Here is a 1,055,555-nt window from a genome sequence, read left to right as displayed (position 1 = left end):
ACAAGTCTCTTCTGTTGTTGCCTGTCCTTAGCAGTGGTTTCCTAGCAGCTATTTTACCATGAAGGCCTGCTGCACAAAGTCTCCTCTTAACAGTTGTTGCAAAGATGTGTCTGCTGCTAGAACTCTGTGTGGCATTGACCTTTTCTCTAATCTCAGTTGCTGTTAACCTGCGATTTCTGAGGCTGGTGACTCAGATAAACTTATCCTCAGAAGCAGAGGTGACTCTTGGTCTTCCTTTCCTGGGGTGGTCCTCCTGTGAGCCAGTTTCTTTGTAGCGCTTGATGGTTTTTGCCACTACACTTGGTAACACTTTCAAAGTTTTCCAAATTTTTCGGACTGACTGACCTTCATTTCTTAAAGTAATGATGGCCACTAGTTTTTCTTTTCTTAGCTGCTTTTTTCTTGCCATAATACAAATTCTAACAGTCTATTCAGTAGGACTATCAGCTGTGTATCCACCAGACTTCTGCACAACACAACTGATGGTCCCAGCACCATTTATAAGGCAAGAAATCCCACTTATTAAACCTGACAGGGCACACCTGTGAAGTGAAAACCATTCCCGGAGACTACCTCTTGAAGCTTATAAACAGAATGCCAAGAGTGTGCAAAGCAGTCATCAAAGCAAAAGGTGACTACTCTGAAGAACCTAGAATATAAGACACAATTTCAGTTGTTTCATACTTTTTTTGTTAAGTATATCATTCCACATGTGTTAATTCATAGTTTTGATGCCTTCAATGTGAATGTACAATTTTCATAGTCATGAAAATACAGAAAAATCTTTAAATGAGAAGGTGTGTCCAAACTTTTGGTCTGTACTGTATATATACAGATCTGTATATATATATATATATATATATATATATATATATATATGTATATATATAATATATAAAGCTGAATGTGTGTATGTGTGTATGTGTGTGTGTATGTCCGGGATTGGCATCTGAACCGTTGCAGCTACAGCCACAAAATTCTCCACAGTCACACGTCTGGACCCCGAGAGCGTCAAAGCTATGTTGTGAGGTGAAATTTTAACCCCGCGCTTTCCAATTCACCAAACAATTTTGCCCCTATCTACATAATGGGGAAAAAGTGAAAGAAAAAGTGTTGGAGGCGTCGCAGCTACAGGCACAAAATTTTGCACAGTCACACGTCTGGACCCCGAGAGCATCAAAGCTATGTTGTGAGGTGAAATTTTAACCCCGCGCTTTCCAATTCACCAAACAATTTTGCCCCTATCTACATAATGGGGAAAAAGTGAAAGGAAAAGTGTTGGAGGCGTCGCAGCTACAGGCACAAAATTTTGCACAGTCACACGTCTGGACCCCGAGAGCGTCAAAGCTATGTTGTGAGGTGAAATTTTAACCCCGCGCTTTCCAATTCACCAAACAATTTTGCCCCTATCTACATAATGGGGAAAAAATGAAAGGAAAAGTGTTGGAGGCAAATTAACAGCTGCCAGATGTGAACAAGGGGGACTTAAAGAATGAGAGCGATGGCGCCAAAGAGTATATACTGTACAGTTTCTAAGGTGGGGCCCCGACATGGGATAATCACCACACCACCACGGGGATATGAACACACACACAAAATGCGCCACACACTACCACGTGCTCGAACACATATACTACCCTCAGCGCACATTTCACCACACATACACCAACCTCGCCACATAAAAGTCAAAACACAAAAGTCGCCGCTCAAAACTCGCCACACGCAAAACTCTCCACATGCAAAACTCGCCACACGTGCAAAACTCACCTCATGGAAAACTCGCCACACGCAAAACTTGCACACGCAGAAAAATTGCCACATGCACAAAAGTTGCAACACATGCAAAAGTTGCCTCACACAAAACTTGCACATACTCAAAAGGCACCACACATAAAACTCGCCACGCGCAAAACTCGCCATGCGCAAAACTTGCTGCACACAACTTGCTACACTAACCTGTCACATGTAACTCGACACACAAAAAGTTGCTACACGCATGTCGCCACACAAAACTCATCTCACAAAAGTCGCTACATGCATGTCGCCACACGCAACTCAACACACACAACTTGACACACGAAACTCGCCCTAAAACACACACAAGTCTGGTGTTATCCTTCAAAAATAAAAATCTGATTAATAAGCAGACAAACTACAAGAGCAACAAATGTACCATATAGGAATCCGGCAGCTGTCAGTCACATGACCTGTCTATTATGTGTATGTGTGAGCTAATATATACTGCCAGGGGGTGGGCTTACTGTTGGCTGGGGATTTATCAGGCTGCCAATTTAGCTTACAAATACTGAGGTAAAAATACTGACCAAATAACGTGTGAACGAGGTCTAATACAGGAGGAGATGACATACAGATATATACTATTTACAGGGGAGATGACACACAGGTATATACTATATACAGGAGGAGATGACACACAGATATATACTATATACAGGAGAGATGACACACAGGTATATCTAATATATAAAGCTGAATGTGTGTATGTGTGTATGTTCGGGATTGGCATCTGAACCGTCGCAGCTACAGCCACAAAATTTTGCACAGTCACACGGCTGGACCCCGAGAGCGTCATAGGCTATGTTGTGAGGTGAAATTTTAACCCCGCGCTTTCCAATTCACCAAACAATTTTGCCCCTATCTACATAATGGGGAAAAAGTGAAAGGAAAAGTGTTGGAGGCGTCGCAGCTACAGGCACAAAATTTTGCACAGTCACACGTCTGGACCCCGAGAGCGTCAAAGCTATGTTGTGAGGTGAAATTTTAACCCCGCGCTTTCCAATTAACCAAACAATTTTGCCCCTATCTACATAATGGGGAAAAAGTGAAAGGAAAAGTGTTGGAGGCGTCGCAGCTACAGGCACAAAATTTTGCACAGTCACACGTCTGGACCCCGAGAGCGTCAAAGCTATGTTGTGAGGTGAAATTTTAACCCCGCGCTTTCCAATTCACCAAACAATTTTGCCCCTATCTACATAATGGGGAAAAAATGAAAGGAAAAGTGTTGGAGGCAAATTAACAGCTGCCAGATGTGAACAAGGGGGACTTAAAGAATGAGAGCAATGGCGCCAAAGAGTATATACTGTACAGTTGCTAAGGTGGGGCCCCGACATGGGATAATCACCACACATCCATGGGGATATGAACACACACACAAAATGCGCCACACACTACCACGTGCTCGATCACATATACCACCCTCAGCGCACATTTCACCACACATACACCAACCTCGCCACATAAAAGTCGAAACACAAAAGTCGCTGCTCAAAATTCGCCACGCGCAAAACTCTCCACATGCAAAACTCGTCACACGTGCAAAACTCACCTCATGGAAAAGTCGCCACACGCAAAACTTGCACACGCAGAAAAATTGCCACATGCACAAAAGTTGCAACACATGCAAAAGTTGCCTCACACAAAACTTGCACATACTCAAAAGGCACCACACATAAAACTCGCCACGCGCAAAACTCGCCATGCGCAAAACTTGCTGCACACAACTTGCTACACTAACCTGTCACATGTAACTCGACACACAAAAAGTTGCTACACGCATGTCGCCACTAGTGTTGAGCGATACCGTCCGATACTTGAAAGTATCGGTATCGGAAAGTATCGGCCGATACCGGCAAAGTATCGGATCCAATCCGATACCGATACCCGATACCAATACAAGTCAATGGGACTCAGGTATCGGACGGTATTCCTGATGGTTCCCAGGGTCTGAAGGAGAGGAAACTCTCCTTCAGGCCCTGGGAACCATATTAATGTGTAAAATAAAGAATTAAAATAAAAAATATCGCTATACTCACCTGTCCGACGCAGCCAGGACCTCAGCGAGGGAACCGGCAGCGTTGTTTGTTTAAAATTCGCGCTTTTACTTGGTTACGTGAGGTCCCGGCTTGTGATTGGTCAGGGCGGCCATGTTGCCGGGACGCGGACCAATCACAGCAAGCCGTGACGAAATTACGTCACGGCTTGCTGTGATTGGTCCGCGTCCCGGCAACATGGCCGCCATTAACCAATCACAAGCCGTGACGTCACGGGAGGCTGGACACGCGCGCTTTTCAAAATACGCGCATGTCCAGCCTCCCGTGACGTCCCGGCTTGTGATTGGTTAATGGCGGCCATGTTGCCGGGACGTCACTGGAGGCTGGACACGCGCGCTTTTCAAAATACGCGCATGTCCAGCCTCCCGTGACGTCACGGCTTGTGATTGGTTAATGGCGGCCATGTTGCCGGGACGCGGACCAATCACAGCAAGCCGTGACGTAATTTCGTCACGGCTTGCTGTGATTGGTCCGCGTCCCGGCAACATGGCCGCCATTAACCAATCACAAGCCGTGACGTCACGGGAGGCTGGACACGCGCGCTTTTCAAAATACGCGCATGTCCAGCCTCCCGTGACGTCCCGGCTTGTGATTGGTTAATGGCGGCCATGTTGCCGGGACGTCACTGGAGGCTGGACACGCGCGCTTTTCAAAATACGCGCATGTCCAGCCTCCCGTGACGTCACGGCTTGTGATTGGTTAATGGCGGCCATGTTGCCGGGACGCGGACCAATCACAGCAAGCCGTGACGTAATTTCGTCACGGCTTGCTGTGATTGGTCCGTGTCCCGGCAACATGGCCGCCATTAACCAATCACAAGCCGTGACGTCACGGGAGGCTGGACACGCGCGCTTTTCAAAATACGCGCATGTCCAGCCTCCCGTGACGTCACGGCTTGTGATTGGTTAATGGCGGCCATGTTGCCGGGACGCGGACCAATCACAGCAAGCCGTGACGTAATTTCGTCACGGCTTGCTGTGATTGGTCCGCGTCCCGGCAACATGGCCGCCCTGACCAATCACAAGCCGGGACTTCACGTAACCAAGTAAAAGCGCGAAATTTAAACAAACAACGCTGTCGGTTCCCTCGCTGAGATCCCGGCTGCGTCGGACAGGTGAGTATAGCGATATTTTTTATTTTAATTCTCTTTTTTACACATTATTACATTAATGTTGTTGCGATACCCGATACCCGATACCACAAAAGTATCGGATCTCGGTATCGGAAATTCCGATACAGCAAGTATCGGCCGATACCCGATACTTGCAGTATCGGAATGCTCAACACTAGTCGCCACACAAAACTCATCTCACAAAAGTCGCTACATGCATGTCGCCACACGCAACTCAACACACACAACTTGACACACGAAACTCGCCCTAAAACACACACAAGTCTGGTATTATCCTTCAAAAATAAAAATCTGATTAATAAGAAGACAAACTACAAGAGCAACAAATGTACCATATAGGAATCTGGCAGCTGTCAGTCACATGACCAGTCTATTATGTGTATGTGTGAGCTAATATATACTGCCAGGGGGTGGGCTTACTGTTGGCTGGGGATTTATCAGGCTGCCAATTTAGCTTACAAATACTGAGGTAAAAATACTGACCAAATAATGTGTGAATGAGGTCTAATACAGGAGGAGATGACACACAGGTATATACTATTTACAGGGGAGATGACACACAGGTATATACTATATACAGGAGGAGATGACACACAGATACATACTATATACAGGAGAGATGACACACAGGTATATACTATGTAGAGGAGGAGATGACATACAGGTACATACTACATACAGGAGGAGATGACACACAGGTATATACTATATACAGGAGCAGATTACCTACAGGTATATAGTATATACAGGAGGAGATGACATACAGGTATATGCTATGTATAGGAGGAGATGACATACATGTATATACTATATACAGGAGGAGATGACACACAGATATATACTATATATAGGTGAGATGACACACAGGTATATATTATATACAGGAGGAGATTACATACAGGTATATACTATATATAGGAGGAGATGACATACAGGTATATACTATATACAGGGGAGATGACACACAGCAGGTATATACTATATACAGGGGAGATGACATACAGGTATATACTATATACAGGAGATGACATACAGGTGTATACTATATATAAGGGAGATGACAAACATTTATATACTGAGTAGTGTTGAGCGATACCGTCCGATACTTGAAAGTATCGGTATCGGAAAGTATCGGCCGATACCGGCAAAGTATCGGATCCAATCTGATACCGATACCCGATACCAATACAAGTCAATGGGACTCAAGTATCGGACGGTATTCCTGATGGTTCCCAGGGTCTGAAGGAGAGGAAACTCTCCTTCAGGCCCTGGGATCCATATAAATGTGTAAAAGAAAGAATTAAAATAAAAAATATCGCTATACTCACCTCTCCGACGCAGCCTGGACCTCAGCGAGGGAACCGGCAGCGTTGTTTGTTTAAAATTCGCGCTTTTACTTGGTTACGTGAAGTCCCGGCTTGTGATTGGTCAGGGCGGCCATGTTGCCGGGACGCGGACCAATCACAGCAAGCCGTGACGAAATTACGTCACGGCTTGCTGTGATTGGTCCGCGTCCCGGCAACATGGCCGCCATTAACCAATCACAAGCCGTGACGTCACGGGAGGCTGGACACGCGCGCTTTTTAAAATGGGCGCGTGTCCAGCCTCCCGTGACGTCCCGGCTTGTGATTGGTTGCGCCGCGGTCAACCAATCACAAGCCGGGAGGCTGGACACGCGCGCATTTTAAAATTTTAAAATGCGCGCGTGTCCAGCCTCCCGGCTTGTGATTGGTTGATCGCGGCGCAACCAATCACAAGCCGGGACGTCACGGGAGGCTGGACACGCGCCCATTTTAAAAAGCGCGCGTGTCCAGCCTCCCGTGACGTCACGGCTTGCGATTGGTTAATGGCGGCCATGTTGCCGGGACGCGGACCAATCACAGCAAGCCGTGACGTAATTTCGTCACGGCTTGCTGTGATTGGTCCGCGTCCCGGCAACATGGCGCCGTGACCAATCATAAGCTGGGACGTCACTGGAGGCTGGACACGCGCGCTTTTTAAAATGGGCGCGTGTCCAGCCTCCCGTGACGTCCCGGCTTGTGATTGGTTAATGGCGGCCATGTTGCCGGGACGCGGACCAATCACAGCAAGCCGTGACGTAATTTCGTCACGGCTTGCTGTGATTGGTCCGCGTCCCGGCAACATGGCCGCCCTGACCAATCACAAGCCGGGACTTCACGTAACCAAGTAAAAGCGCAAATTTTAAACAAACAACGCTGCCGGTTCCCTCGCTGAGGTCCAGGCTGCGTCGGAGGGTGAGTATAGCGATATTTTTTATTTTAATTCTCTCTTTTACACATTTTTACATTAATGTTGTTTCGATACCGATACCCGATATCACAAAAATATCGGATCTCGGTATCGGAATTCCGATACAGCAAGTATCGGCCGATACCCGATACTTGCAGTATCGGAATGCTCAACACTAATACTGAGGTGAAAATGAGAGATGTGAGGTGAAAATGAAAAGGTGTGAGTGCAAAATGAGAGGAGTCAGGGAAAATAGTGGAGTGATCAGAAAATGACAGATGTGAGGTCGAAATGACAAGTGTTAGGGGGGAATGAGAGGAGTGAGGGGAAAATAAGAGGAGTGAGGGGGAAAATGAGAGATGTGAGGGTGAAAATGAAAGATGTGATGGGGAAAATGAGAGGCGTGATGGGAAAATAAGAGAAGTGAGGTGCTATAACTAACCACAGATATTTACTATGCCCAGGCAACGCCGGGCTCTTCAGCTAGTATATATATATATATATATATATATATATATATATATATATATACTTATATATAATGTGTGCGTGTGTAAAAATTCTGCTCTCATGCTTTCAAAAATATAAATAAAAATACTTTAGTGTTGTGAAATATTAAAATGCAAGCTACAAAGACAAAAGATCTAAATCAAATCAATATTTGGTGTTACCACCTTTTGTTTTCAATCCAGAATCAGCTTGTCTGTGTACAGTTGTAGAAAGTCAGGAATCTTGTGGGATTATAGTCAGGCATATAAGTAACCTAACCAATAATACCAAATGTGATAATAATATTTATTTTCATATGTAGATTAAGACACCGTCATTAACTGAAAGAGAAACAACTGTGCAGTAGGCTTAAAACAGGGTGTAGAACAGCAAAACTCTGCTACAAAGGTGAGGTTACATACTAGTAATAATGTATCAGCAAGGTCTCTCCCAGGCAAAAATTTCAAAACAGACTGTGGTTTCAAGATGTGCTATTCGAATACATGAAGAGACTGAAGGATTTGCGCAAGCCTACATCCTCAGAATGTGAATATGTCACATGACTGCAGTTTGATATCCCTTGGCAAGGGGTTCCTTCCATCGCCCTAAAGCTAGGGATGCAATAGCTAAACCTTCTCCCTGGATTACTTCTAATGGTGGAGATGCCAGTGTCATGTAACTTGCAGACCTCCTAAATCTGCCTTTTTCTGTCCCCTCCCCCACCAAGGGAACAGGAGAGTTGTTGTATATTAGAATGCACAAATCAGACTAGCAAGGGAAGACATACAGGAATAAATGAAAATACCAATCATACAAATATGAACTTAGAAATAATACAGTGGAGCACCAGAAAGAAAAAGGAAGGAACAACTAAATAGGACAGGATGAGGATATGCACACAGATAAATCACCAGGCAACAGTCTTTAGAATAACTCTCCAAACGCCTTTTCAACAAACAGCTCCAACTCCAACCCAGGCAGTTTAAAAGTAACACTAGCAACTTTGGTTGTTAGAGGTAAGTATAAATAGTGGAGGGGAGTGGCCAACATTGAACAGCTGGGATCATCAAAGCAGGAAAGCTTCAGAGACTCTCAACTTAACAAATTTAACCCCTGCACTGCTTCTGAAATCTGCACCATTTAGTTTGAGGGTGAAGTGCTTCTAATCAATGCAGGAGTTTGTGGAATCAGACACCGCTGTCTTCTGGCCCCTCTCTGAAGTGGTAAACCCATGAGAGAATTTTTCTCCAAGATGTTTGAAAAAAATTCCTTGCTGAGTTCCTTAAAAACTTTGTGCCAGTGTACCATTTAGAATTAATACTGTTTTGATTGAGATTCTTTGAATTTTATTCATTGCTAATAATAAAATTAACTTTTTATTTCAGAAAGCATTGTTACTTGACAGCATTTTTCCATACCTTACCTAAGAAAAAACAAATTAAGCAAATACCCTATAGTAAGTAAATAAGTAAATGAGTTAACGAACTTGGAAGTTTTTTCCTGTTTTCCAGTACACTATGTGGTAGAATGAATGGCATAATTCAAAAGTGCAACTCGTCCTGCAAAAAACAAGCCCTCATATGGCTATATTGATGTAAAAATTAAAAAGTTATGTCTTTTCTAATAAGGGGAGGAAAAAACTAAGGAAAAAATGGAAAATTGCCAAGTCAACAAGTGGTTAATAATATAGATTGCTACTTGTTACAATCCCTTGCTTTGAGTCAAAATGCATTAATATAGTAAAAATTATAAACATCAATAGAATCTGCACAACAGTCTGTCTGCATGCTCTAAAAATAACTCACCGTCTAATCATAACATTTAATATGGATTGTAGATTTTGCCGTTTTTGTCATTTTCACCAGAATACATTTTCTAGCATTACTGTAAAAAATGTACCATGTCATGAGTAAAATCAAGTAATTTAATGTATTTTCCCCTATGATCAGTTAAGCCCCATGTGACTTTTTCTCATCCCGTTTTTCTTTGCTGATGAAAGTAAAAAAATAGCTTAACATGCATGCTGTGCTTTCTGCTTAATATGGCTTGTAGTTCATCATTTTCAGAAGTTTAAAAAAGGAATAGTTCTAATTTCATTAATATAAATTGTATTTTACAGATTTTTTTTTTATGACCGCGAATAGATATTGTAGTTGGCCAAAAATGGGCTCTTTCTCCTCTAAATACTGTACAGTGCTCTTGCTCTCTTGGTAGAGGAAAAATGCACTGCTAATGATATTGCTCTACTCTTTAAGCTGTACAAGTGTCCTAATAACATCCAGAAGTGACAGAAATAGACATCAAGGGGAATAGCTGTGTATCTTCTTTTTTGCTAAGACAATGATATTCATTGTGTGGCACCAGCCTACATAGTTTCTAGAATAGTTGTGGCCAAACAGTAAGTTGTAAGTTAAGGCCCCTTTCACGCATCATTTTTTTTGCCGTCAGGCACAATCCGGCGAGTTTTGAAAAAACGGATCCGGCAAAAGTTGCCGCCGGATCCGTTTTTTCCCATAGACTTGTATTAGCGATGGATGGCCTTACATTTCATCCATTTTTACATGGAACCGTCAAATTCATTTTCCGGCGGCCAGAGAAAGCGGACATAGAAATGTTTTTGTGTTCGTCAAAAAAAACGGACAGCAATGGATCCGTCCCTGTCCGTCGTTTGCTATAATGGAACCCTATGGTGCCGGATCCGTCAAATGATGGAATTTGGTGATGGATTCCGTTTTTTTAAACTAAGCATGCATTTTCCATTCTGGGGTCTTTCTCTCTCTCTCTCTCTCTCTCCTCCCCAGAATCCAATTAGCCAGATCAGCTAGTCAGATCCAGCTAAAAACCGGATCCATCGCATCATTTTTTCACAATTTGTGACGGATCCGTTTTTTTCAAAATTCGCCAGGTTGAGCCTGATGGCAAAAACCTGATGTGTAAAAGTAGCCTAAGAAGGTAAACCTTAGATTGTTTATCCTGATTTTAGACTATAAGCTTACATTTTTGTTTGTTTAAATCCCAAAGTGGAAAAATTGTCTTCTCGAAGGTGGGTGCACCCTTCTCTGCTGAAAAGTCCAGTATTAGATGATGAAATTTCCACACACTTGTTGATGACTAATATAAAGTTTAACAATGAGTCATCCAGATACTCATGTATTAAAACATGTGGATCAAAAACAATTAACTTTGACACCTATACCTAACTTGGGAGTCATCTGGAGTTTGTATGTTCTCTCCGTGTTTGTGTGGGTTTCCTCCAGGTTCTCTAGTTTCCTACCACATTCTCTAAAACATACTGATAGGTAATCAAGATTGTGTGTCCCAGTGATGATAATGCCTGTAGAATGCTGTGAAATTAATGGCGCTACATAAGTGAGTAAAATGAAATAAATAAATCTGAAAAAAATAGGTCCGTAAGATCATCCAACTTTAGCCTTTCAAAAAGTAGATCAACTGCTAAAAAATTGTCCACTTTGATAGTCACCTAAATTATTTTCCCCTAAATGAATTATAATATATATTTTATAAGAAAAAATACTAAACACAGAACTAAGAAGACATTAAATAAATTATTCACAAAGGCAGTTATCTTATTTACAAGAAATCAAAGTATTTTCTAGACATTGGTTACCAGTTATAATACCACATAATATCTACATTGTTTTTATTCTATTTTAAAACAGCAAATAAATGTACACATTTTTTCAGAAAAAATAATCTTCTATACCCAAATGCATTTTAAGCAGAATTTCACTTTGAAATGATACATACGATATTGATTACAAGAGTTATTTAGATAAAAACATGCACTTTATTTTTTATATTCTCTAGTTTGAAGATTTGAAGAATTCATTTTGCTGGTTTATATCGTTGTTACCAAAGTGCAAACTATTCACAGCACAACAGCAATATTCATGAAAGATCACTTTTCTTAATGTCTATGACAAAGCTACACTTGCGACGATGTAAACAAGAGGACTTGTAGTTAATAAGCTGTCACCAGTAATGCTGTTTTATTCAAGAAATGTGAGACAAATTCTAAGAAGTTTGAATAAAATATCAGTTTCATAATATGTAACTAAATAAAATAAGGAGGCTTAGATGAAGGTAAGAAAATCAACACAGCTGTGACATTATGTGGAATTTTACAGAACAATGGCAAAGCTGGAGTCTTCTATCACTTTTATTGACTTGGCACATCAATTCAACCTTCTTGTAATCATTGTCCTACTTGGCCTGAATCCTTAAACTAATTCAACTTAGTAAAGTGTACGGCTTTTTAATGGCAGGAGTCCATTTGTGCGTGTTCATTTGTCTTGTAGCGGAAGAAGTGACTGATTGGCATTTGCGGTTCTAAGAAGAAGAGCGTTGTTCCCCAATAGTTGGCAGCCTTACTTTCCTCTGTCTTAACCTTTCTATTACAAAATGAACCATAAAGAATGTCAACGTAGAAGACAAGTGAGCCATGCTCTTCCTGATGTTGGATGACAGCTGTAATGGCAGAGGGAAATGCTTCTGGAATTGGCTGTTTTTTAACATTGACTCTTGTGACATTTGCTTTATTTGTATGTTTTATCATATTGAAGTGAAGATAAAAAGGAAGAAAAGGAAAAAGCTTCACACTTAGGCTACCCAATTATAGACAACTTTGAACCCAACTGAAAAAAAAACGCTTTTCTATTTCTGCAAGAAAAGAAAATTTTATATGCTTAAGTAAGGGAGGTTTATAAAATAATCAGGTTCCACTTCAGTTTATCCAAACATAATGAGGCCTTCTCTGTAGAGTGAATTATATTCAGCTCAGAGTTTCCTCCCAGAAATCATTTCAAGCCCACTCCGCACAAAGCAGATAAATCTTGCAACTTGACTAACCACAAGGCATAGAAAAGTCATTGCTCACTAAGAATGTCAATGTCAAGTCGATTTCCTGAAACATGTCTATTTCTTTCAGGTTCCCTGTTGTTGTTTCAGAATAAATGGGATCTAAAATCTCATTACTTTTATTGTTTAAAACCAGCAACACTGGGTCAGAAGGTAATGGCACAAGGTGATAGCTCCTCTCTTAGAATATTTAATCCAAAGGGTCTTTGACATTGAGGTCACCATATTTCTTTCCCTATTGCTTAACTTCTTCAGGAGGTCAATCAGGCTGAATATATAATTTCAAAGTATTGGATGATTGAGAGTGTGTGAGAACAAAGGTGGAGATATACTAAGACTCATTTCATATAGATGCTTCTAAATACATTTATGGAATGAGCAGGGATAAATTGACAACACTTTTTCACCAAATTAATGTTTAAATTTAGTGTTTTAAGTCAGACTGACTAGAAAATGTGTAGGTTTCAGGACAAAAATCATCAGTGCACCAGCACATAATTCAGTTAGTATACATCATTCATTTGCAATGTCATGATCGATATAATCATTTAACCCCATAAAGTCCGTTTTATTTTTTGTGTACATTTTATTGATGGTTATCAAATTTATTGTATGAATGCATTTTGACTCCATGGAAGGGATTGTAACAAGTAGCAATCTATATTATTAACCACTTTATGGTGATTTTCCATTTTTTTTGTTTGTTTTTTCCTCCCCTTCCTTCCTTTCCTTCAATATAGTCATGTGACAGCTAGCTTTTTTGTGGGACCTGTTGAACTTTTGAATGACACCATCCATTTTATGATTGAATGTAATGGAAAGTTGAAGCAAAATAGCTAAAAAGTTCAATAATGTAATGGTGTTTTGGGTTTTTTATTTAGTGTCCATTTTGCCATAAAAATTACCAAGAAATATGATTCTCCATGTCAGTAAAAGTACGTCAATATTAAACATGCACAGTATTTGCTTCAATAAAGTGGCGGAAAAAAAAGCTGAGAGCCGTAATGTTTTCAATTTTTGGAATATGGAGCTGTGTTTGGACTTACTTTTTGCACCCTGAGCCAAAATTTTCATTGATATAATTTTGAGGTACATACAATGTTTTAATCGCCTGTTATTACATGTTTTTTCTGTTGCCGAAAAGACGCAATTCTGGTATTTTGATTTTTTTTTCATTGCACCATTTCCGGTCAGGTTAATTTATTTTATATTTTAGTACATCGGACTTGTCCAAATACAGTAATACCAAACATGTTTATTTTTAAAATATTTTTTATTTCACAATTTTTAATGTGGTAAACTTGATCTTTTTTTTAATTTTTTTATTTTTATTTTTTACTTTTAACTGTATTTGTTAGTCCCCTTAGAGGACTTGAATCGGCAATTGTCCAATCACTTGTGATATATCCATCAATGCCACAGCATTGCTGTATGTAACGGATATCTGTCTCCTATGAACGCCAGTCATTAGCTGGTTTCCACAGGAGTAACGTAATGACAGACATAGGGGTATTCAGTAGACCCATGGCTGTCATGTCAACCCATCGTTGGCCCATGTTAGCATGGCAGGAGCACTGACGAGGGGTTAGACCAGCGCATCCTGCTGCCGGCATTTGTTAAATGCTGCTGTCAGAGGTTAACAGGCATTTAACAGGTTAACAGGTTAACAGTCACTCGGCGTCTGAGCTTGTATCAATGGTAGGGAGACCACTTATCTGGTATATAGTACATCATAATTCATTAAAGGGTTAACCCCTACATCTCTCCTGTCAATCCTTTCAAAGAAATAATAGAATATTAGCCTAGCTACATTCATTTCACCAGAATTCCTATTTTTATTACATATAATATACAGTATGCCTCCTCAATAGGGTTGAGCGAAACGGATCGGTCATTTTCATAAGTCGCCGACTTTTGGCAAAGTCGGGTTTCATGAAACCCGACCCGATCCCAGCGTGGGATCGGCCATGCGGTACACGATCGCCAAAGTCGCGTTTCATATGACGCGTTCAGCGAATGAAGGTGCACGCAGAGTGTGGGCACCGTGATGACATAGGTCCTGGTCCCCACCATCTTAGAGAAGGGCATGGCAGTGATTGGCTTGCTTTCTGCGGCGTCACAGGGGCTATAAAGGGGCGTTCCTGCCGACCGCCATCTTATTGCTGCTGATCTGAGCGTAGGGAGAGGATGCTGTCGCTTCGTCAGAAGCAGGGATAGCGTTAGGCAGGGTAAATTGACCCCAAAACCGCTTGTGCTGTAGCGATTTCCACTGTCCAACACCACCTTTTCTTTGCAGGGACAGTGGAGGCTCGATTTCTCTTCATCAGCTCTGTAGGTTATAAGGCTCCCTGATAGATGCGTTGCTGTTTGTACGCCGCTGTCAAACCAATTGCTTTTTTCAAAGCACAAATCCTGTTGCTCTTTCCTTTCTGCACAGCTATCTTGTTTGTTTGTCCACACTTTTGACTTTTGTGTGCAGCACTCCTTTTTATTGCTGCCTGCCACACTTTTCTGAGATTACTGTAGGGAGATAGTAATTGTAGTACTTTTTTTTTTTTTTTTGTTATATCTCTTCAAGCCACTTTCTGCCACAGAAAACCTACTGTATAAGGCCATGTGCACACGTTCAGGATTTTTTGCGTTTTTTTCGCGTTTTTTCGCTATAAAAACGTGATAAAAACGCGAAAAAAACGCTAACCTATGCCTCCTATTATTTACAGTGTATTCCGCATTTTTTGTGCAAATGTTGCGATTTTTTCCGCAAAAAAATCGCATCGCGGAAAAAAAAGCAACATGTTCATTAAAAATGTGGAATTGCGGGGATTCCGCACACCTAGGAGTCCATTGATCTGCTTACTTCCCGCACGGGGCTGTGCACACCATGCGGGAAGTAAGCAGACTATGTGCGGTTGGTACCCAGGGTGGAGGAGAGGAGACTCTCCTCCACGGACTGGGCACCATATAAGTGGTAAAAAAAAAAGAATGAAAATAAAAAATAGTGATATACTCACCCTCGATGTCTTCCCGCCTCTCAGGTGCATGCTGCCACTTCGGTTCCTGTAGCTGGTGTGCGGTGAAGGACCTGCGATGACGTCACGGTCCTGTGATTGGTCGAGACCGGTCATGTGACCGCTCACGTGACCGCGACGTCATGGAAGGTCCTGTGCGCACATACCATCTATACGGAACGGACGCCGCTGAGGTCTGCAGGTGAGTATAAGCATTTTTTTTATTTTTTTTATTATTTTTAAACATTCTATCTTTTACTATTGATGCTGCATAGGCTGCATCTATAGTAAAAAGATGGTCACACTTGTCAAACACTATGTTTGACAAGTGTGACCAACCTGTCAGTCAGTTTTCCAAGCGATGCTACAGATCGCTTGGAAAACTTTAGCATTCTGCAAGCTAATTACGCTTGCAGAATGCTAAAAAAAAACGCGAAAAAAACTGCAAAAAAAAAAATGCGGATTTCTTGCAGAAAATTTCCGGTTTTCTTCAGGAAATTTCTGCAAGAAATCCGGACGTGTGCACATACCCTTACAGTGTGCCTGATTTCTTCCTAATTCTCCCATAAAACAAAAAAAAGTGGGAGATTAAGACTGGCAAATCTGCATTCGTGCCAGTCCTGTGTGTGGCTTCTGTCTTTTTTTTCTGCCACAGAAAACCTACTGTATAACAGTGTGCCTGATTTCTTCCTAATTCTCCCATAAAAAAAAAAAATAGGAGATTAAGACTGGCAAATCTGCATTAGTGCCAGTCCTGTGTTTCATCTTTTTTTTTTTTTTTCTGCCACAGAAAACCTACTGTATAACAGTGTGCCTGATTTCTTCCTAATTCTCCCATAAAACCAAAAAAAAAGTGGGAGATTAAGACTAGGGTTGAGCGAAACGGATCGGTCATTTTCATAAGTCGCCGACTTTTGGCAAAGTTGGGTTTCATGAAACCCGACCCGATCCCAGCGTGGGCTCGACCATGCGGTACACGATCTTTGCGCCAAAGTCGCATTTCATATGATGCTTAAAGCGCCATTTCTCAGCTAATGAAGGTGCACGCAGAGTGTGGGCAGCGTGATGACATAGGTCCTGGTCCCCACCATCTTAGGGCAGTCTCACACGTCCAGATAATTCCGGTACCAGAAACAATCGGTACCGGAATTATCCGTGTCCGTGTGCCCCTACGTTTCTGGTGTACATCAGTGTGGCACACGTGCGGCACACTTGTGCCACCCGTGTGCCCACTGGGTTCCACACGCACCGTGCTGGGTACCACACGTACCTGCATCTGGTGCTGAATCCGCGATTCATATCTTCCCTGCAGCAGCGTTTGCTGCATAGAAGATATGAATAATAGTGTTTAAAAGAAAGATCTATCTGTCCCCCGTCCCCCCACCCCCTGTGCGCCCCCCGCTGTTCTGAAAATACTCACCCGCCTCCCTCGTTGGCTGTCGCTGCTTCCTGTCCTGGCCGCACCTTCTACTGTATGCGGTCATGTGGGGCCGCTCATTTACAGTCATGAATAGGCGGCTCCACCCCTATGGGAGGTGGAGCCACATATTCATGACTCTAATCGGCGGCCCCACGTGACCGCATACAGTAGAAGCTGCGGCCAGGACAGGAAACTGCGAGGGAGGCGGGTGAGTATTTTCAGAACAGCGGGGGGGGGGCGCACAGGGGGTGGGGGGACAGGGGACAGATAGATCTTTCTATTAAACACTATTATTCATATCTTCTATGCAGCAAACGCTGCTGCAGAGAAGATATGAATGGCGGCTTCAGCACCATGTGGGGGGGACAGCGCTTACTGTAGCGCTGTCTCCTGCACGGCACAGGGACTGCACACGGAGAAAGTCCGTGTGCGGTACGTGTTTTACACGGACCCATTGACTTTAATGGGTCCGTGTAATACGTGCGCTCCCACGAACACTGACATGTCTCCGTATTTGGCACACGGAGACACGGTCCGCAAAAAATCAATGACATCTGCACAGATGCATTGATTTTAATGTGTCTACGTGTGTCAGTGGCTCCGGTACGTGAGGAAACTGTCACCTCACGTACCGGAGCCACTGACATGTGAAACCGGCCTTAGAGAAGAGCATGGCAGTGATTGGCTTGCTTTCTGCAGCGTCACAGGGCTATAAAGGGGCGTTCCCGCCGACCGCCATCTTACTGCTGCTGATCTGAGCGTAGGAAGAGGTTGCTGCCGCTTCGTCAGAAGCAGGGATAGCGTTAGGCAGGGTACATAAAGCCCCAAACCGCTTGTGCTGTAGCGATTTCCACTGTCCAACACCACCTTTTCTTTTTGGGACAGTGGAGGCTCGATTTCTGTGTAACAGCTCTGTAGGTTATAAGGCTCCCTGATAGCTGCGTTGCTGTGTGTACGCCGCTGTGCAAACCAACTGCTTTTTTCAAAGCACAAATCCTGTTGCTCCTTCATCTCTGCACAGCTATCTATCTTGTTTGTTTGTCCACACTTTTGACTTTTGTGTGCAGCAGTCCTTTTTATTGCTGCCTGACATACTTTTCTGAGATAACTGTAGGGAGATAGTAATTGTAGTACAGTCCCTTTTTTCTTTTTTCTTTTTTTTTGGTTATATCTCTTCAAGCCACTTTTTGCTACAGAAAATATACTCTAATACAGTGGCCCCGATTTATTCACAATTCTCCCAGAAAAAAAAAATAACAGTGGGAGATTAAGATTGGCAAATCTGCATCAGTGCCAGTCCTGTGTGTGGCATCTGTCTTTGTTTTTCTGCCACAGAAAACCTACTTTTTTAACAGTGGGCCTGATTTCTTCACAATTCTCCCAGAAAAAAAAATAAAAGTGGGAGATTAAGATTGGCAAATCTGCATTAGTGCCAGTCCTGTGTGTGGCATCTTTTTTTTTTTTATTTCTGCCTGTGTAGCAGTGGGCCTGATTAAATCACTTGTCTCACATATACCCCCCAAAAAATAAAATAAAGGGATAATAATCTTGCCAAATCTGTGCGAGTGCTGTCTGTGGTATCTGTCAGTCATTTTGTGCCACAGGAACTATACTATGATAAAGTGGGCCTGATTCAATCCCTTGTCTCCCATATCCAAAAAAAGAGGGACATTTCTATTGCCAGTGGGTGCATCTGCGTCATTCCGACTAGTGCCATATCTGCCACCCTCTTTCTGCAAATCAAACTGTGTTGTTGTGTAATACAGTGGGCCTGATTTTTCCCTGGATTCTCCCACACATAAAAAAGGGAGATTTAAATTCACAACCTGTTCACGTACACCTTCTTCCTGGTTTTCCTGGACCACATAACGGTTGTTAGTTTGATTACATTTTTCCAATAATGAGGAAGTCTGGTGGAAGAGGTCGTGGCCGTGGGCATTCATTGCCAGCTGGTAATGATGTTAGTGGTGGTGGTCGTGGAGCATCAGGTGGTCGCGGGAAAAGCAATATAGCCCCTAAGTCTCGAGTTGTTGAGCCAGCATCCTCGTCTGGCTACACAAGGCCTCGAAGGCACCCTTTTCTGGGAGTAGGAAAACCGCTTTTGAAGCCGGAGCAGCAGGAACAAGTATTGGCTTTCATTGCTGACTCTGCCTCTACCTCTTTCTCCTCCTCCTCGGAAAGTGCCAAATGTCAGAGCAGTGTGTCGACAGTGGATGCTCCCGCTCAGGAACAAGTCGCTTCCTTGCGTCCTTCACCCAGAACAACAGTGAAGGATGCGTCAGGCGACACAACTGGTTACTCCATGGAGCTCTTTACACATACCGTGCCTGGGTTAGAAAGGGAAATTGTTAACAGGCCATGCCCATTACAAGATGAATCGGACATGGAGTGCACAGATGCACAGCCACATCCAGATTATAATGCTGTTCCTTTGACTCAGATCAGAACATTGCCCTCCCAGTGTACTGATCCAGAATCTGACCCTGAGGAGACTATGGATCTCCGTCACGAACGCTATAGCACCGGCTTACACGGTGACCCAGAGGAAGGTGCACAGAACATAGAAGAGGAGGTCATAGATGACCCAGTTGTTGACCCCGATTGGCAGTCATTGGGGGAACAGGGTGCAGGCTGCAGTAGCTCTGAAGCGGAGGAGGAGGAGCCGCAGCAGACATCAACATCGCAACAGGTTCCATCTGGCAGGCCCGTATCTGGCCAAAAACGTGTGGCAAAACCAAAACCAGTTGTAGGACAGCGTGGCCATCAGGTTCAAGTAGCTCAGTGTGCAATGCCTGAAAAGGTATCCGATAGGAAGAGTGCAGTGGAATTTTTTTAACCAAGATCCCAATGATCAGCGCAAAGTCATCTGTAAGAAATGCTCCAGGACCTTCAGCAGAGGTCAGAATGTTAAAAATTTAAATACAAGTTGCATGCATTGACATTTAACCACCATGCACTTGCAAAACTGGACACACTACCAAACGTCCCTTAATGTTGTAGCACCCTCTCGCAATGAAGCTAATAAGCAAGGCGACATCCCTTCCCTCCCTGTAAGCCCACCATTTACCACACCACCTGCAGGTAATGTGGCGGTTTCGTCGCAAGGCCAAAGCAGTCAGGGAATCACCAGGTTCGTGGTCGGAAAAACTGTATGTAGGGCACCATCAAGAATACCGTGACCAACCCTCTCTCAGTCACCTGTTATGATCCTTAGTGGCTGAGGATCACGAATAGACCAGCAAGTGAATAAACTAAGGACAAGCTCTAGGGAGATGGTAACTGGACTGATCGCAAATCTGAACCTATTCAACACAACTAGAGGTAGCCGGTGAACGTGCCTAAAAAATTCCTAGACGTCTCGAGCCAGCCTGAGGAACTAGCTACCCCTAAAGAGAAAGAAAGACCTCGCTTGCCTCCAGAGAAATAATCCCCAAAGATATAGAAGCCCCCCAACAAATATTAACGGTGAAGTAAGAAGAAGGCACATACGTAGGGATGAAATCAGATTCAGCAAAAGAGGCCCACTAGTACTAGAAAGCAGAAAATAGCGCAGGGGTCTATGCGATCAATAAAAAACCCTTACAAAATATCCATCCTGAGATTTCAAGAACCCACGCACCAACTAATGGTGTGTGGGGAGAAACTCAGTCCACTAGAGCATCCAGCAAGCGAGAGAATCACATTTTAGCAAGCTGGACAAGAAAACATGATAAATACTGCTGATCAAAAAATGAGCAAACAAAACTTAGCTTGTCCTGGATGGACTGGGAGCAAGGTAGTCAGAAGGAATCTGAGTAGCACTGATTACATCGACAGCCGGCAACAAGTGAAAGCAAAACAGAGCTATATAGGAACCTCCCAGAGGATAACGATCCAGCTGATAGCCAGAGACCAGCAGGATAACAAACAAAGCCACCAGGGGGAGCCCAAAGCAAAAGTCACACAATACCACCAGTGACCACAAGAGGGAGCCTGAAAACAGAGTTCACAACAGTACCCCCCCTTAAGGAGGGGTCACCGAACTTTCATGAAAACCCACAGGGCGATCAGGATGAGCCACATGGAAGGCACGAACCAAATCGGCCGCATGAACATCAGAGGCAACAACCCAAGAATTATCCTCCTGACCATAGCCCTTCCACTTGACCAAATACTGGAGCCTCCGTCTAGAAACACAAGAATCCAAGATCTTCTCCACCACGTATTCCAATTCTCCCTCAACCAGCACCGGGGCAGGAGGCTCAACCGGAGGAACCACAGGTACCACATACCTCCGCTACAACGAGCGATGGAACACATTATGAATAGCAAATGATGCCGGGAGGTCCAGACGGAATGACACAGGGCCAAGGACTTCCAGAATCTTATAAGGACCGATAAACCGAGGCTTGAACTTAGGAGAGGAGACCTTCATAGGAACGAAGCAAGAAGACAACCACACCAAGTCCCCAACGTGAAGTCGGGGACCCACACAGCGACAGCGGTTGGCAAAGAGCTGAGCCTTCTCTTGAGACAGCTTCAAATTGTCCACCACATGATTCCAAATCTGATGCAACCTATCCACCACAACATCCACTCCAGGAGAGTCAGAAGGCTCCACCTGACCCGAGGAAAAACGAGGATGAAACCCCGAATTGCAAAAAAAAGGAGAAACCAAAGTAGCAGAACTAGCCCAATTATTAAGGGCAAACTCGGCCAACGGCAAAAAAGTAACCCAGTCGTCCTGGTCAGCAGAAACAAAACATCTTAAATAAGTCTCCAAGGTCTGATTAGTTCGCTCGGTTTGGCCATTCGTCTGAGGATGGAAGGCCGACGAAAAAGACAATTCAATGCCCAACTTAGCACAAAAGGTCCGCCAAAATCTAGACACAAACTGGGATCCTCTGTCAGAAACAATGTTCTCAGGAATCCCGTGCAAACGAACCACATTTTGAAAAAACAGAGGAACCAACTCGGAGGAGGAAGGCAACTTAGGCAAGGGCACCAAATGGACCATCTTAGAAAAACGATCACACACCACCCAGATGACAGACATTCTCTGAGAGACAGGGAGATCTGAAATAAAATCCATGGAAATGTGCGTCCAAGGCCTCTTCGGGACAGGCAAAGGTAACAGCAAACCACTGGCACGAGAACAGCAAGGCTTCGCCCGAGCACAAATTCCACAAGACTGCACAAAGGAACGCACATCCCGCGACAAGGAAGGCCACCAAAAAGACCTGGCCACCAAGTCTCTGGTACCAAATATTCCAGGATGGCCCGCCAACACCGAAGAATGAACTTCGGAGATGACTCTGTTGGTCCATCTATCCGGGACAAACAGTCTCTCCGGTAGACAGCGGTCAGGTCTATTCGCCTGAAACTCTTGCAGCACACGTCGCAAATCTGGGGAGATGGCAGACAAAATCACCCCTTCTCTAAGGATACCAGCCGGCTCTGAATCTCCAGGAGAGTCAGGCACAAAACTCCTAGAAAGAGCATCAGCCTTCACATTCTTCGAACCCGGCAGGTACTAGACCATGAAATCAAAACGAGAGAAAAACAACGACCAACGAGCCTGTCTGGGATTCAGCCGCTTGGCCGACTCGAGATAAATCAAATTCTTGTGATCAGTCAAGACCACCACACGATGTTTAGCTCCCTCGAGCCAATGTCGCCACTCCTCAAATGCCCACTTCATAGCCAACAGCTCCCGATTACCGACATCATAATTCCGCTCGGCAGGCGAAAACTTTCTTGAAAAGAAAGCACATGGCTTCATCACAGAGCCATCGGGGCTTCTCTGCGACAAAACAGCCCCCGCTCTAATCTCGGAAGCATCAACCTCCACCTGGAAGGGAAGTGAGACATCTGGCTGACACAAGACCGGAGCCGAAGAAAACCGACGCTTCAGCTCCCGAAAGGCCTCCACAGCCGCAGAAGACCAATTAGTCACATCAGAACCCTTCTTGCTCAAATCCGTCAAAGGCTTAACAACGCCAGAAAAATTAGCTATGAAGCGACGGTAAAAATTAGCAAAACCCAAGAACTTCTGAAGACTCTTAACAGATGTAGGCTGCGTCCATTCATGAATAGCCTGAACCTTGACTGGGTCCATCTCAATAGTAGAAGGAGAAAAAATGAAACCCAAAAAAGAAATCTTCTGGACTCCAAAAAGACATTTTGAGCCCTTCACAAATAAAGCATTGTCACGCAGGACCTGAAAGACCATCCTGACCTGCTTAACATGAGACTCCCAATCATCCAAAAAAACCAGAATATCATCCAGATACACAATCATAAACTTATCCAGATATTCACGGAAGATGTCATGCATAAAGGACTGAAAGACTGAAGGAGCATTAGAAAGTCCAAAAGGCATCACCAAGTACTCAAAATGGCCTTCAGGCGTATTAAATGCAGTTTTCCATTCATCACCCTGTTTTATACGCACAAGGTTATACGCACCACGAAGATCTATCTTGGTGAACCAACTAGACCCCCTAATGCGAGCAAACAAATCAGTTAACAATGGCAAAGGATACTGAAATTTGACCGTGATTTTATTCAAAAGGCGATAATCAATACAGGGTCTCAGGGAACCATCCTTTTTAGCCACAAAAAAGAATCCTGCACCAAGAGGGGATGAGGACGGGCGAATATGTCCCTTCTCTAAAGACTCCTTTATATAACTCCGCATGGCAGCATGCTCCGGCACAGATAAATTGAAAAGTCGTCCCTTAGGAAACTTACTACCAGGAATCAAATTTATAGCACAATCACAGTCCCTATGAGGAGGTAGAGAATTGAGTTTGGGCTCCTCAAATACATCCTGGTAGTCTGACAAAAACGTAGGGACTTCAGAAGGAGTGGACGAAGCAATTGACACCACAGGAGCGTCACCATGAATTCCCTGACAACCCCAACTTGACACCGACATACCTTTCCAATCCAGGACTGGATTATGAGTCTGCAACCATGGTAGACCCAACACGACGACATCATGCAAATTATGCAGTACAAGAAAGCGAATCACCTCCTGATGAACAGGAGTCATGCACATGGTCACTTGTGTCCAGTACTGAGGTCTATTCGTAGCCAATGGTGTAGAATCAATTCCCCTTAGTGGAATAGGGAATTTTAAAGGCTCCAAATCAAAACCACAGTGCCTGGCAAATGACCAATCTATCAGACTCAGGGCGGCACCTAAATCTACAAAAGCATTAACCGGGTAAGATGACAGGGAACAAATCAGGGTAACAGACAAAATGAACTTAGGCTGTAAAGTACCAATGGTGACAGATTTATCAACCTTTTTTTTGCGCTTAGAGCATGCTGAGATAACATGAGCTGAGTCACCACAGTAAAAGCACAACCCATTTTGCCGTCTATAATTTTGCCGTTCACTTCTGGTCAGAATTCTGTCACATTGCATAGATTCAGGTGTCTGTTCAGAAGACACCGCCAAATGGTGCACAGGTTTGCGCTCCCGCAAACACCGATCAATCTGAATGGCCAGAGTCATTGACTCATTCAGACCTGCAGGCGTAGGGAACCCCACCATGACATTCTTAATGGCTTCAGAAAGACCTTCTCTGAAACTTGCAGCCAGGGCACGCTCATTCCACTGAGTAAGCACCGACCATTTCCGAAATTTCTGGCAGTACACCTCTGCTTCATCTTGCCCCTGCGAGAGGGCCAATAACGTTTTTTCAGCCTGGTTCTCAAGATTAGGTTCCTCATAGAGCAATCCAAGGGCTAGAAAAAACGCATCTACACTAAGCAATGCAGGATCCCCTGGCGCCAATGCGAAGGCCCAATCTTGAGGGTCACCGCGCAAAAAGGAAATGATAATCTTAACTTGCTGAACGGCATCACCAGAGGAACGAGGTTTCAAAGAAAGAAACAACTTACAATTGTTCCTAAAATTCAGGAACCTAGATCTATCTCCAGAAAACAACTCCGGAATAGGTATTCTAGGCTCAGACATAGGACTGTGAACAACAAAATCCTGAATACTTTGAACCCTAACAGCAAGATGATCCAGACTGGAAGCCAAGCTCTGGACATCCATGTCAGCAGCTGAACTCAGAGCCACACCAAGATTAAGAGGAGGAGAGAAGCTAGCCACAGCAGCTAGACACACGGCAACAACAAAAAAAAAAAAAAATTCTCAAGGCTTCTTTTCTCCTGCTTCTCCCATGCAATTAACACTTTATGGGCCGGCTGTACTGTTATGATCCTTAGTGGCTGAGGATCACGAATAGACCAGCAAGTGAATAAACTAAGGACAAGCTCTAGGGAGATGGAAACTGGACTGATCGCAAATCTGAAACTATCCAACACAAATAGAGGTAGCCGGTGAACGTGCCTAAAAAATTCCTAGATGTCTCGAGCCAGCCTGAGGAACTAGCTACCCCTAAAGAGAAAGAAAGACCTCGCTTGCCTCCAGAGAAATAATCCCCAAAGATATAGAAGCCCCCCAACAAATATTAACGGTGAAGTAAGAAGAAGGCACATACGTAGGGATGAAATCAGATTCAGCAAAAGAGGCCCACTAGTACTAGAAAGCAGAAAATAGCGCAGGGGTCTATGCGATCAATAAAAAACCCTTACAAAATATCCATCCTGAGATTTCAAGAACCCACGCACCAACTAATGGTGTGTGGGGAGAAACTCAGTCCACTAGAGCATCCAGCAAGCGAGAGAATCACATTTTAGCAAGCTGGACAAGAAAACATGATAAATACTGCTGATCAAAAAATGAGCAAACAAAACTTAGCTTGTCCTGGATGGACTGGGAGCAAGGTAGTCAGAAGGAATCTGAGTAGCACTGATTACATCGACAGCCGGCAACAAGTGAAAGCAAAACAGAGCTATATAGGAACCTCCCAGAGGATAACGATCCAGCTGATAGCCAGAGACCAGCAGGATAACAAACAAAGCCACCAGGGGGAGCCCAAAGCAAAAGTCACACAATACCACCAGTGACCACAAGAGGGAGCCTGAAAACAGAGTTCACAACAGTACCCCCCCTTAAGGAGGGGTCACCGAACTTTCATGAAAACCCCCAGGGCGATCAGGATGAGCCACATGGAAGGCACGAACCAAATCGGCCGCATGAACATCAGAGGCAACAACCCAAGAATTATCCTCCTGACCATAGCCCTTCCACTTGACCAAATACTGGAGCCTCCGTCTAGTCAGAAGGAATCTGAGTAGCACTGATTACATCGACAGCCGGCAACAAGTGAAAGCAAAACAGAGCTATATAGGAACCTCCCAGAGGATAACGAACCAGCTGATAGCCAGAGACCAGCAGGATAACAAACAAAGCCACCAGGGGGAGCCCAAAGCAAAAGTCACACAATACCACCAGTGACCACAAGAGGGAGCCTGAAAACAGAGTTCACAACAGTCACCCATGTGTACCGGCACCCCCGCTAGTTCCACCGTATGCAGCTCTCCAGTCCAGCTCACCCTACATGAGACTCTCGTTAGGAAAAGGAAGTACTCATCCTCGCATCCGCGTACACAGGGTTTGAACGCCCACATTGCTAGACTAATCTCGTTAGAGATGATGCCCTACCAGTTAGTTGAAACCGAAGCTTTCAAAGCCCTGATGGACTACGCTGTACCATGCTACGAGCTACCCAGTCGACACTTCTTTTCGAGAAAAGCCATCCCAGCCCTCCACCAGCATGTAAAAGACCACATTGTCCATGCGCTCAGGCAATCTGTGAGTAGAAAGGTGTACCTGACAACAGATGCATGGACCAGTAGGCATGGCCAGGGGCGTTACGTCTCCATCACGGCACACTGGGTTAATGTGGTGGATGCAGGGTCCAGAGGGGACTGTAATATTGGGACAGTTCTGCCTAGCCCACGGTGTAGGAAACAGTTGGCAGTAGGCGTTCGTCCCCCCTCCTCCGCCTCGTCCTCCAGCAGAAGCGAGAGCTCGTCCACAGACCGCAGTCGCACCACCACTCCATCCGCAGCTGCCACTGTTGCACATGAGGTGTACAATTATGGAACAGCTTGTGGCAAGCGTCAGCAGGCTGTATTGGCAATGAAGTGTTTGGGCGACAACAGACACACCGCGGAAGTTCTGTCCGAGTTCTTGCAGCAAGAAACTCAGTCATGGCTGGGCAGTGTACATCTTGAGGCAGGCAATATAGTCAGTGACAAAGGAAGGAATTTTATGGCTGCCATAGCCCTTTCACAACTGAAACACATTCCTTGCCTGGCTCACACCTTAAACCTGGTGGTGCAGTGCTTCCTGAAAAGTTATCCGGGGTTACCCGACCTGCTGCTGAAAGTGCGCAGACTTTGCTCTCACATCCACCGTTCGCCTGTACACTCCAGCCGTATGCATAACCATCAGCGGGCTTTGAACCTTCCACAGCATCGCCTAATCATCGACGTTGCAACAAGGTGGAACTCCACACTGCACATGCTTCAAAGACTGTGCAAACAGAGGCGTGCTGTTATGTATTTGTGGGAGGATACACATACACGGGCAGGCAGTTGGATGGCAGACATGGAGTTGTCAGCTGTGCAGTGGTCGAAGCTCCAAGACCTGTGTCAAATCCTTCAGTGTTTTGAGGAATGCACACGGCTGGTTAGTGCAGACAACGCCATAATAAGCATGAGCATCCCCCTAATGCGTCTGCTGATGCAAAGTTTGACGCACATAAAGGAACAGGCGTCTACAGCCGAGGAGGAGGGAAGCCTTGATGACAGTTAGCCATTGTCTGCTCAGGCAAGTCTACAGGACGAGGTGGCGGGCAAAGAGGAGGAGGAGGATGATGGGGATGACTATTTGTTGGATGAGGAAGCTTCTCAGGGGGCAATAGAAACTGCTGGCAGTGCAAGGCCGGGTTCTGGGTTTTTGAGGGAGACAAGTGAAGTGGATTTGCCAGAAAGTGCTCCTCAACCAAGCATAAGCACTGACTTTACAACTGGAACATTGGCCCACATGGCGGATTATGCCTTGCGTATCCTCAAAAGGGACCCACGCATTTTAAAAATGATGACAGATGACGATTACTGGTTGGCCTGCCTCCTTGATCCTCGCTATAAAGGCAAATTGCAAAATATCATGCCACATGAGAACCTCGAACAGATATTGGCAACCAAACAAGCTACTCTTGTAGACCGTTTGATGCAGGCATTCCCAGCACACAGCGCCGGTGATGGTTCTCACACGAGCCGCAGGGGGCACCAGGGCAGAGGTGTTAGAGGTGCACAGATCAGAAGTGTCGTAGGACAGAGGGGTTTTCTGACAAGGTTGTGGAGTGATTTCGCAATGACCGCAGACACGACAGGTACAGCAGCATCCATTCAAAGTGACAGGAGACAACATTTGTCCAGTATGGTTACTATTTTTCCTCCATTACCGATGTGCTCCCTCAACCGTCATTCCCCTTTGATTACTGGGCATCCAAAATAGACACCTGGCCTGAATTGGCTGAATATGCATTGCAGGAGCTTGCTTGCCCAGCAGCTAGTGTGCTATCAGAAAGAGTATTCAGTGCTGCTGGTTCAATACTGACCGAAAAAAGGACTCGTCTGGCTACCCAAAATATTGATGAGCTAACCTTCATAAAAATGAACCACTCATGGATTTCAAGTTATTTTGCCCCACCTTTCCCGGCTGACACCTAGCTTTCCTGTAAAAAGGTCTTGCTTTGGGACTGGTGTTACTGACTGTTCCAATCTCTTAATTTGCAGCTGCTGTTTGTCCAGCATACGACATGTTTTCACCTCCCTAAATGCACTAACTCCCCCCACGGGGCCGTGGTCTCGCCACTTGTCGCAAGCACCCGTCAGAGTGCCGTTTGTCTGAAGAGGTGCGTGTGCCCACTTTTGGTCGACGGGACTGGCACTGGGTCCCTCATAGTACAATGAAGTGTCTCTGGCAGAGGTGGCGCGCACCCAACGTCAGACACACCGTTGTAACATGATGGGCCCTGGGCTTGTACCGCCGGCCAGGAGAGAGTGTCCTGCACCAAGGTCAAACAGTGCTCTACCACTTGCTAAATTATCTGTCGCTGTTCCACCACTGTTTAGTATAGGCGCTGAAATCCTTCCAAGCCTGGCACAGACAATAACAGTTTGTTGACATGTATGATGCTAGTTAAAATAGTCAGGGGCCCTGTCCTACATTTGCACCAGTAAATACTTTGCGCCAAATTACAATGTCTGAAAGTCAGCATAGGAGCACACCCCTGTACCTAAGTATGCCACCCTTTTTTTTTTTTGGGGGGGGGGTTATTTTTGTTTTGGATACATTAACATCACTTTAGGTTTTGGGACTCGGAGTACTTACTGTGTCAGACACTCCTTCCAATTATCCTCCGCTGACCACACCAATGCTGCCTGTGTATTCCTGTTGCCAAATTTAAGCTGCATAGAGCCTAATTTATTATTTTAGGCCTAGGAAGTCTGTCTGCAGTCCCTCCTTCCAATTGTCCTCCGCTGACCACACCAATGCTGCCTTTGTATTCCTGTTGCCAAATTTAAGCCCCATAGAGCCTAATTTATTATTTTAGGCCTAGGAAGTCTGTCTGCGGTCCCTCCTTCCAATTGTCCTCTGCTGACCACACCAATGCTGCCTGTGTATTCCTGTTGCCAAATTTAAGCTGCATAGAGCCTAATTTATTATTTTAGGCCTAGGAAGTCTGTCTGCGGTCCCTCCTTCCAATTGTCCTCCACTGACCACACCAATGCTGCCTATGTATTCCTGTTGCCAAATTTAAGCTGCATAGAGCCTAATTTATTATTTTAGGCCTAGGAAGTCTGTCTGCGGTCCCTCCTTCCAATTGTCCTCCGCTGACCACACCAATGCTGCCTGTGTATTCCTGTTGCCAAATTTAAGCTGCATAGAGCCTAATTTATTATTTTAGGCCTAGGAAGTCTGTCTGCGGTCCCTCCTTCCAATTATCCTCCGCTGACCACAACAATGCTGCCTGTGTATTCCTGTTGCCAAATTTAAGCTGCATAGAGCCTAATTTATTATTTTAGGCCTAGCAAGTCTGTCTGCGGTCCCTCCTTCCAATTGTCCTCCACTGACCACACCAATGCTGCCTGTGTATTCCTGTTGCCAAATTTAAAACTGCATAGAGCCAAATTTTTTAGTTAACACATACGATACTACCTTTGTCTGTCTGCGCCACTAAATCACGCTGTCCTCCACTGAAAAAGCTGAGCTTCAATCTTCCGTCTCTCATTAAGTATTTTTTAAATTTAACACTACAGTTGCCATACTACTTGGGTTGGGGCCTAGTAACGGGGTCTGCCGCTCCTTGGTGTTCTCCTCCGGGTTTCCTTGTCTGGGCTTCAATCTTCCGGCTCTCATTAAGTATTTTTAAATGTAACACTACAGTTGCCATACTACTTAGGTTGGGGCCTAGTAAAGGTGTCTGCCGCTCCTTGGTGTTCTCCTCCTCCTTGGTGTTCTCCTCCGGGTTTCCTTGTCTGAGCTTCAATCTTCCGGCTCTCATTAATTATTTTTAAATGTAACACTACAGTTGCCATACTACTTGGGTTGGGGCCTAGTAACGGGGTCTGCCGCTCCTTGGTGTTCTCCTCCTCCTTGGTGTTCTCCTCCGGGTTTCCTTGTCTGAGCTTCAATCTTCTGGCTCTCATTAAGTATTTTTAAATGTAACACTACAGTTGCCATACTACTTGGGTTGGGGCCTAGTAACAGGGTCTGCCGCTCCTTGGTGTTCTCCTCCTCCTTGGTGTTCTCCTCTGGGTTTCCTTGTCTGAGCTTCAATCTTCCGGCTCTCATTAAGTATTTTTAAATGTAACACTACAGTTGCCATACTACTTGGGTTGGGGCCTAGTAACGGGGTCTGCCGCTCCTTGGTGTTGTCCTCCTCCTTGGTGTTCTCCTCTGGGTTTCCTTGTCTGAGCTTCAATCTTCCGGCTCTCATTAAGTATTTTTAAATGTAACACTACAGTTGCCATACTACTTGGGTTGGGGCCTAGTAACGGGGTCTGCCGCTCCTTGGTGTTCTCCTCCTCCTTGGTGTTCTCCTCCGGGTTTCCTTGTCTGAGCTTCAATCTTCCGGCTCTCATTAAGTATTTTTAAATGTAACACTACAGTTGCCATACTACTTGGGTTGGGGCCTAGTAACGGTGTCTGCCGCTCCTTGGTGTTCTCCTCCTCCTTGGTGTTCTCCTCCGGGTTTCCTTGCCTGAGCTTCAATCTTCCGGCTCTCATTAAGTATTATTAAATGTAACACTACAGTTGCCATACTACTTGGGTTGGGGCCTAGTAACGGTGTCTGCCGCTCCTTGGTGTTCTCCTCCTCCTTGGTGTTCTCCTCCGGGTTTCCTTGTCTGAGCTTCAATCTTCCGGCTCTCATTAAGTATTTTTAAATGTAACACTACAGTTACCATACTACTTGGGTTTGGGCCTAGTAACGGGGTCTGCCGCTCCTTGGTGTTCTCCTCCTCCTTGGTGTTCTCCTCCGGGTTTCCTTGTCTGAGCTTCAATCTTCCGGCTCTCATTAAGTATTTTTAAATGTAACACTACAGTTGCCATACTACTTGGGTTGGGGCCTAGTAACGGGGTCTGCTGCTCCTTGGTGTTCTCCTCCTCCTTGGTGTTCTCCTCCGGGTTTCCTTGTCTGAGCTTCAATCTTCCGGCTCTCATTAAGTATTTTTAAATGTAACACTACAGTTGCCCTACTACTTGGGTTGGGGCCTAGTAACGGTGTCGGCCGCTCCTTGGTGTTCTCCTCCTCCTTGGTGTTCTCCTCCAGGTTTCCTTGTCTGAGCTTCAACCTTCTGGCTCTCATTAAGTATTTTTAACTGTAACACTTTTGTTGCCCTACTACTTGGGTTGGGGCATAGTAACGGTGTCTGCCGCTGCTTGGTGTTCTCCTCCACTGAACAAACCAGTGCCACCTGTTTCCTACTGTTAGCAATTTAGAACTGCATTTAGCCTAGTTACTTATTTGGCCCTACTCACTGTGTCAGCCTCTCATTACAGTTGTCCTCCACTGAACAAAGCAATGCCGTCTGGTTAGTCCTGTTATCAATTTTGAACTGCATTTAGGCCACTTTATTATTTGGGCCTAGATCTGTGTTTCCTCCTCATCCTGCCCATTGCCCAGCCACTGCTAGATTAGCCCGCTGGTACATTGGTACTACATTCCCCTTGCACTCTACACAGCCTGAATCTGACCCTGCTGAAAGTAAGGTTCCTGTTCCCGCATACTATACCACCTTACACGGGGACAAAGAGGAAGGTGCAGGTGAAAGTGCAGGTTCCTTCATCAGGTGGGGGGGCCCACTTGTTGGCGACGTCACTGGCACAGGGCCCCTCATAGTACACAAAAGTGTCGCTGCCGGTTGGAGGTGCCCCCGCCGTGCAAACACACCGCCGTACTGTGAGGGGCCCTGTGCCAGTGCCAATGCGAACGAGTGGGACCCCCTGCTTGCTCAGGATCACAGCACTTGCAACGTTGCAATACTTACCTCTAACTGCTCCACCGCCGTGACGTAGTCCACATTTCCTGGGCCCACTAAAAACTTGAACCAGCCCTACCCCCCACAACTTTAGCCAAATGCCCCCCCAATTTTCAATGGCTACCTATTATTGTAAGGTAAATTAAGATTGACAAGCTTAAGTAACAAGAATTGATGTTTTTGGCATTAAATTGGGCACTGTAGGTGTTTTCCTGGCCTCCACTCACTGCCGACTATGCTTCCCCATTGACTTGCATTGGGTTTCGTGTTTCGGCCGAACAACGACCCCGACTTTTCAAGAAGATCGGCCGATTTCACTCGACTCGACTTTTGACAAAGTCGGGTTTCGCAAAACCCGACTCGACCCCCAAAAAGTAAAAGTCGCTCAACCCTACTCCTCAATCTATATACCTATAATAGTAACTATCCAAAAAGTTCTTTAAAATAAAGTGAAGTTGTCAGGATTAGAGTTAAAGTATGAAAAATGTATGAAAAATGTATTCTATTTTCTAATTTGACAGCTTAGAAAAGTTATTACTCACTCAGCCACTATGCCTTGCTATGGTGTGTTAGGGCTGGCGGAACGCACCGAGTAGATATAAGGATAGTAAAGTTTGCAGCCCGGGGTCCACCGTGCAGGAGCGGAATCTGCTGCTAGTTAATGGTGGCACTATATGGCGGTACTACGCCAGATTAGACACGGGTTCCGTCACCCGGTCTGTATAGGAGCGAACTCTGTTGCTTCACAGAGTCGCAGGGAATAAAGGTAACGCTGTGCCCTGTTAGCAGTCACAGGGTGCAGCACATGGATACTAGTGGGAACCCTGCGATTCACCCCCACTATACTGGTGATTGATCCCGCTCTGACCCTCGGTGGCTTTTGAGCCCACGCCTGAGGATGCCCTGAGTCAGATGCTGGGATCAAGCGGGAGTTCCCACCCTACACTGACGGATTGTCAGAGACACTGGAGATAGCAGCACAGAGTGCGTACAGCACCGCAGTGGTGGTCACTGCTTGTTAGACGCAGTATATATTGTGCCTGGTGCTGGATGGCACTATCTGGTGCTAGACAGCTCCAACATTCATCAACTCTAGCGATGGGAATGATTTGGAGCTTTCACCAGAATAGACATACATCCACACACACACAATTACTGATTTATACTAGTGCATGGCCGTGCGGCCATGTGAACATTTTATAGGTGAAGCTCTCCAGGACCTTCCTAGTGGTCCAATAGGAGCTGCTACAGGACCTGAGCATGTGACCCCCGACCTCCAATGAGAGGTCGTCCCTTGGGCATGCTCAGTAGAGAAAAAGCAGGAGTCCCAGGAGTGTCTGTTCACTGCTGAACAGTGCTGGTTACAATGGCTGAGCCTGGAAGATCACCAGTAACCAAGCGCACAGTATCTGCCTGAGCCAGATGCTGGAACCGACATCTCTGCTGAGCAGGCTCCACTGTGACTGAAGAAGAATGGGAGACCACAGCGGAGGTGGCTTGAGACTCACCCTTTGCAGCGGCGGGAACTCGACACCTACTATTACCCCCCCTCCTAGGGCCCCCCTCCTTGGACCTCGCTACACTCGAAGGCAGCAATGAGCTGCGGAGCCTGAATGTGCTCAGCAGGCTCCCAGGATCTGTCCTCTGGGCCACAACCCTTCCAATCCATCAAATAAAATGTTTTGCCACGTACCACCTTACACCCCAAGATAGCGTTCACCTCATAATCATCCGTAGATGAACTTGATGTCCCGGCAGATGACTCAGAAAACCGGGTCAAGTGAACGGGCTTTAGAAGGGACACATGAAAGGTGTCGGTGATACCTAGGCGTGGAGGAAGGGCCAGATGGTAGACCACAGGGTTAACCTGTTCCAGGACCTTGAAGGGACCCAAGTAGCAAGGTGCAAACTTAGTGGACTCAACTCGCAGCCTGATATTACGGGCGGAGAGCCACAGTAAGTTGCCATGAGCAGAGGTCGGAGTGGGGCGCCGATGTGCATCGGCAGAGACCCTCATTCTTTCCCTGGAGGCCCGTATGGCATCCTGTGTGTGGTCCCAAATGTCACATGCCTCCACAGCCCAGTCTGCCACCCTGGAGTCAGTGGAAGACACTGGCATGGGCACAGGAACCTGCGGATGCTGGCAGTAATTAAGGAGGAATGGGGTCTGCCCAGTGGAGTCGGCTACAGCGTTGTTCAGTGCAAACTCCACCCACGGTAGCAAGGATGCCCAGTCATCATGCCTGGATGAGACAAAATGTCGCAGGTATGTGATCAGGATCTGGTTGGCCCTCTCTACCAACCCATTCGTCTCGGGATGGTATGCTGAGGAGAGATTCAGCTCGATGCTGATAAGATGACAAAGCTCTCTCCAGAACTGAGATGCAAATTGGGGACCCCAGACACTGACAATTTTGTCAGGCATACCGTGTAGAGTAGGTATTGGTGTGCACTCAAGGTCACTGTAGAAGCGAGGTGCTGGTAGAACGGACCATGGTGGTCCCTGAAATAAATAGCAAAAATTCACCGCACGCTCTAATGGAATGATTTGCAACCATCTGTGGAATTTTATTTTAGACAAAGAAAAAAAAAAATAAATAAAAGTGCCAAGTTACAAAAATTGGTCCAAAACCCAGTAAAGTAGAGACACTCGAAGTTTCGACCCTCCCGGGTCTTAATCATAGGGTTTACTAAAAGACAAAGGGTAAGCGAATAAAAAACATGTACATATATACAAGAAAAACAATAAGAACATACAGAAAAAAACAATATAGCAATAAAAAAAAATTCTCAAGGTGCAAATGGCACAAAAAGAGTTGCAACCGTGGACCGTGGAAGCGGCACCAAGTGCACCATTTTGGAAAAATGGTCGGTGACTACCCAAATAATTATTCAGCTACGGGACTTGGGTAAGCCCACCACAAATTCCATCCCGGCCATTTCCCAGAACCTGTCCACCACCGACAGGGGGTAAAGTAGCCCAGCTGGCCATTGTTGAGGAGACTTATTCTTGGCGCAGGAGACATACGCCCGAATATAGTCTCCGATGTCGCGGGCCATATGCAGCCACCAGTTCGTCCTCGCCAGAAGCTCAGATGTCCTTTTGGTCCCAAAGTGTCCACCCACCCTGAACGAGTGAGCCCAAGAGAGAACCTCCGGTCACAAATTAGATGGCGCAAAAGTCTTGCCCAGGGGCACAGACTCCAGCGAAACCAGGGTCATGGTCCTCAGGCTCTCAGAAGGGACAGTAAGCCAAGGCTCCTCCTCCTCCTCCTCTGCTGATGACACTAAGGAGCGGGAGAGAGCATCGGCACAAATGTTCTTCTCCCGGAGAGAAAATGGAGGGTGAAATGGAACCGGGAGAAGAACAGGGACCATCTAGCCTGGCGAGAATTTAGCCGCTGGGCAGTCTGTATATACACCAAATTTTTGTTGTCGGTGTAAACTTGGAAGGGAAAGTGAGCCCCCTCCAGGAGGTGTCTCCACTCCGAGAAAGCCAACTTCATGGCTAGCAACTTCCTGTCCCCGATGGAATAATTCCTCTCTGCTGGTGTGAAGGTCTTGGAGAAGAAGAAGCAAGGATGCTTCCGACCTTGAGCCTCCTTCTGGAAGAGGACTGCTCCAGCACCGACGGAAGAGGCATCCACCTCCATGATAAATGGTTTATCAACATCGGGGCAATGTAAAATAGGAGCGCTAGCAAAGTGTGACTTAATAGAGAGAAAGGCCTTGGAAACCTCCTCAATTTGGGATTTGCTCCCTTCTTGGTGAGGGCAACCGAGGGAGCTACCAAAGTTGAGAAGTGGGGAATGAACTGGCGATAACAATTAATGAACCCCATAAAGTGCTGCACCGGTTTAAGAGAATGGGGTTCCTGCCAGTCCATCACAGCCTGAAGCTTGGCAGGATCCATGGCCAATCCCCAGGTGGAGATGATATAGCCCAGGAAAGGCAAGGACTCCTGCTCAAACACACACTTCTCCAACTTGGTATAGAGGGAGTTTGCCCAAACTTCTCTCCGGTGGGAGTCTATATCTGGAGAGTAGATGAGAATATCATCCGGATAGGCTACGACTGAGGTGGTGAGCATATCCCAGAAGATATCATTCACAAAGTCTTGGAAAATGGCTGGAGAATTACAGAGCCCGAAGGGCATCACCAGGTATTCATAGTGCCTGTCCCTGGTGTTAAAATCCGTCTTCCATTCGTCCTCCTCACGGATGCGAATCAGGTTGTAAGCACCCCGCAGATTAAGTTTAGTAAATACCCTCGCTCCCCGCAACCTATCGAATAGGTCTGATATCAGAGGCAGAGTTATTTGTTCTTAACCGTGATGGCGTTAAGACCCCTGTAATCAATGCATGGACGTAGTTCTCCGTTCTTCTTCTGCACGAAGAAGAACCCAGCCCCAGCAGGTGACACTGACTTCCTAATTAATCCTCTTGCCAAATTCTCCTAGAAGTATTGGGACATCGCCTCCATCTCCGGGAGAGACAGGGGATATACTCGACCCCGGGGAGGCTCTGCACTAGGCAAGAGGTCAATAGGACAGTCATAGGGGTGGTGGGGTGGAAGGGTATCCGCAGCCCTCTTGGAGAATACGTCCGCATAGGGCCAATAGTGCTTGGGGAGAGAGGAAAGATCTGCGGGTACTTCAGTAGTATCAACCTGAATGCACTCCCTCATACATCTGTGAGGACAAGATTCACTCCATCCCAAAATTCTCCCTGAGGACCACTCTATATGAGGGGAGTGGTAATGTAGCCAGGGTATCCCTAGCAAGATTTCTTCTGTTTCCTCAGGAATGACAAAAGGGAGTAATCTCCTGATGGGATGGAGACATAGATAACGTAAATGGGATAGTCTGGTGTGTTATTTGTGAGGGCAGTGTCGACCCATTCACCACTCGTACAGTCACCGGCTTGGCGAGCATCACCAGGGGTGTTGCGTGGTGCTGAGCGAAGGCAGAAGACATAAAATTCCCCTCTGCCCCAGAATCCACACAAAGCTCGACTGTAAGAGTGGATGGGCCAAAGGTGATTGTCCCTTTAATGGACAGTTTAGAGGAAAACGCTGCTGTGTCTAGTGAATCTCCTCCTAAGGTTACTAGACGCGGTCATTTCCCGACCGCACGGGACATTTCTTGGCATAATGTCCTAACTGCTGGCAGACATTACAGACCACGGGTATTCGAGCGGCCCGGGACTTAGGTCCCACTTGAGAAACCTCCATGGCCTCATGGGACTTGGACGCCTGAACAAGAGATTTCAAAGGCCTGGTGAAGGTAGGAGCCAAACGGAACCTCTGCCTACACTGGGTTCGCTCCAACCTTCGTTCGTTAACATGAAGGTCGATGCGGGTGGATATAGTTATAAGCTCTTCCAGTGTGGCAGGAATCTCCCTGGTGACCAAGACGTCCTTCACATGGTCAGCCAGTCCCTTCCAGAACACTGGGATAAGGCCTTTATCCGGCCATTCCAGCCCAGATGCCAAAGTCCAAAGTCTGCACCACATGATCATCCCGCTCCCACAGCTGCGTTGCCCAGTCCAACGCCCTGCCCGACAAAAGGGATATAATAAATCCCACTTTAGCCCATTCCGGGGGAAAACATGCAGCCAGGAGCCCTAGATGAATGGCACACTGGTTTACGAATCCCCGACAAAGCTTACTGTCTCCAGCTACCTTGTCTGGTAATGGGATAATGTTAGAGCAAGGCTGGCAGTGGACAAACTGGCTGCAGCTACGCTAGCAGCCTGAACAGAGACTGCGGTGACATCCACAGCTGAGGTTGTGCATTCAAGATCCGCCAACCTACCCTCCAGCTGCTGGATGTTCCATTGTAGATGCTGTTTGTCCGCCATTACTAGACAGACCCTGGCGCTAGTATACTGTTAGGGCTGGCAGAATGCACCAAGTAGATATAAATATAGTAAAGGTGCGTTTGCAGCTCGGGGTCCACCGTGCAGGAGTGGAACCTGCTGCTAGGTAATGGCGGCACTATTTGGCGGTACTACGCCAGAATAGACACGGGTTCCGTTACCCGGTCTGTATAGGAGCGAACTCTGTTGCTTCACAAAGTCACAGGGAATAAAGGTAACGCTGTGCCCTGTTAGCAGTCACAGAGTGCAGCATATGGATACTAGTGGGATCCCTGCAATTCACCCCAACTATACTGGTGATTGATCCTGCTCTGACCCTCGGTGGATTTTCAGCCCATGCCTGAGGACGCCCTGAGTCAGTTGCTGGGATCAAGCGGGAGTTCCCACCCTACACTGAAGGATTGTCAGAGACACTGGAGATAGCCGCACAGAGTGCGTACAGCACCGCACTGGTGGTCACTGCTGGTTAGACGCAGTATAGATTGTGCCTGGTGCTGGATAGCACCATCTGGCGCTAGACAGCTCCAACATTCATGAACATTCATCAACTATAGGGATGAGAATGATTCAGAGCTTTCACCAGAACAGGCATACATCCACACACACACAATTACTGATTTATACTGTGGCATGGCCGTGCGGCCATGCAAACCTTTTATAGGGGAAGCTCTCCAGGACCTTCCTAGTGGTCCAATAGGAGCTGCTACCGAACCTGAGCATGTGACCCCCGACCTCCAATGAGAGGTCGTCCCTTGGGCATGCTCAGTAGAGGAAAAGCAGGACTTGGTCTAAGGTGCATCTGCTTGCCGCTGAACAGTGCTGGTTACAATGGCTGAGCCTGGAAGATCAGCAGCAACCAAGTGCACAGTATGTGCCTGAGGCAGACGCTGGGACCAATGTTATGATCTGGTGGCCTAAGAGCAGCATGAGACGTACTCTGGAGAAGATGGTTCCTGTACTGACCGCAGACCCTGAACTTAACACCGCAACTAGAAGTAGCCGTGGAATGTACCTATCACTCCCTAGACATCTCAACACAGCCGGAGGACTAATTACCCCTAGAGATAGAAAAGGGAAAACTATCTTGCCTCAGAGAAAATTCCCAAAGGATAGACAGCCCCCCACAAATATTGACTGTGAGAGGAGAGGGAAAAAAAATACACAGACTGAAATCAGAATTTAGCAAAGGAGGCCACTTCTAGCTAAATAGAAAGGATAGGACAGAGTACTATGCGGTCAGTATTAAAACACTAGAAAATATCCACCACAGAAAATACAAAATCTCCACAGCTAACTAAAGATATGGAGGGTATATCTGCATCTCCAGAGATACCAGCTTGGCTAAACAAATCCTTATACAGACCAAGCTGGACAAGACAAAAGCATGGAAAAGAACTGAACAATAAGGCCACAGCATGTGGACAGCAAAAATCAAGGCCAGAACTTATCTTTGTTGAAATGAACAGCAAAGCAGGAGAGAGCAGGCAGGGATGTGAATCCTCCAGGAACAATGGACAACTGGCACTGACTAAAGGGTCAGGCAAGGCTAAATAGCCCAGTCAGGATTGCAAAAACTTGACACACCTGATGAATGCTGCGATCCAGAGACAGCAGCACTACCACTTATAACCACCTGAGGGAGCCCAAGAGCAAAATTCACAACAGACCGACGTCTCTGCTGAACAGGTTTCCACTGCGGCTGGAGAAGAATGGGAGACCGCAGAAGAGGTGGTTCGAGATTCCCCCTGTGCAGCGGCGGGAACTTGACACCTATCATGGTGTGTATAAATACACATGAGCCATTTATGACAGATGTGTGGAAGACAGAACTCTAAAGATATTTTGATTGGAGATTTCTAGGTACAAACTTGCTATGGCATTCCTTTTTAAGTACATCATCATAGAACTACAGAACTCAACACACATTTGTATGGAGCAAGTCTGTCCATTTACAGCACAGGCTGTACATGTTTCTGCCTTTATCTGTGTCCAAGTATGAGTATGTGTCACTGCAAGGAAAAGTGGCAATGAAAGACAATTAGGGATGAGCGAGTATATTCGCAAGTAGTGTTGAGCATTCCGATACTGCAAGTATCGGGTATCGGCCGATACTTGCTGTATCGGAATTTCCGATACCGAGATCCGATACTTTTGTGGTATCGGGTATCGGGTATCGCAACAACATTAATGTAATAATGTGTAAAAAAGAGAATTAAAATAAAAAATATCGCTATACTCACCTGTCTGACGCAGCCGGGATCTCAGCGAGGGAACCGGCAGCGTTGTTTGTTTAAATTTCGCGCTTTTACTTGGTTACGTGAAGTCCCGGCTTGTGATTGGTCAGGGCGGCCATGTTGCCGGGACGCGGACCAATCACAGCAAGCCGTGACGAAATTACGTCACGGCTTGCTGTGATTGGTCCGCGTCCCGGCAACATGGCCGCCATTAACCAATCACAAGCCGTGACGTCACGGGAGGCTGGACATGCGCGTATTTTGAAAAGCGCGCGTGTCCAGCCTCCAGTGACGTCCCGGCAACATGGCCGCCATTAACCAATCACAAGCCGGGACGTCACGGGAGGCTGGACATGCGCGTATTTTGAAAAGCGCGCGTGTCCAGCCTCCAGTGACGTCCCGGCAACATGGCCGCCATTAACCAATCACAAGACGGGACGTCACGGGAGGCTGGACATGCGCGTATTTTGAAAAGCGCGCGTGTCCAGCCTCTCGTGACGTCACGGCTTGTGATTGGTTAATGGCGGCCATGTTGCCGGGACGCGGACCAATCACAGCAAGCCGTGACGAAATTACGTCACGGCTTGCTGTGATTGGTCCGCGTCCCGGCAACATGGCCGCCATTAACCAATCACAAGCCATGACGTCACGGGAGGCTGGACATGCGCGTATTTTGAAAAGCGCGCGTGTCCAGCCTCCAGTGACGTCCCGGCAACATGGCCGCCATTAACCAATCACAAGCCGGGACGTCACGGGAGGCTGGACATGCGCGTATTTTGAAAAGCGCGCGTGTCCAGCCTCCCGTGACGTCACGGCTTGTGATTGGTTAATGGCGGCCATGTTGCCGGGACGCGGACCAATCACAGCAAGCCGTGACGTAATTTCGTCACGGCTTGCTGTGATTGGTCCGCGTCCCGGCAACATGGCCGCCCTGACCAATCACAAGCCGGGACCTCACGTAACCAAGTAAAAGCGCGAATTTTAAACAAACAACGCTGCCGGTTCCCTCGCTGAGGTCCCGGCTGCGTCGGACAAGGTGAGTATAGCAATATTTTTTATTTTAATTCTTTCTTTTACACATTAATATGGTTCCCAGGGCCTGAAGGAGAGTTTCCTCTCCTTCAGACCCTGGGAACCATCAGGAATACCGTCCGATACCTGAGTCCCATTGACTTGTATTGGTATCGGGTATCGGCATCGGATTGGATCCGATACTTTGCCGGTATCGGCCGATACTTTCCGATACCGATACTTTCAAGTATCGGACGGTATCGCTCAACACTATTCGCAAGTATTCGGTACTCGGCGAGAAATGCAGTACTCGCGGTACCTGGAACATAGCGAGTATTTCACTACTCACCTCGCAATATTTGGATCTCCTGCCCAGTCAATGGGTGTGAGAAAAAAATTGCACAGCTCTCACACCATGCGAGTGCTGTCTGATTTTTACACACCGGTGTCCTTTGAAAAGCTGGCAATTCTTAAGCGGCTACAGTAAAATCACACTGACAGGTTAGAATAGATAGAATACATATATACACACAGAATAGGTATATATATATATATATATATATATATATATATATATGTCAGGATATATATATATATATATATATATATCTATATATACTGTATATATAAATTGCACAGGGATATAGATAGAAGATTAGCTGGTAATTCATTTGTCAGCTTCTGTAAGATCAATACAGGAGCCAACATGATAGAAGAGATGGTTTACATACAGTAAATCCATGCAGAATAGTTTGATATATAGATGTGTGTGACCAATACAATTAGTATAGTGTGTGTGCAAATTATGAGACTTGTATGTATTTAATAAAAGAATCTTTTCTGGGAAAAAAAATGGCATGGGCTCCCGCGCAATTCTCTGTGCCAGAGAGGGAAAGCCAGCAACTGGGGGCCAATGTTTATAGCTTAGGAAGGGGTTAATACCCATGGATCTTCACAGGCACTGAATCTCAGCCCGTAGCTGTATATTTAGCCTTTACTGGCTATTAAAATAAGGGGACCCCAAAAAAATGATGTGGGGTCCCCCTATAATTAATAGCCAGAAAAGACTATGCAGACAGCTGTGGGCTGATATTCATAGCCTAGGAAGGGACAATGGTTATTGCCCCCCTGGCTACAAACACCAGGTCACAGCCTCCCCAGAAATGGCGCATCTGTAAGATTTGCAATTCCAGCATTTAGCCTCTCTCTTCCCACTGCCCTGTAGCGGTGGCATATATGGGTAATAGAGGGTTAATGTCACCTTTGTATTGTAAGGTGAATAAGACACCTATCCATTACTAATCCTAAAGTTGCTAATGGGTTAAAGACACACCCAGAAAAAGTCTTTTAATGAAATAAAATACTAAACACAGTTTGACCATTTTATTGTTACTGCTAATCCATGAGATGCCCTCGATTTCCTGTAATAAAGAAAAAAATAATAAACCAACAATATACCATACCTGTCTGGAGTTCAGTCCCACGCTGAAATCCATATCTAGGAGATATACAGTTTACAACTGGGAGTGGTGCTAATGTGACCGTCCTGGCTGTAAACCACTGGTGAATGAATGAGAAGGTGTCGGCACAGCATCAGTGACCACCGCAGATCAGGCTGTGAGGGTGCGCAGCATCAGTGACATCAGTGTTAAACTCGGAACCGTAGGAAAATATACTGGCATTTTCCCATGCTCATCTCTCAATGAAGCTTGGGTTGTTGAGATAATCAGGAAGAGAAACTATTTGGCATGTGACTACAAATATGAATATTGCATAAGAGGGGTGATATGACAACTACTGAAAGCACTTATGCTGTGTATAAGAGGGGGAGCCAAATTTAATTTTTGCCCAAGGTGCTGAGAAAACTAAATTTGTCTCTGTGTAAAGCCAAACTGATGCAAATAAGTATGTGAAATTATACCCTTTTCATTGACAACCTTTGTTCTGGATACCTAGATTATAGCAGAATTTTTTAATAAACATTTTTTGCTATGAAATGGATTGCACAGAAAGAAAAGAGAAAGCAAAAGATATGTTTTGAAGGTCTGAGTACCAAAGAGTAGAACTGAATGTAACAGAATTATTGTTACATGTGGTAACATTATCCTTTGCATTGATGCAGAATCATTAAATATGGATGACTATGCACATTGATTTCTGTTTTCTATTACATATACAATCAGGATAAAGATGGAAAGCTATTAGTACAGGTTTCTGTGTAGAAAAGATACATTTCGATAGTATTTCTATTCTCAAGGTCACAATAGAGGGACCCTGGCTAGTAAAAGATCCCAGCATCAATTGAAAAGGCACTTTATTCCATTTTTTATGGATGTATTAGCTACCTGCAACCTGCTTTTAGCACACCATAGGATGTCCTTTAGTGAAAAATACTAGATCCTGACATAAATCAGTAGCTTTAGTTTCAATAGTGTTAGTAAAATTATCCCATGGAGATAGTCTGGATACATTAACATTTCTTTGAATACGCTGATTCAAATATCTGTCTATTTTTAAAAGTAGACAAACAAAATGAACTTTTAGAAATAAAATGTTTAGATTAAGTTATTCTGTAGTAGAAATGGTATTATACTCACAAGGAGACTTTTATTGTAGGTAAGAAATTAGCTGTAACTTTTTGATAAAACAATGTTGTTCACACATTGTGATGTTCAATATTCTATTAACCCCTTTCTGTCATCGGACGTACTATTCCGTCCATGTGGGGTGGGCCCTACTTCCCAAGGACGGAATAGTACGTCCAGCACGATCGGCCGCGCTCACGGGGGGAGCGCGGCAGATCGCGGCCGGGTGTCAGCTGACTATCGCAGCTGACATGCGGCACTATGTGCCAGGAGCGGTCACGGACCGCAACCAGCACATTAACCCGTGGCACACTGCGATCAAACATGATCGCAGTGTGCCGGCGGTATAGGGAAGCATCGCGCAGGGAGGGGGCTCCCTGCGGGCTTCCCTGAGACGATCGGTACAAGGCGATGTGCTCACCTTGTACCGAGCGTCTCCTCCCTGCAGTCCCCAGATCCAAAATGGCCACGGGGCTGCATCCGGGTCCTGCAGGGAGGTGGCTTCACAGCGCCTGCTCAGAGCAAGCGCCGGGAAGCCTCCCTGCTGTGCTGTGTGATCGCCGATCTGACACAGTGCACAGCAAAGTGTCAGATCGGCAATCTGTCACTTTACTGTGATGCCCCCCCTTCTTTCCCGGGGCAAAGTAAAAAAGTAAAAAAAATCCTAAATAAATAATAATAATAAAAAAATATTGTTCCAATAAATACATTCCTTTAGCTAAATAAAAATAAAAAAACAATAAAAGTACACATATTTAGTATCGCCATGTCCGTAACGACCTGACCTATAAAACTGTCCCACTAGTTAACCCCTTCAGTGAATACAGTAAAAATAAAAATAAAAACCGAGGCAAAAAACAACGCTTTATTATCATACCGCCGAACAAAAAGTGGAATAACATGCGATCAGAAAGACAGAAATAAATAACCATGGTACCGCTGAAAACGTCATCTTGTCCCACAAAAAAACAACCACCATACAGCATCACCAGCAAAAAAATAAAAAAGTTATAGTCCTCAGAATAAAGCGATGCAAAAATAATTATTTTTTCTATAAAATAGTTTTTATCGTATAAAAGCACCAAAACATAAAAAAATTATATAAATGAGGTATCGCTGTAATCATACTGACCCAAAGAATAAAACTGCTTTATCCATTTTACCAAACGCAGAATGGTATAAGCCCCCCCCCAAAATAAATTCATGAATAGCTTATTTTTGGTCATTCTGCCTCACAAAAATCGAAATAAAAAGCGATCAAAAAATGTCACATGCCTGAAAATGTTACCAATAAAAATGTCAACTCGTCCCACAAAAAACAAGACCTCACATGACTCTGTTGACCAAAATATGGAAAAATTATAGCACTCAAAATGTGGTAACGCAAAAAACATTTTTTGCAATATAAAGCGTCTTTTAGTGTGTGGCGGCTGCCAATCATAAAAATCCGCTTGAAAACCCGCTATAAATAGTAAATCAAACATGCCCTTCATCACCCCCTTAGTTCCGAGAAATAAAAAAATTAAAAAAATGTATTTATTTCCATTTTCCCGTTAGGGTTAGGGCTAGGGTTAGGGTTATGGTTAGGGTTAGGGTTAGGGCTAGGGTTAGAGTTAGGGCTAGGGTTAGGGTTGGGGCTAGGGTTAGGGCTACAGTTAGGGATAGGGCTAAAGTTAGGGTTGGGGCTAAAGTTAGGGTTAGGGTTTGGATTACATTTACAGTTGGGAATAGGGTTGGGATTAGGGTTAGGGGTGTGTCAGGGTTAGGGGTGTGCTTAGGGTTACACTTGAGATTAGGGTTAGGGGTGTGTTTGGATTAGGGTTTCAGTTATAATTGGGGGGTTTCCACTGTTTAGGCACATCAGGGGCTCTCCAAATGCGACATTGCGTCTGATCTCAATTCCAGCCAATTCTGTGTTGAAAAAGTAAAACAGTGCTCCTTCCCTTCCGAGCTCTCCCGTGCGCACAAACAGGGGTTTACCCCAACATATGGGGTATCAGCGTACTCAGAACACATTGGACAACAACTTTTGGCGTCCAATTTCTCCTGTTACTCTTGGGAAAATACAAAACTGGGGGCTAAAAAATAATTTTTGTGTAAAAAAAATATATATATATATTTTTTATTTTCACGGCTCTGCGTTATAAACTGTAGTGAAACACTTGGGGGTTCAAAGTTCTCACAACACATCTAGATAAGTTCCTTGGGGGGTCTAGTTTCCAATATGGGGTCACTTATAGGGGGTTTCTACTGTTTAGTTTCATCAGGGGCTCTGCAAATGCAACGTGACACCTGCAGACCAATCCATCTAAGTCTGCATTCCAAATGGCGCTCCTTCCCTTGCGAGCTCTGCCATGAGCCCAAACAGTGGTTCCCCCCACATATTGGGTATCAGCGTACTCAGGACAAATTAGACAACAACGTTTGGGGTTCAATTTACACTGTTTCCCTTGGAAAAATACAAAACTGGGGGCTAAAAAATAATTTTTGTGGGGAAAAAAAGAATTTTTATTTTCACGGCTCTGCGTTATAAACTGTAGTGAAACACTTGGGGGTTTAAAGCTCTCACAACCCATCTAGATGAGTTCCTTAGGGGTTCTACTTTCCAAAATGGTGTCACTTGTGGGGGGTTTCAATGTTTAGGCACATCAGTGGCTCTCCAAACGCAACATGGCGTCCCATCTCAATTCCAGTCAATTTTGCATTGAAAAGTCAAATGGCGCTCCTTCCCTTCCGGGCTCTGCCATGCGCCCAAATAGTGGTTTACCCCCACATCTGAGGTATCAGCGTACTCAGGACAAATTGGACAACAACTTTTGTGGTCCAATTTCTTCTCTTACCCTTGGGAAAATAAAAAATTGGGGGCGAAAAGATAATTTTTGTGAAAAAATATGATTTTTTTATTTTTACGGCTCTGCATTATAAACTTCTGTGAAGCATTTGGTGGGTCAAAGTGCTGACCACACATCTAGATAAGTTCCTTAGGGGTCTACTTTCCAAAATGATGTCACTTGTGGGGGGTTTCAATGTTTAGTCACATCAGGGGCTCTCCAAACGCAACATGGCATCCCATCTGAATTTCAGTCAATTTTGCATTGAAAAGTCAAATGGCGCTCCTTCACTTCCAAGCTCTGCCATGCACCCAAATAGTGGTTTACTTCCACATATGGGGTATCGGCGTACTCAGGACAAATTGTTCAACAACTATTGGGGTCCATTTTCTCCTGTTACCCTTTGTAAAATAGAACAAATTGGAGCTGAATTAAATTTTTTGTGTAAAAAAGTTAAATGTTAATTTTTATTTAAACATTCCAAAAATTCCTGTGAAACACCTGAAGGGTTAATAAATTTCTTGGATGTGGTTTTGAGCACATTGATGGGTGCAGTTTTTAGAATGGTGTCACACTTGGGTATTTTCCATCATATAGACCCCTCAAAATGACTTCAAATGACATGTGGTCCCTTAAAAAAAATGGTGTTGTAAAAATGAGAAATTGCTGGTCAACTTTTAACCCTTATAACTCCCTAACAAAAAAAAATTTTGGTTCCAAAATTGTGCTGAAGTAAAGTAGATATGTGGAAAATGTTACTTTTTAAGTATTTTGTGTGACATATCTCTGTGATTTAATTGTATAAAAATTCAAATTTGGAAAATTGCTAAATTTTCAATATTTTCGCCAAATTTCTGTTTTTTTTCACAAATAAACGCAGGTAATATCAAAGAAATGTTACCACTATAATGAAGTACAATATGTTACGAGAAAATAATGTCAGAATTACCGGGATCCGTTGAAGCGTTCCAGAGTTATAAACTCATAGAGGGACAGTGGTCAGAATTGGCCCGGTCATTAACGTGCAAACAACCCTTGGGGGAAAAGGGGTTAAAACACAAAAAAATCACGAATACTTCTATATGATATATTTTTGCTGTGTGAATAACATTATGCATATCATCATTGTTAATAAACATATAGTGTAAAAACCATAAACTGCACCAAAAGTCAATAACTGAAGATTATATTTCACCAGTTTTAGCAAGTTAAACTGGCCACATTAAGGAATAGTGGCTGCACAGAAGAATAAAATTTTGCCTTTATTTTTTAATCTCTGGGCTTTACCAGTGGGTGAATACTTTGTCCCTTTCAAGACATTTACTAATCATAAGCTGGAAGTGTCAGGAGGTACAAAGAACACTTCGTGCTCTCAGCCCTGATCTTTGCAGTTACTAAAAGAAAAGAAAATTAACAATATCACTGAGAGAGTAGTGATGAGCGAATGTGCTCGCCACTACTCGGTACTCGCCCGAGTATCACTATGCTCAGTGTACTCCGCGAGCACCTAGTATTTGCGGGATTATTCGGTGGGAGCTCGGGTCTCCGCCCTGCAATTCTGGTGCTCTTTGGGGCGCCAATGACAGTACAGGGATTGTCTGCCATGCACTTTAATGCTGCAGCCATCTTTGTTGTGGTATTAGGCCGGCGTCACACTCGGCGTAAGACAATACGGTCCGTATTTTACGGCCGTAATACGGCCGAAATACGGTGAAATGTTCCCAAAATAGTGATCCGTAGTCAGGGTGTGTCAGCGTATTTTGCGCATGGCATCCTCCGTATGTAATCCCTATGGCATCCGTACTGCGAGATTTTCGCGCAGGCTTGCAAAACCGACATCTAATGGATTTATGTGCTCAAATGTTAGGGAAAACATATATACAGTATATATATATATATATATGTCATTGAGACACATATATATATATTCTGTATTTATATTTCATTCAGCGCGATATCTGTGAACAGCCGGTAATTCAATTGCCGGCTTTTCATTTCTCCTTCACAAACCCGACAGGATATGAGACATGATTACATACAGTAAACCATCTCATATCCCCTTTTTTTTTGCATATTCCACACTACTAATGTTAGTAGTGTGTATGTGCAAAATTTCAGCGCTGTAGCTGCTAAAATAAAGGGTTAAATCGCGGAAAAAATTGGCGTGGGCTCCCGCGCAATTTTCTCCGCCAGAATGGTAAAGCCAGTGACTGAGGGCAGATATTAATAGCCAGGAGAGGGACCATGGTTATTGGCCCCCCCGTGGCTAAAAACATCTGCCCCCAGCCACCCCAGAAAAGGCACATCTGGAAGATGCGCCTATTCTGGCACTTGGCCACTCTCTTCCCACTCCCTGTAGCGGTGGGATATGGGGTAATGAAGGGTTAATGCCACCTTGCTATTGGAAGGTGACATTAAGCCAGATTAATAATGGAGAGGCGTCAATTATGTCACCTATCCATTATTAATCCAATTGTAGGAAAGGGTTAAAAAACACACACACACACATGATTAAAAAGGATTTTAATGAAATAAACACAGCGGTTGTTGTAATAATTTATTGTTCTCGCAATCCATTTGCAGGCCCTCACTTGGCAAAATAATTAACGCACAATATACATACCTTCTGATGTCAGATCACGTCCCACGAAGTAATCCATCTGAAGGGGTTAACTAATATTACAGGCACAGCTGCGATAAACCACTCGCTCGTGCCTGTAATCCCCGGGTGCTGAAAGGAAAGCAGGATCTGTACTTACATTGAGTCGCGGTGATGCGCCCCTGCTGGATGTTCTCATGAACTGCAGCCTGGGAACTTTTTCCCACGCTCCAGGTCATATGAGGACATCCACCAGGGGGCGCCTCACCGCGACTGAAGGAAATGTAGGTCAATGACCTACATTTCATTCATTCGCCGGGGATTACAGGCACGGAGCACCGCTGCATTTGCAGGGCTCCTGCCTGTAATATTAGTTAACCCCTTCAGATGGATTACCTCGTGGGACGAGACGGTTCACCAGAAGGTATGTATCTTGTGCGTTTATTATTTTTCCAAGCGAGGGTCTGCAAATGGATTGCGAGAACAATAAATTATTACAACAACCGCTGTGTTTATTTCATTAAAATCCTTTTTAATCATGTGTGTGTGTTTTTTAACCCTTTCCTACAATTGGATTAATAATGGATAGGTGACATAATTGACGCCTCTCCATTATTAATCTGGCTTAATGTCACCTTACAATAGCAAGGTGGCATTAACCCTTCATTACCCCATATCCCACCGCTACAGGGAGTGGGAAGAGAGTGGCCAAGTGCCAGAATAGGCGCATCTTCCAGATGTGCCTTTTCTGGGGTGGCTGGGGGCAGATGTTTTTAGCCAGGGGGGGCCAATAACCATGGACCCTCTCCTGGCTATTAATATCTGCCCTCAGTCACTGGCTTTACCACTCTGGCGGAGAAAATTGCGCGGGAGCCCACGCCAATTTTTTCCACGATTTAACCCTTTATTTTAGCAGCTACAGTGCCCAAATTTTGCATACACACACTACTAACATTAGTAGTGTGGAATATGCAAAAAAAAAGGGGATATGAGATGGTTTACTGTATGTAAACCATGTCTCATATCCTGTCGGGTTTGTGCAGGAGAAATGAAAAGCCGGCAATTGAATTACCGACTTTTCACTAACACCGCTGCGTATTTCTCGCAAGTCACACTGCTGGTCAGTGTGGAATCCGTATTTTTCTCGCCCCCATAGACTTTCATTGGCGATTTTTTTGCGCAATACGGTGACAAACGCAGCATGCTGCGATTTTGTACGGCCGTAGAAAGCCGTATAATACTGAACCGTAATATACGGCTAATAGGAGCAGCCCCATTGAGAATAATTGTGCCGTTTATTTTGCGAGTTTTACGGACGTAGTTTATGCGCTCATACGTCCGTAAAACTCGCTAGTGTGAGGCCGGCCTTACTGTGATTGGCTGGCCACACAGTGTCATCAGGTCTATTCTGCTCCAGACTTAGCGAGTGTAAAGAGAGCTGCTGCTGAGATAGGGTCAGAATCGTCCTTTTAAGGGCTCATACTCACATGCGAGAAACTCGGATGAGTCTCGCACGTCAATACCCGGCACTGCACCGGGTACTCAGGAGCGGAGCATGCGGCTGCATAGCAATAAATGCACTGAACGCTCCGCTCCTGAGTGCCGGGTGCAGTGCTGGGTATTGATGTGTGAGACTCATCCGAGTTTCTCCCATGTGAGTATGAGCCCTAATAGTGTAGGTCTGCAACTGTTCAGTCCACAACTCCTAAGAAACAAACAGTCCTTTTTAGGGCTAATTCGGGGGTCCAGAGATTGCAGCACTAAGTAGGCAGGGGAGTCTATGTGCACATATCCACATTAGTGCAAGGCCTGCAGGCACTGTACGTGAGTAAATAGCTTTCGCTGCATACCTCCAAAAGCTCCATTACTGTCTGCTGCTGCTTATGTAATATATACTTAGCTGCAGTTTTCTGTGGCTTTTTTTTTCTTCACTTTATACCTGCTCCTATTATTCTAAAGCAATCCCTTTATTTCAACATTTATTTGCTTGGTCACGCTGCCTACTACAGCCAGGTTATTGTAATTTACAATAGTAAAGTTCTGACCAAAAAATCAAGGCCACATTTAGATCAGTCTGTAATCTGAGGCTGACGGCTGGTGTGTCTGTGGTGGAAAAATTGTAGCTTCGCAGGCATAAGTTTCATAGTTCTGTCTGCTAGCGTTGTTGTACAGTCTGTTATCTGTGGCTGTGGCCTGGTGTATCTGTGGTGGAAAAATCTTAGTTTTGCAGGCATACGTATCATAGTTCTGTGTGCTAGCCTTATCTCCTTTTTTTTTATTTATTTTTTTTTTTATTTACCAAAAAACAAAAAAATATTTTATACAGTCTGTTATGTCAGGCTGAGGCCTGGTGTATCTGTGGTGGAAAAATCGTAGCTTCGAAGGCATAAGTTGCATAATTCTGTCTGCTAGCCTTGTTCCACTCTTTTTTTTCAAAAATTCACCAAAACCCCCCCAAAAAAGTCCTCGACTTCAAACAACACTGCCCGGTTCATCTTGATGCGCATTTGCTGTGTGATCTTGAACAGGTTCTGCAGAAGAGCGTTCGCTGTTTCCTAATTTCTCCGGGTGTAAAAGAGCAGACAATTATTCATATCTTGGGGGCTGATCAGGACGGGATACATCTGCTCTCGCAACCAATCTGCAAACTGTGGATTACATTCAGCAGATTTGTCTTTTTGCATGATTTATTTCTGGAGGTGCGATTCTTTCTAAGAACTGTAGCAGTTCTTTATCAAAATTTAGCCCTCAGTCATGTACCTCTTTCTGAACGCTCTTATCCTTGTGTATGTAGTTCATGAACTTCCCAACTTGCCGCTCCCTCTGTTCTGGTGTTAAGCGGGTGTGAACAGCCAGGTTTTTCATGACGTTGAAGTCATTTCTCATTCTGTTGGTCAGACCTGTTAGGTTACAGAACTCTGGCACCAATACGATGGCTCTGTCTGTGGCTCAAGGCTTGGTTCTCTGTGGGATGTTTATAATTAGTGGCAGGATCATGTCTTTTACTTGTTCTTTGTAGTGGTTCTTATTAGGGTTGAGCGACTTTCACTTTTTTAGGATCGAGTCGGGTTTCACGAAACCCGACTTTGTCAAAAGTCGATTCGAGTGAAATAGTCCGATTATCGCCAAAAGTTGGGGATCGACCGAAACACAAAACCCAATGCAAGTCAATGAGGAAGCATAGTCGGCAGTGAGTGGAGGCCAGGAAAACACCTACAGTGCCCATTTTAATGGTAAAAACATCCATTCTTGTTACTGAAGCTTGTCAACCTTAATTTACTTTATAATAATAGTTAGGCATTGGAAATTGGGGGTCATTTGGCTAAAGTTGTGGGGGGTAGGGCTGGTTCAAGTTTTTAGTGGGCCCAGGAAATGTGGACTACGTCACGGCGGTGGAGCAGTGAGAAGTAAGTATTTCAACTTTGCAAGTGCTGTGATCCTGAGCAAGCAGGGGGGCCCACTCGTTCGCATTGGCACTGGCACAGGGCCCCTCAAAGTACGGCGGTGTGTTTGCATGGCGGGGGCGCCTCCCACCGGCAGCAACACATTTGCATACTATGAGGGGCCCTGTGCCAGTGACATTGCCAATGAGTATGCCCCCCCACCTGATGAAGGAACCTGCACTTTCATCTGCACCTTCCTCTTTGTCCCTGTGTAAGGTGTTATAGTATGCGGGAAGGGGAACCTGACTTTCAGCAGGGTCAGATTGTGGCTGTGTAGCGTGCAAGGGGAATGTAGTGGTCAACACCTTGGAGCGGCAGACACCGTTAGTAGGCCCCAACCAAAATAGTAGGCCTAATGCCATGTTATATTTACAACAACTTAATGAGAGCCTGAAGATTGAAGCTCAGGCAAGTAAACCTTGAGAACACCTTGGAGCGACAGACACTGTTAGTAGGCTCCAACCAAACTAGTAGGCCTAATGCCATGTTATATTTACAACAACTTAATGAGAGCCTGAAGATTGAAGCTCAGGCAAGTAAACCTGGAGAACACCTTGGAGCGGCAGACACCGTTAGTAAGCTCCAACCAAACTAGTAGGCCAACTGCAGTGTTATATTAACAACTACTTAATGAGAGCCTGAAGATTGAAGCTCAGCTTTGTTCAGTGGAGGACAACACCAGGGAGTGGCAGACACCGTTAGTAGGCCCAACCCAACTAGTATCCCAAATGCAGTTTCATATTTCAAATATAGGCCGAAAGCCTGAAGATTGAAGCTCAGGAAAAAAAAAACAGGAGAACACCAAGGAGCGGCAGACACCGTTAGTAGGCCCCAACCAATCTAGTAGGCCCAATGCAGTTTTCAAATTCCTGTAGGCTGAAAACCTGACAATTGAAGCTCAGCTTTTTTCAGAGGAGGACAGCTGTATTGAGTGGCGCAGAGAGACACAGGTAGTAGGCCTTAGACAAAAAAGTTGTCTCAATGCAGTTTAAAAAAGGTTACAGGCGTACACAGGCAGCATTGGTGTGGTCAGCGGAGGACAATTGGAAGGAGTGGCACAGACTTACTAGGCCTAAAATAAAGTAGGCTCTATGCAGGTTTAAATAGGTTACAGGGTTACACAGGCAGCATTGGTGTGGTCAGCGGAGGACGATTGCAAGGAGGGACCGCAGACAGACTTACTAGGCCTAAAATAAAAAAGTAGGCTCTATGCAGGTTTAAATAGGTTACAGGGGTACACAGGCAGCATTGGTGTGGTCAGCGGAGGAGGATTGCAAGGGGGGACAGCAGACAGACTTACTAGGCCTAAAATAAAAAAAGTAGGCTCTATGCAGGTTTAAATAGGTTACAGGGGTACACAGGCAGCATTGGTGTGGTCAGCGGAGGACAATTGCACGAGGGGCAGACACAGTTAGTAGGGCCAAAAAAGTAATAGGCAAAATGCAGTTAAAAATAGGTTACAGGAGTACGCAGGCGGCCTAGCTTTGTTCAGTGGAGGACAACTGTAAGGAGTGTCTGACACAGTTAGTGGGCCAAAATAATAAAGTGAGGTTAATGTCTGGCCCCCCAAAAAATTCACAAATAAACAGGTGGCATACCTAGGTACAGGGGTGGGCTCCTCTGCTGACTTGCAGACAGTGGTAGTTGGCGCAAAGTATTAACTGGTGTAAATGTAGGGCAGGGCCCCTGAATATTTTTACTATCAACAATCATGTCAACAAATTGGTATTGGCAGTGCCATTGAAGGATTTAACAGCACAGACTAAACAGTGGTGGAGCAGTGAGAGGTAATTTTGCAAGTGGTAGAGCACTGTTTGAGCTGGAGGGGAGGACACTCTCTCGTGGGCGGCGGTACTGGCCCAGGGCCCCTCATGTTACGATGGTGTGTCTGATGTTGGGTGTGCACCACCACCGCCAGAGACACTTCATTGTACTATGAGGGACCCTGTGCCAGTGCCGTCACCCAAAAGTGGGCACACCCACCTGTTTAGCCAAACAGCACTCGCACGGGTGCTTGCGCCAAGTGGTGACCACGGCCCCGTGGGGGGAGTCAGCCCATTTAGGGAGGTGTAAAGGCCTATGGTGGACCTACAGCAGCTGCAAATGGAGAAATTGGAGCAGTCAGTAAGACGAGTCCAAAAGCAAGACCTTTTTACAGGAAAGCTAGGTGTCAGCAAGGAAAGGTGGGGCAAAATAATTAGAAATCCATGAATGGTTCATTTTAATGAAGGTTAGATCATCAACATTTTGGGTAGCCAGACGAGTCCTTTTTTCGGTCAGTATTGAACCAGCAGCACTGAATACTCTTTCTGATAGCACACTAGCAGCTGGGCAAGCGAGCTCCTGTAATGCATATTCTGCCAATTCAGGCCAGGTGTCTATTTTAGATGCCCAGTAATCAAAGGGGCATGACGTGTGAGGGAGAACATCGATAAGGGAGGAAAAATAGTTAGTAACCATACTGGACAAATATTGTCTCTTGTCACTTTGAATCGATGCTGCAGTACCTGTCGTGTCTGCGGTCATTGCGAAATCACTCCACAACCTGGTCATAAAACCCCTCTGTCCAACGCCACTTCTGATTTGTGCCCCTCTAACACCTCTTGCATGTTGCCCCCTGCAGCTCATGTGAGAACCATCACCGCCGCTGTGTGCTGGGAATGCCTGAACCAAACGGTCTACAAGAGTTGCTTGTTTGGTAGCCAATATTTGCTCAAGGTTCTCATGTGGCATGGTATTTTGCTATTTCCCTTTATAGCGTGGATCCAGGAGGCAGGCCAACCAGTAATCGTCATCAGTCATCATTTTGAGAATGTGGGGGTCCCTTTTTAGGATACGCAAGGCATAGTCAGCCATGTGGGCCAATGTTCCAGGTGTCAAATCAATGCTTCTGCTGGGTTGAGGAGCACGTTCTGGCAAATCCACATCACTTGTCTCCCGCAAAAAACCTGTACTTGACCTTGCACCACCAACATTTTCTATTCCCCCCTGAGATGCTTCCTCCTCCCATAAATAATCATCCCCATCTTCCTCCTCCTCCTCTTCATCCGCAACCTCGTCCCCGAGACTTCCCTGAGCGCACAATGGCTGACTGTCATCAAGGCTTCCCTCCTCCTTGGCTGCAGACGCCTGCTCCTTAATGTGTGTCAAACTTTGCATCAGCAGACGCATTAGTGGAATGCTCATGCTTATGATGGCGTCGTCCGCACTGACCAGCCGTGTGCATTCCTCAAAACACTGAAGGACTTGACAGAGGTCTTGGAGCTTCGACCACTGCACAGCAGACAACTCCATGTGTGCCATCCAACTGCCTGCCCGTGTATGTGTATCCTCCCACAAATACATGACAGCACGCCTCTGTTGGCACTGCCTCTGAAGCATGTGCAGTGTAGAGTTCCACCTTGTTGCAACATCGATTATTAGGCAGTGCTGGGGAAGCTTCAACGATCGCTGATGGTTCTGCATATGACTGGAGTGTACGGACGAACGGCGGATGTGAGAGCAAAGTTGTCGCACCTTGAGGAGTAGAGCTGGTAACCCTGGATAACTTTTCGGGAAACACTGCACCACCAGGTTCAAGGTGTGAGCCAGGCAAGGTATGTGTTTCAGTTCTGAAAGGGCTATGGCAGCCATAAAATTCCTCCCGTTATCACTGACTACCTTGCCTGCCTCAAGATGTACACTGCCCAGCCATGACTGAGTTTCTTGCTGCAAGAACTCGGCCAGAACTTCCGCGGTGTGTCTGTTGTCGCCCAAGCACAGCCAACACAGCCTGCTGACGCTTACCACTAGCTGTTCCATAATGGGACACCTCGTGTGCAACACTGGCAGCTGCGGATGGAGTGGTCGTGCGACTGCGCTCTGTGGATGAGCTTTCGCTTCGGCTGGAAGAGGAGGAGTAGCGAACGCCTACAGCCAACTGTTTCCTAGATCGTGGGCTAGGCAGAACTGTCCCACTGTGGCTGTCCCCTGTGGACCCTGCATCCACCACATTAACCCAGTGTGCCGTGATGAACACGTAACGTCCCTGACCATGCCTACTGGTCCATGCATCAGTTGTGAGGTGCACCTTTCTACTGACTGATTGCCTCAGTGCATGGAGAATGCGGTCTTTGACATGCTGGTGGAGGGCTGGGATGGCTTTTCTCGAAAAGTGTCGACTGGGTAGCTCATAGCGTGGTACTGCGTAGGCCATCAAGGCTTTGAAAGCTTCGCTTTCAACCAAGCGGTAGGGCATCATCTCTAACGATATAAGTCTAGCAATGTGGGCGTTCAAACCCTGTGTACGCGGATGAGAGGGTGAGTACTTTCTTTTCCTAATGAGTGTCTCTTGGAGTGTGAGCTGGACTGGCGAGGTGCATATCGTGGGACTTGCGGTGGTGGTGGTGGTGGACATGGCGGATTGAGAGAGGGTTGGTGATGGTATTCTCGATGTAGGCCTACATGCTGTGTTTCCTACCAATAAACTTGTGATTCCCTGACTGCTTTGCCCTAGCGACGACACCTCCAAATTTGCTGCTGTTGTTGTTCTAACCGGTGGGCTTACAGTGAGGAAAGGAATGTAGCGTTGCTGACTAGCTTCATTGTGAACAGGTGCAACAACGTTACGGGACATTTGGTAGCTTGTCCAGGCTTGCAAGTGCATGGTGGTTAAATGTCGATGCATGCAAGTTGTATTTAAACTTTTGACATTCTGACCTCTGCTAAATGTCCTAGAGCATTTCTTACAGATCACTTTGCACTGATCATTCGGATCTTGGTTAAAAAATTGCCAGACTGCACTCTTCCTACTATTGAGTACCTTTTCAGGCATTGCACACTGTGCTACTTTAATCGGATGGCCACGCTGTCCGAAAAATGGTTTTGGTTTTGCCAAACTTTTTTGGCCAGAGACGGGCCTGCCAGATGAATGCAAATGTGATGTAGATGGCTGCTGCCGATCCTCCTCCTCCGCTTCTGAGCTACTGCCAGCGGCACCCTCTTCCCCCAGTGGCTGCCAATCTGGGTCAACAACTAGGTCATCTATCACCTCCTCTTCAATCTCATGTTCAGCTATCTCTGTGTCACCGTGTAAGGTGCTATAACGTTCGGGAATGGGCACCATCGTCTCATCAGGGTCAGTTTCTGGCTCAGTACACTGCGAGGTCAATGTAGTGATGTGAGTTGATGGAATAGCATGACAATCTAGCTGTGGCTGTGCATCAGTGCACTCCATGTCCGAATCATCTTCTTGTGGGCTGTTAACAATTTCCCTTTCTAACACAGGCACAGTATGTGTAAAGAGCTCCATGGAGTAAACTGTTGTGTCGCCTGACGCATCCTTCACTGTTGTTTTGGGGGAAGGACACAAGGAAACAACTTGTTCCTGACCGGGAGCATCCACCGACGACTGGCTACTTTTCAATTTTGAACTATCCGAAGAGGAGGCGAAAGAGCTAGAGGCAGAGTCAGCAAGGAAAGCCAAAACTTTTTCCTGCTGCTCCGGCTTTAACAGCGGTTTTCCTACTCCCAGAAAAAGTAGCGTTCGAGGCCTTGTGTAGCCGGATGATGACGCTGGCTCAACAACTCGAGACTTAGGTGCTATTTTGATTTTCCCTCTACCACCCGATGCTCCACCAACACCACCACCACACCATCAGCATTACCAGATGGCAATGACCGCCCACAGCCACGACCTCTTCCACCAGCCTTCCTCATTCTTGGGAAAATGTAACCAAACTAACAACCATTATATGGTACTGAAAAACAAGGTAGAAGGTGTATGTTAACTTGTTGTGAATATAAATCTCCCTTTTTATGTGTGGGTGAGTGCTGAATAAATCAGGCCCACTGTATGACAATATAGTTTCTGTGGCAGAAAATGACTGACAGAGATACCACAGACACGACTGGCACAGATGCACAGATTTGGCAATATTATTCTCCCTTTATTTTTATTTTTTTTATATGGGAGACTAGTGAATAAATCAGGCCCACTATATTACAGTATAGTTTCTGTGGCACAAAATGACTGACAGAGATACCACAGACATGACTGGCACAGATACACAGATTTGGCAATATTATTCTCCCTTTATCTTTATTTTTTGGGGGGAGACTAGTGAAAAAATCAGGCCCACTATATTACAGTATAGTTTCTGTGGCACAAAATGACTGACAGAGATACCACAGACAGGACTGGTGCAGATGCACTGATTGGCAATATTAATCTCCCTTTTCAGGTGTGGGACAGTGCAGAAAAATACAGGCCCACTGTTTTACACTACACAGTTTCAGGGGCAGAAAGTGGCTGGAAGATATATAAAAAAATAAAAGGGACTGTACTACAATTACTATCTCCCTACGATAATCTCTGAAAAGTATGGCAGGCAGCAATAAAAAGGACTGCTGCACACAAAAAGTGTGGACAAACAAACAAGATAGCTGTGCAGAAAGGAAGGAGCAACAGGATTTGTGCTTTTAAAAAAGCAGTTGGTTTGCACAGCGGCATACAAACAGCAATGCAGCTATCAGGGAGCCTTCTAGGGCAGCCCAATAAGCTACAGAGCTGATGAAGAGAAATCTAGCCTCCACTGTCCTTGCAAAGAAAAGGTGGTGTTGGACAGTGGAAATCGCTACAGCACAAGCGGTTTGGGGGTTAATGTACCCTGCCTAACGCTATCCCTGCTTCTGACGAAGCCGCAGCAACCTCTCCCTATGCTCAGCTCGGCAGCAGTAAGATGGCGGTCTGCGTGCATGCCCCTTTATAGCCCTGTGACACCGCAGAGAGCAAGCCAATCACTGCCATGCCCTTCTCTAAGATGGTGGGGACCGAGAGCTATGTCATCACGCTGCCCACACTCTGCATCCACCTTCATTGGCTGAGAAAAGGTGCTGAAAGCGTCATATGAAACACAACTTTGGCGCGAAGATCGCTGACCGCATGGCCGATCCCACACTGGGATCGGGTCGGGTTTCACGAAACCCGACTTTGCCAAAAGTCGGCGACTTTTGAAAATGTTCGATCCATTTGGCTCAACCCTAGTTCTTATATTAGGCTAGGTTCAGATTGCGTTAGGGCAATCCGTTTAGCGCTAAGCGCTAGCGGATTGCGCTAACGCAATGTATTTTAAGGGGTCACGTTAAACGTCCCCACTAGCGCAGATCCCCGATCTGCGAGAGCGGGGAACGGACCTCGGGCGCGCCGCGGATGCTGCAAGCAGCGTCCGAGGCACGCTACAAAAGACCGGCACATCGCTAGCGCGTGCCGAAAATGACACGCGCTAGCAATGCGCTTAAACATTGCTGGCAATGGGAGCGCTAACGGACGCGGTGCACGGCGTTAATTTCGACGTGCAACGCTGTCCGTTAGCGCTCACCCATTAACGCAATGGGAACCTAGCCTTAGTCCACAAAGCTGATCTCACTTCCGTCAGCCTTCTTGAAGGTGGATGCTGTAGTCATGTTCCAGGCGATCTCGTCTATACGGTAGGTTTTAGTGTTGGACTTGGTGAGGACGATTTGTCCAAACAGCTCCTTGCAGCAGTTGTCCTGGAACCTCTGAGGGCTACAACGAGGAGTAGAGGCTGCTCATGATGTCGTGCACAGTCTCGTTCCTGAGGACTTTATGGCTGACATCAATGCTCAACATGATGCTGGACTTGTACTGGAGGATGGAGGTGGAAAACCCTGGGCAGTTGGCGAGTCAGTGGGTTCTGACTTCGGTGGCGCCGCTTGGGTTGCAATAGTTGCGTCATGTCTGCTTCATATCCATTATCTTCAGGAGTCTTCGGAAAATGATGTTATAGAAATGAAAGCAGGTGGGCGAGGTCGGTGGAAGCTCGTTGGTCAGGGTGATTGTTATCCGCACGTTCTCTCCATTTCGAGTTTGGCTGAACACCTCATTGACCTTATTCAGTCTTTTTGGTAAAAACAACACGTTCCATCAAACGCCCGTGCCTTCCCGATGGTTTCTTCATGCTGGTACTGGAGGCCATACCGCAAATGCTTGGACTCCATGGCGGTGATACTGGAACAGGGCCCACTGTGGTCAAGACACCAGCTTGATGTGGTTGGTCACAATAGCAATCTTGGTTCCAGAGATGCCAGCTTTCAATTTTTGGACGTGTTCGATAGTCTGCCAGGTGTTCACCCAGACATCATGGAAGTCATGCCTACGGCCGCCCCAGTCCCTGATAGACACTTCTGCAAGTCCAGCTGACACCTGCAGAACCTAAGGCGATAGTCTCTCTGCTGCCGCTGCCGGCAGACCTCTCTGGCGCCCTCTTCCGATGAGCAAAGGCTCAGGCACTGGCTGCTGAGATCTGACTGTTGGCCGGGGTCCTTGGGGCTGCTGTTCCTCTCCAGGTGGTCTTTGTGGGGCCTGCTCCTGCACACGAGCTCAGTTGCGGGCCCGGGATCTTGCTCATCAGTTCATCTTTTACTTCGTGCACAATCCACGCACTAGTGTGTATTGCCTCTAGTTTTTAATGAGGCCTTCATCAATGTTTCCTCATTCTCCACCACTAGATCACCATGGTGAACATGTTGTATGCTGATACAGCCATTCAATTTTTGGGAAAGGTGTCTGTGATCCCAATTAATTATTTTTTTTAAATGATTCCCCATGGGGAAATGTTTGTCAGCCCATACACTTAGTGTATGGGCATTGCGAGTCTAGGATACCCTTTCCTTTGTAATGGGATAGTTTTTTTTATGAGACCCTCCTCCATGTTTCTTCCAAGGGGATTGGGGTGCATGCAAATTTGGGTCAAGGCGGCCCTTGCATTCAATGCATAAGGAAACAGTTTCCTCATTCTCCACCACTAGATCACCATAGTGAACATGTTGTATGCTGCTACAGCCATTCAATTTTTGGGCAAGGGTGTCTATGATACCCATAAATAATTTTTTTAAACTATAACCCCCATGGGGAAATGTTTGTCAGCCCATGCACTTCTCTTATGGGCATTACAAGTCTAGGAGACACGCTCTTTTACATTGGGCCTAGTTTTTAATAAGGCCTTCATCAATGTTTTTCATTTTCCACCACTAGATCACCATAGTGAACATGTTGTATGCTGCTACAGCCATTCAATATTTGGGCAAGGGTGTCTATAATACCCATAAATAATTTTTTAAAACTGTAACCCCCATGGGGAAATGTTTGTCAGCCCATACACTCCTTTAAATTGGGCCTAGTTTTTAATGAGGCCTTCCTCCACCTCTCATGATTTTCCACCACTAGATCACCAGTGTTCCTTGCTGCTACAGACAGTCAATTTTTTTGCAAGGGTGTCTATGATCCCCATTAAATATTTTTTAAAAAAATTACCCCCCATGGGGAAATGTTTGTGTATGGGCATTACAAGTCTAGGAGACCCGCTCCTTTAAATTGGGCCTAGTTTTTAAGGATACCTTCCTCCACCTCTCATCATTTTCCACCACTAGATCTCCAGGAACCACGTGTTCCGTGCTGCTACAGACAGTTAATTTTTTGGGAAAGGTCATCCCAATTAAATATTTTTTAAAAATGATTCCCCCATGGGGAAATGTTTGTCAGCCCATACACTTAGTGTATGGGCATTGCGAGTCTAGGAGATCCGCTCCTTTGTAATGGGACAGTTTTTTTTTTATGAGACCCTCCTCCCTGTTTCTTCCAAGGGGGATTGGGGTGTGTGGAAATTTGGGTCAAGGCGGCCCTTGCATTCAATGCGTAACAGTATGGCAGGACTAACTGAAGAATGTGAAGTGGGTTTTCCTGTGGCCATCCAGTACCTGGGTTCAAAGGCTTATTGGGGTGCATATGACTTGGTAGCAGGGCAGGCCTTCTAGTTAATACATAAGAAAACAGTATGGCAGGACCAACTGAAGAATGTGAAGTGAATTTTCCTGTGGCCATCCAGTACCTGGGTTCAAAGGCTTATTGGGGTGCAAATGACTTGGTAGCAGGGCAGGCCTTGCAGTTATTACATAAGAAAACAGTATGGCAGAACCAACTGATGAATGTGAAGTGAGTTTTCCTGTGGCCATCCAGTACCTGGGTTCAAAGGCTTATTGGGGTGTATATGACATGATAGCAGGGCAGGCCTTACATTCAATGCAACGTTTTTTGGGGTGCGTTGTTATTGTTGGCAGACTAGCTACTCACTGCATATGCAATAACAGCATAGGAGACCTACTGTTTAATAATGGCCCTTTAACCCCTTCACCCCAAAGCCTGTTTTCACCTAAGTGACACGGCCAATTTTTAGAATTCTGACCACTGTCACTTAATGAGGTCATAACTCTAAAACGCTTCAACGGATCCTGGTGATTCTGACAATGTTTTCTCATGACATATTGTACTTCATGATAGTGGTAAAACTTCTTCGATATGACTTGCATTTATTTGTGAAAAAAAAAAAAATTGTCGAAAATTATGAAAATTTAGCAATTTTCAAACTTTTAGTTTTTATGCCCTTAAATTAGAGAGTTATATCTCATAATATAGTTAATAAACAACATTTCCCACATGTCTGCTTTACATCAGCACAATTTTGGAAACATAATTTTTTTTTGTTAGGGAGTTATAAGGGTTAAAAGTTGACCAGCGATTTCTCATTTTTGCAAGAAAATTTGAAAAACCATTTTTTTTACGGACCACCTCACACTTGAAGTGACTTTGAGGGGTCTATATGACAGAAAATGCCCAAAAGTGACACCATTCTAAAAACTGCACCCCTCAAGGTACTCAAAACCATATTTAAAAAGTTTATTTACCCTTCAGGTGCTTCACAGGAATTTTTGGAATGTTTAAAAAAAATTGAACATTCAACTTTTTTTTCACAAAATTTTTACTTCAGATCCAATTTGTTTTATTTTTTACCAAGGGTAACAGGAGAAATTGGACCAAAAAAGTCGTTGTACAATTTGTCCTGAGTACGCCGATACCCCACATGTTGGGGTAAACCATTGATTGGGCACATGGCAGAGCTTGGAAGGGAAGGAGCGCCATTTGACTTTTCAACTTTTCAAGGCAAGATTTGCTGGAATTGAGATCGGAACCCATGTCGCAATTGGAACTAATCTAGATGTGTGGTGAGCACTTTGAACCTCCAAGTGCTTCACAGAAGTTTATAATGTAGAGCCGTAAAAAAAAATCATATTAATTTTCACAAAAAATGATCTTTTTGCCCCAAATTTATTATTTTCCCAAGGGTAACAGGATAAATTGGACCCCAAAAGTTGTTGTGCAATTTGTCCTGAGTACGCTGATATTTCATATATGGGGATAAACCACTGTTTGGGCGCATGGCAGAGCTCGGAAGGGAAGGAGCGACATTTGACTTTTCAATGCAAAATTGGCTGGAATTGAGATCGGAACCCATGTCGTGTTTGGAGAGCCCCTGACGTGCCTAAACAGTGGAAACCCCCACAAGTGACACCATTTTGGAAAGAAGACCCCCTAAGGAACTTATCTAGATGTGTGGTGAGCACTTTTAACCCCCAATTGTTTCACTAAAGTTTAGAATGTAGCGCTGTGAAAATTAAAAAATCATTTTTTCTTTCCACAAAATGATGTTTTAGCCCGCAATTTTTTTCCCAAGGGTAACAGGAGAAATTGGACCACAAAAGTTATTGTCCAATTTGTCCTGAGTATGCTGATACCCCATACATTGGGGGGAACCACTGTTTGGGTGCACGGCAGAGCTCGGAAGGGAAGGAGCGCCGTTTGAAATGCAGACTTAGATGGATTGGTCTGCAAGTGTCATGTTGCATTTGCAGAGCCCCTGATGTACCTAAACAGTAGAAACCCCCAACAAGTGACCCCATATTGGAAACTAGACCCCCCCGAGGAACTTATCTAGATGTGTTGTGAGAACTTTGAACCAACTAGTGTTTCACTACAGTTTATCACGCAGAGCCGCGAAAATAAAAAATATTTTTTTTCCACGAAAATGATATTTTAGCCCCCACGTTTTTATTTTCCCAAGGGTAACAGGAGAAATTGGACAACAAAAGTTGTTGTCCAATTTGTCCTGAGTACGATGATACCCCATATATGGGGGGGAACCACTGTTTGGGCGCACGGCAGAGCTCGGAAGGGAAGGAGCGCCGTTTGAATTGCAGACTTAGATGGATTGGTCTGCAGGTGTCATGTTGCATTTGCAAAGCTCCTGATGTACCCAAACAGTAGAAACCCCCCACAAGTGACCCCATATTGGAAACTAGACCCCCAGGGAACTTATCTAGATGTGTTGTGAGAACTTTGAACCAACAAGTGTTTCACAACAGTTTATCACGCAGAGCCGCGAAAATAAAAAATATTTTTTTTTCCACAAAAATATTTTAGCCCCCACGTTTTTATTTTCCCAAGGGTAACAGGACAAATTGGACCCCAAAAGTTGTTGTCCAACTTGTCCTGAGAACGCTGATACCCCATATGTTGGGGGGAACCACTGTTTGGGCGCACAGGAGAACTCGGAAGGGAAGGAGCACTGTTTTAGTTTTTCAAAGCAGAATTGGCTGGCATTGAGATCGGACGCCATGTCGCGTTTGGAGAGCCCCTGATGTGCCTAAACAGTGAAAACTCCCCAATTCTAACTGAAACCCTAACCCCAACCCTAACCCCAGCCCTAACCCTAGCCCTAACTCCAACCCTAGCCCTAACCCTAGTCCTAACCGTAGCGCTACTTTCACACTAGCGTTTTTTTGCATACGTCACAATGCGTCGTTTTGGCGAAAAAACGCATCCTGCAAAGTCATCTGCAGGATGCGTTTTTTTCCCCATAGACTAACATTAGCGACGCATTGCGACGTATTGACACATGTCACAACCGTCGTGCGACGGTTGCGTTGTGTTGTGGCGGACCGCCGGCAGCAAAAAACGTTACATGTAACTTTTTTTGTGCCGACGGTCCACCATTTCCGACCGCGCATGCTCGGCTGGAACTCCGCCCCCACATCCCCGCACCTCACAATGGGGCAGTGGATGCGTGGAAAAACAGCATCCGCTGCCCCCGTTGTGCGGCGCTTGCACAGCATGCGTCGGTACGTCGGGCCGACGCAGCGCGACGGCCCCGTACCGACGCTAGTGTGAAAGTAGCCTAACGGGAAAATGGAAATAAATATATTTTTTAAAATTTTATTATTTTTCCCTAACTAAGGGGGTGATGAAGGGGGATTTAATTTACTTTTATATCGTTTTTTGGGCGGATTTTTATGGTTGGCAGCCATCACACACTAAAAGACGCTTTTTATTGCAAAAAATAGTTTTTGCATCACCACATTTTGAGAGGTATAATTTTTCCATATTTTGGTCCACAGAGTCATGTGAGATCTTGTTTTTTGCAAGACGAGTTGACATTTTTATTGGTACCATTTTCGGGTACATGACATTTTTTGATCACTTTTTATTCCGATTTTTGGGAGGCGGAATGAACAAAAATCAGCAATTCCTGAAATTCTGTTAGGGGGGGCGTTTATACCGTTCCGCGTTTGGTAAAAAGGATAAAGCAGTTTTATTCTTCGGGTCAGTACGATTACAGCGATACCTCATTTATGTAATTTTTTTATGTTTCGGCGCTTTTATACAATAAAAACTATTTTATATAAAAAAATAATTGTTTTTGCATCGCTTTATTCTGAGAGCTATAACTTTTTTATTTTTCTGCTGATGATGCTGTATGGCATCTTTTTTTTTGTGGGACAAGATGACGTTTTCAGAGGTACCATGGTTATTTATATCCGTCTTTTTGATCGCGTGTTATTCCACTTTTTGTTTGGCGGTATGAGAATAAAGCGTTGTTTTTTGCCTCGTTTTTTGTTGTTTTTTTTTTACGGTGTTCACTGAAGGGGTTAACTAGGGATACAGTTTTATAGGTGGGGTCGTTATGGACGCGGCGATACTAAATATGTGTACTTTTATTGTGTGATTTTTTTTTATTTAGATAAAGAAATGTATTTATGGGAATATATATTTTTTTTCTTTATTTAGGAATTATTTTTTTATTTTTTTTTACTCATGTGGACATTTTTTTTTTTTAACTTTTTTACTTTGTCCCAGGGGGGGACATCACAGATCGATGATCTGACAGTGTGCACAGCACTCTGTCAGATCACCGAGCTTAGAGGCACATTGCAGAGGCTTGCCGGCACCTGCTATGAGGAATTCTCAGCAGACGCCGGCAAGCAGGGTCATCTCATGACCCGGAAGGAGTCCCGTGGCCATCTTGGATCCGTGGACTCCTTCCAGGTCACCGGAGCAGCGTGATCTCATCGCGTTACTCCGGTGGGAGAGCGCAGGGAGCCCCCGTCCCTGCGCGATCCCCCTCTATGCCGCTGTCACTATTGACAGCGGCATCAGAGGGGTTAAATGCCCGCGATCGGCGATAGCGCCGATCGTGGGCATTGCTGCGGGGTGTCAGCTGTCATATACAGCTGACACCCACACCCGATCACCGCGGCGCTCAGCGTGAGACCGCGGTGATCGGGGCGCCGTACTAGTACTGCGGCTGGCACTAATGCAGTGCTGGCAGCGCAGTACAAGTACGGCGCATGTCGGGAAGGGGTTAAGAATATTAATGCCGCCTGATGCCCCTCTAAAAATAGGCTTTGTGACTTTAAGAGTCCATCCTTCATAAATGAAGCAAGATGTGTCTCCTTACGTGTCACACACCTCATGGCCAGCTAGGGTTGTTAAATGTTACAATGACATCTTCCAGTGAATGCATTTGTATTGGTTGAAAGCAATGTTAAAGTTGAAAAATGCATCAAAAACGTTACGTGTGAACATAGCACAAGTGGTGGAGGAACATTTTGGTCTGGGGTTAATTATTTTGCATTATATACAAGTCATTACCGTGGAAAGGATGTACCTTAACATATTTCCCAGCAAAATCCATTTTGGTTTCGTTTTTGTATGTTTTTGGCGTGAAACTCTGACAACATTGCTTACAGCTGTGACCTTGGAGTCAGAAATGCTTTGAGGGGGAATCCCCATGATGTTTCCGTGTCATTTGAGCAGTGTTTCCATCATTTTCAGATGTTTTTAGATCTTAAAAGGACCCCCGGGGGGATCACGGTAAAAAATACTTTGGTTTCCCATAGACTTATATTGGGCTCGTTGCTCGGGTCGAGTACCCGAGTATTCCAATTTGCTCATCCCGAGCAATGAGCACCCGAGCATTTTAGTGCTCGCTCATCACATGTCATTACAAACAGAGTGATCTATTTCAAGTGTTTATTTCTGTTAATGTTGATGATTATGGCTTACAGCCAATGAAAATCCCAAAGTCAGTAAATTAGAATACTTTATAACACCAGCTTGAAAAATGATTTTAAAATCCAAAATGTTGATCTACTGAAATGTATGTTCAGCAAATGCATTCAATACTTGGTCGGGGCTCCTTTTGCATCAATTACTGCATCAATACGGCATGGTATGGAGGCATTCAGCCTGTGGCACTGCTCAGTTGTTTGTTATGGAAGCCTAGGGTGCTTTTATAGCAGCCTTCAGCTCATCTGCATTGTTGGGTCTGGTGTCTCTCATCTTCCTCTTGACACTACCCCATAGATTTTCTGTGGGGGTTAAGGTCAGGTGAGTTTGCTGGCCAATCAAGCACAGTGATACTGTTGTTTTTAAACCAGGTATTGGTAATTTTGGCAGTATGGACAGGTGCAAAGTCCTACTGGAGAATGAAATTTAAATCTCCAAAAAGCTTGTTGGCAGAGGGAAGCATGGAGTGCTCTAAAATTTCCTGGTAGACAGCTGTGCGGACGTTGGTCTTGAAAAAACACAGTGGACGTACACCAGCAGATGACATGGCTCCCCAAACCATCACTGATTGTGGAAACTTCATACTAGACCTCAAGAAGCTTGGTTTGTGTGCCTCTCCACTCTTCCTCCAGACTCTGGGACCTTGATTTCAAAATGAAATACAAAATTTACTTTAATCTGGAAACAACACCTTGGACTACTGAGCAACAGTCCAGTTCTTTTTCTCCTTGGCCCATGTAAGACGCTTCTGGCGTTGTCTATTGGTCATGAGTGGCTTGACACAAGGAATGCACACTTGCAACTAGTGTTGAGCATTCCGATACTGCAAGTATCGGGTATCGGCCGATATTTGCTGTATCGGAATTCCGATACCGAGATCCGATACTTTTGTGGTATCGGGTATCGGGTATCGCAACAACATTAATGTAATAATGTGTAAAAGAGAGAATTAAAATAAAAAATATTGCTATACTCACCTCTCCGACGCAGCCTGGACCTCAGCGAGGGAACCGGCAGCGTTGTTTGTTTAAAATTTGCGCGTTTACTTGGTTACGTGAAGTCCCGGCTTGTGATTGGTCACGGCGGCCATGTTGCCGGGATGCGGACCAATCACAGCAAGCCGTGACGAAATTACGTCATGGCTTGCTGTGATTGGTCCGCGTCCCGGCAACATGGCCGCCGTGACCAATCACAAGCCGGGACGTCACTGGAGGCTGGACACGCGCGCATTTTAAAATGTGCGCGTGTCCAGCCTCCCGTGACATCACGGCTTGTGATTGGTTGACCGCGGCGCAACCAATCACAAGCCGGGAGGAAGGAAAAGCGCGCATTTTAAAATGCGCACGTGTCCAGCCTCCCGTGATGTCACGGCTTGTGATTGGTCACGGCGGCCATGTTGCCGGGACGCGGACCAATCACAGCAAGCCGTGACGAAATTACGTCATGGCTTGCTGTGATTGGTCCGCGTCCCGGCAACATGGCCGCCGTGACCAATCACAAGTCGGGACGTCACTGGAGGCTGGACACGCGCGCATTTTAAAATGTGCGCGTGTCCAGCCTCCCGTGACATCACGGCTTGTGATTGGTTGACCGCGGCGCAACCAATCACAAGCCGGGAGGAAGGAAAAGCGCGCATTTTAAAATGCGCGCGTGTCCAGCCTCCCGTGACGTCACGGCTTGTGATTGGTCACGGCGGCCATGTTGCCGGGACGCGGACCAATCACAGCAAGCCGTGACGAAATTTCGTCACGGCTTGCTGTGATTGGTCCGCGTCCCGGCAACATGGCCGCCGTGACCAATCACAAGCCGGGACTTCACGTAACCAAGTAAACGCGCGAATTTTAAACAAACAACGCTGCCGGTTCCCTCGCTGAGGTCCAGGCTGCGTCGGAGAGGTGAGTATAGCAATATTTTTTATTTTAATTCTTTATTTTACACATTTATATGGATCCCAGGGCCTGAAGGAGAGTTTCCTCTCCTTCAGACCCTGGGAACCATCAGGAATACCGTCCAATACTTGAGTCCCATTGACTTGTATTGGTATCGGGTATCGGTATCGGATTGGATCCGATACTTTGCCGGTATCGGCCGATACTTTCCGATACCGATACTTTCAAGTATCGGACGGTATCGCTCAACACTACTTGCAACCCATGTCCTGGATACATCTGAGTGTGGTGGCTCTTGAAGCAATGACTCCAGTAGCAGTCCACTCCTTGTGAATCTCTCCCAAATTTTTGAATGGCCTTTTCTTAGCAATCCTTTCATGGTTGCGGTTTTTCCGGTTGCTTGTGCACCTTTCTCTACCACAATTTTCCTTCCACTAATATGCTTGGAAACAGTACTCTGTGAAAGGGACCTTTTTAACTGCTTAGGAAGCCTTTGCATGTGTTGTTGTTAATTATTCTAATTTACTGAGATAATGACTTTTGGGTTTTCATTGGCTGTAAGCCATAATCATCAATATAAACAGAAATTACAGTGCCTACAAGTAGTATTCAACCCCCTGCAGATTTAGCAGGTTTACACATTTGGAATTAACTTGGCATTGTGACATTTGGACTGTAGATCAGCCTGAAAGTGTGAAATGCACTGCAGCAAAAAAGAATGTTATTTCTTTGTTTATTTTTTTTTTACATTGGGAAAAGTTTTTTCAGAGGGTCATTTATTATTCAACCCCTCAACCCACCAGAATTCTGTTTGGTTCCCTTAAAGTATTAAGAAGTAGTTCAGGCACAAAGAACAATGAGCTTCACATGTTTGGATTAATTATCTCTTTTTCCAGCCTTTTCTGACTATTTAAGACCCTCCCCAAACTTGTGAACAGCACTCAAACATGGTCAACATGGGAAAGACAAAGGAGCATTCCAAGGCCATCAGAGACAAGATCGTGGAGGGTCACAAGGCTGGCAAGGGGTACAAAACCCTTTCCAAGGAGTTGGGCCTACCTGTCTCCGCTGTTGGGAGCATCATCCGGAAGTGGAAGGCTTATGGAACTACTGTTAGCCTTCCACGGCCTGGACAGCCTTTGAAAGTTTCCTCCCGTGCCGAGGCCAGGCTTGTCCGAAGAGTCAAGGCTAACCCAAGGACAACAAGGAAGGAGCTCCGGGAAGATCTCATGGCAGTGGGGACATTGGTTTCAGTCAATACCATAAGTAACGTACTCTGTTGTGGATTCTGTTCTCGAGCTCCCTCCTGTGGTTATGAATGGTACTTCGGCGAGTTCTGTTCATGGACTCCCTCTGGTCGTTGTGAGTGGAGCTGCTGGTTCTGAGATTCCTTCTCCAGCTGATCTCGTTCAGGTCTTGGCTGGCTGCTCTATTTAACTCCACTCAGATCGTTACTTGATGCCAGCTGTCAATGTCCTAGTACTGGTTCAGTTCTCTTGGATCTTTCAGATGACCTGTCTACTTCAGCAAAAGCTAAGTCCCTGCTAGCTTATTTGTTACTATTGTGTTTTTGTCCAGCTTGCTATTATATTTTATCTTGTTAGCTGGAAGCTCTGGGATGCAGAGTGGCACCACCGCGCCGTGAGTCGGTGCGGTGGTTTCTTTTGCACACTCTGCGTGGTTTTTTGTTAGTTTTTTATGCTGACTGCAAAGATACCTTTTCTATCCTCAGTCTGTTTAGTTCAGTCTGGCCTCCTATGCTGAAACCTATTTCATTCCTGTGTTTGTGACTTCCATTTTAACTCACAGTCAATATATGTGGGGGCTGCCTATTTCTTTGGGGAATTTCTCTGAGGCAAGGTAGGCTGTATTTTCTATCTTTAGGGGTAGTTAGCTCTTAGGCTGTGAAGAGGCGTCTAGGCAGAGTCAGGAACGCTCCACGGCTATTTCTAGTTGTTGTTGATAGGATTAGGGGTTGCGGTCAGCAGAGCTCCCACTTCCCAGAGCTCGTCCTGTATTGCTAGTTTGCTCATCTGGTCATTTCTAGTGCTCCTAACCACCAGCCCAACATAACAGTACTCCACCGCAATGGTCTCCGTTCCAGATGAGCCCGTAAGGTACCTTAACTTTCAAAGCGTCATGTCAAGGCTCGTCTACAGTTTGCTCATGATCACTTGGAGGACTCTGAGACTGACTGTTTCAAGGTTCTCTGGTCTGATGAGACCAAGATCGAGATCTTTGGTGCCAACCACACACGTGACATTTGGAGACTGGATGGCACTGCATACGACCCCAAGAATACCATCCCTACAGTTAAGCATGGTGGTGGCAGCATCATGCTGTGGGGCTGTTTCTCAGCCAAGGGGCCTGGCCATCTGGTCCGCATCCATGGGAAGATGGATAGCACGGCCTACCTGGAGATTTTGGCCAAGAACCTCCATCAAGGATCTTAAGATGGGTCGTCATTTCATCTTCCAACAAGACAACGACCCAAAGCACACAGCCAAGAAAACCAAGGCCTGGTTCAAGAGGCAAAAAATCAAGGTGTTGCAGTGGCCTAGTCAGTCTCCTGACCTTAACCCAATTGAAAACTTGTGGAAGGAGCTCAAGATTAAAGTCCACATGAGACACCCAAAGAACCTAGATAACTTGGAGAAGATCTGCATGGAGGAGTGGGCCAAGATAACTCCAGAGACCTGTGCCGGCCTGATCAGGTCTTATAAAAGACGATTATTAGCTGTAATTGCAAACAAAGGTTATTCCACAAAATATTAAACCTAGGGGTTGAATAATAATTGACCCACACTTTTATGTTTAAAATTTATAAAAATTTAACTGAGCAACAAAACTTTTTGGTTTGTAAGATTTATGCATCTGTTAATAAATCCTGCTCTTGTTTGAAGTTTGAAGGCTCTAACTTATTTGCATCTTATTAAACCTGCTAAATCTGCAGGGGGTTGAATACTACTTGTAGGCACTGTAACTCTTGAAATAGATCACTCTGTTTGTAATGACTCAATATAATATATGAGTTTCACTTTTTGTATTGAAGAACTGAAATAAATTAACTTTTTGATAATACTCTAGCATGGGTCCAGGATAAGGGACATATATATCAGGAAGGAGCCCAAAATGGGGGATATTACTACATAATAGGGGCAACTTGTATGTCTTTATGGGATTGCGGAAGCAAGCGGGTGTGAAGGGCGTAGGTCCAAATTTTGCATCGGGACACATTGGACTCTAGTTACTACACTGCTGAAAACCCATAGTCAATGAAATCCAATGCTGGCAATACCTGGTTCTTGAAAGATAAAACCATTTTAAGCAGTACTATATCTGAGGAGAAAAAGGGAACGTGAGAGTCTTGGTGACCACCTCGACTATCACCTAGACTTAGACATTTTCCCCACGGCTTGCTTGCTTGTTTAACAGTGTTCAAAAACATCCTGTGAGATCACAATAGAAAAAGAGTCCAAGATCCTGTCTATTTTTCCTCTCCACGGCATGAACTGTTAGCTCGAAAATCCATTGGCTCTACCTCGGGTAAATGGGAATGCTTCACGTGAGTATACAAGGCATCCTGCTGCTCACCATGCCTCTTACTAAAAGTGATGAGCGAATTTGTTTCGGAAAATGATCGCCAAACATAAATTCGGATTCGTGATCGGAAACACAAGCAAAATGTTATAAAATTGGTAACATTCAGAAAAAAGAGCGGGGAAATATTTGCTTTGCCACAAAAGTATTTTCAGCACTTTTGCAAAGCTAATGGTGGTGTATCATGAGCTTTTTGCATGTGTTTGATAAGGGGAGGGGGTTGCAGAGCTCAGAGGCATGAAGTTCTTGTAAACGTTTTATTTTTTTCCCTAACTTTATATGTGCACATTGCAGCTATCCAATCAGGGGGCAGGGAACATCCACAATGTCCTGACACCATGGCTTGTGTCATTGGCTGCTCAAATCACATGTCCCTCTCCATATAAAGAGCGGACATTTTGTTTTAGTGCCATTTTGACATTGTAACAGTGCAGAGAGGCTGTGCCTGACATTGGCACTGTTAGCAGCAAGATTTTAGCTAGTTAGCTAGGTGGTTGTATATCAGTCAGAGAGTGTAGCTAGCTAGTGCCTAGTGTGGCTGTTAAATTAATCTTACAGGTAAGATTTACCTGCCAAAGGGATCCCACTTGTCTCCAGGCATGACACTACCCTCCCCGAGAGGAAGGCAGCATCACTGTGGTACCCGAACTCCTGGGGTGCCACAGTGTCACTGTAGCAGGCATAGCCGGATGGGATTAGAAGTCCCATCGGGCGATGCCTGCCTACACACAGCCCAGCACACAGACACAGATTGACGCAGACACCGGCACACACAAATACAAGCAGATCCCCGCACACACATACACACACATACACACACAGCTCCTCCCACACACTTCCCTCCTCCTGATCTGCAGTGTTTCTGGCACCCACATCCGCAGCAAATCAGCAGATCTTTTTTACATCTGCGGTTTTGCCGCGGATATGCCTGACTCAGTGCAAGTCAATGGGTGTAGAAACGCTGCAGATCCGCAAAAAGAAACCAACAAAGCCCTAGGCGCACTACAAAGGTGTACACAAAATAGTATGGGGTGCAAATGAATGATAAATCAAATGAATAATGAGAGAAAAAGCATCACTCCAAATATGCACACCACATACACAAAAATAAGAGACATGATAATAAATCATATATGAAAAAACATGATTTTTATTGACACACAACACACAATATAAAACATAATTAACCCCTTCCCGACCCATGACGCCACGTAGGCGTCATGAAAACCCGTGCCAATCCGACCCATGACGCCTATGTGGCGTCATGGAATGATCGCGTCCCTGCAGATCGGGTGAAGGGGTTAACTCCTATTTTACCAGATCTGCAGGGAGAGGGGGAGTGGTACTTCAGCCCAGGGGGGGTGGCTTCACCCCCCCGTGGCTACGATCGCTCTGATTGGCTGTTGAAAGTGAAACTGCCAATCAGAGCGATTTGTAATATTTCACCTAAAAAAATGGTGAAATATTACAATCCAGCCATGGCCGATGCTGCAATATCATCGGCCATGGCTGGAAATACTGAAGTACCCCCCCCACGCCCACCGATCGCCCCCCCCGTCCTCTGTTATGGGGTCCGGTCCCCTCCGTCCGCCTGCCGGCTCCCCCGTCCTCCTGTCCGCTCCCTCCTTGCCCAGACCCACCCCCCCTGTGCTCCGTTCCCCCCCCCCCCGTGCTCCGATCCACCCCCCCACCACCCCTTCATACTTACCGATCCTCCCGGTGTCCGTCCGTCTCCTCGCTGGGCGCCGCCATGTTGGAAAATGGCGGGCGCATGCTCAGTGCGCCCGCCGAATCTGCCAGTCGGCAGATTCCTTACAGGTACATTTTGATCGCTGTGGTAGGTTCTATCACAGCGATCAAAATAAAAAAATAATAAATAACCCCCCCCCCCCTTTATCACCCCCATAGGGACAATAATAAAATAAAGAATTTATTTATTTATTTTTTTTTTTTTCCTCTAGGGTTAGGATTAGAACTAGGGTTAGAACTAGGGGTAGGGTTAGGGGTAGGGTTAGGGTTACGGGTAGGGTAATTAGGGGTAGGGTTATGGCATGTGCACACAGAGCGGATCGGCCGTGGATCCGCAGCGGATCGGCCGCGGATCCGCAGCGGATCGGCAGCGGATCGGACGCGGATCGGACGCGGATCCGCAGCGGATCGGCCGCGGATCCGCAGCGGATTGGCAGCGGATCCGCAGCGGATTGGCAGCGGATCCGCAGCGGATGGGCCGCGGATCGGCAGCGGATCCGCAGCGGATTGGCAGCGGATCCGCAGCGGATCGGCCGCGGATCCGCAGCGGATCGGCAGCGGATCGGCAGCGGATCCGCAGCAGATCGGCCGCGGATCCGCAGCGGATCGGCAGCGGATTGGCAGCGGATCCGCAGCGGATCGGCAGCGGATCGGCAGCGGATCCGCAGCGGATTGGCAGCGGATCCGCAGCGGATGGGCCGCGGATCGGCAGCGGATCCGCAGCAGATTGGCAGCGGATCCGCAGCGGATTGGCAGCGGATCCGCAGCGGATTGGCAGCGGATCCGCAGCGGATTGGCCGCGGATCCGCAGCGGATTGGCCGCGGATCCGCAGCGGATTGGCCGCGGATCCGCAGCGGATTGGCCGCTGCGAATTCGAAGCAGTTTTCCATCAGGTTTACAGTACCATGTACACCTAAGGAAAACCAAATCCGCTGTGCCCATGGTGCGGAAAATTCCGTGCAGAAACGCTGCGTTGTATTTTCCGCAGCATGTCAATTCTTTGTGCGGATTCCGCAACGTTTTACACCTGTTCCTCAATAGGAATCCGCAGGTGAAATCCGCACAAAAAAACACTGGAAATCTGCTGTAAATCCGCAGGTAAAACGCAGTGCCTTTTACCTGCAGATTTTTCAAAAATCGTGCGGAAAAATCTCACACGAATTCGCAACGTGGGCACATAGCCTTAGGGTTAGGGTTGGAATTAGAGTTAGGGTTGGAATTAGGGCTAGGGTTTGAAATAGGGTTAAGATTAGGCTTGTGGTTAGGGTTACGGATAGGGTTAGGGGTGTGTTGGGGTTACAGTTGTGGTTAGGGTTGGGATTAGGGCTACGGTTGGGATTAGGGTTAGGATTAGGGTTGGAATTAGGGTTACGGGTGTGTTGCGGTTAGGGTTGTGGTTAGGGGTGTGTTGGGGTTAGGTTTGTGATTAGGGTTATGGCTACAGTTGGGATTAGGATTAGGGGTGTGTTGGGGTTAGTGTTGAAGTTAGAATTGAGGGGTTTCCACTGTTTAGGCACATCAGGGGTCTCCAAACGCAACATGGCGCCACCATTGATTCCAGCCAATCTTGCATTCAAAAAGTCAAATGGTGCTCCCTCCCTTCCAAGCCCCGACGTGCGCCCAAACAGTGGTTTACCCCCACATTTGGGGTACCAGCGTACTCAGGACAAACTGGGCAACAACTGTTGGGGTCCAATTTCTCCTGTTACCCTTGCAAAAATAAAAAATTACTTGCTAAAACATAATTTTTGAGGAAAGAACAATTATTTTTTATTTTCACGGCTCTGCGTTATAAACTTCTGTGAAGCACTTGGGGGTTGAAAGTGCTCACCACACATCTAGATAAGTTCCTTCGGGGGTCTAGTTTCCAAAATGGGGTCACTTGTGGGGTGTTTCTACTGTTTAGGCACATCAGGGGCTCTGCAAATGCAATGTGACGCCCGCAGACCATTCCATCAAAGTCTGCATTTCAAATGTCACTACTTCCCTTCCGAGCCCTGACGTGCGCCCAAACAGTGGTTTACCCCCACATATGGGGTATCAGCATACTCACAACAAACTGGGCAACAAATATTGGGGTCCAAATTCTCCTGTTACCCTTGTGAAAATAAAAAATTGCTTGCTAAAACATCTTTTTTGAGGAAAGAAAAATGATTTTTTATTTTCACGGCTCTGCGTTGTAAACTTCTGTGAAGCACTTGGGGGTTGAACGTGCTCACCACACATCTAGATAAGTTCCTTCGGGGGTCTAGTTTCCAAAATGGGGTCACTTGTGGGGTGTTTCTACTGTTTAGGCACATCAGGGGCTCTGCAAATGCAATGTGACGCCCGCAGACCATTCCATCAAAGTCTGCATTTCAAATGTCACTACTTCCCTTCCGAGCCCTGACGTGCGCCCAAACAGTGGTTTACCCCCACATATGGGGTATCAGCATACTCACAACAAACTGGGCAACAAATATTGGGGTCCAAATTCTCCTGTTACCCTTGTGAAAATAAAAAATTGCTTGCTAAAACATCTTTTTTGAGGAAAGAAAAATGATTTTTTATTTTCACGGCTCTGCGTTGTAAACTTCTGTGAAGCACTTGGGGGTTGAACGTGCTCACCACACATCTAGATAAGTTCCTTGGGGCGTCTAGTTTCCAAAATGGGGTCACTTGTGGGGGGTTTCTACTGTTTAGGCATATCAGGGGCTCTGCAAACGTAACATGATGCCCGCAGACCATTCCATCAAAGTCTGCATTCCAAAACGTCACTACTTCCCTTCCGAGCCCCGGCATGTGCCCAAACAGTGGTTTACCCCCACATATGGGGTATCAGCGTACTCAGGAGAAACTGGACAACAACTTTTGGGGTCCAATTTCTCCTGTTAGTCTTGCAAAAATAAAAAATTCTGGGCTAAAAAAATATTTTTGAGGAAAGGAAACACATTTATTATTTTCACGGCTCTGCGTTATAAACTTCTGTGAAGCATTTGGGGGTTCAAAGTGCTCACCACACATCTAGATAAGTTCCCTTGGGGGTCTAGTTTCCAAAATGGAGTCACTTGTGGGGAGTTCCTACTGTTTAGGCACATCAGGGGCTCTGCAAACGCAACCTGATGCCCGCAGAGCATTCCATCAAAGTCTGCATTTCAAAACGTCACTACTTCCCTTCCGAACCCCGACGTGTGCCAAAACAGTGGTTTACCCCCACATATGGGGTATCAGCGTACTCAGGAGAAACTGGTCAACAACTTTTGGGGTCCAATTTCTCCTGTTACTCTTGCAAAAATAAAAAAATTCTGGGCTAAAAAATATTTTTGAGGAAAGGAAACACATTTTTTATTTTCACGGCTCTGCGTTATAAACTTCTGTGAAGCACTTGGGGGTTCAAAGTGCTCACCACACATCTAGATTAGTTCCTTGGGAGGTCTAGTTTCCAAAATGGGGTCACTTGTGCGGGAGCTCCAATGTTTAGGCACACAGGGGCTCTCCAAACGCGACATGGTGTCCGCTAATGATTGGAGCTAATTTTCCATTCAAAAAGCCAAATGGCGTGCCTTCCCTTCCGAGCCCTGCCGTGCGCCCAAACAGTGGTTTACCCCCACATATGGGGTATCACCGTACTCAGGACAAACTGGACAACAAAATTTGGGGTCCAATTTCTCCTATTACCCTTGGGAAAATAAAAAATTCTGGGCTAAAAATCATTTTTGAGGAAAGAAAAATTATTTTTTTATTTTCACGGCTCTGCGTTATAAACTTCTGTGAAGCACCTGGGGGTTCTAAGTGCTCACTATGCATCTAGATAAGTTCCTTGGGGGGTCTAGTTTCCAAAATGGGGTCACTTGTAGGGGAGCTCCAATGTTTAGGCACACAGGGGCTCTCCAAACGCGACATGGTGTCCGCTAACGATTGGAGCTAATTTTCCATTCAAAAAGTCAAATGGCACGCCTCCCCTTCCGAGCCTTGCCATGCACCCAAACAGTGGTTTACCCTCACATATGAGGTATCGGCATACTCAGGAGAAATTGCCCAACAAATTTTAGGATCCATTTTATCCTGTTGCCCATGTGAAAATGAAAGAATTGAGGCTAAAAGAAATTTTGTGTGAAAAAAAAGTACTTTTTCATTTTTGCGGATCAATTTGTGAAGCACCTGGGGGTTTAAAGTGCTCACTATGCCTCTAGATGAGTTCCTTGGGGGGTCTAGTTTCCAAAATGGGGTCACTTGTGGAGGAGCTCCAATGTTTAGGCACACAGGGGCTTTCCAAACGCGACATGGTGTCCGCTAACGATGGAGATAATTTTTCATTCAAAAAGTCAAATGGCGCTCCTTCCCTTCCGAGCCTTACCATGTGCCCAAACAGTGGTTTACCCCCACATGTGAGGTATTTGTGTACTCAGGAGAAATTGCCCAACAAAATTTAGGATCCATTTTATCCTGTTGCCCATGTGAAAATGAAAAAATTGAGGCTAAAATAATTTTTTTGTGAAAAAAAAGTACTTTTTCATTTTTACGGATCAATTTGTGAAGCACCTGGGGGTTTAAAGTGCTCACTATGCTTCTAGATAAGTTCCTTGGGGGGTCTAGTTTCCAAAATGGGGTCACTTGTGGGGGAGCTCCAATGTTTAGGCACACGGGGGCTCTCCAAACGTGACATGGTGTCCGCTAAAGATTGGAGCCAATTTTTCATTCAAAAAGTCAAATGGCGCTCCTTCCCTTCCAAGCCCTGCCGTGCGCCCAAACAGTGGTTTACCCCCACATATGAGGTATCAGCGTACTCAGGACAAATTGGACAACAACGTTCGTGGTCCAGTTTCTCCTTTTACCGCTGGGAAAATAAAAAAATTGTTGCTAAAAGATCATTTTTGTGACTAAAAAGTTAAATGTTCATTTTTTACTTCCATGTTGCTTCTGCTGCTGTGAAACACCTGAAGGGTTAATAAACTTCTTGAATGTGGTTTTGAGCACCTTGAGGGGTGCAGTTTTTAGAATGGTGTCACTTTTGGGTATTTTCAGCCATATAGAACCCTCAAAATGACTTCAAATGTGAGGTGGTCCCTAAAAAAAATGGTTTTGTAAATTTTGTTGTAAAAATGAGAAATCACTGGTCAAATTTTAACCCTTATAACTTCCTAGCAAAAAAAAAAATTGTTTCCAAAATTGTGCTGATGTAAAGTAGACATGTGGGAAACGTTATTTATTAACTATTTTGTGTCACATAACTCTCTGGTTTAACAGAATAAAAATTCAAAATGTGAAAATTGCGAAATTTTCAAATTTTTTGCCAAATTTCCGTTTTTTTCACAAATAAACTCAGAAATTATCAACCTAAATTTACCACTAACATGAAGCCCAATATGTCACGAAAAAACAATCTCAGAATCGCTAGGATCCGTTGAAGCGTTCCTGAGTTATTACCTCATAAAGGGACACTGGTCAGAATTTCAAAAAACGGCAAGGTCATTAAGGCCAAAATAGGCTGGGTCATGAAGGGGTTAAAAACAGCAAAGAGCCTTGTCCATACACATGACATGGGTGTAGTGAAAGATATGTCGGTCCCTATTAAACTGTTTCTACTCTCGTGAAATGTATGCCACTACTGTGGTGTAAGGCCCTCATTTGTTTAAATGTGAACAATTTGTACTGTGGGTGAATTGAGGCAACTTTCATGTTGTCTGTCCCTCATTTGATGTGTTTTGGCAACATTTGGGGCCATTATAAGGTGTTGTGCATGTGTTTGTTTTTGCCTCCCATTGACATGAATGGTGCTCGGTTATGTTTGGCAAATATTTGGCAAATTAATCAACGAATATTGCAAATTCGGCATTCGTAATCCGAACCGAACATTGAAATATTTGCTCATCTCTACTCACGAATTCTGCAATCCATCCATATGGCCAGGATTGTAGCCTCCACCAAAGAACAAAGGGGATCATGCAGACCCAGAGCATCCTTCAGGGATTCAGTCAGACCTCTATGAAATTGATACCTAAGGGCCGCATTATTCCTGCAACTAGGACTGAGAAGGTTCAAGGTTCTATCACCAAGCATGTGAATGGGATCCATGCTGGCAAAAAATAGTACAAGGTCAGCTGTAATGTGATGCTGAGTCAGTACTCATAGATATGCTATGATACAAGGTAGTCAGGTCGGATACCAGGAGTGCTTGTAGTACAGAGAGGCAATACAAAGACGTGGTCAAGTAACAGCCCAGGATCCAATGCCAGGAGGGAATGTCAAGATAAACGGATTGGAGAAACAGATTGTCAGATGCCAAGTCTGGGGTGGTTACCTGAGGTCAGAAAGAGTCAAGAACAAAAGGGATAACACATATGAAAAATTATGGCATTTGCTATGTAATTTGAGAACATCATGAGGTAGGAGTTAAAACACAGAAATCAACAATGTGTCAGGCCTGCTTCACTTAGGGTACCGTCACACAGTGAAATTTTCATCGTTACGACGGCACGATCTGTGACGTTCTAGCGATATCGTTACGATATCGTTGTGTCTGACACGCTACTGCGATCCGGATCCCCGCTGAGAATCGTACGTCGTAGCACATCGTTTGAAACTTTCTTTCGTCGTCTAGTGTCCCGCTGTGGCGGCATGATCGCATGGTGTGACAAAGGTGTGTACGATATTGTATACGATGTAAAGGGCGGAGTAGCGGCTACGTAGGAGCGCTAAATTCTCCACCTCCTGTGTGCTGATTGGGCAGTACAATACTGTGAGCTCATTCGACAGACAAAGGACTATTGTTCCCTGCGGATAAAATCGGAGCTGTCGAGCGCTCTATTCATTTCTCTCTGGAGCACGTAAATTTGCTGAATTCCCTGGACTTTGATAACTACTATAACTACAGACTTTTACTGCAAAAGGTATGTATAACGCTACAGCGTAGCATATGTTGGGCTTCAACGGGGATAAACGCTGGAGCGTGGTCGATTGTTCCTTTATGGAGAGTAGGGTAGGCCAGAGCACCTCAGGTACACAGCTGTAGCGTGGCCCAATTAATTAATCCTTTTACAGATCAAGATGGTTGACTGCCCCATTTAATGCCAGTAGTAACATATATAGATATTAGATCAACGGTCAAAACATTGTTTTGTAAGCACGTGTATTTATTGTACGTTTGTTTTCTTTTTTAGGAAGTATGCTCACTTCCGATGAGAGTTCAGTCGTTGCTGCTGCCCTGTTATTTGAGGCAGCACGTCTCCTAGAGGAGAGACGTCCTAAACGAAAACGTCGCATGTGGACCCGGAGCTGGCTGCAGAAAAGATCCACATTGTCACACATGGGTCTCATAAGAGAGTTACGTGATAATAACCCTCATGATTTCCGAAACTACCTTAGGATGTCAGAGGAATCATTCAAGATAATACTGTCTGCTGTTACGCCCCTCATACAAAGGCGTGATACGCCGATGCGTGCAGCCGTGCCCGTGGATGAAAGGTTGGCGGTGACACTGCGGTTCCTGGCTACAGGAAGGTCTCTTCAGGATTTGCAGTTTTCCGCAGCTGTTTCCAGACCTTTCCTCAGCGTTGTGATTCCGGAGACATGCGAGGCCATTGCGCTGAGCTTAAGGCATTATATGGAGGTACTACTATTTAATTTGGGATGCTGTGTTATGTTGATATATTATACTAGCTATGTAACCCGTTCTACGCCCTGGCGGCGCACATTTCTATTGGTATCTGTTCGCCATCCTATCATGAGCTGCTCCAATCCTGCGGCCCCATTCTGACATGTGCTGCTGCGATCCTGCGCCTGCATTCTGACATGTGCTGCTCCCATTTTGCAGCTCCATTCTGACATGTGCTGCTACAATCCTGCGACACCCTTCTTTAATTTGCTGCTCCCAACGTAATTTTATAGGTTATATTATTTCGATATATTGTTTAGCACCCCCTCTCAGTCAGTGAAGCCGTCTGATAAAAAGGCTGCCTGCATATTCAGGATTGTTGACTTTTTTATACTAATCCATACTGCGCGTCAATCACTCTAGGATGTCCACATGAGAGTGTATGTGCACAACAAGATATTTGACCTAATTTGTACATGTTTCCTTCTCATCTTGCAGTTTCCCAAGACGGCGGAGGACTGGAAGAGGATTGCTTCCGATTTTGATGAGCTGTGGCAGTTTCCAAACTGCGGTGGTGCATTAGATGGAAAGCATGTGCGCATCACGCAACCAGCCAACTCTGGATCCTTTTTTTTCAACTACAAAGGATATTTCAGTGTGATCCTCATGGCCCTTGTCAATGCAAACTATGAGTTCGTAGATGTGGATGTTGGCATGAATGGTCGAGTCTCCGACGGTGGTGTTTTTGAACACACTTCATTTGGGGAACGCTTGAGGAACAATCAACTGCAGTTGCCAATAAATGAAGACACAAAAGCAAACCTCAATTTTGTTTTCATCGCTGATGAAGCTTTCCCTCTTCATCCACATTTGCTGAAGCCATTTGCGCAGAGAACACTCACACGGGAGCGCCGAATCTATAATTACCGGTTGTCGAGGGCCCGTCGTGTGGTTGAAAATGCCTTTGGGATTATGGCAAATCGGTTTAGAGTGTTCCACACAGCTATCAACTTGAAGCTGCCGTCTATAGACTTTGTGGTTTTGGCATGCTGTGTGCTCCATAATTTCCTGAGACGTCATGATACCAGCTCCTATTCTCCTCCTTCATTCATTGATGCAGTGGACCCAAGAACCGGAGATATTGTGCCTGGGGAATGGCGTACACAACCTGATAATTTCACAGCTCTTCAAGCACTTGGATCTGGCAGACAGGCAGACGATGCAAGGGACTGTCGAGAAAAATACTGTCAGTACTTTAATGGTTCTGGAGCTGTAACCTGGCAGGATTGCGCTGTCTAAAAAAAAAAATTTCTTTTTGCTTTGCTGTTTACTCAACAATATGTAGGATATGCTTTCGTGTCCACAATTTAATATGGCGAGTAGGTCACTAACTTTTGTGTAATAAAATTAAATTGTATTTATTACTCCCGTAATTCTTGGTTTTTCAGTTTAGATAAAGTGGTCCTCATATGACGTCCTATGCCGTCAAGGTGTCCTGTGACTCTATAATCCCCATTGACGGGATACTACGTTATAGCGATCGGTATACATTGCATTCCAAAGTCAAATGGCGACTTCCTTCCATTTCAAGCTCTGCCATGCATGCACCCAAACAATGGTTTACCCACACACAATCGTATTTTAAATCATATAAACCTCTCTAAATTACTTTAAATGAGATGAGATGCCTATAAAATGGTGCTGTTAACCCTTGTATCTTGGTAAACATTAAAGAAAGAATGCGAAGATTTTTTGTTTCTTTGTAACAATTTCTTGGTATTTAACAACAAAATATTACATAACCAAAAAAACCAAAAAAAAATTATCTCCTTCCACGGCCCAACAGGTGTCGCAGCGTCACGCCCTGCTGCTCTACTTGAGCCTGGAGGATCACTGCTGTCTGCTGCAGGAGCGCTGCTGTCCGCTCCAGGCGCAATTGTCTCGCCATGAGCTCTCTCAACGTTGGGCGGTTCTGTGGATAGAAGAGGTTGGAGAACTGACGGTGATTCCGCTGAAAATACATCTCGACCTCTGGGGCATGACCATAGTGTGTTGTAAATTTAAATTTGGTCTGGCCCCACAGGGCCATGTTTATTTTATTAAATTTTACATTTTTAGTTGTCTATTGTGACATCTCGCAGATAACCACTCGTATTATCTTGATACTTACAGAGAAGGGACGCCGGTTCTTCATTGCCAGAACCAGAGCTGCTTACTTCCCATCCCAGCGATCTGGCCACTGCTGCAGCACCTAAAAGGAAATAATAACAGATCTGGTTAACTATGGAACACGCCGTTGGGAAGCGCTCGCTGTTTTGGTCACTTACGTATGGTAGCTTCTGGGGAGAATGCCGCCGACCCGGGGGAGGAAGAGGAGTGGCGGAAGTGAGGTGTTGAGGGTGGTGTAGGGGTGCGAGGCCGTCTGCTCTCTAAAGATGGTGGAGGCGTGGTAGGCCGCTGGGTCATTACTGCGTCTGTAATGTATTCAAATATTTCAGCTACCCTCTTATGTCCCGTATGCTGTTAAACAAAAAACCAATCAATGATTGTTAAACTTACGTGATGTCACGGACTGTGGGCTCCCACTGGTGTCAGAAGATGGGGTACTGGTGGCAATGGCTTGTATCACTTGCCGCCGCTGTCTCTCTACACCTAAAGTAAAGAATCGCAATGTTTACACACAACAGTGGAGTGCTGCAGATCAAAGCTAACAATATACTGAAACATAAAATAGAGATCACACTTTACAGGGGTGCGATACTCTGACATGTCTATAGCGTCTCCGTTTCAGCACTGTGTCGCGATTGTGCAGAGGACACCACACGACGCTGTTTTTTGGTGCCCCTAAAAACATTTAAAAAGTTAATGCATGTGTCACAAAACGCTGCAGAGGTAATGCGTTTACATTTGCATTCTGCGTTGCGTGTCCAAAGCTGCATTCGCTCACCAAAAAAGTAAACATTATAATTTAAGGTTCTATACATGTTCATGTCAAATAAAACAGTGTTGACACAATAGCCATACCCCATGGATGCCCAAGCCACATAAACACTGAAACAAAGACGATGAGCGCTGCGGATTGATAACGAGAACGCCAAAAAGGTATTTCTGGAGTCGGCGTCACAATCGCGACGCAGTGCTGAAACGGAGACGCTATAGCGATGTTGATCGCGCGGCATGAGTCAAGGACCTCCTCTGGGCGTGGTTAGGTGGTTGAGCGTTTTTGAGGGCAAAATGGCGGCGCGTCAGCGTTCAGCTCCTCTGGGGCGGCCAGAGATGGCATTTTTTGTGCACCAAATGTATGCCCTTGACTATGAGGGCCGGGATAGTCGACCTGCGCACCCGAACCTGCACAAGCAGGAGGTGCTGCGCCGCATTGGGCACATGATGGAGAGGAGGTTTGGCGTCCGACGCAGTGCGCAGCAGCTGCGTAAAAAGTGGGCAGACCTCCGCTACAAGACCCCGCAGCTTCTGGCAGAGTTGCGTGCGGAGCCACAGCGTGGTAAGTACCAGTATGGGGGAATCGGGAGACGCACGCTGCCGGGAGGTTAAGAATGTGAAACATGCTCAGGTCAGGGGTTCCAGAATCTCCACCGAGACATACAATTTAGTGATTGCCGGGAGGGGGAGAATCAGGAGACGCGCGTTGCCGTGAGGCGCTTCCTTGTTATGCAAAAATACGTGTCTCAGGCCAGGTTGACCATTAAAGGGAACCTGTCACCACGTTTTTGGAAGATGGGATAAAAATAGCGTTAAATAGGGGCAGAGGTGGGCGTTACATTAGTGTGTGTGTTATGCGTTTATTACCCACCTAAGTTGCCGAAATACCTTTGCAAAGTCTCCGTTTTCGCCTGTCAATCAGGCTGGTCTGGTCAAAAGGGCGTGTTGTCTTCCCCCAGATTTTGCGTAGTTTTCCGTTGGTGGCGTAGTGGTGTGCGCATGCCCAAGGTCCCGAATCCTCTGCCAGGGGATTTAAAAGAGCGCGCTGTTCGTTTTCATTGGTGATCGGTGGGCGCGGCCATCTTCCTTGTAAAAAACGTGGTGACAGGTTCCCTTTAAACACCAGAGCCCCCACCCAATGCATAGTCTAGCATCACAGGGAAGAGTGATCTCTATTTTCTATATACCATATTTTCCGGCGTATAAGACGACTGGGCGTATAAGACGACCCCCCAACTTTTCCAGTTAAAATGTAAAATCTTCTTAAAAGTCGGGGGTCTTCTTATAAACCGTATGTCGTGTTATAGGGCCGGTGACTTTTGTGCCTTTTGGGGGGGGAGTGGGCCTGATGACGACGAGGGGGCGTCTCACAGGAAAGTGAGTATCCCCCATTACCTCATTGTATCGCTGCAGCGTGGGGTCTCTGCTGGGAGCGGCGGCTGCTGCTCCTCATTGTGCCGCGTGGGTGCTGTGGGGCGGCGGCTCCTCTTCTTCAGTGTGGGGCCTCTGTGCTGCTGGGCGGCGGCGGCGGCGGCTTATCTTCAGGCAGTCGGGGCTCCTCCGGTATCTCCTTAAAGCCCGGAGGCCCTGCCGGCAACTCCATCGGTGCAATGCAGTGGCCTCCGGGAACATGGCCGCTGCTCAGATTCAGATCTCGTCCCGAGATCTCGGGAGACGAGATCTGAATCTGAGCAGCGGCCATTTTCCCGGAGACAGCTCCATTGCTGCTATGCGGTGGCCTCCGGGAAAATGGCCGCTGGGGGCGGCGCATGCTCAGATTCAGATCTCTGAATCTGAGCAGCGGCCATGTTCCCGGAGGCCACTGCATTGCACCGATGGAGTTGCTGGCAGGGCCTCCGGGCTTTAAGGAGATACCGGAGGAGCCCCGACTGCCTGAAGATAAGCCGCCGCCGCCGCCCAGCAGCACAGAGGCCCCACACTGAAGAAGAGGAGCCGCCGCCCCACAGCACAGCCGCCGCCACTCCCAGCAGAGACCCCACGCTGCAGTGATACAATGAGGTAATGGGGGATACTCACTTTCCTGTGAGACGCCCCCTCGTCGTCATCAGGCCCACTCCCCCCCACCCACCATATACACCCGGCAAGGCGATACCCGGCGTATAAGACGACCCCCGACTTTTAAGAAGATTTTCAGGGGTTAAAAAGTCGTCTTATACGCCGGAAAATACGGTATGTACGTAGATTTGGCGACTAAAAATTTCATTTGGCTCCTAACTTTTCCCGCCAATGATGCCTAGGTATTTGTTGGTAATTCTGGAGCCCTGTACTTTTGTTGTCAACATATTAAGGTTCTTTAATGTTTGTGTAGGGAGACGGCGCCGGCAACAGCCACCAGCACCAGCATCCTCCACCAGCGGCAGCCCACAGCCCGGGACATCACGTATGTTAACCATCATTGATTGCAATTTGCAATTTTATTACTGCATACGGGACATTAGAGGGGAACATTTATTTTGGCACCTATTTTTTCCCGCCACTGTTGCATAGGTATTTTTATTAATTCTGGAGCCCTGTACTTTTGATGTCTGAATATTACCGTTCTTTAATGTTTGTGTAGGGGGAAGGCGCCGGCAACAGCCATCAGCAAGAGCCGGCACGCCTTCATCCGCCACCAGCGGCAGCTCACAGCCCGGGATATCACGTATGTTAAACATCATTCATTGCAATTTTATTACTGCATACGGGAAATTAGAGGGGAGCTGAAATACTGTATACATTACAGACGCTGTAAGGACCAGGCGCGCTACCACCCCACCGCAGGCCACAACACCACCCTTCCGCCACTCCTCTTCCTCCCCCGGGTCGGCGGCATTCTCACCAGAGGCCACCCTTCGTAAGTGACCAAAACTGCGAGCGCTTCCCCACAGCGTGTCCAACTGTTAACCATATATGTATTTGCTTCCTTTTAGCTGCGGCAGCTGGTGCACAAGCGAGGGGATGGGAGGTGAGCAGCTCTTCCACCTCTTCCGGGGATGACCAACCGGCGTCCCTTCTCCGTAAGTATACAGACAGTGTGAGGGGTTATCGGTGGGATGTCACATTTGACAACGACGAGAATGAAAAAAAAAAAAAAGGGCTCGACCTCTGGGACAGGACCAAATTGAGTGTATAGTAAATCTCAGGGTATGTTCACACATGCCGTACTTGCAGAGTAATCAGCGTCCGTTCTCCGACCTCTTCTATCCACAGAAGCGACCACCGTGAGAGACCTGCTGGCCAAGCAGAGGCGGCTGGAGGGGACAGCAGCGCGCCTTCAGGGGTCAGCAGCGCACCTGCAGGAGACAGCAGCGCGCCTGCAGGAGCAGGTTAAAGATCAGGGACGCATGCTGCGCCAACTGCTAGCCCACCGCCGTGGGACTATGTAATTTATTTTTTGGTTAAAAAAAAAAAATAAGTATATAAAACGTTTGAAGTTTAAAACACAGTTATTTTTACCCTTATTTTGTCTTATGTTTTAATGTACTAGGGGAGCAGGCCTGGGCCAGCCGAGCCAAGGCACAGACAAAAGGGAAAAAAAATGAAGACAGCGCTAAAGAGTTTTCAAAACGCATCCTAAAGTGCCTCCATCTTGTACGTCCGCTTGCCAGATGCACAAGATGGCTGCCAGAGATGTTTTATATACGGGGGGGGGGGGGGGGGGGTTTGGGGCATACCTGCAACCAAATCCCAATCACAACATGGTTAATGCACGTATCATCGAAATCAGTGAGATATATTGGCGTTCAGGCCTGTGTTCTTTTGTGTGATGTCCTTTGTTTCAGTGATAAGGCAGAGGTGCATCTACATACTAAATGAATATTGGCCATAGAGATAATGGAGGATATAGGTGTACACTGTCAAAATCTTGAGTGAATAGCCTCTGTCCTGTTTGTGACCCATCATTATCTACATATGTACACACCTCCTGTGGGTTTCCATTGTAAAGCCAGTGGTCCTGAGATAGACATCATGTCTCCGACCTATGCATATGTACACAACTCCTGTGGGTTTCCAATAATGGAGGATATAGGTGTACACTGTCAAAATCTTGAATGAATAGCCTCTGTCCTGTTTGTGACCCATCATTATCTACATATGTACACAACTCCTGTGGGTTTCCATTGTAAAAAGCCAGTGGTCCGGAGATAGACATCATGTCTCCTATGCATATGTATATTGATAAACAATGCCTCGTGTAGGACTTTAGGGCTGGCTCCAACAATGTTCATTGAAAGAACAATGGTTTATTACCCAAACACCACAGGCCACCACCACCATTAGTCATTAGACTTTTAAATGCAAAATTGATCGTATGTATAAAATTGATCATGTTATAGCTGCACACAGTCTCCTGGCGCAGATTCAGGAACGGCAGAATGTGTCAATGGTGGAGTTGCAGAAAGTTAGAGCCTTGTGCCAACTGCTGGAGGCAGGACAAAAAAAAAAAAAAAAAATCTCGCTTTGTAAAGTTTATGTTGTTAATGTTAAAAAAAAAAAAAATATTTTTCTTCCATTTTCAAAGTTGTGTTTATTGAAATGTACATTTTGTTAGTTAAGTTAATATCTGCCCTAATACTGTGCTGTGGACCCATTTTGTCGATGTGATCGTGATTGATGTGATCCACAGCACAGTATTAGGGCAGATATAAACTTATATATATATCAAAATGATCCGCGCTGGGTTCTCCAGTTTTGTAGCCACTTGATACCTCCAAAAAACAATAAGTATTTGCACCTTTTATATGACTTTAAAAACTATTAAAAAATATATTTGTGTTGTGTTTTAAAATAACTCCACCGTGGAGCACGACATTACCATAAGAAAATTCTGAGCAAGATAATAAATTGAATTTTTACCTGGTGCGGTACAGTCGATAATGTCCACAGTTCCCTTTAATCGGTCTTTGTAAAAGTCCAAATGTGGAAAAATGCGGCTTCGGTGGAGTTTTTTTTCCTTTTTTCTCTTTTGCTTTCACTTGAGCGGGCTCCAGGCAGTGCCCCGGCCGGCGGCAAAACAGCCCTATGCTCGCTCACTGCTAGTAGCGACTATGCGCTGTTGTGCAGCTCTCGGTTCTCTGCCTCTGCAGGACCTTGCGTGACGTCACGGTCATGTGATTGCTCACGTGACTTGCTACAGATAGCACAGTGGACCAATTTCCTACTAGTTTCGGAATAGGACGTATTCCTTCATCAGGAATTCCTGATGAAGGAATACGTCCTATTCCGAAACTAGTAGGAAATTGGTCCACTGTGCTATCTGTAGCAAGTCACGTGAGCAATCACATGACCGTGACGTCACGCAAGGTCCTGCAGAGGCAGAGAACCGAGAGCTGCACAACAGCGCATAGTCGCTACTAGCAGTGAGCGAGCATAGGGCTGTTTTGCCGCCGGCCGGGGCACTGCCTGGAGCCCGCTCAAGTGAAAGCAAAAGAGAAAAAAGGAAAAAAAACTCCACCGAAGCCGCATTTTTCCACATTTGGACTTTTACAAAGACCGATTAAAGGGAACTGTGGACATTATCGACTGTACCGCACCAGGTAAAAATTCAATTTATTATCTTGCTCAGAATTTTCTTATGGTAATGTCGTGCTCCACGGTGGAGTTATTTTAAAACACAACACAAATATATTTTTTAATAGTTTTTAAAGTCATATAAAAGGTGCAAATACTTATTGTTTTTTGGAGGTATCTAGTGGCTACAAAACTGGAGAACCCAGCGCGGATCATTTTGATATATATACCTGTTTATAGCTACTAATACAGAAGGGTGGCACTGTATTTGTATCTGCTGCAGGATTCACAGTTTCTGAAGCGCTACTGGAGTCTTTAATTTTATCTCTCAGATATAAACTTAACTAACAAAATGTACATTTCAATAAACACAACTTTGAAAATGGAAGAAAAATATTTATATGACCCATTTTGTCGATGTGATCGAGACCCACCAATCAAGCTGTCGAGATTGAACTTCAAGAAAAAGGTTTTATTAAACAAACTATATTAAAAAGTAACAAAAAATACATAACTTTATAAAAGCAAACTATCACAATTCGTGATACGCCGAATCTTCAATCCTAAAATGTTGATGCCTCATGGGCGAAGCAATGTGTGAAGGAATTGGCGTGTAGGAGTTGGGGGGTGGCGGGCCAAAGTGGGAAACGGGTACATTGTTTCGTATAGGTGTCTGTGCCCAACTATTAAAATTTGAACACTCTGGCCGCTCCATTGGCGGGGAACAAACAACACGTGCGTGCTCAGATAAACTGCCATCAGACCCCTTGCTGACAGCATCAAAAATTACACGCTCCGCTAGAGTTCTTTGTCTCTCAGTCATTTTGGCCAGTTTGTCCACAACGTAGTGGCCAAAGCCCTGCAACGCAGGGCTCCTATTGTTCGTTAATGCCTGTTTGGCAAGGGTTACAAGTTCATGTGAGACATCCGAGGTGGCTTTACGCTTCCTTGATCTTGTTCTTTGCCTCAGTTCAGTCTGCGCAGGTGCAGCCTCCACAATTGTACTTGTAGAGCTGTCCAATGCACTGTCCTGTGCTCTGTCCTCCTGGGGAGAATAAAAAACGAAGTTATTAACCAGAAAAGAAAAAGGTAAACCACCCTAACCGCATTCCAACTATATATTCGTATACATGTGAAAATGTTGTAATATATTATTATATTAGTAATATAATTCTTAACATTCCCATTTATGTATTATTTTGCACTCCACTGTTCTGACTACTAGGGGAACCTGATTATCATTTTAGGGTCAAAATAGTGTCACCAAGAATACTTATCTGCAGCTGGAAGCAAAACTATTTTCAATTTGTTTTGATGTAATGGGTTATGAAGGTCGCCATTTAATACTTATTACGTTCGCCATATTAAACTTGACTGTGACAGGGTTACTTATTTGTACAGGAAAATGTTATAACTTCAAATTGATGGTATAATCTGAAGGATAAAAGAGAAAATGCTGATAAATTATATCTAATTATAGGACACATTGGTGAAGCTATGGTGCAAACAGGTACTTACTTGTTGCCCTGGAGAGTCCAGGCAGACGAGGTTCTCAGATGTATTTTGTTCCACCGGTGCCAAGGAGCTAAAACACATCGAGTTCCGTGGCTCCTCTTGGTCCCTCAGAAAATGAAGATGCTCATAGTACCATATTTTTGGTACGTACACATCTTCGGTTGAGGCACCGGACTTGGAACTGTGCAGGACCTTGTTTAACTCCTTCCTCCACACAGTGCGCAGCGCCTGAATTTTCTTTTTGATGACTGCTTCATTGGCTTGCTCCTCTGGTGCATGGAGGTTATAAAATTCGATGAGCTTTGAATAGCCCTGCTTCCTCTTTTCCCTGTTGCAATACTCTGGAGATTTAATCTTCCAGAGGCAGGGAAAAGACTGGTACAGCTCAATGAAATTCCTGATGAACTCCACGTGATTAGACATCTGAAAAATAACAATAAAATAACAAGTTAAGCATTTCACAAAGCGTACTGTAAAACAGCAATAGCGATAGGGGGACAAAAACTAAAAAATGTAAAAAAAAAATATAAAACAAAAATATTCGCAGACATACAAACGCTATTCCAAAAACAGCATGCACTGTCCACCCGCCATCCCCCATACATCATTCCATCTGCCACGCAGTAGCCCACCATAACTGCTCATGCTGACCATACATTGTTCCATCCTCCACGCTGCTGCCCACCCCCCCACAACAGCGTACCATCCGCATCGCTTCAGCGTCGAGCACGAGGCGCTCATGCAGAACATATTGTTCCATCCGCCACGCTCTAGCCCACCCCCCACAACAGCGTACCATCCGCATCGCTTCAGCGTCGAGCACGAGGCGCTCATGCCGACCTTACATCGCTCCATCCACTACGCCCAAGCGGTCTTTTCATACCTCGAAGCTGTGATAGCAAGTGTGGAATGTTCTGGTAACTGCGGTGCCAAGCGTGGAACGCGCTGGAAAATTGCGGTGCCAAGTGTGGTATGGCCTGGGAAACACAAAATGCGACGTCCAGGTCCACCAACTGTGCAAGTACAAACTGAAGAATAAATTTTTTAAACTGTGAGGAGGTGTTGGGAACAATAGTGCTCAGGTGACAAATTTTCCAACCAATTGTGTGCACATAACCTATGGCCTATCAGCACACACTCTGTAGCAGCACAACACGCCCCTAGTGAACGTCACGCACAGATAATTCAATTAAGTGCTCTGAATCGTCTCTGAATTGTCTTGTGTGACATGACCAGTACGACGGTCCCATACGACTTCTACATCGCAAATACGTCACGAAATTATCGCTCCAGCGCCGTGCATTGCAAAGTGTGACCGCAGTATACGATGCTGGAGCGATTCTCATGCGACGCTGCAACGTCACAGATCGTGCCGTCGTAACGATGAAAATTTCACTGTGTGACGGTACCTTTACAGTGAAAGTTTTATCACTAGGAGATTACCATTACCAGGTATGATGTAAAAGCGACTGATAGTCAGACTCCGCCCACTCCTGTGATTAACAGCTCACTGTCACTAGACTATGTGCATACAGAGCCTGGGGGGGGCAGGGTTAGCTTTCTCATCTCTACTTCATGAATCTGTTTGCCAGGACCACTGCCTCCAGTAAACGTTGTGATGCATAGTTAGATTCATGGTTGTATTCAGAGTCTCTTTGCCTGCATTATGCTATGCTGCATTCGGATGAGGTCAAACACCTGTTAACAGATTTCCTTTAACATTTCAGTTTTTAACAGCATTCTTACTTTGCAGCATTTCTCCACACTTGCTTAAAACTTTTGCACACTTCTGTAGTTGTATGAAATGTTTGCATATGTATACATGTAAAGTGTATGAATGTACTGTATATCAGATGTGTATGTCAGCAGGTTAGCTACCAGGAGGCAGAGCTACTCAGAACGACTGCATCCCTGAAAGAGATGGTGCAAAATTCAAACTAATTTTCATCTTAAATGCCTATCTATTTAATGCCATAATCAGAATTATTTTCTAATATACTTTTTAACTAAAAATTCCCTATCCCTCCCTAACTACACTAACTAACTGCTTTACTTTTTTATGACTTCCTTTTTGATTATGCTTCTTTAGAGTATCACAGTGCATGCTGGGATACTCCAATGAAGCATCATCAGTGAATTGAAGCATCACTGTTGCAGCTCCTCTCCCCTCCCTGAAACAAAGCATCAGTGACCTTTATTTCAGGGCTGGGCTTGTGTAAGGTTCAGCCAGGACTGTAGTCATGGCTGAGGACACTGGGGCCTTTGTGTCCTGGCCTCCCCTCACAGAAAAATAACATTCTTCCATCAGTATACCTGTGTCTTCTCTCACCACACCGTCAGGGACTCCTCTGCGGTGCTGGGGACTTTCTGTAATCAACTTTAAAAGAATTGAGTCAAAGTCCGGTTCAAATGCAAAACAAAGAACTTTACTCAATACATTTGCAGAACATTCTTGTCAGAATCAACATAAACATCAGGCTCCATACAGTACACATCCTGCATCTTCCCTGTACTCAGTTCCACATCCTTCATTCAGATTAATTAATCATTCAGATTACGGGGTAATAACGCCCCGGATCTGAGAGCTTCTGCCCATGCAATGATCTGCCACATCTTGAACCATCTGTGCCCTGTACTTTCCTGGACCACTTCCTTTCCTCCACTCCAAGCAGTTGTAACTCTGCTGCTGTACACTGTCCTTCTATCCCTATAGGACTCTGAATGGCTGTGTTCTCCACTTAAAATGTTACGTGACTGCTGCAGTGTCCAGGGTCTAGAGCCCATGTGGACGTTTCGGGTGCCTAGGCCCTCTGACTCTCTAAGGGAAATGTTCCAAGCTTACCACACAGCAGCCACTCTTACAGTTAACCATTTACTTACACTATGTTACTAATTATAAATCAGTAAATCAATGACACCATATATACAGTTTACAAAGTGGTAATACACTGATTTGTATAGCAGTACCAATGGGGAATAGTGATAATACACGTTTGCGTAGCAGTACCATTCTCCAGCAATATTAAGTGACATATCAAAGAACAACATTAACTATTGCTTATACAATATCTTGTACACAAGTGGACATGACCATAACATAATGGTACAGGGATGGCAGGTACTTCATGCATAGCTGATCCCCTAAATTCCTCCTTCCTTAAATTTGGTCACCCTCGACCAAGCATTTTATAAAACTTTAATTCTGTACAGATAATACTCCATGCAGGGAGTGACATGAAAATAAGACAATAAAACCAGCTCCGTATGGGCCGAGTCCACAAAATGCAGTAAAACATATGTACGATATACAGCTCATTATTCAAAAGCCCAGCGTCCTTTGAGGTAGAGCTACCCCTTCCTTTGAAAAGAGCACAGTTCACAAAAGAGAAGACCTAAGCATTAGGTCAACAGTCTTTAAGGGGAAAGCGTCCCCCTCCCTTTAAACTGAGCAGTGCCCTTGAATGCCAAGTGCACTGCCTATCCTGGAAACAGTCTGTCGCTGCAGTCGCACAATAGTTAGGGCTCAGTCCTTGGGCAAATTCCTGCTTTTTAGCAGAAAGGGCACAACAGGTGCAACAAAAACACACAAAAGAAAAACAAAAAATGTATTGATTATTCACTTAGGCCGTCCGGCCGTATTATACCCTCCTCTTGGGGTACTTCAAGGCTTCAATGCCCACAGGGACGTGGAAGGGTCGAATTTACTTTAAGTCATATGTCATTTTTTTTTTCAGCAGCAAAGTTTCAAAGAATCAGCGGCGCACATCCCGAACCGTTGCATTAGTGGCTGAATCCCACGCCCGGTTTTGAGCTGAGGAAGACTATGCAGCCGCAGAAGTCATGGTCTGCCATGGAAGGATGGTAGCCCAAGGGGTAGGTGCTGCTGACGCTTGCTCCGGGCCCAGAAAAAGTCCCAGGTCATCCTCGCTGCAGAGGGTAACCGAGACCATGTAGTACCCTCGAGGTCAGTCCTCTTAGAAGGACATCCGGTCTCCTTCCTGCAGTGGTTTGCCAAACTTGCCTGACGCCGCATTTACATATATCTTGGAATCAGTCCCTTCTTCCTGAATAAAGCTGTACCCCTTTTCTATGTTGGTATATACAATCCAGCCACGGGTACGTCAGCCAGCCAAAGTGCCTCCTCCAGGTTGTCACAGCTCGGCCCAGACCTCCTTCTCCCACTGCTTCTTCTGCTTAATGACATCTTCCACCCAGGCAGCCTGCCTGGGAGTGCAAAAAGGGCCCTCCACTGATGGAGGAAAATAGGAGGCACCCAGGGACATGACAGCAATGGAAACGGGTTGGGCCTCTGCTGGACAGGGAGGTGGCACTGATCTCCCTTCTGTGATGTGTGGTCGGACGACTGCCTCTGCAACAGGGACCCGTGAGTGAGACTATCCCTCAGGAGTCAGGGGCTGAGGAGCACTCAAGGATTCAGGAGCTGGATTGATGGCTGTACCCGTCCCGGGACCACTGGATCCTTCTGCGGATGCGCCTGCGCAGGCAGCAGGTAAATAAAGCTCAGACCTGTCCTCGGCTTCCGACAGCTGTTCTTCCAGGGTGGATGCCAGTTCCGATTCCCGCTGAGTCAACAACATGGGTTCCATATGGCAGGATTCCTCCCTCTGACGTCAGGATGCTGGTTCCGCATAGTGTTCCAGTCTCTCGGAGAAGATGTCTCCGCCGGCTGCTGACTCTGCGCCTTAGGCAAATCTAGGAGTGGGTAAGTGGAGTCCTCCGCAATTTCTTCCCATGGTCTGCCTGGCCAAGTTCTGGCATCTTCCTGCCGCCACCTCCACTCCATGCGTCCTGTGCCTCAGCAGCTACTGGGGGCAGGAGTGCTCCATCACTGCCGGTCTAGGATCACACAATGGTGCCTCACAGCTGCTCCCAGGTTTTCCTTCTAGGCCCCACCCATTTCCAGCTGAGGACTTCTCTGACAGCTCCTCACATTTGCTGGAATTCTGTAGAGGAGGGAAAGGTCTTCTTTTCTTCATTCACACCCACCAGGGGCGGACTGGGGAATATCAACAGGTGGATTTTAGCACCAATACTGTACTGTTACGCCCACAAAGGAGGAGGTTCTGTTGTTGTCTTCTTCAACGCCATTTCCTGACATCTTCATGGCCACCATCTTGGCCACCACAACATTGTCAGTTTCTTTCACGGTATAAGTCAAGTCCAATTTGTTAGTCACTTCAGGCATTTCAAAAGCATCCTCAAAATCTTCATCACTGTTCTCTTTGGTCACAACAGTGGCACTCAAATCATCATCATCATTCTTTCTTTGTGGTTCCTCCGCATTGTGAGGTAGTCGCATCCTGCCGACTACGCTAAATATCAGGTTTGGCCAGGACTGTAGTCATGGCTGAGGACACCAGGGCCTTTGTGTCCTGGCCTCCCCTCACAGAAAAATAACATTCTTCCGTCAGCATACCTGTGTCTTCTCTCACCACACCATCAGAGACTCTTCTGCGGTGCTGGGGATTTTCTGTAATCGACTTTACAAGAATTGAGTTACAGTCCGGTTCAAATGCAAAACAAAGAAATTTACTCAATACACTTTGCAGCACATTCTTGTCAGAATCAACATAAACATCAGGCTCCATACAGTACATATCCTGTATCTTCCCTGTTCTCAGTCCCACGTCCTTCAGTACATTACGGAGGTACTGCAGCGTTCTGCTTTTCCAGACTCACTATTTCTGGAGTTCCACTCATCTGTTTTGCTCCAGATCTAAGAGATTCTGCCCATGCAATGATCTGCCACATCTTGAACCACCTGCACCCTGTAATTTCCCGGACCGCTTCCTTTCCTCCACTCCAAGCTGCTATAATTCTGCTGCTGTACACTGTTCTTCTGTCCCTATAGGACTCTGAATGGCAGTGATCTCCACCTAAAATGTTATGTGACTGCTGTGGTGTCCTGGGCCTAGAGCCTGTGTGATGCTTTGGGCGCCTAGACCCTTCAGACTCTCTAAGTGAAACATTCTTAGCTTACCACACAGCAGCCCCTCCTACAGTTAACCATTTACTTACACTATGTTATTAATTATACCATACATAATATAGTGCCCCTCATCTAGTGGCCAAAATAGCATCTACACTTTCCATATTATAGTGAATACAACAGTAAATCAATTACACCATATATACAGTTTACGAAAAGTGGTAATACACTGATTTGTGTAGCAGTACCAATGAGGAATAGTGGTAATACACATGTTTGTGTAGCAGTACTAATCATCAGCAATATTAAGTGACATATCAAAGAACAACATTAACTATTGCTTATACAATATCTTGTACACAAGTGGATATGATCATAACATAATGGTACCGGGATGGCAGGTACATCATGCATAGCCCACCCCCCTACACTAGCACCTGCTCTGTTACTGTGCAATGTGCACAAAGACAGTGCACTATCTAGCTGGAAAAAACACCATTGGAGGAAACCCTCCACTACACTAAACAAAAAAAACACCAGAACACAGGCAGGGATGCTTACCTGTTCAAGGCCTCCAACAATTGCACTACCCAGGGTGCACCAGGCCAAAATGAAGATAGCAAAAAACACAGCTGCAAATAATACCGATGCAGCCAACCTACAATCAGGAATTGGCTGCTTGGAGCACCCGTGCAAAAAAATAGTCTGTATGTGGCATGTTCACACAGGAATGCAAAGTATATGGTGAAAAGCCTATTAATGACGCCATATATATAGCGGGCTAACCATGATGCATCCTGTGTGAACAGAGGCCACAGTGTACAGAGCCATCTAGGGCCCAGGCGCACCCTGGAAAAATGTACAGTGCACCAAAAACATAACAATGTATGCAAGGTATTGGTTGATATTATGGCCACAATATTGAAGCTGCCAACCCACGTCAAGGGTCCTTGTATCTTGGCAGTCCTAATCTAAAAAAACACCATTGGAGGAAAGCCTCCACTACACTAAACAAAAAAACACCAGAACACAGGCAGGGATGCTTACCTGTTCAAGGCCTCCAACAATTGCACTACCCAGGGTGCACCAGGCCCAAATGAAGATAGCAAAAAACACAGGTGCAAATAATACCGATGCAGCCAACCTACAATCAGGAATTGGCTGCTTGGAGCACCCGTGCAAAAAAATAGTCTGTATGTGGCATGTTCACACAGGAATGCAAAGTATATGGTGAAAAGCCTATTAATGACGCCATATATATAGCGGGCTAACCATGATGCATCCTGTGTGAACAGAGGCCACAGTGTACAGAGCCATCTAGGGCCCAGGCGCACCCTGGAAAAATGTACAGTGCACCAAAAACATAACAATGTATGCAAGGTATTGGTTGATATTATGGCCACAATATTGAAGCTGCCAACCCACGTCAAGGGTCCTTGTATCGGTATTATTTGCACCTGTGTTTTTTGCTATCTTCATTTGGGCCTGGTGCACCCTGGATAGTGCAATTGTTGGAGGCCTTGAACAGGTAAGCATCCCTGCCTGTGTTCTGGCACTATCTAGCTGGCTCAGATCAGTAGTAAGGAGCTGGTAACAGAGCGTACTGTCAGTGCACATTGTTGGACAAATACTCTGCTTGCAGAGACCAGCACCCCTGCCACCACAAGTGACAAAGCAGGTACTAGAAAATAGTGTAGAATATGGTATTAAATGGATTCAATTTAGGATGAAAATTAAGGTCCCAGTAGACAGACTTGATGACTTCATCGTGCCAGGACCTGATGTCCTGTGCTTGCCCTGGCCTGTGGCCTGATATCTCTGTGTTAGTCCAACCACACCTTACCACTGTCTGTCAGTGGACTCACTGGGGTTGAGTATCTTATATGATTATTTTTTATTTTACTATAATGTTGTGTAAGGGTCATCACACAGTGTGTGGTCATATTAAAGTGGCCTTCATACATAGCGGGAGCCATGAAACAGTCTGAGGTCTACTAAGAGGCCATCATACAGTGTGTAATTTACCAAGGGGGCCATCATACAGCATGGGGCTGCTAAGGGGGACAACTGACTGTGTATAAGGAAGCAATAGGGACATCATGATATATATAGGCGATCTGTTGGGCATCATACCATGTGTAGGGATCTGTGGGGACATCATGCTGTATAGAGGGGAGCTGTGGGCTCCATTAGGGGCTTCTAAGCATGACCTCATACAGCGTGGAGGCATCTAATGGGGACCTCATGCAGAGTGGTGGATATTAAGGCAGTCATGATACAGTGTGGGGTCTACTAAGGGGCCTATCATACATTGTAGAGCTTATTAAGTTATTAAGGGGCCATTTTAAAGTGTGGGGCTACTAAAGGTACAGCATAATGTCTATAAGGGAACTGTGGGGACATCATTCTATGTATAGGTGAGCTGTGGGGACATCATGCTGTGAATAGGATTCTGTGATGACATCATAATGTATAGAGGGGAGCTGTGTAGCCATCATAGCAGGTTAATACCATTTTTTCTGATGACAGGTTCCCTTTAAGAATCATTATTGTTGTAGGAGCACTAAGGGTATTATGACTGCTAAAGGGGCACACATAGGTGACATTATTACTTTCTAAGTGGCAAAATGTGGTAGTTTTGTCTAGGGCACTCGCACAGGTCATTATTATTTTCTAATATTTGTTGCACACTCTTGAAAAGTAAAATATGGCATTAAGATTCCTATTTGACAACCAAATCCATTCTGCCATTTGTTTGGATCTTTTTATTGGCTGTGCAGATGGATATTGTAAATTCTAACTGGGACTGACCATGTATGTGTCACATACACCAAACTGGTGGCACCTTGCAGAGAGGATAAATGGAGAATAGTTTGGTATGTTTACGACACACCTATGAGTCTTAAACCAGAAAAATATAATGGGAATTTTAAATGCTGATATATTTAATTTATTTAGTGTTTAGTGTCACTTATATTGTTTGTGTATAATTTTCAGCTGAATGCGCTTCCTGTTTTTACAGAGACAGAAAAATAAATAACTTATAATTAGTGATAGGCGAATCCCTGGATGTTCGGGTCCTTCAGGTTAGGCCAAGCATCTAAAAAAAAGTTGAGTTCAGGTACCAGAATGGTACTCAAATCCGAATCCAGACCCCATTCAGATGAATGGGGGTCTGAACATCTGCTTGACAGTGCAGCAAACACAGGTAGTAAGATTGTTATTAAGATTATTATTATCTGTTTCGGTGGTAAGATTATTATTATTAATAATTACTCAGATTGCCATCTGAGTAATTATTATTAGTCAGATGAAAGCGTGAGCAAGCAGCTGTGACCGGCGGTAAAAAGTTTACCTCCGGTAACACGCATCAGCTTATAAGAGAGTACTACTCCCACAGCTTACACCTGTTGTTACTGAAAACAGTGAGAGCAGGCATTCATGATGGGAGTATTCATCAGCTGGCACTTGCTTTATAAATAAATAAATACATTTTTTTAAAAAGATATGATGTGGGGTGTCTTCTATTTATGATAACCAGTGCAAGCAAAACTGACAGCTGCGGGCTGCAAGCCTCAGCTCGCACCAGCACTTCAGTATGAGCCGGGACGATGAACTTCAATTGCAGGGGTGGCCAATGGGTACCCAAATGAACAGTGAGGCCAGATTGCGGTGCTTAACTGCGACGGTCAGTGATTGACAATTGTTTTTAATAGGTTAGCAGTGATGTCTGGTAGCTCCAATCACTGCTATTACACTCCCTGACATTCCGCATGACATATCTATATCTATATATATAATTGTCTAAGGGTTTTTCCGTCTGTCTGTCTGTCTGTCCCATTTATTCATTCACTGATTGGTCGAGGCCGCCTGGGCCTCGACCAATCAGCGACGGGCACAGTATCGACGTAGAAATCCCGCATCTCTGATTGGTCGAGGCCGCCAGGCCTCGACCAATCAGCGACGGGCACAGCATGGCAACGATGATGTCATAATGGAAATCCCGCATCTCTGATTCGACGGGCGACGGGCACAGTATCGACGTAGATGTCATATTGGTTGCCATGGCGACGATGATGTCATAAAGGTTGCCTCGACCAATCAGCGACGGGCACAGTCTGCTGCAAATTCTGAAATCATCATTGTCCACACACTACGGGGACATGCATATTCTAGAATACCCGATGCGTTAGAATCGGGCCACAGTCTAGTATATATATAATTGTCTAAGGGTTTTTCTGTCTGTCTGTCTGTCCTGGAAATCCCGCATCTCTGATTGGTCGAGGCCACCAGGCCTCGACCAATCAGCGACGGGCACAGCATGGCGACGATGATGTCATAAAGGTTGCCTCGACCAATCAGCGACGGGCACAGTCTGCCGCGAATTCTGGAATCATCATTGTCCATATACTACGGGGACATGCATATTCTAGAATACCCGATGCGTTAGAATCGGGCCACAATCTAGTATATATATATATATATATATATATATATATATATATATATATATCCATCAAGGTGTGTTAAGAGGTTAAATAAGCAAGGAGGTCTTTCTCATTTGTACTTTTCTGTATGTCAATCATATTCAACCAGGAAAATGGAATAGAAGAAAAATAATAATTAAAGCTCACATTTTTAACTTTCATCATATCTAGAGGTATTTTAAGTAGATTAATGTTGGTTAAGTATTATCTATATGAACATAAACATTTATATTATCATATCTTAGGGATAAGAAACACATTTATAATTAGAAAAATAGTATATGGATTAAAGGCACTCCTATCACATTAAATATGACAGAAATGTTGCAAAATGTGTATTAAAACAAATAAGCATCTGGTATGTATTATATTTCAGAAATGCAGAATTATAAAATTGTTGTTTCCAAGTTTGCATGGAAGATATATCAAAAGAGGCATCAACAAGTTAATTCAAAATGCAAATTATATATTTTTTAATAATAATTAGTGCATATGAATATTGTCTCCTTAATACTATTGATGATGGGGAGACATCAATGGCTAAAAAGTCTTGACTTTATTAAATAGCAGAGATGAGTGAATGATGTTGTTGGTTAATTTGTTGATTTGCCAGTCAATAAAATACAATAGAATAATAGAAGAATAAATTTACTAATTACTTTCTGCCAGTTGCCAAAAAAATATTAGACCTAGTTAATTGATCTTCAATGCATCTTAACAGTCATTAAAAATGCAATACATTTGCACACCATAGTCCAATACACCTGCTCCTTTATACAAATATCTTATCAGCCCATCAATGCACAAAAGCAAGCAGGCTTTGCCATAAAGGGCAGTTGTTTTTAATCCCAAATGACATAAATGGGGTATGAAATATGAACGGGATGACTTTGCATGTAAATGTTTGTTTGCATAAGACAAAATTAGATTATTCTACACAACAACCTGAAATCCATATTTTGTTGCATATTCTGTGACAAAAACCCACGTGAGAACCTGTCTCAAATTATTTTCTTATTGTTTTCAATAAGAAATCTACATTAAGATATTTGCTAAGGGTGTTTGCACGTTTGTGTGCATGTGCGTCGGTGTGCATACGTGTGTGTGTAATGTACACTGCTGTGATCTACTTTTACTCACACAAAAAATGCAATGATGAGAAAAGCACAGGCATGAGAAGAAGGGTTAATGTTAGCAGTATTCTCTGAATGCTGATGAGTATTACTACGTCACGTTGCACAGGCGCTCTGTGTTGGAACAAAGACACACAGCCACACACACAAATACAATAACATACAAAAATACACAGATTCTCCTGCATACAACTGCAGGATTACACACGTAGGCATAAGATTTGTTTACTGTATTTTCTACAAAACCCTTTACCAATTATATGCTGTCTATCGTCACCAATAAATGTAAATCCTGGCATTAAGAAATGTTCTTCCTTGCACATAGCATTTAGAGGCTGCAGTCTGCTTACGAGCTGCTTCCATATCAGGGAGAAAACCAGTGATGGGAGGTGGTGCTGAAATAGACAGCTCCCTGTTCCAGAACAGCACTGAGCATCGGAGAGCTAAAGGAGGGACGTGGTGCTGAAAGAACAGCTCCATAGATGAGAACACACAGAGCAGTGGAGACATAGAGGAGGGACATAGTGCTGAGACAACAGCTCCATACCCAAACACTGGCCAGATAGAAACCAGAGGGATGTGGTGCTGAAAGAACAGCTCCTGAACCTTTCAGAGAGTATATTGAACTAGTCAGGGCGCAACTAGAGTCTGATGTTAGTCAATGGAACTCTCTAGTCACATATATTCATTTGTAGCTAATTCCCAATGAATTTCTTCTGCTTTAGATGCCCTGTCCACAACAGGCTGTTGGGTTGCAGCTGTACATTGCTGTGGAGCTAAAGGATCATCTTCAAATGTATCAGATGCTTTGTCTTGTACTACATGATGTGCCACTTGGTTTCTTCCATTCTGGACGGCTCTGTTGGGGCTCAGTGTAAATGAGAGACTTCACTTGGGATGCCCTGATGCTGGATCTCCACAGATTTCATGGCGGTGGCACGAAAAATCAAAACTTTGCTGACTGTGAATATTTTAGTTTTTGTGGGGATCATCCTGTTTTCAGTTTACTGCAGGATCCAGGACAGATCCCAGGAGCTTGTGCAGATTGTGAGAAGTTCTGACCGCAGAGTAAGGAGCAGAAACACCAAAGTGGGAGCTTTGGTTGACAGAGAGTCTATACTGCAAAGACTGGATCACCTAGAAGAAGTAGTTTATAACCAACTAAATGGTAAGATGATCTCTGTATTTCATTGAATTGTCAATCTTAAAGCCGGATTTCTTAGTGTTTATTTGTTGTACTTTCTGGGCCTCTCTATGTCATTTAGTTGGATGTCTTTATTTCAGAGCTTCATATTTGATATCCCTGGATATAAAAGTAAATGTATTATTAACATCAAATAGATGTATACACTAAAATACATTTGAAAAACACATTATTAATGCTGTGTGGGATTCATAAAAGATACAGATTTCACTTTGGATATAAAAATGCAGTTTATTCATTGAAAGTGTGATCTAAATACATTAATCTGCAAAATACAATGTGTCAATATTGTACTGCTAAGATTTGGGTGTTCGTGTGTGTGTTTGATACATTTTATACAAAGGTTAAACCAGCCATACTTCCATGCTTCCATCGCAGAAAATTGATTGCATTTGTTTCCCTGTGTAGGCATGTCCATTGACCTTGGACAAATGCCTGCACTCTTACATGGAATGGTTTTTGGATGTTTGATTGCATGTAATTAATAGAAAGGCTATTGCTATTTGAAATAAGAATTTAAAGTAGTAGATCATTTAAGCAGAAACACTCCCTTTGATGATGGATAGACAATTACTTAATAGCGCTGCTAAATGTTGGTGAGTGCAGTGAGCAATAACATTCATTTAGTGTAAAAGGATTTAAAATCAAAAGGTCATAGTGGAAAAAGGTCCTGAGGAATCCTGGTACTTAGTGGTTCATAGATATAGACTTTCAATCAACTGTTAAACAGTGTTGTATCTTTCTATTTTTTTAAATGTCTACATAATAAACCTACCGGTCTTGATTCTGTAAATCAAATACAATTGAAACAAAGATATCTATTGCAAGGTATCTTTCCTAGCTCACCAAAGACACAAAAGAAGACAAACTCTGCTTTTAAATAATCTTTTTCTTAAGGTTTGGAATGGAAAAATGTCCTTCAGATACCAAAGAGGTTAATGATGACAAGACCATCTACCTGAGTTATACTGCTCTTAGGAGTGAGAGGAATGTTTGATTCACAAACCATTGATTTATTGACTTGCTGTATTATGTAGTATTGCCATGTATGCACAAGTATTGAGGGACACATTGTTTAGCAATGGGTAGAAGATTTAGATATTGAATATAGAATATAGAATTTCATTAACTGCCAGTTTATTCAAGCCTATAAATACATATATTTATATATATATATATATATATATATATATATATATATATATATATATATATATGTGTATATATACTGTATATATAAACATGTATATGTATGTATGTTACTTTAGTTAGTTTCTGATATACTTCTTCATAATATACAGTTAAAACATTAGAAGCTAAAACGTTTACTGCATAAAAAACGCATCTTAAAGAGTACTTTTTCTTTAATATTTTCCCTTTCTTATGTGTCCTGCAAATCAATTGGATCCAGGTCCCGAGACCACCAATGATCACTCAAAAAATTGCTTGGATGCACACTGCTCAGCAGGCAGAAGTGCTGAGCTCCGGAATGACAGTACACACAAAGTGGGCACATGCTCAATAAAAAGTCTATCAACCTGCACACTGCTCTGTGCACACGGTCATTCAAAAGCTCAGATCTTCAGCCTCCTGAGCAGTTCACTTTTGAGCCTTTTTTAGTAATTTGGTGGGGCTCAAGATCTTGGGACCTGTACCCTACCTCTATCAAGGCAAAAAAAATATTCAAAAGAATAAAAGAAGGAAACTGTTTTAAGCATAATATAATCATTTAGCAACTATTAGTGATGAGCGAATATACTCGTTACTCGAGATTTCTCAAGCATGCTTGGGTGATTTCCGAGTATTTTTTAGTGCTCGAAGTTTTAGTTTTTCTCGCCGCAGCTGACTGATTTACATCTGTTAGCCAGCATAAGTACATGTGGGGGTTGCCTGGTTGCTAGGGAATCCCCACATGTACTTATGCTGGCTAACAGCTGTAAATCATTCAGCAGCGGCAAGAAAAACTAAATCTCCGAGCACTAAAAAATACTTGGAGGACACCCGAGCGTACTCAGGAAATCTTGAGTAACGAGTATATTCGCTCATCACTAGCAACTATCTATCAAAACACATCACTGTAAAAGTATTATGTTTTAACATTCCATAAATCATTTCGAGTTTTGTAGTTTGTTTCACATATTATTATGTAGTTTGTAAATCTGTAAAGAATAAGTTAGTGAGGGAGGAAACGTCTCCTTGCATGCAAATCAAAGTCTACAAATCTAGGGTTATTTTAGTAGTACTCCACAAAGCAAGAATTTGTTACGGATCTTATGATGGCTTTATTAAGGTTTCTCAATAGAAGTTGCCAGTGGGATTGCATAGCATGCATACTGTGCTTTACAGATAGATTTTAGTACGTTCTAAAAGTGGCTGTAGAGTAGGACTTGTTCACTTGGCACAGTTACTGTATACTGTTTTCCTTCAACTTTAATAAGCTGTGATCAGTCGAAACTCTTGTCTCTGAAATAGATATCTTCTGCTTTAGTTGAATTTTCCAAAGGCATAAAGTACCATATGGCTTAAAAAGCTTGTAAAGTTTAGACAGTGTCACGTGATGAACTTCAGCAACTAAGACCTACAGTAAGTAAAAGAAGTGTAATCCAGTAAAACATGTGAACCAAGAGGTGCAACATGGGCTGTTTTACCCCTCAATTCTTAGATAAAATAAAATATACTATGCAAACTGTGGAATGAACTGACTATATTTTAAGATTAGACCTTTTTTTTATAGCTATAAAATTGCATTCTGCTCTACAACCATACCAAATTGTTACGATGGTTTATAATAATATTGCTAAAATAAAATTATGGAAACAAAACTGCCTTTAAAAGTTAAAAAAATATGTCTTTCATATTTTTAAAAAGGTTATTTTATGCAAATGTTGTATCACTATGAGCAGAATAGTTTCTGCAGGTTTGACCTATCTGTCAAATCCATAAAGAAATATTCTTACAAGTTTTTAATTGCTTCCAAGTTAGATGCATAACAAATAAAACAAAAAAAAAACAACCTATATTTAAAGCAATTGTTTTAAGTCCATAAATATTTTACTGATTTAACATAAAGTCTACCATAATTTTGGATATTTGGCTTCTGTGTTCTATTGGAAGCTTTTTAGATTTCCCTATTGTACTGATTTACAGTAAATAATTGCTTTGTCATCAGTAGCTAGATGTAATGGAAATTTATGTGATGACACCTCTAAAAAAAGAGCAGTTTTGTTCAAGATTCAATTTTTAGCAATACACGTGTAATCAGTATAATGTACTATACAAATATGAAACAGAATCCATTGCACAGAATACCAATGTTGAATTTCTGAGAAAATAAATTCCTATTTTTATGAGGCCTGTAACATGCTGTGTGATAATTGTGTACATGCATGATAGGATCTCCAAATATATAAAACATTTGGCTTGCCAACAGGACAATAATTTAATAGGATAGGATTACTTTTATGGCCAGATGTACATAAATTTTGTCAGATACAGTATTTAGTGGAGACATCTATGTATTAGCATTGTAGCTTTATAATTTCAGCAAGATAAATATGGAAATTATCTAGAGGGGTTTTTTCTTCTTGTAAGAAAACATAAACTTTCTGGCCTATGGCTCATCAGCCTCTCCACGAGCATATGCTGCATAATAAATATAGCCAGCATGGCTGTAGGGTCATATAACCAGATAAAGCCGAATATAATCTCTAGGTATTGGTCAGCTAGAAAGGCAGATTTAGACTTTTCAAAACTGTTTTTTGGTTACTTAAGTGACAAATATGGTAGATGGTGCTCAAATGGAGATATGTGTCAAAAAGTTGATGTGCTATATTGGATTTTGGTTGCTCATGCTAAATAACAGAGCTACATCCCATCAATAGAAGACAAAATTTAGCAAAAGATCATGGCAGAGTTAAATTTGTTTTTTGTTTTTTAACTTATATCATGGCGTTATCAATTAAGTCATAAGTTCACAGAACAAAACATTAACAACTAGCCATCTGAAATCCCAAACACAGAGATCAACATGATATGACATTACAGCTGTTGTAAAACTACGTTTCAGCATGCCCTGACAGCTTAACACTTTTAGAACTGTTGGCCTGCTGCAGATTGCTGACCCATTCCCTGATGTACACTGATGAGCAAAAGGGTAACAATGTTTTGACTTTCAGGCTCCATATCTCACCGTCCACTACTACTTCAAATATGAGACTAAGATCATTTTGCAGACAATCTTCTTGGCTATCTCATTCACAAATTTGACTTGCAACTATTTAGCTTAGATTAGTTATGCAGATTCTTGTCATGTCACTGCATTGTTACTGTTTTGCTCCTGGTGGTGAAAAAATCATTTTCTTCCTGTTTACTACAAAATACAACCTGTTCTCACATTCCCTAACAGCTAAATGTGTTATTAGGTTGATTCCCAAGCAAAATGGCACTTGTTTGAATCAAGGAACAGCCATCAAGAGGATTTCCCAAGAAAAAGGAAGCAGCATCATTCGGCTCATGAATAGCGGTCTCTCGCCCAAGAAAATTGCCAAACTGCATCACGTAAGTGCCATGACAGAGGGAAGACTATGAAATGAAGTCTGTCCATCCACTCAAAAGCCAAGAGGTGTACATCCAAGCAAAACATCGGATTCAACAAGTCGAATCATCCTAAGGTCTATGTTGTGAATTCTGTTCTTGGGCTCCCTCCGGTGGTTGTTGGTGGTAGTGCAGTTGTCTCTGGGTTGTAATCCAGGGAAGGTGTTTCTGCTGATTGCAGCTCTACTAGGTATTTAGGTGTGCAGTATCCATTAGTCCTTGCCAGTTGTCCATTGTTCTTGGAGGGATTGCATCTCTCTCTGGCTCCTCACGTCCTGCTGTCAATTCAGCTAAGATAAGTGTCTGATTTTTTGTCTCTGCAGCACACATGCAGTGTGCTTTACAATTCAGTGCAATTCATTGTGTTTTTGTCCAGCTTAGACTTTGTTTGGATTTTTCTGTCATGCTGGATTCTCTGGAGATGCAGATATACATTCTATGTCTTTAGTTAGATGTAGAATATTTGTATTATCTGCTGTGGATATTTTTAGGGTTTTAATACTGACCGCTTAGAATTCTGTCCTATCCTTTTCTATTTAGCTAGAAGTGCCTCTTTTGCTAAATCCTGTTTTCTGCCTGCGTGTGTCTTTCCTCTTATACTCACAGTCAATATTTGTGGGGGGCTGCCTATTCTGTGGGGTTCCGCTCTGAGGCAAGATAGAATTCCCATTTCCATCTATAGGGGTATTTAGTCCTCCGGCTGTGTCGAGGTGTCTAGGACGTGTTAGGTACATCCCACGGCTACTTCTAGTTGCGGTGTCAGTTTAGGGTTTGCGGTCAGTACAGGTACCACCTACTCCAGAGAACGTCTCATGCGGCTCCAAGGTCAACGGATCATAACAGTCTATCAGTTCTAGCCCGACAAACACACAGTGGAGGTGTTTCATATGCTCCGTAATAGTGAGATCACAGACATCCATGCAAGCACCATGCAACACATGTTACACAGGCCTGGAATGGTGTCCCAAAAAAAGGTGAAGAAGCATTGACCTCAATAAAGTCATAAGATGAAGAGACTCAAGTTTGCAAAAAACTATGAAAAATGGACAATATAAGATTGGATATGGGTGATTTGGATCGATGAAACAAAAGTCAATAGACTAGGCATATGGATCTGGAAGAAACAAGGGGAAAAAGGGCTAACAGATCAACAAACTGAAGGAACTGTCAAGTTCGGGTGGATGAAGCCTGATAATATGGGGTTGTTTCACAGCCAAAGGAGTTGGCTGCTTTACCAGGATTGTCTCAATGCTGAGCTAAACATGAGTATCCTACAAGTCAATTTACTTTGCACACTCGAGTACTATGGGAATGAAAAGAATGACATAGTGGTCCAGCAGGACAATGACCTGAAACATTGGTCGAGATTGTGTACTTGTGGGTAGATTTGAGGAAAAACCTGTATGCATACCCAAGTGAGTTGACCAGTATGCAGCAACTTTGGAAACGTGTAGAAGAGACCTGGGATCAGATTTCCATTGAGATATGTTTGAATGTGTGCGAGAGCATAGCCAGAAGTATTCTGTCAGTGTTGAAAGCCAAAGATGGATTTACAAAACAAGTAACAAAATAATAAAAATAAAAATTTTGATTTTTAGGAGAAAAAACAGTAACAATACAGTGACCTGACAAGAATGTGCATAACTAAGCATATGCTGAGTAAGTGCAAGTCAAATTTGGGTCTTAGATAGCCAAGATGATTGTCTATAAAATGATGGTAGTCTCACATTCAAAACAGTAGTGGATGGTGAGAGGTGAATCATGAAAGGCAAAAGTTTAAAACATTTTTACCCTTTTCATGTCAGTCCAGCCTCTCATCTTATTTATGATGTGTGCTTGCACCTTTCATCCCAACTTCTTCCATATTGATAAATGTGGAGTGTGGGTTTGTAATACCCTGACATAACATGCCCCTTTTCCTGATAGATTTTCTGTGCCAAACCTACACATACATACCATCTTTGCTTTTATTTAACCTTTTATCCGACTTTACATATCTATAGATGTCTAAGATGTTTATGTAGATGCTACTGTACATGTGGCATAGTTTTTTAAGCCATAAGTATAACTATAAATATGAATCACATTACCTAGGTATCTGGATCACAATGTTCTTAATCTGAATCACAAATGATAAGAAAATCACTGTACCCCAACAGTAAGGTACAGTACTTCCACTGCTATAACAGCAACAGTGCTGGGCTGCATTGATACTTTCAATTACCGTATTTTTCTGACCATAAGACACTTTTTCCTCCAAATTTGGGAGGAAAGTGTGGGTGCGTCTTATGGTAGGGATGTAGCATGTGGGGAGGGGGGCAGCAGCGAGTGGGATCGCACTGTTATCCCACTTTAGGAGGCAGAAAAATGTCCCCTCTGCCGGGAATCAGCACTGGGGAAACCATGTGGTCCAGATGATTAAGTGCAGTGAATATTCATTAGCTACTCCCCGCCTGCCTATCAGCTGAGCCTTGAGCCAGGAGCAGAAAATGAATACTGCACTTAAGCAGGGACACATATGGTTTCCTCAGCGCTGATTCCTGCAGCAGCTGGGGAGATCTGTGTGTCCGGGGGAGGAGGAGGCAGCAGCAGCAGGGTCCAGGGGAGAGGAGATCGCTGCGTACCTTCCTGGGCTGGAGCTGAATGCTGTGAAGTGTGCACAAGGAGGACCTGTGATGATGTCAGAAGTGGGCGGGCTGGACCATCACATGGCAGAACAGAGCCCTCCCTCTTCTTGACATCATCACTGGTCTTTCAGACTCCAACACTAGAATCTGCTGGCTTCCATTACCTGTGCTGTGGAAAGGCAACAAGAGGGAGGGCTCTGTGTGTGCAGTCATGGGATGCTTTTACCTCACTACAGGCTGGCTGCCACAATTAAGAGGTTAGTCTTTCCAAAACACAATAACGCACTCTGCCACTCCTTTAGTGAACTATAACTCCCAGCATGTCATAGGATCTGCAGGACATGCTGGGAGTTATAGTTCTCCCATGGGATTTTAAACAGCACTACAGTGTTATTTTGCAGTGCAGGAGTGGTGCTTTCAATATAAGCCCTGTGCCCCCATTCTTATACTCACCCTCCAGCATCTTCATATAGTACTTCACAGACACCACACTGGTCCCGCAGCTTCCAACATAATAACATACTATTATATATAATAACACCACATATAATAGTATGTTATTAAATATTTTACCACATTTTTTTGCTTCAAATATTTTTTTCCCTATTTTCCACCTGTAAAACCTGGGTGCGCCTTATAGTCTGGTGCGTCTTATAGTCCGAAAAATACCGGTACTTTCCGAGTATGACATAATAGCCCCTTAACCATAAAAGCCATAGAGCACAATGAATTCAAGACCTTCTAACTGCTCTCCCTTTACTTTTCTTGTCTTCAAATGTTGCTGTAATTACTTCCTTCACAACCACTATTTATATGCCTGTTAACTGAAGTAATTTTAATATACACTGCTCAAAAAAATGAAGGGAACACTAAAATCCCACATCATAGATATCAGTGAATAAAATCTTTATTTATTGCATAGTGGAATGCATTGAAAACAATAAAACCTAAAAATGATGAATGTAAATCACAACTAAGATCCCATGGAGGTCTGGAGTTGGAATAATGCTTAAAATCAAAATGAAAAATAAAATTGCAGGCTGATCCAACTTTAGTGGAAATGCCTCAAGACAAGGAAATGATGCTCAGTAGTGTGTGTGGCCTTCAAAAGGCCTCTATGACCTCCCTACAATGCCTGGCATTGTCCTGATGAGGTGGTGGATGTCATCCTAAGGGATCTCCTCCCAGACCTGGATGAAGGCATCAGATGACTCCTGGACAGTCTGTGGTGCAATGTGGCATTGGTGAATGGAATGAGACATGATGTCCCAGATGTGCTAGATTGGATTCAGTGCTGGGGAACGGGCAGGCCAGTTCATAACATCAATGCCTTCATCATGCAGGAACTACGGACACACTTCAGCCACATGTGGCCTAGCATTGTAATGCATCAGAAGGAACCCAGGGCCCACTGCACCTGCATATAGTCTCACAATGGGTCTGAGGATCTCATCCTGGTACCTACTGGCAGTCAGGGTACCTCAGGCTTGCACATGGAGGGCTGTGCGACTCTCCAAAGAAATGCCACCCCACACCGTTACTGACCCACTGCCAAACCGGTCATGCTGAAGGATGTTGCAGGCAGCAGATCGCTCTGCCAAGCATCCAGCACTGTGTTGGGCTGTGAGCACAACACCCATCTGTGGATGTTGGGCACTCAGACCATCCTCATGGAGTCAGTTTCTAACCGTTTTTACAGACACGTGCACATTTGTGGCCTGCTGGAGGTCATTTTGCAGGGCTCTAGCAGTGCTCATCCTGTTCCTCCTTGCACAAAGGCTGAGGTAGTGGCCTTGCTGCTGGGTTGTTGCCTTTCTACGGTCCCCTCCGCATCTCCTGATGTACTGGCCTGTCTCCTGGTAGCTCCTCCAGCCTCTGAACACTACACTGACAGATACAGCAAACCTTCTTGCCACAGCTCACAATGATGTGCCATCCTGGATGAGCTTCACTACCTGAGCCACTTGTGTGGATTGTAGAGTCCGTCTCATGCTACCACAGGGGTGAAAGCACAACCAACATTCAAAAGTGACCAAAACATCAGCCAGAAAGCATTGGTACTGAGATGTGGTCTGTTGTCCCCACCTGCAGAACCACTCCTTTATTGAGTGTGTCTTGATAATTGCCAATAATTTCCATCTGTTGTCTATTCCATTTGCACAACAGCATATGAAATTGATTGTCAAACAGTGTTGCTTCCTAAGTGGACAGTTTGATTTCACAGTTTTATTTACTTGGAGTTAGGGTTGAGCGACTTTCATTTTTTTAAGATCGAGTCGGGTTTTGCGAAACCCGACTTTGTCCAAAGTCGAGTCGAGTGAAGTCGGCCGATTATCGCGAAAAGTCGGGGATCGACCGAAACATGAAACCCAATGCAAGTCAATGGGGAAGCATAGTCGGCAGTGAGTGGAGGCCAGGAAAACACCTACAGTGCCCATTTTAATGCCAAAAACATCCATTCTTGTTTCTGAAGCTTGTCAATCTTAATTAACTTTATAATAATAGTTGGGCATTGGAAATTGGGGGTCATTTGGCAAAAGTTGTTGGGAGTAGGGTGTTGTGAAATTGGATTTTGGGCTCCCCCGGTGGCCACTGGTGGAATTGAACTGGTGTGCATCATCCCCTCTGTTCACCTGTTTCCATCAGGATGTGGGAGTCGCTATTTAACCTTGCTCCTCTGTCACTTCCATGCCGGTCAACATTGTAATCAGAAGCCTTTCTGTGCATGTTCCTGCTGCTAGACAACTCCCAGCTAAGTTGGACTTTGTCCTCGTTTGTTTTTGCATTTTGTTCCAGTTCACAGCTGTAGTTTCGTTTCTGTGTCTGGAAAGCTCTTGTGATCTGAAATTGCCACTCTGATGTTATGAGTTAATACTAGAGTCTTAAAGTAATTTCAGGATGGTATTTTGATAGGGTTTTCAGCTGACCATGAAAGTGCCCTTTCTGTCTTCCTGCTATCTAGTAAGCGGACCTCAATTTTGCTAAACCTATTTTCATACTACGTTTGTCATTTCATCTAAAATCACCGCCAATATATGTGGGGGCCTCTGTCTGCCTATCAGGGAAATTTCTCTAGAGGTGAGCCAGGACTATGTTTTCCTCTGCCAGGATTAGTTAGTCCTCCGGCCGGCGCTGGGCGTCTAGGGATAAAAAACGTAGGCAACGCTACCCGGCTACTGTTAGTTGTGCGGCAGGTTTAGTTCATGGTCAGTTTAGTTTCCATCCTTCCAAGAGCTAGTACTTATGTTTGCTGGGCTATGTTCTCTTGCCATTGAGAACCATAACAGTTTGACCGGCCCAAAAAGGGTTAAATTAATTGACAGAGAAAGGAGAGAAAAGAGAAGTCTGCTGAAGATTTTTTTTTTTTTTTTCCCCTTCCCTTCAGTTCTGAGTGTGCTTGTAATTGAATCTCTTGCAAGTCTGCCTATATTGCAGCCTTTCTCTCTCTCTCTCTCCTTCTAATCCTGGAATGGCTCTGTGTTCACCTGTTTAAAATGGATATTCAGAGTTTAGCTGCAGGTTTGAATAATCTCACCACGAAAGTTCAAAATTTACAAGATTTTGTTGTTCATGTTCCTATATCTGAACCTAGAATTCCTTTGCCTGAATTTTTCTCGGGGAATAGATCTTGCTTTCAAAATTTTAAAAATAATTGCAAGTTGTTTTTGTCCCTGAAATCTCGCTCTGCTGGAGATCCTGCTCAGCAGGTCAGGATTGTGATTTCCTTGCTCCGGGGCGACCCTCAGGATTGGGCTTTTGCATTGGCTCCAGGGGATCCTGCGTTGCTCAATGTGGATGCGTTTTTTCTGGCCTTGGGGTTGCTTTATAAGGAACCTCAGTTAGAGCTTCAGGCGGAAAAGGCCTTGATGTCCCTATCTCAGGGGCAAGACGAAGCGGAAATATACTGCCAGAAATTCCGTAAATGGGCTGTGCTTACTCAGTGGAATGAGTGCGCCCTGGCGGCGAATTTCAGAGAGGGTCTCTCTGATGCCATTAAGGATGTTATGGTGGGGTTCCCTGTGCCTGCGGGTCTGAATGAGTCCATGACAATGGCTATCCAGATCGATAGGCGTCTGCGGGAGCGCAAACCTGTGCACCATTTGGCAGTGTCTACTGAGAAGACGCCAGAGAATATGCAATGTGATAGAATTCTGTCCAGAAGTGAACGGCAGAATTTAAGACGAAAAAATGGGTTGTGCTTCTATTGCGGTGATTCAACTCATGTTATATCAGCATGCTCTAAGCGTACTAAGAAGCTTGATAAGTCTGTTTCAATTGGCACTTTACAGTCTAAGTTTATTCTATCTGTGACCCTGATTTGTTCTTTATCATCTATTACCGCGGATGCCTATGTCGACTCTGGCGCCGCTTTGAGTCTTATGGATTGGTCCTTTGCCAAACGCTGTGGGTATGATTTGGAGCCTCTTGAAACTCCTATACCCCTGAAGGGGATTGACTCCACCCCATTGGCTAGTAATAAACCACAATACTGGACACAAGTAACTATGCGGATTAATCCGGATCATCAGGAGATTATTCGCTTTCTTGTGCTGTATAACCTACATGATGTGTTGGTGCTTGGATTGCCATGGCTGCAATCTCATAACCCAGTCCTTGACTGGAAAGCTATGTCTGTGTTAAGCTGGGGATGTAAGGGGACGCATGGGGACGTACCTGTGGTTTCCATTTCATCATCTATTCCCTCTGAGATTCCTGAATTCTTGACTGAATTTCGTGACGTTTTTGAAGAACCTAAGCTTGGTTCATTACCTCCGCACCGGGAGTGCGATTGTGCCATAGATTTGATTCCGGGTAGTAAATACCCTAAGGGTCGTTTATTTAATCTGTCTGTGCCTGAACATGCTGCTATGCGAGAATATATAAAGGAGTCCTTGGAAAAGGGACATATTCGTCCTTCGTCATCTCCCTTAGGAGCCGGTTTTTTCTTTGTGGCTAAGAAAGATGGCTCTTTGAGACCGTGTATTGATTATCGGCTTTTGAATAAAATCACGGTTAAATATCAATATCCGTTGCCACTGCTGACTGATTTGTTTGCTCGCATAAAGGGGGCCAAGTGGTTCTCTAAGATAGATCTCCGTGGGGCGTATAATTTGGTGCGAATTAAGCAGGGGGATGAGTGGAAGACCGCATTTAATACGCCCGAGGGCCACTTTGAGTATTTGGTGATGCCTTTTGGTCTTTCAAATGCCCCTTCAGTCTTTCAGTCCTTTATGCATGACATTTTCCGTGATTATTTGGATAAATTTATGATTGTGTATCTGGATGATATTTTGATTTTTTCGGATGACTGGGACTCTCATGTCCAGCAGGTCAGGAGGGTTTTTCAGGTTTTGCGGTCTAATTCCTTGTGTGTGAAGGGTTCTAAGTGCGTTTTTGGGGTTCAAAAGATTTCCTTTTTGGGATATATTTTTTCCCCCTCTTCCATCGAGATGGATCCTGTCAAGGTTCAGGCTATTTGTGATTGGACGCAACCCTCTTCTCTTAAGAGTCTTCAGAAATTTTTGGGCTTTGCTAACTTTTATCGTCGATTTATTGCTGGTTTTTCTGATGTTGTTAAACCATTGACTGATTTGACTAAGAAGGGTGCTGATGTTGCTGATTGGTCCCCTGCTGCTGTGGAGGCCTTTCGGGAGCTTAAGCGCCGCTTTTCTTCCGCCCCTGTGTTGCGTCAGCCTGATGTTGCTCTTCCTTTTCAGGTTGAGGTCGACGCTTCTGAAATCGGAGCTGGGGCAGTTTTGTCGCAGAGAAGTTCCGATTGTTCCGTGATGAGACCTTGTGCCTTTTTCTCGCGTAAATTTTCGCCCGCCGAGCGGAATTATGATGTTGGGAATCGGGAGCTTTTGGCCATGAAGTGGGCTTTTGAGGAGTGGCGTCATTGGCTTGAGGGGGCTAGACATCAGGTGGTGGTATTGACTGACCACAAAAATCTAATTTATCTTGAGTCCGCCAGACGCCTGAATCCTAGACAGGCGCGCTGGTCGTTGTTTTTCTCTCGGTTTAATTTTGTGGTGTCCTACCTGCCGGGTTCTAAGAATGTTAAAGCGGATGCCCTTCCTAGGAGTTTTGAGCCTGACTCCCCTGGTAACTCTGAACCTACAGGTATCCTTAAGGATGGAGTGATATTGTCTGCCGTTTCTCCAGACCTGCGGCGGGCCTTGCAGGAGTTTCAGGCGGATAGACCTGATCGTTGCCCACCTGGTAGACTGTTTGTTCCTGATGATTGGACCAGTAAAGTCATTTCTGAGGTTCATTCTTCTGCGTTGACAGGTCATCCTGGAATCTTTGGTACCAGGGATTTGGTGGCAAGGTCCTTCTGGTGGCCTTCCCTGTCTCGAGATGTGCGAGGCTTTGTGCAGTCTTGTGACGTTTGTGCTCGGGCCAAGCCTTGTTGTTCTCGGGCTAGTGGATTGTTGTTGCCCTTGCCTATCCCGAAGAGGCCCTGGACGCACATCTCGATGGATTTTATTTCGGATCTTCCTGTTTCTCAGAAGATGTCTGTCATCTGGGTGGTGTGTGACCGTTTCTCTAAGATGGTCCATTTGGTTCCCCTGCCTAAGTTGCCTTCTTCTTCCGAGTTGGTTCCTCTGTTTTTTCAAAATGTGGTCCGTTTGCATGGTATTCCGGAGAATATCGTTTCTGACAGAGGAACCCAGTTCGTGTCTAGATTTTGGCGAGCATTCTGTGCTAGGATGGGCATAGATTTGTCTTTCTCGTCTGCTTTCCATCCTCAGACTAATGGCCAGACCGAGCGGACGAATCAGACCTTGGAGACATATTTGAGGTGTTTTGTGTCTGCAGATCAGGATGATTGGGTTGCTTTTTTGCCTTTAGCGGAGTTTGCCCTCAATAATCGGGCCAGCTCTGCCACCTTGGTGTCTCCTTTTTTCTGTAATTCGGGGTTTCATCCTCGATTTTCTTCTGGTCAGGTGGAATCTTCGGATTGTCCTGGAGTGGATGCTGTGGTGGAGAGGTTGCATCAGATTTGGGGGCAGGTAGTGGACAATTTGAAGTTGTCCCAGGAGAAGACTCAGCTTTTTGCCAACCGCCGGCGTCGGGTTGGTCCTCGGCTTTGTGTTGGGGACTTGGTGTGGTTGTCTTCTCGTTTTGTCCCTATGAGGGTTTCTTCTCCTAAGTTTAAGCCTCGGTTCATCGGCCCGTACAAGATATTGGAGATTCTTAACCCTGTGTCCTTCCGTTTGGACCTCCCTGCATCTTTTTCTATTCATAATGTTTTTCATCGGTCATTGTTGCGCAGGTATGAGGTACCGGTTGTGCCTTCCGTTGAGCCTCCTGCTCCGGTGTTGGTTGAGGGCGAGTTGGAGTACGTTGTGGAAAAAATCTTGGACTCCCGTGTTTCCAGACGGAAACTCCAGTATCTGGTCAAATGGAAGGGATACGGTCAGGAGGATAATTCTTGGGTGACTGCCTCTGATGTTCATGCCTCCGATCTGGTCCGTGCCTTTCATAGGGCTCATCCTGATCGCCCTGGTGGTTCTGGTGAGGGTTCGGTGCCCCCTCCTTGAGGGGGGGGTACTGTTGTGAAATTGGATTTTGGGCTCCCCCGGTGGCCACTGGTGGAATTGAACTGGTGTGCATCATACCCTCTGTTCACCTGTTTCCATCAGGATGTGGGAGTCGCTATTTAACCTTGCTCCTCTGTCACTTCCATGCCGGTCAACATTGTAATCAGAAGCCTTTCTGTGCATGTTCCTGATGCTAGACAACTCCCAGCTAAGTTGGACTTTGTCCTCGTTTGTTTTTGCATTTTGTTCCAGTTCACAGCTGTAGTTTCGTTTCTGTGTCTGGAAAGCTCTTGTGATCTGAAATTGCCACTCTGATGTTATGAGTTAATACTAGAGTCTTAAAGTAATTTCAGGATGGTATTTTGATAGGGTTTTCAGCTGACCATGAAAGTGCCCTTTCTGTCTTCCTGCTATCTAGTAAGCGGACCTCAATTCTGCTAAACCTATTTTCATACTACGTTTGTCATTTCATCTAAAATCACCGCCAATATATGTGGGGGCCTCTGTCTGCCTATCGGGGAAATTTCTCTAGAGGTGAGCCAGGACTATGTTTTCCTCTGCCAGGATTAGTTAGTCCTCCGGCCGGCGCTGGGCGTCTAGGGATAAAAAACGTAGGCAACGCTACCCGGCTACTGTTAGTTGTGCGGCAGGTTTAGTTCATGGTCAGTTTAGTTTCCATCCTTCCAAGAGCTAGTACTTATGTTTGCTGGGCTATGTTCTCTTGCCATTGAGAACCATAACAGTAGGGCTGGTTCAAGGTTTTAGTGGGCCCAGGAAACGTGGAGTACGTCACGGCGGTGGAGCAGTGAGAGGTAAGTATTTCAACTTTGCAAGTGCTGTTATCCTGAGCAAGCAGGGAGGCCCACTCGTTCGCATTGGCACTGGCACAGGGCCCCTCAAAGTACGGTGGTGTGTTGTGTACAGTTGCCATACTACTTGGGTTGGGGCCTAGTAACGGTGTTCTCCTCCTCCTTGGTGTTCTCCTCCAGGTTTCCTTGTCTGAGCTTCAACCTTCAGGCTCTCATTAAGTATTTTTATATGTAACACTACAGTTGCCATACTACTTGGGTTGGGGCCTAGTAACGGTGTTCTCCTCCTCCTTGGTGTTCTCCTCCTCCTTGGTGTTCTCCTCCAGGTTTCCTTGTCTGAGCTTCAACCTTCAGGCTCTCATTAAGTATTTTTAAATGTAACACTACAGTTGCCATACTACTTGGGTTGGGGCCTAGTAACGGTGTTCTCCTCCTCCTTGGTGTTCTCCTCCTCCTTGGTGTTCTCCTCCAGGTTTCCTTGTCTGAGCTTCAACCTTCAGGCTCTCATTAAGTATTTGTTGGTAAAAATTGGTGGTTGGGCCCTACTAACGGTGTCTGCCGCTCCCTGGTGTTGTCCTCCACTGTATAAATCTGAGCTTCAACCTTCAGGCTCTCATTAAGTAGTTGTTTTTAAAAATTGGTGGTTGGGGCCCTACTAACGGTGTCTGCCGCTCCCTGGTGTTGTCCTCCACTGTATAAAGCTGAGCTTCACCCTTTTGGCTTTCCGCCTATAGTAGCAGATATTAAACTGCATTTGGCCTTCAACTTTGGTTGGGCCCTACTAACGGTGTGTGCCGCTCCCTGGTGTTGTCCTCCACTGTATGAAGCTGATCTTCAACCTTCTGGCTCTCATTAAGTATTTGTTGGTAAAAATTGGTGGTTGGGCCCTACTAACGGTGTCTGCCGCTCCCTGGTGTTGTCCTCCACTGTATAAATCTGAGCTTCAACCTTCAGGCTCTCATTAAGTAGTTGTTTTTAAAAATTGGTGGTTGGGGCCCTACTAACGGTGTCTGCCGCTCCCTGGTGTTGTCCTCCACTGTATAAAGCTGAGCTTCAACCTTTTGGCTTTCGGCCTATAGTAGCAGATATTAAACTGCATTTGGCCTTCAACTTTGGTTGGGCCCTACTAACGGTGTCTGCCGCTCCCTGGTGTTGTCCTCCACTGTATAAAGCTGAGCTTCACCCTTTTGGCTTTCGGCCTGTAGTAGCAGATATTAAACTGCATTTGGCCTTCAACTTTGGTTGGGCCCTACTAACGGTGTGTGCCGCTCCCTGGTGTTGTCCTCCACTGTATGAAGCTGAGCTTCAACCTTCTGGCTCTCATTAAGTATTTGTTGGTAAAAATTGGTGGTTGGGGCCTACTAACGGTGTGTGCCGCTCCATGGTGTTGTCCTCCACTGTATAAAGCTGAGCTTCAATCTTAAAGCTCTCGTTAAGTAGTTGTTTTTAAAATGTGTGGTTGGGCCCTTAAAACGGTGTCTGACGCTACTGGGTTTTCTCCTGTTTTTTGTCCCGACCTGTTTTTTGTTGTGATGTTGATGCCTGCTGCGGCTCCTCCTCCTCCTCCACTTCAGAACTACTGCCGCCTGCACCCTGTTCCCCCAATGGATGCCAGTTGGGGTCAACAAATGGGTCATCTATGACCTCCTCTTCTATCTCGTGTGCAACTTCGTCTGTGTCACCGTGTAAGCCGGTGGTATAGCGTTCGTGACGGGGCACCATTGTCTCAGCTGGGTTTGATTCTGGCTCAGTACACTGCGAGGGCAATGTTCTGGTCTGAGTCAAAGGAACAGCATAGTAATCTGGCTGTGGCTGTGCATCAGTGCACTCCATGTCCGATTCAACTTCTAATAGGCATAGCCTGTTAACTGTTTCACTGTCTAACCCAGGAACGGTATGTTTAAAGAGCTCCATGGAGTAACCCATTGTGTCTCCTGATGCATCCTTCTCTCTTGTTCTGGGTGAAGAAGACAAGGAAGCGACTTGTCCCTGACCGTGAACATCCACTAACGACGCGCTGCTTTTACATTTAGCACTTTCAGAAGAGGAGGCAAAAGAGCTAGAGGCTGAGTCAGCAAGGAAAGCCAAAACTTGTTCATGCTGCTCTGGCTTTAAAAGCGGTTTTCCTACTCCCAGAAAAGGGAGCGTTCGAGGCCTTGTGTAGCCAGACGACGAACCTGGCTCAACAACTCGAGACTTAGGTGCTGTACTGCTTTTACCACGACCACCTGATGCTCCACTACCACTACCATCATTACCAGCTGACAATGACCGCCCACGGCCACGACCTCTTCCACCAGACTTCCTCATTGTTTGCAAAACGTAACCAAAGTAACGGTATTTGTTACTGTAAAACAACTTATAAGGTGAACTCAAACTTCTGTAGGATTTATATATACCTTTATAGGTGGCTGACACTGAAAGGAAAATCAGGCCCAATGTTACACACTAGGTTTTCTGTGCCCCAATAATTTGAGACAGATGGCACACACAGGACCGGCACTCAAGCAGAAATGCCAATCTTAATCTCCCACTATTTATTTATTTTTTTCAGGGAGAATTAAAAAAAAAAAATGGCCCAGTATTACACACTAGGTTTTCTGTGGCACACAATGAGAGACAGATGCCACACACAGCACTGGCACAGAGGTAGACTTGCCAATCTTTATCTCCCACTATTTATTTATTTTTTTTTGAGGGAGAATTAAAAAAAATGGCCCAGTATTACACACTAGGTTTTCTGTGGCACACAATGAGAGACAGATGCCACACACAGCACTGGCACAGAGGTAGACTTGCCAATCTTTATCTCCCACTATTTATTTTTTTTTTTTTCAGGGAGAATTAAAAAAAAAAAAATGGCCCAGTATTACACACTAGGTTTTCTGTGGCAGACAATGAGAGACAGATGCCACACACAGCACTGGCACAGAGGCAGACTTGCCAATCTTTATCTCCCACTATTTATTTTTTTTTTTGAGGGAGAATTAAAAAAAAAATGGCCCAGTATTACACACTAGGTTTTCTGTGGCACACAATGAGAGACAGATGCCACACACAGCACTGGCACAGAGGTAGACTTGCCAATCTTTATCTCCCACTATTTTTTTTTTTTTTTTTCAGGGAGAATTAAAAAAAAAAAAATGGCCCAGTATTACACACTAGGTTTTCTGTGGCACACAATGAGACAGATGCCACACACAGCACTGGCACAGAGGCAGACCTGCCAATCTTTATCTCCTACTATTTATTTTTTTTTTTTTTCAGGGAGAATAAAAAAAAAAAATGGCCCAGTATTACACACTAGGTTTTCTGTGGCACACAATGAGAGACAGATGCCACACACAGCACTGGCACAGAGGCAGACTTGCCAATCTTTATCTCCCACTATTTATTTTTTTTTTTTCAGGGAGAATTAAAAAAAAAAAAAATGGCCCAGTATTACACACTAGGTTTTCTGTGGCACACAATGAGAGACAGATGCCACACACAGCACTGGCACAGAGGCAGACTTGCCAATCTTTATCTCCCACTATTTTTTTTTTTTTTTCAGGGAGAATTAAAAAAAAAAAAAAAAAAAAATGGCCCAGTATTACACACTAGGCTTTCTGTGGCACACAATGAGAGACAGATGCCACACACAGCACTGGCACAGAGGCAGACTTGCCAATCTTTATCTCCCACTATTTTTTTTTTCAGGAAGAATTAAAAAAAATAAAATGGCCCAGTATTACACACTAGGTTTTCTGTGGCACACAATGAGAGACAGATGCCACACACAGCACTGGCACAGAGGCAGACTTGCCAATCTTTATCTCCCACTATTTATTTTATTTTTTTCAGGGAGAATTAAAAAAAAAATGGCCCAGTATTACACACTAGGTTTTCTGTGGCACACAATGAGAGACAGATGCCACACACAGCACTGGCACAGAGGCAGACTTGCCAATCTTTATCTCCCACTATTTATTTTTTTTTTTTCAGGGAGAATTAAAAAAAAAAATGGCCCAGTATTACACACTAGGTTTTCTGTGGCACACAATGAGAGACAGATGCCACACACAGCACTGGCACAGAGGCAGACTTGCCAATCTTTATCTCCCACTATTTATTTATTTTTTTCAGGGAGAATTAAAAAAAAAAAATGGCCCAGTATTACACACTAGGTTTTCTGTGGCACACAATGAGAGACAGATGCCACACACAGCACTGGCACAGAGGCAGACTTGCCAATCTTTATCTCCCTGCAGTAATCTCAGAAAAGTATGGCAGGCAGCTATAAAAAGGACTGCTGCACACAAAAGTGTGGACAAACAAACAAGATAGCTGTGCAGAAAGGAAGGAACAACAGGATTTGTGCTTTGAAAAAAGCAGTTGGTTTACACAGCAGCGTACACACACAGCAACGCAGCTATCAGGGAGCCTTCTAGGGCAGCCCAATGAGCTACAGCGCTGAGGAAAAAAAAATGTAGCTCCACTGTCCCTGCAAACAAAAGGTGGTGTTGGACAGTGGGAATCGCTACAGCACAAGCGGTTTGGGGTTTATTTACCCTGCCTAACACTCTCCCTACTTCTGAAGAAGCTGCAGCAACCTCTCCCTATGCTCAGATCAGCAGCAGTAAGATGGAGGTTGGCGGGAACGCCCCTTTATAGCCCCTGTGACGCCGCAGAAAGCAAGCCAATCACTGCAATGCCCTTCTCTAAGATGGTGGGGACTGAGATCTATGTCATAACGCTGCCCACACTCTGCGTCCACCTTCATTGGCTGAGAAATGGCGCTTTTAGCATCATTGAAACGCGACTTTGGCGCGAAAGTCGCGTACCGCATGGCCGACCCCACACAGGGATCGGGTCGGGTTTCATGAGACGCCAACTTTGCCAAAAGTCGGCGACTTATGAAAATGACCGATCCGTTTCACTCAACCCTACTTGGAGTTATATTCTGTTGTTTATATGTTCCCTTTTTTTGAACAGTGTATACAGTATATATAAATATAAATATAAATATATATATTGTGACAAAGTCACTGGCAAAGTGCTGGAGGGGCGATATGTAACACTGTGGTTGTTAGTTTCTGTGATATGAACCTAGGAAAATGCTCCAGCACACTAAGTGCTGAGAGGGGTTGATTGGCAATGTGTAGGGCTAGGTTCAGTGTACATGAGTGGGTGGAGTTCAGAGGATAAATACACAACCTTCTGACTTATTCAGTGTTGGGTTTGTCTAGAGGTGCAAGCTCCAAAGTTGTGTTTTCATGGAAGGGAAAACGGAACTTTTTGTTGCTTATGCCTGAACAGGCGGATCCCCATAGCAACACGGACTGTGCAATACATTATGTTTTTATTTTCCAGTTAGGCCAGAAAAGCTGTGTTTCTTTTGCTTACTTTGCACTGGTTTATGCAGTACCTTTAATAAACCAGTGGAAGATTTAAAGAAACAGTGTATGTGTAGCTTTGTGAGCCGATCTACCACAATAGATACAGTATATATATCTATATATCTATATATATATATACAGTATATTTGTAATAAATAAATATATATAATATATATATACACAGTATAAATACTGAATACATAGACAAAATTGTTGGTACCCCTCTAATTAATGAAAATCAGACATTACTTTTCTAATTTTGCTTAAAAATAGAAATTGAAGAAAAAATGAAATTTGCCTGGACAAAAGAGACGGTATCCTAGAAAAGATTTACAATAATGGGATCATAAGAACTTGTTAAACTAACGTGTGTCATGTCCTGTAATTGGCATCACAGGTGTCTATGAACTTGAAATCAGTCTGCCTATTTTAAGGAAAAAAAGTAGTCACTGTGTGGTTTGGTATCATTGTGTGTAGCACACTGAATATGGACCAAAGAAATCTAATGAAAAAGTTGTCTCAGGCGAATAGAAAGGCAATTATAGGCAAAGATGTTAGAGATAAAGGCTATAAGGACGTCTCCAAACAGGTTAAAGTTTCTATTAATATAGTTGCACATATTATTCAAAAGTTTAATGTCTATGGGACTGTAGCAAACTTTCCTGGATGGTGCCACAAGAGGAAATTTGATGATAAATTGAAGGGACAAATAACAGGAATAGCAACCAATGAGCCCAGAACAACTCCCAAAAAAGATTACAGGTGAACTTCAAAATCATTGTACATCAGGGTCAGATCACACCAGCCATCACTGTCTTAGCCAAAGTGGACTTCATTGAAGACAACTGCGGAGGAAACCAATACTGAAAGCAAATCATAAAAAAATTAGACAGGAAGTTGCCAAAATGTATACTGACACACCACAAAGCTCCTGGGAGAATATCTTTTCGATAGATGATACAAAACTGGAGCTTTTTGGCAAGTCATATCAGCTTTATGTTCACAGATGTAAAAATGAAATATACAAAGAAAAGAACATTGTACCTACTGTGAAACATGGAAAAGGCTCTCTTATTTTTTTAGGGGGTTGCTTTGCTGCATCTTGCACTGAGTGTGTTCAATCTACAGTATGCAGGGTACAATGCAATCTCATGACTATCAAGGAACTCTGGAGCGAAATGTGCTGCCCAGTGTCAGAAAGCTTGGTCTGAGTCACAAGTCATGGCTTTTCCAACAGGATAATGACCCAAAACACACAGCTAAAAGTTCAAAGCATTGACTGGAAGTAGCCTTCTATGAGCCCTGATCTAAATACTATTGAATATCTGTGGAAGAAGCTGAGACATGTAATCTGGAGAAGACACTCTTCAAAAGTGCGACAACTGGAGCAGTTTGCTCACAGTTTGTGTCCTAGAGATTGTGTGACAGACAGAACATACGGGGTGGGGACTGGAACAGGCTTCTCCTACAAAAGGAGTGCCAATGGGATATTCAGACTGCGTACTCTTGTACCTGATGGTCTTCGTGAGCAGCAGAATTTCTGCTGCTTTATCTGACTCCTTTGACCATCATCAGAAGCCTTAGTCAATGCTGGCTGTATGCTAAGCCAGTTATATTATCATGTATATTTTGTTTATATCTATTCTTTATCCTAAAATATCTCCTTTACCCTTCCCTTTTACCCCTCTCCCCACACACATATTTTAAATGTCGACCATTAGTGGACCATGTATGCACATTTGTCTTTGAAAGCCTATCTAATTGTAAGTGCCATGTACTGAAAGTGTCATTTTTGTGTTTAATTACTACACATGTTCACTTCTTTTGTGGTATTTGGGGATAGGTTGTAATAAGGCCGGGGTCACACTTGTGAGTGTGATGCGAGAAACTCGCACGAGTCTCTCGCATCAATACCCGCTGCCGCCGGCACTCGGGACTGGAGTGTGCAGCTGCATAGAAATACATGCAGCCGCACACTCCAGTCCAGAGTGCCAACGGCAGTGCCGGGTATTGATGTGAGAGACTCGCATCACACTCACAAGTGTGACCCCGGGCTAAGAAATGTCAGTTTTTTTCACCATTTATCATCAAAACATCTGCACTGTTATTTGAGTGAGTTGTTTTTAAAAATTACTGATTATTGTAAATATTGTCTGATGCATCTGTGGTTCATGACTCTTTATTCATAAAATTGGCTCTGCTCAGCTAACAGTATTCATTATCACCGCCAATCTATTTGCCTTCTGAGGCAATTCTTGCCTTTCATACAGTGACATTGTACATTTATTTTTGGCGGTTATCATATCAACAAGGCCTTAGAAAACTACGTGCACCACTGTTGTTTTCATGTCCATCCAGCGGTGCCGGACATGTGCAGTTTATTCATGAGACCACCTCACGTCAGCGGCTCTACCTGGAGCAGCAGGGATGCTGGACATGCCCAGAGGATGATCTCTGCCCTCCAGCATTTACTTATACGGGAAGCTCACACCTGCACATTTGAGATTGGAGGCGGGATTCTTTGAATGGTCTCCGTAGCTTGCGCAATCGCGTTACTTGACCTGTATGGCTGCATACTCTTTCCGGTCTCTAGTGTCCAGGTTTTTCCGGACAAGTGCAGTTCTGTAGCCGGGGACATGATTCCCCTAGGAACACTACAATCTGAACCAAGAAATGTTTTGTTATGACAGGTGTATGCACAGGTATTTATATTGGGGGAGACCAGGGTGAAGGCTGTAGCAGACTCATACAAAGGATATTGATCCTCTGCCATGCGCCAATATCTGTACATCTGCTGATGAACCCAGCCATGGGAGAAACGCGTCGAGATTCAGTTTGGCAACACTTATCAAGCCTGGAGCTACATATCTGAACAGATAAGCTATCGCTTTTCATTTTATATTGTTGATATCTGGTTCCTGCCTTGTGCAGTCTATGTGACTTATCTGCATGTTCTCCGGGCTATTTTAAGAGCTCATGCTTAATCATTTATGAGCAGCTAAGTGTTATGTCCTATGTGTACAATGCCAGAGTTAACCATTCATTTTTCTGCTGTATATTAGGTTTCATGCATAATGTGCTCTGACAGTCTTTTCAGTGTGCAATTAGAATTGGCATGAGTTAATACAGGCCAACTGGCCCTCTCTTTCCTATTTTACATCTGCTCTAGTGTCTGGTGCAAGAGTATAAGAGTATAAGGTGAGTTGATGCACGAGCAGGGGTATCAATTCTCGCCATCTTAGGGTGCCATCCTTCACAAACAGGTAGGGGCTTGAAAGGTAGTTACCATAGGGTTAGTGCACTCCTTCTTCCTTGACTTGGTGTGAATGGTGAAGTTATAAGACACATCATACATGTGTGAAACACACTGTTAGCACTAGGAAGTTTTAATAGATCATTTATCCCTAGTTGTAGCAGATTGGAATTTTTTCCATACTCCCTAGGCAATTATCTACATCATTTTTATACTTGAGGCTTTGCATATAGGGCCTAAGTCGCCTTCTGTCAGAGATTTTACTGATTATGATTTAGCTATATTTAGGTGACAACTGAATATTGGACAGTAGGTTTCATAAAGTACACTACTGTAGTGAACAGGAATTTGGGGGGCTAATTTCCTATATATCATATTAACTTACTTCCTGTTCACATTAGCCTTTGTTATACATCTAGCATTCTTTTGGGTATATTTGTTGCACGTTGCACTTTCACCTCTGTGTTGGGTATATATATATATTTTTATGAATTACTTATTAAAAATTATATTTTACAAGGGTTATTTTTAGTGATGAGCGAATATACTCATTACTCGAGATTTCTCAAGCATGCTCGGGGGTCCTCCGAGTATTTTTTAGTGCTCAGAGATTTGTTTTTTCTTCTGATTTACATCTGTTAGTCAGCATAAGTACATGTGGGGGTTGCCTGGTTGCTAGGGAATCCCGACATGTAATCGAGCTGGCTAACAGATGTAAATCATTCAGCTGCAGCAAGAAAAACTAAATCTCCGAGAACTAAAAAATACTCCGAGGACCCCAGAGCATGCTCGGGAAATCTCAAGTAACGAGTATATTCGCTCATCACTAGTTATTTTGTTAAGTTAGGTTCATTTCTGCCTTATTCGTATAGTTTATTAGTGTGTTTTACCCAACTGTGGCCAGTGTGCCTATCCACCTCACTATTTTCACCTGTGAAGGGCTCTACAAAAGACCCTCTCTCTTTAGTGGGAGCGGGTGAAGAGTACCCCAAACCTCAAGGGTGTGCATATGCATGACGTCTGGTATACTGCTGTTGCTGCCTTTGAGTCCAGTCATCTCATCACTATTTGTGTCACAGTACTAATGTGCAATGTCCTCCGCTGCTGACACCTCTGAACATGTGCTACACAGAGAAGTGAGAACCGAATTCCCTCATGTCTCTGAGTTCACTGTATTGGGAACATTATATCAGCTAGTTCTCACCCCTTGGCTTGAAGACAAAACACATTAGAGATGGAACATGCAGAGGGGAAAATTGATTAAAAATAAAGGATTCAAGTCATATAATGGCCATAAACAGTGTTATTCATAATATCTGCCAACAAAAGCTTATTCTTAAAGGAAGTCTGTCAAGTCATAATGTCAGTATGAACTAAGCACATAGCCTTAGGCTGGGTTCACATTGCGTTAATGTGTGCACGCTAACGGACAGCGTTGCACGGCGAAAATGTTGCAATTAACGCCGTGCAACGGGTCCGTTAGCGTGCCCATTGACAGCAATGTAAATTTCTCCTGCAGCGCATCACTAGCGCGTGCCTTTTTCGGCTCGCGTTAGTGATGTGCCGTTCTTCTGTGACGCGCCTCGGACGCTGCTTGCAGCGTCCGCGGCGCGCCCGAGGTCCATTCCCCGCTCTCGCAGATCGGGGATCTGCGAGAGTGGGGACGTTAACGCGACCCCAAACACGGCCCCTAAATAAACATTGCGTTAGCGCAATCCGCTAGTGCTAAACGGATTGCCCTAACGCAATGTGAACCTAGCCTTATAGGGGATATGAACCCTATAAAAATCACATCATTAGTTTTCTTTTTTTTAATCATGTATTTTTTAATTAAAGCATATGACATGAAAGCTTTACAAAAACACACCTGTACATGTTGGTGTCCCCCAGAATCAACTAAACAACACCCATTCTACTTTGCAGTAACTCAGCAGACGCCACACCTGGGTAATCCATCCATCCACCCCACATGTTTTCAAATTTTGTATTCTGACCTCTCTTACTGTATTTCCATAAGGATAATAAAATTTATCTTGTTGATAAATTCCTTTTTCCCTTGCGGTTTTTCTTCCAACCAATGCATTGTGATAAGCTTTCTCGCAGCATACAACAATCTTGCGCATTTCACATTCATCCACATTCATCCGTAGCAATATCATCCATACAGCCCAAACAGCAAGTCAGCGGGTTACGCACCACATCTATTCCTGTCACCTCCTGGATCAAGTTAAGCACCTTCACCCAAAATGGTTGGAGGCTAGCACACGACCACATCATATGTAGCAGATCAGCGCTTATCTCACCACACCTGGGACACTTTGAGTCACCTCTCAGTCCTGCCTTCCCCATCTATGCCGGGGTCCTGCACAACCTATACAACATCATTAGTTTTCTAATCCCTGTCTTTATTCTGCAGACACTGATGATGAATCAAATAAGCTAATTAGAGTGCTCGGTTGTTGGAATAAGTTTAAATGCAACAACTCCATTCCTGTTGTAGTCTGCATTGAATGTCTATGAGTGTTCATTTGTCAGCTATGCTGTGATTGTTAAAGTTTGCCTTAAAAAAAAAAAAAAAGGGTCAGAGGACACTCACTGATTGCATCAGTCTGCTGCTGTTTCCTTCACAGAGAGACATGTGTTACATGGACTAGATTATATTGGTAGTTACTGTCAAAGCTTTCTTATTTTGTTCCAGTTCAAGCTGCATATATTAAACACAGTTTGCCTTACATTGGATTCTGCTGCTTATATGAAGTAACACGCGCTGCTGTGGTAATACTCCGGCTAACAGGTTATGGGCCCAGCCACCGGAAAGTAAATGGTAAAAAGCCCAGTCACCGGAATAAGCAGCGAGCCAAGCGCAGACAGCACAGAGGAACCCCCGGAATACAAGGACACCGGAACGCAAAGGTACCGCAGTGTACAGAGCACCGGACAGCGCAGCTTAAAGGGCCAGTAACAAACAAAAAAAAAAAGAGGTACAAGAGACAAGAATGTCTACAGAAAGGAATGCAGTGAAGTACACAGTGCCAAGTCTCACAAATCACAATTACAGCTCCTGGAAATTCAAGGTAAAGATGTTACTTATAAGAGAGGGTACATGGAAATGTATTGAACAGCCTGTGCCTGACCCAGTACCGGGTGATTGGCTAGAGACTGATCAGAAAGCACAAAGCACTATTTCCCTCAGCATAGATGATAACCAGATTGTACATGTATGCAAATGTGATACTGCAAAGAAAATGTGGGAAGAATTACAGAAAGTGCATGAAAGGTCAAATCTCAGCAATAAGCTATATCTTATGAGAAAGCTGTATCAGTCTAAATTAAGTGATGGCCAGCATATGCAGGACTATATCAGAAACACCCTAGAGATTGTGGAGCGCCTAAGGGGTATTGGTGAAGAAATTAAAGATTTTCATGTTGCTGCATTACTATTAAGTGGTCTTCCAGAAAGTTATGACACGCTTGTGACTGCATTAGATGCCAGACCAGATGATGAACTCACACTAGAATATGTGAAAGGGAAACTTGCAGATGAATACAAGAGAAAGTCAGAGACTATTAGCAATAATATATGCAAAGCAGAAACAGCATTAAAGACACAGTACTTTTCTAAAGCTCAGAGTCATTTAAAGGAAACTCGTGAATGTTTTGTCTGTAAAAAACCTGGTCACCTTAAAGCAGACTGCAGAGTGTGGAAAGCAAGAATGAATCAGTTTAAAAAGCAGGACAGTCATCAAAAGGTTAAAACAGCTGTAAAGAAGGAAGATGCATGTATTGCGACTGCATTTGGGGTCAGCACAAGCCCATATGCAAACCATGTTTGGTGTATTGACTCTGGAGCGACTGCTCACATGACACGTGATAAGGATTTCTTCATTAATCTAGATGAAAGCAAGTCTGAAAAGGTAATTTTAGCTAATGGTCACTATATGACATCAGAAGGAATAGGAGATGGTTATTTCCATTGTCAAGTTCAATCCTCAGCACAAGTCAGAAAAATCCCAGTTAAAGACGTGCTGTATGTTCCCAAACTTGAAAGTAACCTTTTATCTGTAAAGAAGCTTGCACAACAAGGAAATATAGTTACATTTAAGGATGACAGATGCATCATTTCAAAGAAGGGTCATACCCTTGCCGAAGGAAAAATCAAAGATGAACTTTATCAGCTGAAATGCAATGAAACTGTTTACAGTGCTAGACAAGATTTTCATAAGGACTGTATTCATGTGTGGCACAGACGCCTAGGCCACAGAGATCCAGAAGCAGTAAAGAAACTAGCTCAACTTGCAAATGGTATTGCAATCAACCAGTGTAATCAAACAATGAAGTGCACAAGTTGCCTAAAAGGGAAAATGTCCAGAAAATCGTTTCCTAAAGTAAGCACTACTAAATCTGCACAGATACTGGATTTGATACATACAGATGTGTGTGGTCCAATGAGTGTTCTTACTCCCAGCAAGAAGAGATATTTTCTCACATTCATTGATGATTATTCCAGATATACTGTTACTTACCTACTTCAAAGTAAAGATGAAGTTCCACAGAAACTTGAAGAATATCTTGCTGCAGTTCTTAACAAATTTGGAAGAATACCAAAGGTACTGCGAGCAGATAATGGAACTGAATATACAAGTGGTAAAGTGCAAACCATCCTGAAAAAGAATGGAATCGTGTTCCAGACAACCGTTCCATACAACCCAGAGCAGAATGGCACAGCAGAGAGAAAGAACCGAACTCTTTGTGAAAGTGGAAGAAGTATGCTATTTGATGGAAACCTACCTACAACATATTGGGGAGAAGCCATCATGACTGCTACCTATCTTCAAAATCGACTGCCAAGTAAAGCTACAAGTAAAACTCCATATGAGCTATGGAACTGTGAGAAGCCCAACCTGAAGCATCTCAGGATATTCGGAAGCAAAACTTTTGTGCATGTTCCCAAAGAAAAACGTTCTAAGTGGGAATCTCATGCAAAGGAAGGAGTTCTTGTGGGGTACAGTGAAACTCAGAAAGGATACAGAATCCTGCATCCACAGACCAACACAGTAACAATCAGCAGAGATGTAGTGATTGATGAAAACTCAGTATCGCTCAAATTTCATGAGGTTACGCAAATAATTCAACCTAAGGAACAAGAATTTCAGTCAGTGATTCCAGACATTGAAGAGAATCTCAAAGAAAATACTGAAGTCTGGATATGCTCTGAAAGTACTGAAAAAGAAACAGAAGAACCAAGCCAACCTCAGGAGATCAGAAGATCAGAAAGATCAAATAAAGGAATTCCAGCTAAACGCCTTTCTTATATGGTCAGATCAATTCCAGAAGAAGAGCCACAGTCATGGCAGGAAATGCAAAAACTGCCTATTCATAAGAAGCAAAAATGGATAAAAGCTGCTGATGAAGAAATGGAATCCCTTCATAAGCTCAAAACATGGGAGCTCACAGAGCTACCTCAAGGCAAGAAAGCAATTGGATGTAAGTGGGTCTTTAAGAACAAATATGACTCCGAAGGTAATATTCACCGTTTTAAAGCAAGATTGGTCGCAAAAGGATATTCACAAAAATATGGTGAAGATTATGATGCTACTTTTGCTCCAGTTGCCAAGCAAACTACATTCAGAACTTTATTATCCATAGCTGCTGTTCAGCAGATGAAAGTAAGACATTTTGACATCAAAACAGCCTTTCTACATGGAGACATTGAAGAAGAGCTGTACATGACTCAACCAGAAGGCTATGTTAAAAGGGGTAAAGAGAACCTTGTTTGCAGAATGCAAAAATCTCTCTATGGCCTTAAGCAATCAGCAAGAGCATGGAACACTAAGATGAACAAAGTGTTAATCGACGAAGGATTTAAAAGGTCTCAAGCGGATCCATGTTTGTATACAAAAAGTGTATCACAAGATTGGATGTATGTTATTCTATATGTGGATGATGTAATAATAGCGCATCAAGAAGAGAGAGAAATTTCAAAACTAGGTCAAATTCTGAACAAGCATTTCGAGACCAAGGACCTTGGAGATGTGACATACTATTTGGGAATCCAAATCCAGAGAGAGGAAGATGGAAGTTTTCTTCTTAATCAAAATTCTAAAATCTCCACAGTTCTAAACCAGTTTGGAATGTCAGAAGCCAAAGGCATATCAACTCCAATGGATCCATCTTACCTAAAATTGGAAGGAGAAGAAGATCTGCTACCCACAAATGACAGTTACAGACAAGCAGTGGGGGCACTTCTATACATAGCAACCACAACCCGTCCAGATATCTCAGCCACAGTGGGAATTCTCTGCCGACGTGTAAGCAAGCCACGCCAAAGAGATTGGAATGCAATTAAGAGACTTCTTCAGTATCTTAAGGCAACCCAAGAGTTAAGTCTAAAGATTTCTGCATCAGGAGATCTAATTCTCAGAGGATATGTAGATGCAGATTGGGCTGGAGACTCAAGTGATCGAAGATCAACAAGTGGTTACTTGTTCAAGTTAGGACACACTTCAATCTCATGGTCGAGTAGAAAACAAGTGTCAGTTGCATTGTCTTCTACAGAAGCAGAATATACATCAGCTGCTCATGCAAGTCAAGAGTTAATTTGGTTGAAGCAACTTTTGGAAGAATTCGGCAAACCACTAGCTGAACCAACTGTTATCTATGAGGACAACCAAGGATGTATCAAGCTCGCCAGCAGTGAAAGGATAAGTGCAAGAACAAAGCACATTGATGTTAAACATCATCACTTGCGTGACTTAGTAGAGCGTGAAGTTCTAAAGTTTGTTTACTGTGAATCTGACAAGATGTTAGCAGATGTTTTGACAAAGCCATTGTCAAGAGCCAAGTTTGAAGAATTCAGAACTGCAATGGGACTAACAGGATAAGCAGTTGTTGAGTGGGGGTGTTGGAATAAGTTTAAATGCAACAACTCCATTCCTGTTGTAGTCTGCATTGAATGTCTATGAGTGTTCATTTGTCAGCTATGCTGTGATTGTTAAAGTTTGCCTTAAAAAAAAAAAAAAAGGGTCAGAGGACACTCACTGATTGCATCAGTCTGCTGCTGTTTCCTTCACAGAGAGACATGTGTTACATGGACTAGATTATATTGGTAGTTACTGTCAAAGCTTTCTTATTTTGTTCCAGTTCAAGCTGCATATATTAAACACAGTTTGCCTTACATTGGATTCTGCTGCTTATATGAAGTAACACGCGCTGCTGTGGTAATACTCCGGCTAACATCGGTGCACTCTTGTTGTGCCCTAAAGGCTGAGTGCAGAATTCCACCCACTGATTTTGCATGTTCCCACATTCCTCACTAGTGATGGACAAAGATGGCTTGTCTGCAGTGAACACTGTCTGATGAAAAACTTTAGGCAAGCCAGTGCTGTCAAAAACTAGTGACAGAGGATGGGGCAAGCAAAACCAGTGGGCGGAACATTTCTCTGAGTTTCTTGGCCATAACAATGATGTGCCAAGCACCCTAATTGGCATATTTGATTAAACTTCAGTTTCTGCAGAATAGAATAGTGATTATAACTCTACAGGTGCAATTTTTATAGGTGCTATATACCCTACAAGTCTATTTGACTGTAAGTTTGGGTTGTCAGCTCCCATTAAAAATTAGCAAAAACAACAGGTACATTTTAAATAAATTACATATTGATTTTGAGGTCCTGCCTTTGTCATCTATATATATAATTGTCTAAGGGATTTTCCGTCTGTCTGTCTGTCTGTCTGTCTGTCAGCGACGGGCACAGCATGGCGATGATGATGTCATAATGGAAATCCCGCGTCTCTGATTGGTCGAGGCTGCCAGGCCTCGACCAATCAGCGACGGGCACAGTATCGACGTAGATGTCATAATGGTTGCCATGGCGACGATGATGTCATAAAAGTTGCCTCGACCAATCAGCGACGGGCACAGTATCGACGTAGATGTCATAATGGTTGCCATGGCGACGATGATGTCATAAAGGTTGCCTCGACCAATCAGCGACGGGCACTGTCTGCCGCGAATTCTGGAATCATCATTGTCCATATACTATGGGGACATGCATATTCTAGAATACCCGATGCGTTAGAATCGGGCTACAATCTAGTTTACTATATAATTGTCTAAGGGTAACTTCAGTCTTTCTGTCTGTCCTTCTGTCTGTCTTTCTGTCTGTCACGGAAATCCCAAGTCTCTGTTTGGTCGCGACAAAACAGCCACGACCAATCAGCGACAGGCACAGTCCGGCGGCAAAATGGTCACTCCTCACTCCCCGCAGTCAGTGCCCGCTCCATACTCCCCTCCAATCAGCGCTCACACAGGGTTAATGGCAGCGTTAACGGACCGCGTTATGCCGCGGTGTAACGCACTCCGTTAACGCTGCTATTAACCCTGTGTGACCAACTTTTTACTATTGATGCTGCTTATGCAGCATCAATAGTAAAAAGATCTAATGTTAAAAATAATAAAAAAATTAAAAATAGTTATATACTCACCCTCCGTCGGCCCCTCGGATCCAGAACAGGCCTTTCCCGCTCCTCGCGATGCTCCGGTGACCGCTCCATGCATTGCGATCTCGCGAGATGATGACGTAGCGGTTTCGCGAGACCGCTACATCATCATCTCGCGAAACCGCAATGCACTCTTGGGACCGGAGCGCACGAGGAGCATCGGTAAATGCTTTGCCTGGATCCGTGGGCCAATGGAAGGTGAATATATAACTATTTTTTATTTTAATTCTTTTTTTAACAGGGATATGATGCCCACATTGCTATATACTAAGTGGGCTGTGCAATATCCTACGTAGGCTGTGCAATATACTACGTGGGCTGTGCAATATACTACGTGGGCTGTGCAATATACTATGTGGGCTGTGCAATATACTATGTGGCTGTGCAATATACTACGTAGCCTGTGCAATATACTATGTGGCTGTGCTATATACTATGTGGGCTGTGATATGTACTGTGTGGCTGTGTTATACACTACATGGGCTGTTATATACTACGTGGGCTGTGCTATATACTACGTGGGCTGTGTTATACACTACGTCGGCTGTTATATACTACGTGGGCTCTGGTATACACTACGTGGGCTATGTTATACACTACGTGGGCTGTGTTATACACTACGTGGGCTGTGTTATACAGTACATGGGCTGTGTTATATACTGCGTGCATGGGCTGTTACATACTACATGAGCTGTGTTATATACCAGAGTGTACTGGGTTTCCTAGAAGTGACACGTTTGAAAAGGTTCCCAGGCTATTTATCAGTGTGCCTGTCTATTATCTCTGCCAGTTAGAGCTCTGTTCAGTTTGGTGTGTGCTTGCTCTGTGCATTGAGTTCTAGCATTTAGATCTTTGTTTACTGACCTTGGATTTACCCTTGACCATCCATTTGCCTAGCCCCTTTTCTTGATCTGCTACCTTCTTCGAATTCTGACTCCAGACTATGACCTGACTATGCCTTTGCCTCACACTTTGTTTATGATGAACCCTCCTGGCTTTTGACCTCAGACCCATTGACTTCCCCACCTCACGGTGTGTCCATAAGTAATGACTACCATCACAGAAATCACCTAAAAGTTTAATAAAAATTTGGATTCCCCTGAAAACAATTTTTTTGTGATTTGCTTTGGGCAAATAAAGCAAAAAGATTTTACTGAATTGTAATAGGTTGGATAGAGGGTTTAAAATGTTATACTTACCTCACCTTGATGCTCACCTGTCCCACAAACACTATAGATCACCACAGTGTACTGTGCTTCTGACCCCTAAGAGGACAGAGAAGCAGGACCGGCCAGAAACTGGATTAGCCAGAGGAATATGGTTGGTAGACAGATTCTGGCACAGGCAGCATAGGTGCAGGAACACAGGATGACTGCAGGCATAGGATGACACAGGTACACAGGCAAGTACATAGGTGCTGATTCAGTCAAATTGGGAACAGAACTAGGCACGATCAGGATGGGTTTGGGTGTAGATACAGTAGGGCGGGCTGAATAAGATTCAGACAGGGCGGACAGGGTCAGGTAAACAGGATGGATAGGGTAGAATTCAGAGAGCACTGATATGGAACCTTACAACTAGGGGAAGAAGGGGACACGTGCAGGGGAACCAGCACTGTTCTAATATTTGTCCTCTGTTTGGACTGTTCTTCACTTTCCTCCGATGTGCAATGTCATCTTCCAGTATCCATGAACTGCCAGATTCAAATTTCAGCAGATTTTCTCATTACCCACATTACAATTTGAACCTATAATATATATTCACTATTTAGTGAAAAGTTATACATTATTACAATATACTTTGTGTATTAATTCTTAATAATTTTAAAGATCTTTGATTCCTGTCAATTAATAGATTTTTTCTATTATATGCATGTTGAGGACAGTGTTAACAAACATTCACACAACTGAGTCCAATTTTGTGCATTTGGGAAGTACCGCAGGAAGATGGGCAGAATCTGGTTGATTTCTCTCTACCTGTCCATTGGATTGAGGGTGGTATGCAGACGAGAAATCTACGACAATGTTCAGAAGCTTACACATAACTCGCCAGAATCTGGATTTGAACTGGACTTGCGACAAGATGCAGAGAGGGAAAACGGAAAATGTGCTGGATTAATTTCTCCACAAGTTATGGAACAGATGGAAGACCTGGCAATGGGGTCAAATTTGTCATCTTTGAGAAGCAATCCACCACTAGCCAGATTACAGAAGAGACCAAGGACACAGGAAGATATGTAATAAAGTCCACAGCAATATGCTGCCAAGGCACCAGAAGCACATGGAGTGGTAGAAGTCACCTGGACAGGAGTTGTCTAAGAGCTTTGTTGCAGGCACAGGAAGGGCAGGTGGAAATGATCTCCTTATTTTCTTACGCATAATTGGCCACCAGTAATGACATGATATGAGCTGCAATATCTTTTTCTGCCCTGTATGACAAGCCATCTAGGAGTAGTGTCTCCATTGCAGAACTCACCTCTTGTCTGATTCTGACAATGAGGTCTTACCTGGTGGAATTTGGGACAGGTTTACTGGAGTCACAGTATTCGGCATGGATGGCTTGATGATGGGTTGAGATTCCTCCACTTGGTCTGTGGACAGGAAGGAGCAGAAAAGTGTATCAGCTTTGATGTTCTTGTCTGCAGGCCAAAAATGCAGAACAAAATGAAAGCAGGCAAAAAATAGCGACCACCTAGCTTGATGCGGGTTCAGCCTTTTCGCGGACTGCAGATAGGCCAGAATTGTGGTTGGTATAAATGATGACTGGATGGACTGCTCCTTCAACAAGGTACCACTAATCCTCTAGAGCCATCTTGGTTGATAACTTTCAGTTACCAATCGAGTAGTTGCTCTCCGTAGCAGAGAAGACCTTGAAGAAGAAACTGCAGGTCACAATACGACCGGATGGAGACTTTTGGGTAAGAAAGGCTCCAGACCCAGAAGATGAAGTAATCCCATAGTCCTAATTAAACCAGGATAATTGCATTTCAAATTGCTAAGTAATACATATACTGTTATTGTAAGGTGCCATAACAGTAGGAAGTGACGAGAGAAAAGAAAAAGTGGAATAAAATAATATCTTTATTGAATACAAAGTTAAAACAATTGTGTATTAAAAAGACAGGGGAAAGGGGAAAAACCTCCAAAGTAGGAGAGAACAGCAAGTCCCAAAAAAGGAAAAAAAACACCTGCATTATAAACCAATGATAACAATAAGTACAGCCTTCAGAGTGGAGAGTGAAAGTTATTGGGATAAAAATGCCCATGCCACTACAAAATCTGGCAATATAAAGATCCCAAGGGTATATAATTATGACTTTAATGACTCAAAAGAAGTGTGTTATGCAAGTGCATAGAAAAGACCTATGGGGAAAATACATAATGGTGTAAAATGCCTAAATATCAAAAATATACCATTGCAATGCTTCCTTAGGATCAGTGTGCAGCAAACAACAAAGAAGGAAAAAGAAGAAAAATAAAACTCCCATATGGGGCTTTCAAGAGAAATTTATCTGAAGCAGGCATTGTTGTTGCTGAGTATCCAAAGACTATAGACCAAAAAAATCATATGGTGTACTTCCAAAATTACATAAACCAAAGAAGAAGGGAAGCATAAACCCAAGAAATATAATGTAAAATATTTTATTCATAATAGATTAAAAAATAGAAATCATCATAGTTATACAAAAAGGGAATTTAAACAAGACAGAATGAACTCAAGGCAAACCATAGCATAAGTAAGAATATTAATCCAAAAAATTAAATAATACAATAGGTATAAAGCAACAGTGCACCAGCAGGCCCTGGAATGTAATGGAAAAGTTTCACAGAATATACACAGAGCTGCCTATAAAGTATGGATGTGTCAACCACTGAAGTGCGCATATATGGCCCCTTTATTTGATGGAGCTCCTGCCAATGCTCAGTCAGCTCCACGTCGACTTGCATAGGTTTTAGAGATGTTGTGGGCACAGTGTGGGGTCTCCGGGAGGTCAATTTGGATGGCCAGGAAACTAAAACATCCAGTGTAGTAGAAATGTTTTGGCCTGCTAACTCATCCTTGATCCTTCCATACAATCCCTCCCAGATGGCAGCTACCAGTGCCTCATTGTTTCAGACGCTAGTGTGAAGAAATGGACTGCATACTGACCTACAGACAGATTGGCTTGACATACTGTAGTTTGAGGAAGGATGATGCAGCAAAATTAACTCAGCCTCAAATACCTTGCGGAATGCCTCCAGAAATGTCTGCAGGTCTGAAATAATCACATCTCACAAGGTGTTAAGCCAAGCCAGAGCCTCTCCTCTAAGATGGGACATTCGAAAGGCTGGTGGGCCAGCAGTTCAAAATGCAATTAGCACTGGTTGTTAAAAACTCAGCATTGCATTAGATCCTCATCAAAACATGGTGGTGCAGACAGCAGGCGTCTAAAACTTTAAGCATAACTTTCAGACTAAATGGTCACTGCCGATGTTGCCAAAGTCTGAACCAGAGTGGATGCGGCTGCTAATCTCAAAGTGTCCAGACAGGTGTCAACATTCCATAAATAAGATAGGATCTTGTTTTGCTGATCTTTCTGCTGGGTCGTCTCGTAGTATAGTATAGTAGTATAGTTCCGAGACTGGAGGGGGTATGAGAGTCAATTGGTTCCATGGCCTTAGCAAACTGTTATGCACCTGGTTTGTGGAACCACTGTGCAAGGTTTGGGGAGAGCCTGGAAGAGTGTAATAAAGTGAACACCTGGTTATTCTCTAGAGCTCCGGATGGTGTAGGTAGACTTGAACACAGGTGGATGCAAGGTGCTACTCCAGGGCGGAACCACGGAGCAGTGGCAGATGACCCCCAAGGGGACAGGGAATCAGGATCGGCCAGGAAATGGATTAGCAGGAGGAATGCAGCTGGTAGACAGATGTGGAATTCTGGTACAGGCAGGACAGGTGCAGGAACATGGTCAGCCACAGGTATGGGATCATAGGGGCAGGTACACAGGTGCTGATTCAGATGAATCAGGAAAAGGACTAGGCAAAGGCAAGACAGGTGCAGGAACATGGGATGGCCAAAGGTATGGGATCACAGGAACAGGTACACAGGTGCTGTTTCAGACGAATTAGGAGCAGGACTAGGCACAGGCAGGACAGGTTCAGGTGTAGGTACAGCAGGACAGGATGGATAAGATGCAGACAAGGCAGAAATACTGAGGTAAACAAGATTGACAGTGTCAGATTCAGAGACCGCAGGTACGGGGACCTTTTAACTAGGAAGCAGGATGAATACTGATTACTTGAAGTTGCCAAAGCACCTTTCAAAAGGGGAGGGTAGCTTATATACGAGACTTCTCACGGCTATTGGCTGGGGACATTTAAGCAGTATGCACTTGCCCTTTGAGACGCAGGGAGCGTGCGCTCTTAGCGCACTCCCAGAAGACCTGCATGCCATGCGTAGGTCCTGGGAGGAGACAGATGCATAGGTAGCAGTAAGTGAATACACAGGGGGGAGGAAAGAGACACGTGCAGGGATGGGGATGCCGCTGCTGTTCTAACATTAGTGAACATAAATTCCTATAAAACTGAATTTTATTCATAGATAATTAAAAATCACCTACCCAGTGTAAACATAACAGGCTAGATACCACAAATAAATGACCAATGTTCGCCTAAAAAGCCCCTGCAATTGGCCTAGCTGATAACCTACCTATCTGTGGGGGTTGGCACCCTAAAGAGCGATTTGGCGCCCCCACTCAACGTAGTCTGACCCTATCTACCCTATCACAACCCTAAGCCACAAGGTTGGAAAACAATATGCAGATAGAATAGGGATGAAGAGAGTCTTTTAAGATATATACATTTAATAGATAGATTTCTATTAAATGTATATATCTTAAATTGCAGGGGCTTTGTAGGTGAACTTTGGTCATTTATTTGTGGTATCTAGCTTGTTATGTTTACACTGGGTAGGTGATTTTTAATTATCTATGAATAAAATTCAGTTTTATAGGAATTTATGTTCACTAAGTTTAATTTGATTCCTTAATATATTTATTTCTTGTTTATTATCTGTTCTAACATTAGTCCTCTGTTTGGACCGTTCTTTACTTTCCTCCAGTGCACAATATCATCTTCAGGTTGCCTTGAACTGTCAGATTCAAATTTCAGCAAGCTTTCTCATTACCCACATTACAGTTTGAATCAATAATGTTTATTCCCCATATAGTGAAAAGTTATGCAATTCTATAAGTTGCTTTGTGTATTAATTCTTCAGAGTTTGGAAGATCTCTGATTCCTCTCAATTAATAGATTCACTAATTATATACATGTTGAGGACTGGGCAGTGTCAGAGTTCATTCACAAAACTGTGCCCGATATTTTTACCCATGAGAAATGGATATGTGAAAAAAAGATAGGACCCACATGGCTTCTCTGTGCATTCTTTTTTGTTTTAGTCACTCATACGGACCTGAAAGGCTGGACCATAATAATATGATATATAGTGAGTTTTTCTCAGATATGCTACACAGGTTGGTTAGAAAGCAAAAGTTTGAATAGCCCCACTGACTCATATGTATCTGTGGGCTATAATTTTGTAAAGCAGTCAGCACATGGAGTAGAAAGACGAATGACTGAATAAGACACTAATGAACAGTTAACCGAGTTTTGTATCTAATGATGCACCTGTATGCCCATCCCATGACAAAGGCAGATTTTCAAACCTTAACTTACTAACTAATGCAACCTATTGCATTGCAGTCTTGTACAGGAGCAGAGCATCCGCAGATAATCCTGTTTACAAACATGAGGTAGAACCAGGTGAAGCATTCCAAGTGAAACACGTGTCTAGAACATGCTGCTCTACCTCATGTCACTTTGATTGCATTACTATGGTAACCCTTGTTCATATGCTTTTTCAACAGTTGCTTACTTCTTTTATTACTGCTGTTATCAGCCTTTCTGATAGGCTTGTTTTGGAACCCCACATATGTTTATGGAATGGATTAATGACTTATGCTTTAGTTTATTACCCCACTTGCTATATTGTTTCTGTTTACCAGCACATAAACATATATGATCTTTTTTTCACTTATGGTTATACACTTCTTCATCTTGTGATAGACAGGGGTACTATATAACTAATATTTTATCACGGTTCCACCCCTCAGTGTTATCTGGGATGGAGTTACTGACAGTTCGGCTGTCCAATCTGGTTAAGGGGTGTGCTGAGCTGTCAGTGTTTTGATTGACAGCTCAACTATCCAATCTGAGACTGGGTGGGAGGCGTCAACTGTCTCCAAGTGTTCATTATACCAGATGATTACCATGCTACTTAACTGAACTGTTTCTCCCAGACCTCTGTCAGACATACATACAGGTAGTGAGGTTTTGCTTCCTGTGCCTTGAGTTCTGTATGCTTGATCTTTTGTTGCCAGACCTTGGACTTCATTCTGACCATCCATCCATCTGCTTAACCCCTTTTGCTCTGATCTGTTATGCTCCTTGGTATTCTGACCTCAGAACATTACCTGACAACACTTTTGTCTCTTCCTTCTGTTTATGTAACCTCCTGACTTCTGACCTTGGATTCCTTGACTATTCTGACTCACAGCTTGGCCGTGAGAAGTGACTAGCTTCACAATATTATTCAGAATATATTGTATTGTAAAATGGGCCGGATGGTGGCTCAGTAGTTACCTCTGTTGCTTGGCAGTGCTGGGGTCCTGGGTTCTAATTCCATCAACATCTGCAAGGAGTTTGTATGTTTCCCCTTGTTTGCAAGGGTTTTCTTGAGTTCTCCCAGACTCCAAAGATATACTAATAGGTAAACTATAATGTGAATGCCAATAGGGACAGTGATCACGATGTCTGTAAAACGCTACGGAATTAATGACGCTATATAAGTGAATAAAATTAAAAAAAATCTAGTGAATGTTATTATTTTTCAACTTGAATCTGAAACATGACAGAGGAAAACATTGATGGCAAAAATAAAGCTGATCTGAGTTTGCTAGCTGCATAAAATTACTCTATCTTATGACATCTATGATCAGAACTTTAATTATGTTGATATCATCAGCACAAACAAGAATAATTCTATCTTGCTGTACAGGCTATTAAGAAAACATTAAAAATAGCATACTGGTCCAAATTACAATCTCTGGGGAACCTCACATAGCATAAAACAACTGGAGTTTGTGCGTCTTGCTAATACACGAACACAAGCATTATATAGCATTTATATTAGAATTAACCGCTTGGCTGGAGGTTGTCACTTGGATGCGAGAACATAATGAAAGTTGGGTTGGGAGGAGCATGACAAAAACACCTGTGACATGAAGCCTAAAGAAAGAAATAAAGAGCGCTTCAGCACTTCTACAGTACAGGGTGGGACATTTATATGGATACACCTAAATAAAATGGGAATGGTTGGTGATATCAACTTCCTGTTTGTGGCACATTAGTATATGGGAGGGGGAAACTTTTCAAGATGGGTGATGATCATGGCAGCCATTTTTAAGTCGGCCATTTTAGATCCAGCAAGAGGGTCATGTGAGACATCAAACTTATTGACAATTTCACAAGAAAAACAATGGTGTGCTTGGTTTTAACGTAACTTTATTCTTTCATGGGTTAGTTACAAGTTTCTCTTTGTTTACAGCCATTGACATGTCGCAGGGGTTAACACGTGAGGAGCGGATAGAAATTGTGTTGATGTCTGGTGAACGCAGTACCCCGGTCATTGCAGCAGATTTCAATGCAAGACACCCTACGCAAGAAAACTGTCACCATTACCATTTTATTTAGGTGTATCCATATAAATGGTCCATCCAAAAAAGTTTGCCTCATCACTGAACATAATGTTCCATTTTTTCTTTTGCCCGTTCTGCAAATTCAGTGCGCCGATCCATTCCCATTTCATTTAGGTGTATCTATATAAATGGCCCACCCTATGCAATTATATACGTTATGCAGCTATGTATGTATATCACATAAAGCATATAATAAATTGTTTCATTATTATGAAAATAACTATCTGGCCACATGTTAAGCATATTGACTTAACATTAGTATTGCAGACATCTGCCATTATATAGGTCAGCATGACACATTGTCAGACTATTCAAAAACAAGAAAATAAGGGATAATACCAAATCTTAAATAAAAGGAATATGAATATGTGCATATTCCCAAAATAAGATAAGCAATTAGGTTCAAGACTTACATTAGAAAATTATTTTAAAGATAGCATTTGAGAGGTATCCAAAAAGCAATAAAAGTTTTAAAGATTAACTCGGTTTTGACTGACAATAAAATTTTGGATAAATTTGACAGGAAGGTATAAAAACAGACACACATTTATATTTTATATCCAGAAAGTTATTATCAAAGATAAGAAGATTAATCCACGGAGGATTGATTTTGTGTTGAATATCCTGAAATTCACAGTTCCACGGTAATTCGATCACTTGGAGATTCGATTTGCGATTTGCAAATAAAAAATAATAACTTGGCACTATTTCCCACAATGATGAAGAATCAGAGAGTAGGCTAATGTTGCTTAGTATGGCCATGTTGGTTGTCCCTGGCTTGCCCTGCAGCAGTGAAATCTAGCGGATTATCATACCTTGTACTTTGATAATCAGTCAGCATTCCTAGTACAGCACAATAAGGTACCAGACTGGTAGTTTGTACAGCAGAGTTGGTTTCCATCTGCTGTTTTCACTGGGTAAGTGGAATATACAGTGCTGTAAAAATTAACTGGGACAAAGCAAAAAAATAAAATGTTATAATACACTGTTACATACTGTTAGGGCTAGTGGAATGCACCAAATAATTAGGAAGATGGTATAAGGGGCGTTCGCAGCCCGGGGTCCACCGTGCAGAGATGGCACGTGCTGCTGAGTAATAACGGACTATATGGCGGTATAATGTGGATACAAATGCAGCGCCCCAGAGTCCTGGTCGTTGCAGTACTGATGCTCCGCCACTAAGGGGAGTGATGGTACGTCTGATGGCACTGAAGGAGTTCACCTGACCAGGTATCACAGACACCAATGCACTTCACAGTCTGGCCTTCAGGGGGAGCTAAGGGCGCTATGTATTAGGCCACTCCTCACAGTCTGGTAAAACTGGGGGTTAGATAGGAAGTTAGACAGAAGCTGACTGGGAATCGAACAGGCAACATCCTGTGGCAGAGGGTGTTGCGGGGAGAGACTCAGGGGGGTCCTTGTCAGGAGTGGGATCCTGGCAGAGACCTAGCGAACTAGAGAGAACGTAAAGGGACCGCGCCTGCACTTCCTTGCGGCGGTGCCGGAGAAAGGATAAGAAGCGAGGTGTATTGAGGAGGGTGAGAAACGAGATCGACGCAACAAGGAGAAACGCCAGTAGGAGTCGTGCTGTAAGACCAAGGCAACATCCTACTGAGGCGCGCAGCCGATGGCCGGAAACGCCGAGGAAGTATAGAGCTCCAGGCCTAACTTCAAACCTACGGCAGGACAGTCAGTTATAGGCGGGCTGTCTCACCCTAATCATCTAAGAAGACATAGGGGGCAACATTTGGAGAGGGGCGACTCTAGGGTCCCGGAAGAACTCCGAGCCTACCCGTCATACGGGTGCGTCCTAGCCATATAATCTGGGGGACGAAGCAGAACATCTTGATCGAGTTGTGAGGGAACTTCAGAAACAGACACAACAGTTGTGGGGACTATCCCGTAAGCATCGCAGGGGAGGACCACAACACACAAGCGCTAGAAGGTAGGCACAGATTTCCACCTGCAAAGGGAGCTCTGGAGGTGCCATCGGACCAGCCGGACTCTCACCGCCCGGTTAACCGTATTCCAGACTGAGGATCCTGAGCCTTCAGTAAAAGAGGTAAAGAGACTGCAACCTGGTGTCCTCGTTAATTACTGCGACTGGCACCGCACTATATCATCACCACCACCCACACATCGAACTGTTATTCCTTTATTGGATCCCCCTTAACAGGGTCACAGGCCGGGGTCTAGCCACCGTGACATCGCCAGAGCAGAAGAGAGACCCGGTACTTAGGACTCGGTGGCCCTGTGGTAGGGGGGCGCTCCACAAACACGGGTTAGCTTCACCCGGTATGAAGGAAGCGAACCCTATTGCGTCACAGGGCCGCGGTAATGCACAAAGAGCGCAATCAAGGAGTCACAGAACTCTATCCCAAGACTCAGGGAAAGAGTTCCTCTAGACCTCTTTCACTCGACATCGCTACTGGGTGTCAGAGTGAAACAGAAACAATAATCAAATGCACAGAGTGCAAAGAGTGCATGAAGTGCCGCTCTGGCGGACGCCACTAACCACCCAGACTTGGGTCAGGAAAGCGCACTGGCGGTCACTGCAATCAGATGCTGTATCGTGTGTTAGGTGCAGGTAGCACTGTCGGGCGCTAGATAGCAAGCATCCACCATTCGTGAGCAGTCAACAACACTAGGAAGGGGGATTGATTAAAGAGCGACAGTCCCACACCTACACACACACGTTTTCAAGTATACACTAGCGCATGGCCGCTCGGCCATGCAAACCTTTTATAGCAGCAGTGCTACGGGACATCCAGATGGTCCAATAGGAGGTGCAACAGGACCTGAGCATGTGACCCCCGACCTCCAATTGGAGGTCGTCCCGTGGGCATGCTCAGTAAGGGAAAAACAGGACTTAGTCCCAGAAAGACCTGCTCGCTGCTGATCAGTGCTGGCTACAAAGGCAGAGCCTTGAAGGGCAGCAGTAACCAGTCGCACAATATCAGCTTGAGCCAGACGCTGGGACCGACGTCTCTGCAGAGCAGACTCCAGTGCGGCTGGAGAAGAATGGGAGACCACAGCGGAGATGGTTAGAGATTCCCCCTGTTCAGAGGCGGGAACTCGACACCTAACTTGACCCCCCTCCTAAGGCCTCCTCCTCCTTGAGTGTTGCTATGCTTAAAGGCTGTAATGAGCAGCGGAGCCCGAATGTGCTCCACAGGTTCCAAGGTTCTGTCCTCTGTGCTGTGACCCTTCCAGTCCACCAGATAGTACTTCTTGCCATGTACCACCTTGTACCCCAAGATACAGTTCACCTTGTACTCATCCATGGATGAACCCAATGTCCCGGCAGATTACTTGGAAAAGTGGGACATATAGACGGGCTTTAAGAGGGAAACATGAAAGGTGTCGGTGATACCAAGGAGCGGAGGAATAGCCAAACAGTAGACCACAAGGTTAACCTGTTCCAGAACCTTGAAAGGACCAATGTAGCAACGCGAAAACTTAGTGCACTCAACTCGCAGCCTGATGTTATGGGCGGAGAGCCACACTAAGTCGCCAGGAGCGAAGGTCGAAGGTGTGCATCGGCAGAAACCCTCATTCTCTCCTTGGAGGCCCAAATGGCATCCTGTGTGTGGTCCCAAATGTCACTTTCCTCTACTGCCTAGTCTGCCACCCTGGAATCAGTGGATGACACGGGCATGGGCACAGGGACACGCAGATGCTGGCCGTAGTTAAGGAGAAATGGAGTCGGCTACTGCGTTGTTTAAAGCAAATTCTGCCCAAGGTAGCAAAGATGCCCAGTCATCCTGCCTAGCAGAGACAAAATGTCGCAGGTATGTGACCAGAGTCTGGTTGGCACTCTCTACCAACACATTCATCTCGGGATGGTATGCAGAAGAGAGATTAAGCTCAATGCTGAGTAAACAACAGAGCTTGAAATGTAAATGGAAAATATGTTTAATGAACAACGCTGCCAAGGCCCATGCAGTAGGTAACCGTGGAAGCGGTACAAGGCACCATTTTAGAAAAATGATCAGTGACTACCCAGATAATGGTGCAGCTGCGAGACTTAGGGAAGCCCATCACGAAGTCCACCACGAAATTCCATCCCGACCATCTCCCAGGGCCTGTCTGCCACCGGCAGGGGGTAAAGTAGCCCAGCAGGCTGTTGCCAAGGAGACCGATTCATGGCCCAGGAGACACACACCCGAATATAATCCCCGACGTCACGAACGATATGCGGCCACCAGTATGTCCTCGCCAGAAGCTCAAATGTCCTCTTGGCCCCAAAATGTCCACCCACCCTGGACGAATGAGCCCAAGAGAGAACCTCTGGTCGCAAACTTGATGGTACAAAAGTCTTACCCGGGGGCACAGACTCTAGCAAAACCGGAGCCACAGTTCTCAAGCTCTCAGAAGGGACAATAAGCCGAGGCTCCTCCTCTGATGACACTATGGTGCGGGAGAGAGCATCTGCACGAATTTTCTTCTCCCTGGAGAGAAAATGGAGGGTGAAATGGAACCGGAAGAAGAACAGGAACCATCTGGCATGGCAAGAATTTAGCCGCTGGGCTGTCTGTAAGTACACCAAATTTTTGTGGTCTGTAAAAACCTGGAAGGGAAAGCAAGCCCCCTCCAGGAGGTGTCTCCACTTTGAGAATGTCAACTTCATAGCTAGCAACTCCCTGTCCCAGATGGAATAATTCCTCTCCACTGGTGAGAAGATCTTGGAAAAGAAGAAGCAAGGATGCTTCTGACCTTGAGCATCCTTTTAGAAGAGGACTGCTCCAGCACCAACGGATGAGGCATCCACCTCCATTATAAATGGCTTATCAACATAGGGGCGATGTAGGATGGGTGCACTAGCAAAGTGTGACTTTATAGCGAGAAAGGCCTTGGAGACCTCCTCCGACCACAATTTGGGATTTGCTTCCTTCTTGGTGAGGGCAACCAAGAGAGCTACCAAAGTTGAGAAGTGGGGAATGAACTGGCGATAGTAATTAATGAACCCCATAAAGAGCTGCACCGCTTTAAGAGAATGAGGTTCCTGTCAGTCCATCACAGCCTGTAGCGTGGCAGGATCCATAGCCAATCCCTGGGCAGAGATGATATAACCAAGGAAAGGCAAGGGTTCCTGCTCAAACACACACTTCTCCAACTTGGCATAGAGGGAGTTTGCCTGTAGGAGTTCGAAGACTTTGCAAACATCTCTCCGGTGGGAGTCAATATCTGGAGAGTAGATGAGAATATCATCCAGATAGACTATGACCGAGGTGGTGAGCATATCCCGGAAGATGTCGTTCACAAAGTCTTGGAAAATGGCTGCGGCATTACAGAGCCCGAAGGGCATCACCTGATATTCATAGTGCCCATCCCTGATGTTAAAAGTCATCTTCCATTTGTCCCCCTCACAGATGCGAATCAGGTTGTAAGCACCCCACAGATCTATTTCAGTGAATACCCTTGCTTCCCGTAGAACAAAAAGAAGAAAAAGCAATATGCACACAGTGGGATCAACCTAACAAATTTTATTATTGATCATAACAATCCACCATACATAAAGGCAAAAAACAGGGAGAAACGGACATTTTTAAAAACAGAAAGGACCCATCCACATCCCCCCAAGAATGGTGACAAGGATCCACATAACAGTATATAACAATTGTGCAGGTAATCCAAAGAACCCTTTAGAAAATACAGCAGATTAATATAAGGTGCATTTGTTAAATATAATACACTGCCAATTGACAGAGCCCTCATAAGCCGTTACCAAGCAATGTTTGTTGACAAAAAGTGGATTCCAAAAATAATAATAGGTACCCCCCAGTAACAGAACAAGCCTACACTAAATCAGATTGCTGTCAAGCATTTTTTGGATGTGAAACTGAATGAATAGTCAGATAGTAAATATCACTGACAAGCAACCTTCCCTAATGCTATCACCCACTATAATACTTTACCAAAAGAATGCGGTGCAAGCCTTCCAATCGCCAAGGAGCCAATACCCCTTTTGTATCTGTAGACAAGCTCTGCCCTTCAAGCAGAGATGTAAGCAATAAGCACACAAAAGGCACATGCACCTAAATAAGGTTGGGGATAAGCAAGAAAATATATAAAGCCAAGACCTGGGGGGTCCAAATGAGAAGAGGAAGGGGGATGGAAGCCCCACGCGTATCGATGCTACTTAGAGCGTCTTCGTCAGGGGAAGATAGTGAGAATGACCTCCCAGACATGCCTTATATACGTACAGTTTAATTAGTAACAATACTTATCACCTGTGAGGCTGCCGTGTATGGTGGATTGTTATGATTAGGGTTGAGCGACTTTTATTTTTATAGGATCGGGTCGGGTTTCATGAAACCCGACTTTCTCAAAAGTCGGGTCGAGTGAAATCGGCCGATCCTATAAAAAAGTCGGGGTCGGGGTCGGCCGAAACGCGAAACCCAATGCAGTGCAATGGGATACTATGGTTCCCAGGGTCTGAAGGAGAGGAAACTCTCCTTCAGGCCCTGGGATCCATATTTACATGTAAAATAAAGAATTAAAATAAAAAAAATTGATATACTCACCCTCTGGCGTGCCCTGGTAGTAACCGGCATCTTCCGTTCCTAAAAATGGCGTTTGAAAGACCTTTCGAATGCTTCACGGCTTGTGATTGGTCGCGGTGGCCCACGTGACCGCTGAGCGACCAATCACAAGCCGGTGACGTAATTCTCAGGTCCTGTTCTGGTTCTCAGGTACATGAGAATTACGTCACGGCTTGTGATTGGTCGCTGAGCGGTCACGTGGGCCGCCGCGACCAATCACAAAGCCGTGACGTCATCGGAAAGTCCTTCACGCGTTCATTCTTAAGAAGGAAGGCTGCCGGAAAGAAGCAGAGCACGTACGAGGGTGAGTATATACCTAATAGGAATATACTCACCCTCGGCTTCTTTCCGGCAGCCTTCCTTCTTAAGAATGAACGCGTGAAGGACCTTCCGATGACGTCACGGCTTTGTGATTGGTCGCGGCGGCCCACGTGACCGCTCAGCGACCAATCACAAGCCGTGACGTAATTCTCATGTACCTGAGAACCAGAACAGGACCTGAGAATTACGTCACCGGCTTGTGATTGGTCGCTCAGCGGTCACATGGGCCGCCGCGACCAATCACAAGCCGTGAAGCATTCGAAAGGTCTTTCAAGCGCCATTTTTAGGAACGGAAGATGCCGGTTACCAGCGGCGATGTCCAGGCTGCGTCGGAGAGGTGAGCATATCAATATTTTTTATTTTAATTCTTTATTTTACACTTAAATGTGGATTCTGATACCGATTTCCGATATCGCAAACATATCGGAACTCGGTATCGGAATCCCGATACCAGATTCAGAAGATCGCCGACCTCATGGCCGACCCCACACAGGGGTCGGGTCGGGTTTCATGAAACCCGACTTTGCCAAAAGTCGGCGACTTCTGAAAATGGTCGACCCGTTTCGCTCAACCCTAGTTATGATCAATAATAAAATTTGTTAAGTTGATCCCACTGTGTGCATATTACTTTTTCTTCTTTTTGTTCTTCTGGTATCTTATATATGCATGTGGTTGATCCCTTCAACATTTATTGTGTGCGGTGCCCGCCTTTTTGTGTTTTTTCACTTGCTTCCCGTAGCCTATCAAAGAGCTCAGATATCAGGGGTAGTGGGTACTTATTCTTAAGGGTGATGGCGTTAAGACCCCTGTAGTCTATGCATGGACGTAGTTCTCCACTCTTCTTCTGCACGAAGAAGAACCCAGCCCCAGCAGGTGACACTGACTTCCTAATGAATCCTCTTGCTAGATCCTCTTGGATGTACTGGGACATTGCCTCCATCTCTGGAAGAGATAACGGATAGACTCGACCCCGGGGAGGCTCTTCACCAGGCAAGAGATCAATAGGACAGTCATAGGGGCGGTGAGGTGGAAGGGTATCCCCAGCTCTTTTGGAGAACACGTCCGCATAGGGCCAATAGTGCTTGGGGAGAGAGGAAAGATCTGTGGATACCTCAGTTGTAGTAACTTGAATGCACTCCCTCTGACATCTACCCTCACAGGATTTACTCCATCCCAGAATTTTCCCTGAGGACCACTCTATATGAGGAGAGTGGTAGCGTAGCCATGGTATCCCCAACAAGACCTCACTAGTGTTGAGCGATACCGTCCGATACTTGAAAGTATCGGTATCGGATAGTATCGGCCGATACCCGAAAAGTATCGGATATCGCCGATACCGATACCCGATACCAATACAAGTCAATGGGACACCAAGTATCGGAAGGTATCCTGTATGGTTCCCAGGGTCTGAAGGAGAGGAAACTCTTCTTCAGGCCCTGGGATCCATATTAATGTGTAAAATAAAGAATAAAAATAAAAAATATTGATATACTCACCTCTCCGACGCAGCCTGGACCTTACCGATGTAACCGGCAGCTTCCGTTCCTAAGAATGAGCGCTTGAAAGACCTTAGATGACGTCGCGGCTTGTGATTGGTCGCGTGAGCGGTCACGTGACCGCCACACGACCAATCACAAGCCGTGACGTCATTTAAGGTCTTTCAAGCGCTCATTCTTAGGAACAGAAGCTGCCGGTTACATCGGTAAGGTCCAGGCTGCGTCGGAGAGGTGAGTATATAAATATTTTTTATTTTTATTCTTTATTTTACACATTAATATCGATCCCGATACCGATTCCCGATATCACAAAAGTATCGGATCTCGGTATCGGAATTCCGATACCGCAAATATCGTCCGATACCCGATACTTGCGGTATCGGAATGCTCAACACTAGACCTCACCAATTCCCTCAGGAATGACTAGTAGGTAAATAATCTCCTGATGAGATGGAGACATGGAAAGAGTGAAAGGAATGGTTTGATGTGTAATCTGTGAGGGTAGTGTCGACCCATTTACCACTTGAACGGTCACTGGTTTGGCGAGCATCACCAGGGGTATTGCGTGTGTCGGTGGGCGAAAGCAGATGACATAAAATTGCCCTCCGCCCTGGAGTCCACGCAAAGCTCTACCATAAGAGTGGATGGGCCTATGGTAATTGTCCCCTTGAAGGACAATTTGGAGGAAAACATCGCCGTGTCTAGTGTACCTCCTCCGACTACCACTAGACGCTGATGTTTTACCGACTGCTGAGAACACCTGGAGGCAAGGTGTCCTGACTGCCGGCAAACATGACAGACCTTAAGTGCACGAGCGGTCCGGGACTTAGATCCCGCTCATGACACCTCCATGGCCTCATGTGACTCGGAAGCCTGGAACGGAGATTCCAGAGGTTTGGCGAAGGTGGGAGCCAGCCGAAACCTCTGCCTACACTGGGCTCGCTCCAACCCTCGCACATTAAAACAAAGGTCAATGCGAGTTGATACGGCTATGAGCTCCTCCAGTGTGGCGGGAATCTCCCCAGTGGCCAAAGCATCCTTCAAATGGTCAGCCAGCCCCCTCCAAAATACGGGGATGAGGGCTTTATCCGGCCACTCCAGCTCAGATGCTAAAGTCTGAAAGTGGACGGCAAAATGGCTGACCATGGACGAACCCTGAGTCAATGCCAGCAGTTGGAGCGCCATATCATGGGTGACTCGAGGTCCTAAAAAGACCTGTTTTAGAGTGCTCAAAAACTGGGGAGCACTCTGCACCACATGATCGTTGTGCTCCCACAGCGGCGTAGCTAACGCCAACGCCCTGTCCGACAGAAGAGAAATAATGAATCCCACCTTTGCCCGCTCTGTGGGAAAACATGCAGCCAGGAGCTCAAGGTGCATACCACACTGGCTCACGAAACCCCTACATGATTTACTGTCACCAGAGTATTTCTCTGGCAGCTGAAAGTGGGATAAGGTCGGAACAGGAGTGGCAGTGGTTAAAGTTGCTGCAGCCACGCTAGCAGCCTGAACATCTATTGCGGTAACATCCACAGCTGAGGTTGCATGCTCGAGAGCAGCCAACCTGCCCTCCAGCTGCTGGATGTACCCCTGCAATCGCTGTTTGTCCGTCATTACTTAGCCAGACCCTGGCGCTAGTATACTGTTAGGGCTAGCGGAACGCACCGAGTATAGATAGGTAGCTACAAGGTGCGCTCGCAGCCCAGGGTCCACCATGCAGAGATATCTGCTGCAAAGTAACAGCAGATAACCTCTGAGCTCACAAGTGGGTTAAACTTCACCCCGTGTGAACTGGAAGCGATCTCTGTTGACTCACAGAGTCACAAAACTATTACCCTAACTACAGGTTGTGCTTGCTCTGGAACTCTTCTGTGCTAACCGCACACATGAAGGAACCAGATGCTAAGCCAAGGCTAATTGCCCCTGCTGACGCTAGCTGCATGCCAGAGTTTACAGTCCCAAAGCTACAGCCTCAAACCACATATGAATAGAGTGGTATAGTATCCACTGGCATAAGCCAAACACATTTGATACTAACGCATGGCCGTGCAGCCATGCAAACCTTTTATAGTTGCAGCTCTACAGGACCTTCCTGGTGGACCAATAGGAGCTGCAACAGGGCATGAGCATGTGACCCCCGACCTCCAATGAGAGGACCTCCTGTGGGCATGCTCAGTGCATGAAAAGCAGGACTTAGTCCCAGAAAAGCTTACTCGCCACTGACCAGTGCTGGCTACAAGGGCAGAGCCTGGAAAGGCAACAGTAACCATTCGCACAGTATCAGGCTGAGTCAGACGCTGGGACCGACGTCTCCACTGAGCAGGTTCCACTGCGGCTGCAGGAGAATGGGAAACCGCAGCAGACATGGTTTGAGATTCCCCCTGTGCAGCGTCAGGAGCTCAACACCTAACAGAGCCTTTCACATTCTTCTCCTCAGTCTGCTTCCTTTACATGAGCAGATCATTCCATTTCAGGTGCTGATGAAGAGATATATATCCTTATTGACCAGGATGTACATGGCTTATTATTAAATAGAAGAGCCAGCATCCTGCAATAGACTGGTTCTCTGGCAAAATGGAAAAGAATTCCCATATCCAAAATGCCTGCCCACGTGAGATGCCAATACTACAATCAACACTAGAGCTTTCTGTCAGAGTTGAGCCTCCTACACCAACATCAATTACAATATCACCTACTTCAGAGCTTATGAGAAAAAAAGCAGATCTTCTCAAGAAAGCCCTGCTGGCCAGATTATGTTTTTTATGCCGATTCCACCACCCTTTCCCTCTGATGACATCATGCTCTCAGCACTTAAATCTGGTTCCGAATTTTCAATAGCATTATGCATGAGTTGGCTCATAACTGCCTAAGTGAGAAAATGCCCTGGTCTATGCCCAAAGTATAACGCTTAACATCTCCTGAAGATTGGCTGAAGATCCTCGGCTGGGGAAGTAAAAGCCCATAATTGATTTAAGATGAAAAGAATGCAAACAAAGGTATCCAGCAGTTTTGATATAAAAACTTTGTCAATTTGTTAGAATAGTTTACAAGTTGTATCAAGGCAAAAAACAACATGTTTCAGACATAGAACTGTTCTTAGGTATGCAGACTAATATGATTCTTTAGATATGTATTTATTTGATATTTTCCTTAAATATAGTCATTTAGTCATTATTTGGGTATAATTATGCCCTAGAATTTTATGTGCTTAATGACAGTGAAATTGACTTTTTGGATGTCCTACAAAAACAGTAGCCATAGATAATGCAAATAAGCAGCTCAAGAGAGAGCTTCAGTATAATATTACTATAATCTGTTCAGACACAAAGCACACAGATTTCCACCACAGACCATGTTAATTTGGTTTCATGTGGATGTTAATGACTTTATGATCACATTATACTGCTTAATTGTCACATGTTACCCAAAATATAATTTCTCCCTCAGGAGATGATACAAAAAGCAATATTTCCATACCTAGTACATTTAACCCTGCTGTTTTGTTCCCATGTACTATACACTTGTATTGCTCCTGGGTCACTATGACCCGGTTTATTAAATCTTGATTTTAGATACTCTAACTCAATTATTTTTATACATTTTGCTTACTAGACTTCATGGGAACATGTTTGGAAATAAAAAAAAAAGAAAAATGAAACTGAAATCTTTTTTTTTTTAATTAAAAAAAACTTAGTAATAAGCAAAACGAAATATAGCAAACTACACATATGTCGTAAAAAAAAACAAAACAAAACAAGAAAATCAAACTTTTTGTGAGAAAAAAATAAAGATAATAAACACTTCAATTTGAACATATTTACATGGTAATATAAATGTATGTATTCTTGCATTAAGAACAATAAACATGGGCTTTGCATAAGAATTTTTTGCATCCAGAACATGTAATACTTGTTTTATTATTCCAAGAATAAGGGCAAAAGCTGCACCTTTTTGTTTTTATTCTTGAAGCACCGCTGGTAGAGGCTATGGGGGTAGAAGTGATTGTGTAGGCCATGGTTTCCCTTTCCTGAGCATGTTGCTGGATGCTCTGTACAACAGGCATGTCAAACACGCGTCCTGCAGGCTGCATGCGGCCCTTTACAGGCATATCTGCGGCCTGCACAAAAGTCTCAAACTTTGTCCGCCCCCACAGACAGACAGACCAGTGAGATAATCCCCCCCCCCGTGCTGCTGCGCTACTAGTACCCGCCCGCCGGGCGCCGGCCCAGTTCGCTTGCTTGTTGTGACTAGTGAGAGTGACAACAAGAGGAGTCCTGTCCCTGCGTGCGCCCTGGGCCCTGACAACCACTGAGAGGCGCTGACCGCCGCTGGCACTTCCGCATCAGGGAAGCGCCAGCAGCGGCTGATGTCACTGAGCGTGTGACAGGCTGCTTCAGTTCATTCGTCGTCACTCAGGGTCGTTGCGGTGTCTCACTCGCACTCACTGTGTGTTCAGTTTGTGGTTGGAGAGTCCAGGTGACGTCGTCGGTGCCGGTGGTAAGTGGCGTGCTCCAGACCGCGGCCACGGGGACCGGGTGGAGCTGAAGTCTGACTCTAAAACCTGCCTGCTGCATAGGGGGAGGATGTGTAGGACTGGAGGAGCAGATCCTTGTACCATGGGGGTGTCTGTGTCAGACTGGAGGAGCAGATCCTCTTGTATTATGGGGGTCCCTATATTTCTGGAGGTGGAAGTACCAGGATCTGATCCTCCACCTCCAGAAATATAGGGACCCCCATAATACAAGAGGATCTGCTCCTCCAGTCTGACACAGACACCCCCATACAAAATCTTCTTAGAGAACAAGGCTGACTGATCACCACTTATCATCTTTGATCAAAGTAGGCACTGCGTTGTCATTTCAGCCTGATATACCAACAATTGTTAGCACAAAGAGGTGTCAAGCCTCAGGACAAAACACTAATGATTGAAAAAAATGATAGCAAATAAATGTTTAGTTTTTAATTGCTGTATTTTTGTTAAATATATTAGTTGCTGTTGCGCACTGCAAATATATGTTGCTGTTACATATTACTACTTCATATCTTGTTTTCATGACTGCTGTTAAAATACGTGTGTGACATTAGCTGCTGTGTGCGGCCCTCGCAACAACCTCTTGTTACTCATGTGGCCCTCGGGGTACCCTGAGTTTGACATGCCTGCTGTACAAGGCCTTCAGTTCTGAAAACAAGGAGATAAGCCAGGAAGACAGACTTACTTAGCCAAAAAAAATAATTTGCAGGCCTTTAGTGCTCAGCTTTACAAAATAAGGCACTCTTAGGGTAAGTTCACACAGGACTTTTTTGCTGCGTATTTTTGCTGCGTTTTTTTATGCTAATTTAGGTGCGTTTTTTTTGGTGCGTATTTGGTGCATTTTTTGGGTAAGTTCACACAGGACTTTTTTGCTGCGTATTTTTGCTGCGTTTTTTATGCCAATTTTCAGCTGCTTATAGATGCGTTTTTTGTGCGGTTTTGGTGCGTTTTTTTGTCTATTTGTGCATGATAATAAAGTTGAGTGACCCCAGTGGAGCTTAGCATCGCCTTCATCCCAGCGGGGGAACAATTTACGGCAAATTACATGCCATGCATCGGCCTTTTTTTGATGATCACTGTAGTTTGGGCAAGCTACATCCCAAATTACAGGCATTGCTTCCACCTTGGAAAAATAAATGAAAAAGTAATTACCAAATACAAGATGAAATGAAGCCAACATTCATGACAAGGAAGATACAAACATACACATGCAGAACACATGAACATGTACATAACAGCACATGAGCATCGCAAAGTGTACCATTGCAAACAATCGGATAGATAGATATATCACAAATTAAAAAAATATTACCTCCATGATTAGTTGGGAAACATTAATGCTCATCCTCCTATACCAAGACATGGCTAACACCTCACTACCAGAAACTCCCTCACAATAGATCACAATCAGGACACCTCACAATGGCTCTTCACACCTCACAATGGCTCACAATGGCTCTTCACACCTCACTACCAGGTACTCCCTCACAATAGATCACAATCAGGACACCTCACAATGGCTCTTCACACCTCACAATGGCTCACAATGGCTCTTCACACCTCACTACCAGGTACTCCCTCACAATAGATCACAATCAGGACACCTCACAATGGCTCTTCACACCTCACTAACCACACCCCTAAGGTCTTAGCTGTGAGATCACTTCCTGCTGGCCATGATTTTTCTGCACAAAAAATGCAGCAAATAATGCTACATTCATTTTTGCTGCGTTTTTGCAGCGTTTTTTCCATCACCCATTCAAGTCAATGGGTGAAAAAACGCTGCAAAAACGCAGCAAAAATGCTGAAAGAAGTGACATGCCCTATGTCCAAAAAACGCAGCAAAGCAGAAAATACTGATCAAACAAAAACCCAATGTGTGTGCATGAGATTTCTGAAATCTCATAGGCTTTGCTGGTACTGTAAAAAGCAGCTGAAAATTTGCATAAAAAAATGCAGCAAAAATACGCAGCAAAAAAGTCCTGTGTGAACGTACCCTTACACGGCGTGTTCTGGCAAGTCCATTCTGCGCAGAATATACACGTGTAGTGCACACCTAGTGATCTCTCTGGATGCGATCTACATTTTAGTATAGACTGTGCACCAAAAATAAGCGCAGATCTCAATGCATACACCCGGCAGAGCGCGTGTACGACCCCATTGAAATCATTTAGGAAATAAATAAATTGATATACAATAGTAGATGCAATAAATAGACCCAAATGAGGTTTTAACTCCTTTATTTCACTGAAAATATGGCCTCACAGCTGTAAAAAATGATGCCGGGTCACTATGACCTGAACACGACAAGTGTACAAATCGGCGTGTGGCAAAAAGTAACCACAAAAAAAAAAAAAAATTACTCATAGATAGGTCCCCCAAATGAGGAAAAGTGAAGTAACCTCAAGTTTGAGAAACTTATAGAAAAATATCTACAGGGCCTCTTTGGGTCACTATGACCCGAACCGAACAGCAGGGTTAAGAAGAAATCTTTGTAATCTTACTTTTTGTGGATTGGAGTATAAAAAAGATAGGGAATGACAATATAGAATGCACATTTTATATTTTAGTGATAGTATGATTTCATTGGATTTGAGTTATTTAGAAATATCAATAGTGGTGCTACGTGTAACAATTCCACCCCTCAGTGCTGAGCTGTCTGTGCAGTGATTGACAGCTAATTTGTATAGTGTGGTGCAGGGGCATGCTGAGCTGTCTGTGTTCGGGGTTTGTTTGACGGCTCGGCAGTCCAATTTGAGACTAGGAGGTGCTGAGCTTTAATCAGGTGCTTTCAGTTCCTATAATGACTCGGATATTTAACCCTTATCCGGCTGAATAGGTACAATTGTAACTATTCCGTTTTAAAATTGCAATAACTTTTTTTTGAAAAGACGTAGAGGGCTGAAATTTCGTGACATCTCTACATTTTTGGTCCAGAATATATTGGCCAAATTTCAATAAAATATCTCCACCCGCTTCCGAGATAAGGGGTCGAGATCTTTTTGCATCCATAACAAGCTGCATAGGTACAAATGTACCTCATATATTTTGAATGAAGATAATGCAAGGGAAAAAGCATACATTTTTTTTTAATGATAATGCTATTTAACTATTATAAACAAGTAAAAAACTGTTCATTTACATTATAAAAGAAAATGTAAGAAACTTTTTTTTATTGATTTTCTTTGCAAGTAATGCATGTTGGCTTTGCTACAGAGTGTTCATCGTAAATGGGTTTCACACAAACCACACAAGACTTTCTAGTCTTGCGTTGTTTTCGCCTCAGGTCTCTGCAGACATAGCAACTACCAACAACAGGGGAGGGTCCACGACTACCATGAGGTATGTTGGGGCCAGCTGCTGGCTGCGATGCTACCACAATGCATCGTCCAAGCACCATTTCTACTGCACCTCGAAGAAAATGGTTTCTCATTATCATTTTGTTTGTACTACGATCTTCAATTGCAATCATACACAGCTGATTTGCGAGATCTTTCAGGAACTTTCTTCGTTGATCCTTTGCCCTGAAGCTTGGATTGTGTTATCTGTAGATGATGTAGGATGCTAACCCACTGACATCAATCATATTGTAGAAAAATGCCAAAGTCCAACGTGATGTTCGTCGTTTCACAGTGTACTCTCCCAACATTTTATCCATAACATCAACGCCACCTTTTGTTATGTTGTAGTATTTTATTATCTCTGGCTTGGCTGCTAGTGTCTCTTCAACTTCTCCCGTCATGTGCATAGATGATAGAAGCACGACTGATTTGTTCTTCTTTGGTACATATGAACAGACTGTTGCATCATGATTGTAGGCAAAATTTGTCGAGTTTACAGGCCTTTCTTTGGCAGGCTGCATGTTGTTAGGTAGGAACCTTTTGTTTTTTCTCACTGTACCAACTAGTGTCATGTTCCAGGAGTTCAATACCTTAGCTAGTTCCATGGTTGTAAAGAAGTTATCGGTGGTGACATTTCTTCCAGAGCCTTTATACGAGCTCACTAGGTCCAATACTGTTCGTTCTCCAATGTTTACTTGTCGAGGACCATCAGTTGGTTTCCCAGTGTAGAGCTGACCTTGTAAAGGGTAGGCATTTGATGAGTCACAAGCCCAGAAAATCTTTATGCCATATTTAGCTGGTTTTGAAGGTATATACTGGGTAAATTTAGTATGACCTCTAAATGGAAATAATTGCTCGTCGACGGTGATACAATGATATGGCTTGTAGGCTCTCTCCAGATTACTGTTCAGCATTGTCCAGATGTCCCGTATTGGTGCAGCTTTATCTGTTTGCACACGTTCTGCACGTGTATTTTCGTTGTCAAACCTGATAAATCTGAGTATCATCTTGAAGCGGTCACGAGACATGGCTGCACGTATAAGAGGCAGAGCAGCAACATTCCACATTTCCTCCAGATTCTCTTTGTTGGCTCTGTGCACACCAGCAGCAATCAGTATGCCCAAAAATGCATGAAGTTCAGTTTCAGTAAATTGCTTGAATGTTTTTTGTGGTGGCCGTTTGGAAGAATCAGGAAAACGTTGTACCAGTTCGTTGTTGTAAGCATCACAAACTCTCTTGGCCTTTCGATTCGTTTCCCGTAATATGATGTCACACATCTCGGGAGTCATGATGGACTTGAATAGCTCTTTTGCTGTATATAGGTTGCTGATTGCTGCAGGGCCACCTCTTTGTCGTAGGACATTACGAGATTTTGTTTGTGCATTTGGCAGTGGATTACTGCACCATTGAGTTTCATCCTTAGCAGTCCAAATGTCGCCTGCACTTTGAGGCACAGAATCATCCTCAACACTTTCGTCTGATTCGTATTCATTTTCATGCTCTATGACCATTTCTTGTTCAATGTCTGAATCTTCTTCAGTAACATCCACTTGTGGTACATAGTTTTCATCATCAGATGCAACATATGGTTCATCCTCATGCTCAGAATCAGATTCTTCTAGCATTCGCATTATTTCGTCAGACGTAAATCTGTAAATATGAAAAAATGTAAAATAAATAATTTTCCGAAATACTACATTATTGGCTTTTCACAAAATTATACTAACCTGCAAACACGTTTTCTTGGATTATGGCGGAAACTAGATCCAGCATTACTATCACTCATGATGACTTGCTAGATGAATTTTGGCTTCGTATTTTGTGCTGAATATAAATAAAACACCGTAAAACAATATGTAGATACTAATTATTATCCATTTTTCGTATAAAAATTATACCTATAGTGATAAGTTTCATACAAAATATATGTAAGCCAAGTCCAGGCTGAAAGACAATTTGACTGTTCTGTCCCCACATAATGAGAATAAAGGTATAACTGGCTGTTAGATGCTGTGAGACTTTCCTACCTTCGTTTCCAAGAAATTGAAGACTTCACAAGCCTAGAAATGTGTGCTCACAGCAATGAGATGAACAGCAAAATGGCTAATGAGAGGAGGGAGGCAGGAAGACAAGTAGAAGCCACTCCCAGTTTGAATTAACTTAATTGACAGCAACATAAGTGACCAGTAACAACACTGAACAATAGATATCAGCATAACATTTGTAGCTGAATGAACTTTAGTTTCTGAAACCAAGTAAAGTCTTCCCACAGTGGAGGTATATGTGAAGGTACAATTGTACCTATGCAGCCTGTTAAGGTTGTAAAATTATGCAGCCTGACAAGGGTTAACTGAGCTGGCAGTCACAGATAGTTGTCAGCCATAGCTTCAGCTAAGTGGAGTTAAGTTTACTCTGTGTCTTGTATTTTGCTCATTGATCAATCACTCCTTGACCTTGGACCTCATTCTGACTATCCATCTGTTTAATCCCTGTGCTATGAACTGCTATCCTCCTATTATTTTGACCTCAGACCATTCCCTGACTACAACTTTGTCTCTTCCCTCTGTTTTTGATGTACCTTCCTGGATATTGACTTTGGACTCCTAGGCTCTCTCAACTCACGGCTTGTCCAGAAGAAGTGACTCAGCATCACACAAAGGATAAGAAAAGTATTTGTGCATTGCTATAACATTGGCGTCTCTGCCTGCTGCTCCTCTTCACCAGCAGAGATGCCGACTCACTCACCGCCACAGCCCTCGTCCCTCACTTCCCACTCTGGCTGCCGATGCACTGCACGCAGATCCCCAGGCACTGTGCTTAGTGCATGTGCATGGTCCCGTTCTCTTAAAGGGACAGCAAGTGCCATCCTAAAGTGTCCCCAGCCAATGGCTGAGAGATGCTCATTATTTAAGGTACCTCCACCTGAAGGCAGTTGCCTGTGAAACATATTGTTTGTTCCTAAAATCCTAAACCCACTTGTTAGTTATCATGTCTCAGTTCTCGTATTCCTGTATACTTGCATGTCTTTCAGCCATGCTCACCTGCATGTCTATCAGCCATTCCCAAATGCCTGTCTGTCTGCCGGTCCAGCCACACCTGCCAGTGCTTATCTCTACATCAGCTGGTCCAGCCTGCACCTGCGAGTGCCCATCTGTACATCAGCTGCTCCAGTCTGAATTCGTGGTTCCCGTTTTCCTTCAGCACCAGCCTGCAGTTACTGTACCTTCCTTTGAGCCATCTCAGCTACCCATCCATAGGGGTCAGTTGCCATCTCACTGAGGTCAGTTCTGGTGTGGCACCTGATCCACCTCCTTTGTCTCTCCTCAGATGATGGTTTCATCAGCTGCTGTGTGAGGTCAGATTAGGTGAGGCTCCTATTTACGCCCCTTCAGACTTTCCTTGGGCCCTGGCACTGTGCTTATGCAGTGCTCGTGGTCTTGTTCTGTTAAAAGGACAGTGCACACCATCCTAAAGTGTCCCCAGCCAATGGCTGGGAGACACTCATTATTTTAAGGTACCTCCACCTCAAAGGAGCTGCCTGTGCAACATTGTAAGTTTGTTCCTAAACACTCTTGTCAGTTCTCAGGTCCCACTGAGCGCATGCCTGTATACCTGCCTGTCTATCAGCCATGCTGGTGTGCCAGTTTATCAGCAGTGCCTGCCTGCATGTCTGTCTGCCGATCCAGCCTGCACCTGCTAATGCTCATCTGTACATCAGCTGGTCCAACTACACCTGCCTGTGCTCATCTCTACATCAGCTGGTCCAGCAGCACCTGCCAGCCTGAATCCATGGTTCCCATGTTCCTACAGCGTCTGCATCTACTGTACCTTCCTTTGAGCCATCCCTTTGTCTCTCCTCTGATCATGGTATCATCAGCTGCTGTGTGAGGTCAGATTGGTGAGGCTCCTAGCTACGCCCCTACAGGCTTTCATTGGGCCCCAGAACAGTGTTTCCACCACTCAACCTATTAAAATCCACTGGCTTCCAGGCCTCCCCTCTCTGACATGTACTTAGAGGTCAACCACCAGAAGGGGCAGCAGTATAAAATGCTTTCCTATCTATGGACAGTAACCACCTGTCTCGACTCACTGACAACTTGGTTGGTGGTCCACACCTACTCAAGCTGCGACCACCAAGGATGTGACCCAACAACATTCCAGCTATGTGCCTGGTTCTTAACTCCATCTGTTGGCGCCTCCATGATATGCTGGGGATCCTGCTCTATGTCAGGGCTTTACTAATAAGTGCACGCTGCACTTTGAACTTTTGGCACATCAATTTGTTTCCAACTGGGCCACAGTGGCTTTCATCATGTCCCATTTCTCTGGAGATGCTCTGTTCTGGCTCAATAACCTAAGGGAGAGAGGGGACCTTTCTGTGTCAAACCTCCAGTCCTTCCTAGAGACCTTCCAGAAGGTTTTTGATGAGCCCGGCCATCCATCTTGTGCGGCCTCTGCTCTTTTCCGTCTGCGTCAGAAAAACTTGACAGTGTGGGCCAGTAAGCTGTATATTTCCACACTCTCTCATTTGAACTCGCCTGGAATAACGAGGCTCTAGTGGCTACCTTATGAGAGGGCTTTTCTGGGTGAAGCAAAGACAATCTGGCTGGTCATGACATATCTGCCTCACTGAATGACCTTTCAGGTTGCAAAGATTGACATCAGGTTTCAGGAGCGCTCCAAGGAGGCGACCTGTGAGAGTAGACCCTTACGCCTGGCACCTACCTTCCAAAGGTCGGTATTACAGCAAGCTTCAGCCTCAGTGTCCTCAACAGAGTCTATGCAAATTGACCAGGTGACAATGGCCAAGTATCATCAGGAGGCCCATCCAGAGAGACCCAGAAACTAGGGTCTGTTGGAGAGGCCACCCTGGGCAAATATTACTCCTCTCTAGCACTGTCTCTGACAGTAGCTGTCTCTAGTGGTTACAGCTGTTTTGTTGAATCAGCCTAACTGGACTTTGGTTCTGCAGGTAATTTAATCCAAACGGTCCTCATGGAGTGATATAAAATCCCGATCCAACGTCTACAGGATCCGTTGATGCTTTTTTCAGTGGATGGAATTCCTTGTACAAGACCATCCTTTCCGTCAGTGAACCAGTGGAACTTTGGGTAGGAATGCTGCACTCAGAAAGATCCTTCTGCATATGTTTTCTGATCAGTCTAATCCTCTGCTTCTGGGTTTGCCATGGCTGCAAAAACATGAGCCAGTCTTTATCTGGAAGTCCAGAGAAGTTCTTCACTTGGGTCAAGATTGTCATGAGAGTTGTTTTGCTCCCATTCGTCTGTCCCGACCTCCAACTTCTCCAGCTAATTTGACTTGCTTATTTGCGGCATATTGGAATTACATGAACGTCTTTGATAAAAAGGAGACTGAGACTTTACCTCCTCATAGGCTGTGTGACGGTCCAATTGACCTTTTGTCTAGCGCATCACCTCCATGAGGCTGAATCTATTCCCTGTCACAGTTTGAGATCCGGGCCATGTTCGAATATATTGTAGAGAACCTTGCCATGGGTTTTATCTGGAAATCTTCCTCCACGGCTGGAGTGGGTTTATTCTTTGTGATGAAAAAGGATTGTTCTCTACTACCCTGCATTGGCTATAGGGGTCTCAACCAAATCATAATTAAGAATAAATATTCGAGTCCTCTCATCTCCAAGCTATTTGATCACCTGAAAGGTTCCAGAGTTTTCATGAAACTCGACCTATGAGGGGCATATAACCTTCACCAGGGAGATGAATGGAAGATGGCCTTTAACTCCAGCGACGGCCATTACGAGTATCGCGTTATCTGGTTTGGTCTCTGTAATGCCCCTGCATTCTTCTAAGAACTGATCAACGTCATCTTCCTGGACCTCCTCTACACCTCTTGGTGTTTTTTCCTAAATTGCCAGCACACAGGAGCGACGTTCGCCAGGTTCTGCAGAGGTTAAGAACAAACCATCTACATGCCAAATATGAAAAGTGCATCTTCGAGCAGACCTCTTTTCCATTTCTTGGGTACATTGTCTCCGATATTGGCCTGAAAATAGATCCTGAGAAGGCATCCACCATCCAGAAGTGGTCCCTTCCAAATGGTCTAATGGCCACCCAGCATTTTCTTGGGTTCGCAAATTATTATCGCCAATTCATACCACACTTCTCCTCTCGCACCGCTCATATTGCTGCCCTAACCTGCAAGGGGGCCAATCATAAGTAGTGAACTCCAGAAGTAGAAAATGTCTTTGTATCTCTCAAGCAGACCTTCTCCTCAGCTATTGTGCTGCATCATCTGAACAACAACAAACAATTATTTCTTGAGGTGGACGCTTCTTCCTCAGGGGCCTGTGTCATTCTTGCTCAGAAGTCTTTGTCCAGTCACATGGTGATCTGCTGCTTCTTTTCAAAGATCTTCTCTGCTCCTAAATGCAATTGCTCTATAGGAGATCGAGAACTGCTTGAGATTAAGCTGAGTTTGGAAGAGTGGCGATACTTGCTTGAAGGGGCGATGCACCAAGTGGTTATATACACTGACCGAACCTTGCCTATCTGCAATACGTACAGCAACTTAACCCTTGACAAGCAAGGACTTCGTTCTTTGCCTGCTTCATCTTCACTCTCCATTTTCGTCTGGCTGATTAAAAACTTCAAGGTACACACTCACGCTAGGTCCCTTCAGGCTTCCGAGCACAAGGAGGAGCTTAAACACATGATCGAGCCCTCCAAAATTATACCTGTTTTGTTTCATTTGTCTCGGCTCCCTTCCGGAAAGACTTACTTTGCAGAACTGGATAGGAAGTGAGTTCTTCTGAGGGGTCACTCATCCAAGTTGGTGGATGACCCTGAGTAAGGATATTACTGATTTTGTCTCTGCCTGCCCTTATTGTGCCCAGAACAAGAATCCGAAATCGTTTCCGACCAGTCGGCTACGTCCCTTGCCCATACTATCTGCTCCCTGGAAGAAAATTGCAATGAACTTCATCATTTGTTATGCCCCTCCATGCTCTCCTTTGGCCTCAGTACAGTGGTTCCACCACCCAGCCCATTACAATTGAAGTCAACTATTTTCAAAGGATTTTTTTTTGCTTTCGCATGTCTTCATGGCTACTGTCACAGGGTTAATGCAATGGAGCCAAGCCAGTAGGCCACAGCGTCTGGTTGCTACTACTCTGTGTCACGCTCGCGCCCAGACTGGTTGGCGCGGGCGTGCGGGGGTGTGGCCCCACTGGACCACAGACCAAACTTCCCTGGAAGAGGCGTAACTAAGTAGCTTCCTAGGTGTTCGCTGGAGCCTCTGATGGTGAGGTCAGACTTGTGCAATAGGAAGCTACCAGATACCACTCCAGGGTTGTGTCTGGCTGTGGCTGCTGATCCCACCAGGGAACAGAACATAAACAGGCAAGCGGGCACGGTTGGCACTCTGGCAGACAGGCAGGCACGGCTGGGACACAGGCAGGCAGATGGGTACAACAGAGACACTGGCAGGCAGGCGGTCTCGGCTGGCTCTCTGGTAGGCAGGCAGGTACACTGGAAGTAGCGGTGGGGACCGGTCTGCAGGCAGGTATGTAGAACAGGTAAGAACCTGTTCAGACACAAGGACTTAAGAATAGGTAGATAAAGACCGCAAGAGCGGATGCAGAGCGAAAGCACAGGAGCTAGAGCCAAGAACAGAAACGCAGGAGGCGGAGCCAAGAGCAGAAATGCAGGAGGCGGAGCCAAGAGCTGGAGGCGGAGCCAAATGCAGAAACACAGGAGGCGGAGCCAAGAGCGGGAGTAGAACCGCAAGGAGCGGAGCCAGGTAGAACCACAAGGAGCGGAGCAAAGTAGAACCACAAGAAGCGGAGCTGCAGAGCGAGAGCTGAGCAGAGTCACAGAGCAGGGCCACAGAGTGCAGAGCAAAGTCAGAGTACAGAGCAAAGTGCAGAGCAAAGCTACAGAGAGCAGCGCTGAGAGCAAAGCCACAGAGTGCAGAGCTGAGAGCAGAGCAAAGTCAGAGTGCAGAGCAAGACACAGAGTGCAGAGCCGAGAGCAAAAACACAGAGTGCAGAGCAAGGTCACAGAATGCAGAGCAAGGAACTAAGCAAGGTTGCAGAGAGCAGATCCGAAAGCAGAGCAAAGCAAGACACAGAGGGCAGAGCAGAGCAAAGCAAGACACAGAGTACGCACAGCAGAGAAAGGAAACCAAGGCAGGGATATAAACGGACATAGGAACGGGACTAGACTAAGACAGAGTCAGGAACGAGACAAGGCACAGAGACATGGACACAAGCCAGGGTACGACGCCCCTCTGGGTGGCAGACATAGGCCAGGGTATGAAGCCCTGCTGGGTGGCTACACAGAAAACAGACCAGGGTACAACGCCCCTCTGGGTAAGCAAAACAGGGCCTGGCACCTCAGCAGCTAAGAACTGACTGAGGGAGTAAGTTGCACAGGCCCCCACCAATGGGTGGGGATTAGGGTTGAGCGAAACGGGTCGGCCATTTTCAGAAGTCGCCGACTTTTGGCAAAGTCGGGTTTCATGAAACCCGACCCGACCCCTGTGTGGGGTCAGCCATGAGGTCGGCGATCTTCTGAATCTGGTATCGGAATTCCGATACCGAGTTCAGATATGTTTGCGATATCGGAAATCGGTATCGGAATCCACATTTAAGTGTAAAATAAAGAATTAAAATAAAAAATATTGATATACTCACCTCTCCGGAGGCCCCTGGACATCGCCGCTGGTAACCGGCAGCCTTCTTTGCTTAAAATGAGCGCGTTTACGGCCTTCCATGACATCACGGCTTCTGATTGGTCGCGTGCCGCTCATGTGACCACTGTTATGACCCCAATGGCAGAGGGTCTCTGCAATAAATACCAAGTCTGCAAACACAAAAAACCGGCTCATAGGGCAGTGGTAACTGGGCTGACCGTATATCTAATCCTAGCACCACAAATAGCAGCAGCCGGGGAACGTGCCTACGTTGGTTCTAGACGTCTCGCGCCAGCCGGAGAACTAACTAACCCTAGAAGGGAAAAGATAGACCTTTCTTGCCTCCAGAGAAAAGACCCCAAAAGTTGGATACAAGCCCCCAACAAATAATAACGGTGAGGTAAAAAGAAAAGACAAACGTAAGAATGAACTAGGTATTTAGCAAAGAGAGGCCCACTGACTAATAGCAGAATATAGTAGGATGACTTATAAGGTCAGCAAAAACCCTATCAAAAATATCCACGCTGGATATTCAAGAACCCCCGAACCGTCTAACGGCCCGGGGGGAGAATACCAGCCCCCTAGAGCTTCCAGCAAAATCAGGAATCACATTTAGTACAAGCTGGACAAAAAATAAGAGCAATACAAATAACCAAAAAACAAGGAAGCAGGACTTAGCTTAATTTTGCATGAACCAGGACCAGCAGACAGGAGCAAACAGAAAGGACTGATTACAACGATGCCAGGCACCAGACTAAGAATTCAGGAAGTTCATATAGCAACACCCCTGGACTAACGACCCAGGTGGGTGCCAAACTAGGGAAAGACAAACTCAAAGTCATACCACTAGTGACCACAAGAGGGAGCCAAAAAAGTCTAATTCACAACAGACCGCCACGCGACCAATCACAAGCCATGACGTAATTCTCAGGTCCTAAATTCCTCATTCTAGGAATTTAGGACCTGAGAATTACGTCACGGCTTGTGATTGGTCGCGTGAGCGGTCACATGGGCGGCCGCGACCAATCACAAGCCGTGACGTCATCTAAGGCCCTGAATGCGCTCATTCTTAAGAAGGAAGGCTGCCAGAAAGAAGCAGGGCGCGTCCGAGGGTGAGTATATACCTAATAGGAATATACTCACCCTCGGCTTCTTTCCGGCAGCCTTCCTTCCTAAGAATGAGCGCTTTCAGGGCCTTAGATGACGTCACGGCTTGTGATTGGTCGCGGCCATCCATGTGACCGCCACACGACCAATCACAAGCCGTGACGTAATTCTCAGGTCCTAAATTCCTAGAATTAGGAATTTAGGACCTGAGAATTACATCACGGCTTCTGATTGGTCGCGTGGCGGTCACATGAGTGGCACGCGACCAATCAGAAGCCGTGACGTCATGGAAGGCCCTGAACGCGCTCATTTTAAGCAAAGAAGGCTGCCGGTTACCAGCGGTGATGTCCAGGGGCCTCCGGACGGGTGAGTATATCAATATTTTTTATTTTAATTCTTTATTTTACACATTAATATGGATCCCAGGGCCTGAAGGAGAGTTTCCTCTCCTTCAGACCCTGGGAACCATAGTATCCCATTGCACTGCATTGGGTTTCGTGTTTCGGCCGACCCCGACCACGACTTTTTTATAGGATCGGCCGATTTCACTCGACCCAACTTTTGAGAAAGTCGGGTTTCGTGAAACCCGACCCGATCCTATAAAAATAAAAGTCGCTCAACCCTAGTGGGGATGTCTTAAATACAGGAAGCCTCATGGCGATTGGCCAGGGACACCTTGGCAAGGTGCACACAGTCTCTATAAGAAACAGGAGTTGCCGGAACCGCCCCCCTATGCACACAGACAGAGCATGCACGGAGCAAACAGCAGACACGAGGCACACAGCATGGAGCTGGCAGCAGAGAGAAGTCACAACAAGGCCCAGAGAAGTAAGTGAGTTTGAGTGTAATGCAGGTGGGGGATGGGAGGCCATGCAGTGATGCCAGCAGAGTTGTTACACTCTGCCGCTGAGAAGAAGAACTTCTCTGGTTTATTAATTGTGTTTATTTCTTCCAGCAGAACAGGGGTTAATTAGCCATGTTGGAAATTTCTGTGTTCTGCTGTGCTCAGTTAGCCACTCCTTTTACCTATAAAATCTGAGTTCTATTACCTAGTCCTTGTCAGAGGTAGCACTTGCTTCATGAGAATAGGAGGGAGACAAGTTGGTTTGACAAGAATTGCTGTAGTTAGAAGCAACTGTTGTTTAATTTGTATGCTTGGTATTTCCTTATCCCTTCCGGTTTTGCTTTTTTCCCCTTCCTACATATCCCGGAGGATTCGTCTGTTATATGCAAGTGAGTATTTTGTGTGTGTGAAGTTTTCAGTTTACCCTTGCCTTTTTTGCCTTGTCTGTCAGGTTGGTGTACTGTGGTGAACAGTAGCGCTCCCGCTTCCCTGGGTGGTGGAAGGGGACAGACGAAAGTCTAACTTAGGAGATATGGCAAGGGAGGAGACCTCAGCGTCATTGCCATCTGAAGTTTCCCGGGAAACAAGGCGGGCTAGAGTTAGGGCCAGGAGCCCCTGGTCCCAGGTCACTCGATCCTAAAATTTACTTTTGATGTTTTGTTTTCCTGCATCCATTTCATTTCTCATTCATTCTAAAAATATAACACTATAAGGGTGCGTGTCCACGGTCCGGATTGCCGGCACTTTGGACGGAGCGGAAAACCTGCTCCACCCAAAGTATATATCCATATACTCACCTCTCCGGCGGCCCCTGGACCTTACCGCCGTAACCGAGAGCCTCCGTTCCTAAGAATGAGCGCGTGAAGGACCTGCGATGACGTCGCGGCTTGTGATTGGTTCCGTGAGCGGTCACATGAGCGCTCACGCGACCAATCAGAAGCCGCGACGTCATCAAAGGCCCTTCACGCGCTCATTCTTAGGTACGGAGGCTCCCGGTTACATCGGTAAAGCCCAGGGGCCGCCGGAGAGGTGAGTATATCCATATTTTTTATTTTAATTCTTTATTTTACACATGAATATGGTTCCGATACCAATTCCCGATATCACAAAAGCATCGGAACTCGGTATCGGAATTCCGATACCCGATACTTGCGGTATCGGAATGCTCAACACTAGTCATAAGTATTGAGACCCTTTGCTCATACACTCATATTTATGTCACATGCTGTCCATTTCCTTGCGATCCTCCTTTAGATGGTTCTACTCCTTCATTGGAGGCCAGCTGTGTTTAATTAAACTGATAGAACTTGATTTGGAAAGGCACACACCTGTCTATATAAGATCTCACAGTGCATGTCAGACCAAATGAGAATCATGAGGTAAGAGGAACTGGCCAAGGAGCTCAGAGACAGAATTTTGGCAAGGCACAGACCTGTCCAAGGTTGCAAGATAATTTCTGCAGTACTCAAGGTTCCTAAGAGCATAGTGGCCTCCATAATCCTTAAGTGGAAGAAGTTTTGAACTACCAGAAGTCATCCTAGACCTGGCCATCCAGCCAAACTGAGCAATCATGGGAGAAGAGCCTTGATGAGAGGTAAAGAAGAATTCCAAGATCACTGTGGCTAAGCTCCAGAGATGCAGTAGGGAGATGGGAGAAAGTTCCACAAAGTCAACTATCACTGCAGCCCTCCACCAGTTGGGCCTTTATGGCAGAGTCCAACGGAAGCCTCTCCTCAGTGCAAGACATATGAAAACCCGCATAGAGTTTGCTAAAAAACGCATGAAGGACTCCCAGACTATGAGAAATAAGATTCTCTGGTCTAATGAGACAAAAATAGACCTTTTTGGTGATAATTTTAAGCAGTATGTGTGGAGAAAACCAGGCACGGCTCATCTCCTGCCTAATACAATCCCAACAGTGAAACATGGTGGTGGCAGCATCATGTTATGGGGGGTGTTTCAGCTGCAGGGACAGGATGACTGGTTGTCATTGAAGGAAACATGAATGCGGCCAAGTACAGAGATATCCTGGATGAAAACCTCTTTCAGAGTGCTCTGGACCTCAGACTTGGCTGAAGGTTCACCTTCCAACAAGACAATGACCCCAAGCACACAGCTAAAATAACAAAGGAGTGGCTTAAGAACAACTCTGTGACCATTCTTGACTGGTCCAGCCAGAGTCCTGACCTAAACCCAATTGAGCATCTATGGAGACACCTGAAAATGGCTGTCCACCAACATTCACCATCCAACCTGACAGAACTGGAGAGGATCTTCAAGGAAGAATGGCAAAGGATCCCTTAATCCAGGTGTGAAAAACTTCCCAAGAAGACTCAAGGCTGTACTAGTCAAAAAGGTGCTTCTACGCAATACTGAGCAAAGGGTCTGAAAACTTATGACCATGTAATATTTCAGTTTTTCTTTTTTAATATATTTGCAAAAATTACTACATTTCTGATTTTTTTAAGTCAAGATGCAGAGCGTACATTAATGAGAAAAAAATTAACTTTTTTGAATTTACCAAATGGCTGCAATGAAACAAAGAGTGAAAAAATTAAAGGGGTCTGAATACTTTCCGTACCCACTGTACCTGGTTCAGGTTTGGAAATTATATTCAACGTATAAAATATGTGAAAAGAGTAAAGCTATCTTACTAAGATTGAGAGTTCAAAATTTTACAACATTATTTACAAATACAGTACATGTGAAAAAAATGCTAGTTTTCTTTAAAAAAAACTTGTCAAAATACATTAGAAACTAGAAAACTAAGTGTAAAAGGGCATTCTATAAAAATTAGTTGCTTAGAAATAGATGTCTAAATGTTTTTAAAGATAATTAGATTTATTAAATAAAGATTTAAAAAAATTGTGATTATGAAGGCAGACACCTTTGAGGATATCCTATCAGTAAGCTAAATCTCTATAGCTTTATTTATATTATAAAATTAACAAACATCCTCAATTTTTATGACTATTTGCATATTCTGCATCTCGCTTTTCCAGATCTAGACTCCATACTGACTTGCATCTTTAACCCCTTCATGACCCAGCCTATTTTGGCCTTAATGACCTTGCCGTTTTTTGCAATTCTGACCAGTGTCCCTTTATGAGGTAATAACTCAGGAACGCTTCAACGGATCCTAGCGATTCTGAGATTGTTTTTTCGTGACATATTGGGCTTCATGATAGTGGTAAATTTAGGTCGATAATTTCTGAGTTTATTTGTGAAAAAAACGGAAATTTGGCGAAAATTTTGAAAATTTCGCAATTTTCACATTTTCAATTTTTATTCTGTTAAACCAGAGAGGTATGTGACACAAAACAGTTAATAAATAACATTTCTCACATGTCTACTTTACATCAGCACAATTTTGGAAACAATTTTTTTTTTTGCTAGGAAGTTATAAGGGTTAAAATTTGACCAGTGATTTCTCATTTTTACAACAAAATTTACAAAACCATTTTTTTTAGGGACCACCTCACATTTGAAGTCAGTTTGAGGGTTCTATATGGCTGAAAATATCCCAAAGTGACACCATTCTAAAAACTGCACCCCTCAAGGTGCTCAAAACCACATTCAAGAAGTTTATTAACCCTTCAGGTGTTTCACAGCAGCAGAAGCAACATGGAAGGAAAAAATGAACATTTAACTTTTTAGTCACAAAAATGATATTTTAGCAACAATTTTTTTATTTTCCCAAGGGTAAAAGGAAAAACTGGACCACGAACGATGTTGTCCAATTTGTCCTGAGTACGCTGATACCTCATATGTGGGGGTAAACCACTGTTTGGGCGCACGGCAGAATTCGGAAGGGAAGGAGAGCCATTTGACTTTTTGAATGAAAAATTGGCTCCAATCTTTAGCGGACACCATGTCGCGTTTGGAGAGCCCCCGTGTGCCTAAACATTGGAGCTCCCCCACAAGTGACCCCATTTTGGAAACTAGACCCCCCAAGGAACTTATCTAGAAGCATAGTGAGCACTTTAAACCCCCAGGTGCTTCACAAATTGATCCGTAAAAATGAAATAGTACTTTTTTTTCACAAAAAAATTATTTTAGCCTCAATTTTTTCATTTTCACATGGGCAACAGGATAAAATGGATCCTAAAATTTGTTGGACAATTTCTCCTGAGTACACTGATACCTCACATGTGGGGGTAAACCACTGTTTGGGCACATGGTAAGGCTCGGAAGGGAAGGAGCGCCATTTGACTTTTTGAATGAAAAATGATCTCCATCGCTAGCAGAGACCATGTCACGTTTGGAGAGCCCCCGTGTGCCTAAACATTGGAGCGCTCCCACAAGTGACCCCATTTTGGAAAGTAGACCCCCCAAGGAACTTATCTAGAAGCATAGTGAGCACTTTAAACTCTCAGGTGCTTTACAAATTGATCCGTAAAAATGAAAAAGTACTTTTTTTTCACACAAAATTTCTTTTAGCCTCAATTTTTTCATTTTCACATGGGCAACAGGATAAAATGGATCCTAAAATTTGTTGGGCAATTTCTGCTGAGTATGTTGATACCTCATATGTTGGGGTAAACCACTGTTTGGGTGCACGGCAAGGCTCGGAAGGGGAGGCGTGCCATTTGACTTTTTGAATGGAAAATTAGCTCCAATCGTTAGCGAACACCATGTCGCGTTTGGAGAGCCCCTGTGTGCATAAACATTGGAGCTCCCCTACACGTGACCCCATTTTGGAAACTAGACCCCCCAAGGAACTTATCTAGATGCATAGTGAGCACTTATAACCCCCAGATGCTTCACAGAAGTTTATAACGCAGAGCCGTGAAAATAAAAAATAATTTTTCTTTCCTCAAAAATGATTTTTAGCCCAGGATTTTTTAATTTTCCAAGGGTAATAGGAGAAATTGGACCCCAAATGTTGTTGTCCAGTTTGTCCTGAGTACGATGATACCCCATATGTGGGGGTAAACCACTGTTTGGGCACACGGCAGGGCTCGGAAGGGAAGGCACGCCATTTGGCTTTTTGAATGGAAAATTAGCTCCAATCATTAGCGGACACCATGTCACGTTTGGAGAGCCCCTGTGTGCCTAAACATTGGAGCTCCCTAACAAGTGACCCCATTTTGGAAACTAGACCTCCCAAGGAACTAATCTAGATGTGTGGTGAGCACTTTGAACCCCCAAGTGCTTCGCAGAAGTTTATAACGCAGAGCCGTGAAAATAATAAATGTGTTTCCTTTCCTCAAAAATATTTTTTTAGCCCAGAATTTTTTATTTTTGCAAGGGTAACAGGAGAAATTGGACCCCAGAAGTTGTTGTCCAGTTTCTCCTGAGTACGCTGATACCCCATATGTGGGGGTAAACCACTGTTTGGGCACATGCCGGGGCTCGGAAGGGAAGTAGTGATGTTTTGGAATGCAGACTTTGATGGAATGCTCTGCGGGCGTCACGTTGCATTTGCAGAGCCCCTGATGTGCCTAAACAGTAGGAACTCCCCACAAGTGACTCCATTTTGGAAACTAGACCCCCCAAGGAACTTATCTAGATGTGTGGTGAGCACTTTGAACCCCCAAGTGCTTCACAGAAGTTTACAACGCAGAGCCGTGAAAATAAAAAATCATTTTTCTTTCCTCAAAAAAGATGTTTTAGCAAGCAATTTTTTATTTTCACAAGGGTAACAGGAGAAATTGGGCCCCAATGTTTGTTGCCCAGTTTGTTGTGAGTACAGTGATACCCCATATGTGGGGGTAAACCACTGTTTGGGCGCACGTCAGGGCTCGGAAGGGAAGTAGTGACATTTGAAATGCAGACTTTGATGGAATGGTCTGCGGGCGTCACGTTGCATTTGCAGAGCCCCTGATGTGCCTAAACAGTAGAAACACCCCACAAGTGACCCCATTTTGGAAACTAGACCCCCCAAGGAACTTATCTAGATGTGTGATGAGCACGTTCAACCCCCAAGTGCTTCACAGAAGTTTACAACGCAGAGCCGTGAAAATAAAAAATCATTCTTCTTTCCTCAAAAATTATGTCTTAGCAAGTAATTTTTTATTTTTGCAAGGGTAACAGGAGAAATTGGACCCCAACAGTTGTTGCCCAGTTTGTCCTGAGTACGCTGGTACCCCAAATGTGGGGGTAAACCACTGTTTGGGCACACGTCGGGGCTTGGAAGGGAGGGAGCACCATTTGACTTTTTGAATGCAAGATTGGCTGGAATCAATGGTGGCGCCATGTTGCGTTTGGAGACCCCTGATGTGCCTAAACAGTGGAAACCCCTCAATTCTAACTTCAACACTAACCCCAACACACCCCTAACCCTAATCCCAACTGTAGCCATAACCCTAATCCCAACCCTAACCCCAACACACCCCTAACCACAACCCTAACCCCAACACACCCGTAACCCTAATTCCAACCCTAGCCCTAATTCCAACCCTAACCCTAAGGCTATGTGCCCACGTAGCGGATTCGTGTGAGATTTTTCCGCACGACTTTTGAAAAATCTGCAAGTAAAAGGCACTGCGTTTTACCTGCGGATTTACAGCAGATTTCCAGTGTTTTTTTGTGCGGATTTCACCTGCGGATTCCTATTGAGGAACAGGTGTAAAACGCTGCGGAATCCGCACAAAGAATTGACATGCTGTGGAAAATACAACGCAGCGTTTCTGCACGGAATTTTCCGCATTATGGGCACAGCGGATTTGGTTTTCCATAGGTGTACACGGTACTGTAAACCTGATGGAAAACTGCTACGAATTCGCAGCGGCCAATCCGCTGCGGATCCGCGGCCGATCCGCTGCGGATCCGCGGCCGATCCGCTGCCAAATCCGCACATGCCATAACCCTAACCCTACCCGTAACCCTAACCCTAATTCTAACCCTAACCCTAGTGGAAAAAAAAAATATATATATATTTTCTTTATTTTATTATTGTCCCTATCTATGGGGGTGATAAAGGGGGGGGGTTTATTTATTATTTTTTTTTATTTTGATCGCTGTGGTAGAACCTACCACAGCGATCAAAATGTACCTGTAAGGAATCTGCCGGCCGGCGGGCGTACTGAGCATGCGCCCGCCATTTTGGAAGATGGCGGCGCCCAGCGAGGAGACGGCCGGACACCGGGAGGATCGGTAAGTATGAAAGGGTGGTGGGGGGGTGGATCTGAGCACAGGGGGAGTGATCGGAGGACGGGGGGAGCGGACAGCAGGACGGGGGAGCGGGCAGGAGCACGGGGCAGCGGAGCACAGGACGGAGGGGACCGGACCACGCTCCGGAGCACTGGGGGGGCGATCGGTGGGGTGGGGGGTGGTCACTTCAGGTTTTCCAGCCATGGCCGATGATATTGCAGCATCGGCCATGGCTGGATTGTAATATTTCACCTGTTTTTTAGGTGAAATATTACAAATCGCTCTGATTGGCAGTTTCACTTTCAACAGCCAATCAGAGCGATCGTAGCCACGGGGGGGTGAAGCCACCCCCCCTGGGCTGAAGCACCACTCCCCCTGTCTCTGCAGATCGGGTAAAATGGGAGTTAACCCCTTCACCCGATCTGCAGGGACGCGATCCCTCCATGACGCATACGCTGCGTCATAGGTCGGGAAGGCACAGACTTTCATGACGCAGCGTATGCGTCAAAGGTCGGGAAGGGGTTAAAGAAGTTTTCCACTACTAATTTCACCCTCTTTAATATGTCCTAACTCTTTCTAACTATCAGTTTTCTAATATACTCCTATTATCTGCACTTCTCCTGTAAGCTCATCTTTATGTGGGTCATCTAGTCTTCTGTTGTGATTCTGGCACTACTACTTCCGGTATTGAAACAGGAAACAGATGCACTGAGAAGCGCACATCATTGGTAGAGGAGGGGCTACCACACTCTTCTCCTCTGCCTGCATCCTGCAAAACCTTTGGAGTGTCCTCCATTCAGCTGACAAGCTGTGCGATGTACTGCTTGATATTAGAAAGCAAATCACAGGGTTTGTTAGCTGAGCGGACAGCAATTCAAAGCTTCAGTAGGATCCAAGCAGTGGGAAAAGTGAAGTCTAAGGCTACTTTCACACTTGCGTCGGTACGGGGCCAGCGCTATGCGGCAGCGCGACGTACTGATGCACGTTGTGAAAATTCTGCACAACGTGGGCAGCAGATGCAGTTTTTCAATGCATCCGCTGCCCATTCTAAGTTCCGGGGAGGAGGGGGCGGAGTTCCGGCCGCGCATGCGCCTTTGGAAATGGCGGATGCGACGTACGAAAAAGGGTTACATTGAACGTTTTTTCATGACCACAGTCCCTCAAAACACGACACATCCAGAGCAAGACGGACACGACGTATGGCCATATGTCGCTATCCGTCAGCAACACAAGTCTATAGGCAAAAAATGCATCCTTCGGGCACATTTGCAGGATGCGTTTTTTTCCCAAAACTACGCATTGTGACGGATCTAAAATGACCCAAGTGTGAAAGTAGCCTAATCTGAGCTCGGTCATGTCTTGCGCAGACAGACTCTGTCGAAGCTTTGAAGTGCCGTCTTTTCAAATTAGAAGTCCTCTATATTTGCTTTCTAATATCAAGCAGCATAGTGCAGCGCTTGACAGCTGAAGTCACGGCATTCCAAAGGATTGGCAGGATGCAGACAGAGGAGGAGAGTGAAGTCTGATCTGAGCAGGCGTGGTCAGACTGATGTCACTCATAGAGGTAGCCCCAACCCACCAATGACGTGCACTGCTCAGTACGCCAGATACCGCCTTCCAGATCGGTAGTAGCAGAGGCAGAATCACAACAGAAGATTAGATGACTCTCATAGAACTGAGCTTCCAAGAGCAGGGCAAGTAATAGGAGCATAATAGAAAACTGAAAGCTAGGAAGAGTTAGGAAATATGAAAGAGGATGAAATTAGTTGTGGAAAACTTCTTTATCTATCTGTCTAGACCTAGCTTGTCATATTTTCCATATCAGAATTTGCTACCATACCCAAAATATTGTTATCTTTTCCATATAAGAATTTGCTCCAATACCCAAAATATTGTTATCTGCTAATGAAATCCCACTATCTCTTCCACCAGATTGTTAAATTCATACATACTTCATTCATTCATTCATTCATTCATTCATTCATTCATTCATTTTATTGTTCTGCCATTGCTAAACCATTTACTGTATATGCCCTTTTTTACACAGATACACTTCCAAAATGATCACCTATACCGGAGAGACTACTTTGTCTGTAACATACTCATTAGTGTCTGGCAACAAAGTAAAGGTGCCCATAAAAAATAGAAATAAGTAAGCTCTTGGTTAAACAAACGATGAACTAATTAATTCCTGATGAACGATTGTTTCAATAAGACCAATTCATCTAGTCTTGATCATTTGTAGCATCACAGATCATTATGTTTGCCCATTTACCCTCCTAACAGAGTATCAACTTCAAGCACTGGCCATTCACTTTGCTGGCTAATATATCTCACCTTCTGAAAGCTGTCACTGTCATGCGATAATAAATGATTTAGCTTTACCTGTCAGTAACACTGAAAATGCGAATGAAAAAGTTAAGTATGTTTGTCTTCACTCAACCATCATTAATATAATTGAAAAGTCTTTTGATCTATAAATGGCCTTAAAATATTTGCCGAAATCAAAAGAGTAAATCTGCAGATAAAAAGATAAAGTATAAAGATAAATATGTTTATTCCATGCATAGAAAATCTTAAAAAAAAGATTAAATAAAAGAGAGTGAAGTATTGGAAATTAAAGATGATGTTATGGAAAGAACACAGAAAATGATTTGACATATGAAAGGAAATAAGAAAAGATTGTCTAGTCAGAGCTCATTCTCAGGATGAGTTGTGACTGTGAGGCAAGATGAATAATAAGGGACATAATGAAGCAATAAGACTGAGTATGCTTTGCATTTTCTGAGGATTATGGCACATCTGGGCTGGGGTTATGAAAGAAGACTGTATGCCAGCGCATAATAAACAAGCAGGCTGGAGATGCTACAGTGTATTTCCTTATATACTTGAAGAACTGTGGCAATAGATAAACCTGAAATTGAACATACAATGGTCATAACTTTAAGCTCCTTACCAACATATGACTTAATATTGCATCATATGTCCTTATCTTTGATTCAAACTCAAACTGAATTTGTACCATTGGGAGATAATGGCTCTAACAACAGTACGTGGAGCTCCTCCTGTCAGCAGGATTCGCTCCAAAACTATTTTTATGTGAGTGTAGCTCCTTCAAAGACAAGTCCAATAATACCTTTACATGGCCAGGCCATTCCTTCATTAATGAGAAATCAGTGATTGAATTTATACGCAAAATAGGTTGTAGATTCTGAAGCATCTGTAATTTTAACGCTATCCCCTGCTCATCGCCACCTCCTCCTGTTTGACTGATAGGCTATGTGCTATATGACTCCAAGCAAAGGAGCCATCATTGAAAAACAAGGAGGTGGTGCTGGGCAAGGAATGCAGCTGAAGTGACAGAGGCTTCAGATCTACAGCCTTATTTGCATATCAATTCAAATGCTGATTTATCAATAATGGAGGAATAGACTGTTTAGGTTAAGGTATTGCTGCGCTTGTGTTCAAAAGAGCTACATTCACATATAAATAATTTGGAGTATGAAATCCTGCTGACAAATACCCTTTAAATGCTGCCGCCACATACCATTGCCCATTGCTCCCTCCCCCCCTCCATGAGGCGATTGTGGGTGCTGATGAGTTGCTATGCAGCTGTGGTATGCTGAAGGCCCCTGATCTTGTCATGATGGTGCTCAGTTGAAACCCTGCCTGTGGCTGGACTTCATAGGAGACTGTGATTTCTACTATGTACCGCAATACTCTGTTATTGCAGTATATGGTACAAGCAATCAGATGATTGCAGGTTCAAGTTCCCTAAGGGGGACTAACAATAAAGTACAAAAAAATGTTTAATATATAGACCAAAGGTTATATGTCAGCAGTGCCTTTAATAAAATGACCACCCAAGAGCCAAGACATCCCATGTCCATGCACCTATGGGTCTCACGGCATCATCTTTTTTCCCTGGTCTGACTGCTATGTCTACTTGTAGAAAAATACCTAGGAAGCTACATTGTTCCAATTGGAAGGTAGAACAAGGAAAGTTTAAATGACAATGAGGATAAAAAGGATTTATCATGGGCTCACCAGTCCAGAGATATAATAGAAAGTGACTATATTAGCAGCCTGCTTGCTCTCCAGAAGATGCGGGATGATAGGACCTCATTTTTTTCTTTCTTGACTAGCTCTATTGTCAACACAAAGAGGAGCCCAAACAAGAGTCATGTAAATGTAGTGCAGATTGTATTGCTTTCTACTCCTGTAGGTACTTTGGGGCTCTTTGGAACAAAGTGGGGGAACACAAATCTATGCCTCTACATTTTTCAATTGATCAGCTCCCCACTTATTTCACCCCCCTGAAAAGTGGTGGAAATGACTTATGTCATGGTAAGCCTGTGATCACCATGCACAAGGCTAAGTGGTACTGGAGTGGTATAAAGCACAACTCTACTGGACACTGGAGTGGTGTTACACATTCAATTAATATCTCTGTGCCTTTGGTAAAACTATGTGGTGGAATGCTAATGGAATTTGGTTATTTTTCATTTCAGATTAAGGGTTATTGCAACAGCACACTAAGACTAACTAAGCAGTTTGAAATTAGTATCACCCATTTTCGGGAAGAAGGCATAGATTTGTAATTTTAACAATATCGGTCACTTTTAGAATGTTTGGAATGTAAATGTTAGCCAGACCTTCTTATATAACATCTGCCTTTTCTCCAAATACTCATGTCTACTTCCCACTGCATTTTGAGGAAAGCTTTCTCAGATGAGTGGCTATACCTATTTTAGATGCTAAAGGTCCATCTCCATATTAATTAACTAACACTAATTAACTTTTATGGGGCTATGCTGTAATATGGAGCCTAACCACTCATAAGTAAATAGAGTGCAGACTGAAAAAGCAATGTATACAATGAATAAGGTGTAGCAATCACAGAATTACTGTGCCCCTTCAGGCAGCTGGTCACCAGTGGTGCCAATCTTAATGATAGACCATCAGTATTGCAATTCTGGAAAATCCCTTTGGTTTAAAAAAATCTACAATAAACAAATGTCCTCTAGGTTGGGCAAGAAACACAACATATTCTCTCAAAACAAGGTGCAAAATGTATTTCAGTAAAAGAAGAGAGAGAAAGAGAGATCATAAAAACTAGTATAAAATGTTGCCATTGAATTTCATCCCAGTAGGTAAGTATTTGTATATTGGCTATTTCTATATGTAAGCCAATAATTAAATATAATTTTTCCTTTATAGTAATATGTGCTGATCCCAAGAGGAGATCGGAAAGTGTATTTTGGGTATAATGTACCATATTAAATGAGCATGATTAGACCACTAAAGCCTCTATTACATACGCATATCCCACACTTTCCCATTCCCACTAGAGCATTAAACAGTGTGGATTTTAGGTACTATCATCCCAAATCAGCCCTTCTAAAATGCTTGATAAACAGAGCAAGTTTTCCAAAACAATCCATTTTTCACTATTCTGGCTCACTATGAAAAACTGTTTAGTTTTTATGACAAATATTAAAGAAATGTTAGCAAAGTGAAAAACATGGCTCACACAGCTTCAATGACACTCGTTATGCAGTGAGTAATTTTCCTGATATCTATTTTGTATATTTCAAAAATACTTTCTACAGTTTTAAAGTTGAAGATCATTTCTTTGAGACGTATAATTGGGTCACATTGCTTTTAACTTTGGATGAACACTTTCATTATCATAAACTAATTCATGTTTCACATGTTTTATACTTTTCTAAACAACTGTTGTGCTATTCTTAGGGTAATGGGATTATGTATTCTTCTAGGCCTAGCAAAACCCATGGGGCTCGTTGAAGGACCTGGTGGGCTTGGACAAGGTGGAATGGCTGCAACCTTAAGAGATGATAGCCATGAAACAGAAACCAAATATGAAGAATATGGCTACAATGCCCAATTAAGTGACAGAATCTCACTGGACAGATCGATTCCAGATTACAGACCAAAAAAGTAAGTAAATGAAAGGTATTTGCCAGGTTTCATTATTTTAAACACTTAGAATTAATTTAATACAGTTTTATTACTTTCTTCAAAATGTAAAAACATGTATTAAATCAGAGGTGTCAAACTGCATTCCTCGAGGGCCGCCAACAGGTCATGTTTTCAGGATTTCCTTAGCATTCCACAAGGTGCTGGAATCATTCTGTGCAGGTGATTAAATTATCACCTGTGCAATACAAGGAAATCCTGAAAACATGACCTGTTGGCGGCCCTCGAGGAATGCAGTTTGACACCTCTGTATTAAATCTATCTGCTAAATAGTTCATCAAAACACAGGGGAATATTACTTAATTGCAACTTTTTGTGTGTGTGCATTAGTGGTCTCCATTCCATTTATGTAGAACAAATGTCATTACTAAATTACTAACACAAGACAATAAATATTTTTGCCCAAGGATTAAAGTTTGAGTAATCTGTCATTTTATCAGCGATTGATGCATAACCAAAAGGACATTGTGAAGCCCAAGTGAGGGACTGAAAAGACATATAGATAGAACATACTGTACATAACTGTTTTTAACCTGCACTGTACAAATATAGCCTTTTTCTTCAAGGGGTTATTCAATACTGGACAACCATCAGCTTAATCAATTTGGTGTCCAAATAAAAAAAGTGTATACTCACCTCCTTCAGCCACGCCATTCCAGAGATGTTAGCTTTGATGTTCCCTGTGTAATAGGCCATAGTGTACCCTGAGTCCAGACTATACCCTGGGTTCACACTAGTGTTTGTGTATGCAGCATAGGGCTGCGTACTTCTTACCTTCAGATCTGTGTACATCCGCATCCGTCCTGCATACCTATCTTTAACATTGTGCACGCAGGGACATGCGTGGTCAGGCTTTGCATGCAGATGCATCCCCGTGTGGCATTTTGACATGCCCGCCGAACGCAACATGACGAGTCTGGGAGTACAAACTCATGATGACCTTTGACACAGTGCAGGAATGAATGTGTCATAAGGATGTATGTCTTTTTACATCATTTAAGGAATTTGCAATTCAGACCTTGTGGGGGCATAACAACACAGAACCAGACCCCAATCAGAGGACAATAAAACATTCACACTCCTTATCTATGAACTGTTCCAATATTTAGACACAACTGTTTATCACTCTCCCATATTGGTAGTTCTGCTTCACGTCACCTGTCTTATCTATGGCATTATTTCTGTGCTGTGTTGTGCATAAATATGTGATTCTTCAGAATTTGCATTAGTCTATGCCTGATGAAGAGACCTGAGTAGTCTAGAAAGCTTGCATTTTGTTACCACCTTTTCAGTTAGCCATTAAAAGGTATCAACCACTGAGGACTCTCAATTCTAAATATTTTTCCTAAGGCTGGGTTCACATTGCATTACTGCAGTCCATTCAATGTATGCATTAAATGGACTGCGTTAACGCAAGTGCCGAAAAAGATCGCGCTAGTGCAGATGCTCTATCTGCACTAGCGGTGATGGGCCCGGAAACTCTGCAGCCCGCGTCCGAGGGTCCATCACAGAATGATGGCACATCACTAGCGCATGCCCATTATGGCATGCGTTGGAAATGTGCCCAATTTAGGGGTTAATGGCAGCATTAATGGGCTGCGTTACACCGCGTAATGCCGCGGTGTAACGCAGTCTGTCTAACGGACTGCCATAACACAATGTGAACCCAGCCTAAGGTAAAAGCGCTTCTCTTAATGGATAACAGAGTTATCTCTTATGTAATGACTGTTGTCTGTTATCAGTCACATTGTATTGTAAGATCAATCTTCATCATGTGATTAACAACACAAATACCTTCCCACTACATGTAAGTCAGTTTTAAGTTATTAAAAGATGGCATCTAAAATCTATCTAATTTACAAGGGCTCATAAAGTAGAGGGGTATATTGTAGCCTGGAGGTGTATAGTTTGGCCTAGGCTATTTTACACCACCGGGTATAGTTTGGCCTAGGACAGTTTATCCCCCCATCTATACTCTGGCCTGGGCCAAACTATACCCGGGTTTAATCTGGACAGGGTTTAATTTGGCCTGTTATACCAGTGTTAAAGTGGCATTGCTGTGTTACGTGTCTGCTGGAAGCAAAGAGCATCCACTTGTCAGTGTCCTCTCTGATGAAATTGTGATGAGATGCAGTCAAAGAGCAACCACACATTTGCTGCAGCCGGCACGTGATACAGCATCATAGTATATTTTGGCATATAACTCTTAGACATTTGAGTTTGTTTCACCTTTGCAAATTGGTATGATAGATTAGCTTTTCTGTTATTGCAATTCTTTTAGTAATCAGGCACAAGCAGCGATTTAAATGTGATTATCAAAATAATGCAGTCCTTGGCTTTAACCCTATGCCATTTTATATGGCTTTTGTCTTCTCTTTTGCCAGCTATATAGAGCTCAATGAGCTTTACCCAGTAAACAGAAGAATTGGCATGCATCTGTAGGACCTGGCAATCACATGATCACTAAGTCTCTGCTGTCAGTGGGAAAAACAAAACTATAATCTTGTAGTTAGCTCACAAAAATAAAATAAATGATGTTACAAAGCATGGATTCGAGACTTCTTAGGTCTCTTCATCAGGCATGGTATAACAAAGTATCTGAAGAAACATATATAAACAAATATATACACAAAAAGTGGTGTGAAAATTGCATAGTTCCAATATCCATGTAAGATCAGAGTCCTGGTGCCCTTACTGTCTCTGGAGCAGATTTCTTATAATTTGTAGTAAGTCATAAATCCTCCTGACAGAGTTAGTCCTGTGTGGAGAGAATCAAAGACTGTAATAAGATTATACTCCTTAGGAGTTTTTGTGATTTGAAGTTGCCTTTTAATATGAAAATTTTCATATTCTTTATGTTGTGTCCTGGACCACAAAGATGTTTCGCCACAGGTAATTTTTTTGTCTGTAATCTCAGTTTTTGTCCTGTTTCTCTAAAATAGAAACCCCAAATAGGACATAGTTTATGTTGGGATGAAATGTATTGAATTTGCCATTAAATTTTAGAAGTTCTGATTCAGGCTCAGTCCAGATTAATAAAATATCATTGATGTAAGAGAAATAGGCCAAAGGTTTGATTGAGCAAGATGCTAAAAAGTCATCTTACAGTTTAGCCATGAAAAAGTTGGCATACTGGAGTGCCAATGTGCTGCCCATAGCTGTTCCAGTGGTTGTAGCTATAGCTCAGTGCCAAAAGAGAAAAAGTTGTGTGAGAATAAATATGTTGAGTCTTAATACAGACTCAGAAGGGATCCCATTAGCTTTAAGAAACATTTCACAGCCAGATAGTCCATCTTCATGTGGGATGCTAAAATATAGGGATTCCATATTCTTGGTCCCTAAGATATCACTCTTGGGGAGAGAACTTATTGTAGATATTTTTTTAAATGGCCCATGGTGTCCTGTAATTAGCGGACTATCTTGCTTGCCAGCGATTTACCAATGTTTTCTACCCAACCTGAACATTTTTAGTGAGTGTTCCCACCCCTGAGATGATTAACCTCCCTGGGTTACCTGGATTACGAGTCTTGGGAAGCAAATAGAAAATTGTTTTCCAGAGATATTATATGATATATTGATGGACAACTTATGTAAAAAATTTAAATATGTACAAAACATTTAAAAAATCAAAAGAGGTAAGAAAAAATAGTTTCTACTGCAAAATGTAAAAAAAACCATAACAGTTTTTATATATATTCATATGACAAAAAAACAGCAGAAAAAAACAACTACACATATCAGGTATCCAGGTGACCCTAGTAACGTGGAGAATTTGTTCAAGTTTTTTATGGAAATCATAAACTGTAAAACAAATCTGTTCCATATTTCCATGACAAAAACATATAAATTGCATGGTACATGGTAATTTATATATACATCAAAAGGTGCTAAAAATTATACAATTTGTTACACATAAAACAAAATGTCATACCTGCAGTCCCCTTGCTATGAACTAAATAGGTTCTGTGGGTTTCTTTGGAAGTCAAATTTGTATGAAAATTGCAACAAGGCCAGAAAAAAAACTCTACTAATATTCTCCTCAACATTGACCTCCCTGGCTGCCTCTTATCTGTAGGCCAGAACTTCTGGCAATATCCAGACCTCGGAGGCCGTGATGTCAAAATGTGCTCAACAACCATACAAGACGCAATGACCTACAAGTCCTGGACGCGGCTTGTAGTTCAGGCCTATAGCGGAGAGGTAAGAGATGCAGCGTATGATGGTGAAAAGTATAAGACCAGAGCAGTTGGGTATCTAGAAAGATGAACAATTAGGTGAGTATTAGTTTGGTGTATTTTTTACATCTTACATTCGTGACAATGAGTTATATATAAGTTGAATGTTGAGGACTGAATGTGTAGCAATGTCAATGAAAAAATGAAAAAGTGTTGGCTATTGCAAAGAGTAGAAGAAAAAAAATTGGCTGGTCATTAGGACCCACTTAGGCCTGGTCACTAAAAGGTTAAACAGAAACTTCATAGGTGTGATAGTGAAGTAGATAGAGGTTTACAGATGTAATACTTAACTAGTGATTGCTAATATGTTTGTAAATGTTTAAAGATTATAAATGAATAATAAATTATTCCTTTTGTGGCAAAAACTAACCTACATGAATGAAAGGAATTCCGTGGGTTATGGCACTGTCACGGTTCCACCCCTCAGGGTGTCTGGGATACAGTTACTGACAGCTCAGCCATCCAATCTGGTATAGGGGTGTGATGATGCTGTCAGTACTGTGATTGACAGTTTGGCCATCCAATCTGGTACAGGGGCGTGCTGAGCTGTCAGTGTGTTAGTTGACAGCTCGACTATTCAATCTGAGACTATGAGGCGTTGGCTGTCTCATGTGTTCATTATTCCACTTATTGGCCATGCTTCTTCACTGTGCTGAGTTTCCCAGAACAATGCCAGACGTACATTCATCTTGTGAGGTTTGTGCTGTGCTCTTTGTGCCTTGAGTTCTATTTGTTTGATCTGTTGCCTGACTTTGGACTTGGTTCTGACTATCCGCCTGTTTCACCCCTTCAGCTCTCATCTGTTATCCTCCCGTTACTCTGACATCAGAACGTTACCTGACTACACTTTTATCACTTCCTTCTGTTTATGACGAACCCTCCTAGCTTCTGACCTTGGACTCGCGTCATAAGCACAATACTGTACATGTGCATCATGGTAATTGCATGAACATAGAAACAATCATTATGGGTGCATAGTAATGATTGACAGCCATAATATCATTGTGCTGAGCAGTATAAGAGAAACCTCTGATCTTGGTTGCTTAAACCTTTTAATACCATGGTCAATAGCATCAACAGCACGATAGGGGTTTTACTTTTCCATTGTGTCAGTTAAAATGATAGTTTGGGCCTAACAGAGACCTCCATGGCTACAATAAGAATGTACCCAAAGAATAACCTCACAATGAACATCCAAAAACTGGAACAAAATTGTAAAAATTAATCATAACTTGATTTATTTTCTAAAGTAGAACTAATAAAAATGTCTACAAACCATCCAAAAAGAGGTAAAACATTGTGATTTCTCTATATCTCAGTATTATCCTGATTTTTTTACATTACTGAAAACCCTTAAGAATAAAAATATCGATCTTAAATTTTTATGAAAGTGCATATATGATTCATGCTGCGTGCGATAAAATGATTTTGCTTTGCAACTCCTTTAAAATAAAATATTTTACAGCTCATAATTTCTGTTCTTTAGAGCAATTCTCTAATAGAGTCTCTTAATCCATGGTAAAACTGCTGTACACCTTATGCTCTTCACCCTGGTTATTGACAAACAACCCGAAAGTGGATGATTCATTCTGTCCATCCATCACTGCAACCGTCACAGAAAGCTTCTAGATCATAGCAATAGGTAGCTCTTATACCAGTATTCAATGACAAATGGAGTATGTTAGATGGTTCAACTTCCCCCAACCGTGTCTATTGGTATGCAGGTCATAGAAAGTTGAGAAAATAATGAAACCTTGATATCCGCAATCCAATTTCTTGTTACAGAGAAATTCACATTTTTCTTAATATGTAAATGATTTGATAAATCTATGGGCCAGACATTGATCTCCTTGAGAATCTTCCTCCAAAGCATATTTAAAATGAAAGGGGGCATCACCAGTGTGAGAAATGTATTTCAGGAGAGCAACTGTCAGTCATTACAAGTCTCAAACTGGAAACGTACCTTGCTTTCATTTTCATTTTTTTGAAGGGGATTTGCTTTAATTATACTGTAAGTTGCTATGGATTTGTTGTACTGCTAATTCGCAACAAAACTACAACGTGTGAATTTGGCCTTTATGTTTCACTCAAGATAGGAAAAAATAGAAATGATGCAACATGTGACCCAAATTAATTTCTATATTTCAATGTTATATAGCGGATGATACAGACTAGTTGTGTCAGTGTCAGTTCCCTCAGACTAAGGTTAATTTAATAGCGTGGAGAGAGCCTTTTAACACATAACTTTTAATCTGTCCTTAAAAATATTTATTTTTATTATCCATGTGATTAGTAATTAGACACCCATTTATAGTATTTCATGTTTTGGGTGTTTCGGCTTGGTAATCCCTGCTTATTAAGGACAGATTAAAAGTCATTTTTTAAATGACTAGTATTATACAACAAATTCCTCAACAATCTCTCATACCTAAAACAGGTATCCACAGCATATACAGTAAATGCCATGAAAATATTTCTGGGCATTGAAATCAGCTTCACTATTCAAGGCAAGTAGTAAAATTAGATCTGATAAATTACAAAACATTTACATCCACACCTTTAATGTTATGTTTAGGTATATAAACATGAGTTTAAGCAAAAAACACTCATACCACTAATTTACTTATGTAACAGAAGGCATCCTTTGAGAAGTCTTCCACATTTAGCAAACTGCTGTTCTCAACTATTAAAAAGTGCAGTTGCAGCACAAGCCTTCTGTTGCCTTCCACAATGTCAGAGATTCCCCAGCTTCCTCCATAAGCCCTTGCCCTGCATGTTCTTTCTTTTAGATGACCTGGACAGATATGCATAGTTACAAAGAGCCAAGTGCTGATGTGGGCTTAAAGAAATCCCTGTAGTTGTCATCTGCTGCACTTGAATTATGAGGGACAATTCTATAATTATATTGCGTCTGTTACCAAGTTATGCTCTCAGTAGAGGATCACGGGAATTATCAGGTTTCATCAATGGTACACTACATATGCTCTTCATATGAGCTGACTGCAATATTGCTTCAAGCTATTAACTATATGAAAACACAAGTTATCACTTGTCTCTTTCCCCTTCATTGGATTTGTTATTGATTTTGTTCTTTGTTTGGCACCAGCCAGATTTTCTAATTAAAGAGTGGCCTTAATTAGTGCACAAAGCACGGAGCATGGATCTTGATTATTAAGTCCGGCCTGTGGGAGAATGAGCTGGGGATTGGCAAATCCAAATTAAACAGAATCATAAAACTAAATGACCTTACCCCAAGTCCCTGTTGTTACACGTGGGCAATATATCTTGGCTTATTAATTGCTACATAAATACAGATAGCTGAACAAGATATGAAGAAAAGTCATACTACTCAGCAGCAGTGCCATCTTTTAAATCGTACATGCAGAGTAATAAAACTGATAATAAAAATAGTATAGTAAGAAGAATTATTATACTATTAAATAATATTAATATCAGGTTATACAGAAAAACTAGCCTTTGTTAAAGTTAATCCTGAAATTATCATCTAAATATTCTCTACCATAAGACTCAGAAAATTATGGAACAGATTTTATAGTTTCATAGTTTTTAAGGTTAAAGGTAGACATAAGTCCATTGAATGCATCCAGAGGAAGGAAAGCACTCCATGAGGCAAATGCTAACTGCCCATATTAGTAGAAAAATTCCTTCCCAACTTCACATAACAGGAATCAGACAACTTCCCTGGATCCGCACAAGAAATCTGCAACAAACAAACCATGTGTGCACATGGCTTTAGGCACAGGATTATAAAACTAGAACTGAATTCAGCACACACATACAGTTGTATGAAAAAGTATTTGCCCCTTCATGATTTCCTATTCTTTTGCATATTTGTCACATTTAAATGTTTCAGATCACCAAACAAATGTAAATATTAGACAAAGATAACACAAGTAAAGACAAAATGCAGTTTTTAAATGAAGCTCTTTATTATTAAGGGAAAAATAAATCCAAACATACAGGGCCCTGTGTAAAAAAGTGACTGCAAAAAAGAAGTTTTTTGGAATTCATTCTATTAGACCACTGTCATTTTAGAGGACAGTAACTCTTATTCCTTCACTTTTTCTAACAGTATATGACATAGTTGGTGATAATGTGCCATATCCGTGGCCATCACGTTAAAACCCTTATAAAAAGGTTTTATGACAATGTGATGGTCCTACACCAGGTCACGGAGAGCCTGCATCTCAGCCTTACTGCAAATTCTGTCTCATTCTTTCAAATATTTAACCCCTTTCTGACATTGGCCGTACTATCCCGTCGAGGTGGGGTGGGCCCGTATGACCACCGACGGGATAGTACGTCCAGCGCGATCGGCCGCGCTCACGGGGGGAGCGCGGCCGATCGCGGCTGGGTGTCAGCTGACTATCGCAGCTGACATCTGGCACTATGTGCCAGGAGCGGTCACAGTCCGCCCCCGGCACATTAACCCCCGGCACACCGCGATCAAACATGATCGCGGTGTGCCGGCGGTACAGGGAAGCATCGCGCAGGGAGGGGGCTCCCTGCGTGCTTCCCTGAAACCCTCGAAGCAACGCGATGTGATTGCGTTGCTCCAAGGGTCTCTTACCTCCTCTCCCTGCAGTCCCCAGATCCAAAATGGCCACGGGGCTGCATTCGGGTCCAGCAGGGAGTGGCTTACCAAGTGCCTGCTCAGAGCAGGCGCTGGTAAGCCTGCAGCACTGTAAATCAGATCGCCGATCTGACAGAGTGCTGTGCAAACTGTCAGATCAGCGATCTGTGATGTCCCCCCCTGGGAAAAAGTAATAATGTAAATAACAAAAATTTCCACATGTGTAAAAAAAAATAAATAAATTCCTAAATAAAGAAAAAAAAAATATTATTCCCATAGATACATTTCTTTATCTAAATAAAAAAAAACAATAAAAGTACACATATTTAGTATCGCCGCATCCGTAACGACCCAACCTATAAAACTATCCCACTAGTTAACCCCTTCAGTGAACACAGTAGGAAAAAAAAAAAAACGAGGCAAAAAACAATGCTTTATTATCATACCGCCGAACAAAAAGTGGTATAACACGCGATCAAAAAGACGGATATAAATAACCATGGTACCACTGAAAACGTCATCTTGTCCTGCAAAAAACGAGCTGCAATACAGCATCATCAAACAAAAAGTAAAAAAGTTATAGTCCTCAGAATAAAGCGGTGCCAAAATAATTATTTATTCTATAAAATAGTTTTTATCGTATAAAAGCGCCAAAACATAAAAAAATGATATAAATGAGATATCGCTGTAATAGTACTGACCCGAAGAATAAAAATGCTTTATCAATTTTACCAAACTTGGAACGGTATAAACGCCCCCCCAAAAAAGAAATTCATGAATAGCTGGTTTTTGGTCATTCTGTCTCACAAAAATCGGAATAAAAAGTGATCAAAAACTGTCACATGTCCGAAAATGTTACCAATAAAAACGTCAACTCGTCCCGCCAAAAACAGGACCTCACATGACTCTGTGGACCAAAATATGGAAAAATTATAGGTCTCAAAATGTGGAGACGCAAAAACTTTTTTGCTATAAAAAGCGTCTTTTAGTGTGTGACAGCTGCCAATCATAAAAATCCGCTATAAAAAATGCTATAAAAGTAAATCAAACCCCCCTTCATTAACCCCTTAGGTAGGGAAAAAAATAAAATTAAAAAAATGTATTTATTTCCATTTTCCCATTAGGGTTAGGGTTAGGGCTAGGGTTAGGGCTAGGGTTATGGCTAGGTCTAGGGTTAGGGCTACGGTTAGGGTTAGGGTTAGGGCTAGGGTTAGGGTTAGGGATAGGGCTAGGGTTAGGGTTAGGCTTAGGATTGGGGCTAGGGTTGGAGCTAAAGTTAGGGTTAGGGTTGGGGCTAAAGTTAGGGTTAGGGTTGGGGCTAAAGTTAGGGTTAGGGTTTGGATTACATTTACGGTTGGGATTAGGGTTGGGATTAGAGTTAGGGGTGTGTCAGGTTTAGGGGTGTGGTTAGGGTTACCATTGGGATTAGGGTTAGGGGTGTGTTTGGATTAGGGTTTCAGTTAGAATTAGGGAGTTTCCACTGTTTAGGCACATCAGGGGCTCTCCAAACGCGACATAGCGTCCGATCTCAATTCCAGCCAATTCTGCATTGAAAAAGTAAAACCGTGCTCCTTACCTTCCGAGCTTTCCCGTGCGCCCAAACAGGGGTTTACCCCAACATATGGGGCATCAGCGTACTCGGGACAAATTGGACAACAACTTTTGGGGTCCAAGTTCTCTTGTTACCCTTGGGAAAATATAAAATTGGGGGGCTAAAATTCATTTTTGTGGGAAAAAAAAGGATTTTTTATTTTCACGGCTCTGCGTTGTAAACTGTAGTGAAACACTTGGGGGTTCAAAGTTCTCACAACACATCTAGATAAGTTCCTTGGGAGGTCTAGTTTCCAATATGGGGTCACTTTTGGGGGTTTCTACTGTTTGGGTACATCAGGGGCTCTGCAAATGCAACGTGACACCTGCAGACCAATCCATCTAAGTCTGCATTGCAAATGGCGCTCCTTCCCTTCTGAGCTCTGCCATGCGCCCAAACAGTGGTTCCCCCCCACATATGGGGTATCAGCGTACTCAGGACAAATTGGTCAACAACTTTTGGGGTCCAATTTCTCCTGTTATCCTTGGGAAAAAACAAAACTGGGGGCTAAAAAATAATTTTTTTGGAAAAAAAAAATTATTTCTCGGCTCTGTGTTATAAACTGTAGTGAAACACTTGAGGGTTCAAAGCTCTCAAAACACATCTACATAAGTTCCTTAGGGGGTCTACTTTCCAAAATGGTGTCAATTGTTGGGGGGTTTATTGTTTAGGCACATCAGGGGCTCTCCAAACGCGACATGGTGTCCCATCTCAATTCCAGTCAATTTTGCATTGAAAAGTCAAACAGCGCTCCTTCCCTTCCAAGCTCTGCCATGCACCCAAACAGTCGTTTACCCCCACATATCAGGTATCACCGTACTCAGCACAATTTGTACAACAACTTTTGGGGTCCATTTTCTCCTGTTACCCTTTATAAAATAAAACAAATTGGAGCTGAAATGAATTTTGTGTAAAAAAAAGTTAAATGTTAATTTTTATTTAAACATTCCAAAAATTCCTGTGAAACACCTGAAGGGTTAATAAACTTTTTGGATGTGGTTTTGAGCACCTTGAGGGGTGCAGTTTTCAGAATGGTGTCACACTTGAGTATTTTCTATCATATAGACCCCTCAAAATGACTTCAAATGAGATGTGGTCCCTAAAAAAAATGGTGTTGTAAAAATGAGAAATTGCTGGTCAACTTTTAACCCTTGTAACTCCCTAACAAAAAAAATTTTGGTTCCTAAATTGTGCTGATGTAAAGTAGACATGTGGGAAATGTTATCTATTAAGTATTTTGTGTGACATATCTCTGTGATTTAAGGGCATAAATATTCAAAGTTGGAAAATTGCGAAATTTTCAAAACTTTTGCCAAATTTCCATTTTTTTTCACAAATAAACACAAGTTATATCGAAGAAATTTTACCTCTATCATGAAGTACAATATGTCTCGAGAAAACAATGTCAGAATCGCCAAGATCCGTTGAAGCGTTCCAGAGTTATAACCTCATAAAGGGACAGTGGTCAGAATTGTAAAAATTGGCCCGGTCATTAACGTGCAAACCACCCTTGGGGGTAAAGGGGTTAAGGTCCTTAGATACCATGCTTGCTAAAGCATCAACAGATGGCAAGTTCTTTTATGGGGGGCATTTTTGTGCTTTAATTCTTCAAAGACATAAAAAACCTCTTTCTATTATTGTCTAGATTTTCATCAGTAAGACTGTTTAACAGTCTTTCATATTAATTTTTAGTTTTCTTTTTTTTCTGCTCTTTGCTTACCATGAGTCCAATACATAGAAAGTAATTTACTGTTGATAGCTTATTTCATAATGCTTACCTGGTTGCCTAGACAACCTCTCCTGCTGCTTTACTTTACATAGTTAACCTCTTTAGAGATTTTAGGCTGTTGCAAAGGAAGTTTGCTGAAGAGGGAGAGCAGGTGCAGAAAGGATGAGTTGCATCTGATTGTATTTTACTAGGAAAGGAAGGACATACATTGCAACCTCATGAGTCCCTTAGAGACCAAAAGTAGTGATTTCACACTGTTCTTGAGATGCTGAGGTCTGTATTACCTGTGGAAAGGTGGGATTTTTTTGGGGGCAAACTATGTAAGATTCTGTTTATCGGAGCCCTTTTTAGGTCAGGTATAAGTTTCGTATATTAATAATAATCTTTATTTTTATATAGCGCCAACATATTCCGCAGCGCTTTACAGTTTTGTACACATTATCATCACTGTCCCCGATGGGGCTCACAATCTATATTCCCTATCAGTATGTCTTTGGAATGTGGGAGGAAACCGGAGGAAACCCACGCAAACACGGAGAGAACATACAAACTCTTTGCAGATGTTGTCCTGGGCAGGATTAGAACGCAGGGCTCCAGCGCTAACCACTGCGCCACCGTGCTGCCCACCGTATGTGTCTTAGCTGGTAATTCAGCATTTTAGCCAGCACTCTGGCTTCATTAACCATATAAAAAATTAGTAAGTACCCATGAATTAGTTCCCTTGATAAATCTTAAAATCCTAGCAGAGCAAACGTGCTGGGCGAGGGAAAGGGACATATTGGGTGTATAGTTTCATTTTCAGCTTAAGGACCTTTCTTATAACCTTGGGGTAAATAACTAGATAGGGAAAAAATAGAATGTTTGATTGATGCCCCCTGACATTGACTAAAAGGCTACCAGAGCATTCCTAATGTCTTCTATCTCCTAGTGACAGATGGGTGAAATTCTCTCTTCTCTTCTATTTATATACAACATTGTACAGAACTCTTTAAATTGAGAGTCACTATTCTACCGTGAAAGTATTGTATCTAGTGTGATATTGTCACCTTAAGCAGCTTGCAATGACACATTATATGTCAAGTATCTCAATTTTTAACTGCAGCTAAATTATTTTAATTGACAGTAATAAACAATGGTAACCAACAGCTTGCTTAATTCTGCTTTTTGAGGGGCAGATGACTGTGGTACTGGTATTGATAGACAGGATGTGTACAAACAAGAAGCCATGGCTTTTCTGCATGCTGTGGTCCAAAATTATCCCCGTTTGAAGAGAAATAACAAATTTGTTGTCCTTGAAATGAGGAATGTTAAATAAATTTATAGCGCTTTAACCCCTTAGCGACCACCGTTATGCCTTTTAACGGAAGCAATTAAGGGTACTTATGCCTAAGCACCACTTTTTAACGGCACTGAGAAATAAATGTATAGCGCCCCCCAGAGTCAGAATTTCTCCAGGGTCTCGGCTACATGGTAGCCGAGACACCAGAGAGCATTACTCAGGACAGTTTTTACCGACCCCAGTGTTGCGATCGCCATTATTAATGGAATAACGACGACAGCAAAAAAAATAAAAGTCCGATTTCCCATTTAATTTCTCTCTCCTCTGACATGATCACATTTTATATTAAGGTTAAACCATTGCATGGTTTTCCATTAAGGTTTTCCACATTTGCAAGGGAAAATCTTGTCTGCTTAAGTGTGACAAGCCCATCTGCCATGCTAAATATCCTCCCTGACAGTACACTGAAGGATGGACATGAGAGTATGCCCATAGCAAACTGCACCAGTTCTTGTCACCTGCCCATTCTACTGATCTAGAAGTCCATGGGATCAGGGTTGTGATGATCTGCTGGAGAATTGACATAGACTAGATACAATTGAACTCGGTAGGTCAGCCAGTGCATCTCTGATGAAGTACCACAAGTTTAAAATATTACTGGTACCTTGTTTAAGCCCAGGTACATGCTGGAGATTATTGCATCTGCAGATAAGAGAAGAGAAGTCTCCTAGCCCGACATGGGATCAGCAGACATCTGCTCAATAAAAGCGTTACAAAGCAAAAAAGACAGTTTATCCTGGTTATACATCAATTTGAACTCTCTTTAAGAAACCTGAAAAAAATGTCCCAGTTTGCTTTTACAGTTATCCTATAGTCATAAGTATATAGTCTGATGCTAACAGTACGTTTGGCAACCCACAAGTAATTGAATATACCAGACACAGTTTGCCAAGCTTTAAAGAGCAACAAAAAGCCCCATTTGTTCAGTTTCTGAACCCCACTGCACTGGTTGGTGGTCATGGCCAGAGTAATTATTTTTGTAATCTATTTCACACTGTCAACCTAATTCCCTTCCTGTGCCTGTGATAACTGAATGTCCCTCTCCACGTTCACCTGAGGGCATACTTCACCATGTAAGTGTAAGGAGATGGCGGGGACCCTCAGTGCTCCCTTTCTCATGTATGCCGGGCATGTTTGCCCCACGTGGTGCCCTGAAATTTGCCTATGTTTTACTGTTGCCATGTATAATGTGTGATGCTCTTCTATTCTATGTCTTGTATTGTATCTACAGTGTTGTAATGAATAGGGTTGAGCGAAACGGGTCGATCATTTTCAAAAGTCGCCGACTTTTGGCTAAGTCGGCGTCTCATGAAACCCGATCCGACCCCTGTGCTTGTCGGCCATGCGGTACGCGACTTTCGCGCCAAAGTCGCGTTTCAATGACGCGAAAAGCGCCATTTCTCAGCCAATGAAGGTGAACGCAGAGTGTGGGCAGCGTGATGACATAGATCCTGGTCCCCACCATCTTAGAGAAGGGCATTGCAGTGATTGGCTTGCTGTCTGCGGCGTCACAGGGGCTATAAAGGGGCGTTCCCGCCGACCGCCATCTTACTGCTGCTGATCTGAGCTTAGGGACAGGTTGCTGCCGCTTCGTCAGAAGCAGGGAGAGCGTTAGGCAGGGTCCACTAACCACCAAACCGCTTGTGCTGCAGCGATTTCCACTGTCCAACACCACCTTCGGTGTGCAGGGACTGTGGAAGCTATTTTTTTTTTTTTCCCCTCAGCGCTGTAGCTCATTGGGCTGCCCTAGAAGGCTCCGTGATAGCTGTATTGCTGTGTGTACGCCACTGTGGAAACCAACTGCTTTTTTCAAAGCACATATCCTCTTGTTCCTTCCTTTCTGCACAGCTATCTTTTTTGTTTGTCCACACTTTTTATTTAATTTGTGCATCAGTCCACTCCTATTGCTGCCTGCCATACCTGGCTTACATTACTGCAGGGAGATAGTAATTGTAGGACAGTTTTTTTTTTTTTTTTTTTTTGTGGGAGATTAAGATTGGCATTTCTGCTACAGTGCCATCCCTGTGTGTGCCATCTCTCACTGAGTGGGCCATAGAAAGCCTATTTATTTTTTCCGTGATTTGTGTTCTAAAATCTACCTCAACACAAAAACACTACATCAATCAGTGGGAGAAAAATATTGGCCTCAGTCAGGGCTTGTGTGCCACTGCTGTGTGTGCTATCTCTCATTCAGTGGGCTATAGCAAGCCTATTTTTTTTTTTTTTTTTTTTTAATATTATTTGGTTTCTAAAGTCTCCCTGAAAAAAAAAAAAAACCTAAAAAAACAGTGGGAGAGTAATATTGCCCTTTCAGCTTGTGTGCCAGTCTTGACTCCTGGGTGTGCCACCTCTCTCCCTCTCATTCAGTGGGCCATAGAAAGCCTATTTATTTTTTTTTTTAAATATTATTGGGTTTCTAAAGTCTCCCTTAAAAAACAAAAAATACATAAAAAAACAGTGGGAGAGTAATATTGCCCTTTCAGCTTGTGTGCCAGTCTTGACTCCTGGGTGTGCCACCTCTCTCCCTTTCATTCAGTGGGCCATAGAAAGCCTATTTATTTTTTCCGTGATTTGTGTTCTAAATTCTACCTCAACACAAAAACACTACATCAATCAGTGGGAGAAAAATATTGGCCTCAGTCAGGGCTTGTGTGCCACTGCTGTGTGTGCTATCTCTCATTCAGTGGGCTATAGCAAGCCTATTTTTTTTTTTTTTTTTTAATATTATTTGGTTTCTAAAGTCTCCCTGAAAAAAAAAAAAAAACCTAAAAAAACAGTGGGAGAGTAATATTGCCCTTTCAGCTTGTGTGCCAGTCTTGACTCCTGGGTGTGCCACCTCTCTCCCTCTCATTCAGTGGGCCATAGAAAGCCTATTTATTTTTTTTTAAAATATTATTGGGTTTCTAAAGTCTCCCTTAAAAAACAAAAAATACATAAAAAAACAGTGGGAGAGTAATATTGCCCTTTCAGCTAGTGTGCCAGTCTTGACTCCTGGGTGTGCCACCTCTCTCCCTCTCATTCAGTGGGCCATAGAAAGCCTATTTATTTTTTTTTTTAAATATTATTGGGTTTCTAAAGTCTCCCTTAAAAAACAAAAAATACATAAAAAAACAGTGGGAGAGTAATATTGCCCTTTCAGCTTGTGTGCCAGTCTTGACTCCTGGGTGTGCCACCTCTCTCCCTTTCATTCAGTGGGCCATAGAAAGCCTACTTATTTTTTCCGTGATTTGTGTTCTAAATTCTACCTCAACACAAAAACACTACATCAATCAGTGGGAGAAAAATATTGGCCTCAGTCAGGGCTTGTGTGCCACTGCTGTGTGTGCTATCTCTCATTCAGTGGGCTATAGCAAGCCTATTTTTTTTTTTTTTTTTTTTTAATATTATTTGGTTTCTAAAGTCTCCCTGAAAAAAAAAAAAAAACCTAAAAAAACAGTGGGAGAGTAATATTGCCCTTTCAGCTTGTGTGCCAGTCTTGACTCCTGGGTGTGCCACCTCTCTCCCTTTCATTCAGTGGGCCATAGAAAGCCTATTTATTTATTTTTTTTAATATTATTGGGTTTCTAAAGTCTCCCTTAAAAAACAAAAAATACATAAAAAAAACAGTGGGAGAGTAATATTGCCCTTTCAGCTTGTGTGCCAGTCTTGACTCCTGGGTGTGCCACCTCTCTCCCTCTCATTCAGTGGGCCATAGAAAGCCTATTTTTTTTTTTTTTTTAATATTATTGGGTTTCTAAAGTCTCCCTTAAAAAACAAAAAATACATAAAAAAACAGTGGGAGAGTAATATTGCCCTTTCAGCTTGTGTGCCAGTCTTGACTCCTGGGTGTGCCACCTCTCTCTCTCATTCAGTGGGCCATAGAAAGGCTATTTTTTTTTTGGTTTTTTTAATATTATTTGGTTTCTAAAGTCTCCCTGAAAAAAAAAAAAAAACATACAAAAAACAGTGGGAGAGTAATATTGCCCTTTCAGCTTGTGTGCCAGTCTTGACTCCTGGGTGTGCCACCTCTCTCCCTTTCATTCAGTGGGCCATAGAAAGCCTATTTATTTTTTTTTTTAAATATTATTGGGTTTCTAAAGTCTCCCTGAAAAAAAAAAAAAAACATACAAAAAACAGTGGGAGAGTAATATTGCCCTTTCAGCTTGTGTGCCAGTCTTGACTCCTGGGTGTGCCACCTCTCTCTCTCTAATTGTGGGCCATAGAAAGCCTTTTTTTTTTTTTTTTTTTTTTTTAATATTATTTGGTTTCTAAAGTCTCCCTGAAAAAAAAAAAAACATAAATTAGGTGGGAGATTAATATTGACATTAGTGCTTGAGTGACAGTCCTGCGTGTGTGTCATCTCTGTGATTTTGTGCCACAGAAAACAGAGTGTGTAACATTGTGCCTGATTTTCCTTGTGGTCTCACCAACCTGTTAAGGGATATTGAAATCATACTGAAGTTATAGCTCACCGTGTAAGTTGTTTGACAGCAACAAATAAAGTTACTTTGGTTAAGATTTTAAAACAATGAGGAAGTCTGGTGCAAGAGGTCGTCGTGGGCGTTCATTGTCAGCTGGTAATGATGGTAGTGGTAGTGGAGCATCAGGTGGTCGTGGGGATAAAAATATTCCACCTAAGTCTGGAGCTGTGGAGCCAGTTTCGTCGTCAGGCTACACAAGGCCTCGAACGCTCTCTTTTCTGGGAGTAGGAAAACCGCTTTTAAAGGCGGAGCAGCAACAGCAAGTTTTGGCTTACATTGCAGACTCAGCCTCTAGCTCTTTTGCCTCCTCTTCCGAAACTGGTAAATGTAAAAGCAGCGCGTCGCTTGTGGATGTTCACGGTCAGGGACAAGTCGCTTCCTTGTCCTCCTCAGCAAAAACTACAACAAGAGAGAAGGATGCAGCAGGCGACACAACGGGTCACTCCATGGAGCTCTTTACACATACCGTCCCTGGCTTAGAAAGTGAAACATTTAACAGGCCATGCCCATTACAAGTATATTCTGACATGGAGTGCACTGATGCACAGCCACAGCCAGAGTACTATGCTGCTCCTTTGACTCAGACCACCACATTGCCCTCTCAGGGTACAGATCCACAATCAGACCCTGATGAGACTATGTTGCCCCGCCACGAACGCTATACCACCGACCGACACAGTGACACAGACGAAGTTGCACACGAGCTCGAAGAGGAGGTAATAGATGACCCAGTTATTGACCCCGATTGGCAGCCATTGGGGGAACAGGGTGCAGGCGGCAGTAGTTCAGAAGCGGAGGTGGAGGAGGGGCCGCAGCAGGCATCAACATCGCAACAGGTTCCATCTGCCGGGCCCGTATCTGGCCCAAAACGCGTGTCAAAGCCAAAACCTGTTGGAGCACAGCGTTGCCATCCGGTTAAAGCTCAGTCTGCAATCCCTGAAAAGGGATCCGAGTCTAGGAAGAGTGCAGTCTGGCATTTTTTTAAACAACATCCAACTGATCAGCGCAAAGTCATCTGTCAAAAATGTTCAACTAGCTTAAGCAGAGGTCAGAATCTGAAAAGTCTAAATACTAGTTGCATGCATAGACACTTAACCACCATGCATTTTCAAGCCTGGACTAACTACCAAACGTCCCTCAAGGTTGTAGCACCCTCGGCCAATGAAGCTAGTCAGCAACGCAACATCCCTTCCGTCACTGTAAGGCCACCATTTTCCGCACCACCGGCAGTATCTGTGCAGGTTTCTTTGCCAGCCAAAAGCAGTCAGGGTCAGGGAATCACCAGTTTTGTAGGAGGAAATATTGCATCTAGGGCACCGGCGGAAACAATACCGTCTCCAACCGTCTCTCAGTCTGCCATGTACACCGGCACACCCGAAAGTTCCACGATCTCCAGCTCTCCAGTCCAGCTCACCCTACATGAGACTCTGGTTAGAAAAAGGAAGTACTTATCCTCGCATCCGCGTACACAGGGTTTTAACGCCCACATAGCTAGACTAATCTCGTTAGAGATGATGCCCTACCGGTTAGTTGAAAGCGAAGCTTTCAAAGCCCTGATGGAGTACGCTGAACCACGATACGAGCTACCCAGTCGACACTTTTTTTCCAGAAAAGCCATCCCAGCCCTGCACCAGCATGTTAAACAGCGCATCGTCCATGCACTCAGGCAATCTGTGAGTACAAAGGTGCATCTGACTACAGATGCATGGACCAGTAGGCATGGCCAGGGACGTTATGTGTCCATCACGGCACACTGGGTGAATGTGGTGGATGCAGGGTCCACAGGCGACATCAATTTAGGGACAGTTGTGCCTAGCCCACGGTCTAGGAAACAGTTGGCTGTAGGCGTTCGCACCCCCTCCTCCTCCTCGTCCTCCTGCAGAAGCTACAGCTCTTCCACAGAACGCAGTCTGCCAACCACTCCATCGGCAGATGACACTGTTGCACACCAGTTGTCCCATTATGGGCCAGCTACTGCCAAGCGTCAGCAGGCTGTATTGGCTATGAAGTGCTTGGGCGACAACAGACACACCGCGGAAGTTCTGTCCGAGTTCTTGCAACAAGAAACGCAGTCGTGGCTGGGCACAGTAGATCTTGAGGCAGGCAAGGTAGTGAGTGATAACGGAAGGAATTTCATGGCTGCCATCTCCCTTTCCCAACTGAAACACATTCCTTGCCTGGCTCACACCTTAAACCTGGTGGTGCAGTGCTTATTGAAAACTTATCCTGGGTTCTCCGACCTGCTCCTCAAAGTGCGTGCACTTTGCTCACATATCCGACGTTCGCCTGTACACGCCAGCCGTATGCAGACCTATCAGCGGTCTTTGAACCTTCCCCAGCATCGCCTAATCATAGACGTTGCAACAAGGTGGAACTCAACACTGCACATGCTTCAGAGACTGTGCGAACAGAGGCGTGCTGTTATTTATTTGTGGGAGGATACACGGGCAGGCAGTAGGATGGCAGACATGGAGTTGTCAGGTGTGCAGTGGTCTAAGATACAAGACATGTGTCAAGTCCTTCAGTGTTTTGAGGAATGCACACGGCTGGTTAGTGCAGACAACGCCGTAATAAGCATGAGCATCCCCCTAATGCGTCTGCTGATGCAAAGTTTGACGCACATAAAGGAGCAGGCGTCTGCACCAGAGGAAGAGGAAAGCCTTGATGACAGTCAGCCATTGTCTGGTCAGGGCAGTGTACAGGACGAGGTAGCGGGCGAAGAGGAGGTGGAGGACGAGGAGGATGATGGGGATGAGTATATTTTTAATGCCGAACCTTTCCCGGGGGCACAGGAAATTGGTTGCGTGTCACGGCCGGGTTCTGGTTTTTTGAGGGACACAAGTGACGTAGATTTGCCTGCAACTGCCCCTCAACCAATCACAACCGGAGATTTGACAACTGGAACTTTGGCCCACATGGCGGATTATGCCTTACGTATCCTAAAAAGGGACACACGCATTACGAAAATGATGAACGATGACGATTACTGGTTGGCCTGCCTCCTTGATCCACGCTATAAAGGCAAATTGCAAAATATTATGCCACATGAGAACTTGGAACTAATATTAGCAACCAAACAATCAACTCTTGTTGACCGTTTGCTTCAGGCATTCCCAGCACACAGCGCACGTGATCGTTCTCACACGAGCTCCAGGGGGCAGCAGACTAGGAGTGTTAGGGGTGCACACATCAGAAGTGGCGTTGGACAGAGGGGTTTTCTGACCAGGTTGTGGAGTGATTTTGCTATGACCGCAGACAGGACAGGTACTGCTGCATCAATTGAAAGTGACAGGAGACAACATTTGTCCAGTATGGTTACTAACTATTTTTCATCCCTTATCGATGTTCTCCCTCAACCGTCATTCCCATTTGATTACTGGGCCTCCAAATTAGACACCTGGCCAGAATTGGCAGAATATGCATTGCAGGAGCTTGCTTGCCCGGCAGCAAGTGTCCTATCAGAAAGAGTATTCAGTGCTGCAGGTTCAATATTAACCGAAAAAAGGACTCGTCTGGCTACCCAAAATGTTGACGATCTAACATTCATTAAAATGAACCACAACTGGATTTCGAAATCTTTTGCCCCACCTTGCCCGGCCGACACCTAGCTTTCCTATGAAAAGCTCTTGCCTGTGAATTACTTTTCTAATGTCTAATTTGCTGCAGCTGATTGTACAGCATACGACATGTTTACACCTCCCTAAATGGCAAAACTCCCCACACGGGGCCGTGGTATCGCGACTTGGCGCAAGCACCCGTGAGACTGCTGTTTGTCTGAAGAGGTGGGTGTGCTCGCTTTTGGTTGACGGCATTGCTACTGGGTCCCTCATAGTACAATGTAGTGTCTCTGGCGGTGGTGGTGCGCACCCAACGTCAGACACACCGTTGTAACATGAGGGGCCCTGGGGCGGTCCCGCCGGCCTCAAGAGAGTTCCCCCCTACCCCAGCTCAAAATGTGCTCTACCACGTCCAAAATTATGTCGCACAGCTCCACCAATCTTTAGTCTATTCGCTGACATCATTCAATGTCTGGCACTGACAATACAAATTTGTAGACATCTATGATGCAACTTAAAGTAGTCTGTGTCTGTGTCCTATATTGGCACCATTAAATAGTTACTGCCAAATTACTATGTCAGAAACTCAGTAGATGAGCCCACCCCTGTACCTAAGTATGCCACCTTTTTTTTTGTTTTGGTTGTTTTGCGAGACATTAACATCTATTTATATTTTGGGAGTACTGGGACAGACACTCCTTGCACTACTCCTCCACTCACCACCAAGCTGCCTGTGTATCCATGTAACCGCTGTAAAGCTGCCATGAGCCTATTGTTTGTTATTTTAGGCCTTTGATAGCCTGTCTGCGGTCCCTACTTTAAATACTCCTCCACTGACCACCAAGCTGCCTGCCCGTGTATCCATGTAACCGCTGTAAAACTGCCATAAGCCTATTGTTTGTTATTTTAGGCCTTTGATAGCCTGTCTGCGGTCCCTACTTTAAATACTCCTCCACTCACCACCACCAAGCTGCCTGCCCGTGTATCCATGTAACCGCTGTAAAACTGCCATGAGCCTATTGTTTGTTATGTTAGGCCTTTGATAGCCTGTCTGCGGTCCCTACTTTAAATACTCCTCCACTCACCACCAAGCTGCCTGCCCGTGTATCCATGTAACCGCTGTAAAACTGCCATAAGCCTATTGTTTGTTATTTTAGGCCTTTGATAGCCTGTCTGCGGTCCCTACTTTAAATACTCCTCCACTGACCAGACCACTGCTGCCCGTGTACCCCTGGAACCAATTATAAAGTGCCTACAGCCAGCCCATTTTCTTATGTTAGGCCTTTGAAGCCTGTCTGCGGTCCCTACTTTAAATACTCCTCCACTGACCACCAAGCTGCCTGCCCGTGTATCCATGTAACCGCTGTAAAACTGCCATGAGCCTATTGTTTGTTATTTTAGGCCTTTGATAGCCTGTCTGCGGCCCCTACTTGCAATACTCCTCCACTGACCACAATGCTGCCTGGAGTGCCTGCCTGTGTATCCATGTAACCGATGTAAAACTGCCATGACTACCTACTGTTTGTTATTTTAGGCCTTTGATAGCCTGTCTGCAGCCCCTACTTGCAATACTCCTCCACTGACCAGACCACTGCTGCCCGTGTACCCCTGGAACCAATTATAAAGTGCCTACAGCCAGCCCATTTTCTTATGTTAGGCCTTTGAAGCCTGTCTGCGGTCCCTACTTTAAATACTCCTCCACTGACCACCAAGCTGCCTGCCCGTGTATCCATGTAACCGCTGTAAAACTGCCATGAGCCTATTGTTTGTTATTTTAGGCCTTTGAAGCCTGTCTGCGGTCCCTCCTTCCACTAGTCCTCCACTGACCAGACCACTGCTGCCCGTGTACCCCTGGAACCAATTATAAAGTGCCTACAGCCAGCCCATTTTCTTATGTTAGGCCTTTGAAGCCTGTCTGCGGTCCCTACTTTAAATACTCCTCCACTGACCACCAAGCTGCCTGCCCGTGTATCCATGTAACCGCTGTAAAACTGCCATGAGCCTATTGTTTGTTATTTTAGGCCTTTGATAGCCTGTCTGCGGCCCCTACTTGCAATACTCCTCCACTGACCACAATGCTGCCTGGAGTGCCTGCCTGTGTATCCATGTAACCGATGTAAAACTGCCATGACTGCCTACTGTTTGTTATTTTAGGCCTTTGATAGCCTGTCTGCAGCCCCTACTTGCAATACTCCTCCACTGACCAGACCACTGCTGCCCGTGTACCCCTGGAACCTATTTAAAAGTTCATAGAGCCTAGTTATATATTTTATTTACTATTAATAAGGCCATGATGGACTACGCTGTACCACGCTACAAGCTAACCAGTCGACACTTCTTTTGCGAGAAAAGCCATCCCAACCCTCCACCAGCATGTAGAAGACCGCATTGTCCATGCACTCTGGCAATCTGTGAGTACAAAGGTGCACCTGACAACAGACGCATGGACCTGTAGGCATGGCCACGGAAGATTACGTGTCCATTACGGCGCAATGGGTTAATGTGGTGGATGCATGGTCCACAGGGGACAGCCTACTAAGTCTGTCTGCAGTCCCTAATTCAAATTGTCCTCCACTGTCTAAATCGGAGCTTCCACCTTCTGGCTTTCGGCCTATAGTATCAGAAATTAAACTGCATTTGGCCTTCAACTTTGGTTAGGGCCTACTAACGGCTTCTGCCCCTCCCTGGTGTTGCCCTCAACTAAATAAAGCTGAGCTTCAACCTTCTGCTCCAAATTACCATTTTGAAAAATGCAATAGGCTTTTCCGGCCTACTAAAGGTGTCTGTCTGTGTGCCCCTGCCTGGTGTTGCCCTCAACTAAATAAAGCTGAGCTTCAACCTTCCGGCTCTCATTAAGTGGTTTTAAAAAAAAAAATGGTGGTTAGGGCCTACTAACGGCTTCTGCCCCTCCCTGGTGTTGTCCTCAACTAAATAAAGCTGAGCTTCAAACTTCCGGCTCTCATTAAGTGGTTTTAAAAAAAAAAATGGTGGTTAGGGCCTACTAACGGCTTCTGCCCCTCCCTGGTGTTGTCCTCAACTAAATAAAGCTGAGCTTCAACCTTCCGGCTCTCATTAAGTGGTTTTAAAAAAAAAAATGGTGGTTAGGGCCTACTAACGGCTTCTGCCCCTCCCTGGTGTTGTCCTCAACTAAATAAAGCTGAGCTTCAACCTTCCGGCTCTCATTAAGTGGTTTTAAAAAAAAAAAATGGTGGTTAGGGCCTACTAACGGCTTCTGCCCCTCCCTGGTGTTGTCCTCAACTAAATAAAGCTGAGCTTCAAACTTCCGGCTCTCATTAAGTGGTTTTAAAAAAAAAAATGGTGGTTAGGGCCTACTAACGGCTTCTGCCCCTCCCTGGTGTTGTCCTCAACTAAATAAAGCTGAGCTTCAAACTTCCGGCTCTCATTAAGTGGTTTTAAAAAAAAAAATGGTGGTTAGGGCCTACTAACGGCTTCTGCCCCTCCCTGGTGTTGTCCTCAACTAAATAAAGCTGAGCTTCAACCTTCTGCTCCAAATTACCATTTTGAAAAATGCAATAGGCTTTTCCGGCCTACTAAAGGTGTCTGTCTGTGTGCCCCTGCCTGGTGTTGCCCTCAACTAAATAAAGCTGAGCTTCAACCTTCTGCTCCAAATTACCATTTTGAAAAATGCAATAGGCTTTTCCGGCCTACTAAAGGTGTCTGTCTGTGTGCCCCTGCCTGGTGTTGCCCTCAACTAAATAAAGCTGAGCTTCAACCTTCTGCTCCAAATTACCATTTTGAAAAATGCAATAGGCTTTTCCGGCCTACTAAAGGTGTCTGTCTGTGTGCCCCTGCCTGGTGTTGTCCTCAACTAAATAAAGCTGAGCTTCAACCTTCTGCTCCAAATTACCATTTTGAAAAATGCAATAGGCTTTTCCGGCCTACTAAAGGTGTCTGTCTGTGTGCCCCTGCCTGGTGTTGTCCTCAACTAAATAAAGCTGAGCTTCAACCTTCCGGCTCTCATTAAGTGGTTTTAAAAAAAAAAATGGTGGTTAGGGCCTACTAACGGCTTCTGCCCCTCCCTGGTGTTGTCCTCAACTAAATAAAGCTGAGCTTCAACCTTCCGGCTCTCATTAAGTGGTTTTAAAAAAAAAAAATGGTGGTTAGGGCCTACTAACGGCTTCTGCCCCTCCCTGGTGTTGTCCTCAACTAAATAAAGCTGAGCTTCAAACTTCCGGCTCTCATTAAGTGGTTTTAAAAAAAAAAATGGTGGTTAGGGCCTACTAACGGCTTCTGCCCCTCCCTGGTGTTGTCCTCAACTAAATAAAGCTGAGCTTCAACCTTCCGGCTCTCATTAAGTGGTTTTAAAAAAAAAAATGGTGGTTAGGGCCTACTAACGGCTTCTGCCCCTCCCTGGTGTTGTCCTCAACTAAATAAAGCTGAGCTTCAACCTTCCGGCTCTCATTAAGTGGTTTTAAAAAAAAAAATGGTGGTTAGGGCCTACTAACGGCTTCTGCCCCTCCCTGGTGTTGTCCTCAACTAAATAAAGCTGAGCTTCAACCTTCCGGCTCTCATTAAGTGGTTTTAAAAAAAAAAATGGTGGTTAGGGCCTACTAACGGCTTCTGCCCCTCCCTGGTGTTGCCCTCAACTAAATAAAGCTGAGCTTCAACCTTCTGCTCCAAATTACCATTTTGAAAAATGCAATAGGCTTTTCCGGCCTACTAAAGGTGTCTGTCTGTGTGCCCCTGCCTGGTGTTGCCCTCAACTAAATAAAGCTGAGCTTCAACCTTCTGCTCCAAATTACCATTTTAAAAAATGCAATAGGCTTTTCCGGCCTACTAAAGGTGTCTGTCTGTGTGCCCCTGCCTGGTGTTGCCCTCAACTAAATAAAGCTGAGCTTCAACCTTCTGCTCCAAATTACCATTTTGAAAAATGCAATAGGCTTTTCCGGCCTACTAAAGGTGTCTGTCTGTGTGCCCCTGCCTGGTGTTGCCCTCAACTAAATAAAGCTGAGCTTCAACCTTCTGCTCCAAATTACCATTTTGAAAAATGCAATAGGCTTTTCCGGCCTACTAAAGGTGTCTGTCTGTGTGCCCCTGCCTGGTGTTGCCCTCAACTAAATAAAGCTGAGCTTCAACCTTCTGCTCCAAATTACCATTTTGAAAAATGCAATAGGCTTTTCCGGCCTACTAAAGGTGTCTGTCTGTGTGCCCCTGCCTGGTGTTGTCCTCAACTAAATAAAGCTGAGCTTCAACCTTCCGGCTCTCATTAAGTGGTTTTAAAAAAAAAAAATGGTGGTTAGGGCCTACTAACGGCTTCTGCCCCTCCCTGGTGTTGTCCTCAACTAAATAAAGCTGAGCTTCAACCTTCCGGCTCTCATTAAGTGGTTTTAAAAAAAAAAAATGGTGGTTAGGGCCTACTAACGGCTTCTGCCCCTCCCTGGTGTTGTCCTCAACTAAATAAAGCTGAGCTTCAAACTTCCGGCTCTCATTAAGTGGTTTTAAAAAAAAAAATGGTGGTTAGGGCCTACTAACGGCTTCTGCCCCTCCCTGGTGTTGTCCTCAACTAAATAAAGCTGAGCTTCAAACTTCCGGCTCTCATTAAGTGGTTTCAAAAAAAAAAATGGTGGTTAGGGCCTACTAACGGCTTCTGCCCCTCCCTGGTGTTGTCCTCAACTAAATAAAGCTGAGCTTCAACCTTCTGCTCCAAATTACCATTTTGAAAAATGCAATAGGCTTTTCCGGCCTACTAAAGGTGTCTGTCTGTGTGCCCCTGCCTGGTGTTGCCCTCAACTAAATAAAGCTGAGCTTCAACCTTCTGCTCCAAATTACCATTTTGAAAAATGCAATAGGCTTTTCCGGCCTACTAAAGGTGTCTGTCTGTGTGCCCCTGCCTGGTGTTGTCCTCAACTAAATAAAGCTGAGCTTCAACCTTCTGCTCCAAATTACCATTTTGAAAAATGCAATAGGCTTTTCCGGCCTACTAAAGGTGTCTGTCTGTGTGCCCCTGCCTGGTGTTGTCCTCAACTAAATAAAGCTGAGCTTCAACCTTCCGGCTCTCATTAAGTGGTTTTAAAAAAAAAAATGGTGGTTAGGGCCTACTAACGGCTTCTGCCCCTCCCTGGTGTTGCCCTCAACTAAATAAAGCTGAGCTTCAACCTTCTGCTCCAAATTACCATTTTAAAAAATGCAATAGGCTTTTCCGGCCTACTAAAGGTGTCTGCCCCTCCCTGGTGTTGTCCTCAACTGAACAAAGCTGAGCTTCCACATTCTGGCTTTCGCCCTATACTATCAGATATTAAACTGCATTTGGCCTACTAGTGTGGTTAGGCCCTTGAAACAGTGTCTGCTGCTCTTGGGTTTGCTACTCCACTGAACAAAGCAATGCCGCCTGTTTAGTCCTGTTACCAATTTTGAACTGCATGTAGCCTACTTTATTCTTTGGCCCTATATCTGTTTCCTCCTCATCCTGCCCATTGCCCAGCCACTGCTAAATGAGTCTGCTGGTACATTGACCTAGACCACTACATTCCCCTTGTACTCTACACAGCCAGAATCTGTCCCTGCTGAAAGTAAGGTTCCCCTTCCCGCATGTTATACCACCTTACACAGGGACAAAGAGGAAGGTGCAGATGAAAGTGCAGGTTCCTTCATCAGGTGGGGGGGCATACTCGTTGGCGACGTCACTGGCACAGGGCCCCTCAGAGTACGCAAAAGTGTCGCTGCTGGTGGAAGGCGCCCCCGCCATGCAAACACACCGCCGTACTTTGAGGGGCCCTGTGCCAGTGGCAATGCGAACGAGTGGGCCCCCCCCCTGCTTGCTCAGGATCACAGCACTTGCAACTTTTAAATACTTACCTTTCCCTGCAACACCGCCGTGACGTAGTCCGCATTTCCTGGGCCCACGAAAAACTTGAGCCAGCCCTACTCCCCCCACAACTTTCCCCCAATTCCCTATGCCCAACTATTATTATACAGTTAATTAAGATTGGCAAGCTTCAGAAACAAGAATGGATGTTTTTGGCATTAAAATGGGCACTGTAGGTGTTTTCCTGGCCTCCACTCACTGCCGACTATGCTTCCCCATTGACTTGCATTGGGTTTCGTGTTTCGGTCGATCCCCGACTTTTAGCGATAATCGGCCGACTGCACTCGACTCGACTCTGGACAAAATCGGGTTTCCCAAAACCCTACTCGATCTTAAAAAAATGAAAGTCGCTCAACCCTAGTAATGAACATGTTAGCATTAGGGATAGTAAGAGTTAATTCGGTGGGCTGGACTTGCAGCCTCAAAGGATCAGAGCCTGTGCAGGATTGACCAAGTCAGGACGTGTGTCCCATCTGGGGAATACGTGTGTCCCCGTTTGGGACAGAAAGGACCCCCGACTGGGGAAAGGATTGCCACAGGACTTTTGGACGATAAAAACGGGCACTAGGACTAGGTAGGTGCTCACCAAGAGACTGTAAGCTCCCAGGAGCAGATTGGGAGTTCCTGCTTCTGCTGCTATTGACGAGGGAGCTAGCATCTTTGAATAGGGACAGCTCAGGATTTGCTATCGCATTTTTTATTTGTGGAATTTTTAAGAGTAAAATATTAAAAATAGGTCTGTTTTCACTCTCTCTTTGTTCATAACTACGCTCCCCTTTTCACATAAAAATAGAGATTTGACATGCCTCAAAATAAACTAAAATTAAGCATAGATTATTAAAAAAATGTTGCATATGGGCACAATGGTATTTTGCCGCATTTTGTGTTACATTTTTGTAGTGATTTCAGTAATAAAAATCCTCCAATGAATCATAATAGTCTTTCTTGCAACCTATTTAAAGGGCATCTGTCAGTAGGATCAATCCTTCTAAGTTTTTGAAATAGCCATGTAGGCCATAGGAAGCTGAATAAAATGATACCTAGATATCTGCGATCCGATGTTTTGTTCCAGAGAAATTCATATTTTTTGTATATGTAAATGAGCTATTCAGGACTACGGGCCAGGCACAGATCTGCATGAGAATCTGACTCCAAGGCTTATTTCAAGCAGTAGAAGGTGTTACGAGTAGGGTTGAGCGACTTTCATTTTTTTAAGATCGAGTCGGGTTTTGCGAAACCCGACTTTGTCCAAAGTCGAGTCGAGTGAAGTCGGCCGATTATCGCGAAAAGTCGGGGATCGATCGAAACATGAAACCCAATGCAAGTCAATGGGGAAGCATAGTCGGCAGTGAGTGGAGGCCAGGAAAACACCTACAGTGCCCATTTTAATGCCAAAAACATCCATTCTTGTTTCTGAAGCTTGTCAATCTTAATTAACTTTATAATAATAGTTGGGCATTGGAAATTGGGGGTCATTTGGCAAAAGTTGTGGGGGGTAGGGCTGGTTCAAGGTTTTAGTGGGCCCAGGAAACGTGGACTACGTCACGGCGGTGGAGCAGTGAGAGGTAAGTATTTCAACTTTGCAAGTGCTGTGATCCTGAGCAAGCAGGGAGGCCCACTCGTTCGCATTGGCACTGGCACAGGGCCCCTCAAAGTATGGTGGTGTGTTTGCACGGCGGGGGCGCCTCCCATTGGCAGCCACACTTTTGCATACTCTGAGGGGCCCTGTGCCTGTGACGTCGCCAACGAGTATGCCCCCCTACCTGTTGAAGAAACCTGCACTTTCATCTGCACCTTCCTCTTTGTCCCTGTGTAAGGTGGTATAGTATGCGGGAAGGGGAACCTGACTTTCAGCAGGGTCAGATTGTGGCTGTGTAGCGTGCAAGGGGAATGTAGTGGTCTGGGTCAAAGTACCACAAGACTCATCTAGCACCGGCTGGGCAATGGGCAGGATGAGGTGGAAACACTGATATAGGCCCAAATAATAAAGTGGGTAAAATGCAGGTCAAAATTGGTAACAGGACTAACCAGGTGGCATTGCTTAGTTCAGTGGAGTAGAAAACCCAGGAGCGGCAGACAGACACCATTAGTAGGGCCGAACCACACTAGTAGGCCCTATGCAGTTTAATATTACAAATGAAGGCCAAAAGCCTGAAGATTAAAGGTCATGAAAATAACACAGGACAACACCAAGGTGCGGCACACACCGTTACTAGGCCCAACCAAAGTAGTAGACCAACTGCAGTTTAATTATTTAAAATGTAAGCCGAAAGCCTGAACATTGAAGGTCGGGAATAGTGTTGAGCATTCCGATACCGCAAGTATCGGGTATCGGCCGATACTTGCGGTATCGGAATTCCGATACTGAGATCCGATACTTTTGTGGGATTGGGAATCGGTATCGGATCCATATTACTGTGTAAAATAAAGAATTAAAATAAAAAATATTGATATACTCACCTCTCCGGAGGCCCCTGGACATCACCGCTGGTAACCGGCAGCCTTCTTTGCTTAAAATGAGCGCATTTAGGGCCTTCCATGACGTCACGACTTCTGATTGGTCGCGTGCCGCTCATGTGACCGCCACGCGACCAATCACAAGCCGTGACGTCATTCTCAGGCCCTAAACTCCTCATTCTAGGAATTTAGGACCTGAGAATGACGTCCGGCTTGTGATTGGTTGCGTGGCGGTCACATGAGCGGCACTCGACCAATCAGAAGCCGTGACGTCATGGAAGGCCCTAAACGCGCTCATTTTAAGCAAAGAAGGCTGCCGGTTACCAGCGGTGATGTCCAGGGGCCTCCGGAGAGGTGAGTATATCAATATTTTTTATTTTAATTATTTATTTTACACAGTAATATGGATCCCAGGGCCTGAAGGAGAGTTTCCTCTCCTTCAGACCCTAGGAACCATCAGGATACCTTCCGATACTTGGTGTCCCATTGACTTGTATTGGTATCGGGTATCAGTATCGGCGATATCCGATACTTTTCGGGTATCGGCTGATACTATCCGATACCGATACTTTCAAGTATCGGACGGTATCGCTCAACACTAGTCGGGACAACAAAACAGGAGAAAACCCAGTAGCGTCAGACACCGTTTTAAGGGCCCAACCACACATTTTGAAAACAACTACTTAACGAGAGCTTTAAGATTGAAGATCAGCTTTATACAGTGGAGGACAACACCATGGAGCGGCACACACCGTTAGTAGGCACCAACCACCAATTTTTAAAAACAACTACTTAATGAGAGCCTGAAGGTTGAAGCTCAGCTTTATACAGTGGAGGACAACACCAAGGAGCAGCACACACCGTTAGTAGGGCCCAACCAAAGTTGAAGGCCAAATGCAGTTTAATATCTGCTACTATAGGCCGAAAGCCAAAAGGTTGAAGCTCAGCTTTATACAGTGGAGGACAACACCAGGGAGCGGCAGACACCGTTAGTAGGCCCCAACCACCAATTTTTACCAACAAATACTTAATGAGAGCCAGAAGGTTGAAGCTCAGCTTTATACAGTGGAGGACAACACCAGGGAGCGGCACACACCGTTAGTAGGGCCCCAACCACCAATTTTTAAAAACAACTACTTAATGAGAGCCTGAAGGTTGAAGCTCAGCTTTATACAGTGGAGGAAAACACCAGGGAGCGGCAGACACCGTTAGTAGGGCCCAACCAAAGTTGAAGGCCAAATGCAGTTTAATATCTGCTACTATAGGCCGAAAGCCAAAAGGTTGAAGCTCAGCTTTATACAGTGGAGGACAACACCAGGGAGCGGCAGACACCGTTAGTAGGCCCCAACCACCAATTTTTACCAACAAATACTTCTTGAGAGCCAGAAGGTTGAAGCTCAGACAAGGCAACCTGGAGGAGAACACCAAGGAGGAGGAGAACACCGTTACTAGGCCCCAACCCAAGTAGTATGGCAACTGTAGTGTTACATTTAAAAATACTTAATGAGAGCCTGAAGGTTGAAGCTCAGACAAGGAAACCTGGAGGAGAAGAGCAAGGAGGAGGAGAACACCGTTACTAGGCCCCAACCCAAGTAGTATGGCAACTGTAGTGTTACATTTAAAAATACTTAATGAGAGCCTGAAGGTTGAAGCTCAGCTTTATACAGTGGAGGACAACACCAGGGAGTGGCACACACCGTTAGTAGGGCCCAACCAAAGTTGAAGGCCAAATGCAGTTTAATATCTGCTACTATAGGCCGAAAGCCAAAAGGTTGAAGCTCAGCTTTATACAGTGGAGGACAACACCAGGGAGCGGCAGACACCGTTAGTAGGGCCCCAACCACCAATTTTTAAAAACAACTACTTAATGAGAGCCAGAAGGTTGAAGCTCAGCTTTATACAGTGGAGGACAACACCAGGGAGCGGCAGACACCGTTAGTAGGCCCCAACCACCAATTTTTACCAACAAATTCTTAATGAGAGCCAGAAGGTTGAAGCTCAGCTTTATACAGTGGAGGACAACACCAAGGAGCGGCACACACCGTTAGTAGGGCCCAACCAAAGTTGAAGGCCAAATGTAGTTTAATATCTGCTACTATAGGCCGAAAGCCAAAAGGTTGAAGCTCAGCTTTATACAGTGGAGGACAACACCAGGGAGCGGCAGACACCGTTAGTAGGGCCCCAACCACCAATTTTTAAAAACAACTACTTAATGAGAGCCAGAAGGTTGAAGCTCAGACAAGGAAACCTGGAGGAGAACACCAAGGAGGAGGAGAACACCAAGGAGGAGGAGAACACCGTTACTAGGCCCCAACCCAAGTAGTATGGCAACTGTAGTGTTACATTTAAAAATACTTAATGAGAGCCTGAAGGTTGAAGCTCAGACAAGGAAACCTGGAGGAGAACACCAAGGAGGAGGAGAACACCAAGGAGGAGGAGAACACCGTTACTATGCCCCAACCCAAGTAGTATGGCAACTGTAGTGTTACATTTAAAAATACTTAATGAGAGCCTGAAGGTTGAAGCTCAGACAAGGAAACCTGGAGGAGAACACCAAGGAGGAGGAGAACACCGTTACTAGGCCCCAACCCAAGTAGTATGGCAACTGTAGTGTTACATTTAAAAATACTTAATGAGAGCCTGAAGGTTGAAGCTCAGACAAGGAAACCTGGAGGAGAACACCAAGGAGGAGGAGAACACCCAGAAGGAGGAGAACACCCAGGAGCGGCAGACATCACTAGTAGGCCCCAACCAAACTAGTAGCCCAAATGCAGTTTCCTATTTTTTAAAAAAGCCCGAAAACCTGAATTGAGGACAATTTTAATTAGGGACTGCAGACAGACTTAGTAGGCTGTCCCCTGTGGACCATGCATCCACCAAATTAACCCATTGCGCCGTAATTAGTGTTGAGCATTCCGATACCGCAAGTATCGGGTATCGGCCGATATTTGCGGTATCGGAATTCCGACACCGAGATCCGATACTTTTGTTGTATCGGGAATCGGTATCGGGATCGATATAATGTGTAAAATAAAGAATTAAAATAAAAAATATTGATATACTCACCTCTCCGACGCAGCCTGCACTTTACTGAGGGAACCGGCAGCCTTCTTTGCTTAAAATGCGCGCATTTACTGCCTTCCGTGACGTCACGGCTTCTGATTGGTCGTGTGCCGCCCATGTGACCGCGACGCGACCAATCACACAAGCCGTGACGTAATTTTCAGGTCCTGAATGCCTAATTCTAGGCATTCAGGACCTGAAAATTACGTCACGGCTTGTGTGATTGGTCGCGTCGCGGTCACATGGGTGGCACGCGACCAATCAGAAGCCGTGACGTCACGGAAGGCAGTAAACGCGCGCATTTTAAGCAAAGAAGGCTGCCGGTTCCCTCGGTAAGGTGCAGGCTGTGTCGGAGAAGTGAGTATATCAATATTTTTTATTTTAATTCTTTATTTTACACATTAATATGGATCCCAGGGCCTGAAGGAGAGTTTCCTCTCCTTCAGACCCTGGGAACCATCAGGGATACCGTCCGATACTTGAGTCCCATTGACTTGTATTGGTATCGGGTATCGGTATCGGATTAGATCCGATACTTTGCCGGTATCGGCCGATACTTTCCGATACCGATACTTTCAAGTATCGGACGGTATCGCTCAACACTAGCCATAATGGACACGTAACCTTCCGTGGCCATGCCTACAGGTCCATGCGTCTGTTGTCAGGTGCACCTTTGTACTCACAGATTGCCAGAGTGCATGGACAATGCGGTCTTTTACATGCTGGTGGAGGGTTGGGATGGCTTTTCTCGCAAAAGAAGTGTTGACTGGTTAGCTTGTAGCATGGTACAGCGTAGTCCATCATGGCTTTATTAATATTAAATAAAATATATAAATAGGCTCTATGAACTTTTAAATAGGTTCCAGGGGTACACGGGCAGCATTGGTGTGGTCAGCGGAGGACTATTGGAAGGAGGGACCGCAGACAGACTTACTAGGCCTAAAATAATAAAATAGGCTCAATCCAGTTTTAAATAGGTTACATGGGTACACAGGCAGCATTGGTGTGGTCAGTGGAGGACGATTGCAAGGAGGGACCGCAGACAGACTTACTAGGCCTAAAATAATAAAATAGGCTCAATCCAGTTTTAAATAGGTTACATGGGTACACAGGCAGCATTGGTGTGGTCAGCGGAGGACGACTGCAAGGAGTGTCTGACACAGTTAGTACTGCCAAAAAATAAATAGATGTTAATGTCTCGCTAAACAACAAGACAAAAAAAATAAAGTGTGGCATACTTAGGTACCGGGGTGGGCTCCTCTGCTGAGTTTCAGACATAGTAATTTGGCACTAAGTATTTACTGGTGTCAATGTAGGACGCTGACCCTGACTATTTTAACTAGCATCATACATGTCAACAAATTGGTATTGTCAGTGGCAGGCAGTGAAGGATGTCAGCGCATAGACTAAACATTGTTGGAGCTGTGAGAGATAATTTTGCACGTGGTAGAGCACAGTTTGAGCTGGGGGGGGAAACTCTCTTGTGGCCGGCGGTACAGGCCCAGGGCCCCTCATGTTACAACGGTGTGTCTGACGTTGGTTGCGCGCCACCACCGCCAGAGACACTTTATTGTACTATGAGGGACCCAGTGGCAGTGCCGTCGACCAAAAGCGGGCACACCCACCTCTTCAGACAAACGGCACTCTTAACGGGTGCTTGCGCCAAGTGGCGAGACCACGGCCCCGTGGGGGGAGTTTTCCCATTTTGGGAGGTGTAAACATTTGGCATGCTGGACAAACAGCTGCTGCAAATTAAGAGATTGGAACACTCAGTAAGACCAGTCCACAAGCAAGACCTTTTTATAGGAAAGCTAGGTGTCAGCCGGGAAAGGTGGGGCAAAATAATTTGAAATCCAGGACTGGTTCATTTTAATGGAGGTTAGATCATCAACATTTTGGGTAGCCAGACGAGTCCTTTTTTCCGTTATTATTGATCCAGCAGCACTGAATACTCTTTCTGATAGAACACTAGCTGCTGGGCAAGCAAGCTCCTGCAATGCATATTCTGCCAATTCAGGCCAGGTGTCTAATTTGGATGCCCAGTAATCAAATGGGAATGACGGTTGAGGGAGAACATCAATAAGGGATGAAAAATAGTTAGTAACCATACTGGACAAATGTTGTCTCCTGTCACTTTGAATACATGCTGCATGACCTGTCCTGTCTGCGGTCATTGCGAAATCACGCCACAACCTGGTCAGAAAACCCCTCTGTCTAACGCGACTTCTGATTTGTGCACCTCTAACACCTCTGCCCTGTAGCCCCCTGCAGCTCATGTGAGAACCATCGACGGCGCTGTGTGCTGGGAATGCCTGAATCAAACGGTCTACAAGAGTTGCTTGTTTGGTTGCTAATATTTGTTTGAGGTTCTCATGTGGCATAATATTTTGCAATTTGCCTTTATAGCGAGGATCAAGGAGGCAGGCCAACCAGTAATCATCATCGGTCATCATTTTAATAATGCGTGGGTCCCTTTTGAGGATACGTAAGGCATAATCCGCCATGTGGGCCAAAGTTCCAGTTGTCAAATCTGTGGTTGTGCTGGTTTGAGGGGCAGTTACAGGCAAATCTACGTCACTTGTCTCCCTCAAAAAACCTGTACCCGGCCTTGCCACGCCACCAATTTCCATTGGCCCCGGAGAAGCTTCCTCATTTAAAAAATACTCATCCCCATCATCCTCCTCGTCCTCCTCCTCTTCGCCCGCTACCTCGTCCTGTAGACTGCCCTGACCAGACAATGGCTGACTCTCATCAAGGCTTTCCTCTTCCTCGGCTGCAGACGCCTGCTCCTTTATGTGCGTCAAACTTTGCATCAGCAGACGCATTAGGGGGATGCTCATGCTTATTATGGCGTTGTCTGCACTAACCAGCCGTGTGCATTCCTTAAAACACTGAAGGACTTGACAGAGGTCTTGGAGCTTCGACCTCTGCACAGCAGACAACTCCATGTCTGCCATCCAACTGCCTGCCCGTGTACGTGTATCCTCCCACAAATACATAACAGCACGCCTCTGTTCGCACAGTCTCTGAAGCATGTGCAGTGTTGAGTTCCATCTTGTTGCAACAACGATGATTAAGCGATGCTGGGGAAAGTTCAAAGACCGCTGATAGTTCTGCATACGGCTGGAGTGTACGGGCGAACGGCGGATATGCGAGAAAAGTCTGCGCACTTTGAGGAGCAGGTCGGGTAACCCCGGATAACTTTTCAGGAAGCACTGCACCACCAGGTTTAATGTGTGAGCCAGGCAAGGAATGTGTTTCAGTTGGGAAAGGGCTATGGCAGCCATGAAATTCCTTCCGTTATCACTCACTACCTTGCCTGCCTCAAGATGTACAGTGCCCAGCCATGACTGAGTTTCTGTCTGCAAGAACTCGCAAAGAACTTCCGCGGTGTGTCTGTTGTCGCCCAAACACTTCATTGCCAATACAGCCTGTTGACGCTTGCCACTAGCTGTCCCATAATGGGACACCTGGTGTGCAACAGTGGCAGCTGTGGATGGACTGGTTGTGCGACTGCAGTCTGTGGATGAGCTCTCGCTTCTGCAGGAAGACGAGAAGGAGGAGGAGGGGGGGCGAACGCCTACAGCCAACTGTTTCCTAGACCGTGGGCTAGGCAGAACTGTCCCAATATTGCTGTCCCCTGTGGACCCTGCATCCACCACATTCACCCAGTGTGCTGTGATGGACACGTAACGTCCCTGGCCATGCCTACAGGTCCATGCATCTGTTGTCAGGTGCACCTTTGTAGTCACAGATTGCCTGAGTGCATGGACGATGCGCTCTTTAACATGGTGGTGGAGGGCTGGGATGGCTTTTCTGGAAAAGAAGTGTCAACTGGGTAGCTCGTAGCGTGGTACAGCATAGTCCATCAGGGCTTTGAAAGCTTTCACTTTCAACTAACCGGTAGGGCATCATCTCTAACGAGATTAGTCTAGCAATGTGGGCGTTCAAACCCTGTGTACGCGGATGCGAGGATGAATACTTCCTTTTTCTAACGAGAGTCTCATGTAGGGTGAGCTGGACTGGAGAGCTGGAGATCGTGGAACTAGCGGGGGTGCCGGTGGACATGGCAGACTGAGAGAGGGTTGGAGACGGTATTCTTGCCGGTGCCCTACATGCAGTGTTTCCTACTACGAACCTGGTGATTCCCTGACTGCTTTGGCCTAGCGACGAAACCTGCACAGATACTGCAGGTGGTGCGGGAAATGGTGGGCTTACAGTGCCGGAAGGGATGTAGCATTGCTGACTAGCTTCATTCGCCGAGGGTGCTACAACCTTAAGGGACATTTGGTAGTTAGTCCAGGCTTGCAAATGCATGGTGGTTAAATGTCTATGCATGCAACTTGTATTTAGACTTTTTAGATTATGACCTCTGCTTAAGCTAGTTGAACATTTTATACAGATTACTTTGCGCTGATCATTTGGATGTTGTTTAAAAAAAATGCCAGACTGCACTCTTTCTACTATGGGATACCTTTTCAGGCATTGCAGACTGAGCTTCTTTAACCGGATGGCCACGCTGTCCTACAACTGGTTTTGCCTTTGCCACGCGTTTTTGGCCAGATACGGGCACGGCAGATGGAACCTGTTGCTTTGTTGATGCCTGCTGCGTCTCCTCCTCCTCCGCTTCAGAACTACTGCCGCCTGCACCCTGTTCCCCCAATGGCTGCCAATCGGGGTCAACAACTGGGTCATCAATGACCTCCTCTTCTATCACGTTTGCAACTTCGTCTGTGTCACCGTGTAAGCAGGTGGGATAGCGTTCGTGACGGGGCACCATAGTCTCAGCTGGGTTTGATTCTGGCTCAGTACACTGCGAGGGCAATGTTCTGGTCTGAGTCAAAGGAACAGCATAGTAATCTGGCTGTGGCTGTGCATCTGTGCACTTCATGTCCGATGCAACTTCTACTGGGCATGGCCTGTTAACTGTTTCACTTTGTAACCCAGGAACGGTATGTGTAAAGAGCTCCATGGAGTAACACGTTGTGTCGCCAGACGCATCCTTCTCTGTTGTTCTTGCTGAAGAAGACAAGGAAGCGGCTTCTCTCTGACCATGAACATCCACTAAGGACGCGCTGCTTTTACATTTACCAGTTCCAGAAGAGGAGGCAAAAGAGCTAGAGGCTGAGTCAGCAAGGAAAGCCAAAACTTTTTCTTGCTGCTCCGGCTTTAAAAGCAGTTTTCCTACTCCCAGAAAAGGGAGCGTTCGAGGCCTTGTGTAGCCAGATGACGAACCTGGCTCAACAACTCGAGACTTAGGTGCTGTATTGCTTTTACCACAACCACCTGATGCTCCACCACCACTACCATCATTACCAGCTGACAATGACCGCCCACGGCCACGACCTCTTCCACCAGACTTCCTTATTGTTTGCAAAACGTAACCAAAGTAACGGTATTTGTTACTGTAAAACAACTTATAAGGTGAACTCAAACTTCTGTAGGATTTATATATACCTTTAGGTGGCTGAAACTGAAAGGAAAATCAGGCCCAATGTTACACACTCGGTTTTCTGGGCCCCAATAATTTGAGACAGATGGCACACACAGGACCGGCACTCAAGCAGAAATGCCAATCTTAATCTCCCGCTATTTTTTTTTTTCCAGGGAGAATTTAAAAAAAAAAAAAAAAAATTCCCAGTATGACACACTAGGTTTTCTGTGCCTCAATAATTTGAGACAGATGACACACACAGTACCGGCACACAAGCTGAAATGCCAATCTTAATCTCCCACTATTTTTTTTTTCCAGGGAGAATTTGAAAAAAAAATAAAGAAATCCCAGTATGACACTAGGTTTTCTGTGCCCCAATAATTTGAGACAGATGGCACACACAGTACCGGCACTCAAGCTGAAATGCCAATCTTAATCTCCCACTATTTTTTTTTTTCCAGGGAGAATTTGAAAAAAAAAAAAAAAAAAATTCCCAGTATGACACACTAGGTTTTCTGTGCCTCAATAATTTGAGACAGATGACACACACAGTACCGGCACACAAGCTGAAATGCCAATCTTAATCTCCCACTATTTTTTTTTTCCAGGGAGAATTTGAAAAAAAAATAAAGAAATCCCAGTATGACACTAGGTTTTCTGTGCCCCAATAATTTGAGACAGATGGCACACACAGTACCGGCACTCAAGCTGAAATGCCAATCTTAATCTCCCACTATTTTTTTTTTCCAGGGAGAATTTGAAAAAAAAAAAAAAAAAAATTCCCAGTATGACACACTAGGTTTTCTGTGCCTCAATAATTTGAGACAGATGACACACACAGTACCGGCACACAAGCTGAAATGCCAATCTTAATCTCCCACTATTTTTTTTTTCCAGGGAGAATTTGAAAAAAAAAAAAAAAATCCCAGTATGACACTAGGTTTTCTGTGCCCCAATAATTTGAGACAGATGGCACACACAGTACCGGCACTCAAGCTGAAATGCCAATCAAAATCTCCCACTATATGTTTTTTTTTTTTTTCAGGGAGAATTTAAAAAAAAAAAAAAGGGACTGTCCTACAATTACTATCTCCCTGCAGTAATCGCAGCAAGGTATGGCAGGCAGCAATAACAAGGAGTGGACAGCTGCACCAAAAAAAACAAAAGTGTGGACAAACAAACAAGATAGCTGTGCAGAAAGGAAGGAACAACAGGATTTGTGCTTTGAAAAAAGCAGTTGGTTTACACAGCGGCGTACACACAGCAATACAGCTATCAGGGAGCCTTCTAGGGCAGCCCAATGAGCTACAGCGCTGAGGAAAAAAAAAATGTAGCTTCCACTGTCCCTGCAAACAAAAGGTGGTGTTGGACAGTGGGAATCGCTACAGCACAAGCGGTTTGGGGTTTATTTACCCTGCCTAACGCTCTCCCTGCTTCTGAAGAAGCGGCGGCAACCTCAGATCAGCAGCAGTAAGATGGCGGTCGGCGGGAACGCCCCTTTATAGCCCCTGTGACGCCGCAGAAAGCAAGCCAATCACTGCAATGCCCTTCTCTAAGATGGTGGGGACTGAGATCTATGTCATCACGCTGCCCACACTCTGCGTCCACCTTCATTGGCTGAGAAATGGCGCTTTTAGCGTAATTGAAATGCGACTTTGGCGCAAAAGTCGCGTACCGCATGGCCGACCCCACACAGGGATCGGGTCGGGTTTCATGAGATGCCGACTTTGCCAAAAGTCGGCGACTTATGAAAATGACCGATCCGTTTCGCTCAACCCTAGTTATGAGTGTGAGACAGGTAACTAACACAGAACAGGAGAACTGAACTTTGTCTTCTTGCAAACACATTTTTTGCAGCTTTTCAGCTTTACTGAATTGTAACAATATTCCAGCATTGTCTGTCTGTGAGATGGAAGCTGAGGGAAACATGCAGATGTGTTAGTGTGTAAGTTATAATCACACACAGCTCCGCAGTGAGCACAGGAGAGCAGAAAGCAGCCATTACACATCACACTGGTAACCCTGATAGCCATTACATAGCACATTGGTAACTCATTTCATTTAAAATAAGCTCTGGAGGATGTACATTTCTGTATGTGATGAACAGGAGATATGACTGCATATACAGCTCTGGCAAAAATTAAGAGACCAGCACATCAAAGCGGGCAACCTAATCTCCAGACCTGAACCCCATTGAAAACCTCTGGAATGTAATCAAGAGGATGATGGATATTCACAAGCCAGCAAACAAAGAAGAACTGCTTAAATTTTTGCACCAGAAGCAGTGTGAAAGACTGGTGGAAAGCATGCCAAGACGCATGAAAGCTGTGATTAAAAATCATGGTTATTCCACAAAATATTGATTTCTGAACTCTTCCTGAGTTAAAACATTAGTATTGTTGTTTCAAAATTATTATGAACTTGTTTTCTTTACATTATTTGAGGTCTGAAAGCACTTTTTTTTTAATTTTGACCATTTCTCCTTTTCAGAAAAAAAAATACAAAATGCATTGCTTGGAAATTTGGAGACATGTTGTCACAAGTTTATAGACTAAAAGAGAAATTTACATTTCACTCAAAAATATACCTATACAGAGAAAGATCAGAGAAACTGAAAATTTTGCAGTGGTCTCTTAATTTTTGCCAGAGCTGTATAAGAGTGCAGCCTCTTTTATTTTCTGTCTCCAAAACAGTGTTGTGAGTTACTTTTAGCTATAAGCAAAAAAGTAAGAAAGTACCGTATATACTCGAGTATAAGCCAACCCGAGTATAAGCCGACCCCCCTAATTTAGCCACAAAAAACTATGAAAAATTAATGACATGAGTATAAGCCTAGGGTGGAAAATGCAGCAGCTACTGGTAAATGTCAAAAGTAAAAATAGATACCAATAAAAGTAAAATTAATTGAGACATCAGTAGGTTAAGTGTTTTTGAATATCCATATTGAATCAGGAGCCCTATATAATGCTCCATAAAGTTTATGATGGCCCCATAAGATGCTCAATATTAAAATATGCCCCATATATTCCTGCATAAAAGGTTAATAATGGCCCCATAAGATGCTCCATAGAGACATTTGCCCAATATAATGCTGCACAAATGATTATGGCCCCATAAGATGCTCCAAAAAGATATTTGCCCCATATAATGCTGCACAAACCTTGATTATGGCCCCATAAGATGCTCCATACAGATTCTTGCCCCATGTAATGCTCCACAAACGTTAATTATGGCCCCATAAGATGCTCCATAAAGATATTTGCGCCATATAGTGCTGCACAAACACTGATTATGGCCCCATAAGATGCTCCATAAAGATATTTGCGCCATATAGTGCTGCACAAATGTTGATTATGGCCCCAAAAGATGCTCCATACAGACACTTGCCCCATATAGTGCTGCACAAACGTTATGGCCCCATAAGATGCTCCATACAGACACTTGCCCCATTTGCTGTTGCAAATCACATACTCACCTGTCGTTGCTCAGGCCCCCGGCACTTTCATATTCACCTGACTTCGTTCCGGCGCCACTCCATCTTCAGCGTCTTCTGCACTGATGTTCAGGCAGAGGGCGCGCACTAACCACGTCACCACGCCCTCTGACCTGAGTGTCACTGCAGAAGACACTGAAGATGGGCAACGCCGGAACGAGGAGGAGGTGAATATCACGCAGCGCAACACTTCCCTCCCCGTTATACTCACCTGCTCCTGGCGCGGTGCAGTCCCTGCTTCCCCGGCGCCGCAGCTTCTTCCTGTATTGAGCGGTCACCGTTACCGCTCATTGCAGTAATGAATATGCGGCTCCACCCTTATGGGAGGTGGAGCCGCATATTCTTTACTGTAATGAGCGGTACCATGTGACCGCTCAGTACAGGAAGAAGCTGCCATGCCAGGAAGCCAGGGACCTGCAGGGACCGCGACAGGTGTAGGTGAGTATAATTAGACAGCCCCCGCTCCCCCTCCCCTTCCAACCCCTGGGTATGACTCGAGTATAAGCGGAGAAAGGGACTTTCAACCCCTAAAAATGGGCTGAAAATCTCGGCTTATACTCGAGCATATATGGTAGTTTTTACACAGAAATTGCTTTTGGAACTGGCTTGCATTATAAAAACACAATATCACAACTAAAAATCTTTTGCAGTTTATCATAGAAACCACCTCACTTTTGTTTTAAGGTAGAATTTTTCTTGATACCTTGGATATCTTAATAGTATTGTCTATGACTATAATGCCCACAAGTTGATAAAACATTTTAAAGTATTATCTAGGGACACAGTAGTTTAATCTACACTTGTCACAAATAGTAATGTCTATGAGGCCTTTGGGGCAATTTAGATTCCATCATGACATTATACCCGACTGTGGCCCTTATTTTGCATTTTAAATTTAGTTCTTCATAAATATTCAGTTTCAATCTTTAGAGAACAAGTTAAGACCATGAGACTCACATTTAATGTAATTAGCACAGGCAAGGTACAGTTATCAAATATTCTAAACTAGACATTTAAAGTCTGTCCTTGGATTTAAATATGGTTGAATTCATTATTTGAGTGCAACTGTATTTTCAGAAATGCATTGTAGATGGATGTGAAGTATTCCGTGTAGGTTTACATTTGTTCTTATAATATACAGTAAATCAATCCACAGATTAATTCCTTTTCATACTGTATTAGTTGATCTAGCTTTATCTGTCTTATTATTGTAATATAAAGATTTATTAAGGATTTTCCAACGATTTAAGGAATTTCTAGGCATTTAAAGAATATTCACAGAGTATGCAAACCGAATGGCAAAGTAGATGCTCATGTGTATTATCCTCTCAAGGTTACCTGAGTTTTAGAAAGGGCAGGCAAGCTTGTCGCTGTGTGAGAACTGTCACATTATGAGGGCTGTTTCCTGTGGTTGCTCAGTCATCAGATAATATGAAGTGTTAAAAGATTATTCTAACCTTTTGGGAACACTTAAAGAGAAACATTAGTTTCATAACCTTTTTTTTAAATGAAATTGCCCCATGTAAATTAAAATCAGCATATACTCACCTTCTGTGAGATAGCAGGTACGGAGGATGCAGTAACTGACTGTACACAGACCAAGGGTGGTGGGGATTTAATAAACAACAGAAACTCCATGCAGAGAGAAAAACGGAGGGACAATATTCCCTAATACAGTAAATGGCTAATGGGGTTAAATTAAAGAAACAAAGAAAAATAAAACAGACAATTCAGTTAATCATAACTTATCACTCAGACGCCAGTCACGGTTGAACTCCTGTCTGTGACTGGGGCTGCTTAGATTGCGTCGCAGAGGGAGTTTGTTATAGTCCTGGGGAAGATGGGGTAATATTTCCTGACTTTGTTGGTGTCCTATCATGGTCCTGACGATGGCGGCGACTCCTCGGGATCCTGACGCGGTTCTTGGGTCCAGTAGATGAGGTGATGAAGAGGGAAACGTCCTTATCCTCAGTGGGTAATGTCCCAAAACTACGGAGACATGCAGCACTGCCCAAACACAGTTTACAATGGGCAGCCCGATTTGCTATGTCGTATCGTTGCATTCTTAAGTCCCATTCACAGACCTTGTCTCTCATGGTCAGTGCTGTCAGTGGGGGTGGCTGTTGCAGTGGTCTCAGCGAGGACAGCGGTGTCAGTGGGGACAACGATGTCTGAGTAGTACTCCATCGGTAGTCTCCTGTCCAAGCCCTTTTCCGTCCCAGGCTCTGCTCTACGCTGCTCATTCGCCTCACAGCTGATTTTACCTCACAGGCGTCTTGCGCTCTCGATGTTCCTGCCCAAACTGTTTGAATCCTCACACGCGAATGTTCTCTCAGCTTGACCATGCCCCCTTTTCTCGAGTACAGGGAGCGGTCCACACTTTAATCTTTCCCCCTTGTAATTTAGGTGACAGCCCCAACGGTTCTGGATCTGTTACTGAGGAGACATGCCTTACTGGTTTCTTCCCCTTACATTTACAGTCCGGTGAAGTTCCAGTGATGTAGGTGCTGTGTCTGCTGAAGTAGCGCTCAAGTGACATTGTTTTGTCACATAAGCACAGCAACCTATCTGTGGCCACTGATGGCCTGCAGTGGTCACATTTCCCTTATCTAAAACAGTTATGGGCAAGGGAAGTGTTAGTGCTGCAGTCCATCAGATAAAAGACACACATAAGCTAGAAAAAAAATGTTCAATTTGTTTATTTTCATATTATCCACTTTATTTTTTTCCTTTTTAAAAGGGTTGTCCACTGCTTAGTTCCTAAATAAAACTGATATGCCTAATGTAAAATTAATGAAAAAAAAAGAGCAAAGCGCAATAGGTCTTATCTAGGTATATTAGGTGGATGAACAATGGTAGGGTGCACTTCTCACCTGATAGGGTTGTGACACAATAACGAATATTGCATAGTTGTCAACAGCTACATTATCCGCAGATGAGTAGTGTTGAGCATTCCGATACTGCAAATATCGGGTATCGGCCGATATTCGCTGTATCGGGATTCCGATACCGAGTTCCGATATTTTTGTGATATCGGAAATCGGAATCGGAAGTTCCCAGTGTATGGTTCCCAGGGTCTGGAGGAGAGGAGACTCTCCTTCAGGCCCTGGGATCCATATTCATGTAAAAGATAAAGAATAAAAATAAAAAATATGGATATACTCACCCCTCTGGCGGACCCTGGACCTTAGCGGTGTAACCGGCAGCCTCCGTTCCTAAGAATACAGTGAGTGTACAGGACCTGCGATGATGTCGCGGTCTTGTGATTGGTCGCGTGACCGCTCATGTGACCGTGACGTCATCGAAGGTCCTTCACTCACTGCATTCTTAGGAACGGAGGCTGCCGGTTACACCGCTAAGGTCCAGGGGCCGCCGAAGGGGTGAGTATATCCATATTTTTTATTTTTATTCTTTATTTTTTACATGAATATGGATCCCAGGGCCTGAAGGAGACTTTCCTCTCCTTCAGACCCTGGGAACCATCCAGGATACCTTCCGATATTTGTGTCCCATTGACTTGTATTGGTATCGGGTATCGGTATCGGCGATATCCGATATTTTTTGGATATCGGCCGATCCAATCCGATACCGATACTTTCAAATATCGGACGGTATCGCTCAACACTACAGATGAGTGTAAATTGTACCATAAAGCCAGGAATTGTGGTCTTCAAATTCCAAAAACAATCCGAACACCAGATAAATGAATAACGGTTTATTACCAATGCATTTCAAGTCAAAACTGACTCCTTCCTCAATACAACCACATGTGAAAAGTTAAGACTTCTATGTAAGTTGAATAGATTAAATATAGGGGGCTGTCTAGCCAGGAAAAAATATTAAAACATCTTAGAATGTTCTAAGAATACAAGAGCGGTCATACTCACCTTAGAGATTCTCTTCTGTTTTGTCTCTCTTCCTGGTTACCCAAATATCTCTATTTCTGCTATAGTGATTATGTCCCAACCAGTGGTGTAACGTGAAGCTCATGGGCCCCAAAACAAAACTTCCAATGATACCCCAAATTATCACAGGTCTTTGGTAATACTGGTCTATTCATATGGGACAAAAGTACATTTTGGGACCCTTAGGCTCCAGGGCTCGGATGCTATTTTAACCCCTGTTGGTATTATAGTTACTCCCCTGGTCCCAACATAGGAACGTGACTGCTGCAGACTTTGTCTGGCCTTAGAAGTCATGGCTGCAACTAGTAATGAGCGATTGTGCTTGCCACTACTTGTTACTCACCCGAGTATCATGGTACTCGGTGTGCTCGGCGAGCACTGAGCATTTCTGGGAAAATTCGGCAGGAGCTCGAGTCTATGCCCTGCAATTTTTGTGCTCTTTAGAGCGCCAATGAACATGCAGGGACTGTTTGCCATGCACTGTAATGCCCCAGCCATACTTGTTGTGGTATTACAGTGATTGGCTGGCCTCACAGCATCATCAGGTCTATAAGAGACCAGACGCCGCCCTGCTCGGTGTATTCAGCTCCAGACTCAGCTAGTGTAGGGAGAGCTACTGCTGAGAAAGGGTCAGATTTGTTCTTTTATTAGTTAGTGTGGGTCTACCATCACAGAATCCACAAATCCAGATAAACCAACAGTCCTTTTTAGGGCTAATTAGGGGGTATATTGATTGCAGTGCTAGGTAGGCAGGGGAGTCTATGTGCACATATCCACATCAGAGCAAGGCATGCAGGCACTGTATGTGAGTATATAGATCTGCATACATCAAGAGGGTCCATTACTGTCTGCTGTTGTCTATTTTATATATAACTAGCTGCAGGTATCTGTGGCTAGGATTAATTTTTTTGAATCCTGCTAATTTTATTACAAAGCAATCCAGAATCCCCTTTTCTCTACATTTATTTGCTTGGTCACACTGCAGACTACAGCCAGGTCATTTTCATATAACAGTGTGAAAATGTAACAATTTAAAATGGCTTTTTTTTGTCCCAGGCATCAGATGCGAGCGCGCAGAAAATTCTGGCCTTTTTTTTTTTTGTACTGTAGTATTTTTTGGAATGTCTTACAACATTTTTGGACACCATTTTGCTGACCAAAAATCTTTAGCTGGCCAAAAAATATTTAGCTACAGTTCTTATATTTATCACTGTTTTTGTAAACCACAAGCATCGCATATCAATGCGGTAATATTTTACAATTTTAGTACTCCAACATTTTTTTTTTAGTGTCATAGCCTACTTATTGACACAATTTTGGTGGGCCCCAAAAAATCCAGGCCACATATTTAATAGTGTTCTATCTCCGTCAGACGCCAGATCTATCTGTGGTCAACAAATTGTGGCATTTCTGGCCTATATTCCACTGTTTTTGCTGCCTGTTATCCTAGGTGTATACAGTATTTTGAGGGGAAAAAATAAAAAAACTCCAGGCCACATATTGAACAGTCTGCTATCTCTGTCAGATGCCTGGTCTATCTGTGCTCTACAAATAGTTGCTTTTTAGGCCTATTTTCCACTTTTTTGGCTGTCCGCTACCCTAGGTCTATACAGTATATTTGATTAAAAAAAAATAAAAAAACCTACAGGCCACATATTGAACAGTCTTTTAACTCCGTCAGATGCCTGCTCTATCTGTGCTCTACAAATAATTGCTTTTCAGGCCTACATTCCACTTTTTTAGCTGTCGGCTACCATAGGTTTATACAGTATTTTGGGATAATACAAATTAAAAAAACGCAAGGCCACGTATTGAATAGTGTGATATCTCCGTCAGACACCTGGTCTATAGGTGCTCTACAAATAGTTGCTTTTCAGGACTACATTCCACTTTTTTGCTGTTTGCTACCCTAGGTCTAAACATTCTTTTGGGGTAAAACATTTAAAAAACTCCAGGCCACGTATTGAACAGTCTGCTATCTCAGTCAGACACCTGGTCTATCTGTGCTCTACAAATGATTGCTTTTCAGGCCTACATTCCACTTTATTGGCTGTCTACTCCCCTAGGTTAATACAGTATTTTGAGGTAAAAAAAAATAAAAAATACTCCAGGCCACATATTGATGAGTGTGATATCTCTGCCAGATGCCTGGTCTATCTGTGCTCTACAAATAGTTGCTTTTCAGACCTACATTCCACTTTTTTTGCTGTCCGCTACCCTATGTCTATGTAGTATTTTGAGGTAAAGAAAAACAAAAAAACTCCACGCCTCATATTGAAGAGTGTGATATCTCCGTCAGACTCCTGGTTTATCTGTGCTCTACAAATAGTTGCTTTTCAGGCCGACATCGCTGTCAGACGCCTGATTTTTGTGGCCTACAAATTGTGGCAATTCAGGCCAACATTCCACTATATTTGCTGTATGTTACCCTAGTTCTGTACACTATTTTGGGGTTTAAGATAAAAAACTCCAGGCCACATAGTGAATAGTGTGGTATCATCGTCAGAAACCTGGTCTATATGTGCTCTACAAATAGTTGCTTTTCAGGACTACATTCCACTTTTTTGCTGTCTGCTACCCTAGGACTATACACTCTTTTGGGGTAAATTTTTTAAAAAAATTCCAGGCCACATATTGAACAGTCTGTTATCTCTGTCAAATGCCTGGTCTATCTGTGCTCTACAAATAGTTGCTTTTCATGCCTACATTCCACTTTTTTGCTGTCTGCTACCCTAGGCCTATACACTATTTTGGGGTAAAAAAAAAAACACAGGCCACGTATTGAACAGTCGGAAATCGCTTTCAGATGCCTGATCTATTTGTGGCCTGCAAATTGTGGCAATTCAAGCCTACATTCAATTGTATTTGCTGTTTGTTACCCTGGGTTTATACACTATTTTGGGGTAAAAAATAAAAAAATACCGGCCACATATTGAACAGCCTGGTATCTCTGTGACACTCCTCATCTCTCTGAGGCCTACAAACTGTGTCATTAGATCAGAGTCGAGGCTTGCATTCACCATTTTACTAAAATGGGCAAGGCACGTGGCGAGGGACAGGGAAGTGGACTTTATGGTGATGGTGCATGCAGAGGTCGAGGCTGTGGGCAAGCTGAAAGTGGGCCACAGCAAACACCCACATCTTCTAGCAACAGATTGCTGTCAGAATTCATAGGGCACAGCAGAACAGCACTCTAGTAACTGACCCAACCTGGCAGGAGGACACGCAGAACAAGGACAGCAGCACACAGGGGGATGAAGGTGTAGCACCCCAAGAGGCAGGAAGACACAATGTGGTGTCCGCAGACAGAAGGCAGGCAACCATTTCACACAACACCAACATGATGGAAGTTGCCCGATCAACTGTAAGGTCTTCCCGAGTCTGGTTGTTTTTGAAAGACTCTGCCGATAACTGTTATGATCCCAGTGGCTGGGGATCACAGGAAATACTAGCTAAGTGACTAAACATAGACACGAGCTCTAGGGAGGTGGTAACTGGACTGACCGCAAAACCTGATCCTATCCAAACACACTAAAGGTAGCCGGTGAACGTGCCTAAAATCCTGGACGTCTCGACGCAGCCTGAGAAACTGACTACCCCTAAAGAGAAAGCAAGACCTCACTTGCCTCAAGAGAAATACCCCCAAAGATATAGGAAGCCCCCAACAAATAATAACGGTGAGGTAAGGAGAAAAGACACACGTAGGAATGAAAACAGATTCAGCAAATGAGGCCCGCTAATACTAGATAGCAGAAGACAGATAGCGAATTGTGTGGTCAGTAAAAAACCCTACCAAAATATCCACGCTTTGAATTCAAGAACCCCCACACCAACTAACGGTGTGGGGGGAGAAACTCAGCCCCCCAGAGCTACCAGCAAGCTGGGAAATCACATATTAGCAAGCTGGACAAGAAAAATATAGAACACAGATGATCAAAAAATGAACAAAACGGAAACTTAGCTTCTCTTGAAGAGACTGGGAGCAAGGTAGTCAGAAGGAATCAGAATAGCACTGAATACATTGACAGCAGGCATAGACTGAGAGTCCAAGTGAGCTTAAATAGAAAACCAGCCCACAGATAACGAGACAGCTGATGCCAGTCACAAACCTGCAGAAAGACAGCACTCACACAGTACCACTTGTGACCACAAGAGGGAGCCCAGAAATAGAGTTCACAACAGATAACCTCAAACAGGCTATTTGCAACACCTGCCATGCCCGCATCAGAAGGGGTAGCAAAACTACCAGCCTGACCACTACCAGCATGATCTGGCACATGACAGCAAAGCACTCGACTTTGTGGGCCGAACCACAGGCAACAGGAACAGTGTCTGCGGGTAACACCATTGCTTCTTCCACGTTTGTGTGTGAAAGCCAATTCTCTGTACACAGTGCATGTGAAGATGCCTCCTGTCCTGCGCCTGCCATTACCCAGACTCAACTAGCACCATCATTGAGCAAGTCCACATCCATGTCCCAGCGCCGCCTTCAGTTGTCCATACCACAGTCATTGGAACGCAAGCGGAGGTATGCCTCCAACGCACCACAGGCCACAGTACTAAATTCAAAAATTTCTCATCTGCTTGCATTCAAAATGTTGCCTTTTAGGCTCGTGGAGATGAAATCTTTCCACAACCTGATGGCGGCAGCCGTCCCAAGGTATTCGATCCTCAACTGCCACTATTTCTCCCAGTGTGCTGTCCCGGCATTACACAAGCACGTGTCCCCCAGCATTAGCCATGTCCTCAACAAAGCTGTTACTGGGAATGGCCACCTAACCAAGGACACGTGGACAAGTGCTTGTGGGCAGGGATGGTACATCTTGCTGACGGCACACTGGGTTGACATAGTGGAAGCCAGGACCCAGTCAGACCTTGGGATGTTGCACGTCCTCCCAACCCCAAGGATTGCGGGCCCTATGTCAATCTGGGTTGCCCTCACAGTCTATAGCTCCTGCACCTCCTCTTCTGCCTCATCTTCAGCCTCCATCTCCAAAAGTAGCACATCAGTCACAAGCTGGAAGCATGGCAGCACTGCCTCAGGCAAGCAAAAACAGGCTGTGCTGAAGCTAATCTGCTTAGGTGACAAACCACACAATTCTGAAGAGTTGTGGACAGCTCTGAAAGAGCAGTGAGATCTGTGGCTGATACCGCTGAACCTACAGCCAGCCATGGTCATGTGTGACAATGGCCAGAACCTGGTGGCAGCTCTGAGGCGAGGCGAGCTCACACATGGGCCATGCCTGGCCCATGTGCTTAATCTCGTGGTTCAGCACTTTCTCAAAAGCTACACGGAGCTGCCAGATCTGCTTATGAAAGTAGACTGAATGTGTGCCCATTTTAGAAAGTCAGCTACAGCTTCAGCCACCCTTGCTGTGATTCAGCAGCTTTTGCAGCTTCCGGATCACCGACTGGTGTGTGATGTCCCCATGCATTGGAACTCTACACTGCATATGTTGGAAAGAATTTGTGAGCAGAAGAGGGCAGTTGTTGACTACCAGCATCAACAAGGCCATGGTTATTCAGTTCAGATTCCACACATAAGACCTCAGGAGTGGACATGAAAATCAGGCATATGTACCATCCTGCAAAACTTTGAGGAGTCCACCAAGATGGTGAGCGGCGATGACACCATAATTAACGTCACCATCCGACTTCTCTGCATTCTGAAAAGCTCTCTGCTCACAATGAAAGAGGAGGTATTGCACGTGAAGCACGAGGACATGGAGCAAGGAACCATGCAGGGTGATTACACACAGTCCAGCCTCATGTCATCCCAACATTGATTGGCTGACAACGAGGAAGAGGAGAAGGAAGAATAGGAGCTACTGTCATGTGGTAAAGAGGGTACTACAAGCACAACTGTCATACCATCTGTTCAGTGTGGATGGCCTGAGGACAAGAAGGAGGAGGAGGAGGAGGACACCTTGGTCACTCGTCCTGTTGCTGAGGACACGGAAGGCTTTCGTGTTACCAGTCTGGCATGCATGGCTGACTTTATGTTGCGCTGCCTTTCCCATGACCCTAGTGTTGTAAAAATTTTGGGTGACAGTCATTACTGGGTAGTGACGCTTTTAGACTCACGCTACAAGGAGAACCTTTCAATCTCATGTTCCAGAGACAGACAGGTCTACTAAAGGTGCAGTACCAGAGGGCCATTGCTGCAGAATTATTTTTAAAAATTCCCATCGGAAGACGCTGTCAGCAGACGTCACAGTGCGCTGGACAACCAAGGAGTACAGGCGAGAGAGACACAACTACAATCCAGCAGTGGCAGGGCAACACTGGCAAAGTTCTGGGACAGTTTTCTCAGACCCTCCCATCGCCCTGGCCCAGAGGCGTTGGGGTAATGTTACAAGGAATGGAATGTTTGGAAAGATGGTGAGGGAGTACCTTGCTGACCGTACCAATGTCCTCCATGATTCCTCTGTGCCTTTTAATTATTGGATATCCAAGCTGGATATGTGGCATGAACTAGCTCTCTATGCTTTGGAGGTCCTGGCCTGCCCTGGTACTAGTGTTTTGACAGAGCAGGTTTTTAGTGCCGCTGCAGGAATTATAACAGATAAGCGCATTCGCCTGTAAAATGAAAATGCAGACAGGCTGACTCTTATAAAAATGAACCAGGGCTGGATTGGGCAAGACTTTTCTACACCACCAAATCACATAACCTCCAATGCAGTGTCTTTTTGGGAGGCGTATTCCCATTTACCTCTTCACACCCACACATGGGTATATACTTCCTGATTTTGGCTATTTGGTGTCCTCCTCCTCCGTCTCCTCATCCTCATCATCCACCACCATTAGAACGCAAGGGTGAACGTGTTCTGTGATGCTACAGCCAGTCTATTTTTTTTGCAAGGGTGTCTATGAGGCCCGTGTAATTTTTTTAAAAATGTAACCCCCATGGGGAAATGTTTGTCAGCTCATCCACTTAGTGTATGGGCATTCCAAGTAGGGTTGAGCGAAACGGATCGGACAAATTCAAAAATTGCCGACTTTCTGCAAAGTCGGGTTTCATGAAACCCGACCCGATCCTAGTGTGGGATCGGCCATGAGGTCGCCGATCTGCGTGCAAAAGTTGCTTTTCATATGACGCTTTCAGAGCCATTTTTCAGCCAATGAAGGAGGACGCAGAGTGTGGGCAGCATGATGACATAGGTCTCGGTCCCCATCATCTTAGAGAAGGGCATGACAGTGATTGGCTTGCTTTCTGCGGCATCACAGGGGCTATAAATAGGCGTGCATGCCGACCGCCATCTTACTTCTGCCGATCTAAGCATAGGGAGAGGTTGCTGCAGCTTCATCAGAAGAAGGGATATAGTTAGGAAGGGAAGAATAACCCCCAAACTGCTTGTGCTGTAGCGATTTCCACTGTCCAACACCACCTTTTTTTTGCAGGGACAGTGGAGGCTATATTTTTGTGCATCAGCTCTGTAGCTTATTAGGCTGCCTTATCAGGCTCCCTGATAGCTGCATTGCTGTTTGCACGCTGCTGTGCAACCAACTGTTTTTTAAAAGCAAATATCCTGTTGCTCCTTTCTGCACAGATATCTTGTTTATTTGTCCACACTTTTGTGTGCAGCAGTCCTTTTTATTGCTGCCATACTTGTCCTGAGATCATTGTAGGGAGATTGAAATTGTACTACAGTCCTTGTATTTTTTCATATATCTTCCAGCCACTTTCTGCCACTTAAATTGTGTAGTTTTATACACTTGGCCTGAGTTTTGGTTCAACCTCCAAAAAAAAAGTGAGATTCAAATTCTCACAAAGTGGATATACTTCAATCCTGTTAGTTTGTCGTATATCAGCCAGCCACTTTCTGCCACTTAAATTGTGTTGTTTTATGCACAAGGCCTGAGTTTTGGTTCAGTCTCCCCCCCAAAAAAGGAAGATTTAAATTCTCAACAAGTTTATATACACCTTCTACCTTGTTTTACAGTACCATATAACGCTTGTTATTTTGGTTAGATTTTCCAAAAAATGAGTAAGTCTGGCGCAAGCACCCGTGCGAGTGCCGTTTGCCTGGACAGGTGGGTGGGCCCACTCTTGGGTGACAGCACTGGCACAGGGTCCCTCATAGTACAATGAAGTGTCTCTGATGGTGGTGGTGCACAACCAACGTCAGACACACCGTCGTAATATGAGGGGCCCTGTGCCAGTGCCGCCGCCCACGAGAGAGTGTTCCTCCCAGCTCGAACAGTGCTCTACCACTTGCAATACTTACCTCTCCCTGCTCCACCACTGTGTAGTCTGTGCTGTTAAATCCTTTAATGGCACTGCCAATACAAATTTGTTGAAATGATAGATGATAGTTAAAATATACAGGGGCCCTGGCCTCCATTTAGACCAGTTAATACTTTGCGCCTACTACCACCACTGTCTGCTACTCAGCAGAGGAGCCCACCCCTGTACCTAGCTATGCCACCTGTTTATTTATGAACAATTTTTTGGCAGACATTTAGCCCACTTTATTAGTTGGGCTTACTAACTTTGTCTGCTACTCATTACAATTTTCCAACACTGAGCAAAGCAATGTCGCCTGTTTATTTATGAACAATTTTTTGGCAGGCATTTAGCCCACTCATTACAGTTTTCCTCCACTGAACAAAGCAATGCCGCCTGTTTAGTCATGTTACCACATTTGAACTGCATTTAGCCTACTTTATTATTTGGGCCTATATCTGTGTTTCCTCCTCATCCTGCCCATTGTCCAGCCACTGCTAGATGAGTCTGCTGGTACATTGACCCAGACAACTACATTCCCCTTGCACTCTACACAGCCAGAATCTGACCCTGCTGAAAGTCAGGTTCCCCTTCCCGCATACTGTACCACCTTACACGGGGACAAAGAGGAAGGTGCAGATGAAAGTGCAGGTTCCTTCATTAGGTGAGGGGGCATACTCGTTGGCGACGTCACTGGCACAGGGCCCCTCATAGTACGCAAAAGTGTCTCTGCCAGTGGGAGGCGCCACCCACCGTCAAACACACTGCCAGTGCCAACGAGTGGGCCCCCCTGCTTGCTCAGGATCACAGCACTTGCAAAGTTGAAATACTTACCTCTCCCTGCTCCACCGCCGTGACGTATTCCACGTTTCCTGGGCCCACGAAAATCTTGAGCCAGCCCTACCCCCCCCCACAACTTTAGCCAAATGACCCCCAGTTTTCAATGCCTAACTATTATTATAAAGTAAATTAAGATTGACTAGCTTAAGTAATAAGAATTGATGTTTTTGGCATTAAAATGGGCACTGTAGGTGTTTTCCTGTCCTCCACTCACTGCCGACTTTGATTCCCCATTGACTTGCATTGGGTTTTGTGTTTCAGTCGGCCCCCGACTTTTCGCAATAATCGGCCGATTTCACCCAACCCGACTTTTGACAAAGTCGGGTTTCGCGAAACTCGACTCGATCCGAAAAGAGTAAAAGTTGCTAAACTCTATTTGCAAGTATTTGAGACCTGCTCCTTCAATTGGGGAAAACATTCATAGGAGGACATCCTCCACGTCTCTTCAGACATGACCACTAGAACACATGGGTGAATGTATTCCATGATGCAACAGTCACTCTAATTTTTGGCAATTGTGTTTATGATACCCGTAAAAAAATTTTTTTTTTTTAAAAGTAGACCCCCCCAGGGGGAAATGTTTGTCAGCACTTACACTTAGTGTATGAGCATTCCAAGTATAGGAGACCTGCTCCCTTAAGTTGGGAAATCATTCATAGGAGGACATCCTCCACGTCTCTTCAGACACCACCACTAGAACACAAGGGTGAACTTATTCTGTGATGCTACAGCCACTCTAGTTTTTTGCAAGGGTGTATGATGGCCGTAAACAAATTTTTAAAAAAATTTTTACTCCCCATAGGGAAATGTTTGTCAGCCCATGCACTTAGTGTATGGGCATTCCAAGTATATTGCATTCACTTCTTGGACAAAATGTATTATTAAAATAATAATAATAATAATAGGAACGTTTGTTTCATGTGGCCATCCAGTACATGGTTTCAAAGGGTTATTGGAGTGCATGTAACATTGGTGCAAGGCAGGCCTTGCATTCACTGCATAAGCAAACAGTATGGGAGAAACACTTTGTTCTAATGAGAGCAATTTTGTCTTGAGGACCTCAAGTACATCTGCTGAAACAGTTATTGTAGTGCATGTAACATAGGTCCCTGACAGGCCTTGCATTCAGTGCATAAGAAAACAGTATGGGAGACACACTTTCTTCTAATGGGAACAATTTTGTCCTGAGGCCTTCAAGTATGTGCAGCGCCCCAGAGTCCTGGTCGTTGCAGTACTGACGCTCCGCCGCTAAGGGGAGTGATGGTACATCTGATGGCACTTAAGGAATTCACCTGACCAGGTATCACAGTCACACTTTACACTTCACATTCTGGCCACCAGGGGGAGCAAAGGGTTCTATGTATTAGGCCACTCCTCACAATCTGGTAAAACTGGGGGCTGGATAGGAAGTTAGTCAGAAGCTGACTGGGTTGGATCCAGGCAACATCCTGTGGCAGAGGGTGTTGCAGGGGAAGATTCAGGGGGGTCTCTGTCAGGGGTGTGATCCTGACAGTGGCCTAGCGAACAGAACAGAACGTTACGGAGCCGCGCCTGCACTTGAATGCGGTGGCATCCTAAGAAAGGAAAAGAAGCGAGGTTTATTGTGGAGAAGTGAGAAATGAGATCGCAGCAAAAAGGAGATACGAGTTGTGAGAGAAGAACACCAGAAACAGACACAACAGTTGTGAGGACTATCCCGTGGTGCTCAGCAGGGAGGTACTACAACACACAGGCGCTAGAAGGTAGACACAGATTTCCACCTGCAAAGGAAACTCTGGATGTGCCTTCGGACCGGCTGGTCTCAGCCAGCCCTGTTAGCAGTACTCTGGATTGCGGATCCTGAAGCCTTCAGTAAAGAGGTAAAGAGACTGCAACCCTGTGTCCTCGTTATTCGTCGTGCCTTGCACCATGCACCACCATCACACCTTTCATTGGACGCCCCTTAGCAGGGTCACGGACCGGGTCTACCCACTGTGACAACCCCAGGACTGAGACAGAGAGGCCCGGTACCGAGTACCCCGCGGCCCTGCATCTGGGGGTGCTCCAACTTGGCGTCACGAACAGGATCTACTCAAGCCTGAAGAATCAGGTCATGTGTGCCTTGGAACTGTGTCTGAATTGTGCTTGAACTGTGACTTGCTGCAAAGACTGTGTGTTGCTGTTTGCCGCCAAAATGCCCGCCAAAACCGCCGCCATTACAGCACTACGAGGAGCGCAGGAGAAGAAGAGGGGTGAGAAGGGGGTGTACACGAGCTGGAGAGCGCGGAAGACAATGGCCGCCCAGTCTGAATATTTCTGTATCCTGAGGATGTGTCCGTCAGCAGCTGAGACCCACCTCCTGATCTTCTATGGCGGGCGGAGACCGAAGAAACGAAACTATGACTCAGATGAGGTGGGACTGGAGACCAGAGAAGGCCTGCAGAAAATAATGGCTCCGCACCGACCCCCGTCACTGGAAGACTACTCCGACATGCCCTCGTTGGAGGACTTCGACCCGAGGGAGCTGTTGATGGGGCACCCCATGCCTGAACGGTCCCCAGTCCGCATGCCTCCCTCAGGGGAGTGGAGTGGCGCCGGAGGAGTTACCTCAAGCATAGGTACTCAATGCCACGACTCCCAGGGAGGGCGCCTCACCTCCGCACCTGACCCAGTTACCACTGCGACCACTGGCGCCCCGGTGGCCCCGCTGCCTGACCCCAGATTACCGGGGGGGGCACGACATCAGGCCCTTCCCTTGGGGAGAATATAGGAACCATCTGATTGCGGAGTTCCAGCGGGAAGTGGAGCGGGAAGCACGAGACGAGCTGCTGGAGGGCTCCTTGCCGAAATTGGGCGTTGCGATCGTTTGCCAGCCCCAGGAGGGGAAAGGCTTCGTCCAAGAAATTGGAGCGGCCCTGAGAGTTTGCATCACCCGGGACGAGGTGGAACCCTGCTTGTGTGGAGACGGTGCCAAGTCCCTCCTGGAGCCGGGAGATGTGGTGACGTACCGCCGGCATCTCAAGGGCAGAAGTTGGTGGGCCTGGGACATGCAGCACTGTACAGCCATCCTGGCGGTATCCAGAACCGAGGGGGAGGAGCTTGCCGCCGAAGCGGCTGCAGCAGCCTCTGCCGCCGCCAGCATCATCCACCGGCCCACGCAGACACTCATCGCGGTGCACGACCTGGTCGTGCAGAAGGCCCAAACCCATGGAGTGTACCTGGTACCGGGAGTAGACTTGGAGTCAAGCCTGCCTGGGCCGCAGAGGGCCACCTGTCAGGTAAAGCCTCGGTGGAGGCCGCCAGAACCAGAGTAAGATCCTAATGCTCTGAAACTGTAAATAGTTAATTGTTTGTCTTCCTGATGTTTTGCTGCTTTAAACCCGACTAGGGTTATTCTTAAAGGGATCCCTTTGTTTACCCGGGATCCCTATTGCTTTTATTTTTGCTTTTGTTTTAATTTTTGCTTTTGTTCATCAATGTTACAAAGACTGCCGAATCATGGACGGTGAATGGTTCCCAAACTGTACTGTAAATAGTTTGCACCTTCTTAAAGGTGCCCCTTACTGGTTTTACAAGAAGGAGAGCTTTGTGAAGAGACTGTTCCTGAGTACAGCATGGAAGCTTTTGCCTTAACTGGACTTGCAGATAGAGAGAGTCTGCATTACCTCAAAGAGACTTGGTTCCCTCTTAAAGGGAACGTTCACTAGTTGCACTTGAAGTATAATGTTGTCTTAAAAGAAAGTAGATGGTAATAATGTTTTACATAGGAGTAATATGTAGTTAGCTAGATAGTTATAGAGAATGTTTAATAATGTTACTAGAGAATGAGGACAGGAAAGAGTTGAAAGCCGAGTTTCAATAGAGTAAACCCATAGGGGTTAGTTAGTGAAGTCCTCCTGAGAGCCATAGAGAGATGGCTCAGTGATCCTGTACTAAGAAAAGAGGCAGTAGGCCTGGGCAGATAGACAGGCGGTCCTGCATATGAACAATCAGAGAGTAAAAAGAAAATGTTGCACTTAGAAGAGAAAAATAAAGAAAAAGTTAATTTATATTTTAGAGTTTTGTAGTAAGCCTTTAGTGGGTTCAGCTTATACGCCCTTAAAGGAAAAGTTAAATTATTGTTCAGAATTTGCACTTAGTAGAATACCCGGCTGGGTAATAGAAGTTATTTATAGTATGTTATTTAAAATATTTAACCATGTTTTGTTTGTAACGTTCAAGAGTCCTCACCTCCCATAAAGGGAAGCACTGTTATTATTACTTGTTCATTGCATTTCAAAATTTGTATGTCTTTTGCTGACATGTATTGTTGTTTTCTTCCCAGTCCGGGAGTACTGGATTTAACTGGGGGGTAGTGCAGAGCCCCAGAGTCCTGGTCGTTGCAGTACTGCCGCTCTGCCGCTAAGGGGAGTGATGGTACGTATGATGGCACTTAAGGAGTTCACCTGACCAGGTATCACAATCACACTTTACACTTCACATTCTGGCCACCAGGGGGAGCAAAGGGTTCTATGTATTAGGCCACTCCTCACAATCTGGTAAAACTGGGGGCTGGATAGGAAGTTAGTCAGAAGCTGACTGGGTTGGATCCAGGCAACATCCTGTGGCAGAGGGTGTTGCAGGGGAAGATTCAGAGGGGTCTCCGTCAGGGGTGGGATCCTGACAGTGGCCTAGCGAACAGAACAGAACGTTACGGAGCCGCGCCTGCACTTGAATGCGGTGGCATCCTAAGAAAGGAAAAGAAGCGAGGTTTATTGTGGAGAAGTGAGAAACGAGATTGCAGCAAAAAGGAGATAAAGCCAGTAGGAGTCGTGCCGTAAGATCGAGGCAACATCCTACTGAGGCGCGTAGCCGGTGGCTGGAACGCCGAGGAAGTATTAGGCTCCAAGCAATACTTCAAACAGCGGCAGGACAGTTAATTTTAGGTTGGCTGTCTCACCTAAATCACCTAAGCAGACATAGGGGGCAATTGTGGGAGAGGGGCGACGCTAGGGTCCCAGAAGAACTCCAGGCCTACCCGTCATACGGGTGCGTCCTATCCATATCATCTGGGGGACGGAGAAAGAACATCAGAACAGATACGAGTTGTGAGAGAAGAACACCAGAAACAGACACAACAGTTGTGAGGACTATCCCGTGGTGCTCAGCAGGGAGGTACTACAACACACAGGCGCTAGAAGGTAGGCACTGATTTCCACCTGCAAAGGAAACTCTGGATGTGCCTTCGGACTGGCCGGTCTCAGCCAGCCCTGTTAGCAGTACTCTGGATTGCAGATCCTGAAGCCTTCAGTAAAGAGGTAAAGAGACTGCAACCCTGTGTCCTCGTTATTCGTCGCGCCTTGCACCATGCACCACCATCACACCTTTCATTGGATGCCCCTTAGAAGGGTTACGGACCGGGTCTTGCCACCGTGACAACCCCAGGACTGAGACAGAGAGGCCCGGTACCGAGTACCCCGCGGCCCTGCGTCTGGGGGCGCTCCATACGTCTGCTGAAACAGTTATTGTAGTGCATGTTACATTGGTGCAGGGAAGGTCTTGCATTCAGTGTATAAGCAAACAGTATGGGATACACACTTTCTTCTAATGGGAACAATTTTGTCCTGAGGCCCTCAAGTACGTCTGCTGAAACAGTTATTGGGGTGCAAGTCACATTGGTGCAGGACAGGCCTTCCATTCAATGCATAAGCAAGCTGTATGGGAGACACACTTTTTTCTAATGGGAATAATTTTGTCATGAGGCCCTCAAGTACGTCTGCTGAAACGGTTATTGGGGTGCATATAACATTGGTGCAGTGCAGGCCTTGCTTTCAGTGCATAAGCAAACAAGTATGGGAGACACACTTTCTTCTAATGGGAACAATTTTGTCATGAAGCCCTCAAGTACGTCTGCTGAAACAGCTATTGGGGTGCTTGTTATATTGGTGCAGGACAGGCCTTGCATTCAATGCATAAGCAAACAGTATGGGAGACACACTTTCTTCTAATGGGAACAATTTTGTCATGAGGCCCTCAAGTACATTTGCTGTTATTGGGGTGCATGTAACTTTGGGGCAGGCCAGGCCTTGCTTTCAATGCATAATTTTTTCAGAAGGCCCTCCTCCGCGTCTCCTGAAAGGGTGTTGGGGTGCGTCCTAATTTTTGGCAGCCCAGCCACTCACTGCATAGGCAATAACAGTATAGGAGACCCACTGTTTAATAATTGGCCTTTAAGAAGATTAATGCCACCTGATTCCCCTCTAAAACTAGGCTCTGTGACTTTAAGAGTCCCTCCTTCATAAATGAAACAAGATGGGTCTGCTTATGTGTCACACAACACATGGCCAGCTAGGGTTAAATGTTACAATGACATTAACCAGTGAATGCATTTGTATTGGTTGAAAGCAATGTTAAAGTTGAAAAACGCATCAAAAACGCTGTGTGTAAACATAGCCCAAGTGTGGAGGAACATTTTTGTTTGGGGTTAGTTATTTTGCCTTGTATACAAGTCATTACCCTGGAAAGGATGTTCCTTAACATACATCCCAGCAAAATCCATTTTGGTTTCGTTTTTGTATGTTTTTTTGGTGTGCCTGTTAAAATGGCATGAAATCTGACATCATTGTTTACAGCTGTGATCTAAGAGTCAGAAATGTTCCAGGGACATTCGCCATGGTGTTCCTGTGTCATTTTAGCAGTGTTTCCATAATTTTCAGGCGTTTTTAGACCTTAAAAGGACCCCGGGGGGAGGAGGGGTCGCGGTAAAAATGCTCGGGTCTCCCATAGACTTACATTGGGCTCGTTATTCTGTCCGAGTACCCGAGAATTACAAATTGTTCGACCCGAGCAACGAGCACCCGAGCATTTTAGTGCTCGCTCATCACTAGCTGCAACCAATCACTGCATATCCCTGAGTCGGAACAATATTATTGCAATTGGGAATTGGGATTGATTCAGAGAGTATGGCTTGAACTGTAAGTAATTTTAAAATTATTTTTGCTGACTGTATATCCTCTTCAATATCATAAATTTCTAAAGTGTAGATTCGTGTAATTCTACCAAATGATAAAATGGGTCTTTCTGACCAATAGAAATGATCTAATATATACATTATAGGCTGAATCGTGGTGTTGCATTTGTAGGTAAATATAACTGGGTATACTTGTATATTTTGACTATCCTTCCCCCACTATAGCCATTACATCTAACTGTTGAAGAAGTCCCTGCAGGTTAGGCATCAATGTAATGCCTATTTACTCAGTAATGGGCAATGTGCATTAAGTTTGATCCAAGATATGTGAACAACTGAATAATGTTGACTACATAAGACCTTACTTTATTCAGTGATGTAGATTTAATAGAATTCAGTGACAAGGAGTTTCCAGTCCTGTTCCACATTTGCAATGAAGAAATGGAAAGTGATTTGCCCTGTGTCAAGCTTTTTATGAACAGCAGCTTTGTATATTTCTAGTTCTCACCTCCTGATGAGAATGCATAATGTGAAACACAATTTGACATCTATTATTCTTTATCAGAATGGAAATGCTTTTTTATTAAACCTCACTGTGGGCCATGCATTATATCCAATAGCCACTTTAGTAAATATCATATTATTATTGCCCATATTCTCATATGTCTTTTATTTTTTTTCTATCTTTTTTTTTCTTTTTGTTTTCTTATAGTCTTACCGCATTGTGTTAGTGTTATAGACGGCAAAGCGCACACATTTTTCATGTTCAAGGCTTTCAAAATGGTGGTGACACTGGTGAGTTTGAAGCTCTGGCAGATGTCAGTCCATCTGTCTACTTATAATCAGCCATTTCTTTCACATTGGAAAGTCCCAAATGAATTTCTTTAAAGTTACTGCTTACAGATTTTATCTGGGTGTAAACAACATATGGAGGAAAGACATCAACATGGCCCCATGGCAGGGAGGAAGCATTACTGCACACTGTGTCCTAATGGAGAGTGTGAGGATTGCAGAAAAGCATAATCATCAAATAAATACCTGTAGTGGCCAGATGAGATGTAGGCAATATGCTATTGGTATGATACATTTAGATTTTATAGTTGTTATGAAACCAAACTGAGGCAGTCTTGGAAGTGTATTGTCCCTTTTGATCACAATTTTACAGTTTTCACATACTAACAATTCAAAAAGTTGAGTAACCTTGTAAAAACATTGTATTTTCTTGCACAGATCCTAAGTTACAGCCTGTAGAACAGCTTAGGACTGAACATTTGTAAAGGCTTCAGAGCTCTCCTGATATTACCATGCGTCACACACAGCAACATCGTTAATATTGGGCTCATTGTTCTCTCTTACTCCATTAAAGGCATTAATCCTGTTAGTTGCAATTACTACTCTTATCACATACAAGGTAATTTCACTGGAGATGTAATTTGCCGCATATACAGCATATATAACATGTGAACTGGGTTTGGAGCGTTAAGACAAATGTTGTACTTTGCGGGATACTCCGAAAGGAAAGAAAATCTGTTAAATAGTCTCATTGCCTATCAGTCCCTCCCTGTTGTTTATATCAATATTCATAGACCTTGCTTTAACTGAGGATAGTATGGGAATTTTCTAGGCTGGAATTATTGTAATGATACGTGCCTGTGGTTGAAAGAGGGTTGAAAATGGGATTGTTACCTTTTTACAAATGTCACAGACTCAGGCTATTAGAAAACAAGTTACCTATTGAACTGTATAGGACTGTGCTATGTTAGTGTTATGATTTGTTTTACATAATCCAATATTTTATACTATGCCATGTGTTTAAGTGTATGCTGAAAAAACTGTGTGATGGATCCTGTGGTGTTATTAAGCCATCCTGTGTATAGCAGAAATAATTTCCAACATTTCAGCCCAATCGGTCTTTATCAAGGATCTATCTATATAATTGTCTAAGGTCCACTTCCGTCTGTTTGTCTGTCTGTAATGGAAATCCCGCATCGCTGATTGGTTGCGGCCGGCTGGGTGTGACCAATCAGCGACAGGCAGAGTCCGGCCGCGAATTGGCCCCTCCCTACTCCCCTCCAGTCAGTACCCCCTCCATACTCCCGTCCAGTTAGTGCCCCGTCCATACTCCCCTCCAGTCAGCACCCACATAGCATTACAGAAGTCCGGCATAACGCGGTGTAACGCAGTCCATTAACGGTGCCATTAACCCTGTGTGACCAACGTTTTACTATTGATGCTGCCTATGCAGCATCAATAGTAAAAACATATATTGTTAAAAATAATAATAAAAAAATCATATTCTCACCTTCCGTCATCCGCGCCAGCCTTTCCAGCTCCTCACGACGCTCCCGTCCCAAGAAAGCATTGCGGCAATGACCCGTGATGACATAGCGGTCTCGAGAGACCGCTACATCATCACGTGTTATTGCCACAAGGCATTACTGGGAATGGAGTGTTGCGACGAGCATCGCTAAAGGCCTGGGCTGGATCGGGTGGCCGCCGGAAGGTGAGTATATAACTAATTTTTATTTTAATTCTTTTTTTAACAGGGATATGGTGGCCACATTGCTATATACTATGTGGGCTGTGTTATATACTACATGGGCTGTGTTATATACTGCATGGGCCGTGTTATATACTGTGTGGGCTGTGTTATATACTATGTGGGCTGTGTTATATACTGCGTGGGCTGTGTTATATACTGCGTGGGCTGTGTTATATACTACGTGGGCTGTGTTATATACTACGTGGGCTGTTATATACTATGTGGGCTGTGTTATATACTGCGTGGCATGTGTTATTGTTATGGTTCTCAATGGCAAGAGAACATAGCCCAGCATACATAGGAACTAGCTCTTGGAAGGATGGAAACTTAAACTGACCATGAACTAAACCTGCCGCACAACTAACAGTAGCCGGGTAGCGTAGCCTGCGTTTTATCCCTAGACGCCCAGCGCCGGCCGGAGGACTAACTAATCCTGGCAGAGGAAAATATAGTCCTGGCTCACCTCTAGAGAAATTTCCCCGAAAGGCAGACAGAGGCCCCCACATATATTGGCGGTGATTTAAGATGAAAATGACAAACGTAGTATGAAAATAGGTTTAGCAAAATCGAGGTCCGCTTACTAGATAGCCGGAAGACAGAAAGGGTACTTTCATGGTCAGCTGAAAACCCTATCAATACACCATCCTGAAATTACTTTAAGACTCTAGTATTAACTCATAACATCAGAGTGGCAATTTCAGATCACAAGAGCTTTCCAGACACAGAAACGAAACTGCAGCTGTGAACTGGAACAAAATGCAAAAAACAAACAAGGACAAAAGTCCGACTTAGCTGGAAGTTGTCTGGTAGCAGGAACATGCACAGAAAGGCTTCTGATTACAATGTTGACCGGCATGGAAGTGACAGAGGAGCAAGGTTAAATAGCGACTCCCACATCCTGATGGGAACAGGTGAACAGAGGGGATGATGCACACAAGTTCAATTCCACCAGTGGCCACCGGGGGAGCCCAAAATCCAATTTCACAACATGTTATATACTGCATGGGCTGTGTTATATACTGCATGGGCTGTGCTATGCTATATACTACGTTGGCTGTGTTATATACTGAGTGGCTGTGCTATATCCTACGTGGCTGTGTTATATACTACGTGGCTGTGTTATATACTATGTGGCCTGTGTTATATACTGTGTGGGCTGTGCTATATACTATGTGGGCTGTGCTATATACTATGTGGCTGTGTTATATACTACGTGGCTGTGGTATATACTATGTGGGCTGTGTTATATACTGTGTGGGCTGTGCTATATACTACGTGGGCTGTGCTATATACTACGTGGGCTGTGTTATATACTGTATGGCCTGTGCTATATACTGCGTGGCTCTGCAATATACTACGCAGCTGTGAAATATACTACGTGGTCTGTGCTATACACTACGTGGGCTGTGCTCTATACTGCATGGGCTGTGTAATATACTAAGTGGGCGGTGTAATATACTGTGTGGGCCGTGCTATATACTACGTTAGCTGTGCAATATACTATGTGGCTGTGCTATATACTACGTAGCTGTGCTATATACTACATGGCCGGCCATGAACAATCAGAAACAGGTGTGGGATTTGAACCACACTTCGCTAATTGGTCGCGGCCGGCCAGCCGAATCCTGTGTATTCATTGCATTATTCTGAAATCTTCATAAATAAACTACATACATATTCTAGAATACCCAATGCGCTAGAATCGGGCCACCATCTAGTATCTATATAAACATATAACAAGGTTTGGCATATGTCATCAATACAATTTTGGCAATAATTTACATAATCAATGCAAAATTAAAAATTTTAAAAATATGAAAAAAGATTATCACCAAGTTGGTAAAAAAGGAAAGAATAATACATGTCTGATAAAAACATTTATCGAATGTGTGCAACATCTATCCAGGATTTTCAAATCATTTCCTGGAAGTGATTCAAAAATCTTAGATAGCTATTACACACATTCCATTAGCATTTTAGTCTATTGAGGGCATATGTCATACCTTGTTATATACCTTGTAGATATCCTTGATAATGTCCGATTGAGCTGAAACGTTGTAAATTATTTCTGGTATACACGAGTCGACTTGATAAACTCAAGATTAAAAATAATTTTCTCTTTGATTCTGTGCCCATTTTTTTCTATTGGATTCTATCTATTTTTACTTCAGAGCAAAACAATAAGGAGTTCAAATTCCTTTGTAATCTTCAGATCCTGTGATGTGACAAGTGTGATGTGTGGGCTTTGTGTTGTGTGTGTGTCAATACATTTTGTAGGAGATAAGTCATGGTTTAAGATATTTAGACAAGATCCCATAGAGCAGGGATCCCCAACCTTAAGCTTGGGAGCTATATGTAGCCCACGACACCATGATATGTGGCTTGCGGCTGTCTGCCAACTTGGCGCATTAGCAGCAAATCTAACAAGCAACTATGACATTCATGAGCAGCCCCAACATAGAAGAGCGGTTCTGGATGCAGTGCCTATTTAATAGGGAGATTAATTAAATAAATGCTAAACTGGACATAGGATTATAATGATAGAGTGGGTGCTTAAAGCTGGATGCCATAGTGTGGTGGGAGACCTGATGCGAAAATAAAGAATGAGGGTAATATGGGAACCCCTGGATGTAAGTATACTGAATTGGCACTGGCAGACACAGACAGAAGAGGGCTATTGTGCAAGAACAGAATATGGGATTTTTTCAGTCCAAAAGCTCATCAGAATATACAATTCCACATGCTTTGGAGGTGAAAAATGGGCTCCTTTACCTCATGGTCCCCTGTACAGCTGTTTCACCAATAATGTGTTAGCCCCTTTGCCACTGTGCAATTTCTGTGGGAAAACTATTGCTGCTGTTAAACAGGTAATGGAGGTTCTGGGTGTCACTACTGTAGGGAAGGCAAGAGCTGGATGTCACTATGCAAGGGGAGGAGGGTAACTTTGCATGTGGCTCAGTCTTGACCCTCTCTTAGAGCTGAATGTGGCTCTCGAAATTAGAAAGGTTGGGGATCACTGCCATAGAGGAACAGGAGTGATGTCTGAAGTGACAGAAGAAGAATATAAGAGTTAACACACTGACTGTAAAAAGTAGAACCATGTGAGTGTGAAACACAACAGTTAACACGCTGAGCATAACAGTTAAAGAGGTTGTCTACTACTCAGACAATCCTTTCTCAATCAGCATGTTTGCACTGCTGGTAAAATAGCAACCGATATACTCACTTGCGGTGATGTTGTTGTTCCAATAGTATGAGTACTTGCTCTCCTGGGAATCTTGTAATATTGTTATGTCATGTGACCTCTGTGCTCAATCAGTGCTGGCTTCACTCACCCAACCTTCGGACTTATCAGACATCAAGAAGAAGTGAGTAGCCATACACAGCTCTGACTTCCTCATGATATCTGATTCATTCAAAGGCAGGGAGTATAAAGCCAGTGCTGATTGGGCACATTAATCACGTGATATAACAATGTGACATAATTCCTAGGAGAGCAAGTACCGACACCGCAAGAACGGTGTCAGAGGTGAGTATTTGTAACAACCCTGCCGGCATCACTGCATCGTCTCCCATTCCCCACCTGCCTTACAATTACTCACTGCTCCAGGCCATGCTGTGAGTTCTGTCTGCTTCTGGCAACATGTTGTGTACCTCATGTCTCCTGTCTGCTCTTTGCATACTTCCTGGCTGTGTGCATAGGACATTGACGCTGGCACTTCCTGAGTCTTATGGAGATGGTGTGCACCTTCCTAAGGTGTCCCCAGCCAATTGCCATGAAGCCTCAGGTACTTAAGACATCCCCACCCCTAGGGTGGGGCCTAAGCAATATACTCTGTCAGTCTGTACTTTGTTGCTGAGTTTCCAGGTCCTGTCCTGTCTCTGCCTTCTCTGTGGGCTGCATACCCAGACCTGTTTCAGTACTTTGCATGTTCTGACTCTGCCTTCTCTGGTAGCTGCATACCCAGACCTGTTACTGTGCTTTGTATGTTTGTCTATGTTCCTGTCTTACCTGTAATGGTTCCAGTCCCGTTAGCTGTGCCCGCTTGCCAGAGTCTCAGTCGGGCCTGCCTGTCTGCCAGTGTCTCAGCTGTGCCCACCTGCCTGCCAGTGTCTCAACCATGCCTGCCTGCCTGCCAGTGTCTAAGCCATGCCCACCTGCCTGTCGGTGTTTTGTTTCCCAGTGGGATCAGCAGCCACAGCCAGACTCCATCCTGGAGTGGAACCTAGCAGCTTCCTGCCGCACAAGCCTGACCTCACCATCAGAGGCTCCAGTGAGCACCAAGGAAGTTGCTTAGTCACGCCCCTTCCAGGGAAGTCTGTTTTGTGGCACAGTGGGGCAACACCCCTGCACGCTAGCGCCAACCAGTCTGGGAGCGAGCGTTGCAGTATTACTGTTGTTGTTTTACTGAAGGCAATCATGCTGATTGAAAATGGGTTGTCTGAGTAGTGGAATTCAGAAATCGTGGGGTAAAATGCAGAATCATGAGTCTGAAATACATAATCATAAGGGAGCGTGAAGTTAGTTATAGCATGTCTGAATGTACACATAAATGTGTACAGAAAGTGAGTTGTGTTGTGTTCTTGTATTTTTTATAAAACTGTGTAGCTTTTGCAGACAAGTTACAGACAGAAGCAAGTAAGAGGCTGAGGTTGAAGCCTAAGAAATAAGGGATGAGTAACACTTGACAATTGATGCGACACTCCAAAGAACTAGTTATTGGCAAATAGGAGAATGTTAGAGACTCAGTTCTACTATGCATATGTTGTATTCTGCATTGAGAGAAGGAGCCTCATAGATGAAACAGCCATCATTACAAGTGATGATCGCAACCACCATCAGAAAGGAGAAAATACATTTATTCCTGTGAGTAAAGAGTGCATCCACCAACAAAGCGAAGTGTAGCGGCCATAACAGTGAAGATTGGATGCAGCAGATGGGAACATAGAGGTTTATTCCTCAGTATGGGAATTGTCAAACCAGAAGCATATGAGTGCTGAAACCTGAGTATAAAGAAAAATACTACCGGTATATCATAGACTGCCAGAGACAAGTTTCACTTTCTGAGGAAATGTAACACAGTAACTGAGCAGAATACAATTTCCTAGACAGGACCTGCTTGAGGTTTCCGCTACCAAGAGATATGACCATGAGAAGGGGCTGGGACCAGCACTGTAGATATGCGCTGCTCTGCACTGTGATGGAGACAAAGAGATTGTGTCTTTTTGAAGATATTTGAATGTTAACTGATGCAAGTGTGAACAATGTATCGCTACTTTTCACTCACCGCTGCATTCCAACTGTCTACCTCAAGCCTCTTTCCTTGTAAAAAAAAAAAAAGCTTTAGAAACATCCGGTGGCTTCTCCCTACCCTACTCTTGTAGATTGACAGGTCTCGCTTTATATGCACACGTAGCAAGAGGCCTGTCAATCTAGAGAAGCAAGGGCAGGGAGAAGCAGTGGAGTATTAGCTTTGGGATAGTCATCAAAGACCCATTGTCCCTGCCTAGCTTTTCAAAGAATGTTAAAAAATTTCTGAGTTTTTCAGTTTAAAATATACATGATTGTGAAAATGTAGCCAGTGCCTAATTCATGGTGCCCGTGGTTCAGGCAACATTAATCTGTTGTCAGGTTCCCTTTAAATGGCACCCTATATAATGATGCTATTCATTTTCTCTAGTTACACTGTTTCCATGATTTGATATAGTCGAAATGTGGGATGAAGAGGTCCCCTTGGGTTGAATATTTGAAACACTAGAAAAGAAATAAAAACATGAAGAACCTAATGTGTATGTAATTCCCTCATGACAAATCTTTCTTATCAAGAACAGTTGAAAACATAAAAATAATATGTACCGTATATACTCGAGTATAAGCCGACCAGATTATAAGCCGACCCCATAATTTAGCAACAAAAAACTGGGAGAACTTATTGACTCGAGTATAAGCCTAGGGTGGAAAATACAGCAGCTACCGGTAAATGTCAAAAATAAAAATAGATACCAATAAAAATAAAATTAATTGAGACATCAAGTGTTTTTGAATATCCATATTGAATCAGGAGCCCCATATAATGCTCCATACTGTTCATTATGGCCCCATAAGATGCTCCATACAAAATAGGCCCCATATAATGCTCCATACAGCTCATTATGGCCCCATAAGATGCTTCATATACAAATATGCCCCATATAATGCTCCATGCAGTTCTTTATGGCCCCACAAGATGCCCCATATAATGCTCCATTCAGTTCTTTATGGCCCCATAGATGCCCCATATAATGCTCCATGCAATTCTTTATGGCCCCATAAATGCCCCATATAATGTTCCATGCAGTTCTTTATGGCCCCATAGATGCTCCACATAATGCTCCATACAGTTGTTTATGGCCCCATAGATGCCCCATATAATGCTCCATGCAGTTCTTTATGGCCCCATAGATGCCCCATGTAATGCCTCATATAATGCTCCATGCAGTTATGGCCCCATAGATGCCCAATATAATGCTCCATGCAGTTCTTTATGGCCCCATAGATGCTCCATATAACATTGTGCCACATGTAATACTGCTGCTGCTGCACTAAAAAGAAAAAAAGACATACTCACCTCTCGTCACTGCCCGCTGCTCCTCAGCGTCCCGTCTCTCCGTACTGACTGTTCAGGCAGAGGGCGGCGCACACACTAATACGTCATTGCGCCCTCTGACCTGAACAGTCACTGCAGAGGACGCGGAAGACGAGGCGGCTGTGGAACGCGGAATGGTGAATATGACATACTCACCTGCTCCCGGTGCTCCTGACGCGGTCCCTGTATGTCCCACGCCTCCGGGAGCGGCAGCTTCTTCCTGTAGTGAGAGGTCACGTGGCACCACTCATTACAGTAATGAATATGCGGCTCCACCCCTATGGGAGTGGAGTCCATATTCATAACTTTAATGAGCAGTACCAGTGACCGCTGAACAGGGGAAGAAGCTGCCGCACCCAAACACCATGGGACATGTGGGGACCACGCCAGGAGCGCTGGGAGCAGGTGAGTATTTGACAGGCGTCGCTCCCCCTCACCCGTCGACCCTCCCGCCTTCCATGACTCGAGTATAAGCCGAGAAGGGCACTTTCAGCCCATTTTTTGGGGCTGAAAATCTCGGCTTATACTCAAGTATATACGGTAAGTACAGTAAAAATTGATTTGAAAAATAAGATATACATTTAACCAATTCTTACATTTAACAATTAGAAATGGGAGATATGTCAGGCTTTAAAAGCTGGTAATAAATGTAATCACAGTTGGCCAGTTTCAGAGTTGTTTGAGGTTTACAGCTGAATAAAATATTTTGCTTTCATATATTGCAAGATCACGAGATGCAAAGTTTGTCTTGGTAAGGACATTCTCTTCAATAAACCTAATAAACGAATCTCTAGGAAGCACCAAAGCATCATAGAATTCACCTTTCTTCACAATGTTAAATTTGTAACAGGGTGTAAAACTACTGCCTGCATTCTTGCATGGCTTCCCATCTCCTACCATGCAGGGACACTGATGTACTCACCACCCCAGGCCATGCAGTAAGGTCCTTGTCCTCTGCTTGCTGCATGCTTAAGGTGCAAGAGCGAGAACTTACTGATTCTTAAACCCTTTCTGACACTGGACATAATATTCCGTCCATGTGCATTGGGCCTATTTGACCATGGACTCAATATTATGTCATATCGATCGCCTGCGCACATGGGGGTGTGCGGGCGATCGCCACCGGTTGTCAGCTGATTCTGACAGCTGACACCCAGCACTAAGAGCATTCACAGACAGCTCCTGGCACTTTAACCCCCAAAATGCTGCAATCATAGTGACATAGTAACATAGTTATTAAGGTTGAAGGAAGACTTTAATTCCATCTAGTTCAACTCATAGCCTAACCAAACATGCCCTAACATGTTGATCCAGAGGAAGGCAAAAAACCCATGTGGCAAACAGTAAGCTTCACATTGGGGAAAAAAATTCCTTCCCGACTCCACATACGGCAATCAGACTAGTTCCCTGGATCAACACCCTATCAAGGAATCTAGTGTATATAACCTGTAACATTATACTTTTTAAGAAAGGCAACCAGTCCCCTCTTAAATTTTAGTAATGAATCACTCATTACAACATCATACGGCAGAGGGTTCCATAGTCTCACTGCTCTTACAGTAAAGAATCCGCGTCTGTTCTTATGCTTAAACCTTTTTTCCTCCAGACGTAGAGGATGCCCTCTTGTCCCTGTTTCAGGTCTATGACTAAAAAGGTCATTAGAAAGGTCTTCGCACTGCTCCCTCATATATTTATACATTAAAATAAGATCACCCCTTAGTCTTCTTTTTCCAAACTAAATAACCCCAAGTGTAATAACCTATCTTGGTATTGCAGACCCCCCAGTTCTCTAATAACCTTGGTTGCCCTTCTCTGCACCCGCTCCAGTTCAGCTATGTCTTTCTTATACACCGGAGACCAGAACTGTACACAGTATTCTAAGTGTGGTCGAACTAGTGACTTGTATAGAGGTAAAATTATGTTCTCCTCATGAGCATCTATGCCTCTTTTAATGCATCCCATTATTTTATTTGCCTTTGTAGCAGCTGCCTGACACTGGCCACTAAATGTGAGTTTGTCATCCACCCATACACCCAGGTCTATTTCATTGACGGTTTTGCCCAGTGTATTACAATTATACATCTTATTTGCTCTACCCAAGTGACCTTAGATTTATCTCCATTAAAGCTCATTTGCCATTTATCAGCCCAAGCTTCTAGTTTACAGAAATCCTCCTGTAATATAAAATTGTTCTCCTCTGTATTGATTACCCTGCAGAGTTTAGTGCCATCTGGAAATATTGAAATTCTACTTTGTATGCCCCCTACAAGGTCATTAATAAATATGTTGAAAATAAAAAAATTTGAAAGCGATCTCAGCATTCCAGAAGCCAGAAAAGGGCTGACAGTCCCTCTGCCTTTGACACGAGGTCTCGAACGTTGCCATGGTGACCCGATGTTGTAAGGATGACATCCGGGTCACCAGACCTAGCAAACTTGCTGATCATACCCAGTGCATGGTGAGCAAGTTTGTCAGTGCAGAGCTGACAGTTTCTGCAGCATGGAGATGCTGCTTCATCTCCATGTGTAGAAGTGACCAGCCTGCAAAAAATAATTGTCACATAGTGGGCCAAAGGAAAAAAGTTAGAACAAAGTAAAAAAATGTTTTTTAAATAATTTAAAAAAATATAAAAAAAATCAAAAATGATGATAAAAAAATCGGAAGATATTGTATCTCTAAATAAATAATCATACACATATTTGGTATCGCCGCGTCTGCAACGACCCGACCTATAAAACTGTCCCACTAGTTAACCCCTTTAGTGAACACCATATAATAATAAAAAAACAAGGCAAAAAACAATGCTTTATCATCATACTGCCAAACAAAAAGTGGAACAAAACGCAATAAAAAAGATGGATATAAATAAACATGGCACCTCTGAAAACATCATTTTGTCCTGCAAAAAATAAGCTGCCGTACAGCTCTATCAGAGGAAAAATAAAAAGTTATAGCTCTCACAATAAAGCAATGCAAAAATATATTTTTTCTATAAAATAATTTTCATTATATATAAACGCCAAAACATAAAAAAATATAAATGAGTTATCGCTGTAATCGTATTGACCCAAACAGAACAGCATAATCCCCCAAAAGAAAGTCCTGAATTGCTTGTTTTTGTTTGTTCTGCCTTACAAAAATCAGAATAGAAAGCGATCAAAAAATGTCATGTGCCGGAAAATACCAATAAAAAAATGTACCAATGAAAATGTCAACTCGTCCCGCAAAAAACAAACTATCACATGACTCTGTGGGCCAAAATATGGAAAAATTATAGTTCTTAAAATATGATGATGCAAAAACTATTTTTTGCAATAAAAATGTCTTTTAGTGTGAGACAGCAGCTAAACAAAAAAACCCGATAGAAATCTGGCATTGCTGTAATCGCAGCGACCCGAAGAATAAAATTACCTAATCACTTATACCGCATGATGAACGGCGTAAAAAATAAATAAAACCAATTCTTTACCTACTGTTCATTTATTTAATCTGCCTCCCAAAGATTGGAGTAAAGCTTGATGCACGTTTATCCTGTCCTTTGTGTTGAGCGCTTACACCGGAGTTTCTGTATAAACCTCTGAAATACGTGATTCAGATTAAACCTATGGCAGAAGATTCCCTATAATGAGGCAGATGGAGGCACTGTGGACGCATCTGGCTTGTAATCTGGTGGTGTCCATCTTTTTAAGAGTGTATAAAAGTGCCATCTGCCACAGTTTTGTGCCCTTCTGAAAAGGACACCGCTGAACAGAAGCCAGACAGAGTCCAGAGTATCTCTGCTGCCTCATTATAGTGAAAGGATCCCTTGGGGATTTCATCTGAATTACATCATTCAGAGATTTACATGGAAACCCCAAAAGTAAGAGTTCAGCGTAGAACGCCAGATAAATGTGATCCCAAATGTTATGTAAAATGTTCCCAATAAAAGCTTCAAATCAATCCACAAAAAAAGTAAGTCCTCACTCAGATCTGTTATCTGGTAACGGAAATATCGGTGGCTTCCACATTACTGGTAGTACAAAGGCTCTGGAAAAGCGAAATGGCTCCTCATCAGCCAAAAGAAATTCAGCAAATTCCGTGCTCCCAAATCCAAATGCCCACTCCCATCTGAGCCCCAGAGTGGACGTAAACCACATATAGCATCCACATTTGGCATTTCTGAAGCGATGAGAGCCCACCTAATTTGCAGGTGCATGCCTCCAGAAGCATGGGCTGAGCATAACGTACCGGTGACTGCAACATATTGGTCACTACAGTGTACTGGTCACTACAGCGGCAGTTTGCAATTTTGACTTGGCAACATTTATTGCTGCTTGTTTCTGGAAAATACCCATGGAGTCAAAATCAGCACTACACCTGTAGATAAATTCCCAAAGGGGTATAATTTCCAAAATGGGGTTACTTGAAGGGGGGATTCTACTCTTCTAAGCAATTAGGGGCTGTGTATAAAGAGTCCTCAAACTCTTCTAGGAAAATCTGCGCTCCAGGAGGCAAATAGCGCTCTGCTCCTCCTGTTAGGGCACACGAAATGCGCTTGTGTTTTTCCGTTAGTTGCATGCAGCCAAATTATATCTTGGTGGTTTACAGCCTGAGAAATCACTAGACAAGGACACTGTCGTGTCGTATTCATAGAGAGAAATTAGGTGTTTTCCCACATATTACCTCATTGCCTTATCTCATAATTATTGCTAGTCATTGCTGATTTCTATTGCCCACATGTCATTATCTTTATTACTATACTGGTTAATCAATTAGGTCAAGCTTACATCTGTCTTGCATGCAGCATATTGATCTTTGATTGATATGAGGGGAGTGGGGCTGGTACACCCTGGTACCGCCATATTTAGCATCATTCATTCTTGATAAGCTCATATCAGATTCCACCCGAGGTTTATGTAACCTGCGGACAGGCATGAATTAGAGCACACACACGCACATCATTTAATATCTGTAATTATTATACATATTCAGCAAAGCATCCATTTTGAATATAAGCCTCCATATTTTGTGTATCTTTATAATTAAATAATACCAAATACATATCCTTAACACTCCCGAGTCTCTCCGTTTGGCTAAGTTGTACTGAACAGCCATTTATGGGATATTGCCACATTCAGTAGAAATTGTGGGACAAATTTCAGTGCCATTTTTACCCACTTCTTGTGTGAAAATGTAAAGTCTGGGGCTAAAACTAAATTTTGAAGGTAAATATGTAGCTATTTTTTCTTCACTGCTCAATGGTATAAAATTCTGTGACACACCCGTGGCATCAATATGATCACTGCACCCCTAGATGAATTCATTCAGAGGTATAGTTTGTAAAATGGGGTCACTTATGGGAGTTCTGTTGTTATGGCACCTCATGGGGCTCTCCCAGTGGGTCATGGTACCTACAAAACATAACAGTAAAATCTGGCGCTCCTTGCATTCTGAGCTTTGCACTGTGCCTGAAAAGTATTTCCCGATTACGTGTAGAGCATTGGCTCTGTTATTAGGCCTTAGAAAAATTAAAAACTTGGGGCTAAAACAACATTTTTGTGAGGGAAATGTGATTTTGTTATTTTAACGGCTCAACGTTATAAACTTCTATGAAGCACCTGGGGGTTCAAGGTCCTTACCATTCATCTAAATACATTTCTTGAGGGGTCTATTTTCCAAAATGGGGTCAATTGTGGGGGTTTCCACTGTTTAGGCACATCAGGGGCTCTCCAAATGAGACATGACGTGCGCTAATGATTCCATGAAATTTTACATTCAAAAAGTCAAATGACGCTCCTTCCCTTCCAAGTCCTGCCATGTGCCCAAACAATGGTTTTCTCCATCATATGGGGGCATCGGCGTACTCAGGAGAAATTGCACAACAAATTGTATGGTGCAAGTTCTCCTGTTACTCTTATGTAAATGCAATATTTTGTGCTGAAAACATATTTGTGGGGAAATGTTGATTTTTTTTATTTTTACAGCTCAACCTTATAATCTTCTGTGAAGCACCTGAGGGTTCAATGTGCTCACCACACATCTAGATCAGTTCCCTGAGGGTTCTAGTTTACAAAATGGTGTCACTTTTGGTGGATTTTCACTGTTTAGGCACATTAGAGGCTCTCCAAACATGACATAACGTCCGCCAGTTGTTGCAGCAAATTTTGCATTCAAAAAGTCAGATGGTGCTCCTTCCCTTCCGAGCTCTGCTGTGCACCCAAACAGTAATTTTCTCCCTCATGTGGGGTATCGGCATACTCAGGAGAAATTGCACAACAAATTGTATAGTGCAATTTCTCCTGTTACCCTTATGAAAATGCAATATTTTGTGCTGAAAACATATTTGTGGGGAAAATTAGATTTTCTTTATTTTTACGGCTCAATGATATAAACTTCTGTGAAGCAACTGAGGGTTCAATGTGCTCACTACACATCTAGATCAGTTTCCTAATGGGGGCCTATGGTCCCCTATATAATAACACGGAGGACCGTGAGAGCTGAAAAAACAAGAAAGAGAACAAAGATCCTCCAAAACCAAAAAATATAAAAATTTGTTCTGAGGAAGAACAGCTGAAATGAGCGTAAAGTGGTCCACTGTTGCAAATCCTACTAAGGGTAAATATACTTTTGGATAACCCTTGCTAAAAAATATCACTTGTATAGGCACTCCCTGGCTTGTTTGCAGACATAGGGTTCGGACTAATGCCATTATAGCTTTATTCTTGACATCTGTTCCTTCTGATCCACAATACAGGTTTGTGACACCCTCCAGCATCACTCTGCATTATTTCTGCATCTCAAGCACTTGACACTTTTATAATACTGCTCTGCCCTTTATATACTATGCTGCTTTCTGAGATGTTCAGCAGGATATTTGTCATTTGTCAATAGTTACTGCTGCTATAACTAAGTATTTTTACACTAGATGTTTTACCCATTTCTCTAACATGATATCTTTTACAAATGATTTGTTTATTTGCACAATGTCTTTCACATTCTACATAGCATATGTTGTCATCTCTTTTGTTTTATGTTATTTAATGTATTTTTTTTACTTACATTGGTAACTAAATAAAGATTAATGAATTTTTATATGTTTTGGTTTTGGAGGATCTTTGTTCTCTCTTGGTTGTCCGCCTTGTTCTACCCTAAAGATGTTTTAATGGACTGGACTGTACGTGGTCCTGAGGAGAGTTGGGCTTCACGTCTTCTAAAGATGATCCTTGTGGGATTGAAGAAGTGGGGGCATAAGGGGGGTACTGTAACACCACTTCTTGTATCCCTGCATGGCTTCCCATCCACAATACAAAGACACCGATGTACTCACCACCCCATGTCATGCAGTGAGCTCCTTGTCCTCTGCTTGCTGAATGTTTAAGGTGCACATGCAGGAACATCCCAATTCTTAAGGAGACATGCATGAATTCCTAATGTGTCCCCAGTCTATTACTGTGAGGCACTTGGTACTTAAGGCACCTCCTCCTGTTGAAAGGTGCCTGAGCAACATTCTCTTTCAGTGTGTGTGCAGCTACTGAGTTGCCAGGTCCTGGCCTGTTTCTGATCTTGCGTGAACCTGTTCCCCTAGGTCTGTATATGCAGAACTGAAGCCTGAATCTGTGCCTGTATCTGACTTTTTCCTGTTTCTGTCACCCTGGAGGCTAAATACCCGGGTGTGAAACCTGAACCTGCACCAGTGTCTGTCCTTGTCTGAATTAGGACCAATCCCTGAACTGTTTGTATCTAAAACTGGATTTTTCCCTAAACCTGCTGTGTCTGTACCTGTGCTTATCCCTAAATCTGCAGTGTCTGAACCACTAAAGCAGAAACCATTATAACATAGATCATCAAAATAGAGCCATAACCCACTGGGGTTATTAAGCAAAATGTATCAAGGACACCCCATAGATAATATGCAAACAACAAAAAAAAGAGGAGTAATGGTTCTAGTAAAAATAGTAACAAATTTTATTGAAAATAACACATATAAAAACAAGAATATAGATAATAGTTGCTATATATGAGGACTGTGTCAGCCCTCCGAGGGAGCCCACATGAAACAAGCAATGGGGCTGGCTGAATGACCCTTCTTAGTTGGATATTATGGGTAAGAACCTGGACTGATGTGTTAGAATATTTTTTTGACATGGGCATGATTTTGCTGCTGTGTTTGTGAGTTTTATTACCATTATAAGGTGTGTCCTTGTTTATTCAATTTTATTCTCCCTACCAATACCATGTCACATGAGATGCAATAGCATTAGCACTTTATGATCTGCATATCTTTATACTAGTAGATGTACAATATGTCTAGTATTTACTTCCTATAACCACAACACCATTTGTATGGAGGTGTTGTTTTTTTTCTGTTCTCACTGAACCTTTCTTTTCATCTTGTACTCAGATGTAAGAATTATTATCTATATTCTTGTTTTTGTATGAGTTATTTTCAATAAAATTTGTTACTATTTATACTAGGACCATGACTCACCTATTGCTAAACCTGTAGTATCTGAACCTTTAAATATCTCTAATACCTGCAGTATCTGAACCTGCACCTATCTCTAATACCTATAAATAATAAGGAGAAATCGAGAGTTTTTACGTATAAAAATAAATATATATTTTATTACATATAATGTTAACAATTTTTCATCATTACAATAGTACTCAAGACAATATGTCAATATGGAAAAAATGATCCAACTCGGTGATAGCGCTGTGCGATCACTAACAAAGGGCTGGCCAAGTGCCAAGATTCCGGATAATTACTAGCTGCCAAATAGGCGTATACTAACCAACACAAAACAGTCTTGTGTTAATTTAAGTGTGACACAGGTTTGGATATAATAGTCCAAGCCGCGCTAGCTACGTAACAGCACTGATCTTATAATAGTAAGTGTCACATCTAACATCCACTAAGGAACCGCACACAAAAAAATAAAGCAATGTAAAGGTTATTTACCCATGTTGTGAGAATGTCAGCTCTGAGAGTGATCGCTCTCCCCGACGCGCGTTTCGCGAGAAAGATTCTCGCTTCCTCAAGGGGCCCCCAAACCTGTGTCACACTTAAATTAACACAAGACTGTTTTGTGTTGGTTAGTATACGCCTATTTGGCAGCTAGTAATTATCCGGAATCTTGGCACTTGGTCAGCCCTTTGTTAGTGATCGCACAGCGCTATCACCGAGTTGGATCATTTTTTCCATATTGACATATTGTCTTGAGTACTATTGTAATGATGAAAAATTGTTAACATTATATGTAATACTAGATGGCAGCCCGATTCTAAAGAATCGGGAGTCTAGAATCCATATATACTTTATTTATTCAAATGTAAGAATAATACAATTAATAAATAATAGTAAGAAAGAACAAAAAATGGCTGCACTCACCAGCTCTTGACAATTCTTGACAGTACGGCACATTTCTGATTGGTCGCTCGCGGCAGGCGGCAACCAATCAGAAAAGTGCCGCGCACCACGAAGGCATATATCTTTGTCCACCCTGAGCGGGTGTAGGACGCTGGTGACGTCACTTATCTCCGGACATTATCTCCGGACAAAGCCACGGAAGTTGGCACAAATTGCCGGAAGTAGTATTCTAGGCAATTATATAATAGATTTTAATGTTATCAGTGTTTACCTTTGAACGTTTATATTGTATTGTCCTGTCACCAGCCATGTGTACGATTATCGGCCGAAAGCCTCTCTGGAACCAATAATCACCCCATGTAAAGGTATCTTTATAAGTTAAAGATTCAGAATACTATGACTTTTATCATATCCTGAACAGTCAAGTTTTTTATGAACCGTTAAGGTTTTCTGGTTGAAGTAAAAAAAACTCTGAGTGTTTACAGTTTGAAACCATAAAATGTTGAAAAATTATGTCATTCTTGAGTATATCACTCAATGGTGCTCATAAACGTGTCAAATTTGATCTATAATATACTTTAATATACGTTACTTTAATCTTTAATATACTTAAGAACAGGGCCCCAGACATCACACAGGGGGTCTGAAACACCGCACAGTGGTCCAAAATATCGCTGTGCTCTGCCTGGGACCCCATATGCTGCCTGGGGCCCCTGTGCTCTGCCTGGGGCCCCATATGCTGCCTGGGGCCCCTGTGCTCTGCCTGGGGCCCCATGTTCTGCCTGGGGCCCCTGTGCTCTGCCTGGGGCCACTGTGCTCTGCCTGGGGCCCCATATGCTGCCTGGGGCCCCTGTGCTCTGCCTGGGGCCCCATATGCTGCCTGGGGCCCCTGTGCTCTGCCTGGGGCCCCATAGGCTGCCTGGGGCCCCTGTGCTCTACCTGGGACCACTGTGCTCTGCCTGGGGCCCCATATGCTGCCTGGGGCCCCTGTGCTCTGCCTGAGGCCCCTGTGCTCTGCCTGGGGCCCCAGTGCTCTGCCTGGGGCCCCTGTGCTCTGCCTGGGGCCCCATGTTCTGCCTGGGGCCCCTGTGCCCTGCCTGGGGCCACTGTGCTCTGCCTGGGGCCCCATGTTCTGCCTGTGGCCACTGTGCTCTGCCTGGGGCCCCATAAGCTGCCTGGGGCCCCTGTGCTCTGCCTGGGACCACTGTGCTCTGCCTGGGGCCCCATATGCTGCCTGGGGCCCCTGTGCTCTGCCTGGGGCCCCTGTGCTCTGCCTGGGGCCCCATGTTCTGCCTGGGGCCCCTGTGCTCTGCCTGGGGCCCCTGTGCTCTGCCTGGGGCCACTGTGCTCTGCCTGGGGCCCCATATGCTGCCTGGGGCCCCTGTGCTCTGCCTGGGGCCCCATATGCTGCCTGGGGCCCCTGTGCTCTGCCTGGGGCCCCTGTGCTCTGCCTGGGGCCCCATATGCTGCCTGGGGCCCCTGTGCTCTTCCTGGGGCCCCTGTGCTCTGCCTGGGGCCCCATGTTCTGCCTGGGGCCCCTGTGCTCTGCCTGGGGCCACTGTGCTCTGCCTGGGGCCCCATATGCTGCCTGGGGCCCCTGTGCTCTGCCTGGGGCCCCATATGCTGCCTGGGGCCCCTGTGCTCTGCCTGGGGCCACTGTACCCTGCCTGGGGCCCCTGTGCTCTGCCTGGGACCACTGTGCTCTGCCTGGGGCCCCATATGCTGCCTGGGGCCCCTGTGCTCTGCCTGGGGCCACTGTGCTCTGCCTGGGGCCCCATATGCTGCCTGGGGCCCCTGTGCTCTGCCTGGGTGTAGGACACTGGTGACGTCACTTATCTCCGGACATTAGCTCCGGACATTAGCTTCGGACATTAGCTCCGGACAAAGCCACGGAAGTTGGCACAAATTGCAGGAAGTAGTATTCTAGGCAATTATATATTAGAAAATATATATTTATTTTTATACGTAAAAACTCTCGATTTCTCCTTATTATTTATGGTTATTTTTGAGTTTAGTATATTTATGTAAATTTAGATTGCTGGTTCCTTTATATATCTCTAATACCTGCTGTGTCTGAACCAATACCTATCTCAAAAACCTGTAGTGTCTGAACTAGTGTTGAGCGATACCGTCCGATACTTGAAAGTATCGGTATCGGAAAGTATCGGCCGATACCGGCAAAGTATCGGATCCAATCCGATACCGATACCCGATACCAATACAAGTCAATGGGACTCAAGTATCGGACGGTATTCCTGATGGTTCCCAGGGTCTGAAGGAGAGGAAACTCTCCTTCAGGCCCTGGGATCCATATTAATGTGTAAAAGAAAGAATTAAAATAAAAAATATTGCTATACTCACCTCTCCGACGCAGCCTACACCTTACCGAGGGAACCGGCAGCGTTGTTTGCTTAAAATTCGCGCTTTTCCTTCCTTACGTGAAGTTCCGGCTTGTGATTGGTCGCGTGCCGCCCATGTGGCCGCGACGCGACCAATCACAGCAAGCCGTGACGTAATTTTAGGTCCTTCAGGATTTTAAAATTACGTTCTGGCTTGTGATTGGTCGCGTCGCGGTCACATGGGCGACGCGACCAATCACAAGCCGTGACGTCACGGGAGGCTGGACACGCGCGCATTTTAAAATGCGCGCGTGTCCTGCCTCCCGTGACGTCCCGGCTTGTGATTGGTCGCGTCGCCCATGTGGCCGCGACGCGACCAATCACAGCAAGCCGTGACGTAATTTTAGGTCCTTCAGGATTTTAAAATTATGTTCTGGCTTGTGATTGGTCGCGTCGTGGTCACATGGGCGACGCGACCAATCACAAGCCGTGACATCACGGGAGGCTGGACACGTACGCATTTTAAAATGTGCGCGTGTCCAGCCTCCCGTGACGTCACGGCTTGTGATTGGTCGCGTTGCCCATGTGACCGCGACGCGACCAATCACAAGCCAGAACGTAATTTTAAAATCCTGAAGGACCTAAAATTACGTCACGGCTTGCTGTGATTGGTCGCGTCGCGGCCACATGGGCGGCACGCGACCAATCACAAGCCGGGACTTCACGTAAGGAAGGAAAAGCGCGAATTTTAAGCAAACAACGCTGCCGGTTCCCTCGCTGAGGTCCAGGCTGCGTCGGAGAGGTGAGTATAGCAATATTTTTTTATTTTAATTCTCTCTTTTACACATTTTCACATTAATGTTGTTTCGATACCGATACCCGATACCACAAAAGTATCGGATCTCGGTATCGGAATTCCGATACCCGCAAGTATCGGAATGCTCAACACTAGTCTGAACCAATACCTATCCCTATTCTGTTGTTGCTTTGCAACATTACTGATCTGTGTGTTCACTTGCTACTTCATTGTAACTACACTGGGTGAATCAAGTCCTGTCTGTCCTGCGTTTACCTGTCCTTGTATTGGTCTTGCGTGAGCTTGATCCTGACTGCCCTGTATGTACTTGTACTTGTAATTGTCCCATGCTTACCTGATCCCATCCATTCCATATGAAACATGTTCTGTCTTGCCTGACCTCTCCTGAAACTGTTCCTTTCTGTCCAGTCTGAATTAGGCCTTACCCATTCCTGTATTACAGTCGTACCTGCTAGTGACCCAGTTTTTCCAGAAACTGTTCCAACCCCTACAGTCTGAACTCTCTCCTACCTGTGCATGCCAGTCTACCAGCTGTGTCTACCCATCTGCCAGTATGTCAGTATGCCTGCCTACCTCTACCGACCTTCCTGCACACTAACCATGGTTAGTGCCTGCCTATGTATGAATCATCTGAGCCAGACAGTATAGCTACAGTATCTGCCTACACCTGTCATTACAATGTACTGCCCCTCGGGGTCAGCTGCTAATGCCGGACGTTGCCCTGGTGTGGTACCTGGCAGCTACCTGCCGCACAAGCCTGACCTCTCAACTAGAGGCTCCAGCTAACACCAAGGCAGGTGCTTTGTCATGCCCCTCCGGGGTAAGTCTGGTCTGTGGCACAGTGGGCCATGTTCCATGCTTGCGCTATACAGTCTTGGGTTGAGAATAATACAGGGTCACCCACGATGTACATATTACCGGCTTGGGTGTGACTGTAACTTCTGAACCCTATAAAATTATTCTTCTTGACAGCTAACACTCCTAAAGGGGAAGTTTACTAGTAATGTGTCAACTTGTTTCTAGATGGTGCAGATTCATGTTTCTTTTTTCTGCTATACCTGTATCTCAGAAATGAAGCCTATGGCATGGAAGCAGATTGGGATCAGATAAATCCTGTATAATGTACATTGAAAAAAAGATTCTAACACCTTATTTACTACTCAGACATAAAGTTATGTGAATATAACAGTGCCGAAAATATTGATAAACAGATGCTTAAGACAAGGAAAACTCTCCAATTAATGATCTGTGCCTAACGTTCCGCACTTCACTTGAATACTGGGTTGTAGCTCCCAATAGTCTCTTTAATAGAAAGATTATTAAGGAATTAGGGTTAGTTGGTAGAACAAGATCATTTTGTTCATTTGCTGCAGATGTAATGAACTTGAAAATGTTACCATTTTATTAGTATAAAAAATGTTGTTTCTGAAAACATCAGAAATAATAGTTGTGAGTTAAGGAAAACAAACAATTAAGCATTTTCTTTGCGTATTGGACTTGCTTAAAAACGTTTTTTCCTTTAAAAATTTACATTCTCAGGCTTAAAATTATTTTCCTAAGGATTAAGTTATAGCAGTGTTTTTGGCACATCCCAAATCTCCTAAATGCTTGTTATATACTTCAAAGGCAAACTGTTACAGGGAAGATTGTTAGAGTTGTGCAACTGCGCTGATTTGTGCTGTTATCAAAGCGCCAGCAGGTTCCAAAGAAAGAAATATGATGGATCCCTGGGGCTTTCTGGGAGACTGCAAAGTAGCAGATAGCTCAGCTTCTCTCTGCATGCAAACATACTGCTTCAGAGAAAAGATAGTTAAGGGCCATTTATACCCAGTCAATATTTTTGCACAATTCCAAGAGCCCACAGCATAAATACAGGTTACTGTTTTTTAATTTGACAAAGTAAAATGGAATTTTATAGTTTAGCAAACCTTTTTCAAATTCCTTTATAAACTATTATAAATTACCAGATTTTCCCTCTCAGAGCCCTCATTTTTTATTCAGAATGAATGTTATGCACTTATCTCCGCTCCAGAGCAGGGTACTACTCCCTTACCTTATGACCTCCTCCCCTGGCCCTTCTATATGTTAGGATTCACTAGTTGCCCAAAGAACTCTAATGACTTAATTACTCAAGGCCTTTTAAGGCTGACTCTGATACTTTTGTCTGTGTTTAAAGAAAAGTTGTGTTCACTTACCTTGATCCAAGAAGTATCGTTTCTCCTTGCGGAGAGTGACATGTTAAGCATGTCGAGATGAGGAGACTTAAAGCCGCAATGCTCCTCTGGGAAATATGCAAATTGTCTCTTCCTCTTCCTCACTGAAGAGACAATTTGCATGTTCACTTACCTTGTAATTGGAGATTATCTACCTAGCTCTCTATCAGCTGGCAATCTTTTCCTGAAAACTTCAGATTTTTTCGACAATCATTAACGTACTAAAAGAGTTTATCGCCTCTACAAACAAGTTTGCCTGTCCAACATTGCTTCCAGTTAATTTCATTTTGTTTGCTGATTGACTGTTTGTCTGCTGTAAGCACAATTAACTTTTCACTGGAGTTATTCACACTACTAACACTATTACAAGTCCTCAATTGACAGTACATCTTACACTCCTGTGCGTATCACTCTTGGTTCTGTGTCTTCTGGTGTTCTCTGCTCTGCTTATCAGCCTGTTGTACTGTTCCTCATTGTTCCACATACTATTCAGAAAGTCCTGCCCACTGTTCCATTGCTTTAAGTCCATGTTGTGCACCATGACCTGTGGCTTAGAGAAGCCACCTCATCAAGTGAGTCCGTAACAGTAAAGAGCAACTACAGCTGCTAAATACACCTCAGTAGGATTTTGTTTGTTTTTCTATGAACAGTGATGATTTATTTTCCTGTAGTATTGCTGCCTCTTCCACCATAGATCATAATCAACTGCCTGGGTCCAACTGTAAGAAGACACTTCTAACAGAAAAGGAAGTTCTCTTCATTTCTATGGAGTATTAATGCACATGACTTGCGACCTATTCAATTCTAACCCAAATGCTAGAGATTAAAAATTGATGACATTTTAATTGAGATGTCTTGAAACTTTCTTGATGAACTGACTCTCTATTTATTAACTTATGTGACAATTATGTGATAAAGCATTTCTCATGAACAAAAAAAGACATTGTTGTAAACTTCAGCTTGGCTACATTTACAGCTAATTCCAAAACTAATAGAACTTTCATGTAGCATACCAGGGCAGTAGGATGCAATCTTGAAATGTGAAAAATATCATGCTAAACCTTTTTCATCCATTAATAATTGCAACAATAATTACACTTCTTGCCTGGCAGGCAGATGCAAAATTAGCAAGTGCTTTTCATTTCTGAACAGATGTGATTTTATTTAGTGTCATGAAACAAGTTGATGGAATATGAACCTGTTGAGCTAGAATTGAATCTAGATCATCAACACCTTTGGGATCTATTGCAGCAGTTTTTGCTGCTTCTTTTACAGTATCATTGACAGAGCCTGCTGGAAAAATAAACCCTGCTCATCATTGATGACCACACAAAATAACAGGATCCCTCTATGTTCATTTCCCAATTGAACCAAATTTCATCTTGACAGCCATTACATGGTATTCAAAAATGTGATGGATTTATGAGACAATGGAGAAATATACAGTGACATGTAAAAGTTTGTTCACCCCTGGTGAAAATGACTGTTAGGCTGGGGTCACACTTAACGTATGAAACATCGGTCCAAGCCTCTCGACCGAGAGTTGCAGGAGTGTTCTCCGTATGGTCATCTGTGTGTAATCCGTTTGCAATGCGATGATGCAATTTCCTTGCATCTGTGTATCTGTATTTCATCCATATGGCATCCGAAAGTCATGCGTATGGCTTGAACTTTCTCGCTGACTTGCAAAATGGACATAAAATGAATAAATGGCCTGAAATGTAGGCTGCAAGCTGAAAGCAAGGACCTCCAACGTGGTATTTTCTGAAATACTTCCTGTACCACGTGCCACGCCAGAGAGGCAACAGGAGATTAGATAGTTTAATAAGTGGCTCAAGAATTGGTGTAGGAAGGAGGGGTTTGGGTTCCTGCAGAACTGGGCCAACTTCTCAGTTGGCTACAGGCTCTACGCTAGGGACGGGCTGCACCTCAATGGGGAAGGTACAACTGTGCTGGGGGAGAAAATGGCTAGAAGGTTGGAGGAGTGTTTAAACTAGGGATTGGGGGGGAGGGTATTCAATTTATAGGAGGGGAAGATAGTGCAGATAGAGACCTGGGCACAAATAAGGAAGTTGGGGGTGGTGGTGGCATGGGGGGTGGGGTTAGAACAGTTAATAATTTAAGAAAGAATAGAGGTATAGAGAGGAACATCAAGTGCATGTATACTAATGCCAGAAGCCTCGCCAACTAATGTTGTTGGAGCATAATTATGACATGGTGGGGATATCTGAAACATGGCTGGATGAGAGCCATGACTGGGCTTTTAACTTGCAGGGCTATAGCCTGTTCAGAAATTATCATACAGATAAGCGAGGGGGTGGGGTGTGTCTATATGTAAAATCGTCCTTAAAACCCATCCTGCGTGATAATATAGGTGAATTTAATGAAAATGTAGAGTCCCTGTGGGTGGAGATAAGGGGAGGAGAAAAAAATAATAAATTACTGATAGGGGTTTGGTATAAATCTCCAAAAATAATGTAAGCAATGGAGAATATCCTCGTAAAGCAAATAGATGAAGCTGTGACTCAAGGAGAAGTCCTTATTATGGGGGATTTCGACTACCCTGAAGTAGATTGGGGAACAGAAACCTGCAGTTCCAGCAAAGGTAATCGGTTTGTGACAACTATGAGAGACAATTACCTTTTACAACTGGTTCAGGACCCAACAAGAAGGGGGGCACTGCTAGACCTAATATTAACCAACAGGCCAGACCGCATATCAAATATAAGGGTTGGGGGTCACTTGAGGAATAGTGATCACTAGTGTTGAGCGATACCGTCCGATACTTGAAAGTATCGGTATTGGATAGTATCGGCCTATACCTGAAAAGTATCGGATATCGCCGATACCGATACCCGATACCAATACAAGTCAATGGGAAACCAAGTATCGGAAGGTATCCTGATGGTTCCCAGGGTCTGAAGGAGAGGAAACTCTCATTCAGGCCCTGGGATCCATATTACTGTGTAAAATAAAGAATTAAAATAAAAAATATTGATATACTCACCTCTCCGGAGGCCCCTGGACATCACCGCTGGTAACCGGCAGCCTTCTTTGCTTAAAATGAGCGCGTTTAGGGCCTTCCATGACATCACGGCTTCTGATTGGTCGCGTGCCGCTCATGTGACCGCCACGCGACCAATCACAAGCCGCGACGTCATTCTCAGGTCCTAAATTCCTAGAATGAGGAGTTTAGGGCCTGAGAATGATGTCACTGCTTGTGATTGGTCGCGTGGCGGTCACATGAGCGGCACGCGACCAATCAGAAGCCGTGACATCATGGAAGGCCCTAAACTCGCTCATTTTAAGCAAAGAAGGCTGCCGGTTACCAGCGGTGATGTCCAGGGGCCTCCGGAGAGGTGAGTATATCAATATTTTTTATTTTAATTCTTTATTTTACACAGTAATATGGATCCAATACCGATTCCCGATACCACAAAAGTATCGGATCTCGGTATCGGAATTCCGATACCGCAAGTATTGGCCGATACCCGATACTTGCGGTATCGGAATGCTCAACACTAGTGATCACAAAATAATACGTTTTCATGTATCCTTTAATAAGATGTGTAATAGAGGGGTTACAAGGACACTAAACTTCAGGAGGGCAAATTTCCAAGGGATGAGAGATGATCTTGGTGCAATTAACTGGGACGATATTCTGAGACACAAAAATACACAAAGAAAATGGGAGACATTTATTAGCATCCTAGATAGGACCTGTGCACAGTATATACTGTATGGGAATAAACATACTAGAAATAGGAGGAAACCAATATGGCTAAATAGAGCTGTTAGGGGCGCAATAAGTGACAAAAAGAAAGCATTTAGAGAATTAAAGGAAGTGGGTAGTGAGGAGGCATTAAATAAATACAAAAAATTAAATACATTCTGTAAAAAGCAAATCAAGGCAGCAAAGATTGAGACAGAGAAACTCATTGCCAGAGAGAGTAAAAATAATCGCAAAATATTCTTTAACTATATAAATAGTAAGAAACTAAAAAATGATAGTGTTGGCCCCCTTAAAAATAGTCTGGGTGAAATGGTGGATGAGGATGAGGAAAAAGCCAATATGCTAAATGACTTTTTTCATCAGTATTTACAAAAGAAAATCCCATGGCAGACAATATGATCAGTGATAACAAAAATTCTCCATTAAGTGTCACCTGCTTAACCCAGCAGGAAGTACGGCGGCGTCTAAAAATCACTAAAATTGACAAATCTCCGGGCCCGGATGAGATACACCCTCGAGTACTGCAGGAATTAAGTACAGTCATTGATAGACCATTATTTTTAATCTTTAAAGAGTCCATAATAACAGGGTCTGTACCACAGGACTGGCATATAGCAAATGTGGTGCCAATATTCAAAAAGGGGTCAAAAACTGAACTCGGTAATTATAGGCCAGTAAGCTTAACCTCTACTGTGGGTAAAATCCTGGAGGGCATTCTAAGGGATGCTATACTGGAGTATCTGAAGAGGAAACATGACCCAGTATCAGCACGGGTTTACTAGGAACCGTTCATGTCAGACTAATTTGATCAGCTTCTATGAAGAGGTAAGTTCCGGACTGGACCAAGGGAGCCCAGTGGATGTAGTGTATACGGACTTTTCAAAAGCTTTTGATACGGTGCCACACAAAAGGTTGTTACATAAAATGAGAATAATGGGGATAGGGAAAATATGTGTAAGTGGATTGAGAGCTGGCTCAGGGATAGGAAACAAAGGGTGGTTATTAATTGAGCATACTTGGACTGGGTCGCGGTTAGCAGTGGGGAACCACAGGGGTCAGTATTGGGCCCTCTTCTTTTTAACATATTTATTAATGATCTTGTAGGGGGCATTCAGAGTAAAATTTTAATATTTGCCAATGACACTAAACTCTGCAGGGTAATCAATACAGGGGAGGACAATTTTATATTACAGGATGATTTATGTAAACTAGAAGCTTGGGCTGATAAATGGCAAATGAGCTTTAATGGGGATAAATGTAAGGTCATGCACTTGGGTAGAAGTAATAAGATGTATAACTATGTGCTTAATTCTAAAACTCTGGGCAAAACCGTCGATGAAAAAGACCTGGGTGTATGGGTGGATGACAAACTCACATTTAGTCGCCAGTGTCAGGCAGCTGCTACAAAGGCAAATAAAATAATGGGATGCATTAAAAGAGGCATAGATGCTCATGAGGAGAACATAATTTTACCTCTATTCAAGTCACTAGTTCGACCACACTTAGAATACTGTGCACAGTTCTGGTCTCCGGTGTATAAGAAAGACATAGCTGAACTAGAGCGGGTGCAGAGAAGAGCGACCAAGGTTATTAGAGGACTGGGGGGTCTGCAATACCAAGATTGGTTATTACACTTGGGGCTATTTAGTTTGGAAAAACGAAGGCTAAGGGATGATCTTATGTTAATGTATAAATATATGAGGGGACAGTACAAAGACCTTTCTGATGATCTTTTTAATCATAGACCGGTGACAGGGACAAGGGGGTATCCCCTATATCTGGAGGAAAGAAGGTTTAAGCATAATAACAGGCGCAGATTCTTTACTGTAAGAGCAGTGAGACTATGGAACTCTCTGCCGTATGATGTTGAAATGAGTGATTCATTACTTAAATTTTAAGAGGGGACTGGATACATTTCTGGAAAAGTATAATGTTACAGGGTATATACACTAGATTCCTTGATAGGACGTTGATCCAGGGAACTAGTCTGATTGCCGTATGTGGAGTCGGGAAGGAATTTTTTTCCCCATGGTGGAGTTACTCTTTTCCACATGGGTTTTTTTTGCCTTCCTCTGAATCAACATGTTAGGGCATGTTAGGTTAGGCTATGGGTTGAACTAGATGGACTTAAAGTCTTCTTTCAACCTTAATAACTATGAAATGAATAAAAACCTAATCAAGGACCCAATTTATTGGCACCTCAACAAGTTACAGTCTCCCATATTTGCATTAGAGTCTGTGCTGGTGTTTTAGTATTATTACCAAAAAATGAGTAACTAGTACTCACAGACCACTACAACACTACAATATAAAATCAATAAAGTTTATTGAAAATTGGTTTAAAAATATATCATATCATATGAGGATCTCAAAAGGACACAAACAAAATTCCATATTAAGCAGCGGTAATATGTCAACAAATAACATTTAGCATTGTAAGTTTCTATGTATGAATATACATCCCAAATGAAGCTCCCGAAAACACCCTTTAAGGTCACCGTTCAGTATAAAATTGCCCGGATGATGAGAACTCTACATGAAGGATAACTGTAAATAGTAAATTATAAAGTAATTCAATGCTTACCCATTCTGAAGGAAATACCGCTGCAGGGAACGCCCCTACGCGTTTCGCCCACGTGCTTTCTCAAGGGGAGTGTGTTCATTGCCCCCACCTTACCTCATTATATATCCCTCGAAAATACAGGCTGGCCAGTAAAGTGCTTCGCATGCGGAGATGTTCCACCCCACTCACAGATGCATCGAGTCCGGTACTCAATACCGGTGCGCGTTTGGAGGAAATACCTCTCAGACATCATTTAACGCGCACCGGAAGTTCGCAGAGACCTTTGTCGGTGCAGGAGAAAAGGGTGAACAAGTGCGCATGCGTATACCAGCGCCATTTTTAAGAAGTCCTACGGAAGATACCATGTTACGTTCGCCCGTAAGTGCGCATGCGTGTATTCGCGCCATTTTAAAGAAGTCCAGTGGAAGGTACCATATTTCTTTAGCCCATAAGGAGATGCCAAAGTGCGCGTGCGCACATAAGCGCCATCTTTAAAAAGCACGATAGGAAATTACCTGATTCATAATACGAGTGCAAGTTTGCTCATCATCCGCGCAAAGAAATACCAAAAGCATAAATGTGCTGGTTTTTAAAAATTATCAATTAAAATAAATATTGCAAAAATATAAATATAAATTGTGCCTAAAATATTATGAAATAATTAATGAAGTGATAAATATACATATATTCCAGCACTATCTTTGAGGAGACCCAAAGGAGGATACCACATGGATACCACTCCCAGAAATCCCACAGAGAGAAGCCGAGGTGTTAACTCTACTCATTGTATTGCAAAATATGTGAATACATCATAAAATGTATAATCTGTGATATACAATAATCTTATTTAAAATATTATTACCAAATAAATTACAAAATAAATTACAAGTGACAAACACCAAAATCATTGTTTTTTTTGTTTTTTGTTATTTTCTTCTTCTATTTTTCTTATTTTCTTTTTTTCTCTTTTTATTCTTTTTCTTTTCTTTTTCTTTATTTGATGTGCAAACATGCGTGCAGAATCATCTCATAATCCATACAATTTCCCACAGATGGTGATTGCTCACGTTTTTGATCAGTCCACCAGCATGCAAGAATAGAGGGAAAAAAAAGGTTGGGGATAGTTCTTCTTTGGATAAGGACTAAAAACAGGAATCACCCGTATCTCAAATGTAGAACGAAAAGATGGTCTTACTACTAATATAAAGGATAAATGAACAAAGAAGAGAAATTAAAAACACACAAAAAACATGTATTAAAAAACAAGGATTACAAAAATGGCACAAAACTAATTTTTTCATTTAATCCGTCAGGTGACATGGTCCCCAATTCAATAATCCATTTGGATTCCATTTGGGCTAGAATCTGTTTAATATTTCCGCCCCTAACACCACAATGGATTCTGTCAATTCCTCTAACTTTGAAACCTCTTGGGTCAGATTTATGGTGGACCTTGAAATGTTTAGGTATTGTTTTCAACAGTGAAAGATCGTCCACCTCTCTTGCCGCAATGATATCTCGTACATGTTCTCTAGTCCTGATACGTAATTCCCTCGATGTTAGTCCAATATACACTTTTCGACATGGACAGACTGCATGATATATAACATATGATGTGCTACATGATATGTAGCTGGTGACCGCAAAGGACCGAGTCCCATCAACCGAAGAAAAAGAATTACCTCTCACTATATTGCCCTTGTTACATGCGAGGCAATCTCCGCACGGAAAGCATCCCCACCTTTGTTTCCCGGCACCAAAGGGATTTTTAGTTTTTGCAGTGTAATGACTCCTGACTAGATGATCTTTTAAATTTTTGCTACGTCTAGCCGTCATCAATGGGGTTGGTGAAATCTCTCTTTGCAATACAGGGTCAGTCATCAAAACTGGCCAGTGTTTTGTCAGGATTTGCCGGATGGAATGCCAACGGCAATTAAAGGTTGAGATAAATCTAGTTTTAAAATTATCTTCTTTTACTTTTCGAGTTGTAACAAGAAGTTTCTCTCTGGGGGTACTTTTTGCTCTACAATATCCTTGTTTTATCATTCTATGACTGTAGCCCCTCTCTAAGAATCTTTCTTTCAAATCTAGGGCCTGTGATTCAAACCTAGTCTCAGTAGAACAAGTATGTTTCGCCCTTAAATACTGGCCAATGGGGATAGCTCTCTTTGTTGCATGTGTGTGTGAAGATGACGCATGCAATACCGAATTAACTGACGTATCTTTACGAAAGATGTCCGTTTGGATAGTTCCGTCCTGATCTACTGAAATTGAGATGTCCAAAAAATCTATCACACTTTTTTCAATTCTATATGTTAGTTTGATATTGTATGGATTTTGATTCAGTCCAATAATAAATTATTTAAGGTCAGTTTTAGACCCATTCCAAAAAATCAGAAGGTCATCAATATAGCGGAGCCAGCACTGCACATGGTCGGCGGCACACGCGCCGTCACAATGCACAACCTCCCTCTCCCAATACCCAAGAAAGAGGTTGGCATACGACGGCGCGCATGCCGCACCCATGGCAGTGCCGCGCTCCTGCAAATAAAAACGATCCCTGAAAGTAAAAAAATTATGTTTTAAAACAAAATCCAACAATTCCAAAATCAATTCAATTAGCAGATGACCTAAGTTGCTCATCTCAAGAAAAAAACCGGCAGCTCTCATTCCATCATCATGACCAATGGAGGTATATAGGGACTCGACGTCTGCGGTCACCAGCCACACATCAGGTTCCAAAACAATGCCATAAACTCTCACCAGGACATCCGAAGAGTCTCTGACATAGGAGGGCAAGGTTTCTACAAGTGGTTTTAAATAAAAGTCAATACACTTGCAAACCGGATCACATAGCCCACCCATGCCAGAGACTATCGGACGCCCCGGCGGGTCCACAGGATCTTTATGAATTTTTGGGAGCAAGTATAGTGTTGGGATTTTGGGAAATTTAACCACTAAACCATCCAACACTTTTTTGGGGATTATACCCATTTCAAAGGCTTGCTGTAATATACCATGTAGCTCATCAGCAAATTCCTGTAATGGATTACTAGAAAGTATTGAATAACTTTCTTTATTTCTTAATTGTCTGTGTGCTTCACGCTCATATTGGTGAACCGGCCAGATCACAACAGTATTGCTGCTTTTTGTCTAACATGTCAGACAGGCTTACTTTCAACACAACTGAGTGGGTTATTTTCCACTGGGTTTTGTCACAACATTTTGGGGAGCCTTACCCAGTGATTGTTGATCCAAGGAAGCGGAGACGAATGTGGGTACATCTGCTTCTGAGGAGACGGCTGACTAAAGGGCATTTCCACCGTCTGTATGCTTCACTACGCAGCCATCATGACAAGTTCTACCAGTATTGCTGGATGAGCATGCCCACATTTGACATTCTTCTGGAGACTATGCGCTCTGGGATCACCATCAAGGACAGCAAAATGCACAAATGTATTTCCGCAGAGGAGCGCCTTTTACTTACATTACGGTACATATTCATCCTCTATGTTCCTCATCTTGAGATTGGGAAGTCCACCATCTCAGGCATTGTCCGTCCTATGTGCTCAGAAATATGGTCCCGACTGCATCAATCGGTAATGCCTGAGCCCAAGAAACAAGATTGGCTGCGGATAGCCCTTGACTCTGAGGAAACTTGCCAGATTCCAAACTGCATTGGATCCCTGGATGGGAAGCACATCCATGTTCATAAGCCGCCAAACTCAGGGTCCCAATATTTCAATGAGGCCGGGGTCACACTAGACCGTAATACGGACGAGTGCTATGCGATAAAAAATCGCATAGCACTCGGCCCAATGTTAATCTATGGTCCAGCTCCCATCATCCGATATTTTCTCCACCGTATTTCGGATCCGAGGGAACTCGCAGCAGGCTGCGACTGTCAGCGTATCTCGGCCGAGACTCGCCAATGCAAGTCTATCGGTGCGCAAAAAAATCGGATTACACACGGAGCATCTGTGTGCATTGCGAGAAATACGCAGCGGTGTTCTATAGAAAAGCCGGTAATTCAATTGCCGGCTTCTCATTTCTCCTTCACAAACCCGACAGGATATGAGACATGGTTTACATACAGTAAACCATCTCATATCCCCCTTTTTTTTGCATATTCCACACTACTAATGTTAGTAGTGTGTATGTGCAAAATTTGGCCACTGTAGCTGCTCAAATAAAGGGTTAAATGGCGGAAAAAATTGGCGTGGGCTCCAGCGCAATTTTCTCCGCCAGAGTAGTAAAGCCAGTGACTGAGGGCAGATATTAATAGCCAGTCCATGGTTATTGGCCCCCCCGTGGCTACAAACATCTGCCCCCAGCCACCCCAGAAAAGGCACATCTGGAAGATGCGCCTATTCTGGCACTTGGTCACTCTCTTCCCACTCCCGTGTAGCGGTGGGATATGGGGTAATGAAGGGTTAATGCCACCTTGCTATTGTAAGGTGACATTAAGCCAGATTAATAATGGAGAGGCATCAATTATGACACCTATCCATTATTAATCCAATTGTCTGAAACGGTTAAAAAAGACACACACACATTATTAAAAATGATTTTAATGAAATAAACACACAGGTTGTTTTAGTATTTTATTGTTCTCTCAATCCATCAGAACACCCTCACTTGGCAAAATAATTATTGCACAAGATACATACCTTCCGATGATCTTTCACGTCCAACGAGGTAATCCATCTGAAGGGATTAATTATTTTACAGCCATGAGCTGCGCTAAAGCACTCGCTCGTGGTTGTAATCCCCGGGTAATAAAAGGAAATCTGAGTGATTTGTACTTACATTGAGTTGCGGTGATGCGCCCTCTGGTGGATGTCCTCATGAACTGCAGCCTGGGAACTTTTTCCCACGCTCGAGCTCATATGAGGACAACCTGCAGGGGGCGCATCACCGCGACTGAAGGTAACTATAGGTCATTGACCTACATTTCCTTCATTCGCCGGGGCTTACAAGCACGAGCACAGCTGTATTAGCAGGGCTCCTGCTTGTAAAGTATTTTAACCCCTTCAGATGGATTACCTCCTGGGACGTGACGGTTCATCTGAGGGTATGTATTTTGTGGGTTTATTATTTTGCCAAGCGAGGGTCTTAAAATGGATTGAGAGAGCAATAAAATATTAAAACAACCTGTGTGTTTATTTAATTAAAATACTTTTTAATCATGTGTATGTGTTTTTTAACCCTTTCAAACAATTGGATTAATAATGGATAGGTGTCATAATTGACACCTCTCCATTATTAATCTGGCTTAATGTCACCTTACAATAGCAAGGTGGCATTAACCCTTCATTACCCCATATCCCACCGCTACAGGGAGTGGGAAGAGAGTGGCCAAGTGCCAGAATTGGCGCATCTTCCAGATGTGCCTTTTCTGGGGTGGCTGGGGGCAGATGTTTTTAGCCATGGGGGGGCCAATAACCATGGACCCTCTCCTGGCTATTAATATCTGCCGTCAGGCACTGGCTTTACCACTCTGGCGGAGAAAATTGCGCGGGAGCCCACGCCAATTTTTTCCGCCATTTAACCCTTTATTTGAGCAGCTACAGCGGCCAAATTTTGCACATACACACTACTAACATTAGTAGTGTGGAATATGCAAAAAAAAGGGGGATATGACATGGTTTACTGTATATAAACCATGTCTCATATCATGTCGGGTTTAGGCAGGAGAAATGAAAAGCCGGCAATTGAATTACCAGATTTTCACAGATATCGCGCTGAATGAAATATAAAGACAGAATATATATATATGTGTCTCAATGACATATATATATATATATATATATACTGTATATATGTTTTAACGAACATTTGAGCACATAAATCCATTAGATGTCGGTTTTGCAAGCCTGCGAGAAAATCTCGGCATACGGATGCCATACGGATGTCAAACGGATGTCACACAGATCATTTGATGCGAGGAAATCGCATCCTCGCACTGCACACGGATCACTGTTTTGGAAACATTTGTGCGTTTCTCGTCCGTGAAAAACTGACCGTTTTATTATACGTTAAGTGTGTCCCCGGCCTTATGAACAATATGTTTCTGTATTGCTGTTGGCCCTGGTCGACAGTGCATACAGGTTTATAATTGTATCACGAAGGGAGTTATAATTGACACTCACCGATGCTATGTCCTGGGAAGACAGGACTCGGAGAGAGCCACAGACTCCCAGGAATGCGGGGCAAGCGAGACTGGAGAGAGATTGCTTTAGGCCTGACAGGACCTGAAGCACCTGACTGCTGAGGGGCGTGGCCTAAGCTCCAGGGAGCTAGAAGCTGAAGGAAAACTCCTAGAAAGGTTACTAAAGAGAAGAGCTACCAAGGGGCACAGACAGAGACATAAACAGAACAGGCCGGGGTCAGAGCATGGGATAGAGTAATGGTACCAAGGGACTAGATAGAAAGAAAGGATAGTAGGGGCCAAGCAGAGGTCAATATCAAATGGACAGAGAAAGTACAGAGACGGAATCCAACAAACAGTATCCAGGGATCAAGGAAACCAGCATGCAGCACAAAACTCACTCAGGGGTCAATACACTTAGCCAAGGGCGGAAGTATCACTGACAAAGGAAACTCAAAGATGGAGGCTATAAAAAGTCCACCCAGGATCAGTGTGAGGCTACAGGAATTAACCCTAGAAGACAGACCCAGACAAACCATGACAAATTTTAGATATTGGAGCCTATGGAAGAACTGGAGATCCCAGAGTCTTCAATTCTGCCTTAATGGGTCAGCAGCTGCACAGTAATGAATTGGACCTCCCACCCCCACATTATCTATCAGGGTCTACTATGGAAGCGGTGCATTATGTGATGGTTGCTGATGAGGCCCTTTAATTGAACCACAAAATCAAGAGGCCCTATCCACGTAGAGCCCTGGACCACCGGCGCAGAATATTTAATTTTCGCCTATCACGCGCACTACAATTGGTGAAGTGTGTAATTGGCATTCTCTGTGCAAAATGGCAGTCTGCCATTCAAATTAGTGAAGGAAATGAGAATGTGGCTATGAAAGCCTGTGTGATACGTCACAGCTTCACCAGAATCCATGACTATACAGCAAATGATGGTGATAATGGTGCGGATGGAAATAATGGCATGGCTACTACACATGTACATCATCCACGTCGTCAGCCCTCTGGACTTAAAGTGCGGGATGTGTTTACAAATTATTTTGTTTCACCAGAGGGATATACTCAATGGCAAGACAATGCAGTGTCTATGTTATGATTTTTTTATTTTTTTTAAATGAACTTATGTTACTTTTTGAAGTGTGTGATATTTTGGCCTAATAATGTTCTAATTGTGAAATTAAACACATCATCTATATATTTGGTAATGCAGAAACCACACACTTTGAATTAACTTTTTTTTTTAATTTCAAAACAGGTTTGTTTCACAAAAAAACATATTAAAAGCACATGGCATATTTGGCCACTATAACAGGGAAAATAACAACTTAAAAAAAAAATCTTTTAGTCATGATGAGGCTTTGTTTTACAAATTATGGTATGTAGGTGGAGGTGATGGTGGGAGGACAGCATGAGTGGTTTGGCTAGTTTGCGGACCAACTAGATTGTGACCCTGAGAGGTGGATAAGGTTGGATTATGGACCAAGGAAGGGCCCTGTTGTGGAACATGGAACTGGGCACTTGGGAAAGGATTTACATAATCATGTGGGTTGGCTTGAGCCATTTGTGTACACCCCCTAGAATGGCCAAGTCGAGCATACCCATGTAGTGACCACTCTAATACAGTGGGTATGTTCAAGTGGCCATATTGTGCAGGTGGAGGTTGATTTTGAAAATTCACATTTTGTGGGTGGCGTTGGTATGGGGCTTGATGTGGCTGTGGTGCTGGCATCCGTGAGGGAGTTGGTTCTGTGACTGCTATTGTCTGCTCATCCTGGATTCCAAGCATTTGTAGGTGGTTGGCACTGGACATCTGCCATCTTTCTAGGTACAAAGACTCAGAGTAGGATTATTAGGTTTGGCATATGCATCTATCAAAATTTGCATGGCACCTCTGGCCCGCAGCCTGACCTCACGGGGAATTGTGCGTAGATAGCGTGCATATGCCTCCCTACCTTCATCGTTCACAGTGCGTAATAGATAATCCAAAACCCCAGTGTCTACTTGGCACCAGTTACCGGTGGTGGCAATCTCTCTCCTGCTCCGGCCATGGCGTGGGATGGCTGCAGCCACTGGTGAAGTATCCAGGAATAGTGTAGGACTACTACTATGTCCACGTTCCTTATCTACTTGCTTGGTCTCCTGTTCTGCAGAAGGCCGTGCTGGTGATGGTGATTAGTTTGTTGATGATGCTGCAGAAGAAGGTCCAGCCATTCTACTTGCCAAGTGTAAAGTGTAAAACAGGCAGGATATTGAAAAGAACTTCATATATGATGATGTTATTTTCATTTGTTGTTTCATTATTGCTTAATTTTTTTATTGCACTTACTAATTTCCTGCTGCACCTCAGGTGGACTTTCCAAATAATTAGGGAACATCTGGCTGCACATTCGCCTCCAAGTTGCATCCTTTCTATTTCGGTCAGCATAATGTGCGTCACTTTGGTCCCATATTTCCGGCCTCTCCTGCACCAGAACTATCAACATTTCCATGTCAATGTGTCTGAACATGTTGCTGGTCTCTGTGGAGGCATGTTCCGGACTTTTTGAAGAGGTTGCCATGGAAATTTGCATGCTAAAACTTCCTGATAATGAATGAGGCAATTTCATGTCACCTGGAAAATGCTTGGTATTTCTCGCAAGCGCCACTGATGGTCCGTGTGGTGTCCGATTTTTTTCTCACACACATAGACTTGCATTGGCGAGACTAGGCCAATATACGCATACAATCACAGCATGCTGCGATTTCTCTTGCACGCAGAATACGCCCGAGAAAAAAAACAGCTGCCCCATAGATTAACAATGGTCCAAGTGCTAATGTAAACAAGCAAGTGGAAGATGAATTCATCTCTTCCTTTGTGTTTTAGGCAACTATATATATATTGTGAGGCAGTGACCCCTGTTACAGCTAGGGGGCGCTGTATGTTCCCCTCAGAATATGCACGGAGGTGTATTGAGGCCATGGGAGTGCATGGCAGGCGAAGGAGTACCTGTGATAGTGAGACAGTGACCGAAGTCATTGTGAATGGCCGGTATGTGTCGCAGAGGAGATCCTCTGCGCTGAAAGCCAGTAATGTTGTTGTTCTGGGACCTGTAGTCCCACATGTGTTTGTGTAGTTGTAAAGGGAGGCTTACAGGGTTAGTTGGAGAGCTGGGCGGGTCTGACTAACCACACACACCTCCCACCTATGGGAGTGGCTACTGTGATATAATGTGACTGAGGTCTGGTCACATGGTCAGTGTGTCAGGTCCTGGATAGCCTGCGTGTTGGAATGTCCCTGGAGTAGGACTGTATTCCTGAAGAGCACATGGAGAGGTCATGAACCTAGAGGCATGTGTGTTGGGAGGTCATGTTTGTGGACCGGATCCCTGAATAGCACATGGAGAGGCCATGTACCTGAAGGCCTGTGGGTTGGGCGGTCCTGGGAGTAGGATGGACATCCTGAATAGCACACGGAGAGGCCGTGGACCTGGATGGCCTCTGTGTTGGAAGGTCCTGGGAGTGGGACTGGATTCCTGAAGAGCACAGGGTGAGGCCATGATCCTGCGGAGCCTGTGACGGCTACTGTGCTGGAGAAGCTACCGTCCTTCTGTGGGTCTGGAACTGTTGAGTGGCCTGCTGAGCAAGGCATGGTCCGGGACAGTGATCCCAGTTAGGCAGTTTCCCCAGGAGAGAGGACTGAAGAGTAGTCAGCATGTGGAGCAGGAGCTTCTGTAAGTTAACTCCAGATAAAGGGGGTTATCGAGGATTATTATAAATTTGTAGAAGCCATCCTTTTTTCAACTTCAGCTTTTTCTTTTACAAATGGTGTTATGTTTGCATCAAGAACTTTTTAAAATTTCATTGAATCCACTCTTCCTTCCACCCGTGAAATGTTTCACGTATAGTGTTGAGCGATACCGTCCGATACTTGAAAGTATCGGTATCGGAAAGTATCGGCCGATACCGGCAAAGTATCGGATCCAATCCGATACCGATACCCGATACCAATACAAGTCAATGGGACTCAAGTATCGGACGGTATTCCTGATGGTTCCCAGGGTCTGAAGGAGAGGAAACTCTCCTTCAGGCCCTGGGAACCATATAAATGTGTAAAAGAAAGAATTAAAATAAAAAATATTGCTATACTCACCTGTCCGACGCAGCCGGGACTTCAGCGAGGGAACCGGCAGCGTTGTTTGTTTAAAAATCGCGCTATTACTTGGTTACGTGAATTCCCGGCTTGTGATTGGTCAGGTCGGCCATGTTGCCGGGACGCGGACCAATCACAGCAAGCCGTGACGAAATTACGTCACGGCTTGCTGTGATTGGTCCGCGTCCCGGCAATATGGCCGCCCTGACCAATCACAAGCCGGGACGTCACGGGAGGCTGGACACGCGCTCATTTTAAAATGGGCGTGTGTCCAGCCTCCCGTGACGTCACGGCTTGTGATTGGTTGCGCCGTGATCAACCAATCACAAGCCGGGAGGCTGGACGCGCTCATTTTGAAATGGGCGCGTGTCCAGCCTCCCGTGACGTCACGGCTTGTGATTGGTTGCGCCGCGATCAACCAATCACAAGCCGGGAGGCTGGACGCGCTCATTTTGAAATGGGCGCGTGTCCAGCCTCCCGGCTTGTGATTGGTTGACCGCGACGCAACCAATCACAAGCCGTGACGTCACGGGAGGCTGGACACGCGCCCTTTTTAAAATGAGCGCGTTTCCAGCCTCCCGTGACGTCACGGCTTGTGATTGGTTAATGGCGGCCATGTTGCCGGAACGCGGACCAATCACAGCAAGCCGTGACGTATTTTCGTCACGGCTTGCTGTGATTGGTCCGCGGCCCGGCAACATGGCCGCCCTGACCAATCACAAGCCGGGACTTCGCGTAACCATGTAAAAGCGGGAATTTTAAACAAACAACGCTGCCGGTTCCTGCGCTGAGGTCCCGGCTGCGTCGGACAGGTGAGTATAGCGATATTTTTTATTTTAATTCTCTATTTTACACATTTTAACATTAATGTTGTTCCGATACCCGATACCCGATACCACAAGAGTATCGGAATCCCGGTATCGGAATTCCGATACAGCAAGTATCGGCCGATACCCGATACTTGCAGCATCGGAATGCTCAACACTATTCACGTACCATTGGCTGCAACACAACCTTAAAGCATGATTGAGCCATCCCATGCTTAATGGTTGAGTAGATGTTCTTTTCCTGAAATTCTGTGCCATTTTTTCTCCACCCATACCTTTGATCATTGTGGCCGAAAAGTTCTACTTTATCTTCATTGGTCCACAGGATTTGTTTCTAAATTGCATCAGGCTTCTTTAGATGTTATTTGGCATATTTCTGATGCTAAATTTTATGGCAAGGACGCAGAAGAAGTTTTCTTCTGATAATTCTCCCATGAAGCGTAGCTCCCAATTTTGAACTGGGGTGGCCAAACTTTTACGTGCCATTGTATATTTTAGCACCTTAAAATTAACAAGAGATGCTTTGGCAAAATCTTTCTCTTATTCAGCTTACATATTTCACTTTTTATGAAGCAGAAAAATTATAGCAAGTCTGTCACTATTTTTCATAATACAAACTGTTTACATTATTAAGTAGATTCCTTAGACCCAAAGAGATTGGTGAACTGAGGCTATGTAATCAATTTTTAAAGTTTTCTCGCCAGATGTTAAAATAAGCATTTTATAATAAAAAAAATGTTTTCAAAAACAATTGTACAGCCATTCTGATATGGATTTTCTTTGAATATACCACCAATTCAAGAAAAAAAAAACAAAGACTGCATCAATGTAATGCATCTTGTAAAAACATTTACAATTGTTTCAACAAAAGTTGAATATAAAGTTGTTTTGCTGACAAGATGTATACAGGGTGGGCCATGTGTATGGATACACCTAAATAAAATGGGAATGGTTTGTGATATCAACTTCCTGTTTGGTGCACATTAGTATATTGGAGGGGGAAAACTTTTCAAGATGGGTGGTGACTAGTGTTGAGCATTCCGATACCGCAAGTATCGGGTATCGGCCGATATTTGCTGTATCGGAATTCCGATACCGAGATCCGATACTTTTGTGGTATCGGGTATCGGTATCGAAACAACATTAATGTGTAAAATACAACATTAATGTGTAAAATAAAGAATTAAAATAAAAAATATTGCTATACTCACCTCTCCGACGCAGCCTGGACCTCACCGAGGGAACCGGCAGCGTTCTTTGCTTAAAATGCGCGCTTTTCCTTCCTTCCGTGACGTCACGGCTTCTGAATGGTCGCGTGCCGCCCATGTGGCCGCGACGCGACCAATCACAGCAAGCCGTGACATAATTTTCAGGTCCTTCTAGGCATTCAGTATTTTAAAATTACGTTCCGGCTTTGTGATTGGTTGCGTCGCGGTCACATGGGCGACGCGACCAATCACAAGCCGTGACGTCACGGGAGGCAGGAAACGCGCGCATTTTTAAAATTACGTTGCGGCTTGTGATTGGTTGCGTGCCGCCCATGTGACCGCGACGCGACCAATCACAGCAAGCCGTGACGTAATTTCAGGTCCTGAATGCAGAAATAGGCATCAGGACCTGAAATTACGTCACGGCTTGCTGTGATTGGTCGCGTCGCGGTCACATGGGCAGCACGCAACCAATCACAAGCCGTGACGTAATTTTAAAAATGTGCGCGTCTCCTGCCTCCCGTGACGTCACGGCTTGTGATTGGTCGCGTCGCCCATGTGACCGCGACGCGACCAATCACAAAGCCGGAACGTAATTTTAAAATACTGAATGCCTAGAAGGACCTGAAAATTACGTCACGGCTTGCTGTGATTGGTCGCGTCGCGGCCACATGGGCGGCACGCGACCAATCAGAAGCCGTGACGTCACGGAAGGAAGGAAAAGCGCGCATTTTAAGCAAAGAACGCTGCCGGTTCCCTCGGTAAGGTCCAGGCTGCGTCGGAGAGGTGAGTATAGCAATATTTTTTATTTTAATTCTTTATTTTACACATTAATATGGTTCCCAGGGCCTGAAGGAGAGTTTCCTCTCCTTCAGACCCTGGGAACCATCAGGAATACCGTCCGATACATGAGTCCCATTGACTTGTATTGGTATCGGGTATCGGTATCGGATTAGATCCGATACTTTGCCGGTATCGGCCGATACTTTCCGATACCGATACTTTCAAGTATCGGACGGTATCGCTCAACACTAGTGGTGACCATGGTGGCCATTTTGAAGTCGGCCGTTTTGGATCCAACTTTATTTTTTCCAATGGGAAGAGGGTCCTGTGACACATCAAACTTATTGAGAATTTCTCAAGAAAAACAAACAGCGGTCGGGGAAACGTCAGCGTCTAGTGGTAGTGGGTGGAGGTTCACTACACTGTGTTCCAAATTATTATGCACAAAGAGTTTAGGAGTGATAAGGTTTGAATTTTTTTGTTTGTCATTTAAACTCATTGAAGGTGATGTGTGTCAGGGCTTTTTATATCACTGAAAGCAATTGCAGATACCTGTGCAGATTAGTTTGGCAGGTGTGTTCAAATAAAGGCAAGACTACTTAAGAAGGCTATTCCACATTATTAAGCAGCCTACATTTTTTGCCAAAATGGGAAAGAAAAAGGATGTGTCGGCTGCTGAGAAGCAACAAATTGTGGAGTATTTAGGTGAAGGTATGACTACAATCAACATTGCGAAGACATTTCATCGTGATCATCGCACAATCAAGAAGTATGTAGCTGATTCCCAGCACACACGTGTGCGTGCTGATAAGGAAAAATTGAGGACTCTTTCCAACAGGCAATTGCATAAGGTTAAAAGAGCAGCTGCAAGAATGCCTTGTCATAGCAGCAGACAAGTTTTTGAAGCTGCTGGTGCCTCCAACGTCCCCAGAACAACAAGATGCAGGGTCCTTCAGAGGTTTGCAGCTGTGCGTAAGCCATCCTGTCGACCACCTCTATCCACTGCACACAAGCAGAAATGGCTCCAGTGGGCCAAACGATACATGAAGACTGACTTCCAAACTGTTTTGTTCACCGATGAGTGCCGTGCAATGCTCAATGATCCAGATGGATGGAGTGGAGGATGGCTGGTTGATGGACACCCTATGAAAACACGGCTAAGGCGCCAACAAGGAGGAGGTGGAGTAATGTTTTGGGCTGGAATCATGGGGAGAGAGATTGTCGGCCCCTTTATGATCCCTGAAGGGGTAAAGATGAACTCCATAATCTATGTGGAGTTTCTAAAACAACACTTCCTGCCATGGTTCAAGAGGAAGAACCGTGCTTTCTGCAGCAAGATCATTTTCATGCATGATAATGCACCATCTCATGCTGCAAAAAACACATCTGCATCTCTGACTGCTATGGGCATAAAAGAGGACAAACTTATGGTGTGGCCACCATCTTCCCCTGACCTCAACCCCATTGAGAACCTCTGGAGCATCATCAAAAGGAGTGTCTATGATGGCGGGAGGCAGTTCACATCTAAGCAACAGCTCTGGGAGGGTATTCTGTCCACATGCAAAACAATTGAAGCAGAAACCATCCAAAAACTGACAAATTCAATGGACGTGAGAGTTCAGAAGCTTCTTTCGAAGAAGGGGTCCTATGTGCAAATGTAACATCACCTAGAATAAAGTTTTCACTTGAAAACTGTTTGATTACATTTTGTAATAAGCTGATAATGCTTATAACTTCACAATTGGCCATTTTTTTGTTCAAAATAAAAAAAAAAGGTTGACAACTCTGCTGTGCATAATAATTTGGAACGCGCATTTTGAGTGTTTATTTTTTTTAAAAAAAGATACTGTTTTCATAGGCAGTTTGTTCCAAAACATTGCAATTATACTAGAATAGTAGATGACTGGAAAATAACAATGACTGCAATTCAGATAGGTAATTTAGCGAAAATATGAGGAAATATTATTTGCATAATAATCTCTCCTCTCTCCCCAAGCAATATTGGCCCTATGCGGACGTGTTCTCCAAAAGGGCTGCGGAGACTCTTCCACCTCACCGCCCCTATGACTGTCCTATTGACCTCTTGCCTGGTGCTGAGCCTCCCCGGGGTCGAGTCTACCCATTGTCTCTCCCTGAGATGGAGGCTATGTCTCAGTACATCTAGGAGAATTTGGCAAGGGGATTCATTAGGAAGTCTGTGTCACCTGCAGGGGCTGGGTTCTTCTTTGTGCAGAAGAAGAACGGAGAATTACGTCCATGCATTGATTACAGGGGTCTTAACGCCATCACCGTTAAGAACAAGTACCCTCTGCCCCTGATATCTGAGCTTTTTGACAGGCTTCGGGGAGCAAGAGTGTTTACTAAACTAGATCTGCGGGGTGCTTACAACCTGATTCGCATCCGTGAGGGGGACGAATGGAAGATGGCTTTTAACACCAGGGATGGGCACTATGAGTATCTCGTGATGCCCTTCGGGCTCTGTAATGCCCCAGCCGTTTTCCAAGACTTTGTAAACAATATCTTCTGGGATATGCTCTCCACCTTGGTGGTAGTCTACCTGGATGATATTCTCATCTACTCTCCAGATATAGACTCCCACCGGAGAGATGTGTGCAAATCTGGGCTCACTAAAATAATGCAGACATGAGGACATTGTTTGGACCAGAAGGGGGCATCACTCAGAAAGAATGACAGTACTCATATTACATGCTATGTAGTGTATCTTAAGGTAATGTGGTCTGGAAATAGGTCAGTACTTTAGATATATAGAAATCTCTCTTTCAACTAGGTGTTAGAGTCACATATATAAAAGTATCTGTAAATGTAAATGTAAATGTATTAAAAAATACATACTCACCATCATCTTGTATTGTTCCCAATATGTGCAAAAATGTATTCTCGGTATATTGAACAACCTATACTGGTTTATGAGACCATACTTTAGGTTAGTACATAAATATTTCTTGGAAATATGCTGTACTTCTTCAGGCAAGTCCATCAAATTGCTCTATAATTCCCTTAGCGTTTGCTTATCATCTAACAAAATCACCATTCTACTGTGCCCCATCAACTCCCATCTGTTCATCTTTGCACAATGACATAGCTACACATTTATGACTCTTATTGGGGCACACTGTGTGACTTGATTTTAAATCATTTTAAATTACTTTCATGGATTTGTCCATTCATCTTCTCCCCAAGGTATGTGTGCTCCATTTCTACATTCATGTATTTTCACTGTACTGATTGTAAATTGTATCTCACATGCTACTAGCCACATTTGTTTCCCTTGAGTCTTACTGTGGTTCTCTGTATTCTCTACCTCAGTAGTTCCTTTAGAACCAATTGTAAAAGCTCATTTAGTACACTGCAATCAAAGAAATTATTCCAAATATTATATGTGTTTTCACAGTACAGATGTCAATCCAAAGGATGTCACGCTGAGGCAATGCAGACAATCAAACACAAAGATTAACATGTACATTTTACATATTCAAAGCATTAGAGCTAAAGCTGAACTTTAAAGGATGGAAAAATATGTACATAGACTGCATGTACAAATATACTGTACCTTGAAAAATATTTAATGTAGGTGAGGAAAAATGCTGCAAAATAAGAATGCTTTAAAAAATAGCAGTGGTGAGACTTATTTTGATCAATAAACAAAATGCAAACTTAATGAAATAAAATAAAACTAAACAAATCAATATATGGAGTGACCATGCTTTGCCTTCAAAATAGGATCAAAGAATCAATTCATCTAGTTAAACTTGCATGCAATTTTTGATTGAACTTAGCATGTAAATTGTTTTAAACATTTTGGAGAATGAACCACAGATATTCTGTGAATATCGGCTCTGTCTCTTCATGCAATTCCACACAGACTTGATAATGTTATCAGGCCTCTGTAGGGGTCATGTAATCACTTCCAGGACTCCTTCTTTACAAGATGATAGTTTTTAGTGACATTGGTTATATGTTTGCCATAGTTGTCCTGCTGCAGAATAAATTTGGACTCAATCAGATGCCTCGCCAATGGTATTGCATGGTGGCTAAGATTCTGTCTGTACTTCTCAGCATTGAGGACACCAAGAAAATGAAAATGTTGTGGCTCTTAGATACAGTGGTCAAGGAAACTTAGTGTAGAAGATGAACTATACATCTTGGTTACTTCCCTTCAAAATTGGAAGTTTTCCAGCAGAACTAAAAGCTTTGAAAAGGCAGAAACTACTGGGACCCAGTTATATGCATCTATTGTTTGGATGTTTGGAGAAGAATCGCCAGAAGAGGTCTTCATGGAAGAATTGTGTTAATAAATTGTACTTTCAACATATAAAAAAGGCCAAGTGACTACATTATGCATGAAAACATAGGTACTGGGGTGCACAAAATTGGCAGAAGGTGCTCTTGACTGATGAGTTAAAATGTTAAATATTTTCCAGTAACAGAAAGCAGTTTATTAGCGGAATTCTTGAGAGCGGTACAATAATGAGTACCTGCAGGAAAAGGTAAATGAGGTGGAGGTGGTGGAAGTTCCTTGCAAGTTTGAGGTTGCATTGTCCACAAATAGAGTTGTGGGTTTGATCAAGATTAATGGTTTCCTGAATGCTGAGAAATACAGGATGATCTCAAACATGCAATGAATGTTATTAAGAGCTATATTCAGCTTAAATAAGAACAATTAGTACTGGCAGTGATGATATGGCCCCCATAGAGCCCTAATCTCAACATCATCAAGTTTGGATGGGATGACATGAAAAGACAGAAGGATCTGTGATACGATTTTCAAGATGTTTGGATCAACCTCCCTGCCCAGTTTATTTAAAAAATGTTTGCAGATCTAGCTAGAATTAATACGTTCATGCTCTTTTGAAGGCAAAGGGTTGTCACACAAAATATTGATTTGATTTAGTTTTTTCTCTTGTTTCATTCTCTTTACATTTTGTTAATTAATACAAAAAATAAGCATTAACACTTTTTTTTTAAAAGCTTTCTTCCTTTGTGCAATTTTTTTCAACACCTGCCTAAAACATTTGCACAGTAGTCTATGTGCCCTTTGAAGTGCCTATGGGTTTTGTTGCAATTTGGGTCTAATAAAGGCAATTGATAGAAAAACGTGTGCACTACAACCTTATGGTGCCCGGGTAGGTTCCCAAACCGTAGTGATAAGTAAAATATAACCCGGCACTCAACTTAGCGGTGAAATATTGGAGTAGATTTATTGATCCCAGTATATAATAGACGATTCGGTCCCAGGCCGGGACCTTCATCAATAACGTATAGGGGGATATATAATGGTGAGAGACGGCTGTGTAAGCCAGTAGTGATAGCGAAAAATATAAGGGAGAGATTTCCAATAGAAGATGGGACATAGCCTGTGTCCCAAGTGCTGCCGCGGCATCCACCGCTGAGATGTCCGCATCTCATTTCCATGAACTCACTGACTTGCATGGTCGAGTGCAAACCCATAATCAAATCGAACTCTGACATACTGCAATTTTTTCCTCGGACCGGCTCTGTCCAAGGTAAAAATCTAACATGTGCACAGCCCCATATAATACCATTAGTCTGAGTGATGCAAAATAAAGTGGTATGCACCTGGCCTTAGATGCAGCAACAGAGCTTGGTCACAAAATGTAAGTGTTAAACTATAGTGATCAGACCTAACTCTGATCACTAGAGTTAAAGGTAGGTGCTGGCTGTGTAACTCCTCACTCTACTCCACATTTTTGGTTCCAATAAGTGACACTAAGGTAGATTACACTTTGGAACAGGGGTGGACACTGACAGCTTGTGGCCCCTGCACAAGAAGTATGTCTTGACCCCTCTTATGGTGACAAAGCTACATATTATTTTGTGTGTGTATATATATTACATAGCTTCCTCTCTTACATGTGGCACCTTCTCTTATTACATAGCATTCTCCCTAGTTATGTATAGCCCCATCCCTTATTACACAGTGTTCTCTCTTGTTATGTATAGTGCCATTCCATCATTACATATCATCAATTGTTATATAAATCATCATCCCTTACAAAGCATATTCTCTTGTTATTTTTGGTATTCATAATGCTCTCTTTATTTCATTGCATCCTCTCTTGTTAAAATAAAATGACTGCTTTTGGAATATGGGAAAACTTCATTTCTAATGTAGAATGCTGATGACCCAGTCTTCTGGTCAGATGCTGCTCCATCAGCAGTGCAGTCATTTTATTTTATATCTAGCATAAGAGAACTTTATTTAATAAAGAGAGTGCTATGAATAACAAAAAAAACAAGAGAGTACGCTATATATGGGAAGGTACCATGACATACAAGAGATGATATTATGCAATAATGGGACGGCGCTAAACATAATTAAAGAGAACACTATATAATAAGGGACTGCCTCATACATAACTAGAGAAGAGGCTTGATCATAAGGTATAGAGCTATATATAGGAAAGGAAACCATATTAAGGGAAGGTGCTATACATAATAAGAAGGTATATTATGCAAAAAGTCATGGTGCTTTACTTAGCAAGAGAGTACATTATATATACTAAGGGATGAAAGTGGCACATAATAAAGCTACATTCACATATCCATGTGAAGTGTCAGTGTGCTGCCCAATTGTTTCTCGAACAGCCCACAGACACATTGAATGTGTCCTATTCTGGTCCTCAAAATCGAATAAGAATAAGCCATGCTCTGGGTTTCACAGATTTCATTCTTGGATTTGTGATTTTCACAGATGTGTGAATGAATCTCTGAAACTGCATGGGTCTGTGTGCTATATGATAAAAAAAATCTCACATCACATGGACTTTTCACACAGATGTGTGAATGTAGCCTAAGCGAGGTTGTTATACAAACGAGTATTACTGCAAGTTATACAGTGTATATAATGAATAAATATGTACAACCATATATGCAAATTGCCTCTTCTGAGAAAAAGAGGACTTAACTCTATAGCGCCACCTGTTGGAAGTAGCGATCCTACAAGTCACAATCAACCCTCTAACGAGTCGTGCAATATGACTTAGGATAAAAGCCAAATCAATATCTCAATTCGCAGACACGGTGTTTCGGGCTGTTGGCCCTCGTCAGTGCGAAGCATGAGAACAGATTTGGCTAGGTGAGAGGCTCTGGACTGGGGTCTAAGGGGTATCGTTTCTCCTTATGGAGAGTGACATACCATCTCTGGCTTGTCAAGTTAAGGAGGCTTATTTGCCGTACAATGCTTCTCTGGGAAATTAAATATGCAAATTGCCTCTTCTGAAAAAAAGAGGACTTAACTCTATAGCGCCACCTGTTGGAAGTAGCGATCCTACAAGTCACAATCAACCCTCTAACGAGTCGTGCAATATGACTTAGGATAAAAGCCAAATCAATATCTCAATTCGCAGACACGGTGTTTCGGGCTGTTGGCCCTCATCAGTGCGAAGCATGAGAACTGATTTGGCTAGGTGAGAGGCTCTGGACTGGGGTCTAAGGTGTATCGTTTCTCCTTATGGAGAGTGACATACCATCTCTGGCTTGTCAAGGTAAGGAGGCTTATTTGCCGTACAATGCTCCTCTGGGAAATTAAATATGCAAATTGCCTCTTCTGAGAAAAAGAGGACTTAACTCTATAGCACCACCTGTTGGAAGTAGCGATCCTACAAGTCACAATCAACCCTCTAACCACCTCATATGATTAGACTCATTCTCTTATGTTTCTTATTGATCTGGTCAGACCTTCATGACAACATCTTTCAGCCATGACTGTCTTGCCACATTGATCACTGCATCCCTGAAAATAATAAGGTCACATACATATACATTTGCCTCCTGAATAAAAATTGCCAACAGCACATACCTGAATACAAATATTTACCACATCATTACCGTACAGATAGCCACATGTCATTCAAGATATAAACTGATAAAATGTGACACCCCTACCCAAAATTTCTTTCACTCAAAAAATTTAAATTGATCAGTAACTGTGACTCTCCCAATAATGGTTCTAAGTCCGTCCTGTTCTGTGTCCTCTCTCTGCCAAATTAATTTAAAGTCTTTGTTTTGTGTCCTCTCCTTCTCAAATCCATTATAAGTCCCTGTCCTATGTACAGCACCCTCTCACACTCTCAAATTCACTAAAAGTCATGGTAAAGCTTCTGTTCCCACCCCCAATTAATTATAAATTCCTGTATAGCTTTCACTCCATCTCACCAATTCATTATAAATCCCTGGCAGCATCCTTCAACACCCAAATTCATTATAAGTTGTTCATCGTGTCCTCCCCAACCCCAATTCATTATAATTCCTTCTCTAGCATTCTCCCCACCGCTTAATTCATTGCTAAGCATCTTATCACCCTTTTCTCTCATCATGCTCTTTGTGCTGAATAAAAATGCATGCGATTTGCTAACATCATCACCCAGTAGGTGCTTGCATCAAAGAGAAAGAATCGGACAGGAAGCTGAGGATGGTTCCCTGAGCACCTCTGCTATTTTCTACTTTAGACAACAGAGCTGCACAGGAAGGCTCAATGCCCAACGCACAGCTAATGATGAGGGCAATCTCAGCTTGGTCCCACCAGAACTTCTAGCTTCTGGGAACAGGTTTAGTTGCTCTCTTTATAAGCCATCCATTAATGGGTCCCCCTTCACATCTATTCCCTGATGCAGCTGCAGATATAACTTGAAATGAGCTTTTCTTGTACAAAATCTGCAGCATAGAAAAGATACCATATTTTCCGGCTTTTAAGATGACTGAGTCTATAAGACGACCCCCAACTTTTCCATTTAAAATACAGAGTTTGGGATATACTCGCTTTATAAGTCGGGGGTCATCTTCTATGCCGGATGTCATCTTATACGACGTGTGCTGAGCTCTGTGGTCACCGCATATGGTGCGGGGGGCTGTCCCGATGATGAGGTGCCTCACCGGGAAGGTGTAAGTGAATCAAGCCCGCCCTTGCATTCTATTGCCTCCTTTTCTTTCACCCATCTGGTCTGCCCTTCTCGGCCTCTCAAGTCTCCGGAGGATGGAAGTGAAGCCGCTCCTTCTCTTTCACCCATCTGGCCTGCCCTTCTCTGCCTCTCAAATCTCGCGAGATTGGAAGTGTAGCAGCACATGGGCGCCTGCACCGCTTCACTTCCATCCCCGCGAGATTTGAAAGGCAGAGAAAGGTGGGCCAGACGGGTGGAAGAAAAGGAGCCGCTTCACTTCCATCCTCACGAGATTTGAACAGCAGAGAAGGGCAGGCCAGACCGGTGAAAGAAGGAGGTAATAGAATACAAGGGCGGGCTTGTTTCACTTTCACCTTCCCTATGTTGCAATTGGTGCTGCTGCCTTGTATATTTGTAAAATTGTTAATTTTGTGAAAAAAAATTGCACTTATGGATTTCAGATAAATTGTTATTGCAAATTTTAAACAACTTGGTGATTTTTGATAATTCTTTCCTTTCTGACTTGCCTTGTGCAGGGTCTGAATACTCAGGAAAGTGTTGACCCTGCGGGAAGCGGTCACCTTGTCATACATGTGGTCAGCAACTTTCAATGTTAATACTCCAATTCCCTCATTACATTTTCTTAACATTTTTAAAAAAACATGATCTTTTTGGCAAAAAATTTCATGTGAAGAATTCAAAGAATTTTGAAATAATAATTTAAAAACAATTTTTCCCTTTCTGAACTGCACTGCACCGGGGGCACACACAGGGAGAAGTGTTGACTTTGCAGAAAGTGGAAAGCGTTCTCATGGTCAGACACATGGTTGGCAAATGTTCCCTTTGAAAAGCAACACTGATTAGGAAATGCAGAATTTCCTGCTGATATGCCAATATCAACTCCCAAAAATTTTCTAAACAGTTTTGGAGAAAAAATTATAATTACAAATAAAAAATTTCCTTGTGAAGTCTAAAGAAGTTTGGTTGGATAATTTTCAACACTTTTGCTCATTCTCACAATTGAGATCAGAGTGCCACCAGGAAAATTCAACCCAGGCACAGTAAAAATATTATTTAATTTTACCCAAAATTAGAAACAAGATGAGTATGTTGTTTCAAAAATTTAATGCAGAAAATAAGATGAATTTTGGCCTAATTTCTTTGTCTCCTAAACCAGTGATGGCTTTTTGGTACAATAAATATTGAAGACTAGGTATGTTCCATTGAGTCTAAGCACACACAATTATTTTAAAAAAGGCAGTACAAATCAAGTGGCCTAGCATCAATTGTGGTAAACTTGGACATGGGAGAACAATTTCCATGGAAGTAGACAACTAAATATGTTTGATGGGCACACAAAAAGATAAATGACAATGCAATAGAGCAGGAAGTGTATGGAAAGCAATAGGTTAGGAGGATGATGGCGGGGCTGGTGATGACAAGGCACTACTTGTGGGTGCAGTCTAGTTACCAGAAAGATGATCATGAGGAGAGGAAGAAGGACAGCTTGATCCTTATTCATCTTGGTCAGTTTGCTTTCTCCAAATGAACAGGTGATGCTGTTTTATGAGCGCACGGAGTGTTGTAGTTCATATTCGATGTATGCCAGGATATACCAGGCTTTCTTTTTCCAAAGCAAAGCCTGCACAATGTAACAGTATGGTCCTTTGGCAATGAGGAAAAGAATTTTCACACATGAGTAGCCCGGAAGTACAACTCGACATAACCGTCATCAGACCTTTCATCTGCTGTAAAGACTCACTCACCAAGAGCACATGCAGCATCACATGCTCTAGAGCTGATTGCAAGAAAATCTGATTTGGCCACAGAGGATGTTTATAATGTACTGTCCCTGTACTGTGTATTGCTGATGCAGGCAATCTTCTCCTCTAATGACCTCAACACCTCTGTCTGGTTCCCAGAATTTGTCCAACAGAGAATCAGTATCTTCAATGCCGTCCATGCTTCGGCTGACTGGTGCCTCTGCATGCGAAATGGCAAGTGCTCCTTGTCCCCTTCTGATTCCCACCCCATGGTTTGTCTTGGTTCAGAGTCCTATTACCATGGGCAGTGTTCTTACCACCTTGGCTCGCCCAGCCTGCAGTACAAATTATCATTAGGATCATGTTGTCCATCTCCTTCGTCACCATGTCTTCTGATAACAAAGGCTGACAGTTGATGTTTTCCAAAATATCAACTGGAAGAAGAAGTTTTTCTGGTGTAGTATGCTTCTTAGCTTCCAGGGTGTTGTTGGTTAGGAGATTTTGCAGTAGTAAAAAACAGGTGTCATTGACAGACTGGAAATTTCATTCTGCACAACATTAACCTTGTCAGTGTCAGTGACATGTGTCAATGTCAGTGGTGAAGTTGGACAGGGCAGAACACTTACTCCAGCTGATGATGCTGTCAGAGTCTACATCGTCCTGCTGTGAATGAGATGAGCAATGAGACATGTACTCTATTAAGCCCTCCACTTCCTCCTCGCTAAAGGGCTTGCAGAGTTTGAAAAGGAGGCCAAATGTTACTTTCGTTTGGTTCTACTACTGCCAGCCCTAGCAGTGGAGCTGCTGATAGCCGCAACCACATTCTTATCCGAAATATTGTAATTTTTCTTTTCCTATCGCCATGCCACATTCATCTTCCATGCCATGTTTGGCTTTAGCATACATTTTGGCCCAAAGTATAATATGTAATGTTGCTAAACATTGTAATTTAACTTAACCAATTTTTGATTTAATTTTCTCGCACTCTTGACAAAATAACATAATCCTAAACAACCGGCTGCTACACAGATACAGCATGGAAAGTAATGTGTGGTAACAGCCAGTAGTATTGTTATGGCGCCTACGATTGTTAAATATGATCAGTAAAACAGTTGCAAAATCTTAACCTAGTGTCATTTTTTATTTATTTATTTTTAAATAATGACATTTATCCCAAATGAAAAGTAAGTTAATGAAACCTGAAATGATATTACAAAAATGTAGAGATCTTTTATCTTAAAGGGGTATCAGCCACTTTATTTATTTATTTTTTAAAAAGCATGTGGTTGCTAATGGAGGCAACTACTTGTCTGTTGTACCCAACACAGATCATTGACTGCTCCTGCCAGAGAATTAGCAGCTCCTATCAACGGAGCAGCAGTTTCTCTTCCTGTTGACAGGGTGGAACTATTGATTGATAGCTGGCTTCCCCAATTAGGCAGTTGCAAGCCGTCTGTTAATCAACATGATACCAGTAGTCCCGTTCTGTCAACAGGAAGACAAACTGCCGCTCTGTTGATGTGACATCAGCGGAAGTCTGTGACCGCACTGTGCCAGCGGAGAACAGCGCTGGGCCAACAGGCAGGTAGGTAGCAACTACCTGCCTGTTAGTGCTTAAGCACATTTTGGTACAAACACCAAAGAGAGAAAAAGGATGGCATTCTGACTCATGTAAGTATAAACTTTTTTATTCTTGAAATGCCATATGCAACATAGAGACTTGGTCAGTATTTAGTGTTGAGCGATACCGTCCGATACTTGAAAGTATCGGTATCGGAAAGTATCGGCCGATACCGGCAAAGTATCGGATCTAATCCGATACCGATACCCGATACCAATACAAGTCAATGGGACTCAAGTATCGGACGGTATCCTGTATGGTTCCCAGGGTCTGAAGGAGAGGAAACTCTCCTTCAGGCCCTGGGAACCATATTAATGTGTAAAATAAAGAATTAAAATAAAAAATATTGCTATACTCACCTCTCCGACGCAGCCTGGACCTCACCGAGGGAACCGGCAGCGTTCTTTGCTTAAAATGCGCGCGTTTACTTCCTTCCGTGATGTCACGGCTTGTGATTGGTCGCGTGCCGCCCATGTGGCCGCGACGCGACCAATCACAGCAGGCCGTGACGTAATTTTCAGGTCCTCAATGTCTAATTCTAGGCATTCAGGAATTTAAAATTACGTTCCGGCTTGTGATTGGTCGCGTCGCGGTCACATGGGCGACGCGACCAATCACAAGCCGTGATGTCACGGGAGGCAGGAGACGCGCGCATTTTTAAAATTACGTCACAGCTTGTGATTGGTTGCGTGCCGCCCATGTGACCGCGACGCGACCAATCACAGCAAGCCGTGACGTAATTTCAGGTCCTGATGCCTATTTCTGCATTGAGGACCTGAAATTACGTCACGGCTTGCTGTGATTGGTCGCGTCGTGGTCACATGGGCGGCACGCAACCAATCACAAGCCGTGACGTAATTTAAAAAATGCGCGCGTCTCTTGCCTCCCGTGACGTCACGGCTTGTGATTGGTCGCGTCGCCCATGTGACCGCGACGCGACCAATCACAAGCCGGAACGTAATTTTAAATTCCTGAATGCGTAGAATTAGGCATTGAGGACCTGAAAATTACGTCACGGCCTGCTGTGATTGGTCGCGTCGCGGCCACATGGGCGGCACGCGACCAATCACAAGCCGTGACGTCACGGAAGGAAGTAAAAGCGCGCATTTTAAGCAAAGAACGCTGCCGGTTCCCTCGGTGAGGTCCAGGCTGCGTCGGAGAGGTGAGTATAGCAATATTTTTTATTTTAATTCTTAATTTTACACATTAATGTTGTTTCGATACCGATACCCGATACCACAAAAGTATCGGATCTCGGTATCGGAATTCCGATACCGCTAAGTATCGGCCGATACCCGATACTTGCGGTATCGGAATGCTCAACACTATCAGTATTCCTTCAGGACCTGAAGGAATACCGTCGCCAGCTCCATCTTGTATAAAGCTTACACAAGATACTTATGTGAGTCAAAGTGCCACCCTTTTTCTCTCTTTGCTATTTGCACCAAGGACTTGTTTCCTTTGGGTGAAGCACCTGTATGTCACAATACTGGCAAGCTGCTAGCAAGTCGCAGCTGATTACTATACAAGGTATGTGGTCCGAATAGTTCCCTTTCTTCTTTTCTCATTGTGTGCACCTTAGGCACATTTTGTTTGCTTTTTAAAGTCCAGGATATTCCCTTTAAAGTTTAAGAAAACAAAGTCCAAGTACCTTTACAATAGGATGGGATCAGAAAACGCAGGTAAAATTACTTGCAACAAGCAAGCACGTGCCACTGGCCACTGGTTTGGGAGATTTTTCTTAAAAAAAAAACTGTCAGAGCCCAAAACACAGGGATCACACTTTTAGTTACAAACAGAAGTAACCCATGAATTCAGATTTAGTTGCATATTCTGCCATGAGTGATTTAATGCTAACCTTGCTTGAAAGCAAAAAACAGCTATTAAAGTACTGTTGCTGCTTTATATCACAGATATATTAATTCACAGTAACAGACTGTGTGAGTGGGGATGCTGAGACTGCTAAAATAATTTACTGTATATCACTTGAATCTTGCATTTCTATTTACAGACTGAGATTATCACTCCCATCTTTAATATGATACATCAGTACTGAAGAAGTACACCACAATCACACTAGGGCTTTATCTCTCTTAAACTTTGTAGTCTGAGCGCTCCTATGCTGCAAAGCACAGGCATAAAATGGCATCCTTTGGCTGGCCCCTATGTTTTACAATGCCTTTGTTAGCCCTCTTGATTGGCTATGCTGCAACATGTGATTTAATTGCTACAGGGTATTATGGAAAAGCCGGAATTGCCACGCCAGATGCCATTACCAGTTCATTGAGTGGGCAGCATGAGGGAAATGGTAATGGACATTTTTTTTAATTAGAACTAGTGTTGAGCGATACCTTCCGATACTTGAAAGTATCGGTATCGGATAGTATCGTCCGATATCAAAAAAATATCGGATATCGCCGATACCGATACCCGATACCAATACAAGTCAATGGGACACAAGTATCGGAAGGTATCCTGGATGGTTCCCAGGGTCTGAAGGAGAGGAAACTCTCCTTCAGGCCCTGGGATCCATATTCATGTATAAAATAAAGAATAAAAATAAAAAATATTGATATACTCACCCCTCCGGCGGCCCCGGCTCTCACCGGTCCAAGCGTCTGCCTCCGTTCATAAGAATGCAGGGAGTGAAGGACCTGCGATGACGTCGCGGCTTGTGATTGGTCATGTGAGCGGTCACGTGACCGCTCATGCAACCAATCACAAGCCGCGACGTCATCGAAGGTCCTTCACTCGCTCATTCTTAGGAACGGAGGCTGCCGGTTGCAGCGGTTACAACCAGGGCGCGTCAGAGGGTGAGTATATCCCTATTTTTTATTTTTATTATTTATTTTTTACATGAATATGGATCCCAGGGCCTGAAGGAGAGTCTCCTCTCCTCCAGACCCTGGGAACCATACACTGGGAACTTCCAATTCCGATTTCCGATATCACAAAAATATCGGAACTCAGTATCGGAATTCCGATACAGCAAATATCGGCCGATACCCGATACTTGCGGTATCGGAATGCTCAACACTAATTAGAACTGAAAATCTTATCGCAGATTGTTTGATTTTGCATGAAACTGTGAATTTTCAGAAATTGAACATGACCCTCTACAGAATGATCCACTCATCTCTAATGAGATATTTTTGCTGTATTGTAAGCTGATTATGGACATTGTTTTTTGCTGTAAAATGCAGCAAAAAATATCAGGAAAATCCTACTAGAAAAGCTAAACTTTATATGGTTGCATTCACAATCATTTTAAATGATGGTTAGTGATGAGCGAACATGCTCGCCACTACTCGTTACTCGCCCGAGTATCAGGGTACTCTGGGTACTCGCCAAACAGCGAGCATTTCTGGGATTATTCGGCGGTAACTGCAGTCTCCACCCCACGTTTTTAACAGACTTTAGAGACCCAATCACGGTGCAGGGATTGTCTGCCAGGCCATGTAACAACGCAGCCATCTTTGTTGTGGTCATGCAGTGATTGGCTGGGCCGTACAGCATCATCCCAAGTATAAGAGACCAGGCGCCGCCCTGCTCACCGCATTCTGTTCCTGTTTCATTGAGAGTAGGGAGAGCTGCTGTCGAGATAGGGTCAGAATCGTGGTTTTAGAGTTAGTGTAGGTTTGCAACTCTTACATCCACAACTCCTGAGAAACCAAAAGTCCTTTTCAGGGCTAATTCGTGGGTCCCCATATTGCAGCACTAGGCAGGCAGGGCACAGCATATCCACATCAGTGCAAGGCCTGCAGGTACTGTATGTGCGTACTTAGCTCCCACTGCATGCCTCCCAAAGCTACATAACTGCCTGCTGCTGCTGCAGCTTATTTACTGTCTATATACCTTTTTTTTCCCAAAAAAATTCCCCACCCCCCCAAAAAAAACATACAATCTGCTCTGTCAGACTGAGACCTGTTGAAAAATTATAGTTTGTCAGGCATACGTACCATAGTTGTGTGCTACCCTTGTGCCCCTTTTTTTTTTTTGTATTTTAAATTCACCGAAAAAGGCCTCATATATCTCTGTGCTCTAAGTTTGGGCATTGGAGGCTGGTGTACTTACTTTGTGGCTGTGTGATACTCAAATTCTATACAGCGCTATTTAGCTCCCCAAATAATTTGAAAGGCCACAGATTTGCCAGTGTGGTATTGCTGTTACAGCCGTCATATATCTCTGCTCCAAGTTGTGTCATTAGAGGCCGGTGTACTTACTTTGTGGCTCTTTGATACTCAAATTCTATACAGTGCTATTTAGCCCCCAAAAAAATTTGAAAGGCCACAGATTTGCCAGTGTGGTATTTCTGTTTCAGCCTTCATATATCTCTGCTCCAAGTTTTGGCATTGGAGACCGTTGTACTTATTTTTTGACTGTGAGATAATCAAATCCTATACAGCGCTATTTCACATAAATTAACTTAAAAAAAAATGAATACAGTCTGTGAGGTCAGGCTGAGGCCTGCCTGTGTTTGGGTTTGAAAAATCCTAGATTTTCAGGCATACTATTCGCATATTATTTAGCTACTAATAAAGACATTTGTGTTGAGCATTTGAAATAGTGCAGTAGTCCATTTAAAATGGGCAAGGCAAGGGACAGGGAAGTGGATGTGATGCTGATGGTGCATCCAGAGGATGAGGCCATGGGCAAGGTGAAAGTGGGCAACAACAAAGACCCACATCTTCTTGATCGAACTTCCTGTCCCAGTTTCTAGGGGACCACAGCACACCACTATTGAAGCCAGAGCAGTGTGAAACGGTTGTTGGTTGGATAATGGATAATGCTTCCAGTCACTTAGCTACCACGACCACCTTGTCTTCCACACGGTCAAGTCTGAGTAGCTTTGAGTGTGGCCAGGATATTCCTCACCCTGATCCTCCTTCCTCCCACCATGCCGAGTGCCCTGAGACAACTGATCCCACACTTGGACACTCTGAAGAGCTGTTCAGTTTTCTATTTCAAGATTCAGAAATCTCTGCCAGTCAACTTGAGGTGGGGAAAGATGAGATCGCATGTAGAGCTGCCCAAAGCTTTGACCAGCCCCAGTCAGACGAAGGTGATGGTGGGAAAGTTTCACAAGAGGTGGACAAAGATGAGACACAATTGCCAGAAAGTCAGGAGGAGGAGCAGGGTGCGGATGTGGAAGACGAGGTGGTGGATGACATAGTGACTGACCCAATCTGGCAGGAGGACATGCATAGCGAGGACAGCAGCACAAATGGGGAAGGAGGCATATCCCCCCAACAGGCTGGAAGAAACAGTGTGGTGGCCACAGTAACACCAACATGAGTGAAGTTGCCATTCCACCTGTGAGATCTTCCCGAGTCTGGCTATTTTTTAAAGACTCTGCCAATAACCCCAAACAGGCCATTTGCAGCACTTGCCATGCCTGCATCAGCAGGGGTAGCAAAACAAGCAGCCTGACCACCACCAGCATGATCAGGCACATGCAAGCAAAGCACCCGACTTTGTGGGCCGAACTCCAGGCTCCAGGACCACTGCCTGCTGGTCACACCACTGCTTTTTCCACTGTTTTGTGCAGAAGCCAATCCCCAGTACACCATGCATGTGAAGATGCCTCTAGCCCTGCACCTGTTGTGGCCCACAGTCAAACAGCACCATCAGCAGGCACGTCCACGTCCTTGTCCCAGCACAGCTTTCAGGTGTCTATAACCCAGTCTTTGGAACGCAAGCGGAAATACCCAGCCAGTGCCCCACAGGCCACAGTCCTCAATTCTAATATTTCTCTTCTGCTTGCTGTAGAAATGTTGCCTTTCAGGCTCGTTGAGATGGAAGCTTTTCACAACCTGAAGGCGGCGGCCGTCCCAAGGTACTCAGTCCCCAGTCACTACTATTTCTCTTGGTGTGCCGTACCGGCATTACACCAGCATGTGTCCCACAACATTAGCCGTGCCCTCAACAATGCTGTTACCAGGAAAGTCCACCTAACCATGGACACGTGGACAAGTGCTTGTGGGCAGGGATGGTACATCTCAATGACGGAACACTGGGTTAACATAGTGGAAGCCGGGACCCAGTCCGACATTAGGATGGAACACATCCTCCCCACACCGAGGATTGCTGGCCCTACGTCAATCAGGGTTGCCCCCACAGTCTACAGCTCCTGCACCTCCTCCTCCTTCTCCTCCTCTTCATTCTCCATGTCTGAAATCAACATATCAGTCAGAAGCTGGAAGCACTGCAGCACTGCCTCAGCCAAGGGGCAACAGGCGGTGCTGAAGCTAATCTGCATAGGTGACAAACCACACAATGCAGAAGAGTTGTGGACAGCGCTGAAAGAGCAGTCATATGTTTGGATGACATCGCTGAACCTACAGCCAGGCATGGTCGTGTGTGACAATGGCCGTAACCTAGTGGCGGCTCTGAGGCAAGGTGAGCTCACACACGTACCTTGCTTGGCCCATGTGCTCAACCTTGTGGTTCAAAGTTTTCTGAAAAGCTACCCGGAGCTGCAGGATCTGCTAGTATGCCATCTGTCTGCCCATTTTGGAAAGTCATGCACAGCTTCAGCCGCCCTTGCTGTGCTACAGCAGCGGTTTCAGCTTCCATCTCATTGACTGTTGTGTAATGTCCCCACACGCTGGAACTCTACGCTGCATATGTTGGAAAGGATTTGTGAGCAGAAGAGGGACGTTGTTGACTACCAACATCAACAAGGCCATTGAATTTCAGATCAGACTCCACACATAAGACCTCAGGAGTGGACATGGATAACAGACCAGACATATGTAGCATCCTCCAAAACTTTGAGGACTGCACCAAGATGGTGAGCGGCAATTACGCCATAATTAGCATCATCATCCCGCTTCTCAGCATTCTGAAAAACTCTCTGCTCACATTCAAAGAGGATGCATTGCAGGCGGAGCACGAGGACATGGAGCAAGGAAACATACAGGGGGATGACGCTCAGCCCAGCCTCATGTCTTCTCAATGTGGATTGGTAGGCAATGAGGAGGAGGAGGAGAAAGAACAGAATCTACTTTCATGCGCTATAGACGGTACTACAAACACATCTGTATTAGCATCTGTTCAGTGGGGATGGCCTGAGGACAGGGAGGAGGAGGATGAGGAGGAGGACAGCATGGTCAGTCGTCCTGTTGGTGACAACACGGATGTCTTGCCTGTTAGCAGTCTGGCACGCATGGCTGACTTTATGGGTGACACTCATTACTGGTTGGTGACACTTCTAGACACACGCTACAAGGAGAACTTTCAATCTCTTCTGCCTGAGGCAGAGAGGTGTACAAAAATGTTGCAGTACCACAGGGCCCTTGTAGTGGAATTACTTTGAAAATTCCCATGTGTGAATGCTGGCAGCAGACGTCAGAGTTTGTTGTACAACCAAGGACTCCAAGCGAGAGAGACAGAAGCACAATCCAGCTCAGGCAGGGGAACAATGGCCAAGTTCTGGGACAGTTTTCTCAGACCCTCCTATCGTGGCGGCACAAAGGCAAGGGGTGCTGTCACAAAAAGTGCAATGTTTGGGAAGATGGTGAGGAAGTACCTTGCAGATCGTACAAACGTCCTCCGTGATTCCTCTGTGCCGTTTAATTATTGGGTATCCAAGCTGGACACGTGGCATGAACTGGCTCTCTTCGCCTTGGAGGTCCTGGCCTGCCCTGCTGCTATCGCTCTGTCAGAGAGGGTTTTTAGTGCTGCTGGTGGAATTATAACAGATAAGCGCATCCACTTGTCAACTGAAAATGCTGACAGGCTGACTCATAAAAATGAACAAGGCCTGGATTGGGAAAGACTTCTGTACACCACCAAGTGAAAACAGCGAAACATAACCTCAAATACATTCTCTCTTTTGGGGAGGTGTATTCTCATGCACCTCTTCATAACCACACATGGGTATACATTTCCAGATTTGGTCTGTTTGTTCTTATCCTCCTCATCCAGAACCACTATATCACCAGGGTGAATGTGGTCAGTACGGTGCATTTTGGCCAAGGGTGCTGGGATGGCACACTTTTATTTTTTTTAAAAAGGACAACACATTGGGGAATTGGGCATTACATTACATTGGGCCTACTTCTTAACTCGGTCTCCTGCAATCTGTCCTGTACCTGCAAGTAGATCACTTGGGTGAACGTGCTCTGTATGGTGCATGTTGGCCAAGGGGGCTGTGATGGCACTTTTTTATTTTTTAAAAAAAGGACAACACATTGGGGAATTGGGCATGACATTATATTGGGCTTCATGTATGAGCATCACAGGTCTAGGAGATCCGCTCCTTTACCTTGGGTCTAGTTTTTAATAAGGCCTTCATCAATGTTTCCTCATTCTCCACCACTAGATCACCAGGTTTACCGTGTTCTGTGCTGATACACCAGTGCAATTTTGGGCAAAAGTGTCTATATGATTCCCATTACCAATTTGAAACCAAAAGAAATATTACTCCCCCAGGGGGAAATTTTGTAAAAAGGAGATGTACGTATCTTCTTCCCATTTATTCTTATATTTTTCAATTTTTAATAGCTCTGGACAGTCCTCTAATGAGGTAGTGTATACCTCTACAATAGAAAATTATTCATAGACTTTTATATTATATTTTTATTTATAGCCCTGTCTCTGAGCTGTTGCTAGGGACAAACAAATCTCGTTGGACACAGTGTGGCTTCATATTAATGAACCTGTGTTCACCCCTCCCTTTTGCTATTTTCTTTCACAGCTGGAGTCACATTTTTTTATTTATTTCTTTGATTTTCAGTATGATTTATCTTATGTCTCCTCATTCTCCACCACTAGATCACCAGGGTTAACGGGGTTTGTGCTGCTACAGCCAGCCAGTCGCCTATGATGCCCATAAAAGATTTTTTAAAATTGTACCCCCCATGGGGAAATGTTTGGACAATTTTAGTACTCCAAATGTTTTATTTTAGTGGCATAGCCTACTTACGGACACAATTTTGGCGGGTCCCAAAAAAACAAGAACACATTTTGATCACTCAGTTATCTCCGTCAAAAGCGCGGTGTATCTGTGGTGTCCAAATCCTTCCTTTGCAGGCATACATTGCATTTTGGGGTCTGCTAGACTGCTACTCTTGGTGTATACAGTATTTTGTGTTTTTTAAAATTTAAAAAAATAAATCCCACATATTGAAACAGTCTGTTATCTCAGTCACACGTCTGGTCTATATGTGGTCTTCAAATCTTGTCTTTTCAGCCATACATTCCAGTTTTTGGTCTGATACCCTTGGTGTATAACGTATTTTGTGTTTTTTACAATTTTAAAAAATACATCCCACATATTGAAAGTCTGTTATTTCAGTCACACGTTTGGTCTATCAATGGTCTTCAAATCTTGACTTTTCAGACATACATTCCATTTTTTGGTCTGATACCCTTGATGTATACAGTGTTTTGTGGTTAGAAATTTTTTAAAAATACAGGCCACATATTTAAACAGTCTGTTATCTTTGTCCGACGGCCATTTTATGTGTGGTCTAAAAATAGGTTTTTTTCATGCATACATTCCAATTTTTGGCCTGTCTAATACCCTAGGTCTATACACTATCTTAGTTAAAACAAAAAAATGGTTACAGTGTGGTAGTTCCGTGACACGCCTTATCTATCTGTGGGCTACAAAATGTGCTTTTGAGGCTTCCATTATCCTTTTTTGCTGTGTGTTACCCTAACTGAAAATAGTAAACACTATTTTGTCATGAATTTAAAAAAAAAAATTACCCCTCATGGGGAAATGTTGGTCAGCCCATACACTTAGTGTATGGGAAGTATGAGACTAGGAGACACGCTCTAGGTAATGGGAAAGTTTTGTTTAGGAGGCCCTCCTCCATGTTTCTTCCAAGGGGGGATTGGGGTGCATGCAAATTTGGGTAATGGCAGCCCTTGCATTGAATGCATAAGGAATCTGTATGGCAGGACCAATTGAAGACTGTGAAGTGGGTTTTCCTGTTGCCATCCAGTATCTGGGTTCAAAGGCTTATTGGGGTGCATATGACTTGATAGCAGGGCAGGCCTTGCATTCAATGCAACATTTTTTTCAGGAGGCCCTCCTGTACCTCTCATGAAAGGAGTATTGGGGTGCGTTGTAATTCTTGGCAGCCCAGCCACTCACTGCATAGGCAATAACTGCATAGGAGACCCACTGTTTAATAATGGCCCTTTAAGAATATTAATGCCACCTGATGCCCCTCTAAAAAATAGGCTTTGTGACTTTAAGAGTCCCTCCTTCAGAAATTAAGCAAGATGTGTCTCCTTATGTGTCACACACCACAAGCCCAGCTAGGGTTGTTAAATGTTATAATGACATTACCAAGTGAATGCATTTGTATTGGTTGAAAGCAATGTTAAAGTTGAAAAACGTATCAAAACGTTGCGTGTGAACATAGCCCAAGCGGTCGAGGAACATTTTGGTCTGTAGTTAATTATTTTGCCTTATATACAAGTCATTACCCTGGTAAGGATGTACCTTAACATATTTCCCAGCAAAATCCATTTTGGTTTTGTTTTTGGATGTTTTTTGGTGCACCTGTAAAAATGGCGTGAAACTCGAACAACATTGCTTACAGCTGTGACTTAGGAGTCAGAAGTGATTCCAAGGGCGATCCCCATGATGTTCCTGTGTCATTTGAGCAGTGTTTCCATCATTTTCAGATGTTTTTAGACCTTAAAAGGACCCCCGGGGGATCGCGGTAAAAATACTCGGGTTTCCCATAGACTTACATTGGGCTCGTTGCTCGGGTCTAGTACCCGAGTATTCCAATTTGCTCGACCCGAGCAACGAGCACCCGAGCATTTTAGTGCTCACTCATCACTAGTAGAAACCCCACCTTTGAGGTTGTGTGTATATTTGTGTGAGTGTCGAACAGTTGGCATTTAGAGTTACTATACCTTTAGAATTTTCATATTGTGTGTATGTGGGTTGTGTTTTTTAGCAGCAATAAAGGTGTATAAAGGAGAGAGAGAGACTGACTCCAGGACACATGCATAAGGCTTGCCATGATCTCGTCTTAAATGCAGTGGCGGTGAAAATGATCAAACTTCACTCCATTCATATCTATAGGTCTGCTGCAAATAGCCAAGCTGTCACGAGGAAGGGGTTAACCAAAGTAAGAGAAGAAAGGGAATTATCACCACTCAAAACCTAGCAACAGTCACAGATAAACCCACAAACTGCCTACTCCAATAGCCACCAACAACAAACTCCACCCATGCAGCAGAAGCTATTTATGACAATAAGTGCTTGCCAGGATCCAGATTATATAGGGGATGGTAGTAGCTAATACTGCAGAGCTGAGAGCCTCAATGCAGGAAAGCCTCCAGAAGTTTTCAACTGAGCAGATTAACCCCTGCACTGCTAAAAGAAATTTGCACCATTTAATATGAAGGTGAAATGCTTCCAATCAGTGCCGGAGTAGGAGAAATCAGATGCTGCCATCTTCTGGCTACTCTCTATCATGGTAAACCTGTGACAGTATACCTTCTACGAGTGACCTCCGGAACCTCAGATTTGGGTTTATCAGGGTGTGCCATGTGAAAAGATCTGATCAGCCTGCCTGCATGGACATCAGATGATGGTACCCACATACTCTCTTCAGGACCGTATCTGTTGTGGATTCTGTTTGTGGGCTCCCTCTGGTGGTTACTGCTGGTACTGGGTGACTTTGGTGGGTTGCGGCCTTTGGTTTCCACCTGTCCATCAGTGGCTGGGTGTTTCCTATTTTACCTGGCCTTTCTGTCATTTCCCTTGCCGGCTATCAATGTATTCAGATGTGCTCTGTTTGGTTCCTGCCTACCTGCTCCCAGATCTTTCAGGATAAGCTAAGTGCTGATTTTCAGTTGTTTGGTTTTTTGTCCAGCTTGCTTATTATGTCTCTATGCTAGCTGGTAGCTCTAGTGGACTGAGGTTCTCCCCATGTGCCATGAGTTGGCACATGGGTTCTTGTAATCTCAGGATGGTTTTTTTGATTAGGGTTTTTTGCTGACCGCTCAGTCCCCTTTTGTATCGTTCTGCTTTCTAGTTTACAGCGGGCCTCAATTTGCTAAAACTATATATATCATCTCTATGTGTGTGCCTTCCTCTCATTTCACCGTCAATACATGTGGGGGGCAACTATATCTTTTGGGGTTCATTCCGCTGGAGGCAAGTGAGGTCTTAATTTTCTCTGCAGTGCTAGTTAGCTCTTAGGCTGGTGCATGGCGTCTAGAACCAACGTAGGCACGCTCCCTGGCTATCTCTAGTTGCGTTTGTCAGGCGTAGGGCAGCGGTCAGCCCAGGTTCCATCACCCTAGAGCTCGTCCGTGATATATTTGTACTTTGCTTGTTCTGTGCTATCCCTAGCCATTGGGATTCATGACAGTATAGCCGGCCCACAAAGTGTTAATTGTTTGGGCTGAAGCAGGAGAAAGAGAAGTGTTTAAGGGAAATTTTTTTTTTTTTTTTTCCCTTCAGAGTTTTGCTGCCTAGCCCTTAATTGCTGTCTAGCTGCTTCTTACCTCCTCTTAACCCTTGAATGGCTCTGATCTTAGCTGTTTAACATGGATGTCCAGAGTTTGGCTTCCAGCCTGAGTAATCTCGCGGCAAAAGTTCAAAACATACAGGATTTTGTTGTTCGCACTCCCATGTCTGAACCTAGAATTCCTATTCCAGAGTTCTTTTCTGGAGATAGATCTACCTTCCTGAATTTCAGGAACAATTGTAAATTGTTTCTTTCTTTAAAATCTCGCTCCTCTGGAGACCCTGCTCAACAGGTCAAGATTGTAATATCTTTCCTGCGGGGCGACCCTCAGAATTGGGCATTTGCATTGGCACCAGGGGATCCTGCATTGCTCAGTGTGGATGCGTTTTTTCTGGCATTGGGATTGCTCTATGAGGAACCTAACCTGGAGATTCAGGCTGAAAAGGCTTTATTAGCCCTCTCTCAGGGGCATGATGAAGCGGAGATATATTGTCAGAAGTTTCGGAAATGGTCGGTGCTTACTCAGTGGAATGAGTGCGCCCTGGCTGCAAACTTCAGAAATGGTCTTTCTGAGGCCATTAAGGATATTATGGTGGGGTTCCCTACGCCTACAGGTCTGAATGAGTCTATGGCTATGGCCATTCAGATTGATCGGCGTTTACGGGAGCGCAAACCCGTGCACCAGTTGGCGGTGTCTTCTGAACAGGCACCTGAGACTATGCAATGTGATAGAATTCAGTCCAGAAGTGAACGGCAAAATTATAGGCGGAAAAATGGATTGTGTTTCTATTGTGGTGATTCAGCTCATGTTATATCAGCATGCTCTAAACGCACAAAAAGGGTTGATAAATCTTTTGCCATTGGTACTCTGCAGCCTAAGTTCATTTTGTCTGTGACTCTGATTTTTTCACTGTCTTCCATTTCCGTCGATGCCTATGTGGATTCGGGCGCTGCCCTGAGTCTTATGGATTGGTCATTTGCTAAACGCTGCGGTTTTAGTCTGGAACCTCTGGAAGTTCCTATTCCTCTGAAGGGAATTGACTCTACACCATTGGCTATGAATAAACCGCAGTATTGGACACAAGTGACCATGCGCATGACTTCCGTTCATCAGGAGGTGATTCGCTTCCTTGTACTTTATAATTTACATGATGTACTAGTGCTTGGTCTGCCATGGTTACAAACTCATAATCCTGTCCTGGACTGGAAAACAATGTCTGTGTTAAGCTGGGGATGTCAGGGGGTTCATGATGATGCACCTCCGATTTCAATCGCTTCATCTACTCCTTCTGAGATCCCTGCGTTTTTGTCTGACTATAGGGATGTTTTTGAGGAGCCTAAGCTCAATTCGCTCCCTCCGCATAGAGATTGTGACTGTGCTATAGAATTGATTCCTGGCAGTAAGTTCCCTAAGGGTCGTTTATTTAATCTGTCACTGCCAGAGCATACTGCTATGCGGAATTATATTAAGGAGTCCTTGGAAAAGGGACATATTCGTCCATCTTCGTCCCCTCTGGGAGCAGGTTTTTTTTTTGTGGCAAAAAAAGATGGTTCCCTGAGGCCTTGTATAGATTATCGCCTTCTGAATAAGATTACAGTCAAGTATCAGTATCCATTGCCATTATTGACTGATTTGTTTACTCGCATTAAGGGGGCTAGGTGGTTCACTAAGATAGATCTTCGCGATGCGTATAATCTGGTGCGGATAAAACAGGGTGATGAGTGGAAAACCGCATTTAATACGCCTGAGGGCCATTTTGAGTATTTGGTAATGCCTTTTGGACTCTCCAATGCTCCGTCAGTCTTTCAGTCCTTTATGCACAATATTTTCCGTGAATATCTGGATAAGTTTATGATTGTGTATTTGGATGATATTTTGGTGTTTTCTGATGACTGGGAGTCTCATGTTCTACAGGTCAGGAAGGTGTTTCAGGTTCTGCGGGCCAATTCTCTGTTTGTGAAGGGCTCAAAGTGTCTCTTCGGAGTCCAGAAGATTTCTTTTTTGGGGTACATTTTTTCTCCTTCTACTATTGAGATGGATCCCGTCAAGGTTCAGGCGATTTGTGACTGGACACAACCTACATCTGTTAAGAGCCTTCAGAAGTTCTTGGGGTTTGCTAATTTTTATCGTCGGTTCATTGCTAATTTTTCCAGTATTGCTAAACCTTTGACTGATTTGACTAAAAAGGGTGCTGATGTTGCTGATTGGTCTCCTGCGGCCGTGAAGGCCTTTCAGGAACTTAAGCGCCGGTTTTCTTCTGCTCCTGTGTTGTGTCAACCAGATGTTTCACTTCCTTTTCAGGTTGAGGTTGATGCTTCCGAGATTGGAGCGGGGGCGGTTTTGTCACAGAGAAGTTCTAATGGCTCGGTGATGAAGCCATGTGCATTCTTCTCTAGAAAATTCTCGCCCGCCGAGCGCAATTATGATGTGGGTAATCGGGAGCTTTTGGCCATGAAGTGGGCATTTGAGGAGTGGCGTCATTGGCTTGAGGGTGCTAAACATCGTGTGGTGGTCTTGACTGATCACAAGAATCTCATTTACCTTGAGTCTGCCAGGCGTTTGAATCCTAGACAGGCTCGTTGGTCGTTGTTTTTTTCTCGTTTCAATTTCGTGGTTTCATACCTGCCAGGTTCAAAGAATGTGAAGGCAGATGCTCTTTCCAGGAGTTTTGTGCCTGACTCTCCTGGAGACTCTGGGCCTACTGGTATCCTTAGGGATGGGGTAATATTGTCCGCCGTATCCCCAGACTTGCGACGTGCATTGCAGGAGTTTCAGGTGGATAAACCGGATCGTTGTCCACCAGAAAGACTGTTTGTTCCGGATGATTGGACCAGTAGAGTCATCTCCGAGGTCCATTCTTCTGTGTTGGCTGGTCATCCTGGAATATTTGGTACTAGAGACTTGGTGGCCAGGTCTTTTTGGTGGCCTTCCTTGTCTAGGGATGTGCGTACCTTTGTGCAGTCTTGTGAAGTGTGTGCTCGAGCTAAGCCTTGCTGTTCTCGGGCCAGTGGGTTGTTGTTATCCTTGCCCATCCCGAAGAGGCCTTGGACGCACATTTCCATGGATTTTATTTCTGATCTCCCGGTTTCACAGAAAATGTCCGTTATCTGGGTTGTGTGTGACCGCTTTTCTAAGATGGTTCATTTGGTGCCCTTGCCTAAGTTGCCTTCCTCCTCTGAGTTGGTCCCTTTATTTTTTCAGAACGTGGTTCGTTTGCACGGGATTCCGGAGAATATCGTTTCTGACAGGGGATCCCAGTTTGTGTCTAGATTTTGGCGGACGTTTTGTGCCAAGATGGGCATTGATTTGTCTTTCTCGTCTGCATTCCTCAGACGAATGGCCAGACGGAGCGAACTAATCAGACCTTGGAAACTTATTTGAGGTGTTTTGTTTCTGCTGATCAAGATGACTGGGTTGCTTTTTTGCCACTGGCCGAATTTGCTCTTAATAATCGGGCTAGTTCGGCCACGTTGGTCTCTCCTTTTTTTTGTAATTCGGGGTTTCATCCTCGTTTTTCCTCTGGTCAGGTGGAGCCTTCGGATTGTCCTGGAGTGGACGTGGTGGTGGACAGGCTACATCAGATTTGGAATCAGGTGGTGGACAATTTGAAGTTATCTCAGGAGAAGACTCAGCAGTTTGCTAATCGCCGTCGCCGCGTGGGTCCCCGACTTCTTGTTGGGGATTTGGTGTGGTTGTCTTCTCGTTTTGTCCCTATGAAGGTCTCTTCTCCTAAGTTCAAGCCTCGGTTCATCGGTCCTTATAGGATCTCGGAGATTCTTAACCCTGTATCTTTTCGTTTGGATCTCCCAGCATCGTTTGCTATTCATAATGTGTTCCATCGGTCATTGTTGCGGAGGTATGAGGTGCCCGTTGTTCCTTCGGTTGAGCCTCCTGCTCCGGTGCTGGTGGAGGGAGAATTGGAGTATGTGGTTGAGAAGATCTTGGATTCTCGTGTTTCCAGACGCAAACTCCAGTATTTGGTTAAGTGGAAGGGTTATGGTCAGGAGGATAATTCCTGGGTGGTCGCCTCCGATGTTCATGCGACTGATTTGGTCCGCGCCTTCCATAGAGCTCACCCTGATCGCCCTGGGGGTTCTCGTGAGGGTTCGGTGACCCCTCCTCAAGGGGGGGGTACTGTTGTGGATTCTGTTTGTGGGCTCCCTCTGGTGGTTACTGCTGGTACTGGGTGACTTTGGTGGGTTGCGGCCTTTGGTTTCCACCTGTCCATCAGTGGCTGGGTGTTTCCTATTTTACCTGGCCTTTCTGTCATTTCCCTTGCCGGCTATCAATGTATTCAGATGTGCTCTGTTTGGTTCCTGCCTACCTGCTCCCAGATCTTTCAAGATAAGCTAAGTGCTGATTTTCAGTTGTTTGGTTTTTTGTCCAGCTTGCTTATTATGTCTCTATGCTAGCTGGTAGCTCTAGTGGACTGAGGTTCTCCCCATGTGCCATGAGTTGGCACATGGGTTCTTGTAATCTCAGGATGGTTTTTTTGATTAGGGTTTTTTGCTGACCGCTCAGTCCCCTTTTGTATCGTTCTGCTTTCTAGTTTACAGCGGGCCTCAATTTGCTAAAACTATATATATCATCTCTATGTGTGTGCCTTCCTCTCATTTCACCGTCAATACATGTGGGGGGCAACTATATCTTTTGGGGTTCATTCCGCTGGAGGCAAGTGAGGTCTTAATTTTCTCTGCAGTGCTAGTTAGCTCTTAGGCTGGTGCGTGGCGTCTAGAACCAACGTAGGCACGCTCCCTGGCTATCTCTAGTTGCGTTTGTCAGGCGTAGGGCAGCAGTCAGCCCAGGTTCCATCACCCTAGAGCTCGTCCGTAATATATTTGTACTTTGCTTGTCCTGTGCTATCCCTAGCCATTGGGATTCATGACACGTATCCCTTTCAGTGTACCAGATAATGAAGAGACCGACGAACTAAGCGATAATCAACGATCTTAGCTATCTGAAATTACAGATTTCCATCCATAATGACACGAGATGGTGGTAGCAGTGATGGTACAGAGGATGCAAAAATTTCTTCCATAGAGATTGATGAAACCCATTATGGATCCTAAAGGTGGGCAGCAGAGCAAGGTGGAATGCTACGGGATTGACAACAGCCACAATCTTATAAGGACAGATGAACCTGGGACCCAGTTTCCAAGAGGGAACTTTTAATTTAATGTTCCTTGAGAACAACCACACCAAGTCACCACCATACAGGTCCAGACCCACCAAACGTCTCCCATCAGCCACACTCTTACACTCTTATATTTGGACCTCATCTTCCTCAAATTATCAATAACCCTTTGCCACACAGACGTAATTGATGATGAAAACCATTCCTCTTCGTCTTCAGGTATACCAGAAGAGCTATTTCTATTAAATGAGCTGAACTGGGGATGAAACCCATATGCCCCCAAAAATTGGGACTTACCAGTAGACTCATGACAATTATTATTTACCGCAAATTCAGCTAAATGTAAGTAGATAACAAAATCCTCCTCATTCTCAGACACAAACACCTATGATAAGTCTCAAGATTCTGGTTAACCCGTTCAGCTTATCCATTAGACTGTGGGTGAAATGCTGAAGAGAATGACAGGTGGATTCCCAAATGAGTGCAGAAAGTCATCCATAATTTGGAAATAAACTGCACCCCCCCAGTCAGAAACAATATATTGGTTGCGATCCCATGTAATTTTACAATCTCTATGATGAAAATTTGTGCCAATTTCTTGGCGTTAGGTAAAGCAGATAGCACAATAAAATGTGACATTTTACAGAATCTGTCCACCACCACCAAAATTACAGCATTACCTGCCGACATGAGTAGATCAGTGATTAAATGGTTGGAGAGACCCAGACATATGAGTATGAGAGGCTTTTTGGAACACGCACACACACACTGCAGGTGGCTACATACTCCTGGACATCCTGATGTTTCCCTGACCACCAAAACTGCAAGAAAATCTGTGGTGGCTTTATTACTGGGATGTCCGGCCAAAACTGAATCATGATGTTCTCTAAGAACTGTTAGAGGGAGATTCACAGGCACAAACAGCTTACCTAATGGACAGGCACCATGGGCATCCCCGTGAGCATCAACAACCTCTTTTTCTAGATGGGAGCATTTAGACATAATAACCATCTTTTTGTAGTATAAGAACCAGTGTTCAATTATCTCCACCCCAGGAAAACACAGAGATAAGGAATCTGCCTTAAGGTTCTTATTCTCCGGCCTATACAGTATGTAACAAAAAAGTTAAATCTTGTGAAGAACAATGCCCTTCTCGCCTTTCAAATCATTAGATGTTTCACAGACTCTAGATATACGAGATTCTTATGATCTGTGATTACCATAACCGGATATTGCTTCCTCCAGAAAATGACACCAATGAGATTATACTCCCCCTGAGATCCAGTTTAGAAAATCATTTTGCTTCTACAATCTGATTAAAGAAGTCCGGGATAATAGGGAGCGGACACGGATCTCCCCACCGTGATCTGAGAGAGTTCGTGGAAATCTAGGCAGGGGTGTTACCCCCATCTTTCTTCTTTTGAAATAAAAACCGACAGCAGTGGGGGATGAGGATGATCTGATATGACCCTTTGCCAAACTTTCCCATGATGTATTCTTTCATGGCCTGCCTCTCTGGACCAGAGACATTATATAGTCTGCACTTTGACAGCTTGGACCCATGAATAAGTTTTATGGGGCAGTCATAACTACGATGGGGGGGAGTTTTTGGCACCCCTGCTCTGAGAACACATCTCCAAAGTCAGACAGGTATTTAGGCAGACTGGGTATCCACCCTTGCAAGCTGGTTGCCCAAACAGTGTCCTTGACAAAACTCACTCCACTTTACCACTTCCCAAGTTTGCCAATCTATCACCGGGTTGTGCAGAGTGAGACAACTAAGTCCAAGACGCACAGCAGAGGGCAGATTCTCTAACACATAACAGTCCATACCTTTTGAGTGCATGGCCCCCTACTTGTAGATGTAACCCTTGGACGGCTTGAGTAAAATACCCATGTATCAAGGGCGCAGAGTCGATTGCTATTATTGGTATAGGTATGGACAGTGTATGTGGTTTGAAGCCCTGGACCTAGATGAACCTAGCGTCAATTAATTTAAACCCTACCCCACTGTCGAGAAATGCAGAAATAACCACCTTATTTTTGACCAGATGGATCTCAACTGATTGAAAAAATTGTGTCCTACCCACTGAGGAGATATGTACACCCGGGTTGTTAACCTCCCTGCAACCCAAGCTCCTTAGTTTTCTGGCAGCTGTTTACCATGAGATAGGGAAGGACATGTGCCCATGAAATGGCCCTTTCTGCCACAGTAAAACATACTCCCCCTTTGCGCCCAACAACAGATTGCTTTCCAGAACGAGTTACCCCACCAAACTGCATGGGTTTCTCAGATGCCTCAGACCAGGTTTCCCTTGGCCCCAGATCTCCCACACATTGGAGTGTCTCCTTATGTCTCTGGTGAAGATGGCAATCCACCCAGATAACCAGAGACAGGGCTTCTTCAAGTGAAACTGGAGTCTCATACAGGTCGAAGGCATCCTTCTCACTTACTGATAGCCCTTAACAGAACTGGCTACGGAGTGCAGTCATTCCACTAGGTGTCAGTGGACCACCTCCAAAACTCAGAGCATTACTCCTCTGCTAACCGATCTCTCTGCTGTAGAGGACGTAGTGTGATCTCAGCCAGAGAGATGCAGTCAGGGACATTGTATATATTGCCTAGCACCAGAAAAAAATCCTCCACCATCTGGAGCGACTGGAAGTCAGATGGGAGAGAGAATGCCCATGCTTGGGGGTCACCTTGAAGGAGTTAGATTATTATCCCCACCCATTGCTCCTCGGTTCCTGAGGAAGAAGAACGTAACCTGAAGTATAGTTTACAGGTCTCCCTGAAAACAAAAAAACTTGTCACGCCCTCCAGAGAATCTGTCAGGCAAAGCGATCTTGGGCTCCACTAAGGGTTGCCTGGGAGTCATGGTCCCCAAACCTGATGTGATAGATTTGCCACCTCCAGGCTGAGCTGCTACAGTTTCTCTGTCAGAGCAGTTGTATGATCCATAATGGATCTAAAAATGGTTTCTGTCAGAGCTAATGTCACAACTCTGTTGTTGGGTGTCCCATGACCAGGGGCCCCTTCCCTGTCCCTAACGCTAGGGAGACACTAGCTCTCCCCGTTACCCGGATTACTTCTGATGGTGAAGACGCTGGAGCCACTTACCTTGCCTTAGCTCCTGAATCTGCCCTAAGTCTGTCCCCTTTCCCCACCCAGGGAAGAGGGAAGAAGTAGTATACAGTAATACACCAACCAGACTAACAAGGTAATGCGAACAGGGGTAATGAAGAGTACCAAACATACAAATATATGCACACATAGAGTATATGCAGGGATGCACCGAGGAGTGAAGGATGGGATTAAACCAAAGTAGGAGAACAAAGGGAATTATTACACACTGAAAACCTAGCAACAGTCACAGATAAATCCACCAACCGCCTACTCTAATAACCATCAACAACAATCTCCAGCCAAGCACTATAAGCTACCACTGACTATGAGTGCTAGTCAGAACCCAGATTACCTAGGAGATGGGTGTAGCTAACATTGCCCATCTAAGAGTATAAACACAGGAAAGCCTCCAGGAGGTTTCAAATGAGCAGATTAACCCCTGCACTGCTAAAAGAAATTTACACTGTTTAATATTTATTTATTATGCTTTGCTTGTATAGTGCTATCTTATTCCGCAGCCCTTTACATACATTTATCACCACTGTCCTCAATTGGTCTCACAATTAGTGTTGAGCGATACCGTCCGATACTTGAAAGTATCGGTATCGGAAAGTATCGGCCGATACCGGCAAAATATCGGATCCAATCCGATACCGATACCCGATACCAATACAAGTCAATGGGACTCAAGTATCGGACGGTATCCCTGATGGTTCCCAGGGTCTGAAGGAGAGGAAACTCTCCTTCAGGCCCTGGGAACCATATTAATGTGTAAAAGAAAGAATTAAAATAAAAAATATTGCTATACTCACCTCTCCGACGCAGCCTGGACCTCACCGAGGGAACCGGCAGCGTTGTTTGCTTAAAATTTGCGCGTTTACTTCCTTACGTGAAGTCCCGGCTTGTGATTGGTCGCGTGCCGCCCATGTGGCCGCGACGCGACCAATCACAGCAAGCCGTGACGTAATTTCAGGTCCTTCAGGATTTTAAAATTACGTTCCGGCTTTGTGATTGGTCGCGTCGCGGTCACATGGGCGACGCGACCAATCACAAGCCGTGACGTCACGGGAGGCTGGACACGCGCGCATTTTAAAATGCGCGCTTGTCCTGCCTCCCGTGACGTCACGGCTTGTGATTGGTCGCGTCGCCCATGTGACCGCGACGCGACCAATCACAAGCCAGAACGTAATTTTAAAATCCTGAAGGACCTAAAATTACGTCACGGCTTGCTGTGATTGGTCGCGTCGCGGCCACATGGGCGACGCGACCAATCACAAGTTGGGACGTCACGGGAGGCAGGACACGCGCGCATTTTAAAATGCGCGCGTGTCCAGCCTCCCGTGACGTCACGGCTTGTGATTGGTCGCGTCGCCCATGTGACCGCGACGCGACCAATCACAAAGCTGGAACGTAATTTTAAAATCCTGAAGGACCGGAAATTACGTCACGGCTTGCTGTGATTGGTCGCGTCGCGGCCACATGGGCGGCACGTGACCAATCACAAGCCGGGACTTCACGTAAGGAAGTAAACGCACGAATTTTAAGCAAACAACGCTGCCGGTTCCCTCGGTGAGGTCCAGGCTGCGTCGGAGAGGTGAGTATAGCAATATTTTTTATTTTAATTCTTTATTTTACACATTAATGTTGTTTCGATACCGATACCCTATACCACATAAATATCGGATCTCGGTATCGGAATTCCGATACAGCAAATATCGGCCGATACCCGATACTTGCGGTATCGGAATGCTCAACACTACTCACAATCTAAATTGCCTATGAGTATGTCTTTGGAGTATGAAGGTGAATAGAGCTTCTAATCAATGCAAGAGTAGTAGAACTTAGAGGTTGCGGTCTTCTGGCTCCTCTATGGCTCGTGGTAAACTCGTGGCACAAGCACTTTGCTTTCTATGTTGATCCCATAAGCAATGAGTGGAGTGGAGATCAAGCATACAAAACTACATTTCATTCAAGGAAGGCTCTACAGAGCATAATTCACCTATTTTATGGATAGTGGCTAAATTATTTTTGAGGGAATAACCCTTTTATAGCTACGTAGATAAGAACACAAGTGTGCAAGCTAGGAAAGATGATTATAAAGGGGAAATTCTTCTCTATAACTGAACCCCCAAATAGCTAATCAGACGAAAAAGTGGTAGTTTTCACAGCAAACAGGTTTTCTTGAGTGAATCTAGTTTATAATATATTCTCTATACAAACTCATTTTTGCAATAATAGACATACTTGCTGTTTGTTGGATAAGTGAATATTTTAAAGTAAGGTTTTCTTTTCTAGAATACTGCATTAATATTCTACTACATGAAACTGGTCTGTTTGATCTTTTTCCATTCATCATAAACACATGTTAAATGCATGCTTTTATTTCTGCAGCCTCCAACAGGTTGAGAACTTTTAGAAAAAAAGGAAAAAAAAAAGATGTAGTGAGAACAACATTGCAGCAATGTACAAAGGATAAATGAAAACAATGAAACGCCTACAGCTTCCAGAGATATAAGGCTATTCACAAAACCTTCACTAGATAGATAAGAGTGTTTGACAAAGTACCATCAGTACACAGAAAACAATGAGTTATACTCTATCATGCCATAATACAAAAACTGTACAATTTTGTTTCAGGTCATATAGCCTCTAAAACAATATGATGAAATAAAAATGCATGTAAAACGCAGGAAGTATTTCTAAAGTAAAGGGAAAATGATACTTATTTAACATGAATTATTCATAAAAATACTGAAGGCAGCGTAATGTGGTCTTATTCTTACAGGAATCTGAAGAAGGGCAAATGTTCTCAACAAGCAGCATAATATGTTATCTGAAGAAATGCCCAAAGGAGCAAGAAGGAAAGTTAAAATATGTTAGTCTAGATTTTTTTCTAAGAATTTCGTTGAAAACTTCTAACAGTGACTGGCCTATATAAAACAATCCTTGAGTGCACCAATTACTCAGGAAGCCAAAAAGCAGCAATCATACATTTAAGGAACTTCAGGTATCACTTACCTCATTTAAGTTCATCATTAGAATTGAGTGGATCGATACACGAAGGATCGAATTTGAGTCAAATTTCTTGAAATTTGCAGTTTCAAGGGATTTGAACTTTATGAAATTTGATTCATTGTTTGAAAAAAAAAACTGGCCAGCGCCATTTCCACACTGCTGAAGTATCATTGAGTAGGCTAACATCATTCTTCATTGTCGATTGGGCATCGAGCAGATTACCATGCCTTGTACAGTGGTGGTCAGTACCTGGGCCATCACAAATCAGTGGTTCTCAAAAGAGCACAATTTATACGCCATAGTCATTTTCCATCACCAGAGTTACTGGATCAGTCTCTCTCTTTCTGTAGAGTGTAAGCTCTTATGGCCAGCAGGGTCCACTCTATCTCCTGCAAAGTGCAAGATCTTATGTCAGCAGAGGCCGCTCTTTCTCTCTCCAGTAGATTGTAAGCTCTTATTGTTAGTGTGGATCCTCTTTCTCCTGTTGAGTGTAAACTCTTCTGGTCAACAGAGTCCTCTCTTTCTCCCTTCTGTAGAATGTAAGCTCTTATGGTCAGCAGGATCCGTACTCCTATAAAATGTAAGCTCTTATGGTCAACAGGATCCTCAGTCTCTTTCTCTCACTTGTAAAGTGTAAAATCTTATGGTCACTGGGGCATGGTTCTCTTTCTTTCTGTATCCTCTCACCCTGTACATTCCCTCAGCAATTTCAAGGTTTCCAATGTTCATGTTCACAAAAATGTATTGCTGCAAATCGCAATTTTAGGGAAAATGTTTGAAGTTGGCAAACTTGAGTTTCAAAATAATCACTCATCTCCATTCAACATCCATACTTTCACCAATGGACAAACAGGGAAAAGGTTATCCATTGGAGAGGTGTAAGGGTAAACCACCTTGATGACCTATTTTGAGATATTGCTCTGCTAACTGATGAGTCAAATGTGGTGCTTATAGTTCCAAAGTAAAAACAACAAACTAAAAGTTAAACATGTAGGTAAAGTAGTAATTTGAGAATGCTATTCTCCTTAGTTTCTGCAACGACCTGTCCTAATCAAAAGAACCGTAAATTTGGCTTTCTGCCAAAAAATCTTTAAGAAGAGTCCCACTTCCATTGTGATCTGTAATGAGTGTTCTTTTAAGGTGACCGATGTGCTTTTAGTGTCATCAAAATGTGTTCCTGAGTTTGTTGCTACCCAACCTCACAATAAATAGAACAAACATATTAGTGGGTAAAGGAATAGAAGCATCCTAGAGGGCCAAGTAATAGTTAATGTCTTAGTATGAGAGAAGCCAGTTTTACAGCAGGGGCACAATAATTTCTTTGATGGCAAATATGGCTTGAATGGCTCCTTCTAGACTTAAAAAAAAGTTCCAGCTGCAAATTTCTTATTAAAAGAAGAGTCTTGTAACAGAATTGTCAAGGGAAGATTTGTGGTTAGTTTTAATTGGATTTCTTGCTCATTCCCATCTGGTGTACTATTTCCTTACGCACTCACTTTCTGTACCACCTTAGCAGCTGGGCAACTTCATTAAAATGAACAAATGTATGTGATTCTAAAATAAACACATGTACCTCTTTCATCTACATTTACTTTCAGAAGGGTGTTATGTTCTGCATTCCACCAATCCGGGCACTTTTTACAAGTCCATACTGTAGAAAGTACAGACATTCATTAAATCTGATATTATTTATATATTATTTATAGTGAGTGAGTTTGGTCTCTTAAGCATTAATTAAAATTCAAATGGACATCAAGCTATTTGACAGATTCTAATTAAAGCAAATGCATTTCAAAGGGCCGGCAAAACCAAGTCCCTTACAATTAGTTAAAATGCAACTAATGTTATGAAAACCATATCCCCTGATGACTTTAATCACTTTGCATATAATGGACCTACTCCCAGCTCGTGCGGATTTTAATATGAACTGACTAATTAATACTATCAATATCAGCATCTTCACATTGCTAGACATGTACAAGCCTGTTTCACAGATGGCAATTAATCGTTGTCCCCGAAGCCGCAGTATAACCTGTTTAACTGCTAAAAGACAGCGTGACCTATCCATCAATTTTTCTATAGCTTTGCTTTGAAAGTATATTATTCAGAATTTTATGTTTTGCATATAATTGTTGTGAGAGTCAAAATGTACAAGTGTAAATGTGTAAAGATCAAATCCAGCTCAAAAACTATATTTTTTTCTATTTTTTTAACATCTTGTGTACCATGGAAGTAAACAGAAGCACCAGTTACACATGTATAGAAGAATCCCTGATTATTTGTGATATTTACAGTATACATAGCACTTAGCAGGAAATATACTTCTCTAGACACTTTTTATCGTCTCTTAATCGATGGCATAGTGATATAAAAAGGAAGTGTGGAACTGTCTTATTGTTGTGACCACTTTACAGTTTTTTTCTCTCATACATAACAATTTTGTAATTTTCATGCTGAGACGGCCTTCAAACAAACTTTTTTAGGCAATGTTTTTTTGCCTAAAAATGTATGGAAGAAAGCCAGAGCATGCTATAACTTACAATAACAAATCTGCGACCAGAAAAAGTGCATGTAAAATATAAAGAAAAAGAAACAAACATGAAAGAATGTAGTTTATGCATTGGCTTAATATTTTCCTATTGACTCACATCAAACATCTAATCACAGTGTTGATTTCTGCAAATTCTAAAATAAAATGTTTTAGATAAAAATGCAGTGTATGTGAAGGCAGTCTTAAATTTTATAACTGATTATACATTTTGTGTGGATTAAAGTGAACCTGTCTCCAGGAAAAACACTATTAAGCTGCAGGTACGAGCTTAATCTGCAGGTTAATAGTGTTACTAACCTGCCCGTTGCCTGCACTTAGCCAAACACTGCAGGGAGTAAATGAACTTTACTCTCCCTGGCAGCATTTCGTTTCAGTTACGGGGGCAGCACCGGTGCGGGTTCAGTCATTGCACTGAGTATATAGGTATATAGAGCTGCTGCTGTAACTGCAACCCCGGCCCTGACTGACAGCCAGCTCCAATGCATAGCCAGTTTTAGTCAATGCTGGGGGCGCAGTTACAGATGCCATTCTGTATTCTCAGCCGCCACCCCGTGACTGACAATGATTGCTACCTGGGAGAGTAAACTTCATTTTCTCCCCTCAGCATTCGGCTAAGTGCATGCGCTGGGTAGGTTAGTAACGCTATTAACCTGCAGATTAAGCCCATATCTGCAGGTTAATAGTGTGTTTGCTTGTGACACATTCCCTTTAAAGTTGTATTAAATACAAGCATGTGGGATTAGAAAACACTGCATTAGAAGGGTCCTTTACATCGTATAAATGATTATGAATTGGGTGTTGATTATATCTATATTATATAAGCTGATATGGGATTTTAAAAAGTCTATTTATGAAAGCAGCATTAAATTGTAGAAATGATTATAAATTTGGTGTTGACTAATGAATGTTGATTACTGATTTATTAGATAGCATAATGTGGAATTTGAGTCCATCAAAGAGTTGAGGTTGCAGCCGACCTACAAATCACTGCTGAAATTTTGTCATACATTAAGTTGATGTTTGGTAAATTGCTGATTGTGATTGCTAACTAATATGTAAAACTGCAATCCCGAAAATCGATTGTCACAAAAGATTTTTTAAATGCTCTTAGACTGTACAACCTAGTTTGATGCCAGTCTCGTGCTGAATCAGTTTGTCCTTTAGCCTCAAAATGCATCTGAGATACTTGAAGTTTCTAAATGAATTGATTAGTTAATAGATTTAAACATTCTATTTACCAATATGTCTAGAGGATGTGGATACATCAGACACCAGATCAATATATTTTCTCATAAGTATGACTGCACTATATCTATGAAAAAATGTGCAGCATGCAATAGGATCTTATCCAAGTATGTGAGGTTGATTAACAATGTTATTATGCTCACCTGATATGGTTGAGTATGACACAGAAAGTGTCCTGAGAAAGGAGTCAGTTTTGACAAATATACTAGTCTATTATCTTTTTTGGAATCACAGCGTACTTAAAATCCACAATTTCCCGGCTTCATATGACACTATATCTATAGAAAACTAATCATAGAAAAACTGCCTTTATTATATTTAACACTTACATCATAAAGTCAGAGATTCAACCTACCCAGGCTTAAGATTTCACACTATGGCAACATCAATAGACAAATTACATAAAAGCATGCAGGGATGGCCTTACTCGTGCGTGGTCACATTGGGTGTTACACACACTGTATAGCCTTTAGAATTCCGTCACCTCCGGAGAGGAGTTCATATGTGTGCATACGCTGTGACTGTGTCCACTACCTGCTTACTTGCTCCTGAGAGGGTTGCGTTCACCTGTGAAGTAACAAGGGATTTCATGCAGCGCCATTTTCACTAGCGTGGCATCTAGCTGCAGCATACTGTCTAGGGACCCTTCTGTAAAGCTAACAGAGTTGGGTAATTAGATTGTATTCACACAGGGTGACATTTAAGATCGCTTGCCGCACGCTTCTGCCATTGCTTACTAGCTGCGGTTTTTCATCTCCACACGGTGGACCCCGGGTTGCGATCGCACTTCATCTTTATTTATATTTAGTGCGATTCGCCAACCCTAAAAACATGTCCTGGAACTTATTGATGCAGGACATATTATTACTTCCGGCGATCGCCGCCGAGTGTCAGCTGATTCTGACAGCTGAAACTCCGCACTAAGTGCCAGGAGCAGTCTTGCACAGCTCCCGGAACTTTTACACCCTAAATGCTGCAATCAAATGTGATTGCAGCATTCTGAGAGCAGGCAGAGGGATGACAGTCACTCTGCCCTTGGATCGGAAACCACGCGGCATGTCCCGATTGTTACCATGGTGACCTGATGTCGTCATGATGACATCCGGGTCACCAGAGTTAGGAAGCAGAGCTGACAGTTTGCATAGCGTAGGGATGATGCTGAGTCCCCATACTATACAATCGATCAGTCTGCAAAAAAATGATATTCCCAGTGGGACAAAGAAAAAAAGGTAAACTTTTTTTATTAATAATTGTAAAAATATTTTAAAAAATAATAGTACAAAAATAAAAAATATATTGTACCCATAAATAAATATTTGAATGAAATAAAAAGAAAAAAGTACACATATTTGGTATCACCGCCTCTGGAACGACCTGACCAATAAAATTGTCCCACTAGTTAGCCCCTTTAGTGAACACCATAAAAAAAGTGACAAAAAAACAATGCTTTATCATCATACCACTACACAAAAAGTGGAATAAAATGTGATAAAAAAATAAAAAAAAGTTATAGCTCTCAGAATATAGCAATGCAAAAATAATAATTTTTTCTATAAAATTATTTTTATTGTGTAAAAGTGCCAAAACATAAAAAAAAGATATAAATGAGTAAATGAAGTATTGTGGTAATAGTACTGACCCGAAGAATAAAACTGCCTTATCAATTTTACCACACGTGGAATGACACAAAACCCCTTTAAAAAAAAGTTCCTGAATTGCTGTTTTTTGTTCATTCTGCCTCCAAAAAATCAGAATAGGAAAAAAGTCATGTGTCTGAAAATGGTACCAATAAAAATGTCAACTCATCCAGCAAAATCAAGCCCTCACTTGACTATGTGGGACAAAATATGGAAAAATTATAGCTCTCAAAATATGGGGGTGCAAAAACTCTTGTTTGCAATAAAAAGCGTCTTTTAGTGTGTAACAGCAGCCAAACATAAAAAGCCGATATAAATCTGGTATCGCTGTAATCCCAGCGATCTGAAGAATAAAGTTTGCCTAATCACTTATAATGCACTAGGAACAGTGTAAAAAATAAATAAAACCAGTTCTTCACATGCTGTTGATTTTTCCATTCTGCCTCCCAAAGATTGCAGTAAGGCTCAGAGCAAATTTATCCTGCACTTTGCGCTGAGAGCTTACACCAGGGTTTCCCTGTAAATCTCTGAAATATGAGATTCAGACAGAACCCTTGACAGAAGATTCCCTATAATGAGGCAGATGGAGGCACTGTGGATGCTGTCTGACCTGTGATCCGGAGGTGTCAGCCTTTTTAGGATTGCATAAAAGTGCTGTCGGCCACAGTTTTGTGCATTTCTGAAAAGAAAAACACCACTAAACAGAGGCCAGGTGGAGTCCAAAGTAACTCTGCTGCCTGTTTATAGTGAATCAATCCTTAGAAGGCTTCATCTGAATCACATCAATCAGAGATTTACATGAAAACCCCAAAGTAAGTGCTCAGCGTAGAGCGCCATTATAATTATGATCCCAAACGTTATGTAAAATGTATGTAAAATGTTCCCAATATAAGCTTCAACTCTACCCACAAAAAAGCAAGTCCCCTCTCAGGTTTGCCATCTGTTAACGGAACTATAGGGGGCTTCCACGTTACTGGTAGCACAAAGGCTCTGGAAAAGCGAAATGGCTCCTCAACCTCCAAAAGAAATCCAGCAAATTCTCCCAAATCCAAATACCCCCACCCTTCTGAGCCCCATAGTGTACCTAAACCACATATAGCATCCACGTTCGGCATTTCTGAAGGCATGAGAGCCCATGTAACTTACAGGTGCATGTCTCAAGAAGCACGGGCTGGGCATAATGTATTGGTGACTGCAACATACTGGTCACTACAACAGCGGTTTGCAATTTTCACTCGGCAACATTCAACTGGCTGTTCACAGAGTGCTGTATCCAAGCATATTAATGGAAAGTTAAGTGGAAGGAAAAAGTATAGTAGAAAAAGGTGCACAAGTAACCGGAATAACCGCAGCCTTGAAAGGATTGTTCAGAAAAGGCCTTTCAAAACTTTGGGGGAGATTCACATGGAGTGGACGGCTGCTGGAGTCATTGCTCCAAGAGTCACCACACACAGACGTATCCAGGACGTATGCTGAAAGTGTTGCATTCCTTGGGTCAATGCACTCATGACCAATAGACAACATCAGAAGCGTCTTACCTGGGCCAGTGGAGTGGCACACAATCCAAGCTGCTTGAGGTCTAGTGTGACGTTTTCACAATCAGTGATGGTTTGGGGAGCCATGTCATCTGCTGGTGTAGGTCCAGTGTGTTTTATCAAAACCAAAGTCAGCGCAGCGGTCTACCAGGAAATTTTAGAGCATTTCATGCTTCCCTCTGCCGACAAGTTTTTTGGAGATAGAAATTTCATTCTCCAACAGGACTTGGCACCTGTCCACACTGTCAAAAGGTGCAATACCTGGTATAAAAACTACAGTATCACTGTGGTTGATTGGCCAGCAAACTTGCCTGACCTTAACCCCATAGGGTATTGTCAAGAGGAAGATGAGAAATACCAGACCCAACAATGCAGATGAGCTGAAAACTGCTATCAAAGCAACCTGGACTTCCATAACACCTCAGCAGTGCCACAGGCTTATTGCCTCTATGCCAAACCATTTCTGATCCAATTTTTTTCATTTTGTAAGGGTAATAGGAAACAATTGAACCCAATATTTGTTGTGTAATTTCTCCTGAGCATGCTGATACCCCAAATTAGGGAGAAAACCACTGGGCGCATGGCAGAAATTGGAAGGAAAGGAGTGCCATTTGACTTTTTGAATGCAAAATTTGGTGGAACAATTGGCAGACGACATATCGTGTTTGGAGAGGCTCTGATGTGCCTAAACAGTTGTGAGCACCTTGAAGCCCCAGATGCTTCACAGAAGTTTATAGCATTGAGCTTTGAAAATAAAAAAAAATAAAAATCACATTTTGGCCCCAAATTTTGAATTTTATAAGGGTAACATGAGAAGTTGTACCAATTTGTTGTGCAATTTCTCCTGAGTACTCTGATACCCCATATGCGGGGTAATACTACTTTTTTTTTATTCACAGTGCACAGCTCAGAAGGGAAGAGGTGCCAAATTAGAGTTCAGATTTTTGCTGGAACGGTTTGAGAGTGCCATGTCACATTGTCAGAGGCCCTGATGTGCAGCAACAACAACAGAAACCCCCTATAGGTGAAATCATTTTACAAACTACACTACCTAATGAATTCATCTAGGGCTGCAGTGATCATATTGACAACACATGTGTTTCACAGAATTTTATACCATTGAGCAGTAAAGAAAGAATAAATTTTTACCACTAAAATGTTGTTTTAACCCCAAGTTTTTTATTTCTCTAAGGGCTATTAGGACATTTCTTTTACAACAAACTGAGGTTCATTTTTTCCTGAGTGCGTCAATACCCTACATGTAATCGGGAAATATTTTTAAGGCACATTGCAAAGGTCAGAGGCCATGGAGCAACAGTTACTGTTATGGTTTGCAGATGCCATGACCCATGAGGTGCCACAACAGCAGAACCCCTCATAAGCGACATTTTACAAACTACACCACTCAATGAATTCATCTAGGGGCGCAGTTATGATTTTGACACCATGAGTGTGTCACAGGGTGTGTCACAGGGGCTGTCAAGTCAGCAGTCTTCCCCATGATTGTGGACCCTACTGAAACAGACTATGTGACCTTGTTAAACATTTAGGAAAGCTTTGCAGGTGTTTTTTGTTAATTATTCTAATTTACCGAGATAATGACTTTTAGGTTTTCATTGGCTGTGTAATAGCGTGCAGGATTGAGTATGTCACCACGGAACAGACAGACTAACTGTTGAGGGGAATTTATTAACAGGAGTAAGATTCTCCTCCCAGGGAGTAAACAGGGGTTAACACTAGGACTACTGGACTCGTGACCCCGCCTAGAACTACTGAAAGGAGTCATTTTGACTCCTTGCTTGTTTTCGTTTATTTTTAGAGTTTCATTTGTGGTTATTTATTAATAATTATATTTTTTGTAATGTATTATTATTGTGAGATCCAACAGTAATGCTTTTGATTGCTTTTTTTCTGCTTTTCTTATTTTTCTACAGAAAATAACAATAATTATAATAGACGTTTTTCAAACTTTTTTTTTATTCAAGTGCACACATATAAACAACAACTGAAGAACAAAAAGCAGAGAAAATGTAGGTGGAGGAGCATAAAAATGAAAATATGGCACAGAATTCACCTTCTAAACATTTGGTGTTTCGCATTTTAGGCATTGCCTTTGATTTATGGCAGTACATTGCCCACACAAAGACTTACCACAAGTCTTACAATTGCCGACAGATCTATTTTTCTTGCACTTTTCTTTGATCTGGCAAAATTTTGTTTGAACCATCACTTCTGAACATGTAGAAACTTGGGACGTGGAACCCTTTTCCCTATCTATGACATAAGGACCACTCAACTCTCTCACAAGCGTTTGCAAAAATGCCTTGCGTGACATTTTTTGGTGGGTAATCTCCTTGAATATTATACATGCATTTATACCCGCAAAGTCTAAGGCATTTTCAAATGCATGAACAGGCCATCTCCTTGTGGATGTTCGTGTGGTATATTTTCGTGCCATCTGATCCACTACATCTACTCCATATTTTGTTTCATTGTAAAACTTTACCGTTTCTGGAGTTTTTTTAGCGGAATCAGACGCAACAACAACACCTGGATGGACGGAACTCAAAATGACAACATTTTTGTTGGGCTTTCTTTGATATACTGTAAGTGTAAAATTGTCTTCATTTCTAAACACTTTAGTGTTGTACAATTCCTCTTTCATGGATTTTATTTCTTTAGGCACTTCTCGCCTTATCTTATTCAGTGTTCCCACGATGGTTGTTCCTTTGCTTTTTAGCTGTTTAGCTAATTTTACTGAAGTAAAATAATTATCGGTTGTAACATTGCGACCTTTTTTCAAAAACGGGTCCAATAACTTCATTACCACATGGTCAGCTAAACGGTCCTCAGCACGGCGTGTGTCATCTTTGCCTAGATAAGGGAAGCCATTTGCCAGATATTTGCTCTCCTTATCAACAGCTAGCCAATATTTGTGGCCATATTTATCTGGTTTGGAAGGCATGTACTGCGTGAATGGACACCTAGTTTTGCTTGGGAAAAGTTGCTCATCCACCGTTATGTATGGGCCAGGTTTGTAACACAATTTGCAATAAACCTGTCCCACACAGTAGAAAATAGAGCAAACTTGTCCGTTTGCAGTCTCTCCGATCGAGTAGATTTCTCATCAAATCTGAGAAACCTCATAATTTCAACAAAGCGGTCCCTAGACATTGTCGCTTTGCAAAACGGTATTCCCCAGTCATTACACCAAATACTGCTAATCGAGTGACGGTTCGTGCCAGATATTCCACGAGCATAGAATATCGCAATGAATGCATCTAGCTCCTCATCAGATAGAGTAAACTGTAAATTATTGTTCCTGCATGCTTCTGCAAGCGTACAGTTCTTTATATGTGTCAATATATATGAATCAAAAAATAAACGCCATGCGCTCAAAGGACTATCGATAATGATATTTCTTCTGGCGTATCCTGTAGGGCCAGGTGCTTCTCGAAGAATATTTTGGCTGTCACGCCTACCAGGCAAGTGTTGTCCAATTTCAACAGGTTTCCATTGAATACCATCTGCTGAAACTAGTATTCCTTCAGATTCGCCTTCTCTGGTGTTTGTTGTTGCATTACCTTCGCCGCCATCGTTATCTGTTGTTCTTTCATTTCTGGGACGTTTTGCTGATTTTTTCTGTCCATGACCAGGAGGATGGTCACGAGACAACATAACTGCATGAGCCCGATCCCCAGTTGATGTGCTTGGAATATCTGGAAAAAAGTTGATGAATATTTAGAATTTTTGTTTTGTAAGGGTCCGTGCACACTGGCTGGATTAGCGGCGGAATATCCGACCGGATATTCTCACCACAATCCGGCCCGTACCTGCCCGCTCAGGTACAGAGTGGAGTTTCATACCTGAAGCTCCGCTCCGAACCCCGGGCTGGAGCCGCTGTCTGGGACGGAGCCGTGCTCGCGCGTAAGCAAGCGCTGCTCTGTCCCTGACAGCGGCTCCAGCCCAGGGTTCGGAGCGGAGCTTCAGGCATGAGCGGGCAGGTACGGCCTGTATTGCGGCAAGAATATCCAGATGGCTATTCAGCCAGAATTCTGCTACTGTGCACAGGCCCTAACTCAGTGTGTGGAAGAACAAATAAATACACATAACTACTTACCTTCTGGATTTGTTCCTTCTGAGTCTTCATATTCACTTGATATGTTCTGAGGAATGAAATCTTCATCACTGTCAGAATCAAATACAGTGGGGCAAAAAAGTATTTAGTCAGTCAGCAATAGTGCAAGTTCCACCACTTAAAAAGATGAGAGGCGTCTGTAATTTACATCATAGGTAGACCTCAACTATGGGAGACAAACTGAGAAAAAAAAATCCAGAAAATCACATTGTCTGTTTTTTTATCATTTTATTTGCATATTATGGTGGAAAATAAGTATTTGGTCAGAAACAAAATTTAATCTCAATACTTTGTAATATATCCTTTGTTGGCAATGACAGAGGTCAAACGTTTTCTGTAAGTCTTCACAAGGTTGCCACACACTGTTGTTGGTATGTTGGCCCATTCCTCCATGCAGATCTCCTCTAGAGCAGTGATGTTTTTGGCTTTTCGCTTGGCAACACGGACTTTCAACTCCCTCCAAAGGTTTTCTATAGGGTTGAGATCTGGAGACTGGCTAGGCCACTCCAGGACCTTGAAATGCTTCTTACGAAGCCACTCCTTCGTTGCCCTGGTGGTGTGCTTTGGATCATTGTCATGTTGAAAGACCCAGCCACGTTTCATCTTCAATGCCCTTGCTGATGGAAGGAGGTTTGCACTCAAAATCTCACGATACATGGCCCCATTCATTCTTTCATGTACCCGGATCAGTCGTCCTGGCCCCTTTGCAGAGAAACAGCCCCAAAGCATGATGTTTCCACCACCATGCTTTACAGTAGGTATGGTGTTTGATGGATGCAACTCAGTATTCTTTTTCCTCCAAACACGACAAGTTGTGTTTCTACCAAACAGTTCCAGTTTGGTTTCATCAGACCATAGGACATTCTCCCAAAACTCCTCTGGATCATCCAAATGCTCTCTAGCAAACTTCAGACGGGCCCGGACATGTACTGGCTTAAGCAGTGGGACACGTCTGGCACTGCAGGATCTGAGTCCATGGTGGTGTAGTGTGTTACTTATGGTAGGCCTTGTTACATTGGTCCCAGCTCTCTGCAGTTCATTCACTAGGTCCCCCCGCGTGGTTCTGGGATTTTTGCTCACCATTCTTGTGATCATTCTGACCCCACGGGGTGGGATTTTGCGTGGAGCCCCAGATCGAGGGAGATTATCAGTGGTCTTGAATGTCTTCCATTTTCTAATTATTGCTCCCACTGTTGATTTCTTCACTCCAAGCTGGTTGGCTATTGCAGATTCAGTCTTCCCAGCCTGGTGCAGGGCTACAATTTTGTTTCTGGCGTCCTTTGACAGCTCTTTGGTCTTCACCATAGTGGAGTTTGGAGTCAGACTGTTTGAGGGTGTGCACAGGTGTCTTTTTATACTGATAACAAGTTTAAACAGGTGCCATTACTACAGGTAATGAGCGGAGGAAAGGGGAGACTCTTAAAGAAGAAGTTACAGGTCTGTGAGAGCCAGAAATCTTGATTGTTTGTTTCTGACCAAATACTTATTTTCCACCATAATATGCAAATAAAATGATTAAAAAAACAGACAATGTGATTTTCTGGATTTTTTTTTCTCAGTTTGTCTCCCATAGTTGAGGTCTACCTATGATGTAAATTACAGACGCCTCTCATCTTTTTAAGTGGTGGAACTTGCACTATTGCTGACTGACTAAATACTTTTTTGCCCCACTGTACATGTTCCTGCAATTCGGATTCCGATTCATCCTCCGGTATGGATTGCAAAGTAGCCAGAATATCCTGAGGCTTTATCAAACGTCTTCTCTCCATATTCCTCACAAATTCCATAATTCTATTTAGTTCCCTGCTGAAAAATAGAAATGAAATGAAAACTAAAAGAAATAATAACTGTTCTGCCACCTTCAAAAGTAGGTGGGCTGAATCAGTTGACAGACAGCTAAACTATTTCATAACAATTCATACCTGTATGAGTCTTCAGAGCTCGTATGTCTGCGTCTGTTCTCTTTGTCTCTTCAGCTGAACTGAAAGTAAAGTTACTATCCAGAATACTGTCTCCTGCTAGGACCTTAGAAAAACACCACCCTTCATTAGCATAAGATAAGAGCCTAGAGTAAACAAGCTATTTTGTTCAGCATTACACAGTAATACAAGCAGGTAAAACACAAGGAAAATGTGAAAAGTTGACATGTAAATTGAACTACATCTATATGAACATCAGGGTAAATAAGACAGAGTGAAAAAATTATGCACAAAACTTTATAGCAACATTTAGTGACAAAAGGACCTCAAAATATAGTAGGGAGTCAAAATGACTCCCTTCAGTAGTTCTTGGTAAATTTTGAAAAAAACGCGCAAATTTTTTACCAAAATTATTTATTCTCACAAAATCTTTTTTTACATCATATTTGAGGAAAAGTCACCGAGTTTCAAGCCGGAATTCTGAACAATGTAGTCACAGAAGAGAAATAAAAAACGAAAGGAGTCAAAATGACTCCATCAGTAGTTCTAGTGTTAATAGAGATAAAGCAAACAGTAAACAGTTAAGCGGAATTGAAATGGTTAAGGAATGTTCTTGTAACTTATCAGTACAGGGTGGCCCTGACTGGAGGGTCCTTATTCCAACGTGGGTACAGTCACCAGCAGCGCTTGAAGATCCTGAAGTCTTTCCTCTGTCTCCTGGGAACTGGAGACTCCGAGGTTAAGTCTTTGCAGTTTTTTCTCCCAGTGAAGCTGGAAGCAGGAAGTAACACTCTGCTGCGGGTCTCTGTATATTAGGCTGGCAGTCTCTCTCTGCAGCAGCAGTGCTACACACACACTGAGCAGTTTACTTGTCACACTCAGGGGTCCTGGCTTGTCAGTGCGGTCACCGGGGCTGCGCGCTCAGGTCACTGTAAGGGGATACGTTTGATTACGGAGGCTTCCATCTCCACACTCTCACATCTAACCTTCACTATGGCTGGTGCCCTCAAGGGGAGCACTCTCTTTCGGGGAGCGCAGCACTGCAGCCTGCTCTCTTTCTGGCGCGTTGTCCCCTCTGTCCCGTGCGCTCTGCTCTCCCGCTCTTTTCTGACCACACCCCTCTCTCTTCCTCTCTGCACCAGCAGTCACATGATCCCTTCTGTGCAGGGCAGAAAGTCTTCCCCCAACAACTCAGCTGTCTGACTAAGTGGTTCCAGTTAAGGAGCATGGAAAGCAACCTCCTTACAGCTGTAAGCCATAATCATCAATATAAATAGAAATAAACACTTGGAATAGATCACTCTGTTTGTAATGACTCTATTTAATATATGTATATACACTTTTGTATTGAAGAACTGAAATAAATTAACTTTATGATGGTATTCTAATTTTCTGAGAAGCATCTGTATCTCTGTAATTTAAGAGCATGAAAATTAAAAATTTAAAAATTGCAAAATGTTCAACATTTTCACAAATTTTCCATTTATTTCACAAATAAACGTAAGTTATATCGAAGAAATTTTACCACTATCATGAAGTACAATATGTCACAAAGGAACCGTCTCACAATCACTGGGATCCATTGAAGCGTTCCTGAGCTATAACCACAAAAAATGACTGTGTTCAGAATTGTAAAAATTGGATTGATCATTGATGTGCAAACCACCTTTGGGGGTAAAGGGGTTAAGCAGAGCTATGCAAGGAATATTGAATGTTATATGATCACATAAAAGGAAGCAGCCCAGTACCACATTGTCACTGGATTGTATAAAAATGACATACCCCTGCAGTCTTTTGTCTACCTAGGCATTATTACGGTACATTATTCCCCTCTGTTTGTATTGGAGAATCTGTTGTTGATATTCATAGGGAAGATGAATCGCTTTGACAGATGAGATAAATGTGGCTCTATACCCACAGGTTCATTTGAAAAACATATTTGGTATTAGACACTTAAAAGATTCATGAGGCTGCTTTAATTCAGCTTGCATTTCTGTCTGGAGGGGAAAGCTAGCATAAAAGCACTAAAGGTGTTACTTAATCCGTTGCTGAGACCGGCACATTAATTTCCTAATGCAACAAATAATTTTTTTTCAAGGAATAAAAAGTATTGATTTAAATCTTTAAAATATAGGATTATATTTGACAAAACTGTTTCTTACAGCCTTTCTATTGATACACATGGAAATTATAATAGCACTGGACATTTTTCATATAACGTATTGTAATAAATAAAGCTCAGACTTAGCACAAGAGGTAGGCATGGTAGGCGGCTGCCTAGGGTGCTACATTGTCATGGTTTGTTTGGAAGTTTTGGCTGGGATCTCAGGGGTTGACTTTTCAGCCTCTCTCTGGCTGTGTTAGGGCTTTATATGGAAACAGCTGGGCTCTGGTCTTTGTTGGTTATACTTCTGCCCTCGACTGAGTAGTTTGACCCTTGTGTGCTTGTGCCTTGTGCCTGCTCTTGTGTGTTATCCTGTTACTGACCCGGTTCTGTCCCCCATTTTTGCTGTTGTCTATTGATTCTGTACTGCTCATTCGTTCTGCCTGGTTTCTGACTTCTGCTCAGTTCTGACTACTTGTTCTGCCTGTCCCACTGGTAGTTTTGCTGCCCTCTCCGGTTTCTGACACTTGGCCTGTATTTGATTCCTCTTTTGTACCTCGCTTCTGTACCTCTCAGTTTTGACCTTGCTCTCCTGACCTTCTCCTGTTCTCTCGGTGCCCACCATCCTCCGCTGTCTTCTCTGGGAGCGCTGCGGCTTGCTCCACCCCCGGTTCCACTCCCTGCAGTAACGTGCTGCAGGTCCTGCATGTCAGCGGTTGCACCCTGTCCCGGTAAGCTTTCCATGTGCTGCATTGTCTCACTCATCCAGGACATAGTGGAACATGTGTAATGAGTTAGCCTTACCAGTCACGGTGTTCCTTACATACATATGGTGAAGCAGGAAGGGGTGCAAAATCAAAGGAAATTGCTTTTTTTTAATTAAAATGAATCTGCCCCAGTCGCTGCTGCCATGCTACTTGCTGGTTTCTTGTTAACCTAATGCTGTCATCAGCACTGCTGCCTTTGTCACCAGAGAAGAGTGCCATTGGTCTTGGCAACTCTGAGCTTTGCTTGATGCTGATTATGTCATGACCACGCCAGACACGCCGCACAGTGACTTCTGAACACTGCTTCAGAAGAGAAGGAGTGTTCAGTAGTCAATCTGTGCCCAATGCGGCTGTCTGCTGAGGTGGAGGAAGCTCCTTACTGCATGTTCTTCCTGCTGAAGAGGAGCCTGTTGTAGTGATGGACAGTCCAGCTCTTTTTGGTGATTCAGCTCTCTCAGCTCTGCTCACCAAGACAAGCCGGCTCTTCTGGATCCTAAATGGATCCCTATTAAATATGTGTTCACAATATGTGAACACATATTTAAAATGACGTGAATGTGGTTGAAACTCTGCCCACCCATGGCCGCCGAAAACCCTCCTTGCAGTCAGCCAATTAAATTGATGAATAGGCGGAGTTTGGGTCAGGTAGACGGAGTTACATCTGTCGAATCTTGGAATTTTATGCCCTATGAGAGCCATTCAGAGAGTTCAGTGGCTCTCACTGGGGTGCCGGCTCTCATCGTTCACAGCAGGGAGCTGGCTCTTTGTACCAGATTGTTCAGGAATGACCCATCACTAGCTTGTGGGCAGATCAAACATGAGGCATCAGTGAGTACAAGCTTCAGCTATCCAAACAGTGAGGAGATGGCCGGACACTGCTCACCTCCTGATAAGTCCAGGACCTGGTACTGTATTGTGTCAGCGGCCGTTACGCTGAATTTCAGTGAGTTTTATTGCAGGAGTCTGGACTTTCAAAGTTGCTCTGTCAGTGTCAAGTCATCTCTTCTCCAGGGTCTTCAGATCTGCAGGAAAGTTAAGTCTGCTGCAATAAATCTCCCTATACAGTGCCTCTCGAAAGTATTCGGCTCCCTGGAACTTTTCAACCTTTTCCCACATATCATGCTTCAAACATTAAGATACCAAATTAAAATTTTGGTGAAGAATCAACAACAAGTGGAACACAGTTTTGAAGTTGAACGAAATTTATTGGTTCTTTTAAATTTTTGTGGAAATTCAAAAACTGAAAAGTGGGGCATGCAATATTATTCGACCCCTTTAACTTAATACTTTGCTGCGCCACCTTTTGCTGTGATTACAGCTGCAAGTCGCTTGGGGTATGTCTCTATCAGTTTTGTACATTGAGAGACTGAAATTCTTGCCCATTCTTCCTTGGCAAACAGCTCGAGCTCAGTGAGGTTTGATGGAGATCGTTTGTGAACAGCAGTTTTCAGCTCTTTCCACAGATTCTCGATTGGATTGAGGTCTGGACTTTGACTTGGCCATTGTAAAACCTGGATATGTTTATTTGTGAACCATTCCATTGTAGATTTTGCTTTATGTTTGGGATCATTGTCTTATTGGAAGACAAATCTCTGTCCCAGTCTCAGGTCTTTTGCACACTCCAACAGGTTTTCTTCAAGAATGGTCCTGTATGGCTCCATCCATCTTCCCATCAATTTTATCCATCTTCCCTGTCCCTGCTGAAGAAAAGCAGGCCCAAACCATGATGCTGCCACCACCATGTTTGACAGTGGGGATGGTGTATTCAGGGTGATGAGCTGTGTTGCCTTTACGCCAAGCATATCATTTTAGCATTGTTGCCAAAAAGTTCGATTTTGGTTTCATTTGACCAGAGCACCTTCTTTGACTTGTTGCAAACCTTAAATGACATATTTTATGGATATCTTTGAGAAATGGCTTTCTTCTTGCCACTCTTCCATAAAGGCCAGATTTATGCAGTGTACGACTGATTGTTGTCCTATGGACAGACTCTCCCACTTCAGCTGTAGATCTCTGCAGTTCATCCAGAGTGATCATGGGCCTCTTGGCTGCATCTCTGATCAGTCTTCTTCTTGTTTGAGATGAAAGTTTAGAGGGACGGCCGGGTCTTGGTAGATTTGCAGTGGTATGATATTCCTTCCATTACAATATGATTGCTTACACAGTGCTCCTTGGGATGTTTAAAAGTTTTGGAAATCATTTTGTATCCAAATCCGGCTTTAAACTTCTCCACAACAGTATCACGGACCTGCCTGTTGTGTTCCTTGGTCTTCATGATGCTCTCTGTGCTTCAAACAGAACCTTGAGGCTATCACAGAGCAGGTGCATTTATACAGAAACTTGATTACACACAGGTGGATTATATTTATCATCATTAGGCATTTAGGACAACTTTGGATCATTCAGAGATCCACAATGAACTTCTGGAGTGAGTTTGCTGCACTGAAAGTAAAAGGGCCGAATAATGTTGCACGCCCCACTTTTCAACTTTTGAATTTCCATAAAAAATTTAAAATAACCAATAAATTTCGTTCAACTTCACAATTGTGTTCCACTTGTTGTTGACTCTTGATCAAAAATGTACATTTGCTATGTTTATGTTTGAAGCATGATATGTGGGAAAAGGTTGAAAAGTTCCAGGGAGCCGAATACTTTCGCAAGGCACTGTATCTCAGAGTGACCACAGACACAAGACAGAATCCTGTACTGGACTCATCAACCCTGAGCCTGGCTACAAGACATTGCATGTTATCTATATAGCCCTGTATATCTAGCACTGTGTATAATATGTATGTCCTGTGCCAGGTGCAGGATTGATCAATCCAGTGTACATAACATTGTATTTCAGTGCACATAGTATACTACTATAGTACAAAAAATAATACAGACATCAGCTGTTATACAGTATACACACTATCAAACATATGAATATACATACAACAATGTGCATACTGTATAAGAGTGTATATCGTATGCCAGACATGTTATCCTGTATGTGTTAAGGTTTGCACACAAGTTGCAGATTGTCGTACATTTTTCTGTGCAGATTTGTTAGAAAACCTGAAGGGAATCTATGCCAGCAAAGTAAATAAGATCTTTGAAATCTCATGCACACGCTGCCTATTTATTAAGATTTTAAGCAGTTTTAAATTTGCAGCATGTCAATTCTTACAGCATTTCGCATATTCCATTGAGTGGGGAAAAATGCATAAAAATCTGCATCAGAAATGTGAGTTTCCTGCCAATTAACATGTTTTTGGTGCAACAAATTCTTAACCATTGCATATACCCTTAAGTTATGTGCACACATTGAGGATTTGCAGCAGAAAATTCTGTTGGAAATCCTGATGTGTTGGCAGGGAAAAGGCTACTTGTTTTTTCCTTGTTTGCGATATGCATTTTTGTTGCATATATTTCTCCTATCATGGGTGAAAAAGTCTGCTAGAATTGACATGCTGCAGATTGGAATCTGCTGCAAATCTGCAAGGAAAAAATTAACGTGTAAATTCACTTTGCTGAGACAGCAAAACACTGCATATTTTCTTTACCAAATTTGTGCTGAAAAAAAATCATCAAATATGCAACATGTGCACATGGCCTTAAACAAAATTTACACCACATTTTTAAATGTATCCAGGTATACTACAAAGAAAGGATATCGCAGAGATCAGAGGATTGATGTGTGGGACTCCGGTCCAGTGTCCAGTTCAGTGGTACCTGGCAGCTAGACGGGAGGCCTACGAATCTCTTATCTGACATCACTTGTGGGGATGGCACTGTTCTCTTCTCACTCTTTACTTACAATGTGCAATGGCAGTGCACTCTGTTTCTGGCTCATAACTTTTGATCAGAGCCGATGAGAGAGCGCATTGTTACTGTGCACTGAGAAGAACAGTGCACAGAAACTAGAATCAACTGATCATCCATCAGAATTGACAACCGACACAAGCTCAGTAGAGTAGGGATTAGCCAGCCCCTAAAATGGTCACTGATGATGCTTCATTTCAGGGAGGAGGCACTGATTACACTTCATTTGAGTATCCCAACATGCGCTGGGGTTCTCAAATGACAAGTCATCAAAGAGGAAGTAGTAGAAAAAAAGAAAGCAGATAGCATAGTGAGGGACGGATAGGGAATAGCATTAGCCAAGCATGCTAGGGTGTTATCCGAATATCGCGGGGGCTCGAGTAACATGTTTGAGACTCTGCAGGTGCATGATTCACAGGTCACAGACAGCTGCAACACATGTGGGGATTGCCTGTTTGTTAGGTAATCCCCGCATGTGTTACGGCAATCTATCAGCTCGCTCAACACTAATAGGGAATTTTAAATTAATGCACATTAGAAAAAAATCAGATTATGACATTAAATAGTTAACGTTTTAGGTTTAAAATAAAATTTAGTTTTGCCCCACCCCTTTAATGAATCAGAGCCAATAAGTATAGGTTGCTAATCATGGGCCACTGGTTTGTGCTTTCCCCTCAGGCCAATATTTGCTAGCCAGTCCCTGGCACCACTTATCCCTAGCATTAGGTAGCAGCGCTGACAGATTATCTATTCTGTATACTAATTCTGTCTCAGGGTCATCAAAAAACTTTCTTTCCATTGCTGTGCTGAAGTGCTGTCGATGCCAATCTAAAAACTCGTAGTAGACCATAAGAATGCAGCCTGCTGCAGTAGAAGGCATCTGTAATTGAAGAAGCAGAGAGGGAGGGCATTGCAGTGTGTGTGGGTGGAGGGGCACCGCGCACGGAGGAGGCGGTGGGTAAAGGTACCTTCACACGAAACGACTTTGTAACGATATCGCTAGCAATCCGTGACGTTGCAGCGTCCTCGCTAGCGATATCGTTTAGTTTGACACGCAGCAGCGATCAGGATCCTGCTGTGATGTCGCTGAATAAAGTCCAGAACTTTATTTGGTCGTCCGATCGCCGTGTATCGTTGTGTTTGAAAGCAAAAGCAACGATACCAGCGATGTTTTACACTGGTAACCAGGGTAAACATCGGGTTACCAAGCGCAGGGCCGCGCTTAGTAACCCGATGTTTACCCTGGTTACCAGCGTAAAAGTAAAAAAAACAAACAGTACATACTCACCTGCGCGTCCCCCAGCGTCTGCTTCCTGACACTGACTGAGCGCCGGCCCTAAAGTGAAAGTGAAAGCACAGCAGTGACGTCACCGCTGTGCTGTTAGGGCCGGAGCTCAGTCAGTGTCAGGAAGCAGACGCTGGGGGACGCGCAGGTGAGCATGTACTGTTTGTTTTTTTTACTTTTACGCTGGTAACCAGGGTAAACATCGGGTTACTAAGCGCGGCCCTGCGCTTAGCAACCCGATGTTTACCCTGGTTACCCGGGGACCTCGGCATCGTTGGTCGCTGGAGAGCGGTCTGTGTGACAGCTCCCCAGCGATCAAACAGCGACGCTGCAGCGATCGGCATCGTTGTCGCTATCGCTGCAGCGTCGCTTCGTGTGAAGGTACCTTAACACAATCTTCATCTGCCTAGGGCAGACCTTGTCTCGACCCTGAGCCCAGGCATCTCTCTATTCTCAGTGCATCTGCAGTAACAGACAAGTCAGCCCAGGTCAGTAAATGAAAGATGACGTCTGATAAGAAAAGTTTTTCCAACAGTGGTCAAAATGGTAGCAGTACAAAACACAGAGAAGATGTAATCAATCAAGTATCAGACTAGCAACTATAACTTTGCAAGAGGATGGTTGAAGGTTAAGAGATGCCAATAAAATGTATACACAATGTATCCATTTTTTCACAGAAGAGGCAGAGATCTCCTTGCCATCATCTGAATCTGAGCATGAGCCGCCCCGGCGGCCATTTTCCCGGAGGCCACCATATCGCAGGAACGGATCTGCGCAGGCCTCTGGGCATTCACAAAATGCCATCAGATCCCTGCCACCCCACAGACCACCAACTCCCCCATCCCACAGAGCACCACCACCACCGCCCCAACAGGACACTGCAGCCCCACAGGCCACTGATGCCCCACAGGCCACCGACACCCCACAGAGCACTGACGCCACACAGAGCACCTGTCGCAAAATGCCAGCAGAGCCCTGCCACACCACAGAGCAGCACTACAGAGCACCACCAGCCTGGGATGGGATTTCCCGGAGGCCATTGCACCAGCCTGGGCCACCAAACAACCCCTATGCCCACTCGTCTACCAGTGCCGAAACCCCTCCCCTGTATGCTGAATTCGGACTGTAAGAAGGACCCCCATTTGACACATTTTTTTTTCCCTATTTTCTTTCTGTAAATTTGGGGTGTGTCTTATGGTCCGGTGCATTTTATAGTCCAAAAAATACGGTGTATGTATATATATATATATATATATATATATATAAATATATATATATATATATATATATATATATATACTGTATATAGATATGCTTTGATAGAGAACCTGATTGGAGAGGGGAAAACTATAGAGGGGAAGTGCCCCAAAATGTACATAAATATATGTATATATGTACACACACATTTTGGGGGCACTTCCCTTTTTTAATTTTCCCCTCTCCAATCAGCTTCTCTATCAAAATTCTTTATTCTTTGGTACAATGTCTGGAACAAACCATTTTGCTCACTGAGCAAAGGCTAAAACCAGAAGGTACACCATTTGCTGCCCTCCTTCTTTAAGTAAGGGCAATAACTGAAACCTGTTTCTTCACAGAATGAATTATCGCAATAACTGAACTCTGCACTGTTATTATTTAGAACAACCCCTTTTATTAAAGAATCAATTACACCCAATTAGTGGCATGCATGTCATGACGGTTCATTCTGTTGGTTACCCATTTCTTGCCTACATCTAGTCATGTATTTTTTTCCATGTCACATTACCTTTTCTGCCAAAAACAGTAGTAACACATTAGTGATGTTAGGCTGCTGCTATTTTTTATGTAACTGAAAATAACACAGCTAATTTAACAAGAGGTTCATCTAAATGCAACTGAAAAGTCCCCTTTTAATGACTATTTCATTCTCAGAATTATCGCGAAAAACACCTCTCTGATCAGTTTATTAGCGCTGGTCAGAGCACTGCGATTTCCACGCTGTTAGATGAGAAGATAATTTTTTATCTGTCCCGCAAAGAAGTCCAGCTCTGCTTCATATAGGTGGTTTATTGAGAGGTGGCATGATGCTCCTGCAGTGTGTAGCGCTGATGTGAGAAAGGTCACCGGAGTTCATAGCTGATGAACCCAGTCACCTCACTGGTGTCACTGCTCACTGTAAGAATTTTCCCACTATGCAAGCAGTGCCATAAGTGGGGTCACCAGAGTTCATTAGCTACAAACTCCGGTGACCTTTCTCACATCATTGCTACATACTGTAGGAGCATAATCACTCTCCTGTCTCAGTGTGTTCCAGCTGGCATGGATAGCAGTCGCATCACTGATGTGACTGCTTTCCAAATCATCCAGATTGTCATGGGACAGATATGGATTATTTTCTCGTAGGACAGGTGAGGAATATGGTATTTAATTTTTTTTTATCTTTTACAGGGTACATGGGTACCAGTGGATTATTTTCTCATCGGACTGGTGAGCATAGCTTTGCTTTTTTTTTTTTTTTTTTAATAAATGGGTAAAAGCGGTTGGGGAGTTTTGTTTCAATTAAAGGACTTTATTCTTGCTGTGTGTTTATTACAATCTTACTATAGGATTAGTAATGGGGGAAGCCTCTCCATTACTAACCTGCGGGCTTGCTGTCAGCAGCCATATAACAGCTGGCATCAACCCCATAACTATTACCCCACTTACCACCACACCAGGACAAGTAGGAAGAGCTGGGCAAAGTGACAGAATTGGCACATCTAATACATGGGCCTTTTCAGGAGTGGCTGTGGGCTGCTATTTTTAGGCTAGGGAGGGTAAAAATCCATGGCCCCATCCCAGGCTGAGAATACTAGCCCCCAGCTGTCTGCTTTAGCTTGGCTGGTTGTCAACAATGGGGGGAATCCCACGCCTTTTTTATTATTTATTTAAATAATTAAAAAATACAGTGTAGGAACTCCTCTATTTTGATAACCAGCTAATATAAAGCTGTCAGCTTTGAGTTACAGAGTGCCGGTGTTAGCTTTAACTGAGCTGGTTATCAAAAAGAGAGGAACCAAGCCATTTTTTAAATGTATTTGTTTATTTTTTGATTGCACAGGCGCTGCTGATGAATGCTCTCATCAGCCTTTCCTGCTCTCACTGCTATCAGTGAGAGCAGGCATAGGATGATGAGAGTAGTACTTTCATTATCCGACATCTGTGACTGGCAGTAACCTTTTTACCACTGGCCACAGCTGCTGGCTCACGCGCTGTCTGAAGAGCTGTCATCTGACAGCGGTAATGATCTTACCTCTGATCAGAGTCAGTGTTTTGCGTGCTGTCAAGTAGATGACAGCGTAAGAAACAACGGATCTTTGGGCCCTCCTATTCAGGGTCCGGGTTTGAGTTCGGGTACCGTTCTTGTACCCGAACCAATTTTGTTAAATGTTCAGCTGAACCCGCTGGACCCGAACATCCACCGGTTTGCCCATCTCTACTCAGGAGCAGTGGCCTCCAGTTTATTGGTGTATGATTAGCAACTATCTTCTTCAGATCCTACCAAGGATTTTCTGTGGGGTTCAAGTCAGGCACCCATGACAGTGAATCCAGATTCTTACAATACTTTTTGAACCAAGCGTTGGTGGTTTTCGATAAATTGTTGTATTGGAAGATCCAATGACACCCAAGCTTCCTCAAATAATTTATGACGTTTCCTCCTAGAATTACCTGATAGTTACTTTATTAAATTAATCATGCCCTCTAAACAATTCTGGTTTCCAGTTCCAGAGGAAGCAAAGGAGCCACAGGGCAACACCGAGCCACCAGCATGCTTCACTGTACGCAGTGTGTTCTTTTCAGTGTATGCTTCATTTTGGTTTGAAAAACATACTGCTAACCAGCAGTGATGTTCTCACAGGTGGTCTACTGGAATGGTTTCACTGTATCTCTTAAAATGGTCCTAAGAGACAAAACTGATACTGTGTATAATTCATTTAGGTATATTTTGACCCTTTGCTTCTGTGCAATGCTAGTGTCATTCTTCCAAATATAATTTCTATGCAATAAATTGTGCATGTTGGTAAACACAACAACCTACAGACCAGTACACAGATTGTGTACTGGTCAGTTGTACTTTGTGTCCATCAGCTCAAAGTACAAGTGGTAAATGGATTAATTAGATATCAGATAAACCATACAGGCTACCTCAGCAGGATTGTGCTTCACCAAATAGTAGTTCTTGAGGTTAGACTTCTTCTGTAACACGAAAAGCTTCACAAAATTTCAAGTTTCAACATTAATTCTTTAGTTCACATTTTGCTCCAGATGTGCTTTTAGTTCTACAATTGTCTCATGTGAGCCTGCAAATTTAGTACAAAATAAAAAGTGATTGCGAAAACACAATAAAAGGAAAATTTAACTAAATTTATTTAGGAAAAAATTATAAAATAGCAAATGACCCTGATACCTGTTTGTGTTTCCTTCACCAGCACCAACATTGGAGATCAGGCATTCACATTAGGTCAAGGGATTTTAGGCTTTGTTTCTCTGCTAGTAAATTCCTATTCAACACTTCAAACTTGTTCAGTTTATGATTTTCAAAAACAATTGCCATGTCATACAGGTTGATTGTATTCCTTCAATGTATAATTAGTGATTTGATTTTCTGACAGTTTTCTGATATACATAGCTATTCATGCATTCCTCTTGTAGAAATTAGAACATCAGCTAGATGTGAAAAATACCCATCAAACTTTTCTAATCTGATGACACATTAAAATTTACATAATTTAACTCAGTTTCTGATGTTGTCTCAAGCAACAATTAAACAACATACTGGTTTATGGATCCAATGATACATTATATGACTGTAAAAAGGACAGTTGTATATTTTAAATGCCTGAGACCAGTCATTAAAGATTAATTCCATCAGCCAGCATTTACCAATCTCATAATTTTCCATTATATTTTCATATTCTAGAAGTACACCATTGTTCTAGAAAATGCCAGCAAATTGTCCTAAAAAAATTTGATGCTCAGAACTTCTAGATTAGCATTTATGTTGAAATATCAACCATTATTTTCAGTAAAAAACATTATGCTGTAATCTAAACATCATTTTCATCTTTGCTCACAGATTTAAAATCCTAAAAACCATCAATTACATGGAAACACAGGACCTGGTCTCTGTAGGGGTTAAAGCATTAAATCCAAAACCATTATTAGATATAGACTAGTGAATACTTAAGACATGTGTTTCACTTTTGTTTGACATTAATAGGAGTATGTAGGAGAAAATGGTTTCAATGAAGTTTTCTTCCTACATGACTGACTTACTGACATCCATTATATCTGGTGGAGAGCTTTTTATTATTAAAGAATCACTCCCATCTATTTTTTGTTATTAAATGTGTGTGCATGTAATGTAATGTGAGATTAGTAATATACTCACCTACGCTCTCCGATATCCAGAGGCGTAGCTAGGGTTTTGGTTCAGGGGGGCGAAGCTTCTGAGTGGGCCCCTAACCAGGTAACCTTGATTATAACTGGGTGACGCACCCTAATAGTGGAGGAGAAACTCAGCATATGACTGCACTGTTACTGAAGATAATCTCTATATAACGACCAACATGGATATCACCGCCATATGGTTAGTGGTAAATACCAGTCTTACAGAACATATAAGAGATCACAGCACAGTTACAGATAGTGACTTACCACTGACGTTCTTTCTAATGACGAATGTTCATTTTTCCCGTCTTTTCCATCTGGCCCAGACCGACATGACAACAAAGACACATTTCACTTCTCATGTTCCAGCCATCACCATCTATTAACAACCTGCACAAACTTCCTGCTGATATCCCAATGCTGAGCCGCTGCTGCCGTATGTGTCCCTATTACTGCCCCTCATACCCCAATATTGAGCCACTGCTGCTGTATGTGTCACTATTACTGCACCTGCTGTGCGGTTCTCTGTGCCCTCTAAATTCTAAAGCAACCCTCTATAATATAGTAATGCCGGGTGCAAGTGCCTTAGAAAACAGTGCCCATATTTTGCCCCTAGAAAGTAATAATGCCCTGTGTGCCCCTTTGATAGTCACAGTAACCTGAGTTCCCCTATAACAATAAGTGACCACTTTACATTTAATAATGTCCTGAGTTTCCCCCCTGGACAGCTCCCCTATACACAGTATGATGCTCTCTTATACACAGTATAATGCCCCCGCAATGTATAGTACCACCCACACAGTATACTGACCCCTTAGTAGCTCCCAAACTGTTTGATGGCTCTGGAGCACCCCCAAGGGCAGTGGGGTACTCGGTACCGGGTCTTTCGGTTCTCAAGGGGGATGTCACGGTGGCTAACCCAGTCGGTGGCCCTAGGGACGTCCGTTGTAAAAGGGGGGAAAGGTCGTTAAAGGGAAAGTGTTCGTGATGCCACCTGTGGTATTCGGTCAGGGTAACTGACGCTGCTTTGAGGGGTCCGCTGGGGTGATGTTATGGCAGCTAGATGGTATACCTTCCCACAGGTGAAGTGTATCCCCAGGGCTTCCCAGAGTGTAGATGGTGGATGGTGAGAGGTGCAGTGAAGAACAAGGACACAAGGTTGCAGTCTCTTTACCTTTTTTACTGATGGCTTCAGCATCCACAGTCCAGAACACCAGATCAAAGGGCAGGCAGAGTCCGGCCAGTTTGGAGGCAAATCTAGAGTCCCCTTATCCAGTTGGAAATCAGTAGCCTTCCTCTAGCGCCTGGGTGTTGTAGTACCTTACTGCTGAGCCTCTCATAAGATCCTCACAACTGTTGTAGATGTTCTAGATGTTATGTCTCTTTCTCTGTCCCCCTGATGGATAGGATAGGACAAACCCATATGACCGGTGGCCTGAGGCTTTTTACAGGGACTCTAGCACGCTCCGACCTCTCGTGGGTGCCACCGCGACTCCTGGGTATGGGGCGTATCAGTAACATGAAATTAGCTGTCCTGCCAGTCTCTGGAGCAAGGCATAAAGGACTGTTGCTCCCTCGGTGTTCTGGCTACCGGGATCCTGCGCCTCAGAAGAAGGCAGCCTGTGTAAGGCAGAACTCCTTCTGGTTTCCTCTCCTTTTGCTATGACTTCTCCTCACACTTTACAATACAGTTCTCTGTTAGTGTCTCTTTCTTAGGGGCTGCCGCACGTGGGGCAGGCGCAGCTCCATGGCCTTCTGTCTAGGCCTCTGACAGGATCCCACCCCTGACAGGGACCCACTAACTGAGCGGAGCTCAGCCAACAGTTGCCTGAGTGAAGCTCAGCCAGCTTCTGCCTTCTGTCTAACTTTCTATCCAGACCACCAGTTTTACCTAATTGTGAAGAGTGCCCTAATAAATAGGAGCATAGCTCCCCCTGGTGGACTGGAGTATGAAATGTGTTGTGTGTTGGTGTTACCTGGTAAAGAGATCTCCTTTATTGCCTTCAAACGTAACATCACTCCCCCTAGAGGAGAATTATATTACTGGAACAACCATAGTCAGACCCTGTAATAAGGCAGCCCCCATAGTCAGATCCTGTGATAAGGCAGCCCCCATAGTCAGACTCTGTAATAAGGCAGCCCCCATAGTCAGACCCTGTGATAAGGCAGCCCCCATAGTCAGACCCTGTAATAAGGCAGCCCCCATAGTCAGACCCTGTGATAAGGCAGCACCCCTATAGGCAGACCCTGCAAAAAGACAGCCCCCATAGTCAGACCCTGTAATAAGACAGCCCCCATAGTCAGACCCTGTAATAAGGCAGCCCCCATAGTCAGACCTTGTAATAAGGCAGCCCCCTTAGTCAGACCCTGTAATAAGGCAGCCCCCATAGTCAGACCCTGTAATAAGGCAGCACCCCCAGAGTCAGACCCTGTAATAAGGCGTCAGACCCTGTAATAAGGCAGCACCCCCATAATCAGACCCTGTAATAAGGCGGCAGACCCTGTAATAAGGCAGTACCCATAAAAAAAATAAAAAAAATACTCACCTCTCTTCTTCCTGGTTCCTGCGCTGCTCCCGCTCCGGACCGCGGGTGCCGGGCAGTGATGTCATGGCGCCCGCTGTCAGTGTCTGTGACATCAGTTGCCGACACTGACAGGGGGATGATGGGAGAAGAATGCTCCTTCACCCATCAATGCGGTCAGCTGTAGTAGTATGTAGCCGATACAGCTGAACCAGCGATGATGGGCCTGCTCAGGGGCCCATAGCGGCAGGGCGGCAGAGCAGGGAGATCGATTCTCCCTGCTCTGCCACAGAATGTGACTGTATCGGTGTGCTGCGCGCGCTGATACAGTTACAGTAGTGTAGCTCTGGGTGGGCCCCCTCAGAGCACCGGGCCCGGGGCGCCAGCACCCTCTGCCCCCCAGTAGCTACGCTACTGCCAATATCCACTACCGTTCTTCTCCTCTCCTGAGTGATGCCACCTCTCTGCAGATTCCTCCAGGTCACGCAGCGCTCTGAGGCACCCAGAAATGGATTTTACAATGTAAGTCTTTGAAGCATTAGAACGATGCTCCATAGGCTTTCATTGAAGGCCACATTCACACGTTCAGTATTTGGACAATATTTTACATCAAATTTGTAAGCCAAAACCAGGAATGGAAAAGTATTAGAGAAACTTGTCAACACATCTACATTTATCACCCACTCCTGGTTTTAGCTTAGAGATACTGATGTAACATACTGATCAAATACTGAATGTGTGAATGTGGCCGAAAAGAGACTTTGGGCTCACGCTTAGAGCATAGACTGTACTGGCTAGTCGCAATTGCGGTTACATTATTCAGAAGCTAAGCATAACGTCGCCTGACACTGCAGTGGTAGATAAGAATACTAATACTCACACTTCATTTCATGCATATATATGCACATTTATTTTAAAAAATTATAGATGGGAGAGCTTCCTTAAAGACATATTCAAATACCAGATTTTAGGAGAATTTCTACAGGTATTTTCATTATCTAAATGGTTGATCATCAGATACAGTATGTGATTTAAATGTGTGACTACATGGATGCATACTTCAGGCCACTGGGGAGGGCCTGCTTATTATTTTATTCTATTCGGTTTTTATCGCCTATGGTACCACCACTCCGGCCCTGTGGTTTTATCCAATTTTATTCTGCACATTCTGTGTCCCTTTTTCGGGTCATGCATAGATCCTTCATGTGGGCCCTGTCATTGTGCTACACTTACATGCATGTGTGCATTTATATTTTTATCCCAATGTTACGGGTTTTACCATTAGTGTTTCTATTTTACTTGGTTTTATTTTTATGTAGTACACATTTTTGGTTTTATATTTGTGATTGGTAATTTTAACTTGTTATTTATTAAAGGTTACTTTTTAATGTTCAGCTCGCTTGTTTTACATTCATAATCTTAATGAGCAGAGTACGCACATATATATTGCCATATGTTATTCCGATGCAATTTCTGCGTCAGTCTGCCATGTCCTTGCATCTAGTGCATTTCTTTCCATATGATAGTTGATGTGGCATGATTGATACTCCCACTTTGACATTCCCACTTTGTTATTCACGTTTTATGGTCTGGGTGCACCTGTGTTTGAGCCCATGACCACCATACTAGCCATTGCAGTAATGAGGCAAGCGGGCAGGCTGTTCCAGTTTATCTTGATTGACAGGCCATCTGCTTAAGTAGTTGGGCACACTCAGAGACAAGTAACCCTGATGAAGAAGGACGCAACTCTTTCGAAACGCATCGGTATTCTTTCTCGTCTATGTGCCGCCCCGTAGCTCCTGTGACGTCACACGCTGGGCTTCTTGCCAGCCATTCCCTCCCCCTTTTTTCCCGCTCGTATCCAGGGACGCCACCGGCCAGGGCTTTCCCTGGCTCTGCGCAGCCATTCCTCAGTGCCGCTGTGCTGCGGTTGTTTGCTCCTGCCTGCCCGCTTCTCCGCTCAACATCTACACGCCGGGCGCTCCACCACAGAACCGGACAAATATTACTGCACTATAGACCATCCGGACTTCGGTGAGTTCCTGCCTGGTACTATACTATTTGTGTCCTGAGTGTCTAGGACGGTTTTGTTCCCATGTGCGGTATTAGCTTAGGTGTATTTCACAAATTGATTTGTATACGGCTTGCAGGATATATTCAATACGTCCATCATTAACCCATTGCGGTTTTATTATATCATTACACCACTATTTATTTCCCTGAATCGGGGCGCAGCACAGGGATTTATCTGGTGTGTTTGTGTGTTCACAGCAGGTTTTTCCTTATATGTTTCCTGTATATGCACGATTGTTTGAGCAGTTATCCCTTGAGTGCAGTTTCAGCTGTACTATCATTGTCATTGGTTATTTATATGACAGTGGTGGCACCTTCCTGTCTTGATTCCTGCAGCTGAGGGCTATTTTTGGGAGTTAGCGCTTGTGTGTTTTTTCATACTACTTTCATGGGGTATTTGTATATCATGCTGGAGTTGTCTGTGATCTGGTATGTTTCAGTGATTTATTTTATGTATGTTTAAATAAAGATTGCCTTTGAATGTTTTGCATGGTGTGTTTCTAGATTATTTAGACTGGATTATAGGTGACTTATATAGTATTGGTTTGAAGTGTTGGCCATGCATGTGCATTGTTATCTTCAATTCAGGGCTTGAAGGTTAACAGAACAAAGTTGTTTCCCTTATTCCTCTTGAAGTAAAAGAAGATAATGCCGCTTTAGTTATTCACTGTCTGGTTGAAGAAGCAATCAACCAGCTTACCAGTTGAAATTGGATAAGGGAACATTCGTACTGGAACAGAACCCTCTGGAACCTGCATCTATCATATATATACTGTATATGACATATCTTGCCAACATGACAACAGTAACAAGCCACTGATTCAAATTTAATGAGAGCAGTAGCATCCTACAAATAGCGTAGAGTGCGTTATGCTATTAATACAGCACTACAAGCATCATTTATTATCTGCACAGATATACCTTCATGCAGCAGCTATGCAGATAACTAACTCAACTTATAACTGGACATGTTCAATGATGTAATAGGTTAAAAGTACAGTTGAACAGACCCATGGAAGTTCGGGTTTTGGTATCCGACCAGAACTTTAGTCCAAAGTTCAGTTTGGGTACCAGAACGTTACACGAACTTGAACCAGAATCCGAACTTCGTTGAAAACACTGGAAACCCAAGCTTTGGATCTGGAAAAGAAATCATTTTCTCTCCCTCTCGAACATTCCCTGACACTCCAAATATTAGAAAGGACTTCCAGGAGAAGTCCGTGTTCGGCATTTAGCACCTGACACTAATATCCTGTACGACCCTCGGTTTGCTCATCTCCAGTTTAAAAGATTGTACAGACTTATGATACTGTTGATCTATTATTCAGATACATCATCAAAATAAGCTCTGGCAATAGTTGACTGTAAACCATGAATGTAAATGGAATAGCACAGAACTGCAGGTCAGTTTCTATGCAAATCAAAAATATAGTTGAAACAAGAATTTTACATGCACTATATAAAAAGACACAGTTGCATGTCTTTCTAAATGTCTGACATGAAATCAGAATAAACCTTTCCCATTTCAGGTCAATTAGGAATGCCATAATTATTAAATGAGTGTATGTGTGTGTGTATGTGTGTGTGTGTGTGTGTGTGTGCTTGTGTATCGGGAACCAATCACTAAGCATCTTTCAAGAAGCTGATCTGTGATTGGTTGCAGTTTTCCTTGTTATTAATATTTGCCAAATGCAAGAATAATGAGAGAGAATATTTTAAGACATTTTTATTACTTACTGCAAAGTCAAAACTTTACATACATTTAATTGGTATTTGGCACCATTGCCCTTAAGCTGAATGACTTGAGTCAAACATTTGGGATATCCTTCCTCAAGCTTATAGCAATAGTTGGTTGGAATTTGGACCCATTTCTCCTGACAAAACTGGTGCAATTGATCTAGGTTTGTAGGTTGCCTTGCTTGCACCTTTCTTTTCAGCTTTGCCTATAAATTTACAACAGCATTGAGATCAGGGCTTTGTGATGGCCACTAGAAAACATTGATTTTGTTATCCTTAAGCCATTTTGTTACCATATTCGCAGTATGCTTCAGTTCACTGTCCATTTGGAAGACCTATTTCCACCCAAGCTTTAATTTTCTGGCTGAGATGTTGCTTCAGTATTGCTACATAATCTTCTTTCTTCATGCCATTTTGTGAAGTGCACCAGTCCCTCCTGCAGCAAAAAAAACTCCACAACATGATGCGGACACCCTCGTGTTTCATAGTTGGGATGGTGTTCTTAGCCATCCAAGCAGCTCTCTTTTTCTCCAAACATAACGATGGTGATTATGCCCAAAAAGTTAAATTTTGGTTTCAACAGACCACAGGACATGTCTCCAAAAAGTAATGTCTTCATTCCTGTGCATTTGCAAACATTAATCTGGCTTTTTTTTATGTTTTTTATGGAGTAATGGCTTCTTCTGGCAGAGTGGCCTTTCAGCTCATGTTGACACAGTACTCATTTCACTGTGAATATTGACACAATCCTACTAGCTTCCACCATCATCTTCCCAACGTCTTTTGCCTTTGGCCTTGGGTTGATATGCACATATTGGAGAAAGCATGTTCCTCTCTGGTTCACAGAACCCATCTCCTTCCTGAACGTTATGATGGCTGGAAATTCCCAACTTGTTTGTTCTTGCTTATCATTGTTTCTACAGATGAACGAGGCACCTTCAGGTATCTTGAAATTGTACCTAAGGATGAGCCAGACTGTGCAAGTCCACAATTCTCTTCCTGATATCATGGTTAATTTCTTAGGACTATCCCATGATGCTACACAAAGAAGCAGTTTAAAGGCATAGTAATAGTGATGAGTGAATATACTCATTACTCGAGATTTCTCAAGATTGCTCGGTGGTCCTCCGAGTATTTTTTAGTGCTCGGAGATTTAGTTTTTCTTGCCGCAGCTGAATGATTTACATCTGTTAGCCAGCTTGATTACATGTGGGGATTCCCTAGCAACCAGGCAACCCCCACATGTACTTATGCTGGCTAACAGATGTAAATCATTCAGCTGCGGCAAGAAAAACTAAATCTCCGAGCACTAAAAAATACTCGGAGGACCCCCGAGCATGCTCGAGAAATCTCGAGTAACGAGTATATTCGCTCATCACTACATAGTAATCTTAGTGTAATTAAACTTTGACATAATAAAATGCCTTAAAACATTCTTTCTCTCCTATTATTCTGGCATTTGGCAAATATTAATAATTATGGCAATCCTGATTGACCTAAAATGGTAAAAGTTATTCTGATTTCATGTCAGATATTGAGAAAAACATGCATATGTGTCTTTTTATATAGTGTATGTAAACTTCTGGTTTCAGCTGTATATAAATATATACGTATATAATAAATACTTCTTAACATTGAAATTGCACCAGCTAAAAGGAAATGTTATTACATTATAAAATCACAGTCAAAATTATTATATAAATATTTAATATAAATCTTGCTTGAGGATTATAGTTATAAGTAGCATTATAGAGAGGAAATTACTGTATTGATACAGAAATGTATGGGTTTTTTTTCTGTAGAACACAATATTGCAGCTGTCTTCCATGAGTAGTTTTTCCACACTTACAGATGTTTTTTGATTTATCTGATAATATTGCAGCTTTCCATGAACTATTCCACTTTTTACTCATGTCACTAGAGCTCACACAGGCTGACAATACCTCTTCTTAGTTGCTCACTTTCACTTTTCTGATTTGTTTTGTAAACTAGGACAGGGTGAGAAGACTTGGAGACTTACTGAAATTGCAATTCCATTATTTTAGTATACTCATAAAATATTGTTCTTCATCTCTTTCTGGAGATTGCTTTAGTCTACTGATACTTTTTTGACCATCTATACAAATAAGACAGGTAGGTGCAGTCTGTCCCTAATATGAGCTCCCAGCAAGAAGTTTAAAAAAATTTAAATAACAGTTATAAAAATGCATATTAATTATCTTTTGTGGACTTAGAGGAATTAACCTACTAATAAATAGCATGCTGCAGGTAAAGGGGTTATCTAGGACATTATTATTTTTTTATTAGGAGTCAAAAAACTAACAGGTAGCTAGGGAACAAGATATCGTGATAAAACCCTTTTGCACTAATAATATTGGTCATAAAAGCAATTATGCTCACCTGGTGTGGTTGTGTGAAACACAACACTAAACTGGCATGGATGTTGGGAATTCCAGCTGCTGCGGCAACTCTGGTTGGAGGATCCAACGTAATAGTAGATTAGTAGTCGAAAATGGGTATCCTGTGCTGCTGGTATAGATCTGATCAAAATTTCAATTAGTTTGTTCTATCTGGTGCCAGCTCAGAATAGTGTCTGCTCCTGCCAGCTATTCAGCTACTCCATGTCAACATAGCAGCTCTTCCTTTTCCAGGCTTCTCTGTTGACAGGGCTTGACTGCCAGTGTCATGCTAATTGACAGCTGGCTTTCTGCAGTTAGGCAGCAGGGAGTTGGCTGTCAATCAGCATGAAATCGTCAGTCAAGCCCCAAAAACAGAGCAGAGCAAAAGATAAGACACTAAATGTTGAAGTGACATCAACGGAAGCTGTAGAATCATCGGCAAGAGTGGGGATTCCCTAGCATCCAGGCAACCCCCACATGTACTTAGGCTGGCTACTAGCTGTAAATCATTCAGCTGCCACAATGAAAACTAAATTTCCGAGCACTTACAAATACTCAGAGGTCAACCGAGCGTGCTCTGGAAAACCCGAGCAACGAGTACACTCGCTCATCACTAGATGGCACTATATAAGCAAAGCATAATAATAATAATAGTAAAAAGTTAAAATAATCCTGTGTAACCTTTTTAAGTATTCACATGCACAATTTTCAGTGGTCATATTAGTCTTTATTAGCTTCGATAAAAGTACAAAATCCAGCTAAACTCATGATCACCCAGAATGTCTACATTTCTAAAATGAGCTTTGGGGGAGTTTGTAAATGCTGGTTGAAACTTTCACGGAATCAATCAGTGGCAACATATTGTCTGCTCACTTGAATTAGTCATGTGCATCCAGGCGTCACCTAATTCATATTTCACATGTATCCAACAAGTGTCAGCTGTTAACAGGGTTGTAACTGCATGGTTTATGCACCTGAAATTTTACATCAAACACATTACTGAAATGGAGGCCAAGGGTAGCCACGGTAACGGCGAGTAATCTATTACGAATGCTGCTGCTCTCTGGAAGAGAAGGTCAGCATGGGTGAGAAGTGCCTGGGTTTTCTCATTTCAATGAGCCATTATATGTAGAATAATAATAGCTTTCAGCACCCATGATGAAATAGCTGAAGAGGGACACAACTGCAAGATTGATTATATGAAGTCTCAGAGTTTGGGTCAGACAGAACAACAGGAAATGGACATGGTGTTTCTTGTTAACTGCTTTGTAGATTATACTGAATGAACTGCAGCAGAGCGATAAGTCAGCTGCAATGAAGACCAATATCTAGGCTGATACATTGTGTAAATGATGTGATAGAAGAAAAAGCGAACATTTGTTATACATTCAACTACAACAATTTTCCCTTGTCACACCAATTTTCTTTGCACTGGTCAGCTTCCATCTTCCGTCTACTTTTCATCTTCTGTTCATTTTTATCCAGCAGACAGAGCAATCTGCTACTAAGGTATTTTAAAGGGAAAAGCCAGTCAATAAAATCTTCTTATGTGACAAATCAGATGAGACATTGGTGAGGAAGACTTTAATCTTCAAAACACCTCTGAAAGGGCGGTATAAAGGACTCAAACCCTTATGGTGCTGCTTCGATGTTTGCTATAGAAAATCTGACATGTATCCCAAAGCACACTGACACTTATTAAATGGTCGTTTGTCTTCACTTTTCTCAATAATAGAAATCTTTAAACAATGACAAATGCTTTTATCATGGTGTAATGCAATGTACCTATGGAAATAACAGTGGTCTTAAATCACAGACGTCACCATGTAATTATCACGACGCAGGGACACCAGACAACTATCACAGATGTCAAATAAACCAACTTTTATGGGCGCACTTTAAAGGGGTTGTCCAAAACTAAATGTGAATTTTATATTAAATGTTGTAACTATATAATTTCAATATCTAACAACTTTTCTAATTTACTTTAAATAAAAATTCCCTGACCTTCCTTCTCTCTCTACTCTAATTTCTTGTCTGTGTTTTTTTTTAAACTTCCAATAATGTTTCGAACTAGCTCAGCTCAAAACAGACATAACTGATTACATCCCATTTCAGGGCACTGATGTCCATTTCAGCAGCTGAGCTGGTCCCTGCTTGGCATATTCTCTCCTTTTCAATACACACTGACAGTGTGCTCTCTTGTCAGCTCATCACCTCTCTTTAGACCAGGCAAGGGAACACAATGTTAGTGTGCATTGAAAGGAATATAGTGCAGTGAGCAGGAAGTGCATACTGAGCATGTGTTGGAATTGACAATCGTCGCATGCTTACCAGATCAGAGACTTACCCAGATTTCTGTTATTCAGAATCTGACACAAAAGTGAAGACAAATGACCATTTAATTAGTGTCAGTGTGCTTGGGATACATGTCAGAGTTTCTGTGGCAAACATCTAAGCAGTGCCATAAGGGTTTGAGTCCTTTATACCTCCCTTTCAGAGGTGTTTTGGAGATTAAAGTCTTTACCAATGTCTCATCTGATTTGTCACATAAGAAGATTTTATTGACTAGCTTTTCTGTTTAAAATACCTTAGTAGCAGATTGTTCTGTCTGTTGGATAAAAATGAACAGAAGATGAAAAGTAGATGTAAAATGGAAGCTGAAACGAACGTCATTGCCCAGCCAATGAAATGAATGTCACTGATGTCATCCCATTTCAAGGTGCTGATGTCCATTTCACAGGCCAAGCCAGTCTCTACTGTCCCTGCTTAGCATATTCTGTTCTTTTCAATGTTCACAGAGAGTGTGCTCTCTTGCTGATTCATCACCTCTTTTTAGACCAGGCGAGGGAGCACAATATTAGTGAGCATTGAAAAGAATATAGTGCAGTGAGCAGGCAGTGTGTACTGAGCATGTGTTGGAATTGACAATCTGGTCATGCTCAGTAGAGCAGAAACTAGCCCAATCAATGAAACTGACATCAGTGATGTCATCTCAGATCAGGGTGGTTAGAGCAGCTGGAACAGTGACCGTTGAGCCAGCCACCTGATGACTCATTAGAGTCTAAAGTGCATCCAACTGTGCCACGGGTAAAACGCATGCGGAATTGGCATGCATTTTCCACTAAACACTAGCATTTTACAAGCATAATTAGCTTGCAGAATGCTAACGTTTTCCAAGCGATCTGTAGCATCGCTTGGAAAACTGATTGACAGGTTGGTCACACTTGTCAAACATAGTGTTTGACAAGTGTGACCAACTTTTTACTATTGATGCTGCCTATGCAACATCAAGAGTAAAAAGATCTTATGTTAAAAATAATAAAAAAAATTATAAATCGTGATATTCTCACCTTCCGGCATCCCCCGCAGCCTTCCCGCTCCTCACGATGCTTCCGTTCCCAATAATGCTTAGTGGCAATGACCTCAGATGACGTAGCGGTCTTGCAAGACCCATGTCATCGCAGGTCATTGCCGCAAAGCATCACTGGGAACGGAAGCATCGCGACGAGCAGGAACACTGCGAGGGATGCCGGCAGGTGAGGATATCACGATTTATTATTTTAATTCTTTTTTTTAACAATTATATGGTTCCCAGGGCCTGGAGGAGAGTCTCCTCTCCTCCACCCTGGGTATCAACCGCACATGATCCTCTTACTTCCCGCATGGTGGGCATAGCCACATGCAGAAATTAAGTGGATCAATGCATTCCTATGTGTGCGGAATCCCTGCAATTCTGCACAAGGAATGAACATGCTGCGTTTTTTTCCGGAATGCGATTCCGCCGCGGAAAAAAACTCAACATGTGCACAAAAATTGCGAATTTCATTCTAATAATATATCAAAAAAACACGAAAAATCCTGAACGTGTGCACATAGCCTAAGACACTTATTCACACATCAGAAAACTGTAATTTAAAAATGAGGTGAGTTTGTCCAGCTGCAGTTTATTCCTTTTACAGTACCCTATCCTAAAGATCAACAGACACTGCTGCTCACCCAATCTTCCAGTCATTCTACTCATATTAAGTACAAGCCAATAGACACTAGGGATTAGGCAACTGCCATGTTAAGAACATAATTAACTAAACCAGGTAGCTTATTTCTAGAGTTATTTTACACATTTTAAACACTTGGGAGACATTTGCCACTCGGACTACTAGTCATCCATAATATCAGAGTATAAAGGCTAAGGGTAAAGTATGATGATTGTGAAGTGTAGCTTTAATAGCTGTAGGACACCTGAAAGAAGCATTTAATTGCAAAACGCTAGTGATGGGTCCCTGGTCTTTTACACAACAGGTAACATTACCTTTATTTATGTTTCCACATGTTGTATGTTTGATTTCTGTACATTGCTCACATTTTTGTGTGATACAGGTTGCTGGTGTGGTATATTTTCACACCATCTAGTACCACAGTATATTGATATAATTGTTATTTGTTCCTTTTATCATGTAATGTGATACCTGATCATCTGATATTTATCTGACCCTATGTCTTTATTCTACTATATGATGTCGTATTGTACTTAGTTGACCTCAAATAGATTATACAGTGTACTACATGTGATTTTTTACCCAGGTGTACCCACTTTTCTTTTTTGCAGATGTTTTTAGCACTTTGCAAAGAAGTCTTATTTATATGTTCCTATCATGTTTCTTTTTAGCTGTATTGGTTCTGGATTGAGAAAGTTGGTGTACCAATAGCTGTAGAGCCAAAAACAATGTAAGGGAAGAAGATTTGACAAATTTTTTTGTACAGCACCATGCAGATATTTCTTTATTTCCTTGATGGTATGGACATATAGTGTACAGAGCGCCTGAGAAACTTGGCTTGAGGTACCAAAATTATAACATTATCTACCCCTATATAATAAATAAATTCTACTCAGACCATTTAACTATGTAGAGAAATGTGACCAGAATTTTATTTAATAGTCAGAAGAAAAAACACATAATTTGATCCCTTTTTAGTAGAAAGATATTAATTGAGAACATGAGCAACTTCTTTTGTCTTCTATGAAACTTTGTAAGGTTGATCAAACTTATAAATAGCTTATACAATCTCGTATACAGTGCTGAATTAAACTGGCTCTTTTAGAAACCTGTAAATTATATTAGTCAAAATATTTCTGTATTTAGCTAGATTTGATCAAACACAATAAATTTTCTAATCATAGGACTCAAGTTGCTAATTCTTCAATAAATTCAAATGTTTTGATACACTTCAATAATTGTCATTATAGAACAATAACATCAAATGCTAAGGTCCAAAAACACCAGTTATAAGTGCAAAAGGAAAAATTGCAATGTAGCAAGAAAACTCGAAAATCCCTGAGCAGTTCGTGACTGATCACAACAAAAGCGATTTTCACCAGTTAAGAATTACAAGTAAAAATGGAGGGACATGAAAGGCCACATGTGAGTTACCGAGATCCTTAACCAAGGCTGACAGTTTTAAAGTGCCATCTATTCTTTATCCATCATGAGATCTGAAAGTCAGGCGCAGAAAAATAAAAAAAATGAGACTTTCTTATTGTTCTCACCTGAAACTTGTAATATTTTAGATTATCTGTGCAGACCCAGAATCAAAATCATCTTTTCATTTATTTAATTCAGATCAAATTTCACATTTTATTCCATTTTTTCTATCATAAAGCAACTAAAATCATACGGCTGAATTTTCAGATCAAATTATCAGTTTCTTGCTGTGTGCTGCCTGAACTAACCTTAAAAATGACTGCATATCCTTCATAGGAAAGGAAAAATATCAGGGATCTCTTCTTCGTTCATTGAGAAAATTTTTAAAGAGAAGCACGTTTGGCAACGTGTCTGTACAAATGGTTGATGCAGTGATCCATAACATGCTCATTCATGTCTGTCTTTGTGCTAATGGAGCTGGTAAACAATGACATTTTTACAAGTGAAAAAAAGACAAAATGTATGTTATGAGGTGTAACTGTCATCCATTATATTTACCTTCTCAGATTTTTCAAATCAACACATGAGTGCTATATGTATCTAGTCTTAGAGAAAAAATTATTTAACTATTTAAGTTTACACAGTTAAAGCAAAATATTCTGCAAATACCAAGCAAAAAAAATAAATGGATTGGTGTAAATGTTCATGGACTTTTTATCTCTCCAATGATGAAACATCCGATTGTTTATTGAAGGGCAATACATATGATAATTAACAAAGCAAAATTATGTTTTCAGGTTACATCAGGTTGTATAATGTGCATTTTTATTATTCCATTATTATTATTTCTACCTTCATGCCAATGTAGAAAGCACATTGGGAGGCTTAATATTTAAAGTTTTGTTACAGGTTCACAGTATTGCTGGTTTATCACTAGGATGGGCCATTGTGTCTGATTAGTGGGGTACCACCTCTTGGCACCTCTGTTGATTAAATGGTTAAAGTGGCTTAAAGGAGTAGTCCAAAATACAAATAGTTTCCATCCTAAATTCCTATTTAATTACATAATCTTAACTGTTTTCTAATATATTTTAATCAAAATTCCCTATCCTCCCCTAACTACACTAACTGGTTTTCTTTTTTCCCACTTCCTTTTTGATGATGCTTTGTCCAGTGCATGCTGGGATGCTGAAACAAAGCGTCATCAAGGGGCAGAGGTGCGGTCACTATCACAGCCCCTGCCACCTCTCTGAAATGAAGAGTCATCAGTGACCTTAGTTTCAGTGCCTGAGCTAGTCTCCACACTGTCACTGTGTAATGTGCACAAAGACAGTGCGCTCTATCACCGTCTCAGATCAAAAGTTGTGAGCCGGCCATATTCTGCACTGTTAGTGTGCTTTGTCAAAATACAGGGCAGAGACAGGAAGGTCACTTGCGGGTGTGACGCTGGTCTCTGCAAGCCAGCTATTTGTCTTCCAGCATGCTGTAACAGTGCGCTCTACTGCCAGCTCGTTACTACTGATCTAAGCCGGCAAGAAAGCATCCTGTAATTGTGCACATCGCACAGTGACAGAGGAAGCACTAGCCCAGCCCAGCTACTGAAACAAAAATTACTGATGGTGCTTCATTTGACAAATGGGTCAAGGCTGTGGCAGTAACAGCAGCCTTTGACCTATGATAACGCTTCATTTAAATATCAAAAGCGGCATCAAAAGGAAGCGCAGAGGTTTTTTTTATTTTTACATGCACAAAACGATGCAACATGCTTCAATAAATGATAAATTGATTACCTATTTGTACTTAAAGAATTTTCTAGAGGATAATAGTTCTGTAATACTGTACTGCATGAACCACATAATATATAACATCACAAGGCGTGCATATAGCATAATATAATGGAGCCTCAGGGACTCTGTATAAGGCCACTTTCACACGTTCAGTATTTGGTCAGTATTTTACCTCAGTATTTGTAAGCCAAAATGAGGAGTGAGTGAAAAATACAGAAGTGGTGACTTGTTTCTATTATACTTTTCCTCTATTTGTCCCACTCCTGGTTTTGACCTTCAAAGACTGATGTAAAATACTGACTAAACACTGAATGTGTGAACCTTGCCTTACTCTGTAGAGACCCCTGTAAATTGCTCTGTTGCGTGCATGAGGCCTAACATGGACAGATTCATGAGTTAAGCAGTTTTTGCTAAAGATGCTTAAAATGTACAACTACATGGCGGATACAAAAGGTGCTTTTTATGAATAATTCTATTTTTATAAAGTTGTGAAGAAGTAAGGGTTATTAATGGCTCAATGCTTGTTGGACAGATAAAGATGCAGTGAGCTCCACAGGAGTAAAGATGCACAGTGGTGAGAAGTATTGCAGCGTGAAAAACAGATAAAGAGGAGAGAAGAAAGTCATGTCCTTAGTGAAGGGTTGTTGATGATTTCAGAGCTGGGGTATAAGGTGCAAGTAAATTGGAAAGTAATCATTATTAACCCCTTAGTGACAGAGCCTATTTGGTACTTAATGACCGAGCCAATTTTTACAATTCTGACCACTGTCACTTTATGAGGTTATAACTCTGGAACGCTTTAACAGATCCTGCTGATTCTGAGATTGTTTTTTCATGACATATTGTACTTCATGTTAGTGGTAACATTTCTTCAATATTACTTGCGATTGTTTATGAAAAAAATGTAAATATGGCAAAAAATTTTACAATTTTGCAATTTTCAAAATTTGTATTTTTATGCCCTTAAATCAGAGAGATATGTCACACAAAATGGTTAATAAATAACATTTCCCACATGTCTACTTTACATCAGCACAATTTTGGAAACAACATTTTTTTTTGTTAGGGACTTATAAGGGTTAAAAGTTGACCAGCAATTTCTCATTTTTACAACACTATTTTTTTAGGGACCACATCACATTTGAAGTCATTTTGAGGGGTCTATATGATAGAAAATAACCAAGTCTGACACCATTCTAAAAACTGCACCCCTCAAGGTGCTCAAAACCACATTCAAGAAGTTTATTAACCCTTTATGTGCTTTACAGGAACTGAAAAAATGTGGAAGAAAAAATGAACATTTAACTTTTTTTTGCAAACATTTTACTTCAGAACCATTTTTTTATTTTCACAAGTGTAAAAACAGAAATTTAACAATAAATTTTGTTGTGCAATTTCTCCTGAATACGACGATACCCCATATATGGGGGTAAACCACTGTTTGGGCACACCGCAGAGCTTGAAAGAGAAGGAGCGCCGTTTGACTTTTTCAATGCAGAATTGGCTGGAAATGAGATCGGACGCCATGTCGCGTTTGGAGAGCCCCTGATGTGCCTAAACAGTGGAAACCCCCCACAAGTGACACCATTTTGGAAACTAGACCCCTTAAGGAACTTAAGAAAGTCAAAACCGCACTCTTTTATACATAGATTGAAGGTCTCAGCGGACACAAGGGCGCACGTCCAAAACCAGGGAGCCCATCCCGGACACTATCAAGACCACAAAAAACAAAGAGACAGCGCCACAATGGATGGTGAAAAAATAGGAACTTACATTTATTCTGCTTCCTTGTCTGTTTCGGTCAACAGACCTTTATCAAGCCCCCTGAGGAAGCGGCAAACGTTCAAACGCGAAACGCGCGTTGGGGTACGTGACTGGGTGCCGGACGAGACCTTCACATTATCCCACATGGGTAAATAATGCTCCTTATTCATTCATTTTGTGTACATTGCAGCTTTCGGCTTACTCTGTAGCACGTTTTGCACTTTATACAATTTTTTGCTGGACTGCCGATCTGCGGCAGCTGGTTGCTAGTACACTTAACTGCAATAAAATCTGCACATATAGGTATTTACATGTCTCGTGCCGTCATCGCCAGTTCACCACTGCACGTATGGATGTAATCACTATGTCACCTTTATATAAGTGGTAATATTTTACTATGATCTCTGATTGTATTTCTAATAAATATTAGTATTTTTTGATATGAAAATGACTGGCAACAATTTTTGACTCACGGTTCTCCTAGGTTTGATATATTTATGATTGAGTCGCCGATTTTTTGGTTTAGTAATATATAGCTGATGCCTTTGTGTAGACCTTTATCAAGCGCTTGATAAAGGTCTGTTGACCGAAATGTCGCTACAGGAGGCAGAATAAATGTAAGCTCTTATTTTTTCACCATCCATTGTGGTGCTGTCTCTTAGTTTTTTGTGCCCTTAAGGAACTTACAGGTCCTTCTCAAAAAATTAGCATATAGTGTTAAATTTCATTATTTACCATAATGTAATGATTACAATTAAACTTTCATATATTATAGATTCATTATCCACCAACTGAAATTTGTCAGGTCTTTTATTGTTTTAATACTGATGATTTTGGCCTACAACTCCTGATAACCCAAAAAACCTGTCTCAATAAATTAGCATATCAAGAAAAGGTTCTCTAAATGACCTATTACCCTAATCTTCTGAATCAACTAATTAACTCTAAACACATGCAAAAGATACCTGAGGCTTTTAAAAACTCCCTGCCTGGTTCATTACTCAAAACCCCCATCATGGGTAAGACTAGCGACCTGACAGATGTCAAGAAGGCCATCATTGACACCCTCAAGCAAGAGGGTAAGACCCAGAAAGAAATTTCTCAACAAATAGGCTGTTCCCAGAGTGCTGTATCAAGGCACCTCAATGGTAAGTCTGTTGGAAGGAAACAATGTGGCAGAAAACGCTGTACAACGAGAAGAGGTGACCGGACCCTGAGGAAGATTGTGGAGAAGGACCGATTCCAGACCTTGGGGAACCTGAGGAAGCAGTGGACTGAGTCTGGTGTGGAAAGGAGTGTGCAGGAAATGGGCTACAGGTGCCGCATTCCCCAGGTAAAGCCACTTTTGAACCATAAACAGCGGCAGAAGCACCTGACCTGGGCTACAGAGAAGCAGCACTGGACTGTTGCTAAGTGGTCCCAAGTACTTTTTTCTGATGAAAGCAAATTTTGCATGTCATTCGGAAATCAAGGTGCCAGAGTCTGGAGGAAGACTGGGGAGAAGGAAATGCCAAAATGCCTGAAGTCCAGTGTCAAGTACCCACAGTCAGTGATGGTGTGGGGTGCCATGTCAGCTGCTGGTGTTGGTCCACTGTGTTTCATCAAGGGCAGGGTCAATGCAGCTAGCTATCAGGAGATTTTGGAGCACTTCATGCTTCCATCGGCTGAAATGCTTTATGGAGATGAAGATTTCATTTTTCAGCACGACCTGGCACCTGCTCACAGTGCCAAAACCACTGGTAAATGGTTTACTGACCATGGTATTACTGTGCTCAATTGGCCAGCCAACTCTCCTGACCTGAACCCCATAGAGAATCTGTGGGATATTGTGAAGAGAAAGTTGAGAGACGCAAGACCCAACACTCTGGATGAGCTTAAGGCCGCTATTGAAGCATCCTGGGCCTCCATAACATCTCAGCAGTGTCACAGGCTGATTGCCTCCATGCCACGCCGCATTGAAGCAATCATTTCTGCCAAAGGATTCCCGACAAAGTATTGAGTGCATAACTGAACATTATTATTTGATGTTTTTTTTGTTTGTTATTAAAAAACACTTATTTGATTGGACGGGAGAAATATGCTAATTTATTGAGACAGGTTTTTTGGGTTATCAGGAGTTGTAGGCCAAAATCATCAGTATTAAAACAATAAAAGACCTGACAAATTTCAGTTGGTGGATAATGAATCTATAATATATGAAAGTTTAATTGTAATCATTACATTATGGTAAATAATGAAATTTAACACTATATGCTAATTTTTTGAGAAGGACCTGTATCTAGATGTGTGGTGAGCACTTTGAGCCCCCAAGTGCTTCACAGAAGTTTATAAAGTAGAGCCGTGAAAATAAAAAATCGCATTTGTTTACACAAAAATGATCTTTTCGCCCACAAATTCTTATTTTCACAAGGGTAACAGGAGAAATTAGACCACAAAAGTTGTTGTGCAATTTCTCCTGAGTACGTCGATATCCCATATGTGGGGGTAAACCACTGTTTTGGCACACTGTAGAGCTTGGAAGAGAAGGAGTGCCGTTTTACTTTTTCAATGTAGAATTGGCTGGAATTGAGATCGGATGCCATGTCACGTTTGGAGAGCCCCTGATGTGCCTAACCTGTAGAAACCCCCCACAAGTGACCCCATTTTGGAAACTAGACCCCTTAAGGAACTTATCTAGATGTGTGGTGAGCACTTTAAACCCCCAAGTGCTTCACAGAAATGTATAATGTAGAGCCGTGAAAATAAAAAATCCTTTTTTTTTCCACAAAAATGATTTTTTAGCCAGCAATTTTTTATTTTCTCAAGGGTATCAGGAGACATTGGACCCCAAAATCTGTTGACCAGTTTGTCCTGAGTACGCTGATACCCCATATGTGGGGGGGCACTGTTTGGGCACCCATTGAGGCTCGGAAGTGAAGGAGCGCCGCTTGGATTACAGACTTTGATGGGATGGCCTGCGGGCGTCATGTTGCATTTGCAGAGCTCCTGATGTATCTAAACAGTAGAAACCCCCCACAAGTGACCCCATTTTGGATACTAGACCCCCCAAAGAGCTTATCTAGATGTGTGGTGAGCACTATGAACTCCCAACTGCTTCACAGAAGTTTATAATGTAGAGCCATGAAAATAAAAAAAATAATTTTTTCCACAAAAATTATTTTTTCACCCCCAAATTTTTACTTTCACAAGGGAACAGGAGAAATTGGACCCCAAAATTTATTGTGCAATTTATGCTGAGTAGGCTGATACCCCATATGTGGGGGTAAAACACTGTTTGGGCGCATGGCAGAGCTCGGAACGGAAGGAGCGCCGTTTTGGAGTGCAGACTTTGATAGAATGGTCTGCGGGCGTAATGTTGCGTTTGCAGAGCCCCTGATGTACCTAAACAGTAGAACCCCCCACAAGTGACCCCATTTTGGAAACTAGAACCCAAAGGAACTTATCTAGATGTGTGGTGAGAACTTTGAATGCCCAGGTGCTTCACAGAAGTTTATAATGCAGAGTCGTGAAAATAAAAAATATTTTTTTTCCTAATCCCAACCCTAATCTTAACCCCAATCCCAAACCTAACCCTAATCCCAAACATAACCCTAATGCCAACTCTAATCCAAACCCTATCCCTAACTTTAGCCTCAACCCTAACCCTAAATTTAGCCCCAACCCTAACCCTAACCCTAGCCCTAACTTTAGCCCCAACCCCAACCCTAGCCCTAACTTTAGCCCCAACCCTAACCCTAAATTTAGCCCCAACCCTAACCCTAAACCTAACCCTAAATTTTCCCCAACCCTAAATTTAGCCCCAACCCTAAGCCTAACCCTAATTTTAGCCCCAACCCTAACCCTAAATTTAGCCCCAACCCTAACCCTAACTTTAGCCCCAACCCTAATTTTAGCCCCAACTCCTCTAGCTGCCGGATGGCTGATCATGGCGGGTGCACTGCGCATGCGCCCACCATTTTCTTACCGGAGGAAGAAGCTGGCAGCCAGGAGAGGACACAGGAGGACCCAGGGACACCGTTAAGTATAACAGGGTCCCTGAATCCCCCTATTTCTCTGTCCTCTGATGTGCAATCACATCAGAGAACAGAGAATTACACATCGCTTTTTTTTTGCGGTCGCTGGTAAACAGTTAATTACCGGCGATCGCAAAACAGGGGTCGGTAAAAACCAACCCCGATCATGTTCCCCCAAAGATCTTCCGGGTGCCGGCCGGCGGGTGCACTGCGCATGCACCCACCGTTTTTTGGCCGGAACAAGATGGTGGTGCCCATCGAGAGCCACGAGGAGCACCGGGGGAGACAGGTGAGTATCGAGGGGCGATTGGGGACCCCATTTCTCTGTCCTCTGATGTGCGATCACATCGGAGGACAGAGAAATTAAATGGGAAATCGCGTTTGTTTGGTTTTTTTGCGACTGCCGGTAAACAGTTAATTACCGGCGATCACAACCTGGGGGTCGGTAAAAAAAAAACAAATCATGTTCTCTGGGGTCTCGGCTACCCCCGGTAACTGAGACCCCAGAGAAAATCCAACTCTGGGGGGCGCTATTCACTTTTTCCACAGCGCCATTAATTAACGGCGCTGTGGTTTAAGTACCCTTAACTGCCGCCGTTAAAAGGTGTATCGGCGGTCGTTAAGGGGTTAAGAGATTTTTTTAATTATAGCTGCTAGTGGAAACCTTGAAGAAAGGGGGGAAGTGAAGGAACAAGAGAAAGATATATTAGTTGGTCAAAACTAAAAGAAAAGTCAGTCTTTTTCAAGGTTAAGTTGGTAGAGAAGACTACATTCTTTAAAAATGATGTGAAGGCAAGACATAAAGGTATTTTGGTAAAAACACGAGTGAGAAATGGTTAAGAAATTAGATGAGCGATAATGCATAAATATGAGATAAGCATTTATTGAATTTTCCTGCTCTCGGAAAAGTCATGTAATTAAAGCTTTTATTTGTACACCTCAAGTCTTGACACACGTATTTGTCTAAAGGCATTTGCATTGGGTGTAAATAGTACAGATCTCAGAGTGACCTTCTCTTTTTTTTTATTTACAGGTGTAAACAGATGAATTATCCAGATGACCTGCCTCAGATTGCCGTGGTCTTTATTTTTGTAAATGAAGCTTTGTCTGTCATCCTACGCTCGGTACACAGTGTGGTCAACCACACACCTTCACATCTACTTAAAGAGGTCATCCTTGTAGATGACAACAGTGACAATGGTAGGTGAAACCATACAAGACAAACTATCTTTCTTATGAATATATGGAGTATGCAATATTATGCCTGGATCTAAGAAATGTATATCTATCTATTTATCTATCTATCTATCTATCTATCTATCTATCTATCTATCTATCTATCTATCTATCTATCTATCTTTATATCTGTCTGTCTGTCTGCCTGTCTGTCTAGAAAGTTGGTTTATCTATCACGGAAGGAAAAAATCTATCTGTTGTTCTATGTGTGTGTGTCTGTCTGTCTTTCTATATGTCTATCTGTTTGTAGCTGTCTGTCTGGAAAGTTTGTCTATCATGGAAAGAAAAAAAGTCACTTTGCCATGTAAAGTTCCATCTATCTATTTATCTATCTGCAATGGTAAAATATATTTTCTTTGCTTTAGAGAAAACTGCCATCTCTGTCCCACTTTGTGAAATAGATAGCAAATCAAACCTTGAAGCAATAGATTGCTCTCAGTGACATGACACTTCAGCATAATTTAGAATGTCTCAAGTTGTCCCATGGTCATTGCAAAAAAAGCACTGCTCAGCTTGAGATTTATGGACTAGATATGCCGATTTTATCTAGACCACTAGACTTAATTAATGTTTTTGCACGTTAGATGATAAACCTGATGCAAATAGTAAATAATAATTTCTGAAATTGGCAGCTTCACAAGTTTTGCATATATTGTAATAGCAGGAATTGTTAACAAATGTAATTGAGGGAGTTTTATCCCGTGCTGTTATTATTACAGATATAAAAATATTGTTCTCTTACAGCAATTCTGCCCGGTAGACTATTGATTTTCTTCTTCCTTTTTCCGGTAACATAGATTTTACGACTAATGACAACTGTTATTGTGTGTTAGTTGTTATCATGTTAATATATCAAAATCTTGAGCTTCAGATTGCATTGATATAAAGATAATATTTAAAGGGATTGTCTGCATATGTAGACAGCATAGAGCAGGGACCCCCTCTTTGGACCCCTTTTTGATCCAGAATGGAAAGTAACTGTAAGAGCACATTCTGACCTGGCAGACTTGAGTATTGCATGTATTATTTGGACAGTCATTTCTCAGAATGGCCACCATTAATGCCCCATTTTAGTTACAGCAAACCATGGACACTACTTTACTTGTAAAATGAATTATCTACTGAGGCATCTGGGAGCAAGATCTACAAATAGTCCATTTATAAAAGGGGTTGCCCTTGATGGGATGAAACAATATATACTAAAATATTCTAATCCGCCCAACATACAATTGATCTATGGAAAGTTCAAACAATCAAACTTTGCATTTGAATTAACTTGAAATGTAAAGTGTCCACCCTTGGTTCTGGGTAAAACAGTACATTTTGTGACAGAAATACAATTATACATCTAGATTTCAATTAAGGAAATGTGTCAAATTGCAGATTTAAGTAAAAAACAAAGCATAATCTGTATGTATAGTAAAGATCCATTTAGAGAAGCTGATAATCACTTCAATTCAAATGCTTACATCTCATCATGCATAATGGTTATGCTATGTAAGTAGTGTGATCAAACGAATTACATCTCCTAAAAACTCATTTATCAGTCATGGAGAAGTTTATGTGAGCAAAAAATGTATTGCTGCTTGCTGCCTGATGGTGTAATGTAAATAGAATGTGTTGGTTTGTTCAACGGTTCCCAAAATGCTTTAGGAGGCAAGTTAATTATAGTCACTTGACCTCTTCTGATTGGTTGATCAGGCATAGATCCAATTTTGTGTTCCGAAAATTGATCAGCTACAGTTGCAGTCATAAACATATTTTTCATTGCATTTTCTTTTCAACAATTCCACTACCAAATATCTGTGTGACTAAAGTAAATGACGTTCAATCGAGTGCTGACATGATTGAATAAGATCGATTTCCTTCATGATTACCGCTATATGTAAATGCTTATATTAATTATAATATATTAATTTTAGATCATTATTACTTGTATCATTAATTGCTTACACAATTATCTACTCATCGAAATGGACCTTTAGTTTTCTTCCAGTTGGAATTTACACCCCAAACTTAGCAGAGGTGCAATGGCATATCTCTCACCAGTCTATATGAGTCATTATCTAACTAGCATTTTTGTGTTTGAAGCCAGTTTTCAATGCACCTCACTTTGGACAACAAGCCTACAAGATAGGGTGTTGCTACTTGCATTACAGGTGGCAGCATTTGGCCGATTATTTGGGGCTAATAACACAATTCCTGATAAATTAGCTAGATAATCACATTAAAAAATTGAGCCACTGCATATGTTGTTAGAAGTGTTATTTAAAGATGTGCATTCACATTCTGGGACCATTTAAGAAGCAGAACTTAAAATAAAAACAAAAATAACAAATACCATCCCACCGTGACCCAATCAGGGTACACATCAATTAAACTTTCATTTAAATTAACTGTGTGATTACAGTAACATTTATCCAAATAAATCATTCCTTTGTTACAGTTGAACTGAAATTTAATTTGGATCAATATGTGAATAAGAGATACCCTGGACTTGTGAAAATAGTTCGAAATACCAGACGGGAAGGACTAATTCGAGCGCGGATACAAGGATGGAAGGCAGCAAGTGCACCAATAGTTGGATTTTTTGATGCTCATGTGGAATTCAACACTGGGTGGTAAGGACACACTGTTCTATCAATATGCATGTTGTTAGCCCATCAATCTTTATGTTATATGTACAATATTTATTGCTTGAAATCTGAGATATACAGCTCTGGCAAAAATTAAGAGACCACCACATCAAAACCCTGTCATGGGCAGCCCAATCTCCAGACCTGAACCCCATTGAAAACCTCTGGAATGTAATTATTATTATTATTTATTGTTATAGCGCCATTTATTCCATGGCGCTTTACATGCGAGGACGGGTATACATAATAAAAACAAGTAAACATGTAATCAAGAGGATGATGGATAGTCACAAGCCCTCAAACAAAGAACTGCTAAAATTTTTGCGCCTGAAGCAGTGTGAAAGACTGGTGGAAAGCATGCCAAGAAACATTAAAGCTTTGATTAAAAATCATGGTTAATCCACAAAATATTGATTTCTGAACTGTTCCTGAGTTAAAACATTAGTTTTGTTGTTTCTTAATGATTATGAACTTGTTTTCTTTGCTTTATTTAAGGTCTGAAAGCACTGTTTTTTTATTTTGACCATTTTTCTTTGTCCGAAAAAAATGCTAAATGTATTACCTATTAATTCGGAGACATGTTGTCTGAAGTTTATAGACTAAAAGACCAATTTACATTTTACTCAAAAATATACCTATAAAGAGAAAAATCTGAAAAACTGAACATTTTGCAGTGGTCTCTTAATTTTTGCCAGATCTGTATCAGTGTAGTTATATAAGTTTTTCATGAGGTTGGAGATTTCATATATATGTGCAATATTGCAAGCTGCACAATATCCAACTCTCATGAGCACGAGTTTAAATAGATCAACATGAACAATAGTTGGCCGAATACATTTGATTCACCGTGCACAGACAAAGGCAGCATCTCATCATTTATTCAACAATCTCCCTGACTTGTTATTACATAGAAGTATATGTAAATTAGTGAAAAGGTAATATAATATTTGCATGTAGCTAAACAGTGGGCCTTCAGAGGCAATTTTAATGGTGGGCCTTTGCCAACTCAGTCCAACACTGAGTATAAAGTTCATTTAACACATGGAATTTTCATTCTGTAGATAAAATTTAATAAATGAATGTCACATTACAGAATATTGATCGTTCTTTTCCTAACTTAATAATAGGGATTGATTATTGAATGTTTTTGTTTTTGATGATGATTTGTCTGAAAATAGTTGATTTGGAGTCAAGTTTCCTGAAATTTGTATATCTCCACGAATTAAAACAGTTTGCGATTCAATTCATGGGGATTGCCCAAAACATAAAAAATTATTGCATTTCACACATTGCTGAAGAGTCACAGAGTGGGTTCATAACATCAGACTCGGACATATGGACTTTACCATAATGCCCAGCGACTACCATATCATATGGTCAAGTGCAGTGTTCCCCAACTCCAGTCCTCAAGAGCCACCAACAGGTCATGTTTTCAGGATTTCCTTAGTATTGCACAGGTGATTGAATGCTTGCCTGTCCTCGTGATGCAATCATCACCTGTGCAATACTAAGGAAATCCTGAAAACAAGACCTGTTGGAGGCTCTTGAGGACCGGAGTTGGGGAACACTGGTCTAGTGCAACCACTGAAAGGGGACTATCACACCCGGTATAAAAGATGTGGTCCCAGCCATGAAGCACAATGTTATAGGAGGTCAGAGAGCACAGCTCATTCACATAGAGACTGAAAATGGCCCAAATTGGATTGTATTGTACAACTAGTGATGAAGCACATTTAAAATGGGAGTGTAGCTAATAATAATTCAAAGATTTAGGTGAGATAAAGACATATTAAAAAACAAGAACAGTGGATTTCAGATGCAGCGCTGATTCCAAGATCCGAAGACTAATGGATAAATGAAAGTGGTTTATTATCAACGTTTTTCAAAGTCAGTAATGACTCCTTCCTCAGGACACCACATAAAAAGAGACACAGTTACAATCATGCGGTTAAATATATTAAAAAAAAATAAAATAAAGGCGGCAATCTCAGGGGGTGGCAGAAACAGGTCACAACTCTGTCATTTAACCATTTGTCTTTGGATCTTGGAATCAGCAGCGCATCTGAAATCCATTGTTCCTGTTTTTTTTATACAAATTGATTCTTTTTGGATATTGCAGAAGCTGGAAGTTATGCTATATAGTGGTTGTGTCACACACAACCTCACAAGGTGAGAATATTCCCCTTATCTTTCCATTCTTTATGCTTGGATAAAACCCTTTTGCCCTTTGCACATTTTACAGTTAGATAAAGAAATGCTTACAGGCAGAGAAGCCATATGTATGTATATTTTTTTATATAAATCACAAATGCCATGAATCCAGAAATTTAAAAAACAAGCATCTACCTCAGAAAGTATGCATGTTGTAAAAAATATAATTTTTTTGCACATTTACTTGTTGTAAGAGTCCACAATTAGACCCGTACACTCCACCGAATTCCACTTTGAATACTGCCTATTACCATTCGTTTTTCCATTGCCAGATAGGTTGAGGTCACTTGGACATTATTAAGGCTGTGTTTGTATTGAAAAGCTCAAAAGGGGTTGAATACAGTTGAATAATAAAAACTTAAAGAGAAGATGTCATCAGAAACAGATATAGTGAAAAAGATATAATGTTTAAACCAGTTTCTGTGTGCTAAATGTCCATTTTTTTGTATCATAAATTGATATTAAAAGTAATAATAAGGAATCTTGCCATTTTCACGCTGGCCACTGGATATTTTTTAGACACTAACTGTATTTATGGTCAGACCTCGACTCTATCTTTTACATTGAAACATTTAGAGGTCACTGTGATAGAGGGGTAGAATCAGCTGTGACCAAATGTTATTGGTGGATCCTGTGTTATCATTAATGTATAGAGGTGAAGTTATAATCCTGCCTGTGATAATAAGGAGCTTTGCTTAAAACTCTTCCTGAAATGACAGAAAGAAGTCTAAAATAGCTCAGTGGAAACTGTAAAAATTGCAAGATTACAATTTTTTTTTTATTAAAAATATAGCTTGCCGAATAAGCAGGGACCCGAGCAAATTCGCTCAACTCTACTCATAATCTGAAAAAAAAATTGACAAAATGTTTTTAAAAATATATTTTAAAAAAACCTGATTTAAACATTAGGTAGTTTTTTGATGATAGCTTTCTTTAAAGTTAAAAAAAAAAACCTAAAATGAGTACAAATTTGTAGAATTAAAATGAACCAACTTATTTTTAAAAAGATTTTCCAAAATTATAAAAATATTACTCATTATTTTTTTTTTAGAAAGAAAACAGCACCTCTCCAGTACACGGGTTGTTTGTGGAATTTCAGCATCGCTCCATTCACTTCAATGAAGCTACGCTGGAATGCCAATCACAGCTAGTGGGCAGGTAGGCAGGTATAGTACTGTTTCCAGCAGAAAGTAGTCATGTTTGTAAAATCCCGGGCAACCAAATGAAATAGATATTTTGCGCTTGAAAAAAAGCTGTTATTGCAGATAAAAAGTGTATTTGCAAAGTTACAAAGCAAGGTGTGAAAACTAATTGAGAGGAACATTGGATAGCTGTTAGGGTCCCTGGTGGTCTCCACATATGCCCTTCCATCTGCTTGCCTTGAGGTGAGGCATAACTGCTTTGTCTTTATTAAGAACAACATTATCATAGAATATTTGACCTTCCTAGTGAAGGAGAACATGCAAAGTGCGGGTCGCCTTCTCATTACTCTTTAGTCTTTAGCTATAAATGTGTATTTGAATATTAATAAGGGATTGGAGTATGGATGTGGTGGGGATATAAAAATTTGTGTAAATTTTACAAGTCAATACCATGTTGAGTCTAGCCAACGATGAACTGACCATTAGTTTGGAGGTTTCTATGTGATATGTAAATAAGGAGAACATCCTAAGTGACATTTTCCAAGTTAGTTTCTAAATAACTATTACAATAAAACAGACAGAAGCACTATCTACCCCTTATTCTCTCTATGGAACATGACGTTGCCTGTTGCCTGAAGGAGCAGGCTGAGAATGAGATAATTACTTACTTTGGATGTCCTAGAAGCGACAGCTTATTACACCCATTAGAGTATGGCTTAATGTTCCGTAAGTCACATTCTGCAGTGCCAGAAATATTTCCTTGAAATATTAATATGTACTACAAAGAGGATATATAGAGGTAATACAAATAATAACATGGAGGGCTGAAGGATCACAAAGCAACGCTGAGCGTTGTTAACCTCTAGGACTTAGTATTGCTATGAAAACAAGAAAAAACAATTAGAAATATATTATTTTTATTCTAATATAAAGCAAATAACAAAGGTAAAATAGATTCATCTCATTCCATTTACTGAACTGCTCTATCTGAATGCATCTGACTAAAAGTGGTTCATCAAATGTTCTTATTGCTGCCGACTAATGGAGATTTTTATTGCAAATCCATACCCATTGAAGAGGCACAATGAATCCCTGCATTATAGAGATTTGTCAGTAATGTACACATGCCTTGCTTGCAAAATTTCCAAGGAGAAGCAAGGAGACATACCTCTTCAGCTAGAGATGGATAAATATATATGTCCCTTGGGGGCAAATGCTCTTAAAAATTCTACGCAAATTGCAAATTGCAACTATTAACTAAATAACGAACAATTGTGAATAGAGAAAATTGTAATAAGCAAGCACCATTGAATATTGCATGCATTAAACAATACATAGAGAAGTGTTATATGCTACATTAGAAGAAATTGTTTGCTACATTGCTGTTAGAAGTGAAATCAAATGTACAATAAACTGCTACAGATACGGTAATCCTCATAAATTCTTAGCCCTTTTGTCTACTGTCAACAACATAACACAAATAATTATAAACACTACCTTGGGCATAGGTAATAATTTGAAACTTGAAGATTTAATATTTTTTTACACTATTAGTTTGCCTAATGTAGCATAAACTAATAAAGTGATACTGCTGTGAAGCAATGGCATGCAAAATACAAATACACTGCTCAAAAAAATAAAGCGAACACTTAAACAACAGAATGTAACTCCAAGTAAATCAAACTTCTGGGAAATCAAACTGTCCACTAAGGAAGCAACACTGTTTGACAATCAATTTCACATGCTGTTGTGAAAATGGAATAGACATCAGATGGAATTTATTGGCAATTATCACACTCAATAAAGGAGTGGTTCTGCAGGTGGGGACCACAGACCACATCTCAGTACCAATGCTTTCTGGCTGATGTTTTGGTCACTTTTGAATGTTGGTTGTGCTTTCACACTGGTGGTAGCGTGAGACGAACGCTACAACCCACACAAGTGGCTCAGGTAGTGCAGCTCATCCAGGATGGCACATCAATGCAAGATGTGGCAAGAAGGTTTGCAGTGTCTGTCAGTGTAGTGTCAAGAGGCTGGAGGCACTCCCAGGAGACAGGTCAGTACACCAGGAGACATGGAGGGGGCCATAGAAGGGCAACAACCCAGCAGCAGGACCGCTACCTCAGCCTTTATGCAAGGAGGAACACTGCCAGAGCCCTGCAAAATGACCTCAAGCAGGCCACAAATGAGCATGTCTGCACAAACGGTTAGAAACCGACTCCATGAGGATGATCTGAGTGCCCGAAGTCCACAGATGGGGGTTGTACTCACAGCCCAACACCGTGCAGGACGCTTGGCATTTGCCACAGAACACCAGGATTGGCAAATTCGCCACTGGCACCCTGTGCTCTTCACAGATGAAAGCAGATTCACACTGAGCACATGTGACCAACATGATAGAATCTGGAGATGCCATGGAGAGCGATCTGCTACTTGCAACATCCTTCAGCATGACCGGTTTGGCAATGGGTCAGTAATGGTGTGGGATGGAATTTCTTTGGAGGGACACAGAGCCCTCCATGTGCTCACCAGTGGTAGCCTGACTGCCATTAGGTACTGAGATGAGATCCTCAGACCCCTTGTGAGACCATATGCTGGTGCGGTTGGCCCTGGGTTCCTCCTAATGCAGGACAATGCCAGACCTCATGTGGCTGGAGTGTGTCAGCAGTTCCTGCAAGATGAAGGCATTGAAGCTATGGACTGGCCCGCCCCTTCCCCAGACCTGAACCCAATTGAACACATTTGGGACATCAATGTCACATTGCACCACAGACTGTCCAGGAGTTGGCGGATGCTTTAGTCCAGCACTAAGAGTCACTTTCCAGAACTGTTTCAGACATAAAAGTGAATATGAGATACATGCCCTTTTACGATTGGTGCTCCCCTATATGGAAATTATGCACGTGTGGCATAAAATTAAGTGACCCTGTTTTCAGTCAGTCAGTTGCAGTCAGAAGAATCACACAATCAGAGCTACTTCTAACGATGCCCGATCGTCTGCTATCGACTTGCCATGGCCAGTATTTAAAACCCTTCAAACCTTAAATGGTTTTATCATATTTGGAATATACCAAGTATGGTGAAATTAGAGAAAAATATTCTGTGATAGACAATCCCATAAACATAAACTACCTGTCAGAAGGGCAATCATTCTGATGAACAGACAAGCAAAAATGTACAAACGCTCAACATACTTTTCCTTAAGAAAGATGGACTACTTAGGATACATGGACATTATCTGGTCAGATTAATTCAGATTTCTGTTGCAAAATTATTATGTGAGTGTCAGAATTTGGTTTAAACAATGTGAATCAATGAACCTTTAATGCAGTGTGCCAACAATTAGGCCTTGGGGAAGTAGAGTATGGCTGTGGGAATTATTTTCTTGAAATACAGTGTGTCCTCAGAAACCTTTGGATGAATAGTTGGATAGTAGGGCTTAACTATGCATTATGGTCAACCAAATTAATTCCTGTCATGGCAGTGTATCCTTTTTGAAGTGGACAGTTTCAGCAAGACAAAGCACTATGGCACAATAGTATTGGATTGACTCCAGGAACATGACAGTACCATTGTAATTTTTGCGAGAAGCTATCCTATCCTCATAAGTCAATGTTGCAAAAAATGCAATTTCAATAAATCTATGCCACGAGGAATTGCTGTGATTTTGAAATCCAATGCTCTACTAGATGGATGTCTCTTATAAAGTGGCCATTTCAGTGTATGGTGGGTCTGTGGTCACATAGACCAGGTTCTATGGTCACACATCTGAAGTGATGTAATTTGTCCTACAGTTCCAAGCAGGATGGCATCTTATAGAAAGGTACAAAGCGTCAGACCGAAAAATTACAGCAAATTCCTACCGGCTGGAACTCGAGCACAATAATTACCACAGCAAATCCAAAAGCTCTTATGCCACTCTAACAGCTTAATTTAAATTTTTTGAGTGTAAAATTGTTTATTTTGGCATCAGAATTTTAATTCTTTAGATGGTAATAGCTTACTTTTAATACAAATATTACTATTTCGGGCAGCAAAGACATGGATTATAAACTGCTAAGTACACAGACTTTGCATCTTATCTTGTTTACTATATATATTCTCTTTGGATTTTATCTAAGATTTTTAATGTACCCTAACTGTATGTTGGTAAAATATGACTGAGCTCTTTCGCTGAAGAAAAAGCAACATATTGAACACAAAGTAACAAGTAAAAGTCATTTTACTAGCTATTGTGAGAAGGAAGAAGGTTGCGGGCACCACAGATAAAGAAAATTATATTAAATAGGAATCACCCGCATGCATACAAAATATACATGAAAAACCAAAAAGCAGAAAGAATGTGCATAAAAACAGGGATCACCTGAACAACAATTTTTATTATGAAATGGGATACCAAAGAGAACAAACATAGGCCACACAATAAAAACATTTAAAAAATTCCAATAGGCACAAACTCTCAAAACTAAAAATGGTCCCTCCTGAAGGGACTCACATAGCACAATAAAGAGATGATCTACTATATATCGTCTAATTCTGTCTGTTATGGAAATCCCGCGTCGCTGATTGGTCGCGCTAGCTGCCTACGACCGGACAGGCGCAGTACGGCTGCAAATTGGCACGGGATTTAAACACCGCTTCCCTGATTGGTCGTGCCCGGCCTGCCGCGACCAATCAGCAACAGGCGCAGTCCGGCCATGAATTGGTGTGAGATTTGAACCACGCTTCGCTGATTGGTCATGGCCAGCTGTGACCAATCAGTGACAGGCGCAGTCCGGCCACGAATTGGCACAGGATTTGAACCACGTTTCGCTGATTGGTCGCGCCCGGCCAGCCACGATCAATCAGCGATATTGGTGCGCATTTTAAACCCCGCTTCTAGAATACCCAATGCGTTAGAATCGGGCCACCATCTAGTAAAGACAATAAATGCATTTGTCATAACCAAAACATAATGCATTAAAGTGAACAACTCAGATGCAGGCAAAAAACATATAAATCTATGCTATACCAAAATAGGTGTGCCCTATAAATAATAGGTATGTTGCCAGCCCTAGTGAAGCAGTAGAAAATTGGAATTTTATTGCATTTATTGTCTTTATCATCTCTTTATTGTGCTATGTGAGTCCCTTCAGGAGGGACCATTTTTGTTTTTGAGCATTTGTGCCTTTTGGAATTTTTTAAATGTTATTATTGTATGGCCTATGTTTGTTCTTTTTTGTATCCCATTTCTTAATAAAAATTGTTGTTCAGGTGATCCCTGTTTTTGCGCATATTCTTTCTGCTTTTTGGTTTTACTAGCTATTGCATTACTACTTCAGTCTGAAGACAAAATTGGAGAGGACACCACAGATAGTATGCATTCAAAATCACAACATGTATAACAATTGCATCCAATGACTTACAGGTCTGCTTTAAGAATTATTTCACTTTGTTATCCATCTGGCCCAGACTGCAATGACAATTTCTCCAAATATCTTGGGTCATTCACTTCTGCAGCCCTTCACCATGCTTTATAGCAAAACAAATTCAGAAACTAGACCAGACCCCTAATTTATGTTTTATTCCTGAATAATTAAGTTACCGGTATTTATTATTTAAAATCCAGTATATGTTTCCACAGAAATAAGCCTTTGTGCAAAATTTCAAGATTTTTTCCAATAGGATTTTCCAGGGGCATGTCTTTAGACTGCTCTGCATTAATACTCAGTGAGGAATGTCCCCTTATTACAGACCATAAAACTAGCCCTTAAACAAAAAGGCCCATAACGCTGGAACCACGTGGAAAAAAAAAGGATTATTCGGGGAAACATCAGGAATAAATCCGTAGCAAAAAGTGGACACTTTTGGCTTGGTGATATGTCCTCTTTAAAACACCAGTTTAAAACCCTAAATGAACAAGAGCACAAACCAGATCTCTGAAGAAATTCAAACTACCCTGACAAATCTGCTGCAAGTCCAAATTAAACAAATTCACAATTTGTGATTTGATTTAAGTGGATTGCCAAAAAAAATCCAGGCGCCATTACATGCACTGTAAAAGATTGCTTCAGCCAAAGAGCAGGCTTTCATGACATCAGGCATGGCTGTGTGGGCTTTCCCATAATGCCTTGCAGTTATCACATCACCTAGTCTATCGTAGCCAATCGGGGAAACTATTACAGGCACAATAAAAGATGAGAGCAAGGAAGATAGTGTCCATTTTAGGGTATCACATCCTAGAAGAAGGAGGTCACAGAGCAGAGCACATCATTACAGATGTGGATAAAAAGGTCTTTATTTTTATATAGCATCAACATTCCGCAGCGCTTTACAGTTTGCACACATTATCTTCACTGTCCCCGATGGGGCTCACAATCTAAATTCTCTATCAGTATGTCTTTGGAATGTGGGAGGAAACCAGAGTATCCGGAGGAAACCCACGCAGACAACATACAAACTCCTTGCAGATGTTGTCCTTGGTGGGATTTGAACCCTGGACTCCAGCGCTGCAAAGCTGCAGTGCTATCCACTGAGCTACCGTGCTGCCCTACATTTTTGGAGGGGCCACCAACTAATCCGTTTGCCTTGTTGAATCCTATGAAGCATTAGGCCTGTGTGCCAGGCAGAGCACAAATGTAAAAATTATGGTAACTCAGCAAACAAAAATGCTTGGTGTTTTGTTAATCTAATTTCCTTGAACAAAATTCTTAATTTTTGTATAAATAATAATTTTTGGGAGGCTGATTAAAGTTGCCCAGTAGCACCAGCATAGGACTGAGCAGCTACCCAGGACTTGTAACATAAAAGCCTCTGGTAGTGTTTCTTTACATATACTCCATGTATTCACTATGAAGCAAATATCTAATAGCTTTGGAGACAGATTGATTCTGCATAACGCTGTCGGATACATCTTCATAAGATAGCAATATTAAGCAGTTATCTTGAGAAGGCATCACTTCTGCAAGAATTTCAGTTTCAACAGAATTTAATTTACATTAGTAATCAGTAATTCTTCTGATGATGGAGTGTCTATTGACGGTTATGCAGTAACAACTTCAAAATTCTACAATACGGGTTCATTCAGCAATGTCATTTGTTGGCACTTAATCTCGGTTATTTTGTGGACACTTCATCTTCCGATTGTCTTTTAATCTCCACAGCATCTGTAACAATGTTCTGTAGAAATGTTCATACACCTCATATAGGGTTGGTCTGGATGCCGTAGATTCGGTGCAGTTTTTTCATGACTCTTCCCTGGAAACATGCCCCTTGATCGGAGTGAATCTTTTTTGGTAACCCATATATTTGGATGAAGTCCCAACCCGGCCATCTGATCCCGGTTTGGGGTCATGACTTTGAACTTCGTTTAGTGCTCCATGATCAAAAGGCCATACTCACGATCATTATAGGACAATCATGAGTTAATCCACCATCAATATTTACAGCAGCTCAGAAGTCCTTATCACCTCAGTGGGTGGCCTGTGTTCTGGAGGCTTTGCCAATTCACACTGCCACATAACAAATAGATAATGGCTGCACTCAATTTTACTGTGCTAAAGCAAGGAAATGTGCGATACATGAAATGTGAATAGCATAATGGCTTGTGAAATCTATGAAAAAACACATGAGATGCTTAGCACAACATTTGGCCAAAAATTGTGAGCCCATCCACGAAACGTCAAGGTGATCTCAGATCAGATAGGTAACTGACCTGTCTGCCTAGTGTGAACACTTACCTATGGCTAATAACATGGTAAAGCCTGCATTTATAGGAAGGTCAGAACCATCTGTGTTTGGATGTAATTAAAATTACAGCATGGTGAAGGGCGGGGCGTTCAAGTCACAAAAAAGTACATAGTAAATATAGGAAAACTGACTGAACAGCAATTAGTCTGAACTGGTGCACAACCAAAAAAAGTCTTACATAGCAAATAGATAATGGCTGCACTCAATTTTACTGTGCTAAAGCAAGGAAATGTGCGATACATGAAATGTGAATAGCATAATGGCTTGTGAAATCTATGAAAAAACACATGAGATGCTTAGCACAAGATTTGGCCAAAAATTGTGAGCCCATCCACCAAACGTCAAGGTGATCTCAGATCGGATGGGTAACTGACCTGTCTGCCTAGTGTGAACACTTACCTATGGCTAATAACATGGTAAAGCCTGCATTTATAGGAAGGTCAGAACCAACTGTGTTTGGATGTAATTAAAATCACAGCATGGTGAAGGGCGGGGCGTTCAAGTCACAAAAAAGTACATAGTAAATATAGGAAAACTGACTGAACAGCAATTAGTCTGAACTGGTGCATAACCAAAAAAAGTCTTACATCACAAATAGATAATGGCTGCACTCAATTTTACTGTGCTAAAGCAAGGAAATGTGCGATACATGAAATGTGAATAGCATAATGGCTTGTGAAATCTATGAAAAAACACATGAGATGCTTAGCACAAGATTTGGCCAAAAATTGTGAGCCCATCCACCAAACGTCAAGGTGATCTCAGATCGGATGGGTAACTGACCTGTCTGCCTAGTGTGAACACTTACCTATAGCTAATAACATGATAAATATGACACAAAAACATGGTAACCATAACAACCTAAGTTTAACCAAAAAATAAAGAGTATGACACTATACCATGTTACAATAATAGGACAAAAAAAGCCTATCACCAACTATAACATACAAGTTCAGAAAAACGATGATCTGAAGGCCATATTACGTTTAAAAGTTTATAAATTTTATTCATAGATAAAAGATAACAAGCATATAACCATGGTGCAACAAGAGTGACTAAAACATATCCACTACATACTATCCGGGGTAATGGTACTATTATAGTGATATATATGTACTCTTTTTACTGGCTATATCTACCCCTGGATATTTTCTGGTGACCAATTTGGATACATATTTTCTAGTGCATTGCCATATAAATCCTGTGCTGTGCACTTGTATGGGCGAAAGTATGTAGTGGGTATGTTTAGTCACTCTTGTTGCACCATGGTTATATGCTTGTTATCTTTTATCTATGAATAAAATTTATAAACTTTTAAACGTAATATGGCCTTCAGATCATCGTTTTTCTGAACTTGTAAGCTAATAACATGGTAAAGCCTGCATTTATAGGAAGGTCAGAACCAACTGTGTTTTGATGTAATTAAAATCACAGCATGGTGAAGGGCGGGGCATTCAAGGCAGAAAAAAGTACATAGTAAATATTTTGGTTATGCACCAGTTCAGACTAGATTGCAGTTCAGTCAGTTTTCCTATATTCACACTGCCACATAGTCGCTAACTCTCTGAGTAAATGTTTCAACTTGTATAATACTGTAGGCCCTTCTATATACAGAGCCGTTCCCATTAACCTAGTGCCTGTAAGGCACCAATGGACAACGCTGCCCTTTTTTCTTTGCTGTGTTTCTGGCCTAAGCTAACTTTGTAACTTATGTAACTTTGATAGGTATGGGTCTGACTGTTGCAGTTGTACCCATTCATCTCTTGAGCATCCCAGCATTTGATTTGGTAGGTGTTCTCCCGATTCTTGAGAGGCCATGAGAGTATTCACAAAGCATCTGAAATCCGGGGTGTTATTCCCCTCCAACTTTTCATCCACATCCTAGACTGGTTATTCATGGGTCACTCTGGATACTGCATTCAGGTGGGTATTTTCAGCATTCTCCCTATAGGCTATTTTATACTGCTACTTTGACATCCTTGTGACCCATCGTTGTTCAAACACTCCCAGTTTTGCAACTTCTTGATGAGCAAGTGGGTTATTATCAGTACGCATGTGTACTTACGACCCCGACAAATGCTCTGTAAACTTCTCTGTCATGGCCCATGGCTAACAATTTCAATGTGAATGAGCTGTAGTTTTCAGACCTCTTCCCTGTGTCCTGTAGGGATTGACTGGCATAGGAGATCACCCACTCTCGTCCCATTCAGGACAGCTCCCAGACCGTAGAGGCTCCTGTCCGTGTATGACACAAATGGTTGATAGAAGTCTACATAGCCCAAGATAGGAAAATTTGTCAATGCAAGCTTTAGGTCCCTGCCTGCCTTGACCCCCATCTCCTTACAAGGACACACACATATTGTCACAAGTATGGATTCTTGTCATCAAATCTAGGACCCTACATGCATCATTTATAGAATACATAGTCAATCAGGTTTGGGCATGTAAATTTGGAGTTAGCCACTGTGCAGGAGATTTCAGTCATTCTCATGGACTTACAGGCAATGACAGAATGGTGTGCCTAATCACAAAAGTCAAAAGAGAGATAGTTGATGGGCCATTGGTTATTATTTCAAAAGCATGAAATGTATGTCTGTGCTGTTTATTATTAACCTGTTACCTTACATGTATGGTGCAAGTCTGTAGCGGGTGTATGGCTCGGGCTTGGGTTGATCCCACCCCACACCTGGCAGATAATGACTGTGACACACAGCTATTACCTGCCCCCAAGTCCATATTCACATGCTCAGTATTTGGTCAGTATTTTACATCAGTATTTGTAAGAAAAAATCAGAAATGGAACAATTAGAGGAAAAGTATAATTGAAACACGTGCACCACTTTTACAATTTTTATTCACTTCTGGTTTTGGCTTGCAAATACGGTTGTAAAACACTAAACATATGACCATGGCCTCAAAGAAACACATGCACCACATCTGCATTTTTCACCCACTCCTTATTTTGACTTACAAATACTGATGTAAAATACTGACCAAAAACTGAATGTGTGGACGAGGTCTAACAGCCATCGGTAGAGCAGAACTCCACCTGCAACTCCACCTGTTAACTTGCTTATTGCTGCAGTCAAGCTCAGACATTGGCTTTAACAATGCGCCGGAATGCTGGCACATCATTCTAGGTGCCCATGGTTGTTGAAGTATTGCATGAGGCCTGTGTCTTGGCTGAAAATGAGACCAAGATTTTTACTGTATGAAGCAAAACTGTGGTATTGCTGTACTGTATATAGCACAGCTGATCAGACAATCACAGTCTTTAACCCCTTAAGCCCCAAGGGTGGTTTGCACGTTAATGACCGGGCCAATTTTTACAATTCTGACCACTGTCCCTTTATGAGGTTAAAACTCTGGAACGCTTCAACGGATCCTGATGATTCTGACATTGTTTTCTCATGACATATTGGGCTTCATGATAGTTGTAAAATGTATTTGATATTACTTGCGTTTATTTGTGAAAAAAATGGAATTTTGGCGAAAATTTTGAAAAGTTTGCAATTTTCCAAATTTTAATTTTTGTGCCCTTAAATCACAGAGATATGTCACACAAAATACTTAATAAGTAACATTTCCCACATGTCTACTTTACATCAGCACAATTTTGTAACCAAAATTTTTTTTTGTTAGTGAGTTATAAGGGTTAAAAGTTGACCAGCAATTTCTCATTTTTACAACTCCATTTTTTTAGGCACCACATCACATTTGAAGTCATTTTGAGGGGTCTATATGATAGAAAATAACCAAGTGTGACACCATTCTAAAAACTTCACCCCTCAAGGTGCTCAAAACCACATTCAAGAAGTTTATTAACCCTTCAGGTGTTTCACAGGAATTTTTGTAATGTTTAAAAAAAATGAACATTTAGCTTTTTTCACAAAAAATTTACTTCAGCTACAAATTGTTTTATTTTACCAAGGGTAAGAGGAGAAAATGGACCCCAAAAGTTGTTGTGCAATTTGTCCTGAGTATGCCGATGCCCCATATGTGGGGGTAAACCACTGTTTGGGCGCATGGCAGAGCTCGGAAGGGAAGGAGCACTGTTTGACTTTTCAATGCAAAATTGACTGGAATTGAGATGGGACACCATGTTGTGTTTGGAGAGCCCCTGATGTGCCAAAACATTGAAACCCCCTACAAGTGACACCATTTTGGAAAGTAGACCCCCTAAGGAACTTATCTAGATGTGTTTTGTATTTTCCCAAGGGTAACAGGAGAAATTGGACCCCAAAAATTGTTGTGCAATTTGTCCTGAGTACGCTGATACCCTAAATGTGGGGGGAACCACCGTTTGGGTGCATAGCAGAGCTCGGAAGGGAAAGAGCGCCATTTGGAATGCATGGATTGGTCTGCAGGTGTCACGTTGCATTTGCAGCCCCTGATGTACCTAAACAGTAGAATCCACCCACAAGTGACCCCATATTGGAAACTAGACTCCCCAAGGAACTTATCTAGATGTGTTGTGAGAACTTTGAACCCCCAAGTATTTCACTACAGTTTATAACGCAGAGCCGTGAAAATAAAAAATCATTTTTTTTCCACAAAAATTATTTTTTAGCCCCTAGTTTTGTATTTTTCCAAGGGTATCAGGAGAAATTGGGCCCAAAAGTTGTTGTCCAATTTGTCCTGAGTATGCTGATACCCCATATGTGGGGGGAACCACCGTTTGGGTGCATGGCAGAGCTCGAAAGGGAAGGAGCGCCATTTGGAATGCAGACTTAGATAGATTGGTCTGCAGGAGTCATGTTGCATTTGCAGAGTCCCTGATGTGCCTAAACAGAAGAAACCCCCCACAAGTGACCCCATATTGGAAACTAGACTCCCCAATGAACTTATCTAGATGTGTTGTGAGAATTTTGAACCCCCAAGTATTTCACTACAGTTTATAACGCAGAGCCTTGAAAATAAAAACTAATTTTTTCCCCACAAAAATGGTTTTTAGCCCCCCAAATTTTTATTTTCCCAAGGGTAACAAGAGAAATTGGGCTCCAAAATTTATTGTCCAATTTGTCCTGAGTAAGCTGATACCCCATATGTTGGGGTAAACCCCTGTTTTGCGCACGGGAGAGCTAGGAAGGGAAGGAGCACTGTTTTACTTTTTCAAGGCAGAATTGGCTGGAATTGAGATTGGACACCAGGTCATATTTGGAGAGCCCTAATGTGCTTAAACAGTGGAAGCTGTTGTGAATTCTGTTTTTGGGCTCCCTCTGGTGGTTACTGGTGGTACTGGCTGACTTTTGTCTTGCACCTGTTCCCATCAGGAAGCTGGGAGTTTCCTATTTAGTCTGGATTCTCAGTCATTCTAGTGCCGGCAATCAATGTTATCAGAGCACCTCTGTTGCTTGCTACCTGCTCCAAGTCTGCAATTCAGCTAAGTTGGATCTTTGGCATTTTTTGTGTTTGTCCAGCATGCATTTATATTTCTCTTGCTGCTGGAAGCTCTAGTGATCTGAAATTACTACTCCGGTGTCATGAGTTGATAACGGAGTTAAAGTAATTTCAGGATGGCTGTTTAGGGTTTTGAGGTGACCACGAAGTCCTCTTTTGTATTTTCTGCTATCTAGTCAGAGGGCCTCTCTTTGCTGAATCTATATTCATACTGCGTACGTGTTTTCCTCTTACCTAACCGTTATTATATGTGGGAGGCTACTATCACTTTTGGGGTTTCCCTGGAGGCAAGCCAGGTCTGTGTATTCCTCTACTAGGGGGTAACTAGATCTCCGGCTGGTGCGAGGTGTCTAGGGATAATCGTAGGCACACCCCCTGGCTACTATTAGTTGCGTGTTAGGTTCAGCGTCGCGGTCATCTGAGATTCCATCATTCCTAGAGCTAGTCCGTTTTTGCCTGAGTCCCTGCCATTGGGAACCATGACAGTATTGCCGGCCTCAAATGTATTAACCCCTCTGTGACCTTAGACGTACTATCCCGTCGAGGTGACCTGGGCCTATCTGACCCTCGACGGGATAGTACGTCATAGCCGATCGGCCGCGCTCACGGGGGGAGCGCGGCCGATCGCGGCCGGGTGTCAGCTGCCTATCGCAGCTGACATCCGGCACTATGTGCCAGGAGCAGTCACGGACCGCTCCCGGCACATTAACCCCCGGCACACCGCGATCAAACATGATCGCGATGTGCCGGCGGTGCAGGGAAGCATCGCGCAGGGAGAGGGCTCCCTGCGGGCTTCCCTGAGCCCCCCGCAGCAACGCGATGTGATCGCGTTGCTGCGAGGGTCTTACCTCCCTCCCTGCCTGCTCCAGACCCGGATCCAAGATGGCCGCGGATCCGGGTCCTGCAGGGAGGGAGGTGGCTTCACAGAAGCCTGCTCAGAGCAGGCACTGTGAAGCAGCCTGCACTTCTCGCAGATCGGTGATCTGTCAGAGTGCTATGCAAACTGACAGATCACCGATCTGTATTGTCCCCCCCTGGGGCAAAGTAAAAAAGTAAAAAAAAAATTTTCCAAATGTGTAAAAAAAAAAAAAAAAAAATATTCCAAAATAATGAAAAAAAAAAAAATATTATTCCCATAAATACATTTCTTTATCTAAATAAAATAAAAAAAAACAATAAAAGTACACATATTTAGTATCGCCGCGTCCGTAACGACCCGACCTATAAAACTGGCCCACTAGTTAACCCCTTCAGTAAACACCGTAAGAAAAAAAAAAAAAAACGAGGCAAAAAACAACGCTTTATTATCATACCGCCGAACAAAAAGTGGAATAACACGCGATCAAAAAGACTGATATAAATAACCATGGTACCGCTGAAAACGTCATCTTGTCCCGCAAAAAACGAGCCGCCATACAGCATCATCAGCAAAAAAATAAAAAAGTTATAGTCCTGAGAATAAAGCAATACCAAAATAATTATTTTTTCTATAAAATAGTTTTTATCGTATAAAAGCGCCAAAACATAAAAAAAATGATATAAATGAGATATCGCTGTAATCGTACTGACCCGACGAATAAAACTGCTTTATCAATTTTACCAAACGCGGAACGGTATAAACGCCTCCCCAAAAAGAAATTCATGAATAGCTGGTTTTTGATCACTCTGCCTCACAAAAATCGGAATAAAAAGCGATCAAAAAATGTCACGTGTCCGAAAATGTTACCAATAAAAATGTCAACGCATCCCGCAAAAAACAAGATCTCACATGACTCTGTGGACTCAAATATGGAAAAATTACAGCTCTCAAAATGTGGTAACGCAAAAAATATTTTTTGCAATGAAAAGCGTCTTTCAGTGTGTGACGGCTGCCAATCATAAAAATCCGCTAAAAAACCCGCTATAAAAGTAAATCAAACCCCCCTTCATCACCCCCTTAGTTAGGGAAAAATAAAAAAATTAAAAAATGTATTTATTTCCATTTTCCCATTAGGGTTAGGGTTAGGGCTAGAGTTAGGAATAGAGTTAGGGCTAGGGTTAGGGTTAGGGCAAGGGTTAGGGCTAGGGTTAGGGTTAGGGCTAGGGTTAGGGCTAGGGTTGGGGCTACAGTTAGGGTTGGGGCTAAAGATAGGGTTAGGGTTTGGATTACATTTACGGTTGGGAATAGGGTTGGGTGTGTCTGGGTTAGAGGAGTGGTTAGGGTTACTGTTGGGATTAGGGTAAGGGGTGTTTTTGGATTAGGGTTTCAGTTATAATTGGGGGGTTTCCACTGTTCGGGCACATCAGGGGCTTTCCAAACGGGATATGGCATCCGATCTGAATTCCAGCCAATTCTGCTTTGAAAAAGGAAAACAGTGCTCCTTCCCTTCCGAGCTCTCCCGTGTGCCCAAACAGGGGTTTACCCCAACATATGGGGTATCAGCGTACTCAGGACAAATTGGACATCATCTTTTGGGGTCCAATTTCTCCTGCTACCCTTGTGAAAATACAAAACTGGGGGCCAAAAAATAAGTTTTGTGGGAAAAAAAAGATTTTTTATTTTCACGGCCCTGCGTTGTAAACTGTAGTGAAACACTTGGGGGTTCAAAGTTCTCACAACACATCTAGATAAGTTCCTTGGGGGGTCTAGTTTCCGATATGGGGTCACTTGTGGGGGGTTTGTACTGTTTGCGTACATCAGGGGCTCTGCAAATGCAACGTGACGCCTGCAGACCAATCCATTTAAGTCTGCATTCCAAATGGCGCTCCTTCCCTTCCGAGCTCTGTCATGCGCCCAAACAGTGGTTCCCCCCCACATATGGGGTATCAGCATACTCAGGACAAATTGGACAACAACTTTTTGGGTCCAATTTATCCTGATACCCTTGTTAAAATACAAAACTGGGGGCTAAAAAAATCATTTTTGTGAAAAAAAAAAGAATTTTTATTTTCACGGCTCTGCGTTATAAACTGTAGTGAAACACTTGGGGGTTCAAAGTTCTCACAACACATCTAGATAAGTTCCTTGGGGGGTCTAGTTTCCAATATGGGGTCACTTGTGGGGGGTTTGTACTGTTTGGGTACATCAGGGGCTCTGCAAATGCAACGTGACGCCTGCAGACCAATCCATCTAAGTCTGCATTCCAAATGGCGCTCCTTCCCTTCCGAGCTCTGTCATGCGCCCAAACAGTGGTTCCCCCCCACATATGGGGTATCAGCATACTCAGGACAAATTGGACAACAACTTTTGAGGTCCAATTCATCCTGATACCCTTGTGAAAATACAAAACTGGGGGCTAAAATATCATTTTTGTGAAAAAAAAAAGAATTTTTATTTTCACGGCTCTGCGTTATAAACTGTAGTGAAACACTTGGGGGTTCAAAGCTCTCAAAACACATCTAGATAAGTTCCTTAGGGGGTCTACTTTCCAAAATGGTGTCACTTGTGGGGGTTTTTAATGTTTAGGCACATCAGGGGCTCTGCAAACGCAACATGGCGTCCAATCTTAATTCCAGTCAATTTTGCATTGAAAAGTAAAATAGCGCTCCTTCCCTTCCGAGCTCTGCTATGCGCCCAAACAGTGGTTTACCCCCACATATGGGGTATCGTCGTACTCAGGACAAATTGCACAACAACTTTTGTGCTCTAATTTCTTCTCTTACCCTTGGGGAAATAAAAAAATGGGGGCGAAAAGATCATTTTTGTGAAAAAATATGATTTTTTATTTTTACGGCTCTGCATTATAAACTTCTGTGAAGCACTTGTTGGGTCAAAGTGCTCACCACACATCTAGATAAGTTCCTTAGGGGGTCTACTTTCCAAAATGGTGTCACTTGTGGGGGGTTTCAATGTTTAGGCACATCAGGAGCTCTCCAAACGCAACATGACGTCCCATCTCAATTCCAGTCAATTTTGCATTGAAAAGTCAAATGGCGCTCCTTCCCTTCCGAGCTCTGCCCTGCGCCCAAACAATGGTTTACACCCACATATGGGGTATCAGCGTACTCAGGACAAATTGCACAACAATTTTTGGGGTCCAATTTCTTCTCTTACCCTTGGGAAAATAAAAAATTGGGGGCGAAAAGATCATTTTTGTGAAAAAATATGATTTTTTATTTTTACCGCTCTGCATTATAAACTTCTGTGAAGCACTTGTTGGGTCAAAGTGCTCACCACACATCTAGATAAGTTCCTTAGGGGGTCTACTTTCCAAAATGGTGTCACTTGTGGGGGGTTTCAATGTTTAGGCACATCAGGGGCTCTCCAAATGCAACATGGCGTCCCATCTCAATTCCAGTCAATTTTGCATTGAAAAGTCAAATGGCGCTCCTTTCCTTCCGAGCTCTGCCATGCGCCCAAACAGTGGATTACCCCCACATATGGGGTATCAGCGTACTCAGGACAAATTGTACAACAAATTTTGGGGTCTATTTTCTCCTGTTACCCTTGGTAAAATAAAACAAATTGGATCTGAAATAAATTTTGTGTGAAAAAAAGTTAAATGTTCATTTTTATTTAAACATTCCAAAAATTCCTGTGAAACACCTGAAGGGTTAATAAACTTCTTGAAAGTGGTTTTGAGTACCTTGAGGGGTGCAGTTTTTAGAATGGTGTCACACTTGGGTATTTTCTATCATATAGACCCCTCAAAATGACTTCAAATGAGATGTGGTCCCTAAAAAAAAATGGTGTTGTAAAAATGAGAAATTGCTGGTCAACTTTTAACCCTTATAACTCCGTCACAAAAAAACATTTTGGTTCCAAAATTGTGCTGATGTAAAGTAGACATGTGGGAAATGTTACTTATTAAGTATTTTGCGTGACATATGTCTGTGATTTAAGGGCATAAAAATTAAAAGTTGGAAAATTGCGAAATTTTCAAAATTTTCGCCAAATATTCGTTTTTTTCACAAATAAACGCAACTTATATCGAAGAAATTTTACCACTATCATGAAGTACAATATGTCTCGAGAAAACAATGTCAGAATCGCCAAGATCCGTTGAAGCGTTCCAGAGTTATAACCTCATAAAGGGACAGTGGTCAGAATTGTAAAAATTGGCCCGGTCATTAACGTGCAAACCACCCTCGGGGGTGAAGGGGTTAAAGGTATTGGCTGAAGAAAGAGAGAAAAGAAGAAGTTTCTGACACTTTTTTTTTTTTTTTTTACTCAGAAGTTCTGTCTAGCCATATTGCAATCTGCTGCTTTTTTCTCTCCTCTTAACCCCTGAATGGCTCAGATCTCAGCTGTTGAGAAATGGATATCCAGAGTTTAGCTACAGGCCTGAGTGCTCTTGCTTCTAAGGTTCAAAATATCCAAGACTATGTTATACATGCTCCTATGTCAGAACCCAAGATTCCTATACCTGAGTACTTTTCTGGAGATAGATCTCGTTTTTTGAATTTTAAGCACAATTGTAAATTGTATCTTTCTCTGAGATCTCGCTCCGCTGGAGACTCTGCTCAGCAGGTTAAAATTGTGATTTCCTTGTTGCGGGGTGACCCCCAGAATTGGGCATTTGCATTGGCACCAGGGGATCCTGCGCTGCTCAATGTGGATGCGTTTTTTCTGGCACTGGGGTTGCTCTATGAGGAACCTAATTTGGAGATTCAGGCTGAAAAGGCCTTGATAGCCCTCTCTCAAGGGCATGATGAAGCTGAAATATATTGTCAAAAATTTCGAAAATGGTCTGTGCTTACTCAGTGGAATGAGTGCGCCCTGGCGGCGAATTTCAGAGAAGGTCTCTCTGACGCCGTTAAAGATGTCATGGTGGGGTTTCCTACGCCCACAGGTCTGAATGAATCCATGACTATGGCTATTCAGATTGATCGGCGTTTACGGGAGCTCAAACCTGTGCACCATTTGGCGGTGTCTTCTGAGCAGACATCGGAGATTATGCAATGTGATAGAATTCTGTCCAGAAGTGAACGGCAGAATTATAGGCGTAAAAATGGGTTGTGCTTCTACTGTGGTGATTCTGCTCATGTTATATCAGCATGCTCTAAACGCACAAAAAAGGTTGATAAGTCTTTTGCAATTGGCACTTTACAGTCTAAGTTTATTTTGTCTGTAACTTTGATCTGTTCATTATCATCTATTACTGTGGATGCCTATGTGGATTCTGGTGCTTCCTTGAGTCTTATGGATTTGTCCTTTGCCAGACGCTGTGGGTTTAGCCTAGAGCCTTTGGAAGTTCCTATCCCTCTGAAGGGTATCGACTCCACACCATTGGCTAGGAATAAACCACAATACTGGACACAAGTGACTATGTGTATGACTCCTGACCATCGGGAGGTGATTCGCTTCCTTGTGTTGCATAACTTGCATGATGTCTTAGTGCTTGGATTGCCATGGTTGCAAACTCATAATCCAGTCCTTGACTGGAAAACAATGTCTGTGTTAAGCTGGGGATGTCAGGGGGCTCATGGGGAAGTACCTTTGGTTTCCATTGCTTCATCTACTCCCTCTGAAATTCCGGCATTTTTGTCTGACTATTGTGATGTTTTTGAGGAGCCCAAACTTAGTTCTCTCCCCCCTCACAGGGATTGTGATTGTGCTATAGACTTGATTCCGGGCAGCAAGTTTCCCAAGGGTCGTTTGTTTAATCTGTCTGTGCCTGAGCATGCTGCTATGCGGGAGTATATTAAGGAGTCCTTGGAAAAGGGACATATCCATCCATCCTCATCCCCTTTAGGAGCAGGTTTTTTTTTCGTGGGTAAAAAAGATGGCTCCCTGAGGCCCTGTATTGATTATCGCCTGTTGAATAAGATTACAGTCAAATACCAGTATCCTTTGCCACTATTGACTGATTTATTTGCTCATATTAAAGGGACAAAATGGTTCTCTAAGATTGATCTTCGGGGTGCGTATAATTTGGTGCGGATTAAGCAGGGAGATGAGTGGAAAACTGCATTTAATACGCCCGAGGGCCATTTTGAGTATTTGGTAATGCCTTTTGGTCTTTCTAATGCTCCTTCAGTCTTTCAGTCCTTTATGCACGATATTTTCCGTAAATACCTGGATAAATTTATGATTGTGTATTTGGATGATATTTTGATTTTTTCGGATGACTGGGAGTCGCATGTTCAACAGGTTAGGAAGGTTTTTCAGGTTTAGCGGGCCAATTCTTTGTTTGTAAAGGGTTCAAAGTGTATTTTTGGGGTTCATTAGATCTCCTTTTTGGGGTATATTTTTTCCCCTTCTTCTGTTGAGATGGATCTTGTCAAGGTTCGGGCTATTTGTGATTGGACGCAGCCTACTTCCCTGAAGAGTCTTCAGAAGTTCTTGGGCTTTGCTAATTTCTATCGTCGATTTATAACTGGGATTTCAAGTGTTGCTAAACCTCTGACTGATTTGACTAAGAAGGGTGCTGATGTTGCCAATTGGTCCTCTGCGGCTGTGGAGGCCTTTCGGGAGCTTAAGCGCCGCTTTTCTTCCGCCCCTGTGTTGCGCCAGCCTGATGTTTCGCTCCCTTTTCAGGTTGAGGTTGATGCTTCCGAGATTGGAGCGGGGGCGGTTTTGTCGCAGAGAAGTCCCGATTGCTCAGTGATGAGACCATGTGCATTCTTCTCTCGAAAGTTTTCGCCCGCCGAGCGAAATTATGATGTCGGTAATCGGGAGCTCTTGGCTATGAAGTGGGCATTTGAGGAGTGGCGTCATTGGCTTGAGGGTGCTAGACATCAGGTGGTGGTCTTGACTGATCACAAGAATCTGATTTACCTTGAGTCTGCCAGGCGTCTGAATCCTAGACAGGCGCGCTGGTCGTTGTTTTTCTCCGGTTTAATTTTGTGGTTTCATATTTGCCGGGTTCAAAAAATGTGAAGGCAGATGCCCTTTCTAGGAGTTTTGAGCCTGACTCCTCTGGTGATTCTGAGCCTACGGGTATCCTTAAGGATGGGGTGATTTTGTCTGCTGTCTCCCCAGACTTGCGACGTGCTTTGCAGGAGTTTCAGACTGATAGGCCTGATCGTTGTCCGCCTGGGAGACTGTTTGTTCCAGATGAATGGACCAGTAGAGTCATCTCGGAGGTTCATTCTTCTGTGTTGGCAGGTCACCCTGGAATTTTTGGTACCAGAGATTTGGTGGCCAGGTCCTTCTGGTGGCCTTCCCTGTCTCGGGATGTGCGTGCCTTTGTACAGTCTTGTGATGTTTGTGCTCGGGCCAAGCCTTGCTGTTCTCAGGCTAGTGGATTGTTGTTGTCCTTGCCTATTCCGAAGAGGCCGTGGACGCACATCTCTATGGACTTTATCTCGGACCTCCCGGTTTCTCAGAAAATGTCCGTCATTTGGGTGGTGTGTGACCGTTTTTCTAAGATGGTTCATTTGGTACCCTTGCCCAAACTGCCTTCTTCATCTGAGTTGGTTCCTTTATTTTTTCAGAATGTGGTTCGTTTACATGGTATCCCGGAAAACATCATTTCTGACAGGGGGTCTCAATTTGTGTCTAAGTTCTGGCGAGCGTTCTGTGCCAGGATGGGCATTGATTTGTCTTTTTCGTCTGCATTCCATCCTCAGACTAATGGCCAGACGGAGCGAACTAATCAGACCTTGGAGACTTATTTGAGGTGTTTTGTGTCTGCTGATCAGGATGATTGGGTCGCCTTTTTGCCATTGGCAGAGTTTGCCCTCAATAATCGGGCCAGTTCTGCCACTCTGGTTTCTCCTTTCTTTTGCAATTCAGGGTTTCACCCTCGTTTTTCATCTGGCCAGGTGGAATCTTCGGATTGCCCTGGAGTGGACACGGTGGTGGATAAACTGCATCCGGATTTGGAGTCATGTGGTGGACAATTTGAAGTTGTCTCAGGAGAAGACTCAGCAGTTTGCTAATCGTCATCGTCGTGTGGGTGGTCATCTCCGCGTTGGGGACTTGGTGTGGTTATCTTCTCGTTTTGTCCCTATGAAGGTCTCTTCTCCTAAGTTTAAACCTCGGTTCATAGGTCCTTATAAGATTTTGGAGATTCTTAATCCTGTATCTTTTCGTTTGGACCTACCAGCATCTTTCACCATTCATAATGTCTTCCATCGGTCATTGTTGCGGAGGTACGAGGTACCGGTTGTTCCTTCTGTTGAGCCTCCTGCTCCTGTGCTGGTGGAGGGTGAATTGGAGTATGTTGTGGAGAAGATTTTGGACTCTCGCGTTTCCAGACGGAGACTTCAATATTTGGTTAAATGGAAGGGATACGGTCAGGAGGATAATTCTTGGGTGACTGCCTCCGATGTTCATGCCTCTGATTTGGTTTGCGCCTTTCATAGGGCGCATCCAGATCGCCCTGGTGGTTCTCATGAGGGTTCGGTGCCCCTCCTTAAGGGGGGGTACTGTTGTGAATTCTGTTTTTGGGCTCCCTCTGGTGGTTACTGGTGGTACTGGCTGACTTTTGTCTTGCACCTGTTCCCATCAGGAAACTGGGAGTTTCCTATTTAGTCTGGATTCTCAGTAATTCTAGTGCCGGCAATCAATGTTATCAGAGCACCTCTGTTGCTTGCTACCTGCTCCAAGTCTGCAATTCAGCTAAGTTGGATCTTTGGCATTTTTTGTGTTTGTTTGTCCAGCATGCATTTATATTTCTCTTGCTGCTGGAAGCTCTAGTGATCTGAAATTACTACTCCGGTGTCATGAGTTGATAACGGAGTTAAAGTAATTTCAGGATGGCTGTTTAGGGTTTTGAGGTGACCGCGAAGTCCTCTTTTGTATTTTCTGCTATCTAGTCAGAGGGCCTCTCTTTGCTGAATCTATATTCATACTGCGTACGTGTTTTCCTCTTACCTAACCGTTATTATATGTGGGGGGCTACTATCACTTTTGGGGTTTCCCTGGAGGCAAGCCAGGTCTGTGTATTCCTCTACTAGGGGGTAACTAGATCTCCGTCTGGTGCGAGGTGTCTAGGGATAATCGTAGGCACACCCCCTGGCTACTATTAGTTGCGTGTTAGGTTCAGCGTCGCGGTCATCTGAGATTCCATCATTCCTAGAGCTAGTCCGTTTTTGCCTGAGTCCCTGCCATTGGGAACCATGACAGGAAGCCCCCAATTGTAACTGAAACCATAACCCAAACACACCCCTAACCCTAATCCCAACCACACCCCTAATCCCAATCACACCCCTAACCCCAACACACCCCTAACCCTAATCTCAACCCTAAGCACACCCTTAACTCCAATACACCCCTAACCCTAATCCCAACCATAACCCTAACCACACCCCTAACCCTGACACACCCTAACCTTAATCCCAATCATAAATGTAATCCTAACCCTAACTGCAGCCCCAACCCTAACTGCAGCCCTAACTTTAGCCCCAACCCTAACTTTAGCCCCAACCCTAACCCTAACTTTAGCCCCAACCCTAACTACAGCCCTAATCCTAACTTTAGCCCCAACCCTAACCCTAACTTTAGCCCCAACCCTAACCCTAACTTTAGCCCCAGCCCTAACCCTAACTTTAGCCCCATCCCTAACTGAAGCCCCAATCCTAGCCTCAAACCTAACCCTATCCCTAACTCTAGCCCTAACCCTAGCCCCAAACCTAACCCCAACCCTAACCCCAGCCCTAACTCTAGCCCTAACCCTAGCCCTAACCCTAGCCTAATCCTTGCCTTAACCCTAACCCTAACCATAACCCTAGCCATAACCCTAGCCCTAACTCTAGCCCTAACCCTAACCCTAGCCCTAACCCTATCCCTAACCCTAACCCTAGCCCTAACCCTAATGGGAAAATGGAAATAAATATTTTTTTTTATTTTTATTATTTTTCCTCAACTAAGGGGGTCATGAAGGGGGGTTTGATTTACTTTTATAGCAGGTTTTTTAGCGGATTTTTATGATTGGCCACTGTCACACACTAAAAGACGCTTTTTATTGCAAAAAATAGTTTTGAGAGCTATAGCTTTTCCATATTTTGGTCCAGAGTCATGTGAGGTCTTGTTTTTTGCGGGACGAGTTGACGTTTTTATTGGTAACATTTTCGGGCATGTGACATGTTTTGTTCGCTTTTTTATTCTGATTTTTATGAGGCAGAATGATCAAAAACCAGCTATTCATGAATTTCTTTCGTGGGGGGCGTTTATACCATTCCTTGTTTGGTAAAATTGATAAGCAGTTTTATTCTTTGGGTCAGTACGATTACAGCGATACTTCATTTATATCTTTTTCTATGTTTTGGCGCTTTTGTATGATAAAAACTATTTTACATAAAAAATAATTATTTTTGCATATCTATATTCTGAGAACTATAACTTTTTTATTTTTTTTGCTGATGATGCTGTATGGCAGCTCATTTTTTGCAGGACAAGATGACGTTTTCAGCGGTACCATGGTTATTTATATCCGTCTTTTTAATCGCGTGTTATTTCACTGTTTGTTCGGCGGTATGATAATAAAGCATTGTTTTTTGCCTTGCTTTTTTTTTACGGTGTTCACTGAAGGGGTTAACTAGGGGAACAGTTTTATAGGTCGGGTCATTACGGACGTGGCAATACTAAATATGTGTACTTTTATTGTTTTTTTTTATTTAGATAAAGAAATATATTTATGGGAACAATAATTTTTTTTTCTTTATTTAGGAATTATTTTTTATTTATTTATTTTTACACATCCAAATATTTTTTTTTTTACATTATCACATTGTCCCGGGGAGGGACATCACTATATAGTGACAGATCGCTGATCTCACACTGCAGAGCACTGTGTTAGATCAGCGATCTGACGTGCACTGCTCCAGGCTTACAGCCACCTGCTCTGAGCAGGCGCTTGTAAGCCACCTCCCTGCAGGACCCGGAAGTAGCCCCGCGGCCATTTTGTATCAGGGTCTGCAGGGAGGAGATGCTCGGTACAAGGTGAGCACATAGCCTTGTACCGAGGGTCTCAGAGAAACCTACAGGGAGACCCCTCCCTGTGTGATGCTTCTCTATGCCCCCGAAATGCTGCAATCATGTTTGGTCACAGTGTTCCGGAGGTTAATGTGCGAGGAGCTTTCCGTGACCTCTCCTGGCACATAGTGCTGGATGTCAGCTGCGATAGTCAGCTGACACCCGGCCACGATTGCACATGACGTACTATCCAGTCACTGGGAATTAAGCAAGCCCCAGGTCACCTCGACGGGATAGTACGTCATATGAGATTAAGGGGTTAAAGTACGCTAAGTGCACAAAGAATTACAGTGAAAAGTAAGAAAAAAGTAAAAAAAAAAACATAAAAAGGTCAAACAATCTCCCTTTTCCCCCATTAAAAATAAAGATAACAAATATAATAAAAAAAAATTTTAAAATGTACATATGTGGTATCTCCATATAAACCATATAAATAAAAGTTTGATCTATCAAAATATAAAAGTAATTAACCCGGTTGGTAAGTCCTAAAAGCAACAAGAATATACTGTAAGAAGTGATCAAAATGTGGTATCTATCCCAAAACAGTAGCTGTGCCCTGTATAAAATAAGCTCTCACATAGCTTTATTTACTGAAAAAATGAAAACGTTAGTAGTGTTGAGCGATACCGTCCGATATTTGAAAGTATTGTATCGGATTGGATCGGCCGATATCCAAAAAAATATCGGATATTGCCGATACCGATACCCGATACCAATACAAGTCAATGGGACACAAATATCGGAAGGTATCCTGGATGGTTCCCAGGGTCTGAAGGAGAGGAAACTCTCCTTCAGGCCCTGGGATCCATATTCATGTAAAAAATAAAGAATAAAAATAAAAAATATGGATATACTCACCCATCCGGCGGACCCAGGACATTAGCGGTGGTACCGGCAGCCTCCGTTCCTAAGAATGCAGTGAGTGAAGGACATTCGATGATGTCGCGGTCACGTGAGCGGTCACATTAGCGGTCACGCGACCAATCACAAGACCGCGACGTCATCGCAGGTCCTGTACACTCACTGCATTCTTAGAAACGGAGGCTGCCGGTCACAACGCTAAGGTCCAGGGTCCGCCGGAGGCGTGAGTATATCCATATTTTTTATTTTTATTCTTTATTTTTTACATGAATATGGATCCCAGGGCCTGAAGGAGAGTCTCCTCTCCTCCAGACCCTGGGAACCATACACTGGGAACTTCCGATTCCGATTTCCAATATCACAAAATATCGGAACTCGGTATCGGAATTCCGATACAGCGAATATCGGCCGATCCCCAATATTTGCAGTATCGGAATGCTCAACACTAGTTATGAGTCTTGCAAAATGGCAACACAATTGGAATTTTTTTTTCCACTAATTTCTGTTTGTTTTTTTCACTACTAAAGTAAAAAAACAACTGGACAAGTTGGGTATTGGCATAATTATACTGATGAGGAGAATTCTATTGCTGGGTCATTTTTACCACACAACGTACACCAAAAAAACTATTCTCAAAAAGCTACCGTATGTCAGAATTACAGTTCATTTTTTTTGCAATTTCACAGCACTTGGATTTTTCTTTCCAATTTTCCACTACACTATTTTGTAAAATCACTAATGTCGTTTAGTAAAATGAATGGTGTCATTCAAAAGTAAAATTTGTTCTGCAAAGAAACAAGCCCTCACACATCTACAGTATGTGGGTGTAAAAATAAAAAAAAGGTTATGCACATACACACACTCCTGGCTAATATTGTAGTGCTGCTGCCATTCTGGGAGCCGTCCTACATCAGGTCATTGAGTTTGCCATTCTATGTCTTGACACTGTTAAGGTACCTTCACACTGAGCAACTTTACAACGAGAACGACAACGATCCATGAAGTTGCAGTGACGTTGCAGCGTCCTGGATAGTGATATCGTTGTGTTTGACACGCAGCAGCGATCTGGATCCCGCTGTGATATCGCTGGTCGGAGCTAGAAGTCCAGAACTTTATTTCATCGCTAGATCACCCGCTGTCATCGCTAGATCGGTGTGTGTGACACCGATCCAGCGATGTGTTCACTTGTAACCAGGGTAAATATCGGGTTACTAAGCGCAGGGCCGCGCTTAGTAACCCGATATTTACCCTGGTTACCATTGTAAAAGTAAAAACAAAACACTACATACTCACCTTCTGATGTCTGTCACGTCCCCTGGCATCCACGCGCTGCTGCAGAGAGCTTTCCCTGCACTGTGTCAGCGCCAGCTGTAAAGCAGAGCACAGCGGTGACGTCACCGCTGTTACTGCCGGCGCCACTGACACATTCAGTGCAGGGAATCTCTCTGCAGCAGCGCATGTACGCTGGGGGACGTGACAGACATCAGAAGGTGAGTATGTAGTGTTTTTTTTTTACTTTTACAATGGTAACCAGGGTAAATATTGGGTTACTAAGCGCGGCCCTGCACTTAGTAACCCGATGTTTACCCTGGTTACCCGGGTGCTGCAGGGGGACTTCGGCATCGTTGAAGACAGTTTCAACAATGCCGAAGTCTTTCCCCTGATCGTTGGTCGCTGGAGAGAGCTGTCTGTGTGACAGCTCCCCAGCGACCACACAACGACTTACCAACGATCACGATCGCTGGTCGTGATCGTTGGTAAGTAGTTTAGTGTGACGGTACCTTAACTCTGGACATGTTATCTTACAAATGGCTTTATTATTGTCTTTATTTATTAAGTTGCAACATGCAGATTTGCTGATTAACACTATAGTGGTTGTCATGATTCTCAATGGCGAGAGAACATAGCCCAGCATATATAAGAACTAGCTCTTGGAAGATGGAATCTAAACTGACCATGAACTAAACCTGCCGCACAATTAACAGTGGCCGGGTAGCGTGCCTACTGTTGTGAATTTGGATTCTGGGCTCCCCCGGTGGCTACTGGTGGAATTGAACTTGTGACATCATCTTCCCTGTTCACCTGTTCTGATTAGATCTGGGTGTCGCTATATAACCTGGCTTCTCTGTTAGATGCTTGCCGGTCAACAATGTTATCAGAAGCCTCTCTGTGCTTGTTCCTGCTCCCAGACATCTACTAGATAAGTTGGACATTCGTCCATGTTTTGTTTTTGTATTTTGGTTCCAGTTCACAGCTGCAGTTTCGTTACTGTGTCTGGAAAGCTCTTGTTGATCAGGAATTGCCACTCTGGTATTATGAGTTAATGCCAGAGTCCTAAAGTAATTCCTGGATGTGTTTTGTTAGGGTTTTCTACTGACCATGAAAGTATGCTTTCTGTCTTCTGCTATCTAGAAAGCGGACCTCAAATTTGCTAAAACTATTTTCCTGCTGCGTTTGTTGTTTCATCTCATATCACCGCCAATATATGTGGGGGGCCTCTGTCTCCTTTTTTTGGGCATTTCTCTAGAGGTGAGTCAGGTCTTATATTTCCCTCTGCTAGCATTATTTAGTTCTCCGGCCGGCGCTGGGCATATAGGGATAAAAAGTAGGACATGCTACCTGGCTACTTCTAGATGATGCGGTAGGTTTAGTTCATGGTCAGTACAGTTACATCTTCCAAGAGCTTGTTCCTATTGAGGCTTATGCTAGTTCTCTGGCCATGGAGATCATGACAGTTTGACCGGCCAACTAAAGGGTTAAAATCCTTGGCTGAGAAAGGAGAGAAATAAGAAGTCTGCTGAAAATTTTTTTTTTTTTTTTTCTAGTAGTTAGTGTGCTCTTAATTGGATCACTTGCCAGTCTGTCTATGCTGCAGTCTTTCTTTTTTTTTCTCTCTCCTTCTAATCTTTGAATGGCTCTATGTTCACCTGTCTATAATGGATCTACAGAGTGTAACTGCAGGTTTGAATAATCTCGCCACGAAAGTACAAAGTTTGCAAGATTTTGTTGTTCATGCTCCGGTATCAGAGCCGAGAATTCCTTTGCCGGAATTCTTCTCAGGGAATAGATCTAGCTTTCAGAATTTTAGAAATAATTGTAAGTTATTTTTGTCCCTGAAATCTCGTTCTGCTGGAGACCCTGCACAGCAGGTTGGGATTGTGATTTCCTTGCTCCGCGGCGACCCTCAAGACTGGGCTTTTGCATTGGCACCAGGGGATCCTGCGTTGCGCAATGTGGATGCGTTTTTTCTGGCCTTGGGCTTGCTTTATGAGGAACCTCATTTGGAACTTCAGGCAGAAAAAACTTTGATGTCCCTATCGCAGGGGCAAGATGAAGCTGAAATTTACTGCCAAAAATTCCGTAAATGGTCTGTGCTTACTCAGTGGAATGAGTGTGCCTTGGCGGCTACTTTCAGAGAGGGTCTTTCTGATGCCATTAAGGATGTTATGGTGGGGTTCCCTGTGCCTGCAAGTCTGAATGAGTCCATGACAATGGCCATTCAGATCGATAGGCGTCTGCGGGAGCGCAAACCAGTGCACCATCTGGCGGTGTCCACTGAGAAGACGCCAGAAAACATGCAGTGTGATAGAATTCTGTCCAGAAGCGAGCGGCAGAATTTTAGACGGAAAAATGGGTTGTGTTTCTATTGTGGGGATTCTACTCATGTTATATCAGCATGCTCTAAGCGTACTAAAAAGCTTGATAAATCCGTTCCCATTGGCACTTTACAGTCTAAATTTATTTTGTCTGTGACCCTGATTTGCTCTTTGTCATCTATTACTACGGACGCCTATATCGACTCTGGCGCCGCTTTGAGTCTTATGGATTGGTCCTTTGCCAATCGTTGTGGGTATGATTTAGAGCCTTTGGAGACTCTTATTCCTCTGAAAGGGATTGACTCCACCCCATTGGCTAATAATAAACCACAATACTGGACACAAGTGACTATGTGTATTAATCCGGATCACCAGGAGACTATTCGTTTTCTGGTGCTGTATAATCTACATGATGATTTGGTGCTGGGATTGCCATGGCTGCAGTCTCACAACCCAGTCCTTGACTGGAGAGCTATGTCTGTGTTGAGCTGGGGATGTAAGGGGACTCATGGGGACGTACCTTTGGTGTCCATTTCATCATCTATTCCCTCTGAAATCCCTGAGTTCCTGTCTGATTATCGTGACGTCTTTGAAGAACCCAAGCTGGGTTCATTACCTCCGCACCGGGAGTGCGATTGTGCTATAGATTTAATTCCGGGTAGTAAATACCCAAAGGGTCGTTTATTTAATCTGTCTGTGCCTGAACATACTGCTATGCGAGAATATATAAAGGAGTCCTTGGAAAAGGGACATATTCGTCCATCGTCATCTCCCTTAGGAGCCGGTTTTTTCTTTGTGTCAAAAAAAGACGGCTCTTTGAGACCGTGTATTGATTATCGGCTTTTGAATAAAATCACGGTTAAATATCAATACCCATTGCCGTTGCTGACTGATTTGTTTGCTCGCATAAAGGGGGCCAAGTGGTTCTCTAAGATTGATCTCCGTGGGGCGTATAATTTGGTGCGGATCAGGCAGGGGGATGAGTGGAAAACCGCATTTAATACGCCCGAGGGCCACTTTGAGTATTTGGTGATGCCTTTTGGTCTTTCTAATGCCCCTTCAGTCTTCCAGTCCTTTATGCATGATATTTTCCGCGATTTTTTGGATAAATTTATGATAGTGTATCTGGATGATATTCTGATTTTTTCGGATGATTGGGACTCTCATGTCCGGCAAGTTAAGAGGGTTTTTCAGGTTTTGCGGTCTAATTCTCTGTGTGTCAAGGGTTCTAAGTGCGTTTTTGGGGTTCAGAGAATTTCCTTTTTGGGATATATTTTTTCTCCCTCTTCCATTGAGATGGATCCTGTCAAGGTTCAAGCTATTTGTGATTGGACGCAGCCCTCTTCTCTTAAAAGTCTTCAGAAATTTTTGGGCTTTGCCAACTTTTATCGTCGATTTATTTCTGGTTTTTCGGATGTCGTTAAGCCATTGACCGATTTGACTAGACAGGGTGCTGATGTTGCTAATTGGTCCCCTGATGCTGTGGAGGCCTTTCAGGAGCTTAAGCGCCGTTTTTCTTCTGCCCCTGTGTTGCGTCAGCCTGATGTGACTCTTCCTTTTCAGGTTGAGGTTGACGCTTCTGAGATCGGGGCTGGGGCAGTGTTGTCGCAGAAAAGTTCTGACTGCGCCGTGATGAGGCCTTGTGCCTTCTTTTCCCGTAAATTTTCGCCCGCTGAGCGGAATTATGATGTTGGGAATCGGGAGCTTTTGGCCATGAAATGGGCGTTTGAGGAGTGGCGCCATTGGCTCGAGGGGGCCAGACATCAGGTGGTGGTATTGACTGACCACAAAAATTTGATCTATCTTGAGACCGCCAGGCGCCTGAATCCTAGACAGGCGCGCTGGTCATTATTTTTCTCTCGGTTTAATTTTGTGGTATCGTACCTACCGGGTTCTAAGAATGTTAAGGCGGATGCCCTTTCTAGGAGTTTTGAGCCTTATTCACCCGGCAACTCTGACCCCACAGGTATTCTTAAGGAGGGAGTTATCTTGTCAGCCGTTTCTCCAGACCTGCGGCGGGCCTTGCAGGAGTTTCAGGCGGATAGACCGGATCGTTGTCCGCCTGATAGGTTGTTTGTTCCTGATGATTGGACCAGTAGAGTCATCTCTGAGGTACATTCTTCTGCATTGGCAGGTCATCCTGGAATTTTTGGTACCAGGGATTTGGTGGCAAGATCCTTCTGGTGGCCTTCCCTGTCACGAGATGTGCGAGGCTTTGTGCAGTCTTGTGACGTTTGTGCTCGGGCCAAGCCTTGTTGTTCTCGGGCTAGTGGATTATTGTTGCCCTTGCCTATTCCTAAGAGGCCTTGGACACACATCTCGATGGATTTTATTTCAGATCTGCCTGTTTCTCAGAAGATGTCTGTCATCTGGGTGGTGTGTGACCGTTTTTCTAAGATGGTCCATTTGGTTCCCCTGCCCAAATTGCCTTCTTCTTCCGAGTTGGTGCCCCTGTTTTTTCAAAATGTTGTTCGTTTGCATGGTATTCCTGAGAATATCGTTTCTGACAGAGGAACCCAATTTGTGTCTAGATTTTGGCGGGCATTCTGTGCTAGGATGGGCATAGATTTGTCTTTTTCGTCTGCTTTTCACCCTCAGACCAATGGCCAGACCGAGCGGACTAATCAGACCCTGGAGACATATCTGAGGTGTTTTGTGTCTGCTGACCAGGATGATTGGGTTGCTTTTTTGCCATTGGCGGAGTTCGCCCTCAATAATCGGGCCAGCTCTGCCACTTTGGTGTCCCCGTTTTTCTGTAATTCGGGGTTCCACCCTCGATTTTCCTCCGGTCAGATGGAATCCTCGGATTGTCCTGGAGTGGATGCGGTGGTGGAGAGATTGCATCATATCTGGGGGCAGGTGATGGACAATTTAAAGTTGTCCCAGGAGAAGACTCAGCTTTTTGCCAACCGTCACCGTCGTGTTGGTCCTCGGCTTTGTGTTGGAGATTTGGTGTGGTTGTCTTCTCGTTTTGTCCCTATGAGGGTCTCATCTCCTAAGTTTAAGCCTCGGTTCATCGGTCCGTATAAAATATTGGAGATTCTTAACCCTGTTTCCTTCCGTTTGGACCTCCCTGCATCCTTTTCTATTCATAACGTTTTTCATCGGTCGTTATTGCGCAGGTATGAGGCACCGGTTGTGCCTTCCGTTGAGCCTCCTGCTCCGGTGTTGGTTGAGGGTGAGTTGGAGTACGTTGTGGAAAAAATCCTAGACTCCCGTGTTTCCAGACGGAGACTCCAGTATCTGGTCAAGTGGAAGGGATACGGCCAGGAGGATAATTCTTGGGTCACTGCATCTGATGTTCATGCCTCTGATCTGGTTCGTGCCTTTCATAGGGCCCACCCTGATCGCCCGGGTGGTTCTGGTGAGGGTTCGGTGCCCCCTCCTTGAGGGGGGGGTACTGTTGTGAATTTGGATTCTGGGCTCCCCCGGTGGCTACTGGTGGAATTGAACTTGTGACATCATCTTCCCTGTTCACCTGTTCTGATTAGATCTGGGTGTCGCTATATAACCTGGCTTCTCTGTTAGATGCTTGCCGGTCAACAATGTTATCAGAAGCCTCTCTGTGCTTGTTCCTGCTCCCAGACATCTACTAGATAAGTTGGACATTCGTCCATGTTTTGTTTTTGTATTTTGGTTCCAGTTCACAGCTGCAGTTTCGTTACTGTGTCTGGAAAGCTCTTGTTGATCAGGAATTGCCACTCTGGTATTATGAGTTAATGCCAGAGTCCTAAAGTAATTCCTGGATGTGTTTTGTTAGGGTTTTCTACTGACCATGAAAGTATGCTTTCTGTCTTCTGCTATCTAGAAAGCGGACCTCAAATTTGCTAAAACTATTTTCCTGCTGCGTTTGTTGTTTCATCTCATATCACCGCCAATATATGTGGGGGGCCTCTGTCTCCTTTTTTTGGGCATTTCTCTAGAGGTGAGTCAGGTCTTATATTTCCCTCTGCTAGCATTATTTAGTTCTCCGGCCGGCGCTGGGCATATAGGGATAAAAAGTAGGACATGCTACCTGGCTACTTCTAGATGATGCGGTAGGTTTAGTTCATGGTCAGTACAGTTACATCTTCCAAGAGCTTGTTCCTATTGAGGCTTATGCTAGTTCTCTGGCCATGGAGATCATGACAGCCTACGTTTTATCCCTAGACGCCCAGCGCCAGCCGGAGGACTAACTAATCCTAGCAGAGGAAAATACAGTCCTGGCTCACCTCTAGAGAAATTTCCCCAAAAGGCAGACAGAGGCCCCCACATATATTGGCGGTGATTTTAGATGAAATGACAAACGTAGTAAGAAAATAGGTTTAGCAAAATCGAGGTCCGCTTACTAGATAGCAGGAAGACAGAAAGGGCACTTTCATGGTCAGCTGAAAACCCTATCAAAACACCATCCAGAAATTACTTTAAGACTCTAGTATTAACTCATAACACCAGAGTGGCAATTTCAGATCACAAGAGCTTTCCAGACACAGTAACGAAACAGCAGCTGTGAACTGGAACAAAATGCAAAAACAAACAAGGACGAAAGTCCAACTTAGCTGGGAGTTGTCTAGTAGCAGGAACATGCAAAGAAAGGCTTCTGATTACATTGTTGACCGGCATGAAACTGACAGAGGAGCAAGGTTATATAGAGACTCCCACATCCTGATGGGAACAGGTGAACAGAGAGGATGATGCACACAAGTTCAATTCCACCAGTGGCCACCGGGGGAGCCCAGAATCCAATTTCACAACAGTACCCCCCCCTCAAGGAGGGGGCACCGAACCCTCACCAGAACCACCAGGGCGATCAGGATGAGCCCTATGAAAGGCACGGACAAGATCGGAGGCATGAACATCAGAGGCAGTCACCCAAGAATTATCCTCCTGACCGTATCCCTTCCATTTGACCAGATACTGGAGTTTCCGTCTGGAAACACGGGAGTCTAAGATCTTTTCCACAACGTACTCCAACTCACCCTCAACCAACACCGGAGCAGGAGGCTCAACGGAAGGCACAACCGGTACCTCATACCTGCGCAATAATGACCGATGAAAAACATTATGAATAGAAAAAGATGCAGGGAGGTCCAAACGGAAGGACACAGGGTTAAGAATCTCCAATATCTTGTACGGGCCGATGAACCGAGGCTTAAACTTAGGAGAAGAAACCCTCATAGGGACAAAACGAGAAGACAACCACACCAAGTCCCCAACACAAAGCCGAGGACCAACACGACGACGGCGGTTGGCAAAAAGCTGAGTCTTCTCCTGGGACAACTTCAAATTGTCCACTACCTGCCCCCAAATCTGATGCAACCTCTCCACCACAGCATCCACTCCAGGACAATCCGAAAATTCCACCTGACCGGAGGAAAATCGAGGATGAAACCCCGAATTACAGAAAAACGGGGACACCAAGGTGGCAGAGCTGGCCCGATTATTGAGGGCGAACTCCGCCAATGGCAAAAAAGCAACCCAATCATCCTGATCCGCAGACACAAAACACCTCAAATATGTCTCCAAGGTCTGATTAGTCCGCTCGGTCTGGCCATTAGTCTGAGGATGGAAAGCAGACGAAAAAGACAAATCTATGCCCATCCTAGCACAGAATGCCCGCCAAAATCTAGACACGAATTGGGTCCCTCTGTCAGAAACGATATTCTCCGGAATACCATGCAAACGAACAACATTTTGAAAAAACAGAGGAACCAACTCGGAAGAAGAAGGCAACTTAGGCAAGGGAACCAAATGGACCATCTTAGAGAAACGGTCACACACCACCCAGATGACAGACATCTTCTGAGAAACAGGCAGATCCGAAATAAAATCCATCGAGATGTGCGTCCAAGGCCTCTTCGGAATAGGCAAGGGCAACAACAATCCACTAGCCCGAGAACAACAAGGCTTGGCCCGAGCACAAACGTCACAAGACTGCACAAAGCCTCGCACATCTCGTGACAGGGAAGGCCACCAGAAGGACCTTGCCACCAAATCCCTGGTACCAAAGATTCCAGGATGACCTGCCAACGCAGAAGAATGAACCTCAGAGATGACTCTACTGGTCCAATCATCAGGAACAAACAGTCTACCAGGTGGGCAACGATCCGGTCTATCCGCCTGAAACTCCTGCAAGGCCCGCCGCAGGTCTGGAGAAACGGCAGACAATATCACTCCATCCTTAAGGATACCTGTGGGCTCAGAATTACCAGGGGAGTCAGGCTCAAAACTCCTAGAAAGGGCATCCGCCTTAACATTCTTAGAACCCGGTAGGTATGACACCACAAAATTAAACCGAGAGAAAAACAATGACCAGCGCGCCTGTCTAGGATTCAGGCGCCTGGCAGACTCAAGGTAAATTAAATTTTTGTGGTCAGTCAATACCACCACCTGATGTCTGGCCCCCTCAAGCCAGTGACGCCACTCCTCAAAAGCCCACTTCATGGCCAAAAGCTCCCGATTCCCAATATCATAATTCCGCTCGGCGGGCGAAAATTTACGGGAAAAAAAAGCACAAGGTCTCATCACGGGGCAGTCGGAACTTCTCTGCGACAACACCGCCCCAGCTCCGATTTCAGAAGCGTCGACCTCAACCTGAAAAGGAAGAGCAACATCAGGCTGACGCAACACAGGGGCGGAAGAAAAGCGGCGCTTAAGCTCCCGAAAGGCCTCCACAGCATCAGGGGACCAATCAGCAACATCAGCACCCTTCTTAGTCAAATCACTCAATGGTTTAACAACATCAGAAAAACCAGCAATAAATCGACGATAAAAGTTAGCAAAGCCCAAAAATTTCTGAAGACTCTTAAGAGAAGAGGGTTGCGTCCAATCACAAATAGCCTGAACCTTGACAGGATCCATCTCGATGGAAGAGGGGGAAAAAATGTATCCCAAGAAGGAAATCTTTTGAACCCCAAAAACGCACTTAGAACCCTTCACACACAAGGAATTAGACCGCAAAACCTGAAAAACCCTCCTGACCTGCTGGACATGAGAGTCCCAGTCATCCGAAAAAATCAGAATATCATCCAGATACACAATCATAAATTTATCCAAATAATCGCGGAAAATGTCATGCATAAAGGACTGGAAGACTGAAGGGGCATTTGAAAGACCAAAAGGCATCACCAAATACTCAAAGTGGCCCTCGGGCGTATTAAATGCGGTTTTCCACTCATCCCCCTGCTTGATTCGCACCAAATTATACGCCCCACGGAGATCAATCTTAGAGAACCACTTGGCCCCCTTTATACGAGCAAACAAATCAGTCAGCAGTGGTAACGGATATTGATATTTAACCGTGATTTTATTCAAAAGCCGATAATCAATACACGGCCTCAAAGAGCCATCTTTCTTAGACACAAAGAAAAAACCGGCTCCTAAGGGAGATGACGAAGGACGAATATGTCCCTTTTCCAAGGACTCCTTTATATATTCTCGCATAGCAGCGTGTTCAGGCACAGACAGATTAAATAAACGACCCTTAGGGTATTTACTACCCGGGATCAAATCTATGGCACAATCGCACTCCCGGTGCGGAGGTAGTGAACCAAGCTTGGGTTCTTCAAAAACGTCACGATAGTCAGACAAGAATTCAGGAATCTCAGAGGGAATAGATGATGAAATGGAAACCAAAGGTACGTCCCCATGAGTCCCTTTACATCCCCAGCTTAACACAGACATAGCTTTCCAGTCGAGGACTGGGTTATGAGATTGCAGCCATGGCAATCCTAGCACCAAAACATCATGTAGATTATACAGCACCAGAAAGCGAATAATCTCCTGGTGATCCGGATTAATACGCATAGTTACTTGTGTCCAGTATTGTGGTTTATTACTAGCCAATGGGGTGGAGTCAATCCCCTTCAGAGGTATAGGAGCTTCCAAAGGCTCCAAATCATACCCACAGCGTTTGGCAAAGGACCAATCCATAAGACTCAAAGCGGCGCCAGAGTCGACATAGGCGTCCGCGGTAATAGATGATAAAGAACAAATCAGGGTCACAGATAGAATAAACTTAGACTGTAAAGTGCTAATTGAAACAGACTTGTCAAGCTTCTTAGTACGCTTAGAGCATGCTGATATAACATGAGTTGAATCACCACAATAGAAGCACAACCCATTTTTTCGTCTAAAATTCTGCCGCTCGCTTCTGGACAGAATTCTATCACATTGCATATTTTCTGGCGTCTTCTCAGTAGACACCGCCAAATGGTGCACAGGTTTGCGCTCCCGCAGATGCCTATCGATCTGAATAGCCATTGTCATGGACTCATTCAGACCCGCAGGCACAGGGAACCCCACCATAACATCCTTAATGGCATCAGAGAGACCTTCTCTGAAAATCGCCGCCAGGGCGCACTCATTCCACTGAGTAAGCACAGACCATTTACGGAATTTTTGGCAGTATATTTCAGCTTCATCTTGCCCCTGAGATAGGGACATCAAAGCTTTTTCCGCCTGAAGCTCTAAATGAGGTTCCTCATAAAGCAACCCCAAGGCCAGAAAAAACGCATCCACATTGAGCAACGCAGGATCCCCTGGTGTCAATGCAAAAGCCCAATCTTGAGGGTCGCCCCGGAGCAAGGAAATTACAATCCTGACCTGCTGTGCAGGATCTCCGGCAGAGCGAGACTTCAGGGACAAAAACAATTTGCAATTATTTTTAAAATTTTGAAAGCAAGATCTATTCCCTGAAAAAAATTCAGGCAAAGGAATTCTAGGTTCAGACATAGGTGCATGAACAACAAAATCTTGCAAATTTTGTACCTTCGTGGCGAGATTATTCAAACCTGTAGCTACACTCTGAAGATCCATTTCAAACAGGTGAACACAGAGCCATTCAAGGATTAGAAGGAGAGAAAGAGAGGAAGGCTGCAGTATAGGCAGACTAGCAAGTGATTCAATTATGAGCACACTCAGAACTAGAGAAAAAAAAAAAAATTTTCAGCAGACTTCTTTTTTCTCTCCTTTCTCAGCCAATAATTTAACCCTTTTTGGCCGGTCAAACTGTCATGATTCTCAATGGCGAGAGAACATAGCCCAGCATATATAAGAACTAGCTCTTGGAAGATGGAATCTAAACTGACCATGAACTAAACCTGCCGCACAATTAACAGTGGCCGGGTAGCGTGCCTACGTTTTATCCCTAGACGCCCAGCGCCAGCCGGAGGACTAACTAATCCTAGCAGAGGAAAATACAGTCCTGGCTCACCTCTAGAGAAATTTCCCCAAAAGGCAGACAGAGGCCCCCACATATATTGGCGGTGATTTTAGATGAAATGACAAACGTAGTAAGAAAATAGGTTTAGCAAAATCGAGGTCCGCTTACTAGATAGCAGGAAGACAGAAAGGGCACTTTCATGGTCAGCTGAAAACCCTATCAAAACACCATCCAGAAATTACTTTAAGACTCTAGTATTAACTCATAACACCAGAGTGGCAATTTCAGATCACAAGAGCTTTCCAGACACAGTAACGAAACAGCAGCTGTGAACTGGAACAAAATGCAAAAACAAACAAGGACGAAAGTCCAACTTAGCTGGGAGTTGTCTAGTAGCAGGAACATGCAAAGAAAGGCTTCTGATTACATTGTTGACCGGCATGAAACTGACAGAGGAGCAAGGTTATATAGAGACTCCCACATCCTGATGGGAACAGGTGAACAGAGAGGATGATGCACACAAGTTCAATTCCACCAGTGGCCACCGGGGGAGCCCAGAATCCAATTTCACAACAAGTGGTGTTCCGAAAATAAATTAGTTGCTTTTTTAATAAATTTTTTAATATAATGCAGAGGATACCATTAAGTAAACAGCTTTGATGCAAATTATGTAATAAAACCAGTTTCTAACAGAATATTTCTCATTTTCTAAATGTAGGGCAGAACCTGTTATCACACGGATCAAAGAAGACAGAAGACGAATCATTTTACCAGCAATCGACAATATCAAATACAACACGTTTGAGGTGCAGCAATATGCTAATGCTGCACACGGATATAACTGGGGTTTATGGTGCATGTACATTACTCCTCCTCAGGACTGGTTAGAGAAAGGGGATGAGTCTGCTCCAATCAGGTAAGCTGAAGTTACTTTCTCTTGCAATATTAAGATTTACTGGTAAAGAACAATAAAAACAAGTCATTTTTGCCATGCACCGTATTTCATGTTTATTTACTACTAGATTGTGGCCCGATTCAAACGCATCGCGTATTCTAGAATATGCATGTCCCCGTAGTATATGGACAATGATGATTCCAGAATTCGCGGCAGACTGTGCCCGTCGCTGATTGGTCGAGGCAACCTTTATGACATCATCATCGCCATGGCAACCATTATGACATCTACGTCGATACTGTGCCTGTCGCTGATTGGTCGAGGCGAATTCGCGGCAGACTGTGCCCGTCGCTGATTGGTCGAGGCAACCTTTATGACATCATCGTCGCCATGCTGTGCCCATCTCTGATTGGTCGAGGCCTAGCGGCCTCGACCAATCAGAGACACGGGATTTCCAGGACAGACAGACAGAAAGACAGACAGACAGAAAGACAGACAGACAGACAGACAGACGGAAAAACCCTTAGACAATTATATATATAGATGTTTTGCCAAATATAAGCAATACCCATATATGAGTAATACTGTAGCAAACAGTAGAAATCATTCCTTCCTTGTAGAAAGACCTACAAAGAGGAGAGCTGAAGTATCATGAATAGTGTTGAGCGATACCTTCCAATATTCAAAAGTATCGGTATCGGATTGGATCGGCCGATATCCAAAAAATATCGGATATCGCCGATACCGATACCCGATACCAATACAAGTCAATGGGACACAAATATCGGAAGCGATCCCGGATGGTTCCCAGGGTCTGAAGGAGAGGAAACTCTCCTTCAGGCCCTGGGATCCATATTAATATAAAAAATAAAGAATAAACAAAAAAATATATGGATATACTCACCCCTCCGACGGACCCTGGACCTCAGCGGTGCAAGCGTCTGCCTCCATTCCTAAGAATGCAGTGAGTGAAGGACCTGCGATGACGTCGCGGTCACGCGCCGGTCACGCGACCAGTCACAAGACCGCGACGTCATCGCAGGTCCTACACTCACTGCATTCTTAGGAACGGAGGCTGCCGGTTGCACCGCTGAGAGCCAGGGGCCGTCAGAGGGGTGAGTATATCCATATTTTTAATTTTTATTCTTTATTTTTTACATGAATATGGATCCCAGGGCCTGAAGGAGAGTCTCCTCTCCTCCAGACCCTGGGAACCATACGCACCGCACATGCCGAAGATGACTGGGAACTTATATGAACTTCCGATTCCGATATCACAAAAATATCGGAACTCAGTATCGGAATTCCGATACAGCGAATATCGGCTGATACCCGATATTTGCAGTATCGGAATGCTCAACACTAATCATAAACCTGGAATCATTTCTATTTTCAATCCACATACCTAAAACATATGTGGTCAATAGTTCTCATATCTTAAATTCATACTGAACAAGAAGTTTTGTGAACGCATACACAAATCTAGGAGATAGTCATTATTATAAGTGATGTAACTCCAGATTTGTATTTTAAGTTCCACGGCATATTGCAATATCACACGCATTCAAGGCTACTACTGTGTGAGAGGATACCTTATGCACTACCTTCTCATGAAGTCATGATCCATATAGTGTACTGCTATATATTGTATAAATTATCACACCATATACTGCCTAATTATGATCACCAAACAATATGGTGCCAAACTGCAGTGTTTGGTAGATTGGAGCACTCGGCTGCTCACAGAGGTAGACACAGGAACATTTCTCGTTGCTGACAAGTATGAAAAATGTACATTAAAAACCAGTGCAAAGTTCAGTAAAGTAAACATGGCCTTCCTGGCATAATGAGAAAACAAAAAAATATCATATAGCATAGTCTATGTGGCTGCAGGGATCCGCATGCTCATGGGAAACAACAGGGTTTAGCTCTCTTTATCAAAACACAGCTCTGGAGCTCTAATCTTCAGGCACACTGAAAACAGAATGATTCAGAAGGCTGACTTTTTATCTTCTAGACCACCTTGGGGTGGAGATATGGTGGACAGCCTGCGACCCACTCTTCAGCTGCTCACAAAAACCCCCAGCCTGTAACATGTCCGATTAACCACTCTCAGCACTTTGTGTGCTGGAGCATTTTCCCCAGGTTCATATCACTGAAGCTATCATGTTCAGTGATACATATCTTCATTCCAGCACTTTACCAATGACCTTGTCACAATTGTTATATATCGGGCAAATAATGTTTCCATAAAATTGTTTAAATAACATTGTTGCATAGTGCCACCATTGTCAGACCCTGTAAAGATTATATTATGCATGATGCTGAAGTAACCATTGCACACCAGTAAATATCATACGATGCTCAAATAGTACTTGCCATATTTTTTGGACTATAAGACCAATTTTTTATCAAGAAAGACTCTAGCTAAAAAGTGTGTGCATCTTAAAATCCGGAGTCAGCTTCATCCAATGAAGGAGAACACAGGCACCATGTCCTTCCCGATCACAGAAAGAATTGCTCTCTCTCCTCCTGCCCCACAATGATCTACAGAATCTGATCAGTGCAGTGCAGGACAGGAGGCTTCCTGGGACCTTAACAGAGGCTGCACAAGCCGAGCAGCTAAAGGACCTTTCACTTGATTAGCTCAAGGAACTTTCAGGTCTTGTGACTGACCACATGACCAGAAAGTTTCTTAAGTTAATCAGGTCAAAGTTCCTTTAGCTGCTCAGCTCGGGCAGCCTCCATTCAGGTTCTGATCAGAAACTTCAAGAAGTGGTAATATATAGTGTGTGTACGTAAATGTGCATGTAGCAGAGCTGTGTGTCTGTAAGTGTACATGTAGCAGTGCTGTGTGTGTGTCTATATATGCATGTAGTGTGCATGAAGGATACCTGTGTATGTGTAAATGTGCATGTATCAGAGATGTGTGTGTGTCTATATGTGCATATGTAGCAGAGCTATGTGTCCATACAGCGGGTGAAAGAAGCATTGAACATGTCACCAATATTCTAAGCTAATATATTTCTAAAGGTGCTATTGACATGAAATTCTCACCGCATGTTGGTAACAATCCATCCAATCCACACAAGACAAAAAAAACAATAGATGTGCATAACTTAAGTTATGTGTAATAATGAGAAACGATACAGGGAAAAAGCATTGAACACATGAAGAAAGTGAGTTGCAAAAAGACATGGAAAGTCATGACATCAGCTGAAATCTATCAGTAATTAGAAAGCAATCCTGCCACTTAGTGAAAAATAATATCAGCTGGTTCAACTGATAACCTATAAAATGATGTCTCATTACTAAGGTGCTACACAAGAAACTTCTCATGAAGGGCTCAAGACCTTCGTAACATTACTGTTGCGAAACATACTAATTGCATTATTTACAGAAGAATTTTTAAACTACTTAACATTCCAGGGAGCACTGTTCGGGCCATAATCCGGAAGTGGAAAGAACATCTTTTCACCATAAACCATCCATGACCAGGTGCTCCTGCAAGATTTCAGAGGAGTGAAAAGAATTCTCAAAAGAGTTGTCCAAGAGCCAAAGACCACCTGTGGAGAGCTACAGAAAGACCTGGAATCAGCAGGCACAATTGTTTCCAAGAAAAGTATAAGTAATGCACTCAACTTCCATGGCATGTATGCACGCCCGAATGCTATACTCCATTGCTGAACAAAAAGCATGTTTAAGCGCACTTAAAGGTTGCTCAGCATCATTCAGACAAGCCTGTGAAATACTGGGAGAATATAGTCTGGCCAGATGAGACCAAAATGGAACTCTTTGGATGCCATGATACACACCATGTTTGGAGACCATAAGGCACTGCATATAACCCCTAAAACACCATACTAACAGTGAAGTTTGGAGGTCAAAACGTGGTGTGGAGTTGTTTTCAGAACATGGCACTTGCAAATGTCATATAATTGAAGGAAGCATGAATGGACAAATGTACAGAGACATTCTTGATAAAAATATACTGCCATCTACCAGAATGATGAAGATGAAACAAGGGTGGACATTTCAGCAAGACAATGATCCCAAGCACACAGTCAAAGAAACTCTTTATTGTTTTCAGATAAAGAAAATCTAGCTGATAGAATGTCCCAGCCAATCACCTGACCTGAATCTAATAGAAACTTTATGGAAGGAACTAAACCTCTGAGTTCATAGAAGGAGCCCAAGAAATGTTCAGGATTTGAAGAGTGTTCATGTGGGAGAATAGGCCAAAATCATAGCAGAGCATTGTATGGGACTAGTTTCTCCACACATGAGGTGTCTTGAAGCTATCATCACAAGCAAAGGCTTTTGCATGACGTATTAAATACATTTCAGTAAGAGTCTTCAATTCTTTTTCCCTGTGTCTTTTCTCATTATTACACATAACTTAATTTATGGACACCTATGGTTTCATTTATTTGCCTTTGTGGATTAGACCGATTGTTACCAACATCTGGTGAGAATATCATGTCAATAACATCTTTAGAAATATGTTTACTAAAAAATCAGCGATGTGTTCAGTACTTATTTCAGCTGCTGTATATGCATATGTATCAATACTTATTTCAGCTGCTGTATATGCATATGTAGCAGAGTTGTGAGTGTTTACATTTGCATGTAGCAGAACTGTGTGTGTCTATGTGTGCATATATAGTAGAGCTGTGTGTGTCTATATATGTGTGCATATGTAGCAGATCTGTGTGTGTCTATATGTGCATATGTAGCACAGCTGTGTACTGTATATAACACTGCAGAGAGACACTAATAATAGAATTGTTACTTCCCTATTCTACCCTAGTGCATAAAAATTAGTGATAACACCTCCATCAGGGAAGTTTTAACCAATAGTATTTAAATAATCATAAATCATATAATGCCCCGTAAAAACTATTTTATTGAAAAAATATTAAAAATACCACCAACCTGTGGTACTCCCAAAAAAAGACACAAAAAATACACCGTGAACAAACTGGTATGGGGACCTCTTAATCCTACACTGGTACCTGAGCTGGTACCTGCCTACCTGCGGGGGTTGGCGCCTTAGGGGAAACGTTGTGGCACCCCCACTCCACGGCGGCTGGCCCTGCAGACCCTGTTGAACCCTGCTGTCCGCCCAGGGTCCCACTGCCCGATAGCACCACTAAAGGAACCCCTCACTGCTAGACATAGATAATTCCTGCACTTAAGGATTACTAAGCCCCACACCGTGCCATAAAAACAATAAGGAACATGTAGGAACCTCTCAAAATATGCTGGTGAGTATGCCTCCAGATAACATATGGCTAATTAATACTCATCCAGCCTCAGCATGCCGTCCACCTCTCCCCAGTACCGCCTCAACGCGTTTCGCCTCTTCGGCTCATCAGGAGGCCCTGATCAAACAACATGTGTCCCGATGGTATCCGATGCATATGAACCACCAATTCCATTACCTCTGATTTTTTGTATATCATTGTCAGCATGTATGCAGCGGATTGTTGATAGCATTTAATTATTTATTTAAGCCTGGGGCTCCAAGGCTGCTTATTGCTAACCGTCACTATATATATACCTCTCCTACATGTTCCTTATTGTTTTTATGGCACGGTGTGGGGCTTAGTAATCCTTAAGTGCAGGAATTATCTATGTCTAGCAGTGAGGGGTTCCTTTAGTGGTGCTATCGGGCAGTGGGACCCTGGGCGGACAGCAGGGTTCAACAGGGACCGCAGGGCCAGCCGCCGTGGAGTGGGGGCGCCACAACGTTTCCCCTAGGGCGCCAACCCCCGCAGGTAGGCAGGTACCAGCTCAGGTACCAGTGTAGGATTCAGAGGTCCCCATACCAGTTTGTTCACGGTGTGTTTTTTGTGTCTTTTTTTGGGAGTACCACAGGTTGGTGGTATTTTAAATATTTTTTCAATAAAATAGTTTTTACGGGGCATTATATGATTTATGAAGTTTTAACCAATAGGAAACATTTTCCTATTTTCTGCTGTCTAAACATGGGGTGTGTCTTATGGTAAGGTGCATCTTACAGTCTGAAAAATAAGGTACATACCTTGGCAAATTGGATCATAAAAATTAAAAACCAGACAAATACTCTAAGATTCATGGTGCCAGCTCATTGGTGTTAGCTCATTCTCATTCTTTCATTTGCTGTATCATATTATGCATCCTATGCGATTGCATATGTCAAACACCTTTATGGTTAGATCAAGTTGTTATACTAATGACCAATGAAAATAAAAAAAAACTAGTGTGCCACAACAATAAATTGGATATGTTTCCATATATTAGATTAGAAGTACTGTATATACTGTGTATACTTATCTAGGAATGGTCTCCACAAGACCTTAGCAGACATTAGCAGTAGATCTTTTCAATTTTGTAAGTGGAGAAATAAGCATCAATGATCATTTGGTGTCCATGACCATGTTGCTATTTTACAAATGATTCTCCTTTTATTACTTTGAAAAAGCAAGAAACTATGCGCACTATGGACTTCCCATTTCTCAAGGTCTTTCATTTGTCTTTTTTTACGTTTCCACATCAACTATTGTGCTGCCTGATATATCCTGCCACGTACTTAGTACACATTATAATACAATATATATACAATATACAATATATATATATATAAATATATATATATATATATATATATATACATACAATATATATATATATATATATACAGTACACATATAGTACACATATAGTACACATTTTAATGAGATAATCAGTGGTTAAAACATTACCTGTATGGTCATTATCTATATATACCTATGGATAATTATTATCTGAGATATTCTACTGTGTTTGCTCTTCGGTTGCTTCTTAACTCAACTCTATTAAGCCAGGGCTATGATCCATGATCATGGTTTGCCTACAGTACTTTGGGTAATTTGAGACCCACCTCCTCCTTTAACATTGGTCAAAGTTGCTTCTCCCCTGCAGTACTGTCTCCTCTGATTGGCTGCTATTGATAAACTATTGTTTGTCACATGCTTAGAAAGATATTTGTGAAAAGGAAGCTTGTGTGCAGTACAGAATGGGTAGGTCTGTCATGAAGTATAGCTTAATAAACCAATAGTGATAAAAAGAAGATTATCAGGTAACTGCAACACATATACTAAGGTAAAGAGTAGGGTTGAGCGAAACGGATCGGACATTTTCAAAAATCGCCGACTTTCAGCAAAGTCGGGTTTCATGAAACCCGACCCGATCCCACTGTGGGATCGGCCATGCGGTCGGCGATCTTCGCGCCAAAGTCGCGTTTAATGTGATGCTTTCCCCGCCATTTTTCAGCCAATGAAGGAGTGTGGGCAGCGTGATGACATAGGTTCCGGCTTGCTTTCTGCGGCGTCACAGGGGGTAAAATCGCCATATTACCGTTCCGGAAGTAGCGATTTCCACCGTCCAACACAACCTTTGCTGTGCACGGAGGAGAGAGAGAGAGAGAGAGAGAGACACTTTTTTCCCCCAATTGACTTACATCGGGTTTCATGTTTCGGTCGATCCCCGACTTTGTGCGATAATCGGACGATTTGACTCGACTTGACTTTTGACAAAGTCGGGTTTCGCAAAACCCAACTCGATCCTAAAGAAGTTAAAGTCGCTCAACCCTAGTAAAGAGCCTTAGCGGGGTAGGTGGCTTGTGGGTTCTAAATTCTTATGGATGATCCTTTGCTATATAGCGACTAGTGTTGAGCATTCCGATACCGCAAGTATCGGGTATCGGCCGATATTTGCTGTATCGGAATTCCGATACCGAGATCCGATACTTTTGTGGCATCGGGTATCGGTATCGAAACAACATTTTAAAATGCGCGCGTGTCCTGCCTCCCGTGACGTCACGGCTTGTGATTGGTCGCGTCGCCCATGTGACCGCGATGCAACCAATCACAACGCCGGAACGTAATTTTAAAATCCTGAAGGACCTGAAATTACGTCACGGCTTGCTGTGATTGGTCGCGTCGCGGTCACATGGGCGGCGCGCGACCAATCACAAGCCGGGACTTCAAGTAAGGAAGTTAAAGCGCGAATTTTAAGCAAACAACGCTGCCGGTTCCCTCGCTGAAGTCCAGGCTGCGTCGGAGAGGTGAGTATAGCAATATTTTTTATTTTAATTCTTTATTTTACACATTAATATGGTTCCCAGGGCCTGAAGGAGAGTTTCCTCTCCTTCAGACCCTGGGAACCATCAGGAATACCGTCCGATACATGAGTCCCATTGACTTGTATTGGTATCGGGTATCGGTATCGGATTAGATCCGATACTTTGCCGGTATCGGACGATACTTTCCGATACCGATACTTTCAAGTATCGGACGGTATCGCTCAACACTAATAGCGACACATGAATTTTCAGAGCTAGAGAACTAGCCTTTAGCCAGTATTCATTTTACTTCACAAACCTAGAGAAGAAAAATATTGAAATTATCCATAGTGAAAGCACTTTAACTTGTTTATGCTATGTACTAGAAAAGGATGTATCACAGACCGACTCTTAATATAAGCACTGAGAAATAAATGTCACAGTTACAGTCCAGTTTTGCCCTCAAAGGAAACATTATATTGATTTACTACAGAGTTGGTGCCTAAACAATACACATTATAATGATTCATCACAAAAGGGCAAGACATTTTATTCTCATTTTCTATACATAACCAAAAGCCAAGTATCGGTCAGCTACACCACAGGATGCATGGATATTCTGGGAATTCATCGTTAACAAAGACTGGAGATCTAGAAATGCAAGAATTTTTTTTATCTAAATAGAAAAGGCAGAACAGGTAGATGTGGTATGTTTACATTGCTTTTCTAAAGTAATGTGCTTACATTCCATTTATATTTCCATCAGAGCTCTTTTGTATTCATTGTAGGTTAAAAAAAAAGTAGATTCAACTAAACTACTTGTGTAAAAGGAGATTTTGACAATGGGATTTAGTGTGTGAGAACAATGACCCTTGGCATGTTAGTTGGGCTTTCTGAAAGGGAATTGAAAAAACGCTAGGGTAGGCATTACAAAAAAATTACCCCAATTGATCAAATTAAACTGGTTTACAGCTCTTACTGATAAATGTAATATTTAATCATGGAACAAATCCTTTAAGCGGGGGCGTATCTACTGCGGTCACAGAGGTCGCAGCCGCAACCAGGCCAGTGTGGGTGGGGGCCCGTGAGGGTGAGGTCCGCCGACGCCAGCAGAAAAGGATGCTGCACGGCGAGGGAGAGGAAGAAAGGTGAGTATCATTTTTTTATATGCTTTAAAGGGAACCTGTCACCTGAATTTGGCGGGACCAGTTTGGGGTCATATGGGCGGGGTTTTCGGGTGTTTGATTCACCCTTTCCTTACCCGCTGGCTGCATGCTGGCTGCAATATTGGATTGAAGTTTATTCTCTGTCCTCCGGAGTACACGCCTGCGCAAGGCAATCTTGCCTTGCGCTGGCGTGTACTCCAGAGGACAGAGAATTAACTTCAATCCAATATTGCGGCCAGCATGCAGCCAGCGGGTAAGGAAAGGGTGAATCAAACACCCGAAAACCCCGCCCATATGACCCAAAACTGGTCCCGCCAAATTCAGGTGACAGGTTCCCTTTAAAGAACAGCAGCAGAATGGCGGCCATATATACTAGGATGGGGGCTATATATACCAGGATAAGGAACATATACCAGGATAAGGGGCATATAGCCAGGATGGAGCCCAAGATAAGGGACATATAGCAGGATAAGGGACATATGATTCTGTCATATTACCAGTATGAGGGATATATAAATATCAGGATAAGGGACCTATACCAGAATGGGAGAAATATATGCCAGGATGCAGGATATATATACCAGGATGGGGCCCATGATAAGGGACATACAGTATATATATATGGATGGGGGATATATATACCTGGATAAGGCCTAGATAAGGGACATACTGTATATCGGATAAGGCACATATATACCATGATGGGGATATATTTACCAAGATGGGGCCCAAGCAGGACAAGGGACCTATATATCAGGATAGGGGATATATATACTAGGATGATGGACATACAGTGGCTTGTGACAGTATTCACCCACTTGGCATTTTTGGGGTTTTGCTACCTTGCAACCTGGAATTTTCTCTTTTTTTTTTAGAGTTTGCATCAGTTCATCTAAAGAACATGCCTACAACTGTGAACTTTTTTTTATTGTGAAGCAAACAACAAATAGGACAAAGTAATTGAAAATTTCAGTTTGCATAGCTATTTACCTCCTAAAGTAGGTAGTTTGTGGAGCCTCCTTTTGCAGTTATAGCAGCTGCAAGTCACTTTGGATAAGTCTCTATGAGCTTTCCACATCTTGCCACTGGAATTTTTGCCCATTCCTCAAGGCAAAACTGCTCCTGATGAACAGGAATCTTCAAGTCTAACCACAGATTCGCAAATGGATTAAGGTCTGTTCTTTCGCTAGGCCACTCCAAAACAGTAAGGCTATGTGCACACGTCAGGATTATTTGCAGACATATCCTGAACAAAACCGGACTTTTTCCATAGGAAATCCGCATGCATTTTTTGCGCATTTTTATCGTGTTTCCTTGCCTTTTTTTGCGCGTTTATTGTGCGTTTTTTGGGAGGATTTTTTGCGTTTTTTTCTGGAGCTTCCCAATGCATTAAATAGTGGGAAATCCGCGAATAATCCTCAAAATTAATGAACATGCTGCGTTTTTTCCACGATGTGTTTTTATCGCGGAAAAAACGCAACATATGCACAAAAATTGCAGATTGCATTCTATTAATACGATGCTTAATGGATGCAGTTTTTTCGTAGTTTTATCGCGTTTTATAGCGAAAAAACACGAAAAATCCGGAATGTGTGCACACAGCCTTACACTTCTTCCCTTAAACCAGTCGAGTGTTGCTTTACCACCATGCTTCGGGTCATTGTCTTGTTGGAAGGTGTACTTCTGTTCCAGTCTCCAATCACTGACAAACTGAAACAGGTCTTGCTCAAGAATATGCACATGTGGAAAAAGGGGAATCCGGGTGTAACAGGCCAAAGTAACCCCGTCCCAGATTAACCCCGGGTATAATTTGGCCTAGGCCAGAGTATACCCCGGGGTATAAACTGGCCTAGGCCAAACTATACCCAGGCATAAAATGGCCTAGGCCAAACTATACCCCGGGGTGTAAAATAGCCTAGGCCAAACTATACCCCTCCAGGCCACATTATACCCCCCAGGGTTAAAGTGGCCTAGGCTACATTTAACCCTGGGTATATTTTGGCCTAGGCCAAACTATACCTAAGGATGTAAAACAGCCTAGGCCAAACTATAACAGGCCACACTATACCCTCAGGCCAGACTATAGCCTTTTACTGGTTGCTATGGGATTTTACATGGCCACTTTATCCTAGCAACGCCCTGGATACGGTTGGAAAAGGGGTTTATCTACCTTGGGGGGCACCCTCACAGCACTGCGGGGAAGCCGGGGAACCCTTTTACTGGTTGCTATGGGATTTTACATGACCAATTTATCCTAGCAACGCCTTGTATACGCTTGGAAAAGGGGTTAATCTACCTTGGGGGCACCCTCACAGCACTGCGGGGTGGGTGGGGATCCCTTTTACTGGTTGCTATGGGATTTTACATGGCCACTTTATCCTAGCAACGCCCTGGATACGGTTGGAAAAGGGGTTTATCTACCTTGGGGGCACCCTCACAGCACTGCGGGGAAGCCGGGGAACCCTTTTACTGGTTGCTATGGGATTTTACATGACCAATTTATCCTAGCAACGCCTTGTATACGCTTGGAAAAGGGGTTAATCTACCTTGGAGGACACCCTCACAGCACTGCGGGGTGGGTGGGGATCCCTTTTACTGGTTGCTATGGGATTTTACATGGCCACTTTATCCTAGCAACGCCCTGGATACGGTTGGAAAAGGGGTTTATCTACCTTGGGGGCACCCTCACAGCACTGCGGGGAAGCCGGGGAACCCTTTTACTGGTTGCTATGGGATTTTACATGACCAATTTATCCTAGCAACGCCTTGTATACGCTTGGAAAAGGGGTTAATCTACCTTGGAGGACACCCTCACAGCACTGCGGGGTGGGTGGGGATCCCTTTTACTGGTTGCTATGGGATTTTACATGGCCACTTTATCCTAGCAACGCCCTGGATACGGTTGGAAAAGGGGTTTATCTACCTTGGGGGCACCCTCACAGCACTGCGGGGAAGCCGGGGAACCCTTTTACTGGTTGCTATGGGATTTTACATGACCAATTTATCCTAGCAACGCCTTGTATACGCTTGGAAAAGGGGTTAATCTACCTTGGAGGACACCCTCACAGCACTGCGGGGTGGGTGGGGATCCCTTTTACTGGTTGCTATGGGATTTTACATGGCCACTTTATCCTAGCAACGCCCTGGATACGGTTGGAAAAGGGGTTTATCTACCTTGGGGGCACCCTCACAGCACTGCGGGGAAGCCGGGGAACCCTTTTACTGGTTGCTATGGGATTTTACATGGCCACTTTATCCTAGCAACGCCTTGGATACGCTTGGAAAAGGGGCTTATCTACCTTGGGGGCACTGTCGCAGCATTGCATGGAGGCTGGGGAACTCTTTTCCTGGTTGCTAAGCGATTTCAAATGATCAATCTAAGGTACTTACACCATGTAAAACCCTATAGCAAGCAGGGTGCCCCCAAGGTAGATAAACCCCTTTTCCAAGCATATACAAGGCATTGCTAGGATAAAGTGGTCATGTAAAATCCCATAGCAACCAGTAAAAGGGTTCCTCGGTGTAACAGGCCAAAGTAACCCTGTCCCAGATTAACCCCGGGTATAATTTGGTCTATGCCAGAGTATACCCGGGCATAAACTGGCCTAGGCCAAACTATACCCCAGGGTGTAAAATAGCCTAGGCCAAACTATACCCCTCCAGGCCAGATTATGTAACTAATCTGGGGTTAAAGTTGCCTAGCCCAATTTATACCTCTCAGCTCATATTATACCCCAATGAAATCATTTGCATTGAGTGATATACACAAGAATTACTTAATGCTTCAACATTTTATTGAGAAACCAAACTGACAATTCTTAAAGAGTACCTCCCACTATACAAAACTTTTGCCCATGGCAAAAGTAGTTGTAAAGGGGGGTATTTGTAATGCATATGCATTACAAATACCCCCCCATTTTATAGTTACCTTAGGGGGGCTGCCCGATTACCCCCCCTCGCTAACCGCCGCTGCCCGTCTCCTGGTAGACGGGGTCCCCCTCCTGCCGCTAGGTGGCGCTGCCTCTCCATGCGCCGACGTCACAGCCAGGCGCCATAGAGGAGAGCGGCACCTGGCTAGTGCCGTTGGAGCTTGTAGAAGCAGAGCCAGCACCACCTAGCGGTGGGAGGGGGGGCAATAATTTCTCATTAGCTATAAGTCACTTATCATGCAATGCAATTATCTGGGGCAACAAATCGCCCAACAGTCATTCTGTGTATTATGACATTTAGTCTAGCATGTCCTTGCTACCAAATTAACGTTTAAAGCTAAACACTGATAACAACATTGAAATGATCGTGCTTATTTTCAAGATACAGTGCATGTTCAGTTGTTGACTGCAGATTGAAGCTTGCAGGATATGTCAACCAATCCATGGAGTCACCGACGTTTGTGTAGATTATTATGTCGCAACTCAACAGATTCGCCGTGGTCATGATCTCTGCATCAGTTGCCCAGACTCCATCACGAGAGATTCCAGAGATGTTCACATATTCATTCACATTTTGGTTCAAGTAGTCCTGTAGTTTTTTTGTCAAGTCAGTTTTCATATGGTGGATGACTTTATCTCTGAGAAGGGAATGGTTGTCCTCTGTTCCTGTCAAGATGTAGCTGATGGCCCGGAAGAAGCAGTTTCCATCACCTTTGGTTTTATATGTACGCCGTGGTTGTTCAAGGTCTCGTCTGCATCCACAGTATACAACCTTACTAAACGTAAGCAGTCCCATAGCAACCAGTAAAAGGGATCCCCACCCACCCCGCAGTGCTGTGAGGGTGTCCTCCAAGGTAGATTAACCCCTTTTCCAAGCGTATACAAGGCGTTGCTAGGATAAATTGGTCATGTAAAATCCCATAGCAACCAGTAAAAGGGTTCCCCGGCTTCCCCGCAGTGCTGCAAGGGTGCCCCCAAGGTAGATAAACCCCTTTTCCAAGCGTATACAAGCCGTTGCTAGGATAAAGTGGTCATGTAAAATCCCATAGCAACCACCTAAGGGGTTAACCACCTATCCTTAAGTGCTGCGAGGGTGCCCCAAGGTAGATAAACCCCTTTTCCAACCGTATCCAGGGCGTTGCTAGGATAAAGTGGCCATGTAAAATCCCATAGCAACCAGTAAAAGGGTTCCCCACCCACCCCGCAGTGCTGTGAGGGTGCCCCCAAGGTAGATTAACCCCTTTTCCAAGCGTATCCAAGGTGTTGCTAGGATAGAGTGATCATGCTATATCCCATAGCAACCAGTAAAGGGGTTCCCCACCCACCCCTCAGTGCTCGTCAATGCCCCCTAGGTATACAAAGCCCTTTTCCAAGCATATCCAAGGCGCCAAGACAACGAGCTGGCACGAGCAGGGCTGAAGATTTCATGTCACATGTGACTATAGGGAGGGGGTGGGGCTTAGAAAGGGAGATCCCTGGCGTCACCAGAGGTGGAGGAGCTTGAAAAGGAGCAGTGCCCGATGGGAGGGGGAGCTGTGACCTAGAAGAATGAGCAGCTTTCCCTCAGCTTACCCTGGGGGGTATAATCTGGCCTGGAGGGGTATACTTTGGCCTAGGCTATTTTATACCCCGGGGTATAGTTTGGCCTAGGCCAAAGTATACCCGGGGTATAATCTAGCCTAGGCCACTTTAACCCCGGGTATAGTCTGGCCTGGGGGTATAATCTGGCCTGTTACACCGGCTCCAAGGGATAAAATCACTTAACTTTAATAGTATTCATGTAAAATAGAAATAGGCTATAAGACATACAAAAACCAGATATACCGGAAGGAGAGTGCCTGTATAAACTGTACGTGTTTCGAACACACAAGTGCTCTTAGTCTCAGTTTGCTCTGGCCAGGCATAGCATCAATTTATACAAAGTGGATAGCACTGCAGCCTTGCAGCACTGGAGTCCTGGGTTCTAATCCCACCATGGACAACATCTGCAAGGAGTTTGTATGTTCTCTCCGTGTTTGCGTGGGTTTCCTCCGGGTTCTCCGGTTTCCTACCACATTCCAAAGACATACTGATAGGGAATTTAGATTGTGAGCCCCATCGGGGACAGTGATGATAATGTGTGCAAACTGTAAAGCGCTGCGGAATATGTTAGTGCTATATAAAAATAAAGATTATTGTTATTATTATACAAAGACATAACAGGTGTGGAAAGAAAAAAAAAAAAGCACACCACCATCTTCTACAAATATATAAAACAATGAATTAAATGTTGAAAGCTGGAATTGTCAAGCTAATGTTGATGAAACAAACAAAGAACAGTCAATAATGCAACATGATTTCTTTTTTAAGATTTAAACCTGATGGAACACGTGTATTTAACAAATATATCCAAAATGCTTCTTTATAACGTAATTTCTTCTCTCTGTCCCCACTCCGTAGATCTATATTATTTTTGTTCTATTGCAAAAACTTGAAGGAACGTGGTTTGTCTATTGTGAACGGTGACAAAATGATTTGATAAATTAGAAATATTACGTGTAGTTGGTTGTGAAATGTCATACAAATGTTCTCTTATTCTATTTTTTAATTTTCGAATAGTGGAACCAACATATTGAAGTTTACATGCTGCGCACTCAATAATATAGACCACATGGTCAGAATTGCAATTCAAAAATTTTTCAATTTTGTAGATTTTTTCATTTTTATTATCTGAAAAAGTCAAAGTTTTTTTCAGAATGTGAATATGTTTTACATGGAAATTGTCCACACTTGTAAAAACCTGTCATGGTCAACCAATGAGATGGTTTGGAATTCCTGTTTGGATTGTAATAGCTTGGAGACAAATAATTCCCTAACGTCGGTGCACATCTAGCCACTATTTTAATGCCATTTTTTAAAATACTTTCCATAGCATCATCATTTCTGAGAATATTTAAGTTGCGATGTATAATATTTGAAATGGCTTTAAAATGAGAACTATATGTCAGTGCCAAAACAGGTTGTTCTGATGAAGGGATTGCAATGGTATTACAGCCACTATTCACACTAGGATCAGGATTGATTAGATCCTGTCTAGATCTAGAATCCACAATTTGAAAAGCTCCACTAATAGTCCAGCTAGGATATTTCCTTTCAATAAGATGGCTTTTTATATTGTTCTTTTCAGTTTGAAAAAAAGAACTATCACTACAATTGCGCTTTGCACCAAGTTTGCGCTTGTTTCACCAAGTGGAATTGATTTAATGGTATGGAAAGGGTGGAAACTGCGTGCATGCATTATGGTGCTCCCTGCAGTTGATTTGCGATGTGTGCAGCTGGTGATGGCTTGGTGTGGACTTCCTGATAAACAAACATCAAGAAAATGTATTGACTTTTTATAAAAAAAATGTAAATTTTAAATTGAATGGATTATTGTTGTTGTAATTGAAAAATATAGAAATTTTAGAAACATCATCATTCCAAACTAGCAATAAGGCTATGTGCCCACGCTGCAGAATGTAAGCAGAATTTTCCTCATCAAAACTGGACTCCCTTGCCAGGAAATATGCTCGTGTTTTTCTAGCGTTTTTTTTCACGTTTTTTTCTCATTTTTATCCCGTATTTGTCGTGTTTCTCTCACTTTTTTTCCATGCGTCCCAATACAATTATATAGCGGCAAAATCGCCGCAAATCCGCAAAATTAATGAACATGATGTGTTTCCGCTGCAGAAAAAAATGCAGCATGGGCACAATAATGCGGAATTCCATTAAAAATAATGTGATGCTTTTTGTAAGCGTTTTTAAGCGTTTCCGCAGCAGAAAAACGTGGAAAAAACGCTTAAAAAATGCAACATGGGCACAGAGCCTCAGTCATCAATATATCTAGAATACCATTGTATGGACTCAAAAGATGGATTATCAGTATTAAAAATGTATGAATCTTCCCACCAAGCCATCACCAAATTAGCCACCGATGGAGAGAATTTAGCACCCATGGAATCTCCACTGTTTTGAAGAAAAAACCTTTTGTCAAATAAAAAAAAATCTGAGTTAATAAAAGGGACAAAACCATAATGGTATAATTTTTTAACTCATCAGTATTGTTAATGATGGTGTGTTACAAGGTTTTTTTTACAAAATCACAGTCAGAATATCCATGTGTTGAGATCCAACTACTCCAGTTTTACGTGCCTTGCCTAAAACACACAAGCATATTTTTCCCCCACCTATGTGTCCAATAGTCTCTGGCATTGGTTTGCTTAACGAACATCTGTGTGAATGGCTTGACACAGTTTTACAACCCTTGGTACAGAGGGTACCAGGTTATCTGAAAGACTCAAGAGACGTTCTTGCTACGTTTCAAAATGTTGATGGGAATCCTTGTTGGACTTGGTTAACATGTGATATCATTTCGTCATAAACGTGTATCCCACATAAAATAGCTATCACTGCAGTACAATTCCACCTCAATAGATGCAGTACTTATACTGATGAGTTAAAAAATTATATCATTATGGTTTTGTCCTTTTTATTAACTTATATTTTTTTTATTTGACAAAAGGTTTTTTCTTCAAAACAGTGGAGTTTCCGTGGGTGCTAAATTCTCCCCATCGGTGGCTAATTTGGTGATGGCTTGGTGGGAAGATTTATACATTTTTGATACTGATAATCAATTTTTTTAGCCCATACAATGGTATTCTAGATATATTGATGACTTATTGCTAGTTTGGAATGATAATGTTTCCAAAATTTCTATAGTTTTCGATTACATTAACCCCTTAGTGACAGAGCCAATTTGGTACTTAATGACCGAGCCAATTTTTACAATTCTGACCAGTGTCACTTTATGAGGTTATAACTCTGGAACGCTTTATCGGATCCCGCTGATTCTGAGATTGTTTTTTCGTGACATGTTGTACTTCAAGTTAGTGGTAACATTTCTTCGATATTACTTGCGATTATTTATGAAAAAAATGGAAATATGGCGAAAATTTTTAAAATTTTGCAATTTTCAAACTTTGTATTTTTATGCCCTTAAATCAGAGAGATATGTCACAAAAAATAGTTAATAAATAACATTTCTCACATGTCTACTTTACATCAGCACAATTTTGGAAACAATTTTTTTTTTTGTTAGGGAGTTATAAGGGTTAAAAGTTGACCAGCAATTTCTCATTTTTACAACACCATGTTTTTTTTAGGGACCACATCACCTTTGAAGTGATTTTGAGGGGTCTATATGATAGAAAATAACCAAGTGTGACACCATTCTAAAAACTGCACCCCTCAAGCTGCTCAAAACCACATTCAAGAAGTTTATTAACCCTTTACGTACTTCACAGGAACTAAAACAATGTGGAAGAAAAAAATTAACATTTTACTTTTTTTTGCAAACATTTTACTTCAGAACCATTTTTTTTAATTTTCACAAGTGTAAAAACAGAAATTTAACCACAAATTTTGTTGTGCAATTTTTCCTGAGTACGCCGATACCCCATATGTGGAGGTAAACCACTGTTTGGGCGCACCGCAGAGCTTGGAAGTGAAGGAGCACCGTTTGACTGTTTCAATGCAGAATTGGCTGGAATTGAGATCGGACGCCATGTCGCGTTTGGAGAGCCCCTAATGTGCCTAAACAGTGGAAACCCCCCACAAGTGACACCATTTTGGAAACTAGACCCCCCAAGGAACTTATCTAGATGTGTGGTGAGCACTTTGAACCCCCAAGTGCTTCACAGAAGTTTATAACGTAGAGCCGTGAAAATAAAAAATCGCATTTGTTTTCACAAAAATGATTTTTTCGCCCACAAATTCTTATTTTCACAAGGGTAACAGGAGAAATTAGACCACAAAAGTTGTTGTGCAATTTCTCCTGAGTACGTCGATACCCCATATGTGGAGGTAAACCACTGTTTGGGCGCACCGCAGAGCTTGGAAGTGAAGGAGCACCGTTTGACTTTTTCAATGCAGAATTGGCTGGAATTGAGATCGGATGCCATGTCGCGTTTGGAGAGTCCCTGATGTGCCTAAACAGTGGAAACCCCCCACAAGTGATACCATTTTGGAAACTAGACCCCCCAAGGAACTTATCTAGATGTGTAGTGAGCACTTTGAACCCCCAAGTGCTTCACAGAAGTTTATAACGTAGAGCCGTGAAAATAAAAAATCTCATTTTTTCTACAAAAATGATCTTTTTGCCCCAAAATTTTTATTTTCACAAGGGTAACAGGAGAAATTAGACCACAAAAGTTGTTGTGCAATTTCTCCTGAGTACGTCGATACCCCATATGTGGAGGTAAACCACTGTTTGGGCGCACCGCAGAGCTTGGAAGTGAAGGAGCACCGTTTGACTTTTTCAATGCAGAATTGGCTGGAATTGAGATCGGATGCCATGTCGCGTTTGGAGAGTCCCTGATGTGCCTAAACAGTGGAAACCCCCCACAAGTGATACCATTTTGGAAACTAGACCCCCCAAGGAACTTATCTAGATGTGTGGTGAGCACTTTGAACCCCCAAGTGCTTCACAGAAGTTTATAACGTAGAGCCGTGAAAATAAAAAATCTCATTTTTTCTACAAAAATGATCTTTTTGCCCCAAAATTTTTATTTTCACAAGGGTAACAGGAGAAATTAGACCACAAAAGTTGTTGTGCAATTTCTCCTGAGTACGTCGATACCCCATATGTGGAGGTAAACCACTGTTTGGGCGCACCGCAGAGCTTGGAAGTGAAGGAGCACCGTTTGACTTTTTCAATGCAGAATTGGCTGGAATTGAGATCGGATGCCATGTCGCGTTTGGAGAGTCCCTGATGTGCCTAAACAGTGGAAACCCCCCACAAGTGATACCATTTTGGAAACTAGACCCCCCAAGGAACTTATCTAGATGTGTGGTGAGCACTTTGAACCCCCAAGTGCTTCACAGAAGTTTATAACGTAGAGCCGTGAAAATAAAAAATCTCATTTTTTTCTACAAAAATGATCTTTTTGCCCCCAAATTTTTATTTTCACAAGGGTAACAGGAGAAATTAGACCACAAAAGTTGTTGTGCAATTTCTCCTGAGTACGTCGATACCCCATATATGGGGGTAAACCACTGTTTGGGCGCACCGCAGAGCTTGGAAGAGAAGGAGTGTCGTTTTACTTTTTCAATGTAGAATTGGCTGGAATTGAGATCGGACGCCATGTCACGTTTGGAGAGCCGCTGATGTGCCTAAACAGTAGAGACCCCCCACATATGACACCATTTTGGAAACTAGACCCCTTAAGGAACTTATCTAGATGTGTGGTGAGCACTTTAAACCCCCAGGTGCTTCACAGAAGTTTATAACGTAGAGCCGTGAAAATAAAAAAATCGCATTTTTTCTACAAAAATGATCTTTTTGCCTCCAAATTTTTATTTTACCAAGGGTAACAGGAGAAAATGGACCCCAGAAGCTGTTGTACAATTTGTCTTGAGTACGCCGACACCCCATATGTGGGGGTAAACCACTGTTTGGGCGCATGGCTGAGCTCGGAAGCAAAGGAGCGCCATTTGACTTTTCAATGCAAAATTGACTGGAATTGAGATCGGACGCCATGTCGCGTTTGGAGAGCCCCTGATGTGCCTAAACAGCAGAAACCCCCCAAAAGTGACCCCATTTTGGAAACTAGACCCCCCATGGAACTTATCTAGATGTGTAGTGAGAACTTTGAATGCCCAAGTGCATCACAGAAGTTTATAATGCAGAGTCGTGAAAATAAAAAATATATATTTTTTAACAATAAAGATTTTTTAGCCCCCAAGTTTTTATTTTCACAAGGGTAACAAGAGAAATTGGACCCCAAAAGTTGTTGTCCAATTTGTCCTGAGTATGCTGGTACCCCATATGTGGGGGTAAACCACTGTTTGGGCGCATGGCAGAGCTCGGAAGGGAAGGAGTGCCATTTTGGAATGCAGACTTTGATAGAATTGTCTGCGGGCGTTATGTTGCCTTTGCAGACCCCTAATGTACCTAAACAGTAGAAACCCCCAACAAGTGACCCCATTTTGGAAAATAGACCCCCCAAGGAACTTATCTAGATATGTGGTGAGAACTTTGAATGCCCAAGTGCTTCACAGAAGTTTATAATGCAGAGTAGTGAAAATAAAAAATATTTTTTTTCCCACAAAAAAGATTTTTTTAGCCCCCAAATTTTTATTTTCACAAGGGTAACAAGAGAAATTGGACCCCAAAAGTTGTTGTCCAATTTGTCCTGAGTATGCTGGTACCCCATATGTGGGGGTAAACCACTGTTTGGGCGCACGGCAGAGCTCGGAAGGGAAGGAGCGCCATTTTGCAATGCAGACTTTGATAGAATTGTCTGCGGGCGTTATGTTGCGTTTGCAGACCCCTAATGTACCTAAACAGTAGAAACCCCCACAAGTGACCAAATTTTGGAAACTAGACCCCCTAAGGAACTTATCTAGATATGTGGTGAGAACTTTGAAAGCTCAAGTGCTTCACAGAAATTTATAATGCAGAGTAGTGAAAATAAAAAAATATATTTTTTTCCAACAAAAAAGATTTTTAGCCCCCAAGTTTTTATTTTCACAAGGGTAACAGGAGAAATTGGACCCCAAAAGTTGTTGTCCAATTTATCCCGAGTACGCTGATGCCCCATATGTGGGGGTAAACCACTGTTTGGGCGCACGGCAGAGCTCAGAAGGGAGGGAGTACCATTTGACTTTTTTAGCGCAAAATTGGCTGTCGTGTTTGGAGACCCCCTGATGTACCTAAACAGTGGAAACCCCCCAATTCTAACTCCAACCCTAACCCCAACACAGCCCTAACCCTAATCTCAACCCGATCCATAATCCTAATCACAACCCTAACGATAATCACAACCCTAACCCCAAAACAGCCCTAATCTCAACCCTAACCATAACCCTAATCAAAACCCTAAATCCAACACACCCCTAACCCTAATCCCAACCCTAACCCTAATCCCAACCCTAATCCCAAACGTAACACTAATCCCAACCCTAATCCAAACCCTAACCCTAATCCCAACTCTAACCCTAACTTTAGCCCCAACCCTAACTTTAGCCCCAACCCTAACCATAACTTTAGCCCCCGTCGTCACAAAAAAAGTTCAATATAACCTTTTTTTTGTACGTCGCGTCCGCCATTTCCGCGGATGCGTGGCCGTAACTCTGCCCCCTCCTCCCCAGGACATAGACTGGGCAGCGGATGCGTTGAAAAACTGCATCCGCTGCCCATGTTGTGCACAATTTTCACAACGTGCGTCGGTACATCGGGCCGACGCATTGCGACCGCCCCGTACCGACGCAAGTGTGAAAGAAGCCTTAGGCTACTTTCAGACATAGCGCATTTTTGAGCGCTATTTTGCGGGCGCTTTTCAAAAATGCGCAATGTCATTTTCGTCTGCCGGCAAAGTGAATGAGAAATTCACTTTGCCGTTCAGACACACCGCAAAAAAACGCGGCGCTTTTGTCTGCAAACACGCCGGCGTAAAAAGAATTGACATGTCAATTCTTTACGCAGCGGCGTGTCTGCGTATCCCCCTAGGGCCCCATATTACCTTCCACACACAGCGCCTTTGTCCTGGGTGTCGGCGTCTTTGTACGGAGGGGTTGACACCCAGGACCGGACGTGACGTCGGACAGGAAGAGGGAAGCCCCCGCCCCCCAGTGAAGCAGCATGGAGTCCTTCTGTGTGTGTGTGTGTGCGTGTGTGTGCGTGTGTGTGTCCCCATGCGACGCTAGTGCCACCATTGTGCTAAGTCGCCGTATGGGACTACTACTCCCATCCGGTATTAGGATGGGAGAGTTGTCCCTGTGTCCGGCGACTTAGCACAATTGTAAAGTTACACAAAACACCTACACACAATACACATACATGACACACAGTACATACAACATATAACACAGAGTATATACTCACCAACAGCACACTTGTAGGCGAAGCCCTCGATCCTCAAGGAAAAAATCCAAAAATAATAAACCAAATTCATACTCCCTGTCCGCAGAATCCATAAAACGAGTGTCCCACGCCGATTGGCTGCTCTCCGGCGATACACTGCCAGGAGCGAAGCTCCTAGCAGTGTATCGCGTACTGTTCCGGAGTTCAATGACTCCGGCGTCTCGGTTAACAGCAGTACAGCTGCGTTGAACTTTCCCACGCAGCACTGCCGTTAAGCGAGAGTGCCGGGGTCAATGACCGCCGGTAAACTCGCTCGCGCATGCGCAGTGACACACCGACAGGAACTATGGCTCCTGTCAGTGTGTTGCTGCAGCCGTGGAGAGCAGACATATCTCTGGATGTGTCTGTTCTCCATGGAAAATCTTGATACGTGGCACTTAAATATGTGGCAATTAAATACGTGACACGTGGCACTTATACGTGATACGTGTCACTTAAATACGTGGCACTGAAATACGTGATACGTGGCACTTTGATACGTGGCACGTGTCACTTAAATACGTGGCACGTGGCACTGAAAGATGTGGCACGTGGCACTTTGATACGTGGCACGTGGCACTTTGATACGTGGCACGTGGCACTGAAATATGTGGCACGTGGCACTTTGATACGTGGCACGTGGCACTTTGATACGTGGCACGTGGCACTTTGATACGTGGCACGTGGCACTTTGATACGTGGCACTGAAATATGTGGCACGTGGCACTTTGATACGTGGCACGTGTCACTTAAATACGTGGCACTGAAATATGTGGCACGTGGCACTTTGATACGTGGCACGTGTCTCTTAAATACGTGGCACGTGGCACTGAAAGATGTGGCACGTGGCACTTTGATACGTGGCACGTGGCACTTTGATACGTGGCACGTGGCACTGAAATATGTGGCACGTGGCACTTTGATACGTGGCACGTGGCACTTTGATACGTGGCACGTGGCACTTTGATACTTGGCACTGAAATATGTGGCACGTGGCACTTTGATACGTGGCACGTGTCACTTAAATACGTGGCACGTGGCACTGAAATATGTGGGACACGTCGCACAAAAAAGTTACATGTAGTTTTTTTTGTGTCGACGGTCCGCCGAAGCACGACGCATCCGTCGCACGACGGATGCGACATGTGGCAATCCGTCGCAATGCGTCGCTAATGCAAGCCAATGGAGAAAAAACGCATCCTGCAAGCACTTTTGCAGGATGCGTTTTTTCTCCAACGACGCATTGCGACGGAAGCCAAAAAACGCTAGTGTGAAAGTAGCCTAACCCTAACCCTAGCCCTAACCCTAACCCTAAATTTAGCCCCAACCCTAACCCTAACTCTAACCCTAACCCTAACCCTAACTCTAACCCTAACCCTAACCCTAACCCTAATTTTAGCCCCAACTTGTCTTCTCCTGCCGGCCGGCAGATGGCAGCAGATGGCGGGCGCACTGCGCATGCGCCCGCCATGATGAAAAAGCCGGCTGGCAGGAGAAGACAGAAGAGGACCCAGGGACCCCGGGTGAGTATGATAGGGTCCCCGAATCCCCCTATTTCTCTGTCCTCTGATGTGCGATCACATCAGAGGACAGAGAAATAACTGATCGCTTTTTTTTTTTTTTTTTTTGCGGTCGCCGGTAAACTGTTAATTACCGGCGATCGCAAAGCAGGGGTCGGTGCAAATCGACCCCGATCATGTTCTTTGGGGTCTCGGCTACCCCCGGCAGCCGAGACCCCAAAGAACATCCGGGTGCCGGGCGGCGGGCGCACTGCGCGTGCGCCCGCCATTTTTTCCCGGAAAAAAGATGGCGGCGCCCATGGGGAGACACGAGGAGCACCGGGGGAGGTAGGTAAGTATTGGGGGGCTATTGGGGGCCATCGGGGACCACATTTCTCTGTCCTCCGATGTGCGATCACATCGGAGGACAGAGAAATTAAACGGCAAATCGCGTTTTTTTTTTTTTGTTGCGACCGCCGGTAAACGGTTAATTACCGGCGATCGCAACTCGGGGGTCGGTAAAAACCCCCCGAATCATGTTCTCTGGGGTCTCGGCTACCCTCGGCAACCGAGACCCCAGAGAAAATCCGACTCTGGGGGGCGCTATTCACTTTTTCCACAGCGCCGTTAATTAACGGCGCTGTGGTTTAAGTACCCTTAGCGGCCGCCGTTAAAAGGCGTATCGGCGGTCGTTAAGGGGTTAATAATAATCCATTCAATTTAAAATTTACATATTTTTTCAATAAAAAGTCAATACATTTTCTTCATCTTTGTTTATTGGGAATTCCACACCAAGCCATCACCAGCTGCACCCATCGTAAATCAACTGCAGGGAGCACCATACTGCATGCACGCAGTTTCCACCCTTTCCACACCATTAAATCAATTCCACTAGGTGAAACATTAAGAGCAAAGCGCAATTGTAGTAATAGTTCTTTTTTTCATACTGAAAAGAACAATATAAAAAGCCATGTTATTGAAAGGAAATATCCTAGCTGGACTATTAGTGGAGCTTTTCAAATTGTGGATTCTAGATCTAGACAGGATCTAATCAATCCTGATCCTAGTGTGAATAGTGGCTGTAATACCATTGCAATCCCTTCATCAGAACAATCTGTTTTGGCACTGACATACAGCTCTAACTTTAAAGCCAATTCAAATATTATACATCGCAATTTGAATATTCTCAGAAATGGTGATGCTATGGACAGTATTTAAAAAAAAAATGGCATTCAAATAGTGGCTAGACGTGCACCGACGTTAGGGAGTTATTTGTCTCCAAGCTTTTACAATCCAAACAGGAATTCCAAACCATCTCATTGGTTGACCATGACAGGTTTTTACAAGTGTGGACAATTTCCATGTAAAACATGTTTGCTGTTAGGGCTGGCGGAACGCACCGAGTTTATTTAGATATAATTATTGGTGCGTTCACAGCCCAGGGTCCACCGTGCAGGAGACGAACCTGCTGCTAGCAAATGGTGGCACAATATGGTGGTAGAAGCAAACTCTGTTACTTCTCAGAGTCGCACAGAAGGGAAAATGCTGTGCCCTGTTAGAGTCACAGGGGAACACAGCTGCCTAACAGAGCAAAAGCAATCAGTGGTCAGGGAGTAGCAAGCACACAAACACCTCCTCTCCGGTGGAGCCAGAATTCTAATGGCTTTACGCCAGCCCTGAATTCACCATACAAACTCTTCACAGGAGGCTTATTTCAGCTGGACCCTGACCACAAGCAGATAAGACCACTGAATAGCAAAAGCCCATGACATAAGCTGATCCTAGCGCATGGCCATGCGGCCATGCAAACCTTTTATAGCTGCAGCAACTTCAGGACCTTCCTAGAGGACCAATGGGAGCTGCCACAGTACCTGAGCAACTTCAGGACCTTCCTAGAGGACCAATGGGAGCTGCTGCAGTACTTGAGCATGTGACCCCTGACCTCCAATGAGAGGTCTTACCTTGGGCATGCTCAGAAGGGGAAAAGCAGGACTTAGTCCCAGATACATCTGCTCGCCGCTGACCAGTACTGGCTACAATGGCCGAGCCTGGAAAGGCAGCAGTAATCATCTGCACAGTATCAGGCTGAGCCAGACGCTGAGACTGACGTCTCCGCTGAGCAGGCTCCACTGCGGCTGGAGAAGAATGGGAGACCGCAGTGGAGATGGTTCGAGACTCCCCCAGTGCAGAGGCGGGAACTCGATCCCTAGCATTCGCATTCTAAAAAAGATTGACTTTTTTAGATAATAAAAAAATCTGCAAAATTAAAAATTTTTGAATTGCAATTCTGACCATGTGGTCTATATTTTTGAATGCTCAGCATGTAAACGCCAATATGTTGGTTCCACTATTTGCAAATTAAAAAATATAATAAGAAAACATTTATATGACATTTCACAACCAACTACACGTAATATTTCTAATTTATCAAATCATTTTGTTACCATTCACAATAGACAAACCATGTTCCTTCAAGTTTTTGAAATAGAACAAATCAATATAGATCCATGAAGTGGGGACAGAGAGATGAAATTATGTGATAAAGAAGCATTTTGGATATATTTGTTAAATACATGTGTTCCATCAGGTTTAAATCTTAAAAAAGAAATCATGTTGCATTATTGACTGTTCTTTGTTTCATCAACATTAGCTTGACAGTTCCAGCTTTTAACATTTAATTCATTGTTTTATACATTTGTTGAAGGTGGTGGTGTGCTTTTTTGGTTGTTTTTTTTCTTTCCACACCTGTTATGTCTTTGTATAAATTGATGCTATGCCTGGCCAGAGCTAACTGAGACTAAGGGCTCATACTCACCTGCAAGAAACTCGGATGAGTCTCGCACGTCAATGCCCGGCACTGCACCCGGTACTCAGGAGCGGAGTGTGTGGCCGCATAGCAATACATGCAGCCGCATGCTCCGCTCCTGAGTGCCGGGTGCAGTGCCGGGCATTGACTTACGAGACTCATCCGAGTTTCTCGCAGGTGAGTATGAGCCCTTAGAGCACTTGTGTGTTCGAAACGCGTACAGTTTATACCGGCACTCTCCTTCCGGTACATGCGGTTTTTGTATGTCTTATAGCCTATTTCTATTTTAAATGAATACTATTAAAGTTAAGTGATTTTATCTCTTGGAGCTGAATTCTCTTTTTTCCACATGTGCATCTCTAGGTGTCCGTGTCCGTGCTCAAGATTTCCTGGACTCATAAGGAAATTCATTTAAAGGGTGAGCTGAATATATCTTTTCTTCTGCATTTGCTCAAGAATATCCCTAAATTTAGCACCATCCATCTTCCCCTTGACTCTGACCATTTTTCCTGCCACTGCTACCAAAAAATATCCCTACAGCATGATGCTGCCATCACCATGTTTCACTATGGGAATAGTGCTCTTGGGGTGATGAGTTGTGTTGTTTTGGCGCCAAACATAGCATTTAGCTTGGTGGTCAAAAAGTTAAATTTTGGTCTCATCTGACCACAGCACCTTCCTCCAAACATTTGCAGAGTCTCCCACGTGTCTTTTGGCAAACTCAAACGAGCCTTACAATTTCTTTGTGTAAGTAAAGGGCTTTTTCTGTCCATTCTTCCATAAAGGATATCTCTATGGAGTGTACAGCTTATTGTGTTTATATGGACAGATAATGCAGTCTCTGCTTGGAAATTCTGCAGCCAGCTCCTTCAGGGTTTCCTTTGCTTTTTGTTCTGCCTCTCTGATTAATGCCCTCCTAGCGTGGGCTGATAGTTTTGGTGGGATGCCTTCACTTTGCAAGTTTGTTGTGGTACCATATTCTTTCCGTTTGATGATAATGGATTTGATGGTGCTTCGGTGGACCACCCTGCTAACCACATTCTGCTCCGGACTCAGCTAGTGTAGGGAGAGCTGCTGCTGAGATAGGGTCAGATTCTTACTTTTATTAGTTAGTGTTGGTCTACTAGTGTTCAATCCACAAATTCTGATAAACCAACAGTCCTTTTTAGGGCTAATTCAGGGATACATAGATTTCAGCGCTGGGTAGGCAGGGGAGTCTATGTGCACATATCCACATTGGTGCAATGCATGCAGGCACTGTATGTGAGTATATACTGTAGATCTCACTGCATACATCAAAAGGTTCCATTACTGTCTGCTGCTGCATATTTTATATATATACCTAGCTGCTGTTATCTGTGGCTAGTATTTTTACCTTATACCTGCTAATTTTATTACAAAGCAATCCATAGCCCCCTTTTTTCTATATTAATTTGCTTGGTCACTCTGCAGACTACAGCCAGGACATTTCAATACAGGAGCGCTAAAATCTAACAATTTAAAAAAAAAAATTTGTCCCAGGCATCAGATGTGAGTACACAGAAAATCCTTGCTTTTCAGGCATACATCGTTTTTTGTCTGCTACCCTTGGTTTATACAGTATTTTGTGGTTCAAAAAATGTAAAAAAATACAGGCCACATATTGAAACAGTCTGTTATCTCAGTCAGATGCCTAGTCTATCAGTGGTGTTCAAATCTTTGCTTTTCAGGCATACATTCCAGTTTTTTTTGTCTGCTACCCTTTTTCTATACAGTATTTTGTGCTTAAATTTTTTTAAAAAAAATATAGGCCACATATTGAATCAGTCTGTTATCTCCGTCGAACGCCTGGTCTATCTGTGGTCTCCAAATCCTTGCTTTTCAGGCATACATTCCACATTTTCATCTGCTATCCTTGGTCTATACAGAATTTTGTGGTTAAAAAAATACAGGCCACATACTGACACAGTCTGTTATCTCAGTCAGATGTCTGGTCTATCTGTGGTCTCCAAATCCTTGCTTTTCAGGCATACATTCCAGTTTTTTGTCTGCTACCCTTGGTCTATACAGTACTTTATGGTTAAAAATTAAAAAAAAATACAGGCCACATATTGAAACAATCTGTTATCTCATTCAGACACCTGGTTTATCTGTGGTGTCCAAATCCCTGCTTTTCAGGCCTACATTCCAGTTTTTAGTCTGCTACCCTTGGTCTAAACAGTATTTTGTGGTTAAAAAATACAGGCCACATACTGAAACAGTCTTTTATCTCAGTCAGATGCCTGGTCTCTTTGTGGTCTCCAAATCCTTGCTTTTCAGGCATACATTCCACTTTTTGGTCTGCTATCCTTGGTCTATACAGTGTTTGGTGGTTAAATTTTTTTTTAAAAATACAGGCCACATATTGAAACAGTCTGTTATCTCCTTCAGACATTTGGTCTATTTGTGGTCTCCAAATTCTTGCTTTTCAGGCATACCTTCCACTTTTTTGTCTGCTACCCTTGGTCTATACAGTATTTGGTGGTTAAAAAATACAGGCCACATATGGAAACAGTCTGTTATCTCCATCAGATGCCTGGTCTGTCTGTGGTCTCCAAATACTTGTTTTTCTGGAATACTGATCGCATATAAGTTTTCTCAAATGTAATCCATTTGTATTGAACTTTTAAAATAATTCAGTAGTCCATTTAAAATGGGCAAGGCAAGGGACGGGGAAGTGGACATGATGCTGATGGTGCATGCAGAGGACGAGGCCGTGGCCAAGCTGAAAGTGGGCTACAACAAAGACCCACATCTTCTCGCTCGACCTTCCTGTCCCAGTTTCTAGGGGACCACAGCACATCACTTATGAAGCCAGAGCAGTGTGAAATGGTTATTGGTTGGATAGCGGATAATCTTCCATGCAGACAAGTCTGAGAAGCCGTGAGTCTTGACCACATATTACTCACCCTGATCCTCCTTCCTCTCAACATTCCGAGTGCTCTGAGACAACTGATCCCACACTTGGACACTCTGAAGAGCTGATCAGTTTTCCCTTTAAAGATTCTGGACTCTTGGCCGGTCAACTTGAAGTGGGGCAAGATCAGATCGCATGTAGCGATGCCCAAATTTTTGAGCAGCCACGGTCACATGAAGGCGATGGAGGGAAAGTGTCACAAGAGGTGGACGATGATGAGACACAATTGCCAGAAATTCAGGAGGAGGAGCAGGGTGCAGATGTGGAAGACGAGGTAGCAGATGACATAGTAACTGACCCAACCTAGCAGGAGGACATAAAAAGAGAGAAGAGCAGCACACATGGGGAAGGAGGCATAGCACCACAACAGGCAGGAAGAAGCAGTGTGGTGGCCACAGACAGAAGGCATGCATCCATTCCCTGTAACACCAACATGACGGAAGTTGCCATTCCAACTGTTAGATCTTCCTGAGTCTGGTTATTTTTTAAAGACTCTGCCGATAACCCCAAACAGGCCATTTGCAGCACCTGTCATGCCTGCATCAGCAGGGGTAGCAAAACTACCAGCCTGACCACCACCAGCATGATCAGGCACATGGCGGCAAAGCACCCGACTTTGTGGACCAAACCCCAGGCTCCAGGAACACTGTCTGCAGGTGACACCACACTTCTTCCACTGTTTTCTGTAGAAGCTGATCCCCAGTCCACGGTGCATGTGAAGATGCCTCATGCCCTGCACCTGTTGTTGCCCACAGTCAACCAGCACCATTATCAAGCCCATCCACATCCTTGTCCCAGCGCAGCCTTCAGTTGTCTATACCCCAGACATTGGAATGCAAGCAGAAATATGCAGCCAACGCTACACAGGCCACAGTACTAAATTCTAACATTTCTTATCTGCTTGCACTTGAAATGTTGCCTTTTAGGCTTGTTGAGACAGAAGCTTTTCACAACCTGATGGCAGCAGCTGTCTTAAGGTACTTGGTCCCCAGTCGCCACTATTTCTCCCAGAGTGCCGTACCGGCCTTACACCAGCACGTGTCCCACAACATTAACCATGCCCTCAACAATGCTGTTACTGGTTAAGTCCACCTAACCGCGGACACGTGGACAAGTGCTTGTGGGTAGGGACGTTACAACTCACTGACGGCACACTGGGTTAACAGAGTGAAAGCCGGGACCCAGTCGGACCTTGGGATGGAACGCATCCTCCCAACGCTAAGGATTGCAGGACCTACAATTGATATCAGGGTTGCCCCCATAGTCTACAGCTCCTGGACCTCCTCCTCCACCTCTTCATCTCTGAAATGAGCACATCAGTCAGAAGCTGGAAACACTGTGTCAGCCAAGCGGCAACAGGCTGTGCTGAAGCTAATCTGCACAATGCTGAGCTGTGGACAGCCCTGAAAGAGCAGTCAGATTTTTGGATGACACCACTGAACCTACAGCCAGGCATGGTTGTGTGTGACAATGGCCGAAACCTGGTGGCGGCTCTGAGGCAAGGTAGGCTCACACACGTACCTTGCCTAACCCATGTGCTTAACCTTGTTGTTCAATGCTTTCTCAAATCTACCCAGAGTTGCCAGATCTGCTAGTGAAAGTACGCCACCAGTCTGCCCATTTTAGAAAGTCAGCTACAGCTTCAGGTGCCCTGGCTGTGCTTCAGCATTGTTTGCATCTTCCGGCACACTGACTGGTGTGTGATAATCCCACATGTTGGAACTCTACACTGCATATGTTGGAAAGGATTTGTAAGCAGAAGAGAGCAGTTGCTGACTACCAGCATCAACAAGGCTATCGTTATTCAGTTCAGAATTCACACATAAGACCTCATGAGTGGACATGGATATCAGACATATGTACCATCCTCCAAAACTTTGAGGACTGCACCAAGATGGTGAACGGCAATGATGCCATAATTAGCATCACCATCCCGCTTCCCTGCATTCTGAAAACCTCTGCTCACAATTAAAGAGGATGCATTTCAGGCGGAGCATGAGGACATGGAGCAAGGAACCATACAGGGTGATTACACTCAGCCCAGTCTCATGTCGTCCCAACGTGGATTGGTAGACGATGAGGAAGAGGAGGTGGAGGAAGAACAGGAGCTACTTTCATACGCTATAGATGGTACTACAAGCACAGCTGTCATACTGCCTGTTCAGCGTGGACGGCCTGAGGACAGAGAGGAGGAGGAGGATGAGGAGGAGGACAGCATGGTCAGTTGTCCTCTTGGTGAGGACACGGAAGTCTTGCCTGTTAGTCTGGCACGCATGGCTGACTTTATGTTGCGCTGCCTTTCCCGTGACCCTCACATTATTAAAATTTTCAGTGACACTTATTACTGTTTGGGGACACTTCTAGACCCATGCTACAAGGAGAACTTTCAATCTCTTCTTCCAGAGGCAGACAGATGTACTAAAATGTTGCAGTACCAGAGTGCCCTTGTAGCGGAATAACTAAAAAAATTCCCATATGAGAATTCTGGCAGCAGTCTTCAGAGTTTGTTGTACAACCAAAGCGTCCAAGCGAGAGAGACAGAAGTATAATCCAGCTCAGGCAGGGGAACAATGGCAAAGTTCTGGGACAGTTTTCTCAGACCCTCCCATCATGCCAGCACAGATGCAAGGGGTGTTGTCACAAGAAGTGCAATGTTTGAGAAGATGCTGAGGGAGTACCTTGCTGATTGTACAAATGTCCTCCGTGATTCCTCTGTGCCTTTTAATTATTGGGTATCCAAGCTGGATAATTGGCATGAACTGTCTCTCTACGCCTTGGAGGTCCTGGCCTGCCCTGCTGCTAGCCTTCTGTCAGAGCGGGTTTTTAATGCCTCAGGTGGAATTATAACAGATAAGAGCATCCATCCGCCTGTCAACTGAAAATGCTGACAGGCTGACTCTTAAAAAAATGAAAAAGGTCTGGATTGGGCAAGACTTCTATGCACCACCAAATGAAAACAGCGAAACATAACCTCAAAAAAATTGTCATTTTTGTAGAGGTGTATTCTCATGCACCTCTTCACAACCACACATGGGCATACGCTTCCTGATTTGGTCTCTTTGGTGTTATCCTCCTCCTTATCCGCATCCTCATCATCCACAACCACTGGAACACCAGGGTGAACATATTCTGTGATGCATAAGTCACTAAATTTTTGTGCAAGGGTGTTTTTATGATGCCAGTCACTAATTTGAAACAAAAAAAATTTTACTCCCCCCAGGGGGAAATGTTTGTCAGCCCATAAACTAAATGTATACACTAAGTGTATCGGCATTACAAGTCAAGGAGACCCGCTCCTTTAAATTGTCCTTGTTCTTAATGAGGCCTTCCTCAACATCTCATCATTCTCCGCCACTAGATCACCAGTGTTAACGTGTTCCTTTCTGCTACAGCCAGTCAATTTTTGGGCAAGAGTGTTTATGATCCCCATATAATATTGTTAAAAAATGTAACCCCCATGGGGAAATGTTTATCAGCCCATGCACTTAGTTTATGGGCAATACAGGTCTAGGAGACCCACTCCTTTAAATTGGCCTAGTTTTTAATGAAGCCTTCCTCAATGTCTCATCATTCTCCACCACTAGATTGCTAGGGTTAACGTGTTCCTTTCTGCTACAACCAGTCAATTTTTGGGAAAGGGTGTCTATGATCCCCATAAAATATTGTTATATTGTTAAACAATGTACCCCTCATGGGGAAATGTTTGTCAGCCCATGCACTTAGTTTATGGGAAATACAAGTCTAGGAGACCCGCTCTTTAAAATTGGGCCTAATTTTAAATGAGGCCTTTCTCCACCTGTCATCATTCTCCACCACTAGATCACCAGGGTTAACGTGTTCCGTGCTGCTACAGCCAGTCAATTTTTGGGCAAGGGTGTTTATGATCCCCATAAAATGTTTTTAAAAATGTATCCCACATGGGGAAATGTTTATCAGCCCATGCACTTAGGAGACTGTAATTGGACAGGCCCTCCTCCATGTTTCTTCCAAGGGGGTTTTGGGTGCATGCAAATTAGGGTCAAGAGGGCCCTTGCATTCAGTGCATAAGGAAACAGTATGGCAGGACCAACTGAAGAATGTGAAGTGGGTTTTCCTATGGCCATCCAGTACCTGGGTTCAAAGGCTTATTGGAGTGCATATGACTTGGTAGCAGGGCAGGCCTTGCAATTAATACATAAGAAAACAGTATGGCAGGACCGACTGAATAATGTGAAGTGGGTTTTCCTGTGGCCATCAAGTACCTGGGTTCAAAGGCTTATTGGGGTGCATATGACTTGGTAGCAGGGCAGGCCTTGCAGTCAATACATAAAAAAACAGTATGGGATTACAAAATGAATAATGTGAAGTGCATTTTCCTGTGGCCATCCAGTACCTGGGTTGTACTAGGGTTGTTAAATGTTACAATAACATTTCCCAGTGAATGCATTAGTATTGGTTGAAAGCAATGTTAAATTTGAAAAACGCATCAAAAACGCTGTGTGTGAACATAGCCAAAGTGGTGGAGGAACATTTTGGTCTGGGGTTAATTATTTTGCCTTATATGCAAGTCATTACCCTGGAAAGGATGTACGTTAACATATTTCCCAGCAAAATCCAATTTGGTTTCGTTTGTGTATGTTTTTTGGTGCACCTATAAAAATGGCGTGAAACTCTGACAACGTTAATTACAGCTGTGACCTACATGTCAGAAATGCTTCCAGGGGTGATCCCCATGATGTTCCTGTGTCATTCGAGCAGTGTTTCCATCATTTTCAGACGTTATTAGACCTTAAAATGACCGCTGGGGGGATTGCGGTAAAAATACTCGGGTTTCCCATAGACTTACATTGGGCTCGTTGCTCGGGTCAAGTACCCGAGTACCCGAGTATTCCAATTTTCTCGACCCGAGCAATGAGCACCCGAGCATTTTAGTGCTCGCCCATCACTACTGAATACATATAAACATGACAATTTTTTGTTACTTGATCCCATAAATTTAATTTATGCCAATATTTTTCTCACCTCACTTCACCAACTTAAACACAGGTTGTAAACTTGTAAGTGTAATGTTACAAAATAGGTAAAAAACCAAAAGCAGATGGTGGGGAGGAATACATTCCCAAACCATTGTATATATATATACCCAGTCTAAATCTTGCACCGAGGCCCTTCGGACTCTTGTTATGCCATCGCATTTAAGCCTTGCCAACATCATACTTATGACAAATAATGAGGTAATGCAATTTTCCATATACAGAGCATTCAGACATTGAATTTCATCAGGGCATTTTGTAACAAGATATTTAACGTCACAAATACTCTCTAAAGTACACTTCAAAAACAAAGTTCTAATGAAATCAAATTGATTCATATCTTCAGACATGATTCCTAAGTTACAAGAAATTTTATCTATATCCATGTTTTCCTCAGAATACTTCCAGAATAGCAAAAAAATGCTAATGCATGGCATTCTGTGTCTGTAGTAAAAATAGAAACTTTATGGAAACATATCTTCACTGAATACATTGAAGGAGATTTCTTTAATTTGGGTAAGTACTTTCTAAACCCAAGTGCTGCAAAAAAATAGTGCAGCGACCAGAATGTACACTAGGATGCAGTCAATATATTGCAAGTCCTCTCTGATCAAAAATTCTCCAAATCTCTTCCAATTAGCTCCAGCTAGCTCAAATTTTGGACTTTCATAATTTCCCCCAAAGTATTTTTGTTGTTACAATGTGTTGCTGCGTGAAGGTAAAATATATGCAAGTGGCAATGCTGGTGACTTTGTTAACTATGTTAAAATCATTTAAGGGTTTTTTGGGACTATTTTGTTATTTTCCTTCTAAGCTGTTGTGCCTGGCGCTGGCTCAGAGAGCTCAAAGACCGGTCCTGCCAGCGACTCTGCTGCTTCATGTCAACAGAGCAGCTCTTCCTCTTCCGGTATGCTATGTCCTCAGGGCGTAACTGCTGATACCATCCTGATTGACAGCTGTCAATCAGCATGACATCAGCAGTCACACCACATCAACAGAGCAGAGCAGAGCAGAAGAGAAGCAGCTGCTCTATTGACATGACATCTCCATAAGCCACATAAGCACAGTCAGGAGCATTCCATGACCACTCTGAGCCAGCAGAAATTAGCGCTGGGAACAACAGGCAGGAAGTTACCAACTACATGCCTGTAAGTTCTTAGACCTATAAGAAAGAAATTACATGGTTCCGGATAACCACTTTAATTGGATGTATGCGCAGCAAAATGTGTTTGAGAAATATGCACATTTGAAACAGTCAGAAAAACAATAAAATGTATAAAACAGGTTAAGCTAAAACGTTAAAGAGTAGTTGCAAAATTAACAAATAAAAGTGAAAACCTACAAATATAAAAGTTATAATTTTGCAACAAACATACAGTACAGACAAAAAGTTTGGGCACACCTTCTCATTTAAAGATTTTTCTGCATTTTCATGACTACAAAAATTGTACATTCACACTGAAGGCATCAAAACTATGAATTAACACATGTGGAATTATATACTTAACAAAAAAGTGTAAAACAACTGAAATTGTGTCTTATATTCTAGGTTCTTCAAAGTAGCCACCTTTTGCTTTGATGACTGCTTTGCACACTCTTGGCATTCTCTTGATGAGCTTCAAGAGGTAGTCACCGGGAATGGTCTTCCAACAACCTTGAAGGAGTTCCCAGAGATGCTTAGCACTGGTTGGCCTTTTGCCTTCACTCTGCAGTCCAGCTCACCCCAAACCATCTCGATTGGGATCAGGTCTGGTGACTGTGGAGGCCAGGTCATCTGGCGTAGCACCCCATGACTCTCCCTTTTGGTCAAATAGCCCTTACACAGCCTGGAGGTGTGTTTGGGGTCATTGTCCTGTTGAAAAATAAATGATGGTCCAACTAAATGCAAACCGGATGGAATAGCATGCCGCTGCAAGATGCTGTGGTAGCCATGCTGGTTCAGTATGCCTTCAATTTTGAATAAATCCCCAACAGTGTCACCAGCAAAGCACCATCACACCTCCTCCTCCATGCTTTATGGTGGGAACCAGGCATGTAGAGTCCATCCGTTCACCTCTTCTGCGTCACACAAAGACATGGTGGTTGGAACCAAACATCTCAAATTTGGACTCATCAGACCAAAGCACAAATTTCCACTGGTCTAATGTCCATTCCTTGTGTTCTTTAGCCCAAACAAGTCTCTTCTGCTTGTTGCCTGTCCTTAGCAGTGTTTTCCTAGCAGCTATTTTACCATGAAGGCCTGCTACACAAAGTCTCCTCTTAACAGTTGTTGTAGAGATGTGTCTGCTGCCAGAACTCTGTGTGGCATTGACCTGGTCTCTTATCTGAGCTGCTGATAACCTGCGATTTCTGAGGCTGGTGACTCGGATAAACTTATCCTCAGAAGCAGAGGTGACTCTTGGTCTTCCTTTCCTGGGGTGGTCCTCATGTGAGCCAGTTTCTTTGTAGCGCTTGATGGTTTTTGCCACTGCACATGGGGACACTTTCAAAGTTTTCCCAATTTTTCAGAGTGACGGATCTTCATTTCTTAAAGTAATGATGGCCACTCGTTTTTCTTTACTTAGCTGTTTTTATCTTGACATAATGCAAATTCTAACAGTAAATTCAGTAGGACTATCAGCTGTGTATCCACCAGACTTCTGCACAACACAACTGATGGTCCCAATTCCATTTATAAGGCAAGAAATCCCACTTATTAAACCTGACAGGGCACACCTGTGAAGTGAAAACCATTCCTGGTGACTACCTCTTGAAGCTCATCAAGAGAATGCCAAGAGTGTGCAAAGCAGTCATCAAAGCAAAAGGTGGCTACTTTGAAGAACCTAGAATGTAAGACATAATTTCAGTTGTTTCACACTTTTTTGTTAAGTATATAATTCCACATGTGTTAATTCATAGTTTTGATGCCTTCAGTGTGAATGTACAATTTTCATAGTCATGAAAATACAGAAAAATCTTTAAATGAGAAGGTGTGTCCAAACTTTTGGTCTGTACTGTAAATGAATGAAACTTTTTTGATACAGGAAAGATATATCTTGGTACCGTGTTAGCCAGTAGATAGAAAAATATTTAGAATTGAGAGTCCTCAGTGGTTGATACCTTTTAATGGCTAACTGAAAAGATGGTAACAAATTGCAAGCTTTCAAGACTACGCATGTCCCTTCATCAGGCGTAGACTAAGCAGAACTACTGCTTCACATCACCTGTCTTATCTATTACTTTTTTTTGGGGGGAGTATTGTGCAAAAATATGTGTTTTTTCAGAATTTGTATTAGTCTATGCCTGATGAAGGGACCTGCGTAGTCTTGAAAGCTTGCAATTTGTTACCATATTTTCAGTTAGCCATTAAAAGGTATCAACCACTGAGGACTCTCAATTCTAAATTTTTTTGAAACTTTTCTGTATGTTTTGCACTGTTGCATTGGCAAAAAATAGTTAATCAATCTTTTGTTATAACCATGAACCTATCCATATTGTTTTCTTTTTTAGTGCGTGTCTGACAAGAGCACAAATTTATAGCTTAGCAACAGTGGTTTATGTCTTTTTCAGCAATTATTACAAACACACTGTGGGGGAACTCAGTAGCTTATGCTGTCAAGGGAAGCTATCTCCATACTTGAGATGGACATGTGCTGGAATGTTCAGGGGAACCTTGTGTGACACACAGAACTTTAATCCATGATGGCACAGTGTTTGAAACTGTGGTTCCAGCTCTCTTCAGGTCATTGATCAGGTCCTCCCATGTAGTTCTTGACTGATTCTTGACCTTTCTCAGAATCATCCTTGCCCCTTGAGGCGACATCTTGCATGGAGCCCCAGACCAAGGAAGACTGACAGTCATCTTGTGATTCCTCCATTTTTTAATAATTGTGCCAACTGTTGTTGCCTTCTCACCAAGCCTATTGTCCTATAGCCCATCCCAGCCTTGTGAAGGTCTACAATTTTGTCCCTGGTATCCTTAGACAGCTCTTTGGTTTTGGCCATGGTGAAGAGACTGGAGTGTGATTGATTGTGTGGAAAGTTGTCTTTTATACAGCCAATCAGTTCAAACAGGTGCAATTAATACAGGTATTGAGTAGGAGGGCTTCTTAAAGAAAAACTAATGGGTCTGTGAGAGCCAAAATTCTTGCTGGATGGTAGGTGATCAAATACTTATTTCATGCAATAAAATGCAATTTAATTATTTAAAAATCATACAATGGGATTTTGTGGTTTTAGTTGTAGATTCTGTATCTCACATTTGAAGTTTACCTACAATAAAAATGACAGACCTCTTAATTCTTTGTAGGTGGGAAAACTTGCAGTGAATCATAAACCTTTATTCCTCACTGTGTGTACCTCAAGATTTACTGGTACAGCACATAATTTATGTTTTCTAAGTAAATGTAAGTTGTCCATCTCTGGCTTTAAAAAATATCTCCCTTTACACACACTATTGTCATGTTTGGCCTTATGTTCTTACATTGGGATGCTGTGTTTGCTTTAGAAAAGACATAACTAATTTGTGAATTCATGTACACTGGTGGCCATTGGGATATATTGTGATTTTTGGATGAGAGGATGAGTCTTCTATGGTTAGAGATGATGGATTTCACTCTGCTTTGATGGAGCTACATTGCCTTAATTATTGCTTTATAATCTGCTAACCACCTTTTTCATATCTACTAAAATATCCTATTATTGTTCATTAGAAGACCAGTAAAAATAATTATCACATTTCAGTAGGTATTCATCAAGGGTAACACCATTTGTTAAGAATACAGTGATGCTGCAGACACAGGCACTGTTATAATTGGAATTATTATTTTGAAAAATCAGGGGATCGCCACATTTGTTTCCATAGAGATGTTCGGTGCCCAATATACACAAAACAATCTCATCATTACACACAAAAAAAAGGAAAATAAAATGTGATCTAAAAAAAACTTTGAAAAGAAAGACTCTTTAACAGCAAAACTAAATGTGTCATCATTATGCCTCTAATACCAGATGTCCTTATACGAAGTAAGCAAAGTGTTATATACCAACTGTTCATAATAAAAAAAAGCCTTATTAATAAAGTAGAGAAACCGACACTAAAATGTGAGATAAAAATAAAAGAAATGGAAAAGAGAGCATCTAAACTTTGCATTAAATCTAATGAGTCTAAAGCCACCAATACATTTTTTATATCTGTCGGCAGAATAACGGTTTGGCTAATCATTCAGCCAGCAGCCATCATGCCCAACTCTCCAAGTACACAGGATTTTTTTGCTTTGACGAGTGTCCTAGTGTTTTCTGCTAGCGAGCCACTGCCAGATAAATAGACCGGTAGTCTGAAATTGAAAAGGCTGGATCCTTATCTCCCATAACCCCTTCACCCCTGAGCCTGTTTTCACCTTCATGATCAAGCCAAATTTTATAATTCTGAACAGTGTCGCTTTATGTGGTAATAACTTTGGAATGCTTCAACAGATCCCACTGATTCTGAGATTGTTTTTGTGACATTTTGAAATTCATGATAGTGCTAACATTGCTTTCGATATGACCTGCATTTATTTGTGAAAAAATTGGAAATTTAGTGAAGTTTGATGCCCTTAAAAGTAATGTCACATGAATTAGTTAATAAATAACATTTCCCACATGTCTACTTTACATCAGCACAATTTTTAAAACATAATTTTCTTTTGTTAAGAAGTTAGAAGGGTTAAAAGTTGACCAGCTATTTCTCATTTTTACATCAAAATTTACAAAACCGAGTTTTTTAGAGACCACACCAAATTTGAAGTGACTTTGAGGGGTCTATATACAGAAAATACTCAAAAGTGACACCGTTCTAAAAACTGCATCCCTCAAGGGGCTCAAGACCATATTCAAGAAGTGTATTAACTCTTGAGGTGCTTCACAGGAACTGAAGCAATGTGGAAGGAAAAAAATAAACATTTAACTTTTTACAGTGAGACTCGGGAGGGACAGAGCGCTATTTGCCTCTTAGAGCACAGATTTTCACAGAATAGTTTGCGGACTCCATATAAAAAGCCCCTAAGTGCTAAAGGAGCAGAATACCTCTCAATTGACCCATTTTGGAAATTACACCCCTTTGGGAATTTATCTACAGGTGTAGTGATGACTTTGACTTCATGGGTGTTTTTCAAAAACAAGCTGTAGTGGATGTTGCTGAGTAAAACTTGCAAACTGCCATTGCAATGCACAGTGCATTGTAGTCACCAATACATTGTAGCTCCCAGCACATTATGCCCAGGAATCTTCTGGAGACATGCAACCGTTAACTAGGTGGGTTCTCATTGCTACAGAAATGCAAAATATGTGGACGCTAAATGTGGTTTAGGTTCACTGGGGCACAGAAGGGAGGGAGGAATTTTGATTTGGGAGCTCATAATTTGCTGAATTTCTTTTGGGGGGGGTGGTGAGGGACCATTTCACATTTCCATAGCCTTTGTACTACCAGTAATGTGACAGCCTCCTATATTTACGCTAACAAATGACAGACTTGCATTTCTTCTGCATTGAGTTGAAGCTTTTATTGGGAACATTTTACATAATGTTTGTGACCACATTTATCCTGTGCTCTATGCTGAGCACTTACACCTGGGTTTCTATCTAAATCTCCGAGTGACATGGTTCAGATGAAACCTCGAGAAATCAACTCACTATGATGAAGCAGTAGAGTTACTCTAGACTCTGTCCAGGCTATACTTCTTTTCAGAAGTGCACAAAATTATGGCAGACCGCACTTTTATGCACACTTAAATAGGCAGACACCGTAGGATCACAAGTCAAACGACATCTGCAGTGTCTCCATCTGCCTCATTATAGTGAACTTTCCAATGGGGATTCCATGTGAATCATGTACTTCATAGATTTACACGTAAACCCTGGTGTAAGTGCTGAAGATAAATGTGACCCGAGACTTACTGCGATCTTTGAGAGGCAGAATGAAAATATCAACAGTAGGTGAAGAATAGGTTTTATTTATTTTTTTACGCCATTCCTCTTGCAGTATAAGTGATTGGTTGACTTTATTCTGCACCTCTAGATGAATTCATTGAGAGGTTTTGTTTGTAAAATGGGGTCACTTATGGGGGTTCTGCTGTTCTGGCACCTCAGAGGCTCTGCCAATGTGACATGACACCCTAAAACCAGTGCAGCAAAATCTGCACTGTAATATGGCGCTTCTTTTCTTCTGAGCTTTGCTCTGTGCCTCAAAAGTAGTTTTCGTCACACAGGGCTTGTCAATGAATGAGAAATTGCAAAAAAAAAATTTGGGGTTCATTTTCTCCTGCTACTGTTGTGAAAATGTAAAATTTGGAACTAAAAAAGATCATTGAGGAAAAATGTGATTTTTTGTATTTTCATGGCTTAATGTTATAACCTTCTGTGAAGCCCTGTGGGTTCAAGGTGGTCAATACACATCTAAATAAGTTCCCAAAATAGTGTCACTTGTTGGGTGTTCCACTGTTTAGGCACATCAGGGGATATCCAAATGAGACATGGCATCCGCTAATTATTCCATTAAAATTTACTTTCAAAAACTTAAATGGCGCTCCTTCCCTTCCAAGCCCTGTCTTTCACTCAAACAGTTGTTTTCTGACACAGATTGGGTATCTGCACACTCACGAGAAATTGCACAACAAATTGTATGGAGCAATTTCTCCTTTTACCCTTATGAAAATGCAAAATTTGGAGCTAAAAAAGATTTATCTGGGAAAAATGTGATTTTTTTTTTATTTCCACGGCTCTACGTTATAAACTTCTGTGAAGCACTTGTGTGTTCAAGGTGCTCAATACACATCTAGATAAGTTCCATAAGGGGTCGTTGCCCGCCTGTTTTATAATTGTTGTGCAATATGTGGAAAAAATTTTCGCTAATATGTCTTGCTTGTGTGATTATAAACAAAGGATTTTTGTACTTTGCTATAAACAAGGTAAACGTTATCCACATTTTTCTTACCAGGGATTTATGCTCCCAAATGTTCTTTATTGCTATCTATGGCCATATCAGTGAGGAATACCAAGAAAAAATGGACTTGATCTGCACTGCTGGTTTGTTAAAACAAGGATCCGAGGACCAAGGATAGATAAATGTGGTTTATTGTCAACAAGTGTCAAAGTCAAACCGTCTCCTTCTTCAGGACAAACATATGAAAAGGAACAGTAAGCTTATGTGCAGTTAAATACAGGAAGATTTCAAATAAAGGTGACAGAGAAAAATGGAGTGATACAGTCACATGTGATATACATCAGTTTTTTACATTCATTTGAAAATTGAAACATTTTTATTAATTGAAATAACAAAACAAATTGCTATCATTGTCTTTCTGTCAGGTCTTTTCAGCATTGATTATTAGTTAATTAAAAGGAAAAAATAAAATAAAAAAGGGAAGTAAAAATGTGTTAATTTGTTTTTTATAAAAGTCAATGGTGGATTCAAACTTATGAGAATTTAAAAACTGACGTACATCACATGTAAGTGCCTTTTTTTAAATTCTTCGTGTATTTAACCCCTTCATGACAGGAAGTATTTTCGTTTTTGAGTTTTTGCTTTTTGCTCCCCTTCTTCTCAGAGTCATAACCTTTTTATTTTTCAATCAAAATGACCATGGGAGGGCTTGTTTTTTGCAGGACAAGTTGCAATTTTGAATGCACCATTGGTTTTAACATATCAATACGTAAGCCGGCAACCCCTTGACGTGGGTTGCCGGCTTATGTATTGAGGCCCCAATATAAACTAATACCTTACATACATTGATATGTGGTTTTTTTTTGCACTTTATCTTGCAGGGCGCAGTCGGACCAAGATGGCTCTGTAAACTGTAGGCCTCTGTTCACACAGCATGCATTTTGTAGCACTGGGCAGCCCGCCTGTATGTGCGTTAGTAACAGGCTGTAGACCAGATGCTCTGCATTGCCTGTGTGAACAATGCCAAATACAGACTATTATCGCTTATCTCTCTGTGCACTAATGCCAAACAACCAATACTGGATTGAAAGTGGTTGTTTCATCGGTATTTTTTGCACCTGTGTTGCCATCATTAATTGGGTCCGATGCGCTCTGCTGGTGCATTTGTTTGGAGGCTTCAGCAGGTAACCATCTCTGCTTTTTTCTCTTTGATTTTTTTTTTGTCAATTTTCTGGAGGATTTTTAAGTCCTCTTTGTGCGTCTGTGAGCAGATATTAATAGCCTAGAGAGGGACCATGGTTATAGGACCCACCCTGGATAAAAACATCTGCCCCCAGCCACCCCAGAAAAGGCATATCTGGAGGATGCACCTATTCTGGCACTTAGCCTCTCTCTTCCCACTCACGTGTAGCGGTGGGATATGGGGTGCAGGGGAATGTACTGTAGTTACCTCGAGTCGCGGTGATGAGCCCTCTGCTGGATGAACTCATATGAACTCGAGTGTGAGAAAATATTCTGAAAAGTTCCCAGGCTCGAGTTCATATGAGTTCATCCAGCAGGGGGCGCATCACTGTGACTCGAGGTAACTACAGTACATTCCCCTGCATTCCATTCATTCACCAAGTTTTACAGACAGGAGCACAGCTGCATTAGCAGAGCTCCTGGGTGTAAAATGATTTAACCCCTTCAGATGGATTTACAGCGTGGGACAAGACTGAACGACTGAAGGTATGGGATATTGTTGTTTGTTTTTTTAACTTTGTTTCAGGTGACAAGAGTCTTCAGGTGGATTAGGAGTATAATAAAATATTAAAACACCATGTGTCTTTATTTCATTAAAATACTTTTTAATAATGTGTGTGTGTTTTATTAACCGTTTCGTACAATTGGATTAATAATGGATAGGTGTCATAATTGACGCCTCTCCATTATTAACCTGGCTTAATGTTACCTTACAATAGCAAGGTGACATTAACCCTTCATTACCCCATATCCCACCGCTACAGGGAATGGGAAGAGAGAGGCTACGTTCCAGAATAGTGCCTTTTCTGGGGTGGCTGGGGGCAGATGTTTTTAGCAGGGGGGTCCTATAACCATGGTCCCTCTCTAGGCTATTAATATCTGCCCTCAGTCATTGGCTTTCCCACTCTGGCTGAGAAAATTGCGCGGGAGCCCACGCCAATTTTTTCTGGGATTTAACCCTTTAATTTAATAGCTAGAGCCCCCAAATTTTACACAGAGACACTTCTTACATTAGTAAAGAGGAATATGTAAAAAAAGAAGGGATATGAGATGGTTTACTGTATGTAAACCATGTCTCATATCCTGTCGGCTTGGACAAGAAATGACATCACAATTCTTTTTTTGTATATCTTTATTTAGCTTACAAAAACACATACAAATCCGCATGAAAAAAGCATCAAAAACGCATGTAAAAATGCATCAAAAACGCAGGTGACCTGCCAGTGACCTCAGGTGCAGATTTGATGCAGATTTTACCTGAATCAAATCCTGAGCAAATCCTGATGCAATCCAAACTGTGGAAACAGACCTTAAGGGTATGTTTCCACGTTCAGGAAACGCTGCGTGTTTGACGCTGCGTAGAGCCGCAGGTAAAATCCTGACCAAATCTGTATCTGAGGTCACTGGGAGGTCACCTGCGTTGTTCTTGCATTGTTTAAGCAATGTAAGGACATTAAAAGACGCACCGCATGTCCGTTTCCGCAGGTCTGCCGCATGCGTCTTTTAATGCATAGTGGAGACGGGATTTCATGAAATCCCCTCCACTATGCTGTAACATCTGGACGCTGCGTGTTTGACGCTGGGGCTCTACGTAGCGTCAAACACGCAGCGTTTCCTGAACGTGGAAACATACCCTTAGAGAGGTATCACTGAAATCTGTGTTTTAACCCCTACATCATGTTGTCTTAAGATTACATAGCAAAACATGCTGAAAGATTCCCTTTAAATGGCTACTAGCTGCCATTTTTCTGAACTGTAAAGGTCCATCACAAGATTAAAAAATAAACATGCACAAAACCGTCCTTGGCCTCATCAGATTTCCTGGACAAGTGAAGATGAGGAGAGGTGGTTCAAGAGGGGTGATCTGTGAAGTGAGTATAAGGATTTTTTTTCTTACATCTCACATTTACAGTATTATGTGTCATGAATCCCCAATGGCTAGGGATAGCACAGGATAAGCAAAGTATAATAAATATCGGACGAGCTCTAGGGTGATGGAACCTGGGCTGACCGCTGCCCTACGCCTGACAAACGCAACTAGAGATAGCCAGGGAGCGTGCCTACGTTGGTTCTAGACGCCACGCACCAGCCTAAGAGCTAACTAGTACTGCAGAGAAAACAAAGACCTCACTTGCCTCCAGAGGAATTAACCCCAAAGATATAGTTGCCCCCCACATGTATTGACGGTGAAATGAGAGGAAGGCACATACATAGAGATGATGTATATAGCTTTAGCAAATTGAGGCCCGCTGAAAACTAGAAAGCAGAATGACACAAAAGGGGACTGAGCGGTCAGCAAAAAACCCTAATCAAAAAAACCATCCTGAGATTACAAGAACCCATGTGCCAACTCATGGCACATGGGGAGAACCTCAGTCCACTAGAGCAACCAGCTAACAAAGAGACATTCTAAGCAAGCTGGACAAAAAACCAAACAACTGAAAATCAGCACTTAGCTTATCCTGAAAGATCTGGGAGCAGGTAGGCAGGAACCAAACAGAGCACATCTGAACACATTGATAGCCGGCAAGGGAAATGACAGAGAGGCCAGGTAAAATAGGAAACACCCAGCCTCTGATGGACAGATGGAAACCAAAGGCCGCAACCCACCAAAGTCACCCAGTACCAGCAGTAACCACCAGAGGGAGCCCGCAAACAGAATCCACAACAATTATGCTCTGATGTGTCTCTCTCAATACCCCAGAACATAATAAACGTAAGATGTAAGAGGGACATTACATTTCAATTACCTAGAAAAATACATGTGAAGAGGTGAATTTGAATTTTGCTTGATCTGCTCATCTCTACTGTATAATAATAAATAAGTCACTCAGGCATAGAGAAGTGTGCCTTTATTTACTCAGGAAAAGGGAGATATCAGATGAAGGGTAGGAATTAGGTATATACTTTGCATAGCAGACTTCATTTTCCTACACACAAAGGTCCAATTTAATGAAAACAGTTTCATCAGAATTCTGTAAATTTTGAAATTGTCACGCCTTTTTACCCAGTTCTGCAAAAATGGGCAGAGTTGAGGCATGACAGTGGCACAGCATGGGCATGACACCACAGCTTGTCTAATTCATGAGGGAGGTTGGAATTCCTTACACCAGAAATCTCACTCCAATTGGAGGCGTGCTTCTTTGGCTATATGCTTCTGATTCATTAACCCCCTCATGACAGGAGGTATTTTTGTTTTTGCGTTTTTGTTTTTTGCTCCCCTTCTTTCCAGAGCCATAACTTTTTTATTTTTTGGTCAATATGGCCATGTGAGGGCTTGTTTTTGCAGGACGAGTTGTACTTTTGAAAAACACCATTGGTTTTAACATATCATGTACTGGAAAACGGAAAAAAAATTTCAAAGTGCAGTGAAATTGCAAAAAAAAGTGCAATTCCACAATTGTTTTGCCTTTTTACTATGTTCACTAAATGCTAAAACTGACCTGCCATTATGATTCTCCCGGTCATTATGAGTTCAAAGACACCAAACATGCATAGGTTCTTTTTTATCTAAATGGTTAAAAAAATTCCAAAGTTTGTTAAAAAAAAATTGTGCCATTTTCCGATACCTGTAGCGTCTCCATTTTTCATGATCTCTGGTTGGGTGAGGGCTTATTTTTTGCACGCCAAGCTGACATTTTTAAAGACACCATTTTAGGCCGGTTTCACACGTCAGTGGCTCCGGTACGTGAGGTGACAGTTTCCTCATGTACCGGAGCCACTGACACATGTAGACACATTAAAATCAATGCATCTGTGCAGATGTTATTGATTTTTTGCGGACCGTGTCTCCGTGTGCCAAACACGGAGACATGTCAGTGTTCGTGGGAGCGCACGTATTACACGGACCCATTAAAGTCAATGGGTCCGTGTAAAACATGTACCTCACACGGACGTTCTCCGTGTGGCGTGCATGAGACAGCGCTACAGTAAGCGCTGTCCCCCCCACATGGTGCTGAAGCCGCGATTCATATCTTCTGTGCAGCAGCGTTTGCTGCATAGAAGATATGAATAATAGTGTTTAAAAGAAAGATCTATCTGTCTGCTGCCCTCCCACCCCCTGTGCGCCCCCCCGCTGTTCTGAAAATACTCACCCGCTTCCCTCGTTGGCTGTCGCTGCTTCCTGTCCTGGCCGCGCCTTCTACTGTATGCGGTCACGTGGGGCCGCTCATTTACAGTAATGAATATGCGGCTCCACCCCTATGTGAGGTGGAGCCGCATATTCATGACTGCAATCGCATACAGTAGAAGGCGCGGCCAGGACAGGAAGCAGCGACAGCCAACGAGGGAAGCGGGTGAGTATTTTCAGAACAGCGGGGGGGGGGGCGCACAGGGGGTGGGAGGGCGGCGGACAAACGCTGCAGCACAGAAGATATGAATCGCGGCTTCAGCACGATGCAGGGGACAGCGCTAAACTTTAGCGCTGTCTCCTGCACGCTCCATGTGGTACCCACTCGGCACACGGGCGGCACACGTGTGCCGCACGTATGGCCTACGTGAGCTCACGGGCACACAGACACGGATAATTCAGGTACCGATTTTTTCCGGTACCGGAATTATCTGGACGTGTGGGACAGCCCTTAGCAATCGGGTTTATTTTTTTTATATTGATAGATAGGGCGATTAAGAAAACTGCAACATCAAATATGTGTATGTTTGATTTTTTTTTTTAATTGGTTTACTTTAAATGGGGCAAAAGGGTGATGATTTGAACTTTTATATTTTTTTATATTTTTAAAAACATTTTTTTTTACTTTGGCATGCTTCAACAGTCTCCATGGGAGACTAGAAGCTGCCATAACCCGATCGGCTCTGTTACACACAGGCGATGATCAGATCGCCTGTATGTAGCAGAATTGCTGACTTGCTATGAATGCCGACCACCAGGCAGCGATCATAGCAATCTGGCAGTGACAACCATAGAGGTTTGCTGGAGACTTCCGGTTGTCATGCCAACCCATCAGCGACCCGCGGTCATGTGACATGTGCGCAGATAGGCAGGATTTCCATCGCCCTTGTTGAAAACACCTGACATGTGCTGGAAAAGATTTGGGCTCACCACCAGAGCCCACATCAAAGGGAGGGTGTCCAACATCGACGTATTATTATGCATGATGTCAGAATGGGGTTAAGGGCATGTGCCTCTTATTGAATCAGGAGTGTCTGTCCCTTGCATACTCCCTCATCAAGATAAGTGATTTTCTTGCTGGTCTTGATGAATCAAGGCCAATGTCTCTGAAAAATCTGTTTTTCTATAAATGAGTCCTCTGCCCAAAAAAAAGTCACATCATGCAGCGTACTTTTTTTGCAATGGATCTCTATGCTGAACATATATTTTGTCTTCTATCCAGACTTTGGCTCCTGTTGGGTGTATAACTTCTGAGCCCATGCACCTTATGGTGGCCACAAATGCAGTCTGCACTGAGGCTCAGACTGGTTCATAAATGTTTTGCTTTACCCTCCTATTGATTTTGCGGTAAAATATAGAAGGCTATGCTAGACATTTACCTTGTGTGAGTGCAATAATATTGTAGGTGCCAAGTCTGACAATATGTGTATTATTCATATACTTGGAAACAGTAAGATACTTTCTGGATTCAGCAATTCAGTTTTTTTAAGCAATTAGGGTGTAGAATGGCATAACATTAATTTCATGGTATTTTGCTCTTCCTCCATAATTAGATCTCACAAAAAGCAAAATTATTTAGAAATGACAGATGCTCGATAAGATCATGTATATCACTCTAGAGTATATTGATTCTTATGTCTACTATCCTGCTTATCAGGCCTAAACTGATGTGAACCAGCAGAACAATATTAAGAAAGTATCAGTAATTCATTGCAGAAGACTGCCAAAGCAGGCAAATAAAGCCATGATAAACATTAACCCTCAGAAGAATTATCCACAGTATTATAAAACATGTTCTTGGAATGCAATAAAACTCCTATACATCAGTAACCTAGATTATAAATTCATCTGCAATATATTACTACCCTTAGTTTTTATATTGGCAGAGACTCTCATGTATCACCATTTTCATGAACAGTCAATAAACAATCATTATCTCCTGTAAACACCAAAGATCATGAGAAAATCTGAAATTAGTGTTGATTTAGTCCTCAATTTAATTTGGTTACAAGGGTTTGAATCTCTCGAAAAGCTGGTACATTGTACCACATCAGCACTTTTCTACATGAATGAGACATATATCATGTTTCCAGTGAAAAGGTTTGTTAAATGATTCCACTGGGTGACATTCTGCAGAGTTCATTGAAATATCTAAATGATGTATCCAGATAAAGAATTTGCCAGAAACTCTGCAATATACAGTATATTATCTACAGTGGGTACGGAAAGTATTCAGACCCCTTTAATTTTTTTTACTCTTTGTTTCATTGCAGCCATTTGGTAAATTCAAAAAAGTTAAATTTTTCACATTAATGTACACTCTGCACTCCATCTTGACTGAATAAAACAGGAATGTAGAAATGTTTGCAAATGTAATAAAAAAAACCCTGAAATATCACATGGTCATAAGTATTCAGACTCATTCCCTTGTGATCCTCCTTGAGATGGTTCTACTCCTTCATTGGAGTACAGCTGTGTTTAAGTAAACGGATAGGACTTGATTTGGAAAGGCACACACATCTGTCTATATAAGACCCCACAGCTTACAGTGCATGTCAGACCAAATGAGAATCATGAGGTCAAAGGAACTGGCCAAGGAGCTCAGATACAGAATTGTAGCAAGGCACAAATCTGGCCAAGGTTACAACAGAATTTCTGCAGTACTCAAGGTTCCTAAGAGCACAGTGGCCTCCATAATCCTTAAATGGAAGAAGCTTGGGACCACCAGAAGTCTTTCTAGACCTGGCCATTCAGCCAAACTGAACAATTGTGGGTGAAGAGCCTTGGTGAGAGAGGTAAAGAAGAACCCAAAGATCACTGTGGCTGAGCTCCAGAGATGCAGTAGGGAGATGGGACAAAGTTCCACAAAGTCAACTATCACTGCAGCCCTCCGCCAGTCAGGTCTTTAGGTCAGAGAGGCCCGACAGAAGCCTCTCCTCAGTGCAAGACATATGAAAGCCCACATAGAGTTTGCTAAAAAACACATGAAGGACTCCCACACTATGAGAAATAAGATTCTCTGGTCTGATGAGACAAAGATAGACCTTTTTGGTGATAATTCTAAGTGGTATGTGTGGAGAAAACCAGGCACTACTCATCACCTGCCCAATTCAATCACAACAGTGAAACATGGTGGTGGCAGTATCATGCTATGGGGGTGTTTTTCAGCTGTGGGGACAGGACAACTCGTTATCATTGAAGAAAACATGAATACAGCCAAGTACAGAGATAGATGAAAACCTGGACCTCAGATTTGCCGAAGGTTCACCTTCCAACAAGACAATGACAATAAGCACACAGCTAAGATAACAAAGGAGTGGCTTCAGAACAACTCTATGACCATTCTTGACTGGCCCAGCCAGAGCCCTGACCTAAACCCAATTGAGCATCTCTAGAGAGACCTGAAAATGGCTGTCTACCAACGTTCCATCCAACCAACCTGACGGAACCAGAGAGGATCTGCAAGGAAGAATGGCAAAGGATCCCCCAAATCCAGGTGTGAAAAATTTGTTGCATCATTCCCAAGAAGATTCACGTCTGTACTAGCTAAAAAATGTGCTTCTACTCAATACTGAGCAAAGGATCTGAATACTTCTGACCATGTGATATTTCAGTTTTTCTTTTTTAATAAATTCACAAAAATCACTGCTTTTCTGTTTTTTTCAGTCAAGATGGGGTGCAGAGTGTACATTAATGAGAAAAAAATTAACTTTTTTGAATTTAACAAATGGCTGCAATGAAACAGAGTGAAAATTTACAGGGGTATAAATACTTTCCGTACCCACTGTAGCTTAAAAAATATTAACAATGGTTAATATTACTGTAAGATGAAAAGATGAGCAAGAAATTAAATCTAGCAATAATTTGCATCACCACAAAGTAAACAATGCTAATAGTGAACAATGATAATAGTAAAAAAATTCAAATAGTGATTAGTGATGAGTAGTGTTGAGCGATACCATCCGATACTTGAAAGTATCGGTATCGGCAAGTATCGGCCGATACCGGCAAAGTATCGGATCTAATCCGATACCGATACCCGATACCAATACAAGTCAATGGGACACCAAGTATCGGACGGTATCCTGTATGGTTCCCAGGGTCTGAAGGAGAGGAAACTCTCCTTCAGGCCCTGGGATCCATATCAATGTGTAAAAGAAAGAATTAAAATAAAAAATAGGGATATACTCACCCTCTGACGCACCCTGGACTTTACCGCTGTAACCGGGAGCCATTGTACCTAAGAATGCGCGCTTGAAGGGCCTTAGATGACGTCACGGCGCTCTGATTGGTCCGTAGCAGTCGCGTGACCGCTACGCGACCAATCACAAAGCCGTGACGTCACCTAAGGTCTTTCAAGCGCTTGAAAGACCTTAGGTGATGTCACGGCTTTGTGATTGGTCGCGTAGCGGTCACGCGACCGCTACGGACCAATCAGAGCGCCGTGACGTCATCTAAGGCCCTTCAAGCGCGCATTCTTAGGTACAACGGCTCCCGGTTACGGCGGTAAAGTCCAGGGGCCACCGGAGAGGTGAGTATATCCCTATTTTTTATTTTAATTCTTTCTTTTACACATTGATATTAATCCCGATACCGATTCCCGATACCACAAAAGTATCGGATCTCGGTATCAGAATTCCGATACCGCAAGTATCGGCCGATACCCGATACTTGCGGTATCGGAATGCTCAACACTAGTGATGAGAGAACGTGCTCGGTGATACCCGGATATCACTCTAGTGTCTGGGTGCTTGGATGTGCTCGGCACTTGGTGAGCATTGGCCTGTGCTCGATTTTAAAATTCAAATCCCTGGCCTGCATATTTCGCACCTGTTACACAGACAATTAGTATGAGAGGATTGCCTGCGAGTCACTGTAATGTTGTAGCCATATGGGTAGGGGCATCACTGTGATTGGCTGGCCGTATGACATCATCAGGGGCTGTAAAAGGACATGCGCTGACACACTCAGCACACTGTCACCATTACACAGCTCAGAGACAGTTTTTATTGGAGGGAGAGAGTACTTGTCCAGGGCTGTGTCTGCACAGTTAAACAAATCAGAGACCTCTTGCATTGATAATAGTGCTGGTTTTGAGCCATCATACTGACAGCTGATATTGTCATCCATAGAGTATTACATGATTTGTGGTACATTTCAATGGTATATAAGACTTCAAAAAAGCGTTGAAATTTTTTTCTGTGTTATATTACTCATCCATAAAGTATTACCTGATTTGTGGTACATTTTGGTGGTATATAATGCTCCAAAAAGCATTGAAACATTTGTCTGGATTGAATTACTCATCCATAAAGTATTATGTGCTGTGTGGAACATTTCAAAAAAGTATTGAAACATTTTTCTGGATTCAATTGCTCGTATTGCATGATTTGAAAAAAATGCTTTGACATGCCAATTTTTTTTTGTGGGATGTGGGGCAGATGCGACTATGCCTGCTGTTGGAGCACAAGAAACATGACTATCCTCGACACATTGGTTCCTGTCCCACTTTGCAGGGAGGCATGGTACACCACTTCTCAAGCCAGAGCAGTTCAAACAGGTGGTCGGTTGGATAGCAGATAATGCTTCCAGCATGCTTAGCAGCAACACCCATTCTTTCATACAGTCCAGTTTCACCAGACAACAGTCTGGATCACTTAATCCTCACCCTGATCATCCTTCCTCCCACCATGTTAAGTCCTAGGAGAATAGTGATCATGAAACACAGTTGCCAATAAGTTAGGATGTTGTTAAGTCACTAAGTGAAAAGGACCAGGGTGCGGCTGTGGAAGACGAGGTGGTGGGTGACAAAGTCATCAACCCAACCTGGGAATCTGGCATCAGCAGCACCGAAAAAAGCAGTAAGAGACAGTGGAGTGACCAGAGGGAGAAGGTGGGCAAATATTCCACAGATTACCGACACTCCTGAATTTCTCAATCAAAGATTTACAGTTGTATGAAACTTTGTTTGCCCCTTCCTAATTTCCTTTCTTTTGCATGTCTGTCACAACTAAATGTTTGAGATCACCAAACAAATTTAAATATTAGACAAACATGACACAAGTAAACACAAAATGCAGTTTTTAAATCAAGGTCTTTATTACTATTATTAAGGAAAAAAATCCAAAGTGATTGCCCCCTAAACCTAAAAACTAATAACTAGTGATGAGCGAATATACTCATTACTCGAGATTTCACGAGCACGCTCGGGTGTCCTCCGAGTATTTTTTAGTGCTCGGAGATTTAGTTTTCTTCGTCGCAGCTGGATGATTTACAGCCTGCTTGATTACAAGTGGGGATTCCCTAAAAACCAGGCAACCCCCACATGTACTTAGGTTGGCTAATAGCTGTAAATCATTCAGTTGAGTCGATGAAAACTAAATCGCTGAGCACTAAAAAATACTCGGAGGACGCTCGAGCGTGCTCGGGAAATCTCGAGTAACTAGTATATTCGCTTATCACTACTAATAACTGGTTGGGCCACCCTTTGCAGCAACAGTTGCAAAACAAGCATGTGCGATAACTGGCAATTAATCTTTTAGAATGCCTGGAAAAAGTTGACTTCTGTTACATGTTTTCGCCATTTGTGGATATTGGCTCTCACTGTGGTTTGCTGGAGTCCCAATGTCTAGCTTTTGAGGATCTTTTGGTCTACTTCACTTTATCAGGCAGGTCTTATTTAACTGATTTTTTGATTGAGAACAGTTGTGGCAATAATCAGGCCTGCATGTGGCTAGAGAATTTGAACTTCGCTTCCCAAAGATGTGATAAATCACAGTTCATAAATCTCTATATTTTCACTCACAAAGCTATGTGAGGACTTGTTTTTTGCAGGATGTTGCAAATAGAGATGTCCAAATATGTTCGGAAAACGATCCCCAAACATAAATTTGGTACAAATATGGTACATTCTGATTCGTTATATGGTAAAATAAGCATTTTTCTTAAAATCGGAAAAAGTCGGTAACATTCGATAAAAGATAGAATATATGCCGATAATTCATGTGCCGCTGTCACTAAAATCACAGCGTGACAGATTAGAATAGAATAAATAGAATAGATATATACACATAGATATATAGATGTCAGTGACACAGATATATATACAGTATGTATATATACTGTATATTACATACATACATAGAAGAAAAGCAGGCATTTCAGCAGCCGCGTAGTGTAAAATCGTAGCAGAATCCGACAGGATGGAAGAGATGGATTACACACAGTAAATACAAATAGAATAGGTAGATATATAGAAGTCAGTGACAAATACAATTAGTACAGTTGTGTGAAGCTTACTGAACATGTATTTAATTAATAAAAGTTTATTTTTCTGAAAAAAATGTTGTGGGCTTCCGCGTAATTTTCGTAACCAGCAGAGGGAAAGCCGATGTTTATAGCCCGGGAAGGGGGTAATACCCATGGAGCTTCCAAGGCTATTAATATTAGCTCACAGCTGTATATTTAGCCTTTACTGGCTATTAAAATGGGGGACCTTAAAAAAATGACGCAGGGACCACCTATAAATAACAAACAGCAAAAGCTATGCAGACAGCTGCAGGCTGATATTAATAGCCTAGGAAGGGGCCATATATACTGCCCCCAGGCTAAAAACATCAGATCTTAGCCACCTCAGAAAAAGAGCATCTCTAAGATGCGCCACTTCTGGCACTTTACCTAGCTCTTCCCACTTGCACTGTAGCTGTGGCAAGTGGGGTGATAGTTGGGGGGTTGATTCACCTTTGTATTGTCAGGTAACATCAAGTCCCGAGGTTAGTAATAGAGAGTAGTGTTGAGCATTCCGATACCGCAAATATCGGGTATCGGCCGATACTTGCCGGTATCGGAATTCCGATACCGAGATCCGATACTTTTGTTGTATCGGGAATCGGTATCGGGATTAATATCAATGTGTAAAAGAAAGAATTAAAATTAAAAATAGGGATATACTCACCTCTCCGGCGCAGCCTGGACTTTACCGCCGTAACCGGGAGCCGTTGTACCTAAGAATGTGCGCTTGAAGGGCCATAGATGAGGTCACTGCGCTCTGATTGGTCCGTAGCGGTTGCGTGACCGCTACGCGACCAATCACAAAGCAGTGACGTCACCTAAGGTCTTTCAAGCGCTTGAAATACCTTAGAAGACGTCACGGCTTTGTGATTGGTCGCGTAGCGGTCACGCGACCGCTACGCGACCAATCAGAAGCTGCGGACGTCTTCTAAGGTATTTCAAGCGCTTGAAAGACCTTAGGTGACGTCACTGCTTTGTGATTGGTCGCGTAGCAGTCACGCGACCGCTACGGACCAATCAGAGCACAGTGACCTCATCTAAGGCCCTTCAAGCGCGCATTCTTAGGTACAACGGCGTCGGAGGGTGAGTATATCCCTATTTTTTATTTTAATTCTTTCTTTTACACATTGATATGGATCCCAGGGCCTGAAGGAGAGTTTCCTCTCCTTCAGACCCTGGGAACCATACAGGATACCGTCCGATACTTGGTGTCCCATTGACTTGTATTGGTATCGGGTATCGGTATCGGATTAGATCCGATACTTTGCCGGTATCGGCCGATACTTTCCGATACCGATACTTTCAAGTATCGGACGGTATCGCTCAACACTAATAGAGAGGCATCAATAAGGTGCCCCCATTACTAATCCCATAGTCACATTGTATAAAAACACACTCCAAGAATAAAGTCCTTTTATTGAAAAAATGATACAGACTCCTTTAATAATCTTAATAAAACCATACTTCTGACCACGCGTAATTCCACCAAAGCCCTCATTCTCCTGTAAAAAAAACAACAATAATAAACAACAATATCCCTCACCTCTCCATCATTCTGTCCCACACCGTAATCCATGTCTGGGGGAGAAGTAGTTTTCAACCTGGACAGTGCCAAGATGCGAGCGTCTAGGCTGAGAACCACTGGTGAATGAAATGCTGCGAGTGCAGCCTCAGTGACTAGTGATGATGTCACTGAGGTTCTGTTCCCACACAGTGCAGAGGCGAGTTCACCAGGAGAATTTCACTGTGGTGAATTTCAACTGCAGAAAATGCGCCTCTGCACCATGCAACATTCTCATGGTGCTAGCAGGGATCTCACCAAGGTCACCGCAGTTCAGGCTGGCTGGGAACAGAGCTTCAGTGACGTCACCGCTAGTAACTGAGGCTGCACTCACAGCAGCTCATTCACCAGTGGTTATCAGCCTGGACGGTCGCATCTTGGCACCGTCCAGGTTGAAAACTATTTCTCCCCCAGACATGGATTATGGCGTGGGACAGAACAATGGACAGGTATGGTATATTGTTGTTTTTTATTTTAGTTTTATTACAGGAGAATGAGGGCTTCGGTTGAATTAGGTGAGGTTGTAAGTATGGTTTAATTAAGATTATTAAAGGAGTCTGTGTCATTTTTTCAATTAAAGGACTTTATTCTGGCTGTGTCTTGACCTACTGTTGTGAATTCCGTTCTTGGGCTCCCTCCGGTGGTTGTAAATGGCACTTTTGTGAGTTCTGCCCTTGGGCTCCCTCCAGTGGTTTTGAGTGGTACTGCTGCTCCTTGGGTTTAGCATTGCAGCTGCTTCCACTGATCGTCTCTCCTGGCTCTGCTATTTAGCCTGGCTCTAGTCTTCAGCCAGTGCCAGCTGTCAATGTTCTTGGTTGGATTCAGATCTCTCCTTGGATTTCTCTGATAGCCTGTCCATTTCAGCAAAGATAAGTCATTGCTTTTCTTTTGGTTGTCCACTTGCTGTGGACTTAATCGTTCAGCTCATGTTGTGTTTTTTCTTGTCCAGCTTGTCTGTATGATATATTCAGCTTAGCTGGAAGCTCTGGGGAAGCAGATTTGCCCCTCCACACCGTGAGTCGGTGTGGAGATTTTTTGTAAACTCTGCGTGGATTTTTAGCTTTTAATACTGACCGCACAGTATCCTTTTCTATCCTGTCTATTTAGTTAGAATTGGCCTCCTTTGCTAAATCTTGTTTTCATTCTGTGTATGTCATTTCCCTCTCCACTCACAGTCAATATTTGTGGGGGGCTAGCTTTCTGTTTCCATCTTTGGGGTAGTTAGTTCTCAGGCTGTGACGAGGTGTCTAGGGAGTGACAGGAACATCCCACGGCTACTTCTAGTGTTGGTGTTAGGATTAGGAACTGCGGTCAGTACCGATACCACCTCCTCAGAGCTCGTCCCATGTTGCTCCTTAACTACCAGGTCATAACAGTACAGCTGGTCCGCAATGTGTTGAATGCATCTCAAAAGAGGGAAAAAAAAAATTCTGAGCCATTTTTTTTTCTTTGCAGCCTGTTTTGTCTTTTTTTTCCCCTTACCTCTGGGTGGCTCAGTGGTTAGGTGCTTGCATGGATATTCAGGGATTGACGTCTCGTGTGGATAATCTTGCTGCTAGAGTACAGGGTATTTCGGATTATATCATTCAGACTCCTGTTTTAGAGCCTAGAATTCCTACTCCTGATTTGTTTTTTGGGGATAGATCCAAATTTTTGAACTTTAAAAATAACTGCAGATTGTTTTTTGCTTTGAGACCCCGTTCCTCTGGTGACCCCATTCAGCAGGTGAAGATTGTCATTTCTCTGCTGCGTGGAGACCCTCAGGACTGGGCATTCTCCCTTGAGTCAGGGGATCCTGCATTACTCAATGTAGACGCATTTTTTCAAGCGCTCGGATTGCTGTATGACGAACCTAATTATGTGGATCAGGCAGAAAAAACCTTGCTGGCTCTGTGTCAGGGTCAGGAAGCGGCAGAAGTATACTGCCAGAAATTTAGAAAGTGGTCTGTGCTCACAAAATGGAATGAGTATGCCCTGGCAGCAATTTTCAGAAAGGGTCTTTCTGAAGCCCTTAAAGATGTTATGGTGGGGTTCCCCACGCCTGCTGGTTTGACTGAATCAATGTCTCTGGCCATTCAGATTGATCGGCGCCTGCACGAGCGCAAGGTGGTGCACCATATGGCAGTGTCCTCTGAGCAGAGTCCTGAGCCTATGCAATGTGATAGGATTTTGACTAGAGCAGAACGGCAGGAATTCAGACGTCAGAATAGGCTTTGTTTTTACTGTGGTGATTCTGCTCATGCTATTTCTGAGTGCCCTAAGCGTACTAAGAGGGTCGCTAGGTCTGTTGCCATTAGTACTGTACAGCCTAAAGTTCTCTTGTCTGTTACCCTGATTTGCTCATTATCATCCTTTTCTGTTATGGCATTTGTAGATTCAGGCGCTGCCCTGAACTTAATGGACTTAGAGTTCGCCAGATGCTGTGGTTTTTCCTTGCAGCCTTTGCAGAGCCCTATTCCCTTAAGGGGGATTGATGCTACACCATTGGCCAAGAATAAACCTCAGTACTGGACACAGTTGACCATGTACATGGCTCCAGCACATCAGGAAGATTGTCGTTTTCTGGTGTTGCATAATTTGCATGATGTTGTTGTGCTGGGTTTTCCATGGTTACAGGTGCATAATCCGGTGCTGGATTGGAAATCTATGTCTGTGACTAGTTGGGGTTGTCAAGGGATACATAGTGATGTTCCTTTAATGTCAATTTCCTCTTCCCCCTCTTCAGAAGTTCCTGAGTTTTTGTCGGATTTCCAGGATGTATTTGATGAGCCCAAGTCCAGTTCCCTTCCTCCTCATAGGGACTGCGATTGTGCTATTAACTTGATTCCTGGCTGTAAGTTCCCTAAGGGCCGACTTTTCAATCTGTCTGTGCCAGAGCATGCAGCCATGCGGAGTTATGTAAAGGAGTCTTTGGAGAAGGGGCATATTCGCCCGTCTTCGTCACCGTTGGGAGCTGGATTCTTCTTTGTTGCCAAGAAGGATGGCTCCTTGAGACCCTGTATAGATTATCGCCTTCTCAATAAGATCACGGTCAAATTCCAATACCCTTTACCTTTGCTTTCTGATTTGTTTGCTTGGATTAAGGGGGCTAGTTGGTTTACTAAGATTGACCTTCGAGGGGCGTATAATCTTGTTCGTATTAAACAGGGTGACGAATGGAAAACAGCATTTAATACGCCCGAAGGCCATTTTGAATACCTTGTGATGCCATTCGGGCTCTCTAATGCTCCATCTGTGTTTCAGTCCTTTATGCATGATATCTTCCGGAATTATCTTGTTAAATTCATGATTGTATATTTGGATGATATTTTGTTTTTTTCCGATGATTGGGAGTCTCATGTGAAACAGGTCAGGATGGTATTTCAGATCCTTCGTGCTAATGCTTTGTTTGTGAAGGGGTCTAAGTGCTTTTTTGGAGTTCAGAAGGTTTCTTTTTTGGGTTTCATTTTTTCTCCCTCGGCTATAGAAATGGATCCTGTTAAGGTCCAGGCCATTCATGATTGGATTCAACCCACATCTGTGAAGAGCCTTCAGAAATTTTTGGGCTTTGCTAATTTTTATCGCCATTTCATTGCTAACTTTTCCAGTGTGGTTAAGCCCCTGACCGATTTGACGAAGAAAGGCGCTGATGTGATGAATTGGTCCTCTGCGGCTGTTGAGGCCTTTCAGGAACCTAAACGTCGTTTTACTTCTGCCCCTGTATTGCGTCAGCCGGATGTTTCTCTTCCTTTTCAGGTTGAGGTTGACGCTTCTGAGATTGGGGCAGGGGCCATTTTGTCTCAGAGAAGTTCTGATGGATGAACCCGTGTGCCTTCTTCTCCAGAAAGTTTTCGCCTGCTGAGCGTAATTATGATGTCGGCAATCGGGAGTTGTTGGCTATGAAGTGGGCATTTGAGGAGTGGCGACATTGGCTTGAGGGAGCCAAGCATCGCGTTGTGGTCTTGACCGATCATAAGAATCTGATTTACCTCGAGTCTGCCAAGCGGTTGAACCCTAGACAAGCTCGATGGTCCCTGTTTTTCTCCCGTTTTGATTTTGTGGTCTCGTATCTTCCGGGATCTAAGAATGTGAAGGCTGATGCCCTCTCTAGGAGTTTTTTGCCTGATTCTCCGGGAGTCCTTGAGCCGGTTGGTATTCTCAAGGAGGGGGTGATTCTTTCTGCCATCTCCCCTGATTTACGGCGGGTGTCATGATCTCCATGGCCAGAGAACTAGCATAAGCCTCTATAGGAACAAGCTCTTGGAAGATGTAACTGTACTGACCATGAACTAAACCTACCGCATCATCTAGAAGTAGCCAGGTAGCATGTCCTACTTTTTATCCCTATATGCCCAGCGCCGGCCGGAGAACTAAATAATGCTAGCAGAGGGAAATATAAGACCTGACTCACCTCTAGAGAAATGCCCAAAAGGAGACAGGAGCCCCCCACATATATTGGCGGTGATATGAGATGAAACAACAAACGCAGCAGGAAAATAGTTTTAGCAAATTTGAGGTCCGCTTTCTAGATAGCAGAAGACAGAAAGCATACTTTCATGGTCAGTAGAAAACCCTAACAAAACACATCCAGAAATTACTTTAGGACTCTGGCATTAACTCATAATACCAGAGTGGCAATTCCTGATCAACAAGAGCTTTCCAGACACAGTAACGAAACTGCAGCTGTGAACTGGAACCAAAATACAAAAACAAAACATGGACGAATGTCCAACTTATCTAGTAGATGTCTGGGAGCAGGAACAAGCACAGAGAGGCTTCTGATAACATTGTTGACCGGCAAGCATCTAACAGAGAAGCCAGGTTATATAGCGACACCCAGATCTAATCAGAACAGGTGAACAGGGAAGATGATGTCACAAGTTCAATTCCACCAGTAGCCACCGGGGGAGCCCAGAATCCAAATTCACAACAGTACCCCCCCCTCAAGGAGGGGGCACCGAACCCTCACCAGAACCACCAGGGCGATCAGGATGGGCCCTATGAAAGGCACGAACCAGATCAGAGGCATGAACATCAGATGCAGTGACCCAAGAATTATCCTCCTGGCCGTATCCCTTCCACTTGACCAGATACTGGAGTCTCCGTCTGGAAACACGGGAGTCTAGGATTTTTTCCACAACGTACTCCAACTCACCCTCAACCAACACCGGAGCAGGAGGCTCAACGGAAGGCACAACCGGTGCCTCATACCTGCGCAATAACGACCGATGAAAAACGTTATGAATAGAAAAGGATGCAGGGAGGTCCAAACGGAAGGAAACAGGGTTAAGAATCTCCAATATTTTATACGGACCGATGAACCGAGGCTTAAACTTAGGAGATGAGACCCTCATAGGGACAAAACGAGAAGACAACCACACCAAATCTCCAACACAAAGCCGAGGACCAACACGACGGTGACGGTTGGCAAAAAGCTGAGTCTTCTCCTGGGACAACTTTAAATTGTCCATCACCTGCCCCCAGATATGATGCAATCTCTCCACCACCGCATCCACTCCAGGACAATCCGAGGATTCCATCTGACCGGAGGAAAATCGAGGATGGAACCCCGAATTACAGAAAAACGGGGAAACCAAGGTGGCAGAGCTGGCCCGATTATTGAGGGCGAACTCCGCCAATGGCAAAAAAGCAACCCAATCATCCTGGTCAGCAGACACAAAACACCTCAGATATGTCTCCAGGGTCTGATTAGTCCGCTCGGTCTGGCCATTAGTCTGAGGGTGAAAAGCAGACGAAAAAGACAAATCTATGCCCATCCTAGCACAAAATGCCCGCCAAAATTTAGACACAAATTGGGTTCCTCTGTCAGAAACGATATTCTCAGGAATACCATGCAAACGAACAACATTTTGAAAAAACAGGGGCACCAACTCGGAAGAAGAAGGCAATTTGGGCAGGGGAACCAAATGAACCATCTTAGAAAAACGGTCACACACCACCCAGATGACAGACATCTTCTGAGAAACAGGCAGATCTGAAATAAAATCCATCGAGATGTGTGTCCAAGGCCTCTTAGGAATAGGCAAGGGCAACAATAATCCACTAGCCCGAGAACAACAAGGCTTGGCCCGAGCACAAACGTCACAAGACTGCACAAAGCCTCGCACATCTCGTGACAGGGAAGGCCACCAGAAGGATCTTGCCACCAAATCCCTGGTACCAAAAATTCCAGGATGACCTGCCAACGCAGAAGAATGCACCTCAGAGATGACTTTACTGGTCCAATCATCAGGAACAAACAGCCTATCAGGCGGACAACGATCCGGTCTATCCGCCTGAAACTCCTGCAAGGCCCGCCGCAGGTCTGGAGAAACAGCTGACAAGATAACTCCCTCCTTAAGAATACCTGTGGGGTCAGAGTTGCCAGGTGAATCAGGCTCAAAACTCCTAGAAAGGGCATCCGCCTTAACATTCTTAGAACCTGGTAGGTACGATACCACAAAATTAAACCGAGAAAAAAATAATGACCAGCGCGCCTGTCTAGGATTCAGGCGCCTGGCGGTCTCAAGATAAATCAAATTTTTGTGGTCAGTCAATACCACCACCTGATGTCTGGCCCCCTCGAGCCAATGGCGCCACTCCTCAAACGCCCACTTCATGGCCAAAAGCTCCCGATTCCCAACATCATAATTCCGCTCAGCGGGCGAAAATTTACGGGAAAAGAAGGCACAAGGCCTCATCACGGCGCAGTCAGAACTTTTCTGCGACAACACTGCCCCAGCTCCGATCTCAGAAGCGTCGACCTCAACCTGAAAAGGAAGAGTCACATCAGGCTGACGCAACACAGGGGCAGAAGAAAAACGGCGCTTAAGCTCCTGAAAGGCCTCCACAGCATCAGGGGACCAATTAGCAACATCAGCACCCTGTCTAGTCAAATCGGTCAATGGCTTAACGACATCCGAAAAACCAGAAATAAATCGACGATAAAAGTTGGCAAAGCCCAAAAATTTCTGAAGACTTTTAAGAGAAGAGGGCTGCGTCCAATCACAAATAGCTTGAACCTTGACAGGATCCATCTCAATGGAAGAGGGAGAAAAAATATATCCCAAAAAGGAAATTCTCTGAACCCCAAAAACGCACTTAGAACCCTTGACACACAGAGAATTAGACCGCAAAACCTGAAAAACCCTCTTAACTTGCCGGACATGAGAGTCCCAGTCATCCGAAAAAATCAGAATATCATCCAGATACACTATCATAAATTTATCCAAAAAATCGCGGAAAATATCATGCATAAAGGACTGGAAGACTGAAGGGGCATTAGAAAGACCAAAAGGCATCACCAAATACTCAAAGTGGCCCTCGGGCGTATTAAATGCGGTTTTCCACTCATCCCCCTGCCTGATCCGCACCAAATTATACGCCCCACGGAGATCAATCTTAGAGAACCACTTGGCCCCCTTTATGCGAGCAAACAAATCAGTCAGCAACGGCAATGGGTATTGATATTTAACCGTGATTTTATTCAAAAGCCGATAATCAATACATGGTCTCAAAGAGCCGTCTTTTTTTGACACAAAGAAAAAACCGGCTCCTAAGGGAGATGACGATGGACGAATATGTCCCTTTTCCAAGGACTCCTTTATATATTCTCGCATAGCAGTATGTTCAGGCACAGACAGATTAAATAAACGACCCTTTGGGTATTTACTACCCGGAATTAAATCTATAGCACAATCGCACTCACGGTGCGGAGGTAGTGAACCCAGCTTGGGTTCTTCAAAGACGTCACGATAATCAGACAGGAACTCAGGGATTTCAGAGGGAATAGATGATGAAATGGACACCAAAGGTACGTCCCCATGAGTCCCCTTACATCCCCAGCTCAACACAGACATAGCTCTCCAGTCAAGGATTTTAACCCTTTAGTGGGCCGGTCAAACTGTCATGATCTCCATGGCCAGAGAACTAGCATAAGCCTCTATAGGAACAAGCTCTTGGAAGATGTAACTGTACTGACCATGAACTAAACCTACCGCATCATCTAGAAGTAGCCAGGTAGCATGTCCTACTTTTTATCCCTATATGCCCAGCGCCGGCCGGAGAACTAAATAATGCTAGCAGAGGGAAATATAAGACCTGACTCACCTCTAGAGAAATGCCCAAAAGGAGACAGGAGCCCCCCACATATATTGGCGGTGATATGAGATGAAACAACAAACGCAGCAGGAAAATAGTTTTAGCAAATTTGAGGTCCGCTTTCTAGATAGCAGAAGACAGAAAGCATACTTTCATGGTCAGTAGAAAACCCTAACAAAACACATCCAGAAATTACTTTAGGACTCTGGCATTAACTCATAATACCAGAGTGGCAATTCCTGATCAACAAGAGCTTTCCAGACACAGTAACGAAACTGCAGCTGTGAACTGGAACCAAAATACAAAAACAAAACATGGACGAATGTCCAACTTATCTAGTAGATGTCTGGGAGCAGGAACAAGCACAGAGAGGCTTCTGATAACATTGTTGACCGGCAAGCATCTAACAGAGAAGCCAGGTTATATAGCGACACCCAGATCTAATCAGAACAGGTGAACAGGGAAGATGATGTCACAAGTTCAATTCCACCAGTAGCCACCGGGGGAGCCCAGAATCCAAATTCACAACAGGCGGGTGCTTCGGGAGTTTCAGGCTGATAAACCTGACCGCTGTCCAGTGGGGAAACTGTTTGTTCCTGATAGATGGACTAGTAAGGTAATTTCTGAGGTTCATTGTTCGGTGTTGGCTGGTCATCCTGGGATTTTTGGTACCAGAGATTTGGTTGCTAGGTCCTTTTGGTGGCCTTCCTTGTCGCGGGATGTGTGTTCTTTTGTGCAGTCCTGTGGGACTTGTGCCCGGGCCAAGCCTTGCTGTTCCCGTGCTAGTGGGTTGCTTTTGCCTTTGCCGGTCCCTGAGAGGCCCTGGACGCATATTTCCATGGATTTTATTTCGGATCTTCCTGTTTCCCAGAAGATGTCTGTTATCTGGGTGGTTTGTGACCGGTTTTCTAAGATGGTCCATTTGGTACCTTTGCCTAAGTTGCCTTCCTCCTCTGATTTGGTTCCATTGTTTTTTCAGCATGTGGTTCGTTTGCATGGCATTCCGGAGAATATTGTGTCTGACAGAGGTTCCCAGTTTGTTTCTAGGTTTTGGCGGTCCTTTTGTGCTAGAATGGGCATTGATTTGTCTTTTTCTTCAGCATTTCATCCTCAGACAAATGGCCAAACTGAGCGAACCAATCAGACCTTGGAAACCTATTTGATATGCTTTGTGTCTGCTGATCAGGATGATTGGGTGACCTTCTTGCCGTTGGCCGAGTTTGCCCTTAATAATCGGGCTAGTTCGGCTACCTTGGTTTCGCCTTTTTTTGTAATTTTGGTTTTCATCCTCGTTTTTCTTCAGGGCAGGTTGAGCCTTCTGACTTTCCTGGTGTGGATTCTGTGGTGGACAGGTTACAGCAGATTTGGACTCATGTGGTGGACAATTTGACGTTGTCTCAGGAAAAGGCTCAACGTTTTGCTAACCGTCGTCAGTGTGTTGGTCCCCGGCTTCGTGTTGGGGATTTAGTCTGGTTATCGTCTCGTCATGTTCCTATGAAGGTTTCTTCCCCTAAGTTCAAGCCTTGCTTTATTGGTCCATATAAGATTTCTGAAATTATCAATCCGGTATCTTTTCGTTTGGCCCTTCCAGCTTCTTTTTCCATCCATAATGTTTTCCATAGATCTTTGTTGCGGAGATATGTGGTGCCCGTGGTTCCCTCTGTTGATCCTCCTGCTCCGGTGTTGGTTGAGGGGGAGTTGGAATATGTGGTTGAGAAGATATTGGATTCTCGTTTTTCGAGGCGGAAGCTTCAGTATCTGGTCAAGTGGAAGGGTTACGGCCAGGAGGATAATTCTTGGGTTGTTGCCTCCGATGTCCATGCTGCCGATTTGGTTCGTGCTTTTCACTTGGCTCGTCCTGATCGGCCTGGGGGCTCTGGTGAAGGTTTGGTGACCCCTCCTCAAGGGGGGGGGTACTGTTGGGAATTCCGTTCTTGGGCTCCCTCCGGTGGTTGTAAATGGCACTTTTGTGAGTTCTGCCCTTGGGCTCCCTCCGGTGGTTTTGAGTGGTACTGCTGCTCCTTGGGTTTAGCATTGCAGCTGCTTCCACTGATCGTCTCTCCTGGCTCTGCTATTTAGCCTGGCTCTAGTCTTCAGCCAGTGCCAGCTGTCAATGTTTCTTGGTTGGATTCAGATCTCTCCTTGGATTTCTCTGATAGCCTGTCCATTTCAGCAAAGATAAGTCATTGCTTTTCTTTTGGTTGTCCACTTGCTGTGGACTTAATCATTCAGCTCATGTTGTGTTTTTTCTTGTCCAGCTTGTCTGTATGATATATTCAGCTTAGCTGGAAGCTCTGGGGAAGCAGATTTGCCCCTCCACACCGTGAGTCGGTGTGGAGATTTTTTGTAAACTCTGCGTGGATTTTTAGCTTTTAATACTGACCGCACAGTATCCTTTTCTATCCTGTCTATTTAGTTAGAATTGGCCTCCTTTGCTAAATCTTGTTTTCATTCTGTGTATGTCATTTCCCTCTCCACTCACAGTCAATATTTGTGGGGGGCTATCTTTCCTTTGGGGTTTTCTCTGAGGCAAGATAGCTTTCTGTTTCCATCTTTAGGGGTAGTTAGTTCTCAGGCTGTGACGAGGTGTCTAGGGAGTGACAGGAACATCCCACGGCTACTTCTAGTGTTGGTGTTAGGATTAGGAACTGCGGTCAGTACAGATACCACCTCCTCAGAGCTCGTCCCATGTTGCTCCTTAACCACCAGGTCATAACAACTTACCATGTAACTATATGACTAGTAATGGATGTAGATGTCTTATTGATGTCTCTCCATTACTAACCATGGGGCTTGATGTCACCTGACAAAGCAAAGGTAACATCAACCCCACAAATATGAACCCCACTTGTCACCACTTCAGGGCAAGTGGGAAGAGCCAGGCAAAGCACCAGAATTGGCGCATCTAATAGATGTGCCTTTTCTGGGCAGCTGCAGGCTGCTATTTTTAGGCTGGCTGGTCTATATCTATGGCCCCTTAACAGCCTGAGAATACTAGCCCCATTTGGCTGCTTTAGCAAGGCTGGTTGTCAAAAATGCCACTCCGTTTTTTAAATTATTTATTTAAATAATTAAAAAAACAACATGGGGATCCCTATATTCTTGATAACCAACCTTGCTAACGCTGACAGCTGAGGGTTGCAGCCCCCAGCTGTGAGTTTTGCCTGGCTGGTTATCAAAAATAGAGGGAACCCACACAGGTTTTTTTTAAATTATTTATTTACAGCGCAGGAACGGCTGATGAATACCCCATCATCCGCTCCTGCTCTTACTGTTATTAGCGGCAGCAGGTGTCGGATGATGGGAGCGGTTGTCCCATCAGCTGACACCAGTGACAGGAGGTAAACTGTATATCTCCAATCACAGCTGAGCGCTCACACTGTTTTTTGAGAGCGTGAGAGCTGCGGCTCTCTGACCGGCAGGGATGGTTTCCCCGCTGATCAGAAGCGGTGTTTGCCGCGCTGTCATGCATATGGTAGCATGTCAAACACTGTATTGGCAGGCCCCTCATTCAAGTGAATGGGGTATGGGTCCGGTCTGTTGGATGACAAGCTGTATGGCCGCATCATGCATCCTGCCATCTGCATGTAGATGTAGCGGAGCTGATTGTAAGGTCACATCCTGCTGTCCTTGACTTTTCTGCAGCACATACAATGCAAGAAAAGTCAACCTGCATATTTGCATTCTTTTTCACCATTCAAGTGAATGGGTGAAAAATGCTGCAAAAATGCTGAAAAAGCTGAAAGAAGTGACATGCTCTATTTAAAAAACGCTGCAAAGCACAAAATCCTGATGACAAAAACCAATGTGTGTGCATGAGATTTCTGGAATCTCATAGCCTTTGCTGGTACTGTAAAATGCAGCTGAAAATTAGCATAAAAAACGCAGCCAAAAACACCAACAAAAACGCCCAGTGTGGCTTACTGGGCCAAGTGTTATGCGATGTTTTCTCACATAGCACTCGCCTGTATTCTATGGTAGTGTGACGCTGGGGCCATCATCAGCGGCTCCTGTGCTGTAAATAATTATTTTAGAAAAAAAAAACCTGTGTGGGTTCCCCTGTATTTTTGATAACCAGCCAGGCAAAACTCATGGCTGGGAGCTGCAACCCACAGATGTCAGCTTCAGTAAGGCGGGTTAACAAGAATAGAGGGGTCCTCATGCTAAGTTCACAGAAAATACATTCTCTAGGAATTGAATCTCCTGTGAGAAACCACGTGAACAGACATCTTTACTTGATCCGCTCATGTTTACCATAAATGGCTGTCAGCTGTGAGTCTCAACTTTGTGATTTGATTTATAATGAGGATGAATGTTCATTGGCCCCCTTTATGGGACACTTTGCTGGAGGCAGGGGAAAAATAATTCTACGTCTTTTACCCTATTTCAATGATGCCCTAAACAGCACAGTTGAATATATTGAACATGAAGGAAGAGCATGTTAATTGAAGAAAGTAGTGTTGTACAAAGTGTATCCACATGGGAATATAGTGTGCTGCACTGGTGACTGCTGCTCTGCAAAGCTTGGCAAAGTCAAATATGGCAAATATCACACTAGCACATTAAACATGTCTGTCTTTTTAATCAATAGGCCTTATAAGAGTGGTGAAGGAAAATAAGTGTTATGAGGCAACTTACTGTTGATGGATTTCAAACATAATTTGCCTCCAAATCAGCACTTCTCTGTGTGGATGAGCCATGCATCATGTTTCAAGCGCATTGTTGTTTAATGATTCTACCGGGTGACATTATACAGCTTTTATAGAAGTATTTATGTCAATATCCAGTTAAAGGATTGTCCATATTATGTGGGAAATATACTACACAATTCTAAACCCAGCTAATCTGTCATTTAAATAATTCAGCTTGCTTACAGATTTTAAGCCGGTTAGACAGATTTTCATTTTTATATTTTCGTATAAAAATTTTTCTTACATTTTTTGTGAAACGTGTCAGCAGACACATTTCTGTGAGTCCAAGGAAATCGGACTTCATTCAGATGTCATCTGAGTGCAATCCAAATGTTTTCCATGAACCCATTGTTAGGGCTGGCGGAACACACCGAGTAATTTGAGAGAGGTTATTTGGTGCGTTCGCAGCCCAGGGTCCACCGTGCAGGAGAGGACCTGCTGCTGGCAAATGGCAGCCATTTATGGCAATAGAACTCTGTTACTTCACAGAGACACTGTGCCAGATCTCACTCTGACCCTCGATGGCCTTTGAGTCCACGCCTGAGGACGCCCCGAGTCAGCAGCTGAGACTTTGGCAACTACAAAACGCGGAACCCTGTTGACTTCACAGGAGTATCCAGCAACTGCCGAGCTGATGGCAGTGTGTGACAACACAAACATACAATCTCCTCACCGGAGGAGCCGGTATTCTAGGGGCTTATTTCAGCCGGGGCCCTAAATCCACGCACACAATCTCCTCGCCAGAGGTGCCGGCATTCTAGGGGCTTATTTCAGCCAAGTCCCTGAACACACATAAATGTGACCACACTGGCGCATGCACATAACTGATTCAATACTAGCGCATGGCCGTGCGGTTATGAGAGCCTTAAATAGCGGCAGCAATTACAGGACCTTCCTAGAAGGACCAATGAGAGGCTGCTACAAAGCCTGAGCACCTTCAGGACCTTCCTGGAGGACCAATGGATTTAGCTGCAGTATCTGAACATGTGACCCTCGATCTCCACTGAGAGATCTTACTCTGGGCATGCTCAGAACGAGAAAAGCAGGACTTAGTCCCAGAAGCGCCTGCTCGCCGCTGCCCAGCACTGGCTTCAATGGCAGAAGCTGGAAAAGCAGCAGTAACCCTTTGTACAGAGTCAGACTGTGCAAGACGCTGGGACTGACGTCTCTGCCGAGCAGGCTCCACTGCGGCAGGAGAAGAATAGGAGACCGCAGTGGAGATGGCCTGAGATTCCCCCTGTGCAGAGGCCGGAACTCGACCCCTAACACCCATAGACTTGAATGGGTTAGTGTCTTTCGATTTCAAAGAGAAATCACAATATGATGAGATTATTTTTTCACAGACATATTCTGCACCACTGAATACCATTGGTCCGAATGCTATCCGATAAAAATCATATATCACTCGTTTGATGTATACTCTGGTGTGAGCGAGCCCTCACACAATGAGTATTGTGTTACTTATGTTATTTTCATTGCATGTAATTTTTTACATGCTTTTCTATTGAACTTTTTCCTTTTTGTTTTTTGTCTCTTTTTGTTATGTCATATTTTAAATAAAGCTGCTTTGCTTTTGATACTTACTGATATTTTGGCCTTTTGACAGTCATGTGTGCATTGCATGCAATTTTTGTGCGTTGCCACAATGGGAAAGCACTAGAAACGAATATACATTTTTTATCTGCTGATTTTCCGCATCTAATGTAATTCTATGGGGCAAATCTGCATGTAAAATTCAGTGTACCAGGAAGAGAAATTGACATGTTGCAGATTTGAAACATGCACAGTATTTTATGCTACATAAAAAAGCACAGTGCTATAAAGTGGGGAAAATAAGTATTTTATACCCTGCCGATTTTGCAAGTTTTCCCACCTACAAAGAAGGTAGAGGTCTGTAATTTTTATCGTAGGTACAATTCAACTGTGAGAGAAAGAATCCTAAAATAAAATCAATCAAGACAATCACATTGTAGGATTTTATGTAATGAATTAGCATTTTATTGCATGAAATAAGTAATTGATACAGTAGAAAAACAGAATTTAATATTTGCTACAGAAACCTTTGTTTGCAATTACAGAGGTCTGATGTTTCCTGTAGTTCTTGACCATGTTTGCACACACTGCAGCAGGGATTTTGGCCCACTCCTCCATACAGATCTTCTCCAGGTCTTTCAGGTCTCGGGGCTGTCACTGGGCCATAATACGTTTCTGCTCCCTCCAAAGATTTTCTATTGGATTCAGGTCTGGAGACTGGCTAGGCCACTGCAGGACCTTTAAATGCTTCTTACAGAGCCACTCCTTAGTGGTTGTGTGATTTGGGACATTTTCATGCTGGAAGACACAACCACGACCCATCTTTAAGTGTTCTTACTGATGGAAGGAAGTTGTTGGCTAAAATCTCGCTATACATGACCCCATCCATCCTCCCTTCAATGCAGTGCAGTTGTCCTGTCCCCTTTGCAGAAAAGCACCCCCAAAGTATGATGTTTCACCCACCATGCTTCACGGTTGGAATGGTGTTCTTAGGGTTGTACACATCCTTCTTTTTCCTCCAAACACAGTGAAAGAGTCGATACCAAAAAGTTCATGGGCAAAAAGGAACAAAGGGCCGGGACATGTGCTAGCATGAGCAGGGGGACCGTGTGTGCCCTGCAGGATTTTAATCCATGATGGCAAGTGTGTGACTAATAGTATTGTTTGAGACTGTGGTCCCAGCTCTCTTCAAGTCATTTACCAGGTCCTCACATGTAGTTCTGGGCTGATTCCTGACCTTTCCCACCATCATTTTTACCCCGCTAGGCGAGATCTTGCAAGGAGCCCCAGACCGAGGAATATTGTCAGTCATCTTGTGTTTCTTGCGCTTTCAATTGTGCCAACAGTTGTTGCCTTCTCACCAACCTGTTTACCTATTATCCTGTAGCCCATCCCAGCCTTGTGCAGGTCTACAATTTTGAAATGTAATTATTTAAAAATCATACAATGTGATTTTCTGGTTTTATTTTTATATAATGCTTCTCATAGTTGAAGTGTACCTACAATAAAAATTACAGACCTCTCCATTCTTTGTAGGTTGAAAAACTTGCAAAATCGGCAGTGTATCAGGTACTTATTTTCCCCACTATAAATCCCATCCACTTTGATGGAACTGTATTATGGCAAAGCAAAAATATACAGCATAAAAAAAATCACCAAAAGCTCATTTCGGGAAATTAACGCAAATCAATTGCAATAACAATCATAAATGTTAAGGCGATGCTGGGTCTTTTTAAACCTAGCAATAGCCTCCTCCTAGTGGCATCTCGACTTTTACTAGAAAGTCCTTTAAATAGTTAAATGTTGACCTTGAATCTTTGATCTTAATATTACCATGCTCCTAGATGGAATAACATGATTTATTACTAAAATCTAACATAGTACTAGAACGAATTAGTTCAGAATTGACAAGGGACCATATGGATGCCAGATAAACATTACATCAGTAGACGTTTCTCATCAGAAATTCACATGCCATACTGGATATGTGTTAGAAGAAACTTGCTTAGAGGGAGTCAGATTTAAAACACATCTGCCTTTGGTAGCCCTATAATGAATCGTACATTCCAGAAAATGACAGTATGATTTAGTAGTACATATTATTTTGACCTTGACAAGGGCCATGAGATGATCTCCTGCAGTTTTATCAATATTATACTGGAATATGAAAACAAACTATTCTGTTCAGTCCATATTTCAAGAACTTTTAGGTAATAAAATCTGTTAGGATAAACATATGTTCTTAAAGGATTTCTCTGTTTTTCATCTAAGGCTCTGTGCACATTATTTCCATGGTATATGTTAATATTGGAGTTATGACTACTAAGCCAGATCCATTTTCTCATGTACAGCACCATGGAATTAATGGTGCTTTATAAATAAATAATAATAATAATAATAATACTCTGGTGAACAAAGCCTTAGGATGTGTTCTCACATGCCATTTTTTTGTGAATTCAATGCTGTCAATCATTTTGATAATCATTATGTAAATGAGCAAAAAATATATGTAAACCCACAAGAGATTCTCCAGGCATTGCCTCCATGAGTACACGCAGATAAACAATATTGAACATAATACTGCAAAATATTATTTTTCCCTTAGGTTAACTTTTGTTTTTCCAGGAGAAACCATCTGACAAATTTTAATTTTAATAGTAGATATAGTAAACAATTCATGTTGTATTAACCATGTGCACAGCTAGCTACTGACTCTGAGCCATTATCCTTCCTCAGACATTATGTGTTATCATTATGATTTATTGTAACAGCCTAATTCATTTTTCAGCAAGCAATAAAATTCAGACTGAGTGGCCAAAAAGCTGACACTCATTTTTGGATGCTATTAATTCTCTGTTTTGTCACCAGGACCCCTGCAATGATTGGTTGTTCCTTTGTGGTGGATCGCGCTTACTTTGGAGACATTGGGCTGTTAGATCCTGGCATGGAGGTGTACGGAGGAGAAAATATTGAGCTTGGCATGAGAGTAAGTTTTCAGTTTTAATGCAGTGTAATTTGTGAGATCACATTTTTTAAGTGCATGCATTGTACTCTGTAAAATATGGCCGTAATGACTGAGTGCAATGGACGGATTCCAGGTGTGATATAAAACTCACTGCAGACAGTTTGACTAAATACAAAATTTATAGCTGTGTAGAGTTTGTCTATGTATAGTGTTGAGCGATACCGTCCGATACTTGAAAGTATCGGTATCGGAAAGTATTGGCCGATACCGGCAAAGTATCGGATCTAATCCGATACCGATACCCGATACCAATACAAGTCAATGGGACACCAAGTATCGGACGGTATCCTGTATGGTTCCCAGGGTCTGAAGGAGAGGAAACTCTCCTTCAGGCCCTGGGATCCATATCAATGTGTAAAAGAAAGAATTAAAATAAAAAATAGGGATATACTCACCCTCCGACGCAGCTACGCGACCAATCACAAAGCAGTGACGTCACCTAAGGTCTTTCAAGCGCTTGAAAGACCTTAGGTGACGTCACTGCTTTGTGATTGGTCGCGTAGCGGTCACGCGACCGCTACGGACCAATCAGAGCGCCGTGACGTCATCTAAGGCCCTTCAAGTGCGCATTTTTAGGTACAACGGCTCCCGGTTACGGCGGTAAAGTCCAGGCTGCGTCGGAGAGGAGAGTATATCCCTATTTTTTATTTTAATTCTTTCTTTTACACATTGATACTAATCCCGATACCGATTCCCAATACCACAAAAGTATCGGATCTCGGTATCGGAATTCCGATACCCGCAAGTATCGGCCGATACCCGATACTTGCGGTATCGGAATGCTCAACACTATCTATGTACTAAATGCTAGATTGGATTTAAACTATATCCCATAGACTAATAATGAAAGGGAAAAGATCAGCATATATCTCAAAATCCACTCCGTACTTATTCATGAAATACTCTGAAGTTAGGAAATTTTAGTTACCTTATTAGTGCTATTTTTTATACTGCTTTATCAGTATGGACTGAATATGCGAAATGAGCGTTGGGACTAATACAATTTATTTTTGTGACTACCCTATCCCTCTCTTATAAATTTGGGTAACATGCCTTTTTGTTCTGATGCATTGACCTTGTATATTTATTGAGATAGGGGCCTTACCTTTTGGGCTTTGAGCAAGGACCAAATGGCGCCTTCTACATATAGATATTTATGTCTTTCATTTACCTTAACTTACTGGAAGACTTATACTACATATAGGCGATTCTTGGGACTTACTCTCATGGTATCACTTCCTCTTCTATTTCTATTGATAATTGTTAAGACATATGTCTAACATTGTCTCTGTATGATGGATGTGTGTCAATTTTGCCTGTCTCTTTGCTCCGCACCTCTTTTTAAATGTGTTGTTAAACTGTTTGGTAACTAATAAAGACTTTCTTACTTGTTTGAAAAAATACACACTCTGTTTCCTCCTTCTCTTAAGTTATTAATTGCCTGCCTGATGTGCCCTGTGCCAATCTCTTCCACCTCAGAGCAGTCACGAGCCGCTCCTGCCGCAGCCGGCGGTTCTGCATCTTCCACTGAGAGCAGCTGCTTCTCTTCCCCTTTGCTATGTTAACGGGGCGTGACTGCCAATGTCATACTGATTTACATCCGGTTCCCCTAATCTGTGATTACTCTAAGCAGGCGCCGGGCAGAACAGGCAGGTGTTGTGAATTCTGCTCTTGGGTTCCCTCCAGTGGTTGTTGGTAGTAATTCAGTTGTCCCTGGGTTGCAATCCTGGGCAGGTGTCCCTGCTGATTGCAGCTCTGACTGGGATATTTAGGTGTGCAGGATTCATTAGCCCTTGCCAGTTGTCCATTGTTCTTGGAGGTTTTGCATCTCTGTCTGGTTCCTCCTGCCCTGCTGCCAAATCAGCAAAGATAAGTGTCTGGTTTTGTTTCTACAGCACACATGCTGTGTGCTTTACAATTCAGTACTATTCAATGTTTTTTCTTGTCCAGCTTAGACTGTGTTTGGATATTTCAGTCAAGTTGGATTCTCAGGAGATGCAGATATACATTCCATGTCTTTAGTTAGATGGTGGAATTTTTGTATTATCTGCTGTGGATATTTTTAGGGTTTTAATACTGACCTCTTAGTATTCTGTCCTATCCTTTCCTATTTAGCTAGCGTGGCCTCTTTTGCTATATCCTGATTTCTGCCTGCGTGTGTCTTTCCTCTAATACTGACAGTCAATATTTGTGGGGGGCTGCCTATCCTTTGGGGTTGTGCTCTGAGGCAAGATAGAATTCCCATTTCCATCTATAGGGGTATTTAGTCCTCCGGCTGTGTCGAGGTGTCTAGGATGTGTTAGGTACACCCCACTGCTACTTCTAGGTGCGGTGACAGTTTAGGGTTTGCGGTCAGTACAGGTTCCACCTACTCCTGAGAAAGTCTCATGTGGCTCCAAGGTCACCGGATCATAACAGTACAACTGGCCAACAATGAGTTAAATGCATCTCAGAAGAAGGGAAGAAAGAGCCATTTTTTTTCTGTAGCTTGCTTTGTCTTTTCTTCCCTCTTTTTCTCTGGGTGGCTGAGGAGTCTTGTGCTAGCATGGATGTTCAGGGATTAGCTTCTCATGTAGATCAGCTTGCTGCTAGGGTACAGGGTATTTCTGATTATATTGTTCAGACTCCAGTTTTAGAGCCTAAGATTCCTACTCCTGATTTGTTTTTTGGGGACAGGTCCAAATTTCTGAGTTTTAAAAACAACTGTAAACTGTTTTTTGCTCTGAGACCTCGATCCTCTGATTCCATTCAGCAGGTTAAAATTGTCATCTCCCTGCTGCGTGTTGATCCTCAGGATTGGGCATTTTCCCTGGAATCTGGGAATCCGGCCTTGCTAAATGTAGATGCCTTTTTTCAGGCTTTAGGATTATTATATGATGAACCAAATTCTGTGGATCAAGTGGAGAAGACCTTGTTGGTCCTGTCTCAGGGTCAAGAAGTGGCAGAATTGTATTGTCAGAAATTTAGAAAATGGTCTGTGTTGACTAAATGGAATGATGATGCTTTGGCGGCAATTTTCAGGAAGGGTCTTTCTGAATCCATTAAAGATGTTATGGTGGAGTTTCCCACGCCTTTCGGTCTGAGTGATTCTATGTCTCTGGCCATTCAGATTGATCGGCGTTTGCGGGAGCGCAGAACTGTGCGCGCTGTGGCGTTGTCCTCAGAGCAGATGCCTGAGTCAATGCAGTGTGATAGGATTCTGTCTAGAACGGAACAACAGGGATTCAGACGTCAGAATAGGTTGTGTATTTATTGTGGTGATGCTTCTCATGTTATTTCAGTCTGCCCTAGGCGTACAAAGAGGATCGCTAGTTCATTTACCATCAGTACTGTACAACCTAAATTTTTATTATCTGTGTCCTTGATTTGCTCATTATCATCATTTTCTGTTATGGCGTTTGTAGATTCAGGCGCCGCCTTGAACTTAATGGACTTTGAGTTTGCCAGGCGTTGTGGTTTTCCCTTGCAGTCTTTGCAGAACCCTATTCCTTTAAGGGGCATTGATGCTACACCTTTGGCTAAAAATAAGCCCCAGTTCTGGACACAGGTGACCATGTGCATGGCGCCAGCCCATCAGGAAGATTGTCGATTTCTGGTGTTGCATAATTTACATGATGCTATCATGCTGGGTTTTCCAAGGTTGCAAGCACATAATCCTGTGTTGGATTGGAAGTCTATGTGACTAGTTGGGGATGTCAGGGGGTTCATAATGATGTTCCTTTGATGTCAATCTCCTTTTCTTCCACTTCTGAAATTCCAGAGTTTTTGTCTGATTTTCAGGATGTATTCGATGAGCCCAAGTCCAGTTCCCTTCCACCGCATAGGGACTGTGATTGTGCGATTGACTTGATTCCAGGCTGAAAGTTTCCTAAGGGCCGACTTTTTAACCTGTCTGTGCCTGAACATACCGCCATGCGGAGTTATGTTAAGGAGTCTTTGGAGAAAGGACATATTCGGCCATCTTCTTCACCGTTGGGAGCAGGTTTTTTTTTCGTTGCTAAGAAGGATAGCACCTTGAGACCCTGTATTGATTATCGCCTCTTGAATAAGATCACGGTCAAGTTTCAATACCCTTTACCTCTGCTTTCCGATTTGTTTGCTAGGATTAAGGGGGCTAGTTGGTTTACTAAGATTGACCTTCGGGGGCATATAATCTTGTTAGTATTAAGCAGGGTGATGAATGGAAAACTGCGTTTAATACGCCCGAAGGCCATTTTGAATACCTTGTGATGCCATTAGGGCTCTCTAATGCTCCATCTGTTTTTCAGTCCTTCATGCACGATATCTTCCGGACTTATCTTGATAAATTCATGATTGTATATTTGGATGACATTTTAATTTTTTCCGATGATTGGGAGTCTCATGTGAAACAGGTCAGGATGGTATTTCAGATCCTTCGTGATATTGCTTTGTTTGTGAAGGGGTCTAAGTGTCTCTTTGGACTGCAGAAGGTTTCTTTTTTGGGCTTTATTTTTTCTCCCTCATCTATAGAGATGGATCCGGTTAAGGTTCAGGCCATTCATGATTGGATTCAACCCACATCTGTGAAGAGCCTTCAGAAATTTTTGGGCTTTGCTAATTTTTATCGCCGTTTCATTGCTAACTTCTCCAGTGTGGTTAAACCCTTGACCGATTTGACGAAGAAAGGCGCTGATGTGACGAATTGGTCCTCTGCGGCTGTCTCTGCTTTTCAGGAGCTTAAACGCCGATTTACTTCTGCCCCGGTGTTGCGTCAACCAGATGTTTCTCTTCCGTTTCAGGTTGAGGTTGACGCTTCTGAGATTGGGGCAGGGGCCATTTTGTCTCAGAGGGATCCTGTTGGTTCCTTGATGAAACCGTGTGCCTTCTTTTCCCGTAAGTTTTCCCCCGCTGAATGCAATTATGATGTCGGCAATCAGGAGTTGTTGGCTATGAAGTGGGCGTTTGAGGAGTGGCGACATTGGCTCGAGGGAGCTAAGCACCGTATTGTGGTCTTGACCGATCATAAAAATCTGATTTACCTCGAGTCTGCCAGGCGGCAGAATCCTAGACAGGCTCGATGGTCCTTGTTTTTTTCCCATTTTGATTTTGTGGTCTTGTATCTTCCGAGTTCTTAGAATATTAAGGCTGATGCCCTCTCTAGGAGTTTTTTGCCTGATTCTCCTGAGGTCCTTGAACCGGTCGGCATTCTGAAAGAAGGGGTGGTCCTTTCTGCCATTTCCCCTGATTTACGATGGGTTCTTCAGGAATTTCAGGCTGACAAACCTGACCGCTGTCCAGTGGGGAAACTGTTTGTTCCTGATAGATGGACTAGTAGAGTGATTTCTGAGGTTCATTGTTCTGTGTTGGCTGGCCATCCTGGTATTTTTGGTACCATAGATTTGGTTGGTAGGTCCTTTTGGTGGCCTTCTTTGTCACGTGATGTGCGTTCTTTTGTGCAGTCCTGTGGGACTTGTGCGCGGGCCAAGCCTTGTTGTTCCCGTGCTAGTGGGTTGCTTTTGCCTTTGCCGGTCCCTGAGAGGCCCTGGACGCATATTTCTATGGATTTTATTTCTGATCTTCCGGTTTCCCAGAAGATGTCTGTCATCTGGATTGTTTGTGACCGGTTCTCTAAGATGGTCCATTTGGTGCCTTTGCCTAAATTGCCTTCCTCTTCTGATTTGGTTCCGTTGTTTTTTCAGCATGTGGTTCGTTTGCATGGTATTCCGGAGAATATTGTGTCCGACAGAGGGTCCCAGTTTGTTTCTCGGTTTTGGCGGGCCTTTTGTGCTAAGCTGGGCATTGATTTGTCTTTTTCTTCCGCATTTCATCCTCAGACAAATGGCCAGACCGAGCGAACTAATCAGACTTTAGAAACTTATCTGAGATGCTTTGTGTCTGCTGATCAGGATGATTGGGTGGCTTTCTTGCCATTGGCTGAGTTTGCCCTTAATAATCGGGCTAGTTCGGCTACCTTGGTTTCGCCCTTCTTTTGTAATTTTGGTTTTCATCCTCGTTTTTCTTCGGGGCAGGTTGAGCCTTCTGACTGTCCTGGTGTGGATTCTGTGGTTGACAGGTTGCAGCAGATTTGGGCTCATGTGGTGGACAATTTGGTATTGTCTCAGGAGGAGGCTCAACGTTTTGCTAACCATCGTCGGTGTGTTGGTTCCCGGCTTCGGGTTGGGGATCTGGTCTGTTTGTCTTCCCGTCATGTTCCTATGACGGTTTCTTCCCCTAAGTTTAAGCCTCGCTTTATTGGTCCTTATAGGATTTCTGAGATTATTAATCCGGTATCTTTTCGATTGGCCCTTCCAGCTTCTTTTGCTATCCATAATGTCTTCCATAGATCTTTATTGCGGAAATATGTGGTGCCCATTGTTCCCTCTGTTGATCCTCCGGCCCCTGTGTTGGTTGATGGGGAGTTGGAGTATGTGGTTGAGAAGATTTTGGATTCTCGCTTTTCGAGGCGGAGGCTTCAGTACCTTGTTAAATGGAAGGGTTATGGCCAGGAGGATAATTCTTGGGGTTTTGCCTCTGATGTCCATGCTGCTGATTTGGTCCATGCCTTTCATCTGGCTCATCCTGATCGGCCTGGGTGCTCTGGTGAGGGTTTGGTGACCCCTCTTCAAGGGGGGGTACTGTTGTGAATTCTGCTCTTGAGTTCCCTCCGGTGGTTGTTGGTAGTAATGCAGTTGTCCCTGGGTTGCAATCCTGGGCAGGTGTCCCTGCTGATTGCAGCTCTGACTGGGATATTTAGGTGTGCAGGATTCATTAGCCCTTGCCAGTTGTCCATTGTTCTTGGAGGTTTTGCATCTCTGTCTGGTTCCTCCTGCCCTGCTGCCAAATCAGTGAAGATAAGTGTCTGCTTTTGTTTCTACAGCACACATGCTGTGTGCTTTACAATTCAGTACTATTCAATGTTTTTTCTTGTCCAGCTTAGACTGTGTTTGGATATTTCAGTCAAGTTGGATTCTCAGGAGATGCAGATATACATTCCATGTCTTTAGTTAGATGGTGGAATTTTTGTATTATCCGCTGTGGATATTTTTAGGGTTTTAATACTGACCGCTTAGTATTCTGTCCTATCCTTTCCTATTTAGCTAGCGTGGCCTCTTTTGCTAAATCCTGATTTCTGCCTGTGTGTGTCTTTCCTCTAATACTCACAGTCAATATTTGTGGGGGGCTGCCTATCCTTTGGGGTTCTGCTCTGAGGCAAGATAGAATTCCCATTTCCATCTATAGGGGTATTTAGTCCTCCGGCTGTGTCAAGGTGTCTAGGATGTGTTAGGTACACCCCATGGCTACTTCTAGTTGCGGTGACAGTTTAGGGTTTGCAGTCAGTACAGGTTCCACCTACTCCTGAGAAAGTCTCATGCGGCTCCAAGGTCACCGGATCATAACAGGCAGGTAGTTAGCAGCTGCTGTCAGTTGTTTGCCACATTAGAAGAAAATAGTCCTAGATAACTCCTTTAAAGGTGAGAAAAATCAGCAGATATATTAAACTGACAACTTGCCTTAAGAGAAGAATAACTGATGACACATTTCACTCCAATATTGCCAATTAAGGCCTCCAAATGTCCACCTTTATAAGGTATAAACAATGGCTGTAGCAATATCTGTGTCAGCCCAATTAAGATGTCAATGGTAAGTGCAATAAGGACAAACTGCGACTGCACAAAAGTGGGGAAAGAGGTGCTGTTATGGTATAGTCACGGGACCACCTTCTTCACCTTTTCCCACTTCTGTGCAATAGTTGAATGTGTTTGTTCATACTCAGACATGGGTATTTTTGTGTGGTTTTTATAGTGTACTTGTACACTTTGTGCAGTTTGGGGAGCAGTTGGAGACAGTTGCGTAGCATAATTGTAACCTCCACCATGTTAGATGTGGAAATCTTCCCCTCTATGTTTACACAGTTGAAAGATGGACAGCTGGGGGCCTTTATCAGCCCACCTTTCCTTACAATATGCAGGTAATTATGCTTTCTTCTGCACAAGGTACATTTTACCACCCAAAGTTGGATCTAAAACTCTTTTAGATTATGAATATCATATTAATAGATTATAACCCCCATATACTAATCTTCATGTGCCTACTACTTACTATATCATTTCATAGAGGAAGATTTACCAGTGTAATAGCAATAGGGACGAGCGGACCCATAGATAGTTTAGGTTTGTCGGATTCAACCAAACTTTAGACCAAATTTCGGATCAGGTCCCAGAACTGTACCTGAACTTGAACCTGAACCAGAACAGCATTGAAATCAATGGAGACCTTAACTATGGATCTGGAAAATCTCTCTCTCTCCCCTTACTGCTGAACTGTAAATTGAACTTCCAGGAGAAGTCCATGTTCAGAGTTCAGCACCATGTCCAGTATGAATCCCGAACTTTACAGTTCTGGTTCACTCATGTTTAATAAAGAAATATGTGCAACTAATGTAGAAACCTAAACTGTGAAAATGTTAATATGTAATAAAATGCTGAATATTGTTCAACCATTAACAAGCACATAATAGAATTAAACTAATTATTTGCACACAGTACATCTTGTCTTACTGCTTATCCAAACCTGTATGATGTTTCCAAAAATCTAGACGTGCTTCAAACTCAAGGAAAACGTTCTACCCTGTGAATCTAGATGTTTTTATTTCACAGAATTCTTTGGCTTTCTGCCACATTTCCATACTCTTCTGCAACCACTAGAACTAAATAGCTATTTGTTCTTTCGTCCCATTTTCTTAATGTGATCAAAAAGATGTAGTTAAAGGTTGGTAATAATTAAGCTCCAGCCTTAATAAGATGTTTTAAGGGTAATAATATAAATTGTACAGCTCAGGGCAAAGCATCACTTTGAGTTTAAAGAAAATGGTCCATATAGATCAGTCTTTTTGGACTACACACACAAAATAGATTTCTTAATCCCCAAAAGCAACTTGATAAATAAAATAGAATTGGCAGGCAAAGAGCAATCAGATATTGGCACTATATTATGGAAGCTGGTAGGAAAATATATTAAAACAACAGTGTAGGTCAATTAAGAATTGACAATCAGCACAATCTAATTGCCAGTTATTTTTTTTGCTGTAGAAATTTTGAATAAAAGGCTCAGAAAAGGTCACAGAACCACCTTATTAATAGCTTTGAATATCAAACTTTTTTTTTCTAGTGATTAAGGGAAATGTGGCATCAGAGAGTTACCTATTGTTACAATGAAAAGCCAATTTTTGTTTTAACAAATTTTGCATGAATACCCAGGTATATATGAGAAAGTTTGCAATGTATATTATGGTTATTTCTCAACTTATAAGCATTTTCTTCCCCATTTCCACACCTCCTCCCCATCTCCTGAACTGATCTTTCACGCTGAAAAACAACTAAACTTCATCTTGGTCAAAACAAAATGAACTGCCAGCTCATTAAGTTCTCATATTAGAGCTGCAGAATGAAAGCCACGTTCACACTATCAGTATTTGGTCAGTATTTTCCATCAGTATTTCTATGCTAAAACCAGAAATGGGCAAAAAAAATGCAGACATGGTGCATGTGTTTCTATTATACTGTCCTTTGATTGTTTTATTCCTGACTTGGCTAATAAATATTGATGTAAAATACTGATCAAATACGTATGAATGTGGCCGAAGATTGATAAATTTCACAGGCGCACATGGTCCAGTTCTACATATTTTTATCAAGTGTTTTATCTAACGCCCAAAGCTGAATTTACAGATACACTGCTCAGTATTTCTGTATAATATCCTCCAACTCTGCTGTTTGTGAACATGTGCTAGAGACAGAAGAGCAATAATCCCAATATGTTTTCGAGTGCTGTTTAAGGAAAACATTATAGCAGCTAGTCTCCATCTAATAGGTCAATGATCTAAAGTTATTGGGTTATGTTGATAAAAGCTATGACAGTGAATGGTAGGCTATCACTTAAGAGAGCACCAGTTGTACTTGGGGATACTGGTAATCTTTGGCTATAAGTGGTACATCATAGCATGAATTTTAGTTTGCAGCTAAAAGCAAGTGACTTTGATGACTCTGGGAATCTCACTTTATGCACAAACCTTGCCAATGATCTCAGCAATCCTATTGATCAGCTGTAATCAGTGTAAATCTACTTCTAGTAAGACATTTTCCCTGCTGCAGAATTTGCAATGGAAATATAGCATTATGTTGCATTCGGAACAAGGGTCTGTTCTGGCTCAGGGAGAGTAAACTATCATTTTTGTACTTGTTTTTTATTATGTATACCCCTCCTCACATGTAAAGCGCCAAGGAATGAATGACGTTATAATAATAAATAATAATAATTATTATGTCTATATGCTTCAGTCTAACATTTGGACAGTATTTGCCTTTATGAAACATTGACCTTATGCTTAGGTTAATTTGGTCTTTAATGATATTATCATTATGACATATCAGAATAAATGCTAGTACTTGATATCCAAGTCCTATTAGTCATGGTCAAGGGTCAAAAAAGTTGATGTAAAACTGTTTTAATGTATTCATAACTACACTTAGAAATTTCATATGTATGAAGAAAGGTCTTATTAAAGCTTTTCCTCATGTACATTTCACACAGATTTTTTTCCAGTTCATGCCACTTTAATAATCACACATAATCAGTGTCTGTTTTACTTAATCCAATAAGAAATTCTGCAAACTACAGATGTACTAAATTTAATGTCACTAAGCTGAGCAGTATCCCTGAGCCCACACCATGAGCTGTGGGTCTTGAGAGTGACTCTGGGAGTAATGTAATAGTCTAAGCGTTGAAAACTACAAAGTATTAAAAGTCTTTACGACAATGAGATCAAATGACATTTTAAACAGGATGAAGAAAAGTTACATAAATTGTAAAATGTTTAACACATTAAAAATATTAATGAGATTGAAGAAAGTTGCCATCCATTAGGAAAAGACAGTATCAGCTGACACTTAAAGATGAATGTGGATCAGTGTTAATAGGAATGAAGGATCCTCTAAATTGTCCCCTCATTTGTACTTGTAGCGGTTATGTTGTAGACATTTAATGTCCAAACCTTTTTTCTGATAAAACTCAAATATACCTGTCACCAAAATATGCAAAACAGACATACTTGAAAAACATTTCTTGACTCTTTGAAATAAAAAAGTAAAAATACCAATGCATGAACACCCCCTGACAAAGCCGAGCAGGTGAAACACGCTTAGAGGCTATTACATTATCCACTTTGTTCTCCTGTACTTCCTGACACTTTGTCTCAAGGTAATCCCATATTCTAGATCTGATCTATAGGACTTAATTGTTTTATTAAAGTAAGCGGTGTGAGATAGCGCTTACTGTATGTGTTGGGGGACACTCGCTTAGCAACGGGACTCAGTCACACAGGCACGTTTTTCTCACAAAAACAGTCCATGCGGTTTATTATGGCATCATAAACCAGGTCATGCTCAGTCCATTACACTTCATGGAACACAATAGGAACCAACAGGTGACATTAACTTGTGGCTTTAACTTACAGTGCCTTGAGAAAGTATTTGGCCCCCTGGAACTTTTCAACCTTTTCCCACATATCATGCTTCAAACATAAAGATACCAAATGTACATTTTTGGTGAAGAATCAACACCAAGTGGAACACAATTGTGAAGTTTAATGAAATTTATTGGTTATTTTTAATTTTTGTGAAAATTCAAAAACTGAAAAGTGGGGCGTGCAATATTATTCGGCCCCTTTAACTTAATACTTTCTTGCGCCACCTTTTGCTGCAATTACAGCTGCAAGTCACTTGGGGTATGCCTTTATCAGTTTTTTACATCGAGAGACTGAAATTCTTGCCCATTCTTTCTTGGCAAGCAGCTCGAGCTCAGTGAGGTTTGATGGACTTCGTTTGTGAACAGCAGTTTTTAGCTCTTTCCACAGATTCTCGATTGGATTGAGGTCTGGACTTTGACTTCGCCATTCTAATTCCTGGATACGTTTATTTGTGAACCATTCCATTGTAGATTTTGCTTTATGTTTGGGATCATTCTCTTGTTGGAAGACAAATCTCCGTCCCAGTCTCAGGTCTTTTGCATACTCAAACAGGTTTTCTTCAAGAATGGTCCTGAATTTGGCTCCATCCATCTTCCCATCATTTTAACCAACTTCCCTGTCCCTGGTGAAGAAAAGCAGGCCCAAACCATGATGCTTCCACCACCATATTTGACAGTGGGGATGGTGTGTTCAGGGTGATGAGCTGTGTTGCCTTTATGCCAAACATATCATTTGGCATTGTTGCCAAATGTTCGATATTGGTTTCATCTGACCAGAGCACCTTCTTCCACATGTTTGGTGTGTCTCCCAGGTGGCTTGTTGCAAATGTTAAATTACACTTTTTATGGATATCTTTGAGAAATGGCTTTCTTCTTGCCAGATTTATGCTTTGTCCGACTGATTGTCGTCCTATGGACAGACTGTCCCACCTCAGCTGTAGATCTCTGCAGTTCATCCAGCGTGATCATGGGCCTCTTGGCTGCATCTCTGATCAGTCTTCTCCTTGTTTGAGATGAAAGTTTAGAGGGACGGCTGGGTCTTTGTAGATTAGCAGTGGTATGATACTCCTTCCATTTCAATATGATCGCTTGCACAGTGCTCCTTGGGATGTTTAAAGTTTTGGAAATCATTTTGTATCCAAATAAGGCTTTCAACTTCTCCACAACAGTATCACGGACCTGCCTGTTGTGTTCCTTGGTCTTCATGATGCTCTCTGTGCTTCAAACAAAACCCTGAGACTATCACGGAGTAGTTGCATTTATATGGAGACTTGATTACACACAGGTGGATTATATTTATCATCATTAGGCATTTAGGACAACATTGGATCATTCAGAGATCCACAATGAACTTCTGGAGTGAGTTTGCTGCATTGAAAGTAAAGAGGCCGAATAATATTGCACGCCCCACTTTTCAGTTTTTGAATTTCCACAAAAATTTAAAATAACCAATACATTTCTTTCAACTTCACAATTGTGTTCCACTTGTTGTTGGTTCTTCACCAAAAATTGACATTTGGTATCTTTATGTTTGAAGCATGATATGTGGGAAAAGGTTGAAAAGTTACAGGGGGCTGAATACTTTCGCAAGGCACTGTAGATATTTCATATACTGCATTTAACTCACAGTTCAAACACTACACCCACCAGCCTTCCTTGACTAGTTCCCGGGGGTGTCCGTACGCCGTATCAATGTCCATGTCATATAGCGCACACGACATTGATTCATAGTCTCTAAAGAATCTAGACCTTACTTCGTCCAGTTACCGTGGGAGACCACACGGTTCATTACTGGCCCCCTGTCAGTGCACACAGTTCCCCATACTCTGGGTTACCTTCCAGGAGCTCCTGCTCCACATTCTGACTCCTGTCAGTCCTCTCTCCTCAAGGGAAACTGCTGAACTGGGATCACCAACTTGCCTGGTAGGCACATATCAGTTAGTCCATGTCCTCAGACGGGCTGTAGCTCCCCCAATGCAGTGCCATCACAGACTCTGCATACACTCCTTACATGTGCTATTCAGGAAGTTCTACTCCCAGGATCTTCCAACACAGGTTGTGCTATTCAGGAATCCTACTCCCAGGACTTCCAACACAGGCCACTCAGTGTGCTATTCAGGATTCCCATCCCTACCTGGGACCACCCAACACACAAGTCTCTCAGTGCGCTTAACAGGGATCCAATCCTACTCCCAGGATCTCCCAACACACAGGTCTAAGTGCGCTGTTCAGGGATCCGATCCTACTCCCAGCATCTCCCAACACACCAGTCTTCAGATCCATGGCCTCACAGTGCGCTATTCAGGGATCCAGTCCACACACAGGACCTCCCAACACACAAGCCATCCAGGATCTCACACAGTCTCCATTACAGAGACCACTACAGACCATGTGAACCACACCCTGGTCACATTATGTAGTTATAACCACTCCCATATATGGGTGGTGTGTTTGTGTGGCTAGTTCAACCCACCCAGCTCTCGGACTAGCCCAGTAAGCCTCCCTTGACTATTATACAAACACTTGTGGGACTACAGGTCCCCCAGAACAACAACATTACAAGGCTTACAGCACAGACTCCCTCTGTGACACACATCAGCCATTTACGATTCTGCCATTCACTGTTTCACCATCATTACAACCACAGATATGCCTCCATGCATATCCTGAGGAGCAGACACAGCGCCCCTAGCTGCAACAGGAGTCACTGCATCACAGCGGCTAATGATGTTTATAGCTACTTTTGGGTTATTCAAGTGCAATTTCTAATCTGGAATTCACCATATTGGTCCCCTTTTTGGCTCATTTGTGTTGTTGTATTCAACATATTATATGATACTTTGTGGAACCACTTATAATTTATTGTATATGATTTGTAGGAATTTTTTTGTATAATCACCTTATATCAGTACATTATATCTTTTATACTCTGACAGGGATACTAGGCACATTATCTTTCAGGGCACATGTTATGAGGGATGTATTTGTTTCTCTGTGATATGATGAATTTTTCACCTTTTCCCATATCAGTCTTTTCAGTTGGGCTTCTCTTTCTACCCCATGCTATTTCAGCTCTTTTGTCAATAAAATGTATTACTTATCTAGCTAATCCCCTTGATTCTTTTGTATCTCTATCACCCCCAGCTGGGGATATTATTTATATTTCTGTGATACCATTACGTTTCTTACTGTTCAGGTTTAGGGGTATGTTCCACTTAGCCCATTGGAAATTTTTATAGGTTAACATAAATCTAAGCACAGCATGCAGTAAAGAAGCACCAACATATAAAGAGATATGCCAGTGGTGTAGCGTGGTTTGCAAAAGTCTAGGAAAGCAAGTATTGCGCCCCCTAACCACCAAATAATAATCCCCTTGAGTGCCCTCTAAAAACAAATAATGCCCCCTTAGTGCTCCCCTGAAAAGTAAAGATGTCAGCTGAGTTCCCATTTTCAAAATTGTTAATTTATCATTTTTGGTCCACCCCACACAAATAAATACATTTTATACTTGTAGATACATAAAAAAGATCTAGGTCTATCAAGTCCAACCTTTCTCCACCAATTGTACATTTTGTCACTCATTTAACCATAACCCGCAATGTTATGTATTTCAAGGAAATAATCCAGCCCTTTTATAAAAGCTGTTATAGTGTCTGCCATTACTGCCTTTTGTGGTAGGGAATTCCACAGTCTGACTGCTCTAAGGAATAAGTCATGTATCAGTGTTTTGTACTGGCCAAACATATATTTATACACATAAATGAGATCTCCTCTGAGGCGTCTTTGTTCTAAGTTAAATAAGCTGAACTTTTCCAACCTTTCATCATATGAGAAGCCTTCCATCCCTTGTAATAATCTCGTTGCCCGCCTTTGAACTGATTCTAGCTTCTGAATATCCTTTTTAAAATGTCGAGCCCAAAACTGGATCCCATATTCCAGGGGTGGCCTCACCAGTGATTTATAAAGGTGTAATAATACATTAGGATTGCAGGCTTTTACCTCTCTTTTATCAGTTCTCTGCAGTACCCCACTGCCGACTATGTCCCATTTAGAGAATGTACCATTTATGACAACTCTTTGTTTCCTGTCATTTAGCCAATTCCTTACCCAGCTGCATATAGTTCCCCCCAGTCCTTGCTTCTGTAGCTTCAGTAAAAGTCTGTTATGTGGAACAGTATCAAATGCCTTTGCAAAGTCCAGATAAATCACATCAGCCGCATTACGAATATCCAGATTTGCACTTACCTCCTCATAGAAACCCAACATGTTATTAGACACGACTTATCCTTCTTTAATCCATGCTGGTTGTCAGTTATTATATTATTATCTACAATATATTTCTGTAGGTTATCTCTTATAATGCCCTCAAAAATTTTGCACACTACTGATGTCAGGCATACCGGACAGTAGCTGCCTGGATCCACCTTCTTACCTTTCTTAAATATTGGCACCACGTAATGGGAAACATTATAATTGAGTATTAAAGAAATAGATGAATTAGTATTGATTGTGATTTGTGAATGAGCAGATTTTTCTTAAAATGCCAGAAGAGCTACACCTTTACTAAAAGAAAATAGAACTGTTCTTTTTAGGAGCTTAGCTGGAATGCTCGGTATACAGTATAAATATACAGTAAAATAATACTAAGTTCGTCAACCATTCTCAAAAACTATATTATTAAAAATATGTTTAATATGCATAGAATATGTGAATTTTCATTGTGCTTCAGTACCTGAGTAGCAGCACAACCAAGTGCTCATTACTAGAGTTTGCCTAGGATGCTCTGGTATGCACTGAGTATCACTCGAGACATGTTGAAGTTCTTGCGACCGCATATTTGGCAGCTGTTAGACAGCCACAAAACATGTGAGGATTGCTCATGTACCAGGGGCTTTCATTAAAGATTTCTCATGACCCACTTCCTGTGAACTGAGAGCAATGAAACTTGGCACAATAATTAGTCCTTCTCTACATAGGTGCCACCTAGGGATGCACACTTCTCCCATCTCTTTAACCAACTGTAAACACCTCGCTTATAGAAGTCAACTGGTTGCTCCAAAAGCCACCTTGTGACTTCAGAAATCAGAGTCTCATCATCAGGAAAATGCTTGCCCTTAAAAAATAACTTAATTGTTGGAAAGAGCTGGAAGTCCGATGGTGCGAGGTCGGGTGAATAAGGTGGATGCAGTAGAATTTCAAAGCCATGGGAGCATGCTTCTATTTGGCCAACATGTGAGTTGTGAACCTGTGCATTGTCTTACAGAAGGTGGACACATTTGGTGAGCATGCCACATCTCTTGCTTTTGATGGCCTCCCGCAATTTCTGCAGCAGTGAAGCATAGTATGCCCCAGTGATTATGGTACACTTTGCCAGGAAATCCATCAATGCTACTCCGTGCTCGTCCCAAAATACTGTGAGCATGACCTTGCCTTCTGTGGGTTAGGCTTGTGCCTTCTTTGGAGGTGGTGAGTCATGATGCTTTCATTGCATCGACTGGACTTTAGTCTCAGGGTCATAGTGATGGACCCAGCTTTCATCCTGTGTGATCAGTCTGTTGAAAAAGTCCTCCTGGTTACCATGGCACATCATCAATAGAGCTTGAGAGCATTCGACTCGTTCCAGGTGTGAGCAGCTGGAGATCCCAGCAAGCGGATACCTTCTGCATGTGAAGATGGCCTTGGATGTTTTTTTCTATGATCCCCACACTAATTTTGATATTTTGGACTAGGTGGCGAATGGTTACGGGGTGATTTTCCAAAATGGCCACCTCCACTTGCTGGATGGTGTATTAATCAATAGCAGAATGGGGTCGCCCTGGAATTGGAGCTGTTTGCACCAAAGTCCGACCACATTTGAATTGATGATGCCAGTTCTTGATTACATTATATGATGGGGAATCACCACCATAAACCTCTTTCATCTCATCGAACGTCTCCTTTGGTGTGCGGCTTTTCAAGTTAAGGAACTTGGTGACTGCTCTGTATTCCACTGGGTCCATTATCAAACCTCACACCACTTCAGCACCTATAAAATGAAGACCGTTTTCAGTTCTGAGTTGCAAATTGGCACGTAACATACAGAGACTTATATCATTACACATGTGCAGTTTCAGTGTCCTGTGATAGAAGTGGGTCAGGGGAAATCTTTAATAAACGTCCCTCATCAGTCAGGCAATCCCTGTATATTTTGTGGCTAACAGCCGCAAAACATGAGGGGATGGAAACTTGAATATGTCACTCAACCACCCACGATACTCAGAGCATACTCGAGCACCCTAGGCAAAATCAAGTAACGAGCACCTATACTCAGCACTATAGCCAAACTCTAGTAGGGCCTTCTATGCTAGAGAGCTCTTTGATAGGCATTAAATAATCTGGATATGACATAATCATATAACTGTACTTCTACCATTTTGCAGAACCATTAGTATTCATGGTTGGTCTTAACTAAAACATCATAGCTCCATTTGTTAAAAAAAGTGAAATATATACCATTTTTAGCACTGTAGGCAGATACTGTACTTGTGTTTTGTATGGGGAACAAGTGTTCTCTATGTGCTTTTTCAGGTTCAGTGAAATAGAAAAATGAATCTAAGCGCACTGCAGGCAGGGTGAATCAGCTAAGTGGTTACTTCAGGTGCCTGCTTCCATGTTAAAGCATCTTTAATTTCAATTCACGCCCTGCTCTGCCAGCTAAGATTCGAGGGATCTCAGAAGTTCAATTAAGATGCACGTTTTCTATCTGAGTTTCTCCTGCCTGAATTCACCGCCATGTCCCACACATGAGGATTCATTTACAGCTGGGAGTATAAAATTCATAAGACTAGATGTGTTAAACAAGGCATAGTGCGTAAAAAGCCTGACAGATAAATACAATGTGTCTGGAAGGCTTATTTTTTTTTAGTTAAATCAGAAGGGCACAGCAAACAATATTCATGTATTGAAATGTGTTTCTTCCCTTCAAATATATTCAAGACCTTGCAGTTTATTGTATGTGCTCACTGTAAATTTTTACAATATCATAACAATATTTTTTGTTGTCACTATTTAATTTTTATTACATCTTTTGTCCTCGCAGTTCTGTTGCCTGACTGTTAATGCTAAATTCAATGGAGAATGTTTGCTCTTAAGACTTTGGATATTCAATTCGCTTTCCAGTGCCTTATTTTCACAAAAACATTCATTTTTCAGTCCAAGGTGATCAGTGTTAAAAATAAAGTAGTGTGCTGTACCTGGTGGTAAGTAGTACATCCTCTCCTAGAGTCTAGGAGATCCAATGGAATTTAGATAATTCCTGCTGGTCCATTGGGAATGGCTTTGTAACCTGTAAAGGTTCAGAGGAGACAATATTTTGTGCTGATCTTGCTCTTACTTTCTCTCATTTAGGTCACATTCACACGTTCAGTATTTAGTGAGCATTATCCATCAGTATTTGTAAGCCGAAACCAGGAGTGGAACAATCAGAGGAAAAGTATAATAGAAACACGTCACCTCTTCTGTATTTATCACCCACTCCTGGTTTTGACTTACAAATGTTGATGTAATATACTGACCAAATATTGAATGTGTGAACGTGGCCTTGGGAGGTGTATACACTGTTGAGTTTTATAAAATGTAGTTGTCTAGTGTAAAAAGATAGATCTGTAATGTTTGTTGATGAAGGATATATTCCTTTAGTCTGTTTATGTATAGCCATGCCAAAATAACAATATTCTAAAATAATATGAAATGTGCCAAAATAATACCATAATTAATTAATTATACAAATTAATTAATTACCGTATATACTCGAGTATAAGCCGACCCGAGTATAAGCCGAGACCCCTAATTTTGCCACAAAGACCTGGAAAAACGTATCGACTCAAGTATAAGCCTAGATTGGGAAATGCAGCAGCTACTGGTAAATTTAAAAAATAAAAATAGATGCCAATAAAAGTAAAATGAATTGAGTTATCAGTAGGTTAAGTGTTTTTGAATATCCATATTGAATCAGGAGCCCCATATAATGCTCCATACAGTTCATGATGGGTCCCATAAGATGCTCCATACAAAATACGCCCCATATAATGCTCCATAAAGTTTTTGATGGGTCACATAAGATGCTCCATACAAAATACACCCCAAATAAATGCTCCATAATGTTCATGATGGGCCCCATAAGATGTTCCATATTAAAATATGCCCCATATAATGCTGCACAAAAGTTAATAACCCCATAAGATGCTCCATAGTAAAATATGCCCCATATAATGCTGCATAAAAGGTTAATGATGGCCCCATAAGATGCACCATAGAATAATATGCCCCATATGCTGCTGCAATTAAAATAAAATGACATACTCACCTCTCGTCACTGGGGGTCTGGTGCCGGTGTCTTGAGCAGGCGGGGATACCGACGCGCTATGAGGGCCAGGTGCGGGAGTCACCACTGGCTCAGACCCTCGTCACTTGCGATATTCACCTGTCCCCGTTCCACTGCTGCACGCCGCTGTGTCTTATGGGTCTCTGCAGTGACTCTTTAGGCAGAGGGTGCGCACTAAATACAGAGACCGGCGGTGGAACAGGGACAGGTGAATATCGCATGGCTCATCCTCTCCCATCATCACACTCACCCCATCCTGGCATGGTCCCTGCTTCTCCAATGCTCTCTGGTGCCTGCAGCTCTTCCTGTGTTCAGCGGTCACATGGTACCGCTCATTAAAATAATGAATATGCGCTCCACGCCTATGGGACTGGAGTTGTGTTCATATTCATTACTTTAATGAGCGGTACCACATGACCGCTGAACACAGGAAGAGCTGCGGGCGCCGGAGACCATCGGAGAAGCAGCGAAGCGCAGAGACCACGCCAGGAGGAGGTGAGTATGATGTGACAGCCGCTCCCCCTCCCCCACCAACCCCCTGGGATAATGACTCAAGTATAAGCCGAGAGGGGCACTTTTAGCCTAAAAAATGGGCTGAAAATTTTGGCTTATACTCCAGTATATATGGTAATTATACCAATAATACCATAATTCCATTGGATCTCCTAGACTCTAGGACTGGATGTACTACTTACCACCAGGAACAGCACACATCTCTCAATTAAAACAGAAGGATATAGCACTGATATAAAGCAGGCCCCTCATGAAAAATTTAGCTGTCATATATATTCAGAATTGTAGAATTGTGAACAGCGATGGTCATTGTGGCAAAATATCCAGGTGTGTGATACGGTAACACCATATATATCAAAAAGCACACATATTATATTATCAGTGCATACATCAGCTGTAATGGAGAAGGGAAATGGCTTAGCAATTGAAGTGAGCAGTCAGAGAGCTCTCTTTGCACACATCACTACTCACATGCCAACACAAGAAAATACCTGAGGACCAGAAAAGGTGCTGCCAAACCTAGATAATCGGGATACTTGGCATAATTGAAGTACTGTAAAATGTACAACTTACATTTTTTAAAGTACATTTTATCTGGATGATGAAAATAGTATCTAATCTATAGGTAGGAAGTTGATCAGTTTGGTGTACTGTACATTATAGTGGGAAATGTTTCAGCAAACTTTGCATTTTATTCACTGAAATCCTTGGGGCTTGTATGCATCTGAGTCCAGTGTGTAGTTTTGATCAGTAATTGAGGGGCAGAGAATGTCTTCCCTGTATAATAATTATAATAATCTTTATTTATATCGCCAACATACAGTATTCCACAGCGCTTTAAAATTAAGAGGTTCATATACAAGAGTCATTCGTAACAAAGTTAAAGATAATACAATAATTAAAGCAAAAATAATGACGACCCTGCTCGTAAGAGCTTACAATCTACAGTGAGGTGGGGGTAACACAAAGTACAGGTGCTTATTTAGAATGATGGTCCAGCCATCTTGAAGCAATAGGGGGATAGATAAAGACTGCATGAGCTAGTCACCAGCCAGTATTTGTAGTGCTTTTAGGTTCGGTGAAGTTTGATGTAGAATTAAGGTCATGAGAAATAGTGAATTGGCCATATATAAAATGACTTCGATTAGGGAGCGTGATAGGCCGCCCTAAACAGATGTGTTTTTAGGGAGCGCCTAAAACTGTGTAGGTTGTGGTTAGTCCTAATTTCTTGGGGTAGAGAATTCCAAAGAATTGGTGTAACTCCGCAGAAGTCTTGGACCCGGGAATGGGAGGTGCGGATTAGTCGAAAGTCGCTAGAGCGGGTAGGCAGATAAACAGAAATTAGGGAGGAGACGCAGGGGGATGCCACACTGTGGAGAGATTTTTTGGTGAGCGCAAGTGATTTAAATTAGATCCTATAATTTATGGGCAGCCAGTGCCATGACTGACACAAAGTGGAAGCGTCCTAGTAACAGTTAGCCAGATACAAGTGTTTCTCACTAAATTAGAATATCTTCCAAAAATTAATTTATTTTAGTTCTTCAATGCAAAAGGTGAAACTCATATATTATACAGAGTTATTACAAACAAAATGATCTATTTCAAGTGTTTATTTCTGTTTATGTTGATGATTCTGGCTTACAGTCAATGCAAACCCAAAAGTTATCTCAGTAAATTAGAATAATTAACAAAAAACACATGCAAAGGCTTCCTAATCACTTGGAAAGGTCCCTTAGTCCATTTCAGTAGGCTCCACAATCATGGGGAAGACTGTTGACTTGACACATGTCTAGAAGGCACTCATTGACACATTCCACAAAGAGGGTAACCCAAAAAAGGTCATTGCTAAAGAAGCTAGTTGTTCAGAGAATGCTGTATCCAAGCATATTAATGGAAAGTTGAGTAGAAGGAAAAAGTGTGGTGGAAAAAGGTGCACAAGCAACCGGGATAACCGCAGCCTTGAAAGGATTGTTAGGAAAAGGCCAGTCAAAAATTTGGGGGAGATTCACAAGGAGTGGACTGCTGCTGGAGTCATTGCTTGAAGAGCCACCACACATAGACGCATCCAGGACATGGGATATAAGAGTTGCATTCCTTGTATTAAGCCACTCATGACCAAAAGACAATGCCAGAAGCGTCTTACCTGAGCAAAGGAGAAAAAGAGCTGGACTGTTGCTCAGTGGTCCAAGGTGTTGTAGTCACTTGAAAGTATATTTTGTATTTCATTTGGAAATCAAGGTCCCAGAGTCTGGAGGAAGAGTGTCGAGGCACACAAGATGATTGTCACCAGTCACATATCTCTTAACTGACTTGCTGTACCTTATAGTGTTATAATATACTGCTGCTTCTACCTTATTTTTGTGAAGTTACACAAACAAAAAACAGCTTCTAAAATAGAGTACATTTTTTAAAGACTTGTTGACAAGTAGAAATGTGCAATGGGCTGGGTGGTGGAAACCCAAGGAAGACCTGGAGGGGCGTGACTAGGAGCCTCATCCAATCCGACCACGGACACACAGCAGCTAACAACACCACCGTCCATGGAGAGACAAGGGAGGTGATCTAGGTGCTACTCCAGGACGGACCTTGGGTAGATGACGGCTGACCCCTAGGAGCGGATAACTGGAATTACCCGGGGAATATCCAACAGATACAAGTAGGCAGAGAAGATGACAGGAACTGCGAGTGCAGACAGGACAGTCTGACAGAAAAATGAGCACTGGCGGGTGCAGCTGACTCGGCTTCCGTTGAGGTGAGAACTGGCGGGTGTAGCTGGCTCTGCTGCCACTGAGGTGAGCACTGGCAGGTGCAGCTGGCTCTACTGCCATTGAGATGAGCAGAGGCGGTTGCAGCTGGCTCAGCTGCCATTGAGGTGAACACTGGTGTGTGCAGCTGGGTCAGCTACCATTGAAGGAAGCACTGACAGGTGCAGCAGACTCAGTTACCATTGAAGGAAGCACTGGCGGATGCAGCATACTCAGCTACCATTGAAGGAAGCACTGGCGGGTGCAGCAGACTCGGATGCAAGTACAGGGACCTGAGAACTGACAAGCGTGTTAGGAACAAATTATAACATTGCACAGGCACCTCCATATTGGAGAAGGCGGTTTAAATAGTAAGAGACCTCCAGCTATTGGCTGGGGTCACTTTAGGGGAACGCACGCGGCACCTTTAAGAAAGAGGAAGTGTGCGTGCGCACGCTCTAAGCACAGTGCCTGGAGACCTGCTAGAAGTGCGTGCAACCCATGCAGCAATAAACCCAGAAGGAGCAGGACGGGACCCTTGGCGGTGAGTACCCTGATGTCTCTGCAGGGAGAGAGGGAGTGCAGGCAGAGATGCGGGCGCTACAAAAGGATTGAACATTTTGAAATTCAAATTCACTAGGTCATGAGAATTTTTCAAAAATATTTAATTTGCAGCATATAAATTTGCCATGAATAGGAGGTGATTTAATTGTGCTGAAATTATAACATTGTTAGGTTTTCTTGTAGTGTATACTTCTTTATAATATACATTGATGAGCCATTGCTCTTTCACTTTGAAAACCGCTAGCCTGTTACTGCTCCATAAAAAAAGGCATCATTTTTGGACATCTTGATAAAAAGCCTTTGGAATTGTTTAATCATTTAACCCTTTCATGACCTTGGGATTTTCCGTTTTTCCGTGTTCGTTTTTCACTCCCACCCTTCCCATAGCCATAACTTTTTTATTTTTCCATCAATTTGGCCATGTGAGGGCTTATTTTTTGCGGGACGAGTTGTACTTTTGAACGACATCATTGGTTTTAGCATGTCGTGTACTAGAAAACAGGAAAAAAATTCCAAGTACAGTGAAATTGCAAAAAAAGTGCAATCTCACACTTGTTTTTTGTTTGGCTTTTTTGCTAGATTCAATAAATGCTAAAACTGACCTGCCATTATGATTCTCCAGGTCATTACGAGTTCATAGACACCTAACATGACTAGGTTACTTTTTCCCTTAGTGGTGAAAAAAAATTCCAAACTTTGCTAAAAAAAAAAAAAAATTGCGCCATTTTTCGATACTCGGAGTGTCTCAATTTTTCATGATCTGGGGTCGGTTGAGGGCTTATTTTTTGCGTGCCGAGCTGACGTTTTTAATGATAGCATTTTGGTGCAGATACGTTCTTCTGATCGCCCGTTATTGCAAAAAACGTAATTCTGGCGTTTCAAATTTTTTTCTCACTACGCCGTTTAGCGATCAGGTTAATGCTATTTTTTATTGATAGATCGGGCGATTCTGAACGTGGTGATACCAAATATGTGTAGGTGTGATTTTTTTTTTTTAATTGATTTATTTTGATTGGGGCGAAAGGGGGGTGATTTAAACTTTTATATTTTTTTTATTTTTTTCACATTTTTTTAAACTTTTTTTTTTACTTTTGCCATGCTTCAATAGCCTCCATGGGAGACTAGAAGCAGGCACAGCACGATCGCCTCTGCTACATAGCAGCGATCTGCTGTTCGCTGCTATGTAGTGGTCGGCGCTCACAGCTGCCAGAGATCAGTAACCATAGAGGTCTCAAGGACCTCTATGGTTACTATTCTGAAGCATCGCCGACCTCCGATCATGTGATGGGGGTCGGCGATGCCATCATTTCCGGCCGCCCGGCCGGATGCGGTAGTTAAATGCTGCTGTCTGCGTTTGACAGCGGCATTTAACTAGTTAATAGGCTCAAGCAGATCACGATTCTCCCCGCGCCTATTACGGGTACATGTCAGCTGTTCAAAACAGCTGACATGTCCCGGCTTTGATGCGGGCTCACCGCCAGAGCCCGCATCAAAGCGGGACTTCTGACCTCGGACGTACCATCCCGTCCGAGGTCAGAAAGGGGTTAAACAATAGCAAATCTGTTGGAGATCCCAAAACAGGGATCATTTTTTCACTCCTAGTTGAGAATCCATTACTTCAATTTCAAAACAGCACACCTGTTTTTGCATCCTAAATAAAGGGATAATTTTTGAACAACATGTGAAAATCTATTGTATCTTAATATAGCAAACAAAAAATCTTAATACTCCCCAAACAGGAATCAGTTTTGTATCTCCATGTGTGAAAAAGCCCCATGTTAATTTGAATTTGAAACAATCCTCTCATGTCTACATGTCACTATTATACATTTGAACTATTTGCCATTGACCTAAAAAAGACATTGTGAAACTTCTTGCTTTTATAAAAGCCTACATTTTTTTTAATGTACTGGATGGTACATCCTTGCTTTCTTTTTTAAGTCACTTGGAAGAATACATAAAATGTTTTCCATTAACTTTGTATTGTGTTAATTATGCAACTGAACATCTGGTTCCTCATGATACAAACAAGTGTTCCTAATTGATTTGTACTGGATGAAATATTTTGCAATTGCATTGTCTTACAGATACTCATCATGATTAAAAATACTAAAAACTAAATGCCACAAATGATGCACATTTCCGTATGTCAGAGCTGATTGCTTTACATATATATATATACTGTGTGTATATATATATATATATATATATATATATATATATATATATATATATATATATATATATATATATATATATATATATATATATATATATACAGTATTGTGCAAAACCACCAGGTTTTCATTCTGGCCCTATCGTGGAATATTTATATGCCCTCCATTCTGGTATATATGTCAATCATCCTGGCCCTATTCTGGTGTATATACCCTTAGTGACCTGGACAAATTTTTGAAATCTGACCAGTGTCATTTTATGTGGTATTAACTCTGGAATTCTTCAACAAATCCCAGTGATTTTGAGGTTGCTTTCTCATGGCACATTATAATTTTTGATAATGGTACATTTAGGTTGATATGTTTTGTGTTTGTAAAAAATATCAAACATTTGACAAAAACGTAAAAAAACTGCAATTTTCAAACTTTGAATGATTATCCATTTAATCCAGAGAGTCATACCACAGCAAAACATTAATAAATACCATTTCCCTCATGTCTGTTTTACATCACCATTTGTAAAATGTTATTTTATTTTGTTAGCATTTCAGGAGGTTTAAAAATGTAGTAGTAATTTTTCATTTTTCAGGGAAATTTACAAAATGTATTTTTTTAGGGACCTATCTAGGTTTGAAGTGACTTTGGGGGTCCTATATATTGGAAAAAACAAAAGTAATACCATTTTAAAAACAGCACCCCTCGACATATTGAAAACTGCTGTCAGGTAGTTTATTAACCCTTCAGGTGATTTTCAGGAATTAATGCAAGTGACATAACAGAATGAAAAAGCGTATTTTTTCCACCTAAATGTCGCTAACTTCTGAACAGGTTACAACAGTCGGCAAACCCTAAGGCCACTATTTGGCTGTGAATTTCCATGGCAAACATCAGGACCACACAGTCATGATGCCGATGGGGTTAAATAGGAAGCCCCCACACTCTGATAACCATTTATATGATGTAGTCACTGTAGACAGTAACATCTAAGGGGTTAGGCTGCCGTCACACTAGCCGTATTTGGTCAGTATTTTACATCAGTATGTGTAAGCCAAAACCAGGAGTGGAACAAATAGAGGAAAAGTATAATAGAAACATATGCACCACTTCTGCATTTATCACCCACTTCTGGATTTGGCTTACAAATACTGATGTAAAATACTGACCAAATACTGCTAGTGTGACGGCAGCCTTATACAGATTTGGACGGTGCCGACACTGATCGTGGCTAATACAGCAAGTTGTCAGCTATAGTGTACAGCCGACAGCTGCTGGATTGTCACCTCTATGGGGATGCTAGTCTCTTATAGCTCAGGTCAGTAAAAAGATGTATTGGTGGTCATTAACCCCTTAATCCCACATGACGTACTATCCCGTTGAGACCTGGGACTTAATTCCCAGGGAAGGGATAGTAAGTCATAGGCGATCGACCATGCTCACGGGGGGAGCACGGCCAATCGCCACCGGGTGTCAGCTGATTATTACAGCTGACATCCGGCACTATGTGCCAGGTGCGGTCAAACATGATCGCAGTGTTCCAGCGGCATAGGGAAGCATCGCGCAAGGAGGGGGCTTCCTGCGTGCTTCCCTGAGACCTTCAGAACAACACGATGTGATCGCCCTCGAGTGTCTCCTCCCTGCAGGCCCCGGATCCAAAATGGCCACTGGGCTCCTTCCGCGTCCTGTAGGGAGGTGGCTTGCAAGCGCCTGCTCCTGCACTGCCTGTCAGATCGCTGATCTGACACAGTGCTTTGCAAAGTGTCAGATCAGCGAACTGACACTATAGCATGATGTCCCACCCTGGGACAAAGTAAAAAAGTTTAAAAAAAATATTTACATATGTAAAAAAAATAAAAAATTCCTAAGTAAAGAAAAAAAAATTATTGTTCAAATAAATACATTTCTTTAATCTAAATAAAAAAACAATAAAAGTACACATATTGAGCATCGCTGTGTCCGTAACAACCCGACCTATAAAACTGTCCCACTAGTTAACCCCTTCAGTGAACACCATAAAAAAGGGGCAAAAAACAACGCTTTATTATCATACCGCCGAACAAAAAGTGGAATAACACGCGATCAAAAAGACAGATATAAATAAACATGGTACAGCTGAAAATGCCATCTTGTCCTGCAAAAAACGAGCCACCATACAGCACCATCAGCAAAAAATAAAAAAGTTATAGTCCTCAGAATAAAGCGATGCAAAAATAATTTATTTTTTATATAAAATATTTTTTATCGTATAAAAGCACCAAAACATAAAAAAATATAAATGAGGTATCGCTGTAATTGTACTGACCCAAGGAATAAAGCTGCTTTATCAATTTTACCAAACACGGAATGGTATAAACGCCCCCCCCCCAACAGAAATTTATGAATTGCTGGTTTTTGGTCATTCTGCCTCACAAAAATCAGAATAAAAAGCGATCAAAAAATGTCACGTGCCCAAAAATGGTACCATTACAAACGTCAACTCGTACCATAAAAAAGAGACCTCACATGAATCTGTGGACCAAAATATGGAAAAATTATAGGTCTCAAAATGTGGTGACACAAAAACTATTTGTTTGCAATAAAAAGCGTCTTTTAGTGTGTGTGACAGCTGCCAATCATAAAAATCCACTGAAAAACCACTATAAATAGTAAATCAAACCCTCCTTCATCACCCCCTCAGTTAGGGAAAAATAATAAAATTAAAAAAATTTATTTATTTCTATTTTCCCATTAGGGTTAGGGTTAGGGTTGGGGCTAAAGTTATGGATAGGGCTACAGTTAGGGTTGGGGCTAAAGTTATGGATAGGGCTACAGTTAGGGTTGGGGCTAAAGTTAGGGTTAAGGTTGAGGCTAAAGTTAGAGTTAGAGCTAAAGTTAGGGTTAGGGCTACAGTTAGGGTTGGGGCTACAGTTAGGGTTGGGGCTACAGTTAGGGTTGGGGCTAAAGTTAGGGTTAGGGTTGGGGCTAAAGTTAGGGTTAGGGTTAGGGCTAAAGATAGGGTTAGGGTTGGGGCTAAAGTTAGGGTTAGGGCTACAGTTAGGGTTGGGCCTAAAGTTAGGGTTAGGGTTGGGGCTAAAGTTAGGACTATGGTTGGGGCTAAAGTTACGGTTAGGGTTGGAGCTAAAGTTAGGGTTATGCTTGGGGCTAAAGTTAGGGTTAGGGTTTGGATTACATTTACGGTTGGGATTAGGGTTAGGGGTGTGTCAGGGTTAGGGGTATGGTTAGGGTTATTGTTGGGATTAGGGTTAGGGGTGTGTTGGAGTTAGGGGTGTGGTTAGGGTTGGGATTAGGAATATGGGTGTATTGGGGTTAGGGGTGTGTTGGGGTTAGGGGTGTGATGGGGTTAGGGGTGTTGTTGGGATTAGAGATATGGGCGTGTTCAGGTTAGGGGTGTGGTTAGGGTTGAGATTAGGGTTAGGGGTGTGTTCGGGTTAGGGTTGGAGTTAGAATTGGGGGGTTTCCACTGTTTAGGCACATCAGGGGCTCTCCAAACACGACATGGCATCCGATCTCAATTCCAGCCAATTCTGCATTTTAAAAAGTAAAACAGTGCTCCTTCCCTTCCGAGCTCTCCGGTGCGCCCAAAAAGGGGTTTACTCCAACAAATGGGGCATCAGCGTACTCAGGACAAATTGGACAACGACCTTTGGCGTCCAATTTCTCTTGCTACCCTTGGGAAAATAAAAAATTGGGGGCTAAAAATTCATTTTTGTGGGAAAATAAAGATTTTTTATTTTCACGGCTCTGCATTATAAACTGTAGTGAAACACTTGAGGGTTCAAAGTTCTCACAACACATCTAGATAAGTTACTTGGGGGGCCTAGTTTCCAATATGGGGTCACTTGTGGGGAGTTTCTACTGTTTAGGTACATCAGGGGCTGTGGAAATGCAACGTGACACCTGCCGACCAATCCATCTAAGTCTGCATTCCAAACGGTGCATGCACTGCATGCTAAGTGGATTCGCCGATGTCAGTGCCGGGAATGGCAGATATGTGACAACGGGTTTTTTGTTTTTCATATTTCCAGGCAGAATCCAACTAGACTGTTTCCAGGGCTCTCGATAACAGTGTATTGTGTGAGGCCAAGTCAGATTCTTTCCAGGAGTATGCATATCCCATACTTCTGGTCACGACCGTTAACCCAGCACTGACATCGGCAAATCCGCTCAGCATGCAGTGCATGCGCTAGGTGAATTCACAAGTCTATAGGGAATAACTGCCAAACTTGAGAATATCCCTTTCATTGACTGTCCTGGTTGTACTGGAGCCCACAAAACGCCTCATTGGCATTTTTGAATAAGAAAATATTTATGGCAAATGCAGCAAAGGATTTAAACAGTAAGGCCATGTTCAGTATTTGGTCAGTATTTTATCTCAATATTTGTAGGGCAAAACTAGGAGTGGGTGATAAATGCAGAAGTGGTGACGTTTTTCTATTATACTTTTCATCTGACTGTCCCACTCCTGATTTTGGCTTACAAATACCAAGGTAAAATACTGATAAAATACTCAATGTGTGAACGTGGCCTAAAGGCATTACTTTTGCTAGGGCCGTGTCCCCTACAAGGTGCTGTGCTTGGTTTGAACAGTCACTTTATGGTCCCTTTAATTTATTTTGCTGAAGAGTAAATATCTAAAGGCTTGTCCTATAACCAGCATTAATCACCTAATCACAAGGTCCGGCTACCTAGAGATCCACTGAAATAAGTGGTGAGGTGGGGAGGATGGCATAGATTTATTGCTGAGTTGTCAGGATTATCATTATTACTTGAGGAAGAATAGAAGGCTAAGGCAGGCAAGATGACTGGACTTGTCTGAGAGAAGTGCATCCTGGTGTAAGCTTGGGGTAGTTAAATAATGTATTATTTAAAAAAATAACTAAATATTAAATAAATAGAGAATATACAATCATAGTGTAAGCCCACTTTACAGGTGGTTTGCATGCTTTTGTTGTCGGAAATGGAAGGAGGTGCCATTTACCTTATTTGCCTAGGGCACCTAAATACCTTGTCCTGGCCCTGGTCATAGGTCACTGTTTTATGAATAAACTGTCATACAGCAGAGGCAGCTTGAATCAGCGCAAGATACTATTTTTCCACCAACATAGAACAGGATTCTTTACTGTTAGGGCAGTGAGAATCTGGAATTCCTTTCCTGAGGAGGTGGTGATGACAAACTCAGTCAAGGATTTCAAGAGAGGCCTGGATGTCTTCCTGGAGCAGAACAATATTGTATCTTACAGCTATTAGGTTCTTTAGAAGGATGTAGATCTGGGGATTTATTCTGATATAATATAGGCTGAACTGGATGGACAAATGTCTTTTTTCGGCCTTGCTATGTTACTATGTACCGTTGGTCACAGAATTTCATTAGCTTACAATTTCTTACTAAAGGCACATAAAAAAGTTGTAGTTCCTTTTCTGGGTAAGTCTGAAATAATTAAAGTTTCCACCTACATTGCACCCATTAAAAAAATGGAACTCCAAGTGAATATTGCCAATTATCTGAGTCTTCTGCTCACCCGGAATATTCAAGGAAAATTATTTTACTCAAAGTAATAAAGCAATACAAAAATATGAGTTTGGAGTCCAGAGCTTCAATAAGTCCACTTAATGGAATGAGATCATCTCTTTAATAAAATAACAACTTCTGTTACATTTTCATACAACGATGATCATTTTCGTAGCAACTGTAGAGAAATATATGGGCTAAGCGACTTCACCTTGAAAAAGATTTCTGCTCGGTTATTACAGTTATTAGATTAGAAATGTAGCAATATCATATTTTATCAGTTTAATTTGTAGGAAAGCAGCATGATGACAGTAATAAATTAAAGGTTTTAAGAACTTTTAGAAGCAGCAGTTTAATTATTATTTTCTAACTGTTAAAGGCACAGAAGCACAAGGTTCCTAGATCAAGGTTAGAGATGTCTCTACAGGTGCATAAGTATTTTCAAGGAGGCTCTTTGCATTGATCTGTCACGTTCTTGAATACAGGACGGTCATAGGGATAAATTGGACTTGACAGGTTCCGCAGATAAAGTGGGCTATTGAATCCAAAAAACAAATGTTAAAGAAGGACACTTAGGGGAGAAAACAAAACTGTCTGCCAAGAGATATTTGAATGGAATGCGATTTGAATTTTGATACAAAGATTCCCCAGTGATGGATGGCAGAATAGACTCCTTTTGTTCTATAGAGAGAGTATGCCAGCCATGGCCTGATTCCTCTTGCAAAGCTATTGATTGATTGGGAGCTGTAGTTGTTTGGCTGGTAATGAATCATGAAATGATTAAGATACCGTTGGCTTTCTCACTACACAGAGCTGTGAGCATATGATTATTCGTTCTAACTTTGAAGACGGTTTGTTTTCTAAAGCTAAGCAGTTGAAGTTGTGTTGCATTCTCAAGGAGAAATGCAAAATATGTGTGTTAACCCCTTAATACCTGCCAATATTCATTAAACCTGCAGCCGTTAAGGACCTCATTCCTCATTGCTGTTTTAAAATGGCGATTGGGAATAAGCCTGCAACGCCCCTCAGCGTCTGAAATTTTACGAGCTTTCTGGTATCGGGGGTAGCAGAGAGCACGATCAGGTACAGTTTTTCCGGTTCCTGATCACATGATCACCGTTATTCAATGAATAACAGTAATCACATTATAAAAAGAAAAAAAAAGTGCTCACTATTAAAAACATTTCTCTCTTTTCTGACATGATATACATGTCAGAGGAGAGAGAAATGAGGGCCCCAAGTCCTCCTGGTACCTCCTCAATCCCCCAGTCCCTCCAGCTCTGTCGAACAGCCCTCCACCAACTCTTACTGGGAAAAAAATGGTGGGTGCTGATCAAAAGCCAATAATTAGTATGTTATTCCCTTGTGTGATCCCTTTTGTCAGATTACTTTTTTATTTTATAATTTTTACTTTCATTTTTTGCCATTAGGGTTGGGATTAAGGTTGGGGTTAGGTTATTGTTGGGGTTAGGCTAGGGTTAGAGTTGGGGTTAGGCTAGATTTAAGGTTGGGGATAGACTATAATTGTTAGAATCTGTTTTGTTTTTGACCATCCGCCATCTTGTTGTGGTTTTCTGGCTGCTGGTCTTTTTCCCCAGGTGCTGGGTTGTCTTAGGTCAAGTGATTGTATCACCCTTTATTACCCAGCACCTGCCTCTCAGTCCTTGCTGGACAACAGTGTTAATCTGCCAGAGTTCTGGCTAGGTGCTTTGATAGCTTTCTGTGTTTGATATTGTGCAGTTCTGGGACTCCCAGTTCTGCTATCCTTAGTTTCTGTTTTCTGTTGGTTTCTGCAGCCTTCTCTGTATTTTGTATTAGGAGGTGACCTGTTTTTATACCCAGTTCTTAGATCTTTTAGGGACCTCCTTCCCATATCTATAGGTCTTCGCTTGAGATTAACCCCTTCATGACCTTGCCGTTTTTTGCAATTCTGACCAGTGTCCCTTTATGAGGTAATAACTCAGGAACGCTTCAACGGATCCTAGCGATTCTGAGATTGTTTTTTCGTGACATATTGGGCTTCATGTTAGTGGTAAATTTAGGTCGATAATTTCTGAGTTTATTTGTGAAAAAAACGGAAATTTGGCAAAAATTTTGAAAATTTCGCAATTTTCACATTTTGAATTTTTATTCTGTTAAACCAGAGAGTTATGTGACACAAAATAGTTAATAAATAACATTTCCCACATGTCTACTTTACATCAGCACAATTTTGGAAACAAATTTTTTTTTTGCTAGGAAGTTATAAGGGTTAAAATTTGACCAGTGATTTCTCATTTTTACAACAAAATTTACAAAACTATTTTTTTTAGGGATCACCTCACATTTGAAGTCAGTTTGAGGGTTCTATATGGCTGAAAATACCCAAAAGTGACACCATTCTAAAAACTGCACCCCTCAAGGTGCTCAAAACCACATTCAAGAAGTTTATTAACCCTTCAGGTGTTTCACAGCAGCAGAAGCAACATGGAAGTAAAAAATGAACATTTAACTTTTTAGTCACAAAAACGATATTTTAGCAAAAAATTTTTTATTTTCCCAAGGGTAAAAGGAGAAACTGGACCACGGACGTTGTTGTCCAATTTGTCCTGAGTACGCTGATACCTCACATGTGGGGGTAAACCACTGTTTGGGCGCACGGCAGGGCTCGGAAGGGAAGGAGCGCCATTTGACTTTTTCAATGAAAAATTGGCTCCAATCTTTAGCGGACACCATGTCGCGTTTGGAGAGCCCCCGTGTGCCTAAACATTGGAGCTCCCCCACAAGTGACCCCATTTTGGAAACTAGACCCCCCAAGGAACTTATCTAGAAGCATAGTGAGCACTTTAAACCCCCAGGTGCTTCACAAATTGATCCGTAAAAATGAAAAAGTACTTTTTTTTCACGAAAAAATTATTTTAGCCTCAATTTTTTCATTTTCACATGGGCAACAGGATAAAATGGATCCTAAATTTTGTTGGGCAATTTCTCCTGAGTACACCAATACCTCACATGTGGGGGTAAACCACTGTTTGGGCACATGGTAAGGCTCGGAAGGGAAGGAGCGCCATTTGACTTTTTGAATGAAAAATTATCTCCATCGTTAGCGGACACCATGTCGCGTTTGGAAAGCCCCTGTGTGCCTAAACATTGGAGCTCCTCCACAAGTGACCCCATTTTGGAAAGTAGACCCCCCAAGGAACTCATCTAGAGGCATAGTGAGCACTTTAAACCCCCAGGTGCTTCACAAATTGATCCGCAAAAATGAAAAAGTACTTTTTTTTCACACAAAATTTCTTTTAGCCTCAATTCTTTCATTTTCACATGGGCAACAGGATAAAATGGATCCTAAAATTTGTTGGGCAATTTCTCCTGAGTATGCCGATACCTCATATGTGGGGGTAAACCACTGTTTGGGTGCACGGCAAGGCTCGGAAGGGGAGGCGTGTCATTTGACTTTTTGAATGGAAAATTAGCTCCAATCGTTAGCGGACACCATGTCGCGTTTGGAGAGCCCCTGTGTGCCTAAACATTGGAGCTCCCCTACAAGTGACCCCATTTTGGAAACTAGACCCCCCAAGGAACTTATCTAGATGCATAGTAAACACTTATAACCCCCAGGTGCTTCACAGAAGTTTATAACGCAGAGCCGTGAAAATAAAAAAATAATTTTTCTTTCCTCAAAAATGATTTTTAGCCCAGAATTTTTTATTTTCCCAAGGGTAATAGGAGAAATTGGACCCCAAATGTTGTTGTCCAGTTTGTCCTGAGTACGATGATACCCCATATGTGGGGGTAAACCACTGTTTGGGCGCACGGCAGGGCTCGGAAGGGAAGGCACGCCATTTGGCTTTTTGAATGGAAAATTAGCTCCAATCATTAGCGGACACCATGTCGCGTTTGGAGAGCCTCTGTGTGCCTAAACATTGGAGCTCCCGCACAAGTGGCCCCATTTTGGAAACTAGACCTCCCAAGGAACTAATCTAGATGTGTGGTGAGCACTTTGAACCCCCAAGTGCTTCACAGAAGTTTATAACGCAGAGCCATGAAAATAAAAAATAATTTTTCTTTTCTCAAAAATGATTTTTTAGCCCACAATTTTTTATTTTCCCAAGGGTAATAGGAGAAATTGGACCCCAAAAGTTGTTTTCCAGTTTCTCCTGAGTACGATGATACCCCATATGTGGGGGTAAACCACTGTTTTGGCACACGTCGGGGTTCGGAAGGGAAGTAGTGACGTTTTGAAATGCAGACTTTGATGGAATGCTCTGCGGGCATCAGGTTGCATTTGCAGAGCCCCTGACGTGCCTAAACAGTAGGAACTCCCCACAAGTGACTCCATTTTGGAAACTAGACCCCCAAGGGAACTTATCTAGATGTGTGGTGAGCACTTTGAACCCCCAAGTGCTTCACAGAAGTTTATAACGCAGAGCCGTGAAAATAATAAATGTGTTTCCTTTCCTCAAAAATATTTTTTTAGCCCAGAATTTTTTATTTTTGCAAGAGTAACAGGAGAAATTGGACCCCAAAAGTTGTTGTCCAGTTTCTCCTGAGTACGCTGATACCCCATATGTGGGGGTAAACCACTGTTTGGGCACACGCCGGGGCTCGGAAGGGAAGTAGTGACGTTTTGGAATGCAGACTTTGATGGAATGGTCTGCGGGCATCATGTTACGTTTGCAGAGCCCCTGATATGCCTAAACAGTAGAAACCCCCCACAAGTGACCCCATTTTGGAAACTAGACCCCCCAAGGAACTTATCTAGATGTGTGGTGAGCACGTTCAACCCCCAAGTGCTTCACAGAAGTTTACAACGCAGAGCCGTGAAAATAAAAAATCATTTTTCTTTCCTCAAAAAAGATGTTTTAGCAAGCAATTTTTTATGTTCACAAGGGTAACAGGAGAATTTGGACCCCAATATTTGTTGCCCAGTTTGTTGTGAGTACGCTGATACCCCATATGTGGGGGTAAACCACTGTTTGGGCACACGTCAGGGCTCGGAAGGGAAGTAGTGACATTTGAAATGCAGACTTTGATGGAATGGTCTGCGGGCGTCACATTGCATTTGCAGAGCCCCTGATGTGCCTAAACAGTAGAAACACCCCACAAGTGACCCCATTTTGGAAACTAGACCCCCGAAGGAACTTATCTAGATGTGTGGTGAGCACTTTCAACCCCCAAGTGCTTCACAGAAGTTTATAACGCAGAGCCGTGAAAATAAAAAATAATTGTTCTTTCCTCAAAAATTATGTTTTAGCAAGTAATTTTTTATTTTTGCAAGGGTAACAGGAGAAATTGGACCCCAACAGTTGTTGCCCAGTTTGTCCTGAGTACGCTGGTACCCCAAATGTTTGGGCGCACGTCGGGGCTTGGAAGGGTGGGAGCACCATTTGACTTTTTGAACGCAAGATTGGCTGGAATCAATGGTGGCGCCATGTTGCGTTTGGAGACCCCTGATGTGCCTAAAACAGTGGAAACCCCTCAATTCTAACTTCAACACTTACCCCAACACACCCCTAATCCTAATCCCAACTGTAGCCATAACCCTAATCACAACCCTAACCCCAACACACCCCTAACCACAACCCTAACCGCAACACAACCGTAACCCTAATTCCAACCCTAATCCTAACCCTAATCCCAACCGTAACCCTAATCCCAACCCTAACCACAACTGTAACCCCAACACACCCCTAACCCTATCCGTAACCCTAACCACAAGCCTATTCTTAACCCTATTTCCAACCCTAGCCCTAATTCCAACCCTAACCCTAAGGGTATGTGCCCACGTTGCGGATTCGTGTGAGATTTTTCCGCACGATTTTTGAAAAATCTGCAGGTAAAAGGCACTGCGTTTTGCCTGCGGATTTACAGCAGATTTCCAGTGTTTTTTTGTGCGGATTTCACCTGCGGATTCCTATTGAGGAACAGGTGTAAACCGCTGCGGAATCCGCACAAAGAATTGACATGCTGCGGAAAATACAATGCAGCGTTTCTGCACGGAATTTTCCGCACCATGGGCACAGCAGATTTGGTTTTCCTTAGGTGTACATGGTACTGTAAACCTGATGGAAAACTGCTTCGAATTCGCAGCGGCCAATCCGCTGCGGATCCGCGGCCAATCCGCTGCCAATCCGCTGCGGATCCGCGGCCAATCCGCTGCCAATCCGCTGCAGATCCGCGGCCAATCCGCTGCGGATCCGCTGCAGATCCGCGGCCAATCCGCTGCGGATCCGCTGCGGATCCGCGGCCAATCCGCTGCAGATCCGCGGCCAATCTGCTGCGGATCCGCTGCCGATCCGCTGCGGATCCCCTGCGGATCCGCGGCCAATCCGCTGCGGATCCGCGGCCAATCCGCTGCCAATCCGCTGCGGATCCGCGGCCAATCCGCTGCCAATCCGCTGCAGATCCGCGGCCAATCCGCTGCGGATCCGCTGCAGATCCGCGGCCAATCCGCTGTGGATCCGCTGCGGATCCGCGGCCAATCCGCTGCAGATCCGCGGCCAATCTGCTGCGGATCCGCTGCCGATCCGCTGCGGATCCCCTGCGGATCCGCGGCCGATCCGCTGCGGATCCGCGGCCGATCCGCTGCGGATCCGCGGCCGATCCGCTGCGGATCCGCGGCCGATCCGCTGCGGATCCGCTGCGATCCGCGGCCGATCCGCTGCGGATCCGCTGCGATCCGCGGCCGATCCGCTGCGGATCCGCGGCCGATCCGCTGCGGATCCGCGGCCGATCCGCTCTGTGTGCACATGCCATAACCCTACCCCTAACCCTAACCCTACCCGTAACCCTAACCCTACCCCTAACCCTACCCCTAGTTCTAACCCTAACCCTAGTGGTAAAAGAAAAAAAAATATTTTCTTTATTTTATTATTGTCCCTACCTATGGGGGTGATAAAGGGGGGGGTTTATTTATTATTTTTTTATTTTGATCGCTGTGGTAGAACCTACCACAGCGATCAAAATGTACCTGTAACGAATCTGCCAGCCTGCAGATTCGGCGGGCGTACTGAGCATGCGCCCGCCATTTTCCAAGATGGCGGCGCCCAGCGAGGAGACGGCCGGACACCGGGAGGATCGGTAAGTATGAGGGGGTGGTGGGGGGGTGGATCGGAGCACAGGGGGGTGGATCGGAGCACAGGGGGGGGATCGGAGGATGGGGGGAGCGGACAGGAGCACGGGGGAGCGGACAGGAGCACGGGGGAGCGAACAGGGGGACGGAGAGGACCGGGCCACATAACGGACGACTGGGGAGGAGATCGGGGGCGGTGGGGGGGGCCAGTACATGATTTCAAGCCATGGCAGATGCTATTGCAGCATCGGCCATGGCTGGATTGCAATATTTCACCATTTTCATAGGTGAAATATTGCAAATTGCTCTGATTGGCTGTTGCACTTTCAACAGCCAATCAGAGCGATCGTAGCCACGTGGGGGCAAAGCCACCCCCCCTAGGCTGAAGTACAACTCCCCCTCTCCCTGCAGATCGGGTAAAATAGGAATTAACCCTTTCACCCGATCTGCAGGGATGCGATCATTCCATGACGCCGCATAGGCGTCATGGGTCGGGAAGGGGTTAACCTAGAATCGTCAGTGGGTCTATTCGCAAGTAATGGGTCACCCACTCCATTGTAGGGTATCTGCCTAGTCTAAGTGCAGGGTTAGTTTTCCCCCTTCTATCCTAGTTCTGTGTTGCAGTTCTGTAACAATAATTAGGGTTAATCTAGGATTAGGGTTGTACTAGGGTTAGGGTTGGCCTAGGATTAGGGTTAGCATTGGGGTTTGGATTTTATCATAAGTTAAAAAAAATGACGATATGACAACAAATGCTGAGTGCAAGCGCTTGATACTCGAGTTTGCATAGGCGTCACTTGAGCACCTGCATACCGAAGCACCCCAATGCAAACTTGAGAAGCGAGCACTTGTGCTCAACACTAATGATAACATTCAATATGATGACCGAAACTTATCACATTCTGTGTAGTATTTTTGGTATAAAATCCATAGGGGGTGTAGCTTCCAAAATGGGGTCATTTGTAGAGAGTTTCCACTCTTTAGGCACATCTGAGGCTCTCTAAATTCGACATGGTGTCCTGTATTGATTCCAGCTATTTTTGCGTTCAAAAAGTATAATGGTGATGCTTCCCTTCCGAACCCTAACATGAGCCAAAAGAGTAATTTTTCCCCATATGTGGAGTATCGCATACTCAAGAGAAATTGTACAACAAATATTGGGGTCCTCTTTCTCCTGCTACCTTTGTGAAAGTAAAAAATTGGGGCTAAAGCAAAATTTTGGTGAAAAAAAAGTTAAAATGTTAATTTTTTTTCCTTCCACATTCCATTAATTCCTGTTAAAAACCGGAAAGGTTAATAAGCTTTTTGAATGCGGTTTTGAGGATTTTGAAGGGTGCAGTTTTTACAATAGTGTCATTTTGGGGTATTTTCTTTCATACAGACCCCTCAAATTGACTTCAAATGTGATGTAGTTCCTAAAAAATGGTTTTGCAAATATGTTGTTGGCAAATTGAGAAATTGCTGATCAAGTTTGATCTAAATTCCTAACAAAAAAAATATGTTCAAAAATTGTACTGATGTAAAGTAGACATGAGGGAACTGTTATTTATTAATTATTCGGTGTGGTAATACTAGCTAATATAAGGTAGGTAATATCAGGATACAGTTGTGCTCAAAAGTCTACATACCCCGGCAGAATTTTTGCTTTCTTGGTCTTTTTTCAGAGAATATGAATGATAACAACAAAACTTTTTCTCCACTCATGGATAGTGTTTGGGTGAAGCCATTTATTCTTAAACTACTGTGTTTTCTCTTTTCAAATCATAATGACAACCCAACACATCCAAATGACCCTGATGAGAAGTTCACATACACCATTTCTTAATACCGTGTATTGCCCCCTCTAACATCAATGACAACTTGAAGTCTTTTGTGGTAGTTGTGGATGGGGTTCTTTATTTTCTTCTTGACAAAAATACTCCAGTTCCTGTAAATTCCTGGGCTGTCTAGCACTAACTGCGCTCTTGAGATCTCCCCAGAGCGGCTCAATGATATTGAGGTCAGGAGACTGAGATGTTCACTCCAGAACCTTCACTTTGTTCTGCTGTAGCCAATGACAGCTCGACTTGGCCTTGTGTTTTTTATCGATGTCATGTTGGAACATCCAAGTACGTCCCATGCGCAGCTTCCAGGCTGATGAGTGCAAATTTTCCTCCAGGATTTGCTAATAATGTGCTGCATTCATCTTTCCTTCAACTTTGACCAAATTTCCTGTGCCTTTGTAGCTCACACTTCCCTTAAACATCAGTGATCCACCTCCGTGCTTTACAGTAGGAATGGTGTTTCTTACATCATAGGCCTTGCTGATCTCTCTCCAAATTTGATGTTTATGGTTGTGGCTAAAAAGTTCAAGTTTAGTCTCATCACTCCAAATTACCTTGTTCCAGAAGTTTTGAGGCTTGTCTCTGTGCTGTTTTGCATACTGTAGGCGAGATACTTTGTGGCATTTGCACAGTAATGGCTTTCTCCTGGTGACTCGACCATGCAGCCCATTTTTCTTCAAGTGCCTCCTTATTGTGCATCTTGAAACAGCCACACCGCTAGTTTTCAGAGAGTCCAGTATTTCAGCTAATGTTATTTGTGGGTTTTTCTTTGCACCACCAACAATTTTACTGGCAGTTGTGACCAGACCAATGGTTTTGTTTTTACAGTGCCCCTGATTTTTCATTTGTTAATCACAGTTTGAATGCTGCTGACTAACATTATAGATTCCTTGGATATCTTTTTGTATCCCTTTCCTCTTTTACACAGTTCAACTACCTTTTCCCATAGATCCGTTGACAATTCTTTTGCTTTCCCCATGACTCACAATCCAGAAGCGTCTGTAGCTGGATAAAAGATGCAAGAGTCTGTCTTGATCCCAGAAACTAAGGCCATGTGCACACGCCACGTTCAGTATTTTTCGCTATAAAAACGTGATAAAAACGCGAAAAAAAACGCTAACATATGCCTCCCATTATTTTCAGTGTATTCCGCATTTTTTGTGCAAATGTAGCCTTTTTTTCCACGAAAAAATCGCATCGCGGAAAAAAAAGCAACATGTTCATTAAAATGCGGAATTGCAGGGGATTCCGCACACCTAGGAGTGCATTGATCTGCTTACTTCCCGCATGGGGCTGTGCACACCATGCGGGAAGTAAGCAGATTATGTGCAGTTGGTACCCAGGGTGGAGGAGAGGAGACTCTCCTCCACGGACTGGGCACCATTGGTCAAAAAAAAAGAATTAAAATAAAAAATAGTCATATACTCACCTTCGATGTCTTCCCGCCTCTCAGCTGCATGCTGCCGCTTCGGTTTCTATAGCTGGTGTGCGGTGAAGGACCTGCGATGACGTCACGGTCTTGTGATTGGTCGAGACCGGTCATGTGACCGCTCACGTGACCGCGACGTCATGGAAGGTCCTGAACCACACCGGCATTTATAGGAACGGACGCCTGCAGGTGAGTATAACCATTTTTTTTATTTTTTTTATTATTTTTAAACATTCTATCTTTTACTATAGATGCTGCATAGGCTGGTTTGACAAGTGTGACCAACCTGTCAGTCAGTTTTCCAAGCGATGCTACAGATCGCTTGGAAAACTTTAGCATTCTGCAAGCTAATTACGCTTGCAGAATGCTAAAAAAACGCGAAAAAAACGAAAAAAAAACGCAAAAAAAAAAATGCGGATTTCTTGCAGAAAATTTCCGGTTTTCTTCAGTAAATTTCTGCAAGAAATCCGGACGTGTGCACATACCCTAACTCAGCTTTTATGCACACACACTGATTACAAGCAAAGAGGTCACAGGTGAGGATGTTATCTTAGTAGCCATACAAACCCATTTGTGTCAACTTCTGTGCCTGTTATCAGGCCAAAATCACCAGGGTATGTGAACTTTTGATCAGGGTCATTTGGATGTTTTGTGATGTCATTATAACTTTAAGGGTATGTGCACACGTTGCGGATTTCTTGCAGAAAATTCCTGAAGAAAACCGGAAATTTTCTGCAAGAAATCCGCATTTTTTTTTTTGCGTTTTTTTTCCGTTTTTTTCGCGTTTTTTTAGCATTCTGCAAGCGTAATTAGCTTGCAGAATGCTAAAGTTTTCCCTGCGATCTGTAGCATCGCTTGGAAAACTGACTGACAGGTTGGTCACACTTGTCAAACATAGCGTTTGACAAGTGTGACCAACTTTTTACTATAGATGCTGCCTATGCAGCATCTATAGTAAAAGATAGAATGTTTAAAAATAATAAAAAAAATAAAAAAATGCTTATACTCACCCAGACATCTCACCGGCGTCCGTTCCGTATAGCTGGTCTGTGCGCACAGGACCTCCCGTGACGTCACGGTCACGTGAGCGGTCACATGACCGCTCACGACCAATCACAGGACAGTGACGTCATTCGGCGAGGTCCTTCAGCGCACACCAGGTACAGAAACCGAACGGCAGCGTGCGAGGAGGCGGCAAGACATCGAGGGTGAGTATAGGACTGTTTATTATTTTATTTCTTATTTTTTGACCACTTATATGGTGCCCAGTGCGTGGAGGAGAGTCTCCTCTCCTCCACCCTGGGTACCAACCGCATATAATCTGCTTACTTCCCGCATGGTGTGCACAGCCCCGTGCGGGAAGTAAGCAGATCAATGGACCCCTAGGTGTGCGGAATCCCTGCAATTCCGCATTTTTAATGAACATGTTGCTTTTTTTTCTGCTATGCGATTTTTTCGCGGAAAAAATCGCAACATTTGCACCAAAAATGCGGAATACCCTGTAAATAATAGGAGGCTTATGTAAGCGGTTTTTTTCGCGTTTTTATCACGTTTTTATAGCGAAAAAACGCGAAAAAAACGCTAACAATCCTGAACGTGTGCACATGGCCTAAGGGTATGTTTCCACGGTCAGGAAACGCTGCTTGTTTGACGCTGCGCAGAGCTGCAGCGTCAAACAAGCAGCGTCCAGATGTTCCAGCATAGTGGAGGGGATTTTATGAAATCCCTTCTCCACTATGCGTGGAAATCCGCACGCAGCGGCCCTGCGACTACGGACATGCTGCGCGTCTTTTCAGATCGCAGCATGCCCGTACACCTTGCGGGGACGCAGCGTCCCCGCAAGGCATATCACAGGGCCCTATGGGAGAGAGCGATCATCCCGGATGTGAAGAGTTAACACATCCGGCATGATCGCGTCCCATTAAGGGGGCGGGGCTTAGCGCCGAGCGGCTTTGCCGCTGCGGCGATACCGCCGCCCATCCATACCGTGGAGACATACCCTGAAAGAGAAAACACAGTAATTTGACAATAAATGGTTTCACCCAACCACTAACCATGAATGTAGAAAAATTATTGGTGTTATCATTCATATTCTCTGAAAAAAAAAGGCCAGGAAAGCAAAAATTATGCTGGGTATATAAAATTTTGAGCACAACTGTAGGTGATAACTTGATGATAACTGTGATCCATACCAATTGACTGAACAGTTAATTTTAATCCCCATTAGAATTAAGTGGCAATGCGAATTCTCAACCGCTGCTCCATTCATTCCCTATGGGTTTACCAAATGCTCCACTTGTTTTTTTCCTGCAGCCTAATATATAATGAATGGAGTGGCGCTCAGGATTCCAACCTGCCAATCTATTTTGTAATGGAGATAAAAATTCCCAAGTGCTGCTGATCTTCGGGTCCCAATGGTTGGACAACCACCGATCAGCAAGTTACCAATAACTTAGCTTCACTGGATAATTCCTTTAAAATTCATAATTTACTTAAAGGGAACCTGTCATGTCCCAAACATTATTAACCTGCAGGTATGGAGTTAATTTGCAGATTCATAGCATTCTAAAGCTATGTGGCCACCACACTGAAAGCCCTGCGGCTGTGAAAAAATGGTCTTTATTTCTGCCAATAGCCTCTGACTTTCAGTCTTAGAGACTAGGATTCAGTCACCACTCAGTACATAGTGAGTACAGGCTGTAACCACACCCCACCATTGATACACTGCAGAGCTGACATTCAGTCAGTGATGGGGCATGATTACAGCTGCCGCTCAGCAGTGACTGAAGCTGCAGCAGCTGCCTCCATTACCGAAAGCTGGAGACAGCTAAAAGGCATAAAGATCTTTTCCTCCCTGCAGGCCTAACACAATAAAAGAGAATATCCATGACATAAAGAGATTAAAAAAAAAAATTAATCTTAAATTATAAAAAATTATTTAGAAGGGAGATGATTTAGATTTTCTCAGGTAAATAGTTGAGTGCAAAAAAGTCTGAATGAGGTACTAGAAAATGTCACTTAAGCCGGAGTCACACTAGACCGTAATACGGACGAGTGCTATGAGTTAAAAAATCTCATAGCACTCAGACCAATGTTAATCTATGGGGCAGCTCCTACCATCCATTGTTTTCACGGCCGTTTTATACGTGCAAGAGAAATCGAAGCATACAGCGATTTGCACCGTATATCGGCTGAGAATCACCAATGAAAGTCTATGGGTGTGAGAAAAACTCGCACACCACATGGACCATCAGTGTGACTTGCAAGAAATACGCACCAGTGTCTTATAGAAAAGCAGGTAATTCAGTGCGGTGAACAGTAAAATCACACTGACAGCTTACAATAGAATAGATAAAATAAATGTCTACACATAGTATAGGTAGATATATATATTTCATAGAGAGTTAGATAGTAGAATAGCCGATAAATTAATTGTCGGCTTTTGCTAAATCATTACTGAACCCGACAGGATATGAGACATGGTTTACATACAGTAAACCATTGCATATCCATTAGATTGTTATATGTCCCTCACTAATAATGTTAGTAGTGTGTGTGTGTAAAATTTGGGAGCTGTAGGTGTTAAATTAACCCATTCATGACCCAGCCTATTTTGGCCTTAATGACCTTGCCGTTTTTTGCAATTCTGACCAGTGTCTCTTTATGAGGTAATAACTCAGGAACGCTTCAACGGATCCTAGCGATTCTGAGACTGTCTTTTCATGACATATTGGGCTTCATGTTAGTGGTAAATTTAGGTCGATAATTTCTGAGTTTATTTGTGAAAAAAAACGGAAATTTGGCGAAAATTTTGTAAATTTCGCAATTTTCACATTTTGAATTTTTATTCTGTTAAACCAGAGAGTTATGTGACACAAAATAGTTAATAAATAACGTTTCCCACATGTCTACTTTACATCAGCACAATTTTGGAAACAATTTTTTTTTTTGCTAGGAAGTTATAAGGGTTAAAATTTGACCAGTGATTTCTCATTTTTGCAACAAAATTTACAAAACCATTTTTTTTAGGGACCACCTCACATTTGAAGTCATTTTGAGGGTTCTATATGGCTGAAAATACCAAAAAGTGACACCATTCTAAAAACTGCACCCCTCAAGGTGCTCAAAACCACATTCAAGAAGTTTATTAACCCTTCAGGTGTTTCACAGCAGCAGAAGCAACATGGAAGTAAAAAATGAACATTTAACTTTTTAGTCACAAAAATGATCTTTTAGCAACAATTTTTTTATTTTCCCAAGGGTAAAAGGAGAAACTGGACCACGGACGTTGTTGTCCAATTTGTCCTGAGTACGCTGATACCTCATATGTGGGGGTAAACCACTGTTTGGGCGCACGGCAGGGCTCGGAAGGGAAGGAGCGCCATTTGACTTTTTGAATGAAAAATTGGCTCCAATCTTTAGCGGACACCATGTCGCGTTTGGAGAGCCCCCGTGTGCCTAAACATTGGAGCTCCCCCACAAGTGACCCTATTTTGGAAACTAGACCCCCAAAGGAACTTATCTAGAAGCATAGTGAGCACTTTAAACCCCCAGGTGCTTCACAAATTGATCCGTAAAAATGAAAAAGTACTTTTTTTCACAAAAAAATTATTTTAGCCTCAATTTTTTCATTTTCACATGGGCAACAGGATAAAATGGATCCTAAGTTTTGTTGGGCAATTTCTCCTGAGTACACCAATACCTCACATGTGGGGGTAAACCACTGTTTGGGCACATGGTAAGGCTCGGAAGGGAAGGAGCGCCATTTGACTTTTTCAATGAAAAATTGGCTCCAATCTTTAGCGGACACCATGTCGCGTTTGGAGAGCCCCCGTGTGCCTAAACATTGGAGCTCCCCCACAAGTGACCCCATTTTGGAAACTAGACCCCCCAAGGAACTTATCTAGAAGCATAGTGAGCACTTTAAACCCCCAGGTGCTTCACAAATTGATCCGTAAAAATGAAAAAGTACTTTTTTTTCACGAAAAAATTATTTTAGCCTCAATTTTTTCATTTTCACATGGGCAACAGGATAAAATGGATCCTAAATTTTGTTGGGCAATTTCTCCTGAGTACACCAATACCTCACATGTGGGGGTAAACCACTGTTTGGGCACATGGTAAGGCTCGGAAGGGAAGGAGCGCCATTTGACTTTTTGAATGAAAAATTATCTCCATCGTTAGCGGACACCATGTCGCGTTTGGAAAGCCCCTGTGTGCCTAAACATTGGAGCTCCTCCACAAGTGACCCCATTTTGGAAAGTAGACCCCCCAAGGAACTCATCTAGAGGCATAGTGAGCACTTTAAACCCCCAGGTGCTTCACAAATTGATCCGCAAAAATGAAAAAGTACTTTTTTTTCACACAAAATTTCTTTTAGCCTCAATTCTTTCATTTTCACATGGGCAACAGGATAAAATGGATCCTAAAATTTGTTGGGCAATTTCTCCTGAGTATGCCGATACCTCATATGTGGGGGTAAACCACTGTTTGGGTGCACGGCAAGGCTCGGAAGGGGAGGCGTGCCATTTGACTTTTTGAATGGAAAATTAGCTCCAATCGTTAGCGGACACCATGTCGCGTTTGGAGAGCCCCTGTGTGCCTAAACATTGGAGCTCCCCTACAAGTGACCCCATTTTGGAAACTAGACCCCCCAAGGAACTTATCTAGATGCATAGTGAGCACTTATAACCCCCAGGTGCTTCACAGAAGTTTATAACGCAGAGCCGTGAAAATAAAAAAATAATTTTTCTTTCCTCAAAAATGATTTTTAGCCCAGAATTTTTTATTTTCCCAAGGGTAATAGGAGAAATTGGACCCCAAATGTTGTTGTCCAGTTTGTCCTGAGTACGATGATACCCCATATGTGGGGGTAAACCACTGTTTGGGCGCACGGCAGGGCTCGGAAGGAAAGGCATGCCATTTGGCTTTTTGAATGGAAAATTAGCTCCAATCATTAGCGGACACCATGTCGCGTTTGGAGAGCCCCTGTGTGCCTAAACATTGGAGCTCCTGCACAAGTGACCCCATTTTGGAAACTAGACCTCCCAATGAACTAATCTAGATGTGTGGTGAGCACTTTGAACCCCCAAGTGCTTCACAGAAGTTTATAATGCAGAGCCATGAAAATAAAAAATAATTTTTCTTTTCTCAAAAATGATTTTTAGCCCATAATTTTTTATTTTCCCAAGGGTAACAGGAGAAATTGGACCCCAAAGGTTGTTGTCCAGTTTCTCCTGAGTACGCTGATACCCCATATGTGGGGGTAAACCACTGTTTTGGCACACGTCGGGGTTCGGAAGGGAAGTAGTGACGTTTTGAAATGCAGACTTTGATGGAATGCTCTGCGAGCGTCAGGTTGCGTTTGCAGAGCCCCTGATGTGCCTAAACAGTAGGAACTCCCCACAAGTGACTCCATTTTGGAAACTAGACCCCCAAGGGAACTTATCTAGATGTGTGGTGAGCACTTTGAACCCCCAAGTGCTTCACAGAAGTTTATAACGCAGAGCCGTGAAAATAATAAATGTGTTTCCTTTCCTCAAAAATATTTTTTTAGCCCAGAATTTTTTATTTTTGCAAAAGTAACAGGAGAAATTGGACCCCAAAAGTTGTTGTCCAGTTTCTCCTGAGTACGCTGATACCCCATATGTGGGGGTAAACCACTGTTTGGGCACATGCCGGGACTCGGAAGGGAAGTAGTGACGTTTTGGAATGCAGACTTTGATGGAATGGTCTGCGGGCATCATGTTACGTTTGCAGAGCCCCTGATATGCCTAAACAGTAGAAACCCCCCACAAGTGATCCCATTTTGGAAACTAGACCCCCCAAGGAACTTATCTAGATGTGTGGTGAGCACGTTCAACCCCCAAGTGCTTCACAGAAGTTTACAACGCAGAGCCGTGAAAATAAAAAATAATTTTTCTTTCCTCAAAAAAGATGTTTTAGCAAGCAATTTTTTATTTTCACAAGGGTAACAGGAGAATTTGGACCCCAATATTTGTTGCCCAGTTTGTTGTGAGTACGCTGATACCCCATATGTGGGGGTAAACCACTGTTTGGGCACACGTCAGGGCTCGGAAGGGAAGTAGTGACATTTGAAATGCAGACTTTGATGGAATGGTCTGCGGGCGTCACATTGCATTTGCAGAGCCCCTGATGTGCCTAAACAGTAGAAACACCCCACAAGTGACCCCATTTTGGAAACTAGACCCCCGAAGGAACTTATCTAGATGTGTGGTGAGCACTTTCAACCCCCAAGTGCTTCACAGAAGTTTATAACGCAGAGCTGTGAAAATAAAAAATAATTGTTCTTTCCTCAAAAATTATGTTTTAGCAAGTAATTTTTTATTTTTGCAAGGGTAACAGGAGAAATTGGACCACAACAGTTGTTGCTCAGTTTGTCCTGAGTACGCTGGTACCCCAAATGTGGGGGTAAACCACTGTTTGGGCGCACGTCGGGGCTTGGAAGGGAGGGAGCACCATTTGACTTTTTGAACGCAAGATTGGCTGGAATCAATGGTGGCGCCATGTTGCGTTTGGAGACCCCTGATGTGCCTAAACAGTGGAAACCCCTCAATTCTAACTTCAACACTAACCCCAACACACCCCTAATCCTAATCCCAACTGTAGCCATAACCCTAATCACAACCCTAACCCCAACACACCCCTAACCACAACCCTAACCGCAACACACCCGTAACCCTAATTCCAACCCTAACCCTAATCCTAACCCTAATCCCAACCGTAACCCTAATCCCAACCCTAACCACAACTGTAACCCCAACACACCCCTAACCCTATCCGTAACCCTAACCACAAGCCTAATCTTAACCCTATTTCAAACCCTAGCCCTAATTCCAACCCTAACTCTAATTCCAACCCTAACCCTAAGGCTATGTGCCCACGTTGCGGATTCGTGTGAGATTTTTCCGCACGATTTTTGAAAAATCTGCAGGTAAAAGGCACTGCGTTTTACCTGCGGATTTACAGCAGATTTCCAGTGTTTTTTTGTGCGGATTTCACCTGCGGATTCCTATTGAGGAACAGGTGTAAAACGCTGCGGAATCCGCACAAAGAATTGACATGCTGCGGAAAATACAACGCAGCGTTTCTGCACGGAATTTTCCGCACCATGGGCACAGCGGATTTGGTTTTCCATAGGTGTACATGGTACTGTAAACCTGATGGAAAACTGCTTCGAATTCGCAGCGGCCAATCCGCTGCGGATCCGCGGCCAATCCGCTGCGGATCCGCGGCCAATCCGCTGCCAATCCGCTGCGGATCCGCGGCCAATCCGCTGCGGATCCGCGGCCAATCCGCTGCGGATCCGCGACCAATCCACTGCGGATCCGCGGCCAATCCACAGCCAATCCGCTGCCAATCTGCTGCGGATCCGCGACCAATCCACTGCGGATCCGCGGCCAATCCGCTGCGGATCCGCTGCCAATCCGCTGCGGATCCGCGGCCAATCCGCTGCCGATCCGCTGCGGATCCGCGGCCAATCCGCTGCGGATCCGCGGCCAATCCGCTGCGGATCCACGGCCAATCCGCTGCGGATCCGTGGCCAATCTGCTGTGGATCCGCTGCCAATCCGCTGCAGATCCGAGGCCAATCCGCTGCGGATCCGCGGCCAATCCGCTGCGGATCCGCTGCCAATCCGCTGCGGATCCGCAGCCAAATCCGCCCTGTGTGCACATGCCATAACCCTACCCCTAACCCTACCCGTAACCCTAACCCTACCCCTAGTTCTAACCCTAGTTCTAACCCTAACCCTAGTGGAAAAAAATATATATATATTTTCTTTATTTTATTATTGTCCCTACCTATGGGGGTGATAAAGGGGGGGGGGGTTATTTATTATTTTTTTATTTTGATCGCTGCGATAGAACCTACCACAGCGATCAAAATGTACTTGTAATGAATCTGCCAGCTGGCAGATTCGGCGGGCGCACTGCGCATGCGCCCGCCATTTTCCAAAATGGCGGCGCCCATGGAGAAGACGGCCGGACACCGGGAGGGACATCGAAGCTAGGTAAGTATGGGGGGGTGGGATCGGAACACGGGGGGGCAACGGAAGACCGGGGGAGCGGACAAGAGGACCGGGGGAGCGGACAGGAGGGAGGAGGGGAGCGGACAGGAGATCGGGGCAGAAAGGATGACTGGGGGGGCGATCGGTGGCGGTGGGGGGGGGCAGATCGGGGTCTCCAGCCATGGCAGATGCTATTGCAGCATCGGCCATGGCTGGATTGTAATATTTCACCATTTTCATAGGTGAAACATTACAAATCGCTCTGATTGGCTGTTTCACTTTCAACAGCCAATCAGAGTGATCGTAGCCATGGGGGGGTGAAGCCACCCCCCCTGGGCTGAAGTACCACTCCCCCTGTCTCTGCAGATCGGGTGAAAATGGAGTTAACCCTTTCACCCGATCTGCAGGGACGCGATCTTTCCATGACGCCACATAGGCGTCACAGGTCGGATTGGCACCGACTTTCATGATGCCTACGTGGCGTCAAAGGTCGGGAAGGGGTTAAAGGATTCAGGGTACAGGGTATATTTCTGCGATTCTCGTCCGTGTAAAACGGACCGATTTTTTTATACATTTTATACATTGTGTGTGACTCCAGCCTTATATTGTTATTTTTAAGATTTATTCATGCTTATAGCACAATAGGAAATATTAGAAACATTCCTTAAAGGCAGGTTCAGTTAATTTCCATTTTATAGTCATAATGACTCTTTTATTTTGCATAATGTATTTAAAAGATGGTATTGTAATTAATAAATATTATAATTAATGTACAAAAGAAAATGTCCTCAAATCCAGGTAGTAACTCACTTCCTACCTCACAAAGTGTGCATGCGTCGATCAATTTATTTTTGTACGTTTTACATCTGTGCACGTCACACCAATACCATTTGTAGGTGCTGGCTTTTTGTACATGTTCCTTACTAGCATTTCTTATCACATCAATTTTATAAGGAGATTGAATTTTGTTAAAAAATAATGTTAAAAATAAAAATGTTTAAAAAAAGTTAATATTTAACTGTGCTTATCTGTTTTTGCTAATTAAAATATGTGGGTTTTACTAATTAAAAATTATGGACACGTGTACAGGAAAATGTGGAAATGTAAATCAAGGAAACAACAGTTAATAAAGCTTGTGACATTTCTATTTCTATCTGTTTTGAACAGCTAACATGTGCCTCAAACAGCCTCAGGTGGAATCGCGATCAACCCGTGGCTGTTAATAGTTTAATGCCACTGTCAAACTCTGACAGCGGCATTTAATATGGGCTTCCGGCAAGTGTGCCGGAAATCCAGCCCATCAGCGCCCGCATCACATAACCGTGGGTCTCTGATGGGTTGGCATGACAACGAGAGGTCTCCAGCAGATCTCTATTGTTGTCACTGCCAGTTTGCTCTGAGCACCACCCGGAGGTCGGCGCTCATAGCAAGTCACCAATTCTACTACATACAGGCAATCTGATCATCGCCTGTATTTAGCAGAGCCGATTGTGTTATGGCAGCTTCTAGTCTCCCATGGAGACTATTAAAGTATGCCATGGGTAAAAAAAAAGTTTTTAAAAATATATAAAAAGAATTAAAAATAAAAGTTTAAATCACCCCCATTCAAAATAAAACAATAGCAAAATCAAACATACACATATTTGGTATTGCCGCATTCAGAATCGCACAATCTATCAATATAAAAAAGAATTAGCCTGGCCACTAAATGGAGTAGTGAGAAAAAAAGGCATAATGCCAGAATTAAGTTTTTTTGGTTACTGCAACATTGCATTAAAATGCAATAGTGGATGATCAAAAGATCGTATCTTTATCAAAAAGGTATCATTGAAAACATCAGCTCAGCATGAAAAAAATAATCCCTAACCGAACCCGAGATCACGAAAAATGGAGACGCAATGGGTATCAGAAAATTGAATATTTTTTTTTAAACAAATTATGGAATTTTTTTTTCACCACTTCGATAAAAAAGAACCTAGACATGTTTGGTGTCTATGAACTCATAATAACCTGGAGAATCATAATGGCAGGACAGTTTTAGCATTTAGTGAACATTCTAAAAAAAAGCAAAACAAAAAACAATTGTGGAATTGCACTTTTTTTGCAATTTCACTTCACTTTGAAACTTTTTCCCGTTTTCCAGTACATGATATGTTAAAACCAATGATGTCATTCAAAACTACAACCCATTCCACTAAAACCAAGCCCTCACATGGCCATATTGATGAAAAAATAAAAAAAATATTGCCCTGGGAAGAAAGGGAGAAAAAAACAAAAACGCAAAAACGAAAATACCTCCGGTCATGAAGGGGTTAAAAGAGATTGGATACTGTCATAATATACCTTTAACAATTATATACATGTTTTCAAGGCCATTGGAGGCTGTGACTTTGCAGTATTACAATTCATAGTGAATTAATTTGCCGTGAATCAGATTTTGGGGAAAAATTTGTCACCTCAGACAAATTCGAAGTTCAAAGAGCCAATCACCTCCAATAATTATTTTAAAAATCCATGTAATAATGGCTGTATAATCCTTTTAGAAGTATTAATATTTTAATAATAATAATAATAATACATTAAATTATTGTGTTTTTGTTATTGAGAAATTGCCTTACTAGTTGTTATGAAGCATTTGAGTTGTTTGCCAAATGCATAGTTTGGCATGCAACTGAAAATGGGTTCTTTTAGGGGAAAAAATTAATCCTTTTAAATTTATTTACCAAATTAATCATTTTAACAGTAACTTCATGTTTATTATGCACGATTATAATAAAGGAAAGCTGCAATCTCTAGCTGTTCACTTCAGTAGATCAAATCGATTCACATTTTTTTTTTATCAGAAATTAACAGAAAAATAATAAAACAGCATATAAGGCAGACATTTTACTACTTATTATTACAAAAACAATATGGAGCTGCCTATTTTTACTTTAAATGTTCTTTAACATTTCAGTCACATCTCTAAGCCAGATATATTTATATTATATTGGGCTTGTGATGTTATCTACTCTGACATTTCAAACCTTTGGCTATTCTTTGATGTTAGGTTAGATAACAGTGTGAACATATCTTATTATTCTAAAATACTATATATAGGTGACTGAGAAAAGGAGCCTTCTTTATCAAGGGAAAAATGTGTCTCATAAAAGAAAAATATACACAGTCTAAGTAAAACACATATATCAAGGTTTGTTTGATCAAATTATATTTCAAGGAGTATGTTTGCTAGGCCCTTTGTAATGTGTATGCTTGAGATGAGCCTTGTGGCAGCCAGAGCAGGGTCATGAGAACTTCCTTCACTGGCACTCGTATGCAGCATCAAGGGCGTCTGTGGTGATTACAAGCCCTCACTCAACATTATCATGTCGCTTAAGGCCTAGTCTTGTAGAGCCCTGTGCTAAAATTTCATGACATTGCTGGATCCTTGTAAATGTTAGTTGTCTCCAGGATTTTGGCATTTTAGTGATTTTTGAGGAACTTTCTAAGACCTTGGGTTCGGCTGACATGAAGTAGTGAAATAGATGCCGTATCGGACTCCTGCAAATCTTTTTGATCAGCTTAAGTTTTCATTGTAATCCTGCAAGCTGAGATATCTTAAAGTGTAACTGTCTATGTACAGTTGCACAGGACCAAATGTGTATCTGGGTGACATTTCCTGCAGCCAGCAATCTTTAATTTGGGATTTGTGCACCACATTTCTAATGTAAGTCCAATTTTACCTACTCTCTAATTTAGTCAGTGAGATAAAAATTTACTTTGTATTCATTGGGAAAACATTTTTACTAACATGGCAACAAAAATGGCTATTAATATTATTTGCAAACAAGAATCAATTATCGATTTGCCTTTTTAGTTAATTTGGTGCACAATGCGAACTAGATGTTAGGGAAATCTGACTGCGAAATGACACAAGATGATTTTATAAATCTACTTGACAAAAAATTATTTCCAGACTGTGCTTCTAAGCTGCTGTAAAAAAAAATGTATATTGGTAATGTTACATTATACCAGATAAATCTGTCATCTCTTCGACAGGAATAGGCAACCATAAGCCCAGTAAAGTAATAAACATAAGTTGTGCATAAATCATGTGTCACTGCACTGGAGCAAAATATTGACAATACAAAATAGGATATTTGTTTCTGAAAGTTCAGTTGGATTACATTAAAAATTGTATATTGGCAAATTCTATTACATGCAACGTTCATTGAGGCAGATTTATGTATTGTTTATCTGGCATCAAGACAGTAAAAGGAATCTCAGGTTTGATTGTTTTTACTTGAATGTGTCCAAAAAATTGGACGTGAATTTGATGAGAGTTTTTACGTACCATTGTTTCTAGAGTATGTCTTATCCATCAGCAGGTGCACAGTACTCTGGGAAGGAGCTTGCACATGGCTCAGTATGGTAATATTAAATCTTCCCCATTTATTTTTCCCTTGTGTGCCGCCGTATTACTATAGTTATAATTCCTTTGCTATGTATAGTGGAAGGCATTTTAAATGACTGCCTTGGGATTGACAATTGTACATTAGACCAACATATTTTTATATTGTTGCTATACTCTTTCACTGATTGAATGATTGTGGAGATATGGACTTATCAGTTATCATCCCAGATGTAATCAGAAACAATGCATGATTGTCCCAAAGACTGATTGTAATAATAAGCTCTGAATAAATGTACAGGGTACAAAATTACAATGTATGTATGATATCTGTAAAGTACATTGAGATATAATATGATATAATACTAATAATATCCCAATCATAACCATTAACCCCTTCATGACCCAGCCTATTTTGGCCTTAATGACCTTGCCGTTTTTTGCAATTCTGACCAGTGTCCCTTTATGAGGTAATAACTCCGGAACGCTTCAACGGATCCTAGCGATTCTGAGACTGATTTTTCGTGACATATTGGGCTTCATGTTAGTGGTAAATTTAGGTCGATAATTTCTGAGTTTATTTGTGAAAAAAACAGAAATTTGGCGAAAATTTTGAAAATTTCGCAATTTTCACATTTTTAATTATTATTCTGTTAAACCAGAGAGTTATGTGACACAAAATAGTTAATAAATAACATTTCCCACATGTCTACTTTACATCAGCACAATTTTGGAAACAATTTTTTTTTTCGCTAGGAAGTTATAAGGGTTAAAATTTGACCAGTGATTTCTCATTTTTACAACAAAATTTACAAAACCATTTTTTTTAGGGACCACCTCACATTTGAAGTCAGTTTGAGGGTTCTATATGGCTGAAAATACCCAAAAGTGACACCATTCTAAAAACTGCACCCCTCAAGGTGCTCAAAACCACATTCAAGAAGTTTATTAACCCTTCAGGTGTTTCACAGCAGCAGAAGCAACATGGAAGTAAAAAATGAACATTTAACTTTTTAGTCACAAAAATGATCTTTTAGCAACAATTTTTTTTATTTTCCCAAGGGTAAAAGGAGAAACTGGACCATGGACATTGTTGTCCAATTTGTCCTGAGTACGCTGATACCTCATATGTTGGGGTAAACCACTGTTTGGGCGCACGGCAGGGCTCGGAAGGGAAGGAGCGCCATTTGACTTTTTGAATGAAAAATTGGCTCCAATCTTTAGCGGACACCATGTCGCGTTTGGAGAGCCCCCGTGTGCCTAAACATTGGAGCTCCCCCACAAGTGACCCCATTTTGGAAACTAGACCCCCCAAGGAACTTATCTAGAAGCATAGTGAGCACTTTAAACCCCCAGGTGCTTCACAAATTGATCCGTAAAAATGAAAAAGTACTTTTTTTTCCCCAAAAAATTATTTTAGCCTCAATTTTTTCATTTTCACATGGGCAACAGGATAAAATAGATCCTAAATTTTGTTGGGCAATTTCTCCTGAGTATGCCGATACCTCACATGTGGGGGTAAACCACTGTTTGGGCACATGGTAAGGCTCGGAAGGGAAGGAGTGAGATTTGACTTTTTGAATGAAAAATTATCTCCATCGTTAGCGGACACCATGTCGCTTTTGGAATGCCCCTGTGTGCCTAAACATTGGAGCTCCTCCACAAGTGACCCCATTTTGGAAACTAGACCCCCCAAGGAACTTATCTAGAGGCATAGTGAGCACTTTAAACCCCCAGGTGCTTCACAAATTGATCCGCAAAAATGAAAAAGTACTTTTTTTTCACACAAAATTTCTTTTAGCCTCAATTCTTTCATTTTCACATGGGCAACAGGATAAAATGGATCCTAAAATTTGTTGGGCAATTTCTCCTGAGTACGCCGATGTGGGGGTAAACCACTGTTTGGGTGCACGGCAAGGCTCGGAAGGGGAGGCGTGCTGTCATGGTTCCCAATGGCAAGGGAACGTCAGAGAACTTAAACAACAGACTAGCTCTTGGGTGATGGAATCTCGAGCTGACCGTGAGCTAAACCTACCACACAACTAACAGTGGCCGGGTGGCGTACCTACGTTTTATCCCTAGACGCCTAGCGCCAGCCGGAGGACTAACTAACCCTAATAGAGGAAAAGACAGACCTGGCTTACCTCTAGGGAAATTCCCCCAAAAAGGAGACAGAAGCCCCCCACATATATTGACGGTGAGTTCAGAGGAAAAGACATACGCAGTATGAAGGTAGGTTCAGCAAAGCGAGGTCCGCTTACTAGATAGCAAGAAGATACAATAGGGAACTTCACGGTCAACTGAAAACCCTATTAAAATACCATCCCGAAATTACTTTAAGACTCATGTGTCAACTCATGACACCGGAGTGGCAATTTCGGCCCACAAGAGCTTCCAGCTACAGAAAAATAACATAACTGTGAACTGGAACAAAAATGCAAAACAAACTTAGGACTAAGAGTCCAACTTAGCTGATAGTAGTCTAGAAGCAGGAACATGCAACAGAAAGGCTCTGGTTACATTGATGGCCGGCACTAGAATAACTGAGCAGCAAGGCTAAATAGGATACACCCATATCCTGATGGAAACAGGTGAACAGAGAAAGTGAAGCACACAAGTCCAGTACCACCAGTGACCACCGGGGGAGCCCCAAAACCAAATTCACAACAGTACCCCCCCCTCAAGGAGGGGGCACCGAACCCTCACAAGAACCACCAGGGCGATCAGGATGAGCCCTATGAAAGGCACGGACCAAATCAGAGGCATGAACATCAGAGGCTGTCACCCAAGAATTATCCTCTTGACCGTAGCCCTTCCACTTGACCAGATACTGAAGTTTCCGTCTGGAAACACGGGAGTCCAAGATCTTCTCCACAACGTACTCCAATTCACCCTCAACCAACACCGGAGCGGGAGGCTCAACGGAAGGCACAACCGGTACCTCATACCTGCGCAATAATGACCGATGGAAGACATTATGGATAGAAAAAGATGCTGGGAGGTCCAATCGAAAGGACACGGGGTTAAGAATCTCCAAAATCTTATACGGGCCGATGAACCGAGGCTTAAACTTAGGAGAAGAAACCCTCATAGGGACAAAACGAGAAGACAACCACACCAAGTCCCCAACACGAAGACGAGGACCAACACGACGACGGCAGTTAGCAAAATGCCGAGTCTTCTCCTGGGACAACTCCAAATTGTCCACCACCTGTCCCCAAATCCGATGCAACCTATCCACCACAGTATCCACTCCAGGACAATCCGAAGACTCCACCTGACCGGAAGAAAAACGAGGATGAAACCCCGAATTGCAAAAGAAAGGAGAAACCAAAGTGGCAGAACAAGCCCGATTATTGAGGGCAAACTCCGCCAACGGCAAAAAGGCAACCCAGTCATCCTGATCCGCAGACACAAAACACCTCAAATAAGTCTCCAAGGTCTGATTAGTTCGCTCAGTCTGGCCATTAGTCTGAGGATGGAACGCAGACGAAAAAGACAAATCAATGCCCATCCTAGCACAGAACGCCCGCCAAAATCTAGACACGAACTGGGTCCCCCTGTCAGAAACGATATTCTCCGGAATACCATGCAAGCGAACCACATTTTGAAAAAACAGAGGAACCAACTCGGATGAGGAAGGCAACTTAGGCAAGGGCACCAAATGGACCATCTTTGAAAAACGGTCACACACCACCCAGATGACAGACATTTTCTGAGAAACCGGGAGATCAGAAATAAAATCCATAGAGATGTGAGTCCAAGGCCTCTTCGGAATAGGCAAAGATAACAACAATCCGCTGGCCCGAGAACAACAAGGTTTGGCCCGAGCACAAACATCACAAGACTGCACAAAAACTCGTACATCTCGAGACAGGGAAGGCCACCAGAAGGACCTAGCCACCAAATCCCTGGTACCAAAGATCCCGGGATGACCTGCCAACACAGAAGAATGAACCTCCGAGATGACTCTACTGGTCCAATCATCAGGAACAAACAGTCTACCAGGCGGGCAACGATCAGGTCTATCCGCCTGAAACTCCTGCAAAGCCCGTCGCAGGTCTGGGGAAACAGCAGACAATATCACCCCATCCTTAAGGATACCTGTAGGTTCAGAATCACCAGGGGAATCAGGCTCAAAACTCCTAGAAAGGGCATCCGCCTTCACATTTTTAGAACCTGGTAAGTATGAGACCACAAAATTAAACCGAGAGAAAAACAACGACCAGCGCGCCTGTCTAGGATTCAGGCGCCTGGCAGACTCAAGATAAATCAAATTCTTGTGATCGGTCAATACCACCACCTGATGTCTAGCCCCCTCAAGCCAATGACGCCACTCCTCAAAAGCCCACTTCATAGCCAAAAGCTCCCGATTACCAATATCATAATTTCGCTCGGCGGGCGAAAATTTTCGAGAAAAGAACGCACAAGGTCTCATCACGGAGCAGTCGGAACTTTTCTGCGACAAGACCGCCCCAGCTCCGATCTCGGAAGCATCGACCTCAACCTGAAAAGGAAGAGTAACATCAGGCTGACGCAACACAGGGGCGGAAGTAAAGTGGCGCTTAAGCTCCCGAAAGGCCTCCACAGCAGCAGGGGACCAATCAGCAACATCAGCACCCTTTTTGGTCAAATCAGTCAAAGGTTTAGCAACATCAGAAAAACCAGTTATAAATCGACGATAAAAATTAGCAAAGCCCAAAAATTTCTGAAGGCTCTTAAGAGAAGAAGGTTGCGTCCAATCACAAATAGCCCGAACCTTGACAGGATCCATCTCAATGGAAGAGGGGGAAAAAATGTACCCCAAAAAAGAAATCTTTTGAACCCCAAAAATACACTTAGAACCCTTCACACACAAGGAATTAGCCCGCAAAACCTGAAAAACCCTCCTGACCTGTTGGACATGAGAATCCCAGTCATCCGAAAAAATCAAAATGTCATCCAGATACACGATCATAAATTTATCCAAATATTCACGGAAAATGTCATGCATAAAGGACTGAAAGACTGAAGGGGCATTTGAAAGACCAAAAGGCATTACTAAATACTCAAAATGGCCCTCGGGCGTATTAAATGCGGTTTTCCACTCATCCCCCTGCTTAATTCGCACCAAATTATACGCCCCACGGAGATCAATCTTAGAGAACCACTTAGCCCCCTTTATTCGAGCAAACAAATCAGTCAGCAGTGGCAGAGGATACTGATATTTGACTGTAATTTTATTCAAGAGTCGATAATCAATACACGGCCTCAAAGAGCCATCTTTTTTAGATACAAAGAAAAAACCGGCTCCTAAGGGAGATGAAGAAGGACGAATATGTCCCTTTTCCAGGGACTCCTTAATATATTCTCGCATAGCAGCATGTTCAGGTACAGATAGATTAAATAAACGACCCTTTGGAAATTTACTGCCCGGAATCAGATCTATGGTACAATCGCAATCTCTGTGAGGAGGTAGTGAACCAAGCTTAGGCTCCTCAAAAACATCACGATAATCAGACAAAAATTCCGGAATCTCAGAGGGAATAGATGACGAAATGGAAACCAAAGGTACGTCCCCATGAACCCCCTGACATTCCCAGCTTAACACAGACATAGCTTTCCAGTCAAGGACTGGGCTATGAGATTGTAACCATGGTAATCCGAGCACCAAAACGTCATGTAGATTGTACAACACAAGGAAGCGAATCATCTCCTGATGGTCTGGATTCATACGCATAGTCACTTGTGTCCAGCATTGTGGTTTATTACTAGCCAATGGTGTAGAGTCAATACCCTTCAGAGGTATAGGAACTATATAGGAATCCTGTAAATTTTGAACCTTCGTAGCAAGATTATTCAAACCTGTAGCCAAACTCTGAGGATCCATTTTAATCAGGTGAGATCAGAGCCATTCAAGGATTAGAAGGAGAGAGAGAGACAAAGGCTGCAATTAGAGCAGAAATGCAACTGAGTCAACTAAAAAGCAAGCTCAGAAGAAAAAAAAAAAAAAAAAATCTGCAGACTTCTTTTTCTCTCCTTTCTCTCTGCCAACGGTTTTAACCCTTGGCCGGCCATACTGTCATGGTTCCCAATGGCAAGGGAATGTCAGAGAACTTAAACAACAGACTAGCTCTTGGGTGATGGAATCTCGAGCTGACCGTGAGCTAAACCTACCACACAACTAACAGTGGCCGGGTGGCGTACCTACGTTTTATCCCTAGACGCCTAGCGCCAGCCGGAGGACTAACTAACCCTAATAGAGGAAAAGACAGACCTGGCTTACCTCTAGGGAAATTCCCCCAAAAAGGAGACAGAAGCCCCCCACATATATTGACGGTGAGTTCAGAGGAAAAGACATACGCAGTATGAAGGTAGGTTCAGCAAAGCGAGGTCCGCTTACTAGATAGCAAGAAGATACAATAGGGAACTTCACGGTCAACTGAAAACCCTATTAAAATACCATCCCGAAATTACTTTAAGACTCATGTGTCAACTCATGACACCGGAGTGGCAATTTCGGCCCACAAGAGCTTCCAGCTACAGAAAAATAACATAACTGTGAACTGGAACAAAAATGCAAAACAAACTTAGGACTAAGAGTCCAACTTAGCTGATAGTAGTCTAGAAGCAGGAACATGCAACAGAAAGGCTCTGGTTACATTGATGGCCGGCACTAGAATAACTGAGCAGCAAGGCTAAATAGGATACACCCATATCCTGATGGAAACAGGTGAACAGAGAAAGTGAAGCACACAAGTCCAGTACCACCAGTGACCACCGGGGGAGCCCAAAAACCAAATTCACAACAGCGTGCCATTTGACTTTTTGAATGGAAAATTAGCTCCAATCGTTAGCGGACACCATGTCGCGTTTGGAGAGCCCCTGTGTGCCTAAACATTGGAGATCCCCTACAAGTGACCCCATTTTGGAAACTAGACCCCCCAAGGAACTTATCTAGATGCATAGTGAGCACTTATAACCCCCAGGTGCTTCACAGAAGTTTATAACGCAGAGCCGTGAAAATAAAAAATAATTTTTCTTTCCTCAAAAATGATTTTTAGCCCAGAATTTTTTATTTTCCCAAGGGTAATAGGAGAAATTGGACCCCAAATGTTGTTGTCCAGTTTGTCCTGAGTACGATGATACCCCATATGTGGGGGTAAACCACTGTTTGGGCGCACGGCAGGGCTCGGAAGGGAAGGCACGCCATTTGGCTTTTTGAATGGAAAATTAGCTCCAATCATTAGCGGACACCATGTCGCGTTTGGAGAGCCCCTGTGTGCCTAAACATTGGAGCTCCCGCACAAGTGACCCCATTTTGGAAACTAGACCTCCCAAGGAACTAACCTAGATGTGTGGTGAGCACTTTGAACCCCCAAGTGCTTCACAGAAGTTTATAACGCAGAGCCATGAAAATAAAAAATAATTTTTCTTTTCTCAAAAATGATTTTTTAGCCCACAATTTTTTATTTTCCCAAGGGTAACAGGAAAAATTGGACCCCAAAAGTTGTTGTACAGTTTCTCCTGAGTATGCTGATACCCCATATGTGGGGGTAAACCACTGTTTTGGCACACGTCGGGGTTCGGAAGGGAAGTAGTGACGTTTTGAAATGCAGACTTTGATGGAAGGCTCTGCGGGCGTCAGGTTGCGTTTGCAGAGCCCCTGATGTGCCTAAACAGTAGGAACTCCCCACAAGTGACTCCACTTTGGAAACTAGACCCCCAAGGGAACTTATCTAGATGTGTGGTGAGCACTTTCAACCCCCAAGTGCTTCACAGAAGTTTATAACGCAGAGCCGTGAAAATAATAAATGTGTTTCCTTTCCTCAAAAATATTTTTTAGCCCAGAATTTTTTATTTTCACAAAGGTAACAGGAGAAATTGGACACCAGTATTTGTTGCCCAGTTTGTTGTGAGTACGCTGATACCCCATATGTGGGGGTAGACCACTGTTTGGGCATATGCCGGGGCTCAGAAGGGAAGTAGTGGCATTTGAAATGCAGACTTTGATGGAATGGTCTGCGGGCGTCACGTTGCATTTGTAGAGCCCCTGATATGCCTAAACAGTAGAAACACCCCACAAGTGACCCCATTTTGGAAACTAGACCCCCCAAGGAACTTATCTAGATGTGTGGTGAGCACTTTCAACCCCCAAGTGCTTCACAGAAGTTTATAACGCAGAGCCGTGAAAATAAAAAATAATTGTTCTTTCTTCAAAAATTATGTTTTAGCAAATTTTTTATTTTTGCAAGGGTAACAGGAGAAATTGGACCCCAACAGTTGTTGCCCAGTTTGTCCTGAGTACGCTGGTACCCCAAATGTGGGGGTAAACCACTGTTTGGGGGCACGTTGGGGCTTGGAAGGGAGGGAGCACCATTTGACTTTTTGAACGCAAGATTGGCTGGAATCAATGGTGGCGCCATGTTGCGTTTGGAGACCCCTGATGTGCCTAAACAGTGGAAACCCCTCAATTCTAACTTCAACACTAACCCCAACACACCCCTAATCCTAATCCCAACTGTAGCCATAACCCTAATCACAACCCTAACCCCAACACACCCCTAACCACAACCCTAACCGCAACACACCCGTAACCCTAATTCCAACCCTAACCCTAATCCTAACCCTAATCCCAACCCTAACCCTAATCCCAACCCTAACCACAACTGTAACCCCAACACACCCCTAACCCTATCCGTAACCCTAACCACAAGCCTAATCTTAACCCTATTTCCAACCCTAGCCCTATTTCCAACCCTAACTCTAATTCCAACCCTAACCCTAAGGCTATGTGCCCACGTTGCGGATTCGTGTGAGATTTTTCCGCACGATTTTTGAAAAATCTGCAGGTAAAAGGCACTGCGTTTTACCTGCAGATTTACAGCAGATTTCCAGTGTTTTTTTGTGCGGATTTCACCTGCGGATTCCTATTAAGGAACAGGTGTAAAATGCTGCGGAATCCGCACAAAGAATTGACATGCTGCGGAAAATACAACGCAGCGTTTCTGCACGGAATTTTCCGCACCATGGGCACAGTGGATTTTGTTTTCCATAGGTGTACATGGTACTGTAAACCTGATGGAAAACTGCTACGAATTCGCAGCGGCCAATCCCCTGCGGATCCGCGGCCAATCCGCTGCGGATCCGCGGCCAATCCGCTGCGGATCCGCGGCAATCTGCTGCGGATCCGCAGCCAAATCCGCACTGTGTGCACATGCCATAACCCTAACCCTACCCCTAACCCTAACCCTACCCGTAACCCTAACCCTACCCCTAACCCTAACCCTACCCCTAGTTCTAACCCTAGTGGAAAACGAAAAAAAAATATATATATATTTTCTTTATTTTATTATTGTCCCTACCTATGGGGGTGATAAAGGGGGGGGGTTTATTTATTATTTTTTTTATTTTGATCGCTGTGATAGAACCTACCACAGCGATCAAAATGTACTTGTAAGGAATCTGCCGGCTGGCAGATTCGGCGGGCGCACTGAGCATGCGCCCGCCATTTTGGAAGATGGCGGCGCCCAGCGAGGAGACGTACGGACACCGGGAGGATCGGTAAGTATGAAGGGGTGGTGGGGGGGTGGATCGGAGCACAGGGGGGGGAATCGGACCACAGGGGGGGTGAATCCAAACAAGGAGGGAGCGGACAGGAGGACGGGGGAGCCGGCAGGCGGACGGAGGGGACCGGACCCCATAACGGAGGACTGGGGGGGCGATCGGTGGGTGTGGGGGGGGTCACTTCAGTATTTCCAGCCATGGCCGATGATATTGCAGCATCGGCCATGGCTGGATTGTAATATTTCACCAGTTTTTTAGGTGAAATATTACAAATCGCTCTGATTGGCAGTTTCACTTTCAACAGCCAATCAGAACGATCGTAGCCACGGGGGGGTGAAGCCACCCCCCCTGGGCTGAAGCACCACTCCCCCTGTCTCTGCAGATCGGGTGAGATTGGAGTTAACCCTTTCACCCGATCTGCAGGGACGCAATCATTCCATGATGCATACGCTGCGTCATAGGTCGGATTGGCACAGACTTTCATGACGCAGCGTATGCGTCAAAGGTCGGGAAGGGTTTATGCGTGTTCCACAATCATGTATTTCTCTACTATTATCATTATGTTTTAACTTAGAATTAATTTGAGAGATTATTTATCTTCCAATTGTGTTGTGCCCTTAATTTACAATATGTCATGGGTGTTTCAGAGGCTGCAGATCATCGCACTGCATCTGGCTGCAGAAGATCTCAGCAGTTTGCTTTGCAGACTTCTTCCTGGTCTTTCTGACTCTATTACCCAGTGGCAACCTTCCCCCGGCTCTAATAGACACACCTAGACCTGGGTGTTTATAGCTCCCAGCTTGCTGCTGGGAGTTGCCGGTGACATTTCCTTTTCCATTTCCCTGTTGAGGCTTGGAGCTATAGCAGTCAGCTATCTTCCTCTTTGGTGTTTGGAGGACATCTGTGTTTCTCACTGAGTCTACTCAAGCTAAGTTTTCCCCTTGTTTGTGCATCCCATCTATTTTTAGTGGTAGCGGAATTGACTATTGCTCATCCTGTCCTCCCCTATGCAGGGCTTACTGCTAGAGTCAGGCAGGGTTTAGGTATCCTGCTCGGCGATTGGTGCGAAACATATATAGGGACGCTAAGGACAGACACGGTGACATTAGATCTGACTTGGGGTCTCCACTCACCCCTTTCCTAGTGTTGGGTTCCCTTCCACTTATCCTTTCATGTTGCACTTAGTCTTTCCTACACTGTGCGTGACATTATCATCTGCTTTTCACGTTTGTAAAAGAAAAAAAAACTGACACGTGTTTTGGTTTTTTTGGTGTGATTTTTCAGTGTGGCTTTTTTTTCTTTTTGCGGGTTGATGGATCCCTTTTCTATGCTGGCAGAGCGGCTGTAGAGTTTGGCACTGGAGGTGAGTAACTTTCATTCTGAGGTACAGTAGCAACGGTATTGACAGCAGGCTCCTATTGTGGGGGACTCGTCAGGTAGGCCTGTCCAGCTTGAACCCAAAATTGCCCTCACAGAGAGGTTTTCTGGGGTATGGACAGGTTTTTTGTGCTTAAGGACACATGCAAATTGCACTTTAAACGTCATCCTTCTCCTCTGGAGATGAGGAGAAAAAAGTAGGAATTATTATTTCACTGTTGCAGGGGAAACCTCAGTCCTAGGCTTTTTCTCTGCCACAGGATTCTATGTGTCTCCAGTCTGTAGAAGAATTTTTCAGGGTCCTAGTGCTTATCTATGATGATACTGACCATATTTCCTTACTTAATCCAGGCTGCGTCACATGCAACAAGTGGAAGTGAGTCGCCGGCCAGGGCCATGGGGTACTCAGTACCGGGTACGGTATTAAAGGGGAATTCACGGTGGCTGTGACCAGGTCCGTGGCCCTGGGTGCCCAATAAAAGAGGAAAGGTCTTTTAACCTTCCTCTAGTGTTAGCTTTCTGTTACTCTTTCTTATGTTAACGGGTCGGTTTTGACCCGTGTCTTAAATCACCCCTAGGATACCCTAAAAACAGTTATTTATGATCAATATATATATTTATATTATTAACTCTAGTAACATCTATGGTGTTACGGGTCAATTTTGACCCATATCTAACTACTTTATGAAAAAGGCAAAAAACAGATTTTTTTTTTATATAGAACTTTAATACAAATAAAAGATGAAAATTATATTAACATTAATAGCAATAATAATAAAAAGTAGCTTTTCTAGGTCAAACAAACAAACAACAATCAATCAAGCAAATCAAATCAACAGAAATCAAGTACTATTTTTTAGATGCATTAGTATTTAGATGCATGTGTGGCAAAAAGTGACACTTTTTGTGTGTTCTTCGCAGAGGTATTTTTTGCAGGCAAATCACGATGTGTTTGTCTTTCTGTCCTTATTGCTAGGGCAGACTGTTTTGAATCAGGTGGTCTCACCGGGGTTGTGGCTGTTGTGGTTGATGTTGAGGCAGGGCTGGTTGAGGAGGATGCTGGTGATGATGCTCTTTGTGTTGCTGTGCGTGTGGACGAAGCACTTGTTGAGCTCTGGAGTTGTTGGACCAAGGCTGCAGCGGCTGGGTCTCGGGGCACTCGTTCCCTTTGGTCAATGTGCGCCTTGACAAGGGATCTTCCTAGTTCCTCAAGAAACATCCTCCACTTGTTTTTTTTCTTTGAATTCCATCCTTGGTGAATGTGGGTCCACAACACAAATGAATTACATGCTGACACATCAAGGATGTTGTAAAATACAACCATTTGCCATCTCCTAGTCATTCGCTGGCAAGTGTAGGTGGCAGTCAGCTTGTCCAGGTTGTCCACTCCTCCTTTGTTTTTGTTATAGTCCAGGATGATTCTGGGCTTTTTGTCACTTCCTGATGACACAGCTGCATCTTTGTGAAGTGTGGACATCAGTACCACATTCTGTCGTTTTTTGGGGCAGTATGAAACAGCAGTGGTAGTGTCTGTAAAAACAAACTTTGAGGAAAGTGGAGCCCTGTCCTTCATCTGCAACAATTCAGCGGGCAGCTCAGGTTTGTTTTTTTTTCACTGTGCCCACCATGGTGATTTTCCTCCTGAGAAGTTCTTGTCCAAGGTGGTCCATAGCTGGTAAAAAAATTGTCAAAAGTAATGTTGTGACCCTGCAGTCCAGTAGTCATATTGAGGACTACACATTTTCCTTGGGTTTTTCCAGGGATGCCGCTTGCAGACTTGCCTGTGTAAATCTGTAGATTCCATGCATAGCTAGTTTTTGCATCATAGGCTGCCCAGATTTTTATGCCGTATTTGCCTGGCTTACTTGGTATGTATTGCCGGAAGGGGCATTTTCTGCGGAAAGGGAGAAAACGTTCGTCTACTGTCACCTCTGGCCCTGGGTTGAACATCAGTGGAAGGAGCTGCACCCATTTCTCCCAAACATCCTTGATGGGAGCAAGTTTGTCAGATTTTGTTCTGGTGTCTCTGTTGTCAAATCCGAGGACTCTTGATATCATTTGAAACTTTTGAAGTGACATTGTTGCACAGAAAATATTCCTGCCTGTCAATGCATCCCAGAGACTATCAGTGGCTTCATTGCAGGATTTGTACACTCCAGCAAGGAGAAGAACACCAATGTAGGCATCCAGGACATCATCATGAAGGTCATTCCACATGTTGCCGTTTACTTTTTATCCTTCAAGGTTTGTCATAGCAATAATGACTTTTTTTTTTATTGACAATGGCATAAACAGATCAAAACATGTCTTGATGTCACTTACTCTTGTCACAGCAAACCTTGTGATCCCAGGGGTCATTTTTATGACATTTGCAGCATCTGACCTGCCATGTACATCTGGAGGTACTGAGCTCCAACTGATGTTGCCACTTTTGGATTTGAATCTTTCAGCAGGAGCAGCTTCAGCACCAGTGACCTCATCAGACTGATCAGAACTGTCTGTGTCTTCCGGTTGATACTCCACATCATATTCCTCCTCAGAAACCTGTTCATCTGTATCAGTTTGCTGCTGTGTGTCCTCTGATTCATTATCATCAAAGATATAATCCAGAATTTGGCTTACATCAAATCTTCTCCTCATTGTTGCATGTGTAAACTGGAGATGCATACTCTGCAAAGTACCAACTCTAAGCTGATTTGGCCATACATGCCTGGACATGTCCCTAACTCAAGTTGTTGGAGGTAGAGCTGACTGTGGGCTGTTGGTTTATATTGTGTTTATGAGTTCAGTTTTGGGACTTATTATTGTTTTTTTACTCTTATATTAGACCTGGGTCGAAATTGACCCCAACAACACAAATGTTATAATTTTAATAAGAGCATTTTACAATTTAGTAAAATAGTTTTATTTTATTGAATTTTGTTTTAAAATAAGTTCCTGAAAAAGTCAAAAAGTCTTGATGCAATAAACAAATGTATGTAGAATTTGTATGCATTTAAAACCTAAAACGGGTCGGTCATGACCCTAACACTAGAGGAAGGTTTTAAGGGAAAAGTGTTTATAAGTCTGTCGTGATGCCACCTATAGTGTTTGGTCAATAGTGGGACCGACACTGCGTTAAAAGGGTCCTCTGGGGGATGCTATTGCAGCACTGATGGTACACTTCCCACAGGTGAAGCGGGGTTCCCAGGGGGTCCTAAGGTGTATGGTGGTGATGACTGTTGCCTGTAAATGAGTAAAGGACACAAGTTGTAAGTCTTTACATGGTTTACTGTAGTTGGCAGGCCACAGTCCAGGATACCAGGCATGGATGATGGTGTGGCCCGGCTGGCCCAGAGGCAATGAAGGGTTCCCTTGTTCCAGTAGAGGTCCGTGAGCCTTTCCAACTAGTGCTTGCTGTATGTGAGGTCCCTGCTGCCTGAAGCTTCCTGCAGAGTCCTCTATTCCCCCTGTCCTGAGACAGGTACCTGCATGATGGGCAGCTTGAGCATTTTTACAGGGACTCTATCATGCCCCGGGCTCCTCAGATGCTGCTTCATCTCAGGTGTGGTGTGGGCAATGTCTGTATAATCTTATGCCCTCTGGTTCTGCCAAGTGTCGTACATTTCCACTAAGGCCTCGGGCTACTGGTACCCAGCTTCTGCGCTATGGCTCTGAGGGTGACAGGTCACAGTTCCCCTCTGAGCCCTGTTCCTCTCCTTTGCTCCTTCCCTTCTGGCTCCTCCACAATCAACCCCTCAGGTCTTCCTCCTTCCAGAGGCTGCAGCTCCCTCATGGCTGCCAGGCCTCTCTGTCTGCACTCAGTTCCAGTCTTCCTTCTACTTCAGTGTAACTTCCAGACTAACCTCGCTCCTCCTCCAGGTCAGGATCCATATAGCTTAGGGAGGCTCCCCTGAATCCGTGTCCTGAGCTCCCCCTCCTGGCCTGGATTTGGAATATGTTGTGTGTGGTGCCTTAACTGGTGAAGAGAACTCCATTGCCTCTGAGCATAACATTACTCTCCCCAAAAGGTAACATCACTGCAGCAGCCAGTTACCTGGGGTGCTGCAGAGGCTTATAGCTCTGAATTCCACAGGTGGTCAACTGATACTAAATGAAATGACCCAGCTCTCAGAAGCCAATTCTTTCAGGGTCTCACTGAAAGGTTAAAGGATGCATTAGCAGTGTATGATACGCCTGTGTCTTTGGAGGCTGCCATGTCCTTGGCATTTGGGTGGATAGACGCTTGAGGGACAGATGGGTAATAACACCTCCTTCTGAGCCCTTTTTCCAGGACAATACCCCGGTGTCGGAGGGAAGGTCCAGGGGTGAACCAATACTTGTGGAGTTAGAGGAACTCATGCAGTTGGGGGATGCGTTGAAGTCGTATGTTTCCCCTGACACTTGCAAGAAAAAAGGTGTATGTTTTTTGTGGGAGGAAGGGATATTTTATTGGGCATGCCCTGTAATTACAAAGCAAAAAGAGACACGATTAACCATTGTGATCCTTTAGCTTGATAATCAAGTGGTGTGTTCATCTTCAACCTGCAATTCTTGTTCATCCTGACAGCAGAAGTGGTGCTAGAGAGCAGGTCTGAAAAATGTCTGTATTTGTAGACAGTGGTGCTGGAGTTAGTGTGGTGGATGCTGAGTTTGTTAGAACTCATGGTTTTGTCTTCTTTAACTTGGCTAAGCCTATTCCTATTTGTGACACCTTAGCACCTCTTTCACAGAGAACACTGACACAAATTGTTCATAACATAAGACTGAAGGTGGTGTCTTTTCACTATGGAGTAATCCGTTATGTCCTGAAGGATCTGCACACTCCATTGGTTCTGGGTTTGCCCTGGTTGGTGAAGCACAATTCAACTGTGGATTGGCAATCCAGAGAAATTGAAAAGTGGGGAGATTACTGTCATGCTAATTGCCTAAACGTTCACCCTTCTGCTGTATCTACAGGTACCTTACAGGCATTTTTGTCTCGATTTGAGGACCCTACCTGGAATTTGCAGAAGGGGGTAGGCATCTCGTCCTGATACCCTGACCTGAAGGGTGAGGTGTTGGAGGCTCAGGGGCCCCTGCCTCCTGCCCTTTAAGAGGTTATTTGTGCTATGTAATTTGCATCACAAAGTAACTAGAGAATTTCTGTACTTGCTGGTGAAGGCAACTGCAGCCTTCCTTTCTTGTCATTCTCGGTGGCCGGGGTTGCATCAGGATATGGTTGAACAGGTGTCTGCTTGTAGTGTTTGCAAGTTCTAAAGTACCGCATATCCATCCATCTGGTCCCATTTTACCACTACTTGTTCCTTACAGGGTCAGGGGAGACATGTATATATGTATGATTGTCAGGAAATGCGTGCTAGGTCCGGACCTGAATGTGAATGACTTTGTGTGGTTGTCTACCAGGAATATCAGGTTGAGGGTTCCTTCCTGGAAGCTGGGACCTAGATTCATTGGTCCCTATAAGGTAACTGCTGTAACTGGTCCAGCAGCGTTTCATCTTGAGCTACCTCAGGCTCTTAAAGGAAACCTGTCACCCCCCGGGCCTATTAAAGTAAAAGAGCCACATTCAGCATCACTAAGGCTGCATTCTGCAAAGGTGGCTCTTATATCCCTATGAATGCTGAAATAATGAGCTTTACAAATTTCCCACCATACCTCTATTGAATCAGGGAGGTATGTTTTCTCCCCCTGACTCAACTGCCTCATAGTCGTCCATCATCCCCCTCTGGCCTCCGGGCACTGCCTCCTCTCTTTCTCGTGACATCACCGGTGCCTGCGCTCTGCAATCAGTTCTCGGGCATGTGCCGTGCACGCTGCCTGGGAACTTACATCAAGTGATGTAAGGATATCGCGACTGTGTGTAGCGGATGCCCGAAATCCTGCCCCGCAGTGTGTTTTGTTGTATTCACACTGCGGGGCTGGGAATCTGGTGCCTGTGCAGTGAGGATCTCTGCAGGAATGAGGCAGAGGGAGATGGGGACAGGCGCAGAGATCCTCACTGCGCAGGTACCAGATTCCCAGTCCTGCAGTGTGAATACATCATAACACACTGCAGGCAGGATCTGGGGCCTTCACTACACATAGGCACGATATCCTTATGTCACCTGATATAAGTTCCCAGGCAGCGTGCACGGCGAATGCCCGAGAACTGCAGAGCGCAGGCGATGATGACATCACAAAAAAGAGAGGAGGCAGCGCCCAGAGGCCAGAGGGGGATAATGGAGGGCTTCGAGGCGGTAGAGTCATGGGGAGAAAACATACCTCCCTGACTCAATAGAGGTATGGTGGTAAATTTATAAAGCTCATTATTTCAGCATTCCTAGGGATAATAAACATAAGAGCTACCTTCACAGAATGAAGCCTTAGTGCTGCTGAAGGTTGCTCTTTTACTTTAATAGGCCCTGGGGGGGGTGACAGGTTCCCTTTAAGATCTCCAATGTTTTTCACAGGTTGTTTCTCAAGAGATATGTGGAACTTCTTGAACCCTCACCCCTTCCACCACCCCCAGTAATGGTTAATAGTAATCTAGTGGTTCAGATTTAGAGGATTGCACATTCTCACCTCCAACATCGTTCCCTTCAATACTTGGTGCATTGGAGGGGTTATGCTTCAGAGGTGAAAGTCCCCATGCTTGTTCATTTGTTCCATACCTCTTATCTTGATAAACTGGTCCTGAGTGTCCAGAGGCCACTTGTAGGAATGGGGTACTGTCACGGATGTGTCAGAGGCTGCAGACCATCCCACTGAAACTGGCTGCAGAAGGTCTCAGCAGTTTGCTTTACAGACTTCTTTCTGGTCCTTCTGACTCTATGACCCAGTGGCAACCTTCCCCTGGCTCTAATGAGCACACCTGGACCTGTGTGTCTATAACTCCCAGCCTGCTGCTGGGAGTTGCCAGTGACATTTCCCTTTCCATTTGCCTGTTGAGACTGGAGCTATAGCAGTTGGCTATCTTCCTCTTTAGTATTTGGAGGATGTCTGTGTTTCTCACTAAGTCTACTCAAGCTAAGTGTTCCCCTTATTTGTATCCCATCTGTCTTTAGTGGTAGTGGGGATTGACTATTGCTCATCCTGTCCTTCCCTATGCAGGGCTTAATGCTAGGGTCAGGCAGAGTTTAGGTATCCTGCTCGGTGATAGGTGCAGAACCTATATAGGGATGCTCAGGGCAGACAGGGTGACGTAAGATCTGGCTAGGAGTCTCCATTTCCCACTTCCCTAGTGTTGGGTTCCCTTCTCCTTATCCTTTCGTGTTGCATTTAGTCTTTCCTACACTGTGCGTGACACAGTATTTTAATAATTATAATAATACCAATAACCTTAGTAAATGCCTTTGAATTACAGACAAACAAACCTGTTATAGGCAAGTTGATTTTGACTCAAATTTTCCATAAAATTTGGATTCCACCAAATACAAAATTTTTGAGTTTAGCTTTTGTACTTTACTTAATTATTGATACCTATTTTTAAAAATACTTTGAGGACATTTGACATCACATTTGCCCAATTTTTTTTTCAACAAATGAAGAATTTCATTATCATAAATGCCTAAGCAAAATATTTTTGCTAATTTTGCCATTTTTTATCAAATGTGGAACTATATTTTTTAAAGATGAGGCACTTTGCATTCCGCTATTCTCTTCCATATTATGAATTGAAAAATACAGAATTCATGCCAGGAACAGATGCATCATATGTTTGACTCCATCAACACCAGGTAGACTCGACTGATACATAGCAGTTTTTTCCATGATGCTATCCATTATTTTATAAAAAAGAAAAATAGGCCTATTTGTACCAGTAAAAATGAAGAAATCAGTGACAGACCCCCTACAGAAGCTTCAACACAGATCTGAGCTTATCCCATTTACAAGCATACTTGTCATGTTCACACTTTTGTGCGAGCCTCCATCAGTGGATCCATCAAACAAAAATGATATTTCGAACAGAAGCCCAAAGTAATCTATCTAATTCAATGGAGTCTGTTTGAACTTGGAATCCTGTTTAAACTTCTGAGTTTCTAGGCAGAATAAATGTTGGATGAAAATTTATGGGAATCCACTGATATGAGTCTTTTTTGCTGCGATTTTCTCCTAAACGCTAATAGAAAGTTTAAAATACCTGTCTGACATGACAGTAGCTTTTGCCGTGATATCAGGGCCAAAAATAGCTGTTCTTAGTGTTGGAGATGGCAAGAAATGTAGAAACTGAACTTAGTAGGCAGGTACAGATGAAGAAGCTGTAAGAAAAGCTACAGAAAAATGTAGGAAAGGTATTGGTGTTTGTTTTTTTCTCACCAAGCTATTACTGGGACTGGACAGTCAATGTTATTACTCATTATTTATCTGACAAAACAATATACTGAAGTAGAATCAAGATGCTATAGAAGATATTCACTTTAGTTAGGGTACTGTCTCACAGTGGCACTTTTGTCGCTACGACGGTACGATCCGTGACGTTCCAGCGATATCCATACGATATCGCTGTGTCTGACACGCAGCAGCGATCAGGGACCCTGCTGAGAATCGTACGTCGTAGCAGATCGTTTGGAACTTTCTTTCGTCGCTGGATCTCCCGCTGTCATCGTTGGATCGGTGTGTGTGACACCGATCCAACGATGCGTTCGCTTGTAACCAGTGTAAACACGACTGCCGGACGTAAAGTAAGAGCAGAGCACAGCGGTGACGTCACCGCTGTGCTGTGCTTTCACTTTACGGCGGCACTCAGTCAGAGCGGGAAGCAGACGGCAAGGGACCTGACGGACACCGGAATGTGAGTATGTACGGTTTTTTTTTTTTTACTTTTACGATGGTAACCAGGGTAAACATCGGGTTACTAAGCGCGGCCCTGCGCTTAGTAACCCGATGTTTACCCTGGTTACCCGGGGCCTTCGGCATCGTTGGTCGCTGGAGAGCGGTCTGTGTGACAGCTCCCCAGCGACCACACAACGACTTTCCAACGATCACGGCCAGGTCGTATCGCTGGTCGTGATCGTTGGAAAGTTGCAGAGTGTGACAGTACCCTAAGTCTTTATGAAATAACCCATGAAGATCACACTCCTCATCCTACTGTATGAATAACAGCACAGATAACAATTAGAGCTAGTGCTGATGCTGACACAATAATAAATTAAGTTTGTGAAATGGTAAAAAAAATATATATATGATGACGGGAGGGACATTCTGCTTTCAAAAAAATCTCAGCGGAAAAGAAGGGATGTTAAAGACCAAATTCATCAAATTGATTAGAAAGTGAACACAGACAAGAAAGCAAACAAGGAAACGCAACAATAGAAAGACAAAGGAGCAGACGCTTTAAGACAAGCTGTCTCAGCAGAAATAAAAAGTCCGAGCTTTCAAGTCTCAGCCCTTGATTTGTCAACAAGATTCTGAGAGAACTTAGCTTTATTTTGTCACTTAGCTCTGTGGTTTGTGTTTTTCTCCCTGGGTGAAGCACACAATCAAAATTAATGACCTGAAGCTCATGAAAGTAAAAAAAAGCACAGCTGTCAAGAAGCCATTTATTTTCAAGAATTATGAAATCTTCGCAGGCTTTTCAATCTGATCTCTTCATGCAGTGGATTCATTCACAAATAAATTTCTCAGTGGGATCAAAATGCAACAAATCTAATACAATCCAGAACTCCATTCTGAATGTGATTGTAGTGATCTAGCTGTCTAGACAACTGTGGAGAAAAACGTGATTTAACAGTTATACTTAGTAGCTGAAATAAAGCAAACATTCTGTGGAACAAGCTGCTCCTGTGTTATCTATTGTCAAATATAGATAGAAAAAAAAAACATCTATGGTAATAGCGATAAGAATGAAGCTGATACATGAGAGTTAGTAAATGCAGCAGCACAAAGGAAATTCAGACCTTACATGGCAGGAAAAGGCTCAGAAGGTAAAAATTTGGAACAAGTTGCAAACTGTACATGTAAAATGAATAAAAGGATGACGATTTGAAGCATAAAACGTGTAACTTTTTTTAACTTGAAATACGTAAATTTATCTAAAAATATTTTTTCCATTCCAGAGGTGTTCATATACTTTGATGGAATTGTAACCGCAGACTCATGCTGCCTTAACCACCGGCAACATGAAATAGCTACTTATCTCCATTGCTGCTCTTTGTACTCAGAAGCATTTCAATAAAGCATAGTCCTTTGCAATGACAGAGCCTAATGGTATTTGATAAAACCCATAGTGACAGGTTCCCTTTAAAGTGTCCAATGAAGGTTTAGCTACAAAGGTTGATTTACTACTAGGACACAAGATATAAAAAGTTAATGAAAAATAAAACTAGACCACAGAATACAGATCCCTGAATAAATACCTACCACAGAATATACCTCAGAACCCTTACCAGACCCCAAAATTAGCAAAATGCCTCAGACACCCTGAACAAATACAGACTCCAGAATCAATATAAATCTCAGATCAGAGCATAAAATAAATAGAAATTTAAAAAGATGCATAAGCCAAATAGGGGGTTGTGCATTATTATTCAATTAATTCAAAATTTCAATAAAGGGCAAAAGAATGGTAAAATATCACAATATTTCTAAAAAAATGTTTTAATTATTTACATACTATATTTTTATTATTAATATTATTATGCATTTTTATAGCACCATTTATTCCATGGCACTTTACATGTGAAAAAGGGGGCAAATATAGACAAATACATTAAACATGAGCAAAATACAAGGCACTAACAGGTACAGAAGGAGAGAGGACTTTATAGATTCTTTACAGATGGTATCTGATAAAATTATTTTGCCAGTGCTAATTTTAAGAATATTGCTAATTAAAAAGATATACACTCAATACCTATATTGGGGAAGATTTGATAAGTATTATATATGACTACTGTTCAAAGCATAGTATTTACACGAGAGGAGTTAAATCATTTTAAATTAATTCATACTTGCTCCCCAAAATGTTTCGCCGGTGTCTTCTGGAGCTATAAGGGCAATATCATCTCATATCCTCTGTCAGAGCCTTTTAAAAGCTCTAGTCTGACATTAGAGATTATTTGCTCGCATTCCAACAAACACATCATTGCCTATCAAGCACACTATCGCTATCTTAATTGGCAAGTGTTGTAACCAGTCATGTCAGTGATTCTTTTCCAATCAAGAGAGAAGCCATGCATATGCGTATGCACATCATTTTGGGAAGGTGTATGAAAATATGCATAAATGGCATTCCCCATCTCAAAATCATATTTATTCCTTTTTGTTTTGAAATTCCTGCAGTAAATGAGGATGGTCAATGAGCAGTGGCTCATAAGAAGTTGGATTTTTGCTTCGACTGCTGACGCAGATGGTTACTTGTAAACACTGTAGTTTATTGCAAGGACATTGCATGCACAGGTATAAATATTATCGACTTGCATTGTCAGCTGAGATGTCCATCGAACAGGATGCATAATCATAGCATGACTTGTACAAACAGTGGGAACTATGGATTTCAAGTCAAAGCCTCATCCATGTTTTTGTCAAGTCTGAGGAAGTGGCTGTGGGCAAGAGCAGAATGACTTGGCCTGTCTTATCTTTTCCAGCATGTGGTTATACAAATATAATACATCACAAGAGGCATGGGCTGCCGCAGGCGGAGGAAATGTGTAACTTTGCTTTATTTTAATTAGTCTGTTTATTGCCTTTGCGTTGCAGGTGTGAAGACTCTAGGGGAAACAAGCATAAACAGACATTAATGTTATTAAACAAGCTTTATTCATAGCATAGAGTTTTCCTTCAGCTTTCTATTGGATGTGCAATGTCCTTGCTCTCTCTAATTCAAGTTGTTATTATATATTAACTCTGGAAAGCCATGTCTAATCAATACCTACAGCAATTAGATGATAGATTTCCATTACTGAGCTTGGATACAGTAGTTCTGGACTTAGGTTCTTGGTTTGGGTCATTAATGATGTAGATGATTTATAAGAAATAAAAAAAATCTAAATATAGTACAATTTGCTTGAGATATGCAATAGTAAAATCTAGCTCTTGAGCTATAAAATGTTGATATTTCCCCCAAGGTCCAAAATATGTGGAAAATTAGATTTGCTTTCTCCCAAGAAGCAACATCACTCTTTAAATACTGTTTGGATTTGCATATGACCCCCATTTCCTGCAATAGGTAATAAAATGGTGCCAAGACTTGGATGGTGAGTAGGCCTATTAAGAAACCACCCAGAGCGCCATTAAAGGGAACAACAAAACAGAATATATTTCTCTCTTTGTCTTTTTATCATGTACATACATACAGTGAGTACACCCCCTTTGAAAAGTTAAATTATTCAATATTTCACTGAATACAAGAGTTTCATAGAACATTTTTTAACCTGGGCCGTAACATGAAAGTAAGGGTAATAGTATAACTTTCATATCAAAATCTTCAGTTTTACTTCACTTTTTTTACTATTACATCTAGTATTTTGTATGACCTCACGATTTGCAAGGACAGCACCAAGTCTTCTAGACATGGAATGAACAAGTTGGTGACATATATGCAACTTCCATGTTTTTCAAATCTCCAATAAAAACCTCTTTTAGAATATGGATGCTGGATGGAGAGAGATGCTCAACTTGTCTCCCTGCATATGGTATTTAATTCAGAACAACTATGGGAAATTCTGAAGAGACAAGTTGAGCATCACTCTCCATCCAGCATCCAGGCTCTAAAAGAGGTCCTTCTTGAAGAATGGAAAAAGATAGATGTTAGAAATATGTCACCAAATTGTTCATTCTATGCCTACAAGACTTGTTGCTGTGCTTAAAAATCTTGGCCGTCATTCAAAATACTAATGCAGTTTTGATGTGGGATGTATTCATTTTTTGCATAGACTAATTTGAGTAAAACTGAAGATTTTTTATGAAAATTACACCATTAGGGCTCATACTCATGTGAAATACGGAAAAGTGCAATCCGATAAAAAATCGGATTGCAATCGGACCAATGCTATTCAATGAGTTACATCTCATTTGCGATTTTTTTCTCAGCTGAAATCGGACTGAGAAAAAAATTGCAGCATGCTGCAATTTGCTGCGTATCTCGGATGAGACTCGCCAAGGCAAGTCAATGCCAATTTTTACACATCAGTGTCCTTTGAAAAGCCGGCCATTCATGTCCAGCGTACAGTAAAAACACACTGACATGTTAAAGGGAACCTGTCACCCCCTCAGGCGTTTGTAACTAAAAGAGCCACCTTGTGCAACACTAATGCTGCATTCTGACAAGGTGGCTCTTTTAGTATTTGTTGCTGTAACCGCTGAAATAATCGTTTATGAAATTTGTCCTTCATACCTTGAAATCGTCCTGGGGGCAGGTCTTTCTTCCCTAATCCACACGCACCACAGCCGTAACTCATGGCCTCTGCGCGCCGGGCGTCACCTCCTCAGTGTTATTCAATTGTCCCGGCGCCTGCGCAGTCATCTTATGCTTTGGGCATGTGCAGTTAGCGCTGCCCATCCACTGACATCACTTGATATACAGTATATATATATGTTTTGAAGATTATTTTGTATTAAAACAATGTGTACAGTTGTATTTTACAATGCAATTTTAACATGAGCTTATATATAGAACTGCTGTATGTAAAACCTCATGTTAAAATCGCATTGCATACAGATTGCATACACATCATACAGATATTCCGTGGAAAAATGGCATTGAAATCGCATTACACTCGCATGATACACGCAGGACACTTGCCTAGCATTCGTCCGTTTTTTCGGTCCAGAAATCAGACCTTTTTTTCTCGTAAATGGGTATAAGCCCTTAATCTTACTTTCATGTTGCGGGTTAAAAAAATGTTCTAAGAAACTCTGTCTTGTCAAAAAAGTTTGAATTATTCTTGTATTCAGTAAGATATTGATTAAAATGTAACTTTTCAAAAGGTTTACTCATTTATGCTAAGCCCTATATATGTATAATAAATGCACAGATGTAAAATGCATGCTCATCAAAAATAAGGTCTGCTAAGTGAATCAGCTATCTGCTGAAATATTGTCCATTAGTTATTAGTACAAATAAGCAGACTTTTTTTACTAATCTCGTATAACCCCTTTGTTAGGGAAGAAAGGAGAGATGAGATAGAAGAGAAAGAGAATGAGAATGAGAAAAATTTGCAAAACCAAATTTTGGGTCCTCATAGACCTTTATGGGGTTCAGTTTCTGGTTAAAGTTCAGATACAGTTCAGATATCTGCTCACCCCTAGTTATCAGTGGCTGGTTATATGGATGGGATTTTCAAATGCTTGCCTTTCTACACTATAATAGGAATGTAGCTAGCATAAAGATTGGGGCTTGCATCTCTTCACTGTATGAACAACTTGTTTTCTCCAAACTAATTCTTAAAGGGACTTTGTCAGCAGAGCTTATATATCACCCACCCACACCACTGATTGGCAGCTTACTATGTATTACTGTATATTGACAGAAAACAGCTAATCAGTGTTGTGGGTAGGGTTGGATTGGTAGACACGATACACCTAGTCTTATAGTGATAATCTCCTGCTAATAAACCACTAATTTTATTGAAAATGCGAAACACAGCCCAGTAAGTGATACATTGCTGTAGTCAGGGCCCTCTGTCCCTACATTGTGCTGGTCTCAGATTACATAATAAAACCCTGCTGATAGATTCCTTTTAGCTGCCTTTATTAATGCAAACTCCCCATCTCACCAACCCTGAAGATCACTATATGCAGTGGGACAAATTTGCCAAATGAATGGTGCAAATGACGAGCACCATATTTATGAAAATGGGCCATTTTTAATTTACTTTGGGGGCATGTGGAACTGATTAGAAAAAAGTGGATCAAAGTAACGTCTTAAAACATGTTGAATAGATTGTGATAATTATATTCTATAAATTCTAGTATATGTGCAGTGTAGAACTGGGGTGCCAAGAGCCCATTAGTGATTCTGAGGGCCTACTGCTCAGCTATATCCAATTATTACATTATCCTCATTCACAAACGGATCTATGTTTCTTTATGGAAATAAACTGGGTAGCTTGATAAATGAATGAGGAGATGCTGCTTTTGTTTGTCCATAGAGAATCGAGTGTATTGTGACAACTATTGCCCTTATAGGTGGTGGAGGGTCCAATCCTGCACAGGGGCCCATTGAGAAATAGCCATGTTCCCCTGTGCATCAGTCTAAACCTGCATACCTATACATTAGCCATGGGGTGGGAATTTCGGTCACTGCAATTTAGTCAATCTGTCGTCTTTTTTGTTTTTTATTGGTATAGGTATCTCGGACATGTTAGATTTAAACATGGCAGATGTTTTGTTTTCACAGAAAATTACAATTGGTCGTGTCCTCTCTGTCCATTCATGTATATGTGGAGTGTTCAGCAGACAGTTATCCAAAGTGTATCTTTAGTTGTGCAGATGCGTTACTTAAATGTGTCATCATACTGTAAGAAAATAATCTAAATGAAGATTCATTGATACACCTGTTATTTTATAAAAGGAGTAAGTTCGTTGAAGTGAGGTTTTCATATTTACCGACCTTGTGCAATTTATTCATAGTGCAAATTCTACCAAGAGTCTGATGGGCCATAAAATGTATTGTGCACCTGTTTATGTGCCACGCAGTAAATCGGTCCAATCACAAAAAGTAAAAATTTGCTGTCTGTGATGCCATTTATGCCTCGTAAAAAAGGTCCTTATTGTGCTACAGCAGTCATGTATATTCCTCTGCTCACCAACTTTTGCAGCCAGTATACAAATCAGTAAAAAGCAATGATCCATTAGAGCCACATCCACAACTTTTGTAGAGATTCACTTTGAGGCAAAATTATTGCGAATCATTCAGTGTGAAAAATAAGAGAGGATTTAAATTCTGCATAAAAAATCTACCTTTTCGCTGTTAATTCATAAAAGTCCTAAATTCCCCCAATAAATGCAGATGTAGTAAATGTTGACATATATTATGTTACATGCCAAAATACAGCAAGCCTTAATTTACATTGAACCCAGCACAAGTCACTGAAAATGATGCTGCATTATTTCATATCACGTAAAATGTCCCAAAGCGTACTGCTGGTTGACTATATAACAAAGGCAGCTTTATTCACTTTTTTGCTGCTCCTTACTGCTCCCCTGATCTATGTTGGCGTGGTAAAGCACTGACGTCACATCTATAGCATGTGACCACTGCAGTCATTCACTGGGTTTAGCAATCACTCTCGGGTAGGTGGCACACACCATTGAGTCCAATGAATGGCTCCAAAGGTCCCATAAAAGCGTCTTCACTACTCAAGCCATGTCAACAGCAGGGGTGCAGATGCAAGGTAGGAGCAAATTTTAGCTTGGGAGGCAAAAACAAAGCACAGACCCATGAGTGTAGCAGCCCACCCTTAATGGCTAATAAGAACCCATTTCATAAATATCAAAGTCTCTTTCTACTGTGACATTAAAAACTAATAGAAAAAGATGGGGGAAGAAACCTCCAGTGATGAAATCAAGAAGGAAAGTTATCTTTAAAAAAAAAAAAAAATGAAAAATGTTTTATTCGGTACAGTAGTATATTAAAAAAGACATGGATCCTGGTCACCACAACCTGGGATGAACAACCAACATGTTTCAGCTAAGAGCCTAATCACAAATAGTTTACTTATTGTCAGTAGAAAAAGAACTGGTCATTCAAAAATTCGGTCACAATTGATCTGCGTCAGAGCTCTCTCTCCTGAGTGGGATTATTTCCAAGAGCTTGTATGGGCAAGGCTATTAACTTCACAATCAGCAATCTGATAAGATAGGCTCTTTTGTATAGCTTTTCTTTTATAGCTTATATATTTAATATTCTTATTACACCTTTAACTTTTTTGTTTTAATTCTTCACAGCTAGTCCTTTAAATATGAATTTACAAAAGGATATTGACATTTGTTATTTGAGAGATTAGAAATCATCGTGGCTACGACATTGACATTTTCTTTTATTTTACTTATGTTGTAGCATGGCAAAGGGTCGTATAGTCGACAGGAGGTATGTGTCACAGAGATTGCTTGTCTCTGTGATGTAACCCGGAGTGTTTTCTTTAATGCACATAAGCACTAAGGGATCATTTAGTACACTTGGGTGCGGGTTACGGGTAGCTGTAAGAGATGGGAGGGTCTGGCTATCCATATACCTCACCCCTGGGTAGGGGCATCACCGTACCTCTGTATGTGTTTGAGGACCTGCGGTGATGTCATGACCATGTGACAAATCATGTGATAGGTTCCTGGGTGTGGTTATAGCTATATAATGTAGCCTACTGCTTAACACAGGACCTGTATGTGGGGAGGTGAAAGCCTCCAATGTGTGTTGAGGCTCCAGGACTGAGCCTGAAGTACTGGTCACTTGTACTTTCTCTTGCCTGAGCTAAAGGCTATTTGTTTCTTCTGTTTTGTTTTGTGGGTTTGTGAAGCAATAAACCCTGTGAATTTTTAAAGGAACGTGCCTCCTGATTGTCACCCTCTGCACCTGAGCAAGTACAAAGCCTACAATGTGTTCGCATTCTATCTAACGGAGGTCAATTGTGACGGAAACGTTACATGAAATGCAGGGTGGACTCAAGCAGCAAAGTACTTCTGTGTATGAAATGTGTTTGAGCATATACCCTTAATCATATGCATGTACACATGCAGTTGTGTGAAAAAGTGTTTGCCCCCTTCCTGATTTCCTGTTCTTTTGCATGTTTGTCACACTTAAATGTTTCAGATCACCAGGATAACTGAAATATTAGACAAAGATTACACAAGTAAACACAAAATGCAATTTTTAAATGAAGGTCTTTGTTATTAAGGGAAAAAGAAATCCAAACCTATAGGGCCCTGTACACAACTGTATGTGTATATACAGTAGAATGGACACATGTACATGCTTGCACATTATGCACACATTACATATTCATACATAAAATATGCGCATACACATTTATATGCATCAACAAATTACTCACATATTTACACGTTATGCGTCCGTATATATGCTTCAATATTCACATTACACACAAGTACAAATGCATATAGTAATTATCCACACATACTGTATACACATTAGATAGCTATACACAAGCATACATATATATCAAATAAAATATGCACGTACACATTACACATGCATGTACACAATGTAAACACACATGTACTCACATCATACAGTACATACATGTCATACATGTACACATATATACTGTACATGGAGATATATACATAAAATATACCCATTATGTTGTGTATGGAGGGGGCTTAAGTTTTTTATTCTTCAGTCAATGGACGTGTATGACAGTTGTTTTTTTGCATCAATCTGTTGTTTTTACTGATACCGTTTTGGGGTACATATGACGTTTTGATCACTTTTTCTTGCATTTTCAATATCCAATTCGGTGTCCAATAAAGCCAATACTGGTGATTATATATTTTTTCCATTTCAGTATTCACCATATTAGATAAATATTTTAATATTTTATTACTTTGGATAATTATTAACACAGCAATACCAATTCCTTTTATATATATGTTTGAAAAACATTTTTTTTCCTTTTTACATTTGAAATAGTCCCTTGTTGTCCCATGTTAAATGCCTCGATCACACTTGACAGTAGCATTTAAAGGGTTAAACTGAGAGAATCAGAGCTAGCTCTGATCGCATCAGGTACTGACTATGTAAGACAGCTGCCATGTAAGCTGCATGGAGTAGGTTCAGCTCCTGAGCCTACTCCATATAGTGATAGTGCACAGCTGTTGTTCCTGGTACAGTGCCTCTATAGCACTTGGTAGACGACCTGCCATAGCCAGTTAATAGCAAAGTGTTATTTAGGGCAGCTTGGTCACCGGGTGCTTTAGTGGTGCTGCACCACAATGTATAAAACGTGCCGCATGTCACACATTGTGATGATATACAGGTAAAGCTCTCCTAAAGCTTCCAGTGGCCAGACCACTTACTAGGAGACCGGTCCTTGGTGCCTATTGTCCTCTGAATGCTGGCTCAATCTAAAAAATACCGCTTCACAAATAATATTCATAGAGGTCAAAGGCCTTAAGTGTCAGACCAACAACCAATACTTCTGTTTCTTCTGGAGATGAACTTCAGCCAGAAGTGTCTGACAGCTGCTAACGCCACACTTTCTACTCAAAAATTATGCACGCCCACCCTAGTCGTGGTGGGGTGAGTTGGAAGAGATGAAGAGATTCAACAACTAATTGAAACAAATATTTATATTTGTCAGTTTACATCCAGAATCTACTATGAAAGCTTCAATGAGAGGCACTCTTTTATTTTATTTTATCTTTTTTTACAATGAATGTCATATAAATAAATGTAACGCTAGTGTTGTTGGATTAGGTAGTCATGTTTCCTATTGCTTTACACAAGACTGAATGCAACTTTCCACTGTATTTCCATTCAGTCCTGCTCCTTTTATTTTTGTGTATTACACTGCAGCAGAAAAATGTCAGATAGCATAATTTGGGTACAAAGAAATGCTCCATCCTATAGACTCCTTTGCATTAAATAGCTGTATCTGTCACATTCTATTACTAAGTATAGGTGATATGTGTGCTAAACTAGTATTGTGCCATCAGAAACTCATTGCAAAGAGACAGTGATTTCCCTGGAGACGAGGAACCTCTCTTTACTGTTTCATTCTCCCAACCTTGAGATTGTGAGATGATTCCAGTGATGCCAGGTAATAAGAGAAAGTTGCATCTCTGGGACTATTGGTTGGCTGAATAATGAAATACCATAAACATAGCAGCCGGTGGTGGAAGGGGATGACAGTATGTTGGCTATGAGTTTCAGTTTGTTTGGCTGATATCGGAAATCCATATAACATTTTCCCCTTGTGGCTCATAATACCTTGTGTTGACTTTGCTTGCCACAATAATACATTTCTAAAAGGTACAGATAGGGAATGACTTTAGCTTTTAATGGACAGGTAAATCGTCTTCCATCACCTTAAGTAATATCAAAATCTTTTACTTTGAAGTTTGCTCTCTCTATATATTTAGTTTCTTAACGGTAGTATTAAAAATCAAGAAGAAAGTTTATATGTATTGCAAAGTGATGAAAATCCGGCTCCCACTAGATTAGAAATGTTCCAGATTATCAAATTATTTGAGTGATAAATACATATAAACAAGAAAAAAAAGCAATAAGACATTTATAGGGAATATTCAATAAGAACTTTTTAACAGTAGTGCAGTACATAATACTAGGGAGTTACTGTACATACAAGAAATTGCATAACATTTTATAACTAAAATCGCTGCCAATAAATAAAGGTGTATTAAAAGTGAAAACAAAGTAGTCATTCCTACTCAGTTCTCTAATTCTGCTACCTCATTTAGGCTCTGAGCATGCGGCGTTTAGGCACAAAATTTATTTTACATACATTAAAATGCCAATGACAGATGTATTCAGTGTAAAGAAGAACAAGGTGTTCTAGAAGTGATAATATGGTGCCCGCAAAGCCTTGATCTTAGGATCATCAAGTTTTTCTAGAATTACATGAAGACACAGAAGAATTTGCGCAAGTTTACATCCACAAAAGATCTGCAGTTAGTTGTTTCCCAAGATGTTTGAAACCACCTTCAAAAACTGTGTGCAAGTGTACCTAGAGGAATTGTCACTTTGATACCGTTTTAAAGGCATAGTGTGAGTCAAATAGAATATCGATTTAATTTAGACTTTGTTTGTTCACTTTGTATTTTCTTAATTGATAAACACATACTATTACTTTTCTATTTTTGACAGCATTCCTTACCCCCAAGAGATGTTATTTTGTTGTTGAAATCATTAGGGACCAGGGATGACCCATTAAAGCCTTCACGACAAGATCAATTTTTGTTTTTGCATTTTCGTTTGTTCTCCTCTTCTTCCCTGAGACATAACTCTTTGCTTTTTTGCCCACATAAACATATGAGGGCTTGTTTTTATGAGGGACGAGTTGTACTTTTGAATTATATGATTCATTTTACCACATATTTTACTGTAAAATGGGAAAAAATTCCAAGTGGGGAGATATTATGAAAAAGTGAAATTCTGACATTGTTTTTGGGGAACTGTTTTTACAGTGCACATTTAGTGGTAAAAATTATTTCACAATATGATTTTTGTTCATCAGTACGATTATGATGATACTAAACATGTCCAGTTCTTTTGTTATTTTAATAGTCAAAAAAAAATATCAGTAGTTTGAAAAAAAAATTGAGTGTTATGTCGCCATTTTTCCAGCCCTGTAACCAATTCTGACAAATGACAGATGGGCAGATATCATCAGTGGGCTGCTCAGACCGAGTGCTCCTGTGTCCTCTATGAGAAGCTGCCCACTGACATGTCGGACGGTAACTTCTCTCTGGGAGGACAATGCGATCAGCAGTCCAAAATTGGACAAATGTGAGTGACCTCTCCCCTGACCATCAGTCAGCTGACCATCTTTTTGTATCCCTTTCCTGTTTTATACAGTTCAACTATCTTTTCCCGCAGATCCATTGACAATTCTTTTGCTTTCCCCATGACTCACAATCCAGAAACTTCAGTGGCTGGATGAAAGATGCAAGAGTCTGTCCGAATCCCAGAAACTCACTTAGCTTTTATGCACACACTGATTACAAGCAAACAGGTCCCAGGTGAGGATGTTACCTTTAGTAGCCATTCAAACTCATTTATGTCAACTTCTGTGCATGTTATCATGCCAAAATCAGCAGGGTATGTGAACTTTTGATCATGGTCCCTGGCTCTGGGTAGTCACATGATTACAGGATGGAGTGAGAGGGGCCTGATGCCGCATGACACTGGGCCCATAGCGGCTGCATACTCTGCTGCTATTGGCAGTACACCCCTGCCTGCAAGGGCCCCCCTCAACTTTCGGGCCCTGGTGCAGTTTCACCAGCTGTACCGGTGGTATGTCCGCCCCTTGCATCCATTTTGTACGTAGTGATCTTGCTCTTTAAACCCAATGAAAGTGGTAAATATCCACTGCAGACTTTAAGGTTGGAAAGACCTTCAATTGGTACTAAGAGCCAGGAGTAGGTATATAGCATAAAATTACTGTCTTATCATGACAGGTTTACCTGCAGAGGCACACCGGCCCAGTATGTAATGTGTTCTTGTCAAGGAAGCCAGAAACCAGAGAGGTGGTGGATATGTACTGCCATAGGAGCTTTGTGACGTAACATTTCCAGCTCCCAGTTAGGTCTTGCTGTGGAGGGCTGAATGAATCTGTCCTCAAATTGACATGTTTTGGAAACACCAATTACTTTTCTCAAGATCGATCATTTGATTATTTGAATTGTTAGAGATTTTTTCTTTTTTTCCATATTTTTTAAAAACATTTATTTTTACTTTTCACTGTTCATATTAGCCTCCTTAGGGCACTTGGAGTTGCTATTGTCTGATCGCTTGTGCAATGGCATTGCTGTAGATAGCAGAAATCAAAGTTTCCTTTGAAACCTAGCCACAGGCAAAATTTCAAAGGAGTTCTGTAATGACTAGCACAGAGGTCTTCTACTGATCGATAACTCTCATAGCAACCCATCGGCAACCCTTGATCACATGATGGGCGTGCCGATGGGCACATGGAATGACGTGCTCCCATACCAGCGCTTGTTAAATGCTTCTGTCAGAGATTAACAGAAGTCATTTCACAACTTGTATTCTTTTCAGTTTTTCCCTTGACCCATTTAAACATTACAGTTATAGCTCAGTAAATACATGGCCTCCTGTTTCCTACCCATATGTTGAACTGTACTTAACAGCATGGTGCCAGATCTAGTATTCAGAATAGATAAAAAATTTAACCCCTTCATGACCGTGGGATTTTCCGTTTTTCCGTTTTCGTTTTTCACTCCCCTCCTTCCCAGAGCCATAACTTTTTTATTTTTCTGTCAATTTGGCCATGTGATGGCTTATTTTTTGGGTGGCGCTCACAGCTGCCGATGATCAGTAACCATAGAGGTCTCAAGGACCTCTATGGTTACCATTCAGAAGCATCGCCAACCTCCAATCATGTGACGGGGGTCGGCGATGACGTCATATCCGGCCGCCCGGCCGGATGTGGTAGTTAAATGCCGCTGTCTGCGTTTGACAGCGGAATTTAACTAGTTAATAGGCGCAGGCAGATCGCGATTCTGCCCGCGCCTATTGCGTGCTCACCGCGGAGCCCTGCATCAAAGCAGGGGACCTGACGTCAGACGTACTATCCCGTCAGACGTCAGGAAGGGGTTAAACACTATTATAAAAATAGTAGAACATCCAACTCATCTGCCAGATCTATTGCTAAGGCATGGAGCTCGCAGTAATATTGGGAGATGATTTAGTAACATGCCATTTATGATAAAACACTAGTAAATTTTGTACAACCCCTTTAAGTAGATTCTGGTTAAGTCAACTCACTAAGAAATTTCAGGTTTTGTGAAAAATATTAGTCTTGTTACCTTTTGGAAGTAAAAAGACAAAACAACTTTGTGAAAGTTGTAATAAATAAACTGGTGACATTTTATTGCGCATAGAAAATTGTTGAAGTGAAATTCAATTATGTTTGAAATTGCAAACTTCATGTTGGTTTTATATTCTAGCTTTGTGTTCATTAACAAGTTTCTTGTAGTAGAAGCAGAAAGGCAAGTTTAGATAATGAGCCGGCTACAGCACTGGCGGTTTCTAACAGTGACAAACATTTGTAATCTGTTGGAATCAACTTAGTAAAATGTGTAAACTCCAGGAATTGAAATAAAAGAAGTCTCGGTGTTTATCGCAATTTTTTCGCCTCTATCTTCTTTACTTCCTCTGTGTACTGTACCTACACAAAACCCACAAATTGTAATTGAAAGTTAATTGTTGTTACCAGCTGAGCTGCAGCACATTCTGTTTAATTTCCAATTAGCCGCTTTGTGAAAAGATTTCCTGCCGAATGCCGATTGGTCCTGTACCCCCTCCATTTCAGATGCTGATTTTTAGCCAGCAACAATTTAATTAGCATATTTTAATTAAGTCTCTTAGATGCGGGGCAAATTAAGTAATCCGACTGGAGGAAAAAAAATCTCTCATTTATTTGGATTTGCTGGTGAAGTGAGTTGATAATGCGTGCCTACAAAAATGAACAGCTACACATAGTTAGATTATACTGTATTGTCATTTAAATTTTTCCTTAGTGTGTTTATTGCTCAATAAAAGGACGTTGAGAGCACTGTGAAATCCAAACTATGATTTATTTTATTCACATATTGCTCAGGTAATTTCTGAGCAAGATTCCCTAAAGCAATGGGACCTGGTTTGACTTTAATTTGTTTCGCTTATCCTTTCACGAAAAGACAAACTTGCACATTCAACTGATGAGCATCCAATGTTTTCTTTACAGGTTGCTTAGTAATTTAAATGGACTATGTTTGTTGTGGGACTACTCATATGACATTGGTTATGATAAACCATGCATTGCTATATATAAAATGGTGTGATGCATCATGTAAATGTTGACTTTTTTTGCAGTCGGTCAATGGGCTGCAATGCCCTGTCATATGTGTGGTGCTTTGATTAAACAAGGAATAAAATTATTTTTTGTGACAGTTATAGGGAAGGTACAAAGAACTGACCCAAGCCCAAGAAGAGTTTGAGTGAATTTATTCGATTGGAATTTAATTTTCCTTGAATTTTACAAAAGTCTGTATTCTCCATGATACATTTTTTTTTGCAATTTGCACAGCATGAATTCAGCAAAATGGTGCCCAGCTGCAGGTGACATTTTGCCGAACCCTAGATAATCACCTGTGAATGTGAACCATAGAGGACCTGTCTCGTCACCCCCACAGCCCAATGTCTCGTCCTCTGTGCATCCTCTTTGCCTCTTCACTCTAGACCAGGACTTCCAGCATGACTAGGCCTATGATGTCCCTGCGCATCAGCCTTTGTGGTGCATGTCACGTGGTATGCAGTGATGTCTGAGGCCTAGTTCAAGAATTGCACATTTTCAACATTTTTGACAAATGTTTGATATTTTCATTCAAAAAAATGCAAATCATATCAATCTAAGTTTACTACTACCATGAAGTACAATGTGACACGAAAAAACATTATCAAAATCACTGGGTTATGTTGAAGAATTCCAGAGTTTATTGCCACATAAAGAATTGAACAATTTGGCCTGAATATGAAAACAAGCTTCAGTATGAAGGGGTTAAAGTGATAGATGATTTTTGCTAATGGTTAAATGTTGATTTTTTTTTAAATACAACAGGGCATATTTATCAAAACTGTCTAATTCTTATACAGTGCAAACTTAGACTACACCGTTTCAAATTGTGCTAGGTTTACTAACTGTTTGGTAAATTGATTACATTTTAACCCCTTTCTGACATCTGACGTACTATCCCGTCGAGGTGGGGTGGGCCCGTATGACCACCGATGGGATAGTACGTCATACGCGATCGGCCGCGCTCACGGGGGGAGCGCGGCCGATCGCGGCCGGGTGTCAGCTGCATATCGCAGCTGACATCCGGCACTATGTGCCAGGAGCGGTCACGGACCGCCCCCGGCACATTAACCCCCGGCACACCGCAATCAAACATGATCGCGGTGTACCGGCGGTATAGGGAAGCATCGCGCAGGGAGGGGGCTCCCTGCGGGCTTCCCTGAGACCCCCGGAGCAACGCAATGTGATCGCGTTGCTCCGAGGGTCTCCTACCTCCCTCTTTGCCGCAGGTCCCGGATCCAAGATGGCCGCGGCATCCGGGTCCTGCAGGGAGGGAGGTGGCTTACCGAGTGCCTGCTCAGAGCAGGCGCTTGGTAAGCCTGCAGCCCTGCATAGCAGATCGCCGATCTGACACAGTGCTGTGCACACTGTCAGATCACCGATCTGTAATGTCCCCCCCTGGGACAAAGTAAAAAAGTTTAAAAAAAATTTTTCCACATGTGTAAAAAAATAAATAAAAAATAAATTCCTAAATAAAGAAAAAAAATATATATATTATTCCCATAAATAAATTTCTTTATCTAAATAAAAAAAACAAACAATAAAAGTACACATATTTAGTATCGCCGTGTCTGTAACGACCCATCCTATAAAACTGCCCCACTAGTTAACCCCTTCAGTAAACACCGTGAGAAAAAAAAAAAAAAAAACGAGGCAAAAAAACTACGCTTTATTATCATACCGCCAAACAAAAAGTGGTATAACACGCGATCAAAAAGACAGATATAAATAACCATGGTACCGCTGAAAACGTCATCTTGTCCCGCAAAAAACGAGCCACGATACAGCATCATCAGCAAAAAAATAAAAAAGTTATAGTCCTGAGAATAAAGCGATACCAAAATAATTATTTTTTCTCTAAAATAGCTTTTATCGTATAAAAGCGCCAAAACATAAAAAAATGATATAAATGAGGTATCGCTATAATCGTAGTGACCCGAAGAATAAAACTGCTTTATCAATTTTACCAAACGCGGAACGGTATAAACGCCTCCCCCAAAAGAAATTCATGAATAGCTGGTTTTTGATCATTCTGCCTCACAAAAATCGGAATAAAAAGCGATCAAAAAATGTCATGTGCCCGAAAATCTTACCACTAAAAACGACAACTCGTCCCGCAAAAAACAAAACCTCACATGACTCTGTAGACTCAAATATGGAAAAATTATAACTCTCAAAATGTGGTAACGCAAAAAATATTTTTTGCAATTAAAAAGCGTCTTTCAGTGTGTGACGGCTGCCAATCATAAAAATCCGCTAAATAACCCGCTATAAAAGTAAATCAAACCCCCCTTCATCACCCCCTTAGTTAGGGAAAAATAAAAAAATAAAAAAAATGTATTTATTTCAATTTTCCCATTAGGGTTAGGGTTAGGGCTAGGGTTAGGGTTAGGGTTAGGGATAGGGTTAGGGTTAGGGCTAGGGTTATTGCTAGGGTTAGGGTCAGGGCTAGGGTTAGGGCTAGGCTTATTGCTAGGGTTATTGCTAGGGTTATTGCTAGGGTTAGGGTTAGGACTAGGGTTAGGGCTAGGGTTAGGGCTAGGGTTAGGGTTAGGGCTAGGGTTAAGGCTACAGTTAGGGTTGGGGCTAAAGTTAGGGTTAGGGTTTGGATTACATTTACGGTTGGGAATAGGGTTGGGATTAGGGTAAGCGGTGTGTCAGGGTTAGGGGTGTGGTTAGGGTTACCGTTGGGATTAGGGTAAGGGGTGTGTTTGGATTAGGGTTTCAGTTATAATTGGGGGGTTTCCACTGTTTAGGCACATCACGGGCTCTCCAAAAGGGACATGGCATCCGATCTCAATTCCAGACAATTCTGCGTTGAAAAAGTAAAACAGTGCTCCTTCCCTTCAGAGCTCTCCCGTGTTCCCAAACAGGGGTTTACCCCAACATATGGGGTATCGGTGTACTCAGGACAAATTGGACAACATCTTTTGGGGTCCAATTTATCCTGTTACCCTTGTGAAAATACAAAACTGGGGGCTAAAAAATCATTTTTGTGAAAAAAAAAAATAATTTTTATTTTCACGGCTCTGCATTATAAACTGTAGTGAAACACTTGGGGGTTCAAAGTTCTCACAACACATCTAGAAAAGTTCCTTGGGAGGTCTAGTTTCCAATTTGTGGTCACTTGTGGGGGGTTTCTACTGTTTGGGTACATCAGGGGCTCTGCAAATGCAACGTGACGCCTGCAAACCAATCCATTTAAGTCTGCATTCCAAATGGCGCTCCTTCCCTTCCGAGCTCTGTCATGCACCCAAACAGTGGTACCCCCCCACATATGGGGTATCAGCGTACTCAGGACAAATTGGACAACAACTTTTGGGGTCCAATTTATTATGTTACCCTTGTAAAAATACAAAGCTGGGGGATAAAATATCATTTCTGTGAAAAAAAAGAGGAATTTTTATTTTCACGGCTCTGCGTTATAAACTGTAGTGAAACACTTGGGGGTTCAAAGCTCTCAAAACACATCTAGATAAGTTCCTTAGGGGGTCTACTTTCCAAAATGTGTCACTTGTGGGGGTTTTAATGTTTAGGCACATCAGGGGCTCTCCAAACGCAACATGGCGTCCCATCTTAATTCCAGTCAATTTTACATTGAAAAGTAAATAGCGCTCCTTCCCTTCCGAGCTCTGCTATCCGCCCAAACAGTGGTTTACCCCCACATATGGGGTATCGTCGTACTCAGAACAAATTGCACAACAAATTTTGTGGTCTAATTTCTTTTCTTACCCTTGGGAAAATAAAAAAATGGGGGTGAAAGTTCATTTTTGTGAAAAAATATGATTTTTTATTTTTATGGCTCTGCATTATAAACTTCTGTGAAGCACTTGTTGTGTCAAAGTGCTCAACACACATCTAGATAAGTTCCTTAAGGGGTCTACTTTCCAAAATGGTGTCACTTGTGGGGGGTTTCAATGTTTAGGCACATCAGGGGCTCTCCAAACGCAACATGGCGTCCCATCTCAATTCCAGTCAATTTTGCATTGAAAAGTCAAATGGCGCTCCTTCCCTTCCGAGCTCTGCCCTGCGCCCAAACAATGGTTTACACCCACATATGGGGTATCGTCGTACTCAGGACAAATTGCACAACAACTTTTGTGGTCTAATTTCTTCTCTTACCCTTGGGAAAATAAAAAAATGGGGGCGAAAAATCATTTTTGTGAAAAAATATGATTTTTTATTTTTACGGCTCTGCATTATAAACTTCTGTGAAGCACTTGTTGGGTCAAAGTGCTCACCACACATCTAGATAAGTTCCTTAGGGGGTCTACTTTCCAAAATGTGTCACTTGTGGGGGTTTTAATGTTTAGGCACATCAGGGGCTCTCCAAACGCAACATGGCGTCCCATCTTAATTCCAGTCAATTTTGCATTGAAAAGTAAATAGCGCTCCTTCCCTTCCGAGCTCTGCTATGCGCCCAAACAGTGGTTTACCCCCACATATGGGGTATCGTCGTACTCAGGACAAATTGCACAGCAAATTTTGTGGTCTAATTTCTTTTCTTACCCTTGGGAAAATAAAAAAATGGGGGTGAAAGTTCATTTTTGTGAAAAAATATGATTTTTTATTTTTATGGCTCTGCATTATAAACTTCTGTGAAGCACTTGTTGGGTCAAAGTGCTCAACACACATCTAGATAAGTTCCTTAAGGGGTCTACTTTCCAAAATGGTGTCACTTGTGGGGGGTTTCAATGTTTAGGCACATCAGGGGCTCTCCAAACGCAACATGGCGTCCCATCTCAATTCCAGTCAATTTTGCATTGAAAAGTCAAATGGCGCTCCTTCCCTTCCGAGCTCTGCCCTGCGCCCAAACAATGGTTTACACCCACATATGGGGTATCGTCGTACTCAGGACAAATTGCACAACAACTTTTGTGGTCTAATTTCTTCTCTTACCCTTGGGAAAATAAAAAAATGGGGGCGAAAAATCATTTTTGTGAAAAAATATGATTTTTTATTTTTACAGCTCTGCATTATAGACTTCTGTGAAGCACTTGTTGGGTCAAAGTGCTCACCACACATCTAGATAAGTTCCTTAGGGGGTCTACTTTCCAAAATGGTGTCACTTGTGGGGGGTTTCAATGTTTAGGCACATCAGGGGCTCTCCAAAGGCAACATGGCGTCCCATGTCAATTCCAGTCAATTTTGCATTGAAAAGTCAAATGGTGCTCCTTTCCTTCCAAGCTCTGCCATGCGCCCAAACAGTGGTTTACTCCCACATATGGGGTATCAGCGTACTCAGGACAAATTGTACAACAACTTTTGGGGTCCATTTTATCCTGTTACCCTTGGTAAAATAAAACAAATTGGAGCTGAAATAAATTTTGTGTGAAAAAAAGTTAAATGTTCATTTTTATTTAAACATTCAGAAAATTCCTGTGAAACACTTGAAGGGTTAATAAATTTCTTGAATGTGGTTTTGAGCACCTTGAGGGGTGCAGTGTTTAGAATGGTGTCACACTTGGGTATTTTCTGTCATATAGACCCCTCAAAATGACTTCAAATGAGATGTGGTCCCTAAAAAAAAATGGTGTTGTAAAAATGAGAAATTTCTGGTCAACTTTTAACCCTTATAACTCCTTAACAAAAAAAAATTTGGTTCCAAAATTGTGCTGATGTAAAGTAGACATGTGGGAAATGTTACTTATTAAGTATTTTGCGTGACAAATGTCTGTGATTTAAGGGCATAAAAATTAAAAGTTGGAAAATTGCAAAATTTTCAAAATTTTCGCCAAATATCCGTTTTTTTCACAAATAAACGCAAGTTATATCAAAGAAATTTTACCACTATCATGAAGTACAATATGTCTCGAGAAAACAATGTCAGAATCGCCAAGATCTGTTGAAGCGTTCCAGCGTTATAACCTCATAAAGGGACAGTGGTCAGAATTGTAAAAATTGGCCTGGTCATTAACGTGCAAACCACCCTTGGGGGTGAAGGGGTTAAGAGTGTCTAGTCTAAGTTTACAACACTTATTACTGGATTTACTTTGTGCCAGAACTGTGCACCACAATTGTAGCACACTTTTTGAAGCCAAACTTTTTGCCGCACAAATAAAAAAAAATGTGTCTAAAACACCTAACAAATATATCAGAAAACATAATGACAGTTGTCTTTATCACAAATTACACAAGGATTCTGGTGCATTTAGCTTCATAAATAAGCCCCAATATTTTTCAGGTCATATGCAAGCTATCAAAAAAGGGATATTTTGTGCTTTGTTGGATTCACATTTGCAAGTTGTGCCCCATTGATGCATAATTTGCAAGTTATCTACAGATGCATATTTGGTTTGGTAATCCTTAATATTTAACATGAAATATGGCAAAGCTAATAACAAATTGCCAGCTCATGAGTCAACTTGGACTATTCATCAAGTATGATGGTCCTATGGTCCTTAATTGAAGTCATAAAATGCTTCACTGTATGGTTGTCTCTGATAAGAAAACCTCTTTCAAGACACATTTCTTATGTGTACTGACTGGCCAAATGTGGATTCTGAAATGTGTATCCTGTTTATTTCAAATATTTCTGCTAAAACCTAATGAAGCTTTTTATTTCCTCCTAAACCCATTAAGTCGCTCCAGTGACCGCATTTAACATGAATATAAAGATCTTTTTAATAGAATAGGTTAGCTGTCTGATATTCCGATGCTTTGGGTTAATCCCTAAGCCTTTTTAGATATTTATACTGATTGTCAATTTTGACAAAATACCACCTATTTTAAAATTATTCAAATAAAATTGTACTTCCACTATAATTTGTATGCTCTGTAATATAATAATTATATCAGCCTAGCCTAGATTTTGTGCCTACTTGCTTCTTTGTGTTAAATAGTATTACACTCCATTGTAAAGCCAAATAAGCAATGCAATGGACACATTTTAGGGTCATTGGGCTGCTTGTATGAGTATAATAGCACATTGTTCATATGTAATTTGAAAGGATCCATAAAAATGTATTATATGCAACATTACCCAAACATGCAATGGAAAATACAAGTAAATATTGTGCGAAAATATTCAGTGGAAAAAACAGGAGCAGTTGTTTGAATAAAATCTGCTTTATTATTATTATTATTATTATTTATTTATATAGCACCATTGATTCCATGGTGCTGTACATGAGAAGGGGTTACATACAAATTACAGATATTGCTTACAGTAAGCAAACTAACAATGACAGGCTGATACAGAGGGGCGAGGACCCTGCCCTTGCGGGCTTACATTCTACGGGAGTCTTTCCACTTTTTCGGTGGTTTTAGCTCTTTATGTAGTTTCAGCTCTTTATTTTTTGTTAATTGTGATGAAAGTGTTGCAGTCTACATATTAAACTAATTCATTACTGGTTGGACATAGTTGAATGTACATTGCAAGATTTTACATGAGATCAGTTAATTATTGGATGATAGGAAAATTAAAATTTTCCGAAAAATGAGGGGAGGGGAGGGTGTTAGTTCATCTTTTTTCTTTTGTATTGTCTTTAACTATTTTTGTGAGTTTTTAACACAAAAAAGTCACCTGTTTCGCTAAGTGCAGCAAAAATTGAGCACAAATTTCATACGTATATAAAATCAGTCTGAGGAGGGACCAGAGTACATTTGCGCAAAAACTTGTTGAAGTTTTAAAAAATTACTATTGATGAATCATCCCAAAATATATGGAAACCCCAAACCCTTCCGATAATGGTAAATATAAACAAAATTAACAGGTGAACACTAGTGATGAGTTATCTGAGCATGCTCGTGTACTAACCGAATGTCTTTCGCGTGCTCAAAAAATATGTTAGAGTCCCCACAGCTGCATGTCTTGAGGCTATTAGACAGCAGCAACACATGCAGGGATTGCCTAACAAACAGCCTTATCCGAGCACGTTCGCTCATCACTGGTGAAAAAATATAAAATAAGAATAAGGTGCAAATGAAAAACAGGCAAAAAGCAGCAAAAACTAGAGAAAACAGCACAGATGCGAATAAAGAATTGGACCATATTTCTCTAGAAGCATATTTGCAGAATGTAATCCATGTGTTTCAACCAAAGAGACAGTTTTAAAAAGACATGGCAAAACTGGTGTAAATATTAGAACTATAAAAAAAATTTTATTCTTCACACCCCTGTGAGTGTAGGGAGCTTTAGGGATGAGGCAGGTGTGGAGGACAAATAGTTGATTTATAAATGTGCTAATCCTATCTCAAGATTGCCATTTATTTTGCGTCAAAATTTTATTTGGGTGAACGTTATCATATATTAAGTTACATTCCTTCCTACAAAGTATATTATTTACAGGGAACAAGGCATATACACTAACATTTGGTTCAAAATTAGGCAGAATTTTTGCATTTTTACCCCATTAAGTCCATAAATTGAATATTTATGTATTTCTTATGATGTTCTTTGTTTCTTCAAATCTTCTTGAATGATTACCATACGACTAGCACAAACACTAGTAGCATGTTAGACAGTGGTTAGAAGTACATAAAAACACAGCATAGATCTCATAAACATATTCCAATAGATACTTGAGTGCATCATTTAAATCCAACTTGGCATCAGCGGCTACATTAACATCAGCTATAAACAGTGAATGAGAATGTATTTAAATGCAGTGCTGCAAAGCACCACATATTCACTAAAAAAATTATTAAGAAAGTACACAGGATCTTGAAAAGCAATAATGAAATTCTGATGTTTACCTACAAAAAGAGAAGGTCCAAAAAGTAGTCCTAAGTTCTTATGGAACTTGATTTTGTATAGTAAAGTACAATACAGACTCTAACTGTAAATCAACTTACTGTATATACTCGAGTATAAGCCGACCCGAGTATAAGCCGAGGCCCCTAATTTTGCCACAAAAAACTGGGAAAATTTAATGACTCGAGTATAAGCCTAGGGTGGAAAATGCAGCAGCTACCGGTAAATGTCAAAAATACAAATAGGTACCAATAAAAGTAAAATTAATTGAGACATCAGTAGGTTAAGTGTTTTTGAATATCCATATTGAATCAGGAGCCCCATATAATGCTCCATAAAGTTTATGATGAGCTCCATAAGATGCTCCATATTAAAATATGCCCCATATAATGCTGCACAAATGCGGATTATGGCCCCATAAGATGCTTCATACAGACATTTGTCCCATATAAAGCTGCCCAAACATTGATTATGCCCCATAAGATGCTCCATGTAGACATTTGTCCCACATAAAGCTGCACAAACATTGATTATGGCCCCATAAGATGCTCCATGTAGTTATTTGCCCCATATGCTGTTGCTGCGATTAAAAAAAAAAAAAAAATCACATACTCACCTCTCGTCGCTCAGGCCTGGATTCCAGAAACACTCCGCTTTTACGCGCACACACTGATTACAAGCAAACAGGTCACAGGTGAGGATGTTACCTTTTGTAGCCATTCAAACCTATTTGTGTTAACTTCTATGCATGTTATCAGGCCAAAATCACCAAGGGTATGTGAACTTTTGATCAGGGTCATTTGGATATTTTGGGTTGTCATTATGCTTTAAAAAGAGAAAACACAGTAGTTTGACAATAAATGGCTTCACCCAACCACTAACCAGCCTTGAGATCTCATCTCTCGAGATCTTGGTGCCGAGATCTCCATCTGCACAAGTGCCACCCCCTGCCGCCATTTTCCCAGAGTCCACCGCACAGAAAACCATGGAGCTGCAGCACCGGAGACACCCGCAGCAACACTGGAGCACCGCCAGACACCCCTCATCCCTGCCTGCGGCCTGTAGCAACGGTATCGGTAATCGGTATATCTGCATTATAAGAGGCACCCCCATTTTTCCCCCAAATTTTGGGGGAAAAAGTGTGTCTTATAATCCAAAAATTATGGTGTATATATATATATATATTCCAATAAATAAGTAAAAAGATGAGGGCACTCACCAATCTTCTCAGGATACAAACTTTATTGAAAAAAATTGTTCACATTAATTCCATGGCCAGAGCTACTAGAGCCTTAGCTCTTGTGAGCAGGGGAGAACCAAGACGACGGCCGTTTCGTGCTGTGCCTGCACTTCTACGGGTCAATCAGTGGACAGGTGAGGTAGCGGAAATATAGTGCCGTCCAAGACACCTCCCCACACCAGCTACTCAACCCTCCCACTGTTTAAAATACAAACATAATAAAGCACAATTAAAAACAATATGTACAAGAAAAATTTCAACTAGAATAATTACATTACATTAGGCTGAAAGCGAATCGAATAAAGCAATTATACTTTATATACATCCAAATTGAAATGTTAATAAATAAGTCACTGATTTACAAGAGGATCACTACATGGACCTAATAATAATATGACCATACCTTTATTTGACACAAATCTTAGTTCTACTATAAGAAAATGGACATGTCCACTCTGTCATTAAAACCTAACGGTCCCATCGCATTACTCCGTAAAATCCACCTGGTTTCACATCTGAGAAGCAAATTGTCAAGGTCTCCCCCTCTCGCTGGTAAGTTAACCTTCTCAATACCTACAAAGGACATATTTTCCACTTTACCTCCATGCTGTTCATTCATTCAGCGAGAGGGGGAGACCTTGACAATTTGCTTCTCAGATGTGAAACCAGGTGGATTTTACGGAGTAATGCGATGGGACCGTTAGGTTTTAATGACAGAGTGGACATGTCCATTTTCTTATAGTAGAACTAAGATTTGTGTCAAATAAAGGTATGGTCATATTATTATTAGGTCCATGTAGTGATCCTCTTGTAAATCAGTGATTTTAAAATTGATTTGTTCAAGTCTATTCGTAAAATTCATTTGTTTAAATCATTTATCAATAAAGCTGAAGCCAGTAATGTTCCAGAGGGAGAGATTCCGTGTACTGGGGTTTATGGCTGGAACGGGGGCTTTAGCTGACCTGAGAGAAGAAACCAGATTACTATTGGGCATGAATGACGATACTGTTGGGGAGGATCAGTTGGAAGGAGAGCACAGTACCCCATTTCAGGGAGGAGTTCCGTCTAGATTCATGCCAGTAGTCTCTCCTGGCAATTTGGTAGATTTATTCGAAGCACAGGTAATCAAAGACGTTGAGGCACTTATATATCAGAAGCCTCAGGGGAATTTGACGTTAGATGAAATTAAAGCGATGAGAGAAATACGTTCCTGGGATGATACTATTGTGAGAGCTGCAGATAAGGGAGGTAAAATAGTGCTGCTTCCCAGATCCTATTATATTGCTGAAGCTGAAAGACAGTTGCTAAATAGAGAGGTGTACAGACCATTGTCCTCTAGTCCTGTAACTAAATTTAAAGTAGAATTGAGATCTTTTTTTACGGAAATATGTAGAATTAGGAATCATCTCCCAGAAAAAGGCAGAGAAGTTGCTACCGGAGTACCCAACCAGACCCCACTGGTACCACATCCCAAAAGTGCACAAGTCCGTTCTTAGCCCCCCTGGCCGACCTATCGTAGCGGGGATAGGTTCGCTCACTGAGCCCCTATCCCAATATATCGATTGGTTGTTACGGCCCTTATTGAAAGATGTCCCGGCATACCTCAAAGATACCAATTCATTTTTACAAAGTATTCATAACTTTGAGTGGCAGGACAATTATTCGTTAGCCTCTATTGATGTAGAGAGTTTATATACTAAAATTCCCCAGAAAATGGGGGTAGAGGCTATAGAGCAGATTTTGCGCACTACAGATAAAAGTCATGGATTTATTAAATTTATATGTGAAGGATTGGAATTTATTCTATCCCACAACTCATTTATGTTTTTGGATGACTGGTATGTTCAAGAGGTGGGGACTGCGATGGGTACTCCGGTAGCATGCACTTTCGCCAACTTGTTTTTGGCTTTTTTTGAAGAAAAATATATCTATGCTGATAGTAATGGTTTTTTACAACATATTAAATTTTATCAGAGATATATTGATGACATAGTAGTGATCTGGGATAATACTGAAGATACCTTTAACGAATTTGTAGCCCACTTAAATAAGATTAATAAAATGAATATGACTTTTACTTCAGTCTTTGGTGGACAGTGGACACCGATTAGAATTTTTAGATGTGCTGTTGGAAGTTAAAAGTGAAAATATCTGCACATCGCTTTACCGTAAACCTGTGGCAGCCAACACTATGATGCACTTTAATAGTTTTCACCCAGGACATATTAAACGAGCATTACCCCGGAGTCAATTTCTGAGAGTGAGTAGAGTAAATAATACCAATGAAGGTTTTACGCAGCAGTCGGACGAGATGCTGCAAAGATTTGAGCAAAGAGGTTACCCCTGGACACTATTGGAATCAGTTAAAGATAGGGTAACCAAGGAGAGGAATACAGATAATAGAACCTTGATTTCTGATAGAAATAGTGACAAAGAGAAAAGGTTCACTTTTTGTTTTGCATTTAGCAATATGGACCAACAGATCAGATTGGCCATTAAAAAGAATTGGCACATTTTAGGACGAGATAAAGACCTAGCGGAGGTAGCAGCTAGAGGCCCTTTGATAGCAAACAAGCGAAGCATTACTGTGAGGGACAAGTTAGTAAAAAACCGCATTAGTAAACCTAATCAGAATTGGCTTAATTCAATAGTCCCTAAAGGGAATTTTAAGTGCGGTCACTGCACGTTTTGCAAACAACATATTACAGATCGGGTTCTACATATGGGGCATTGGAGCATGTGGTCAATGATTTTATTACATGCAAAACTGACCACGTGGTGTATATTATTTTTTGTCCCTGCAGACACTATTACATAGGGAAAACGATTAGACCACTCTATGTACGATTTCGGGAACATTGTAGGTCGTTGTCCACAGGCAAGGGAGTACCCAGGTTAATTGCCTACATGAATGAACAGCATGGAGGTAAAGTGGAAAATATGTCCTTTGCAGGTATTGAGAAGGTTAACTTACCAGCGAGAGGGGGAGACCTTGACAATTTGCTTCTCAGATGTGAAACCAGGTGGATTTTACGGAGTAATGCGATGGGACCGTTAGGTTTTAATGACAGAGTGGACATGTCCATTTTCTTATAGTAGAACTAAGATTTGTGTCAAATAAAGGTATGGTCATATTATTATTAGGTCCATGTAGTGATCCTCTTGTAAATCAGTGACTTATTTATTAACATTTCAATTTGGATGTATATAAAGTATAATTGCTTTATTCGATTCGCTTTCAGCCTAATGTAATGTAATTATTCTAGTTGAAATTTTTCTTGTACATATTGTTTTTAATTGTGCTTTATTATGTTTGTATTTTAAACAGTGGGAGGGTTGAGTAGCTGGTGTGGGGAGGTGTCTTGGACGGCACTATATTTCCGCTACCTCACCTGTCCACTGATTGACCCGTAGAAGTGCAGGCACAGCACGAAACGGCCGTCGTCTTGGTTCTCCCCTGCTCACAAGAGCTAAGGCTCTAGTAGCTCTGGCCATGGAATTAATGTGAACAATTTTTTTCAATAAAGTTTGTATCCTGAGAAGATTGGTGAGTGCCCTCATCTTTTTACTTATTTATTGGACTGTCGATGACTTTTGTAGAGGCGCACCCCAAACCAGGATTTATAGGCTGCTATGTTCAATGCTGAATTATTATACATCCTGTAGCGGTAAATTAATCGTTGTAGGCAGTGCCACCCAATATCTTTTTTTTCCTTTTTTGGATATATATATATATCGTATATACTCGGGTTCAAGCCGAGATATTCAGCCCACCTTTTTGGGCTGAAAGTAACCCTCTTGGCTTATAATCGAGTCATACTCAGGGGTTGTCAGGGGAGGGGGAGCGGAGCTGTGTAATAATACTTACCTGCTCCTGGCGCGGTCCCTGCACGTATTTTACCCGGCGCCGGCAGCTTCTTCCTGCAGTGAGCGGTCACATGGTACCGCTCATTATAGTAATGAATATGGACCCCACTCCCATAGGGGTGGAGCCGCATATTCATAACTGTAATGAGCGGTACCATGTGACCGCTCAATACAGGAAGAAGCTGCCAGAGAACAGAAGTGCAGTGACAGCACCAGGAGCAGGTGAGTATAATGCAGTGTGCGATATTCACCTGCTCCCCGTTCCACCATCGGCGCCTCTGCGTCTTCCGCGTCCTCTGCAATGACGCTCAGGTCAGAGGGTGTGATGACGCGATTAGTGGGCGATGCCCTCTGCCTGAACGTCAGTACAGAGGATGGGAAGACAGCGACGATCGGCGGTGGAATGCAGAGCAGGTGAATATACTGTAGCAAGTGTTGGGGGCCTGAGAGGTGACTATATGATTGTTTTTATTTTTTTAATTGCAGCAACAGCATATGGGGCAAATATCTGTATGGAGCATCTTATGGGGCCATGTGCAGCATTATATGGGGCAAATATCTGTATGGGGCCATGTGCAGCATTATATGGGGCAATTATCTGTATGGAGCATCTTATGAGGCCATGTGTGACATTATGATGTTCGTCCTTCATTTTCAAAGATGACCATGACTTCAGGGTTAGAAGAGAATTAGTAGTTATGGGTCCGGAGGTGGCTGATGAGTCCAATCCGGGCCCTGAAGGTTCGCCCACATACTTGACATAAGGAAGCAGATGTGGTCAGTACACCAGATTCTACCTGTGCCTTGTGTACAGGGCGCTTTCTTTTTGCATCAAAGATTTTCCTATCTTCAGCTGCACGTGCTCCTGAGGTGATCCTGCTGCCAACCTGGACGATCCAGGGCAAGCTCTTCCCATTCATTGGTGTTGACTTCCAGGCTTTTGAGAGACACCTTAAAGCAGTCTTTATACCGCTTCTTCTGCCCCCCAGCTGCTTGCTTTCCTTGGCACAGTTCTCCGTACAGCAGTTGTTTCGGTAGTCGGCTATCAGGCATTCTGATCACGTGTCCAGGCCACCTGGCTTGGACTTTCAGCAGGAGAGTGTAAACGCTGCAGAGCCCAGTTTGTTCCAGAATTGCCGTGTCCGGGACATTGTCTTGCCACCTGATGTGGAGGAGTCTGCGGAGGCAACTTATGTGGAAATGATTAAGCTGTTTAGCATGCCGGCTGTACACTGTCCAGGTCTCGCTAGCATAGAGAAGTGTGGTGAGGACCACTGCGCAGTAGACCTTCAGCTTGGTGGTAAGGCTGAGTCCCCGTCATTCCCAGACATTCTTACGCAGTCTCTCGAAGGCGGCATTGGCTTTGGCGATTCTGTTATTAACCTCAGCGTCTATGGTTATTTCACGGGAAAGTGTGCTGCCTAAGTAGGTGAAGTTGTCGACTGCTTTGAGGTTTTGCTCCTTCACCGTGATACGTGGCTCCTTGTACAGTTTTCCTGGAACCGGTTGATACATGACTTCGGTTTTTCTAATGTTGATCTCGAGACCAAAACTGTCGCAAGTTGCAAAAGTCCATTTCATGCTGCATCTGCTGTTCCGTGCTAGCGTTAAGTGCACAGTCATCAGCAAATAACAATTCACAGATAACAGTCTCATGCGCTTTCGTTACCGCCTTCAGGCGTTTTGGGTTGAATAGCTTGCAGTCCTGTACCTAACCTGGATTCCATCTTCACAGTTGTTAAAGGCATCACTTAACATTGCAGAGAACAGCATACTGAACAGGGTTGGAGCAAGCACACAGCCTTGTTTTACGCCGTTTGTTACTGGGAAAGCCTCAGATACGTCTCCATCGTTCAGAACCTTCACTATCATGCCATCATGGAACTGCCGGATGACTGAGATGAACTTGCTCGGGCAGCCGACTTTTGCCATGATCTTCCACAGGCCGTCTCTACTGATTGTGTTGAAAGCCTTGGTCAAATCAACAAAAGTTACATAATGGTCATGGTGTTGCTCCTGGCACTTTTCCTGAAGTTGACGTGCTGAAAAGACCATATCTACTGTTCCACGTTTAGCACGGAAACCTCACTGGCTTTCGGGTAATAGTCCTTGCTCAAGGTGATGTAAAAGGCGGTTGAGCAAGAGACGAGCCAATATCTTGCCTGCAGTGGACAGAAGGGAGATGCCTCGATGGTTGTAACAAGATTGGCGATTACCTTTCCTCTTGTACATGTGAATTATAGATCTTTCATCTGTTGTTGAACCTGTTCCTTTGCCCACATATATTGGAATAGTTTGGTCACCATTTGCATCAGAACAGGGCCGCCAGGTTTATATACCTCAGCAGGTATAGCATCATTTCCGGGTGCTTTTCCACAAGAAAGTTGTTTTACTGCTTTCCTGACTTCATCTCCACTTGGAAGAACATCAAGCTCCTTGTTGATTTCTACCTGGGGCAGGCGAGCAATAGCCTCATCATTGATATTGGCAGGGCAATTTAGAATATTATTAAAGTGCTCAGCCCACCGTTCCAGAATTTATTTCTTTTCTGTCAGCAGCTTAGTTCCATCTGGGTTAACCCTCCGTCACATACAACTGATCTGACAGGCGCTTCTCTTTTACTTTCATTTCTCCTTCCTCACCAGATTGTGAGGAAAGCCCCTCCCTCCAGGTAGTCTCCTGTCTCTTGAAGGTCTGTGAAACCTGATATCACAGTTGGATTTCAGAGCTTCAGGGGAGAGGATATCTCCCAGGTATCCCAGATATCCCAGATATCGCACAGATCTCTCAGGCTCATTGTATGTGAATACGTCACATTCAGTACGGTTGGTATTTTATGTTTTTATTCATCACAATAGTTTATTTAGCTTGTTTTATGAATGTATAGCACAAAATGTGAGGATATTTCATAGAAATAAGGGAGATTTTATAAAAGAAAGTGTGCTGCTCAGGCATATACAGTAGTTCCCTAACATATTCCTTCTCTTGCTTCAGATTATCTGCTGAAATGGAGAGGAAAATGTACAATTTATCCAAACAACTTGATGTTGAGGAAGCAACAAACATGCTGTGAGATGATAGAGACCTCACACTGAATGAGGATTTAGGAGAGGAAAGTGAGATTGATTCTCATGATGAGGTGGAAGAATGTGTCCTGGATTCTGAAACAGAGCAAGATGGTGACAGTGGTGAGGATGAAGAAGTTGGATCATATTATATTGGAAAAGATAAAAATACTAAATGGAACAAGAAGCCATTCCAGAAAAAACGTAGGGAACCTTTAAACATTATTACTCACCTTCCTGCAGTAATAGGAACTGCACGTAATGCAAAAACTGCAGTTGAATGCTGGAATAGTATATTTACAGATGACATTCTGGACTCTATTGTCACATATACCAACCAATATATAGACATTATAAAGGACAAGTACATCTGCAACAGAACCATCAAGCCCGCAGATGAAATAGAACTGCGTGCTTTTTTTGGATTACTGTACCTTGCAGGAGCTTATAGGGCAAATAGACAAAGTTTGGAGGAACTTTGGGGTAAAGATGGGGATGGAGTTGAAAAATTTAGCCTTGTTATGTCCATAAACAGATTCAAGATTCTAATTCGTTGCCTTCGGTTTGATGACAGAACTACCCGAACCGAACGCAAAACACATGACCGACTTGCTCCAATTCGTGATATATTTCAAAGATTTGTTGTAAACTGTAAACAAAGTTATTACCCTGGAGAGAATCTCACTATTGACGAAATGCTCCCTGGTTTTCGTGGTAGATGTGCCTTTCGTCAATATATTCCATCAAAGCCAAACAAATATGGAATAAAAATTTATGCCCTTGTTGATGCCAGTAAGACCTACACTTACAACCTGGAAGTTTATGCAGGAAAACAACCAGAAGGTCCTTACTGTGTGAGCAACAAACCCATTGATGTTGTAAAAAGACTGGCTGAACCCTTATTTGGATCGGGTCGCAATATTACAACTGACAATTGGTTTACAAGTTGTGATCTGATTGATTATCTGAAAATTCAGAAGCTGTCATATGTGGGAACTGTAAGAAAAAACAAAAGGGAATTGCCGCCACAGTTTGTAAGTGTGAAAGAGAGACAACAGTACAGCAGTATGTTTGCATTCCATAATGGAAAGGCTTTAGTTTCCTATGTACCACATGCCAAAAAAATTGTACTTCTTCTATCAACACTTCATGATGATGCTGCCATCGATCCTGGGACTGGGGCAGAAAAATACCCGGAGATAATTACATTTTACAATGCCACCAAAGGGGGTGTGGATACAGCAGATCAGATGTGCTCCACTTTCAACATCAGCAGAAACATCAAACGCTGGCCAATGGTCATATTTTTTGCTATGTTGAATTTGGGTCGTATAAATTCACAAGTGATTTATCTTGAAAACAAGCTTGAACCACTCCGTAGACGATTGTATCTGAAAAAATTGGCCCATGAACTAGTACTTGGAGAGCTACGCAGGAGAAGCGTGAAAACAATCGGTATCCCCTCTCGCCTTCAAGTTCAGCTCAAAAGGTTCCGCCCAGAAGATGATGGTGAAAAGTCACCATCTGCACCACCTCACAAAAGGAGATGCACCACCTGCCAAACGGAAAGCGGAACCAGAAGGCTTTCAAATTATGAATGTCTCAAATGTCATAAAGCAATTTGCCTGACACATGCAAAAATGGTGTGTAATTCTTGCTATTTGCTCTGCAAGTGTGACTTTTCTGGGGAAACCTCAGCATCTACTTCTGATTGAATATGTTTTTAATAGTACTTAAGGTACCTTAAAATTAAGTTTGTGTTCAAAAATTTTCTTTGTACATTTTTTTGAGAGAGTCGAACTGGGGACTATTTGGCGGGAGTTTTGAAAAGTTTGTATTTCATAGTTATTAGTTTTATGTTAAGTAAATGTTTTTTTTTGCAACTGATTATGTGTAGTCTCTTTTATTACATCCCTATGAAGGTCACTGATCACTTTTAGAGCACTGAAATTGCAAACATTAGATATTATAGGTATTTTTCCAGCAGGCGCCTGACAGGCACATTGTATGTGAACTCGTTAGTCCGAATATTGTATGTGACGGAGGGTTAAGCAGAGATGAAGAGCTTGATGACTGGGGTCCATATACAGCTTTGAGCGCATCGTAGAAGCGTTTCTGGTCATGGGTATCTGCATATCCCTGAATTTCATTGGCCTTCTTGCTAAACCATATATCTTGCATCTCGCACAGCTTGATTTGTACCTTTCTTTTTATGTTGGTAAAGGCACCTTTCTTAGCTAACGACGTGGGGTCATTTTGATACACCTTGTACCGCTGATGTTTCTCTTCTAGGAGTGTTTTTATTTCCTCGTCGTTTTCATTGAACCAGTCTTTATTATTTCTGGCTGCTGATGCGAGATGCTCCAGAGCAGTATTATAAACAGCATCTCTCAGAATTGTCCACTGTTCCTCAATGCCAATCTCCTCTGCCTGCAGTATATTTAACAGTCTGCCATCAAGGTCATTGGCAAATTCCCCTGCAATTCTTTTATTTTGCAGCTTATAGATATTCAGCCTCTTTGTTGTTTTCTGCCCTTGGGGTCTCCTCGCAGGCAGGATGCGGAGCCTGCACTTAGACACAATGAGGCGATGGTCAGTCCAGCAGTCTGCATCACACATGGCCCTCGTCACTCTAAAGTCCATCTCATCCCTTTTCCTGGCAATGATGTAATCAATGAGATGCCAATGCCTCGAGCGTGGGTGCATCCATGATGTCTTCTTGTGTGTGGGACAAATATCTGTATGGGGCCATGTGCAGCATTATATGGGGCAATTATCTGTATGGGGCCATGTGCAGCATTATATGGGGCAATTATCTGTATGGAGCATCTTATGGGGCCATGTGCAGCATTATATGGGGCAAATATCTGTGTGGAGCATCTTATGGGGCCATGTACAGTATTATATGGGACAAATATCTGTATGGGGCCATGTGCAGCATTATATGGGGCAATTATCTGTCTGGAGCATCTTATTGGGCCATGTGCAACATTATATGGAACAAATATCTGTACGGGGCCATGTGCAGCATTATATGGGGAAAATATCTGTATGGAGCATCTTATGGGGCCATGTGCAGCATTATATGGGACAAATATCTGTATGGGGCCATGTGCAGCATTATGTGGGGCAAATATCTCTATGGAGCATCTTATGGGGACATAATCCACATTTGTGGAGCATTATACGGGGCAAATGTGTCTATGGAGCATTTTATGGGGCCATAATCCGCATTTGTACAGCATTGTATGGGGCAAATGTCTGTATGGAGCATCTTATGGGGTCATAATCAACATTGGTGCAGCATATTTTAATATGGAGCATCTTATGGAGCCCATCATAAACTGTATGGAGCATTATATGGGGTGGTTTTTGTATGGAGCATCTTATGGGGCCATCATGAACTGTATGGAGCATTATATGGTGCTCCTGATTCAATATGGATATTCAAAAACACTTAAACTACTGATGTTTCAATTAATCTTAATTTTCTTGGTATCTATTTTTATTTTTTAAATTTACCAGTAGCTGCTGCATTTTCCACCCTAGGCTTATACTCGAGTCATTAAATTTTCCCTGTTTTTTGTGGCAAAATTAGGGGGGTCGGCTTATACTCGGGTCAGCTTATACTCGAGTATATACAGTATACATATGTATATATATATATATATTTTATACTGTATATATTATCTCAATATTTTTAGCTAGCTATTCCCTATATATTTATTTTACCATAAATCACAAAATAGAGCTAGTGGCCTAGGTGTGTGACACTTCCATTAATTTAGCATATTTCAAAAAGAGGAAAGGGACGGAAGCAAATGTCATCTGATATTCATCTCTCAAACTTTATTAAATATAAAAAACCAAACCAGAAACAATTCTGAAAATTTAAAAGTACATAAAACATGGAGACCACATGCAAAAAAACCGCACACACCCGGTAATGCAGCTGATAAAGTGTTCACAATTTTGTCTATATATGGACGGGGGTACCTATTTCACTAATTAGCTTCTCTATAACTGTTTAGGATGTACAATATCAATGTTATAAAGCTATCCCAGCATTTTAACAGCACTGCACCACTACTTTGGAGGCAAAAAGGTTGAGTATAGATAAATAAAGTGCATAGTGCAATATATCAAGCTTATTCGTCACCATATAATTATCAAGTTGTTAAAGGTGCATCTGCAGTTGATAAAACATCCACCTAGGTTTTTTGCATGTGGTCTCCATGTTTTATGTACTTTTAAATTTTCAGAATTGTTTCTGGTTTGGTTTTTTATATTTAATAAAGTTTGAGAGATGAATATCAGATGACATTTGCTTCCGTCCCTTTCCTCTTTTTGAAATATATTTATTTTACCATGTAGCTAGACATGGAAGTCTGTAAGCATTTGTATCAGGAACAATCTGTGTGTCAACATAATTGTCAAAAATATCAAAAGCAGAAATGAGCGGATCAGGTACAATTTGTCTAATTGTATGGATTTACATGGGAAACATGATTTGCAGCTAAATTTTCAGCAAATTTAATGTACCTTATTATGCTCTGTGGTTTTATTAGACCCCAGAGAATAATGAAAGTAAGATGTAAAAAATAAACAAAATCCTTATGCTTACCTTACTGCTCAACTCTCTAGCTCTTCGCCACCACCCGTCTGATTCTCATTGCTTCTTATAATGGCTGATGTGAGTGCTGAAATCCCATGACAGTTCTGTGAATGCGCGTAAAGCCACAATGTCATGCATGCAGAAAAGTTACAACATCATGTTGTGCTGTGATCTCATGCGTGCATGCGCAGAGCCATGAGTGAGGGCACTTCAGCGCAAGTGGTGGTGATCATAAGATGCAACAAAGACCTCTATGGGTGATGGTGAGGCGTGGAGGGGTTGAAAATGTGAGCAATGAGGTAAATAGAAAGATTTCTTTTTAACCTATAATAGACCTTTTTGGAATCAGACAAACTGCGGCAGATGGTCGTCATTTTGCTGAGACCGCATTGAAGCTAATTTTTGGCGACTGCAAATTTTTTTAACGTTCGAGTAGATTTAATTTCCACATGAATATTTCCGCTCCTCTGTGACAAATACATCATATGTAATATTAGCCTAGATGAACAAAAGGCATGGTGATGCATTTACAATAACATTTTGGTGCTTTAAGCGTGTTGGGATTTTTTATTTTTTTTAACAAAAAAAATTAAACAGATTTCCTCTGATGAACTTTAACCTCTTCACCCCCAGGCCATTTTCCATGTTTTTAGTTTTCATTTTGCTCTGCCCTTTTTCCCAGAGCCATAACTTTTTTATTGTTCCATCAGTATGGCCTTGTGAGAGCTTGTTTTTGTGGGACGAGTTGTACTTTTGAACTATATTTTACCATATAATGTGATGGAAAACACTAAAAAAAAAACCAAGTGTGGTGAATTTGCAAAAAATTTCTATTCCACAGTTGTTTTTTTTTTTTTTACCACATTCACTAAATGCTAAAACTGACCTCCCATTAAGATTTTCCGAGTAATTACTAGTTTGCAGATACTAAACATTTATATTTAAGTGGTGAAAAAAAATTCCAAAGTTAGATATGAAAAAAATGGTGCCATTTTCCTAGACTCATAGCGTCTCTATTTTTCGAGATCTGGGGCTGAGTGAGGGCTTATGTTTTGCATGCCGAGATGACATTTTTATCGATACCATTTTGAGGTAGAAAGGAATTTTATGGAGATGTTGCGGCAACCAAAAATACGTAATTCTGGAGTTTGGATTTTTTTAACGCCGTTTACCGATCAGAATAATTATTTTTATATTTTGATAGATTGGGCATTTCTGGATGCAGCGATACCATACGTCATATGTCATGAAGGGGTTAATAATAATGCGGGTGAAATAAGTATTGGACAAGTCACCAATTTACTAAGTAAATAGAATTCTAAAGCTGCTATTGACATGAAATTCTCATCATAACAACCCAAACAAGCTATGTGTAATGTCGGGGTCACACTTGCAAGAAACTCGCATGAGTCTCGCGTCTTAATACCCGGCACTGCCACCGGCACTCAGACCGGTGCGCTCAGCTGCATAGAAATACATGCAGCCGCACACTCCTGTCCTGAGTGCCGGAAGCAGTGCCGGGTATTGAGACGCGAGACTCGTGCGAGTTTCTCGCAATTGTGACCCAGGCCTAATAATGAGAAATGAAACAGAGAAAAAGCATTGAACACATCAAGGAAGAGGTGCAAAAAGCCATGGAAAGCCATGGCAACAGCTGAAATGTATCAGTAATTGGAAAGCAATCCTGCCATTTAGTGAAAAGTAATATCAGCTGATTTAACTAAAGGCCTATAAATTGATGTCATGTTCGATACTTATTTCACCCGTTATGTGTCATAGAAATCACTTACTATAAATCTGGTTTCACATATTTTTATTTTCTCAAACAAGTAAACAGTCCATAGGTCTTTGTTTTTTTCCAGCATGTTTGTCCTGTGTCTTAGTTTTGACATTCCTTGCTGCATCCATTTTTCATATGAAAAAAATTAACTTCACATACTGATCAAAGAGTAAAATATGGACAACACACAGATGACATCCATGTACTTACAGGTTTTTTTACTGGATCATTGACTTAAATTTGCGAGTTTGATCTGCAGCATGGATGAAAGAAGGATGTGACATGTCACCATGATACAATCAATCTTCCAAAAAAGGACGTTAGAAGGCACACTCATTGTAATGGGTCCATGATCTATGCAGATAGAACTCGTACCAAAAAAACAATGTGTGAAACCGTTGTAAGTTCTATTACTGATAGGCTTCCATTTCCCATTGATTTTAGTATTGATTGGCATACCTAGCTCTCTCCACATTAAATTAATCTCTGAGACCAGTCGACACCTCGGATAATAGAACAATATTGTGAATATAGAGTCATCACTACCAATGTGTTATCTGTACATACAACTATGATGAATCAGAAAGATAAACATAACAGGGGAAATGCAGCTTCTAATATTATAGGGCATTTTGTCTTTCATTTCTAAGCATTAAAATGAGCCAATAATTTAAATTTGTCTGCTTAAATCACTATAATGTTCTCAGGTGATTATAAGACGTGAACCGTTGATGCATGAGACACAGACTACATTCAACATCTCAATGAAATAACCTTCATGAGTTATTCTAAATTGCATTTGTGTATTTCCGCTAAATTCCACAGGGAGAATAGAAAGCAGCCCAGGTTCTGACAGCCATAAGCTGACACATTGCGCCAGGGATTACACCTCTAAATGCTCTAAATGTGGAAGGACTGTCTGACCATGTATTAACGAGATAATGGAAGGCTCATACACTTATTTAAAAAAAATCCTGCAAATCTGACCTCTGAGTGACCCTATTAAGAGTTCTGCATCATAAAATCCATCATCAGAGACGTTCCTAGTCATCCACGAATAGCATAGGAATCGACTGGACCTTACACGTTTCAGGCAAATCAGGTATTGCTCACTGACAATTATAATTAGCACAATTACTGCTCTATACAGAACAACAAGGGGCAAAAAGGGCACGGAGAGCTTCTGGTGACGACCTTTGGAAATCGTAGAGAAGCTTTCATCAGAATTAGTATGAATAAACATACAGTTTTTAGATACAGCGATTCATAAAGCCAAAACGTAGATAGCGACCTAAATAAAAAGCAAATGATAGACCAGCAAAAAAAATTGAATAATGTATTTAGGAGGTTGATAGCACTGATAGTTGGCAGATGCTTAAAATATCACAGTTTTAATAAAAATTGGGAGACATTGGAGAAAAATACAAATAAAGAGTTATTGATATACTGTACTATAGGAAATAAAGAGTTATTTATATACTCTATGGATAAAAGTATTGGAATAACTGCGCATTTCACCTGCAGGAACTTTTATGACATCCCATGATAAATCTATAGACATTAATAATGTTACTCTGGATCCTAAACACTTCAACATTTCTCATCAGTGACAGACCCTTTAATTTGGCTTTTCCTGCAGCAATCAGCTGATCACCGTGGGTCTGGCTTCCAAGACTGGACCAAACAGCTGCAGTATTACATGGTGGCCTCTAAAAGGAATGGCAAACAATTTATTACATGGATGGGTGGCTCAAGTCTAAATGGCCAAGAATTTCTCGGAGGTTCATAAACTGGGACAGCCCTCTTTGATGTCTATATGTTGTTAAATGTTATATTAATAGGGATTATTCTGATGATCCATCACATTTTTTCTTACATAGAATCTTTACCATTTTGTTTAATTTAACAATTTTAAATGGATATGAATATTATATAGTACCATATTTAATATGTTACCAAGAATCGTGTGCATGGAATAGCCTCTTCCAGAATATCTGCCATACCATTCAGGGGGTTAATGTTGCATACTTGTCTAGCCCAAGTGTCTTAAGTGAAGCAAGCTCTTGCCAGGAATTGTCATTGTAATAAGCTTGCTGCTAAACTGCCTCCTAATATCATGCACGAAGGGTGAGTGGTTCTTGTCATGAATATTTTTAGACAAATTAAATCAGAATTCCTTGCCAGCTCTTATTACAACCTGCCTTCACTGTCATAGCCCGGAGGGATTGTGTAGGTGTGTGTGTGTGAAAGGATGCTAAAAAACTTCCCTTTGGCGCAGTGAAATTCACAAAGATGCTTGTTACCAAACAGCAGTTTCATGCATAAGTGACATATTTTGTGCAAGGTGTCAACACAAAGTCTCTAGTGTCGCTGTGTACAGAACTTGATCCCTTTAGTAACTGGTCTGCTCTACAATGTACTCGGCTGGGTGACAGCGACAAAGACACATTGAATTTTAATAACAATTGATGAATATTCACATAGTATTTATTACAAAGTGATTTCATTTTTTTTCCCAAATGAGAGTTCCACATTCTTATCGGTGGCAGAATTTCAATATGAGCCATAAATAATCTCTGGCAATGAATATTTTAGATATATGGCAGACATAAACTATAGCTGGAAGCAGGCAGGCTAACTGCCGCAATGATGGCTCTGCAGATTAGAATATCAGCAACTGGAAAGTTAAAAATTTTCTGCATCTAAAAAAAAGGCGAGAACAGCATTAACATTGACTTCCCTATACAATAGGACTGTATAGTAATTACTATTGAAGTCTCAGTAGCTGGAAGGTATTCCTGTCTCTGTCAAATCTTCTTCCGAAACTTGGCCACAATGGCATCCCCATCATTGTGAGTTCCATGACCCTTTGAATATTCAACTCTAAAATATCTGATTATGATATAGCTATGATTTGCCATATTATTATTATTATTTTATTGTTACTATTATGTATTTATATAGTGCCAGAAATGTATAAGTCTAATATATAAGGGTGGTCAATTGGAGAAAATAAAGACTGCACCATGAATGAGGCAAAAATGTGATAAGCAGACATGTCTAGAGGAGAGAAGGCTGTATAAAGAGTAAAGTGGGGGTGGTGTTCGGAATTGAGGGATGAGATATATGGTGGGACCAGGAAATAAGGCTTTACATATGTCATTGTGAATGAGTTGAAAGAGTGACTACATGTTTAAAGGGACTCTGTCACCTGAATTTGGAGGGAACAATTTTCAGTCATATGGGCGGGGTTTTCGGGTGTTTGATTCACCCTTTCCTTACCCGCTGGCTGCATGCTGGCTGCAATATTGGATTGAAGTTCATTCTCTGTCCTCCGAAGTACATGCCTGCACAAGGCAATCTTGCCTTACGCAGGCGTGTACTATGGAGGACAGAGAATGAACTTCAATCCAATATTGCAGCCAGCATGCAGCCAGCGGGTAAGGAAAGGGTGAATCAAACACCCGAAAACCCTGCCCATATGACTGAAAATTGTTACCTCCAAATTCAGGTGACAGAGTCCCTTTAAATCAAAAGTACAAGGAAAGATAAGAAACCACCCATGTCTCCTGCGCTGGTCAACAAAAAAGCTCAAATCTGTCTTCACTGAGTGATCAAATTGAACCTGCTGCCTATAAAAGTGTATGGAGAAGGAAAAGGGGAGAAGTTGTAGGGAGAACGAGGCTGAGTATCCTTCAAGAAACTGTTGTTGCTTCTAGTGACTAGAGCCTGTAGAAGGGAAACCACTATATAACACAGGATAAAAGTCATATGATGGCCAGAAAATAGTGTTAACCTTCATGTATACAAACAATACAGCTTATTCAGAAAAGTCATCTGAAAGTGAAGTTACACTTTAAAATGTATGCACTTAGCCATAAAAGAAGATGCAAAGAGGTTTTTGCAGTAGTCTAGTCGAGACATGATCGTGCGTGTACGAACATACCATTTAAGTTGGAACTAACAACTCCTCATCTTGAGAAATATCTACCATCTACAAATTCCTGAAGTCATTTTGCAAAATGCCCACTTTTTGTTATTCCTAAAAACCTATATCAAATCTATTAAATATACAATTAATTTTAATTTCTTTAAACTGTTGATGAAATTCAAATAACGCTTTAGAAAGATGACTGGCCTCCTTACCGAAAGCGCGGCTACTGGGAGAAAATGAACTTTATTCCTTCTTTAGAGTCACCGTCTTTCAGTCATAAAGGCATTCTGGCGTGGTCACAGCAGTGAGAGCAATGGCAGTTAGCACACCCTGGCACTACGACTGACACTATTTTATACAGTGCATCAGTGCTGTAAGTGCATGATTGAAAGCCCATGGCTCCCAAGAAGTATAAGGTTCATTTTCTCCCGGTAACCGCGATTTCAGTAATGAAGCTAGACCCCTTTCTACTAACACTGTTTACCTGTAGATTATTACTCTATTTGCAGGTAAATAGTATTATCCAATGTGACATGTTCCCTTTAAAGTTGCATCACATTGATAGTGAAGTTCATGGCTTCTCCATCTACTTCCATTTATATTCTGATGTGTGGTCTTTGAAGAACTTCAAAAATGTAAATTCTAAATCAAGTAATTATCATTCTGATAGCTGGGGGAGCACACCACCATTAGAGATGGGTATTTTAACTATTGTTCTCAATGATAATGTAACAAACTCTTCTCTCATTTCATGAACAGTGGTAGAAAATATGCCTGGGGTGTGCTGTGAGCCAGCTTTAGGTAGACACGCATAAGAATGGAGGGGACCAGATTTCACACATCAATGGTATTCTGGAGGCAGTGTTGTTTGTAAATTTCAGATGATAACTGTCTAATAAAATTAGGTCTGTATACTTCAAATCCATAAACAGCAGGCTTTTACCAAGTGATTAACACTAGTATACAAGTTAGAAAAATAATTACTGAATATATTTTGATTATCTGCTTTGTAGGGAAACATCTCATCTTCTCAAATTCATGTCAACAATAACATTTTGATTTGCTTGATTCCGAAAAGCTCTAATAAAAGTAGTCCATGAGGGATAGATTGTATAGATACATAGATACCTGCATAAAGAGGTCACCGATTGCTTCAATTCTCTTCCTATGCTGGTCAAAAAGCATTATTCTTTGTTTGCTGGCAATTTACGAGCAGATAAACTGTATGTTGTTTTTAATGTTGTTGTTTTGATTTTACAAGTTTGTGTTAATCTCTGAGCTGCGGGAGAAGCCTGGAGTTTGCTGTCCCACAATGCAGGACTCCAGCAGTGAGGAAGGAGGGGCGGCTGTAGGTGAAAATGCTGAATGCTCTTTTGATGAAAACTTCAGTTATGCTTGGGGCATCACTACAAGAACTTAATGCAAATTCAGCCCCTGATGCACATTCTTTTCAAGTGTCTCCTGTATTTGCTCTGCTAACTGAATGATACATTGGAAAAATATCTGATTGCTCTGTTTCTCCTCTTTCTGTGCTGCAGTCTGCAAATATACTACCATAAACTGTATGATTGCCCACATTTAAAAGATATGGACACCTTTGGAGACTTTTTTACTTAAATACATACATTTTGAGCTAAAAAAAAAACTATTTTGCAATTGTGTTTCATTGAAAACTGTACTGTTTTGTCCTTTACAAACTCTTTGATTCCCTGCAGATTCGTGAATGCGTAATGAGTTAAAGAAGCCCTCCTATGAACATTTTCATTCTCTTAATGTAATGAAATCACCATATTGTTCATCACTGTGTGCTTACAATTGCTAATTTCTCCCTTCTCCCTTCTCTTTTCCATGAGGTCTATGATGTCACATGATTAAACTTTAAGCAAGAACATTCGGCACTCAAATAAGAACAATTTTTTGTTCAGTGTTCAAAATTAAACAGAGAAGCAAAACATCCACCAGATACAAAGGAGTAAGCAAAATCATTGGTATGCACAGATATACTTCAGCCGCGACGTTTCGGCAACAAGATGCCTTTCTCAAGCCAAATCTGTATAGGGAGATTTTGCGGTGTAGAAATCACCATGGCACCCGCAGAGGGTTTCCAGCTGTCCACCACAGCATCAGGGCACAGATTTGTTACAGGCTTTACCATACCAACGTTTTTGCTTTCTCCTTTGTATCTGGTGGATGTTTTGCCTCTCTGTTTCGTTTTGAACACTGAACAATAAATTGTTCTTATTTGAGTGCCGAAGGTTCTTGCTGAAAGTCTACATTATTTTTTTCCTTCAGAGCACCACTTGGCATATATACAGTGAGCACACCTTATACTCTATATATCACATGATTAAAAACAGACTAGCTGAATCCTTCTAAGCTCTATGTAGAACAAGGAGGTCAATTTTCCCTTTATAAGTAACTGCAAATTCTCTGTCAGGGGCAATAGGGAGTGGCTGGGTCAGGAGGTGAAGAGAGGAATGATCAATAGAGGGATAAGAGACTTCCAGTTTCTACATAAAGCATAGAAAAGAGAAGAATTAGCTTGGTAGAAAGGCAAAATGAGCAATTATAAATACATTTTGCCATATAATATGATGGTTACAATATATTAAGAGGTTAAATACTTTGATTGGAGTGCTTCTTAATTGAGAGTCATCAGTCTGCTTGTTCTGAGGAGAGAGTTTGTAACTTTTGTATCAGTCTGTGGAGACACTATGGGGGTCAGCATGGCAATGCTTTATTGAACCACAAAACAGGCAGATGACACGTAGAACAGTCACAGCTAGGGTTGAGCGACTTTCATTTTTTTAAGATCGAGTAGGGTTTTGGGAAACCCGATTTTGTCCAGAGTCGAGTCGAGTGCAGTCGGCCGATTATCGCTAAAAGTCGGGGATCGACCGAAACACGAAACCCAATGCAAGTCAATGGGGAAGCATAGTCGGCAGTGAGTGGAGGCCAGGAAAACACCTACAGTGCCCATTTTAATGCCAAAAACATCCATTCTTGTTTCTGAAGCTTGCCAATCTTAATTAACTGTATAATAATAGTTGGGCATAGGGAATTGGGGGAAAGTTGTGGGGGGAGTAGGGCTGGCTCAAGTTTTTCGTGGGCCCAGGAAATGCGGACTACGTCACGGCGGTGTTGCAGGGAAAGGTAAGTATTTAAACGTTGCAAGTGCTGTGATCCTGAGCAAGCAGGGGGGGGGCCACTCGTTCGCATTGGCACTGGCACAGGGCCCCTCAAAGTACGGCGGTGTGTTTGCATGGCGGGGGCGCCTCCCACCAGCAGCGACACTTTTGCGTACTCTGAGGGGCCCTGTGCCAGTGACGTCGCCAACGAGTATGCCCCCCCACCTGATGAAGGAACCTGCACTTTCATCTGCACCTTCCTCTTTGTCCCTGTGTAAGGTGGTATAACATGCGGGAAGGGGAACCTTACTTTCAGCAGGGTCAGATTCTGGCTGTGTAGAGTACAAGGGGAATGTAGTGGTCTAGGTCAATGTACCAGCAGACTCATTTAGCAGTGGCTGGGCAATGGGCAGGATGAGGAGGAAACAGATATAGGGCCAAAGAATAAAGTAGGCTAAATGCAGTTCAAAATTGGTAACAGGACTAAACAGGCGGCATTGCTTTGTTCAGTGGAGTAGCAAACCCAAGAGCAGCAGACACTGTTTCAAGGGCCTAACCACACTAGTAGGCCAAATGCAGTTTAATATCTGATAGTATAGGGCGAAAGCCAGAATGTGGAAGCTCAGCTTTGTTCAGTTGAGGACAACACCAGGGAGGGGCAGACACCTTTAGTAGGCCGGAAAAGCCTATTGCATTTTTTAAAATGGTAATTTGGAGCAGAAGGTTGAAGCTCAGCTTTATTTAGTTGAGGACAACACCAGGCAGGGGCACACAGACAGACACCTTTAGTAGGCCGGAAAAGCCTATTGCATTTTTTAAAATGGTAATTTGGAGCAGAAGGTTGCAGCTCAGCTTTATTTAGTTGAGGGCAACACCAGGGAGGGGCAGAAGCCGTTAGTAGGCCCTAACCACCATTTTGTTTTTTAAAAACCACTTAATGAGAGCCGGAAGGTTGAAGCTCAGCTTTATTCAGTTGAGGACAATACCAGGCAGGGGCACACAGACAGACACCTTTAGTAGGCCGGAAAAGCCTATTGCATTTTTTAAAATGGTAATTTGGAGCAGAAGGTTGAAGCTCAGCTTTATTTAGTTGAGGGCAACACCAGGGAGGGGCAGAAGCCGTTAGTAGGCCCTAACCACCATTTTGTTTTTTAAAAACCACTTAATGAGAGCCGGAAGGTTGAAGCTCAGCTTTATTCAGTTGAGGACAACACCAGGCAGGGGCACACAGACAGACACCTTTAGTAGGCCGGAAAAGCCTATTGCATTTTTTAAAATGGTAATTTGGAGCAGAAGGTTGAAGCTCAGCTTTATTTAGTTGAGGACAACACCAGGCAGGGGCACACAGACAGACACCTTTAGTAGGCCGGAAAAGCCTATTGCATTTTTTAAAATGGTAATTTGGAGCAGAAGGTTGAAGCTCAGCTTTATTTAGTTGAGGGCAACACCAGGGAGGGGCAGAAGCCGTTAGTAGGCCCTAACCACCATTTTGTTTTTTAAAAACCACTTAATGAGAGCCGGAAGGTTGAAGCTCAGCTTTATTCAGTTGAGGACAACACCAGGCAGGGGCACACAGACAGACACCTTTAGTAGGCCGGAAAAGCCTATTGCATTTTTTAAAATGGTAATTTGGAGCAGAAGGTTGAAGCTCAGCTTTATTTAGTTGAGGACAACACCAGGCAGGGGCACACAGACAGACACCTTTAGTAGGCCGGAAAAGCCTATTGCATTTTTTAAAATGGTAATTTGGAGCAGAAGGTTGAAGCTCAGCTTTATTTAGTTGAGGGCAACACCAGGGAGGGGCAGAAGCCGTTAGTAGGCCCTAACCACCATTTTGTTTTTTAAAAACCACTTAATGAGAGCCGGAAGGTTGAAGCTCAGCTTTATTCAGTTGAGGACAACACCAGGCAGGGGCACACAGACAGACACCTTTAGTAGGCCGGAAAAGCCTATTGCATTTTTTAAAATGGTAATTTGGAGCAGAAGGTTGAAGCTCAGCTTTATTTAGTTGAGGACAACACCAGGGAGGGGCAGAAGCCGTTAGTAGGCCCTAACCACCATTTTGTTTTTTAAAAACCACTTAATGAGAGCCGGAAGGTTGAAGCTCAGCTTTATTCAGTTGAGGACAACACCAGGCAGGGGCACACAGACAGACACCTTTAGTAGGCCGGAAAAGCCTATTGCATTTTTTAAAATGGTAATTTGGAGCAGAAGGTTGAAGCTCAGCTTTATTTAGTTGAGGACAACACCAGGCAGGGGCACACAGACAGACACCTTTAGTAGGCCGGAAAAGCCTATTGCATTTTTTAAAATGGTAATTTGGAGCAGAAGGTTGAAGCTCAGCTTTATTTAGTTGAGGACAACACCAGGCAGGGGCACACAGACAGACACCTTTAGTAGGCCGGAAAAGCCTATTGCATTTGTTAAAATGGTAATTTGGAGCAGAAGGTTGAAGCTCAGCTTTATTTAGTTGAGGGCAACACCAGGGAGGGGCAGAAGCCGTTAGTAGGCCCTAACCAAAGTTGAAGGCCAAATGCAGTTTAATTTCTGATACTATAGGCCGAAAGCCAGAAGGTGGAAGCTCCGATTTAGACAGTGGAGGACAATTTGAATTAGGGACTGCAGACAGACTTAGTAGGCTGTCCCCTGTGGACCATGCATCCAACACATTAACCCATTGCGCCGTAATGGACACGTAATCTTCCGTGGCCATGCCTACAGGTCCATGCGTCTGTTGTCAGGTGCACCTTTGTACTCACAGATTGCCAGAGTGCATGGACAATGCGGTCTTCTACATGCTGGTGGAGGGTTGGGATGGCTTTTCTCGCAAAAGAAGTGTCGACTGGTTAGCTTGTAGCGTGGTACAGCGTAGTCCATCATGGCCTTATTAATAGTAAATAAAATATATAACTAGGCTCTATGAACTTTTAAATAGGTTCCAGGGGTACACGGGCAGCATTGGTGTGGTCAGTGGAGGAGTATTGCAAGTAGGGGCTGCAGACAGGCTATCAAAGGCCTAAAATACCAAACAGTAGGCACTCATGGCAGTTTTACATCGGTTACATGGATACACAGGCAGGCACTCCAGGCAGCATTGTGGTCAGTGGAGGAGTATTGCAAGTAGGGGCCGCAGACAGGCTATCAAAGGCCTAAAATAACAAACAGTAGGCAGTCATGGCAGTTTTACATCGGTTACATGGATACACAGGCAGGCAATCCAGGCAGCATTGTGGTCAGTGGAGGAGTATTGCAAGTAGGGGCCGCAGACAGGCTATCAAAGGCCTAAAATAACAAACAGTAGGCAGTCATGGCAGTTTTACATCGGTTACATGGATACACAGGCAGGCACTCCAGGCAGCATTGTGGTCAGTGGAGGAGTATTGCAAGTAGGGGCCGCAGACAGGCTATCAAAGGCCTAAAATAACAAACAATAGGCTCATTGCAGTTTTACAGCGGTTACATGGATAGACGGGCAGGCAGCTTGGTGGTGAGTGGAGGAGTATTTAAAGTAGGGACCGCAGACAGGCTTCAAAGGCCTAACATAAGAAAATGGGCTGGCTGTAGGCACTTTATAATTGGTTCCAGGGGTACACGGGCAGCAGTGGTCTGGCCAGTGGAGGACTAGTGGAAGGAGGGACCGCAGACAGGCTTCAAAGGCCTAACATAAAAAAATGGGCTGGCTGTAGGCACTTTATAATTGGTTCCAGGGGTACACGGGCAGCAGTGGTCTGGTCAGTGGAGGACTAGTGGAAGGAGGGACCGCAGACAGGCTTCAAAGGCCTAACATAAGAAAATGGGCTGGCTGTAGGCACTTTATAATTGGTTCCAGGGGTACACGGGCAGCAGTGGTCTGGCCAGTGGAGGACTAGTGGAAGGAGGGACCGCAGACAGGCTTCAAAGGCCTAACATAAAAAAATGGGCTGGCTGTAGGCACTTTATAATTGGTTCCAGGGGTACACGGGCAGCAGTGGTCTGGTCAGTGGAGGACTAGTGGAAGGAGGGACCGCAGACAGGCTTCAAAGGCCTAACATAAAAAAATGGGCTGGCTGTAGGCACTTTATAATTGGTTCCAGGGGTACACGGGCAGCAGTGGTCTGGTCAGTGGAGGACTAGTGGAAGGAGGGACCGCAGACAGGCTTCAAAGGCCTAACATAAAAAAATGGGCTGGCTGTAGGCACTTTATAATTGGTTCCAGGGGTACACGGGCAGCAGTGGTCTGGTCAGTGGAGGACTAGTGGAAGGAGGGACCGCAGACAGGCTTCAAAGGCCTAACATAAAAAAATGGGCTGGCTGTAGGCACTTTATAATTGGTTCCAGGGGTACACGGGCAGCAGTGGTCTGGTCAGTGGAGGACTAGTGGAAGGAGGGACCGCAGACAGGCTTCAAAGGCCTAACATAAAAAAATGGGCTGGCTGTAGGCACTTTATAATTGGTTCCAGGGGTACACGGGCAGCAGTGGTCTGGTCAGTGGAGGACTAGTGGAAGGAGGGACCGCAGACAGGCTTCAAAGGCCTAACATAAAAAAATGGGCTGGCTGTAGGCACTTTATAATTGGTTCCAGGGGTACACGGGCAGCAGTGGTCTGGTCAGTGGAGGACTAGTGGAAGGAGGGACCGCAGACAGGCTTCAAAGGCCTAACATAAAAAAATGGGCTGGCTGTAGGCACTTTATAATTGGTTCCAGGGGTACACAGGCAGCAGTGGTCTGGTCAGTGGAGGACTAGTGGAAGGAGGGACCGCAGACAGGCTTCAAAGGCCTAACATAAAAAAATGGGCTGGCTGTAGGCACTTTATAATTGGTTCCAGGGGTACACGGGCAGCAGTGGTCTGGCCAGTGGAGGACTAGTGGAAGGAGGGACCGCAGACAGGCTTCAAAGGCCTAACATAAAAAAATGGGCTGGCTGTAGGCACTTTATAATTGGTTCCAGGGGTACACGGGCAGCAGTGGTCTGGCCAGTGGAGGACTAGTGGAAGGAGGGACCGCAGACAGGCTTCAAAGGCCTAACATAAAAAAATGGGCTGGCTGTAGGCACTTTATAATTGGTTCCAGGGGTACACGGGCAGCAGTGGTCTGGTCAGTGGAGGACTAGTGGAAGGAGGGACCGCAGACAGGCTTCAAAGGCCTAAAATAACAAACAATAGGCTCATGGCAGTTTTACAGCGGTTACATGGATACACGGGCAGCTTGGTGGTGAGTGGAGGAGAAGTGCAAGGAGTGTCTGTCCCAGTACTCCCAAAATATAAATAGATGTTAATGTCTCGCAAAACAACCAAAACAAAAAAAAAGGTGGCATACTTAGGTACAGGGGTGGGTGTTGTGAATTTGCTTTTTGCTCCCTCTAGTGGTTACTAGTTTTTTGACTCTGGTTTTTCTGTCATTCCTTTTATCCGCACCTGGGTCGTTAGTTAGGGGTGTTGCTATATAAGCTCCCTGGACCTTCAGTTCAATGCCTGGCAACGTAGTTATCAGAGCTAGTCTGCTGTGCTCTTGTCTACTGATCCTGGTTCCAGTTATATCAGCTAAGTCTGCCTTTTGCTTTTTGCTATTTGTTTTGGTTTTGTATTTTTGTCCAGCTTGTTCCAAATCTATATCCTGACCTTTGCTGGAAGCTCTAGGGGACTGGTGTTCTCCCCCCGGACCGTTAGACGGTTCGGGGGTTCTTGAATTTCCAGTGTGGATTTTGATAGGGTTTTTGTTGACCATATAAGTTACCTTTCTTTATTCTGCTATCAGTAAGCGGGCCTCTCTGTGCTAAACCTGGTTCATTTCTGTGTTTGTCATTTCCTCTTACCTCACCGTCATTATTTGTGGGGGGCTTCTATTCAGCTTTGGGGTCCCCTTCTCTGGAGGCAAGAAAGGTCTTTGTTTTCCTCTACTAGGGGTAGCTAGATTCTCCGGCTGGCGCGTGTCATCTAGAATCAACGTAGGAATGATCCCCGGCTACTTCTAGTGTTGGCGTTAGGAGTAGATATATGGTCAACCCAGTTACCACTGCCCTATGAGCTGGATTTTTGTATTCTGCAGACTTCCACGTTCCTCTGAGACCCTCGCCATTGGGGTCATAACAGTTTGCCAGGCCAGTATTAAATGTTTAATGCATTGCAGAAGAGGGATTATAAGAAAGAAGATTCTGAGTTTTTTTTTTTTTTTTTTCTTTCTCCTTCCCCTTTACCTCAGAGTGGCTATGCTTGCTGCAGACATGAATGTCCAGACCTTGATTACAAGTGTGGACCAGCTGGCTACTCGTGTGCAGGGCATACAAGACTATGTTATCAGAAATCCTAGGTCAGAACCTAAAATACCGATTCCTGAACTGTTTTCCGGAGACAGGTTTAAGTTTAGGAATTTCGTGAATAATTGTAAATTGTTTTTGTCCCTGAGACCCTGTTCATCAGGAGATTCTGCTCAGCAAGTAAAAATTGTTATTTCGTTCTTACGGGGCGACCCTCAGGATTGGGCTTTTTCGCTGGCGCCAGGAGATCCGGCATTGGCTGATCTTGATGCGTTTTTTCTGGCGCTCGGTTTACTTTATGAGGAACCCAATCTTGAGATTCAGGCAGAAAAGGCCTTGCTGTCTATGTCTCAGGGGCAGGACGAGGCTGAAGTGTATTGCCAAAAATTTCGGAAATGGTCCGTGCTGACACATTGGAACGAGTGTGCACTGGCCGCTAATTTTAGAAATGGCCTTTCTGAAGCCATTAAGAATGTTATGGTGGGTTTTCCCATTCCCGCAGGTCTGAATGATACTATGGCACTGGCTATTCAAATTGACCGGCGGTTGCGGGAGCGCAAAACCGCAAATTCCCTCATGGTGTTGTCTGAACAGACACCTAATTCGGTGCAATGTGATAGAAAAACCGCAAATTCCCTCATGGTGTTGTCTGAACAGACACCTGATTTAATGCAATGTGATAGAATCCTGACTAGAAATGAGCGGAAAATTCATAGACGCCGGAATGGCTTGTGCTACTACTGTGGTGATTCTACACATGTTATCTCAGCATGCTCTAAACGTATAGCTAAGGTTGTTAGTCCTGTCACCGTTGGTAATTTGCAACCTAAATTTATTCTGTCTGTAACTTTGATTTGCTCACTGTCATCTTATCCTGTCATGGCGTTTGTAGATTCAGGTGCTGCCCTGAGTCTCATGGATCTCTCATTTGCTAAGCGCTGTGGATTTACTCTTGAACCATTAGAAAATCCTATTCCTCTTAGGGGTATTGATGCTACACCATTGGCAGCAAATAAACCGCAGTATTGGACTCAGGTTACCATGTGCATGACTCCTGAACACCGCGAGGTGATACGTTTCCTGGTTTTACATAAAATGCATGATTTGGTCGTTTTGGGGCTGCCATGGTTACAGACCCATAATCCAGTCCTGGACTGGAAGGCTATGTCAGTCTCAAGTTGGGGCTGTCGTGGTATTCATGAGGATTCCCTGCCTGTGTCTATTGCTTCTTCTACGCCTTCGGAAGTTCCGGAGTATTTGTCTGATTATCAGGATGTCTTCAGTGAGTCTGAGTCCAGTGCACTGCCTCCTCATAGGGACTGTGACTGTGCTATAGATTTGATCCCAGGCAGTAAATTTCCTAAGGGAAGACTGTTTAATCTGTCGGTACCTGAACATACCGCTATGCGTTCATATATCAAGGAGTCTCTGGAAAAAGGACATATTCGTCCGTCTTCTTCCCCTCTTGGTGCGGGATTCTTTTTTGTGGCAAAAAAGGACGGATCTTTGAGACCTTGTATTGATTATCGGCTTTTAAATAAGATCACTGTCAAATTTCAGTATCCTTTACCGCTGTTGTCTGACTTGTTTGCCCGGATTAAGGGTGCCAAGTGGTTCACCAAGATAGACCTTCGTGGTGCGTACAACCTTGTGCGCATTAAGCAAGGTGATGAATGGAAAACCGCATTCAATACGCCCGAAGGTCATTTTGAGTACTTGGTGATGCCTTTTGGGCTTTCCAATGCGCCTTCAGTTTTTCAGTCCTTTATGCATGACATTTTCCGGAAGTATCTGGATAAATTTTTGATTGTTTATCTGGATGATATTTTGTTTTTTTCTGATAATTGGGATTCGCATGTGGAGCAGGTCAGGTTGGTCTTTAAAATTTTGCGTGAAAATTCTTTGTTTGTCAAGGGCTCAAAGTGTCTCTTTGGTGTACAGAAGGTTCCCTTTTTGGGGTTCATTTTTTCCCCTTCTGCTGTGGAGATGGACCCAGTCAAGGTCCGAGCTATTCTTGATTGGACTCAGCCCTCGTCAGTTAAGAGTCTTCAGAAGTTCTTGGGCTTCGCTAACTTCTACCGTCGTTTTATCGCTAATTTTTCTAGCATTGTGAAACCTTTGACGGATATGACCAAGAAGGGCTCCGATGTAGCTAACTGGGCTCCTGCTGCCGTGGAGGCTTTCCAGGAGTTGAAACGCCGGTTTACTTCGGCGCCTGTTTTGTGCCAGCCTGACGTCTCACTTCCCTTTCAGGTTGAGGTGGATGCTTCGGAGATTGGGGCAGGGGCCGTTTTGTCGCAGAGAGGCCCTGGTTGCTCTGTTATGAAACCTTGTGCCTTTTTCTCTAGGAAGTTTTCGCCTGCCGAGCGAAATTATGATGTGGGCAATCGGGAGTTGTTGGCCATGAAATGGGCATTTGAGGAGTGGCGTCATTGGCTCGAGGGTGCTAAGCATCGTGTGGTGGTCTTGACTGATCACAAAAATCTGATGTATCTCGAGTCTGCTAAACGCCTTAATCCGAGACAGGCCCGCTGGTCATTGTTTTTCTCCCGCTTTGATTTTGTTGTCTCGTATTTACCAGGTTCAAAGAATGTGAAGGCCGATGCTCTTTCTAGGAGCTTTGTGCCTGATGCTCCTGGAGTCGCTGATCCTGTTGGTATTCTTAAAGATGGAGTTATCTTGTCAGCTATTTCTCCGGATCTGCGACGTGTGTTGCAGAGATTTCAGGCTGATAGGCCTGAGTCTTGTCCACCTGACAGACTGTTTGTCCCGGATAAGTGGACCAGCAGAGTCATTTCCGAGGTTCATTTCTCGGTGTTGGCAGGTCACCCGGGAATTTTTGGCACCAGAGATCTGGTGGCCAGGTCCTTTTGGTGGCCTTCCTTGTCAAGGGATGTGCGGTCATTTGTGCAGTCCTGTGGGACTTGTGCTCGAGCTAAGCCTTGCTGTTCTCGTGCCAGCGGTTTGCTCTTGCCCTTGCCTGTCCCGAAGAGACCTTGGACACATATCTCCATGGATTTCATTTCTGATCTTCCGCTATCTCAGGGCATGTCCGTTATCTGGGTGATATGTGATCGCTTCTCCAAGATGGTCCATTTGGTTCCTTTGCCTAAGCTGCCTTCCTCTTCCGATCTGGTTCCTGTGTTTTTCCAGAACGTAGTTCGTTTGCACGGCATCCCTGAGAATATTGTGTCAGACAGAGGATCCCAGTTCGTTTCCAGGTTCTGGCGATCCTTTTGTAGTAGGATGGGCATTGATTTGTCGTTTTCGTCTGCTTTCCATCCTCAGACTAATGGACAGACGGAGCGAACCAATCAGACTTTGGAGGCTTATTTGAGGTGTTTTGTCTCTGCTGATCAGGACGATTGGGTGACATTCTTGCCGTTGGCTGAGTTTGCCCTTAATAATCGGGCTAGTTCCGCCACCTTGGTTTCGCCTTTTTTCTGCAACTCTGGTTTCCATCCTCGCTTTTCTTCGGGTCATGTGGAGCCTTCTGACTGTCCTGGGGTGGATTCTGTGGTGGATAGGTTGCAGCAGATCTGGAATCATGTGGTGGACAACTTGAAGTTGTCACAGGAGAAGGCTCAGCGCTTTGCCAACCGCCGCCGCGGTGTGGGTCCCCGACTACGCGTTGGGGATTTGGTGTGGCTTTCTTCCCGCTTTGTTCCTATGAAGGTCTCCTCTCCCAAATTTAAACCTCGTTTTATTGGGCCTTACAAGATATTGGAAATCCTTAATCCTGTATCTTTTCGTCTGGATCTTCCTGTGTCGTTTGCTATTCACAATGTATTTCATAGGTCCTTGTTGCGGCGGTACATTGTGCCTGTAGTTCCTTCTGCTGAGCCTCCTGCTCCGGTGTTGGTTGAGGGCGAGTTGGAGTACGTGGTGGAGAAGATCTTGGATTCTCGCCTCTCCAGGCGGAGGCTTCAGTACCTGGTCAAGTGGAAGGGCTATGGTCAGGAGGATAATTCCTGGGTGGTCGCCTCTGATGTTCATGCGGCCGATTTAGTTCGTGCCTTTCATGCCGCTCATCCTGATCGCCCTGGTGGTCGTGGTGAGGGTTCGGTGACCCCTCACTAAGGGGGGGGTACTGTTGTGAATTTGCTTTTTGCTCCCTCTAGTGGTTACTAGTTTTTTGACTCTGGTTTTTCTGTCATTCCTTTTATCCGCACCTGGGTCGTTAGTTAGGGGTGTTGCTATATAAGCTCCCTGGACCTTCAGTTCAATGCCTGGCAACGTAGTTATCAGAGCTAGTCTGCTGTGCTCTTGTCTACTGATCCTGGTTCCAGTTATATCAGCTAAGTCTGCCTTTTGCTTTTTGCTATTTGTTTTGGTTTTGTATTTTTGTCCAGCTTGTTCCAAATCTATATCCTGACCTTTGCTGGAAGCTCTAGGGGACTGGTGTTCTCCCCCCGGACCGTTAGACGGTTCGGGGGTTCTTGAATTTCCAGTGTGGATTTTGATAGGGTTTTTGTTGACCATATAAGTTACCTTTCTTTATTCTGCTATCAGTAAGCGGGCCTCTCTGTGCTAAACCTGGTTCATTTCTGTGTTTGTCATTTCCTCTTACCTCACCGTCATTATTTGTGGGGGGCTTCTATTCAGCTTTGGGGTCCCCTTCTCTGGAGGCAAGAAAGGTCTTTGTTTTCCTCTACTAGGGGTAGCTAGATTCTCCGGCTGGCGCGTGTCATCTAGAATCAACGTAGGAATGATCCCCGGCTACTTCTAGTGTTGGCGTTAGGAGTAGATATATGGTCAACCCAGTTACCACTGCCCTATGAGCTGGATTTTTGTATTCTGCAGACTTCCACGTTCCTCTGAGACCCTCGCCATTGGGGTCATAACAGGTGGGCTCATCTGCTGAGTTTCTGACATAGTAATTTGGCAGTAACTATTTAATGGTGCCAATATAGGACACAGACACAGACTACTTTAAGTTGCATCATAGATGTCTACAAATTTGTATTGTCAGTGCCAGACATTGAATGATGTCAGCGAATAGACTAAAGATTGGTGGAGCTGTGCGACATAATTTTGCATGTGGTAGAGCACATTTTGAGCTGGGGTAGGGGGGAACTCTCTAGAGGCCGGCGGGACCGCCCCAGGGCCCCTCATGTTACAACGGTGTGTCTGACGTTGGGTGCGCACCACCACCGCCAGAGACACTACATTGTACTATGAGGGACCCAGTAGCAATGCCGTCAACCAAAAGCGAGCACACCCACCTCTTCAGACAAACAGCAGTCTCACGGGTGCTTGCGCCAAGTCGCGATACCACGGCCCCGTGTGGGGAGTTTGGCCATTTAGGGAGGTGTAAACATGTCGTATGCTGTACAATCAGCTGCAGCAAATTAGACATTAGAAAAGTAATTCACAGGCAAGAGCCTTTCATAGGAAAGCTAGGTGTCGGCCGGGCAAGGTGGGGCAAAAGATTTCGAAATCCAGTTGTGGTTCATTTTAATGAATGTTAGATCGTCAACATTTTGGGTAGCCAGACGAGTCCTTTTTTCGGTTAATATTGAACCTGCAGCACTGAATACTCTTTCTGATAGGACACTTGCTGCCGGGCAAGCAAGCTCCTGCAATGCATATTCTGCCAATTCTGGCCAGGTGTCTAATTTGGAGGCCCAGTAATCAAATGGGAATGACGGTTGAGGGAGAACATCGATAAGGGATGAAAAATAGTTAGTAACCATACTGGACAAATGTTGTCTCCTGTCACTTTCAATTGATGCAGCAGTACCTGTCCTGTCTGCGGTCATAGCAAAATCACTCCACAACCTGGTCAGAAAACCCCTCTGTCCAACGCCACTTCTGATGTGTGCACCCCTAACACTCCTAGTCTGCTGCCCCCTGGAGCTCGTGTGAGAACGATCACGTGCGCTGTGTGCTGGGAATGCCTGAAGCAAACGGTCAACAAGAGTTGATTGTTTGGTTGCTAATATTAGTTCCAAGTTCTCATGTGGCATAATATTTTGCAATTTGCCTTTATAGCGTGGATCAAGGAGGCAGGCCAACCAGTAATCGTTCATCATTTTCGTAATGCGTGTGTCCCTTTTTAGGATACGTAAGGCATAATCCGCCATGTGGGCCAAAGTTCCAGTTGTCAAATCTCCGGTTGTGATTGGTTGAGGGGCAGTTGCAGGCAAATCTACGTCACTTGTGTCCCTCAAAAAACCAGAACCCGGCCGTGACACGCAACCAATTTCCTGTGTCCCCGGGAAAGGTTCGGCATTAAAAATATACTCATCCCCATCATCCTCCTCGTCCTCCACCTCCTCTTCGCCCGCTACCTCGTCCTGTACACTGCCCTGACCAGACAATGGCTGACTGTCATCAAGGCTTTCCTCTTCCTCTGGTGCAGACGCCTGCTCCTTTATGTGCGTCAAACTTTGCATCAGCAGACGCATTAGGGGGATGCTCATGCTTATTACGGCGTTGTCTGCACTAACCAGCCATGTGCATTCCTCAAAACACTGAAGGACTTGACACATGTCTTGTATCTTAGACCACTGCACACCTGACAACTCCATGTCTGCCATCCTACTGCCTGCCCGTGTATCCTCCCACAAATAAATAACAGCACGCCTCTGTTCGCACAGTCTCTGAAGCATGTGCAGTGTTGAGTTCCACCTTGTTGCAACGTCTATGATTAGGCGATGCTGGGGAAGGTTCAAAGACCACTGATAGGTCTGCATACGGCTGGCGTGTACAGGCGAACGTCGGATATGTGAGCAAAGTGCACGCACTTTGAGGAGCAGGTCGGAGAACCCAGGATAAGTTTTCAATAAGCACTGCACCACCAGGTTTAAGGTGTGAGCCAGGCAAGGAATGTGTTTCAGTTGGGAAAGGGAGATGGCAGCCATGAAATTCCTTCCGTTATCACTAGTGTTGAGCGATACCGTCCGATACTTGAAAGTATCGGTATCGGAAAGTATCGGCCGATACCGGCAAAGTATCGGATCCAATCCGATACCGATACCCGATACCAATACAAGTCAATGGGACTCAGGTATCGGACGGTATCCCTGATGGTTCCCAGGGTCTGAAGGAGAGGAAACTCTCCTTCAGGCCCTGGGAACCATATTAATGTGTAAAAGAAAGAATTAAAATAAAAAATATTGCTATACTCACCTGTCCGACGCAGCCGGGACCTCAGCGAGGGAACCGGCAGCGTTGTTTGTTTAAAATTCGCGCTTTTACTTGGTTACGTGAGGTCCCGGCTTGTGATTGGTCAGGGCGGCCATGTTGCCGGGACGCGGACCAATCACAGCAAGCCGTGACGAAATTACGTCACGGCTTGCTGTGATTGGTCCGCGTCCCGGCAACATGGCCGCCATTAACCAATCACAAGCCGTGACGTCACGGGAGGCTGGACATGCGCGTATTTTGAAAAGCGCGCGTGTCCAGCCTCCAGTGACGTCCCGGCTTATGATTGGTCACGGCGCCATGTTGCCGGGACGCGGACCAATCACAGCAAGCCGTGACGAAATTACGTCACGGCTTGCTGTGATTGGTCCGCGTCCCGGCAACATGGCCGCCATTAACCAATCACAAGCCGTGACGTCACGGGAGGCTGGACACGCGCGCTTTTCAAAATACGCGCATGTCCAGCCTCCCGTGACGTCCCGGCTTGTGATTGGTTAATGGCGGCCATGTTGCCGGGACGTCACTGGAGGCTGGACACGCGCGCTTTTCAAAATACGCGCATGTCCAGCCTCCCGTGACGTCCCGGCTTGTGATTGGTTAATGGCGGCCATGTTGCCGGGACGTCACTGGAGGCTGGACACGCGCGCTTTTCAAAATACGCGCATGTCCAGCCTCCCGTGACGTCACGGCTTGTGATTGGTTAATGGCGGCCATGTTGCCGGGACGCGGACCAATCACAGCAAGCCGTGACGTAATTTCGTCACGGCTTGCTGTGATTGGTCCGCGTCCCGGCAACATGGCCGCCCTGACCAATCACAAGCCGGGACTTCACGTAACCAAGTAAAAGCGCGAAATTTAAACAAACAACGCTGCCGGTTCCCTCGCTGAGGTCCCGGCTGCGTCGGACAGGTGAGTATAGCGATATTTTTTATTTTAATTCTCTTTTTTACACATTATTACATTAATGTTGTTGCGATACCCGATACCCAATACCACAAAAGTATCGGATCTCGGTATCGGAAATTCCGATACAGCAAGTATCAGCCGATACCCGATACTTGCAGTATCGGAATGCTCAACACTAGTTATCACTCACTACCTTGCCTGCCTCAAGATCTACTGTGCCCAGCCACGACTGCGTTTCTTGTTGCAAGAACTCGGACAGAACTTCCGCGGTGTGTCTGTTGTCGCCCAAGCACTTCATAGCCAATACAGCCTGCTGACGCTTGGCAGTAGCTGGCCCATAATGGGACAACTGGTGTGCAACAGTGTCATCTGCCGATGGAGTGGTTGGCAGACTGCGTTCTGTGGAAGAGCTGTAGCTTCTGCAGGAGGACGAGGAGGAGGAGGAGGAGGGGGTGCGAACGCCTACAGCCAACTGTTTCCTAGACCGTGGGCTAGGCACAACTGTCCCTAAATTGATGTCGCCTGTGGACCCTGCATCCACCACATTCACCCAGTGTGCCGTGATGGACACATAACGTCCCTGGCCATGCCTACTGGTCCATGCATCTGTAGTCAGGTGCACCTTTGTACTCACAGATTGCCTGAGTGCATGGACGATGCGCTGTTTAACATGCTGGTGCAGGGCTGGGATGGCTTTTCTGGAAAAAAAGTGTCGACTGGGTAGCTCGTATCGTGGTTCAGCGTACTCCATCAGGGCTTTGAAAGCTTCGCTTTCAACTAACCGGTAGGGCATCATCTCTAATGAGATTAGTCTAGCTATGTGGGCGTTAAAACCCTGTGTACGCGGATGCGAGGATAAGTACTTCCTTTTTCTAACCAGAGTCTCATGTAGGGTGAGCTGGACTGGAGAGCTGGAGATCGTGGAACTTTCGGGTGTGCCGGTGTACATGGCAGACTGAGAGACGGTTGGAGACGGTATTGTTTCCGCCGGTGCCCTAGATGCAATATTTCCTCCTACAAAACTGGTGGTTCCCTGACCCTGACTGCTTTTGGCTGGCAAAGAAACCTGCACAGATACTGCCGGTGGTGCAGAAAATGGTGGCCTTACAGTGACGGAAGGGATGTTGCGTTGCTGACTAGCTTCATTGGCCGAGGGTGCTACAACCTTGAGGGACGTTTGGTAGTTAGTCCAGGCTTGAAAATGCATGGTGGTTAAGTGTCTATGCATGCAACTAGTATTTAGACTTTTCAGATTCTGACCTCTGCTTAAGCTAGTTGAACATTTTTGACAGATGACTTTGCGCTGATCAGTTGGATGTTGTTTAAAAAAATGCCAGACTGCACTCTTCCTGGACTCGGATCCCTTTTCAGGGATTGCAGACTGAGCTTTAACCGGATGGCAACGCTGTGCTCCAACAGGTTTTGGCTTTGACACGCGTTTTGGGCCAGATACGGGCCCGGCAGATGGAACCTGTTGCGATGTTGATGCCTGCTGCGGCCCCTCCTCCACCTCCGCTTCTGAACTACTGCCGCCTGCACCCTGTTCCCCCAATGGCTGCCAATCGGGGTCAATAACTGGGTCATCTATTACCTCCTCTTCGAGCTCGTGTGCAACTTCGTCTGTGTCACTGTGTCGGTCGGTGGTATAGCGTTCGTGGCGGGGCAACATAGTCTCATCAGGGTCTGATTGTGGATCTGTACCCTGAGAGGGCAATGTGGTGGTCTGAGTCAAAGGAGCAGCATAGTACTCTGGCTGTGGCTGTGCATCAGTGCACTCCATGTCAGAATATACTTGTAATGGGCATGGCCTGTTAAATGTTTCACTTTCTAAGCCAGGGACGGTATGTGTAAAGAGCTCCATGGAGTGACCCGTTGTGTCGCCTGCTGCATCCTTCTCTCTTGTTGTAGTTTTTGCTGAGGAGGACAAGGAAGCGACTTGTCCCTGACCGTGAACATCCACAAGCGACGCGCTGCTTTTACATTTACCAGTTTCGGAAGAGGAGGCAAAAGAGCTAGAGGCTGAGTCTGTAATGTAAGCCAAAACTTGCTGTTGCTGCTCCGCCTTTAAAAGCGGTTTTCCTACTCCCAGAAAAGAGAGCGTTCGAGGCCTTGTGTAGCCTGACGACGAAACTGGCTCCACAGCTCCAGACTTAGGTGGAATATTTTTATCCCCACGACCACCTGATGCTCCACTACCACTACCATCATTACCAGCTGACAATGAACGCCCACGACGACCTCTTGCACCAGACTTCCTCATTGTTTTAAAATCTTAACCAAAGTAACTTTATTTGTTGCTGTCAAACAACTTACACGGTGAGCTATAACTTCAGTATGATTTCAATATCCCTTAACAGGTTGGTGAGACCACAAGGAAAATCAGGCACAATGTTACACACTCTGTTTTCTGTGGCACAAAATCACAGAGATGACACACACGCAGGACTGTCACTCAAGCACTAATGTCAATATTAATCTCCCACCTAATTTATTTATTTTTTTTTCTCAGGGAGACTTTAGAAACCAAATAATATTAAAAAAAAAAAAAAAAAGGCTTTCTATGGCCCACAATTAGAGAGAGAGAGGTGGCACACCCAGGAGTCAAGACTGGCGCACAAGCTGAAAGGGCAATATTACTCTCCCACTGTTTTTTTATGTTTTTTTTTTTTTTTTCAGGGAGACTTTAGAAACCAAATAATATTAAAAAAAACAAAAAAAAAAATAGCCTTTCTATGGCCCACTGAATGAGAGAGAGAGGTGGCACACCCAGGAGTCAAGACTGGCACACAAGCTGAAAGGGCAATATTACTCTCCCACTGTTTTTTTATGTTTTTTTGTTTTTTTTTCAGGGAGACTTTAGAAACCAAATAATATTAAAAAAACAAAAAAAAAAAAATAGCCTTTCTATGGCCCACTGAATGAGAGAGAGAGGTGGCACACCCAGGAGTCAAGACTGGCACACAAGCTGAAAGGGCAATATTACTCTCCCACTGTTTTTTTATGTTTTTTTTTTTTTTTTCAGGGAGACTTTAGAAACCAAATAATATTAAAAAAACCAAAAAAAAAAATAGCCTTTCTATGGCCCACTGAATGAGAGAGAGAGGTGGCACACCCAGGAGTCAAGACTGGCACACAAGCTGAAAGGGCAATATTACTCTCCCACTGTTTTTTTATGTTTTTTTTTTTTTTTTCAGGGAGACTTTAGAAACCAAATAATATTAAAAAAACCAAAAAAAAAAATAGCCTTTCTATGGCCCACTGAATGAGAGAGAGAGGTGGCACACCCAGGAGTCAAGACTGGCACACAAGCTGAAAGGGCAATATTACTCTCCCACAGTTTTTTTATGTTTTTTTTTTTTTTTTCAGGGAGACTTTAGAAACCAAATAATAAGAAAAAAAATAAATAAATAAATAGGCTTTCTATAGCCCACTGAATGAGAGATAGCACACACAGCAGTGGCACACAAGCCCTGACTGAGGCCAATATTTTTCTCCCACTGATTGATGTAGTGTTTTTGTGTTGAGGTAGATTTTAGAACACAAATCAAGGAAAAAAAAAAAAATGCTTTCTATGGCCCACTGAATGAGAGAGAGGTGGCACACCCAGGAGTCAAGACTGGCACACAAGCTGAAAGGGCAATATTACTCTCCCACTGTTTTTTTATGTATTTTTTGTTTTTTAAGGGAGACTTTAGAAACCCAATAATATTTAAAAAAAAAAATAAATAGGCTTTCTATGGCCCACTGAATGAGAGGGAGAGAGGTGGCACACCCAGGAGTCAAGACTGGCACACAAGCTGAAAGGGCAATATTACTCTCCCACTGTTTTTTTATGTATTTTTTGTTTTTTAAGGGAGACTTTAGAAACCCAATAATATTTAAAAAAAATAAATAAATAGGCTTTCTATGGCCCACTGAATGAGAGGGAGAGAGGTGGCACACCCAGGAGTCAAGACTGGCACACAAGCTGAAAGGGCAATATTACTCTCCCACTGTTTTTTTATGTATTTTTTGTTTTTTAAGGGAGACTTTAGAAACCCAATAATATTTTAAAAAAAAAATAAATAGGCTTTCTATGGCCCACTGAATGAGAGGGAGAGAGGTGGCACACCCAGGAGTCAAGACTGGCACACAAGCTGAAAGGGCAATATTACTCTCCCACTGTTTTTTTATGTATTTTTTGTTTTTTAAGGGAGACTTTAGAAACCCAATAATATTTAAAAAAAAAAAAAAAAAAGGCTTTCTATGGCCCACTGAATGAGAGGGAGAGAGGTGGCACACCCAGGAGTCAAGACTGGCACACAAGCTGAAAGGGCAATATTACTCTCCCACTGTTTTTTTATGTATTTTTTTTTTTTTTCAGGGAGACTTTAGAAACCAAATAATAAGAAAAAAAATAAATAAATAAATAGGCTTTCTATAGCCCACTGAATGAGAGATAGCACACACAGCAGTGGCACACAAGCCCTGACTGAGGCCAATATTTTTCTCCCACTGATTGATGTAGTGTTTTTGTGTTGAGGTAGATTTTAGAACACAAATCAAGGAAAAAAAAAAATGCTTTCTATGGCCCACTGAATGAGAGAGAGGTGGCACACCCAGGAGTCAAGACTGGCACACAAGCTGAAAGGGCAATATTACTCTCCCACTGTTTTTTTATGTATTTTTTGTTTTTTAAGGGAGACTTTAGAAACCCAATAATATTTTAAAAAAAAAATAAATAGGCTTTCTATGGCCCACTGAATGAGAGGGAGAGAGGTGGCACACCCAGGAGTCAAGACTGGCACACAAGCTGAAAGGGCAATATTACTCTCCCACTGTTTTTTTATGTATTTTTTGTTTTTTAAGGGAGACTTTAGAAACCCAATAATATTTAAAAAAATAAATAAATAGGCTTTCTATGGCCCACTGAATGAGAGGGAGAGAGGTGGCACACCCAGGAGTCAAGACTGGCACACAAGCTGAAAGGGCAATATTACTCTCCCACTGTTTTTTTATGTATTTTTTGTTTTTTAAGGGAGACTTTAGAAACCCAATAATATTTTTTTAAAAAAATAAATAGGCTTTCTATGGCCCACTGAATGAGAGGGAGAGAGGTGGCACACCCAGGAGTCAAGACTGGCACACAAGCTGAAAGGGCAATATTACTCTCCCACTGTTTTTTTATGTTTTTTTTTTTTTTCAGGGAGACTTTAGAAACCAAATAATATTAAAAAAACCAAAAAAAAAAAAAAGGCTTTCTATGGCCCACTGAATGAGAGAGAGAGGTGGCACACCCAGGAGTCAAGACTGGCACACAAGCTGAAAGGGCAATATGACTCTCCCACTGTTTTTTTATGTATTTTTTGTTTTTTAAGGGAGACTTTAGAAACCCAATAATATTTAAAAAAAAAAAAAATAGGCTTTCTATGGCCCACTGAATGAGAGGGAGAGAGGTGGCACACCCAGGAGTCAAGACTGGCACACAAGCTGAAAGGGCAATATTACTCTCCCACTGTTTTTTTATGTATTTTTTGTTTTTTAAGGGAGACTTTAGAAACCCAATAATATTAAAAAAAAAAAAAAAATAGGCTTTCTATGGCCCACTGAATGAGAGGGAGAGAGGTGGCACACCCAGGAGTCAAGACTGGCACACAAGCTGAAAGGGCAATATTACTCTCCCACTGTTTTTTTATGTTTTTTTTTTTTTTTTTCAGGGAGACTTTAGAAACCAAATAATATTAAAAAAACCAAAAAAAAAATAGCCTTTCTATGGCCCACTGAATGAGAGAGAGACGTGGCACACCCAGGAGTCAAGACTGGCACACAAGCTGAAAGGGCAATATTACTCTCCCACTGTTTTTTTAGGTTGTTTTTTTTTTTTCAGGGAGACTTTAGAAACCAAATAATATTAAAAAAAAATAAAAATAAATAGGCTTGCTATAGCCCACTGAATGAGAGATAGCACACACAGCAGTGACACACAAGCCCTGACTGAGGCCAATATTTTTCTCCCACTGATTGATGTAGTGTTTTTGTGTTGAGGTAGAATTTAGAACACAAATCACGGAAAAAATAAATAGGCTTTCTATGGCCCACTCAGTGAGAGATGGCACACACAGGGATGGCACTGTAGCAGAAATGCCAATCTTAATCTCCCACAAAAAAAACAAAAAAAAAACAGGGACTGTCCTACAATTACTATCTCCCTGCAGTAATCTAAGCCAGGTATGGCAGGCAGCAATAGGAGTGGACTGATGCACAAATTAAATAAAAAGTGTGGACAAACAAAAAAGATAGCTGTGCAGAAAGGAAGGAACAAGAGGATATGTGCTTTGAAAAAAGCAGTTGGTTTGCACAGTGGCGTACACACAGCAATACAGCTATCACGGAGCCTTCTAGGGCAGCCCAATGAGCTACAGCGCTGAGGGGAAATAAAAAAAAAAATAGCTTCCACAGTCCCTGCACACCGAAGGTGGTGTTGGACAGTGCAAATCGCTGCAGCACAAGCGGTTTGGTGGTTAGTGGACCCTGCCTAACGCTCTCCCTGCTTCTGACGAAGCGGTAGCAACCTGTCCCTAAGCTCAGATCAGCAGCAGTAAGATGGCGGTCAGCGGGAACGCCCCTTTATAGCCCCTGTGACGCCGCAGACAGCAAGCCAATCACTGCAATGCCCTTCTCTAAGATGGTGGGGACCAGGATCTATGTCATCACGCTGCCCACACTCTGCGTTCACCTTCATTGGCTGAGAAATGGCGCTTTTCGCGTCATTGAAACGCGACTTTGGCGCGAAAGTCGCGTACCGCATGGCCGACAAGCACAGGGGTCGGATCGGGTTTCATGAGACGCCGACTTAGCCAAAAGTCGGCGACTTTTGAAAATGATCGACCCGTTTCGCTCAACCCTAGTCACAGCAAAATACCCAAGATGGTGCACATTACAGAGTCTCGCCCTTCCTCTAACTCACCGGGATAAGAGCAGCTGTGTAGTGATGAGCAAGTGTGCTCATTACTCGGATTTTCCTAGAATGCTCGGGTGATCTCCGAGTATCTTGGGCATGCTCATAGATTATGTTTTTTCTCCGCATCTACCTGATTTGCAGCTGCTAGACAACCTGAATACACTCCCTGACATAAGTTATGTTGCTTATCCATGTTATGTAAATAAAAGATTATAACCTGACGTTAAATTCATCCATTGGTTGTATAAATTATTCTTTTGAAAGCTGAAACCCTCCGAAATGTGGTTTAGGTTAAGAAAATAAATTGACATCAATGCAGAAATATTGATCAGTTAATGGACACAGAATGGTCAGATTTTGGCAAGACAAAATTTTTGTCGCCTGGTCATATAATGAAAATCCACCCTGCGACCAAAGCCTGGATTATCAAGAGGCTGAAGACCAGATCCACTGCAGAGGAGGCCAGTACCTTTAATGTGTCTCAGCATCAAATACAAGACAAGAGATGTGTTTGACAAGCCTAGGTCCAGCAGAATCCGCAAGACAACTGCTCAGGAGGAACATTTGTTGGTTAGAAAATCGAAAGCAAGCCCCTCTTCCACTGCAGCAGAGCTCCAACAGGCCTGGTCACCTCAAGTCCCTGTGTCAACTATAACAGTTTGTAAGATTCTGTCTCAAAATGGCCTCCATGGTTGAATCAGTGCCCAGGAGCCAGCACTAAACAAAAGGCAAATAAAAAAACATGTGGCATTTGCAAAGTCCCACAGCCTGCTTAACAGATGGACGCTGGAAAAGAATTACACCACAGCCATCGCAAATACTGCAGGAGACCTACTGGCCCCGCATGGATCCAACATACACCCAGAAAACAGTTAAATTTGGTGGTGGAAAGATCATGGTCTGGGGTTACATTTAGTATGTGGGTGTGCGAAACATTTGCAAGTTGGAAGGCAATATCAATAGCCTAAAATATCAAGAAGTATTAGCTACCTCTTATATTCCAAATCATAAAAGGGGTCAAATTCTGCAGCAGGATGGTGCTCCATCTCATACATTCATCTCTACAACAAAGTTCCTTCAGGCAAAAAAGATCAAGGTGCTCAAGGACAGGCCAGTCCAGTCACCAGACATGAACATCATTGAGCATGTTTGGGGTAGGATGAAAAAGGAAGCTTGGAAGGCAAAACCAAAGAATCTAGATGAACTCTGGGAGGAATGTAACACTGCGTTCTTTGCTATTCCTGAAGACTTCACTAATAAATTGTATGAATCATTGTTGAACCGCAGGGATGCAGTCCTTCAAGCTCATGGAAGTCACACAAAATATTAAATATGACTCTAATAGCACCACAACTTCATTCACCAATGTTATGCAACATATATTTGCATTTTAAGTTAATTATTTGTTTGAATATCACATTACTTTCCAAAATCTGACCATTCTGTGTCCATTAACTGATCAATATTTCTGCATTGATGCCAATTTATTTTCTTAAACATGGATAAGCGACAAAACTTCTGTCAAGGAGTGTACATGTGGGGATTCCCTAACAAACAGGCAATCCCTGCATGTGTTCAGGCTGTCTAGCAGCCGCAAATCATGAAGCTGTAGGGACACAAACATAATCTTTGAGCATGCCCAAGATACTTGAAGAACACCCAAGCATGCTCGGAAAACCCAAGTAACGAGCACACTCGCTCATCACTACAGCTGTGACTTCAGAGCTTCCAGGGCCAACTACCCCACTTGTGGCACGCACATAGAGAGGAGGTAACAACAAGCTTAGGAAGATGACAGTCCATTAAGGTGAAAAGCCAGTTGACCAGAGGGTCTCAACCTGGCTTCAGCTTCCAGGGACGACTACCCTACCTGTGGCATGAACTGAGAAAAGGTAACAAGCTTAGGAAGATGACAGTCCATTCAGGTACAAGGCTAGTTGACCATAGTGTCACAACCTGGCTTCTGAAAACATCTCTGTGGAGCCAGGTGACCGGTGGGTCCCAACCCTGGCTTTCACAAACATATCAATGGTTCACCAATAGTCAATGGAGCAAATCTGCATTCTTCCATCCAGGGCTGTGGTCCCCTATGCTTGAATCCTGTAGAATAACAAATCTGTGTCCCTTGTGATGGAGCCATGATGTCTTGGCTGCTGTCCTGTAGAGAGTCTACGGATGTTTTGATGTCTGGATGTCTTGGCTGGGTTTCTGACTCCTCATACAGAGGCATATAACCTCTTTTTATAGTTAACAACTGTCCTTCATGCAGTATTCACAGATAGAGGGGAAGAATGGTGATAAGACCAACTCACATTGTTTGATTATGTAATCTATTTGTATAGTTTTTCCTCCTTTATTTTGCAAGTCAACAAAATTACTGTTCTGGACAATGTGTAATCAACATATCAGCAAACATCATTGTTCGATGACCCTCTATCACTAGTCAGCCCAAATAAGAGCACAATATGTTACACAAAGTGACAACTTACAAGTCAATATTACAGGCTAATAGAACAAGTCTGTTTTCTTGACCAATCAGAAAGAAACACATAAATTCAAAAGTTAACATATAGATAACAGTCAATTCCTCCTGGCTTGCTGAAAATAGACATCTGGTTAATTAATATACAATGCTGTGTCCTCACACAGCCTTTTTTATCAGCTCCTCTTATCTTACTTATGACCAAAAAGTTTAGCTCAACTTTAATGTGGTCTGTAGTCTAATATCAGCCCAGAAGAGCTCTGAAAAAGGCAGAAGGTGCAGGGCTGTTCTAGTTTATAGTGGGCCCATATCACTGCTCTTGGCCATGAGGGAACACATAAGTCACTTATGAAAAGTGAGTACACAGTCAAAACAGCAGGGGCTCGCAGCTGCAGCATTCAGAGGTAACACTTTTCCCTGCCTGTTTTATCACAGTAGTGAGTGGAATTCTATTGAGTTTAGTACATACATTGTATGCAGTAGGCTCCTAACCAATGCATGGCTGAGGCTGCAGGTAGTCAGAATTTTATCATGTCTTTTTTTTTAACTCAAATAAATTTTTATTAAGAATCACATTGTAGTTTACATATTACATTCTTATTGTCAATACAAATTTTACCCCAAAGCAAACCCCCCGATTCCCAACTTATCCCACCTCCACCCAGTAAGACATCCCACTTTTAATAGCTTGGCCCTCAAAAATATAGGCTAGCTATCATCTCATTAAGGACTGTAGGCCTCACACCACGTTCTCACCAATTCAAGTCCCTGACTCACCCGTCATTTATAACAATCCTATCCCATAGCAAGCCACGAAGACCTCAATTTATCAAAGGTTTCTATTTTCCCTCTCTTCTTATAAAACCCCTTTTCCAATATCAGGCCCTGTTTCACATATTGGAGATATTCTCTTCTTGAAGGCGGTTCATCTTTAATCCAATTTCGTGCAATTACCTTTCAGGCCATATACAGCAATCTGGCAATAGCTATCTTCAGGCTGTTGTCCACTCCAATCTCATCCACGTATCCCAGCAAGCACACCACCAGGTCCCTTGGTACCATGCACCTGTACGCTCCTTCCACCCAACTCAAAACCACCAACCAAAAAGCAGCCAGTCTCGGACACGTCCACATCATATGAAATATATCAGCACCCGTAGACTTACACCTCGGGCAATCAAAATCAGCACGCAGACCTGCCTTATACAACACCTCTGGAGATTTGTAAACTCTGTGTATCACACAGAGTTGTGACAGCCTATGCGGATCGCTCAGTGACAGCTTTGGGACCCACTCCAACACCGATTCCCAAGTTTCATTATCCAAATCCTTCTCCCACCTAGTTCTCGCCGTTATCGGAAACTCCAGAAGGTAAGTATGCAGCAAATCTTTATAAAGAGTAGAAATAACCCCCCTAGTAATCCCCTCTCCACACACATACTCCAACACTATATCTCTTTGAACTCTGATGCCTCCGTCCCTATTCCGAGCTCCAAATGCATGTCTCATCCGCAGATACTGATAGATCCCTGCAGGCCCAAGATCAAACTCTGCCTGCAATTGAGAAAAAGATTCCAACTCCTCTTGATCAATTATCTGATACACATAGTGAATTCCCTTAGCCTGCCATTCTGATAATACCCCAAGTGCCCCAAACTCCAGCAAATTATTATTATGCCATAACGGGGAAAATCTGGTCAGACCCGTGATCCCACATATATGCTTCAGTCTACCCCACAACTTACATAGCAATAATATAGTTGGATACAATTTCCCCAAGGCCCCCAAGGATCCATCCTCCAGACACTGTACTATGGGTCTTCTTTTTGTCAATTTTTCCATTAATTGCTGTACCGCACTAGTCGACCCCTCATGTGTCCAGCCCTTTAAGTGCTGACTCTGGGCTGCAAGAAAATATACTTCAGGGTTGGACAGTGCCAAACTCCCCTCTTCCTTGGGTCGCTGAAACGTCTCCAGTCTTAAACAAGGGTGGCATCTCTCCCATACCAAATTCCTGAAGAGGGAGTTAATCTGCCCAAATTTCCTACGCCGTATCCAAATCGGCACATTGTGAAGAACATACAGAATTTTCGGCATCAAAATCATTTTGATGAGATTCACCCTGCCCACCACAGATAAATGCAACTTAATCCAAACACATGGGATTTTGGTTGCTATTAATCCAAACATCCACTTTTGCCTTAAGAACACCTAAGATCCGATTCAGATTCTTATGTATGTAATCCGAAACAGGCATAGAGATCCATATCCCCAGGTATTTAAATTGACTAACAACCTTCAGTCGCCTATTCTACAGAGGTTCGCTCCCTTCCTCCCCTACATCATCCACTCAGAACAAAATAGACTTACTCCAATTGATCGTCAGCCCCGACAATGAGCCAAATCTTTCAATAAGCCCAATGGCCCCCCCAAGGAAGCAACCGGGTCAGCTGGAAACAGTAAAATATCATTTGCGTACATCGCCGCTTTCTCTTCAATCCTCCCATATTTAAACCCAGATACCTCGTTAGACTGCCGAAGTTTAGCAGCCAGTGGCTCCACGGCCAGAGCAAACAAAAGAGGAGAGAGCGGACACCCCTGCCTCGTCCCTCTAGCTAATTGTATAGTCCGCGATAGCACTCCATTCACTCTGACTCTAGCCACCAGCTGAGAGTACACCAGCCGAATCCAGGACACAAACTGCGAGCCAAATCCCATACACTGCAAAACCTGCCAGAGATATCCCCATTCTACACTGTCGAATGCCTTATGGGCATCTAAGGAAGCAATAACTCTCTCTCACCACAGTTGTCAGACTTAAGCTGCAGATTCATAAACAGTCTCCGTAGGGTGGCCACCGTGGATCTGTCAGGCATAAAGCCAGATTGGTCTGGGTGTACCAGGCCGGAGATGACACTCATCAATCGAGTCGCCAACACCTTGGCCAGAAGTTTGACATCTATAGTGAGCAGAGAGCTTGGCCGGTATGACTCAGGGTGCCTCAAGTCTTTCCCTTCCTTAGGAATCACCGCTATTATGGCTTCTCTCATGGATGCTGTATCATGTCTTTACTGGGGATTTCGATCTTTGTATCAGAAAAATGGAAAGCCGTGTATTATAAAGATAAGTTAAAAATGTATTCAAGACAAAACATGAAGATTCAATTTTAAAGTGAACCTGTCAAAATGATTTAACATCTGAACCTTGTACACCTTGAATACCAGTACAACTATAAAAATGATGACTGTTTTGTATCAATTCGATATTCCAGCACTTAGAATTCAAGCTTTAAATATACCTAAAAGTTAGCCTGGAATTGCATTCATAGTGTGGCAATGCACATCTAGGCTAATTTTCATGTGGCTTCAAAGCTTGATTTCCCCTAATTTTTTGTTGTACTAGAACCTGACCTTTACAGCCATCCAATCACTAGCTTCATTAGTAAAATCATACTGTCGGATGCTTTTTAAGTTCAATAATGCATTTCCTAAAGTTATTGTTTTTTGAACATCTGTTTTCTAGGTCTGGCAATGTGGAGGAAGTATGGAAGTGTTGCCTTGCTCTAGAGTTGCCCATATTGAACGCACAAAGAAGCCTTATAATAATGACATTGATTACTATGCAAAGCGTAATGCCCTGCGGGCGGCAGAAGTTTGGATGGATGATTTCAAGTCCCATGTTTACATGGCATGGAACATACCAATGACAGTAAGTTTTATGCCTCCAGTAAATAAATAACCTTTCAATTAATTTTAGGTTGTTTTAATGTCTTTTTCAGTTCCTTTTTACCGAGTGTGCACTAAACAAAATCTGAAGTTAATGGAAATTAGTATACTTTAACACATGAAGGCTAGATATTTTTTGTGAGACATAACATCCTTGCCCACTTGGTTAGCAGTTATATAGAACATTAATTCCAAGAATTGTAAAAAAGCTCTGCTCACATATTGAAGAGTGGTAATACCTTACAGAAGACCTTTGTGAATACAGCTATAGATGTATCACTGCCTACATCCATTGTCTCAAAAGCTAAATTATGTCTACATTCAAGATTTTCCAGTATGATGCTGCTACCAAGACAATTTGAAACACTGTTAAATCCATCCCAATTTAATAATTTTAGAACCCCAAATGTTATATTTTTGTATGTAAACATTAATTTTTCATAAAATTCAAATCCATTCATGCAAAAAGCTTACAACAGAAATTAAACCTGTCAGGGCATCTGCAGATGAAGGAGTGAGACATGTATCACAGGACAGATGCATTGCATTTACACTCTGCACAGATGACATGAATAAATAACATCCTTGCCGAAATGTAACAAAGCAAAGTGATCAATATTTTATTTACCTAAATGTGTTATGCCGCTGTATCTTGTATGGTTCCTCAGATTTCAGTATCACAAGGTTGATCATTCTGTCAGTCTGTTAAATGTACAGCAATTTTCTGCAAAAGTGTTGTTAAGACAATTCACTGAGCTATGAAACAGAAACCTGATATGTGGTCTTACTTCCATTTGAAAGAACCCTGGGGTGGACTTTGGCGATGTCTCTGAAAGACTGGCTCTTCGACATAAACTACAGTGTCGTAATTTTAAATGGTACCTGGAGAATGTATACCCAGAAATGAGGATTTACAATAATACTATTACTTATGGCGAGGTAAGACACCCTTCTAATAAGAAAAAAATGTTAAAGCATACCAGTATAATATTTTTAAATCATTCTGATAACTCACAACACTAAACTAGGCAGCGTCAATCTGCTGCTAAACTACCATCTTCAGTTGGAAGTCTGTTGGACAGTAGCTAAGACTAAGGGTACCGTCTCACTATACGATTTACCAACGATCACGACCTGCGATACGACCTGGCCGTGATCGTTGGTAAGTCGTTGTGTGGTCGCTGGGGAGCTGTCACACAGACCGCTCTCCAGCGACCAACGATGCCGAGGTTCGCTGGTAACCAGGGTAAACATCGGGTTACTAAGCGCAGGGCCGCGCTTAGTAACCCGATGTTTACTGTGGTTACCAGCGTAAAAGTAAAACAAAACAAACAGTACATACTCACATTCCGGTGTCCGTCAGGTCCCTTGCCGTCTGCTTCCTGCTCTGACTGAGTGCCACCGTACAGTGAGAGCAGAGTGCAGCGGTGACGTCACCGCTGTGATCTGCTCTCACTTTCCGGCCGGCAGTCAGTCAGAGCGGGAAGCAGACGGCAAGGGACCTGACGGACATCAGATGGTGAGTATGTAAGTTTTTTTTTTTTTTACTTTTACGCTGGTAACCACGGTAAACATCGGGTTACTAAGCGCGGCCCTGCGCTTAGTAACCCGATGTTTACCCTGGTTACCAGCGAACGCATCGCTGGATCGCTGTCACACACAACGATCCAGCGATGACAGCGGGAGATCCAGCGATGAAAGAAAGTTTCAAACGATCTGCTACAACGTACGATTCTCAGTAGGGTCCCTGATCGCTGCTGCGTGTCAGACACTGCGAGATCGTAAATATATCGCTAGAACATCACAAATCGTGCCGTCGTAGCGATGAAAATGCCACTGTGTGACGGTACCCTAAGGAGCAGGATGCTGCCTAGTTTAGTGTAATCTGCAGCACAGACTTCGGGTGGTCCGAGCTGTGGATTATCAACACAGCCCTGTCGTAGAGTGATAAAGTAAGATTGCATTAGAGTCCTGAACTGTAATCGTTTTCTTGGGAAAGTGGAGGTATGGAGAATAGCTGCATGCATGGCTAAGTGATACAAACAAAACAGTAAGAAACGAAGAGATCAGAATAAGTAATTTATAATCGATCTATTAAGAATTTAACATATGTTCATCTCTAAAGTAACATATGTGATAAATTAATATAAAATTAAATAGTGCTAGTAGTAATTAATGACTTTTGAGCTTACCAAAAAGGTATCATAATGTTCCTGAATTCTAACCAGATGAAGCCACCATAGCCCAATAGTTTTTCAGTTTGTTCATCTTACTCAGTTCTGTGCAGCAGAGTTGTTTTCAGGCTGCCAAGGTTTACAGATTGTGAGATTACCATTTTAAGGACTACAGTTGCCATAATTAATTCCTGTCTCATAGACATTGTTACTATGACTGTTATTTACAGTTGTCTGCAGGCCCCTCTATTACAAGACTGCAATGTACTTATTCTCTGTTTTCATATACACTATGCTTAGCTATTGCCTGAAACTGATCAATCGTCTGCCTAACATGTAAAACACCTGCCTCCAGAGACAACAAGGGAATAGTAAGAGCCAGAGAGTACTATAAAATGTAGGAAGAGGTAGTGGCTGACGATAGTTTAAAAAGTCCAGATGGGGAAGGTAGCCCGGCCAGGAAGTTGATTTGTGCTGATTGCTGCTGGGCAGTGTGTTGAAAATCCCAATCTCATGTGTATACAGTACAGTATGTGTGTGCAATGTGGAAATGCTTGAATAAAGTATACATGTGTTTAATGTGTGTGCAAATGTAATTATTATTATTTATTTTTAGAGCACCATTGATTCCATTGTGATGTACATGAGGAGGGGTTACATACAAAAAACAAATAGAAATTGCAATGAGCAAATTAAGTGACAGACAAGTATAGAGAGGAGCGGGCTCTCCCCTTGCGGTCTTACATTCTACAGGATAATGGAGAAGAAGACATGGGAGTAATGGGTATTGTAGAGATGGTACTCACTCAGGTGTGGCAGGAGGAAGACAAGAGGTGCATTTCTTTAATAAGTCTGTGCGGGTTTATTTGCTCCATAAACCATTAAGCAACAACAAAAGGTAAACAGCCTTTAGAGCAGGCAAAACAACACAAAATGTCCTTAACTGGGTTCTGCTCGCTCAGGCTTGTGGGCAGGTACGGACTGGGGATGAAATTCAGCCCTGGCATTTGCAATCACACAAGCCCATGTTGTCCCCGTCTTCAAGCACCAGATGGGATATATTACTATCTAGCTGTACTACCTGGCTTCGCCCGGGTTAATAGCTGCTGTTAGCAAAATAGAATGTGTTAACAAAAATTTTGTCTGAACACAAAAACCACAAAACAAATAGATAGAAATGTAATTATTAAAAAGCAAAAACAAAGCTAATAGAAGCATTTCACAACATATATTTCAACACCAGAGAAATTCCACACAGATTTAACTAAATTGGCCAAGTAATGTGAAGTAATCTTCTACTACTCTTGAGGAAGCAGCTGCTGTTCTCATGTGTGTCAGCCTTGTTTCTCGGTCTTCACATTTTTCATTCACCGTAATGCAGCTTTTCTTTTCGCATCAGCTGACATTCGTGCCATGGAATTCCTTTTCTTATGAAGCATTATTGTCATAAAAATAGTCTGTAACTGGCAGTTTCTATATCCTCTCACATAGAGGTAATGTGACTGACGTCATCCTTTCCACGAACACACCCTAACTGACATGCTATTACCTCATACAAGCTTTGTTATACTGAGAATGTCATTTGTTGCCTATATTAACCAATCAGAGCTCAGATTAATTAACTGTAGCAAAATAGAAGCTGAGCTGTGATTGGTTGCTTTTGGCAGCCTGATAAATCCCCAGCCAAAAGGAAGCCCTCCCCCCTGGCAGTATATATTAGCCCACACATACACATAATAGACAGGTCATGTGACTGACAGCTGCCGTATTTCCTATATGGTACATTTGTTGCTCTTGTAGTTTGTCTGCTTATTAATCAGATTTTTATTTTTGAAGGATAATACCAGGCTTGTGTGAGTTTTAGGGTGAGTTTCATGTGTCAAGTTGTGTGTGTTAAGTTGTGTGTGGCGACATGCTTGTAGCGACTTTTGTGAGATGAGTTTTGAGTGGCGACGTGCGTGTAGCAACTTTTTGTGTGTCGAGTTGCATGTGACAGGTTAGTGTAGTAAGTTGTGTGCAGCAAGTTTTGCACATGGCGAGTTTTGCGCGTGCGAGTTTTATGTGTGGTGTGTTTTGAGTATGTGCAAGTTTTATGTGATGCAACTTTTGCTTGTGTTGCAACTGTTGTGCATGTGGCAATTTTTCCGCGTGTGCAAGTTTTGCATGTTGCGAGTTTTCCATGAGGTGAGTTTTGCACGTGTGGTGAGTTTTGCGTGAGCCTAGTTTTGCATGTGGCGAGTTTTGCATGTGGCGAATTTTGCGTGTGGCGTGGTTTGAGTGGCGACTTTTGTGTTTCAACTTTTATGTGGGGAGGTTGGTGTATGTGTGGTGAAATATGTGCTGAGGGTAGTATATGTGTTCAAGCACGTGGTAGTGTGTGGCGCATTTTGTGTGTGTGTTCATATCCCCATGTGTGGTGAGTATCCCATGTCGGGGCCCCACCTTAACAACTGTATGGTATATACTCTTTGGCGCCATAGCTCTCATTCTTTAAGTCCCCCTTGTTCACATCTGGCAGCTGTCAATTTGCCTTCAACAATTTTCCTTTCACTTTTTCCCCATTATGTAGCTAGGGGCAAAATTGTTTGGAGAATTGGAACATGCGGGGTTAAAATTGTGCCTCACAACATAGCCTATGACACTCTGGGGGTCCAGACATGTGACTGTGCAAAATTTTGTGGCTGTAGCTGTGACGGTGCAGATGCCAATCCCGGACATACACACATACATACATTCATACATACACACACACACACACACACACACATTCAGCTTTATATATTAGACTAGCTGTGCTACCCGGCTTCGCCCGGGGTAATAACTGCTGTTAGCAAAATAGAATGTGTTAACAAAAAGTTATTCTGCACAAAAAAAACACAAAACAAATAGATAGAAATGTAATTATTAAAAGGCAAAAACTAAGCTAATAGAAGCATTTTACAACATATATTTCAACACCAGAGATATTCCACACAGATTTAACTAAATTGGCCAAGTAATGTGAAGTAATCTTCTACTACTTATTCGAGAGCCTTTTGATAAACGACATTCTTAGTTTTTCCTTCAGGTGCAAAGACAAACAGATTTTTGGCTGTTCCAACTCTTGAACAGGCCACATAAAGTTGACCATGAGAAAAGCATGGAGATTGTAAATCTAAGCTAGCTGAAGAGCCCGGCGTTGCCTGGGCATAGTAAATATCTGTGGTTAGTTATAGCACCTCATTTCTCTTATTTTCCATCACGCCTCTCATTTTCCCCATCACATCTTTCATTTTCCCCCTCACATCTCTCATTTTCTCCCTCACACCTCTCATTTTCCCCCTCACTCCTCTTATTTTCCCCCTCACTCCTCTCATTCCCCCCTAACACTTGTCATTTCGACCTCACATCTGTCATTTTCCGATCACTCCACTATTTTCCCTCACTCCTCTCATTTTGCACTCACACCTTTTCATTTTCACCACACACCTCTCATTTTCACCTCAGTATATATATGTTTGTCATCTCCCTTATATATAGTATACACCTGTATGTCATCTCCTGTATATAGTATATACCTGTATGTCATCTCCCCTGTATATAGTATATACCTGCTGTGTGTCATCTCCCCTGTATATAGTATATACCTGTATGTCATCTCCTCCTATATATAGTATATACCTGTATGTAATCTCCTCCTGTATATAGTATATACCTGTGTGTCATCTCACCTATATATAGTATATATCTGTGTGTCATCTCCTCCTGTATATAGTATATACCTGTATGTCATCTCCTCCTATACATAGCATATACCTGTATGTCATCTCCTCCTGTATATACTATATACCTGTAGGTAATCTGCTCCTGTATATAGTATATACCTGTGTATCATCTCCTTCTGTATATAGTATATACCTGTATGTCATCTCCTCCTGTATGTAGTATGTACCTGTATGTCATCTCCTCCTCTATATAGTATATACAGTGGGGCAAAAAAGTATTTAGTCAGTCAGCAATAGTGCAAGTTCCACCACTTAAAAAGATGAGAGGCGTCTGTAATTTACATCATAGGTAGACCTCAACTATGGGAGACAAACTGAGACAAAAAAATCCAGAAAATCACATTGTCTGTTTTTTTATCATTTTATTTGCATATTATGGTGGAAAATAAGTATTTGGTCAGAAACAAAATTTCATCTCAATATTTTGTAAAATATCCTTTGTTGGCAATGACAGAGGTCAAACGTTTTCTGTAAGTCTTCACAAGGTTGCCACACACTGTTGTTGGTATGTTGGCCCATTCCTCCATGCAGATCTCCTCTAGAGCAGTGATGTTTTTGGCTTTTCGCTTGGCAACACGGACTTTCAACTCCCTCCAAAGGTTTTCTATAGGGTTGAGATCTGGAGACTGGCTAGGCCACTCCAGGACCTTGAAATGCTTCTTACGAAGCCACTCCTTCGTTGCCCTGGCGGTGTGCTTTGGATCATTGTCATGTTGAAAGACCCAGCCACATTTCATCTTCAATGCCCTTGCTGGTGGAAAGAGGTTTGCACTCAAAATCTCATGATACATGGCCCCATTCATTCTTTCATGTACCCGGATCAGTCGTCCTGGCCCCTTTGCAGAGAAACAGCCCCAAAGCATGATGTTTCCACCACCATGCTTTACAGTAGGTATGGTGTTTGATGGATGCAACTCAGTATTCTTTTTCCTCCAAACACGACAAGTTGTGTTTCTACCAAACAGTTCCAGTTTGGTTTCATCAGACCATAGGACATTCTCCCAAAACTCCTCTGGATCATCCAAATGCTCTCTAGCAAACTTCAGACGGGCCCGGACATGTACTGGCTTAAGCAGTGGGACACGTCTGGCACTGCAGGATCTGAGTCCATGGTGGCGTAGTGTGTTACTTATGGTAGGCCTTGTTACATTGGTCCCAGCTCTCTGCAGTTCATTCACTAGGTCCCCCCGCGTGGTTCTGGGATTTTTGCTCACCGTTCTTGTGATCATTCTGACCCCACGGGGTAGGATTTTGCGTGGAGCCCCAGATAGAGGGAGATTATCAGTGGTCTTGAATGTCTTCCATTTTCTAATTATTGCTCCCACTGTTGATTTCTTCACTCCAAGCTGGTTGGCTATTGCAGATTCAGTCTTCCCAGCCTGGTGCAGGGCTACAATTTTGTTTCTGGTGTCCTTTGACAGCTCTTTGGTCTTCACCATAGTGGAGTTTGGAGTCAGACTGTTTGAGGGTGTGCACAGGTGTCTTTTTATACTGATAACAAGTTTAAACAGGTGCCATTACTACAGGTAATGAGTGGAGGAAAGAGGAGACTCTTAAAGAAGAAGTTACAGGTCTGTGAGAGCCAGAAATCTTGATTGTTTGTTTCTGACCAAATACTTATTTTCCACCATAATATGCAAATAAAATGATAAAAAAACAGACAATGTGATTTTCTGGATTTTTTTATCTCAGTTTGTCTCCCATAGTTGAGGTCTACCTATGATGTAAATTACAGACGCCTCTCATCTTTTTAAGTGGTGGAACTTGCACTATTGCTGACTGACTAAATACTTTTTTGCCCCACTGTACCTGTGTGTCATCTCTCCTGTATATAGTATATATCTGTGTGTCATCTCCTCCTGCATATAATATATACCTGTGTGTCATCTCCCCTGTAAATAGTATATACCTGTGTGTCATCTCCTCATGTATATAGTATATATCTGTATATCATCTCCTCCTGTATTAGACCTCATTCACACGTTATTTGGTCAGTATTTTTACCTCAGTATTTGTAAGCTAAATTGGCAGCCTGATAAATCTCCAGCCAACAGTAAGCCCACCCCCTGGCAGTATATATTAGCTCACACATACACATAATAGACTGGTCATGTGACTGACAGCTGCCGGATTCCTATATGGTACATTTGTTGCTCTTGTAGTTTTTCAGCTTATTAATCAGATTTTTATTTTTGAAGGATAATACCAGACTTGTGTGTGTTTTAGGGCGAGTTTCGTGTGTCAAGTTGTGTGTGTTGAGTTGCGTGTGGCGACATGCATGTAGCGACTTTTGTGAGATGAGTTTTGTGTGGCAACATGCGTGTAGCAACTTTTTGTGTGTCGAGTTGCATGTGACAGGTTAGTGTAGCAAGTTGTGTGCAGCAAGTTTTGCGCATGGCGAGTTTTGCGCGTGGCCAGTTTTATGTGTGGTGCCTTTTGAGTATGTGCAAGTTTTGTGTGAGGCAACTTTTGCATGTGTTGCAACTTTTGTGCATGTGGCAATTTTTCCGCGTGTGCAAGTTTTGCATGTGGAGAGTTTTCCATGAGGTGAGTTTTGCACGTGTGGCGAGTTTTGCATGTGGAGAGTTTTGCGTGTGGCGAGTTTTGAGCTGCGACTTTTGTGTTTCAACTTTTATGTGGCGAGGTTGGTGTATGTGTGGTGAAATGTGCGCTGAGGGTGGTATATGTGTTTGAGCACGTGGCAGTGTGTGGCGCATTTTGTGTGTGTGTTCATATCCCCGTGGTGGTGTGGTGATTATCCCATGTCAGGGCCCCACCTTAGCAACTGTACAGTATATACTCTTTGGCGCCATCGCTCTCATTCTTTAAGTCCCCCTTGTTCACATCTGGCAGCTGTTAATTTGCCTCCAACACTTTTCCTTTCATTTTTTCCCCATTATGTAGATAGGGGCAAAATTGTTTGGTGAATTGGAAAGCGCGGGGTTAAAATTTCACCTCACAACATAGCCTATGACACTCTCGGGGTCCAGACGTGTGACTGTGCAAAATTTTGTGCCTGTAGCTGCGACGCCTCCAACACTTTTCCTTTCACTTTTTCCCCATTATGTAGATGGGGCAAAATTGTTTGGTGAATTGGAAAGCGCGGGGTTAAAATTTCACCTCACAACATAGCCTAAGACGCTCTCGGGGTCCAGACGTGTGACTGTGCAAAATTTTGTGGCTGTAGCTGCGACGGTTCAGATGCCAATCCCGGACATACATACACACATACATACATACACACATTCAGCTTTATATATTAGATTATACCCTGGATGGAGGAAAGCAAGATTTACTACAAGACCAATATTTCTAATGATACCTGTGGCCTTCTTGGGTAAGTGACAGAGTCAGCCACTTGATAACAGTATGTGTGTCTTGAGAACACCGATTATGTTAACAACATAGCAGACAAGGCAGCATACGACCAGACAGGCCCTTCTGGCATTTGCCAGAATTGCCAGATGGCCAGTCTGGCCCTGCTTTTGGGCACACAGGCTGAGCATTGTCCAGTACGCAGGCTCGGTCTGGAGCCACACACACAAGAGAGCTTCTCCATCCCAAGACACAGACCAATTGCCAAACAACAGTTTCCTTTATGTAGGCTGTAATCACACCCACATGTGAGGTATGTGGGTAGCCAGACCTGCCCATCTCTCATAGCTACCCGCAACCCGGACCCATATGCACTAAATGACATCTCAGTGCTTACGTGCACTAAAGAAAAATACTCCAGGTTACATCACATGGAGCAGCCATCCCTGTGACACATGCCTCCCATTGATTAAAAGGCCATTTGCCTCCTTACCTACCTCCCCCCTCTGCCTAAAGCCGTGGGGCTTGGCACCTTCTCTTACCCAACCAGAGACCCTTCTCAGTCGCCTTTGGAAATAAACCCATCTTTCAAAATTGGGCCCTGTCACTGAGCCCTTTTGAAACAGTATGTTATCAAACTCCATCACCTCCTCTGATAGGGTTGCCCCTTTGTCAGACCACCCCCATCCCTGACAGTCAGTATGGTGTTGTGATTTCCTAGGCCCCATACCTTCTGTCTGGTCTGACTCTCTGTCACTCACAACGTCTGCTACAGGTTCTCCGCCTAGGCCACTCAGCACTGAGCTAGCAGAGGAGTCACTACTTCTAACTCTTTCATCCTTTAGGGGAACCCTTCATCTCTCCAGACCTCAGGTTGCAAGTGGCCACCCTCTTCTTCGCATTTCCTGCAGCTGTTTATTGATCTGAACCCTCTCAAGTCTTAGCTGCTCTACCTCCCTTAAGTATGCCACGTGATATTCAAGGAGTATTTGAATACTTTTAAGGCTCTCCCTTGATCTGACCACAAAGAATCTAACCATCCCACCTTCACCAGCTACCTGGGCTTTGGCATCAGCTGGGATCCTCACACTCGCAACACCAGACTTATTCACAATTTCCTGCATCAATTTTTCCAGTCTCGCAACGATTTTCATTACTAGATTCCTGGGCACTTCCACCAACTGATGTCTTCCACCAACCCTGGCCAACTTTGAGCCTTCTTTGCATGCTGCAGACGTCGAGTGGCTTCCTTATTCCTTAAGGAATCTGTTTTGTGCGAAGACAGCGTAGGTGCATGTCACTCAGGATAGCCACCCTAACTAACTGCTTAGAGTCTGGGGACCAGTTTACACTATACACTCCCACCACCTTTCTAAATGGTTCATGCACACCCTCACTGGCACAAGCTACTCGCACGCCCTCGGGTACCTCTACCACACACTGGAAAAGCGAAGTCTCACCTTCTTGCAAATCATGTTTGACCTCCTCATCCTGAGAGTCAGAGTGGTTTTTCAAGACTTTGACCTCTCTTGTGAGGCTGTCTGCTTGGCACTTCCCCTGCTGGATTTCTTCCTTCCTGGAGGCCACTTCTTTGGTCAGTCTCTCCAGCTCATTCTTCTTCTTTGCGATCAGATCAAGAGAGTGCGATAGTTTGTTCTGTAGAGCAGAGAGCTCGTTTTTTTGGTCATCCATGTATTTCTGGAGCTGGGCCTTAGCCTCCTGCTCGATCTTGAGCTCTCAAAGAACTTTATCCCACTTCCCTGCCAGACAGCGATGCTTGTCCTCCCTCTGGAGAAGCTCCTGCCAATGCTTCTCATGGGCCTCTCTGATGCATGCTTTCTTCTCCTCCAAGTCTATGGGCAGTTCCCAGAGGGCTTGTTCACTTTGTTCTTTCAGACGCTTTAATTCGGCTTTAATTACTGTCCAGGCCTATTTCATGAGTTTTATTTATTTTTTTTATTCTGTGGAAGCATGGTTGAAAAGCAATGTCTGACTTTCATTTGTTCATTTTCATAGATATTTTATTTATTATTACTTTTGTCAGATTCAAGTTATTTCTGTGACCATTGTGGGTTTTTCGGTCATTGAACGAGGGGTACCAACAATTTTGACCACGTGTGTAATTTCACACAAAACCCCAAAAATGGTGTGGACAAAATTGTTGGCACCCTCAACTTTATATTTGGTTGCGTTTTCTTTGGAATAAATAACTGCAATCACTTCTTATAACCATCAACAAGCTTCTTACACCTCTCAACTGGAATTTTTGACCACTCTTCTTTTGCAAACTGTTGCAGGTCTTTCATATTTGATTGGTTCCCTCTCACAACAGCAATTTTAAAATCTTTCCAGAGAACACTTTTGCCCATGACTGTGTATGTGTGTATACTTATGAATTTTACACATTACGCATTATAAAGGCATCGAAGCTAGAGTACATTAGTAGGTGATAAATTATACTGCATTAAAAACATTTGGGCACATTTTTTAGATATAATAGAACCAGTCTAAACCACATTTTATCTTTTGTAGCTCTGGCAATAAAAACTGATTTTGCGCATAATATTTTAAAATACTATAAATATCTCTGGGAATGATGTGTGATCTTTGCTGATACCTTTTTTGCAAGACTAGTCTGTTTTTCATACTAGTGAGTAGTGAGTGATCACAAAATGTTGCAAGGTGTTAGATTTACCAAAAATAATAACTCTTCTGCCACTCCCTTGGGGTGTATTACCTAACACCCACGGTTACCAAAGCAACTGAAGCAAATGTCCACATACTTTTGATTAACAGTCTCAAACCATTTTCGACCTGCAGCTTCTACCCTCATTATGTGACACATGGTTACAGGCTATGAACAAACCGTGTGTAGTTTATTCTGTCATAACCCTTTACGCTGACCTCTCCTTTTTGCTATCATCATTTTTTTAAAGAGAGTACGATGCATGATCAGACTATGCAGAGTGTCTTAACTGTTCACTCATGTCCCTATATTCTTTTGAGTCTATATATTCTGAGTCTGTTTGGGCATTATGGATTCTTTGTTTCATAGATGCAGGATTCATTCTGAATAACATTATATTTACCTGGATAAGATCACCCATATCATTGAAATTTATGAGACACCATGGAATCTTGGATTAAAATATAGGTTTGCATATTAATTTTTTCATTCATTAACTTTGCTGCTAGCACCAGTGCACTTTTATTTTGTCATACTAATGTTTATGTACCTTATGGTTGATACATGCTGTTCTTTTTATTTATTCATCATATTATGTGACATGTGTATTTTTTGTGAGAGCCTTCTGTGCCACCACATGTCCTATATTTTGCAATAAAGGCAACTGTTATTCAATCAATTGTCCTGTTATCCAAATATTTTTGGACCTTATCTCGGAATATTTTCTTTTGTTCGTCTAGTTTAATCCAAGTTGTTTCCACTATTGTCCATAGACAAACACAGATATTGAACATACAATTATTTAATTTATCACAATGATTTTTATTCAATTATTTATATCTGTATGTGTTATTCTTGGCCTTTTACAATTTAGCTCTAATGATCAGACTATGCAGAGTGTCTCATTATGTAGCTCCTACCTAAAAGCATCCTGGGCTTTATGGACACATACAATTTTTCTGTTTTTTTGGCATTTTCAAGTCAAACTGCTATTCCAGTTTTGCTTTTTTGTTTTTCATTTTTCTCCCTCCTTATATCTGTTTATCGTTAGTCCGCCTCCACGTGGTGCACCCTGGGTAACGCTAAAGGACTAACAACCTTGACGACCAAACAATCAAACTACATCTAGATCTCCTGGTCAATATATTTTACATCATATTTGATAATTACTACAAAACATGCTATAGTTAAAGCCACCAAGAGCAGGGCTTTCTTTATGATTGGTGGCTATTTATTGTTTCTTTTTTAATTATTGTTTAAAATGGTTTGTTGTGTTTTACTTTTTCTTTATTTTATATTGTGTCCCATCAAGACTCAGTCACGTGACCTTTCACCCATCACTCATTTGATCAGTGCCAATCTTATTTGCGTGCTCTGTGTAAATCATTGCCACTCTTATCAATTCTGAGTGTAGGTTAATCAGCATATTACCAATGTTTTCTTGTCTTGTGGTTGCCTTGCTGTCTTTGACAGCCAGATACCTGATGTACGGCTGCATGAAAAACGCAATCACTTTAATGACTGCTGTAAAAAACAGGGTAATGGTGGTTATTTTGGGGCTAATACTCATTAAACCATTGCAGTTAATAAGACATGCTGAATAGGTGCAGGGATTTTCATATTTGTAGCTCCTGCCTAGCAGAACTGTCATCAGGCTTAGCTCTGTCGTACTGTCATCAGGCTTAGCTCAGTTGTACTGTCATCAGACTTAGCTCGGTTGTACTGTCATGAGGCTTAGCTCGATCGTACTGTCATCAGACTTAGCTCGGTTGTACTGTCATGAGGCTTAGCTCGGTCGTACTGTCATCAGGCTTAGCTCAGTTGTACTGTCATCAGGCTTAGCTCGGTCGTACTGTCATCAGGCTTAGCTCAGTTGTACTGTCATCAGGCTTAGCTCGGTCGTACTGTCATCAGGCTTAGCTCAGTCGTACTGTCATCAGGCTTACCTCGGTTGTACATAGTAATAGGACTCAAGGCGTTCTAAAAACATTCCAGATAATACTACAGGTGAAAGTTTACTTCTAGATACCTCAACGCTACCCCACTTCAACCCAAAACTGTCATAAAATTGATTCAAGGACACTGATTCTCAATCTTTTTCATGTTTTTACTTACTTGCTTTCCTGTACAGTGCACCTCTAAATGGCGTTCTCAGAGAACGAAGTTCTTTGTCTATATACAGGTACACAGAAGGGGAATGCAACTTAGTAGAAATTCAAAAATGAAAGATTCAGAATGTGAGGTGAGGTGAGGAAGTCTCATCCCATGAAGATGTTGCATATCACTAGCATATGCAATCACTTTATGATCAAAAGGGTCTGACCTCTGGCACCCTGACAGCTCCTAACATCAAATGCAATGCAGTGCTGGTGTTGCACTGTGTTCCCACCCGTTTGAGAGGGTCATACTGCAGTTCCCTGCACAGCTGTGTAACTTGGGGCAATTGTGTGCAGCAAAAAAAAAAGAAGCTCCATCAATTTTCACGAATCACGATCAGTGGGGGTCTAATCGATAAGTTATATAAGATGTTAAAAAACACCCTTTAAGCACCACTTGTAAATTGGAATTAGCATCCCAAAATCTCTGATCATTTCCTTAGTAATTTTATTTTACTTGCTCTTTTGCTTCATAGATTTTTATTGCATCTACAATACAGAAGATTGGCAATCTAGCAGGCAGTACATTACAACTAATGAACCCATATTTAATGTTAGGAATGCCAGCATATTACTGTTATGTGGTTCTTCATCTACAGAATAATAAAGGTCCTCAGATACATCTTATCCACATGAGCGGTCTAAGTGGAAACAATTCTTGCATAGTAATGTTTGTAGATTATACAGTAGAAAACCGCACCAAGCAAAACAGTGAATCCTTGTTTCATGTATTATCTTCATATAAGTAGAACTAAAGTCATAAAAATACAGATAACTGCTGTTCATCAAGCCATGTCGTCAGTTTTAGGATTTTTCAGGGTGCTTTAGAAATGCTTTTTATTACATAAAGTGGGATTGCACATGCTTACTGTCTTACATCAGGTATAGCACTGCTGTATCTATTTGTATAATTTGAGTACAGTGTAATCTTTTTCATCATGCAGCAGCCTTTAGTCTGCTTTCCTACTTGCAGGCTTTCTGTAAATGTCTGTCCCCACCAAAAACTATTTTACAGAATAATTCAGTAAATTATAGGTAAGGAAAGATTACATGCTCCTCCAGTATGATCTCTCTGTGTCTCAGTGTATGTGGCTGTTGTGAGATGGGAAGAGGAGGTTGTGCTACATTCTCTCCTGCTCAGCTTCAGCATGATACTCAATCTGTGAGAGTGGAGTAAAAAGGCATTGCAGTTCTGACATTACACCAAGAAGTTTCCACCCACTTAGTACATAGTGAAGAAAATATGCATGTACAAAACTTACAATTGAGTTTCTCTTTGTAATGATAGGTACTCTTTTAGGCAGGGCAGGTTTTAGAGAAATTGGACCAGATGGGTGTGGATGCCGTGTCTCCCTGTGTTAGGTCTTCCCTTTTTCTGTTACTCATGAGCGAGTGTATATTACGTTCATAATTAGTGTTGAGCATTCCGATACCGCAAGTATCGGGTATCGGCCGATACTTGCGGGTATCGGAATTCCGATACCGAGATCCGATACTTTTGTGGTATCGGGTATTGGTATCGAAACAACATTAATGTAATAATGTGTAAAAGAGAGAATTAAAATAAAAAATATTGCTATACTCACCTCTCCGACGCAGCCTGCACCTTACCGAGGGAACCGGGAGCGTTCTTTGCTTAAAATTCGCGTGTTTACTTCCTTACGTGAAGTCCCGGCTTGTGATTGGTCACGTGCCGCCCATGTGGCCGCGACGCGACCAATCACAGCAAGCCGTGACGTAATTTCAGGTCCTTCAGGATTTTAAAATTACGTTCTAGCTTATGATTGGTCGCGTCGCGGTCACATGGGCGACGCGACCAATCACAAGCCGTGACGTCACGGGAGGCTGGACACGCGCGCATTTTAAAATGCCGTGACGTCACGGCTTGTGATTGGTCGCGTCGCCCATGTGACCGCGACGCGACCAATCATAAGCCAGAACGTAATTTTAAAATCCTGAAGGACCTGAAATTACGTCACGGCTTGCTGTGATTGGCCGCGTCGCGGCCACATGGGCGGCACGCGACCAATCACAAGCCGGGACTTCACGTAAGGAAGTAAACGCGCAAATTTTAAAGAACGCTCCCGGTTCCCTCGGTAAGGTGCAGGCTGCGTCGGAGAGGTGAGTATAGCAATATTTTTTATTTTAATTCTTTCTTTTACACATTAATATGGATCCCAGGGCCTGAAGGAGAGTTTCCTCTCCTTCAGACCCTGGGAACCATCAGGGATACCGTCCGATACTTGAGTCCCATTGACTTCTATTGGTATCGGGTATCGGATTGGATCCGATACTTTGCCGGTATCGGCCGATACTTTCCGATACCGATACTTTCAAGTATCGGACGGTATCGCTCAACACTATTCATAATACATGCATACACAGAGCACATACATATAGAGACATGCTGCATTCACAGAGTACTATAGAATGCTTATTAGTCTGCCTCCTCTCATTCAGTTCTTCTAGACACCCATAGGGTAGAGATCCTGTGGTGACATCACAGTCACATGACAATGATGTCACCACAAGTCCTGAAGCAGGATGCAGTGAATGCAGTAAACCCTATAGACCCCTAGCACAGTGGGGGCCCTGGCAATTGCCCAGTTTGCACCCTCACCTAATTCTGGCCCTGCTTTTAGGATGCATTGTTTGGCAATAAAAAATGCTTTTGTCAGTGACAAACTGCTCCTGGATCGTTGGGATGCTCCTGGATCATTGGGAAGTTGCTCCTAGAGGATTTTTAGATACCATTCTTTATTCATGGCAGTATTCTTAGGCAAAATTATGAGTGAACCTACTCCCTTGGATGAAGAACAACCGCACACAAGAATGGTCACAGGATTACTCACTTTTGGCATGAGACAAGACTCATTTTGGCCACTCACCTTTTCTGCTCAGGATAACCATTCTTCTAGATGACCCAATTAGTCCTAAGAGGATTTATCAGAGAAAATGTATATATGGAGCGATGTAATAGCTGCAGTTTGGGTTCTCCTCTTATGAGGTTTTGAACTTTATTTTTGTGTGTATTCTTGTGTTCTCAGCACCAGCATTTATTTGCATTTTCTTGATTATGCCATACAGTTATGTTTTTTAAGTCCCTTTAGGGCTAGGATCACCTAAGGGATGTCTGCTTAGATTTCTCAAGTGTTTACTTGTTATATAATTTGTTATATAATTTGCTTCTTTGTTACATGATGAAATCACCCATCTCTGTCTGGCTGTCCTCAGGCTCTAGAGAGAATAATGTTCAGCATGTTCTGACAGTCAATTCCACATATATTGCAGAGAAAAAGATACTTCTGTCGCAGTGTTATTGCCTAAGTAACAGTGCAGCGCCCCAGAGTCCTGGTCGTTGCAGTACTGATGCTCCACCGCTAAGGGGGGCTATGGTGCGTCTGATGGCACTGAAGGAGTTCACCTGACCAGGTATCACAGACACCAATATACTTCACAGTCTGGCCTCCAGGGGGAGCTAAGGGCACTATGTATTAGGCCACTCCTCACAATCTGGTAAAACTGGGGGTTAGGTAGGAAGTTAGTTAGAAGCTGACTGGGTTGGAACCAGGCAACATCCTGTGGCAGAGGGTGTTGCAGGGGAAGATTCAGGGGGGTCCCTGTCAGGGGTGGGATCCTGACAGAGGCCTAGCGAACAGAAAGAACGTTACGGGACCGCGCCTGCACTTCGTTGCGGCAGTACCCCAAGAAAGGACAAGAAGCGAGGTTTATTGTGCTGAGTGAGAAACGAGATCAACGCAACAAGGAGAAACACCAGTAGGAGTCATGCTGTAAGTCGAGGCAACATCCTACTGAGGCGCGCAGCCGGTGGCCGGAACGCCGAGGAAGTATAGAGCTCCAGGCCTTACTTCAAACCTACGGCAGGACAGTCAGTTATAGGCGGGCTGTCTCACTCAAATCACCTAAGAAGACATAGGGGGCAACATTTGGAGAGGGGCGACTCTAGGGTCCCGGAAGACCTCCCAGCCTACCCGTCATACGGGTGCGTCCTAGCCATATCATCTGGGGGAGGAAGCAGAACATCATAATCGAGTTGTGAGGGAACTTCAGAAACAGACACAACAGTTGTGGGGACTATCCCATAAGCACAGCAGGGGAGGACCACAACACACAAGCGCTAGAAGGTAGGCACAGATTTCCACCTGTAAAGGTAACTCTGGTGGTGCCATCGGACCGGCCAGACTTGCCCAGCCCGGTTAACCGTATTCCGGACAGAGGATCCTGAAGCCTTCAGTAAAGAGGTAAAGAGACTGCAACCTGGTGTCCTCGTTATTTACTGCGACCTGCACCTCACCACCACAACATCATCACCATCCACACCTTCCATTGGACACCCCTCAGCAGGGTCACGGACCGGGTCTAGCCACCGTGACAACCCCAGAGCAGAGAATCAGAGGCCCGGTACCAGTACCCCTCGGCCCTGCGGCAGTGGGAGCGCTCCAACTTGGCGTCACAAACAGGATCTTCTTAAGCCTGAAGAATCAGGTCATGTGTGCCTTGGAACTGTGATTTATTGTGTTTGGACTGTGACTTATTGCAAAGACTGCGCATTGCCACTTGTGTTGTGAACTCTGTTTCCGGGCTGCCTCCTGTGGTCATGAGTGGTACTGTGTGAGTTCTCTCTTTGGGCTCCTCCTGGTGGCTCTTTTTGTTATTTTGCAGGTTTCTGGCAGGATCAGCTGTCTCGTCATCTGCTAGTTAGGTTTCCTATTTAATCCACCTGGTCCTTCATTCCTTGCCTGTTGCCGTTGTATTCAGTGCTATTCTGATTGCTCCTGTCTACATCTGTTATCAGTCTCTCCAAGAGAAGCTAAGTTCTGTTTGCTTATTTTTGCTCCTCTGTGTTCAAGATGTTTCCTAGTATATGATGAGTTTTTGTCCAGCTTGCTAATATGTGATTTCCCTGCTTGCTGGTGCTCTGGGGTGCTGAGTTGCTCCCCCCACATCGTTAGTTGGTGTGGGGGTTCTCGCATTCTCTGCGTAGATATTTTTGCATAGGGTTTTTTACTGACCGCACAGATCCCTTGCTATTTTCTGCTATCTAGCGTTAGCGGGCCTCATTTGCTTAACCTGTTTCATCTCTGCGTTTGTCTTTTCCTCTTAACTCACCATTATTATTTGTGGGGGGCATCTATATCTCTGGGGGATTTCTCTGAGGCAAGTGAGGTCTTTACTTTCTCTTTAGGGGTAGTCAGTTTCTCAGGCCGTGAAGAGACGTCTAGGATTTCAGGAAACGTTCCACGGCTGCCTATAGTGTGTGCGGTTAGGATCAGGTTTGCGGTTAGTCCAGTTACCACATCCCCAGAGCTCGTCCTATTATTTTCTACTTAGCTGGTTAGATTTGTGATCCTAAGCCACTAGGATCATAACAGTGCAACAGGCCAGAAGTGTTAAATGCATCGCAAAAGTGGAATAAGAGAAATCCTGAGTTCAATTTTTTTTTCTGCTCTGCAGTCTGTCCTGCTTCTCTCCTCCCCTTAATCTCTGGGTGGCTTTGAGTTCTGCTGCAGACATGGATATTCAGAGTCTGACTTCTAGTGTGGATCATCTTGCTGCAAGGGTGCAAAGCATTCAGGATTTTGTTGTTCACAGTCCTATGTCTGAGCCAAAAGTACCTATTCCTGAGTTTTTTTCTGGAGATAGATCTAGGTTTCTGAATTTTAAGAATAATTGTAAATTATTTATTTCTTTGAGACCTCGTTCCTCTGGTGATTCCGCTCAGCAAGTTAGAATTGTTATCTCTCTGTTACGCGGCGACCCTCAAGATTGGGCCTTCTCCCTGGCGCCAGGAGATCCTGCATTGCTGAATGTGGATGCGTTTTTTCTGGCGCTTGGATTGCTTTATGAGGGACCTAATCTGGAGAACCAGGCAGAAAAGGTCTTGCTGGCTCTCTCTCAGGGTCAGGATGTAGCTGAGGTGTATTGTCAAAAATTTCGGAAATGGTCGGTGCTTACTCAATGGAATGAGTGTGCCCTGGCTGCAAATTTCAGAGAAGGTCTTTCTGAAGCCATTAAGAATGTTATGGTGGGGTTCCCCACGCCTGCGAGTCTGAATGAGTCAATGGCTTTGGCCATTCAGATTGATCGGCGTTTGCGGGAGCGCAAACCTGCGCACCATCTGGCGGTGTTTTCTGAACAGAAACCTGAGTCTATGCAATGTGATAGGATTCTGACCAGAATTGAACGGCAAAATCATAGACGTCAGAATGGGTTGTGCTTTTACTGTGGTGATTCAGCTCATGTTATCTCAGCATGCTCTAAGCGCACAAAAAACTTTGCTAGATCTGTCACCATTGGTACTGTACAGCCTAAATTCATTTTGTCTGTTACTTTGATTTGCTCTCTGTCATCCTACCCAGTTATGGCTTTTGTAGATTCAGGTGCCGCCCTGAATCTGATGGATTTGTCATTTGCCAAGCGCTGTGGTTTTATCCTTGAGCCATTACAGTTCCCTATTCCATTGACGGGAATTGATGCTACACCATTGGCCAAGAATAAACCTCAATACTGGACTCAAGTGACCATGTGTATGACTCCTGCACATCAGGAGGTGATTCGCTTTCTTGTGTTATATAATTTGCATGACGTTGTCGTGTTGGGTCTGCCATGGTTGCAGGCTCATAATCCAGTCCTGGATTGGAAAGCTATGTCTGTGTTGAGTTGGGGTTGCCAGGGAATTCATGGCGATGCTCCCTTGGTATCAATTGCTTCCTCTACTCCTTCTGAAGTCCCTGAGTTTTTGTCGGACTACCAGGATGTATTTGATGAGCACAAATCCAGTGCCCTACCTCCTCATAGGGATTGTGATTGTGCTATAAATTTGATTCCTGGTAGTAAGTTCCCTAAGGGACGACTGTTTAATTTGTCTGTACCAGAGCATGCCGCTATGCGGAGCTATGTAAAGGAGTCTTTGGAGAAGGGACATATTCGCCCCTCCTCGTCCCCTCTTGGTGCGGGATTCTTTTTTGTGGCCAAGAAGGATGGTTCGTTGAGACCCTGTATAGATTATCACCTTCTAAATAAAATCACAATCAAATTCCAGTATCCCTCGCCATTGTTGTCTGATCTGTTTGCTCGGATTACGGGGTCTAGTTGGTTCACCAAGATAGATCTTCGCGGTGCGTATAATCTTGTGCGTATAAAACAGGACGATGAATGGAAAACAGCATTTAATATGCCCGAAGGCCATTTTGAGTACTTGGTGATGCCTTTTGGACTTTCTAATGCCCCTTCTGTGTTTCAGTCCTTCATGCACGATATCTTCCGAGAATATCTGGTGTTGTGAAATTGGATTTTGGGCTCCCCTGGTGGCCACTGGTGGAATTGAACTGGTGTGCATCATCCCCTCTGTTCACCTGTTTCCATCAGGATGTGGGAGTCGCTATTTAACCTTGCTCCTCTGTCACTTCCATGCCGGTCAACATTGTAATCAGAAGCCTTTCTGTGCATGTTCCTGCTGCTAGACAACTCCCAGCTAAGTTGGACTTTAGTCCTTGTTTGTTTTTGCATTTTGTTCCAGTTCACTGCTGTAGTTTCGTTTCTGTGTCTGGAAAGCTCTTGTGATCTGAAATTGCCACTCTGATGTTATGAGTTAATACTAGAGTCTTAAAGTAATTTCAGGATGGTATTTTGATAGGGTTTTCAGCTGACCATGAAAGTGCCCTTTCTGTCTTCCTGCTATCTAGTAAGCGGACCTCAATTTTGCTAAACCTATTTTCATACTACGTTTGTCATTTCATCTAAAATCACCGCCAATATATGTGGGGGCCTCTGTCTGCCTATCGGGGAAACTTCTCTAGAGGTGAGCCAGGACTATATTTTCCTCTGCCAGGATTAGTTAGTCCTCCGGCCGGCGCTGGGCGTCTAGGGATAAAAAACGTAGGCAACGCTACCCGGCTACTGTTAGTTGTGCGGCAGGTTTAGTTCATGGTCAGTTTAGTTTCCATCCTTCCAAGAGCTAGTACTTATGTTTGCTGGGCTATGTTCTCTTGCCATTGAGAACCATAACAGTTTGACCGGCCCCAAAAAAGGGTTAAATTAATTGACAGAGAAAGGAGAGAAAAGAGAAGTCTGCTGAAGATTTTTTATTTTTTTTTCCCCTTCCCTTCAGTTCTGAGTGTGCTTGTAATTGAATCTCTTGCAAGTCTGCCTATATTGCAGCCTTTCTCTCTCTCTCTCTCCTTCTAATCCTGGAATGGCTCTGTGTTCACCTGTTTAAAATGGATATTCAGAGTTTAGCTGCAGGTTTGAATAATCTCACCACGAAAGTTCAAAATTTACAAGATTTTGTTGTTCATGTTCCTATATCTGAACCTAGAATTCCTTTGCCTGAATTTTTCTCGGGGAATAGATCTTGCTTTCAAAATTTCAAAAATAATTGCAAGTTGTTTTTGTCCCTGAAATCTCGCTCTGCTGGAGATCCTGCTCAGCAGGTCAGGATTGTGATTTCCTTGCTCCGGGGCGACCCTCAGGATTGGGCTTTTGCATTGGCTCCAGGGGATCCTGCGTTGCTCAATGTGGATGCGTTTTTTCTGGCCTTGGGGTTGCTTTATGAGGAACCTCAGTTAGAGCTTCAGGCGGAAAAGGCCTTGATGTCCCTATCTCAGGGGCAAGACGAAGCTGAAATATACTGCCAGAAATTCCGTAAATGGGCTGTGCTTACTCAGTGGAATGAGTGCGCCCTGGCGGCGAATTTCAGAGAGGGTCTCTCTGATGCCATTAAGGATGTTATGGTGGGGTTCCCTGTGCCTGCGGGTCTGAATGAGTCCATGACAATGGCTATCCAGATCGATAGGCGTCTGCGGGAGCGCAAACCTGTGCACCATTTGGCGGTGTCTACTGAGAAGACGCCAGAGAATATGCAATGTGATAGAATTCTGTCCAGAAGTGAACGGCAGAATTTAAGACGAAAAAATGGGTTGTGCTTCTATTGCGGTGATTCAACTCATGTTATATCAGCATGCTCTAAGCGTACTAAGAAGCTTGATAAGTCTGTTTCAATTGGCACTTTACAGTCTAAGTTTATTCTATCTGTGACCCTGATTTGTTCTTTATCATCTATTACCGCGGATGCCTATGTCGACTCTGGCGCCGCTTTGAGTCTTATGGATTGGTCCTTTGCCAAACGCTGTGGGTATGATTTGGAGCCTCTTGAAACTCCTATACCCCTGAAGGGGATTGACTCCACCCCATTGGCTAGTAATAAACCACAATACTGGACACAAGTAACTATGCGGATTAATCCGGATCATCAGGAGATTATTCGCTTTCTTGTGCTGTATAACCTACATGATGTGTTGGTGCTTGGATTGCCATGGCTGCAATCTCATAACCCAGTCCTTGACTGGAAAGCTATGTCTGTGTTAAGCTGGGGATGTAAGGGGAAGCATGGGGACGTACCTGTGGTTTCCATTTCATCATCTATTCCCTCTGAGATTCCTGAATTCTTGACTGAATATCGTGACGTTTTTGAAGAACCTAAGCTTGGTTCATTACCTCCGCACCGGGAGTGCGATTGTGCCATAGATTTGATTCCGGGTAGTAAATACCCTAAGGGTCGTTTATTTAATCTGTCTGTGCCTGAACATGCTGCTATGCGAGAATATATAAAGGAGTCCTTGGAAAAGGGACATATTCGTCCTTCGTCATCTCCCTTAGGAGCCGGTTTTTTCTTTGTGGCTAAGAAAGATGGCTCTTTGAGACCGTGTATTGATTATCGGCTTTTGAATAAAATCACGGTTAAATATCAATATCCGTTGCCACTGCTGACTGATTTGTTTGCTCGCATAAAGGGGGCCAAGTGGTTCTCTAAGATAGATCTCCGTGGGGCGTATAATTTGGTGCGAATTAAGCAGGGGGATGAGTGGAAGACCGCATTTAATACGCCCGAGGGCCACTTTGAGTATTTGGTGATGCCTTTTGGTCTTTCAAATGCCCCTTCAGTCTTTCAGTCCTTTATGCATGACATTTTCCGTGATTATTTGGATAAATTTATGATTGTGTATCTGGATGATATTTTGATTTTTTCGGATGACTGGGACTCTCATGTCCAGCAGGTCAGGGGTTTTTTTCAGGTTTTGCGGTCTAATTCCTTGTGTGTGAAGGGTTCTAAGTGCGTTTTTGGGGTTCAAAAGATTTCCTTTTTGGGATATATTTTTTCCCCCTCTTCCATCGAGATGGATCCTGTCAAGGTTCAGGCTATTTGTGATTGGACGCAACCCTCTTCTCTTAAGAGTCTTCAGAAATTTTTGGGCTTTGCTAACTTTTATCGTCGATTTATTGCTGGTTTTTCTGATGTTGTTAAACCATTGACTGATTTGACTAAGAAGGGTGCTGATGTTGCTGATTGGTCCCCTGCTGCTGTGGAGGCCTTTCGGGAGCTTAAGCGCCGCTTTTCTTCCGCCCCTGTGTTGCGTCAGCCTGATGTTGCTCTTCCTTTTCAGGTTGAGGTCGACGCTTCTGAAATCGGAGCTGGGGCAGTTTTGTCGCAGAGAAGTTCCGATTGTTCCGTGATGAGACCTTGTGCCTTTTTCTCGCGTAAATTTTCGCCCGCCGAGCGGAATTATGATGTTGGGAATCGGGAGCTTTTGGCCATGAAGTGGGCTTTTGAGGAGTGGCGTCATTGGCTTGAGGGGGCTAGACATCAGGTGGTGGTATTGACTGACCACAAAAATCTAATTTATCTTGAGTCCGCCAGACGCCTGAATCCTAGACAGGCGCGCTGGTCGTTGTTTTTCTCTCGGTTTAATTTTGTGGTGTCCTACCTGCCGGGTTCTAAGAATGTTAAGGCGGATGCCCTTTCTAGGAGTTTTGAGCCTGACTCCCCTGGTAACTCTGAACCTACAGGTATCCTTAAGGATGGAGTGATATTGTCTGCCGTTTCTCCAGACCTGCGGCGGGCCTTGCAGGAGTTTCAGGCGGATAGACCTGATCGTTGCCCACCTGGTAGACTGTTTGTTCCTGATGATTGGACCAGTAAAGTCATTTCTGAGGTTCATTCTTCTGCGTTGACAGGTCATCCTGGAATCTTTGGTACCAGGGATTTGGTGGCAAGGTCCTTCTGGTGGCCTTCCCTGTCTCGAGATGTGCGAGGCTTTGTGCAGTCTTGTGACGTTTGTGCTCGGGCCAAGCCTTGTTGTTCTCGGGCTAGTGGATTGTTGTTGCCCTTGCCTATCCCGAAGAGGCCCTGGACGCACATCTCGATGGATTTTATTTCGGATCTTCCTATTTCTCAGAAGATGTCTGTCATCTGGGTGGTGTGTGACCGTTTCTCTAAGATGGTCCATTTGGTTCCCCTGCCTAAGTTGCCTTCTTCTTCCGAGTTGGTTCCTCTGTTTTTTCAAAATGTGGTCCGTTTGCATGGTATTCCGGAGAATATCGTTTCTGACAGAGGAACCCAATTCGTGTCTAGATTTTGGCGAGCATTCTGTGCTAGGATGGGCATAGATTTGTCTTTCTCGTCTGCTTTCCATCCTCAGACTAATGGCCAGACCGAGCGGACGAATCAGACCTTGGAGACATATTTGAGGTGTTTTGTGTCTGCAGATCAGGATGATTGGGTTGCTTTTTTGCCTTTAGCGGAGTTTGCCCTCAATAATCGGGCCAGCTCTGCCACCTTGGTGTCTCCTTTTTTCTGTAATTCGGGGTTTCATCCTCGATTTTCTTCTGGTCAGGTGGAATCTTCGGATTGTCCTGGAGTGGATGCTGTGGTGGAGAGGTTGCATCAGATTTGGGGGCAGGTAGTGGACAATTTGAAGTTGTCCCAGGAGAAGACTCAGCTTTTTGCCAACCGCCGGCGTCGGGTTGGTCCTCGGCTTTGTGTTGGGGACTTGGTGTGGTTGTCTTCTCGTTTTGTCCCTATGAGGGTTTCTTCTCCTAAGTTTAAGCCTCGGTTCATCGGCCCGTACAAGATATTGGAGATTCTTAACCCTGTGTCCTTCCGTTTGGACCTCCCTGCATCTTTTTCTATTCATAATGTTTTTCATCGGTCATTGTTGCGCAGGTATGAGGTACCGGTTGTGCCTTCCATTGAGCCTCCTGCTCCGGTGTTGGTTGAGGGCGAGTTGGAGTACGTTGTGGAAAAAATCTTGGACTCCCGTGTTTCCAGACGGAAACTCCAGTATCTGGTCAAATGGAAGGGATACGGTCAGGAGGATAATTCTTGGGTGACTGCCTCTGATGTTCATGCCTCCGATCTGGTCCGTGCCTTTCATAGGGCTCATCCTGATCGCCCTGGTGGTTCTGGTGAGGGTTCGGTGCCCCCTCCTTGAGGGGGGGGTACTGTTGTGAAATTGGATTTTGGGCTCCCCCGGTGGCCACTGGTGGAATTGAACTGGTGTGCATCATCCCCTCTGTTCACCTGTTTCCATCAGGATGTGGGAGTCGCTATTTAACCTTGCTCCTCTGTCACTTCCATGCCGGTCAACATTGTAATCAGAAGCCTTTCTGTACATGTTCCTGCTGCTAGACAACTCCCAGCTAAGTTGGACTTTAGTCCTTGTTTGTTTTTGCATTTTGTTCCAGTTCACTGCTGTAGTTTCGTTTCTGTGTCTGGAAAGCTCTTGTGATCTGAAATTGCCACTCTGATGTTATGAGTTAATACTAGAGTCTTAAAGTAATTTCAGGATGGTATTTTGATAGGGTTTTCAGCTGACCATGAAAGTGCCCTTTCTGTCTTCCTGCTATCTAGTAAGCGGACCTCAATTTTGCTAAACCTATTTTCATACTACGTTTGTCATTTCATCTAAAATCACCGCCAATATATGTGGGGGCCTCTGTCTGCCTATCGGGGAAACTTCTCTAGAGGTGAGCCAAGACTATATTTTCCTCTGCCAGGATTAGTTAGTCCTCCGGCCGGCGCTGGGCGTCTAGGGATAAAAAACGTAGGCAACGCTACCCGGCTACTGTTAGTTGTGCGGCAGGTTTAGTTCATGGTCAGTTTAGTTTCCATCCTTCCAAGAGCTAGTACTTATGTTTGCTGGGCTATGTTCTCTTGCCATTGAGAACCATAACAATCTGGATAAATTTATGATTGTGTATCTGGATGATATTTTGGTCTTTTCAGATGATTGGGAATCCCATGTGAAGCAGGTCAGGATGGTATTTCAGGTCTTGCGTGCCAATGCCTTGTTTGTGAAGGGTTCCAAATGTCTCTTCGGAGTCCAGAAAGTTTCCTTTTTGGGCTTTATCTTTTCTCCTTCTTCTATTGAGATGGACCCAGTCAAGGTCCAGGCTATTCATGATTGGACTCAACCTACATTGGTTAAGAGTCTTCAGAAGTTCTTGGGTTTTGCTAATTTTTACAGTCGCTTCTTTGCTAACCGTCGTCGCTGTGTGGGTCCCCGACTTCGTGTGGGGGATTTGGTGTGGTTGTCTTCTCGTTATGTTCCTATGAAGGTTTCTTCTCCTAAGTTTAAACCTCGTTTTATCGGTCCTTATAAAATTTTGGAAATCCTCAACCCTGTGTCATTTCGCTTGGACCTCCCGGCATCGTTTACCATCCATAATGTGTTCCATAGGTCTTTGTTGCGGAGGTATGTGGTGCCTGTGGTTCCTTCTGTTGAGCCTCCTGCTCCGGTGCTTGTTGAGGGAGAATTGGAATACGTGGTGGAGAAGATCTTGGATTCTCGTATTTCAAGACGGAGGCTTCAGTATTTGGTTAAGTGGAAGGGCTATGGTCAGGAGGATAATTCCTGGGTTGTCGCCTCTGATGTTCATGCGGCCGATTTGGTTCATGCCTTCCATGTGGCTCACCCTGATCGCCCTGGGGGTTCTGGTGAGGGTTCAGTGACCCCTCCTCAAGGGGGGGTACTGTTGAGAACTCTGTTTCCGGGCTCCCTCCTGTGGTCATGAGTGGTACTGTGTGAGTTCTCTCTTTGGGCTCCTCCTGGTGGTTCTTTTTGTTATTTTGCAGGTTTCTGGCAGGATCAGCTGTCTCGTCATCTGCTAGTTAGGCTTCCTATTTAATCCACCTGGTCCTTCATTCCTTGCCTGTTGCCGTTGTATTCAGTGCTATTCTGATTGCTCCTGTCTACATCCGTTATCAGTCTCTCCAAGAGAAGCTAAGTTCTGTTTGCTTATTTTTGCTCATCTGTGTTCAAGATGTTTCCTAGTATATGATGAGTTTTTGTCCAGCTTGCTAATATGTGATTTCCCTGCTTGCTGGTGCTCTGGGGTGCTGAGTTGCTCCCCCCACATCGTTAGTTGGTGTGGGGGTTCTCGCATTCTCTGCGTGGATATTTTTGCATAGGGTTTTTTACTGACCGCACAGATCCCTTGCTATTTTCTGCTATCTAGCGTTAGCGGGCCTCATTTTCTTAACCTGTTTCATCTCTGCGTTTGTCTTTTCCTCTTAACTCACCGTTATTATTTGTGGGGGGCATCTATATCTCTGGGGGATCTCTCTGAGGCAAGTGAGGTCTTTACTTTCTCTTTGAGGATAGTCAGTTTCTCAGGCCGTGAAGAGACGTCTAGGATTTCAGGAAACGTTCCACGGCTGCCTATAGTGTGTGCGGTTAGGATCAGGTTTGCGGTTAGTCCAGTTACCACATCCCCAGAGCTTGTCCTATTATTTTCTACTTAGCTGGTTAGATTTGTGATCCTAAGCCACTAGGATCATAACACACTTGCCACCAAAAACCGCCGCCATTACAGCGCTGAGGAGAGCGCAGGAGAAGAGGGGCGTGGAGTAGGCGTGGACCAGCTGAAGAGCGCGAAAGACAATGGCCGCCCAGTCTAAACATTTTTGCATCCTGAGGACGTGTCCGTCAGCAGCCGAGGTCCGCCTTCTCATCCTCTTTGGAGGGTGGAGACCATGGAGACTGGGCCGCCCACGAAAGAGACCGCGGGAAGAAGACACTGGAGAGGAAGCAAAGATGGCAACGCCGGGAGCTCCGCGTGGGGACGACCCGACCCAGCATGAGGCTGCACCACCCGACACAGCCCCAGACGCGCCATCGTTGCAGGGACTGGCCCTTACGGAGCTACCGACAGGCAGACCCAACTGGCCGCCGTCTGAGGAGTTTGTGGCCGCAGCCGAGGCCCGGCAGATAGCATGCCTCCGGGAGGCCGATGCTCGTGTGATCGCTCGGCTGGGCCAGCCTATGGAGATCCGCCTAACTCCGGTGTCCCCTGTTTCCTCCCTCCAGGCCGCGGCAGAGTGCGGGCTGCAGGCGCAGGGCCTGAGGATCCTGCCTGAGGCAGAACATCTGCGGCGCCTGATGATGGCATGGAGGAATAGACCCCAGCCTGCGGCCCAGATCGGCCTGACGGAAGTCGAGGAAGTTCCCCCATCACATTGGGGTGTGGTGGTGTTCTTCAACTCCCGGGAAGGATGGGGAGTTATACAAGAAATTGGAGAGCCACTGCGGGTCCGTGTGGATCGGGGAGAGGTGGAACCCTGTGGGGGAAGGTACAGTCACGACCTGGAGCCCGGAGACGCGGTGACTTACACCCGGTGGAGGAGGGAGGTTGGCTGGATAGCTTGGGTGCGTCGCACTCCAGGCCGCTGCTGGGATGTCGGAGGACGAGCCTCCTGCAGGGAAGGTGCTGGAACCTGCCCCCGTGGAACCCCAGGGAATCCAGGCCCACCGTGTAGCTACGGGTCATGTTCACCCACGAGCGAAGAGGGTGTCCCGACGAGGAATCCTGTTGTTGCTGAATCCAGGACCGGTCCTTGTCATGTCACCACGACCCGTCTGCCAGGTGAGGCCCGGAAGGAGGCCGCCTCCTGCTCAGCCAGAAACTGAGTAAGCAAGAATGCTTCATCATTTGTAAATAGTTAACTGTTTGTCTTTTTGCTGTTTTGCTGCTACAACCCGACCAGGGTTACTCTTAAAGGGATCCCTTTGTTTACCCGGGATCCCTTCTTCTGCTTTTGTTTTTGTTTCTTGTTCATCATTGTTGAAAAAGAACCGCTGGATCATGAACACTGCATGATTACAAACTTATTGTAAATAGTTTGCACCTTCTTAAAGGTGCCCTCTACTGGTTTTACAAAGAAATGGACTCTTTGCGAAGAAACTGTTCCTGGAAGCAGTACCGGAGTCCTTGCTGCATACGGACTTGCAGCTTGAGAAGTTGCACTACCTCATAGAGACTTGGTCCCTTCTTAAAGGGAACGTTCATCAATAGCACTTAAAGAATGATGATGCTTTAAAAGGAAGTACTAATAATGCTTACATATAAAAGTTATATGTAGTGAGCTAGTTAATTGTGAGAAATGTTTAATGCTGTTGCTAGAAGAATGAGGACAGGAAGTGAACCCATATGGGGTTAGTCGGTGAGTCCTCCTAGGAGCCATACAGAGATGGCTCAGTGATCTTGAACTGAGAGAAGGTTGATAAGTTCTATACTGTGTACAGTAGCAGAAAGGCAGTAGGCTCGGGCGGAAAGGGGCGGTCCTGCAACAGAACGAGAGGCAGTAGGCCTGGGGCAGATAGACAGACGGTCCTGCAGATGTAAAGGTGGAAAATGAAGAAAAGTTGATTAGCCTTATAGTGTTTTATAAGAAGGTCTTTAGTGGATTCAGTGTGTACGTCCTTAAAGGCAACGTTAAATTATTGTTCAAAAATTTGCACTTAGTAGAATACCCGGTTGGGTAAGAAAAAGTTATTTATAGTATGTTATTTAAAGTATTTAACCATGTTTGTAATGTTCAAGTGTCCTCACCTCCCATAAAGGGAAGCTCTGTTAAAATTCACTTTTTGTTATTGCATTTCAAAATTGTATGTCTTTTTGCTGACATGTATTGTTGTTTTCTTCCCAGTCCAGGAGTACTGGATTTAACCGGGGGGGGAGTGCAGCGCCCCAGTGTCCTGGTCATTGCAGCACTGATGCTCCGCCGCTAAGGGGGGCTATTGTACATCTGATGGCACTGAAGGAGTTCACCTGACCAGGTATCACAGACACCAATACACTTCACAGTCTGGCCTCCAGGGGGAGCTAAGGGCACTATGTATTAGGCCACTCCTCACAATCTGGTAAAACTGGGGGTTAGGTAGGAAGTTAGATAGAACATCCTGTGGCAGAGGGTGTTGCAGGGGAAGATTCAGGGGGGTCCCTGTCAGGGGTGGGATCCTGACAGAGTCCTAGCGAACAGAAAGAACGTTACGGGACTGCGCCTGCACTTCATTGCGGCAGTACCCCAAGAAAGGACAAGAAGCGAGGTTTATTGTGCTGAGAGAAACAAGATCAATGCAACAAGGAGAAACACCAGTCGTGCTGTAAGTCGAAGCAACATCCTACTGAGGCGTGCAGCCGGTGGCCGGAACGCCGAGGAAGTATAGAGCTCCAGGCCTTACTTCAAACCTACGGCAGGACAGTCAGTTATAGGTGGGCTGTCTCACTCAAATCACCGAAGAAGACATAGGGGGCAACATTTGGAGAGGGGCGACTCTAGGGTCCCGGAAGACCTCCGAGCCTACCCGTCATACGGGTGCGTCCTAGCCATATCATCTGGGGGACGAAGCAGAACATCATAATCGAGTTGTGAGGGAACTTCAGAAACAGACACAACAGTTGTGGGGACTATCCCGTAAGCACAGCAGGGGAGGACTACAACACACAAGCGCTAGAAGGTAGGCACAGATTTCCACCTGCACAGGGAACTCTGGTGGTGCCATCGGACCGGCCGGACTTGCGCAGCCCAGTTAACCGTATTCCGGACTGAGGATCCTGAAGCCTTCAGTAAAGAGGTAAAGAGACTGCAACCTGGTGTCCTCGTTATTTACTGCGACCTGCACTGCACCACCACAACATCATCACCATCCACACCTTCCATTGGATGCCCCTCAGCAGGGTCACGGACAGGGTCTTGCCACCATGACAACCCCAGAACAGAGACTCAGAGGCCCGGTACCGGGTACCCCTCGGCCCTGCGGCAGCGGGGGCGCTCCAACCATACTTGTACAAGACTCTAAGCCTGACTCTGGTCAAAGTCTTATGTCTGTTAATCTAGCTAAAACATGTCCAGCGAATCTTAAGATCAGATGGATTCCTGAAATAATCTAAATTACATACAGCTACTTGTGCTATTTATATACTGTGAAGAAACCGCATCTCGTCACCTCGTCTCACGTCAATATTACGAGATAATGTGGTAAGGTCTTTCCACTTGTACTAATGTGATGTTCCGCTCCTCCTGGGGACACGGAAGGTCAGCTTGGCACAGTTTTACACAGATACGGGGGCATAGGGGGTCCACATGGGCCCAGGAAGGCACATGGAGTAAGAGGAGGTGGCCCACAGAGTCATTGACTTGGCACCACATGCGCACACAACTTTTATAGGCTGCAAGGCCCCATTCACTAGCCCCAGTGAAATAAAACCTTATCAGATCAGTAGAACAGCCACCAGTTCTTCGTTTGATATAAGCCCAGTCCATTAATGGAATTATACAGGGCCAGAAACCAGCTCCAGTAGCATGCAAAATTAAACCGCGAAATGGACACATGGATTTGTGGATTGAGATAAAAGAGCAGCCCAAGGTTAAATTATATATTTAATCGCCTTAAGGGCACACTAGACAATGCACTCTATACACAATGGTCAGATATGCAAATACAATAGTGGTAGCACAAAGGATATAAGCAGAATATATGGGTCAGTTACCAGTGGATGAATAGCCTGGCTTGCGGGGAAGGGGCTTCCACATGGGAGGGTTGTGGTCCCCTCTGTCCGTGGACTTCTCCCCCACACAATTTGTTGTCGCAACCTCCTCAGAGAAAAAGTACTATGGCATGCTTTACACAAGCATTTAATCTCCTTTGGGTCACTCCCTTCCTACTCTCTGGGCTGAACCTAAATCCCCTCCCCTTGCCTCTGCAACTGCAAAACTCCTGGACCATCCTAAGGTGGCGGTTCTGGCACCATCAGATCCAGATGGGCTCCTGCTACACATAATGATCAAACACACCTTTACTACCTGGCTTCTAGTAGCTGATCTACAGTATGTATCTTAATACCCCTAGGTTCTAGAAAGGATCGAGACCCTGGAAGGAATTCGGTCCGGTCCAGAGATCTCGGAAACATGCACGATGAATCGCTAGGACGTATAGTATCTCCTGAACTCCTTATATGGAATTATAGCTGACTTAATAAAGCAGTTTTGACAGCATGGTCTCCATGTGGCAGCAAGCCTTTTGTTCTGCTCTGAGCTGGTCGGGGGAGTGAGTTCTGTCACTCACATCTCTTTGACTCTCGACCCCCCCCTCCCCGCAGCTGCTTGATGTTCTGTTACAACTGCACATTGAAGGGGTTTTTATAATCCCATGCCAAATAGGATGCAAATGATTGACATGTAATTATCTCTCCAATATTCTTCATACATACTCTATGAAATATAGAAAGATATTAGAAAAAAAATGAAAATTTCTTCATATAAGGCATTCAAAAATATGCATCATTCCTGATATTATAGGACTTAGCAATATTCAGAAGAATTCTTTATATGGTACTGTGGGATCCAACCAAATTACTTCTTTTGGGTCTAACATTTGTTGAGTTTTGATTCAAATTGTTTGCAAAGGTATAGGACTTAGCATTAGCCGAACCGAACGAGTGTTAAGTCATTCAAAGTCCTTATAGGGAGGCGTTGGCTAGCACTATTTACTGACTAAATTGGACTACACAACAGCAGGAAGAATATCCTCTCTGCCAGTGTAGCAACTATTGTGGCTGCTTTGGTGCTTCCTACTTGAGAGAACACATAGGTCCATCTGAACTAAAAGAACAAATTTGCATAATTTCCTACTTATCTGCTTTCAAAAAAAGTATTTAAACAATTATTTAAACTTTGTTTTAAGTGTAGCTATTATTTAAAATAATAGTATTTGTCACGATCCCTTAGCCGCTGCCACCAATTGGTCACGAAATCCACAGGGATTCCTGACCACTGTCACCAATATGTCATGGATTGGGGTGACTTTAGACCAACAGACGGCTATCACATGTGCAGGGGGGCTTATCTTAGTTATCCCTCCACTGCCACAATGTGATGAAAAAACACACACAAGGCTAGGGACCTCTTAGTTTACAGCAGGGGCTTTTTTTAGGTATCTCACTGCTCTTCAATATACCATGAACTGCAGGGATTTTTGTGTATCCCGCTTACAGTTCCACTTAAACCTTGCAGCTCTCTGGCGTTCCCTTTTCTGTCAGGTCAGATTAGGTACTGCACCTAGGGTAATTAGTCGCCAGAAAGGCTGCCTGCTATGTACTGGCTATTGGGCACGCTGCAGCGACCCGATAAACTACTCCCACTCAGGCAGGAACAATAATTATCAATGCCGCAGTCGCTACAACACCCAAAGGCCTGCACAGTACACGGTATTACTGCCACCAGCTTCGATTAAACGGGTCCGAAGCTAACCCAAAACAGTAGCGTAAATTCCCTTCAGAAGACTTAGGGTACGTTTTTAGAGCATGGAGAAAGAACTGGCATGAAATAATATACCCCACAAATTGTAGGCAGTGCTTTATCAAAATATTTTACAAAGATGTTACAAATAAGACAATTGCAAATATGTACAAGGTAATTATAACATAAAGGGGATTAAAGGAGAAAAGATAACACTCACATATTCTCAGTTCATTGCATTGCAGGCAACCATACGTCCCAGCTCATTGGACGTGCTCAGGGCTCTCCAGGAAAAGACAAGAAGTCCTGTTGGGGAGCCTGCCACAAACTTAAAACCTGCAGCTAGTGACATAACAGAAAGGCTGGCTTATCCAGACCCTCCTCTCTCTACATTCTGAGTACTTCAACCTTAAATTTATCTACTTTCTATAACTTCGCTACAAAACATGTCATAGTCGTAACCAACCCAGCATTCATCTCAGATTAATGTGGGCATTCTAATGAGATCAAATATGTCCTATCTGGGATACATATTTACAGAGAAATCCCTACTTCTTTACTAGATGGAGTTAGACGCTCGTGTTTAGTGTGGCGGATAGATCCATCGAGGGGGATTAAGAATATATATTCTCGTGTTCTTAACGTAAACGGTTTGCGTAATATCTTACAAAAACAAAACAAAGAACTTCCATGTGTTCTAGAGACTTAGAATCCAGTTCTTGCTGGAGGAAGATTCTAACCTGGTCATAAAAATTCCTTTAGGCAATAAAACGCTCTTCCCCCATGTACATTGGCAAGGCAGCTCTTGGCTGAGTGAAAGGGAAGGGGGGCTTTTTTAGCCCACAGCTTGCTAGCAAGAGAAACTACTTATATGATATTTCATACCATATCGTGACACCTCCCCCTTTTGGAGTGCGCTAGGGAGGTAGAACCCCACGGTATGCCTCCATGCGCACCTCAGTGGGTTCACCCTGGCGGGACAGTCCATCTGCATTCCCATGCTCTTTGCCCGCTTTGTGTTTAATGGTGAAGTCAAATTGCTGAAGGGCAAGGCTCCAGCGTAGCAACCTGCCGTTGGTTCCACACATGGCGTTTAGCCAGCACAGAGGGTCGTGGTCGGTCACCACAGTGAAGGTGCGACCGTACAAGTAGGGCTGCAAGCGCTGCAGGGCCCAGACTATGGCCAGGCACTCCTTCTCGATGGTGGAGTAGGCCACTTCCCTCGGCAAAAGTTTCCGGCTCAGGTACAACACGGGGTGCTCTTGGTCCTCCGAGTCAACCTGGCTGAGTACAGCACCGAGGCCAAACTCGCTGGCATCAGTCTGTACCAGGAACGGTCGACTGCTGTTGACTGCGTTCAACAAAGGGGCGTTGCACAGTGTGGTTTTCAACGCCTGGAAGGCCCCCTCACAGCCATCTGTCCAGTTGATGATGTGGGGTAGCTTCTTCCTGGTGAGGTCCGTCAAAGGTTTTGCCAGGCTACTATAGTGCTGCACAAAGCGCCTATAGTACCCTGCAGTGCCCAGGAAGGACATCACCTGTTTCTTGGTCCCAGGAGTGCGCCAGTTCACGATCACGCCCACTTTCTCAGGCTCTGGCTTCAGGGTGCCTCCGCCTACCCGGTGCCCCAGGTAGTGGACCTCACTCATGCCCATCTGGCACTTTCCCGGCTTGATAGTCAGTCCTGCTCGGTGAATTTGCCTTAGCACCTCCTCGAGATGCTGCAGGTGTTCATCCCAGGAGGGACTGAAGATGGCAATGTCATCCAAGTACGCCACTGCGTACTTCTCCAGTCCCTGAAGCAGGAGGTTGACCATCCGCTGGAAAGTGGCAGGGGCATTCTTCATGCCGAAGGGCATGACCGTGGACTCGTACAGTCCAAAGGGTGTGATAAAGGCGGACTTCTCCTGTGCCTCGGGGCTCAGGGGAATCTGCCAGTATCCGCGACTCAGATGCATTATTGTCAGGTATTTTGCGCCAGCTAACTTCTCAAGCAGCTCCTCGATGCGCGGCATTGGGTGCACGTCAGAGGCTGTAATGGCGTTGAGCCCCTTGTAGTCCACGCAGAACCGGGTGGTCCGGTCCTTTTTTGGCACGAGAACTACAGGTAAGGCCCACACGCTCTTTGACCGTCGAATCACCCCCAGCTGTAACATCTCATCGATCTCCTGGCGCATAATCTGCTGCACCTGGTCAGAGATTCGATAGGGTGTTCGCTGTAGTGGGGCGTGATTCCCGGTGTCCACCTCGTGGATGGCTAACTCAGTCCTTCCAGGCCGGTTGGAGAACACGACCCGGAAGGGTTCCAGTGTGGTTTTCAACTGCAACCGCTGTGGTTCATCCAGCGAGGCGCTTACCTCCACGTCCTCAATGGACCCACCGACCTTGGCTTGGGCCAGCATGTCCAGGAGGGTGTCTTCCTCCCCGTCTTCGGGTGCGCTTCAGACCGGTAGGACGAAAGGTTCACGTTCATGATGAGCCTTCATCATGTTGACGTGAAAGGCCTTTCGCCTACCCCGAGTGTGGTCAAGCGTGACCACGTAGGTGACCGGGTTGAGCTGTTGGTGGACGACGTACGGGCCCTCCCAGCCCTGAAGCTTATCCGTTGGTACGGGGACCAGCACCCACACCTTTTGACCCACGTGGTAGGTCCGCTCCCGGGCGTTCTGGTTGTACCAGTGCTTCTGATCAGCCTGACCCTGCGTCATGTTGTCATGCACCAACTGCGTCAAGGTCTGCATCTTGTCACGGAAGCGCATGACATACTCCACTAGGGACACTCCAGAAGGGTTCAGGTCCTCTTCCCAGGATTCTCTTACCAACCCAGCCTGCCGTACAGGAGCTCGAAGGGGGAGAACCCCGTCGAGGCCTGCGGAACCTCTCGGTAAGCGAACAGCAGGTGTGGGAGGTACCGCTCCCAGTCGTGCCCTTGAGTCTCAACCAGCATGCGTAGCATCTGTTTGAGGGTACCATTGAAGCGTTCACACAAGCCATTGGTCTGTGGGTGATACGCACTCGATACCCGGTGCTTCACCTGCATTCTCTTACAGAGAGCCTCCATTAGACGAGACATAAATTGGGTCCCTTGATCAGTAAGCATTTCCCTGGGAAATCCTACATGTGAAAAGATGGCCAGCAGGGCATCCGCCACCTTATCTGCCCTAGTTGAAGACAGAGCTACTGCCTCTGGGTACCAGGTAGCGTAGTCTACCACAGTAAGAATATATCACTTTCCAGAGCTGCTGGAGACGGCCAGCGGGCCCACAATGTCCACCGCGATCCTCTGGAAAGGCTCCTCTATCACTGGCAAAGGGATCAGGGGAGCCTTAAGAGCAGGCCCCGCCTTCCCCACTCTTTGACAGGTGACACAGGAGCGTCAGTAGTTTGACACATCTGTCCCCATCTTAGGCCAATAGAAGTGTTGAGACAGCCGGGCCTTTGTTTTGCTGATCCCCAAGTGTCCAGCTAGCGAGATCTCATGGGCAATCCGTAACAACTCATTCCGGAATTGCTGCGGGATGACCAGCTGTCTTTCCCTCAACCACTCCTTTTGTGATTTTCCGGGTATTGTCTCCCGGTACAACCTTCCTCCTTCCCAGGACACCTTCTCCTTATCATTCTCCGAGAATTGCGTCCCGGCGAGTTGTCTCAAACTCTCTAGGCTCGCATCTGTGTGCAGAGCGGCCTGAAACTCCTGGCTAGGGGAAGCCAGATGCGACATCAGGGTCCCTTCCCCACGGGAGCCCTCTGGGACCTGCTCTGGGTCCACCTCTGGTTCAGTCATACTAATGACTGAGGAGGGTCCGGGAGGCAGACAGTTATCTGCGTTCCGGGCACTCTGACTGCGGGTGACAGCAGCTACATAGGCTGTCTCCCCGGGGGTTTCTACAGACCCATCGGCCGACGCTGCTATGGGCTCTACCTCCCCATCCACCCCCATTACCTCAGGAGCATTGCTACTTATGGGCCAGTTACCTTCCTCGGTGGCACTGGTCAATTGCATGGCATCACCTTCCTCACGGTTCCCATGAATCTCCCCCTTTCCTGTAGCACTGACACTTGCCCCTGCTAGGGGTTCCTCAGCCGTCTCACTCCGCAGAGCGACGTGGCTGAGTACTCCTGTACCTATGGACACATCAACTTTCACAGAAACATCATTATCAGGTTCAGTTGGCACAGGTACTACATTTTCATCATCAATCCTAGGGAAAAAATTGTTATCAGATGCATCATTACAAGATAAAGCATGGTCAGGTAACACATGCGATTTCCCATCATCATCATCATCATCAGGGTTAACGTTACCCTCATTAGTAGATTGGGGAGGGGTGTCAACGACGTAGTATGCCACCAACCTCCCCAAATCAGTCCCCAACAAAACATCAGTGGGCAAATTATCAGACAGCCCCACTTCCTTCACCCCGCTCCCAGCACCCCAATCAATATAAACCCGGGCCATCGGTAAGGGACAGCTGATGCCCCCAATCCCAGTGACAGTTAGGGTTTTCCCCGGAATGATTTCTTCAGGGGCTGCCAGATCGGGTAGGATGAGGGTTCGTTCAGCCCCGGTGACCTTGAGGCCTGTAGCAACATGGCCTCCCACAGTGACGTGCTGTACGTTGTCACACACCCTCCCAACCACACCACCCACCAAAAGAACGGCTGCATTAGGCCCTGGGGCCTTGGCTGGGGGTTTCTTCTGCTTGCATGGACAGTTGGGACTGATATGACCAGGCTGCCTGCAGTGGTAACACTGGCGAAGTTCAGTGGTAGGTCTGGCCACGGGGACAGGACCTCTGGAGTGTTGGCTGGCAGGGGTACTGGCTTTGGATGCAGGCTTACCCCCTCTCCAGCTGGTGGTGACTGGCTTCCGCACTTCCGATCTACGGTTGGCCTCATAGGCATCGGCAATCTGCGCTGCTTTCGTCTCGTCTTTGGGTTCTCTGTCCATCACGAACTGTCAAACCTCAGCTGGGCAAAGATGAAAGAACTGGTCTTTGATCATCAGGTCTCGCAGCTGTGCAAAGGTGGTCACTGACAGTCCTTGGGTCCACTGATCAAAGTGGGTCCCCAGTCCATGCACCACATCACTGTAACTGTCGAATGGGACACGTTGGAGGGTCCGGAACTTTTTACGGTACACCTCGGGTGTAAGCTGGTACTTGGCTATGAGGGCCTGCTTGATAGCCTCATAGTCACCATCTTGTTCTTGAGGGAGTGCAGCAAACGCCTCCAGAGCTTTGCCTCTCAGCCCTGGTGTCAGGTATCATGCCCATTCTTGTGTAGGCAGCTGGTACTGTCTGCAGGCTTTCTCAAATGCCCGCAGAAAAGTGTCCAAGTCCCCATCCTTTTCCATAACAGGGAAGTGATCGGGCCAGGGCTTCGGTATCAGAGTGCTGCTGGGCTCACGGCTGGACTGGGACGACCCCTGCATTTGCAGTCGGGCCATCTGCAGCTGGTACTCCCACTGCGCTTGGGCCTCTCGCTCGGCTCGCTGGGCCTCTCGCTCGGCTCGGGCCTCGGCCTCCTGCCGGTATTGCTGAATCAGCTGCCGACGTCCCTCATGGTCGTCAGTGGGGAATTCTTTCAAGGCCGACTGCAGGTGGGGGTCCAATTCGCCCAGATTGCTAACAGGGCCAGCATTCAGTGGTTGGACCTCTGCTGCAGCACCATGTTCGCTGGTGCTGGCTTCTGCGGTCTCTGGGCTCTGCGAGTGGTCTAGAGCGGCTTCCCATTGCACCAGTTCAGCAACCATTTGAGTCTTGGTCTTGCCCTGGGGGTTCAGGCCATGGTACATGCATATCCCAGCAAGAGTGTCCCTCTTCTGCTGGGTGTACCAGACTTCTCCTATCGCAGCCATGGTTGCCAAATAAAAGATAGGATAGAAAAACGAAGAGAAAGGGAGGGGATAATTACCAGTACACAATTGTCTCACAACTAATAAACATTGAGTTCGTTCTCCAAACTTATTTGCGCAGAGTCCTCGCAAGAACTTTCTGAAAGTTTTTAGTGAGAGGAATGATTGCTCAAACCAAATCACTAATGCTCTAATATCCCACCGCCTTGCCACCAATTGTCACGATCCCTTAGCCGCGGTCAGCAGTTTGTCACAAAATCCCCAGGGATTCCTGACCACTGCCACCAATGTGTCATGGATTGGGGTGACTTTAGACCAACAGATGGCTATCACATGTGCAGGGGAGCTTATCTTAGTTATCCCTCCACTGCCACAATGTGATAAAAAACACACACAAGGCTAGGGACCGCTTAGTTTACAGCAGGGGCTTATTTTAGGTATCCCACTGCTCTTCATATACCACGAACTGCAGGGATTTAGGTGTATCCCGCTTACAGTTCCACTTAAACCTTGCAGCTCTCTGGCGCCCCCCTTACTGTCAGGTCAGATTAGGTACTGCACCTAGGGCAATTAGTCGCCAGAAAGGCTGCCTGCTATGTACTGGCTATTGGGCATGCTGCAGCGACGCGATGAACTACTCCCACTCAGGCAGGAGCAATAATTATCAATGCCGCAGTCGCTACAACACCCAAAGGCCTGCACACGGTAGTGCCGCCACCAGCTTCAATTAAACGGGTCCGAAGCTAACCCAAAACAGTAGCGTAATTCCCGTCAGAAGACTTAGGGTATGTTTTTAGAGCATGGAGAAAGAACTGGCATGAAATAATATACCCCACAAATTGTAGGCAGTGCTTTATCAAAATATTTTACAAAGATGTTACAAATGAGACAATTGCAAATATGTCGGATTAACGTGGGCATTCTAATGAGATCAAATATGTCCTATCTGGGATACATATTTACAGAGAAATCCCTACTTCTTTACTAGATGGAGTTAGACGCTCATGTTTAGTGTGGCGGATAGATCCATCGAGGGGGATTAAGAATATATATTCTCGTGTTCTTAACGTAAATGGTTTGCGTAATATCTTACAAAAACAAAACAAAGAACTTCCATGTGTTCTAGAGACTTAGAATCCAGTTCTTGCTGGAGGAAGATTCTAACCTGGTCGTAAAAATTCCTTTAGGCAATAAAACGCTCTTCCCCCATGTACATTGGCAAGGCAGCTCTTGGCTGAGTGAAAGGGAAGGGGGGCTTTTTTAGCCCACAGCTTGCTAGCAAGAGAAACTACTTATATGATATTTCATACCATATCGTGACAGTATTTGAAATACAAAAAGAGCAGCATTGTTATTTCATGCAGTCTTCCCTGCCAGTTCATTTTCCCACGCTAAAGTGCAGGGCAGGCTGTGAGGGTGCGCAACATCAGTGACGGCACCGCTAGTCAGCATCTCATTCATTCACCAGTGGTTTACAGCTGGGGTGGTCGCATCTTAACACCGTCCTGGTTGTAAACTGTATATCCCCCAGACATGGATTACTGCGTGGGCACAGCGACGGACAGATATGGGTATATTGTTGTTTTTTAATTTTATTTTTATTACAGGAGATCGAGGGTGTCGCATGGATTAGCTGTATAATAAAGATGGGAAACTGTGTAGTGTTTAATTTCATTAAAATATTTTTTCTGGCTGTGTTTTTATTTATCCTGTAACAACTATAGGATTAGTAATTGATAGGTGTATTATTGACACACCTCTCCATTACTAAGCCGGGCTTGATGTCACCTTATAATACAAAGGTGTCATTAACCCACAAACTATTACCCCACTTTCCACCACTATAGGGCAAGTGGGAAGAGAGAGTCTAAGTGCCAGAATTGGCACATCTTACAAATGTGCCTTTTCTGGGGTGACTGAGTGCTGATGTTTTTAGCCTAGGCTATTAATATCAGCCAGCAGCTGTCTGCATAGTCTTTGCTGGTTATTAATTATGGAGGACCCCACGTCATTTATATTAATAGTCTGGGAAGCTCCATGGGTATTGCCCCCTTACCAGGCTATAAACCTATGCCCCCAGTCGCTGGCTTTCCCTCTGCTGGATTTGAAAATTGCGCAGGAGCCCATGCCATTTTTTTCTGAAAAATAATCTTTTATTAATTAAATACATTGTTAGGGTTTGCGGAACGCACCGAATATATTTATTGATGTGATTGGTGCGTTCGCAACCCGGGATCCACCGTGCAGGAAATATCCTGCCGCTAAGTAAATGGCGGCACTATATGGCGGTATTAACCAGCTCTGTTAGCTTCACAGAGCGGCCGAGAAAGCAAAGCTCTGTGCCCTGTTAACTCTCACAGAGACAAAGGCTAACTACCCAGAAGAGAGCAGTCAGTGGTCATGCATGCACACAACACTCCTCGCCGGAGGTGCCAGCATTCTAGGGGCTTATTTCAGCCGGGTCCCTGAATACTCTCATACACAATCTCCTCGCCGGAGGTGCCAGCATTCTAGGGGCTTATTTCAGCCGGGTCCCTGAACACATTCACGCATATGACCACAGTGGCGCAAAGCATGTAACTTTAGAAGATACTAGCGCATGGCCGTACGGCCATGCGAGCCTTAAATAGCTGCAGCACGTACAGGACCTTAAAGAAGAGGACCAATGAGAGATTGCTACTGAGTCTGCGTACCTACAGGACCTTACTAGAAAGACCAATAGACTTGGCTGCAGTACCTGAACATGTAACCCTTGATCTCCACTGAGAGATCTTACCCTGGGCATGCTCAGTGTGTGCAAAGCAGGACTTTGTCCCAGAAAAGCCTGTTCGCCGTAGATCAGTGCAGGGTACAATAGCAGAGCCTGGAGAGGCAGCAAAAACCCTTTGCACTGAATCAGACTCAGTGAGACGCTGGGACCAACGTCTCCGCTGAGCAGGCTCCACTGCGGCCGAAAGAGAATGGGAGACCGCAGCAGAGACGGATCGAGATTCCCTCTGTGCAGTAGAGGAAACTCGACTCCTAACATTACCCCCCCTCCTAGGGCCCCCCCTCCTTGAGCCTCGCTACGCTCAAAAACTGCAATGAGCAGCGGAGCCCGAATGTGCTCCACAGGCTCCCAGGTTCTATCCCCTGGACCGTGACCCTTCCAATCCACCAAATAAAATTTCTTGCCATGTACCACCTTGCACCCCATGATAGCATTCACCTCAAACTCATCCATGGATGAACCCGATGTCCCGGCAGATGACTCAGAAAACTGGGACAAATGAACGGGCTTTAAGAGGGAAACGTGAAAGGTATCGGTGATACCAAGGCATGGAGGAATAGCCAAACGGTAGACCACAGGGTTCACCTGTTCCAGAACCTTGAACGGGCCAAAGTAGCGAGGCGCAAACTTAGTGGACTCAACTCGCAGCCTGATGTTACGGGCGGAGAGCCACACTAAGTCGCCAGGAGCAAAGGTCGGAGCGGGGCGCCGGTGTGTATCAGCCTAGACCCTCATTCTCTCCTTGGAGGCCCGGATGGCATCCTGTGTGTGGTCCCAGATGTCACGTGCCTCCACCGCCCAGTCTGCCACCCTAGAATCGGTGGATGACATGGGCATGGGCACAGGGACACCCGGATGCTGGCCGTAATTAAGGAGAAAAGGAGTCTGACCAGTGGAATCGGCTACGGCGTTGTTCAAGGCAAATTCCGCCCAAGGTAGCAAAGATGCCCAGTCATCATGCCTAGCAGAGACAAAATGTCGTAAGTATGTCACCAGAGTCTGATTGGTTCTCTCTACCAACCCATTCGTCTCGGGATGATATGCAGAGGAGAGATTCAGCTCTATGCTGAGTAAACGGCAGAGCTCTCTCCAAAACCGAGACGCAAACTGGGGACCCCGGTTGCTGACAACTTTATCAGGCATTCCATGTAAGCGGAAAATATGTTTAATGAACAACACCGCCAAGGCCCGTGCAGAAGGTAACCGTGGTAGCGACACCAAATGCACCATTTTCGAGAAATGATCAGTGATGACCCAAATGATGGTACAGCCGCGAGACTTGGGCAAACCCACCACAAAGTCCATCCCAACCATCTCCCAGGGCCTGTCTGCCACCGGCATGGGGTAAAGTATCCCAGCAGGCCGTTGCCATGAAGACCGATTCTGGGCGCAGGAGACACACGCCCGAATATAGTCCCCGACGTCACGGGCCATATGCGGCCACCAGTACATCCTCGCCAAAAGCTCAGATGTCCTCTTGGTTCCAAAATGTCCACCCACTCTGCACGAGTGAGCCCAAGAGAGAACCTCCGGTTGCAAATTCGCTGGTACGAAAGTCTTGCCCGGGGGCACGGACTCTAGCGAAACCGGGGCCACAGTTCTCAGGCTCTCAGAGGGGACAATAAGCCGAGGCTCCTCATCCTCCTCCTCAGATGACACTACGAAGAGGGAGAGAGCATCGGCACGAATGTTCTTCTCCCCAGTGAGAAAATGGAGAGTAAAATGGAACCGGGAGAAGAACAGGGACCATCTGGCCTGGCGAGAATTCAGCCGCTGGGCCGTCTGTATGTACACCAAGTTTTTGTGGTTGGTGAATACTTGGAAGGGAAAGCGAGCTCCCCCAAGAGGTGTCTCCACTCAGAAAAAGCTAACTTCATTGCTAGCAACTCCCTGTCCCCGATAGAATAATTCCTCTCTGCTGGCGTGAAGGTCTTGGAGAAGAAGAAGCAAGGATGCTTCCGACCTTGAGCATCCTTTTGGAAAAGGACTGCTCCAGCACCAACGGATGAGGCATCCACCTCCATTATAAATGGCTTATCTACATCGGGGCGATGTAGAATAGGAGCACTAGCGAAGTGTGACTTAATCGAAAGGAATGCCTTGGAGACATCCTCCGACCACAACTTGGGATTTGCTCCCTTCTTGGTGAGGGCAACCAAGGGAGCTACCAAAGTTGAAAAGTGTGGAATGAACTGGAGATAGTAATTGATGAACCCCATAAAGCGCTGCACCGCTTTAAGAGAATAAGGTTCCTGCCAGTCCATCACAGCCTGTAGTTTGGCAGGATCCATAGCCAAACCCTGGGCAGAGATGATATAACCAAGGAATGGCAAGGACTCCTGCTCAAACACACACTTCTCCAACTTGGCGTAGAGGGAGTTTGCCCGTAAGAGGTCGAAGACTTTGCGAACATCTCTCCGGTGGGAGTCAATATCTGGAGAGTAGATGAGAATATCATCCAGATAGACTACGACCGAGGTGGTGAGCATCTCTCGGAAGATGTCGTTCACAAAGTCTTGGAAAACGGCTGGGGCATTACAGAGCCCTAAGGGCATCACCAGATATTCATAGTGCTGCCCATCCCGGGTGTTAAAAGCCGTCTTCCACTCGTCCCCCTCACGGATGCGAATCAGGTTATAAGCACCCCGCAAATCTAATTTAGTAACTACCCTTGCTCCCCGTAGCCTATCAAAGAGCTCAGATTTCAGTGGTAGTGGGTACTTGTTTTTAACGTTGATGGCGTTAAGACCCCTGTAGTCAATGCATGGACGTAATTCTCCACTCTTCTTCTGCACGAAAAAGAACCCAGACCCTGCAGGTGACACTGACTTCCTAATAAAACCTCTTGCCAGATTCTCTTGGATATACTGAGACATTGCCTCCATCTCCGGGAGAGATAACGGATAGACTCGACCCCGGGGAGGCTCAGCACCAGGCAAGAGATCGATAGGACAGTCATAGGGGCGGTGAGGCGGAAGGGTCTCCGCAGCCCTTTTGGAGAACACATTCGCATAAGGCCAATAGTGCTTGGGGACAGAGGAAAGATCTGCGGGTACCTCAGTTGTAGCAACCTGAATGCTCTCCCTCTGACATCTACCCTCACAGGATTTACTCCATCCCAAAATTTTCCCTGAGGACCACTCTATATGAGGAGAATGAAAACGAAGCCAGGGTATCCCCAACAGGACCTCATCAACTCCCTCAGGAAGGACCAAAAGAGAAATAATCTCCTGATGAGATGGAGATACAGAAAGAGTGAAAGGGATGGTTTGGTATGTAATCTGTGAAGGTAGTGTCGACCCATTTACCACTCGAATGGTTATTGGCTTGGCGAGCATGACCAGGGGTATTTATAATAAACAATACTAATGTTTTAACTCAGGAAGAGTTCAGAAATCAATATTTTGTGGAAAATCCATGATTTTTAATCACAGCTTTCATGCGTCTTGGCATGCTTTCCATGAGTCTTTCACACTGCTTTTGGGTGAACTTATGTCACTCCTGGTACAAAAATGTAAGCAGTTCTTCTTTGTTTGATGGCTTGTGACTATCCAGCTTCCTCTTGATTACATTCCAGAGGTTTACAATGGGGTTCAGGTCTGGAGATTGGGCTGGCCATGACAGGGATTTGATGCAGTGGTCCTTCATCCACACCTTGATTGACCTAGCTGTGTGGCATAGCTCATTGTACTGCTGGAAAAACTGGTCCTCAGAGTTGGGGAACATTACCTGAGCAGAAGGATTCAACTGATTTTCAGGATAGCCTTGTATGCGGCTTGATTCATACGTCCTTCGCAAAGAATAACCTGCCCAATTCCGGCCTTGCTGAAGCATACCCAGATCAACACCTGATCATCAAATGGTTAGACGGAGACCTGGAGAGGTGTACAAGCCACAGTGTCTTGCACCCACTGTGAAATTTGGTGGAGGATCAGTGATTATCTGGGGATGCTTCAGCAAGGCTGGAATTGGGCAGGTTGTTCTTTGCAAAGGACGTATAAATAAAGCCGCATACAAGGTTATCCTGGAAAAACAGTTGATTCCTTCCAGTTGATTCCTTCTTCTCAGGCAATGTTCCCCATCTCTGAGGACTGTTTTTTACAGCAGGACAATGCGCCTTGCCACACAGCTAGGTCAATCAATGTGGGGATGAAGTACCACCACATCAAATCCCTGTCATGGCCAGCCCAATCTCCAGACCTGAACCCCATTGAAAACCTCTGGAATGTTATCAAGAGGAAGATGGATAGTCACAAGCCATCAAAGAAAGAAGAACTGCTAAATTTTTGTACCAGGAGTGGCAAAAGGTCACCCAAAAGCAGTGTTTAAGACTGGTGGAAAGCATGCCAAAACGCATGAAAACTGTGATTAAAAATCATGCTTATTCCATAAAATATTGATCTCTGAACTCTTCATGAGTTTAAACATTAGTATTGTTGTTTCTAAATTATTATGAACTTGTTTTTTATTTTTTGCATTATTTGAGGCCTGCAAGCGATGCATTTCTTTGTTACTTTGACCATTTCTAATTTTCAGAAAATAAATACAACATTTATTGCTTGTAACTTCGGAGACATGTTGTCGGTAGTTTATAGAATAAAAGAACAATTTACATTTTACTCAAAAATATACCTATAAAGAGAAAAATCAGCCAAACTGAAAATTTTGCAGTGGTCTCTTAATTTTTTCCACAGCTGTATATGTATATATACACTATATATATACACTATATATATATATATATATATATATATATATATATATATATACATGTGTGTATATATATATATATATATATATATATATATATGTTTTGAAGAATATTTCGTTTTAAAACAATGTGTCAATGACAGAGAACTGCTGTATGTAAAAGCTCATGTTAAAATCACATTGCATATGGATTGCATACGGATGTCATATGGATATTAGCTGCGAGGAAATCGCATCGTCGCATTGCAAACGGATTACACACGAATCACCATACGGAAAACATTGGTGCGATTATCGGCCGTCAAAATAGGACCGATTTTTTATACGTTGAGTGTGACTCCAGCTTAACTAGGCTTAATAGCTTCTCTTTATGTTCTTTATAATTTCCCATAATGTCCAAGGGATTAAAACTAGTGATAAGCGAGCACTAAAATGCTCGGGTGCTCGTTGCTTGAGTCGAGCAGATTGGAATACTCGGGTACTCGGCCAGAACAACGAGCCCAATGTAAGTCTATGGGAGACCCGATTATTTTTACTGCGATCCCCCCCCGGGGGTCCTTTTAAGGTCTGAAAATGATGGAAACACTGCTCAAATTACATAGGGACATCATGGGGATTGCCCCTGGAAGCATTCTGACTGCTAGTTCACAGCTGTAAACTTTTTATTCCGAGATTCATGCCATTTTTCCCAGTGCCATAAAAAACACACTAAAACAAAACCAAAACGGATTTTGATGGGAAATATGTCAAGGTACAGCCTTTGCAGGTTAATTACTGGCCTGTAAGGCCAAATATTTAACCCCAGACTGAAAATTTCCTCCCCCACTTAGGCTTAGTTCAGACGCAGCGTTTTTGAAGCGTTTTTCAACTTTAACATTGCTTTCAACCACTACAAATGCATTCACTGGGAAATGTCATTGTAACATTTAACAACCTTAGCTGGCCATGTGGTGTGTGACACATAAGCAGACCCATCTTGTTTCATTTATGAAGGAGGGACTCTTAAAGTCACAGAGCCTACTTTTACTGGTGCATCAGGCAGCATTTATCTTCTTAAAGGGCTATTATTAAACAGTGGGTCTCCTAAGCTGTTGTAGCCTATGCTGTGAGTGGATGGGCTGCCAAGAATTACGACGCACCACAATACCCCTTTCATAAGATGTCCAAGGGGGACTCCTGAAAAAGTGTTGCATTGAATTCTAGGCCTGCCCGGCTACTAATTCATATGCACCCCAATAAGCCTTTGAACCCACATACTGGATGGGCCCATGAAAATCCACTTCACAATATGCATTTTGTACTCCTGTACTCCTTTGTTTTACACATTGGCAACAAAGGCCAGCCCTGCTGCATAGTCAGTCATATGCACCTCATTAGGCCTTGGAACCCACATACTTGATGAGCCCATGAAAATCCACTTCACAATATGCATTTTGTACTCCGTACTCCTTTGTTTTACACATTGGCAGCAAGGCCAGCCCTGCTGCATAGTCAGTCATATGCACCCCATTACGCCTTGCAACCCACATACTGGATGGGACCATGAAAATCCACTTCACAATATGCATTTTGTACTACGTACTCCTTTGTTTTACACATTGGCAGCAAGGCCAGCCCTGCTGCATAGCTCTGATGCACCCCATTATGCGTTGGAACCCACATACTAGAAGGGCCCATGAAAATCCACTCGTATTTTTTAATGGTATGATGGTTTCCTCTTTGCCAAATTATTTACAGGAGAATTTGGCAATTTTATTTGCCATGTTTTTAACACTAAGTTTCAGATACGGCTTTATATAAGGCTAATACTTGCAATACAATGCAATTTTATTGCAAACTACAAAATTCAAGGAATAGTATGATTGAATAGTGTGAGCACGTACACTTTTGTATATGTTAACATACAAAGGTTAATAACTACATATAAGGATTAAATACATATAGTGATTACTTATATATGAATATTAACTACATACAGTATACTTACATCATCCATAAGAGGCTTTTAAACATCATCCGTCTGGAATATCAGAGAAGCAACACCAAGACAGAGAACCCCTGGGAGATTACCTACACTGCATGGGTGTCCCCAATTATGCAGGTATGAGCACACTGTACATGTACAGGTACCCTAGTTTTGGCATCTGTCTTAGTCATGTTTCTCTGGTCTTATATAGTTATTTACACTATGTAGTAACTCTAGTTTCACCCAGACCTTCAAGTGGCCAGCTTTCAAGGTTGTATGAAACTCAGATATCATGGAGTCATCAGACAAGGGGCCATAAACCCCTAGAATATAAAAGCCACAAAGATTTAGATAAACCACAACAGGCAGAGTTTCAGTAAACCTTAATGTTTTACAATGACAAACAGCAAGCATATAGAGGCTTAGAAGTGTTTGTGAAGTGAATAAACAAACATTTCTCAAGATTGTGTCACTATGAGCATTGTTTGTCACATCTGTAAATGTTTTACAAGAAATGCAGCTATGTGATTGTCTGAATGCATTCGGTATACACTATTTTAAGCTGGATTCCAATTCGCCATTTATATATTCACCATTTGTACATTTGAGGCAGCCAAAGTTTTGGCTCCCAAGGAGCGAAACTAATATAGTCGGCAAAGAAATATCTGTAATGAATTACTGAGCCAAACTAACAGCATTGCTTTATCAAATTTATGTGAAGTGTATTGTGTCCAATGTGAGCAACCAGGCAACACAAAAAGGAGCTTTACAAGTGAGCTCTTTAAGGTACACAAATGTTATGAAGTCTTTGCCAACAAGGATGTGGTTTCACCAATGGGGGGTACCTTTTTAAAAAATATACTATTGCCATCACAGCCCCCCTTGCTCAAAATTCGGTTTAAAAGTACAGAACACGTTCACCCAGGTCATGTCATCGGAGATAAGGAAGAGACATTGCAGGAAACAGAGTTAAGAAATAGGCCCAATGTAGGGGTGTGGGTCTCTGAGACTTGTTATGAAGGGCATGAGCTGACAAACAATTCCCCAATGTGGGGTCCTTTCTTTACTAAATAAAATAGTGCCATCACAGCCCCCTTGCCCAAAATGCACCCTATAGAGCACGTTCACCCTGGTGATCTAGTGGCAGTTAAAGGATACATTGCAGGAGACAGAGTTAAGAAGTAGGCCAAATGTAATGTCATGCCCAATTCCCCAATGTGGGGTCCTTTTTTTACTAAATAAAATAGTACCATCACAGCCCCCTTGCCCAAAATTTACAGTAAAGAGCACGTTCCCCCTGGTGATCTAGTGGCAGTTAAAGGACACATTGCAGGAGATAGAGTTAAGAAGTAGGCCCAATGTAATGTATTGCCCAGTTCACCAATGTGGGGTCCTTTTTTTACTAAATAAAATAGTGCCATCACAGCCCCCTTCCCCAAAATGCACCAGCCTATAACAGAACAGAGCACGTTCACCCTGGTCATCTAGTGGTTCTGGATGATGAGGATGAGGAGGATAGCAACGAACAAACCAAATCTGGAAGCGTATACCCATGTGTCGTTGTGAAGAGGTGCAAAATGTATTTGAGGTTATGTTTCACTGTTTTCACTTGGTGGTGTACAGAAGTGTTTCCCAATCCAGCCCTTGTTCATTTTTATAAGAGTCAGCCTGTCAGCATTTTCAGTTGACAGGCGGATGCGCTCATCTGTTATAATTCCACCAGCGGCACTAAAAACCCACTCTGACAGAACGCTAGCAGCAGGGCAGGCCAGGACCTCCAAGGCGTAGAGAGCCAGTTCATGCCACTTGTCCAGCTTGGATACCCAATAATTAAAAGGCACAGAGGAATCACGGAGGACGTTTGTATGATCTGCAAGATACTCCCTTACCATCTTCTCAAACATTGCACTTCTTGTGACAGGAACTCTTGCCTATGTGCCATCACGATGGGAGGGTCTGAGAAAACTGTCCCAGAACTTTGCCATTGTTCCCCTGCCTGAGCTGGATTGCACTTCTGTCTCTCTCGCTTGGACTCCTTGGTTGTACAACAAACTCTGACGTCTGCTGCCAGCGTTCTCACATGGGAATTTTCTAAGTAATTCCGCTACAAGGGCCCTCTGGTACTGCAACATTTTAGTACACCTGGTAGAAGAGATTGAAAGTTCTCCTTGTAGCATGGGTCTAGAAGTGTCACCAATAGTGTTGAGTGATACCTTCCGATATCGGAAAGTATCGGTATCGGATTGGATCGGCCGATATTGAAAAAATATCGGATATTGCCGATACCGATACCCGATACCAATGCAAGTCAATGGGACCAAAATATCGGAATTAAAATAAACCCTTTCTTTCCTTGTAGGTTCATTCTACATGAAGGAAAACAATTAAGAATAATGTAGGATGTATTGGGGGAGGTGGCGGAGACATTAAAGGCATAGAGGTTTAGCCCAATCAAATAGAGTAGCAGGAATTTTAATTTATTTTTTAAGATGTTCGGAGTTACAAAGATATTGACTATGTTAAGATTTTTTTATTTTGTCAGATATTGATGTTTCACTACTTCCATGCCCTTCACCTTCTTTCTTACTTCTCCGACACTTTCTTCTTCATCATCCTCAGCAGCAGCATCTTTGACATCAACTTCTTCTTCACCTTATTCATCTTCTTCTTCATCTTCTACCTATTATTTTTTTTTGTTACATTCTTCATATTCTTTTTATTAAACTATTATTCTTCTTCATATTCTACTTCTTCATCATATTCTTATTTGTGACAGGAATCCTGTAGTTGTTATCTATAACAGTTTGAAGATTACACCTTCCGTTCTGCCTGTCACAAAAGAGTTAGGCTTCGGCCTACACTCTGCTCCTCCTGCTGACCCTAGGCTCCAACACTGCTAGTTGCTGCTCGGAAGTGCTGGCTGCACAGAGAAAAACACTCGCCTTGCCAGTCACCACTGTGTCAATGGGGTTCAGCAACGCCAGGTGTCCCCCTGCTGTGTAGCCGGCAACGTGTCCTGCAAACGCCACGCACACACAACAGCTATTAAACTGCCTCCAGTGCAGGCTTTGGCCTACACTCTGCTCCTCCTGCTGTCCCTGGGCTCTAACACTGCCAGTTGGTGCTCGGAAGTGCTGGCTGCACAGAGAAAAACACTCGCCATTGTGTCAGTGGGGTTCAGTAACGCCAGCTGTTCCCCTGCTGCAAGGGGAACTTGTTAATGATCCCTGTTTAACACTAGAAGTCCCGGGAATTTCAAGATCCCCCCTGAAGTCCTGAGAGAGGGTCAAATGACCCTCAGTCCATATTGACACCTTAATTAGCATCCTTTCATTTGCTCTTGCCTGAGGAATCTGCAGGGGGGATTATCTAATATAAGAGTGTGTAAACAGAAGAATGCAAGCTATTCCTGAGTGTGGGGGTTGCTGCTCACAAGAAAGAGATGCTGGCTTCACAGTGCCTTTTTTAGCCTGATCGTTTGCATCCTGTTTTGCAGGGGTTGGTGCAGAGAAGGTACAGTCATCCAGAGAATGGCCCGGGGATCGCCTCTGAACTACAGGCTGGTTCCGAGGCGATCCTTCACAGACGTTCGCCGGTGACATGTCCACATGTGTCATGTCACCAGTGATGCCCCGGCGATGTGCACGCGCACGTGATCGCCCGCACATTGCCGGGAATCATCTCCCTGTGTGACGGCCCCATTAGGGCCCAGGAGTGACTCCAAAACCCAGAACAGGTGTCAATCTTGAAAGAAAACTGATCAGGAACTGAAGTGTGTCCCTAGCCAAAGAATGTGAGCTGCTCCTGAGTGTCTGCCCACCCCCCCCCCCCAGCTGCATTGCATTAGCAAATTTGCATGCAGCTTTATGTGCTGTGGGGGAGAAACCTATTTTGTTCACAGGAAAGAAAATGGAGAGAAGGCACACCATTGAAGAGGCATTGGAACTGATTCTGAGCAACACAAACCCTTCTGACTCAGATGGAGAAGACATAGTCCTTCAACCGGATTCGGACTCTGAGCTGTCTTCAGGTTAGGCTGGCTTCACACTCCCTTTTTTGCCTGTTCATTTGGATCCTATGTTTTGCAGGGGTTGGTGCAGATAAGGGTCGGTGCGGGGCAGGTGTGGTGCGTGGGCAGTACGCTGTGGTGCAGGGTGGGTGTGGTGCCTTACTATCTTTTTTATTTTGAACCAAAACAAAATGCTTATTTGAAATTATTTATCTTGCAGATGAGGAGACTCCGCCTCTACCAAAAAAGAGAGCTCGGTTGGCGAGTGAGCCGACAGAGACCGCAAAAGATGGCACAGTGTGGCATGAAGTACAAGTGGGGAAACATCTCCATTTGACCCCAATAGAACCGTACCCTACAGATGGAGAGCCAAGTGCTAAGGCCTGATGAAGTGTCTAGAGTCACCTTCAGAGCTTCCTCTGTTTTATCAGTCTTGACATGCTTCGTAGCATTGAAGAATGGACTACTCAACATGCACGTCACACGGAGCAGGTGGATTGGTTCATGGGTCTCCCGGAACTAATGGCATTTATTTCAGTCATTATCTTGCGGGGGGTGACCAAGGTTCCATCACTATGTGACAGCTGGTCAGCAAACCTGGGAAACCCAAGGATCATTGCCAGTATGACCCGAAACCGCTTTCAAGACATCATGCAACACCTACGCTTTGATGACATGCTCATGCGCAGTGAGTGAGTGGAGACCGATAAGTTTGCTGCAATCTCCGATGTGTGGAGATCGTTTATCACCAACTGCATCGCATCCTACAACCCTGGTCGACACATCACTATTGATGAACAGCTTTTCCCGTCAAAGACTCGCTGCTGTTTTCTGCAATACATTGCAACAAAACCAGACAAGTTTGGCATCAAGTTTTGGGTGGCTTGCGACTTGAAATCAAAGTACATCTGTAATGTCCTCCCATATCTTGGCAAGGACCCCAGTCGTCCCAGCGGGGAGAGACTGTCCGAAACTGTAGTGATGAGGCTGATGGAACCATTCATGGACAAGGGCAGAACTGTAACCACGGACAATTTCTTTACATCATTGTCACTTGCACAACGACTGCTTAGCCGGGAAACCACTATCCTCGGCACAGTCAACAAGAGTCGCCGGGAAATTCCTCAATCCGCTAGACAGATGGACCACACTGAATTCACCACTCAGGTGTTTTCAACCACTGGTGCCACGCTGACAGTGTATGCACCCAAATGAAAGAAGGCCGTCTCATTCTCAGCAGCATGCACAGCGTGGTTGAGACTGAGGATACCAACAAAAGGAAGCCAAACACGGTCACACAATACAAACACACAAAGTGCGGTGTGGATGTAATGGACCAAATGGTGCGGGAGTACAGCGTGCGTGCAGGAACACGGAGATGGCCAGTCGCCGTGTTCTACAACATGATTGACATGGCAGCACTCAATGCTCATGTTCTTTATCAGGCATGCACTGGGATGAAGGAGAGACGGGTGGACTTCCTGGTTGAGCTTGCAAAAGAGTTAGGTGGCCGTCATGTGACTGAAAAGAAGGCACGCAAGGAGAAACTCCTTTGGCAACTTCCTTCCACACCCAGCCCTGGCAAAAGGGTGAAGTGTCAGGTCAACCATCGATGCACGAACAATTGTGCAACTGAGAGATGTGTTGACTGCTACAAATACACGTGTGGCAAATGTACCAGGGACATACCCAGGCAGTGCCAGGTATGTTCCGACATGTTCAGACAGACTGCTGAGTGAGTGCTGAAATGCTAGTCACACAAGGACATGCCACTCACACACACACAGCCCCCCACTGAAGCCTATTGAAAATATGTGTGGAATTGTTTTATTCCTTGTATTTTTTTAACATTTTTATAACAAAAATAAAAAGCATCCTTTGATGCGTGCTCCTTTACTCCCCTACCCCCATGTATTTGTCTTTACCCTTTCCCCCCTCCCCTCTTCCCACTCCTCCACCAACATCCCTCCCTGTTGTATAATTTGATTATATTGTTTTCTTGTTCACTGTTTTATCACATTTGTTTGGCCATGCCGCTTATACACTGCTCATCTTGAAAATGTGACTATTTGTTTGATGTTGGTGTGAAATAACCCTTTAGTGAAAAAAAAATCTTATTGGTTTTTAAAAAAAAATAAAAAGCATCGAAACAAATAACAGTTGTTCTTTTGTATATTTTTCACACTAAAATTTCAGTCCTCTTGTGCGAATTTTTTTCACGCCAAATTTGCACAAGAATGAACATGCTGCGATTTTTTTTCGCTAGTGTGATTGAGGCTTAAAGGTACAGTTACATGTTACGATCTCGTTGACGATATCGTTTGAAAACGTCACGTGATCACGTCGTTCATGCGATGTCATTTTCACATCGTTGCGTGTAACGTGAAGATATCGGACGAACACATCGTTGGATCGCTGATCGCAGATTTGAGGTCAGGATCTCAAATCTGACGATCCTCGTCCAATTATGTGTCAGAAGATGTGCAGCATCGTTCAGTGTAACGCTGAGATGCACGATGTCGGTATAAATTCTCCTATTCCTGCCATTGTGAAAAATCGTTCTGCAAACGTTTGCAATGAGGCTAACGCGGAGCCAAAATTTACATCGTTAACAAGATAGTTGCATGTGACGCCTCTTGGACGATGTGAAACTGATTGCACGAACGATGTGATCACGTGACATTTCTAACTATATCGTCGATGAGATCGTGACATGTAATGGTACCTTTGACCGCTGCGGATCCGCAGCAGTTTCCCCTGAGTTTACAGTACAATGTAAACTTATGGGAAACAAAAAACGCTGTGCACATGCTGCGGAAAAATCCGCGCGGAAACGCTGCGGATTACATTCCGCAGCATGTCACTTCTTTTCTGTGGATTTTCACCTGCTCCAATAGGAAACTGCAGATGAAAATCCGCAGAAGAAACCGCAGTAAAAAACACGATAAATCCGCAGTAAAAACCGCAACGGGTTTTCACTGCGGATTTTGGAATTCCGCTGCGGAAAAATCCGCAGTGGAATCCGCAAAGTGTGCACATAGCCTTAGACACAAATGCTTCTGGTCATTACTCACAGCTGTACCTTGCTCTAAAATTTCTAATTCTCTATTTAAAATATATAAAAAATTATTCATTGTTTCAGCGCTTTTTTGCTCAAATAAAACTAAGCAAAATACAATATGTATAGTCTTTATATTATCAAATACAATAAACTGAACAGAACTAACTTGAAACTTGAAACTACATGGGTAAACTCGATGGAAAGCAGCAAACAACCTCCTGTGGTGCAACAGTAATGGCCTTAATTACAGAACAAAAGACAGTGAATAGAGATAAGATAAGCTATAGATAAAATCCTTTAGGTCAGTTGACCCTTCTCTGGGTTTCAAAGGTAGAAATGTCAAATGACCCGTCTCTGGGACTTCTAGTGTTAAAATCCTGAAGTGCCCGCAAGGTCCCCCTGCTCAAGAAGGCACCTGTGCAGACCCATCTGAAGTTTGCAATGAACACCTGGATGATTCTGTGTGCCATTGGGAGAAGGTGCTGTGGTCAGATGAGACAAAAATTGAGCTCTTTGTCATTAACTCAATTCGCCATGTTTGGAAGAAGAGAAATGCTGCCTATGACCCAAAGAACAAAATCCCCACTGTCAAGCATGGAGGTGGAAACATTATGTTTTGGGGTGTTTCTCTGTTAAGGGCACAGGACTACTTCGCTGCATTAATGAGAGAATGGATGGAGCTATGTACTGTAAAATGCAGAGTGACAACCTCCTTCCCTCTGCCAGGACATTAAAAATGGCTCATGGCTGGGTCTTCCAGTAAGACAATGACCCAAAACATACAGCCAAGGCAACAAAGGAGTGGCTCAAAAAGAAACATATTAAGGTGGCCTAGCCAGCCTCAAAATCTTAGGTATTTAGAGATGATCCGCATAGAGGAGTGGACCAAAATTCCTCCTGACACATGCAAGTCAGACTGTTGTGCTTGCCAACAAGGGTTTTGCCACCAAATATTAAGTCTTATTTGCCAGAGGGATCAAATACTTATTTCTCACTGCAAAATGCAAATAAGCTTATATAATTTATACAATGTGATTTTCTCGATTTTATTTTTGATATTTTATCTCTCAATGTTAAAATTAACTACCCTTAAAATTATAGACTGTTCATGTCTTTGTCAGTGGGCAAACTTACAAAATCAGCAAGGGATCAAATACTTATTTCCCCCACTGTACCTTTGATCATTGTGGCCATACAGTTCTACTTTAACCTCATTGATAGTGTTGAGCATTCCGATACTGCAAATATCGGTTATCCGGGTATCGGACGATATTTGCTGTATCGGAATTCCGATACCGAGTTCCGATATTTTTGCGATATCGGAAATCTGAATCGGAAGTGTTCCCAGTCATCTTCGGCGTGTGCGGTGCATATGGTTCCCAGGGTCTGAAGGAGAGGAAACTCTCCTTCAGGCCCTGGGATCCATATTCATGTAAAAAATAAAGAATAAAAATAAAAAATATGGATATACTCACCCCTCTGAGAACCCTGGATGTCACCGCTGCAAGCGTCTGCCTCCGTTCCAAAGAATGCAGAGTGTGAAGGACCTTCGATGACGTCGCGGTCTTGTGATTGGTCCGTGACTGCTCATGTGACCGCTCGCGACCAATCACAAGCCACGACGTCATCGAAGGTCCTTCACGCTCTGCATTCTTAAGAACGGAGGCAGATGCTTGCAGCGGTGACAGCCAGGGTTTTTGGAGGGGTGAGTATATCCATATTTTTTATTTTTATTCTTTATTTTTTACATGAATATGGATCCCAGGGCCTGAAGGAGAGTTTCTTCTCCTTCAGACCCTGGGAACCATCCAGGATAGCTTCCGATACTTGTGTCCCATTGACTTGCATTGGTATCGGGTATCGGTATCCGATATTTTTTGGATATCGGCCGATCCCATCCGATACCGATACCTTTGAGTATCGGAAGGTATCGCTCAACACTACTCATTGATCCACAAGAGTGGTTTCCAAAATGCATCAGGTTTGTTTAGATGTCTTCTTGCATACTTCTGATGCTGAATTTTATAGGGAGGACGCAGGAGAGGTTTTCTTCTGATGACTATTCCATAAACGCCATATTTGTGCAGGTGTCTCTGAACAGTAGAACAATGTACAACAACTCCAGAGTCTGCTAAATCTTTCTGAAGGTCTTTTGCAGTCAAGCAGGGGTTCTGATTTGCCTCTCTAGCATTCCCACTAGCAGCTATCACTGAAATTTTACTTGGTCTTCCAGACCTTATCTTGACCTCTACTGTTCCTATTAACTGCCATTTCTTAGTTCCATTTCAAACTGAGGAAAAGGAAACTTGAAAACCCTTTACTTTCTTCTAATAGCCTTCTCCAGATTTGTGAGCCTCCACCATTTTCATTTTCAGAGTGCTAGGCAGCTGCTTAGAAGAACCCATGGCTGCTGTTTTTTTCACAAGGATAATAGAGGTTTGGTTTTTATAAAGCTGGGAAATTTGCAACACCTGGCCTTTCTTAACGATGATAGTGAACAAATCATAACCCTAACAAGCTAATTAAGGTCTGAAACTTTATTATCTGAAATTATCTGAGCACACAAATCTCCAAGGATGCCCAAAAGTTTGCATCGCCCCATTTTCCTTTTTGTGATTTTGAAAATTTAAAAAATTACAATATTATATATATTTTTTTGCCTAAAACACAAAGGAAATGTGTCATCTTCAAATTTAGACCTTTTAGAGATCATTTGATATTCAACTTGCTTAACTGTTCACAATAACAGTAGTTTTGACCAGGAGTGCCAAAACTTTTACATGCCACTGTATGTGCAGTGATGACTTAGCATCAATCTGGCCTCTTCTTGGGTGTGAATTATTCTTAATTATGCCAGACGTGCTATTCCTTTGTTCAGTAAGTCAAGAGACATGAACCATTGTTTCATGTGAGACTTTCCGATGACCCTTTTTTATGCTATTTTTTGGAGTGCCTGATGATTTCAGATCACATCAGCCCCCTGTAGTGTACTAGTCTGCACATCTTGGAAGACAATTGTGCAGACTCATTGATCAATCAAACAATGAGGGAACTGTTGTGAATTCTGCTTTTGGGCTCCCTCCGGTGGTTGTAGGTGGTAATGCAGTTGCCCCTGAGTTGCAGTCTTGGTCAGGTGTATCTGCTGATTGCAGATCTGACTGGGGTATTTAGGCTTGCAGGATTCATTAGTCCTTGCCAGTTGTCAATTGTTGTTGGGAGGTGTAGGACCTCTGCCTGGTTCCTCCTGCCTTTCTGCCAAATCAGAAAGATAAGTGTCTGGTTCTTTTTCCCTGTGGCACACATGTTGTGTGTTTCACAATTCAGTGCTATTCTTTGTGTTTTCTTGTCCAGCTTAGATTGTGTCAGTATTTTCTCAGTCTTGCTGGATTCTCTGGAGTGGCAGATATACATTCCATGTCTTTAGTTAGATTGTGGAACTTTTTGTATTATCTGCTGTGGATATTTTTGGAAGGGTTTTAATACTGACCGCCTAGTTATCTGTCCTATCCTTTCCTATTTAGCTAGAGTGGTCTCTTTTGCTAAATCCTGTTTTCTACCTGCGTGTGTCTATTCTTCTCCTACTCACAGTCATTATTCGTGGCGGGCTGCCTATCCTTTGGGTGTCTGCTCTGAGGCAAGATAGCATTCCCATTTCCATCTATAGGGGTATTTAAGTCCTCCGGCTGTGTCGAGGTGTTAGTGTTAGGCACACCCCACGGCTACTTCTAGTTGCGGTGTTAGTTCAGGATTGCGGTCAGTACAGGTTCCACCGACTCCAGAGAAAGTTTCATGCGGCTCCAAGGTCACCAGATCATAACAGGGAACAGCCATGACTACCGCTCCCCAATCCTGTGGGACAATACCCTAAAATGACAGCTGAGGGTTAAAAAAGGGCCCTGCTTCTGTCATTGGTGTGATTCTACAGGACATCAGCCTAGGGACCATGGTTCCAGGTGGAATACCGATCTCCTGCACTGTCAAACACTAAGCCCACATGTTATGACCCCAATGGCGAGGGTCTCAGAGGCACTAGTAAGTCTGCAAAATACAAAAATCCAGCTCATAGGGCAGTGGTAACTGGATTGACCATATATCTAATCCTAACGCCAACACTAGAAGTAGCCGGGGATACTGCCTACGTTGATCGCTAGATGACTCGCGCCAGCCGGAGAATCTAACTACCCCTAGAAGAGGAAAACAAAGACCTCTCTTGCCTCCAGAGAAAGGGACCCCAAAGTTGGATACAAGCCCCCCACAAATAATAACGGTGAGGTAAGAGGAAATGACAAACACAGAAATGAACTAGGATTAGCAAAGAGAGGCCCGCTTCACTAATAGCAGAATATAGAAAGATAACTTATATGGTCAACAAAAACCCTAACAAAATCCACGCTGGAAATTCAAGAACCCCCGAACCGACTAACGGTCCGGGGGGAGAACGCCAGCCCCCTAGAGCTACCAGCAAAGTCAGGAACAGTTTAGGACAAGCTGGACAAAAATGCAATCAAAACAAATAGCAAAAAAGCAAAGAAGCAGACTTAGCTTGATCTAGCAGGAACCAGGATCAGTAGACAAGAGCACAGCAGATTAGCTCTGATTACTACGTTGCCAGGCATTGAACTGAAGGTCCAGGGAGCTAATATAGCAACACCCCTGAACTAACGACCCAGGTGAGAATACAAGGGATGACAGAAAAACCCAGAGTCAAATAACTAGTAACCACTAGAGGGAGCCAAAAAGCAAATTCACAACACCACAATGTCGCTTGAATACTCCAGGTTGGGACAATCATGTCACCTGGCCTCATGCCTCACTTTGCTAGGTCAACTTCCTAAGCTTGCCACTACCTCTTCTCTGTGGGTGCTGGTTGGAGTAATTGGTCCTTGACACCACACAGTCATGGAGTTTCTATTCCCTGGAGAACCAGCGGAAGGGTGGTACTCTGTCATTTGCACCATCTCGTGTCCTTGTCGGGAATGTAATATTTGCTTTTAATGGTTAGTGACCCAATACATTCTTACCAGAGTAAGGGCATTCAGTGGGATCATCCTCAGCCTGTGCAGTCGCTTTAAAGATAGATGGACCAGCAGACAAGAGCATCCACTGACACACGTGCTATGGCTTTTTTTACCATTGATCACCCAACTAATTGTTGCTTTGTGCCTATCATCTCCACCTGCTATACTCCTTTTTTGACATGTCCCACATTCACTTTAACTAACCTCCTTTGATTGGCCTTTATCTAAATCTTAGACTCTTTATATGCCTTTATTGCCCTTAGCAGTCAACATACTTTGATCCTCATTTTCCTTTACCAGTTTTTTTGGCTATAGCCCACCCAAAATAATTTACATACTATGTTAAACACTTTTTGATGAAAATTGAGAGTATGACATTTCAGCAAGATATCAATCCCAAATAGACAGCCAAGTGTGATCCTAAACACATACCCAATTGGTTTCAGAGAAAGAAAGCTAGAATGGCCCAGCCAATCACCTGACCTGAGTTCAATCTAAAATTTATGGAAGGAGCTATAGCTCAGAGCTCATAGTAGGAGCGAACAGAACCAACAGGATTTGAAAAGTGTTTGTGTGTAAGAATTTACCTCTATAATCGGAACACCTGTTATGGTATATCTTACTATTTTATAGGAACTGGACCTCATGTGTAAGCCCTTTTTCATTATTAATTATTAAAAATTAAGTTTTATACCTCACTCCTTTTCTGTTCACATGTGTAAGAATGGGTCAAAATCATACCTGAGCAATGCATATGACTAGTTTCTCCATGCAGGAGGCGTCTTGAAGTTGTCATCACCAACAAAGGCTTATGTTTGAAGTACTAGTTGCACTTCAGTAAGCATGTTCATTATTTGGACATCGAGAAGGCTTTTTTTTTCTTATCCTGGCCCTATCTCTTCGTGGTCCTATCCAAACTCGGCATCTGTCCTAAACTCATCTCTTGTCTTCAGCTATTATATGACAGTCCTGCAGCTTATCTAAAGCTGCAATCAACACATCCAATCCCCATAAATATACAGCAAGGCACTAGACAGGGATGTCCCTTATCACCGGCCCTTTTTGCCCTAGCCATGGAAACCCTGGCGGAAGCCATAAGGAGAAACCCTAAAATAACGGGCCCCGATAACCTAGGATATCTTTACAAAGTCAGTCTTTTTGTGGATGACCTCCTCTTCTCTTGACCTTAACCAATCCTCATACCACCCTCCCCAATCTGTTCTCCCTCCTTTATGATTTTGAATTTATCTCAGGTCTCAAGATAAATATAGAAAAATCTGAAGCACTAATCGTAAACACTCCAAAAGATGTGCAAACCAATATAATCTCCCAATTTAAGTTTACAAGGAAGGAGCATTACTTGACTAACCTTGGTACTAACCTTACAACCAATAATAGTCCATGAGCCGGGCCAGATATCGGTACCACCCGGAGTGACTAATTTTCTTTGGTATTTTTAGGTAGATGCATGTCTGTAGTTTATTTTTTGATATGATAGCCCTTACATATACGTAGCTTATTAACCCCTTCAGCCCTAGGCCTATTTGTACCCAAGTGCCTAAGCCAATCTGACCTGTGCCACTTCATGGGCTAATAACTTTGGAACGCTTTCACCTATCCAAGCCATTCTGAGATTGTTTTCTCGTGACATATTGTACTTCACGTCAGTGCTAAATGGGAGTCAATATATTTTACCTTTCTATATAAAAAAATGCTAAATATTCGGAAATTTTGGAAAAATCGGCAATTTTTTAACTTTGAAATTCTCTGCTTTTTACAAAAATACTGATACCCCCCATAATAGTTATTAATTTACACTCCCCACATGTTTACTTCATATTGGCATCATTTTGAAAATGAAACCTTATTGTTTTACGACGTAATAGGGCTTATAGTTTTATGCGCAATTTTTCACATTTACAGCAAAACCCACTTTTCAAAGGACCAAGTCACTTCTGAAGTCACTTTAAGGGGCTTACATAACAGAAACCACCCATAAATTACCCCATTTTGCAAACTACACCCCTCAAGCTGTTCAAAACTCATTTTTAAAAACTGTTAACCCTTTAGGTGTTCCACAGGAATTTTAGCATGAGCCAAGAACCAAATATGACGATATCGGTACCACCCGGAGTGACTAGATGTAGTATTTGTAACAAAATTTAATCCAAGTTATGTAAATACACACTGAACATGTCATGTGCATATATATATATATATATATATATATATATATATATATATATATATATATATATATATATATATATATATATATATATATGTTACTCCATAATATCTTCAACATCGGACTCTGAATCTGACTGTTGTTCTACTGGCTCGTCTTCAGTACCCTTGTTCTGGCATGTCTGTAATCTGCACATGTCTGTGCACTTCAGGCCATTGCTGAGGCAAGTACACTGAGGAAGTTCACATGACCGCACACACTTGCAGGACAGTAGCTGTATAATAGCTTCTGGTGCTGGTGCCCCTTGCATCCACTTGACAACAAGCTTTCCGTCGTTATCTATCATCCAACCGCAGTCTGTTGGGTTTGCAACCCATGGCTGGCTCTGCAGACTTCTCCTCCAGATCGCAGCCTGGTAGTTTGCACGCAGTGCATGCATGAAAAGGCAGTCCTGGCAAGGAGGGAGTTGACTTGACTCTACCACTCCACGTCTGGCACAGAACAGCTGATAACGGAGCCTGTTTACCTCAGTTGTTTGGGTAGTTGGCAGGTACATGTGGCAGGTGATTTCCTGTAACTTCTCAAAAAGTTCGGTAGACACTTCCCATGAACGACCAACTTCCTGAAAGGCATCCTGGTATGTCTTGTTCATCTTCAACTGCTTGAGTGTCGTCATCTTCCCACGGCCAGCGAATGCACTGACGGTGTCACAGCCTGTAAATGCATGCATACCAATCAATGAATCACATACGCTGCCTCCCAATGTTCGGCTCAGAGTGGTGATATCCAGGAATCTTGTCCGGTTCTGTGTACCGCATTTCTGGAACAGGTGGGATGGGATTTTGTGGCACATGCCCAGACACAGGACCATGACATCAGTATCCTCCGAAGTGATGATGACCGACTTGTAACCAGATTCTGCTGCATGAAGAGCATGGAGAAGGAGGCGTGTGTCTGCTTCTTCTTGATTTGACTTAAGGTCAGCAGCCTCTTCCCACTGTTCTTTGGTGATCTTAAGGCAGAGCTGCTCACATGTGACATACAGCTCCTTCTCCTCAAGCTTCTCCCTGTGGTGTTTCGCCTTCCATTCTTCTACCAGAAACTTTATGAGACTTGCCTTGTTGGAGGAACTACTTAGAAGCTTTTTCCACTGCTGGATGTTGTGCCCATGTTGAATGTTCTTGAAATGGATCCCTGTGCCTTCATATCTGTTGACTCTTTCTGTATCTTTGATGGATGTCTCCTTGTAGACGTCAAAGACAATATCAATGCGCTTGCTCTTAGCACCCTCATGGATAGCGCGACTCATTGCTGTGCCTGCTAGCTGGCCAAATGTTGCATTGTTTCCCTTCAGTTTCTGAACCAGGCTCATCCCATCAATGATGGTTGCAGAGGGCTCGGGGATCACTTCTGCAGGACGAGCATTCCTCTCCAACTCCCTTGCGAGGGCAGCCTTGTTGGTCTTGCGGATAGACCCATCACCATTGGCAAGTGCCCATGGCAATGGACCCAGGGGATGAGTCAAGACATCACTCATTTGTAGCTTTCTGTTCTCAGCTACAAGTATCATCTGGCCAAATAGGTTTCTGTCAGCCTTCAAAATTACCTCCTTGCCAAGACCTTGTCTGCGTGTCTTCATTTGGATGTTAGAGAACGTTTTAAGTTTGTTCTTCGTCATCTTGTCATGAAACAATGTAGTTGGCTTATCGGTACCCAAACGCTCATCCTTGAATGTTTGATATGCATCCTCTCCTATACTGTATGCCCCTTGAAGGTCTTTGGCTACATCTGGTGGTGCTACAGTCGCTGTTGACAAACTGATAAGTTCACCATTATGCTCTTTGTTGAAGGGGTTCACCCAACCTGTCTCCAGCAGTTGAACGAAAGATTGGACATCGGCTTCATCTCTTCTAATCCTAGACACCTGTAGGTCTGAATGGCTGAAGTCAGTATATTGTTGGCCTACCAGGGCCCTCAGCTGCCTCAAGTACATACTGCGGTACTCTGATGTCAGGTAGAACCTGGAAACAGCTCCAACTTTGAGGCTGAAGCCTTTTGTGCCCCCTGGTGTCTGGGTGTCTTTGTTGATTGTCTCTTCAATGGTCTGGTCCACAGGAATTCGTCCAAAAGGATTCTTGCTACCGATCTGGACCGAAAAGCCACCTTGCATGAAGTATTCATGGACCTCTGGGTGTTCTATGGGCAGCCGAGACATTGTGGCATAGTAATAGGTTAGGTATCGGGCATAGTTGACCTTGTCATAGGCAAAACACCATGGTATCATCTGTCGGATTGCTCCTAGGTGAAGCATCCAGTTGCCTTCTCTTGAAGCTCGAACCAGGGCCAGCATGGTCTCGACCATGTCCAAGTATGACATCCAGAATGCTGAGAGTTGTTCATTTCTGAGGGTCTCAAGATAAACTTGAAAGAGCTTCAGGGTAAGTGTGCAAGATTCATTATCCAAGAGCTTTTCGAAGGATCCCTGCGACACACTGATGCGAAAGTTTGTGATGTTCTTCAGTGTTTCATCCAGATGGTGAAGGTCCCTTGCATGGTTTTCTTCTAGCCATGGAAGGAAGTTTTTCCATGCAAGCCTCATAAGTGCTTCATAGACCAGCTTGTGTAGTCTCACTGCTCTGTTGTACCTCCGGCCGTCCATCACTCCAGACACTGATCCTTCAGCGATTACACCGGATTCAACACACAGATCTCTAAGGCCTGCATCCTGAAATCTGTTCCCTATGATAGAGAGGAGATTACAGATTGTGTGGAAGACACCCATTCTAATTATAATGTTCTTGAACTTCTCCTGTTTCCAGATAACCTCGGCAGCTTTGGCATAGAGTGCTTGATCAAACACACACACAATTCTGTTAAGCTTCAGGGTCTGCATGATGGCATGTGTTTGCTCCAAGACTTCATTCACAGTGGACATGGCTGTTGCAGGAGCATTGATAGTGGGCAGGTAGCTTACAGTGTCCTGGGCCACTACAATGTCGCTGCGGATTTTTATGTTGAACCCAGTCCAACTGCTGGTGGTCTGATCCTCATGGTCTGACATTCTAGCCAGAAGCCAGATATGGTTTTTGGTTTTTGAATCCTGGACCTCCTTGGTAGTGTTAACATTCGAAGTCTCAATCCTGGGTGGCTCTCCCCGCTGCCCAACATTGTATATCGGTAGCATTAATTCTGTCAGAGTTATGCTTCTTTTCTTCGACTTGGTTACATCTGGCAGGACTTTCTTTGTCACAGAGCATGCAACATTGGACTGAACAGCAATGCCATTGACTCTATGAGATGTACCTGCTCCACTTAGTGTCTCCTCAAGTCTGTCAATGTTATCCCAGGCCAGGGTTGTGAACACACCTGGGTAGATACTTGCTGGCATTGGGATGTCATCCTTTGAACATTCCAACTTCTGGATACAAAGGGCTGTATCGATCTCCTCAGCCATTGAATATGACACACAGTGGCCAAGACGATTCAGAGTTCGAATCAGTTCTGTATTGCCGGTCAAAGACTTAACTGCAAAGGATAGCAGTACGTGCTTTGGTGGCTTTGTCTTTCCATTGGTAACAGCAAAAACCAAGTCACTGCCGAAGGATGTGGCAAGACGTTGAGCTCTTTCACAGGTAGTTTGGCACTCACAATCTCCTGTAAGCAGGGTTTGCAGGAATTGAGTGACTAATGCAGGAACGACATTCTGATCTGTATTGGGAGGCCATGGCTGACTCACATCTTGCTTCTTGATCTCATTCCTTAGCTGCATTGCTGCTTTGGTTACGATATCTCCAGAGTTAGCAGCTCTTGCTTCTTGCAGATCTTTTGTCATGCTGTGTACTTGCCGGACAAGGTCGTCCATTGATAGGCTACATGGATAGACTAGAAGCTTACCTTTCTCATCTGAGAGAAAGCGGAGTGATTCCCCAATCTCTGTTTCAAGTTTTCGTCGAACATGTTTCTTTGTCGATGGTTTCAGTTGGATGATACCACGGGATATCATTAATCTCTCAAGCCTAGATGTGAGGTTTATCATAGGCAGTACTTCTGGGTTTGGGAACAATTTAGTCCTTATATACAAGAAGAGTTCTTCAAGGGCCTCTTTCTCTGCCTCTTCGTAGCGTACTTCCTCGCTTTCGACCTGATTTTCAGCTGCACTAGACCTACAGGCCACTTGGGAATCATCTTTTGTGAATAGTTTGTAGCACGACTTGTGGTAGTGCCCCTCTGCAGCAACAAGGTCTCTGCTAAGTAAACCAAGTATTCTCTGTGTGCCTTTCCTTATCGCTGCTCTGCGGATCGTCTCATCTGCTCGTAGCTCAACACACTGGACAATTGGCTCCCTTGTTTGTTTTCCTTTTAGGTACTTGCTTGACTTCTCACAGAAGATACATACTTTGGCATACACCCTGCTATCACTGGGGGCACCCCTCGGTAGCTTCCTCATGGAGATTTTGCTTGCTGTTTCGACATTGACACCCTTGCCAAGGATAGAATCCAGTGACTTCTTCATTGTAAAGATACTACGACATTTACGGTGATATTGTATGTGTGGTATTTCTCCTTCTTCAAGGCCCTTAGCTGCTACCAGGACTGATTCATGCTGCCTGATCTCTGCAGCCCTAAGCAATGTTTTCCAGGAGTCCAAATCCTTAAGGGACGCCAGATCATCGCTGTCATCATTAGAGCAGTGTATGATACAGTCGATCCGTGATTTCTTCCTTGCTGGTACTTCCATCATGCCGTTAGATAGTCAGTAAACACCTGCAAACACAAAGAAAAACATTAAAATTTTATTTACCGTATTTCCTGGCGTATAAGACGACTTTTTAGCCATGAAAAACATGGCTCCAAGAGGGCGGTTGTCTTATACGCCGAATACAGCCGCCGGGGGGAAAGGCCGCCGCGCAGGGAAGGAGGAGGCAGGGGCCCACCTTCATGAGGCGCTCGTTCTTAGAGCTGGGAGCGCTGGTGCTAGGTGACTGTTCCCCCTCTCTCCACAAGTTCCTTACCAGCAGCAGCACACAGTACAGGACTACAGGACCTGTGGTGATGTCACGGCCATGTGATCAGTCACAAGCCTGGGAGGTGTCAGCCTCTACAGAGGGAGATAGGAGCTCTGCAGAGAAGACCGGAGAGTCCTGTTCAGCACAGAACGTGTATGTGTCAGTGTGTGTGCGTGTGTTGGGGCACCTCAGGGTGTCTTCAAATGTGACATAGCCCCCTAGATTTCTTCCAGTAAAATTTGCACTCCAAAAGTCATTTGGCGCTCCTTCCCTTCCGAGGCCTGCCGTTCCCCAATACTGCAGTGTACGACAACATATCGGGTGTTGTTGTGTTCGGGAGAGATTGGTGAACAAATAGTGGGGTGCATTTTTTGCTGGTACACCTCTTAAAAATAAAAAAATGAGCCTAAAATGACACCTTCATGTAAAAAATGCACTTTTTCCATTTTCTCAACCAAGTGTTTCCAACTACTGTGAAACACTGGTTGGGTCAAAGTGGTCACTATACCCCCTAAAAGATTCCTTGGGGGTGTAGTTTCCAAAATAGGGTCACTTTTTGGGGTTTCCACTGTGGGGGTACCTCAGGCAGCCTTCAAATGTGACATGGCCCCCTAGATTTCTTCCAGTGAATCCGCCACCCAAAAACCACATAGCGCTCCTTCCGTGTTGAGCTGTGCTGTGTGCCCATACTTTAGTTTACGAGTACATGTGGGGTGTTTCTATAAACTGCAGAATTAGGGTAACCAAGTTTGGGTTTGCCGTTAACCCTTGCTAGGTTGCAGGTAAAATTGGATTACAATGTAATATCTGGAAAAAAAATGAAATTTTGAAATTTCGCCTTCATTCTGCTAAAATTCCTGTGGAACACCTAAAGGGTTAACAGTTTTTAAAAATGAGTTTTGAACAGCTTGAGGGGTGTAGTTTGCAAAATGGGGTAATTTATGGGTGGTTTCTGTTATGTAAGCCCCTTAAAGTGACTTCAGAAGTGACTTGGTCCTTTGAAAAGTGGGTTTTGCTGTAAATGTGAAAAATTGCGCATAAAACTATAAGCCCTATTACGTCGTAAAACAATAAGGTTTCATTTTCAAAATGATGCCAATATGAAGTAAACATGTGGGGAGTGTAAATTAATAACTATTATGGGGGGTATCAGTATTTTTGTAAAAAGCAGAGAATTTCAAAGTTAAAAAATTGCCGATTTTTCCAAAATTTCCGAATATTTAGCATTTTTTTATATAGAAAGGTAAAATATATTAACTCCCATTTAGCACTGACGTGAAGTACAATATGTCACGAGAAAACAATCTCAGAATGGCTTGGATAGGTGAAAGCGTTCCAAAGTTATTAGCCCATGAAGTGGCACAGGTCAGATTGGCTTAGGCACTTGGGTACAAATAGGCCTAGGGCTGAAGGGGTTAATAAGCTACGTATATGTAAGGGCTATCATATCAAAAAATAAACTACAGACATGCATCTACCTAAAAATACCAAAGAGAATTAGTCACTCCGCTTGGTACCGATATCGTCAAATTTGGTTCTTGGCTCATGGACTATAAGTCGACACTGTTCAAATGGAGCTACACCCCACTCATACAGAACCTTCAGGCTGACTTGGCTAGGTGGTCCCCCTCGACACTGTCCTGGCTGGGTAGACTACACACGGTAAATATGGTATCAGTACCTCACTTTTTATATCTATTCCAATCCCTCCGGATTGCAATACCAACTACAATGCTCCTCAATATACATACTACGATTTCCAAGTTTGTGTGGCAAGGAAAGAGACCTAGAATCTCGCAAAAAATTATGTTTCATCACCGGAGATTGGGAGGACTATCCTTGCCCAAGTTCGCACTATATTTCAAGTCATCCAAAAGGAGGATTTGGGCTTCACTATGTCTGTGGAGAGCTGGCAGCAATGTTGTAATACACTATCAAAAGGTAGCCACCAGACTTCTCTTGTAGAGACTTCCTTGAAAGTTCTTCACAGAACATACCATGTCCTGGCAAAACTTCATAGCATTTACCCAAATTTTTCAGACAAATATTTCAGGGGATGCAATTTACTAGAAGATATGAAACATATTTGGTGGACTTGACCAGTGGTATCAGACCTGTGGCATGAAGCGAAGCTTCTCATTGAACAAATATTTGGTGGGACAGGCCAATTAGACCCCTCTACCTTTCTCCTGGGGGCAAAACACCCTGGATTCACTAATAACTTACACAGACTGGTACATTTTCTAATTCTGGCCACAAAAATCCACATAGCGGCAAAGTGGAAGTCCCTTTCACTCTCAATCTCTCTGGTAAGAGAGAGGATGCTATCATGCTACATGAGCGTATTGAAGCCACATGAACTGACATATGGGACCCCTTACTTAAGATATGAGACCCGTGGATAGATCTAGATCCAAACTCGCAACTAAATCAGGTCCTACGTCTGTCACCCTGATGATGCATGATCTGAAAGACTTAAGGAAGATGTCCAAACATAATATTAGGGGTCTAATCACGTCTCCGCTTGAGTAGACCTTATCATTAGGGTTGAGCGAAACGGATCGGTCATTTTCATAAGTCGCCGACTTTTTGGCAAAGTCGGGTTTCATGAAACCCGACCCGATCCCAGCGTGGGATCGGCCATGCGGTACACGATCTTCGCGCCAAAGTCGCGTTTCCTATGATGCTTAAAGCGCCATTTCTCAGCCAGTGAAGGTGCACGCAGAGTGTGGGCAGCGTGATGACATAGATCCTTGTCCCCACCATCTTAGAGAAGGGCATGGCAGTGATTGGCTTGCTTTCTGCGGCGTCACAGGGGCTATAAAGGGGCGTTCCCGCCGACCGCCATGTTACTGCTGCTGATCTGAGCATAGGGAGAGGTTGCTGCCGCTTCATCAGAAGCAGGGATAGCGTTAGGCAGGGTAAATTAAGCCCCAAACCGCTTGTGCTGTAGCGATTTCCACTGTCCAACACCACCTTTTCTTTTTGGGACAGTGGAGGCTCGATTTCTGTGCAACAGCTCTGTAGCTTATAAGGCTCCCTGATAGCTGCGTTGCTGTGTGTACGCCGCTGTGCAAACCAACTGCTTTTTTCAAAGCACAAATCCTGTTGCTCCTTCCTTTCTGCACAGCTATCTTGTTTATTTGTCCACACTTTTGACTTTTGTGTGCAGCAGTCCTTTTTATTGCTGCCTGACATACTTTTCTGATATAACTGTAGGGAGATAGTAATTGTGGTACAGTCCCTTTTTTTAATATATCTCTTCAAGCCACTTTTTGCCACAGAAAATATACTGTAATACAGTGGCCCATTTATTTATTCACAATTCTCCCAGAAAAAAAAATAAAAGTGGGAGATTAAGATTGGAAAATCTGCATTAGTGCCAGTCCTGTGTGTGGCATTTTTTTTTTCTGCCACAGAAAACCTACTGTGTAACAGTGGGCCTGATTTCTTCACAATTCTCCCAGAAAAAAAAATAAAAGTGGGAGATTAAGATTGGCAAATCTGCATTAGTGCCAGTCCTGTGTGTGGCATTTTTTTTTTCTGCCACAGAAAACCTACTGTGTAACAGTGGGCCTGATTTCTTCACAATTCTCCCAGAAAAAAAAATAAAAGTGGGAGATTAAGATTGGCAAATCTGCATTAGTGCCATAGTGCCAGTCCCGTGTGTGGCATTTTTTTTTTCTGCCACAGAAAACCTACTGTGTAACAGTGGGCCTGATTTCTTCACAATTCTCCCAGAAAAAAAATAAAAGTGGGAGATTAAGATTGGCAAATCTGCATTAGTGCCAGTCCTGTGTGTGGCATTATTTTTTTTTCTGCCACAGAAAACCTACTGTGTAACAGTGGGCCTGATTTCTTCACAATTCTCCCAGAAAAAAAAATAAAAGTGGGAGATTAAGATTGGCAAATCTGCATTAGTGCCAGTCCTGTGTGTGGCATTTTTTTTTCTGCCACAGAAAACCTACTGTGTAACAGTGGGCCTGATTTCTTCACAATTCTCCCAGAAAAAAAAATAAAAGTGGGAGATTAAGATTGGCAAATCTGCATTAGTGCCAGTCATGGGTGTGGCATTTTTTTTTCTGCCACAGAAAACCTACTGTATAACAGTGGGCCAGATTAAATCACTTGAATCACATATCCTTCACAAAAATTAAAAGAAAGGGAGAATAATCTTGACAAACCTGTGCATCTGTGCGAGTGCTGTCTGTGGTATCTGTCAGTCATTTTGTGCCACAGGAACTATACCGTAATATAGTGGGCCTGATTCAATCCCCTGTCTCCCATATAAAAAAAAAGAGGGACATTTCTATTGCCAGTGTTTTTATCTGCGTCACTCCTTTTAGTGCCATATCTGCCAGCCTCTTTCTGCTAATCAAACTGTGTTGTTGTGTAATACAGTGGGCCTGATTTTTCCCTGGATGCTCCCACACATAAAGAGGGACATTTCTATTGCCAGTGTGTGCATCTGCGTCACTCCTGTTAGTGCCATATCTGCCAGCCTCTTTCTGCAAATCAAACTGTCTACTGTAATATAGTGGGCCTGATTTTTCACTGCACTCTCCCACACACAAAGAGGGACATTTCTATTGCCAGTGTTTTTATCTGCGTCACTCCTGTTAGTGCCATATCTGCCAGCCTCTTTCTGCAAATCAAACTGTCTACTGTAATATAGTGGGCCTGATTTTTCACTTCACTCTCCCACACACAAAGAGGGACATTTCTATTGCCAGTGTTTTTATCTGCGTCACTCCTGTTAGTGCTACATCTGCCAGCCTCTTTCTGCCAATCAAACAGTGTAGTGTAATACAGTGGGCCTGATTTTTCACTGCATTCTCCCACACATAAAGAGGGTCATTTCTATTGCCAGTGTTTTTATCTTCGTCACTCCTGTTAGTGCCATATCTGCCAGCCGCTTTCTGCCAATCAGACAGTGTAGTGTAATACAGTGGGCCTGATTTTTCCCTGGATTCTCCCACACATAAAGAGGGACATTTCTATTGCCAGTGTGTGCATCTGCGTCACTCCTGTTAGTGCCATATCTGCCAGCCTCTTTCTGCTAATCAAACTGTCCAGCGTAATACAGTGGGCCTCATTTTTCACTGCATTCTCCCACACATAAAAAAGGGAGATTTACATTCCAAACAAGTTTACGCACACCTTGTACCTGGTTTTACAGGACCACATAACGGTTGTTAGTTTGGTAAAATTTTTCCAAGAATAAGGAAGTCTGTGGAAGAGGTCGTGGCCGTGGGCGATCATTGGCAGCTGGTAATGATGTTAGTGGTGGTGGTCGTGGAGCATCAGGTGGTCGTGGGAAAAGCAGTATAGCCCCTAAGTCTCGAGTTGTTGAGCCAGCGTCCTCGTCTGGCTGCACAAGGCCTCGAAGGCTCCCTTTTCTGGGAGTAGGAAAACCGCTTTTGAAGCTGGAGCAGCAGGAACAAGTATTGGCTTTCATTGCTGACTCTGCCTCTAGCTCTTTCGCCTCCTCCTTGGAAAGTGCCAAATGTCAGAGGAGTGCGTCGTCAGTGGATGCTCCCGGTCAGGAACAAGTCGCTTCCTTGTGTCCTTCACCCAGAACAACAGTGAAGGATGCGTCAGGCGACACAACTGGTTACTCCATGGAGCTCTTTACACATACCGTGCCTGGGTTAGAAAGGGAAATTGTTAACAGGCCATGCCCATTACAAGATGAATCGGACATGGAGTGCACAGATGCACAGCCACAGCCAGATTATTATGCTGTTCCTTTGACTCAGATCAGAACATTGCCCTTGCAGTGTATTGATCCAGAATCTGACCCTGATGAGACTATTAAGCCCCGTCACGAACGCTATAGCACCGGCTTACACGGTGACCCAGAGGAAGGTGCACAGAACATAGAAGAGGAGGTCATAGATGACCCAGTTGTTGACCCCGATTGGCAGCCATTGGGGGAACAGGGTGCAGGCGGCAGGAGCTCTGAAGCGGAGGAGGAGGAGCCGCAGCAGGCATCAACATTGCAACAGGTTCCATCTGGCAGGCCCGTATCTGGCCAAAAACGTCTGGCAAAACCAAAATCAGTTGTAGGACAGCGAGGCCATCAGGTTAAAGTAGCTCAGTGTGCAATGCCTGAAAAGGTATCCGATAGGAAGAGTGCAGTCTGGAATTTTTTTAACCAAGATCCCAATGATCAGCGCAAAGTCATCGGTAAGAAATGCTCAAGGACCTTCAGCAGAGGTCAGAATGTTAAAAATTTAAATACAAGCTGCATGCATAGACATTTAACCACCATGCACTTGCAAGCCTGAACAAACTACCAAACGTCCCTTAACATTGTAGCACCCTCTCACAATGAAGCTAGTCAGCAACGCGACATCCCTTCCCTCACTGTAAGCCCACCATTTACCACACCACCTGCAGGTAATGTGGGGGTTTCGTCGCAAGGCCAAAGCAGTCAGGGAATCACCAGGTTCGTGGTCGGAAAAACTGTATGTAGGGCACCATCAAGAATACCATCACCAACCCTCTATCAGTCACCCATGTCCACCGGCACCCCCGCTAGTTCCACCGTATGCACTCTCCAGTCCAGCTCACCCTACATGAGACTCTCGTTAGGAAAAGGAAGTACTCATCCTCGCATCCGCGTACACAAGGTTTGAACGCCCACATTGCTAGACTAATCTCGTTAGAGATGATGCCCTACCGGTTAGTTGAAACCGAAGCTTTCAAAGCCCTGATGGACTACGCTGTACCACGCTACGAGCTACCCAGTCGAAACTTATTTTCGAGAAAAGCCATCCCAGCCCTCCACCAGCATGTAAAAGACCGCATTGTCCATGCACTCAGGCAATCTGTGAGTAGAAAGGTGCACCTGACAACAGATGCATGGACCAGTAGGCATGGCCAGGGGCGTTACATCTCCATCATGGCACACTGGGTTAATGTGGTGCATGCAGGGTCCAAAGGGAACAGTAATATTGGGACAGTTCTGCCTAGCCCACGGTCTAGGAAACAGTTGGCTGTAGGCGTTCGTCCCCCCTCCTCCTCCTCGTCTTCCAGCAGAAGCGAGAGTTCGTCCACAGACCGCAGTCGCACAACCGCTACATCCGCAGCTGCCACTGTTGCACACGAGGTGTCCAAATATGGAACAGCTAGTGGCAAGCGTCAGCAGGCTGTATTGGCAATGAAGTGTTTGGGCGACAACAGACACACCGCGGAAGTTCTGTCCGAGTTCTTGCATCAAGAAACTCGGTCATGGCTGGGCACTGTACATCTTGAGGCAGGCAAGGTAGTGAGTGATAACGGAAGGAATTTTATGGCTGCCATAGCCCTTTCACAACTGAAACACATTCCTAGGGGCTCACACCTTAAACCTGGTGGTGCAGTGCTTCCTGAAAAGTTATCCGGGGTTACCCGACCTGCTGCTGAAAGTGCGCAGACTTTGCTCTCACATCCGCCGTTCGCCCGTACACTCCAGCCATATGCAGAACCATCAGCGGTCTTTGAACCTTCCCCAGCATCGCCTAATCATCGACGTTGCAACAAGGTGGAACTCCACACTGCACATGCTTCATAGACTGTGCGAACAGAGGCGTGCTGTTATGTATTTGTGGGAGGATACACATACACGGGCAGGCAGTTGGATGGCAGACATGGAGTTGTCAGCTGTGCAGTGGTCGAAGCTCCAAGACCTGTGTCAAGTCCTTCAGTGTTTTGAGGAATGCACATGGCTGGTTAGTGCAGACAACGCCGTAATAAGCATGAGCATCCCCCTAATGCGTCTGCTGATGCAAAGTTTGACGCACATAAAGGAGCAGCCGAGGATGAGGGAAGCCTTGATGACAGTCAGCCATTGTCTGCTCAGGGAAGTCTACAGGACGAGGTGGCGGGCGAAGAGGAGGAGGACGAGGAGGATGATGGGGATGACTATTTTTTGGATGAGGAAGCTTCTCAGGGGGCAATAGAAACTGCTGGCGGTGCAAGGCCGGGTTCAGGGTTTTTGAGGGAGACAAGTGACGTTGATTTGCCAGAAAGTGCTCCTCAACCCAGCATATGCACTGACTTGACAACTGGAACATTGGCCCACATGGTGGATTATGCCTTGCGTATCCTCAAAAGGGACCCACGCATTATAAAAATGATGACAGATTACAATTACTGGTTGGCCTGCCTCCTTGATCCTCGCTATAAAGGCAAATTGCAAAATATCATGCCACATGAGAACCTCGAACAGATATTGGCAACCAAACAAGCTACTCTTGTAGACCATTTGATTCAGGCATTCCCAGCACACAGCGCCGGTGATGGTTCTCACACGAGCTGCAGGGGGCAACAGGGCAGAGGTGTTAGAGGTGCACAGATCAGAAGTGGCGTAGGACAGAGGGGTTTTCTGACCAGGTTGTGGAGTGATTTCGCAATGACCGCAGACACGACAGGTCCAGCAGCATCCATTCAAAATGACAGGAGACAACATTTGTCCAGTATGGTTACTAACTATTTTTCCTCCATTACCGATGTTCTCCCTCAACCGTCATTCCCCTTTGATTACTGGGCATCCAAAATAGACACCTGGCCTGAATTGGCTGAATATGCATTGCAGGAGCTTGCTTGCCCAGCAGCTAGTGTGCTATCAGAAAGAGTATTCAGTGCTGCTGGTTTAATACTGACCAAAAAAAGGACTCGTCTGGCTACCCAAAATGTTGATGATCTAACCTTCATTAAAATGAACCACTCATGGATTTCAAATTATTTTGCCCCACCTTTCCCGGCTGACACATAGCTTTCCTGTAAAAAGGTCTTGCTTTGGGACCGGTGTTACTGACTGTTCCAATCTCTTAAGTAGCAGCTGCTGTTTGTCCAGCATACGACATGTTTACACCTCCCTAAATGGCCTAACTCCCCCCACGGGTCTCGCCACTTGTAACAAGCACCCGTCAGAGTGCCATTTGTCTGAAGAGGTGGGTGTGCCCACTTTTGGTCGACGGCACTGGCACTGGGTCCCTCATAGTACAATGAAGTGTCTCTGGCGGTGGTGTTGCGCACCCAACATCAGACACACCGTTGTAACATGAGGAGCCCTGGGCTTGTACCGCCGGCCAGGAGAGAGTGTCCCCCACCAAGGTCAAACAGTGCTCTACCACTTGCAAAATTATCTGTCGCTGCGCCACCACTGTTTAGTCTATGCGCTGAAATCCTTCCATGCCTGGCACAGACAATAACAATTTGTTGACATGTATGATGCTAGTTAAAATAGTTAGGGGCCCTGTCCTACATTTACACCAGTAAATACTTTGAGCCCAATTACAATGTCTGAAAGTCAGCATAGGAGCACACCCCTGTACCTAAGTATGCCACCCTTTTTTTTGTTTTGGTTTTTTTTGGGATACATTAACATCAATTTAGGTTTTGGGACTCGGAGTACTTACTGTGTCAGACACTCCTTCCAATTGTCCTCCACTGACCACACCAATGCTGCCTGTGTACCCCTGCCACCAAATGGAAGCTGCATAGAGCCTATTTTATTATTTTAGGCCTAGGAAGTCTGTCTGCGGTCCCTCCTTCCAATTGTCCTCCGCTGACCACACCAATGCTTACTGTGTACCCCTGCCACCTAATGGAAGCTGCATAGAGACTATTTTATTATTTTAGGCCTAGGAAGTCTGTCTGCGGTACCTCCTTCCAATTGTCCTCCGCTGACCACACCAATGCTGCCTGTGTACCCCTGCCACCTAATGGAAGCTGCATTGAGCCTATTTTATTATTTTAGGGCTAGGAAGTCTGTCTGCGGTCCCTCCTTCTAATTGTCCTCCGCTGACCACACCAATGCTGCCTTTGTACCCCTGCCACCTAATGGAAGCTGCATAGAGCCTATTTTATTATTTTAGGCCTAGGAAGTCTGTCTGCGGTCCCTCCTTCAAATTGTCCTCCACTGACCACACCAATGCTGCCTGTGTACCCCTGCCACCTAATGGAAGCTGCATGGAGCCTATTTTATTATTTTAGGCCTAGGAAGTCTGTCTGCGGTCCCTCCTTCCAATTGACCTCCACTGACCACACCAATGCTGCCTGTGTACCCCTGCCACCTAATGGAAGCTGCATTGAGCCTATTTTATTATTTTAGGCCTAGGAAGTCTGTCTGCGGTCCCTCCTTCCAATTGTCCTCCGCTGACCACACCAATGCTGCCTGTGTACCCCTGCCACCTAACGGAAGCTGCATAGAGCCTATTTTATTATTTTAGGCCTAGGAAGTCTGTCTGCGGTCCCTCCTTCCAATTGTCCTCCGCTGACCACACCAATGCTGCCTGTGTACCCCTGCCACCTAATGGAAGCTGCATAGAGCCTTAGAGCCTATTTTATTATTTTAGGCCTAGGAAGTCTGTCTGCGGTCCCTCCTTCCAATTGTCCTCCGCTGACCACACCAATGCTGCCTGTGTACCCCTGCCACCTAATGGAATCTGCATTGAGCCTATTTTATTATTTTAGGCCTAGGAAGTCTGTCTGCGGTCCTTCCTTCCAATTGTCCTCCACTAACCACACCAATGCTGCCTGTGTACCCCTGTAACTAATTTAAAAATGCATAGAGACAACTTTTTTAGTTAACACATACTACCTTTGTCTGTCTGCGGCGCCATTCAATCACGCTGTCCTCCACTGAAAAAGCTGAACTTCAACCTTCAGGCTCTCATTAAGTAGCTGTTTATATAAGACAGCAGCTGCCCTACTACTTTGGTTGGGGCCTAGTAACGGTGTCTGCTGCTCCTTGGTGTTCTCCTCCTCCTTGGTGTTCTCCTCCAGGTTTCCTTGTCTGAGCTTCAACCTTCAGGCCCTCATTAAGTATTTTTTAATATCACACTGCAGTTGGCCTACTACTTTGGTTGGGGCCTAGTAACGGTGTCTGCCGCTCCTTGGTGTTCTCCTCCAGGTTTCCTTGTCTGAGCTTCAACATTCAGGCTCTCATTAAGTATTTTTTAATGTCACATTGCAGTTGCCCTACTACTTTGGTTGGGACCTAGTAACGGTGTCTGCTGCTCCTTGGTGTTCTCCTACTCTTTGGTGTTCTCCTCCAGGTTTCCACGTCTGAGCTTCAACCTTCAGGCTCTCATTGAGTATTTTTTAATGTCACACTGCAGTTGCCCTACTACTTTGGTTGGGGCCTAGTAACGGTGTCTGCCGCTCCTTGGTGTTCTCCTCCTCCTTGGTGTTCTCCTCCAGGTTTCCTTGTCTGAGCTTCAACCTTCAGGCTCTCATTGAGTATGTTTTAATGTCACACTGCAGTTGCCCTACTACTTTGGTTGGGGCCTAGTAACGGTGTCTGGCGCTCCTTGGTGTTCTCCTCCAGGTTTCCTTGTCTGAGCTTCAACCTTCAGGCTCTCATTGAGTATTTTTTAATGTCACACTGCAGTTGCCCTACTACTTTGGTTGGGGCCTAGTAACGGTGTCTGCCGCTCCTTGGTGTTCTCCTCCAGGTTTCCTTGTCTGAGCTTCAACATTCAGGCTCTCATTAAGTATTTTTTAATGTCACATTGCAGTTGCCCTACTACTTTGATTGGGGCCTAGTAATGGTGTCTGCCGCTCCTTGGTGTTCTCCTCCTCCTTGGTGTGCTCCTCCAGGTTTCCTTGTCTGAGCTTCAACCTTCAGGCTCTCATTGAGTATTTTTTAATGTCACACTGCAGTTGCCCTACTACTTTGGTTGGGGCCTAGTAACGGTGTCTGCCGCTCCTTGGTGATCTCCTCCTCCTTGGTGTTCTCCTCCAGGTTTCCTTGTCTGAGCTTCAACCTTCAGGCTCTCATTAAGTATTTTTGAATGTCACACTGCAGTTGGCCTACTACTTTGGTTGGGACCTAGTAACGGTGTCTGCCACTCCTTGGTGTTCTCCTCCTCCTTGGTGTTCTCCAGGTTTCCTTGTCTGAGCTTCAACCTTCAGGCTCTTATTAAGTATTTTTTAATGTCACACTGCAGTTGCCCTACTACTTTGGTTGGGGCCTAGTAACGGTGTCTGCCGCTCCTTGGTGTTCTCCTCCTCCTTGGTGTTCACCTCCAGGTTTCCTTGTCTGAGCTTCAACCTTCAGGCTCTCTTTAAGTATTTTTTAATGTCACACTGCAGTTGGCCTACTACTTTGGTTGGGGCCTAGTAACAGTGTCTGCCGCTCCTTGGTGTTCTCCTCCTCCTCCTTGGTGTTCTCCTCCAGGTTTCCTTGTCCGAGCTTCAACCTTCAGGCTCTCATTAAGTATTTTTTAATGCCACACTGCAGTTGGCCTACTACTTTGGTTGGGCCCTACTAACAGTGTGTGCCGCTCCCTGGTGTTGTCCTCCACTGTATAAAGCTGAGCTTCAGTCTTTAGGCTTTTGGCCTATAGTATCAGATATTAAACTGCATTTGGCCTTCAACTTTGGTTGGGGCCTACCAACGGTGTGTGCTGCTCCCTGGTGTTGTCCTCCACTGTATAAAGCTGAGCTTCAGTCTTTAGGTTTTCGGCCTATAGTATCAGAAATTAAACTGCATTTGGCCTTCAACTTTGGTTGGGGCCTACTAACGGTGTGTGCCGCTCCCTGGTGTTGTCCTCCACTATATAAAGCTGAGCTTCAGTCTTTAGGCTTTCGGCCTATAGTAGCAGATATTAAACTGCATTTGGCATTCAACTTTGGTTGGGCCCTACTAACGGTGTGTGCCGCTCCCTGGTGTTGTCCTCCACTGTATAAAGCTGAGATTCAGTCTTTAGGCTTTTGGCCTATAGTAGCAGATATTAAACTGCATTTGCATTACTAGTGTGGTTGGGCCCTTAAAACGGTGTCTGCTGCTCCTGAACAAAGCAATGCCGCCTGTTTAGTCCTGTTACCAATTTTGAACTGCATTTAGCCTACTTTATTCTTTGGCCCTATATCTGTGTTTCCTCCTCATCCTGCACATTGCCCAGCCACTGCTAGATGAGTCTGCTGGTACATTGACCCAGACCACTACATTCCCCTTGCACTCTACACAGCCAGAATCTGACCCTGCTGAAAGTAAGGTTCCCCTTCCCGCATGCTATACCACCTTACACAGGGACAAAGAGGAAGGTGCAGATGAAAGTGCAGGTTCCTTCATCAGGTGGGGGGGCATACTCGTTGGTGACGTCACTGGCACAGGGCCCCTCAGAGTACGCAAAAGTGTCGCTGCCGGTGGGAGGCGCCCCCGCCGTGCAAACACACCGCTGTACTTTGAGGGGCCCTGTGCCAGTGCCAATGCCAACGAGTGGGCACCCCCTGCTTGCTCAGGATCACAGCACTTGCAAACTTGACATACTTACCTCTCACTGCTCCACCGCCGTGACGTAGGCCACGTTTCCTGGGCCCACTAAAAACTTGAACCAGCCCTACCCCCCACAACTTTAGCCAAATGACCCCCAATTTCCAATGCCTATCTATTATTATAAAGTAAATTAAGATTGACAAGCTTCAGCAACAAGAATGGATGTTTTTGCCATTAAAATGGGCACTGTAGGTGTTTTCCTGGCCTCCACTCACTGCCGACTATGCTTCCCCATTGACTTGCATTAGGTTTCATGTTTCAGTCGATCCCCGACTTTTCGCGATAATCGGCCGACTTCACTCGACTCGACTTTTGACAAAGTCGGGTTTCGCAAAACCCGACTCGACCCCAAAAAAGTAAAAGTCGCTCAACCCTACTTATCATAAATTATATTTTTTCTCTACCTTAACACTCCTTGTATGACCCAATCTCAATCTGAAATTCTGACTATTTTATGTTGATGGCATTGCGTGCAATAGTTGATAGTAAACTGGTGTAAAACTCACTGTGATTTACCTGTTTGTCTTCCCTTTGTACTGTCCCTCCCTGTCTTTTTTCTTGTCTCCCCCTATGTTAAAATTTGTATTTGTTCATTATTATTGAAATTTACACCTCCCCTGCATGTGAAAACCTATCCAAATTGTTGTATACTTGCAATATCTTATTTCTATATAAAACCTATTGAAACTAAACCCCTTAAGGGACTACAGAAAAAAGTGAAAAAAATGTTTTTGAAATTATGAAAAGATATACAAAAGTTTAAATCACCCCCTTTTGCCCCATTAAAAATAAAGCAATAAAAATATGACAAATACACATATTTGGCATTGCTGCATTCGTAAAAGTCTGATCTATCAAATGTAAAATAAATTATTCCAATTGGTAACTGGCGTAATCAGAAAAAAAAATGCCAGAATTACTTTGTTTGGCCACAGCAACAGTGCAATAAAATACAAGAGGAGATCAAAACATTGTATATGCAGAGAGGGAATTGGAAAGGAGAGTCAGCTGACCAAGTTCAGATGCACCTTGCTCAGATGAAAATTGCTGCACACAGCCGCCCTAGTCCAGTACGTGTCAGCAATGCAGAGAGAAAAGAAATAAGAATTTTTCCAGCGGTGACAGGTAAGTTGTTAAATATAACTTGACATTTATTAGTTCATCATTAAAAACAGGATACTTGCAAACCACAGAGTATTCATAAGCAAACCAACGCGTTTCAGCTAAGAAGCCTAAATCATGGTCTCAAAATATTGAATCTACCCCAAAATGGCATCAATATAAATGTCAGCTCAGTGCGAAAAAAATCCCTCACATAGCCCCATATCCTGAAAATTTAAAACATTTCGGGTCTCTGAAAATGGTGAGATAAGCCAAAATTTTGCAAATTTTTACAGTTTCAATGCACTTGGAATTTTTTTCACACTTTCCAGTGCATTATGTGATAAAATGAATGGTGGCTTTCAAAAGTATAACTTGTCCTGAAAAAAAACAAGCCGAATGTACAAAAAAAACAAAAAAATTATGGCTCTTGGAAAAATGGGAGGAAAATACAGGAAATAGCCCAGTCATCAAGGGGCCTACGGTCAGTTCCCAAACTACTTTGAATTACCAATTGACTGTTTATATATTGATATGTTGACAGAATTGAATTGCAACTAAAATACAATAAACTGTTGATTGAAAAAAAGAGAATATGCACCAAGCAGTCAACTCAAGTCAAGTCAATTTAGGTGCACACGTTGCAGATTTGTCTGCAGAATTTTCCGCACAGAATCTGCATCTCTTGGCACAAAACGCAGTTAAAAATCCGAGCGTTTTGATGCATTGTATCCTAAATAAAGATCTATTATTTAACTAAAAAAAAAGAATTGTGATCTCATTTTTTGTCCAACCTCTTATTTTACATACTCCATTGAAGAATAATGTTTACACACACACACAGACAGAGATGATAGATAAATAGATAGATAGTGATGAGCGAGTGTACTAGTTGCTTGGGTTTTCCGGAGCACGCTTGGGTGGTCTCCGAGTATTTATGACTGCTCGGAGATTAAGTTTTCATCGCCTCAGCAGCATGATTTACAGCTATTAGCCAGCTTGATTACATGTGGGGATTACCTAGCAACCAGGCAACCCCCACATGTACTCAGCCTGGCTAATAGCTGTAAATCATTCAGCTGCCGTGGTGAAAACTAAATCTCCGAACACTAACAAATGCTCGAAGGTCACCCGAGCGTGCTCGGGAAAACCTGAGCAACGAGTACACGCGCTCATCACTAGTAATGACCCTAATAAAATGGTACATAAATAGTTAAATAAAGACACACACAAAATCTGCACGCAATATCTTTAACGTAAAAAGAAGGAAAAAAAATGACGTGGGCTCACGTGCAATTTTCTGCACCAGAGAGGGAAAGCCGACGGCTGGGGGCCAATGTTTCTAGCCTAGGAAGGCGTTAATACCCATGAGCTTCCAAGGCTATGAATCTCACCCCGCAGCTGTATATTTAGCCTTTATTGGATATTAAAAAAGGGGACCCCAAAAAATATGACGTGGGGGTCCCCTTATAATTAATAGCCAGAAAGGCTATGCAGACAGCTGCAGGCTGATATTCATAGCCTAGAGAGGGGCCATGGATATTGACCCCCCGGCTACAAATACCAGCCCCCAGCCACCCCAGAAATGGTGCATCTGTAAGATGCGCCAATTCTGGCACTTAGCCTCTCTCTTTCCACTGCCCTGTGGTGCTGGCATATCGGGTAATAAGGGGTTAATGTCACCTATTATTGTAAGGTGACATTAAACCCAGTTTGTAATGAAGAGGCGTTAATAAGATACCTATCCATTACTAATCCTATAGTAATGAAAGAGTTAAATAAAGACAGCCAGAAAAAAGTATTTTAATATTCTTAATTTCACCATACTTACAACCACGCCTAATTCCCCAAAGCCATCGATCACCTGCAAAAAAATAAAAAATAATAAACCAACAGTATACTCCCTGTTCCGACGCAGTCTAATAACGAGTGTCCCATGAAAATCTCCCCTATAAACCAGTGACATTGGGTGATGTCACTGCTCTACAGGGCCTCCCACGATGCACTGACAGGAGATAATGGCTCCTGCAGTACATCACTGAAGAGGTTACCCAAGTTCATGCTTACTTTACAGCAATGCTGCCGGTGAGAGAATGAACTCGGGTGACCTCTCTCCCAGCAGCAGCAGAGGGATACATTGCGGAGGCCCTGTTCTACATGGGAGATCATCATGGGACACTCATTATTAACTGGACTACGGTGGAAAGGTAAGTATAGGTTGGTTTATTATGTTATGTTATTATGTTATTTTTTATTACAGGTGATCAAGGGCTTCAGAGACTAGTTGATTGGTGAGTATGTACTGTATGTTATATGTTGTATGTACAGTTTGTAATGTATGTCCTGCATGTCTGCTGTATGTTCTGTGTGTTTTTTTTTTTTTTACCACTGAACACATTCATTGTCTGATGGGACTACTTTCCCATTATCAGCAATGCTGTCACTGGGAGCATTCATAGCTAGATGGTAGCAGTATTTCCATTAGACAATGGCTACTGACACAGACCCCCACACACACAGGGACACACACACACACATGCACACACACAGACACACACAGACCCACACACAGACATACACAGAGACCCCCACACACAGACACGCACATAGTCTCCACCAACACTCCGCCCACACACTTCCCTCCTTCCGATCTGCAGCATTTTTAGCACCCATATCTGCAGCAAATCCGCAGATCTTTGTTACACCTGCAGTCAATGGGTGCTGAAACGCTGCAGATCCGCAAAAAGAATTGACATGCTGCGGAAAATAAAATGCAGCAAACCTGCAAAGATTTCTCCGCAGCATGTGCACAACAAGTCTTCATTTCACATAGAATAATATTGGTTGTGCACTACACTGCAAATTTGATGCCATTCCACGCGTCCAAAAACGCTGCTGATCCGCATCAAATCCGCATCAAAATTCGCAACGTGTGCACATAGCCTTAGACCATTAAAACAGTACCTTATTTTTAGGACTAAATTCTAGTTCTTAAAATTAAAAAAAAGTCTTGTAAATTAATTCATACCTACATGGATGGAGTGTGAAGGCAAATCTATTTTTAAATATGAATAGTGTCATGAGAAATATAATCTTGGCAATTAATTTCTTAAGACAAAAAGGTAACCTTAAAAAAAGATGAATTACCCAAAACACAAGTAAAAGGATATGGCAAATTTATAGAGCCACAACATAGCTGAATTAGCATTTTATTTAGGGCAACTAATAGTCTCATTAGAGAAAAGAATTTAAATGGTGTAAGCAATAAATAATCAGAAATTACCAAAAAAGTATCATTTCTGTTTTCATGGTTCATATTTTAGCTTAGAACATAATTTTCTTTTGGGAAGCATAAATGTTAAATCATAGAAATCAAAGCACAAAACATTAGCAAAAAATATGACAAAAAAATTATATTGGTAATACCCTAGAATGAAATGTAAGGCAGAAAAACTGCAAAACACTGATGCTCACTAAAATACCTATCTTTGAAAATATACGACTGCCAATGCTGACAAAAGCAATAGAATCACTACTATCATGTATAAAAACAAGGTCATGAGACAAATACAAAACGTCCTAGAACAGCCGGGAGTGTAGACAGACATTAGAATTATATGAACCAATCGTTAGTCTGACGGCATAGATGGCCATCAACTACAATGCCAGAGATGAAATATCTCCTTTGATGACAGGGTAGGAACTAAGGAGGAGCCCAAAATCACACCAGCGATTTAACTATCAGTCCATATTATTGTAGCAGAACAGTGTAACCAACATGCTAAAATCATTTGAAACAGGGAGGATTTTGACTTGCAGATGAAGCAGAAGTTTGTGATTATGGGCAGATGTAAAGGGCATTGATCAAATAAACTTAAACTTTGTATGCATTTGAAATGTATACAGATATACATCTTTTATGTTTTTTTCCACACAATATTATAAAACCAATTCACATGTTTCTACTGAATGACATGAAAAATTAAAATTATACTGCAAAGTAAACTGATAAGTAGTTGTGCTCATTTTAACTGTCAAAAAAGATGAATTCAGTACAGTACAAAACTGAAACATAGATTTTCCTTGTTTTCACCTTTCTATTAAATTTCAATTGCAGCTTGATGTCAATGAATGTGAACTTGTGATTATTTGATCCTGACTCGGCAGCACAATTAATTACATTTACAGTACAGTTGTCAGAACTTTGTCATGTGAAGAGTTGTGTACCTGTATGATCATCACATGAGCTGAACAAAATCTGAAAGTAATCAAGGATAGAAGAAATTAGAAACTTTGAAGGCCATATGGAACAATCCTGTTAATGTGGTTGTTTACTGGAATTATACAAATTTGAGATTATACAGTTAAGTAATGTTACAAAGCAAATAAATAATTACTTAACCCTTATAGGATATGGACATCTTTGACATGGTGTAATGATTTTTATATACTCTAATCCAGTCTGGAACTTACCTTAACTCATCAGATTAGTTTGATAGAACAGATTTATGTAGAAGACGATAATCCTCTTCCATATGCATCAATAGAGCCGCATTTGAAATATTATTGTCACGCTGAGACACCTCTCACTGAGAAGGGACAGTCAAGGAGTCCGTGGTCAGAAGCCAGGAGGCTATGTCATCAACAGAAGGAAGAGACAAATGCGTAGTCAGGTAACATTCCAAGGTCAGAATGCCCGGAGATAGCTGATCAGAGCAGAAGGAGTAAACATATGTATGGTCAGAATGAGGTCCAAATTAAGGCAACGAAAGATCAACAGTCAGAATGCAAGGCACAGAGAGAACAAACCACAAGGTATCTAAATGTACGACAGAGGTCTGTGAATAACAGCCTAGTTAAGTAGCCTGGCAATCACCTGGGACAATGAACACCTGGAGACAGCTAGTGCCTCCCAGTCTCAGGTTGGATGGCCAAGCTGTCAATCAACACACTGACTGCACGAGACTGGATGACTGAACTGTCAGTCAAAGTACTGACAGCTTCAGCACGCCCCTGTACCAGATGAGATGGCTAAAATGTCAGTAACTGCATCCCAGATACACTCAGGGGGGTGGAACTGTGACAATTAGATTATTGATCTGTCAGTAGCAGGTTTCAAACATCATAATAGAGGTACTTAAAAGCAAGCTATGCTGATCTCAGCTTTCCAGTGCTTCTATAATGGTTATTTTCATCTACGTTGTGGTGGCATTGAAAGCTGTTAGCACAACTCTGGAACTGATTGACATCCGGCCATACAGTGCATCAGTACAGAGCCAACTGTAAGTCAATGTCAGGCATTGCTTGCAGCTGCAGCTGTCAGTGCCCCCCCACCTCAAGAGAAATCAAGTTTATTTAATCTTGAGTGTGACATTTTCAGTACAGCGGCTGGGCTCCACAATCAGAGCTTTATTAACCTGAAGATTAGCCCTATATCTGCAGATTAATGGCATTTGTAGACAGGTGCCTAGGGACACAACTATCTTGAAAATTGAAAACCTCTTTAAGCAAACAAATTTTATCATGATGATGTGTCAAATATCAATGGTGGCAGCACAGTGGAGCTTTGTTGGAAGCCTGGGATATTTTCTAGAATGAAAGAAAAGAAGAGGACCACCTATTCAATTATGAGATGCTAAATACACAGAGGGACCAATAGAGAAGAAGAAACATGACATTTCAACAAAAAAAAATTATGTTGGGATTGGTCTGTATATTAGTTTGCTTTTTACTGTGTTTTGCTAAAAATAATTAATGCCACTGTGGGAATAACCCCTTAATGAAAACTATTTAGAAAGTTTCTTAATTATTTAGTTAGCAAACAAATAACCAGCAAACAAAAACAGTGTGAAGATGTACATAGCCTTTAAATCCCCTGTTATTCCAGTGCTGGTAGTATTGGAAGACATAACGCCACACCCATCAGTGATTTGGGCACTATAGCCAATCACTAGCCTCATCGGTGACATTTGCAAGTACAAGGAGTAAATAATTGCTATTTCTTTACTTTACTATGTTGCTACCTATGTTTCATTTTACAAATCCACTTTAAGGTAAGCAAACTAGTATATAATGTATGAGCCATTAAGTAGTGTTTATTCTCATGGTGCATAGCAGTTCCGTAATAGCACTACTGCAGGTGGTGAGAAGCTGGGATGATATTCTGTAGCAAATACTATGCAGAAAAATATCAATATGAAAGTATAAAATGTATTGTACTGTATATTATGTATATTTAGCAATAGATGAGTCCCGTGCACCGCTCTGTTGTTCATGCACACTTGTTGCAATCCTCTACAAGGTCATAGCAATGCACAGAAATACAGGAACCGGAGCACCAGATGTGCTCCTTTTGGTAACTTTGCTAGTACAGAAAAACGTTTTGATGGCGTAGGACCTTTATTAAGCCACACAAAATATCTTTCTTTTTCTATGGCGCAGCCAAAACATTGTTTTCTTTCAGTACTAATAAAGTTACCAAAACAAGGATGTCTGGTGCCCTGGTTCCTGGATTTCTCTGTATTGCTACTGTTAGGGCACACGGGAATGTGAGATTTTTCGGCCGGAGAAATACACAGGACAATGGCAAGTCGTGTCTCAAATGATTTCTGATTTATTGCCTGGCAAATATACCGTATATACTCGAGTATAAGCCGACCCAAGTATAAGCCGACCCCCCTAATTTTGCCACAAAAAACTGGGAAAACTTATTGACTCGAGTATAAGCCTAGGGTGGGAAATGCAGCAGCTACCGGTTAATGTCAAAAATAAAAATAGATACCAATAAAAGTAAAATTAATTGAGACATCAGTAGGTTAAGTGTTTCTGAATATCCATATTGAATCAGGAGCCCCATATAATGCTCCATACAGTTCATGATGGGCCCCATAAGATGCTCCATATTAAAATATGCCCCATATAATGCTGCACAAAGGTTAATAATGGCCCCATATAATGCTGCACAAAGGTTAATAATGGCCCTATAAGATGCTCCATAGAAACATTTGCCCCATACAATGCTGCATAAAGGTTGATGGCCCCATAAGATGCTCCACACATTATGGCCCCATAAGATGCTCCACACATTAGGGGCCCCATGAGATGCTCCACACATTATGGCTTCATGAGATGCTCCATACATTATGGCCCCATGAGATGCTCCACACATTATGGCCCCATAAGATGCTCCACACATTATGGCCCCATGAGGTGCTCCATACATTATGGCCCCATGAGATGCTCCACACATTATGGCCCCATACATTGTGGCCCCATGAGATGCTCCACACATTAGGGGCCCCATGAGATGCTCCACACATTATGCCCCATGAGATGCTCCATACATTGTGGCCCCATGAGATGCTCTACACATTAGGGGCCCCATGAGATGCTCTACACATTATGCCCCATAAGATGCTCCTCATATATGCCCCATAAGATGCTCCTCATATATGCCCCATAAGATGCTCCTCATATATGCCCCATAAGATGCTCCATACATTTGCCCCATTTGCTGTTGCTGCGATTAAAATAAAAAAAATCACATACTTACCTCTCTTCGCTCAGGCCCCCGGCACTTGCGATAGTCACCTTCCACATTCCATCGCTGCACGCTGCTCTGTCTTCCATCCTCAGCACTGACTGTTCAGGCAGAGGGCGGCGTGCACACTAATCGCGTCATCGCGCCCTCTGACCTGAACAGTCACAGCCAGAGGACGGAAGACAGAGCAGCGCGCAGAGATGGAACATGGAAGGTGACTATCGCGCAATGCTCCCCCTCCCCTGATATACTCACCTGCTCCCGGCGTGGTCCCCTGGCAGCGTCTCACTGTCAGATGGTCTCCGGGAGCCGGTGGCATCTTCCTGTGTTCAGCGGTCACGTACCGCTCATTAGAGTAATGAATATGCGTGCATATTCATTACTTTAATGAACGGTACCACGTGACCGCTGAACACAGGAAGCGCTGCCCAGAGACCATGGGACATGCAGGGACAGCACCAGGAGCAGGTAAGTTTATCACAGCCGCCGCTCCCCCTCACCCGCTGACCCCACACCGACACTGACTCGAGTATAAGCCGAGAGGGTCACTTTCAGCCCAAAAAAGTGGGCTGAAAATCTCGGCTTATACTCGAGTATATACGGTAGCTCTTTTATAAGAAAAATCTTGCGGTCTCAGTACATTACATCATGGGTTTTTCCAACTTACTAATTATTGCAAGTCACTATTGATCTCACATATTCTATGTTATTATCTTTATTGCTATAGGATCATTACTCTAATGATTATTGCTTTTAGGCTATCTCTGTACAGTTATCACCCTAATGACCTGCTTTAGGTCAGGCTGACATCTGTCTATGCACGTATTCTACTGATCTTTGGTTTATGGGGGGATCAATTTCCCCATGTGCATGTACATTCACTCTTGATAAAACTGTGTGGATTCTACAGCCTCTTAAAGTCCATCTGGACATTGGCATATCTTGGTGCATCCTGCTACAGAATAATAAACAGAACTAAGTCTTATGACAGTGAATCAGAAAACCTTAAAGTTACATGATTCTTATATTCAGCAAAGCCTTCCATATAAGTTTGAGTTCAGTATATCTTCATATGCCATACATTCTTTCCTTAACACTACAACCTTGTGAAGGGTTGCACTAAGTGTTCACGGACAAAAAAATTATCAAAAGAAGGAGGTTTGGTTCCCTGGTTCCTGGATTTTTCTGCATAATATGTGTAGAGTTATTATTTTTCTTTTATTACCCTACTGCAGTCTTTGACTCTTTGACTACTTCTTATCATTTCAGCTTCGGAATAGTAAAGCAACAGGTTATTGTTTGGATCAAGGTTCTGAAGATGACAACAAAGCCATTTTATACCCTTGCCATGGCATGTCCTCACAGGTGAGTATTGCATAGAGATTTTTGGTAATATACAATTGATTGACAACCTGTTCTGTACACACACAGTGCAGAATGGGCCATCAGAGAATGTCCCAGGGAATGATGACCGGGCCCTAACAAGTATAATGAGTCATGACTGTAACAGCTCCCTGTTGGTCCCCTATGACTGGGAGTGGGTGGCTGCATGGAGAAAGAAGCTTCAATTTTATTTAACCCCTTTCCGACGTTGGGCATAATAGTACGCCCACATCAGAATCTCTCCCTTTGATGTGAGCTCTGGCGCTGAGCCCACATCTTTCCTGGTACATGTCAGCTGTTTTGAACAGCTTACATGTGCCTCTACAAGCTGCAGGTGGAATCGCGATCCAACAGCGGCTGTTAACCCATTAAATGCCGCTATTAATCTCTGACAGCGGCATTTAACTTAAGCTTCCGGCAAGCGCACAGGAAATCCCAGCCATTGGTGACCCGTCATGCTATCGCGGGTCACGGATGGGTTGGCATGACAACCAGAGGTCTCCAGCAGACCTCTATGGTTGTTATAGCTGGATTGCTATGATCTGATCATTGCCTGTATGCAGCAGAGCCGATCAGACAACTGCAGCTTCTAGTCTCCCATTGAAGCATGCAAAAAGTAAAAAAAAGTTTTTAAAAATATTAAAAAAATAAAAAAATATAAATGTTGAAATCAACCGCCTTTTGCCCCATTCAAAAAAAATCAAAAAAAAATCAAACATACCCATATTTGGTATTGCCAAGTTCATAATCATCCGATCTATCAATATAAAAAAAATTAACCCAATCAGTAAACTGCGTAATGAGTAAAAAATTCAAACTACCAGAATTACGTTTTTTTGGTCGCCTTTACATTGCAATAAAATGCAATGACGATTAATCAAAAGATTGTATATTCACCAAAAATAGTATAAATAAAAACATCAGCTCGGCGTGCAAAAAATAAGCCCACAACCAGCCCCAAATCACAAAAAAATGTAGATGCTACGGGTCTCGGAAAATGGAGCCATTTTGTTTTGTTTGTTTTTTTACCAAAGCTTTGATTTTTTTCACCACTTAAATAAAAAAGAACCTAGACATGTTTGGTGACTATGAACTCATAATGACATGGACAATCATAATGGCAGGTCAGTTTTAGCATTTAATGAACATGGTAAAAAAGAAGCAAAGCAAAAAACATGCTGTGGTGATGGAGATATCTTCCAGGCAACATCCTCCCATAGTCTGGAAGAGATAATTTACTTATAAGAAAAACATAGTTTCTCTGGAATAATCATCAGATCGCAGATATCAAGGTATCATTTCATTCAGCTTCCTATTACCAGCATGCCCATATAGACAGCTTAGGATGATTGATCCTATTGACATATTCCCTTTAGGTGAAACATTTTTTTGCATATTCTGATTTTTCACCACTTTCGAACATAAGGCACAATAAAATTTCAGGAATGGCTAAGAAATGACCAGAATCTCAAACAACCAGACACTTTTCAGTGATTTTGGGACCATAATGGTTTAATTGTCTTAAATTTTTTAGGCCCCAGTTAAAGACCAAAGTAACCTCCATGCTGTGACATTAGTCTCCAGCAGAGCTGATCTAGGGCTACTAATGTCTTCACTGCTGGAGGCTATCAGCAATCGCATTAATTTTGATTTCAAACTATTTGTACCATATGGTACACCAAAGCTGTCAACAAATATTATTGTAAGTTGCACGATAAGAAAATGTATTTTTCTAATGACATATAGAGCATACATTTTTATACTTAATTTTGCCTTGTCATCTAGCAAGCTGATGAACAATATGTATGATAGTTCTAGAACATCTTGTGTTGGTTATATAAAACCGATTACACCAGGTACTGTCTATTACTGTAATGATATGTAGAAAATTGTAAAGAAAAACCCACTTTTGCAGTAATCCAAGGGATAGGTCTATACAATCCCTTATTTCCATTCCATTGTTCCATAGGGTTTACATTTTCCACAATGTTATACAGTGACTCACATCAGTCTCTGTTTAAAATGGGGCTCAAAATCTAATCTCCCTATGTGAAACATACAACTTACAATTTCATACAAAGCTTATTATCAATTTCTCATCACTATTTAAAGGGGTTGTCCACTATTAGGACCACCACTTTTTAAATCAAATGTACGGCCCCGATAAAGTAATAAAGCATATACTCACCTCCCGTGTCGGCGCCGTTCTCGTGGTGTCAGCACTTGCTTTCCCAGGAGCTTTGATGCGGTGTTGTGACATGAGACGCTGGCACCCTGTCAGCGCTGGCGTAATTGTCTCTGCCTTCAGAGAAACTGATCATGAAGAGGAAGCTGGGAATCAGCTGTAGTCTAGACTTCATGTTCAGTTTGTCCGATGACAAAGACAGTGACATTAGTGCTGATTTGGTGCTTTCATCATGTGTAACAACAACTGCATCACAGCCATGGGAGAGCAAGAGCTGACACCGAGGGAAGGACACCTACACTGTAGATGAATATAGGTTTTATTATTTTATCAGGGCATGAAATTTGGTTTAAGAATGGGTTTTCCTAGTAGTGGACAATTCTTTAATATCAGTGTCTTTAATTGTGGGAGCATGGGCGTACCCAGGATCAAAACTGGGGGGGGGGGAAGCCATGGTAGTTCAGATTGTAAAATTTTAGAACGAAAAAGGTGAATTAAACGAAAATTTTTAGAAAATTGTATATAATTATAGCAGTGCTTTATTAGTTATTACAAAATCTGATTTTTATTCTAATTACATGTCTTATACTAATATCATTTTTCTTGGTTCTGAAGAAAACTTGTTCAAACTTTCGTATCAATTCAGTCCTGATTTTCCTTGAAGAATTTCCAATGGACCCTCATCAAACAACCCAGTCAGTCTGTCCTCTCCCATTGTACATCGGAGCCAGGTCTTTACCCTTCGAAGGGTACTGAAAGATCATTCAACAGTAGCTGTGGTGGACGGGAAAGAACATAAAATGAAGAGTGCTTGCCTTGTTGCATGGAAAAAAATTTAGCCTCCTCCAAAAGTGCAGCAACTTCAATGTACTTTAATTTGTCTTCTGCTAAATCCTTGTTTTTCCACAGATTATACCACAAATCTAATTCTACAGAGATATCACCCAACCCTTAAAACTCCATGAAAAACTTTGCGTTTTTTTCCAAATCTTTTGAAGCCATTTTTCGCATGTATGAAGGATGAAGATAGGATAAGGCAAAAGCATGTGCATTTTGGTGGGAGAATCTAACATTCAAAGATAAAGTTAGGAAGTCAAGATAAGGGATGATCAACGATCGTCTCCAGTATTCAATTGCAGTCTTATATGGTGGATTATTTCTGTGTATTTGCTTTTGAGCAATTCGTGGTACTGATAACTCAACCCCGACTTTCACTGGGATATCAAGTGATTTTTTAAGTAATTCATCAGAAACATGCTCAATTTCTTGTAGATCCTTCTTGATGACATCAAGGATTTGGGCAATATGTTTCCTCACCATAATCAAATGCATATTTTTACCTTGTAGAATGTTCACAACGGGTCCCAAAATCGCAGAGTATTTTGCAATCATAACTAAACCTACGATGAAAATTGGTTTAGTAACTGCACAATGCAATTGATAAGTAGATTTTCTTGTAGCATAGTTTCCTTTCACCGAGAGATGTTCTAGTGCTTTGACGAGTTCATGAAGGCTTTCTGAAAATTTTCCTATGCTCTTGTATTTCTCAGACCATCTTGTCTCAGTGTCTTGATAGATTCGGAACCAAATTCCTGCAGGCTGGCGATTCAGGAAAGAAGGTTATTGTATCCTTAACTGTTGCAATTGTGTTTCTTATTTCTGGTAGTTTGCTAGCATCATTGACCACAAGATTTAGTTTGTGGCTTGAGCAATGGAAAAATAAAGATTTACTGTACTTTTTCTTTAGAATGGCTTGCACACCACCTTTTTTTCCAGCCATCATAGAACAACCATCAAATCCGAATCCAATACAATTCTATGCTGAAAGATTCTGATCAACTAAAAAACTCTCAATTGCGCTAAAGATTGTACGGCCATCTTGAGATTTCAGCTCAATATAGCTTACAAATTCCTCTCTGATTTTTTCTTGAGTCTCATCATAAAACCGCAATCTGATAGAAAGCTGTTCTTTTCCAGCGATATCTGCTGTTTCATCAGCCATTACAGCTTAATATTTTGCTTGTTCACAATGTTCGATAGTTCTTTCTTTGACAACTTCAGCACATAATCTTATAATCTCATTTTTAATTTTTGGTGAAGTTTAGACTGCATTGTTTCGACATCTCTCTAAGTGACTATTTAGCTTCTCATCACCACAGTCAATTCTCAAATTTAAAAGGTCAAAGAAAACCCCCTCATCTCCTTTCTTTCCTCTAAGCGGCAAATCATGAGTTCCACAAAATATGATACAAGAAATAATTGATTACAATATTTGTTTTTTTTTTTTAATCATCTTCAGGTGACCACTTTGCAAGTTGATGTCAACTGGAACATTTTCAAGGAAAGCTTTTGCATCAGCTGTTGAAGTTTTGTGGTAGTGACTGCCAACATGCTTTCTACAAACTTCATGTATATCTTTAAACCTCATGTATGGCCTTACCATGAATGATCCTAAAACTCCTTTAACTGTACCAATAACAGGAGGAAACAGAACACAGTACATACAAAGAGCACCTTTCAAATGACTTGAGTACTCCAACCAAGGAGTATATTGATCTAACCAGCAGCAGTTAAATTTCCTTTTCAAATGTCTGGCATCAGAACCAAAATTGAAATTTGATGGTGGAACCCAGGGATTTATAAGCAATTCCTTCCTTTTTTCTGGTGGTAACTTAAGGGTGTGACCAATGTCATTTTCATGGTAGCCATCGTATTTTTAAATTGTTGTAGAGGTCCCAGTCCCAGGGACAGCTACGTGTACAGGTGAAGAATTACTAGACCCTTGTTCCATAATCGACTCTGAATCCGATGGCTCGGTCAGTATAGTTCCAACTTCATCACCATCATTGCTTTCACTTCCTCTACTGTCATTTTGATCATTTTTCTGTTTGAGAGGTTTTCTGACTGAAAATCATAGAAATTAACATAGTACAGTTTGTTGTTGATTTATCTTTCATACGTGCTAAAAAAAATTGCACGGATAGTGGATTTACACCTTTATCAACTACCATGGATCTTAACCCCCCTATTTACAAAGAAAGATACACTCAGCATTCGCGAATTCAACATTTGCGAGGTTTTCCTGGAACATAACTCTTGTGAATGTTGAGGGATTACTGTACAGATAAAATATACGTATTCTAGCCCTTAACTCAAAACCTTCAAATTTTAAGATGTTATGTTATTTTACAATGGGTACGATTTTAGTATAAAATTAAGTAAAGTTGGTCAATGTATGTTTATATTATAGACCAGTGATGAGTGAGTGGCGTAATATTCACACTCGCTATACTCATAACACGTACTTTTTAATACTCGCATATTCATCCGAATAGCAAGTACAGTGTAAGTCAGTAAGTGATTGGCTCCACCAACACACATCCGGCCATAAACTGAGTCTGTCCGGGAGAGGGCGGGAGGGGGCTTTTCACATTTCTACTATATAAAACACCTTGCAGTGCCTCCCAGACAGAGCCTAACATTCAATCTGCCCTCACTGAGGTGTCAGCTCACTTTATGTAGTGAAGTCAATTTACGTCAGATCGATAACGATAGTCACATCACTCACGAGCCCCAGCGTTACTCACCGAGTAAAGAGTATCGTGAATACCATACTATTCATGCAAATAGCTAATAGTAACGATTACATTTGCTCATCACTATTATAGACCTATTGGAAAACATGGGATTTATGGTTAAATGTCTTTAGGCTGGGTTGCTTCCTCTCAATTTCCTTTACTACAGAAATTACTTGTTACCTTTTTGGAACCAGTTTCTTATATCCATTTAGGCAGTCTTGATGTCTTCTAAATGTAAATAAGAAGGTAAACTAATAAATTATAACTGGAATAAATTTGAATGATTGGTTGTTTCAAAGAAACAGGTGCGCTCACATGCTGTGTATTTCTGCTTTTACGCAGTGCTATTTAGCGCTGCGTAAATGCAGTGAAACGCAGCTCTTTAATGCATCCCAGCAAAATCAATGGCTTTTGCTGAAATGTGTTAACATGGTCCATCTTTTTACGCTTTCTTTCTGTGCTTTTTACTCACTTCGCCGGGTTCCCATGGTGATCGCTCCTCATCCCGACACCGTAGGACCTGGCACAGGACCTTAAACAGCACCATGTGACTTAGCGACGTCACTGGTCACAAGGTGCTTCTGGGTCCTAGAGCCTGCACTCGCTGCGGCCCGGTGGGGGATCAGAAAACACTGGTAATCACCGGGAGAGCACTGTGAGGTAAGTATAAAGCGCAGGAAGAATAATAATATTTTTTTTTGCTTATAGGCAGGGGTGAACGTAGCCACACTGCTGCCTGAGGAGAACTTCAAAATGGCACCCCCCTACAAACACATATACAGCCGTCCATAGGGCTCTCATCTCATATACAGCTCCCCAATGGCCCATAGGGCTCCCATATCATATACAGCCCCCCAATAGGGCTCCCATATCATATACAGCCTCCATAGGGCTCCCATATCATATACAGCCCACCATTGGGCTCCCATAATGTATATGATATGGGAGCCCTATGGGGGCTGTATATGATATGGGAGTCCATCACATATACAGCCCCCCATAGGGCTCCCATACAGCCCCCATATGGCTTCCAGTCCCACATCATATGCAACAGCTCCCCACATTATCTACCATCAAGTCACTGTCTGATTTAACAAGTATTTACATTTTTTTTACTCTCTCTTTTCCTAGCAGCTCCAGCAGTCTCCCCAGCTTGTGTGCCGGTGCCGCACTACAGGATTCGGGGCACTCAGTGATGATGTCATCACTGACTCCAGTCCCCGCCGTGCTGATCTGCAGTGCAGAGTGGCCGGCAGACACTGAGGAAGGGATTAAAGCTCCTCATAGCAGCTGTGGGTGCCGTACACTCCGCCGATGCATCATGCCACCCTGGTGCCCTGCCCTCTGCTTACTGGTGGGGACTGAGGCAACCGTTACCATTACCTACTCAGACAGGTGGCGGTTGGTAGCCTCAGTGGGTACACCCATGTGTGGGAGTAAATCCATGTAAAATGCATTTAAATGTTTCCCTTGATGAAATTGAAAACCAGTATCCAAGAGTCCAATGCCACCATGCTGGAATCCAAGCCAGCATATGTCTAATGTATGGCAATAGAACCAGACAAAATATTCAGATTCCAATTCTTAATGCACTGTTACCTGCAACATGCACACAATTTATCCCTGTAAAGCAATGTTTGCTTTCTTTTTTATGTCTATAAAATGCATTTACAGTAAGTTCACAAAGAGTTTTCTGACAAAAATGTTGAAGTGGAAATTGTCATAAAAATGCTAAATACTTTTTGAATGCTATTCCAATTGATTTCAACTGGAAATTCACTTTGCTGCTTGTTAGAGATCAGCGGATCAATTGAAATTTGAATTTGAATTGAAATTAGCCAAAAATTCAATTTGGCGTGAATCAAAATACTAAAAAGCTTCCAATATGTATATACCACTCCTAGTTTTTATTTGGGAAGAGCCAAATGCATTTCATTTTAGTATGATCTGTATAATCCATTTACCCAGAGAATCTGCAGATGGAATCCAATTCTGCTGTAAAAATTGCTAGACCTGCGCCTGGCTGTGCTCCACTGGAACATGCTGATCTGTGATTATTCAGGTACTGGCCACCACTGTACAAGGTATGAGAAGCCATCCTGTAGACTGAGATAGACCACGTGATGCCCTAGCTGCAGGAGAAGTCCACACAGCCATATAACACATCGTTAGTTCACTCTCAAATGCTTCAGCAGGGTGAGAAAGGATGCCAGGCCGAATTTTTTATTCTTATGATTCTAACTAATCAAGTGTTGGAAATATTTGGCATCAAAAACCAAAATTTCATGAAAATGGACTTGAAGTCGATGCTCTGCAGATTGATCAGCATATCTCTATAGTTCGGACAAGAAGATTTTAGTGAATTTTTTTCAGTCCAGGTTTTCAATACCTCACCATGCAAACAAAGTAGTCACAAGTGATCCTATTGCATGTAAAAAAAAAAAAAACACATGAATTCCTAAAATGAATTTAATTTTAAAATCACATCAGATTTGTTGTCTCAAAAATACTCTGTGTGAAGGGAACCTCAGAGATAAATGCATTTCTTCACTTTCCTGCAGGCTGTAGCTCTACTTTCCTTGTTGTCAAACTATGTCTAAGGGTACCGTCACACAGTGCCATTTTCATCGCTACGACGGCACGATTCGTGACGTTGCAGCGTCGTATGATTATCGCTCCAGCGTCGTAGACTGCGGTCACACGTTGCAATACACGGCGCTGGAGCGATAATTTCATGACGTATTTGCGATGTAGAAGCCGTTGGTTACTGTGCGCACATCGTATACAACCTGTGTCACACGATGCAATCATGCCGCCACAGCGGGACACTAGACGACGAAAGAAAGTTTCAAATGATCTGCTACGATGTACGATTCTCAGCGGGGATCCGGATCGCAGTAGCGTGTCAGACACAACGATATCGTAACGACATCGCTAGAACGTCACGAATCGTGCCGTCGTAGCGATGAAAATGGCACTGTGTGACGGTACCCTAAATGTTCAGAAAACTCCTCAACCACCCAAAATCTGATTAGTGTCCTGAAGGACATTTATTACCTATCCACAGGGTAAAGTAATAAATAAGGTAATGAGTGTCTGGGGTTTCCACTGATGGGATCAACACATTATAAGATTAGGGTTGTAAGCATAGCTCAGGCATGCAGCCAGCTGCTTTATTCAGAATCTGTGGGTCAGACAAAAAAAACCTGAGCTCCAATCTGAGAATATGTGATACCGTAATTGTCCTTTTTGGCTCACAAAGCCTTTACCACGGAGGAGAGTATGCAGTTGCAGTGTCTTTCCCCCAAAATGTGAGTGATGCTGTCTACTGCTGAGAGGGAGAGGTAGCAGGGTGAAGACAGTAAAGGAGAAGCAAACATATAGCTTTTTATTGGCATAGCTTCATTTTATTTGTTGTAGCATATACTATTTTTTAGATACTATGTTTTTTTGTCCACTGGTATAAATAGAGAAAAGCCATAAAATTTCAGACTGCATGTAGAAAGTGTTTTTCACCACATTTTTTATGCAATGAGTTTGGTGAACAGCACCAAACTATGAACCACACCAAAATGCAAAGCTTACATTTTTATTTTAATCCCATCAGTCACTTAACAGCTGGTCTTCTGTAACACAGTAACTAAGCATGCAGAAATAGTGGATCATATAACCGTGTCCATACCTCATACCGTGAGTGGCCAGGGAGGTAGCTGATTGGTCATAGCACAGTCCTCCAGCTCCATAACAAGAAAAAAAATCCACACCACCGCTAGCACAAATATAGAGTTACCGCAATATTAAATACTAATATTAAAGGGAGCTTGTTATAGGCAAGTTATGGGTTAGATAAATAAATCCAATATCACTGGACAACTGGCAACATCTCCAGTGAATAAATAATTAAATTAGCAAAGGGGCAAAAGTGGCTGGAAGAACAAACATTATGCATTTTTTTCACAAGCAAAGGAACACTAAAATATGGGGGAGACGATAATGGCCCCTAAGGTAGACAGTACATGTCTAGATTAACTGGGACACCATATGATAATGGAAATACAATATTTCCATGCCATAACTATAATAATCTGATATCAACACTATCCACAGATGTATCTGTTATTGGGGGACATAACTGTTTCTGTGGGTTCAAGTGCCAAGGTTTTCGGCCTTGGGAACCACAGATGTGTACGGTATATATAAATCGGAATTGTGGATATATCATAGTCATGTTTGGTGTGTCTATTATAATGAAAGTTTGCTTGAAAATATGGAGATCATATTGTTCCACTGGGTGGTTCCATTAGGAAAGTATAACAAATTAGATTTATGTCCTTGTAGTCTTCTTGTCTTGCATACAGTTAGCCATCCTCCTCACACCAAATTAGTAGGTAGGGTGAAGGGTGTGGATGAATGCCCGAAAAATATTTAATTAAAAAAACTCATGGTCATATCCAGGAGAGAAGTGAATTGTACATTTTGACCTAATTTATGTGGTGATCTCCTCTTCTTTATTTATCCCTGATTGTTTTACATTATTTGAGCCGTTTATATATGTCTTATTGTTATTTCAGCATTTTTAAACCCTGTAAGAACTGTACTTTTTTTTTTTTTATAAAAAAATCAAAAATGAAAAGTTAGTTATTTGCTACTCTAAACATAACCACAACATTGAAGAGGGAAAATATAGCCTGGTTGTATTACCCTGAGAAAAATTAAAATCCATAAGACATCTCCGGAGTGGGGACATATCACTCTCACATTTAACATATTAACATATGGGATTAATTATAAGCTAACAAAGAGAGAAAACTAATTATTATTAGGAAAGTGTGAGTTAGAGCTGATATTTCCGTCTCAGTTGAAGTATTGCCCTGACGTTTGGAGGCAGCGGAGTTGCATCCTCTTGACAAACTCGTGGCAGTAGTTGGATAAGCGTTATCTCTCTGGTATTATCTGTGACAAAGTGGTAACAGTGGTGGGATCTGCATGACCACCCGGTTGTTATTCCTGACAACTGGAGGAAGCGAAGGGATCTCCGTGACACCCGAGGTTGCTATCCTTGACACCCTATATATGCCAGAGTGCAAGAAATGTAATAATCAGGAGCTTAGAAAAGTTGGTTGTGCATGTGTACTAGTAAGTTACTGATGGCAGACATCTCACTGGTGCGCTTAGCTTGTGTTAGCTTAGGCCGGGTCACACTAGCGAGAACTACAGACGAGTGCTATGCAATAAAAAATTCGCATAGCACTCGGACCAATGTTAATCTATGGGGCAGCTCCTATCATCTGTTGTTTTCTCGGCCGTATTATACGTATGAGAGAAATAGGAGCATGCTGCGATTTGCACCGTATATCGGCCGAGAATCGCCAATGAAAGGCTATGGGTTCGAGAAAAACTTGCACACCACACGGACCATCAGTGTGACTTGCGTGAAATACGCACTGGTGTCCTTTAGAAAAGCCGGTAATTCAGTGCAATGTACAGTAAAATCACACTGATAGGTTACAATAGAATAGATAAAATAAATGTCTACACATAGTATAGGTAGATATATATATATGTGTGTGTGTATGTCAGTGACACATATATACTGTATATATATATATATATATACAGTGTGTATATATATATATATATATATATATATATATATGACTGTATATATGTTTTCACGAATATTTGAGCCTATTGATCCATTATATGTCCATTTTGCAAGACGGCGAGAAAATCTCGCCATAAGGATGTCACACGGATGCATACGTGCGAGAAAATTGCATCCTCGCACTGCACACGGATGACATACAGATCACTGTTCAGGGAACATTTCTGCAATTCTCATCTGTGTAAAACGGACTGATTTTTTTATACATTGTGTGTGACTCCAGCCTTAAGGTACCTTCACACTGAGCGACTTAACAACGATATCGCTAGCGATCCGTGACGTTGCAGCGTCCTGGATAGCGATATCGTTGTGTTTGACACGCAGCAGCGATCTGGATCCTGCTGTCACATCGTTGGTCAGAGCAGAAAGGCCAGAACTTTATTTCGTCGCTGGATCTCCCACAGACATCGCTGAATCGGCGTGTGTGACGCCGATCCAGCGATGTCTTCACTGGTAACCAGGGTAAACATCGGGTTACTAAGCACAGGGCCGCGCTTAGTAACCCGATGTTTACCCTGGTTACCAGTGTAAATGTAAAAAAAAAAAAGCACTACATACTTACATTCCGGTGTCTGTCGCGTCCCCGGCGTCCGCTTCCCTGCACTGTGTCAGCGCGGCCGTAAAGTAAAAGCAGAGCACAGCGGTGACGTCACCGCTCTGCTTTACGGCCGGCCGGCGCTCAGTCAGTGCAGGGAAGCAGAGCGCCGGGGGACAGACACCGGAATGTAAGTATGTAGTGTTTTTTTTTTTCTACATTTACACTGGTAACCAGGGTAAACATCGGGTTGCTAAGCGCGGCCCTGCGCTTAGTAACCCGATGTTTACCCTGGTTACCAGGGGACTTTGCATAGTTGGTCGCTGGAGAGCTGTCTGTGTGACAGCTCCCCAGCGACCACACAGCGACGCTGCAGCGATCGGCATCGTTGTCTAGATTGCTGCAGCGTCGCTAAATGTGACGGTACCTTTAGTGTGATAGGTAATTGGATGAGTGTGAGAAGCGGAGTCCCCATTTACAATCATATCTGTGCTGCAAGTGTGCAGTGCTCATGACATAACTTGAATCAGATCCTGGTTACACAATTGCAGCCAGTTATATTATTCTGAGAAGATATACTTTAAAAATCCAGCTGGTCACCATAACTGGAGATGAGACTAGCCTACCTTTCCGCCTGGTTGACTTCTCATAATGTTGCTACAGGTGATTCACGGGTCTTTGGCCATGTGTACATGTGAAATAGACCTGTTAGTTTCATCTCTAGCTATGGTTCTGGCCAGATGATCAGCGATGATTTAAAATTATGGCTGTAATTGTGCAGTCAGGTTGTGATTCATGATGTCAACAGTTTGGTAAGCCTAAATCAGGTGACAAGTTCCCTTTAACATTTTTAGCATAGTAGTATTGAGTAAGTTCGCCACACACATTAGATTGCTTCCATCCAAATTATAGTTTGTCAGATCATTCAGCTTGCAGCTTTCTCAGCTGGCTCTTCCATACACAGGAGAACTTGTGTGCTCCATGAGAGAGCCATCGGCAGAAGTGGACACAATATAAAATTGGCAGTCCGATATTGGACATGCTTGATCAATATTCCCACCTCAACAATAAATTGTCCAGGGCTCCCATACACATTTAACTAACTAGGTGATATCACAGGGTTCGGGCGACATTAGTCTAATGTGTCTGGGGGGCTTAAACACTGACTGTACAGAATCCAAGACACATCTAGAGCTGCCTGTATGAAGGTAATCTATAAGTTTATATTAATACATGCTGGTCTCAGTTAATATTTGTTTAACACAGGTTTGTCTTTAAATATTTTACATTTTGGGAGATGTAAAACTTAATAAATAGGGTTATGCTTTATTCAGGTAACTGAAGTAACTGAAATATATGGGTATTTATGTAATTAAGACATGAAGAACACCAAGTCTGGCTTATCATCGTCTATAAATGAATATTGCTTCTCTAGTTTATTGTGCAAACACATCTTAATAGCGTTTCCTGTCTGTTTCACTATATTTACCCAAGCATAAATTCTCCTATTACCATCAGTAGCACTGCCCTATAAATTTAAGATAACGCTCAGCTGAACACTTTGTTTTCATAATGGCTAATTGTGAATGTCGTCTTCTCCGCAAAGATATTCCTTCCGCTGTTTATTCTTCCTTTTGTAAAAAGAATACCGATTACAAATACTGGACAGATTTTATTTGCATAAAGAGTAAAAGTCGAACTGTTTATCTTCAAATAAAGAAAAAACCATTACTAGAAATTAAAGTAATAATAATATGGCCCTGAGGACCGACCATTGCAAGTGCAACAATGGTTTGCAGAAACTAAGCCAATTACAGAAGAAAAAATGTCTGTCAACCTTGAGTGGCCAAACACACTCATCAGTCTCCCACCATAATCCCTTCTAGAGAACATGGCTCAGTCAGCCAGTGACTCATTTATCTTGATTGATCCACTTCACTTGCTCTTGAGCTCAGATTTCCTTAAATTCTCAGCCTGCATGCATTGCTCAAGGATTAGACTGAGCAGTTCAACTTTGTATTGTCTATTTTCCTCAACCTACAATGCATAAATCAGAGTTAAAGCGTACGTTAAAACTAGGTTCTTAAAACCATAGTTTGTCATTTTCAAAGCATTTGAGATATGAAATATTGCTGGCTGCACAACTTATTTGGGGTTTTTGGACTTTAAAGAGATCAGAACACTTATTTTGACAGTTTCTGGATAGATTGATGGGCAATAGAGGCGATGACTTAAAGTTTAGAGATCTGGGGTCAGTCTGCTGCAGCACAAGTGTCAAATTTGTCCATGTATTGAGTCATAAATCAGGTGTTTGATTGAGGTATTGTGCTACTGAAAAGAAAATTCTTACATGTTTACATTCTCAAACTTTCCTCTTGTTCTTAAAATTGCCTTTTAGTGATGAGAGTTTTTAAATCTCTCATACTGTGTCCTGGTTCAGAGATGGCTTTATCCATGATGAAATCCAGCTTCTTCCTTTTGTCTGTGTGGTCTTTTCTATAATTTTACTTTTTGTTTAGTTTCCCAATATAGGTTCCTTCTGAGCAAATAGTACATAGGGAACCCACATGAGCCCACTGCATGGACACACTTCAAACCCAAGTACCACATCAGAACATCTACAGATCTCTGAACACCTAAGTCATCACCTCCATTGCACATCATGTATAAGAATTTTTTTTTTATTGCTTACTTTCATGTTATTCCACCCCAAACACAATGTGTTTGTATTACATCTCTCTTCTTGCTTAATCATTAATTTATTTGTCTGATGCAGTGTCATTTTTTTCTGGTTAGGCAATAAAGGTATAACTCTTTTAATACATTTTTCTTTTTTAAATAAAATTTCATACATTTTTCAGTCAAAAACTGAGCCTCTGACTGGGTTTAAACATATTGATTGCAGCTGTTAACCAGCCACCGATGCAGTGGTTTAAACATCCAGAGAGGATTCCCAACCATAATTCTGAGTACACAGAATATCAATGTTCTCGGCAGCGCATGTTCTCTTTACACAGGCTATTATGATGCCGTGAGTGATGATTTTTTTTAGCTGGCTAAAAATCAGCATACCCAAAAAACACCTGTTTTGCTAATTTGTAGATGTGATTGATGGCTTGTTAAGATGGTCTAATAGTCAGGAATGAGCATTGTAAGGGAGACAGGGCAAAAACTGAGAACAAGGATGAACTCTCATTGCCACACAATAAGAGAAAAAAGAATAGATCTATCTGAGACAACACATTTTGGTCTCCCTGATCACAGCATAATGGACATGAAATTACTTGTATTAAAGGGTCATTTCAAATCTCAGAGAGACAGTAGAGTCTGGGAATATAAACTGATGATGACCTTTGACACACTTAGTGCAGGAATTAATGTGTCACATGGATTTTTGTCTTTTTACATCAATTAAGGAATTTGCTCCTTAGACCATGTAGTTGTGTGTGGGAGGGGGCATCATAACACAGGAGACCCCAATCAGAGGACAATAAAACATTCACACTCCTTATCTATGAACTGTTTCAATATTTATGGATACAACTGTTTATCACTCTCACATAATCGTAGTTCTGCTTCACTTCAACTGTCTTATCTATGATATTATTTCTGGGCTGTATTGTGCATAAATATGTGATTCTTCAGAATTTGTATTAGTCTATGCCTGATGAAGGGACCTGAGTAGTCTCGAAAGCTTGCAATTTGTTACCATCTTTTCAGTTAGCCATTAAAAGGTATCCACCACTGAGGACTCTCAATTCTAAATATTTTTCATTGCTAAAAATACACTTTGCCCAATTATCAGCCAGTCTAAAATAAGCATTATATTTACTGTATAATTGTGTACTGTATTGATGATATTGGCAGGGAGAGAAGCAGCACGGTGGCTCAGTGGATAGCACTGCAGCCTTGCAGCACTGGAGTCGTGGGTTCAAATCCCACCAAGGACAACATCTGCAAAGAGTTTGTATGTTGTTTGCGTGGGTTTCCTCCAGGCACTCCGGTTTCCTCCCACATTCCAAAGACATACTGATTAGTGTTGAGCGATACCTTCCGATATTTGAAAGTATCGGTATCGGATTGGATCAGCCAATATCCAAAAAATATCGGATATCGCCGATACCGATATCCGATACCAATACAAGTCAATGGGACACAAATATCGGAACGTTATAGGGAGCGATCCTGGATGGTTCCCAGGGTCTGAAGGAGAGGAAACTCTCCTTCAGGCCCTGGGATCCATATTCATGTAAAAAATAAAGAATAAAAATAAAAAATATGGATATACTCACCCACTGACGGCCCCTGGCTCTCATCGGTGCAACCGGCAGCCTCCGTTCCTAAGAATGCAGTGAGTGAAGGACCTTCGATGACGTCGCGGTCACATGAGGGTTCACGCGACCAATCACAAGACCGCGACATCATCGCAGGTCCTACACTCACTGCATTCTTAGGAACGGAGGCTGCCGGTTGCACCGCTGAGAGCCAGGGGCCGTCGGTGGGTGAGTATATCCATATTTGTTATTTTTATTCTTTATTTTTTACATGAATATGGATCCCGATTCTGATTTCCGATATCCCAAAAATATCGGAACTCGGTATCGGAATTCCGATACAGCGAATATCAGCCGATACCCGATATTTGCAGTATCGGAATGCTCAACACTAATACTGATAGGGAACTTAGAGTGTAGCCCCATTGGGGACAGCGATGATAATGTCTGTAAAGCGCTGTGGAATATGATAGTGCTATATAAAAATAAAGAATAATATATTAAGCAGATGGGAATTATCAAGGATAGACTAAAACTCCATTTTTAGTATATGCATCAACTCTACTTAGTGTCTGCATAAAATATGTCTGCCAATCTTGTACACTGGAAGTGCACATTGCCTAATAATCAAGGAATATATTTAAAATTGACCATTAATTTTCTAAACTATAGCAATGCTGCAATTGCCAGAACACCTATAGTTATACATGACAGATTTATTCATCAGTGACATGTCCAAACAAAGGTGAAAAATATCAATTTCAGAAAGAGTTATATGTAGTTTCTGAAATAAAGAAAAATCTTATGTTCCCTTCTTAAAATAGTTAAAATCCAGAGTGGTTTCCATTCTGATCATCAACAGTCTCAGCTCTGCATGAATGCACTAAATGAAAGTGTCAGGTGTCACCACGTTACACCATCTGCGTCATGTGCTTTCTGCAGAGTTATTCCCTACTGTCAGAGATATCACAAACTAAGGTTTTCAGGAACGGACAGTTATTATACAGTGGTTGAGCCAACACAGTCAGGAAAAGATGTTAACAGTCTATGTCAGTGGAGCATATGGTGAGTAAAAGCAAAGTGATTGTTTAAAACAGCACAGTGTGTTCACGTGGGGAAATCAATGTCTGCTGGAAGCAATGTTGTATGCAGCCAATGGTGAGCAGCAAGTATATGTGAAAGTATAAAAACCTAGTGAATAAGTAAGATAACCAAATTCCTAGCCTGTCCAATGTCCATACTGATGATCTTCATATCCTTCCTAGGCCAGAATCTAGTGTAATATTCTATGCCTTCAATATTAGCAGAAGAAAATTCACTGACTGATTTCTCCTTTTATTTTCATACAGTTGGTACGATATAGCACTGAGGGGCTGCTACAATTAGGTCCCCTTGGCTCCACTGCCTTCTTACCAGATACAAAGTGTCTCATTGACGATGGCAAAGGAAGAACCCCTACTCTGAAGAAATGTGATGATGTCCCTAGACCAACTCAGAAACTATGGGATTTCACACAGGTGGGAAGTTGTTAAATGTAAATGCTTTATCTTAAAAGGTAACTAATAAGATTGCAAGGAAGTGGGAGGAGCTGAATACATATCTCCTCCTCCCTTCTCCCCCTTCCATCTACATAAAGTCCCTGCAGTGTCAAAATCTGTCTTCACTGAATACAGATTTTACCAGTGAATTGAGAATGTAAATAAGTTTTGTAAATAAATGATCAGTCCTTTCAGAGAAAGAAGAAGAGTTCTCTGATAAATTATATTATAAGGTTGCTTAATTTCATGTGTACTATAGATTTCCAGAAAAAATAATTAATACAACAGTTACACTTTAATTGTTGCCAGGTATTAAAGGAAGATTCCTAAAATTGTGAAGAATTGAAGTATGCACATCTTGTACAGCCGCAGCACTGACAAGCAGAATGTACACCTACACGAACCACATTCAAGTTATATTCCCTAAGCTCTTAGTGATTAATACTAAGCAAGGTTTATATTACTGTATGGCAGCACTTCATAAGTTTCGCTACTTCAGAACTACTTACTCAATACTGTTTAAACTCCTTCAGGGACAAAATGTATGTTTGTACATTCAGTAGTAAAAATAAAAAAAATATATTAAAAATATGTAATCCAATCAAATCTTAATATTATAATTTCCTGATTGCCTATATCCATTGCTTGTTTTTCCTTACATAACACCATAACATGACACACTTGGCAAATCGAAAAGAAAAAAGGTGGGATGAAATTCAGTGAAAAAAAAATAAAATGTTAAAAAAGGAGAAATTTATTTAGTACATTAGTACATTAAAAAGACGCGAACAATGGCCACCACAAATCCTGGAGATGCCAACCAAATCAGCTCAGCTAGGAGCCTTAATCATTGTCGCCTTTGTTTGCTCACTATTTCCTTTTAATTACTGCGTTTTGAAAGTACCTCATTAATAAAGTATTGATGTTTTAAAGACAAAAGGTAATCACACCAAATATTGATTTGATTTTGATTACTCTTGTGTTCTTTCACTATGCATCTTTTTAATTAATAAAAATAAACTATCACTTCTATTTTTGAATGTTTTTTTAGTTTGCAGAATTGTTTTCAACAACTGCCTAAAACTTGTACACAGTACTTACTGTATATTATATTTTATTTTCTTTATTGGTCAGCAAAACTATGCCAAGCCAATAGTATGTAAAATACATGACTATGAGTATACACAACAAGACAAGTATGCAGATGATCTTACAGGTGTATATTGAAACTATACAGCAGACCCCCCTAACATCAGTAGAGCCACAAAATGAGCCATCAATAATCTGATCAGACAGATGGCTGGTCCTTTGGAGTATATGAAATTGTTGGCCTTGGTAAACAGTTTGACCTCGATTTGTCAAAGCTTTTACAGCAAAACTCAGCCTAAAAAACCTTTGAAAGGTGACCACATTTTTGCTTCAAAAATTTTATTAATTTGAGCATTTTTTCTTTAAAATTGCCCAATTCTAACATGATGGGGGCATCTGCGGTGGGAGAGATCAATCCCTGCTGGTCAAATTTATAGCAAGGGGTGGTTTTCCTTACATCTCAAATCTGACTCCAGAGTAAGTTTGATTGAAATATGATTTGCGTCGAGGTGCAGAGACATACACCACTTCACGCTTCACCTGATTCATTATGAGACAAGCACATTTTAATGAATCAGGCACCTCACACTTTATCCTGCCTACTCATTCAGACTGGGTGATAGAATCAAGGCCTTTTTGTATGCAGAAACATGTAGGCTGGGGTTGACTTGTATGCATTGTTACACAATAATGTTCATTGACACTCCCATGTTATTAGATTATTGATTGTCACATTTTACTTTGTGATTATACTCTGTTTTTGTATACTCAATATATACACCGGTAGGACCATCTGGTAATTTCTGTTGGTGTACGGATAGTCCTGCTTTTATATACTATGGGTTTGATATAGTTTTCTGACTAATACAGATCATATTTATATGAGATACTTTCTGTTTAACATTCATTAATTTTTGGTAGTTCTATTATTAATCATTTAACATTTTTCTACCTGTGTGCACCTATGTTTTATGTTGTTACATTTTACTAATAGAGAAATACATGGAATACGGCATTTCAAACCATTATATCTTTTGCATGTGTTGCATTACTAGAATCTGATGTCAGAGATTCTAAATTCTGCTTTCTATCCTGCATACAGAATAGCCCCATTGTCAGCAGGGACACGGGTCGCTGTCTAGAAGTGGAGATGTCTAAGGATGCTAATTTTGGACTGAGACTAGTGGTTCAGAGATGCTCAGGACAGAAATGGATTATCAGAAACTGGATAAAACATGGTCGGAATTGATGGCTATAGCAGCAAGGGTGTTCTTTTTAGATTTGAGGAACATACAGAGATGCCTTCTTGGTTAATTACAAGAAAAGAGGACATATTCTACCATCTGCTGAAGGACCACTGTACATTACATGATAAGAGCCACCCTACTATGTGGATAGGCTGTCATGGATCATGTGTGGAAATACCAAAAGGAAGAGATGAACAGAGCACGTAAAAGCTGGAGGATTAAAAGAATGGAAAGAGTTTGTACTTCAAAAGGGTATAAGTGACAGGCTTCTCTGCTGGTAAATTTTATGTTACAGACTGGTGCACAATTCCTACAATGAATGATCATGTGCCTTTTTATTGTACTTCCTATACAAAAGAACAGAGCATCCCCCACATCAGCATGTGTCATTAATTGTGCTAAATATTATGTAAATAACATGCAAATGTAAGTAAGCAATAATCACCAATGGGCAAGAAATCTCTTTGCAGTCATTACCCTAACAAGATGATAAAGGCATTGACGTGGCCATTGTGAAGGTATCGCTTGGTCAAGAACTTACTCTGCACCATAGTGAACATGTAGCAAATCACAGTATTTCTTCAGATACAATTTAATTCATAGGCCAACAGTAAAATTAACTTATTGTTCAATCTGGACTGTTGACAAACACTAAAACCTTGATCAATGTGATGCCTGGATTTACACTTAATATGTCCTACATCTTAAGGAATACATCTGACGCCATCAATGTTGTGATGTAGTTTAGTCAATAATTTTATAAAAAAATGTTAAATTAAAATTGCACAGATTCATGAGTAATTAACAATGTACCCAAAATTAGATTTTTTGGTGAAATTTTCAAATGATAATAGTTTGAGGAGATTATCCCAATCATTTAAATGTATATTACATTTGGAATGGGGAGCATCCAAGAAAAGTTAATATATGACTGTTTATAGTGGACTAGATTTTCATCCAGAGGAGCTCCTTGTATTAATTACAACACTCAAATTTTATCTAATGAAAGTAGGCTTAACCTTCTGCATCTGAACTCAACTGTTCTTTGTCAAACAAAAACTTACGTACCCCAGATGTGACTATAAAACACTATGTGCTCTTGGTCCTTTGTCTAAACAGTAATCTAAAGTATCAAACTGAAAGCCTTGAGCTAAGCACTTTTGCTACATATATCTGAATGGTTAAAATCAACAAATTAACTCTTACTATACATGACTCTATATTGTATGATAAATATTTAATGTGTTTAAGTACTAAGCAGATAGTGAATGTTCATCAGCTAAAAAGGATAATTTGTCCTTCACTTTTAAAAACCGGCAGCACTCTTGTTTTATAGGCTAAGACAGATATTGCAACTCAACACCATTTTCTTGAATGAGCATTAACTGCAATAACAGACAGAGCCTATGGATAGGCATGGTGCTCTTTGTAAAAAAAAGACCCTTCTTAAGCTCCTTGGTGCCACAACAAATATTTACTGCATTTTAGACAATATCCCATCAGTTTCTATAGCGCTTTGCCTGACTCGAATCAGTTGTCCAATGGAGATTATTGTGTATTAACAAATACGATTTTGCATTTTTCACCTTTTTAGAATCAATCTTGTGATTCACACCACCTGGACTGATATACATAGTTAAGAGTTTCTTTAAAAAAAAAAAAATAATAACTATTATGTCAGTCATCATTTGAAGTCCTGAAATTCTTCACACAATAAAAAATGTCTACTGGAAATGGTGTCATTTGGAATTTTATGTGTACAATGTATATACAACAACAACATGATATCAACTTTAGAAGATGTGTTTTATAGCTTGGAATTAAAAAGGAAAAAGCCAAACATTCTTCTCTTTTGGCTTTTTTAATGCTGATACGAAAGATAGAAAATACTGACTTAATGCTGATTAGAAAGATTTCTTTACAGAGGACCTGTCAGCAGGATATTCGACCCTTAACTATAGGTATGAAAGTAAAGCCTCTTTTATTGCTTATTACATTCATACCTTTCTAGTACAATTTCGTTGAGGCATTTTTGATAAATTATTTTTGAAGTTTTATTCTCAAGTGTATCAGTCCATGCACTTCACTTCTCAGATCTGCTGTACTTTGTAGCCAACTGAAGGCCTCCTGTTGTTGATTGATTGATTGATCACTCATGCCTCAGTGGCCCATCTCAGCTGTGCAGGTGTTGTCGTTGCTCGGGTTCTATCAGCAGGCATAGCACCTGTACAGTGAGCTCCTGATGACATTGTAAGATCAATGTACCAACTCCCACAAAGTCATTAAGTGGTCACTGAGTAGGCTGCGTCATTGCAACAAACCCAGGCAATGATGCCACCTGTGCGGTGAGTTCCTAATTAGGTTGTGCAAGCTGATACATTGGTTATACAATGTTATCATGAGCTCTTTGTGTAGGCACTGCCCCATCTGATGAAAAGAACCTGAGCAAAGACAGGGTCTGATCAGGGAAGACAAGTCATTGAGGGAAGGGCAACCTGTTAACCATTGACTGGAGACCTGTGGTGGGTGGTGAAGTCCAGTAGAGCGGAGGAGTGAAGTGCCCACCCCGAAGCACTTGAGCTTAAACTTTGAAAGATAGATTATTCAAAAACCCTCAAAAATTCTACTATTGAGGTATGAATGTAATAAGAATTAAAGGAGTTTTATACTAATACCTTTAGTTGAGGTTCAAATATTATGACAGGTCCTCTTTAAAGGGTTTATATAAGAATCAATAAACTTGGCTGTTTTCTTTCCAAAAACAGTGTCACATGTCACTAAGCTAAATATAATAATATATCTAACCCCCACCCATATATCTTAGTGCAGCTAAGCTGGTTCTAGAAGAAAGCAGACATATATTAAAATCATGTATAACTCCTTTAAGGTGATCTAAACATAAATAGTATTACATTCCTCAGCCTAGACTACTTTCAGCAATGATTCTTCAGCTCCAGGTTTGAGCTGATTTTTGGTCACAGACTAGTACCAACAGGCATAGGACTCAGAGCGCTGATTTTTTTTGTAATCCCTTATTTCATGGAAATAAATTATCAATTTCTGTCTACTTACTGCTATCTGTAAGGCCTCTTTCAGACATCAGTGTGTCTGGTATGTGTGGTGACAGTTTTCGTGATTAGAGGGAGCAGGGGAGAATGTTGAGTGTTATATTGATCTGATAACAGCGTCAGCGGTCTTCGGCTGATTGGACTACTACTCCCATCAGCCTACACTTGCTGCCGCTAATAACAGTGAGAGCAGGCACAGCTAATGGGAGTATTTATAAGCCGCTGCCTGCACTATAAATAAATAAGTAAAAGAAACAGCATGGGTTCTGTTGCATTTTTGATAACCAGTCAGGCAAAAGTGACAGCTGCGGAATGTAACCCTCAGCTTCAGCAAGGCTTGTTATCAAAAATAGAGGGGTCCTCAAGCTGTTTTTTTTAATAATTAAAAATAGGCATGGGATCCCCCTTTTTTTGACAACCATCCTTGCTAAAGCAGACAGCTGGGGGGCTGGTAAGGGGCCATGGATATTGACCCCACCAGCCTAAAATTAGCAACCATTGGGACCTCTCTATTCTTTATAACCAGCCTTACTGAAGCTGAATGCTGAGGGTTGCAGCCACTAATTTATAGGGGAAGCATTTTCTACAGTAGTTTGGTCAGTTAAGGCAGGAGTGGGGGAGAGTGAGTAAGGAGTTTAGGACTGACAAGAAGTGCAAGATAATGACAGTGCCAACGGGTTCTAAGAAAACTGGTGTAGCAGAAGCGGAAGGGGTCCTTCAGTTCAAGTCTCTTAACAGTAGTAATACACATCTCAAGCTTCGTGTGGACGCCAGGACAGTCTTGGGCCAAGGGCATGGAAGAGGTATTGAGCACCATATTTCTGTCTCCCCTGTAAGGAAGATATCAGCTGGGTCACCGCGAAAGGGAAGGTTGATAGGCTTCAAGGAAACTGTTAAGGTACCTTCACACAAAACGACTTTGTAACGATATCACTAGCGATCCGTGACGTTGCAGCGTCCTGGCTAGCGATATCGTTTAGTTTGACACGCAGCAGCGATCAGGATCCTGCTGTGATGTCGCTGGTCGCTGAATAAAGTTCAGAACTTTATTTGGTCGTCCGATCGCCGTGTATCGTTGTGTTTGACAGCAAAAGCAACGATACCAGCGATATTTTACACTGGTAACCAGGGTAAACATCGGGTTACTAAGCGCAGGGTCGCGCTTAGTAACCCGATGTTTACCCTGGTTACCAGTGTAAAATGTAAAAAAACCAAACAGTACATACTTACATTCACATCCCCCGCCGTCTGCTTCCCACACTGACTGAGCGCCGCAAAGTGAAAGTGAAAGCACAGCACAGCGGTGACGTCACCGCTGTGCCCTGCTACTGCCGGCGCTCAGTCAGTCAGTCAGTGCAGGAAGCGGACGCCGGCGGACGCGAATGTGAGTATGTACTGTTTGTTTTTTTTACATTTTACGCTGGTAACCAGGGTAAACATCGGGTTACTAAGCGCGGCCCTGCGCTTAGCAACCCGATGTTTACCCTGGTTACCCGGGGACCTCGGCATCGTTGGTCGCTGGAGAGTGGTCTGTGTGACAGCTCTCCAGCGATCAAACAGCGACGCTGCAGCGATTGGCATCGTTGTCGCTATCGCTGCAGCGTCGTTTCGTGTGAAGGTACCTTTATGCTGGCTAGGAATCTCCTGGGACCAACAGAAGATTTTTTGGTGGGGGCAGGTCAGGCAGAATGGAGTCAAGGACTGATAAGATAACACACAGGATCAAGGGAACATCATCAAAAAGGGACTCTATCTCAATTTGTATCCGCAATTGCTTGTATCTGTATTACACAGTAAAGTCGAACCTGTTGAACCAGACCTATGGTCTCCTGTCATTTCCGTAGCTGCAGCAGCATTCTGTCCCATGGATAGGGAGGTATCAAGGACTCTCAAACTACAAGTGAGTAAAGAAAGTACCTCAAAGCACAAAAAATCACACCTGCCTGACTAGGCTTTTAAACTAGATAAATAAAGAGAATTTTTTTAAAGTATTTTTTTGTTATGGTTTAAGGTACCATCACACTCAGCGACGCTGCAGCGATATAGACAACGAGCCGATCGCTGCAGCGTCGCTGTTTAGGTCGCTGGGGAGCTGTCACACAGACAGCTCTCTCCAGCGACCAACGATCAGGGGAACGACTTCGGCATCGTTGAAACTGTCTTCAACGATGCCGAAGTCCCCCTGCAGCACCCGGGTAACCAGGGTAAACATCGGGTTACTAAGTGCAGGGCCGCGCTTAGTAACCCGATATTTACCCTGGTTACCATTGTAAAAGTAAAAAAAAACCACTACATACTCACCTTCTGATGTCTGTCACGTCCCCCGGCGTCCACAGGGTTAAACTGCTTTCGGCAGGAGCGCTTGCTAATGCTGCGCTGCTGCCGAGAGCTTCCCTGCACTGAATGTGTCAGCACCGGCACCCGGCAGTAACAGCGGTGACGTCACCGCTGTGCTCTGCTTTACGGCCGGCACTGACAGTCAGTGCAGGGAAGCTCTCGGCAGCAGCGCGTGCATTTAGCAGCGCTCCTGCCGAAAGCAGTTTAACCCTGTGGACACCGGGGGATGTGACAGACATCAGAAGGTGAGTATGTAGTGTTTTTTTTTTTTACTTTTACAATGGTAACCAGGGTAAATATCGGGTTACTAAGCGCGGCCCTGCACTTAGTAACCCGATATTTACCCTGGTTACCATTGTAAAACATTGCAGGCATCGTTGCTTTTGCTGTCAAACACAACGATACACACCGATCTGATGACCAAATAAAGTTCTGGACTTCTAGCTCCGACCAGCGATATCACAGCAGGATCCAGATCGCTGCTGCGTGTCAAACACAACGAGATCGCTATCCAGGACGCTGCAACGTCACGGATCGCTGTCGTTCTCGTTGTAAAGTCGCTGAGTGTGGAGGTACCTTTACATGTATAAGGGCCCCATAGTATGATTGCTTTGGTTATTCATTGGGGGCTATGTAGAGGACTATGTGGGGGCTCATACTGTCTATAGGGGATGTCGGCACACTTAGTTCTGCTCAATATTAAGTCATACAATTAATATAAAAAATAATTATAATTAATATGTTAATATTAATATTTAGCAGAATTAATGTCAGCCTATTGTTCCAGAGTACACAAAAGTCACGGTCTCTCATTTGGCCTCTTGGGAAAATTAATCTCCCACCCCTGCTCTATTATGTATAGCGCTATGTTATCTATAGTGCTCTACATAAGGAAAAAATTTGCATGGCAGATGTGCACCAGAGCACCTGTGTGCTACTCACATGACCTATCAAAGGGGATCATGTGACATGGGAGGGCCCATACCTTCTAAACTGCCCGGAGCCCTGGCTATCTTAATCTGTCCTGTCTATAAGCACTGGTTCACATATGTGTTAGGGAATTACATTTGTCTTTCTATGTTTAGAAAAAGACAAGTGAAATGATGACCCTTTCTTGCAACTTGACGTAGCTATGTCACCATAAGGCCTCCTTCACATGTTTATGTTTCCGGTATGTTTTGTATCCATTTTTTTTCATTGATACAACATGCACCCATTATTTCCTATGGGGCTGCTCACATGTCCGTCTGTTTACAGGGATTGTGTGTTTGTGTGAACCACACAAAGATGTCCATATCATATCCTTAGACAGAAATAAAATTTCCAAATGGTATTTTTTTTAAAGTTGGTGTTCAAAAGAGCCTCACTAGGAAACTTTTGTATATGTAGTGAGATGGGTTATGGTACTGTATCTATGTAGTAAACCTGGTTTTGCACCAGTATCTATTCAGTAAGCTTGGTTATGTTCCCATATCTATATAGTAAGATCAGTTACGGTACTATATCTAAGTAGTGAGCTTGGTTTTGGTACCATATCTATGCAGTAAGCTTGCCTTTGTAACCGTATCTATGTAGTAATCTGGATTCTGGTGCCATATGTATGCAGTCAGCTTGGTTTTTTTCCCATATCTACTGTATACAGGAGGCTTGGGTCTGTTGTTGTATCCTTGTAGTACACTTAGTAAGCATGTTTCTGCTCCCATATCTCTGTAGTAAGCTTGGTTCTGCTCCCATATCTCTGTAGTAAACTCAGTTCTGTTCCCTTATCTCTGTAGTAAGCTGCAATGTGAGCCAGTTGATCAGGAGAGTAGTTACTGATGTAACTGCTCTCCAAATTATTTGAATCATTGTGTGACAGTGTGGATTATCTTCACGTCTGACAGGTGAAGGATATGGTTGTTTATTTTTTTTCTTTTTTACAGGCAACATGGGCATTGGTGGATTAGGCATAAAGTGAGTCAAACTGTGCTTTTTTATTTCAAATAAAGGAATCTGTCTTTCTATCAAATAAAGGATTTTATTCTGACTGTTCTTTTTTTTAAAACATAACTATGGGATTAGTAATGACTTATAGACGCCTTTCTATTAATAATCTTTGGGCTTGATGTTAGCTGCTATAAAAGAGCTGACATGAACCCCACAACCATTAACCCACTTGCCACCGCACCAGGGCAAGTGGGAAGAGCCAAACAAAGAGCCAGAATTGGCTGCGAGCTGCTATATTTAGGCTGGGGGCCAATATCCCTGGTCCCCTGCTTTACCTTGGCTGGTTGTCAAACACGGGCGGGATCCCATGCCATTTTTAACCCCTTTACCCCCAAGGGTGGTTTGCACTTTAATGACTGGGCCAATTTTTACAATTCTGACCACTGTCCTTTTATGAGGTTATAACTCTGGAACGCTTCAACGGATCCTGATGATTCTGATACTGTTTTCTCATGACATATTGTATTTCATGACAGTGGTAAAATTTCTTCGATAAAACTTGCGTTTATTTGTGAAAAAAATTGAAATTTGGCGAAAATTTTGAAAATTTTGCCATTTTCCAACTTAGAATTTTTATGCCCTTAAATCACAGAGATATGTCACACAAAATACATAATAAGTAACATTTCCACATGTCTACTTTACATCAGCACAATTTTGGAAACAACATTTTTTTGTTAGGGAGTAAAAGTTGACCAGCAATTTCTCATTTTTGCAACACCATTTCTTTTAAGGATGACATCACATTTGAAGTAATTTTGAGGGGTCTATATGATAGAAAATAACCAAGTGTGACACCATTCTAAAAATTGCACCCCTCAAGGTGCTCAAAACCACATTCAAGAAGTTTATTAACCCTTCAGGTGTTTCACAGGAATTTTTGGAATGTTTAAATAAAAATGAACATTAAACTTTTTTTCACACAAAATTTATTCAGCTCCAATTTGTTTTATTTTACCAAGGGTAACAGGAGAAAATGGACCCAACAAGTTGTTGTACAATTTGTCCTGAGTGCGCCAATACCCCATATATGGGGGTAAACCACTGTTTGAGCGCATGGCAGAGCTCGGAAGGGAAGGAGCGCTATTTGACTTTTCAATGCAAAATTGACTGGAATTGAGATGGGACGCCATGTTGCGTTTGGAGAGTCCCTGATGTGCCTAAACATTGAAACCCTCCACAAGTGACACCATTTTGGCAAGTAGACCCCCGAAGGAACTTATCTAGATGTGAGGCTAGCACTTTGACCCACCAAGTGCTTCACAGAAGTTTATAATGCTCAGCCATAAAAATAAAAAATCATATTTTTTCACAAAAATGATCTTTTTGCACCCCATTATTTATTTTCCCAAGGGTAACAGAAGAAATTGGACCCCAATAGTTGTTGTGCAATTTTTCCTGAGTACGCTGATACCCCATATGTGGGGGGGAACCACCGTTTGGGCGCATGGCACAGCTCGGAAGGGAAGGAGTGCCATTTGGAATGCAGACTAAGATGGATTGGTCTGCAGGCGTCACGTTGTATTTGCAGAGCCCTTGATGTAACTAAACAGTAGAAACCCCCAAGTGACCCCATATTAGAAACTAGACCCCCAAATGAACTTATCTAGATGTGTTGTGAGAACTTTGAACCCCCAAGTGTTTCACTATAGTTTATAATGCAGAGCCGTGAAAATAAAAAAATCATTTTTGTCCCACAAAAATGTTTTTTTAGCCCCCCAAATTTTTATTTTCCCAAGGGTAACAAGTTGTTGTCCAATTTGTCCTGAGTACGCTGATACCCCATATGTTGGGGTAAACCCCTGTTTGGGCACACGGCAGAGCTCGAAAGGGAAGGAGCACTGTTTTACTTTTTCAACACAGAATTGGCTGGAATTGAGATCTGACACCATGTCGCGTTTGGAGAGCCCCTGATGTGCCTAAACAGTGGAAACCCCCAATTCTAACCGAATCCCCAGCCCCAACCCTAACCCTAGCCCTAACCCTAACCCTAGCCCCAACCCTAGCCCTAACCCTAGCCCTAACCCTAACCCTTACCTTAGCCCTAACCCTAACCCTATCCCTAACCCTAGCCCCAACCCTAGCCCTAACCCTAGCCCTAACCCTAACCCTTACCTTAGCCCTAACCCTAACCCTAGCCCTAACCCTAACCCTAACCCTAACCCCAACCCTAGCCCTAACCCTAGCCCTAACCCTTACCTTAGCCCTAACCCTAGCCCTAACCCTAACCCTAACCCTAGCCCCAACCCTAGCCCTAACCCTAGCCCTAGCCCTAACCCTAACCCTTACCTTAGCCCTAACCCTAACCCTAACGCTAACCCTAAACCTAGCCCTAACCCTAGCCCTAAACCTAGCCCTAAACCTAGCCCTACCCCTCACCCTAACCTTAGCCTTAACCCTATCCCTAACCCTAGCCCTAATCCTAACCCTAGCCCTAGCCCTGACCCTAGCTCTAACCCTAATGGGAAAATGGGAATAAATAATTTTTTTTAATTTTATTATTTTCCCTAACTAAAGGTGTGATGAAGGGGGGTTTTATTTACTATTTATAGCGGGTTTTTTAGCAGATTTTTATAATTGGCAGCCGTCACACACTAAAAGACGCTTTTTATTGCAAAAAATAGTTTTTGCGTCTCCACATCTTGAGAGCTATAATTTTTCCATATTTTGGTCCACAGAGTCATGTGAGGTCTTGTTGTTTGCGGGACAAGTTGATGTTTTTATTGGTAACATTTTCAGGCATGTGACATTTTTTATCGCATTTTATTTTGATATTTGTGAGGCAGAATGACCAAAAACCAGCTATTCATGAAATTCTTTTGGGGGGCGTTTATACCGTTCCATGTTTGGTAAACTTGATAAATCAATTTTATTCTTTGGGTCAGTACGATTACAGCAATACCTCATTTATATAATTTTTGTATGTTTTGGCGCTTTTATACGATAAAAACTATTTTATAGAAAAAATAATTATTTTTGCATCGCTTTATTCTGAAGACTATAACTTTTTTATTTTTTCGCTGATGATGCTGTATGGCGGCTCGTTTTTTGCAGGACAAGATAATATTTTCAGCGGTTCCATGGTTATTTATATCCGTCTTTTTGATCGCGTATTATTCCACTTTTTGTTTGGTGGTATGATAATAGCGTGGTTTTTTGCCTCGTTTTTTTTTTTTTTCACTGCGTTCACTGAAGGGGTTAACTAGTGGGACAGTTTTATAGGTCGGGCGCCGTTACGGATGCGGCGATACTAAATATGTGTACTTTTATTGTTTTTTTCATTCATTTAGATAAAGAAATGTATTTATGGGAACAATTTTTTTTTTCTTTATTTAGGAATTTTTTTTATTTATTTTTTTTACACATGATATTTTTTTTTTACTTTATAACATTGCCCCAGGGGGGCATCATGTTATAGGGTCAAATCTGACAGATCTGACACTTTGCACAGTACTGTGTCAGATCAGCAATCTGACATGCAGGGCTGCAGGCTTACCAGTGCTTGCTCTGAGCAGGCCACCTCCCTGCAGGACCCGGATGTAGCCCCACTGCCATTTTGGATCCGGAGCCTGCTGGGAGGAGACGATGTGCTCACCTTGTACTGAGGGTCTCAGAGAAGCCCGCAAGGAGCCCCCTCCCTGCGCGATGCTTCCCTGTACCGCCGGAACGCTGCGATCATGTTTGATCGCAGTGTTCCAGGGGTTAATGTACCAGGAGCAGTCCGTGACAGCTCCTGGCACATAGTGCCAGATGTCAGCTGCGATAGTCAGCTGACACTCGGCAGTGATCAGCCGCGCTCACCCCGTGAGCACGGCCAATCGCATATGACGTACTATCCCGTCGGTGGTCGTACGAGCCCCTCCCACCTCGACGGGATAGTGCGTCATATGTCAGATAGGGGTTAAAAAAAAATTTTTTTAAATTATTTTAAAAAGCGGTGTGGGGACCCCTCTATTCTTGATAGCCAGCCATGATAAAGTAGACAGCTGAGAGTTGCAGCCCAGAGCTGACAGTTTTGCCTGCACTAGTTATCAAAATAGAAGAAACTACACATCAATTTTTTTATTTATTTATGGTGCACAAGTGCCAGCTTATGACTAATTCCATCAGCAGTGCCTGATCTCGCTGTTTTGAGCGATAGGCAGTGTAGAGTGATGGGAGTAATCACAGCTACTGGCTCACGCTGTCATCTGATGATGTTACCGCCGATCAGAGCCCATGTTTGTATCTGCATGACAGCGCGGCAAACAACAGATGTTTGGGCCCCCTATTCAGATGAATGGGGTCTGGGTTCGCATTCAGGTACCATTCTGGTACCCAAACTGAATTTTTTTTTAGAACCGAATCCAGCTCGAAATAACAAAGGTTAGCCATTCAGTAATCACATTTAAAGAGGAAGCTTTGCATGTGAACCAGGTGGAGACGTAGGAAGAAAGTAAACAGGGTGATACTACCCAGCCCCATCTCATCTTTTTAGCATGGATTGGGTGATAGTGAGGAGGAGGAGGAGGACACTGACGAGTAGAAACAAGAGATGATTACCTGCACTAAAGGGCGTACTACCACCAGCTTCATCCCGTCTGTTCAACATGTGTAACAGTTGCGACCGCAGACGCGGCCCAGCCGACGCCTCCATGTTGCCAGACCTCGACGACGTGTGGCGAGCGTCCCAGGTGGGAACGGAATTTGGACCCACTAGACCACAGTAGGGAACCTGGACCTACCCAGACTAGGGAAGGGCAGTGAGCAGGGTCTGTGGCAGCTGAGCTTGTGTATAAGATGATGACTTGCAGAACTAGATAACACCGCACAACTTCAGGTATGAAGAAAAATAGTTTACTCAAACGAAATCACAGTACATAAACAGAACATAACTATGCCAGGATCCCAATTCCGCACAAGAGAAGGTACTCATCTCAGGGAAATAGATGAAGGCAGGAGGACATCACGGGTTGATGCAGTCCAGGGTTATCTGGCACGGGCATACTAGAACAGCCTCTCTCTCAGGCCTCAGGCATAGGACAGGCTCAGCAGGAGAACATCAGATACCGACCTCGGACAGACTTCAGATGATGGCAGCTGTCATCACAGGTTGATGCAGTCCAGGGTCATCTGGCACGGGCTTACTAGGATGGCCTGTCCCTCAGGCATAACACAGGCTCAGCAGGAGAACATCAGACACTGACCCAGGACAGATGTCATCACAGTGTGGACCCAGGGGAACCGGTGGAACATCGGGTCACAGGCAAAACATCAGGACACAGGCTGGACATCAGGACATCTGAATACAGGCTGGACATCAGGACGTCTGGACACAGGCAGGACATCTGGACACAGGCTGGACATCAGGACATCTGGACACAGGCACGACATCAGGACACAGGCTGGACATCAGGACATCAGACACAGGCAGGACATCAGGACACAGTCTGGGCATCAGGACACAGGCTGGATATCTGGACACAGGCTGGACATCAGGACATAATACACAGGCTGGACATCGGACACAGGGTGGACATCGGACACAGGCTGGACATCAGAACATCGGACACAGGCTGGACATCAGACACAGGCTGGACATCGGAACACAGGCAAGACATCGGGACACCGGCGTGGCAGCCTAGGTCATCGGCTGGAAGACAAATGGCACAGAATTGGGCAGCGGCGGTCGGGCTGCGGGAACCAGACAGCGATGGCCAAACTCCGGACATCAGACACTATCTAGAGGCACCAGGCAGCGGTCATCAGGTTGCTAACTACGGTCGTCAGGCTCTGGGCATTGGACCTAGGAAGGAACTCAAGCGGGATGGTGCAAGCACCGCCAGGTTGGACACAGGCCAGATGGAGTTAGCACTGCATAGCAGGCTGAGCACAGCATAGTAAACGCTCAGCAAAAACACTGGACTCCATCTTTAAAAGATGAACTCAGGTAGTTCACAGTCACTGGGTTCCAGACACAGAAGGACTTCAGGAACATAACACAGAGGACACAGTTCAGACAGGGTCAGGTGCTAGAACAAAAACAGGATCAAGAGTTCAGACCTGAGAATGTAGCCCTCAGGAAGGTGGGAAAAACAAAACACAAATGGATCTGGGTACTCAGCTCCCAGAGCAGGCGGAAGAACAGGTATCAGCTTTCCCAGAACTGAACGCAGGCAGAACAGGAGCTGGACACCTCAAACACAAGGCAAGACTCAGAAACATAATGCGATGCTCTGGCAACACCCAACAGGAAAGAGGGAGTTTTTATAGGAGCTGCCCCTCAGCAATAGACTTGGGAAAGCAACTCAGGTGCACACACTAAACCTAATAAAAGCAGAGAAGGTGTGGTAGCGCGCACCCTAATGAGGGAGACACACAACAGGTCCAAGAGAGACAGGGGAACACTATCAAAGTTCTGGAACAGTTTTATTAGACCCTCCCAGTGCCCAGACCCTGATTTGCGGGATAATCTGGCAAGGAAGGTATAGTCTATGAAGGTGGTGAAGGAGTACGTAGCTGACCATATCAGTGTCCTGCATAATTCCTATGTGCGGTACAACTATTGGATGTCCAAGCTAGCATTTTGTCAGAGCGGGTTTTAATTGCCACCAGGAGCATAATAACTGATAGGCCTATCCACCTGTCAACTGAAAATGATGACAAGCTGATTTTTATCAAAATGAACACGGCCTGGAATGGCCCAGACTTCTCAACCCCACCAGATGACAGCAGCAGAACATAAATCCAATACAAATGTTCCTTTTTTTCTGATGTATTCCCATGCACTTCTTCCTACCTAAAGAAGGGTATATGGTTCCTGGTTTCTTCTTTTTCTTGTCCTCCTCCACCACATAAACAGGGTCATAATGTGTCCCTCGCTCCAAATTTTTTAGAAAGTCATCATGCGGCCCTCGCTCTTAATTTTTCTAGGGTGCATATGAGACCTTCCTCTACAATTCCCTTACATGTATATATGTATACCCCCCAAGGGGTAAATGTTTTTCAGCCCTTCTACTTAGTGCATAGGCTTTGCCAGTCTAGGAATACCACTCCTTAAAAATGGAAAAAAAATGTTTTCTGAGGCCCTCATCATCAGGTCTTCCAGGGTATATTGCAGCCCCTCATAATTTTTGGCAGCCCTTGAATTTAGTGCATAGCATAGACTTTATGAGTCTATGAGTCCCACTACCTAACAATTTTAACAGAATATGTATGAGACCCTACTTTAATGCAGGGTATATCGGAGTCCCTCTTCCTTCTAATTTTTGGCAGTTCTTGTATTGTCCGCATAGGCTTTGTCAGTATTAAAGGTGTTCTTTCATGAATTAAACAGGATGTGTCTGACCATATCACACACACCACATGTCAAGACAAGGTAGCAAAATGTTAAAATTACATTTAACGGTGACTATCAGTGGGTGTAGCTTTATTTCCCCCTCTTCTATGTCATCTACTGTAGTCATAAGAGACAGGGAAGTACGATGAGAGATGGCCTGGCTCTTAAAGGGTGTTGGAGGTTAGTTTTTTTTCTCCTTTTCATTTTGTCTTATATACAAGTCATTATACAGCAAATAATTTTTCCTAACATTTTTTTCCTGTAAAATCCATTTTATCTTCGGTTTTATATGTTTTATTGCCAATCAGTCAAAGTGGCACACTACTCCGACAACATTTTTCCCAGCAGCGACCTGGCAGTCGGAGATGTGTCCAGGTGTCTTCTCCATGCTGTTCCCATTCCATTTGAGCTCTGTTTCCATCGATTTCAGCGATTTTCTTGCCACCCCAGCCCCTTATTAGAGTCTTCAAGAAAAATGGTTGAGTTTCCCATTGACTTCCATTATACTCGGTACTTAAGTCGAGACCATCCGAACATTCGACCTGCTCAATTCTAGTACCGACTTCGAGCACTTGAGCAATTTAATGCTCGATCATCACTAGATTAAACAACAAACTTATCCTGATCCAAGTAACAAAAAAATTAATAACCCCCATAAACTTATAGAGGATTTCACTCAAAATATAAAATTGGACATATAATAAAAGAATTGGTTTGTTGACATTTTTACAAAAATGAAAGCAGTAGGTGCAGCCATATTGATTTTTACTTTTGATTTAGCATCTCAGCAGCAAAAAAATGGTTAATTGGAGAGCAATAAAATTGGAAACCACTAATATTCATTATAGACTCCAAATCATTTTCCTGGTATACTGTATATGGCCCCCATCCTGGGCCCCTTTCTGGTATGTATGTACTCCATTCTACTTTTTTTTAAAAGTTGCACACTTTGTCACTGCCATCACCCTTGATGGCATCACAACCCAGTAGTAAATGAGAGGAGAAAAGAGGTAAGAAAAAGCATAGGAAAAAAGAGAAGTAAATGATCATGTAGCACGGGATCGACAACATGTTGGCTTTTCTTACACCATGTTACAGAGCAACAATGATTTAACTTAGCATATTCGACCAAGAGAATGTCCCTTTTGACGCAGTCATTATCCAATATCCAATCAGAGAGTTAAAAGCATTTAACTACAGGATCTAAGTTTTAGTGAATGAGTTGCTGGCTTGTCAAATGGACAGGTCTTCAAACCTACATATTTCAATATATTTTTTTCAAGCTGGAAAAAAAAGACTGGTTGACCTATTGTAACCAAAGTTGTGGTAATTATAATAGATAAAAATATAAGTTTAAAAAAAGACTAAAAATTATTGATTATACACGTTGCTCGGGTTTTCCCGAGCATGCTCTGGTGGTCTCCGAGTATTTGTGATTGCTCGGAGATTTAGTTTTCCTTGCGGCAGTTGCATGATTTGCAGCTACTAGAAAGCTTGATTACATGTGGGGATTTCCTAGCAACCAGGCAACCCCCACATTTACTCAGCCTGGCTAGTAGCTGTAAATCATGCAGCTGTGTCAACAAAAACTAAATCTCCGAGCAATCACAAATACTCGGAGACCACCCGAGCGTGCTCAGGAAAACCCGAGCAACGAGTATACTTACTCATCACTAGTGTTGAGCATTCCGATACCGCAAGTATCGGGTATCGGCCGATACTTGCGGTATCGGAATTCCGATACCGGGATTCCGATACTTGCCGCGTATCGGATACCGGAATCAGAAGTTCCCAGATTCAAAATTCCGAAATTCAGCCAATGAGAATGATTCCAAGTGTGGGCACATCCTGTTTAGCATGGAGGGCATGAAACTACTGGCAAGGCTGTGATTGGCTGCTGAAATGATGTCATGATGCAGTTTAAAAGTCGCTGGCGCCATTTTGCGATCACTCTGCTGTGAATTCAGTTAGTGACAGGACGCTGTTTGCTGACTGAGGGACAGTTTAGAGATAGCGATTTGCTTCTTTGTGCTTTCCAAAGGCTAATTTAGCAACCGCTGTGTTCACCTACTATTCACCTTGCTTTTGCCTTGTAGCGCTGTTTTCACAGCGATCTGCAAGGTCTGTGTGTGTGTGTGTGTGTGTGTGAGTGCAGCCCACTCTCTAGTCTGAGTGCAGCCACATAGGCCATCCATAGCTGGTTGTATTCAGTTCAGGGAGGGTGGTTCATTGCCTCATACTGTTCTTTTTTTTTTTTTTTTTTTTTTTCAAGTAGTGTAGTCTGCTGCTAATTTATTCAAAAAAATCCTATTAGTGTCTTTCCACCCGTCTCCAGCTAATTTGTGGAAAAACACTACATAGGATAAAGTAGAGGAGGGTTTTTGGGCCTTGCAGCGCCGTTTACGGCTGTCTGCACGGTCTCCGTGTGACTGCAGCTCGCCCTGTAGTCTGTGAGCAGCCGTAGCCTGGTTGTCTCCAGCTCAGGGTTGTTCACTGCATCATACCGCCAAATCAATTTTAATTTTTTTTCAAGTAGTGTAGTCTGCTGCTAATTAATTTAAAAAAATCCTATTAGTGTCTTTCCACCCGTCTCCAGCTAATTTGTGGAAAAACACTACATAGGATAAAGTAGAGGAGGGTTTTTGGGCCTTGCAGCGCCGTTTACGGCTGTCTGCACGGTCTCCGTGTGACTGCAGCTCGCCCTGTAGTCTGTGAGCAGCCGTAGCCTGGTTGTCTCCAGCTCAGGGTTGTTCACTGCGTCATACCGCCAAATCAATTTTAATTTTTTTTCAAGTAGTGTAGTCTGCTGCTAATTAATTTTAAAAAATCCTATTAGTGTCTTTCCACCCGTCTCCAGCTAATTTGTGGAAAAACACTACATAGGATAAAGTAGAGGAGGGTTTTTGGGCCTTGCAGCGCCGTTTACGGCTGTCTGCACGGTCTCCGTGTGACTGCAGCTCGCCCTGTAGTCTGTGAGCAGCCGTAGCCTGGTTGTCTCCAGCTCAGGGTTGTTCACTGCGTCATACCGCCAAATCAATTTTAATTTTTTTTCAAGTAGTGTAGTCTGCTGCTAATTAATTTAAAAAAATCCTATTAGTGTCTTTCCACCCGTCTCCAGCTAATTTGTGGAAAAACACTACATAGGATAAAGTAGAGGAGGGTTTTTGGGCCTTGCAGCGCCGTTTACGGCTGTCTGCACGGTCTCCGTGTGACTGCAGCTCGCCCTGTAGTCTGTGAGCAGCCGTAGCCTGGTTGTCTCCAGCTCAGGGTTGTTCACTGCGTCATACCGCCAAATCAATTTTAATTTTTTTTCAAGTAGTGTAGTCTGCTGCTAATTAATTTAAAAAAATCCTATTAGTGTCTTTCCACCCGTCTCCAGCTAATTTGTGGAAAAACACTACATAGGATAACGTAGAGGAGGGTTTTTGGGCCTTGCAGCGCCGTTTACGTCTGTCTGCACGGTCTCCGTGTGACTGCAGCTCTATCTGTTGTCAGTTCAGCCCCCAAAAAAGAAATAAATAATAAAGTTCACCAAACACACCAGTTACACCACTTTACATTTCTGTAGGCCACATTAGCTCATATTAAAGTCTAGTCCACACTTTAGAAAATTAGTGTTTCTTATACCTGTTAGGAGGAGTTGCTCAGGAATAAGCACACAAATCCGTTAGTACTTTTCTGCTTATCTTTATCAGTCAACCAAGATGAAGAAGGCAGTGAGTAAGGCACGTGGGCGTGGGCGTGGGCGCGGAGCAGGGAGGGGACGTGGGGATTCTGTGCCTGCTGCGGGCACCGGTGACTCATCAGCACCCACTTTCACCAGGCAACAGTTGTTCATGCGCAGCTTTGTGTCAGAGCGCCGTACACCGCTGCTGCGTCAAGACCAAATTGAAGCTGTTGTCGGATGGATGGCAGCTAATGCATCAACTTCCATTAGTGCCACATCCTCTCAGACACAGAGCACCGGAGAGCAGCCATCTGTCTCTTCACCACCTGCCAAATTGCCCAGGCAGACAGAGAGCCCAGGACAGGAGCCGTCTCTACTTCTGTTCTCTGAATCTCTTGGCTTGGAAACAGGGGGCCAGCCAAGCAGCATTGGAGAAATGGAAGAAGAGGCATGGTGCAGTGATGCCCAACAGCTTTTTCTGTCTTCCTCTGAAGAGGCGGGTGGGCCAGTGGCTCCGGTCACCACATCGCAGGCCGCATCAGCTGATGATGACACTCAGGTGCCACTTACTGGTGCGTGCTCTGCTGCTGAGACTACCCAGGAGGAGCAGTTGGGGGCAGAGGGTAGTGTAGATGATGAGGTCCTCGACCCATCTTGGCGTGAGGGACAGGAAGGTGGTGGGAGCAGCTCTGAGGAAGAGATTCCCCGTACGGCCCAAAGAGGGAGAGGGAGGGGGAAGACTGCGGATCCTGCAGCCTCCGCTTTGGCACCCGTTAGGAGCATGTCTCTTCCAAAAGCCAAAAAGGGCGCTCCCAAGACTTGCAGTGCCTGGTCCTTTTTTGACACAGTTGCAGATGACATTTGCTATGTCAGATGCAACGTGTGTCATCAAAAAGTCAAAAGAGGGAAAAATGTCAGCAACCTCAATACCTCCAACATGTGGAAACATGTGCGCAACAGGCACCCGGCGGAGTTAGAAAAACACACTGAAGAGGTAGGCCAACCAACAGCGGCAGCTACCACCTCTTCAGCTCGTGTTGCCTCTTCCTCTAGCTCACACGCAGCTGGTTCGGCTTCCTCCCAGGATCGCCGTGGAAGAACCTCTGGCCCTGTTGTCCAGAGACCCGCTGTAATTCCACCCGCAGCGCCACTTTCCCAGTCATCCACACACTCCCAGCCCAGTCTACAGCCATCGGTAGTACAGGCATGGGAGAAAAGGCGGCCTTTCTCGTCAAACCACCCACGAGCACAGGCTCTGACTGCAGGCATTGCCAAACTTCTGTCACTGGAAATGCTGTCATTCAGGCTGGTGGAGACTGACAGCTTCCGTGACTTGATGTCATTGGCAGTCCCACAGTACAATGTGCCCAGCCGCTTTTACTTCAGCAGGCAAGCCGTCCCTGCCCTGCACAAGCATGTGGAGGGACACATAAAACACGCGCTACTGAACGCCGTCAGTAGCAAGGTCCACCTCACCACCGATGCGTGGACCAGTCAACATGGACAGGGGCGATACCTTTCCCTCACTGCCCATTGGGTTAATGTTGTTGAGCCAGGTACAGACCGTGCGAGTGGCGCAGGACGTGTCCTGCCCACTCCAAGGATTGCAGGAATCCATTCTGTACGCATTGACTCCTCCTCTTACACCAGTTCCTCAGAATCATCGCTGCAGGAGCCGTCACAGTCCACCTCCACATGGACCCATGATGAACGTGTACCTGTTACGACCGACATGAGCACAGCCGTGGCCAAACGTCAACAGGCCATCTTGAAATTAATTTTTTTGGGGAATCGTAGCCACACAGCGCAGGAGCTCTGGAATGCCATCAAGCAGGAGAGCGATGTGTGGTTTGTGCCAGCGAATCTCCAGCCAGGCATGGTAGTGTGTGATAATGGCCGAAATCTGGTGGCAGCTCTGGGCCTCGGCAACCTCACTCACATCCCATGTCTGGCACATGTGCTCAATTTGGTCGTGCAGAGCTTTTTGAGGGACTATCCGGATCTTGATGCACTGCTGCACAAGGTCCGCCTAGAGTGTGCTCACTTGCGGCGTTCCAGCACGGCAAAAGCGCGCATTGCGGCTCTGCAGCGCCGACACCGCCTGCCGGAACATCGCATCATATGTGACCTACCTACCAGGTGGAATTCCACGTTACATATGTTGGAGCGGTTGTGTGAGCAGCAGCAAGCTGTAATGGAGTACCAGCTGCTTCAGGCGCAAAAAAGTCGCAGTCAGCGCCGTACAGACTTCACAACCACAGAGTGGGCCACTATGAATGACGTCTGCCAGGTTTTGCGTCCCTTTGATTATTCCACGCGGATGGCGAGTGCAGATGATGCACTAGTCAGCATGACTGTCCCCCTTATCTGCCTGCTTGAAAAATCACTGCAAGCGCTAAGGGATGATGTTGTGGAAGAGGTGGAGGATGAGGATTCACCATTTCCATCATCTTCTGGACAGTCAGCGCCACGTGGTTCCTCACAAACGCGTAGGCAGGGGACAGTTTGTGAGGAGGATGAGGAGGAGTCAATGGAGGAGGAAGACGTCCGTCCAGAGGAGGGAGTTACCGAATTGTCCAGTACTCAGTGTGTACAGCGAGGGTGGGGTGATGACGAGCAGGCAGAGATCACGCCTCCAGCAGGGGACAGCGTTTCTTGGGCAGTTGGCAGTCTGCAGCACATGGTGGATTACATGCTGCAGTGCCTGAGAAACGACCGCCGCATCGCCCACATTCTCAACATGTCTGATTATTGGGTGTTCACCCTCCTCGATCCTCGCTACCGGGACAACGTAGAAAGCCTCATCACACCGTTGAACCGGGAGCGAAAAATGCGGGAGTACCAAGACACACTGGTCAATTCCATCATCTTCTCCATTCCAACTGAGAGAAGTGCTGCTAGTGCATTACAAAGCAGCTCAGTGCGTCCAGGCAGTGGAGGAGGCTCTGCACAAAGAGGGAGCAGAAGCAGTGCCTCTGCCCAAGGCAAGACCAGTATGGCCCAACTGTGGCACAGTTTTCTGTGCCCCCCACAAAAGTCTACACCATCACAGACGGCTCCAGTCAGCAGGAGGCAACGGTTCCGTCAGATGGTGACAGACTACATGTCTTGCCCTCTTGCTGTACTCCCAGACGGCTCTTCCCCTTTCAAGTTTTGGGTCTCAAAGCTGGATACATGGCCAGAGCTAAGCCAGTATGCATTGGAGGTGCTGTCTTGCCCTGCGGCCAGTGTATTATCGGAACGTGTCTTTAGTGCTGCAGGTGGTGTACTAACTGACCGTCGCATGCGACTATCCTCCGATAACGTTGACCGGCTTACTTTCCTGAAAATGAACAAGGCCTGGATCTCGCAGGAATTTGCCACTCCTCCTCCTGATTAAATAATTAGGTCACTGTATACGTTATCCAGGTCTCCTGTTGTGTTCATCTTTCTACCACCTGAACTTAAATTCCTGTGCTCCAACACCGCCAGTTGAGGCTCAGAAGTGCCGTCTGCACAGTCAAAACATACGACCCAGTGTTATTGGGTTTCAGTAACGTCAGCTGATCCCCAGCTGTGTAGCCGGCAATGTGTCATGCGACCGCCACGCTGACACAACAATTGAAATGTAAGGGAATCTGTCCCCCCCCCCAAGGCGTTTGTTACTGAAAGAGCCACCTTGTGCAGCAGTAATGCTGCACAAGGAAAAGGTAGCTATTTTTGTTTAGCTCCTTGCACACGCAGAACTTAACACTTATAAAATGTGTCCACTGATACCGTAAAACCGTCCCGGAGGTGGGACTTTCCTTCGTAATGTGACGCAGCACAGCCGTCATTCCTACCCCCCCGGCGCCGCGCACCGGCTCCTCAGCGTTGTTTTATTCCGTCCCGGAGCCTGCGCTGTTATGTTATCCCGTGGCCAGGCACACTTAGGGCTGCCCGTCTTCTGGCATCATTTGGTGTCAGGATGGCTGCGCCTGTGCGGCCGTGCTGGCAGAGAGCCCGCCTCGCAGTGTCTTCTGATTTAATCCCACTGGGGGCCTGGGATCCATGGACATGCGCAGTGCATATCTGAACCTCCACCTCTCACTCATTTCCCTATGGCTTCTTCAGACTGTTCAGTGTCAGCTGGTCCCTAATAGCATGCCACGGCCGTGACACCGCACAGTCTTAAGAAGCCGTAGGGAGGGGAGTGAGAGGCGAGGATATGCACTGCGCATGTCCATGGATCCCAGGCCCCCAGTGGGATTAAATCAGAAGACACTGCGAGGCGGGCTCTCTGCCAGCGCGGCCGCACAGGCGCAGCCATCCTGACACCAAATGATGCCAGAAGACAGGCAGCGCTAAGTGTGCCTGGCCACGGGATAACATAACAGCGCAGGCTCCGGGACGGAATAAAACAACGCTGAGGAGCCGGTGCGCGGCGCCGGGGGGGTAGGAATGACGGCTGTGCTGCGTCACATTACGAAGGAAAGTCCCACCTCCGGGACGGTTTTACGGTTGCAGGGGACACATTTTATAAGTGTTTAGTTCTGTGTTTGCAAGGAGCATGATGAAAAGAGCCACCTTTTCCTTTTGCATCTTTTGTGCTGCACAAGCTGGCTCTTTCAGCTACAAACGCCTTGGGGGGGGTTAAAGGTTCCCTTTCGACTTTCTCAGGCTTCGGCCTACATTGTGTTCCTCTGCTTTTCCACCTGTCCCTGGGCTCCAACACCGCCAGTTGCCGTCCAGAAGTGCTGTACGCACAGTCAACAGTCCCTCCTCTGTTATTGGGGTTCAGTAACGTCAGCTGTTCCCCTGCTGTGTGTGTGGCAATCCCTCCTACCTCCTCCAACCTCCTCCTCCTCCACCTGTCCCTGGGCTCCAACACCGCCAGTTGCCGTCCAGAAGTGCTGTACGCACAGTCAACAGTCCCTCCTCTGTTATTGGGGTTCAGTAACGTCAGCTGTTCCCCTGCTGTGTGTGTGGCAATCCCTCCTACCTCCTCCAACCTCCTCCTCCTCCACCTGTCCCTGGGCTCCAACACCGCCAGTTGCCGTCCAGAAGTGCTGTACGCACAGTCAACAGTCCCTCCTCTGTTATTGGGGTTCAGTAACGTCAGCTGTTCCCCTGCTGTGTGTGTGGCAATCCCTCCTACCTCCTCCAACCTCCTCCTCCTCCACCTGCCCCTGGGCTCCAACACCGCCAGTTGCCGTCCAGAAGTGCTGTACGCACAGTCAACAGTCCCTCCTCTGTTATTGGGGTTCAGTAACGTCAGCTGTTCCCCTGCTGTGTGTGTGGCAATCCCTCCTACCTCCTCCAACCTCCTCCTCCTCCACCTGTCCCTGGGCTCCAACACCGCCAGTTGCCGTCCAGAAGTGCTGTACGCACAGTCAACAGTCCCTCCTCTGTTATTGGGGTTCAGTAACGTCAGCTGTTCCCCTGCTGTGTGTGTGGCAATCCCTCCTACCTCCTCCAACCTCCTCCTCCTCCACCTGTCCCTGGGCTCCAACAACGCCAGTTGCCGTCCAGAAGTGCTGTACGCACAGTCAACAGTCCCTCCTCTGTTATTGGGGTTCAGTAACGTCAGCTGTTCCCCTGCTGTGTGTGTGGCAATCCCTCCTACCTCCTCCAACCTCCTCCTCCTCCACCTGTCCCTGGGCTCCAACACCGCCAGTTGCCGTCCAGAAGTGCTGTACGCACAGAGCCAAACACCTCGCCAATGTGTTAGTGGGGTTCAGCACCGCCAGCTGTTCCCCTGCTGTGTATACGGCAACGTGTACTGCGACCGCCACGCAGGCACAACAAGTTAAATTTAAGGGAACCTGTCCCCCCCCCCCCCCCCAGGCGTTTGTTACTGAAGGAGCCACCTTGTGCAGCAGTAATGATGCAAAGGGAAAAAGTGCCTCTTTTCGTGGTGCTCCTTGCAGATGCTGAACCTAACACTTATGAAATGTGTCCCCTCACAGCGTTCAACCGTCCGGTAGGTGGAACTTTCCTTTGTCATGTGACGCAGCACAGCCGTCATTTTTACCCCCTTGTCGCCGTGCGCCGCCTCCTCAGCGTTGTTTGAATCTGTCCCGGAGCCTGCGCTGTTAGGTTACCCCTTGGCCATGCACACATTTTGCGCTGCCCGTCTTCTGACATCATTTGCTGTCAGGCTGGCTGCGCCTGTGCGGGTGCGCTGTCCGAGATTCAGCCTCGCGGTGTCGTCTAATGTAATCCCACCGCGGGCCTGGGATCTGTGTCCATGCGCAGTGCATATCCTCGCCTCTCACTCCCCTCCCTACGGCTTCTAAAGACTGTTCGGTGTCAGCTGATCCCTAATAGCATGCCACGGCCGTGACACCGCACAGTCTTAAGAAGCCGTAGGGAGGGGAGTGAGAGGCGAGGATATGCACTGCGCATGGACACGGATCCCAGGCCCGCGGTGGGATTACATTAGATGACACCGCGAGGCTGAATCTCGGACAGCGCACCCGCACAGGCGCAGCCAGCCTGACAGCAAATGATGTCAGAAGACGGGCAGCGCAAAATGTGTGCATGGCCAAGGGGTAACCTAACAGCGCAGGCTCCGGGACAGATTCAAACAACGCTGAGGAGGCGGCGCACGGCGACAAGGGGGTAAAAATGACGGCTGTGCTGCGTCACATGACAAAGGAAAGTTCCACCTACCGGACGGTTGAACGCTGTGAGGGGACACATTTCATAAGTGTTAGGTTCAGCATCTGCAAGGACCATAATTAAAAGAGCTAAGTTTACCTTTTCCAGCATTAGTGCTGTACACGATGGCTCTTCCAGCTACAAACGCCTGGGGGGGGGGTTAAAGGTTTCCTTTCAACTTGCTCCAGTGCAGGCTTCGGCCTACACTCCGCTCCCCCTGCTCCTCCTGCTGACCCTGGGCTCTAACACCGCCAGTTGGGGCCCAGATGTGCTAGCTGCACAGAGAAAAACACCTCGCCAATGTGTCAGTGGGGTTCAGCACCGCCAGCTGTTCCCCTGCTGTGCAGCCGGCAACGTGTCCTGCAACAGCCACGCAGGCACAACAGACCCAAAGCTGCCGCCAGTGCAGGCTTCGGCCTACACTCTGCTCCCTCTCCTCCTCCTGCTGACCCCGGGCTCCAACACCGCCAGTTGGGGCCCGGTACTGCTAGCTGCACAGAGAAAAACACCTCGCCAATGTGTCAGTGGGGTTCAGCACCGCCAGCTGTTCCCCTGCTGTGCAGCCGGCATCGTGTCCTGCAAAAGCCACGCAGACACCAGAACTGAAATTGAAGGGAACCTGTCCCCCCTCCCCCAGGCGTTTGTACGTTTTTAAGGCCACCTTGTACAGCGGTAATGCTGCATGTGTGCAAGGTGGCTCATAAACGTATTCTCCTCGCACATGTGGAACGGAAAACACGTCTAAAATGTGTCCTCTGTGTGACCATTTAACCGTCCCGGTGGTGTGACTTTCCTTTGTAATGACACGCTGCAACCCCCTTGGTAGCGCTGCCCGTCTTCTGGCATCATTGTTTGGCTGCCTGCGCCTCTGCGGCCGCCCTGACCCACACAACGCCCCTCGGTGTCTTATTTCTTGGGAGTGCGAGGGTGTGTTTGATGGGCATGAGCAGTGCATCAGTTCGCCTGTCCCTCATCTCCTTCCGCCTTCTTCAGACTGTGCGGCTTCATGGCCGTGGCATGCGATAAGGGATCAGCTGATGCCACATAGTCTGAAGCAGGTGTAAGAACCCAAGCGAGAGGCGAACATATGTACTGCGCCAGGCCATGAATCCCAGCCCCGCAGTGTTTTAACTATGTCAATACACTGCGGGGCTGTGATTCATGGGCATCGCGAACCGCACCAGCCAACATTAAATGAGGTCAGAAGATGGGCAGCGCTAACAGCGCTAGGCCAGGGGATAACACGACAGCGCAGACTCCTGTACAGCAAATAACAACGCTCAGGAGGCTGCACCCAGCACCAAGGTGGGATTCTTGACATCTGTGCTGCGTCTCATTACAAAGGGAACTCGCGCCTCCAACACAGTTTGACTGTATAAAGGGCTAAATGTTATACGTGTTCCATTCAGCGTGTGCAAGGAGCCAAATTAAAAGAGCAACCTTTGACTTGTGCACCACTACTGCTGCATAAGCTGTGGCTCTTCTACTTTGTAACCCCTGAGGGGGGGTTAAAGGTTACCTTTGAAATTGGTTCGATTAGGCTTCGGCCTACACTCTGCTCCCCCTGCAGAGCCCGGGCTCCAACACCGCCAGTTGGGGCCCGGTACTGCTAGCTGCACAGAGAAAAACACCTCGCCAATGTGTCAGTGGGGTTCAGCACCGCCAGCTGTTCCCCTGCTGTGCAGCCGGCAACGTGTCCTGCAACAGCCACGCAGGCACAACAGACCCAAAGCTGCCGCCAGTGCAGGCTTCGGCCTACACTCTGCTCCCTCTCCTCCTCCTGCTGACCCCGGGCTCCAACACCGCCAGTTGGGGCCCGGTACTGCTAGCTGCACAGAGAAAAACACCTCGCCAATGTGTCAGTGGGGTTCAGCACCGCCAGCTGTTCCCCTGCTGTGCAGCCGGCATCGTGTCCTGCAAAAGCCACGCAGACACTTGCTCTTGTACCTTCTGCTCCCCATCCTGGTTCCAGTACCGTCAGCTGGTTCCGGGCAGAGCCTTTGGCTTAGGTGCCTCCCTCTGGGTATCCGAGTTCCACCAACGTCAGGTGGTCCTTGGTAGTGCTTTCAGGCACGGGTACCTCCTGCTTAGTAACCGGGTTCCAGTAACGTCAGCTGGTCCTCGGTAGTTCCATTGGCTCTTGGACCTTCGGCTACCCATCCGGGTTCCAGCACCGTCAGCTGGTTCTCGGCACTGTCTTTTGCTCTTGTACCTTCTGCTCCCCATCCTGGTTCCAGTACCGTCAGCTGGTTCCGGGCAGAGCCTTTGGCTTAGGTGCCTCCCTCTGGGTATCCGAGTTCCACCAACGTCAGGTGGTCCTTGGTAGTGCTTTCAGGCACGGGTACCTCCTGCTTAGTAACCGGGTTCCAGTAACGTCAGCTGGTCCTCGGTAGTTCCATTGGCTCTTGGACCTTCGGCTACCCATCCGGGTTCCAGCACCGTCAGCTGGTTCTCGGCATTTTCTCAGCCTTCTTGTACCTTCTGCTACATTTCCAAGTTCAAGAGACTAAACACGATGACCCGGAAGAACACCCCTAAGATGACGACGACACCAGAGACGACAACCACCGTGATGACGACGACCCTGGAGACGATGACCCTGAAGACCACCGTGATGACGACGACCCCGGAGACGACGACCCTGAAGACCACCCCGATGACGATGACTCGGGGGACGACGACCCTGGAGACGACGACCCTGGAGACGACGACGACCTGGAAGACCGAGAAGCAGAAGAACAAGAGGCTGCAGAACAAAGAGCAGAAGAACATTAAGCATAACACTAAATATCAGAGCAAAAAATATTATCTAAATTATAAGCAGAAGAAGACTAAGCAGTGTATGGGGGTGAGTCTGTTCCTCCTCGTGGTGCCCCTGGATAAAGCCTGATGCTGCAGGCCAAACCGAACGCGGACAAATGTAACTGTTTTGTGACAGGCAGAACGGAAGGTGTAATCTTCAAACTTTTATAGATAACAACTACAGGAATGCCTGTCACAAATAAGAATATGATGAAGAAGTAGAATATGATGAAGATAATAGTAAAATAAAAAGAATATGAACAATGTAACCCAAAAAATAATAGGTAGAAGATGAAGAAGAAGATGAATAAGGTGAAGAAGTTGATGTCAAAGAAGCTGATGATGAGGATAATGAAGAAGAAAGCGTGGGAGAAGAAAAAAAGAAGGTGAAGGGCGTTGAAGTAGTGAAACATCAATATGTGGCATAAAAAAAAAAAAAAAATTAACATAGTCAAATTCTTTCTAACGCCGAACGTCATCCAAAAAAAAAAAAATCCTGCTATTCTATTACATTGGGCTAAACCTCTGTGCCTTTAATGTCTCCGCCACGTCCCCCAATACATCCTACATTATTCTTAGTTGTTTTCCTTCATGTAGAATGAACCTACAAGTGTATAAAGGGTTTATTTTAACCCCTTAGTGACAGAGCCAATTTGGTACTTAATGACCGAGCCAATTTTTACAATTCTGACCAGTGTCACTTTATGAGGTTATAACTCTGGAACGCTTTATCGGATCCCGCTGATTCTGAGATTGTTTTTTCGTGACATGTTGTACTTCAAGTTAGTGGTAACATTTCTTCGATATTACTTGCGATTATTTATGAAAAAAATGGAAATATGGCGAAAATTTTTAAAATTTTGCAATTTTCAAACTTTGTATTTTTATGCCCTTAAATCAGAGAGATATGTCACAAAAAATAGTTAATAAATAACATTTCTCACATGTCTACTTTACATCAGCACAATTTTGGAAACAATTTTTTTTTTTGTTAGGGAGTTATAAGGGTTAAAAGTTGACCAGCAATTTCTCATTTTTACAACACCATGTTTTTTTTAGGGACCACATCACCTTTGAAGTGATTTTGAGGGGTCTATATGATAGAAAATAACCAAGTGTGACACCATTCTAAAAACTGCACCCCTCAAGCTGCTCAAAACCACATTCAAGAAGTTTATTAACCCTTTACGTACTTCACAGGAACTAAAAAAATGTGGAAGAAAAAAATTAACATTTTACTTTTTTTTGCAAACATTTTACTTCAGAACCATTTTTTTTAATTTTCACAAGTGTAAAAACAGAAATTTAACCACAAATTTTGTTGTGCAATTTTTCCTGAGTACGCCGATACCCCATATGTGGAGGTAAACCACTGTTTGGGCGCACCGCAGAGCTTGGAAGTGAAGGAGCACCGTTTGACTGTTTCAATGCAGAATTGGCTGGAATTGAGATCGGACGCCATGTCGCGTTTGGAGAGCCCCTAATGTGCCTAAACAGTGGAAACCCCCCACAAGTGACACCATTTTGGAAACTAGACCCCCCAAGGAACTTATCTAGATGTGTGGTGAGCACTTTGAACCCCCAAGTGCTTCACAGAAGTTTATAACGTAGAGCCGTGAAAATAAAAAATCGCATTTGTTTTCACAAAAATGATTTTTTCGCCCACAAATTCTTATTTTCACAAGGGTAACAGGAGAAATTAGACCACAAAAGTTGTTGTGCAATTTCTCCTGAGTACGTCGATACCCCATATGTGGAGGTAAACCACTGTTTGGGCGCACCGCAGAGCTTGGAAGTGAAGGAGCACCGTTTGACTTTTTCAATGCAGAATTGGCTGGAATTGAGATCGGATGCCATGTCGCGTTTGGAGAGTCCCTGATGTGCCTAAACAGTGGAAACCCCCCACAAGTGATACCATTTTGGAAACTAGACCCCCCAAGGAACTTATCTAGATGTGTGGTGAGCACTTTGAACCCCCAAGTGCTTCACAGAAGTTTATAACGTAGAGCCGTGAAAATAAAAAATCTCATTTTTTCTACAAAAATGATCTTTTTGCCCCCAAATTTTTATTTTCACAAGGGTAACGGGAGAAATTAGACCACAAAAGTTGTTGTGCAATTTCTCCTGAGTACGTCGATACCCCATATATGGGGGTAAACCACTGTTTGGGCGCACCGCAGAGCTTGGACGTGAAGGAGCACCGTTTGACTTTTTCAATGCAGAATTGGCTGGAATTGAGATCGGATGCCATGTCGCGTTTGGAGAGTCCCTGATGTGCCTAAACAGTGGAAACCCCCCACAAGTGATACCATTTTGGAAACTAGACCCCCCAAGGAACTTATCTAGATGTGTGGTGAGCACTTTGAACCCCCAAGTGCTTCACAGAAGTTTATAACGTAGAGCCGTGAAAATAAAAAATCTCATTTTTTCTACAAAAATGATCTTTTTGCCCCCAAATTTTTATTTTCACAAGGGTAACAGGAGAAATTAGACCACAAAAGTTGTTTTGCAATTTCTCCTGAGTACGTCGATACCCCATATATGGGGGTAAACCACTGTTTGGGCGCACCGCAGAGCTTGGAAGAGAAGGAGTGTCGTTTTACTTTTTCAATGTAGAATTGGCTGGAATTGAGATCGGACGCCATGTCACGTTTGGAGAGCCGCTGATGTGCCTAAACAGTAGAGACCCCCCACATATGACACCATTTTGGAAACTAGACCCCTTAAGGAACTTATCTAGATGTGTGGTGAGCACTTTAAACCCCCAGGTGCTTCACAGAAGTTTATAACGTAGAGCCGTGAAAATAAAAAAATCGCATTTTTTCTACAAAAATGATCTTTTTGCCTCCAAATTTTTATTTTACCAAGGGTAACAGGAGAAAATGGACCCCAGAAGCTGTTGTACAATTTGTCTTGAGTACGCCGACACCCCATATGTGGGGGTAAACCACTGTTTGGGCGCATGGCTGAGCTCGGAAGCAAAGGAGCGCCATTTGACTTTTCAATGCAAAATTGACTGGAATTGAGATCGGACGCCATGTCGCGTTTGGAGAGCCCCTGATGTGCCTAAACAGCAGAAACCCCCCAAAAGTGACCCCATTTTGGAAACTAGACCCCCCATGGAACTTATCTAGATGTTTAGTGAGAACTTTGAATGCCCAAGTGCATCACAGAAGTTTATAATGCAGAGTCGTGAAAATAAAAAATATATATTTTTTAACAATAAAGATTTTTTAGCCCCCAAGTTTTTATTTTCACAAGGGTAACAAGAGAAATTGGACCCCAACAGTTGTTGTCCAATTTGTCCTGAGTATGCTGGTACCCCATATGTGGGGGTAAACCACTGTTTGGGCGCATGGCAGAGCTCGGAAGGGAAGGAGTGCCATTTTGGAATGCAGACTTTGATAGAATTGTCTGCGGGCGTTATGTTGCCTTTGCAGACCCCTAATGTACCTAAACAGTAGAAACCCCCAACAAGTGACCCCATTTTGGAAAATAGACCCCCCAAGGAACTTATCTAGATATGTGGTGAGAACTTTGAATGCCCAAGTGCTTCACAGAAGTTTATAATGCAGAGTAGTGAAAATAAAAAATATTTTTTTTCCCACAAAAAAGATTTTTTTAGCCCCCAAATTTTTATTTTCACAAGGGTAACAAGAGAAATTGGACCCCAAAAGTTGTTGTCCAATTTGTCCTGAGTATGCTGGTACCCCATATGTGGGGGTAAACCACTGTTTGGGCGCACGGCAGAGCTCGGAAGGGAAGGAGCGCCATTTTGCAATGCAGACTTTGATAGAATTGTCTGCGGGCGTTATGTTGCGTTTGCAGACCCCTAATGTACCTAAACAGTAGAAACCCCCACAAGTGACCAAATTTTGGAAACTAGACCCCCTAAGGAACTTATCTAGATATGTGGTGAGAACTTTGAAAGCTCAAGTGCTTCACAGAAATTTATAATGCAGAGTAGTGAAAATAAAAAAATATATTTTTTTCCAACAAAAAAGATTTTTAGCCCCCAAGTTTTTATTTTCACAAGGGTAACAGGAGAAATTGGACCCCAAAAGTTGTTGTCCAATTTATCCCGAGTACGCTGATGCCCCATATGTGGGGGTAAACCACTGTTTGGGCGCACGGCAGAGCTCAGAAGGGAGGGAGTACCATTTGACTTTTTTAGCGCAAAATTGGCTGTCGTGTTTGGAGACCCCCTGATGTACCTAAACATTTCCGCGGATGCGTGGCCGTAACTCTGCCCCCTCCTCCCCAGGACATAGACTGGGCAGCGGATGCGTTGAAAAACTGCATCCGCTGCCCACGTTGTGCACAATTTTCACAACGTGCGTCGGTACATCGGGCCGACGCATTGCGACCGCCCCGTACCGACGCAAGTGTGAAAGAAGCCTTAGGCTACTTTCAGACATAGCGCATTTTTGAGCGCTATTTTGCGGGCGCTTTTCAAAAATGCGCAATGTCATTTTCGTCTGCCGGCAAAGTGAATGAGAAATTCACTTTGCCGTTCAGACACACCGCAAAAAAACGCGGCGCTTTTGTCTGCAAACACGCCGGCGTAAAAAGAATTGACATGTCAATTCTTTACGCAGCGGCGTGTCTGCGTATCCCCCTAGGGCCCCATATTACCTTCCACACACAGCACCTTTGTCCTGGGTGTCGGCGTCTTTGTACGGAGGGGTTGACACCCAGGACCGGACGTGACGTCGGACAGGAAGAGGGAAGCCCCCGCCCCCCAGTGAAGCAGCATGGAGTCCTTCTGTGTGTGTGTGTGTGCGTGTGTGTGCGTGTGTGTGTCCCCATGCGACGCTAGTGCCACCATTGTGCTAAGTCGCCGTATGGGACTACTACTCCCATCCGGTATTAGGATGGGAGAGTTGTCCCTGTGTCCGGCGACTTAGCACAATTGTAAAGTTACACAAAACACCTACACACAATACACATACATGACACACAGTACATACAACATATAACACAGAGTATATACTCACCAACAGCACACTTGTAGGCGAAGCCCTCGATCCTCCAGGAAAAAATCCAAAAATAATAAACCAAATTCATACTCCCTGTCCGCAGAATCCATAAAACGAGTGTCCCACGCCGATCGGCTGCTCTCCGGCGATACACTGCCAGGAGCGAAGCTCCTAGCAGTGTATCGCGTACTGTTCCGGAGTTCAATGACTCCGGCGTCTCGGTTAACAGCAGTACAGCTGCGTTGAACTTTCCCACGCAGCACTGCCGTTAAGCGAGAGTGCCGGGGTCAATGACCGCCGGTAAACTCGCTCGTGCATGCGCAGTGACACACCGACAGGAACTATGGCTCCTGTCAGTGTGTTGCTGCAGCCGTGGAGAGCTGACATATCTCTGGATGTGTCTGTTCTCCATGGAAAATCTTGATACGTGGCACTTAAATATGTGGCAATTAAATACGTGACACGTGGCACTTATACGTGATACGTGTCACTTAAATACGTGGCACTGAAATACGTGATACGTGGCACTTTGATACGTGGCACGTGTCTCTTAAATACGTGGCACGTGGCACTGAAAGATGTGGCACGTGGCACTTTGATACGTGGCACGTGGCACTTTGATACGTGGCACGTGGCACTGAAATATGTGGCACGTGGCACTTTGATACGTGGCACGTGGCACTTTGATACGTGGCACGTGGCACTTTGATACGTGGCACGTGGCACTTTGATACGTGGCACGTGGCACTTTGATACGTGGCACTGAAATATGTGGCACGTGGCACTTTGATACGTGGCACGTGTCACTTAAATACGTGGCACTGAAATATGTGGCACGTGGCACTTTGATACGTGGCACGTGTCTCTTAAATACGTGGCACGTGGCACTGAAAGATGTGGCACGTGGCACTTTGATACGTGGCACGTGGCACTTTGATACGTGGCACGTGGCACTTTGATACGTGGCACGTGGCACTTTGATACGTGGCACGTGGCACTTTGATACGTGGCACGTGGCACTTTGATACGTGGCACTGAAATATGTGGCACGTGGCACTTTGATACGTGGCACGTGTCACTTAAATACGTGGCACGTGGCACTGAAATATGTGGGACACGTTGCACAAAAAAGTTACATGTAGTTTTTTTTGTGTTGACGGTCCGCCGAAGCACGACGCATCCGTCGCACGACGGATGCGACATGTGGCAATCCGTCGCAATGCGTCGCTAATGCAAGCCAATGGAGAAAAAACGCATCCTGCAAGCACTTTTGCAGGATGCGTTTTTTCTCCAACGACGCATTGCGACGGAAGCCAAAAAACGCTAGTGTGAAAGTAGCCTAACCCTAGCCCTAACCCTAAATTTAGCCCCAACCCTAACCCTAACTCTAACCCTAACCCTAACTCTAACCCTAACCCTAACTCTAACCCTAACCCTAACTCTAACCCTAACCCTAACTCTAACCCTAACCCTAACCCTAACCCTAATTTTAGCCCCAACTTGTCTTCTCCTGCCGGCCGGCAGATGGCAGCAGATGGCGGGCGCACTGCGCATGCGCCCGCCATGATGAAAAAGCCGGCCGGCAGGAGAAGACAGAAGAGGACCCAGGGACACCGGGTGAGTATGATAGGGTCCCCGAATCCCCCTATTTCTCTGTCCTCTGATGTGCGATCACATCAGAGGACAGAGAAATAACTGATCGCTTTTTTTTTTTTTTTTTTTTTGCGGTCGCCGGTAAACTGTTAATTACCGGCGATCGCAAAGCAGGGGTCGGTGCAAATCGACCCCGATCATGTTCTTTGGGGTCTCGGCTACCCCCGGCAGCCGAGACCCCAAAGAACATCCGGGTGCCGGGCGGCGGGCGCACTGCGCGTGCGCCCGCCATTTTTTCCCGGAAAAAAGATGGCGGCGCCCATGGGGAGACACGAGGAGCACCGGGGGAGGTAGGTAAGTATTGGGGGGCTATTGGGGGCCATCGGGGACCACATTTCTCTGTCCTCCGATGTGCGATCACATCGGAGGACAGAGAAATTAAACGGCAAATCGCGTTTTTTTTTTTTTTGTTGCGACCGCCGGTAAACGGTTAATTACCGGCGATCGCAACTCGGGGGTCGGTAAAAACCCCCCGAATCATGTTCTCTGGGGTCTCGGCTACCCTCGGCAACCGAGACCCCAGAGAAAATCCGACTCTGGGGGGCGCTATTCACTTTTTCCACAGCGCCGTTAATTAACGGCGCTGTGGTTTAAGTACCCTTAGCGGCCGCCGTTAAAAGGCGTATCGGCGGTCGTTAAGGGGTTAATTCCGATATTTTCGTCCCATTGACTTGCATTGGGATCGGGTATCGGTATCGGATTGGATCCGATATTTTGACGGTATCGGCCGATACTTTCCGATACCGATACTTTCCGATATCGGAAAGTATCGCTCAACACTACTCATCACTACTAAAAATATATATATATTCTCCAGAGGCTATGTGCTCATGTAGTTTTTCTCATGAGTTTTCAGAGCAGAAACTGAGTTGAGCTCCAACTTTTTGTGGAGTTTTGCATTTTTTAGGAGGATTTGAAACGTTTGCTCAGTTTCTGCTCCAAAATCTCCTTGAAAAACTCTGTGTGCACACAGCCAGTTATGGATTTTCCTTAGCAGGGTTGCCTTGCTGCCGCTATACATCTCTAAGAACATGAATAAAACAGCTTTCACATATGCGCAGTGTTCAGGAAACCATCCTGTTACGCTATACATGGAATTTGGATCACTTTGCCAAACATGCAGAGAATCTCCCTATTCTCAATGTTGCTATTGACAATATAATGGAAATACAATAGTGCAAAAACTGTGGGCAGTGGTTCCCAGCACAACGGATAGGATTTGAACTTGCCCACAAAATGAAAGAGTGAAAATATGAGTTAGACAGAATGGTCTTAAAGAGACTCTATCACCAGGCTGTTGTTGCTACCTCCTTTGAGATCAGATTAATCTAGGGACAGAGTCCCTGATTCCATCCGTGTTTCATTTACTGGCCTACTTGTAGTTTTAATAATACAGTATTTTATCAGCAGCAGATGACATTATCACAATGAGAACTAGCAAACCTGCAGGAATGTAGTCGTCAATATTCATGAGCTTGGACTATACCCCAGATAATTGATTAGCAGTTTTATGCCTATGCACTGTGTAAATAGAAAGTTGTCAATCATTGGTGTGGTTGGGATTATACAGAGCTCATTACTGAAAGAGCTGGCAGAGCTGCAGCAAATAAAACAGAATCATTAAAAAATACAAGAAGCTAAATGAGTGACACAGCTCGGAGTTATGGTCCTCTATAGTATTTATAACTATTTATTGTAGTATAGGAATGAGAATATCCCCCTAATAATTTCTTCAACTATGGTGAAATTGCAAGGCTAACATTATGATCAGCACTGCAGTAAAATGGACCTGATACATCTTACTCCCATTGTGGGAAGGCAATAAACAAACCTCATGTATCATCTGTCCGACTCCTTAGTTCATATATCAGTGCCGGAAATAATAGAGCTTTGCGAGCCAATAACCTAACTCATAATAAATATTAGTTCATTACTTTCATTACACAAGGGCTGTTTATCTAAGCTAGTCTTCCATCATTTGGGTATAATTGCTCATTACAACTCCATTAAAAGTTGGCATATGCAAAACAGAGAAAAGTGAACTTAAACTTCTTTGGGAGAATGTCACTGTAATTGAAATTTTATCCTCATTTATTAAGCACTGGCACATCCTCGGGGCTACATTCATTATCATTTTCTGGAGATTAATGTGTCACTTAAATTGACTATTTTGACAATTTGTCTACACATTTCTAAGGTCACTGCCGGCCTGGTCCACTCCCACGTATTTAGCATTCACAACTAGCAACTCCAGCAAGGCGGGAGTCAGACGGGCATATGAAAAGGACAATTTTCATCTGTGCTGTCATCAGTTGTCCATCCTTATGCCACTTGTGTATCATCCGTATGTTCATTTTTTTACATCCGTAGGACTGTATTGCACCTTATTCTTAACAAAAGAATGCAATACAGATGATCCAAATGGTATCCTTTATTATTGTTTGCTTGATGATTGTTTGGTTTTTGAGCACTAATAGACTTGAATGGGTAAGTAGTATCTGAAATACAGAAGAGACTAGTGAATGCTGTAATTCCTATCGATTGGACACTCGGTTCATGTGAAAAAACACCTCATCTGAACAGCCCTAGTGAAAAACATTGATCTGATTTTAACATGGAAAGCTCACGTATGCTCACCAGAACAATCCCTAATGCTGATATTTTTTTATACATTTTTATACCCACCTATAATGTGAAAGAGAAAGTCATCAATCACGCATCAAGATTTTTTTGTATATGGGAAAATAGGACAATCTTTTATCAGTGTGGCTCTAATTTTCAACCATTTTTAGTTCATGGTTCTGATTCATTATTGTGATATTGTTTTTTGTCAAAACACCAATAAGCAGTTTTGTGCCACTAAGTTATCTTTCCTCTTTGTGAAAGAGATTGTTTAGTTGTTTACTACTGGACAACTCAATCTTAATTAGTGCATAACTCTAATTAAAATAAAAACAGTTTATTCTCATCTCCTCCTTCCAACTATATAGGAACCGCTGTTCCTGGAGAGTGATATAACCTTATTTTGTCACATGGTGGCTGCAGCCAAAGGTTGTCCACTCTTTGGCTACAGCTCATATATTCTATCAGCGTGTACGTTGCTTTGATGGAATAGTAAAGGTTACAGCAGAAGAACGACTGCAGCAATTACACAAGTCAAGTTACTCTTCAGGACCCGCGGTTCCAATATCACTGGGACAGCTCTGCTGCAGGAGATGAGTTTACAATATTTTAATTGCATTTGGGGTCCTGAATCGATTAAAGGTGTGGTCTAAATTGATAACTCTGTAGGCACTCTGTGTGGGGATTCGTTGGTTTCTGAGCTGGGACCAAAAGGTATTTATGAGTTATATAAACTCCCAAATAGTGGGCATGGCCTCGCTCCATACAATTGTATAGAGCAAGGCCAAGCCCCGGCTAGTGAAGTGCCCATCCAGTAGGCGTGGCCAACTAGAGAGAGCGTAACCTCTCTCCATACAAGTGTCTAAAGCAAGGCTGGGCCCATTAGACGCATTGTGGCTGGAAGTATTTATAATACATATGTACCTGCCGGTGCAGTGCTGATGGCACATATGAACATCTTACGTTTTTAGCATCCACAGTCTTCAATATTCCCATTTCTTGGTGCTCCTTCAAAACAGTTTGTAAAGCATATCTAGAAATCCCAAGACTACTTTAAAATCTTTGCCTGGGACAGATATTGCTGATGCAGTATAACTACCTTGTGTCTTGTTACTGTTCTCAGTTTTGCTATGATATATACCCTTGACATAAAACAGTCTTCCACATCTTCACCTTTGTAGCAGAATTCGGTTGTTCCTCACCTAGTTTTAAGCTTTCTACCCAGCTGTCTCTATTTCAATGTAAGACTGTATTTCCACCTACAAATAAAAATACTGATCATTGTCACTTGCTTGGTATAATTGGTTACTTATACTCCCTATGATCCCACAAAATTCTTGACTTTGTACAAGCCTACCTAGAAAAATTTGTCTTGTATTGAGGGAAAAGCGTGGTCACATCAAACATTGATTTGATTTAGATTTCTTGTTTGTTCATTCACTTTGCATTTTGTTAATTATGAAAATAAGATATTAAGATTTCTATTTTTGAAAGAATTCTTGCTTTGCATCATTATTTCCATGCAAGCCTAAATAAATTGCACAGCACTGAGCATAGACTTATAAATTAGAGTTGTACATCAGCTGTGAAGTCATCCATAACCCTTGACTCAAAATACTGTATCCCTCAAATTTACTGACTTTTCTATTCTTCTACAGATTTTACTCACACCACACCACAACTATTTGAGTACCATGTTGTTTGGCAGCCAGCCAATCAGTGTGATCCATGCTTTGCAAAGTTTATTCAACTAATGAAGACAAAGATTACAGAAAAGCATAAGCTTGGGTAAAACCAGTACATGGCAAAGTGACCTTCCCATGCATTCAAATTTGCAAATTAATTTACTGGATATTTGGTCCACATTGATCAATAAAAAAACTGAGAACATATTAGAATTGTAAAGACATGCAATACTTCAAAAGACAAAGTGATAAAAAATATAGTTTAGATTGGTTATTAGTAATGTATACCACTATGCAACTTATGGAGTGACAACACAAATTAAAGGGAATCAGTTATCAGGTTTTTGCTACCTCATCTGAGAGCGGCATAATGTAGGAAAAGAGACCGATTTCAATGATGTATCACTAAGTTTACTGGGTGCAGCAATTGTAACACAGTCAGAGTTCTTAGATTCAGCATGAAGCAGAGCTCAAAAGCTGCTACATATCCACACCAATCTCTGTATGTACATTGTCAATAGACATCGAGCTGCTTAACACAGGAGGGGGCATAGTCGGACTAGGTCTCACGTGTTACCGTAGGCTATAGTGGGTAAAATATATATTTTTTCATTTTCACAGCTCAACATTGTGAAATTCTGTGATTCACCTGTGGATTCAAGGAGCTCACCACACAGCTAGATAAATTCCTTGAGGGGTCTAGTTTCCAAAATGGGGTCACTTCTGGAGAATTTCCACTGTTTAGGCACATCAGGCGCTCTCTAAAAGCAAATTGACTACCTCAGACCATTACATCAAAATCTGCTTACCAAAATGTCACTCCTTCCTTTCTGAGCCCTGCTGTGCACCCAAACAGTAGTTTTACCCAACATATGGGGTATCGGCGTACTCAGGAGAAAATGCACAGAAAATGTTGGGGTCCATTTTCTCCTGTTACACTTGCTAAATAAAAAAAATTGTATGCTAACAGAACATTTTTTTTTGGAAAAATGTTGATTTTTTTATCATCACGGCTCAACATTATAAACTTCTGTGAAGCACCTGGGGGTTCAAGGTGCTCACCACACATCTAGATAAGTTCCTTAAGGGGTCTAGTTTCCAAAATTGGGTCAGTTGCGGGATTTTTTCATTGTTTAGGCACATGATGGGCTCTCCAAATGAGACATGGCATCCATTAATAATTCCAGCCAATTTTGCATACAAAAGTCAAATGGCACTACTTCCCTACCAAGCCCTGCAATATGCCTCAACAGTAGTTTTCCTCCACATATTGGTATTGGCGTACTTAGTAGAAATTGCATAACAATTTTTGTGGTACATTTTATCCTCTTTCCCTTGTGAAAATAAAAAAACTGTGCTAAAAATATTTTTGTATTTTAACGGCTCAACATTATAAATTTCTGTGAAGCACCTAGGGGTTCAAGGCACTCACCACACATCTATATAAGTTCCCCGAGGGGATTCCAGCAAGTTTTACATTTAAAAAGTCAAATGGCGCTCCTTCCCTGCCATGCTCCCAAGTAGTTTTCCTCCACATATTGGGTATCAGCGTACTAGATGAAATTGCACAACATATTGTATGGTGCATTTTCTCCTGTTACACTTGTCAAAATATAAACAATTTGGATTAAAATTTATTTTTTGTGAAAAAAATTAAATGTTCATTCTTCATTCCACATTGCTTCAGTTGCTGTTAAGAACATGAAGGGTCAATTAACTTCTTGAATGTGGTTTTGAGCACCTTAAGGTGTGCAGTTTTTAGAATGGTGTCTGTGAGATTAAGTTTTCATCGCCGCAACTCAATGATTTACAGCTATTAGCCAGCTTGATTACATGTGGGGATTCCTTAGCAACCAGGCAACCCCCACATGTACTCAGCCTGGCTAATAGCTGTAAATCATTCAGCAGCGGTGATGAAAACTTAATCTCTGAACACTAACAAATTCTCAGAGATCACCCGAGCGTGCTTGGAAAAACCTGAGCAACGAGTATACTCGCTCATCACTAGTGCTGACAAGTTCTCTGTAACTATTTTGTGTGACATAACTCTCTGATTTAAGGGCATAAAATAACTTTCGAAAATAGCTAAATTTTTGTCAAATTTCCAATTTTTTTCACAAATAAACCAAACCGTATTGAAGAAACTTTACCACAATGATGAAGTACTATATGTCATAAAAAAAAAATCTCAGACTCAGTGGGATCTGTTGAAGCGTTCCAGAGTTATTATCACATAAACTGACACTGGACAGAATTGTAAAATTAGAAGGCGAAAACAGGCTTGTCAGTGAAGGGATTAAAAGACCACAGTTTTGGATACATACCGTGTTTATCGGATTATAAGATGCACTTTTGTTCCCCCAAATTTTGGGGGAAAGTGGGGGGTGCATCTTATAATCCGAATCTGTGTGATGTGCTGTAGAGGAGGGGGGGCGGCTCTGAAGTGGTGTCAGGGGGCTGGAGTGGGCTGGCTGCGGGTTGCACAGACAGCAGGAGGTCCTGTGCTCCCGCTCATTAGCCTCTTGTAATATTCACTGCACCCGCTGTCCATCACCTCGGTGCTGAAGCCGCACCGAGTTGGTTGACAGGGGAGCAGTGCATATTACATGTGCCTGTACTCCCCCTCCTCCCATCATGAATATGCCCCCCTGCAGGCACACACATAGCCCCCCCAGTCACTACATGCCCCCCTACTGGCAGGCACATGATAAAATAACAAAACACTTAACTCTCTTCTGATGATGGCTCCCTGCTCCCAGTTCACCTGTGGCTCTTCCTGTGTCTGTGCTGACATTCGATCATGTGATCAGCACAGTGATGTCATCACTGTATGCCCAGGTCACATGATCTGATTCCTGGGAAACAGGAAGTGCAACCGAGGAGCTGGGAGCACAGAGCCATCATCAGAAGGTGAGTTAAGTGTTTGTTATTTTATCATGTGCCTGCCAGCAGGGGGGCATGTAGTAACTGGGGGGGCTGTTGTAAATTCCGTTCTCGGGCTCCCTCCTGTGGTCATGAGTGGTACTTTGTGAGTTCTGTTCATGGGCTCCCTCTGGTGGCTTTTAGTGTTACGGCCGGTCTGTAGCTGGACTCCAGCTGCCTCGTTTCCTGCTAGGCCTGCTGCCTATTTAACTCCATCTGGACCTTTACTTGTTGCCTGCTGTCGTTGTATTCAGTACTGGTTCAGATCTCTCTGGGACTTCCCTTGTGACCTGTCTCCTCGTGGAGAAGCTAAGTTCATGCTAGTCCATTTTTGCTCATTGCCATTTGAAAATGTTTCTCAGTATGTTATGAGTTCTGTCCAGCTTGCTTATATGCTATTTGATTGCTAGCTGGAAGCTCTGGGGTGCGGAGTTGCGCCCCTCACATCGTGAGTCGGTGTGGGGGTCTTTTTGTATTCTCTGCGTGGATACTTTTGTAGTATTTTATACTGACCGCACAGATTCCTTGCTATCTTTTGACTATTTAGTTTTTAGCGGGCCTCATTTGCTAAAACCTATTTTCATTTCTATGTTTGTGTTTTCCCCTTAAACTCACCGTTATTATTTGTGGGGGCTGCTTACACTTTGGGGAAAATTTCTCTGAGGCAAGTGAGGCTTTGTTTCTCTCTAGGGGTAGCTAGTTTCTCAGGCTGTGAACGAGGCGTCTAGGCCGAGTTAGGAACGCTCCACGGCTGCCTATAGTGTGTGTTGTTAGGATCAGGATTGCGGTCAGTAAAGTTCCCACATTCCCAGAGCTTGTCCTTATTTTGGTTTACCCATCAGGTCAGTTCATGTGTTCCTTACCACCAGGATCATAACAGTACAGCAGGCCCGTAAAGTGTTAATGCATCGCAAAAGAGGGATAAGAGAAGCTCTGAGGGTTTTTTTTTTCCTCTGCAGTGTGTTTAGCCTCTCTCCTCCCCTTAATCTCTGGGTGGTTCAGGACTCAGCTGCAGATATGGACATTCAAGGTCTGTCCTCTTGTGTGGATCAGCTTGCTACAAGGATACAAAGCATTCAGGATTATGTAGTTCCCAGTCCTATGTGTTGTGAACTCTGTTTTCGGGCTCCCTCTTGTGGTCACAGGTGGTATTGTGTGAGTTTTGTTTTTGGGCTCCCCCTGGTGGCTTTGTTTGTTATCCTGCGGATCTGTGGCTGAATCAGCTGCCTCGTTATGCACTAGGGAGTTTCCTATTTAGCTCTGCTTCACCTCCACTTGTTGCCGGCTGTCGATGTATTCAGTGCTATTCTGGTCTCCCCTGATTATCTTCGTTTTCAGTCTCTTCTGGAGAAGCTAAGTTTCTGTTTGATTATTTTTTGCTCATCAGTCTGCAATATGATTTCAGTGTATGATGAGTTTAGTCCAGCTAGCTAATATGTGAGTTCTTGCTGCTGGTAAGCTCTGGGGTACGGAGTTGCTTCCCCCGCACCATTAGTTGGTGCGGGGGCTCGAGCAATCTCTGCGTGGATATTTTGCTTAGGGTTTTCTATTGACCGCACAGCTCCCTTCCTATTTTCTGCTATCTAGTGTTAGCGGGCCTCATTTGCTAAATCTATTTCATCTCTGCGTTTGTGCTTTCCCCTTAACTCACCGTTAATATTTGTGGGGGGCTTTTCTATATCTTTGGGGTCATTTCTCTGAGGCAAGTAAGGACTTTACTTTCCCTCTAGGAATAGGTAGTTTCTCAGGCCGTGAAGAGACGTCTAGGATTTTCAGGTAACGTTCCACGGCTGCCTATAGTTGTTTGCGGATAGGTTCAGGTTTGCGGTCAATCCAGATACCACTTCCCCAGAGCTGGTCGTCGGTTTAGTTACTTAGCTAGTCAAACTTGCGATCCTTGCCACTAGGATCATAACACCTATGTCAGAACCTAAAATACCTATTCCTGAGCTGTTCTCTGGAGATAGATCTAGGTTTTTGAATTTCAAAAATAATTGCAAATTGTTTCTTTCTCTGAGACCTTATTCCTCTGGTAACCCTGCTCAGCAAGTTAAAATTATTATTTCTTTGTTACGTGGTGACCCTCAAGATTGGGCATTCTCCCTGGCGCCGGGAGATCCTGCATTGCTAAATGTGGATGCGTTTTTTCTGGCGCTTGGATTGCTTTATGAGGAACCTAATCTAGTAGACCAGGCAGAAAAGATTTTGCTGGCTCTCTCTCAGGGTCAGCATGAAGCAGAGGTTTACTGTAAGAAGTTTAGGAAGTGGTCTGTGCTCACTCAATGGAATGAGTGTGCCCTGGCAGCGATTTTCAGAAAGGGTCTTTCTGAAACCCTTAAGGATGTTATGGTGGGGTTCCCCACACCTGCGGGTCTGAATGAGTCAATGTCTTTGGCCATTCAAATTGATCTGCGTTTGCGGGAGCGCAAACCTGTGCACCATCTGGCGGTGTTTTCTGAACAGAAGCCTGAGTCTATGCAATGTGACAGGATTCTGACCAGAACTGAACGGCAAAATCACAGACGTCAGAATGGGTTGTGCTTTTACTGTGGTGACTCCACTCATGTTATCTCTGATTGTTCTAAGCACACAAAGAGGTTCGCTAACTCTGTCACCATTGGTACTGTACAGCCTAAATTCATTTTGTCTGTTACTTTGATTTGCTCTCTGTCATCCTACTCTGTTATGGCTTTTGTGGATTCAGGCGCTGCCCTGAATTTGATGGATTTGTCATTTGCCAGGCGCTGTGGTTTTATCTTGGAGCCATTGCAATTCCCTATTCCACTAAAGGGAATTGATGCTACGCCATTGGCCAAGAATAAGCCTCAGTACTGGACTCAAGTGACTATGTGCATGACTCCTGCACATCAGGAGGTTATTCGCTTTCTGGTGTTACATAATTTGCATGATGTTGTCGTGTTGGGTCTGCCATGGCTGCAGGTTCATAATCCAGTCCTGGATTGGAAAGCAATGTCTGTGTCAAGTTGGGGTTGTCAAGGGGTACATGGCGATGTTCCTTTGGTGTCAATTGCTTCTTCTACTCCTTCTGAAGTCCCTGAATTTTTGTCGGATTACCAGGATGTATTTGATGAGCCCAAATCCAGTGCCCTACCTCCTCATAGGGATTGTGATTGTGCCATAAATTTGATTCCTGGTAGTAAGTTCCCTAAGGGGCGACTTTTTAATTTATCTGTACCAGAACATACCGCTATGCGGAGCTATATAAAGGAGTCTTTGGAGAAAGGGCATATTCGTCCGTCCTCGTCACCTTTGGGTGCAGGGTTCTTTTTTGTGGCCAAGAAGGATGATTCTCTGAGACCCTGTATAGATTATCGCCTTCTAAATAAAATCACGGTCAAATTTCAGTACCCTTTGCCTCTGCTGTCCGATCTGTTTGCTCGGATTAGGGGGGCTAGTTGGTTCACCAAGATAGATCTTCGAGGAGCTTATAATCTTGTGCGTATAAAGCGGGGCGATGAATGGAAGACAGCATTTAATACGCCCGAAGGTCATTTTGAGTACTTGGTGATGCCTTTTGGGCTTTCTAATGCCCCTTCCGTGTTTCAGTCCTTCATGCACGACATCTTCCGAGAGTATCTGGATAGATTCATGATTGTGTACCTGGATGATATTTTGGTCTTTTCTGATGATTGGGAGTCTCATGTGAAGCAGGTCAGGATGGTGTTTCAGGTCCTGCGTGCCAATGCCTTGTTTGTGAAGGGCTCTAAATGTCTCTTTGGAGTCCAGAAGGTTTCCTTTTTGGGCTTTATTTTTTCCCCTTCTACTATCGAGATGGATCCAGTTAAAGTCCAGGCCATCTATGACTGGACTCAACCTACATCGGTGAAGAGCCTTCAGAAGTTCTTGGGCTTTGCTATTTTTTACCGTCCCTTCATCACTAATTTTTCTAGTGTGGTTAAGCCTTTGACGGATTTGACTAGAAAGGGTGCTGATTAGTGTTGAGCATTCCGATACTGCAAGTATCGGGTATCGGCCGATACTTAGCGGTATCGGAATTCCGATACCGAGATCCGATACTTGCCGTGTATCGGATACCGGAATCGGAAGTTCCCAGGATTCAAACTGCACAAATTTGCACGAAATCAGCCAATGAGAATGATTCCAAGTGTGGGCACATCCTGTTCAGCATGGAGGGCATGAAACTACTGGCAAGGCTGTGATTGGCTGCTGAAATGATGTCATGATGCAGTTTAAAAGTTGCTGGCGCCATTTTTTGCTCACTCTGCTGTGAATTCAGTTAGTGACAGGACGCTGTTTGCTGACTGAGGGCCAGTTTAGAGATAGCGATTTGCTTCTTTGTGCTTTTCCAAGGCTAATTTAGCAACCGCTGTGTTCACCTACTAATCACCTTGCTTTTGCCTTGCAGCGCTGTTTTCACAGCGATCTGCAAGGTCTGTGTGTGTGTGTGTGTGTGTGTGTGTGTGAGTGCAGCCCACTCTCTAGTCTGTGTGCAGCCATAGGCCATCCATAGCTGGTTGTATTCAGTTCAGGGAGGGTGGTTCATTGCCTCATACTGTTCTTTTTTTTTTTTTTTTTTTTTCAAGTAGTGTAGTCTGCTGCTCATTTTTTGTAATAATTCCTATTAGTGACTTTCCACCCGTATCCAGCTAACTTGTGGAAAAACACTACATAGGATAAAGTAGAGGAGGTTTTTTGGGCCTTGCAGCGCCGTTTACGGCTGTCTGCACGGTCTCCGTGTGACTGCAGTTCGCCCTGTAGTCTGTGAGCAGCCATAGCCTGGTTGTATCCAGCTCAGGGTTGTTCACTGCGTCATACCGTAAAATCAATTTTCCTTTTGTTTTAAGTAGTGCAGGCTGCTGCACATTTTTTCAAAAAATTCCTATTAGTGTCTTTCCACCCGTATCCAGCTAACTTGTGGAAAAACACTACATAGGATAAAGTAGAGGAGGTTTTTTGGGCCTTGCAGCGCCGTTTACGGCTGTCTGCACGGTCTCCGTGTGACTGCAGTTCGCCCTGTAGTCTGTGAGCAGCCATAGCCTGGTTGTATCCAGCTCAGGGTTGTTCACTGCGTCATACCGTAAAATCAATTTTCCTTTTGTTTTAAGTAGTGCAGGCTGCTGCACATTTTTTCAAAAAATTCCTATTAGTGTCTTTCCACCCGTATCCAGCTAACTTGTGGAAAAACACTACATAGGATAAAGTAGAGGAGGTTTTTTGGGCCTTGCAGCGCCGTTTACGGCTGTCTGCACGGTCTCCGTGTGACTGCAGCTCGCCCTGTAGTCTGTGAGCAGCCATAGCCTGGTTGTATCCAGTTCAGGGTTCTTCACTGCGTCATACCGTAAAATCAATTTTCCTTTTGTTTTAAGTAGTGCAGGCTGCTGCACATTTTTTCAAAAAATTCCTATTAGTGTCTTTCCACCCGTATCCAGCTAACTTGTGGAAAAACACTACATAGGATAACGTAGAGGAGGTTTTTTGGGCCTTGCAGCGCCGTTTACGGCTGTCTGCACGGTCTCCGTGTGACTGCAGCTCTCTCTGTTGTCAGTTCAGCCCCCAAAAAATAAATAAATAAAAAAGTTCACCAAACACACCACTTTACATTTGTGTAGGCCACATTAGCTCATATTAAAGTCTAGTCCACACTTTAGAAAATTAGTGTTTCCTATACCGGTTAGGACTCGGAGCTGTTCAGGAATAAGCACACAAAGCCGTTAGTACTTTTCTGCTTATCTTTATCAGTCAACCAAGATGAAGAAGGCAGGGAGTAAGGCACGTGGGCGTGGGCGCGGAGCAGGGAGAGGACGTGGGGATTCTGTGCCTGCTGCGGACACCGGTGACTCCTCAGCACCCAGTTTCACCAGGGAACAGTCCTTCATGCGCAGCTTTGTCGCAGAGCACCGTACACCGCTGCTGCGTGAAGACCAAATTGAAGCCGTTGTCGGATGGATGGCAGCTAACGCATCGACTTCAATTAGTGCCACATCCTCTCAGACACAGAGCTGTCATGATTCTCAATGGCGAGAGAACATAGCCCAGCATATATAAGAACTAGCTCTTGGAAGATGGAATCTAAACTGACCATGAACTAAACCTGCCGCACAATTAACAGTGGCCGGGTAGCGTGCCTACGTTTTATCCCTAGACGCCCAGCGCCAGCCGGAGGACTAACTAATCCTAGCAGAGGAAAATACAGTCCTGGCTCACCTCTAGAGAAATTTCCCCAAAAGGCAGACAGAGGCCCCCACATATATTGGCGGTGATTTTAGATGAAATGACAAACGTAGTATGAAAATAGGTTTAGCAAAATCGAGGTCCGCTTACTAGATAGCAGGAAGACAGAAAGGGCACTTTCATGGTCAGCTGAAAACCCTATCAAAACACCATCCAGAAATTACTTTAAGACTCTAGTATTAACTCATAACACCAGAGTGGCAATTTCAGATCACAAGAGCTTTCCAGACACAGTAACGAAACAGCAGCTGTGAACTGGAACAAAATGCAAAAACAAACAAGGACGAAAGTCCAACTTAGCTGGGAGTTGTCTAGTAGCAGGAACATGCAAAGAAAGGCTTCTGATTACATTGTTGACCGGCATGAAACTGACAGAGGAGCAAGGTTATATAGAGACTCCCACATCCTGATGGGAACAGGTGAACAGAGAGGATGATGCACACAAGTTCAATTCCACCAGTGGCCACCGGGGGAGCCCAGAATCCAATTTCACAACACAGAGCACTGGAGAGCAGCCATCTGTCTCTTCACCACCTGCCAAATTGGCCAGGCAGACAGAGAGCCCAGGACAGGAGCCGTCTCTACTTCTGTTCTCTGAATCTCTTGGCTTGGAAACAGGGGGCCAGCCAAGCAGCATTGGAGAAATGGAAGAAGAGGCATGGTGCAGTGATGCCCAACAGCTTTTTCTCTCTGAGTCTGAAGAGGCGGGTGGGCCAGTGCCTCCGGTCACCACATCGCAGGCCGCATCCGCTGATGATGACACTCAGGTGCCACTTTCTGGTGCGTGCTCTGCTGCTGAGACTACCCAGGAGGAGCAGTTGGTGGCAGAGGGTAGTGTAGATGATGAGGTCCTTGACCCATCGTGGCGTGAGGGACAGGAAGGTGGTGGGAGCAGCTCCGAGGAAGAGAATCCTAGAACGGGCCAAAGAGGTAGAGGGAGGGGGAAGACTGCGCAGCCTGTAGCCTCCACTTTGGCACCCGTTAGGAGCATGTCTGTTCCAAAAGCCAAAAAGGGCGCTCCCAAGACTTGCAGTGTCTGGCCCTTTTTTGACACAGTTGCAGATGACATTTGCTATGTCAAATGCAAGGTGTGTCATCACAAAGTCAAAAGAGGGAAAAATGTCAGCAACCTCAATACCTCCAACATGTGGAAACATGTGCGCAACAGGCACGCGGCGGAGTTAGAAAAACACACTGAAGAGCTTGGCCAACCAACAGCGGCAGCTACCAACTCTTCAGCTCGTGTTGCCTCTTCCTCCAGCTCACACGCAGCTGGTTCGGCTTCCTCCCAGGATCGCCGTGGAAGAACCTCTGGCCCTGTTGTCCAGAGACCCACTGTAATTCCACCCGCAGCACCACTTTCCCAGTCATCCACACACTCCCAGCCCAGTCTACAGCCATCGGTAGTACAGGCATGGGAGAAAAGGCGGCCTTTCTCGTCAAACCACCCACAAGCACAGGCTCTGACTGCAGGCATTGCCAAACTTCTGTCACTGGAAATGCTGTCATTCAGGCTGGTGGAGACTGACAGCTTCCGTGACTTGATGTCATTGGCAGTCCCACAGTACAATGTGCCCAGCCGCTTTTACTTCAGCAGGCAAGCTGTCCCTGCCCTGCACAAGCATGTGGAGGGACACATAAAACACGCGCTACTGAATGCCGTCAGTAGCAAGGTCCACCTCACCACTGATGCGTGGACCAGTCAACATGGACAGGGGCGATACCTTTCCCTCACTGCCCATTGGGTTAATGTCGTTGAGCCGGGTACAGATCGGGCGAGTGGCGCAGGACGTGTCCTGCCCACTCCAAGGATTGCAGGAATCCATTCTGTACGCATTGACTCCTCCTCTTACACCAGTTCCTCAGAATCATCGCTGCAGGAGCCGTCACAGTCCACCTCCACATGGACCCGTGATGAACGTTTACCTGTTACGACCGACATGAGCACAGCCGTGGCCAAACGTCAACAGGCCGTCTTGAAATTAATTTCTTTGGGGAATCGAAGCCACACAGCGCAGGAGCTCTGGAATGCCATCAAGCAGGAGAGCGATGTGTGATTTGTGGCAGCGAATCTCCAGCCAGGCATGGTAGTGTGTGATAATGGCCGAAATCTGGTGGCAGCTCTGGGCCTCGGCAACCTCACTCACATCCCATGTCTGGCACATGTGCTCAATTTGGTTGTGCAGAGTTTTTTGAGGGACTATCCGGATCTTGATGCACTGCTGCACAAGGTCCGCCTAGAGTGTGCTCACTTGCGGCGTTCCAGCACGGCAAAATCGCGCATTGCGGCTCTGCAGCGCCGACACCGCCTGCCGGAACATCGCATCATATGTGACCTACCTACCAGGTGGAATTCCACATTACATATGTTGGAGCGGTTGTGTGAGCAGCAGCAAGCTGTAATGGAGTACCAGCTGCATCAGGCGCAAAGAAGTCGCACTCCGCGCCGTTCAGACTTCACAACCACAGAGTGGGCCACTATGAAGGACGTCTGCCAGATTTTGCGTCCCTTCAATTATTCCACGCGGATGGCGAGTGCAGATGATGCACTAGTCAGCATGACTGTCCCCCTTATCTGCCTGCTTGAAAAATCACTGCAAGCGCTAAGGGATGATGTTGTGGAAGAGGTGGAGGATGAGGATTCACCATTTCCATCATCTTCTGGACAGTCAGCGCCACGTGGTTCCTCACAAACGCGTAGGCAGGGGACACTTTGTGAGGAGGATGAGGAGGAGTCAATGGAGGAGGAAGACATCCGTCCAGAGGAGGGAGTTACACAATTGTCCAGTACTCAGTGTGTACAGCGAGGGTGGGGTGATGACGAGCGGGCAGAGATCACGCCTCCAGCAGGGGACAGCGTTTCTTGGGCAGTTGGCAGTCTGCAGCACATGGTGGATTACATGCTGCAGTGCCTGAGAAACGACCGCCGCATCGCCCACATTCTCAACATGTCTGATTATTGGGTGTTCACCCTCCTCGATCCTCGCTACCGGGACAACGTAGAAAGCCTCATCACACCGTTGAACCGGGAGCGAAAAATGCAGGAGTACCAAGACACACTGGTGAATTCCATCATCTTCTCCATTCCAACTGAGAGAAGTGCTGCTAGTGCATTACAAAGCAGCTCAGTGCGTCCAGGCAGTGGAGGAGGCTCTGCACAAAGAGGGAGCAGAAGCAGTGCCTCTGCCCAAGGCAAGACCAGTATGGCCCAACTGTGGCACAGTTTTGTGTGAACGCCACAAAAGTCTACACCATCACAGACGGCTCCAGTCAGCAGGAGGCAACGGTTCCGTCAGATGGTGACAGACTACATGTCTTGCCCTCTTGCTGCACTCCCAGATGGCTCTTCCCCTTTCAAGTTTTGGGTCTCAAAGCTGGATACATGGCCAGAGCTAAGCCAGTATGCATTGGAGGTGCTGGCTTGCCCTGCGGCTAGTGTATTATTGGAACGCGTCTTTAGTGCTGCAGGTGGTGTACTAACTGACCGTCGCATGCGACTATCCTCCGATAACGTTGACCAGCTTACTTTCCTGAAAATGAACAAGGCCTGGATCTCGCAGGAATTTGCCACTCCTCTTCCTGATTAAATAATTAGGTGACTGTCTACAGTATCCAGGTCTCCTGTTGTGTCCATCTTTCTACCACCTGAACTTTAATTCCTGGGCTCCAACACCGCCAGTTGAGGCTCAGAAGTGCCGTCTGCACAGTCAAAACATACGACCCAGTGTTCTTGGGTTTCAGTAACGTCAGCTGATCCCCAGCTGTGTAGCCAGCAATGTGTCCCGCGACCGCCACGCTGACACAACAACTGAAATGTAAGGGAACCTGTCCCCCCCCGAAGGCGTTTGTTACTGAAAGAGCCATCTTGTGCAGCAGTAATGCTGCACAAGAAAAGGTAGCTATTTTTGTTTAGCTCCTTGCACACGCAGAACTTAACACTTATAAAATGTGTCCACTGATACCGTAAAACCGTCCCGGAGGTGGGACTTTCCTTCGTAATATGACGCAGCACAGCTGTCATTCCTACCCCCTTGGCACCGTGCCCCGGCTCCTCAGCGTTGTTTGATTCCGTCCCGGAGCCTGCGCTGTTATGTTATCCCTTGGCCAGGCACACTTAGCGCTGCCCCTTTTCTGACATCATTTGGTGTCAGGCTGACTGCGCCTGTGCGGCAGCGCTGGTCGAGAGCCCGCCTCGCAGTGTCTTCTGATTTAATCCCACTGGGGGCCTGAGATCCATGGACATGCGCAGTGCATATCTGAACCTCCGCCTCACACTCATCTCCCTACGCCTTCTTCAGACTGTGCGCCGTCAGCTGATCCCTAATAGCATGCCACGGCCGTGACGCCGCACAGTCTGAAGAAGCCGTAGGGAGGGGAGTGAGAGGCGAGGATATGCACTGCGCATGGCCACGGATCCCAGGCCCGCGGTGGGATTACATTAGACGACACTGCGAGGCGGGCACTCGGCCAGCGCGGCCGCACAGGCGCAGCCAGCCTGACACCAAATGATGTCAGAAGATGGGCAGTGCTAAGTGTGCCTGGCCAAGGGATAACATAACAGCGCAGGCTCCGGGACGGAATCAAACAATGCTGGGGAGCCGGGGCACGGCGCCAAGGGGGTAGGAATGACAGCTGTGCTGCGTCATATTACGAAGGAAAGTCCCACCTCCGGGACGGTCTCACGGTATCAGGGGACGCATTTTATAAGTGTTTAGTTCTGTGTTTGCAAGGAGCATAATGAAGAGAGCCACCTTTTCCTTTTGCATCCTTTGTGCTGCACAAGCTGGCTCTTTCAGCTACAAACGCCTTGGGGGGGGTTAAAGGTTCCCTTTTGACTTTCTCCAATCAGGCTTCGGCCTACACTGTGTTCCTCTGCTCCTCCTGCTGTCCCTGGGCTCCAACACCGCTAGTTGTTGCCTGGTAGTGCTGTACGCACAGTCAACAGTCGCTCCTCTGTTATTGGGGTTCAGTAACGTCAGCTGTTCCCCAGCTGTGTGTGTGGCAATCCCTCCTCTCTCCTTCACCTCCTCCTCCTGCTGTCCCTGGGCTCCAACACCGCTAGTTGTTGCCTGGTAGTGCTGTACGCACAGTCAACAGTCACTCCTCTGTTATTGGGGTTCAGTAACGTCAGCTGTTCCCCAGCTGTGTGTGTGGCAATCCCTCCTCTCTCCTCCACCTCCTCCTCCTGCTGTCCCTGGGCTCCAACACCGCTAGTTGTTGCCTGGTAGTGCTGTACGCACAGTCAACAGTCGCTCCTCTGTTATTTGGGTTCAGTAACGTCAGCTGTTCCCCAGCTGTGTGTGTGGCAATCCCTCCTCTCTCCTCCACCTCCTCCTCCTGCTGTCCCTGGGCTCCAACACTGCTAGTTGTTGCCTGGTAGTGCTGTACGCACAGTCAACAGTCGCTCCTCTGTTATTGGGGTTCAGTAACGTCAGCTGTTCCCCAGCTGTGTGTGTGGCAATCCCTCCTCTCTCCTCCACCTCCTCCTCCTCCTTCTGTCCCTGGGCTCCAACACCGCTAGTTGTTGTCCGGAAGTGCTGTCCGCACAGTCCACAGTCGCTCCTCTGTTATTGGGGTTCAGTAACGTCAGCTGTTCCCCAGCTGTGTGTGTGGCAATCCCTCCTCTCTCCTCCACCTCCTCCTCCTGCTGTCCCTGGGCTCCAACACCGCTAGTTGTTGCCTGGTAGTGCTGTACGCACAGTCAACAGTCGCTCCTCTGTTATTGGGGTTCAGTAACGTCAGCTGTTCCCCAGCTGTGTGTGTGGCAATCCCTCCTCTCTCCTCCACCTCCTCCTCCTCCTTCTGTCCCTGGGCTCCAACACCGCTAGTTGTTGTCCAGAAGTGCTGTCCGCACAGAGCCAAACACCTTGCCAATGTGTTAGTGGGGGTTCAGTAATGCCTGCTGTTCCCCTGCTGTGTATACGGCAACTGTGTCATGCGACCGCCACGCAGGCACAGCAACTTAAATTTAAGGGAACCTGTCCCCCCCCCAAGGCGTTTGTTACTGAAAGAGCCACCTTGTTCAGCAGTAATAATGATGCAAAAGGAAAAAGTGGCTCTTTTTGTGGTGCTCCTTGCACACACTGAACTTGACACTTATGAAATGTGTCCCCTCACACCGTTAAACCGTCTGGTCGGAGGGACTTTCCTTTGTCATGTGACGCAGCACAGCTGTCATTCTTACCCCCTTGGCACCGTGCGCCGCCTCCTCAGCGTTGTTTGAATATGTCCCGGAGCCTGCGCTGTTATGTTAGCCCTTGTCCATGCACACATTTTGCGCTGCCCATCTTCTGACATCATTTGGTGTCAGGCTGGCTGCGCCTGTGCGGCCGCGCTGGACGAGATCCCGCCTCGTAGTGTCTTCTGATTTAATCCCACTGCGGGCCTGTGATCCATGGATATGCGCAGTGCATATCTTAACCTCCGCCTCTCTCTCATCTCCCTCAGCCTTCTTCAGACTGTGCGCCGTCAGCTGATCCCTAATAGCATGCCACGGCCATGACGCCGCACAGTCTGAAGAAGCTGGAAGGAGGGTAGTGAGAGGCAAGGATATGCACTGCGCATGCCCATGGATCACAGGTCCGCAGAGTGATTACATTAGATGACACAGCGAGGCGGGATCTTGGCCAACGCAGCTGCACAGGCGCAGCCAGCCTGACACCAAATGATGTCAGAAGATGGGCAGCGCAAAATGTGTGCATGGACAAGGGCTAACATAACAGCGCAGGCTCCGGGACAGATTCAAACAACGCTGAGGAGGCGGCGCACGGCGCCAAGGGGGTAAGAATGACAGCTGTGCTGCGTCACATGACAAAGGAAAGTCCCTCCGACTGGACGGTTTAACGGTGTGAGGGGACACATTTCATAAGTGTCAAGTTCAGCGTTTGCAAGGACCATAATTAAAAGGGCTAAGTTTACCTTTTCCAGCATTAGTGCTGTACAATATGGCTCTTTCAGCTACAAACCCCTGGGGGGGGGTTAATGGTCCCCTTTCAACTTGCTCCAGTGCAGGCTTCGGCCAACACTATGCTCCTCCTGCTGACCCTGGGCTCTAACACTGCCAGTTGGCGCCCAGATGTGCCTCGCTGCACAGAGAAAAACACCAGCCAATGTGTCAGTGGGGTTCAGCAACACCAGCTGTACCCCTGCTGTGTAGCCGGCAACGTGTCCTGCAACAGCCACGCAGACACAACAGACCTAAAGCTGCCGCCAGTGCAGGCTTCGGCCTACACTCCGCTCCCTCTACTCCTCCTGCTGACCCTGGGCTCTAACACCGCCAGTTGGGGCCCAGAAGTGCTGGCTGCACAGAGCCAAACACCTCGCCAATGTGTCAGTGGGGTTCAGCACCGCCAGCTGTTCCCCTGCTGTGTAGCTGGCATCGTGTCCTGCAACAGCCACGCAGACACAAGAACTGAAATTGAAGGGAACTTGTCCCCCCTCCCCCAGGCGTTTGTATGTTTCACAGCCACCTTGTACAGCAGTAATGCTGTATGTGTGCAAGGTGGCTCAGAAACTTATTCCCCTTGCACACGTGGAACTGAACACGTCTAAAATGTGTCCTCTGTGACCATTAAACCGTCCCTGAGGTGTGACTTTCCTTTGTAATTACATGCTGCAACCCCCTTGGTAGCGCTGCCCGTCTTCTGGCATCATTGTTTGGCTGGCTGCGCCTCTGCGGCCGCCCTGGCCCACACAACGCCCCTCGGTGTCTTATTTATTTTGACTGCGAGGGTGTGATTGACGGGCATGAGCAGTGCATATCTTCGCCAGGCTGTCCCTCATCTCCTTCGGCCTTCTTCAGACTGTGCGGCTTCATGGCCGTGGCATGCGACAAGGGATCAGCTGACGCCGCACAGTCTGAAGCAGGTGTAAGGACCCGAGTGTGAGAGGCGAACATATGTACTGCGCCAGGCCATGAATCCCAGCCCCGCAGTGTTTTAACAATGTAAAGACACTGCGGGGCTGGGATTCATGATCATCGCGAACCGCACCGTCCAACATTAAATGATGTCAGAAGATGGGCAGCGCTAACAGCGCAAGGCCAAGGGATAACATGACAGCGCAGACTCCTGTACAGCAAAATGCGATGCTCAGGAGGCCGCGCCCAGCACCAAGGTGGGATTTTTGACAGCTGTGCTGCGTCTCATTACAAAGGGAAAGAAAACAAGAAAAAGCCTACTGGTAAATATGCACACCAATAATATAAGTAACATGAATAAAATACAAAACTGCTTTTATTTAGACAATCCAATAACATCACATACAGTTAAAACACAATTAAAAAAACATCTTCCCTGAGGAAGCCTGCTTGCCAGGCGATACGCGTCGGCATCGCCATATTACACCAGGTTGTATTTGTATGGAGGGTTTCCTCCTCTTACAGTTCTGAGATCTAGCTGGTCCTTTCATTGCATGGGTTATTTTTAACCCTTTATTTCCCTTTTTCCTTTCCCTTCCCCATTCTGTCTGGCCCTGCATTGTGCCATTAGGGTCATGGCTACACATCAGTTTTACATAGCCTTTCGGCGTGTGGCCATTCAGCACGGTATATAGGCCCCCTTTTTTCGGCTTGCATTCTCCCATGAGCCAGTAGTTTGGGGTAAGGGTACGCTTTATGTGGGGGGACCTTCACACAGCACATATTGTCATTTGATCTCTACCTTTGTGTATTATGGATGATGTAATTTTTTTAATTGTGTTTTAACTGTATGTGATGTTATTGGATTGTCTAAATAAAAGCAGTTTTGTATTTTATTCATGTTACTTATATTATTGGTGTGCATATTTACCAGTAGGCTTTTTCTTGTTTTCTGTCTCAGTTTAACTACTGATTTTGCACCCATCATTTGTCTTATTGTTATATGGCGGTGCACCCATACCCTGTCTATTTAGTCATTACAAAGGGAACTCCCGCCTCCAAAACAGTTTGACTGCTTAAGGGCCTAAATGTTATACGTGTTTCTTACTGCGTGTGCAAGGAGCAAAATTAAAAGAGCAACCTTTGACTTGTGCAGCATTACTGCTGCCCAAGCTGTGGCTCTTGTAGTTTGTAACCCCTGAGGGGGGGTTAAAGGTAACCTTTAAAATCGGTCTGCTCCACCTGCAGAGCCCGGGCTCCAACACCGCTAGTTGCTGTCCGGAAGTGCTGGCTGCACAGAGCCAAACACACGCCACTCTGTCAGGGGGGTTCAGCACCGCCAGCTGTTCCCCTGCTGTGTAGCCGGCATCGTGTCCTGCAACAGCCACACAGACACAAAGCTGCCGCCAGTGCAGGCTTCGGCCTACACTCTGCTCCCTCTCCTCCTGCTGACCCTGGGCTCTAACACCGCCAGTTGGGGCCCGGTACTGCTAGCTGCACAGAGAAAAACACCAGCCAATGTGTCAGTGGGGTTCAGCACCGCCAGCTGTTCCCCTGCTGTGTAGCTGGCAACGTGTCCTGCAACAGCCACGCAGACACAAGAACTGAAATTGAAGGGAACCTGTCCCCCCTCCCCCAGGTGTTTGTATGTTTTACAGCCACCTTGTACAGCAGTAATGCTGCATGTGTGCAAGGTGGCTCATAAACTTATTCTCCTTGCACACGTGGAACAGAACACGTCTACAATGTGTCCCCTGAGACCATTAAAACGTCCCTGAGGTGTGACTTTCCTTTGTAATGACACGCAACAACCCCCTTGGTAGCACAGCCCTTCTTCTGACATCATTGTTTGGCTGGTTGCGCCTCTGCGGCCGCCCTGCCCGACACAACGCCCCTCGGTGTCTTATTTATTTTGACTGCGAGGGTGTGATTGACGGGCATGAGCAGTGCATATCTTCGCCAGGCTGTCACTCAGCTCCTTCCGCCTTCTTCAGACTGTGCGGCTTCATGGCCGTGGCATGCGATAAGGGATCAGCTGACGCCGCACAGTCTGTAGCAGGTGTAAGGACACGAGCGAGAGGCGAACATATGTACTGCGCCAGGCCATGAATCCCAGCCCCGCAGTGTGAAACACTGTAAAGACACTGCGGGGCTGGGATTCATGGGCATCGCGAACCGCACCAGCCGACATGAAATGATGTCAGAAGACGGGCAGCGCATGGCCAAGGGATAACGCAACAACGCAGACTCCTGTACAGCAAAATGCGATGCTCAGGAGGCCACGCCCAGCACCAAGGTGGTATTTTTGCCAGCTGTGCTGCGTCTCATTACAAAGGGAACTCCCGCCTCCAAGACAGATTGACTGTATAAGGGCCAAAATGTTGTACGTGTTTCATTCAGCTTGTGCAAGGAACAAAATTAAAAGAGCAACCTGTGACTTGTGCGGCACTACTGCTGCATAAGGCGTGGCTCTTCTAGTTTGTAACACCTGAGGGGGGGTTAAAGGTTACCTTTAAAATTGGTTCAATTAGGCTTCGGCCTACACTCTGCTCCCTCTCCTCCTGCTGACCCTGGGCTCTAACACCGCCAGTTGGGGCCCGGTACTGCTAGCTGCACAGAGAAAAACACCAGCCAATGTGTCAGTGGGGTTCAGCACCGCCAGCTGTTCCCCTGCTGTGTAGCCGGCATCGTGTCCTGCAACAGCCACGCAGACACAAAGCTGCCGCCAGTGCAGGCTTCGGCCTACACTCTGCTCTCTCTCCTCCTGCTGACCCTGGGCTCTAACACCGCCAGTTGGGGCCCGGTACTGCTAGCTGCACAGAGAAAAACACCAGCCAATGTGTCAGTGGGGTTCAGCACCGCCAGCTATTCCCCTGCTGTGTAGCCGGCATCGTGTCCTGCAACAGCCACGCAGACACAACAGACCTACAAATGCCTCCAGTGCAGGCTTCGGCCTACACTCTGCTCCCCCTGCTGACCCTTTGCTCCAACACCGCTAGTTGGGGCTCTAGGAAGACAAGCTTGAATAGGTCCCCATCCTGGTTCCAGCACCGTTAGCTGGTTCCGGGCAGAGCCTTTGGCTTAGGTGCCTCCCTCTGGGTATCCGAGTTCCACCAACGTCAGGTGGTCCTTGGTAGTGCTTTCAGGCACGGGTACCTCCTGCTTAGTAACCGGGTTCCAGTAACGTCAGCTGGTCCTCGGTAGTTCCACTGGCTCTTGGACCTTCGGCCACCCATCCGGGTTCCAGTACCGTCAGCTGGTTCTCGGCAGTGTCTTTTGCTCTTGTACCTTCTGCTCCCCATCCTGGTTCCAGTACCGTCAGCTGGTTCCGGGCAGAGCCTTTGGCTTAGGTGCCTCCCTCTGGGTATCCAAGTTCCACCAACGTCAGGTGGTCCTTGGTAGTGCTTTCAGGCACGGGTACCTCCTGCTTAGTAACCGGGTTCCAGTAACGTCAGCTGGTCCTCGGTAGTTCCATTGGCTCTTGGACCTTCGGGTAGCCATCCAAGTTCCAGTTCCATCAGCTGTTTCTCGGCATTTTCTCAGCCTTCTTGTACCTTCTGCTACATTTCCAAGTTCAAGACCCTAAAGACGACGACCCGGAAGACCACCCCTAAGATGACGACGACACCAGAGACGACAACCACTGAGATGACGACGACCCTGGAGACGATGACCCTGAAGACCACCCCGATGACGACGACCCCGGAGACGACGACCCTGGAGACGACGACGACCTGGAAGACCGAGAAGCAGAAGAACAAGAGGCTGCAGAACAAAGAGCAGAAGAACATTAAGCATAAGACTAAATATCAGAGCAAAAGATATTATCTAAATTATAAGCAGAAGAAGACTAAGCCGTGTATGGGGGTGAGTCCGTTCCTCCTCGTGGTGCCCCTGGATAAAGCCTGATGCTGCAGGCCAAACTGAACGCGGACAAATGTAACTGTTTTGTGACAGGCAGAACGGAAGGTGTAATCTTCAAACTTTTATAGATAACAACTATGGGAATGCCTGTCACAAATAAGAATATGATGAAGAAGTTGAATATGAAGAAGATAATAGTAAAATAAAAAGAATATGAACAATGTAAAAAAAAATAATAGGTAGAAGATGAAGAAGAAGATGAATAAGGTGAAGAAGTTGATGTCAAAGAAGCTGATGATGAGGATAATGAAGAAGAAAGTGTGGGAGAAGTAAAAAAGAAGGTGAAGGGCGTGGAAGTAGTGAAACATCAATATCTGACAAAAAAAAAAAAAAAATTAACATAGTCAAAATCTTTCTAACGCCGAACGTCATAAAAAACAAAACAAAATCCTGCTATTCTATTAGATTGGGCTAAACCTCTGTGCCTTTAATGTCTCCACCACCTCCCCCAATACATCCTACATTATTCTTAGTTGTTTTCCTTCATGTAGAATGAACCTACAAGTTAAGAAAGGGTTTATTTTAATTCCGATATTTTCGTCCCATTGACTTGCATTGGGATCGGGTATCGGTATCGGATTAGATCCGATACTTTGACGGTATCGGCCGATACTTTCCGATAGCGATACTTTCCAATATCGGAAGGTATCGCTCAACACTAGTGCTGATGTGACTAATTGGTCTTCTGCGGCCGTTGAGGCCTTTCAGGAGCTGAAATGACGGTTTTCTTCGGCTCCTGTCTTGCGTCAGCCTGATGTCTCTCTTCCCTTTCAGGTCAAAGTTGATGCTTCTGAGATTGGAGCAGGGGCTGTCTTGTCACAGAGAAGCTCTGATGGCTCGGTGATGAGACCATGTGCTTTCTTTTCTAGAAAGTTTTCGCCTGCCGAGCGGAATTATGATGTTGGTAATCGGGAGTTGTTGGCAATGAAGTGGGCATTCGAGGAGTGGCGACATTGGCTTGAGGGAGCCAAGCATCGCGTGGTGGTCTTGACGGATCACAAGAATTTGACTTATCTCGAGTCTGCCAAGCGGTTAAATCCCTGACAAGCTCGATGGTGGCTGTTTTTCTCCCGTTTTGATTTCGTGGTTTCATACCTTCCGGGCTCAAAGAATGTGAAGGCTGATGCCCTTTCTAGGAGTTTTGTGCCTGACTCTCCGGGAGTTTCTGAGCCGGCTGGTATCCTCAGAGAGGGGGTGATCTTGTCCGCCATCTCCCCTGATTTGCGGCGGGTGCTGCAGGAGTTTCAGGCCGATAGACCTGACCGTTGTCCACCGGAGAGACTGTTTGTCCCGGATAGATGGACCAGTAGAGTTATTTCCGAGGTTCATTCTACAGTGTTAGCGGGTCATCCTGGGATCTTTGGTACCGGGGATTTGGTGGCTAGGTCCTTTTGGTGGCCTTCTTTGTCGCGGGATGTGCGTTCCTTTGTGCAGTCCTGTGGGATTTGTGCTCGGGCCAAGCCTTGCTGTTCTCGTGCCAGTGGATTGCTTTTGCCTTTGCCTGTCCCGAAGAGGCCTTGGACGCATATTTCCATGGATTTTATTTCAGATCTTCCGGTCTCTCAGAGGATGTCTGTCATCTGGGTGGTTTGTGATCGTTTTTCTAAAATGGTCCATTTGGTGCCTTTGCCTAAGTTGCCCTCCTCTTCTGATTTGGTTCCGCTGTTTTTTCAGAATGTGGTCCGTTTGCATGGTATTCCGGAGAACATTGTGTCGGACAGAGGGTCCCAGTTTGTGTCCAGATTTTGGCGGTCCTTTTGTGCTAGGATGGGCATTGATTTGTCTTTTTCTTCGCCCTTCCATCCTCAGACGAATGGCCAAACCGAACGTACTAATCAGACCTTGGAAACTTATCTGAGATGTTTTGTTTCTGCAGATCAGGATGATTGGGTGACTTTTTTGCCATTGGCTGAGTTCGCCCTCAATAATCGGGCTAGTTCCGCTACTTTGGTTTCGCCTTTTTTTGTAATTCTGGTTTTCATCCTCGTTTTTCCTCAGGTCAGGTTGAACCTTCTGACTGTCCTGGGGTGGATTCTGTGGTGGATAGGTTGCAGCAGATTTGGAACCACGTAGTGGACAATTTGACGTTGTCACAGGAGAAGGCTCAGCGCTTTGCTAATCGCCGTCGCTGTGTGGGTCCCCGACTTCGTGTGGGGGATTTGGTATGGTTGTCATCTCGTTATGTTCCGATGAAGGTTTCCTCTCCTAAGTTCAAACCTCGTTTCATCGGTCCTTATAAGATTTTAGAGATCCTCAATCCTGTGTCATTTCGATTGGACCTCCCAGCATCTTTTGCCATTCATAATGTGTTCCATAGGTCATTGTTGCGGAGGTATGTGGTGCCTGTGGTTCCTTCTGTTGACCCTCCTTCTCCGGTGTTGGTCGAGGGAGAATTGGAGTATGTGGTGGAGAAGATCTTGGATTCTCGTATTTCGAGACGGAAGCTTCAGTACTTGGTTAAATGGAAGGGCTATGGTCAGGAGGATAATTCCTGGGTTGTTGCCTCTGATATCCATGCTGCCGATTTGGTTCTTGCCTTTCATTTGGTTCGTCCTGATTGGCCTGGGGGCTCTGGTGAGGGTTCGGTGACCTCCCCTCAAGGGGGGGTACTGTTGTGAATTCCGTTCTCGGGCTCCCTCCTGTGGTCATGAGTGGTACTTTGTGAGTTCTGTTCATGGGCTCCCTCTGGTGGCTTTTAGTGTTACGGCCGGTCTGTAGCTGGACTCCAGCTGCCTCGTTTCCTGCTAGGCCTGCTGCCTATTTAACTCCATCTGGACCTTTACTTGTTGCTTGCTGTCGTTGTATTCAGTACTGGTTCAGATCTCTCTGGGACTTCCCTTGTGACCTGTCTCCTCGTGGAGAAGCTAAGTTCATGCTAGTCCATTTTTGCTCATTGCTATTTGAAAATGTTTCTCAGTATGTTATAAGTTCTGTCCAGCTTGCTTATATGCTATTTGATTGCTAGCTGGAAGCTCTGGGGTGCAGAGTTGCGCCCCTCACATCGTGAGTCGGTGTGGGGGTCTTTTTGTATTCTCTGCGTGGATACTTTTGTAGTATTTTATACTGACCGACAGATTCCTTGCTATCTTCTGACTATTTAGTTATTAGCGGGCCTCATTTGCTAAAACCTATTTTCATTTCTATGTTTGTGTTTTCCCCTTAAACTCACCGTTATTATTTGTGGGGGGATGCTTACAGTTTGGGGAAAATTTATCTGAGGCAAGTGAGGCTTTGTTTCTCTCTAGGGGTAGCTAGTTTCTCAGGCTGTGAACGAGGCATCTAGGCCGAGTTAGGAACGCTCCACGGCTGCCTATAGTGTGTGTTGATAGGATCAGGATTGCGGTCAGTAAAGTTCCCACATTCCCAGAGCTTGTCCTTATTTTGGTTTACCCATCAGGTCAGTTCATGTGTTCCTTACCACCAGGATCATAACAGGGGGCCATGTGTGTGCCTGCAGGGGGGCATGTAGTGACTGGGGGGGCCATGTGTGTGCCAGCAGGGGGGCATGTAGTGACTGGGGGCTATGTGTGTGCCTGCAGGGGGCATGTAGTGACTGGGAGGGCCATGTCTGTGCCAGCAGGGGGGAATGTAGTGACTGGGGGCTATGTGTGTGCCAGCAGGGGGGCAAGTAGTGACTGGGGGGCCATGTGCGTGCCTGCAGGGGGGGCATGTAGTGACTGGGGGGCCAAGTGCATGCCATATAGAGAGAGGGGGGCCATGTGCATGCCAGCAGGGGGCATATAGAGAGGGGGCCATGTGCATGCCAGCAGGGGGGCTTATATTGATGGGGCAGTGTCCCAGCAGCAGAGGGGGGCCGTGTGCCAGGATGGTGGTTATATAGTTACCAGGATGAGAGACATATATATGATTTGTAAGACGGACTGGCATTATAAGACAGACCCCCATTTAACATAAAATTATTTTTTTCTCTTTTTCTTCACCAAATTTGGGGGTGTGTCTTATAATCAGGTGCGTCTTATAAAGCGAAAAATACAGTACATTATTGGGAGTAAGACTAAAGTTTATTTATGTTTTACTAACTTGGACACTTTTTTGTACTTAAAATTACGTTGCCAACATTTTTATAGATAAAACTTTGAAATTCAGCAACTGAATAGTAGTTATTATATGATGTTTACACAGCAATTTCTACTGTGCTAGTGCCTGAACACTGTTTTTACACATAAACATGATGCTATTTTTCCTTATGACCTTTTGCAATCTGTTCTGAACTTGTGTATTTTTGCTATCATTTCATGATGGAACAGTATAGTTCCTGATGGAGGGCTAAATGCAATAGCATTCTCTGACATCTACTCACTGACCTCAATTTTCACAAAAATACACAGTTTTCACTTTACATAGGCATTTACTGACATTGTAGCATTTCATCAACCTAAGAGCAAAACAGTGTAAATACTCCATTGAAATGAGCCTTTTCAGGTGCCGATGTAGAGCAACACTTGCCTCTCGTGCCTGAATGATTTATATTTAGCACCTAAAGACCCAATGAGCCATCATTTTTCGCAGGACAGCCAACATTAAAACACCTTTATCTATTGAAGAACGTGGGGAATGTCAGCAGATGCTCTTTAGAATGCTGCTTACCTAGTCAGATTTTATGGGCATTTTTTCCTCTCAGTCGTCTAGCTACACACTTTCTATTATTCAGCGGTTTAGTATTCATAGCACTGTTATGTCCTTCTACTTATTCAGAGCACATTCTATCTCAGTCCCGATCTGAATTGTAAAAAAGAAATATAATCAGATGAGTAAAAAGCCTGGATCCTGCAGTTGGAAATGAAAAAAACAGAGGAAGATGTTTACAAACCTTACGCCTAATAATCTTCTGGCTTTCCGTTTATTGGCACAATAGAGCGCTTGCAGATTGTACAAGGCAGCCATATTCTGACAATTCGAATATGTGGCATGAAAGCATATGTGACGGACAGTTTCACTGCCATACATAGTTACTAGGCCTTTATGGGCTGTGAAGGGCAGACTTGATGGTAGACATTTATATTACTGAAAGTGTCATTTTAGCTTTAGAGAACTCTTAACTCCATGCAAAATGTCCAGTCATTCCATCGTCTATAGGTATTTCTTCATGATGATTTGCATAGATTGTGATTACATTGTATGAACATATTGGAGAATATTAGCTTTAGAGATAATGTTATAGGGACAAACCCAGATTTTCAATAAGCGAAGCACTGGCAAGAGACAAGGTACGTATTAGTTCAAGTTCTATGTATGCGCTTTATATAGACACATAAGTAACAGCACTTCAGAGCTTACAAATTTTTCTCTTATCCATCGATCAATAATAAATTTAATTGAAATATTGTAACATTAGGACAGAAAGAAATGTATACAACTTCAATATTTCACAAAACTGAGCATTTGCGGCCTGCCAAGAGTAGTTGATTTTTGAAGATTTCTCATAATTCAATAGCTGCACACAATCCACTGGCACCATAGAAAGATAAGGCCATTATGTTCCTTACCCACTAGTCAACAACATTTCCGGTTCAGTATAGTATCCATTAGGAATTAGTGCCGTCTTTCCCAACTGGTAGTATGTTTGCATTAAAGCAAAGTAACACTTCTGATGAATATTTCTTTTTAGAACACTGGGAATGCAGTGTACAAATAGCAAAATCAGTGAGGATGCTGCCTGATGTACAACCAGGATGGGTAATAGTAAAACTAAGAGCAGTAGAAACATGAGGAAGTAGTAGTAGTAATTTACTAACTTACTGTACATAGCACCATTAATTCCCAGCACTTTACAGACCTTATTCCTGCGCTCACAATCTAAATTCCCTATCAGTATGTCTTTGGAATGTGGGAGGAAACCAGGGAACCTGGAGGAAACCCACTCAAACATGGGGAGAACATACAAACTCCTTGCAGATCTTGTCCTTGGAGAGATATAATCCCAGGACCCCAGCACTGCAAAGCAAAAGTGCTAGCCACTAAAACTCTATGCTGCCCTAGTAATAGTACTAGTTACATAAGATAAGCAGTAGTTCTTAGATATATTGATGAATAGGTATATTTGAAACAAGAAGTATCAGCTAAATTTGAGTAATTGCTCTAGTAGTTACGTAGGTAAAGTAGTAGCAGTAGGAAGAAGTGTTTAACCTTTCCCAGTTATCAACGCAAAACTAGAAAAAGCAAGAGAAAATATATAATCCTTGCCCTGCGGGGCATATTAAGTTTTCCATCACAATTCCTCCTATCAGTCTGTCTGGACACAGTGAATGACTGTTCTGCTATCCAACCTAGCACAGCGGTGAGCTAATCTGTCAGTATGGTGATTGAAACCTCAGCCATCCAATCCGATGCTGGGCCTTGCTGAGCTGTCAGTGTCTTGAGTGACAGTTTAGCTGTCCAAACTGGGTGCTCTGGAACTTCATCTGTTTGGAGTAATTTATCCAGCTCTCTTTAGATTTCTGCTAAATTGTAGCTTTGCTCAAGAAATATGTATTAACTCTGTGCTCCTAGTCTTTTATTCTGATCTTTGCTGCACAACCTTGGATTTGCCTTGACCATCCATTTGACTAACCCATTTGTCATGATCCGCTACCTTTTTGGAATTCTGATCTCAGGTTGTTGCATGACTACGCCTTTGTCTTACCCCTTTATCTGTGACAAACCCTCCTGGCTTTTAACCTTGGACCTCTTGTACCCAGCCTCACGGATTGTCTGTGAATAGTGACTAGCAACACGTTTTCTCTACTGTTCCAGAGCTAAAGGTGGCTATGCAAGTTGGATTGACGTAGGTTGATGGTTGAACAACCATTGCATGAGAAATCACTTGGTGTACGATGATTACGCCAATGCTGCCATACACATTTTAGTAAATATTGACCATTACAGTCATTCAAAGAAGCCTTCCCTGTTTAATGACAATAGGAGAAAAATGAAGGATCTTTCAAGATGTATTACTGTATGTGAATATAATGTGAAAGTTTATTCACAACTAGCAGATGAAAATTTGAAACAAGATCAACTTATTTTTATTCATGGACAGTTTGTCAGAAGTTTGTTAAAATGATTTTTCATTGTTACATTTTTGGTCCGAGCAGAAACATTTCTAACAGACTGGCCAAATAGTCACAAGTGGGCCTTAAGGGGATATGTGTGGGGTGAGGGGATACATTGAGTGCAGCAGCAATAAGCAGTAAAGAGAACCTGGGAGTGAGAAGCGCATTTTATTTTTGTATGGTCTATGGTTTGAAGCAATTTCAGGTGTCTGACCATATCACTGAAAAAGGCAATGTTTGTTTTCCACCTGTGCTAGCTTATATACTGCTGAAGACTGTCTGCATCCCACAGTTAACTGAAATTTTAACCAGTGTAACATGGCTGTAGGACACCTAGTGAATCGGAGATAAACCTGGAGTAATACTTTCGTACATATAGGACTAAAAGGGGTTAATCGGCCATGACAGTTTGATTGCAAGCAGCTGAAGAGTGAGGAGAGGCTGTTCACCATATCTCCACCCCTGAGTGTGGTTCACTTTGTCAAATGACACCTGTTTGTCTCACACCGTCAGTGCGTATGAAAATATGCAGATCTCCTGGATTGAGTGCCTTTGCAAAAGGACTAAAAAGCTGGACTTTAAACAGAAACAGTTTCTGTGATACCCCACATTGCTCTCAAGTGAGAAGCATTGTTACACCATGTATTAGTAAGTATGGAATTTTGTTCATTGATGTATTGTAGTAGGTCTGTATTTATAAGAAAAAATAGCTCAAGGCAGGGAATGATATAAAATGACAAATTGACTAAATTCACACAGTGCTGCCATTCTAGTGATTCTGCCAATCTTTGTTGACTTTACCTGCATTGATGATGTGGCATACCGCACATACCCATGTGACCTCTGCAACAAATCACTGGCTGCAGTCGTCATATACAAATCCAGAATTCAGCATGTCAGTAGCTAGGCTAGGGCTACACAGCAACACTGGATGCAAAAAAATGATTTATCTGCAAGATGCTGTTGCACACTTCCTTTAGAGGTGTAATTTTTGTCACGCTGCCACCACCGCCGCTTGTCACACCGCCGCCACCCCCGCTGTTCCTGTTCTTCCTCCAGCGTCTGCTCCTCTGCTCACACGGCCAGCTTCTGTCTCCCGTCGGGTGCGTGCGCACTAGGATCTACAGCGCACACGCTCTCTGATCCCAGCCACTCCTTCCGCTCCGCTCAATGCTCCTGGAGGACCCTGATCCGGAAGGTATGCTGCCGCTCTGCTTATCAGGCTGCCTCTTCCTCCTGGCTGTGCCTGACTATCATTTGTTGTCCGCAAGTGACTCTGGCCCCCACATTCCCCTGCGGTCGCTCTGCAGCTAGTCTTCCTTTCTGCCTTACCTTAGCTAGTTATCTATCACCTGACCATTGTCCTTCTCTTTGCTTCCTTCCAGTCCCGGTCTACCTGTGTCTCCGACTCGTGTTCTTGTGTATCTGCGTTGCCTGTCTGCTGGTGTTGTCTCCTCATCCGTATTCCTGTGTCTCAACCTTGTCTGCCGGTTTGTTTCCCACCTTCCCTCGGGCTTCCGTCTCTTCACCGCAACAGCCTGTGTCTCTCTTCTGTCCATGTTTCCTGTGTCCCTGCCTTGTCATACTTCCCAGAAAAATAAAGACTGAATAGAATGGGGATTATAGAAAAACAGTATTGCACATAGAATCCCCTTAAAACTTAGCTTTTAATAATAACAATATAAAACCCTGACCCAAAAACAAACCTTGGTTGAATAACCACGATAAAATACCACCAATAGGTAACCTGTTGAGGTACTACAATAAAACCTACTGCTGACCACTGCCTGGCTGTGGAGGTTGGCACCCTAAGAAAACGATTATTTGGCGCCCCCACTCAGACGTAGGCTGTCCCTCACTTCCCTAACTTTTCCCTACCAATATAGGTGGGAAAACAAAATAGTGGAGAGCAGTGGTGAAAAAAAGTGGAAAAAACGACCCCAACATACATTAGCAAACACCCCCACTAAGGATAATGATAACAGTAATAATACAGCACTTCGCTCAATAGTGACCCATGTAATATCAATTAATTGAATCCAACAATAACCATCTCAGTTCCCTGTCCGTCCTGGATAAAAATGATAGCATATACAGACACAATAGGGACCGGAGTAGCAGACCAAATATGATACTAAAGGATAACAAAAGATCACTTAGCGTGTGCTGACGTCACCCCAACGCGTTTCCCCGTTTACACGGTTCATCAGGAGGAGATGATATGGTGACCGATGTTGCCTCATGCCATGTAGATAAATAGCATAGCTATTGTGTCTGTATATGCTATCATTTTTATCCAGGACGGACAGGGAACTGAGATGGTTATTGTTGGATTCAATTAATTGATATTACATGGGTCACTATTGAGCGAAGTGCTGTATTATTACTGTTATCATTATCCTTAGTGGGGGTGTTTGCTAATGTATGTTGGGGTCGTTTTTTCCACTTTTTTTCACCACTGCTCTCCACTATTTTGTTTTCCCACCTATATTGGTAGGGAAAAGTTAGGGAAGTGAGGGACAGCCTACGTCTGAGTGGGGGCGCCAAATAATTGTTTTCTTAGGGTGCCAACCTCCACAGCCAGGCAGTGGTCAGCAGTAGGTTTTATTGTAGTACCTCAACAGGTTACCTATTGGTGGTATTTTATCGTGGTTATTCAACCAAGGTTTGTTTTTGGGTCAGGGTTTTATATTGTTATTATTAAAAGCTAAGTCTTGTCATACTTCCCACCATGGCTCCCTGCCTCCCGCTGTTATTCCAGTTCTCTTTTCCTTGGGTACCAGCTGCTGTAGCAGTATTTGCCCCTGGGCCTGCTCCTAATGCTCCCTGTATAGGGGGTCGTCTACCAGGTCTCCTCATCCTGGGGAGGTTTGCTGTCGTGGTCCAGTGGGTACACCTTTTGGAAGTTTCCCAAGAGCTAACAGTTTTACTGTAAAAAAAAGCTAAATTGCAAACATGTTGATTCCAGAAGACAAACAACTTTCGTTAAAGGGAGTCTCCAGGCACAGAATGACTGTTGAACCCAAGTTCCACTTCTCAGTGCACCTTTATGTGGCCAAACACTTAGTTAGGCCTTCCCACTTTGTTTTACTTCTATCTGAGCAGCTGTAAACCCAAAATCTCTTCAGCAACAGAGTATTCACACCACCAACAGTGGGTTAGTCTGAGAACAATCACTTGGAACTTTAACATCTGAGTGAGTTTAGGCTGTATAACCTCATGCTGACTATTTGTCTTAGTTATGTTAATACAGTTTAAAAAAACAAAAAAAAAAACTAGCCAACCTCTTAGAGGGTCTATTATTCTAATTAATTTTGAGGCCTGGTTTGCAATAATTTTAGGGTCTGACATAATTTTCCAATTAACATATAATAATAGATCCAAGAAAACATTGACATGGTTAGGTCTTGATTGTTGGCGTTCATCTTTGACCTTTAACTAATCACAGACACAGGGATATGCACTTACACTAACACTAGAACAGTACCTTTGCTGTAAAGGAACTCATTTTTGGAATATTTATTATGTTTATAGCACCATCATATTCCACATCACTTTATAGATATTGTCATCACTGTCCTCATTGGGTCTGAAAGTTTAAATTCCCTATCAGTATATTTTTTTGGAGTGTGGGAGCAAACTAGAGAACCCTGGGGGAAACCCAAGCAAACATTTGGATTACATGCAGACTCCTTACAGATATATTGTCTTTGGTGGGATTTGGTGGGACCCCAACACTGCAAAGTAACAGTGCTATCCACTGAGCCAACGTGCTGCCGGAAAGAAGCTTCAGTGAAAATATTGTTATACATGATTAGAAATGTATCTGACAATATCAAGTTCTTTATTTGTAAAACGATGTGGAAATGTCCTCGATCCTTTTTTACAGGCCATACAAGTCTGTAGACTTGCAGTACCATTAGGACACATTTATTAAATGTGTTTAGATAATTTCCTCACTCATTATTCACTGATGCACATAGTGACATAGGACAGAGTGGAAAGGATAAATAATTATTCTGAGCCTTCATAAGAAAAATCCTTAATTCTTTATCTATAAGGGGCCCATTTCTCCTTTTAGTGCCGTCTGTATTACTTATGTTTTTATATGTCTGTTTTTTTCCATAAAAACAAAATGTGTAGCCTTTAGTAGGAAAAGCAATTGTTGTATTATGTGGCTGAATGAGCCCTTCTGTCAAGTTGGACCTGACTGATGTAGACATACTAAAAGGTCTGTGAGCACTTGACTGGAGTGTCTCTTCCAATCAGAACAGTAGGAGACATTTTTATAATGACTTCAGCTGTTTAGTAAATGCAAATCTCTTATTGCTCTTGGCCCAGGCTGGAGAAGGGGTAGTACTGTAGCTTCACAATACAGAGAAGCAAAGCAGAAAATCATTTGTTGTCAGATAAATCTAGCAGTCCACTCCAGTAGCGAAAATTGAAATCAATAAAATAAATCTGTATTTCAAAGTCAAGTTGCTTTTCTGTATTGTCATGGGAAAATAAAACATTTAGAATCTCCATGGAAACGACTACTTACAGACCTTTGTCCTACTTTCAAGACCCAAAAACCATAATTATATAATAACTGAAAAGATAGCAACAAATACTTACAGAGCTGGATTTATAGAGTATGATAAACTACAGTGTACAGAATCAAGCACATCCACTGATCAGCCATAACATTAGCAAACCAAGGTCACGCAAATAACAGTTTATCTAGAGAGAAGCAAACTTTTTAAAATTCAAATTTGCCAGCTTCTCCGCATATCGCAAGTACTGCAAACCACCTATTGAAAAAATGTGTGTAAAGGGTATGTGCACACGTTCAGGTTTTTTCGTGTTTTTTTCATTAAAAATGCATACATTATGCATCCTATCATTTAGAATGCATTCTGCATGTTTTGTGCACATGGTGCGTTTTTTTCCGTGAAAAAAACGCAACGCGGTAAAAAAAGCAGCATGTTCACTAATTTTGCCGATTTTCCGCGTTTTTCCCGCTATTCTATGCATAAAAAACGCACAAAAAATGCATCAAAAACGCATCAAAAATGCATTAAAACCGCGAAAAAAAAAAACATGCGGATTTCTGGCAGAAATGTCCGGTTTTTGTCAGGAAAATTTCTGCAAGAAATCCTGACGTGTGCACATAATACTCTGAGTCTCTTCATCTCCTAAGATTATATTAAGCCCCTTTCAAGCTCTTTAACATCTTAGTAATGTCAAAGTAACCTCAACATATATGGGTGTTGATAAATGGTTGGTAATCTGTGGAAATCAACAGCCTGTTTTATGACAAACTGCATTGACAGACTTTTAATGCTTTTTAAATTTTAAAACTGAACCCATTTTGAGGACAGATGCTGCCTTGTTGGTGCTTATACATTGTACACCGAAGAAGCCATTGCTTTTGACTCCTGATGGTCCAAAAATTATCCCTATTTTGGAAGTAGCAACAGTGGTTACTTGCAGGTATAGGATTCAGCACGTCATGAGCTAGGCTAGGACTACACAGAAACTGTGGATACATAACATGCTGTTTGAAAAATGAAGAAGATGTAGTTTTTTAACAAGCTGTCAGGATTTGGCGGAACGCACCAAATATATATTTATAGAGTAATAGGTGCGTTCGCAAGCCGGGGTCCACCGTGCAGGAGTAAAATCCACTGCTAGTAACTGACGGTACTATATGGCGGTATAAGTGAACTCTGTTACTTCACAGAGTCAATTAAGACAAGAGAACACTGTGCCCTGTTAACCTCAGAGAGGAACACAGCTACCAAATAGAGCGAACAGTGGTCATGCAGTCAGAATAGTACACGCAAAACTCCTCAACGGAAGTGCCGGTATTCTAGGGGCTTATTTCAGCCGAACCCTGAAACCACATACATATGACCACACTGGCGCAGAACACATAACTTAGTTGATTGTAGTGCATGGCCGTGCGGCCATGCAAACCTTTAATAGCTGCAGCAACTACAGGACCATCCTAGAGGACCAATGGGAGCTGCTACAGTACCTGAGTCACTTCAGGACCTTCCTAGAGGACCAATGGAGCTGCTGTAGTACCTGAACATGTGACCCCCGACCTCCAATGAGAGGACTTACCCTGGGCATGCTCAGAAGGGAAAAAGCAGGACTTAGTCCCAGAGGCGTCTGCTCGCTGACCAGTACTGGCTACAATGGCTGAGCCTGGAAAGACAGCAGTAACCATCCGCACTGTATCAGGCTGAGCCAGATGCTGGGGCCGACGTCTCAGCTGAGCAGGCTCCACTGCAGCTGGAGAAAAATGGGAGACCGCAGCGGAGATGGTTCGAGATTCCCCCTGTGCAGAGGTGGGAACTCGACTCCTAACACAAGTCTTATAAGGCTGCTGTCACACTAGCAGTATTTTCCATCAGTATTTGTAAGCCAAAACCAGGAGTGGAACAATTAGAGGAAAAGTATAATAGAAACATATGCACCACTTCTGCGTTTATCACCCACTCCTGGTTTTGGCTTACAAATACTGATGTAAAATACTGACCAAATACTGCTAGTGTGACGGCAGCCTTTATCCCTTTTTGGGAGAAGTGATAGGTTTGCTGTTTGCGAAATGAAGAAGTAGTGGGTTTTTAAAAAGCAGTGCAACTTTTTCCACTTTTGGGAACAACCACAGGGTTGTTGTTTTGAAAATGAAAAAGCAATGGCATCTTAAAAAGTAGTGGAAAAATTATCTCTTTTTGTGGAAATAGTTTTAGGTTTATTTGCTCTGTGCTGTGTAGGGTGCTGACCCAAAGTACACTATAGCTATAGAATACATTGGACATGCAGGAGTTGTGTGGCTGTCTATTGGCAGAGAAGGTGGAAGCAGCAAAAGCCACATGGTATGAAATATGTTGGGACAGGTAAGGGAATGTCTGGCTGTATATGGCCAGCCTCTACAGCAACAGTACAATATAGCTATAGAAAACAATGAACAGGTAAGAGAATTGTGGCTATCACCAGTGGCAGTGGCAGCAACTGTAAAGTACAGAAAATTATGTGATAGGAAAGGAGATATTTGGCTGCGTAAGGCTAGCACAGGCAGCCCTAGCATCAGCATAATAGCTATAACAGGATGGACAGGCCAAAAATACCCAGCTGTGTGAGGGGTGGGTTCAGCAATAGTAGCAGCAGAACAGTATAGATTACAATGGACAGGCAGGCAGATGCTATGGCCAATCTAATTATTGGCATAGACAATAAGTGACTGAAAAAAAGCATTGATCTATGCCTGAGTCATTGTACAAAAGTAAAGTTTTACATACATCTTGAAGACAATTTGATCCACTTGGGTATTGCCATTCTGAACTGTACACTCTTTGCAAACTGATCAACTATTGCAACTGGTCCAATCTGTTGACAAACGAGTTAATTGGCTCAGTTCTCGTGTCTGCTGGAGAAAGGATACAGTCCAGGATTGAAGGTTTGAGTGAACCTGGCTGTTTGGACAGTACACTACTATTTAAGTTTTCAACCAAAACTCAGGCCCAGTGTATAAAACAACACAATGTAAGTGGCAGAGAGTGGCTGGCTGATATACGACAAACTAACAGGACTGAAGTATATCCACTTTGTGAGAATTTGAATCTCACTTTTTTGGGGGGAGACTGAACCAAAACTCAGGCCCAGTGTATAAAACAACACAATGTAAGTGGCAGAAAGTGGCTGGCTGAAAGACGACAAACTAACAGGACTGAAGTATATCCACTTTGTGAGAATTTGAATCTCACTTTTTTTTTTGGAGACTGAACCAAAACTCAGGCCCAGTGTATAAAACAACACAATGTAAGTGGAAGAAAGTGGCTGGCTGATATACGAAAAACTAACAGGACTGAAGTATATCCATTTTGTGAGAATTTGAATCTCACTTTATTTTGGGAGACTGAACCAAAACTCAGGCCCAGTGTATAAAACAACGCAATGTAAGTGGCAGAAAGTGGCTGGCTGATTTACGACAAACTAACAGGACTGATGTATATCCACTTTGTGAGAATTTGAATCTCACTTTTTTGGGGGGAAACTGAACCAAAACTCAGGCCCAATGTATAAAACAACACAAAGTAAGTGGCAGAAAGTGGCTGGAACATATATGAAAAAATACAAGGACTGTAGTACCATTTCAATCTCCCTACAATGATTTTAGGACAAGTATGGCAGCAATAAAAAGGACTGCTACACACAAAAGTGTGGACAAATAAACAAGATAACTGTGCAGAAAGGAGCAACAGGATTTTTGCTTTTAAAAAAGCAGTTGGTTTGCACAGCAGCGTGCAAACAGCAATGCAGCTATCAGGGAGCCTTATAAGACAGCCTAATAAGCTACAGAGCTGATGCACAAAAATATAGCCTCCACTGTCTCTGCATAAAAAAGGTGGTGTTGGACAGTGGAAATCGCTACAGCACAAGCAGTTTGGGGGTTAATATTCCCTCCCTAACAATATCCCTTCTTCTGATGAAGCTGCTGCAACCTCTCCCTATGCTAAGATCGGCAGAAGTAAGATGGCGGTCGGCATGCACGCCCCTTTATAGCCCCTGTTAAGCTGCAAAAAGCAAGCCAATCACTGTCATGCCCTTCTCTAAGATGGTGGGGACCGAGACCTATGTCATCACGCTGCCCACACTCTGCGTCCTCCTTCATTGGCTGAAAAATGGCGCTGAAAGCGTCATATGAAACGCGAATTTTGCGCGCAGATCGGCGACCTCATGGCTAGGGTTGAGCGACCTTGACTTTTTTAGGGTCGAGTCATGTTTCACGAAACCCGACTGTTGGAAAAGTCGAGTCGGGCGAAATCGGCCGATTACTGCGCAAAGTCTAGGATCGGCCGGAACACGAAACCCTATGCACGTCAATGGGGATTTTTTTTTTTTTTTTCTTCTCTCTCTCCCCCTCCGTCCCAGCACAGAAAATTTTGTTTTACACATTCCAAATCGCTACTGCGCACAAGCGATAAAATGATGATAGGCGTGCACGCCCTAACCCCTATGTCATCACTCTGCCCACGCTCCTTCATTGGCTGTAAAAATGGCGCTAAACGCATCATACGAAACGCGACTTTGGCGCCAAGATCGCGTACCGCATGGCCGACCCCACACAGGGATCGGGTCGGGTTTCATGAGACGCCGACTTTACCAAAAGTCGGCGACTTATGAAAATGAACGATCCGTTTCGCTCAACCCTACTCATGGCCGATCCCACACTAGGATCGGGTCGGGTTTCATGAAACCCGACTTTGCCGAAAGTCAGCGATTTTTGAATTTGTCCGATCCGTTTCGCTCAATCCTAGTGATGAGCGAATTTGTTCGGTAAACAATTGTCAAACATAAATTCACCACAAATATGGCACATTCAGATACACAAGCAAAACTTTATAAGATCAGAAACATTCGGTAAAAAGTGTGGGAAAATATTTCCATTGCCACTAATGTATTTTTAGCACCTTGCCTCTGATAATGGTGGTGCATGATGAGCATGGGGCATGTTTTTGATGACGGTAGGTAGGGGGTTTTCAGAGCTCAGAGAAGCGACGTGCTTGTAAACTTTTTTTTCTTGTAAATTTATGTGTGCACATTGCAGCTAGCCAATCAGGGCACTGGAAATATCCACAATATCCTGACACAACGGCTTGTGTCTTTGGCTGCTGAAATCACATGTCCCTCTCCATATAAAAGGCGGAAATCTTGTTTTAGCGCCATTCTGATACTGTATCAGCACAGAGAGGCTGCTACTGATGCTGGCACTGTTAGGGTATGTGTCCACGGTCAGTAGACGCTGCGTGTTTGACGCTGCAGCGTCAAACACGCAGCGTCCAGATGTTCCAGCATAGTGGAGGGGATTTTTTGAAATCCCGTGTCCACTATGCGTGGAAACCCGCACGCGGCGGCCCTGCGACTCCGGACATGCTGCGCGTCTTTTCACATCGCAGCATGTCCGTGCTACCTGCGGCGATGCAAGTAATATCACAGGACCCTATGGCGAGGGGTGCGATGATCCTGGATGTGTACAGTACACATCCGGCATCATCGCATCCCAGAAAGGGGGCTGGGCTTAGCGCCGAGCGGCTTTGCCGCTCCGGCGATACCGCCGGCCATCCTGATCGTGGACACGCAGCCTTAGGAGCTAGCTGTGAAATCGACCTTCCAGCAGATTGTTTTTTGTGCAATTACTGAGGTCCACAGACAATGACAGCAGGGCACATTTCATGCAAGTGTATTGTGCACTGCTTCTTTTGTTGTAACAGTTACAGTGGTCCAATCAGGAATCTCTTGGCTTGAGATAAATAAGGCAGCTGAACCAGAGTGCAGTGTAAAGTCTGTATTATTCAAAACAAACACAGGTGCAACACGTGAGCATGTTCAAAAACACAGCAAATAAGGTGATATCAGGAGAAATTCTTTGCAGCTTCGCTGCAGGCAGAGTCGGTACTTATATGCATAAACGTGGGTGCAACACGTGCACAACAGTTCAAGTGAACGGCAAACAGGGTGATTCTTAGGAGTAGTTCATTTGCAGCTCTGCTGCTGGCAAAGTCTAAGGGTATGGCTCCACGGTCCGGAGGGGTGGCGGTATCGCCGCAGCGGCGAAGCCACTTGGTGCTAAGCCCCGCCCCCTTTCTGGGACGCGATGGTGCCGGATGTGTACAGTACACATCCGGGATCATCGCACCCCTCGCCATAGGGCTCTGTGATATGCCTTGCGGGGACGCTGCGTCCCCGCAAGGTGTACGGACATGCTGCGATCTTAAAAGACGCGCAGCATGTCCGGAGTCGCAGGGCCGCCGCGTGCGGGTTTCCACGCATAGTGGAGACGGGATTTCCTAAAATCCCCTCCACTATGCTGGATCATCTGGACGCTGCTTGTTTGACGCTGCAGCGTCAAACAAGCAGTGTTTACTTACCGTGGAAACATACCCTTATGGGCGGAGCACTCACTGGGGAAATGCTGATCATAAGACACAGTTCATACCAGGGCTGGCAGTCACTAGAAAAGAGTCTGGAAGCAGTGCTGTGAGATCTTTTGGAACACCTGGAGTGAACCCGCATATCCATGACAAAGAACCTCCCAAGGGTGAGCTGACCAGGTAGACCACCCCCTCTTCAGGGAGCATTAGGGGCAGACCAGAGGCGTAGCTAGGGTTTTGGTACAGGGGGGGGGCGAAGATTCTGAGTGGGCCCCTAACCAGGTAACCTTGATTACAACTCGATGACGCCCCCTAATACTGGAGGAGAACCTCAGCAGATGACTGCGCTGTTACTGAAGATAATCTCTATATATCGACAAACATGGATATTATCGCCATATGGTTAGTGGTAGATACCAGCCCTACAGAGCATATAAGAGATCACAGCACAGTTATAGATAATGACTTACCGTTGACATTCTTTATGATGGAATCGTCACTTTTCCCGTCTTTTCCATCTGGCCCAGACCGACATTCCAACTTCTTCCAGCTACAACTCATCTGCAGAGAAAACAACAAGACACGTTTCACTTCTCACATTCCAGCCATCACCATCTATTCCCAACCTTCACAAACCCCTCATCCTGCTGATACCCCAATACTGAGCCGCTGCTGCCGTATGTGTCCCTATTACTGTCCCTGATACCCCAATACTGAGCCGCTGCTGCCTTATGTGTCCCTATTACTGCACCTGATACCCCAATACTGAGTGGCTGCTGCCGTATGTGTCCCTTAATTAACCTCAACACATAAGGTAATTGAGAGGAGCAACCCATAACATGTATTGTTTAACCTTACATAAGTTTTCCTCAGACAAAGAGAGACACTGAAGATGGCTGCCATCTCCTGTATCAGATCCATGTGGTCTGGTATCCAAGATGAACAATGAAGACACTGAAGATGGCCGCCATTTCCTGTTTCAGCAGACCGTGTGGTCTGGTATCCAAGATGACGCCCACCCTGATGACCTCATGGATCCACCCACAGCGACGCCCACCCTGATGACCTCACGGACCAACCCACCCTGATGACCTCATGGATCCGCCCATGGACTTGCTCATGCCCAACCCACTAACCAATGAAATACATCCGATCACTCCCATTTTAGAGCTAACCGAGCCCCCTTACAGGAGATATATAACATTGTGTTTGACTAATAAACTTCCTTTCTTGGAGCTGAGCCACACATTGATCAAGGAGAGTTACAGCTGACTGTGTCTGGTGTATTTCTTTAGTGCACATGATCAATATCCATTAGGCCAGGAGTAGGCAACTAGAGAATTGAACATTTATATTAATTGTTCAACCCTAATATTTGGCCGCCCAACCTGGGGCCAGCAGAGGAGAGCCCTGAACCCTGAAAACCGGCGGGTGGAACGGCTGGATGCACTGAGTACCCCGAATCTGGAGACTGATCACCTCTTTAACAGAACACAGTAAGTCTGCTGATTTTTATAATCTGTAGTCTTTACCTGTGTCCTTCGGGGTATCCTGTGCAGATTGCCTGACCGTGTCCGGTTTCCTTGGTATCTGTAAGACGGCAGAAGGGTCTCTCCGCTGCTGGTCATTTAATTGCAAGAACCGTCACATGTTTTAGTTGCCTACTGCCTGTTACATGTTGTGAAGAGGGGAGATGACTGGTAGTAAAGAAGAGAAGTATTGTGTAAGGACAGTCAAAGCAGGTTTCTAAGAAAGAAAAAAAAGCAAGTGTTTACAGAGGGCTAGAGGCAAGTGATAAAACAGGAAAAACAGGTTTTTACAGAAGGAGGTGACTGGTAGTTAGGAAAAGCATTGTGTTTGGAACAGGACAGGTTTCTAGGAAAGAATAAGCAAGTGTTTACAGAAAGAAAAGCATGTGGTAGGACGGGAAAAACAGGTTTGTTTTTAGAGAAGGAAAGAAAATAAAAAATAATAATTTTTGTCTGTGGTATACGGTTGTCGCCTGTGATAAGATTTTCAGTTCTGTACAAGAGAGACTAGGACCTGGAGTGAATTGACTCGGCCTAGGGGGGCCCGGTAAAGCTTGGAGCGAATTGGCTCAGTTCGGGCATAATAAATTGTGTAGCGGCTCATTGAAACTTGGAGCGAATTGGCTCAGTTCGAGCCAATTAAATTTATAGTTTTTCTTTTTTTTTGCCCCGTGACATCGAGTGAGTTGACTCTGCACGGGGACCGGTAAGTTAGGGAGCAATTTGACAAAGTAGAGAAGAATTGGTTTGTAAAGTACGGAGCACGGAAGTCAGACAGGGACCACGTGACAAGAAGCAATAGGAACTGAGTACTGCAGACTCAGTTCCCTTTAGAATCTCAGGTTTGAGTCATCTCCCCCGTCTTATTGTTTGTTTGGTGTTTGTTATCTTGATAGATAGATATATATATACTGTATATCTATAGAAAGATGGAGAAATTAATGCAGTTCTGCCGTAAGGGCACTAAGCCAAATTCAGATGGCAAGTTAGACTCATGCACATTAGTGGAAATTGTGTGGAATGCCAGAAGGGGGGATGGTTACAGCCCCTGGAGTGGAAGATTGTCTTAGAAAAAAATAAAAAAAAAGAAAGAAAAGGTATCCTAGAAGATAATGGATTGTTGTCTATTGCTAGGGCAGGAGAAAGAGTCTCTGAAAGTCTGTATAAAAAAAAAAAAAAATATGGAAATTGGGTAGAAAAGGAATAGAAAGAATAGAGTTTTGAGTTGTGTATTACAAAAATATATCTTGTGAGCGGCCACCACCGTAAAATGGTGGCCCAGAGCCATGTGGTAAATGTAATGGCGGCCATTTTGTTAATGGCGAATGTGTTAAATGTAATAGCAGCCAAAATGGTGGCCCAGAGCCATGTGGTAAATGTAATGGCGGCCATTTTGTTAATGGCGAATGTGTTAAATGTAATAGCAGCCAAAATGGTGGCCCAGAGCCATGTGGTAAATGTAATGGCGGCCATTTTGTTAATGGCGAATGTGTTAAATGTGATAGCAGCCAAAATGGTGGCCCAGAGCCATGTGGTAAATGTAATGGTGGCCATTTTGTTAATGGCGAATGTGTTAAATGTGATAGCAGCCAAAATGGTGGCCCAGAGCCATGTGGTAAATGTAATGGTGGCCATCTTGTTGGTGGTAAATATAATTCTGACGGCGGCCATTTTGTTGGTGGTAAATATAATTCTGACGGCAGCCATCTTGTTGGTGGTAAATATAATTCTGACGGCGGCCATCTTGTTGGTGGTAAATATAATTCTGACGGCGGCCATCTTGTTGGTGGTAAATATAATTCTGACGGCGGCCATTTTGTTGATGGCGAATGTGCTGCTCCTGGTGGTGAACATCTCAGATTAAGGCTACACGCCACATCACCAAATCCTTGTTACCCAGTAATGACCACTAACGGCCAATACTATATTCCTTCAGGAAGTGAACAGGCTTTACCCATGTTTCCTATCTCAGTTGTTTCCAATGGGGCACCAACCCTTTCCTCTATCACTCCTGTTGTGAATCCAGCAGTCCTCCCACCTGGATCGTCCCCAGCACCTACCCTTTCTACTGTCACTTCCACTGCCAATTTAGCCGCACACCCACATGAGATGCTCCAAGCAGCGGCCTCTCCTCCCAATGCTTCCACAACAGCACTCTCACGCAGCCTACATAACCCTATGCCCAGTACCTCACAGGCTGTCTCACAGCCAAGCGCACACCTGTATGGGACGGTGGCGACTGTATCAAGGGGGGGCTCAATGTGGGAGGAGGATACCAATAGCACAGGAAGCACAAAGGGGAGGGAATGTTGGCAACCTATTTTTGAAAAAGAACTTCCTGAGGGACCCTTGTTAGTGGTGGGAAAGGGTGACATGACAACAATGGAGAAAGACGCTATTGTTAATGCTGCCAATTCTCGGTTAGAGCACAATGGAGGTGTAGCTAGAGCTATAGTAGAAGCAGGAAGGGAGACTATTCAAGCTGACAGTCGAATCATTGTCGAGTCACATGGTCAGATAGCTGTTGGGGACATAGCGGTGACTAAAGCTGGCAATCTTCCATGTAGAATGATCATACATGCTGTGACCCCTACTTATGACCCTATTCATCCAGACGTTAGTGCTCAACAACTTTGTGCAGCAATAACTCGCATTTTAGAGTATGCAAATATTAGTGAGCACATTGAGACCTTGACAATTCCCGCCATTGGTGTTGGCATTTTCGGTTTCCCAGTTCATGCATGTACAAGGGAAATCGTTGAAATTATAATAAACAAGTGTAGCCCCCCAAGCATTTGCTGCCTTTCTGAAATCAGGTTAATTAGTAATGAGGACAGGACTGTTAAAGCTTTTAAGACTGCCTGCATCACCTGGACCCCACACCATGATACTGGAGCTGCCCAAATAGAGCCCCTCATTCCAGGACTGTTACCTCCTCCTGCTCCTCATAAACAAGGGATTACATCTGTACTCGCGGTGCCATCTCTACTCCCGCCTCAGGTGCCGCCACCAACAGTGCCGATGCTCATGTCTGAAGAGCCCACCCTCTATGTCAAGTTTACACCCCAGCAAGCTGCTACTCTGTTGAACCAGCTTCCAGATCCAGAAAAACAGCCGATGCCTTTCTACAGGAGCATGCTTCAAATACAAAGGAATTACTCAGCCACGTGGCAAGATCTCATTTCCCTGGCAAATCTTAAAGCGGGCGATGCATATTGGCCTGTTATGGAGGCCGCATTCAATGATGCCTCACTTGCCAGTGACACCACATGGGACTCTGGTATTGTGTTTTGCCAACAACTTAAGACATGGGCCTCGGATGAGTTGGCTGACCTATCAATTATTATGGTTGCAAAAGGTTTCCAGATGCCTCAAAGCTGATGCAACCGTTGTACGATGACCTTAAAACGTCAGCATTTCCACTATGTCCCAAATCTGTTGAAGCCTTCTATGCTCTTAAACAGGCCATACAGTCTGCACCAGCTCTTGGAATCCCAAATTATCAACTACCTTTTTACTTGTTTGTCAGTGAAGTAGCAGGACATGCTTCCGGAGTCCTAGCACAAAAACATGGGGGAAGAACAAGACCAATCGGCTACTACTCTGCCCGCCTGGACTCTGTGTCTCAAGCTTCCCCGACTTGCCTCAGAGCTGTTCATGCTGCACATATGCTTCTGGACAAAACTTCTGATATCATCTGAGGACATCCAGTTCTCTTAATGGCTCCACACGACATAAAAGCTATTCTAGGCCAGACTCAACCTAAACACCTGTCGCTACAGCGTCATATGAGACTCCAATGTTCCCTCTTGATTCCGGATAATGTCACTCTTGTCCGCTGCACCATCTTCAACCCGTCCACGCTGCTTCCTCTTTCCAGGGGGGATGTGGATGATGATGCTGATGCTCTCGGTGAAGATGCTTCTACACACTCAGAGGAGGATCATGACTGTCTTGAACAAATGCAGGAAGAAGCAGCCTCCAAGAAAAACGTGTCTGAAGACCCACTCCCACATGCTGACCTGACGTTCTTCACTGATGGTTCCAGATTTGCAGATAAAACAGGAAGGTTCTATACGGGATATGTCGTGGTTACACATGACCTGATCATCTCAGCTGGATCGCTACCACCGCACATGTCTGCACAAGAAGCGGAACTTAAAGCTTTGACGCTGGCTTGTCAGGAAGCGACGGAGAAGGTGGTCAACATCTACACGGATTCAAGATACGCTTTTGGAGTGGCTCATGACTTCCGCAGTATCTGGGCAGCCAGAGGATACCTAACATCCAGTGGAACTCCTGTAAAACATGCTGCTACCATGCAAGAACTTGTGGTCGCTCTGAATCTACCTTCAGAGGTTGCAGTGATCGAGATCAAAGCTCACGGGAGACTGGATTCTCCAGAAGCAAGGGGGGACTTCTTTGCTGACAAAACAGCAAAAACCTATGCTGCGGATCCATTTAGTAAAGAAAAAGCAGCAGTGTACGTGTCACAAGACACTGAAGAAGGGACTAAAGGCTCTCTTATGAGGATCATCCATCTACATCAAGACAAGACATCAGATGATGAAAAGAAGTCATGGCAAGAAGGAGGAACTAAAAAAGGATGAAGATGGAGTCTGGAGGGTGAACACAAAGGTCTACCCCGTAATCTGTACCCCTCAGTGACAGAATGGGCACACGGTATCACCCACAGAGGCAAGAATCGGATGAATGACCTGATTTGGAAGACCTACATGGCACCTGGGATTTCTACTGTCACCCAAAAATATTGCAAGTCCTGCCTTGTGTGTGCAACATGCAATCCAGCACCGCCTCAGAAACATTTGGCTAAACCACTCTATCCCTTTCAGAGAGTTCAGATCGATCGTATTCAAATGCCAAAAGTAGGGAAGTGCGAGTATGTACTGGTAGTAACTGACATGTTCTCAGGATGGCCCGAAGCCTATCCAGTAACAAACATGACTGCCAGAGTGACTGTTAAGAGACTGATGCATGAAGTAGTAAGCAGATATGGGGTCCCAGAGGTAATTGAGAGTGACCAAGGACCTGCGTTCACTGCAGCACTGACTAAGGAACTATGGACATTGGTGGGAGCTGATTTGGGTTTACATACTCCATATCACCCTCAGAGCAGTGGGGAAGTAGAAAGATTGAATGGCACCTTGAAAAATAAAATACTGAAAGCCAGTCAGGAGGTCAGACTTGGACAGACATTTTGCACGTTGCCTTATACTCAGTCAGAAACACTCCAAGGGGTCCCACTAAACTCACACCATACGAGATTCTTTTTGGGGGGCCTCCGAGATTGGGTCAATATTTTCCACAACAGCTAGCCTTGGGAAGTGATACTCTTGTAAATTATGTAATTGTTGTTGCTAAAGAACTGTCAGTAACACATGTACAAGTTTTATCATCCATTCCAGGTCCAGATTCCAGTGAAGGTACCCGTACTTTCTAACCTGGTGACTACATGCTGGTAAAGAAGTCCATCAGAAAAGACATTCCTGGAGTCGAGATTTAAGGGTCCCTACTAAGTGCTCCTGACTACTCATACTTCAGTCAGGATTGCTGAGCGCCTCCTGGATCCATCTCTCACATTATAAACTTGTTTAGACAGTTAGGGACAGAGTAGGATCTGACCTGCTTGTCAAAGTCCAGCTACAAAGGGAGGTTTTCCACAAGGGAAAACTTGTCTCAAACTGGTGAAAACTCCAATTCCCCCTCCCGGGCAAGACGGTCAGATCTAGGATGTGTACATCAGGGTTAGTCACATGTGTATTTTACTGTAAGTAACCATGGAGATGGGAGATTGGAGAGTAATAGATCCAACAGGTAGGGAAGTCCCGAGGACATGGGTAACGCGCACCAATATACCTCCACAGTATACCCATAATTGGTCACACATTCTCTGGTGTCTATAGCATCCATATTGTCATGAAGCTTCTGATGTCATAATAACACTTAACATTGGTGGGTTAGGGAACCACGGTGGGATCAAGATAAAAGAAAAGGTTAATAAAGTATTTAGGGGGGACTGTTGAGGAGAGCCATAAGATCAAATACTTAATTAACCTCAACACATAAGGTAATTGAGAGGAGCAACCCATAACATGTATTGTTTAACCTTACATAAGTTTTCCTCAGACAAAGAGAGACACTGAAGATGGCTGCCATCTCCTGTATCAGATCCATGTGGTCTGGTATCCAAGATGAACAATGAAGACACTGAAGATGGCCGCCATTTCCTGTTTCAGCAGACCGTGTGGTCTGGTATCCAAGATGACGCCCACCCTGATGACCTCATGGATCCACCCACAGCGACGCCCACCCTGATGACCTCACGGACCAACCCACCCTGATGACCTCATGGATCCGCCCATGGACTTGCTCATGCCCAACCCACTAACCAATGAAATACATCCGATCGCTCCCATTTTAGAGCTAACCGAGCCCCCTTACAGGAGATATATAACATTGTGTTTGACTAATAAACTTCCCTTCTTGGAGCTGAGCCACACATTGATCAAGGAGAGTTACAGCTGACTGTGTCTGGTGTATTTCTTTAGTGCACATGATCAATATCCATTAGGCCAGGAGTAGGCAACTAGAGAATTGAACATTTATATTAATTGTTCAACCCTAATACACAAACCCCTCATCCTGCTGATACCCCAATACTGAGCCGCTGCTGCCGTATGTGTCCCTATTACTGTCCCTGATACCCCAATACTGAGCCGCTGCTGCCTTATGTGTCCCTATTACTGCACCTGATACCCCAATACTGAGTGGCTGCTGCCGTATGTGTCCCTATTACTGCACCTGATACCCCGATACTGAGCGGCTGCTGCCGTATGTGTCCCTATTACTCCACCTGATACCCAAATACTGAGCCTCTGCTGCCGTATGTGACCCTATTACTGCACCTACTCTGTGGTTCTCTGTACCCTCTAAATTCTAAAGCACCCCTCTATAATATAGTAATGCTGGGTGCAAGTGCCCTAGAAAACAGAGCCCACATTTTGCCCCCTAGAAAGTAATAATGCCCTCTAATAAAGAGAAGACGCTGTGAATAACAAAAATAATGAGAATATTCAATGTAAGTGACGGTGCTGTAGATGGCAAGAGATGATACTGTGTAATAATGGACGGCGCTCCACATAACAGGACGCTATTAGTGATGAGCGAATATACTCGTTACTCGAGATTTCTCGAGCACGCTCTGGTGTCCTCCGAGTATTTTTTAGAGCTCGGAGATTTAGTATTTCTTGCCGCAGCTGAATGATTTACATCTGTTAGCCAGCATAAGTACATGTGGGGATTCCCTAGCAACCCGGCAACCCCCACATGTACTTATGCTGGCTAACAGATGTAAATCATTCAGCTGCGGCAAAGAAAACGAAATCTCCGAGCTCTAAAAAATACATGGCGGACCCCCGAGCTTGCTCGAGAAATCTCGAGTAACAAGTATATTCGCTCATCACTAGATGCTATATAATAAAGGACGGCACCATACATAAATAGAGAGGATGTTACGTAATAAGGGACGGGAGGGTACCGGTACGGCAGATGTGATTTCAGGATACGGACACCGCCGAAGCAGTCACAGGAAGCGAGCACTAATAACAGTACACAGGGTATGGGATATGGGATACGATATCAGACTAGGGATGGGGGACCTGGCAACATACAGTTGCATACACACCTAACATACTGTAGCTATAGGTATTGCTCAGGCACCTCCCTACTGGGGAGGGTGCTTTTTATACAGGATGTCTCCACACTTTTGGCTGGGAGACACGTTGCAAGTGAACACACATTTAACTAAATGCCTCCCAGCTGAGCATTTACCATGTGCATGTGCTGCCCCTTTTAGAACAGGGGAGTGCGCACACATGCACCCTAGGCACGCCATCGGGACAGAGTGCAGCGTGCATAGTGGAGGTAGAAGGCAGGAGCATGCTGGAGACAGTGCCATGGGCCGGTGAGTAAGCTGGTGTCCCTGCATAGAGGGAGAAGGGGACACCATGTCAGGAATAGTGCTACATGCCCCTTTCTCTGATAATTTGTCTTGTTCTTCTGCAACACATGAAAAAAAACCTCGATTCTATTCACCTTTCTCCGCTCCCACGCCACACGGTGTCTTCTTCTGCAATCGGCGCAAGAGCCGCCAGCTGACTTGACGTCACTGCCATATGTCCCCCAGTCATGGACACGCCGAGGTCATATGCTGGATTCAAATTGGTCAGCGGCGTGCACTGCAGCGGAACTGGCGGATCACCGGCGCTGCAGTATATTTCAGCTGAATGTGAGTCCAAGGATGCAGATCGAGCTGAAATATTCGCTGGTGTCAGTGGCCGCACTCCACTTCTGGGCCCGATGCAGCTGCATTGGCGATTTTTCTGGCCCCGGGAATGCCCTGTTAAAGGGAACCTGTCACCAGGTTTGGCAGATATAAGATACAGCCACCACCTTTCAGGGCTCATCTACAGCATACTATAATGCTGTATATAAGCCTCCGGTCCGACCTGCAAGAGAAGAAAAATAAGTTGACTTATACTCACCCGGGGGCGGTCTGGTCCGATGAGTGTCACAGCTCCGGGTCCGGCGCCTCCCATCTTCTTATGATCACCGCCATCCTGCTTGCATCATGGCTCCCCGGTATTGCGCTCCTGCGCAGTCGTACTTATCTGCGCATAATCCTGCTGTCACGCCGCAAGCGGCTTTAAAGGGGCAGGGTGGCATACTGGAACCCGCACCTGTCCCTACCACTAAATGGGGCCCTGGCTTTCCCTTATCTCGGGGGTACCTATGATGGTTAGGAGGCCCGAGCCGCCAGCGTATCCCTGTCTCCTGTGCAGGCCCTATAAGTGGCCCCCTCTCCCCCCCAGGGAGGAAGACTGCACCAGTGTATAAACACAACAATAAACAGGGTATACAGACAAGGTAACTAAAGTAACAAACTCACCAAATACTCACACAACCACAGAGGGTACTGTAAGACTATTCTTACTGAGTGTGTTGGGGGACACTCGCTTGGCCGCGATATTCAGCACACGGGCACGGGTTTAAAAAACAAAACAGTCCATACAGTTTATTACGGTGTCATAAACCGGGCTATGCACAGTTCCTTATGTACATTTCATGAAACACAACAGGCACCAACTGGTGCTATTAACTTGCAGCTTTAAACACTTCATTTATGGCTTTGACTCACGGACACCAAACCTGCTGGATCTCTCACTTCGTCCAGTTATCATGGGTGTCCGTACGCCGAACAGTTCACTAATGTCCCAAGTCACAAACAGCACATGTGACTCCGGGTCGTGGTCTCTACACACGCTGAACCTCACTCCGTTCAGTTGCCGTGGGTGACCACACAGTTCATAGAACTTCACAAGCACTAACAGTCTGTATAGTACCTGACGGGAGCTCCTGCTCCACCTGCTGACTCCTTGTCAGTCCACTCCTCCTGGGGAAACTGCCTTACAGGGTTCACCAACTTGCCTGGCCGGCACACATCAGTCAGTCCAGAGCTACCGAAGGGCGGTAGCTTCCCCAGGTTCCACTGTGTCCTGCTCAGGGATCCGGTCCTCCCAGGACCTCCCACGCCAGCAGGTGCTCTCCAGGAAGCCTCCTCCCAGGTCTTCCAACACAGGAGCACACACGGCCCACACACAGGCCCACAGGAACCATACACAGGGCCCTCAGGACCTTCACCACTCAGGTCCACTCACTGGAACATGTGACCCACACCCTGGTCACGTTATGTACCTGTAACCACACCCACAGTAATGGATCACATGGCTGGTCACGTGATCCTGACATCACTGCAGGTCTATTCTCACGGCCTCAATACAACTCCGTGCACATACCGGGGAGACCATGCAGTGCCCCCTACCTGTTACAGGGGTCACTGCATCACAGTACACATAGAAGGGAAGAGAAGGAGAAAACTAAGAAGGGAAACAGGTTTAAACAAGCACCCAAACCGCAGACACCAATCTCTGTAATAAACCTCCAGCACCAAATACGACTCTCCTTCAATCTCCTAGCCAGGCAGCAGAACTGATCACTGACACTAGCTGAAGTCAGGACTGGGTCTATATAGAGGAGAAGATTACAAAAATCCACTTCAGCTGAAAGACCCAGCTCACAGCAACCTAGCAAATAAGGTTTACTCCTGCACTGCTGGCACAAAGCAGACAGGTCAAAATATAGGGGAAGAGCTTCTGTTCACTGTGTGTGAACGAGACCCAGAGCGCTGCGGTTCTCTGGAACCTCTCTGTCGCGGTAACCCTGTGACACCTGCAGTGCGCAGAGGCCAGGAAAGGTTAGAGAGGCCCAGCGTCTGCGTACTGCAGGACTTTGCTCTGCCCTCAACAGGACAGATAAGTAGACCTGTGCAGGAGCGCGATGTCAGGGAGCCATGAAGCAACAGGAGGACAGCATCGCAAGAAGATGAGAGGCCCCGGACCCTGACCTGCGACACCCATCGGATCGGACCGCCCCCGCCCCCGTTATATATATATAACTATACACACAGATGACTACTGTACACTCAGATTCTAATACACACACATCAAAAATATATATACATATATATAGTGTACTGTGATTATCTTTGTGTGTCCCACAGATACATATGAGCACTGTGCATAGGTACATATACATACACTAGATGGTAGCCTGATTCTAACGCATCGGTTATTCTAGAATATGTATGTAGTGCGACGTAGTATATAACACAGGCCACGCAGTATATAGCACAGCCACGTAGTATGTAGCACAGCCTACGCAATATATTAGCACAGCGACGTAGTATATAATACAGGCCACGCAGTATATAGCACAGCCTACGCAATATATTAGCACAGCGATGTAGTATATAACACAGGCACACAGTATATAACACAGCCCATGCAGTAAATTAGCACAGCGATGTAGTATATAACACAGCCCACGCAGTATATAATATAGCCCACGCAGTATATAATATAGCCCACGTAGTATATTGCACAGCCACGCAGTATATAACACAGCCAACGCAGTATATTACACAGCGACATAGTATATAGCACAGCCCACATAGTATATAACACAGCCCACGCAGTATATTAACACAGCGACGCAGTATATAACACAGCCCACGTAGTATATTGCACAGCTACACAGTATATAACACAGCCACATAGTATATAACACAGCCACGTACAATATAACACAGCCCACATAGTATATAGCAATGTGTGCACCATATCCCTGTTAAAAAAACAATTAAAATAAAAAATAGTTATATACTCACCCTCCGGTAGCTCCCGGATCCCGCGCAGGGCTTTAGCGATGCTCCTCGCGACGCTCCGTTCCCAGTAATGCTTTGTGGCAATAACCCATGGTCATGTAGCGGTCTTGCGAGACCGCTACATTATCATCTCGCGAGACTACCACGTGATCTCGGCTCATTGCCGCAATGCATTCTTGGGACCGGAGCGCGAGGAGCGGGAAAGGCTGGCGCGGACGCCGGAAGGTGAGAATATAATGGGTTTTTTTAAAATTATTTTTAACACTATACGTTTTTACTATTGATGCTGCATAGGCAGCATCAATAGCAAAAAGTGAAGCGGTATTTAACTACCGCCCCAATATCGCTGATTGGTCGCTGCCGGACGGCTCGACCAATCAGCAACTCGTGATTTCCATTACGGAAGTTACAGACAAACAGACGGAAGTACCCCCTTAGGCAATTATATATATATATAGATATTTATATATAGACTTTTACAAACAGGTGCACAGAAGTATGGTAATACACATAGGTGAGAGTAAGTCTGTACACATTTTACACGTGTCGTCCCTCTGGCAGGTGCATTCTTCCATCTCCAGCAGCTCCATCCTGGGGGTCTTCAGTCCTCCATCAGCACTTACTGGCCAGATCTCCAGCTCTCACAGGTCCTCCTGCCTCTTCAATACCTCTGATAGCTGCAGAGTGTTCTCCCCGCAGTCAGTGGATCTGACACTTCTTCCTCCTGAGAAGTTCTGTCAGGTGCCTGACCCATGTGAACATCGGCCATCACGTCACTCTCCCCTCCCCCCGTAGCCACTTACCACCCCTGTACTGAGGGGTCTTTACTGAAGAATGGCTGCACTGGCCACTCAAGCAGCATTCACACTGCAGCTCCTGCTTCTGAATGGGGGAGTGCAGCGGTTTTCCAATAAAGCCCCCTCAGTACAGGGGGTGGAAGTAGCTACAGGGGGATTGATGTGATCTCTCATGTGAACATTGATCAAGCAGTTCAGTTGTCAGAACTGCTCAGGAGGCAGCAGAGGTGACAGATGTACTGACTGCTCAGAGGCTGTTCCCAGCAGCAGTCAGAGGCAGTGAGGAGGAGGCAGGAGACAGGACTGGCTGAGATCAGCCATACTTACCAGGCCTGTTCCTGCCTGCACCAGGAAGAGAAGCTGGGGGCGTGTCCAAGGATTCCAGGGGGGCGTGTCCAAGGATTCCAGGGGGCGTGTCCAGGGATCCCGGGCTCCTTCATCATATCAAAGAGCCAGCAGCAGCATCAACTCAGAGGAGAGGAAGGGGCCCCTCTCTGACAGCAAAAGACTCAGGTACGGCCCCTTCCTCTCCTCTTAGTGTAGATGCAGCCGCTGGCTCTATGAGACAGTAAGATATTTGAGCAGCTGATCGGGCCCCCTGTCCTCCTGGGCCCCTGTGCAGCTGCACAGGCTGAACATGCGGTGTGTCCACCCATGCATTTAGTGTTTCAGAAATTCAGCTGTGTGTAGAGGTGGTGCAGAGTAAAGAAATCAAATTTCTGGTTGCTAATACTGTGCTCCTACCTCACTATCTGAGAAACATGACTTGGAAAAAGTGAGGTAGTCGTGGACAACAATGTCACATCCTAGCCAAAGACAACTGACAATTTCTGTTACTGGATGATGTATTTATTAGTGTGCTGCATTGTTCTCGCGTAATTGCAGTCTGCGATATTTTAGTGAGAATTCTGTGTCTGCTGTTGTTGCTGCTGCAGTTGTTAGTACTAATTTGGGGAATTGTGAACAGTCCTGCTTGAGTATCCATCTACTGCGTTGGCTGTAGTGCAAGATGAGTCAGTCCCTATTATATGATTTCTACTGTGTTGAAATTGATGCCACTTTAATGGTGTCTGCCACTAATTTTTGGAAATGTGAACTCTTCTGGTTGGCTGAACATCTGCTGGGTTGGGTGTATTGGAAGACCTGTCGGTCAATATTATGCTATTTCTACTGTGGTGAAATTGATGCCACTTTGTTGGTGTTTGTCACTAATTTCTGGAAATGTGTGCACTCCTGTTTGGGTGTACATCTGCTGGGTTGGGTGTAGTGGAAGACCCGTTGAACTCTATAATACTATTTCTACTCTGGTGAAATTGATGCCACTTTGGTGGTGTCTGCCATTAATGTTTGGAAATGTTAATGCTCCTGGTTGGGTGTACATCTGCTGAGTTGTGTAGTGGAAGACCTGTTGGTCCATATTATATTATTTCTACTGTAGTGAAATTATTATTATTTATTTATATAGCACCATTGATTCCATGGTGCTGGTGCTGTACATGAGAAGGGGGTTACATACAAATTACAGATATCACTTATAGTAAGCAAGCTAACAATTACAGACTGATAAAGAGGGGCGAGGACCCTGCCCTTGCGGGCTTACATTCTACAGGATGGTGGGGAAGGAGGCAATAGGTTGAGGGTTGCAGGAGCTCCGGTGTTGGTGAGGCGGTAGCTTTGGTAGTGGTGAGGAGGCAGCGGGGTCAGTGCAGGCTGTAGGCTTTCCTGAAGAGGTGGGTTTTCAGGTTCCATCTGAAGGATCCAATGTGGTTGATAGTCAGATATGTTGGGGCAAAGAATTCCAGGGGATGGAGGTTATTCGGGAGAAGTCTTGGAGGCGGTTGGGTAAAGGGTGAAAAAGTGTGGAGGAGCGAAGGAGGTCTTGGGAGGACCAGAGATTATGTGAGGGAAAATATTGGGAAATTAGTTCAGAGATATATGTAGGAGACAGCAGGTTACAGATGGCTTTGTAGGTTAGTATTAGTAATTTGAACTGGATACGCTGAGGGAATGGGTCCAGTGAAGAGATTTGCAGAGGGGGGAAGCGAAGGAGTAGCGAGGAGAGAGATGAATTAGTCGGGCAGCAGAGTTAAGGATGGACTGGAGAGGTGCAAGGGTGTTAGCAGGGAGGCCACAGAAAAAGATGTTGCAGTAGTCAAGGCGGGAGATCATGAGGGCATGCACAAGCATTTTAGTAGATTGATGGTTGAGGAAAGGATGGATTCAGGAGATATTTTTGAGCTGGAGGCGACAGGAGGTGGAAAGAGCTTGGATGTGCAGTTTGAAGGACAGGGCAGAGTCAAGGGTTACTCCGAGGCAGCGGACTTCCGGTACAGGGGAAAGCATGATGTCGTTAATTGTGATAGATAGGTCAGGTAAGGAAGATCTATGAGATGGAGGAAAGATGATGAGTTCAGATTTGTCCACATTGACTTTGAGGAAGCGAGATGAGAAGAAGGAGGATATAGCTGATAGTCACTCCGGGATTCTGGACAGCAGAGATTTGACGTCTGGGTCAGAAAGAAGATCTGTGTGTCTTCAGCATAAAAGTGGTACTGGAATCCATGAGACTTTATGAGTTGTCCCAGGCCAAGTGTATAGATTGAGAAGAGTAGGGGTCCTAGAACAGACCCTTGGGGGACTCCAACAGAGAGACGGTGGGATGAAAAGGTAGTGTGGGAGTGGGAGACACTGAATGTACAGTTGGAAAGGTATGAGGAGATCCAGGATAGGGTGAGGTCTTTGATGCCAAAGGAGGAGAGGGTCTATAGTAGGAGGCGGTGGTCAACTGTGTCGATAGCAGAGGACAGGTCTAGAAGGAGGAGTACAGAGTATTGTCCATTAGCTTTAGCTGTAAGTAGGTCATTAGTAATTTTGGTCAAGGCTGTCTCAGTTGAGTGATGGGGGCGGAAACCAGATTGAAGATTGTCAAAGAGCAAGTTAAATGAGTGGTGGGAGGAAAGTTCAGCGTGGACATGCTGCTCCAGAAGTTGATGCCACTTTGGTGGTGTCTGCCAGTAATTTTTGGAAATGTGAACACTCGTGCTTGGGTGTACATCTGCTGGGTTATGTGTAGTGCAAGACCTGTTGGGCCCTATTACACAATTAATACTGTGGTGAAATTGATGCCACTTTGTTGATGTCTGACACTAATTTTTGGAAATGTGAACACTCCTGTTTGGGTGTATGTCTTCTGGGTTGGGTTTAGTGGAAGACCTGTCGGTCCCTATAATACTATTTCTACTGTGATGAAATTGATGCCTCCATTACCAACAGTCCTCCACTCTCTTTGAGTCAACTACCTGTGTTACTATCCTTACATTTTACTGACAATAGTAATCTATGAAACTGAAATTTGTGCTGCCTGAATTTGGCTAAGCAGCAATTTCTATTTTTTTTCACTTATATAGCGCCTATAATTCAACATTCGTTTACAGACATTACTGGTACTGCCACCATTGGGACTCACAATTTAAATTTACTATCTGCATGTCTTTGGAGTGTGGGTAGAAAAATAAGTACTGGGAGGAAACCTTCACAAACACGGGGAGAACATACAAAACCTTTGCAGATGTTGTCCTTGGTGCGGTTGGAACACAGTACTCCAGGGCTGCAAGGCTGCCATTGTTTTTGCGCTGACGACTCAATACTCATGGAGTTGGAAGCCTATCACTGCGATGCAAAATCTGTGCCTCACTGCGATGCAAATTGTGTACCTCACTGCTGTCTTGGTAAAATTCACTGTCAAGATTGTCTTCAAGCATGCTTCAATACTGCAGCATGGGCGCGTCCCTTTCCAGGGGGAAAGCAAATGGCAAAATTTCCTGTTGTGTAGTGGATAGAACACACTGGCAGCCCAGTAGTCAGCACTATTTCAAATCATAACTATAGTGGTAACAATCATGTTGCAGATAGTGCTGCAAGAAGGAGCTCATGGGTCGGTTTCTTTCATGAGATCCAACTTCACAGTGTATTGGTTGCAGGATAACCTTCGAACCCCCATTTCCTGAAGATGATTGGATCATCATTGTAAATAAGCACCTGTACTTTGTGTGACCCCCACCTCATTGTAAATTGTAAGCTCTGAAAAGCAGGGTCTTCATTATTTTTGCTTTAATTGTTTGATTTTATTGTTTGTAACTTTTGACTGTTTTATATGAACTGCTGACTTGTAAAGCTCTGTGGAATATGTTTGCAATAAATAAATAGATTATTATTATTAGATTAAAGATGGTGAAGTTCAACCTCTTAGCTTTGCCTGTGTGGGAGTAAACAATATTTTACGTGAGTACAACTGCACAAACTAGGGCTCCCTGCTGTGCTGACACAGGATGGAGTAGAGTGAACATGACAAGCTGCTGGACTGTGAGAGAGGTGCAGGTGGAGATGTTATGGTGGATTGAGAAAGATGGGGTGTGCTTGGTATATAAGATCAGTCAAAAACAGCAGGAATGATCAGCTGACAGGCTCTCAGTTACCCCAACTGTAGGGAGTAAAAAATGGAGGTTATGCGCCCGGAGACCTGTGTGACAACACTTACAACAGTGAGGGAGGAGGAAGAACCAGAAGATGCGGTTGATAGGGTGGACGGTGGTCGGTGAGACCCGCCAGTCTGCATTTTGCACAATTACATTCCCAGATTAACACATGTTAATCACACATGTGCCATTTCATGCATGTACTACTCAAATTATTCCATTTTTTTAACTCTTCTCTGTCGTTAAAAAGTTGGCAGGTAATGTGATTTTTAACATTTTTGCCAGTCTGAAAAAAAGACCCAAGCTAGGCAACTGCAGACCAGCGAACACCGCTGGCCACTGCCAGAGTTGGGGCTATGGATGCAATGCTTGTTATCATTGCATAACTCTGTGTCTGCAGGGGCTGCAACGTAACCTCCTTGTCTTCCTCCTCCACCTCTGCTGAGCTACTCAGTTGCATGCCTCTGGGCTTACACCAAATGTGATCTACTACCTCATCGTCATCCTCTTTGTTCTCTGTTCTCCCACTCCTCGCCCTGAGAGTCACCCTCCTCCTTTTCCTGCCCTGACAGCACAGTACAGTCCGCTGGTACCTCAAATACCTGAGTCTCATCATGAGCATATCACCTCCAACCACCAGGGTTAACATCTGTTGACAAGGGTTTGCTTTCTGCTCGGACCCTACTTCATCCGACCCTGGATCAAACTGAGAAAAATGTGGGCATCAGTGCAGATTATTTCCTCCTCTTTACTCTGTGAATCTTTGGAGTATGCTTCCGATGCCCTTTGCATACAATGTGTGAACAGATCTGCAGACTCAGCCATATGTGGTTCCCAACAGTCAGTTGGGCGGTTGGAGAGTTGAGACATGGGGGAAAACAATGGTAATTGGGGTGCCACCTCTAAGGACTGTACTGTGTGTGATGTTAAGGTGGAGGAAAAGGAGCAGAGGCCACTAGATGAAGCGCTTGCCATCTACTGGAGCATATGTACTTTCTGGCCCTCATCTACAAAGCGTACCGCTGTGGGCTGCCAAAGAAAGGGAGTGGAGTAGCCCGTCCAGTAGCAGAAGTTGTAAAAATGCTGCCCAATTGCTCATTGCAGCAAAACAAACCAACTTCTCATTCCTCATATCATACCTGTCTCACAACTCTAAACAGCTATTCAGTACTTTCACTTCTCTCCTCCGTCCATTAGGTCCCACTCTCTCTCCTCTTATCTTAGCTGAAGACTTTGCCTCATCACCTGTGAACCCAATAACTTCCCACCTCATTCCAAACCTTAGCACAGTCTTCCCAAGCCTAACCTACCTCTTCAATGTGTCACTAGCAACTGGTGTCTTCCCCTCTTGATTGAAACATACCTCAATCACACCCATCCTCAAAATGCCCACTCTTGACCCATCTTTTGTGTCTAGCTATCGCCCCATATCATTTCTCCCCTATGCCTCCAAACTACTGGAGCAACATGTTCATTTTGAACTGTCCTCCCACTTTTTATCTTGCTCCCTCTTTGACTGCTTACAGTCTGGCTTCAGACCACACCATTCTACTAAAACTGCCTTTACTAAAGTGACCAATGACCTACTAAGCGCCAAATCAAAGCAACAATAGTTTGTTCTCCTCCTTCTCCTGGACCTGGCATCTGCATTTGACACAGTGGACCATTCCTTCTTAATACAGACTTTCTGATCTGTTGTCTTTACAGACTTAGCCTTTTGTTGGATCTCCTCGTACCTAAGAGACAGGACATTCAGTGTCACCCACTCACATACCACCTCCTCATCTCGCCCCCTATGTGTCAGTGTCCCCTAAGGTTCAATTGTAGGCCCGGGCACTATGCTTAGGGTGTGCACGAGCTCCCTCCCTCTTAAAGGGACCACCCTCACCAGCCCAAAAATGGAATTCACAACACATCACCACTAGTGTTGAGCGATACTGTCCGATACTTGAAAGTATCGGTATGGGAAAGTATCGGCCGATACCGGCAAAGTATCGGATCTAATCCGATACCGATACCCGATACCTATACAAGTCAATGAGACACCAAGTATCGGACGGTATCCTGATGGTTCCCAGGGTCTGAAGGAGAGGAAACTCTCGTTCAGGCCCTGGGATCCATATTACTGTGTAAAATAAAGAATTAAAATAAAAAATAGGGATATACTCACCTCTCCGGCGGCCCCTGGACTTTACCGCCGTAACCGGGAGCCGTTGTATCTAAGAATGCGCGCTTGAAGGGCCTTAGATGAGGTCACTGCGCTCTGATTGGTCCGTAGCGGTCGCGTGACCGCTACGCGACCAATCACAAAGCCGTGACGTCACCTAAGGTCTTTCAAGTGCTTGAAATACCTTAGAAGACGTCCGCAGCTTCTGATCCCTTCGCGCATTTTTAGGTACAACGGCTCCCGGTTACGGCGGTAAAGTCCAGGCTGCATCGGAGAGGTGAATATATCCCTATTTTTTATTTTAATTCTTTCTTTTACACATTGATATTAATCCCGATACCGATTCCCGATACCACAAAAGTATCGGATCTCGGTATCGGAATTCCGATACCCGCAAGTATCGGCCGATACCCGATACTTGCGGTATCGGAATGCTCAACACTAATCACCACATCACCATACTTGCCCATTCAACCACCTCCATCATTTTCTCCCCCTCCAATATCATCAGTGTGCTTTCCACCACCACCATCCTTGTCCATTCTACCACCTCCATCATTTCTTCCCCCTCATTATTGCCCTTTCCACCACTTCCATGATTTCCTCCTCCCCCACCATCATTGCATTCTCCCCCCACCACCATCTTTGCCCATTCCAATTTCCCCCCCATCATTGTCTCCCCCCATCATTGCCCATTCCACCACCTCCATCATTTCCTCCCCCCACCCCCATCATTGCCCATTCCACCTCCATCATTGCCACCAGCATCTTTGCCCATTCCACCACATCCATCATCTCCTCCTCCCCCCATCCCAATTATTGCCCTCTCCCCATCAGCCCCATCATTGCCCTCACCTCTCCTCCCCGTACGCACACACAAAACCATTTACATCTCTGCACATTCACCCGCAGCGCTACGCATGCACGCACACTCAACACACACAGCACCTCTCACCTATATACACACACGCACAACACACACAGCACCTCTCACCTATATACACACACAACACACACAGCACCTCTCACCTATATACATGCACACAACACACACACAGCACCTCTCACTTGTATACACACACGCACAACACACACACAGCACCTCTCACCTCTATATATACACACACAATTTACTACTGACCGTTGCCCCTGGCCCCTGCTCCCTCCCTATCCTGGCTGCAGGCTCCATATAGCCGACCGACCCCCAACCCAACCAGCCCCCTTAAATATCAAACATTATCAGATTCTAATCTATGTTCGGTAGGTGTCTTCAGCTCCATTACCCAGCCGGTCCCCGCGGTCTGGAGCTGGAGCACACTTACCACCGTCCAACAACACCACAATGCAGCAGCCTGTGCTTCGCCTGCCGTGCTGTGTGAAGAGAGAGACGTCACCGCTGCTGGCGCTTCACTGATGCGGAAGTGCCAGCAGCGGTCAGCGGCGCCTCAGCGGTCGTCAGAAGGGATCACACATTCAAAACAGGCAAGCCAAGGGTACTAGCGACAGCGGCAGCACAGCCACGGCGTCGCTGTACACCTTGGGATTTGACGACGGCACCCAGCACTTTCTCTGAGCCGGCTGTCAATTTGACAGCTGGCTCAGAGAACGGGATTATCTCAGACTGTGGGGGCGGCAGAATGCCACCGACGGGGAGCCTCCTTGGACCGCCGCATCATCAGGTGGCCCGCTGGAGCCCCCCTGTCGGCTGCACCCGGGGCACATGCCCCGGCTTCCCCCCCTGGATACGCCACTGGGTGGGGGGTGTTAGTATGCTATGGATCCAGTACAGCCTCTCACGAGGCAGGTTAATGAGCTCTCCCAGCATATGCAGAAGCTGTCCATGGAGCAGCAAGCCCTGGTCCATTCGCCCCAACAGGTGCAGAGAGATGTGGCAGGTTCTTTACAGAGGTCTGCACCATTTGTGTTCCAAGAGGGGGGCCCCACTGATGCATCCCTAGCAGACCCCAAGCCACCGTTAAAGTTACCCGATATTTCTTCCGGAGATAAAAGATTGTTTAGGGTCTTGAAGGAGGGATGCAAGCGGTTTTTTGAATTGCGTCCCTAGGCCTCTGGAAATGAAGGGCAGAGGGTGGGGATCATAATGTCCTTGTTAAGGTGGGCTCCACAGGAATGGGCTTTCTCTCTCTTCCTCTGCTCCTGAACCTATGTCGGTGAACCTGTTCTTTGAGGCTCTGGGGCACATTTATGATGAGACTGATAGAGTGAGTCTGGCAGATGATATGGTGATGAGTGTGACACAGTGGAGGCACTCCACTGAATGGTTCTGCTCAGAATTTAGACATTGGGCAGCTGAAGTATCTTGGAGCAACACCGCCCTGAGGGGGTTGTTCCGCAAGGGCCTGTCTGACCATCTAAAGGATGCTCTGGCACTTCATCCTTCTCCTGATACCCTGGAGGATACCATGATGCAGGCGGTCCGGATGAACCAGAGACTCTGTGCTAGAGGAGTGGTGCAACAAGAGACTCTTTTGTACTCCAAGTTGTGTGACACTGCACCTGTATCTGAGCCCATGGAGATTGGGTGAGTCTCGGTTATGGAGAAAGAGAGAAGGCACCGTAGAGACAACCTACTATGCTTTATTTCATGAAACCCGACCCGATCCCTCTGTGGGGTCGGCCATGCGGTACGCGACTTTCGCGCCAAAGTCGCGTTTCAATGACGCTAAAAGCGCCATTTCTCAGCCAATGAAGGTGGACGCAGAGTGTGGGCAGCGTAATGACATAGATCTCAGTCCCCACCATCTTAGAGAAGGGCATTGCAGTGATTGGCTTGCTTTCTGCGGCGTCACAGGGGCTATAAAGGGGTGTTCCCGCCGACCGCCATCTTACTGCTGCTGATCTGAGCGTAGGGAGAGGTTGCTGCCGCTTCGTCAGAAGCAGGGATAGTGTTTTGCAGGGTACATTCACCCCCAAACCGCTTGTGCTGTAGCGATTTCCACTGTCCAACACCACCTTTTGTTTGCAGGGACAGTGGAAGCTACATTTTTTTTTCCTCAGCGCTGTAGCTCATTGGGCTGCCCTAGAAGGCTCCCTGATAGCTGCGTTGCTGTGTGTGTACGCCGCTGTGCAAACCAACTGCTTTTTTCAAAGCACAAATCCTGTTGTTCCTTCCTTTCTGCACAGCTATCTTGTTTGTCCACACTTTTGTGTGCAGCTGTCCTTTTTATAGCTGCCTGCCATACTTTTCTGAGATTACTGCAGGGAGTTAAAGATTGGCAGTCTGCCTGTGTGCCAGTGCTGTGTGTGGCATCTGTCTCTCATTGTGTGCCACAGAAAACCTAGTGTGTAATACTGGGCCATTTTTTTTTAATTCTCCCTGAAAAAAAAAATAAATAGTGGGAGATAAAGATTGGCAAGTCTGCCTCTGTGCCAGTGCTGTGTGTGGCATCTGTCTCTCATTGTGTGCCACAGAAAACCTAGTGTGTAATACTGGGCCATATTTTTTTTTTTTTTAATTCTCCCTGAAAAAAATAAATAAATAGTGGGAGATAAAGATTGGCAAGTCTGCCTCTGTCCCAGTGCTGTGTGTGGCATCTGTCTCTCATTGTGTGCCACAGAAAACCTAGTGTGTAATACTGGGCCATTTTATTTTATTTTTTTTAATTCTCCCTGAAAAAAAATAAATAGTGGGAGATAAAGATTGGCAAATCTGCCTCTGTGCCAGTGCTGTGTGTGGCATCTGTCTCTCATTGTGTGCCACAGAAAACCTAGTGTGTAATACTGGGCCTTTTTTTTTTTTTTAAATTCTCCCTGAAAAAAAAAAAAAAAATAGTGGGAGATAAAGATTGGCAAGTCTGCCTCTGTGCCAGTGCTGTGTGTGGCATCTGTCTCTCATTGTGTGCCACAGAAAACCTAGTGTGTAATACTGGGCCATTTTTTTTTTTTTTAATTCTCCCTGAAAAAAAATAAATAAATAGTGGGAGATAAAGATTGGCAAGTCTTCCTCTGTGCCAGTGCTGTGTGTGGCATCTGTCTCTCATTGTGTGCCACAGAAAACCTAGTGTGTAATACTGGGCCATTTTTATTTTTTTTTAATTCTCCCTGAAAAAAAAAATAGTGGGAGATTAAGATTGGCATTTCTGCTTGAGTGCCGGTCCTGTGTGTGCCATCTGTCTCAAATTATTGGGGCACAGAAAACCTAGTGTGTAACATTGGGCCTGATTTTCCTTTCAGTGTCAGCCACCTATAAAGGTATATATAAATCCTACAGAAGTTTGAGTTCACCTTATAAGTTGTTTTACAGTAACAACTACCGTTACTTTGGTTACGTTTTGCAAACAATGAGGAAGTCTGGTGGAAGAGGTCGTGGCCGTGGGCGGTCATTGTCAGCTGGTAATGATGGTAGTGGTGGTGGAGCATCAGGTGGTCGTGGTAAAAGCAGTACAGCACCTAAGTCTCGAGTTGTTGAGCCAGGTTCGTCGTCTGGCTACACAAGGCCTCGAACGCTCCCTTCTCTGGGAGTAGGAAAACCGCTTTTAAAGCCGGAGCAGCAAGAAAAAGTTTTGGCTTTCCTTGCTGACTTAGCCTCTAGCTCTTTTGCCTCCTCTTCTGAAAGTGCTAAATGTAAAAGCAGCGCGTCGTTAGTGGATGTTCACGGTCAGGGACAAGTCGCTTCCTTGTCTCCTTCACCCAGAACAAGAGAGAAGGATGCGTCAGGCGACACAACGGGTTACTCCATGGAGCTCTTTACACATACCGTTCCTGGGTTAGACAGTGAAACAGTTAACAGGCCATGCCCATTAGAAGTTGAATTTGACATGGAGTGCACAGATGCACAGCCACAGCCAGATTACTATGTTGTTCCTTTGACTCAGACCAGAACATTGCCCTCGCAGTGTACTGAGCCAGAATCAAACCCAGCGGAGACTATGGTGCCCCGTCACGAACGCTATACCACCGGCTTACTCGGTGACACAGACGAAGTTGCACACGACATAGAAGAGGAGGTCATAGATGACCCAGTTGTTGACCCCGATTGGCAGCCATTGGGGGAACACGGTGCAGGCGGCAGTAGTTCTGAAGCGGAGGAGGAGGAGCCGCAGCAGGCATCAACATCACAACAGGTTCCATCTGCCGGGCCCGTATCTGGCCAAAAACGCTTGGCAAAACCAAAACCAGTTGGAGGACAGCGTGGCCATCCGGTTAAAGAAGCTCAGTCTGCAATGCCTGAAAAGGTATCCGATAGTAGAAAGAGTGCAGTCTGGCATTTTTTTTAAACAACATCCAAATGATCAGCGCAAAGTCATCTGTCAAAAATGTTCAACTTCCTTAAGCAGAGGTCAGAATCTTAAAAGTCTAAATACATGTTGCATGCATAGACATGTAACCACCATGCATTTGCAAGCCTGGACTAACTACCAAACGTCCCTAAAGGTTGCAGCACCCCCGGCCAATGAAGCTAGTCAGCAACGCTACATCCCTTCCCTCCCTGTAAGCCCACCATTTCCCGCACCACCTGCAGTATCTGTGCAGCTTTCGTCGCCAGGCCAAAGCAGTCAGGGAATCACCAGGTTAGTAGTAGGAAACACTGCATGTAGGGCACCGGCAAGAATACCATCTCCAACCCTCTCTCAGTCACCCATGTCCACCGACACCCCCGCTAGTTCCACCGTATGCAGCTCTCCAGTCCAGCTCACACTTCATGAGACTCTCGTTAGGAAAAGGAAGTACTCATCTTCGCATCCGCGTACACAGGGTTTGAACGCCCACATTGCTGGACTAATCTCATTAGAGATGATGCCCTACCGGTTAGTTGAAAGCGAAGCTTTCAAAGCGCTGATGGACTACGCTGTACCACGCTACGAGCTACCCAGTCAACACTTCTTTTCGAGAAAAGCCATCCCAGCCCTCTACCACCATGTTAAAGAGCGCATCGTCCATGCACTCAGGCAATCTGTGACTACAAAGGTGCACCTGACAACAGATGCATGGACCAGTAGGCATGGCCAGGGACGTTACGTGTCCATCACGGCACACTGGGTGAATGTGGTGGATGCAGGGTCCACAGGGGACAGCAATATTGGGACAGTTCTGCCTAGCCCACGGTCTAGGAAACAGTTGGCTGTAGGTGTTCGCCCCCCCCTCCTCCTCCTCCTCATCCTCCTGCAGAAGCGAGAGCTCGTCCACAGACCGCAGTCGCACATCCACTCCATCCGCAGCTGCCACTGTTGCACACCAGGTGTGCCATTATGGGACAGCTAGTGGCAAGCGTCAGCAGGCTGTATTGGCAATGAAGTGTTTGGGCGACAACAGACACACCGCGGAAGTTCTGTCCGAGTTCTTGCAGAAAGAAACCCAGTCATGGCTGGGCACTGTACATCTTGAGGCAGGCAAGGTAGTGAGTGATAACGGAAGGAATTTCATGGCTGCCATAGCCCTTTCCCAACTGAAACACATTCCTTGCCTGGCTCACACCTTAAACCTGGTGGTGCAGTGCTTCCTGAAAAGTTATCCGGGGTTACCCGACCTGCTCCTCAAAGTGCGCAGACTTTGCTCTCATATCCGTCGTTCGCCCGTACACTCCAGCCGTATGCAGAACTATCAGCGGTCTTTGAACCTTCCCCAGCATCGCTTAATCATCGATGTTGCAACAAGGTGGAACTCAACACTGCACATGCTTCAGAGACTGTGCGAACAGAGGCGTGCTGTTATGTATTTGTGGGAGGATACACATACACAGGCAGGCAGTTGGATGGCAGACATGGAGTTGTCTGCTGTGCAGTGGTTGAAGCTCCAAGACCTCTGTCAAGTCCTTCAGTGTTTTGAGGAATGCACACGGCTGGTTAGTGCAGACAACGCCATAATAAGCATGAGCATCCCCCTAATGCGTCTGCTGATGCAAAGTTTGACGCACATAAAGGAGCAGGCGTCTGCAGCCGAGGAAGAGGAAAGCCTTGATGACAGTCAGCCATTGTCTGGTCAGGGCAGTCTACAGGATGAGGTAGCGTGCGAAGAGAAGGAGGACGAGGAGGATGATGGGGATGAGTATTTTTTAAATGAGAAAGCTTCTCCGGGTCCAATGGAAATTGCTGGTGTGGCAAGGCCGGGTTCAGGTTTTTTGAGGGAGACAAGTGACGTAGATTTGCCTGTAACTGCCCCTCAAACCAGCACAACCGCAGATTTGACTACTGGAACTTTGGCCCACATGGCGGATTATGCCTTACGTATCCTCAAAAGGGACCCACGCATTCTTAAAATGATGACCGATGATGATTACTGGTTGGCCTGCCTCCTTGATCCTCGCTATAAAGGCAAATTGCAAAATATTATGCCACATGAGAACCTCGAACAAATATTAGCAACCAAACAAGCAACTCTTGTAGACCGTTTGATTCAGGCATTCCCAGCACACAGCGCCGGTGATGGTTCTCACACGAGCTGCAGGGGGCTACAGGGCAGAGGTGTTAGAGGTGCACAAATCAGAAGTGGCATTGGACAGAGGGGTTTTCTGACCAGGTTGTGGAGTTATTTCGCAATGACCGCAGACAGGACAGGTACTGCAGCATCTATTCAAAGTGACAGGAGACAACATTTGTCCAGTATGGTTACTAACTATTTTTCAGCCCTTATCGATGTTCTCCCTCAAGCGTCATTCCCATTTGATTACTGGGCATCCAAATTAGACACCTGGCCTGAATTGGCAGAATATGCATTGCAGGAGCTTGCTTGCCCAGCAGCTAGTGTGCTATCAGAAAGAGTATTCAGTGCTGCTGGTTCAATATTAACCGAAAAAAGGACTCGTCTGGCTACCCAAAATGTTGATGATCTAACCTTCATTAAAATGAACCACTCCTGGATTTCAAATTATTTTGCCCCACCTTTCCCGGCTGACACCTAGCTTTCCTATAAAAAGGTCTTGCTTGTGGACTGGTCTTACTGAGTGTTCCAATCTCTTAATTTGCAGCAGCTGTTTGTCCAGCATACGACATGTTTACACCTCCCTAAATGGGAAAACTACCCCCACGGGGCCGTGGTCTCGCCACTTGGCGCAAGCACCCGTTAGAGTGCCGTTTGTCTGAAGAGGTGGGTGTGCCCGCTTTTGGTCGACTGCACTGCCACTGGGTCCCTCATAGTACAATAAAGTGTCTCTGGCGGTGGTGGCGCGCAACCAACGTCAGACACACCGTTGTAACATGAGGGTCCCTGGGCCTGTACTGCCGGCCACAAGAGAGTTCCCCCCCCCCCCCAGCTCAAACTGTGCTCTACCACGTGCAAAATTATCTCTCACAGCTCCAACAATGTTTAGTCTATGTGCTGACATCCTTCAATGCCTGGCACTGACAATACCAATTTGTTGACATGTATGATGCTAGTTAAAATGGTCAGGGTCAGTGTCCTATATTGACACCAGTAAATACGTATTGCCAAACTACTATGTCTGAAACTCAGTAGAGGCGCCCACCCCTGTACCTAAGGCTACGTTCACACTAGCGTTGTGCGCCGCTGCGTCGGCGACGCAACGCACAACGCACGCAAAAACGCGTCAAAACGCACGCAAAAACGCTGCGTTTTGCGACGGATGCGTCGGTTTTTGCCGAAAATCGGACGCAAGAAAAATGCAACTTGTTGCGTTTTCTTGGTCCGACGCTTGCGTCAAAAAAGACGCATGTGTCGCACAACGCAACAAAAAAAACGCATGCGTCCCCCATGTTAAGTATAGGGGCGCATGACGCATGCGTCGCCGCTGCGTCGCCGACGCAAACCCGACGCACATTAGATTAACGCTAATGTGAACGTAGCCTAAGTATGCCACACTTTTTTTTTGTTGTTGTTGTTTTGCGAGACATTAACATCTATTTATTTTTTGGGAGTACTAACTGTGTCAGACACTCCTTGCAATCGTCCTCCGCTGACCACACCAATGCTGCCTGTGTACCCCTGCAAGATAACTCTAAGTGCCTTGAGCCTATTTTTATTTATTTTAGGCCTAGTAAGCCTGTCTGCGGTCCCTCCTTGCAATCCTCCTCCACTGACCACACCAATGCTGCCTGTGTACCCATGTAACCTATTTAAAACTGCCTTGAGCCTATTTTTATTTATTTTAGGCCTAGTAAGCCTGTCTGTGGTCCCTCCTTGCAATCCTCCTCCACTGACCACACCAATGCTGCCTGTGTACCCATGTAACCTATTTAAAACTGCCTTGAGACTATTTTTATTTATTTTAGGCCTAGTAAGCCTGTCTGCGGTCCCTCCTTGCAATCGTCCTCCGCTGACCACACCAATGCTGCCTGTGTACCCCTGCGAGATAACTCTAAGTGCCTTGAGCCTATTTTTATTTATTTTAGGCCTAGTAAGCCTGTCTGCGGTCCCTCCTTGCAATCCTCCTCCACTGACCACACCAATGCTGCCTGTGTACCCATGTAACCTATTTAAAACTGCCTTGAGCCTATTTTTATTTATTTTAGGCCTAGTAAGCCTGTCTGCGGTCCCTCCTTGCAATCCTCCTCCACTGACCACACCAATGCTGCCTGTGTACCCATGTAACCTATTTAAAACTGCCTTGAGCCTATTTTTATTTATTTTAGGCCTACTAAGTCTGTCTGCGGTCCTTCCTTGCAATCATCCTCCGCTGACCACACCAATGCTGCCCGTGTACCCCTGGAACCTATTTTAAAGTGCATAGAGCATATTTTTTTATTTTATTTAATATTAATAAAGCCATGATGGACTACGCTGTACCACGCTACGAGCTACCCAGTTGACACTTCTTTTGCGAGAAAAGCCATCCCAACCCTCCACCAGCATGTAAAAGACCGCATTGTCCATGCACTCTGGCAATCTGTGAGTACAAAGGTGCACCTGACAACAGACGCATGGACCTGTAGGCATGGCCACGGAAGGTTATGTGTCCATTACGGCGCAATGGGTTAATGTGGTGGATGCATGGTCCACAGGGGACAGCCTACTAACTCTGTCTGCAGTCCCTAATTCAAATTGTCCTCAATTCAGGTTTTCGGGCTTTTTTAAAAAATAGGAAACTGCATTTGGGCTACTAGTTTGGTTGGGGCCTACTAACGGTGTCTGCCGCTCCTGGGTGTTCTCCTCCTCCTGGGTGTTCTCCTCCTCCTGGGTGTTCTCCTCCTCCTTGGTGTTCTCCTCCTGGTTTCCTTGTCTGAGCTTCAACCTTCAGGCTCTCATTAAGTATTTGTTTTTTAAAAATTGGTGGTTGGGGCCTACTAACGGTGTGTGCCGCTCCCTGGTGTTGTCCTCCACTGTATAAAGCTGAGCTTCAACCTTCAGGCTCTCATTAAGTATTTGTTTTTAAAAATTGGTGGTTGGGGCCTACTAACGGTGTGTGCCGCTCCCTGGTGTTGTCCTCCACTGTATAAAGCTGAGCTTCAGTCTTTAGGCTTTCGGCCTATAGTAGCAGATATTAAACTGCATTTGGCCTTTAACTTTGGTTGGGCCCTACTAACGGTGTGTGCCGCTCCCTGGTGTTGTCCTCTACTGTATAAAGCTGAGCTTCAGTCTTTAGGCTTTCAGCCTATAGCAGCAGATATTAAACTGCATTTGGCCTTCAACTTTGGTTGGGCCCTACTAACGGTGTGTGCCGCTCCCTGGTGTTGTCCTCCACTGTATAAAACTGACCTTCAACCTACAGGCTCTCATCAGGTAGTTGTTTTTAAAAAATGGTGGTTGGGGCCTACTAACGGTGTCTGACGCTCCTGGGTGTTCTCCTCCTCCTGGGTGTTCTCCTCCTCCTGGGTGTTCTCCTCCAGGTTTCCTTGTCTGAGCTTCAACCTTCAGGTTCTCATTAAGTATTTGTTTTTAAAAATTGGTGGTTGGGGCCTACTAACGGTGTGTGCCGCTCCCTGGTGTTGTCCTTCACTGTATAAAGCTGAGCTTCAGTCTTTAGGCTTTCGGCCTATAGTAGCAGATATTAAACTGCATTTGGCCTTCAACTTTGGTTGGGCCCTACTAACGGTGTGTGCCGCTCCCTGGTGTTGTCCTCCACTGTATAAAGCTGAGCTTCAGTCTTTAGGCTTTCGGCCTATAGTAGCAGATATTAAACTGCATTTGGCCTTCAACTTTGGTTGGGCCCTACTAACGGTGTGTGCCGCTCCCTGGTGTTGTCCTCCACTGTATAAAGCTGAGCTTCAGTCTTTAGGCTTTCGGCCTATAGTAGCAGATATTAAACTGCATTTGGCCTTCAACTTTGGTTGGGCCCTACCAACGGTATGTGCCGCTCCCTGGTGTTGTCCTCCACTGCATAAAGCTGAGCTTCAACCTTCAGGCTCTCATTAAGTATTTGTTTTTAAAAATTGGTGGTTGGGGCCTTCTAACGGTGTGTGCCGCTCCCTGGTGTTGTCCTCCACTGTATAAAGCTGAGCTTCAGACTTTAGGCTTTCGGCCTATAGTAGCAGATATTAAACTGCATTTGGCCTTCAACTTTGGTTGGACCCTACTAACGGTGTGAGCCGCTCCCTGGTGTTGTCCTCCACTGTATAAAGCTGAGCTTCAGTCTTTAGGCTTTCGGCCTATAGTAGCAGATATTAAACTGCATTTGGCCTTCAACTTTGGTTGGGCCCTACTAACGGTGTGTGCTGCTCCCTGGTGTTGTCCTCCACTGTATAAAGCTGAGCTTCAACCTTCAGGCTCTCATTAAGTAGTTGTTTTTAAAAATTGGTGGTTGGGGCCTACTAACGGTGTCTGACACTCCTGGGTGTTCTCCTCCTCCTGGGTGTTCTCCTCCTCCTGGGTGTTCTCCTCCAGGTTTCCTTGTCTGAGCTTCAACCTTCAGGCTCTCATTAAGTATTTGTTTTTAAAAATTGGTGGTTGGGGCCTACTAACGGTGTGTGCCGCTCCCTGGTGTTGTCCTCTACTGTATAAAGCTGAGCTTCAGTCTTTAGGCTTTCGGCCTATAGTAGCAGATATTAAACTGCATTTGGCCTTCAACTTTGGTTGGGCCCTACTAACGGTATGTGCCGCTCCCTGGTGTTGTCCTCCACTGTATAAAGCTGAGCTTCAACCTTCAGGCTCTCATTAAGTATTTGTTTTTAAAAATTGGTGGTTGGGGCCTACTAACGGTGTGTGCCGCTCCCTGGTGTTGTCCTCCACTGTATAAAGCTGAGCTTCAGACTTTAGGCTTTCGGCCTATAGTAGCAGATATTAAACTGCATTTGGCCTTCAACTTTGGTTGGGCCCTACTAACGGTGTTTGCCGCTCCCTGGTGTTGTCCTCCACTGTATAAAGCTGAGCTTCAGTCTTTAGGCTTTCGGCCTATAGTAGCAGATATTAAACTGCATTTGGCCTTCAACTTTGGTTGGGCCCTACTAACGGTGTGTGCCGCTCCCTGGTGTTGTCCTCCACTGTATAAAGCTGAGCTTCAGTCTTTAGGCTTTCGACCTATAGTAGCAGATATTAAACTGCATTTGGCCTTTAACTTTGGTTGGGCCCTACTAACGGTGTGTGCCGCTCCCTGGTGTTGTCCTCCACTGTATAAAGCTGAGCTTCAACCTTCAGGCTCTCATTAAGTAGTTGTTTTTAAAAATTGGTGGTTGGGGCCTACTAACAGTGTCTGACGCTCCTGGGTGTTCTCCTCCTCCTTGGTGTTCTCCTCCTCCTGGGTGTTCTCCTCCAGGTTTCCTTGTCTGAGCTTCAACCTTCAGGCTCTCATTAAGTATTTGTTTTTAAAAATTGGTGGTTGGGGCCTACTAACGGTGTGTGCCGCTCCCTGGTGTTGTCCTCCACTGTATAAAGCTGAGCTTCAATCTTAAGGCTCCCGTTAAGTAGTTGTTTTTAAAATGTGTGGCTGGGCCCTTAAAACGGTGTCTGACGCTACTGGGTGTTCTCCTCCTCCTGGGTGTTCTCCTCCTCCTGGGTGTTCTCCTACAGGTTTCCTTGTCTGAGCTTCAACCTTCAGGCTCTCATTAAGTATTTGTTTTTAAAAAATTGGTGGTTGGGGCCTACTAACGGTGTGTGCCGCTCCCTGGTGTTGTCCTCCACTGTATAAAGCTGAGCTTCAACCTTAAGGCTCTCATTAAGTAGTTGTTTTTAAAAATTGGTGGTTGGGGCCTACTAATGGTGTGTGCCGCTCCATGGTGTTGTCCTCCACTGTATAAAGCTGAGCTTCAATCTTAAGGCTCTCGTTAAGTAGTTGTTTTTAAAATGTGTGGTTGGGCCCTTAAAACGGTGTCTGACGCTACTGGGTTTTCTCCTGTTTTGTTGTCCCGACCTTCAATGTTCAGGCTTTCTTTTTACATTTTAAATAATTAAACTGCAGTTGGCCTACTACTTTGGTTGGGCCTAGTAACGGTGTGTGCCGCACCTTGGTGTTGTCCTGTGTTATTTTCCTGACCTTTAATCTTCAGGCTTTCGGCCTTCATTTGTAATATTAAACTGCATAGGGCCTACTAGTGTGGTTCGGCCCTACTAACGGTGTCTGCCGCTCCTGGGTTTTCTACTCCACTGAACTAAGCAATGCCACCTGGTTAGTCCTGTTACCAATTTTGAACTGCATTTTACCCACTTTATTATTTGGGCCTATATCAGTGTTTCGTCCTCATCCTGCCCATTGCCCAGCCGGTGCTAGATGAGTCTTGCGGTACTTTGACCCAGACCACTACATTCCCCTTGCACGCTACACAGCCACAATCTCACCCTGCTGAAAGTCAGGTTCCCCTTCCCGCATACTATACCACCTTACACAGGGACAAAGAGGAAGGTGCAGATGAAAGAGCAGGTTTCTTCAACAGGTAGGGGGGCATACTTGTTGGCGACGTCACAGGCACAGGGCCCCTCAGAGTACGCAAAAGTGTCGCTGCCGGTGGTAGGCGCCCCCGCCGTGCAAACACACCGCCGTACTTTGAGGGGCCCTGTGCCAGTGCCAATGCGAACGAGTGGGCCTCCCTGCTTGCTCAGGATCACAGCACTTGCAAAATTGAAATACTTACCTCTCACTGCTCCACCGCCGTGACGTAGTCCACGTTTCCTGGGCCCACTAAAACCTTGAACCAGCCCTACCACCCACAACTTTTGCCAAATGACCCCCAATTTCCAATGCCCAACTATTATTAGAAAGTTAATTAAGATTGACAAGCTTCAGAAACAAGAATGGATGTTTTTGGCATTAAAATGGGCACTGTAGGTGTTTTCCTGGCCTCCACTCACTGCCGACTATGCTTCCCCATTGACTTGCATTGGGTTTCATGTTTCGGTCGATCCCCGACTTTTCGCGATAATCGGCCGACTTCACTCGACTCGACTTTGGACAAAAAAATCTTAAAAAAATGAAAGTCGCTCAACCCTACTGACTGCAATGCCACAATCCTGTCATTGATTGGGTGGTGAGGGAGATCACTCAATGGGAATGTAAGGGTAATGGTCTGTGTTGTAACTTGGGACCTTTTATTAACCTGGTAAAGTCTGTATCTGTGTCTTCTGTCGGTCTGGAGGGTATTCTGGAGTACCTGAAGGACTTCGAAGATGCTTTTTCCGAAAGTGACGCTGAGGCGCTTCCACCCTATCGACCTTGTGATTGTGCTATTGATTTAGTTCCAGGAGCCAAATTACCCAACCCAAGGCTTGTCTGCACAATTTGTTCATGCCAAGCCATGAAAGAGTACATCACAGAGAGCCTCCGTAAGGGACATATTCGGCCCTCTGTCTCACCCATGACAGCAGGGTTTTTCTTTGGGAAGAAAAAAGATGGTGGTTTGCGACCGTGCCTCGACTTTTGGGAACTGAATAAGATTACTGTGAAGAACACGTACCCTCTTACTCTGATTCCCGATTTATGTAAACAACTCACAGGCCAAATGGTTTTCTAAGCTTGACTTACAATGGCATATAACCTTATAAGGATCCGGGGGGGAAGATGAATGGAAAACAGCGTTTCTGACGACCAAGGGGTTGTTTGAAAATTTGGTTATGCCATTCGGTGTCAGTAACGCCCTCGCTGTTTTCCAGAATTTCATTAATGTTGTTTTTTCTGACCTGATGGGGCACTATTTGGTCATTTACCTGGATTACATCTTGATATACTCAGAGGACAGTCAGTCACACTTACACCATCTACGTACGGTTCTTATGAGACTCAAGGAGAACCATTTGCTAAGCTGGAGAAGTGTTCATTCTTTATGCAAGAACTGTCTTTTTTGGGTTTAATTATATCAGGGGAGGGATTCCGCATGGATCCAGGGAAGGTTCAGGCCATTTCAGATTGGGTGCAAACTCATGACTTGAAGGGGTTGCAACGATTCCTGGGCTTCGCTAATTGCTATAGGAAGTTCATTAAAGGGTTTTCGCAGGTGGCGAAATCCTTGACGGACCTCACTCTCAAAGGGGCGGATGTAAAAAATTGGTCCGTGGCCGCAAAAAATTCCTTCCAGACACTGAAGAAATGTTTTACTTCAGCACCCGTGTTGGTACAACCCGATCCGTCGGGACCTTTTATTGTAGAGGTCGACGCTTCTGAGATGGGGGTGGGGGCAGTGTTATCCCAGGGCTTTCCCACCCTCACTAACCTCAAACCCTGAGCCTTTTTCTCTCAAATATTCTCTTCAGCTGAGAGAAATTATGACATCAGCAACAGGGAATTGTTGGCGGTTAGATTGGCCTTCGAAGAATGGAGGCATTTTTTGGAGGTGGTCACTCATCCCATTACTGTAATCACTAATCATAAAAAATTGGCCTTTATTGAGTCCGCTATGTGATTTACCCCCAGACAGGCTCGGTGGGGACTTTTTTTTTTTTAGATTTTATTTTACCATTATGTTCCGACCAGGGTCTAAAACTGGTAATGCCTTATCTCGAAGTTTTGATTCTGTGTCCCATTCAGAACCTCCTTCCTCCATTCTTCAACCGGGAGTGATTGTGACAGAAGTCTCATCTGAGTTACAGAGAGAGATTCTGGAAGCACAAGCACAAGCTCCCAGGAATAAACCCCCAGGTAAATTGTTTGTACCCGAACATTTCCATCTCACACTCCTGCAGGAATTTCGTGATTCTGTGTTAAGTGCTCACCCTGGGATTGCAGCTACCCGGGGGGCAGTAGCTAGGAGTTTTTGGTGGCCCCCTATGGGTACTGATATCAAAATGTTTGTAAATGCTTGTGGGGTGTGCGTTCGCTCTAAGAGCTCTCAGGGCCGGCCAGCCGGGGTATTGGTACCTTTGCCAATTCCAAATAAACCATGGACACACCTGTCCATGGACTTTATCACTAATCTTCCATCTTCCAAGGGCAACTTAGTAGTATGGGTAGTGGTTGATAGATTTTCGAAGCAAGCCCACTTTGTGCCGTTACCTGTGTTACCTTCTGATAAAACCGTGGCTCGCTTTTTTATACAGCACATAGTTCGGTTGCATGGGGTATCTGTGAATGTGGTGTCTGACAGGGGGTTGCAATTTGTGGCCAGGTTTTGGAGGGCTTTTTGTAAGAAGTTGAGGGTTACGTTGTCATTCTCCTCTGCTTATCACACTGGACTCTAACGAACAGACTGAAGCAAAAACAGTAGTTGGAAAAAATTTGAGATGCCTAGCGTCTTCCAGACAGGAGGACTGGTGTGAGGTATTGCCCATGGCTAGTGTTGAGTGATACCGTCCGATACTTGAAAGTATCGGTATCGGATAGTATCGGCCGATACCCGAAAAGTATCGGATATCGCCGATACCGATACCCGATACCAATACAATTCAATGGGACACCAAGTATCCGAAGGTATCCTGATGGTTCCCAGGGTCTGAAGGAGAGGAAACTCTCCTTCAGGCCCTGGGATCCATATTACTGTGTAAAATAAAGAATTAAAATAAAAAATATTGATATACTCACCTCTCCGGAGGCCCCTAGACATCACCGCTGGTAACCGGCAGCCTTCTTTGCTTAAAATGAGCGCGTTTAGGGCCTTCCATGACGTCATGGCTTCTGATTGGTTGCGTGCCGCTCATGTGACCGCCACGCGACCAATCACAAGCCGTGACGTCATTCTCAGGTCCTAAATTCCTAGAATGAGGAGTTTAGGGCCTGAGAATGATGTCACGGCTTGTGATTGGTCGCGTGGCGGTCACATGAGCGGCACGCGACCAATCAGAAGCCGTGATGTCATGGAAGGCCCTAAACGCGCTCATTTTAAGCAAAGAAGGCTGCCGGTTACCAGCGGTGATGTCCAGGGGCCTCCGGAGAGGTGAGTATATCAATATTTTTTATTTTAATTCTTTATTTTACACAGTAATATGGATCCGATACCGATTCCCGATACCACAAAAGTATCGGATCTCAGTATCGGAATTCCGATACCGCAAGTATCGGCCGATACCCGATACTTGCGGTATCGGAATGCTCAACACTACACATGGCAGAATTTGCGTTCAACTGTTGTATTAATCAGTCTACTGTGGATGCATTTTTTCTGGCTCTTGGACTGCTTTATGAGGAGCCTAATCTTGAGAATCAGGCAGAAAAAGCGTTGCTGGCTATCTCTCAGGGTCAGGATGAAGCAGAGGTGTATTGTCAAAAATTTCGGAAATGGTCGGTGCTTACTCAATGGAATGAGTGTGCCCTGGCTGCAAATTTCAGAGAAGGTCTTTCTGAGGCCGTTAAGAATGTTATGGTGGGGTTTCCCACCCCTGCAAGTCTGAGTGATTCTATGGCTTTAGCCATTCAGGTTGATCGGCGTTTGCGGGAGCGCAAATCTGCTCATCCTTTGGCGGTATTTTCTGAACAGAGACCTGAGTCTATGCAATGTGACCGAACTCTGACCAGAATTGAGCGACAAAGTCATAGACGTCAAAATGGGTTGTGCTTTTACTGTGGTGATTCTACTCATGTTATCTCAGCATGCTCTAAACGCTTAAAAAAGAAATCTAAACCTGTCACCATTGGTACTATACAGCCTAAATTTATTTTGTCTGTTACTTTGATTTGTTCTTTGTCGTCCTACCCGGTTATGGCTTTTGTGGATTCGGGTGCTGCCCTGAATCTTATGGATTTGTCGTTTGCCAGGCGCTGTGGTTTTGTCCTGGAGCCTTTGGAATTTCCTATTCCTCTGAGGGGAATTGATGCTACGCCATTGGCTGAGAATAAGCCTCAGTATTGGACGCAAATGACCATGTGCATGACTCCCGTACATCAGGAGGTGATTCGCTTTCTTGTTCTGCATAATTTGCATGATTTTGTCGTTTTGGGTCTGCCATGGCTGCAAGCTCATAATCCAGTTTTAGATTGGAAATCTATGTCTGTGTCAAGTTCGGGTTGTCAGGGAATTCATGGCGATACTCCGTTGGTGTCTATTGCTTCTTCCACTCCTTCTGAGGTCCCTGAGTTTTTGTCTGACTACCAGGATGTATTTGATGAGCCCAGGTCCTGTGCCCTGCCTCCTCATAGGGATTGTGACTGTGCTATAAATTTAATTCCTGGTAGTAAATTCCCTAAGGGACGACTTTTTAATTTGTCTATACCAGAGCATGCCGCGATGCGGAGTTATATAAAGAAGTCTCTGGAGAAGGGACATATTCGCCCATCCTCTTCCCCTCTTGGTGCAGGTTTTTTTTTGTGGCCAAGAAGGACGGTTCTTTGAGACCTTGTATAGATTATTGTCTTCTGAATAAAATCACAGTCAAATTTAAGTATCCTTTGCCACTATTGTCTGATTTGTTTGCTCGGATTAAGGGTGCCAGTTGGTTCACCAAGATAGATCTCCGTGGTGCATATAACCTTGTGCGCATTAAGCAGGGAGATGAATGGAAAACAGCATTTAATACGCCCGAAGGCCATTTTGAGTACTTAGTGATGCCTTTTGGACTCTCTAATGCTCCTTCTGTGTTTCAGTCCTTCATGCATGACATCTTCCGAGAATATCTGGATAAATTTATGATTGTTTATCTGGATGACATTTTGGTCTTTTCTGATGATTGGGAGTCCCATGTGAAGCAGGTCAGGATGGTGTTTCAGGTCCTGCGTGCTAATGCTTTATTTGTGAAGGGCTCAAAATGCCTCTTCGGAGTACAGAATGTCTCCTTTTTGGGTTTTATTTTTTCTCCTTCTACTGTGGAGATGGACCCAGTCAAGGTCCAGGCTATTCATGACTGGACTCAGCCCACGTCTGTTAAGAGTCTTCAGAAGTTCTTGGGTTTTGCTAATTTTTACCGTCGTTTCATCGCTAATTTTTCTAGCGTGGATAAACCTTTGACGGATTTGACCAAGAAGGGTTCTGATGTGACTAATTGGTCTCCTGCGGCCGTGGAGGCCTTTCGGGAGCTGAAGCACCAGTTTTCTTCAGCTCCAGTCTTATGTCAGCCAGATGTCTCTCTCCCCTTCCAGGTCGAGGTTGATGCTTCTGAGATTGGAGCAGGGGCTGTTTTGTCGCAGAGAAGCTCTGATGGCTCTGTGATGAAGCCATGTGCTTTCTTTTCAAGAAAGTTTTCGCCTGCCGAGCGGAATTATGATGTTGGTAATCGGGAGTTGTTGGCTATGAAGTGGGCATTTGAGGAGTGGCGACATTGGCTCGAAGGAGCTAAACATCGTGTGGTGGTCTTGACTGATCACAAAAATCTGATTTACCTTGAATCTGCCAAGCGCCTGAATCCTAGACAGGCTCGTTGGTCGTTGTTTTTCTCCCGTTTCAACTTCGTGGTCTCATACCTGCCTGGTTCGAAGAACATGAAAGCTGATGCACTTTCTAGGAGTTTTGTGCCTGACTCTCCGGGAGTTTCTGAGCCGGCTGGTATTCTCAGAGAGGGAGTGATTTTGTCTGCCATTTCCCCAGATTTGCGACGAGTGCTGCAGAAATTTCAGGCGGATAGACCTGACCGTTGTCCACCAGAGAGACTGTTTGTCCCGGATAGATGGACCAGCAGAGTTATTTCCAAGGTTCATTCTTCGGTGTTGGCGGGTCATCCTGGGATTTTTGGTACCAGAGATTTGGTGGCTAGGTCCTTCTGGTGGCCTTCCTTGTCGCGGGATGTGCGTTCCTTTGTGCAGTCTTGTGGGATTTGTGCTCGGGCTAAGCCTTGCTGTTCTCGTGCCAGCGGTTTGCTTTTGCCTTTGCCTGTTCCGAAAAGGCCTTGGACGCACATTTCCATGGATTTTATTTAGGATCTTCCAGTCTCTCAGAGAATGTCGGTCATCTGGGTGGTGTGTGATCGTTTTTCCAAGATGGTCCATTTGGTGCCCTTGCCTAAGTTGCCTTCTTCCTCCGATTTGGCTCCTCTATTTTTTCAGAATATGGTTCGCTTGCACGGCATTCCTGAGAATATTGTGTCTGATAGAGGATCCCAGTTTGTGTCCAGGTTTTGGCGGACTTTTTGTGCTAAGATGGGCATTGATTTGTCTTTTTCGTCGGCCTTCCATCCTCAGACTAATGGCCAAACCGAGCGAACTAATCAGACGTTGGAAACTTATTTGAGATGTTTTGTTTCTGCTGGGGTGACTTTTTTGCCATTGGCCGAGTTTGCCCTTAATAATCGGGCTAGTTCTGCTACTTTGGTTTCGCCTTTTTTCTGCAATTCTGGTTTCCATCCTCGTTTTTCCTCGGGTCAGGTTGAGCCTTCTGACTGTCCTGGGGTGGATTCTGTGGTGGATAGGTTGCAGCAGATTTGGAACCATGTGGTGGACAATTTGAGGTTGTCACAGGAGAAGGCTCAGCGCTTTGCCAACCGCCGCCGCGGTGTGGGTCCCCGACTTCGTGTTGGGGATTTGGTGTGGCTGTCTTCTCGGTATGTTCCTATGAAAGTCTCCTCTCCTAAATTCAAGCCTCACTTCATCGGTCCTTATAAGATCTTGGAAATCCTTAACCCGGTGTCTTTTCGTTTGGATCTCCCAGCATCGTTTGCCATTCATAATGTGTCCTGTCATGATCTCTGCAGGCAGAGATCATAGCAAGCCTATAGAGGGACAAGCTCTCGGAAGATGGAACTATACTGACCATGAACTAAGCCTGCCGCGCAACTAGAAATAGCCAGGTAGCATTTCCTATTTATTGCTAGATGCCCAGCTCTGGCCTAAGACCTAAATAGCTAGCAGAGGGAAATATAAGACCTGGCTCACCTCTAGAGAAATATTCCAAAGAAGACAGTAGCCCCCCACATATAATGACGGTGAGTTCAGAAGAAACAACAAACGCAGCAGGAAAATAGTCTTAGCAAATTTGAGGTCCGCTTACTAGATAGCAGAAGACAGATAGTATACTTTCATGGTCAGCAGAAAAACACTAACAAAACACCATCCAGAGATTACCTTAAACTCTGGCATTAACTCATAACGCCAGAGTAGCAATCCCTGATCAACGAGAGCTTTCCAGACACAGTAACAAAACTTCAGCTGTGAACTGGAACAAATAGGCAAAACGAAACATGGACAAAAGTCCAACTTATCTAGTAGTTGTCAGAAGCAGGAACAAGCACTGAGAGGCATCAGATAACATTGTTGACCGGCAAGAAACCACCAGAGAAATGAGCTTAAATAGCGACACCCACTACTGATGGAACCAGGTGAAACAGGCAAGAGGCTGACAAGTCCAATTCCACAAGCGGCCACCGGGGGAGCCCAGAATCCAAATTCACAACAGTACCCCCCCCTCAAGGAGGGGGCACCGAACCCTCACCAGATCCACCAGGGCGACCAGGATGAGCCCTATGGAAGGCACGAACAAGATCAGAAGCATGAACATCAGATGCATTGACCCAAGAATTATCCTCCTGGCCGTAACCCTTCCAGTTGACCAGATACTGGAGTCTCCGTCTGGAAACACGAGAGTCCAAAATTTTCTCCACAACGTACTCCAACTCACCCTCAACCAACACCGGAGCAGGAGGCTCAACTGAAGGTACAACAGGTACCTCATACCTGCGCAATAACGACCGATGAAAAACGTTATGAATGGAAAAGGACGCAGGGAGGTCCAAACGGAAAGAAACAGGATTAAGAATCTCCAATATTCTATAAGGGCCGATGAACCGAGGTTTAAACTTAGGAGAAGAGACCCTCATAGGGACAAAACGAGAAGACAACCACACCAAATCTCCAACACAAAGCCGAGAACCAACACGACGATGACGGTTGGCAAAACGCTGAGTCTTCTCCTGGGACAACTTCAAATTGTCCATAACCTGCCCCCAGATGTGATGCAATCTCTCCACCACCGCATCCACTCCAGGACAATCCGAGGATTCCACCTGACCGGAGGAAAATCGAGGGTGAAACCCCGAATTACAGAAAAACGGGGACACCAAGGTGGAAGAGCTGGCCCGATTATTGAGGGCGAACTCTGCCAATGGCAAAAAAGCAACCCAATCATCCTGGTCAGCAGAGACAAAACACCTCAGATATGTCTCCAGGGTCTGATTAGTCCGCTCGGTCTGGCCATTAGTCTGAGGGTGAAAAGCAGATGAAAAAGACAAATCTATGCCCATCCTAGCACAGAATGCCCGCCAAAATCTAGACACAAATTGGGTACCTCTGTCAGAAACAATATTCTCAGGAATACCGTGCAATCGGACAACATTCTGAAAAAACAGAGGAACCAACTCAGAAGAAGAAGGCAACTTGGGCAGAGGAACCAAATGGACCATTTTAGAGAAACGGTCACAGACCACCCAGATGACAGACATCTTCTGGGAAACAGGCAGATCTGAAATAAAATCCATCGAGATGTGTGTCCAAGGCCTCTTAGGAATAGGCAAGGGCAACAGCAGTCCGCTAGCCCGAGAACTACAAGACTTGGCCCGAGCACAAATGTCACATGACTGCACAAAGACTCGCACATCTCGTGACAGGGAAGGCCACCAGAAGGATCTTGCCACCAAATCCCTGGTACCAAAAATTCCGGGATGACCTGCCAATGCAGAAGAATGTACCTCAGAGATGATTCTACTGGTCCAATCATCCGGAACAAACAGTCTATCAGGCGGACAACGATCCGGTCTATCCGCCTGAAACTCTTGCAAGGACCGCCGCAGATCAGGAGAAACGGCCGACAAAATTACTCCCTCCCTAAGGATACCTGTGGGTTCAGCATTACCAGGAGAGTCCGGGTCAAAACTCCTAGAAAGGGCATCTGCCTTAACATTCTTAGAACCCGGTAGGTATGACACCACAAAATTAAAGCGAGAAAAAAATAAAGACCAGCGCGCCTGTCTAGGATTCAGGCGCCTGGCAGTCTCAAGATAAATCAAATTTTTGTGGTCAGTCAATACCACCACCTGATGCTTAGCCCCCTCTAGCCAATGGCGCCACTCCTCAAACGCCCACTTCATGGCCAAAAGCTCCCTATTCCCAACATCATAATTCCGCTCTGCGGGCGAAAATTTGCGAGAAAAGAAGGCACAAGGCCTAATGACGGAGCAGTCGGAACCTTTCTGCGACAACACTGCCCCAGCTCCGATCTCCGAAGCGTCAACCTCAACCTGAAAAGGCAGATTCACATCAGGCTGACGTAACACAGGGGCAGAGGCAAAACGGTGCTTAAGCTCCTGAAAGGCCCCTACAGCATGAGGGGACCAATTAGCAACATCAGCGCCATGTCTGGTCAAATCAGTCAGTGGTTTAACGACATCCGAAAAACCAGCAATAAATCGGCGGTAAAAGTTGGCAAAGCCCAAAAATCTCTGAAGACCCCTTAGAGAGGAGGGCTGAGTCCAGTCACAAATAGCTTGCACCTTGACGGGATCCATCTCAATGGAAGAGGGAGAAAAAATATACCCCAAAAAGGAAATTTTCTGGACCCCAAAAACGCACTTAGACCCCTTCACACATAAAGAATTAGACCGCAGAACCTGAAAAACTCTCCTGACCTGCTGGACATGAGAGTCCCAGTCATCAGAAAAAATCAGAATATCATCCAGATATATTATCATAAATTTATCCAGAAAATCGCGGAAAATATCATGCATAAAAGACTGGAAAACTGAAGGGGCATTAGAAAGACCAAAAGGCATGACCAAATACTCAAAGTGGCCCTCGGGCGTATTAAATGCGGTCTTCCACTCATCCCCCTGCCTGATCCGCACCAAATTATACGCCCCACGAAGATCAATTTTAGAGAACCACTTAGCACCCTCTATACGAGCAAACAAATCAGTAAGCAATGGCAATGGGTATTGGTACTTAACAGTGATCTTATTCAGAAGCCGATAATCAATACATGGTCTCAAAGAGCCGTCCTTTTTTGAGACAAAGAAAAACCCAGCTCCCAAGGGAGAAGAAGATGGACGAATATGTCCCTTTTCCAAAGACTCCTTTATATATTCCCGCATAGCAGCATGTTCCGGCACAGACAGATTAAACAAACGACCCTTTGGATATTTGCAACCCGGTATCAAATCTATGGCACAATCGCACTCACGGTGCGGAGGTAACGACCCAAGCTTGGGTTCGTCAAAGACGTCTTGATAATCAGAGAGGAACTCAGGGACTTCAGAGGGAATGGACGACGAAATAGAAACCAAAGGTAAGTCCCCATGAATACCCTTACATCCCCAGCTCAACACAGACATTGCTCTCCAGTCCAAGACTGGATTGTGAGACTGCAACCATGGCAATCCCAGTACCAAATCGTCATGTAAATTATACAGCACCAGGAAACGAATAATCTCCTGGTGATCCGGATTGATACGCATGGTTACTTGTGTCCAGTATTGTGGTTTATTATTAGCCAATGGGGTGGAGTCAATCCCCTTCAGAGGAATAAGAGTCTCCAAAGGCTCTAAATCAAAACCACAACGATTGGCAAAGGACCAATCCATAAGACTCAGAGCGGCGCCAGAGTCAACATAGGCGTCCGTAGCAATGGATGACAAAGAGCAAATCAGGGTTACAGACAAAATAAACTTAGACTGAATGGTGCCAATGGAAACAGACTTATCAAGCTTCTTTGTACGCCTAGAGCATGCTGATATAACATGAGTAGAATCCCCACAATAGAAGCACAATCCATTCTTCCGTCTAAAATTCTGTCGCTCGCTCCTGGACAGAATTCTATCACACTGCATACTTTCTGGCGTCTTTTCCATAGACACCGCCAGATGGTGCACAGGTTTGCGCTCCCGCAGACGCCTATCAATCTGAATAGCCATTGTCATGGACTCATTCAGACCTGCAGGCACAGGGAACCCCACCATAACATCCTTAACGGCATCAGAGAGACCTTCTCTGAAAGTTGCCGCCAAGGCGCACTCATTCCACTGAGTAAGCACAGACCATTTACGGAATTTTTGGCAGTAAACCTCAGCTTCGTCTTGCCCCTGAGATAGTGCCATCAAAGTTTTTTCTGCCTGAAGTTCCAAATGAGGTTCCTCATAAAGCAAGCCCAAGGCCAGAAAAAACGCATCCACATCGCGCAACGCAGGATCCCCTGCTGGCAATGAGAAGGCCCAATCTTGAGGGTCACCCCTGAGCAAGGAAATCACAATCCTAACCTGCTGAGCAGGGTCTCCAGCTGAACGAGACTTCAGGGACAAATAAAGCTTACAATTATTTCGGAAATTCTGGAAGCTAGCTCTATTCCCTGTGAAGAACTCCGGCAAAGGAATTCTCGGCTCAGATACTGGAGCATGTACCACAAAATCTTGTAAATTTTGTACTTTCGTGATGAGATTATTCAAACCCGCAGTTACACTCTGAAGATCCATTATTGTCAGGTGCACACAGAGCCATACAGAGATTAGGAGGAGAGAGAGAAAAAAAAACTGCAGCAAGGCAAACTGGAGGAAAAAAAAAAAAAAAAAAATTCCAGCAGACTTCTTATAACTCTCCTTTCTCAACCTGGGTCTTTAACACTTTAACTGGCCGGTCAAACTGTCATGATCTCTGCAGGCAGAGATCATAGCAAGCCTATAGAGGGACAAGCTCTCGGAAGATGGAACTATACTGACCATGAACTAAGCCTGCCGCGCAACTAGAAATAGCCAGGTAGCATTTCCTATTTATTGCTAGATGCCCAGCTCTGGCCTAAGACCTAAATAGCTAGCAGAGGGAAATATAAGACCTGGCTCACCTCTAGAGAAATATTCCAAAGAAGACAGTAGCCCCCCACATATAATGACGGTGAGTTCAGAAGAAACAACAAACGCAGCAGGAAAATAGTCTTAGCAAATTTGAGGTCCGCTTACTAGATAGCAGAAGACAGATAGTATACTTTCATGGTCAGCAGAAAAACACTAACAAAACACCATCCAGAGATTACCTTAAACTCTGGCATTAACTCATAACGCCAGAGTAGCAATCCCTGATCAACGAGAGCTTTCCAGACACAGTAACAAAACTTCAGCTGTGAACTGGAACAAATAGGCAAAACGAAACATGGACAAAAGTCCAACTTATCTAGTAGTTGTCAGAAGCAGGAACAAGCACTGAGAGGCATCAGATAACATTGTTGACCGGCAAGAAACCACCAGAGAAATGAGCTTAAATAGCGACACCCACTACTGATGGAACCAGGTGAAACAGGCAAGAGGCTGACAAGTCCAATTCCACAAGCGGCCACCGGGGGAGCCCAGAATCCAAATTCACAACAGTGTCCCATAGGTCTTTGTTGCGGAGGTATGTGGTACCTGTGGTTCCTTCTGTTGAGCCTCCTGCTCCGGTGCTGGTCGAGGGCGAATTGGAGTACGTGGTGGAGAAGATTTTGGATTCTCGTATCTCTAGACGGAGGCTTCAGTATTTGGTTAAGTGGAAGGGCTATGGTCAGGAGGATAATTCCTGGGTTGTCGCCTCTGATGTTCATGCGGCCGATTTGGTTCGTGCCTTCCACGCGGCTCATCCTGATCGCCCTGGGGGTCTTGATGAGGGTTCGGTGACCCCTCCTCAAGGGGGGGTATTGTTGTGAATTCTATTTTTGGGCTCCCTCTAGTGGTCACAAGCGGTACTGTGTAGTGTTGTCTTTCTGCAGGTTGGCTGCATCAGCTGGTTCGTTATCCTTGGTTGGTTTCCTATTTAGCTCACCTGGAGACTCCGTTCCTTGCCTGCTATCAATGTATTCAGTGCTCTTCAGATTCCTTGTGTCTACCTTGCTCCCAGTCTCTCCAAGACAAGCTAAGTTTTTGTTTGATCATTTTTTGATTATCAGTGTTCATTATGTTTTTAGTCCAGCTCGCTAAAATGTGATTTCCTCGCTTGCTGGTTGCTCTAGGGGACTGAGTTTCTCCCCCCACACCGTTAGTTGGTGTGGGGGTTCTTGAAATCTCAGAGTGGATATTTTGTAAGGGTTTTTTACTGACCGCATAGATTCCCTTTTCTATTTTCTGCTATCTAGTATTAGTGGGCCTCATTTGCTGAATCTGCTTTTACCCCTGTGTATGTGCCTTCCTCTTACCTCACCGTTATTATCTGTTGGGGGCTTCTATATCTTTGGGGATTATTTCTCTGGAGGCAAGAGAGGTCTTTTCGTTCTCTCTAGGGGTAGTTATTTCCTCAGGCTGGCTCGAGACGTCTAGGATTTTTAGGCATGTTCACCGGCTACTTCTAGTGTGTTTGGATAGGTTCAGATTTGCGGTCAGTCCAGTTTACCACCTCCCTAGAGCTTGTGCTATGTTTGTTACTTAGCTGGAGTAATTTGTGATCCTCAACCACTAAGGATCATAACAGGAGGGTACATCTCGCTGATGACACACTGGGTTAACATAGTGGAATCCGGGACCCAGTCAGTTCTTGGGATGGAACATGTCCTCCCGACACCGAGGATTGCAGGCCCTACGTCAATCAGAGTTGCCCCCACAGTCTACAGCTCCTGCACCTCTTCCTCCACCTCTTCAGTCTCCATCTTCGAAATTAACACATCAGTCACAAGCTGGAAGCACTGCAGCACTGCCTCAGCCAAGCGGCAACAGGCTGTGCTAAAGCTAATATGCTTAGGTGACAAACTGCACAATGCTGAAGAGTTGTGAACAGCTCTGAAAGAGCAGGCAGATCTGTGACTAACACCACTGAACCTACAGCCAGTTATGGTCATGTGTGACAATGGCTGGAACCTGGTGGCAGCTTTGAGGCAAGGTGAGTTCATACACATACCATGCCTGCCCATGTGCTAAACCTCATTGTTCAACGGTTTCTCAAAAGCTACCCAGAGCTGCCAGATCTGCTTGTGAAAGTACGCCGCCTTTGTGCCCATTTTAGAAAGTCAGCTACAGCTTCAGTCGCTCTTGCCATGCTTCAGCAGCATTTGCAGCTTCCAGCTCACCTACTTCTCCATGTTCTGAAACACTCTCTGCTCACAATCAAAGAGGAAGCATTGCAGGCGAAGCATGATGAGATGGAACAAGAAACCATACAGGGTGATTACACACAGCCCAGCCTCATCTCATCCCAACATGGAATGGGTGACAATAAGGAAGGGGAGGAGGAAGAACAGGAGCTAGTTTCATGTGCTATAGACAGTACTGCAAGCACAACTATCATACCGTCTGTTCAGTGTGGATGGCATGAGGACAGGGAGGAAGAGGAGGAGGAGCAGGAGGAGAGCATGGTCAGTCCTCGTCTTGGTGAGGACACAGAAGTTTTGCCTGTTTGCAGTCTGGCATGCATGACAGAGTTTATGTTATGCTGCCTTTGCCGTGACCCTTGCATTCTCAAAATTTTGGGTGACAGTCATTACTGGTTAGTTAGTTTTGTTAACCTGGTAAAGTCTGTATCTGTGTCTTCTTTCAGTCTGGAGGGTATTCTGGATTACCTGAAGGACTTCGAAGATGTTTTTTCCAAAAGTGATGCTGAGGCGCTTCCACCCTATCGACCTTGTGATTGTGCTATTGATTTAGTTCCAGGAGCCAAATTACCCAACCCAAGGCTTGTCTGTACAATTTGTTCATGCCAAGCCATGAAAGATTACATCACAGAGAGCCTCCATAAGGGACATATTCGGCCCTCTGTCTCACCCATGACAGCAGGGTTTTTCTTTGGGAAGAAAAAAGATGGTGGTTTGCGACCGTGCCTCGAACTTTTGGGAACTGAATAAGATTACTGTGAAGAACACGTACCCTCTTACTCTGATTCCCGATTTATGTAAACAACTCACGGGCCAAATGGTTTTCTAAGCTTGACTTACAATGGCATATAACCTTATAAGGATCCGGGGGGGAAGATGAATGCAAAACAGCGTTTCTGACGACCGAGGGGTTGTTTGAAAATTTGGTTATGCCATTCGGTGTCACTAACGCCCTTGCTGTTTTCCAGAATTTCATTAATGTTGTTTTTTCTGACCTGATGGGGCACTATTTGGTCATTTACCTGGATTACATCTTGATATACTCAGAGGACAGTCAGTCACACTTACACCATCTACGTACGGTTCTTATGAGACTCAAGGAGAACCATTTATATGCTAAGCTGGAGAAGTGTTCATTCTTTATGCAAGAACTGTCTTTTCTGGGTTTAATTATATCAGGGGAGGGATTCCGCATGGATCCGGGAAAGGTTCAGGCCATTTCAGATTGGGTGCAAACTCATGACTTGAAGGGGTTGCAACGATTCCTGGGCTTCGCTAATTACTATAGGAAGTTCATTAAAGGGTTTTCGCAGGTGGTGAAATCCTTGACGGACCTCACTCTCAAAGGGGCGGATGTAAAAAATTGGTCCGTGGCCGCAAAAAATTCCTTCCAGACACTGAAGAAATGTTTTACTTCAGCACCCGTGTTGGTACAACCCGATCCGTCGGGACCTTTTATTGTAGAGGTCGACGCTTCTGAGATGGGGGTGGGGGCAGTGTTATCCCAGGGCTTTCCCACCCTCACTAACCTCAAACCCTGAGCCTTTTTCTCTCAAATATTCTCTTCAGCTGAGAGAAATTATGACATCAGCAACAGGGAATTGTTGGCGGTTAGATTGGCCTTCGAAGAATGGAGGCATTTTTTGGAGGTGGTCATTCATCCCATTACTGTAATCATATACCACAACACCCCAATTGTATATTAATCAACGAGGTAAAGAGCCTTTTCTTTAAAATATAAATACTTTATTATACATAGACAAAATTGACATATATAGAAGTAAAGTACCACCCACCAAAATCAGGTACATAGGGAAATAGAACCAGGTATAATAGTAGAAAACAATCAGTATCATAGATGCTTTAAATATATTATTCCAAAGCCATAAATATTTGGACCATATATATTAATAAAAAAATATTTTGAAACAAATAATATAAATGGCCCTTTAAAAAGGGGAGGTAAGCAAGGAGGTGAAAGCTACCTATATAATATAGAATTAGATCCAAGTGTTAATTATAACACATGAGAACCCAGAGAATGAGCTGTCAGTGCAGCGTACAAAATCCGGCTATAAATACTAGCAACATAAAGGTGCCGATAGTACCAATACTCCCCACTAAACTTAATTCCAATTAGAGCCCTGGACCTTTAACCTAGCACCCCAGAAAAATATTTTAATTCTAAGGAACAAATAATATGACTGGCCCTTTGAAAGGGAAGTAAGCAAGGGGGTAAAAGGCTGCCTATATAATGTTAAATTAATTTCCAAGTGCTATTTATAGCGCATGAGAACCCAGCAAATGTGCTGTCAGTGCAGCGTACAAATCCAGCTATAAGTACTAGCAACATAAGGTGCTCATGGTGCCAATAATACCCACTACACTTACTTCCAACTAGAAACCTGGACCCTTGACCTGCAGCCTTTTACCCCCTTGCTTACTTCCCTTTCAAAGGGCCAGTCATATTATTTGTTCCTTAGAATTAAAATATTTTTCTGGGGCGCTAGGTTAAAGGTCCAGGGCTCTAATTGGAATTAAGTTTAGTGGGGAGTATTGGTACTATCGGCACCTTTATGTTGCTAGTATTTATAGCCGGATTTTGTACGCTGCACTGACAGCTCATTCTCTGGGTTCTCATGTGTTATAATTAACACTTGGATCTAATTCTATATTATATAGGTAGCTTTCACCTCCTTGCTTACCTCCCCTTTTTAAAGGGCCATTTATATTATTTGTTTCAAAATATTTTTTTATTAATATATACGGTCCAAATATTTATGGCTTTGGAATAATATATTTAAAGCATTTATGATACTGATTGTTTTCTACTATTATACCTGGTTCTATTTCCCTATGTACCTGATTTTGGTGGGTGGTACTTTACTTCTATATATGTCAATTTTGTCTATGTATAATAAAGTATTTATATTTTAAAGAAAAGGCTCTTTACCTCGTTGATTAATATACAATTGGGGTGTTGTGGTATATCGTATCTTGAGCTTATTTAAATATTGAATTGAGAGATCCCATGGTGTTTAATTACTGTAATCACTAATCATAAAAAATTGGCCTTTATCGAGTCCGCTCAGTGATTTACCCCCAGACAGGCTTGGTGGGGACTTTTTTTTTTTTCCATTTTATTTTACCATTATGTTCCGACCAGGGTCTAAAACTGGTAATGCCTTATCTCGAAGTTTTGATTCTGTGTCCCATTCAGAACCTCCTTCCTCCATTCTTCAACCGGGAGTGATTGTGACAGAAGTCTCATCTGAGTTACAGAGAGAGATTCTGGAAGCACAAGCACAAGCTCCCAGGAATAAACCCCCAGGTAAATTGTTTGTACCCGAACATTTCCATCTCACACTCCTGCAGGAATTTCGTGATTCTGTGTTAAGTGCTCACCCTGGGATTGCAGCTACCTGGGGGGCAGTAGCTAGGAGTTTTTGGTGGCCCCCTATGGGTACTGATATCAAAATGTTTGTAAATGCTTGTGGGGTGTGCGTTCGCTCTAAGAGTTCTCAGGGCCGGCCAGCCGGGGTATTGGTACCTTTGCCAATTCCAAATAAACCATGGACACACCTGTCCATGGACTTTATTACTAATCTTCCATCTTCCAAGGGCAACTTAGTAGCATGGGTAGTGGTTGATAGATTTTCGAAGCAAGCCCACTTTGTGCCGTTACCTGTGTTACCTTCTGATAAAACCGTGGCTCGCTTTTTTATACAGCACATAGTTCGGTTGCATGGGGTACCTGTGAATGTGGTGTCTGACAGGGGTTTGCAATTTGTGGCCAGGTTTTGGAGGGCTTTTTGTAAGAAGTTGAGGGTTACGTTGTCATTCTCCTCTGCTTATCACACTGGACTCTAACGAACAGACTGAAGCAAAAACAGTAGTTGGAAAAAATTTGAGATGCCTAGCGTCTTCCAGACAGGAGGACTGGTGTGAGGTATTGCCCATGGCAGAATTTGTGTTCAAATGTTGTATTAATCAGTCTACTGATAAATCTCCCTTTCAAGTCAATTATGGGTTTGTTCCGCAGTTTGGAGCATTTTACCTCATGGATTCTGGTTGCCCTGGTGCCGAGGGTATGGTGCAACAATTAAGAACTCTTTGGAGGGAGGTTCAAAGGAACATAAGAAGAAGAAGAAGTACAAACATTTTGCAGACAGGAGGAGGGCGTCAGCTCCTGCATAGGCTGTGGGGGAGAAGGTGTGGTTGTCTACTGTAACATCAAAGTTAAGATACCCTCTATGAAGTTGGGCCCCAGGTTTATAGGACCATACAAGATTGTAGAGGTGATCAACCCGGTGGCTTATAGATTACAGTTGCCCACCTCCTTCAAAATATCTAATGTCGTCCACAGGTCCCTATTAAAACCTGTGGGGACAGTTTGAGAAAATTCCTCATTCAAGGTTCCATCAGTGTTGGTAGAGGGTCAGCTGGAGTACAAGGTAGGACTCATCATTGATTCATGGTGGGTGTGCCAGAGGCTTCAGTACCTAATCCACTGGAAGGGATATTCCAGTGAGGAACGGTCATGGGCCATGGGTTCCGGTCAGTTCTGTGCACGCTGACCGACTAGTGTAGGCTTTTCTTGCCAGATACCCTGAGAAGCCTAGGGGTCCAGTGGCCCCCCCGTTAAGAGGGGGTATTGTCATGGTTAGAATATGGTTAATGTCCTGTTCTCTCAGGGTTAATTTTGCTGGCCTCCCTTTGGATCTGGGAGGGGTATTTATACTCACTTCATACTAGGATTCTCTGTCAGCTATACTTTTGTCTTGTCTGTGTGCCTGACCCCTGGAATGTGTGCCTGGTTTGCAATTGTGTTCCTTTCCGTGCATTACTCTGCTTGTTTGTTCTTTTGGATTTCTGACCTCTGGCTTCCCTTCTGACAATCCCCTGTTTCTCCCCTTTTGGTACCTCGTGATCTCCTGGTTCTGATCTAAGCTTGTTTGACTACTCTCCTGTGTATATTGTCTCCTCTGCACCCCAGCATCTGGCTCCACCCCTGACCACCTCTCACTCTGTCACATGGTTCAGGTCCTGTTTGTTACCTGGCTAGTAACCCGGCACTTTGCTCAGTTCTCCCCGCAGCAGTAATACCCTGGAGTCATGACAGCTGTGATTTAGCCTAGTTATTGACACTATTTTGCTGTAAAAAAATACAGACCAGATATTTTAAAGTGGGGTAGCTCCATCACATGCCTCACATATCTGTGTGCTCAAAATTGTGGCATTTGAGGGCTCCATTGAAGTTTTTTGTCTTAGCCTAGTTATTGACATAAGTTTCATGAAAAAAAAATACAAGCCAGATATTTTAAAGTGGGGTATCTGTGTTACCGGCATCACATATCATTGCGCTCAAAATAGTGCCATTTCAGCCCTCCGTTGAATTTTATTTTGCTGTGTCTTAGCCTAGTGATTGACATCAGTTTGTTGAAAGAAAAATTGCTAGCTACAGGCCAGTATTTTTAAACTGTAGATTTCCCACACACGGATCACATATAAGTTCGCTCCAAATTCAGCCATTTGTAGTGAACTTGGAAAATATTGTACTCCATTTAAAATAGGCAAGGTGTATGGCAAGGAACAGGGAAGTGGACATGATGGTGATGGTGCATGCAGAGGCCGAGGCCAAGGCCGTGGGCAAGCTGAAATTGGGCCACAACAAATACCCACATCTTCTCGCTTGACCTTCATGTCCCAATTACTAGATGCTTCCTGTCCTGCACCTGTCGTTGCACACACTCAACTAGCACAATCATAAAGCATGTCCATGTCCTCGTCCCAGTGCAGAGTTCACTTGTCCATACCCTAGTCCTTGGAACGCAAGTGGAAATACACTGCCAACGCCACACTACTAAATTTACAAATTTTTCATCTGCTTGCATTCGAAATGTTGCCTTTTACGCTCGTGGAGATGGAATATTTCCACCCCTGATGGCGGTGGCCGTTCCAAGGTATTCAGTCCCAAGCCACCACTATTTCTCCCAGTATGCTGTCCCCACATTACACAAGCACATGTCCCACAACATTAGCCGTGCCCTCAACAATGTTGTTACTGAGAAAGTCCACCTAACCATGGACACGTGGACAAGTGCTTCTCGGCAGGGAGGGTACATCTCGCTGATGGCACACTGGGTTAACATAGTGGAAGCCGGGACCCAGTCAGTTCTTGGGATGGAACATGTCCTCCCGACACCGAGGATTGCAGGCCCTACATCAATCAGAGTTGCCCCCACAGTCTATAGCTCCTGCACCTCCTCCTCCACCTCTTCAGTCTCCATCTTCGAAATTAACACATCAGTCACAAGCTGGAAGCACTGCAGCACTGCCTCAGCCAAGCGGCAACAGGCTGTGCTAAAGCTAATATGCTTAGGTGACAAACTGCACAATGCTGAAGAGTTGTGAACAGCTCTGAAAGAGCAGGCAGATCTGTGACTAACACCACTGAACCTACAGCCAGTTATGGTCATGTGTGACAATGGCTGGAACCTGGTGGCGGCTTTGAGGCAAGGTGAGCTCATACACGTACGATGCCTGCCCATGTGCTAAACCATATTGTTCAATGGTTTCTCAAAAGCTACCCAGAGCTGCCAGATCTGCTTGTGAAAGTACGCCGCCTTTGTGCCCATTTTAGAAAGTCAGCTACAGCTTCAGTCGCTCTTGCCATGCTTCAGCAGCGTTTGCAGCTTCCAGCTCACCGACTGTTGTGTGATGTTCCAATGCGTTCGAACTCTACACTGCAGATGTTGGAAAGGATTTGTGAGCAGAAGAGGGAAGTTGTTGACTACCAGCATCAACAAGGCCGTCAGTATTCAGTTCAGACTCCACACATAAAACCTCAGGAGTGGATATGGATGTCAGACATATGTACCATCCTCCAAAACTTTGAGGACTCCACCAAGATGGTGAACTGTGATGATGCCGTAATTAGCATCACCATCCTACTTCTCCATGTTCTGAAACACTCTCTGCTCACAATCAAAGAGGAAGCATTGCAGGCTAAGCATGATGAGATGGAACAAGAAACCATACAGGGTTATTACACACAGCCCAGCCTCATCTCATCCCAACATGGAATGGGTGACAATAAGGAAGGGGAGGAGGAAGAACAGGAGATAGTTTCATGTGCTATAGACGGTACTGCAAGCACAACTGTCATACCGTCTGTTCAGTGTGGATGGCCTGAGGACAGGGAGGAAGAGGAGGAGGAGCAGGAGGAGAGCATGGTCAGTCCTCGTCTTGGTGAGGACACAGAAGTTTTGCCTGTTTGCAGTCTGGCAAGCATGACAGAGTTTATGTTATGCTGCCTTTGCCGTGACCCTTGCATTCTCAAAATTTTGGGTGACAGTCATTACTGGTTAGTGACACTTCTAGACCCATGCTAGAAGGAGAACTTTCTATCTCTTATTACAGAGGCAGACTGGTCTACTAAAATGGTGCAGTACCAGAGCCTTTTTGTGGAATTATTAAAAAAATTCCCATCTGAAAATGCTGGCGGCAGAGGTCAGAATTCATTCAACAACCAAGGAGTACAGGCGAGTACAGGCAAGAGAGATGCAACTCCAATCCAGCATAGGCAGGGGAACACTGGCAAAGTTCTGGGAGAGTTTTCTCAGACCCTCCCATCGCACAGGCCCTGAGACGCAGGGTACTCTCACAAGGAGTGCAAAGTTTGGGAAGATGCTGAGGGAGTACCTTGCTGACTGTACCGATGTCCTCTGTGATTCTTCTATGCCTTTATTGGGTATCCCATGCACCTCTTTACACCCACACATGGGTATATTATTGCTTTTAAGGTTGTTCATGATGCCCGTAAACAACAATTTTTTGTCAGTATGTTGCAGTATACACCCCAGGGGGAAATGTTTGTCAGCCCATTCATGTACTGCATAGGCCTTACAAATATAGGAGAACTGCTCCTTTGTTATGGGAACAGATTTTTAGGAGGCCCTCCTCCACCTCTCTTCCAAGGCGTATTGGGGTGCGTCTAAATTTGGGGCAGGCATTGCATGCACTGCATAGGCAAGCAGTATGGGAGACCCACTTCCTAATAATATAAACTTTGTTGGTATTTCAGCTTCGACAATGCAATTCTCCACTGCCATACCTGCAGCTCCAGGGGACTGCAATGGGGGCGTCTTGTGCACCCTCATATGCAAATCTCTTCCTGGGGCTGTGGGAGAGGAACATTTTTCAGTCTGATCCAGTTGCACTTTGTTCTGGTGTAGTTGCATGGTGGTGCTACATTGACGATGTGCTCCTTATCTAGCAGACCTGCATTCCTTCTTCAACTATCTTAATAGGAACGATCGTAATATCACACTTACTTACCAGAGTAGTAGACAGAGGATTGTGTATTTGGACATTTCCATCCAAGTTGATGAGTTTGGGGATATCCAGACTGATCTTTTTTGTAAAAAGACTGCAGCAAATACCTTATTGCATGCTACCTCCCAACACCCAAGACATTTGATAAGGAATCAAATGACCAACAGGTCAATTCCTAAGAGCAAGGAGGATATGCTTTAATGACTCTCTTTTCGACAAACAGGCTGAAGACCTTTGTGTGAGATTTGAAGAACGCGGTTATGGTAGAAGATCAATTTGCCAAGCATAGACAAGGGCACGGATGAGTAATCGTAGCGATCTTTTGAAGAATAAACTCAAGATTGATAAAGCATTTGAATCTAAGGTACGGTGCATTCTGGACTTTAATTCACGTAGTGATGAACTGTACAAAATATTACAGAGACATTGGTCAATCCTGTCACTTGATAAAACTTTATCTTGTTTTATTGGCAAAATCCCTTCTGTGACATATAGAAGAGCACGCAATTTAAGTGATCACTTGGCACATAGCTATCACAAAGGGGAGACAACAAAATTAATCTTTGGTTCCAAAGGGCCACCTTGGGGATGTTCTCCGTGCGGCAAGTGCGTGGCCTGTAAAAATGTTGATAGGACCAAAGAATTTGTCAATTCAGATTCGAGCAAAAAATACACCATTATGTACAACATCAACTGTATGACTAGAGCCGTCATTTACCATGCTACATGCTCATGCGGACTTATATACTTAGGAATGACAACTCGAGAATTCCGGAGACGTATCCGCGAGTATGTACTGGATATTGAGGGTGCAAAAGATACAAATGATATTTCAATGTTGAAACCCATTCCACGCTATTTTAGGGAAATACATAACTGTGATTTGTGGTTTAAAGGCATTGATAGGGTCTTTATTGGACCACAGAGTGGGAATTGGAAGCGTCTTCTGGCACAGAAGGAGACTAAATGGATTTTAAAATTAAATACAACATCTCCATCTGGACTGAATAATCATAATAGCTTCCAACCATTCCTATAATAACTGGCTCTCCTTATGAGATTTTTCTCTCTCTAAATACATATCAATTTGATATGGCCAATCTCTCCTGTTACCTCCATATTATGAATTGATTTGATTGGTATTTAATTTTAACCCCTTTTTTGTGAGCTGTTTGTTTTTAGTCGTTGGTTCTTTTTAATGTGTTTTTATTATTGTTGTCCTTTTTTCCTTACCTCTTTATTTATTTATTTAGGTGTTGGCCTCGACCCACGTTGTCTCATTGTCCTTTTCTTCTCCAGTATGATGTCCTTCTTCAAGCACGAAGCACTTTGCACCTTATGTATAGTATATTTATAGAGCACGAAGGATGATGTCCCTCTTCAAGCATGAAGCACTATGCACTTTTTTATTATATATCTATTATATATATATCTACTATATAATTGTCTAAGGGTACTTCCGTCTGTCTGTCCTTCTGTCTGTCGCGGTTATTCATTCGCTGATTGGTCTCGCCAGCTGCCTGTCATGGCTGCCGCGACCAATCAGCGACGCGCACAGTCCGGAACTCCCCGCACTCACTGCCTGGCGCCCGCATACACCCCTCCGGTCACCGCTCACACAGGGTTAATGCCGGCAGTAAAGGACCGCGTTATGCTGCGGGTAACGCACTCCGTTACCCCCGCTATTAACCCTGTGTGTCCCCAACTTTGTACTATTGACGCTGCCTGTTGTGAATTCCGCTCTTGGGCTCCCTCCGGTGGTTATAAGTAGCATTTTTGTGAGTTCTGCTCTTGGGCTCCCTCCTGTGGTTTTGAGTGGTATGGCTGCTTCTTGGATTTAGCATCTGCAGCTGTTTTCACTGATCGTCTTTCTGGCTCTGCTATATTAGTCTGGCCTTTTCCCTAATTCAATGCCAGTTGTCAATTGTTGAGCTTGGAGTCATGGCTCTCTGAGGATTTCCCTGTCACTCTGACCATTTCAGCAAAGCTAAGTCCTTGCTTGTCTTTTTGCAGTTCACTTGTTGTGGACTTTGTTGTTTAGCACTTTCTATGTTTTGCTCATTTGTCCAGCTTATCAGTATGTATCGAGTCAGCTAAGCTGGAAGCTCTGGGCAGCAGAGTTTGCCCTCCACACCTTTAGTCAGGTGTGGAGATTTTTGCATTTCTCTGCGGTGGACTTTTTCTAGTTTTTATTACTGACCGCACAGTGTTCTGTCCTGTACTAATTCTTTCTAGCTAGTAGTGGCCTCCTTTGCTAAATCTTGTTTAATACTACGTATGTCATTTCCTTCTCCTCTCACAGTCATTATTTGTGGGGGGCTGTCCTATCCTTTGGGGATTTTCTCTGAGGCAAGATACCTTTCCTGCTTCTACCTTTAGGGGTAGCTAGATCTCCGGCTGTGACGAGGTGTCCAGGGAGTGACAGGAACATCCCACGGCTACTGCTAGTGTCTGTGTTAAGATCAGGATTTGCGGTCTGTATAGTTACCACCTGCTCAGAGCTAGTCGCATGTCGCTCCTACATCACCAGACCATAACAGCTGCCTATGCGGCATCAATAGTACAAAATGTAATGTTAAAAATAATAAATAAAAAAATCTGCAATACTCACCCTCTGTAGTCCGCTGAGCCGCTCGCGCCGCCTGCCATCTTCCGTTGCAGGTTGCGGTGGCAAAGATGGTATGGCAGAAGGACCTGCCATGACGTCACGGTCATGTGACCGCAACGTCATCACAAGTCCTGCGCGCCTGCGCGGAAAGGACCTGACGTGATGTCACGGTCATGTGACCGCTACACGGTCATGTGACCGCGACGTCATCACAGGTCCTGCGCTCAGACCAACCCTGGGACCGGAAGCTGCCGTGGACTACAAGGGGCCCTCAGAAAGGTGAGTATATGTTTATTTTTTATTTTTTAACCTGTGACAAACGTGGCTGGGCAATATACTACATGACTGGTCAATATACTATGTGGCTCTGTGCTGTATACTACTTCGCTGTGCAATATACTACGTGGCTCTGTGCTGTATACTACGTCGCTGGGCAATATACTACGTCGCTGGACAATACACTATGTGGCTGGGCAATATACTACGGTGCTGAGCAATATACTACGTCGCTGGGCAATATACTACGTCGCTGGCCAATATACTGCATCGCTGGGCAAAATACTATGTAACTGGGCAATATACTACGTAACTGGGCAATATACTACGGCGCTGAGCAATATACTACGTCGCTGGGCAATATACTACGTCGCTGGGCAATATACTACGTGACTTGGCAATATACTATGTGCCTGGACAATATACTACGTGGCTGGGCAATATACTAAATACTACGTGGCTGGGCAATATACTACGTGACTGGGCAATATACTACGTGACTGGGCAATATACTACGTGGCTGGGCAATATACAGGTCCTTCTCAAAAAATTAGCATATAGTGTTAAATTTCATTATTTACCATAATGTAATGATTACAATTAAACTTTCATATATTATAGATTCATTATCCACCAACTGAAATTTGTCAGGTCTTTTATTGTTTTAATACTGATGATTTTGGCATACAACTCCTGATAACCCAAAAAACCTGTCTCAATAAATTAGCATATCAAGAAAAGGTTCTCTAAATGACCTATTACCCTAATCTTCTGAATCAACTAATTAACTCTAAACACATGCAAAAGATACCTGAGGCTTTTAAAAACTCCCTGCCTGGTTCATTACTCAAAACCCCCATCATGGGTAAGACTAGCGACCTGACAGATGTCAAGAAGGCCATCATTGACACCCTCAAGCAAGAGGGTAAGACCCAGAAAGAAATTTCTCAACAAATAGGCTGTTCCCAGAGTGCTGTATCAAGGCACCTCAATGGTAAGTCTGTTGGAAGGAAACAATGTGGCAGAAAACGCTGTACAACGAGACGAGGTGACCGGACCCTGAGGAAGATTGTGGAGAAGGACCGATTCCAGACCTTGGGGAACCTGAGGAAGCAGTGGACTGAGTCTGGTGTGGAAACATCCAGAGCCACCGTGCACAGGCGTGTGCAGGAAATGGGCTACAGAGAAGCAGCACTGGACTGTTGCTAAGTGGTCCCAAGTACATTTTTCTGATGAAAGCAAATTTTGCATGTCATTCGGAAATCAAGGTGCCAGAGTCTGGAGGAAGACTGGGGAGAAGGAAATGCCAAAATGCCTGAAGTCCAGTGTCAAGTACCCACAGTCAGTGATGGTGTGGGGTGCCATGTCAGCTGCTGGTGTTGGTCCACTGTGTTTCATCAAGGCAGGGTCAATGCAGCTAGCTATCAGGAGATTTTGGAGCACTTCATGCTTCCATCGGCTGAAATGCTTTATGGAGATGAAGATTTCATTTTTCAGCACGACCTGGCACCTGCTCACAGTGCCAAAACCACTGGTAAATGGTTTACTGACCATGGTATTACTGTGCTCAATTGGCCTGCCAACTCTCCTGACCTGAACCCCATAGAGAATCTGTGGGATATTGTGAAGAGAAAGTTGAGGGACGCAAGACCCAACACTCTGGATGAGCTTAAGGCCGCTATTGAAGCATCCTGGGCCTCCATAACATCTCAGCAGTGTCACAGGCTGATTGCCTCCATGCCACGCCGCATTGAAGCAGTCATTTCTGCCAAAGGATTCCCGACCAAGTATTGAGTGCATAACTGAACATTATTATTTGATGGTTTTTTTGTTTGGTATTAAAAAACACTTTTATTTGATTGGTCGGGTGAAATATGCTAATTTATTGAGACAGGTTTTTTGGGTTATCAGGAGTTGTATGCCAAAATCATCAGTATTAAAACAATAAAAGACCTGACAAATTTCAGTTGGTGGATAATGAATCTATAATATATGAAAGTTTAATTGTAATCATTACATTATGGTAAATAATGAAACTTAACACTATATGCTAATTTTTTGAGAAGGACCTGTACTACATGGACATGCATATTCTAGAATACCCGATGCATTAGAATCGGGCCACCATCTAGTGTATATATATATATATATATATATATATATATATATATATATATATATATATATATACATATATATATTTATTTATTTTTTTATTTTATTTTATTTTTTTTCTAATATAAATTTTTGAGTATTTGTGTAAAATATATTCACTATTTATCCCAACACTAGACTTTGTGGGGCTTCGATTCATGCACTTTTTCACTTTAGTGATTTTATCATTATAATATGCATATATATATATATACAGTATATATATATATATATATATATATATATATATATATATATATATATATATATATTCACTTTTTTTATGCTTATATGGTCCCTTCAAACACCTTTGTCACCCATATATAACAGACCATTGTTGTTAATATTAGTTCTCTTTATTGTTTTGCACTATTTGTATCACGTTGTTCCCCTGTTTTTATTCTATGGAACATTTTTCGTTTTACCTTATGGAACATATTCCGCTTTTTCTTCTTTTTTTTTCTTCTTTGTCTTTTGCGGCAATTCGTGGAGATAGCGCCTGTGTTGCTTGGATACTTACTGCACCCGTGATTCTGCACCTCATCGTACAGTACGGCTATTACACGTCATTAGACTGACTTACGGCCAGTCACCCGGAAGTGGTTCCTCGGTGTTTTCACCATATGATCCATTTGATATTCTGTTTGACAGATCTATGCGGGGACTTTCCTTGTTTCTCCGCGCTTATTCCCCATGCGTTTTTCTTTCTATGCGGGTGTTGTTTTTTGATTTTTAATGGATGCATCCTTTGCGATAATGTCATCTCCATGACAACGGCGTTAACATCACTTCCTGTCTTTTTGGTTCATGCGCTTTTGAACTATACATCTGTGGGTTTACTGATTGGCCATTTGCAATATAAAAAGGTACCTTACCAGCGTCTATCCACCCATGGACGAAGCATTTCAGTGTGAAACGCGGGTCAGGGGTGGTGGACATCTGGATTTCTCCTATCCCTCCTGGTAATGAATGGTGTAGTTTTTTACTGGCTTTATATTTAGCCTTATATTTCAATACCTAATACATGTGTGCTCTCTTTATATTAGTACATACACCTAAACGTACTTTATATGTCAATTTTACTTTTGTACAGTATATTTCTATCTACTTGTGCAAATGGTGTAGTATTGACGAATAATGAATAAAAAGTGCCTTTCTCTGTCTTTTGATATACTATATTGATCATTCATGGCCTAAGAGGGATATAGATACACTGGTATTTGCATTGTTATTTTCCAGGTCTGTCCATCTGTTTTTCTGTGCTTTTGTGTGTCTCACCTGCATTGTATTTGGTTCTCTTATGACCATACTTGGTCTTGTTTTATCTTTTGTTATAAATAAATATATATTTTTTATCATTGTATTGTTCTTGTGTGGAGCCTTATTTGAAGGTGTATTAATATACAGTATATGAGTCAACTTACTTACATTAACTGCTCCATAATACAAATTTTCAATTCAAATATTTTGCTGTAGTTCCCTGTTAGTTTCTATCTCTACCAGTTTTTCAATTTACATTTGTAGATACATGGACAAAATCCCAAGTAGTATTGGTGAGTTTTCAGTGTATTAATGTGACATTGAGAGACATTGGTTTTGTTGCTAATCTTCTGCTTTGCCATAAACCCAGAGGGCTCTTGTAAATATAATTACGATGGAAAATGTTCTCAATGTATTTCACGATGTTTGCAAAACTATAAATTATCACAATAATAGAAACCTGATAAAATGTTAAAACACCTCCAGGTTGTTTAGTTACCTTGCATTCTTGAATTAAGGCTAAAGAAATTTACAATTTCATCTAATCATTCTCGTGGTTGCTTGCGTTTACTAATTAAATTCTCACAACAGAGTAGTTGGGTGCCAGGAAAAAAGCACACTGGTTAAGAAAGGACTTTCAGTTGTGTGCCAAGTAGAATTATTTCCAACAGCCATCGGCAGCATTCGAAACAAGCTCAAATGACAGGAGCGGTAAGTCTAAGATCAAGGAGGAGACATGGATTATAAAAAGAACTGTTTGTCCCTTTGCTTGAAGCATATTTAATTCCTCAAGGAAACTAATGGCAATATACTAAATATTGTCTTGTTTATTTGTTAAAAAGACAATTTCTTAAAAATAGAATATTTCAAAATATTTATGTATAAACTAAACAATGATGGGAATTTTACAAATATTTATTTTTTCACAATGCAGTAAGTTGGGTCAGTGGATGGCACTGTAGCCTTTCAGCGCTGGTGGTCTGGGATCAAATCTGCAAGGAGTTTGTACTTTTTCCCCCTTCTTTGTGTGCTTTTCATCCCAGTACTCCTGTTTACTTCTACACTCCACTACACTCCAAAGACATATAAAGCAATAGCAATATCTGTAAAGGTGCTGTGGAATATGATGGCGCCATATAATTAAGCATGTTAAATAAGTCATCAAAATGTAGGACTATATACATACAGTATGTGTGTGTGTGTGTGTGTATATATATATATATATATATATATATATACTGTATACATATGTATCTATCTATCTATCTATCTATATATATATATATATATATATATATATATATACACTGCTCACAAAATAAAGGGAACACTAAATCCCACATCCTAGATATCACTGAATGAAATACTGAAATACTCCAGTTGTAAATCTTTATTCGTTGCATAGTGGAATGTGTTAAGAACAATAAAACCTAAAAATGATCAATGTAAATCACAACTAATATCCCACGGAGGACTGGAGTTGGAATGATGCTCAAAATCAAAGTGGAAAATGAAGTTACAGGCTGATCCAACTTCAGTGGAAATGCCTCAAGACAAGGAAATGATGCTCAGTAGTGTGTGTGGCCTCCACGTGCTTGTATGATCTCCCTACAATGCCTGGGCATGCTCCTGATGAGGCAGTGTATGGTCTTCTGAGGGATCTCCCCACAGACCTGGACTAAAGCATCCACCAACAACTGGACAGTCTGTGGTGCAACGTGATGTTCGTGGATGGAGTGAGACATGATGTCACAGATGTGTTCAACCGGATTCAGGTCTGGGGAATGGGCGGGCCAGTCCATAGCTTCAATGCCTTCAACTTGCAGGAACTGCTGACATACTCCACATGAGGTCTGGCATTGTCCAGCATTAGGAGGAACCCAGGGCCAACCGCACCAGCATATGGTCTCACAAGGGGTCTGAGGATCTTATTGCGGTACCTAATGGCAGTCAGGCTACCTCTGGCGAGCACATGGAGGGCTGTGCGGCCCTCCAAAGAAATGCCACCCCACACTATTACTGACCCACTGCCAAACCGATCATGCTGAAGGATGTTTCAGGCAGCAGATCACTCTCCACAGCATCTCCAGACTCTGTCATGTCTGTCACATGTGCTCAGTGTGAACCGGCTTTCATCTATGACGAGCACAGGGCACCAGTGGTGAATTTGCCAATCCTGGTGTTCTGTGGGAAATGCCAAGCATCCTGCATGGTGTTGGGCTGTGAGGACTACCTCCATCTGTGGACGTCAGGCACTCAGACCATCCTCATGGAGTCAGTTTCTAACCGTTTGTGCAGACACATGCACATTTGTGGCCTGCTGGACGTCATTTTGCAGGGTTCTGGCAGTGCTTCTCCTGTTCCTCCTTGCACAAAGGCTGAGGTAGCGTTCCTGCTGCTGGGTTTTTGCCCTCCTATGGCCCCCTCCATGTCTCCTGGTGTACTGACCTGTCTCCTGGTAGTGCCTCCAGCTTCTGGACACTACACTGACAAACACAGCAAACCTTCTTGCCACAGCTCGCATTGATGTGCCATCGTGGATGAGCTGCATTACCTGAGCCACTTGTGTGGGTTGTAGAGTCCGTCTCATTCTACCATGAGTGTGAAAGCACAACCAACATTCAAAAGTGCCAAAACATCAGCCAGAAAGCATTGGTACTGAGATGTGGTCTGTGGTCCCCACCTGCAAAACCACTCTTTTATTGAGTGTGTCTTGATAATTGCCAATAATTTCCATCTGTTGTCTATTCCATTTGCACAACAGCATGTGAAATTGATTGTCAAACAATGTTGCTTCCTAAGTGGACAGTTTGATTTCCCAGAAGTTTGATTTACTTGAGTTATATTCCGTTGTTTAAGTGTTCCCTTTATTTTTTTGAGCAGTGTGTGTGTGTGTATATACACTCACTGGCCACTTTATTAGGTACACCTGTCCAACTTCTTGTTAACACTTAATTTCTAATCAGCCAATCACATGGCGGCAACTCAGTGCATTTAGGCATGTAGACATGGTCAAGACAATCTCCTGCAGTTCAAACCGAGCATCAGTATGGGGAAGAAAGGTGATTTGAGTGCCTTTGAACGTGGCATGGTTGTTGGTGCCAGAAGGGCTGGTCTGAGTATTTCAGAAACTGCTGATCTACTGGGATTTTCACGCACAACCATCTCTAGGGTTTACAGAGAATGGTCCGAAAAAGAAAAAAAATCCAGTGAGCGGCAGTTCTGTGGGCGGAAATGCCTTGTTGATGCCAGAGGTCAGAGGAGAATGGGCAGACTGGTTCGAGCTGATAGAAAGGCAACAGTGACTCAAATCGCCACCCGTTACAACCAAGGTAGGCCTAAGAGCATCTCTGAATGCACAGTGCGTCGAACTTTGAGGCAGATGGGCTACAGCAGCAGAAGACCACACCGGGTACCACTCCTTTCAGCTAAGAACAGGAAACTGAGGCTACAATTTGTACAAGCTCATCGAAATTGGACAGTAGAAGATTGGAAAAACGTTGCTTGGTCTGATGAGTCTCGATTTCTGCTGCGACATTCGGATGGTAGGGTCAGAATTTGGCATAAACAACATGAAAGCATGGATCCATCCTGCCTTGTATGGAGCATCTTTGGGATGTGCAGCCGACAAATCTGCGGCAACTGTGTGATGCCATCATGTCAGTATGGACCAAAATCTCTGAGGAATGCTTCCAGCACCTTGTTGAATCTATGCCACGAAGAATTGAGGCAGTTCTAAAGGCAAAAGGGGGTCCAACCCGTTACTAGCATGGTGTACCTAATAAAGTGGCCGGTGAGTGTATATATATATATATATATATATATATATATATATATATATATGGGTTAATAGATGTGCCAGTCATTCAGAACCTTTATGTTTAAGTCAAAGCAAGGACTAGATTCCGAGACCGTCTCTTACTTTGGAGAATGTATGAGACCTCTTCTATTATACACCTAATGATTTAAATAAAAGCTATCATTTACATTTACTGTAAACCATTAGGTGAAGCTTGATATTGTAGCACCGGCATTACTTCCCTCTTCTCTGGCAGAGACACCCACGTAATCACCACCGCGGCCCCCGTCCTGCTCTATCTCCTCCTTCCAGGTCTGTAGATGTTGATGCCCGAGGTGAGTGCACCGCGTGCAGGTCCCCGAGTAATATGCTTAGGGCATGCATGCACACGCTTCCCATCTCTTAAATGGGCCACGCACATTCTCCTAAAGTGTCCCCAACCGATGGCTTGAGGACACTTACTATTTAAGGGACTTCATCCAGCATGGAGGTGCCTGTGCAATGTTGTAATTTTGTTCCTTTAACACTCATGATGGATATGGATGGCCAGACAGTATACTTTCAAAATGTTATTGAATAGGTTTTCTAGGTCCACGCATTTCGAGGACAGCACACAACCTCTTGATTGAGACAAAACTAATAGCAACTGTTACAGAACATTGTCTTAGATGCAGTCTTTTTTTAAAGAAAGCACCAAACAGGACACATGACAATGTTAAAGTTCATCACATAGTAAAGGCAGATTTAAAAAACAGAACAAATAATCAGAAAGCGTCCGAGATTACCGCTTCACAACTAAAAGCTCCCAGAGTATATGCGCAACTGTAGAAGAAAAAAATAATTATTCATATTAAATGAAAACAAGGATCAATATGCCTGAGGAAAATGGTAACTAAAAGGGGATCTGGACACATATCCACTAGATCTCTGGATTTACCAGGACAAAGATTTGTGGTAATGAATCACTGGAAGAGTGTCAAAGGCTCATACTATGAGACCGTGAACCAGAGGAACTTTTAGGAGGAAAAAGTATGAAAATATTTAAAAGGAGATATCAATACATATGTGTGCCTGGAAATAATGTCTCATAAATATAGAAATATTACAAACTCTATTTCAACATAATGAATTTTCAACAGATACTTCGTACAACTGAATATGTTGGAAAAGGAATTATACAGCAATTCACAATCTGATCATAGGCAGGATATTCACACTGCCATGAACACCTGCAGATGCTAGCGAATTAACATGGGCTTTAAAGTGTTAAATCTACCCCAGATATGAGAGAAGAATTTCTGTGTCGAGGACTGATAGAGAGCTAATAACTCCTGGCTGTCTGAATTCCTGAATTACACCAAAATATGACCGATGTAGTGGATGAAAGGGTTACTGCAGAGGAAAAACTGCAGAGAGAACCTGAAGAAACCAGGGAGGACACCCAAGGATGTCTATATCCATTAGCTGCCCAACAAGTGTAACTTTACCTGGATTCCTTGCTTCACAGTCCTTATGGACATGTGTTCTGCAGCAGCTGATCCATGTGCTAAACATGTTGCTTGAGTGCCGATCTGTCTTTCAGTCATGTCTACCTGCCTGTCTATCAGCCGCGCCTGCCAGCCTATCAATCAGCTGTGTCCGCCTGCTTGTCAATCAGCCATGCCAGTTCATCTGTTCATCAGCAGGTCCTATCTGCACCAGCCGGTGCTCATCTGTTCGTCAGCCAGTTCAGTCTGAATCCATAGTTACCATGTTACTACAGTGCCCACCTACAACAACCATTCCTTCCTTTCGGCCGTCCCGGCTACCAATCACTAAGGGGTCAGCTGCCATCTTACCAAGGTCAGTCTTGGCATAGCACCTGGTTCCACCTCCTTTGTCTCTCCTCGGATCTCGAAATCGTCAGCCGCCGTGTATCTGAGGTTGGAATTGGTGAGGCACTTAGTTATCACCCCTCCTGGCTTTCCTTGGTCCACAGTACAGTGGTTCCACCACCCAGCCTGTTACAGATATGAGGGTCAACATTACCTAACTGAAGCTTCATATCGCATGTGGTGACACTGCAGGGAAATCGAATACATACTGATAGATGTTGAAAAAAAATTTGGGACACCCTTTGAAACTCTAACAAAATGGAGTTTTCATCAAATTATAACTCCTTTATAATAACCAATGAATACCACCCTCTTCTAAATAGATCCCTAACACATCTGTCTGATTATATCAGATCTCTGTGCTGATTTGTTTTGAATTTAATAAATAAATATCAGTTATTTTTAATGACTAGAAATTATTTAATTATTCATATTTTAAAGATGACAATATGCACCAAAATATTAGAAAATCACCAAATGACATTCAGATTCAATAATTAGATATACAATTATGCACAAAATTTATTTGCGGATTATTAGATTTAATTAATTCATCCATTAAATAATTATCAGGATTACAGATGTATTATGATACAGTGAAGACTTGTGAGGTAGTGGAAGTGTTAACCATAAGATGTGGTACATTTACTCAGCATACACTTAATTGATTGCTGAAACCCATTCAAAAGAAGTGACATTCTGTGAATCTCCAGATGAAAAGAACGATTTGGAAACATGCCATCTCTGGCTCTATGTGACCTTTCTAAACACAAAGAATAAAATCTGTGTGCCCTTCTCACAGACGCCTAAGTATAACTGTATCTCACCACACTCCTTCCTCCACATTCACTTTAGTCTCTTGTAAAATCAATACCTAATTATCTGTACCTCTGTTGTGCATGCTCCCAATCACAAAAATTCAAGGACTCTGATAGGTACTTACAGCAAACCTCTCAAGTAGATGTGCCATGTATGCATGACTACTATAAGATAAGCCAGACATACAAGACAGGTAGTCCTTTCATATTACTATCTTGTCATATCTTGGTACCACCTCTGCAGTGCACTGTTTTAAATGAAAGGGGATTTCCGCTGCAAGTTTTTTAGAAAATCAGTCCAAAGTATTAAACTAAAACATGTGTGAAACAACAGAATGCCTTACCTGTGTCTCTTGGTAATGTTTCGGTCTTACTATGAAACCATAAAAGACTTGACTTGACTTGCATTGAACTGTGTAGATAATTACTCAGAAAATGCTCACTCACTTTGCTGGTAATATTTAGCAGATAAATTTATGAACTCATGAAAAATACCATTTGGGTGTGAAGAATGTCCAAATTTTAACTTTTTCATGATATTCTAATTTTGTGAGAAGCACCAGTACAAATTAGAATATCATCAAAAAGTTAATTTATTTCAGTTCATCAATACAAAAAGTGAAACTCATATATTATATAGAGTCATTACAAACAATGTGATCTATTTCCAGTGTTTATTTCTATTTATGTTGATTATAATGAAAACCCAAAAGTCATTAACTCAGTAAATTAGAATACTTTGAGAACTCCACAAAGATGGTGAGCGGCGATGACGTCATCATCAGCTTAACGATCCCACCTCTGTACCTACTTAAACAGTCATTGCTGACAATTAAACTAGAAACTTTGCATGTTGAAGACATGAGACAGGGAGATATTACCCAGCCCAGCCTCATCTCATTCAGTTGTTGCCTTCAAGGGTCTATCGATGACTGTATTACCCTCCTTATCATTTTTACAATGACTTAGCACTTCGTTCAGAGCCTTTATGAGTGTAGAAGCACATCAACCGCACTTTCTTAATATTTTAATGAATCCCTCCAGTTGTTTCCTTCAAGGATCTATGGATGAGCCTGCTTATAATTTTTTGCTGGCTTTACACTGTGTGCAGAGCCTATATGAGTACAGGAGAACCGCAACTACACTTTGTTCAAAATATTTGAATGAGGTACTGCAGTTGGTGCCTTCAAGGGTGTATGGATGACTCTGTTTGTAATTTTTGGCAGGCTTTGCATTTAGTGCATAGCCTTTATGAGCCTAAGAGTACCACTACATGCTAATTTGAACAAAATTGGTATGACACCCTCTTTTATGTCTAATACAGGGTGTAACTGAGTCCTTCTTCCATCACATTTTTGGCTCTTGCTTCCTTCATAAATTACACTGAGGCTGTCTGCACACGTAGCATATTTTTCGCGTTTTTTTCGCGGTTTTTCGCTATAAAAATGCTATAAAACCGTGAAAAAAACGCTACCATTAAGCATCCTATGTAATAGAATGCATTCCGCATTTTTTGTGCACATGCTGCATTTTTTTCCTGAGCGGAATCGCATTCCAGAAAAAAACTCAGCATGTTGATTAAAATTGCGGAATCGCGGCGATTCTGCACCCATAGGAGTGCATTGATCTGCTTACTTCCCGCACGGGGCTGTGCACACCATGCGGGAAGTAAACAGATCATGTGCGGTTGGTACCCAGGGTGGAGGAGAGGAGACTCTCCTCCACGCACTAGGCACCATATAATTGGTAAAAAATAAAAGAATTAAAATAAAAAATAGCGATATACTCACCCTCGATGTCCCCCGCAGTCTTCCGGCCTCTCCGCTGCACGCTGCCGCCTCGGTTCCTATAGCTGCTGGGCGGTGAAGGACCTGCGATGACGTCACGGTCTTTTGATTGGTCGCGAGACCGCATGTGACCGGTCACGTGACCAATCACAAGACCGTGACGTCATCGCAGGTCCTTCACCGCCCAGCAGCTATAGGAACGGACGCCGCTGAGGTCTGCAGGTGAGTATAACCATGTTTTTTATTTTTTTTATTATTTTTTAACATTCTACCTTTTACTATAGATGCGGCATAGGCAGCATCTATAGTAAAAAGTTGGTCACACTTGTCAAACACTATGTTTGACAAGTGTGACCAACCTGTCAGTCAGTTTTCCAAGCGATGCTACAGATCGCTTGGAAAACTCTAGCATTCTGCAAGCTAATTATGCTTGCAAAACGCTAGTTTTCTGCGGGTATATGCATGCTAATTCTGCATGCGATATACCCGCGGCAGGAGGCGCAGAATTGCCGCGGAAATTTCCGCGGCAATTCTGCAACGTGTGAACTTAGCCTGAAATTTCCAATTTTTTAATAAACAATTCAAGTCTAGTTTACTTAAATTCTTATCTCTAGTGAATACAATAAGTGTTGACCTTATTCCATCAGAAGTATTTAATTGAAAACACCACCGTTACAATTAGCTAATACAATAAATTACGTCACTTACATAATACTGCATGAAAAATCATTTTCATACCAGAAGAATGCTTTTCATTGTATTGTCTTTTAGAAAGTTGATAATAAGAAATACAGGAATGTTGTGCAGGTCGGGAATAATTTTCCAATATACTTTAATATGTGCTCAATATAAAGATACTGTACAGTATATACTCAATAAACTGATAAACTATATCATTACTAAAACCGGTTTTAATGAAACTTTTAATTTCATAAGATTTATAAAATTGCAAATGTTATTATATAGATGCCTTAAAAATTACAATTTCACACTTACAAATAAAATACAGTTAGGTCCATATATATTTGGACAGAGACAACATTTTTCTTATTTTGGTTATAGACATTACCAGTACACAATGAATTTTAAACAAAACAATTCAGATGCAGTTGAAGTTCAGACTTTCAGCTTTCATTTAAGGGTATCCACATTAAAATTCGATGAAGGGTTTAGAAGTTTCAGCTTCTTAACATGTGCCACCCTGTTTTTAAAGGGACCAAAAGTAATTGGACAGATTCAATAATTTTAAATAAAATGTTTATTTTTAGTGCTTGGTTGAAAACCCTTTGTTGGCAATGACTGCCTGAAGTCTTGAACTCATGGACATCACCAGACTCTGTGTTTCCTCCTTTTTGATGCTCTGCCAGGCCTTCACTGCAGTGGTTTTCAGTTGCTGTTTGTTTGTGGGCCTTTCTGTCTGAAGTTTAGTCTTTAACAAGTGAAATGCATGCTCAATTGGGTTGAGATCAGGTGACTGACTTAGCCATTCAGGAATATTCCACTTCTTTGCTTTAATAAACTCCTGGGTTTCTTTGGCTTTATGTTTTGTGTCATTGTCCATCTGTAGTATGAAACGACGACCAATCAGTTTGGCTGCATTTGGCTGGATCTGAGCACACAGTATGACTCTGAATACCTCAGAATTCATTCGGCTGCTTTTGTCCTGTGTCACATCATCAATAAACACTAGTGACCCAGTACCACTGGCAGCCATGCATGCCCAAGCCATCACACTGCCTCCGCCGTGTTTTACAGATGATGTGATATGCTTTGGATCATGAGCTGTACCACGCCTTCGCCAGACTTTTCTCTTTCCATCATTCTGGTAGAGGTTGATCTTGGTTTCATCTGTCCAAAAAATGTTCTTCCAGAACTGTGCTGGCTTTTTTAGATGTTTTTTAGCAAATTCCAGTCTAGCCTTTTTATTCTTGATGCTTATGAGTGGCTTGCACCGTGCAGTGAACCCTCTGTATTTACTTTCATGCAGTCTTCTCTTTATGGTAGATTTGGATATTGATACGCCTACCTCCTGGAGAGTGTTTTTCACTTGGTTGGCTGTTGTCAAGGGGTTTCTCTTCACCATGGAGATTATTCTGCGATCATCCACCACTGTTGTCTTCCGTGAGCGCCCAGGTCTTTTTGCATTGATGAGTTCACCAGTGCTTTCTTTCTTTCTCAGGATGTACCAAACTGTATATTTTGCCACTCCTAATATTGTAGAAATTTCTCGGATGGGTTTTTTCTGTTTTCGCAGCTTAAGGATGGCTTGTTTCACCTGCATGGAGAGCTCCTTTGACCGCATGTTTACTTCACAGCAAAACCTTCCAAATGCAAGCACCACACTTCAAATCAACTCCAGACCTTTTATCTGCTTAATTGAGAATGACATAACGAAGGGATTACCCACACCTGTCCATGAAATAGCCTTGGAGTCAATTGTCCAATTACTTTTGGTCCCTTTAAAAACAGGCTGGCACATGTTAAGGAGCTGAAACTCCTAAACCCTTCATCCAATTTTAATGTGGATACCCTCAAATGAAAGCTGAAAGTCTGAACTTCAACTGCATCTGAATTGTTTTGTTTAAAATTCATTGTGGTAATGTCTATAAACAAAATAAGAAAAATGTTGTCTCTGTCCAAATATATATGGACCTAACTGTATATAGAATGCTGACCATTAGTCTACACTGCTGACATTTTAATGGTCAAACTGTCAAAGACTTTACTTTCATGAATATGTCAACTGATTTAATCATTGTAATGCATGCAGATACCAAAGGCAAGTAATATTCTTAACATAGCGAGATAGATACTGCTCTATAGAAGAGTTTTCTTACTCAATTAATATATAATAACCATAGAAGGTCAAGTGCCCTGCTTAAAAGAAATCCCAGAATACACTTCTGATAAAAATGATTCATAGTTTGACTTATACATTAAAATACATTTTATTTAGTAATGCCTTAAGGGCTTGTGCTGATCGCTTTTCTTCAAGGCATTCTTTAAAGTGTGTAAGAAAGGGGATTAGACTAATTTATTTAAAATCTCTGTGGGGTAATGTACAACTGGCCTTAGTGATGATAGATGTCAGAAAATGGATAAAAATCAAGGTATTGGGGCGGTGTTCAGTCATCTTTGACATTCACTTTCAATAGCCCTGATGTGTAGAAACATTCTTTACTCCCCAATGATCTTTATGTGAGCAATCCTTCCCCTCTATTTCCATTAAAGAATGAACCCTTAAGTGAATAGATTGAACACTGCCCGCATAAGCCTTTGTATACCTCTGATTGATATTCCTGGATAAAAAATTCTCTAATGGCTTTAACCAAGGGTAATACCTCCATTCCAGTACTAGAATATTGATTTGACTATTTCCTTTTTCTCTATTCTGACCTTTAGTAATTAGCGGATGGGAAGGAGGCAGAAATAAGCCTTTGTGTTCTGATCAACAAGAGATATGTACTTCATTCCTGTATATAGTCAGATGCACAGTTATGATTCAATTAAGATTAGAAATGAGTGCATCATTTGAAATTTGAATTCACCGGATTTACAAAATTTCACCAAGAGTTTCAATTTAAGGCAAAAAAATTTGCCACAAATCACAATACTGAAAAGACTCAAATAGCAAAAATACATGAATAAAACTTTGATGTCTCCAGGGTGTGTACTGAACTCACTTTCAGTTGTGATGTGCAAACACAGCCTTTTTAATGTTCAAGTGGCCGCAACATATCCCTCAAGGTGTAAATGTATAAAAAGTATTACAGGAAAGATATATATCTTGGTACTGTGTTAGCCAGTAGATAGAAAAATGTTTAGAATTGAGAGTCCTCAGTGGTTGATACCTTTTAATGGCTAACTGAAAAGATGGTAACAAATTGCAAGTTTTCGAGACTTCTCCAGTCTCTTCATCAGGCATAGACTAATAAAAATTCTGAAGAATCAAATATTTATGTACAACATAGCACAGAAAAAAAAAAAAACATGGATAAGACAGGTGTCATGAAGCAGAATAACCATGAGTGATTAACAGTTATGTCCATAAATGTTGAGCCAGTTCTTAGATAAGGAATGTTTTATTGTCCTCTGATTGGGGTCTCTGTTGTGATGACCCCTCATAGTCGGAGGGGCAAGTTCCTTAGTTGATGTAAAAAGACATAAATCCATGCGACACATTCATTCCACCACGAAGACAGTCAAAGGTCGTCATCAGTTTATGTTGTGCATAAATATGTGATTCTTCAGAATTTGTATTAGTCTATGCCTGATGAAGAGACCGGAGTAGTCTCGAAAGCTTGCAATTTGTTACCATCTTTTCAGTTAGTCATTAAAAGGTATCAACCACTGAGAACTCTCAATTCTAAACATTTTTCTAAAAAGTATTAGTAATTTCAGACTTTTCAGGCTACTTAAATTGTATAAATCAGCCAAAAAACATGTGAATGCCAGGGTATAGCCAATTGAATTGGACTATACCCTGGCATTCATTTTGTGCATGCTTCATTTTGTTTATTCGCAGCATGATTGATATGACAAATCTATATGCACCCAGCATCTACATTAGTGCCTTATTGAACGTGTATGACTTTATCTACTTAACATTGAGACTATTTTAAAAACTCTGTATCTACAATTTATCTTTGAATCTGAATTGATACAGTGCCTTGTATGAATGTATTTATCTTGAAGAAGAGCTTTTTTTAGGGCAAGACATCAATATTTTTGAGCAGCCCTTTTTACGGCTGAGAATCTTTTTTCTTAAGAGTCATATATACTGTTTTTTGACTATTGTTTTTTCCACTCTATGTGTTTTTTATTATAATATAGGTGTCAAATAGGGCTTTCTAGGGCTATAGACATGGAGTGGGGGTGCCATATCGCCAACATTAGGGTATCAACCAACGCTGCCAGGCAGGGTGATGAGCAAATTTGTTTGGAAATCGATCGCCAAGCATAAATTTGGCATGAATATGGCACAATCGGATTCGTGATCAGAAACACGAGCAAAATGTTATAAAATCTGAAAAAATCAGTAACATTCGGTAAAATGTGTGGGAAAATATCTGTGTTGGCGCAAAAGTATTTTCAGCACTTTAGCAACGATAATGATGGTGTACAATGAGCGTTTGGCACGTGTTTGATGAGGGGAGTGGGTTTGCAGAGCTCAGAGGTGCGGAGTTCTTGTAAACAGTATATTTTTTTTCCTAACTTTACGTGTGCACATTGCGGCTAGCCAATCAGGGCTCAGGAAGCATCCATAATGTCCTGACACAACAGTTTGTGTAATTGGCTGCTGAAATCACGTCCCTCTTGATATAAAGAGCAGACATCTTGTTTTAGCACCATTTTGACACCTTAACAGTGTAGAGAGGCTGCTGTCTCTGTTGTTGATAATGTCACTGTTAGCAGCAAGATTTTAGCTAGTTAGCTAGGCGGTTGTTTATCAGTAGAGATGGGCGGACACCTGGATGTTCAGGTCGGGCAGATTTGGCCAAACAGTTCCAAAAGTTCGGGTTCACTTGAATGGGGGGCCCGAACATCCAGTGTTTGCAATGCTGTCATGTGCATGACAGCGTGGCAAACACCGCTTCTGATCGGTGGTGAAATTATCCCCACCAGTCAGAGAGCTGCTGTACCCATGCTGTCAAAAGACAGCATGAGCGCTCAGCTGTGATCAGAGGTATAAAGTTTACCTCCTGTCATTGGTGTCAGCTGATGGGACTACAGCTTCCATTATCTGACACCTGCTGCCACTAATAACAGCAAGCACAGGAGCGGCTGATGGGTGTATTTGCTCTGCAAATAAATAATTACAAAAAAAGTGTGGGTTCCCCTGTATTTTTGATAACCAGCCAAGTAAAACTCACAGCTAGGGGCTTAACCCTTAGCTGTTAGCTTCAACAAGGCTGGCTATGAAGGATAGAATGGTCCCCACACTGTTTTTTAAATTATTTAAACAAACAATTTAAAAAACAGTGTGGGGTCCCTTCCATTTTTGACAACCAGCCTTGCTAAAGCAGACAGCTGGGGGCTGGTATTCTCAGTCTGTTAAGGGGCCATGGATATTGGCCCCAGCCTAAAAATAACACCCTGCAGCTGCCCAGAAAAGACACATCTATTATATGCACCAATTCTGGTGCTTTGCCTGGCTCTTCCCACTTGCCCTGTAGTGGTGGCAAGTGGGGTTAGTATTTGTGGGGTTGATGTCACCTTTATTTTAGTATTGTCAGGTGACATCAAGCCCATGGATTATTAATGGAGAGGCATCTGTAAGAAATAAAGACACAGCCAGAATACATTCCTTTATTAGAAATAAAACAAAACACAGTTTAGTTTTTTGTTTTAAAAATAACAAACACAGTTATACTCACCTAATGCCTATTCTACTGAAGCCCTCGTTCTCCTGTAATAAGCCAAAAGTAAAAAAAACAACAATATCCCTCACCGATCTGTCATTCTGTCCCATGCCGTAATCCATGTCTGGGAAAAAACAGTTTTCAACCTGGACGGTGCCAAGATGTGACCGTCCAGGCTGAGAACCACTGGTGACTGAACTGCTGTGAGCGCAGCATGAGTGGCTGGCAGTGACGTCATCAAGGTTACTGCCAGTCAGTGAGGCTGCGTTCCCTGCCAGGCTGAACTGCTGTCACCTCGGTGAGATCCCCGCTAGCACCGTAAGAAAAACTCACCCATCAGCGGCTCCTGGGCTTGCTGTTATTAGTGGCAGCTGTAGTCCCATCAGCTGACACCAGTGCCTAGAAGAAAACTTTATACCTCTGATCACAGCAGAGCACTCACACTGTCTTTTGACAGCATGGTAACCGTGGATCTCTGACCGGCTGGGATGATTTCACCGCCAATCAGAAGCTGTGTTTGCCGCGCTGTCATGCACATGGTAGCGTGACAAACTCCTGGGTTCTGGCAGCCAAACCTGAACAGTAACATGGACTTCCTGGTGCAGTCTGTGTTCGGTGTCCGTGACCAAACAGTAGGTGTTCAGTATGGATGCCGAACTTATCTGTTCGGGTTCGCCCATCTCTATTTATCAGTCTTTGTTTATCAGTCAGATAACTTAGCAGTCTACGGTCCACTGTGGCTTTGAAATAGACCTTCTAGCCTTTTTTAATTTTTTTTGCAATTACTGAGGTCCACAGACAAAGCCAGCAGGGCACATGTCATACAAGTGTGTTGTGCACTGCTTCTATTGTGCTCCATGCACAAGTATAACGTTCTAAACCTTTTTTTCACTAGCTAAATGTGAAACAACCTGCTATATCCTACCTTGTCACTTAGTTCTGTGGTGATATGAAACTGTCTGCAGACCTAACGCTCATTAAAAAATATATATAATTTTTCTGTTGCAAAGCGTCATACAGTACGGGACCTGAATTTCAAATTGTTTGTAGCGTCTATTGTGTTATACAGGCCTGATCAAGAAGCCACCAAAAAATTCTTCTGTTACTAACGTCATACAGTAGGGGGCATCTCACTTTCAAATTGTTTGTAGCATCTAGTGTGTTACAGAGGCCTGATCCAGGGGCCACCAAAAAATTCTTCTGTTACTAATGTCATACATTAGGCGACATCTCACTTTCAAATTGTTAGTAGCATATCTTCTTAGTCATACAAGCTTCATCCACACGCAAACAATTCTTTCTTCTGTGACTAAAGGTACCTTCACACTCAGCAACTTTGCAAAGAGAACGACAACAATCCGTGACTTTGCAGCGTCCTGGATAGCGATCTCGTTGTGTTTGACATGCAGCAGCGATCTGGATCCCGCTGTGCCATCGCTGGTCGGAGCTAGAAGTCCAGAACTTTATTTCGTCGCCAGGTGGGCGTGTATCATCATGTTTGACATCAAAAGCAACGACGCCAGCAACGAGCATAGGGGGCATCGCAGCGTCTCCTTCTAGCCAGTCGGTACACTCCGGCTGTTTGACATGGAGCTAACAACCAGCGAGAATGAGAAGTGAGTCGCCGTTACGTCACTGGATCGCTCCTGCATCGTTCTGGAGTTGCTGTGTTTGACGTCTCTACAGCGACCTAAACAGCGACGCTCCAGCGATCTAGTTTAGGTCGGCTTGTTGTCTATATCGCCGCAGCATCGCTGAGTGTGACGGTACCTTAACGCAATTCAGCAAGCTATAACTCACCTTGTAATTTACTGCCGCTGAAATTCAGCTGTTTGCAGAGCTGTTGCAGATTTAAAAAAAAAAGTTTCTGTTGCTAATACTGCGCTCCTACCAAACTATCTGAGCAACATGACTGAGAAAAAGCGAGGCCGTGGTGGAAGGGGAATTAGGCTTGGTGTTCAAGGTGTATGTGGGGTAGATGGTAATGTTTGTGGAAGCACCAGTAAACCAACAAAGTCACGTCCTATGCAAAGACAACTGACAACTTCTGCTACTGGATGGGATACTACTCTACCTTTGTTTGGCAGGCACCCAGTGATAAGCCTTGTTGATGAAGCCCAGAAAGAGCATGTGCTTGAGTAGATGTCACACGTAGCTTCAAGTGGCCTATCCTCCTCTTCTTCCACCTCAATATCACACACAGTACAGTCCACACTGTCAACCCAAATTACCCTTGCTACCCCCTGCGTCCCAACTCTCCAGCCGTACAACTGACTGTATGGGTGAGTCTGAAGAGCTGTTCACACATTCTATGTCATGGTCATCAGAAGTGTACTCAAAAGCTTTAAATGATAAAAAAAATGTCAGCTCATCCCTGAGATGCTATCCCAATCGGGGAGAAGCACGGCGTCCCCGCTGCTGCACAGCGCTAAAGTTGATTGAGGAAAGCAGAGTTGGAACCAGCTCAACACACCGGAAAAATTTAAAAGTCACAAAATATTTATTGGAAATCCTTTAAAATTAGAAGTGATGAAAAAATGGGCATCTCAGACATCAAAACAATAAAATGGGGTGGTGTGTACAGCAGGAATTAAATTGGATTGATTCTTGTTATACACACCACCCTTTTTATTGCTGATGATTTATTGCTGATGATGATGATGATGATGATGAGGTATTAGATCCCAGTTTGCATGAACATAGAGGCACACAGCTGAGTGGGTCATCTGAGGAAGAAGATGAGGATGGTACATTGCGCCATACATCACAGACATATAGTGATGCAGCCATGGCGAGCAATGCACCCTCAGCCACAAGTGGGGTGTCAAAGGTTGCCTAGCCTGGACCCTTTTTGACACTGCATAGGTTGAGCCAACTCACGTAATCTGCCAACTTTAAAAAATAAAACTCAGTCGAGGTAAAAAGTGCAATAATTTGACTACTACATGTATGAACCTTCACATGCACAATCAACATGTTTTAGTGTGGGAATCCCACTGCACAAAAATCAACCACCATCAGCCGCCCCATCAATCGCGTCTGCTGCTTCTTCATCCTCCCCTGTTACCATGCCAACCAGAGGCTTAGTTAGAGTTTTGGCTCAGGGGGGCGAAGCTTCTGAGTGGGCCCCTAACCAGGTAACCTTGATTACAACTGGGTGACACACCCTAATAGTGAAGGAGAACCTCAACAGATGGCCTTGCTGTTGCTGAAAATAATCTCTACATAAAGACCAATATTGATATTACCGCCATTTGGTGACAGCGGTAGATACCAGTCCTACAGAGCATATAAGAGATCACAGCACAGTTACAGATAATGACTTACCTCTGACGTTCTTTCTGATGGAATCGTTCACTTTTCCCGTCTTTTCCATCTGGCTCAGATTGACATGACAACTTCTCCAGCCAGGACTCGTCTGCAGAGATTACAACAAAGACACGTTTCACTTCTCACATTTTTAGCCCTCTCCCCAATGGGACTATTCCCAACCTGCGCAAACTCCTCATCCTGCTGATATCCCAATGCTGAGCCGCTGCTGCTGTATGTGTCCCTATTACTGCACCTGCTGTGCGGTTCTCTTTGCCCTCCAAATTCTAAAGCAACTCTCTATAATATAGTAATGCCGGGTGCAAGTGCACTAGAAAACAGTGCCTACATTTTGTCCCCTAAAAAGTAATAATGCCCTGTGTGCTCCTTTGACAGTCACTGTAACCTGATGGTTCCCCTATAACAATAAGTGCCCACTTTACATTTAATAATGTCCCGAGTCCCCCCCTTTAAATTTCCTCTCTACACAATATGATGCTCTCTTATACAGTTTAATGCCCCCTCACTGTTAGAATCTGTTTAGTTTGTGAATATCCGCCACTTTCTTGTGGAGTTCTGGCTGCTGTTCTTTTTCCTCTGGTGCTGGGTTTGTCTTGGGTCAGGTGTTTGTTTCACTCTTTATTAACCAGGACCTGCCTCCCAGTCCTTGCTGAACAACAGTGTTTATCTGCTTGAGCTCTAGCTTGGTGCTTTGCTTTGTCTTCTGTGTGTGTTATTTGTGCAGTGCTGGTACCTCTGGTTCTGCTAGCCTTAGTTTCTGTTTTCTATTGGTTTCTGCAGCCTTCTCTGTGTTTTCTATTAGGAGGTGACCCGTTTTTGTACCCAGTCCTTAGTTCTTTTAGGGAACCCCTTCCCCTTATCATAGGTCTTCGTTTGAGATTAACCTAGGATCATCGGTGGGTCTATTCGCAAGGAATGGGTCACCCAATCCATCATAGGGTTTCAGCCTAGTCATAGTGCAGGGTCAGTTTTCCCCCTTCTACCTTAGTCCTGTGTTGCAGATCCATAACACTCACTACATATATATACTGACCCCTTAGTATTCCCCAAACGGTTTGATAGCTCTAACACTAATCTCCACACTGTATGATGACCCCCTAGATAGCCTCCATATAGTCTAATGCACCAGTCTATCCTTAATATAGTATAATGCACTCCCCATAGGCCTCCATATAGTATAATGCACGCCCCATAGGTAGACTCTATAGTATAATGCACTCCCCATAGGCAGACTCTATAGTATAATGCACTTCCAATAGGCAAACTCTGTGGTATAATGCAGCCCCTAATAAAATGCACCCCCATAGGCAGCCTCTATAGTATAATGTACTTCCCATAGGCAGCCTCTACAGTGTAATGCAGCCCCTAATATAATACACCCCATAGGAAGCCTCTATAGTATAACGCAGCCCCTAATATAATGCACCCCCATAGGCAGCCTCTATAGTGTAATACAGCCCCTAATATAATGCACCCCCATAGGAAGCCTCTATAATATAATGCAGCCCCAAATATAATGCACCCCCATAGGCAGCCTCTATAGTGTAATGCAGCCCCTACTATAATGCACCCCCATAGGAATCCTCTATAGTGTAATGCAGCCCTTAAAATAATGTACCCCATAGGAAGGCTCTATAGTGTAATGCACTCCCATAGGCAGACTATATAGTATATTGCACCCGCATAGGCTGCCAGTATAGTATAATTCACCCCCATAGGCAGCCTGTATAGTATATTGCACCCCCATAGGCAGCCTTTATAGTATAATGTACCCCCATAAGCAGCCTGTATAGTATATTGCACCCCTATAGGCAGCCTGAATAGTATATTGCACCCCCATAGGTAGCCTGTATAGTATATTTCACCCCCATAGGCAGCCAGTATAGTATTTTGCACCCCCATAGGCAGCCTGTATATTGTATTGCACTCCCGCAGGCAGTCTGTATAGAATATTGCACCCCCATAGGCAGCCTGTGTAGGATATTGCACCCCTATAGCCAGCCTGTATAGTATATTGCACCCCCATAGGTAGCCTGTATAGTATATTGCACCCCCATAGGCAGCCTGTATAGTATTTTGCACCCCCAAAGGCAGCCTGTATAGTGTATTGCACCCCCACAGGCAGCCTGTATAGAATATTGCACCCCCATAGGCAGCATGTATATTATATTGCACCCCCATCCAAATGTAGCCTGTATACATAGTATAATGCACCCCCATAGGCAGCAATATGCAATACAGGCTGCCTATGGGGGTGCATGATACTATACAGGCTGCCTATGGATGGGGGTGCAATAATGTATACTATATTGCATCCCAATAGGCAGCCTCTACAGTATAATACACCCCCTGAAGCAGACTCTAAAGCATGATGCACCCCCATAAAAAAATAAATCCAATACTCACCTCTCTTCCTCCTGGCTCCTCCGCTGCTCTGAGTGCCTGCACGTCTCCGGACCGCAGACAACGAGTAGTGATGTCATCACAACCTCCTGTCCATGTCGGTGACATCAGATGCTGACAGGAGGATGATGGGAGAGGGAGTGCAACGCTCCTCTGATCAATGCGGTCAGCTGTATCGGCTAGATGCCGATACAGCTCAATCTGCGATGATGGGCAGGGGGCCCACTGCTGGCCCGGGGTCCCCCCGTCTGCTCAGGGGCCGCATAGCGGCTGGGCGGCATAGAAGGGAGATTGATTCTCCCTGCTCTGCTACAGAATGTAACTGTATCGGTGCACTGCGCACTGATGCAGTTACAGTAGCGTAGCTCCAGGCGGGCCCCCTCAGAGCGCAGGGCCTGAGGCGATGACCCCCTTCTGCCCCGGTAGCTATGTTGCTGATGCCAATTATTGAGATGCAGGTCTTCGACCGCACAACCTTGGGTGCTTTATCCGCTCCAGTTATGCTGACTGAGAACCCACCGTCAGCTGTAACAGAAGCAGACATGCCTGTTGTTTTTGACCGATCACAGAGAACGAGCACACCACAGCTTTTTCAATCCATCATAAAATCTCCGCCTGCACCTCTCTTCACTGCCCAACCATTTGTGCATTTCAAGTGCTCTGCCCTCTGTCAGCACTGAATCCAGCCCACAATACCATAGTTGTGGTCACATTAAAGATATTTACTGCCTACGCCTGACAAAGCTAATAGGTTGAACTCCACCATCTCCAATCTGTTGGCCACGGAAATGCTGCCTTTCCACTTGTAGATACAGACCGTTTCTGAAAACTGATGGGCGTTGCAGTCCCCCAGTACCAATTGCCCAGTCACCATTACTTTTCTATGAAAGCTGTGCCTGCGCTACACCAGCATGTCACAGACATCACCCGTTTCTTGACCAAATCTCTATTTGCCAGGGTGCATTTCACCACAGACACGTGGACGAGTAAGCATGGCAGAGGGTGTTACATCTCGCTGACTGGGCACTGGGTGACTATGGTGACTGTGGTGGCAGGCGCTGCTCCACAAGTCTTGTAATCCCCAATGCTTGCATCACAAACCTCTCCATTTAACACTGCCTTCACTGCTTCTGCCTCGTCCTCTATCTCCTCTAGTGCCTCCACCTGCGCCCTCAAGCTCTGCCTTAATGCAACATACATTCCCACAGTGCAGAGCGTATCCCCACCACCTCCGAACTGCACAGCCAGGGCTCACCGTAATCAGGCAGTGTTAAAATTGATATGCCTTGGAGATCGCAGTCATACAGCTGAAGAATTGTGGACAGCTCTCCAGGCTGAGTTTGATCAATGTCTGTCTCCACTGAACCTGCATCCAGGGAAGGCAGTGTCCGATAATGGTGAAAACAGCGAGGCAAGCTCACACACGTGCCTTGCATGGCTTATGTCCCCAACCTGGTGGTACAGCATTTTCTCCACCATTATCCTGGCCTGGGTGAGCTGCTACAGAAAGCACGTAAGCTGGGTGCTCATTCCCACCGTTCATACCCCTCAGGTCATCGACTTGCATGAATACATAGTTCTTTGTCCATGCCAGTTAACAGGATGATATGTGATGTGCCGACATGGTGAAATTCCACTTTGCACATGTTGCAGTGACTGTGGCAGCAGCAACGAGCCCTGACGCAGTATGTCATATCATATAGCCTGGGCGAATGCAGTACGGACGTGGCACATATCATGTTTATGGAGTGGGCACAGATTAAGGACCTCTGCAACCTTCTGCACATTTTCAAAATGGCTGCTAAGATGGTTAGCACTGATGTTGCCTTCATCAGCATCACTATTCTGGTCATCTATATGCTGGAGCAGACTTTGAATAGCCTGCGGGAGGAGATGGTCTTCTCAGAAGAAGAGGAGAATGCGGAAGGGATAACATTGTCTCTAAGTTCCAGACTGTCGTCACACAAGCGGGTGTCAAGGGAGAGTGGATTACTGCAATTAAGGGGGTCTGGTGATAACAGTCAAACTGTTGATGAAGGTGCAAGATCCGAGGAGCAAATGGAGGAGGAAGAGGTGATGGGTAGTGTTGAGCGATACCGTCCGATACTTGAAAGTATTGGTATCGGAAAGTATCGGCCAATACCGGCAAAGTATCGGATCTAATCCGATACCGATACCCGATACCAATACAAGTCAATGGGACTCAAGTATCGGACGGTATCCCTGATGGTTCCCAGGGTCTGAAGGAGAGGAAACTCTTCTTCAGGCCCTGGGATCCATATCAATGTGTAAAAGAAAGAATTAAAATAAAAAATAGGGATATACTCACCTCTCTGACGCGCCCTGGACTTTACCGCCGTAACCGGGAGCCGTTGTACCTAAGAATGCGCGCTTGAAGGGCCTTAGATGAGGTCACTGCGCTCTGATTGGTCCGTAGCGGTCGCGTGACTGCTACGCGACCAATCACAAAGCCGTGACGTCACCTAAGGTCTTTCAAGCGCTTGAAATACCTTAGAAGACGTCCGCAGCTTCTGATTGGTCGCGTAGCGGTCGCGTGTCCACTACGCGACCAATCACAAAGCCGTGACGTCACCTAAGGTATTTCAAGCGCTTGAAAGACCTTAGGTGACGTCACGGCTTTGTGATTGGTCGCGTGGCGGTCACATGGGCCGTCGCGACCAATCACAAAGCCGTGACGTCATCTTAAGGTCCTTCACGCGCTGATTCTTAGGAAGGAAGGCTGCCGGAAAGAAGCAGGGCGCGTCCGAGGGTGAGTATATTCCAATTAGGTATATACTCACCCTCGGCTTCTTTCCGGCAGCCTTCCTCTCTAAGAATCAGCGCGTGAAGGACCTTAAGATGACGTCACGGCTTTGTGATTGGTCGCGACGGCCCATGTGACCGCTACGGACCAATCAGAGCGCAGTGACCTCATCTAAGGCCCTTCAAGCGCGCATTCTTAGGTACAACGGCTCCCGGTTACGGAGGTAAAGTCCAGGCTGCGCCGGAGAGGTGAGTATATCCCTATTTTTTATTTTAATTCTTTCTTTTACACATTGATATTAATCCCGATACCGATTCCCGATACAACAAAAGTATCGGATCTCGGTATTGGAATTCCGATACCGGCAAGTATCGGCCGATACCCGATACTTGCGGTATCGGAATGCTCAACACTAGTGATGTTAAAGTAAAGTTTTGGCGTGCACTCAGTCAATAGAAGAGTGAGGTGCCGGTGTAAAGGGACAGTCAGTCCCAGACAGTAAATAAATATCTAATTCACCGCACACTCGAAATGAATTATGCGTAACGTGCAAATAACATGTGAATTTATTCTAAACCTGGGAGCATAACAGAATAAAGCAGCTCATGCGATCATATACAACGTTTCGGCTCCACCGGAGCCTTTATCACGTAATCGCTGTGAAACAAAGCAAACATATATACAGTCAATTATATATACACAAATAAAGTTATAAGAGCAAACACAAATAATAATAAAAGGTAAACAACGTCCTGGTGTTAACAAAGTTTACAGTAGCGTCTAGTGGACACTAGTTATGCATAACGGCAACCGGAATATTAGAACCGTCGCAGGGATAAATCGAATGGAGGATGTAGATAGACATTGAAACAGGTATGGAACACTCCATGTAGGGGCCATCTAAGGTATATGGCAGTTAGGGAAAACTTGGTAATAAAAAATAGTAATGATAGTAACAATAGTCCTAGTACGATGACGCCTCTAAAGACAAAATCAGAGATAGACAGTGCATACAATCTCAAGTACAGGTAGACAATGTATAGTCGGTAATTACCTTATCTCAATAAGTGGAAAGCATGTGGAGGAGTGAGAGGAAAAAATTCCAGTGACACTGTGAATTAGCAGTAAGACATAGTTAGTATACGGTTGGTAAGGAAAGACGTGCTCCATAATTGCAGGGTAGGTACCTAGTTGTAATATATCCGTCTGTATGCTGCTGGTAGTGGCCAGGTGAGGTCACTCTGTAAATAGAGATGGTATTATATGCATATGTCTATAAAGTGAAGATAATAAGGGGATGGTAGCGGTTAGCCTAGCAGAGGTTTACCTGCTGGTGTAGCTGGGGTAAGCGGCGCTCCTGCGCCTTGCTTGTAATCGGCGTGTGCAGTAGCTAACAATGACCCTGTTAAGTACCGGACCGCATCACCGCACCGGAAGTGCGTGTGCGGACCGGATATGACGTATCGCCGTCGATATGTCTGTACTGCGCATGCGCCGGTGTCTCTATGGTAACGCTAGTGTTGTGTTACAATGCGCTGGGTGACATGGTCGTAGTGCGCAGGCGCTGGCGGCGCCGGACAGTGGGAAAGCACTGTATGTCATAAGAGGCTGTGTTGGAGGCATATAAAGGAAGGGGGGTATTACCAAAGCTGAGGTATTATGGCGATGGCCTGAAAAGAGCGTTTATGCTGGAGGTTATGGTCATTATTTTACAACAATGATATAATATGGAGGGGAGAACATCAAGGGGGATAGAGAAGGGCAAACTCACCTAGTGACATAGAGAATTAGCGGGTCTGTAAGGTAAAAGAGGAGAAAAGAAAATGATTAATCAATGCTCATGACAGCCAATCAATCTCCCTATTGAGCCCTTTGGGAGTAAGGGTATCTAATTTGTGTATCCAGAATGTTTCACGTGCTTTGAGTAGTTTGATATGGTCCCCCCCTCTTCTTGGGCGGGGGACATGCTCAATCACCTGGAATTTGAGTTGAGCCACTGTATGTCTAAGTCTAGCGAAATGGTCTGGAAGGGGAAGCCATGTCTTGCCACATCTGATTGTAGACTTGTGGCTGGCAATACGATCTTTAATGTGTTGTGTGGTCTCCCCCACGTAGAGGAGTCCACACGGGCATTTCACCAAGTAGACAACAAAATTCGAGTTGCATGTGAAAAAACCGCGTATTGGGTAGGTTCTGCCAGTTCTGGGATGGGTTATATTGTCGGTCTTAATAATATTAGAGCAGGCTGCGCAGTTTAAGCATGGAAAAGTGCCATTGCGTCGTGTTGCCAGAAGTCTTTGCGTGTTGTTGGGGCGTGCGCTGCCTACATCTGCTCTGACCAACTTGTCTTTAATGTTGGAGGGTCTCTTCCTACACATCAGTGCTGGTTCACTGAAAGGGGGGATCCCGGGATAGGCTTTTTCAAGTAAAGGCCAATGCTTCTTGATGATTGAATATACTTTTGGCATGAGCGGGTGAAACGTATGCACAAAAGGGATCCTCTCCTTTTTAATCACTCGAGGAGGGGGGGATGGAGGTGCTACGGAGCGTACTTTCTCTTGATGGAGGAGTCCCGAGGGGTAGCCTCTTGATCGAAATTTTTGTGCCATGTTGTCCAATCTGTCATTCAGGGTACTGAAGTCTGAGACAATACGTGTCACTCTGTCAAATTGGGATCGTGGTAGGCCATTTTTCATACTTCGTGGATGGCAGCTGGTGTAATGGAGGAGACTGTTACAGTCTGTAGGTTTGCAATAGATGTCCGTAGTGAGGCGTCCCTCTCTGTCCTTAAGAACCATGGTATCCAGGAATGGTACGGACTCCGTACTATGATGAATGGTGAACTGGAGCTCTGGAAAAATTGAATTTAGGTAGGAATGAAAGGAACCAAGGTCGTCGTGAGTACCCGTCCAGATAAAAAATACATCATCTATGTAACGATGATATCCCGAAACCTGTTGCAGGAACCAGTGGTTGTTGAATATGTAGGTGATCTCGAAGAAATTCATAAATGCATTTGCGTAAGCCGGCGCAACGTTCGAGCCCATCGCAGTCCCGCACTTCTGGATGTAGAACGTGTCTTCAAATAGAAAATAGTTCTCATAGAGAACCAGATGGAGCAGGTCAAGGCAACATTGAATGGCTTCCCCCGACAGGGAAGACTGGTGTAATAGATATTTGGTGGCCTCAATGCCTTTGGTGTGCTGAATTGAGGTGTAAAGGCTATTGACATCCATAGTGACAAGGATGCTGTCTGGTGGTATCGTGCCCAGTTGTTTGATAACTTTGAGGAAATGGCCTGTGTCAAGGAGGAAGGATATTTTTTATTACCAAGTTTTCCCTAACTGCCATATACCTTAGATGGCCCCTACATGGAGTGTTCCATACCTGTTTCAATGTCTATCTACATCCTCCATTCGATTTATCCCTGCGACGGTTCTAATATTCCGGTTGCCGTTATGCATAACTAGTGTCCACTAGACGCTACTGTAAACTTTGTTAACACCAGGACGTTGTTTACCTTTTATTATTATTTGTGTTTGCTCTTATAACTTTATTTGTGTATATATAATTGACTGTATATATGTTTGCTTTGTTTCACAGCGATTACGTGATAAAGGCTCCGGTGGAGCCGAAACGTTGTATATGATCGCATGAGCTGCTTTATTCTGTTATGCTCCCAGGTTTAGAATAAATTCACATGTTATTTGCACGTTACGCATAATTCATTTCGAGTGTGCGGTGAATTAGATATTTATTTACTGTCTGGGACTGACTGTCCCTTTACACCGGCACCTCACTCTTCTATTGACTGAGTGCACGCCAAAACTTTACTTTAACTTATCTATATTGACGGAAGCACCAGTCCTGTCCTCCCCAACGCATAAAACTAATGTCTACTGACACTTTTGCGTACGATCTGACCACTAGCTCCAACATATTGTCCCAAGTGACAAGCTCTAATGAATTCCTTAAAACCCCAGTGCATGAACTGAGGACCAGGGATTTTGAGAAGGAGAGACGTAGGCTTATCTCTTACGATCTCCACTGCACTACCCTAGCGGAATACTATAGACAGAACAAAATTCCCAGGGGGCTCAGGTGCAACCTCCAGCCTACTATATTTTCGGATAATCCGGAATATTGCGATAAATTTAAGAAAATCCTTAATAAATGCTCACTTGACATCATAGTACTTACCATAGAACACCTTCAGAAAGCCATCACTGAGACCAGACAGAATATCCAGTCCATAGAGTTACAACTATCAACCACTCTTTCCTCGGCCGAGTGGACTGCCTTGAAAACAAAAACTGACAAGGCCCTCGCCGAACACCAGAAGGTCCTGCAAGAACGCAAGCGACAAAAATTTCAGAGGGACTCCGACGACTACACAAGTAACCAAGTGTATAAATGGACCGGCTCCTCTACTACCACCACCTGGCGCCGACCAAGATTTCAACGCAGAAACGGCTCATACAGCTCAGAGAGCGACTCTTCAACACAGTCCGGACGACAGCGTTTTTTATCCAAAAACCACAGAGGGGGACACCAACAAGGAGACCGACAAGGCGATCCCGGCGAACGTATGACCACGAGGTCACAGGTGAGGCACCAAACCTAGTGATCAATATCTCAGATCATTTACTTTCCCCTGCAGAACTTATGGTCCTGCAAAAAGGATTGTCTTTTTGCCCGACACCCTCCTGGGACTCTTGTCAATTGAAAAAGGATCTTGAACGATTTTATCGGACGGTTAGACTCAAAACCCATTTTGGACTTAATACCGGCATCACCGGTCACAATACACCCTTATTGGGTGATGATATGATACCTGAATTGTCTATTACCACTCTCGGCCTTCACAACCGTAGTAACTTCTGTCCACCTCGCACGTACCACGCTACCGAAACCTTTATCTCTCTGGTAGACCGGGAAGTGGACTCTCTTTCACATCAACAACGACTTGGTCTGTTCCCTATTCACTCAAATCTATCTCTCACTGGGAAACAAGCCCTTTCCTCTTTACATACTAATAAGTCGATTATTTTCAAACCTGCGGACAAAGGGGGAGCCATTGTGGTGATGAACCGTACTCAATACATGCAGGAAGTAACCCGTCAACTATCTGACGGTAACACCTATGGTGTTATACCGAGGGATCCAGTTGCTACGATTAGCAACAAAATCCGTAGAGTCGTCGACACATATCTGATACGTCACATCATTGACAAAAAAACAGCGACTTTTCTGGTTAATCCACACCCGGTTACACCAGTTTTTTACATTTTACCAAAAATTCATAAGTCACTACAAAATCCCCCGGGCAGACCTATAGTTGCCTCTACGGACTCGATTCTGTCCCCCCTTTCTCTATTCTTAGAGAAGATTATGACACCATTAGTTAAACTGACGCAATCCTTCCTCCTTGACACAGGCCATTTCCTCAAAGTTATCAAACAACTGGGCACGATACCACCAGACAGCATCCTTGTCACTATGGATGTCAATAGCCTTTACACCTCAATTCAGCACACCAAAGGCATTGAGGCCACCAAATATCTATTACACCAGTCTTCCCTGTCGGGGGAAGCCATTCAATGTTGCCTTGACCTGCTCCATCTGGTTCTCTATGAGAACTATTTTCTATTTGAAGACACGTTCTACATCCAGAAGTGCGGGACTGCGATGGGCTCGAACGTTGCGCCGGCTTACGCAAATGCTTTTATGAATTTCTTCGAGATCACCTACATATTCAACAACCACTGGTTCCTGCAACAGGTTTCGGGATATCATCGTTACATAGATGATGTATTTTTTATCTGGACGGGTACTCACGACGACCTTGGTTCCTTTCATTCCTACCTAAATTCAATTTTTCCAGAGCTCCAGTTCACCATCCATCATAGTACGGAGTCCGTACCATTCCTGGATACCATGGTTCTTAAGGACAGAGAGGGACGCCTCACTACGGACATCTATTGCAAACCTACAGACTGTAACAGTCTCCTCCATTACACCAGCTGCCATCCACGAAGTATGAAAAATGGCCTACCACGATCCCAATTTGACAGAGTGACACGTATTGTCTCAGACTTCAGTACCCTGAATGACAGATTGGACAACATGGCACAAAAATTTCGATCAAGAGGCTACCCCTCGGGACTCCTCCATCAAGAGAAAGTACGCTCCGTAGCACCTCCATCCCCCCCTCCTCGAGTGATTAAAAAGGAGAGGATCCCTTTTGTGCATACGTTTCACCCGCTCATGCCAAAAGTATATTCGATCATCAAGAAGCATTGGCCTTTACTTGAAAAAGCCTATCCCGGGATCCCCCCTTTCAGTGAACCAGCACTGATGTGTAGGAAGAGACCCTCCAACATTAAAGACAAGTTGGTCAGAGCAGATGTAGGCAGCGCACGCCCCAACAACACGCAAAGACTTCTGGCAACACGACGCAATGGCACTTTTCCATGCTTAAACTGCGCAGCCTGCTCTAATATTATTAAGACCGACAATATAACCCATCCCAGAACTGGCAGAACCTACCCAATACGCGTTTTTTTCACATGCAACTCGAATTTTGTTGTCTACTTGGTGAAATGCCCATGTGGACTCCTCTATGTGGGGGAGACCACACAACACATTAAAGATCGTATTGCCAGCCACAAGTCTACAATCAGATGTGGCAAGACATGGCTTCCCCTTCCAGACCATTTCGCTAGACTTAGACATACAGTGGCTCAACTCAAATTCCAGGTGATTGAGCATGTCCCCCGCCCAAGAAGAGGGGGGGACCATATCAAACTACTCAAAGCACGTGAAACATTCTGGATACACAAATTAGATACCCTTACTCCCAAAGGGCTCAATAGGGAGATTGATTGGCTGTCATGAGCATTGATTAATCATTTTCTTTTCTCCTCTTTTACCTTACAGACCCGCTAATTCTCTATGTCACTAGGTGAGTTTGCCCTTCTCTATCCCCCTTGATGTTCTCCCCTCCATATTATATCATTGTTGTAAAATAATGACCATAACCTCCAGCATAAACGCTCTTTTCAGGCCATCGCCATAATACCTCAGCTTTGGTAATACCCCCCTTCCTTTATATGCCTCCAACACAGCCTCTTATGACATACAGTGCTTTCCCACTGTCCGGCGCCGCCAGCGCCTGCGCACTACGACCATGTCACCCAGCGCATTGTAACACAACACTAGCGTTACCATAGAGACACCGGCGCATGCGCAGTACAGACATATCGACGGCGATACGTCATATCCGGTCCGCACACGCACTTCCGGTGCGGTGATGCGGTCCGGTACTTAACAGGGTCATTGTTAGCTACTGCACACGCCGATTACAAGCAAGGCGCAGGAGCGCCGCTTACCCCAGCTACACCAGCAGGTAAACCTCTGCTAGGCTAACCGCTACCATCCCCTTATTATCTTCACTTTATAGACATATGCATATAATACCATCTCTATTTACAGAGTGACCTCACCTGGCCACTACCAGCAGCATACAGACGGATATATTACAACTAGGTACCTACCCTGCAATTATGGAGCACGTCTTTCCTTACCAACCGTATACTAACTATGTCTTACTGCTAATTCACAGTGTCACTGGAATTTTTTCCTCTCACTCCTCCACATGCTTTCCACTTATTGAGATAAGGTAATTACCGACTATACATTGTCTACCTGTACTTGAGATTGTATGCACTGTCTATCTCTGATTTTGTCTTTAGAGGCGTCATCGTACTAGGACTATTGTTACTATCATTACTATTTTTTATTACCAAGTTTTCCCTAACTGCCATATACCTTAGATGGCCCCTACATGGAGTGTTCCATACCTGTTTCAATGTCTATCTACATCCTCCATTCGATTTATCCCTGCGACGGTTCTAATATTCCGGTTGCCGTTATGCATAACTAGTGTCCACTAGACGCTACTGTAAACTTTGTTAACACCAGGACGTTGTTTACCTTTTATTATTATTTGTGTTTGCTCTTATAACTTTATTTGTGTATATATAATTGACTGTATATATGTTTGCTTTGTTTCACAGCGATTACGTGATAAAGGCTCCGGTGGAGCCGAAACGTTGTATATGATCGCATGAGCTGCTTTATTCTGTTATGCTCCCAGGTTTAGAATAAATTCACATGTTATTTGCACGTTACGCATAATTCATTTCGAGTGTGCGGTGAATTAGATATTCAACACTAGTGATGGGTAGTGTTGAGCATTCCGATACCGCAAGTATCGGGTATCGGCCGATATTTGCTGTATCGGAATTCCGATACCGAGTTCCGATATTTTTGTGATATCGGAAATCGGAATCGGAAGTTCCCAGTGTATGGTTCCCAGGGTCTGGAGGAGAGGAGACTCTACTTCAGGCCCTGGGATCCATATTCATGTAAAAAATCAAGAATTAAAATAAAAAATATGGATATACTCACCCCTTCGGCGGCCCCTGGACCCTAGCGATGTAACCGGCAGCCTCCGTTCCTAAGAATGCAGTGAGTTTAGGACCTGCGATGATGTCGCGGCTTGTGATTGGTCGCGTGAGCGGTCACATGAGCGGTCAAGCGACCAGTCACAAGCCGCGACATCATCGAAGGTCCTTCACTCCTCATTCTTTGGAACAGAGGCTGACGGTTACATCGCTAAGGTCCAGGGGCCGCCGGAGGGGTGAGTATATCCATATTTTTTATTTTAATTCTTTATTTTTTACATGAATATGGATCCCAGGGCCTGAAGGAGAGTTTCCTCTCCTTCAGACCCTGGGAACCATCCAGGATAGCTTCCGATACTTGTGTCCCATTGACTTGCATTGGTATCGGGTATCGGTATCGGCCGATCCCATCCGATACCGATACCTTTGAGTATCGGAAGGTGTCACTCAACACTAGTGATGGGCGATCAACTGTTAGGAGATGAAGAGGATAATCCTCCCTTCTCTGTTGTTTGTGGTTGGTGGGAGGGGACTGAGGAAACAAGCATCAGTGTTTCACAGCCACCAACACAGCATGGGCTGGGACCTCATGGTAGAGCACAACATATGAGTGTGATGACCCGCGAATGCTGGAGCATCGAAACATGCTTTTACACAACCTTAAGAGAGCTTTTCCCCACGACAGCAGTGAAGCACACAGTTCGCATCGCACCTCTAGACTTCCAACCTCTGGCACGTCAATTCATCAATGCCAAAACATTAGCAGGTGCAGCATCAGCTGTAGTGTAAGTAGTAGTAGCAATTTCTGTGAGTCCTTTGACACTTTTTTAGACCAGCTCATGCACCAGCACAACATAGTCCAAGTTTTACTCGTGAACGAATCGAGAGGATGGTGCAGGAGTATCTAGAGCTGAATATCAATACAATCATGGAGAGTTTAAACCCTTTCACATTTTGGTCTTCCAAAATGGATGAGTAGCCGGAGCTCGCCTCACATGCCTTGGAGGTTTTATCATGCCCGGTAAGTCGGTAACCAGAATTCTCTCAGAATGTGTCTTCAGTAGGGTTGAGCGACTTTCATTTTTTTAAGATCGAGTAGGGTTTTGGGAAACCCGATTTTGTCCAGAGTCGAGTCGAGTGCAGTCGGCCGATTATCGCTAAAAGTCGGGGATCGACCGAAACACGAAACCCAATGCAAGTCAATGGGGAAGCATAGTCGGCAGTGAGTGGAGGCCAGGAAAACACCTACAGTGCCCATTTTAATGCCAAAAACATCCATTCTTGTTTCTGAAGCTTGCCAATCTTAATTAACTGTATAATAATAGTTGGGCATAGGGAATTGGGGGAAAGTTGTGGGGGGAGTAGGGCTGGCTCAAGTTTTTCGTGGGCCCAGGAAATGCGGACTACGTCACGGCGGTGTTGCAGGGAAAGGTAAGTATTTAAAAGTTGCAAGTGCTGTGATCCTGAGCAAGCAGGGGGGGGCCCACTCGTTCGCATTGCCACTGGCACAGGGCCCCTCAAAGTACGGCGGTGTGTTTGCATGGCGGGGGCGCCTCCCACCAGCAGCGACACTTTTGCGTACTCTGAGGGGCCCTGTGCCAGTGACGTCGCCAACGAGTATGCCCCCCCACCTGATGAAGGAACCTGCACTTTCATCTGCACCTTCCTCTTTGTCCCTGTGTAAGGTGGTATAACATGCGGGAAGGGGAACCTTACTTTCAGCAGGGACAGATTCTGGCTGTGTAGAGTACAAGGGGAATGTAGTGGTCTAGGTCAATGTACCAGCAGACTCATTTAGCAGTGGCTGGGCAATGGGCAGGATGAGGAGGAAACAGATATAGGGCCAAAGAATAAAGTAGGCTACATGCAGTTCAAAATTGGTAACAGGACTAAACAGGCGGCATTGCTTTGTTCAGTGGAGTAGCAAACCCAAGAGCAGCAGACACTGTTTCAAGGGCCTAACCACACTAGTAGGCCAAATGCAGTTTAATATCTGATAGTATAGGGCGAAAGCCAGAATGTGGAAGCTCAGCTTTGTTCAGTTGAGGACAACACCAGGGAGGGGCAGACACCTTTAGTAGGCCGGAAAAGCCTATTGCATTTTTTAAAATGGTAATTTGGAGCAGAAGGTTGAAGCTCAGCTTTATTTAGTTGAGGGCAACACCAGGCAGGGGCACACAGACAGACACCTTTAGTAGGCCGGAAAAGCCTATTGCATTTTTTAAAATGGTAATTTGGAGCAGAAGGTTGAAGCTCAGCTTTATTTAGTTGAGGGCAACACCAGGGAGGGGCAGAAGCCGTTAGTAGGCCCTAACCACCATTTTTTTTTTTAAAACCCACTTAATGAGAGCCGGAAGGTTGAAGCTCAGCTTTATTTAGTTGAGGACAACACCAGGCAGGGGCACACAGACAGACACCTTTAGTAGGCCGGAAAAGCCTATTGCATTTTTTAAAATGGTAATTTGGAGCAGAAGGTTGAAGCTCAGCTTTATTTAGTTGAGGGCAACACCAGGGAGGGGCAGAAGCCGTTAGTAGGCCCTAACCACCATTTTTTTTTTTTAAAACCACTTAATGAGAGCCGGAAGGTTGAAGCTCAGCTTTATTTAGTTGAGGACAACACCAGGCAGGGGCACACAGACAGACACCTTTAGTAGGCCGGAAAAGCCTATTGCATTTTTTAAAATGGTAATTTGGAGCAGAAGGTTGAAGCTCAGCTTTATTTAGTTGAGGGCAACACCAGGCAGGGGCACACAGACAGACACCTTTAGTAGGCCGGAAAAGCCTATTGCATTTTTTAAAATGGTAATTTGGAGCAGAAGGTTGAAGCTCAGCTTTATTTAGTTGAGGGCAACACCAGGGAGGGGCAGAAGCCGTTAGTAGGCCCTAACCACCATTTTTTTTTTTTAAAACCACTTAATGAGAGCCGGAAGGTTGAAGCTCAGCTTTATTTAGTTGAGGACAACACCAGGCTGGGGCACACAGACAGACACCTTTAGTAGGCCGGAAAAGCCTATTGCATTTTTCAAAATGGTAATTTGGAGCAGAAGGTTGAAGCTCAGCTTTATTTAGTTGAGGGCAACACCAGGCAGGGGCACACAGACAGACACCTTTAGTAGGCCGGAAAAGCCTATTGCATTTTTTAAAATGGTAATTTGGAGCAGAAGGTTGAAGCTCAGCTTTATTTAGTTGAGGGCAACACCAGGGAGGGGCAGAAGCCGTTAGTAGGCCCTAACCAAAGTTGAAGGCCAAATGCAGTTTAATTTCTGATACTATAGGCCGAAAGCCAGAAGGTGGAAGCTCCGATTTAGACAGTGGAGGACAATTTGAATTAGGGACTGCAGACAGACTTAGTAGGCTGTCCCCTGTGGACCATGCATCCACCACATTAACCCATTGCGCCGTAATGGACACGTAATCTTCCGTGGCCATGCCTACAGGTCCATGCGTCTGTTGTCAGGTGCACCTTTGTACTCACAGATTGCCAGAGTGCATGGACAATGCGGTCTTCTATATGCTGGTGGAGGGTTGGGATGGCTTTTCTCGAAAAAGAAGTGTCGACTGGTTAGCTTGTAGCGTGGTACAGCGTAGTCCATCATGGCCTTATTAATAGTAAATAAAATATATAACTAGGCTCTATGAACTTTTAAATAGGTTCCAGGGGTACACGGGCAGCATTGGTGTGGTCAGTGGAGGAGTATTGCAAGTAGGGGCTGCAGACAGGCTATCAAAGGCCTAAAATAACAAACAGTAGGCAGTCATGGCAGTTTTACATCGGTTACATGGATACACAGGCAGGCACTCCAGGCAGCATTGTGGTCAGTGGAGGAGTATTGCAAGTAGGGGCCGCAGACAGGCTATCAAAGGCCTAAAATAACAAACAATAGGCTCATTGCAGTTTTACAGCGGTTACATGGATAGACGGGCAGGCAGCTTGGTGGTGAGTGGAGGAGTATTTAAAGTAGGGACCGCAGACAGGCTATCAAAGGCCTAAAATAACAAACAATAGGCTCATGGCAGTTTTACAGCGGTTACATGGATACACGGGCAGGCAGCTTGGTGGTCAGTGGAGGAGTATTTAAAGTAGGGACCGCAGACAGGCTATCAAAGGCCTAACATAACAAACAATAGGCTCATGGCAGTTTTACAGCGGTTACATGGATACTCGGGCAGGCAGCTTGGTGGTCAGTGGAGGAGTATTTAAAGTAGGGACCGCAGACAGGCTTCAAAGGCCTAACATAAGAAAATGGGCTGGCTGTAGGCACTTTATAATTGGTTCCAGGGGTACACGGGCAGCAGTGGTCTGGTCAGTGGAGGACTAGTGGAAGGAGGGACCGCAGACAGGCTTCAAAGGCCTAAAATAACAAACAATAGGCTCATGGCAGTTTTACAGCGGTTACATGGATACACGGGCAGGCAGCTTGGTGGTCAGTGGAGGAGTATTTAAAGTAGGGACCGCAGACAGGCTATCAAAGGCCTAACATAACAAACAATAGGCTCATGGCAGTTTTACAGCGGTTACATGGATACACGGGCAGGCAGCTTGGTGGTCAGTGGAGGAGTATTTAAAGTAGGGACCGCAGACAGGCTTCAAAGGCCTAACATAAGAAAATGGGCTGGCTGTAGGCACTTTATAATTGGTTCCAGGGGTACACGGGCAGCAGTGGTCTGGCCAGTGGAGGACTAGTGGAAGGAGGGACCGCAGACAGGCTTCAAAGGCCTAACATAAAAAAATGGGCTGGCTGTAGGCACTTTATAATTGGTTCCAGGGGTACACGGGCAGCAGTGGTCTGGTCAGTGGAGGACTAGTGGAAGGAGGGACCGCAGACAGGCTTCAAAGGCCTAAAATAACAAACAATAGGCTCATGGCAGTTTTACAGCGGTTACATGGATACACGGGCAGGCAGCTTGGTGGTCAGTGGAGGAGTATTTAAAGTAGGGACCGCAGACAGGCTATCAAAGGCCTAACATAACAAACAATAGGCTCATGGCAGTTTTACAGCGGTTACATGGATACACGGGCAGGCAGCTTGGTGGTCAGTGGAGGAGTATTTAAAGTAGGGACCGCAGACAGGCTTCAAAGGCCTAACATAAGAAAATGGGCTGGCTGTAGGCACTTTATAATTGGTTCCAGGGGTACACGGGCAGCAGTGGTCTGGTCAGTGGAGGACTAGTGGAAGGAGGGACCGCAGACAGGCTTCAAAGGCCTAAAATAACAAACAATAGGCTCATGGCAGTTTTACAGCGGTTACATGGATACACGGGCAGGCAGCTTGGTGGTCAGTGGAGGAGTATTTAAAGTTGGGACCGCAGACAGGCTATCAAAGGCCTAACATAACAAACAATAGGCTCATGGCAGTTTTACAGCGGTTACATGGATACACGGGCAGGCAGCTTGGTGGTCAGTGGAGGAGTATTTAAAGTAGGGACCGCAGACAGGCTTCAAAGGCCTAACATAAGAAAATGGGCTGGCTGTAGGCACTTTATAATTGGTTCCAGGGGTACACGGGCAGCAGTGGTCTGGCCAGTGGAGGACTAGTGGAAGGAGGGACCGCAGACAGGCTTCAAAGGCCTAACATAAAAAAATGGGCTGGCTGTAGGCACTTTATAACTGGTTCCAGGGGTACACGGGCAGCAGTGGTCTGGTCAGTGGAGGACTAGTGGAAGGAGGGACCGCAGACAGGCTTCAAAGGCCTAAAATAACAAACAATAGGCTCATGGCAGTTTTACAGCGGTTACATGGATACACGGGCAGGCAGCTTGGTGGTCAGTGGAGGAGTATTTAAAGTAGGGACCGCAGACAGGCTATCAAAGGCCTAACATAACAAACAATAGGCTCATGGCAGTTTTACAGCGGTTACATGGATACACGGGCAGGCAGCTTGGTGGTCAGTGGAGGAGTATTTAAAGTAGGGACCGCAGACAGGCTTCAAAGGCCTAACATAAGAAAATGGGCTGGCTGTAGGCACTTTATAATTGGTTCCAGGGGTACACGGGCAGCAGTGGTCTGGTCAGTGGAGGACTAGTGGAAGGAGGGACCGCAGACAGGCTTCAAAGGCCTAAAATAACAAACAATAGGCTCATGGCAGTTTTACAGCGGTTACATGGATACACGGGCAGGCAGCTTGGTGGTCAGTGGAGGAGTATTTAAAGTAGGGACCGCAGACAGGCTATCAAAGGCCTAACATAACAAACAATAGGCTCATGGCAGTTTTACAGCGGTTACATGGATACACGGGCAGGCAGCTTGGTGGTCAGTGGAGGAGTATTTAAAGTAGGGACCGCAGACAGGCTTCAAAGGCCTAACATAAGAAAATGGGCTGGCTGTAGGCACTTTATAATTAGTTCCAGGGGTACACGGGCAGCAGTGGTCTGGCCAGTGGAGGACTAGTGGAAGGAGGGACCGCAGACAGGCTTCAAAGGCCTAACATAAAAAAATGGGCTGGCTGTAGGCACTTTATAATTGGTTCCAGGGGTACACGGGCAGCAGTGGTCTGGTCAGTGGAGGACTAGTGGAAGGAGGGACCGCAGACAGGCTTCAAAGGCCTAAAATAACAAACAATAGGCTCATGGCAGTTTTACAGCGGTTACATGGATACACGGGCAGGCAGCTTGGTGGTCAGTGGAGGAGTATTTAAAGTAGGGACCGCAGACAGGCTATCAAAGGCCTAACATAACAAACAATAGGCTCATGGCAGTTTTACAGCGGTTACATGGATACACGGGCAGGCAGCTTGGTGGTCAGTGGAGGAGTATTTAAAGTAGGGACCGCAGACAGGCTTCAAAGGCCTAACATAAGAAAATGGGCTGGCTGTAGGCACTTTATAATTGGTTCCAGGGGTACACGGGCAGCAGTGGTCTGGTCAGTGGAGGACTAGTGGAAGGAGGGACCGCAGACAGGCTTCAAAGGCCTAAAATAACAAACAATAGGCTCATGGCAGTTTTACAGCGGTTACATGGATACACGGGCAGGCAGCTTGGTGGTCAGTGGAGGAGTATTTAAAGTAGGGACCGCAGACAGGCTATCAAAGGCCTAACCTAACAAACAATAGGCTCATGGCAGTTTTACAGCGGTTACATGGATACACGGGCAGGCAGCTTGGTGGTCAGTGGAGGAGTATTTAAAGTAGGGACCGCAGACAGGCTTCAAAGGCCTAACATAAGAAAATGGGCTGGCTGTAGGCACTTTATAATTGGTTCCAGGGGTACACGGGCAGCAGTGGTCTGGCCAGTGGAGGACTAGTGGAAGGAGGGACCGCAGACAGGCTTCAAAGGCCTAACATAAAAAAATGGGCTGGCTGTAGGCACTTTATAATTGGTTCCAGGGGTACACGGGCAGCAGTGGTCTGGTCAGTGGAGGACTAGTGGAAGGAGGGACCGCAGACAGGCTTCAAAGGCCTAAAATAACAAACAATAGGCTCATGGCAGTTTTACAGTGGTTACATGGATACACGGGCAGGCAGCTTGGTGGTCAGTGGAGGAGTATTTAAAGTAGGGACCGCAGACAGGCTATCAAAGGCCTAACATAACAAACAATAGGCTCATGGCAGTTTTACAGCGGTTACATGGATACACGGGCAGGCAGCTTGGTGGTCAGTGGAGGAGTATTTAAAGTAGGGACCGCAGACAGGCTATCAAAGGCCTAACATAACAAACAATAGGCTCATGGCAGTTTTACAGCGGTTACATGGATACACGGGCAGGCAGCTTGGTGGTCAGTGGAGGAGTATTTAAAGTAGGGACCGCAGACAGGCTTCAAAGGCCTAACATAAGAAAATGGGCTGGCTGTAGGCACTTTATAATTGGTTCCAGGGGTACACGGGCAGCAGTGGTCTGGTCAGTGGAGGACTAGTGGAAGGAGGGACCGCAGACAGGCTTCAAAGGCCTAAAATAACAAACAATAGGCTCATGGCAGTTTTACAGCGGTTACATGGATACACGGGCAGGCAGCTTGGTGGTCAGTGGAGGAGTATTTAAAGTTGGGACCGCAGACAGGCTATCAAAGGCCTAACATAACAAACAATAGGCTCATGGCAGTTTTACAGCGGTTACATGGATACACGGGCAGGCAGCTTGGTGGTCAGTGGAGGAGTATTTAAAGTAGGGACCGCAGACAGGCTTCAAAGGCCTAACATAAGAAAATGGGCTGGCTGTAGGCACTTTATAATTGGTTCCAGGGGTACACGGGCAGCAGTGGTCTGGCCAGTGGAGGACTAGTGGAAGGAGGGACCGCAGACAGGCTTCAAAGGCCTAACATAAAAAAATGGGCTGGCTGTAGGCACTTTATAATTGGTTCCAGGGGTACACGGGCAGCAGTGGTCTGGTCAGTGGAGGACTAGTGGAAGGAGGGACCGCAGACAGGCTTCAAAGGCCTAAAATAACAAACAATAGGCTCATGGCAGTTTTACAGCGGTTACATGGATACACGGGCAGGCAGCTTGGTGGTCAGTGGAGGAGTATTTAAAGTAGGGACCGCAGACAGGCTATCAAAGGCCTAACATAACAAACAATAGGCTCATGGCAGTTTTACAGCGGTTACATGGATACACGGGCAGGCAGCTTGGTGGTCAGTGGAGGAGTATTTAAAGTAGGGACCGCAGACAGGCTTCAAAGGCCTAACATAAGAAAATGGGCTGGCTGTAGGCACTTTATAATTGGTTCCAGGGGTACACGGGCAGCAGTGGTCTGGTCAGTGGAGGACTAGTGGAAGGAGGGACCGCAGACAGGCTTCAAAGGCCTAAAATAACAAACAATAGGCTCATGGCAGTTTTACAGCGGTTACATGGATACACGGGCAGGCAGCTTGGTGGTCAGTGGAGGAGTATTTAAAGTAGGGACCGCAGACAGGCTATCAAAGGCCTAACATAACAAACAATAGGCTCATGGCAGTTTTACAGCGGTTACATGGATACACGGGCAGGCAGCTTGGTGGTCAGTGGAGGAGTATTTAAAGTAGGGACCGCAGACAGGCTTCAAAGGCCTAACATAAGAAAATGGGCTGGCTGTAGGCACTTTATAATTAGTTCCAGGGGTACACGGGCAGCAGTGGTCTGGCCAGTGGAGGACTAGTGGAAGGAGGGACCGCAGACAGGCTTCAAAGGCCTAACATAAAAAAATGGGCTGGCTGTAGGCACTTTATAATTGGTTCCAGGGGTACACGGGCAGCAGTGGTCTGGTCAGTGGAGGACTAGTGGAAGGAGGGACCGCAGACAGGCTTCAAAGGCCTAAAATAACAAACAATAGGCTCATGGCAGTTTTACAGCGGTTACATGGATACACGGGCAGGCAGCTTGGTGGTCAGTGGAGGAGTATTTAAAGTAGGGACCGCAGACAGGCTATCAAAGGCCTAACATAACAAACAATAGGCTCATGGCAGTTTTACAGCGGTTACATGGATACACGGGCAGGCAGCTTGGTGGTCAGTGGAGGAGTATTTAAAGTAGGGACCGCAGACAGGCTTCAAAGGCCTAACATAAGAAAATGGGCTGGCTGTAGGCACTTTATAATTGGTTCCAGGGGTACACGGGCAGCAGTGGTCTGGTCAGTGGAGGACTAGTGGAAGGAGGGACCGCAGACAGGCTTCAAAGGCCTAAAATAACAAACAATAGGCTCATGGCAGTTTTACAGCGGTTACATGGATACACGGGCAGGCAGCTTGGTGGTCAGTGGAGGAGTATTTAAAGTAGGGACCGCAGACAGGCTATCAAAGGCCTAACATAACAAACAATAGGCTCATGGCAGTTTTACAGCGGTTACATGGATACACGGGCAGGCAGCTTGGTGGTCAGTGGAGGAGTATTTAAAGTAGGGACCGCAGACAGGCTTCAAAGGCCTAACATAAGAAAATGGGCTGGCTGTAGGCACTTTATAATTGGTTCCAGGGGTACACGGGCAGCAGTGGTCTGGCCAGTGGAGGACTAGTGGAAGGAGGGACCGCAGACAGGCTTCAAAGGCCTAACATAAAAAAATGGGCTGGCTGTAGGCACTTTATAATTGGTTCCAGGGGTACACGGGCAGCAGTGGTCTGGTCAGTGGAGGACTAGTGGAAGGAGGGACCGCAGACAGGCTTCAAAGGCCTAAAATAACAAACAATAGGCTCATGGCAGTTTTACAGTGGTTACATGGATACACGGGCAGGCAGCTTGGTGGTCAGTGGAGGAGTATTTAAAGTAGGGACCGCAGACAGGCTATCAAAGGCCTAACATAACAAACAATAGGCTCATGGCAGTTTTACAGCGGTTACATGGATACACGGGCAGGCAGCTTGGTGGTCAGTGGAGGAGTATTTAAAGTAGGGACCGCAGACAGGCTTCAAAGGCCTAACATAAGAAAATGGGCTGGCTGTAGGCACTTTATAATTGGTTCCAGGGGTACACGGGCAGCAGTGGTCTGGTCAGTGGAGGACTAGTGGAAGGAGGGACCGCAGACAGGCTTCAAAGGCCTAAAATAACAAACAATAGGCTCATGGCAGTTTTACAGCGGTTACATGGATACACGGGCAGGCAGCTTGGTGGTCAGTGGAGGAGTATTTAAAGTAGGGACCGCAGACAGGCTATCAAAGGCCTAACATAACAAACAATAGGCTCATGGCAGTTTTACAGCGGTTACATGGATACACGGGCAGACAGCTTGGTGGTCAGTGGAGGAGTATTTAAAGTAGGGACCGCAGACAGGCTTCAAAGGCCTAACATAAGAAAATGGGCTGGCTGTAGGCACTTTATAATTGGTTCCAGGGGTACACGGGCAGCAGTGGTCTGGTCAGTGGAGGACTAGTGGAAGGAGGGACCGCAGACAGGCTTCAAAGGCCTAAAATAACAAACAATAGGCTCATGGCAGTTTTACAGCGGTTACATGGATACACGGGCAGGCAGCTTGGTGGTCAGTGGAGGAGTATTTAAAGTAGGGACCGCAGACAGGCTATCAAAGGCCTAACATAACAAACAATAGGCTCATGGCAGTTTTACAGCGGTTACATGGATACACGGGCAGGCAGCTTGGTGGTCAGTGGAGGAGTATTTAAAGTAGGGACCGCAGACAGGCTTCAAAGGCCTAACATAAGAAAATGGGCTGGCTGTAGGCACTTTATAATTGGTTCCAGGGGTACACGGGCAGCAGTGGTCTGGCCAGTGGAGGACTAGTGGAAGGAGGGACCGCAGACAGGCTTCAAAGGCCTAACATAAAAAAATGGGCTGGCTGTAGGCACTTTATAATTGGTTCCAGGGGTACACGGGCAGCAGTGGTCTGGTCAGTGGAGGACTAGTGGAAGGAGGGACCGCAGACAGGCTTCAAAGGCCTAAAATAACAAACAATAGGCTCATGGCAGTTTTACAGCGGTTACATGGATACACGGGCAGGCAGCTTGGTGGTCAGTGGAGGAGTATTTAAAGTAGGGACCGCAGACAGGCTATCAAAGGCCTAACATAACAAACAATAGGCTCATGGCAGTTTTACAGCGGTTACATGGATACACGGGCAGGCAGCTTGGTGGTCAGTGGAGGAGTATTTAAAGTAGGGACCGCAGACAGGCTTCAAAGGCCTAACATAAGAAAATGGGCTGGCTGTAGGCACTTTATAATTGGTTCCAGGGGTACACGGGCAGCAGTGGTCTGGCCAGTGGAGGACTAGTGGAAGGAGGGACCGCAGACAGGCTTCAAAGGCCTAACATAAAAAAATGGGCTGGCTGTAGGCACTTTATAATTGGTTCCAGGGGTACACGGGCAGCAGTGGTCTGGTCAGTGGAGGACTAGTGGAAGGAGGGACCGCAGACAGGCTTCAAAGGCCTAAAATAACAAACAATAGGCTCATGGCAGTTTTACAGCGGTTACATGGATACACGGGCAGGCAGCTTGGTGGTCAGTGGAGGAGTATTTAAAGTAGGGACCGCAGACAGGCTATCAAAGGCCTAACATAACAAACAATAGGCTCATGGCAGTTTTACAGCGGTTACATGGATACACGGGCAGGCAGCTTGGTGGTCAGTGGAGGAGTATTTAAAGTAGGGACCGCAGACAGGCTTCAAAGGCCTAACATAAGAAAATGGGCTGGCTGTAGGCACTTTATAATTGGTTCCAGGGGTACACGGGCAGCAGTGGTCTGGTCAGTGGAGGACTAGTGGAAGGAGGGACCGCAGACAGGCTTCAAAGGCCTAAAATAACAAACAATAGGCTCATGGCAGTTTTACAGCGGTTACATGGATACACGGGCAGGCAGCTTGGTGGTCAGTGGAGGAGTATTTAAAGTAGGGACCGCAGACAGGCTATCAAAGGCCTAACATAACAAACAATAGGCTCATGGCAGTTTTACAGCGGTTACATGGATACACGGGCAGGCAGCTTGGTGGTCAGTGGAGGAGTATTTAAAGTAGGGACCGCAGACAGGCTTCAAAGGCCTAACATAAGAAAATGGGCTGGCTGTAGGCACTTTATAATTGGTTCCAGGGGTACACGGGCAGCAGTGGTCTGGTCAGTGGAGGACTAGTGGAAGGAGGGACCGCAGACAGGCTTCAAAGGCCTAAAATAACAAACAATAGGCTCATGGCAGTTTTACAGCAGTTACATGGATACACGGGCAGGCAGCTTGGTGGTCAGTGGAGGAGTATTTAAAGTAGGGACCGCAGACAGGCTATCAAAGGCCTAACATAACAAACAATAGGCTCATGGCAGTTTTACAGCGGTTACATGGATACACGGGCAGGCAGCTTGGTGGTCAGTGGAGGAGTATTTAAAGTAGGGACCGCAGACAGGCTTCAAAGGCCTAACATAAGAAAATGGGCTGGCTGTAGGCACTTTATAATTGGTTCCAGGGGTACACGGGCAGCAGTGGTCTGGCCAGTGGAGGACTAGTGGAAGGAGGGACCGCAGACAGGCTTCAAAGGCCTAACATAAAAAAATGGGCTGGCTGTAGGCACTTTATAATTGGTTCCAGGGGTACACGGGCAGCAGTGGTCTGGTCAGTGGAGGACTAGTGGAAGGAGGGACCGCAGACAGGCTTCAAAGGCCTAAAATAACAAACAATAGGCTCATGGCAGTTTTACAGCGGTTACATGGATACACGGGCAGGCAGCTTGGTGGTCAGTGGAGGAGTATTTAAAGTAGGGACCGCAGACAGGCTATCAAAGGCCTAACATAACAAACAATAGGCTCATGGCAGTTTTACAGCGGTTACATGGATACACGGGCAGGCAGCTTGGTGGTCAGTGGAGGAGTATTTAAAGTAGGGACCGCAGACAGGCTATCAAAGGCCTAACATAAGAAAATGGGCTGGCTGTAGGCACTTTATAATTGGTTCCAGGGGTACACGGGCAGCAGTGGTCTGGTCAGTGGAGGACTAGTGGAAGGAGGGACCGCAGACAGGCTTCAAAGGCCTAAAATAACAAACAATAGGCTCATGGCAGTTTTACAGCGGTTACATGGATACACGGGCAGGCAGCTTGGTGGTCAGTGGAGGAGTATTTAAAGTAGGGACCGCAGACAGGCTATCAAAGGCCTAACATAACAAACAATAGGCTCATGGCAGTTTTACAGCGGTTACATGGATACACGGGCAGGCAGCTTGGTGGTCAGTGGAGGAGTATTTAAAGTAGGGACCGCAGACAGGCTTCAAAGGCCTAACATAAGAAAATGGGCTGGCTGTAGGCACTTTATAATTGGTTCCAGGGGTACACGGGCAGCAGTGGTCTGGCCAGTGGAGGACTAGTGGAAGGAGGGACCGCAGACAGGCTTCAAAGGCCTAACATAAAAAAATGGGCTGGCTGTAGGCACTTTATAATTGGTTCCAGGGGTACACGGGCAGCAGTGGTCTGGTCAGTGGAGGACTAGTGGAAGGAGGGACCGCAGACAGGCTTCAAAGGCCTAAAATAACAAACAATAGGCTCATGGCAGTTTTACAGCGGTTACATGGATACACGGGCAGCTTGGTGGTGAGTGGAGGAGTAGTGCAAGGAGTGTCTGTCCCAGTACTCCCAAAATATAAATAGATGTTAATGTCTCGCAAAACAACCAAAACAAAAAAAAAGGTGGCATACTTAGGTACAGGGGTGGGCTCATCTGCTGAGTTTCTGACATAGTAATTTGGCAGTAACTATTTAATGGTGCCAATATAGGACACAGACACAGACTACTTTAAGTTGCATCGTAGATGTCTACAAATTTGTATTGTCAGTGCCAGACATTGAATGATGTCAGCGAATAGACTAAAGATTGGTGGAGCTGTGCGACATAATTTTGCATGTGGTAGAGCACATTTTGAGCTGGGGTAGGGGGGAACTCTCTAGAGGCCGGCGGGACCGCCCCAGGGCCCCTCATGTTACAACGGTGTGTCTGACGTTGGGTGTGCACCACCACCGCCAGAGACACTACATTGTACTATGACGGACCCAGTAGCAATGCCGTCAACCAAAAGCGAGCACACCCACCTCTTCAGACAAACAGCAGTCTCACGGGTGCTTGCGCCAAGTCGCGATACCACGGCCCCGTGTGGGGAGTTTGGCCATTTAGGGAGGTGTAAACATGTCGTATGCTGTACAATCAGCTGCAGCAAATTAGACATTAGAAAAGTAATTCACAGGCAAGAGCCTTTCATAGGAAAGCTAGGTGTCGGCCGGGCAAGGTGGGGCAAAAGATTTCGAAATCCAGTTGTGGTTCATTTTAATGAATGTTAGATCGTCAACATTTTGGGTAGCCAGACGAGTCCTTTTTTCGGTTAATATTGAACCTGCAGCACTGAATACTCTTTCTGATAGGACACTTGCTGCCGGGCAAGCAAGCTCCTGCAATGCATATTCTGCCAATTCTGGCCAGGTGTCTAATTTGGAGGCCCAGTAATCAAATGGGAATGACGGTTGAGGGAGAACATCGATAAGGGATGAAAAATAGTTAGTAACCATACTGGACAAATGTTGTCTCCTGTCACTTTCAATTGATGCAGCAGTACCTGTCCTGTCTGCGGTCATAGCAAAATCACTCCACAACCTGGTCAGAAAACCCCTCTGTCCAACGCCACTTCTGATGTGTGCACCCCTAACACTCCTAGTCTGCTGCCCCCTGGAGCTCGTGTGAGAACGATCACGTGCGCTGTGTGCTGGGAATGCCTGAAGCAAACGGTCAACAAGAGTTGATTGTTTGGTTGCTAATATTAGTTCCAAGTTCTCATGTGGCATAATATTTTGCAATTTGCCTTTATAGCGTGGATCAAGGAGGCAGGCCAACCAGTAATCGTCATCGTTCATCATTTTCGTAATGCGTGTGTCCCTTTTTAGGATACGTAAGGCATAATCCGCCATGTGGGCCAAAGTTCCAGTTGTAAAATCTCCGGTTGTGATTGGTTGAGGGGCAGTTGCAGGCAAATCTACGTCACTTGTGTCCCTCAAAAAACCAGAACCCGGCCGTGACACGCAACCAATTTCCTGTGCCCCCGGGAAAGGTTCGGCATTAAAAATATACTCATCCCCATCATCCTCCTCGTCCTCCACCTCCTCTTCGCCCGCTACCTCGTCCTGTACACTGCCCTGACCAGACAATGGCTGACTGTCATCAAGGCTTTCCTCTTCCTCTGGTGCAGACGCCTGCTCCTTTATGTGCGTCAAACTTTGCATCAGCAGACGCATTAGGGGGATGCTCATGCTTATTACGGCGTTGTCTGCACTAACCAGCCGTGTGCATTCCTCAAAACACTGAAGGACTTGACACATGTCTTGTATCTTAGACCACTGCACACCTGACAACTCCATGTCTGCCATCCTACTGCCTGCCCGTGTATCCTCCCACAAATAAATAACAGCACGCCTCTGTTCGCACAGTCTCTGAAGCATGTGCAGTGTTGAGTTCCACCTTGTTGCAACGTCTATGATTAGGCGATGCTGGGGAAGGTTCAAAGACCGCTGATAGGTCTGCATACGGCTGGCGTGTACAGGCGAACGTCGGATATGTGAGCAAAGTGCACGCACTTTGAGGAGCAGGTCGGAGAACCCAGGATAAGTTTTCAATAAGCACTGCACCACCAGGTTTAAGGTGTGAGCCAGGCAAGGAATGTGTTTCAGTTGGGAAAGGGAGATGGCAGCCATGAAATTCCTTCCGTTATCACTCACTACCTTGCCTGCCTCAAGATCTACTGTGCCCAGCCACGACTGCGTTTCTTGTTGCAAGAACTCGGACAGAACTTCCGCGGTGTGTCTGTTGTCGCCCAAGCACTTCATAGCCAATACAGCCTGCTGACGCTTGGCAGTAGCTGGCCCATAATGGGACAACTGGTGTGCAACAGTGTCATCTGCCGATGGAGTGGTTGGCAGACTGCGTTCTGTGGAAGAGCTGTAGCTTCTGCAGGAGGACGAGGAGGAGGAGGAGGAGGGGGTGCGAACGCCTACAGCCAACTGTTTCCTAGACCGTGGGCTAGGCACAACTGTCCCTAAATTGATGTCGCCTGTGGACCCTGCATCCACCACATTCACCCAGTGTGCCGTGATGGACACATAACGTCCCTGGCCATGCCTACTGGTCCATGCATCTGTAGTCAGGTGCACCTTTGTACTCACAGATTGCCTGAGTGCATGGACGATGCGCTGTTTAACATGCTGGTGCAGGGCTGGGATGGCTTTTCTGGAAAAAAAGTGTCGACTGGGTAGCTCGTATCGTGGTTCAGCGTACTCCATCAGGGCTTTGAAAGCTTCGCTTTCAACTAACCGGTAGGGCATCATCTCTAACGAGATTAGTCTAGCTATGTGGGCGTTAAAACACTGTGTACGCGGATGCGAGGATAAGTACTTCCTTTTTCTAACCAGAGTCTCATGTAGGGTGAGCTGGACTGGAGAGCTGGAGATCGTGGAACTTTCGGGTGTGCCGGTGTACATGGCAGACTGAGAGACGGTTGGAGACGGTATTGTTTCCGCCGGTGCCCTAGATGCAATATTTCCTCCTACAAAACTGGTGATTCCCTGACCCTGACTGCTTTTGGCTGGCAAAGAAACCTGCACAGATACTGCCGGTGGTGCGGAAAATGGTGGCCTTACAGTGACGGAAGGGATGTTGCGTTGCTGACTAGCTTCATTGGCCGAGGGTGCTACAACCTTGAGGGACGTTTGGTAGTTAGTCCAGGCTTGAAAATGCATGGTGGTTAAGTGTCTATGCATGCAACTAGTATTTAGACTTTTCAGATTCTGACCTCTGCTTAAGCTAGTTGAACATTTTTGACAGATGACTTTGCGCTGATCAGTTGGATGTTGTTTAAAAAAATGCCAGACTGCACTCTTCCTAGACTCGGATCCCTTTTCAGGGATTGCAGACTGAGCTTTAACCGGATGGCAACGCTGTGCTCCAACAGGTTTTGGCTTTGACACGCGTTTTGGGCCAGATACGGGCCCGGCAGATGGAACCTGTTGCGATGTTGATGCCTGCTGCGGCCCCTCCTCCACCTCCGCTTCTGAACTACTGCCGCCTGCACCCTGTTCCCCCAATGGCTGCCAATCGGGGTCAATAACTGGGTCATCTATTACCTCCTCTTCGAGCTCGTGTGCAACTTCGTCTGTGTCACTGTGTCGGTCGGTGGTATAGCGTTCGTGGCGGGGCAACATAGTCTCATCAGGGTCTGATTGTGGATCTGTACCCTGAGAGGGCAATGTGGTGGTCTGAGTCAAAGGAGCAGCATAGTACTCTGGCTGTGGCTGTGCATCAGTGCACTCCATGTCAGAATATACTTGTAATGGGCATGGCCTGTTAAATGTTTCACTTTCTAAGCCAGGGACGGTATGTGTAAAGAGCTCCATGGAGTGACCCGTTGTGTCGCCTGCTGCATCCTTCTCTCTTGTTGTAGTTTTTGCTGAGGAGGACAAGGAAGCGACTTGTCCCTGACCGTGAACATCCACAAGCGACGCGCTGCTTTTACATTTACCAGTTTCGGAAGAGGAGGCAAAAGAGCTAGAGGCTGAGTCTGCAATGTAAGCCAAAACTTGCTGTTGCTGCTCCGCCTTTAAAAGCGGTTTTCCTACTCCCAGAAAAGAGAGCGTTCGAGGCCTTGTGTAGCCTGACGACGAAACTGGCTCCACAGCTCCAGACTTAGGTGGAATATTTTTATCCCCACGACCACCTGATGCTCCACTACCACTACCATCATTACCAGCTGACAATGAACGCCCACGACGACCTCTTGCACCAGACTTCCTCATTGTTTTAAAATCTTAACCAAAGTAACTTTATTTGTTGCTGTCAAACAACTTACACGGTGAGCTATAACTTCAGTATGATTTCAATATCCCTTAACAGGTTGGTGAGACCACAAGGAAAATCAGGCACAATGTTACACACTCTGTTTTCTGTGGCACAAAATCACAGAGATGACACACACGCAGGACTGTCACTCAAGCACTAATGTCAATATTAATCTCCCACCTAATTTATTTTATTTTTTTTCTCAGGGAGACTTTAGAAACCAAATAATATTAAAAAAAAAAAAAAAAAAGGCTTTCTATGGCCCACAATTAGAGAGAGAGAGGTGGCACACCCAGGAGTCAAGACTGGCGCACAAGCTGAAAGGGCAATATTACTCTCCCACTGTTTTTTTAAGTTTTTTTTTTATTTCAGGGAGACTTTAGAAACCAAATAATATAAAAAAAAAAAAAAATAGGCTTTCTATAGCCCACTGAATGAGAGAGAGAGGTGGCACACCCAGGAGTCAAGACTGGCACACAAGCTGAAAGGGCAATATTACTCTCCCACTGTTTTTTTATGTTTTTTTTTTTTTTTAAGGGAGACTTTAGAAACCCAATAATATTTAAAAAAATAAATAAATAGGCTTTCTATGGCCCACTGAATGAGAGGGAGAGAGGTGGCACACCCAGGAGTCAAGACTGGCACACAAGCTGAAAGGGCAATATTACTCTCCCACTGTTTTTTTATGTTTTTTTTTTTTTTTTTCAGGGAGACTTTAGAAACCAAATAATAAGAAAAAAAAAAAATAAATAAATAGGCTTTCTATAGCCCACTGAATGAGAGATAGCACACACAGCAGTGGCACACAAGCCCTGACTGAGGCCAATATTTTTCTCCCACTGATTGATGTAGTGTTTTTGTGTTGAGGTAGATTTTAGAACACAAATCAAGGAAAAAAAAAAAAAAATGCTTTCTATGGCCCACTGAATGAGAGAGAGGTGGCACACCCAGGAGTCAAGACTGGCACACAAGCTGAAAGGGCAATATTACTCTCCCACTGTTTTTTTATGTTTTTTTTTTTTTTTAAGGGAGACTTTAGAAACCCAATAATATTTAAAAAAAAAAATAAATAGGCTTTCTATGGCCCACTGAATGAGAGGGAGAGAGGTGGCACACCCAGGAGTCAAGACTGGCACACAAGCTGAAAGGGCAATATTACTCTCCCACTGTTTTTTGTATGTTTTTTTTTTTTTTTTTCAGGGAGACTTTAGAAACCAAATAATATTAAAAAAACAAAAAAAAAATAGCCTTTCTATGGCCCACTGAATGAGAGAGAGAGGTGGCACACCCAGGAGTCAAGACTGGCACACAAGCTGAAAGGGCAATATTACTCTCCCACTGTTTTTTTATGTATTTTTTGTTTTTTAAGGGAGACTTTAGAAACCCAATAATATTTTAAAAAAAAAATAAATAGGCTTTCTATGGCCCACTGAATGAAAGGGAGAGAGGTGGCACACCCAGGAGTCAAGCCTGGCACACAAGCTGAAAGGGCAATATTACTCTCCCACTGTTTTTTTATGTATTTTTTGTTTTTTAAGGGAGACTTTAGAAACCCAATAATATTTTAAAAAATAAATAAATAGGCTTTCTATGGCCCACTGAATGAGAGGGAGAGAGGTGGCACACCCAGGAGTCAAGCCTGGCACACAAGCTGAAAGGGCAATATTACTCTCCCACTGTTTTTTTATGTTTTTTTTTTTTTTAAGGGAGACTTTAGAAACCCAATAATATTTAAAAAAAAAAATAAATAGGCTTTCTATGGCCCACTGAATGAGAGGGAGAGAGGTGGCACACCCAGGAGTCAAGCCTGGCACACAAGCTGAAAGGGCAATATTACTCTCCCACTGTTTTTTTATGTATTTTTTGTTTTTTAAGGGAGACTTTAGAAACCCAATAATATTTTTTAAAAAAAATAAATAGGCTTTCTATGGCCCACTGAATGAGAGGGAGAGAGGTGGCACACCCAGGAGTCAAGCCTGGCACACAAGCTGAAAGGGCAATATTACTCTCCCACTGTTTTTTTATGTTTTTTTTTTTTTTAAGGGAGACTTTAGAAACCCAATAATATTTAAAAAAAAAAATAAATAGGCTTTCTATGGCCCACTGAATGAGAGGGAGAGAGGTGGCACACCCAGGAGTCAAGACTGGCACACAAGCTGAAAGGGCAATATTACTCTCCCACTGTTTTTTGTATGTTTTTTTTTTTTTTTTCAGGGAGACTTTAGAAACCAAATAATATTAAAAAAACCAAAAAAAAAATAGCCTTTCTATGGCCCACTGAATGAGAGAGAGAGGTGGCACACCCAGGAGTCAAGACTGGCACACAAGCTGAAAGGGCAATATTACTCTCCCACTGTTTTTTTATGTTTTTTTTTTTTTTTAAGGGAGACTTTAGAAACCCAATAATATTTTAAAAAAAAAATAAATAGGCTTTCTATGGCCCACTGAATGAGAGGGAGAGAGGTGGCACACCCAGGAGTCAAGACTGGCACACAAGCTGAAAGGGCAATATTACTCTCCCACTGTTTTTTGTATGTTTTTTTTTTTTTTCAGGGAGACTTTAGAAACCAAATAATATTAAAAAAACCAAAAAAAAAATAGCCTTTCTATGGCCCACTGAATGAGAGAGAGAGGTGGCACACCCAGGAGTCAAGACTGGCACACAAGCTGAAAGGGCAATATTACTCTCCCACTGTTTTTTTATGTATTTTTTGTTTTTTAAGGGAGACTTTAGAAACCCAATAATATTTAAAAAAATAAATAAATAGGCTTTCTATGGCCCACTGAATGAAAGGGAGAGAGGTGGCACACCCAGGAGTCAAGACTGGCACACAAGCTGAAAGGGCAATATTACTCTCCCACTGTTTTTTGTATGTTTTTTTTTTTTTTTTCAGGGAGACTTTAGAAACCAAATAATATTAAAAAAACAAAAAAAAAAATAGCCTTTCTATGGCCCACTGAATGAGAGAGAGAGGTGGCACACCCAGGAGTCAAGACTGGCACACAAGCTGAAAGGGCAATATTACTCTCCCACTGTTTTTTTATGTATTTTTTGTTTTTTAAGGGAGACTTTAGAAACCCAATAATATTTTTTTTAAAAAAATAAATAGGCTTTCTATGGCCCACTGAATGAGAGGGAGAGAGGTGGCACACCCAGGAGTCAAGACTGGCACACAAGCTGAAAGGGCAATATTACTCTCCCACTGTTTTTTTATGTATTTTTTGTTTTTTAAGGGAGACTTTAGAAACCCAATAATATTTAAAAAAAAAAATAAATAGGCTTTCTATGGCCCACTGAATGAGAGGGAGAGAGGTGGCACACCCAGGAGTCAAGCCTGGCACACAAGCTGAAAGGGCAATATTACTCTCCCACTGTTTTTTTATGTTTTTTTCTTTTTTAAGGGAGACTTTAGAAACCCAATAATATTTAAAAAAAAAAATAAATAGGCTTTCTATGGCCCACTGAATGAGAGGGAGAGAGGTGGCACACCCAGGAGTCAAGACTGGCACACAAGCTGAAAGGGCAATATTACTCTCCCACTGTTTTTTTAGGTTTTTTTTATTTTTCAGGGAGACTTTAGAAACCAAATAATATTAAAAAAAAATAAAAAAAAAATAGGCTTGCTATAGCCCACTGAATGAGAGATAGCACACACAGCAGTGGCACACAAGCCCTGACTGAGGCCAATATTTTTCTCCCACTGATTGACGTAGTGTTTTTGTGTTGAGGTAGAATTTAGAACACAAATCACGGAAAAAATAAATAGGCTTTCTATGGCCCACTCAGTGAGAGATGGCACACACAGGGATGGCACTGTAGCAGAAATGCCAATCTTAATCTCCCACAAAAAAAACAAAAAAAAACAAAAAACTGTCCTACAATTACTATCTCCCTGCAGTAATGTAAGCCAGGTATGGCAGGCAGCAATAGGAGTGGACTGATGCACAAATTAAATAAAAAGTGTGGACAAACAAAAAAGACAGCTGTGCAGAAAGGAAGGAACAAGAGGATATGTGCTTTGAAAAAAGCAGTTGGTTTCCACAGTGGCGTACACACAGCAATACAGCTATCACGGAGCCTTCTAGGGCAGCCCAATGAGCTACAGCGCTGAGGGGAAAAAAAAAAAAAAATAGCTTCCACAGTCCCTGCACACCGAAGGTGGTGTTGGACAGTGGAAATCGCTGCAGCACAAGCGGTTTGGTGGTTAGTGGACCCTGCCTAACGCTCTCCCTGCTTCTGACAAAGCGGCAGCAACCTGTCCCTAAGCTCAGATCAGCAGCAGTAAGATGGCGGTCGGCGGGAACGCCCCTTTATAGCCCCTGTGACGCCGCAGACAGCAAGCCAATCACTGCAATGCCCTTCTCTAAGATGGTGGGGACCAGGATCTATGTCATCACGCTGCCCACGTTCACCTTCATTGGCTGAGAAATGGCGCTTTTCGCGTCATTGAAACGCGACTTTGGCGCGAAAGTCGCGTACCGCATGGCCGACAAGCACAGGGGTCGGATCGGGTTTCATGAGACGCCGACTTAGCCAAAAGTCGGCAACTTTTGAAAATGATCGACCCGTTTCGCTCAACCCTAGTCTTCAGCGCTGCTGGTGGTATTCTGACGAATAAGCACAGCTGTCTGTCCCCTGAAAGTGTAGACCACCTAACTTTCATCAAGATGAACAAGTGATGGATCTCCAAGGACATTTGCACCCCAATTACAGACTGTGAAGACTAGTTGATATTGCATTTTTTAGTATGCTACATTAATGTCGCGTACCTGCACTCGCTGATATCTTTAGTGTGGCTTATGTGCATGCTGTTGCTTCTGCAGATGTGAACACAAATTTGTGTAAATGTGAACAGTCATAGTTGGTCTACATCTGCTGGGTTGGGTGTAGTGGAAGACGTGTCAGTCCCAATAATACTATTTCTGCTCTCGTAAAATTTATGCCACTATAGTGGTGTCAGGCCCTAATTTGCTTAAATGTGAACACTCCTGGTTGGGTGTTCATCTGTCTGTCCATATTATACTATCTATACTGTGGTGAAATTGATGCCACTTTGGTGGAGTCTACCAATAATTTTTTGAAATGTGAAAACTCCTGGTTGGGTGTCCATCTGCTGGATTGGGCGTAGTGGAAGACCTGTCGGTCCCTATCATACTATTTCTACTGTGGTGAAATTGATGCCACTTTGGTGGTGTCTGTCAATAATTTTTGGAAATGTGAGCACTCCTAATTGGGTGTCCATCTGCTGGGTTGGGTGTAGTGGAAGACCTGTCGGTCCATATTATACTATCTATAATGTGGTGAAATTGATGTCAATTTGGTGGTGTCTGCCACTAATTTTTGGAAATGTGAACATTCCTGGTTGTGTGGATCTGCTGGATTGGGTATAGGGGAAGACCTGTTGGTCCATATTATGCTATCTATACATTAGTGAAATTGATGCCACTTTGGTGATGTCTGCCAATAATTTTTGGAGATGTGAACACCCCTGGTTGGGCGTCCATCTTCTGGGTTGGGTGTAGTGGAAGACCTGTCTGTCCATATTATACTATCTATACTGTGGTGAAATTGATGCCACTTTGGTGGTGTTTGCCAACAAGTTTTGGAAATGTGAGCACTCTTGGTTGGGTGTCCATCTGCTGGATTGGACGTAGTGGAAGACCTGTTGGTTCCTATAATACTATTTCTACAGTGGTGAAATTGATGCCAATTTGGTGATGTCTGCCATGCTAAAATTTGTACTGTGGGTGAATTGAGGCCACTTTCCTGGTGTCCCCCCATAATTTGATGTGATTTGGCAGCTTTTGGGGACATTAGAATTTGTTTTGCATGCATTTGTTTTTGCCTCCCATTGGTTTGAATGGCGTTCGGTTATGTTCAGCGAATATTCAACGAATAAATCAGCGAATATTGCAAATTTGGTGCCCGTAAACCAAACCAAACATTGAAATATTCGCTCATCTCTAATAATTACCAGGGATATCTAAGGAATGATCAGCCCTTGTAATTATTTATATGGACTTTGGTTCAGTTGTGATTTGCCCGTATTCGTTACTCCTCACTGAATACTATTTTTGGAAGATTTTATTTTATGAGTAGCACACTTTTAATTGTATAATATAAGTTAATTTTTAGGGGTCTGTTTTTCTTTGTGTTTCTACTGACAGCAGAGAAAGCTGGTCTAGCTCCAGTGGATTTTTTAGACACACATCATTGCTGAGCCAGCGTCCACCTCCACCACATAATCATCATCATCATTGTTGTCACCACTGATTCAGCTCACAGCTACCTCTGAGTGAAACATCTCCTGAACTTCTTGCATTCCCACATTATTCCTATCTCTAGATTTCATCCTGAGTCAGAGGACTACTGCCATTGCCAGTGCTTATACCACCAGATTTAAAGGGAAAGTGCCATCAAAGTTTTTTTTCAGCGATTGAAAAAATGTAAAGAATTAATGTTTAAATTTTCTTAAAAAATATTATCATTTGTTTATAATTTAGTAAAATATGAAAAATAATTTTAAAAAGTTTGCCATTTCCACTTTTAACCCCTTAAGCCCCAAGGGTGGTTTGCACGTTAATGACCGGGCCAATTTTTACAATGACCACTGTCCCTTTATGAGGTTATAACTATGGAACGCTTCAACGGATCTTAATGATTCTGACATTGTTTTCTCGTGACCTATTGTACTTCATGATAGTGGTAAAATTTATTAGATATAACTTGCGTTTATTTGTGAAAAAAAAGGAAATTTGGCGAAAATTTTGAAAATGTTGCAATTTTCCAACTTTGAATTTTTATACCCTTAAATCACAGAGATATGTCACACAAAATACTTAATAAGTAACATTTCCCACATGTCTACTTCACATCAACACAATTTTGGAACCAAAATTTTTTTTGTTAGGGAGTTATAAGGGTTAAAAGTTGATCAGCAATTTCTCATTTTTACAACACCATTTTTTTTTAGGGACCACATCTCATTTGAAGTCATTTTGAGGGCTCTATATGATAGAAAATACCCAAGTGTGACACCATTCTAAAATCTGCACCCCTCAAGGTGCTCAAAACCACATTCAAGAAGTTTATTAACTCTTCAGGTGTTTCACAGGAATTTTTGGAATGTTTAAATAAAAATGAATATTTAACTTTTTTTCACACAAAATTTATTTCAGCTCCAATTTGTTTTATTTTACCAAGGGTAACAGGAGAAAATGGACCCCAAAAGTTGTTGTACAATTTGTCCTGAGTACGCTGATACCCCATATGTGGGGGTAAACCACTGTTTGGGCGCATGGCAGAGCTTGGAAGGGAAGATGTGCCATTTGTCTTTTCAATGCAAAAAAGACTGAAATTGAGATAGGACGCCATGTTGCATTTGGAAAACCCCTGATGTGCCTAAACAATGAAACCCCCCTCAAGTGACACCATTTTGGAAAGTAGATCCCCTAAGAACCTTATCTAGATGTGTGGTGAGCACTTTGACCCACCAAGTGCTTCACAGAGGTTTATAATGCAGAGCCGTAAAAATAAAAAATCTTTTTTTTTCACAAAAATGATATTTTTGCCCCCAATTTTTTATTTTCCCAAGGGCAAGAGAAGAAATTGGACCACAAAAATTGTTGTGCAATTTGTCCTGAGTACGCCAATACCCCATATGTGGGGGGAAACCACTGTTTGGGTGCATGGCAGAGCTCGGAAGGGAAGGAGCGCCATTTGACTTTTCAATGCAAAATTGACAGGAATTAAGATGGGAAGCCATGTTGCGTTTGAAGAGCCCCTGATGTGCCTAAACATTAAAACCCCCCACAAGTGACAACATTTTGGAAAGTAGGCCCCCTAAGGAACTTATCTAGATGTGTTTTGAGAGCTTTGAACCCCCAAGTGTTTCACTACAGTTTATAATGCAGAGCCGTGAAAAAAAAAATGTTTCCACAAAAATTATGTTTTAGCCCCCAGTTTTGTATTTTTCCAAGGGTAACAGTTGAAATTGGACCCCAAAAGTTGTTGTCCAATTTGTCCTGAGTACGCTGATACCCCATATGTGGGGGGAACCACCGTTTGGGCGCATGACAGAGCTCGGAATGGAAGGAGCGCCATTTGACTTTTCAATGCAAAATTAGATGGATTGGTCTGCAGGCATCACGATGCGTTTGCAGAGCCCTTGATGTACCTAAACAGTAGAAACCCCCATAAGTGACCCCATATTGGAAAGTAGACCTCCCAAGGAACTGTGGTTCACTAAAGTTTACAACGCAGAGCCGTGAAAATAAATCTTTTTTTTTTCCCACAAAAATGATTTTTAGCCCCCCAAATGTTTATTTTCCCAAGGGTAACAAGAGAACCAGGACCCCAAAAGTTGTTGTCCAATTTGTCCCGAGTACTTTTGGGGTAAACCCCTTTTTGGGCACACGGGAGAGCTCGGAAGGGAAGGAGCACTGTTTTACTTTTTCAACGCAGAATTGGCTGGAATTGAGATCGGACGCCATGTCACGTTTGGAGAGCCCCTGATGTGCCTAAACAGTGGAAACTCCCCAATTCTAACTGAAACCCTAATCCATTACATGCCCCTAACCCTAATATTAATGGTAACCCTAACCACAAACCTAACCCTGACACACCCCTAACTCTAATCCCAACCCTAATCCCAACCATAAAAGTAATCCAAACCATAACCCTATCTTTAGCCCCAACCCTAACCCTAACTTTAGCCCCAACCCTAACCCTAACTTTAGCGTCAACCCTAACTTTAGTCCCAACCCTAACCCTAACTTTAGCCCCAACCCTAGCCCTAACACTAGCCCTAACCCTAACCCTAACCCTAGCCCTAGCCCTAACCCTAGCCCTAACCCTAACCCTAGCCCTAACCCTAGCCCTAACCCTAGCCCTAACGGGAAAATGGAAATAAATACATTTTTTAAATTTTATTATTTTTCCCTAACTAAGGGGGTGATGAAGGGGGGGTTTGATTTACTTTTATAGAGTTTTTTATAGTGGATTTTTATGATTGGCAGCTGTAACACACTAAAAGACGCTTTTTATAGCAAAAAAGTTTTTGCGTCTCCTCATTTTGAGACCTATAATTTTTCCATATTTTGGTCCACAGAGTCATGTGAGGTCTTGTTTTTTGCAGGACGAGTTGACGTTTTTATTAGTCACATTTTCGGGCACGTGGGGGGCGTTTATACTGTTCCACGTTTGGTAAAATTGATAAAGCAGTTTTATTCTTTGGGTCAGTACGATTACAGCGATACCTCATTTATATCTTTTTTTATGTTTTGGCGCTTTTATACGATAAAAACAATTTTATAGAAAAAATAATTATTTTGGCATCGCTTTATTCTGAGGACTATAACTTTTTTATTTTTTTGCTGCTGATGTTGTGTGGCAGCTCATTTTTTGCGGGACAAGATGGCGTTTTCAGCGGTATCATGGTTATTTATATCTGTCTTTTTGATCGCATGTTATTCCACTTTTTGTTCAGCAGTATGATAATAAAGCGTTGTTTTTTGTCTCGTTTTTGTTTGGTTTTTTTTACAGTGTTCACTGAAGGGGTTAACTAGTGGCACAGTTTTATAGGTCGGGTCATTACGGACGCGGCTATACTAAATATGTGTACTTTTATTGTTTTTATTATTTAGATAAAGAAATTTATTTATGGTAATAATATATTTTTTTTTCTTTATTTAGAAATTTTTTTATTTTTTTTTACACATGTGGAAATTTTTTTTTTTACTTTTTTACTTTGTCCCAGGGGGGGACATCACAGATCGCTGATCTGACAGTTTGCACAGCACTCTGTCAGATTAGCGACCTGACTTACAGCGCTGCAGGCTTACCAGCGCCTGCTCTGAGCAGGCGCTTGGTAAGTCACCTCCCTGCAGGACCCGGATGCAGCCCCGCGGCCATTTTGGATCCGGGGCCTGCAGGGAGAGGAGGTAAGAGACGCTCGGAGCAATGCAATCACATCGCATTGCTCCGAGGGTCTCAGGGTAGCCCGCAGGGAGCCCCCTCCCTGCCCGATGCTTCCCTATACCGCCGGAACACTGCGATCATGTTTGATCACAGTGTGTCGGGGGTTAATGTGCTGGGAGCGGTCCGTGACCACTCCTGGCACATAGTGCCGGATGTCAGCTATGATAGTCAGCTGACACCCGGCCACGATCGGCTGCGCTCTCCCCGTGAGCGCGGCCGATCGCATATGACGTATTATCCCGTCACTGGGAGTGAAGTCCCAGGTCACCTTGACGGGATAGTACGTCATATGGGATTAAGGGGTTAAACACTACGGGGAGCAGCTAATGGATTTTGACAAAAACCTAGTGTACAACTAGCTCACATTACAGCGCTGCAGTAATTATGGGTGGAGTCTGCTGACATGGATGTGATATCTCCTCTCCTCCAATCCTGGGTGTTTGCTAAGGGATAAGAGAGGATGATATTCAGGAACCCAGTGAGCAGCCATTTTGTTGGTGACTGCAGAGTTATACTGACAAGTAGACAGTCACAGAGGATGGCAGGCAGCAAGGATTCTGGGAGATATATGGTGGAGGGAGCAGGGTGACAGCAGCACAGAGTATTTCAGGAGAGCAGTGTGCTGATCTATGAATGGGCACCCTGTTTGGTGCGCAGAGCAGCCAGGGATTGTACATAGAGCGCTGTCATTTATACACATGGATGGACTGTCTGCTTGTCTGCTCCACAGAAATCCAGGAAACATTTCTGTGGATTGATGGCCTGTTCTGATCCAGACATTGCATGCAAAGACACCATTCCCCTCCTCAGCTTCTGTCCTGGCAATGTGTGAAAGCAAGGCAACAGGTGCAGTCGGAGTGACACTGGGGGGAAATGTAGCCATATAGTAATGATAAAAATGAGACCCCTCTCTTCAGCTGCCTCACGAGCCCTCCCCTGACTGCACCTAACTGTAGGTCATGCTGCCCCCTCTATTACCCCAGACCCGTGTGCAGCTGCTCAACCAGAACCACCCTAGATTGGGTCCCTTTTCTGAAGATAATACTGCCATAGTGTTCTCACATAATACCACCATATAGATCACACATAATACTGTCCTATAGTTCTCACATAATACCATCATATAAATTGCAAATAACGACGCCATAGTGTTCTCACATAATACAGACACAGATCTCACATAATACCGACATATAGATCACAAATAACAACATCACAGTGTTCTCACATAATATTGACATATAGACCTCACATAATACCGCCATGTAGAGCACACATAATACCGCCATATAGAGCACACATAATACCGCCATATACTTCACACATAATACCGCCATATACTTCACACATAATACCGCCATATACTTCACACATAATACCACCATATACTTCACACATAATACTGCCATATACTTCACACATAATACTGCCATATACTTCTCACATAATACCACCATATACTTCTAACATAACGACGCCATATAGATCTTACATAATACCGCCATATAGATCACACATAACGGGGGGAGAGGAGTGCATAGGATAGGATTAGATGCACAGCTCAGCAGTCAGTATCACACAGGGTAGGAATAGATACACGGCTCAGCATAAGGTCACACACAGAATAGGATTAGATACACGGCTCAACACACAGTATCCCACAGGAGAGGATTAGATACACATCTCAGCACAGTATCACACAGGGTAGGATTAGATACATGACTCAGCAGACAGTATCACACAGGAGAGGATTAGATACATGGCTCAGTCAGTATCACACAGGACAGGATTAGATACATGGCTCAGCAGACAGCATCACACAGGAGAGAATTAAATACATGGCTCAGCAGACAACATCACACAGGAGAGGATTAGATACACGTATCAGCACAGTATCACACAGGGTAGGATTAGATACATGGCTCAGCATACAGTATCACACAGGAGAGGATTAGATACATGTCTCAGCACACAGTATCACACAGGACAGGATTAGATGCACATCTCAGCACAGTATCACACAGGGTAGGATTAGATACATGGCTCAGCAGACAGTATCACACAGGAGAGGATTAGATACACAGCTCAGTCAGTATCACACAGGAGATGATTAGATACACAGCTCAGTCAGTATCACACAGGAGACGATTAGATACACAGTCAGCACAGTAACACACATGGGAGGAGATACACTGCTCAGAGTCAGCATCACAAAGGATAGGATTACCTCTCCCCCTCCCCTGCTGATACTTACTTCACTGCTCCGCTGCTGAGTCCTTTCTCTATCCTGTCCTTGGTCTTCTCCTCCTCCTATAACCGCAGGGCTCCCGCGATTATACTGGGAAACTGGAACTCACAGATGCACTGTGAGCTCCAGAAAGATGATGCCAATCTCCTGCCTCTGCTGTGCTGTTGACGGCTCAGTGGGCATGGCCAGATCACAGCAGGGAGCAGCTCAATGTAAAGTATAGGGTCGGATGCCGACCGCAGATGTCTATGCCCAGGGCTGCCATATTTGCAGAGTGTAAGTGTCATGCAGCTACACTTACACTCCTGCAAAGCAAAATGGCAGCGCCCATTAAGCCAGCAGCATTAAAATTGTGTTTTTAATCTCCTCAGTCTTCACATCAACCAAGTTCACAGGCTAAGGGTACTGTCACACAGTACCATTTTAATCGCTACGACGGCACGATTCGTGACGTCGCAGCGATCGTATGATTATCGCTCCAGCGTCGTAGACTGCGGTCACACGTTGCAATCACGGCACTGGAGCGATGCCGAAGTCCCCGGGTAACCAGGGTAAACATCGGGTTACTAACCGCAGGGCCGTACAGTGAGAGCAGAGCGCAGCGGCGACGTCACCGCTGTGATCTGCTCTCACTTTCGGCAGACAGTCAGAGCGGGAAGCGGACGGCAAGGGACCTGACGGACATCAGATGGTGAGCATGTACGTTTGTTTTTTTTTTACTTTTACGCTGGTAATCACGGTAAACATCGGGTTACTAAGCGCGGCCCTGCGCTTAGTTACCCGATGTTTACCCTGGTTACCAGCGAACGCATCGCTGGATCGCTGTCACACACAACGATCCAGCGATGACAGCGGGAGATCCAGCGACGAAAGAAAGTTCCAAACGATCTGCTACGACGTACGATTCTCAGCAGGGTCCCTGATCGCAGTAGCGTGTCAGACACTGCGAGATCGTAACGATATCGCTAGAACGTCACGAATCGTGCCGTCCTAGCGATCAAAATTGCACTGTGTGACAGTACCCTAACTGTTCATGTTGTCCAATCATTTAACTGTAAAATTTGTTCTAGTGAAGTGTGTTCCTTAGTCCCCCAAGGAGCAAACCAACTGCTTTTTTAAAAGCAAAAATCCTGTTGCTCCTTTCTGCACAGTTATCTTGTTTCTTTGTCCACACTTTTGTATGCAGCAGTCCTTTTTATTGCTGCCATACTTGTCCTGAGATCATTGTAGGGAGATTGAAATTGTACTTCAGTCCTTGTATTTTTTCATATATCTTCCAGCCACTTGCTGCCACTCACATTGCGTTGTTTTATACACTGGGCCTGAGTTTTTGTTCAGCCTCCCCCCAAAAAAAGGGAGATTCAAATTCTCACAAAGTGGATATATTTCAGTCCTGTTAGTTTGTCGTATATCAGCCAGCCACCTGCTGCCACTCACATTGCGTTGTTTTATACACTGGGCCTGAGTTTTGGTTCAGTCTCCCCGCAAAAAAAGAGAGATTCAAATTCTCACAAAGTGGATATATTTCAGTCCTGTTAGTTTGTCGTATATCAGCCAGCCACTTGCTGCCACTCACATTGCGCTGTTTTATACACTGGGCCTGAGTTTTTGTTCAGTCTCCCCCAAAAAAAAGGGAGATTAAAATTCTCACAAAGTGGATATACTTCTGTCCTGTTAGTTTGTCGTATATCAGCCAGCCACTTTCAGCCACTTACATTGCGTTGTTTTATACACTGGGCCTGAGTTTTGGTTCAGTCTCCCCCCAAAAAAAGGGAGATTCAAATTCTCACAAAGTGGATATACTTCTGTCCTGTTAGTTTGTCGTATATCAGCCAGCCACCTGCTGCCACTCACATTGCGTTGTTTTATACACTGGGCCTGAGTTTTGGTTCAGTCTCCCCCCCAAAAAAGGGAGATTCAAATTCTCACAAAGTGGATATATTTCAGTCCTGTTAGTTTGTCGTATATCAGCCAGTCACGTGCTGCCACTCACATTGCGTTGTTTTATACACTGGGCCTGAGTTTTGGTTCAGTCTCCCCCCAAAAAAAGGGAGATTCAAATTCTCACAAAGTGGATATACTTCTGTCCTGTTAGTTTGCCATATATCAGCCAGCCACTTTCAGCCACTTACATTGCGTTGTTTCATACACTGGGTCTGAGTTTTGGTTCAGTCTCCTGTTATGACCCCAATGGCAGAGGGTCTCAGAAATAATTACTAAGTCTGCAAACACCAAAAACCAGCTCATAGGGCAGTGGTAACTGAGCTGACCATATATCTAATCCTAGCACCACAAATAGCAGCAGCCGGGGAACGTGCCTACGTTGGTTCTAGACGTCTCGCGCCAGCCGGAGAACTAACTAACCCTAGAAGGGAAAAGAAAGACCTTTCTTGCCTCCAGAGAAAAGACCCCAAAAGTTGGATACAAGCCCCCAACAAATAATAACGGTGAGGTAAGAGGAAAAGACAAACGTAAGAATGAGCTAGGTATTTAGCAAAGAGAAGCCCACTAGCTAATAGCAGAATATAGTAAGATGACTTATATGGTCAGCAGAAACCCTATCAAAATATCCACGCTGGATATTCAAGAACCCCCGAACCGTCTAACGGCCCGGGGGAGAACACCAGCCCCCTAGAGCTTCCAGCAAAGTCAGGAGTCACATTTAGTACAAGCTGGACAAAAATAAGAGCAAAGCAAATAACCAAAAAACAAAGAAGCAGGACTTAGCTTAATTTTGCACAAACCAGGATCAGCAGACAGGAGCAAACAGAAAGGATCTGATTACAACGATGCCAGGCACTGGACTAAGGATCCAGGAAGTTTATATAGCAACACCCCTGGACTAACGACCCAGGTGGGTGCCAAACTGAGGAAAGACAATCCCAGAGTCATATCACTAGTAACCACAAGAGGGAGCCAAAAAGTCTAATTCACAACAGTACCCCCCCCTTAAGGAGGGGTCACCGAACCCTCACCAAGACCACCAGGGCGATCAGGATGAGCAGCGTGAAAGGCACGAACTAAATCGGCCGCATGCACATCAGAAGCAACCACCCAGGAATTATCCTCCTGACCATAGCCCTTCCACTTGACCAGATACTGAAGCCTCCGTCTGGAGAGACGAGAATCCAAGATCTTCTCCACCACGTACTCCAACTCGCCCTCAACCAACACCGGAGCAGGAGGCTCAACAGAAGGAACCACAGGTACAACGTACCGCCGCAACAAAGACCTATGGAACACGTTGTGAATGGCAAACGACACCGGAAGATCCAAGCGAAAGGACACAGGATTAAGGATTTCCAATATCTTGTAAGGACCGATGAAGCGAGGCTTAAATTTAGGAGAGGAGACCTTCATAGGAACAAATCGAGAAGACAGCCATACCAAATCCCCAACACGAAGTCGGGGACCCACACCGCGGCGGCGGTTGGCAAAACGCTGAGCCTTCTCCTGTGACAACTTTAAGTTGTCCACCACATGATTCCAGATCTGCTGCAACCTATCCACCACAGAATCTACCCCAGGACAGTCAGAAGGCTCCACATGTCCCGTGGAAAAACGAGGATGGAAACCAGAGTTGCAGAAAAATAGTAAACCGGCGCTTCAACTCTTGGAACGCCTCCACGGTTGCAGGAGCCCAGTTAGCAACATCAGAACCTTTCTTGGTCATATCCGTCAAAGGTTTAACAACGCTAGAAAAATTAGCGATAAAACGACGGTAGAAGTTAGCAAAACCCAAGAACTTCTGAAGACTCTTAACTGACGTGGGTTGAGTCCAATCATGAATAGCTCGGACCTTGACTGGGTCCATCTCCACTGCAGAAGGGGAGAAAATAAACCCCAAAAAGGGAACCTTCTGTACTCCAAAGAGACACTTTGAGCCCTTAACAAACAAAGCATTCTCACGCAAAACCTGAAACACCATCCTGACCTGCTCCACATGTGAGTCCCAATCTTCAGAGAAAACCAGAATATCATCCAGATAAACAATCATAAATTTATCCAGATACTTCCGGAAAATATCATGCATAAAGGACTGAAACACTGAGGGAGCATTAGAGAGCCCAAAAGGCATCACCAAGTACTCAAAATGACCTTCGGGCATATTAAATGCTGTCTTCCATTCATCTCCTTGCTTAATGCGCACAAGGTTGTACGCACCACGAAGATCTATCTTGGTGAACCACTTGGCACCTTTAATCCGGGCAAACAAGTCCGACAACAGAGGCAAAGGATACTGAAATTTAACAGTGATTTTATTCAGAAGCCGATAGTCAATACAAGGTCTCAAAGATCCGTCCTTCTTGGCCACAAAAAAGAATCCCGCACCAAGAGGGGAAGAGGATGGATGGATATGCCCCTTCTCCAGAGACTCCTTGATATACGAACGCATTGCGGCATGCTCAGGTACAGACAGATTAAATAGTCTTCCCTTAGGAAATTTACTACCTGGAATCAAATCTATGGCGCAGTCACAGTCCCTATGAGGAGGCAGAGCACTGGACCTGGACTCGCTGAATACATCCTGATAATCAGACAAATACTCAGGAACTTCCGAAGGAGTAGAGGAAGCAATAGACACCGGCGGGGAATCAGCATGAATTCCCTGACAGCCCCAACTTGACACAGACATTGCCTTCCAATCCAAGACTGGATTGTGGGTCTGTAACCATGGCAGACCCAAAACGACCAAATCATGCATTTTATGCAGAACAAGAAAACGAATCACCTCCCGATGTTCAGGAGTCATGCACATGGTTACTTGCGTCCAAAACTGCGGTTTATTTTCCGCCAATGGCGTAGCATCAATACCTCTAAGAGGAATAGGATTTACCAACGGTTCAAGAACAAAACCACAGCGCTTGGCAAATGACAGATCCATAAGACTCAGGGCAGCACCTGAATCCACAAACGCCATAACAGGGTAAGAAGACAATGAGCAAATTAAAGTCACAGACAAAATAAATTTAGGTTGCAAATTACCAATGGCGACAGGACTAACAACCCTTGTTAGGCGTTTAGAGCATGCTGATATAACATGTGTAGAATCACCACAGTAAAAACACAACCCATTCTGACGTCTATGATTTTTCCACTCATTTCTAGTCTGAATTCTATCACATTGCATTAAATCAGGTGTTTGTTCAGACAACACCACCAGAGGATTAGCGGTTTTGCGCTCCCGCAAACGCCGGTCAATTTGAATAGCCAGCGCCATGGAATCATTCAGACTTGTAGGAATGGGGAAACCCACCATCACATTCTAAATGGCTTCAGAAAGGCCATTTCTGAAATTTGCGGCCAGAGCACACTCATTCCACTGAGTAAGCACGGACCATTTCCGAAATTTTTGGCAATACACTTCAGCTTCATCCTGGCCCTGAGAAATAGCCAGCAAGGCTTTTTCTGCCTGAACTTCAAGATTGGGTTCCTCGTAAAGCAATCCGAGCACCAGAAAAAACGCATCAATATTTGCCAATGCCGGATCTCCTGGCGCTAGCGAGAAAGCCCAATCCTGAGGGTCGCCCCGTAAAAAAGAGATAACAATTTTAACTTGCTGAGCTGAATCTCCAGATGAACGGGGTCTCAGAGATAGAAACAATTTACAATTATTCCTGAAATTCCTAAACTTAAATCGGTCTCCAGAAAACAGTTCAGGAATAGGTATTTTAGGTTCAGACATTGGACTACTGGTAACAAAATCATGTATGCCCTGCACACGAGCAGCAAGCTGGTCTACACTTGTAATCAAGGTCTGGACATTCATGTCTGCAGCAAGCACAAGCCACTCAGAGGTAAAGGGGAGGAAGAGAGGAAAAAAAAAAAAAAAAAACCTCAGAATTTCCTTTCTTATTATCCCACTTCTGCAATGCATTAAACATTCAATGTTGGCCTGGCATACTGTTATGACCCCAATGGCAGAGGGTCTCAGAAATAATTACTAAGTCTGCAAACACCAAAAACCAGCTCATAGGGCAGTGGTAACTGAGCTGACCATATATCTAATCCTAGCACCACAAATAGCAGCAGCCGGGGAACGTGCCTACGTTGGTTCTAGACGTCTCGCGCCAGCCGGAGAACTAACTAACCCTAGAAGGGAAAAGAAAGACCTTTCTTGCCTCCAGAGAAAAGACCCCAAAAGTTGGATACAAGCCCCCAACAAATAATAACGGTGAGGTAAGAGGAAAAGACAAACGTAAGAATGAGCTAGGTATTTAGCAAAGAGAGGCCCACTAGCTAATAGCAGAATATAGTAAGATGACTTATATGGTCAGCAAAAACCCTATCAAAATATCCACGCTGGATATTCAAGAACCCCCAAACCGTCTAACGGCCCGGGGGGAGAACACCAGCCCCCTAGAGCTTCCAGCAAAGTCAGGAGTCACATTTAGTACAAGCTGGACAAAAATAAGAGCAAAGCAAATAACCAAAAAACAAAGAAGCAGGACTTAGCTTAATTTTGCACGAACCAGGATCAGCAGACAGGAGCAAACAGAAAGGATCTGATTACAACGATGCCAGGCACTGGACTAAGGATCCAGGAAGTTTATATAGCAACACCCCTGGACTAACGACCCAGGTGGGTGCCAAACTGAGGAAAGACAATCCCAGAGTCATATCACTAGTAACCACAAGAGGGAGCCAAAAAGTCTAATTCACAACAGTCTCCCCCCCCAAAAAAGGGAGATTCAAATTCTCACAAAGTGGATATATTTCAGTCCTGTTAGTTTGTCGTATATTAGCCAGCCACTTGCTGCCACTCACATTGCGTTGTTTTATGCACAGGGCCTGAGTTTTGGTTCTGTCACCCCCCCAAAAAAAGGGAGATTTAAATTCTCAACAAGTTTATATACACCTTCTACCTTGTTTTACAGTACCATATTGGTATTTTGGCTAGATTTTCCAAAAAATGAGGAAGTCTGGTGGAAGAGGCCGTGGGCGTAGGTTGCCAGCTGGTACTGATGGTGGTGGTTGTGCATCTGGTGGTAGTGGGAAAAGCACAATAGCACCTAAGGCTGGAGGTGTTGAGCCAGCTTCATCGTCTGGCTACACAAGGCCTCGAAGGCTCCCTTATCTGGGAGTAGGAAAACATCTTTTAAAGATGGAGCAGCAGGGAACAGTTTCGGTTTTCCTTGCTGACTCAGCCTCTAGCTCTTTCGCCTCCTCTTCAGAAAGTTCAAAATATAAAAGCAGTGAGTCGTCAGTGGATGCTCCCAGTCAGGAACAAGATGTTTCCTTGTGTCCTTCACCCAAACCAAAAGTGAATGATGCATCAGTTGACACAACAGGTTACTCCATGGAGCTCTTTACACATACCGTGCCTGGGTTAGAAAGGGAAATTGTTAACTGCCCATTACAAGATGAATCGGACATGGAGTGCACTGATGCACAGCCACAGCTAGATTAATATGCTGTTCCATTGACTCAGATCACTACATTGCTCTCGCAGTGTACTGAGCCTGAATATGACCCTGATGAGACTATGGTGCCCCGTCCTGAAAGCTATAGCACCTTACACGGTGACACAGAGGAAGGTGCACATGACATTGAAGAGGAGGTGATAGATGACCCAGTTGTCAACCCAGATTGGCAGCCATTGGGGGAAGAGGGTGCCGCTGCCAGTAGCTCAGAAGAGGAGGAGGATGATCTGCAGCAGCCATCTACATCGCAACAGCTGTCATCTGGCAGGCCTGTATCAGGCCAAAAACGTTTGTCAAAAACAAAAACAGTTTAGGACAGCGTGGCCATCCGGTGAAAGTAGCACAGCGTGCAATGTCTGAAAAGGTATTCCATAGTAGGAAGAGTGCAGTGTGGCAATTTTTTAACCAAGAGCCGAATGATCAGTGCAAAGTTATCTGTAAGAAATGCCCAAAGACCTTTTCCCAGGGGGAAGAATCTTCAAAATTTAAATACAACGTGCATGCTTAGACATTTAACCAGCATGCACTTGCAAGCCTGGACTGACTACCAAACGTCCCGTACCATTGGTGCACCTGCTCAGAATGAAGGTAGTCAGCAACACTACATTACTTCCCTCACTGTAAGCCTACCGGTTAGGACACCACCAGCAGCAAATGTGGAGGTATCATCGCAAGACCAAAGCAGTCAGGGAATCACAAGGTTCTTGGTAGGAAACACTGTATGTAGGCCAACATCAAGAATACCATCACCAACCCTCTCTCAATCCGCCATGTCCACCACCCCCACCGCTAGTTCCACCATATGCAGCTCTCCAGTCCAGCTCACCCTACAAGAGACTCTCGTTAGGAAAAGAAAGTACCCATCCTCTCATCCGTGTACACAGGGTTTGAATGCCCACATTGCTAGACTAATCTTGTTAGAGATGATGCCCTACCGGTTGGTTGAAAGTGAAGCTTTCAAAGACCTGATGGCCTACGCAGTACCACGCTATGACCTACCCAGTCGGCACTTCTTTGCGAGAAAAGCCATCCCAGCCCTCCACCAGCATGTCAAAGACCGCATTGTCCATGCATTGAGGCAATCAGTCAGTGGAAAGGTGCACCTCACAACAGATGCATGGACCAGTAGGCATGGCCAGGGACGTTACGTGTCCATCACGGCGCACTGGGTTAATGTGGTGGATGCAGGGTCCACAGGGGACAGCCATAGTGGGACAGTTCTGCCTAGCCCATGGTCTAGTAAACAGTTGGCTGTAGGCGTTCGCCTGAACAGCTATTGCGGTAACATCCACCGCCAAGGTTGCATGCTCAAGAGACGCCAACCGGCCCTCCAGCAGCTGGATGTACCCCTGCAATCGCTGTTCATCCGCCATTACTTAGCCAGATCCTGGTGCTAGTGTACTGTTAGGGTTGGCTGAGCGCACCGAATATATTTATTAGATGGGATAGGTGCGTTCGCAACCCGGGATCCACCGTGCAAGAAAGAACCTGCTGCTATGTAAGGCAGCGAATCAAATTAGAATAAACGAACTCTGTTACTTCACAGAGCCCATAGTAAAGAGAACGCTGTGCCCTGTTTAGCTCACAAGGGACACAGCTATTGTGTAGAGCCGACAGTGGTCATGCAGTCCAACCAACATGCAGCTTCTGCTCCTCTCCGGTGGAGCCGGAATTCTATCGGCTATTAGCCAGCCCTGAATTCACACATAAACTCCTCGCCGGAGGTGCCAGCATTCTAGGGGCTTATTTCAGCCGAGTCTCTGACTGCATACACAAAACTCCTCGCCGGAGGTGCCAGCATTCTAGGGGCTTATTTCAGCCGAGTCCCTGACCACACACATGACCACACTGGCGCTGAGCTCGTACATATTTGACACTAGCGCATGGCCGTGCGGTCATGAGAACCTTATATAGCTGCAGCACCTACAGGACCTCCCAAGAAGGATCAATGGAAGGCTGCCACAGAACTTGATCAGGTACAGGACCTTCTTGGAGGACCAATGGAAGTTTCTGCAGTACCTGAGCATGTGACCCTTGATCTCCACTGAGAGATCTTACCCTGGGCATGCTCAGTGTGTGCAAAGCAAGACTTAGTCCCAGAAAAGCCTGCTCGCTGCAGATCAGTGCAGGGTACAATAGCAGAGCCTGGAGAGACAGCAGTAACCCTTTGCACAGTATCAGACTCAGTGAGACACTGGGACCGACATCTCCGCTGAGCAGGCTCCACTGCAGCCGATGCAGAATGGGAGACCGCAGCAGACATGGCTCGAGATTCCCCCTGTGCAGCAGCGGGAACTCGGCTCCTAACATTACCCACCCTCCTAGGGCCCCCCTCTCCTTGAGCCTCGCTACGCTCAAAAGCTGCAATGAGCAGCGGAGCCCGAATGTGCTCCACAGGTTCCCAGGTTCTATCTTCTGGACCGTGACCCTTCCAGTGCACCAGATAAAATTTCTTGCCACGTACCACCTTGCACCCCACGATAGCATTCACCTCAAATTCATCCGAAGATGAACCCGATGTCCCGGCAGATGACTCAGAAAACCGGGACAAATGAACGGGCTTTAAGAGGGAAACGTGAAAAGTGTCGGTGATACCAAGGCGTGGAGGCACAGCCAAATGGTAGACCACAGGGTTGACCTGTTCCAGAACCGTGAACGGGCCAATGTAGCGAGACGCAAACTTAGTTGACTCAACTCGCAGCCTGATGTTATGGGCGGAGAGCCACACTAAGTCGCCAGGAGAAAAGGTCGGAGCAGGGCGCCGGAGTGTATCAGCAGAAACCCTCATTCTCTCCTTGGAGGCCCAGATGGCATCCTGTGTGCAGTCCCAGATGTCACGTGCCTCCACCGCCCAGTCTGCCACCCTAGAATCGGTGGATGACACGGGCATGGGCACACGGAGACACGCGGATGCTGGCCGTAATTAAGGAGAAAAGGAGTCTGCCCAGTAGAATCGGCTACGGCGTTGTTCAAGGCAAATTCCGCCCAAGTTAGCAAAGATGCCCAATCATCCTGCCTAGCAGAGACAAAATGTCGCAAGTATGTCACCAGAGTCTGGTTGGTCCTCTCTACTAACCCATTCGTCTCGGGATGGTATGCAGAGGAGAGATTCAACTCTATGCTGAGTAAACGGCAGAGCTCTCTCCAAAACCGAGACGTGAACTGGGGACCCCGGTCGCTGACAATTTTATCAGGCATTCCATGTAAACGGAAAATGTGTTTTATGAATAACGCCGCCAAGGCCCGTGCAGAAGGTAACCGTGGAAGCGGCACCAAGTGCACCATCTTAGAGAAATGATCGGTGACAACCCAGATAACGGTGCAGCTACGCGACTTGGGTATGCCCACCACGAAGTCCATCCCGACCATTTCCCAAGGCCTGTCTGCCACCGGTAGGGGGTAAAGCAACCCAGCAGGCCGTTGCCGAGGAGACCGATTCTAGGCGCAGGAAACGCACACCTGAATATAGTCCCCGACATCACGGGCCATATGAGGTCACCAGTCCGTTCTCGCCAAAAGCTCGGATGTCCTTTTGGTCCCAAAATGCCCACCAACTCTGGACGAGTGAGCCCAAGAGAGAACCTCCGGTCGCAAATTCACTGGCATGAAAGTCTTGCCTGGGGGCACAGACTCTAGCGAAACTGGAGCTACAGTCCTCAGGCTCTCAGAAGGGACAATATGCCGTGGCTCCTCCTCCTCCTCAGATGACACTACGGAGCGGGAGAGAGCATCGGTGTGAATGTTCTTCTCCCCGGAGAGAAAATGAAGAGTAAAATGAAACCGGGAGAAGAACAGGGACCATCTAGCCTAGCGAGAATTCAGCCGCTGGGCCGTCTGTAGATATACCAAGTTTTTGTGGTCAGTGAAAACCTGGAAGGGAAAGCGAGCTCCCTCCAAGAGATGTCTCCACTCTGAGAAAGACAACTTCATGGCTAGCAACTCCCTGTCCCCGATGGAATAATTCCTCTCCACCGGTGTGAAGGTCTTGGAGAAGAAGAAGCATGGATGCTTCCGACCTTGAGCATCCTTTTGGAAAAGGACTGCTCCAGCACCAATGGATGAGGCATCCACCTCCATGATAAATGGCTTATTTACATCAGGGCGATGTAGAATGGGAGCGCTAGCGAAGTGTGACTTAACCAAGAGGAAGGCCTTGGAGACATCCTCTGACCACAACTTGGGATTTAGCCCCTTCTTGGTGAGGGCAACCAAGGGAGCTACCAAAGTTGAGAAGTGTGGGATGACCTGACGATAGTAATTAATGAACCCCATAAAGCGCTGCACCGCTTTAAGTGAATGGGGTTCCTGACAGTCCATCACAGCCTGTAGCTTGGCAGGATCCATAGCCAAACCCTGGGCAGAGATGATATAACCAAGGAAAGGCAAGGACTCCTGCTCAAACACACACTTCTCCAACTTGGCGTAGAGGGAGTTTGCCCGTAAGAGGTCGAAGACTTTGCGAACATCTCCCCGATGGGAGTCAATATCTGGAGAGTAGATGAAAATATCATCCAGATAGACTACGACCGACATGGTGAGCATATCCCGGAAGATGTCGTTCACAAAGTCTTGGAAAATGGCTGGGGCATTACAGAGCCCGAAGGGCATCACCAGATATTCATAGTGCCCATCCCTGGTGTTAAAAGCCGTCTTCCATTCGTCCCCCTCACGGATGCGAATCAGGTTGTAAGCACCCCACAGATCTAATTTTGTAAATACCCTTGCTCCCCGTAGCCTATCAAAAAGCTCAGATATCAGGGGTAATGGGTACTTGTTCTTAACGGTGATGGCGTTAAGACCCCTGTAGTCTATGCATGGACGTAAGTCTCCACTCTTCTTCTATACAAAGAAGAACCCAGCCCCTGCAGGTGACACTGATTTCCTAATGAATCCTCTAGCCAGATTCTCTTGGATGTACTGAGACATTGCCTCCGTCTCCGGGAGAGATAACGGATAGACTTGACCCCGGGGAGGCTCAGCACCAGGCAAGAGGTCAATAGGCCAGTCATAGGGGCGGTGAGGCGGAAGGGTCTCCTGTTGTGAATTCCGTTCTGGAGCTCCCTCCTGTGGTTGCTAATGGTATTTTTGTGAATTCTACTCTTGGGCTCCCTCTGGTGGTTTCGAGTGGAACTGCTGCTCCGTTAGGTAGCTGTAGCAGCTGCCATCACTGATCGCTTTGCCTGGGTTTGTTATTTAAACCTGCTCTGGGCTTTAGTTCATGCCAGCTGTCAATGTCTTAGGTTGGATTTGGTTCTCTCCTTGGATTTCTCATATGGCCTGTCCTTGTCAGCAAAAGATAAGTTCTGCTAGTTCTTGTTCGTCCATTTGCTTTGGACATTATTGCTTTGCAAATATGTCTCTTTTTGTCCAGCTTGTCACTATGTCATATTCAGGCTAGCTGGAAGCTCTGGGAAGCAGATTTGCCCCTCCACACCGTGAGTCGGTGTGGAGTTCATTTTTTGTAAACTCTGCGTGGATTTTTGTAGTTTTTAATACTTCTGGGAAGCAGATTTGCCCCTCCACACCGTGAGTCGGTGTGGAGTTCATTTTTTGTAAACTCTGCGTGGATTTTTGTAGTTTTTAATACTGACCGCACAGTATCCTTTTCTCTCTGTCTATCAAGTTTAGTATTGGCCTCCCTTTGCTGAAAACTGATTTCATTTCTGTGTATGTAATTTCCCTCTCCACTCACAGCCAATATTTGTGGGGGGCTATCTTTCCTTTTGGGGTTTTCTCTGAGGCAAGATAGCTTTCTATTTCCTTCTTTAGGGGTAGTTAATTCTTAGGCTGTGAAGAGGTGTCTAGGGAGAGTCAGGAACATCCCACGGCTATTACTAGTGTTGTTGTTAGGATTAGGGATTGCGGTCAGTAGAGATACCACCTTCTCAGAGCTCGTCCCATGTTGCGTTTTAGCCACCAGGTCATATCGGTGTGGCCTCTTAACCACCAGGTCATAACAGTCTCCGCAGCCCTTTTGGAGAACATGGCCAATAGTGTTTGGGGAGAGAGGAAAGATCTGCGGGTACCTCTGTAGTAGCAACCTGAATGCACTCCCTCTGACATCTACCCTCACAGGATTTACTCCATCCCAAAATTCTCCCTGAGGACCACTCTATGTGGTAGCTCTACCATAAGAGTGGATGGGCCTATGGTAATTGTCCCCTTGGAGGACAACTTAGAGGCAAACGTCGCCATGTCTAGTGTACCTCCTCCAACTGCCACTAGATGCGGATGTTTCCCCGACCGCTAAGGACACTTGGAGGCAAGATGTCCTGACTGCCAGCAAACATGACAGACCTTAAGTGCACGAGCGGACTGTGACTTGGATACCGCTCGTGTCACCTCTATGGCCTCATGTGACTCGGATGCCTGGACTGGAGATTCCAAAGGTCTGGTGAAGGTGGGGCGGCCAGCCGAAACCTCTGCCTATACTGGGCTCGCTCCAACCTTTGCTCATGAAAACGAAGGTCTATGCAAGTTGATACAGCTATGAGCTCCTCCAGTGTGGCGGGAATCTCCCTAGTGGCCAAAGCATCCTTCACATGGTCAGCCAGCCCCCTCCAAAATATGGGAATGAGGGTTTTATCTGGCCATTCCAACTCAGACGCTAATGTCCGGAAGTGAACGGCAAAATGGCTGACCATGGTTAAACCCTGAGTCAAAGCCAGCAGTTGGAGCGCTGTATCATGGGTGACTTGAGGTCCTACAAAGACCTGTTTCAGAGTGTCCAGAAACCGAGGAACACTCCGCACCACATGATCGTTGCGCTCCCACAGCGGCGTAGCCCACTTCAACGCTCTGTCTGACAGGAGAGAGATTATGAATCCCACCTTTGCCCGCTCTGTGGAAAAACGTGCAGCCAGGAGCTCGAGGTGTATACCACACTGGCTCACGAAACCCCTACAGGACTTACTGTCCCCAGAGTATCTCTCAGGCAGTGGGAGGTGAGATAAAGTTGGAACAGAGGTGGCAGTGGGTAAAGCTGCTGCAGCCACGCTAGCAGCCTGAACAGCTATTGTGGTAACATCCACCGCCGAGGTTGCACGCTCAAGAGACGCCAACCGGCCCTCCAGCAGCTGGATGTACCCCTGCAATCGCTGTTCATCCGCCATTACTTAGCCAGATCCTGGTGCTAATGTACTGTTAGGGTTGGTGGAACGCACCGAATATATTTATTAGATGGGATAGGTGCGTGCGCAACCCGGGATCCACCGTGCAGGAAAGAACATGCTGCTAAGTAAGGGGGCGAAGCAAATTAGAATAAACAAACTCTGTTACGTCACAGAGCCCATAGTAAAGAGAACGCTGTGCCCTGTTTAGCTCACAGGGGACACAGCTATTGTGTAGAGCCGACAGTGGTCATGCAGTCCAACCAACACGCAGCTCCTCTCCGGTGGAGCCGGAATTCTATCGGCTATTAGCCAGCCCTGAATTCACACATAAACTCCTCGCCAGAGGTGCCAGCATTCTGGGGGCTTAATTCAGCCGGGTCCCTGACTGCATACTCAAAACTCCTCGCCGGAGGTGCCAGCATTCTAGGGGCTTATTTCAGCCGAGTCCCTGACCAAACACACGACCACACTGGCGCTGAGCTCATACATATTTGACACTAGCGCATGGCCGTGCGGTCATGAGAACCTTATATAGCTGCAGCACCTACAGGACCTTCCAAGAAGGACCAATGGAAGGCTGCCACAGAACGTGATCAGGTACAGGACCTTCCTGGAGGACCAATGGAAGTTGCTGCAGTACCTGAGCATGTGACCCTTGATCTCCACTTACCCAGGGCATGCTCAGTGTGTGCAAAGCAGGACTTAGTCCCAGAAAAGCCTGCTCACCGCAGATCAGTGCAGGGTACAATAGCAGAGCCTGGAGAGACAGCAGTAACCCTTTCCACAGTATCAGACTCAGTGAGACACTGGGACCGACGCCTCCGCTGAGCAGGCTCCACTGCGGCCGATGCAGAATGGGAGACCGCAGCAGACACGGCTCGAGATTCCCCCTGTGCAGCAGTGGGAACTCAACTCCTAACCCATACCTTGCCTGGCTCACACCTTGAACCTGTTGGTGCAGTTCTTCCTCAAAAATTATCCAGAGTTACCGTCCCTGCTCCTGAAGGTGCGAAGTCTTTGCTCGCACATCCGCCGGTCGCTCGTACACTCCAGCCGTATGCTGAACCATCAGCGATCACTGAATCTTCCCCAGCACTGCCTAATAATCGACGATGCAACAAGGTGGAACTCCACACTGCACATGGTTCAGAGGCTGTGCGAACAGAGGCGTGCTGTAATTAATTTGTGGGAGGATACACATACACGGGCAGGCACTTGGATGGCAGACATGGAGTTGTCTTGTGTGCAGTGGTCGAAGCTACAAGACCTCTGTCAAGTCCTTCGGTGTTTTAAGGAATGCACATGGCTGGTAAGTGCAGACGACGCCATCATAAGCATGAGCATCCCACTAATGCGTCTGCTGATGCAAAGTTTGATGCACATTAAGGAGCAGGCATCTGCAGCCGAGGAGGAGGGAAGCCTTGATGACAGTCAGCCATTGTCTGCTCAGGGAACTCTCCTTGTGGCGGATGAAGAGGAGGAGGATGATGGGGATGAATATTTATGGGAGGAGGATGCTTCTCTGGGGGCAATAGAAACTGGTGGCGTTGCAAGGTCAGGTACAGGGTTTTTGCGGGACACAAGTGATGTTGATTTGAAAGAAAGTGCTCCTCAACGCAGCACAAGCAGTGAATTGACACCTGGAACATTGGCCCACATGGCTGAGTATGCCTTGCGTATCCTAAAAAGGGACCCCCGCATTATCAAAATGATGACCGATGACGATTACTGGTTGGCCTGCCTCCTGGATCCACGATATAATGGAAAATTACAAAATATCATGCCACATGAGAACCTTGAGCAAATATTGGCTACCAAACAAGCAACTCTTGTAGACTGTTTGGTTCAGGCATTCCCAGCACACAGCGGCGGTGATGGTTCTCACACGAGCCGTAGGGGGCAACATGGCAGAGGTGTTAGAGGTGCACAAATCCTAGTGGCGTTGGACAGAGGGGTTTTATGACCAGGTTGTGGAGTTATTTCGCAATGACCGCTGACACGACAGGTACTGCTGCATCGATTCAAAGTGAAAGGAGACAGCATTTCTCCAGTATGGTTATGAACTACTTTTCCTCCCTTATCGATGTTCTCCCTCACAGGTCATTCCCCTTTGATTACTGGGCATCTAAAATAGACACCTGGCCTGAATTGTCAGAATATGCATTACAGAAGCTCGCTTGCCCTGCTGCTAGTGTGCTATCAGAAAGAGTCTTCAGTGCTGCTGGTTCAATACTGACTGAAAAAAGGACACATCTGGCTACCCGAAATGTTGATGATCTAACCTTCATTAAAATGAACCAATCATGGATTTCAAATTATTTTGCCCCACCTTCCCCTGCTGACACGTAGCTTGCCTGAAAAATGTCTTGCTTTTGGCATCCTCTTACTGACTTCTCCAATTTCTCCATTTGCAGATGCTGAATGTCCACCATAGACGATTTTTATACCTCCCTAAATGGGCTGACTCCCCCCACAGGGCTGTGGTCACCACCTGGCGTAAGCACCCGTGCGAGTGCCGTTTACCTAGACAGGTGGGTGTGCTCACTCTTGGGCGACGGCACTGGCACAGGGTCCCTCATAGTACAATGAAGTGTCTCTGACGGTGGTGGTGCACAACCAATGTCAGACACACCATCATAATATGAGGGGCCCTGTGCCAGTACCGTCACCCATGAGAGAGTATTCCCCCCCAGCTCGAACAGTTCTCTACCACTTGCAATACTTACCTCTCCCTGCTCCACCACTGTGTAGTCTGTGCTGTTAAATCTTTAAATGGCACTGCCAATACAAATTTGTTGAAATGATAGATGATAGTTAAAATATACAGGGGCCCTGGCCTCCATTTAGACCAGTTAATACTTTGCGCCTACTACCACTGTCTGCTACTCAGCAGAGGAGCCCACCCCTGTGCCTAGCTATGCCACCTGTTTATTTACAAACAATTTTTTAGCAGACATTTAGCCCACTTTATTATTTGGGCCTACTAACATAGTCTGCTACTCATTACAGTTGTCCTCCGTTGAACAAAGCAATGCCGCCTGTTTAGTCCTGTTACCAATTTTTAACTGCATTTAGCCCACTTTATTATTAGGGCCTACTAACTGTGTCTGACACTCCTTACAGTTGTCCTCCGCTGAACAAAGCAATGCCGCCAGCTTAGTCCTGTTACCAATTTTGAACTGCATTTAGCCCACTTTATTATTTGGGCCTAATAACTGTGTCTGCCACTCCTTACAGTTGTCCTCCGCTGAACAAAGCAATGCCGCCTGTTTAGTCCTGTTACCAATTTTGAACTGCATTTAGCCCACTTTATTATTTGGGCCTACTAACTGTGTCTGCCACTTCTTACAGTTGTCCTCCGCTGAACAAAGCAATGCCGCCTGTTTAGTCCTGTTACCAATTTTGAACTGCATTTAGCCCACTTTATTATTTGGGCCTACTAACTGTGTCTGCCACTCCTTACAGTTGTCCTCCGCTGAACAAAGCAATGCCGCCAGTTGAATCCTGTTACCAATTTTGAACTGCATTTAACCCACTTTATTATTTGGGCCTATATCTGTGTTTCCTCCTCATCCTGCCCATTGCCCAGCCACTGCTAGATGAGTCTGCTGGTACATTGACCCAGACCACTACATTCCCCTTGCACTCTACACAGCCGGAATCTGACCCTGCTGAAAGTCAGGTTCCCCTTCCCGCATACTATACCACCTTACACGGGGACAAAGAGGAAGGTGCAGATGAAAGCGCAGGTTTCTTCATCAGGTGGGGGGCATACTCGTTGACGAAGTCACTGGCACAGGGCCCTTCATAGTACGCAAAAGTGTCTCTGCCGGTGGGAGGCGCCACCCGCCGTCAAACACACCGCCGTACTTTGAGGGGTCCTGTGTCAGTGCCAATGCTAACGAGTGGGCTCCCCCTGCTTGCTCAGGATCACAGCACTTGCAAAGTTGAAATACTTACCTCTCCCTGCTCCACCGCCGTGACGTGTTCCGCGTTTACTGGGCCCACGAAAATCTTGAGCCATCCCTACCCCCACAACTTTAGCCAAATGACCCCCAGTTTTTAATGCCTAACTATTATTATAAAGTAAATTAAAATTGACAAGATTCAGTAATAAGAATTGATGTTTTGGGCATTAAAATGGGCACTGTAGGTGTTTTCCTGTCCTCCACTCACTGCCGACTTTGATTCCCCATTGACTTGCATTGGGTTTCGGGTTTCATTTGGCCCCCGACTTTTCGCAATAATCGGTCGATTTCACACGAACGGACTTTTCACAAAGTTGGGTTTCGCGAAACCCGACTCGATCCCAAAAAAGTAAAAGTCGCTCAACTCTAAGGGTATGTGTCCACGTTCAGGATTGCATCAGGATTTGGTCAGGATTTTACATCAGTATTTGTAAGCCAAAACCAGGAGTGGGTGATAAAGGCAGAATTGGTGCATATGTTTCTATTATACTTTTCCTCTAATTGTTCCACTTCTGGTTTTGGCTTACAAATACTGATGGAAAATCCTGACCAAATCCTGAAGCAATCCTGAACGTGGACACATACCCTAACAGTTATGGTGAAGAAGGAGGTGAAGAGGACATTGACTCCAGGTGATGGTGTCACTGTCAGTAGCTACATGATTCTGCTGTGATTAAGATGAGTGGTGTGACAGATATTTAATTGCACCCTCTGTTTTCTTCCCACTAATACGTGACCAGTGTGACCTGAGTTTGACTGCTGCTGGTACAGTTGATTCCAGCAGTGCCAGTGGTGTTGCTACTGCTGGTGACTCCCATTTTTTTCATTTCATTGTGATATATTTTACTTGTTTCATACTACCATATCTGTTGTGCATGCCACGACTTGGTTTACCATACATTTGTGACACAATTATAGTATTTCATTTGTATCCAAAACTTTGAACCACACTTAGGCCAACCCAGGAAAAAGCAAAGTCAGCGCAGCTGTCTACCATGAAATTTTAGAGCACTTCATGCTTCCCTCTACCAAAAAGCTTTTTGGAGATGGAAATTTCATTCTGCAGCTGTCCACACAGCCAAAAGTACCAATACCTGGTTTAAAGACAACAGTATCACTGTGCTTGATTGGCCAGCAAACTCACCTGACCTTAACCCAATAGATAATCCATGGGGTATTGTGTGTGAAGAGGAAGATGAGAGACTCCAGACCCAACAATGCAGACGAGCTGAAGGCTGCTATCAAAGCAACCTGGGCTTCCATAACACCTCAGCAAAGCCACAGACTGATCGCTTCCATGCCAAGCCGCATTGATGTAGTAATTGATGCAAAAGGAGCCCCAACCAAGTATTGAGTGCATTTACTGAACATACATTTCAGTAGGCCAAGATTTCGAATTTTAAAATAATTTTTTAAAGGGAACCTGTCACCCCGTTTTTTCAAGATGAGATAAAAATAGCGTTAAATAGGGGCAGAGCTGTGCTTTACATTAGTGTATTTTTTGTGCCTTTATTCCCCACCTATGCTGCCGAAATACCTTTGTAAAGTCGCCGTTTTGGGCTGTCACTCACGCTGGTCTGGTCATATGGGCATGGTGACATCGCTGTTTCTCCCCTGCGAACTCGGCTTCAGGAAAATGGCCCCCACGATCTCCATATGCCACGCGCGGCATCCCGCGGCCATTTTCCTGAAGCTCCGGGAAGCCGAGCACTACCATCTGCACACGGGCGGCCTCAGGAAGATGGCCACGCCCACCGATAAACCGCTGAATAGCGCAGATTGCGTTCTTTTCCTTCAGCTGCGCAGTGGATTCGCCTGTTGGGCATGCGCACACCACTACGCCACCAACGGAAAGATGAGCAGGATCTGGTGGAGAAACAGCGATGTCACCATGCCCATATGACCAGACCAGCGTGAGTGACAGCCCAAAACGGCGACTTTACAAAGGTATTTCGGCAGCATAGGTGGGGAATAAAGGCACAAAAAATACACTAATGTAATGCACAGCTCTGCCCCTATTTAACGCTATTTTTATCTCATCTTGAAAAAACGGGGTGACAGGTTCCCTTTAAGCTGGTGTTATAAAGTATTCTAATTTACTGATATAATGACGTTAGGCTTTTCATTGGCTGTAAGCCATAATCATCAACATTAACAGAAATAAACACTTGAAATAGATCACTCTGTCTGTAATGATTCTATATAATATATCAGTTTCACTTTTTGCATTGAAGAATTGAAATAAATTAACTTTTTGATGATATTTTAATTTTGGAAGATGCACCTGTATAATAATAATAATAACAATCGTTATTAATATAGCGGCAACATATTCTGCAGCGCTTTACAGTTTAATATTTCATATATACTGTATATATGTGATTTATATGCATCTCTTTTATGTGTGTATGTATATGTGTATATACAGTGGGGCAAAAAAGTATTTAGTCAGTCAGCAATAGTGCAAGTTCCATCACTTAAAAAGATGAGAGGCGTCTGTAATTTACATCATAGGTAGACCTCAACTATGGGAGACAAACTGAGAAAAAAAAATCCAGAAAATCACATTGTCTGTTTTTTTTTATCATTTTATTTGCATATTATGGTGGAAAATAAGTATTTGGTCAGAAACAAAATTTCATCTCAATACTTTGTAAAATATCCTTTGTTGGCAATGACAGAGGTCAAACGTTTTCTGTAAGTCTTCACAAGGTTGCCACACACTGTTGTTGGTATGTTGGGCCATTCCTCCATGCAGATCTCCTCTAGAGCAGTGATGTTTTTGGCTTTTCGCTTGGCAACACGGACTTTCAACTCCCTCCAAAGGTTTTCTATAGGGTTGAGATCTGGAGACTGGCTAGGCCACTCCAGGACCTTGAAATGCTTCTTACGAAGCCACTCCTTCGTTGCCCTGGCGGTGTGCTTTGGATCATTGTCATGTTGAAAGACCCAGCCACGTTTCATCTTCAATGCCCTTGCTGTTGGAAGGAGGTTTGCACTCAAAATCTCACGATACATGGCCCCATTCATTCTTTCATGTACCCGGATCAGTCGTCCTGGCCCCTTTGCAGAGAAACAGCCCCAAAGCATGATGTTTCCACCACCATGCTTTACAGTAGGTATGGTGTTTGATGGATGCAACTCAGTATTCTTTTTCCTCCAAACACGACAAGTTGTGTTTCTACCAAACAGTTCCAGTTTGGTTTCATCAGACCATAGGACATTCTCCCAAAACTCCTCTGGATCATCCAAATGTTCTCTAGCAAACTTCAGACGGGCCCGGACATGTACTGGCTTAAGCAGTGGGACACGTCTGGCACTGCAGGATCTGAGTCCATGGTGGCGTAGTGTGTTACTTATGGTAGGCCTTGTTACATTGGTCCCAGCTTTCTGCAGTTCATTCACTAGGTCCCCCCGCGTGGTTCTGGGATTTTTGCTCACCGTTCTTGTGATCATTCTGACCCCACGGGGTGGGATTTTGCGTGGAGCCCCAGATCGAGGGAGATTATCAGTGGTCTTGAATGTCTTCCATTTTCTAATTATTGCTCCCACTGTTGATTTCTTCACTCCAAGCTGGTTGGCTATTGCAGATTCAGTCTTCCCAGCCTCGTGCAGGGCTACAATTTTGTTTCTGGTGTCCTTTGACAGCTCTTTGGTCTTCACCATAGTGGAGTTTGGAGTCAGACTGTTTGAGGGTGTGCACAGGTGTCTTTTTATACTGATAACAAGTTTAAACAGGTGCCATTACTACAGGTAATGAGTGGAGGAAAGAGGAGACTCTTAAAGAAGAAGTTACAGGTCTGTGAGAGCCAGAAATCTTGATTGTTTGTTTCTGACCAAATACTTATTTTCCACCATAATATGCAAATAAAATGATAAAAAAACAGACAATGTGATTTTCTGGATTTTTTTTTCTCAGTTTGTCTCCCATAGTTGAGGTCTACCTATGATGTAAATTACAGACGCCTCTCATCTTTTTAAGTGATGGAACTTGCACTATTGCTGACTGACTAAATACTTTTTTGCCCCACTGTATATATATATATATACACAATGCTCTTTACTCCTCCTCCTAGACCTGTCCTCTGCTTTTGACACAGTTGACCACTGCCTCCTACTACAGATCCTCTCCTCCCTTGGCATCAAAGACCTCGCCCTATCCTGGATATCCTCATACCTTTCCAACTGCACATTCAGCTTCTCCCACTCCCACACTACCTCCTCATCCTATCCTCTCTCTGTTGGAGTCCCCCAAGTGTTAGGGGTCGAGTTCCCGCTTCTGCACAGGGGGAATCTCGGGCCATTTCTGCTGCGGTCTCCCATTCTTCTTCTGCCGCAGTGGAGCCTGCTCAGCGGAGACTTCGGTACCAGCGTCTTGCTCGGTCTCACTCTGTGCTGAGGATTGCTGCAGCTTTCCCAGCTTCTGCCATTAAAGCCAGTGCTGGGCAGTGACGAGCTGACGCTTTTGGGACTAAGTCCTGCTTTTACCCTTCTGAGCATGCCCAGGGTGAGATCTCCCATTGGAGATCGAGGGTCACATGCTCAGATACTGCAGCGGATCCCATTGATCCTCCAGGAAGGTCCTGAAGGTGCTGAACTTCTGTGGCAGCTTCCTATTGGTCCTTTTAGGAAGGTCCTGTACATTCTGCAGCTAATATAAGGTTCACATGACCGTACGGCCATGCGCTAGTGTACAATTGTATACGTGTGTTTGTTGATGAGTGCAAGTCGTCCTTTAATATCCCATCCCTATTGTATGACTGCTCGCGTAAGGTGTATGGCTGCTATCTAGCGCCCGACTAGACTCACAACGTGTTACACACGAAACAGCGTCCATTGCTGTGACCGCCAGTTCGGCGCCACGCGCCAGTAGAGCGCTTCCTAACCCACGTCTGGGTGTTTAGTGGTGTCTGCCTATACGGCACAGCTCGCACTCTTGTGCTTCAAGCTATTATTACTTGTTACCTCTTACACCCAGTAGCGGTGTCAAGAGCAAGTAGTCTTTACGGACTCTAATCCCGTGTCTTGGGACTGATTTCGGTGACTCCTTGCTTACGCTTTTTGTGCAGTACCGCGGCCCTGTGACGTAACAGGGTTTGCGTCCACCGCCATATACCGCTGCCATTTACTAGCAGCAGGTTCTCACTTGCACGATGGACCCCGGACTGCGAACGCACCTATATTATCTCATCTTTTACTTGGTGCATTCTGCCAGTCCTTAACACCAAGACTCTGTTCTAGGACCCCCACTCTTCTCAATCCATACACTTGGACAGCTCATAAAGTCCTAAGGATTCCAGTACCTCCTTTATGCTGCGACACTCAGATCTACCTCTCTGACCCAGACATCACCTCCCTGCTGTCCAGAATCCCGCAGTGTCTATCAGCCATATCCTTCTTCTTCTCAATATATTATAAAATATCCTCCTTCTTCTCCTTTCGCTTCCTCAAACTTTGTGGACGTATGTGGACAATGTGGACAAATCTGAACTCATCATCTTTCCTTCATCTTCCTTACCCAACCTATCTATCCCAATTAACGACATCACGCTTTCCCCCATACCGGAAGTCCGCTGCCTCGAAGTAACCCTTGACTCCGCCCTGTCCTTTAAACCGCACATCCAAGCTCTTTCCACCTCCTGTCGCCTCCAGCTCAAAAATATTTCCAGAATCCGTCCTTTCCTCAACTGTCAATCTAGTATAATGCTTGTGCATGCACTCATCATCACCCGCCTCGACTACTGCAACATCCTTTTCTGTGGCCTCCCTGCTAACACCCTTGCACCTCTCCAGTCCATCCTTAACTCTGCTGCCTGACTAATTAATCTTTCTCCTCGCTTCTCCTCTGCTTCTCCCCTCTGCAAATCTCTTCACTGGCTCCCATTCCCTCAGCATAGCCAGTTCAAATTACAAATACTGACCTACAAAGCCATCCATAACCTGTCTCTTCCATATATCTCTGAACTAATCTCCCGATATCTTCCCTCACATAATCTCCGGTCCTCCCAAGACCTCTTTCTCTCCTCCACACTTATTTGCTCCTCACTTAACCACCTCCAAGACTTCTCCCGAATATCCCCCATCCTCTGGAATTCTTTGCCCCAACACATCCGACTATCAACCACATTCGGATTCTTCAGATGGAACCTGAAAACCCACCTCTTCAGGAAAGCCTACATCCTGCACTGACCCCGCTGCCTCCTCACCACTACCGGAGCTACTGCTTCACCAACACCGGAGCTTCTGCAACCCTCAACCTATTTTCTCCTTCCCCACCATCCTATAGAATGTAAGCTCGCAAGGGCAGGGTCCTCGCCCCTCTGTATCAGTCTGTAATTGTTAGTTTGCTTACTGTAAGTGATATCTGTAATTTGTATATAACCTCTTCTCATGTACAGCACCATGGATTCAATGGTGTTATATAAATAAATAATAATATGTGTATATATATATATTCATACAAACACACACATATACATATGGAAATCACATATACTCTATCTAAAAGAGACAAGAAAGAGATCCCAATGTATAGACCTTTAGCACTAGAATAATATGTGTGTAATAGATAGTACCTCTAATCATATCCACTGAGAAAAGTCAGACATGGACGTCAACATTTATGTAATAACCCAATTTCTTCTGGCATGTGGAAAAGAAGAGATTGATGTCTTTAATACATTTGTTTGTACTGAGAATAAAGCCTTCACAAATTAAAAGATTATTTCAGTCCCTTTGAAGATACTGTCCCAATTCTCCTGTTATTCTGGAAAGATCTGCGTACCAATAAAGTAACAGTGAAAGTTGTTTGTGAGTAGCGGCCATAGAGATTAGGATGTTTGTTCTTCTGAAAGTAAAGTAAAGGGAAATGTTGGAAAATAAATTGATGTATAAAAAGTCCCACGGATCGTTACTTCATAACGGGGCCAATCATTTATATACGCCTTCCCACCTGCTTGTTTTTCCTCTATCTCCAGCTCCCTCTTCTTTGATTGACAGCGAAGCTTTCATAAGGCCAGACAAGGGTGGAGATGGATGGAAAGCAAACAGGTGGGAAGGTGTATATAAATGATTGGCCATGCCATGTTGCACCGAGCGCCTGTACTTAGTTTGAACAGTCATTCTGTGCTGACAGAGTCCCTTTAGTTGTTGCTAAATGCTCTATATGGTCATTATACCAATAAATAATGAATGCTAAGCAACTTTTAAGAGGGTCAATAGAAAACTTTTTGGCTCCATCAAAACTGTAAGGCTACGTTCACATGTTCAGTATTTGGTCAGTATTTTATATCAGTATTTGAAAGCCAAAATCAGGAGTGGAACAGAGGAAAAGTAAAAAAGAAACGTCACCACTAGTGTTGAGCATTCCGATACTGCAAGTATCGGGTATCGGCCGATACTTGCTGTATCGGAATTCCGATACCGAGATCCGATATTTTTGTGATATCGGGTATCGGTATCGAAACAACATTAATGTAAAAATGTGTAAAAGAGAGAATTAAAATAAAAAATATTGCTATACTCACCTCTCCGACGCAGCCTGCACCTTACCGAGGGAAGCGGCAGCGTTCTTTGTTTAAAATTTGCGCTTTTCTTTCCTTTACGTGAGTCCCGGCTTGTGATTGGTTGCGTGCCGCCCATGTGACCGGGACGCAACCAATCACAGCAAGCCGTGACGTAATTTCAGGTCCTTCAGGATTTTAAAATTACGTTCCGGCGTTGTGATTGGTTGCGTCGCAGTCACATGGGAGACGCAACCAATCACAGCAAGCCGTGACGTAATTTCAGGTCCTTAAGGATTTTAAAATTACGTCCCGGCTTTGTGATTGGTCCGCGTCCCGGCAACATGGCCGCCATTAACCAATCACAAGCCGTGACGTCACGGGAGGCTGGACACGCGCACTTTTTAAAATGGGCGCGTGTCCAGCCTCCCGTGACGTCCCGGCTTGTGATTGGTTGCGCCGCGGTCAACCAATCACAAGCCGGGAGGCTGGACACGCGCGCATTTTAAAATTTTAAAATGGGCGCGTGTCCAGCCTCCCGGCTTGTGATTGGTTGACCGCGGCGCAACCAATCACAAGCCGGGACGTCACGGGAGGCTGGACACGCGCCCATTTTAAAAAGCGCGCGTGTCCAGCCTCCCGTGACGTCACGGCTTGTGATTGGTTAATGGCGGCCATGTTGCCGGGACGCGGACCAATCACAGCAAGCCGTGACGTAATTTCGTCACGGCTTGCTGTGATTGGTCCGCGTCCCGGCAACATGGCCGCCCTGACCAATCACAAGCCGGGACTTCACGTAACCAAGTAAAAGCGCGAATTTTAAACAAACAACGCTGCCGGTTCCCTCGCTGAGGTCCAGGCTGCGTCGGAGGGTGAGTATAGCGATATTTTTTATTTTAATTCTTTCTTTTACACATTTATATGGATCCCAGGGCCTGAAGGAGAGTTTCCTCTCCTTCAGACCCTGGGAACCATCAGGAATACCGTCCGATACTTGAGTCCCATTGACTTGTATTGGTATCGGGTATCGGTATCGGATTGGATCCGATACTTTGCCGGTATCGGCCGATACTTTCCGATACCGATACTTTCAAGTATCGGACGGTATCGCTCAACACTAGTCACCACTTCTGTATTTTTCACCCACTTTTGGTTTACTAATACTGAGGTAAAAAACTCACTAAATACTGAACATGTGAACATGGCCTTAAAAGAGAAAATCTCCTGTTTTGTACTAATCAATTGGTGAGAAAGCAATTAGGACACGTAATAATTGGTAAAACAAAACAACATTTTAACATCAGAACCAGACTTATGGAACTTAAGTGGATCACGCTGACACCAAACTTTTGCTCAATGTGACAATTGTGGTTAATAACCAGGTTAAGAGATTAGTAACATCTGACATTTACTTTTCCATGGTGACTATCAATAGTTCAGAACTCTGTGATGAAATACATTTCTATTCCTCAACATTGAAATTGCAACACCAGGAAGGTGGAATTATGAAAATCACATTGCAATGGGAACTTCCAGTAGTGAATCATGATAATTTTTGTGCATTCGATGTGGCTGGACATTGGTCTGACAACCCTTAATGACCTAATTGACAGCATTCCAAGGATTGTGGTGCTCATACTCAATACTAAATAAATCAAATTTTTTTTTGTAGGTTGAGCTGATTGTGGTATTTATACAATATCATGGTACATATGGTGCTTTGATCTCTTCGTACTGTATTTTTTAGGAAGTGAAATGCTTGAAAAACCGCAATTCTAGCATTTGGATTTTTATTAATTTTATTCATGTTTACTAGGAGTTAATTTATTTTGCATTTTGATATATTTTGACTATATTTTTATGAAGTGATGATACCAGATATTTGATTTTTTATTATTTTATGATGAAAAAGGGGTATAATTATAAAAAAAAAACATATTTTTTTTAGATTCTTGAAAACTTTTTTTATTTTTTACTCTTATTCTTTAGTCTTCTCAGGGAAATTGATCGTCTGTCCATATTGCAGTATATAGTGTAAATTATGGACTCCAAAAATCTTAGCCTATAGCTGATCTTTACAGGAGTACCAAGATGTCAAATGGACCATCAGCAGGCCCCCAGCTGCCACAGTAACCCATTAGTTCCCCACCTTAGAGATTGACAACCGTATCCAAATGGCTGGAGGGCAGAATTCTAGCTGTGGCTGTTAGACACAGATGCCTGCTATTTAATTTAGATGGCATCTATTGCGTGTGAAGCATGCTAAGCTCCTGAGCATACTTCAAACACCTGATCTGCTCCATTATGGATATATCCATCATAGAGCAATAAGGTTAAAATAATAATAAAAATATCATATTTGCATATGTATTAACAGCCGCAGGATGCTAATGTATCTTTGTATTTATTTTTTGCAGTCATGAAAAATTTGCTTATATTTCTGGATTTAAAGTTAAGGACTTCAGCAGCTTAACTGGGTGGTTAGTGGTGCCAAAAAGTTTATACTATTTCTCATGGTTTTTTGCTGTTTTTGTTTGGGTTTCTTAAGTTGTTCTCTCTGTTCAAATTTATTTTTAATATAATTTGGTCCAGTTAGAGATGAGCAAACGTGTTTGGAAAATATTCGCCAATATCAAATTTGACATGAACATAGCACATTTGGATTCGTGTTCAATTTCACGAGTATTTTTACTCAAAGTTGGCAAAAGTCGGTCACAGTTTGGTAAATCATTGCATTTCCACTAATGCTTTTGTATAACTTTGGCTACAATCGTGCAGCTGTATTATGAGCGGGTGGGACGTGTTTGATGAAGGGAGGGGGTGTAAAGAGGTTAAAGGAGCGTCTGAAGAGATTACAGGAGCAGCGCATGCTTTTTTATTCTTTTTACTTAACTTTATGTGTGTTGCTTCCGACAACCAATCAGGGCGCAGAAACCATCCACAACATCATGACACAAGGTCTTCTCTGTTTGGCTGCCGAAGCCACATGTCCCTTGACATATAAAAAGTGGACAGCTTGTTTTGCTAGCGTCATTTGCTCAGTGTCACAGTGCAGAGAGGTATTTTCTGCGCTACTGCTGATGCTGCTGAAAGTGAACTTGTCCTGTGTGAAATCGATCTTCCAGCATCAAAAACTGTGTAGCAGTCTCCAGAAGCCCCATTTGCTTTTCTAAATCATTTGTGCAAACACTGTGTTTCAGTGGCAAATCAGAGGGACAGATTTCAACGTAAAAATCATTAAGACTAGGGTTGAGCGAAACGGGTCGATCATTTTCAAAAGTCGCCGACTTTTGGCTAAGTCGGCGTCTCATGAAACCCGATCCGACCCCTGTGCTTGTCGGCCATGCGGTACGCGACTTTCGCGCCAAAGTCGCGTTTCAATGACGCGAAAAGCGCCATTTCTCAGCCAATGAAGGTGAACGCAGAGTGTGGGCAGCGTGATGACATAGATCCTGGTCCCCACCATCTTAGAGAAGGGCATTGCAGTGATTGGCTTGCTGTCTGCGGCGTCACAGGGGCTATAAAGGGGCGTTCCCGCCGACCGCCATCTTACTGCTGCTGATCTGAGCTTAGGGACAGGTTGCTGCCGCTTCATCAGAAGCAGGGAGAGCGTTAGGCAGGGTCCACTAACCACCAAACCGCTTGTGCTGCAGCGATTTCCACTGTCCAACACCACCTTCGGTGTGCAGGGACTGTGGAAGCTATTTTTTTTTTTTTTTCCCCTCAGCGCTGTAGCTCATTGGGCTGCCCTAGAAGGCTCCGTGATAGCTGTATTGCTGTGTGTACGCCACTGTGGAAACCAACTGCTTTTTTCAAAGCACATATCCTCTTGTTCCTTCCTTTCTGCACAGCTATCTTTTCTGTTTTTCCACACTTTTTATTTAATTTGTGCATCAGTCCACTCCTATTGCTGCCTGCCATACCTGGCTTACATTACTGCAGGGAGATAGTAATTGTAGGACAGTTTTTTTTTTTTTTTTGTTTTTTTTTTTTGTGGGAGATTAAGATTGGCATTTCTGCTACAGTGCCATCCCTGTGTGTGCCATCTCTCACTGAGTGGGCCATAGAAAGCCTATTTATTTTTTCCGTGATTTGTGTTCTAAAATCTACCTCAACACAAAAACAGTACATCAATCAGTGGGAGAAAAATATTGGCCTCAGTCAGGGCTTGTGTGCCACTGCTGTGTGTGCTATCTCTCATTCAGTGGGCTATAGCAAGCCTATTTTTTTTTTTTTTTTTTAATATTATTTGGTTTCTAATTCTCCCTGAAAAAAAAAAAAAAAACCTAAAAAAACAGTGGGAGAATAATATTGCCCTTTCAGCTTGTGTGCCAGTCTTGACTCCTGGGTGTGCCACCTCTCTCCCTCTCATTCAGTGGGCCATAGAAAGCCTATTTATTTTTTTTTTTAAATATTATTGGGTTTCTAAAGTCTCCCTGAAAAAACAAAAAATACATAAAAAAACAGTGGGAGAGTAATATTGCCCTTTCAGCTTGTGTGCCAGTCTTGACTCCTGGGTGTGCCACCTCTCTCCCTTTCATTCAGTGGGCCATAGAAAGCCTATTTATTTTTTCCGTGATTTGTGTTCTAAAATCTACCTCAACACAAAAACACTACATCAATCAGTGGGAGAAAAATATTGGCCTCAGTCAGGGCTTGTGTGCCACTGCTGTGTGTGCTATCTCTCATTCAGTGGGCTATAGCAAGCCTATTTTTTTTTTTTTTTTTTTTTTAATATTATTTGGTTTCTAAAGTCTCCCTGAAAAAAAAAAAAAAACATAAAAAAACAGTGGGAGAGTAATATTGCCCTTTCAGCTTGTGTGCCAGTCTTGACTCCTGGGTGTGCCACCTCTCTCCCTTTCATTCAGTGGGCCATAGAAAGCCTATTTATTTTTTGGTTTTTTTAATATTATTTGGTTTCTAAAGTCTCCCTGAAAATAAAAAAAAAAAATACATAAAAAAACAGTGGGAGAGTAATATTGCCATTTCAGCTTGTGTGCCAGTCTTGACTCCTGGGTGTGCCACCTCTCTCCCTCTCATTCAGTGGGCCATAGAAAGCCTTGTTTTTTTGTTTTTTTTTTAATATTATTTGGTTTCTAAAGTCTCCCTGAAAATAAAAAAAAAAAACATAAAAAAACAGTGGGAGAGTAATATTGCCATTTCAGCTTGTGTGCCAGTCTTGACTCCTGGGTGTGCCACCTCTCTCTCTAATTGTGGGCCATAGAAAGCCTATTTATTTTTTGGTTTTTTTAATATTATTTGGTTTCTAAAGTCTCCCTGAAAATAATAAAAAAAAATACATAAAAAAACAGTGGGAGAGTAATATTGCCCTTTCAGCTTGTGTGCCAGTCTTGACTCCTGGGTGTGCCACCTCTCTCCCTTTCATTCAGTGGGCCATAGAAAGCCTATTTATTTTTTGGTTTTTTTAATATTATTTGGTTTCTAAAGTCTCCCTGAAAATAAAAAAAAAAAATACATAAAAAAACAGTGGGAGAGTAATATTGCCATTTCAGCTTGTGTGCCAGTCTTGACTCCTGGGTGTGCCACCTCTCTCCCTCTCATTCAGTGGGCCATAGAAAGCCTTGTTTTTTTGTTTTTTTTTTAATATTATTTGGTTTCTAAAGTCTCCCTGAAAATAAAAAAAAAAAACATAAAAAAACAGTGGGAGAGTAATATTGCCATTTCAGCTTGTGTGCCAGTCTTGACTCCTGGGTGTGCCACCTCTCTCTCTAATTGTGGGCCATAGAAAGCCTATTTATTTTTTGGTTTTTTTAATATTATTTGGTTTCTAAAGTCTCCCTGAAAATAAAAAAAAAAAATACATAAAAAAACAGTGGGAGAGTAATATTGCCCTTTCAGCTTGTGTGCCAGTCTTGACTCCTGGGTGTGCCACCTCTCTCCCTTTCATTCAGTGGGCCATAGAAAGCCTATTTATTTTTTGGTTTTTTTAATATTATTTGGTTTCTAAAGTCTCCCTGAAAATAAAAAAAAAAAATACATAAAAAAACAGTGGGAGAGTAATATTGCCATTTCAGCTTGTGTGCCAGTCTTGACTCCTGGGTGTGCCACCTCTCTCCCTCTCATTCAGTGGGCCATAGAAAGCCTTGTTTTTTTGTTTTTTTTTTAATATTATTTGGTTTCTAAAGTCTCCCTGAAAATAAAAAAAAAAAACATAAAAAAACAGTGGGAGAGTAATATTGCCATTTCAGCTTGTGTGCCAGTCTTGACTCCTGGGTGTGCCACCTCTCTCTCTAATTGTGGGCCATAGAAAGCCTATTTATTTTTTGGTTTTTTTAATATTATTTGGTTTCTAAAGTCTCCCTGAAAATAAAAAAAAAAAATACATAAAAAAACAGTGGGAGAGTAATATTGCCCTTTCAGCTTGTGTGCCAGTCTTGACTCCTGGGTGTGCCACCTCTCTCCCTTTCATTCAGTGGGCCATAGAAAGCCTATTTATTTTTTGGTTTTTTTAATATTATTTGGTTTCTAAAGTCTCCCTGAAAATAAAAAAAAAAAATACATAAAAAAACAGTGGGAGAGTAATATTGCCATTTCAGCTTGTGTGCCAGTCTTGACTCCTGGGTGTGCCACCTCTCTCCCTCTCATTCAGTGGGCCATAGAAAGCCTTGTTTTTTTGTTTTTTTTTTAATATTATTTGGTTTCTAAAGTCTCCCTGAAAATAAAAAAAAAAAACATAAAAAAACAGTGGGAGAGTAATATTGCCATTTCAGCTTGTGTGCCAGTCTTGACTCCTGGGTGTGCCACCTCTCTCTCTAATTGTGGGCCATAGAAAGCCTATTTATTTTTTGGTTTTTTTAATATTATTTGGTTTCTAAAGTCTCCCTGAAAATAAAAAAAAAAAATACATAAAAAAACAGTGGGAGAGTAATATTGCCCTTTCAGCTTGTGTGCCAGTCTTGACTCCTGGGTGTGCCACCTCTCTCCCTTTCATTCAGTGGGCCATAGAAAGCCTATTTATTTTTTGGTTTTTTTAATATTATTTGGTTTCTAAAGTCTCCCTGAAAATAAAAAAAAAAAATACATAAAAAAACAGTGGGAGAGTAATATTGCCATTTCAGCTTGTGTGCCAGTCTTGACTCCTGGGTGTGCCACCTCTGTCCCTCTCATTCAGTGGGCCATAGAAAGCCTTGTTTTTTTTTTTTTTTTTAAATATTATTTGGTTTCTAAAGTCTCCCTGAAAATAAAAAAAAAATACATAAAAAAACAGTGGGAGAGTAATATTGCCATTTCAGCTTGTGTGCCAGTCTTGACTCCTGGGTGTGCCACCTCTCTCTCTAATTGTGGGCCATAGAAAGCCTTTTTATTTTTTTCCTTCATTTGTGTTTTAAAATCAACCTCAACACAAAAACACTACATCAATCAGTGGGAGAAAAATATTGGCCTCAGTCAGGGCTTGTGTGCCACTCCTGTGCGTGCCATCTCTCATTCAGTGGGCCATAGAAAGCCTTGTTTTTTTGTTTTTTTTTTAAATATTATTTGGTTTCTAAAGTCTCACAGAGAAAAAAAAAAAAATAAATTAGGTGGGAGATTAATATTGACATTAGTGCTTGAGTGACAGTCCTGCGTGTGTGTCATCTCTGTGATTTGGTGTCACAGAAAACAGAGTGTGTAACATTGTGCCTGATTTTCCTTGTGGTCTCACCAACCTGTTAAGGGATATTGAAATCATACTGAAGTTATAGCTCACCGTGTAAGTTGTTTGACAGCAACAAATAAAGTTAGTTTGGTTACGATTTTTAAACAATGAGGAAGTCTGGTGCAAGAGGTCGTCGTGGGCGTTCATTGTCAGCTGGTAATGATGGTAGTGGTAGTGGAGCATCAGGTGGTCGTGGGGATAAAAATATTCCACCTAAGTCTGGAGCTGTGGAGCCAGTTTCGTCGTCAGGCTACACAAGGCCTCGAACGCTCTCTTTTCTGGGAGTAGGAAAACCGCTTTTAAAGGCTGAGCAGCAACAGCAAGTTTTGGCTTACATTGCAGACTCAGCCTCTAGCTCTTTTGCCTCCTCTTCCGAAACTGGTAAATGTAAAAGCAGCGCGTCGCTTGTGGATGTTCACGGTCAGGGACAAGTCGCTTCCTTGTCCTCCTCAGCAAAAACTACAACAAGAGAGAAGGATGCAGCAGGCGACACAACGGGTCACTCCATGGAGCTCTTTACACATACCGTCCCTGGCTTAGAAAGTGAAACATTTAACAGGCCATGCCCATTACAAGTAGATTCTGACATGGAGTGCACTGATGCACAGCCACAGCCAGAGTACTATGCTGCTCCTTTGACTCAGACCACCACATTGCCCTCTCAGGGTACAGATCCACAATCAGACCCTGATGAGACTATGTTGCCCCGCCACGAACGCTATACCACCGACCGACACAGTGACACAGACGAAGTTGCACACGAGCTCGAAGAGGAGGTAATAGATGACCCAGTTATTGACCCCGATTGGCAGCCATTGGGGGAACAGGGTGCAGGCGGCAGTAGTTCAGAAGCGGAGGTGGAGGAGGGGCCGCAGCAGGCATCAACATCGCAACAGGTTCCATCTGCCGGGCCCGTATCTGGCCCAAAACGCGTGTCAAAGCCAAAACCTGTTGGAGGACAGCGTGGCCATCCGGTTAAAGCTCAGTCTGCAATCCCTGAAAAGGGATCCGAGTCTAGGAAGAGTGCAGTCTGGCATTTTTTTAAACAACATCCAACTGATCAGCGCAAAGTCATCTGTCAAAAATGTTCAACTAGCTTAAGCAGAGGTCAGAATCTGAAAAGTCTAAATACTAGTTGCATGCATAGACACTTAACCACCATGCATTTTCAAGCCTGGACTAACTACCAAACGTCCCTTAAGGTTGTAGCACCCTCGGCCAATGAAGCTAGTCAGCAACGCAACATCCCTTCCGTCACTGTAAGGCCACCATTTTCCGCACCACCGGCAGTATCTGTGCAGGTTTCTTTGCCAGCCAAAAGCAGTCAGGGTCAGGGAATCACCAGTTTAGTAGGAGGAAATATTGCATCTAGGGCACCGGCGGAAACAATACCGTCTCCAACCGTCTCTCAGTCTGCCATGTACACCGGCACACCCGAAAGTTCCACGATCTCCTGCTCTCCAGTCCAGCTCACCCTACATGAGACTCTGGTTAGAAAAAGGAAGTACTTATCCTCGCATCCGCGTACACAGGGTTTTAACGCCCACATAGCTAGACTAATCTCGTTAGAGATGATGCCCTACCGTTTAGTTGAAAGCGAAGCTTTTAAAGCCCTGATGGAGTACGCTGAACCACGATACGAGCTACCTAGTCGACACTTTTTTTCCAGAAAAGCCATCCCAGCCCTGCACCAGCATGTTAAACAGCGCATCGTCCATGCACTTAGGCAATCTGTGAGTACAAAGGTGCACCTGACTACAGATGCATGGACCAGTAGGCATGGCCAGGGACGTTATGTGTCCATCACGGCACACTGGGTGAATGTGGTGGATGCAGGGTCCACAGGCGACATCAATTTAGGGACAGTTGTGCCTAGCCCACGGTCTAGGAAACAGTTGGCTGTAGGCGTTCGCACCCCCTCCTCCTCCTCCTCGTCCTCCTGCAGAAGCTACAGCTCTTCCACAGAACGCAGTCGGCCAACCACTCCATCGGCAGATGACACTGTTGCACACCAGTTGTCCCATTATGGGCCAGCTACTGCCAAGCGTCAGCAGGCTGTATTGGCTATGAAGTGTTTGGGCGACAACAGACACACCGCGGAAGTTCTGTCCGAGTTCTTGCAACAAGAAACGCAGTCGTGGCTGGGCACAGTAGATCTTGAGGCAGGCAAGGTAGTGAGTGATAACGGAAGGAATTTCATGGCTGCCATCTCCCTTTCCCAACTGAAACACATTCCTTGCCTGGCTCACACCTTAAACCTGGTGGTGCAGTGCTTATTGAAAACTTATCCTGGGTTCTCCGACCTGCTCCTCAAAGTGCGTGCACTTTGCTCACATATCCGACGTTCGCCTGTACACGCCAGCCGTATGCAGACCTATCAGCGGTCTTTGAACCTTCCCCAGCATCGCCTAATCATAGACGTTGCAACAAGGTGGAACTCAACACTGCACATGCTTCAGAGACTGTGCGAACAGAGGCGTGCTGTTATTTATTTGTGGGAGGATACACGGGCAGGCAGTAGGATGGCAGACATGGAGTTGTCAGGTGTGCAGTGGTCGAAGATACAAGACATGTGTCAAGTCCTTCAGTGTTTTGAGGAATGCACACGGCTGGTTAGTGCAGACAACGCCGTAATAAGCATGAGCATCCCCCTAATGCGTCTGCTGATGCAAAGTTTGACGCACATAAAGGAGCAGGCGTCTGCACCAGAGGAAGAGGGAAGCCTTGATGACAGTCAGCCATTGTCTGGTCAGGGCAGTGTACAGGACGAGGTAGCGGGCGAAGAGGAGGTGGAGGACGAGGAGGATGATGGGGATGAGTATATTTTTAATGCGGAAACTTTCACGGGGGCACAGGAAATTGGTTGCGTGTCACGGCCGGGTTCTGGTTTTTTGAGGGACACAAGTGACGTAGATTTGCCTGCAACTGCCCCTCAACCAATCACAACCGGAGATTTGACAACTGGAACTTTGGCCCACATGGCGGATTATGCCTTACGTATCCTAAAAAGGGACACACGCATTACGAAAATGATGAACGATGACGATTACTGGTTGGCCTGCCTCCTTGATCCACGCTATAAAGGCAAATTGCAAAATATTATGCCACATGAGAACTTGGAACTAATATTAGCAACCAAACAATCAACTCTTGTTGACCGTTTGCTTCAGGCATTCCCAGCACACAGCGCACGTGATCGTTCTCACACAAGCTCCAGGGGGCAGCAGACTAGGAGTGTTAGGGGTGCACACATCAGAAGTGGCGTTGGACAGAGGGGTTTTCTGACCAGGTTGTGGAGTGATTTTGCTATGACCGCAGACAGGACAGGTACTGCTGCATCAATTGAAAGTGACAGGAGACAACATTTGTCCAGTATGGTTACTAACTATTTTTCATCCCTTATCGATGTTCTCCCTCAACCGTCATTCCCATTTGATTACTGGGCCTCCAAATTAGACACCTGGCCAGAATTGGCAGAATATGCATTGCAGGAGCTTGCTTGCCCGGCAGCAAGTGTCCTATCAGAAAGAGTATTCAGTGCTGCAGGTTCAATATTAACCGAAAAAAGGACTCGTCTGGCTACCCAAAATGTTGACGATCTAACATTCATTAAAATGAACCACAACTGGATTTCGAAATCTTTTGCCCCACCTTGCCCGGCCGACACCTAGCTTTCCTATGAAAAGCTCTTGCCTGTGAATTACTTTTCTAATGTCTAATTTGCTGCAGCTGATTGTACAGCATACGACATGTTTACACCTCCCTAAATGGCAAAACTCCCCACACGGGGCCGTGGTATCGCGACTTGGCGCAAGCACCCGTGAGACTGCTGTTTGTCTGAAGAGGTGGGTGTGCTCGCTTTTGGTTGACGGCATTGCTACTGGGTCCCTCATAGTACAATGTAGTGTCTCTGGCGGTGGTGGTGCGCACCCAACGTCAGACACACCGTTGTAACATGAGGGGCCCTGGGGCGGTCCCGCCGGCCTCAAGAGAGTTCCCCCCTACCCCAGCTCAAAATGTGCTCTACCACGTGCAAAATTATGTCGCACAGCTCCACCAATCTTTAGTCTATTCGCTGACATCATTCAATGTCTGGCACTGACAATACAAATTTGTAGACATCTATGATGCAACTTAAAGTAGTCTGTGTCTGTGTCCTATATTGGCACCATTAAATAGTTACTGCCAAATTACAATGTCAGAAACTCAGTAGATGAGCCCACCCCTGTACCTAAGTATGCCACCTTTTTTTTTTGTTTTGGTTGTTTTGCGAGACATTAACATCTATTTATATTTTGGGAGTACTGGGACAGACACTCCTTGCACTACTCCTCCACTCACCACCAAGCTGCCTGTGTATCCATGTAACCGCTGTAAAACTGCCATGAGCCTATTGTTTGTTATTTTAGGCCTTTGATAGCCTGTCTGCGGTCCCTACTTTAAATACTCCTCCACTGACCACCAAGCTGCCTGCCCGTGTATCCATGTAACCGCTGTGAAACTGCCATGAGCCTATTGTTTGTTATGTTAGGCCTTTGATAGCCTGTCTGCGGTCCCTACTTTAAATACTCCTCCACTGACCAGACCACTGCTGCCCGTGTACCCCTGGAACCAATTATAAAGTGCCTACAGCCAGCCCATTTTCTTATGTTAGGCCTTTGATAGCCTGTCTGCGGTCCCTACTTTAAATACTCCTCCACTCACCACCAAGCTGCCTGCCCGTGTATCCATGTAACCGCTGTGAAACTGCCATCATGAGCCTATTGTTTGTTATGTTAGGCCTTTGATAGCCTGTCTGCGGTCCCTACTTTAAATACTCCTCCACTGACCAGACCACTGCTGCCCGTGTACCCCTGGAACCAATTATAAAGTGCCTACAGCCAGCCCATTTTCTTATGTTAGGCCTTTGAAGCCTGTCTGCGGTCCCTACTTTAAATACTCCTCCACTCACCACCACCAAGCTGCCTGCCCGTGTATCCATGTAACCGCTGTGAAACTGCCATGAGCCTATTGTTTGTTATTTTAGGCCTTTGATAGCCTGTGTGCGGTCCCTACTTTAAATACTCCTCCACTCACCACCAAGCTGCCTGCCCGTGTATCCATGTAACCGCTGTGAAACTGCCATGAGCCTATTGTTTGTTATTTTAGGCCTTTGATAGCCTGTGTGCGGTCCCTACTTTAAATACTCCTCCACTCACCACCAAGCTGCCTGCCCGTGTATCCATGTAACCGCTGTGAAACTGCCATGAGCCTATTGTTTGTTATGTTAGGCCTTTGATAGCCTGTCTGCGGTCCCTACTTTAAATACTCCTCCACTGACCAGACCACTGCTGCCCGTGTACCCCTGGAACCAATTATAAAGTGCCTACAGCCAGCCCATTTTCTTATGTTAGGCCTTTGAAGCCTGTCTGCGGTCCCTACTTTAAATACTCCTCCACTGACCAGACCACTGCTGCCCGTGTACCCCTGGAACCAATTATAAAGTGCCTACAGCCAGCCCATTTTCTTATGTTAGGCCTTTGAAGCCTGTCTGCGGTCCCTACTTTAAATACTCCTCCACTCACCACCACCAAGCTGCCTGCCCGTGTATCCATGTAACCGCTGTGAAACTGCCATGAGCCTATTGTTTGTTATTTTAGGCCTTTGATAGCCTGTCTGCGGTCCCTACTTTAAATACTCCTCCACTCACCACCAAGCTGCCTGCCCGTGTATCCATGTAACCGCTGTGAAACTGCCATCATGAGCCTATTGTTTGTTATGTTAGGCCTTTGATAGCCTGTCTGCGGTCCCTACTTTAAATACTCCTCCACTGACCAGACCACTGCTGCCCGTGTACCCCTGGAACCAATTATAAAGTGCCTACAGCCAGCCCATTTTCTTATGTTAGGCCTTTGAAGCCTGTCTGCGGTCCCTACTTTAAATACTCCTCCACTGACCAGACCACTGCTGCCCGTGTACCCCTGGAACCAATTATAAAGTGCCTACAGCCAGCCCATTTTCTTATGTTAGGCCTTTGAAGCCTGTCTGCGGTCCCTACTTTAAATACTCCTCCACTCACCACCACCAAGCTGCCTGCCCGTCTATCCATGTAACCGCTGTAAAACTGCAATGAGCCTATTGTTTGTTATTTTAGGCCTTTGATAGCCTGTCTGCGGCCCCTACTTGCAATACTCCTCCACTGACCACAATGCTGCCTGGAGTGCCTGCCTGTGTATCCATGTAACCGATGTAAAACTGCCATGACTGCCTACTGTTTGTTATTTTAGGCCTTTGATAGCCTGTCTGCAGCCCCTACTTGCAATACTCCTCCACTGACCACACCAATGCTGCCCGTGTACCCCTGGAACCTATTTAAAAGTTCATAGAGCCTAGTTATATATTTTATTTACTATTAATAAGGCCATGATGGACTACGCTGTACCACGCTACAAGCTAACCAGTCGACACTTCTTTTGCGAGAAAAGCCATCCCAACCCTCCACCAGCATGTAGAAGACCGCATTGTCCATGCACTCTGGCAATCTGTGAGTACAAAGGTGCACCTGACAACAGACGCATGGACCTGTAGGCATGGCCACGGAAGATTACGTGTCCATTACGGCGCAATGGGTTAATGTGGTGGATGCATGGTCCACAGGGGACAGCCTACTAAGTCTGTCTGCAGTCCCTAATTCAAATTGTGCTCCACTGTCTAAATCGGAACTTCCACCTTCTGGCTTTCGGCCTATAGTATCAGAAATTAAACTGCATTTGGCCTTCAACTTTGGTTAGGGCCTACTAACGGCTTCTGCCCCTCCCTGGTGTTGCCCTCAACTAAATAAAGCTGAGCTTCAACCTTCTGCTCCAAATTACCATTTTGAAAAATGCAATAGGCTTTTCAGGCCTACTAAAGGAGTCTGTCTGTGTGCCCCTCCCTGGTGTTGTCCTCAACTAAATAAAGCTGAGCTTCAACCTTCCGGCTCTCATTATGTGGTTTTAAAAAAAAAAAAGGTGGTTAGGGCCTACTAACGGCTTCTGCCCCTCCCTGGTGTTGTCCTCAACTAAATAAAGCTGAGCTTCAACCTTCCGGCTCTCATTATGTGGTTTTAAAAAAAAAAAAGGTGGTTAGGGCCTACTAACGGCTTCTGCCCCTCCCTGGTGTTGTCCTCAACTAAATAAAGCTGAGCTTCAACCTTCCGGCTCTCATTATGTGGTTTTAAAAAAAAAAAAGGTGGTTAGGGCCTACTAACGGCTTCTGCCCCTCCCTGGTGTTGTCCTCAACTAAATAAAGCTGAGCTTCAACCTTCCGGCTCTCATTATGTGGTTTTAAAAAAAAAAAAAGGTGGTTAGGGCCTACTAACGGCTTCTGCCCCTCCCTGGTGTTGTCCTCAACTAAATAAAGCTGAGCTTCAACCTTCCGGCTCTCATTATGTGGTTTTAAAAAAAAAAAAGGTGGTTAGGGCCTACTAACGGCTTCTGCCCCTCCCTGGTGTTGTCCTCAACTAAATAAAGCTGAGCTTCAACCTTCCGGCTCTCATTATGTGGTTTTAAAAAAAAAAAAGGTGGTTAGGGCCTACTAACGGCTTCTGCCCCTCCCTGGTGTTGTCCTCAACTAAATAAAGCTGAGCTTCAACCTTCCGGCTCTCATTATGTGGTTTTAAAAAAAAAAAAGGTGGTTAGGGCCTACTAACGGCTTCTGCCCCTCCCTGGTGTTGTCCTCAACTAAATAAAGCTGAGCTTCAACCTTCCGGCTCTCATTATGTGGTTTTAAAAAAAAAAAAGGTGGTTAGGGCCTACTAACGGCTTCTGCCCCTCCCTGGTGTTGTCCTCAACTAAATAAAGCTGAGCTTCAACCTTCCGGCTCTCATTATGTGGTTTAAAAAAAAAAAATGGTGGTTAGGGCCTACTAACGGCTTCTGCCCCTCCCTGGTGTTGTCCTCAACTAAATAAAGCTGAGCTTCAACCTTCCGGCTCTCATTATGTGGTTTTAAAAAAAAAAATGGTGGTTAGGGCCTACTAACGGCTTCTGCCCCTCCCTGGTGTTGTCCTCAACTAAATAAAGCTGAGCTTCAACCTTCCGGCTCTCATTATGTGGTTTTAAAAAAAAAAAAGGTGGTTAGGGCCTACTAACGGCTTCTGCCCCTCCCTGGTGTTGTCCTCAACTAAATAAAGCTGAGCTTCAACCTTCCGGCTCTCATTATGTGGTTTTAAAAAAAAAAAAGGTGGTTAGGGCCTACTAACGGCTTCTGCCCCTCCCTGGTGTTGTCCTCAACTAAATAAAGCTGAGCTTCAACCTTCCGGCTCTCATTATGTGGTTTTAAAAAAAAAAATGGTGGTTAGGGCCTACTAACGGCTTCTGCCCCTCCCTGGTGTTGTCCTCAACTAAATAAAGCTGAGCTTCAACCTTCCGGCTCTCATTATGTGGTTTTAAAAAAAAAAAAGGTGGTTAGGGCCTACTAACGGCTTCTGCCCCTCCCTGGTGTTGTCCTCAACTAAATAAAGCTGAGCTTCAACCTTCCGGCTCTCATTATGTGGTTTTAAAAAAAAAAAGGTGGTTAGGGCCTACTAACGGCTTCTGCCCCTCCCTGGTGTTGTCCTCAACTAAATAAAGCTGAGCTTCAACCTTCCGGCTCTCATTATGTGGTTTTAAAAAAAAAAAATGGTGGTTAGGGCCTACTAACGGCTTCTGCCCCTCCCTGGTGTTGTCCTCAACTAAATAAAGCTGAGCTTCAACCTTCCGGCTCTCATTAAGTGGTTTTAAAAAAAAAATGGTGGTTAGGGCCTACTAACGGCTTCTGCCCCTCCCTGGTGTTGCCCTCAACTAAATAAAGCTGAGCTTCAACCTTCTGCTCCAAATTACCATTTTAAAAAATGCAATAGGCTTTTCCGGCCTACTAAAGGTGTCTGCCCCTCCCTGGTGTTGTCCTCAACTGAACAAAGCTGAGCTTCCACATTCTGGCTTTCGCCCTATACTATCAGATATTAAACTGCATTTGGCCTACTAGTGTGGTTAGGCCCTTGAAACAGTGTCTGCTGCTCTTGGGTTTGCTACTCCACTGAACAAAGCAATGCCGCCTGTTTAGTCCTGTTACCAATTTTGAACTGCATGTAGCCTACTTTATTCTTTGGCCCTATATCTGTTTCCTCCTCATCCTGCCCATTGCCCAGCCACTGCTAAATGAGTCTGCTGGTACATTGACCGAGACCACTACATTCCCCTTGTACTCTACACAGCCAGAATCTGTCCCTGCTGAAAGTAAGGTTCCCCTTCCCGCATGTTATACCACCTTACACAGGGACAAAGAGGAAGGTGCAGATGAAAGTGCAGGTTCCTTCATCAGGTGGGGGGGCATACTCGTTGGCGACGTCACTGGCACAGGGCCCCTCAGAGTACGCAAAAGTGTCGCTGCTGGTGGGAGGCGCCCCCGCCATGCAAACACACCGCCGTACTTTGAGGGGCCCTGTGCCAGTGGCAATGCGAACGAGTGGGCCCCCCCCCTGCTTGCTCAGGATCACAGCACTTGCAACTTTTAAATAATTACCTTTCCCTGCAACACCGCCGTGACGTAGTCCGCATTTCCTGGGCCCACGAAAAACTTGAGCCGGCCCTACTCCCCCCACAACTTTTGCCAAATGACCCCCAATTCCCTATGCCCAACTATTATTATAAAGTTAATTAAGATTGACAAGCTTCAGAAACAAGAATGGATGTTTTTGGCATTAAAATGGGCACTGTAGGTGTTTTCCTGGCCTCCACTCACTGCCGACTATGCTTCCCCATTGACTTGCATTGGGTTTCGTGTTTCGGTCGATCCCCGACTTTTAGCGATAATCGGCCGACTGCACTCGACTCGACTCTGGACAAAATCGGGTTTCCCAAAACCCTACTCGATCTTAAAAAAATGAAAGTCGCTCAACCCTAATTAAGACTAATACAGTATAGTGGTGCAGCCATGAGGCCCATTAGCTACTCCAAATTGTTTGTGCTAAAACTGTGTTTCAGTGGCTAGTCAGAAGACCAGATTTCCACTTAAAAATCGTTAGGCATAACACTGTTGTTCAGGCACACTATCTAAGAAAATAAATAGCGATTGTTTTTGTGACAGGTGACTGACTGCTGTGGGCCTAAGGTTGTGAAACAGCAGGGTACAAGAGGGGAAGGCTACTTACAACATGAGTGGGAAAAAGCGAGGTCATGGTGGAAGGGGGAGTAGGCTTGGTGTTTGACTTGTACGTGGGTTAGGTATTAATGTTAATGAAAGCTCAATTGAACAAACACCATCTCGTTCTATCCAAAGACCACTGACAACATTTGGTACTGGCTAGCCTACTCAAATCTCTTTCTTTGGCAGCCACACAGAGGAACGCCTTATAGGTGAGGCTCAGAAAGAGCATGTGGTACAGTGAATGGCAAGCGCTGTATCAAGTAGCCTTTCCGCTTCTTCCTCCACCTGAACATCATACACAGTACAATCCTCACAGGTGACACCACAAATCACCCTTGTTTCCCCCTTATCAAAAATTTCTAAACGCCCAACTGACTGTGGGGAACCTCAGATGGGCCATTCTGAAGAGCTGTTCACACATTCTATTCCACGGGCATCAAAGTTTTGCTCCAAAAAAATACCGAATCCAGAGGAGGAAAGCATCTGCTCCAATGCCCAAATTTTTTTATGTTGGATCTAGGGCTGGACTAAATAGGGTCCACGCAGAATACAGACTCTCATCACCAGATGTTAACCACCAAGGATGGAGTTGATTCTGATGGCACTCAGATTCCAGAGGCACATGTGGACTCTACTGTGGTGTCCGGGTAGGAAGAGGAGGAGGGTGACTCTCAGGGTGAGGAGGGTGAGAACAGAAAGGATGACGATGAGGTTGTAAATTCCATTTGGCGTGAACGCTGAGGTGCGAAGCTGAGTAGCTCAGCAAAGGAGGTGGAGGAGGAGGAAGATGAGGTGGTTATGTTGCGGCTTCCCACATAGACATGAAGTAATGCCAACCATGACAAGCACTGCATCATCAGCCCCAACTTTGACTGTGGCCAGCACTGGTCATGAGTGTGCAGTTTGCAGGGGCATCAAGGGTTGCATAGCCTGGATGTTTTTTGAGACCACAAAGGATGACCCAACACACGTTATCTGGCAAAAATTGCAATAATTTGACAATGACATGCATGAACCGGCACATGGGCAATCAACATTCCTTAGTGTGGGAATATCACTGTGCTAAACTGAGGACTAGAGAACTCCCCAATCACTGGCCATCCCATCAAACTCATTTGCTGCTTCCTCCTCCGTCACCATTCCAAGTCTTCTCACACAAGTCTCCAGCTGCAGAAACTACAATTGTTTACCCACCACAGTCAGAGTGAGTGATAGCTGGTCAGCAGTTGTGGAAGTAGACATGACTGATGCATTTGCATCACCTAACACAACACATCTTTCTCAATCCATCGTAACATCTCCGCCTGCATCTTACAGTCCAGCAGTTTGTCATGTTCTCCATACTCCGCCCTCTCTCAGCACAGCCGACAGCTTTTGGTCCCGCAGTTGTGGTCACATAAAAGAATGATTCCTCCTACACATGGCAAAGCTAAGAGCTTGAATTCCACTATCTTTAATCTGATGGCTGATGCAGACGGTTTCCGAAAGTTGATGGCCATCACAATCCTCCAGTACCAGTTGCAGAGTCAATATTGCTTCTCTAAGAAAGCTGTGCCTGCGCTACACCAGCATATTGCCGACAACATCACCCATTCCCAGAAAAAATTGATGTCTGCTAGGGTGCATTTCACCACTGACACCTGGACGAGCAAACATGGGCAGGTGAATTTGCTGACTGAGTACTGGGTGACTCTGGTGGCTGTGGGGGCAGACGGTCAAGGCGCTGCTCCACAGGTCTTTGAATCCTCAATTCTCTGTATCTAACAGTTCCTTTACTGCTTCTGTCTCCACCTCCTCTAAGGCCTCCACCTGTGCCCTCAACATCTCCCTTAATCAGACATGCATTCCAACAGTGCAGATAGAATCTCCCCTATCTCTGTACTGCGCAGCAAAGGCTCACCGCAATCAGGCAGTGTTTAAATTAAAATGCCTTGGAGATCGCAGTCACACAGCTCAAGAGTTGTGGACAGATATCCAGGCCGAGTTAGAGCAATGGCTGTTTCCACTAAACCTGGAGCCACAGAAGGCCGTGTATGATAATGGTGCAAACCCGGTGGCTGCCCTATGCCGTGGCAACCTCACACACGTGCCTTACATGGATCACTTCCTCAACCTGGTGGTCCAGGAATTTCTCCGCCACTATCCCAGCCTGGATGCTCTGCTGCAGAAAGCAAGGAAATTGTGTGCACACTTCCGACGATCGCACCCCGCAGGTAATCAACTTGCATCACTACAGATGCAATGGCTGTGACAGCAGTAATGAGCCATGGTGCAGTATTTGCATAGCCCGGGCCAAATCCATTGCAGTTCGGATGTGGAGCAAATCACGCTTACAGAGTGGCCACAGGTGAAGGACCTCTGCACCTTTTTGCACAGTTTTGAAATGGCTACTAAGATGGTTACTGCTGACAATGCTGTCATCAGCATCACTATTCTGGTCATCTACATGCTGGAGCGCACTTTGAGTAGTCTGCCCGAGGAGGTGATGGTCCCAGAGGAAGAGTTAGAAGCAGAGGAGGATGCGGAAAGGATAACAATATCTCAAATTTCCGGACTGTCATCGCACAGGTAGGTGCCATGGGAGGGTGACTTATATTAATCAAGGGGCGTTCATGGTACCAGATAAAGTGTTAGTGAAGATGCAGGAGCTGAGGAATAAATTGTGGAGGACAAGATAATGGACACACACCAGTCAGAAGATGAAGAGGATAATGATACTCTCTATGTTGTCCGTGGTTGGTGGGAGGAGATTGTTAAATATTAATTATTAATTGAATTATTCTTATTCACAGTCCTGTACTGAGCACATTGCTTCTTGCTTACATTACAAAGGGCTATTTCTGTGTATGTAGCTTAGAGTATATGTCAACACCATATAAAGGGGAACACGTGGTCTATAGGACACATATATAAACACAACTCTTAGGAGGGTGGGGGGCTTTTTGTCACGTGGGGGCTGTCACCTCCTGCCTTCATCATCATTCTCCATGGACATCAGACAAGTCACTCAAAGAAGCAACAGCTGGTAGCCATGATGATTTCAGATTTCACACAGACAGATGGCTTTTACCATTCAGAACTTTGGGAAAGATGAGTAACAAGCGCTGATATTTACACATGGACAATCTGTTCATAACTATTTCATCTATTTTTATGTTTTGCTGCAATGTGGTTTTTCTGTGGACAATTCAATAAACCACTACACTTTTTATGAGAATATCAAGACATTTTTCTTTAAGAATAACGCACCTGGTAAAGTCCTGATTAAATAAATGTGCGAAAATAAGCATAGTTAACAGAGATGTAGGAAGCAACCTTGAGTGCTACCCTGTCACAAACACAGCATGGACTGGGACCTAATGGAAGGGCTCGACACAAGAATCTCCATCTGGTGGATTATCCGTATGAGTAGGGCTCCCAGACAAGTGGTCCTGCACATACTTTCAGTCAACTACCTGTGTTACTATTCTTCCATTTTTCTATCAATAGTAGGCTATGAAATTGGTGTTTGTGCCATCTGTGTGTGGTTAAAATAAATTAAAAAAATTGGAGGTGTGAGGTCTCACAGCTAAGAAGACTTACACTGCTGCCTTAACCACCAGGTCCTCATTAAAACTTTAATTCCAAGCTGTAAATGCTGGGCCACATCCTGATACCTCATACATGGTCCATGGCTGACTGCTTGTGTGCCATGATAACAGGTTCTACTGTGGATCAATTAATCAGTCAAGTACCTAGGTTACTATTTTTGCATTTTTCTATCAATATTAGTCTATGAAACTGATGTTTGTGCCATCTGAGTGTGACTGGAATAAAGAAAAAAAATTGGAGGTGTTGCATGAGGTGTGACGTCTCCCAGCTAAGAAGGCTTATACGAAATAGGTAAATCCTTTTATAAGAGATGCAACAGTGGAATTTTGTGATTTTAAAATGCCACACTTTTCCACTTGATGATTTTTTGGGGTTTATTCAGGACAAACCAATATAACCTGCAATAGCTTTTATAGTCTCATAGCCATATGACACCATCTTTCCATTCACATTAAGTGCTACTCTATCTGGTGGTGCAGAAGTCAGGATCTGAATCTTTCCTCAACCACAACATTAATTTAAGTTGTGTTAAACCTAGCTTTCCTACCCACACCATTAGCATCTTCCTTGCTTCAGTCTTTTAATTCATCACTGTCTCAAAGATTGAATGCAGCAAGGAGGGATTGGCCAAGTGTGAAAGAATAGTCATTTTGTAATGGTGCCAAACGATTGTATTATTTTGTTGTAAAGGTTTCCTTTTTGTCTCTGTAGAGTAACAGTGACACTAAGTGAAATAAATGTTATTGGAGTTCTTTATCAAACAATTACTTAATGTATTCAGATGAGGTGCCTCATTACTACAAGGGCATTGAGGTCTATTTCACAACATATGCCACATATTATTTTTCAAACTGACTTTTACTGTGTTTAAGCTCTTTAGGACTAAAGCCAACAAGGCAAAACAATTTGTGAAATACTTAGCAGCAATGATGTATTAATATGTTAAGGTATGGCTATTATTTTGAAGTTCCACTTAGTGCAGATCAGTTTAACAGGTTTGTCAATCTAGGCTATTATTCTGCCCGTGGGCAATAAGGTTGATTTCTTATATGAAGCATAAAGAATTACATTCTGGAAATGAAAATAAGGACAAATGGCAGCAATCCAGATTTGTACAAACTGCTTCTTTGGCTCCTAGTAACTAAAGCACAAAATTTCAGATAAAAAATATCAATCAAATACTGGCACTTGTATATCCACTTTTTATTTAGAAAAAAACAATAAAACGCCCAAAATATATAATAAAAATGTAACAAATATTAAATCTAGAAGAGTCTTATTCCATATAGCCATCAGAGAATATTTTAATACAAAATTAACATTCAAGGTGTTAAACTAATCATTATCATATAAATATTTTGAAACAATGATCCTATGAAAATTTCTATAGTCAGTTTTCTTACTTATTATTTTGGTGCATAATTAGTACATAATGAGAAAGCCTTCCAATAGAAAGTCTTTTTTATACAATACAAAAAAGCTACATGTCCACAAGTGACACACCTCACAAATTATATTTGCCGCTATTGTTATTACTCATTATATTGCTATTATTTCATATTGAGTTAATGTTGCATTTTTTTTGAAGATTTTTATGTCCCTACATGTTTTATAAATGAATCTCAATACAATATTGAATTTAAATTCCGCTTTCATAAAGACGATATCACAAGTTTCCAAAAATCTTTGTTAAATGGCCATTGATGCTGTATCCACTATCCTGTTCTATTTATATACAAATGTAAAACACATTTAAAAGTGTTAGTATTTTCTTTAAAAATGTCATCACAATCACCCCAACTCTATAGCAAAAAATATTGCACTCAGGCCTCTCATACACTGATCCCCACATCAGTCTCAAATTCACCTGTGAGTGGTCAACACAATTATCCCTGCTTCAGAAGTTATCAGCTCTAAGATTCTGAGAGACATATTTTTTGGTCCTTACTCAGGAGAGTGATAGCAATCAGAAGTATAAAGACTGGTGATGAGCGAGCGTGCAAAGACATTGTGCTATCCCGAGTATCTCGGGTGTGCTTGAATAATATATTCGAGTCCCCGCGGCGGCATGTTTTTCAGCTGTTAAGACAGCCACAACATACACGGGAGTTGCCTGTTTGTTAGGCAATCCCCACATGTGTTGTGGTTGTCTAGTAGCCACGAAACATCCCGCCGCGGAGACTCAAATATATTATTCGAGCACGCCCGAGATACTCGGGATAACATCCAAGCATGCTCCGATATCACGAAATCCGAGCACACTCGCTCATCACTAATAAAGATGCAAGTTTTTCCTTCTTCTTATGGTGATTTGACAAATAATAGAAATGAAGTTACTTGTATGATATGTAATACTATAGAATTTATAGCTTCAGGATATATATAGTCCTCCACAACATTAGACACATTTTAATACTTTCTCAATAGCGATTGATATTTTCTCCTCTCCATTTTAACTTTCATTTGAATTTTCCAAAACTATGACATGGATTCTTTGGTGCTCACACACTAAAATTGCAAAACATACATTGCTCCCATTCTGATTCACACTATTCTACATAACTCATTATATCTATATTTTGAAATACTATAAATAAAAGCAAATATACAAATGTACAAGTTATTTTGAATATATAACCCATATACATTGAAATAAAAGCTAACAAACGATAACATACATAAAAACTTAACATAAAATAAAATGTGAAATAGGGATACGTTCAGTTTCATGGGAAACTTGTGACATTGTCCTTATTGAAACTGCAACACCAAGAAGGAAAAATATTGAAATTATGAAAATCACAGGATTAATGAACATGTTAATGATTTGTATATTATGAAATAATAGAAACAAAATATTCAAAACATCTCGATTTTGTCAGTACCATGTATGAGCACTATGTTCAGAAATACACTCTATACATAGTTTTTTTGTAAAACTTTTGCTAGCATGGGATCTTCATATAAAATTGGTAATATAGTTTTACATGCTGGCAGCAGTCACCCAAAACACATGGTGAAGTCCATTCCCGTTGGGGAATTTACGAGGTTAAAACGTAATTGCAACAATAATGAGGACCTTAAAGATGATTTGGTAAAATCATGTAGAACATTTAATAAAAGGGGATATCCCAATTGAATGCTAAATAGAGCGCTTAACATAGTTTCCACCAAGGATCAGCAGGATCTTATTTTGTCACGGGTATGTTATAACAAGAACAAAAGAAAACATGAAATCCCTGATAAACCATTTGTATGGTTACAATATACACTCACCGGCCACATTATTAGGTACACCATGCTATTAACGGGTTGGACCCCCTTTTGCCTTCAGAACTGCCTCAATTCTTCGTGGCATAGATTCAACAAGGTGCTGGAAGCATTCCTCAGAGATTTTGGTCCATATTGACATGATGGCATCACACAGTTGCCGCAGATTTGTCGGCTGCACATCCCAAAGATGCTCCATACAAGGCAGGATGGATCCATGCTTTCATGTTGTTTACGCCAAATTCTGACCCTACCATCCGAATGTCGCAGCAGAAATCGAGACTCATCAGACCAAGCAACGTTTTTCCAATCTTCTACTGTCCAATTTCGATGAGCTTGTACAAATTGTAGCCTAAGTTTCCTGTTCTTAGCTGAAAGGAGTGGTACCCGGTGTGGTCTTCTGCTGCTGTAGCCCATCTGCCTCAAAGTTCGACGCACTGTGCGTTCAGAGATGCTCTTAGGCCTACCTTGGTTGTAACGGGTGGCGATTTGAGTCACTGTTGCCTTTCTATCAGCTCGAACCAGTCTGCCCATTCTCCTCTGACCTCTGGCATCAACAAGGCATTTCCGCCCACAGAACTGCCGCTCACTGGATTTTTTTTCTTTTTCGGACCATTCTCTGTAAACCCTAGAGATGGTTGTGCGTGAAAATCCCAGTAGATCAGCAGTTTCTGAAATACTCAGACCAGCCCTTCTGGCACCAACAACCATGCCACGTTCAAAGGCACTCAAATCACCTTTCTTCCCCATACTGATGCTCGGTTTGAACTGCAGGAGATTGTCTTGACCATGTCTACATGCCTAAATGCACTGAGTTGCCGCCATGTGATTGGCTGATTAGAAATTAAGTGTTAACAAGAAGTTGGACAGGTGTACCTAATAAAGTGGCCAGTGAGTGTAGTCCCTAGTTTAATGCAATTAAAACTATTATCAACAAATCTATCCGAATTTTATATGAAGATCCCATGCTAGCAAAAGTTTTACAAAAAGGTTGCAATATTGTAGCAAGAAGGGCACCCACGCTTGGGAAATTTTTATCTCCCAGCATGTTCATTTCCAACAAACAACAAGGAACATGGCTAGACTGTAATGGGAGTTACAAATGCGGTACAACAAATTGCACTACGTGTAAACAAATGATAACTAAATCATTTAGCAACTATAATAACACCAATACATTCAGGATTCATGATTTTATTAATTGTAATACATGATTTGTCATATACAAAATTGACTGTATTGCATGCAATAAAGCCTATGTAGGGTGCACCACTAGGATATTAAAAACTCGTATTACCGAACACTTATATGATATCTCCAATATTAGAAACAACAATCGGAATATATCTTCCGCAGCTAAACATTTTATAGATCACCATTCACGCAACATCAATTCATTGAGAATCACAGGTTTAGAAAAAATAAAAAAATCACTTAGTGGCGGTGATATCAGCAGAGTCCTGTTAACTCGGGAGGCATATTGGATTTTCAATCTGGGAACCAGCTTTCCTGATGGATTGAAGAGACGAAATGAGATCATGTTTCATTATTGAGAGTAATATGACATAATGCAGCCCATTTTTTTGTATATTTTTTGTATACTTTTATCAATGTTAGTATATGTTTTTGTTTCATTTTCTTTGGTCTGATTTTTCTAATCTTGTATATGTTTTTATATGCACCAGGACCTTCGATCATGTGACATGATTTTGACATCTGATTGGCACTGAGATCCTATTTATTTCTATAGGGTCTATGGTAGTTTAGCTTTGACAAAGACCGCAGCAACGGTCGAAATGCGTCGCTTTCCTCACGAGGGTTATGGTGATGTCCGAGGAGCTTCTTTGTATTTCAATGATTCTGGATTAAAGATTTATTTTATCAAGAAGGGGCTGGGACATTTGCTTTTCTCTCTTACAATCACATCTCATCAGGACGGAGTCCCAGGCGCCTTCACAGGAACGGTGAGCTGGCTATTTCTTTCTTCTCATTTTTTGCATTTAACCCCTTAACCCCCAAGGGTGGTTTGCACGTTAATGACCGGGTCAATTTATACAATTCTGACCACTGTCCCTTTATGAGGTTATAACTCTGGAACGCTTCAATAGATCCTGATGATTCTGACAGTATTTTCTCTTGACATATTGTACTTCATGACAGTGGTAAAATTTCTTAGATATTACTTGCGTTTATTTGTGGAAAAAAATGGAAATTTGGTGAAAATTTTGAAAATTTCGTAATTTCCAACTTTGAATTTTTGTGCCCTTAAATCACAGAGATATGTCACACAAAATACTTAATAAGTAACATTTCCCACATGTCTACTTTACATCAGCACAATTTTGGAACTAACATTTTTTGTTAGGGTGTTATAAGGGTTAAAAGTTGACCAGCAATTTCACATTTTTACAACACCATATTTTTTAGGGACCACATCACATTTGAAGTCACTTTGAGGGGTCTATATGATAGAAAATAACCAACTATGACACCATTTTAAAAACTGCACCACTCAAGGTGCTCAAAACCACTTTCAAGAAGTTTATTAACCCTTCAGGTGTTTCACAGGAATTTTTGGAATGTTTAAAAAAAAATGAACATTTAACTTTTTTTCACAAAAAATTTAATTCAGCTACAATTTGTTTTATTTTACCAAGGGTAACAGGAGAAATTGGACCCCAAAAGTTGTAGTACAATTTGTCCTGAGTACGCCGATACCACATATGTGGGGGTAAACCACTGTTGGGCGCATGGCAGAGCTCGGAAGGGAAGGAGCGCCATTTGAATTTTCAATGCAAAATTGACTGGAATTGAGATGGGATGCCATGTCACGTTTGGAGAGCCCCTGATGTGCCTAAACATTGAAACCCCCCACAAGTGACACCACTTTGGAAAGTAGACCCTCTAAGAAACTTATCTAGATGTGTTGTGAGAACTTTGAACCCCCAAGTGTTTCACTACAGTTTATAACACAGAGCCATGAACATAAAAAATCTTTTTTTCCCACAAAAATTATATTTTAGCCCCCAGTTTTGTTATTTCCCAAGGGTAACAGGAGAAATTGGACCCCAAATGTTGTTGTCCAATTTGTCCTGAGTACGCTGATACCCCATATGTGGGGGGAACCACTATTTGGACGCATGGCAGAGCTGGGAAGGGAAGGAGCGCCGTTTGGAATGCAGACTTAGATGGATTGGTCTGCAGGCATCACGATGCATTTGCAGAACCCCTGATGTACCTAAACAAAGATAACAGGTGAAATTAGACCCACAAAGTTGTTGTCCATTTTGTCTTGAGTACACCGATACCCCATATGTTGGGGTAAACCCCTGTTTGGCCGCACGGGAGAGCTCAGAAGGGAAGGAGCACTGTTTTACTTTTTCAACGCAGAATTGGCTGGAATTGAGATCGGACGCCATGTCGCGTTTGGAGAGCCCTGATGTGCCTAAACAGTGGAAACCCTCGAATTATAACTGAAACCCTAACCCAAACACACCCCTGACCCTAATTTTAACCCTAACCATGACCCTAACCACACCCCTAACCAGAACATGCCCCTAGCCCTAATCCCAACCACATCCCTAACCCCAACACACCCCTAACCCCAACACACCCCTAACCCCAATCCCAACCCTAACCACACCCCTAACTCCAACACATCCCTAACCCTAATCCCAACCATAACCCTAACCACACCCCTAACCCTAATCTCAACCCTAATTCCAACCATAAATGTAATCCAAACACTAACTTTAGCCCCAACACTAACCATAACTTTAGCCCTAACCCTAACTTTAGCCCCTGCCCTAACCCTAACTTTAGCCCAACCCTAACCCTAACTTTAGCCCTAACCCTAACTTTAGCCCCTGCCCTAACCCTAACTTTAGCCCAACCCTAACCCTAACTTTAGCCCCAACCCTAACTTTAGCCCCAACCCTAACCCTAACTTTAGCCCCAACACTAACCCTAACCCTAATGAGAAAATGGAAATAAATACAATTTTCAAAATGTTATTATTTTTCCCTAACTAAGGGGGTGATGAAGGGTTTGGTTTACTTTTATAGTGGGTTTTTTAGCGATTTTTATGATTTGCGGCCGTCACATACTAAAAGACGCTTTTTATTGCAAAAAATAGTTTTTGTGTCTCCACATTTTGAGATAATTTTTCCATATTTTGGTCCACAGAGTCATGTGAGGTCTTGTTTTTTGCGGGACGAGTTGACGTTTTTAGTGGTACCATTTTCGGGCACGTGACATGTTTTGATCGCTTTTTATTCCGATTTTTGTGAGGCAGAATGACCAAAAACCAGCTATTCATGAATTTCTTTTGGGGGGCAGCTTATACCATTCCACGTTTGGTAAAATTGATAAAGCAGTTTCATTCTTCGGGTCAGAATGATTACAGCGATATGTCATTTATATTTTTTTTATGTTTTGGCGCTTTTATACGATAAAAACTATTTTATATAGAAAAATAATTATTTTTGCATTGCTTTATTCTGAGGACTATAACTTTTTTATTTTTTGGTTGATGATGCTGTATGGTGGCTTGTTTTTTGCAGGACAAGATGACGTTTTCAGCGGTACCATGTTTATTTATATCCATCTTTTTGATCGCGTGTTATTCCACTTTTTGTTTGGTGGTATGATAATAAAGCGCTTTCTTTGCCTCGTTTTTTTTATGGTGCTCACTGAAGGGGTTAACTAGTGGGACAGTTTTATAGGTTGGGTCGTTATGGACGCGGCGATATGAAATATGTGTACTTTTATTGTTTTGTTTTTTTCATTTAGATAAAGAAATGTATTTATTGGAACAATATTTTTTTTTCTTTACTTAGTCATTTTTTTTCTTTTTCAAACACATGTAAAAAAAATTAAAAAACTTTTTACATTGCTCCAGGGGGGACATCATACTATAGTGTCAGATTGCTGATCTGACACTTTGCAAAGCAGTGTGTTAGATCAGTCATCTGACAGGCACTGCAGGGAGGCTTCCCGGGGCCTTCTCTGAGCAGGCGCTTGAAAGCCACCTCCCTGTAGAACCCAGAAGGAGCCCCATGGCCATTTTGGATCCAGGGCCTGCAGGGAGAAGGAGGTAGGAGACCCTTGGAGCAACGCGACCACATCGCGTTGCTCCGAGGGTCTCAGGGAAGCACGCAGGGAGCCCCCTCCCTGTGCGATGCTTCCCTGTGTCGCCACAAAGCTGCAATCATGTTTGATCACAGTGTTCCAGAGTTAATGTGGCAGGAGCGGTCTGTAACCGCTCCTGGCACATAGTGCCAGATGTGAGCTGTGATAGTCAGCTGACACCCAGCCCCGATCGGCCTCGCTCCCCCCGTGAGCACGGCTGATCTTGCTATCCCGTCACTGGAATTAAGTCCCAGGTCGCCTCGACGGGATAGTAGGTCCAATGGGATTAAGGGGTTAAAATTTCAAGGAGTCTGAATACTTTCCCTACCCACTGTACCACCTCTTAAGTAATACAGCTAATGCTATGTGTAATTGTACATATTTTTTCATTTTTTGAGTCAGGGAATTCTTTAGCATTAGCAATATTTTTACACGCCACACACCTGCCACATGTTATGCATCCTCATACTGTACCTTTTGAACCAAAAATATATCTTGGATTCTCAACTTTGTTGTAACTGTGGACCAGTTGAACTCTTAGATTTTTTGATTTTCGAAATGCAATTGCTGGTACTGGTCCCGCAAATTTGGAAATGGTCTTGCAGCATACCTTTGTCTCTTCATCCGTACTATTGATTTTCTTCTGCAACAGTTTGGAGCATTCACTCTGTTGTGCTCTAGAGTAGAAATTGCATATTGTTTTTTGGGCTTTTTTGGATAGAGCTTTAGCCTTTTTTTTCAAAAAGATCATTATTAGAGCATATCCTCCTAGCACGCAAAAATTGTCCAGTTGGAATATTTTTTATCAGGTGTTTAGGATGCTGTGAAGTTGCGTGCAGCAAAGTGTTGGCTGACGTACTTTTGTGAAATAAGTTGGTTTATACATAGCCAAGGTTGTCAACTTGGATGGATACATCCAAAAATTCTAACCTCTGCTTGCTACTCTTGTACATCTGTTTGATGTTATGATTATTCATGTTTAGTTCTGTTATAAAACGCTGTAGTTCTTCCAGTGTACCTTTCCATATCTTGAGAATGTCATCTATGTATCTCCACCGAGTGATAACCCTGTTGCTCAGACCTAATGGTGCAGTCTGGAAAGCCTCATGCTCCCATAGCCGTTTCCTGGAGCTGTAGGTAAAATACCTCACGGAATATGAAAAAATTGTGTATGAGGACAAAATTGAGTACTTTTATCAAAAGTTTAATCATGTTGTCATCCAGCTCATTAGATTCCAGGAAGAAATTTACTGCCTCTAGCCCATCCTGATGTCAAATCGAGGTGGATAGTGACTCGACCTCGCATGTGACAAGGTACATATTCTCTTCCAATTGTATCCCATGTAATTTTTTAAGAGTGTCTGTTGCATCCTTCAAGTATGAGGGGAATATTTCTACGAATGATTTAAGGTAGCAATCTATCAGTCTTGAAAGGGGATTGGAAATGTTATTAATGCCTGATATAGTAGGTTTACCTGGTGGTACTGTTGGGTCTTTATGCATTTTGGCAGCAAATAAATACTTGCTACCATTGGATCTCCAATCCACAGCCCATCCTTTTGTTTTGAGGTTAACACGCCTTGTGACACTACGTCAGATAACAGGTCTTGTAATTCAATCCTATATTTAAATAGAGGATTATATGTCAGTCTTTGATAGCACTTGTTTTTTTTTAGTTGCCTCATCATCTCTTTCTCGTATGCATCGATGGGCCAAATCACGATGTTGCCATTCTTATTGGATGGTTTAATAGTTACCCCTTTGATACTCTGTAGGTCCTTGAGTGCTCGTCTCTCCTCCTGGCTGAGATTGTCCCCCTTGATTGTTTCTGGAATTGTCTGTATGTCCTGCATGACCGTTCGAACAAATAGATCAACGTCCAGAAGAGTAGATTTTGGGGAAACTTATTCGACTTGGGGAGAAAGTATCGCGGGTACTTACTGCCATGATTTTATGATTGATCCCCTAACTCCTCTGGTATCTGGAGTGCGTCTTTCTCTGCTGCTTCATAGATTTTTTTTACTACTTAAATAAAAGAAAACACTATGTTTGGTTTCTCCATAATAGAATATTTAATAAACTTGTTGTTGCTGAGATCTCCATCTGTGCATATGCCACCTCCCAGCGACCATTTTCCCGGAAGAAATCCACCGCACAGGAAAGCATGGATGAAACTGCAGAGTTCCCCCAGGGGGACACAGCACGGCAGCATCGCCCGGTAAAAGAGCGTGGCAGCAAGCATCAGAGATACAGCGTGGCAGCAGCTTCCAGTAAAAGAGCATGCAGCAAGCATCGGGGACACAGCATGGTGGCAGCACCCGGCAGCAAGAAACACAGTGCGATGGCAAGGTTCCGGGACACAGCATGGCGGCAGCACCCGGAAGCATGGGACAGAGTGCGATGGCAACATCCATCTCCTCCAGCAGCAACCCTGAGACCCCGCTTCACCACAGCCACCCCCCCCGGCAAGCAACAAGATGCATGGATTATAAGAAGCACCACCATTTTATTAAAAAAGTTTTTTTCCTATTTTTCTCCTCAAAATTTGGGGTGCGTCTTATAATCTGGAGCATCTTATAAAGCGAAAAATATGGTACATAATATGATAAAATGCATAGTATAATTCAAAAATACAACTTATCCTGCAAAAAACAAGCCTTCATATGGCCATATCAATGGAAAAATAAAAAAGAATTATGTCTCTTGGAAGAAGATGTGGACAAAATAATGGTGAAAAAATGGAAAATCCAGGGGGCTGCTACTTGATACAGATATTCCATTATTTATATACTGAAAATTTTTCCATTTGATGTCTGTGTTAAATATGTTATTACACTGATTGTACCAACAAATGGGTCCATATCGGTGAGGCTCACAATGGTTGCAATTTTCCAGGCTATACTGATCTTCTGCCTTTTAATTGACTTAATTCTCTTGAGTTTGCAATTAACAAGCAGAGCTATCCTATAACAGCAATTCATACTTAGGTTTTGCACTAGAAATAAAAAGACATATTGCCTGGAGAGTTCCTTTCACATAGATCAATAGATGATCAATTGTATTCCCAATGCAGTGTTAAAAACTGCAGGCGAGCAAGCAGTGAAGAATATATGGTAATTCAGTAGCTGGGCCTTCTTTTCCCAAAATATACAAAATAGTACATTAAATGGGTTTCCTAGATTCTCCTTCTGCAAAAGGCTCACTACTGATTTTATAAAAATGGAATTGGGTTATGAAGCATGCCGAGGTTTTTATTGCTGTCAATAGAAGACACAATTCTAAGCCCTAGTTCTGTATCACCATTTATTCTTACTGATGCGTTTCTATATAGCTGGAAGGTATCAGATGACCGAGCACTGACACTAGATATGTTTGTATATATGTCTTGCTCTATTCGCCCTATCATTGCATGTGCCTGGAGACTAGAATGGGAACTTTTGTACTAACTCTAGTGTGTTTGAAGCGTTGCTATTCCCGTACATCTACTATTGATTTCTTCATCTTGTCCATTATTTATGAAGAATGAAATGCACTTTCAGAGAACTAAGTATTAATCACAAACATTTACTTATTTTTTGTTTCTTTATATATTACTTTAAAACATAATAGAAACTAAATAACTTCTAACTTAATAGGTGAATTTTTCCATTTGAAGAGTGCCAAGTCGATGTAAGGAGACTTATAGGGCATGCAATATTCTCCTGGGAGAGAGGAAGAAGGCAGGAACTCTAGTGCCACCTATTTGATGTAGCAATCCTAAAAGTCAATATAGACCCTTTAATGAGCCTAGAGGTGGCACCAGAGTTCCTGTCCTCTTTCTCTCTGCAAAGGATATTTACATATACTATTAAATATTCTTTTATATTCTGACGCCTCTGAGATTATTATTTTTAAGCGTAAGCTGCCCCATAATAAAGTTCCCTTAATCAGTTGCCCCCAACCTGTGATTCTATGGCTATTGTAAAACTAAAAATCCAGTTGTAGAACTCCAAGACTTGAAATCCAAGACTGGAAATTGGGAGTTACAGTTCCACAACAGATTAAGGGTCACAGGATGGCGGCTACTGGACCAAACGTTTCCAGCTTGTGATTTACGTATTTTTCTTATTTAATATTTTAATTTCTTGTTTCTTTTTTTTAATCTTTTATTGTTGGTTTAAAAAACAATCTCCCATGAAGCAAATACATTAACACAAAACAATGGTCTTTATTTTGAAGACATTTTTCATTCTTTTTGCTTTAGTTTTTTCGCCTAGCCTTCCAAGAGGTGTAAGTTTTTTTTTTTTTCTGGAAGGTTGATATATAGTTTTGAACGTCATCATTACTTTGCTCATATAATGTGCTGAAAAACATGAACAAATTCTAAAGGGTATGGTAATTGAAAATAACACAGCAGTTCTGCCATTGTTTTGGGGGTTTGCTTTAACAACTTTGAAAATTAAATGGTACATTTGTTTGTGTAGTTATGGTGATTTCTAGGAGAAATACTTCATTTTCTGGAAGAATTTCAAGGGTGCCAACACTTTCAGCCATGATTGTATTTTTTATTTTATTTTGTAATTCTTTACCCAAAACTTAATAACATTTTACTGTAAAAATATATCCCAAGGTTATGTGATGAGGTTCCAAACAAAAAGGTCCTCAATAATCACCAGTTATCTTTCTGTCTCTCTCTCTCCACATTGTATTTCTTTGATATTAACGGGGTTGACTGCTACTGGACAACCACTTTTTAACTGTTGAAAGTGACCCATAAAAAAGACATATATTCACCTTCCACACTGGAGCCATTCCAGAGATGGTTTGTTTCCAGTTGGTCAAGTAGCATCATTATGTCTCATGGACTCTGCAGAGAGGCTTCAGTTGATTGGGGGGGGCGCTGATTGGCTGCAGCAGTCAAGTTACATAACAATGCCCCATGAATGTCCGGAGACATGGCACCACCATTGTATATGAAGAACTTTAGAGGTTAAGGAGTTGTTTCTTAGTAGACAATCACATGTATAATGAGTTTAATAAATTATTCTTAGAATGTAATAATTTAATACAGAAAATCTGCTAAAATTAATTTATATGGGCAGCAGTGTCCTCATTAGTAAACTAATAAAAAGAACATCCAGAGGCTTGGTCAATTTTATGACAGGAGCAAAGAGAACAAGGTCTGTTCAGCCACAATAACATTTTTGCCTGTTGTGCAATACTCCCTTTCTTCGGGAGGTAGGTGTGAGACTCCTGGTTATAAATAAAGGCTTTGTTGAGAGGAAGCTGCAGTCCATGGTACCTTAAGATTGAATATGTGATTTACTGACAGGGAGTGAGGCGAGGAGTATTCCAGGACAATATATCCTGTGATTAATAAAACGTATCTTCTCACTTCTGGACTCTACAGTACATGCTCTGCACAGGAATTATGACCCATGAGTGCTCAGGGAAACTTGCACCAGAATAAAGTGGCTTTACTGCTAACAAAAAGGGCACAGAGCTTATTCAATGTCAGCTGTAATTATAATAATTATTATAGGGTTACAGGGACACGATGGGAATTTAGAGGCAAGGTTACCTTTAGATGTAATTTTTTTTTTAAAGATAGCATCTGAGATACACATGATCTATAAAACAGCTCCCTCGCCTACATTATTTTTTATAAGTAGCTTCTTCATACCTATTTATGGACCTCAGCATCACAGTGGTTCTCTCTTTGATATACTGTCAAAAATAAGATTGCTATATTAAAAAAAGCTACATTTTGGACAACCCCTTATAAACATGACTTTAAGACTTCAAATGACTCTTCTGTCTTGCAATCAGCAAAAGTTAGTGACTAAATACTGAGGCTTTTTATAAACCATAGTAAGTGATGTTGAGCCATCTGAATCAAAGCTATAATTTAAGGGAAGTTCTCCATCTGCCGGGTGATCTTACAGCTGTCAGATTCTGTTGCAGAAATAAAAAAAGGCGTCTTAACAATGTCACTTGGTCGTGACGGCTCCTTAACATCATGCTGCTTTCAAAAATGCATGTCACATCAATGTAAAAGAGATAGAAAGAATTCCTCTGATGCCATGAGACTTAAGCAGGATCATGCCATTTAGAACTCTTCTCTTTGAGAAGAAATAAAAAAAAAATATTTTGAATTTGCAATTTTACATTACAAAATAAACACTGTAAATAATGAATGGTAAAATCATAGGTAATAAGTATTATTACCTATGATTATTATTAATTATAGAAACATTCTTAAAATACTGAAAATCAATCCAACCAAAACAGGTGCGAGACTCTTAGTGAAAAGGTATAAACCTACACAAAAGGGGCAAGGCAGTGGATCAATAAATAGTATCAGGACAATATACCACCGTTCACAAAGTCGCTGTGTACAAAATCCATGCCAGAATAGGGGTTGATGATAAAGTATAACAAATTTTATTTCAATAAATATTCACATAGACAAAATATACAGTGGATGAATGATAGCAGCTAAAAAGTAACCGGTGTACCTAGATGTTACAAAGGTAGTATAGGTACACAGGTAATAAACATAATTATCCTGCTGCAACACCTGCAGTGCACTGAGCTAAATCATCATAGATGGGATGGTCATATATAAAGAGGACATACTGAGGAAATGGCTGGGCTAAATAGCCTACCGATAGTCCATAATAATATATGTTATATAGTATTAATATAGTCCATAATAATTATGTTTATTACCTGTGTACCGATACTACCTTTGTAACATCTAGGTACACCGGTTACTTTTTAGCAGCTTTCATTCCTCCACTGTATATTTTGTCTATGTGAATATTTATCTTTTGAAATAAAATTTGTTATACTTCATCATCAACCCCTATTCTGGCAATTTATTTTGTACACAATGACTTTGTGAACGGTGGTATATTGTCCTGATACTATTTATTGATCCACTGCCTTGCCCCTTTTTTGTAGGTTATTATGTTATGGCCTAGGTTTCTTTTTCCTCAGCTGGCCTAGAGGATTTCTTTTTGTAGGTTTCTTAGTGAAAAGGTATCTGCACATGAGATAGTAAGCATGAAGTGTCTCAAAACCATAGCATCATCATGAAACTTTGCAATTCAAGGCTAAGTTCCCATGATGAGTATTTGGGGCGTTTTGATGTTGGAGCATCTCTGCACCAATTATCTAAATAGGTTACTTATGTTTTTTCATTTGGATTTTTTATATGTATTTTTCTTATGTTTTTCATGTGCAGTTTTTGTCTTTTTTTTGGCATGCCGAGTTTTGAATAAAATTGAGTTGTTTTGAATGCTTCCTGTTAGTTAGCGTTAATAAAAATTTGCTAAGTCATCATGTGCAGATTAAACTTGTTTTTGGTGTGTCCACTGCGGAAATGCACTAAAAATTCATATGGGTTTATTACCTGCGTATTTTCCTCATCTCATTCAAGTCTGTGGGGAAAATATGCAAATAAAACGCATATTTATCAAGAGGAGTTGACATGTTTCGGATTTCAAAAATGCACTGCGGGTCAGTTTCTACTGTGAATAAAAAGCAAAGTGGACATGAAGTCTCTATAAATCTTATTCCCTTTTATGGAACCGTAATATGCTTTGTTTGTTGGAGCATCATCAAAAATGCACCTAATACTCATCAAGGGAGCTTAGCCTAAGGGTAGGTGTTTACTGAGGTTTTTGAGGAGTTTTTGGAGAAGAAACTGAGTGAAAACATTTTAAATCCTCCACAAAAATGGAAAATTCCTCAAAAACTCTAAGTTTCTGCTCAGTTTATGCTGCAAAATCTCAGCAAAAGACCCTAAAAGGGGTGTAGTACAGTATTGGTAAAAAAAGAAGCAAGGTGTTAAAAAAAAAGCACCAAACCTGATAAGGCCAAACACAACTCTTGAACAGTAGTGGTACTGTTTCTGGAAAAAACTCTTCTATGTGTTTCCAGTTTTGTAAACCCTTTAAGGCTAGGGCTACATCTACAAGTTTTATTATTCAAAAATCAGTGTAAAAAGCATGCACATGGACTATCACTCTCTTGGAACACCAGAGCATATTATGTAGATAGGGAAATTGGTACAGCAGAGCCGAGTGTTCCAACAGCACCTGTATATATCTACAATATAATGAGTTACACCCCTTTTGGAACTTTCAACTGTTACCAGGGCCAAAATGGGACTGAAATTCAGCTATGGCAGCTGAAAACACACAGCACACATTCACTTCACTAGTTGGAGATCTCAATTATAAATATGACTCTGACTCTTGTTGGAGGAAATAAAGATTTACTAGAAGTACATAGTACCAATAATACAGATATATAAGGTTACAAATACCCCCACTATGATCACATAGTACCATGAGCCAATGATGAAATGTCACCATATTGATCATTAAAAGACACATGTTTACCAAAACCAATATTACCATCAATATTGCAGTATGAGACAGATAATACTGCCATACCATAAGCATATATTAACAACATATACAGTAGCATTATACCACTATACTGATCATCAACCAAACCTACAGCACTAACACTGATATTACCACCATACAGTGACCATTTAATGGTAATATCAGAGACTCACTAACTGATTGTAGTCATACATATCTTATTTTGCTCAGACCACCATGACCACGCTTTCAAGTTATGACTTGTCTCTGTAGAATGTGACACACAGAAAATTTTGATTTCTGCATTTTCCAGGACTATTCCCCAACTCTAAATAAACTATAAAGTGCTATAACCTATTACCAGCACTACACAGTATTCATGCCCCTATTTATCTCATATTATTAATAATGCACCTCCATGGCTGTTTATAATAATACTGCACCCCTATACCTTCTTTTAATAATGACCTCTCCAAATGTTCCTCTAGTCCCCCATTGTGCCTTCTTATGATAATGATCCCTCATTATGCCTCCTTATAATAATGACTCCACCATTGTGCCTCTTTTTGATTAAAAAAAGCGCAAGTACAGTGCGAAACGGACGTCATCTACACCTGCTCACATAAGCTCCGTTCCTCACTCTCCCGGCCATGGATTTTTAAATGAAGATCTAATAAAGCAAGGAATTTTTAACAGATCGGTGAGTTCCTTCCTTTTTCTTCTCATTCATACAAGTGAAAATAAAGTAATACCCCACTCCCATGCTGAGCGGTGATGAGCTCCTCCTCCTCCTTCACAGAAGTCTCCAATCCAACACAGGTGGTGGTATGAAGTGATATCGAATCACCTGGCATCCTCTGCACCAACTTGTCAGACTAAAGTGGCAGAGCAGGGAGATCATGGCTTTCTGCTCCGCTGAAGTTATTAACAGGATGAGCATCTTTGGGGATGTAGATATTATTAAAAGTGATGCGTTCAGAAGCAGACCAATACTGGAACAGCCCATCTGGTATTGCCTTAATTCCCAAATGGCCAGTCTGGCCCTGGCTCTTGCTGTCCATTTGTGTCTACTGTGACAATCAGGCTATCAACTCTTGTTATTAAAGCAGACTGTTTATTAATATTCAACCCTCAGGCGCACCACATGTGCAACTTTGGGGAGTGGGGATCTATTGTACTTGGTAAGATTAATACATATCCCAATAGCACCTTGGCAGAATGTAGGACAATCAGAGGCATCTCAAATTCTCAGTTGGATACATACAGGCAAGCTGCAAGTAACAGATGTTTTTATATAAGAGAATGGAGAGTCTGTTGGACAGGCACATCCCAGCAGTATGTTGTATTGAAGGAGATTTCAGGTTCTTCAGCTACTAATCTCTCAGCTTGTGGTTTTCCGTGTCTTCAATTTCATTTTCCCATCATCAGCTTTTCTAAAATTCACTGACAAAATTGGTTAGTTCACTGCCACACACAGCACTACACATTGCTATCATCTGCAGTGAGTAGACTAATGTTCAAAGCTAAGGAAAGAGAAAGGGAAGTTAAAACAGCTATCCTAAGTTATGTAGATTATTCTAAGGTCTGATCCTCATATTAGTGTTATTTTTAATATTCTGAGACACATTAAAAAAAAATTCCACAATTTATTAGATTCCCATAGGCCCTGTTTACAGCAGAGAGGTGGTCACATATGCACCGTCATGCTCTATCACCTTGCAGTCAACTGTTTGAACAAGAAAGGATGAATCAAGGATTCGTACTAGAATGAAAACATTTATCATTGTCATGTTTGTCACTTTTTGCTTCTTGGCTTATTGATTCTGGATTTTGAATAGAGATACAAGGGGTAAAGTTGCTCCTCGTGGACAGTGACATGCCTGCTTTCGCATGCCAGTGTAAGGAGGCTTATACACCATGCAATGCTCCTCTGGGAAATTAAATGTGTAATTTGCATAATGGATTTTGGATAGGAATTTTAAGACTTCAGCAATGTACTCTGCTCAAAAAAATAAAGGTAACACTTAAACAACACAATGTAACTCCAAGTCAATCACACTTCTGTGAAATCAACCTATCCAGTTATGAAGCAACATCTATTGTGAATAAATTTCTCCTGCTATTGTGCAAATGGAACAGACAACAGGTAGAAATGATAGGCAATTAGCAAGACAACCCTTATAAAAGAGTGGTTCTGCGGGGGGTGACCACAGTCCATTTCTCTGTTCTCATCATTTTTGGCTGTTGTTTTGGTCACTTTTGCATTTTGTCATTGCTCTCACCCCTAGAGGTACTGTACAGTAGCATGAGTTGCTGTCTACAACCCACAGAAGTTGCTCAGGTAGTGCAGCTCATCTAGGATAGCACATCAATGCGAGATGTGGCAAGAAGGGTAGCTGTGTCTGTCAGCACAGTGTCCAGAGCATGGAGCAGACACCAGAAGACAGGACAGTACACCAAGAGGTGAGCAGAGGGTCATAGGAGGGCAACAACCCAGCAGCACAACCGCTACACCCTCCTTAGTGCAAGGAGGAACAGGAGGAGCACTGTCAGAGCCCTGCAAAATGATCTCCAGCAGGACACTAACATCCATGTGCCTGCTCAATGTACCAAAAACAGACTCCAGGAGGGTGGTATGAGGGCTCGACATCTACAAGTGGGTGTTGTGCTTACAGCCCAACACTTTGCAGGGCAATTGGCATTTGCCAGAGAACACCAAAATTGGCAGATTCAACATTGGCTCCCTGTGCTCTTCACGGATGAGAGCAAGTTCACAATGTGCATATGCGACAAACATGACAGAGTCTGGAGTTGCCATGGTGTTGTGAATTTACCTTTTGGCTCCCTCTAGTGGCTACTAGTGATTTTACTCTGGGTATGTCTATCATCCCTTGTATGCTCACCTGGGTCGTTAGGTCAGGGGTGTTGCTATATAAGCTCCCTGGACCTTCAGTTCAATGCCTGGCAACGTTGATATCAGAGCTAATCTGTAGTGCTCTTGTCTACTGATCCTGGTTCCTGCGTGATTAAGCTAAGTCCGCTTTCTTGCTTTTTGCTATTTGTTTTTGTTTGCATTTTTGTCCAGCTTGTTCATTATCTGTATCCTTTCCTTGCTGGAAGCTCTAGGGAGGCTGGAGTTCTCCCCCCGGGCCATTAGACGGTTCGGGGGTTCTTGAATCTCCAGTGTGGAATTTTGTTAGGGTTTTTGTTGACCATATAAGTTATCTTACTACATTCTGCTATTAGTAAGCGGGCCTCTCTTTGCTAAACCTAGTTCATCTCTGTGTTTGTCATTTCCTCTTACCTCACCGTTATTATTTGTGGGGGGCTTGTATCCTACTTTTGGGGTCTATTCTCTGGAGGCAAGAGAGGTCTTTGTTTTCCTCTTCTAGGGGTAGTTAGTCCTCCGGCTGGCGCGAGACATCTAGCGACCAACGTAGGCATGTTCCCCGGCTACTTCTAGTGTTGGCGTTAGGAGTAGATATATGGTCAACCCAGTTACCACTGCCCTATGAGCTGGATTTTTGTACTTCGCAGACTTGCTGATATCTCTGAGACCCTCGCCATTGGGGTCATAACACATGGAGAACGTTCTGCTGCCTGCAAAATCCTCCAGCATGACCGGTTTGGCAGTGGGTCAGTAATGGTGTTTTGGGAGGCATTTTTTTGTGCTAGCCAGAAGTATCCTGAGTGTCATTAAGTACCCCGATGAGATCCTCAGACCCATTGTGAGACCATGTGCAGGTGCATTCAGCCCTGGGTTCCTTCTGATGCATGACAATGCTAGGCCTCATGTTGCTGAAGTGTGTCAGCAGTTCCTGAATGATGAAGGCATTGATGCTATGGATTGGCCTGCCTGTTCCCAAGATCTGAATCCAGTTGAGCACATCTGGGACATCCACCAATGCCACATTGCACCACAGACTGTTCAGGAGTTCACTGATGCTTTAATCCAGGTCTGGGAGGAGATCCATCAGGAGAACATTCTCATCAGGAGCATGCCCAGGCATTGTAGGGAGGTCATACAGGCACGTGGAAGTCACACACACTACTGAGCATCATTTGCTTTTCTTGAGGCATTTCCACTGAAGTTGGATCAGCCTGTAATTTGATTTTCCACTTTCATTTTGAGTATCATTCCAAATCGGGACCTCCATAGGATATTAAATTTGATTTACATTGATCATTTTTATGTTTTGCTGTTCTCATTGCATTCCACTATGTAATGAATAAAGATTTGCAACTGGAATATGTCATTTAGTGATATCTAGGACGTGGTATTTTAGTGTTCCCTTTATTTTTTTGAGCAGTGTATTTTGAAGAAAGAGGGTGTGTAAAGGAAATATGTAACTAATAATCTACACATTGGTGTATAACATGAGCAATGGACAGTCAGCCACTATTTCTAAGTAATAAATTAGAATTCTACTTTTAGCTACTATTTGGTGGATTTCAGACATATATTTCCATCACTTGTTTATTTAAATTGATTTCTTTACGGGTAATAACACTAACCCTCTTGCACTCAATCTATTTTAGCAGTTATTTTAGGTTTATCATGGTCATTGGATGTAGATTTTACATAGGAAAACAGTTTCATTTGTTAGAGATAAGCAAGGTAGTCTGTATCTGAAATGAGCAAATTGTTTGTGATATTTACTACCCAGTAGACCTTTCAAATCTGTGTTGCCCATAGTTAGGATTTGGAAGTCTTTTATGAACTGTGAGGGACTCAAATGTAATCAATAAGCACGAACGTAATTAAAAGGACTGTCTGGTTTAGAAAATGTATTTTCTAATTCCCTATTAGGGAATTCTGAGTTAATAGAGGGGGCACTGTTCAGGACCCTCATCTATTAAACAGAGCACAGAACAACCTCAAACAGCATTTATCATTCTGCAGGACATGGCACAAACAATACATGACAGCCCATTGATTTCAATTAGAACTGTGCAATGCCTTATTTCCCCTGAGGTGGCACTGTAGGGGAATTGCTGCTGAGTTCACCCATAGATTATAGAAAATTGTTTGGAATTTAGCAGCAGGAAATCCCGTCATCAACTTAGCAAGGAAACTTTTTAGTAAAAGCAAATGGTAATGCTTGGGTGCTCGACCCAAGTAACAAGTATAATGGAAGTCATGGGGAAATTCTTAATTTTTCCAGTAGCCCCTCCCCCAAAGGTCCAGAGGGGTCTAAAATTGATCAAATCGATGGAAACAGTGCTAAAATGGCATACAAAAACTAGCAGAAAAAAGACAGCGCAATAGGGTTTTATCTAAAGCTGTTTAAATAAGGTTATGCTAACCTGATTTGGTTGTGTACACACAACATTTCAATCACTTATACATCCAGCTGCTACAGGTCCAATGGGTCTTCAGACTGGGAAAACACATATAAGCAGGATTTGTGAATAATCTGCACTGCTGGTATCTCATATAATAAATCCAAATCCAGACAGAAAGTACCTGCGGTCATTCTTTAGTCTACACGTTTCGAAGCACTACAAGAATTCTTCATCGGGACAAGAAAAGCAGAGCTCACACCACAACGCAGTTACGTTTATAGTGATAAAAGGTCAAATCTTGAAGCCAAATAGACACATCATGGGCACCTAATGAGGTGTCAAAGTTCATCAAAGTTCATCAGGGAAAAAAAAGAAAAAAAAGGATTCTTTACAGGTTGGTAGTATTTACAGTGTGTACGGAAAGCATTCATACCTTTCAATTTTTCACTCTTTGTTTCATTGCAGCCATTTGGTCAATTCAAAAAAGTTCATTTTTTTCTTATTAATGTACACCCTGCACCCGATCTTGACTGAAAAAAAAACAGAAATGTAGAAATTTTTGCAAATTTATTACAAAAGCTAAACTGAAATATCACATGGTCGTAAGTATTCAGACCCTTTGCTCAGTATTGAGTAGAAGCACCTTTTGAGCTAGTACAGCCATGAGTCTTCTTGGAAATGATGCAACAAGTTTTTCACACCTGGATTTGGGGATCCTCTGCCATTTTTCTTTGCCAGATCCTCTCCAGTTCCTTTAGGTTGGATTGTGAATGTTGGTGGACAGCCATTTTCAGGTCTCTCCAGAGATGCTCAATTGGGTTTAGGTCAGGGCTCTGGCTGGGCCAATCAAGAATGGTCACAGAGTTCTGAAGCCACTCCTTTGTTATTTTAGCTGTGTGCTTAGGGTCATTGTCTTTTTGGAAGGTGAACCTTCGGCCAAGTCTGAGGTCCAGAGTACTTTGGAAGAAGTTTTCATCCAGGATATCTCTGTATCTTGCAGTATCTTATGCAAGTTATTGACACCAGTTTGCTTATAAAGAAAATAGTTACCTACATGCCCGATATTTTACACTGGGGTTTGTCCGCCACACGGATCGCATATCAGTGCGGTCAAAATTGTGCCATTTCAGGCCTCAATTTAAATTTTGTTGCAGTGTGTAACAATTATATGGGTACTACGGAATCTGATTGCATGGGATAATATGACACTGAGACCAAAGTTGATGCAAATAAGTATATTTAACAAGTTTAACAGAACTAACAGCGCACTTCCTGCAATAGTAACGAAAACACAGCACAATATGGAATGATGCAAGTAAAGCAAAACTAACAGAGCACGTCCTGCAATTGTAACGAAAACACAGCTCAATACAGAAATGTCCAGAAAAAATGAAGAGTGGGGCGCGACCGCTAAGATAACCAGTCCAACAGTAATATAGCGCAGGTGTGTTCAAGGCACTAAACGTAGGAGTCCAGCAAAAAAGTATGTGAGTAAGCACATCGCATTTAATGAGGCAGTCCAGAGATATTAAGAATGACCACGCACACATCACTAAAGTGTAGAAGTCCAGCAATCATAAAGGTGGGAATTCACTTGGTACTTAAAGGGAATGTGCCACCAGTTTTCTTGTAGTTTGTTTTTTTGTGAAATTAAGCTTAAAATAGTAAGTAAAATGTATTAATGCAATGTTTGCACTGTTTGCAAACAATTCTATATGACAAATATTATATATTTTCTTACAAATATATATATTTACCACTAGGGGGAGCATTTTCCATTTTAGACCTCAAGCAGCTATAGTGAGACTTACCAGCTTTACTGTTAGCTGGAAAATTGGGGCAGTAACTGCTGACATCACCATTTCCCTCCCCTTATGGGTGGTCTAGTATCCCTGGGGCAGAATGAAGAGTAGCATCACAGGGCAGCACCGTTTTGTGAGTGACTGCCCTGTGATCTGCTATCACCAGCAGTTACTGCATCAGAAGCACAGCTTGTTTACAGAGGAGCAGAAGAGAGTGGGCTCAGCAGCATGGTGGAGTGGAGGAAGAGTGAAGACATGTTGTGTGTATGGAGCAGCATTATCTGAGCAGAGCTGCCTGTGACTCATCCATCAGTAAGATAAGAGGAGATCCAGGTCTGCAGTGAATGGCCAGGCATTGTGGAGGGAGGGGAGAGATACATTGGTATGGCCGAGAGAGACTGATGGGAGAGAGCGAGACATGTTGAATGATGAGTGAGACACATATGGAGCATGATGGGGAGAGAGATACACATGGAATAACAGGGGTGAGACACTTGGAGCGTGATGAGGAGTGAGACATGTAGTATGATGAGTGAGACATATGGAGCGTGATGGAGAGAGATGGATATGGAATAGCTGGGGTGAGACACTTGGGCTATATGCACACGTTGTGGATTTTGATGGTTTTCCACAGCGTTTTTGGATGCGTGGAATTGCATCAAATCTACAGTGTAGTGCACAACCAATGTTAGTCAATGGGAAATTGAGAATTGTTGTGCACATGCTGTGGAAAAATACGTGCGGATTTGCAGGGTTTTATTTTCCACAGCATGTCAATTCTTTTTGCGGATCTGCAGCGTTTCTGCACCCATTGACTACCATTGAGTCAGGCAAATCCGCAGCAAAACCGCAGGTTTAAAAATCTGTGGTTTTGCTGCGGAGTTGCGTGCGATAAATGCTGCAGATAGGGAGGAGGAAGAGTGTGTGTGGAGACTTGTGTGGGCGGAGACTGTGTGAGCTGTGAATATGTGCGTGTGTGTGCGGGTGTCTGTTGTATCTGCGTGTATGTGTGTGTGCGGGAACAGGGAGTATACTGCTGGTTTATTTTTTTTACAGGAGATAGAAGGCGTTGCATGGATTAGCTGAATAATAAAGATGGGAAACTGTGTAGTGTTTTATTTCATTAAAATACTTTATTCTGGCTGTGTGTTTATTTAACCCCTTAACAACTATAGGATTAGTAATGGATAGGTGTCTTATTGACGCCTCTCCATTACTAAGCCAGCTTGATGTCACCTTACAATACAAAGGTGACATTAACCCCACAAATATTACCCATATGACACCACTACAGGACAGTGGGAAGAGAGAGGCTAAGTGCCAGAATTGGCGCATCTTAGAGATGTGCCATTTCAGGGGTGGCTTTGAGCTGTTGTTTGTAGCTGGGGAAGGGGGGGCAATATCCATGGCCCCTTCTTAGGCTATTAATATCAGCCCCCAGCTGTCTGCATAGCCTTTTCTGATTATTAATTATAGGGGAACCCCACGTTGTTTTTTGGGGGGTTCCCCCTATTTTAATAGCCAATAAAGGCTACATATACAGCTGCGGGCTGATATTCATAGCCTGGGAAGATCCTTAGGTATTAACCCCTTCCTAGGCTATAAACATCATATAGTTCTCACATAATACCGCCATATAGATCACACATAATGGCGCCATATAGTTCTCACATAATACCATCATATAGATCACACATACCGCCATAGTGTTCTCATATAATACCGCCATATACTTCTCACATAATACCGCCATATAGATCACACATAATACCGTCATATAGATCATACACAAAACCCTGTAGATCACACATAAAACCACCATATAATTCTCACATAATAATGCCACATAGATCACACATAATCCCACAATATAATTATCATATAATACAGTCATATATTTTTTACATTATTCCACCATACTGATCAAACATAATACCACCATACAGATCACAAATAATACCGTCATATAGATCACACATAATGCCATAATATAGATCACACATAATACTTGGCGGCATCAAGTGTGGTCTATATGGCAGTACTATGTAAAAAATATATATGGTGGCATCATGTGCGATCTATATGGCAGTGTTATGTAATGAATATATATGGCGGTATGTGTGGTCTTTATGGGAGTATTATGTGATAAATAGATATGGCAGCATTATGTGTGATCCATATGGAAGTGTGCAGGTCTATTGGGGTCACAGAGAGAGATATATGGTGGAGGGAGCAGGGAGACAGGAGCACAGAGTATTTCAGGAGAGCAGTGTGCTGGTCTATCGGGGGAGTGTGCTCACGCGCTGACACACCCTCACAACTGTATGCTTAGCCTTTACTGGCTATTAAAATGGGGGACCCCAAACAAAAAAAATGGTGTGGGGTCCCCCTATAATTAATAACCAGCAAAGGCTATGCAAACAGCTGCAGGATATTGATAGCCTAGGAAGGGGCCATGGATATTGCCCCCCCCCCCCCCCGCAGGCTAAAAACCATCAGCTCTCAGCCGCCCCAGAAATGGCGCATCTATTGGATGCTTCTTTTCTGGCACTTTGCCTGGCTCTTCCCACTTGCCCTGTAGCGCTGGCAAGTTGGTTTCATATTTGTGGGGTTGATGTCATCTTTGTATTGTCAGGTGACATCAAGCCCACAGCTTAGTAATGGAGAGGTGTATATAAGAAACCTATCCATTACGAATCCTATAGTTGTATTGTAAATAAAGACACAGTCAGAATAAAGTTTTCTTAATCTTAATTAAACCATACTCACCGAACGCATAATCCCTGAATCCTTCGCCTCCTGCAACAAAAATAAAATGAACCACAAACATTCCTCACCTGCCCGCCGAGAAGATAATCCATAATGTCCCATGAAGATCCTGATCGCTTTGAGAGCAGTCACATCAGTGATATGACTGCTCTCAAAGACAGCCGGCGATACACTGACAGGAGGTGATCACCCCCTGCAGTGGATCACTACGCCACCATGAGTATAATGTTTTTTTATTTTTATGTGAATGTGTATGTAATGTAACTTTTTTTTAAACTGAGCACAGGTACCGGCAGATGATACTACTCTCCCATCAGACATAGACCAATGGGAGTAGTAGTCTCATAGGTCTGCGCCTGCTTTTTTACCGCAGGTCACCGCTGCAGGTCACAGTCAGCTGCAGAATCACGCTGACATCTGCCAGTATGATCCCACAGCGCTGCGACCAACAGTACCGGCGGTAGCGTTACCGCAGGTCACAGTCACAGCTGTGGGGTCACGCTGACATGTGACAGCATGACCCGCGCAGCTCCTGTTATCACATGCACTGAGATGTGTGTGCAATGGAGAAATATATGCAGGGGGAGAGGAGTGCAAAGGAGGGAGAGCAACCCATGGGGAGAGAGAAGTGCATAGGAGGGAGAGTGACCCATGGGGAGTGAGACATGCAGGGGGGAGAGGAGGGAGAGCGGACCATGGGGAGAAAGACATGCAGGGGGGAGACATGCAGGGGGAGAGGAGTGCATAGGAGTGAGAGTGACCCATGGGGAGTGAGACATGCAGGGGGAGAGGAGGGAGAGTGACCCATGGGAGAGAGACATGCAGGGGGAGAGGAGTGCATAGGAGTGAAAGCAACCCGTGGGGAGTGAGACATGCAGGAGGGAGAGGAGGGAGAGTGGCCCATGGGGAGAAAGGCATGCAGGGGGGAGACATGCAGGGGGAGAGTGTTGTGAATTTACCTTTTGGCTCCCTCTAGTGGCTACTAGTGTTTTTACTTTGGGTATGTCTATCATCCCTTGTATGCTCACCTGGGTCGTTAGGTCAGGGGTGTTGCTATATTAGCTCCCTGGACCTTCAGTTCAATGCCTGGCAACGTTGATATCAGAGCTAATCTGTAGTGCTCTTGTCTACTGATCCTGGTTCCTGCTTGATTAAGCTAAGTCTGCTTTCTTGCTTTTTTGCTATTGTTTTTGTTTTGCATTTTTGTCCAGCTTGTACATAATCTGTATCCTATCCTTGCTGGAAGCTCTAGGGAGGCTGGAGTTCTCCCCCCGGGCCGTTAGACGGTTCGGGGGTTCTTGAATCTCCAGTGTGGATTTTTGTTAGGGTTTTTGTTGACCATATAAGTTATCTTACTACATTCTGCTATTAGTGAGTGGGCCTCTCTTTGCTAAACCTAGTTCATCTCTGTGTTTGTCATTTCCTCTTACCTCACCGTTATTATTTGTGGGGGGCTTGTATCCAACTTTTGGGGTCTATTCTCTGGAGGCAAGAGAGGTCTTTGTTTTCCTCTTCTAGGGGTAGTTAGTCCTCCGGCTGGCGCGAGACATCTAGCGACCAACGTAGGCATGTTCCCCGGCTACTTCTAGTGTTGGCGTTAGGAGTAGATATATGGTCAACCCAGTTACCACTGCCCTATGAGCTGGATTTTTGTACTTCGCAGACTTGCTGATATCTCTGAGACCCTCGCCATTGGGGTCATAACAGGAGAGGAGTGCATAGGAGTGAGAGCGACCCATGGGGAGTGAGACATGCAGGGGGGAGAGGAAGGAAAGCGACCCATGGGGAGAGAGACATGCAGGGGGGAGAGGAGTGCATAGGAGCGAGAGCCAACAGGCACAGGGGGATGGAGAGCAAACATGGGGAGAGAGACAGTCACCTCCAGGGTCACAGAGGGAGATATATGGAGGAAGGAGCAGGGTGACAGAAGCACAGAGTATTTCAGGAGAGCAGTGTGCTGGACTATGGGAGATCACAGAAGAGATATATGGGGGGAAGGATATATGATCCCTGCTGTGGGAATGCAACTTCTCTCCCATTTTGTGAATAACATTCTTGCCATCCCCCTTCCCCCACCTTAACCACTGTCCTGTCAGCTCTTTCTCTGCCTTCCAGGTGTCAGCTCCCTCTCTGCAGGCTGTGAATGCAGCTTACCAGAGATCACAGGGACTGTGTGTGAGTAGGGAGGCGGAGACAGAGCAGGAGAAGCACACAGGGCAGCCTGTGAGGAGCAGAGGATGTCTGCTCAGGACGCACAGTGCAGTGCCTGGAGTACAGAGGAGCACGGAGGTAAATCACCCGCACTCGCCACTCTCCATCCTCCGGCTCCAGTGAGCGCTTCTGACCTGCTGTGATAGAGAGTAAGTGGAGCTCGGCAGATAGCACTGGGCTATAATAAAATGGTGGCCAACCACACCTACAGCAGTGAATTGTGCAGCCCACAGAGGCGTGCCCAGCTCACTGCTAATGCAACTGCAATGTTAGAGATAGGGTCAGCGGCGGTCTATTATCTCCTATGACCATGGGGTGTCGTATTATGACACTGATAGTGTCGTGCTACTGCTGTGAACACAAGATGTCAGCCACCAGTGCCTTCTTTAAACGCATATAACACACGAAATCTGGTTCACATGCATTCAAAACTTGGTTATAACAGCATGTTATGCTACATTACATTGATTTACTAATGATCTACAAACGCGGTACCTTCCCTTTAAACGTGGAAGGCCAGCTTTAAACAGGAGTGCATTAACAAGAGAAGGTCACTATGTGTACCTTTTGGGCTGTAAGTCCCACACAAGTCCCGCATAGCAGCCCACACAAACACAGACCTAAAGGAGAAGATGATGTCAGGATTCCTTACAGGCCACAGCAGTTCCAGGGGCAAATAGCTCAAACTAGAAGTCCAGACAGTAATTAAGCACAGACAGAATCAGGGAGACCCCCAGAGGACTGTAAGCAGCAGAACGAGGAGAGGCAGAGCACCGAGTAACAAGTAGCAGCAGCAGAGAGTCCACCAGCAGAACAGCAGGAGATCAGGAGCCAACAGCAACAAAATACTCAGGAAAAGAGGAGCACACGACCTGGACTTAAATAATCAGGACAGACAGGAAGTTCCATGGCAGGTGAGATACAAGACTCCATCTTGGATCAGGGCAAACAGGCACAAAGCAAAGTCCAGAATCCTTACAAAGTGTCTTAGGCAAGTTATAGACACCAGTTAGCTTTTTAAAAAAAGTTACCAACAGGCCAGATATTTTAAACTGGGGTTTGTCCACCACACGGTTCGCATATCAGTGCGGTCAAAATTGTGTCATTTCAGGCATCAATGTATATTTTGTTGCAGTGTTTTAGGCAAGTTATTGACACCAGTTTGCTGAAAAAAAATAGTTACCTAAGGCCAGATATTTTAAACTCAGGTTTTCCCTCACACAGATCACATATAAATTTGCTCCAAATTCAGCCACTTATAGTGAACGTTGAAATATTGCACTCCATTTAAAATAGGCAAGGCCTGTGGTAAGGGACAGGGAAGTGGAAGTGATGGTGATGGTGCATGCAGTGGCCGAGGGCAAGCTATAATTATGCCACAACAAACACCCACATCTTCTCGTCCGACCTTCCTGTCCCAATTACTAGGGGACCAGAGCAGCACACCACTATTGAATCCAGTGCAGTGTCAAAAGGTTGTTGGTTGGATAGGGGATAATGCTTCCAGCCACTTTGCCACCACCACCACCACCCTGTCTTTCACACAGTCAAGTCTGAATAGCCATAGGTTTGGACAGCATATTCCACACCCTGATCCTCCTTCCTCCCACCATGCTGAGTGCCTGGAGACAACTGATCCCACACTTAGACACTCCAAAGAGCTGTTCACTTTTCCATTTATAGATTCGGGCCTCTCACCCAGTCCACTTGAAGTGGGAAAAGAAGAGATCGCATGTAGCGATGCCAAAATATTTGAGCAGCCACGGTCACATGAAGGCAATGGTGGGAAAGTGTCACAAGACGTGGATGATGATGACAGGCCAATTGCCAGAAAGTCCGGAAGAGGACCAGGGTGCGGAAGTGAAAGACAAGGTGGTGGATGATATAGTAACTGACCCAAGCTGGCAGGAGGACATGCAGAGCGAGGACAGTAGCACACAGGGGGAGGGAGGTGTAGCACCTCAACAGGCAGGAATAAGCAGTGTGGTGGCCACAGACAGAAGGGGGGCAACCCTTCCCAGTAACACCAACACCAGTGATTGTTTTTTAAAGACTCTGCCAATAACCCCAAAAAGGCCATCAGGCACATGGCGGCAAAGCACCCGACTTTGTGAGCTGAACCCCAGGGTCCAGGAACAGTGTCTGCGGGTGATAGCACTGCTTCTTTCGCTGTTATGCATGCAAGCCAATCCCCTGTCCATGGAGCATGCGAAGATGCCACCTGCACTGCAACTGTCATTGCACACACTCAACTAGCACCATTAGCAAGCATGTCCACGTCCTTGTCCCAGCGCAGCGTTCAGTTGTACATACTCCAGTCCTTGGAACGCAAGTGCAAATACAATGCCAAGGCCACACTACTAAATTCACACATTTCGCAACTGCTAGTGCTTGAAATGTTGCCTTTTAGGCTCATGGAGATGGAAGCTTTCCACAACCTGATGTCGGTGGGTGTCCCTCAGTACTCGGTCCCCAGCCACCACTATTTCTCTCGGTGTTCTGTCACTGCATTACACATGCACGTGTGCCACAACATGCTTAGGTGACAAACCGCACAATGCTGAAGAGTTGTGAACAGCTCTGAAAGATCAGGCAGCTCTGTGGCTGACACCTCTGAACCTACAACCAGTCATGGTCATGTGTGACAATGGCTGGAACCTGGTGGTGGCTCTGAAGCAAGGCGAGCTCACACACATGCCATGCCTAGCCCATGTGCTTAACCTCGTGATTCCGGGGTTTCTCAAAACCTACCCAGAGCTGCCGGATCTGTTTGTCAAAGTACGCCACCTGTGTGCCCATTTTAGAAAGTCAGCTACAGCTTTCGCCGCCCTTGCTGTGTTTCAGCAGCATTTGCATCTTCCGGCTCACCAACTGTTGTGTGATGTTCCCACGCATTGGAACTCTACACTGCAGATGTTGGAAAGGATTTGTGAGCAGAAGCAGAAGAGGGCAGTGGTTGACTACCAGTATCAACAAGGCCATTGGTATTCAGTTCAGACTCCACAACGAGTGCACCGGCAGGGCAGCGGGGTACTCGGTACCGGGTCCCGTCTTAAAGGGGATGTCACAGTAGCTGTGACCCGGTCTGTGGCCCTGGGCATCCAATTAAAGGGAAAGGTCTTTAAGGGGATTTGTAATGTCTATGTTCATGACGCCACCTGTGGTGTTAGGTCAGTAGGGACCGACGCTGCTTAAAGGGGTCCCCTGGGTGATGTTGTTGCAGCAAGATGGTAACGCTTCCCACAGGTGAAGCGGGGTCCCCAAGGCTTCCCAGGTGTATGGCAAGATGATGTAAGCCGATAAATGCACAAAGAACGAGGACACAGGTTTGCAAGTCTTTACCTGGTTTACTGATGGTAGTAGTAGTCGTCACTCCAGGGTACCAAGTACAGGGTAGCTGTAGTCTGGCTGGCTTGGAGGCAATAAAAGATCCCTTTACCAGGTGAGGTCCGTAAGCCTTTCCTGCTAGCGCCGTTTAGTTAATTAGGTCCCTGCTGATTGAAGCTCAGTGCAAGCCCCTCTCTCCTGTCCTAAGACAGAGGTCTGTACGATAGGCAGTTTGAGCCTGTTTATAGGATCTCTTAGATGACCCAGCTCTCACGGTCACTGCTTCACCTCAGACTTGTTACGGGCATTTGACATATAGTGCTTTGCCCTCCGGTTCTGTCGCGCGTCCTAGAGAACAACATGACCTCGGGCTCCCGGTACCCGGCTTCTGCGCTCTGACTGAGGGTGTCCTTCCGCTGTTCCCCTGCTGAGCCCTTTCCTCCTCTATGCTTCTTTCCTCTAAGCTCCTCCACAATTCAACTCTCCTTCTCTTTCCAGGGGTAGCAGCTCCCTCGTGGCTGCTCGGCCCCCACATCTGCTCCAGACGTCCTTCAGCTACTGGAGACCAACTGTCTCCCTCCACTATCTCTCTCAGACTACCTGAGACTGACTGGCTCCTCCTGCAGACTAGGATACATAAGGTGTAAGGAAGCTCCCCTGAATCCGGGTCCTGAGCTCCCTCTCCTGGCCTAGATTCAGATTGTGTTGAATGTAAGTGCCTTACCTGATAGAAAGAATCTCCCTTGCCTCCAATCGTGACATCACCCTCCTCGAAGGGAAGGCAACATCACTGCAGCAACCAGTTACCTGGGGGTGCTGCACACACATAAGACCCCAGGAGTTGACATGGATGTCAGACATATGTACCATCCTCCAAAACTTTGAGGACGCCACCAAGATGGTGAGTGGTAATGACGCCATAATTAGCATCACCATCCCGCTTCTGTGTGTTCTGAAATGCTCTCTCCTCACAATCAAGAGGATGCATTGCAGGCGGTACTACAAGAGAAAAAAAATTCATAAAGCATAAAAAGCTAATAATACTGGCTGGAGACATATCTGTACTAGTCTTCCAATTAACATATGTGCAAATATTCTTATAGTGGATCACATTATATATAACCTAAAGATAGATACTATGTATCCACAAACCACTTTTACTCAAAAATAAAATCAATAACATTTATTGAAAAATATATTTAAAAGAACATATATCACAAACATCAAATGACATATGCATGAGGTTGTATATAATGAGGATGTTACAAGCAAAAGGAAAGCAGTGGTGATAAGTCATAAGAAGTCATATAGGGTAAAAGAGGATCACATGGGACCTTAGTGTAATGCAGCCAATAACGCTGTAATTAAACACAATCATTTCTTGAATTCTCTCTTAATATAAACAGGGAGGTCTATCACTCTGGTCACAACATATAACATTAATAACAGCTCAAGTGCTTACCCATAATGTATTCAGCCAAATCACAAACACCACTGCAAAAACGCCTGACGTGCGTTTTGCCCAAATGCTTTCTCTAGGGGAGTGTGCCGGCTATCTCCTCCTGCCATCCTTATATACAAACAATTACTTATGTACGGGCCAGCTAAAATAGTGCATGCAGAGACGCCCCCAGGTACTACAAGCAAAGCTGTCATACTGTCTGTTCAGCATGGATGGCCTGAGGACAGGGAGGAGGAGAGCATGGTCAGTCATCCTCTTGGTGAGGACATGGAAGTCTTGCCTGTTAGCAGTCTGGCATGCATGGCTGACTTTATGTTACGCTGCCTTTCCCGTGTCCCTCGCGTTCTCAAAATTTTGGGTGACAGTCATTACTTGTTGGTGACACTTCTAGAACCACGCTACAAGGAGAACTTTCTAACTCTTATTCCAGAGGTAGACAGGTCTACTAAGATGGGCCAGTACCAGAGGGCCCTTGTTGTGGAATTATTAAAAAAAATTCCCATCTGAAAACGCTGGCGGCAGAAGTCACAGTTTGTTGGACAACCAAGGATTGCAGGTGAGAGAGACACAACTCCAAACCAGCAGAGGCAGGGGAACACTGGCAAAGTTCTGGTAGAGTTTTCATGGACCCTCTCATCGCACTGGCCCTGAGGTGCGGCATACTCTCGCAAGGAGTGCACTGTTTTGGAAGATGCTGAGGGAGTACTTTGCTGACCATACCAATGTCCTCCGTGATTAATCTGTGCCTTATAATTATTTGGTATCCAAGCTGGACACATGGCATGAACTGGCTCCCTACGCCTTGGAGGTCCTGGCCTGCCCTGCCGCTAGCAGGACCAATTGCACTAAAAACACCGTTTAGTGCCGCTGGTGGAATTATAACTGATAAGCGCATCCTCCTGGCAACTGAAAATGCTGACAGACTGACTCTTATAAAAATGAACAAGGGCTGGATTGGGCCAGACTTCGTAACACCACCAAATGATAGCAGTGTTACACAAACTCAAATCCAGTGTCTTTTTTTGGGAGGTCTATTCCCATGCGCCTCTTCATACCCACACATGGGTATATGTGGCTTCCCTGAGGATCCAGTTGCTAAAGAGGTACTGCACCTCAGCCAGAGGTGTGGTACCCCACTCTCTGGTATGGAGGAGGCATGACCCAGAACCAGACACTCGCATCCAACACCAGACCTCTCAGGTGCAGGGAGGGACTGGGTAGAGGGTGTGTGTGGTGAGAGTGAAGTTGTCATGGAAATGAGGGAGGAGTGAGTTGGAGAGTTAGTCAGTTGGCGCTGGAGACTTGAGCAGTGAGGCGCTCGTCCCACCACCAAAGACCAGAGAGAGAGAGAACGAGGAAGATAGAGAGAAGCTCCTGACAGAAAGAAGAGAGAGAAGGGGTCCTAGGGGCACGGGCAGTGAGCACTCCACCTGTGGGACCTGTTTTCACGGCGACCGTAGTTCGGTGGAGGGACCAGGTCGCAGTGAGGGAACCAGCCCCCCCAGCCTAGTGGAGAAACTAATGACTAAGCTAGCTAACCAGAGTTTGAAATATCTGCTTGTGCTGCAGCCACATCCAACACATTCACTGAAAAGGCAGCAGGATAGGATCAAAGGGACTAAGAGCACGTCGCCCGACAAGATCCGAGGCTGCTGGCTTGGGACACTGTGTGTGAAGGCACAGGGCAGGAGAGGGGAGAGCAGTGCAGAAAGACAGCCAGGAAAGGAACATAACAAAAGGGTTCTGGTGGAGTGCACCCCAAACTACCTGGGAGCTGGCTGGACCACTGTTCTGGAGGACACAGCACCCTAACTGGAGAATAACATCTGAACTGTGAGTAAACTGTGGAAACTGTACCCTGCTGTGTCCTCTGAGTTATTTACTGTGCCATTCACCCTGCACCACAACATCCAATATCACCTTTAACACCATAATTTCCCTGGGTCCTAGCTCTATCCATGGAGCGCAGTACCAACTCTGCTGCCTCACCATCAGCCCCAGCGGTCCACTTAAGCAGTGTCGGCCACTCATTGCTGAACACCACGAGTGGCATCACGAACTATCCCCCATAAACTTTATTTTTCCCTTCATTACATCAATTTTATTGGATGCCCAAGGCCACGGACCGGGTCACTGCTGCCGTGACCACATCCCTTTAAGAACCGTCGGACCTGTCCCGAGTACCCCACGGCCCTGGTGGGCTTTCCATATATGCTTCCTGATTTTGGGTGTGTTTATGTTGCCCGTACCAAAAAAAATGGTTATACAGTATGTTCATGTATACCCCCAGGGGTAAATGTTTGTCAGCCCATACACTTAGTGCATGGGCATTACAAGTATAGGAGACCCCCTCCTTTCTAATGGGAACATTTTTTTTAATTATTATTAATATTATTATTTATTGTTATAGCGCCATTTATTCCATGGCGCTTTACATGTGAGGAGGGGTATACATAATAAAAACAAGTACAATAATCTTAAACAATACAAGTCATAACTGGTACAGGAGGAGTGAGGACCCTGCCCGCGAAGGCTCACAATCTACAAGGGATGGGTGAGAATACAGTAGGTGAGGATAGAGCTGGTCATGCAGCGGTTTGGTCGATCGGTGGTTACTGCAGGTTGTAGTCTTGTCGGAAGAGGTGGGTCTTCAGGTTCTTTTTGAAGATTTTGATGGTAGGCGAGAGTCTGATGTGTTGTGGTAGAGGGTTCCAGAGTAGGGGTGATACGCGAGAGAAATCTTGTATATGATTGTGGGAAGAGGAGATAAGAGGGGAGTAGAGAAGGAGATCTTGTGAGGATCGGAGGTTGCGTGTAGGTAAGTACCGGGAGACGAGGTCACAGATGTATGGAGGAGACAGGTTGTGGATGGCTTTGTACGTCACGGTTAGGGCTTTGTACTGGAGTCTTTGGGCAATGGGGAGCCAGTGAAGGGATTGACAGAGGGGAGAGGCCGGGGAATAGTGGGGGGACAGGTGGATTAGTCGGGCAGCAGAGTTTAGAATAGATTGGAGGGGTGCGAGAGTGTTTGAGGGGAGGCCACAGAGCAGGAAATTGCAGTAGTCAAGGCGAGAGATGATGAGGGCATGGACTAGGGTTTTTGCAGATTCTTGGTTGAGGAATGAACGGATTCGTGAAATATTTTCGAGTTGAAGTCGGCAGGAAGTGGAAAGGGCTTGAATATGTGGTTTGAAGGAGAGATCAGCGTCAAGGATTACCCTGAGGCAGCGAGCTTGTGGGACTGGGGAGAGTGGGCAGCCATTTACTGTAATGGTATGAGGCCCTCCTCCATATCTCGTCAAAGTGGTATTGTGGTGTGCCCAAATTTTTGGCAGCCCTTGCATTCACTGCATTGGCAAACACTATGGGAGACCCACTTCCTAATATTGGTATCATTGATTTCATTAGGCCCTCCTGTACGTCTCTTCCAAGGGGTATTGAGGTGCGTCCAAATTTGTGGCAGTTCTTGCATTCACTGCGCAGGCAAACAGTGTGGGCACCCCAAACCCTTTTGAGCCTCCGCCCCCTGTTGGGACCACCAGTATGGAGTGGGCTGCTTTCCCACGTAACCTACCCGAGTCTGTACGGGCCTCGGCAGGGAGTGCGCAAACCGGTCCATCACCACCCGTTCTACCATCTGCACAGGCTTAGAGGACTCTGGCTGCAGCTACTTCTGGACCAGGTACAACAGATCAAACATTTGGGAGCACAGTGGTTTGTCCCAGTGATATGCCCAACTGTGAACCCTCTGTGCCCTGAGAGTCATTGTTACCCCCAAGCATGCAAGAATCTCCGTTTTTAACTTGCCATACTCTTTAGCGTCCTGCAAAGCTAAATCATAGTATGCTTTCTGGGGTTCCCCATAAAGTATGGTGCCAGTACCTGTGCCCACTGCTCTTGCTGCAGTTTCTCCCTCTCGGTGACCCTTTAAAACACCGTCAGGAAACCATGTACATTGCAATTATGCATTGCAGATTCTTCAGCTTAAACAATGCAGTTCTCCACTGCACGTTGTTCAGCTTCAACAAGCCAATTCTCTACTGCAGTTTCTTCAGCTTCACATTGAAATTCTCTGCTGCAGGTTCTTCCGCCTCAACACTGCAATTCCCCACTACAGGATCTTCAGCCTCAACACTGCAATTTTACACTGCAGGTTCTTCAGCCTCAACACTGCAATTCTCCACTGCAGGTTCTTCAGCCTCAATACTGCAATTTTACACTGCCGATTCTTCAGCCTCAACACTGCAATTCTCCACTGCAGGTTCTTCAGCCTCAACACTGCAATTCTCCACTGCAGGTTCTTCAGCCTCAACACTGCAATTCTCCACTGCAGGTTCTTCAGCCTCAACATTGCAATTCTCCACTTCAGGTTCTTCAGCCTCAACACTGCAATTTTATACTATCGATTCTTCAGCCTCAGCACTGCAATTCTCCACTGCAGGTTCTCCAGCCTCTACACTGCAATTCTCCACTGCTGGTTCTTCAGCCTCAACACTGCAGTTCTTCTCTACAGGTTCTTCAGCCTCAACATTGCAATTCTCCACTGCAGGTTCTTCAGCCTCAACACTGCAATTCTCCACTGCAGGTTCTTCTGCCTCAACGCTGCAATTCTCCACGGCCGGTTCTTCAGCCTCAACACTGCAATTCTTCTCTACAGGTTCTTCAGCCTCAACACTGCAATTCTCCACTGCTGGTTCTTGAGCCTCAACACTGCAATTCACTGCATAAGCAAACAGTATGGGAGACCCACTTCCTAATAATGGGAACATTGCTTTCAGGTGGCCCTACTGTACGTATCTTCAAAGGGGTATTGGGGTGCATCTAAATTTGGTGCAGGGCAGGCCTTGCATTGAATGCATAGGCAAACAGTATGGGAGGACCAAATTCCTACTAATAGGAACATTACTTTCAGGTGGCCCTCCTGTACGTCTCTTCAAAGGGGTATTGGGGTGCGTCTAAACTTGGGGCAGGCCTTGCATTCAATGCATTGGCAAACAGCATGGGAGTACCAACATCCTAATAATGGGAACATTGCTTTCAGGTGGCCCTCTTGTATGTCTCTTCAAAGAGTTATTGGAGTACGTCAAAATTTGGGGCAGATGTTGCATTCAATGCATAGGCAAACTGTATGGGAGGAGGAAATTCCTAATAATGGGAATATTGTTGTCAGGAGGCCCTCTTGTAAGTCTCTTCAAAGGGGTATTAGGGTGCATCTAATTTTGGTGCAGGGCAGACCTTGCATTCAATACATAGGCAAACAATATGGGAGTACCAACTTCCTAATAATGGGAACATTGCTTTCAGGTGGCCCTCCTGTACGTCTCTTCAAAGGGTTATTGGGGTGCATCTAAATTTGGTGCAGGGCAGACATTGCATTCAATACATAGGCAGACAATATGGGAGTACCAACTTCCTAATAATGGGAACATTGCTTTCAGGTGGCCCTCCAGTACGTCTCTTCAAAGGGGAATTGGGGGCATCCCATTTGGGGCAGGTGTTGCATTCACTGCATAGGCAATCAGTAGGGGAGGACCAACTTCCTAACAATGGGAATATTGCTTTCAGGAGGCCCTCCTGTACGTCTCTTCAAAGGGGTATTGGGGTGAGTCTAAATTTTGGCCAGGAATTGCAATCACTGCATAGGCAAAAATATGGGAGAACCACTTCATTATAATGAGAACATTGTTTTCAGGAGGCCCTCTTGTATGTCTCTTCAAAGGGGTATTGGGGTACATCCTAATTTTTTGCAGCCCTGCCATTCACTGCATAGGCAATAACAGTATAGGAGACGCACAGTTTAGTAATGGGAACAACAAAGCATAGCCGGCTGATGGATGATTAGTAAAGGCCGCCTGATGGCCCTATAAAAATCGACTTTGTGACTTTGAGTCCCTCCTTCATAAATGAAACAGGATATGTCTGATGATGTGTCACACACCACATGGCCAGCTAAGGTTGTTAAATGTTAAAATGACATTTACCAGTGAATGCATTATCTTGGTTGAAAGCAATGCTAAAGTTCAAAAATGCATCAAAAACGCTACGTGTGAATATAGCCCAAGGTGTGGAGGAGCATTTTTGTTTTTGGTTATTTATTTTGCTTGTATACAAGTCATTACCCTGGAAAGGATGTTCCCTGACATATTTCCCAGGAAAATCCATTTTGGTTTTGTTTTTGTATGTTTTATTGTGAGTCTGTTAAAGTGGCGTAAGACTTTGACAACTTTGTTCACAGCAGTGACCTGGGAGTCAGAAATGCTTCCAGGGGTTCTTCCCCATGCTGTTCCCATGTCATTTGAGCACTGTTCCCATCGATTTCCTCAATTTCTAGTCCCTCTAATGACCGTTGGGGGGGGGGGGTCACAGTAAAAATGATCAAGTTTCACATAGAATTACATTGGGCTTGTTGCATGGGTTGAGCACCCAAGCATTCCAATATACTCGACCTGAGCAATTAGCACCCAAGCATTTTAGTGCTCAGCTCACCCATCACTAGTTACCAAGGGTGACAGTCACAGCTGCGGGGTCACATTGACGTCTGACAGCGTTACCTTGCAGCGCTCTGACCGATGGTCTTACCAGCAGTAGTGGTACTGCTGTTAAGAACTACAGCGCCGGAGTTTCCCATGCTGTCACACAGATGACAGTGTGGGAAAAACCATAGGAAGATGGTAATATGCAAAACAAAAACTCAGCAAATCCGCAAACATTTTTATACTTCCCTTTTTGCTGCAAATTTGATTGACTAAATTGAAATCAAAGTGTGCAGAAACTCTGCAGAAATGCACTAAGAATTGACATGCTGCAGAAAAAAACGCACTGCAAATACGCAAGGAAATTTACTAATCATGTGCACAGCACTTCAAGATTGTCACTGAATTTCCTTGCATAAGTATTCCATTGCGTTTATGGACCATTTCCAAGCAGAAAAAAAACACATCCTCCTTATCTGAAATGGCATAGGAAGTGCGTGGGGAAGACCCATGAAAGCATCTCTGATTCCTATCCAGTTGCCTGCTTGGAACAATGTTGTTAGAGTATTAAGCCACTATTACGGACTGACAATAAAGCAAACTGAAAATAAAATGGATTTTACCGGAAAAAAGTTAAGGCCGGCGTCACACTAGAGAGAAATACGAGTGAGGGGCGCAAAAACAACACATTGCACTCGGACCAATGTTTCTCTATGGGGCAGCTCCCATCAGCCGTATATTTCTCGGCCATATGTTACGGGCTGAGAAAATCGCAGCATGCTGCGTTTGTCACCGCATCATGCCCGAAATACACCAATGCAAGTCTATGGGTGCGAGAAAAACTCGCACACCACACGGACCATCAGTGCAACTTGCGAGAAATACGCATCGGTGATCTATAGAAAATCTGGTAATTCAGTGCGGTGTACATTAAAATCTCATTGACAGGTTAGAATAGAATAGATCAAATCATCCTGTATAGTTTCTTGCTCTGCCTGCAAAGCCTCCTTTTTAATTGTGAACAGCGAGCATTTTAGTTGCCGCTCACCATCTTGGTCGAGTTCTCGAAGTTTTGGAGAATCACACAGCTGTCAGACATCCATGCCCACTCATCCGCTCCTATGTACGGAGGCTGACTAGAATACTGATGACTACTACCCTCTGCTGCTCACAAAGCCTTACCAACATATGTAACGTTGAGTTCCAATGTGTGATGACATCGCACAGCAGATGGTGAGCTGGAAGTTGCAAATGCTACTGCAGAACTGCCATGGCAGCGGCAGCTGTATCCGACTTGCAGAAAAGTGCACACACACGGTGTACTTTCGCAAGTAGCTTAGGCAGATCTTGGAAGGTTTTGAGAAACCGCTGAACCAGTAAGTTGAGCAGGTGGGCCAGGCATGGTACGTGTAGGTTTATGGGTGAGAGCCACAGATCAGTCTAGTCTGTTAGAGCTTTCACCAACTCTTCTTCAGAAGGGTCTGTTGCCGCTTGGCCGAGGCAGTGGTCCAGTGTGCTTCCAGTGATTCGGATTAATTTATTTTATATTTTGATTTTTAGGAATGCAGTGATACCAAATTTGTGTATTTTTAAATTTTTTTAGTTGCTTTCTTTTTAATAGGGAAAAAGAGGGTAATTTAAACTTTTATTTTTTTTTTATTTTTTCATATTTTTTTCTGATTGCTTGTACTTTACAGAGCAGTGCATCATCACTGCTAAATAATCGTGAAGATCATGGTTTCTGATAAACGCCAACTGCACACTGGCTTTCTTAGGCGAACCATCCTGACAAACACGAAGGTCTTCAGCATACTCCAGCTGTCTAGGCAACAAATCTGCGCTTCGCGATCACGTCACAGGCGTCAATGAGCGTGTGAAATGGCGCAGCCCCCTGCTGGTGCACATTAAATGCGGCTGTTAGAGGCAGACGATGGTTGAATAATTCAACCATCATCTGCTAGGAAAGATGTGGGCTCAGCTTGTGAGCCCACATCAAAGTCAAGGAACCGATATATGATGTAATTGTACAGTACTTGGGAAGGGGTTAAATAACATAAGCTACCATTACCATGCCTTGCAAACTATAAAACCAGCTTTTTTTGTGTTGAAAGAAAAATTTCTACAATGTACGTCAAAAACAGTTTTAGAAAACGAAAACATCCAATGATGTAGACACACGGTGATTTACAGTTCCTTCCAAAAGCAATTTTCAATGGCGTAACATTCTCATAAAGAGGATTGCCACAAAGAAATGTGATTTTATTTACTGATGTGTTTTTTCTAGAAGTTATTGCCATTGCAATGTACACCATTAGTACTAAAGGATGAATTGGAGCTCATCCATTTGCCCTGAATTGACAGGGGATAAAATATATCAATGCTTATCACTAGTTTATCAACAGGTGGATTATGTGCAGAACTGAATCCACTAATCAAGAAATAAGAGATTCTGAAAAACATGTTTAGATATCTGCAGATAATATCTAATGTATTATATTATTGTATTGTTATTGTTAAAAGATAGAGGGGAAGGGCAGAGGCAAGCTGCAAGTCTGTCTGCCTTTGCAAAATGCTCAGCAGTTCCCAACCCATTCACATAGCGCTCTTCATTTGTAAAACTACATTTTGGATGGCCACAACATAGAACCACTCTAAAATTTAATCAGAAGTTAGAGCCACATAATTCTGACTATCTAATGAGAATCTATTTCCAATGAAAAGCTACTTCTAAATAGTCATTGACCTACAGGCCTTTCAATAAATGTTTATTTCTCACATTCACGTGATAAGTGACCGATCATGCATTTTTAGATTATAGATATGATGCATGACAATGGCCAAAAAACACTACCTTACTGTAAACATGTATTTTCAAGGGAAGCGTTCAGGACTAGAGATGAACAAATGTGAACGGAAAGTTTAGGGTAAGTTCCAGACCCCGAACACGGACGTTGACTGTATGTCTAGTTTCTTGTTCAGGTCTGGAAGTCTAATGAAGCTTTTTGAAAGGATGCGGGCACTTCCGGCTCCATCACAGTTTGTCAAGTAATGGCATGGATGTGATTGACCAGAGAGTTAAAATAAATAAACAAAAAAAAAAAAAACAACGTGCTGCCCCCTTACCTTTTAAAACCAGCTGTGAGAAAACAGACAGCTGAGAGCTGGTATTTTTAGACTGGGAAAAGGCCAATATCCATGGAGCTGCCCAACCTATTAATATCAGCCTGCAGCTGTCGGATATGCCTTAGCTGGTTATTAAAAATAGGGAGGACTATAAGACTGATATTAATATATCCCAGCCTAATAACACCAACCCTCACTTGCCCCAGAAATGGTGCATCCATTAGATGTTCTAATTCTCAGCTCTTCCCACCTTTTTATTATTATTATTATTATTATTATTATTTTATTTTATTATTAATTTTTATGAGATTGGTGTCAGCTGTGTTATGTCACATTCAGAGAAAGGTCATTCAATTGTACAAGTCACTTCCTGACAATTACTCTCTTTTCCCCATTATTAACATAAAAATAAAAAGTCAAAGTAATCCTCACATGTCCACCATTAATCCATAATGATGAGGTCCCATGATAATTCCTGACTCTGCTACATCCAGTCATGTAACAACTCACCATGCCAGTCGGAATACACTGAGATTAGTTTGAGAACGCAGCTGCAGTGACAAACAGTGATATAATTATGGTTACTGCAGGTCACAGACTGCGATTCTCACAGTAAGCTCTGTGTGAGCTTGCCTGTGAACTACGGTAACCTTACTGTGAGGTCACCTGAGTTCATAGCAGTTAGTTCTCACACTGCGCAGTGCCAGTGTCGAACTGATGAATAACTGGCATTCATCGCTCTGGCACTCAACAGTCCGGCACTTGAGCTACTGTGAGACCCAATGGCTGTGAACACAGGTAACCTTAGTTCACAGCCACTGGGCCTCACAGCAGCTGTTAAGCACTGAAACCTCATGGGAACCAATGAGGGGCACTTTAAGGATACTGAAGTTTCCAGCTGCTGGAACACCTGGAGGCTGTGAATTAAGGTTAAGGGATGATGTGCATCCATATTCAACCTCCCTATATGCCACTTAAATGGCACCTGTCAGCTCAGAAATGTACTGCAATCTAATCTGATGTTACATAGCAGGAGTAGCTGAGCATTTCCACTTATAGTTTTGATGGAAAAGACTCAGTAAAAATTGTATTGTATTAATTGAAATCCCAGCTCTTTAGCTCTTTCTGTGTACTGGGTCTAGTAGTGGTCCTAATCAATGATTTACAGCTATCTCTGCATGCACACTTGCAAAGGGAAAATAAATAGCCACAAATAAACCTGTGTGCACAGAAATAAGAGGGGTTTACTGAATCTTTTCCCAAAAAAACTATATATGCTCTATACCTGCGTTTTCCAGTCTACAGTCCTCAGGCTCAGGCCCCCCCAACACATCATGTTTTCTGGGTTTGCTTAGTATTGAACATGTGATGAGATTATTAATAATGCATCAGAAACTGCTACAAGTTCTCTCACCTGTGCAATGCTTACTAAGTCATGAAAACATATTCAGTTGGGTCCTGAGGACTGGAGTTTGGTAAACACTGCTCTATAACATGCTGATGGCAGATTGCTTTGCATTTTCAAGCTGATAGGTGCCCTTTAACTATTGTGTATGTAATTTTATCATATAAAAAAGTTGCAGTTATACCACGACTAATCATTAGCTATATATTGTTATCAACAATACACACTATACATTGACCATTATTATCACCACATAGTTACTACATAATAGTTCTACAGAGCAAAACACACCATACAATAAACATTTTTATCAACAATATCACTATACATGTACCACTAAAGTGTGACTGAATCACTGAATTACACCACCAAACAGTAAACAAAAAAGATAAACTTTTCAAAAAGACTAGTATTACCATCATACAGCATATACTGCTGCTGCAGTGCAGTATAGTGCAACCTCCACCAGGGGGAGCTTGAGAGGGAAGTGAGACTGCACACACAGAGCAGCAGCACAGACGCCACCAATTGGTGAGAGAGTGGTCAGACAAGCTGAGTCAAAAAACTCAGAAGCAGGAGTACCAATAGTAGCAGCAGTATACATGGTCAGGAACAAGCCAGGGGGTTCAGCAATGGTCAGAAGCGGATAAGACAAAGACAGAAGGCAGAAGCGAGTCCGAATACGAGCCAAGTCAAAAACCAGAGAATCAAACCAACAAACAGGGAAACACTGGGAAAAGGGCAGACAGAGGGAGTCAACAGACACGGGGCAAGTCAGGGATCACAGCAGGACAAATCAAGAGTTACCGGAGTCAGGTTCACATGCCGAAGGCAGAACTATAGCTGACACCACCAGCAGGATACCTCGGAGCTAAATAGCAAACCTGAACCCAGAATGAGGCAGAGCAAAGTTAACCCTTGACATGATCCGCCCGGAAAAAGGGCAGACAGGATTGAACCCTGGTACGGATCATGACAGGTAGATAGAAGTTCTGCAGACCATAATTTTAATACAGTTATATATGATGAGTTATAGTTGACATACTTTATGATGAGATTTATTCACTTTCCCCATCTATTATATGTGGACCAGACTATCTTGACACCTTCTTAATGACTTGTATGTAACCCTAAGGCCACGTTCACACATTTAGCATTTGGTCAGTATTTTACATCAGTATTTGTAAGCCAAAATCAGAAATGGAACAATCAGAG

General features: G+C 43.8%; 1 protein-coding gene and 1 long non-coding RNA gene across 3 annotated transcripts; both read left to right on the top strand.

The window, feature by feature from the left end:
* Positions 1 to 104,770: 104,770 nt before the first annotated feature.
* On the top strand, positions 104,771 to 762,661 carry GALNT9 (polypeptide N-acetylgalactosaminyltransferase 9). Of its 2 annotated transcripts, XM_077293342.1 has the most exons (11): positions 104,771 to 105,827; positions 187,097 to 187,277; positions 378,466 to 378,632; positions 381,115 to 381,289; positions 423,945 to 424,142; positions 498,767 to 498,884; positions 646,928 to 647,113; positions 647,932 to 648,069; positions 739,371 to 739,466; positions 757,071 to 757,238; positions 759,451 to 762,661. In XM_077293342.1, exons 1-11 carry the CDS (start codon positions 105,587 to 105,589, stop codon positions 759,595 to 759,597), a joined length of 1,815 nt encoding a protein of 604 aa, XP_077149457.1. In that variant the 5' UTR covers positions 104,771 to 105,586; the 3' UTR covers positions 759,598 to 762,661. The 2 variants fall into 2 exon arrangements, 1 of the variants encoding a protein (XP_077149457.1); XR_013223599.1 differs by lacking the exons at positions 757,071 to 757,238; positions 759,451 to 762,661 and adding an exon at positions 740,048 to 740,636 and having other exon boundaries at positions 739,371 to 739,988.
* On the top strand, positions 201,064 to 229,397 carry LOC143793901 (uncharacterized). The gene is made up of 3 exons (XR_013220324.1): positions 201,064 to 202,039; positions 216,009 to 216,826; positions 228,383 to 229,397. It is a non-coding gene; the product is annotated as an uncharacterized LOC143793901 (long non-coding RNA).
* Positions 762,662 to 1,055,555: the final 292,894 nt, after the last annotated feature.

This window comes from Ranitomeya variabilis, chromosome 1, assembly GCF_051348905.1.
Source record: "Ranitomeya variabilis isolate aRanVar5 chromosome 1, aRanVar5.hap1, whole genome shotgun sequence".
Classification (NCBI taxonomy): domain Eukaryota; kingdom Metazoa; phylum Chordata; class Amphibia; order Anura; family Dendrobatidae; genus Ranitomeya; species Ranitomeya variabilis.
The sequence above is the reverse complement of the archived record's forward strand: the minus strand, read 5'-3'. Positions and strand labels throughout refer to the sequence as shown.

Coding starts and splice junctions, on each gene's coding strand:
- GALNT9 (XM_077293342.1), top strand. CDS start 105,587: ATGGCGGTGGCACGAAAAATCAAAACTTTGCTGACTGTGAATATTTTA. Junction 378,633..381,114: donor AGATGACAACAGTGACAATG/GTAGGTGAAACC, acceptor CCTTTGTTACAG/TTGAACTGAAATTTAATTTG. Junction 647,114..647,931: donor CATGGAACATACCAATGACA/GTAAGTTTTATG, acceptor TCCATTTGAAAG/AACCCTGGGGTGGACTTTGG.